Source organism: Triticum urartu, chromosome 1A (assembly GCF_056163025.1).
Source record: "Triticum urartu cultivar PI428250 chromosome 1A, HENAU_Tu73, whole genome shotgun sequence".
NCBI lineage: Eukaryota > Viridiplantae > Streptophyta > Magnoliopsida > Poales > Poaceae > Triticum > Triticum urartu.
In genome coordinates this window covers 64,851,677-66,005,109 of record NC_141873.1, presented here as the reverse complement: position 1 = coordinate 66,005,109, position 1,153,433 = coordinate 64,851,677, and the positions used below count along the sequence as shown (strand labels likewise).

Sequence of the window (1,153,433 nt, the reverse complement as noted above, 5' to 3'; positions counted from 1 at the left end):
GCCATGCTACATTGGCCACATTGGACAAGATCCAGAAACCTGGGTATCTAGCAGAGGTGACTAGGAAAGGAGAATACTTCAAGCAGCTGCTCAAAACTAAGCTGAGTGGACACCCTCACGTCAGAGAGATCCGGGGGGCTGGTCTCATTGTTGGCATCGAGCTTGATGTACCGGCTGCTCCTTTAGTCGATGCCTGCTTGGATGGGGTTGTCTTTGTGCCGACGACCAGGAAAGGCAATGTGGTGAGGCTTGTGCCTGCGCTCATCGTGGCGGAGAAGGAGCTGGAGCAAGCTGCAGAGGTGATAAGGGAATGTCTACCTGCTCTTGAAGCATCTACCTCTTAGTGTAAACAAGATCTCTTAAGATCTACATGATGAAATTTCTTTCGAAATTTGGAAGGGAATAAAATGTCATGTTGGACTATTGTGATGTTGAAGTTGTTTTCAAAGTTTGGAAGGAAACAATGCATGTATTGTTGTCGGTATAAGTCTTTTATTGGCTAAATGAAAGTTAAGGTGCCTTTGTGCATCAAAATTTTCATGTGGTTTGTGCATAAGTATGTCATTCTTACCAAGGATAACTTACTAAAGCGATGATGGTAGGTAGTTCACAGTGTTGCTTTTGTGTTCAGGATGAAACAATACAACATTTATTCATTTATTGCCCTCTCACAAATTTACTTTGGCGATCAATCCATATAGCTTTTAATATAACACCTCCATCTAGCATAGAAGCGTTGTTTGGGACGTGGCTACATGGAGTGTCATCGGACACTGCGTCAAATATTCGGATTGGAATATGCGCACTCCTATGGGCTATACGGAATTGCAGGAACGATATGATTTTAATAGAATATATATTCTAAACTTCTTGCAAGTTATCTTCATAGCTATGGCATGGATTCATACCTGGTTGCTACTCACTCCTACGGCTCCAAGGGGGCATTTGGCTACTGGGTGCAATCGATGAAAGATGATATGATAGCACGGGCTATTTTCAACCGATTTGAATGATGGTCGCATAATATGATAGGTCCTTGATGTCCACTGCATCTAGCCGGTTGTGGCTTTGTTTTTCCTTTATCTTTGTTTTTCTGTGCTCCTCATGTGAGTTATACTTCAGATACCAGACTTTGTGTTTGACGAACCATTTTTAATAATACGGCTGCATGCATCTTCCAGATGCATAGACCGAGGGCAATCCACCTTTTCCAAAAAAAAGTTATATCTGGCTAAATTACAAGGATGGCATTGACATTGCACATCTCTTGACGAAAACAGGAAGTCAGGAACATCAGTTATGGAGAAGCCTAGCAAGAACTCCGACTATGGGCGCGACAGTGTAGGTCGATGGCTCGCCTTGCTGGTAATTTCCCCGAGAATCGTCGTAATGGTCGTTGTTGTCAGGCCCTCCGACGATGGCGCCGTCAATCACATTCAAGTTGGGCGCAGACCTGTGGAAGTACTCGGCTCCCTTGCCGCAGGAGATCTTCCCCGGGTATTTCCTAATGGATGGCAGCGACGCGCCGCGGTGGTGCGGCTGCAACGGGTACCTCTTTCCAACCCCAACCATGTAGCTCATCTTCATTGGGTTCTTGCCAAGGATGTAGTCCACCTGTGACCGTGCGAACGAGACGAGCTGCGCCGGCGGCAGCCTCACGCCGCCGCACTGCAGGGAAGCGCTCGCTGCCGCCAGGTGGTCGGCGTGCGTGACGAGGACGAACATCGCCGTCGTGACGTCCTGCAGGTTAGACCAGGGCTGCAGGTAGAGCATGCCGCCTGGGGTGAGCCGCCCGCTGCGGCCGTCACCGTGCTGAAGGACGTTGCAGAGGAAGCTCTCCACGTTGCTCCTCATCTCGGCGTGGCGGCCGTTGTTGGGTAGCTTCCCTTGGAGGATGAGCTGCAGTATGGCCGGCATAATCATCAGTTACTGAAGGTAAACGTTGTTGTCACTTCACCAGACCTATTAGGATCATCTGGTACATTTACCTTGGCGACCAGTGCCTGGGCTCCGACGAACTTGTCGTCCCAGCCCAAGGACTGCCGCACCCCGCCGACGTTGTTGGCGCCGGCGATGTAGGCCTTGTACTCCTGGTGGCCGGTGGCGATGTAGAGCCAGACAGCTGCCCACAGCAGCTCGTCCTGTTCCATACAAGTCTCAGTATTTGCTTTACAATACTGCTATGTTTTTGTTCATTATTGTGACATCAATTAGTGATGTGCTACCTCGTCGCCGCTGCTTCTGTAGAAACTTCTAGCCGATGGAATGCTGTTCTGGTAGAGGCCACGATGGTTCTTGGCGAACTGAAACAACTGCAGAAGCAAGTGACTCAAGAAATTAGCTGATTAATTTGACATACATTTTACCAATGATTAATTTGACATACATTTTTAGCCACTATATGACCACGACTCTATGAAATGGTTTGCTAAATAAATTCCCGCACGTTATTTTCAAATTAATTGTAGCCACAAAAACCATCTAATTTGTGCTGTGCATGCATATAATTGCGCGATTAAAAGGCCAAATTAATATGTGCGGCTCTCTATTTTCTTATCTACACGTTTTTTGACAATCCATTGTGTAATCTGTATGCTGTGCATGCAATGGAATGTGCATACGTGTGCCAAAACTCAAGACATGCAGCAGTCTCTCTGAATGTAAGCACGTAAAAACGCGCACCTGTTTCGCGTGCTTCAGAAATGTCAACACGTATCGGGGGTCACCGTGCAGCCCCGTGAACGCGACGGAGGCCGCAGCCAGCGCCGCCACCGTCTCCGCGGCGACGTCAGAGCCTGGGTGGGTGGCGTTCACCATGTAGGACCTCCGGGGCGTCTCCATGTCCTCCGGCCGCTCCCAGCACGCGTGGTCGGAGTGGCCGTCGCCGACATTCACGTAGAGCACATCGGGGCGGGTGTGCGCCTTGGCCAGGTAGTCGGCATCCCACTGCACCGCCTGGAGCGCGTGGCCCAGCTCCCCCGCCGTGGCCAGCCGGCCCCGGTGCTCCACCACGCTCCACGACAGCATCGTCACCGTGAACGCCATGGGGAATCCGAACTTGACGTTGTCGCCGGAGTCGTAGTAGCCGCCGGTGAGATCCACCTGCACGTCGATCAATCAAGCATGTCAGCATCCTGCACGAACCAAACACGTACAACGTAGTAATATAGATGCATGCATCGCCGACGTGCTTACGCCTTGGTCGGCGCCGTCCTTGAGGGCCGAGTCGCCGCGCCATTGGACGCGCTGGGTTGTCGGCAGCCTGCCGGAGCGCTGCACCTCGAAGTAGAGCAGGGACTTGGTGAGCGCGGTGGTGTAGTCCCTTTGGGCAGCTTGGCACGCCGTGGTTGCCAAAAACCATACCACGGCGGCAATGAGCAGCACCCTAGCCCTTGCCACCATCTTCGTCGTCCCTCGGCGTTCACTAGCTAGTTTCTCTACAACAAAAACTACTGGCTAGTTTCTTGTTAGGTCCTATCGTTGTATTGTACCACTGCCTTATGTGTGCAGTAGAGTGATCAGCGAGTATGCTCCTCCCGTCGACAGGACGAGTGTATTTATAGGCGCAAATAAGGAGGTGGGGTGAGAGGAACAAGGTTTCAATCCACTATGAATTGGTGAAACAAATCCATCAGAAATGCACGCATTGATATCCTAGAATAATTACGCGCCATGCATGAACGAGTATTGATTTGTTTTGACAATCTGAGGAGATTTTGCGACCTTCAGAAACTGGGTGCCAAATGTAAACCTTATCCTCCTCGTATCTGAACTTATTTGGCGGAATTAACTTCATTGGAGAAGGTCGATATTTCCTACAGCCAGTTCATATATTTTTCAAACACGTTGCAGATCATGCATTTACGGTGTATATATGGATCTCATTTGCGAATAAAAGGACTGTATTGATTACTCTGAGATTTGAATACTATCTTTGGAGATCGAAGAGTTAACATACAAGATGGATAATGAAAAACGTCACACTGCGCTGTGCCTGCGTGAGTTGATCTTCTCGAGTGAGAGAAAGGATGGATATCTGGGAATGAATGACTGAGCTCTTTAGCACAATATGAGATGGGTTTTTACTACTCCAATAGCCAATAGATTTTTTTTTAACATAGTACAAACACAAGTGTTTATATAAAGGAAAAAGTCTAAAATGAACCTTAAACTTGTAGACGAAAGCTAAATCAAATCCTGAAGTTTAAATCCCTGAAATCAGCACACTAAACTATTTGATCCCGGTCTATTTTAAACCTTGAGCGTGTTATGAAGGGGATTGTTGACGTGGCAGACAAGGCTGTAGCGGGGACGCACTGGGCCGGCCCACCAGTCGCGAAGCGTGTTTTTCTTTATTGTAACAGGCAACTAAAAATGCCAAAAAATTGTAAGACTCACCATGATTCGAACTTGGTACCTGATGATTTTAATCAGGTGCAGCTAGCCAACTCAAATCGTTGTATGGTACCTGAATTTTTGTGAATAAAGATAAGCACAAACTATTTAACATATACCACAACGTCGAGATTTGAATTTTATTTTCGAATTTTTTGATACATTTTCCTGAAAATTGTTAACGATTTTTAAATACAAATATTCTTGAAAGAATAAAAAATCCAATCATTTTTGCAACAAGTGAATAATTGTTTTGAATTACAAACATTTTTTTTGAAAAACACAAACAAATTTTGAAAACATGAAACATTTTTTAAGCCCGGAAATTTTTTAAAGTGCGAACACATTTTGAAAAATGCAAACAAATGGTTGAATACACTAAAAAAATCGAAACCTGGACAAAATTTTAAAGTGCGAACATTTTCTAACTTTTCAAGAAATGAGAACATATTTTCAATATTCGTACGCACTTTAAAATTGTGTTCAGGTTTCAAAATTGTTTGTTTTATTCAAAAGTTTTTGCACTTAAAAATATATTTGGAGATTTATAAAATGGTTCACGTTTTTAGAAAAGGTTCTTAAATCCAAGATATCCACAAAATGTTCGGAGTTCAAAATTGTTGATAATTTTCAAGACTGTTTCAAAAAAAATCAGATTTTTTAAAATCTGGACGTTGCGCTATGTGTTAAATTAGTTTCTGCTTCTAGTTTACAATCAACTTGTGTCTGTTACAGTGGCCAGCAGGACTTGTTTAGTAGCGCTAGGTTGCAGGATTTTTTATCAAGTTGCTTTGTCTGGTGGGCCAGCCCAGTAGCATCCGGTGTTGTAACATCCAAATTTTCAATTTGGATGTTTATAGATAGATCATTCATTTGCATCCATGATTTATGCATTTTTGCCTCCATTTGTTTTATTTGAATTTTGATCCAAGGAACTTTGAGCAACTCAAGGACCAAAAGAAAAGAGAGGCTGCGCTAGGGTTAGGGTTGAGCTGGCGACCATGGGCGTTCTTGCCCCGCCGCCGGAGCACCCGCCCGTGAGTCGATCGGAGAGCGCCAAGGAGTCCGTCCCCGCTACGGTCCCGAAGTCAAGGCCGTCTACGAGTCTGGGTCGTCCGCCGCAGATCGCTAACCAAGGCTATCGCGGAGGCCGGGACCCTGGTAGTCAATCTATAAACATAGGAGAGATCGAAGCGCAAGGTCTGAGTCCTTCGCTGTGGCATCCCACCCAAAAACCCTAACCTACAACACAAGGCGCCGACGATGTAGCGCTCGCTAGCTGCCGCTGATGGTGGGGGTGATCATGGGGGAACCGTTGAGGTTCCTGCCCACCCAAAGCCGTCCGGCGGTGGTGCGCTTGTGGCTGCAAAGGAGGTGCCTGATAAGGGTAGGGCAGAAGAGGAAGAGAACTCAGCAGGGAACTGGGACGGACCAAGATCGGAGGGAGGCCCGCCGGAGATGGTGGACTCGCATCTGGAAGGGGAGGTGGACATGGATGACATAGCCTTTGTGTCAGTAGATTTTGGCGATGAGGAGGACAAGGAAGAGGAATCTGCGCCATCATGGAGGCTTATGGGATTGTATAGAGCGCAGAAAAGGCCATCAGCCAAAACCCTATCCGATCACTTCGAGAAGGTTTGGCACCTAAGGACAGGGGTAGAATTCAAGCCCCAGGGGAAGAACTACTTTGTGATCACCTTTGCCTCGGAAGGTGACTACATATTTGTCACCCGTGGAGGACCATGGATCTATAGCGGACACGCCTTGTTGGTGAAGCCGTTTGATGTGGAGGCAAGGCCGTCGGAGTATAAACTTGATATGGTTCCTGTGAGGGTTCGTGTCTTTGATGTTCCATACAAGAAACAAACTAGACTCTGTGGTCAAGCGCTGGGAAGCACTCTCGGAGAGGTCATTGATGTGGATGCGCCGACTGTTGGACACGGCCCCAGCGAGTTCCTAAGGATTCGAGTGGAGTTGCCATATAACAGACGCTTACAGAAGGAAGTGACGCTGGAGTATCCGGTAAAGGGAGTAATTAAAAGGGCTACTTTCAAGCTCAAATATGAACGCGTTCCCCACTTTTGCTTCCACTGTGGGTTTATGGGACATGACGAGGATGCTTGCGACAAGAAAATCAGGGGTTTTGCCTCAAAAGGTTATGCTACAACACTCCGATGGTCACCGTTCAAGAAATATGAATTTAGAGCCGCACACACCCCTTCTCCAGGACAACCTCGAGCCCGCTGAGACATGAACTTCAACCTGGGAGAGCCCGAGGGAGCGTCACCAGCGGCAAGAAGCTCGTCTAGCCATGCTAGCTAGCATCGGATGCACCAGCAGCAGCAACATGAGATTCCACCACGTGTGGACGCATTGGATGGCTTTGAGGAAGGGGAATCCAAGGGTGTGCAGGAGGAAGAAGCCGTTCTGGTGGCAGATATCCGGAACCTTGAACTGCGAAAGGGACATGAAGAACCGGAGTGCAGTAAGGTGAGGGAGATGACGGACAAGTTTGATGCTAAGGCACAAGGTCAGACCAAGCATACAGCTCAGAAACAGCAGAGGAAGAAGGGTCCAATTCCAACAAAGAAAATTCCTGCTAGCAGGAAGAATGGTTCGCTGACTAAAAACATAGAAGGCCTGGGGCCGAATGACATGATCCCAGTGTTGCATGACCTCTGAATCCATGGATATAAATGACTCAGTGCTAGGGAAAAGGCAGGGTGACAAGGTGTACGAGCAACCCCAGGTGGAAAATGCAGAGAAGGCCCTTGTGCCTTTTATGGACATACCTACGAGTGGTACCCCAAAGAGAGGGAAAGTGGACCATGATCTGGAGAGCTCTGCTACAGGAGCTTCAAAGGAGGGGACTGGCTGGGACAAGGAGCGTAAGGATGTTATGGAGGCAACCGGCCCAGGGGCCACCGGTAAACTGACGGGGTCGTCTGTGGTGCCCCGTCAGGAGCAATGAATTGCCGAAGTTGGAACTGCCGGGGGCGGGGAACCCCTGGACAGTTCGCGACCTTGTAGCACTTGTGGGTGCTCATTCCCTGAAGTTTGTGTTTTTATGTCAAACTAGACAACCAAAAAATAAAATATATCTTCTTCGTCCTCGGTTAGGCCTAGCTGGTTTTGAGGGGGTCAGTAGTGAAGGTCAAAGTGGAGGTCTTGCTTTATTTTGGCATGCGTCTGTAATAGTCGAAGTCAAGGAAGCTAATAAAAATTGGATTGATGTGTATGTCCGCTTGGGTCCAACAAAACCACCTTGGCATATCACTTTTGTGTATGGTGAACCAAGGGTGGAAAATAGAGGCTTGGTCTGGGATGCCTCCGCCGGCTGCATAGCATGAGTAATCTGCCGTGGATGCTGGTCGGTGACTTTAATGAAACGATGTGGGACTATGAGCATATGTCCGAGACGCCGTGCGCTCCAGGGCAAATGCTTATATTCAGAGATGCTTTGGAAACTTGTGGACTTATTGATCTGGGTTTTGTAGGCTACCCGTTCACATATGATAATAGAAGAGCTGGGCGAGCAAATGTCCAGGTGAGGCTGGATCGAGCAGTGGCAACAAACTCATGGCGTGATATGTTTGCGGACGCTTCGGTGAAGCACTTGGTGTCCCCGTGCTCGGACCACTGCCCGGTTTTGGTGTGCTGTATACCTGATACGGCGCCAAGGCCAGGGCGATGCCACCGCTACGAGCTCATGTGGGAACGCGAACCAGGTATGGATGAAGTGGTGGCTAGAGTCTGGAGAGAAGCAGGAAGCAAGAGGAATTTGCAGGATGTCCATTTAGCATTGGGTCAAGTAATGGGCAAGCTGCACTCATGGAACAATAAAAAGTTTGGAAAAGTCATTAGATAACTTGAAAAATCATGGACACGATTAGAAGAGCTCTTAAACATGAATGCAGACAGAGCGGAGATCCGGAAGGAAATGGATGCTATGAATGAGTTGCTGTACCAGGAAGAGATGCTATGGCTGCAACGTTCACGCATTGCATGGTTGAAAGAAGGAGACCGGAATACAAAGTTTTTTCATCGCAAAGCTGTGTGGCGAGCTAGGAAAAAGAAAATTAATGGTCTGAAAGGCTCCAATGGCGTATGGCAGCAGGATCAGAACACTATGTTGAAAATGGCACAAGAATACTTTGAAGGCATGTTTGCAGCCGACCCACACATTGATCCGAAGGAAGTTATCCAGCTTTTTGAGCCTAAGATTACTGGAGACATGAATACTAAATTGTGTGCCCCTTTCTCCGACAAGGAAATCAGTGATGCCCTCTTCCAAATAGGGCCCTTAAAAGCACCCGGACCCGATGGCTTCCCTGCTAGATTTTTCCAGCGGCACTGGGGCACTTTGAAGGAAGAGATCATCCCAGCTGTGTGACAGTTCTTTGAGTCGAGGATCATGTCTGATGGTATTAATGCCATGTCCATTGTCCTGATTCCCAAGGTTAATGACCCAACTAGTATCATAGAGTTCCGACCCATCAGTTTATGTAATGTAATTTACAAAGTAATCTCTAAGTGCCTTGTGAACCGGTTGCGACCACTCTTGGATGAGATCATTGCCCCAGAATGGAGTGCTTTTGTGCCAGACAGACTAATCACTGATAATGCTTTCATAGTTTTTGAGTGTATTCATGCCATCAAACAAGAGAAGGACCCGAACAGAAGCGCGTTTGCGTACAAGCTTGACCTCTCTAAGGCTTATGACAGAGTGGACTGGGATTTCCTACGGCGAATGATGCAAAGGCTAGGCTTTGATCACCGGTGGGTGCACTGGATCATGACGTGCGTGACCTCGGTGACATATAGCATCAGAGTTAATGGAGCTAGCTCAGATTCGTTTGCACCGTCCTGTGGGCTACGGCAAGGAGATCCCTTATCACCATTTCTCTTCCTGTTTTGTTGCAGATGGCTTGGGCGCTCTCTTGAGACAGAAGGTGCAGCAAGGCCTAATCAATCCGGTGCGAGTGTGCCCTAGGGTGCCTGGTATATCACACCTCCTGCTCGCGGACGACACGCTGCTGTTCTTTTGGGCAAATGTAGCGGAGGCCACGGAGATCAAGGATAAGTTGAGCAAGTATGCAAGGTGTACGGGGCAGGTGATCAATCCCTCAAAGTGTTCCATCTTGTTCGGTACCAAGTGCCGGTTGGACGACCAAACTACTGTCACCTTAGAGCTCCAAGTGCAGAACCTGCATTTCAAGGAGAGATACTTGGGACTGCCCACGCCAATGGGTCGCATGTCAAAAGGACGCTTCCAAAGTCTACAAGAGCAATTAACCAAGAGGATACTAGCATGGGGAGAAGATGCATCCCAAGGTGGAAAACAGATTCTGATCAAGGCTGTGGCCCAATCCCTACCAACGTACATCATGGGGGTCTTCCGGTTACCGCGAAGTGTTTGTGATGATCTCACACGCATGGTTAGAAACTTCTGGTGGGGAGCGAGGGAAGGGAAGAGGAAGACACATTGGCGCGCATGGGACACGTTGATAAAACCAAAGGAGATGGGGGGCTTTGGCTTCCGGGATTTTCGCCTTTTCAACCAAGCCCTGCTCGCCCGACAAGCGTGGAGACTTTTATCTAACCCTGATAGTCTATGCGCGCAGGTTCTAAAAGCTCGCTACTACCCCGACGGCCGCTTGGAGGACACGGTCTTTTGTGGAAATGCCTCGTCTACTTGGCATGCCATCGTCCATGGCCTCGAACTACTCAAGAAGGGCATAATTTGGCGCATTGGTGATGGAGCCTCGGTGCGCATATGGCGGGATCAGTGGATCCCCCACCCGCTAGCGAGAGGGCCTATCTCTCCCCAAGGTCGCTGCCGGCTATGACGTGTAAGCCAGCTCCTCGACGAGCATGGGAACTGGAAGGTGAACTTGCTACAGCAACATTTTCTTCCCGTGGATGTCATGGAGATTATGAAGATTAAAGCTTCATCTCGCTGCACGGACGACTTTGCTTGGGTGGCTGAGCACTTGGGAGTCTTTTCGGTGCGAAGTGCGTACCGTCTCGCTCTTGATGAGCGCATGCTGCCATCTTCAGTCGCTGCGAGCAGGGCACCGGACGGGCGACGTGCCGTCTGGGCACTTATATGGAGGTGCCCTGCTCCACTAAAGGTGCGCATATTTGCCTGGAAACTTGCTTCCAACTGTCTAGCCACTTGGGCAAACAAAAAAGCGAGAACCTTGGAGGTTACTGAACATGTCCGCTATGTCCTATGGAACGAGAGGATACGTTCCATGTTTTCTGTAGGTGCCCCCATGCCGTGGAACTGTGGCGAGCCATGGCAAAACATTGGAGCTTACCGGACATCAATTCTGTTAGGCCGACGGGCATTGAGTGGCTGTTCGACGTGCTGTACCCCCAGCAGGTTGATGACCGCATGAGGGCCTTTATGGTGCTGTGGCGCGCATGGCATGTTCAGAATGAAATCTTCCATGAGAAGAGGCCACCCCCAGCGGAGGCTTCATGCCGGTTCCTGCTCAGCTATGAAGCATCTTTGGCTGCTATCCAGCGAGACCCAGACGGTGATCACATGAAGGGCAAGATGGTGCTTGCGCCTGCAGCGAGGAGGGCGCCGGCAAGGCACCAAGAGAACGTGCATGCGCCGAATAGCAGGTGGCAGGCCCTAGCCCCTGGGCGTGTTAAAATGAACATCGACGGTTCGTACTGCCCCGCCTCTGGTGCTGCGGGTGCAGGCATGATCTTGAGGGACAGTAGTGTTGCGATTATTTTCTCGGCGTGCAGAAACCTTATCTTTTGTGCAGATCCTTTGCAAGCGGAGCTGGCGGCCTGTCTTGAAGGCCTAAATATTTCCATGCAATGGTCTCCTTTTCCTGTGGACGTGGAAATGGACAGCCCGATTGCTGTGCAGGCTATCCGATCAATGAAGGAAGATAAATCGCAACATGCGATGATTATTTCAAAAGCTAAGAGACTTTTTGGTGAAAGGGAAAGTTCAGTTGCTCATATTAGTAGGACACAAAACTGTGTTGGGCATAGACTAGCTGAGTTTGGCCGAGTAGAAGCTAGGACTCCCATATGGTTAAAATCTGGACCTGCTAATGTACCGGAACTATGTATGGAGGATCTCCCTCCAAGCCGAGCAATGAAATTCCCTTTAACCCCGCAAGAAAGGACCAAAAGAGAGAGTTGGAAGTTTCCCTAAAACCATTTTTGAGAATTTCAAAGTTGGGATATGAATCAAATTTGATTTCACCAAAAATTCATTTCCGTTATATCCAAAATAAAATAAAGAGAGTAGATAAAATGACTTCTTCAAAAACAGAAAAAAATATTGGAAATTGAATTTGGAATCAAAATATATCTGTTGGGTTTTATTTGCAATTTATTTTATTAGTTTAGCAAAAATGTTTATTTTTAAAACTTGCATTTTAGGGCAGATAAAAGTTCACAAGGTCATATATAAAACCATAATATTATGTGAATTTTTCTGGCATTTTTGGACTTATATTTATTTGTAGTTTCGGTGTCATAGTGTTTCTGTTATTAAAAAAACACTGAGCCACGGGCCAATTTTCTCACTAAGCCCATCTCCCTTTCATTTAGCGTAAGGCCCAGACGCTGGTCTTCTTCAACCTCTTTTCGTTCAGCCTTCAGGAACACGGAGGAACAAGCATGACACCTCTACCTCTTCCTCCCCTCCTCCCACTTAATTTCTTTGCCCGTTTCATTCTGGAGTCAACACGAAAATTGTGGAGGGATTTACCAAAAACCCATCCAGGGAATTAAAACCCAACATTATTGCCTTAAATCACCGAATTGATCCGGAAACGTTCTTGCACAAGCAGCCATTAATGGCCGCACTAAGGTCGTCGTGGATCTCTTCGTATGGACTCCCCACGCACCTATAAATACCATATCTGGATACACCCCACTCCCCTACATCATCACGCTCAAAATCCCTCTCGACTTCGATCTCTCCTATGAGAAATTGCTCGCCGGAGTTCGACAATAACATCAAAATCCGACGAGGATTCTGTCGCAACCGAGGTACCCCCAAGCCCCAACTCCTCCACCTTTCTCTTTCCCTTGTTGATGCGCATCTCTGTGAGCCCTTTTCTCTCTCAATTTCGCAGAAGGAGCATCAGAACCGCGAGGATCGAGGCTCACCGCCGCCGTGCAAAACTTCGGCCACTTCTGTCCAGTGAAGTAGAAAGCTCCTGAGATCCTTACGGACTCCATAGAATTCTCCTTCACCATATCTCCACCGTTCGCTACTCCATCGACTCCGGTTCATCGAATACGCTCCGCTCCGCCCAACTCCGGCGAACCCTCACTGTGAGCACCCAGCCATTCCTTCAAAACGTGTTCTTAGTTGAAGGGGTATACACCAATCACAACACGCCACGTGGCAGTTCATATCGAATTCCGTAATTGATTTCTAGAAAAATGCCCAATCTTCAGAAATTCATATCTTTTAATCTATAGATCCGTTTTAGTTGAATTTTTTTCTACGGTTTCATAGAAATATCCTCTATCCAGAGAACCAAACGAAAAATATTTTTGAAAATTTTAAAATTTGAATTCAAACAGATCTGACTTCAAACTTCGTTAGGCCGTATCTCGAGTTTCGTAACTCCATTTTAGGTGATTCTTTTTGCAAATCGAAGCTCGTAACGTGTACTTTATGTTAAAACCAAAACCATTTTTTGTTGTTGTAAAAATTACGTCATGTACAGAAACTTTATTTGGATGTTTTGGAGTTTACTGAAGTCTTTTATTTGTTTTCTTTTGGATCTTTGCTTGTATGCTTATGTATGTTATTGCTTGCTTACGCTAGATCATCCGGAGTGCGAAGCTTGCTACTATGAATCTTTACAGTTCAACGAATGTCAGCAAGGCAAGTTCACACTTTGATCATAATTTTCAATACCCAATTTTACTATGCATTAGTTTCACCCTCAAAGATTGCATGAGTAGGATTGGGAGCATGTGGTTATGCTATGTAGTTCATGTGGTAGGAACCTATGACCTTTGATCACCCCAGGAATATTCGTTATATCATATATTGCTTAGCCATGCTCATAGACGGGGATTGGTATGTGTGATCCATGCAAGTTGTGAGAGATAATAATTTTGGGACAACATAAGGTGGTAACTTCAATACACATCTGGGTGGATTGTTTTGGGCACCTGGAGTAACCAGTGCTTGCCCAAGGGGAATCCCAGAATATCCGTGTGATTACCCTAGGTCCGCCACCCAGGCTCAAAGGATCATAAGATATTTCATGCCTAGAAACTTTCGTGTGCAGCCACAAGCCATTATGGGCTTTGGCATAGTTGAGTAAGTTGTGTGACCTCTTTCCGTGGTAGACTAGCTGATGTAGGGGAAAGTAGGTGTACCGGTCTACCCAGGGTTTGGAGGAAATACTTCAGAAAGGCTATGTCTCGATCTTCCGATCATGGAGGTGGTCGAGTCTTGTGGGGAAAAGTGCGCAAACCTCTGCAGAGTGTACAAACTAATCATGATTAGCCGTGTCCCCGGTTATGGACAATTTGAGTATCTAGAAGTGAATTATTGGTTGATCTCATCACTCTTTTAATGGAATTATAGGGTTGAATTTTGGGATTGAGTTGGAGGAACCTTCTAAGTAATGACATTTTTAACTTAGTAGTAATAAAAAAATTATTCCTTTGTTGTAGGGTAAAATTAGCTTTATGCAAAATTAAACTAGAGCCTCCACCAGCTAAATTTGCATATAGAGATAGTCTTTTCATTTATTATTATTCTATGGCGTGAAATTGCCAGCATATTCCATGTGCTGACCTACACGGCTGCAACGTCTCATGTTGCAGACTTTTCCGACGAGGATTAAAGGTGCGATAGGTCGTTGTTCTGCACTCAGTTTGCCGTGGAGTTGGATTGATTCATTTACCTTTGAAGCTTCCGCAGTTATTTTTATTTAGATGGCCTTTGGCCATATTATTGTATCGCTATAGGTGCAGCCAACAATCCCGGGTTTGAGCTGCCAAGTGAACAATTCTTGTTTGAGAGCGCGTTTAAGGTTTAAAATAGATCGGGATCGAAGAATTTGGTGTGCTGATTTCAAGGATTCATAGTTTAGGGTTCGATTTAGCTTTGGTCTACAAGTTCAAGGTTTATTTTAGACTATTTCCTTAAATAAATGTGCATACACCCACCTCTATAAATGCACACACACCCTACTCTATGAGCACCTCCGAGAGACTGAGCCGGCATGCCATCTTGAGATTTTACGAAGTCACCGTAGACGCCTCGTAGTCGATGGGAACGTCTCCTCCCTCTGAACACGCATTGCTGGAAATCATGAAATAATTGCAGGATAAATACAAGCGGCAGGACTTGAACCCTGATGGGCTAGGCCACAGGTTGGTTCACCCAATAGCCAATAGTTTAGTAGTAGTTGTTGGGTCTCATAGAAGGGGTTTGCTACAATTGGCAACTTTTCTTTTAGTTTGAGAAAACAAGATATAAATCCATTAGATAACACCCTAAGCTTCCATCAAACAAGCACATTACAATACAATTAAAAAGGCTATTTTAGAACATGAGCAATGTGAGAGCCGTCTAAGAAGGACAAATATGTTACATTCTTACATTTTGTTTTTTGGTGTTGAGAATGACATTCTTGTCATTAGTTCGTGCTCACCCTACTCTTTTGCCCTTAGTTTTCATCCGTGCCCTTATGCTTTTTCTCTTTTGTCATGATTTCGTCCTATGAAAGTCGTTTGACTGTTAATGAGACGTTGGATTGACCGATTTGCCCCTACGAGCCCACTCACTTATGCATGGGATCTAGACCTAGCTTGATCGCATTGGCCACTGCCATGCGGGACCCAACACATCTATCCTTTTCAAATTGCATAGCAAAAAATTGAACACAACATGGTATTAAACAACAATTAAACAACTCATAGTTCAAATGACATACCACAAAATTTAACTCAACACTTAACTTAATTACAGTCCATAGTTAATATGAGTCAATTGATTTGAACCTTCAAATCCAAAATACACCCTAAATAGTTTGAAGTACACATAATTAAACTTCACTAATTAAACATCGCCAAAACAGGAGGGAGGTTGCCAAGCTACCTAGTCGTCATCCTGGGAGCCGGTTGAGGCTGCCGACCGCCCGATCCACCTTATAAATGGACATGACACCATCGCCCTCTCAACAATTGTCACCACCCAAAACTTTGGCCTCTGAGCATATAGATGTTTTTTTCTTATCAGTGCTAACAGTCTCGGCTTCGCTACTTGCACGTGGGGGCTCAAGGTAGTATAGGAATATTGATGATCCTGGTATTAAAGCATCTCCAACAGATGATGTACTAGGGCACCTGATTTGTTTTGCGTAGCAAATGTTTTGAAATAGGGTATCGGATATTTTCTGCCATAGCCGATGATGTAAAATAGGGCACATGGTCATTGCATATTACGACATTTCAAAATACCAAATGTTCAAATTTAAACATGAGGTCAAACTTGAACACAATAACACTACGAGAGTACTACGATAGACTCGGTACTACACCCAATTAATCGGTTGTTAGGTAGATTAGTTGTTGCCAGCCCATTAACTTCTGGGCAAACAAAGCCCAAAATGTTGGCCCATAACCCCTTCCATCCAACTCTCACTCCTCAATAGCCAGGGTTCGACCAAATAGTAGGATATTTTGGTATATTACATAGCTGAGAGCATGAGACTACGGTATAATACATAAAAACCAGATATATATTGGCAGGTTCCTATTTTATCTACAGATTCGTGTTCGGCCGATTAATCTAGTTAATAGGCCGATTCACCGATTAATCGCTACTCCCAAGCCGACCAAGCAGCTACCGGTTACCGATTTCCAGAAGAATCTACGTCCAGCCACCTTTCAAATGGACAGCGTGAGGGCTGGAAGGCGCTGTGTGTCGTGGTTCTAAGACTGACAGTAGAATAGGGGGGTAGGGATGTAGAGGCAAGATCCTAGCTATAGAGGAGTTGTACGCACTGGTTTTACGAGTTCAGGCCCTTCTCGGAGGAAGTAACAGCCCTACGTCTCGGAGCCCGGAGGCGGTCGACTAAATATATGCGTATGAATTACAGAAAGTGCAAACCCCTATCCCAGAGGAGGGGGGTGGCTTATATAGAGTGCGCCAGGACCCCAGCTCCCCTCCGTTACACAGGGTTCAATGCCCATAAAGGAGGAGCGTTACTGGTAACGTCTGAAGTAAAGTGTTGTAAATGCTCATATAGTTATGGATTAAACCCTGACCGTTGCAGAGTGGAAGGTTTCTCATCTTCTGCTAGTCGAGTGTCTTCAAGGTGGTCGAGTGAGCACATCTTCATGGTCGAGTGGATGATGGTTTCTCTTCGACTGCTTCTGATTCTTTGTAGAGATGTCCTTGGGGAGGGTATGTTGGACAGATCCATGACCCTACCCTAGGTACCTAGCTTCATCATTAGCCCCCGAATGGATCAGGGTTTGAGTGAGGAAGGAGTAGGGAACACTTCCGACCCATTCTTTGTGCTATGAGTATATTTTGTTCTGGAATAGTGAGTCGAGGGGACGACGTCGACTCCTTTCTCAGTCGCCTTGGTCCATTCTTGGTTTTTGTCGAGTGAGTTTTCTCGGTAGAATTCCGAATGATAATGTAGAGGATGTTTGTCTCCAGTCTGGCAAGTTGCTCTGCTCTCCGCGGATTTCGCGGGATTTGAATTTTGGGAAGCGCGCCAGACGGGCAGAACCGTGGTTATCGGGACGGATTAGGCAAGTCTCCTCGATCCCCGCGCCACCTTTTTCTCCACGTACTGCGCGCGCGACTGTTGCGGGATTTGTTTAGATTGGCTGGGTCCACCAGTTAGTCACTCGGGGGACGACCTTATAAAAGGCACCGGACTAGGCCTCTGCCCCGTGCACTCCCATTCTCTCTTCTTCTTCCCTCGATCTCTCCGCCACGCTCGCTTCCACTCATGTCGCTGGACCCTCGCTCGAACTCGACCCGTCGCCATGGGGAAAGAGAGGACGGTGGTGCTGGAACGCGCGAAGAAGGCGATCGCGAAGGTGAAGGGCAAGCGGACCAGCCGGGGCGGATCCTCGTCGAGATCCGGTATGCCGCCGGGCTGGATCCAGGGCGACTGGATCTGCTCGACCATCACCCAGGATGACCTCGACGACCTAGTGGAGGGGGGACTGATCCCCCACAAGTCGGCACGGCTCTCGGGCAACGAGACCGAGCCACAGCCAAGGGAGGGTGAGTGTGTTCTCCTCGCCACCCACGTAGATCACGGATTCTCACTGCCTCCCCATCCTTTCTTCTGGGGTTTTTTGAACTTCTTTGGGGCTCAGCTCCACCATTTCACTCCAAACACCATAGTCTATCTGGCTGCTTTCGTGTCGGTGTGTGAAAATTTCTTGGGCTGTCGACCGCACCGGGGTCTTTTCAAACACATCTTCACATGCCGCCCCCAGTCGATCAAAAAGGCCAATCTGAGTGACGAGAGGACACAAGTTATCCAGATGTGCGGGGGTCTGGGGATCCAGATGAGGAGCAAGAGTACCTTCCCAGCCATGATCCTTCCCGACTCGGTCCGGTGCTGGCAGTCGACTTGGTTCTACTGCAAGGATCAGCCTACCCTGGGTCAGTCGACCGGGCTTCCTACCTTTTCTTTGGCTCGAGTGGAGAAGCCTGCCCCGCTGAAGGTGGTTCCATAAGAGAAGGCGCAGGTCAAGGTACTGGTCGAGCGGGTCGTCCAACTCGTCCGCGACGGGGTAACCGGGATGGACCTGCTGGAAGTCTTTCTCGGTTGACGCATCCAACCGCTTCAGGCACGCGATCATCCGATGTGGATGTACTCTGGGCTCGAGGATTCCACTCAGATCCACCCGGAGGACGTCAGTGAGGACACCTTGGAGAAGTGGTTGATGGGGATCACCAGCAACAAAGACAACCCTCGGGGGTCTAGGAGGGTGATTCCATTCGACAACTCGCATCAGCCGGAGCAGGTGCGATTTTGTTTTATCAAGTATCTTTTTGATTCACTGTGTGACATCTTGTTTATGGTCGACTAAATTTCCTTTGATCGTTGTCTTTTCAGGCCCTCATTGACATGTACTCAATGCCCAACGGAGTGCAGGAGCTAGACGTCGAGGAAGAAGCAGGCGGAGGCGAGAGCGGCGAAGGGCACTCGGATGCCGAGGAGGACGAGGAGAGCGACGAGTCGACTGATGACGAAGAAGTCGACTCGCCCCCTCGAAGGGAGAGGAGATCCAAACATGCTCATGAGCCGGCGAGCATTCCAGACTGGTGGCCGCGCTGATTGGGCAGTCTTCGAAGCGTCTCAGGACGTCTTCCCCAACGCCGACTTAGAAAGCTCCAAAGCAGTCCAAAGTTGTGCCGCCTCCAGCGCCGAAAGCACCGAAAGCCACCTCCTCCAAACTGCCAAAGGCTTTTCCCAGAATCAAAGTGACCGTCCCTACTATCTCTGGGTAATCATTTGACTTGTCTTTTTTGTCGACTCGATTAACCGGACATAACCGACTGAATGCGGGTCTTTGCAGTGCTGCTACGTCAGGAACCTCTTCTCTCCAGTACCGGGACGAGGAGATGGAAGATGCGGTTACCTCCAACCCAGGTATAAACTCTTCTGATTTTGTTCTTGATTCCTTGGTCGATTGCGTTCTAGTGGTTCACTTGGAGTCGAATGATCTGCCTTGCAGCTCCACCCAACATCATCGATCTTCCAGATGACGATGAAGATGTGGCTCTTAAGCCCAGGAAGAGCAAGAAGGTAGCAGCTGGCTGGATCTCTCGGCAAGAACCAACTACAACACCTCCCATCTGTCAACCTGAAGACGCGGGCAGGGCCTCTGTGACCTTCGCTGCACCCTTGTCGAGTGAGTACCCCACACCATCGACTGCACCTGTGATTCCTTCAGCCGTCCAACTCCATGCCACGGAGCTCCAGGCCGCCGCACCTGGGTCGTCTGCTCACTTTTTCACCAGCTACCCCGTCCCGGACAACCAGTCGGAAGCGGCTGCGGAAGCCATCCGACAGGCTGACATGATGATGGAGCGGGTGAAGACGGTGCATGAGAACAGCCAGGCTGCCTACGACGCCAGCGCTGCTCTTCAGGCCAATGTCCAGGTGAGTAGACTTTCCGACTGCTTTTGCTCTATGAGGATAGGCTACCCGAAAATCTTCTTCTACACAATCTCCTGTTGTTTGCGTCGAATTAGAGCACCCACAGGGTGTTTTTTTGTTTTCGGTAGTTTCGTTCTTCCACTCTATCTGGGCGAGTGGGATCTGAACCGGTGGGGGCACGCTAAGTGTACCCACTGGGTGTAGTCCCCGAGACCGCGGTCGACTGCTGGCAGTCGACTAGGGTCTGAGTTCTACTTTCCTTTCTTTTTCTTTTCTTACACTCGACTCAGGCGGACCGGTCGAGTAGGATCCGAACCGGTGGGGGCATGCTAAGTGCACCCACTGGGTGTAGTCCCCAAGACCGCAGTCGACTGCTGGCAGTTGACTATGGTCTGAACAGTTTTTTTTGACTTGGTCCGGGCGGACCGGTCGAATTGGGTCTTAGTCAGCGGGGGCACGCCAAGTGCACCCGCTGGGTGTAGCCCCTGATAACGCAGTCGACTGTGTGCAGTTAGCTGGGGTCTAAGCAAACTTCTTTAGGTTTTATTCACTCGGAAGTAAACAACCTTTGATCTTATCGACTGATCTGTCTTTTGCCTTCTGCAGAAGTCTTGTACTCTTATTTCCAAGTTTGCTGAACTTGAGGAGAAGCAGAGGCAACTCAACCTCGACTTGGAATTGGCCCAGCAGAATCTGAAGAAAGCTCAAGGTGAAGCCGCTGGTATGGAAGGTAACTGCCTGTCGACTGACTTTCAATATATTTCTTTGATCTCTTCTTTAATTCAATTGCTTATTTTGTAGAGAAAATGAAGTTGGCTCTGGAGAAGAAGGACTCGGACCTCGCCGCTGCGAAAAAGCATCCCAAGACAAAACTGCTCTCGCAGACCAGAAGCTTGCTTCAATTGGAACGCTGGAAGGGGAGGTGAACAAACTGAAATCTTGTCTTAATGAAGCTAACCGCGAAGTGACCAGTCTGAAGAAGGAAAAGGTTTTCTTGAATGAAAAGTTGGAGTCTGCGATCCGCAAGAGGAATGACACGGAAGCTTATCTGAGGACTCTTGCCAAGAAGCTCTATCTCACGCTGGAAGGTATTTCTTTCAAACCGACTGTGTTGATGCTTGCGATCAGATCTTGCTCGGTCAATTCACTAATTTTTGGCTGCAGAATTCTGGCAGGACTTCGACGAAGAAACTGGAAGGGTCGAGACGGGTTTGGACCCTATTGCTTCTCCAGTCTGTGAAGAAACTGCAATGAACGTGCTTCGACTGGAGTCCCGCATCGCCAGCGCCACAAGCTACCTCGTGCGCCTGAAGGAGGTAGTCTCCCGAATCGACTCATCGCTTTGGCCGAGGGCGACGCTTCAAAGTGACCTGGAATCCCTGATGACTCGACTAAACGAGATCCCTGACCGAGTGCAAGAATGGAAGAAATCCTCCGCCCGGTGTGGTGCTGACGTGGCGCTGTCCTTGGTGCGAGTCCATTGCAAGGAGGCTTGTGAAGACAAGCTGGCTACGATCAAAGTCGCTAACACCAAAAAGCATGACTTCCAGTCCTTCATGGAGACTTTCATTGCTGCCGCCACTCAGATCGCTGATGGGATCGACCTGGACTCATTCGTGGAGCCTGCCAGCCCTCCTCCGGTCGAGTGAACAAACTTATGAAACTTGAATCCCTTTTAAATTTGCCTCGGAATGCCGATTGATTGCTGTAACCGTTGAACCCGTTCGGGCTTGATGCCTGAGTACTTTTGATTTGCTGCTTGGAACTTTTAGGATTTATCCGAATTTGTCTTATCTCCGAATGTGCTTGCGTTTGCCTTCGAATGGACTTTGCTCACTGCTCGGAATAGTCTTTGTGCTGGAGATGCAGCTCTGAAGTGGTGGCTCCAGTCGACCTGCGCTTCATCGTCCTTGCGGATAGGGATGGAGCGCATGTTGTACTTGTGCCGTAGCTCCGAAGGAAAAGGTTGCAGTGGACTTGCACCTCGTCATCCTTGCGTATAGTGATGGAGCGGACGTTGTACTTGTGCTGTAGCTCTGAAGGAGAAGGTTGCAGTCGACCTGCACCTCGTCGTCCCTGTGGATAGGGATGGAGCACACATTGTACTTGTGCCGTATCTCCGAAGGAGAAGGTTGCAGTCGACCTGCACCTCGTCGTCCTTGCGGATAGGGGTATGTTTCGGACTTAGGCGAGTACTGGACTGCAGCTAAACCCCCGAGTGGGAGGATTGCTCTCCACTCGGTAGGATTTTTTCAAACTTAGGCGAGTATTGGACTGCAGCTAAGCCTCCTAGTGAGAGAACTTAGGCGAGTACCGGACTGCAGCTAAGCCCCCGAGTGGGAGGATTGCTCTCCACTCGATAGGATTTTCTTCAAACTTAGGCGAGTACCAGACTGCAGCTAAGCCTCTTAGTGAGAGAACTTAGGTGAGTACTGGACTGCAGCTAAGCCCCCGAGTGGGAGGATTGCTCTCCACTCGGTAGGATTTTTTCAAACTTAGGCGACTACCGGACTGCAGCTAAGCCTCTTAGTTAGAGAACTTAGGCAAGTACTGGACTGCAGCTAAGCCCCCGAGTGGGAGGATTGCTCTCCACTCGGTAGGATTTTTTCGAACTTAGGCGAGTACTGGACTGCAGCTAAGCCTCCTAGTGAGAGAACTTAGGCGAGTACTGGACTGCAGCTAAGCCTCCTAGTGGGAGGATTTCTCTCCACTCGGTAGGATTTTTTCAAACTTAGGCGAGTACTGGACTGTAGCTAAGCCTCCTAGTGAGAGAACTTAGGCGAGTACCGGACTGCAGCTAAGCCCTCGAGTGGGAGGATTGCTCTCCACTCGGTAGGATTTTTTCAAACTTAGGCGGGTACTGGACTGCAGCTAAGCCTCCTAGTGAGAGAACTTAGGCGAGTACTGGACTGCAGCTAAGCCCCCGAGTGGGAGGATTGCTCTCCACTCGGTGGGATTTTCTTTCGAACTTAGGCGAAATGGATTCGCGACTAAGCCCACCCACTGGGGGATTTCAGAAGTAAATAAGAACACAACAACCGAATGATAGGACCATAAGCTCTTGTCTTTGATAAACAAAATACAAAGGTGTTTCTTATTACATTTTATTCGAATGAGTGCTCAAGTATAAAAGGGGCGGAGCAGCTCCGCGTTCCAAGCTCGTGGCTCGTCTTTCTGATGCTCAATATAGTAAAGATGGTATGCTCCATTGTGGAGAACTTTGGTGACGATGAACGGGCCTTCCCAAGTCGGGGCGAGCTTGTGTGGTTTCTGTTGATCTACTCGAAGAACCAGGTCTCCTTATTGAAAGGCTCGACCCTTCACATTTCTGGCGTGGAATCGACACAAGTCCTGCTGATAAATGGTCGACCGGATCAAGGCCATCTCTCTTTTCTCCTCTAAGAGATCGACTTTATCTTGCCGGGCCTGCTCTGCTTCCTCTTTGGAGAAGAGCTCGACTCGGGGTGCGTTGTGGAGCAGGTCAGTTGGCAGAACAACTTCGGCTCCATAAACTAAGAAGAAAGGAGTTCGTCCGGTCGAGCGATTAGGAGTTGTCCTTAAACCCCACAGAACTGATGGAAGTTCATCAACCCAAGCACCTGCTGCGTGTTTGAGATCACGCATCAGTCGGGGTTTCAGTCCTTTGAGAATTAGGCCATTGACTCTTTTTGCTTGTCCGTTCGACTGCAGGTGAGAGACCGAAGCATAGTCGACGCGAGTGCCTTGAGAAGTGCAGAAAGCTCTAAACTCATCGGAATCGAAGTTCGACCCGTTGTCCGTGATGATGCTGTGTGGGACTCCATATCTGAATGTCAATTCTCTGATAAAACTGACAGCGGTGCTAGCATCAAAGTTCTTGATAGGTTTAGCTTTGATCCATTTGGTAAACTTGTCGATTGCAACGAGCACATGAGTGAAGCCGCTCCTGTCTGTTCTCAGTGGTCCAACCATATCCAGTCCCCAAACAGCAAAGGGCCAGATGAGGGGGGTGGTCTTCAGGGCTGATGCTGGCTTGTGAGACATGTCGGAGTAAAACTAGCAACCTTCACATCTGTCGACTATATCTTTCGCCATTTCATTTGCTCGTGGCCAATAGAATCCAGCTCGTTATGCTTTAGCCACGACGGCTCGAGAGGACGCATGGTGACCACAGGTCCCCAAGTGGATGTCATTAAGGATCATTCGACCTTCTTCTGGTGTTATGCATTTCTGACCGACTCCAGTCACGTTTTCTCTGAACAGTTGTCCTCTTATCACAGTAAAGTCCTTGGATCGACGGACGATCTGTCGAGCCTCTTCCTCATCCTATGGGAGTTCTTTCCTGAGGATGTACGCAATGTAGGGTACCGTCCAGTCAGGAGTAACGGCCAGAACCTCCATGATCAGGTCGACCATGGCTGGGACCTCGACTTTAGTTGGATCTGTAGCGCTCTTAGGTTGCGGGGGCTCTTCGGTAAAAGGATCTTCCTGAACTGCCGGTGTGTGAATATGCTCCAAAAACACATTGCTGGGAATGGCTTCTCTCTTGGAACCTATCTTTGCCAAGTTATCGGCTGCTTGATGTTTTAGTCGGGGTATGTGGTGGAGCTCTAACCCCTCAAACTTCTTCTCAAGCTTCCTCACCGCGTTGCAGTAACTAGTCATGGATGGGCTTCTGACATACCACTCCTTCATCACTTGATTAACTACCAAATCTGAGTCGCCATAGACCATGAGGCGACGGACGCCGAGTGAGATGGCCATGCGCAACCCATACAGGAGTGCTTCGTATTCTGCTTCATTGTTGGAGGAATCAAAGTGAATCTGGAGGACATATCTGAGCTTGTCTCCTCAGGGGGATACCAGAAATACCCCAGCACCAGAACCATTCAGCATTTTGGATCTGTCAAAGAACATGGTCCAGTGCTCCAAGTGAACTTGAGTCAGCAGTTGCTGTTCGATCCACTCGGCGAGGAAATTTGCTATCGCTTGGGACTTGATAGCTTTCTTTTCCTCAAACTTGATATCCAAGGGAAGGAGTTCAATCGCCCATTTTGCCACTCGACCAGTTGCATCTCTGTTGTGCAGAATCTCTGACAATGGAGCGTCGCTGACGACTGTAATAGAGTGATCCGAGAAATAGTGTGCAACCTTCTTCGTGGTCATGTAAATCCCATAGACAAGCTTCTGATAGTGAGGATATCTCTGCTTTGACGGGGTCAGGACTTCAGAAATATAATAAACTGGGCGTTGAACTTTATAAGCTTTTCCTTCTTCTTCCCGCTCGACCATAAGTACTGTACTGATGACTTGTCCAGTGGCTGCTATATAAAGCAGTAGAGGCTCTTTGCTGATTGGAGCAGCAAGCACTGGCTGGGTGGAAAGCAGGGCTTTTAGCTCTACAAATGCTGCATCAGCTTCTGGGGTCCACTCGAACTTATCTGATTTCTTCATCAGTCAGTAAAGAGGCAGTGCCTTTTCACCGAGGCGAGAAATGAATCGACTTAGGGCGGCCAAGCAACCAGTAAGCTTCTGGACATCATGCACACGCACAAGGCATTTCATTCGGAGTATAGCGCCCACTTTCTCTGGTTTAGCATCGATTCCTCGTTCGGAAACAAGGAAACCGAGTAACTTTCTGCCCGGAACTCCAAACGTGCACTTTGATGAATTGAGCTTGATATCATACCTTCTGAGGTTGGCAAAAGTTTCAGGAAGGTCAGTCAGTAGGTCAGAACCTTTACGTGACTTGACCACAATGTCATCCATGTATGCTTCCACATTCCGACTGATCTGAGTGAGCAGGCACTTCTGAATCATCCGCATGAATGTGGCTCCGGCATTCTTCAAACCGAATGGCATTGTGACATAACAGAAGCACCCAAACGGGGTGATAAAAGCTATCTTTATCTCGTCGGGTCCGTACAGACGGATCTGGTGGTACCCAGAGTAGGCGTCCAAAAAGGACAAACGCTCGCACCCTGTAGTCGAGTCGACTATCTGGTCGATGCGAGGGAGAGGAAAGTGATCTTTCGGGCAGACCCTATTGATATGCTTGAAATCAATGCACATGCTAAGTGAGTTGTCCTTCTTTGGGACCATGACAACATTGGCTAACCACTCACAGTGGTAAATCTCTCGGATAAACTTAGCTGCCAAAAGGCAAGCCACCTCTTCACCGATTGCCTTTCTTTTCTGTACGGCGGACCGTCGAAGATGCTCTTTGACTGGTTTCACCTTTGGGTCGACTCGCAAACGATGCTCAGCCAGTCCCCTGGGAACACCCGGCATGTCAGAAGGCTTCCATGCAAAGATGTCCCAGTTCTCATGGAGGAACTGGATGAGCGCTTCTTCCTATTTGGAGTCGAGTGTGGTTGAAATGTCAGTCGGAGCAGCATTGGGATCTGTCGGGTGAATGTGAATCGACTTCGTTTCACCGGACGACTGGAATGCTGAATCTGTGGCTGGCTTCTTGGCTCGCAACAAGTTACTCGGATCTGCATTTTTCTGGTATTCTTGCAATTCTACCACGGCCATCTGAGCATCGGCGATCTTTGAGCCCTTTTGGAAGCACTCTTCTGCCTTCTTACGATTACCAGAGATAGTGATCACTCCTTTGGGACCAGGCATCTTCAGTTTGAGGTACACGTAACATGGTCGAGCCATAAGTCGTGCATAAGCTGGCCTGCCCGGAATTACATGATAAGCACTCTGGAAATCCACAACTTTAAATGTCAACTTTTCTTTGCAGTAATTTTTAGAATCACCGAAAACCACGTCGAGCACAATCTGACCGAGGGATGCAGCCTTCTTGCCCGGGATGACCCCATGGAAACTCATATTGTTTTCACCGAGTCTGGACATTGGAATGCCCATTCCCTTCAACGTCTCTGCATACAGTATGTTCAGGCCACTGCCACCGTCCATCAGGACCTTTGTCAGTCGAGTGCCTTCGACCACCGGGTCGACCACCAGTGCTTTCCTCCTAGGGGTGGCTATGTGCGCTAGATGGTCAGACTGGTCGAATGTAATAGCGGTCTGTGACCACTTCAAGTAACTGGGTGTCACCGGAGTGACCATGTTCACTTCTCCGTTGATGACTTTCAACCGACTTTTGCTCTCAACGTCAGCAAAAATCATCAGAGTAGAATTCACATGGGGATAACCATCATCATCTCCTTCCTCATCCTCAGCCTTGTCTGCTTCCTTCTCCTTCTCCTTGGGCTGTTTCTCTCAGAATTGCTGGATTAGGAGCCGACACTGCCGAGTGGTGTGTTTCGGGTAAATGAAATTACCCTCTTCATCTTTTTTGGTGTGGATGTGGCACGGCAAATCCAACACGTCATTTCCATCTTGATCTTTTACTTTCTTGGGGTTCCATGGCCCCTTGGGCTTCCCCTTGAACTTTCCTTGAACCACAGCCAAGGCTTCACCAGGATCAGCTGGCTCGGCCTTGCGCTTTTGTTTCTGACCGGAGTTTCCTCCTCCGGCTTCGTGGGCGACTGCTTTGTGCTTGCCACTCCAGAGTCGTTCCTCTTCTTCACCATTGGCATACTTGGTGGCAATTTCCATCATCCGAGCCAGAGTCATATTTCCTGTCCGGCCGAATTTCATATTCAACTCCCAATACCTAACACCTTCCTTAAAGGCACAAATTGCCTGATGATCGGACACATCTTCTACCGTGTGGTGTAGGGTGATCCATCTCTGGATATAATCCCTCAAAGTTTCATTCGGTTTCTGAACATAGCATTGTAATTCTGTCAAACCTACCGGCCATTTGCAAGTGCCCTCAAATGTTCTCACAAACACTGGGGCGAGATCTTCCCAAGTATAAATACTGCTAGGCGTCAACTGATTCAGCCATGCTCTAGCCGAGCCCTCCAACATCAGAGGAAGGTGTTTCATGGCCACTTCATCATTGCCGCCACCAATCTGGACATCCACTCGGTAGTCTTCAAGCCAACTGTCAGGCTTGGACTCACCAGTGAACTTACTAACTCCAGTCGCCAACCGGAAGTTGGGAGGAATAACTGTAGCTCTGATAGCTCTGCTGAAGCACTCTGGACCTGAGACATGCACTCTGGTGCTAGTTTGCGGACCCCTGTCATGGCCTTCTCGGTGAGCTCTATTTCTGTCGACCAAACCCTGAACGAGAATAGATCTCCCATCAAAGCCTGGCTCCCTGGGGTCGACTGGATTACCTCGCCCAACACTCTGAGGGCGCCTATCTTCATGTTGCCGAGGCACGTACGACCCAGTCCTTGGGGAAGGAGTGGGCACTCGACGACGATCATCACGATCGACTCGGTGATCATACTCCTCACGGTGCCTGTACTGATCTCGTCGATCTCCATGTCCCTCATGCCTTAGGGGCGATCTTGGGCTATGGGCCGACTGAACTATGTCCACAACCACGGACCTGCCATGGTTCCTATTCTGTGACTGGGATACAACTGTATTCTGTTCTCCCGCCGCCCGGAGCAAGGCTCGGATTTGCACCAGGCCTCGGCCAGCTTCCAACTGGGAAGGTTGAATTGACTCCGCTATCCTGGCAGCAGCTGCTAGATTCTGGATCGGGGTTCGGTATACCTGACTCGGAGGAGGAAAAAGTTGGCGTCGACTGGATTCGGGAGCACGCTGCCGAGCACGATCATCGAGTGCGCGCTGGAGGTTCTCCAGTTGAGTGCGCTCAGCCAGGTTGGCCAAGCGCGCCTGCTCCAAGGCCTGGGCCTCAGGGGTTTCTCTAACTATAGGTGTATGCAATGCATCCATGTTCCGGCGGCGAAGTTCCTCCCTCTGCTGCGAGGAGAGGGGTTCGGGGCGGTACTCCTCGTGAACGCACAACGGATCGCCGTTCCCGTCGCCTCTGTCTTCACGGTTGAAGCCAGGAGGGCTGCGTAGTCCATTGACCATCAGGACTTCCGCTGCCGAGTCACTGCTGTCGCACTCCGATGCGGTCTCTTCGGAGCCAGTCGACAGATCGAACAGGCCGTAGAGAGTTTCGTCGGGCTCAATTGCCGCGACTTGAGGGGTGGCCGACTGGCGGGCCACCGCATGCTTCACCCACCACTGAAGCCTCGACTGACCGGAGCGTTTGCTCCGACGGGCCGCAGGGAGGGGGAAAGCTGCTGGAGTCGACTGATACTGGGTCGACGGTTGCCGCAGGAGGACGCCGCCGATGCACGCGCGAAAGTGCGTCGCCCCGCGGGCGGGGAGCGCGTCGGCGTCGAGTGGAGCCTCCTGAAGACAAGTGGAGTCGTCGGCGACAAACACGAGCGCGCCGAGACGGATCTCGCGACCCTCAACCAAACCTCCACCTGGAACCATGATGAAGGGGATCGGAAAAATTGTAACTTCTGCAACAAGTCGCTAAGACACCTGCCCCAAGGTGGGCGCCTACTGTCGTGGTTCTAAGACTGACAGTAGAATAGGGAGGTAGGGATGTAGAGGCAAGATCCTAGCTATGGAGGAGTTGTACGCACTAGTTTTACGAGTTCAGGCCCTTCTCGGAGGAAGTAACAGCCCTACGTCTCGGAACCCGGAGCGATCGACTGAATATATGCGTGTGAATTACAGAAAGTGCGAACCCCTGTCCCAGAGGAGGGGGGTGGCTTTTATAGAGTGCGCCAGGACCCCAACTCCCCTCCGTTACACAGGGTTCAATGCCCATAAAGGAGGAGCGTTACTAGTAACGTCTGAAGTAAAGTGTTGTAAATGCTCATAAAGTTATGGATTAAACCCTGACCGTTGCAGAGTGGAAGGTTTCTCATCTTCTGGTAGTCCAGTGTCTTCAAGGTGGTTGAGTGAGCACATCTTCATGGTCGAGTGGATGACGGTTTCTCTTCGACTGCTTTTGATTCTTTGTAGAGATGTCCTTGGGGAGGGTATGTTGGACAGATCCATGACCCTACCCTAGGTACCTAGCTTCATCACTGTGGACTTGCCCGACACCCCCAAAGGTGTTGAGTTTTGCATGGCGCCTAGCAAACAACTCCCTTGTAACTTGGTGTAACAAAAAGAGACGGAGGCTGGAAGTCAATTCTCTTGTGCCCGATCTGTGGTTCCGATGATAAAGGCTCCTTCCATACGTTTTGTACGTGCACAAATGCAAGAACTTTATGGTGTGCCATGGTTGTTGTATAGATGCTACATGAAGCATTGAGTATCAAACCAACTGGGTCAAATTGGTTCATCCAATTTATCTAGGAAATTGATGAGGCTACACGGGTGCGACTATTGATGTTATTTTGGAGAATCTGGCACGTAAGTATCATTCACTTCAAACCCGCCCCTAGTGGATGTCTCAGTCAAGTTTTTGTCAAACTATCTATCATCTTTGCAATCCATCGAAATTCGTTCAGATGATGACCTTCTAAAATGAAGGGCTTCGGTTCAGTTTTGCTACCCCTTACATCACACACATGCAATATTGCCCCCATTGTTTTAGTCCCATGGACTTCCCCAACGATTGGACGTGTCAAACTCAATACGGATGGTTCCATTTTGGATGGTGTTGGCGGTATGATACATCTCCAATGTATCTATAATTTATGGAGTATTCATGCCATATTTACCTAAGTTCTACATGGTTTTGGTGCACTTTTATATGATTTCGGTAGAGTAACCTATTGACCTAGTGCCCAGTGCTAGTTCCAGTTTTTTGGCTTTTTTCACAAAAAATCCATACCAAACGAAGTCCAAATGCCACAGAAATTTACGATGATTTTATATGGAACATAAGAGACCCCCGAAGCTTCGAGCAAGGATCAGAATATCCCCGAGGGTGTCACGAGCTCACCCCATGTGCCCTGGGGTTAGGGCATGTCCTCTGAGCTCGTGGGTCCAACGTAACTTCGATTGGTGGGATACCAACGCTGGAAATTCTTATAAATTGGGAAACCCCCAGAAAGAATCCTAGAACTTCCATGCCACCGTCACAAGCCTTTGTTCCGAAGAGATCTCAAATGGAGGCCTTTTCCGACACCTTGCCAGAGAGGGAAATGATCACTAGAGGCCATCTTCCTCATCCCGACGGTCTCCATGATGAGGAGGGAGTAGTTCACCCTCGGGGCTAAGGGTATGTACCAGTAGCGATGTGTTTGATCTCTCTCTCTCTCTCTCTCTCTCTCTTGTCTTCTTGATCCGACACGATCTTGATGTACCATGGGCTTTCTTAATATAAATGAATCATATGGTGTTCTTCCCTCTCTGTCTTGTTGTGATGAATTGAGTCTTTCCCTTTGAGGTTTCATTATTATCTGACTGAATGTTTTGGATTTGAGAACACTTGATGTATGTCTTGCATGCGGATACCCGTGGTGACAAGGGGGTATTCTATTGAGTCTCTTAATATATGTTTTGGTAATCAGCCTGTGGATTCCGGTGGTGTCATTGGTAATCTAGGCACATAGGTTGATACACATTTTCATCCGGCTTTCTCCGATAGAAACTTTGGGGTACTCTTTGAAGTCCTTTGTGCTAGATTGAATATTATGAATCTGAATTTTTTTATGCATATCGAATAATTGACTCACGGACACTTGTGGTGACATTGGAGTATTTAGGTGACATTAGATCTGATTGATGCGTACCATATGGTGTTATTTTAGTACGAACTATAGGGTTGTTTGTATCACTTATATGGATGACTCAATAGATTGATCGGAAAGGATAATTTTGAGGTGGTTTACTACCTTCAACAATTTCATCATATGTTCTCCGCTATTGATTAGAACTTTGGAGTGATTCTTTGTCACACGTTTAGGGATTGTTATATCATTCAATTATGTTAGCAAAGTTGCGAGGTTGCACTAGTGAAAGTATGAATCATACGTCTCCAACGTATCTATAATTTTTGATTGTTCCATGCTATTATATTATCAATCTTGGATGTTTTATACGCATTTATATGCTATTTTATATGATTTTTGGGACTAACCTATTAACCTAGAGCCCAGTGCCAGTTTCCGTTTTTTCCTTGTTTTTGAGTTTTACAGAAAAGAAATATCAAACGGAGTCCAAATGACCTAAAAATTTACGGTGATTTTTTATGGACCGGCAGAAGCCCCCGAAGCAAAAGAGTTGGGCCTGAAGAGCCACGAGGCCTCCACAAGGGTGGAGGGCATCCCTCCGACCTTGTGGTTGACTCGCGGACCCCCTAACTTGTTCTTGACGCCACAAATTCCTATAAATATAGAAACCCCCAGAAATAAACCTAGATCGGGGGTTCCGCCGCCGCAAGCTTCTATTGCCACAAAAAACCAATCGGGATCCTGTTCCAGCACCCTGCCAGAGGGGAAAGCATCACCTATGGCCGTCTTCATCATCCCGGTGCTCTCCATGACGAGGAGGGAGTCGTTCACCCTCAAGGCTGCGGGTATGTACCAGTAGCTATGTGTTTGATCTCTCTCTCTCGTGTTCTTGATTTGGCACGATCTTGATGTACCGCGAGCTTTGCTATTATAGTTGGATCTTATGATGTTTCTCCCCCTCTATCTTCTTGTAATGGATTGAGTTTTCCCTTTGAAGTTATCTTATCGGATTGAGTCTTTAAGGATTTGAGAACACTTGATGCATGTCTTGCATGTGCTTATTTATGGTGACAATGGGATATTCACGCGATCTACTTGATGTATGTTTTGCTGATCAACTTGCGGTTTCTGTGACCTTATGAACTTATGCATAGGGGTTGGCACGCGTTTTTCTCTTGACTCTCCGGTAGAAACTTTGGGGCACTCTTTGAAGTTCTTTGTGTTGGTTTGAATAGATGAATCTGAGATTGTGTGATGCATATCATATAATGAAACCCGTGGATACTTGTGGTGACATTGGAGTATCTAGGTGACATTAGGGTTTTGGTTGATGTGTATCTAAGGTGTTATTTTACTACGAACTCTCGGGCTGTTTGTGACACTTATAGGAATAGCCCAATAAATCGATCAGAAAGAATAACTTTGAGGTGGTTTCGTACCCTACAATAATCTCTTCATTTGTTCTCCGCTATTAGTGACTCTGGAGTGACTCTTTATTGCACGTTGATGGATTGTTATATGATCTAATTATGTTATCATTGTTGAGATAACTTGCACTAGTGAAAATATGAACCCTAGGCCTTGTTTGGAAGCATTGCAATGCCGTTTTAGCTCACTTTTACCACTTGCTACCTTGCTGTTTTTATATTTTCAGATTACAAAAACTTATATATACCATCCATATTGCACTTGTATCACCATCTCTTCACTGAACTAGTCCACCTATACAATTTACCATTATATTGGGTGTGTTGGGGACATAAGAGACTCTTTGTTATTTGGTTGCAGGGTTATTTGAGAGAGACCATCTTCATCCTATGCCTCCCACGGATTGATAAACCTTAGGTCATGCACTTGAGGGAAATTTGCTACTGTCCTACAAACCTCCACACTTGGAGACTCAACAGCGTCTACAATAAGAAGGTTGTGTAGTAGACATCAATGAACCCTGGGCCTTGTTTCCGAGCGTTGCAATAACATTTGTGCTCACTTTTGCAACTTGCTACCTTGCTGTTTTTATTATTTCAGATTACAAAATCCTATATCTACTATCCATACTACACTTGGATCACCATCTCTTTGCCGAACTAGTGCACCTATACAATTTACCATTGTATTGGGTGTGTTGGGGACACAAGATATTCTTTGTATTTGATTGCAGGTTTGTTTGAGAGAGACCATCTTCATCCTACACCTCCCACAGATTGATAAACCTTAGGTCATAGACTTGAGGGAAATATGCTCATGACCTACAAAACTCTGCCCTTGGAGTCCCAACAGAGTCTACAAGAATAAAAGTTATGTACTCCCTCCATCTCAGTTTACTAGGCTTGCACGTGTATCTAGGTCATCAATTTAACTTATATAAAATAAATTGTTTAACATAAAAATTATATAATTAGAAAATAGAATATCTAAAGTTTTTAATGATATATTTTTTGTAGTGTATGCCTGCTATTAAGTTGGTCAAATTAATGACCTAGGTACACGTGCAAGAATTGTAAACTGAGATGGAGGGAGTAGTAGACATCAAGCTCATTTATGGTGCCATTGCCGGGGAGGTGAGTGGTTGAAGGTGTATCTTTAGATCTTGCAATTGAATCCTTTAGTTTCTTGTTGTTTGTCACTAATTCGGTTTATAAAAGAAAACTACAAAAAAATGGAATTGAAGTTGAATCAAGTTCTTTATCTTTATGATGTGTTTATTGAAAATGATGGACCGAAAAATTGTGCCAAAGTGTTAGAAGAAGAATTCAATAAATTTTTTGGCATAAAATCTTTGAATGATAAGCATGATTGCAATGTTGTTAGTATGCTTTCTATGAATATGCATGATACAAATAATATACAAAGCGATAAGCTTGGGGATGCTATACTTGATGAAGGTGATATTTTTAGTCCCCCTACTCTTGATGAGAAAATTTATTATGATGATATCATGCCTCCTATTTATGATGATTACAATGATGAAAGTGGGTTTGGAAGAGTGTCAACTCTAGGTAGTAATGATCCCACTATTTTGGAGGGTGCTGATCTTATTGGAATAATGACAAAAAACGGATTTGGAGAGGTCATCACTTTACTTAATGATGATTTCACTATTTTGGAAAAGGTTTTCAATTGATTATGACAACAAAGTTGCTATCTACGATGATTACGGTGATGACATATATTCTATAAAAAGTAATACTAACAATGAAACTTGTCATCATGATTCTATTGTTCAATTGGGTTATGTCAATCAAGTTTCATATGATAGTTATTTTGTTGAGTTTGCTCCCACTATTATGAATGAGAAGAAATTTGCTTATGTGGAGAGTAATAAAATTTCTATGCTTATGGATCATGAAAATAATGATTTCTGTGCTAGTTATATTGTTGAATTTGTTAATGATGCTACCGAAAATTATTATGAGGGAGGAACATATGCTTTTACATATCTTAGTAATATCAAGTTTCCTCTCTATGTGTTGAGTGTTTTGAAAAAAGTCATGCTTTGTTAACTTCCTATGCTAGTTGATTCTTGCTCCTATAATTTTCTTGCTCACAAAATCGCTATGCATAGGAAGTGGGTTAGGCTTAAATGTGCTTGTCACACTACTAGGGAAAACCCTAGTAGTAGCGCGGGACACCGCGCTACTAGTAAGGCGCTACAGCTATTCCTTAGCAGTAGCGCGTGCGACACGCGCTACTGCTAAGACATATAGCCGCAGCATTGGTTCACTCCTGCGCTACTACTAATATAGCTAGTAGTAGCGTGTTTACTCTCCGTTGCTACTAGTATTCTTTTTCTCATTTTTTTATTTTTAGTGTATTTATACACCGTTATACAAATTTTGGTACAATACCAATTATGAGGATGTTATATCAATATGTCTGTAACAGTGTGTCAGATGAAGGTGGATTAGGTTCAAGTGGAGGCAACATGTGGTGCATGTCAAAAGTATACTACTAATCCAAACTTGATCTAGTTTGGAATAGTAGTACTTTTGATGTGCACCACATGTTGCCTCCACTTGAATCTAATCCGCCAACACAAGCTATTTAATCATGATCATAGTAATTACCACCAGCAGTAGCCATTTAATCATCATAGTCATAGTGTAGCACACATCATCATCTTAAAACTCATTCTAGCTAGCTAATCACCACCAACACTAGCTGCGGTAGCTATCTAATCACCACCAACACTAGCTAATAATAATCATCATAGTCATTACCACCAACACTAGCTATTTAATCATCATAACTCATTTCTAGCTAGCTAATCACTCCTGCTGCTCTCTCTCAGGTAAAATAACATAAAACATGTATAGCACTCCTGCTTCATCAAGTTGGAGCACTAAAAAAAACACATTCGTGACATTTTGGGCTGAACGAAATTTTTTTGTGTCATACATATGACACTTCTATGACGATAATTGTGACAAAACCCGGTATCATCATAGATGTGGTGGGCTCCTACTTCTATGACAAAAAAATCATGACAGAAAATGGGCTTTTCGTCTTGGGCGGGCCGGAGACGTAGCTGCATGACATTCTTTGGGCCGTCCATGACAGAAAAAACCATGGTAGAAGCGAGGGGGAGGAAAATTTCGGGGAGTTCCCGGTTACGGTGGGAGGTCGGGGGCCGAGCGATGCACGTTTCTCTCGTACACGTACGCGCGTGTGTGCGAGGCGTTGGCTCTAACTGAACCCGAGTGAGGCGTTGGGCTCTAACTGAACCAGAGCGATTGCACTGCGGGCTATGCGTTACTGAACCCGATCGAGCGATTCCTTCTCTACTGCTGCTAACTGAAGCCGATCGATTGGATGAACAGTGAGCGTTGCGGGGGGGGGGGGGTTGGATGAACAGTGAGCGGTGGCGTTGCCTCTGGATGAACAGGACCCTGTGGTGTGGTGGAGGGCTGGATGAACAGTAGACGGTGGAGGGGTGCCCGTGGAGCGGTGGTTGAACAGGACCCCGTGGTGTGGTGGAGGGCTGGATGAACAGTAGACGGTGGAGGGTTGCCCGTGGAGGGGTAGTTGAACTGGACCCCGTGGTGTGGAGGGCTGGATGAACAGTATACGGTGGAGGGGTGGTTGAACAGTAGCTGGTGGAGTAGCACGCGGTGGAGGCTGGATGAAAAGGAGCCCGTGGAGGCTGGAGGAGGTCGACGGTAGCCCGTGGAGGCTGGAGGAGGTCGATGGTGGAGATGAACAGTATCTCGTGGAGTCCCGTTTTGCGGTATGCCACACCCCTCCCGATGAACAGGATCCCCGTTTCAACTGTAGGAGGTCCGTTTCGTCCGTTTTGCAGTATGCCACACCCCTCCCGATCAACAGGACCACCATTTCGACCGTAGGAGGTCCGTTTCCTTCGTTTTGCGGTACGCCACACCCCTCCCAATCAACAGGACCCCCGTTTCGACCATAGAAGGTCTGTTTCCTCCGTTCTGCGGTACGTCAGGCCTCGTTTCCATCGCATGTTCCGTCCAAGCCCTCCCGATGAACACGACCACGCATTCCGTTCCGACCCAGCCGGTTGGCTCCCACGCGTTCCGTTGCCTCCTGATGAACACGACGCATTCCGTTGCCTCCATATGAACATGACGCATTTCGTTGCCTCCCCATGAATACGACGCATTTCGTTGCCTCCCCATGAACACGACGACGATACTGTTTCTCCGTTCCGACCCAGCCATGTACACGAGCCCTGGCCGTACGTATGCGCGAGTAGGCGTTCGAGACCTCGCCCGTATGTACACATACGTGGCCGTATTTTCTTTCTTGCACCCTGGCTGCTGTACGTACGTGTACATGGTACGTGCGCGCCTCTACTACGACACGTGCACGCCTCTACTACAACACGTGCGCGCCTCTACATCGACCAGTATGTACATACACGTTCGCGACCAGAATGAAAACGCTACATATGCTTTAACCAGGTGGTCCCGACTGTCAGGCACTTCCTTGCGTGCGAAGATGTAGCTGGTGGGTCCCAACAGTCAGGGGGGGCGAATCGTTTTGTTTTTTTCCCGAACGCACTTCCTTGCGTGCGAAGATGTAGCTGGTGGGTCCCAGCAATCAGGGGGAAACATTTTTTCGCGAAATACGATGGCCCGTCCGGTGGGTCCCCGCTGTCAGGTGGAGGAATAATTATTTTGCACGTAATAAGGAGGCACTTCCTTGCTTCGGCCGTGGACCCAGCTGTCAGCCTCTCCACGTACAGTCCACGTCCGATGGAAGCCGTTCCTTGACCACATTGACCATGCCGCGCCGAGAGCACCAGGGCGGTGGACAATTGGGAGGCCTAGTAAGGGGACGACGCGAAGCTGGGGAAGACGCGACAGTGGATGCCCGCGCGTAGAGGAGTACGAGGGTTCACTGGTTCACTGCGGTGTGAGGCTGCCATCGCGGCAGAATAACAGGGGGGTGTGGGTGAGTAGAGGGATGGCCTGGCTAGAGGTGGGAGTAGTGGGGGGCGATGAGGCCTCTACCGCATCGCAGCCGGCCACGGGAGGCAGGAGCATGAGGCATGACCAGCGCTGGTTTGGGCGGCTGGAGCAAGAATACCAGAGGTTGAAGAAGCACTACAGCCATTGGATGGACATCGTACGTTCACTGGAGCTAGAATCGTGCATATTGACTAAGTTGACAAAGCCCTCTGTCCCTGTCAACTTAGTAGGCCCACAAGTCAGCCTGCCACTATACTGGGTCCCACCTAACAGGGGGGTATTCATTTTTTTGTGCGTAATAAGGAGGCACTTCCTTGCGTGCGAAGATATAGCTGGTGGGTCTGAGCTGTCAGCGGCGGTAACGTTTTTTTCGCAAAATATAGAGGCCCTTTCGGTGGGTCCCTGATGTCAGGTGGAGGAATCATTATTTTGCACGTAATAATGAGGCATTTCCTTGCGGCCATGGACCCAGCTGTCGGCCTCTCTACATACAGTCCACTTCAGATGCATGTTGGTCGTTGACCACGTTGACCAGGCCGCGCCGAGAGCACCAGGGTGGTGGACGACGACGAGGCCTAGGAAAGGAACGACACGGAGGCAGGGAAGACTTGGTAGTTGTTTCCCACGCGGAGGGGAGTACGACTGTACAAGGGTTTACTGGTTCGTCTGCTATCGCCGGAGGATAACAGCAGGTGTGGGTAAGTAGAGGGATGGCCAGGCCGGCGATGGGAGTACAGTGGGGCGGTGAGGCATGCGCGGCAGCACAGCCGGTCGCGGGGAGGAGGGAGCAGGCAGTCCCTCCGGCCCGCCGGCGCTTGTTTGAGCGGCTGGAGCAGGAAGAGCGGAGATTGAAGAAGCACGACGGCCGTTTGATGGACATCGTACGGTCACTGGAGCTAGAATCGTTCATATTTACTAAGTTGACAAAGCCCTCCGCCCCGTCAACTTAGTAGGCCCACAAGTCAGCTTCCCACCATGGTGGGTCCCAGCTAGCAGGGGGAGTATTCATTTTTCTGTGTGTAATAAGGAGGCGCTTCCGGTGGGTCCGAGCTGACAGCGGGGGGAACGTTTTTTTCGCGAAATATGGTGGTCCGTCCGGTTGGTCCCAGCAGTCAGGGGCAAACGTTTTTTTCGTGAAATACGGTGGCCCGTCCGGTGGGTCCCAGCAATCAGGGGGGAAACGTTATTTCCGCGAAATACTAGTGGCCTGTCTGGTGGGTCCCTGATGTCAGGTGGAGGAATAATTATTTTGTGCGTGATAAGGAGGCACTTCCTTGCGGCTGCCGTGGACCCAGCTGTCAGCCTCTCCACGTATAGTACTCTTCCGATGGAAGTCTGTCATTGACTACATTGACCACACCGCACCGAGAGCACCACGGTGGTGGACGACGGCGAGGCCTAGGAAGGGGACGACACTGAGCCGGGGAAGACGCGGCAGTGGATGCCCACACGGAGTGGAGTACGAGGGTTCACTGGTTCGGCTACGGTGTGAGGTTGCCGTCGCCGTAGAATAACAGGGTGAGTGGAGGGATGGCCTGGCCAGCATTGGGAGTAGTATGGGGACGGTGAGGCCTCCGCGGTAGCACAGCCGGCCATGGGAGGCAGGATCATGTGGCACGACCGGCGCTGCTTTGGGCGGCTGGGGCAAGAAGACCAGAGGTTGAAGAAGCACTACGACCATTGGATGGACATCGTTGACCATGCCGCGCCGAGAGCACCAGGGCGGTGGACGACGGCGAGGCCTACAAATGGAATGACACGGAGCCGGGGAAGACACGGAAGTGGCTGCCCACGCGGTGGAGAGTACGAGGGTTGACTGGTTCGGCTGCCGTCGCCGGAAAATGACAGGAGGTGTGGGTGAGTAGAGGGATAGACAGGCCAGGGATGCGAGTATGATGGGGCCGTGAGGCCTGCCCGATAGCACTGCCGGCCACGGGAGGCGGGAGCAGGTGGTTCCAACGGCGCTGGTCAAAGTTCTTGTTGGTGTGTAGCACCAGAACCTTTTTGCTGCCCGTCTGCCGGCCGTTGACCATCACCGGCAAGGTATTGTCGGTCTTGTGACACATCGCATGCATGCCGCATTCTGACTGTATCTTGCGATGCGTCCACGTGCCCCCTTTGTACGCCCTGGAATTGCGCTGGAAGAAATGCTTCCTTAGGCCACTCAGTGTGATACCTGCAGTATTGTGGAATACAGGTTTTAGTGTACCTAGTTGGCATTTTCATAACATCTTTGGCATGTTGCAGTCACTTGTTTCACTTTTTATTAACTGTCAAATTGTAATTGCTTCGCCAGGTCTGCGTCTAAAAAGAAAAATAGAGCTATAAACAAAGGAATATGTTTGTGCAAGTAGACGGCCAATCAGTGTCTTACCTGGAAGTTTCTCAGGTTGGGTGTAGCATATGTCATGCTCGCTGTTGATGGTTGGTATGAACAAATCGATGAGAGACTGAAATCTCACGCTGTTAGCACTCACTTTGGCCTCAAGGTGCTCGATCAGCTCCTGATCCGTGGGATCGAACTTGACACCAGCCGGCAACACCGGCCAATCCTTCTTCGACTTGCATCGGTAATTCCAATTATATGGTACTCAATGTATGATCAATCGACTGTTTTAAGTGAATGATGAAAGATTTCAACAGATAAGTGGTACTCCAAATCTGAAGTCCAGAATACTCGAACACGCCGTCGGGATTCTTGTTTCACCTCACGCGCAGCGTGTTGTCACGTCAATTTAATGTGTGGACATGATGAATAATTTGACCGACGTATACTAGTACTGCTACTGTACTGGAGTACTTACTAGTCGTATTTAGTGTCACAATTTATAAATAGTTTTAACTAACAAGTACACACTTGAAGCCTAACTGATATATATGGCTTCCCCGCCAGCCAGCAGCTTCTTCCCCGCCAGGCAGGCAGGGAGGTGACGCCGGCGTGCCCGAGCTCTCCATGCCGTCACCTGCTTGCCGCCCGCACCCTGGATGCCTGGACACCTCCACGTCGCACCCCGAAGCCCCTGGACACGCCATTCCCCCCTGTCTCTCTCCCTTCGCCGTTCCCCACCATGGCCGACGCCCCTGTCGCCACACCGTCGTCGTAGCCGTGCCCTCCGTCGTCCTCGCGCCGCGTCATCGTGTCCACGAGCTCTGCCGTCGTCGATTACATCGAGTGGGTCGAGCCCCGAGCGCTCGCTCGCCCCGGAGACGCTGCACCGAGCTCGCCCTCAACTCCGGCCACTGGAGATCCCTTTCGCCGCCCCCGCCCCATTAGCTCATCCCCGACCTCTCCGACTGCCTCGACGAGACCCCCGTGAGCTCAGCCACCTTCCCACCCTCTCTGTTCTCTCTCTCAAGCCCCGTAGCGACTGCATGTAGATCACTCGCACGCACCGCCACGGAGCTCGTCGCCGACGAGGCTCCGTCCACCCAATGGCCACGCCACCCTGTCCACTAGTCCTACCGCACCTCCAGGAGCTCAACGCACCAAACCTCGCACCTCCCCGTGCCCCCTAGCGACTAGTTCATCGTCACCCGAGCTCCGGCCGCTGCCAAACTCGTCGCCGGTGACGTTTCCGGCCACCCCAGCTCCACCCACTACCACCACTCGACGCGGCTTCCTCCCTGCACCACGTAGATAGTCTCCGCCGTCCTTTTGGTCGCCGGAGTGCAAATTCCGCGTTGCTCCGCCGTGTCTGGCCTCGCCGGCGGCTAGACGCCGGCGAGTTGACCCTGTTTGACCCCGTGTGGGCCCAGATTGACCCCCCTGAGTCTATGAAAGGTGGGGCCGGTCTGCTAATTAGCTTAGGATTAGTTTTAACTAATTTTAATTAGTTTAGTCACTGACATGTGGGCCCAGGCCCCACTGACAGCTAATTAGTGTTAATTTAATTATGTTAATTAGCTGAGTCACTAACAGACAGGGCCCACCAGTCAGGTTTGACCTGGCCGACCCAGTTGACCCGCTGACGTCACACCTATGTCATGCTGACGCGTTAATTCAATTACTGGATTTATTCTTTAATAGGAAATTCCAGAAAATAGCCAAAACTTCTAAAAATCATAGAAAATCAACCATAGCTCCAAATGCAAAGATTTATATATGAAAAATGATCAGAAAAATTCAATCTATCCATCTGTAATGGTTTCATGCATGACAAAACAAGATAACCTTGCTGTTTAAGCAATATAAGATGATGCACTAATAAGGCTAAGTTAAATGAGCTATCATTTGAATCTTTGATTCAAATGGGTTCATACCTTTCTGTTTTAGCTTGCATTAGGCCAAGACACATTTATTTTGCCATGTCATAGCATGCATCATATTGTTGCATATTGCCATGTGTTGATTATGTTCGGTGTGTCTTTCGTGGTAGGTTCTGCCTCCGAGGATAACCCCGAGTATCCGTATGAAGGGCAGTACCCTACTACCACTACAACAGGCAAGCAACCCATTGATCATTTCGATACAAACCCGTGTTCTCGCTTCTGCTCTTGTTTACTGCATTAAGACAACGCGATTCAAACTGCTGTGTGCTACGGTAGTTGAACCCTTATCCTCTGCATGACCTGTCATTGCCACAGTAACTAGATGAAACCCACTAGCATGTGTAGGAGTTGATTGAGCCATGTATGTGATTCCTACCTTGCTATGCTTGCTATGCTTAGAGTTGTGTCAGGTCTGGTTCATCTGGGTGATGGGCTAGAGTGAAAGGATTATGTCGGTAATGTGAGGGATGTGTTGAACATGACTTGGTAAAGGTACCGATGAGAGGCCATGTAGGAGTACATGGTGGGTTGTTTCATTGAGACTGTCCCTAAGAACTGAGATCTGTATGTGTGATTTTAAGAATCAGCTACTACCATGCATTGGGATCCTTAGTTGACCCTCTCGGCTTCTTAATCACCCTATTACTCCGTCTAGGAGTTGCAAATAGTTTCTGGTGCTTGTAGGTTATGTGTTGGCGGCCGTGCGTAGCGCTGACCCTAGGGGTGGGCTATGTTGCGGTAGATACACCGTGGCCGGGTATGCCGGGCGCCCGTTTGGCGTCTTGGGACCCTGTTCACATCGTTCGGGGCCGTATGTGGAAATCTCAGCCGGACTCCCTGCGGATGGAACCTGGATAGGCGATGAACCTGGACTAGAGACTTGAGTGTTTAGGTAGGCCGTGGCCGACACCCTCGTTGGGCTTCCGCTTGAAGGTTGCCGAGGACATGTCGTGTAAACGACGGTAAGTGGTGAAAGCGTGTATGAAGAAGTACACCCCTGCAGGGTATAAAACTATTCGAATAGCCGCGTCCGCGGTAAAGGACTACTTAGTTGCCTATACAGTTCATAGACAAGTTAATGGTTACTACTAAAAGACTCAAGATAAGTGTGAGTACCGAGGATGGCCCTCTCGTAGGATGACGAGGGAGGATCCCTGGTGGAGTATTGTGTTGGTGAGTAGTGGACTCGTGTGCGAAAACTATTTTACTAGTGGAGTTCCGTAGGATAGCCTAGCTAAGAGTCAAAGCTGGCTTGCTGCAATAACCCCGCCACCTTCTTGAGAATGAGCATGTATAGTAGGTTCTGTTGTAAGACTTGCTGAGTACATTTGTACTCATGATTTGCTTAATTACTGTTTTCAGACGACAACACCGCCCCCTCCAATGGGTTCTACGTAGACCTTGATGTCGACGAGTGACTAGCCACCCAGGTGGTGATCCTGGCAATGAAGGGCCCTATGTAGATAGACAGGCTTCGGAAGCCTTCTTGCTTTCTAGTGTCTGTACTCAGACTATTTACTTCCACTTGTGCTTGTATGCTTGTATGACTTGAGTGTCGGGTCATGTGACCCCTACCTGTATGAACTTGTTATGTATGGCTCTCTGGAGCCTTTAAATAAAGTACTTGAGTTGTAGAGTTTTGTTGTGATGCCATGTTGTATGTACTCATATCGGGCATATTGTGTGTATGATTGAAATGCTTGGTATGAGTGGGATCCGACAATCTAGTTGTTTATCCTTGGCAGCCTTTCTTATGGGGAAATGTAGTCTAGTGTTCCTCGAGCCATAATAGTCCGCTACAGCCCGGTTCACCGGAGTCCTGCTAGCCCAGCACTACTGCCCAGGACACTTGACTGGCCGGCATGTGTTTCACTTCGTTCCTATGTCTGTCCCTTCGGGGAAATGTCACACGGTGACATCCGGAGTCCTGCCTAGCCTGCTACAACCCGGGTTTCCCGGAGTCCTGTTAGCCCAGTGCTACAGCCCGGATTCACTCGCTGATGACCGACATGCTCGATGTGATTCATGTATGCCTATCTCCATAGGTCTGTGCTGCTTTGGGTTCACGACTAGCCATGTCGGCCCGGGTTCTCTGTCATATGGATGCTAGCGACACTATCATATACGTGAGCCAAAAGGCGCAAACAGTCCCGGGCCATGGTAAGGCGACACCCGTGGGATACCGTGCGTGAGGCCGCAATGTGATATGAGGTGTTACCGGCTAGATCGATGTGACTTGGAATCGGGGTCCTGATAGAGAGTAACATATAGCAATCATGATGTTATGCTCATAATATGTATTCTAACAATCGTTAGATGCCAATTGTTCTCATATCAACTCTAACAGTAACATGTGTGGTCATAAAAATCTAGGAAATGAGAGGAACATATAGCAATGATGTGGTTATAGACATGCTATGCATTATAAATTTGTAACAAATGAACAGACAGTCGTATTCATAAGGTAAAGATGAGATGAGGTAGAACAATTACATGACGACAGATTCCACTAGTATAGGTAGCCAATCTGTGCGGCGACTGCGTAAACGATGCCATCGTGCACTATAGCATCAGACATAAATGTTGCCTCAACAGGATTGATGATGAGCCATAACCATGTATGGCAACCGGATTCCAAATAGACTAATCCCATGTTGAACAAGGCAATGAGCTTGTAATCCATGTAGTCATCTGATGGTGTGGGCACTTCGCAGATTACAACTTTCTGCAAACACAGGTCGAGCCAAAAGCTTGACGCGTCTCGTGCGTAGTAGGCAGGAGTGTGCAGCGGGCCGTGAGGCTCGATGGCGGCGGTATCCAACGATGGAAGGGTGATCTCTCGCTGGGTGTAGATATCCACGAGACGCCATGGACTATCAGTGTGGTGGATGAGGACGATCCAGTTGGCCTTCATGCCCGCCCAGTAGTGGCCACACATGAAGGACAGGTGGACGGGTAGTGGTAGCATGTTGAGGGGCACCACGGCAACCTCCGTAGGATCGTCAAGTCGGTGTCTGGGCCACCTACGAGGATCGGGCATCAGCAAGCAGGGTGTCTTGAAAAGAGTCGCCGGTTGAAGATGAGTAGATGGTACAAAGACACCGAGCATGCGGCCAGACGGACGGTGCTGAGTAGGTCCATACGACTACAGATCTGCTCCAAGGGAACATCGGGGAGGGAATTCCAATCGCGTCTCTGCATGTCAGTCGGTTCTGCCATTGGGGTTTTCGGTGCCTGCGAACCAGCGGGGAAGTTGATTCGGGCGGGCGAGCGAAGATGCTTCTGCTCGTGTGGCCGAGCAGTGAGCGGGGGGATATGGTACACGCGAGCTACCAAGGAAGATGGCGCGGGCGGGCGAGCAGTGAGCAGGGGTAAATGGTGTGCGACCGACGATGGGGAAGAGAGGAGGAAGAAGAAGAGAGGAGGAAGAAGAAGATATGGCAGTACTGGGTAAGGCTGATTTAGTAACACCAACACGCTGGTTCAGCTTATTAATTACATGTCCCATCTGCTGCAGCGTGTATTGTCACTTCACTGCAAAGACTAGTTGAATAGTTCTCTCTGACCGAGATGGGGAATAATGGATCGCGAGGACTTCCTTTCTACAGTATCCCTATGCCTCTACGCTCACTTCACTCATATTGCTCCGTACCTAGTCACTTGTTGAAATCTGTAGAAAGACAAATACTCTGTATTTGGGAACAAAGGCAGGCTTTTACTCTGTACAATTTGGGAACAGAGGGAGTATCACCATATGGAGGGAACAGAGGAAGCTTGAAATATGAACATGTCAATGGGAGGGAGTAAGCCCCATGCATGCATGCATGCATGCAACATGCAACACTCACACATACACATGGACGCACGCAACACTCACGCACCCATGCGGCACATAGCACACGATGCAACACACACGCACACGCTCAAGTGCTCAACCTACTCCCTACGTCCGTGAAAGACTGTACATTTAGAGATTTACACATTGACCAGGGCATAATTAACGCCCAAAAGCAGCAGACTTATGTGTGCATGCGACCATTGAGATAAGAATATTAAATGAAGGCCGTTGCATGCTGTAATTAAGGATAGACATGTAGCCTATACCTACAGCACAAGTTGGTGCATTAGTCAATCAATATCGATTTAGATTAAATGCTAAATGCATTGGAAGTGTAGATGTACATCATGTACTACACTCTTTGTTTTATAGCCGATGTACACTCTTTGTAGGAAGACCGAGGGAGGACACGTGCATGCACTCACATACACAGCTAGGGCGGTTCGCGCGTAAGGGTTGGACTCGTGTCGCGCCTGCGTAATGTTTTGTTTAACTGATTTCTTTGCTCTGCCAACTGACAGGTGGGACCCAAAAACCAGGTCACAATTTAACCAGTCAACAAAGTGCCACATCGACTATGTGGCCGGTCAGTAGGGTGCAATTCGGTGCTCTACGATGAGCTAGTGATCGTATAATCGCCGCAAAACTATATAAAGTGACCGTAAAGAGCGTATTGTTACATACGTTGATCGCCAGTGTATTTTTCTCGTTTCAAATTAAGTCATATTAATCGGAAAGGACACAGTATGGACTACTACTACTAGTACTAGTACTGCTTTGATGTGTCCTGTCAACTCGAAGAACAAGGAGAAGCTTGCTTACTACGCCTCTCCCTCGCCCACGTGCGCGGTGGTTCGCAGGACGAGGAGAGGGTTTTGACTACAGCGCCCTGTCCCTGTCCCTTTCCCTCTCCCTCGCCCTCGCCCTCGCCCTCGCGGTGGACATGCAGCAGTTCAATCGTTGTCGGATTGCCAAAAGCATTTTGTACTGTAGTATCATCATTATTGGACCTTCCGAAGAGGCGAAGAGCCAACTGCAAGGTTCACACGAGTACGAACTGTTGAACCTACCAAAGAGGCAAAGAGCCAAGCGCAAGGTTTTATAGGAGTTGTCGTTCTAGTAGGAGCCGCCACGTCACGTATATCCAAAGCTGTGCCACCTTTTTTTCTCAAAGAGCGTGTTGGAGCCCGTGCAACAACTACACAAGTTGCACGTACACATAACACATTTAATAGTAATAAATTCTAAAGGACAAATGCCAGTATGCCACACAAGTTCATCTCCAATTCATGTGATAAATTTGTGCACGACTAGTCTACATATATTCACAGCGCTACCGTTCACAATTACCGTACTCCACTTACACGTTATAGATGGGCTACATGTCCTCCTCCAGGTTCCAGTCCCAGGTGTTCTTCATGGATGGCACGATCCATAGCGGTGGGCAACGGGAATCATTGTCGCAAATTTCTTGTCCGGTTCCACACGATGGAGACTCATCCAAGCTGAAGCGACATAAATCAGGGATAGCGTGTCCCAGCATGTCGTTCATCCGGCGATGCGCACTGAAGACACAACCATGCTTCATGAACGGCATGGAAGGTGGCATCCGCTTCACAATGGGGTAGCTGTCCCCGATGAAAAGCGAGTACTCTCCAAGAGTGTTCCTCGGTACCCATGTAGCATCACGGGGGTCGAACTCGGCGCCGTTCATCTGGTACACGCGGCATCCCAGATCTGGACACATGGTGACGTACATAGTCAAGGTCCATGCACAATAATGTTGTGCTCAAATATGGCAGTCAGTAATACTGTGCAGCAAATAGTACTACTCCGGTATAGAGGAAGTAAAATAACCGGCTTATTATATATAGCCACTCTTGGCTACATGGATGAGATAGTAAGACATGGAAAAACAAAAATGGTGGCATCTAGTGGGTTCAAGTTTAAGGGCCTAGCTAGCTATACGCGTCCTCCAAGGTAAAAAGTACTCCTAGTAGTACTACAAAGTATACTACTAGTACAACAATGAAAGAGAAGGCGAGAGGGTTAAAAAATGGAATACCTGGGTAGATGGTGACGGTCCGATCGTGGTAGATTGTGTGACCATGTTGCACATCGGTCGTACCATGGGTAACGACTGCTAAGATAGTTGATCCCAATATGCCAAAGTCAGCTACAAGGTTCCAGGTTAGACCGAATCGCGGATGCAAATGCACATCCAGGATCGGCGATCTTATTTTGATCGGGGGATGACTGGTCCCTGCAAAATAATGGAGTACCGTTAGGGCTGCAAATGATGGTTTGTGCATTCCGTTTGTAATCTCCCGTACCATAGGATGGCAACCAGATGAAACAAGTCCCTTGGCTTGTCACCACGAAGATGCGGCCTAGATGGCGCACGACGTCTTCGAACGTGTAGGGGTACAAACATGCCGCCGCCAACATGTGCCAGCCTCTGCCCTTACTGCCTCTTGCATTGATGGCAATCCTTATGTCGAACACCGCGATGAGATAGTAATCGTCGTAGCCGCATCGCTTTGTCGGCGGGTCCGCAATTGCTATCTTCTTCAATCTCATGTAGGCATCATCATACGTATTCAAGCCCAGCCAGTCCGGAAGGCCGATCCCAATGGTGGAGAAGGGGTCTACCGGAACGGCTGCACTGTTGTGGATGTTGTGCAAAATGATGGTGGTATCCGGCCAGAGGTATGCAAGCCAATCTTCGTTGGCACCGACCCAGACCTATATATAAGACGGTGAGCAGCGGAGAAATTACGGGATGGAAATGGAATAACTAAGTACTACATGATCAAACTCCATTACTGACCTGCTCATCAGACAAAATCCGACTACCTCTCAACGTCGGCAACTCTAGAGGAGTCAACGTGCAACCATGGCCAGGGAGCGGTGGACTGTTCGAAGGATTGTCCCATAGAAGAACCTTCTCCTCGAGGACGCATGGAAGACCAACAAGCATGGCTTGTTTAAGCAGTGTCTTGAAAAAGTTGGTGCGGGAAGCACCGAGTCTTGTGGCGGTGAGGACGTCGGAGCGGCGTGCGATTTCTCCCACAGGATCATCGTACAAGGTCTCCCAGCCCCGACGAGGAGGAGAACCGCCTGGCGAATCCATGGAAGCAGCGACAAACTGCCTTCTCTTCGGGGGGAGGGGAACTGGCGAGGAGGAGATAAGAGCGTAGTAAACGCAGGGCCTCGTCCCTTCCAACTGTAGATCGTTCCTCAGAGAAGGTGTGAGGCTATTATTTACTACTAGTACTCCCTCCGATTCTTTTTACTCTGTGCATAAGAGCAGATCCGGATACCAAGGCAGGGGCTCGCTGCATGCTTTCTGGACGGAAATACCCCTGGCGCATGGATGGGAGGAGCTAGCAGCTATAAATTCCCCATGCAGCCCATTGGCTGTTCGCCCGCGTTCTCCTCTCACTGCATGCTGCATGGATGTCTCCCTCTCTCTCACATGACTGCATGCGGTGGCGCTGGCCTATGAGAAGCTCACGTGGAGATAGCAATCTTCTCTCCAGAAGAGATTTTTTTGAAAGAAAGGGATTATGGAATGTTATGGGATTGCATTATACTGTAAATAATAGCACTAGTAAGAAATTTTTGGCACTAGGTAGTAGTTTTTGGCATGGATTAAGAAATTTTTGGTATGTTTTTGCCATTTTTGGTACACGCCAACTAGTGTCAAAAAACGTCTTACATTATGTGACGGAGGAGTACGTACTCGTACTGTAGCAGTACTAGTACTACTTTTCTCAACTAGTAGTGCGATGTACTGTTCTTCTAGTCTAGTCTAGTATAGTGCACTAGTTTTGAACTCTTGAATCTCAGGGCCAAGGAGCTACAGTTGGAAGTGGAGGGTACTATTTTTCTCTAGAACCATTGCTGTACTATCAATGCTGGTGAAGTACACCTACGTAGTGGCCTAGTGGGTACTCTCGGTGCTCTATTCAGCCGCTCCTCTCATGTAGCTGGCCTACTCAGCCGCTCCTCTCACGCACACACTAGCAGCCTGTTTATCAGCGACGGTTACTGCGGGGGCAGAACATGTACATGGGGCTTTGTGTTGTGTAACGTGGAGACACATATACATAATTAGAGAGTGAGTGTGTGAGATACACATGCGGACATGAGGAGAGATGAGGATCCAAATAAATGGGTGTTTGTGCGTGTCTGTGTGTGTCTCTGCACGCGTTTGTGTGTGAGAGGGAGAGAGCGTATGTGGAGTAGAGAGACCACTGATGATGTAAACCAAGTATAAGGGAAGGGGGAATGGTGTGACATGTGTAGTAGCGAGATAGCACGGGTGCGGGCGGGGGGAGCAGACTATTTGGAAGAGACATCGAGTGTGTGTGTGTGGGAGAGGGGTGTGAGAGCGAGAGAAAGAGAGAGCTAGCGATGGAGAGAGAGAGAGAGGAAGAGAGGGGGCGAGAGGGGTCGTTTCTGTCCATAAATGGTGTATAAATAGGGAGACAATGTTGATGTTGTCCGAAATTGGCCTATGAACGGAGACGCAAGGGAAGCGAGTCATCGTGTGTGTGTGATAGGGACTTCATGAGAGATCTAGAATAGATGGTGTAGAGAACAATGTGCAAAATCGAGAACGATTATACATTAGGGAGCTATGCAAAGAGTCACGACATATATGTATACAGGGAAGGAGGTGGGGCGGGTCCGCATGTGGGAGAGATAGAAAGAGGAGAGTGGTGCACAAGGAGACAAAGTGTGCTTGTTTGCAGTGGGGGTGGTGTGTCTGGTGAGAGCGCGAGAACCACATAACTACGGAGATAGACATTTTGGGGCGACATTTTGTGTGTATGGGAAATATACACTCTACATAGTGTGTGTGCTTGGGTAAGAGAGATAGCAGGAGACCTACAGAGTGAGGGAAGAGATGTGTGCATGCCCGAGGGACAAAGTGATAGAGACCTATGTTGGGGTCCGGACTTTACCAGAGAGAGGGGTGTTAATGTGCTCGTGTGTTGGTGTTTGGGGGAGAGAACGACTTCTCTATGTGTGTGTGTGTGGTGTGGGGGGGGGGGTTGACTTAAGATAAAGAGTGAGGTGTCTATATTTGAGGGACTTTAGCGTAATTGAGATATTGTGCACTCATGGCTGATCAATCTGTTTCATAGTTTGTACTATGAGATAAAGATACTTTTGAACATGCGTGATATACCTTGATGTACCAGAATTACAAACCTAAGACTAGAATTTTGGAATTCGACTCCATCATTCGCTTCTGTAATTCATTTAAACGTAGGTACATTTTTTAAGCCGGGATTTCGTAATTTCAAAATCATATATCAAACCTAGAGATGTACACATATGGGCATGTTCAAACTTTATAATCATCCACTTTATTCATACACATACACATTTTTGCTTTTCTCATCATATTTAGGATAAACACATTTGGAATTTCATTTGAATTGGACCGTATGATGGTATTTGCTTCTAGTAGCTCAATGATCCATATTTGAATTGAATGGGCAATCTAAGTTTCGAGTTGGAGACATTGATTTTCAAAACTTGCACATTTTTTTTGTGTGCAAAACTAACAAATTGCCGGTCATGATATCATAGTCAGTCGTATGAGAGCAGAATACTTATAATCTTAGGCGCCAAAAGCTTTCAAACTTCCCGCTCACATCAAAATATCACGCACCCGAAAGTTTAGCCCTGCGATATTCATGTTTTACCCCTGCCACATGAACGGAAAAGGGCTGCTTTGGTAACTCCATTGTTTTCCCCTCTTTGCCCCCAACATTCTTCCCCAGAGCCCCTCCCCTTCCCCTCCCCGACCCCCAAACCACGGCAAGCCGCCAAATCTAGTCCTCCGCCGCAGCGGTGGACCTCACACCCCGCCGAATCTACCTTCCGCACCTTGGAACCCCCAACTGCCAACTCACCACTTCACCGGAGCCGCTTCAGCGACTGGTTTGTCCACCGCTCCAGATCTCCTTGACCGCCATCATGGTCCACCGCACCGGATCTGCTTAACCGGCGCCCTTGTCCACCACAGCGTAGGCCCTTCACTGACTCCCTCGTCCGCCCCTTTGCTGGCCCTTCATACAAGCCCTCGTCCGCCGCAACAGATCCGCCTCACCAAAAGCGCTGTACAACGCGCCCACCGAAGCCTTCGTCCACTGCACCGGACCCGCTCCACGGACGCCATATTCAACTCCACCGGCCCTGCTTTACCGACGTCGCAGCCTCATCAGGTTATTTCGATTTGTACTCCTTCGGTTTCTCTCTTTATCGTGCAATTGTTCACTTACCATAGATGATCTTTCTTGTATGTCGACATGCGCCACAACCGTAGCACCGGAGCCGCTTCAGCGACGGTGACAGCAGGCCCAAACTCAACCACAACACGAGCACCATCAACGATCCTTAGCTATCAAGTATGACAATGATACCCATACGCCGCCGAGAATCAGGTACTATTATCCAACGGCCGGTGCCTACGTTCACTTTCCTAGCATAAGCACCACACCTTTGAATTTCTTCAGGGCATCATTCAGTTTTCATGAGACGCGTTATTTTGCTTGCACCTGTAGGGTCATACTTCTGGCAGTGAACATGTTAAATGTGCTAAATTACATACCAGTGCACATATAGTTAATATTCTTTAGTTTCGTTCTGATGCCACCTGTTGGTTCCATCAGACTGCTTAATGTTCTCTATGCTTAATTACACATCAGCAAACTAGCATGTGGTTCCACTGCTTTTTGTTCATTTTACCCTACATTTTCTGATGCTAGCTATTACATCACTGCTCCGAGCCTCTGTTCATTACTTGTTTGTGTGTTCTTGATCTTCCCAAGTTGCATGACTAATTTGATGCTTCTATTAATTATGGAGCTGCCAACCCCATCAAGCAAAATATTTGTTCTTTTGGGGCTGGCACCTCGAACAAGCATAAAAATAGAGGGGAGCAGATATATTGTCGTGTATGAACACACCCTTCTTTCATTAGTTCAGATGAACCATTGATGATCAATTCGGACCAGTGCATGTGATTAAAATTAATTTTACCTAAATAGATGGTGCAGAATAAACTACAACAACTAGATTTGCAACCACGGGATGCTGACAATATCTTCAAAGAACATTGCAACAGCAGCTAGGCTTCACAGCAACAGATGGTAAGGCAGTGTGTTTTAGTACATGTGAAATGTAATGCGAGTGGGATGCTTACTTGGCTTGTGCCCTCAACGTGTAATCCTACCGAATTACAAATAGTTCAGTTGTCTGCTTTTCTGTATTGCTTGATTTGAATGCTTATTTGTTGTTACGCTATACCTGAGTTGGCCAATATGTCAACAGTTCCTGCTGTACTATCGTAAAGAAATGCATGCCTATTTCATTTGAGTCCTTAACTTTTCCTCTCAACTTCATCACAAGACTGTCTTCGTAGTTTATATGAGGCCACACTGTTAAGTTCTTTCTCAGATTATTTCAACTGCTTAGATGCCTTGGCAACTTAAATATAGCGGTTGTACACTCCCTTTCAACTAGGGATGTCAACTGGGTCCTGTTTAATCCTGATTAAAGTCCACTAGTGGTATGATAGTTCAAAAGAGTTTTTGTTTTTTGAGGAAAATGAACTAGGGAGGTAGCAAAAACTAACTAGATGGGACTGGCGGATGTCGTTTATTTGCCACTTACATCCCTAGTTTCAACTTACCTTTTTAATTTCTTTTCGGCTGATGCTGCTTCGAACCATTTAAATATAGTTTGCCATGCTCGGCAATAATTCGTCCGTCGTTTACCATGTAAGCTTACTGCCTGGATCATACGATAACTATGTCTTACTGATGTCCAGCGGAAACCTTTCAGGATGCCGTTCACACTAGGACACAATGTACAACCCTAGAATCTATTTGTGGAAGCAGTGCGCCATCCATGTTACCAGATGGTAGCAGTTCAGAGGCAACACCACCGGAGAGCAGTCTGAGCAGAAATATTATAGTGCTTGAGGCTCTACTAGAAGCAGAAAGAGATGTTGTGGCTGCCATGAATGAGGTAATCTTTATCTTGAGGCTGGAAATTACGGAATTAGCGGCACGCATTATGCAAGCAACCCAAGAATTGGAGGAAGTAAGAATGTCGTTGCATTTGAAGACGGAGGAGGTCCTGCTGTTTCTGCTATCTGAAGCCCAAGGTAATCCCGGTTCTTCTTTAGATACTAGTTGAAATTGTCATTATATTATTGTACTTGCATGTTGTGTCATGTATCTGAATGGATTATGTTGCAAGACCCCCTATGTTGTCCATGTGTTGTAATGATCTGAATTTTTTAGGCGAGGTAATCCTCAGTACTTGTATGATTCACATAAGGTGAACTGTTTTTTGTGTGAGCATATTGTATTGGATGAAATAACTGTTTGACTAAGAGTGTATCCAACCTACTGAATTCGAAGATCACGGCATTTCTAAATCATAATCATATATAAAGGTGGAATAAATCTTTGTTGTGGTTTTGAAGAAATAAATAACAAAACGTATAATTATCCGTGGATATTCGTAATAGAATACAAATTGGATTTGAATTTAGTTTGCCAGGTCCCAGAGCAGACGTGAATGCTAATTCTCCCAAGTTTTGAACGAAGCGGCTAAACACCCACTATAATTTGTGGGGTTCCCGAAGCAAGTGTTTGCGAGATGGAAATTACTATCTACCCCTGACACTTGACATCCTTATCGACCGGATTTGCACTGCTGTTGATAGGGCTAGACTAGTAACTTCAATCAGACGTGACACGACGGCCTATGAGCCCATTCAGACACGGTGGGCGCCAAACATGGGCGGCAAAACATATTTGATTCAAGCTCGTCCGAAAGACATGTGTCTCTTCCTCCGTTTCCCCATTCATACACGGTGGGCGGCAAAACAAACTCTTCTAGTCCGAAATCAATGTAGGCTAATATTTTAAATAGGGGTAAATGTGTAACTTCCATCAGACGTGACACAACTACCCTACCTGTCTGCCCCGTTCATACACCGTGGGCGCCAGCCGTGTGTGGCAAAACACCCTCACCTCGCTCGAAATAGTTACCGGCAAATATTTTGGAGATGCGAGATTACCGTCCTATCCCTAACCGATGCGATGTCCGAAATTTTAAACGGGGGATAAGTTCGTAACTTTCCCCCATTTCAGAGAAGCGCGTCCCAAAGTTTGAGATCCCCTCCCCTCCATTTCCCGATTCATACACCGTCGGCGGCATGACAACCTCCACACTGCGGCCAGCCTCCTTTGTCCGCCACCCCATCCTCCACCTTGCCGGAGCCGCTACCCTACCCCGTCGTCCACTGCAAGAGATGGACGTCTCTCATCCACATCGCTGGACCAGGATCCTTTCATCGCCGCCTCTCGCTTCATCGGCGCCGTCGTCCACCTTGTCGTTGCCGCTCCTACGACTGCCTCATCCATGGCAACAGGATATATCCCTCGACACGGCCGTCTGCCATCTAAAGTCTTCTTCCCCGCCGCTGACAGCCATCGCACCCACAGCACCCTCAACGTATCAGCATAGGCCTATGCTACGTCTTGAGCTTGCGTTGGTTTTCCCCGAAGAGGAAGAGATGATGCAGCAGAGTAGCGTAAGTATTTCCCTCAGTTTTTGAGAACCAAGGTATCAATCCAGTAGGAGGCCACACTCAAGTCCCTCGCACCTGCACAAAACGATAGCTACTCGCAACCAAAGCGATTAGGGGTTGTCAATCCCTTCATGGTCACTTACGAGAGTGAGATCTGATAGATATAATATTTTTGGTATTTTTGGTATAAAGATGCAAAGTAAAAAGTAAAAGCAAAGTAAAAAAGCAAAGCAAGATTAAAGTGATGGAGATTGATATGATGAGAATAGACCCGGGGGCCATAGGTTTCACTAGTGGCTTCTCTCAAGAGCATAAGTATTCTATGGTGGGTGAACAAATTACTGTTGAGCAATTGACAGAATTGAGCATAGTTATGAGAATATCTAGGCATGATCATGTATATAGGCATCACGTCCGTGACAAGTAGACCAAAATGATTCTGCATCTACTACTATTACTCCACTCATCGACCGCTATCCAACATGCATCTAGAGTATTAAGTTAAAAACAGAGTAACGCCTTAAGCAAGATGACATGATGTAGAGAGATAAATTCATGCAATATGAAATAAACCCCATCTTGTTATCCTCGATGGCAACGATGCAATACGTGCCTTGCTGCCCCTTCTGTCACTGGGAAAGGACACCGCAAGATCGAACCCAAAGCTAAGCACTTCTCCCATGGCAAGAACTACCAATCTAGTTGGCCAAACCAAACGGATAATTCGGAGAGACTTGCAAAGATAACCAATCATACATAAAAGAATTTAGAGAAGATTCAAATATTATTCAGAGATAGACTTGATCATAAACCCACAATTCATCGGTCTCAACAAACACACCGCAAAAAGAAGATTACATCGAATAGATCTCCACAAGAGAGGGGGAGAACTTTGTATTAAGATCCAAAAAGAGAGAAGAAGCCATCTAGCTACTAACTATGGACCCGAAGGTCTGAGGTAAACTACTCACACTTCATCGGAGGGGCTAGGATGATGTAGAAGCCCTCCGTGATGATGGCCCTCTTCCGGCGGAGCTCCGGAACAGGCCCCAAGATGGGATCTCGTGGATACAGAAAATTGCGGCGGTGGAATTAGGTTTTTGGCTCTTGTTCTGATCGTTTGGGGGTACGTAGGTATATATAGGAGGAAGGAGTACGTCCGTGGAGCACCGAGGGGCCCACGAGGTAGGGGGGCGCGCCCTAGGGGGGGGGGAGGGGGCGCGCCCCCCACCCTCGTGACCTCCTCTTTAACTCCTTGGAGTAGGGTCCAAGTCTCCTGGATCACGTTCGGTGAGAAAATCACGTTCCCGAAGATTTTATTCCATTTGGACTCCGTTTGATATTCTGTTTCTCCGAAACACTGAAATAGGCAAAAACAGCAATTCTGGGCTGGGCCTCGGGTTAATAGGTTAGTCCCAAAATTAATATAAAAGTTGAAAATAAAGCCCAATATAGTCCAAAACAATAGATAATATAGCATGGAGCAATCAAAAATTATAGATACGTTGGAGACGTATCAGGCATCCCCAAGCATAATTCCTGCTCGTCCTCGAGTAGGTAGATGATAAAAAGAGAATTTTTGATGCGGAGTGCTACTTGGCATAATTTCAATGCAAATCTTCTTAATTGTGATATGAATATTCAGATTCGAAAGATTCAAGAAAAAAGTTTATATTGACATAAAAATAATAATACTTCAAGCATACTAACAAAGCAATTATGTCTTCTCAAAATAACATGGCCAAAGAAAGTTATCCCTACAAAATCATATAGTCTGGCTATGCTCCATCTTCACCACATAAAGTATTTAAATCATGCACAACCCCGATGACAAGCCAAGCAATAATTGTTTCATACTGTAACTTTTTCAAAACTTTTTCAATCTTCATGCAATACATGAGCGTGAGCCATGGCTATAGGTGGAATAGAATGGTGGTTGTGGGGAAGACAAAAAGGAGGGGAAGATAGTCTCACATCAACTAGGCGTATCAACTGGCTATGGAGATGCCCATCAATAGATATCAATGTGAGTGAGTAGGGATTGCCATGCAACGGATGCACTAGAGCTATAAATGTATGAAAGCTCAACAAAAGAAACTAGTGGGTGTGCATCCAACTTGCTTGCTCACGAAGACCTAGGGCACTTGAGGAGGCCCCTCATTGGAATATACAAGCCAAGTTCTATAATGTAAAATTCCCACTAGTATATGAAAGTGATAAAATGAGAGACTCTCTACTATGAAGATCATGGTGCTATTTTGAAGCACAAGTGTGGTAAAAGGATAGTAGCATTGCCCCTTTTTATTTATTTTCTCTTCTTTTTTTGGGCCTTTTTTTTCTTTGGCCTTTCTCTTTTTTTGGGGACAATGCTCTATTAAATGATGATCATCACACTTTTATTTATTTACAACTCAATGATTACAACTCGATTCTAAGACAAAGTATGACTCTATATGGATGCCTCCGGCGGTGTACCGGGATATGCAATGAATCAAGAGTGACAAGTATGAAGAAATTATGAATGGTGGCTTTGCCACAAATACTATGTCAACTACATGATCATGCTAAGCAATATGACAATGATGAATGTGTCATGATGAACTAGATGGTGGAAAGTTGCATGGCAACATATCTCGGAATGGCTGTGGAAATGCCATAATAGGTAGGTATGGTGGCTGTTTTGAGAAAGGTATATGGTAGGTGTATGATACCGACGAAAGGTGCGCGGTATTAGAGAGGCTAGCAAAGGTGGAAGGGTGAGAGTGCGTACGATCCATGGACTCAACATTAGTCATAAAGAACTCATATACTTATTGCAAAAATCTAGAAGTTATCAAAGCAAAGTATTACGCGCATGCTCCTAGGGGGATAGATTGGTAGGAAAAGATCATCGCTCATCCCTGACCGCCACTCATAAGGAAGACAATCAATAAATAAATCATGCTCCGACTTCATCACATAACGGTTCACCATACGTGCATGCTACGAGAATCACAAACTTTAACAAAAGTATTCTTTAAATTTAGAACTACTCAACTAGCATGACTTTAATATTATCACCTCCATATCTCAAAACAATTATCATGCTTCAATCTTTTCTTAGTATTCAACACACTTAAAAAAAGTTTCACAAATCTTGAATACTAAGCATATTATTATTAAGAAAATTACCATGCTATTAAGAGACTCTCAAAATAATTTAAGTGAAGCATGAGAGATCAATAGTTTCTTTAACACTACTAGGAAAAGGGCTATAGATGATATGGCCACTAATAATGCACCAGACATGTGGTGCGCCATTATTATATACTAATGACGCATCATGTGTAGGTGCGCCATTAGTGTACAAATACTAATGGCGCACCACATCCGCGGTGCGCCATTAGTAACAAAAAAAAATTTCATTTTTTTTCAAAACTAGTAATGGTGCACCAGTGGATAGTGCGCCATTACTAGTTAAACTAGTAATGGCGCACCACATCCACGGTGCGCCACTAGTAAATTTTTTTCAAAATTTTTTTTCAAAATTTTTTCAAAACTAGTAATGGCGCACCAGTGGACAGTGCACCATTACTAGTTAAAACTAGTAATGGCGCACTGTCAACTGGTGCGCCATTACTAAGTTTTTTTTCAAAAAAAATTCAGAATTTGTTTTTTTTTCAAAACTAGTAATGACGCACCGTGGGTGTGGTGCGCCATTACTAGTTTAACTAGTAACTAGCAGTGTAACCCGCGCATTTGCGCGGCTAGATTTTATACATATTTTAATATTTACTTCTATTTCTTCGAAAGATATTCTATGAACTATCTTAGAAATATTACCAAAATATATGTTTTCTGCAAACACAACCACAATCTGGTAAACGTGTATTTGTGCTAATTATTTTTTTTTTATAAGATTCTCAACAGAAGATCAATAATATTGGTGCTTTCGGCTCCCTGTAAACTATGGAGTTTGGAATAATATTGTATTTTTCCTGTTGCATGTTTTTCTTTTGTTAAAATAAAGTAAATAGAACAATGTTGCATAACGGGGAAAGCGCTGTAAAAACAATCTCAAATAGAAAAAATAGTGATGATCTTGAGATTAGTTGATGCCTTGATCCGGCCGCTTTGTCGCTAACTACATGTCAAACGATGCTTTTGCCAGATACATCCAAATAGTTCAAGCAAGTTCTTCTCACTCTAATTACTTTGACAAAATATGAATATTTTGTCTCCCTTCTGGGTTCCATCTTTTTGTGTCTCCATCCAATTTTCCCTACATGTGTCTAGTATTTTGAGTTAGCTTATTAAATATTTCTAGCTCAAATAGAATGTCGTCGCTACTTTAAAATGTAAATATTGATGATTTGTACTTGAATCTTGTTATGTGCTCCATCATCCACTTTGTCAACAACTACGTGTGGTAATATTTTCCATATGTTCAAATATTATGTTTTTCCAGTTCTCACCATAATTTATTATTTGTGATATTTTCCATGCTATTTTCCATTGTATATTTTTTAACCGTACTTAAAATATTTCTCCGTTTGTAACCTTTTTTACTTAACAATATCTATTGCATAAGGTATTATCTAAGCATTTATGCCCGCAAAAAAATTATCTAAGCATTTATGTCTCATACAATTCGTATGTAATCCTTGTGGCATCTTACATCACTTGATTGGTATAGTACTTTGTCTGTAGATGCTTGCACACATTCTCAACTTGTTCTGATCGTATGTGTCGATTTGTCGCTTGACCCCATATAGATATAATGTATGTATATATTCATGAAAATTGGCATTTCATCATATATTTTTCCTTTTATCATTTTGTGTACTCTGTTTATTTACCTTGTATTGTTTTACCAGATTCTACAATTCAGTATAAGGATTAGCTATTTATGAGAAGGCTGCTTTACCTATGTATACATTATTTTTGTGGCATATCTTTATTATTTTTGTGGCATATCTTGTGTGCGCCGTCCTTTTAAAGTTATGCATGTGAACAAACTTCCTATGCAGGCCGACATATACATGTATATCATGTGTGCATGTCTTCGGAGTATACAACCTTTTTTTTTAGTTCAAGGAGGAAACGTCCTAGGAGAACATAACAACTTTTTTTAAGAGTCCAAAGAGGACACGAATCTGTGTATCCGGGTTGGTACGTGACGGTTTTTTCTACATTAAAAAACCTACCATATATGACTTTCGATGGCAAGCTTCCTTAGCCATGTTTTATTCTGCGTACTTTGTTTTTTCTTAAGGCTTAGATGAGTTAAAAATACATATGCTCTACGCATCGTGACGTGTCAAACTGTGTCTATGTCATAATATTTTTATGTAACGCTACATCTTTAAATCCTAGCTGTTAATATTTACAATTTATGGTCGAGATAATTTACTCTATGTGGACGAACGTGATAGCTTGTTTGACTTCTGTTTTATGTATATAATAGATGGCGCATCACTCCCACCGTGCGCCATTACTAACTTGGCCCAAAACTTCAACCGAATGCACCCCCCACCCCGTGGACCATCTTTTCAGTTTAAAAAAATAAAAGAAATTGATGAAAATGTCAAAAAAATAAAAGAAAATAAGTTTCGATGTAATATGTGGTCTAGTTGTTGGGAAATTTACAAATATGAATTTCGACTTTATTTGCAAAATCTCTCTGGAATTTGTAAAATGGGCATAACTTTTGCATACGAACTCGGATTAAAAAGTTTTTTATGTGAAAAATCATCTACTCAAAAAGTTACATCCAAATTTAACAGGGGGAACTCTGTTAAACATTTTCAAAATCCCCAAAAACCTAACAGAAAAAAGTTACGGGGCTTTTAAGATCCGGAGGCAAAAAAATTCAAAAAATTTCAAACTTACTAATGGCGCACCGTATGCTAGGTGTGCCACTAGTAACAGAAAAAAATTGGTTTCGAAAAAAAAATTTGAATTATTTTTCAAAATATGATACGTAATATGACCGGGAAGTTTGAAATATTTTTTCAAAATTTCATCATACTCATGAACTAAGTCCTAGACATGAGCAAGGTTTAATAGGATTGATATGATAGATATATCAACAAGTGCCCGTGAAGTGAGGTGGTGCTGGGGTTGGATAGAACTACAAAGTTAAGCATGCTCGGTCCGGAATAGTGTGAGGATGGGTGACCTTTCGGGAAATTTGACCACAGAGTGTGATTTGACCTGAGATTAAGCCATAGTGACCCGAGATTAAGAAAAAATAAAACAAAATTAAAAAAAAAATTAATTTTTTTTGAAAAAAATTGCTACTAACAGGAGTGCGCCATTAGTATACTAATGGCGCACCAAGATATAAGTGAAGCACATAGAGCAAAACTACTTAGCTCAAAAGATATAAGTGAAGCACTTAGAGCAAAACTACTTAGCTCAAAAGATATAAGGGAAGCACGTAGAGTATTCTATCAAATTTTAATTCATGTATGTCTCTCTCAAAAGGTGTGTACAGTAAGGATGATTGTGGCATACTAAGACACAAAGACACAAATAATACAAGACGCTCCAAGCAAAACACATATCATGTTTGCACCAAGATAAAAGTGAAGCACATAGAGCAAAATTACTTAGCTCAAAACATATAAGTGAAGCAAATAGAGCAAAACTACTTAGCTCAAAAGATATAAGTGAAGCACTTAGAGCAAAACTACTTAGCTCAAAAGATATAAGTGAAGCACATAGAGTATTCTATCAAATTTTAATTCATGTATGGCTCTCTTAAAAGGTGTGTACAGCAAGGATGATTGTGGAATACTAATACACAAAGACACAAATAATACAAGACGCTTCAAGCAAAACATATATCATGTTGGTGAATAAAAATATAGCTCCAAGTAAATTACCGATGGAAGTGGACGAAAGAGGGGATGCCTTCCGGGGCATCCCCAAGCTTTGACTTTTTGGTGTTCTTGGATTATCTTGGGGGTGCAATGGGCATCCCCAAGCTTAGGCTCTTGCCACTCATTGTTCCATGATCCATCAAAAGAATTCACCCAAAACTTGAAAACTTCACAACACAAAACTTAAAATTGAAAACTCGTGAGCTCCGTTAGCGAAAGAAAACAAAAGACCACTTCAAGGTACTGTAATGAACTCATTCTTTATTTATATTGGTGTTAAACCTACTGTATTCCAACTTCCCTATGGATTATAAACTATTTTACTAGCCATAGATTCATCAAAATAAGCAAACAACACACGAAAACCAAATCTGTCAAAAACAGAACAGTCTGTAGTAATCAGTAGCTAGCGCAAGATCTGGAACCCCAAAAATTCTAAAATAAATTGTTGGACGAGAGGAATTTATCTATTAATCATCTGCAAAAAGAATTAACTAAATAGAACTCTTCAAATAAAAATGACAGCAGTTCTCGTGAGCGCTAAAGTTTCTGTTTTTTACAGCAAGTTCAACAAGACTTTCCCCAAGTCTTCCCAACGGTTCTACTTGGCACAAACACTAATTAAACAGAAAAAACACAACCAAAGTAGAGGCTAAATAATTTATTTATTACTAATCAGGAGCAAAAAGCAAGGAATAAAAATAAAATTGGGTTGCCTCCCAACAAGCGCTATCGTTTAACGCCCCTAGCTAGGCATAAAAGCGAGGATAGATCTAGGTATTGCCATCTTTGGTAGGCAATCCATAAGTGGCTCTCATGATAGTTTCATATGGTAATTTTATTTTCTTTCTTGGAAAGTATTCCATGCCCTTTTTTAATGGAAATTGAAATCTAATATTCCCTTCCTTCATATCAATAATCGCACCAACCGTTCTAAGGAAAGGTCTACCAAGAATAATAGGGCAAGAAGGATTGCAATCTATATCAAGAACCATGAAATCTACGGGCACATAATTCCTATTTGCAACAATAAGAACACCATTAATACTCCCATAGGTTTCTTAATAGTAGAATCCGTGAGATGCAAGTTTAGAGAGCAATCATCAAAATCTCGGAAATCTAGTAAATCACACAAAGTTTTGGGAATAGTGGAGACACTAGCACCCAAATCATACAAAGCATAAAACTCATGATCTTTAATTTTAATTTTAATAGTTGGTTCCCACTCATCATAGAGTTTTCTAGGGATAGGAACTTTCAACTCAAGTTTTTCTTCATAAGATTGCATCAAGGCATCAACAATATGTTCGGTGAAGGCTTTATTTTGACTATATGCATGTGGAGAATTTAGCACGGATTGCAACAAGGAAATGCAATCAATTAAAGAACAACTTTCATAATTAAATTCCTTGAAATCCAATATAGTGGGTTTAGCAACATCAAGATTTTTATTTCTTTCAATCCCACTTTCATAATTAAATTCCTTGAAATCCAATATACCGTACTTTCTTGTCCATACCAAATCTTAGTTGTTATTTCAAAGCAAACATCGGTTGCTAACTAACCTTTGTGCGGTTTGCAGCTTCAGATCTACCATCCCACTGCCACGGTCAACACTGTACTCATCATGCTTATGTTTTCCCCATTTTATGATGACCACAATCAGCCTACGTGGTTCATGTCGTAATAGCACTGCTGCACCCATCGAGCTAAACAAGCTTAGTTGTACAAACTCATATCTGATATTATTGCTGATATTAGTAAAACTGAGAGATGTTTAATTGGTTAGCTAAATGTTCCTACTTTAGTTTCGAAATGCATGTGAGCCACATATGGAGAGACCGGAAAGAATAGTATTTCTCTGTGCACTTTGGTTCATCATGGGTGGCCAACCGACATTGTATTGAAAGACTTGTAATATCTTCAATCTGCTTGCTCTTCTGCTCTTCTTTAAGATGATACTCTTCTCTTGCGGTCGACTGGTCAGGTTGAGTTGTTCTCCCTTAGTATATTTTGAATCTGTCAGGTCAGGTCGACTTGTTCTTCTTTACTATATGTTGAATCTATCATCTGCGAAGTGTCATCACTTATGGAGCTCTCATATTTTGAGTAGTAGGCCACATTATATTAATTCACACAACAAATTATAGCATGCATGGCATCTTTTAAAAGAATTGCAGAGATAGCACAAAGGGGTTTACAGGGAGGCAATATTGGATTAGAATCACTTCTGCATTACAAACAAAATCTCACTTGTTTTTATGTTTTCATGCATGTCAGATATTGAACATTATCAAAATGAATATGAGAATGGGCGCACGAGAGGAATATTGCGCAACGATCCACTGGCTAACAAACTTGGCATGGTGGACGGTGGCCTATCTTATTCACCCATCAAGGTGCTTGCTCTGACTTTGCAAAGTTGTATTGGTCGCACATATTTTGCATCTGATCTCTTGCATTACATCTACTTTGTTACACCATCTGCTTAGTTTAAGCATCATATATGATTAGATGCCATACCTATCCATTTTCTGTACCTATTCCCTATGTCATCACACCTGTTAAATCCGATAGATCAGCAGCCACAGAAAACACAGGCCCAACTGTACCACACTTTACCCCTACTCCAGTGGCCAAACCCCTATTAGAACTGCTGGGAGCCCAGCGTCAGGTACTGTCTATGATATCAACTCAAAATTTGAACTCCTAAATTTCTGCTTGTGCCTTACCTTCTCTCTTGTATGAAAACTAATTTCAGATGAATCTCCTGGCTCAAAGGATCATACGATCTCAAAACAATAATGGGCTCTGCATTGCTCTTGTCAGTACCTCTCTCCCTTTTGCCTTGTAACGCTGTACTTAATTAATTGCTATTTGATTATGTATCATGAGTCTGCACCTGAGCTTCATTATCCTCTGTTTCTTCCAATATTATTTGATCTATATTTACTCTTTGCAAAATGTAGAATAATGGCAACGCTTATAAAGAATTTTCTTTGGGGAATTTATTGAATTATCCTTCCATCAACATGGAGAAGGGCTTTGTCCAGCCCGTGTTAACATGTAATGTAAGTTCATCCTTCTCAAGCCTTCAAAATTTGTTCTAGTATAGATTTGGATAGGCATCATTTCCTCCACTGCTGTTTGCTTTGCTGTTTACACCTGATTGGATGTTTGCAACAACTACCAGTTTCAAATTGTAGTTTTAAAAACATGTTCCTTATGCAGAACAGATCCATTTATTTGCTTATATAATTGTGAAACCTGTTACGTGTCTCCTTGCTTCTCTTTCAGACTCGTATCTCTTACGCCAGGTAGAACTTTAGGGAAGATAGTGAGCCAAACCATCTTGAGGACAACGAGATGACCCCAAGGTCCTGCCTTGATGAAGACAGCGAGTTGAAGCTACTCGCCAGCAGGTGTGAGACAACCTCTGTGTAGTTGCTGCCTCAATCAGTTCGACTTCTTTAGTCTCAACTTAAAGAGAAAAGGCTTGCTTCAGCTCAGCTCCGACTTGAAGTCGAAGATGCAATGAAGATGTCAGAGGACTGCCGTGCGCACCATCATGCCCTAAATCTAGTGTTTATGCATCTATCGTTGACACAACTGAGGTCTACTCAGCTTCTTCAGCTGTTTGGGGGGGCGACCTGGCCAGGCCTAGTGCCTTCTGAAGTGCTCTCTGTTTTGTATATTCTTTTGTCGGTGCGTTTATTTGCACTGGTGGCGAACTTTTATGCCCAGTGGATGCAATGTGTGTGATAGCCGTGATAGCCTAGCGTAAGTTGCTTTCTTATTTATTTCCTTGTTGTCTTGTTTATTTGTTTGCTTGTAGTCATTGCAGTTCTTTTTCCGCGGTTTGCTAGTGGCTGCAATAACCTATTTTTTAAAACTAGGCCACAATAACCATGGGCTAATATTTACTATAGTGACACTGGGCCTCCTACGGGCCATAGAAACAGTGGGCCTTCTACAGGCCGTAGAAACAGTGGGCCTTCTACGGGCCGTAGAAACAATGGCCTTGTACGGGTCGTAGAAACAATGGGCCTTCTACGGGCCATATCATCAATGGGCCTTATACGGGCAGTATGATCGATTGGCCAAACATGGGCCAATAACAGGCCGCATTATGGTGTAAACAGGCTAGAGCTGGAATCGTCCGTTCATGGACCGACCATAATGGGCCATCGTTAATAGGCCGTATTTGATGATGCTATGAAAACGGCCCAACGTATTAACAGACCACAAACGGGCCGACTGTAACCATGGGCGGAATTTGGCCCACAAGCAGAAAATGACAGTAACGAGTTGTAAGTAAATGAATGCTGGAAATGAGCCCAAGAATAAATGGGCTCTGAGAAGGCCGAAAGATAACATGGGCTAGAAACGGCCCAACGGAATAACGGGTCGTTAATGGGTATAAAGTGATACACTGTTCATTACGGGCCAGTTTCACCACGGGCCGTTAATGGGTGTAAAGTGATACACTGTTCATTACGGGCAAATTTCACCACGTGCCGTTAATAGGCCAAGAGTTACATAGGGCCTCATATGGGCCGAAAGACGTCATGGGCCATACATGGGCCAGAAGTGAAAACGGACTGGAATCATATTGGGTGGCGCAGATGACGCTACTGGGCCTAATTCGGATAGGGCCTAACGGGCCTTGGGTTACAGGGCTGTAAATGGGCTATATGCGAACAGGCCGTTAACAGGCTTTACATGGGCCGGCCCGCCACCTTTTGACCAAGTCAAACGGGCCGGCCTTTTCACAGGAATGGGCCTCTGTTGGGCCGTGCCACGTGTCAACGTATCAGAGGCGCCTTCTGTCCAATGAGTGGATGACATCTGTCCCAACGATGAGCCGACACGTGTTTCCTCCAGCCAATGATGATTTTACACGTGGAAAATCCCCATTGGTCGGGGCTATTAACAGGTTATCGGATCCAAAACCCGACCCGATAGCTTAACGGTGTTTCGTTACGGTGGATGCCACGTGTCGGTCACCCTTGACGGAAGCACTTCTGTGACGCGGGATTTATCGTCATGGAAGTGGGCACTTCCATGATGATAATTTTGGTAATGTCATGGAACACTTCTATGACAGCACATGTAGGACTATCTTGATTCTATCATAAAATCGTCATGGATGTACATGCATGACAGAAAATGCGACCTACTGTGACAAACACGTATCATCACAGAAGTGTATTTTTTTGTAGTGGATAATGCAGATGAACCTGTCTCCTAATCGTGGGCTGTGCTTCTGATTGCTGCCCCCAGTACTTCTCTACGATCGTTCACAATTTTGCTCCAATCTTTCACTATTAAGCATTCCTCGCTTTTAGAAATCCTGAATGCACTAAAGTGCCTTTTAGGATGTCTTGGCCGTAAGCTAACCATTCTCATGCGACCTTTAGTCTCGATCCAATGAGGCACAACATTCATAGGGAGTCCTTGTTGAAGAACATCATATAGTAACATACTTAGCAATGATGTTTAGCTTAAAAAATAATGTATGCAAAAGATGCACTGAGGACAAATTGTAAAAATCTTACCATCTTTCCCAAATAGATGTGACCGTAGTTCAGTACGAACACTATTGGTCGCACATTTTGAGTACTAAGATTTTTAAGTCCAGAAAAATAATTTTTCTTGACAGTATGAAGATCCTCAAGCCATGAAACATAATGACTTATCTCCTCGTAGTTTAGTTCAGCCCCGGGACAGTAGTAGGTCCTGTCTATCAAGCGCTGGACATGTTTGCTTGAACGGAAATAAGCTGTCAATAGAAATTAGTTATCAACTATTTTTGAATAAACAATATCAAAGACATAAATATGGTTGAGAAACTCACATAATGGTATAACTGGAGGCGTCTGCACATCGACCCAGATGCCGATATTACCTTCAATATCATCTTTCAGACGAATATCAAAGGTGATAACCATATCAGGAAAAAATGCATAAGTCTTGCGTAGTGCTTAACAAGTTTTGCATTCAAAATAGGTGTAGGTGTATGCATTGTATAATTTTGTGTGGAAAGTATAACCATGCTCGGTCTTCAAGTAAACTCTCTTTACCTCCATAGTAGTTTTCATAGGACTGAAACCTATCTTGTCCAAGACAAAAACTCTTGCATGGCAGGGGATACGCTAGCAGAATAGTGAAAAATTTAAATTATAAGTTGAAGCAAATGAAGCAGATGTCATGCTTAATTACTAAAAAGACTTGTCGTTGTGACTTACTGTATCCACTTAAAAGTTCTCTTCGAGCATGATGCTGAAACACCTATCATCATCTTGGAAGATTCTGTTGCACAGGCCACGCTCGTCTTCGCAGTATTCGCAAATACTGAAATCCCTTTCGTCTTCAGACATTTCCTATGTTCATAGTTGGAACATTAATTGAAAATCGATCGAAGGAAACTACCAGGATACTCAACACACAAATCCGGGGCACTCAATATTTCCTACATATTCTGGCACAAGTCATGCCAAATTTCACAAAAAAATCCATCATGACCTTTGCTAAAGTAGGACATATTGAGCGCCTGAAATTTGCCAGAACGGAAATGAATCAACACTCCGGCAAAACATAGGCCACTCGGAGGTGTAACCTGCAAACATGACCCGCCACTTGGGCAAGCACATATCCTATTTGAGCAACACAAGATATACATTTCAAAATATCTTATAGGACTTATATTGACATGAGCATTCAATAAGCAAAACCAAATCGTAAAATAAATAAGTATTCAAATCAGCATGCATTCAATAAGCAAAAGTAAATCATCTCATGCGTCCGCACATCATCGAATATTATCACTAATACATCCTGTTGGGGATATGACTACCAGGTATGACCTACCTAGGATGGGCCGGGTCAATAAGCAATGGCGGGTTAACTAAAGGAAGCCCGAAGAGTATATAAGGTGACGGTTTATGATAAGGTTGTAGTAGGCCGAAGCCCAGAGGTGGCGTAAGGCCCATGAATATAAACCACCATGTATGATAAGACTTGTAAAGTAAGGCATGTAAAAGACGTCACCGAGCCGGACACATTGTATGAGCCGGCCGGGACTCTGTAGGCCGTAGGGCGTCAACCCGTGTATATAAGGGGACGACCCGGCGGCGGCTTAGGGAAAGTAACATCAAATCGAGGACCAGGCTTAGCGTATTTCACTCCCTGGTCATCGAAACCTAGCAATACCACATCAACTGGACTAGGCTTTACCTTCACCATAAGGGGCCGAACCAGTATAAACCTCTCGTGTCCTTTGTCTCGATTAACCCCTTTAAGCTTCCTAGTCGTGATGGCTCCACGACTAAGTCCTTTCACTAGGACATCTACCATGACAATTCCATGACACGTCTCGAATAGTATCATACATATAACATCACTAATACAACTTAAACCCTAGCGCACGACGGGTATCCGCGCGTGCGGTGGACACCCAAAGAGAAGGAACCATCACAGGATTATAGCTCCACTGTGATCCCTAGAGAACCTGCCAGGTATTGGAGAATCTGTGCTCTAACGCAAACAAGTAGTGACAGACGTGCGCGTCCTCCTCCCTGACACGGTGACGTACCACCTCCGCGGGGTCCTCGAGCCTTTGGACCGTCACTGGCCCATGCGACCGCCACCAAAGAAGGTTCGGGTCAATGACGGGTTGACTCCCCACCAAGCTCCGCCCCCTGGTAAGTAGCACCTCCTAGTACCAGCCCGGCGGAGCCCAGTCCCGGACATGGCCCACCTGGTCAAGCAGGTGTCCTCCGTCGAGTCGACGACGACGAGTATGCGGGATTGGATCGTCGATGTCGATGCGGGAATAATTGCTTTAACTAAAAAAATAACAACAAATGTGACATGTTCAACTAGTTCTATTAATTCAACTCGTTCTTACTAAAAATAAAGTTATTATAAATAGAAATAAACTAGTACCTAATTAGTACCTAGTTCTTACTAACTAATTAGTACCTAGGAACTACCGCCCTAATTACCATCTAATTTGATGAACCTACACTACAAAAAAAAGACACATCCGTGACATTTTGGGCCGAATGAAAAAAAATTATGTCATACATATGACACTTCTATGACGATAATTGTGACAAAACCCGGTATCATCATAGATGTGGTGGGCTCCTACTTCTATGACAAAAAATCATGAGTGAAAATGGGCTTTTCATCCTGGGTGGGCCGGAGACGCAGCTGCATGACATTCTTTGGGCCGTCCATGACGGAAAAACCGTGGTAGAAGCGAGGGGGGGGGGAATTTCAAGGAGTTCCCGGTTAAGGTGGGAGGTCAGGGGCCGAGCGATGTGTGTTTCTCTCGTACACGTACGCGCGTGTGTGCGAGGCGTTGGCTCTATCTGAACCCGAGCAAGGCGTTGGGCTCTAACTGAACCCGAGCGATTGCACTGCAGGCTATGCGTTACTGAACCCGCGCGATCGATCGATGGCTGTTAACTAAACCCGATCGAGTGATTCCTTCGCTACTGCTGCTAACTGAAGCCGATCGATGGGATGAACAGTGAGCGTTGCGGGGGGGGGGGGGGGGGGAGGGTTGGATGAACAGTGAGCGGTGGCGTTGCCTCTGGATGAACAGGACCCCGTGGTCTGGTGGAGGGCTGGATGAACAGTAGACGGTGGAGGGGTGCCCGTGGAGGGGTGGATGAACAGGATCCCGTGGTGTGGAGGGCTGGATGAACAGTAGACGATGGAGGGGTGGTTGAATAGGACCCCGTGGTGTGGAGGGCTGGATGAACAGTAGACGGTGGAGAGGTGCCCATGGAGGGGTGGTTGAATAGGACCCCGTGGTGTGGAGGGCTGGATGAATAGTAGACGGTGGAGGGGTGCTTGAACAGTTGCCGGTGGAGTAGCGCGCGGTGGAGGCTGGATGAACAGGAGCCCGTGGAAGAACAGTCGCAGGTGGAGGCTAGAGGAGGTCGACGATGGATGAACAGTAGCTCGTGGAGGCTGGAGGGGGTCGACGGTGGAGATGAACAGTATCCTGTGGAGTCCCGTTTTGCGGTACGCCACACCCCTCCCGATGAACAGGACCCCCATTTCGACCGTAGCGCTCCAACACAAGTCTGTTTCCTCCGTTTTGCGGTACGCCACACCCCTCTCGATCAACAGGACCCCCGTTTCGACCGTAGGAGGTCTGTTTCCTCCGTTTTGCGCTACGCTAGACCCCACCTGATGAACAGGATCCCGTTTCGAACGTGGCCGGTCGAACACAAGGCCGTTTCCTCCGTTCTGCGGTACGCCAGGCCTTGTTTCCATCGCGTGTTCCGTCCAAGCCCTCCCGATGAACATGACGCATTCCGTTGCCTCCCCATGAACACGACGCATTCCGTTGCCTCCCCATGAACATGACAACAACGCTGTTTCTCCGTTCCAACCCAGCCATATACACGAGCCCTCGCCGTACGTATGCGCGAGTAGGCGTTCGAGACCCCGCCCGTATGTACACATACGTGGCCGTATTTTCTTTCTTGCACCCTGGCCATTGTACGTACGTGTACATGCTACGTGCGCGCCTCTACTATGACACGTGCGCGCCTCTACATTGACCAGTATGTACGTACATGTTCGCGACCAGAATGACAACGCTACGTACGCTTCGACCAGGTGGGTCCCGACTGTCAGGCACTTCCTTGCCTGCGAAGATGTAGCTGGTCGGTCCCAGCAGTCAGGGGGCGAATTGTTTATTTTGCCCGGACGCACTTCCTTGCGTGCGAAGATGTAGCTGGCAGGTCCCAGCAGTCGGGGGCCTGGTGGGTCCCAGCAGTTAGGGGGTTGAATCATTTTTTTACGGACGCACTTCCTTGCGTGCGAAGATGTAGCTCGTGGGTCCCAGCAGTCAGGGGGCGAATCATTTTTTTCGTGAAATACGGTGGCCCGTCCGGTGGGTCCCTGCTGTCAGGTGGACCCACATGTCAGCCTCTCCAGGTACAGTACTCTTCCGATGGAAGTCGGTCGTTGACCACGCCGTGCCGAGAGCACCAGGGCGGTGGTCTGGACGACGGCGAGGCCTAGGAAGGGGGCGACGCGGAGACGGGGAAGAGGCATCAGTGGAAGCCCGTGCGGAGAGGAGTACGAGGGTTCACTGGTTTGGCTGCGGTGTGAGGTTGTCGTCGCCGCAGAATAACAGGGAGTGTGGGTGAGTAGAGGGATGACCTGAACAGCGGTGGGAGTAGTACGGGGCGGTGAGGCCTCCGCGGCATCATAGCCGTCCACGGGAGGCAGGAGCAGGCGACAAGACCGGCGCTGCTTTGGGCGGCTGGAGCAAGAAGACCAAAGGTTGAAAAAGCAAAACGGCCGTTGGATGGACATCGTACGATCACTGCATCTAGAATCGTTTATATTGACTAAGTTGACAAAGCCCTTGGTACGCGTTAACTTAGTAGGCCCACAGCTCGGATTTTGCAGAGAATATATAGCCCATTTGTGATTTGTAAGAATGTACAACCCATTTTTTAATTCTAATGGAATTTACTAAAGCCCATTTACAGTTTGTTAAAAGTACAACCCAACTTCTAGCTAGGACAACGATTAATAATTTCAAACAACCGCTCAAAACAGAATTCAATTTTTTTTCCACATTTTGATGGGATCCGAATATTTGTATCCGAAATTTCTAGTCAGGTTAAATATAATTTCAAAATAAAGTTGTATTACGTTAAAATCCAACGAAATATTGCGCGCGCAACAAGTAGTGAAATTAAAATTTTCAAATTCCCAAAATAATATATTTTTCAAACTAATTACGTGTTTGGTGTATAGTAACTGTCCAGTTATTATAATTACATCCCATTTATTATTTCTTAAAGTCCATTTTCTTATTAAGCCTAATGCATACCTGTTAGGAAAGTTTGCAGCCCAGCGGGGCGGAGAATAACAAGTTGACGCGGATATTGTGTACAACTGTCGGCCTAGTTGCATTGCTGATGTTGAAAAAAAAGCTATTTTTTATACACACATTAAAAAATTGTATAGATAAGGAACATTTTTTATACACACATTTAACAATTTTTAAATACATGATTAACACTTTTTAAAACATATTTTTTAGTTAACAGTGGGCCCACAGCGAGCGGAGGAGGTCACAATACACATATTTTTTAAATACATGATTAACACTTTTGCAAAAACAATTAGCCCACAGCGAGCCAGTTAGCTCCAGTCGGCCTGCAGCGGGCGGACGTTGTATTCTTTTTGAAAAAAATTACCCAGCGTAATATTTATGAAAATTAATAAAAAATGCATTATTTAAGAAAAAATAGCGAAAAAGGCCTGTGTAGTATAGTAGTACCTAACATGGTTACTCAGCCCACATTTAGCGATGCCGGAAAGGCCCAAACAAGGCTTCTGTACAACTTTTTGAAGTCACTGAGCTCAATTAATAACTTAAGAAAAAAGTTAGATTAGAGTGGAACCTAATTAAAAGCTGTCACGAGAAAATAAATAATTCAACGGGTCCGACTTGCGCGCGCGCGCATGTGTGTGTGAGAGAGAGAGAGAGAGATAGAGAGAGAGACCCATCGGCCGATGCTCGTAAATACATCTTTCAGCCATATGCATTGTTGATGCTCAGTAAAAATTTATATAGTTGACACAATCATATAGAACATCATAGCACACTGAACTTGCATACAAAAATTTCACGCAGGCGGCACAATCAGGATGGAAGCAGTGGATCGCTACAGGAAGGGCTATGTTGAAACCAACGAAGTCGTACATAACGGTTCATCGTCTTTATCAATGATGGGGAAATATCTTGAATGTTGTGCAAATAAAATAGACAGACAACACAATAAGTTCTCCTAGCACATTAATTTGATGTACAGCCCTTTCTAAAAAAAGTTCAGGTACAAAATTAGAACAGGTCACAATCGAATGTACTGGCATATCAGTGCTTCGCACCCATAGCTCAGATTTAACTAGTAACTGACAAGATTCAGATGTTAACTCAAATTAGTGCACATCCAGGCAGCCAGCCCTGCCTCTTCTCCCAAAGAAGCAGTGGCCTCCGCCACGCGATGGAGTAGGCCCTGTGCCATCCATCGTTCCGAGCAACACGGGAAAAGTCTGACGTTGACTCCTGTAATGGACGTCATCGACGGACCCTGTGGCACCAGCGGCGGCAGCAGGACTTCGATTGATGGATTGACCACTTCTTCGACATGCACGAACACTCGATACAGGTACATCCCTAACGTGATCCGCGGAGGCCTTGGTGGCGACAAATAGTACAACCCCGGTTCCTGCACCGGTATCTCAACACCAATCACCTTCGGTATGGTGGACGGCTTCTTCATCCATGCCATAACCGTCAGAGCCCAGCTGTCTGGAGGAACAAACATACTTACGAGCTCACCTCCAAGGTTGTTGATAAGCTCATTCATGGACTCGCTGTTCCAAGCACGTCGAGGCATGCCGTGGAAGGTAAGCTTTGTTAAAAACTCAAGCTCAGAGGGCACCGAGCCCCATCCTGGGTGCCACCGATCAAAGCTCACCAGCGCACCATCGCAGAACAAACGCCGGGAAGATTCGAACACACGACTGCAGTCGAAAGTTGTCTGGAACCTGACGAAAAAATCAGCCGGTGGCGGACAGACTTCAACGAGCAAGTCACTTATTTGGATGTCGTGCGGAATTCCAAGAGCTTTTACAAGGTCATCCGGCGAGACGGGAGGCCGGTCGCCGTTGATGGTTACCATCAGCACTTTGCCGGCGAACTGGTCGTCAAGCGCCGCCATGCCATTGTTGAGCGACAGCACGCAGCGACCGAAGGCAGGACGGACCTCAGGATCTCCGGCTCAGAGATCCGCGTTGACCGGCGACATGATAGTGCGCTTGTACAAGGAGTACAGGAGGGCGATTTGGGGGAACTGGAGTAGGAATCGAGATTCCAGAGGTGGGGGAGGGGCGGGAGACTGTGGATGAAAAGGTAGCATGAATTTCAAGCACGCGCCAATATGCTCTCCGCGCACAAGCGCACGAAAACACCGGTGGTGCCCACATGTCGGCCTAAGAGTCCTTATTCATTCTTTTTTGGAGAGCCTGGCCTTTTTTTCAGGATCTTTTGAGAGCCCGGCCTGATAGTCCTAATTGACATGTTTGGCATTGCGTTACTACTCGGCCCATATTCAACGACACCTCACTGGCCCAAACAAGTGTACCTCATCGAAAAGACACTGAGCTCAATTATATAACTTGAAAAAAGGAGATATACTCTGAACACTGGAGAATGGTGATGCCCTCATTTAGCCCACCAGTAGTTCGAGACAATAAACAGTTCAAAACAACGATATATACAACATTCAAACACTGACTAGTGACTACTACTGACATAAACATCAAGACATGATAGTTCATAAGAAGTCTTGCTACACCACCAAAACGCACCCATCTGCAGCGCTCAGACTCTCGTGATCCAGACTAGAATGACATTCTAAACAGAAGCAACTATTACATAGTAAGAGTTACATAGATGAGGATGACCAAATGACAAGGAATATGCATAACAAAATAAAGAACTACCCATCCAGAACCAGCAGCAAAGACAACAAAGTCATTCAAAGAGATGATCCAACACCATCATAATTTGCAGCCCCGCTTCAGCGACCAGTGATCCGGAGACACCAGTACTCAACCCTTTCGATGCAAGAGCCCAATTACCTATCAACCTGAAGGCTCGGACCACATCACTGCCTGTCATAATTGAGACATCCAAGGATGAAAGTTAATCCGGATGCCTTTGTCATTCTCACCCTCTTTTCGCTGCAGGCTGTATCGTTAACAATCAGGGGAGTTTGCTCCCGAACTCCTAGGGCTCGCCGTGTAGACACAATTTTCCATAGCAACAGAGCCTCTCTGCCAACGGTGATCCTGGTTAATCGGATAATTGAGTCCAAGAAACAGAGAGTGTGAACCAAGGCTGTTTACCCGCCTCCAACTAAAAAATCCTAAAGGCCCCAACAAGCTGGTATCCTGCTCATAGACGTAACAGCCACTGTCCGGATACTCACGTATTACACGGTGCTTGTATACAGTGGGTTTTTTGCAATATAACTTTTCCGGCTCATGTGTCGGAATGATCATCAGTCTTTTGTCGTCGTCTGATCGAGCGAGGAACCAGTTATGCTTCCCTGTTTTTGGCAAAGGTGGTGTGATTACAAAGGGCAGTAACTATAGGGACACTGCATCATATCACAAAGGATGGGCATTGTTAATGTAAGATCAGCATTATTCAGAGTATGAGTAGGATAATGCAAGAAACAACATTGATATGTCCCTGTTGGAACTGGGAGAAAAATACAGGGAAATGTATACTGGGTTTGAAAATATAGAAGTGCCATGCATGGTTATACTCATGTTATCTCGCAATCGATTCTTCACAGGAAACTACCATGTCATGCATGTTATGTCCTCACAAACAAATTCTTCAAGGTAATTAACAGACCATGCATTGTTATATACTCATGTTTTGTGGACAAAAATTTTGTGAGGATATTATTCTAGCCATTGATTGCTGAAGGGCGAATATAGGTATGTACACATGGTAAGCATTGCAGGATTTCACTACTTGCAAATATAGAGTTCTCCATATGCACATTTACTTCCCTAATCTATGGTTAGATGAAACCAACAGTGTGGTGCATGTTTCTACATCATGAAAATGAGGAAACTAACATGGCCATTGATACACACTCATATTTAGTAGTAGTATATAGATTACTGTAAAATAAGGATAATATCCATATATTCCTAACCGTTTGATTATTCAGGGTACAAATTGGCTGTAATAACATGGTCACGATCGCATGAATTAACTCATTCCAAATATAGCTGATTTACGGTGTCTCTAATACATTGCCATAGTTCTACTCAAATTCTGCTCAAACAGAGATATGCCAATCATCACAAAAAGTTCAAACAGTGTCATGGCGTCATCATTAACATGAGAGGAAACAACTTATACGCGTTGTCCCAGCAATACATGGTGCCATCTGCTTTGTCGTCGCATAGATGATACCATTGTGTTTAATAGCATCACAGAAGTGTGTATCAGCTTTGACAATGATCCACTGCGAGCCGAGTTGTCTCTAGCTAAAGAAGGCACCGGCGTAAAGATCGGCGAGTCCGCGGTCGAACAAGGCAATTAGCTTGAAGTCTGCGTAATTCGCATGTCGTGTGGGCACTTGGCAGATTACAATATTTTGCAAAACAAGGTCTGTCCAACTGACGTAGTAATCTAGATGACTTGGACCACGATGGTAATACTCTATATAATCCAACGGAGGAAGGATAATCTCATGGGAGGTCTGGAAGTTCACGAGCACCAACTTTTTACCGTCTTCTCTGAAGGCAGCCATCCAGTGGGAGTTCATGCCGACCCAGTACATACCTTCCAAGAAGTTTCAGGCGATGGTGATCGGATCGATGTCGAGGAAAATGATGTACGGCAACCCACTACATACCTGCAAAGAAGTTTCGGCTAATGGAGACTTGATTGAAGTCGAGGGGCATCATGCACGCCTCCGTATCATGGTGAGCCAATCTCGCAAGACCAGATAGCAGCAAGCAGGTTGTCTTGAAAAGCTTAGGCCTCGCTTCGACGATGGCCGTGTGCATGTCCCTTGATCATGCAGCCAGCCGCAGGGCGCTCAACATATCCATACACGAACAACAGAGGTCGAGGATGTCACTGGGGAGATTGCTCCAATCGCGGCTCATATGGATGCTGCGCGGTTCGCGTTCGGCCATGGTGGAGTTTGGAAGGGGGCTTGATTTACGGTGGAGAAGGATGTCGGTGCTGGAGCGGCTAGCAAGGGAATAGTGGTACTGGGGGAGGCGAGTGAGGCGACGGTAGACGGGGGCACAGTGAGATGTAGACGGAGAAGGAGATGGAGATGGAGATGGAGATGGAGTGGTGCTATGGGAGCGGAGAGGGAGACGAGGGGAGGCGCCAATGTGCTGTACAACGGCGGTGACGGACTGCACTGTGCACAGGGTGAGGCTGACTTTGGTAACCTGAACACGCCGCCTGGACTAGTGTCAGACGTAGGGTGTTGTCACTTCACTGTGAGGACCGGATGAATAGTATTTTGACCATCAAGTGTACCACAGTTGTACTACTACTACTACTACTACTACTACTACTACTACTACTACTACTACTACTACTACTACTACTACTACTACTACCACTACCAGTAGGTACATGAGTACTCCAGTATTGTATAACGTAAATAGGTCTCCCGTGCTAGCATGCCTGTTCACTTCATCATTCAGGTATCATCCATATTGTGAGCAGAACCAAATTCTCGTGCATGCCCAATCAATGCTCTGCCGCGGTGCATGTAGTGGTCGTTCTGGTGCATCAAGGACGGCATGCAGATCGTTCCACACTTGAGAAGAGGAAAGATGGAAAGGTAGAACGCGACAGCAGAGGAAGAGAACGCTGGCTAACGAGGCTGGGAGGGGATCGAGCAGGAAGTTAATGCTCCATGCCTAAAGGTTTTGGGAAAACCTGATTTTCATAAGGTGACTTATACTCACCTAAACGGAGGGAGTATTCCTTAACCAGAGAATGTTGTGTCTCCCACTCACGCGCTCAAAAAAAAACTACGACACATTTTTTATCTGTTTGCATAGGTCCCACCTATCAGGAAGGATGGGCACGTACACGAACAGGTACGACTCATCAGTCTACCCGCAGAGCCTTTTCGTTTAGTCTACCTAGCCGTCTAATCAACTGCATGCACGCCACTTCTCCCATTTACTTCTCCATCGGGAACCGATTCTCCTCGGCTTCTTCACATCCCCTTCGTCTTCATTTGCATCCAAACCCCACTGCATTCACATTGTTTTAACCTCTTTAAATAATCATCTACTACTTCAATTATACTAGCGATCTAATCCTAATTCTCCAAACCATAGCCCTCCGTTCCAGCGGTTCCAAATGGCGATAGAGATCGAGATGCAGGTTTTTAGCGTCCAACATGTCCTCGTCGAAGGCTCGATGCGCATAGTTGCCACCATCACCGTCCACCCAAGGGTTGTTCGGCAGTGAATCAAAAATGTATCCAACTCCCTCGAAAAGGTAGAGATGAGGGTCATCGGTCTCGATGCAAAGTACACGGAGCGTGCCCCTGGGAAGATCTAGCGCACCGCCGTCCTTCAGCTGTGCTTCGAAGATGATGTTTTGGTGTACCACATCATACACTCGCCCTCCATACCAGGTGAGCTTCATGATTTCTTGTCTCGGGAGGACGTATACTTCCGTGGGGCAGCCATCGAAGGGGACAAACAGAAGCTGGAGCCGTACAAGCTTGATTTGAATAGCATCACTGACCTACAAACTAGAATCAAAATTCCTGTAGAAGTTTGTGATAAACAGACACCATCCCTATTCGACGTAGCAAATTTTGTACTCGGTACAAATCTTCAAAAGGGTGACGAGACGGTGGCATTAAGGTCGTCTGGATGGGAGAATTATCCCTTAACGTACGAGCGGATAAAATATGCTGCCCTCGATGCCCGTGTGAGTTTCAAGATAGCTGCAAGGTCCAAAGAGCTTGTTGCGAAGCCGTCTCCCACAGATAATGAGAACAAGAAGAAGAAGAAGAAGAAGAAGAAGAAGAAAAGGCTGCACTAGCAGGAGGGCATTATGGATGGATGAACTATTTCCTCTCTTGTAAAAAAAATTATTCCCTCTCGGTGTATATTGATATAGATGGACTATTTCGATGGTGTGCATGTCTTTGGAATAGAGTAGTAGCGTGGACAAGTCACCTATCGGGTCCACATGTTATTGACTCAAAGGTAGGTGTAGTAAGGCGCCAAAGCTCAGTCCTGATGGCCCTGAGAGGGAAATGTAACTCCTGCGCCAGGGCTTGTGGTGCTCCCGCAGCACGAACTCGTGCCAAACTCGAGATTTGTTTCTTTACTATACATGCACGCAACGATTTAATGGACATTGTAATATCAACATGTGATGGGGAGCTCTAAATTTGAATTTAAAACTTATAAAAAGAAAAGATTCAAAACAAATAAACTTGGAGAGAGGGAGTATATCGTAGGATGTGTCCCATACAAAATAAGTCCCCTGGTTTGTCACCGCGCAGATGCGGTTAGAAAGGAGCACAGCGTCTTCCAACTCGTACGGCAACAAATCGGCTGCAGACAGCATGGTCCGCCTTTGACCGCCATGTGCAAGGTTCGTGCTATCTTATTCAATCTCACCGTGGTCCCATCGTACCGATTCATGCGGTGGCCCATTGCATGGGTGATCCCAATGTTGGACAAAGGTTCTACGAGAACGGTTTCACCATTGTAAATGTTGCGCAAATTGATGTTGATACCCTCCCGTACATATGCAAGCCAATCTCCAGTCGCACCGAGCCTAACCTGTGAAACAGTGGGCAGGGGGAGAATTAGGAAATGGACACGGAAGTAGTCTTTAGAATGCATTTACTATGTGATCAAACTCATCTTACCTACTCATCGGAGGAAATCCGAGTGCCCCTCAACGTCGACATCTCAAGGGGCGTCAACTTGCAACTACGGCCACGCCGCGCTGGAGAGACCCCCAAGGAAACATCCTCGTGCATTCCACGGAACATCAAGATGCATTTGTATGAGTAGTTTATCTTGTGAGAGAAATGGATGAACAAGGGAAGGCCTCTAGAGATAGAGATGGACACTACTACTACCAATGTGCTAGCCCGTGTGTTGCAATGGATCCAAAGTAGTAGAATAATACTTGTTCACGTGCTTGAAATATAAAAACTCTAGTTTTGATATACATGTGTCAGCAGACATGATAGCTTGTCCATGGAAGTTGAACCACGGCGACCATCACGTTTCTTGTTTCTACCACTAAGCCACTGAAGTTCGGTCCCGTGGGCCCCGAGAGGGAAATGTAACTCCTGCGGCAGGCCTTATGGTGCTCCCGCAGTACGAGCTTGTGCCAAAACTGGAATTTGTTTCTTCTTACTAATACCAACTAGTACTAGTAAGGTACACGTGCATTGCACGCATGAGATTCTGGTGGTTTGTGCATTATGCTTCTACATGTGGAGCTTTCTGGATTCTAACATGTGGCAAAATCTGGTGGAATGTAAGGTTAGGAAAGTTTGATTAACTTAGGTGAGTGTTTGATTCAAGCCACACCTTAGGCAAGCCACACTAAGGCCCCACATGACATACACACAAAAATGTGGCAAGATTCCCTTAGGCTTGCCAACTTGATTCTCTCGCTTTGAAGAACTAATAACTTTGCCTAAGCTTAGTTGTGGCAAAGTTAGGGTATGTTTGATTCAAAGGATTTTCATAGGATCTTTGAAGGATTAGAATCCTTAGGAATTTTTCCTACGTTGGTCGTTTGATTTGTAGGATTGAATCATGTAGAATATTTTCCTAAGGATTCATTTGTACTACGTTTCACAGGAATTCTAACATGCACTCCAACCTCTTGAAAGAAATCCTTTGTTTTTCATGTGACACAATCAAAAAACTCAAATCCTATAGGGATCCAATGAACATGCCATTCCAATCCTACTTTTTTCCTATTCCCGTGTTTCTGCAGTCCTATGAATCAAACAAGCCCTTAGTCATGAATTAAGTTCAACCATGGAGTCTTCTAGATTATACATGTGGCAGAATCTGGTGGATGATATCCAACGGCCAGTAGTGCTCGGATTTTCCATCTTTGTACCGTCGGATTTGCTTCATCCAATGACCAACTTTCAAAGTTTTTCCTACACTATATAGGGGGTATAGATATAGATGTGCCGGTCCGTTGCAATGGATCCAAAGTATATATATATATCTATTTCGTGGAGTGCACTCTAAACACATTATCTATTTATTTTTCTCTAACCTTCCGTAGCCATGTAACCAAGCCACATAAGCTTCATGGGTGCCCCCCACATCATATTAATCATACTATGTTGATTGAAAAATAGATAAATCACCCAAAACAAGATCTTCCCGTTTTTTGTTCCTATGATGTTGTGTCAAGTGAAAATGCTAGGCAAAACGCCATCCCTAAGCCATGTGTCGTGCCGGACGGGCCGTGTTGTACCCCCGATTCCCGGGCATGTGGGGGTGCGACGCGAACGCGGCAGGCCTTTTCCTTTTACCAGCAATGTGCTCGTGCGTTGCGACGGATCCAAAGTAGTAGAATATTAGTATTTGTTCACAAATTTGAAAGAAATCACTATTGTTTTGATATACTCCTAATATATTACTCCCTCCATACCTAAATATTTGTCTTTTTTGAGATTTCAAATGGACTATCACATACAGATTATATAGACATATTCTAGTGTTTCTAGCAAGATGCCCGCGCATTGCACGAAGTTGATGGAAAAGGTAAGCACAACTTATAAATTGACGAATGGAGTACTAGTTACAGTGATGCATATAATTAAGCAAAGGGATCGCACATGTCGGTATTGACTGGAATGAGAATGCAACAACACAGAATTAAGGCCACGATGATGCGTTCGCAGTGGTGGTTATAGAAGGCAATAAGAAAGATGGATCCACGAACGTACGACCTCCTCCTCCTCAACTTAGTGCGTCGGGCCACCGACCGGCGGCTAAGGAGCGGCGGCTTTTGTGGCGAGGTCGAGGTGCTTCTCAATAAAGGCATCCAAGGCTTCCAGCCGGTTGAGGAAGGCCAACGTCGTAGCATCCTTACTGGCCTTGTAGATACCTATGTACACGTTTTCCTCGTACATGTGGATGTGTAGGTCGACGAATTCTTGCAGGGCGAGGCACCTCGCGGCGAGCGTGACCTCCAGGCGGACATTCTTCATGGTGTCGGCGGGCAGTCGCAGGGCCACCAGTGCTTGAAAGAGGTTCCGGCCATGGAGGACGATTAGGGTGGCAGGCAATGAGGAGCCCGGGCGCGCGGGCTGGAGGAGTACGACGATGTCGTCCACGAGCTTCTTGAGGACGGTGAACTTGTTGCTGGTGGCAACAATCATCTGGTCCAACTGAGAGTCGTAGTTGGCGTCGAAGGTGGCCATCCACCAGCTGGTCTCCAACACCGTCTGGAGACGACCCTCGGCTCCATGCCGCAAGCTGGCATCGTGGACCATCTGGCGCAGCTGCTGGCCGCTCACGAGCATCGCCGCCATGGGTCTGGAGTGAGATCTTTTGCGCTTAGTGTAGGTGCTTAGGCAAATGCTTAGGTGCGTACGATGTGGTAGATGCATTGGAATGGAGGGGCGCCTTTATATGAGGGCAATGAGGGCAAACTGCGTTGCATTCACATCGTGCAGCCTCTTTTCCCGGACCTCCTCCCATTACTTCCCTCATGCATTAATTGAAGAAGGATCCATTGGCCGTTCAACATATCGGGAACCCCTACTCCCTCCCTCGTCTGCATTAAAGCCGTATCGGGAACTGCGCCGCCCGCTGTCAAATCAAATACTCCCTCCGTCTAGGTGAGTATTAAGTCATCTTACGAAAACCAAATAGTAAACACATAGGCATGGCGCATTAACTCTCACATTGTGTCCTATTTTTTGACATAAATAGAGCAATCAACCAAGAAGAGATGTGGGGCTTGTATGCTTTTAATGACTTGAGACTATCAAACATGACATGAAGTGGTCAGTTCGTTGCCCAAGAACAAATACAACCCACGTCAGCACACATGCATCTTATAGAGCATCACATCCAATGGCTATAAAAGATGAATGGGACCAAATTATATCTCATCTAGATGAGTTCTAGCAAAACTGTATTAATAATACTTAGTACTCCTGCGCCATGTATCATATATTAGTATCATGTAGTACTTTATTTATTTATGAGGTATCCAGATGGCACTGCTCCGCCAAGAAAAGAGGGTAATATCAAAATTATGGACTAATTTTTTGAGTATGTTAGTAAGGTTTGGTCATAGTCACTTGTTGAAATCTCTAAAAAGAAAAATACTCCCTCCATCTGGAAATACTTGTCATAAAAATGGATAAAAGGAAATGTATCTAGACGTATTTTAGTTTTAGATACATCTCTTTTTATCCATTTTGATGACAAGTATTTTCGAACGGAGGGAGTAGAAAACAGAGTTGGTGATGATGGTGTGCGTGCCATGCTGCAATATAGGCCGTCGGATTTATATCTAACGGATAGGAAAGAAACTATGGCAATTTTGAAAAAATATACCCACATGTCTCTCCACGTTCGCAAATAAGGCCTTCCCTCATTCAACCTTTTCTCTCACAAGATAAACTACTCATACAAATGCATCTTGATGTTCCGTGCAATGCACGGGCAGCTAGCTTATTTCTTTTAAAATAGTTGCTGCGATAATTGGGTTGAAGTGATATATTTTATGTCTACCCCGAATGATTTTAGATTCACTAGTAGTAACAAAGAAAAGGTTGCCTTGTTAATTAACAGAAAGCAGGGTGAAAACTATCACATGAGGCCGGTAAAAACAAGGCACACTGGGTTCAGCGTCATCGTCACTAGAACTGTGTGCGTGCGAGAAGTCTACATATCGAGGGGGCTACCGAGCGAGGCACCGAGACACAATGTTTGAGAGAGAAACCAATTGACAGATTATGATCAGATCGAGTTGTCACCCTTCTGCTGTCATTGTTGGGGGTGGGGGGAGGGAGAGAAAGACGTATCGAGAGTGTGCGCGGTAGGCACAGAGGCACAACTAGCGAGTGTGTGTGTGTGTGTGTGTGTTTGAAAGAGGAGTAGATAGATTATTATCAAGATCGATGTGCCACCCTACTAGCTCCTTCGGTGCCGGGTAGTGTGTGTGTGTGTGTGTGTGTTTGAGAGAGAAGCCAGTCGATAGATTAGTATCAAGATCGAGGTATCACCCTTCTCCTACATTGTTGGGAAGTGTGGGTGTGTGGGGAGGGGGCAGTGACACTCACATATCTCTACTCTTATAAAAAACAGAGTTGGTGATGATGGTGTTCCTGCCATCCTGCAATATAGGCCATCCAGTTTATATCCGACGGACAGGAAGGAAACTATGGCAATTTTGCAAAAAGATACCCACACCCCTCTCCGCATTTGCAAATAAGGCATTCCCTCGTTCATCCTTTTCTCCCACAAGATAAACTTCTCATACAAATGCATCTTGATGTTCCGTGCAACGCATGGGCATCTTGCTACTAGGGAGAAGAAGTTTGTGTGACACATATCTAACTATATTAAGGGATAGGTAGATAGCATATGTGTGAGAGACATTAGTGGCTGTGGGTGGGCGGAATTAAAGGGGTGGGCGTGTTAGACATAGAGAGCGTGTGAGTTTCTGTGTGAGAGACTTGTAGGACGGGGTAGAAAGACGAATTTAACCCTAACGGAGGGAGAGAAATACACGAAGTGCGCATGTGTGATTCCGATGCCCACAGGGAAATGAGATATGTATGCGTGTAAGAGAGATTGCACAATTCATTCACGTATCACTATCTAGCGATCGTGGACATGCATCGCTTGAACATAAGTCAATATCTACTTTGTATCGTGGCCAAAGGTACAATATCGATTCAACGCTATAAAGATTGGACACTCACATATCACAACATGCACCAGTGTTACTCTTGCATTCAAATTCATTAGTCTTGGATGATTTAAGTTTCTATTTTGAAGTAATATATGTAATATTCATATATGAATTTTCAACGGGTACGCAATTTATGAAATGGAGGCTATGTAATCATATGAGGTAACACTTTTAAGTAGCTGACTACAATATCCATTTCTTTTTGTGCGCCTCTACACTAACACGTCAATGCATTATGTTTAAAGTGAATAACCAATGGCACTAAATTATATATTTACACGAGAAATACATAGGCTGAGCATTTGATCCCTTTTTTTGTGAACGCGCCACTACACCCGTACGATTGGCCGCGCCCGTGTGAACGTCCAAGTTATCGGCGCATCATCCCGAGTTATTGTATTTTTTCCTGCGTGGACTTCACACTAGTTATTAACTGCTGACGCGTGCCCCGTGTACACAGTCTAGCATGACCTTCCCGCTAGCACGGTCCAAAATTAGTTGAAACTGGATACGAACGATCCCGCGGGCGGAAAAATCTCCCGCCTCCTTCTAAAATTTCCGCCACCTTAGTCTTTACCATGCGAAATCCCCCTTTTGTCCTTGGTGCATGGAGACCAACAGTTAAAATACCGCCCTCATCTACATAATAGGTCGGGGCTGCTTTGGTAACTTCCGGTTCCCCCACTACACAGCACCCCCATTTCCTCTCCCCCTCCCACAAAAACGACTAACTCCACAGCACCAGAGCATCTTACATCACGCCGTCCGTACTTCATCGCCCTTTCTCCCCTCCCCTCTCGAAACCCTAGACTGCTCATCCACCGGCGTACCATAGCCCATTCACTGCCAGCGGTGTCCACCTCGCTGGATCTGCTTCTGCGGCCGCATCTACCCCTCCCACCTCCCCTAGAGACAAGTAGACTGCTCATCCACCACTGTACCACAGCCCATTCAGTGCCGGCCTTGTCCACGGCGCCGGATCTGCTTCGCCGGTACTCTCGTCAACCGCCGCGCATCTGCAGCGGCTCATTCGTACTCCCCACCGGAGATGTTTCGTCCACACCCCCGGAGCCGCCCCACCGACGCCCCCGTCGATGGCCTCTGATCCTCTTCACCGACACCTTCCTCAATCCTACCGGAGCCGCTTCATCGACACCTTCCTCAACCCTACCGGAGTAGCTTCGCCTATATCATTCTCAACCCTACTAGGGCCGCTTTGCCAACTCACAAGTCCACGGCCTCAGATCCGCTTCCTTGCACCGTCATCCAACCTACCGGAGCAGCTTCTGACACCCCATCCACGGCCACAGATCCGCATCGTCGACACCGCCCTTAACCCAACCACTGGAGCAGCTTCTGACGCCCCATCCATGGCCGCAGATCCACATTATCGACACCATCCTTAACCCAACCACCGGAGCAGCTTCACCTACGCCCTCGTCCATGGCCATAGATCCGCTTCGCCCACACCGTAGTCCACCCTACCGGAGCCGCTCCACAAACACCCTACTCGACGGTTCTAGATCTCCTTACTGGACCCCGACAGCCAGCGCAGCATCATCACCCTCGACATTTCTAACCTGATTCCCACAGTCTGGAGAGATGCCAAGCACCCGCCACGGCCTAGGTACTTGTCACCTTTAAACCCGTCCAGCATCACCTGCCCAATGTACTTCAAATATACTAACCAGTCACTGTTACCTGTTATGCAGCTGGCAAAAACTATAAGGACGATGTTTCTTCTGGATCTAACAGCTTGGCCAACCAAGATCCTGGACTGACGCATTGCTATGATCTTGTAAGCGCGTCTCTCTCTCTTGTATTGTTATGTGCCTGCCAGTGTGCTTTGCTAGGATTTTCGACCAGTAATCCCTTTGTGCAGACAATGATTTCTACTACTGGCTGCTAAATTAGATATGTAGATGTCATACATGATACTACCTCGTACCTCCGTTCCTAAATATAAGTCTTTCTAGAGATTCCACTATAGGCTACATACAGAGCAAAATGAGTGAATCTACACTCGAAAATGCATCTATATACATCTGTATGTGGTCCATAGTGGAATTTCTACAAAGACATATATTTAGGAACAGGGGCAGTACATTACACAAAATCGTAGGTGGCATGTAGGAATTCCAGTGCACTACATTTGGCTCCCTTAGAGTGCCTGCTAGTCCAGTATACAGAGTCATGGCTAGTTTATGGTATGCACACAATCGTTAATTGGTGGTTTAAATATGCACAAGGGATATGCAATGTAGTATCATGTAGTATCATGCATATAGGGTTACACAATGAAAAAGTAGAAGATGTATGTGGCAATTTCATTGAACATCGCAAAAAAAGGAGAGGCAACGGTGAGCCTATACAGTGTGCCATGGTACGTCACTCCTCCATTGCAATCATCGTGACATTTTATTTGCATGCCAGTTCTATTAGCCAAGTTTCTTAGGGACATTTATTACGAGTTATCCTAAGAAAATAAGCACCTATGAATATAAGCTCCATGTAATAAGCCAACTAGTTATTTTCATTGCATTTTCGGCTTATCTTTGGTATGATCAATGGAAAGTCTAGATTGTGTTATGTTTTTTTCATTTTGCTGCCCATATGGAAATTAATTTGACTTCCAAACATCACAAATTGAACCCACTGCAGTAATTAATATGATAGGAAAACATACCATCACTATTTGCTCAAAATGCAAATACAAAGATACGATCTACTTGGCACAATCTACTCTGGTCAATGTTTTCCATAGAGATCCCATTGCCTAATTTAAACGAAGAACACATGACCCACATTTAAATGAAGAACACTTATTTATTGAAATTTGATGGTCCAAGTGGCTGGTTATTATCGTATAGCAGCACCACCTGAAAGCATCATATAGCAGCAGTAGCAGCAGCTCATAGCAACTCATCATACAGCAGCAGCAGTCTGCAATTCATCATATACCAGCAGCAGCTCATAGCAATTCATCATATAGCAGCAGGAGGAGCAGCTCATAGCAATTCATCATCCAGTAGCAGCAAGAGTAGCTCATAGCAATTCATCATATAGCAGCAGGAGGAGCAGCTTGTAGCAACTCATCATATAGCAGCAGTGGCAGCTCATAGAAATTCATCATATAGCAGCAGCAGCTCATAGCAACTCATCATACAGTAGCAGCAGCTCATAGCAATTCATCATATAGTAGCAGCAGGAGCAGCTCATAGCAATGCATCATATAGCAGAAGCAGAAGCAGCTCATAGCAATTCATCGTATAGTGGAAAGGGGAGAGGAGATACAAGCGGGCAGGGCAATGAATGCTTGCGTGTTTGTTTTTACTTGAGGGTCAGGTGTGACACGGGTGTCAGCAGTTGCATTTTGAGTGTAATATAGGCAGACAACAGAATCATTTCACTATTCCCCTTCCCTTTAATTTTTAGTGAGGTTCTACCCGAAACACCCCCCTCCAAAGCGACATTAGTTAAGCCCAAGCCCATAACTCAAAATGACTTCTTTACATCTTTTATGGCTTATTTTGACAATATGCCCTGAAAAGGCAGAATCGAACTGGCCCTTAACCTGCAATTCAATTGTGCGTGCAATGATGAATCACTCCTGCCTGCTATCTGTACATTTCGGCATCATCATTCATGGCATAACCTAATACATGTGCATTCCATTGTAGAATCTGGAATATGCAATGTTTATGTTAGTTCATACGTTGCACATGATTTTTAAATGCCCCTTAAATCTGGTCAGTCAAGTGATGGTCTTTAAGCCTCCTTCTTTGCTTGTTTTCTTGATATGTACGTAAGATTTGCTCACACATCTGTTCAATTACTTGTTGCATCAGCCAGCCATACTAGGACTGTTTGCTTTGATTACTTGCTGTTCTTGACATAACACTCTAACAGAGTTTGTCAACGATTTAAACACTAAGGGCTGCTGTAGTGGGCCTTGTCTAACTCATAGGTGACATAAAGGTTTGGTTGTACACTAAAGTAGGCTCTCCAAGAGTACCTGGAGATCCAGTTCGAAGGTATGCCTAGTTTTTACATAGTGCAGACATAGTAAATGCTCATTTCATTATGTGCAAGTGCAAGAGATGCGGCATGTTTCATTATGTGGTGTTGTTTTGTTATAATCTCATTCTTTTGTGTTCACAGACTAGAAAGTATGCATATTTATCTTCCAAGGAGACGAGTAAATAGTTGGTGTCACCTTGTAGAGGGGGTGCAATGAAGATAAGATTGAGGATTTCCATGTACAAGATGTTAGGAAGGAGCCTTGCAAGAGAAGTAGGAGCTGCGCTGAGCCTCTTCAACCTACTAAGGTAAGTCACTGTATGCAACTCAACAGTTCCATTCCTTGTTTGTTTCAGGCATAGTTAATTTTCTATTTTCAATTGCTTTATTTGTCCTCAGTTAATGAGATGCCCAAATAATCATGCCTGATGTTCGGTACTTGTATCACTATTAGTTGACATAATTAAAGGCCTTACCATTTAATTACTCTGCCGAAGTGTGCCTGAAGCTTTGAAGTCTATTAACCAACTATTATTGTATGAGGCTCACAATCTAGTTTATACTACACTAATGATTGCATAGTTTTGCCTGCTGTAGTATGTTTGTATGAAACCCTTTGCTGTTCATTATGCTCCCTAAGACTTTAATTGAGGCACAGAATGGCCAACTGCTTGCTTACTTATGCGCAACCTGCTGTCTAAATTTGTAACTTGTCTGTGTTTTCGATTGGGCCCCAACATCATGCTCCTCTGGTGAGCTAAGAGGGATTTCTGTATGCAAGTTGCACATACTATCTTTTTTATAATTTTTAAAATATCACCTGCTTATGCTTCATGACGTGTAACATTATTGTTAGTCCTGTTTTGCCATGTAGTACAAAATCGTGTCTTGTTCGCTTCACTGTTGTAACTATATTTTTGCCCTAGTCGTGTGTACTTACAGAAACATTTCAGGATGAAGTGACATCAACACAAAGATCTGCGAGCAGTGCGGCATGGCCGTTACCGAATGATTATGGATTGGAATTGGAATGTGCTGATGTTCTCGAGCATCAACTAGAGGTGGCAAGACAACGTGTACATGATTGTCAACGTATAATCAACAAGTTGAGACTGGACATGCAGGTATTAGATGCAGGAGTCAAAAAAATGAAACAAGATACCGAGGTAACAATGAAGGAATTGGAGATTTTGCAGACTGAAATTTGTGCTATCTAAATCCGGCCTATCCTATTTTCTGAAGAGATTATAGTTCAATTGGAGTTAAGTTGATGCGCGTCCATGATGTATGAGCTGTATTTGCCCAGTGTATGTAAGTTGCTGTTTGTGTATGCTTTATTATCACCTGTGCCGAACCATAATGCCCAGTGGGTATAATCGGCTGTAATTTCTTTATTGTATAGTGTAGGATTATTCTACCTTTCTATGCCTTGATCTCTTTGTTGTAATAGTGTAGGCTTTTTAAAGGTGATAGTATTGAGTAGGATAATTCTTTGAATATGCTATATCGTTCAAACGGGGGCCAATTCGCCCGACCATGGGCCGTCGGATCCATGGGCCTTCTACGTCTCGTAGGATCCATGGGCCTTGTACGTCTCGTAGGATCCATGGGCCGCTGGCTCATTTATGGGTCTTGTACGGGCCTTTAATGGGTCGTAGATGGGCCTTTAATGGAAATCATACGTTTTATGGGCTGACCATAACGGGTCGTTAATAGGCCATATTTGGTGATGCTATGAAAATGGCCCAACAGACTAACGGTCCGCAAACGGGCCGACTGTAACGATGGGCTGAATTTGGCCCACAAATAGAAAATGACAGTAATGAGCCGTAAGTAACCGAATGCTGCAAATGAGCCCAAGAATAAATGGCCCCTCAGAAGGCCGAAAGTTAACTTGGGCTGGAAACAGCCCAACGGAATAACGGGCCATTAATGGGTATAAAGTGATACACTGTTCATTACAGGCCAGTTTGACCACGGGCCGTTAATGGGTGTAAAGTAATACACTGTTCATTACGGGCCAGTTTCAGCACGGGCCGCTAATGGGCCAAGAGTTACAAAGGGCCTCATATGGGTCGAAAGACGTCATGGGCTATACATGGGCTAGAAGTGAAAACAACCTGGAATCATATTGGACGGCCCAGATGACGCTACTGGGCCTAATTCGGATAGGGCGTAACGGGCCTTGGATTAGCGGGTTGTAAATGGGCTATATGCGAACAGGCCGTTAACAGGCTTTCCATGGGCCGGCCCGCCAGCTTTTGACCAAGTCAAGTGGGCCGGCCTTTTCATAGGAATGGGCCACTGTTGGGTCGTGCCATGTGTCGACGTATCATAGGCGCCTCCTATCCAGTGAGTCGATGAGATCTGTCCCAACGATGAGCCAACACGTGTTTCCTCTAGCTAATGATGATTTTGCACGTGGAAAATCCCCATTGGTCGGGGCTGTTAACGGGTTATCGGATCCAAAACCCGACCCGATAGCTTAACAGCATTCCGTTACGGTGGATGCCATGTGTCGGTCACCTTTGATGAAAGCACTTCTATGACGCGCGCTTTATTTTCATGAAAGTGGACACTTCCATGATGATAATTTTGGTAATGTCATGGAACACTTCTACGACAGCACAGGTATGACTATCTTGATTCTGTCATAAATTTGTCATGGATGTACATGCATTACAAAAAAAGCGACCTACTATGACAAACATGTATCATCACGGAAGTGTATTTTTGTTGTAGTGCTAGGGGTGGAACGTGGTAGCGGATATTCCAATTATCCAACTTAAAATTGAAATATGTGGTCAAATTTTACTCATTTTATTATGAATTACAATAGTGTTTATTCATCATCTAAGAAAACATTTGAGCCGCATCTGTATCCGATAACATCCACATCCGATTCGTTTCCACCCATAGATGAACCCTAACTAATTTGATGCAACTAAAATTTGAAGAACCCTAGGCAGAGGTAGGGGAGGGGGAGGAGCAGGCGTGCTCACCTCGGGTGCTTGCGGCGAGGGCCGGAGGGGCAGGCGGCGTCGAGGTTGGGGTCGGGGCTCGGGCGCACGGCGGAGGGCGGCGTCGAGGTCGGGGTCGGGGGCGACATCAAGGTCGGGGCGGCGTCGAGGTCGGGGTCGGGGATGGCGTCGAATCCGGGGTCAGGGGCGGCGTCGAGGGTGTGCGGAGAGCGACGGGAGGGTGCGCGGCGGCCGACGGGCGACGGCGGCGGCGACAACGGAGGAGTTGGATTTGGGGGAAGTGTCTGTGGGCAAGAACGGACCGTGTGGTTAACTCACAAGTAGCAGTAGTGCGTTCCAGGAAGTGCGCTGCTGCTAAGCTAGCTACAGCGCGTTCCTTGATACGCGCTACTGCTATTCCTTTCTCTTTCTTCCTATTTTTCATTTATTTTTCTTTACATTTTATTTTTTCCTTTCACAATTTTCTATTTCTTTCATTTTCTTTTACTTTTATATTTGCTTTCCATTTAATTTTATTTCATTTAGCAGTAGAGTCTTTCAGCTTAAACGCGTTGTTACAAAGCAAGTAGCGGTAGCGCGGTTCTACCTAGATCGCTACTACTATGTGTAGCCTATCGGCTAAGCCGTGGAAATTTTAGTAGTAGCGCTTTTATGTTCAGGCGCGCTACTGCTACAACTGTATCTGTAGCGCCATTTACATCAGCACGCTACTGCTACTTAGCACCAGCGTACTTTTTAAGCACGCGCTACTGCTAAAGTTCTGTTATAAGGTTTTCCCTAGTAGTGTCATATGCTTCTTGATGCTCCCATTATGTTTCAGTTCTTTATTTTTACGAGAGGATCATTGAAATCATCATGCCTAGCTGAAAAGGCATTAAAGAAAAACGCTTGTTGGGAGACAACCCAATATTTCTACCTACTGTTTTTGTGTGTTCATGATGAACCATAAGTATAGGGGATAAATTGTAGATCTTTTCGCTAAGTAAGAGTGTCGAACCCAACGAGCAGTAGAAGAAATGAGAAGTGGTTTTCAGCAAGGTAATATCTGCAAGTGCTGAAACTGTAAGTAGCAGAGTAGTTTGATAGCAAGATAATTTGTAATGAGCAAGTAACGATAGTAGTACCAAAAGTGCAGAACGGTATCCCAATCCTTTTGAGGCAAAGGACAGGCCAAAATGGTCTCTTATAATAAGCAAAGCGTTCTTGAGGGTACATGAGAATTTCATCTAGTCACTTTCATCATGTTGGTTCGGTTTGTGTTTGCTACTTTGATAATCTGATATGTGGGTGGACCGGTGCTTAAGTGTTATCCTAACTTGAACAAAGCTCCTACTTATGATTAACCCTCCCGCAAGCATCCGCAACTATGAGAAAAGTATTAAGAATAAATTATAACCATAGCATTAAACTTTTGGATCCAATCGGTCCCTTACGGAATAGCGCATAAAATGGGGTTTAAGCTTCTGTCACTCTCGTAACCCATCATCTAATTGCTACTCCACAATGCATTCCCTTAGGCCCAAATATGGTGAAGTGTGATGTACTCGACGTTCACATGACACCACTAAGGGAATCACAACATAGATACTATCAAAATATCGAACACATATCAATTTCACATGATTACTTGCAACCTGATTTCTCCCGTCACCTCAAGAACAAAAGTAACTACTCACGAGTGATAAACATGCTCCAGATCAGAGGAGTATTAAATAGCATAATGGATCTGAACATATAATCTTCCACCAAATAAACCATATAGTAACTACAAGATGTAATCAACACTACTAGTCACCCACAAGCACCAATCTATAGTTCCGGTAACAAGATTGAACACAAGAGATGAACTAGGTTTTGAGATGAGATGGTGCTGCTGAAGATGTTGATGGAGATAGCCCTCCCCAAGATGGGAGAGTTGTTGGTGATGATGATGACACTGATTTACCCCTCTGGGAGGGAAGTTTCCCCAGCAGAATCGCTCCACCGGAGGGCAAAAGTGCTCCTTCCCTAGTTCCGCCTCGAGATGGCGGTGCTCCGTCCCGAAAGTCCTCTCCTTATTTTTTAGGTGAAATGACTTATATACCAGAAGATGGGCACCGGAGATGGGCCTGGGTGAGCATAACCCACCAGGGCGCGGCTGGGATCCCTAGCGCGCCCAGGTGGGTTGTGCCTACCTGGTTGGCCTCCTCTGGTATTTATTTGCTCCAATATTCATCATATATTCCATAAAAATTCTTCGTGGAGTTTCAGCTTGTTTGGAGTTATGCAAAATAGGTAGCCTGACGTAGATTTTCTAGGTCCAGATTTCCAGCTGCCGGAATTCTCCCTTTTGTGTGTACCTTGCAAATTATGAGAGAAAAGGCATTAGAATTACTCTAAAAAGCATTATTATGCATAAAAAATATCATAAATAACAGTAGGAAAACATGATGCAAAATGGACGTATCAACTCCCCCAAGCTTAGAGAGAGAGGTGTTGATAGAAACAAAATACGGACATAGAAGCATCATGTTGATTATTATAACATCAACAAACTTAAATTTAAGACTCTTATCATAGAACTTTTATCATAGACTTCTCATGAATAAGTGACAACTCATCACACAATCGAAGTATAAAGAAAAAACTCTATTAGAAACCAACAAACTATGTCCTAAGTCAACTTTGCAACTACAATTCGTCATCTTTTCTGGAAGGGTCACGTGTCGGCGCCTTTAGGCAAGTCCACATACTCAACCATCATGTAGTCTTCTCATACACATGAGCAAAATGTTTCAACCAGACACATAGAAAGATAGGGACTTATAGTTTTGCCTCCCAACGTATTCACCTCAAGGGTGATGTCAACAATAATAAATCATGCTACCCATATTCAACTGGACATATGTGCCTAGATCTTTCATCACCACATGATGTTTGCCAAAGGAGAAAATTAAAAAGGAATAGAGAGAAAACTATGACTCTTTGCATAAAAGTAAATACATAAAAGTAAAAGATAGGCCCTTCGTAGAGGGAAGCAGAGGTTCCCATGAGCTTATTTGTTTGTATGCTCAACCGCTTAGTGCAAAAGAACGTCACATTGTATTGGCCCTTGTGATGGCAACCTTTATTATGCAATCTGTTGCTTTTATTCTTCACCATCACAAGTTCGCACAACGCTTAATTTTCACTTACACTAAATGATCTCACATTTTTAGAAGCAATTTTTATTGCCTTATTGCACCGATGACAACTTACTTGAGGGATCTTGCTCAATCTCTAGGTAGGTATGGTGGAATCCTGAAAATAAGATTTGGGTTTAAGGGTTTTTGGATGCACAAGTAGTATCTCTACTTAGTGCGGAGTTTTTGGCTAGAAAAGATAGGGGGCAAGCACCAAATATTAAAGGATCTATGATAATATAACTTCTATGTGAATATGAACAAACATAAATCATTAAGTTGTCTTCCTTGTCCAACGTCAACAATTTTTGCATATAATATTTTGACGGGGGATCACAATCACAAAAGATTTTTAGGATAGTATACTTATATGTGAATATTCTCTTCCCTTATTAATTATTTCATGAGTTGCATCGTTGAATAATGCTATGTTTGTCAATTTCTAATAAAATTTTCTACTTATACTTTTCCTTATGTGGTGTCATCACCTACCATAAGATTAGCATATGATCTTCTTGATTTATTTCCTTTCTTTTTATTGCAACAAGAAAGTAAAGAAAGCAAAAACTCAAACTAAACTTAATTATATATCTCGCACATGATTACAAAGATAGATCACTAAGCAAACTCTTGAAAAGAAAGGATTAAACTAAACTTTTATTCATCTAAAGCAAAAGATCGAACTAATATAAGTAAAGGCAAAAGATAGTGGGGATGATACGATACCGGGGCACCTCCCCCAAGCTTGGCGGAAGCCACGGGGAGTGCCCTTACCCGATACTCAATTTTCTTATGGCGATGAAGAAGAAGGTGGTGATGATGAAGAAGAGGGCTTGTCCTTCTTCCTCAGCTTATGTTCGAGGATAGAATTTTTCCTCCTTCAATTCACCGATCTCCTATTCAAGCTCCAGTACTTTCTTGTATAAATCTTGCTTACTATCCTGCAAAAGGCGGAAAGGTATAAATTGAACCTTAGGCCTCTTTGGTTTCTTCGATAGGCTTGACTTCTTGAATTCCACATGCATGTCACCAGGTTGAGACAGCGGGGTTTCATCCTCATCCTAGCTCGTCTCATCCTTCTCCCTAGGATAATAGTCTTCCTCTTCCTTCGTGGTCCAGCCATAGTGCTCCACATCCCCATAGGACTTGGGGTTTGAGATGAAACCAGCAGCATAGCTCTCACCCTCAGAGTCTTGGGATGACATATTTTCAGATCTGACTAGAAAATAGCAAGAAAATAAAACAGAAGATTTCTCTGCGTTACGGTGGTCAATTGGTTCGGGGGGTATATAAACATTTTTTTATCTTGGGAAACAAGCAAACAGAAGAAAATATGAGTCCGGAAGACACCAGGGCGCGCCTGGCGCCCAAGTGGGTTGTGCCCACCAGGGTACGTTTCATGGAAGTTTCTTATTTTCCCAATTTTCTAAATATTTCAAAACTGACAAAAAATATTTTTGTGGATTTTTCGGAGTCCGTTTACTTACCATATCACGTACCTCCTTTTTTCACGATTCTGGAGTGTTCCGGAAGGACTCCTTTATGTGTTCTTTCGGTGTCAAAGTTTGGATAATATTACTTTCAAAATTAATGGGTGTACCTAAGATATAATGTTTTATTCGTTGCCCATTAACAACCTTCGGGTTAGTACCTTCGGCATTATTTATTTTGATAGCTCCAGACCGATAAACCTCCTCGATAACATAGGGTCCTTCCCAGAGAGGAGTTTCCCTGCAAATAACCTGAAATGAGAGTTCTACAAAAGAACATATTCTCCAACTTTAAACTCCGCTTTTGGATTCTTTTATCATGCCATCTTTTAACTTTTTGTTTAAACAAGGTGGAATTTTCATAAGCTTGGATTCTACATTCATCTAAGGAGCTAATATCAAATAGCCTCTTTTCACCAGCAAGTTTGAAATCATAGTTGAGTTCTTTAATTGCCCAATATGCTTTATGTTCTAATTCAAGAATTAAACCATTTTATAAGGAGACATACCCATAGGATTTTTATAAGCTGTTCTATAAGCCCAAAGTGCATCATCTAATTTCTTATACCAATTCTTCCGGAACCTATTGACTGTCTTTTGCAAAATTAAATTTATTTCTGTATTACTAAGTTCAACTTGACCACTAGACCGAGGATGATAAGGTGATGCAATTCTATGGTTAACATCATACTTGGCAAGCATTTTACGGAAAGCACCACGAATAAAGTGTGAACCACCATCAGTCATTAAACATCTAGGGACTCCAAACCTTGGGAAAATAAATTCCTTAAGCATTTTAATAGAGGTGTTGTGATCAGCACTACTGGTTGGAATAGCTTCTACCCATTTAGCAACATAATCAACAGCAACCAAAATACGTGTATACCCATTAGAGGAAGGAAAAGGTCCCATGTAATCAAATCCCCAAACTTCAAATGGTTCAACAACAAGTGAATAATTCATAGGCATTTCTTGACGCTTACCGATATTACGTATTATTTGGCATTCATCACAAAATAAGACGAACTTACGGGCATCCTTGAAGAGAGTGGGCCAATAAAACCCAGATTGCAATAGCTTGTGAGTAATTCTCTCTCCGGCATAATGCCCTCCATAAGCTTCAGAGTGACATTTCCGTAAGATTTGTCCTTGTTCATGCTCAGGTACACAATGTCTAATAATACCATCTACTCCTTTATAAATATGTGGGTCATCCCAAAAGTAGTGTCTTAAATCATAGAAGATTTTTTTTCTTTTGTTGGTATGTGCAACTAGGTGGTAAATATTTAGCAACAATGTAATTAGCATAGTCAGCATACCCAGGAGTATTACGAGCAACATTTATTGCAGCTAACTTCTCATCAGGAAAACTATCATCAATAGGTAGTGGGTCATCAAGAACATTTTCAAGCCTAGACAAGTTATTAGCTACGGGGTTCTCAGCTCCTTTCCTATCAGTAATATGTAAATCAAATCCTATATACTTAAGAAGTTCATCCCCACTATCTCAATTATCTTGACATGCAAGCTATCCACATCACTATATATGCCCCACCCATCCCACCCCTATTTATCTTCACATGGAGCTATCCATGTCACGGCATCCAGCCACATCACCAACTATCGCATGCATGCATTCCGTTACTGAATAGAAGCGGACCAACAGGTTGTTTGATTATTTATTTTTACAACACAAGCATCCCTTTGGTCGTTTCCTCTTCCGTATTCTGTAACGGACGAGGCAGCCTAAGCCCGTATGCATCCTCTTATTCTCCTCCCCACCGCACTTTCTCTCCAGCGAACAGAGCAACCTTTCACTACTAGGGAAAACCCTATACACAGAATCTTAGCAGCAGCGCGGCTAAAAAAGGAGCGCTGCTGCTAATTAGCAGTAGCGTGGGTGTAGAAAACCCGCTACTGACAAGTGCTTAGCAGTAGCGCGCTCGGCGTAAACCGCGCTGCTACAAATATCGACCGACAGTGCCCACCCAACTCCATTTAGCAGCAGCGCGGTGCCGCGAGCCGCGCTACTGCTATAGCAGCACGGTTTTTCTAAGATCGCTGCTGCTAATTTTCAAATCGGGCACACTTTTGGTCCCAGTTAGCAGTAGCGCTTGTACCGAAAGCGCGTTGCTGCTACTTTCTTAGCAGCAGTGCGTTTTACGTACCGCGCTACTGCTAATCCGCACCCACCACCTTTTCCCCACCCGTCCTCCCCCTCCCCTTCCTCTCCCTATCCCCTATGCGCGGAGGCCCAAATCCAAACCCACACTCTTTTGATTCCTCTTCTCCTCCCACTCGCCATTCCCTTCCTCGCCCAGCACCACTACCGGCCTCGCACCTCGGCGCCACTCACAAATACGGCGACCTCCTCTCGCAGACCCCTCCCCTCCCCCTCCATCCTCCTCCTTCTCCGCTGTTGGAAGGAGAGGGAAACCAGCAGAGCATCGTCCACATGGCGGCGGCCAGATCCATGCATGGACACAACCACTTGCACCTCCTCGCCGGGTCAAGGGTCCCACGACAAGCAGCAGCAGGTCCCCGAGTTCCATCTAGGGTTTCGGGCATCGGCCCCAACTCCGGCGGCCACCGGTGAGTTACTCCTCCTACTGCTCTCTATCTCTCTCTTCCCTTTCTAATAATTTTCTCTTCTTTGGTAGCAGCAGTAGACGAGAGCCGCGGGCACAAGTTGGGTGGGGAAGCACCATCACCATGAACAACTTCATCCCCTCTAGGACTAGTAGTAGCCATGAATGGAGAGGACGATGACGCCGAGCAGAAGCAGCCGCCATGGCTGCAATTAATTTTTTTAATTCTGAATTAGTTAGTAGTAGCGCGGGGCGCTGACCCGCGCTACAACTATGTAGTAGCAGCGCGGGTGGCAACAATGCTACTACTACTAGAAGTAGCAGTAGCGCGGGTACCACCCGCGCTACTGCTAAAAGTTAGCTGTAGCGCCCTAGAAGTAGCGCAGCCCCCCACGCTACTACTAGCAATTATCCCGCGCTACTACTAGGGTTTTCCCTGGTAGTGTTTAGAGCTCCACATCTCATCTTCCATGAGTTCTTTATATCTGCTGTTGTCAGAGTCAACCTCCCATACGCGTGACCTCATCACCACTCAAAGAGGGGGCTTAATACCTGCTACTACGCCGCTCCTAGATGGCGTTGCCGCATGCGAACAATGCCTCGATGGTGTCCCGGATCGAGCCCCGATAGGGGCGAGCTCTCCTCACTACTAACATGGGCCTTGGTGCCTGCTACCACGCCCCTCCTATACGGCGCCGCCGCACTCCCGTAGTACCTTGATGGTGCCGTGTGTCGGCTTTGCTCAGCCAGCTCCTCTGACCATCGACATCAGATTCGCCACCCACGGCTCCCCTCCATACCAATGCCCACGCTGCGCTGTCGCAGCACCACCAAGAAGCATGCTGCTACCCATCATGAACTCTGTAAGATCGACCTAGCTTTCGATGGGAGAAGACGAAGAGGGCCTTTTTGTAGTTGGGCTTTGCTTTCTGCACTAATATAATTAATTTAATTTCACATACATGAGTAATTCGAGCTTGCATATTGTAGGTATAAAATCTGCATGAGGGATTCATGGTTGGTGTCACTGCTCGCCATGGCCAGAACAGAAGTCCCAGAACTAGATGAAGATATCCTGTAAAAGGAGTAATAAATACCATGAATTTTCTGACCTTACCAAGATTAATTTTTCAACTAAGCAATGACTGATTTGGGATCCACCTCCATCGCCAATACCATGAATTTTCTCACCTTACCAAGATTAATTTTTCCTGCCTTTATTTTGATATTTCATACTCAACTAATTTTCCTTATATTTCCTTTTGCCGGTAGCTGGAATGTTTAAGATTTCTAGAGATAGTTTTTCTTCTGCAGATGAAATTCCAATCATTGTTTTGGAGGAGGAATCTGCTTCTTCAATTTATTTGCTATCTCGGCACCTTTAGGACTGCTGAATTGTAGGGAGACGCTTATCGAATGGCTCGACGGCAGCTTTGAAGCTCAGGATCGAAACAAGCTATGCGATTAATTTTTATATATTATATGCATCTGATACCTCAGGTGGTGCTATTTCTGGTGCACTGTTCAATTTTCGGTGGTGCCCTTTGTGATTGCCTTAATGCTATAAATATATGCCTAAAATCTTGACTACTCCCTCTGTATTTTTACCTCCCTTCTTTCCCTACTTAAGTCGCAGGTGACTGATATGTTGTCTCAACTACATAATTCTTTCTTGCAGGCATCTTCTTTTCTCAAGTTTCAACAACGATTTTCATTGTATCTCTAGATTGTGTTGTGCCATATTTTCTAACTATATTCTATAAGGCACAATTTTTTTATGCCCAATCTCAGTATGCCATCTATTTTAGTTTTATATAGTTTGCACATAAATAATTTTGCAAGATTGGGCATAAATAATTTCATAATATGTATCTCAAAGTGGAAATTTGTACATAACCTTTTAGGACTTCTCCATTTCAGATCCATGTTTTTGGAGTGTTTTATACATTAGTATTTGTGTAAAACATATGAGATTAGTATGCCACAACGCGATCGAAGAATTCACATTTTTCCATCTTTACAATCATACTTCCAGTAACATGTCGATTTTAGTCTTCAGATCATATATTGAGCAAACAAAATTCTTCACTTTATGTATTATCATATATTCATATGCGTAGGACTAAGAGTTCTCGCAGCAACGCGTGGGGCATCATCTAGTTCTTGTAGAAAGAGAACCCATCGAATAAGTCTAGGTTTAGCATCTTTCTTTTCCATAAGATATTTTATAGCAGCATGATCGGTGTGAACAATTACTTTTGAACCACCAATGTAAGATCTAAATTTATCACAAGCAAACGCCACTGCTAGAAATTATTTTTCAATAGTAACATAATTTTGTTGAGCATTGTCTAGAGTTTTACTAGCATAATGAATAACATTCTGTTTCTTATCAACTCTTTGTCCTAGAACAACACCAACAACATAATCACTAGCATCACACATAATTTCAGAAGGCAAGTTCCAATCAGGTGGTTGAACAAATAGGTGCAGAAATTAAGGCTTTCTTGAGTGTTTCGAAGGCTTATAAACGATCATCATCAAAAACAAAAGGGACATCCGTTTGCAAAAGGTTTGTAAGAGGCCTAGAAATTTTAGAAAAGTCTTTGATAAATCTCCTATAGAAACTAGCATGGCATAGGGAACTACAAATACCTTCTATATCATTGGGACATGGCATTTTCTCAATTGCATCAACCTTCGTTTTGTCCACTTGAATACCTCTTTCAGAAATTTTATGACCCAATACAATGCCTTCATTAACCATAAAGTTGCACTTCTCCCTATTCAAGACAAGATTTGTTTGTTCACATCTCTGCAAAACTCGATCAAGATTGATTAAACAATCATCAAAAGACTTCCCATAAACAGAGAAGTCATCCATGAAAACCTCAACAATCTTTTCACAAAAGTCAGAGAATATAGCAGTCATACATCTTTGAAAGGTAGCAGGTGCATTGCATAAACCAAAAGGCATGCGTCTATAAGCATAAGTTCTAAAGGGACAAGTGAACATGGTCTTTTCTTGATCAGGTTGAGAAACAGGTATTTGTGAAAAACCAGAATATCCATCAAGAAAGAAAAAAATGTGTGTGCTTAGATAATCTTTCTAGCATTTGATCAATAAAAGGCAGAGGGTAATGATCTTTTCTAGTTGCTTTATTTCATTTTTTGAAGCAATTACCATTCTATAGCCTGTAACAATTCTTTGTGGAATAAGGTCATTCTTATCATTAGGAACAACAGTAATACCTCCTTTCTTAGGGACACAATGAACAGGACTTACCCATTTACTATCAGCTATAGGATAGATCATACCTGCTTCCAGAAGTTTTAATATTTCTGTTCTTACAACTTCTTCCATCTTAGAATTTAACCGATGATGGTGATCAACAACGGGTTTAGCATCGATTTCCATATTAATCTTGTGCTGACATAGAGTGGGACTAATGGCCCTTTAAATCATCAAGAGTATATCTAATAGCAGCTCAGTGCTTCCTTAGAACTTTCAATAATCTTTCTTCTTCATGTTCTAAAAGGTTAGCACTAATAATAACAGGATATATCTTCTTTTCATCAAGATAAGCATATTTCAAAGTGTCTGGCAATTGTTTTAATTCAAACACATGATCACCTTTAGGTGGAGGTGGACCTCCTAGAGTTTCAATTGGCAAATTGTGTTTAAGCAGAGGACGTTCTTCAAAGAAAATCTTATCTATTTCATTTCTTTCATGCATATGCAGATCATTTTCATGGTCTAGCAAATATTGTTCTAGTGGATCAGTAGGAGGCACAACAATAGAATTAAGACCAATTATTTCATCCTTACTAGGCAATTATTTTTCATGATGCTTTCTACTAAACTTGGAAAAATTAAACTCATGTGACTCATCACCAAAACTAACACCTACAGTTTGTTTCTCACAATCTATATTAGCATTAACGGTGTTCAAGAAATATCTACCAAAGATAATGGGACAAAAGTCATCTTGTGGGAACCAAGAACAAGAAAATCAGTAGGGTATTTTATTTTCCCACACAAGACTTCAACATCTCTAACAATCCCAAGTGGTGTGATGGTGTCTCGGTTAGCAATTTTAATAGTGGCATCTATTTCTTCAATTTCAGCGGGTGCTATGTCATTCATAATTTCTTGATATAAAGTAAAGGGAATAGCACTCATGCTAGCACCTATGTCACACAAACCATGATAACAGTGATCTTCTATTTTAACTGAGACAATGGGCATGCCAACAACGGGTCTATGTTTTTCCTCTTTATTAGGTTTGGCAATTCTAGTAGCTTCATTACAGAAGTAAATAACATGCCCATCTATATTTTCTTCTAGGAGATCCTTAACCATAGCAACACTAGGTTCTACTTTGATTTGTTCATCAGGTTTAGGTGTTCTAATATAACTTTTGTTAACCATAGTTGAAACTTTAGCATGTTCCTTTATCCTAACAGGGAAAGGTAGTTTCTTAATATAAGAAGTAGGAACAATTGGATCAACATTATGAAGTATAGTTTCTTCTTTAGCTAGTACCGGTTCTTTAATTTCTTCATTAATAGGTGGGTGAAACTTAAACCACTTTTGTTTAGGGAGATCAACATGAGTACCAAATGATTCACAAAAGGAGGCTAATATCTCAGAGTCAAGTCCATATTTAGGGCTAAACTTTTGAAAATCATCGGTATTCATAAAAGATTTAACACAATCATACTTAAGCTTAATACCTGACTCTTTACCTTTTTACGAGTTCCCAATCTTCAGAGTTGTGTTTAATTCTTTCCAAAAAATTCCACCGAAATTCAATAGTCTTCTTCATAAAAGAACAAGCACAAGAAGTATCAAGCATGGATCGATCATTATGAGAAAGCCGAGCATAAAAATTATGGATATTAATTTCTCTTAAGAGCTCATGATTGGGGCATAAATATAACATTGACTTCAGCCTCCCCCAAGCTAGAGCGATACTTTCTCCTTAACGAGGCCAAAAATTATATATGTAATTCCGATCACGATGAACAAGATGCATAGGATAATTTTTCTGGTGGAACTCCAATTTCAATCGATTCCAACTCCAAGATCCAATATCATCTCATAGCCTATACCATGGCGATGCTTTTTTACTTCAAAGATAATGGGAAAATCTTCTTCTTAACATCATCTCGGGGTAAACCTGCAAGCTTAAAAAATCCACAAATTTGTTCCACATATATCAAGTGCATATTAGGATGTTCGGTTCCATCTCCTATATAAGGATTAGCTAGCAGTTGTTCTATCATACCAGAAGGAATTTCATATTCAATATTTTCATTAGGCAGTAGGTTGAGGGGTAGCTAATTTTGGTTCCGGTTGAGGTGAAGATACCCCGAACAAACCCCTCAAAGGACTATTTTCCATAGTAGCAAGTGACAATAAATTTCAGCACACTATATAAATGTTTCCTTCCCAAAGGCGCTTCATTCCCTGCAAACGGCACCAAAAAATAGCCTTGATGAAACAAAAGTATAGGGATCAATTGTAGCTCTTTTAGATAATTAAGAGTGTTGAACCCAAAAAGGAGCAGAAGGACATGACAAGTGGTTTTCAGCAAAGTAATGTCTACAAGTGTTGAAACTATAAGTAGCAGAGTAGTTTGATAGCAAGATAATTTGTAACGAGCAAGCAATGATAGTAGTAAAAAAAGTGCAGCAAGGTAGCCCAATCCTTTTGAGGCAACGGACATGCCAAAACGGTCTCTTATAATAAGCAAAGCGTTCTTGAGGGTACACGGAAATTTCATCTAGTCACTTACATAATGTTGGTTTGATTTGTGTTTGCTACTTTGATAATTTGATATGTGGGTGGACCGGTGCTTAGGTATTGTTCTTATGTGAACAAACCTCTTACTTATGATTAACCCTCCTGCAAGCATCTGCAACTACGAGAAAAGTATTAAGAATAAATCCTAACCATAGCATTAAACTTTTGGATCCAATCGGTCTCTTACGGAATAGCGCATAAACTAGGGTTTAAGCTTCTGTCACTCTCACAACCCATCATCTAATTGCTACTCCACAATGCATTCCCTTAGGCCCAAATATGGTGAAGTGTCATGTAGTCGACGTTCACATGAAATCACTAAGGGAATCACAACATACATACTATCAAAATATCAAACATATATCAATTTCACATGATTACTTGCAACATGATTTCTCTCGTGACCTCAATAACAAAAGTAATTAACTACTCACAAGTGATAAACATGCTCAAGATCATAGGGGTATTAAATAGCATAATGGATCTGAACATATAATCTTCCATCAAATAAACCATATAGTAATCAACTATAAGATGTAATCAGCACTACTAGTCACCCACAAGCACCAATCTATAGTTCCGGTAACAAGATTGAACACAAGAGATGAACTAGGGCGTGAGATGAGATGGTGTTTTTGAAGATGTTGATGGAGATAGCCCTCCCCAAGATGGGAGTGTTGTTGGTTATGATGATGATGATTTACCCCTCCGGGAGGGAAGTTCCCCTGACGAAATCGCTCCCCCGGAGGGCAAAAGTGCTGCTGCCCAAGTTCCTCCTTGAGATGGCGGCACTTCATCCCGAAAGTCCCCTCCTTATTTTTTCTAGGTCAAAATGACTTCTATAACAGAAGATGGGCACCGGAGGTGAGCTTTGGTGACCACAACCCACCAGGGCGCGCCTGGGCTCCCTGGCGCGCCCAGGTGGTTGTGCCCACCTGGTGGGCCTCCTCTGGTACTTATTTGCTCCAATAATCATCATATATTCCAAAAAAAAATCTCCGTGAAGTTTCAGCTTGTTTGGAGTTGTGTAGAATAGGTAGCCTAACGTAGCTTTTCCAGTTCCAGATTTCCAATTGCCGGAATTCTCCGTCTTTGTGTGTACCTTGCAAATTATGAGAGAAAAGGCATTAGAATTACTCTAAAAAGCATTATTATGCGTCAAAAACATCATAAATAACAGTAGGAAAACATAATGCAAAATGGACGTATCAGTTCACATGGTTAAGCTATTGTACTAATCATGTTTTATAGCTTTTATTTCAATAATGTGCCAAGTAAACTAGAAGATACTTTTGATCTAATTTTTTACACATGATTGTCATATAAATTGCCTAGGTTGTCCTAATTTTTCAGAATTTTTAGAGTTGCAGAAGTATGGTGTTTGTTCAGATCATTACAGACTGTTCTGTTTTTAATAAATTATGTCTTCAATGCATAGTTTGCTTGTTTTATAGTTTCTATGGCTTATATTGGCCAATATAAATTGTAGAAATTATAGAGTACAGTATGTATTATGTGGAAATAATTATGAATCTTGTCTTGACAGTACCAAATTGAATGATTTATCCATTATCATACTAACCCATCTCACAAAGTTCCATTGAGTTTTATGTGATTGAAGTTTTCCAGTTTTGGGTGAGATATCAATATGAGAGGAATTAAGGGGACACAAGAGCTCATGATTTGGAATGCCCAAGGCCTCCCAAGTTAATATTTCAAGAAGTATCAAGCATCAAAACTTGGGGATGCCCCGGTAGGCATCCCACCTTTCTTCATCAACAACTATCGGTTAGTCTCGGTTGAGCCTAAGTTTTTGTTTGTTCATATGATGTGTGCTATTCTTGAAGTGTCCTTTTATTTTCATTTTTTGTTGTTTGAATAAAATACTTGATTATGAAATCTTGATTTGGAGTCTTCACATAGCTACTTGTGAACTGTGTTGGGATTTTCCTCGAAGAGGAAGGGTGGAGCGGTACAATAGCGATAGGTATTTCCCTTGATGAGAAACAAGGTTTATCAAACCAATAGGAGAATCACAAAAAACCCCATGAACAAAACTGCACACACATAAGCAAATACATGCACCCAACGCAGGCAAGAGGGTTGTCAATCCCCTTGAACTCATTACTTGCAAGGATTAAATATTGTATAAGTAGATAGATAAATTGCGAAATAAAAGTAAATAAAATGCAGCGAGGTATTTTTAGTTTTAAAATATGATTAAAGTAGACCCGGGAGCCATAGTTTTCACTAGAGGCTTCTCTCTCGAACACACAACATACGATGGGTAAACAAATTACTGTTGGGCAAATGATAGAAAAGCGCATAGTTATGACATTATTCATGGCAATGATCATGTATATAGGCATCACGTCTATGACAAGTACACCAACTCCTTCATGCATCTACTACTATTACTCCACAAATCGACCACTATCCAGCATGCACCTATGGTATTAAGTTCATAACAAATAGTGTAACGCCTTAAGCAAGATGCCATGATGTAGACAAAGTAAACCCAATAAATATGAATAAAGACCATCATTTTACCCTTAATAGCAATAATACAATACATGCCTCGCTGCCCCTTCTGTAACTGGGTGAGGACACCGCAAGATTGAACCCATTAGAAAGCACCTCTCCCACTAAAGAGAAATCAGTCTAGTTGGCCAAACCAAATGGATCGATCGGAGAGAAATAAAAAGCTATAACAATCATGCATAATAAAGTTTAGAAAAGACTCAATTACTTTCAATGAATAATCTGATCATAAACCCACAGTTCATCGGATCCCAACAATCACACCGCAAATGAAGATTACATCGGATAGAACTCCAAAAAGATCGAGGAGAACATGGTATTGAAGATCAAAGAGAGAGAAGAAGCCATCTAGCTACTAGATATGGACATGTGGGTCTGTAGTGAACTACTCACACATCATCGAAAGGCAGCAAGGATGGTGTAGAAGCCCTCCATGATCGATTCCCGCTCCAGCAGAATACAGGAAAAGGCCTCCAAATGGGATCGCAGAAGAACATAAGCTTGCGGCAGCGGAAACGTGTTTCGAGTGGCTCTCTATTGGTTTGGGAATATTTGTGAATTTATAGAGGTGGAATTAGGTCAACCGGAGTTGCGTGGGGCCCATGAGCTCAAGGGTCACGCACTATGAGCTCGTGGCTCTCTCGTAGCTCTTCTGGCCTCCTCCCAAACCATCTAGGCTCCCTTCTGGTCTAGAAAAAATCACCGTAAAGTTTCATCGTGTTTGGGCTTCGTGTGGTATTGATTTTCTGAAAAAGTCAAAAACAAGTAAAAAAATAGGAACTGACACTGGGCACTGGATTAATAGGTTAGTCCCAAAGGATGATATAAAATACCATAAAAATGCATATAGAGCATCCAAGATTGATACTATAATAGCATGAAACAATCAAAAAATATAGATACGTTGGAGACGTATCAGCATCCCCAAGCTCAATTCCTACTCGTCCCCGAGTAGGTACTAGCAAAAGGGACCGTTCGTTGCAACAGTGATATTAATTCTAGTAGCACAATATTAATTATGTCAAATACAACGGTCGTTCTTCACTATGGAACAAATGCCAATTGCCGTTAATCAGGGTCGGTCGGATCAAGGAACTGGATCATGGGACAATTCAGTTTTGTTAAACCTTATGGCAATTAAAATAATAAATCATTGATAACTCGGTATGTTTGTACAACTTACCATATTTAATCAACATGACATATCATTACTCCAGACCAATCTCAAATAAGATTATTTTTACATCTAAAGCACACAATTGTTTGAGTTCTTCTAACTCAAAATACACTCCAAGAACAATAATAGACGCCATGAGCATTGAAAATCTCTCCTCCAAGAATTATTGGGATGAAGCAATCCAACTCAAGAAACATATATTCCAATTTTACAAAATAATGGAGTTCAATAAAGTATCTTGGATATATTTGTGGTGGTAGAATTTGGTACCTCGTTGATGGCTATGAAGTCGGGGTTGCTCTTGCAGTCGCCCAGCCCGACATCGGCCATGTCCCTCGTTCGTGGTCAGAGAGATCAGTAGCATTGCATAAATATGCCCATCCTATGTCTAATATAGTAGGGAAAGGTGAGAAGTTTGTGGCAGACACAGCAGGGACTTTTCTATTCTGATTTTCGCTCACCGAACTCTATTCCTCCTCCTGCGCCAAAGACAAGCGACGCGCTAGCCTGGATCTGCCCTTGCCGTGGAGAGCCTCCCCGGTGTACAATCTACACACCCCCATGGGTCATCGGGTCATGGTTGGTGGTACTTGACCTATATTTAGAAGGCCACTCTTCATGTCATGTCGGGCAATGCCATTCTTAATTGTGAGAAATCCATAAGAACCTCAGTTGTTTTCACACATGCCACATAAATCGGAGCTTCTGAATTGCAGTACCTCAGATATTTTCAAACCCAGTAGTCGGCATAGAGATCTTATAAAGAAAATACTATGGAAGGAGCTTTAACCACAGTCGTGACAATCAGACCACTAAGGTGATCACCTTCGAAAGTTTTTTTCACAACCAAAAGCACCAGAAATAGCACCATGTTCTTTCAAAAATTATGGGGAACAATGCATCACACACACTGGAACCGTTTCATCAAAATATATAACACTGATATTTAATAGCGTCGGAAGGAGATGAACCAACATCTGCAATTTTTTTGGCTATGTAAGATCAGAAACCACAACATTTTCTTATGAAAACTTAAACTCAAAGTTATGTTGTAGACAAACCTATCTTGTAAACAAAAATGTGTATCCGCACACATCCTTCATGCTACAGTTCTTCCGTCTACGCACATGCCAAGTTCGAAACATCTGTCAGTTTGAGCTAGCTCTCACGATTCTCTCTCCCTGATCACTCACTCTCAGCACCGCCAAGCCATCTGTAAAAAGTCCCGCGAGGTCAACCTCACCACCACCAAGCCATCCCTCGGCTCCGCATAATTGCTGCCACAGATCGGCCAACCACACATGCTCGATTCTACCCTCTCCCATCGATTGGCTCTTCCTCGACAGTAGCTCAACACCTTCTCACCACCAACCAAGCCGCCTTCGTTCATCTCTACTCCACTAATCCAAGGGATACAGAATAATAGTTGGCGGCGGCCGGATGGACCCAGCTCATGTCGCCCCAGCGTGAGCTCGGCGCCACGGTAGCCACAGATGTTTCTGTTACTGTCGTGCAACGCGGATCCTGCTCACGAGAGGATGGTTCCTCCAACCGCCGCCATTAGGTCCACGGATTTTAGGGTTCCTTTTTTTTTGAAGGAGATTTTAGGGTTCCTTGCCTCAGTGTCGACCCGGAAGACCAATCGGCTCACGAGCTCCAGTTTTATTGGCGAGTTGGAACTTGGAAGTCAGCACGGCTTGGTGGAGGCTTTCTGTCACGGTACACGGGTGACGTTCATGCAGAACCCCATGGGAAACCCCACATGGACAACGGTCCAAGAAACAACCCCAAGCTTGATGTTGGAACGTGTGAAAATATTTTTTTGAGCAATACTTGGAACGTGTGATGTCCGCTGGCTGGCTTTGATTCACTAGATAGACTTGGGTTAGACTTGTCGACATGCTAGGCTGGCCGGGCTACTTTGGGCTGGGTCTGATTGGTACTTTATAGATCGAATGCTTTGCCGTGTTAAAAAAAACCTATGATTGATCAATTGAAGGGCCAGGCGCATCGTGTGAGAGTTAGAAACGTGGTCAGATTTTTTCTTTCCTTTTGCAGAAATGGATTCATGGAGACGTGCGCCGGTGCTTGATGAATGATCGATCGTTTTTCCATCCAATATTTGCGCCTTTTGTGAGAACGAATCGATCGATTGACTGTGATTTTTTTTACCGAAACAGGTCCATCCATGCGTATGCCTTTTGCGGGAACGGAACGGGTCAATCGATTGAAATTTTGATTGATCGTTTTTATAGAAGGATCCTGCAAAATTTATGTAGATGTATTTTTAAATCCCAGCCATCAATCCTTATGGTTAACACAAAATTAACGAATATAAAGGGGGTGGCGTATGGAGAACTATGAAAGCTTTCGTCCTTTATTATTAGGTAAAGAAATGATACAAACAGATTTTTTTATGTTGAATACTACCTAACATGAGTATCATGTAATCTATTTACCATATAATCATTGAGAAACGATGAAGTAGCAATATCAACATAATAATATCCATGAATATAAGAAGCATAATCATTACTTTTTCAAAATATATGATCCTTAACGAATATTATCGCTACTCACTTTATTATGTTAGCATGGCATGACTCCACCTTCACCGCATAAATATAAATCATGAGCACCCCGGTGTTAAACCAGGCAATTGGATCATACTTCTAACGCGCTTCACCATTTTCAACTCCACTCAATACATGAGCGTGAGCCATGGACATAGCATTAGGTGGAATAGAATGCGGTGGTAGAGATGAATAAGGGAGTCAAAAAGGAAGAAAGTATGGCATCAACTCAGTGGATCAATGGGCTATGGAGATACCCATCAATCAATATCAATGCAAGGAGTAGGGATTTCTATGAAACGGATGCACTAAGAGCTATAAGTGTATGAAAGCTCAACGGAAACTAAGTTGGTGTGCATCCAACTTGCTTGATCATGAAGACCTCGGGCATTTGAGGAAGCCCATCATCAGAATATACAAGCCAAGTTTTATAACAAAAAATTCCACTAGTATTTGAAACTGTTAATTCAGGAGACTCTCTATATGAAGAACATGGTGGTACTCTAAAGCACAAGTGTGGTAAAAGGATAGTAACATTGCCCTTCACTCTTTCTCTTATTTTTTTGTTGGGCTCTTTTTGTCCACTCTCCTTTTCTCTTTTTAATTTTTCATCCAGAGTCTCATCCCTATTTGTGGGGGAATCATAGTCTCCATCATCATTTCCTCACTGGGATAATGCTCTAATAATGATGATTATCACACTTCTATTTACTTACAACGCGATAACTAGAACAATATCACTATATGAATGCCTCTTGCAGTGTACCATGATGTGCAATGATTTAGCGTAACATGTATAATAATGATGAACGGTGGCTTTGCCACAAATATCATGCCATCTCTATATGATCATGCAAAGCAATATAATGGTGAACACACAATTCATGTGACAGAATGGTGTGATACGTCTCCAACGTATCTATAATTTTTTATTGTTCCATGCTATTATATTATCTGTTTTGGATGTTTAATATGCATTAATATTCTATTTTATATTATTTTGGGGGCTAACCTATTAACATACAGCCCAGTGCTAGTTCCTTTTTTCCCTATTTTTGAGTTTCGCTGAAAAGGAATACCAAACGGAGTCCAAACAGAATAAAACCTTCGCAATGATTTTTCTTGGACCAGAAGACAACTAGGAGACTTGGAGATGAAGTCGGAGGAGCCACGAGGCGGCCACAAGGACAGAGGGCGCACCCCCACCCTTGTCAGCCCCTCGTGCACCTCCTGACCTAATTTTTTCACCTATATATTCCAATATATCCCCAAACCACCAGAGGCATCCATGAAAACACTTTTCCACCGCTGCAACCTTCTCTACCCGTGAGATCCCATCTAGGGACCTTTTCCGGCACCCTGCCGAAGGGGGATTCGATCATGGAGGGCTTCTACATCAACTCTATTGCCCTTCTGATGAAGTGCGGGTAGTTTACCACAGACATACAGGTCCATAACTAGTAGCTAGATGGCTTCTTCTCTCTCTTTGATTCTCAATACCATGTTCTCCCCCATGTTTTTGGAGATCTATTCGATGTAATACTTTTTTGCGGTGTGTTTGCCAAGATCCGATGAATTGTGGACTTATGATCAGCTTATTTATGAATATTATTTGAATCTTCTTTGAGTTCTTATATGCATGATTTGATATTTTTGTAATTCTCTTTGAACTATCGGTTTGGTTTGGCCAACTAGATTCGTTTTTCTTGAAATGGGAGAAGTGCTTAGATTTGGGTTCAATCTTGCGGTGTCCTTTCCTAGTGACAGTAGGGGCAGCAAGGCACGTATTGTATTGTTGCCATTGAGGATAAAAAGATGGGGGTTTTTGTTGGGGAACGTTGCAGAAAACAAAAATTTTCCTACGGTTTCACCAAGATCCATCTAGGAGTTCATCTAGCAACGATTGATCGGATTGCATCTACATTCCTTTGTAGATCACGCGCGGAAGCATTCAAAGAACGGGGATGAGGAAGGCGTACTCGACGTGATCCAAATCACCGGAGATCCTAGCGCCGAACGGACGGCACCTCCGCGTTCAACACACGTACGGTTAGCGTAACGTCTCCTCCTTCTTGATCCAGCAAGGGGGAAGGAGAGGTTGAGGAAGATGGCTCCAATAGCAGCATGACGGCGTGGTGGTGGTGGAGCTGCAGTACTCCGGCAGGGCTTCGCCAAGCTCTATGGAGGAGGAGGATGTGTTGGAGAGGGAGAGGGAGGCACCAAAGGCGTGGTGTAAGAGGCCCTCCTTCCCCCACTATATATAGGGAGCCTAGGGGGGGGGCGCCGGCCATAGGAGATGCAATCTCCTAGGGGGGCGCCGGCCAAGGGAGGAATCCCTCCTCCCCAAGGCACCTAGGAGGTGCCTTCCCCCTTTAGGACTCTTCCTTTCTTGATCTCCTGGCGCATGGGCCTCTTGGGGCTGGTGCCCTTGGCCCATATAGGCCAAGGCGCACACCCCTACAGCCCATGTGGCCCCCGGGGCAGGTGGCCCCACCCGGTGGACCCCCCGGGACCCTTCCGGTGGTCCCGGTACAATACCGGTGACCCTGAAACTTGTCCCGATAGCCGAAATAGCACTTCCTATATATAATTCCTTACCTCCGGACCATTCCGGAACTCCTCGTGATGTCCGGAATCTCATTCGAGACTCCGAACAACATTCGGGTTACTGCATATACATATCCCTACAACCCTAGCGTCACCGAACCTTAAGTGTGTAGACCCTACGGGTTCGGGAGACATGTAGACATGACCGAGACGACTCTCCGGCCAATAACCAACAGCGGGATCTGGATACCCATGTTGGCTCCCACATGCTCCTCGATGATCTCATCGGATGAACCACGATGTCGAGGATTCAAGCAACCCCGTATACAATTCCCTTCGTCAATCGGTATGTTACTTGCCCGAGATTCGATCATCGGTATCCCAATACCTCGTTCAATCTCGTTACCGGCAAGTCACTTTACTCGTACCGTAATGCATGATCCCGTGACCAGACACTTGGTCACTTTGAGCTCATTATGATGATGCATTACCGAGTGGGCCCAGTGATACCTCCCCGTCATACGGAGTGACAAATCCCAGTCTTGATCCATGTCAACCCAACAGATACTTTCGGAGATACCCGTAGTATACCTTTATAGTCACCCAGTTACGTTGTGACGTTTGGTACACCCAAAGCACTCCTACAGGATCCGGGAGTTACACGATCTCATGGTCTAAGGAAAAGATACTTGACATTGGAAAACACTAGCAAACGAACTATACGATCTTGTGCTATGTTTAGGATTGGGTCTTGTCCATCACATCATTCTCCTAATGATGTGATCTCGGTATCAATGACATCCAATGTCCATAGTCAGGAAACCATGACTATCTGTTGATCAACGAGCTAGTCAACTAGAGGCTTACTAGGGACATGTTGGTGTCTATTATTCACACATGTATTACGATTTCCGGATAACACAATTATAGCATGAATAAAGACAATTATCATGAACAAGGAAATATAATAATAATGCTTTTATTATTGCCTCTAGGGTATATTTCCAACAGTTTTCATCATATTGCTTGAGTTAATTCCTCTACATCATATCATCTTACTTAGTGCATTACTCCGTTCTTTATGAACTTAACACTCTAGATGCATGCTGGATAGCCGTCGATGTGTGGAGTAATAGTAGTAGATGTAGAATTATTTCGGTCTAATTGATTCGGACGTGATACCTATATTCATGATCATTGCCTTAGATATCGTCATAACTTTGCGCTTTTCTATCAATTGCTCGGCAGTAATTTGTTCACCCACCGTATTATTTGCTATCTTGAGAGAAGCCTCTAGTGAAACCTATGGCCCCCGAGTTTATTTTCCATCATATTAGTTTCTAATGTAATATTTTGCAATCTTTTAATTTCGGATCTATAAACCAAAAATACCAAAAATATTTACTTTATCACTTATCTATCTCTATCAGATCTCACTTTTGCAAGTAACCGTGAAGCGATTGACAACCCCTTTATCGCGTTGGGTGCAAGTGTTTGATTGTTTGTGTAGGTATTCAGTGATTTGTGCTTTGTCTCCTACTAGATTGATACCTTGGTTCCCAAATTGAGGGAAATACTTACCTCTACTTTGTTGCATGACCCTTTCCTCTTCAAGGGAAAAACCAACACAAGCTCAAGAAGTAGCAGTAAGAATTTCAGGCGCCATTGTCGGGGACATCTATGCCAAGTCTAGACATACCAAGTACCCATCATAAACTCTCATATCTTGCATTACATTATTCGACATTCGCCTCTCGTTTTCCTCTCCCCCACTTCTAAAACGATTTTTGAAAAGATTTTCCCTTTTCTTCGCCCTTCTTTCGTTCGTCTTTTCGTTTGCCCTTATGTCTTACTTGGTTTGGTTGCTCGTTTGCTTGGTATAATTGTGTGTTCATTGAAAACTAGAAGCAAAGATTTTATGGATCCTCATCCACTTGCTAATATTTTTAAAAGATCCAATTATGATGAACCAATTGAAAGTGAGTTGAGTGCACTAGATTATCTTTATGAGGTTTTGCTTCAAATTCGTGAATCTGAAGATTGTGATGAAGTGTTGAAAGAAAAATATTATAAGGTGATTCACGATAGCTCCTTGAATGAAAAGCATGATTGCAATGATGTTATTATAAATTATATTAGTGTCAATTGTGTTAATGATATTCAAATCCCTAAGCTTGGGGATGCTAGTTTTGCTATGTCCACTACTTGTTGCAATGATCATGATTGGGGTGATTCTTCTTATGATCTTGAAAATTTATTTAAACCCCATGATGAATATGATATTGATAATATTTTTTGCAATAATATTGAAAGTGGGTTTCGAAGAGTGTCAACTTTAGATCCCACATATTTGGATAACATTCAATCTTATGAAGTTTTTGATAAAAGTGCGTTCGGAGAGGTCATGACTTTATTTGATGATAATCTCACTATTTTGGAAGAGTGTCAACTTTGCATGCATGTGGATCATGTTGAGAATATTTTATTTGATAGTTATATTGTTGAATTTGAGTATGATCCCACATGTAATTACTATGAGAGAGGGAAATATGGTTGCACAAATTTTCATGTTACTAAATTACCTCTCGTTATGTTGAGATTGTCAATGTTTTATTCTTATTCCTTGCATATGCTAGTTTTTGCTTGTTTTGATAATTTTTTTGCTTATAAAATGCCTATGCATAGGAAGTATGTTATACTTAGATGTTTTTGTCATGTGTTTTATGATGCTCTCTTTGTGCTTCAATTCTTGTCTTCCATGTGAGCATCGTTGAAATCTCAAAGCCTAGCTTAAGGGTGTTAAACAATAGCGCTGGTTGGGAGGCAACCCAATTTTATTTTTGTTTTTGCATTTTTAGGTTTTGTTTTGCAATAAATAATTCATCCAGCCTCTGGTTAGATGTGGTTTTTGTGTTTTAATTAGTGTTGTGTGAAGTAAGACCTTTGGGATGGCTTACGGTGATAGTTGATTTGATCTTGCTGAAAAATAGAAACTTTTGCACTCAGGAAAACAATTCTCATTTTTAATAGAAGCATGATAAAATACTTGTTCTTTTTGCACAAGATTAATAAACAGATTTCTTAGGTTTTCCTATATTTTCAGAACTTTTGGAGTTACATAAGTATTCGAACTAGCCATATTGCTACAGATTGTTATGTTTTTGACAGATTCTGTTTTCTATGTGTTGTTTGCTTATTTTGATGATTCTATGGGTAGTATCGGGGGGTATGAACCATGGAAAGGTTGGAATACAGTAGATATTACACAAATATAAATAAAGAATGATTTCACAACATTACCAAAAGTGGTGATTTATTTTCTTATACTAATGGAGCTTATGCGATTTTCTATTGAGTTTTGTGTTGTGAAGGTTTCATGTTTTGGGTAAGGATTTGATGGACTATGCAATAAGGAGTGGAAAGAGCCTAATCTTGGGGATGCCCATGGCACCCCAAGGTAATATTCAAAGACAACCAAGAGCCTAAGCTTGGGGATGCCCCGGAAGGCATCCCCTCTTTCGTCTTCGTCTATCGGTAACTTTATTTGAGGCTATATTTTTATTCACCACATGATATGTGTTTTTCTTGGAGCGTCTTGTATGATTTGAGTCGTTGCTTTTTACTTTGCCACAATCATTCTTGCTGTACACACCTTTTGAGGGAGACACGCATCTGTTGTGATTTATTAGTGTAACATCCCAAATTTTCAATTTGGAATGTTATACATAGGTCATTCATGCATATCATTTTTATTGCTTTCGTTTTGTGATTCTTGAAATCCTAAGAAACTCAAGGACCCTCGGAGAGAGTTGGGGATTTTTCCTCGTTCTCAAATTTGAGTTTTATCAAATATTGGAACAAGGATCACTTTGGTTTTAATTATCAAATATAGTATGACTTCTCCAGAATAAATGAAATATTAGAGGAAAATATTAAAAATCAAATTAGTTATTTTATTTGGGGTTTATCGTTATTTTATTTGAATTAGGAATAAAATGCGTTTTTCAAAATTGCATTAGAGGCCCAAATAAATGTTCAGCCTGTCCGGAGTATTTTTAGAGGACGGGAAAAATTTATTTCAGGATTTTTGGAGTCCGTTTGGTTTTTATTATCTTTGTTTCTCCATGCGGAATTATTTGAAAAAAAGTTACCGCCTTACCGGGTCGTGTCCGCCTGGGACACCGACCCGGCCGGCCCTTTAAGAGGCAAGGCCTCGAGCCGTCGCCAACCCCAACCCGCCCGCGCGCCCCGCCAAACCCTAAGCCGCCGCCGCCACCCACCGCCGCCGTCGCTCCTCGCCGCCGCCGCCCGCCGTCGCCGATCTCCACCGAGCCGCCGCCGTTGACTTTAGTCCGGTCATTTTTTTTGAAACCCTAGACCGTTTTTTCTTATTAGATCGGTTTTCTTTCGTTTTTCGGTTCGGTTAAGTTGGGGACGTTCGTCCGTACGTTCGTTTTAACGAACGCCGTTCACCCGCTAGTCACAGACAGCGAACGTTCGTTCGTTAGTCTGTTCGTCAGTTTTTATTTTACCTGGGTTTTTCGTGATTATTTTCGATTGCGATTTCTGACTCGATTTTTGTTTTAGTTTATCTTTTCATTTCGTTTATCAGAATCAGGTGATTCAAACGCCTAGACCTTCGTCTCAAAGCTCTCTTTCTGTTTAATCAACTTGAACAAGATTTTGGTAGTGTAAAGTTTGACTTTAGTCTAGATTAGTAATCGGATCTTATTTCTTTCGCAGCTTGAGTTTCGTTGCTCCGTTTGATTTGATTCTTTTTGCTAACCGGAGTTCTTCAGTTGAACTTTCTGGTTAGATCTTCTTATTTGAGATTTATTCGTGCGTCTTTGCTTAATTGCTTATGTATGTTATTGTTTGTTTGCGATAGAACACCCGGAGTGTGAAGCGTGCTACTACGAGTCTCTACACTAGTAGAAAACAGGGCTTTGGTCACAGGGCAATATTCACATTAGTCCTGGTTCAGTCACAAACTGGGACTAATGTGAGCATTGGTCCCGGTTCGTGCGGCTAAGGCATTAGTCCCGGTTCACCTGAGCCCTTTAGTCCCGGTTTAAGGCACGAACCGAGACTAAAGGGTGCGATGCTCTTTAGTCCCGGTTTGTGTCTCAAACCGTGACCAAAGATTAGACCTTTAGTCCCGGTTTGAGACACGAACAGGGACTAAAGGGTGCGATGCCCTTTGGTCCCGGTTTGTGTTTCAAACCGGGACTAAAGGTCCCATTTTCAAACTCTACCCCCCATGTGGATCGCCTTTTTTGTTTTGAAAAAATCAAAAGAAAATGATAAAAACTTCAAAAATAAAATCCTTCAAGAGGTAGTTATATTACTACATCTACTAGTTAGGAAAATTTAAAAACTTAAATTTGGACATGTTTTGCAAAAAGTGCAGGGAAAACGTAAAACGGCTATAACTTTTGCATCCGATGTCGGAAAAAAACGTATAATATATCAAAATGTTCAGCACAAAAATTTCAGTTATGCTCAAATTCTAAAAGGAAATAAAGTTATGCTCAAATTTCAGTTTTTTTGTATTTTTGTTAAATCTGGTCAAACTATGGTCAAACTACTTATTCAAGAAGTATTAGTGTTACTAAATAATTATTCAAGAATATTAGTGTTACTAAATAATTATTTCAGTTTTTTTGAATTTTGGTGAAATCTGGTCAAACTGTGGTCAAACAATGGTCAAACTACTTATTGAAGAAATATTAGTGTTACTAAATAATTATTTTAGTTTTTTGAATTTGGTCAAATCTGGTCAAACGTTGGTCAAACGTTGGTCAAACTATGGTCAAATTATGGTCAAACAATGGTCAAACTACTTATTCAAGAAATATTAGTGTTACTAAATAATTATTGTTTTTAGAACAATAGTTTCAAACTCAAACAGTGGAATGTGTGACTTCATGCTCAAGCTAAATTCCTGAGGGTTAATAGGATTGACATCTTACTATTGTCAGGAAAACAACAAGTGCAGACTTGGAAACGAGGGAGAATAGAACCCAGAAGTTAAGTGTGCTCAGGCTGGAGTAGTGAGAGGATGGGTGACCGTCCGGGAAGTTAGATGATTTGGAATGATGAGGGGTGATTAGAGATTAGAGGTTAAATTGAGGAGTGATGAGGGGTGATTAGAGACTAGAGGCTAAAATATTTCAGAAATTTGAAAATAAAAAAAATCAAATTTTTTTTTTCAAAAAAAATCATAAAATTTCCTTTAGTACCGGTTGGTGTTACCAACCAGGACTAAAGGTGGACCTCCAGGCAGCGGCCACGTGGAGGGCCTTTAGTCCCGGTTCGTATAAGAACCAGAACTAAAGGGGGAGGCTTTAGTAACGACCCTTTAGTCCCGGTTCCAGAACCGGGACTAAAGGCCCTTATGAACCGGGACTAAAGGCCCTTTATCTACTAGTGCTAGGTTTTGCGGATCATCAGCATGGCAAGTAACACTTTGATCATACCCCTTTATCACCCAGTTTTTATGCATTAGTTCAACCTTCACATTTTGCATGAGTAGGATCTCTTAACATGCGGGTTTGGGAAGTAGATGATGAGGTAGAACCTATTACCTGTTTTATTATCAAACCCCTAGGAGTTACTTCTACGTTATGCTTATATTGCTATGCTCGTAGACATGGATTTTGGTTTTAATGTATCCATGATAGATGTGAGATTGTTAATTTAATGGTTTAACTTAAGGTGACAACTTTAACACACATCTGGGTGGATTACATGCTTTGGGCACCTGGGGATATACCAGTGTTGTCCTAGGAGATCCCGGGGATATACCGTGTGACCCTCCTACAGTCCGCCACCCAGGCTCAAAGGGATCATAAGATCTTTCATGCTAGAAACATCCGTGTGCAGCCACAAGCCATTATGGGCTCTGGCATAGTTGAGTATGTTGTGTGACCTCTTTCAGTGGTGGGCTAGCAGATGTAGAGGGAAAGTAGGTGTAACTGTCCACCCGGAGTAAAGAGTTAATGCTTCTGAAAGACTGTGTCTCGGTCATCCGTTTCTCAAACACCATGTAGTGCGAGAAATCCAACGGAGGAGATTGAGTCTTGTGGGGAAAAGTGCGCAAACCACTACAGAGTGTATAAACTAATCATGGTTAGCCGTGTCCCAGTTATGGACATCTTGAGTATCTGGTTTATGGATTATCATATGGATCTCATCACTCTAATTTAATTTGTTGGGTTGATAATTACTTTTAATTGAGATTGAGTTGGATGAACCTTCTCAATGTTGTTCAACTACCATGTTAGTTAAATAAAATATATTCCTTTGTTGTAGGGAAAAATTGGCTTTACGCAAAACATATTAACCATACAACCTCCACCAGCCATATATGCATGCAGTGACAGCATTTATTCTGTTCATTACTCGCCTGTGTGACATTGCTAGCATATTCCATGTGTTGACCTGTTTTCGGGCTGCAACGTATCATGTTGCAGACTTTTCAGACGAGGAGTAAGACGCGATAGGTTGTTTGTCATGCACTCAGTTATGCCGTTGGAGTTGATGGACTCACTTTATCTTCCAAGCCTTCCGCTGTTATCGTATTAGATGGCCTGAAGCCATATTTATTGTAATAAGTTCTCTCTTGAGACATTTGATGTATAATTGTGTGATTGCTACTCTTTTGTAAATCCTTCGAGTACTGTGTGTGTCAGCATTACCGATCCAGGGATGACACTTAAGCATAGAGACTTGACCGTTTGAGGTCGGGTCGCTACAAGATGGTATGAGAGCACACGCTGAATGTAGGACATGACCACTAAGAAAAGCCATAGAACACTCTCCTCTACTTATTTCTGACTCCTCTCAATTTTCTACTCTTTAGGATTGCGGACTCAAGGAACAAGTTTGCACAACTAGATGAAGACACACCTTTTGGACGACACTTGAAGGAAGTCACTAGGTACTTGAACATTGGAATACCATGCTTCACCGGGACCTACACCGCCACACTACCAGAAGAGGAACATTGGTTGATTCGAGTTCATGTTCCAGGAAGGACGTTCATGCCACTCACTAAACCCATAGAGTTTTCCTTTGATGCACCCACCTAGAGTCTAGGCAAGAGTATGGCAGCCCACATTGCTATAGGACGTATTGGAGAAGTCTACAAATAGGAGCTGAAGGACACTATCTACCAGATATGTGGACGCCGAGATGAGCAATGAGAGATGATCAGCACCAGGAAGGACCAGTCCATTGCAGCATTCATCCAGGAATTAAACCATCACATTCATTGCTAGGAGAACCAGATGTGCGCAAGCATGATAGATTTGAAGAAGGCGATGATCAGGATCACGGAGCTAGAAGAGGAGATTAAGTCTACCCGCGATGGATATGAGGAGGAAATGATGATACTTGCGGAGAGGAATGATGACATGACAAGGAAGCTAGGAGTTTTTATGAGAGACCCCGCGCCAGGAGGAGAAGACGACGAACCCCCAGGAGATTCATCCTGAAGACTACAGCATCATCGACGACACCGACTACGACCCGGGTAGTAGTGATGATGACTATGAAGACGAAGCTGGAGCGGATATCATGGAGTCTTCCACCGATCAAAATTTCTAGTAGACCACCAATACTATTAGTAGTACCCCCATGTAAATATTAGTAGTCTGAGCACTATAACAATAGTTAGACCGATTGTATGCCTTGCTTGATTGATTGAGTGATATGATATGATTGTGTTTGTCTCATGTGCATATGGGTAGTGCTTTCTCATTAGACCTCATTCTATTCTAAACTCTTCCCTCTAAAACCCATCAGATGCCTCCGAGACGTGACTCCGGATTTGCTTTCCCACCGGAGCTCACTCAGTTGATCCAGCAGCAGAATGCCTTGATGCAGTTGTTAGTTCAGAACCAAGGAAACAACAACAACAACCCACCTCCACCACCACCAATTGGCAATTTAGCCCATTTTCTGAGGCTCCAGCCGCCGGTGTTTTCTAGTAACACCGAGCCCATAGTTGCGGATGATTGGCTGCGCAGGATTGGAAGGGAGTTGACCACCACAAGTTGCACTGATGTTGAGAAGGTGCGTTTTGCCGCACACCAATTGGACGGACCAGCAGTCGCATGGTGGGAGAATTACACATCCAATTTTCCTATAGCCAATGTCACTTGGGAGCAGTTTCAGCAAGCATTCCGCACAACCCACGTATCCACTAGAGCTATGAGCATGAAGAAGCATGAGTTTCGCAACTTACGCCAACGGAACCGTACTGTAGGCTAGTACGTGGAGAAGTTTAGTAAGTTATCCCGCTATGCTCCTGATGATGTGGCCACATATGCTGCGAAGTAGGAGAAATTTATGGAAGGGCTAAATGATGAGATGAGCATCAGTTGTATGCCAAGTTCAGTAAGTGTGAGTTTTGGTTAAAGGAAGTTGGATTTCTTGGACATGTTATATCGGGAGAAGGTATAGCAGTAGACCCCACCAAAGTTCAATCGGTCACTGAATGGTTGGCACCCACCTCAGTTGGAGAGATCCGCAGTTTTCTTGGACTCGCGGGATACTATCGGAGATTCATTGAAAATTTCTCTACTATTGCGAAGCCAATGACGATCTTGTGGAAGAAGGACATCAAGTTCCATTGGACTAAGGAATGTGAAGCTAGTCTCCAGGAGTTGAAGAAATGTTTGACTATAGCCCAGTGCTGATTCTACCGGATATACGCAAGGATTTCCAAGTATATTGCAATGCCTCTCGCTTAGGACTTGGAGGAGTACTTATGCAAGACAGAAGAGTTGTTGCATATGCCTCACGACAGTTTCGACCGCACGAGTTGAATTATGCCACACACGATTTGGAGTTAGCAGCTGTGGTGCATGCACTCAAGACCTGGAGACATTTTCTTATTCGGAACCATTGTGATGTGTACATGGATCATAAGAGTTTGAAGTACATTTTTACACAGAAGGAGTTGAACCTCAGGCAAAGGAGATGGTTGGAGCTTATAAAGGATTATGATATGAAGTTGCACTATCATCCGGGAAAGGCCAATGTCATAGCAGATGCTTTGAGCCGAAAGAGTTATGCCAATACCTTAGTAACAGGAGGATTGCCAAAGGAGTTAGCAGAAGATTTCAGGGAGCTACGTTTAGAGATTGTTCCCAAAGGTTTTGTTATAACCATAGAAGTTCAGTAGACATTGTTGGGAAAGATTCGACAAGCCCAGAAGGATGACAAAGAAATTATCGAGATAAAGGAGAAGATGAGTGAAGGCAAAGCCAAAGGTTTTCATGAGGATGAGCACGACACCTTGTGGTTTGAGGACCGTATTTTTGTGCCCAATAATGTCGAGATCGGGATAAGCTTGGCATGAATTTTATCACCGGACTACCCAGGACCCGATCGGCGTACGATTCTATCTGGGTAGTAGTGGACCGCTTGACAAAAGTAGCTCACTTTATCCCAGTGAAAACCACATATACAAGTGCAAAGTTGGCCAAGATATATATGACCATGATCATATGTCTGCATGGAGTTCCGAGGACCATCGTATCAGACAAAGGAACACAGTTTACTTCAAAGTTTTGGCACCAACTGCACCAGAATTTGGGTACCAGGCTGGAGTTCAGTACAACTTTTCACCCGCAGACAGATGGACAGATTGAGAGAGTCAATCAGATTATGGAGGACATGCTGAGAGATTGTGCACTAGACTACGGGCCTAGTTGGGATGATAATTTACCCTACGCGGAGTTCTCGTACAATAACAGCTACCATGCCAGTTTGAAGATGGCACCGTTTGAAGACCTGTACGGAAGAAGATGCCGAACACCGTTGACGTGGGATGAAGTTGGGGACCGTCAGTTGTTTGGACCGGATATGATCAAAGTGTCTGAAGAGAAGGTTAAGTTGATTCGAGATAGAGTGAAAGTAGCTCAGTCCAGACAGAAGAGTTATGCAGACTCGAAACGCAAGGAGGTAGTCTATGAAATCGGAGATATAGCATATCTGCGAGTGTCACCTCTGCGAGGAGTTAAGCATTTTGGAGTTAAAGGAAAGTTAGCCCCGAGATTTGTAGGACCGAACCATGTTCTGGAGCGCATGGGAGAGGTTGCCTACAAGTTGGAGTTACCTGAAAGACCGTCAGGAGTTCATGATGTGTTTCACGTTTCCCAGTTGAAGAAGTGCCATGCTGAATAGCAGATATTCCTCTGAGAGATACAGTGCCCCTGGAAGCAATTCAGTTGGACAGTGATTTGACGTATGAGGAAAAGCCAGTCAAGATTCTCGAGTTTGCCAGTCGAGTTACCCGCAGCAAGGTTATCAAGTTTTGCAAAGTTCAGTGGAGCCACCATACCGAGGATGAAGCCACCTGGGAAAGATAGGATGATCTACGCAAAGACCACCCACACCTATTTTCTAGCCAACCCGAATCTCGAGGGCGAGATTCATCTTAAGGGTGGTAGGTTTGTAACATCCCAAATTTTCAATTTGGACTGTTATACATAGGTCGTTCATGCATATCATATTTTATTGCATTTCGATTTGTGATCCTCGAAATCCTAAGAAACTCAAGGACCCTTGGAAAGAGTTAGGGATTTTCCCTCGTTCTCAAATTTGAGTTATATCAAATAGTGGAACAAGGATCACTTTGGTTTTAATTATTTTTTCTCCAAAAGTATTTCATATCAAAATATATGAGAGGAGATAGTATGACTTCTCCAAAATAAATGAAATATTAGAGGAAAATATTAAAATAAAATAAGTTATTTTATTTGGGTTTTATCGCTATTTTATTTGAATTAGGAAAAATATGCATTTTTCAAAATTGCATTAGAGGCCCAAATAAATGTTCACCTTGTCTGGAGTATTTTTAGAGGATGGGGAAAATTTATTTCAGGATTTTTGGAGTCCGTTTAGTATTTCTTTTCTTCGTTTTTCTGCACGGAATTATTTAAAAAAAAGTTACCGCCTTATCGGGCCGTGTCCGCCTGGGACACCGACCCGTCCGGCCCTTTAAGAGGCGAGGCCTCGAGCCACCGCCAGTCCCAGCCCGCATGCGTGCCCTGCCAAACCCTAAGCCGCCACCGCCAGCCGCCGTCGCCGCCGCCGTGCCGCCGTCCCTCCGAGCCGCACCGCCGACCGTCGCTGCCGGAGCCGCCGCCCGCCATCGCCGACCTCCATCGAGCCACCGCCGTTGACTTTCGCCCGGTCGGTTTTTTTAGAAACCCTAGACCGTTTTTTCTTATTAGATCGATTTTTGTTTCGTTTTTTTCGTTTCGGTTAAGTTGCGGACGTTCGTCCGTACGTTCATTTTAATGAACGCCGTTCACCCGTTAGTCACAGACAGCGAACGTTCGTTCGTTAGTCTGTTCGTCAGTTTTTCTTTACCTGGATTTTTCGTGATTATTTTCGATCGCGATTTCTGAGCCGATTTTCGTTTTAGTTTATCTTTTCGCTCGGTTATCGGAATCAGGCGATTCAAACGCCTAGATCTTCTTCTCGAAGCCCTCTTTCATTTTAATCGACTTGAACAAGATTTTGGTCCTGTAAAATTTGACTTTTGTCCAGATTAATAATCAGATCTTGTTTCTTTCGCAGTTTGAGTTTCGTTGCTCCGTTTGATTTGATTCTTTTTGCTAACGGGACTTCTTCAGTTGAACTTTCTAGTTAGATCTTCTTATTTGAGATTTATCCGTGCATATTTGCTTGATTGCTTATGTATGTTATTGTTTGTTTGTGATAGAACACCCGTAGTGCGAAGCATGCTACTACAAGTCTCTAGGTTTTGCGGATCGTCCGCAAGGCAAGCAACACTTTGATCATAACCCATTATCACCCAGTTTTTATGCATTAGTTCAACCTTCAAACATTGCATGAGTAGGATCTCTTAACATGTGGGTTTGGGAAGTAGATGATGATGTAGATGTTGGGGAACGTAGTAATTTTCAAAATTTTCCTACGCACACACAGGATCATGGTGATGCATAGTAATGAGAGGGGAGAGTATTGTCTATGTACCCTCGTAGAACGAAAGAGGAAGCATTAGCACAATGCGGTTGATGTAGTCGTACGTCTTCACGATCCGACTGATCCAAGTACCAAACGTACGGCACCTCCGAGTTTAGCACACGTTCAGCTCAATGATGTCCCGCGAACTCCGATCCAACAGAGCTTCATGGGAGAGTTTTGTCAGCATGATGGCGTGATGATAGTGATGATGTTGCTACCGACGCAGGGCTTTGCCTAAGCACAGCTATGATATGATCGAGGTGGAATATGGTGGAGGGGGGCACCACACACGGCTAAGAGATCAAGAGATCAATTGTTGTGTCTAGAGGTGCCCCCCTACCCCCGTATATAAAGGACCGGGGGGGAGGAGTCGTCCAGACAAGGCAGGGTGTACCAGGGAGGAGTCCTACTCCCACCGGGAGTAGGACTCCCTCTTTTCCTAGTTGGAGTAGGAGGGGGAAAGGAAGGGAAGGAGAGAGAGGAAGGAAAGGGGGGCGCCACCCCCCTCCTTGTCCAATTTGGACTAGAGGGGAGGGGGCACGCAGCCTGCCCTAGCCGCTGCTCCTCTTCTCCACTAAGGCCCATCATGGCCCATTAAACTACCCGGGGGGTTCCGGTAACCCCCCCAGTACTCTGGTATATGTCTGAAACTCCCCGAAACCATTCCGGTGTCCAAACATAGTCGTCCAATATATATATCCATCTTCATCTCTCGACCATTTTGAGACTCCTCGTCATGACCGATTTACATCCGGGACTCCGAACTACCTTCGGTATATAAAAACACAAAAAACTCATAATACAATCATCAACGGAACTTTAAGCGTGCGGACCCTACGGGTTCAAGAACTATGTAGACATGACAGATACATGTCTCCGGTCAATAACCAATAGCGGAACCTGGATGCTCATATTGGCTCCTACATAATCTACGAAGATCTTTATCGGTCAAACCGCATAACAACATACGTTGTTCCCTTTGTCATCGGTATGTTACTTGCCCGAGATTCGATCGTCAGTATCTCAATACCTAGTTCAATCTCGTTACCGGTAGGACTCTTTACTCGTTCCATAATACATCATCCCGCAACTAACTCATTAGTTACAATGCTTGCAAGGCTTATAGTGATGTGCATTACCGAGTGGGCCCAGAGATACCTCTCCGACAATCGGAGTGACAAATCCTAATCTCAAAATACGCCAACCCAACAAGTACCTCTGGAGACACCTGTAGAGCACCTTTATAATCACCCAATTACATTGTGATGTTTGGTAGCACACAAAGTGTTCCTTCGGTAAACGGGAGTTGCATAATCTCATACTCATAGGAACATGTATAAGTCATGAAGAAAGCAATAGCAACATACTAAACGATCAAGTGCTAAGATAACGGAATGGGTCAAGTCAATCACATCATTCTCCTAATGATGTGATCTCGTTAATCAAATGACAACTCATGTCTATGGCTAGAAAATATAACCATCTTTGATCAACGAGCTAGTCAAGTAGAGGCATACTAGTGACACTTTGTTTGTCTATGTATTCACACATGTACTAAGTTTCCAGTTAATACAATTCTAGCATGAATAATAAACATGTATCATGATATAAGTAAATATAAATAACAACTTTATTATTGCCTCTAGGGCATATTTCCTTCAGTCTCCCACTTGCACTAGAGTCAATAATCTAGTTCACATCGTCATGTGATTTAACATCAATAGTTCACATCTTTATGTGATTAGTTCACATCTCCACGTGACTAACACCCAAAGGGTTCACTAGAGTCAATAATCTAGTTCACATCGCTATGTGATTTACACCCAAAGAGGGATCATGTTTTGCTTGTGAGAAATTTAGTCAACGGGTCTGCCACATTCAGAGCCGTATGTATTTTCAAATTTTTCTATGTCTACAATGCTTTGCACAGAGCTACTCTAGCTAATTTCTCCCACTTTCAATATGTATCTAGATCGAGACTTAGAGTCATCTAGATCGGTGTCAAAAGCTTGTATCGACGTAACTCTTTATGATGAACTCTTTTATCACCTCCATAACCGAGAAATATTTCCTTAGTCCTCTAAGGATAATTTTCACCGATGTCCAGTGATCTACTCCTAGATCACTATCGTACTCCTTTGCCAAACTCAGGGCAGGGTATACAATAGGTCTGGTACATAGAATGACATACTTTATCGAACCTATGACTAAGGCATAAGGAATGCCTTTTCATTCTCTTTCTTTTTCTGCTATGGTCGAGTTTTGAGTCTTTACTCAACTTTACTCCTTGCAACACATGCAAGAACTCCTTATTTGACTGTTCCATTTTGAACTACTTCAAAATCTTGTCAAGGTATGTACTTATTGAAAAAACTTATCAAGCGTCTTGATCTATCTCTATAGATCTTGATGCTCAATGTGTAAGCAGCTTCATCGAGGTCTTTCTTTGAAAAACCTTTTTCAAACACTCCTTTATGCTTTCCAGAAAATTATACATTATTTACGATCAACAATATGTCATTCACACATTCTTATCAGAAATGTTGTGTAGTGCTCCCACTCACTTTCTTGTAAATACAGGCTTGACCGCAAGTCTATATAAAATCATATGCTTTGATCACTTTATCAAAGGATTGACAAAACCTTCAGGTTGCATCATATACGACTCTTCTTCGAGAAATTCATTCAGGAATGCAGTCTTTACATCCATTTGCCAAATTTCATAATCATAAAATGCGGCAATTGCTAACATGATTCGGACGGACTTAAGCTTTGATACGAGTGAGAAAATCTCATCATAGTCAACACCTTGAACTTGTCGAAAACATTTTGTGACAATTCGAGCTTTGTAGATAGCAACACTACTATCAGTGTCCGACTTTCTCTTGAAGATCCATTTATTCTTAATGACTCACCAATCATTGGGAAAGACAATCAAAGTCCATACTTTATTCTCATACATGGATCTCATCTCAGATTTCATGGCCTCAAGCCATTTCGCGGAATCTGGGCTCATCATCGCTTCCTCATAGTTCGTAGGTTCGTCAAGGTCTAGTAACATGACTTCCAGAAAGGATTTCCATACCACTCTGGTGCGGACCATACTCTGGTTGTCCTACGAGGTTCAGTAGTAACTTGATCTGAAGTTTCATGATCATCATCATTAGCTTCCTCACTAATTGGTGTAGACATCACTAGAACTGATATCTTTGATGAACTACTTTCCAATTCGGGAGAAGGTACAATTACCTTATCAAGTTCTACATTCCTCCCACTCACTTATTTCGAGAGAAACTTCTTCTCAAGAAAGGATCCACTCTTTAGCAACAAAGATATTGCCTTTCGGATCGGTGATAGAAGGTGTACCCAACAGTTTCTTTTGGCTATCCTATGAAGACGCACTTTTCCGATTTAGGTTTGTGCTTATCAGGCTAAAACTTTTTCACGTAAGCATCACAACCCCAAACTTTAAGAAATGATAGCTTAGGTTTCTAGCCAAACCATAGTTCATACGGTGTCGTCTCAACGGATTAGACGGTGCCCTATATAACGGGAATGTAGCTGTCTCTAATGGATAACCCCAAAACAGTGACAAATCGGTAAGAGACATCATAGATTGCACTATATCCAATAAAGTACAGTTATGACGTCCGGACACACCATTATAATGTGGTGTTCCAGGTGGCATGAATTTATGAAACAATTCCACATTGTTTTAGTTGAAGACCAAACTCGTAACTCAAATATTTGTCTCCGCGATCAGATCGTAGAAACGTTTTTTCTTGTTATGATGTTTTTCCACTTCACTCTGAAATTCTTTGAACTTTACAAATGTTTCAGACTTATGTTTCATCAAGTTGATATACCCATATCTGCTCAAATCATCTGTGAAGGTGAGAAAATATTGATACCCACCGCGAGTCTCAACACTCATCGGACTGCATACATTATTATGTATTATTTCCAACAAGTTTGTTGCTCTCTCCATTGTTCCGGAGAACGGAGTCTTAGTCATCTTCCCCATGAGTCATGATTCACAAGCATCAACTCATTCATAATCAAGTGATTCCAAAAGCCCATCAGCATGTAGTTTCTTCATGCGCTTTACACCAATATGACTCAAACGGCAGTGCCACACATAAGTTGCACTATCATTATTAACTTTGCATCTTTTGGATTCAATATTATGAATATGTGTATCACTACGATCGAGATCCAACAAACCAATTTCATTGGGTGTATAACCATAGAAGGTTTTATTCATGTAAACAGAACAACAATTATTCTCTAACTTAAATGAATAATAGTATTGCAATAAACATGATGAAATCATATTCATGCTCAACACAAACACCAAATAACATTTATTTAGGTTGAACACTAATCCCGTAAGTATAGGGAGTTTGCGATGATGATCATATCATTCTTGGAACTACTTCCAACACACATCGTCACTTTAACTAGTTTCTGTTCATTATACAACTCCCATTTTGAGTTACAACTCTTAGCAACTGAACCAGTATCAAATACCGAGGGGTTTGCTATAAACACTAGTAAGGTACACATCAATAACATGTATATCAAATATACCTTTGTTCACTATGCCATCCTTCTTATCCGCTAAGTATCTAGGGCAGTTCCACTTCCAGTGACCATTTCCTTTGTAGTAGTAGCACTCAGTTGCAGACTTGGGTCTAGCTTTGGGCTTCTTCATGGGAGCAGAAACTTGCTTGCTATTCTTCTTTGAAGTTCCCTTTCTTTCCCTTTGCCATTTTCTTGAAACTAGTGGTCTTGTTAACCATCATCACTTGATGCTATTTCTTGATTTCTACCTTCGCCGATTTGAGCATCGCGAAGAGCTTGGGAATTAATTTTGTCATCCCTTGCATATTATAGTTCATCATGAAGTTCCAGTAACTTGGTGATAGTGACTAGAGAACTTTATCAATCACCTTTTTATCTGGAAGATTAATTCCCACTTGATTCAAGCGATTGTAGTACTCAGACAATCTGAGCACATGCTCACTGGTTGAGCTATTCTCCTCCATCTTGTAGGAAAAGTACTATCAGAGGTCTCATACCTCTCGACACGGGCATGAGTATGAAATACCAATTTCAACTCTTAGAACATCTTATATGTTCCATGGCATTCAAAACGTTTTTGAAGTCCCGGTTCTAAGCCGTAAAGCAGGGTGCACTAAACTTATTAAGTAGTCATCATACCGAGCTTTATCAAACGTTCGTAATGTTTGCATCTGCTCCTGTAATAGATCTGTCACCTAGCGGTGCATCAAGGACATAATTCTTCTGTACAACAATGAGGATAATCCTCAGATCACGGATCCAATCCGTATCATTGCTACTAAAATCTTTCAAGTTTATTTTCTCTAGGAAGATATCAAAAATAAACGGGAAGCTATATCGCAAGCTATTAATCTACAACATAGATATGCAAATACTATCAGGACTAAGTTCATGATAAATTAAGGTTCAGTTAATCAAATTATTTAAAGAACTCCCACTTAGATAGACATCCCTCTAATCCTCTAAGTGGTCACATGATCCATATCAACTAAACCATGTCCGATCATCACGTGAGATAGAGTAGTTTCAATGGTGAACATCACTATGTTGATCATATCTACTATATGATTCACGCTCGACCTTTCAGTCTCAGTGTTCCAAGGCCATATCTGCATTATGCTAGTCTCGTCAAGTTTAACCTGAGTATTCCGCGTGTGCAACTATTTTGCACTTGTTGTATTTGAACGTAGAGCTTATCACACCCGATCAACACGTGGTGTCTCAGCATGAAGAACTTTCGCAACGGTGCATACTCAGGGAGAACACTTATACCTTGAAATTTAGTGAGAGATCATCTTATAATGCTACAGTCGATCTAAGCAAAATAAGATGCATAAAAGATAAGTATCACATGCAATCAATATAAGTGATATGATATGGCCATCATCATCTTGTGCTTGTGATCTCCATCTCCGAAGCACCGTCATGATCACCATTGTCACCGGCGCGACACCTTGATCTCCATCGTAGCTTCGTTGTCGTCTTGCCAACTATTGCTTCTATGACTATCGCTACCGCTTAGTGATAAATTAAAGCAATTACAGGGCAATTGCATTGCATACAATAATGCAACAACCATATGGCTCTTGCCAGTTGTCGATAACTCGGTTACAAAACATGATCATCTCATACAAAAAAATTTAGCATCATGCCTTGACTATATCTCATCACAACATGCCCTGCAAAAACAAGTTTGACGTCTTGTACTTTGTTGTTGCAAGTTTTACGTGGCTGCTACGGGCTGGGAAAGAACCGTTCTTGCCTACGCATCAAAACCACAACGATAGTTTGTCAAGTTAGTGCTGTTTTGACCTTCTCAAGGACCGGGCATATCCACACTCGGTTCAACCAAAGTTGGAGAAACTGACACCAGCCAGCCACCTATGTGCAAAGCACGTCGTTAGAACCAGTCTCACGTAAGCGTACGTGTAATGTCGGTCCGGGGCACTTCATCCAACAATACCGCCGAACCAAAGTATGACATGCTGGTAAGCAGTATGACCTGTATCGCCCACAACTAACTTGTGTTCTACTCTTGCATATAACATCTACGCATAAAACCAGGCTCGGATGCCACTATTGGGGAACGTAGTAATTTCAAAAAACTTCCTGTGCACACACAGGATCATGTTGATGCATAGCAATGAGAGGGGAGAATATTGTCTACGTACCCTCGTAGACCAAAAGCGGAAGCGTTAGCACAACGCGGTTGATGTAGTCGTACGTCTTCACGATCTGACCGATCCAAGTACTGAACGTACTGCACCTCCGAGTTCAGCACACCTTCAGCTCGATGACGTCCCGCGAACTCTGATCCAGCAGAGCTTCACGGGAGAGTTCCGTCAGCACGACGTTGTGATGACGGTGATGATGTTGCTACCGACGCAGGGCTTCGCCTAAGCACCGCTACAATATGATCGAGGTGGAATATGGTGGAGGGTGCACCGCACACGGCTAAGAGATCAAGAGATTAATTGTTGTGTCTAGAGGTGCCCCCTGCCCCCATATATAAAGGACCAGGGGGGAGGAGGCGGCCAGACAAGGGAGGGCGCGCTAGGGAGGAGTCCTACTCCCATCGGGAGTAGGACTCCATCTTTTCCTAGTTGGAGTAGGAGGGGAAAAGGAAGGGAAGGAGAGAGAGGAAGGAAAGGGGGCGCCGGCCCCCTCCTTGTCCAATTCGGACTAGAGCGGGAGGGAGCGTGCGGCCTGCCCATGCCGCCCCTCTTCTTCTCCACTAAGGTCCATCTTGGCCCATTAAACTCCCCGGGGGTTCTGATAACCCCCTGGTACTCCGGTATATGTCCGAAACTCCCCAAAACCATTCCGGTGTCCGAACATAGTCATCCAATATATCAATCTTTATGTCTCGACCATTTCAAGACTCCTCGTCATGTCCGTGATCACATCCGGGACTCCAAACTACCTTCGATAGATCAAAACACAACAACTCATAATACAATCGTCACCGAAACATTAAGCGTGCGGACCCTACGGGTTCGAGAACTATGTGGACACGACTGAGACATGTCTCCGGTCAATAACAACTAGCGGAACCTGGATGCTCATATTGGCTCCTACATATTCTACGAAGATCTTTATCGGTCAAACCGCATAACAACATACGTTGTGCCCTTTGTCATCGGTATGTTACTTGCCCGAGATTCGATCGTCGGTATCTCAATACCTAGTTCAATATCGTTACCGGCAAGCTTCTTTACTCATTCCGTAATACATCGTCCCGCAACAAACTCATTAGTTACAATTCTTGCAAGGCTTATAGTGATGTGCATTACCGAGTGGGCCTAGAGATACCTCTCCGACAATCGGAGTGACAAATCCTAATCTCGAAATACGCCAACCCAACAAGTACCTTCGGAGACACCTGTAGAACACCTTTATAATCACCCAGTTACGTTGTGACGTTTGGTAGCACACAAAGTGTTCCTACGGTAAACGGGACTTGCATAATCTCATAGTCATAGGAACATGTATAAGTCATGAAGAAAGCAATAGCAACATACTAAACGATCAAGTGCTAAGCTAACAGAATGGGTCAAGTCAATCACATCATTCTCCTAATGATGTGATCCCGTTAATCAAACGACAACTCACATCTATGGCTAGGAAACATAACCATCTTTGATCAACGAGCTAGTCAAGTAGAGGCATACTAGTGACACTTTGTTTGTCTATGTATTCACACATGTACTATGTTTCCGCTTAATACAATTCTAGCATGAATAATAAACATTTATCATGATATAAGGAATTATAAATAACAACTAGGGCATATTTCCTTCAGTAGAACCTATTACCTGTTTTATTATCAAACCCCTGGGAGTTACTTCTACATTATGCTTATATTGCCATGCTATGCTCGTAGACGTGGATTTGGGTTTGAGTGTATCTATGACAGATGTGAGATTGTTAATTTAATGGTTTAACTTAAGGTGGCAGCTTTAACACACATCGGGGTGGATTGCTTGTTTTGGGCACCTGGGGATATACCAGTGTTGTCCTAGGAGATCCCGAGGATATACCGTGTGATCCTCCTACGGTCCGCCACCCAGTCTCAAAGGGATCATAAGATCTTTCTTGCTAGAAACTTCTGTGTGCAGCCACAAGTCATTATGGGCTCTGGCATAGTTGAGTATGTTGTGAGACCTCTTTTAGTGGTGGTCTAGCAGATGTAGAGGAAAAGTAGGTGTAACTGTCCACCCAGAGTAAAGAGTTAATGCTTCTGACATACTGTGTCTCGGTCATCCATTTCTTAAACACCGTGTAGTGCGAGAAATCCAACGGAGGAGATCGAGTCTTGTGGGGAAAAGTGCGCAAACCTCTGCAGAGTGTACAAACTAATCATGGTTAGCCGTGTCCCCGGTTATGGACATCTTGAGTATCTGGTTTGTGGATTATCATATGGATCTCATCACTCTAATTTAATTTGTTGGGTTGATAATTACTTTTTATTGGGATTGAGTTGGAGGAACCTTATCAATGTTGTTCAACTACCATGATAGTTAAATAAAATATATTCCTTTGTTGTAGGGAAAAATTGGCTTTACGCAAAACATATTAACCATACAGCCTCCACCAGCCATATATGCATGTATTGATAGCATTTATTCTGTTCATTACTCGCCTGTGTTACATTGCCACCATATTCCATGTGCTGACCCGTTTTTGGGCTGCAACGTATCATGTTGCAGACTTTTAAGACAAGGAGTAAGACGTGATAGGTTGTTTGTCATGCACTCAGTTATGTCGTTGGAGTTGATGGACTCACTTTATCTTCCAAGCCTTCCACTGTTATCATATTAGATGGCCTTAAGCCATATTTATTGTAATAAGTTCTCTCTTGAGACATCCCATGTAATAAGTGTGTGATTGCCACTCTATTATAAATCCTTCGAGTACTTTGTGTCAGCATTACCGATCCAGGGATGACACCGAAGCACAGAGACTTGACCATTTGAGGTCGGGTTGCTACAATTAGAATACTCTAGGTGCTTTAGTTATATCTTTTGAGCTAGGCAATTTTGCTCTAGTGCTTCACTTATATCTTTTTAGGGCACCGCGGTGGTTTTATTTTATAGAAATTGATGAACTCTCGTGCTTCACTTATATTATTTTGAGAGTATTTAAACACATGGTAATTTGCTTTGTTATAAATTTTAGTCCTAATATGATAGGCATCCAAGAGGGATATAATAAAAGCTTTCATATAAAGTGCATTGAATACTATGAGAAGTTTGATTCCTTATGATTGTTTTGAGATATGAAGATGGTGATATTAGAGTAATGCTAGTGAGTAGTTGTGAATTGGAGAAATACTTGTGTTAAATTTTTTGATTCCCGTAGCATGCACGTATGGTGAACCGTTATGTGATGAAGTTGGAGCATGATTTATTTATTGATTGTCTTCCTTATGAGTGGCGGTCGGGGATGAGCGATGGTCTTTTCCGACCAATCTATCCCCCTAGGAGCATGCGCGTAGTACTTTGTTTCAATAACTTGTAGATTTTTGCAATAAGTATGTGAGTTCATTATGACTAACGTTGAGTCCATGGATTATACGCACTCTCACCCTTCCACCATTGCTAGCCTCTCTAGTGTCGCGCAACTTTCACCGGTACGATACACCCACCATGTACCTTCCTCAAAATAGCCACCATACCTACCTATAATGGCATTTCCATAGCCATTCGAGATATATTGCCATGCAACTTTCCACTGTTCCGTTTATTATGACACATTACATCATTGTCATATTGCTTTGCATGACCATGTAGTTGACATCGTATTTGTGGCAAAGCCACCGTTCATAATTCTTTCATATAGGACACTCTTGATTCATTGCACATCCCGGTACACCGTAGGAGGCATTCATATAGAGTCATATTTTGTTCTAAGCATCGAATTGTAATTCTTGAGTGTAAGTAAATAAAAGTGTGATGATCTTCATTTTTAGAGCATTGTCCCATGTGAGGAAAGGATGATGGAGACTATGACTCCCCCACAAGTCGAGATGAGACTCTGGACGAAAAAAGAGGCCAAAAATGAGAGAAGGCCCAGATAAAAAAATGAGAGAAAAGAGAGAAGGGACAATGTTACTATCCTTTTACCACGATCTTCATGATAGAGAGTCTCCTATGTTGTCACTTCCATATACTAGTGGGAATTTTTCATTATAGAACTTGGCTTGTATATTCCAATGATGGGCTTCCTCAAATTGCCTTAGGTCTTCGTGAGCTAGCGAGTTGGATGCACACCCTCTTAGTTTTCTTTTAAGCTTTCATAAACTATAGCTCTAGTGCATGTGTTCCATAGCAATCCCTACTCACTCACATTGATATCTATTGATGGGTGTCGGTGTCAAATCCGGCATATCTCGTAGTAGGGGTGCTAAGCTAGCACTAGTAGAAAAAGGGTCAATCGTGAAGCACATTAGTGCCGGTTTGTATTTGAGCCAGCACTAAGGTATACATTAGTGCCGGTTCCAACGGCTAGCTGGGTCGCTTTCATTAGTACCGGTTCGTTGCGAACCTTTAGCACCGGTTCGTGCCACGAACCGGTACTAATGAGAGTGGTGGCAGGATGTTGTCAGACAGGCGCCCCTCCAGCCCCTTTAGTACCGGTTCTTGGCACGAACCGGTACTAAAGGTCGTCCTATATAAACCCTTCGTCCACCAGCACTCTGTTCTTCCCCCTTTCCCCTCTCCGGCCCTCTCCTCTGTTCTTCCCTTCTTCCTCTCGAGTTCATCACAAAATTTGCCCAAAATTTGTCAAGATTTGAAGGCCCTCATCCATTCAAATGATCACAAAGGTTAGCAACTTTGTCCTTTCATCTCTCATTGCTAGATTAGCTCTTGCATTGGTTTATATAGTGATTAATTTGTGAGTTTAGTAATTTGGGAGGATATATATATATATATATATATGTGCTAGTATTTGATTTATATACAATTTGAGGTCAAAAATAACACTTAGTTTGCATATGTAGGTGTGGTTTACTTAGTGCCTTTTAAATCTCCATCGTAGCCACCGTCGATCGCCCGCACCGTCCCGTCGCCGGCACCACCTTGTGGTGAGCCTCTTGTTCATGAAATTTTATATAAAAATTGATGTGTGTGATTTGGATATATAGTTACTCGTATAATTATCTTACCCGTACGTTGTTTGTTATACATATAGTGCCATGGTTTTGATATCCGTCCCCGTCGGCCCTTGTCCTTGTTATGATTCGGATGTGGTATGTATATTCTCTTTTAAAACTAGTTGCATTTCGTGTTTATGACAAATTATGCCCATCAAGTTGACATAGAAATTTTTCTAGGAGGTATCTGAACCTGAAATTCCAACCGACCCTATTGCCGAGAGGTTAAATTTAGTTGAAAGAGAAAACGAGTACTTGAAAGAAAAATTGAAAAGAATTTACGGGGAGAAGATGGAATTGGAGTTGCATGTTGCCGATGTCGTTGATGATCGCAAGATCAAGATGGAGAAAATGCGCTTGAAGATTAGAAAGATTAGAAAATATGCCATCGATAGTGAGGCTTGGTATCATTATGCTGTTGGATCCATTGTTACATTAATTGCGATCTTGATCGTATTTGTTGTTGCATTTAAATGCTTTAGCTAGAGAGTTATTTGTTTGTTGCATTTAAGTGTTGTATGAACTTTATGTGTGAACTTGTATTAATTTGGTCTATTCGGTGTTGTGTAATGAAGATGAGCCGGCAATGGATGTACGATGACCGATGCTCTCCCCAGTTCGTTGAGGGCGTGCGAACTTTTCTGCTTGCGGCTGAGGCAAACAAGCGGGCGGATGGTTTTATGCCTTGTCCATGTGCTCGCTGTAAGAATGGTCACAATTACTCTACATCAAGAACCATTCACGTCCACCTGTTTAAGACCGGTTTCATGCCCCATTATAATGTTTGGACCAAGCACGGAGAAAGAGGGGTTATGATGGAAGACAATGAAGAAGAAGAGGACGACGACAGCTATCCTGGCCATGGGTTCCCTGAATACGATGATACAACAATGGGGGAAGAAGCTGAGCCGGTAATGCAGGAAGAAGCTGAGCTGGCAATGCGGGAAGAAGCTGAAGAAGAGGCATCAGATGAGCCCATTGATGATCTAGGTCGGGCCATTGCCGATGCAAAGAGAAACTGCGCAAGTGATTTGGCGAATAAGAAGTTGTAGCGCATGTTAGAGGATCACAAAAAATTGTTGTACCCGAATTGCGTAGGTGACAAGAAAAAGCTGGGCACCACACTGGAATTACTGCAATGGAAGGCAGAGAATGGTGTATCTGACAAGGGATTTGGAAAGTTGCTGGTAATGATAAAGGATATGCTTCCAAAGGACAACGAATTGCCCGAGAGTACGTACGAAGGAAAGAAGGTTGTCTGCCCTCTAGGGTTAGAGGTGCAGAAGATACATGCATGCCCTAATGATTGCATCCTATGCCGCAGTGAGTACGAGGATTTGAACGCTTGCCCGGTATGTGGTGCATTGCGCTATAAGATCTGCCGCGATGACCCTGGTGATGTCGAGGGCCGGCGCCCCAGGAAGAAGATTCCTGCCAAGGTGATGTGGTATGCTCCTATAATACCATGGTTGAAACGTTTGTTTCAAAACAAAGAGCATGCCAAGGCGATGCGATGGCACAGAGAAGACCGTAAGAAAGATGGAAAGTTGAGAGTACCCGCTGACGGGTCGCAGTGGAGAAAAATCGAAAGAAAGTACGGGAAGGAGTTTGCAGATGACGCAAGGAGCGTATGGTTTGGTCTAAGCGCAGATGGCATTAATCCTTTTGGGGAGCAGAGCAGCAACCATAGCACCTGGCCTGTGACTCTATGTTTGTATAACCTTCCTCCTTGGTTGTGCATGAAGCGGAAGTTCATTATGATGCCAGTGCTCATCCAAGGCCCTAAGCAACCCGGCAACGACATTGATGTGTACCTAAGGCCATTAGTTGAAGAACTCTTACAACTGTGGAATGGAACAGGTGTACGTGCGTGGGATGAGCACATGGGGGAAGAATTTGACCTAAAGGCGTTGTTGTTCGTGACCATCAATGATTGGCCTGCTCTCAGTAACCTTTCAGGACAAAGAAACAAGGGATACCGTGCATGCATGCACTGTTTGGACGATACCGACAGTATATATTTGGCTAATTGTAATAAGAATGTGTACTTGGGACATCGTCGATTTCTTCCGAGCAGGCATCCCGTAAGAAAGAAAGGCAAGCATTTCAATGGTGAGGCAGATCACCGGACGAAGCCTCGCCACCATACTGGTGCTGATGTACATGATATGGTCAAGGATTTGAAGGTGGTCTTTGGAAAGGGTCCTGGTGGACAACCTGTTCCGAATGACGCTGACGGACGCGCACCCATGTGGAAGAAGAAATCTATATTTTGGGACCTGCCCTATTGGAAAGACCTCGAGGTCCGCTCCGCAATCGACGTGATGCACGTGACGAAGAATCTTTGTGTGACCCTGCTTGGCTTCTTGGGCGTGTATGGGAAGACAAAAGATACACCTGAGGCACGGGAGGACCAGCAACGTATGCACAGAAAAGACGGCATACATCAGGGTCATGCAAGCTACGCTCTTACCAAAGAAGAGAAGGAAATCTTCTTTGAATGCCTGCTCAGTATTAAGGTACCGTCTGGCTTCTCATCGAATATAAAGGGAATAATAAACATGGCAGAGAAAAAGTTCCAGAACCTAAAGTCTCATGACTGCCACGTGATTATGACGCAACTGCTTCCGGTTGCATTGAGAGGGCTTCTATCGAAAAACGTTCGATTAGCCATTGTGAAGCTATGTGCATTTCTCAATGCAATCTCTCAGAAGGTAATCGATCTAGAAATCATACCAAGGTTACAGAATGATTTGGTGCAATGTCTTGTCAGTTTCGAGTTGGTGTTCCCACCATCCTTCTTCAACATCATGACGCACGTCCTAGTTCACCTATGCGAAGAGATTAACGTTTTGGGTCCTGTATTTCTACACAATATGTTCCCCTTTGAGAGGTTCATGGGAGTCTTAAAGAAATATGTTCATAACCGTGCTAGGCCAGAAGGAAGCATCTCCATGGGCCGTCAAAATGAGGAGGTCATTGAGTTTTGTATTGACTTTATTCCTGACCTTAAGCCGATTGGTGTTCCTGAATCGCGGCATAAGGGCAGACTGGATGGAAAAGGCACGCTAGGAGGGGAACAAATAATATGTATGGACGGACATTCTCTCACTGAAGCACACTACACAGTTCTACAGAATTCCGCCTTGGTGGCTCCGTATATGGATGAACACAAGAATTTGCTACGCTCCAAACACCCGGAGCGGTCTGATGACTGGATTACACGTGAACAAACTAGGAGTTTCGCCAGCTGGTTGCAAGCACGTACCATGCCTGACACCTCTATTGAAGATGACCTGTACTTGCTATCCCAGTTACCATCTTCGAATATAATGACTTTCAAAGGGTACGAGATAAATGGTAATACATTTTACACGATCGCCCAAGATAAGAAGAGCACCAACCAAAACAGTGGTGTCCGCTTTGATGCAGAAACCAAGACGGGAAAGGAAACATATTATGGTTATATACAGGACATATGGGAACTTGACTATCGACGTGGTTTGAAGGTCCCTTTGTTTCGGTGCAAATGGGTCAATATGACACGAGGCGGGGTAACGGAAGACCCGCAGTACGGAATGACAACAGTGGATCTCAACAATCTTGCGTATGCAGATGAACCGTTCGTCCTAGCCAATGATGTGGCACAGGTTTTCTATGTGAAGGACATGTCTACCAAGCCAAGAAAAAGAAAAGATAAGGAAGCTAATGCGTCGTACGATGAGTCAAAGCGGCACATAGTTCTTTCTAGGAAGAGAAACATCGTGGGAGTGGATGACAACACAGACAAGTCAGAAGATTATGAAAAGTTTGATGAAATTGCTCCATTCACAGTGAATATTGCCCCGAGCATCCCGTTAAATGATGAAGATTTTCCATGCCTACGACGCAAAGGGACACACGCGAAGAAAAAGTTTCACACCCAAAGATCTGGGATGTGATCGGCTTAGCTATCATCACTTTCTTCTGTGTTTCACACCCAGGAGGGAATCTCTGTAATAGTTAGGGTAGCTAGTTATGTGTTTTGGCATTTGAAACGCAAAGAAATTTTATGTGCAAGCAAATTCTTTCATGCATTTATTGATTTTTTCAGCTAAATGACCCTGAAATTGAAAAGCATTTCAAATGAACTCAGAAAAGGATGAAAGTTGGCATGGTATCATAATTTCACCCACATAGCGTTTGCAAAAAAGTAGAGAGGGTTACCGCAAAAACTGGATGCACTTCGTGTACAAAATGGACAATCTGTTTCGAAGTATCAGGGTTTCGGACGAAAACTCATCCGTTACAAAGGCATTTCATTTTTAAATAACTTAAGCATTAAAAATTTTAATATAATGATAAAACACACTAATATTAAACATAAGAAAAAAGAATCACTGGAAAATGTATTTTTAAAGTTAAGTTATTCACAAACTAGTGATTCACACAAATTTCAAATAATTCAAAATTTAAACTATTCAAATTTAAAAACTACTGGCACTAACTGAAAGTTTCTAAAAACTATCAAAAATATTCACAAATAAACTCTAAATACAGCAAAAAACAACTAAAGATAAATAAAACAAAATAAATAAAGCAGAAAAGAAAAAACTAAATGAAAAAAGCCCACCTACCGGGCCACAGCGGCCTGCATACGACTAGAAACACAACTTGTTGTTGGGCCAGGATGCAGGCCCGCAAGCCCAATAGGCCCCACAGGGCAGAGTAGCAAAGGTAGGCCCAGAAGGCCTGCTTTAGAGAGGAGCTCGAGACAGCAGCGGCGGCGGGGCTTATAAGCAGGTGTGAGCGCCCTTCGGCTAAGGTGGGACTAAACTTGTGCGCCCCTCACCTGGCAGCGCACCCCCTTTAGTACCGGGTCGTGGCACCAACCGGTACTAAAGGGGGGGCCTTTAGTACCGGTTGGAGCCAGGAACCGGTACTAAAGGGGGGTGCTCCCCCCCGCTTGGCCTGGCCAAAACGGGCCTTTAGTAACGGTTAGTGGCTCCAACTGGTACTAAAGGTGTCCCCTATATAAGAAACACTTCGAAAATTTTCAGTTTCTCATCTCCCACTTCTCTCTGCCGCCGCCCCGTCCCACGCCGTCGCCGCCCCCGTCGCGCCGTCCCCGTCGACTCCGCGACGCCCCCGTCCTTGTCGCGTCGTCCCCGTCGACTCCGCGGCACCCCCGTCGCCGTCTCGGTCGCCGATCCCCTCGCTTCGCCGTCGCCGTCGCCTTTGGATCGACCTCGCCCTCGCCGTCGCCGTCGCCTCGACCTTGCCCGCGTGCGCTGTGAGCCCCTCCCCCGGCCCCTCTCCTCCCTCCAATCGATCGTAGCACACACTGGCGCCGGCGCCGACCGTAGCGCACACACACGCGCGCGCGCACACACACACACACTACATGCACACACACACACACACACTACACACACACTAGACGCGCACACACACACAATTTTTCTGTTTTTAGCTTTTAGTTTTTTCTGTTTTTCTGTTTTTCATACAAAGTTTTAGATGAATTAATTAATTAGATTATATTAATGTCAAATAGTATGTAGAAATGTTAGTTATAATATATATAATGTCAAATGTTATAGAAATGTTAGTTATATAGAAATGTTAGAAATTTTGGAAATATTAGTTTTAGCTAGCTAGATGAATTAGATTAATTTCAAATTGTTAGACGATGATCGATGTTTTTTTAGTTTCTTATATTTTTAGTTATAAAATTTAGAATTTGCATATATGAAATCATCACAATCCATCATTTAAAAAATGTTACTTTACTTTTGCGGCATATAGTATTTTGTTGTCGACGATGGCCGGCCCGCATCCTCGCCGTCGACACGTCCGCGACGACGTCCTGCTTCAGAGGACCCATGTCCGGGACTGGGCTCCGCCGGGCTGGCACTGGGAGGTGCTACCTTCAGGGGCGCGACGCTTGGTGAGGAACCCGGCCCCGGGTCCCGTCGTCGACCCTCATCTCCTTTGGTGGCATTCACGTGGGCCACTTTCGGTGCGGAGGGAGCCGGCCCCGCCGGAGGTGGTATGTCGCCGTGTCAGGGAGGAGGACGAGCACATCCATCGCTACATGGCTGCTATGGACGTCAGGTTCTCCAATACCTGGCCGGTTCTTTGGGGAGATCACCCGAGCTATGATCCAGTGATGGTTCCTTCTCTTTGGGTGTCCACCACCCGCACCTCAGGAACCGCGAGTGGCCTAGATTACTCTGTACTATTCGATCTTTATTAGCTTGCTAGCTAGCTAGCTAGTGATGTATTCAATATTATATCTATTATTCGAGATGATGTATTCGAGATTATATCTATTATTCGAGACGATGTATTCGAGATTATATCTATTATTCGAGATTATACTAAATTGTTTTATATTTCTTTTGGCATAGTTAAATAAAAGCTATGGCGGACAATACCGACAGAGAGAGAGAATAGACCATGCTCGATATCATATGCGGGCCAGATGATGATCAGAATGAAGAAGATTTTGACGGCTCCGAATTTCTAAACAACACCAGAGAGGGTGATATGATATTCGATCGCGACGACCGAGAAGATGAAGTCATGAACTACGACGAAGAACATGTTGATCCTGAAACAACAAACACCGGCGAGGTATATATATTTATATAAGCAGGAATCTGGTGATTCGCATGTTTTAAATGAGTTGAAGATATATTAACGAATCGATCTTTCTTCTTTCAGCCATCCGGATCGAGCAAATTTTCAGGCAAAAGGACAAAACGAGGCCCGAACAAAAAGTTGAAGGAGGGCGTAAAGTACAATATCGAGGCAATCAGACCTAATGGCGAACCATTAGCGCCTAAGAAGATTGCGGACAAGTTCGTTCGTCAGTGCGGAGTTCTTGTGAAGGACCAAATCCCAATCTCCCTTCAAGAATGGAGAAAGCCAGCAAATCCACGTCCAGATGTTACTTTTGTCGACGAGAATCAAAAAAATCTGCTTTGGGATACTCTCATGGAACATTTCACCCTACCAGATAATTTCACAGAAGTAGACGTGTGGAAAGTCAAGGACGCTGCTTTTAGGAAGATGGCGGTTGCATTCAAGAACCACAAGAGAATGACGTGGGAGAAGTACGTCAAGGGAGGAAGGAAGACTCCAGTATTCGAGGGGATACTAGAGAATCAAAGTGCTCATTGGGACGATTTCGTGAAATTCAAGGATTCAGAATTAGCTAAGGAACGGTCGAGAATAAACAAGAAGAATGCCGAAAAAAGGATAAGTTCCATAAGCTGGGGCCAGGTGGCTACGCGGTGGCAATGCCTAAGTGGGATAAGTCTAAGAAAGAGATGGAGGATGCAGGTGTCACTCCGGTTAGTAAGAGCTGCCCCCCCCAGGTGCAGGACTTGGTTCTATGCGCATGGGGGGGAGTTGGACCCGAAGACAGGCAATGTTTCGACGAAGGCATGTCTGAACGGAGCCGACGATGCGCTACTTGTTGCAATAGAAGAGGCTCGATCGGGGGTGTTCCAGCCCAATAGAGAGAACGACGAGCTTACGCGTGCCCTGGGAAATCCTGAACACCTGGGAAGAACACGAGGCAAGGGCGCTATTTTTTGGTATGAGGGGTTTTCGGACTGGAACGCCGACTACAGAACCCATGCGAGAAAGAAGATTGCGGAGGAGAAGAAGAGGAAGATGGAGGAGGAGCAAAGGAAGCTCGACTATGAACGCCTTCAAGGCCTAGAAGCAAGTCAAGCGGATTTGGCAGCTAAATTCCAGCGGCAGCAGGAGCAGATCGACTCACTTAGCCAGCAAAGGGGGTCTCAGCAGCTGCAGCAGCTACCGGATGATCCAGCATTGGATACCACCGCCCCATCCATGCCGAGAAGCAGGGTGGGTTCCGCCCCGGGCGACGCAGTAGTGCTGGATAGATACCCCATGGATGACATCACGGAGAACACTAACTGCGAGCTACACTTGAAAATGAAGAACATATCCATGAAGGTGGCGGACGCCGTTGCTTTTTCAAATTCCCCCGAGGCAACCTTCCATTGCAACCCGATTCCAGCGGGCTATGCTCGTGTCTTGGTTGATGAGGTGGTGGACCAATATTCGAGGCTAGAGCTTGACATTTCTGGAGGTGATGAGGAGCACACACTCGGAGATGCCAAACATCGTATCATCCTATGGAGAAAGGATTGCATCATTTTTCGAAGGCCACCGACACCACGTCACCCGACTCCTCATCGAAGTCCGCCACCGAGTCAGCAGACTCCCGCTCCTCCAAGTCCACCAATGCGTGAGGCCACTCCTCCTCCTCCAAGTCCGGCAAAGTGTCAAGCCACTCCTCCTCCAAGTCCGACACAGCGTCAGACGTCCACTCCTCCTCCAAGTCCGGCACAACCTCAGGACACTCCTCCTCCAAGTCCGGCACAGCTTCAGGCCACTCCTCCTCGTCCAACTCAGCCCCGTCAGCCGTCTCCACCGCCTCAGCAATCGCAGAAGAGACACCCCGCAGCTATGGTGCGTAGCGGTACCAGTCGAGGTCATAGTACAGGAAGTACAGGCGGAGGCAAGTGATATAAATATGGTCCAAACCTCACTACTCCTCTTCCTGTGAGGGCTTACGACAGGACCGAGGAGCAAACCAATGCCATAGTGCGGGCAGAAGTCGACGCCCATTTTGGACCGAAACCGCCACCGCCGCCAAGGGAGAAAGTGCCTGTGGAAGAAGTTGACCACTTCATTCGTATGGCTCAACCACCAGCTCCTAAGCCTGTTGACACAGACTATGAGCGCCACATCAGGAAGTTACATCGACAACGTCTACAGAAGGAGGCGAGCTCGAGCTCGAGCAAACAACAAGCAGCTGTCGAAAAATGCGGGAAAACCGTTGCCCAGCTGGGAGAACAGGCGGCGCAATCGACCCCCCCCCCCCCCCCGCTTGTTGTGCCGACAACACGTGACAGTACGCGCGCCCAATATTATTGTGGCCAAACAGTTTACGTTCCCGAGGTGGGCGATGTGGTAATAACCCAGGAGCATATAATGCAGGCTGAAGAACTCAAGATCACTGTTGGACAACTCCTCGAGATCGAGGACATGCCTGTGATTACAGAGGAGGAAGTAAAACGGAAATATGTCCGGGGCCAACCTTTGGTCAAGCCAGAAGATTTCAAGAAGCTCCCAACGAGAATGTATGAATTGCATCAATGGTACATGGACATTACCAAGAGATCCGACCGAGAGTCCCTCATGGTGTATGTCAAGAAGGATCATTACTACCATGAGAAAGCTGTGGCCGTTGAGTATTCTGAACTGTTTCAGTTATACAATCAAGACGCACTCGACAAATCTATCGTCAGTTGCTATTGTCTGTAAGTGATTTCTTTCTGTAATTTAAGTCTCAAGCTAGCTGTAGTGATCCTTTTGATCAATCATTACCTGTAATTATCCTCACTATATTCTTTTCTGTGGTATTATGCAGGATGAAGATGTATGAAATGAGAAAAGGTGGACGCTATAGCATTGGGTACATTGACCCAAACACCGTTAATCAATACACATGGAAAATGAGCAAGTATTATGAAAAGCAGGTAGAGGACAGCATGCTAGAGTTCTTGAAGCGCCTCAAATACAATGAAGATATACTACTTCCTTACAACTTCGAGTGAGTCACACTTTCTTGTACTACAAATTCTCTGTTTTTGCCTACTAGCTAGCTACATGTTTTTGCTTGCATATGCCCGCTTAATTAAGACATGCAAACGTGTGTGCATGAAGATTTCACTGGATCTTGTGTATCATTAAAGTTGACGCCGGAACAGTTGAAATACTGGACTCGCTACTCAAAGCAAATAGTGACTACAACATCTTGTATGGGATAGTCAACAGGTAATTTCAATCATTATTAACTATATATCTCGGCCTATTTAGTTCGTCATTTCATGATATGAACTATTTAATAACCCCTTTATTCATTTTCTTTGTCGGCGGGCAGGGCTTGGGCAAGGTTCATCAGCGTCATGGAAGGCGAATGGAAACCACAGCTGAAATGGTTTCGATCCAAGGTAAGTAATTAAGTAGTACTAGCTAGCTAGCTAGCTGCCATCTCTTTAATTATCATGCTTGATTAATTATTATCTGATCAAATTAAATTCCATTCTCGTAATAAAGGCCCTGAAGCAGGCGCAGGGGACTAATCTGTGTGCATACTGCGTTTGCGAGAACATTCGCATGATGGCGTCCGAAAGGAGCAGATCTCAAAGACAGGAATGGGTACGCTTGTTAGAACACTATTCACAATTTTTACACCATTATCGATATCTAGTCACACAACTAATACACATGCATATTGATCTCCTTCTTAACAGTTCAAAGAGGTGCGGGACAAGCTCCTAGAAACGGAGCACGTAGAAGCACTTCAAGAGGAAATAGCGGGAATTTTGCTCGACTAGGTCATAAATCCGAAGGGAGAATACTATTACCCGCTACCGCCCCCATCGAACATGTCATGAACCACTTCCAATTGTCATCGTGCTCCGAAGGCACCAATTAGGCTAATGCCACTGGCTCCGAAGGCAACATGCATATGTAGGAGAAATTGTATATAGCTATACATGTGTGTATGTGTAAATTAATATGGTGGTTTGTGAGACATTGATGATATATATATATGATTGGTTCTACTAGAAATTCTATTTATATATATATATGCATAACGTGTACAATGTGTAGTACCGTAAAATACCAGCAAACGAAAAAGAATTAAAATGGAAAACACAAAATTAAATGAAAAAGAAATCATAAAACCAAAAATCCGCCAAACATTTTAGTACCGTTGGTGTTACCAACCAGTACTAAAGGGCTCCCGGCCCCCGGAGCTGGCTCGTGCCACGTGGTTGCCCTTTAGCACCGGTTCGTGCTGAACCGGTACTAAAGGGGGGGGGGGCTTTAGTGCCGAAATGTTAGTGCCGGTTCCGAAACCGGCACTAAAGGGCCTTACAAACCGGTGCTATTGCCCTGTTCTGCACTAGTGTAGGCGTCTTGGAGCAATGGTAACACAGACACAAGATTTTACCCAGGTTCGGGCTCTCTCTAAGAGATAATACCCTACGTCCTGCTTTTGATTGTATTCATATGAGGGATAGTACAGAGTACATGCATCTACCATGAGATTTCTCTAATGAATATGAGATCATCTATTGAGTAGCCTGGCCTCGGTTATATAATGTACTGGAGGCCTAGGGTTTAGAGAAAGTCCTCTTCTTGGGCGCTAAGTCTTGTGGAATATCCCTTGTACGCGGCATGGGATGCCGGAACTGGCCCGTGAATGAACCGCCATGGGGGTCCTCGGCCCGATCCAGCCAGTCGAGAGACGACGTGGTGAATACCCCCTAGTCCAGGACATCATCAGTAGCCCCTTGAACCAGTCTTCAAGTTAGGGACGCTCCTCGATTCTTCCGAACTAGTCTTGATCTTCGGTCATCGGTCTTGAAAACTGGTGCAACAAATCTTCACATCTTCAATCTTGAGGATCGCCGAAGTAAATCCGAAAAGTTTACACATCGGGTATCCGAGGAGCCCCTTTTTGCAACCGAGCTCCAACGCCGGTATACATCCGAAGTGTTTTTTTGCAGCCGAGCTCCAATGCCGGACTATATCTGAGTCCCAACGCCGGACTGTATCCAAGCTCCAACGTCGGACTATATCCGAGGTGTCATAGATCACCTTGGTTCGAAAACGTTGAAGGAGTTCAGCCGAGCTTAATGTCGGAAATGCCCTCTATGGAGCCAGCCACTTGCATTCGAGCAATATGTCGGACTGCTTCTGAGGTAATGCACCTCCTCGGCCGTGGGCTGATTGTTTATGGATTTTATTTTTGATTGGTGTAATTTATTTGCTGATGAGATGTATAGCCAGTAGCCCTCAAGGTGTGTGTGTCGGTCTATAATCCGAGATGCACATTTAGAGGAGATAGTGATCGGTGGACGGACCCTTGAGAGAGGGCTTTGAGAAGTCGCCATAATATATTAGCTTGATGCCAGATAAGTCCCAGATGGTACCTATTGTAGTCCGAAGACGGATTTTCCCATAGCTCGGTCAAGCCGAAAACTGAGCACTTTGAATTTTCTGCATTGAATAGGCAATGCAGTAGCCCCCGAGCCACTGGTCGGGTGGCAACACAATCGGGGGATCGATGTGCCCCTTTAATATTTCCAAATGATAAGTGCAAAGCCCAGTAGCCCCCGAGCCTTAATGTGGGCATGAGTGGGCGAATTAAGAATTGATATATGGAGTAATATCACAAATTATGTGCAATGATTCTAGGTACTCTATATCATTAATGCTCAGATCCGCATTGTACAAAACTTTTTGATGACCGACCATCGGCTTCAACCTCCTCGGTCAATAGACAGGGAGTGTCTGTCCTACTTTATAAAGCCTTTATAAGGGCAAAGATTTATGGCAAATAAGGCAATCCGGCCATATGGTTTTATAAACAAAGGAACACGGAAAGATATGTTATAATACTTTTTAACGTAAGAAATATCTTCGAAAGAAAATAGTCCCGCTATTGGTTCCTTTCTTTGGGTTGTCATGCCAACCATGATTATGCAACCTCACCTCCAATCAATGTGGGAGAAAAATATTGAGAATCTAGTTTGGGGAAAGTTCCCGAACTATGTGCTCTGTAGCGAACCTAAATTGTCACTTCCGTCATTGCCAACAAATTATATCCTTTGAGATGGCTAGCTTTCAGCTTCACCCAGTCTGAGGTACTAACTTGGATAACCTGATTGTAACAATCACAGAGGTGCTCCCTTTATCGCCTAGCCGAACGATCGGGAATGTAGGGGTTAGCACAGGAGCCAGGCAACCCAGCTTGGCCAAAATCTTAAGTCAAATTGATGCATATTTACGGCTTTATAATGATAATTACAAAAGGCAATGCTTGTAGAATGAATACAAACGCTGATGGTATGTGTTTATTTTGACTTCATTGCGACTGTTTATCATTTGAAAGTGGCCCATCGTCGGCTTCTACCCCTTTGTAGATGCTACACAGGGTGTTTTCGCAGTAACAAGACAACCCTTAGCCGATGTGTCGGTGCCCGGAGGTGGTTGTGTTAGCAGAAACAAGGCAATCAGATATGCAGGTTTTATAACTTTCACTTAGTCATAGGAGCTTAAAGTTGGGAGGCCAGTTACTAGCCCTGTTAGTGTTCGGCATCAGCCGAGGTCAAGCCGTTAAGACTTCAGCCAATGTTATGAACGGCCCGTTGTTTAACACGAGGTGACCTCGACCGATCTTATAGTTTAACGAAGTCATCAGATCGCTGACCAGTTTACGCTTATTGTGACAGTCAGTTTTTGGCTTTCTCCACTAAGGCACTTGACTAGTTGAACCGGAAGCACAATCACAGTGGTTCTCCCTTTACCCTTAGCCGAACAATCAGAAACGTAAGGGTAAGCACGGGAGCCGGGCGACCCAACTATTGACCAAAGACGCAATTCGAAGTCGATGCATATAAAGCAATATCCGAGAACATTTTGCCAAGGACTCCTCGGAGTACCTTGGCTTTTGGTGGGTTCGGCTCTAGTTGCCGCCCCGCATTGATACTGCCGAAGCTTTAAAGGTGTCCGACGTTGTACTACAAGATTTATGTTGGAAACACACAAATAAGTTAAAAGTTCCATAGGCTTAAAAACCAAAAACTTCAGTAAAAACTGTACACTCGAACTAAATCAAGTTTTTTGTGCCAATCCGAATTTGGTCTTAAAAATTTGTGCTTCTGGCGTGCTTTAACATGACACATTCGATCTCAAGACTTTAAAAGGGACACCCTATGGCTTCAACCTCCTATCCCGAAGGCGGAGTAATTCTCGTTAGGCTAGTTTAGCTAAACTCAAGCAACTTCGAGAGAGAAACTAGGCTATCTAGCTATTGACCACACACTCGCGTCGAAAAAATGAGTGATAGAAAAAGACTTTGCAATGACTAAGAAGAAAACAATTATTATAGAACAACTCGTGTAAATTTAAGAGCCCCCAGTTAACTTGGGTAAGAGAAGTGTTTTTAACAAATAACATTTTTAACAAACTAAGTTTTTTGTTTAACCCAAATATAAAGTTTGGTGGAACCGAACAAGAATTAAAAAATAACTAGGCATGGAAGCGACTTAGCTGGTTAATGTGCTCGGTGTCGATGTGCATCCTGAGCTAACAGTGGGACAAGGTCCCCGCCCCAACTCCGGTCCAGAGGTGGCGCAGCGAAGAGCTCGGCATTCCGAAGTGGCGACATAGCACGGCGAATGTGGTGAGGTGAAACCCCCAGTCCGACCGAGGCGATGGAGTAGGCCGACAGTGTGATGCCGAAGTCCCTGACATGGGTTAATGAAGTGATGATGAAGCCCCCGGTCTAGCCGAGGTGACGCGGTAGGTCGGTAAGGTGACGACAGACCCCCCCCCCCACATCAACACACTCGTACGCTAAGGAAACAACACTGCCCGACCGGAATCATTTTCCTGTGCACAAAAAATAGTACCATCCAGAGATAATAATAATAACAAATGAAAAATTCGTTGCATAATTAATAATTTATACAAAGTGAATGATAAAAGAAATATGGCCCGTGGCCGAACACCCGACGAGGTAGAGCTCTCTTGGCGATGCCAAAGTCCCCAAGGCAACTAAACATGTTGGTATGGCAATTCAACCGACATGGTGATCACACGAGCCAAGTTATGTCAATTGGGACGACAGCGGCAGCTTGCCGAAGTGACTGCGTGACGCAGTCATAGTCGATTACCTAGACACGCAAAATAGTGCAGTCCAAAAAATAATAATATAAATATATAAAAAAATACTCGCATAATTAATTTACGCAAAATAATTTATTTAAAGAGATGTGGCCTGGTGCCGAAGTCAATGTCGATGAAGGGCATGACAAAGTCTGAATTCGCAGTGCGGTCCGAGTTCTAGATGCGGCATTCACCGAACTGCGGACGGGAAACTGATCGAACCATCTCTTGCCCGTCGTTAATGCGGCAACGATTTGACGAACCCGTGTATGGTGGATGGTGCAAGCCAGAGAAGTAATTCCTCGGGAAAAATAAACCCATGCTAATGAAAATTACTAGGATTGATAGCACCTGATTTTGTTGTTGTAGCAATCTCAAGAGACATATATGAGATTTTCATGCATTTGCATCTAGTAATAGCACCAGTACCAGCATGCTTTGTTCTCTCATGCATCCGTTGAAAACTGCCTAGCGAGAAACTATTCGGATCGGAACCGGCCGGACCATCACGTCGACGGACCGAACTCTAAACCAGTCGCTAAAGGACTGCACAGAAAAAATTATGCAAAGCAGAAAAACAATATTCTATGTGTATTTAATATATATAGTACATGTAACTAGGAAATTGGAACCTGACGTTTTTGCTTGGTGCAGCGTGCCCAGCGTACATGTTGCTTGTCCAATCCGATTAATTGCAACTTGCCTGCCACCGCCGCTCTATGCATGCGCGCCCATCTAATCTTCCCAACGACACGCTGATCAAGTAGAAGCTAGCTAGGCCTCCACGGGGTTGCAACAATGATTAGGGAAAGATTTCTTAATTAGTAATCTAGATAGATTAGAATATACAGGCAAACAAAAACAATGATATTCATCCAACAGATATCGATAAGTGTGCTATATTTAAGTTTCGCACGGTTATGACTTCCCTTGCTAGTATTCCATGGACACTTTTCTCCGTAGATGGATCGTCCCTGCTAAGTGTAAATGATCTGCGACAGACTTCAGCGGACGCGTACAGAATATTGCATGATTTTCCTGAAGCCTAATGTAACACCCATGATGCGGCTATATCTCCCACGTGTCGGAGCACGACTTAGAGGCATAACCGCATTGTAGGAAATGTCGCAAGAGGGGTAATCTTTACACATCCCATGTACTGAATAAGAAAAGAGGTACATAGTTGGCTTACAATCGCCATGTCACACAATAGCAAAAATATATCATTACAATCATCCAGATACAATCAAGGTCCGACTACGGAACCAAAATAAAGACAACCCCAAATGCATAATGTCCCCGATCGCCCCAACTGGGCTCCACTACTGATCGTCTGGAAAGGAAACGTAGTATCGTCCTGAGTCCTCATCGAACTCCCACTTGAGTTTAGTCGCATATCCTGTAATGGTATCATCGGTCCCTGCATCTGGTTTTAGAAGTAATCTGTGAGTCACGGGGACTCAGCAATCTCACACCCTCGCGATCAAGTCTATTTAAGCTTATAGGTAGGGTATAAAAGGTATGAGGTGGAGCTGCAGCAAGCACTAGCATATATGGTGGCTAACATACGCAAATGAGAGCGAGAAGAGAAGGCAAGACACGATTACAAGACATCTCGACAATGGTAAAACTAATCCAGCAAAGCCACCCGAATGTGTCGACAAATCCCGATAGGAGCTGCACATATCTCGTTCTCATGGCACACCGGATTGTCCAAACTTCCGGTAGGCCAGCCCAAAGTTGCCCCTGGTGGCCACCGGCGGCTGACAAGTTGGACCAACACCCAGAGGAGCACTGGCCCGGGGGTTTAAAATAAAGATGACCCTTGAGTCCACGGAACCCAAGGGAAAAGAGGCTAGGTGGAAAATGGTAAAACCAATATTGGGCCTTGCTGGAAGAGTTTTATTCAAGGCGAATTGTCAAGGGGTTCCCATTATAACCCAACCGTGTATGGACCGCAAAATCAAGGAACATAACACCGGTATGACGGAAACTAGGGGGGCAAGAGTGGAACAAAACACTAGGCATAAGGCCGAGCCTTCCACCCTTTACCAAGTATATAGGTGCATTAAAGTAAGTAAGATATAATAGTGATATCCCAACAATAAACATGTTCGAACAAGGAACAAACTCCAATCTTCATCTGCAACTAGCAATGCTATAAGAGGGGCTGAGCAAAGCGGTAACATAGCCAAACAACGGTTTGCTAGGACATGGTGGGTTGGAGGTTTGTCATGGCAATATGGGAGGCATGATAAAGCATGTGGTAGGTATCGTAGCATAGGCATAGCAATAGAGCAAGCATCTAGCAAGCAAAGATAGAAGTAATTTCAAGGGTATGGTCATCTTGCCTGCAAAGTTCTCCGAGTTGACGTAAGCTTGATCCTCATAAACGTTCTCAATGGGTTCCTCGATCACGTACTCGTCTCCCGGCTCTACCCATAGCAAGAACACAAGCAAAGGGAACCACGATCAACCACGGTGCAATGCGCAAGCAACATGATGCAAAACATGGCATGGTATGCGGGATGTGATATGCAATGCATATGCGTCCTTCGGAAAGGAAAGATTGAACCAAGACTCAACTTGGAAAACCAAGAGTGCTGCTGGAAATATGAGTTGATTTCGGTCGAAATCGATATAAAGATCACCGGAATCGGATGCACGGTTTGCAAATGTCAAGCAAAACAATAATGGCACAAAGTAGCGATTAACATCACGAGGCCATCTAAATGCATCAAGAAAAATAAGCTACTGCACTCTAACATAGCAAAAAAGCACATGGCAGTGATCCACTCAAGATACTTGACAAAAGATGAACACAGAGCTACGGCTAATTCACAAAATAGCAGGTTCAAACAAGCATGGCAAAAGTGCAAAAGATATCAGGTTCACAGACTTGGAGAAAATAACATGTCTGGAATTTAACATCAGGAAGCAATGTTTAAAGTAAGAGAACAACATGCTACATGAACATATCATGGTAAATCAAGGCATGGCATGGAACTACTCAAAGCATATAACAAAAGTCCCATAATGACCATAAGCCAAAAGGGATCAGAAAATACAATGGCAACCATGTGAACATAGCAAGTTTCGTTAACAGATTCAGACTTAGCAGAAAACTGGAACATGGTTAACAGATTTACGTAGGCATGTTTGTGAGCTCGAAGCACTCACCACAAGGCATTGCATGACAAGCTAAGCATGCACCCAACAAGTAGACATGATAAATAAGCTAACCATGGCAAGAACAACCTCATAGCATGCATGGATCAACTACAACAACCTCGACAAAATTAATTAACATGTAAACAATCTGCCAGGAACATTTTATAGCAAAAGTAGAGCAGGATTGAGTCATGCTAGGGCACTCCATAATTGCAAACAAAGATATGGATGGATAGAGCATAACAATATCTCAAAATCATCCTTACTGAACATGCTCAAAAGAGGCATGGATCACTCTGTAGCAACAAGAATACATGGCATAAAAATATTAACATGGAAAAGACTTGGAAGAATTCTAAGTCCCTGAAATCAGCAACATCACGAGAGCTACTTTGCATGCTTGTGCTAGTCACCACAATGATCACACAACTACATGGCATACACCCCTGTAAGATGGCATGGCATACAACAAAACACATGTAGGACTCAAAATCAGAGGAGGCACACATTAAACATGGCAAAAATGACAAATGTCCATAATATGTTAAAATCTGAAACTAACATTACGTTGCAGTCTTGTAACAGCATTTAGGGCATCAAGATGAGCTCAAATGAACATGGTGCAATTGAATGAAATGAAGTGCACATCCAGACGAACAATTTGATATGCTACATGCCCAAAACGAAGCCACAGATGCAAAGTTATGATGCGATGAAGTATGCTAAAAATAATGCAAACTTAGGTAGGAAACGGGGTCAACCCTATGGTTCCACTGTAGCACCGGATCCAGATCGAGCGCGTTGTATGAGGTTCGTCGCCGGAGCTCGCCGGGGAAGATGCCGGCGTCGAGGAGGAGGCCGGCCGGGGCTTGCCGGAGCGGGAAGACGACGGGCGCCGACGAGGAGGCACCAGATTTGGCCTCAGCGGCGCGGGGAGGCGGACGACGGCGAACAGTGTGACGGCGGGGCGGAGCCGGCGAAGGCGGCTAGGCAGCGCGTGGGTGAGCCAGGTGCGGGCGGCGGCAGGTGCGGTGCGGGCCACGGGGGCCCTGCACGGGCCGAGCAGGCCGGCGGCGGAGAGGACGGTGGCGGGGCACGTGGCGGCTTGCGTTCGTGGGAGGAGATTTGTCCGGCGCGGACCGGACGTGTCCGGCGCGCGGAGGGAGCGGGGCTAGGGTTAGGGTGGTGTTTGATCCGGGATTTGGAATGGGGAGGATATATTTATACATAGAAGGAGCTAGGAGGCTCCAAATTGAGCACGTTTTGCGGCCACGCGATCGTGGTCGAACGACCAAGAGGATGGAGGGGGTTTAGGTGGGCTTTGTGCCACTTTGGAGAGGTGTTGGGCTGCAACACACACGAGGCCTTTTCGGTTCCTCGGTTAACCGTTGGAGTATCAATCGAAGTACAAATGGCAGGAAACTTGACAGGCGGTCTACCGATATTAAACCAAGGCCGCTTGGCAAGTCTCAGTCCAATCCGAGAACGTTTAACACCCGCACACGAAAAGAGGCAAAAGGGGACACCGGAGGACATAGGAGCGCCGGAATGCAAAACGGACAACGGGGAAAATGCTGGGATGCATGAGACGAACACGTATGCAAACGCGATGCACATGATGACATGATATGAGATGCATGACAAAGACAAAATACAAAACAAAGACGAAACCCAACAACGAGGAATATAATAACTTAGTGCCGGAAATGGCAAGAGTGGGAATACAAATATGGCAAGTTACATATGGGGCGTTACAAAACTCCACCACTATGAAAGGATCTTGTCCCGAGATCTTGGACTGGAAAACTCCGGGTATTCAGAACGGAGGTGGTCCTCGCGTTCCGAGGTGGCTTCACTGTCGGAATGATGTGACCACTTCACTTTCAGGAATTTGATAGACTTGTTGCGAGTCTTGCGCTCAGTTTCTTCAAGAATAGCAATCGGGTGCTCATGCTAAGACAGATCTTCTTGGAGATCAATCTCTTCAAAGTTGATGGTGCGGTCAGGAGTCTTGAAACACTTGAGGAACTGAGACACGTGAAACACGTCGTGCACATTTGCAAAGTTGGATGGAAGCTCAAGTTGATAGGCGAGATCGCCTCTTTTGCCAATGATCTTGAAAGGACCCACGTATCTAGGGGCAAGCTTCCCTTTGATATCGAAGCGACGAGTACCTTTCTTGGAGAGACGCGGAGGTAGACATGGTCTCCGATCTCGAAAGCCAAGTCATGATGCTTGCTATCATAGTAACTCTTCTGGCGCGATTGCGCGGCTTTGAGATTTTTGCGAATGACTTTGCACATTTCTTCAGCCTCTGTGATCAAGTCATTGCCAAGAAGTTGGCATTCACCTGTCTCTGACCAGTTAAGAGGAGTACGTCACTTCCTGCCATAGAGAATCTCGAATGGGGCCTTGCCCGAACTCACTTGGAAGCTGTTGATGTAGGAGAACTCGGCATATGGAAGACAATCTTCCCACTTCATACCGAAAGAAATGACACATGCCCTGAGCATATCTTCAAGAATTTGATTGACTCGCTCGACTTGGCCACTAGTTTGAGGATGAAAAGCTGTGTTGAAGCAAATGTTGGTGCCCATGGCCTTTTGAAAAGAATCCCAAAACTTCGAGGTAAAGATGCTTCCACGATCTTAAGATATCAACCACGGAATGCCGTGTAGAGAGACAATCCTGGAGGTATATAGCTCTGCCAACTGAGCTGCTGTGATAGACTCTTTGATAGGAAGAAAAAGAGCCACTTTGGTGAGCTTGTCGATGACAACAAAGATAGCATCCTTGCCATGCTTGGACTTGGGAAATCCAGTCACGAAGTCCATCTCAATATGGTCAAACTTCCATTCTGGAATGGCAAGAGTTTGGAGGAGACCAGCTGGTCGTTGGTGTTCTGCTTTCACTCTTTTGCAGACATCACATTCATTCACAAACTGAGCAATCTCGCGCTTCATTCGAGTCCACCAATACGACTGCTTGAGATCATGTTACATCTTTGTACTTCCAGGGTGAATAGAGAGGAGTGAATTGTGAGCCTCGTTCATAATGACTTTACGAAGTTCACCCTTAGGAACAACAATGCGATCCTCAAAGAATAGGGTATCCTTGTCATCAAGGCGATAGCACTTGTATTTGGGTTGGCTCTTGGCAATCCCAATCTTCACCTTCTTCACCATAGCATCAAGAAGTTGAGCCTCACGAATCTGATCTTCCAAAGTAGGAGAGACTTGGAGGTTGGCAAGGAATCCTTGAGGAACAACTTGGAGATTAAGTTTGCGGAAAGCTTCACAAAGCTCTGGTTGGTAGGGCTTGAGACTCAAACTGTTGCAGTAAGCCTTCCTGCTCAAGGCGTCAGCAATGACATTGGCCTTTCCTGGAGTATATTCGATACTCGGATTATACTCTTGAATCATTTCAACCCAGCGAGTCTGTCTGAGGTTGAGGTTGGGCTGAGTGAAGACGTACTTGAGGCTCTTATGATCAGTGAAGATGTCCACTTTTTTCCAACAAGAGATGTCTCCATGTTAAAAGAGCATGGACAACTGCCGCCAACTCGAGGTCATGAGTGGGGTAGTTCTTTTCGTTGGGCTTCAACTGGTGAGAGGTATAGGCCACAACTTTCTTCTCTTGCATCAACACTGCACCGAGACCTTGAAGGGAAGCATCACAGAAAACCTGAAACAGTTTGAATTCATCAGGAGGAGTCAGAACTAGAGCTGTGACTAACTTCTCTTTGAGGGTGTTGAAAGCGATGTCACATTCAGGCGACCAGACATACTTCACATGCTTCTAGAGAAGGTTGGAAAGAGGCTTCGCGATCTTAGAGAAATTCTCAACGAACCTTCGACAATAGCTTGCGAGCCCAAGGAAGCTGCAGAGTTGCTTCACGTTCTGAGGTGGTTCCCAATTCACAATTGTAGACACCTTCTCAGGATTAATAGCTATACCCTTGGCGGAGATCATATGCCCAAGGTAGAGAACCTCATCGAGCCAAAACTCACACTTTGAAAACTTTGCATAGAACTGATGTTCTCTGAGTTTATCCAGCACCAATCTCAAGTGTTTGGCATGATCCTCTTTGTTCTTGGAAAAGACCAAAATGTCATCGAGATAGACCAAGATGAAGTCATTTGTGTAGGGGTTGAAGATGAAGTTCATCATGCGAGAGAATGTTGGAGGAGCATTGACAAGGCCGAAAGACATGACAGTGTATTCATATGAACCATAGCTTGTTCTGAATGCTGTCTTGGGGATATCTTCTTCACGAATGCGAATCTGATGATAGCCCATACGGAGGTCAAGCTTGGAGAATACCTGAGCACCTTTGAGTTGTTTGAAAAGCTCATTGATGTTGGGAAGTGGGTACTTGTTCTTTATGGTCTTCTTGTTCAATGGACGGTAGTCGACACAAAGTCGGTCCGTTCCATCCTTCTTCTTAACAAACAGAACACCGCAACCCCATGGAGAAGAACTTGGTCGCATGAGACCCATACACTCTTGAATATCGAGTTGTTTCTTCAGCTCCTTCAACTCTTCAGGTCCAAGCTTGTAAGGACGTTTGCAAACAGGTTCCGTGCCAGGTTCAAGATCGATGACAAATTCAACTGGCCGGTGAGGAGGCATTCCTGGAAGCTCTTCTGGAAAGACGTCTTGATATTCACGAACGACTGGAATCTGAGAGATGGCATCCAGCTCGCCCTTCTCATTGAGAGAAAACAGTCGAATGGTATCATCACAAGCGGCAAATACGATTACATCCTTAGACGAATGTGTTAATTGAATCTGCTTGGCAGCATAATCAAGCTGAGCCTTGTGCTTAGAAAGCCAGTCCATTCCGAGAATTAGATCAATATCCGAGTTACCAAGGACCATTGGAGAAGACAGAAACTTATAGTCGCCCAACATGATAGAAACATCTGGAACCACGTAGCTTGCGTGCAAGCATTTACCCGGTGAGAAAACTGCTAACGGACTATGCAAATCTTGGAAAGCCAACTCATGCTTAGATGCAAATGGTCTTGAGATGAAACAATGCGATGCACCAGTGTCCAAAAAGAACTTTTGCAGGAATATCGTTAATAGGAAGGTTACCCATGATTACTTCTGACGAGTCCTCTGCCTGAGCTGCGTTCATCATGTTGACCTTTGCGAACTTGGATTATGCTTGACCACTGAGGTGCTGGCAGATCTCACAGGAGGAGGAGGAAGACGCCTCTGATTGAAGAGTTTGTTTGCATAGTGACCCTTCTGCTGACACTTGTTGCACGTAACCTCCGACAGCGGATGGTGATACGGAGCACTTGATCTTGGAGCATGAGACGAAGTCTTGTTCTGAAAGCCTGGGTTGGCTGGGTGGGAAGATCCATTGCCACCTTTGCTCTTCTGCTGATAAGGCTGACGGAACGGAGGAGGAGGAGGCAACCAATACTTTTGCTGCTTAGTTGCCACTTGAGTTGAAGAAGAAGAAGGAGTTGCATCCCTGACTCGCTTCTTGGAAGCATCGCACTTGAGCTGAGCAGCCTCTTACTTTAGTGCCATATTGTAGAACTCATCGAACTTCTTCGGCTCAAAAAGCACAAGGGCTAGTTGCAGATCTTCTCTGAGGCCACCTCTGAACTGATAAATCATGCTCTTCTCGTCAGGGACGTCTTGCTTAGCGAAATGAGCGAGCTTCTGGAACATGATGTTGTATTGGTAAACAGACAAGCTGCCTTGCTTCAGATTGCGAAACTCCTCATGCTTGCTCTCAACAACACTCTGAGGAATGTGGTGAGCTTTGAAGTCTTGGCGGAAATCATCCCAGGTAATCACACGACCTCCTCTGGAATCTTTGTATTGTTGATACCACTCTGCAGCTTGGTCTTTGAGTTGGAACGAGGCAAACTTGACAAAGTCCTTAGGCCTGACGTTGCTGCACTCGAAATGCTTGCAGATATCCATGATCCAATCATGAGCGTCTGTGGCCTCGACACAGTTACTGAAGGTCTTTGGCTGGTTTGCGAGGAACTGGTTGAGTGTAGCAAACTGATTTTGGTTGTTGCCATTGCCATGATTTCCTTGGTTGCGCTCTTGCAAGAGTTGCATAATCAGCTGTGTGTTTTGCATTGGTAGCGGCCATCACAGCTTGCCATGCCTCCGGAGGTGGAGGTGGTGGTGATGGTTCCAGATTCTAACGCGTTGGAGGAGCCATCCTGAAGAGGGTGACATCCGTTAGCATCTTGACAGTCATATATTCAAGCTGAATCAAAAGGATCGAAAGTGCAACATATAGTCTTAACATCTGAACAAAATGAACGAATGGATTCCAATTTAAATGGTCACACTTCCATAAATTGAGAAGCCACTTAGATAGAGGTAGATGAATAAAACAACAAGGTACGGACATGAACAAATACTTGGTAAGGATTACCCAATCACAAACCAAATATCTGCAGAAGAAATACTAGAGCTACAAGAATTCCCACCTATGAAACTCCCGAAAATTTTCCGGTTATGCAATTAGTTGTTGGGGATACAGGGGAAGCATAACATCTCACCCAAAGCTACCAAATCCTACATCCAGATGTATCCATCCTTCAACACATAACCAAGAAACCTTTGGAAATCATTTACCTCAACCTTTGAAAAGAACCCGTTATACGAGTTATGGCAATACTCCCGAACTCCCGCCCCAGTACTGGGTGGCGTCGAGGTTATCTCACCAACAACTGCATAAAAGAGATTTTCGATGTCGGCGAAACTCAGGTATTGCAGAACTGCAACAATAAAATTGTGACGACAACACCTCGGAGCTCAACTCCCTGGGACACTGCCACAACCCATAAATGTCAGGAGGCACTAAGAACAATGTTTGCATCACAAAACCATCGAAACGATTCCAAGATACCCTCGTGATCCTAAATTATTTTTTTGTGAAATTTGAGAAGAGAAGAGTCAAAACTCTACGTCAGGATGCCTCACCAGAGCGACGAAGGGACTAAGGAGTAAAAAGAATCCTACTCTCCGATATATATAATCCTAAAAGACTCAAAACAATTTTCTAGACTCAACAACGCCAGCGATTCGATCAAGCAGGGGGCTCCTAAGTCGGGGAAGGCTCTGATTACCAACTTGTAAGACCCATGATGCGGCTATATCTCCCACCTGTAGGAGCACGACTTAGAGGCATAACCGCATTGTAGGCAATGTCGCAATAGGGGTAATCTTTACACATCCCATGTACTGAATAAGAAAAGAGGTACATAGTTGGCTTACAATCGCCACGTCACACAATAGCATAAATATATCATTACAATCATCCAGATACAATCAAGGTCCGACTACGGAACCAAAATAAAGACAACCCCAAATGCATAATGTCCCCGATCGCCCCAACTGGGCTACACTACTGATCATTTGGAAAGGAAACATAGTATCATCCTGAGTCCTCATCGAACTCCCACTTGATTTCAGTCGCATCTCTTGGAACGGTATCATCAGTCCCTACATCTGGTTTTGGAAGTAATCTGTGAGTCACGGGGACTCAGCAATCTCACAGCCTCGCAATCAAGTCTATTTAAGCTTATAGGTAGGGTAAAAGGTATGAGGTGGAGCTGCCGCAAGCACTAGCATATATGGTGGCTAACATACACAAATGAGAGCGAGAAGAGAAGGGAAGGCACGGTCGAGAAACTATGATCAAGAAGTGATCCTAGAACAACCTACGTTCAAGCATAACACGAGACCGTGTTCTCTTCCCGGACTCCGCCGAAAAGAGACCATCATGGCTACACACGCTGTTGATCCATTTTAATTAAGTTAAGCTTCAGGTTTTCTACAATTGGACATTAACAAATTCCCATCTGCCCATAACCGCGGGCACGGCTTTCGAAAGTTCAAATCCCTACAGGGGTGTCCCAACTTAGCCCATCACAAGCTCTCATGGTCAACGAAGGATATTTCTTCTCCCAGGACGGCCCGATCACACTCGGAATCCCGGTTACAAGACATCTCAACAATGGTAAAACTAACCCAGCAAAGCCACCCAAATGTGCCGACAAATCCCGATAGGAGCTGCACATATCTCGTTCTCAGGGCACATCGGATTGCCCAAACTTCCGGTAGGCCAGCCCAAAGTTTCCCCTGGTGGCCACTGACGGCTGACAAGTTGGACCAACACCCAGAGGAGCACTGGCCTAGGGGTTTAAAATAAAGATGACCCTTGAGTCCACGGAACCCAAGGGAAAAGAGGCTAGGTGGCAAATGGTAAAACCAATGTTGGGCCTTGCTGGAAGAGTTTTATTCAAGGCGAACTGTCAAGGGGTTCACATTATAACCCAACCGTGTAAGGAACACAAAATCAAGGAACATAACACCGGTATGACGGAAACTAGGAGGGCAAGAGTGGAACAAAACACCAGGCATAAGGCCGAGCCTTCCACCCTTTACCAAGTATATAGGTGCATTAAACTAAGCAAGATATAATAGTGATATCCCAACAATAAACATGTTCCAACAAGGAACAAACTCCAATCTTCACCTGCAACTAGCAACGCTATAAGAGGGGCTGAGCAAAGCGGTAACATAGCCAAACAACGGTTTGCTAGGACAAGGTGGGTTAGAGGTTTGTCATGGCAATATGGGAGGCATGCTAAAGCATGTGGTAGGTATCGTAGCATAGGCATAGCAATAGAGCGAGCATCTAGCAAGCAAAGATAGAAGTGATTTCGAGGGTATGGTCATCTTGCCTGCAAAGTTCTCCGAGTTGACGTAAGCTTGATCCTTGTAAACGTTCTCAACAGGTTCCTCAATCACGTACTCGTCTCCCGGCTCTACCCAAAGCAAGAACACAAGCAAAGGGAACCACGATCAACCACAGTGCAATGCACAAGCAACATGATGCAAAACATGGCATGGTAGGCGGGATGTGATATGCAATGCATATGCGTGCTTCGGAAAGGAAAGATTGAACCAGGCCTCAACTTGGAATACCAAGAGTGTCGCTGGAAATATGAGTTGATTTCGGTTAAAATCGATATAAAGATCACCGGAATCGGATGCACAGTTTGCAAATGGCAAGCAAAACAATAATGGCACCAAGCTGCAATTAACAGCACGAGGCCATCTAAATGTATCAAGAAAAAAAAGCTACTGCACTCTAACATAGCCACAAAGCACATGACAGTGATACACTCAAGATGCTTGACAAAAGATGAACACTGAGCTATGACTAATTCACAAAATAGCAGGTTCAAACAAGCATGGCAAAAGTGCAAAAGATATCAGGTTCACAGACATAGAGAAAATAACAACATGTCAGGAATTTAATATCAGAAAGCAATGTTTAAAGCAAGAGAACAACAATCTACGGGAACATATCATGGAAAATAAAGGAATGGCATGAAACTACTCAAAGCATATAACAAAAGTCCCTTACTGACCATAAGCCAAAAGGGATCATAAAATACAATGGCAACCATGTGAACATAGCAAGTTTCGTTAACAGATTCAGACTTAGCAGAAAACTAGAACATGGCAAAACAGATTTACGTAGACATGTTTGCGAGTTCGAAGCACTCACCACAAGGCATTTCATGACAAGCTAACCATGCACCCAGCAAGTAGACATGATAAATAAGCTAACCATGGCAAGAACAACCTCATAGCATGCATGGATCAACTAAAACAACATCGGCAAAATTTATTAACCTGTAAACAATCTGCCAAGAACATTTTATAGCAAAAGTAGAGGAAGATTGAGTCATGCTAGGGCACTCCATAATTGCAAAAAAAGACATGGATGGATAGAGCATAACAATATCTCAAAATCATCCTTACTGAACATGCTCAAAAGAGGCATGGATCACTCTGTAGCAACAAGAATACATGGCATAAAAATATTAACAGGGAAAAGACTTGGAAGAATTCCAAGTCCCTGAAATCAGCAACATCACGAGAGCTACTTTGCATGCTTGTGCTAGTCACCATAATGATCACAAAAATACATGGCATACACCCCTTTAAAGATGGCATGGCATACAACAAAACACATGTAGGGCTCAAGATCAGAGGAGGCACACATTAAACATGGCAAAAATGACAGATGTCCATAATCTGTTAAGAATCTGAAACTAACATTACATTGCACTCTTGCAACAGCATTTAGGGCATCAAGATGAGCTCAAATGAACATGGTGCAATGGAATGAAATGAAGTGCACATCTAGACGAACAATTTGATATGCTACACGCCCAAAATGGAGCCACAGATGCATAGTTATGATGCGATGAAGTATGCTAAAAATAATGCAAACTTAGGCAGGAAACGGGGTCAACCCTAGGGTTCGACTGTAGCACCGGATCCAGATCGAGCGCGTTGTACGAGGTTCATCGCCGGAGCTCGCTGGGGAAGATGCCAGCGTCGAGGAGGAGGCCGGCCGAGGCTTGCCTGAGCGGGAGGAGGATGGGCGCCGCCGAGGAGGTACCGGATCTAGCCTCGATGGCGCGGGGAGGCGGAGGAGGGCGCGGTGGCGGTGCAGGGCGTCGGTGGCGCGCCACAGATGCATAGTTATGATGCGATGAAGTATGCTAAAAATAATGCAAACTTAGGCAGGAAACGGGGTCAACCCTAGGGTTCCATTGTAGCACCGGATCCAGATCGAGCGCGTTGTACGAGGTTCGTCGCCGGAGCTCGCTGGGGAAGATGCCAGCGTCGAGGAGGAGGCCGGCCGAGGCTTGCCTGAGCGGGAGGAGGATGGGCGCCGCCGAGGAGGCACCGGATCTGGCCTCGACGGTGCGGGGAGGCGGAGGAGGGCGCGGTGGCGGTGCAGGGCGTCGGTGGCGCGCGGCGCCGGCGAGGCGGACGGACGCGAACAGTGCGGTGGCGGGGCGGAGCCGGCGAAGGCGGCTGGGCGGCGCGCGGGCGAGCTGGGTGCGGGCGGCGGCGGGCGCGGTGCGGGCCGCGGGGCCCCCGCATGGGCCAAGCGGCCCGGGGGCGGGGCACGTGGCGGCTTGCGGTTCGTCGGTGGCGATTTGTCCGGTGCGGACCGAACGTGTCCGGCGCGCGGAGGGAGCGGGGCTAGGGTTAGGGTGGTGTTTGATCCGGGATTTGGAATGGGGAGGATATATTTATACATAGAAGGAGCTAGGAGGCTCCAAATTGAGCACGGTTTGCGGCCACGCGATCGTGGTCGAACGACCGAGAGGATGAAGGGGGTTTAGGTTGGCTTTGGGCCACTTTGGAGAGGTGTTGGGCTGCAACACACACGAGGCCTTTTCGGTTCCTCGGTTAACCGTTGGAGTGTCAAACGAAGTCCAAATGGCACGAAACTTGACAGGCGGTCTACCGATATTAAACCAAGGCCGCTTGGCAAGTCTCTGTCCAATCCGAAAATGTTTAACACCCGCACACGAAAAGAGGAAAAAGGGGACACATGAGGACATAGAAGCGCCGGAATGCAAAACGGACAACGGGGAAAATGCTCGGATGCATGAGACGAACACGTATGCAAATGCGATGCACATGATAACATGCTATGAGATGCATGACAAAGACAAAATACAAAACGAAGACGAAACCCAACAACGAGGAATATCATAACTTAGTGCTGAAAATGGTAAAAGTTGGAATACAAATATGGCAAGTTACATATGGGACGTTACACTTGATTTGTAAAACAAAAGTTGGCCGATGAAACTTCGCTTGATGCGAAGCTAGCTTGCACTGTTCATCAATTAGACTTAAAAAGTCATGCTGCAAAAACTGGCACTTGATTGAGTTAGTCATGCGGCAAAGGAAAATACTGCCTCCCCATAGTACCCGTGCACGATAACGACATCTATGTGCTGAATTAAAAAGGAAAAAGCATAATGAAAAGGAAAGAAATCCCCTAATGGCCGCTGTCTGTGTGGGATTGTCCTTGGCTCGTGGGACTTGCGCGAGCAAAGCCAGCACTCAGCCGACCAGTATATTGCTGATAGTCGTACGCCATAGCCAGATAGTGCTCGGCCTTGTAGATTTTTAATGCTTAGCCGCCGGCAGCGCAAAAGAAATTACTGATCTGATTTGGGATCGAAATCAATCTCAAATGAGCTAGTTTAAATTGCCAACAATGTGGTCGCTGCAGTTAGAGCTTCACGCGACACTTGGTGTAGATCAATTAGCACTTAATAGAACTAGTACTAGGATTAAATTGATCTCAACTACATGTAAGAGAAGGTACTAGTACGGAGAACAATACCGAGTTGGATACTTGGGCAGCTTTTGCCGGCTAGCACGCCCTTGGAATCAGTGCAAACATGTGCTTCCTTGTGGTCTTGCTCGATGCTGCCCTGGTACTTATCTGAAAATATCAGCAGTTGCCGCGGCTCAGTTGATCACGTCAGTTCGGTAGTTATCCGCTGAAATTTCCGCAGACTACGAACTAACCTGTTGATAAAACAAAATAGGCGACAGTGAAAGTTCTTCACGCACAAACCAATTAACACATCACCTGATCATTGATGTTGATTCCCATCAAACCACGACGAACGCCTAGCAGGTTCTCAATAAAAGTACCAATGTCGGTGTCAAATCCAGCATATCTCGTAGTAGGAGTCCTAAGCTAGGCGTCTTGGAGCGATGGTAACATGGACACGGGATTTTATGCAGGTTCGGGCTCTCTCGAAGAGATAATACCCTACGTCCTACTTTTGATTGTATTCATATGAGGGATAGTACAAAGTACATGCATCTACCATGAGATTGTTCTAATGAATATGAGATCATCTATTGACTAGTCTGGCCTCGGTGTATATAATATACCGGAGGCCTAGGATTTAGAAGAGTCCTCGTCTTGAGCGCCAAGTCTTGTGGAATATCCCTTGTATGCGGCATGGGCTACCCGAAGTGGCCATGAGTGAACCTCCATGGGGGTCCTCGGCCCGAGCCAGCCGGTCGGAAGACAACATGGTGAGTACCCCCTAGTCCAGGACACTGTTAATGGGCATCACCATAGCCCGTTGATAGGCCTAGTCAATGTGAGACTATCTCTTTCTTTTTGTCTTCTCCACAACCACCTTCTATTCCACCTATAGTGCTATGTCCATGGCTCATGCTCATGTATTTGCATAAAAGTTAAAGAAGTTTGAGAACATCAAAAGTATTAAACAATTGCTTGGCTTGTCATCGGGGTTGTGCGTGATTTGAATATTTTATGTGATGAAGATGGAGCATAGCCAGACTATATGATTTTATAGGGATAAGCTTTCTTTGACCATGTTATTTTGAGAAGACATAATTGTCTTGTTAGTATGCTTGAAGTATTGTTGTTTTTATGTCAATATTAAACTTTTATTTTTAATCTTACGGATCTGAAAATTCATGCCACAATAAAGGAAATTGCATGGATAAATATGTTAGGTAGCATTCCACATCAAAAATTCTGTTTTTATCATTTACCTACTCGAGGACGAGTGGGAATTTAGCTTGGGGATGCTTGATACGTCTCCAATGTATTTATAATTTTTTTATTGTTCCATGCTATTATATTATCTGTTTTGGATGTTTTATCTGCATTAATATGCTATTTTATATTTTTTTGGGACTAACCTATTAACCTAGAGCCCAGTGCCAGTTCGTGTTTTTCCCTGTTTTTGAGTTTTGCAGAAAAGGAATACCAAACAGAGTCGAAATGGAATAGAACCTTCACTATGATTTTTATTGGACCAAAACACAACTAGGAGACTTGGAGAAGAAGCCAGAGGAGCCACGAGCCGGCCACAAGGATGGAGGGTGCGCACCCATCCTTGTGGGCCCCTCGTGCACCTCCTAACCTAATTCTTTCACCTATATATTCCCATATATCCTCAAACCACTAGGGGCATCCACAAAAACACTTCTCCACTGCCACAACCTTCTCTACCCGTGAGATCCCATCTAGGGACCTTTTCCGGCACCCTGCCGGAGGGGTATTCGATCACAGAGGGCTTCGACATCAACTCTATTACCCTTCCGATGAAGCGTGAGTAGTTTACCACAGATCTAAGGGTCCATAGCTAGTAGCTAGATGGCTTCTTCACTCTCTTTGATTCTCAATACCATGTTCTCCTCGATGTTCTTGGAGATCAAATCGATGTAATACATTTTGGCGGTGTGTTTGCCGAGATCCAATGAATTGTGGATTCATGATCAACTTATCTATGAATATTATTTTAATCTTCTCTAAATTATTATATGCATGATTTGATACCATTGTAATTCTCTTTGAACTATCGGTTTGGTTTGGCCAACTAGATTGGTTTTTCTTCTAATGGGAGAAGTGCTTAGCTTTGGGTTCAATCTTGAAGTGTCCTTTCCCAGTGACAGTAGGGGTAGCAAGGCACGTATTGTATTGTTGCCATCAAGGATAAAAAGATGGGGTTTTCATCATATTGCTTGAGTTAATTCCTCTACGTCATGTCATCTTACTTAATGCATTACTCCATTCTTTATGAACTTAATACTTTAGATGCATGCTGGATAGCGGTCGATGTGTGGAGTAATAGTAGTAGATGCAGAATCGTTTTGGTCTAATTGACATGGACGTTATGCCTATATTCATGATCATTCCCTTAGATATCATCGTAACTTTGCACTTTTCTATCAATTGCTTGGCAGTTATTTATTCACCCACCATATTATTTGCTATCTTGAGAGAAGCCTCTAGTGAAACCTATGGCCCCAAGTGATATATCCATTTTGCATCATGCTTTTATATCGATATTTATTGCATTATGGGCTGTTATTACACATTATGTCACAATACTTATGCCTATTCTCTCTTATTTTACAAGGTTTACATAAAAAGGGAGAATGCCGGCAGCTGGCATTCTGGGCTGGAAAAGTTGCAAATATTAGAGACCTATTCTGCACAGCTCCAAAAGTCCTGAAACTTCACGGAAGATGTTTTCAGAATATATAAAAAATACTGAGCGCCAGAAGTTCACCAGGGGGGCCACACCCTGCCCACGAGGGTGGGGGGCGCGCCCTACGCCCTTGGGCACCCCCCCTACCTCGTGGGCCCCCTGGTGGCCCTCCGATGGTCATCTTCTGCTATATGGAGTCTTTACATGAGGAAAAAATCATAAGCCATCTCCTCGGACGAAACTCCGCCGCCACGAGGCGGAACCTTGGCGGATCCAATCTAGGGCTCCGGCAAAGCTGTTCTGCCGGGGAAACTTCCCTCCGGGAGGGGGAAATCATCGCCATCGTCATCACCAACGCTCCTCTCATCGGGAGAGGGCAATCTCCATCAACATCTTCACCAGCACCATCTCCTCTCAAAACCCTAGTTCATCTCTTGTATCCAATTCTTGTCTCCAAATCCGGGATTGGTACTAGTAGGTTGCTAGTAGTGTTAATTACTCCTTGTAGTTGATGCTAGTTGGTTTATTTGGTGGAAGATCATATGTTCAGATCCTATATGCATATTAATACCCCTCTGATTATGAACATGATTATGCTTTGTGAGTAGTTACGTTTGTTCCTGAGGACATGGGAGAAGTCTTGCTATTAGTAGTCATGTGAATTTGGTATTCGTTCGATATTTTGATGAGATGTATGTTGTCTCTCCTCTGGTGGTGTTATGTGAACGTCGACTTGATAACACTTCACCATTATTTGGGCCTAGAGGAAGGCATTGGGAAGTAATAAGTAGATGATGGGTTGCTAGAGTGACAGAAGCTTAAACCCTAGTTTATGCGTTGCTTCGTAAGGGGCTGATTTGGATCCATATGTTTCATGCTGTGGTTAGGTTTACCTTAATACTTTTGTTGTAGTTGCGGATGCTTGCAATAGAGGTTAATCATAAGTGGGATGCTTGTCCAAGTAAGGACAGTACCCAAGCACCGGTCCACCCACATACCAAATTACCAATGTACCGAACACGAATCATATGAACGTGATGAAAACTAGCTTGACGATATTCCCATCTGTCCTCGGGAGCGCTTTTATCTATATAAGAGTTTGTCCAGGCTTGTCCTTTGCTACAAAAAGGATTGGACCACCTTGCTGCACTTTATTTACTTTTGTTACTTGTTGCTCATTACAAGTTATCCTATCACGAAGCTATCTGTTACCACTTATTTCAGTACTTGCAGAGAATACCTTGCTGGAAACCGCTTATTATTTCCTTCCGCTCCTCGTTGGGTTCGACACTCTTACTTATCGAAAGGACTACGATAGATCCCCTATACTTGTGGGTCATCAAGACTCTTTTCTGGCGCCGTTGCCGGGGAGTGAAGCGCCTTTGGTAGGTGGAATTTGGTAACGAAAATTTATATAGTGTGCTGAAATTTACTGTCACTTGTTACTCTGGAAAGTAATCCTCTGAGGGGCTTGTTCGGGGTATCTTCACCCCGACCAGTAGAGCAAAGAGTTGCTCCTCAACCTACTGAACCTACTGAAAATGAAAATGTCTGCTTTGAAATTCCTTCGGGTATGATAGAAAAACTGCTAGCTAATCCTTTTGCAGGAGACGGAACAACGCATCCTGATGAGCACCTAATATATGTGGATGAAGTTTGTGGATTATTTAAGCTTGCAGGTGTACCCGGAGATGTTATTAAGAAGAAGGTCTTCCCTTTATCTTTTATCTATGTGATGATACGGGGTCATGGAACTACAAATGATTGAAATTGGAATTTCATCAGAAGTTTTATCCTATGCATCTTGTTCATCGTGATCGCAATTATATATATAATTTTTGGCCTCACGAAGGATAAAGCATCGCTCAAGCTTGGGGGAGGCTTAAATCAATGATATATTCATGCCCCAATCATGAGCTCTCAAGTGAGATGATTACTCAAAATTTATGTGCTCGGCTTTCTGATAACAATCGCACCATGCTCGATACTTCTTGTGATGGCTCTTTTATGACGAAGACTATTGAATTCAAATGGGATTTATTGGAAAGAATTAAACGCAACTCTGAAGATCGAGACCTCGACGAAGGTAAGGAGTCAGGTATAACACCTAAGTTTGATTGTGTTAAATCTTTTATGGATACCGATGTTTTTCGTAAATTTAGCACTAAATATGAACTTGACTCTGAGATAGTAGCTTCTTTCTGTGAATCTTTTGCTACTTATGTTGATCTCCCCAAGGAGAAGTGGTTTAAATATCATCCGCCCATAGAAGTAAAAGTAGCTGCACCTATTAAAGTTGAAGAAAAGACTATCACTTATAATGATCCTATTGTTCCTACTTCTTATGTTGAGAAACCTCCTTTCCCTGTTAGGATAAAGGATCATGCTAAAGCTTCAACTGTGGTTCGTAAAAGCAATATTAAAACTTATACACCTCCTGAGCAAGTTAAAGTTGAACCTAATATTGATATTGTTAAAGATCTCTTGTCTGATAATATTGATGGGCATGTTATTAATTTCCTTGATGAGACTGCTAGAATTGCTAAACCTAGTGCTAAAGATAAAAACAGACTTGTGGTAGGCATGCATATTATTTCTGTTAAAATAGGAGATCATTGTTGTCATGGCTTATGTGACATGGGTGCTAGTACTAGTGCAATACCTTACGCCTTATACAAAGAAATTATGCATGATATTGCACCTGTTGAGATAGAAGATATTGAAGTCACAATTAAACTTGCCACCAGAGATACTATTTCACCAGAGATGTTGAAGTTTTGTGTGGGAAAACTAAATATCCTGCTGATTTTCTTGTTCTTGGTTCCCCACAAGATAGATTTTGTCCCATTTTATTTGGTAGACCCTTCTTAAACACTGTTAATGCTAAGATAGATTGCAAAAAGGATATTGTTACTATCCGTTTAGATGATATGTCTCATGAATTTAATTTCTCTAAATTTAGTAGAAAACACCGTGAAGAAGAATTACCTATTAAGGATGAAATTATTGGTCTTGCTTCTATTGTCGTACCTCCTAGTGATCCTTTAGAACAATATTTGCTAGACCATGAAAATGATATGTTTATGAATGAAACAAGGGAAATAGATGAAGTATTCTTTAAACAGGAACCTATTCTGAAACACAATTTGCATGTTGAAATCCTAGGGGATCCTCCTCCACCCAATGGTGATCCTGTGTTTGAGCTTAAACCATTGCCTGATACTCTTAAATATGCTTATCTTGATGAGCAAAAAAATATATCCTATATTATTAGTGCTAACCTTTCAGAGCATGAAGTAGAGAGATTATTGAAAACTCTGAAGAAGCACCGTGCTGCTATTGGGTATACTCTTGATGATCTTAAGGGCATTAGTCCTACTCTATGTCAACATAAAATAAATTTGGAAGAAGATGCTAAACCAGTTCATGATCATCAACGACGGCTGAATCCTAAAATGAAAGAAGTGGTGAGAAACGAAATACTAAAGCTCCTTGAGGCAGGTATAATCTATCTCGTTGCTGATAGTCAGTGGGTAAGTCCTGTCCACTGTGTCCCTAAGAAGGGAGGTATTACTGTCGTTCCTAATGATAAAGATGAATTGATTCCTCAAAGAATTATTACAGGTTATAGGATGGTAATCGATTTCCACAAATTAAATAAGGCCACTAAAAAGGATCATTACCCCTTACCTTTTATCGATCAAATGCTAGAAAGATTATCCAAACATACACATTTTTGCTTTCTAGATGGTTATTCTGGTTTCTCTCAAATACTTGTGTCAGCCAAGGATCAATCAAAGACTACTTTTACTTGCCCTTTTGGTACTTTTGCTTATAGACGTATGCCTTTTGGTTTATGTAATGCACCTGCTACCTTTCAAAGATGCATGATGGCTTATTCTCTAACTTTTGTGAAAAGATTTGTGAGGTTTCATGGATGATTTCTCCATCTATGGATCTTCTTTTGATGATTTCTTGAGCAACCTTGATCGATTTTTGCAGAGATGTGAAGAAACTAATCTTGTCTTGAATTGGGAAAAGTGCCACTTTATGGTTAATGAAGGTATTTTCTTGGGGCACAAAGTTTCTGAAAGAGGTATTGAAGTTGATAAACCCAAGGTTGATGCTATTGAAAAGATGCCATGCCCCAAGGACATCAAAGATATAAGAAGTTTCCTTGGTCACGCCAGATTTTATAGGAGGTTCATTAAGGACTTCTCAAAAATTTCTCGGCCTCTGACTAATTTGTTACAAAAAGATATACCATTTGTCTTTGATGATGATTGTGTAGATGCATTTGAAATACTTAAGAAAGCATTGATCTCTGCACCTATTGTTCAGCCACCTGATTGGAATTTACCCTTTGAAATTATGTGTGATGCTAGTGATTATGCTGTAGGTGTTGTTCTAGGGCAAAGAGTTGATAAGAAATTAAACGTTATTCAATATGCTAGTAAAACCCTAGACAATGCTCAAAGAAATTATGCTACCACTGAAAAAGAATTCTTAGCAGTTGAATTTTCTTGTGATAAGTTCAGACCTTATATTGTTGATTCTAAAGTAACTATTCACACTAATCATGCTGCTATTAAATATCTTATGGAAAAGAAAGATGCTAAACCTAGACTTATTAGATGGGTTGTCTTGCTACCAGAATTTGATTTACATATTGTTGATAGAAAGGGAGCTGAGAACCCCGTTGCAGACAACTTGTCTAGGTTAGAAAATGTGCTTGATGACCCACTACCTATTGATGATAGCTTTCCTAATGAGCAATTAAATGTCATAAATGCTTCTCATACTGCTCCATGGTATGCTGATTATGCTAATTACATTGTTGCCAAATTCATACCACCTAGTTTCACATACCAGCAAAAGAAAAAGTTCTTCTATGATTTGAGGCATTACTTTCGGGATGACCCACATCATTATAAAGAAGGAGAAGATGGTGTTATTAGACGTTGTGTACCTGAGCATGAACAGGAACAGGAACAGATCCTACGCAAGTTTCACTCCGAAGCTTATGGAGGACACCATGCTGGAGATAGACTGCACATAAGGTATTGCAATCTGGTTTTTATTGGCCTACTCTCTTCAAGGATGCCCGTAAGTTTGTCTTATCTTGTGATGAATGTCAAAGAATTGGTAATATTAGTAGACGTCAAGAAATGCCTATGAACTATTCACTCATTATTGAGCCATTTGATGTTTGGGGTTTTGACTATATGGGACCTTTTCCTGCCTCTAATGGTTATACACATATTTTAGTTGCTGTTGATTACGTTACTAAGTGGGTAGAAGCTATTCCAACTAGTAGCGCTGATCATAACACTTCTATTAAAATGCTTAAAGAAGTTATTTTTCCAAGATTTGGAGTCCCTAGATATTTAATGACTGATGGTGGTTCACATTTTATTCATGGTGCTTTCCGTAAAATGCTTGTTAAGTATGATGTTAATCATATAATTGCATCTCCTTATCACCCTCAGTCTAGTGGTCAAGTAGGATTGAGTAATAGAGAGCTCAAATTAATTTTGCAAAAGACTGTTAATATATCTAGAAAGAATTGGTCCAAGAAACTTGATGATGCATTATGGGCCTATAGAACTGCATATAAAAATCCTATGGGTATGTCTCCATATAAAATGGTTTTTGGAAAAGCATGTCACTTACCTCTCGAACTAGAACATAAGGCATATTGGGCCATTAAAGAGCTCAATTATGATTTTAAACTTGCCGGTGAGAAGAGGTTATTTGATATTGGCTCACTTGATGGATGGAGAACCCAAGCCTATGAAAATGCCAAATTATTTGAAGAAAAAGTTAAAAGATGGCATGACAAAAGGATACAAAAGCGTGAGTTTAATGTAGGTGACTATGTATTGCTATACAACTCTCGTTTAAGATTTTTTGCAGGAAAACTTCTCTCTAAATGGGAAGGTCCTTACGTTATCGAGGAGGTCTATCGTTCCGGTGCCATAAAAATCAACAACTTCGAAGGCACAAATCCAAAGGTGGTGAACGGTCAAAGAATTAAACATTATATCTCAAGCAATCCTATAAATGTTGAAACCAATGTTATTGAAACCGTAACCCTGGAGGAATACATAAGGGACACTTTCCGGAATATTTCAGACTCCGAGAAGGAATAGGTATGTGGTACGGTAAGTAAACCAACTCCAAAACAGTTCTAATGGCAATATCTCTCTGTTTTGGAATATTTATAAAAAATAGAAAAATAAGAAGCAGTCCAGGAAGGACATGAGGGTTCCACGAGGGTGGAGGGTGCGCCCCCCTACCTCGTGGGCATCTCGGGTGCTCTCCGGACTCCGTTTTCTTACACGACCCGTATTTTGGTCGGTGCAAATTCATTATATATTCTCCCGGAGGTTTTGACTCCCGTATCACGCAATTATCCTCTGTTTGTGTTTCGAGTTGTTGCTGCTGCAGATTAGAGCAAGATGTCTTCGCAAGAGTCAGTCGGGGAGAGCCGGGTGTCTCATCCGGCACTGAGATCAATGACAAACAACAATGTTGACCACTTTGGGCCAGCAACGGAGGAAGAGATGGAGGCTAATTTGAAGAGAATAGCTGCCATGGAAGAGGATCAAGAAGTCACTTCTCGCTTCCGAGCTGGATTCACCATGGGGGAATTGCAGAGCTCGACTATTCAAAACTCGGTTATCCCTTCCAATATTAGATTTCTTTCTTATGAGAATATGAAAAAGAGTGTCACTGGTTCTCCCGTAGCTATGCAACACCATTGGGTGCAGGGAGCTTTTGCTATTATAGGAAAACTTCAAAAGGAAATAATGGACCTCAAGCAACAAGTCAATAAGCTCGAGGAGGAGAATCGTATCCTGAGGGGCATCATCGCCAAGAATATCACATCACCATCCCCGAAAAAGGAAACATAATCACATGGGTATGGGCACTCCCCTTGGCAACTGCCAATCTTGGGGGAGTGCCCCGGTATCGTATCACTATCACTTTTATCTTTACCGCTTTTCTTAGTTCGATCCTTTTGATAATATCTTGATCTAGTAGAATAAAAGTTTTTAGTATGATCTAGTTTTGAGTTTTGCTTTATGATCCCTCTATGTAATCGAGTCCGTGAGCTATATATAATAAAGATTAGTGTTGAGTCAAGGGCTTGATTATTTTGCCATGATCATAAGTGAATAAAAGAAAAGAGAAATAAATAAAAAGGAAACAAAGAGATCATATGGATCATATGGAGAGTAATGAGCTCACATAGAAAAAGTATGATGAATAAAAGTTGTTGAGAGCTGACGAACATAGTTTTGGTCATTCTTGCAATTAATAGGAAGTAATAAAGAAAGAGAGGTCTTCATATATAAATATACTATCTTGGACATCTTTTATGATTGTGAGCACTTATTAAAATATGACATGCTAAAGAGTTGACGTTGGACAAGGAAGACAATGTAATGGGTTATCTTTTCTTACATCTGAGATAAATTATATTGTCATGGATCATCCAACATGGTTGAGCTTGCCTTTCCCCCTCATGCTAGCCAAATTCATCGCACCAAATAGAGATACTACTTGTGCTTCCAAATACCCTTAAACCAGTTTTGCCATGAGAGTCCACCATACCTACCTATGGATTGAGTAAGATCCTCCAAGTAAGTTATCATTGGTGCAAGCAATGAAAATTGCTCTCTAAATATGTATGACTTATTAGTGTGGGAGAAAATAAGCTTTATACGATTGTGTGATATGAAAGAAATAAAAGCGACAGACTCCATAATAAAGGTCCATATCAAAAGTGGCAATATAAAGTGACGTTCTTTCGCATTAAGATTTTGTGCATCCAACCATAAAAGCGCATGACAACCTCTGCTTCCCTCTGCGAAGGGCCTATATTTTACGTTTATCTCCTACCTTGCATAAGAGTCATGGTGATCTTCACCCTTCCTTTTTACATTTTACCCTTTGGCAAGCACAGTATGTTGGAAAGATCCTGATATATATGGCTAATTGGATGTGATTTTTCATGAACTATTATTGTTGACATTACCCTTGAGGTATTACGTTTATCTCCTAAAGTTTACGATTCATACTTTAAATTGTGATTGAATTATTACTCTTGCATAAGAAATCATATGACAAGAATTATGTAAGTTGTTGTTCTAAGAATGATCATCATGCCCTCATGTTCGTATTTTACTTTTATCGACACCTCAATCTCTAAACATGTGGACATATTTTTTGATTTCGGCTTTCGCTTGAGGACAAGCGAGGTCCAAGCTTGGGGGAGTTGATACGTCCATTTTGCATCATGCTTTACATATCGATATTTATTGCATTATGGGCTGTTATTACACATTATGTCACAATACTTATGCCTATTCTCTCTTATTCTACAAGGTTTACATAAAGAGGGAGAATGCCGACAGCTAGGATTCAGGGCTGGAAAAGAAGAGCGACCTATTCTGCACAGCTCCAAAAGTCCTGAAACTTCACGGAAGACGTTTTCAGAATATATAAAAATACTGAGCGCAAGAAGTTCACCAGGGGGGCCACACCCTGCCCACGAGGGTGGGGGCGCGCCCTACCCCCCTGGGCGCGCCCCCTACCTCGTGTGCCCCCTGGTGGCCCTCCGATGGCCATCTTCTGCTATATGGAGTCTTTCGATGAGGAAAAAATCATAAGCCATCTCCTCGGACGAAACTCCGCCGCCATGAGGCGGAACCTTGGCGGATCCAATCTAGGGCTCCGGTAGAGCTGTTCTGCCGGGGAAACTTCCCTCTGGGAGGGGGAAATCATTGCCATCGTGATCACCAACGCTCCTCTCATCGGGAGAGGGCAATCTCCATCAACATATTCACCAGCACCATCTCCTCTCAAAACCATAGTTCATCTCTTGTATCCAATTCTTGTCTCCAAGTCTGGGATTGGTACTAGTAGGTTGCTAGTTGTGTTAACTACTCCTTGTAGCTGATGCTAGTTGGTTTATTTGGTGGAAGATCATATGTTCAGATCCTATATGCATGTTAATACCCCTCTGATTATGAACATGATTATGATTTGAGAGTAGTTACGTATGTTCCTGAGTACATGGGAGAAGTCTTGCTATTAGTAGTCATGTGAATTTGGTATTCGTTCGATATTTTGATGAGATGTATGTTGTCTCTCCTCTAGTGGTGTTATGTGAACATCGACTACATAACACTTCACCATTATTTGGGCCTAGAGGAAGGCATTGGGAAGTAATAAGTAGATGATGGGTTGCTAGAATGACAGAAGCTTAAACCCTAGTTTATGCGTGGCTTCATAAGGGGCTGATTTGGATCCATATGTTTCATGTTGCGGTGAGGTTTACCTTAATACTTTTGTTGTAGTTGCGGATGCTTGCAATAGAGGTTAATCATAAGTGGGATGCTTGTCCAAGTAAGGACAGTACCCAAGCACCGGTCCACCCACATACCAAATTATCAAAGTGCCGAACGCGAATCATATGAACGTGATGAAAACTAGCTTGACGATATTCCCATGTGTCCTCGGGAGCGTTTTTCTCTATATAAGAGTTTGTCCGGGATTGTCCTTTGCTACAAAAAGGATTAGGCCACCTTGCTGCACTTTATTTACTTTTGTTACTTGTTGCTCGTTACAAATTATCCTATCACGAAACTATCTGTTACCACTTATTTCAGTACTTGCAGAGAATACCTTGCTGGAAACCGCTTATCATTTCCTTCTGCTCCTCATTGGGTTCGACACTCTTACTTATCAAAAGGACTACGATAGATCCCCTATACTTGTGGGTCATCACCCAGGATTATTTTCCATCATATTAGTTTCCGATCTATAAACCAAAAATACAAAAAGCATTTACTTTCTCGTTTATCTATCTCTATAAGACCTCACTTTTGCAAGTAACCGTGAAGGAATTGACAACCCCTTAATCATGTTGGGTGCAAGTGTTTGATTGTTTGTGCAGGTATTCGGTGATTTGTGCATTGTCTCCTACTAGATTGATACCTTGGTTTTCAAATTGAGGTAATACTTATCTCTACTTTGCTGCTTCACCCTTTCATCTTCAAGGGAAAAACCAACTCAAGCTCAAGAAGTAGCACGTTTTTGTTTTGAGAAAAGAAAGAAGTAGCACGTTGGAGGTTGCATGGCAATAATATCTCGGAATGGCTATGGAAATGCCATAATAGGTAGGTAGGGTGGTTGTTTTATGGAAGATGCAAGAAAGCTAGCAAATTGCGGAAAGATAGGAGTGTGTATAATCCATGGACTCACATTAGTCAAAAAGAACTCATATACTTATTTTGAAAGCCTATAAGCCCTCAAAGCAAAGCACTGCTCACATGCCCCTAGGGAGGAGGTTTGTAGGGGTTAACCATTGCGCACCCCCGATTGTAGCAGCACCCAAGGATTTCATTTCAGACATAAAAATGCCATGACCAACACTCAGATGAGAAGTTAATAACAAGCTTTAATACTGATATTTCTACTAACCAGTGATCATGAACCAATATCATTTTATATTACGACATCAATATTATTAAACCATAAGTTTCTAGATGAAAGTTTTATTATATCCCCGTTGAATACATATCCTTCTTGGCATAGCCTTATAACATGTGCAACTTGCCATTACTATTTATAGACTCTCAAAAAGATTTAAATGAAGCATGAGACTGTAATCATTTCAATAAAATATAACCACCTCCATGCTCTAAAAGATATAAGTGAAGCACTAGAGCAACTACCTAGCTCAAAAATATATGAGTGTAGCACAAAGAGTATTCTAACAAATCTCGATAAATGTGCGTCCCTCTCAAAAGGTGTGTCCAACAAAAAATTATTGTGGAAAACCAAAAAGCAAACAAAGAAAAAACTACTATGGCACAAGACGCTCCACGCAAAACTTATATCTTGTGATGAATAAAAGTATAGCTCCATTTGGGGCATCCCCAAGCTTAGACACTTGGGTCTTTCTTGAATATTACCTTGGGGTGTCTTGGGCATGCCCAAGCTTAGGGTCTTGCCGCTCCTTATTCCTTCGTCAATCGTTGTCTCACCAAATATGAAAATTTCAGCACACAAAACTCAATAGAAACCTCGTGAGATCTGTTAGTATAACAGACAAATCATAAATTTTAGGTATTGTTATAAACTCATTCATAATTTATTATTGGATAATACCTACTGTATTTCAACTTATCCATGAGTTATACCCCCGATATGAACCATAGCATCATTAAAACAAGCAAATTATGCAACAAAAACAGAATATGTATAAAATAGAACAGTCTGTAATGATTTAAATTACAACCATACTTCTAGAACTGTAACAATTCTGAAACTTAGTACAATGTGGGAAATTTGTATACCATATATGTGGAAAAAATTCAGCTCAAAATCAAGCTACAACGAATTTTAAAAATTCTTGGAGTGAGAGCAAAGTTTCTATTTTTTCACAGAATACAGTCAGCTATTATCAAAATAATCCCAAAGGCATTACTTGGCGCAAACACTAATTAATACATTAAAAACACAATCATAACAGTAGCAATAATTGTGTCAACACACCAAAATAGAAAGTACAAGCAAAAAATCAAGATAACAATTGGGTGGCCTCCTAACAAGCGATATTGTTTTACGCCCCTAGCTAGGCAGAATGCAATGTTTCAAGTATTGCCATCATTCCTATTAATTCCATAGGTGTCTCTCATAATAGATTCATATGGTGGTTTAATTCTCTTCCTAGGGAAGTTTTCCATCCCTTTCTTTAATGTAAATTGGAACCTTATATTTCCTTCTTTCATATCAATAATAGCACCTATGGTTCATAGGAAAGGCCTACCAAGTACTATAGGACAAGACAGATTGCATTCAATATCAAGCACAATAAAATTCATGGGCACATAATTCCTATTAGCAAGTACGAGAACATCATTTATTCTACCCAATGGTTTCTTTACAGTTTAATCCGCTAAATGCAAGTTGAGGGATCATTCATTTATATCGGTGAGACCTAGCATGTCACTTAAAGATTTTGGTATAGTAGAGATGCTAGCAGCAAGATCACACAAAGCAGTACATCCATCTATACCTATACTAATTACAAACTTCCTATATATATATACCTATACTAATTACAGACTTCCTAAAAATTCCCACGTTAATTAGAAAATTAGAGCCGTTAATCTCTGGTGGGACCAAAATTATTACGGTGTAGATTAATCCATCTAATTTTCCATGTCTAATGTATCTGTAAAAAAAGTTCTCACGTATCTCTCCCCTCATGAGTCAACCATCTCAATCTTTTCTTTTTTGACTCAAAAATTTCACGTATCTTTCTTCCAACCTCTCACGTATTTATTTGGAAAAATACTCTCACGTGTCCCTCTCCCACATATCTCTAAAATAAATACTATCTTCATGTATCCCTCTCAAACTCTCACGTCTCTAGAAAAAAAGGCCCAACTTCCCTAATCTCTCACGTATCTCCCGAGCTCCATCATATTATTAATTAGGCTAACCCTCTTTTAGTCAAAGAAAATTTAACCAATAGATCTTTTCAGTAAGTTACCGACGTATGCCATCAAAGATGTGTCCCTTCTTTATCCCTAACCTAATCTCTTTTACTTGCATGCCTGACTCGAAGGATATAGGCTCCCCGCCGCCGCCGGCGGCAAAAATATCACGCCAGCAATCGCCTTTGTTGCCGAGGAGGACACGAGCACTTGGAGGACGTGGTGTAGCGGGAGGCAAGCGTTCAAGTGCCCCAACGACAGCGAGGACCAGTGCCAAGCTGTGGTTGACCTCTCACGGCAGATCGGGAAGGCCATGCGGACATGGGACGATGCGGGGAGTGAGTTCGCGGCTGAAGCAGACAGTCGCTGAGTTCGAGGTAAAGCTTACATCGCCACCCTGCAGAACCTCACCCGTGCTCTCTCCCTGTAGCAAGCTGGTCCGAGACGTCCATGCATGGATAGGCAGACGTGCCCAAGCATCCAGCATTGCTGTGCTAATATGTGGTATGTTTGTTTGTTTCCATCCTTAATTGCTTCGAATCAGATAATCAATTAATTAGCAAAGTAGGCATAGTGAATTAGGGATAGGAGAGATATGTACAGAAGGCTTCAGATTTTCTCAGTGGAATAGAGACGAACCCTAGACGCTGCTATGTGTTTTGGCTAAAGCGCCAGGCAGGAGACCGCGCCCCCGCAGTCTGAGGTACTGCTGGTCATGGCTGCTATTCAGGTGGCGTCCATGTTCTGGATTATGATGATAGTAAGTATGCTCTGACGCTCCTCTGTATTTTCTCTTTTAAATTCTCTCCTCGGCTAGAAAACGCTTTAACTGAAGTCAGCAGACCAAGGTTTGCTGCATGTTGGACGTTGGAATGTAGCCGGCCACATCGTTGCGTACCCGATGGAATTCGAAGTGTCGAGCGGACTCACCGGAAGCCGAGATTAGGTACTGTCCGGATGATCCTCTGCACGCCAGGTTACATCCTTTGTATTTAGATGAACCCATATAACCTACATGTTCAGAATTTGAGAAGCAACCTGTAATTTGTCAAGTTGGTTCATTTTCATCTAAGGTTAGTTACAAGCTTAATAAGAAAAAATATTTCTTTTTGTTTGCAGCCTTTGCGTAATGCGAATTTCGTCATAAATCTATTGCTTTCTACAGGATAGATACGTGGCATGTTCATAAAAAAGAAGTTTCCTCTACTGGGTGCATGTATTCCTGTCACATCTTAGGCATATGCTGTACACAACTCCATGTATGTATAATGTTTTTTTGTTTATCCTTGCACATAGTTTTTCAGTGTAATCATCAGAAGATCTATTAAGATGTACATGAAGTCATGCACCAAACGAAAAACCACCCGAAATGTCAGATTGGACTATATATATAAAATGAGACCACTAGATCATGTATATGAAAGAGTGATGATGCGTATTAGTTCATTTTCTTGAAGTTAACCCAACACAACAATGATTACAAAGACGCCTAACTGGTGATTTATTGATGCCTGCCTCATGTCAAGTTGAACTGGCTAAAGGATATAATGAACTAGGAACATATGCATGAATGAATGACCCACGGTTGGTAGGATGACACTTCTGTAGGCATCTTGCCATTTAATAAAATTAAGAGTAAACCATAAATGCCAGGTATATATATCTACAGCGTACAAATTAGTTTCTTTTACCACTTATGTTAAAAGTATCTATCATAGCAGAAACAAATGTGAACCAATATTTCAGGGTAGGGAATCATGATTGCTCTCATAAGTTTGGTTAGAAATATTTCTCAGTGCAGGTGGTGGATCACGATTCCTCAGGTTTAGGTTAATATAGTTGCTGCCTAATATTAGTAAGAATGCCCCAATTCCATCAAATATTCAATATATTTTAAACCGAGCAAACATTCAATTTTTAGTCCATGATATATGAAGGAGTGGGAGTACGTACTCCCAGGAGTACACACACGCACACCTATATATATATATATATATATATATATATATATATATATATATATATATATATACTCTTTCATATACATAGGTCAAAGTCAAGCTTTACAAACTTTGACCAAGTTTATATACAAAAATATTAAGATATACAATAACAAATCAACAACATTAGATTTATTATTAAATGTACTTTCACATCGTATAGATTTATTATGATAAATGTCTATATTGTTTTCTATAAACTTGGTCAAACTTTACGAAGTTTGACTTCAGTTAACTCTAATATGCAGAGTAAATAAAAACGGAGGGAGTATATATATATATATATATATATATATATATATATATATATATAGCTTGTATTCTTTTTTCATATGTTTATGTGCTTATTTAACATGCGATGGACATGAAAAGTTCTATACTGCAAAAGCTACGATCAAGCGAGTTAATATATGAGATAACTGGTACTAAATATAATACGACAAATATAACAAACAAGTAATACAAAATAAAAAAATCACTTCTACTGTCCAAAACGTGAAGAAGAACCTGAGAAGACATATCCAAGATAAATTTGACAATATCCCATTAATTAGGCAGAAATTTATCCTGCACTAACCACATGTCCGATTTTATTATTAGTTACAAACTTAAGCTAAAGATACCCGATCTTACTGCAATGACGACTTCCATCATGTTTGAGGCAGAAGCAAAAATAACATGTAAGGAGCACGGTTGGTAGGCTTCATAGTTTTGTAGGCGTTGATGAAGCTATGTACCTAGGGTAGGGGCACGGACCTGTCCAAAAGAGCCCTACCCAAGGACATCCCTAGAAGAAGTCACCTTTCAATCGACTTGAAGGTATCCCACTCGACGGGTTCAAGACACTCGACCAAGAAGCTATCACTCGACCATGAAGCCAACCACTCGACTGCCAGGAGGCTTAAAGTCACTCTGCAGGCAAACGATCGGCTATTAAGTAGTCTTTATGGTCATTATGGCACTTTATCAGGGGCGTTACCAGTAACGCCCAACCTTAAATGTACCTTAAACCCTGCATTACTGAGGGCAGGAGGGGACCGGCGAACTCTATATAAGCCACCCCCTCCTCAGTATGAACGGTTCGCACCCCTGTTATTCATACACACATAATCCAATTGACCGCCTCCGGGCACCGAGACGTAGGGCTGTTACTTCCTCCGAGAAGGGCCTGAACTCGTAATCCTCGTGTGTTTACAACTTCCCAATAGCTGAGATCTAGCCTCTCCATACACACCCCCCTACATCATTGTTAGAGTTAGAACCACGACAGTTGGCGCCCACCGTGGGGCAGGAATCTTAGCGCCTGATTGGAGAAGTTGCGATTTTTCCGATCCCTTTGATCATGGTTTCGTGCGGAGATTTTGTGGAGGTCCGCGAGATCCGCCTCGGCGCGCTCACGTTCATCGCCGACGACTCCGCCTGGCTTCAGGAGGCACCACTCGACATCGACACGCTCCCTGTCCGTGGTGCGACGCACTTCCGCGCATGCGTTCGTGGCGTCCTCCTGCGGCAGCCGTCGACCCAGTATCAGTCGGCCCCCGTGTCGTCTCCCCGCTCTGTCTCCCACCGGCGCAAGCGCTCCGGTCGGTCGAGACTTCAGAGGTGGGTGAGGCATGCCGTGGCTCGCCAGTCGGCCGCCCCACACAAGTCGCGGCAATCGAGCCCGACGAATCCCTCTGCGGCCTGTTCGACCTATCGACTGGCTCCGCGGAGACAACATCCGAGTGCGACAGCAGCGACCCAGCGGCTGAGATTCTAGCGGTCGATGGAACGCACGTTCCTCCCGGTTTCCCTCGCGCTGATGGAGGCGCGGGTGGGGGCGACCCGTCGCATCCCCACGATGAGTATCTCCCTGAACCTCTCACGTCATTACAGCGAGAGGAGCTTCGCCGCCAGAACATGGACGCGCTCCACACTCCTATCGTCGGAGAGATCCCCGAGGCCCGGGCCTTGGAGGACGCGCGCTTGGCTAACTTGGCCGAGCGCACTCGACTGGAGAATCTCCAGCGAGCACTCGACGAGCTTGCGCGTCAGCGGGCTCCCGAGTCTAGTCGACGTCAGCTCTTCCCGCCGACGCAGGTATACCGAACCCCAGTTCAGAATTTGTCCGCCGCGGCCCGTATAGCAGAATCGATTCAGCCCTCCCAGTCGAAGGCTGGCAGGGGCTTGTTGCAGATCAGAGCTTTGCTCCGGGCGGCGGGAAACCAGAATTCCGCTGTTTCTCAGTCGCGGAATAGGATCCACATTCGATCCGTTGCAACAGATACAGTCCAGTCGGCTCATAGCCCGAGATCGCCCTCGAGGCGTGAGGGACGTGGTGACCGGCATGATCAGTACAGAAGGAATGAGCAGTATGATCACCGATCCGATCGTGATGATCGACGTCGAGTGCCAACCCCTCCCCGAGGAGTGGGTCATATGCGCCTCGACATCGAGATGACAGGCGCCCTCATAGTGTTGGGCAGAGGATTCCAGTCGACCCCAAGGACCCAGGCTTTGACGCGAGATCTATCCTCGTTCAAGGTTTGGTTGACAGGAACAGAGCTCATCGGGAAGGCCACAACAGAGATGCGCCTGCCAGCAGTAGAGTACATGTTTCGGGGCCAGAGTGTTTCAGTCATGCCATCAGAGCCGCAGTGATTCCTCCCAACTTCAGGTTGGCGACTGGAGTCAGCAAGTTCACCGGTGAGTCTAAGCCTGACACTTGGCTCGAAGATTACCAAGTGGCTGTACAGATTGGCGGTGGCAATGATGAGGTGGCCATGAAGCATTTGCCTCTCATGTTAGAGGGCTCAGCCAGAGCGTGGCTAAATCAGTTGGCACCCAACAGCATCTACACTTGGGAGGACCTCTCCCGAGTGTTTATCACAACCTTTGAGGGAACATGCAAGCGACCCGCAGGCCTTACAGAATTGCGTTCTTGCATACAGAAACCGAATGAAACTCTGAGGGATTACATCCAGAGGTGGATCACGTTGCATCACACAGTTGAGAATGTGCCTGACCATCAAGCAGTTTGTGCCTTTAAAGAAGGCGTTAAATACAGAGAATTGAATCTGAAGTTCAGTCGAACTGGAGAGATGTCTCTAAACCGGATGATGGAGATTGCCACCAAATACGCTAATGGTGAAGACGAAGATCGACTCCGGAGTGGCAAGCACAAGGCAGTCTCCCAAGAAACCGGAGGAAACTCCAGTCAGAAACAGAAGAGGAAGGCCGAGCCAGCCGCCCCTAGGGAGGCCCTGGCCGTAACCCAGGGAAATTTCAAGGGAAAACCCAAAGGCCCCTGGAAGCCCAAGAAAGTCAAGGATCAAGATGGAAATGATGTTTTGGATCTGCCATGTCACATCCACACCAAGAAAGATGAAGAGGGTAATTTTATTTACCCAAAGCATACCACTCGACAGTGTCGGCTCCTAATCCAGCAGTTTCAGGGCAAACAGTCCAAAGATAAGGAAAAAGAGTTGGACAGAGTTGAGGACAAGGAAGATAGTGACGATGGATACCCCCAAATCAATTCCACCCGGATGATTTTTGCTGATGTCGAAAGCAAAAGTCGACTGAAAGTCATTAACCGTGAGGTGAATATGGTTGCTCCGGCAACACCCAGTTATCTGAAGTGGTCTCAGACTACCATCACATTCGACCAGTCTGATCACCCTACACACATTTCCACCCCTGGGAGGCAAGCTTTGGTGGTCGACCTAGTTGTCGAAGGCACTCGACTGACCAAAGTCCTGATGGATGGTGGCAGTGGCCTGAACATATTGTATGCTGAAACATTGAAAGGAATGGGCATTCTGATGTCCAGGCTCAGTACTAGTAACATGAGCTTCCACGGAGTCATTCCTGGGAAGAAAGCCGAATCACTCGGCCAGATCGCTCTTGATGTGGTTTTCGGTGATTCAAAGAATTACCGCAAGGAAAAGTTGAGATTCGAGGTTGTGGACTTCCAAAGTGCTTATCATGCCATTTTGGGTAGGCCAGCTTACGCACGCTTCATGGCTCGACCATGTTATGTGTATCTCAAATTGAAGATGCCTGGTCCCAAAGGTGTGATCACTGTTACAGGCAATCGGAAGAAGGCAGATGAGTGTTTTTAGAAAGGCTCAAAGATTGCTGACACTCAGATGGCAGTTGTTGAGCTGCAAGAGTACCAGAAGACTGCTGATCCGAGTGAATTGCTACGAGCCAAGAAGCCTGCTTCAGAATCTGCTTTTCAGTCGTCCGGTGAAACAAAGCCAGCCCACATTCACCCGACCAACCCCAATGCTGCCCCGACTCACATCTCAACGACGCTCGACTCCAAATAGGAAGAAGCGCTCATCCAGTTCCTCCGTGAGAACTGGGACATCTTCGCATGGAAGCCTTCTGACATGCCTAGGGTTCCCAGGGGGCTGGCTGAGCACCGTCTACGAGTCGACCCGAAGTTCAAGCCTGTGAAAGAACATCTTCGACGGTCTGCCGTCCAGAAGAGGAAAGCTATTGGCGAGGAGGTGGCTCGGCTCTTAGCAGCGGAGTTCATCCGAGAGATTTACCACTCCGAGTGGCTCGCCAATGTTGTCATGGTCCCCAAGAAGGACAAGTCACTTCGCATGTGCATTGACTTTAAACATATCAATCGGGCCTGCCCGAAAGATCATTTCCCTCTCCCCCGCATCGACCAGGTAGTCGACTCGACCGCGGGGTGTGAGCGTTTGTCTTTTCTAGATGCTTATTCAGGGTACCATCAGATCCGTCTATATGGACCCGACGAGATCAAAACGGCTTTCATCACCCCATTCGGGTGCTTCTGTTACATCACCATGCCCTTCGGCCTCAAGAATGCTGGAGCCACGTTCATGAGGATGATTCAGAAGTGTTTTCTCACTCAGATCAGTCGGAACATAGAAGCATACATGGATGATATTGTGGTTAAGTCACGGAAAGGTTCCGACCTACTGACTGACCTTGCCGAAACCTTTGCTAACCTCAGGAGATATGATATCAAGCTCAATCCATCAGAGTGCACATTCGGAGTTCCTGGTGGAAAGTTACTCGGTTTCCTTGTTTCCGAACGAGGAATCGACGCCAATCCCGAGAAAGCTGGCACCATACTCCGGATGAAGTGCCCTGTGCGTGTACACGATGTCCAGAAGCTTACAGGTTGCTTGGCCGCTCTAAGTCGATTCATTTCTCGTCTCGGTGAAAAGGCGTTGCCTCTTTACCGACTGATGAAGAAGTCTGACAAGTTCGAGTGGACTCCAGAAGCTGATGCAGCGTTCGCAGAGCTCAAAGCTCTGCTCTCCACCCAGCCGGTGCTTGCTGCCCCAATCAGTAAAGAGCCTCTGCTGCTTTACATTGCGGCCATGGGACAAGTTGTTAGTACAGTACTTACGGTCGAGCGGGAAGAAGAAGGAAAGGCCTTCAGAGTTCAACGCCCAGTATATTACGTGTCTGAAGTTTTGACTCCTTCGAAGCAAAGATATCCCCATTACCAGAAGCTTGTATATGGGATTTACATGACCACGAAGAAGGTTGCACACTACTTCTCTGACCATTCCATTACAGTCGTCAGCGACGCTCCGCTGTCAGAGATTTTGCACAACAGAGATGCAACTGGTCGAGTGGCGAAGTGGGCGATTGAACTCCTTCCCCTAGATATCAAGTTTGAAGCAAAGAAGGCTATCAAGTCTCAAGCAATTGCAGATTTCGTCGCCGAGTGGATTGAACAGCAACTTCCGACTCAAGTTCACTTGGAGCACTGGACCATGTTCTTCGATGGATCTAAGATGATGAATGGTTCCGGTGCTGGGGTAGTATTGGTCTCCCCCCGAGGATATAAGCTCAGATACGTTCTCCAGATTCACTTCAATTCCTCCAATAATGAAGCAGAATATGAAGCACTCTTGTATGGGTTGCGCATGGCCATTTCACTCGGCGTCCGGCGCCTCATGGTCTATGGCGACTCAGATTTGGTGGTCAACCAGGTGATGAAGGAGTGGGACGTCACAAGCCCAGCTATGACTGGCTACTGCAACACAGTAAGAAAGTTAGAAAAGAAATTCGAGGGGTTAGAGCTTCATCACATCCCCCGACTGAAAAATCAAGTAGCTGATGATCTGGCAAAGATAGGCTCCAAGAGAGAAGCCATTCCAAACAATGTGTTTTTGGAGCACATCCGCTCGCCGTTGGTCTAGGAGGATCCTTTTACAGAAGAAGCCCCGCAACCGAAAAGTGCCACAGATCCGACTGAAGTCGAAATTCCTGCTGTGGTCGACCTAGTCATGGAGGTCTTGGCTATCACTCCCGACTGGACGATACCATACATCGCGTATATCTTGAGGAAAGAACTTCCAGAGGACGAAGAAGAGGCTCGATAGATCGTCCGTCGATCTAAAGCTTTCACAGTCATAAAAGGACAGTTGTATAGAGAAAGCGCAACTGGAATCGGTCAGAAGTGCATAACGCCAGAAGAAGGTCAGATGATCCTTGATGATATCCACTTGGGGACCTGTGGTCACCATGCGTCCTCTCGGACCATTGTGGCCAAAGCATACCGAGCAGGTTTTTTCTGGCCCAGGGCAAACGAAATGGCAAAGGAGATAGTCGACAAGTGTGAAGGCTGCCAGTTCTACTCCAACATGTCGCACAAGCCAGCATCAGCTCTAAGGACCATTCCACTCGTATGGCCCTTCGCTGTTTGGGGACTGGACATGGTTGGTCCATTGAGAACAGGCAGGAGCGGATTCACACATGTGCTTGTGGCAGTCGACAAGTTTACCAAATGGATTGAAGCCAAGCCTATCAAAAATCTTGATGCTAGCACTACTATTAGTTTCGTCAGAGAGTTGATATTCAGATACGAGGTCCCGCATAGCATCATCACTGACAATGGGTCAAACTTCGATTCAGACAAGTTCAGAGCTTTTTGCACCTCTCAAGGCACACGAGTCGACTACGCGTCGGTCGCGCATCCCCAGTCGAATGGACAAGCTGAAAGAGCAAATGGTCTAATTCTCAAAGGACTGAAGCCTCGACTGATGCGTGATCTCATGCACGCAGCAGGCGCTTGGGTCGACGAGCTTCCGTCAGTTTTGTGGGGACTGAGGACCACCCCGAACCGGTCGACTGGAAGTACGCCATTCTTTCTGGTTTACGGAGCCGAAGCCGTCCCGCCGAGCGATCTACTTCACAATGCCCCCAGAGTCGAGCTTTATAACAAAGACGAAGCAGAGCAAGCCCGACAAGACGCAGTCGACCTCCTAGAGGAGGAGAGGGAAATGGCTATGATCAGATCGACCATCTATCAGCAAGACTTGCGTCGATTCCATGCTAGAAATGTGAAGAGCCGAGCCTTCCAAGAAGGAGATTTGGTCCTCCGAGTGGATCAGCAGAAACCACACAAACTTGCTCCTACTTGGGAAGGCCCCTTCATCGTCACCAGAGTCCTCCACAATGGAGCATATCACCTCTACAATGTTGATCGCCAGTTCGACGAGCCACGAGCTTGGAATGCGAAACTGCTCCGCCCCTTTTACACTTGAGTTCTCCCTTGGACGAGATGTAATAAGAAAAAATTTCTGCAGTTTATTTCTACCAAAGACAAGAGTGTTCCAATAATTGCTGTCACTTTTGTTTGTATACGAAATCCCCTAGTGGGTGACTTAGCTGCGAATCCGTTCCGCCTAAGTTTGAAAAATCCTACCGAGTGGAGAGCCAGACTCCCACTCGGGGGCTTAGCTGCAGCCCAGTGCTTGCCTAAGTGTTCAAAAATCCTACCGAGTGGAGAGCCAGACTCCCACTCGGGGGCTTAGCTGCAGCCCAGTGCTCGCCTAAGTGTTTAAAAATCCTACCGAGTGGCGAGCAAACCTCCCACTCGGGGGCTTAGCTACAGCCCAGTGCTTGCCTAAGTGTTCAAAAATCCTACCGAGTGAGAGCAAACCTCCCACTCGGGGGCTTAGCTGCAGCCCAGCGCTCGCCTAAGTACAGGACACAACCCAATCCGCAAGGAGTTACGCCACAAATACAAAGTTATTCCGAGTGAAGATCGAGTTCCACTCGACGGATCAAACCATGAAGATATTCAACGAGAAATCAAGTTCAGATAAAGCCTAAAGGTCCCAGACCTTAGATCAAAGTACTCGAGCCCTCGGCTCGACAGAGTTTAACGGTTACAAATCCACACGGTATTCCGAGGCAAATTTAAAAAGTGAAGCATAAAAGTTTTTCATTCCTCAGGAGGAGGACTCGAAGGGCGACGAACTCGTCCAAGTCGATCCCGTCTGCAATACGAGTGGCAGCGGCGATGAAAGTCTCCATGAAGTGTTGAAAGTTGTGCTTCCTGGTATTGGCAACTTGGATGGCGGCCAGCTTTTCCTCTCGCGCCTCCTTGCAATGGATGCGGACCAAAGACAGAGCGACATCAGCACCACATCTAGCGGAACATTTCTTCCATTCCGCCACTCGACCCGGGACTTCATTCAGTCGAGCCATCAGAAACTCGAGGTCGTTCTGAAGCGTCGTCCCAGGCCAGAGCGATGTGTCAATCCGCGACATCGCAACTTTCAACCGAGCCAGATAGTCAACCACGCTGGCAATACGAGACTCCAGACGGAGCACGTTCACTGCAGCCTCGTCCTTCACAAGAGAGTTAACAGGGTCCAAGCCTGGCTCCACTCGACTGGTCTCCTCTTCAAAGTTCTGACAGAATTCTGCAAACACGATTCAAGAGTAAGACAGTGGCCCTACACAGGCTTGGTAACTGCAAGACAGTCAGGTCGGAGTAATTACCTTCAAGCATGACAAACAGCTTCTTGGCGAGTCCACGGAGATAAGCCTCCAGATCGTTCCTCTTCCCCACCAGCTCACTCGCCTTGTCGTGAAGAGCCACGTTGTCATTCTTCAGTCGGCTGACCTCTCGATTGGCTACCTCGAGAGCAGCTTTCAGCCCGGAGTTCTCCTGCTCAAGAGCTCTGACCGAAGCCAGTTTCTCTCAGCAAGCCTCGCTTTGTTCAAGACCTCCTTCTGTGCCTCTGCAAGATCTTGATCCTTCTTCTTCAGAGCTTCCTCCAGTTTATCTGTGGTGCGTCGAGTGAAATCAACATCAAGAATGGACAAGAAAGAAAAGCCACTCGTCAAGAATGGAGAACCTCACCAGCCATACCTTTTGCTTCTTCCCGCGCCTTCTTCAAATTCTCCTGAGCAAGCTTCAAGTTAAGGTTGAGCTGGATCTGCTGATTCTCCAGCTCAGTATAGCGAGCTACAAGTTCGCAAGATTTCTATAAAAAGAAAAATCAGTCGACAGACGTCCAAGACAAGTTGCTTCCGAGCAACTAAGAGACAATGATGACGTTTCTAAGACTACAGCCGAATCAAGAACATTCGATAGTAGTCTCGGGGACTACACCCAGTGGGTGCACTCAGCGTGCCCCCACTGTAAAAAAAAGTCGACTGCCCGTAGTCGACCGGATACAGTTCCATTCGACATGGCCTGACCAGACCGAGTGAAGAAATACAGCTACAGCAACACAATATAAAGACTACAGTCGACTGCCAGCAGTCCACCGTAGTCTCGGGGACTACACCCAGTGGGTGCACTCAGCGTGCCCCCACTGTAAAACACACCCAGTGGGTGTACAGATACAAAGATCTTCGGAAAAGAGGTTCTTCAAACAGCATATCGTGAACAGACCAAGTGTTGAGTCGACTGACCTAGACGTTACTCTGAAGAGCCGAACTTGCGTCATAAGCTGCTTGGCTGGCCTCCCGAGCCACCTTCACTTGCTCCATCATGATCCCCACCTGGCGTATAGCCTCTTTTGCAGCAGCCGCTTGGTCCTCAGGGACGGGGTATGCGGCAAAAAGCGAAGACGGATCCGCAGTCGACGTCGAGGGCCGCACACTCGTCAGAGGAATGGCGAAAGTCACAGAAGCCCGAGTGGTGTCGCCACCATCCCGAGCTACGGCCTCAGACGCCGGAGCGGATTGGGGGGTCTTGTCAGCTGATGCCCTCTTGTTCCTCCTCACTCTCAGCGGTTCGTTGTCATCGTCATCCGGGAGGTCGATAACATGATGAGGAGCTACAAGGAAAACGTTCAATCGACCAGAGTTGCAATAAATGTTCAGTCGAATCAAAGCGGAACGTCAGTAATCGTACCAGGGTTGGAGGTAACAGCATCCTCCATCTCTTGGTCGTCGTCCTTGGCGGAGATCTCAGAAGTAGCAGCGCTGCAAATCTCGAAAGTTAGTCAGTTGGCTCAATGAATCGACCAAGGGTCTGTCCACGGTCGACAAAGGAAAGCAAGTTTTGTTATTACCCGGAAATGGTAGGGACAGCCATCTTCATCTTGGGCAGAGCCTTGGGCGGCTTGGACGGCGTCGCGCGTGGGTGCTTGGGAGCCTTCCCAGTCGGCGTAGGAGAAGAGGCCCGAGGGCGTTTCGACGACTGCCCAACGGGAGCAGTCGCCTTGCCACATTCCCGCGCTGGATCGTGTGCGAGCTTGGATCGCCCCTCTGGGCTGGGGGGTTCAAACTCCTCCTCCTCTTCGCTGGAGTCGACGTTGTCGTCTCCCTCTCCTTCACCGTCGGACTCCCACTCGCCTTGGTCATCTCCACTCTCACCTCCGCTCGCCTCCCCTTCCTCAGTTGGCTCCTGTGCCCCGTTGGGCGTCGAGTACATCTCGGTAGTCGCCTGGAAAACAACAGACAAGACGAAGGTCAATCGACCTACTCAAAGAAGACCGATGAAGAAAACAAGATCTCAGTCGGGAGCATAAAGTCAGACCTGATCCACTTCATATGAGTTGTCGAATGGAACAACCCTCCTGGCTCCTCGAGGGTTGTCTTTGTTCCCCGTGATGCTCGACAACCACCCCTCCAGCATCTCGTCAGTGACCTCCTCCGGGTGGACCCGAGTGGTGTCGTCGAGACCCGAGTACAGCCACATCGGGTGGTCACGAGCCTGGAGCGGTTGGATGCGCCTCCGAAGGAAGACCTCCAGCAAGTCCATACCAGTCACGCCCTCACGGACAAGCTCAACCACTCGACCAGCCAGCACTTTGACTTGGGCCTTTTCCTCCGGCGTCACTTTCAGAGAAGCAGGTTTTTCAGCTCGGTCGAGAGAGAAAGGGGGAAGACCAGTCGACTGTCCTGGGGTCGCCTGGTCTTGACAGTAGAACCAGGTCGCCTGCCAATCGCTGACCGACTCCGGGAAAGTGATAGATGGAAAACAACTCTTTCCCCTCGTCTGGATCGCCAGGCCCCCGCACAGCTGGATCACCTGCGTCCTTTCATCACTCGACTTGGCCTTCTTGACCGATTGGGAACGGCAGGTAAAGATGTGCTTGAAGAGTCCCCAATGGGGGCGGCAACCCAAGAAACCCTCACACATCGAGATGAAAGCAGTGAGGTATACGATGGAGTTGGGAGTGAAGTGGTGGAGCTGCGCTCCGAAGAAGTTCAGGAAGCTCCGGAAAAAGGGTGGGGCGGCAGAGAAAACCCGCGGTCGACATGGGTGGCTAGGAGCACGCACTCACCGTCGCGGGGTTGAGGTTCGATCTCTCTCCCCGGGAGACGCGCAGCTTCATGGGGAATGACTCCCCCCTCGACCATGTCGTCGAGATCTTCTTGCCGGATCACCGACGGCATCCAATCGCCCTGGATCCAGCCTCAGGGCAAAGCAGACCTTGAGGAGGATCCGCCCCGAGCAGACCTCTTCCCCTTTCCCTGCGCCGCCGCCTTCTTCGCGCGCTCTAGAGCGGATGTCTTGTCCTTCGCCATCATCGCCGGCAAATCTTGCATGGGCCTGCGGCGCTAAGGTGAGAGCGGAGGTGGCGGAGGAACTTGCGAAGGGAGAGAGGAAGAAGGAAGCACACTGTTTGGAAACCCCGAGCCGGTGACTTATAAGAGGCCGCTCCCGAGTGGCTGACTGGTAGGGCCAGGCTATCCAGTCAAATCCCGCAGCAGACGCACGCGCAGTACGTGGCGAAAAGGTGGCGCGGGAATCAAGGAGCTTCCGCTTTATCGCTTCCGATTACTGCGGCCGCTCCCGTCCCGCGCGCTTCCCGAAATCCGAATCCCGCGACATCCGCGGGCTGCAGAACAACTTGTCAAAATAGAAGACCCCGCTCGCGCCGACACTCGGTATGTCACAAGTAAAGAAATTAACTCGACGAAAGGCCTGGAATGGATCAAGGCGACTGAAAGAGGTTGATGACATCATCCGTGATGATTGACCCAAAACAAGGCACTCATGTAGCCCGAAGAACCAGTCGGAAAGATACCCAACTCTTTCCCCACTCTAACCTCGATCCATTCGGGGGCTAATGATGAAGCTATGTACCTAGGGTAGGGGCACGGACCTGTCCAAAAGAGCCCTACCCAAGGACATCCCTAGAAGAAGTCACCTTTCAATCGACTTGAAGGTATCCCACTCGACGGGTTCAAGACACTCGACCAAGAAGCTATCACTCGACCATGAAGCCAACCACTCGACTGCCAGGAGGCTTAAAGTCACTCTGCAGGCAAACGATCGGCTATTAAGTAGTCTTTATGGTCATTATGGCACTTTATCAGGGGCGTTACCAGTAACGCCCAACCTTAAATGTACCTTAAACCCTGCATTACTGAGGGCAGGAGGGGACCGGCGAACTCTATATAAGCCACCCCCTCCTCAGTATGAACGGTTCGCACCCCTGTTATTCATACACACATAATCCAATCGACCGCCTCCGGGCACCGAGACGTAGGGCTGTTACTTCCTCCGAGAAGGGCCTGAACTCGTAATCCTCGTGTGTTTACAACTTCCCAATAGCTGAGATCTAGCCTCTCCATACACACCCCCCTACATCACTGTCAGAGTTAGAACCACGACAGGTGTCTTGCCATTTAATAAAATAAAGAATAAAACAAAAAGCCCAGGCATATATATCTACGGCATACAAAAAAGTTTCTTTTACCCATTATGTCAACAATATGTATTGTAGGAGGCACAAATGTCAAACAATATTTCATGGTAGTGAATCTTGATTGCTCTCATGAGTTTGGTTAGAAATATTTCTTAGTGTTAATCGACCAAGATTACTTTCATGGATTTAGTGGGTATAGTTTCTGTCTAATATTAGTAAGAATGTTCAACTTGCATTTAGTATCCAATATATTTTAAGTAAGAGCAAATACTTATTTTTTGTCCTTGATATATATTCTCCCGTATTCTTTTTTCATATGTTTAGGTGCTAATTTAACCTGCGATGGATATCACAACGATTAAGTGAATTGATATATGAGGTAAGTGGTACTACATATAATGCGGCAAATATAATAGAAAAACTATAGAAAAGAAGGGAATCACTTCTGCCGTCCAAAATGTGAAAAAGAACCTGAGAAGACATGTCCGAGGTAAATTTGCTAATATCTCATTGTTTAGGTAGAAAATTATGTTGCACTATAACCACATGTCCCATTTTATGGCTTAGGTGCAAACTCAAGCTAGAGATACGTGATCTTAGTGAAATGATGACTTGCACCATGTTTCAGGCAGAAACACACAAACAAAATGATTAATCAATCTGCATAATTCTCGATACATAGGGATGATTGTGATATACTTAACGAGTAAGTTGTGTGCACATAAACCACACATGAGGGTAACAAATTAACTAGGCGTTATACACAGAACAAGGCTGCACTTCTTGACGAGCATTAGCAAAGCCCGTTAGAAGAAAGACAATATTTGAGGGCATTTATTTGATTATCTACTTTATATTGTTATCAAATAATATATAGTATAATTTACCTCCTAGCTAACATAGAAGATGCAGATACTTATCTAATTGGCATCCCATGTTCTGCATATCAATCAGTTTTTTCAAATATATATGTCGTCAACTTTTCTAAACTACGTTTCCACAAACTCAAAGTAAGTCAATATATAACACATTACAATAACTACAACATTGTCCCTTTGAGTAGGAAAAGTGTGTTTGATAAAACAAGAAATAAACAACATCAGTTAACTAGCCCGTGCGAATGCACGGGTTGACGAATAGTAATCTTTAATTTTTTACTTTAATAATAGGTTCACATTCATCATGCAATTTTCTAGGTTTTGAAAATTCCAATTCAAGCTTTCCTTCATGAGCTTTTATCATAGCTTCTACAATATGTTTAGTAAAAGCCTTAGGTGTATTTATCATGCAATTTTGTTTGTAAGCATTAGGTTTATTTATCATGGATTGCAATGAGGAAATACATTCAATCAAAGAACAATTATCATAATTAATGTCCTTGTAATCCAAAGTAGTGGGCACATCACTATTTAAAGTTTTGACCTCTCCAAACCCACTTTTATCAAAAAAAATCATTAAGATCATCAACCTTCGAACAATGGGGACACATTCTAGCTAAAGTTGAATCATCTCCAGTCCCTTTTTCATCACGTTTTGTATTACTAAACAAAGATTCAATAGGTGAGGTACCAATCATTTTAATATCTTCATCACGATTACAATATAAACCAGCTGGAATAACTTTTTCTAGGAATTCTTGCTTAGCTCTCAACCTAGCGGTTCACTCTTTACTTTCATTAATGGAGACTTGGATAGATTTAATAGAATCATTAATATCATGCTTAGGTGGAATTTTTTAGTTTTAAGAGTTTCCACATCATTAGCAATTCTATCCATGTTTGTAGCCATATCATCAACTTTTTGTAGTTTTTCTTCTACCATAGCATCGAAAATCTTTTGAGAACTAACAAATTCTTTAATGGCGTTCTCAATATTAGTAGGTATCATGTTATTATTATTGTATGAATTTCCGTAGCAATTAACATAATTATTACAGGAATTTCCGGGATACGGTCTAGGATTAAAATTCTCTCCATAAGCATTGTTTTTGAAATTATTTCTAGCAACAAAATTCACATCAATGGCACCATTATTTTGCTCAACCAAAGTAGATATTGGCACATAATTAGAATCAATATGATCAGAGGCGGTATCATGTCGCGATTACGATACCAAATCAATTTGGATTCTAAGTCGTATTCTCCAAACAAGAAATAACTAACTTATCTTCCAAGACATCAAAAAATAAAATAAAATAAGGAAGTTGCACCCCTGCAAGGCATCATACTGGATTTTGGTGGTCCATTCCAGCACATGCCGCATGCGCACACCACCCCGGCCCGAGCCCGAACCTGGCCAGGCGAGGCGAGGCAAATGAGTGCGTGTGGTCTCCTATTTCTCTCCTCAACATATCAAAGTGACTGTGAGAACCTACTATATAAAGAGATACAACACTTTCTCAACTAGCGGTATATGACTAAACTTTAGCACCACCACTTGCCATTTTTTCTCATGGTTCATTTTAAGATTTCAAAAATTGTTAATGGACTATTCTCATTTAATTCCAACAAGTAAGATGGTGTACACCTGCATGTCGGCAGTGCTAAATTTGGTCTGCAAGGAACGTGACTTCATTTTTTTAGCATAAGGACCATGACTTCATAGTTAAGGAATAGAGTAAGTAATACTTCTATACCAACTAATAAAGTAAGGTGTGTTTCTCTGATTTTTTTCATCCGTTCACCGACGAAAATATTTTTTTTCTATTTCAGGTGAGACTAAATCCATCCACTAGAATAGGATGGTTTGTCCAGAATTTCATACTTGCGCCCCCCGCGCAAAGCCAACCCACTTGTTTTCCTATCCACCCAGCAAGAAGAACCCTATTTGTCGCGGCGGCCTAGGGTTTTTGCCCCGGTAGTGGGGACTTGGACGCCAGCCGGATTATTGAGGAGGTGCTGTTGTTGGAGGTGGCAGTGGCGGTGTTGACGCAGGCGGGCAAGGAGAAGCAGTGAAGACTTGAGGATGGGAGTCCTTCGTAGTTAGGGCACGATCGGCCCATTGGAGCATCGAGTGAACCTCGGCGAAGGAGGGACGCAGACGTATCATAGGGATGAAGGAGGCCTGCTTCTCGAACCAGTCGCTGAGGCCGACGAGGAGGATGTTGATGGGCTGGCAATCGTTGATCGGATCTCCAAGTTCACGGAGTTCATCTGCGATCGCCTTGAGGCGTTGGCAGTAGACGCCGACTGGTGAATCACCTTGCATCGTATTCCGAAGCTCGGTGTGGAGATTGTTGGCGCAAGCGTCAATGTTGTCCTGGAAGAGCCGACGAAGGACCGCCCATAGATCGGTGGCGGAGGCACCGTCACAGTGGACGAGATTGAAGATCTCTATGGAGACTCGCCTGTAGATCCATTGAATAATGGATCATCCTTGACCCATTGCAGACCATGAAGTTGAGGAAGAGAGTCGTCGGCAACGTGAGAGCGGAGATTTTCATCGCCCAAGGTGGACGTCGAAGAGGTGACGCCAACGGTAGTATTTGTGAGGAGCAAGGTCTAGGGTTATAGGGATGTAGGGGCTAATATCGAAGATGGCGTCGGTGAAGGAGATGGAAGGGGGTATTGGTGGAGGTAGAGCTAGAGTAGAGGTAGAGGCGGAGGAGGCCGTGGTCGCGGCGACCTTCACTACAATGGAGGCTACAATGAGCTACTGTTCATGGTCGACGGTTGATGAACAGTAGCTCATGGAGGCTGGAGGGGGTCGACGGTGGAGATGAACAGGATCCCATGGAGTCCCGTTTTGCGGTACGCCACACCCCTCTCGATGAACATGACCCCCGTTTCGACCGTAGGAGGTCCGTTTCGTCCGTTTTGCGGTACGCCACACCCCTCCCGATCAACATGACCCTCGTTTCGACCGTAGGAGGTCCGTTTCCTCCGTTTTCCGGTATGCCAGACCCCTCCCGATCAACAGGACCCCGTTCTGAACATAGGAGGTCCGTTTCCTCCATTGTGCGGTACGCCAGGCCTCGTTTCCATCGCCTGTTCCATCCAAGCCCTCGCGATGAACACGACCACGCATTCCGTTCCGACCCAGCCGGTTGGCTTCCATGCGTTCCGTTGCCTCCCCATGAACCAGACGCATTCCGTTGCCTCCCCATGAACACGAGATGATGCTGTTTCTCTGTTCCGACCCAGCCATGTCAACGAGCCCTCGCCGTACGTATGCCCGAGTAGGCGTTCGAGACCCTGCCCGTATGTACACATACGTGGCCATATTTTCTTTCTTGCACCCTGGCCGCCTTTACTACGACACGTGTGTGCCTCTACATCCACCAGTATATATGTACGTACACGTTTCGTGACCAGAATGACAACGCTATGTACGCTTCGACCAGGTGGCTCCCGACTGCTAGGCACTTCCTTGCGTGCGAAGATGTAGATGGTGGGTCCCAGCAGTCAGGGGGGCGAAATACGGTGGCCCGTCTGGTGGGTCCCCGCTGTCAGGTGGAGGAATAATTATTTTGCACGTAATAAGGAGGCACTTGCTGCGGCCGTGGACCCAGCTGTCAGCCTCTCCACGTACATTCTACGTCCGATGGAAACCGTTCCTTGACCATGTTGACCACGTCGCGCCGAGAGCACCAGGGCGGTCGACGACAGCGAGGCCTAGGAAGGGGACGACGCGGAGCCGGGGAAGACGCGGCAGTGGATGCCCACGCGTAGAGGAGTACGAGGGCACTGGTTCGCTGTGGTGTGAGACTGCTGTCGCCGCAGAGTAACAGGAGGGTGTGGGTGAGTAGAGGGATGGCCTGGCCAACGGTGGGAGTAGTAGGGGCGGTGAGGCCTCTGCCGCATCGCAGCCGGCCACGGGAGGCAGGAGCACGAGGCACGACCGGCGCTGGTTTGGGCGGCTGGAGCGAGAAGACCAGAGGTTGAAGAAGCCCCACGGCCGTTGGATGGATATCGTACGGTCACTGGAGCTAGAATCGTGCATATTGACTAAGTTGACAAAGCCCTCCATCCCCGTCAACTTAGTAGGCCCACAAGTCAGCCTGCCACTATACTGGGTCCCAGCTAACAGGGGGAGTATTCATTTCTTTGTGCGTAATAAGGAGGCACTTCCTTGCGTGCGAAGATATAGCTGGTGGGTCCAAGCTGTCAGCGGCGGTTTTTTTTCGCGAAATACAGAGGCCCTTTCGGTGGGTCCCTGATGTCAGGTGGAGTAATCATTATTTTGCACATAATAAGGAGGAATTTCCTTGCGTGCGGCCATGGACCCAGCTGTCGGCCTCTCCACGTACAGTCCACTTCAGATGCATGTCGGTCGTTGACCACGTTGACCAGGCCGCGCCGAGAGCACCAGGGCGGTGGACGACGGCGAGGCCTAGGATGGGAACGACACGGAGGTAGGGACGACTCAGCAGTTGTTTCCCACGCGGAGGGGAGTACGACTGTATGAGGGTTTACTGGTTCGTCTGCCGTCGCTGGAGAATAAAGCAGGTGTGGGTGAGTAGAGGGATGGCTAGGCCAGCGATGGGAGTACGGTGGGGCGGTGAGGCCTGCGTGGCAGCACAGCCGGCCGCAGGGAGGAGGGAGCAGGTAGTCCCGCTGGCGCTTGTTTGAGCGGCTGGAGCAGGAAGAGCAGAGATTGAAGAAGCACGACGGCCATTGGATGGACATCCAACCGTCACTGCTTGTGCGTCAACCTTTTTTTAGGAAAGCCTCAAATCTGTGGAAAACAGCGTACAGCCCATCTGCCATTATTTCTAATAATTTTCAGCCCATTTGCTAATTCTTAAGGTTTTTTTGGAGCCCATATTCTTTTTGTTAGCATTACAGCCCAAATTGTGGCCACGGTTAAAAATTATAGGAAATTTTGCATATTTCGGTGCGGTCCGAACTGTTTTTAATCCCGAAATTTCTACTCAGATTCAAACTGATTTTGAAAATAAATGTATATTAATATAAAATCCAACAAATTCTCCACGCATAAAAACTAATGTAATTTAAAATCTTGAAATGAAAAAAAAGATATTTGAAACTAATTGCCGGTTTGATGTGTTTTAAAAATGTACATCCCATTTCTCATTACTGATGGGCCATTTTCTCGGCCAGCTGAATGAAAGCTCTCCTCGTCTTGAAAGATTTGCAGCCCAACAGGCCTGACAAAGCGATTTACTTGGCAAATCACAAAAAAACTGGGCTGTGGCCGTGGACCCAGCTGTCAGCGTCGCCACGTATAGTACTCTTCCGATGGAAGTCGTTCCTTGACCACATTGACCACGCCGCGCGGAGAATACCACGGCGGTGGACGACGGCGAAGCCTAGGAAGGGGACGACGCGGAGCCGGGGAAGACGCGGCAGTGGAAGCCCGTGCGGAGAGGAGTACGAGGGTTCACTGGTTCAGCTGCGGTGTGAGGCTGCCGTCACCGCAAGGCCTGGCTGGCGGTGGGAATAGTAGGGGGCGGTGAGGCCTCCGCGGCAGCACAGCCGGCCATGGGAGGCAGGAGCATGCGGCATGACCGGCGCTGCTTTGGGCGGCTGGAGCAAGAAGACCAGATGTTGAAGAAGCACTACGGCCGTTGGATGGACATCATACGGTCACTGGAGCTAGAATCGTTCATATTGACTAAGTTGACAAAGCCATCCGCCCCTGTCAACTTTGTTGGCCCACAAGTCATCCTCCCAGTATGGTGGGTCCTAGCTAGCAGGGGTATTCTTTTTTTGTACGTAATAAGGAGGCACCTCCTTGCCTGCGAAGATATAGCTGGCAGGTCCGACATGTCAGCGGGGGAACGTTTTTTTCACGAAATATAGAGGCCCTTCCGGTGGGTCCTAGCTGTCAGGTGGAGGAATCATTATTTTGCGCATACAGTCGATGGCCGATGGATGTCGTTCGTTGACCAAGTTGACCAGGCCACGCCGAGAGCACCATGGCGGTGGACGACGGCGAGGCCTAGGAAGGGAACAACACAGAGCCGGGGAAGACTCGGCAATGGTTGCCCACGCAGTGGGGAGTACGAGGGTTTACTGGTCTGGCTGCCGTCGCCGGAAAATAACAGGAGGTGTGGGTGAGTAGAGGAATGGCCTGGCTAGCAATGAAGTAGGGTGGGGCGGTGCGGCATGTGCGGCAGCACAGCCGGCCACGGGAGGCGGGAGCAGGCAGTCCCACCGGAGCTGGTTTGGGCGGCTGGAGCAAGAAGATCAGATATTGAGGAAGCAGCACGGCCGTTGGATTAACATCCAACGGTCACTGCTGCTAGAATCGTTTGTGGACTAAGTTGACAAAGCCAAAGTACACGTCAACCTAGTAGACCCACAAGTCAGCCTCCAAATCTGTCCCAAGCAGCATACAACCCGAAATTTCTAGCCAGATTCAAATTAATTTTAAATCTAAATATACCTTAATTTAAATTCAATGAAATTTTACCCGCACAAAAACAATGAAATTTAAAATATCAAAATCCGAAAGAAAACAGTATTTTGGAACTAATTGTCTGTTTGCTGTATTTTTTCATTTTACAGCCCATTTATTATTACTTATAGCCCATTTCTTATTACTTATAGCCCATTTTCTGGGCAAAATGCATCCCTCCTCATCTTGAAAGATTTCCGGCCCAGCAGGGCGTAGAAAAGCAAGTAGGCCTATGTTGGTTATTTTGCAAAACACAAAATAGCTGACTAGCAATTTTCAGAAAGGAAAAAACAAACTGGGCTGGTCATGTGCTAAACATTTGAAATAAAAGCCTGGGCTAGACGGGCCACGGGTCCCGCACAACCCAGTTGATACCCTTCTCCGTCCCAAAAAAACAAAATTACTACGCGCACTGCTGGGTCCCTACTATCATCCTCACCATGTACAGTCATCTCCTTATTCCTCTCGGTTGTCGACCATGTTGACAACACCGGAGGGAGGCACCGCGGCGAGCGAACCAAGGCGGAGGATGATGGTGAGGCCTCGGATGGGAATAAACAGGAGCCGGGGCAAATCATAGCCAGCCGTGGGAGGCGACAGCAGGCGGTCCCGCCGGCGCTGGTTTGGCTTTGGCGGCTTGAGGAAGAAGAGACTGAAGAAACGCGATAGACGTTGAATGTCAATCCAACGGTCCAGGTTGGCACAATCGTTTGTTGACTAAGAGGACACCAAGTAGCATACTTTTTTATATATATGAAGAAAACTGCGAGGAAAATGCGTTCGTCTGCTGTCCTCCTCACAGGGAACGTTCGCCACATAAGTGACTAGCACCCTTGGTTTTCAACCGAGAGGTCTTGGGTTCGAGTCCCAGGAACTCTCAATTTTGTCCTCCTTCCTTCCTCGCAAAAAAAGGGAAAGAAAATCAAAGACTTGGGAAGGCGTACAGAACAAGCTAGTGTACCAGTAAAGAGACGTTGCCGAGTTTTAGAAAAAAGAAAGACGTGCTCCTGTAGCTGGTTTGAATCCAAACCTAGACTATGACTATATATGGTGCTATGCTACTCTACAAGTAATGAAACTGACATATCCAATGTTCGCTTCTCCTCTTCTCTACTTACTCTGCCTAGCTTCAGAAGCTCTGGCCGCAGCAACCATGTCTGCTGGCTGCTCATCCACCTGCTCTTCAGCAGGCAACAACCAGATATGCGCCAAGTCGCAACCCGTACCATCGCCTGTGGGTCTCATCACACCCTCGCTGGCATGCGCACCGCAGCCGATTGCTCATCGCAACCCGCTGCCGTTGGTGTGGTGCCATTGCTGCAAATCACGCAGAGCCATTCATCGCGTCTCAATCACAATCCGCAACCCTGGCCGAGTCTTCTACAAATGGCCGAATCATGGGGTAATAATATGTTTAAGTGTTGTTCTGCTGCTTTCAGTTGCTGATTTTTTTAATAGTTTGGTTGATGATCTACCAATTTGATTCATGCAGAAAAGGGAATATTTGTGTGATTTGTATTTCTGGGAAGTTGCTGATGTGGGGGAATGCAACTACGCAGATTATTTGGTTAGCCGAGGAATCCCAATACCAGTAGGTTGGGGTGTTGGACAAGTAACTAAAGGAACGACAGAAGAGGAAGATGCAGAGCAGAAGGTTAAAGATGAAATTCCTCTGATCATGGCCAAGCAACAGCTCCTGAACGGCCTTGACAGCAATGAGGAGATGAAAGAGCTTGTGCAGATAATGGGCAAAATCGATGTGCTCTGTAGGATGATTGTCCCTTTATTTGCAGTGTATGTAGCACTCGTGATGTATTCAGTGGCTACGACATGAGCACTTTGCTGAAATGAGTAATGAATGAAACCTGTGTAGCAGGCTGGGCGTAGTGTTGTGAACATCTAATGATTTCTATTAACGGAAATTAGGGGGTATCCCCTTTTGCTCATATAAATAAATAAATAGCAGAGGCCCTATCGGGTCAGCTTTGTTCTCATTCGAAGACGTCGAGCAAATTGCAGTCCAACAGCAAACTATGTCATCAAATTCAAGTTTCACAGCCAAATATCAGTACAACTAAACAACAATGTTATCATGTTTTAGTTGTCATACAATCACCAAACACAAATCAGCATACATAACAAGTGATGTTCTCACAGCAAAATACTAAACAACATGTTCATCAGGTTTTAGTTGTCACCGCAAACACAATTTCACATAGTAGATAAAAAATGTCTTCTGACACACAAATACGACAAAAGCAATGTAATCATCATCCGCAGTAGGAGCGTCAACATCTTCACCATGTGTATCAGTATGAATCGTAATTCCCCACTGTGTCATCTTCTTCTTTGTCCTCAACGTCCTCAAACGTTGGCTTCTTCTTGATCAACTCTTGTATGTCCACAGCACAACAGGCAATCTTTTCACCAGCGTCATTGACGTGATGGTTCTCAAAGATATTAGGAACATCTGTGTTATCTTGTACATCAGGAGCAGTGTAAGCATCATCTTGTTGTGCAACTTCATTAAACGAATTCCTCTGCTCAAACCTTTGCAATACTCTCCAGTCATCGGTACGTGCAAATGTGTTTTCCAAGAAAAATATCTGTGTTGCTTGATTTGCCAAAATAAAAGGCTCGTTGGTCTGGTACGCCGCCTTGACATTGATGGATTTGAAATAATCATCAGCTCTAGGTTTTGCAATCCTGGAAAACAGGTTATACCAACGACAACACAACAGAACCACACACCGATGATCGTCGAAACTGGAGATATACTGCAACTGAATAATGTCTATTATGTTAGCATACATTTCAGTTGTCTCTTTGTCAAACGTATCCGTGCTCATGATGGCACTATTTTGTGTCTTCCTGCCTTTGTCTCGTGCAAGGGTGTTGTAGCGCACATCTCCAACAATGCAAGATTCATAATGTCTTACCCGAGTATCATGACCCATTGCTAGTGAGTAAAGGGCATCATCAACTGCCGGCCCATCCTCCCGCATCTTCTTAACCCATGGTTATAAAATAGACAAACTGATCATCTTATGTACTCAATATATTAAAAAAACTAACAGTGCACTTCAAAAGCTTACATGGTTCTTGAACCATTTCGCAAATCCTGCCACAACCTGTTTGTCAATATTTCTTGGATTTTGCGGCAGTAACTCCTCTTTGTAGATGTTGCACAACATAGTGATCGCGTCAAACATCTAAATATATAAGAATGTGCTGCAAGTTTAGTAGATTACGATATATAAGCTGCAGTACTGCACTTACTTGATATAAGGTAGTATCTCAGGACAGTTATTCAACACATACCAAACCATTTTGTCCAAATCTTTAGGTTTGTCCTCTTGTCGACTCTTCCCTATAACTCGAACAGAATAATCGAAAACATTGAGCCCGGGATTGTCTTCACCCACCTCTTTGCTAAACTGATCAGTTGTTTCAATGTATTTTGAGCAGAATGTCAACGCTTCTGTAGCAATGTAGGCCTCTGCAATGGAACCCTCGGGTCTAGCTCTGTTCCTAACATAGCCCTTGAAAGTGCCTAGCCGCCTTTCAATAGGGTACAGCCAGCCATACTGTACTGGACCTCTAAGTAGTGCCTCATCAAGTAGATGAACAGCCAAATGCACCATAATATCAAAGAAGGCTGGAGGATATATCTTCTCATGGTCGCATAGGATAGTTGGTATCTTGTCTCTAAGACGCTCCAAAGCATCTATCCTGATATTCCTACTATAGAGTTCCCTCAAGAATTGTCCCAACTCTGCAACTGCTCTGTATAAGTCAGGGCGGCCCCATCATCTAAGGATAACATGTAAAACCCTTTGAAGTAGGACGTGGCAGTCATGAGTTTTCAACCCTTGTACCTTGTTTCCATCTGCACTGACTCTCCTTTCAGGGTTGGAAGCAAATCCATGTGGGAATCTCACACGTGACAGGACCTCGGTGAATTCTTTTCTTTTTACCTTGTCCAAGACGTACACAGCTGGTGCCATATCCCATGGTTTACCTTCATCTTGCACCTGCAAATCCTTTCTGATACCCAGGTGTGTAAAATCAATCCTAGATTTTAAGGTATCTTTCGTCTTGCCTTCAATATTAAGAAGTGTGCCGATAATGCTGTCACATATATTTTTCTCGATGTGCATCACATCAAGATTATGCCGCAGATCCAAATCTTTCCAACACTCCAAGTCCCACAAAGTGGACCTGTGGGTAAACAATAATCTCTCTTCTACCCTACCACGCTTCCTTTTCCCGCTACCATTACCAGGATGGTTTCCTGGTATAATATGCCTGACCTTCTCTAATTCCACTTGCAACTCATCGGCGGTGAGCCTCTTTGGCGCATCACGGTTTTCATGCTTTGCATTGAACACATGTCTTCGGTATTTTCTAGGATGCGGCTTGTCCTTGGAAAGGAAACGGCGGTGTCCAATGTAACAGATCTTGCTAAGTATTCCGTATGACAGTGGATTCCTGTCACAGCGAACACATGCATTGTAACCATGTGTCGTTTGCCCTGACATAGTGCCCAAAGCCAGATAATCATGGATGCACCAAATTATAACAACACGCAGAAAGAAATCAGCTGGTGGGCTGCTATATAGGTCTCGAGTGAGAACACCCTTCCATAGCTGTTGAAGTTCCTCCACAAGAGGCTCTATGAACAAATCAAAATCCTTTCTAGGACTTTTTGGACCTTGGATGAGCAAGGCCATCATGTAGTTTGATTCTTTGGCGCAGACATTTGGAGGCATGTTGTAAGGGATAACAAGCACTGGCCACATGCTATATGGCGCTCTGGTGGCCAAATGGGTTAAATCCATCTGAAGCTAAGCCAAGTCTAATGTTTCTCGGGTCAGCGGCAAACTCTTTGTGTTTATCATTGAAGCTTTCCCACTCACTACCATGAGATGGATGGCTCATTACATTCTGATCTCTGTACTCCTGGTTCCAAGAATGCCATAGTACATCCTCTCTTGTTTCAGCATCATGAAACAACCTCTGCAATCTTGGTGTGATTGGAAAATGTCTCAGAACATTATGAGGAATCCTCTTCACAGCATCGCCATCTTTCCATCTTGATGATTTGCATTTCGGGCATTCACTTAAGTTGGCATAATCCTTCCGGAACAGAACACAATTATTCTTACAAACATGGATCATATCATATCCAATTCCAACTACACGAAGGAAATTCTTCATTTTACTATAGGTGTGTGGCAGCTCAGACGCATCTAGGAAAGATTCGCGGAAAGCAGCCAACATTGCATCGAATGATTTGTTGGTCATCCCCTCAGATGTCTTCACCTGAAGAAAGGTGACTATAGCTGAGAATACTAACAACTTATTTCCTGGGGTGACAGCAACGTTGCATTGTTCCAACATGCGGGCCCACCGTTTTTCTTCTGCAGGTGAAAGTTCACGGAATGCACGAGCATTTCATAGCATTGTTTCAATGTTGGTCAAACTCACTGGCTCCGCCACCACCTCCTCCTCCTCCTCTTCCACCTGAGCATCAGGCAGATCAAGATGGTGATCTGCTGCTTCCGTGTAGCCAATAACATTGACGTTCACAGCTTCACCATGATGAACCCACCTAGTATATGTGACTGACATCCCATACAAGTGTAGATGATTTTGCACAGTTGAATGGGGTCCTGTAACTGAAATCATACAACTGCTACACGGGCAGAGCACATCTGATTTCGGACCACCATACTCAGCTCTGATAAAGTTCATGTAGTTTTCAACCCCCTCGACATATGCAGCGGAGAATCTTCGAGCAGAAGTTATCCAAGTCCTGTCCATCTGTTAAACATACAAATTAGTTCTTCTACTAGATATTACAGGAAAAACATATATGCTTTTCTATGAAGTCGAGAAAAAAAATACCTAGGTCGATGTCTAAAGCTATGGCAAGATATTTGGACGAGCAGATCTAAGTAACGAAATATATGTAAAGCTAATTCAGCAAACAGATTTGAGTGCCAAATTATGGCAGGCTATTTCAGCAGTCAATGAGGACGAGCACACAGCCATCAAACTATCGAAGGCCATCACAACAACAAAGATCGAGTATAAAACGGTGTAGAGCTATTTCAGCTAACAGGTTGGCTACTAGACCATGGCAATCTACGTCACAATAAATATATGGCAGCATATTTTAGCAACTAATCGGCCTTGGCATGCCATCTCAGCTAAGCAGATTGAGAGCAGAATAGGGCAAGGAAGCTTCTCAAGCAGAGCATATTGACAGTAAACTACTTCGGCAAACAGTGAGATTAATAGCGTCTATCAGCTAACATTCAGCGCTACTCCGACATGAACGGGACCTCAGTCTAGAATGCGCGTACCGTGGGAGAAGCTGACCGCCGTGCGTCTCCACACGAACGTCGCCAGCGGTGGCGGCGCTGACCGCCGTGTGCCTCCACAAGAACGTAGCCAGAGGTGGTGGCGCGGCTAGAGGACGACAGTCTACGAGAGCGTACTGTGGGAGCGAGAGGATCGCCGAACCGCGGCGCCGACGTATCGGCGCGTCGGGGAGGGCGGCTTTGGCGGAGTGAATGGAGTGGAGGGGGACAGGGGGGAGGGGGGTTTGGGGAATATTATTGGCTAGTTGGCCGAAGGGCGGTTGAATCAGATTTGGGGGAAATTTTTGGGTGTGGGGGCGGGAGGATTATCGCACAGTGGGCGGGGGGAGTTTGGCGCATGGTCGGTTTCTCCAAGTGCAGTCCCACGTGTCAGTGAAGAGGCAAGCCGAATTACGTTCCGTTTGCGTGAGCCGTGTGGAGGACTGAACGTGTGTGGGGTGCAATGCGACCACGACAGGAGTGCTGTGAGTGTACCGCATTTTTTCCTTTTAAACTAGGTGATTCGCCCCCTCAAAACAAATCTGTTGCTTCGCGCGATCCATCGGTACTACTACAAGTAATCTGGTAATCCCAACTAAAACGGCGTGGCTGGGTCTTTTCCCGCATGATATGCTGGGAGGTTGGCTTAGTTGGGTTTTTTAGGACGAGTAATGCTACACCTACGTAATCCTAGTTACATAATTAACGTAATGTGAAACGTGTGAGCTGTTGATTGTAGATTCGGGGGAGGGAGGCGTCCACCACCATGAAAATCAGGGGAGGAGAGAGAGAGGCAATTTACGTTAACCCTTTCGTAGGTTCCCGTAGCTGTAGAAAAATGTGTCCGGTCCTGCAATATAGGCCGTCCAATCTATATCTAATGGATAGGAAGGAAACTATGACAATTTACCCGCACTCCTCTCCACATTTGTAGATAAGGCTTTCCCTCGTTCATCCTTTTCTCCCACAAGATCTTGATCTTCCATGCAACGCACGGGCATCTTGCTAGTACTCCTACAATATGTATATTATTGTGAAAGTTCATATACACCGGCCGAGATTAATGCAAACACGGCAGATTTTGATTACATTTCGATCTTTTATAGCACAAAAAAATAAAAGAAACCTGACCCTAAACCTATTCTACGGCGGCGCCCGACGTCCTCCATCTGTGATCTCCATGTACGGGGGCGGGGTTCAAGACCCGTGAAGTGAAGGTGCGGTCTCCGACGAGGAAAAGTAGAACACGGGAGACAGACCGGCCAGTTGGCACACCATGCCCTGTCGCCTCCCATGCCCTACTCATCCTCGGAGGAGTCCCCGACCTCGGTGGTGCCGGACATTGGACGGTAGCAAGTAGGACGCATGGCTGACGGTGCTCCCGTCGTTGGCCGCAAGCGTGGCCACCGCTTGTGCGGCGACTTGAGCGAGGGCGGCGACCTCGAGCTCCATCCCCGAAGACAAGCTCTTCCACAGAGCGTTCACGCTTGCGGTCATGGAGGATGTGGTTCCAGGTAGGAGGACGATGCACTATGGTGTGGAGGTTAGCTGGGCGTTGCCGCTTTAAGTAGCGCATTCCGGTGAGGCCAAGTGTCCGGGTGCGTCATTAAGTCGCCGGAGTTGGTTCCGCGTGCACCGAGCCTCTTAATGACGACATACGAACGGACGGCATGAATGCGGGCAGCTGGCGCCGGCTGGGAACGCACCGCGCGATGGCACGAGGGACGAGGGTTTTGGTGTGCCAGGGTAGTCAGCTGCGGTCGTGGCAACGTTGGAGATGCTCTTTGCTCACATGCGATCCCCGCATGTCATTGGAAAAGCAAGACGACCCGGCATGGTCTTAGGTCCAGAGGATGCAGTTAGCCGCGCTACACCACTCCGCGGACGCGTCGCGGCGCCCCATGCATCCTCGATGAGCCGGGTGTTGGGGTGTGTTTGCATTGTGGCCAAAGTGCACATTGCCAAAATTTTGGTCATGACCAAAAGATTGGTCTTTGTTTGGATGGTTGCCATTTTTTTGGCATGCCAATGAACTCTATCCAACTCTAGTTAATTTTTCTTGCCAATGTCGGCCAAATCATGGGCAACCAATACCTCAACCAAAATTTTGGTCATGACCCAAAGATTGGTCTTTGTTTGGATGGTTGCCATTTCTTTGGCATGCCAATGAACTCTAGCCAACTCAAGTTCATTTTTCTTGCCAATGTCGGCCAAATCATGGGAAACCAATACCTCAACCAAAATTTTGGCTACCCAATTCTTTGATGGGGCAACCTCGGGCACAAACCAAACATACCGTTGGTCGTGCCACAGCACTAACGCCACCCTCGGCAAACTGAAACTTACCGTGTCTAGCAATGATATGAGCGTGTTGCTCACCGCGGTCGCCGTGTCCAGAGGCAGTGTTGGAGCTGCGCCCCATTGTTGGCCCCAACGACCCACATGAACGGTTGTCGGTGGCGAGGAGGTCATGGGCCAGCTCCTCCATTGGACTAGTATGCGCTACGTCGTCCCGACGGGTGTGCCCCACATGTCGGTTTCCCTGTTTTCCCAGCCATATTCGAGTGTCAGTGCTCCGCGTTGCGCATTAGGCCTTTCACTATGTAGGCCAAGCGAGACAACTTATTGTTTATTTGAGCCGTTCAAGTATAATCATGTGACGTTTGCTTATTTCTCATTCCTCTCCAACCCTCTTCTCCATCGATCATGTTGCCCTCCAGTCGAGTCCATCCTCCCGCATGCCTCATTTGAACATTCCGCCGAGTATCATTCGCATGTACCCACCCTAGTCCTCTTTCAATAGATCTCCGGACCCCAAGATGAAATCGAGACGGAACGAGTGGGGGCACGTGATACCTAAGGCGGATTCAAAATTTTGAACCGGTGATCACAGCATCTGCAAATCATATATAAAGGGTATTCAATGTTCATTTCATTTTTGAACGTACAATATACTCCCTCCTATCCTTTCTAGTTTACATATAAGTTTTATGTGTAGTCAAAGTATATCTACTTTGATCAAAAAGGTATCAACATTCAACAACGCCCAATCAATATTGTTAGAATCGTACATACTCCTAGATTTGTACTAGAGATGGTTTCCAAATTCACTATTGACAAGATTAATAGTACATGAGATGTATAATGTGAAAAATTATATCATTGGAAAGTCCTTTCACATACGAATTTGACTGTATGCTTTGTGTAAGTTGCATGTCATATATTATTACTCTAACATTTGGTCAAAGTTAGCATCGAAAAACGCATTAGACCCTGTATGCTTTGTGTAAGTTGCATGTCATATATTCTTACTCTAACATTTGTGTAAGTTGCATGTCATATATTATTACTCTAACATTTGGTCAAAGTAGTATAGTGGAAGTGGATCCTCTGACGTAGGTATCCCTGTCTTACCCTCCCTTTCGGTCACTTACTGGCGGACTCCATGCTTGCTAGGCCCCGCATGTCAGTTACTGAATGGGTTCGGCCACGTCAGGGGATCCTCATCCGTAGTATACTCCCTCTGTTTTTATTTACTCCGCATAAACCAGAGGGAGTGGTGGTATAATAAATGACGAGGGCGGGGAAGGGGGAGGGACGTCGGTTTGCTCTCAACTGCGGTCCCACAAGCGAGCGAAAACGCAAGACGAAGCGCGTTCCATTTGGTGAGCGACGTGGAGGGTCCAGCGTGCCGGGCTGCAACGTGAACGCGACAAGAGCGATGTACAGTCAAAACCGATTGACCGGTCATCACCGGAACCACTATTCACACCAAAACCTTCGCTGCTCGGCCTACGCCAGCCACTGCCTTAAAACCACACCAAATCTCCAGCCCATTCCCCCACCTTTCGATCCCCTAGCGCGCATCAAGCGTCCCCTAGTTCGCCGGAAAGCCATGGTGCGCCGCAAGATCACTCACTACAAGATGCTGACGACGGAGCGCCGCGCAGAAATCACGGTGGCGGTCGGCGCCACAGACCTCCGATCCCAAGCTCGCTTTGCGGTGGCCCAATCCCTGAGTTCTCTGGAGCCAAGCTACGAGGAGGAGGAAGCCGATCCAATGTTCATGGCGGAGGTCACGGCGTAGAATGCCCCCGATGGGTATGAGACGATGGACGTCGACTTCGTGCCGGCGTCCGAGTCCCCCATGGTGCAGGCGGACCAGCGGTTCAACATGGCGATACTAAAGGAGGACCGGGAGGCAGAGGCTCAACTCGACACGGAGCGCGCGCATGCCGCTGCCATCGAGGCTCTCCTGCAGGCGCAACCGGATGTCGTGGATGTGAACTCGGCGGCGGAGGCTCAACTTGAGGCGGAGCACGCGGATGCCGCTGCCATCGAGGCCCTCCTGCAAGCGGAACCGTATGTCCTGGACTTGAACCAGGCAGCAGAGGCTCGACTCGACGCAGAGCACGTGGATGCCGCTCTCATCGATGCCCTCCTGCAGGTGGAACCGAACGTCCTGGACTTGAACCGGGCGGTGGAGGCTCGACTCGACGCGGAGCGCGCGAATGCCGCTGCCATCGAGGCCCTCCTGCAGGCGGAACCGGACGTCCTCGACTTGAACCGGGCTGTGCTCTCGTCCGTGCAGAGCGCCCGCATGCTCCGCTTGAATGAGTAGCTAGAGGCTGAGGACAACCACGGTGCGGAGACACACGTCGGGAGCGACGGCTGGTTCGCACCGGCAGCCAAACACGACGAGGTCATCTCTTTCCGCGAGCAGTGATAGTTTTTCTTTAGGTTGTTGTTTTTATGGATCTTTTGCTGTGTAAAAACATATATTTGTTATGCAAGTCCCCTGACTTGGGTCAGTCTACCATTTCAGGCAGTTGGATGAATATCCTACGTCTCCTAACCCTTCTTTCCTTCTTCCTCACCTCTTCTTCCCCAACAGACCACCGCACGGGCCGTACGGATACTCCCCGACATGCGGTTGGATAAACATACTCTATGAAACGAAAATTATGTGTCAGCGATAGGATGGCTGAGTTTGGTGTGTTCACATGTGACAGCACGTGTCAGTGAGGGTGCGTTCCCTTGGTTGGGTTTGCGGCATGCAGGTGCGACTGTGTGAGGGTGTGGTGCGACCGCGGCGTGCAGGAGCGACCATGTGAGGGTGCGGTGCGACCGCGATAGCCGTGCGCAAGTGGACCTCCTTCTTATTTTTAAAACTTTAGGCAAGCTTCGCAAAAATGTGTGGCGAAGTTTGGCAATGCAAGGCCTAGACCCAAACAGGATAAGTACGTACGTACTAGGAGTACTAGTGTTAAAAAAGAAAGGCTGGGTTTTCCTTCGCGGGATTTAATCGATACAAATCCTCGTTTCACGTGTCAATTAATGCGTATCTTTTTCTCCAAAGACCAAAGAGCTAACCATCTCACTCCTCATCGCTTGATTAATGCAGCGCCATGCAAACCAACGTTCTCACTTCCGCATGCATGCAGGGGATATTAATGTCCTTGGTTGCTAACCCCATCAATTTTTCCTCGATTAGTGTTAGTGGCCCTTTGCAAATTGTAATTTGGATATACCGGCCTTGTGTACAAAAAAATGGACGTAGTAACTATATTTGAGTTCCTTCTCCATTGTGGTGACATCGACGATATTTTTTTTGGTGGTTTGGCGAAGTGCATTCGACGGAGAACAACATTGAGGGAGGCCACGGTAAGTCGTTCGCAAGTGCCGCCTGCAAGCCGAGACAACCGCCTTATTTGCATCCACGAAGTCCTTTACTAGTACTACTAGGAGTAACTAATGCGGTGAGATGGCTTCTCGAAGAAGACGATGGAGAAGCGGAGTCACGGAAGAGTGAAATGATGGTTGCTTCGTCCGTGCTTTTGTGATTTGACGCCTCACTGCTTTGTGATTTGTGATAGAAGGGACAGGGGAGTAGACTATGTGCTCTATACTATACTACATGCGTCCAAGCATGGGAGAAAGAGGAGAGACGTTGCATTTTTCTATTCCTTCAATCAATCAATCAGGGAGCTTCGGTTCCATCTTTTTGGCTTTGGCAACACCGTCCACAATGGTTCCCACGATGCCAAAAGCTATTTTCACATTTGGCTACACATTGTGGATACCCTTAACCGTACCACTTGGTTTTGCTCATGTGTGCTATCTATACAAATCTCAATTATATTGATCTAAAAAATTATAGAATCGAGATTAGTAAAAAGGAGGTGATTTTGCCACGCGAATGGCGGGGGAGGTTTCTAACTTGAGCAATGTTACATCCACGTAATGGTTTACGTAAAGTTACAAACTGATGTGATGTGGGGCTATTTGATTGGATTAAAGGAGAGTATTAGGCCCACCCCACCTGAAAATCAGGGGGGCATATATAGATAGATGGAAAGTATACGTAGCAGCTACGTAGCCCTTTGTAAGTCTAGGATTAGGCTTCTTATTTTCGGAGGACGTTGTCCTGGCGGTTTGCTAACATGCGGTCCCACGTGTCAGTGCTTTACCAAGCCGATCTGCGTCCCACATGAGGCAGAACAATGGCAGAAGCAACATGTGGTTAAGTTGAAGAAGATGAGGGAGAAGCGGATTCAGCAATGAGTGAAATGATGGTTGCTTCGTCCCTCCAACTTAACTGCGGGAAAGGTGCAGCTTTGTGATTTGACGTCTCATTGCTCATTACTACGCCGGCACCATGACTGGGGTGCTTCACCCCGGCTGCTTTGCACTGTATTCCGGCACGGCACGTGGACCCGGTAGCTTGATGTCCCACATGTCGGCGAAAGGGACTAGAAGATTTATGAAAGCGAGCGCTCCACTCTTACGACAGAGGAGTAGACGACACGACGGCCGAGTGAACTGTCACTTGTACTATATAGTACTATAGTTTTGCTATTTCGCACGATCCATCGATACAAAGCCGATTAAACAGGAAAGGGCGGGATTTTTCCTGTGTGGTAGATGATACTGTCCATACATTTCAAAGGCAATTTTAATGTATGCAACTGAATAATTATAAGTAACAATATGATATCCAGTAAAACTAAAAACACATATGATTTATTGTGTTAGATCGTAGTAGTAGTGGTGTATTGCATAGTTGTTAGATGTAACATGCGAGAACGTGTAGAGATGTAGTTTTGGAGGGCCTACAGAGAGAAAAGCATAATACGGTCACCGAACTTCAGAATAAGCTGATTACGGTCACTATATACGTTTTGCGGTGATTATACGGTCACTTGCTCACAGCTCAGCATCGGATTGCACTCTGTTGACCGGCCAAATAGTCTGCGTGGCGCCATGTTGATTAGTTAAATTGACCATGTTCATTGTGGGTCCCACCTGTCAGTTCACATAGGCAAAAGGTCAGATAAACACAAATTTACACAGGCGCGACAAGGCTCCTTCCCGTGCACGGGAATCACCTGGTTGTGTATGTGTCTGTCAGGGCCTGATGTGTGCGCATGCACATGTAGGTTGAGCACTTGAGCGTGAGAGTGTATGTTAGTCATGTGGTGTACTGGTGTGTGCATGCATGCGTGTGTGTGTGCGTGTGAGTGTTGCGTGCGTGCGTGTGAGTGTTGCGTGTGTGCGTGGCTGCGTGTGTACGTGTGAGTGTTGCGTGCGTGCGTGGGTGCATGTGTTTGTGTGAGTGTTGCGTGGATCCAGTTCGTGTGCATGCGTGCATCTGTGTATAATCACCACACCAGCTCCTGTGTATTAAAATAGACGGCTCAACATACCAATACGGGGCCACCTTGTCCGCGCACCCGCACCCGCACCGCAATCGCACGTCCCTTGCTCCACTGCCACATGCAGCCACTTCCTCGCATCCCCTATCGTCTGCCCGCATGCGACCAGCCTCATCGTGGCCAGGCCCCCTCCGTCGAGCGTTGTCGTGGCTCCAGCCACTTTACGTCCGTGACCTAGTGAAGGAAATATTCCCTATAGGCAATAATAAAGTTATTATTTATTTCCTTATATAATGATAAATGTTTATTATTCATGCTAGAATTGTGTTAACCAGAAACTTAGTACATGTGTGAATACATAGACAAACATAGTGTCACTAGTTTGCCTCTACTTGACTAGCTCGTTGAATCAATGATGGTTATGTTTCCTAACCATAGACATGAGTTGTCATTTGATTAATGGGACCACATCATTAGAGAATGATGTGATTGACTTGACCCATCCGTTAGCTTAGCACGTTGATCGTTTAGTTTATTGCTATTGCTTTCTCCATAACTATACATGTTCCTTTGACTATGAGATCATGCAACTCCCGAATACCGAAGGAAAACTTTGTGTGCTACCAAACATGACAACGTAACTGGGTGATTATAAAGGTGCTCAATAGGTGTCTCCAATGGTGTTTGTTGAGTTGGCGTGGATCAAGATTAGGATTTGTCACTCCAATTGTCGGAGAGGTATCTCTGGGCCCTCTCGGTAATGTACATCACTATAAGCCTTGCAAGCAATGTAGCTAATGAGTTAGTTATGGTATGTAGCATTATAGAACGAGATTGAACTAGGTATTGAGATACCGACGATCGATTCTCGGGCAAGTAACATACCGATGACAAAGGGAACAACGTATATCGTTATGCGGTTTGACCGATAAAGATCTTCCTAGTATATGTAGGAACCAATATGAGTATCCAGATTCCGCTATTGGTTATTGACCGAAGACATGTCTCGGTCATGTCTACATAGTTCTCGAACCCGTAGGTTTCGCACGCTTAACGTTCGGTGACGATCGATATTACGAGTTTATCTGTTTTGTTGTACCGAAGGTAGTTCGTGGTCCCGGATTTGGTCACGGACTTGACGACGAGTCTCGAAATGGTCGAGACGTAAAGATCGATATATTGGAATCCTATGTTTGGACATCGGAATGGTTCCGGGTGAAATCGGGAGTATAACGGAGCACCGGGAGGTTACCGGAACCCCCCGGGAGGTATATGGGCCTTATTGGGCCTTAGTGGAAGAGAGGGAAAAGAAGCAAAAGGTGGAGGCGTGCCCCCCAAGCCCAATTTGAATTGGGAGGGGGGCCAGCCCCCCTTTCCTTCTTTCTTCCTCCTCCTTCCTTCTCTCCTAGAACCAACAAAGGGAAGGGGGGAATCCTACTCCCGGTGGTAGTAGGACTCCCTTGGGGCGTGCCTAGAGAGGCCGGCACCCTCCCCCTCCTCCACTTCTTTATATACGGGGGAGGGGCGCATCCCATGGACACACAAGTTGATCATTGATCTTTAGCCGTGTGCGGTGCCCCCCTCCACTATAATCCACCCCGGTAATATCGTAGTGGTGCTTAGGCGAAGCCCTGTTCTGGTAGCAACATCATCACCGTCATCACGCCGTCGTGCTGACAAAGCTCTCCCTCGAAGCTCTACTGGATCGTGAGTTCGCGGGACGTCACCGAGCCGAACGTGTGCAGATCGCGGAGGTGCCATACCTTCGGTGCTAGATAGGTCGATCGTGAATACGTACGACTACATCAGCCGCGTTGTCATAACGCTTCCGCTTACGGTTTACGAGGGTACGTAGACGATACTCTCCCCTCTTGTTTCTATGCATCACCATGATCCTGCGTATGCGTAAGATTTTTCTGAAATTACCGCGTTCCCCAACAATGGCATCAGAGCCAGGTTTATGCGTAGATGTTATATGCACGAGTAGAACACCAAGGAGTTGTGGGCATGGGTATATACATATTGCTTTTCATCACTAGTTGATTCTTGATTCAGAGGCATTGTTGGATGAAGCATCCCAGACCGACATTACGCGTACGCTTACGCGAGACTGGTTCTACCAACGTGCTTCGCACACAAGTGGCCAGTGGGTGTCTGTTTCTCCAGCTTTAGTTGAATTAGATTCAATGAACATGGTTTTTTCTGAAGATCAAAAAGCAATCAATATACCGCGTTGTGGTTTTTGATGCGTAGGTAAGAACGGTTCTTGCTCAGCCCGTAGCAGCCACGTAAAACTTGCAACAACAAAGTAGAGGACGTCTAACTTCTTTTTGCAGTGCAGGTTGTGATATGGTCAAGACATGATGATAAATTTTATTGTATGAGATGATCATGTTTTGTAACACAGTTATCGGCAACTGGCAGGAGCCATATGGTTGTCGCTTTATTGTATGAAATGCAATCGCCATGTCATTGCTTTAATTTATCACTAAGCGGTAGCGGTAGTCGTAGAAGCAATAGTTGGTGAGACGACAACGATGCTTTGATGGAGATCAAGGTGTCAAGCCGGTGACGATGGTGATCATAACGGTGCTTTGGAGATGGATATCAAAGGCACAAGATGATGATGGCCATATCATATCGCTTATATTGATTGCATGTGATGATTATCCTTTATGCATCTTATTTTGCTTAGTTCGGCGGTAGCATTATAAGATGATCTCTCACTAAATTTCAAGGTATAAGTGTTCTCCCAGAGTATGCACTGTTGCTACACTTCGTCGTGCCGAGACACCACGTGGTGATCGGGTGTGATAAGCTCTACGTTCACATACAACGGGTGCAAGCCAGTTTTGCACACGCGGAATACTCGAGTTAAACGTGACGACCCTAGCATATGCAGATATGGCCTCGGAACACTGGAGACCGAAAGGTCGAGCGTGAATCATATAGTAGATATGATCAACATAGTGATGTTCACCATTGAAAACTACTCCATCTCATGTGATGATCGGACATGGTTTAGTTGATTTGGATCACGTGATCATTTATATGACTAGAGGGATGTCTATCTAAGTGGGAGTTCTTAAGTAATATGATTATTTGAACTTTAATTTATCATGAACTTAGTACCTGATAGTATTTTTCATATCTAAGTTGTTGTAGATAGATGGCTCGTGTTGTTGCTCCGTTGAATTTTAATGCGTTCCTAGAGAAAGCTAAGTTGAAAGATGATGGTAGCAACTACATGGACTAGGTCCGTAACTTGAGGATTATCCTCATTGCTGCACAGAAGAATTACGTCCTGGAAGCACCGCTAGGTGACAAACCCGCTGCAGGAGCAACGCCAGATGTTATGAACACCTGACAGAGCAAAGTTGATGACTGCTCGATAGTTCAGTGTGCCATGCTTTACGACTTAGAACCGGGACTTCAACGACATTTTGAACGTCATGGAGCATATGAGATGTTCCAGGAGTTGAAGTTAATATTTCAAGCAAATGCCTGGATTGAGAGATATGAAGTCTCCAATAAGTTCTACACCTGCAAGATGGAGGAGAATAGTTCTTTCAGTGAAAATATTCTCAGAATGTCTGGGTACCACAACCACTTGACTCAACTAGGAGTTAATTTTCCTGATGATAGTGTCATTGACAGAGTTCTTCAATCACTGCCACCAAGCTACATGAGCTTCGTGATGAACTATAATATGCAATGGATGGATAAGACGATTCCTGAGCTCTTCGCGATGCTAAAGGTTGCGGAGGTAGAAATCAAGAAAAGCATCAAGTGTTGATGGTTGACAAGACCACTAGTTTCAAGTAAAAGGGCAAGGGAAAGAAAGGGAACTTCAAGAAGAATGGCAAGTAAGTTGCCACTCCCATGAAGAAGGCCAAAGCTAGACCCAGACCGGAAACTGAGTGCTTCTACTGCAGAGGAAATGGTCACTAGAAGTGGAACTGCCCAAGATACTTGGCGGATAAGAAGGATGGCATACTGAACAAAGGTATATTGGATATACATGTTATTGATTTGTACTTTACTAGTGTTTATAGCGACCCCTTGGTATTTGATACTGGTTCAGTTGCTAAGAGTTGTAACTCGAAACGGGAGTTGAAAAATAAACAGAGACTAGTTAAGGGCGAGGTGATGATGTGTGTTGGAAGTGATTCCAAGGTTGACAAGATCACCATCGCACACTCCCTTTACCTTCGGGGTTAGTGTTGAACCTAAAATAAATATTATTTGGTGTTTGCGTTGAGCATGAATATGATTGGATCATGTTTATTGCAATACATTTATTCATTTAAGTCAAAGAATAATTGTTATTCTATTTACGCGGTTTATTGAATCTCGATCATAGTGATACACATATTCATAATATTGAAGCCAAAAGATGCAAAGTTAATAATGATAGTGCAACTTATTTGTGGCACTGCCATTTAGGTCATATTGGCGTAAAGCACATGAAGAAACTCCATGCTGATGGGCTTTTGGAATCACTTGATTATGAATCACTTGTTGCTTGCGAACCATGCCTCATGGGCAAGATGACTAAGACTCCATTCTCCGGAACAATGGAGCGAGCAACTGACTTATCAGAAATAATACATACCGATGTATGCGGTCCGATGAGTGTTGAGGCTCGCGGTGGGTATCATTATTTTATGACCTTCACAGATGATTTGAGCAGATATGGGTATATCTACTTGATGAAACATAAGTCTGAAACATTTGAAAAGTTCAAAGAATTTCAGAGTGAAGTGTAAAATCATCATAAACAGAAAATAAAGTTTCTACAATCTGATCGTGGAGACGAATATTTGATTTACGAGTTTGGTCTTCAACTAAAACAATGTGGAATAGTTTCACAAATTCATGCCACCTGGAAGACCACAACATAATGGTGTGTCCGAACTTCATAACCATACTTTATTGGATATATTGCAATCTATGATGGCTCTTACCGATTTACCACTATAGTTTGGGGTTATGCATTAGAGACAGCTACATTCACGTTAAATAGGGCAACGTCTAATCTGTTGACACTACACCGTATGAACTATGGTTTGGCTAGAAACCTAAGCTGTCGTTTCTTTAAGTTTGGGGTTGTGATGCTTATGTGAAAAAGTTTCAGCCTGATAAGCTTAAACCCAAATTGGAAAAGTGCGTCTTCATAGGATACACAAAAGAAACTGTTGGGTACACCTTCTATCAGAGATCCGAAAGGCAAGATCTTTGTTGCTAAGAGTGGATCCTTTCTAGAGAAGAAGTTTCTCTCGAAAGAAGTGAGTGGGAGGAATGTAGAACTTGATGAGGTAATTGTACCTTCTCCCAAATTGGAAAGTAGTTCATCACAGAAATCAGTTCTAGTGATTTCTACGCCAATTAGTGAGGAAGCTAATGATGATGATCATGAAACTTTAGATCAAGTTACTACTGAACCTCGTAGGACAACCAGAGTATGGTCCGCACCAATAGTACGGTAATCCTTTCTGGAAGTCATGTTACTAGACCATGACGAACCTGTGAACTATGAGGAAGCGATGATGAGCCCAGATTCGGCGAAATGACTTAAGGCCATGAAATCTGAGATAGGATCCATGTATAAAGAACAAAATATGGACTTTGATTAACTTGCCCAATGATTGGCGAGCCATTGAGAATAAATGGATGGATCATCAAGAGGAAGACGGACGCTGATAGTAGTGTTACTATCTACAAAGCTCAAATTGTCGCAAAAAAGTTTTCGACAAGTTCAAGGTGTTGACTACGATGAGATTTTCTCACTCGTAGCGATGCTTAAGTCTGTCCGAATCATGTTAGCAATTACCACATTTTATGAAATCTGGCAAACGGATGTCAAAACTGCATTCCTTAATGGATTTCTTAAAGAAGAGTTGTATATGATACAACAAGAAAGTTTTGTCAATCCTAAAGGTGCTAACAAAATGTGTAAGCTCTAGTGATCCATCTATGGACTGGTGCAAGCATCTTGGAGTTGGAATATACACTTTGATAAGTTAATCAAAGCATATATTTTATACATACTTTTGGAGAAGCCTATATTTACAAGAAAGTGAGTGGAGCTCTGATATTATATGTGGATGACATATTGTTGATCGGAAATTCTGGATAGCATAAAAGGATACTTGAATAAGAATTTTTTGAAAGAAAGACCTCGGTGAAGCTGCTTACACATTGAGCATCAAGATCTATAGAGATAGATCAAGACGTTTGATAAGATTTTTCAATGAGTACATACCTTGACAAGATTTTGAAGTAGTTCAAAATGGAACAGTCAAAGAAGGAGTTCTTGCCTGTGTTGCAAGGTGTGAAGTTGAGTAAAGACTCAAAACCCGACCACAACAAAAAATAGAAAGAGAATGAGAAGTCATTCCCTATGCCTCCGCCATCGGTTCTATAAAGTAGGCTATGCTGTGTACCAATCCTATTGTATACCTTAGGATGATTCTGGCAAGGGAGTACAATAGTGATCTAGGAGTAGATCACTGGACATCGGTCAAAATTATCCTTAGAGGACTAAGGAAATATTTCTCGGTTATGGAGGTGATAAAAGAGTTCATCGTAAAGAGTTACATCGATGCAAGCTTTATACATCGATCAAGATGACTCTATGTCTCGATCTAGATACATATTGAAAGTGGGAGCAATTAGCTAGAGTAGCTCACTAGTAGAAAAAGGGGCTTTGGTCCAGCCAGAAAAGAGCATTAATCCCAGTTGCATTACGAACTGGGACTAATGTGAGCATTAGTCCCGGTTCAAGCGGCGAGGGCACCATACAGGCATTACTCCTGGTTCAAATGGGACCTTTAGTCCCGGTTCGTGGCACGAACTGGTACTAAAGGGTGCGATGCCCATTAGTACCGGTTCGTGGCACGAACCGGTACTAAAGGTTAGACCTTTAGTACCGGTTTGTGCCACGAACCGGTACTAATGGGCATCGCACCCTTTAGTACGAGTCCGTGCCACGAACCGGTACTAATGGTGCAATTTTCAAATCCTACCCCCCCCCCCCCCCGGGTGCATCGCCTTTTCAGTTTTGTAAAAAGCAAAAGAAAATGATAGAAACTTCAAAATTTAAAATCCTTCGAGATGTAGTTATGTTACTACATCTACTAGTTAGTAAAATTTTAAAACTTAAATTTGGACATGTTTTGCAAAAAGTGTAGGGAAAATGTAAAACTGCTATAACTTTTGCATACGATGTCGGGAAAAAACGTATAATATATCAAAATGTCCGGAACGAAAATCCGCATCCGATGGAGACTGCCTACGGCCTATTTTCAAATCTTTAGAATCCTCAAATTCTAAAAGGAAAAAAGTTATGCTCAAATTTTAGTTTTTTTGAATTTTTGTTAAATCTGGTCAAACTATGGTCAAACTACTTATTCAAGAAGTATTAGTGTTACTAAATAATTATTTCAGTTTTTTTTGAATTTTGGTCAACTATGGTCAAACTTTGGTCAAACTACTTATTCAAGAAATATTAGTGTTACTAAATAATTGTTGATTTTTAGAACAATAGTTTCAAACTCAAACGGTGAAATGTGTGACTTCATGCTCAAGCTAAATTCCTGAGGGTTAATAGGATTGACATCTTACTATTGTCAGGAAAACAACAAGTGCAGACTTGGAAACGAGGGAGAATAGAACCCGGAAGTTAAGCGTGTTCAGGTTGGAGTAGTGAGAGGATGGGTGACCGTTCGAGAAGTTAGATGATTTGGAATGATGAGGGGTGATTAGAGATTAAAGGTTAAATTGAGGAGTGATGAGGGGTGATTAGAGATTAGAGGTTAAACTAATTCAGAAATTTGAAATTCAAAAAAAATTCAAAAAAAATATTTCAAAAAAAAATCATAAAATTTCCTTTAGTACCGGTTGGTGTTACCAATCGGGACTAAAGGTGGACCTCCAGGCAGCGGCCACGTGGAGGGCCTTTAGTCCCAGTTCCAGTTAGGACCGAGACTAAAGGTGGAGGCTTTAGTATCGACCCTTTAGTCCCGGTTCCAGAACCGGGACTAAAGGACGTTATGAACCGGGACTAAAGGCCCTTTTTCTACTAGTGGCTCCGTGCAGAGTATTTTAGACACAAAAATTTGCAAAATACATATGGATCTGAATGTTTCAGACCCATTGACTAAACTTCTCCCACAAGCAAAACATGATCACTCTTTGGGTGTTAATCACATAGCGATGTGAACTAGATTATTGACTCTAGTAAACCCTTTGGGTATTAGTCTCATGGAGATGTGAACTAATCACATAAAGATGTGAACTATTGGTGTTAAATCACATGACGATGTGAACTAGATTATTGACTCTAGTGCAAGTGGGAGACTGGAGGAAATATGCCCTTGATGCAATAATAAAGTTATTATTTATTTCCTTATCTCATAATAAATGTTTATTATTCATGCTAGAATAGTATTAACCGGAAACTTAGTACATGTGTGAATACATAGACAAACAGAGTGTCACTAGTTTGCCTCTACTTGACTATCTCGTTGAATCAATGATGGTTATGTTTCATAACCATAGACATGAGTTGTAATTTGATTAACGAGATCACATAATTAGAGAATGATGTGATTGACTTGACCCATCCGTTAGCTTAACACATTGATTGTTTAGTTTGTTGCTATTCCTTTCTCCATAACTATACATGTTCCTATGACTATGATATCATGCAACTCCCGAATACCGGAGGGACACTTTGTGTGCTACCAAACGTCACAACGTAACTGGGTGATTATAAAGGTGCTCTACAGGTGTCTCTGATGGTGTTTGTTGAGTTGTCATGGATAAAGTTTAGGATTTGTCACTTCGATTGTCGGAGAGGTATCTCTGGGCCCTCTCGGTAATGTACATCACTATAAGCCTTACAAGCAATGTAGCTAATGAGTTAGTTACAGGATGTAGCATTACAGAACGAGTAAAGAGACTTGTCGGTTGATACGTCTCCAACGTATCTATAATTTTTGATTGTTCCATGCTATTATATTATCTGTTTTGGATGTTAATGGGCTTTATTTTACACTTTCATATTATTTTTGGGACTAACCTATTAACTGGAGGCCCAGCCCAAATTGCTGTTTTTTTGCCTGTTTCAGTGTTTCATAGAAAAGGAATATCAAACGGAGTCCAAACGGAAGGAAACCTTCGAGAACATGATTTTTGGAACAAATGTGATCCATAGGACATGGAGTGGACGTCAAGAAATGAACGAGGCGGCCACGAGGCAGGGGGCGCGCCCTCCCCCCTCATGGGCCCCTCGTGGCTCCACCGACCTACTTCTTCCTCCTATATATGTTCACATACCCCAAAAACATCCAGGAGCACCACGAAACCCTATTTCCACCACCGCAACCTTCTGTACCCAAGAGATCCCATCTTGGGGCCTTTTCCGAAGCTCCACCGGAAGGGGCATTGATCACGGAGGGTCTCTACATCAACTCCATGGCCCCTTCGATGATGTGTGAGTAGTTTACTTCAGACCTTTGGGTCCATAGCTAGTAGCTAGATGGCTTCTTCTCTCTCTTTGGATCTCAATACAAAGTTCTCCTCGATTATCTTGGAGATATATTTCATGTAACCTTCTTTTGCGGTGTGTTTGTCGAGATTCGATGAATTGTGGGTTTATGATCAAGTCTATCTATGAACAATATTTGAATCCTCTCTGAATTCTTTTATGTATGATTGGTTTATCTTTGCAAGTCTCTTCGAATTATCAGTTTGGTTTGGCCTATTAGATTGATCTTTCTTGCAATGGGAGAAGTGCTTAGCTTTGGGTTCAATTTTGCGGTGCTCGATCCCAGTGATAGAACGGGAAACGACAAGTATTGTATTGTTGCCATCGAGGATAAAAAGATGGGGTTTATATCATATTGCAAGATTTTATCCCTCTAAATCATGTCATCTTGCTTAAGGCGTTACTCTGTTCTTATAATCTTAATACTCTAGATGCATGCTAGATAGCGGTCAATGTGTGGAGCAATAGTAGTAGATGCAGAATCGTTTCGGTCTACTTGTCACGAACGTGATGCTGATATACATGATCATACCTAGATATTCTCATAAATATTCGCTTTTCTATCAATTGCTCGACAGTAATTTGTTCACCCACCGTAATACTTATGTTATCTTGAGAGAAGCCACTAGTGAAACCTGTGGCCCCTGGGTCTATTTTCCATCATACAAGTTTCCCATCTATTTTATTTTGCAATCTTTACTTTCAATCTATATCATAAAAATACCAAAAATATTTATCTTATCATTATCATCTCTATCCGATCTCACTCTTGCAAGTGGCCATGAAAGGATTGACAACCCCTTTATCGCGTTGGTTGCAAGGTTCTTATTTGTTTGTGTAGGTACGAGGTGACTCGCGCGTGGTCTCCTACTGGATTGGTACCTTGGTTCTCAAAACCTGAGGGAAATACTTACGCTGCTTTACTGCATCACCCTTTCCTCTTCAAGGGAAAACCAACGCAGTGCTGAAGAGGTAGCACCGGTAACGAGATTGAACTAGGTATTGAGATACCGACGATCGAATCTCGGGCAAGTAACATACCGATGACAAAGGGAACAACGTATATCGTTATGTGGTTTGACCGATAAAGATCTTCGTAGAATATGTGGGAACTAATATGAGCATCCAGGTTCCGCTATTGGTTATTGACCGAAGACATGTCTCGGTCATGTCTACATAGTTCTCGAACCCGTTGGGTCCGCACGCTTAAAGTTCAGTGACGATTGGTATTACGAGTTTATGTGTTTTGATGTACCGAAGGTAGTTAGGAGTCCCGGATTTGATCACGGACATGACGAGGAGTCTCAAAATGGTCGAGATGTAAAGATCGATATATTGGAAGCCTATGTTTGGTCATCGGAATGGTTCCGGGTGAAATCGGGGGTATACCGGAGCACCGGGAGGTTACCGGAACCCCCCGAGAGGTATATGGGCCTTATTGGGCCTTAGTGGAAGAGAGGCAAAAGAACCAAAGGAGGGGGCACCCCCCAAGCCCAATCCGAATTGGGAGGGGGGCGCCCCCCTTTCCTTCTTTCTTCCTCCTCCTTCCTTCTCTCCTAGAACCAACAAAGGGAAGGTGGGGAATCCTATTCCCAGTGGCAGTAGGACTCCCTTGGAGAGTGCCTAGAGAGGCCGGCGCCCTCCCTCTCCTCCACTCCTTTATATACGGGGGAGGGGCACCCCATGGACACACAAGTTGATCATTGATCTTTAGCCGTGTGCGGAGCCCCCCCTCCACTATAAACCACCTCGGTATTATCGTAGTGGTGCTTAGGCGAAGCCCTGTTCCGATAGCAACATCATCACCATCATCATGCCATCGTGCTGGCAAAGCTCTCCCTCGAAGCTCTACTTGATTGTGAGTTCGTGGGACATCACCGAGCCGAACGTGTGCATATCGAGGAGGTGCCGTACCTTCGGTGCTAGATCGGTCGATCATGAAGACGTACGACTACATCAACCGCATTATCATAACGCTTCCGCTTACAGTCTACGAGGGTACGTAGACAATACTCTCCCCTCTCGATGCTATGCATCACCATGATCTTGTGTGTGCGTAGGATTTTTTTTGAAATTACTGCGTTCCCCAACACCTAGTGGCTTCATCGACGTGCCTGGGCAATGCAGGAGCTTTGGCCACTTCCTCCAGACCCCTCCGAGCCCGGGGCAAGCTACGCTGTAGGCCGGCGTAGGCCAGCTAGCCGTTAGCGCCAAGCGCGGCGGCGCCATGGCCCCTTCTCCCCTCTGGCCTATAAAAGGAGCCCCGCGGCCTCCATTTCTCCTCGCACGTCCCCCTCCAATCCTTTATTGGTCGACGCCCTTATGCTATCGCGCCCTTGTTTCTTCTCCACGGTGGAGCTCTGCCTCCGGGGAGCTGAGCTCGATTAGCTCCACCCACTTCTCCTAGAGCCCAACCACCACCACCATTCACCTCCCCTGGCTCCACTAACCATGCCCACCCCGAGAAAAAGCTCGATTAGTACATCCTCGCCGGAATCTGAGCTTACCTGAAGACAGCCACCGCCCACAAGGAAGGAAGTGACGCCGTCCGGTCATCTCCGGAGACATTGTGGCTACAAAATTGATCGTCGGAGAGACCTTGTTATGGTGAGCCCACTAACTTGAGCCCTAGGGCTCTGTACTCATTCGTGAGCCGTCACCGTAGCACCACCACACCTCCGCCGGGGTTTCAAAATAAAAACCTCACAGGGTGACCCCACCCGTCAGTGACCCCGGGCACTGCTGACATGGTACACAAGTGGAGGCGTATTTTTAAAATACGCCTTCGACGTGACCACTCGGTGGATTTTCTAATTTCACTTATTTTCTATTTTTATTTTATTATGTTGACTAAACTTTGACAAGGAATAACTCCTAAACCATTAGTCTGAACGAGTTGATTCATTTTGCATTATTTTTTATATTATTCTCCTTCTATGGGAATAATTTGAGATTTATTTGACTTGTCTAGATGCTGCTGTCATAATTTGACTTAGTTGCTTAACTTGAATTTGCTTTTGCAATTATTTCTAGAAGGAAATAATCCAGGAGGTGATGACTAGGAGTAGTTTGATATTCCACTTGAGCAAGGCAAGCCACCAACTCCATTAGCTTGGTGGCATTGCAAGGCAATGGGTTCAACTTGCTTTTCCTACATTTCTTTCGGTGTTGTTTTGCTTTACTTTGCTTGTGGTAGAATTGTTGTGATAATGTGGTTGATTTAGCTTAGCTAGCCACTAGAGAAACCCTATGGTTAAGTACTGTTGGAATAGATAGTTTAACGTGGCTCTTAACTGCTAGTTACTTTGACAACATTAACCATCAAGCATTATAAGTGGCAACATTCACGGAATATCTCGGGGAAAAAGACATTACCTAAGATGATGATCTCACGTAAATGTTTGCTCCTAGAAGGAAAGCTTGTTTAGAATTAAAGTAGTTATAGAAAGGTTACGGATAAATAGTTCTTGTTAAACCAAATCTAATAGCTGGTCAATCCAAGTGCCACGGAACCAAACCTCCTTGGTATAGCCACATTTGCCTAAGTGGGGCTGCCTTGTTTCTCTCGTCGTTATGTCTCTCCCGTGTGTCTCCAAATAGGGAAGCTGGAATGAGTAGACTTCCTTTGGCCGAGAAGTTGCCATTCAGGCAAGAGGGCCTGGGTCAGTGGATGAGCTCAAGAGTAAAGATTCTTGGGGGAATAAAGTAGTGTCACAGGGAGCAAGGACCCATATCCTCCCTCCTAGGGCTAGCCCGTGGGAGTTCGAAGACATGGTTAGAGGACCATGTTATGAATGGGATTCATTAGACTAAAAGTCTGTGGTGTCCGAGTGTGTGTGTTGGAACTATTCGGATAGCAGAGTCCCCGTTAATGGGACACCGTTTGCGTTAAGTCACACTATTTGGCCAAGCACCCTAATTCATTTACTTTAAATGATAATAGTTGTGATAGAGAGGCAATCTACTCTGAAAAGTAGGATGATCAAGGATCATGCCAGGAAGAGGTCCATCGGATGTTAAACGAGTAGATTAAATTTATGCAGTATTTATGATAGCAGTAGACTGGCAAGTTTTTATTTCGTTGCTATGCTTGTTTGCCTTGTTCTTGCTTGGTTGTTTGCTTGCTTTTGGTTTGTTTGGGAGCTTGCAAGTACATTCAAAGTACTCACCTGACTTATCATGTCATATTCCAAAGAGCCGATAGAAGAGTTTCCTGAAGAGTTTGAGTACCTGGTCTAGATGGTGTCCCAACAGTGTCCCTTTGGATTGGATCCCCGCCAGTGTCCTGCCTTCCGCCGTGTCATTATTATCACTTCCGCCATTAGCTACTTCGTCAAGTCAGTCATAGAATAAAGTCATCAAAATTCCGACACTTAGAAGTGTCACCTTACTTTCCATGAGTATTGTATCCCTAAGGCGTTGTACTGTTTAAGTACTTATTTATCATGGTCTATAGTCATGTTCAAGAAGACGTAGATCTCTAGGCTGGAACACGAGGGGCCTCTGGTTCTCTAGATTGAGGTGTCACACACATCCTTGTCCTCCCTTGGCCCACCCATCGGGGCAAAAACGTTCCCATTTCCCCCTTCTTTCCCAAAACCCTCCCGCCCTCCCCTGCACCTACCCGCTCCATGGACGGCGCCCTGCAGCAACCCCCCGTCGCCGCCCCGAAAGCCACCTTTGCCTATCCCACGACGACAAAGAAGAAGAAGGCGAGGGTAGAGCTCACGGCGGCAGATCTTGACCGGCTTGACCAAGAATCGGCCAAGAGGAGAGCCCGGAAGGCCATGCAGGCAGAGACGAAAGCTAAGGCCACCATCGAGCCACTGTCATGCAACACGAGGCCGCTGTTGAGGACAACTAGCCCATTGTCGCAAAGGCCACACAGGAAGCAACGAAGCACGCCTTCCTCATGTAAGGGTTGTGCCAATACACGACGGTCATTCTTTCCACCACCACCATTGCCGCTGTGAGCACATGCTTGTCAGTCGTTCAGCCTCCACAGGGCCAGTCACCGAGCTCTCAACAACACTATAAACGGGAAGCATTCATCCGGCGCACGAGCATGGTGCGACCCGCTTCTCCATGTCGTCGGGTGACAGCGTAATCACGGCGGCCACACCTGCCCCTTGGCCTTCATTGACCTGAACATCACGCCCGGGTCAGGTGGTGCCCACCACTCGGCCACCAGGATGCAAAGCAAGCCGCCACGGTCAATTCCTATGGCCAACCGCGTCCCGATGCCTACAACCTGTTCGACGGAATGCCTGAGGTCGGTGCAAGACGATCCCGACTTCAATGCTTTCATGGAAAACGTCATCTTTGAGGGTCGTCGCCAAGCGTTCCACCATGAGGGCCAAAGCCAAGGCCTCAATCCTAAAGTGACCCGAAGCCAGGACGGGCGCAACCATCATGAAGAGGATGACGACATTGGCCATGGTGGGCAAGATGAAGAGGAAGACGACCATGGCAACTCATGGCATGAAGACATCTATTACAAAGAGGAATAATATGGTGTAAACATTGAGGAGGAGTCATTGTTCATCGATGAGCTTACGCAAAGATCCCATGCATAAAAGAGGAGGCAAAGCATTCGCACCGGGTCATATACCAAAGATGAGGACACGTCGATTTGCGAGAGTTGGAAGGAGATAGGGCAAGATCCCAATACCGTCCCCAAGCAAAAAGGTGTCGTTTTTTGGGGGAGAGTTCATACGAACTTTCATGGACGGAGAAAGCTTCTGCCCTACAAGTTTGCGAGCACCCGTGAAGTCAACTCAATCCAAAAGAGGTGGTTGTTCATACAACAAGAATGCAACAAGTTTTGTGCCGCGCTTGAGAGTGTTAAAGCATGTCCCATGAGTGACTTAGGTGTGGGTGATTTGGTATGAACTTCTTTGCTTTGTTCCTATACCATGTTCATGTTTGTTACATCTTTTGGGTCCGTGGCTATTTTATTTGTGGCCTTGACTATGTTTGTGTAGGCCTTACCAGCTTTGGAAGCCTTCAAGGCCCGGCATAAGAACAAGTCATTCACCCTAACCCATTGTTGGACGCTCATCAAAGATTGCACCAAGTTCAAAGATCAATATGCGGCTCTAAAGAAGCATCTGGGGTCGGCGGCTATGGGTGCCAATGAAGATGGAGTGAAGAGGCTGAGGAGCAAGCTCAACTCGAAGGTGGACGAGAAGCATGATGCATCATCTTTTGTCTTGCAAGAAACTTTGCAAGGCATGATGACCCAAAAGGAAGTGAGGGACTAGAGGAAGTGCCAAGAAAAAGAGGAGCAAATGAAGGCCTACATGGATCTACAAACAAAGAAGCTCGTCATGGAGGAGGCCGTCAAGAAGAGGAAGCTAGAGATCGAGGAGGTCGTTCAAAAGAAGAAGCTAGAGATCGAGGCCACTGGTGCAAACACCAAAGCAAGAGAGGTAGTGCTAGGTTTCATGACCGTCGACTTGAGCAAGCTATCCCTGAAAAAAGGAATTTGGTTCAAGAAGAAGCAAAAGGAGATGCTCGATCAAGATGATTGAGCCACGGGCAAGAGATACGTCCTTTTGCATGCCGGGTGTGTACCGGCATCAACTAGGGGGCGTGAGACATGAACTATGGCCATTTTTTGTGCGCTGGGAAGTGTGTGGGCTGCTGGAATTGGTTTGTTGGCTTGAAAACTAGGGGGTGGTCATTTCTTGTAGGCTGGCATGGTGCCGGCTGCTAGCCACTTGATCTGGCCAGCATGAACTATGGCCGCTCGCACTCTAGCTGTGACGACTAAATTTTTGGTGCATCTTTCTATTGCATAAAATTCCAGGCGCCTGGATGAAATGCGTCCGCTCGTTAGGCGCACGGCTAGTGGAAACGTAGAAAGGGCCAGATGCTGCCCCTTTTGCCTGACCCAAATGGTCGAAATCTAGAAAAAATGGACATCTGTTTGGGGTTGCTTATTGGAGTTGGCCTAAGGGCGACTCGGGGTTGCTGCACAAGTCTGCGGGTGTGGCTGCACTGCCGCCGCCGGGAAGGGCCCTAGGGGGTCGAGGGCATCGGTGCACGCTCCCTACAAGGTCAGGGAGACCTTGGGTGGGCGGTTTTTTTCTCTCATTGTCTCCGTTGACATTCCTGAGGCCGAGAGGGACTCATATCTGGAGGGAGAGGAGGGCGCGGAGTAGGTTCCTTCTACGACGTCAGGTGTGCAGCTCAGTGTCTTCCTGCCAGGGGGGCGATAGTTGCCTCCAAGAAGGATCGCAGGGAAATGTTCTTGTCGGGGGCTAGGGGCGGTCGGTGAGGGGTTAACAGTCGTTCTTCTCTGCCGGCCTCAATGAGGTCTGCTCCAGTGCACTCTTCTCATCACGTGGCTAGAGCCTTCCTGCCGGTGTGGTGATATCCAAGGAAGGAATTGGTCGGCTTGGTCCTCGTGCCGGCGGCGCCTTAGTGAGACACGGCGGACATGATTGGGTTGTCCTACTTCTCGAGAGTGACCGCGGTGGTGCCAGGGGACCATGTGGGCGGTCCGTCGGGACCGAGCGACGGCCTAGGATTTTCAGATAGTTGGAGATTCCCAATTGGCCTAGTGGGAAAGGTAGGGTGGAGGGAGGCCCCGTCTTTAGTGATTTGGGCCTGTCGTCGACTCTATCTGGTGCGGTCACACATGTAGGTGGGCAGGTTGAGCCAAGTTTGGTTGTACTGGTTGGTGCATTACTAGGGAAAACCTTATACACAGAACTTTAGGAGTAGCGCTTGTTAAAAAAGCACGCTAGTGCTAACTAGCAGTAGCGTGTTGGCAAAAACCGTGCTACAGATACATATATAGCAGTAGCACGTTTAGCTATAAAAGCGCCACTACTAAAATTCCCGATGCTAAGCCGATAGGCTGCACATAGTAGTAGCGATCTTATAGAAATAGCCATACCGCTACTTATTTTGTAGCAGCGTGTTTACGAACAAAGGTGCTACGACTAATGAAAATAAAATTAAATGGAAAGCAAATAAAAAAGAGAAAGGAATAGCAGTTGCGCCTGTTCAGAAACGCGCTATAGCTAACGTAGCAGTAGCGCACTTCCTGGAACACGCTACTGCTACTTTTGACTTAACCGCGCGGTTCGCTCTTCCCCCACGACCACTTCCCCCAAATCCCAGCTCCTTTGCTGTCGCCGCCCTGCATCGCCCTCGGCCGCCGCATGCTCTCCCGTCGCTCTCCGCACACCCTCGATACCGCCCCGACACCGACCTCGACGCCGCCCCCGACCCCGACCTCAACACCGCCCCGACCCCGACCTCGACGCCGCCCTCCGCCGCGCGCCCGAGGCCCCGACCCTGACCTCAACGCCGCCTGCCCCGACCTCGACGCAGGCACCCAGGGTGAGCGCGCCTCCTCCTTCCCCTCCTCTACCTCTTCCTAGCTAAATTTTCTAGGGTTCTTCCAATTTTAGATTGCATCAAATTAGTTAGGGTTCATTAAATTAGATGGTAATTAGGGTAGTAGTTCCTGGGTACTAATTAGTTAGTAAGAACTAGGGATGTGGTGTTTAATAGAATTAGTAAGAAATTTAATAGAACTACTTGAACTAGTTTTTTTAGTAAGAACTAGTCGAATTAATAGAACAAGTGTATTTTATTAAGAAAATTAATATAACTAGGTGAACTAGTTTAGTTTTAGTAAGAACTAGTTTATTTTTATTTATAGTAAGTTCATTTTTAGTAAGAACTAGGTTAATTAATAGAACTAGTTGAACATGTCACATTTGTTGTTATTTTTTAGTTAAAGCAATTATTCCCGCATCAACGTCGACGATGCCTTTCCCGCATCCTCGTCGCCGACTCGGCGGAGGACACCTACTTGACGAGATGGGCCATGTCCGGGATTGGGCTCCGCCGGGTTGGTACTGGGAAGCGCTACCTACTGGGGGCGCAGCTTGGTGAGGAGCCAGCCCGTCATTGACCCGAACCTTCTTCGGTGGCAGTCGCATGGGCCAGTGATGGTACAGTGGCTTGAGGACCCCGCGGAGGTGGTATGTCACCGTGTCAGCGAGGAGGACGCGAACGTCCGTTTCTACTTTTTTGCGTTGGAGCACAGGTTCTCCAATACCCGGCAGGTTCTCCAGTGATCGCACTGGAGCTATGATCCTGTGACGGTTCCTTCTCTTTGGGTGTCCACCGCCCGTGCCGATACCCGTCGTGCGCTAGGGTTTTAGTTGTATTAGTGATGTTATATGTATGATACTATTCGAGATGTATTAGTGATAATATTCGACGATGTATGGACGCAAGACATGATTTACTTTTTCTTATTGAATGCATGCTAATTTGAATACTTATTTATTTTACGACTTTGTTTTGCTTATTGAATGCTCAAATTGGAGAAGTACTCCCATTTTGCATAGTCAAATTGGGCCCCACTATGCAAGGCGTATGCATTTGATTAGTTGATAGCTTATAGGGTTTTTGTTTTTGCAGAAATCTAGGAGCCCCTCCATCATCCCCACTGTCGTCCCCATCACCGACCCCCTCCGACCTCGAGGTGAGACCAGCCAAATCTCCATGTCAATATGAGTCCTATAAGATATTTAGAAATGTTTTTGCTCATATTTTCAACCATTGAAATGCAATGACCATCAAGTTTGAATGCTCATATGATGATGCAATGACCATCAATGGTCATGTTAGCAGGTTACACCTCCGAGTGGCCTATGTTTTGCCGGAGTGTTGATTAATTTCCGTTCCGGCAAATTTCGGATGCTCGATATATCCTTTTTTAGCAAAGGTCATGTCGTATTTTTTCGTGAATTTTGGCATGACTTAGTTTTTGTAGTACATATATTTAATTGTACAAGTTTAATGTTTGAATTATGAACATAGGAAATGTCGTACTCGGACGACAAAAATCTCTCGGGGGAGTGCGGCTGGTGCAACGACGACCGATGTCTGTGCGACAGGCCTCAGCTGGACGAAGATCGGCGCTTCAGCATTAAGCTCCAGGAGACCTTTGATGTTGAAATGGTATGCAACAGCAGCAAGTGTTTTTTCGTAATTAAGCACGACTTCAACTATTTCAACGTGTAATTTTCATCTTTTACTATTCGACTAGCTTATCCCATGCCATGCAAGACGCTATGTCTTGGAGAGGATGGGTTTTGAAGACCATGAAAATTTCGAAACAAAGAAAATACACCTAAGGACTCATCATGATGTGGATTTGAAGTAAATCTATACAATTCTTAGAGCGTAACCCATTTTGGTTGCCAAAATTGTGAAGCACTTTGCAAGATGTATGATTTTTATGAGGATATGATTGTCACCATGGATCTTGGTGATCCTGACATCAAGCAAAATAATATGGACATTTGGGTCCATGTCGATACGCTTCCGATTCTACTGATATGTGAGTTTCTCAAACATAGTTATTAACTGACTTATATTGTTTATTTCAAAATAGTTGACAGCTTATTTTCCTTCTTCAAACAATGCGCATAAGATGGTAGACAAAACTCACTACGCCGATGGCTCCGAATTAACTTATAAGGAGAAAAATCATCTGATCACATTTTGTACTGAACTTGAGAATTACAATGTCTATTATGGAACTCCTCCACATTATGGTCAATATGTGCCACTAGTGCACGTGTTGAACCACGGTAACATCCATGGAGATGCCATGGTAACATCTTTTACTATTAGAATGTCCGCCTTGATGTTTTGAGCAAACGGCCAGGTCATCCTACGAATCTCACATGTCCATATCAGATTTGTAAAACCAGTGAAGACATGAAAATCAAAGAATGCAAAAAATGTATGGACAGTCCTAAGGAGGTACTTGGAAGCAACATTGTGCGAAAGGCAAGAATTGGAGATAGGATAATCTTCATTCTCCATAATGGAGAGTCAGGGGCTATCTTGTTTTATGCTATTTTACCTAAGAGAATATAGTAGGTCTTAAGAGAATGTAGTAGGTCCTATGAGGTATAATGTTTATTATGCGGTACAGTGTGTTAGAGTTGATGATGAGGAGTAGTTGTGATTATGGCTAGTGACCAACTTGCTATCTGATGTCTCATATGAAAACGATGATCATGAGGAGGTGTTATATGACAATGATGTATTATGATGATAAGTTGTTAATGATATGATGATGATGATGATGATATTTATTATATCATTGGGTGAGAGAACCGCGGATTAGTTTCATGTGGATGTCCATCCACTTGAATCTAGTCTACAGTTCTTTCACCCCGTGATGTAATAACTCATTATGATGTAAAAAAATCTCTAAATTGCTGTTGTATGAAAACTTGTATAAAGGTGTATGAATACAACATGAAATAAAAAAGAAATAAAATACAGAATAATAGTAGTAGCGCGGGCTGGTAGAAGCTCTACTATTAATTACCAGTAGCGCTGCTTGGGGAAAGTGCTACTACTAAGTCGATATAGCAGTAGCGTGGGTTGACCCACGCTACTGCTAACCTTTAGCTATAGCACCATACCAGTAGCGCTCCCACCCGCGCTACTGATAGGCCTAAAACCCGCGCTGCTGCTAGGCTATTATCTAGTAGTGGTGGTGTGGCTGAGTTGAGTATGCATGCACTAGTAGGTGGGGTGGCTGGGTTGGGTGCGGTTGGTCTCAAGGTGGGTGCGGGCGGACGTAAATGGGCTTGGTTTGTTCGCTGGGTGGCTCTATCAGTGCGAAGTTGGCTGTGACCACACCAGCTCCCACTCCCTATCTCGGGGTGCCAAATCCCTCAAGTTAGGTTTTCCCACCTCACTCTCTGACGTGCAAAAGTCGTGCTTCCTTCCTAGATTTGTGTGTTGTGTTCCTCCCACTCACCCCACTCTCGCTTTCCGTCTCTCAAGTTGTGGCTATGGGTAGCCATGGTGATGAATGATCTGGCAAGCATCGGTATGCTAACCCTCGTCTCCGATGAGGACATGACAAAGGAGGCCGAGTTGTGAGAAAAGCTATGGTGTGATGTTATCAGATGACGTGATGGCTCACGAGAATCCAAGAGGGATGGGCGAAGTTCCGCCAGAAGCCATATCTGGTGTCGATCTCAGGGGAGGAGACTAGATCCAACCAAGTCATGGTGGGTATGGAAGTTCTAACCCTGTCGGTGGCAACAACTACCAAAGGAACTTCAAGCGCAACGATCTAGGCCAGAACTATGGTAGGGGCAACAACAACTAGGAAAAGAAGCAATACAATAGGTATGGGTCCTTGGGCTCGGGCAAAGCACTGACATCTGCGGGCACGACTGATACGTCTCCAACGTATCTATACTTTTTGATTGTTTCATGTTATCATATTATTACTTTTCTATGCTTTATATGTCATTTATATTATTTTATGGATTAACCTACTAACTTAGTGCCCAATGCCAGTTTATATTTTTTGCATTTTTGTTTCATAGAAAATCCATATCTAGGATAGTCCAAACACGATGAAAATTTATGATGCTTTTTTTATTGATTGAGAAGGACACTAGAAACTTCAGGAGACAGCCAGAAGAGGCCCGAGGGGCCCACAATCCCTTAGGGCGCATGCAGGGGGTAGGCGCACCCCTGGCTTGAGCACTCTTTTGACATGATTCCAACGCTGAAAAGTTCTATAAATATTAAAACAACCGAAAAGAAATCTAGAATTTTTGTTCCACCACCGCAAGCCTTTATTACGAAATGATCTCATCTAGAGGCCTTTTGCGGCACCCCCCTCGGAGGGGGGAAGCATCCATGGAGGCCTCTCCATCATCCTTGTTGCCTCCATGGTGATGTGTGAGTAGTTCATCCTCGGGGTTAAGGGTTTGTACCAGTAGCTATGTGTTCGATCTCTCTCTCTCTCTCACGTTCTCGATTTGGCATGATCTTGATGTATCATGAGCTTTGTTAATAAAGTTGGATCACATGATTTTCATCTCCCTCTCTTATTTGTGTGATGAATCGAGTCTTTGTCTTTGATGTTTCTTTATGTTGGATTGAATATTTTGGATTTGTCATCACTTGATGCATGTCTAACTCGTGAATACCCGTGATGACATTGGGGTAATCTAGGTGACATAAGAGTTGAACGATAGATATCATCTGGTGCTATTGTAGTGCGATTTCTAGGACTATTCGTGACCCATTGGGGACGGTTCAATAGATTGATTGGAAACACATCTTTGAGGTGGTTTTGCTACCTATGCGATTTCATCCTACTTTCTACAATATAAATATAAACTTTGGAGTGATTCTTTGTCGCACCTTGAGGGATTATCAGGTGATTTAATTATGTTATTAATGTTGAAAGATTGCACTAGTAGAGGTATGAACCCTAGGCCTTGTCTCTAAGCATTGTGACACCGTTTTCACACACTTTTGTTACTTGTTACCTTGATGTTTTCATTTTTACACATTATAAAAATCTATTTCTACCGTCCATATTACACGTCTATCATCATCATCTCTTCGCTTAACTAGTGCTATACAACTGACAATTGTATTGGGTGTCTTGGGGACACAAGATTTTGTTTGTATTTGATTGCAGGGTTGTTTGCGAGGGACCATCTTCATCCTACACCTTTCAAGGATTGATAAATCTTAGGTCATCAACTTGAGGGAAATTTGCTTGCGTCATACAAAACTTTGTGCTTGGGGGCCCAATAGAGTCTACACGAATAAAGTTGTGTAGTATACATCAAGCTATTTCTGGCGTCGTTGCCGGGGAGTTGAGTGCTTCAAGGTATCTTCTTTAGATCTTGCAACTGAATCTTTTTGTTTCTAGTTTATTCGCTAGTTTGGTGTATAAATGAAAATGAAATAAATGGAAGCATTGCATCAAATTCTTTATCTTTATGATGTTTTTCTTGAAAACTATGAATCTAAAAATTGTGCAAAAGTGTTAGAAGAAGAATTTAACAAAATGTTTAATATGAGTTCCTTGAATGATAAAAATGATTACAATGTTGTTCGTATGCTTTCAATGAATATCCATGAACCTAATGATGATTGCACTAGTCATGATAAAACTTCTCAAGGAAATGTTTCTTATAAGCATGTCAATTTTTGTGGAGAGCATAGACTTTGCGAAGAAATGCCAATTAGGGATGATAAATTTTGTAAGAAGTGTAATGCTGTTTTAAAATAGCAGATAATTATGCTAGAAAATTATGTTCTCTTCATCCCATTACCTGTGAACTTTGCAATAAAGTTGGTCACCTTAATTTTCAATGCATGCTTTTTCATGATCGAATCGTGGCCAAATATTATAATGATATGATCACCCTTGAACTTTAGAATGAATCTAGTTTATTTTTGGGATGTGAAGAAGTGACACATAAAAACTATTAGTTTAAAGTATTCATTCTGATGGAGATATTGAAATCAATCTAAGGGAATTTTATTTGTTTTGTGTTGTATATTGCAATGGTAATGCTTATATAACAAATTATATAAATACATGAACTCCAGTGAAATATAAAAGGAATGATGTTACTACTAATGAAAGGAAAAATATATCACAATTCCCTCTAAGTCTTTTCATGATGAATCAGGTAATGAGGAGGATCTTCCTTTTCAACAAATCTCTTCAGTGAGAAGCTTGAAAAATTAATTAAACCCATACTTAATGTGAAGAAGAATAAGAAAAGAAAAGGAGAAGTAAAGGTAAAACGTACCTCACTCAAATAAGGTTGCTCCTATGGTTGTGTCTTATGCAACTAAATCACGAATTATGGAAGATGCTACACTTTGATGAAAATATTAACTTTTATTATGAAACTATGTGTGTAGGCACTATGATGTTCCTATCTTTGGCAATGTCGGCTTTATTAATTGAGAAGGGGGCGCTCCTTGTGCCTGTTATCTAAAAAGAAATAAATTAAAAGGCCACATTAATATGTGGGATGCTCTATTTTTTTCTATCTATATACCTAATAATAAAGGGGCTATCTCGTGTGACGGTAGGGAAATTGCCTCCAAAGTTGCCAAATATTACCCACCAATGTCGTCTATAAGTGTTTTCTTTGAGGATAATGTCGTCTATAAGTGACAAAAAAGTTTCACACAGGGAATCCTCCGTCTGGGCTGGCCCATGCAGTAGGGCCTCCTATACTGCGCTCTGCACGCTGGGAGAAGACACAGCGCTCCCGTTTGGCCGGCCCATATCTAGGTGGCCTATTTTTTACTTATTCTTTTTCTATTTAGTTTTTGTTTTTGCTACTTTAAATAATTTGTGAATTCAAAATACGAAATAAAAATAATTATTTTGAAATAAAATGTTTAACAAATCATTAAATTTTTGTGGATTCAATTTTTTTTCGTGATTTTGTGAAATAAATATTTCCTTATTAAAACTTATTCGCAATTTTGAAAATGAATGTTCGGGTATTTAAAAAATGTTCCTGATGTTTTATAATTTCGTGTATTAAAAATGTTAATGAAATTGAACAAAATTTCACAAACTCAAATAATGTTCATGAATGAAAAAATATTCTAAAAATTCAAAAAACTGTTTGTGACATACAAAATAGTGTATTCATTCACAAAATGTTCGCTGATTCAGAAAATGATCATGCATTTCAAAAAAATTGTTAAATCAAAAAAATGTTCGTGGATTTAAAAATTGGTTCCACCAATTCCCTAAAAATGCTCGTCGATTCTAGAAATGTTTCCGTTTCAAGAAATTTGTTTAGAAAAATGTTCAAAACTTAATTTATTTTTTTTGCAAATATTATAGAATGTTCAAGAATTCAAGAATTGTTTTTGATTTTCGAAAATGTTCATGAATTTTTAAAAGTGTTCACGAATTTGAAAAATGTTCACGGTTTCAAATATGTGCACGAGCTTAAAACAATGTTCATGATTAAAAAATTATCCATGATTTCACGAAATTGAGAGTGATAGTGTGTCTTGGTGATGCACCAAAATGTAGTCATAATCATTGTAGATTATGAATTTTTTTTCTCTCATTGTAATGCACGGGCCCTTTTGCTAGTTACACCAATTGGTTTTTTTTGAACTTAACGAAAATTTTATTTAATCACCGCACCTGGGGATTTCTTCTGAAACTACATGCAGGATGAAGTATGGGGGCACATGACACCACACGTTACATAACTTATTTGTCATTGCTACTCTAGCTAATAAGTGAGCATTCCTATTAGCGTGGCGTCTAACCCACGACACCTTCCATCTCTCTCTCTCTCTATCTCTCTCGATGCCAGCATTTGCTTAACTTCCTCAACAACCGGTCCCAGTGGCGACAAAGCCTTCTCCTTGCTCTGGAACTTACAGACAATCTCACGGTAATCCATTTCAATGTGTATTCTGGGTATGTTTAGCCCTTCCGCCAGCAGGACTGCTCTTATGCAAGGTTGTAGCTCTACTCTCGCTGGATTGTTGCATAGTGGAAGAAATGGCATGCACGACCGAGGTATGCACCCTCGTGGTTTCTGAGTACCACTCCCACTCCCCCATTCTTGCCCACCTTCGACATCGCACCATCCACATTGGCCTTCACCCCCTCCTCTGGTGGTCTACACTTCTCCATCACCTCAGGTCTAACTTGCTTGCTCTTCCGCCCATTAATAGACTGCCATTCTCCTATTAGGTTGACGACCCTTCTCGTGATCGCTTCAATCCTCTGCCCATCACGTGCACTATTCCTTGCTAACCAGAGCGCATAAAAACCTTTTACAAGGAAAACTCATTCATCATCCAATGCATCCGCGAACCACGACAGTAGCCATCTGAATAAAGAACTCCGGGAGAAAATTGACTCTGGTGGGATCACCACCGGCACCCCCAACTCCGAATGCATTATCTTCCAAAACTTTAACGAATGGTAGCAGCCCCAAAATCCATGGGAATTCGTTTCCTCTTGACCACATGCAGTACAGAAGACACCTGCCTTGATTCTCCTCCTCAGCAGCTCCGAACCCACTGCTAGCCCGTTCCGGACCAGTCTCCACATATGCGTTTTCACCTTGCCCGGTGCTACCGTATCCCACAAGCTCAGCCATGACTTGTGGTTGACCACAGATGAAGAAGACTCCGGCCGACCTGAGCGCTGTCATTTCTGACTCATACGTAAGTGGTAGGCCGGCTGGACAGTGAATACCCCATTCTTGGTATAATTACATGCCTGGTAGTCCTCCATCTCCGGCCCACCAACCGGGATTTGAATGATCTCACGCGCCTCGTCCGGAGTGAACATGGCATGCACCTTGTTTACGTCCCATGAAGAACCGTTGGCCTCCAGCAGGTCACTGACTCATGCGATCCCATTGATGTAGCTGTGGCCCAGTGGCTTCAAGATACCCTTCCTAGGGATCCAGTTATCATGATGCACTTTGATTTTGAGACATCTCCGATCCTCCATATCAGGCCGTCTAGCAGCATGTCTTGCCCGTGTAGGATACCCCTGAACATGTAAGAGCCACCACTGGGACATGTTGCATTTAGAATAGATCCGTCAACATAATACCGGGCTTTCATGACCCTTTCACACAACAAAGGTGGCATCTAGAACAATCGCCACACTTTCTTGGCAAGCATAGCTTGATTAAAGGCCTCCAGGTCCCAAAAACCTAACCCTCCTTCTTGCTTTCTCGTGCACATCTTGTCCCAAGCGATCCAATGCACTTTATTTTTACCATCTGCTTCACCCCACCAGAATTTCAAAGAAATAGATGACAGATTCCCGCACATTTTCTTTGTGAGTTGAAAGCAGCTCATGGTAAAAGTTGGTGTTATTTGGAGACCAGACTTAACGAGCACCTCCCTCGCAGTCTTGGATAATCCTCGTCCTTTTCACCCAGACACCTTCCCTCTTGCACTCTCCTTGATATATTTGGAAGTCCCATCCTTCAATCCACCCACCACCATAGGGTGTCCCAAATATCTTTCGCTCAGAGCCTCTGCTGAGATATCTAGCAGTTGTTCGACCTATTCTTTGCTATAATCAAATGTTGCCTTCCCAAAGAATATTGCAGACTTCTTAAGATTAACTTTCTGCCCTGAGGCAGCCTCATACTCTTGCAAGATGGAGAGAGCATTAAAATTTTCACGTGAGCCCTCTACAAATACCACGCTGTCATCAGCAAAAAGTAGATGTGTCACTGTTGGTCGGCTCCTCCCAAAGTACACCCCTTTCATGTTCTTCTCCATTTGCGCACGCCTAAACAACGTCAAGAATCCATCCACGCAGAACAAAAAGAGATATGGGGAGAGAGGATCATCCTGTCTTAGTCCTCTGGTAGTGTCGGTGTCAAAACCGGCGGATCTCGGGTAGGGGGTCCCGAACTGTTCGTCTAAGGCGGATGGTAACAGGAGGCAGGGGACACTGTGTTTTACCCAGGTTCGGGCCCTCTTGATGGAGGTAAAACCCTACATCCTGCTTGATTAATATTGATGATATGGGTAGTACAAGAGTTGATCTACCACGAGATCAGAGAGGCTAAACCCTAGAAGCTAGCCTATGGTATGATTGTATGTATGATTTATCGACTAGCCTGGCCTCGGTTTATATAATGCACCCGAGGCCTAGGATAACAAGAGTCCTAGCCAAATACGCTGGTGGGGAGGAGTCCTTGTCTTGATCACCAAGTCTTGTGGAATCTTCCATGTATGCGACAGCTGTCCGAACTAGCCCATGAGTATACAGCCATGGGGGTCCTCGGCCCAATCTAACAGATCGGGAGATGACGTGGTGAGTACCCCCTAGTCCAGGACACCGTCAGTAGCCCCATGAACCAGTCTTCAACTTAGGCACGCTGCTTGATTCTTCCGAACTGTTCTTCATCTTCGGTCATCGGTCTTGAAAACTGGTTCAACAAATCTTCTCATCTTCAATCTCGAGGATCACCGAAGTGCATCCGAAGAGTTTACACGTCGGGTATCCGAGGAGCCCCTTTAAGTTTCCGGCCTTTATCAATGCCTTGTTATTCTTATGCCACACCTCGGGTTTTGAAGTTGTTCCCGGGAGGCAGTGTCCTCTTGCGTCCGAGCTTCAACGCCAAAATGTATCCGAGCTCCAACGCCGGACTGTGTCCAAGCTCCAACGCCGGACTATATCCAAGATGTCATAGATCATCTTGGTACAAAAAAGTTGAAGGAGTTTAGCCGAGCTTAATGCCGAAAATGCCCTCTATGGAGCCAGCCGCTAGCGCCCGTGCTTTATGCTGGACTGCTTTCGAGGTGGCGCACCACCCCGACTGTCGGCCGGTTTTTTGTAAATATTTTTTATTGGTGCAATTTATTCTATGCTGAGCTATATAGCCAGTAGCCCTCAAGGTGTGTATCGGATGAAAACCCGAGATGCACCTGAAGGATGACATAAGACCACTGATCCCAGTAGCCGCTGAGACTCAGGCTGATTTGCAAAATCGGCCTGAGGATCAAGTCCTAGCTCGGCAGAATACTTCGGGATACAAAAAGTGGAGTGCTCAGTCCTCGAGACTCAGGTTGGGTGCAACCGACCGACCTAAGGATCATAATCTCCTCGGAAATTGTATTGCACTTAAAATTTTCTGCATTGGATAGGCAATGCAGTAGCCCCCGAGACACTGGTCGGGTGGCAACACCAGATCAGGGGATCGATATGCCCCTTCAATATTTGTAAATAATAAGCCCGAAGCCCAGTAGTCCCCCGAGCCTTAATGCGGGCACGGGTGGCCGAATTAAGGATCGATATCCATAGTAAAATCACAAATGATGTGTAATGACTCTATGTATCCAAGTACTTTACGTCATTAATGCTCGGATCCTCATTGTACAAAACTTTGTTGACCGACCATCGGCTTCCACCTCCTCGGCCAGTAGCCAAGGAGTGTTTGTCCTACTTTATAAAGCCTTTATGAGGGCAAAGATTTACGACAAACAAGGCAATCTGGCCATACGGTTTTATAAACAAAGGTACGCAGAGATATATGTTATATTACGGTATAAGAAATGTCTTCCAAAGAAAATAGTCCCGCTATCGGTTCCTTTCTTTGGGTTGTCATGCTAAGCATGATCGTGAAACCTTAGCTCTAATGTAAGAGCAAAATATCGAGGATTTAGTTTGGGAGGCCAGTTAATAGCCCCCGGTAGTGTTCGGCGACAGCCGATGTCAAGCCGTAAACACTTCGGCCAATGTTATGAACGGCCCGTCATTTAACACAGTCATCGGATCGCTGATCAGTTTACGCTTATTGTGACAGTCAGTTTTCGGCTTTCTCCACTGAGGTGCTTAACCATGTGAGCTGGAAGCACAATCGCAGTGGTTCTCCCTTTGCACACCTAGCCGAACAAAGCGGAACATAGGAGGCAAGCGCAGGAGCCAGGCAACCCAACTATTGACCGAAGACACAATTCGAAACCGATGCATATATAGAAATATCCGAGAATTTTTTTGCCGAATCTCTAAAGGTGTCCGGTGTTGCACTGCGAGACTTGTGCTGAAAACACACAAATAGTTTAAAAGTGCCATAAGCTTGGAAAACCAAAAAAACGTCAGCACAAACTTGACGTCCGAACAAGATCAAGTGTTCGGTGCCAATCTGAAAATTGGACTTTGGAAAAAAAGTGCTTCTGTCGTGCTTTATCATGACACATCCTATCTCAAGACTTCAAGAGGGTCAGCCTACGGCTTCAACCTCCTATCCCGAAGGCGGAGTACTTCTCATTAGGCCAGTTTAGCAAACTAAACTCTAGCGGCTTTGAGAGAGAAATTAGGCTCCCCGGCTAGTGACCACACACTCGTGTCGAAAAAGGGAGTGGTAAATAAAGACTTTGCAACGACCAAGAAGAAAACACATTTACTATAAAATAGCACATATAAATTTAAGAGCCCCCAAGTGACTTGGGTAAAAGAATTTTATGTATAATGATTGTATGTACCGAAGTACTAATATCATATCTTTGTTCAACCGAACATTCAACGCGTCTTAACCGACCGTCGGCTTCTCCCTCTTCAGTCAAGGACCGGAAAGTGTTATGTACTCCACCTGTCGAGAATATCGACAGTGTTTTCGATAACCAGGCAACCGGGCCATAAGGCTATAACAGACTAAGCGCGCTCAGGGAACTTATGCTATATTACATACGAAGTGTAAGAAGCATCTTCGAAGAAAATAGTACCCCCACCGATACCTTTCTTCTGTGCTCATTATTACTATGAGACTTGTGCAATAGATTTTTTGTACTCATGAGTTCCATTGTGTGCCGACCATGATTGAAAACAATAAGAGCGCTAGCTTTCGGCTTCACCCAGTCTGAGGTCAGAGCTCAGAGGACCCGGTAGTGACAATCGCAGATGTGCTCCCTTTACTCCCTAGCCGAACAATCGGGAACATAGGGGTAAGCACAGGAGCCAGGCAACCCAGCTTGCAAATCGCTTTAGTCAGTATGGTGCATATTGTGGCGTAATACACGAACAATGAACGAAGCCGTACAAGTATAACCATATGCAAGAGGAAAAGCTTCATAAAGGAAGCCCCCAAATAAACGGGGTATTTTTATATGTGTGTCATAAACAAAGTTTGGACAAGGAAATTTTTTAGAAGCAACTTTTTTCCAAAAAAGTATAATGCTTGGTCGAACCGTACACAAGTTAAAAATTAAAACTGTGAGTATGAAAGCGACTTAGCTGGTTAATGTGTTCGGCATTGATGACGCGGTCCGAGCTTGATACGGGACAAGGTTCCATCCCCCAAGCCGGTCCCGAGGTGGCGGAGCGGAGAGCTCGACACGCAGAAGTGGTGACATAGCACGGTCAATGCAGACCGGCAGAGTGACGCCGAAGTCCCTGGATCAGTTTCCTGTGCACAAAAAATAGTGCAAACCGGAGATAATAGTAATGATAATAATTAAAAAAAATTGTTGCATAATAAATAATTTATGCAAAGTGAGTAATAAAAGAAATATGGCCTGGCGCCAAAGTCAATGTCGATGCAGTGCGTCGACGTGATGCGGTAAAGGCGTGGCAAAGCCTGAGTTCACAGGTCGGTTCGAGTTCCGGATGCGGCGTTCGCCGGACTATGTACGGAAACTGACCGAACCACCACGCGACCGTCGTTAATGCGGCCATCATTTGATAGACCTGTGTACATATGATGAACAAATCAGAGTAATAATTCCTTGGGAAAAATGAACCCACACAAGCAAAAAATACTAGGATTAATAGCACCTGGTTTATTTGTTGTAGCAATCCAAAGAAAGGTGATTCTGAAAATTGGGACTCGATCCGCACACCCATTGCCTGATGGGCGATAAAGCGGCGGTATGGCGATGCTGGCAAAGGTTGGCTCGCCGAGGAAAAGCCCGTGGTCCAGCTAATGTGATGAAGCTGGTCGGCTGGTGACGCCGAAGTCTCACAAGTAAGTTGATGAAGAGATGGTGAAACCCTCGGTCTAGCCGAGGAGACGGAGAGCTCCATGGATGATTCCTCCATGATCTTGATAGAGATCGGAGTTGATGTTGAAGAAGGGCCTCGTCCGAACATGACGATCGGAGATGGAGTACGGTCCTCGGTCGAGCCAAGGTGACCAGTCGAGCTGGTGACGAAGATGCCGGCAACGCAGTTCACCTGTAGACGAGCCATCGATCCTTTTGCCGATCACACAGCGGAAATCTCAACGAGAGCACCAATGTCGGTGTCAAAACCGGCGGATCTCGGGTAGGGGGTCCCGAACTGTGCGTCTAAGGAGGATGGTAACAGGAGGCAGGGCACACGGTGTTTTACCCAGGTTCGGGCCCTCTTGATGGAGGTAAAACACTACGTCCTGCTTGATTAATATTGATGATATGGGTAGTACAAGAGTTGATCTACCACGAGATCAGAGAGGCTAAACCCTAGAAGCTAGCCTATGGTATGATCGTATGTATGATTTATCGACTAGCCTGGCCTCGGTTTATATAATGCACCCGATGCCTAGGATAACAAGAGTCCTAGCCGAATACGCCGGTGGGGAGGAGTCCTTGTCTTGATCACCAAGTCTTGTGGAATCTTCCATGTATGCGGCAGCTATCCGAACTGGCCAATGAGTATACGGCCATGGGGGTCCTCGGCCCAATCTAACTGATCGGGAGATGACGTGGTGAGTACCCCCTAGTCCAGGACACCGTCAGGTAGGGTTAAAGCGATGAGACAGCCCACCATTCATCATTAGAGAGAACGTTGCTGATTTCACACACCTCATAACCATCTCTGTCTAGTGACTAGAGAAGCCAAATTTTAGCAACATTTTCTCAAGAATGTCCCACTCCACTCTATCATATGCCTTCATCATGTCCAGCTTTACCGCACACATAGGCTTCTTCCGTTTCCGCTTTCTAATCGCATGTACACACTCATACGCCACCAATACATTATTAGTTATTAGCCTACCTGGCACAAAAGCACTATGTTCCTCAAATATCATGAAAGGAAGCGCAACTTTAAGGCGGTTAGCTAGTGCCTTTGCTGCAATCTTATATAGAACATTACAAAGACTAATTTGGTGGAATTGTGAAAGTAACTCCGGTGAGTTTACTTTCAAAATCATCACAATGATCGTGTCATTAAAACCATTCAGAGGTTCCTTCCTTGCCAAGAACTCTCCTACCGCACCACATACGTCATTTTTTACCAATTGCGAGTGTTGTTGGTAGAACATGGTCGGTAAACCATCCGCCCCGAGAGCCTTTGTGGGCCCCATTTGGAAGAAGGTCGTCTCGATCTCTTCATCGGTGAATGGCCTTGCAAGTTTTACATTCATCTCATTGGTAACAACTCCCTCCATGTGTTGCAGTACCCTTTCACCTTCCCTTGATCGTTCATATGCGAACAGATGAGCATAAAACTGTGTTGCCATCATGCGCATACCATCATCATCTGTGCATTTGGTCCCATCCTCCCTCTTCAGAGCCTTGACCGTGTTCTTCCGTTTGTGATGCGAGGCTCGGTTTTGGCAGTACTGATCCAAGTGTTCTGATCTCCTTTGGTCAGCCTGTCAACCCTTGATCTCTGCTTGTAATACACCTCCTCTCTCTCATATAGCTGATGCAGTTGGTCCTCAATCTCCTTTACCTCATGTCTTTACCATGACCGTGAGCCTCGCTCCTTGGCATCGACAAGTTGCCGCTTCAGGTGAGCAATATGTTTCTTAATGGAGCCAAAAACCCTTCGACTCCACTCATGCACAGCCTTCGTCGTGGTCTTCAGCTGGCTGCATGCTGTCTCGAGCTCCCCGTCCTGCTGATTGGTTGCATTGGCCTCCTCCCACGCAGCGGCCACAATCGCCTCGTATCCCTCATGTCTTGCCCACACAACCTCATAGATAAAGGATCGCTGACCCCTTTTCCGTGCCTCAACCTGTGTCGTCAACACTTTGATGATTATCGCCTGATCGTCACACTCTTCTATCATAATGTGTTGAACTTCGACCGCTGGGAATAGATGCGTGAATTCCACGTTGCATGTCGCTCGGTCTAGCCACACTTGAATGTTTTCATCCGCATCGCGCTTGTTATCCCACGTAAATGGGTATTCCGAGAAGCCTAGGTCCACAAATCCGCAGTTAGACAGACAGTCCTCGAAAAGTGCCATTTGGTTCAAGCACCTCAGTTTGCTCCCTTGTTGTTCATTTTGTTGAAGGGCTTCATTACAGTCACCTGCATAGAGCCACAGGAGATTGTCTGGTGCACGGAGATAACGGAGAACGTCCCAAGTTTTTGTTCTCTTCTTGATACATGGTTCCCCATAGATTCCAGTGAATCTGAAGGAGACACCCTAATTTACAATCTTTGTGTCGATATAATATTGGCACCACGACCGCACCGTAACTGCAACATGGTCCCTCCACCAAAGTGCTAATCCTCCACTCTTACCCTTACAGTCCACCACAACACCTTGAGTGAAACCCAAGCTCCACTTGAGCCTCTCCATTGCTCCCGACCTCTTCTTTGTTTCTGATAAAAACACCACCACTGGGCTGTATGACCTAATCAGGTCCCGAAGTACGCCTACTGCCGAGTCCATCCCAACCCCTGGCAGTTCCAGGCTGATAGATCCATTTTGCATCATCTTTACCTATCGTTATTTATAATGTTTTTATGAATAATAATGATTTTTGGAGTAATTCTAATGTCTTTTCTCTTATAATATGCAAGGTTAACACAAAGAGGGAGAATTTCGGCTACTGGAATTTTGGGCCTGAAAAAGCTACGTCAGGCTACCAATTCTACACAACTCAAAATGAGCTGAAACTTCACGGAGAATTTTTATGGAATATATAAGAATTACTGCAGCAAATAAGTACCAGAGGGGGCCCACCAGGTGGGCACAACCCACCTTGGCGCGCCAGGGAGCCCATACGCGCCCTGGTGGGTTGTGCCCTCCTCGGCCCACCTCCGGTGCCCTTCTTCTGCTATATAAGTCTTTGACCTAGAAAAAATAAGGAGAGGACTTTTCGGACGACGCGCTGCCGTCTCGAGGAGGAACTTGGGCAGGAGCACTTTTGCCCTCCGGCAGAGCTATTCCGCCGGGGGAAGTTCCCTCCCAGAGAGGGAAATCACTGTCATCATCATCACCAACAACTCTCCCATCTTGGGAAAGGCAATCTCCATCAACATCTTCAACAACACCATCTCCTCTCAAACCCTAGTTCATCTCTTGTGTCCAATCTTTGTACCGGAAGTATAGATTGGTACTTGTGGGTGACTAGTAATGTTGATTACATCTTGTAGTCGATTACTATATGGTTTATTTGGTGGAAGATTATATGTTCAGATCCAATATGCTATTTAACACCCATTTGATCTTGAGCATGATTAGCATTTGTGAGTAGTTACTTTTGTTCTTGAGGTCATGGGAGAAATCTTGTTGCAAGTAATCATGTGAACTTGATATGTGTTCGATATTTTGAAGATATGTATGTTGTGATTTCCTTAGTGCTGTCATGTGAATGTCGACTACATGACACTTCACCATATTTGGGCCAAAGAGAATGCATTGTGGAGTAGTTATTAGATCATGGGTTGCCAGAGTGACATAAGCTTAAACCCTAGTTTATGCGCTATTCCATAAGGGACTGATTTGGATCCAAAAGTTTAATGCTATGGTTAGAATTTATTCTTAATACTTTTTCTTGTAGTTGCGGATGCTTGCGAGGGGATTAATCATAAGTAGGAGGTTTGTTCAAGTAAGAACATCATCTAAGCACCGGTCCACCCACATATGAAATTATCAAAGTAGCGAACAGAAATCAAACCAACATGATGAAAGTGACTAGATTAAATTCCCGTGTACCCTCTAGAACTATATGCTTATCATAAGAGACCATTTTGGCAGGTCTTTTGCCTCAAAAGGATTGGGCTACTACTATCGTTACTTGATCGTTACATCTTGCTATCAAACTCCTTGTTACTTATAATTTCAGTGCTTGCAGAGAATACCTTGCTGAAAACCACTTGTCATTTCCTTCTCCTCCTCGTTGGGTTTGACACTCTTACTTATCAAAAGGACTATGATTGAACCCCTATACTTTTGGGTCATCAAGGCTCTTTTCTGGCGCTGTTGCCGAGGAGTGAATCACTCTTGGTAAGTGGAAATTGGTAAGGAAAAATTATTACTACGTGCTAAAATTTACTGTCACTTATTACTATATAAAACAATCCTTTGAGGGGTTTGTTCGAGGTATCTTCACCTCGACCAGAACCACAATTAGTCACCCCTCAACCCGCTGCATGTACTGAAAATACTAAATATGAAATTCCTTCGGGTATGATAGAACAACTGCTAGCTAATCCTTATGCAGGAGATGGAACTGAAAATCATGATATGCACTTGATATATGTGGATGAAATTTGTGGATTGTTTAAGCTTGCAGGTTTACCTGGAGATGAAGCTAAGAAGAAGGTTTTCCCTTTATCTTTGAAGGGAAAAGCATTGGCATGGTATAGGCTATGCGATGATATTGGATCTTGGAATTGGAATCGATTGAAATTTGGAGGTTCATAAAAAAATTATCCTATGCATCTAGTTCATCATGATCAGAATTATATATACAATTTTTGGCCTCGTGAAGGAGAAAGTATCGCTCTAGCTTGGGGGAGGCTTAAGTCAATGTTATATTCATGCCCCAATAATGAGCTCTCAAGATAAATTATCATTCAGAATTTTTATGCTCGGCTTTCTCATGATGATCGATCCATGCTTGATACTTCTTGTACTGGTTCCTTTATGAAGAAGACTACTGATTTCTGGTGGCATCTTTTAGAAAGAATTAAATGCAACTCTGAAGATTGGGAACTCGGCGAAGGTAAAGAGTTAGGTATTAAGCTTAATTTTGACTATGTTAAATCTTTTATGAATACCGATGCTTTCCAAAAGTTTAGCACTAAATATGGACTTCACTTTGAGATAGTAGCCTCCTTTTGTGAATCTTTTGCTACTCATGTTGATCTCCCAAGAGAGAAGTTGTTTAAATATCACCCACCTATTAAAGAAGAAATTAAAGAACCAGTAGTTGCTAAAGAAGAAACTATCATATACAATGTTGATCCAGTTGTTCCTACTACTTATATTGAAAAACCACCTTTCCATGTTAGGACAAGGGAACATGCTAAAGTTTCAACTGTGGTCAATAAAAGTTATATTGGAACATCTAAACCAGCTGAACAAATCAAAGTAGAACCTAGTGTTTCTGTGGTTAAGGATCTCTTTGTTGAAAATTTAGATGGGCATGCTATTTACTTCTGTGATGAAGCTGCTAGAATTGCCAAAACCGATGAAAAAGATAAGCATAGACCCGTTGTTGGCATGCATGTTGTCTCAGTTAAGATAGGATATCACTATTATCATGGTTTATGTAACATAGGTGCTAGCGTGAGTGCTATTCCTTTTACCTTATATCAAGAAATTATGAATGACATAGCACTCTCTGAAATAGAAGACATAGATGTTACGATTAAACTTGCTAATAGAGACACTATCACACCACTTGGGATTGTTAGAGATGTTGAAGTCTTGTGTGGGAAAATAAAATACCTTACTAATTTTCTTGTTCTTGGTTCCTGCGGGATGAATTTGGTCCCATTATCTTTAGTAGACCTTTCTTGAACATCGTTAGTGCTAAAATAGATTGTGAGAAACAAACTGTCGGTGTTAGCTTTGGTAGTGAGTCTCACGAGTTCAATTTTTCCAAGCTTAGTAGAAAACCTCATAAAATGAATTTCCTACTAAGGATGAAATTATTGGTCTTGCTTCTATTTCTATACCTCCTACTAATCCTTTAGAACCATATCTGCTAGACCATGAAAATGATATGCATATGCATGAAAGAAATGAAATAGATAAGATTTTCTTTGAACAACGTCTTCTGCTTAAACACAATTTGCCTATTGAAACTCTAGGAGGTCCTCCTCCACCTAAAGGTGATCCTATGTTTGAATTAAAACAATTGCCATACACTTTGAAATATGCTTATATTGATGAGAAAAAGATATATCATGTTATTATTAGTGCTAACCTTTCAGAACATGAAGAAGAAAGATTATTGAAAGTTCTAAGGAAGCACCGAGCTACAATTGGATATACTCTTGATGATATTAAGGGCATCAGTCCCACTCTATGTCAGCACAAGATTAATATGGAACCTGATGCTAAACCCGTTGTTGATCACCAACGTCGGTTAAATCCGAAGATAAAAGAAGTAGTAAGAACAGAAATATTAAAACTTCTCGAAGCAGGTATAATCTATCCTATAGCTGATAGTAGATGGATAACTCGTATCCATTGTGTCCCTAAGAAGGAGGTATTACTGTTGTTCGTAATGATAATAATGAACTTATTCCACAAAGAATTGTTACATGCAATAGAATGGTAATTGATTTTAGAAAATAAACAAAGCAACTAGAAAAGATCATTGCTCTCTCCCTTTTATTGATCAAATGCTAGAAAAGATTATCTAAGCACACACATTTTTTCTTCCTTGATGGATATTCTGGCTTTTCACAAATACCTGTTTCTCAACCTGATCAACAAAAAGACCACTTTTACTTGTCCTTTTGGAACTTATGCCTATAGATGTATGCCTTTTGGTTTATGCAATGCACCTGCTACCTTTCAAAGAAGTATGACTGTTATATTCTCTCACTTTTGTGAAAAGATTGTTCAGGTTTTCATGGATGACTTTTCTATTTATGGGAAGTCTTTTGATGATTGTTTAAGCAATCTTGATCGAGTTTTGCAGAGACATGAGCAAACAAATCTTGTCTTAAATTGGGAGAAGTGACACTTTATGGTTAACGAAGGTATTGTTTTGGGATATAAAATTTCTGAAAGAGGTATTGAGGTGGACAAAGCTAAGGTTGATGCAATTGAGAAATGCCATGTCCTAAAGATATCAAAGGTATCCGTAGTTTCCTTGGTCATGCTGGTTTCTATAGGAGATTTATCAAAGACTTTTCTCAAATTTCTAGACCTGTTACAAATCTCTCAAAAGGATATTCCTTTTGTTTTTTGATGATGATTGTTTAGAAGACTTCGAAACACTCAAGAAAGCATTAATTTCTGCACCTATTGTTCAACCACCTGATTGGAACTCGCCTTTTGAAATTATGTGTGATCCTAGTGATTATGTTGTTGGTGTTGTTCTAGGACAAAGAGTTGATAAGAAACTGAATGTTATTCACTATGCAAGTAAAACTCTAGCTAGTTGTAACATCCCAATTTTCAATTTGGATGTTATACATAGATCATCAAATGCATATCATATTTTTATTTGCTTTTGGTTGTGATCCTAGAGATCTTAAGAAACTCAAGGACCCAAGGAGAGAGTCGGAGGTTTCACAAATTTTTCATATTTGAATTTATCTTCAAATTTGAAAAGAGGATCAATTTGATTTTAATATTTTCTCTTCAATAGGACTTCAACAATATGAGAGAAGATAATATGACTTCTTCAATAGATGAGTAATATTGGAGGAGAAATTTTAAAATCAATTTCTTATTTTATTTATGTTTTATTTGCTATTTTATTTGAATTAGAGAAAAACTTGCATTTTTGAAAATTGCATTTTAGTCCAGAAAAATGTTCATCTTGTCCTAAATATTAGGTTACGGTGAAAATTGTTTCTGGAATTTTAGAATTTTTTAATATTTTATTATGATTTTTCTTCTGTGGTGAAATTATTTAAAAAAAACTCCGGACCGAACTGAGCTGAAGCCCAGCCGGCCCAACCGAGCGCCGCAGTCTCTCCCTTCTGTGCGGACGCCAGACTCCGGCGGAGGAGTCCGGGTCGGCCTCCCGCCCCCTCGCGCAAGCCGAGCACCCCCGGAGCCCCACTTTATAAGCCGCCGCCGCCCCTCCCGCTCCCCTCATCGCGCCGCAGTCCCGCAGCCGCCTAGCGCTGCCGGTAGCTGCTGCCATCGCCCGTGCGTGCCGCTGCCTCCCGCACCACCACCCCGCCTCGTCGCCTCCACCAGCCACCACCGCCGCTGATGCACCTCTCGCCGGTGCCGCTGCCGCCCCTCGCCGGTTTTCGTCGGTTTTTAGGTAAAAACCTAGACCAGTTTTTTTAGGGTTTCGTCGGTTTAATTTTGGTTAGTTTCGGTTTTTCTGTTTTTATTCCGGTTCAATCAATTTATCGAACGTTCGTTCGTTTAGATCTGCTTACGTGCGGTTTCGTTCGTTAGTTCCCCGTAGCGGACGTTCGTCCGATAGTTTTTATTTTTAATTTTATTTTCAGCCAGGGACCTATCCGTGAATACTTTTTTAATAGATTAGTCTTTGAACTTCAAACCTCCGCTACTTTTTGCTCGCTTGTCCAAATCCAGTGAAACCAACGCCAAAATCTTCGTCTTCTTCCCCTCTTTCCAGATAATAAACTTGAACATGATTTTGAAAATTTAAAATTTGGTTTCAAGCAGATTTGATTTCGAACTTATTTTGATCGTAGTTTGAGTATCGTAGCTCCGATTCGATTGATTGTTTTTGCAAATCGAAGCTCTTCTCTTGTGCATTCAGTTGGGATCTTTCATTTGAGTTTTACCTTTGCATATTATGCTTGAGTGCTTATGTATACTATTGTTTGTTCATGGTAGGGTTTCTGGAGTGCGAGGCTTGCTACTACGAATCACTACGGTTTTCCGATCGTCAGCAAGGCAAGTAACACTTTGATCATATCCCTTTATTACCTAGTTTTTAAGCATTAGTTTCAACCTTCAAACATTGCATGAGTAGGATGGATAACATGTGGGTATTTTGGGAAGTAGTTGCTGAAGTAGGAACCTATTGCCCTTTTTATTTCAAACCATGGGAGTTACTACGTTATGCTTACACTGCTATGCTATGCTCGTAAACATGGTTTGGTTTTGAGAGTATTCATGAAAGTTGTGAGAGTTATTGTTAACTAAAGTCTAACTTAAGGTGGAAACTTTAATATACATCTGGGTGGATTGGTTTGTCGGCACCTGGGGAATCCAGTGTTGTCCTAGGAGATCACGGGGTACCCGTGTGATAATCCTATGGTTCGCCACCCAGGCTCAAAGGGATCGTAGTATTGTTCATGCTAGAAACTTCCGTGTGCAGCCACATGCCATTATGGGGTTTGACATAGTTGAGTAAGTTGTGGGAATCCTTTCCACGATTGGATAGCAGATGTAGGGGATTGTAGGTGTACCGACCTATCTATCGGTTAAGGGGACCTCTTTGGAAAGACTGTGTCTCAGTCATCCGTTTCTCAAACATCATGCAGTCCGAGAAATACAATGGAGGAGATCGAGTCTTGTGGGGAAAAGTGCGCAAACCTCTGCAGAGTGTACAAACTAATCATGATTAGCCATGTCCCCGGTTATGGACATCTTGAGTATCTGGTACTTGAATTATTATGTTGATCTCATCACTCTACTTAATTAATTTGATTGGGTTGTTAACTTTTAATTGGGATTGAGTTGGGGTTACCTTCTCAATGTTTTCAACAAACTTTGTAGTTAAATAAAATATATTCCTTTGTTGTATGGAAAAATTAGCTTTATGCAAATGATAACCATACAGCCTCCACCAGCCAAATATGAATGTAGTGATAGTTGTTACTTCTTTATTGCACTATAGTGTTATCTTGCCAGCATATTCCATGTGCTGAACCTACACATGCTGCAACATATTATGTTGAAGTGTTTTCAGATGAAGAGTAAGGTGCACTAGGTCGTTTTCATGCACTCAGTTTTGCCGTGGAGTTGGATGGACTCTTCTACCCTTCGGAGCTTCTGCTGTTATCGTATTTAGATGACCTTCAGCCATATTAGTGTAATAAGTTCTCTTTTGAGACATTCGATGTAATAAGTGTGTGATTGAACTCTGTTATAAATCCTCGAGTACTGTGTGTGTCAGTAATACCGATCCATGAATGACACTTAAGCACAGAGACTTGACCGTATGAGGTCGGGTCGCTACAAGATGGTACCAGAGCACACGCTAACTGTAGGACGTGACCACTAGGATAAGCCATAGGATACTCTTCCCTACTCATTTCTGACTTCTCTCCATTTTCTACTCTATAGATGGCGGACCCGAGGAACAAGTTCACTCAACCAGATGAAGACGCACCTTTTGGAAGACACTTGAAGGAAGTCACTCGGTACCTGAGCATCGGAATACCAAACTTCACCGGGACCTACACCGCCACTTTACCAGAAGAGGAGCGCTGGACAATTCGATTTCATGTTCCAGGAAGGACGTTCGCGCCAGTTACTGAGCCCATATAATTTTCCCTTGATGCACCAACCTGGAGTCTAGGAAAGAGCATGGCCGCCCACATCGCCATTGGACGCATAAGCGAGGTATACCACAAGGAGCTTAAGGACACCATCTACCAGATATCTGGACCCCGAGATTAGCAATGTGAGATCATTTGCACCAGGAAGGATAGAACCATTGCAGCCTACATCCAGGAGTTAAATCAGCACATTCATCATCAGGAGAACCAGATGTGCGCCAACATGATAGACACGAAGAAGACCAGGAACATGGAGCTACAAGAGGAACTCAAGTCTACACGCGGTGGATATGAAGAGGAAATTGCAGTACTGCTGGAGAAGAATGAAGACCTAAAGAAGAAGCTAGGAATATTCATGGGAGATCCCGAACCAGAGGAGGACAACCATCCTAAAGACTACATCATAATCGACAACACCGACTCTGACCCCAATAGTGATGATGATTATGAAGACGAAGCTGGAGCAGATATCATGGAGTCTTCCACCAATCAAAATTTCTAGTCGACCACCATATTATCAGTAGCATTTTGTAACAGTAGATTAGATCGATCGTATGATCTTGTTTGAATTGAGTGGTGTGAAATGAATGTGATTGTATCATGTGCATATGGGTAGTGAAATTCTCTTTAGACCTCACTCTATTTTGTTCTCACCCCTCTAAACCTATCAAATGCCTCCGAGACATGACCCTGGATTTGTCTTCCCACCGGAGCTCACTCAATTGATCCAACATCAGAATGCCTTGACGTAGTTGCTAGTCCAGAACCAAGGCAACAACAACAACAACCACCCACCGCCACCCACCGCCACCACCTCCAGTTCACAATTTGGCCCATTTCCTAAGGTTGAATCCGTCGGTGTTCTCTAGTAGCACCGAGCCGATTATTGCTAATGACTGGCTCCGTGGGATTGGAAGGGAGCTGACCAGCGCAGGTTGCACAGATGCTGAGAAGGTGGACTTTGCCGCACACCAACTGGATGGACCCGCAGCCTCATGGTGGGAGAACTACACTGCCACTTCCCCCGTGGCTAATGTCACTTGGGATCAATTTCAGCAGGCATTCCGCAATGCACATGTCTCAACTGGAGCTATGAGTATGAAGAAGCGGGAGTTTTGCAACTTACGCCAGGGAAATCGTACTATGGGGCAGTACGTGGATGAGTTTAGTAAGTTAGCTCGCTACGCCCCAGATGATGTGGCCACAGATGCCGCAAAGTAGGAGAAGTTCATGGAAGGGTTGAACGATGAGTTAAGTATGCAGTTAATGGTGGCGACATTCGCTAACTACCAGGAGTTGGTAGACCGGGATCTTATGATTGAAGGCAAGCAGCAGCAGATAGAGAGCCGCAAAAGGAAGTCTGGACAGGGGAAGTGCAATTCTGGAGCTTAGCAAAAGCCTTGTTTTACCCCAAACTCGGGACGACATACCCATCATAATCATGGAGGCCATACTCATAATGGAGGGAGTTCGCATAACCATAGTGGCCCTAAGAATGGTAGTGGGAATGAAGGAAGCAGCAGCCAGAACCGTTCCAACCCAGCAACTCCCGCTAAGGACCTCAGTCATGTCACCTGTTACAAATGCGGGAAGACTGGACACTACGCCAATGATTGTTCTGAGTTGAAGAATGGTAACGGGAATGGAAGCTCTGGGAAGGAGCCTGTCGGGGATATACCCCGCGGCGTAACCCGACCGGACTTGGCGATTCACCAGCGACCCGCACTGACCAGACGGTTTATAAGCAACCTGACTGGACATTATGATTCACTGGTAACCCGGCGGGCGGGACAGATGGATGACAAGGCCCAAGGCCCAGAAGGCCTACTCATGTTATGGTGGGCCGGTTTAAGAGGAAAGGCATGAGGATATTTGTCTTACAAGGAGTTAAGACCTGGACTTGTATCTGGTTTGTATTAGAAGGTAGACTACTCCTAATCCTAATAGGACTCCACATGTAATCCGCCCCTCTAACTTATATAAAGAGGGGCAGGGCTCCCCAAAGAGGGACAAGCAACAAGAAACAATCTCTAGGGCTAGACACAAAGGAGGAGCCGGCTTATGCGGCGACTCTCTCATGAGCATAATGAGATCTAGCCACAAACAGCATGTTGGGCTATTACCGAATGTTGTTTCCTGGGATCCGAAGCTGTCTAAAACCTTATATTGTGTTGCGTCTCTCAATTTCGCACAACCCCTTTCAAGCTACTACATAGATGCATTGGCCTCACGACTAAGTCCTTCACACTAGGACATCTGCCGTGACAATCCATGACAGTTGGCGCTCACCTTGAGGCCGGTGCACGGTGGTCTTGAGTTCTTGAAAGGATCAATCTTAGGGTACAAGAAGTTCGTAATTGTTCCGCTCATCCAGAGCCGGCATGGAAAATTTACATCAACTCTGAGTTCATCGGTCAAGATTGATGAAGTGTTCTGCAGCGGCAGGTACGAGACTGCCTCTACGCGATTGCTTGTCGTCGCTCCCAGCACTCGCGAGCGATCCCGATGCCGTTGCGGCCATGGCCTCGTCGCCAAGTTACCTCTGACATTATGGCCGAGCCGCCCGCTCCCGCGGTTAGGACCTGGCCTCCGCTGCTCGTCTCTGCCATCGCGGCCTTTAGTTTGTACGAATCCGCCGAGACCGAGTCACCTTGCTCCGCCTCCGGTTTGACTACAACGCACCTACAAACCGTTGTTATTCCTTAGTCCGACGACTGGAAGACTGCAAATCAATTAGCAAGTACTTCTGTATGAGCAAGCACGTATCAATCAAACGATTACTACTTGTCATATCAAGTAAAAAGATGAGGCTGGACGACTCTTCTCTCAATGGCCAGAGCCACGTTCGACCTGCTTGCAAGATCTAGATCGAAGAAAAGTCAGAGTTGAAAGCCACTATCGGAAGGGAGCACGGACGTGGATTCAACGAACTGACAAGGACTTAGAAGCAGAGATGGGCACGGGCTCTGCTGCTGTTGTGCTGCAGCCGCGCTTCGCGGGCACCTTCCCACTTCCGTCGACCGCCGCCGCGTCCGTCTAGAACGGCCACACCTCAACCTGCTATTGCGGCGTGAGCCGTCTCTGCCATCGTCCGCTCACCTGCAAAGCCGCCGACAACTCTGCCATGGGTGGCCTCTGCTCACTCCAACCCACCCCCGCGCTCGGCCTCCCGTGGCCTGAGCTTCCTTAAAGTTGCTACTAGACGATAAACCGCCCCTATTGCATCCACGGGGGCACACTGAGCCGGCCTGGTGATTCGCTCCTCCGCGACCGTCCGAGCTGCTGCAGCTAAGACCCGCCTTGGTTCATCAAGCAGCCCCGTCGCCGCAGATTCGCTCCGCCTCCTGCATCCCTCCGCCGATTCAAGCCGATGTGGTCTAGGCCATGACCCGCCCCTGCCTCTACTATAATCACTTGCCTGAGCCTATGAGCCTCCTCACGGATAACCGCCGTTGGAGAGCCGTCAGGTAAACCGCCGCCGCGCAACTCCACTCTAAATCACTGGCCTTGGTGTTAAATCGCCGTTCGTGGCCGTGCTGAGTCACCTCGTGGAGAACCGCTGTTGGAGAGCTGTCCGGTGAACCGTCGTCGCTAAAATTGTCATCCACACGGCCTTGTTCGGAACCACCCCGTCTCGTCTCTGTTGCTGTGGATACGGCCACCCGCCGAGCTGCCCGGTGCAAAAGTCCATGGGGCCCTCCGAGCCGTCCCCACTGCTGACCTACAACATGGCCACTTCAAGCCGTTGCACCGGGCCTACGTGTTAAGCCGTCCTCGCCGGAGCGGCCTTTGCCTCTACCGTGCGTGGCTACGGCTTTCGTGAGACGCTGGGTCGCCGTCCTCCGCGGTGCTCCTCTGTCAACCCGCTTCATCAAACCGGCCTTGCCTCCACTGAGTCGCCGTGCTATCGCCTCTGCCTCAACCTACGTTTGTCGTGCATCGTTGCCGCGCCGGGTCGGCGTTCGGGATGGAGGCCGAGCTACTGACATCTATACAGTGTTGCAAGTTGCCGAGGATTAGACATCTATGGAGTGGTTTGGTCATCTGGTACTGATTGAGCTAAGTAACTCCAGTTACAAAGTAGTACTCTTTGAGTACTGTTTACATAAAAAGCCAAATTGACAAGGACACCAAAGGTTCGATGCGCCATTCAAGGGGCAAAACCCATTTAAAAACTCAATGGATGAGTGGTTGTTTGTACGTGAAGGCCACTGCCTGGTCAAAATGCAGTACAGTCGCTTCATCCGAAAAGTATATCAGATGATATCTCTCTAAGTATATTTTATCAGCATGTATTATTTTAGTCAAAAAACAATTACTTTGATCTGTGTATTTATATATAAAGGACAATCATTCCGTACAAATATGATTTATACCATGGGTATGGAGCACGGGCTGACAATATTCCGCCCGGTGGTAGTCCGTAACACATTACCCGATGAATGGACATGCACAAGCCGTACGACCTGGTCTACATCAACTAGTCGGGACTGCGCCTGTAATTGACTCGCGCGTCCGCACCGACTTACAATGCCACAGATGTCTCGCCGGTTTGCTCTCGCGGCCGGTTCACGCGTTCGCGCCGGCTTATAGCTAGGAGGACAACTTGCTCGTCCGCACCGACTTATAGCTAGGAGGAAAACTTGGTCGTCCGCACCGGCTTACAACACCGTGACCAACTCATCTACTTGTGCTGCCTCTAAAGCCGCGGTCGTCTTTACCGTTCGTCTCTCGCAGCCCGGTCTACATCAACACACATGGCCACACCTGTCTGCATGAGCTGGTTATTGAGTATGAGCAAGTCACTACCTGGGTAGCCCGGTTTTCTTTTAAATTGGAGGCATAATATCATCAACCACCGTCTGCACGGGATGGCCCAATGGGCATGCATGCAAGTTGCCGCCACTACAGTTTGGTTAACTTCAAATAGCCAGTTGGAACAAACCATTGGCCGAGGTGCTGACACCGGCTCATACGGATCATTGATAACCCGCCGCAGTCACCTCAACCTTCTGTGGTTTCACATCGCGCTATCACCACCAATGATATACACCTTCTGCTATGGTCAAATACGGAGAGTCTCAAGCCAACTCCTCGATTCACCTTGAGACTCGAGGGCTACGATGACATGAGTCAGCAAATCTTGCCAGTTTCAGCAAATTTAAGAACTCCAGGATGATGGAGGGAAAGATTACCCGGTCCCGGAGGCTACTTTTATATTGATGAAAATTTAAAGGCCGTTAGAAAATTTCCGGCTTAGAAAGTATATGATAGTTACAAAATCCTGGCTCTATGAAGAAGTTCCGGGTCATCAGAAAGGATTCCGGTTTAAAATCCAGCTCAAGGGAAGTCAATCTCACTGAAGCTCTCAAATACTGTTTAAAAATTTCAGGTTAAAAAAAGAATTAATTTCTCACAAGTTCGAGTTTAAAGGCCGTCAGAAATTCTCCGGCTGAAAATAATGATTTCGGTTTAAAATCCTATTTAAGGGAAAGATGTCTTCCACAAATCTTTGAAGCTCTTAATATCCAGTTTAACATCCGGTTCAAGAAGAAATATCTCTCGCAAGTTCTAGTTCTCAGAAAAAAATTGTAGGGGCCAAAGAGAGTGTTGCAAAAGCACAACTCAAACATAGGCTCCCACTGAGCACAACTCAAAATATTGCTTGGGGGCTTCTGTTTATAAAGCGGAGTTCTGATTACATATTGATCTGGCTATCAAGCCAATATTGTCATAAGAGCACAGCTCTGGTTACTTCGGTAATTCGGCTATCAGGCCAATATTATCATAAGGGGCCAAAGAGAGTCTGTTGCACAGTACAACTCAAACATGGGTATCCCTTGAGCACAACTCATAATATCACTTGGGGGCTATGATCGAACGATAATCACACCTCTTGATCAGCGTAAGGCCACCAGGGAAATCATTTGGGGGCTTGGTCGTATTTGAACCATAGCTACACCTCTTGATCGGCGTAAGGCCACCAGTTAAGTTACTTGGGGGCTCTTTGCTTCACAACGAACTCAGAGTCTGCACCCTTGTAATAGGCTATCAAGCCAGGCTTGGAAGCTAGGTGTACACACCTAAAACCCCGGGTTATCCAGCCTTCTTTAAGTAAGTCACTCCGCCTAGGTAAACCTGGTACGACCTGCCGAACGTTTTACAAGTCAATCTCCTAGACCCTGAACTTGTCAAAGTTAAAACAACGATTGGTTAATGATTGAGGTCCATCTTAAAAGGCTTTGTGAAATGGTTTAACTCAGTGGCCTGGCAGCCCATGAAAAGCCTCGATTTTGGGCCTGGCAGCCCATGAAAAGCCTCACATGTTCTTTCTATGCTTTTATTTGCCAAGTTTTTTCTTCTTTAATGAGGTTTATAATATTTTATAATAGACCGGCGTTTATTGACCCATCTTGGCTTTCAACTACAAGTTGTCAATGCATGATCAATTATAATTCGGCTTTTATTAGCCCGATCTGGTTTCAACTATAAGTCACCTGTATTATATATGGATAATTCGGTGTTTATTACAACCCGGTACGGTTTTATGATAAACCGGCAAGACAGGGGAGGATTTATCAGTACTCAAGATTTGGGCTATCACCCTTACTACAAAAAGTTGGTAAACCAACGATGTGATTCAATGTCACAGAAACAGGTTGAATAAAGCATGATTATAAACCACCAGCGTTTATTAACACGGCCTGGATTTCGGCTATAAATCGCTAGTATGATGATAAATTATCCAGTGTTTATTAACCCGGACTGGCTTGGGACTATAAGTCGCCAGTATATATTTGGATTGCGCAATTGGAATCATGCGCTCATAAATCATTGGATTATATTATTTAAATCTTCAAATAGCCAACATGGCTGGATTTTATTATGGTTATTAGTAACCAATATTATGATTGAGGTTTCCAAAGTCGCTTTAGCACAATGGCTATTATTTTATCAATGGATATGATTTATTATACAATTGAAGGAATAGTCTTGACTCGTTGCAGGCTTACGACCCGCCACTTGGGGGCTACATTATTCAAGTTGAGATTACATCAAGTATGCAAGTCTCAGGTTGCTGCAAGCATGCACCATGACACTTGGGGGCTAATGCAAAGTCATTTTTTGGCCTTATTGAAGACCCGACTCATAACATCATAATGAGCCGTCCCTTAGGGGTTACCAATTGCTCCTATCAATGGTTCGAGGTACACATCTATTAATCCATTATATTGAAAGGTCCACTACTCAGTTGGTAAAGCACAAAGCTCTTAACCTTGTGGATGTCTGTTCAAAGCCCCATGGTGGAGTTACATCATATGATGTTATTTTCAATGAAGCATGATCATATTTATAAAGCCCCTGCTCATTTTTGCATAATGACCCGGCCCTTGGGGGCTACACCGGTTGAAGTTTTTTGAGCATCAGGCAATTACAAGTCCCAGGTTGCTGCAAGCATGACAACCCGACACTTGGGGGCTACATAATGTGGAGTATTCAATTTTTACTAAGTGACTAGGATGAACAACATGGATTTCTTCTTAAGTGGCAGTATTTATATTGAAGCAAGTCTTAAGGCATCACCTTGTTCTACTCAAGACTTGGGGGCTACAGGTAATATGGATATAAGGGAGAAAAATCTTCAAATTCTCAGTTTTGAATAAAGCAGATTGACCCGGTGTCATCAACAATCATGAACCGGCGTTGGCAACAATCATGACCCGGAATTATCGGTTTTTATAACCCTTCGATTTTGGAAATCATAGCTTGGCAAGTTCTACATTTTCAAGCCGGTTGAATATCAGTTGGATATTTGAAGACCAATATTTTTGTCAAGTCAGAGAATTGAAGGCCGACTCAAATGGATTCTTTATTTATAATATTTATTCTACAAGCAAATTGATTATGAAGCTGGTCTATTGACCCGGATTTTCTAGAAGGAGGAAATGACAAGGACTTAAGGATGATCAGGTGCCGGTTTACAAGAATTCTTAACCCGGAGCACAACCCGTCAAATTTGTTCTTGTGTTTATTTTGCAGCATAAGTTTACCATGGATAAATCCAAGCTAAACTTGGGGGCTAATATCGGGGATATACCCCGCGGCGTAACCCGGCCGGTAGTATAACCCGACCGGACTTCGCGATTCACCAGCGACCCGCACTGACCAGACGGTTTACAAGCAACCTGACTTGACATTATGATTCACTGGTAACCCAGCGGGCGGGATAGACGGATGACAAGGCCCAAGGCCCAGAAGGCCAGCTCATGTTATAGTGGGTCGGTTTAAGAGGAAAGGCGTGAGGAATATTTTTCTTACAAGGAGTTAAGACCTGGACTTGTATCTGGTTTGTATTAGAAGCTAGACTACTCCTAATCCTAATAGGACTCCACATGTAACTCGCCCCTCTAACTTATATAAGGAGGGGCAGGGCTCCCCAAAGAGGGACAAGCAACAAGAAACAATCTCTAGGGCTAGACACAAAGGAGGAGCTGGCTTATGCGGCGACTCTCTCATGAGCATAAGGAGATCTAGCCACAAACAGCATGTAGGGCTATTACCGGATGATGTTTCCTGGGTCCCGAAGCTGTATAAAACCTTGTCTTGTGTTGCATCTCTCGATTTCGCTCAACCCCTCTCAAGCTACTACAAAGATGCGTTGGCCTCACTACTAAGTCCTCACACTAGGACATCTGTCGTGACAATCCACGACAAAGCCCAACCCTTCACCAAAGGACAGGTGAACCACGTTATCATGGAGGAAGTTGAAGAGCAGCCGGACGCAGTGATTGGTAAGTTTTTGATTAAGTCATTTACTACTAGTGTTCTTTTTGACACTGGTGCATTGCATTCATACATATCAAGGGGATTTGTGGATAAGTTTAAGTTGCCCACCGTAGCCCTTAATACACCTATATTAGTAAGCTCACCTGGAGCGGAGTATATGGCAAGCAGATGATGTTTTCAGATGCCATTGACCATAGGTAGGCATGTTTTCCCCTCAGACCTAATCATTTTGGAGTCAAGGATTGGATGTAATACTGGGTATGGATTGGCTATCGATGTATGGTGGAAATATCGATTATGCTAGCAAGTCAATTCTCCTCACCACCGAGAGGGTAAAAGGATCAAGTATGTGTCTAGGCATGCGCCAAGGAGGAGCCAAGTAAATTCACTCTCGGGAGTTGTTCAGGAGGAAATGCCTGTTGGGAAGGATTATGCTGATGTATTTCCAGAGGAATTACCAGGCATGCCACTAGATCCAGACATCGAATTTTTGATAGAGCTGTTACCAGGCACCAGACCAATATCAAAGAGACCGTACCGGATGCCCGCGAATGATCTGGATAAAATTAAGAAGTAGATTGAGGAGTTATTGGAGAAAGGATATTCGACCAAGTTCATCACCATGGGGAGCCCCAATGCTCTTAGTTGAGAAGGATGGATCTTTGAGAATGGTTGTTGATTATCGTGCACTAAATGAGGTGACGATCAAGAACAAGTACTCACTGCCGATGGTCAATGATTTGTTCAACCAGTTGTAGGGAGCTAAAGTATTCTCCAAGATTGATCTTCGATCGGAATACCACCAGCTCAAGATCTGAGAACAGGATACATCGAAAACAACTTTTACCACAAGGTATGGGCTATATGAGTACACGGTTATGTCATTTGGATTGACTAACGCCCCTGCCTATTTTATGAGTATGATGAATAAGGTGTTCATGGAGTTCTTGGATAAGTTTGTTGTGGTGTTCATTGATGATATTTTGGTGTACTCGAAGAACGAAGAGGAACACAAGGAACATTTACAATTAGTTCTCGAGAAGCTCAGAGAACATCATCTATATGCCAAATTTAGCAAATCCAAATTTGGGTATAAGGAAGTTGGATTTCTTGGACATTTAATATTAGGAGAAGGTATAGTAGTGGACCCCACTAAGTTTCAGTTTTTCACTGATTGGTTGGCACCCACCTCAGGTGGAGAGATCCACAGTTTTCTTGGACTCGCAGGATACTATAGGAAGTGCATTGAGAATTTTTCCAAGATTGCGAAGCCCATGACGGAGTTGTTGAAGAAGGACACCAAGTTCAAATGGACCAAGGAATGTGAGGCCAACTTTCAGGAATTGATGAAACGTTTGGTTACAGTCCCAGTGCTAATTCTTCCGGATTTACGCAAGGATTTCCATGTTTATTGCGACGCTTCTCACCCGGGACTTGGATGTGTACTTATGCAGGACGGAAGAGTTGTTTCATATGCCTCACGTCAGCTTCGACCTCATGAGTTGAATTATGCCACTCATGATTTGGAGTAAGCAGCCATAGTGCATGCACTCAAGACCTGGAGACATTTTCTTATTGGAAATTGTTGTGATGTATACACAGATCATAAGAGTTTGAAGTATATCTTCACACAGAAGGAGTTGAATCTCAGGCAAAGGAGATGGTTGGAGCTTATAAAGGATTATGATATGAAGCTGCATTATCATCTGGTGAAGGCCAATGTTGTAGCAGACGCTTTGAGCTGCAAGAGTTATGTCAATACTCTCATAACTGGAGGATTACCCCAAGAGTTAGCCGATGTTCTCAAGGAACATTGTTTGGAGATAGTTCCAAGAGGTTTTGTTGTAGCAATGGAGGTTCAATCCACATTATTGGGAAAGATACGAGAAGCCCAGAAGACTGATAAGGAGATTGTAGAAACAAAGGAAAGGATGAGTAAAGGAAAAGCCAAGGGTTTTCGTGAGGACGAACATGAAACTTTATGGTTTGAGGATCGTATTTATGTGCCCAATAACCCAGAGATCAGGAAGTTAATATTACAGGAAGCTCACGACTCGCCATACTTGATTCACCTTGTAAACACTAAGATGTATTTGGATTCGAAGGAATGTTTCTAGTGGACAGGTATGAAGAGGGATATTGCCGAGTATGTAGCAGTATGTGATGTATGTCAGAGAGTTAAGGCACAACACGAGAAGCTAGCATGATTACTTCAGCCTATGTTGATACCCAAATGGAAGTGGGATAACCTTGGCATGGTTTTCATTACCGGACGACCGAGGACCCAATCAAGTTATGACTCCATCTGGATAGTAGTAGATCGCTTGACCAAACTGGCTCACTCTATCCCCGTGAAAACCACATATACGAGCGCGAAGTTGGCCAAGATATATATGACCAGGATCGTATGTCTACATGGAGTTCCCAGGACCATCATATCAGATAGAGGAACACAGTTTACCTCGAAGTTTTGGAATCAGTTGCACCAGAATTTGGGTACGTGGCTAGAGTTTAGTACAGCCTTTCATCCACAGATAGATGGACAGACCGAGAGAGTCAATCAGATTTTGGAGGACGCTTTGAGAGCTTGTGCGCTAGATTATGGATCTAGTTGGGACGATAATTTGCCTTACGCAGAGTTCTCATATAACAATAGTTACCAAGCTAGTTTCAAGATGACCCCTTTTGAAGCTTTGTATGGAAGAAGGTGTAGGACGTCATTGATGTGGGATGAAGTTGGAGACCATCAGTTTTTCGGACCAGACTTAATCAAGGAATCTGAAGAGAAGGTTAAGTTGATTCGTGATAGATTGAAGGTAGCTCAGTCCAGGCAGAAGAGTTATGCTGACACTAAACGCAAAGAGGTAGTCTATGAAATCGGAGATAGGGCATATCTTTGTGTGTCACCACTGCGAGGAGTCAAACGATTTGGAGTTAAAGGAAAGTTATCCCCAAGATTTGTACGACCATATCGAGTTTTGGAACGTATGGGAGAAGTGGCCTACAAGTTGGAATTACCCGAAAGTTTGTCAGGAGTTCATGATGTATTTCACGTTTCCCAGTTGAAGAAATGCCATGAAAAGATGGCTGATATTCCTTTGAGAGATACGGTGCCCCTGGAAGCAATTCAATTGGAGAGTCACCTAACCTACGAGAAGAAACCCGTCAAGACTCTCAAGTTTGCCAATCGAGTTACACGCAGCAAGGTTATCAAGTTTTGCAAAGTTCAGTGGAGCTGCCATACCGAGGAAGAAGCCACCTGGGAGCGAGAAGAAGACCTACGGAAAGACCACCCACACCTATTTTCTAGCAAACCCAAATCTCGAGGGTGAGATTCATCTTAAGGGGGGTAGGTTTGTGACATCCCAATTTTCAATTTGGATGTTATACATAGATCATCATATGCATATCATATTTTCATTTTCTTTTGGTTGTGATCCTAGAAACCTTAAGCAACTCAAGGATCCAAGGAGAGAGTTGGAGGTTTCATAGATTTTTCATATTTGAATTTATCTTCAAACTTGAAAAGAGGATCAATTTGATTTTAATATTTTCTCTCCAATTATTTCCAACAATAAAAATAAATGAGAGAAAATAATATGACTTCCTCAACAGATGAGTAATATTGGAGGAGAAATTTTAAATCAATTTCTTATTTTATTTGTATTTCATTTGCTATTTTATTTGAATTAGAGGAAAACTTGCATTTTTGAAAATTGCATTTTAGTCCAAAAAATGTTCATCTTGTCCTAAATATTAGGTTTGAACGGTGAAAATTGTTTCTAAAATTTTAGTAAAAAAATTAATATTTTATTAGGATTTTTCTTCTGCGTTGTTTTTTTTTCAAAAAAACTCCGGACCGAACTGGGCCGAAGCCCAGCTGGCCCAACCGAGCGCCGTCGCCTCTCCCATCAGTGCGGATTCCGGACTCCGGCGGAGGAGTCCGGGTCGGCCTCCCGCCCCCTCGCACAAGCCGAGGACACCCGGGGCCCCTCTTTAAAAGCCGCCGCCACCCCTCCAGCTCCCCTCATCGCACCGCACCGCCGTAGCCCCGCAGCCGCCTGTGCCGCCGCCTAGCGTCGCCGCTGCTGCCGCTAGCTGCTGGCGCCGCCTTCCCCACCACTGCCACGCCTCGCCGTCTCCACCAGCCGACGCCGCCTCTCTCCGGACTCGCCAGAGCCGCTGCCGCCCCTCGCCGGTTTTCGTCGGTTTTTAGGTAAAAACCTTGACCGGTTTTTGTAGGGTTTTGTCAGTTTAATTTTGATTTTTCTGTTTTTATTCCAGTTTGATCTATTTAGCAAACATTCATTCGTTTAGATTGCTTATGAAGGGTTTCGTTCGTAAGTTCCCCGTAGCAGACGTTCGTCCGATGGTTTTTCTTTTTAATTTTATTTTCGGCCAGGGACCTATCTGGGAATACTTTTCTTACAAATTAGTCTATGAACTTCAAACGTCCGCTACTTTTTGCTCGCTTGTCAAAATCTAGTGAAACCAATGCCAAAATCTTTGTTTTGTTCCCCTCTTTCCAGACAATCAAGTCGAACATGATTTTGAAATTTAAAAATTTGGTTTCAAGCAGATTTGATTTCAAATTTCTTTTGATCGTAGTTTGAGTTTCGTAGCTCCGATTCAATTGATTCTTTTTGCAAATTGAAGCTCTTCTCTTGTGCTTTCAGTTTGGATCTTTTCATTTGAGTTTTAACTTTGCATCTTATGCTTGAGTGCTTATGTATGCTATTTTTTGTTCATGATAGAGTTTCTGGAGTGTGAGGCTTTCTACTACGAATCACTAGGTTTTCCTATTGTCAGCAGGCAAGTAACACTTTGATCATGTCCCTTTATTACCCAGTTATTATGCATTAGTTTCAACCCTCAAACATTGCATCAGTAGGATGGATAATATGTGGATATTATGGGAAGTAGTCGATGAGGTAGGAACCTATTGCCCTTTTTATTTCAAACCATGGGAGTTACTATGTTATGCTTACACTGCTATTGAGGGAGTCCTGGATTAGGGGTTCTCCGGACAGCCGGACTATATCCTTTGGCCGGACTGTTGGACTATGAAGATACGAGATTGAAGACTTCGTCCCATGTTCGGATGGGACTCTACTTGGTGTGGAAGGCAAGCTAGGCAATACGGATATGTATATCTCCTCCTTTGTAATCGACCTTGTGTAACCCTAGCCCCCTCCGGTGTCTATATAAACCGGAGGGTTTAGTCCATAGGACAACATACAATCATACCATAGGCTAGCTTCTAGGGTTTAGCCTCTTTGATCTCGTGGTAGATCAACTCTTGTAATACTCATATCATCAAGAACAATCAAGTAGGACGTAGGGTATTACCTCCATCAAGAGGGCCCGAACCTGGGTAAACATCGTGCCCCCTGCCTCCTGTTACCATCCGCCTTAGACGCACAGTTCGGGACCCCCTACCCGAGATCCGCCGGTTTTGACACCGACATTGGTGCTTTCATTGACAGTTCCACTGTGTCGTCACCATAAGGCTTGATGGCTCCTTCGATCATCGCTAGCGATGCGGTCCAGGCTGAGGCTTTCCTCCCCGGACAGATCTTCGTATTCGGCGGCTTCGCACTGCGGGCCAATTCGCTTGGCCATCTGGAGCAGATCGAAAGCTACGCCCCTAGCCATCATGTCAGATTTGGAAACTTGAACTACACGGCCGATTTCCGCGGAGACTTGATCTTCGACGGATTCGAGCCCATGTCGGACGCGCCGCACAGTCGCGACGAGCATGACATAACTCTGTCGTCGGACAATGTTCGGGAGATCGCATCCGCAACTACTCCGTCCATCAATCCGGAGCAACTCGCGCCATCCGAGAGCGGAGGGATGGACCCCGCCATGGAGGCCGCACACTCAGTGGCGATAGAGCCGGATATTGACTTCACCCCATACGAGAGCCATGTCGCCGAACCACTGGATTCATCTCCGGCCATGGACTCCGAGCCGCTCACATCCGTGCCCGTCGAATCTGTATGGGCGCCGATCATGGAGTTCACCTTCGCGGATATCTTTCAGCACTCACCTTTCGGAGATGTGCTAAATTCATTAAGGTCTCTCTCCCTGTCAGGAGAACCTTGGCCGAACTATGTACAGCTAGAATGGGATGCGGACGACGAAGAAATTCGCTGCCCACCGACCACCCACTTAGTAGCCACTGTCGACGACTTAACCGACATGCTCGACTTCGACCCCGAAGACATCGACGGCATGGGCGATGATGCAGGAGACGAACAGGAACCACCGCCCATAGGGCGCTGGACCGCCACTTCGTCACATGACGTATACATGGTGGATACACCCAGAGAGGGCAATGGCAAAGAGACAGCGGAGGATGCCCCCTCCAAGCAACCCCGGTGCCGATGTCAGCGGAGACTCTCTAAGTCCCGCCATAGAAAAAGTAGCGATAACAGTGCAAGAGGAAATAATAGTCCAGTCGACTCTAGAAGAAACGACGACTGCACCACCTCGGTGGCAGAGCACGATCAAGATGCAAACTGCAAACATAGTATGAATCTGACGTCCGAACATGATGACGCCAAAGATAAGCCTCATCAATCCCCGTCTAGGGAAGAAAACAGTCTGGACAAAGATGCACGCATCATCTCGGAAACACACTTGGAGCAAGAGAACCTCTGCAGAAGGCTTATTGCCACAGCGAGGAGCCTAAAGAAACAGAAGCAAAGGCTCAAGGTCGCACAAGATACGCTCAACAGAAAGTGGAACAAAGTAACAAAGTATGGTGGAAGTTACCATAAAAATAACTATCCAAAGCGCAAGCTATTACCGGAATTCGACTACGAGGCCTTAGAGCCCAGGCAGCCAAAAAGTGATATGGCCAACCGGCCGGATCCACCACCCTTTGAACGCGATAGTGCGGCTAACAAAGTCAAGCATAAGTCAACACACGATCTACATGAGAACTTGCATCAAAAATCCGGCACGACTAGATCTATCTATGGATCTAGGAAGCGCGCTACGATACACAACCAACACCGAATACTACAACCGTCCGAACACCATGGTGCATCCCAATACAGGGGTGCTGCACAGCCCTTATGTTTCACTGATGAGGTGCTAGATCACGAATTGCCGGAGGGAATAAAACCGGTGAACATAGAGGCGTACGACGGAACCATAGACCCTAGAGTCTGGATAGAGGACTTCATCCTCCATATTCATATGGCTCGTGGAGATGATCTCCGTGCCATTAAATACTTGCCCCTCAAGCTTAAAGGGCTAGCTCGGCACTGGCTGAAAAGCCTCTCTGAAAACTCAATTGGAAGTTGGGAGGAGCTCGAGGAGGCTTTTCGGGCTAATTTTGAAGGGACTTATGTCCCACCTCTAGATGTAGACGATTTAAGTCATATAATCCAACAGTCCAGAGAGTCCGCCCGAAAGCTTTGGAAAAGGTTCCTCACCAAGAAGAACCAAATCGTCGACTGTCTGGACGTCGAAGCCTTAACAGCTTTTAAACACAGCGTCCGAGACGAATGGCTAGCCAGACACCTCGGTCAAGAAAAAACCGAGAACAATGGCAGCCCTAACAATGACCCACTTTTGCGCGGGCGAGGACAACTGGTTGGCCCATAGCAGCACCGGCGACCCAAGCACATCCGAAGTCAAGGATGGCAATGGTAAACCACGACGCAACAAAAACAAGCGTCGAAATAAAGAAGGTAGCCCAGATAACACGTCGGTAAACGCCGGATTCAGGGGCTCCCGACCAGGTCAGCGGAAAAAGCCTTTCAAAGGCAACAGAGAAGGACAATCTGGCCTAAACAAAATTCTTGACAAACTCTGTCAGATTCACGGCACCCCAGACAAACCTGCAAATCATACCCAGCGAGAATGCTGGGTCTTCAAGGAGGCCGGTAAGCTAAACGCCGAACACAAAGGGGAAGAGACACCAAGAGAAGACGAGGATGAACCTCACCAGCAAAATGCCGGAGGACAGAAAAAGTTCCCACCAGTGGTTAAAACATTAAACATGATCCATGTGACAAAGAGGAGAGGCAATCATGCACTCCGATGCACACGCGCCATAGAGCCCGTCACCCCTAGGTTCAACCGCTGGTTGGCCTGCCCGATCACTTTTGATCGTAGGGATCACGATACAAATATCCGGCGCGAAGGACTGACGGCCTTGGTGTTAGACCCAATAATAAATGGGTACCATTTCACAAGAGTCCTCATGGACGTCGGCAGTGATCTAAATCCGATATATCAGGACACAATCCGCAAAATGGGAATAGACCTGACACAAATAAGCCATAGTAATACTACCTTAAAGGGAGTAATATCAGGCCAAGAGGCCCGCTGTACGGGATCTCTACTACTAGAGGTTGTATTCGGTTATCCCGATAACTTCCGAAGCGAAACGTTAACTTTTCACATCGCTCCATTCCGAAGTGATTATCAAGCACTGCTCGGAAGGGCGGCTTTCGCTCGTTTGAATGCAATACCGCATTATGCTTTTCTCAAGCTCAAGATGCCCGGTCCACGTGGCATCATCACAGTTAGCGGAAATACCGAACATTTTTTTACGTATGGAAGAGGACGTGGCGGCTCTAACAGCCGCGAACTAGATGGCCTCACCAACCAGAAAAAATGGCAGGTCGTCAAGACCATAGACACGATTAGAAGAATCCGGCGTTCCATCATATATACATGAAATTGGTTTTCGAACCCTCATAAAATGATATGATGGGCTTCCCGCAAGTAATCAGGGCCAGCCCGGCTCAACTAGGCTTCTCTTGAATTTTGATAGTTCATTGACAATAACCAATTCTTCTTTTTGGCAAGACAACTTTCACCTAATTCCTTTCCTTTTGCAGATGACAAACGTGCTACACCCGTCCAGGACACGGCACAATGGAGACACAGGCGTAGACGTGCAGCAGGGACCCACCCAAAGGTTTATTTTTAGATTAAGACCCTGCGTAAACCTTTTTATAGTCTCTTGTTGCTCACATCCTCCGGATACTCCACACAACCGAGAAGGATGCTGGCGTTATTGGCATGTGGCCACGGCAGAATTTTGCACGTACCTGCACATATGGGGTTTCTTACTAAGGGCATTGTTTAGCTCGGTATATGTTATAAAGACCGAACACCTTAGGGAGTGTTCGGCGTCGCGAGTTTGGCCCTATATGCATCAGCTCCGAATCATGTCTTTGGTCAAATGTTGGGTTTTCCTGGCTCCCACGTTTTGGTACCTTACGTTTTGTTATATCGGCTAAGGTAGCACTGGGATAACTACTGCGATTGTGCCTTGGTTCATCCGGGTGAGCACCTCAGTAGAGAAAGCCGAAAACTGACTATCATGATATAGCGAGAGACTGGTCAACCACTCGATGACTCATCAGAATCTTCGGGATTCCTCCACATTAACGAAGGGCCGTTTCCTGGTCATGTACGTATGCGACCCGTATTCGGACGAGCGCAGAAGTACCAGGGGCTATATAGTAGCTCCACTGTCAAACTCATATGGCTAAGTGAAAGTGTTAAAGCAATATAGTCTGATTGCCTCGTTCGCTGCGCTATCACCTCCTTAACGGACCAAGATGTTGGATCAAGTGTGGATATGCATCTTTTGCGAACACCCCCGCATTATATGCGTGGGGGCGGAAGCCAACGACTGCAAACTTTCAGGTTATACACATGTATACATAAACGGCCGCACAGGAGGCATCATAGTACTTTCGGGCAAAAGTATAAATACAGCCTTGATAATTAAATAAAACATTGTTTTTACAATGGGAATACATGTCACTTGAACATAAAATTCTTTGAGCATTGAGCCTCTATCGAACGAGCGCCTTCAAGAACTTCTTCAAAGTAGTGCTCGGCAGCCACTCGGCCTACGGCCGAACCCTGTGTCGCAATAGTGGTGGCCTCCATCTCCGCCTAGTATGTCTTGACACTAGAAAAGGCCATCAACGCACCCTCTATGCATGCCGATCTCTTTACAGCATCGATATGTGGCACAACACCAAGGAATTGTTGCACTGAGCTAAAGCAGGTATTCGGCCTTGGCCCTCCCGGCCATAGGTGATCCACAACGGACCTCATGGCAAGTCCAGACAACCTATGGATCTCAGCCCACTCGGCCAATCGCTCATTCAACAACAGCGGACAGACTGGAGCGTGAAACTGTGACCAGAACAACTTTTCCAGTTTGGGACCTTTCTGATCCTTGAAGTACTCGACCACATCAGCAGCACTTGCAGCCAAACCCATGTACGCGTCCGCAGAACTCCATAGCCAGTCCAGAGGAGCATACTTCAGATCTCCGAACTTAGTCCGCAACAAGAAGGGCTTTCCAGACCCGATATCTGCAGCTTGATTCAGCTCCTCCTTCGTCGCTCTAATTTTGGAGCGGGCTTCCTTGGCAGCCACCCGGGCCTTCTCCAGGTCCGTCACCTTCGCCCGGTTTTCTTCTTCAAGAAGCTGGTAAGGGTCAGCGGCATCTTTTAACTCTATAGCCGTCTTGGCTATTTTTTCCTTGCTCTCGCAATGCGTGGCCTGTTCGGCCCTTAACTCTTCGGCCGCCTTTAAAGCGGCCGCATTTCTACTCCTTGCTTGCTCCTTGGCTCGGGCAAGCTCCGCCCAAAGGGTCTCTGTCGGTGTCAAAACTGGCGGATCTCGGGTAGGGGGTCCCGAACTATGCGTCTAGGCCGGATGGTAACAGGAGGCAGGGGACACATTGTTTTACCCAGGTTCGGGCCCTCTTGATGGAGGTAAAACCCTACGTCCTGCTTGATTAATATTGATGATATGGGTAGTACAAGAGTAGATCTACCACGAGATCAGAGAGGCTAAACCCTAGAAGCTAGCCTATGGTATGATTGTATGTTGTCCCACGGACTAAAACCCTCCGGTTTATATAGACAACGGAGAGGGTTAGGGTTAGACAAGGTCGGTTACAAAGGAGGAGATATCCATATCCGTATTGCCTAGCTTGCTTTCCACGCCAAGTAGAGTCCTATCCGGACATGAGACGAAGTGTTCAATCTTGTATCTTCATAGTCTAACAGTCTGGCCAAAGGATATAATCCGGCTGTCCGGAGACCCCCTAATCCAGGACTCCCTCAGTAGCCCCTGAACCAGGCTTCAATGATGATGAGTCCAGCGCGCAGTATTGTCTTCGGCATTGCAAGGCGGGTTCCTCCTCTGAATACATCACAGAAGAATTTGATTACGAGGATAGTGTCTGACCCTGCAACATAAGTTCCACATACTTCCGTAGAGAGAATAATATTTTCGCAAATCTAATTTGCTAACTTGTTTTGATAGTATGACGTTATGTCATGGCCCGGTGATTATTCAAACCGTTTCCTTTAACTAGCCCTGCACATAACGCGAGGCAATTTTTCGACACGTATTGTCAAAGCAGAGATCGTGTCCCCTTATTACGGGATTCTCATCAATATGGGCGTGGGTAACCCAACCGCGCCATCGATTACGGCGCTTGGGGGATAAGCGAGTTTTACCAGGCAAGTGGGGACGCTTAGTTTCGTCCGCCCATATAAAGGGATAAGGATTCACCTTTCTATCCACACCTTCTTCCTCCTTTGCTCATCCGTTTTTGCACACTCGAGCTCTAGCGCCCAAGTCCGCACTTCCCACCTCAACCTTCTCCAACCATGTCCGGAGCGAGAGGCAGGTGCACTAGTAGAAAAAGGGTCAAACGTGAAGCACATTAGTGCCGTTTTGAATTTGAGTCGGCACTAGTGTGTACATTAGTGCCGGTTCCAACGGCTAGCCGGGCCGCTCTCATTAGTACCGGTTCGTGGCGAACCTTTAGCACCGGTTCGTGCCACGAACCGGTACTAAAGTGAGTGGTGGAAGGATGTTGTCAGTCCGGGGCCCGTCTAGCACCTTTAGTACCGGGTCGTATCACGAACCGGTACTAAAGGTCGTCCTACATAGACCCTTCGTCCACCCGAGCTCGCTCTGTTCTTCCCCTTTCCCCTCTCCTCTCTGTTCTTTTCCCTCTTGCTCTCAAGCTCATCACACATTTTGCCCAAGATTTGAAGGCCCCCATCCATTCAAATGATCACAAAGGTTAGCAACTTTTTCCTTTCATCTCTCATTGCTAGATTAGCTCGTGCAATGCTTTATATAGTGATTGATTTTTGAGTTTAGTAATTTGGGAGGAATTATATATATGTGCTAGTATTTGATTTATATGCAATTTGAGGTCAAAAATAACACTTAGTTTGCATATGTAGGTGTGGTTTACTTAGTACCTTCTAAATCTCCGTCATAACCACCGTCGATCGCTCGCAACGTCGCGTCGCCGGCACCACCTTGTGGTGAGCCTCTTGTTCATGAAGTTTTATATAAAAAATTGATGTTTGTGTGATTTGGATATATAGTTACTCGTATAATTATCTTACCAATACGTTGTTTGTTATACATAGTGCCATGGTTTTGATATCCGTCCCCGTCGGCCCTCGTCCGGGTTATGATTTGGATGTGGTATATTCTCTTTTAAAACTATTCATTGCATTTCGTGTTTATGACAAATTATGCCCATCAAGTTGACATAGATATTTGTATGTAGGAGGTAGTTGAACCGGAAATTCCAACCGACCCTATTGTCGAGAGGTTAAATTTAGTTGAAAGAGAAAACGAGGATTTGAAGGAAAAATTGAAAAGAATTGAGGGGGAGAAGATGGAATTGGAGTTGCATGTTGTCGATGTCGTCGATGATCACAAGATTAAGATGGAGAAAATGCGCTTGAAGATTAGAAAGATTAGAAAATATGCCATTCATAGTGAGGCTTGGTATCATTATGCTGTTGGATCAATTTTTACCTTAGTTGCGATCTTGATCACATTTGTTGTTGCATTTAAATTCTTTAGCTAGAGAGTTATTTGTTTGTTGCATTGAAGTGTTGTACAATCTCTATGTATGAACTTTATGTATTGTATTAATTTGATGTTTTCGGTGCTGTGTATTGAAGATGAGCCGGCAATGGATGTACGATGACCGATGCTCTCCCGAGTTCATTAATGGCGTGCGTACTTTTCTGCTTGCGGCTGAGGCAAACAAGCGAGCGGATGGTTTTATGCATTGTCCATGTGCTAGCTATAAGAATGGTCACAATTACTCTACGTCTAGAACCATTCACGTCCACCTGTTTGAGTCCAGTTTCATGCCCCACTGTAATGTTTGGACCACGCATGGAGAAAGAGGGGTTATGATGGAAGACAATGAAGAAGAAGAGGACGACGACAGCTATCCTGGCCATGGGTTCCCTGAATACGATGATACAACAATGAGGGAGGAAGATGAGCCGTTAATGCGGGAAGAAGCTAAGCTGGCAATGCGGGAAGAAGCTGAAGAAGAGGCATCAGATGAACCCATTGATGATCTAGGTCGGGCCATTGCCGATGCAAAGAGAAACTGCGCAAGTGATTTGGAGAAGAAGAAGTTTCAACGCATGTTAGAGGATCACAAAAAATTGTTGTACCCGAATTGCTTAGGTGACAAGAAAAAGCTGGGCACCACACTAGAATTGCTACAATGGAAGGCAGAGAATGGTGTATCTGACAAGGGATTTGGAAAGTTGCTGGGAATGATAAAGGATATGCTTCCAAAGGACAAAGAATTGCCAGAGAGTACGTACGAAGCAAAGAAGGTTGTCTGCCCTCTAGGGTTAGAGGTGCAGAAGATACATGCATGCACTAATGATTGCATCCGCTACCGCGGTGAGTACGAGGATTTGAACGCTTGCCCGGTATGCGGTGCATTACGCTATAAGATCAGCCGTGATGACCCTGGTGATGTCGAGGGCGAGTGCCCCAGGAAGAAGATTCCTGCCAAGGTGATGTGGTATGCTCCTATAATACCACGGTTGAAACGTTTGTTCCAAAACAAAGAGCATGCCAAGGCGATGCGATGGCACAGAGAAGACCATAAGCAAGACGGAAAGTTGAGAGTACCCGCTGACGGGTCGCAGTGGAGAAAAATCGAAAGAAAGTACGGGAAGGAGTTTGCAGATGATGCAAGGAACGTATGGTTTGGTCTAAGCGCAGATGGCATTAATCCTTTTGGGGAGCATAGCAGCAACCATAGCACCTGGCCTGTGACTCTATGTTTGTATAACCTTCCTCCATGGTTGTGCATGGAGCGCAAGTTCATTATGATGCCAGTGCTCATCCAAGGCCCTAACCAACCCGGCAACGACATTGATGTGTACCTAAGGCCATTAGTTGAAGAACTCTTACAACTGTGGAACGGAACACGTGTACGTGCGTGGGATGAGCACATGGGGGAATAATTTGACCTAAAGGCGTTGCTGTTCGTGACCATCAATGATTGGCCTGCTCTCAGTAACCTTTCAGGACAGACAAACAAGGGATACCGCGCATGCATGTACTGTTTGGACGATACCGACAGTATATATTTGGCTAATTGTAAGAAGAATGTGTACCAGGGACATCGTCGATTTCTTCCGAGTAGGCATCTCGTAAGAAAGAAAGGCAAGCATTTCAAAGGTGAGGCGGATCACCGGACGAAGCCTCGCCACTGTACTGGTGCTGATGTACATGATATGGTCAAGGATTTGAAGGTGGTCTTTGGAAAGGGTCCTGGTGGACAACCTGTTCCGAATGATGCTGACGGACGCGCACCCATGTGGAAGAAGAAATCTATATTTTGGGACCTACCCTATTGGAAAGATCTAGAGGTCCGCTCCGCAATCGACGTGATGCACATGACGAAGAATCTTTGTGTGACCCTGCTTGGCTTCTTGGGCATGTCTGAGAAGACAAAAGATACACCTGAGGCACGGGAGGACCAGCAACATATGCACGGAAAAGACGGAAAACATCAGGGTCATGCAAGCTACGCTCTTACCAAAGAAGAGAAGGAAATCTTCTTTGAATGCCTGCTTAGTATTAAGGTACCGTCTGGCTTCTCGTCGAATATAAAGGGAATAATAAACATGGCAGAGAAAAAGTTCCAGAACCTAAAGTCTCATGACTGCCACGTGATTATGACGCAACTGCTTCCGGTTGCATTGAGGGGGCTTCTACCGGAAAACGTTCGATTAGCCATTGTGAAGCTATGTGCATTTCTCAATGCAATCTCTCAGAAGGTAATTGATCCAGAAATCATACCAAGGTTAGACAATGATTTGGTGCAATGTCTTGTGAGTTTCGAGTTGGTGTTCCCACCATCCTTCTTCAACATCATGACGCACGTCCTAGTTCACCTATGCGAAGAGATTAACGTTTTGGGTCCTGTATTTCTACACAATATGTTCCCCTTTGAGAGGTTCATGGGAGTCTTAAAGAAATATGTTCATAACCTTGCTAGGCCAGAAGGAAGCATCTCCAAGGGACATGAAAATGAGGAGGTCATTGAGTTTTGTATTGACTTTATTCCTGACCTTAAGCCGATTGGTGTTCCTGAATCGCGGCATAAGGGCAGACTGGATGGAAAAGGCACGCTAGGAGGGGAACAAATAATATGTAAGGACGGACATTCTCTCACTGAAGCACACTACACAGTTCTATAGAATTCCACCTTGGTGGCTCCGTATATGGATGAACACAAGAATTTGCTACGCTCCAAACACCCGGAGCGGTCTGATGACTCGATTACACGTGAACAAACCAGGAGTTTCGCCAGCTGGTTGCAGACACGTACCATGCATGACACCTCTATTGAAGATGACCTGTACTTGCTGTCCCAGTTACCATCTTTGAATATAATGACTTTCAAAAGGTATGAGATAAATGGTAATACATTTTACACGATCGCCCAAGATAAGAAGAGCACCAACCAAAACAGTGGTGTCCGCTTTGATGCAGAAACCAAGACGGGAAAGGAAACATATTATGGTTATATACAGGACATATGGGAACTTGACTATCGATGTGGTTTGAAGGTCCCTTTGTTGCGGTGTAAATGGGTCAATATGACACGAGGCGGGGTAACGGAAGACCCGTAGTACGGAATGACAATAGTGGATCTCAACAATCTTGCGTATGAAGACGAACCATTCGTCCTAGCCAATGATGTGGCACAGGTTTTCTATGTGAAGGACATGTCTACCAAGCCAAGAAAAAGAAAAGATAACGAAGCGAATGCATCGTACGATGAGCCAAAGCGGCACATAGTTCTTTCTGGGAGGAGGAACATCGTGGGAGTGGATGACAAGATAGACATGTCAGAAGATTATGAAAAGTTTGATGAAATTGCTCCATTCACAGTGAATATTGACCTGAGCATCCCGTTAAATGATCAAGATTTTCCATGGTTACGGCGCAAAGGGACACCTCGAAGAAAAAGTTTCACACCCAAAGATCTGGGATGTGATCGGCTTTACTATCATCACTTTCTTCTGTGTTTCACACCCAGGAGGGAATCTCTGTAATAGTTAGGGTAGTTATGTGTTTTGGCATTTGAAACGCGAAGAAATTTTATGTGCAAACAAATTCTTTCATGCCTTTACTGATTTTTAAAGTTAAGTTATTCAGAAACTAGTGATTCACACTAATTTCAAATAATTCAAAATTTAAACTATTCAAATTTGAAAACTACGGGCACTAACAGAAAGTTTGTAATTTTTTGTACCTAAAGCAAAAATATTCACAAAGAAACTCTAAATACACTGATTATTAAAGTTAAGTTATTCACACTAATTTCAAATAATTCAAAATTTAAACTATTCAAATTTGAAAACTACGGGCACTAACAGAAAGTTTGTAATTTTTTGTACCTAAAGCAAAAATATTCACAAAGAAACTCTAAATACACAAAAAAACAACTCAAAAATAAATAAAGCAAAAAAAATAAAAAAGCCCGCCTACTGGGCCAGAGCGGCCTGCATACGACTAGAAACCCAACCTGTTGTTGGGCTAGGATGCAGGCCCGCAAAGGCCCAGTAGGCCCACAGGGCAGAACAGAACATATAGGCCCAGTAGGCCTGCTTTGGAGAGGAGCTCGAGAGAGCTACCGCACGGGGGGTTATAAACCAGTGCGGACGCCCCTCGGCTAGCGAGGTGGGACTAAACTTGACGCACCGCACCTTGCCAGCGCACCCCCTTTAGTACCGGGTGGTGTCACCACCCCGTCGTCCCTGTCGTCACCGCCGCCCTGTCCCGGCCGGTCCCGTGTCGTCCCCGTCCCCGTCATCGCCGCCCTGTCCCCATCATCGCCGCCCCGGCCCGTACGTCCCCGTCCCCGTCGTTGCCGCCCCATCCCTGTCCCCGTCGTCGCCATCCCCTTCGTCGCCGCGCCCGTCGCCGCCCCCCGTCGCCTCTCGCCTCGCCGGTGTGCACACAGACACATACATTTTTTTAGTTTTTTAGTTATAGAATTAGTTATAAAAATGTTAGAAATTTTTCTTTTTTTAGTTATAGAAATAGTTAGTTATATAGCATTGTTAGAAATGTTATAGAAATGTTAGAATTGTTAGAAATTTTTCAATTTTTTAGTTATAGAAATAGTTATAAAAAGTTAGAATTGTTAGAAATTTTTCTGTTTTTTTGTTATAGAAATAGTTATAAAAAAGTTAGAAATTTTTCTTTTTTAGTTATAGAAATATTAGAAATGTTATACAACTGTTAGTTATATATATAGAAATGTTATAATTTTTTTTTCTGTTTTTTTAGTTATAGAAATATTAGAAATGTTAGTTATATAGCATAGTTAGAAATGTTATAGGAATGTTAGTTATATATAAATGTTAGAAATTTTAGTTATCAAAATCCAATCATTAAAAAAATGTTACTTTTGCAGGCATATAGCTAGTATTTGTTCTCGACGATGCCCGGCCCGCATCCTCGCTGTCGACCCGTCCGTGACGACGTCCGGCTGACCCATGTCCGGGACTGGGCTCCGCCGGGCTGGCACTGGGAGGTGCTGCCTGGAGGGGCACGCGGCTTGATGAGGAACTCGGCCCCGGGTCCCGTCGTTGACCCTGATCTCGTTTGGTGGTGTTCGCCGGACTATGTACGGAAACTGACCGAACCACCACGCGACCGTCGTTAATGCGGCCATCATTTGATAGACCTGTGTACATATGATGAACAAACCAGAGTAATAATTCCTTGGGAAAAATGAACCCACACAAGCAAAAAATATTAGGATTAATAGCACCTGGTTTATTTGTTGTAGCAATCCAAAGAAAGGTGATTCTGAAAATTGGGACTCGATCCGCACACCCATTGCCTGATGGGCGATAAAGCGGCGGTATGGCGATGCTGGCAAAGGTTGGCTCGCCGAGGAAAAGCCCGTGGTCCAGCTAATGTGATGAAGCTGGTCGGCTGGTGACGCCGAAGTCTCACAAGTAAGTTGATGAAGAGATGGTGAAACCCTCGGTCTAGCCGAGGAGACGGAGAGCTCCATGGATGATTCCTCCATGATCTTGATAGAGATCGGAGTTGATGTTGAAGAAGGGCCTCGTCCGAACATGACGATCGGAGATGGAGTACGGTCCTCGGTCGAGCCAAGGTGACCAGTCGAGCTAGCGACGAAGATGCCGGCAACGCAGTTCACCTGTAGACGAGCCATCGATCCTTTTGCCGATCACACAGCGGAACTCTCAACGAGAGCACCAATGTCGGTGTCAAAACCGGCGGATCTCGGGTAGGGGGTCCCGAACTGTGCGTCTAAGGAGGATGGTAACAGGAGGCAGGGCACACGGTGTTTTACCCAGGTTCGGGCCCTCTTGATGGAGGTAAAACACTATGTCCTGCTTGATTAATATTGATGATATGGGTAGTACAAGAGTTGATCTACCACGAGATCAGAGAGGCTAAACCCTAGAAGCTAGCCTATGGTATGATCGTATGTATGATTTATCGACTAGCCTGGCCTCGGTTTATATAATGCACCCGATGCCTAGGATAACAAGAGTCCTAGCCGAATACGCCGGTGGGGAGGAGTCCTTTTCTTGATCACCAAGTCTTGTGGAATCTTCCATGTATGCGGTAGCTATCCGAACTGGCCAATGAGTATACGGCCATGGGGGTCCTCGGCCCAATCTAACTGATCGGGAGATGACGTGGTGAGTACCCCCTAGTCCAGGACATCGTCAGGTAGGGTTAAAGCGATGAGACAGCCCACCATTCATCATTAGAGAGAACGTTGCTGATTTCACACACCTCATAACCATCTCTGTCTAGTGACTAGAGAAGCCAAATTTTAGCAACATTTGCTCAAGAATGTCCCACTCCACTCTATCATATGCCTTCATCATGTCCAGCTTTACCGCACACATAGGCTTCTTCCGTTTCCGCTTTCTAATCGCATGTACACACTCATACGCCACCAATACATTATTAGTTATTAGCCTACCTGGCACAAAAGCACTATGTTCCTCAAATATCATGAAAGGAAGCGCAACTTTAAGGCGGTTAGCTAGTGCCTTTGCTGCAATCTTATATAGAACATTACAAAGACTAATTTGGTGGAATTGTGAAAGTAACTCCGGTGAGTTTACTTTCAAAATCATCACAATGATCGTGTCATTAAAACCATTCAGAGGTTCCTTCCTTGCCAAGAACTCTCCTACCGCACCACATACGTCATTTTTTACCAATTGCGAGTGTTGTTGGTAGAACATGGTCGGTAAACCATCCGCCCCGAGAGCCTTTGTGGGCCCCATTTGGAAGAAGGTCGTCTCGATCTCCTCATCGGTGAATGGCCTTGCAAGTTTTACATTCATCTCATTGGTAACAACTCCCTCCATGTGTTGCAGTACCCTTTCACCTTCCCTTGATCGTTCATATGCGAACAGATGAGCATAAAACTGTGTTGCCATCATGCGCATACCATCATCATCTGTGCATTTGGTCCCATCCTCCCTCTTCAGAGCCTTGACCGTGTTCTTCCGTTTGTGATGCGAGGCTCGGTTTTGGCAGTACTGATCCGAGTGTTCTGATCTCCTTTGGTCAGCCTGTCAACCCTTGATCTCTGCTTGTAATACACCTCCTCTCTCTCATATAGCTGATGCAGTTGGTCCTCAATCTCCTTTACCTCATGTCTTTACCATGACCGTGAGCCTCGCTCCTTGGCATCGACAAGTTGCCGCTTCAGGTGAGCAATATGTTTCTTAATGGAGCCAAAAACCCTTCGACTCCACTCATGCACAGCCTTCGTCGTGGTCTTCAGCTGGCTGCATGCTGTCTCGAGCTCCCCGTCCTGCTGATTGGTTGCATTGGCCTCCTCCCACGCAGCGGCCACCATCGCCTCGTATCCCTCATGTCTTGCCCACACAACCTCATAGATAAAGGATCGCTGACCCCTTTTCCGTGCCTCAACCTGTGTCGTCAACACTTTGATGATTATCGCCTGATCGTCACACTCTTCTATCATAATGTGTTGAACTTCGACCGCTGGGAATAGATGCGTGAATTCCACGTTGCATGTCGCTCGGTCTAGCCACACTTGAATGTTTTCATCCGCATCGCGCTTGTTATCCCACGTAAATGGGTATTCCGAGAAGCCTAGGTCCACAAATCCGCAGTTAGACAGACAGTCCTCGAAAAGTGCCATTTGGTTCAAGCACCTCAGTTTGCTCCCTTGTTGTTCATTTTGTCGAAGGGCTTCATTACAGTCACCTGCATAGAGCCACAGGAGATTGTCTTGTGCACGGAGATAACGGAGAACATCCCAAGTTTTTGTTCTCTTCTTGATACATGGTTCCCCATAGATTCCAGTGAATCTGAAGGAGACACCCTAATTTACAATCTTTGTGTCGATATAATATTGGCACCACGACCGCACCGTAACTGCAACATGGTCCCTCCACCAAAGTGCTAATCCTCCACTCTTACCCTTACAGTCCACCGCAACACCTTGAGTGAAACCCAAGCTCCACTTGAGCCTCTCCATTGCTCCCGACCTCTTCTTTGTTTCTGATAAAAACACCACCACTGGGCTGTATGACCTAATCAGGTCCCGAAGTACGCCTACTGCCGAGTCCATCCCAACCCCTGGCAGTTCCAGGCTGATAGATCCATTTTGCATCATCTTTACCTATCGTTATTTATAATGTTTTTATGCATAATAATGATTTTTGGAGTAATTCTAATGTCTTTTCTCTTATAATATGCAAGGTTAACACAAAGAGGGAGAATTTCGGCTACTGGAATTTTGGGCCTGAAAAAGCTACGTCAGGCTACCAATTCTACACAACTCAAAATGAGCTGAAACTTCACGGAGAATTTTTATGGAATATATAAGAATTACTAGAGCAAATAAGTACCAGAGGGGGCCCACCAGGTGGGCACAACCCACGTTGGCGCGCCAGGGAGCCCATACGCGCCCTGGTGGGTTGTGCCCTCCTCGGCCCACCTCCGGTGCCCTTCTTCTGCTATATAAGTCTTTGACCTAGAAAAAATAAGGAGAGGACTTTTCGGACGACGCGCTGCCGTCTCGAGGAGGAACTTGGGAAGGAGCACTTTTGCCCTCCGGCAGAGCTATTCCGCCGGGGGAAGTTCCCTCCCAGAGAGGGAAATCACTGTTATCATCATCACCAACAACTCTCCCATCTTGGGGAAGGAAATCTCCATCAACATCTTCAACAACACCATCTCCTCTCAAACCCTAGTTCATCTCTTGTGTCCAATCTTTGTACCGGAAGTATAGATTGGTACTTGTGGGTGACTAGTAATGTTGATTACATCTTGTAGTCGATTACTATATGGTTTATTTGGTGGAAGATTATATGTTCAGATCCAATATGCTATTTAACACCCATTTGATCTTGAGCATGATTAGCATTTGTGAGTAGTTACTTTTGTTCTTGAGGTCATGGGAGAAATCTTGTTGCAAGTAATCATGTGAACTTGATATGTGTTCGATATTTTGAAGATATGTATGTTGTGATTTCCTTAGTGCTGTCATGTGAATGTCGACTACATGACACTTCACCATATTTGGGCCAAAGAGAATGCATTGTGGAGTAGTTATTAGATCATGGGTTGCCAGAGTGACATAAGCTTAAACCCTAGTTTATGCGCTATTCCATAAGGGACTGATTTGGATCCAAAAGTTTAATGCTATGGTTAGAATTTATTCTTAATACTTTTTCTTGTAGTTGCGGATGCTTGCGAGGGGATTAATCATAAGTAGGAGGTTTGTTCAAGTAAGAACATCATCTAAGCACCGGTCCACCCACATATCAAATTATCAAAGTAGCGAACAGAAATCAAACCAACATGATGAAAGTGACTAGATTAAATTCCCGTGTACCCTCAAGAACTATATGCTTATCATAAGAGACCATTTTGGCAGGTCTTTTGCCTCAAAAGGATTGGGCTACTACTATCGTTACTTGATCGTTACATCTTGCTATCAAACTCCTTGTTACTTATAATTTCAGTGCTTGCAGAGAATACCTTGCTGAAAACCACTTGTCATTTCCTTCTGCTCCTCGTTGGGTTTGACACTCTTACTTATCAAAAGGACTATGATTGAACCCCTATACTTTTGGGTCATCAAGGTTCTTTTCTGGCGCTGTTGCCGAGGAGTGAATCACTCTTGGTAAGTGGAAATTGGTAAGGAAAAATTATTACTACGTGCTAAAATTTACTGTCACTTATTACTATATAAAACAATCCTTTGAGGGGTTTGTTCGGGGTATCTTCACCTCGACCAGAACCACAATTAGTCACCCCTCAACCCGCTACATGTACTGAAAATACTAAATATGAAATTCCTTTGGGTATGATAGAACAACTGCTAGCTAATCCTTATGCAGGAGATGGAACTGAAAATCATGATATGCACTTGATATATGTGGATGAAATTTGTGGATTGTTTAAGCTTGCAGGTTTACCTGGAGATGAAGCTAAGAAGAAGGTTTTCCCTTTATCTTTGAAGGGAAAAGCATTGGCATGGTATAGGCTATGCGATGATATTGGATCTTGGAATTGGAATCGATTGAAATTTGGAGGTTCATAAAAAAAATTATCCTATGCATCTAGTTCATCATGATCAGAATTATATATACAATTTTTGGCCTCGTGAAGGAGAAAGTATCGCTCTAGCTTGGGGGAGGCTTAAGTCAATGTTATATTCATGCCCCAATAATGAGCTCTCAAGATAAATTATCATTCAGAATTTTTATGCTCGGCTTTCTCATGATGATCGATCCATGCTTGATACTTCTTGTACTGGTTCCTTTATGAAGAAGACTACTGATTTCTGGTGGCATCTTTTAGAAAGAATTAAATGCAACTCTGAAGATTGGGAACTCGGCGAAGGTAAAGAGTTAGGTATTAAGCTTAATTTTGACTGTGTTAAATCTTTTATGAATACCGATGCTTTCCAAAAGTTTAGCACTAAATATGGACTTCACTTTGAGATAGTAGCCTCCTTTTGTGAATCTTTTGCTACTCATGTTGATCTCCCAAGAGAGAAGTTGTTTAAATATCACCCACCTATTAAAGAAGAAATTAAAGAACCAGTAGTTGCTAAAGAAGAAACTATCATATACAATGTTGATCCAGTTGTTCCTACTACTTATATTGAAAAACCACCTTTCCATGTTAGGACAAAGGAACATGCTAAAGTTTCAACTGTGGTCAATAAAAGTTATATTGGAACATCTAAACCAGCTGAACAAATCAAAGTAGAACCTAGTGTTTCTGTGGTTAAGGATCTCTTTGTTGAAAATTTAGATGGGCATGCTATTTACTTCTGTGATGAAGCTGCTAGAATTGCCAAAACTGATGAAAAAGATAAGCATAGACCCGTTGTTGGCATGCATGTTGTCTCAGTTAAGATAGGATATCACTATTATCATGGTTTATGTAACATAGGTGCTAGCGTGAGTGCTATTCCTTTTACCTTATATCAAGAAATTATGAATGACATAGCACTCTCTGAAATAGAAGACATAGATGTTACGATTAAACTTGCTAATAGAGACACTATCACACCACTTGGGATTGTTAGAGATGTTGAAGTCTTGTGTGGGAAAATAAAATACCTTACTAATTTTCTTGTTCTTGGTTCCTGCGGGATGAATTTGGTCCCATTATCTTTAGTAGACCTTTCTTGAACATCGTTAGTGCTAAAATAGATTGTGAGAAACAAACTGTCGGTGTTAGCTTTGGTAGTGAGTCTCACGAGTTCAATTTTTCCAAGCTTAGTAGAAAACCTCATAAAATGAATTTCCTACTAAGGATGAAATTATTGGTCTTGCTTCTATTGCTATACCTCCTACTGATCCTTTAGAACCATATCTGCTAGACCATGAAAATGATATGCATATGCATGAATGAAATGAAATAGATAAGATTTTCTTTGAACAACGTCCTCTGCTTAAACACAATTTGCCTATTGAAACTCTAGGAGGTCCTCCTCCACCTAAAGGTGATCCTATGTTTGAATTAAAACAATTGCCATACACTTTGAAATATGCTTATATTGATGAGAAAAAGATATATCATGTTATTATTAGTGCTAACCTTTCAGAACATGAAGAAGAAAGATTATTGAAAGTTCTAAGGAAGCACCGAGCTACTATTGGATATACTCTTGATGATATTAAGGGCATCAGTCCCACTCTATGTCAGCACAAGATTAATATGGAACCTGATGCTAAACCCGTTGTTGATCACCAACGTCGGTTAAATCCGAAGATAAAAGAAGTAGTAAGAACAGAAATATTAAAACTTCTCGAAGCAGGTATAATCTATCCTATAGCTGATAGTAGATGGATAACTCGTATCCATTGTGTCCCTAAGAAGGAGGTATTACTGTTGTTCGTAATGATAATAATGAACTTATTCCACAAAGAATTGTTACATGCAATAGAATGGTAATTGATTTTAGAAAATAAACAAAGCAACTAGAAAAGATCATTGCTCTCTCCCTTTTATTGATCAAATGCTAGAAAAGATTATCTAAGCACACACATTTTTTCTTCCTTGATGGATATTCTGGCTTTTCACAAATACCTGTTTCTCAACCTGATCAACAAAAAGACCACTTTTACTTGTCCTTTTGGAACTTATGCCTATAGATGTATGCCTTTTGGTTTATGCAATGCACCTGCTACCTTTCAAAGAAGTATGACTGTTATATTCTCTCACTTTTGTGAAAAGATTGTTCAGGTTTTCATGGATGACTTTTCTATTTATGGGAAGTCTTTTGATGATTGTTTAAGCAATCTTGATCGAGTTTTGCAGAGACATGAGCAAACAAATCTTGTCTTAAATTGGGAGAAGTGACACTTTATGGTTAACAAAGGTATTGTTTTGGGATATAAAATTTCTGAAAGAGGTATTGAGGTGGACAAAGCTAAGGTTGATGCAATTGAGAAATGCCATGTCCTAAAGATATCAAAGGTATCCGTAGTTTCCTTGGTCATGCTGGTTTCTATAGGAGATTTATCACAGACTTTTCTCAAATTTCTAGACCTGTTACAAATCTCTCAAAAGGATATTCCTTTTGTTTTTTGATGATGATTGTTTAGAAGACTTCGAAACACTCAAGAAAGCATTAATTTCTGCACCTATTGTTCAACCACCTGATTGGAACTCGCCTTTTGAAATTATGTGTGATCCTAGTGATTATGTTGTTGGTGTTGTTCTAGGAAAAAGAGTTGATAAGAAACTGAATGTTATTCACTATGCAAGTAAAACTCTAGCTAGTTGTAACATCCCAATTTTCAATTTGGATGTTATACATAGATCATCATATGCATATCATATTTTTATTTGCTTTTGGTTGTGATCCTAGAGATCTTAAGAAACTCAAGGACCCAAGGAGAGAGTCGGAGGTTTCACAAATTTTTCATATTTGAATTTATCTTCAAATTTGAAAAGAGGATCAATTTGATTTTAATATTTTCTCTTCAATAGGACTTCAACAATATGAGAGAAGATAATATGACTTCTTCAATAGATGAGTAATATTGGAGGAGAAATTTTAAAATCAATTTCTTATTTTATTTATGTTTTATTTGCTATTTTATTTGAATTAGAGAAAAACTTGCATTTTTGAAAATTGCATTTTAGTCCAGAAAAATGTTCATCTTGTCCTAAATATTAGGTTACGGTGAAAATTGTTTCTGGAATTTTAGAATTTTTTAATATTTTATTATGATTTTTCTTCTGTGGTGAAATTATTTAAAAAAAACTCCGGACCGAACTGAGCTGAAGCCCAGCCGGCCCAACCGAGCGCCGCAGTCTCTCCCTTCTGTGCGGACGCCAGACTCCGGCGGAGGAGTCCGGGTCGGCCTCCCGCCCCCTCGCGCAAGCCGAGCACCCCCGGAGCCCCACTTTATAAGCCGCCGCCGCCCCTCCAGCTCCCCTCATCGCGCCGCAGTCCCGCAGCCGCCTAGCGCTGCCGGTAGCTGCTGCCATCGCCCGTGCGTGCCGCTGCCTCCCGCACCACCACCCCGCCTCGTCGCCTCCACCAGCCACCACCGCCGCTGATGCACCTCTCGCCGGTGCCGCTGCCGCCCCTCGCCGGTTTTCGTCGGTTTTTAGGTAAAAACCTAGACCAGTTTTTTTAGGGTTTCGTCGGTTTAATTTTGGTTAGTTTCGGTTTTTCTATTTTTATTCCGGTTCAATCAATTTATCGAACGTTCGTTCGTTTAGATCTGCTTACGAGCGGTTTCGTTCGTTAGTTCCCCGTAGCGGACGTTCGTCCGATAGTTTTTATTTTTAATTTTATTTTCAGCCAGGGACCTATCCGTGAATACTTTTCTAATAGATTAGTCTTTGAACTTCAAACCTCCGCTACTTTTTGCTCGCTTGTCCAAATCCAGTGAAACCAACGCCAAAATCTTCGTCTTCTTCCCCTCTTTCCAGATAATAAACTTGAACATGATTTTGAAAATTTAAAATTTGGTTTCAAGCAGATTTGATTTCGAACTTATTTTGATCGTAGTTTGAGTATCGTAGCTCCGATTCGATTGATTGTTTTTGCAAATCGAAGCTCTTCTCTTGTGCATTCAGTTGGGATCTTTCATTTGAGTTTTACCTTTGCGTATTATGCTTGAGTGCTTATGTATACTATTGTTTGTTCATGGTAGGGTTTCTGGAGTGCGAGGCTTGCTACTACGAATCACTACGGTTTTCCGATCGTCAGCAAGGCAAGTAACACTTTGATCATATCCCTTTATTACCTAGTTTTTAAGCATTAGTTTCAACCTTCAAACATTGCATGAGTAGGATGGATAACATGTGGGTATTTTGGGAAGTAGTTGCTGAAGTAGGAACCTATTGCCCTTTTTATTTCAAACCATGGGAGTTACTACGTTATGCTTACACTGCTATGCTATGCTCGTAAACATGGTTTGGTTTTGAGAGTATTCATGAAAGTTGTGAGAGTTATTGTTAACTAAAGTCTAACTTAAGGTGGAAACTTTAATATACATCTGGGTGGATTGGTTTGTCGGCACCTGGGGAATCCAGTGTTGTCCTAGGAGATCCCGGGGTACCCGTGTGATAATCCTATGGTTCGCCACCCAGGCTCAAAGGGATCGTAGTATTGTTCATTCTAGAAACTTCCGTGTGCAGCCACATGCCATTATGGGGTCTGACATAGTTGAGTAAGTTGTGGGAATCCTTTCCACGATTGGATAGCAGATGTAGGGGATTGTAGGTGTACCGACCTATCTATCGGTTAAGGGGACCTCTTTGGAAAGACTGTGTCTCAGTCATCCGTTTCTCAAACATCATGCAGTCCGAGAAATACAACGGAGGAGATCGAGTCTTGTGGGGAAAAGTGTGCAAACCTCTGCAGAGTGTACAAACTAATCATGATTAGCCATGTCCCCGGTGATGGACATCTTGAGTATCTAGTACTTGAATTATTATGTTGATCTCATCACTCTACTTAATTAATTTGATTGGGTTGTTAACTTTTAATTGGGATTGAGTTGGGGTTACCTTCTCAATGTTTTCAACAAACTTTGTAGTTAAATAAAATATATTCCTTTGCTGTATGGAAAAATTAGCTTTATGCAAATGATAACCATACAGCCTCCACCAGCCAAATATGAATGTAGTGATAGTTGTTACTTCTTTATTGCACTATAGTGTTATCTTGCCAGCATATTCCATGTGCTGAACCTACACATGCTGCAACATATTATGTTGAAGTGTTTTCAGGTGAAGAGTAAGGTGCACTAGGTCGTTTTCATGCACTCAGTTTTGCCGTGGAGTTGGATGGACTCTTCTACCCTTCGGAGCTTCTGCTGTTATCGTATTTAGATGACCTTCAGCCATATTAGTGTAATAAGTTCTCTTTTGAGACATTCGATGTAATAAGTGTGTGATTGAACTCTGTTATAAATCCTCGAGTACTGTGTGTGTCAGTAATACCGATCCATGAATGACACTTAAGCACAGAGACTTGACCGTATGAGGTCGGGTCGCTACAAGATGGTACCAGAGCACACGCTAACTGTAGGACGTGACCACTAGGATAAGCCATAGGATACTCTTCCCTACTCATTTCTGACTTCTCTCCATTTTCTACTCTATAGATGGCGGACCCGAGGAACAAGTTCACTCAACCGGATGAAGACGCACCTTTTGGAAGACACTTGAAGGAAGTCACTCGGTACCTGAGCATCGGAATACCAAACTTCACCGGGACCTACACCGCCACTTTACCAGAAGAGGAGCGCTGGACAATTCGAGTTCATGTTCCAGGAAGGACGTTCGAGCCAGTTACTGAGCCCATATAATTTTCCCTTGATGCACCAACCTGGAGTCTAGGAAAGAGCATGGCCGCCCACATCGCCATTGGACGCATAAGCGAGGTATACCACAAGGAGCTTAAGGACACCATCTACCAGATATCTGGACCCCGAGATTAGCAATGTGAGATCATTTGCACCAGGAAGGATAGAACCATTGCAGCCTACATCCAGGAGTTAAATCAGCACATTCATCATCAGGAGAACCAGATGTGCGCCAACATGATAGACACGAAGAAGACCAGGAACATGGAGCTACAAGAGGAACTCAAGTCTACACGCGGTGGATATGAAGAGGAAATTGCAGTACTGCTGGAGAAGAATGAAGACCTAAAGAAGAAGCTAGGAATATTCATGGGAGATCCCGAACCAGAGGAGGACAACCATCCTAAAGACTACATCATAATCGACAACACCGACTCTGACCCCAATAGTGATGATGATTATGAAGACGAAGCTGGAGCAGATATCATGGAGTCTTCCACCAATCAAAATTTCTAGTCGACCACCATATTATCAGTAGCATTTTGTAACAGTAGATTAGATCGATCGTATGATCTTGTTTGAATTGAGTGGTGTGAAATGAATGTGATTGTATCATGTGCATATGGGTAGTGAAATTCTCTTTAGACCTCACTCTATTTTGTTCTCACCCCTCTAAACCTATCAAATGCCTCCGAGACATGACCCTGGATTTGTCTTCCCACCGGAGCTCACTCAATTGATCCAACATCAGAATGCCTTGACGTAGTTGCTAGTCCAGAACCAAGGCAACAACAACAACAACCACCCACCGCCACCCACCGCCACCACCTCCAGTTCACAATTTGGCCCATTTCCTAAGGTTGAATCCGTCGGTGTTCTCTAGTAGCACCGAGCCGATTATTGCTGATGACTGGCTCCGTGGGATTGGAAGGGAGCTGACCAGCGCAGGTTGCACAGATGCTGAGAAGGTGGACTTTGCCGCACACCAACTGGATGGACCCGCAGCCTCATGGTGGGAGAACTACACTGCCACTTCCCCCGTGGCTAATGTCACTTGGGATCAATTTCAGCAGGCATTCCTCAATGCACATGTCTCAACTGGAGCTATGAGTATGAAGAAGCGGGAGTTTTGCAACTTACGCCAGGGAAATCGTACTATGGGGCAGTACGTGGATGAGTTTAGTAAGTTAGCTCGCTACGCCCCAGATGATGTGGCCACAGATGCCGCAAAGTAGGAGAAGTTCATGAAAGGGTTGAACGATGAGTTAAGTATGCAGTTAATGGTGGCGACATTTGCTAACTACCAGGAGTTGGTAGACCGGGATCTTATGATTGAAGGCAAGCAGCAGCAGATAGAGAGCCGCAAAAGGAAGTCTGGACAGGGGAAGTGCAATTCTGGAGCTTAGCAAAAGCCTTGTTTTACCCCATACTCGGGACGACATACCCATCATAATCATGGAGGCCATACTCATAATGGAGGGAGTTCGCATAACCATAGTGGCCCTAAGAATGGTAGTGGGAATGAAGGAAGCAGCAGCCAGAACCGTTCCAACCCAGCAACTCCCGCTAAGGACCTAAGTCATGTCACCTATTACAAATGCGGGAAGACTGGACACTACGCCAATGATTGTTCTGAGTTGAAGAATGGTAACGGGAATGGAAGCTCTGGGAAGGAGCCTGTCGGGGATATACCCCGCGGCGTAACCCGACCGGACTTGGCGATTCACCAGCGACCCGCACTGACCAGACGGTTTACAAGCAACCTGACTGGACATTATGATTCACTGGTAACCCGGCGGGCGGGACAGATGGATGACAAGGCCCAAGGCCCAGAAGGCCTACTCATGTTATGGTGGGCCGGTTTAAGAGGAAAGGCATGAGGATATTTGTCTTACAAGGAGTTAAGACCTGGACTTGTATCTGGTTTGTATTAGAAGGTAGACTACTCCTAATCCTAATAGGACTCCACATGTAATCCGCCCCTCTAACTTATATAAAGAGGGGCAGGGCTCCCCAAAGAGGGACAAGCAACAAGAAACAATCTCTAGGGCTAGACACAAAGGAGGAGCCGGCTTATGCGGCGACTCTCTCATGAGCATAATGAGATCTAGCCACAAACAGCATGTTGGGCTATTACCGAATGTTGTTTCCTGGGATCCGAAGCTGTCTAAAACCTTATATTGTGTTGCGTCTCTCAATTTCGCACAACCCCTTTCAAGCTACTACATAGATGCATTGGCCTCACGACTAAGTCCTTCACACTAGGACATCTGCCGTGACAATCCATGACAGTTGGCGCTCACCGTGAGGCCGGTGCACGGTGGTCTTGAGTTCTTGAAAGGATCAATCTTAGGGTACAAGAAGTTCGTAATTGTTCAGCTCATCCAGAGCCGGCATGGAAAATTTACATCAACTCTGAGTTCATCGGTCAAGATTGATGAAGTGTTCTGTGGCGGCAGGTACGAGACTGCCTCTACGCGATTGCTTGTCGTCGCTCCCAGCACTCGCGAGCGATCCCGATGCCGTTGCGGCCATGGCCTCGTCGCCAAGTTACCTCTGACATTATGGCCGAGCCGCCCGCTCCCGCGGTTAGGACCTGGCCTCCGCTGCTCGTCTCTGCTATCGCGACCTTTAGTTTGTACGAATCCGCCGAGACCGAGTCACCTTGCTCCGCATCCGGTTTGACTACAACGCACCTACAAACCGCTGTTATTCCTTAGTCCGACGACTGGAAGACTGCAAATCAATTAGCAAGTACTTCTGTATGAGCAAGCACGTATCAATCAAACGATTACTACTTGTCATATCAAGTAAAAAGATGAGGCTGGACGACTCTTCTCTCAATGGCCAGAGCCACGTTCGACCTGCTTGCAAGATCTAGATCGAAGAAAAGTCAGAGTTGAAAGCCACTATCGGAAGGGAGCACGGACGTGGATTCAACGAACTGACAAGGACTTAGAAGCAGAGATGGGCACGGGCTCTGCTGCTGTTGTGCTGCGGCCGCGCTTCGCGGGCACCTTCCCACTTCCGTTGACCGCCGCCGCGTCCGTCTGGAACGGCCACACCTCAACCTGCTATTGCGGCGTGAGCCGTCTCTGCCATCGTCCACTCACCTGCAAAGCCGCCGGCAACTCTGCCATGGGTGGCCTCTGCTCACTCCAACCCACCCCCGCGCTCGGCCTCCCGTGGCCTGAGCTTCCTTAAAGTTGCTACTAGACGATAAACCGCCCCTATTGCATCCACGGGGGCACACTGAGCCGGCCTGGTGATTCGCTCCTCCGCGACCGTCCGAGCTGCTGCAGCTAAGACCCGCCTTGGATTCGCTCCGCCTCCTGCATCCCTCCGCCGATTCAAGCCGATGTGGTCTAGGCCATGACCCGCCCCTGCCTCTACTGTAATCACTTGCCTGAGCCTATGAGCCTCCTCACGGATAACCGCCGTTGGAGAGCCGTCAGGTAAACCGCCGCCGCGCAACTCCACTCTAAATCACTGGCCTTGGTGTTAAATCGCCGTTCGTGGCCGTGCTGAGTCACCTCGTGGAGAACCGCTGTTGGAGAGCTGTCCGGTGAACCGTCGTCGCTAGAATTGTCATCCACACGGCCTTGTTCGGAACCACCCCGTCTCGTCTCTGTTGCTGTGGATACGGCCACCCGCCGAGCTGCCCGGTGCAAAAGTCCATGGGGCCCTCCGAGCCGTCCCCACTGCTGACCTACAACATGGCCACTTCAAGCCGTTGCACCGGGCCTACGTGTTAAGCCGTCCTCGCCGGAGCGGCCTTTGCCTCTACCGTGCGTGGCTGCGGCTTTCGTGAGCCGCTGGGTCGCCGTCCTCCGCGGTGCTCCTCTGTCAACCCGCTTCATCAAACCGGCCTTGCCTCCACTGAGTCGCCGTGCTGTCGCCTCTGCCTCAACCTACGTTTGTCGTGCATCGTTGCCGCGCCGGGTCGGTGTTCGGGATGGAGGCCGAGCTACTGACATCTATACAGTGTTGCAAGTTGCCGAGGATTAGACATCTATGGAGTGGTTTGGTCATCTGGTACTGATTGAGCTAAGTAACTCCAGTTACAAAGTAGTACTCTTTGAGTACTGTTTACATAAAAAGCCAAATTGACAAGGACACCAAAGGTTTGATGCGCCATTCAAGGGGCAAAACCCATTTAAAAACTCAATGGATGAGTGGTTGTTTGTACGTGAAGGCCACTGCCTGGTCAAAATGCAGTACAGTCGCTTCATCCGAAAAGTATATCAGATGATATCTCTCTAAGTATATTTTATCAGCATGTATTATTTTAGTCAAAAAACAATTACTTTGATCTGTGTATTTTTATATAAAGGACAATCATTCCGTACAAATATGATTTATACCATGGGTATGGAGCACGGGCTGACAATATTCCGCCCGGTGATAGTCCGTAACACATTACCCGATGAATGGACATGCACAAGCCGTACGACCTGGTCTACATCAACTAGTCGGGACTGCGCCTGTAATTGACTCGCGCGTCCGCACCGACTTACAATGCCACAGATGTCTCGCCGGTTTGCTCTCGCGGCCGGTTCACGCGTTCGCGCCGGCTTATAGCTAGGAGGACAACTTGCTCGTCCGCACCGACTTATAGCTAGGAGGAAAACTTGGTCGTCCGCACCGGCTTACAACACCGTGACCAACTCATCTACTTGTGCTGCCTCTAAAGCCGCGGTCGTCTTTACCGTTCGTCTCTCGCAGCCCGGTCTACATCAACACACATGGCCACACCTGTCTGCATGAGCTGGTTATTGAGTATGAGCAAGTCACTACCTGGGTAGCCCGGTTTTCTTTTAAATTGGAGGCATAATATCATCAACCACCGTCTGCACGGGATGGCCCAATGGGCATGCATGCAAGTTGCCGCCACTACAGTTTGGTTAACTTCAAATAGCCAGTTGGAACAAACCATTGGCCGGTAGTATAACCCGACCGGACTTGGTGATTCACCAGCAACCCGCACTGACCAGACGGTTTACAAGCAACCTGACTTGACATTATGATTCACTGGTAACCCAGCGGGCGGGATAGACGGATGACAAGGCCCAAGGCCCAGAAGGCCAGCTCATGTTATGGTGGGTCGGTTTAAGAGGAAAGGCGTGAGGAATATTTTTCTTACAAGGAGTTAAGACCTGGACTTGTATCTGGTTTGTATTAGAAGCTAGACTACTCCTAATCCTAATAGGACTCCACATGTAACTCGCCCCTCTAACTTATATAAGGAGGGGCAGGGCTCCCCAAAGAGGGACAAGCAACAAGAAACAATCTCTAGGGCTAGACACAAAGGAGGAGCTGGCTTATGCGGCGACTCTCTCATGAGCATAAGGAGATCTAGCCACAAACAGCATGTAGGGCTATTACCAGATGATGTTTCCTGGGTCCCGAAGCTGTATAAAACCTTGTCTTGTGTTGCATCTCTCGATTCCGCTCAACCCCTCTCAAGCTACTACAAAGATGCGTTGGCCTCACTACTAAGTCCTCACACTAGGACATCTGTCATGACAATCCACGACAAAGCCCAACCCTTCACCAAAGGACAGGTGAACCACGTTATCATGGAGGAAGTTGAAGAGCAGCCGGACGCAGTGATTGGTAAGTTTTTGATTAAGTCATTTACTACTAGTGTTCTTTTTGACACTGGTGCATCGCATTCATACATATCAAGGGGATTTGTGGATAAGTTTAAGTTGCCCACCGTAGCCCTTAATACACCTATATTAGTAAGCTCACCTGGAGCGGAGTATATGGCAAGCAGATGATGTTTTCAGATGCCATTGACCATAGGTAGGCATGTTTTCCCCTCAGACCTAATCATTTTGGAGTCAAGGATTGGATGTAATACTGGGTATGGATTGGCTATCGATGTATGGTGGAAATATCGATTATGCTAGCAAGTCAATTCTCCTCACCACCGAGAGGGTAAAAGGATCAAGTATGTGTCTAGGCATGCGCCAAGGAGGAGCCAAGTAAATTCACTCTCGGGAGTTGTTCAGGAGGAAATGCCTGTTGGGAAGGATTATGCTGATGTATTTCCAGAGGAATTACCAGGCATGCCACTAGATCCAGACATCGAATTTTTGATAGAGCTGTTACCAGGCACCAGACCAATATCAAAGAGACCGTACCGGATGCCCACGAATGATCTGGATAAAATTAAGAAGTAGATTGAGGAGTTATTGGAGAAAGGATATTCGACCAAGTTCATCACCATGGGGAGCCCCAATGCTCTTAGTTGAGAAGGATGGATCTTTGAGAATGGTTGTTGATTATCGTGCACTAAATGAGGTGACGATCGAGAACAAGTACTCACTGCCGATGGTCAATGATTTGTTCAACCAGTTGTAGGGAGCTAAAGTATTCTCCAAGATTGATCTTCGATCGGAATACCACCAGCTCAAGATCTGAGAACAGGATACATCGAAAACAACTTTTACCACAAGGTATGGGCTATATGAGTACACGGTTATGTCATTTGGATTGACTAACGCCCCTGCCTATTTTATGAGTATGATGAATAAGGTGTTCATGGAGTTCTTGGATAACTTTGTTGTGGTGTTCATTGATGATATTTTGGTGTACTCGAAGAACGAAGAGGAACACAAGGAACATTTACAATTAGTTCTCGAGAAGCTCAGAGAACATCATCTATATGCCAAATTTAGCAAATCCAAATTTGGGTATAAGGAAGTTGGATTTCTTGGACATTTAATATTAGGAGAAGGTATAGTAGTGGACCCCACTAAGTTTCAGTTTTTCACTGATTGGTTGGCACCCACCTCAGGTGGAGAGATCCACAGTTTTCTTGGACTCGCAGGATACTATAGGAAGTGCATTGAGAATTTTTCCAACATTGCGAAGCCCATGACGGAGTTGTTGAAGAAGGACACCAAGTTCAAATGGACCAAGGAATGTGAGGCCAACTTTCAGGAATTGATGAAACGTTTGGTTACAGTCCCAGTGCTAATTCTTCCGGATTTACGCAAGGATTTCCATGTTTATTGCGACGCTTCTCACCCGGGACTTGGATGTGTACTTATGCAGGACGGAAGAGTTGTTTCATATGCCTCATGCCAGCTTCGACCTCATGAGTTGAATTATGCCACTCATGATTTGGAGTAAGCAGCCATAGTGGATGCACTCAAGACCTGGAGACATTTTCTTATTGGAAACTGTTGTGATGTATACACAGATCATAAGAGTTTGAAGTATATCTTCACGCAGAAGGAGTTGAATCTCAGGCAAAGGAGATGGTTGGAGCTTATAAAGGATTATGATATGAAGCTGCATTATCATCTGGTGAAGGCCAATGTTGTAGCAGACGCTTTGAGCTGCAAGAGTTATGTCAATACTCTCATAACTGGAGGATTACCCCAAGAGTTAGCCGATGTTCTCAAGGAACATTGTTTGGAGATAGTTCCAAGAGGTTTTGTTGTAGCAATGGAGGTTCAATCCACATTATTGGGAAAGATACGAGAAGCCCAGAAGACTAATAAGGAGATTGTAGAAACAAAGGAAAGGATGAGTAAAGGAAAAGCCAAGGGTTTTCGTGAGGACGAACATGAAACTTTATGGTTTGAGGATCGTATTTATGTGCCCAATAACCCAAAGATCAGGAAGTTAATATTACAGGAAGCTCACGACTCGCCATACTTGATTCAGCTTGTAAACACTAAGATGTATTTGGATTCAAAGGAATGTTTCTAGTGGACAGGTATGAAGAGGGATATTGCCGAGTATGTAGCAGTATGTGATGTATGTCAGAGAGTTAAGGCACAACACGAGAAGCTAGCATGATTACTTCAGCCTATGTCGATACCCAAATGGAAGTAGGATAACCTTGGCATGGATTTCATTACCGGACTACCGAGGACCCAATCAAGTTATGACTCCATCTGGATAGTAGTAGATCGCTTGACCAAACTGGCTCACTCTATCCCCGTGAAAACCACATATACGAGCGCGAAGTTGGCCAAGATATATATGACCAGGATCGTATGTCTACATGGAGTTCCCAGGACCATCATATCAGATAGAGGAACACAGTTTACCTCGAAGTTTTGGAATCAGTTGCACCAGAATTTGGGTACGTGGCTAGAGTTTAGTACAGCCTTTCATCCACAGATAGATGGACAGACCGAGAGAGTCAATCAGATTTTGGAGGACGCGTTGAGAGCTTGTGCGCTAGATTATGGATCTAGTTGGGACGATAATTTGCCTTACGCAGAGTTCTCATATAACAATAGTTACCAAGCTAGTTTGAAGATGACCCCTTTTGAAGCTTCGTATGGAAGAAGGTGTAGGACGTCATTGATGTGGGATGAAGTTGGAGACCATCAGTTTTTCGGACCAGACTTAATCAAGGAATCTGAAGAGAAGGTTAAGTTGATTCGTGATAGATTGAAGGTAGCTCAGTCCAGGCAGAAGAGTTATGCTGACACTAAACGCAAAGAGGTAGTCTATGAAATCGAAGATAGGGCATATCTTTGTGTGTCACCACTGCGAGGAGTCAAACGATTTGGAGTTAAAGGAAAGTTATCCCCAAGATTTGTACGACCATATCGAGTTTTGGAACGTATGGGAGAAGTGGCCTACAAGTTGGAATTACCCGAAAGTTTGTTAGGAGTTCATGATGTATTTCACGTTTCCAGTTGAAGAAGTGCCATGCAAAGATGGCTGATATTCCTTTGAGAGATACGGTGCCCCTGGAAGCAATTCAATTGGAGAGTCACCTAACCTACGAGAAGAAACCCGTCAAGACTCTCAAGTTTGCCAATCGAGTTACACGCAGCAAGGTTATCAAGTTTTGCAAAGTTCAGTGGAGCTGCCATACCGAGGAAGAAGCCACCTGGGAGCGAGAAGAAGACCTACGGAAAGACCACCCACACCTATTTTCTAGCCAACCCAAATCTCGAGGGTGAGATTCATCTTAAGGGGGGTAGGTTTGTGACATCCCAATTTTCAATTTGGATGTTATACATAGATCATCATATGCATATCATATTTTCATTTTCTTTTGGTTGTGATCCTAGAAACCTTAAGCAACTCAAGGATCCAAGGAGAGAGTTGGAGGTTTCATAGATTTTTCATATTTGAATTTATCTTCAAACTTGAAAAGAGGATCAATTTGATTTTAATATTTTCTCTCCAATTATTTCCAACAATAAAAATAAATGAGAGAAAATAATATGACTTCCTCAACAGATAAGTAATATTGGAGGAGAAATTTTAAATCAATTTCTTATTTTATTTGTATTTCATTTGCTATTTTATTTGAATTAGAGGAAAACTTGCATTTTTGAAAATTGCATTTTAGTCCAAAAAATGTTCATCTTGTCCTAAATATTAGGTTTGAACGGTGAAAATTGTTTCTGAAATTTTAGTAAAAAAAATTAATATTTTATTAGGATTTTTCTTCTGCGTTGTTTTTTTTTCAAAAAAACTCCGGACCGAACTGGGCCGAAGCCCAGCTGGCCCAACCGAGCGTCGTCGCCTCTCCCATCAGTGCGGATTCCGGACTCCGGCGGAGGAGTCCGGGTCGGCCTCCCACCCCCTCGCACAAGCCGAGGACACCCGGGGCCCCTCTTTAAAAGCCGCCGCCACCCCTCCAGCTCCCCTCATCGCACCGCACCGCCGCAGCCCCGCAGCCGCCTGTGCCGCCGCCTAGCGTCGCCGCTGCTGCCGCTAGCTGCTGGCGCCGCCTTCCCCACCACTGCCACGCCTCGCCGTCTCCACCAGCCGACGCCGCCTCTCTCCGGACTCGCCAGAGCCGCTGCCGCCCCTCGCCGGTTTTCGTCGGTTTTTAGGTAAAAACCTTGACCGGTTTTTGTAGGGTTTTGTCAGTTTAATTTTGATTTTTCTGTTTTTATTCCAGTTTGATCTATTTAGCAAACATTCATTCGTTTAGATTGCTTATGAAGGGTTTCGTTCGTAAGTTCCCCGTAGCAGAAGTTCGTCCGATGGTTTTTCTTTTTAATTTTATTTTCGGCCAGGGACCTATCTGGGAATACTTTTCTTACAAATTAGTCTATGAACTTCAAACGTCCGCTACTTTTTGCTCGCTTGTCAAAATCTAGTGAAACCAATGCCAAAATCTTCGTTTTGTTCCCCTCTTTCCAGATAATCAAGTCGAACATGATTTTGAAATTTAAAAATTTGGTTTCAAGTAGATTTGATTTCAAACTTCTTTTGATCGTAGTTTGAGTTTCGTAGCTCCGATTCAATTGATTCTTTTTGCAAATTGAAGCTCTTCTCTTGTGCTTTCAGTTTGGATCTTTTCATTTGAGTTTTAACTTTGCATCTTATGCTTGAGTGCTTATGTATGCTATTTTTTGTTCATGATAGAGTTTCTGGAGTGTGAGGCTTTCTACTACGAATCACTAGGTTTTCCTATTGTCAGCAGGCAAGTAACACTTTGATCATGTCCCTTTATTACCCAGTTATTATGCATTAGTTTCAACCCTCAAACATTGCATCAGTAGGATGGATAATATGTGGATATTATGGGAAGTAGTCGATGAGGTAGGAACCTATTGCCCTTTTTATTTCAAACCATGGGAGTTACTATGTTATGCTTACACTGCTATTGAGGGAGTCCTGGATTAGGGGTTCTCCGGACAGCCGGACTATATCCTTTGGCCGGACTGTTGGACTATGAAGATACGAGATTGAAGACTTCGTCCCATGTTCGGATGGGACTCTACTTGGTGTGGAAGGCAAGCTAGGCAATACGGATATGTATATCTCCTCCTTTGTAATCGACCTTGTGTAACCCTAGCCCCCTCCGGTGTCTATATAAACCGGAGGGTTTAGTCCATAGGACAACATAGAATCATACCATAGGCTAGCTTCTAGGGTTTAGCCTCTTTGATCTCGTGGTAGATCAACTCTTGTAATACTCATATCATCAAGAACAATCAAGCAGGACGTAGGGTATTACCTCCATCAAGAGGGCCCGAACCTGGGTAAACATCGTGCCCCCTGCCTCCTGTTACCATCCGCCTTAGACGCACAGTTCGGGACCCCCTACCCGAGATCCGCCGGTTTTGACACCGACATTGGTGCTTTCATTGAGAGTTCCACTGTGTCGTCACCATAAGGCTTGATGGCTCCTTCGATCATCGCTAGCGATGCGGTCCAGGCTGAGGCTTTCCTCCCCGGACAGATCTTCGTATTCGGCGGCTTCGCACTGCGGGCCAGTTCGCTTGGCCATCTGGAGCAGATCGAAAGCTACGCCCCTAGCCATCATGTCAGATTTGGAAACTTGAACTACACGGCCGATATCCGCGGAGACTTGATCTTCGACGGATTCGAGCCCATGTCGGACGCGCCGCACAGTCGCGACGAGCATGACATAACTCTGTCGTCGGACAATGTTCGGGAGATCGCATCCGCAACTACTCCGTCCATCAATCCGGAGCAACTCGTGCCATCCGAGAGCGGAGGGATGGACCCCGCCATGGAGGCCGCACACTCAGTGGCGATAGAGCCGGATATTGACTTCACCCCATACGAGAGCCATGTCGCCGAACCACTGGATTCATCTCCGGCCATGGACTCCGAGCCGCTCACATCCGTGCCCGTCGAATCCGTATGGGCGCCGATCATGGAGTTCACCTTCGCGGATATCTTTCAGCACTCACCTTTCGGAGATGTGCTAAATTCATTAAGGTCTCTCTCCCTGTCAGGAGAACCTTGGCCGAACTATGTACAGCTAGAATGGGATGCGGACGACGAAGAAATTCGCTGCCCACCGACCACCCACTTAGTAGCCACTGTCGACGACTTAACCGACATGCTCGACTTCGACCCCGAAGACATCGACGGCATGGGCGATGATGCAGGAGACGAACAGGAACCACCGCCCATAGGGCGCTGGACCGCCACTTCGTCACATGACGTATACATGGTGGATACACCCAGAGAGGGCAATGGCAAAGAGACAGCGGAGGATGCCCCCTCCAAGCAACCCCGGTGCCGATGTCAGCGGAGACTCTCTAAGTCCCGCCATAGAAAAAGTAGCGATAATAGCGCAAGAGGAAATAATAGTCCAGTCGACTCTAGAAGAAACGACGACTGCACCACCTCGGTGGCAGAGCACGATCAAGATGCAAACTGCAAACATAGTATGAATCTGACGTCCGAACACGATGACGCCAAAGATAAGCCTCATCAATCCCCGTCTAGGGAAGAAAACAGTCCGGACAAAGATGCACGCATCATCTCGGAAACACACTTGGAGCAAGAGAACCTCTGCAGAAGGCTTATTGCCACAGCGAGGAGCCTAAAGAAACAGAAGCAAAGGCTCAAGGTCGCACAAGATACGCTCAACAGAAAATGGAACAAAGTAACAAAGTATGGTGGAAGTTACCATAAAAATAGCTATCCAAAGCGCAAGCTATTACCGGAATTCGACTACGAGGCCTTAGAGCCCATGCAGCCAAAAAGTGATATGGCCAACCGGCCGGATCCACCACCCTTTGAACGCGATAGTGCGGCTAACAAAGTCAAGCATAAGTCAACACACGATCTACATGAGAACTTGCATCAAAAATCCGGCGCGACTAGATCTATCTATGGATCTAGGAAGCGCGCTACGATACACAACCAACACCGAATACTACAACCGTCCGAACACCATGGTGCATCCCAATACAGGGGTGCTGCACAGCCCTTATGTTTCACTGATGAGGTGCTAGATCACGAATTGCCGGAGGGAATAAAACCGGTGAACATAGAGGCGTACGACGGAACCATAGACCCTAGAGTCTGGATAGAGGACTTCATCCTCCATATTCATATGGCTCGTGGAGATGATCTCCATGCCATTAAATACTTGCCCCTCAAGCTTAAAGGGCTAGCTCGGCACTGGCTGAAAAGCCTCTCTGAAAACTCAATTGGAAGTTGGGAGGAGCTCGAGGAGGCTTTTCGGGCTAATTTTGAAGGGACTTATGTCCCACCTCTAGATGTAGATGATTTAAGTCATATAATCCAACAGTCCAGAGAGTCCGCCCGAAAGCTTTGGAAAAGGTTCCTCACCAAGAAGAACCAAATCGTCGACTGTCTGGACGTCGAAGCCTTAACAGCTTTTAAACACAGCGTCCGAGACGAATGGCTAGCCAGACACCTCGGTCAAGAAAAAACCGAGAACAATGGCAGCCCTAACAATGACCCACTTTTGCGCGGGCGAGGACAACTGGTTGGCCCATAGCAGCACCGGCGACCCAAGCACATCCGAAGTCAGGGATGGCAATGGTAAACCACGACGCAACAAAAACAAGCGTCGAAATAAAGAAGGTAGCCCAGATAACACGTCGGTAAACGCCGGATTCAGGGGCTCCTGACCAGGTCAGCGGAAAAAGCCTTTCAAAGGCAACAGAGAAGGACAATCTGGCCTAAACAAAATTCTTGACAAACTCTGTCAGATTCACGGCACCCCAGACAAACCTGCAAATCATACCCGGCGAGAATGCTGGGTCTTCAAGGAGGCCGGTAAGCTAAACGCCGAACACAAAGGGGAAGAGACACCAAGCGAAGACGAGGATGAACCTCACCAGCAAAATGCCGGAGGACAGAAAAAGTTCCCACCAGTGGTTAAAACATTAAACATGATCCATGTGACAAAGAGGAGAGGCAATCATGCACTCCGATGCACACGCACCATAGAGCTCGTCACCCCTAGGTTCAACCACTGGTTGGCCTGCCCGATCACTTTTGATCGTAGGGATCACGATACAAATATCCGGCGCGAAGGACTGACGGCCTTGGTGTTAGACCCAATAATAAATGGGTACCATTTCACAAGAGTCCTCATGGACGTCGGCAGTGATCTAAATCCGATATATCAGGACACAATCCGCAAAATGGGAACAGACCTGACACAAATAAGCCATAGTAATACTACCTTAAAGGGAGTAATATTAGGCCAAGAGGCCCGCTGTACGGGATCTCTACTACTAGAGGTTGTATTCGGTTATCCCGATAACTTCCGAAGCGAAACGTTAACTTTTCACATCGCTCCATTCCGAAGTGATTATCAAGCACTGCTCGGAAGGGCGGCTTTCGCTCTTTTGAATGCAATACCGCATTATGCTTTTCTCAAGCTCAAGATGCCCGGTCCACGTGGCATCATCACAGTTAGCGGAAATACCGAACATTTTTTTACGTATGGAAGAGGACATGGCGGCTCTAACAGCCGCGAACTAGATGGCCTCACCAACCAGAAAAAATGGCAGGTCGTCAAGACCATAGACACGATTAGAAGAATCCGGCGTTCCATCATATATACATGAGATTGGTTTTCGAACCCTCATAAAATGATATGACGGGCTTCCCGCAAGTAATCAGGGCCAGCCCGGCTCAACTAGGCTTCTCTTGAATTTTGATAGTTCATTGACAATAACCAATTCTTCTTTTTGGCAAGACAACTTTCACCTAATTCCTTTCCTTTTGCAGATGACAAACGTGCTACACCCGTCCAGGACACGGCACAATGGAGACACAGGCGTAGACGTGCAGCAGGGACCCACCCAAAGGTTTATTTTTAGATTAAGACCCTGCGTAAACCTTTTTATAGTCTCTTGTTGCTCACATCCTCCGGATACTCCACACAACCGAGAAGGATGCTGGCGTTATTGGCATGTGGCCACGGCAGAATTTTGCACGTACCTGCACATATGGGGTTTCTTACTAAGGGCATTGTTTAGCCCGGTATATGTTATAAAGACCGAACACCTTAGGGAGTGTTCGGCGTCGCGAGTTTGGCCCTATATGCATCAGCTCCGAATCATGTCTTTGGTCAAATGTTGGGTTTTCCCGGCTCCCACGTTTTGGTACCTTACGTTTTGTTATATCGGCTAAGGTAGCACTGGGATAACTACTGCGATTGTGCCTTGGTTCATCCGGGTGAGCACCTCAGTAGAGAAAGCCGAAAACTGACTATCATGATATAGCGAGAGACTGGTCAACCACTCGATGACTCATCAGAATCTTCGGGATTCCTCCACATTAACGAAGGGCCGTTTCCTGGTCATGTACGTATGCGACCCGTATTCGGACGAGCGCAGAAGTACCAGGGGCTATATAGTAGCTCCACTGTCAAACTCATATGGCTAAGTGAAAGTGTTAAAGCAATATAGTCTGATTGCCTCGTTCGCTGCGCTATCACCTCCTTAACGGACCAAGATGTTGGATCAAGTGTGGATATGCATCTTTTGCGAACACCCCCGCATTATATGCGTGGGGGCGGAAGCCAACGACTGCAAACTTTCAGGTTATACACATGTATACATAAACGGCCGCACAGGAGGCATCATAGTACTTTCGGGCAAAAGTATAAATACAGCCTTGATAATTAAATAAAACATTGTTTTTACAATGGGAATACATGTCACTTGAACATAAAATTCTTTGAGCATTGAGCCTCTATCGAACGAGCGCCTTCAAGAACTTCTTCAAAGTAGTGCTCGGCAGCCACTCGGCCTACGGCCGAACCCTGTGTCGCAATAGTGGTGGCCTCCATCTCCGCCTAGTATGTCTTAACACTAGAAAAGGCCATCAACGCACCCTCTATGCATGCCGATCTCTTTACAGCATCGATATGTGGCACAACACCAAGGAATTGTTGCACTGAGCTAAAGCAGGTATTCGGCCTTGGCCCTCCCGGCCATAGGTGATCCACAACGGACCTCATGGCAAGTCCAGACAACCTATGGATCTCGGCCCACTCGGCCAATCGCTCATTCAACAACAGCGGACAGACTGGAGCGTGAAACTGTGACCAGAACAACTTTTCCAGTTTGGGACCTTTCTGATCCTTGAAGTACTCGACCACATCAGCAGCACTTGCAGCCAAACCCATGTACGCGTCCGCAGAACTCCATAGCCAGTCCAGAGGAGCATACTTCAGATCTCCGAACTTAGTCCGCAACAAGAAGGGCTTTCCAGACCCGATATCTGCAGCTTGATTTAGCTCCTCCTTCGTCGCTCTAATTTTGGAGCGGGCTTCCTTGGCAGCCACCCGGGCCTTCTCCAGGTCCGTCACCTTCGCCCGGTTTTCTTCTTCAAGAAGCTGGTAAGGGTCAGCGGCATCTTTTAACTCTATAGCCGTCTTGGCTATTTTTTCCTTGCTCTCGCAATGCGTGGCCTGTTCGGCCCTTAACTCTTCGGCCGCCTTTAAAGCGGCCGCATTTCTACTCCTTGCTTGCTCCTTGGCTCGGGCAAGCTCCGCCCAAAGGGTCTCTGTCGGTGTCAAAACTGGCGGATCTCGGGTAGGGGGTCCCGAACTATGCGTCTAGGCCGGATGGTAACAGGAGGCAGGGGACACATTGTTTTACCCAGGTTCGGGCCCTCTTGATGGAGGTAAAACCCTACGTCCTGCTTGATTAATATTGATGATATGGGTAGTACAAGAGTAGATCTACCACGAGATCAGAGAGGCTAAACCCTAGAAGCTAGCCTATGGTATGATTGTATGTTGTCCCACGGACTAAAACCCTCCGGTTTATATAGACAACGGAGAGGGTTAGGGTTAGACAAGGTCGGTTACAAAGGAGGAGATATCCATATCCGTATTGCCTAGCTTGCTTTCCACGCCAAGTAGAGTCCTATCCGGACATGAGACGAAGTGTTCAATCTTGTATCTTCATAGTCTAACAGTCTGGCCAAAGGATATAATCCGGCTGTCCGGAGACCCCCTAATCCAGGACTCCCTCAGTAGCCCCTGAACCAGGCTTCAATGATGATGAGTCCAGCGCGCAGTATTGTCTTCGGCATTGCAAGGCGGGTTCCTCCTCTGAATACATCACAGAAGAATTTGATTACGAGGATAGTGTCTGACCCTGCAACATAAGTTCCACATACTTCCGTAGAGAGAATAATATTTTCGCAAATCTAATTTGCTAACTTGTTTTGATAGTATGACGTTATGTCATGGCCCGGTGATTATTCAAACCGTTTCCTTTAACTAGCCCTGCACATAACGCGAGGCAGTTTTTCGACACGTATTGTCAAAGCAGAGATCGTGTCCCCTTATTACGGGATTCTCATCAATATGGGCGTGGGTAACCCAACCGCGCCATCGATTACGGCGCTTGGGGGATAAGCGAGTTTTACCAGGCAAGTGGGGACGCTTAGTTTCGTCCCCATATAAAGGGATAAGGATTCACCTTTCTATCCACACCTTCTTCCTCCTTTGCTCATCCGTTTTTGCACACTCGAGCTCTAGCGCCCAAGTCCGCACTTCCCACCTCAACCTTCTCCAACCATGTCCGGAGCGAGAGGCAGGTGCACTAGTAGAAAAAGGGTCAAACGTGAAGCACATTAGTGCCGTTTTGAATTTGAGTCGGCACTAATGTGTACATTAGTGCCGGTTCCAACGGCTAGCCGGGCCGCTCTCATTAGTACCGGTTCGTGGCGAACCTTTAGCACCGGTTCGTGCCACGAACCGGTACTAAAGTGAGTGGTGGAAGGATGTTGTCAGTCCGGGGCCCCTCTAGCACCTTTAGTACCGGGTCGTATCACAAACCGGTACTAAAGGTCGTCCTACATAGACCCTTCGTCCACCCGAGCTCGCTCTGTTCTTCCCCTTTCCCCTCTCCTCTCTGTTCTTTTCCCTCTTCCTCTCAAGCTCATCACACATTTTGCCCAAGATTTGAAGGCCCCCATCCATTCAAATGATCACAAAGGTTAGCAACTTTTTCCTTTCATCTCTCATTGCTAGATTAGCTCGTGCAATGCTTTATATAGTGATTGATTTTTGAGTTTAGTAATTTGGGAGGAATTATATATATGTGCTAGTATTTGATTTATATGCAATTTGAGGTCAAAAATAACACTTAGTTTGCATATGTAGGTGTGGTTTACTTAGTACCTTCTAAATCTCCGTCATAACCACCGTCGATCGCTCGCAACGTCGCGTCGCCGGCACCACCTTGTGGTGAGCCTCTTGTTCATGAAGTTTTATATAAAAAATTGATGTTTGTGTGATTTGGATATATAGTTACTCGTATAATTATCTTACCAATACGTTGTTTGTTATACATAGTGCCATGGTTTTGATATCCGTCCCCGTCGGCCCTCGTCCGGGTTATGATTCGGATGTGGTATATTCTCTTTTAAAACTATTCATTGCATTTCGTGTTTATGAAAAATTATGCCCATCAAGTTGACATAGATATTTGTATGTAGGAGGTAGTTGAACCGGAAATTCCAACCGACCCTATTGTCGAGAGGTTAAATTTAGTTGAAAGAGAAAACGAGGATTTGAAGGAAAAATTGAAAAGAATTGAGGGGGAGAAGATGGAATTGGAGTTGCATGTTGCCGATGTCGTCGATGATCACAAGATTAAGATGGAGAAAATGCACTTGAAGATTAGAAAGATTAGAAAATATGCCATTCATAGTGAGGCTTGGTATCATTATGCTGTTGGATCAATTTTTACCTTAGTTGCGATCTTGAGCACATTTGTTGTTGCATTTAAATTCTTTAGCTAGAGAGTTATTTGTTTGTTGCATTGAAGTGTTGTACAATCTCTATGTATGAACTTTATGTATTGTATTAATTTGATGTTTTCGGTGCTGTGTATTGAAGATGAGCCGGCAATGGATGTACGATGACCGATGCTCTCCCGAGTTCATTAATGGCGTGCGTACTTTTCTGCTTGCGGCTGAGGCAAACAAGCGAGCGGATGGTTTTATGCATTGTCCATGTGCTAGCTATAAGAATGGTCACAATTACTCTACGTCAAGAACCATTCACGTCCACCTGTTTGAGTCCGGTTTCATGCCCCACTGTAATGTTTGGACCAAGCATGGAGAAGGAGGGGTTATGATGGAAGACAATGAAGAAGAAGAGGACGACGACAGCTATCCTGGCCATGGGTTCCCTGAATACGATGATACAACAATGAGGGAGGAAGATGAGCCGTTAATGCGGGAAGAAGCTAAGCCGGCAATGCGGGAAGAAGCTGAAGAAGAGGCATCAGATGAACCCATTGATGATCTAGGTCGGGCCATTGCCGATGCAAAGAGAAACTGCGCAAGTGATTTGGAGAAGAAGAAGTTTCAACGCATGTTAGAGGATCACAAAAAATTGTTGTACCCGAATTGCGTAGGTGACAAGAAAAAGCTGGGCACCACACTAGAATTGCTACAATGGAAGGCAGAGAATGGTGTATCTGACAAGGGATTTGGAAAGTTGCTGGGAATGATAAAGGATATGCTTCCGAAGGACAAAGAATTGCCAGAGAGTACGTACGAAGCAAAGAAGGTTGTCTGCCCTCTAGGGTTAGAGGTGCAGAAGATACATGCATGCACTAATGATTGCATCCGCTACCGCGGTGAGTACGAGGATTTGAACGCTTGCCCGGTATGCGGTGCATTACGCTATAAGATCAGCCGTGATGACCCTGGTGATGTCGAGGGCGAGTGCCCCAGGAAGAAGATTCCTGCCAAGGTGATGTGGTATGCTCCTATAATACCACGGTTGAAACGTTTGTTCCAAAACAAAGAGCATGCTAAGGCGATGCGATGGCACAGAGAAGACCATAAGCAAGACGGAAAGTTGAGAGTACCCGCTGACGGGTCGCAGTGGAGAAAAATCGAAAGAAAGTACGGGAAGGAGTTTGCAGATGATGCAAGGAACGTATGGTTTGGTCTAAGCGCAGATGGCATTAATCCTTTTGGGGAGCATAGCAGCAACCATAGCACCTGGCCTGTGACTCTATGTTTGTATAACCTTCCTCCATGGTTGTGCATGAAGCGCAAGTTCATTATGATGCCAGTGCTCATCCAAGGCCCTAACCAACCCGGCAACGACATTGATGTGTACCTAAGGCCATTAGTTGAAGAACTCTTACAACTGTGGAACGGAACACGTGTACGTGCGTGGGATGAGCACATGGGGGAATAATTTGACCTAAAGGCGTTGCTGTTCGTGACCATCAATGATTGGCCTGCTCTCAGTAACCTTTCAGGACAGACAAACAAGGGATACCGCGCATGCATGCACTGTTTGGACGATACCGACAGTATATATGTGGCTAATTGTAAGAAGAATGTGTACCAGGGACATCGTCGATTTCTTCCGAGTAGGCATCCCGTAAGAAAGAAAGGCAAGCATTTCAAAGGTGAGGCGGATCACCGGACGAAGCCTCGCCACTGTACTGGTGCTGATGTACATGATATGGTCAAGGATTTGAAGGTGGTCTTTGGAAAGGGTCCTGGTGGACAACCTGTTCCGAATGATGCTGACGGACGCGCACCCATGTGGAAGAAGAAATCTATATTTTGGGACCTACCCTATTGGAAAGATCTAGAGGTCCGCTCCGCAATCGACGTGATGCACATGACGAAGAATCTTTGTGTGACCCTGCTTGGCTTCTTGGGCATGTCTGAGAAGACAAAAGATACACCTGAGGCACGGGAGGACCAGCAACGTATGCACGGAAAAGACGGAAAACATCAGGGTCATGCAAGCTACGCTCTTACCAAAGAAGAGAAGGAAATCTTCTTTGAATGCCTGCTTAGTATTAAGGTACCGTCTGGCTTCTCGTCGAATATAAAGGGAATAATAAACATGGCAGAGAAAAAGTTCCAGAACCTAAAGTCTCATGACTGCCACGTGATTATGACGCAACTGCTTCTGGTTGCATTGAGGGGGCTTCTACCGGAAAACGTTCGATTAGCCATTGTGAAGCTATGTGCATTTATCAATGCAATCTCTCAGAAGGTAATTGATCCAGAAATCATACCAAGGTTAGAGAATGATTTGGTGCAATGTCTTGTGAGTTTCGAGTTGGTGTTCCCACCATCCTTCTTCAACATCATGACGCACGTCCTAGTTCACCTATGCGAAGAGATTAACGTTTTGGGTCCTGTATTTCTACACAATATGTTCCCCTTTGAGAGGTTCGTGGGAGTCTTAAAGAAATATGTTCATAACCTTGCTAGGCCAGAAGGAAGCATCTCCAAGGGACATGAAAATGAGGAGGTCATTGAGTTTTGTATTGACTTTATTCCTGACCTTAAGCCGATTGGTGTTCCTGAATCGCGGCATAAGGGCAGACTGGATGGAAAAGGCACGCTAGGAGGGGAACAAATAATATGTAAGGACGGACATTCTCTCACTGAAGCACACTACACAGTTCTATAGAATTCCGCCTTGGTGGCTCCGTATATGGATGAACACAAGAATTTGCTACGCTCCAAACACCCGGAGCGGTCTGATGACTCGATTACACGTGAACAAACCAGGAGTTTCGCCAGCTGGTTGCAGACACGTACCATGCATGACACCTCTATTGAAGATGACCTGTACTTGCTGTCCCAGTTACCATCTTCGAATATAATGACTTTCAAAAGGTATGAGATAAATGGTAATACATTTTACACGATCGCCCAAGATAAGAAGAGCACCAACCAAAACAGTGGTGTCCGCTTTGATGCAGAAACCAAGACGGGAAAGGAAACATATTATGGTTATATACAGGACATATGGGAACTTGACTATCGATGTGATTTGAAGGTCCCTTTGTTTCGGTGTAAATGGGTCAATATGACACGAGGCGGGGTAACGGAAGACCCGTAGTACGGAATGACAATAGTGGATCTCAACAATCTTGCGTATGAAGACGAACCATTCGTCCTAGCCAATGATGTGGCACAGGTTTTCTATGTGAAGGACATGTCTACCAAGCCAAGAAAAAGAAAAGATAACGAAGCGAATGCATCGTACGATGAGCCAAAGCGGCACATAGTTCTTTCTGGGAAGAGAAACATCGTGGGAGTGGATGACAAGATAGACATGTCAGAAGATTATGAAAAGTTTGATGAAATTGCTCCATTCACAGTGAATATTGACCTGAGCATCCCGTTAAATGATCAAGATTTTCCATGGTTACGGCGCAAAGGGACACCTCAAAGAAAAAGTTTCACACCCAAAGATCTGGGATGTGATCGGCTTTACTATCATCACTTTCTTCTGTGTTTCACACCCAGGAGGGAATCTCTGTAATAGTTAGGGTAGTTATGTGTTTTGGCATTTGAAACGCGAAGAAATTTTATGTGCAAACAAATTCTTTCATGCCTTTACTGATTTTTAAAGTTAAGTTATTCAGAAACTAGTGATTCACACTAATTTCAAATAATTCAAAATTTAAACTATTCAAATTTGAAAACTACGGGCACTAACAGAAAGTTTGTAATTTTTTGTACCTAAAGCAAAAATATTCACAAAGAAACTCTAAATACACTGATTATTAAAGTTAAGTTATTCACACTAATTTCAAATAATTCAAAATTTAAACTATTCAAATTTGAAAACTACGGGCACTAACAGAAAGTTTGTAATTTTTTGTACCTAAAGCAAAAATATTCACAAAGAAACTCTAAATACACAAAAAAACAACTCAAAAATAAATAAAGCAAAAAAAATAAAAAAGCCCGCCTACTGGGCCAGAGCGGCCTGCATACGACTAGAAACCCAACCTGTTGTTGGGCTAGGATGCAGGCACGCAAAGGCCCAGTAGGCCCACAGGGCAGCACAGAACATATAGGCCCAGTAGGCCTGCTTTGGAGAGGAGCTCGAGAGAGCTACCGCACGGGGGGTTATAAACCAGTGCGGACGCCCCTCGGCTAGCGAGGTGGGACTAAACTTGACGCACCGCACCTTGCCAGCGCACCCCCTTTAGTACCGGGTGGTGGCACCAACCGGTACTAAAGCGGGGGCCTTTAGTACCGGTTGGAGCCACCACCCGGTACTAAAGAAGGTGCGCTTCCCGTCGCTTGGCCTGGCTAAAACAGGCCTTTAGTACCGGTTGGTGGTTCCAACCGGTACTAAAGGTCCATCCTATATAAATAAACACTTCAAAAAATTCAGTTTCTCATCTGCTTCTCCTCTGCCCCGTTGCCCGCCGCCCCCGTCTCCACATCCCTCGCCGCCGCCCCCGTCGACGCCCCGTCCCCGTCGTCACCACCCCGTCGTCCCTGTCGTCACCGCCGCCCTGTCCCGGCCGGTCCCGTGTCGTCCCCGTCCCCGTCATCGCCGCCCTGTCCCCATCGTCGCCGCCTCGGCCCGTACGTCCCCGTCCCCGTCGTTGCCGCCCCGTCCCTGTCCCCGTCGTCGCCATCCCCTTCGTCACCGCGCCCGTCGCCGCCCCTCGTCGCCTCTCGCCTCGCCGGTGTGCACACACACATACATTTTTTTAGTTTTTTAGTTATAGAATTAGTTATAAAAATGTTAGAAATTTTTCTTTTTTTAGTTATAGAAATAGTTAGTTATATAGCATTGTTAGAAATGTTATAGAAATGTTAGAATTGTTAGAAATTTTTCAATTTTTTAGTTATAGAAATAGTTATAAAAAGTTAGAATTGTTAGAAATTTTTCTGTTTTTTTGTTATAGAAATAGTTATAAAAAAGTTAGAAATTTTTCTTTTTTAGTTATAGAAATATTAGAAATGTTATACAAATGTTAGTTATATATATAGAAATGTTATAATTTTTTTTTCTGTTTTTTTAGTTATAGATATATTAGAAATGTTAGTTATATAGCATAGTTAGAAATGTTATAGGAATGTTAGTTATATATAAATGTTAGAAATTTTAGTTATCAAAATCCAATCATTAAAAAAATGTTACTTTTGCAGGCATATAGCTAGTATTTGTTCTTGACGATGCCCGGCCCGCATCCTCGCCGTCGACCCGTCCGTGACGACGTCCGGCTGACCCATGTCCGGGACTGGGCTCCGCCGGGCTGGCACTGGGAGGTGCTGCCTGGAGGGGCACGCGGCTTGATGAGGAACCCGGCCCCGGGTCCCGTCGTTGACCCTGATCTCGTTTGGTGGTGTTCGCATGGGCCAGTTTCGGTGCGGAGGGAGCCGGCCCCACCGGAGGTGGTACGTCGCCGTGTCAGGGAGGAGGACGAGCACGTCCATCGCTACATGGTTGCGTTAGAGGGCGGCAGGTTCTCCAATACCTGGAAGTTTCTTCAGGGAGCTCACTTCAGCTATGATCCTGTGAGGTTTCCTTCTCTTTGGGTGTCCACCGCCCGCGCCGCAGGAACCGCAAGTGACCTAGATTCTTCTGTAGTATTCGATCTTTATTAGCTACCTAGCCAGTGATGTATTCGATATATAATATTCTAGACAATGTATTCGAGATTATATATTATTCGAGACGATGTATTCGAGATTATATCTATTATTTGAGACGATGTATTCGAGATTATATCTATTATTCGAGACGATGTATTCGAGATTATATCTATTATTCGAGACGATGTATTCGAGATTATATCTATTATTCGAGACGAGGTATTCGAGATTATATCTATTATTCGAGACGACGTATTCGAGATAATATTCGATGATGCTTATTATGTACTATGATTGATTCAGTTTTTCCTTATTAATTGATTGCATCCATGCATTGTAATTTGAATATATTTCTTTTGGATTAGTTAAACAAAACCTATGGCGGACAATACCGGCAGAGAGGGAGAAGAGGCCCTGTTCAATATCATACGCAATCCTCGCGGGCCAGATGATGATCAGAATGAAGAAGATTATGACGGCTCCGAATATCTAAACAACACCGGGGAGGGTGATATGATATTCGATCGCGACGACCGAATTTATGAAGTCATGAACTATGAACATGAAGAAGAAAATGTTGATCTTGAAACAACAAAGACCGGCGAGGTATATATATTTATATAAGCAGGCATCTGGTGATCATCACATGTTTTAAATGACTTGAAGATATATTAACGAATCGATCTTTCTTCTTTCAGCCATCCGGATCAAGCAAATCTTCAGGCCACAGGACGAAACGAGGCCCGAACGAAAAGTTGAAGGAGGGCGTAAAGTACAATATCGAGGCAATCAGACCTAATGGCGAACCATTAGCGCCTAAGAAGATTGCGGACAAGTTCATTCGTCAGTGCGGAGTTCTTGTGAAGGACCAACTCCCGATCTCCCTTCAAGAATGGAGAGAGCCAGCAAAGCCACGTCCAGGAGTTACTTTTGTCGACGACAGACAAAAACATTTGCTTTGGGAAACGCTCATGGAACATTTCACCCTACCAGATCATTTTACAGATGCAGATGTGGAGAAAGTCAAGGACGCTACTCTCAGGAAGATGGCAGTTGCATTCAAGAACCACAAGATTCATGAATGGGCCAAGTACGTCAAGGGAGGAAGGAAGACTCCAGTATTCGAGGGAACACTAGAGAAGAAAAGTGCTCATTGGGACAATTTCGTGAAATTCAAGGATTCGGAATTATCTAAGGAACGGTCCAGAATAAACAAGGCCAATGCCGCAAAAAAGGATAAGTTCCATAAGCTGGGGCCAGGTGGCTATGCGGTGGGAATTCCTAAGTGGGATAAGTCTGAGAAAGAGATGCTGGATGCAGGTGTCACTCTAGAAACATTGAGCTGGCCCCCCAGGTGCAGGACTTGGTTCTATGCGCATGGGGGGGGAGTTGGACCCGAAGATAGGCAAAGTTTTGAAGAAGGCATGTCTGGACGGAGCCGAAGATAAGCTACTTGTTGCAATAGAAGAGGCTCGATCGGGGTTGTTCGAGCCCAACAGAGAGAACGACGAGCTTACGCGTGCCCTGGGAATTCCTGAACACCCGGGAAGAACACGAGGCATGGGCGCTATTCCGTGGTATGAGGGGTTTTCGGACTAGAACACCGACTACGGAACCCGTGCAAGAAAGAAGATTGCGGAGGAGAAGAAGAGGGAGATGGAGGAGGACTAGTGGAAGCTAGACTATGAACGTCTTCAAGGCCTAGAATCAGCGCACGCGGACTTGGCAGTCAAATTCCAGCGGCAGTAGGAGCAGATCGACTCACTTAGCCAGCAAAGGGGGTCTCAGTAGCTAGCGGATGATCCACCAATGGATAGCACCGTCCCATCCATGCCGAGTAGTAGCGTGGGTTCCGCCCCGGGCAACGCATTGCTGGATAGCTATCCAGTGGATGACATCATGGAGAACACTAACTGCGAGCTACACTTCAAAATGAAGAACATATCCATGAAGGTGGCGGACGCCCTTGCTTTTACAAATCCCCCCGAGGCAACCTTCCATTGCAACCCGATTCCAGCGGGCTATGCTCGTGTCTTGGTTGATGAGGTGGTGGACCAATATTCGGGGCTAGAGCTTGACATTCCTGGAGGTGACGATGAGCACACACTAGGAGAGGCCAACAATCGTATCATCCTATGGAGAAATGATTGCATCGTCTTTCCAAGGCCACCGACACCGCGTCATCCGACTCCTCGTCGCAGTCCACCACCGAGTCAGCAGACTCCCGCTCCTCCAAGTCCACCAACGCGTCAGGTCACTCCTCCTCCAAGTCCAGCACAGCTTCAGGCCACTCCTCCTCCTCCAAGTCCGGCAAAGCGTCAGGCCACTCCTCCTCCAAGTCCGGCATAGCTTCAGGCCACTCCTCCCCCTCCAACTCAGCCACATCAGCCGTCTTCGCCGCCTCAGCAAGCACGGAAGAGAACCGCCTCAGCTATGGTGCGTAGCGGTACAAGTTGAGGTAGTACTGGAGGTACATGCGGAGGCAAGCGATTTCAATATGGTCCAAGCCTCGCGCCTCTTCTGCAGAGGCCTTACGACAAGGCCGAGGAGGAAAATGTAGCCATATCGAAGGCCTAGGTGGAAGACCATTTTGCACCGAAACCGCCACCGCCGCCAAGGGAGAAAGTGCCTGTGGAAAAGATTGACCACTTCAATCGTATGGCTAGACCACCAGCTCCCAAGCCTGTTGACACAGACTATGAGCGCCACATCAAGAAGTTAAATCAAGCACGTCTACAGAAAGAGGCGAGCTCGAGCTCGAGCAAATCAGCTGGCAAAAGGAGTGGTAAAACCGTTCCCCAGCTGGGAGAACAGGCGGCGCGATCAATCCCTCCGCTTGTTGTGCCAACAACACATGAGAGTAGGCACGCCCGATATTATTGTGGGCAAACCGTTAACATTCCCGAGGTGGGCGATGTGGTAATAACCGAGGAGCATATTGCGCAGGCTGAATCGATCGAGATCACTGTTGGACAACTCCTCGATAGAGCCCATGTCTCCGACTAGAGAGGAGGAAATAAAACGGAAATATGCCCGGGGCCAACCTTTGGTCGAGCCAGAGGAGGTCAATAAGCTCCCTACGAGAATGTATGAATTGCATCAATGGTACATGGACATTACCAAGATTTCCAACCAAGAGTCCCACATGGTGAATGTCAACAAGGAGCATTACTACCAAAAGAAAGTTGTGACCGTTGAGTATTCAGAACTATTTCAGCTATACAATAAAGACGCACTCGACAAATCTATGGTCAGTTGCTATTGTCTATAAGTGATTTCTTTCTATAATTTAAGTGTCAAGCTAGCTGTAGTGATCATTTTGATCAATCATTACCTGTAATTATCCTCACTATATTCTTTTCTGTGGTATTATGCAGGATGAAGATTTATGAAATGAAAAAAGGTGGACGCTATGGCATTGGGTTCATTGACCCAAATACCATTAATGAATACACATGGAAAATAGATCCATATCATGAAAAATGTGTAGAGGAAAGCATGCTACAGTTCTTCAAGGAACTCAAATACAATGAAGATATACTACTTCCTTACAACTTCTAGTGAGTCACACTGTCTTGTACTACAAATTCTGTTTTTCCCTACTAGCTATAGCTACATGTTTTTGCTTACATATGCCCGCTTAATTAAGACATGCAAATGTATGTGCATGCAGATTTCACTGGATCTTGTTAATCATTAAAGTTGATGAAGGAACAGTTGAAGTACTAGACTCACTACTTAAGAAAGCAAGTGACTACACCATCGTGAAGGGGATAGTCAACAGGTAATTTCAGTCATTATTAACTATATCTCGGCCTATTTAATTAGTTCGTCATTTCCTGATAACAACTATTTAATAACCCATTTATTCATTTTCTTTGTCAGCGGGAAGGGCTTGGGCAAAGTTCATCAGGGCCACTCCAGGCCCATGGAAACAAAATCTGAAATGGTATCGACTCAAGGTAAGTAATTAAGTAGTACTAGCTAGCTGCCATCTCTTTAATTATCATGCTTGATTAATTATTATTTGATCAAATTCCATTCTCGTAAAGGCCCTGAAGCAGGCGCCGGGGAATGATCTATGTGCATAATACGTTTGCAAGAACATTCGTATGATGGCGTCCGAAAGGAGCAAATCTCAAAGACAGGAGTGGGTACGATATCGATTGTTAGAACACTATTCACAATTTTTACACCATTATCGATATCTAGTCACACAACTAATACACATGCATATTGATATCCTTCTTAACAGTTCAAAGAGGTGCGGGACAAGCTCCTAGCACAGGACCGCATAGAAGCAATTCAAGAGGAAATAGTGGGATTTTTGCTCGACTAGGTCATAGATCCCAAAGGAGAATACTATTACCTGCTACCTTCCCCATGAACCACTTCCAATTGTTATCGTGCTCTGAAGGCACCAATTAGCTAGGCTAATGCCACTGGCTCCGAAGGCACCAATTAGGAGAAATTGTATATATATACATGTGTGTATATATGTCTGAATTAATTAATGGTGGTTGTGTGAGACATTCGATGATATATATATATATATTATGATCGGTTCTACTAGAAATTCTATTTATACATATGAATAACGTGTACAATATGTAGTATCGTAAAATACCAGCAAACTAAAAATAATTAAATGGAAAACACAAAATTAAATGAAAAAGAAATCATAAACCCAACCCCCCCCCAACATTTTAATACCGGTTGGTGACACCAACCGGTACTAAAGGGCTCCCTGCCCCCGAAGCTGGCTCGTGCCACGTGGTTGCCCTTTAGAACCGGTTCGTGCTGAACCGGTACTAAAGGGGGTGGGCTTTAGTGCCTACATTTTAGCGCCGGTTACCAAACCGACACTAAAGGGCCTTACGAATCGGTGCTATTGCCCTGTTCTGCACTAGTGGTGGATGGTCTCCTCCATCATGGATGGAGACATCAAGAAGCTGAGGAGAGCCGGATACCTGCCCGACGACATCGCGCACCGGCTCCCAGATGAGGGGCAGCTCATCCCCACCCACAGGCCCCATGAGAGGCTAGTGTTCCTCAACCATTTCCTCCGCGGACTGGGATTCCCTCTCCACCCATTCGTCCGGGGGCTCATGTTCTATTACGGCCTGGATTTCCACGATCTGGCCCCGAACTTCATCCTCAACATCTCGACGTTTATCGTTGTGTGCGAGGCCTTCCTCCGCATCAAGCCCCACTTCGGCTTATGGTTGAAAACCTTTAATGTCAAGCCGAAGGTTGTGGGCGGCCGCCAGGCGGAGTGCGGAGGCGCCATGGTGGGCAAGATGCCCAACGTAACATGGCTCGAGGGCTCCTTTGTGGAAACCATAAAGGGGTGGCAATCGGGGTGGTTCTACATCACCGAGCCGCGCGAACCTACATGGGCAGCGGCCCCCGAGTTCCGGTCTGGCATCCCCACGCGGCTCACCTCCTGTAAAGAGAAGGGCCTGTCCTGGGGTAGTTCGGGAGAGCTGACCGGACTCCAAACATGTATTCAAAACATGGTGAACAAGAAGCTCAAACTCGTCAATGTGGTCTAGGTCATGCTCCACCACCGGATCCTCCCGTGCCAACAACGGGAGTTCAACTTGTGGGAGTTCGACCCGGCGCAGCACCGAACTCTGAACAGGCTCTTCGACATAACTCACGAAGATGCCTGGAGATTGCTGTTCAAAAGCGCCGAGGTCCCCCCTCCCATTACTGAGGATCGCGGATTCAGCGCGAAGAGCCAAGCCAGTGTGGTAAGCTGCTTTACCTTTCATAGGATACTTATTTTTTATAGATTGACTCCATGCGGGATCTAAACTACCATCCCTTTGACAGGACTGGCAGGAGATGGCCGGACAGATCGACTGTCCAGCTCCTTTGCCCGAAGGCCCAGCAGACGCTCTTCTGGTGAAGATGCTGACTCCGACTTGTTATACGGTGCCGGAGAAGACCAAGAAGGCCAAGGGAACCCGAAAGAGTTCCCGATGCCAGGCGTCGTCGGACTCACCGTCCGATGACTCTGCGGCGCACTCATCCCCCGAAGACGAGGAAGAAGAAGAAGATGCTCCCCCTCCGGCTGGGGGAGATAAGAAAAGGAATGCCGCCCCAACTGGGGGGCCCGAAGGGTCCAAGAAGGGAAGGACTCTCCTTCCGGACAGTTCCACCGCCGCCAACGAAGGCGAACACGAGTGGTTTCCCAGGGCCAAGCCCCTGGGGAGATCATAAGTATTCAGATACCAGAGTAACTCATAGCATTCCTTTGTCGCACTGCTTTCCCTAGCGCCGAACAAAATTATGCAGGCCGCCATGAGCCAGTATCGATGTATCATCGGACGGCTCCCTGGGCTCGTCGGACATGGATAGCGATCCAGTCCCGACCACCACCTCCCCTCATCCTGCCGACGACGCCGATGTGCTATCTCAAGAGGCACCAGATTGAGGGGAGACAGTCCCGGAGGCACCTCAAGGCGACCTTCCGGACTCCGGGAGCCGAGGGGACGGGGCCCCTGAGAGCTCTGAGTTCGTCCCTCAGCCGAACACTGCGCTAGAACCTCTAGTGGTTCTGGGCTTGGGCAGGCGGCCTCCTTCTAAGAGGGGCAAGACGCCTGTGCCGGTGACCTCTATCCATCCAGAGTCGCCGGACAATCTGCTGGAAGCGCTTCGCAATGCTTCCATCGACGAGGAGCACCATACTATTATGAGTGCGGTGGTCTAGAAGGTTTAGTCTGCCAAGAGCGGGTTTACTGAAGCCTGTGCCAGCCTTCTAACAGGCTTTGAGGTAAGAGTTTTGAAATGTAGTAGAAATATTACCGCATAGACAGTAGCCCCTGATGCTTTGTTCGGTGTTCACAAAGAAAAGCCGAACAAAGGATCAAATAATATCGCAGGAGTCTAATATAAGTATGTCAACATGCATATGCAGGCTTCGCTGTTGGCGTCCGCCACACTTACTGCGGAGGTCGTTGTACTGAAGTAGGACCTCAAGGGGTCCAGGAAAGAGCTCGGCCTTGTCAAGAGGCACCTTGAGGAGAACAAGGGTAAGTAATACCCTGTCTATATATATGTGTATATAAAAGAAGACGCGATTGCAAAATGACAGGATCATCATATATTTGCCAGGGGCCACGACCGAGGTGGTGACCCTGAAGCAAGCGCTAACCAAGGCCGAAGATAACGCGGCCAAGGAGCGCACCGAGCGAGAGAAGCACGAGGCTCGGGTGGGCGAGGTGCATCAAGAGCTCCAGGCTGTCGTGGCAAAGCACGAGGCGTTGGAGCTTGACTCAAAGACGCGGGAGTCTGAGCTTGCCGCAGCCCTCGAGAGCGCAAAAAGTGCCAAGGCCGAAGCCCAAAGGGCCCTCCAGGAGATCGATGCAATGAAGAAGATAGCGGCGGGTAAGGCTTTCTATATGCAAAGCAAGCATGTAAAGTAAATTACCGATTACTTACCCGAATCCGGAGCTCTCCAGGAGCATTCGTAGATTTGCTCCGCAGCGTGTCCGATGCCGCACAATTTTACCAGGCAGAGGATGGAAGCTCAACAGAGAAGCTGTTCTGGTCTCAGTATGCTGAGGCCGAACAGCCGGTGCCAATGAGCGACCAGCTGAAGCAGATGGTCGAGCTACATAAGGTGGCCGATCAGGCCATGAAGGGCTTTATAGTCCGACTGTGGCCTGGCGATGCCCTTCCGAACAGCTTCTTCGGCCTGGTGAGGCGGCTTGTGGAGGCCTACCCGCGGCTGGAGGTCGTCACGCGATCTGTCTGCATTTAGGGTGCACGTCGGGCTTTCGCCCGTGTGAAATTGCAGTGGGTCAAACTAGACGCCATGAAGCTGATCAAGGAGGGGCCGCCGGAGGGCAAGGAGCACCGCCACCCCGAGATGTACTATGAGGGTGTTCTGCCGGGTGCCCGTCTCATAGAGGACGAGTGTTCAAAAGATGTAATATTTGAGTGAGACTTGGTCATTTTATCCTGTATTTATGAAAACTTTTTCATATGCGCTATGCAATGCTTGTTTGAATTTAAAATATTACCTTCCGTTTGGCTGTTTATCCAATCTGAGAGATGGCTAGTCCTCGGCTTCTGCCCCCATGCCACGAGTGCTGGGGTGTTCGGGATAATCCTGAGCACTCTTGTTCCCATGTTTGGGTCCTTCGAGGTAGGTGCTCAACACAGCGAACAAGGCAACCGGACTAATAATGCTTTATCACTCTCACTTAGCCATAGCATTCTATAATTTTAAATTTCGGTGAAGCCCCTAGTATTCAGAAGGCCGAATTTGGGGCGTGATACACGCCTTTAAGCCGGACAGGGCCAGCCCCTCGCTCTAAGCGGCATAAGTCTTTAGGGACTCGAAAACCTCGCCGAACAGCGACCAGTCTCTCGCCTTATCATGACAGTCAGTTTTAGCTTTCTCTACTGAGGTGCTGAACCCAGCAGAACCGGGGCACGATCGCAGTAGTTATCCTAGGGCTACCTTAGCCGATAGAGCGGAACGTAAGGTACCAAAACATAGGAGCCGGGCAAACCCAACATTTGACCAAAGACATGATTCGGAGCTGATGCATATAATGCTATAAGTTTGGGGTGCTGCACTTGTGAAAGTGTTCGGACTTTTCACACCGTATTGTGGGGTACGTAAGCCCCTGGTGTATTGGCCGTACCAAAGTGTATAGTTGCAAGGCATCATTAATGAACACACACACACACATATATATATATATAGAATAAGAATGCAATAATAGTCGTAATGTCATGCATTGTTTATTCAAAAAATTGCATTAAAGCAGAGTGATACAGATAGTGTGATAAGCAAAGAGTAGGACTATGTCCCTTCCAAGGGCAAGCTGAGGAATGATATTAACTTGAATATTTCGCTCGTTACTGTAATCCACCTGGGAATTCTGTGGTATGACGTAGTTGTCTGCCTCCTTGGTTGCTGCATCATGTGTTCGGCAATAGTGCTGCCGGACAGTGTTTCCAGAGATTAAGGTCCTGAAAAAAAAAGAAAAATAACCAAACGGGAAGCCCCTAGTGCGGTTTAAGCCACGTCTTGGGGTGTGTCGCAGTTGTGCCCCCCTCCCCACCTGTGCCCATGGTATTTTTAATGCGTAATTATGTACATGTGGCACGAGTTTCGCCGTTGGGCTGGGATTGGGGTGGCCGCCGTATTGCTACGCGAGCTCAGATCACGCTAGGCGGTCTATTTGCCGATTGCTCCGAGCGCGCTTGAAGGTGTCCGAGCTTTGAAGTGCCGAACTGGTTGATTGCCTTGAGAGGCTGCTTTGTGCTTCTGCTGCGAGGGCCGCGGTGTGCTCCTCTGTTCGGAGAGAGCGCTCTGTGTTTCCATTGACTGTAATAACTCCGCGAGGTCCTGGCATCTTGAGCTTGAGGTATGCATAATGCGGTACCGCATTGAATCTAGCAAATGTGGTTCGCCCGACCAGCACGTGATAACCACTGCGGAACGGGACTATATCAAAGATTAACTCTTCGCTTCGGAAGTTATCCGGGGATCCGAAGACCACTTCCAGTGTAATTGAGCCTGTGGAATGGGCTCTACACCTGGAATGACGCCTTTAAAGGTCGTATTTGTGGGTTTGATCCTTGACGGGTCTATACCCATTTTGCGCACTGTGTCCTGATAAAGCAGGTTCAGGCTGATGCCGCCATCCATAAGGACTCGAGTGAGGTGAAATCCGTCAATGATTGGGTCTAGGACCAGTGCGGCGAATCCGCCATGACAGATACTATTGGGGTGGTCCCTGCGATCGAAGGTGATCGGACAGGAGGACCAAGGGTTGAAATTTGGGGCGACTGGCTCCAACGCATATACGTCCCTGAGCGCACGCTTCCGCTCCCTCTTGGGGATGCGGGTTGTGTATATCATGTTCACCGTCCGCACTTGCGGGGGAAACCTCTTCTGTCCTCCAGTGTGCGGCTGCTGGGGCTCCTCCTCGTCATTGCTATGTGGCCCCTTGTCCTTGTTTTCGGCAACTAACTTGTTGGCCTTCTTGAACACCCAACAATCCCTGTTGGTGTGATTGGCTGGCTTGTCTGGGGTGCCGTGTATTTGACATGAGCGATCGAGTATACGGTCCAAGCTGGACGGACCCGGTGTACTTTGTTTGAATGGCTTTTTCTGCTGTCCAGCTTTAGAGCCTTTGAATCCAGCATTGACTGTCGTATCCTCGGTATTTTCGCTGTTAATGCGGCGCTTATGTTTGTTGCGATGTGACCTGCTATTGACGTCCTTGGTATCGGAGGTACCATGGTTCTTTGATATGTTATTACTGCGAGCCAGCCAGCTGTCTTCTCCCGCACAAAAGCGGGTCATGAGCGTCGTGATAGCTTCCATAGATTTCGGCTTTTCCTGACCAAGGTGCCGGGCTAGCCACTCGTCTCGGATGTTGTGTTTGAAAGCCGCTAAGGCCTCTACATCTGGACAGTCAACGATTTGATTTTTCTTTGTAAGGAACCGAGTCCAGAATTGCCTGGCCGACTCTTTCGGCTGCTGAATTATGTGGCTCAAGTCATTGGCGTCTGGTGGTCGCACATAAGTTCCCTAAAAGTTGTCGAGGAATGCGGCTTCCAGATCTTCCCAACAGCTAATGGAGTCCGCTGGCAAGCTGTTAAGACAATGTCGTGCTGGTCCTTTGAGCTTTAGTCGGAGGTATTTGATGTCGTGTAAGTCATCACCGTGGGCCATGTGGATGTGGAGGAGGAAATCCTCGATCCATACTGCGGGATCTGTTGTGCCGTCGTATGATTCAATATTTACAGGTTTGAAACCTTCTGGGAATTGATGATCCATTACTTCGTCTGTGAAGCATAAGGGGTGTGCGGTGCCTCTGTATTGGGCTATATCGCGACGCAGCTCGAATGGGTCTTGCTCGCTGTGTTTGGCCCGGCCGGATTTGCTTTTACTGTATCTGGCGTGACGTTTATCGTCTCGCAGAGTTGTGCACCCTCGTGATCCATAGATCGATCTTGCATGCTTTGCATTGTCCTCCAATATGTCTCGTAGGTCTGGCGTATCTCCCCATGCCTTTTTATTTGAATGGCGTCGGGGTGGAGGCTGAATTTTTGGCTGGAATGCCTCTCTATCGTGGCCACGAGGTGGCCGATCAGCCGTATCATATGCTTCTTCCTCCAGTCGAGGTAGTAACCTGCACTTTGGGTAATTCTTGGAGGGGCGCTCGATTTTTTATTCCTCGGTCGCGAGGACTTCAGTCCATCTGTCAGCTAGTAGATCTTGATCAGCTTGAAGCTCCTGCTGCTTTTTCTTCAGGCTATTTGCCGTGGCCATAAGCCGGCGCTTGAAGCGCTCTTGTTCGACAGGATCCTATGGTACAGCAAATTCATCGTTGCCGAAGCTTGCCTCATCTTCGGAAGGGGGCATGTAATTGTCATCCTCCTCCTCTCTGTCTGCCGCTCTCTCAGGAGGGCTGGCTCCTCCATCCTCCTGCTCTAAATCTTGCTGGAGGGGATTGTTGTTCTCTTCGGCACTATCAGGAGTGTTATTATCTCCTGTGCCGGTATCACCACTTTAGCTTTGGCGGGACTTTGAGCGGCGCCGCTGACGTCGGCGCTTGGGTTGCTTCTTGGAGGGGTCATCCTCCGTTATCTCGTCGCCATTGCCTTCTTTGGGTGTATCCACCATGTATATGTCATATGACGAGGTGGCTTTCCAGTGCCCTATAGGCGCTGGTTCATGTTCGTCTCCTACATCGTCGTCCATACCGTCAATGTCTTCGGAGTCGAAGTCAAGCATGTCGGTTAAATCATCGACAGTGGCTACGAAGTGGGTGGTGGGTGGGCATCGAATTTCTTCGTCGTCCGCATCCCAATCCTTTTGGCCATAGTTCAGCTAGGGCTCTGCTGACAAAGAGAGAGACATTAGTGAATTCAGAATGCCGCTGAAGGGCGAGTGTTGAAAGATATCCGCGGCGGTGAATTCCATGATCGGCGCCCAATCGGATTCGATTGGCAGGGGCGTAGACGGTTCGGAGTCCGGAAAAGAGTCTGGCACCTTGGAGTCATGGGCTTCGCAGAGGATTAGGCTGGTGTTCGGCTCGATCGCCGTTGAGACTGCAACCCCTGAGGTGGTGTCTAGCCACCCGTCCTCGATTGGCGCAGTTGGCTCTGAGCTAAGGGTCGGAGCTGATGCGGGCGCGGCCTCTCGGTACTGTTCGGTGGCAGACCTAGGTCATACCCATCGTGACAGTGTAGCATGCCCGGCTGTGGCTCGAATCCGTCGAAGATCAAGTCTCCGCGGATGTCGGTCGTGTAGTTCAAACTTCCATATCTGACCTGATGGCCAGGGGCGTAGCTTTTAATCTGCTCTAGATGGCCAAGCGAATTAGCCTGCAGTGCAAAGCCGCCGAACATGCAGATCTGTCCGGGGAGAAAGGTCTCACCCTGGACCGCATCGTTGTTGATGATCGGAGGAGCCATCGGGCCTAAAGGTGACGACACAGAGGAACTCTCAATGAAAGCACCAATGTCGGTGTCAAAACCGGCGGATCTCGGGTAGGGGGTACCGAACTGTGCATCTAGGCCGGATGGTAACAGGAGGCAGGGGACACAATGTTTTACCTAGGTTCGGGCCCTCTTGATGGAGGTAAAACCCTACGTCCTGCTTGATTAATATTGATGATATGGGTAGTACAATAGTAGATCTACCACGAGATCAGAGAGGCTAAACCCTAGAAGCTAGCCTATGGTATGATTGTATGTTGTCCTATGGACTAAAACCCTCCGGTTGTCCGAAGGTTAGGGTTACACAATGTCGGTTACAAATGAGGAGATATCCATATCCGTATTGCCTAGCTTGCCTTCCACGCCAAGTAGAGTCCTATCCGGACACAAGACGAATTCTTCAATCTTGTATCTTCATAGTCTAACAGTTCGGCCAAAGGATATAATCCGGCTGTCCGAAGAACCCCTAATCTAGGACTCCCTCAGTCTCCATGGTGGCAGCTCCATCTGCAGTCACAACATATTAAAGATACTGGCATCATGCTACTATTATTATGTGACGATCACCAGAGAAATCACTCACCCTGTGCCTCGTCAAGACGCTTGTTCACAAGCACGATGTCGACATTTGCCGCATCAAGTTGCCGCTTTAGCTCGGCAAACCCATCATTCCGGCTACCAACCGGAGCTTCAGCCACTTGCACATAAAGGCGGTCTGGTTATTACTTGGGACTATGATCCTCTGTTTGCTGCCGATTTCGACGACAACTAGAGTCTCAGGGGCTACTATCTGCATAGGGCATACCTAACGTATGCGGTACTGTTAAAAACATACATTATTTCACGTACCTCGAAGCCTTTCAGCATACTCATAAAGGCTTCATGCAAACCGCTTTCAGCGGATGAAATCCTTTCAATTACCGTACCCATTAGCGTATGATGCGCTTCCGAGACGGCACCTTGCCCCGGAAGATCCTCTAGCGCGTCCAACTGCACACTGTACGGACCCTTGCTGTCGCTCTCCTTAGGAGCCGGATACTGGGGATTCCGGGCAGCCAAAGGGTTATCCTCTGGCCCTAGTGGATCCGAGGATACCCTTCGCGATGACACTTCAAGGTCGCCCGCTTCTTGAGCCAGGGTGTTCGGGGGAGGCATTTCGCTCTTCATCATCTCCGGAAGAAGATCCCCCGAAGATGAACTCTTTCGAGAAGGGCTACGATCCGGACTACAATTTATAATCATCGAATATTGTCTTCGGAAGTAAGGTCGGATATTTCCACTATTAAGGTACTTTTCGATTACTTACAGCTCGGTAGAGGGCTGATCTCCGCGCGGACACAGTGCAGCAAGAATACCCTCCGAGGCAGGACCCTTTGATGAAGATTTCTTCTCTCGTTTGGAAACCTTAGTTTCCGGATCTTCAAAGGTAGTCCTCTTCCTTCCCCGGGGAAAGAGAATGTCAGATTCTTCCTTTTGATTGTCCTCCCTCGCGGAGGAGCTCATTCCCCCGGCTGGAATAAGTAATGAGTGAGGCCCGCTTTCGCCCTCTTTATTCCCCCATCATCTTCCTTGAAGGACACTGGATAAGGCGCCGGCTCGAGCATCTTGTCCAGTACCGGATTGTCCAAGCCCTCAGGAAGGGGGGCCGAACACCTGATCATCATCGCCTTTGTTATCCAGTCCTGGTCAAAAGGCGGCTCTTTAGAATGATGCCCTGATAAATAAAAGGACAGCAGGTTCGGCATGGGATTACTTACTTGGGCAGCAGGGCGGTTGCAGCTCAGGCCCATGTCCTCGGTGGTGTCCGGACACTCTATATGGGGTCCGAAGAACGATTTGCACATATCTTCGTGAGTCATGCCAAGGAAATGCTGAATAGCACACGGTCCTTCCGTATTGAATTCCCACATGCGGAGGGGCCGGTGTTTGCAAGTTGGACTCAACGAACCAGCATAACTTGCGTTACCATAACCAGACTGAAATCTCCCTCGAAGAGATCTCGGATACGGCTCTACAGTATTGGCACATCCTTGGCTGGACCCCAGCTCACCCCCTGCTGATCCATGACATCAGTTGTGGTGGGGGGCCCGAGCAAAAGGTAGGGGCAGCTACCCACTTGGCACTTCGAGGAGTTGTGATGTAAAACCACTCCCGCTGCCACAATCCGGACACCTCTGGGAAGGAACCCTCTGGCCATGGAGCATCAGCGATTTTTCTTATTAAAGCACCTCCGCATGCTGCGTGCTGCCCCTCGATCATCTTCGGCTTCACATTGAAGGTCTTGAGCCACAGGCCGAAGTGAGGGGTAATGCAGAGGAAGGCCTCACATACGACAATAAATGACGAGATGTGAAGAAGGGAATCCGGGGCCAGATCGTGAAAATCCAGCCCGTAATAGAACATAAGACCCCTAACAAAGGGATCCAGAGCGGGGCCTAGTCTCGGAGGATGTGGGAGATGAACACAACGCTCTCGTTGGGTTCGGGAGTACGGATAACCTGCCCTCGGGCGGGCAGCCTATGCGAAATTTTGGCAGTCAGATATCTGGCCTCCCTCAACTTTTTGATGTCCTCCTCCGTAACGGAGGAAGGCATCCACCGACCTTGAAGGTTGGATCCGGACATGGTTGAAGGTCCGAAGCACCTGACCTGTGCTTTGGGTGTTAGAACTCGAGGCGGGGGAAGGATTTGATTGAGCGCGGGAGGGATAAAAGAAAAAGCCTTGTCCCCTTTATAAAGAGGGTGAATATCAGGCATCCTCCTCGTGGCCGTTTGAGACTTACCTAAGATCTAGGAGTCATACCAATAGGCACGGTTGGGTTACCCATGTTTGTATTGATGAGAATCCTATGATAAGGGGAACACGATCTCTGCTTTGACAAGACGTGTCAAGAAAACTGCCTCGCGTTATGTGCAAAGCTGGTTGCGGAAAACGGTTCGAATAATGACCGGGCCATGGCGTGATGTCATGCTATCAAAACGTGTTAGCAGATTAGATTTGTGGAAATATTATTCTCTCTAGAGTGGTATGAGGAACTTATTTTGCAGGGTCGGACACTGTCCTTGTATTCAAACTCTTCCATGGTGTATTCAAAGGAGGAACCCGCCTTCCAACACCGAAGACAACACTGCGTGCCGGAATCATAGTCATTGTAGCCTGGTTCAGGGGCTACTAAGGGAGTCCTGGATTAGGGGGTCTCCGGACAGCCGGACCATATCCTTTGGCCGGACTATTGGACTATGAAGATACAAGATTGAAGACTTCGTCCCGTGTCCGTATGGGACTCTACTTGGCGTGGAAGGCAAGCTAGGCAATACGAATATGTATATCTCCTCCTTTGTAATCGACCTTGTGTAACCCTAGCCCCCTTTGGTGTCTATATAAACCGGAGGGTTTAGTCCGTAGGACAACATACAATCATACCATAGGCTAGCTTCTAGGGTTTAGCCTCTTTGATCTCGTGGTAGATCAACTCTTGTAATACTCATATCATCAAGAACAATCAAGCAGGATGTAGGTTATTACCTCCATCAAGAGGGCCCGAACCTCGGTAAACATCGTGTCCCCTACCTCCTGTTACCATCCGCCTTAGACGCATAGTTCGGGACCCCCTACCCGAGATCCTCCGGTTTTTACACCGACAGCTATGCTATTCTCGTAGACGTGGTTTGGTTTTGAGAGTATTCATGAAAGTTGTGAGAGTTATTGTTAACTAAATTTTAACTTAAGGTGTCAACTTTAATATACATCTAGGTGGATTGGTTTGTGGGCTCCTGGGGAATCCAGTGTTGTCCTAGGAGATCCCGGGCTACCCGTGTGATCATCCTATGGTTCGCCACCCAGGCTCAAAGTTGAGTAAGTTGTGGGAATCCTTTCCATGATGGGCTACCAGATGTAGGGGATTGTTGGTGTACCGCCTATCTATCGGTTAAGGGGACCTCTTCGAAAAGACTGTGTCTCGGTCACCCGTTTCTCAAACATCATGCAGTGCGAGAAATACAACGGAGGAGATCGAGTCTTGTGTGGAAAAGTGTGCAAACCTCTGCAGAGTATACAAACTAACCATGATTAGTCATGTCCCTGGTTATGGACATCTTGAGTATCTAGTACTTGAATTATTATGTTGATCACATCACTCTACTTAATTAATTTGATTAGGTTGTCAACTTTTAATTGGGATTGATTTGGGGTTACCTTCTCAATGTTTTCAACAAACTTTGTAGTTAAATAAAATATATTCCTTTGTTGTATGGAAAAATTAGCTTTATGCAAATGATAACACTAGAGTCTCCACCAGCCAAATATGATTGTAGTGATAGCTGTTACTGGTTCATTCCTCTATAGTGTTGTCTTGCCAGCATATTCCATGTGCTGAACCTACACAGGCTGCAGCGTAATATGTTGCAGAGTTTTCAGACAAAGAGTAAGGTGCGCTAGGTCATTGTCATGCACTCAGTTTTGCTGTGGAGTTGGATGGACTCTTCTACCCTTTGAAGCTTCCACTGTTATCATATTTAGATGGCCTTCAGCCATATTATTGTAGTAGGTTCTCTTTTGAGACATTCGATGTAATAAGTGTGTGCTTGAACTTTGTTATAAATCCTCGAGTACTGTGTGTCTCAGCAATACCGATCCATGGATGACACTTAAGCACAGAGACTTTTTCGTATGAGGTCGGGTCGCTAAAACAGTGCACAAAGAAATTATGCTACTACTGAAAAAAATTCTAGTAGTGGTGTTTGCTTGTGTAAATTTAGATCCTATATTATAGATTCGAAAGTAATTGTTCACACTGATCATGCTGCAATAAAGTATCTTATTGAAAAGAAACATGCCAAACCTAGGCTTATTCGATGGGTTCTCTTGCTACTAGAATTTGATTTGCATATCACTGATAGAAAAGGAGTAGAGAACCCCGTAGCTGATAACCTTTCTAGGTTGGAGAATGTTCTTAAGGACCCACTACTTATTGATGATAGTTTTCCTGATGAGCAATTACCTGCCCTAAATGTTTCTAATAGCACACCTTGGTATGTTGACTATGCTAATTATATTGTTGCTAAATATGTACCTCTAGCTTTACTTAGCAACAAAAGAAAAAAATCTTCTATGCTTTAAGACATTACTTTTGGGATGACCCACATCTTTATAAAGGAGTAGATGGTATCATTAGACGTTGTGTACCTGAGCATGAACAGGAACAAATCCTACGGAAATGTCACTCCAAAGCTTATGGAGGACATCATGCAGGAGACAGAACTGCTCACAAGGTATTGCAATCTGGGTTTTATTGGCCTACTCTCTAGAATGATGCTTGTAAGTTTGTCTTATCTTGTGATGAATGTCAAAGAATACGTAATATCGGTAAGCGTCAAGAAATGCCTTTGAATTATTCACTTGCTGTTCAACCATTTGATGTTTGGGGATTTGATTACATGGCACTGATACGTCTCCAACGTAACTATAATTTTTGATTGTTCCATGCTGTTATATTATAAATCTTGGATGTTTTATAATCATTTTATAGTCATTTTATATCATTTTTTGTACTATCCTATTGACATAGTGCCAAGTGCCAGTTGCTGTTTTTTCGCATGTTTTTTACGTCACAGAAAATAAATACCAAACGGAGTCCAAATGACACAAAACTTCACGGATATTTTTTAAGGACCAGAGGACACCTAATGGGCCCTGGCAGCGCCTAGGGGGTGCTACGAGGAGAGCACAACCCACCAGTGTGCGCCAGGAGGCCTAGGAGCGCCCTCGTGGGTTGTACCCACCTCGGGTGCCCCCCGGACCGCCTCTTTGCTATATAAATACCCCAATATTCCGAAAACCATAGAAGGGTCGAAAAAATATTGATCCAGCCACCGCAGAGTCTAGAACCACCATATCCAATCTAAACACCATCTCGGATGGGGTTCACCACCACCATCGGTGCCTCTCCGATGATGCGTGAGTAGTTCTTTGTAGACCTTCGGGTCTATAGTTAGTAGCTAGATGGCTTCCTCTCTCTCGCTGAATTCTCAATACAATGGTCTCTTGGAGATCCATATGGTGTAACTCTTTTTGCGGTGTGTTTGTCGGGATCTGATGAACTTTGAGTTCATGATCAGATATATCTTTTTATATCCATGAAAGTGTTTGAGTTCATTTGATCTCTTTCATGCATGATCTCTTATAGCCTCGTATTTCTTCTCCGATATTTGGGTTTTGTTTGGCCAACTTGATCTATTTATCTTGCAATGGGAAGAGGTGCTTCGTAGTGGGTTCAATCTCACGGTGCTTGATCCCAGTGACAGAAGGGGAACCGACACCTATGTATCGTTGCTACTAAGGATAAAACGATGGGGTCTATCTCTACATAGAAAGATCTTGTCTACATCATGTCATCGTTCTTATTGCATTACTCCGTTTCACCATGAACTTAATACACTAGATGCATGCTGGATAGCGGTCGATGTGTGGAGTAATAGTAGTAGATGCGGGCAGGAGTCGGTCTACTAATCTTGTACGTGAAGTCTATATAATGATCATTTCCTGGATATCGACATGATTATTTGAAGTTCTATCAATTGCCCAACAGTAATTTGTTCACCCACCGTTTGCTATTTTTCTCGAGAGAAGCCATAAGTGAAACCTACGGCCCCCGGGTCTCTTTCTCATATATTGACGATCTACTTTTCCTTTGCATTTATTTTCAGATATATTAATCCAGAAATACAAAAATACCTTGCTGCGTTTTATTCTTATTTATTTTATTTGGCATTCGATCTATCAATCTACTAGAATTTTATCTCACGTCTGTTTGCCAATTTCTGACACCGTTACCCGAAAGGGATTGACAACCCCTTTAACACGTCAGGTTGCGAGTGGTTGTTATTTGTGTGCAGGGGCTGTTTATATTGTGTTGCTTGGTTCTCCTACTAGTTTGATAACCTGGGTTTCATCACTAAGGGAAATATCTACCGTCGCTGTGATGCATCATCCCTTCCTCTTTGGGGAAATACCGACGTAGTCCTAGCTGACATCAAAAAGAATTTCTGGCGCCGTTGCTGGGGAGGATCTTCAACATATACCAGGTTCCTAATCACAAATCTCATCTCCTCACAATTTACATTATTTGCCATTTGCCTCTCATTTTCCTCTCCCCCACTTCACAAAAAATTGTCGTTTTATTCGCCCTCTTTTACGTTCGCTATTTTTTGTTCTCTTAAACCCTCTTCTCTGTCGCCATGACCGACCGTAGAGAAGCTAAGGGTTTTGTCCCGAGTTTCAATGCTTTGGATAACCCCTCTGTCCTCTCTAAGCTCGTAGATAATGATGCTATGGAAAAACTTACCAGGGTCGCTAAGGAAAACTCTAATAATTTTGATGAAGATGATCCCGGAATTCTTTGTTATTTTCTTGATGAATCTTTGAAAGATTCTTGGGATAGGCTGTTGAGAATTTGAGCTAGCTATGTGCCCCAATATCATATGGAGATATACTTGAAAAGTTTTTATGTTGGTGTACCTTCTTCTTGGGCAAGTTTTGGATTCTATATTTGAAAACGGTTTTCTTGAAGGGGATGTCATTGATACTTATGAAAAGATGAAAGCCATATTTGGGCACCCCAAGGGAGAAAATGTTGAATCAACTACCCTTATCTATTTTTATCAAAATGAAACAATTAAAGAGATGAAGGCTAGTTTAGATACTAATTTTCGCAATGTGTTTAATCTTTCTTCTGCTATCAATGGCCTTGTGCTTTCACAAAATAGAAAATTAAATGCCATTGATAGGAAATTTTCCCTTTGCTTTCACAGGGACAAAGATGACAAAACTTAGATAATTGCTTTATGCCTAGCTAAGGGCGTAAAACTATAGCGCTTATTGGGAGGCAATCCAATGAATAAAATTTATTTTTGCTTTTTGTTTTATATCCTTGAGTGTTAGCAAAATTATGATACTTATATGATTGTGCTTTTTGTGTTTTAGTTAGTGTTTGTGCCAAGTAAAGCCTGTAGGATCTTCTTGGGTGATAGTTGTTTGATCTTGCTAAAAAAAAACTTTTGCGGTCACGAAAATAATTCTCAATTTTAATCAGAGCGTGATAAAATGCCAATTCCTTTTGCAGTAGATCAATATACAAATCGCTCAGGTCGTCCTAATTTTTCCAATTGTCTGGTGTTAGAGAAGTATTCGAAACACCCAGATTGCTACAGACTGTTCTGTTTTGACAGATTTTGTTTTGTTTGCGTTGTGTGCTTGTTTTGATGGCTCTATGGTTTTCTTTGATGAGTTTTTGCCATAGAAAAGTTGGAATACAGTAGATATAATGCAAAAACAAAATATGAATTACTTTGATACAGTACTTATAGTAGTGATTTATTTTCTTATACTAACGGATCTCACGAAGGTTTTATTGAGTTTTGTGTGATTGAAGTTTTTAAGTTTTGGGTTATCTTACGATGGATGAAGGAATAAGGAGTGAGAAGAGCCTAAGCATGGGATTCCCGGGCATCCCATGCTATTATCCGAAAGAGAGCAAGCAACTAAGTTTGGGGATGCCCCCGAGTGGCATCCCCTCTTTCTTCTAACGACCATCGGTATTTTACTCGAAGCTATACTTTTATTCGTCACATACTATGTGTTTTTCTTGGACCGTCTTGTATGATATGAGTCTTTGCTTGTTTTATTTTGAAGTCTTGATTCCTTGCTGGACACACCTATTTGAGAGAGCCAAAATTATTTCATGACTAGTTAGAATTTCTCTTTGATAACCCACAAGTATAGGGGATCGCAACAGCTTTCGAGGGTAGAGTATTCAACCCAAATTTATTGATTCGACACAAGGGGAGCCAAAGAATATTCTCAAGTATTAGCAGCTGAGTTGTCAATTCAACCACACCTGGAAACTTAGTATCTACAGCAAAGTGTTTAGTAGCAAAGTAATATGATAGTGATGGTAACGGTAACAAAAGAGTAACGAAAGCAAAGTAATGTTTTTGGTATTTTGTAGTGATTGTAACAATAGCAACGGGAAAGCAAATAAGCGTAAACCAGTATACGGAAAGCTCGTAGGCATCGGATCAATGATGGATAATTATGCCGGATGCGGTTCATCATGTAACAGTCATAACATAGGGTGACACAGAACTAGCTCCAATTCGTCAATGTAATGTAGGCATGTATTCCGAATATAGTCATACGTGCTTGGGGAAAAGAACTTGCATGACATCTTTTGTCCTACCCTCCCGTGGTAGCGGGGTCCTAATGGAAACTAAGAGATATTAAGGCCTCCTTTTAATAGAGAACCGGAACAAAGCATTAGCACATAGTGAATACATGAACTCCTCAAACTACGGTAATCACCGGTAAGTATCCCGATTATTGTCACTTCGGGGTTAACGGATCATAACACATAATAGGTGACTATAGACTTGCAAGATAGGATCAAGAACACTGATATATTGATGAAAAAACAATAGCTTCAGATCTGAAATCATGGCACTCGGGCCCTAGTGACCAGCATTAAGCATAGCAAAGTCATAGCAACATCAATCTCAGAACATAGTGGATACTAGGGATCAAACCCTAACAAAACTAACTCGATTACATGGTAAATCTCATCCAACCCATCACCCGCAAGCCTACGATGGAATTACTCACGCACGGCGGTGAGCATCATGAAATTGGTGATGGAGGATGGTTGATGATGACGACGGCGACGAATCCCCCTCTCCGGAGCCCCGAATGGACTCCAGATCAGCTCTCCCGAGAGGTTTTAGGGCTTGGCGGTGGCTCTGTATCGTAAAATGTGATGATTTCTTCTCTCCTATTTTTTTCTCCACCTACGCAGTTATATAGAGTTGGAGTTGGAGTCGGGAGGTCTCCAGGGGGCCCACAAGGTAGGGGGGCGCCCCCCACCCTCGTGGCAAGGGTGTGGCCCCCCTGGTCTTCATCTTTGGCGAGGATTTTTTATTATTTATTGTAAGATATTCCGCGGAGTTTCAGGTCATTCCGAGAACTTTTGTTTTCTGCACATAAAACAACATCATGGCAATTCTGCTGAAAACAGCGTCAGTCCGGGTTAGTTCCATTCAAATCATACAAGTTAGAGTCCAAAACAAGGGCAAAAGTGTTCGGAAAAGTAGATACGACGGAGACGTATCAACTCCCCCAAGCTTAAACCCTTGCTTGTCCTCAAGCAATTCAGTTGACAAACTGAAAGAAATAAAGAAAAACTTTTACAAACTCTGTTTGCTCTTGTTGTTATAAATATGTCAATCTAGCAGTCAAGTTTTCAGCAAAGATTATAACTAACCATATTTGCAATAATTCTCAGGTCTCATGATTACCCATATCAATAGCATAATCAACTAGCAAGCCATAATAGTAAATCTCGGATGACAACACTTTCTCAAGACAATCATAATATGATATAACAAGATGGTATCTCGCTAGCCCTTTCTGAGACCGCAAAACGTAAATGCAGAGCACCTTTAAAGATCAAGGACTGACTAGACATTGTAATTCATTGTAAAAGAGATCCAATCATAGTCACACCCAATATAAATTAACAGTGATGAATGCAAATGACAGCTGCGCTCGCCAGCCAGTGCTTTTAATAAGAGGGTGATGACTCAACATAAAAGGAAATAGATAAGCCCTTCGCAGAGGGAAGTAGGGATTTGTAGAGGTGCCAGAGCTCGGTTTTGAAATAGAGGTGAATAATAGTTTGAGCGGTATACTTTCATTGTCAACATAACAACCAAGAGATGGCGATATCTTCCATGCTACACACATTATAGGCGGTTCCCAAACAGAATGGTAAAGTTTATACTCCCCCTCCACCAACAAACATCAATCCATGTCTTGCTCGAAACAACGAGTGCCTCCAAGATACATCAGGTCCCAGGGGGAGTTTTGTTTTACAATTATTTTTGATTTAGTTTGCATAAAGCATGGGACTGGGCATCCTGGTGACCAGCCATTTTCTCGTGAGTGAGGAGCGGAGTCCACTCCTCTTGAGAATAACCCGCCTAACATGGAAGATACAGGCAGCCCTAGTTGATACATGAGCTATTCGAGCATACAAAACAGGATGATTATTTGAAGGTTTAGAGTTTGGCACATACAAATTTACTTGGAACGGAAGGTAGATACCCCATATAGGAAGGTATAGTGGACTCATCTAGAATAACTTTGGGGTTTAAGGGATTGGATGCACAAGCAGTATTCCTGCTTAGTACAGGTGAAGGCTAGCAAAACACTGGGAAGTGACCAACTAGAGAGCGACAACAGCCATGTACATGCATTAAAATTAATAAACATTGGATGCAAGCATAAGTAGGATATAATCCACCATGAACATAAATATCATGAAGACTATGTTTATTTGTATCAACTTCATGCGTGAACATGTGCCGAGTCAAGTCACTTAAATCATTCAGAGGAGGATACCACACTATCATACCACATCATAACCATTTTAATAGCATGTTGGCACGCAAGGTAAACCATTATAACTCATAGCTAATCAAGCATGGCACAGGCAACTATGATCTCTAATTGTCATTGCAAACATGTTTATTCATAACAAGCTGAATCAAGAACGATGAACTCATAATATTTACAAAAAAAGAGGTCGAGTTCATACCAGCTTTTCTCATCTCAGTCAGTCCATCATATATCATCATAATTGCCTTTCACTTGCACGATCGAACGATGTGAACAATAATAAGAGTGCACGTGCATTAGACTAAGCTGGAATCTGCGAGCATTCAATAAACAGGAGAATACAAAGCAATATGGGCTCTTGGTTAAATCAACAATAAAGCATATAAGAGCCACTTCAACAATTTAATCATGGTCTTCTCCTACTGACTCCCAAAGAAAAGAAAAGAAATAAGACTATTTACACGGGAAAGCTCCCAACAAGAAAAGGAAGAACAGGAAATATTTTTGGGTTTTCATTTTAATTATTACTGCAAGCATGGAAAGTAAATTAGTTAAAAGCTACAACTAATTTTTTTTGTTTTTTCTTAAGGTTTATTAAACACACAAGAATAAACCATAAAAGGAAATAAACTAGCATGGATGATACAATGAAAAAGTATGAGCACCGACATCTAGCAATGAGTGTGTGTGAACATAAATGTAATGTCGGTGAGAAATACGTACTCCCCTAAGCTTAGGCTTTTGGCCTAGGTTGGTTTATGGCCACGGCTGGCCTGGCTGATATCCATAATAATAGTTGGGGTCGTACTGCGATGAGGAAGAAGAAGGCTCCGATTGCCACTGGCTGGCAATCATCTCCGGATCCCACTGATAGTTAGACTGTCGTGAAGGATCAAATTGTGGTTCCGGTTCTGGCTCCTCGGCTGGTGCAGGGTTCCGGTAGGCATGGATAGCCATCAACGAAACAAGATACGTGCCTACAGTCAAATCAAACAAAGAAGGAGTAGGCAAGGTAATAGTCTCAGGATGATGTTTATTAAAGAACAATTGATATTTAAGCTCTCCTGCCCTATTCTTAACAATAAAATCATGTGCCACCATACTTTTATAATCTAAATAAACACGAGGCAACACTTTTTCTTCCTTCTTAGCATGCCTAATAGGTATGTTCAAATGTGCAGCTAGGCGTGTAGCATAGATGCCTCCAAAGATGGTACCCTTAGTACGGTTCATACTTAACCGTCTAGAAATAATGTCGCCCATACTAAAAGTGTTATCACTGTATAAACCTTGGAGAAAAATAATAATATCAGGAATACTAAGGTTTCAACAGTTTCCGCGACCAATTAAGCAACGACTAGAAAATAATGCAAAGTAACGTAAGACAGGATAATGTATGCTAGTGATTCGTGCATCGGAAACCTTCCTAGTTTCCCCTACAGTGATAGTATTAATAAATCCCTCCACATCATCACAATGCGGTTCTTCTGTCTTGCCCTCAAAAGGGACTAAACAAATCTGACAAAAATCATAAAGTGACATCTCCTTATGCTCATCATACAAATGAAACTCCACCGTAGGTGGTGAGTTCCTAGAATGAAAATGAAAGTTTTGCACAAAGGTATTTGTCAGTAAGAGATACTGATCGCATTGGTCGTGGAGGAAAGTGGTGAGGCCTGCATTATGAGCCAACTCATGAAAATCTTCATAAATCCCGGCTGCTCTTAAGAAATCCTCGGAAGGCCATTCACATGCCCGAACCTCCGCGGTGCACGGCAAATTATACTTAGGCTTTGGTGCCTTTTACTTCGATCTTTGGCTCGATGAGCCCCTCAATAATCTCCTCATCATTTTCTGAAAAATTCTGAATTTTTTAGTAACTTCAAAATAAAAGTAAACCAAACTCAATAATATTGATAACAACTACTCCTACAAGTGCCTACAGCCTATATCATGCATCAAAACTACTTTTGACCATATAAATTTGACATGCAAGCTCAAAAACAGGGTCACCTAAGCAGCAAAAAATTGGAATGAATAAAGCACTAGAACAAAAACTAATTGGACCAATGGAGGAGTCACATACCAAGGAACAATCTCCCCAATCAGTTTTGTGAGAGGTGCTTTGAGCAAGGAGATCGAAAATTACAGCAAGGAGGGCTGGAACTCGTGCTTGAGTTCATTTTTCGTGTTTGTGGGAGGAAGAAGAGGATGGGTGCGTGAATAAGTGGAGGAGGGCCACCGTGGGCCCATGAGGCAGGGGGCGCGCCCTCCACCCTCGTGGCAAGGTGGTTGGCCCCCTGGTGTGATCTTTGTTCCATAAATCCTCAAATATTCTAGAAAAAATAATATTTAATTTTCATGGCATTTGGAGAACTTTTATTTTTGAAGTATTTTTATATTGCATGGATAATCAGATAATGGACAAACAAATTATTTATTTTTATTTTATTTAAACTAAATAACAGAAAGTATAGAGAGGGCACAGAAGGTTGTGCTTCTAGTTTCATCCATCTCATGCTCGTCAAAAGGAATCCACTAACAAGGTTGATCAAGTCTTGTTAACAAACTCATTTTGATTAACATGAAACCGGAGAAATTTCGAATAACAGTAGGTTACCTCAACGGGGATATGCACATCCCCAATAATAACTATATCATATTTCTTCTTGACAGTAGGAAGAGGAAATTCAAAACCTCCAAATATAATCGATGGAATTTTTCCGATAGAATTGATACTATGAACTTGAGGCTGTTTCCTCGGAAAGTGTACCGTATGCTCATTACCATTAACATGAAAAGTGACATTGCCTTTGTTGCAATCAATAACAACCCCTGCAGTATTAAGAAAAGGTCTTCCAAGAATAATAGACATACTATCATCCTCGGGAATATCAAGAATAACAAAGTCCGTTAAAATAGTAATGTTTGCAACCACAACAGGCACATCCTCAGAAATACCGAGAGGTATAGTAGTTGATTTATCAGCCATTTGCAAAGATATTTCGGTAGGTGTCAAATTATTCAAGTCAAGTCTACGATATAAAGAGAGAGGCATAACACTAACACCGGCTCGAAGATCACATAAAGCAGTTTTAACATAGGTTCTTTTAATGGAGCATGGTATAGTAGGTTCTCCTGGATCTCCAAGTTTCTTTGGTATTCCACCCTTAAAAGTATAATTAGCAAGCATGGTGGAAATTTCAGCTTCAGGTATCTTTCTTTTATTTGTAACAATATCTTTCATGTACTTAGCATAAGGATTCATTTTGAGCATATCGGTTAATCGCATACGCAAAAAGACAGGTCTAATCATTTCAGCAAAGCGCTCAAAATCATCATCATCCTTTTTCTTGGATGGTTTGGGAGGAAAAGGCATGGGTTTCTGAACCCAGGGCTCTCTTTCTTTACCATGTTTCCTAGAAACAAAATATTTCTTATCATAACATTGATTCTTTGATTGTGGGTTATCAAGATCAACAGCAGGTTCAATTTCTACATCATTATCATTACTAGGTTGAGCATCATTATGAACATCATCATTAACATTTTCATTAGGTTCATGTTCATTGCCAGATTGTTTTTCAGCATCAGACATAGAGATATCATTTGGATTATCAGATGGTTCAGCAATAGGTTCACTAGAAGTTTGCACAGTTCTATCATTTTTCTTTTTCTTCTTTTTATAAGAACTAGGTGCATCAGTATTATTTCTCTCAGAATCTTGTTCAATTCTCTTAGGGTGGCCTTCAGGATAAAAAGGTTCCTGAGTCATTCTACCAGTTCTAGTAGCCATTTTAACAGCATAATCATTTTTCTTACTATTCATCTCATTGAGCAATTCTTTTTGAGCTTTAAGTACTTGTTCTACTTGAGTGGTAACCATAGAAGCATGTTTGCTAACAAGTTTAAGTTCACCTCTAATATTAGCCATATAGTCACCCAAGTATTTAATCGTATGAGCATCTTGTTTTAATTGTCTACCAAAATAAGCATTGAAGTCTTCTTGCTTAAACATAAAATTATTAAACTCATCCAAGCATTGACTAGCAATTTTAGCAGGAGGGATTTCAACTTTATCATATCTATAGAGAGAATTTAACTTTACTACCTGTGTCGGGTTATCGGGGTCTGGAGGTTCTTCAATAAATAAAGGATTAAGATCATATGTTTCTTCAATAGGCGGTAAATTAAGACCATGTATTTCTTCAATAGGAGGTAAATTCTAAACATCTTCAGCTTTAATACTTTTTCCTTTCATAGATTTCTTTGCCTCTTCCATATCTTCGGGACTGAGAAATAGAACACCTCTCTTCTTTGGAGTTGGTTTAGGAATAGGATCATTAATTGGAGCAGGAGCTGGCTCAGGAGGTGCCCAATTATTTTCATTTGTCAACATATTATTCAATAAGATTTCAGCTTCATCCGGTGTTCTTTCCCTGAAAAGAGAACCAGCACAACTATCCAGGTAATCTCTGGAAGCATCGGTTAGTCCATTATAAAAGATATCAAGTATTTCATTTTTCTTAAGAGGATGATCAGGCAAAGCATTAAGTAACTTGAGAAGCCTCCCCCAAGCTTGTGGGAGACTCTCTTCTTTAATTTGCACAAAGTTGTATATTTCCTTTAAAGCAGCTTGTTTCTTATGAGCAAGGAAATATTTAGCAGAGTAGTAAATAATATCCTGGGGACTACGCACACAACCAGGATCAAGAGAATTAAACCATATTTTAGCATCACCCTTTAATGAGAACGGAATGTTTTAAGGATATAAAAGTAGCGAGATCTCTCATCATTAGTGAACAGGGTGGCTATATCATTTAATTTAGTAAGATGTGCCACAACAGTTTCAGATTCATAGCCATGAAAAGGATCAGATTCAACTAAAGTAATTATATCAGGATCAACAGAGAATTCATAATCCTTATCAGTAACACAAATAGGTGAAGTAGCAAAAGCAGGGTCGGGTCTCATCCTAGCATTTAGAGATTGCTTATTCCATTTAGCTAATAACCTTTTGAGTTCATATCTATCTTTGTAAGCTGAAATAGCTAAAGAAGCTTCTTGATCAAATAAATAACCCTCAGGAATAACAAGTGATTCTTCATCATCACTTTCATCATCATAATCAGATTCAATATTTTCAATCTCTCTAGCCCTAGCAAGTCGTTCCTCGAGAAAATCACAAAGTGGCATAGTAGTATCAGGCATAGATGTAGTTTCGTCATAAGTATCATGTATAACAGAAGTAGCATCATCAATAACAGGCGGCATATCAGAACGAATAGCAGAAGCAGGTTTAGGTGTCGCAAGCTTACTCATAACAGAAGGTGAATCAAGTGCAGAGGTAGATGGCAGTTCCTTACCTCCCCTCGTAGTTGAGGGATAAATTATTGTCTTAGCGTCTTTCAAATTCTTCATAGTGTCCAGCAGATATAAATCCCATGTGACTCAAAGAATAGAGCTATGCTCCCCGGCAATGGCGCCAGAAATTCGTCTTGATAACCCACAAGTATAGGGGATCGCAACAGCTTTCGAGGGTAGAGTATTCAACCCAAATTTATTGATTCGACACAAGGGGAGCCAAAGAATATTCTCAAGCATTAGCAGCTGAGTTGTCAATTCAACCACACCTGGAAACTTAGTATCTGCAGCAAAGTGTTTAGTGGCAAAGTAATATGATAGTGATGGTAACGGTAACAAAAGAGTAACGAAAGCAAAGTAATGTTTTTGGTATTTTGTACTGATTGTAAGAATAGCAACGGGAAATCAAATAAGCGTAAACCAGTATATGGAAAGCTCGTAGGCACCGGATCAATGCTGGATAATTATGCCGGATGAGGTTCATCATGTAACAGTCATAACATAGGGTGACACAGAACTAGATCCAATTCGTCAATGTAATGTAGGCATGTATTCTGAATATAGTCATACGTGCTTATGAAAAAGAACTTGCATGACATCTTTTGTCCTACCCTCCCGTGGCAGCGGGGTCCTAATGGAAACTAAGGGATATTAAGGCCTCCTTTTAATAGAGAACCAGAACAAAGCATTAGCACATAGTGAATACATGAACTCCTCAAACTACGGTCATCACCGGTAAGTATCCCGATTATTTTCACTTCGGGGTTAACGGATCATAACACATAATAGGTGAACATAGACTTGCAAGATAGGATCAAGAACACTCATATATTGATGAAAACATAATAGGTTCAGATCTGAAATCATGGCACTCGGGCCCTAGTGACAAGCATTAAGCATAGCAAAGTCATAGCAACATCAATCTCAGAACATAGTGGATACTAGGGATCAAACCCTAACAAAACTAACTCGATTACATGGTAAATATCATCCAACCCATCACCGTCCAGCAAGCCTACGATGGAATTACTCACGCACGGCGGTGAGCATCATGAAATTGGTGATGGAGGATGGTTGATGATGACGACGACGACGAATCCCCCTCTCCGGAACCCCGAACGGACTCCAGACCAGCCCTCCGAGAGGTTTTAGGGCTTGGCGGCGGCTCCGTATCGTAAAACGCGATGATTTCTTCTCTCCTATTTTTTTCTTCCCGAAAGAAGTTATATAGAGTTGCAGTTGGAGTCGGGAGGTCTCCAGGGGGGCCCACGAGGTAGGGGGGGCGCCCTAGGGGGGGGCGGCCCCCACCCTCATGGCAAGGGTGTGGCCCCCCTGGTCTTCTTCTTTGGCGAGGATTTTTTATTATTTATTGTAAGATAGTCCGTGGAGTTTCAGGTCATTCCGAGAACTTTTGTTTTCTGCACATAAAACAACATCATGGCTATTCTGCTGAAAACAGCGTCAATCCGGGTTAGTTCCATTCAAATCATACAAGTTAGAGTCCAAAACAAGGGCGAAAGTGTTTGGAAAAGTAGATACGACGGAGACGTATCACTCTCTATGCTTCACTTAAATCTTTTATGAGCTATGGACTTGCTATAGTGCTTCACTTATATCTTTTTGAGCACGGTGTGCTTTAGTGTTTTTTAAGAAATTCTCTCTTGCTTCGCTTAGATTTATTTGAGAGTTAATAAAATTTTCAAGAAATTCTCTCTTGCTTCACTTAAATTAAATTGAGATAAAGAAATATTATGCTCTCGATCTTCACTTATATTTGTTGGAGCTTGTCAAAAGCAACATATGAAAATTAGTTCCAAAGTGATAGATTTCCAATAAGGATATAATAAAAACTTTCATGAAAATCATTGGAAAAAATAAACTTGATTTGTAGTAATAGTTTTGAGATAGGATGATGTGATATGTGAGTTATGTTGATGAGTAATTATGCTTTAGTAAGAATATTGGTGTTAAGGTTTGTGATTCCCTATGCAAGCATGAAAGTCAATAATTATGCAATGAAATTATATCCTACCTGTGGTGCATCATTTGGTGTTAATTATGCTTAATGCTCGCTTATGAGATTATTAGTTTCTTGGTTGGTCGCTTCTCAATCTTTTGCTAGCCTTCATTTTGCACTAAGTATGATCTCTACTTGTGCATCCAAAAACCTTCAAACCAGTTTTACCACATGACTCCACTATATCTACCTATATGCGGTATACTTTTCCGATTCTAAGCAAATTTGTATGTGACATCTCCAATTTTCAAAATAAACTTCTCTTTTGTGTGTTCGATTCACTCGCGGAACGGTGAGGGGTGGCTAATATTTTCCATGATAGATGTGTTATTCTCACGATGAATGTTTATTCACTTGTCATTGCACGAGAGTAAGGCAAAGGTATTAGGGATGCCCAGTCCCGAAATGAAAAATGAATTTACTGTATGTTGTCAAATAATAAATTCCTTGGTAAGTGTTCATATGGACGGCAACCGTGGATACGGCTAGCCATGGAAAGTGAAAGTATGGTTGAAAAAGGAGTAAGCTTTATTTTATGTTTGGGAACCACCTATGATATACCTAGCATGGAAAGTGTTGGGAACTCTAAGTCGTTTTCGTTGGTGGGAAGGATACACCTCCTAAAATGTTTTTATCTCTAAGTTTTTCGCTTTGAGCTCTGGCACCTCTACAAATCCCTACTTCCCTCTGCGAAGGGCCTTTCTTTTACTTTATGCAATTTTTATTTTTGAATTTGAGTCTCCATGTTCTCTTACAAAAGCACCAACTAGGAGGCACTATGATCGTACTTGAGCATTGAGTGTAGTTAATATGCCAGTGTGTTTGATGAATGGATCAATGATTGAGCATGATGGGCTAGGGATAGCTTATTTTAGCTTTGATATTTTGAAAGACATGTTTGCTTGTTGACATGCTTGAGTATTTTAGTTATCATGTCAAAAGTAGACTACTGCTTTGAAACAAATAAAAGTCCAAATGTCCATGCTATGAAGAAAACATTATGATATGACATGTTAGGTAGCATTCGACATCAAATTTTTTGTTTTTATCCCTTACCTACTCGAGGACGAGTAGGAGTTAAGCTTGGGGATGCTGATATGTCTCCAACATATCTATAATTTTTGATTGTTCCATGTTGTTATACTATAAATCTTGGATGTTTTATAATCATTTTATATCTTTTTGGTACTAACCTATTGACATAGTGCCCAGTGCCAGTTGTTGTTTTTTGCATGTTTTTTACATCGTAGAAAATCAATACCAAATTGATTCCAAATGCCACGAAACTTTACGGAGATTTTTTATGGACCAGAAGACACCTAATGGGCCATGGCTACGCCTGGGGGGTGCTCCGAGGACAACACAACCCACCAGGGCGCGCCAGGAGGCCCAGGCATGCCCTGGTGGGTTGTGCCCACCTCGGGTGCCCCCTGGACCGCCTTTTTGCTCTATTAATACCCCAATATTCCCAAAACCCTAGGGAAGTCGAAAAAAATATTAATCCATCCGCCGCAGAGTCTAGAACCACCAGATCCAATCTGGACACCATCTCGGATGGGGTTCACCACCTCCATTGGTGCCTCTCCGGTGATGCGTGAGTAGTTCTTTGTAGACCTTCGGGTCCGTAGTTAGTAGCTTGATGGCTTCCTCTCTCTTACTGAATTCTCAATACAATGGTCTCTTGGAGATCCATATGATGTAACTCTTTTTGCGATGTGTTTGTTGGGATCTGATGAACTTTGAGTTTATGATTAGTTTTATCTTTTTTATATCCATGAAAGTATTTGAGTTTCTTTGATCTCTTTTATGCATGATCTCTTATAGCCTCGTATTTCTTCTCCAATATTTGGGTTTTGTTTGGCCAACTTGATCTATTTATCTTGCAATAGGAAGAGGTGCTTTGTAGTTGGTTTGATCTTAAAGTGCTTGATCCCAGTGACAGAAGGGGAACCGACACCTATGTATCGTTGCTACTAAGGATAAAACGATGGGGTCTATCTCTACATAGATAGATCTTGTCTACATCATGTCATTGTTCCTATTGCATTACTGTGTTTCTCTATGATTTAATACACTAGATGCATGCTGGATAGCAGTCGATGTGTGGAGTAATAGTAGTAGATGCAGGCAGGAGTCGGTCTACTAATCATGGACGTGATGCCTATATAATGATCATTGCTTGGATATCGTCATGATTATTTGAAGTTCTATCAATTGCCCAACAGTAATTTGTTCGCCCACCGTTTGCTATTTTTCTCGAGAGAAGCCACTAGTGAAACCTACACCCCCAGGTCTCTTTCTCATATATTTGCCTTTGTGATCTACTTTTCCTTTGCATTTATTTTCAGATTATTAATACAAAAATACGAAAATACCTTGCTGCATTTTATTCTTATTTATTTTATTTGGCGTTCGATCTATCAATCTACTACAATTTTATCTCACGTCCGTTTGCCAATTTCTGGCGCCGTAACCCGGAAGGGATTGACAATCCCTTTAACACGTCAGGTTGCGAGTGGTTGTTATTTGTGTGCAGGCGCTATTTACGTTGTGTTGCTTGGTTCTCGTACTGGATCGATAACCTTGGTTTCATCACTGAGGGAAACATCTACCGTCGCTGTGCTGCATCATCCCTTCCTCTTTGGGGAAATACCGACGCAGTCCTAGCCGACATCAGGGACCTTTTCCTTCCTCTAATGGGTACATCACATTTTGGTTGATGTTGATTATGTTACTAAGTGGGTAGAAGCTATTCCAACTAGTAGTGCTGATCACAACACCTCTATTAGAATGCTTAAAGAAGTTATTTTCCTAAGGTTTGGAGTCCCTAGATATTTTATGACTGATGGTGGTTCAGACTTTATTCATGGTGCTTTCCGTAAAATGCTTGCCAAGTATGATGTTAAACATAGAATTGCATCACCCTATCATCCGCAGTGTAGTGGTCAAGTTGAACTTAGCAATAGAGAAATAAAATTAATTTTACAAAAGACTGTCAATAGGTCCTAAAAGAATTGGTCTAAGAAATTAGATGATGCACTTTGGGCTTATAGCACAACATATAAAAATCCTATGGGTATGTCTCCTTATAAAATGGTTTATGAAAAAGCTTGTCATTTGCCTCTCGAGTTAGAACATAAAGCTTATTGGGCAATTAAAGAACTCAAGTATGATTTCAAACATGCTGGTGAGAAGAGGTTATTTGATATTACCTCATTAGATGAATGGAGAACCCAAGCTTATGAAAATACCAAGTTATTTAAAGAAAAAGTTAAAAGATGGCATGATAAAAGAAACCAAAAGCATGAGTTCAAGGTTGGAGAATATGTTCTTTTGTACAACTCTCGTTTTAGATTCTTTGCAGGAAAACTCCTCTCTAAATGGGAAGGACCCTATGTTATCGAGGAGGTTTATCAATCTGGAGCTATCAAAAATAATAATGCCAAAGGTACTAACCCGAAGGTTGTTAATGGGCAACGAATAAAACATTATATCTCAGGTACGCCCATTAATGTTGAAAGCAATATTATCCACACTATGACACCAGAAGAACACATAAAAGAAACCTTACGAAACACTCCAGAATCATGAAAAAGAGGAGGTATGTGATACGGTAAGTAAACGGACTACAAAAAATCCACAATTTTTTTTGTCAATTATGGAATATTAAAAAAATTAGGAAAATAAGAAACTACCAGGGCGCGCCTGGCCCACCTCGGGTACCTTCCGGACTCCGTTTTTCTTCCGTTTGATTGTTTCCCAAGATAAAAAATCTTTATATACCCCCCGAACCTATTGACCACCGTATCACAGAGAAATCTCTCTGTTTTCTTTTCCTTGCTATTTTCTGACAGATCCCATCTACCATGGCCGCTTCAAGTTCCTCCAAGGACAAGTTCTTCAAGAACATCATCAACCCATATTTTGCGGGACGTGATGCAACACCCTCAGGATATTCGGATGCATGAGGGGGTGCTCCACATCAGCGATGTGCAAGGCCCCAAGGGGACTGGGTCCGTGAAGGCTAGGCTTGAAGCTATGGAGCAGGAGGTCTTCCAGTGCAAGGGGATGGAGGAACGTGGACTCAATGCCAATCACCTCATGATCGTGGACTACACCCGTGATCTCAAGGTGGATGGCAAGTCCATGAAGGACATCGTCTTTACGTTCAATGAGCAAATCAACTTCCTCCAGAGCTAGATCTACGATCTCCAAAACCAAGTCTTTGAATATGAGGCAAGGTTTAAAGGTATGAGTTTGGCTGCCAGTTGCAGGACCCATGAGACTCACTCCTCCTCTTATGATGGCGAGCCTCTGCCATGGAAACCCGAGGACAAGATCGTTACCACTTCATCACCACCACCTCCTTCTTCATCAACGAAAGAAAATTAGTATCGGGTATGGGCGCTCCCCTTGGCTTGCGCCAAGCTTGGGGGAGGTGCCCCGGTATCGTATCACCTCCACTATCTTTTGCCTTTATTTACCTTAGTTTGATCCATAGTTATCTTTTGCTTTAGATGAATAAAATTTTAGTTCGATCCTTTCTTTTTGAGAGTTTTCTTAGTGATCTATCTTTGTAAACGTGTGTGAAATATATAATAAAGTTTAGTTGGAGTTTTGTTTTCTTTACTTTCATGTTCAATAAAAAAGGAAAGGAAATAAATCAAAAAGATCATATGCTAATCTTATGGTAAGTAATGACACCACATAAGGAAAAGTATAAGTAGAAAATTTTATGGAGATGGACGAACATAGCATTGGTCAATGATGCAATTCATGAAAAATTAATAAGGGAACAGAATATTCACAAGCAAATACACTATCTTGGAAATATTTTGTGATTGAGAGACCCCATCAAAATATTATATGCCAAAATAGTTGACGTTGGACAAGGAAGACAATGTAATGATTTATGTTTGTTCATATTCACATAGAAGTTATATTGTCATAGATCCTTCAACATCTGGTGCTTGCCCCAATCTTTGATAGCAAAAATTACGCACTAAGTAGATATACTACTTGTGCATCCAAAAACCCTTAAACCCAAATCTTGTTTTAAGAGTCCACCATACCTACATATGGATTGAGTAAGATCCTTCAAGTAAGCTGTCATCGGTGCAACAAGGCAATAAAAATTGCTTCTGAAAGTGTTATATCATTTAGTGTAAGAGAAAAGTGAGCGCTGTACGAACTTGTGATGGCAAAGAATAAAAGCGACATACTGCATAATAAAGGTTGCTATCATGTGGCACCCGGCTCAGGGCGACCAGTTTACCCTGCATTGCCAGCCCAAAGACCATGTCTTCTGGCAACACACAACATCTTGGTACAGAAAGCAACCGCTTTATTGATGTTAGCGGATCACAGTTTATATTACAACAGGTGTCAAGGCCAAGCGGCACACATGATGTGCCTGCACAATATGTACATTATTTAGTGAACATCAAGGGGGCCTCGACCATAACAACTACACGACAGCAGAACAACGTCGTAGGGGAAACTCCATAGCACAGGGACACCGATGTGGACACGATCTAGACTCGAGTAGCACTCCTTTCCAACGAGACTTTACTAAAATCTGGCATGACATGCCAGGTCAGTACATTGAATGTACTTGCAAGCTCACAACAGGCATAATCATAATGACAAACAATATCATGAGAAATAACCAATTAATAATGCAATAATGCTTCAACATGCTGTGATCATGCTCTTATGATAAAAGTCCCTCGGGACCGGCTTACCAACCGTGATCGTTCTTGGATCACAAACGTACCACCATCGTGGTCTTGACTAGAAATATCTCGTGATCCTTACGGCGATCACAACCACGACCAATACTTGGTCTCGAAAATCTCGATGGCTTTCCACCATCATCAACAGTGCAAAGTTCATAACTTAGTGTGCAAAATTTGTTAAACATTGACCCATGGTGTGACCTACTATGAGCGTGTCTGCAACCGTGGACTCGGCTATCGATAGATTATTACACTCTGCAGAGGTAGCACACTGTACCCACACCACGGAACCAATGGCCTCGTACTCCCATTCGGGTGGACTAACGACATTCCAACGAAACCCTCCATTGCGATGACACTCTCCCGGCCACTTCGACACAATCCCCACTGGGCTAGTCCTGGGTGGCCCTGTGTCTACCAAAGACACAACGACCATCGTCGTGGCCAAAACGATCCCAAAAGAGGACCCAGTACCATAATTTCAACAACGGGCACACAAGGTTATATCTGCATACCGGGCCAGGGTAAGCATGCCCATAACCTTCCCTAGTTGGAAGCACCGACCAGAGGCATGACAACGGACCGAATCAAGGCTTCCCATAAGGCAAATATGGTTGCACTGGGAAAAACACAATTCAGTAGCACCATGACCCGGCCAACGATATATTCAAGTTGAGTTATATTCAGGTTCAACTTGAAGTAAAAATAACCGGTGTCATAGTATGCCATGAAATGCAACACTAACATATGCATCACATATTAACGGAAATGACTGAGTCAACTATATTCACACTAAGCATAAACATCAACAACTCACGCCAGTTTTCTGGTTAAGATAATCCTCACTTCAAATAGAATATTTTCTAGCAAATTTTTATTATTTTCTCATGCAAGAAGAAAACTTGTAGTAATTACTCATATGCATAACAATATTATTCTTTTATCATCACAAATGAATCCTAGTTTCTTTACCAACTAAGTTAGTTTCCAACATTCTGTAAATCAAGCATATTAATTAAAACAAGCACTTAACAGAATGTAAATAACATAATAGTTATTTAAATGCAAGGATTAAATCTTCCATTCAAGTAAGAAAATCATAAATATTGAAATGGCACCATGAAAAAGTTGTTGTGACTTGCCTTAGTGCAGATAGGGTTCACAAGCCTTCTGGTGATCCTCAAGACAAGCCTCGCCCTCTGAAAGTAATTTTAAGCACAAGAAGAAAATATCAAGAACCCTTATGAAAATCACCAGAAATTCTAGACAACTCAGAAAAATCTCATTTTTGGTGAGCTGTTAGATTTCTTTGCAAAGAACACAATGCAAAAAGAATCAATTCATTTGTACTTATGGTTGCAGAGTTATAGCTATTTGAAGCTCTCTGGAAATTAATTGAATTTGAATTTAAATAAAACAAACTAGGGGGTTGACGTCGAAGGCGTAAAGCCTCGGGGTGCCACCACTCGTACCGCTTCACGCGCATACTGAGTGGCTGACTAGCGGGCCCCGCTAGTCAGGTGAGGTGGAGGGGGATAAGGAAACAGAGGGGGTCGCGGCTTCGCCGGAGCTCACGCCGGCGATGAGGGTTCCTTGGCCAAAATGAGAGGGAGGGATCGAGAGAGGGGATGGAGGCGCACCCGCCCGTACCCGTAGCGTAGCTAGGGGTGGTCGGACGGCCTCGGATTCGACCTCGCAAGCAGAGGCAAAGAGCAGAGGTCGCCGGACACGAAGACAACGACGAACTACGGTGACTCTAGGGGCTCCAAGTGGATGGAACAGCTTCACCGAAGAGTGGCGGAGGCTCTCGAAGGGTCGCCCAGGCCAATGAGGGGCTGGAGCTACCGCAACGACCCAAGGGGATCGCCGGCGAGCTTGAGCTTAGGGACGGCGGCCCACGGCCTGCCCGGCTGGGCTACGGCTATCTACACGTTTGTGGAGTGTATGGGAGAGGAGGATGGTTCTCGAGGAGGCTGGGGGTGGCTCCATTTATAGGCGAGCGGCGCGGGGTGGATCGGGCTTCGCCGGCGACACCTGGACACTACGCCCGGCAACGAGCGGCGTCAGTGAGAGGGGGAGAAGGCGACACAGCTCATGCGGGTACTATGGGCGAATGGGGACGAGCACAGGATCGAGGAGAAGGCGACGAGCACAATGCGCACCGCATTGTTACATTGGCCGGACCGCGCCCGTGCTCGTTGCGGCAAGCACCGGCGTTGGCGAGTGCCAAGGGGACTTCAGGGAGTTGAGACGAAGATGGTGGCGCGGTTTGGCACGCTATGGCAGTCGGGGAAGTGAGCATGCACGAAACAGAGCGCTCGGCGGCACTCAGAGCGCGTCGACACACAGGCTGGCATCGTGGACACACGTGGTCACCGCGTGAACTCTGCCCTTAGGCCGGCCAACATCCAAAGATCATGTCTGGCTTGTTTTTCGTGGTAGTTTTGAAGATTACCACGCTTTGGTTTGGCTCCAGATGCAGTAGAAAAGATTTCACATGTTTGGTATGTTTCTGATCAGTAACTTTGAGAGGTTACTGAGGTTAAATGGATGGGAGTTGGAGGCTGTGCTGTGGAGGCTCGCAATCATCTACTAAGGTGATGATGCACAGGAAAAATCGGGCACAATGGAGCAAGTAAAATGGTAGTTGCTACAGAAACCACCATTTCTTTCCAGAACAGATAATATTTTCTATAGCAAAAATATTCCAAAAAGTGGTACAATATTTTTGCTCGGGAGGGTGCCCTAGGATTCAGAGAATATTTGTGAATTTTCCCAGATTTTTGTGTGCAATAAAAATTGGGGTTGCTTTGGAGCACATTGAACTGGCTAGGGTTTTGGAGGGAAAATGAATATTTTTCATTTAAGAAAATATTCCAAATATTATTTTGGGTAGAACCAAAGAGTGAATGATGATTAGAGAGGGAAATGAGGCACTTGGGTGAAAGCCAAGGGTACCCAAGTGTTTAAGTCCATATGAAAAGATTCCAACACTCCAAATTTCAAAATCAAACCAACTGAAAATTAGGCAAATAAAGAAGGGCAAAAACCAGGCTGTCACAAACCTCCCCCACTTAGAATGAATATCGTCGTCGAGATTTGGTTGCTTGGGAAAACCATTCTGGATAATGCACCCTTAGAAATTCTTCTCGTTCCCATGTTGATTCTGACTCCGTGTGATGCTCCCACTGAACTTTGTAAAACTTCCTTACTTTACGGTGAGTGACTCTTTCCATCTGATCCAAAATTCTAATTGGTCTCCCTTCATATGTTAAATCCCTTGCCAACTCTATCTCAGTCATGGCAGTTTTTTTCTCAGGCGGCGATATGCATCGCCGCAACTTGGAAACATGAAACACGTTGTGCACGTCTGACAATTTAGGGGGTAGTTCCAACTGATATGCAACAGTGCCCACTCGGGACATGACTGGAAATGGACCAATAAATCTAGGTGCCAACTTCCCACGAGTCTAAAATCTCTTGACTCCTTTCATACACTACAAAAAAAGACACATCTGTGACATTTTGGGCCGAACGAAATTTTTTTCTTTCATACATATGACACTTCTATGATGATAATTGTAACAAAACCCGGTATCATCATAGATGTGGTGGGCTCCTACTTCTATGACAAAAATTCATGACAGAAAATGGGATTTTCGTCCTGGGCAGGCCGGAGACGCAGCTGCATGACATTCTTTGGGCCGTCCATGACGGAAAAAACTGTGGTAGAAGCGAGGGGGAGGAAAATTTCGAGGAGTTCCCGGTTACGGTGGGAGGTCGGGGGACGAGCGATGCGTGTTTCTCTCGTACACATACGTGCGTGTGTGCGAGGCGTTGGCTCTAACTGAACCCGAGCGAGGCGTTGGGCTCTAACTGAACCCGAGCGATTGCACTGCAGGCTAAGCGTTACTGAACCCGAGCGATCGATCGATGGCTGTTAACTAAACCCGATCGAGCGATTCCTTCGCTACTGCTGCTAACTGAAGCCGATCGATTGGATGAACAGTGATCGTTGCGGGGGGGGGGGGGGGGTTGGATGAATAGTGAGCGGTGGTGTTGCCTCTGGATGAGCAGGACCCTGTGGTGTGGAGGGTTGGATGAACAGTAGACGCTGGAGGGGTGCCCGTGGAGGGGTGGTTGAACAGGACCCCGTGGTGTGGAGGGCTGGATGAACCATAGACGGTGGAGGGGTGGTTAAATAGTAGCCGGTGGACTAGCGCGCGGTGGAGGCTGGATGAACAGGAGCCCGTAGAGGCTAGAGGAGGTCGACGGTAGCCCGTGGAGGCTGGAGGAGGTCGACGGTAGCCTGTGGAGGCTGGAGGAGGTCGACGGTGGAGACGAATAGTATCCCGTGGAGTCCCATTTTGCGGTACGCCACACCCCTCCCGATGAACAAGACCCCCGTTTCGACCGTAGGAGGTCCCCCGTTTCAACCGTAGGAGGTCTGTTTCCTTCGTTCTGCGGTACGCCAGGCCTCGTTTCCATCGCCTGTTCCGTCCAAGCCCTCCCGATGAACACGACCACATATTCTGTTTCGACCCAGCCGGTTGGCTCCCATGCATTTCGTTGCCTCCCGATGAACACGACGCATTCCGTTGCCTCTCGATGAACACGACTCATTCCGTTGCCTCCCCATGAACACGACACATTCCGTTGCCTCCCAATGAACACGACAATGACGCTGTTTCTCCGTTCTGACCCAGCCATGTAAACGAGCCCTTGCCGTACGTATGCGCGAGTAGGCGTTCGAGACCCCGTCCGTATGTACACATACGTGGCCGTATTTTCTTTCTTGCACCCTGGCCGCTGTACATACGTGTACATGCTATGTGTGCACCTCTACTACGACACATGCGCGCCTCTACATCCACTAGTATATATGTACGTACACGTTCGCGGCCAGAAGGACAATGCTACATATGCTTCGATTAGGTGGGTCCCGACTGTCAGGCACTTCCTTGCGTGCGAAGATGTAGCTGGTGTGTCCCAGCAGTCAGGGGGGCGAATCGTTTCTTTTTTGCCCGGATGCACTTAATTGTGTGCGAAGATGTAGCTGGTGGGTCCCAGCAGTCAGGGGGAAACGTCTTTTTCACGAAATACAGTGGCCCGTCCGGTGGGTCCTAGCTGTCAGGTGGAGGAATCATTATTTTCCATGTAATAAGGAGGCACTTCCTTGCTGCACCCGTGGACCCAGCTGTCAGCCTCTCCACGTACAGTCCACGTCCGATGGAAGTGGTTCCTTGACCATGTTGTCCACGCCGCGCTGAGAGCACCAGGGCGGTGGACGACAGCGAGGCCTAGGAAGGGGACGACGCGGAGCCGGGGAAGACGCGGCAGTGGATGCCCACACTGAGAGGAGTACGAGGGTTCACTGGTTCGGCTGCGGTGTGAGGCTGCCTTCACCGCAGGGCCTGGCTAGCGGTGGGAATAGTAGGGGGCGGTGAGGCCTCCACAGCAGCACATCCAGCCATGGGAGGCAGGAGCATGCGGCACGACCGGCGCTGCTTTGGGTGGCTGGAGCAAGAAGGCCAGAGGTTGAAGAAGCACTACGGCCGTTGGATGGACATTGTACGGTCACTGGAGCTAGAATCGTTTATATTGACTAAGTTGACAAAGCCCTCCGCCCCCGTCAACTTAGTAGGCCCACAAGTCAGCCTCCCACCAAGGTGGGTCCCAGCTAGCAGGGGTATTCATTTTTTGTGCGTAATAAGGAGGCACTTCCGGTGGGCCCGAGCTGACAGCAGGGGGAACGTTTTTTTCATGAAATATGGTGGACCGTCGGGTGGGTCCCAGCAGTTAGAGGCAAACGTTTTTTCGTGAAATACTGGTGGGTGTCCGGTGGGTCCCTGCTGTCAGGTGGAGGAATAATTATTTTTCACGTAATATGGAGGCACTTCCTTGCGGCTGCCATGCACCCAGCTGTTATCCTCTCCATGTATAGTATTCTTCTGATGGAATTCGGTCGTTGACCACATTGACCACGCCGCGCCGAGAGCACCACGACGGTGGACAATGGTGAGGCCTAGGAAGGGACGACGCAGAGCTGGGGAAGACGCGACAGTGGATGCCCACGTGGAGAGGAGTACGAGGGTTCACTGGTTCGGCTGCTCTGCCATCGCCGCAGAATAACCGGGAGTGTGTGTGAGTGGAGTGGACGGATGGCCTGGCCAGTGGTGGGAGTAGTATGGGGGCGGTGAGGTCTCCGCGGTAGGAAAGCCGGCCACGGGAGGCAGGAGCAGGCGGCACGACCGGTGCTGCTTTGGGCGGCTGGACAAGAAGACCAGAGGTTGAAGAAGCACTATGGCCGTTGGTTGGACATCGTACGGTCAATCGAGCTAGAATCGTGCATATTGACTAAGTTGACAAAGCCCTTCGTCCCCGTCAACTTAGTAGGCCCACTATACTGGGTCACAGCTAGCAGGGGGAGTATTCATTTTTTTGTGCGTAATAAGGAGGCACTTCCTTGCGTGCGAAGATATAGCTGGTGGGTCCGAGCTGTCAGCGGCGGTAACATTTTTTTCGCGAAATACAGAGGCCCTTTCAGTGGGTCCCAGATGTCAGGTGTAGGAATCATTATTTTGCGCGTAATAAGGAGGCATTTCCTTGCGTGTGGCCATGGACCCTGCTGTCAGCCTCTCCACGTATAGTCCACTTCAGATGCATGTCGGTCGTTGACCATGTTGACCATGCCACGCCGAGAGCACCAGCGCGGTAGACGACGGCGAGGCCTAGGAAGGGAACGACACAGAGGCAGGGAAGACTCGGCAGTTGTTTTTGTTTCCCACGCGGAGGGGAGTACGACTGTACCAGGGTTTACTAGTTCGTCTGCCGTCGCCGGAGAATAACAGCAGGTGTGGGTGAGTAGAGGGATGGCTACGCCAGCAATGGGAATAAGTTGGGGCGGTGAGGCCTGTGCGGCAGCACAGCCGACCACGGGGAGGAGGGAGCAGGTAGTCCCGCCGGCGCTTGTTTGAGCGGCTGGAGCAGGAAGAGCAGAGATTGAAGAAGCACGACGGCCATTGGATGGACATCCAACAGTATACAGGCCATCTGTGGAAAGCCTCAAATCTGTGGAAAACAGTATACATCCCATCTGCCATTATTTCAAATAATTTACAGCCCGTTTGCTAAATCTTACGGGTTTTTTTGGAGCCCACATTCTTTTTGTTAGCATTATAGCCCATATTGTGGCCACGGTTAAAAAATTATACGAAAATTTTCCTATGTCGGTGCGGTCTGAACTGTTTTTAATCCCGAAATTTCGAGTCACATTCAGACTGATTTTAAAAATAAATGTATATCAATATAAAATCCAATAAATTGTCCACATATAAAAATCAATGCAATTTAAAATTTCGAAATGAAAAAAAAAAGATATTTGAAACTAATTGCCGGTTTGATGTGTTTTAAAAATGTACAGTCCATTTCTCATTACTGATAGGCCATTTTCTCAGCCAGCCGAATGAAGCTCTCCTCGTCTTGAAAGATTTGCAGCCCAACAGGCCTGATAAAGCGACTTACTTGACAAATCACAAAAAAACTGGGCTAGCCATTTTCAGAAAGAAAAAAAAAACTACTGGGCTGGTCTGTGGTAAACATAAAAAAGGCTGTCTAGATAGGCCAGAGTGTCTCGCACAGCCCTGTTGACACCCTGCTTCCGTCCCAAAAACAAATTAGATAAATGCCACTCCAAGTATGGCGATTCATAAAAATGCCACTACAATTTCCAAACTTTGAAAAATTCCACTGCAATTTTTGCAAACTTTGAAAAACACAACTGCAGTTTGCAAACTTTGAAAAACGCCACTCCAGACTTCGAAAAATGCCAATAGAAATGGCATGAAATGGCATTTCTCAAAGTTTGGAAATTGCAGTGGCATTTCTCGGATACACTAGATTTGGAGTGGCATTTATCAAATTAACCCAAAACAAAAATAACTGGGCGAGCTGCTGGGTCCGTGGTGTCAGCCGCTCGTTGTGCAATTCTCTCGTTTATTGACTACGCTTTTTTTGAAGGTTAAGACAGTAGGAAAGGCTCCTACTGCATGTATATATAAATGGTCAAACAATTACATGATGATATTTACAAGGGAGTGTGTGTGGGGGGGGAGGGGTTAGATCCAAAACACAACCCTAATTATTCTGAGGCAGACTTTGCAGGAAGGAAGAGACGACATGTCTCTTTTCACTAGGCAGTCTGTATCTTATATTGCCAAAGTCTTCCTTGAATCTACTGAACCGTGAGGAAATGGAGGGTGTCACATGCCTAAAATAATTATTATTGCGCTCCTTCCAAAGGCTCCAAGCAGCAGTGAGAAACACTTCCATGATCATCTTGCATGGGTGTTGTATCTTTAGGTTCTCCACCAACTGCAGCCTATCTCCTTGTGCATCCTAAGATATACGTAGCAAATTTCAACATTCCCTACTGAAGGTGCAAGGAAAGAAGAGATGCTCCACCGTTTCTTTGATATGATGCCCGCAAAGTAAACAGTCAAAATTGTTACCAATATTGTAGTGACGCCGCTTGAGCATATTCCTCGTGTTGAGCCAGTCCGAAAGCAAAAACCAACCAAAGACTTTGATTTTGGGTATGCATGTAGTCTTCCAGAGCCACTTGAAAGCCACGTGAGCAACCACGTCACGGAAAACAAACTGATAGTAGGCTGTGGTTTTGAACACAGTTGATCCCCAACAATAGGACCAAACATCATCATGATCTTCCAAAGTCACTGCAGCCATATCATTTTGGAGGAGCTTGAGTTCGTCAAGAGCTTGCAGCGAGAGTGGTAGATGAAATGTTTCATGAAGGGCGCGGGCAGTCAAAAACCCTTGCACAGACAAGTCCTCTATAAGCACATAAGAGAAAGCGCGTGGATATTGTTCTACCAAGATGGACTGGTTCCACTTGTCTTTCCAGAATAGGACAAACGTACCACGTTTAATTTGTACCTGAGAAATGCCACGATAGACTGGCATAAGATTTGCTAGGTCACGCCACCAAAAAGAGCCATAACTATCCGAAGCATGTGGGATGGAGTCAACATAGTAGGTGTCCCAGATGAGCCGAACCCAGGGGACATCCATTCGGTTGTAAAATTTATGCAAGAATTTGAGCAAAAGCGCGTCATTTTGAATTTTGAGATCAAGGACACTCAAGCCACCACTCTTTTTGGGTCGACACACCATGTCCCAAGCGGCCAACGAGTTATGTTTATCACCATCAGCCGTGCGTTTGTTCCAAAGGCAGTGTCTGCGAATTTTATCAAGTTGAGCAAGAATCTTTGGTGGCAATCTAAGAGTTCCCATGGGATAGATAGCCATCGAGGTGATGAGCGAGTTTACCAACGCTAGCTTGCCCGCGTATGACATCAAGGACATCGCAACAGTGATTTTCCTTTTAGCTTTGCAGACGAACGGCGTCAGATCGAGGACTGAGGGTCGGGTGGTGCCAAGGGGCAGACCAAGATAAGTAAAGGGCATGCTGGCCTGTGTGCATCCAAAAAGGTTGGCCAGGTCATTGCACTTATTCGACGGCGTATTAATTGACACAAGTGTGGATTTATGGAAGTTGATCTTTAAGCCAATAGAGGTGGCATAATCTTTGAGGATTGATTTCATTCTAGCTCCTTGGTCCATGCAGGCCGGAAGGACAATAATTGTGTCGTCAGCGTACTGGATTACCGGATATTTAGCATCACCAGTAGGAGGGATGGGATGTTTGATCAAGTCCTACTGGAGCGCAGCATTTATAGCACTTTGAAGTAGATCAGCGGCAAGGACGAATATTAGGGGAGACATCGGATCTCCTTGACGAACCCCACACTTACACAAAAACTGTCGACCTAGCACCCCATTCAGTAGCATAGAAGATTTGCCCGACGAAAAGATGCTCTCCATCCAAGCCAGCCATTTTGGCAGGAAACCCATGCTCTTCCAAATTTGTAGCATGGCAGAGTGCTCGACCATGTCAAACGCCTTCGCAAAGTCAAGTTTGAGAAGGACAATCTCTCGTTTGGAGGCCTGACACTGGTGAATATATTCAAAAGCCCAGGCAAGGTAGTCATGGATCGATCTGCCATGAAGGAAACCATATTGGTTTCAGTGCACAATTCGGAGGATGATTTTTTGGAGTCTATTCGCCAGAATTTTAGTGATCAACTTCAAACAGGTGTTAAGAAGCGTGATCGGCCAGAAGTCATTAACACATTCAGGCGAATAAACCTTGGGGATCAGAGTGATAAAACCTGCATTAATGCTTTCAAGATTAAGGCCGCCTTGATGAAACTCATCACAAAGAAGATAGAAATCATTTTTAATGATTGGCCAACATGCTTTTAAGAAAGCTCCATTAAAGCCATCAGGGCCAGGGGCCCGATCAGGTGGGATTGCAGACACCACATCATCAATTTCTTTGTGAGTGAATGGCATGGGACCCAGATGTCAGAAATCCACTAGGAGGAGCCATTTTTTTTATTGGCTTAAATAAGGAGGCACTTGCTTGCGTACTTCCATGACCTTGGCGGGTCCCTACTGTCATCCTCTCCATGTACAATCATCTCCTGATTGTGTACGTGTCAACTTGCTAGGCCCACAAGTCATCCTCTAAACCCGTGGAGGACAAATACAACCCATTAAAAAAATAATAGCCCATTCCATACATTCAAACGGAAAGTTCAACATTCAGAGCAAAGTAACATGTCTGATCCACATATAGAGTACTGAACTTCCACGTTGACAACCATCATAGCCAAGTTAACTATCTACTCCCACTAATACTCTAGTAGCGTACAAGTACTAACTTACTCTTAGCTAACTAGACGATGCCGGCCGCCATCTGTGGTACATGCTAAACGCCGCCACCGGTGTCGTGCACCTCGCCACGGACTTGCAAGAGGTCCGATAGGGTGTGTTGCTCGCGCGCGTTGGCCCTTTCCATGCCGGCGTGGTCCACCGAAGCTTCGGCTTCCAAGCGGGAAACCCACTTGACGAGCTGGTAGTAAAAATCAGCGTCGCAAACGCGTGCGTGCCCGACAGCCTCCAGGGCTATTTGCCGGGCGCTGGCCTCCATGTAGTCGGCCCAGTTGCGGGCGCTCTTCTCGCGACTCAAAGCGTCGGTGCACTGCTGCTCCATGTCCCGCTGGCGGCGCAAATCGGCGATACGTTGCTCCTCCACCAGGCGGTCGCGCTCCAACAACTCCTGCTCCTCCGCCATGCAGTCTCGCTCCAACAACTCCTCGATCTCCGCATTGCCATCTAAAGATAGATAGAATGCCTCCTCCCTCCATCTGCCTTTCGGTGAAAACCCGAACACTGGTTCCGGCAATGACCGCCTCTGGCGTCGCCTACCGCGGACGGGCGGGGGCATGGCGGACGTGGCGAGCGACATCGGGCCAGGGGGCGGGCTTATGAGGATATGGCGAGTTGGGTCACAGTGGCACCGGATAAGGCCGGGAAACTGTACTTATAGGTGGAAGGTAGCGCGACGGTCATCGGAATTCAATGCATAATGGCTTAGCGCGCCAGCTTGCCGTGGAAAACTAGAGAAACTGAAATTATGACTGTGCCGTCCCGTCCCGTCTAGGTCGCACGCCGGCATGGCGGTTAAACGAGTGCCCTCGAATCATCTCCCTCCTTGTCAATAATGATTCCACGAATTTAAAAAGCCCGCAACAATTAAAGCGTATCTTTTTCGCATTAGTTAGCTGCTTTAATTACGGCCGGCTGCATGCAGGCACTTAGAATCGCTCGCAGGCAGTACGCGAAGCAGCATGCAACGACTCGCAGCCGAGGGCACGCATGCAGCCACTTAAATCGCTGGAATTAATTAGGCTCAAACTTCTGCATGCCGTTAATTACTTCCATGCCTTGGTCTTGTTGCTTTGCTCACAAGACTAATAAACCCGAACGGAGGGAGTACCTTGGTTGGTGAGAGGTTTGAATTAAGCCCTGCAAACCGGAAAGGAGGTACTAGTACGTGCGTGATCTGCTATTTATTCATGTAGGATCGAGTAGGTCGTTTCTTGAATTGAGCCCTGCAAACCGGAAAGGAGGTAGTACGTGCGTGATCTGCTATTTATCCTTGTAGGATCGATAGTGTAGCTTGTCAGTTACTTCAGAGGTAGGAATTTTTATCCGTGTAGGATCGATAGTGTAGCTTGTCAGTTTCTTCAGAGGTAGGAATTTTTATCCGTGTAGGATCGATAGTGTAGCTTGTCAGTTTCTTCAGAGGTAGGCATTTTTATTTAAAAAACTGCCACTTCGCATCTTGCGTCGCAAATAAAACTGCCAGGAGCGCATTTGTAGGTGAGCTAGTGATCGATCAGTAACTTGTAAACACTGAGCGAATAGAAATAAGTAACTGTTAATGCATCTCAATGATTCATAGATCATATACAAATATGTAGCTCCAAAAGCAAAGATCAGCCACTTTGGATCTTGCGTCGCAACTAAAACTAACTAGTACGATTCCCATACATAAGATCAACATGTTAATGCATCTCAATGATTCACAGATCATATACAAATATATAGCTCCAAAAGCAAATATCTAGAAAAAACATCTGTTCTTCCTACTAACATGGATGCTTCTCTTGGCCAACATTCAGCACAGACTGAAAGACAAATTTGTTTGTAAAGTCTACAATTCCTCTTGCAAACATAAGTGGTTTCACCAACAGCTGGAACCATGAGAATGAACCACACATGATGGAGGAACATCCATTGCAATATGATTTGGTCTTCTCTCAATCACACCGCGAGACTATTTTCAGAATATAAACTTTAACTTAGGCAAAATGATGCTCATTGTATAATCAGACCAAAGCAATGAAGCACCTAGTGTTGGACAATAAATAGTACAGTACTACTTTTCTGCAGTCCATGAAGTGACTATCCAATCTTTCTGTGTCTATTTTCAAATGGCACTGCATGCAGTGACTATACTATTCTCTTGTGCAGTTCAACCAAAATTGCGGACACTTTGTTTGTTTGCCAAATAGCAACGGGTAGACATCTCTGTCTGCACAAATATCAAGAAGCTAGTAAACATATACCACATCTTGTATTTTCGATTTAAACATGTCTCTTCTGCTTAGCATCTGTCATGTTCTGCACTGGACAATCTGATACAATTATGTTTTGCCTTGGACAATTTCATACTGAATTGATTTGCTGGTTCAGAGTAGAGATATTGCGCCTATTCTTCATCAGACCAAGGATATGCATGTTCGCAGTGATGGAAGAGGTGAAATCAATACAACTGAAATTGAGCATCCAATCATTGAATCCTGTCCTGCACCTCCAATGTAGGTCCACCCTACCAATAAATTCACATGAAACCACTAGTATTACTATCTAATGACAGTACAAAAAGATTAGCAAGATAGTAGCAAACCATGTACCTTCGTAATGAATAGCTCATAGTGCCACCAAGATATAAAGGTTTGGAAAAAAACATGCTCCTAATGTTGAACCAGTTGGATTTTTTGTGCAGTTCCACTAAAATTGAGCATCCCTGTTTGCATAGATATTGAAAGTGTGATTACTCTAAAAGTGGCACTAGTTGAAGCATAGACTCACAAATATAAGCATTCCAATTTCTTAATGGGAAAAGGTAGCAAGACTGTTTCTAACCACCTGTTTGAGGGAATAAATAAAGCAACAACGGCTGATGTTAGGAAGGCATACATAGTTTTTTCTGAAAATCTGAGCCATTCCTAACCTTTCCTCTTCTTTTAAGCAAATTTTGTGCAGTTCTACTAAAATAAAATGCCATCACCGCCTTGACAATTTAGTGACACTGTACAAAAGGAAATGACTTAACATTACATCATGATGTCAGGTATGCAGTCGACATGCATTAGAGACAAACATACAGACCTCCTCTGATAACATAATGAACATTAATTTTAACAAAGGTGTGACTAGATTTACCGGGGATAATTTGAGTGAACTCTACACCCTTTGTTCCTTAATATAAGACGTTTTTGCGGTTCAATTTAAAGTACCCAAACGTCTAGTATTTAGAAAAACAGGTAGTAGTTTTCTTGAGCACATATCTAGGAAAGCTTGCCACACTTTATTTATGTCCATACGCTAATGCAACACCATTCGAATACTACAAATATACACTAATACAGTGGCAAGTGCAACAGTAGAGTAGTTAGTTTATTACAGGGTACAGTACAATGGTTTTACTAAACAGATTTCAATAAACTCTAGCACTGGAAGGTTTCTATAAGAATTAACAATACAAAATGTAAAGGTAACAAGTTTCAGCATTGGTATACTAGATATGCATGAGCATTAAACCAAATACAAAAGTCTAAAGGTAACTAGCATTATTAACTAATGACAGTATAAAAAAATTGCAAACCATGTACCTCTAAGGTAAATATCATTTCGAACTCGGGGGACCTTAAAAATTGCTATCCCAATCTTGATAATCGATCAAACATAAAAACTTGATCGAACGAATCAAGAGAACAGCCGGAGGAGGAGGTACCCACTCTTGACCTTTCCTCTTGTCTTCATAATTGTCTGTGCAGTTTAACCAAAATAAAATGACATCAGCGCCTTGGCATTTTGGTGACATTGTACAAAAAAATTAACTTATCTCATGAAAGTGAGGTATGTAATCTATAAGCATTAACAGTGCAAAAATCTGAAGGTAGTAACAAGTTTCACCGTTGGTATACTGGCTGTGCAACAGCATTAGAATACCTTAGCTGAAAAATCTTTAATACATCCACAATCAACAGCTAACCCTGAAATAATCCAGTGACATTAAATGGCATTGCTTAAATTTTTCGGTGGCATTAGACTGAGAGCGGCATTAGTTAAATGTGGCATCACTTTAGCAGCAACATTGCTTGACTTGACTGCTGGCTTTATACTAACAGCAAAAAAAGTGGCAATAAGAGCATGGGAGGCCCATTCGGATAGTGGGCGCACCAGTACGATGTACCTCCACAGACGCAGAGTGGTGAGGGAGGTATGGTTGCCCAGAGCAACAAATATCCAGGCAGCACATGTGGATTACGTCTCATTATTGTTCTCTTTAGCCACCTTTTTCCTATGTGAGGACAACAAACCGATCGACCTGGCCATTCTCTATTGCGTTGTCATGCCTTTCTACCCTTCTTCAACCAAGAGACATGATACTCGTTCCTTAGCTACTGATTTTTCGATTTTCAACCTAGATGTGGGTTCGATGCCTACTCTCTTGGACAGTACAGTCTTCCTTCCTTTCCTTATTCAACCCACACATGGATTAGTCTGCATGAAGTAGGGTTTCCTTTAATAGTGAAAATTATGGTTTTCGTCTGCGTGGCCAGCAGAGCAGAGGATAACAAGTTGGGAAGATGGTGGAGTGGAAAAAGATCCACATACAACGACGTGGCAGATGGGGCAATAGAACAAGGTTATGGTTCGAAAAGAGGTAGCATACTTAAGGGTCGGCAGGAAGTGGCTTCGCTCGTGGTCGTCGTCCTCCGCACACACTACGGCAGCGAGCTTGGGGATGGAGGCCATCCCGCCCAGGCGCTAGGTATGAGTGGACGGCCTTGTCGCTAGTGCGTGACCTCGCTCACCGATGACGAGTGCGTCAACGCTGCATGTCCTTTTCTTCCCCGGCGGATCTATGACCACCGGTGAGGAGGGAGAGAGGGGCCGTATTTTTAAGATCTGGAGAGAGGGTGGTAGTGTGAGAAGCAAGTGGGTAGCCCTTAGCAAGAAAACGCTCAAGCTCTAGCCTATATATCTTTTTTATACTACTAGTACTAGAGGTGGAGTAGTGGTAGAGTAGTTTATATTTTCTCTGCGTACAGTACCAGTTAGTCGTGCTTCAAAACTGATCGGCACGCCATTAAAAAAATAAAGGTCAATAACTAATGCGGTACCTCGGGCCAACGCGGCCAGATCGCATTTTGCACGAGAAATTACACACCATGTTTCATTGACATGTGGTCCCGTTCCAACATATCAGTGAGACGACGACGAGTAGTAGGAGTATTTCCGAACATATGTGTAGGCCAGGGCACCTCTTCGTGAACCGTGGCAAACTCGCAACCGTCCACCGACTCTTCGCCTTTCCCTCTCGATTTGGAACTGCTGTCGCACGCTCTTCCTCTCCCTCCTCCATTTTCCTTCAGCCCTTCACCCTTTCTTCTAACATTGTTCGATCGTCTTCTCCATGGAGGGAACAGACCGGAAACGACCCCGTTATTCTTGCCCCAATCTGAAAGATGACGTGGTGGAGGAACTCATTGATCGGTGCGACGTCATCACCTCGGCTAGCGTGGTAGGTTCGTTCAAGCCCATTCTCGACTCAACTAATAACATCATTACAATGAACCCAAGAGTCAAGGAGCGGTTTGATCTCCCCTATCTTCTTCGCCGTGACCCTGATGACTGGCGCCGGCACGACGGAGGCCTTGCCCTGTGCAAGCTGATGCCGCTTGATAATGATACGTATGATGTTAAGATGCCATCACTTGAGGGCAAGGCTTGGGCGGGCGCAAATGGAGATTGGGTTGTTTACATTGGGTCCAACTTCGAGTGGGAACTTGTGAATGTGTACACTCATGACCGGGTTCCACTTCCAAAAATCTCAGCAGACTGCCCAGAGGTTGAGCACACCGGTATTGTACGCATGTTCAAATACGATCATGGTGACTGTCTTCTACGGAAGATAGCAATTTGTCGAGTTCCCAACCGCTCTTGGAATTACAACAACTATCAAGTTGTTGCTATTCGACAAGCTTGTTGCCGTCCTTACTGGTTTGACTCAATGGATATTGCTCAAAAATCAGTTTCTGTACACGGATGAGTACTGTGATGCAATTCAATACGAGGGCCTTGTGTTTGCTGCCACCACTCGTGGCACTGTTTTTGCATGGGATCCTCGTAGTTTCGGTACGTTTGTCTTCCACCGTAATTACAATTATTTCATCCACATGCATGCGGGTCAGCAAGTTTCCCTTTACTAATTAACCTTCTTCTTGTGTTTCCAAGGTCCTGTGAACATCCCACCACCTATGCTTGAAAAATTTTATAACCAAGGGGAGATGACGATGGTGATGATCACGAGCATTAGGACGAGCAACGCCCATATACTTTGTGGCGCCTGGCAACTAATTCTGATGGATCACCTCTTCTTGTGTGTATACAGCCCACTGATGATGTTACTGCCAAGGAAGCAAGTGTAGTCTCCCATGGTCACACTGCTAGACCTATTCCAACACCCGTTGCATGGTATTCGGGATGGATACTAGTGTGCTAGCTCCAACTCCTTCTCCCTGGTACAGAATTGATAGTCTTGGAGAAAACTTGCTCTTCCTTGGACAAAACTATCCGATGATGGGGAAAAGCGATCCAACTGCTATTGACACAACGTTACTAGTACCATTTATGAAAAGCAATTGTGTCTATACCTCGGACATTTGGGTGGTTCCCTACCCTGGGACTGATATAGTAGGCCGCTTCAACCTAGATGATCAGTCCTGCGTTGGTCTCCAGATCGACAATAGATGGCCCGTCCCAGAGAATCACTTGTGGTTCAAAGCAACTGTTTCCAATGCTGAGGAATGGTTGAGTTGAAGTTCATTTCATTGCTTGTTATTTGTTGTGTGGTGAAAACTTTAGTATTTATAATGTATCCTCGTTGTCGATGTGTGTTGATAACCTGTTGTATGTAATAAAATGATATGCCTCTGATAAACATACTAAATTTATGAATGGCTTTCGAGTCGCTTCTCTGAGTGAGTGGTGCGATGAGGCAAAAAATAATTTTCTGAATACATAATTGTACGTGCATTGCAACAGGTTATCGGATGAGGCCAATCAACAATAGTAGTACACTATTTGTACTAGCTTCACATGCTTCGTGCGTCGGGCGGGTGTTTTTACTGTAGCCATATGTTAATGTGTTCGCTGTACATAACCAGCACCTCGAATCCTCAATACTAGTATTATATAGTAGGAGTAAGTAGTAGGAGTAGTAGGGTGGCATGGGCCAGAACAAGCATTCACGTCCAGGAGTACGGCACACGCCACCACCACGACAACCATCTCAGACCATATTATTTCTTGGAGTCCGTGCTAGAGCAATCTCTTCAACCTCGTCATTTCTCTAACTTCAGCCATCGCGCAGCGGGTGAGGTGGGGGTTTGCCAATAGTCGGTTTCCTTAACTGCGGTCCCACTTGTAAGGCCAACTCCAACGCATGAACCCAAACGGACCTCCGTTTTGCATGAACTCCAACGATAATTTTTACTAGAAAAGCAAGACCAAAGAAAACAAGAACCACAAGAATACATTTTACTACTCCTGTAAGTTGGATTAGTGCCTTCTCGATGCATTCATTGTTGATCTGCGGAGGCTCGATCTTGCGTGCTTCTTTCTTCTTTGAGTATAAAGAAGTAGACGTTGCTTCCTCGTATCTAGTCTCATGTCTAGCCTCTATTCTAGTAGGAGTATCAACAAGTGCACTAATCTCATCTCTAGCCTCTGTGCTAGCTAAAAGTGATAGAACATCTACTAAATTGTGATCTATCAATATATGGATGTACTCTTCTTCCCAGTACAAAAACTTGCATCCATCCTACTCCCTCCGTTGCACAATACATGCCTTCTATTTGTCAAAATATATATGTATCTAGACATGTTTTAGTATATAGGTACATCCATTTTTGGACAAATGGAAGTCAAGTATTTTGGAACGGAGGGAGTACACAATAAATTTTTTAAGTTAGCACAACTAGTCTAATCCGAGAGCACAACTGAAGATTTGGTCGGGTTCTTCCTCCTTTTGCCGACACGTGGGACATCCAGCATCCAGGTCGTGTCATGAAAGAAAATAGAGTGGTAGTTGAAGCCACGAGATGTGCATCTTGGGTTAAACTGTAAATAGAATCTTACTACTCTTGAGTAACTCCAAAAGCGGCCACCGAAGATCTTTACTGGATTTGTTTTTCATCACCAGCACGTCCAGGTGAAAGATGTGCAGGTTCAGTGGGTCCTCTTGTGTTTTCACTGACATGTGGGGCCGCATGTGAGCAAACGGACGATGGGCTCCGTGTGTCCACTGGTTGGCTGAGAAGAGAGATAGAGGAGGGCTGAGCACGGACTGCAGGAAATTTGTTCTACGTACCTCGATATAGGCTCGATATAGTGGGGTGGCATGGGCCATAACTAGAATTCACGTCTTGCAGTACGGCACACGCCACCCACACGAGTCCCATCCGACACCAATTTTCTTGGAGTCCATGCTACAGCCATCTCTTCTCCCTCCTGTTTTCTCAACCATCGCGCGGTGGGCAGGGTGGGGGTTTGCCGATAGTCAGTTTGCTCAACTGCGGTCCCACTTGTAAGTGAAAATGCAACACCGCACGCATTCCCGCTTGAGCGGCGTGCCGGACCAACCGTGTGGGGGTGCGACGTGAACACGGCAGGCTTTTCCTTTTGAACTCGTAACTTGTAAAATTTGGTTCTGCTCCATGGCGCGACCGATAGATAGAAAATAACGATTTTTCCTAGAGTAATGAGAAGTTTGGTTCTGGCACCGTTCATGCATGGAGTACGTACGAAAATTATGAAGTTGATGTGAAAGGTAAGATAATTACTGTATTATCATATACTACTACATGGATTTGACGGATAGATAAAAATACATACGGATCCATCAACGACATCCTCACGCCCTAGTGCGCCGGGTCACCAACCGACATGTGAGGAGCAGCGGCATTGGCGGCGAGATCAACTTGCTTCTGAGCAGTGCCGTCCAAGGTTGCCCTGCGGTCCAAGAAGGTCAACGTCCTATCGTCCTCCTCTTGCATGTAGTAGTCCTTGTGGACGATTTGTGCATAGACGTGGGTGATTATGTTGATGTTGTCTTTCTGCACCAGGCGTTGCGCGGCGAGCGCGACCTCGAGGTGGACATTCTCCGGCGCGACGACGGGCAGTCGCAGGGCCACCAGTGCGTCGAATAGGTTGTCACCATAGTGGCTGTTGAGGGTGGAGGGCATCACAGAGCCTGGGCACGTCGGCTGGATGCTTACGTCAAAGTCGCCCGCAAGCTTCTTGACGACGATAAACTTATCGAGGAAACCGACGAGGACCTCATCGAACAAGGAGACAAAGCTGTCGTCCAAGCGGCCCCTCGCCTTGGCGGCCTCAAGCAATACTACATGGAGACATTCCTCGGTGCCGGGCCGCAGGCCGGTGTCGTGGACCATCTGGCACAGCCGGCTGATGCACGCGCTCATCGCCTCCATGGGTCTAGCTTAGCTTCGAGTCAACTGATCTTGCGATTCGAGTGATCACTCTTGCCCTTGATTAGCGTGCATATGTGCGTAGGATTTCGTACTACTCCCCAACCCTCTACTGCACCTGCCTTTGGCTGTATGATAGGTGGGCCAGCCACCCCCTGGGCCCATGTGTCATTCACACAAAGGCAGTTGCCGTAAGTCAATGAAGCTGTGTCCCCCTCCGTGCCGGTGTAGTATAGTCATCTCACCGGACCTCTAGTTGGGGCCAAACGAGATAAGTTTGATGTTTACTAGTTTATTGGTCCCCTTTGCATTTTGCGCCAAGTTTTGACCTTTGATTTAACTTATAAAATGTTAATGCATGTAAACAAAAATGTTGTGTAAGTCACCTTACGAAAACCAAATAATCCCAAAATACTTAGGCACGGTGCATTAACTCCCTCCTTGTTTCTTATTTCGTGACATATCAACCAATGATAGATGTGGGTCGTGCATGCTTTCAATGACTTGAGACTACCAAACATTACATGAAGTGTTTAGTTCATTGCATGTAATCCTATTAGTACTCTAGTTAGCAAAAAACATTAAGTTCTCTCGCCAATAGGAATAAAACACCATGTATTTATTTACAGAGGGAGTAGCACATTTTTTGTGACATGCATTACTAGATATTGCTAGACGGTGGTGCTACTAAAATCCAGATGGATGTGGTAGTACTCCTAAATCCAGACAGGGGTGCTACTAGTACTACTAGTAGTAGTACTACCAATGTAGTAGTAGTAGTAGGAGTACTAGCACTGTACTACCCGTTGGTCAAATTATTATGTGCTGCTCCTCACAGTGAAGTGACAAGACCCTGTGCCGGAGATGACACCTGAGTATAGGCACCGTGTTCGGCATACCATAGTAAGCGTCACCGTCTGCAGTCACTATCATCATGGCTGTAGAGCTAGCCTGCTTACAACTAGCCCTGTTCGACATAATTTCCCGTGCGTAGATGCCCGTGCATTGCACGGAACACCAAGATTGGGGGTGGACCGCTCCGGCAGCGGCCATCGCGCCAGATTTTTCCACGTCCTTCTAGATGTGGTGGGGAGGAGATAAGGCTGATTGTGAGAGACAAGGAGTTGTTTGTAAATAGGGAACAAGTGCGGGCATGTTTTTGCAAAATTGGAGAAGCTTGGTTTGTATGCGTCAGATCTAGATCCGATGGCTATTGGTGAAAGATGGGAGGCACAACATCATCACCAACTCAGGAACTGTTTGATTCGCGGGATTTTGAAAACGCAGGAATAGGACACAACAATATTAGAAGTTTCAAACTAATATTACAAATGTTAGGAGTAATGCTGCACCTACGAAGAAGGGATTACTAGGAAGTTTACGTAAGAACTTTCGTTACTTTAGGTGGATGTAGCATTATCATACAAACTAAAATCCACCGCCCTGACAAGTCACTAATGGGAAAATAAGTTTTCAAGTCTCTGGCCACTTGATGTTTCAAAAACAAAATCAGCTTCTGCGGAGACTTTGTCATTTAGGCTTAGACGCTTGCGGTGATCAGCACGCCATTCATTGTTGCACCAGAGAATGCTAAACCTCATTACCTTGAGTACACTTGCCTCCAGAACAAAGAACTTGACCAATTTAATCTCAGATGTGCTGCCTCAGTAGTCAATCAAATCAATTGCTGTAAGATGGAGATCAAGGCATTCGATGAGATTGTTATAGTGCAGCACATTTTTCACTTTCTGGTCTTTTTTATCTGCAAAAGAAGAGAACATATTAGAGCAGCTGGCTTCCTAAGATTGCCGTGTCATCAAGAGGTACCAATATCATTCGCTCATACGATAGGGTTGGCTGGCTAGTGATATTTTTCTCTCTCTCTCTCTCTCTCTCTTTCTGTTTCCTCTCATTTAGCTAGGAGCACGTGAAGAACTTGGGCATTTATTGCCTTCCACTATGTGGCTGATGATATATTTCGCAAAATTATGCCACATAATACGCATTGATGTCAAATCAAAAGATTTTGGCACCACTCTCGTGATGTGAGAGAGTTGGCACCGCTGTGCACACAGACCCACATGTATAAACAAATCAATCAAACCAACTACACCAGCCTCTCACTCTCCCAAACAAGTGTTTTTATTGCCTCAGTCCTCTCTCTCTCTCTCCCACGCAGTGTTTTTTCATTGCGTGAGTTAGTTTGGCACTGGAGGAAAGTAGGTGATCCAAATTGGGGCACCAGGTGAGAAATGGAGGGACATCGATGCCAAATGCATCACAAGTGAATTTGTCACATGTTTTGGCCTACATAGCCCACTTTTGTACTCCCTCCGTCCCAAAATTCTTGTCTTAAATTTGTCTAAATACGGATGTATCTAGTTACATTTTATGTTAGATACATCCGTATCTAAACAAATGTAAGACAAGAATTTTGGGACGGAGGGAATACTACATCATATTTAGTATAAAATTTTGACCATAGATTTACCTAAGAAAATGCCAATGCATGTCACTAAAAATTACACCATTTGAAATTATGTTCAAATACGAATCCAATGATATAGTCTTAGTGACATGCATTAACCTTTTGTTAGTTAAATATATGGTCAAATTTTGATACTACAAAATTGGAAGAGTAAACCAGGACTGAGGTAGTACTTGCTCTTAGGGTAACCATAGAGTTACTCGAGTAGTCTAAGTTACTTTCCACTATGACTAGCCTAGGCTACTATAGTAGTACAACATAAAAACGATGCAGGTGATCACGTGAGAAAAAAATACTAAAAACATTTCTTTCAGTGTAGTGCGTAGATGCAGGTTTGAACACTACACTTGTCATCGTAATTTGGGAAAATTACAAAAAAATTGAGCTACGTTGTGATTACCATTTACTTATAGGAAAGAAGTTTCACCTCGATGAGTAGCTTCTCTGTGCACGGAAAGCATGTAAGGAATCCAACAACTTGATCCAAATTGGGGCCGATAGATTTTAGTGCTAAGATCTTCACTGTGCGCATGGACTGGGTCAAGCTTGTGGGAATCATTTTCTGGAAGACGGTCGTAAATACATCAAGAAGAAATTTTAAAATGTGAATTTCAAGAAGACGGAGAAGAAGATGAGTGTTGTACCTGAACGATTATGGATCCAATAAAGAGTTCGGAGAATTTGGCAGATGAGTACACAAAAGCTGTCAATTTCGGCGCGTCAATGGCCCTGAGTTTTGTTGGACCTTCTAGATCCGATACAAGCAATCTCTCAAGGAAAGGCACATTCTCAATGACCATAACGTGGAACAGCTGGAGTGATCTCTTCCCAATTGATGTCTTGTTGCGGGGCCAGCAAGACACATAAATCCATCAGAGATTCATCGAGGCGATGTGGAGGCTAATGAACCTGTGGATCTGCTCAAGACGAAGGTTGTCGAGCGCAGTACGGCTCTGAAGCAGGTGCTCCATAGCCTTCTTTGAGATGACAACGTCGAAGAGGTCGAGCTGCTTGAGTTGAGGGAGAAGAAGGGCGGGCACGGCATTAATCTGGGGAACAGAGCAAGAGCTGAAGCTGGCGCAGCGCAGCGTTGGCGTGAGGCGGAGCACGGACGGCGGCAGAGAACGACATCGTCCAGCTTCAAAGCTGAGCTCCTCGAGCTGATCTGGGGCGGGGGATAAGAACCACTCGTCGAACTTGGGTTGGACCTTGCAGTTGGTACTGAACATGCAGATGTCAAGGCGTCTGGCTGGCCCAGGGTGCGATGAAAGGATCTTGGAGACTGCGGCCATGCGTTTGCAATCCCCGTCGCAGAGGCAGCTGTCGACGGTGAGGTTGAGGGGGACGCAGCGCCAGAGGGGACTCCACCGTCGGGAGAGCAGGGCGGTCCGCACAGCAGATTTGGTGGGGAGGAGGCTGATGATGACGAGCAGCATGTCGTCGGGGAGGCTGCTGATGAAGTCCAGGCTCGCCGGATGCGGTTTTGGCTCGACCCGCCTCCGCTTGTTGGCTGCCTCGCTGTCCATCTCAACCGACGGCGATGCCGGTGTACATGTGTGCTAGTGTGTGTTCTGTGTTGGGTGTGCGCGAGTGCGTCCTTCTGTGCATGCCGCCGCGCAGTGGTGAATTGTGCGCGAGTGCGTCCTTCGCGCGCAAGAAGTTTGTCCTCAATGCGCCCTCAATTTACTAGCATGTGGGCTGCTACCCCGAGTGGTTTCAACTTTGTTTACTTCACCGCATGTCAGATGGGCCTCTAGTTTACTTATTTTCACCCACTGCCACATGGGCCAGCACACGAAGATACAGAACACGAGCTGACAAGGCAGCATGTGGATTGGTTGACTGGTCAACTAAACAATATACAGAGCTATACGTTGACACAGTGAGCGTATAATCCGTCGGTATAGAGAGTTCGAGTGAGAGGGGAGGCCCGTGAGAGATAGCAGAGAGAGAGAGAGAAAGAGCTACTCCCTCCGTTTGATAATCTAGTTCCAACATTTTTTAAGTCAAACTTTTGAAACTTTGACCAAGTTTATAAAGAAATTACTTATATCTACAATACCAAAGATAAATGATAGTATGAAGTAAGTACATGTTGTGATGAATCTAATGATTGTTCCACATGTAAATGTTTTTCTCCACATATACCTGGTCAAACTTTTCTGAGATTTGACTTTTCAAAACATCCATATTCTTATGGACGTGACAGAGTCCCTAACTAGAGAGAGAGAGAGAGAGAGTGAGTGAGTGAAAAAAGTGTGCGTGCATGTGTGAAAGAGACATGGACAACACACGATAAAAGTAGAGAAAAAGTGTGCGTGTCTTATGCAAACATATCACATATGCATCTTCGACAACTGAGGCAAGGTGAGGAGATAGTGTGTGGTTGTTTGGAACCGAGAGAGCAAGACCCCTAGCACGTGGCCAAGAGGGGTCTGACAAACAAGGGAGAGAGGTCGAGAGAGACGTACGGAGAAAATGCAAACATGGGGAGGAGAGAGTGTATGTTTGTCATAGAGAGATCCCCTGGAGTTCGTGATGGGACTACATGGGTGGGAGATTGAGTGACAAGGTGTGTGCGCGATAGAAGATGCCCCGAGAGATATCGAGATAGACGTATGGATGGAAGGAGACAATACATGTGTTCCTGATGGCTAGTAAGAGATAATCATACTTAGGGGGGGTGCTTGTGCCTATGGTGGAGTGAGGGATTATGGTACTTAGGGGGGTGCGTGTCACATGGAGAGAGAATGAGGGCGGAGAGTGTTGGATGGGTCTATATGTATAGAGCGAGCAAGCCATGTGTATGTGTGAACCTGGGAGATATAAGGCCAGTTTGGCTTGCGTCCTGAGCATCTTTTGCCTGGCTTGGGGTTGTGGCTGGATTTCATGCACGCTTGTTTGGTTTCTACCCTGTGAAAAAGAAAGCCTGCCTGGCCTGGGTTCCCTTGAACTTTAATTAGCCTGGCTGACCTCCAGACACTGCAAGTAGCCTGGCCAGGCGACCGATTTGGAACGCCTGGCCGTGCCTGGTTGTGTGGCCACGAGGCTAACAACAACATGGATGGATATTAGCATTAAATAATTGATGCATGGATTGATTGATGGGACGTTGATTCTTTGCCTGGCCCAGGCATGAACCAAATGCTTCAGCACCACACAAGCCTGGCCAGGCAGAAATATTTTACATCTCACGTCCACACCAGGCAGTACCGGCCATCAAGGCATGAGGGTCAGGTCACGAACCAAACTGACCAATAAAGTTTGATAGAGATTGAGGAGCCTTGATAAGGCTGAGTGGTGCGTCAGATAGCTGAGAGGGGGAAAGAGATATTCCATCCGCTCGATAATGCAGTGCATGTAAATTTTTTAGAAGTCAAACTTTGGAAACTTTGGTCAGGTTTACGCAAATGTTATTTATATCTACAATACCAAAGACACATCATACAAAACTACATCTCATGGTGAATCTAATGGTATATGTTTTCCGTACTAGATGTAATTCTTTTTCTCCACGTACATGGTCAAACTTTGTGATGTTTGACTTTTCAATAAATCTATATGCTATGGACCGAGGAGAGTGCCTCAGTCGAGACAGATCAAGTGCGTGTGAAGGAGAATGAGCAAGTGTGCAAAAAGAGTATGTGTGTGAAAGAGAAAGTGACAACAAACGATAAATTAGAGAGAGAGAGAGTGTGTGTTTTTTCGTTTCTTATGCGAACATATCACGCATGCATCTCCGAGATGGAAAGGCGAGGCGAGGAGATACACGAAGATAGCTAGTGTGTGATTGTTTGCAACGGAGAGAGACACCCCTGTAGCACATGTCCAATAGAGGTCTGGCCAACAAGGAACAAAGGTTGAGAGGGACACATGGATGGCATGGATGCATGGGGAGGGAGAGAGGGTGTGTTTGTGATAGAGAGATCCTGTCGAGATCGTGAGGGGACTATATGGTGGGAGATCGAGGGAGTGCGTGCGTGATAGAAAGATGTCGCGAGAGAAATTGAGATAGACCATGACATGTTTGTGATGGAGACTAAGATTAGCTAGTCATATACATGTAGGGGGAATGCGTGTGCCTACAATTGAGTGAGAGACCATCATACTTGGGTAGCTAGGCATGAGATCGTGTGTGTGCGCGTGTGAGATGGAGAGAGAACGAGGGGGAGAGATAGAGTTTTAGATGGGCCTATCGAGTGCGAGTGAGATATGAATGTGTATGTGTGACCCAGGTGGATGGAGAGTTTGAGAGAGGGTGGAAGAGCTCCGAGACGACATAGTGGTGCGTGAGAGAGTTACGGGCAAAGAGCCAAGGAATTTGTGTGCGTACAATGAGTGCACCCAAGATATCTAGCTTGGACTAGCGAGAGTATCATACATAGTGTGCGAGAGAGACCTATAGATGGTGTATATATGCATGCGAACTAGAAAGACGCCCCCCACACACACAAAGAGAGAGAGAGAGAGAGAGAGAGAGAGAGAGATGGAGAGAAAGGGAGAGGGACCAACAAGGTTTTTGTGTCGGATGCGTGCGACAGAATTGAAGATTGTCGGCGAGAGTGAGAGAGAGAGAACAGGAGTCTGGGAGAGGGGTAGGTCGCGTTTTATGCATCAAAGACTGATATAAACCATGTTTCAATATAAACTTGCATTCAAATATTTAAATTGGAGAACATGTTGTCTGCAATCCACACATGAAAGGATGTATGCGTATATCAAACAAGTTCATTAATTTGATTTTCAACATGTTCATGGAGTACTATAATACTGTACAACATGCTACTCGATTGAGGTGTTCAATTTTGGATTTAGTTCAGTATTTTAACCTACTGAATGAGCTATTTCATTGAATCGAGATATTTCATTTTGGGTTTGATTCGCGTTTTTGAGTGGTTCAACTATTTGTCATATAGTAAATCACTAGCAACGAGCATGTAAAACACATTACTCCCGAGCATCATCTCTCCATCTAAAAAAGAAGTGGCAAGCTAATATTTCAAAATTTGATCCGAATCGACTTGGTAAGGTAGACGTGGATGCTCGTTCTCCCAAAATTTGAACGAACCGTTAAACATCCTCTCTACTCAGTGGAATTCGCCCGAACAAATAAATGGGAGACGCGAAATTACCGTCCTATGTGGGACACGCATCAATTGGCCCATTGTACATCGAGGGTAGGTTCATAACTTCATCCAAGCACGCCTTCTACTCGGCCGAAATGACATGTGCTGAATAATTCATAAACCATGGTCGGCAAAACATGCTCTCCTCGCCCGAAATAGCTCGCCCCCACTATTTCAAAACACGCTCTCCTCGCCAGAAATCGCTCGCGCCCACTATAGTTCAAAACACGCCCTCCTCGCCCAAAATCGCTCTCGCCCACTACTTGGGGAGAAGCAAAGTTACTCTACTATCCCTGACACTCAAGACATAGACCCAAGCCGAGAAGCCTATAGGCAAGGGTAGAACTGTAACTCCCCCTCACATTTCAGACAAACGCGTCCGTAAGACATGGTTCCACTCCCCTCCCAATCCCCCCCCCGGCCGCCCCCATTCATACCTCGTGGGTGCCAAATCACCTTCTCCCCAGGAAGCTCCCTTCTCCCGAGCCGCAAAACCTCAGCCCCACCTCCATGGCGCCCCCACCGCACCAATTTCACAGCCGCCCTCCTCCCTAATGCTGGAGACGCTCTCCATTTGCCGTCGTGCACTGGGTCGTGTGCCTCTTACTCCATGCTGTTGGTGCTGCCTCGACGACGGCCGCGTGAACCGTACCGGAGCCGATTCACCCCCGCTGTCGTTCACGGCGCCGGAGCGGCTCCAACTTCGGATCCATCTAGAGTCCTGGCGCTGCTTCCGCGTAGCCGTCGACTGTCACGACATCGCTCTTTCCCTGTCGTTGGTCGCCACTGCAACCGCGTCGGCCTCACCGACTCGGCAGCTGGACCTGCCTACTTCGCCAGATATGTCGCACCCTCATCTCAAATCACTTTATTTTGGCGTCAGTTGTCTGAATTTTTATTTTGGGCCAATCGATTCCCAATGGGAAGCAGCACCCCTCGAGGCAGCGGAACTCCTAGGCTGCCGGTTGGCTGGTGTCTAACGTAAGTATGCGGTGCCGCAAGTTCGCTGCGGAAGCAGCGCTTAGATGGCTATCTTTTAGAGTTGCGTGGGTTGAAGGTACTGCCACCGCCGGATCTGGATGACGGGGAGTCTTTGTGGATTGGCCCGGGGGCGGCACAACCACGGTAGTGCGGTGGGGCGGGGACCGGGGTTTTGACCGGGGCCACGGACGGCGGAAGCAGGCTGCTCTGCCGTTGGTCGCTGGCTCTTCGGGGAAGATTCTGAACAGTGTCAGCCGGGAGGCACAAGACGGCCAGCCATCCGGCGTAGATCGGACAATACCAAAATAAAATAAAATCATGTGACCCCAAGTTAGTCTTCAGTCAACAGACATGTGACCACTCTCGTACCTTGTTGTTGATCTCTTAGTGTATTTCTTCAGATCAAAGAGATATGTCGTTCTTAACATTATGCATTATCTGCATCTTCAGACACACTGTCTTCCGACTGACCACAGCTGCTCCAACAAGGGAAGCATACACCAGAAGGGAGCTATAGTCCCCACTCATCAGTTCCCCGCATCGAATGCGCGTGCCCGACATGGACAGCCACAACAAATGCAGGGCCATCGACAAGTCAGCACATGATAACATTCCTATGGATGGCAGCCAGATAGGTTGTACCCTCATCTTACTTGTGTGCAACATTTATGGGTTTGTTATTCATCTAAGCATGAAAAATAGATCATCACATTTCACTGTATATTCCTGCTGATCTCTTACGGGTCTTGTTCAGGAGTTAACGATGTTCCATGGTTCAGCTAAGATACTTGTTCTTTAGGTAACGTTGTTCCGTAGTTATCATCCATCAGCCAATGCTATCCCACAGGCTGGTGATTATAGTATTATACCACTTCTAGTATTACATATGTTGTTCTTTAATACTTTTGTGTGCCATCTAGTTAATCTCGAGTACAAACGATACATATTCTATAGCTTTCATCTATGTTCTCCCTTTAGTTTATCAGACCTGTTGCTGATAGTTAACCCCAGTCCTACTATTTATGTCGTCTCCTACAGGCACTCATTACATAAATCTAACTACTAGTTGTCTTCCATGCATGTCAGATATAATTGCACACACTGATATATCCACAAGAACCTCACGGAGCAATGTAAAGGCCAATAAACTTGATGTCAATGATACCCAATATGATGGAACATGTAAAGGCAGTTCTTCAGAAGACATGTAGAAAGATGATGAATCCTCTTCACCCGACAAGGTCCTTGCTCTAACTTGGCCTGTGATATGGGCACAACATGCATATAATGTCCTGGAGTGTATCTACTCTGTTGCAATGCCATGTGCTTAGCATGTTGATCATGCATGTAAATATGTCATGCCTTCCTGTTTTTCAGTACCTATTCCATTCATGATAACATGTTTTCAAATTCAAGTACTGTCATTCTACTCTATCGCAATGCCATCTGCTTAATTTGGACATCATGCTTCTGAATATCTTATGCATTGTTATTCATCAGTATGTACTTCATCTGTCTACCATACCATGTTTTTTTACATTGAAGTGACGTTCTAGTGCTCTGTTGCAATGCCATCGTATTTTCCCAATCATACACGTGTATGTTTCCTTAGTTATTTCTGTACATATTCCGCTAGCATACAGTTTTACATTCAACTAGTGTTTTTTTGCTGTGTTGTCCTGTCGTATCCCTAGCTCTTACACCATACTCCCTCCGTCCGGATTACATGTTGCCGAAATGGATATAAAAGGATGTATCTAGAACTGAAATATGCCTAGACCCATCCATTTTTTCCGGATGGAGGGAATACATGTCAATATGTCATGCCTTTCTATTCTTTAGTACCTATTCCATCTCTCTCCTGCCGCATGTTTTATAATTAAAGCACCATTCTTCTATACAAGGAATGCAAGGGGTAGACGACTATGTTAGAATCTGAAGGGTTACAAACAAGGCCTTTGCAAAAGATCCAAACGCCAGGAGATAATAACCCAACTCCAGTTTTTATAAATACTGCTCCAGCATAGAGAAACCCAACTCGTACTGATAATAAGAAGATTCCAGTGGCCAAAGAACTAGTCCGCTCCAGTGCAGCGAAAATATGTCAACTCAATTCTAAGAAGTGTGTGCGCATCCTTGCATCATGAAATTTTATAGCTTGCTGATCATATTTTCTACATGTTTCTTACCATCTCTCTGTTAGAAAATAATATTAACAGATAGAAGAATTTCTACAATGGTATCGTTTATGAGGAAAGATTATTGCAGGAATTCTCTGTGCTCCATTGTAGATGTAAGTACCTATTGTATATCACTATATTTTTACATCAGCATGTATTTTGTTAATCGGCGTGAATCTAACCTTTATCTGATCTAAAATTAGTTGTAGCAAAATGTTAAAGGCGCCAATGTTGATTTTTGTAAGGAAAACAGCCTGGTAGTTTTGCATACTTAGCTGCATGAATGTACTACCTCATATCACGCACATTACTGAATTGTAGTGCTTCTCTGGTTGCCCATTCATTCATTGTGTCAATGTTGCTTTCGTATTACCATACCTGGCTGATGATAGCTGTGCCATATTGTGTTAATTTGGTGTAGGCTAGTTGCCCAAACGTTCATTGTGTCAATGTTGCTTTCCTATTATCTGACTTGGCCAATGATAGCAATGCCAGTGTGTTAATTTTGTGCCGGCTGCTGAAGATAAGAAGACAAACTCTGTAAACAGCAAGGCAACCCCATTGTTTCTTTCCAGTAAATCTAGGCCAGGTAATATGGCAATAACTCATGATTAATCTGTTTGGTTCCCATCCTAATTTATGTTATGATGCAGTGGTCGAGACATTCTCCACTATCAATAATACAAGCCTGCCAAAATCACCATCTGAATCTGTTCAGTATCCTCTGTCTCGAATGCAACAGAATAAATGTATGTTTCTGAACCAATTAATGGCTGAAGCAATGATGGAAATGGTGGATGAATCAGAGGTGCAGAGTCATGTGACACAACAACTGATCAATGTTTTCAGAGATAGTGTAGCAAAACAACAAGAACTTGCCCACATGCTTATGGGCGTCATCTGTGCTGAGGTTGCAGATACTGACGTTGTAGATGGTTAGGTTCTGCTCAATTATTTGCACTGGCATCAATCTTTGATTGCCCAGTGGATGTAATTTCCTGTAATATATGCTGGATGTGCAATGTTATTCTCTGTATGCCGTACCTTTGCTTGATCGGTTTTGGTCATGTGCATAATTGCTCGTCGTAATGGGCTAAAATTATCTAATTTGGCCGAAAGACATGAATGAATTTTTGTAACATCCCAAATTTTCAATTTGGAATGTTATACAATAGACCGTCATTGCATATCATATTTTATTGCATTTTGGTTGATCCTAGAAATTTCACGCAACTCAAGGACCCTCGGAGAGAGTTGGGGATTTCGTTATTTTCATATTTGAGTTTTCTCAAATTATGAAAATGGATCATTTGATTTTATTTATTTTATCTTCAATTATTTCTATTATCAAAAAATGAGAAAGGGAATAAAATGACTTTCCCAAAATAAAGAAATATTGAGGATTTAATAAAAAAAATCAAATAAGATTTTATTTGGTTTTATTTGCTATTTTATTTGAATTTAGGAAAAATGCGCGTTTTTCAAAATTGCATTTAGGCCCCAAATAAATATTTATCCTGTGCGGCTTGATTTTAGAAGCCAGGGAAAATTTATTTTGGGATTTTTGGAGTCCGTTGGTATTTCTTTTGTTTTTTTCTGAGCGTAATTATTTAAAAGAAATGCCGAACCGACTTAGCCGAACCCGGCCCGGACTCCTACCGGCCGGACTTTAAATAGCGCCGCCCCGAGGCTCGAGCAGCCCAGCCGTGCCGCCCCACAAACCCTAACCCTAGCCGCGCCCAGCCCGCGCCGCCGCCGCTGCGCCGCCGCGCCGCCGCCGCCGGAGTTCGCCGCCGACGATGTTGACCGCTGCCGCCGTTTTTTTTAGAAAAACCGTTCGGTTTTTCCGTGTGTTTTTTAGATCCGTTTTTTCCTTTAGATCGGTTTTTTTCCGGTTTAGTTAATTAGCGACCGTTCACTCGCTCGTTCGTTTTAACGAATGCGTTCATCATTTAGATCCAGATAACGAACTTTTGTTCGTTAATCTGTTCGTCGTTTTTCTTTTTCTCGGATTAAATCCGCAATTTTTCTAATCGCGATTCTGATCCGATTTTCATTCTAGTATAACTTTTAGCTCGTTTATCGGAATCAGGCGATTCAAGCGCCTGGAGTTTCGTCTCGAAACCCTCTTTCTGTTTCACTAACTCAAACAAGTTTTTGCCTCTGTAAAATTTGACCTAGATCCAGAATAGTAAACGAAGCCTGTTTCGTTTGTCGTTTGTCTTTCGTTGCTTCGTTCGATTTGATTCTTTTGCCAACCGGAGTTCTTAAGTTGAACTTTCTGGTTAGATCTCTTATTTGAGTTTCCCTGTGCATTAGTTGAGTACTTATTGTATGCTTGTTTGTTTGCGATAGAGTACTCGGAGTGCGCCGCTTGCTACTTTGAATCGCTAGTTTTCACGGATCATCAGCAAGGCAAGTAACACTTTGATCATACCTCCTACTACCCAGTATTTATTGCATTAGATCAACCCTCACACATTGCATGATTAGGATCAAATTAAATTGTGGGTTTGTGAAGTAGTTGAGGTAGTACCTATTACCGGTTTATTTTCAAACCTTTGGGAGTTACTTATACGTTTGCTTATTATGCCATGCTATGCTAGTAGACGTTGATTGGGTGAGTGTATCCATGAAAGATGTGAGATTGATAATTTAATGGTTTATCTAAGGTGGCAACTTAAACACACATCTGGGTTGATTGAGCCACCTCGGTATTCCAGCAATTGCCTATTTTTCTTTTGGACCGCCACCCAGGCTCAAAGGGACCATGAGATTATTTCATACTAGAAACTTCCGTGTGCAGCCACAAGCTACTATGGGCTCTAGCATAGTTGACTAAGTTGTGCGAACTATTACAATGGTAGGCTAGCAGATGTAGGGGAAAGTAGGTGTAACGGTCTACCCGTTCGTAAGGTGTTAGCGCTTCTGAAAGACTATGTCTCGGTAATCCGTTTCTCAAACACCCTATAGTGCGAGAATCCCAACGGAGGAGATCGAGTCTTGTGGGGAAAAGTGTGCAAACCTCTGCAGAGTGTATAAACTGATCATGGTTAGCCGTGTCCCCAGTTATGGACATCTTGAGTATCTAGTACTTTGATTATCATGTGAATCTCATCATGTTACTCTAATTAATTTGTTGGGTTTTAATGTTGATGTTTAATTGGGATTGAGACGGTGTCTACACTCTCAATGTTTAACAACCACCATGATAGATAAATGAAATTTATTCCTTTGCGGTAGGGAAAAATTGGCTTTACGCAAAATTGTAACCATAGAGCTTTCCACCAGACAAATATGCATATAGAATAGCCTTATTATTTCATTGTTCTCTATGTGTTACATTGCCAGCATATTCCATGTGCTGACCCGTTTCAGGCTGCAACGTTCATGTTGCAGACTTTTCAGACAACGAGTAAGGTGTTTTTAGGTCGTGGTTCTATACTCAGTGATGCCGTTGGAGATGATGGACTCACTTATCTTCCAAGCCTTCCGCTGTTATCGTTATTAGATGGCCTTAAGCCATACTTATTGTAATAAGTTCTCTTTTGAGACACTCGGTGTAATAAGTGTGTGATTGCTACTCTGTTATAAATCCTTCAAGTACTGTGTGGTGTCAGCATTACTGATCCAGGGATGACACCGGAGCACAGAGATTGGACCGTTTGATGTCTGGTCGCTACAAGTTTAGTGGGCCCATTAAGTTAATGGGCCGTTACTAGGCCGAAAGTTAATGGTCGGCCCTCTTACCTTCGGGTCGTTAACAGGGCTACATCGAAGCGGGCAACAGGTGGCCCCAATTTATTTCACGGGCCGTTAATAGGTCGTTACTAAGTTTGGGCTACATATGGCCCAACTATACTTTGGCCTTTAGCATGTCGAAAGAGACAGCGGGCTTGTACTAGACCATGAAGAGAACGGGCCGCTAAGAGGCCGAAAGTCATGTCGTATTGTAAACGGCCCAACTGTGTTGTGGGCCTTTAGCAGGCCGAAAGAGAAACCGGGCTGGTATTGGACCATGAAGGGCATGGGCCATTAAACGGCCAAAACTAAGGTCCGACTACAAATGGCCCAACTCATTTATGGTCCATTAACAGGCCGAAAGGCACACAGGGCCGGGAATTGGCCCAACACTTAAATGGGTCGCTAAAAGGCCAAAACTCAGGTCCGACTACAAATGGCCCAAATGATTTATGGGCCGTCAACAGGCTGAAAGTGACACCGGGCCAGAAATTGGCCCAACACTTAAATGGGCCACTAAAAGGCTGAAACTCAGGTCCGATCTACAAATGGCCCATCAGATTTATGGGCCGTCAACAGGCTAAAAGACACACCCGGCCGGAAATTAGCCCAACATTTAAATGGGTCGCTAAAAGGCCAAAAGAGGTACATCTTGAAAATTGGCCCATCCATTAAATGGGCCCTTAACAGGCCGAAATCTCATCGGGCCGATATTGAGCCCAAATATATAGCGGGCTGTTAACGGGCTTGAACTGACTATGGGCTGCAATGGTGTCAAATCTTTAACGGGCCATTGACGGGCCGAATTGGCACATCTCGTATGGGTCGTGGGCTTAAATGGACCTAACACAAGTAGGCCTTATATGGGCCGGCCTGCTAATTTTTACTGGGCCGGCCTTTTTCACCGGAATGGGCCACTGTTGGGCCGTGCCATGTGTCGACCTATCATAGGTGCCTCGTGTCCAATGAGTGGATGATATCTGTCCCAACGGTGAGGCAACACGTGTTTCCTGCGGCCAATGTTGATTTTACACGTGGAAAATCCCCATTGGTCCGGGCTGTTAACGGGTTATCGGATCCAAAACCGGAACCGATAGCTTAACGGTGTTCCGTTACGGTGGATGCCACGTGTCGGTCACCCTTGACGAAAGCACTTCTATGACGCGCGATTTATTGTCATGGAAGTGGACACTTCCGTGATGATAATTTTGGTAATGTTATGGAACACTTCTACGACAACACATGTATGGCTATCTTGATTCTGTCATAAAATCGTCATGGATGTACATGCATGACAAAAAACGCGACGTACTGTGACAACCACGTATCATCATGGAAGTGTATTTTTTTGTAGTGATAGGAGTGACTCGGAGGTATACATGTTCTCCGGGTTCAAAACTGATTTGTCGGTGCTTTGCATCATAATAACTCTTCTGTCGAGATTTGGCCAATTGCAATCTGTCTCTGATCTCCTTAACTTGTTTCTCAGCCTCCATCATGAGATATGTTCCGAAGATACGACTATCTCCAGTTTGAGACCAATTTAAAGGAGTGTGGCACTTACGGCCATACAAAGCTTCATACTGTGATATATTTAGACTGGTCTGGAAACTGTTGTTATAAGAAAACATGGCATACGACAAGCATTCTTCCCATTTAGGCCCTTGGGCCAAAACACAATCTCGCAACATATCTTCGAGTATTTGGTTTATCTGCTCTGTCTGTGCATCAGTCTGAGGATGATAAGCGGTATTGTATTTCAGTGCTGTCCCCAAGACTTGATGGAGACGTGACCAAAAAGCGGAGGTAAAAAGTGAACCTCGGTCAGAAGTGATGGTTCGGGGTACTCCATGCAGGCTGACTATCCTGGATACATACAGCTGTGCGAGTTGGTCTGCTTGATATGTGGTTCTCATCAGGACAAAGTGAGCAACCTTGGTTAAGGTTTCCACTATGACCCATATTGCATCATTTCCTTGCTAAGTCTTAGGTAGTCCTGTTATGAAATCCATGCAGACATCATCCCATTTCCATTGTGAGACTGGCGGTGGTTGGAGAAGTCCGGTTGGCTTCTGATGCTCTGCCTTTACCTTGTTGCATATGTCGGAACATGCCACAAAATAGGCAATATGTTTCTTCATACCATCCCACCAAAATATTTGTCGGAGGTCTTCATACATTTTTGTACCTCTAGGGAGAATAGAATATGAGGATTCGTGTGCTTCCAACATGATTTTCTTCTTTAAGTCCAACTGATTGGGTATACAAATCCCTCCACGGAAACGGAGAGTACCGAATTTACCCTTCGAGAAGTGTGGAGTCTATCCTGCCATCGTACTCTTGACACGTTTATATAGATCGATGTCAGCTGGCTGGGCCTTGTGGATTTCTTCCTCAAGTGTGGGGGAAACTTCCAAAATATTAGCGAGACCAGCATCAACTATGACCAGGTTGAGCTGAGCGATCTCCTCATGAAGTTAGGGAGGCAAGGATTCCAATATGACATTTAGGCTGACATGCTTTCGACTGAGCGCATCGGCGACCACGTTGGCCGTACCCGGGTGGTAGTTTATTCCAAGATCATAATCCTTGACCAACTCAAGCCACCTCGTTGACGGAGATTTAAATCTGGCTGAGTAAATATATACTTGAGGCTTTTGCGATCGGTAAAAATTTGGCACCTCTTCCCGATGAGATAGTGTCTCCAAATTTTTAGAGCATGAACCACCGCGGCCAATTCCAAATCATGAGTAGGATAACTTCCTTCGTGGGGTCGTAGCTATCGCGATGCATATGCTACTACCTTGCCGTCTTGCATAAGTACGCATCCAAGTCCTTGTCTGGAGGCGTCACAATACACATCAAATCTGCGGTAGATATCTGGAAGAGTTAACACAGGTGCAGTCGTCAGTCGTATCTTTAGCTCATTAAAACTTTTCTCACAGTCCTTGGTGCATTCAAACTTATTATCCTTTTTGAGCGGCTCCGTCATGGGCTTAGCAATCTTGGAAAACCCTTCAATGAAACGACGATAATATCCGGCTAATCCAAGAAAACTCCGGATCTGTGATACGGTTGTGGGTGGCAACCAATCGAGCACATCCTTTACTTTGCTTGGGTCCACGGCTATACCTTCGTCAGATAGAACGTGTCCAAGAAATCCAACTTGCTTGAGGCAAAACTCACACTTACTGAATTTGGCATATAGCTGATGGTCGCGGAGTCGTTGTAGCACTTCTCAAAGGTGATCCTTGTGATCTTCTTCACTCTTGGAGTAAATGAGTCTGTCATCGATGAAGACTACCACGAATTTATCGAGGAAGTCCATGAATACTTTGTTCATCATATGCATGAAGAAGGCAGGGGCATTGGTGAGACCAAAGGACATAACTGTATATTCATAAAGACCATACCGAGTAGTGAATGCGGTCTTAGGAATATCTTCCTTTTTAATCTTGAGTTGATGATACCCTGTCCTTAGATCAATCTTGGAGAATACTTTGGCCCCACTGAGCTGATCGAATAGATCATCAATCCTTGGCAGTGGATATTTATATTTGATGGTGACATCATTCAGCTGACGGTAATCCACACACATGCAGAGGCTGCCATCCTTTTTGTCCACGAAAATAGTAGGTGATCCCCATGGTGAAGAGCTGGGACAGATATATCCTTTCTGGAGCATTTCATCAAGCTGTTTCTTTAGCTCCACTAATTCTGATGAGGGCATCCGGTAATACTTCTTGTATAACGGTGCAGTTCCGGGCACAAGATCTATTGCAAACTCAAGCTCGCGGTCGGGTGGCATGCCTGGCGATTCTTCGGGAAATACATCAGGAAACTCACTGACCACAGGAATAAATTCCAATTCAGCCATAGCGGTGAAAGCCATTTCTTTCTTGGATATGTGCTACGTCTTGAGCTTGCGTTGGTTTTCCCTGAAGAGGAAGGGATGATGCAGCAGCGTAGCGTAAGTATTTCCCTCAGTTTTTGAGAACCAAGGTATCAATCCAGTAGGAGGCCACGCTCAAGTCCCTTGTACCTGCACAAAGCGATAGCTACTCGCAACCAACGTGATTAGGGGTTGTCAATCACTTCACGGTCACTTACGAGAGTGAGATCTGATAGATATAATATTTTTGGTATTTTTGGTATGAAGATGCAAAGTAAAAAGTAAAAGCAAATTAAAAAAGCAAGCAAGATTATAGTGATAGAGATTGATATGATGAGAATAGACCCGGGGGCCATAGGTTTCACTAGTGGCTTCTCTCAAGAGTATAAGTATTCTACGGTGGGTGAACAAATTACTGTTGAGCAATTGACAGAATTGAGCATAGTTATGAGAATATCTAGGCATGATCATGTATATAGGCATCACGTCCGTGACAAGTAGATCGAAACGATTCTGCATCTACTACTATTACTCCACTCATCGACCGCTATCCAGCATGCATCTAGAGTATTAAGTTAAAAACAGAGTGACACCTTAAGAAAGATGACATGATGTAGAGAGATAAATTCATCCAATATGAAATAAACCCCATCTTGTTATCCTCGATGGCAATGATACAATATGTGCTTTGCTGCCCCTTCTGTCACTAGGTAAGGACACCACAAGATCGAACCCAAAGCTAAGCTCATCTCCCATGGCAAGAACTACCAATCTAGTTGGCCAAACCAAACAGATAATTCAAAGAGACTTGCAAAGATAACCAATCATACATAAAAGAATTCAGAGAAAATTCAAATATTATTCATAGATAGACTTGATCATAAACCCACATTTCATCGGTCTCAACAAACACACCGCAAAAAGAAGATTACCTCGAATAGATCTCCACAAGAGAGGGGGAGAACTTTGTATTGAGAATCAAAGAGGGAGAAGAAGCCATCTAGCTACTAACTATGTACCCGAAGGTCTGAGGTAAATTACTCACACTTCATCGGAGGGGCTGGGATGATGTAGAAGCCCTCCGTGATGACGACCCTCTTCCGGCGGATCTCCGGAACAGGCCCCAATATGGGATCTCGTGGATACAGAAAGTTGCGGCGGTGGAATTAGGTTTTTTGGCTCCTGTTCTGATCGTTTGTGTGTATATATAGGAGGAAGAAGTACACCGGAGGAGCAACAAGGGACCCATGAGGCAGGGGGCGCGCTCTAGGGGGGGCGCCCACCACCCTCGTGACCACCTCTTTTGTTCCTTGGAGCAGGGTCCAAGTCTCCTGGATCACGTTCGGTGAGAAAATCACGTTTCCGAAGATTTTATTCCGTTTGGACTGTGTTTGATATTCCGTTTCTTCGAAAAACTAAAATAGGCAAAAAACAGCAATTCTGGGCTGGGCCTCCGGTTAATAGGTTAGTCCCAAAAATAATATAAAAGTGGAAAATAATGCCCAAATATAGTCCAAAACAGTAGATAATATAGCATGGAGCAATCAAAAATTATAGATACGTTGGAGACGTATCAGTATGCTTCTGCGAGCATAGAATTTTGTAGTCTGCCCATTCTGACTGGTCAAAGTGACTTCGCGGGTCGCGCAGTTTATGCAGACTTGATATTGGGTCAACCAATTCATACCCAATATAACATCCAACTTATCAGACTCAATGATTATCAAAGAAGTTGGAAAACAGACTCCGTTGATATCGATTTCCAGATTTCGGCAGACCAGATTGCTCCTGATTAATGATCCCAGGGTTTGTACCAGCATATTCTTGCCCAAAAGCGAACAAGGAAACTTTTTTTGGGCAATAAAACTCCGAGAAATAAAAGAGTGGGAAGCCTAGAGTCAAATAAAATTACTACAGGTATGTTATTAACAGAAAACATACCAGTGACGACTTCGGGGTTCTCTTGGGCTTCATCGGCGGAGAGGTGATGAATGTACCCAGTGAGGTTTTGCGGGGTCGGACATGCTCCATATAATTGACTTGTGACCTGAATAGTGCATTCGCCTTGCTGCTCTTGGGGCACTGTCTGGCATAATGTCCGTTTTTCCCACAACTGAAGCAAGAATTGTTGCACTAACGCTCCTCGTGCACTGGGTTGGTCACGACATTCTTGACTTGAGTGGTGGTCTTGTTAACATTCTGTTGCCAATTGGGCTTGTATTCCACCTGAGTTTGCTGCCTGGTACGAGCCTTTTGCACTGGTTGTCCATCCTTCTTTGGCTAAAACTTGCACTTGTGGTCGTTGTTAGCAGGCTTATTATCTAATACAAGCTTGTGCTCCCTTTCAACAATCAAATCCTTGTTCACCAGAGTTTGGAAATCTAGAAAATCAAACATACTGAGAGTACACCAGAGTTGCGGATTTAATCCACCAAGAAATCTGTCAATCTTTCTTTCTTCAGTGGCCACATCATAAAGGGAGTAACGGGCCAGGTGATTGAATTTTTGGAAATATTCAGCCACAGACTAATTTCCTTGGATGAGTGCAAGAAATTCTCGCTGCTTAGTCTTCATAATTCCAGTAGGGATATGATATTTCTGGAACTGCTCCTTGAATTTTGACCAGGTGATTTCTTCATCAGCAGGCCACATGGATTTTGCATTTTCCCACCATATGGCAGCAGCGCCTTCAAGATAATGAGTTGCAAATGGAACTTTATCATTTTCTTTAGTACGAGCAATATCAAGCTTTTTCTCAATGGTACGCAACCAATCGTCTGCATCCGAGGGATCAACAACCTGACTGAAACTGGGAGGTTTGGTCCTCTGAAAATCTGACAGCTTGGAGTGGTGACCATATTGATTTCCATTCTGACCAACCATAGCTTGCACACTTCTTAATATTTCAATCAGATCATTATTCCATCTTTCCTCAAACATTCGCAGAATTTGCTCAATGGAGGGCGGATTTGGCGGTGGCGGAACGTACGGCTCGGGAGAGTGTCCTGCCCGTCGTGCGGAACGAGGAACAGGGGTTCCCTCACAAACGTTGCTACTGCTGCCTCCCCGCGTCATCCTATTATGATTTTTCCCAATACATCGCAACCAAGATGAGAAACATTCAAAATAAATTGGGGAAAAGCCAGCAACAAAAGCCCGTGAAAAACTGAAATGACGAACAAAACACGACGAATAAAATAGAGTTCCAACATAATTATACATAGACTCATACATGAAAGATAACAAACATGCCAGGTTCAACTACTCTCATACATACAACGAAACATCATGGCTCATACTACTACATCCAGACACCATCCCAACAACTGCGGATACTCAGACGCTCGACTGCTCTGCTGGTGCTACGGTGCCCTCTCCTGAAGCGGACTCGGATCCTGAACTGACAAGGTTAACGGAAACCTCCGGGTTAAAGGTAACACGATGATGCTGCCTAGAGGGCTCTCCCTTTGGGGCAGATGGAGGATGAATCATCGGGGCTATAGGATTAGTGAGAAGTGTAACCCACTCAGCACGGGCACTGAGAGAGTTCACCGTCGAGGCGCCCGAGCTACTCGGGGGAGTAACCGGTGAAACAGGGGAACTAGAACTGGCTAGAATATAAGGAGTAAATCCTAGAGAGGAGGGAGTAGTGGCAGACCTAGTAGTGACTAAAGCAGCGGCTAAAGCAGTACGAGCACGAGTCAGCTCTCGGGCCAGCTCGTGGATCATAAGATAGCTAGAAGTGATATAACGAGCAAGATGGCTAGCAACACTATCAGACTCCGGATCAATGGTAGGGAAACGGACGCGATCATTGTCGTACATAGAAGGATAGTAGTATAAACCTGGGTGGTTCTGCATCCGGACCTCGTTGTAACGAATGTGACAACCTGATTTTTGGCCCTTTCTTTTTCTTTTGTTTTTCTGAGGTTTTTGCCTGAGTTTTCTTTTTCCGTGGCTTTGTGGTCTGGAAATTGAAGAAGATGCCCTCTTCTTTGCTTTCAGAGTGGCTTGTCATACCCAACTCCTTCCCTAGACCCTGTCATTTTCATCCTAGCCCAAATCCCAATATTCTTTTTTTATTGGGAATATTCCTTTTTTATTAATGGAATAACCCAATTTTCCCTAGGTTGTGAAGCAACCTTTATTTCCATCACTCCTAAAATTCCCAAGTAATTCTCATAAATTTTTTGGGTCCCATCTTTCTCAAATATGGCAAAATATTTCATTTGCCATGTTCCCCATCATGCTGAAATAATTCATTTCCTATTCTACCCAAAATGGCAGAATGTGAAGCAAGTGCCATTTATCTTTTCCCAATTGACCTCAAACTCATTGGACACCTTTTCCTGTCCATATCATTGCCACATGCCAAAGTGCAACCTCATTTGCCTAGTAATTATTTAATTATGATTTTCCAAAGTTCATGTCTGAGGGAACTGGTTGTGAAGGAAGTACAAGCTAGGCATATCCAAATGAGCTTCCATTTTGCATGATCCCTCATATCATCAAATAATCACTATCCACCAAAGTAGAGCTCATGTCATGCCTCCATGTGAGCTTAGCATCAATTCTTTGATTCTGTCCAAAATTTCAGTTTGTGAAGCAAGTATATTGTAACTTGCTCCATTATGGCTTCCATTTTTTCTAGGCCTTCTATTATCCATATAACCTACCGACACCCATTTTGGGCATGTTTCATCAAGCCATTTGTCCTATAGAATTTTTGCAAGTTTCTGGTCAGTGAAAATGGTTGTGAAGGAAGTACCATTTTGGTTTATCCAATTGGTATGAAACCTTTTGAGCATCTTCATAGGACCAAATAAGCCTGCCTTGCCAAAGTTCAGCTCAAGTGGCTTCTCCATTTGAGAGCATCATCATGATCTTGACTCTAGACGATCTTTGGGAGTTGCAAAGCAACTCTATTAAATCTTGATCCAAATCCTCTCCAAGTTACCAGGGTGAAAGTCCTTCTTACCCTGAACTTACGAGGCAACTCCAGTTGACCCAATCACCTCCCTAATGAGCATCAGTACACGATCAAGTTTACTGCAGTGAACTTCATAGCTTGATTACCTTTTAACCATGTCACTTTTAACAGAACTACCACCAAAGTTGCAACCTGCCCTGGATGAACTATCAGCTAGACAACAAGTTCCAGCCCCTCTCCCCCACTATATGCCAGTGCACACGGTGATCATGACAATGGGGTGCTTGTGCATGCGCTCTGTGTGTGTGCACGTGACCAGTGGTTGTTTGTGTTGGACCCCCTCACTACTGGAATCAGCTAATTTGCCATCTGCCAGCTCTTTGCCGTCTCCTAGCTGACGGCAAAGAAGCTCTTTGCCATCAGTTACGAAAAAGCAGACGGCAAAGATCAGGCTGACGGCAAAGAAGCTCTTTGCCGTCCGCCAGATCTTTGCCGTCCGCCAGCAGACGGCAAAGAATCTTTACCGTCAGCTGGCAGACGGCAAAGAGAGAGGTGGCCCCCACCCCCCGCCCGTTTGGGAAAAACTTAACGGCACACCTCTTTGCCGTCTGCCAGCAGACGGCAAAGAGGCAAAAGGGCGGACGGCAAAGAGGGCAGTATCTAACGGCCCGTACCCCCCCGCCCCTCTTTGTTCTCTCCTCGCCCCGCCACCACTTCCCACCCCACCGCCGCCGCCGCCCGCCGCGCGCCGCCGCCTCTCGCCCCCGCCGCCCCGGCCCCCCGCCGCCCCGTCGCACCCCCCGCCCCGGCCCCACGCCACCCCGGCCCCCGGCCGCCCCGGCGCCCCGCCGCCCCGCGCCCCACCGCCCCGGGCCCGGCCCGCCGCCGCCCCAGGCCGCCCCGGCGCCCCGGCCAGCTCCTCCACCGCCCCGCCCCCCTCCTCCATCGGCCCTGCCCCAGGTGAGCCCCCCTCCTTTTTTCTGTTTTTTTTTCTGTTTTTTTCTTTTTTAGTTTTAGTTTAGATTTAGTTTTAGTTTTAGGTTTAGGTTTAGTTTAGTTTTAGGTTTAGATTTAGTTTTTTCCTTTTTTTTCTGTTTTATTAGTTTTAGGTTTATGTTTAGTTTAGATTTAGTTTTAGTTTTAGTTTTAGGTTTAGTTTAGTTTGAGGAAAGAAGAAGAAGAAGAGAAAAAGAGGAGAGGAGGAGAAGAAGAAGAGGAAAAAGGAAAGGAAGAAGAAGAAGAGGAGGAGGAGAAGGTAAAAGAAGAAGAGGAAGAAGAAGAAGAAGAAGAAGAAAGAGGAGAGGAGGAGAAGAAGAAGAGGAAAAAGGAAAGAAGAAGAAGAAGAAGAAGAAGAAGAAGAAGGAAGAAAAGGAAGAAAAGGAAAAAAGAGGAAAAAACCCCGACCCGACACGGCACCCCGAACCGACACGGCAACCCGACCCCGACCCCGACCCGGCACCCCGACACGACACCCCGACCCCTAGACCCCGACCCCGACACCCCGACCCCGACCCCGACACCCCGACCCCGAGCCTGACCCGACACCCCGACCCCGACACCGACACGGCACCCCGACCCTGACCCGGCACCCCGACCTGACACCCCGACCCGATACCCCGACCCCGACACCGACACGACACCCCGACACGGCACGCCGACCCCGACCCGGCACCCCGACCTGACACCCCGACCCCGACACCGACACGACACCCCGACACCGACACCCTGACAGCACACTCACCCCTACCCCGACATCGACACCGACACGGCACCCCGACCCCGACCCGGCACCCTGACCAGACACCCCGACCCTGAGACCCCGACCCCGAGCCTGACCCCACACCCCGACCCCGAGACCCCGACCCCGACCCGGCACCCAACCCGACACCCCGACCCCGAGACCCCGACCCCGGGCCTGACCCGACACCCCGACCCCGACACTAACACGGCACCCCGACCCCAAGACCCCGACCCCGACCCCGACACCCCGACCCCGAGCCGGACCCGACACCCCGACCCCGACACCGACACGGCACCCCGACCCCGACCCGGCACCCCGACCCGACACCCCGACCCCGAGACCCCGACACGGCACCCCGACACCGACAGGACACCCCGACCACCGACACCTCCCGAAAAGGTGTTCTTTGGCCTTCCAGAGGCCGACGGGGTCATATATTTGTGAATTATTAGTTAGGTCATATATTTTTCGATTTTGTTATGAAAAACATCATATATAATTGTGTTGATCGTGTAGTTTTAAATGTGCAGTTGTTTCATCGCTGCGAGGTTTGGTGTTCGACGACCTCGCCGTGCGTTTGACGAGCTCTGCCCCTGAGATAAGGCCTCGTGAACGGCCAGTGCAACTCGCCATCAAGGTTAGTGATACGTACTCAGTTATCTTTCTCCATTACATTGTGTGCGCTTCCATCAATGATTACAAATGGTCATGTGAGTGGTGTTGCAGGCTGCTATACAGAGTGAGAGAGATAGAACAGAGAAACTTCTGGCGGAGGCGGCGGAGAGGCAGCAGGAGTTGGAGGAGAGGACGACAAAGATGATGGAGGAGGAGAGGGCACGGAATGACATGCAGGCAAGGGCCATGTACGAGCTCCTTGTGGTAAGTTTCTTCTGTAGATTAGCCAAAACATTCATGTAGTGTTTGTCTCATTACTAACTAGTATGTCTGAGTCGTCAAAACCAAATGTGCAGTCTGTGTGCGAGAAGACAGGTCAGACCGCTCCGCCGATGCCAGTGATTGCTCCTGGGACCACGGTGAGTTTTATTTGAATGGACATTACTTGCTAGTCTTAACATTTGAGTGTCATCATGCTAACAAGACATTGGAAATGATCTTTGGTGCAGCGTAACTCCAGACAAGCATCGCACGATCCTTCTCCAGCTACTGACACGAGCCACCCCGCTCCTACACCTCCTACATCTTGGTAAGTTTATCTAGTGTTTTGCTTAACACATGCATAAAGACCTAGACTTAGCTTTATTTCCTCCAATGCTTACCATAATGACCTAGACTTAGCTTCTTCACCTCCAAAATGACTTAATAAGCTTACTGACCTCCAAAACCATCCATTTTACCTAAGTTAGCTCTAAAACGATCTGTACTTAGCTTACTTATGTCAAAAATTGCATAATTAGCTTAGTTAGCTTATAGACGATCCATTTTACCTAAGTTAGCTCTAAAATGACCCATTTTACCTAGGTTAGCTTATAAATGATCCAGTTCATCCAAGTTAGCTCAAAAATGACCCATTTTACCTAGATTAGCTCCTAAATGATCCATTTTACCTACGTTAGCTTTAAAATGACCCATTTCACCTAGGTTAACTCCAAAATGTCCAATCTTACCTAGGTTATCTCATAAACGATCCATTTCAACTAATTTAGCTCATAAACGATCCATTTCACCTAGGTTACCTAAAAAACGATCCATTTCACCTAAATTAGCTCTCAAATGATCCATTTCACCTAAGTTAGCTCAAAAAGATCCATTTCAACTAAATTAGCTCATAAATGATCCATTTCACCTAAGTTAGCTCAAAAACGATCCATTTCAACTAAGTTAGCTCATAAATGATCCATTTCATCTAAGTTAGCTAAAAAAGATCCATTTCACCTTAGTTACCTGAAAAACGATCCATTTGACCTTAGTTAGCTCATAAACGACCCATTTCAACTAAGTTAGCTCATAAATGATCCATTTCACCTCAGCTAGCTCATAAACGACCCATTTCAACTTAGTTAGCTCATATATGATCCATTTCACGTAAGTTAGCTCATAAATGACATACTCTTCTTGTTCTAGTCTTCTTCTTGTTCTACTCTTCTTGTTCTAGTCTTCTTCTTGTTCTACTCTTCTTCTTGTTCTACTCTTCTTGTTCTAACTTTCTTATTTTTCATTTTGCAGAGTTCATTCACTTGACGAAAGCTTGCATAGATGGAGTGCTCCTTATCCCTTTCTCTGTTTCTTTTGTATCGTTGAACTATGCATGTATAGTTGGATGAAACTATTGTAATATATATGGTTGGATGCCTCTATGTTGAACTTGTTATGTATGATGGAACTATGCATGTAATATATATGGTTGGATGATGAAGTTATGTGTTGGATATCTTATATGTTTGCTCTGTAATGGCCTTTTGAAATATATCTATATATGTCATCTATATTTGTGATGAAAATTGTTGGATTTAATAAAAAACAGATAAAAGAGCCAATATGCAGCTAGATCATTTCTCACAGCTGGATAAAAGGCCTCCTCCTCTCGTCGCCTTCGCGCGCGTGATCATTTCTCACAGCTGGCCTGCGTCATCGCCGTCCTCCTGGAGCCCTCTCCCCCTCCGTCAGCGCTCGTCGCCGCGTGCCCACGGGCAAGCTGTAGCCGACCGAGGCTTTAATGGCGTTCGTCTCCTTCTCCTCTTGTCCTCGAGCTCGCCCTCGTCTCTGTGATCCCTGCATCAATAGCTCATCACCTTCCCCGAGCCCATGCGTGAGCACACGCATCTGCGGCACCGGCCGCGTGTCCACGGCGACACCAGCTCAGCCTCTTCGCCCCGCGGCTACTTAAGCCCCTCCCCGAGCACTCCGAGCTCACCAGCTTCCTCACCTCACTCCCAGAAACCTCCCCGACCCATCCGTTCGACTCCAGCGCTCCTCTTCGCCTCTGTTGGCCGCCATGGTCGTCGCTCCCATCCGGCTAAATTGGCTCGAGCCGAAGCTCCTCTTCCCCTCCCACCACCACAATTGGCTTCCCTGTGCTCCTTCGAGCCGGCCCAATCGCTTGCCCCTCACCGGAGTTGGCCGTAGCCCCGAGCATCACCACCGCCCACCTCTCTGTCCTCCTCCAGCCTCCTCCCGTCACTGCTTCCCCTGTCCTCCCCGGCGTGCCCCTTCCCTCTGGATGGATGCGGCCGGCCGAGCCGCTCCCGCCAGTGGCCTCCCCCTGTCCTGAGACGGCCGGAGCTGGCCAGGCCCCCGCCGGCGCCGCGCCCTCCCCTGGTTTCCTCTGTTCCCGATCGGGAGCAGGGAGGAGGAAGAAGACGAAGGCCAGGCGGGCCCCGCTCCCTTTCCCCGACCCCACTTGGCAGCACTCAGGCGTTGACCCGCCCAGTCCACCTGGATAAGTGACGGGCCCCACAGCCCGTGGGACCCGCACGTCAGCGACCCACGCCCGGCCCCACCACTGTCCACGTGGTTAAGTGGAAACGTATTTCCCAGAGTATGTTTCCTTCTGTCTGAAAGCGCATTCAATTTCTACTTCGGCCTGAAGTACGTTTTCTAAGTCAGGAAACGTATTTTCTCAAATCTGTTTCTGTTTTATCCACTCAGGGACCCGTTGGTGATGAAATTTTCATAGTTTGGTCTCTGGAGTTCAAACTATCATATCTTTTTAACAACAACTCCAAATGAGGTGATTCCAAAGCCCACTTCTTCGTTTCGTCGAGCCTGTTCTGTTGGTTTCATTTTCACTATGGTTTGACACTGTGAAAATGACCTTTTTGCCCTTGCACATAAACAGCCCCTCAGAGAGAGAACTATTTCCGGCAAATCTTTTCGTGGCTTCACCGCACTTCTTACCGGTGCCTTCTTCACCCCCAGGCAAGCCACAATACCCACTTGCATGATAGTCATGCAGTAGCCATGGTTTTCAACTTGAATATTTATTAAATGATTGCTTGTTTAAAATATGGTTATCGTTGTTTTGGAAATGCTCCTCGGATTGTGCTTACTTGTTTGCTATGTTGTTATGCACCTGGTTATCATGCCCTGCTAGTTGCTAGTATTACTTTCATATTGCCATGCTTGATAGTAGTACATGTTTGGTTGGTCATGCTCTTCGGTGCATGACTAACGTCGGTTAACGATTATTGTTAATAGGCATTGTTCCATTGCTGTTAGTTGGTTAAGTGTTACTCGGTGATGTTATTGATAAGTTCTTGCATGTTATTTATGGTTGATGCTAGTGGTCATGTTATTTTATACTATGAGTAGTGTTTTACTTGTAATATTTATGCTCGTCATTATGCCATGTTCGGTTGGAGATTATTTCATAGTTGATTTGATGGACAATTATGTTGCATCCCGTGCTTATGTTGATATTATGCTCATGCATTGTCATTGCATCATATTATTTTATCATGGCTCAGCATATTGCATTCAAGTTTAACCGGATTTAATTGAACTTGAACAACTGTTGGCTGAGTCATGGTGCAGCCAGATCGAAACTGACCAGTGCAACCACACTTACCATATGGGTAAGGTCCTAACTGGGTCTATTGTCGTGCATCTCGCCGGTGCCTCCCACGAGGGAAGGTTATGGGCGTGCTTACCCTGATCAGGTAGGCGGACATAACCTTGTGTGCCCGTTGTTTTTATTTTTATGGATCCAGTCCCCGAGTGGGAGTGTTTTGACCACGCCGGTGGTCGGGGTGTCTTTGGTAGACACGGGGCCACCTAGGACCAGCCCGTTGGGGATGTGGGTCGGAGTGGCCGGGAGAGTGTCACTTCAGTAGATCGGTTTTGTCGGAACGCCGTTGGTGTTGGAGAACGTTGCAGAAAACAAAAATTTTCCTACTCGTTTCACCAAGATCTATCTAGGAGTTCATCTAGCAACGAGTCATTGGATGCATCTACATACCTTTGTAGATGGCGCACGGAAGCGTTCAAAAGAACGGTGATGATGTAGTCGAACACGACGTGATCCAAATCACCGATGACCAAGCGCCGAACGGACGGCACCTCCGCGTTCAACACATGTACGGGACGGGAGACGTCTCCTCCTTCTTGATCCAGCAAGGGAGAAGGAGAGGTTGATAAAGATCCAGCAGCACGACGGCGTGGTGGTGGATGCAGGGCGTCACAGTAGCAGGGCTTCGCCTATACTACGCGAGAGAGACGTAACGGGGAGAGAGGGAGGCGCCAGGGGCTGTGTATGAAATCCCTCCTCTCCCCCACTATATATAGGAGGGCCAAGGGGGGGTGGTGCGCAGCCTAGGAGATCTGATCTCCCAGGTGCGGCGGCCAGGGGGAGGATTCCCTCCCCCCCAAGGCACCCAGAGGTGCCTTCCACCACTTGGACTCCTCCCCCTTGGAAACCCTAGGCGCATGGGCCTAGTGGGGCTGGTGCCCTTGGCCCATGAAGGCCAAGTCACACCCCCTACAGCCCATGTGCCCCCCCGGGACAGGTGGCCCCACCCGGTGGGCCCCCGGGACCCCTCCGGTGGTCCCGGTACAATACCGATAACCCCGAAACTTGTCCCGATGGCCGAAACAGCACTTCCTATATATAATTCTTTACCTACGGACCATTCCGGAACTCCTCGTGATGTCCGGGATCTCATCCGGGACTCCGAACAATATTCGGGTTTCTGCATATACATATCTTCACAACCCTAGCGTCACCGAACCTTAAGTGTGTAGACCCTACGGGTTCGGGAGACAAGCAGACATGACCGAGACGACTCTCCGGTCAATAACCATCAGCGGGATCTGGATACCCATGTTGGTTCCCACATGCTCCACGATGATCTCATCGGATGAACCACGATGTCAAGGATTCAATCAACCCCGTATGCAATTCCCTTTGTCAATCGATATGTTACTTGCCCGAGATTCGATCGTCGGTATCCCAATACCTCGTTCAATCTCGTTACTGGCAAGTCACTTTACTCGTACCGTAATGCATGATCCCGTGACCAGACACTTGGTCACTTTGAGCTCATTATGATGATGCATTACCGAGTGGGCCCAGTGATACCTCTCCGTCATACGGAGTGACAAATCCCAGTCTTGATCCATGCCAACCCAACAGACACTTTCGGAGATACCCGTAGTATACCTTTATGGTCACCCAGTTACGTTGTGACGTTGGGTATACCCAAAGCACTCCTACGGTATCCGGGAGTTACACGATCTCATGGTCTAAGGAAAAGATACTTTGACATTGGAAAACTCTAGCAAACGAACTATACGATCTTGTGCTATGTTTAGGATTGGGTCTAGTCCATCACATCATTCTCCTAATGATGTGATCTCGTTATCAATGACATCCAATGTCCATAGTCAGGAAACCATGACTATCTGTTGATCAACGAGCTAGTCAACTAGAGGCTTACTAGGGACATGTTGGTGTCTGTTATTCACACATGTATTACGATTTCCGGATAATACAATTATAGCATGAATAAAGACAATTATCATGAACAAGGAAATATAATAATAATGCTTTTATTATTGCCTCTAGGGCATATTTCCAATAGTCTCCCACTTGCACTAGAGTCAATAATCTAGTTACATTGTGATGAATCGAACTCCCATGGAATTCTGGTGTTGATCATGTTTTGCTCTAGGGAGAGGTTTAGTCAACGGATCTGCTACATTCAGGTCCGTATGTACTTTACAAATCTCTATGTCTCCATTTTGAACATTTTCACGAATGGAGTTGAAGCGACGCTTGATGTGCCTTGTCTTCTTTTGAAACCTGGGCTCCTTGGCAAGTGCAATAGCTCCAGTGTTGTCACAAAAGAGTTTGATTGGCCCCGACGCATTGGGTATGACTCCTAGGTCGGTGATGAACTCCTTCACCCATATTGCTTCATGTGCTGCCTCCGAGGCTGCCATGTACTCCGCTTCACATGTAGATCCCGCCACGACGCTCTGCTTGCAACTGCACCAGCTTACTGCCCCACCATTCAAAATATACACGTATCCGGTTTGTGACTTAGAGTCATCCAGATCTGTGTCGAAGCTAGCGTCGACGTAACCCTTTACGACGAGCTCTTCGTCACCTTCATAAACGAGAAACATTTCCTTAGTCCTTTTCAGGTACTTCAGGATATTCTTGACCGCTGTCCAGTGTTCCTTGCCGGGATTACTTTGGTATCTGCCTACCATACTTACGGCAAGGTTTACATCAGGTCTGGTACACAGCATGGCATACATAATAGAACCTATGGCTGAGGCACAGGGGATGACACTCATATATTCTATTTCTTCTGCCGTGGTCGGACATTGAGCTGTGCTCAATTTCACACCTGTAACACAGGTAAGAACCCCTTCTTAGAATGATCCATATTGAACTTCTTCAATATCCTATCAAGGTATGTGCTTTGTGAAAGACCTATGAGGCGTCTCGATCTATCTCTATAGATTTTGATGCCTAATATATAAGCAGCTTCTCCAAGGTCCTTCATTGAAAAACTCTTATTCAAGTAGGCCTTGATGCTGTCCAAGAGTTCTATATCATTTCCCATCAATAGTATGTCATCTACATATAATATGAGAAATGCTACAGAGCTCCCACTCAATTTCTTGTAAACGCAGGCTTCTCCATAAGTCTGTGTAAACCCAAACGCTTTGATCATCTCATCAAAGCGAATGTTCCAACTCCGAGATGCTTGCACCAGCCCATAAATCGAGCGTTGGAGCTTGCACACCTTGTCAGCATTCTTAGGATCGACAAAACCTTCCGGCTGCATCATATACAATTCTTCCTTAAGGAAACCATTAAGGAATGCCGTTTTGACGTCCATTTGCCATATCTCATAATCGTAGAATGCGGTAATTGCTAACATGATTTGGACGGACTTTAGCTTCGCTACCGGTGAGAAAGTCTCATCGTAGTCAACCCCTTGAACTTGTCGATAACCCTTAGCGACAAGCCGAGCTTTATAGATGGTCACATTACCATCCGCGTCTGTCTTCTTCTTAAAGATCCATTTATTCTCTATGGCTCGCCGTTCAACGGGCAAGTCAGTCAAAGTCCATACTTCGTTTTCATACATGGATCCTATCTCGGATTTCATGGCTTCTAGCCATTTGTCGGAATCCGGGCCCGCCATCGCTTCTTCATAGTTCAAAGGTTCACCGTTGTCTAACAGCATGATTTCCAAGACAGGGTTGCCGTACCACTCTGGTGCGGAACGTGTCCTTGTGGACCTTCGAATCTCAGTAGGAGCTTGATCAAAAGTATCTTGATCATTATCATTAACTTCCTCTCCAGTCGGTGCAGGCACCTTAGGAACATTTTCTTGAGTTGCGCCATTTGCCGGTTCAAGAGGTAATACTTCATCAAGCTCTACTTTCCTCCCACTTACTTCTTTCGAGAGAAACTCTTTCTCTAGAAAGGACCCATTCTTCGCAACAAAGATCTTGCCTTCGGATCTGAGGTAGAAGGTGTACCCAATAGTTTCTTTTGGGTATCCTATGAAGACGCATTTTTCCGACTTGGGTTCGAGCTTCTCAGGTTGAAGTTTCTTCACATAAGCATCGCATCCCCAAACTTTTAGAAATGACAGCTTAGGTTTCTTCCCAAACCATAATTCATACGGTGTCGTCTCAACAGATTTCGACGGAGCCCTATTTAAAGTAAATGCGGCAGTCTCTAAAGCATAGCCCCAAAAAGATAGCGGTAAATCAGTAAGAGACATCATAGACCGCACCATATCCAATAGAGTGCGATTACGACGTTCGGACACACCGTTACGTTGAGGCGTTCCAGGCGGCGTGAGTTGTGAAACTATTCCACATTTTCTTAAGTGTGTACCAAATTCGTGACTCAAGTATTCTCCTCCATGATCTGATCGTAGAAACTTGATTTTCCTGTCACGTTGTTTCTCAACCTCACTCTGAAATTCCTTGAACTTTTCAAAGGTTTCAGACTTGTGTTTCATTAAGTAGACATACCCATATCTACTTAAGTCATCAGTGAGGGTGAGAACATAACGATAGCCACTGCGAGCCTCAACACTCATTGGACCGCACACATCAGTATGTATGATTTCCAATAAGTCAGTTGCTCACTCCATTGTTCCTGAGAACGGAGTCTTGGTCATTTTACCCATAAGGCATGGTTCGCACGTGTCAAATGATTCATAATCAAGAGACTCTAAAAGTACATCTGCATGGAGCTTCTTCATGCGTTTGACACCTATGTGACCAAGGCGGCAGTGCCACAAGTATGTGGAACTATCATTATCAACCTTACATCTTTTGGTACTCACATTATGAACATGTGTAGCATTACGTTCGAGACTCATTAAGAATAAACCATTCACCATAGGAGCATGACCATAAAACATATCTCTCATATAAATGGAACAACCATTATTCTCAGATTTAAATGAGTAGCCATCTCGAATTAAACGAGATCCTGATACAATGTTCATGCTCAAAGCTGGCACTAAATAACAATTATTGAGGTTTGAAACTAATCCCGTAGGTAAATGTAGAGGCAGCATGCCGACGGCGATCACATCGACCTTGGAACCATTCCCGACGCGCATCGTCACCTCGTCCTTCGCCAGTCTCCGTTTATTCCGCAGCTCCTGCTGTGTGTTACAAATATGAGCAACGGCACCGGTATCAAATACCCAGGAGTCACTACGAGTACTGGTAAGGTACACATCAATTACATGTATATCAAATATACGTTTGGTATTGCCGGCCTTCTTGTCCGCTTAGTATTTGGGGCAGTTCCGTTTCCAGTGACCCTTCCCTTTGCAATAAAAGCACTCCGTCTCAGGCTTGGGTCCATTCTTTGGCTTCTTCCCGGCAGCTTGCTTGCCGGGCGCGGCAACCTCCTTGCCGTCCTCCTTGAAGTTCTTTTTACCCTTGCCTTTCTTGAACTTAGTGGTTTTATTGACCATCAACACTTGATGTTCTTTCTTGACTTCTACCTCCGCTGATTTCAGCATTGAGAACAACTCAGGAATGGTCTTTTGCATCCCCTGCATGTTGAAGTTCATCACAAAGCTCTTGTAGCTTGGTGGAAGCGACTGGAGGATTCTGTCAATGACCGCATCATCCGGGAGATTAACTCCCAGCTGAGACAAGCGGTTATGTAACCCAGACATAGTGAGTATGTGCTCACTGACAGAACTATTTTCCTCCATCTTACAGCTGAAGAACTTATCGGAGACTTCATATCTCTCGATCCGGGCATGAGCTTGAAAAACCATTTTCAGCTCTTCGAACATCTCATATGCTCCATGTCTCTCAAAACGCTTTTGGAGCCCCGGCTCTAAGCTATAAAGCATGCCGCACTGAACGAGGGAGTAGTCGTCAACACGTGTCTGCCAAGCGTTCATAACGTCTTGGTTCTGTGGGACGGGTGGATCACCTAGCGGTGCTTGTAGGACATAATCTTTCTTGGCAGCTATGAGGATGATCCTCAGGTTCCAGACCCAGTCCGTATAGTTGCTGCCATCGTCTTTCAGCTTGGTTTTCTCTAGGAATGCGTTGAAGTTGAGGACTACGTGGGCCATTTGATCTACAAGACATAGTGTAAAATATTTTAGACTAAGTTCATGATAATTAAGTTCATCTAATCAAATCATTAATGAACTCCCACTTAGATTAGACATCCCTCTGGTCATCTAAGTATTACATGATCCGAGTTAACTAGACCGTGTCCGATCATCACGTGAGACGGACTAGTCAACGTCGGTGAACATCTTCATGTTGATCATATCTTCTATACGACTCATGCTCGACCTTTCGGTCTTCTGTGTTCCGAGGCCATGTCTGTACATGCTAGGCTCGTCAAGTTAACCCGAAGTGTTTTGCATGTGTTCCGAGGCCATGTCTGTACATGCTAGGCTCGTCAACACCCGTTGTATGTGAACGTAAGGATCCATCACACCCGATCATCACGGCGTGCTTAGAAACGACGAACTTTAGTAACGGTGCACAGTTTGGGGAGAACACCTCTTGAAATTGTTATGAGGGATCATCTTATTTACTACCGTCGTTCTAAGTAAACAAGATGCAAAAACATGATAAACATCACATTCAATCAAATAATAAACGTGACATGATATGGCCAATATCACATAGCTCCTTTGATCTCCATCTTGGGGCTCCATGATCATCCTGTCACCGGCTTGACACCATGATCTCCATCATCATGATCTCCATCATCGTGTCTCCATGAAGTTGCTCGCCAACCATTACTTCTACTACTATGGCTAACGCGTTTAGCAATAAAGTAAAGTAATTTACATGGCGTTTCTCGATGACACGCAGGTCATATAAAAGAATAAAGACAACTCCTATGGCTCCTGCCGGTTGTCATACTCGTCGACATGCAAGTCGTGATTCCTATTACAATAGCATGAACATCTCATACATCACATATAGATCATTCATCATTCATCACAACTTTGGCCATATCATATCACAAACCACTTGCTGCAAAAACAAGTTAGACGTCCTCTAATTGTTGTTGCAAGTTTTACGTGGCTGATTTAGGGTTCTAGCAAGAACGTCTTCTTACCTACGTTAAAGCCACAACGTGATTTGTCAACTTCTATTTACCCTTCATAAGGACCCTGTTCATCGAATCCGCTCCAACTAAAGTGGGAGAGACAGACACCCGCCAACCACCTTATGCAACTAGTGCATGTTAGTCGGTGGAACCGGTCTCACGTAAGCGTACGTGTAAGGTTGGTCCGGGCCGCTTCATCCCACAATACCGCTGAAGCAAGAAAAGACTAGTAACGGCAAGAAAGTTGACAAATCCACGCCCACAACTCATTGTGTTCTACTCGCGCAAGAAGAACTACGCATAGACCTAGCTCATGATGCCACTGTTGGGGAACGTTGCAGAAAACAAAAATTTTCCTACTCGTTTCACCAAGATCTATCTAGGAGTTCATCTAGCAACGAGTCATTGGATGCATCTACATACCTTTGTAGATGGCGCACGGAAGCGTTCAAAAGAACGGTGATGATGTAGTCGAACACGACGTGATCCAAATCACCGATGACCAAGCGCCGAACGGACGGCACCTCCGCGTTCAACACACGTACGGGACAGGAGACGTCTCCTCCTTCTTGATCCAGCAACGGAGAAGGAGAGGTTGATAAAGATCCAGCAGCACGACGGCGTGGTGGTGGATGCAGGGCGTCACAGTAGCAGGGCTTCGCCTATACTACGCGAGAGAGACGTAACGGGGAGAGAGGGAGGCGCCAGGGGCTGTGTATGAAATCCCTCCTCTCCCCCACTATATATAGGAGGGCCAAGGGGGGGTGGTGCGCAGCCTAGGAGATCTGATCTCCCAGGTGCGGCGGCCAGGGGGAGGATTCCCTCCCCCCCAAGGCACCCAGAGGTGCCTTCCACCACTTGGACTCCTCCCCCTTGGAAACCCTAGGCGCATGGGCCCAGTGGGGCTGGTGCCCTTGGCCCATGAAGGCCAAGTCACACCCCCTACAGCCCATGTGCCCCCCCGGGACAGGTGGCCCCACCCGGTGGGCCCCCGGGACCCCTCCGGTGGTCCCGGTACAATACCGATAACCCCGAAACTTGTCCCGATGGCCGAAACACCACTTCCCATATATAATTCTTTACCTCCGGACCATTTTGGAACTCCTCGTGACGTCCGGGATCTCATCCGGGACTCCGAACAATATTCGGGTTTCTGCATATACATATCTTCACAACCCTAGCGTCACCGAACCTTAAGTGTGTAGACCCTACGGGTTCGGGAGACAAGAAGACATGACCGAGACGACTCTCCGGTCAATAACCAACAGCGGGATCTGGATACCCATGTTGGTTCCCACATGCTCCACGATGATCTCATCGGATGAACCACGATGTCGAGGATTCAATCAACCCCGTATGCAATTCCCTTTGTCAATCGATATGTTACTTGCCCGAGATTCGATCGTCGGTATCCCAATACCTCGTTCAATCTCGTTACTGGCAAGTCACTTTACTCTTACCGTAATGCATGATCCCGTGACCAGACACTTGGTCACTTTGAGCTCATTATGATGATGCATTACCGAGTGGGCCCAGTGATACCTCTCCGTCATACGGAGTGACAAATCCCAGTCTTGATCCATGTCAACCCAACAGACACTTTCGGAGATACCCATAGTACACCTTTATGGTCACCCAGTTACGTTGTGACGTTGGGTATACCCAAAGCACTCCTACGGTATCCGGGAGTTACACGATCTCATGGTCTAAGGAAAAGATACTTTGACATTGGAAAACTCTAGCAAACGAACTATACGATCTTGTGCTATGTTTAGGATTGGGTCTAGTCCATCACATCATTCTCCTAATGATGTGATCTCGTTATCAATGACATCCAATGTCCATAGTCAGGAAACCATGACTATCTGTTGATCAACGAGCTAGTCAACTAGAGGCTTACTAGGGACATGTTGGTGTCTGTTATTCACACATGTATTACGATTTCCGGATAATACAATTATAGCATGAATAAAGACAATTATCATGAACAAGGAAATATAATAATAATGCTTTTATTATTGCCTCTAGGGCATATTTCCAACAGTCTCCCACTTGCACTAGAGTCAATAATCTAGTTACATTGTGATGAATCGAACACCCATGGAATTCTGGTGTTGATCATGTTTTGCTCTAGGGAGAGGTTTAGTCAACGGATCTGCTACATTCAGGTCCGTATGTACTTTACAAATCTCTATGTCTCCATTTCGAACATTTTCACGAATGGAGTTGAAGCGACGCTTGATGTGCCTTGTCTTCTTTTGAAACCTGGGCTCCTTGGCAAGTGCAATAGCTCCAGTGTTGTCACAAAAGAGTTTGATTGGCCCCGACGCATTGGGTATGACTCCTAGGTCGGTGATGAACTCCTTCACCCATATTGCTTCATGTGCTGCCTCCGAGGCTGCCATGTACTCCGCTTCACATGTAGATCCCGCCACGACGCTCTGCTTGCAACTGCACCAGCTTACTGCCCCACCATTCAAAATATACACGTATCCGGTTTGTGACTTAGAGTCATCCAGATCTGTGTCGAAGCTAGCGTCGACGTAACCCTTTACGACGAGCTCTTCGTCACCTTCATAAACGAGAAACATTTCCTTAGTCCTTTTCAGGTACTTCAGGATATTCTTGACCGCTGTCCAGTGTTCCTTGCCGGGATTACTTTGGTATCTGCCTACCAAACTTACAGCAAGGTTTACATCAGGTCTGGTACACAGCATGGCATACATAATAGAACCTATGGCTGAGGCATAGGGGATGACACTCATCTCTTCTATTTCTTCTGCCGTGGTCGGACATTGAGCTGAGCTCAATTTCACACCTTGTAACACAGGTAAGAACCCCTTCTTAGAATGATCCATATTGAACTTCTTCAATATCCTATCAAGGTATGTGCTTTGTGAAAGACCTATGAGGCGTCTCGATCTATCTCTATAGATTTTGATGCCTAATATATAAGCAGCTTCTCCAAGGTCCTTCATTGAAAAACTCTTATTCAAGTAGGCCTTGATGCTGTCCAAGAGTTCTATATCATTTCCCATCAATAGTATGTCATCTACATATAATATGAGAAATGCTACAGAGCTCCCACTCAATTTCTTGTAAACGCAGGCTTCTCCATAAGTCTGTGTAAACCCAAACGCTTTGATCATCTCATCAAAGCGAATGTTCCAACTCCGAGATGCTTGCACCAGCCCATAAATCGAGCGTTGGAGCTTGCACACCTTGTCAGCATTCTTAGGATCGACAAAACCTTCCGGCTGCATCATATACAATTCTTCCTTAAGGAAACCATTAAGGAATGCCGTTTTGACGTCCATTTGCCATATCTCATAATCGTAGAATGCGGTAATTGCTAACATGATTCGGACGGACTTTAGCTTCGCTACCGGTGAGAAAGTCTCATCGTAGTCAACCTCTTGAACTTGTCGATAACCCTTAGCGACAAGCCGAGCTTTATAGATGGTCACATTACCATCCGCGTCTGTCTTCTTCTTAAAGATCCATTTATTCTCTATGGCTCGCCGTTCAATGGGCAAGTCAGTCAAAGTCCATACTTCGTTTTCATACATGGATCCTATCTCGGATTTCATGGCTTCTAGCCATTTGTCGGAATCCGGGCCCGCCATCGCTTCTTCATAGTTCGAAGGTTCACCGTTGTCTAACAACATGATTTCCAAGACAGGGTTGCCGTACCACTCTGGTGCGGAACGTGTCCTTGTGGACCTTCGAATCTCAGTAGGAGCTTGATCAGAAGTATCTTGATCATTATCATTAACTTCCTCTCCAGTCGGTGCAGGCACCTCAGGAACATTTTCTTGAGTTGCGCCATTTGCCGGTTCAAGAGGTAATACTTCATCAAGCTCTACTTTCCTCCCACTTACTTCTTTCGAGAGAAACTCTTTCTCTAGAAAGGACCCATTCTTGGCAACAAAGATCTTGCCTTCGGATCTGAGGTAGAAGGTGTACCCAATAGTTTCTTTTGGGTATCCTATGAAGACGCATTTTTCCGACTTGGGTTCGAGCTTCTCAGGTTGAAGTTTCTTCACATAAGCATCGCATCCCCAAACTTTGAGAAACGACAGCTTAGGTTTCTTCCCAAATCATAATTCATACGGTGTCGTCTCAACAGATTTCGACGGAGCCCTATTTAAAGTGAATGCGGCAGTCTCTAAAGCATAGCCCCAAAAAGATAGCGGTAAATCAGTAAGAGACATCATAGACCGCACCATATCCAATAGAGTGCGATTACGACGTTCGGACACACCGTTACGTTGAGGTGTTCCAGGCGGCGTGAGTTGTGAAACTATTCCACATTTTCTTAAGTGTGTACCAAATTCGTGACTCAAGTATTCTCCTCCACGATCTGATCGTAGAAACTTGATTTTCCTGTCACGTTGTTTCTCAACCTCACTCTGAAATTCCTTGAACTTTTCAAAGGTTTCAGACTTGTGTTTCATTAAGTAGACATACCCATATCTACTTAAGTCATCAGTGAGGGTGAGAACATAACGATAGCCACTGCGAGCCTCAACACTCATTGGACCGCACACATCAGTATGTATGATTTCCAATAAGTCGGTTGCTCGCTCCATTGTTCCTGAGAACGGAGTCTTGGTCATTTTACCCATAAGGCATGGTTCGCACGTGTCAAATGATTCATAATCAAGAGACTCTAAAAGTCCATCTGCATGGAGCTTCTTCATGCGTTTGACACCTATGTGACCAAGGCGGCAGTGCCACAAGTATGTGGAACTATCATTATCAACCTTACATCTTTTGGTACTCACATTATGAACATGTGTAGCATTACGTTCGAGACTCATTAAGAATAAACCATTCACCATAGGAGCATGACCATAAAACATATCTATCATATAAATGGAACAACATTATTCTCAGATTTAAATGAGTAGCCATCTCGAATTAAACGAGATCCCGATACAATTTTCATGCTCAAAGCTGGCACTAAATAACAATTATTGAGGTTTAAAACTAATCCCGTAGGTAAATGTAGAGGTAGCGTGCCGATGGCGATCATATCGACCTTGGAACCATTCCCGACGCGCATCGTCACCTCGTCCTTCGCCAGTCTCCGTTTATTCCGCAGCTCCTATTTTGTGTTACAAATATGAGCAACGACACCGGTATCAAATACCCAGGAGTCACTACGAGTACTGGTAAGGTACACATCAATTACATGTATATCAAATATACCTTTGGTATTGCCGGCCTTCTTGTCCGCTTAGTATTTGGGGCAGTTCCGTTTCCAGTGACCCTTCCCTTTGCAATAAAAGCACTCCGTCTCAGGCTTGGGTCCATTCTTTGGCTTCTTCCCGGCAGCTTGCTTGCCGGGCGCGGCAACCTCCTTGCCGTCCTTCTTGAAGTTCTTTTTACCCTTGCCTTTCTTGAACTTAGTGGTTTTATTGACCATCAACACTTGATGTTCTTTCTTGACTTCTACCTCCGCTGATTTCAGCATTGAGAACAACTCAGGAATGGTCTTTTGCATCCCCTGCATGTTGAAGTTCATCACAAAGCTCTTGTAGCTTGGTGGAAGCGACTGGAGGATTCTGTCAATGACCGCATCATCCGAGAGATTAATTCCCAGCTGAGACAAGCGGTTATGTAACCCAGACATAGTGAGTATGTGCTCGCTGACAGAACTATTTTCCTCCATCTTACAGCTGAAGAACTTATCGGAGACTTCATATCTCTCGATCCGGGCATGAGCTTGAAAAACCATTTTCAGCTCTTCGAACATCTCATATGCTCCATGTCTCTCAAAACGCTTTTGGAGCCCCGGCTCTAAGCTGTAAAGCATGCCGCACTGAACGAGGGAGTAGTCGTCAACACGTGTCTGCCAAGCGTTCATAACGTCTTGGTTCTGTGGGACGGGTGGATCACCTAGCGGTGCTTGTAGGACATAATCTTTCTTGGCAGCTATGAGGATGATCCTCAGGTTCCGGACCCAGTCCGTATAGTTGCTGCCATTGTCTTTCAGCTTGGTTTTCTCTAGGAACGCGTTGAAGTTGAGGACTACGTGGGCCATTTGATCTACAAGACATAGTGTAAAATATTTTAGACTAAGTTCATGATAATTAAGTTCATCTAATCAAATCATTAATGAAGTCCCACTTAGATTAGACATCCCTCTGGTCATCTAAGTATTACATGATCCGAGTTAACTAGACCGTGTCCGATCATCACGTGAGACGGACTAGTCAACGTCGGTGAACATCTTCATGTTGATCATATCTTCTATACGACTCATGCTCGACCTTTCGGTCTTCTGTGTTCCGAGGCCATGTCTGTACATGCTAGGCTCATCAAGTTAACCCCAAGTGTTTTGCATGTGTTCCGAGGCCATGTCTGTACATGCTAGGCTCGTCAACACCCGTTGTATGTGAATGTAAGGATCCATCACACCCGATCATCACGGCGTGCTTAGAAACGACGAACTTTAGCAACGGTGCACAGTTAGGGGAGAACACCTCTTGAAATTGTTATGAGGGATCATCTTATTTACTACCGTCATTCTAAGTAAACAAGACGCAAAAACATGATAAACATCACATTCAATAAAATAATAAACGTGACATGATATGGGCAATATCACATAGCTCCTTTGATCTCCATCTTGGGGCTCCATGATCATCCTGTCACCGGCTTGACACCATGATCTCCATCATCATGATCTCCATCATCGTGTCTCCATGAAGTTGCTCGCCGACCATTACTTCTACTACTATGGCTAACGCGTTTAGCAATAAAGTAAAGTAATTTACATGGCGTTTCTCGATGACACGCAGGTCATATAAAAGAATAAAGACAACTCCTATGGCTCCTGCCGGTTGTCATACTCATCGACATGCAAGTCGTGATTCCTATTACAATAGCATGAACATCTCATACATCACATATAGCTCATTCATCATTCATCACAACTTTGGCCATATCATATCACAAACCACTTGCTGCAAAAACAAGTTAGACGTCCTCTAATTGTTGTTGCAAGTTTTACGTGGCTGATTTAGGGTTCTAGCAAGAACGTCTTCTTACCTACGTTAAAGCCACAACATGATTTGTCAACTTCTATTTACCCTTCATAAGGACCCTGTTCATCGAATCCGCTCCAACTAAAGTGGGAGAGACAGACACCCGCCAGCCACCTTATGCAACTAGTGCATGTTAGTCGGTGGAACCGGTCTCACGTAAGCGTACGTGTAAGGTTGGTCCGGGCCGCTTCATCCCACAATACCGCTGAAGCAAGAAAATACTAGTAACGGCAAGAAAGTTGACAAATCTACGCCCACAACTCATTGTGTTCTACTCGCGCAAGAAGAACTACGCATAGACCTAGCTCATGATGCCACTGTTGGGGAACGTTGCAGAAAACAAAAAATTTCCTACTCGTTTCACCAAGATCTATCTAGGAGTTCATCTAGCAACGAGTCATTGGATGCATCTACATACCTTTGTAGATGGCGCATGGAAGCGTTCAAAAGAACGGTGATGATGTAGTCGAACACGACGTGATCCAAATCACCGATGACCAAGCGCCGAACGGACGGCACCTCCGCGTTCAACACACGTACGGGACGGGAGACGTCTCCTCCTTCTTGATCCAGCAAGGGAGAAGGAGAGGTTGATAAAGATCCATCAGCACGACGGCGTGGTGGTGGATGCCGGGCGTCACAGTAGCAGGGCTTCGCCTATACTACGCGAGAGAGACGTAACGGGGAGAGAGGGAGGCGCCAGGGGCTGTGTATGAAATCCCTCCTCTCCCCCACTATATATAGGAGGGCCAAGGGGGGGTGGTGCGCAGCCTAGGAGATCTGATCTCCCAGGTGCGGCGGCCAGGGGGAGGATTCCCTCCCCCCCAAGGCACCCAGAGGTGCCTTCCACCACTTGGACTCCTCCCCCTTGGAAACCCTAGGCGCATGGGCCTAGTGGGGCTGGTGCCCTTGGCCCATGAAGGCCAAGGCGCACCCCCTACAGCCCATGTGGCCCCCCCGGGACAGGTGGCCCCACCCGGTGGGCCCCCGGGACCCCTCCGGTGGTCCCGGTACAATACCGATAACCCCAAAACTTGTCCCGATGGCCGAAACAGCACTTCCTATATATAATTCTTTACCTCCGGACCATTCCGGAACTCCTCGTGACGTCCGGGATCTCATCCGGGAATCCGAACAACATTCGGGTTTCTGCATATACATATCTTCACAACCCTAGCGTCACCGAACCTTAAGTGTGTAGACCCTGCGGGTTCGGGAGACAAGCAGACATGACCGAGACGACTCTCCGGTCAATAACCAACAGCGGGATCTGGATACCCATGTTGGTTCCCACATGCTCCACGATGATCTCATCGGATGAACCACGATGTCGAGGATTCAATCAACCCCGTATGCAATTCCCTTTGTCAATCGATATGTTACTTTCCCGAGATTCGATCGTCGGTATCCCAATACCTCATTCAATCTCGTTACTGGCAAGTCACTTTACTCGTACCGTAATGCATGATCCCGTGACCAGACACTTGGTCACTTTGAGCTCATTATGATGATGCATTACCGAGTGGGCCAAGTGATACCTCTCCGTCATACGGATTGACAAATCCCAGTCTTGATCCATGTCAACCCAACAGACACTTTCGGAGATACCCGTAATATACCTTTATGGTCACCCAGTTACGTTGTGACGTTTGGTATACCCAAAGCACTCCTACGGTATCCGGGAGTTACACGATCTCATGGTCTAAGGAAAAGATACTTTGACATTGGAAAACTCTAGCAAACGAACTATACGATCTTGTGCTATGTTTAGGATTGGGTCTAGTCCATCACATCATTCTCCTAATGATGTGATCTCGTTATCAATGACATCCAATGTCCATAGTCAGGAAACCATGACTATCTGTTGATCAACGAGCTAGTCATCTAGAGGCTTACTAGGGACATGTTGGTGTCTGTTATTCACACATGTGTTACGATTTCCGGATAATACAATTATAGCATGAATAAAGACAATTATCATGAACAAGGAAATATAATAATAATGCTTTTATTATTGCCTCTAGGGCATATTTCCAACAGTTGGTCCACCCAAATGGGAGTGCGAGGCCATGGGTTCCGTGGTGTGGGTACAATGTGCTACCTCTGCAGAGTGTATATTAAATCTATCGAGAGCCGCGCCCACGGATAAGGGCCCAGTTCATGTCGGTCCCACCGTGAGTCAACAGTATTAATAATAACTTTATTAATGACAACCCCAGTTTGGTGATGAAATAAGTTGGTGGTCATCGTCGTAAGGATCACGAGTTACTTTGGTGGTGATCGCCGTAAGGATGATGAGTTACTTTGGTGATGATCGCCGTAAGGATCATAAGTTACCTTGCTTGTGATTGCCGTAATGATCACCGTGGTATCGAGGATACCGAGTTGTTGGATATTCGTGATGTTGTGCAAGAATCATGGGTAAAGATCAAGCTCCTTGTGGTCATTTAATGATTACTACGATATTGTTTAAACCAAGTTTGATTTGATGCTGAGATGATCGTGTGATGTCCGAGGATGGTAAGTGCTACGTGTGATGGTTGCAAGATAACCCGAGTAGAATAATTGGTGCATATAGTTTCATCATGTTGCATGCTAGTATCATCAGATTTATATGTTCATGCCATGCTCATATTGTTCTAGCTGTATCAGGTTCATATTGCCTTTGGATTCTTAGTGGCTACTATGATTATTTTCATGATGGTATCTGGTATTAATTTGGAGTATTACTTTGGATATCATGTGCTCATGTCATGTTGTTATAAGGATCTCATATTAATTCCTGCTTAACCTGAATTTGCCATGCTGTTGTTTGTCTTGAATGCTTCTGGTTTATTGTGAGCTTGCAAGTACATTCAATGTACTGACCTGGCGTGTCATGCCAGCTTGTAGGTCGTGCCTGGATTGCTTGCCTGTTTGGTGTTGTTCCTGTGTTCGCGAGCTAGGATAAGCATTCCAGCCAGAGTCCCTGCGGATTGGAGTCCATTCACCAACGTCGTCATTGTTCTGCTGCCAATAGTTTTTGCTAGAGTTATTCCGCTGCTTCGAGGTGTTCTGCTGCTTGCATAGAGCAACTGTGGATGGCGTAGTGTTGCCATGCCGATGTTATTCATTGTAATATCGGAGACCTTGTAATCATATTTGTGTAATAATAGAAAGCTGGTTTGGTCTATGCTAAGCAGTGCCGTATTCCAGAAGACTTCTCCTCGATCTCTGGGCTGGAATACGGGGCGTTCCGATTTTCTCTGAGCCGGAGTGCCACAACGAAGCTCGACAAGGACCTCGAATGCAGCAAACTGGACAACCTGAGAAGCGGTAGAAGCGTAACCGCTCCGAGAGGTACGAGTGTAAGTGCTGGAATCGGAACTGGTGCGCAGAGTAACCACTGCGTGATACTCATACACTGAGTCAGGTAGACGCTCCCGGTTCACACGATAAACTGGGTCGTCACCGAGGGGGTACAGCCGACGCCACACATTACGAAGAAGATGCGGCGACGTGTACGGCATCAACTGCAACTCGCACGGATACAGCACCTGAGCCATCTACACTCACAACCATTAGCAGGTTAGCATAAAAATACAAGTGCATGCAATGCAACAACCAACTACAAATGCTACCGGCACTCAACTTAGACTCGTATCTACCATCGAGTCAACACGTCGTAGTCTAGTGTGGCCTACAGTCGGCGTGGCTCTGATACCAAGCGTTGTGGCACCCCGGCTCAGAGCGATCGGTTTACCCTGCATTGCCAGCCCAGAGACCATGTCTTCTAGCAACACACAACATCTTGGTACAGAAAGCAACTGCTTTATTGATGTTAGCGGATCATAGTTTATATTACAACAGGTCTTGAGGTCAAGCGGCACACATGGTGCGGCTGCACAATATGTACATTATTTAGTGAACATCAAGGGGGCCTCGATCATAACAACTACGCGGCAGCGGAACAACATTGTAGCGGAAACTCCATAGCACAGGGACACCGATGTCTACACGATCTAGACTCGAGCATCACTCCTTTCCAATGAGACTTCCCTGAAATCTGGCATGACACGCCAGGTCAGTACATTGAATGTACTCGCAAGCTCACAACAGGCATAATCATAATGACAAACAATATCATGAGAATTAACCAATTAATAATGCAATAATGCTTCAACATGTTGTGATCATGCTGTTGTGATAAAAGTCCCTCGGGACTAGCTTACCAACCGTGATCATTCTTGGATCACAAATGTACCACCATCGTGGTCTTGACTAGAAATATCTCGTGATCCTTACGGCGATCACAACCACGACCAATACTTGGTCTCGAACATCTCGATGGCTTTCCACCATCATCAATAGTGCAAAGTTCATAACTTAGTGTGCAAAATTTATTAAACATTGACCCATGGTGTGACCTACTACGAGCGTGTCCATAACCGTGGACTCGGCTATCGATAGATTATTACACTCTGTAGAGGTAGCACATTGTACCAACACCACAGAACCCATGGCATCGTACTCCCATTCGGGTGGACCAACGACATTCCGATGAAACCCCTCCATTGCCATGACACTCTCCCGGCCACTCCGACACAATCCTCACTGGGCTAGTCCTGGGTGGCCCCGCGTCTACCAAAGACAGAATGATCACCGTCGTGGCTAAAATGATCCCACAAGAGGACCCGGTACCATAATTCCAACAACAGGCACACAAGGTTATGTCTGCTTACCAGGCCAGGGTAAGCATGCCCATAACCTTCCCTAGTTGGAGGCACCGACTAGAGCCATGACAACAGACCGAATCAAGGTCTCCCATAAGGCAAATGTGGTTGCACTGGGAAAAACTCGATTCAGTGGCACCATGACCCGACCAACGATATATTCAAGTTGAGTTATATTCAGGTTCAACTTAAAGTAAAAATAACCAATGTCATAGTATGCCATGAAATGCAACACTAACATATGCATCACATATTAACGGAAATGACTGAGTCAAATATTCACACTAAGCATAAACATCAACAACTAATGCCACTTTTCTGGTTAAGATAATCCTCACTTTAAAGAGAATATTTTCTAGCAAATTTTTATTATTTTTCTCATGCAAGAAAAATAACTTGAAGTAATTACTCATATGCATAACAATATTATTCTTTTAGCATCACAAATGATTCCTAGTTTCTTTACCAACTAAGTTAGTTTCCAACATTCTATAAATCAAGCATATTAACTAAAACAAGCACTTAACAGAATATAAATAACATAATAGTTATTTAAATGCATGGATTAAATCTTTCATTCAAGTAAGAAAATCACAAATATTGATATGGCACCATGAAAATGTTGTTGTGGCTTGCCTTAGTGCAGATGAGGTTCACAAGCCTTCTGGTGATCATCAAGACAAGCCTCACCCTCTGAAAATAATTTTAAGCTCAAGAAGAAAATATCAAGAACCATTCTGAAAATCACCAGAAATTCTAGACAGCTCGGAAAAATCTCATTTTTGGTGAGTTGTTAGATTTCTTTGCAAAGAACACAGTGCAAAAAGAATCAATTCGTTTGGACTTATGGTTGCAGAGTTATAGTTGTTTGAAGCTCTCCGAAAATTAGTTGAATTTGAATTGAAATAAAACAAACTAGGGGGTGACGTCGAAGGCATAAAGCCTCGGGGCGCCACCACTCGTACCGCTTCGCGCGTGTACTGAGTGGCTGACTAGCGGGCCCTGCTAGTCAGGTGAGGTGGAGGGGGAGAAGGAAACAAAGGGGGTCGCGGCTTCACCGGAGCTCACACCGACGACGAGGGCTCCTTGGCCAAAACGAGAGGGAGGGATCGAGAGAGGGGATGGACGCGCAGCTGCCTGTACCCGTAGCATAGCTAGGGGTGGTCGGACGGTGTCCGATTCGACCTCGCAAGCGGAGGCAGAGAGTGGAGGTCGCCGGAGACAAAGACGACGACAAACTGCGGCGACTCCAGGGGCTCCAAGTGGACGAAACGGCTTCACCGAAGAGCGGCGGAGGTTCTGGAAGGGTCGCCCAGGCCAGGGAGGGGCTGGAGCTACCGCGACGACCCGAGGGTATCGCCGGCGAGCTCGAGCTTAGGGACGGCGTCCCACGGCCTGCCTGGCCGGGCTACGGCTATCTACACGTTTGTGGAGTGTGTGGGAGTGGAGGATGGTGCTCGAGGAGGCTGGGCGTGGCTCCATTTATAGGCGAGCGGCGAGGGGTGGATCGTGAAGGAAATATGCCCTAGAGGCAATAATAAAGTTGTTATTTATTTCCTTATATCATGATAAATGTTTATTATTCATGCTAGAATTGTATTAACCAGAAACATAATACATGTGTGAATACATAGACAAACTTAGTGTCACTAGTATGCCTCTACTTGACTAGCTCGTTAATCAAAGATGGTTATGTTTCCTAACCATGAACAAAGTGTTGTTATTTGATTAACGAGGTCACATCATTAGTTGAATGATCTGATTGACATGACCCATTCCATTAGCTTAGCACCCGATCGTTTAGTATGTTGCTATTGCTTTCTTCATGACTTATACATGTTCCTATGACTATGAGATTATGCAACTCCCATTTGCCGGAGGAACACTTTGTGTGCTACCAAACGTCACAACGTAACTGGGTGATTATAAAGGAGCTCTACAGGTGTCTCCAATGGTAGATGTTGGGTTGGCGTATTTCGAGAATAGGATTTGTCACTCCGATTATCGGAGAGGTATCTCTGGGCCCACTCGGTAATGCACATCATCACATAAGCCTTGCAAGCATTGCAACTAATGAGTTAGTTGCGGGATGATGTATTACGGAACGAGTAAAGAGACTTTCCAGTAACGAGATTGAACTAGGTATTGGATACCGACGATCGAATCTCGGGCAAGTAACATACCGATGACAAAGGGAACAACGTATGTTGTTATGCGGTCTGACCGATAAAGATCTTCGTAGAATATGTAGGAGCCAATATGGGCATCCAGGTCCCGCTATTGGTTATTGACCGGAGACGTGTCTCGGTCATGTCTACGTTGTTCTCGAACTGTAGGGTCCGCACGCTTAACGTTACGATGACAGTTATTATGAGTTTATGCATTTTGATGTACCGAAGATTGTTCGGAGTCCCGGATGTGATCATGGACATGACAAGGAGTCTCGAAATGGTCGAGACATAAATATTGATATATTGGAAGCCTATGTTTGGGTATCGGAACTGTTCTGGGTGAAATCGAGATTTTACCGGAGTACCAGGAGGTTACCAGAACCCCCCGGGAGCTATATGGGCCTTAGTGGGCTTTAGTGGAAAGGATAAAGGGGCAGCCCAAGGTGGGCCGCGCGCCTCCCCCTCCCCTAGTCCTATTAGGACAAGGCGAGGTGGCCGGCCCCCCTCTCTCTCTTTCCCCCCTCAAGGAATCCTATTCCAACTAGGATTGGGGGGGGGGGAATCCTACTCCCAGAGGGAGTAGGACTCCCTTGGCGCACCCTCCTTGGCCGGCCGCCCCCTCCCCCTTGGCTCCTTTATATATGGAGGCAGGGGGGCACCCTAGGACACACAAGTTGATCCTTGAGATCGTTCCTTAGCCGTGTGCGGTGCCCCCTGCCACCATATTCCACCTCGATCATATTATAGCGGTGCTTAGGCGAAGCCCTGCGACAGTAGAACATCAAGATCGTCACCACGCCGTCGTGCTGACGGAACTCCTCCCCGATGCTTTGCTGGATCGGAGCCCGGGGATCGTCATCGAGATGTATGTGTGTTAAGAACTCGGAGGTGCCGGAGTAACGGTGCTTGGATCGGTCGGATCGGGAAGACGTATGACTACTTCCTCTACGTTGCATCAACGCTTCCGCAGTCGGTCTGCGTGGGTACGTAGACAACACTCTCCCCTCTCGTTGCTATGCATCACCATGATCTTGCATGTGCGTAGGAATTTTTTTGAAATTACTACGTTCCCCAACAGTGGCATCCGATCCTAGGTTTTATATGTTGATGTTATATGCACGAGTAGAACACAAGTGAGTTGTGGGCGATATAAGTCATACTGCCTACCAGTATGTCATACTTTGGTTCAGCGGTATTGTTGGATGAGACGACTCGGACCAACATTACGCGTACGCTTACGCGAGACCGGTTCCCCCGACGTGCTTTGCACATAGGTGGCTTGCGGGCGACTGTCTCTCCAACTTTAGTTGAACCGAGTATGGCTACGCCCGGTCCTTGTGAAGGTTAAAACGGAGTCAAATTGACAAACTATCGTTGTGGTTTTAATGCGTAGGTGAGATTGGTTCTTGCTTAAGCCCGTAGCAGCCACGTAAAACTTGCAACAACAAAGTAGAGGATGTCTAACTTGTTTTTGCAGGGCATGTTGTGATGTGATATGGTCAAGGCATGATGATGAATTTTATTGTATGAGATGATCATGTTTTGTAACCGAGTTATCGGCAACTGGCAGGAGCCATATGGTTGTCGCTTTATTGTATGCAATGCAATCACGATGTAATGCTTTACTTTATCACTAAGCGGTAGCGATAGTCGTGGAAGCATAAGATTGGCGAGACGACAACGATGCTACGATGGAGATCAAGGTGTCGCGCCGATGACGATGGTGATCATGACGGTGCTTCGGAGATGGAGATCACAGGCACAAGATGATGATGGCCATATCATATCACTTATATTGATTGCATGTGATGTTTATCTTTTATGCATCTTATCTTGCTTTGATTGACGGTAGCATTATAAGATGATCTCTCACTAAATTATCAAGAAGTGTTCTCCCTGAGTATGCACCATTTCCAAAGTTCGTCGTGCCCAGACACCACGTGATGATCGGGTGTGATAAGCTCTACGTCCATCTACAACGGGTGCAAGCCAGTTTTTGCACACGCAAAATACTCAGGTTAAACTTGACGAGCCTAGCATATGCAGATATGGCCTCGGAACACGGGGACCGAAAGGTCGAGCGTGAATCATATAGTTGATATGATCAACATAACGATGTTCACCATTGAAAACTACTCCATCTCACGTGATGATCGGTTATGGTTTAGTTGATTTGGATCACGTGATCACTTAGAGGATTAGAGGGATGTCTATCTAAGTGGGAGTTCTTGAGTAATTTGATTAATTGAACTTAAACTTATCATGAACTTAGTACCTGATAGTTTCTTGCTTGTTTATGTTGATTGTAGATAGATGGCTCGTGCTATTGTTCCGTTGAATTTTAATGCGTTCCTTGAGAAAGCAAAGTTGAAAGATGATGGTAGCAATTACACAGACTGGGTCCGTAACTTGAGGATTATCCTCATTGCTGCTCAGAAGAATTACGTCCTGGAAGCACCGCTAGGTGCCAGGCCTGCTGCTGGAGCAACACCAGATGTAATGAACGTCTGGCAGAGCAAAGCTGATGACTACTCGATAGTTCAATGTGCCATGCTTTACGGCTTAGAATCGGGACTTCAACGACGTTTTGAACGTCATGGAGCATATGAGATGTTCCAGGAGTTGAAGTTAATATTTCAAGAAAATGCCCGGATTGAGAGATATGAAGTCTCCAATAAGTTCTATAGCTGCAAGATGGAGGAGAACAGTTCTGTCAGTGAGCATATACTCAAAATGTCTGGGTATAATAATCACTTGATTCAGATGGGAGTTAATCTTCCAGATGATTGCGTCATTGACAGAATTCTCCAATCACTGCCACCAAGCTACAAGAGCTTCGTGATGAACTATAATATGCAAGGGATGAATAAGACTATTCCCGAGCTCTTCACAATGCTGAAAGCTGCGGAGGTAGAAATCAAGAAGGAGCATCAAGTGTTGATGCTTAACAAGACCACTAGTTTCAAGAAAAAGGGCAAAGGGAAGAAGAAGGGGAACTTCAAGAAGAACGGCAAGCAAGTTGTTGCTCAGGAGAAGAAACCCAAGTCTGGACCTAAGCCTGAAACTGAGTGCTTCTACTGCAAGCAGACTGGTCACTGGAACTGGAACTGCCCCAAGTATTTGGCGGATAAGAAGGATGGCAAGGTGAACAAAGGTATATGTGATATACATGTTATTGATGTGTACCTTACTAGAGCTGGTAGTAGCACTTGGGTATTTGATACTGGTTCAGTTGCTAATATTTGCAACTCGAAACAGGTACTACGGATTAAGCGAACACTGGCGAAGGACGAGGTGACGATGCGCGTGGGAAATGGTTCCAAAGTCGATGTGATCGCGGTCGGCACGCTACCTCTACATCTACCTTCGGGATTAGTATTAGACCTAAATAATTGTTATTTGGTGCCTACGTTGAGCATGAACATTATATCTGGATCTTGTTTGATGCGAGACGGTTATTCATTTAAATCAGAGAATAATGGTTGTTCTATTTATATGAGTAATATCTTTTATGGTCATGCACCTTTGAAGAGTGGTCTATTTTTGATGAATCTCGATAGTAGTGATACACATATTCATAATGTTGAAGCCAAAAGATGCAGAGTTGATAATGATAGTGCAACTTATTTGTGGCACTGCCGTTTAGGTCATATTGGTGTAAAATGCATGAAGAAACTCCATACTGATGGGCTTTTGTAACCACTTGATTATGAATCACTTGGTACTTGCGAACCGTGCCTCATGGGCAAGATGACTAAAACACCGTTCTCCGGTGCTATGGAGAGAGCAACAGATTTGTTGGAAATCATACATACAGATGTATGTGGTCCGATGAATATTGAGGCTCGTGGCGGATATCGTTATTTTCTCACCTTCACAGATGATTTAAGCAGATATGGGTATATCTACTTAATGAAACATAAGTCTGAAACATTTGAAAAGTTCAAAGAATTTCAGAGCGAAGTGGAAAATCATCGTAACAAGAAAATAAAGTTTCTACGATCTGATCGTGGAGGAGAATATTTGAGTTACGAGTTTGGTGTACATTTGAAACAATGCGGAATAGTTTCGCAGCTCACGCCACCCGGAACACCACAGCGTAATGGTGTGTCCGAACGTCGTAATCGTACTTTACTAGATATGGTGTGATCTATGATGTCTCTTACTGATTTACCGCTATCGTTTTGGGGATACGCTCTAGAGACGGCCGCATTCACGTTAAATAGGGCACCATCAAAATCCGTTGAGATGATGCCTTATGAACTGTGGTTTGGCAAGAAACCAAAGTTGTCGTTTCTTAAAGTTTGGGGCTGCGATGCTTATGTGAAAAAGCTTCAACCTGATAAGCTCGAACCCAAATCGGAGAAATGTGTCTTCATAGGATACCCAAAGGAGACTGTTGGGTACACCTTCTATCACAGATCCGAAGGCAAGACATTCGTTGCTAAGAATGGATCCTTTCTAGAAAAGGAGTTTCTCTCGAAAGAAGTGAGTGGGAGGAAAGTAGAACTTGACGAGGTAACTGTAACTGCTCCCTTATTGGAAAGTAGTACTTCACAGAAAACTGTTTCAGTGACGCCTACACCAGTTAGTGAGGAAGCTAATGATGATGATCATGAAACTTTAGATCAAGATACTACTGAACCTCGTAGATCAACCAGAGTGAGATCCGCACCAGAGTAGTACGGTAATCCTGTTCTGGAAGTCATGCTACTATATCATGATGAACCTACGAACTATGAAGAAGCGATGGTGAGCCCAGATTCCGCAAAATGGCTTGAAGCCATCAAATCTGAGATGGGATCCATGTATGAGAACAAAGTATGGACTTTGGTTGACTTGCCCGATGATCGGCAAGCAATTGAGAATAAATGGATCTTCAAGAAGAAGACTGATGCTGACGGTAATATTACTGTCTATAAAGCTCGACTTGTCGCAAAAGGTTTTTGACAAGTTCAAGGGATTGACTACGATGTGACCTTCTCACCCGTAGCGATGCTTAAGTCTGTCCGAATCATGTTAGCAATTGCCGCATTTTATGATTATGAAATTTGGCAGATGGATGTCAAAACTGCATTCCTGAATGGATTTCTGGAAGAAGAGTTGTATATGATGCAACTAGAAGGTTTTGTCGATCCAAAGGGAGCTAACAAAGTATGCAAGCTCCAGCGATCCATTTATGGACTGGTGCAAGCCTCTCGGAGTTGGAATAAACATTTTGATAGTGTGATCAAAGCATTTGGTTTTTTACAGACTTTTGGAGAAGCCTGTATTTACAAGAAAGTGAGTGGGAGCTCTGTAGCATTTCTGATATTATATGTAGATGACATATTACTGATTGGAAATGATATAGAATTTCTGGATAGCATAAAGGGATACTTGAATAAGAGTTTTTCAATGAAAGACCTCGGTGAAGCTGCTTATATATTAGGCATTAAGATCTATAGAGATAGATCAAGACGCTTAACTGGACTTTCACAAAGCACATACCTTGACAAGATTTTGAAGAAGTTCAAAATGGATCAAGCAAAGAAAGGTTTCTTGCCTGTGTTACAAGGTGTGAAGTTGAGTCAGACTCAATGCCCGACCACTGCAGAAGATAGAGAGAAAATGAAAGATGTTCCCTATGCTTCAGCCATAGGCTCTATCATGTATGCAATGCTATGTACCAGACCTGATGTGTGCCTTGCTATAAGTTTAGCAGGGAGGTACCAAAGTAATCCAGGAGTGGATCACTGGACATCGGTCAAGAACATCCTGAAATACCTGAAAAGGACTAAGGATATGTTTCTCGTATATGGAGGTGACAAAGAGCTCACCGTAAAAGGTTACGTTGATGCAAGCTTTGACACTGATCCGGACGATTCTAAATCGCAAACCGGATACGTGTTTACATTAAACGGTGGAGCTGTCAGTTGGTGCAGTTCTAAACAAGGCGTCGTAGCGGGATCTACATGTGAAGCGGAGTACATAGCTGCTTCGGAAGCAGCGAACGAAGGAGTCTGGATGAAGGAGTTCATATCCGATCTAGGTGCCATACCTAGTGCATCGGGTCCAATGAAAATCTTTTGTGACAATACTAGTGCAATTTCCTTGGCAAAGGAATCCAGATTTCACAAGAGGACCAAGCACATCAAAAGATGCTTCAATTCCATCCGGGATCTAGTCCAGGTGGGAGACATAGAGATTTGCAAGATACATACGGATCTGAATGTTGCAGACCCGTTGACTAAGCCTCTTCCACGAGCAAAACATGATCAGCACCAAGGCTCCATGGGTGTTAGAATCATTAATGTTTAATCTAGATTATTGACTCTAGTGCAAGTGGGAGACTGAAGGAAATATGCCCTAGAGGCAATAATAAAGTTATTATTTATTTCCTTATATCATGATAAATGTTTATTATTCACGCTAGAATTGTATTAACCGGAAACATAATACATGTGTGAATACATAGACAAACTTAGTGTCACTAGTATGCCTCTACTTGACTAGCTCGTTAATCAAAGATGGTTATGTTTCCTAACCATGAACAAAGTGTTGTTATTTGATTAACGAGGTCACATCATTAGTTGAATGATCTGATTGACATGACCCATTCCATTAGCTTAGCACCCGATCGTTTAGTATGTTGCTATTGCTTTCTTCATGACTTATACATGTTCCTATGACTATGAGATTATGCAACTCCCATTTGCCGGAGGAACACTTTTTGTGCTACCAAATGTCACAACGTAACTGGGTGATTATAATGGAGCACTACAAGTGTCTCCAATGGTAGATGTTGGGTTGGCGTATTTCGAGAATAGGATTTGTCACTCCGATTGTCGGAGAGGTATCTCTGGGCCCACTCGGTAATGCACATCACATAAGCCTTGCAAGCATTGCAACTAATGAGTTAGTTGCGGGATGATGTATTACGGAACGATTAAAGAGACTTGCCAGTAACGAGATTGAACTAGGTATTGGATACCGACGATCGAATCTCGGGCAAGTAACATACCGATGACAAAGGGAACAACGTATGTTGTTATGCGGTCTGACCGATAAAGATCTTCGTAGAATATGTAGGAGCCAATATGGGCATCCAGGTCCCGCTATTGGTTATTGACCGGAGACGTGTCTCGGTCATGTCTACATTGTTCTCGAACCGTAGGGTCCGCACGCTTAACGTTACGATGACAGTTATTATGAGTTTATGCATTTTGATGTACCGAAGATTGTTCGGAGTCCCGGATGTGATCATGGACATGACAAGGAGTCTCGAAATGGTCGAGACATAAAGATTGATATATTGGAAGCCTATGTTTGGGTATCGGAACTGTTCTGGGTGAAATCGAGATTTTACCGGAGTACCAGGAGGTTACCGGAACCCCCCAGGAGCTATATGGGCCCTAGTGGGCTTTAGTGGAAAGGATAAAGGGGCAGCCCAAGGTGGGCCGCGCGCCTCCCCCTCCCCTAGTCCTATTAGGACAAGGCGAGGTGGCCGGCCCCCCTCTCTCTCTTTCCCCCCTCAAGGAATCCTATTCCAACTAGGATTGGGGGGGGGGAATCCTACTCCCAGAGGGAGTAGGACTCCCTTGGCGCACCCTCCTTGGCCGGCCGCCCCCTCCCCCTTGGCTCCTTTATATATGGAGGCAGGGGGCACCCTAGGACACACAAGTTGATCCTTGAGATCGTTCCTTAGCCGTGTGCGGTGCCCCCTGCCACCATATTCCACCTCGATCATATTGTAGCGGTGCTTAGGCGAAGCCCTGCGACAGTAGAACATCAAGATCGTCACCACGCCGTTGTGCTGACGGAACTCCTCCCCGATGCTTTGCTGGATCGGAGCCCGGGGATCGTCATCGATCTGTACGTGTGTTAAGAACTCGGAGGTGCCGGAGTAACGGTGCTTGGATCGGTCGGATCGGGAAGACGTACGACTACTTCCTCTACGTTGCATCAACGCTTCCGCAGTCGGTCTGCGTGGGTACGTAGACAACACTCTCCCCTCTCGTTGCTATGCATCACCATGATCTTGCATGTGTGTAGGAAATTTTTTGAAATTACTACGTTCCCCAACAGATCGAGCTCCGCCGGCGACACCTGGACACTGCGCCCGGCGACGAGCTGCGTTAGTGAGAGGGGGAGAAGGCGACGCAGCTCACGTGCGGACTGTGGGCGAATGGAGACGAGCACATGATCGAGGAGAAGGCGAGGAGCACAGTGCGCACCGCACTGTTACGTTGGCCAGACCGCGCCCGTGCTCGCTGCCACGTCGGCGAGTTCCAGGGGGGAGTTAAGGGAGTTGAGACGAAGATGGTGGCGCGGTTTGGCACGCTATGGCAGTCGGGGAAGCGAGCACGCGCGAAACAGAGCGCTCGGCGGCACTCAGAGGGCGTCGACACGTAGGCTGGCATCATGGACACGCGTGGTCACCGCGTGAACTCTGCCCTCAGGCCGACCAACCTCCAAAGATCATGTTTGGCTTGTTGTTCGTGGTAGTTTTGAAGATTACCACGCTTTGGTTTGGCTCCAGAGGAAGGAGAAAAGATTCCACATATTTGGTAAGTTTCTGATCAGTAACTTTGAGAGGTTACTGAGGTTAAATGGGTGGGAGTTGGAGGCTGTGCTGTGGAGGCTAGCAATCATCTACTAAGGTGATGATGCACAAGAAAAACCAGGCACAATGGAGCAAGTAAAATGGTAGTTGCTGTAGAAACCACCATTTCTGTCCAGAACAGAAAATATTTTCTGTAGCAAAAATATTCCAAAAAGTGGTACAATATTTTTCCTTACGAAGGTGCCCTAGGGTTCAGAGAATATTTGTGAATTTTCTCAGATTTTTGTGGGCAAGAAAAAATAGGGTTGCTTTGGAGCACATTGAACTGGCTACGGTTTTGGAGGGAAAAATGAATATTTTTCATTTAAGAAAAATATTCCTAATATTATTTTGGGTAGAATCAGAGAGTGAATGATTATTAGAGAGGGAAATGAGGCACTTGGTTGAAAGCGAAGGGTTCCCAAGTGTTTAAGTCCATATGAAAAGATTCAAAAACTCCAAATTTCAAAATCAAACCAAATGAAAATCAGGCAAATAAAGGAGGGCAAAAACCAGGCTGTCACATATCATAAGAGGCAATACAACGTGACATTCTTTTGCACTAAGGGTTGAGCATACAAAAAAAAGCACATGACAACCTCTGCTTCCCTCTGCGAAGGGCCTACCTTTTACTTTTATGTATTTACTTTCATACAAGAGTCAAAATTTTTCTCTCTATTCTTTTTATTTTTTCAATTTTGGCAAGCATCATGTGGTGAGGAAAAATCTAGGCACATATATCTAGTTGGATATGAGTAGCATGAGTTATTATTGTTGACATCACCCTTGAGGTGAATACGTTGGGAGGCAAAATTATGAGACCCTACCTTTCTATGTGTCCGGTTGAAACGTGTTGCTCATGTGTTTGCGGTGAGTGTTAGCAATCATAGAAAACTATATGATGGTTGAGTATGTGGACTTGCCTAAATGCTCCGATACGTGACCCTCCTGAAAAGATGATGAATTGTAGTTGCATAGTTGACTAAGAACATAGTTTGTTGGTTTCCAATAGAGTTTTCTTTATACTTCGATGTTGTGATGAATTGTTACTTACTCGTGAGAAGTCTATGATAAAGGTTCTATGATAAAAGTTTTATGTTAAAGTTTGTTGTTTTTATAATAATTTACATGATGCTTCTATGTCCGTATTTTTTGTTTTTATCGACACCTCTCTCTCTAAGCATGTGGACATGTTTTTCGATTTCGGTTTTCGCTTGAGGACAAGCGAGGCCTAAGCTTGGGGGAGTTGATACGTCCATTTTGCATCATGTTTACCAACTATTATTTATAATGTTTATATGCATAATAATGCTTTTTGGAGTAATTCTAATGCATTTTCTCTCATAATATGCAAGGTTCTCACAAAGAGGGAGAATTCCGGCAGCTAGAAATCTGAGCCTGAAAAAGCTACATCAGGCTACCTATTCTACAAAACTCCAAATGAGCTGAAACTTCATGGAGAATTTTTATGGAATATATAAGAATTATTGGAGCAAATAAGTACTAGAGGGGGCCCACCATGTGGGCACAACTCACCTAGGTGCGCCAGGGGGCCCAGGCGCGCCCTCCTCGGCCGACCTCCGGTGCCCCTCTTCTGGTATATAAGTCATTTTGACCTAGAAAAAAATAAGGAGAGGACTTTCGGGATGAAGCGCCGCTGTCTCGAGGCAGAACTTGGTCAGGAGCACTTTTAGCCTCCGGTGGAGTGATTCCGCCGGAGGAACTTCCCTCCCGGAGGAGGAAATCATCGTCATCATCATCACCTACAACTCTCCCATCTCGGGGAGGGTAATCTCCATCAACATCTTCAACATCACCATCTCCTCTCAAACCCTAGTTCATCTCTTGTGTTCAATCTTTGTACCGGAACTATATTGGTACGTGTGGGTGGCTAGTAGTGTTGATTACATCTTGTAGTTGATTCCTATATGCTTTATTTGGTGGAAAATTATATGTTCAGATCCAATATGCTATATAATACCCCTCTGAACTTGAGCATGATTATCATTTGTGAGTAGTTACTTTTGTTCTTGAGGTCATGGGAGAAATCTTGTTGCAAGTAATCATGTGAATTTGATATGTGTTCGATATTTTGATGATATGTATGTTGTGATTCCCTTAGTGGTGTCATCTGAACGTTGACTACATGACACTTCACCGTATTTGGGCATAAGGGAATCCATTGTGGAGTAGTTATTAGATGATGGGTTGCGAGAGTGACAGAATCTTAAACCTTAGTTTATGTGATATTTCGTAAGGGGCTGATTTGGATCCAAAAGTTCAATGCTATGGTTAGAATTTATTCTTAATACTTTTCTCGTAGTTGCGGATGCTTGCGAGGGGGTTAATCATAAGTATGATTTTTGTTCAAGTAAGAACAACACCTAAGCACTGGTCCACCCACATATCAAATTATCAAAATAACATAAACAAATCAAACCAACATGATAAAAGTGACTAGATGAAATTCCCATGTACCCTCAAGAACGCTTTGCTTATCATAAGAGACCATTTTGGCCTGTCCTTTGTCTCAAAAAGATTGGACTACCTTGCTGCACTTTTGTTACTGCTATCGTTACTTGCTCGTTACATCTTCCTATCAAACTACTTGTTACTTATAATTTAACTGCTTGCAGAAAATACCTTGCTGAAAACCACTTGTCATTACCTTCCGCTCCTCATTGGGTTCGACACTCTTACTCATCGAAAGGACTACGATTGATCCCCTATATTTGTAGGTCATCACAGACTAAAATGATCATTGCTCTCGGCGGCAGTGCGTCCTGGCAGGGTCCGCCGTTAGACCATCAACTTCTGAAATGCGATCAAATTAAGAGCATGTCTTCTTTCTAGTATCACGGATAAAAGCGTCCTGCCCCTCTTGTTTGTCTCCACCCTCTTTAGCTAACCACACTTTCCTCGACTGCCTCTATCTCATGTTTGGGTGTCTTGGGAGCTGTCTCCCCTCCCCCTATTTTCCTCATGGTCCTGTTGCGACTTCCTAACATAGTATCGTCTTCTTCTCTTCATGGGGTAGTGGGGTTTATATCCATACTTCCCCTCCCTTTCCTCATACAGCGCACGCTCATACTCTCTTTGCCTCTATTGTGCTTTGAGTTGCTCCCTCGGGTCCCTCTCCTTCTTTCTCTCGATCTCATGTCTGTGTGCTGTGCATGCAATGCAACATGCATACATGCATCAAGAAATGTACTAGCAGTATCTCTGCATGTAAGAAATTATTGTGCACCTGTTTTGCATGCTTCAGAAGCGTCTGACACGTATCGGGGGTTGGCGCCCAGCCCCGTGAACACGAAGGAGGCCGCGGCCAATGCCACCGCTGCGGCGAAGTCGGAGCCCGGGTTGGTAGCATTAATCATGTAGGCCCTCTGGGGCGTGTCCATGTCCTTCGGCTGCTCCCAGTATGCGTGGTCAGAGTCTTCATCACCGACATTGTCGTAGAGCACATCGGGGCGGGCGTGCCCCTTGTCTAGGTAGTCGGCGCCCCAGCACACATCCTTGAGCGCATGGCCCAGCTCCCCCGCTGCAGCCAGCCGGCCCCCATGCTCCACGACAGCATTGTAACCATGAACGCCATCAGGAACCCGAACTTGACGTTGTCGCCAGAGTCGTAGTGGCAGCCCATGAGATCCACCTGCACCACGATCGATCAAACATGTCAGCATCATGCATGAACCAAACACGTACTGTACAACCTATAGTTAAAATGCATACATCGCCGACGGGCTTACCCCATGGTCGACGCCGTCTCTGAGGGCCGAGTGGCCGCGCCACTGGACACGCTGGGTCAGCGGCAGCCTGCCGGAGTACTGCGCCTTGAAGTAGAGCAGCGACTTGGTGAGCGCAGCGGCGTAGGCCCGCTTTGCGGCTTCACACACCGTGGTTGCTAATAACCCTACCATGACAGCAACGAGCAGCAACCTAGCCCCAGCTACCATCTTCATTATGAAGTAGGGTCTAGTATATTGTCCTTGTACACGTATTTGTATACGTATGTAATTGTAATTATGATCATCTATATATTGAGACGTGAGGCTGGATGTCAACCACCCTACGCAAAACCCTAAACCTATGTTTTAACTTGGTATCAGAGCCACTTATCCCTCTCATGTCTGCAAACTTTAGCGGTCTATTTATGGTCTCAAGCAGTCGCCCCGTGCCTGGTATGCTTGTTTGAGTCAGCGCCTTTCGAGCAAGGTTTTGTTGCCTCCAGATCAGATGCATCTCTGTTCATCTTCTCCCAGGGTACTATACAGATATACATGCTGGTGTATGTTGATGATATTGTGATTGCTGGCTCTACCCCCGCCATGGTGGATCATCTTGTGCAGTTGTTGTCTGCTAGCTTTCCCATTAAAGATTTGGGTCACCTCGAGTACTTTCTTGGTTTGGAAGCATCCTTTCATTCACGGGGCATGACCTTGATGCAGAAATACTATGCTTTGGATCTTCTTCATCGCGCCAACATGGAGAACTACAAGGCCACTTCCACTCCGCTAGCTACATCCGAGAGTCTCTCACGTCATAGTGGTGGACTAATGGGTAGAGATGACTCCTTTCGGTATCGCAGTGTGGTTGGAGCACTTCAGTATTTGACCCTCACTCGTCCTGATATCTCCTTCGTAGTGAACAAAGTGTGTCAGTTCCTGTCTCAGCCAACGGAGGATCATTGGGAAGCAGTCAGGCGTATTCTGAGATATGTCAAAGGTACGCTAGACATGGGACTACGGATTCGTAAGTCCAGATTTACTGGAGTGAGTATATTCACCGATGCAGACTGGGCAGGCTGTGTTGATGATAGGCGCTCCACTGGTGGTTTTGCTATATTTGTTGGACCTAACCTTGTATCTTGGAGCTCGAAGAAGCAAACCACAGTCTCGAGATCAAGCACCGAGGCAGAGTATAAGGCATTGGCCAATGGTGCAGCGGAAGCCATTTGGATAGACTCAGTTCTCACAGAACTTGGAGTCCCACGGCAGCGCACTCCTATATTTTGGTGTGATAACTTAGGGGCAACTTACCTGACGGCGAATCCAGTGTTTCATGCTCGGACTAAAGACATTGAGATTGATTTCCACTTTGTGAGAGAACGAGTAGCTGCTTGTGAAATGGAAGTCAGGTATATTTCTATAGATGATCAGTTAGCGGATGTATTTACTAAACCCTCTACTAGACATATGCTAGACCATTTTAGAACCAATCTGAATCTTGTATGTAGTTCAGATTGAGGGGGCATGTAAAGAAGGGTCTAGTATATTGTCCTTGTACACGTATTTGTATACGTATGTAATTGTAATTATGACCATCTATATATTGAGACGTGAGGCTGAATGTCAACAACCCCACGCAAAACCCTAAACCTGTGTTTTAACTTTCATCGTCCTCGGCCTAAACCCTCTCTAATCTCTTGGGGTTAAATAGTTAGTTGCCCCAATTAGGTCATACACTTGTATTGCACCATACCACGTTATCTGTGCAGTGGAGTGATCAGCAAGTGTTATAGGTGCAAGTAAGGAAATGAGGTGAGGAACAAGGTTTCAATTTCAATCCATCAGAAATGCACGCATTGATGTCCTGAATAATTACGCCGTCAACTAGTATTGATTTGTTTTGATAATGTGCAGAGATTATGCGACCTTTGAAAAGCGGGTGCCAAATGTAAATGTATCCTCCTCATATCTGAATTTATTTGAGCAGAGAGGTGTTTTTCCTTATCAATCCTAAGAGTCTCGGGTAAGCCAGTTGCACATGGGGGCTTAAGGTAGTATGGGAAGAATGAAAGATTAATGACCCCAATAGGACTGATAGGGAAGTGTTTCCAAGAGGTAGTCCGATGTCAAATTCCAAACTAGTCCCTAAGGGGCCTTGGCCACATTTTAGGACTGATAGGGAAGAGGCTCCGGCAGGATAGTCGGATGACAAATTCCTAACTAGTCCCTAACAGGGTTTGGCCTCGTTTCAAGAGTACTGAGGGGGTAGGGCGGACTTTTTGGTGACTAAGGGTATCCACCAAGAGAAGGAGGCCTTACGACAAACCTGGACCATATCATCGTCCCGAGTGTCTAGGGGCTCCTGTTTCCTTTACCCGCTGCGCCCAAGTAGGCACTCATAAGGGATAAGGACTTGAGCGTTATTTTTCAGGGGTCCCATGGTTACAATAGATACTTCCCCCGTAATTGTGGAGTCACTTGAGGGTATTGTATCCCTCAAAGATAGCTACCAAGCTACCAACCATCGTCTATATTTATAAGGGCGGAGGGAGCCCGCTAGATGGATAAGGTCATTCGAGAGCACACAAGTAACCTAGCTCAGTAGATAGGAAAATATCATTGTAATTATCTCATTGATTAATAAAAGATAGGTAGGCAAGATGTGGGGCTATTACCCATCTGGGGCTGAACCATGATAAAACCACCATGGCAGGATCATCATCCACGAGATTCCTTCAGCCAATACCCCTCTCTTTACAATCTTCCATGACTACTTCTAGATCATAAGCTCGACTAAGCATTATTCTTCAATAGGAAGCATTTTATTTTCAACATATATCTAGGCATCTGTGCTCTGTGCTCCATAAGGATCCCAACATACATCGTCTTAGAAAGCATCTGTGCTCCATATAGACCGCACGGTGGCAGCTCTGAGGTGTCATTCCCTCCTTGGAGGCTACATCTCGTGAGCAAGGTCCAATCTTTCTAGACATCAGGGTGGGTTTTGTGCGGGACAACTTCTTTTCTTCTCCATGTTTTGAGGATGGTGCTCTCTAGAGGAGTTAGGTTCGGCATGGTGGTTGTGGACGAAGAGCTCCCTTTTGGATCATGCCATCAATTTGCATCTGTGTTCTATGGGGCTGAGCATTCCTTCATTTGGTGGTGCGGCACCCTTCGAGCCAACCGGGGGGGGGTGTAAGTGGCTCCTTTCGGAGCAGGAACTGGATGGCACTGTTGTGCCTGATCACATGCGATGGTGGTGGCTAGCCTCCTTTGACGACTAATATCCTTCTCGATTTGGCCCCCTGTGCAGTGTTGGTTCTCCGCTCATGTATGAGGGCTCCAGTGTGTCGATGTCAATGTGTTTTGGGCTTTGTTGCTGCTCCAGGGACCCTGTGTCGGTGGAAACGACACCTATGGGATCATGTGGATCCCTTCTATGGTTTGGCAGGGAAAGAAGTGTGCACAAAGAGTAGATCTAACAATCAACACGAGGGATTTTTACCTAGGTTCGGGCCGCTGATAAGCGTAAAACCCTAGTCCTACTTTAGTGTATTGAGAGTTCTTGAGCTCTGACTAGCTGCTACGCATGCAAACTGGGCTAGAAATCCAAAAGTCCCTCTCTGTATCGCCTTGGGCCTCCTGTTTTACCCAGGGGCTACCACAGTAGCGTACAATGCATACAAGAGGTGTAAAGTGCTACAGTGCACATACTTATCCCTGTCGTCTTAGTTCAAGCACATTTAATGCACTGTTTACGTGTCCCTAACTTTATCGGGGACGAAAACAGAGCCCGTCCCGTCCATCGTCGCCTCACCCCATCTCGACACACAACCAGGATGACGAGGCTCGCGGGGAAAGGCTGGCTAGCTAGTCGTTGTGGTGGAGCGGTGGTAGGGTGGTGGGATCTTCACCGGGCGTGAGTCTTGTCGTGGCCTTGCAGACGTCCCCGGCAAGAATGCTGCCAGGGCCTCGCAAACGTTCCCGGCAAGAGCCTTGCTGGAAACTTCTCCTTTTAGTTTTCGCAAAGATCTGCATGGCACCATGCAGACGCCCCTGGATCTTGGTCTTGACATGGTCAATGGTGTCAGAGCTCTCAAACTCAAGGGTGGTGGCCTCGCCGGGGCTTCGCAAACCATCCCGACAAGGATCTTGCCGGGGGGCTTGGCCGGGGCTTCGCAAACCATCCCGGCAAGAGTCTTGTCGGGGGCTCAGCTTGTCTTCTGTTCTCTGATTACTGGCTCGGATGCCATCTTGGTCGCCTTGTATTTGCTTCCAGTTGTCCCTGTCAGGCCTCACCGCGGGCATGGCTTCAACTGCCATGCACAAGTAAGGGGTACTAGAGGGCCCAAATTTAGTACACCGACAGGAGCCCCCGGGCCTGGGCCACACACGGGTGCGAGGCCTTGTTGGGATAGGCCCAAACAGTGCACGGGCATGCATGGCAGGGATTAAACGCTGTAATTATATTGTCTGTTGTGATTCCCCATGATCCGCATTGAGTGCATGACATGGGATACATGCGCGGAATGGCTGCAGCAACAGCACGCCTGTGAAAATGCTTTCACATCGAACAGTAAAGAGGCAGCCTCGCGCCTTCCCCATAAAAAGAGGAATCCGCAGAGGCGCTGCTCATTTACCTCTCGCCCATTCCAATCTAGAAAACCACAGTCCTCTTCTTCCTCAAGCCTGAAACAGAGCCTCCTCATCTGTCCGCCGCCTCCACGTTCTCGCCGCCCTCGGCCTCCTGCCCTCCCCCGGCTGCTATGGCGCCCAAAGCGAGCAAGGGTCAAGAAGTGCCCAAGGCGAGAAAGGGCAAAGATGTACCGGAGAGCGAGTTGGTGAAGATGCGGAAGAGAAATGTCGTCTTTGCCCCGATGCTTGGCGTGCACGCTCTGAAGGAGCGGTACCTGTGCATGTGGGGAAGATCGACAAAGGAGCATCCTGCTACCCACATAATCCCAGCTTCCTACGCCAAGCCTGCTCCAGATAAATTCCCCTTCTTTATTGATTACTTCTACTATGGGCTCTGCCCCCATTTTCTAATTTCTTTGTCGACATCATGTCCACATTCATCTTCCACCTTTTGGATTTTACGCCGAATGTTGTGGCATGTATGTCCATCTTCGCCCACCTCTGCGAGAATTTCGCCGGAGTGGTCCCCAACACAACCTCTTCCGTCAGTTCTACATCCCCTACATCCAGCTAGGAGAGGCCCTTTGTAGCTGCGTCTCCTGGAATCCAAGGGCATGGAGCAAGAAGACATACCCAGATGGGGTCTACTGTGAGAAGTGGCATGAGTGGCGGGGCAGGTGGTGCTGGTTTACGGAGGAAGATCCGCAGCCATTCTGTATGCCCAGGAAAACAAGACTGACACGCGGCAATGGTTGGAGAGCCCTCGACCCTCAAGACAGGGAGCTCACAATCGCAATCGACAGGATCAAGCGCCTCAAAGCTGCCGGGCTCACAATCGAGATGATCGGCGCTGACTTCCTCCGCCGCTGCATCGCCCCTCTACAAAACAAGGGGAGACCAGCCTGGGATTATCAGAACGCAGCGGATATCATGATGCTGCACCCCGGTTGAACAATAATTTGACAGTCATGCAGCATGCCGCTCTCTGCCACAGGATGTTCAAGACCATCACGTCGCTCGGGTTGCCGGCAGGCATAATCCCACTGTGCAACAACACTGCCCTGAACTCGATCATCGCCATGATGCCGGTGTTCAATGCCCATGGACTTGACCAGACCTGGACTGAACCATTCGCAGATCAGGCAAAGGATTTCTTTGACAACTTGTCGGAGAGGGCCATCCGGGAAGAGACGAACTTCATCCGCCCCACCACTGATGAAGAAGTGGCATATATTGCCAGCAGGGTGGAAGAGGTGGCCCTTGCCGCGGAGGCCGTCAGCGTTGGCTTCATGGAAGACGAAGCCAGTGAAGAAGTAAACCTTGCCGAGAAGGGGTAGATTGTCGGGGAGCACAGTGGCGCAGTTGCCGGGGGTCCTTCTGTTGAAGATACAACTGAGGAGCAGCCGAGTGAGGAGCCCCCAGCTCCAGAGAAGAAACAACGGGTCCTTCGGCAAGCCATCTCGAGTGAGGTAGTCCAGCGAGCTTCCTCGCCCGAAGAGGTCCCCGGCAAGGGGGCGGCCGACAAGGCTATGGAGCGGCAAATAGCTCAATAGGAACCCGTGCGCCAGACGAGGCACGCGACCGCGGCAGCAAAGAAAGCAGTGGGGGCGACTCATGTGACGTCGCCGACAACTGAAGCTGGCTCACATCAGCCTGCCGCTCCGACCACAACCAGGCAGCCCAGGTCCTGTTCTCCATCCCCTCGTACGGACACCATAGCGGAGGTCGACTTTGACCTCTCCACTTTTAACCCAGGGAGAGAAGAGAGCCCGGAAGAAGAAGAGTAAGTGTCTTACCGCTTCAATTATCCCCTGAGTTTCTGATTTGTCTTATCTTATTTGTTCTTGCTTTGGCCCGTCCCCACAGAGATATGGAAACATTGGCACAGAGGATGGCGAAGAAGGCCAAGACCTCAACGGGTGACGAACCCCCGGCAATCACCGCAGGTGCGCCGGAGACTGTCACAATCACCCCGGAGTCCAGTCCACGACGCAGCCCCCAACTCAGCCCCCAAGCGTGAGTCCATTACTCATTTCCCCCTGGCAGGCATTGGGATGTGTATCTTTGCTACTAACATTGCCAGGTTTGTAGGGGAAGAACGGCAACAAGGATGGCCACTTGGGGCCGCCCCTAACGCGTCGGCTCCGTCAACCATAGCACTCAAAGATGGGTCTCCGGCAAGGGCTCCCACCGAGGAGCCCACTCGCATGGAGAGAGAGCCAGCAAGCACAGGTGTCAGCAGCCCCATACCTACAACGAATGTTGCCTGGGAAGGAGCCACCACCCAGGCGCTTGTCACAAGTATGCCGCTTGCTTTCGGGCACTTGTCATTCTCCCTGCATGATCTTTCTCCCTTTTCTTTCCGATTTGAACTTCAACCTTGGTTTCATCTTGTTTATCCTCCTTGGCTTTCAGATCTCCCCTTGATGGATTAGATGAATATCAACGTCATCATCGAGGAGACCGCCAAGGATCCTGTGGCCGAGGCTGCCAAAGTTGTTGCCGATGAGGCCGCCAAGGACGTGCATGAAGAAGCCACCAAGAGGTCTGCTGGGGGGGTCGGCAAGGAGACCGGCGACCACACCAATGGCATTCCTGCCTCAGGAGCGCCCGGCGCTGCACCGGTCCCAGAGCCCCCAGCAGACCGGCGACCACACTAATGGCATTCCTGCCTCAGGAGCACCCGGCGCTGCACCGGTCCCAGAGCCCTCAGTTGCCGGTGAGGCAGTTGTCGAGGATCAACCGTCGACATCCGAGGTCCCCCCTCAAGAAGATACCTGAAGATGGGGGACAACTTGTTCTTCAACATCCCGGGGATGGCAAGCACTGGAGTGCCAACCGAGGGAGAAACTTTTGACGAAGAAGTCATTGCTCCTGCCAGGCTCAAGATTGTTGACGATCCGCACGCAGCAATAGTGGATCCAAAGAAGATCAGCTCCTCCAGGCCATGAGCAATAACTTCCAGAAGCTCCAAGCGCTTCACCGCACCCGCAAGGAGAAGTTGGATTCCAGGATAGGAATTGTCGACGCGGCATAGGCAGACCTCGAGAAGCGTGTTGAGAAAATGGAATTCTGGTTCACCGAGGTTTGGCAGGAGCTAAAGATGGGCCGGGAGCAGCTGAGCCGAAGTTGGGAAGAGCTCCTCTTGAAGCAGTCTGACGTTGAGAAGGCACATGACGAGGCCACTCAACAGGCTGCCATAGAAGATGCTCGGCTAAGGGAACTCCGTGTTGGGCTTGATGCCCATGATGAGGACATCACCACTCGCGAGGAGGCGCTTGCCACCAAGCTCCATGGCAAGGATGAAGAAATCGAGGCGCTTGATGCGCGACGGACCCAAGAGCTGAAGCAGGAACACAAGAAAACACTTGATTCTCTCATCTTGAACCACACCGGCAAGCTGAAGGAAGCCATCGATGCCGCCGAAGCTGCAGAGGTTGCCAAGATTGAGTTGGCGACAAGGTGAAGAAGTTGGAGGTGGATCTGGCAAAGCACAGTAAGGAGATTTTGACGTTAAAAAGCGATAGAGAGAAAACTCTATAACTTGGCGGATGTGGAAACTACCATATCCAAAAAGACCCAGGAATCTCCTCCGCCACTGAATCCATCGCCGACCTGGAGTTGAAGCTGACCACGCTGAAGGAGTCCCTTGAGAGTGGCATGATTCGCGAGAAAATGATGACCCACAAGTGTAGGGGATCTATCGTAGCCTTTTCGATAAGTAAGAGTGTCGAACCCAACGAGGAGCAGAAGGAAATGATAAGCGGTTTTCAGCAAGGTATTCTCTGCAAGCACTGAAATTATCGGCAACAGATAGTTTTGTGATAAGATAAATTGTAATGAGCAACAAGTAATAACAGTAAATAAGGTGCAACAAGATGGCCCAATCCTTTTTGTAGCAAAGGACAAGCCTGGACAAACTCTTATATGAAGGAAAGCACTCCTGAGGACACATGAGAATTATGGTCAAGATAGTTTTCATCACGTTCATACGATTCGCGTTCGGTACTTTGATAATTTGATTTGTGGGTGGACCGGTGCTTGGTTGCTGTCCTTAATTAGACAAGCATCCCACCTATGATTAACCCCTATTGCAGGCATCCGCAACTACAAAAGAAGTATTAAGGTAAACCTAACCATAGCATGAAACATATGGATCCAAATCAGCCCCTTATGAAGCAACTTATAATCTAGGGTTTAAGCTTCTGTCACTCTAGCAACCCATCATCTACTTATTACTTCCCATTGCCTTCCTCTAGGCCCAAACAATGGTGAAGTGTCATGTAGTCGACGTTCACATAACACCACTAGAGGAAAGACAACATGCATCTCATCAAAATATCGAACGAATACCAAATTCACATTAGTACTTATAGCAGGACTTCTCCCATGTCCTGAGGAACAAATGTAACTACTCACAAAGCATATTCATGTTCATAATCAGAGGGGTATTAATATGCATAATGGATCTGAACATATGATCTTCCACCAAGTAAACCAACTAGTATCAACTACAAGGAGTAATCAACACTACTAGCAACCCATAGGTACCAATCCAAGGTTTGGATACAAAGATTGGATAAAGAGATGAACTAGAGTTTGAGATGAGATGGTGCTGGTGAAGATGTTGATGGAGATTGACCCCCTCCCGACGAGAGGATCGTTGGTGATGACGATGGTGATGATTTCCCCCTCCCATAGGGAAGTTTCCCCGGCAGAACAGCTCCGCCGGAGCCCTAGATTGGTTCCGCCAAGGTTCTACCTCGTGGCGACGGAGTTTCTTCCTGAAAGCTTTCTTATGATTTTTTCCTTGACGAAAGACTCCATATAGCCAAAGATGGGCATCAGAGGGCCACCAGGGGGCCCACGAGGCAGGGGGCACGCCCCCACCCTCGTGGATGGTGGGTGGCCCCCTCTGGTACTTTCTTCGCTCAATATTTTTTATATATTCTGAAAATAATTCCTGTGGAGTTTCAGGATTTTGGGAGATGTGCATAATAGGTCTCTAATATCTACTCCTTTTCCAGCACAGAATTCCAGCTGTCGGCATCCCCCCTCTTCATGTAAACCTTGTAAAATAAGAGAGAATAGGCATAAGTATTGTGACATAATGTGTAATAACAGCCCATAATGCAATAAATATCGATATAAAAACATGATGCAAAATGGACGTATCAACTCCCCCAGCTTAGACCTTGCTTGTCCTCAAGCGAAAGCCGAAATCAAAAAATATGTCCACATGTTTGGAGATAGAGGTGTCGATGAAAATAAAATACGGACATGAGGGCATCATGATCATTCTTAGAACAGCAACATATATATATATATTGTCGTATGATCTATTATGCTAAAGTAACAATTCAATCACAATTTCAAGTATGAATCATAAACTTCATTGAGAACCAACAAACTCTAATCTCAGTCATTGAGGCAATTGCAATTTATCATAACATAGGAAAGAGTCAATATAAGAGCTTTTCAGAAAATCCACATACTCAACCATCCTTTAGTCTTTCATTATTGCTAACACCGATGCAATATTTATGGTTATGAATTTTAATCGGACATAGAGAAAGATAGGGGCTTATAGTTTTGCCTCCCAACTTTTTACCTCAAGGGTAATGTCAACCATAATAGTTCATGAAAACTCACATCCAATTAGCTATATATATCAGGATCTTTCCAACACATTGTGCTTGCCAAAGGATAAAATGTAAAAAGGAAAGGTGAATATCACCATGACTCTTTGCATGAAGTATGAGACAATAATAAAAGATAGGCCCTTTGCAGGGGGAAGCAGAGGTTGTCATGTGCTTTTATGGTTGGATGCACGAAATCTTAATGCAAAAGAACGTCACTTTATATTGCCACTTGTGATAAGGACCTTTATTATGCAGTTCGTCGCTTTTATTTCTTCCACACCACAAGATCATATAAAGCTTATTTTCTCCACATTAATAGATCATACATATTTAGAGAGCAATTTTTATTGCATGCACCGATGACAACTTACTTGAAGGATCTTACTCAATCCATAGGTAGGTATGGTGGACTCCCATGACTAAACTGGGTTTAGGGATATTTGGAAGCACAACTAGTATCTCTACTTGGTGCAAAGAATTTGGCTAGCAAGAGACGGAAAGGCAAGCTCAACATGTTAGATGATCCATGTCAATACAATTTATCTTAGATGTAAGAAAACATAACCCATTATGTTGTCTTCCTTGTCCAACGTCAACTCTTTAGCATATCATACTTTAATGAGTGCTCACAATCATAAAATATGTCCAAGATAGTATATTTATATGTGAAAACCTCTCTTTCTTTATTACTTCCTATTAATTGCAGCGATGACCAAAACTATGTTTGTCAACTCTCAACAACTTTTATTCATCATACTCTTTATATGTGAGCTCATTACTCTCCATAAGATCCATATGGACTCTTTATTTCTAATTCTTTCTTCTCTTTTATTTCATTCCCTCGAGATCATAGCAAAATAATCAAGCCCTTGACTCAACACTAATCTTCATTATATATAGCTCACAGACTCGATTACATAGGAAGATTATAAAGCAAAACTCACAACTAGATCATACTAAAAATTTATTATACTAGATCAAGATATTATCAAAAGGATCGAACTAAGAAAAATGGTAAAGATAAAAGTGATGGTGATACGATACCGGTGCACTCCTCCAAGCTTGGAAGTTGCCAAGGGGAGTGCCTATACCCATGTGTTTATGTCTCCTTCTTTGGGGGTGGTGATGTGATATTCTTGGCGATGAGGCCCCTCAAGATACGATTCTCTTCTTCGAGCTTATTGACTTGCTTTTTGAGGTCCATTATTTCCTTACAGAGCTTTCCCGTGACGGCTAACGCTCCCTTCACCCAAGGATGTTGCACAGCTACGGGAGAACAAGTAACACTCTTTTTCATATTTTCATAAGAAAGAAATCTAACATTGGAAGGGATGACCGAGTTTGGAATAGACAAGCTCTGTAGTTCGCCCATAGTGAATCCTGCTTGGAAACGGGAAGTAACTTCTTCATCCTCCTCCATGCATCTATCCTTTTCAAATCGGCCTCCATCTCTTCCTTAGTTGGTGGCCCAAAGTGGTCAGCATTGATGTTTGCTCTTGGCCCCGGTGTCGGATGAGACATCCGACTTTCCCGGATTGACTCTTGAGAAGACATCTTGCTCTAAGTCTGCAGCAGAAACAACTCGAAACCAAAACAGAGGATATTTGTGTGATACGGTGGTCAAAACCTTCGGGAGATTATATAATGAATTTTTACCGACCAAAAGAAGTATCGTGCAAGAAAACGGAGTCCGGAGAGCACACAAGGTGCCCACGAGGCAGGGGCGCGCCCAGGGGGGTAGGGCGCGCCCTCCACCCTCGTGGAAGCCCCGTGTCCTTTCCCATCTGATTCTTATTTTCCTATTTTCTTAAATATTCCAAAACGGAGAAAAATTGCCATTAGAACTGTTTTGGAGTCGGTTTACTTACCGTACCACGTACCTATTCCTTTTCGGAGTCTGAAACGTTCTGGAAAGTGTCTCTTATGTATTCCTCTGGGGTTACGGTTTCAATAATATTGGTTTCAACATTTATAGGATTACCTGAGATATAATGTTTGATTCTTTGACCGTTCACCACCTTGGGATTTGTGCCTTCGAAGTTGTTGATTTTTATGGCACCGGAATAATAGACCACCTCGATAACGTAAGGACCTTCCCATTTGGAGAGAAGTTTGCCTACCAAAAATCTTAAATGAGAGTTTTATAACAATACATAATCCCCTACATTGAACTCACGTTTTTGTATCCTTTTATCATGCCATCTTTTAACTTTTTATTTAAACAGCTTGGCATTTTCATAAGCCTGGGTTCTCCATTCATCAAGTGAGCTAATGTTAAAAGGCCTCTTTTCACCGGCAAGTTTGAAATCATAGTTGAACTCTTTGATAGCCCGATATGCCTTATGTTCTAGTTCGAGAGGTAAGTGACATGCTTTACCAGAAACCATTTTATATGGAGTCATACCCATAGGATTTTATATGCAGTTCTATAAGCCCATAATGCATCATCAAGTTTCTTGGACCAATTCTCTCTAGATCTATTAACAGTGTTTTGCAAAATTAATTTGAGCTCTCTGTTACTCAATTCTACTTGACCACTAGACTGCGGGTGATATGTAGATGCAATTCTATGATTAACATCATACTTAGCAAGCATTTTACAAAAGGCACCATCAATCATTAAATATCTAGGGACTCCAAACCTTAGAAAAATAACTTCTTTAAGAATCTTAATAGAGGTGTAATGATCAGCACTACTAGTTGGAATAGCTTCTACCCACTTAGTATCGTAATCAACAACAACTAAAATATGTGTATATCCATTAGAGGAAGGAAACGATCCCATATAATCAAAGCCCCAAACATCAAATGGTTCTATAACGCATGAATAATTCATAGGCATTTCTTGACGTCTACTAATATTACCAATTCTTTGACATTCATCACAAGATAAGACAAACTTACGGGCATCCTTGAAGAGAGTAGGCCAATAAAAACAGTATTGCCATACCTTATGTGCAGTTCTATCTCCAGCATGGTGTCCTCCATAAGCTTCGGAGTGAAACTTGCATAGGATCTGTTCCTATTCATGCTCAGGTATACACCGTCTGATAACGCCATCTACTCCTTTATAAAGGTGTGGGTCATCCCAGAAGTAATGTCTTAAATCATAGAAAAACTTTTTCTTTTGTTGGTATGTGAAACTAGGTGGTATCAAATTAGCAACAATGTAATTAGCATAATCAGCATACCATGGAGCAGTGCGAGAAGCATTTATGACAGCTAATTGTTCATCAGGAAAGCTATCATCAATAGGTAGTGGGTCATCAAGAACATTCTCTAACCTAGACAAGTTGTCTGCAACAGGGTTCTCAGCTCCCTTTCTATCAATAATACGCAAATCAAATTCTTGTAGCAAGAGAACCCATCTAATAAGTCTAGGTTTAGCATCTTTCTTTTCCATAAGGTATTTAATAGCAGCATGATCCGTGTGAATAGTTACTTTAGACTCAACAATATAAGGTCTGAACTTATCACAAGCAAAAACAACCGCTAAAATTTCTTTTTCAGTAGTAGCATAATTTCTCTATGCACTATCTAGAGTTTTACTAGCATATTGGATAACATTCAGCTTCTTATCAACTCGTTGTCCTAGAACAGCACCTACAGCATAATCGCTAGCATCACACATAATTTCAAAGGGTAAATTCCAATCAGGTGGCTGAACAATAGGTGCAGAAATCAAAGCTTTCTTAAGTATTTCAAATGCTTCTACACAATCATCATCAAAGACAAAAGGAATATCTTTTTGTAATATGTTAGTGAGAGGCCGAGAAATTTTTGAGAAGTCCTTAATGAACCTCCTATAAAAACCGGCATGACCAAGGAAACTTCTTATACCTTTGATTTCCTAGGGACACGGCATCTTTTCAATAGCATCAACTTTAGCTTTGTCAACTTCAATACCTCTTTCAGAAATTTTATGCCCCAAGACAATACCTTCATTAACCATAAAGTGGCACTTCTCCCAGTTCAAGACAATATTAGTTTCTTCACATATCTGTAAAACTCGATCAAGGTTTCTCAAGCAATCATCAAAAGAGAATCCATAAACGGATAAATCGTCGATGCAAACCTCACAAATGTTTTCACAAAAGTCAGAGAATATAGCCATCATGCATCTTGAAAGGTAGCAGGTGCGTTACATAAACCCAAAGGCATACGTCTATAAGCAAAAGAATTGAAAGGGCAAGTAAAAGTGGTATTTGGTTGATCATCAGCTGGCATAGGTATTTGAGAGAAGCCAGAGTAACCATCTAGAAAGCAAAAATGTGTATGTTTGGATAATCTTTCTAGCATTTTATCAATGAAAGGCAAAGGGTAATGATCTTTTTTATTAGTTTTATTTAATTTGCAAAAATCAATTACCATCCTATAACCTGTAACAATTCTTTGTGGAATCAATTCATCTTTATCATTAGGAACAACAGTAATACCTCCCTTCTTAGGGACACAATGGACATGACTTACCCACTGACTATCAGCAATAGGATAAATTATACCTGCCTCTAGGAGCTTTAAAATTTCCTTTCTTACCACTTCTTACATCTTAGGATTCAGCCATCGTTGGTGATCAATAACTGGTTTGGCGTCTTTCTCCAAATTTATTTTGTGTTGACATAGAGTGGGACTAATGCCTTTAAGATCATCAAGAGTATATCCAATAGCACTGCGGTTCTTCTTCAGAGTTTCCAATAATTTCTCTTCTTCATTCTTTGAAAGTTTAGCACTAATAATAACAGGATATATCTTCTTTTCATCAAGATAAGCATATTTAAGAGTATCAGGCAATGGTTTAAGCTCAAACACGGGATCACCCTTGGGTGGAGGAGGATCCCCTAGGATTTCAACATGCAAGTTGTGTTTCAGAATAGGTCCCTGTTTAAAGAATACTTCATCTATTTCCCTTCTTTCATTCATGAACATGTCATTTTCATGGTCTAGCAAATATTGTTCTAAAGGGTCAGTAGGAGGCACGACAATAGAAGCAAGACCAATAATTTCATCTTTACTAAGAAATTATTTATCATGGGGTTGTCTATGAAATTTAACAAAATTAAACTCATGAGACATATCCCCTAAACCAATAGGAACAATATCCTCATTGCAGTCTATCTTAGCATTAACAGTATTCAAGAAGGGTCTACCAAATATAATGGGACAAAAGTCATCTTGTGGGGAACTGAGAACAAGAAAATTAGCAGGGTACTCAACTTTCCCACACAAGACTTCAACATCTCTAACAATCCCAACTGGTGAAATAGTATCTCTATTGGCAAGCTTAATTGTAACATCCATCTCTTCTATCTCAGCGGGTGCAAAATGTCATGCATAACTTCTTGGTATAAGGAATGAGGTATTGCACTTGCACTAGCACCCATATCACATAAGCCATGATAACAATGATCTCCTATTTTAACAGAAATAACATGCATGCCTACAACAGGTCTATGTTTATTTTTAGCATCAGTTCTAGCAATTCTAGTAGCTTCATTGCACAAGTAAATAACATGCCCATCAATATTATCGGCCAAGAGAACTTTAATCATAGCAACACTAGGTTCAACTTTAATTTTCTTAGGGGGTTTAGGTGTCTTAATATTACTTTTGTTAACCACAGTTGAAGCTTTAGCATGATCCTTTATTCTAACAGGGAAAGGTGGTTTCTCAATATAAGCAGTAGGAACAACAGGATCATTATAAGTAATAGTCTTTTCTTCAACTTTAATAGGTGCAACTAGTTTTACTTCAATGGGAGGATTATATGTAAACCACTTATCCTTTGGGAGATCAACATGAGTAGCAAAGGATTCACAGAAAGAAGCTACTATCTCAGAGTCAAGTCCATATTTAGTGCTAAATTCACGAAAACATCGGTATCCATAAAAGATTTAACACAATCAAACTTAGGTGTTATACCTGACTACTTACCTTCGTCGAGGTCCCAATCTTCAGAGTTGCGTTTAATTATTTCCAATAAATCCCATTTGAATTCAATATTCTTCATCATAAAAGATCCATTACAAGAAGTATTAAGCATGGAGCGATTACTGAGAGAAAGCTGACCATAAATTTTTTGAATAATCATTTCTTTTGAGAGAGCATGATTGGGGCATGAATATAACATTGACTTAAGCCTCCCCCAAGCTTGAGCGATGCTTTCTCCTTTGCAAGGCCAAAAATTATATATATAATTACGATCACGATGAACAAGATGCATATGATAAAACTTCTGGTGAAATTCCAATTTCAATCGCTTATAGTCCCATGATCCCATATCATCACATAGCCTATACCATTTCAATGCATCTCCCTTCAAAGATAAAGGGAAAACCTTCTTCTTGATAACATCCTCGGGCATACCTGCAAGCTTAAACAATCCACAAACTTCGTCCACATAGATTAAGTGTAAATCGGGATGCAATGTTCCATCTCCTGCAAAGGGATTAGCTAGCAGTTTCTCTATCATACCTGAAGGAATTTCATAGTAAACATTTTCAGTAGGTTCAGTTGGTTGAGGGGTAGCAAATTGTGGTTCCGGACGAGGTGAAGATACCCCAAACAAACCCCTCAAAGGATTATGTTCCATAGTAACAAGTGACAGTAAATTTCAGCACACTATATAAACTTTTTCCTTACCAAATTCCACCTACCAAAGGCGATTCACTCCCCGGCAATGGCGCCAGAAAAGAGTCTTGATGACCCACAAGTGTAGGGGATCTATCATAGCCTTTTCGACAAGTAAGTGTGTCGAACCCAACGAGGAGCAGAAGGAAAGGATAAGTGGTTTTCAACAATGTATTCTCTGCAAGCACTGAAATTATCGGTAAGAGATAGTTTTCTGATAAGATAAATTGTAACGAGCAACAAGTAATAAAAGTAAATAAGGTGCAGCAAGATGGCCCAATCATTTTTGTAGCAGAGGAAAAGCCTGGACAAACTATTAAATGAAGGAAAGCGCTCCCGAGGACACATGGGAGTTATGGTGAAGATAGTTTTCATCATGTTCATATGATTCGCGTTCGGTACTTTGATAATTTGATATGTGGGTGGACCGGTGCTTGGTTGCTGTCCTTACTTGGACAAAGCATCCCACTTATGATTAACCCCTTTTGAAAGAATTCGCAACTACAAAAGAAGTATTAAGGTAAACCTAACCATAGCATGAAACATATGGATCCAAATCAACCCCTTACGAAGCAACATATAAACTAGGGTTTAAGCTTCTGTCACTCTAGCAACCCATCATCTACTTATTACTTCCCAGTGCCTTCCTCTAGGCCCAAACAATGGTGAAGTGTCATGTAGTCGACGTTCACATAACACCACTAGAGGAAAGACAACATACATCTCATCAAAATATCGAACGAATACCAAATTCACATGACTACTTATAGCAAGACTTCTCCCATGTCCTCAGGAACAAATGTAACTACTCACAAAGCATATTCATGTTCATAATCAGAGGGGTATTAGTATGCATAATGGATCTGAACATATGATCTTCCACCAAGTAAACCAACTAGCATCGACTACAAGGAGTAATCAACACTACTAGCAACCCATAGGTACCAATCTGAGGTTTGGATACAAAGCATGGATACAAGAGATGAACTAGGGTTTGAGATGAGATGGTGCTGGTGAAGATGTTGATGGAGATTGAACTCCTCCAAATGAGAGGATCGTTGGTGATGACGATGGTGATGATTTCCCCCTCCCGGAGGGAAGTTTCACCGGCAGAACAGCTCCGCCGAAGCCCTAGATTGGTTCCACGAAGGTTCCACCTCGTGGCGGCTGAGTTTCTTCCCGAATGCTTGCTTATGATTTTTTTTCCTCGATGAAAGACTCCATATAGCCATAGATGGGCATCAGAGGGCCACCATGGGGCCCACGAGGCAGGGGGCGCGCCCTGGGGGTAAGGCTCGCCCCCCACCCTTGTGGATGGTTGGTGGCCCCCCTCTGGTACTTTCTTTGCTCAATATTTTTTATATATTCTAAAAATAATTCCTATGGAGTTTCAGGACTTTTGGAGATATGCAGAATAGGTCTCTAATATTTGTTCCTTTTGCAGCCCAAAATTCCAGCTGCCGGCATTCCCCCTCTTCATGTAAACCTTGTAAAAAATAAGAGAGAATAGGCATAAGTATTGTGGCATAATGTGTAATAACAGCCCATAATGCAATAAAGATCGATATAAAAGCATGATGAAAAATGGACGTATCGGAAAACTCTGACCAAAGCCCTCCAGGATGAGAAAAGAGCTTCTTAAGAGCGCCGCCGCCACCTACAATGACTATTAGAAGGGCGTGAAACTCTGGACTGAGCGCCTCATCGACGTCGCGGAGAGGCTCACAACACAACTTCCCACCATGGTCCTGTCGAATTTCAGGTATCGAGGAGAGGGTGTCTCCGAGCGCCACGCTGACCATGTTCTTCGAGGCCCTCCTCAACGCCCTGAAGCCGCTCCACTCCAGTCGAGCAACCCAACTGGCCAGCGAATCCCGTAAACTTTGCCGGGCCATCCTTCTCAAGGTGGTCATCAAAGTGGCGCACAGGAACCCTGGCATCGACCTCACCAACATGCTCGACAACTTGTCGAAGGTTGCAGACCGCAAGGCACTCGAAGAGCTTGTCGCGCCCATTCTCGACAAGGTGGACCAAGTCAAGAGGATCGAAGGCCAGGGCAGGGACTAGCCGCTTCATTTATTCTTGATGCCATGAATCCATGCCAACGACAATTTATCTTAATTTAGAATTGTGCCGAATATCAATGTAATATAACTTGCTGTGTTTTGGATGAATGCTTGCTATCTTTTTTGTCTGATTTCTCTCTGTAACGCACACACCGTACGCTTGTTGGAAAACACTTGCCGGTGCGCGCACCCTTGCCGCGAGTGCTTTGAGGAACGAATCCTTAGCAGCCTGCTAGGGGTGTTGCTGCCGGCAACATACCTTGCTGTTATCAGCGCAGCCAATTAAACTATTGAGCGGACTCAAAACAGAGTAAGGGCACAACCGATCATGACAAAGTTTCTTCACATATAGATTTTTGCTACCTCTTGAGCATGCGTTGGTTTTCCCTTGAAGAGGAAAGGGTGATGCAGCAAAGTAGCGTAAGTATTTCCCTTAGTTTTTGAGAACCAAGGTATCAATCCAGTAGGAGACTACATGCAAATCCCCTTGTACCTGCACAAACAAACAAGAACCTCGCAACCCACGCGATAAAGGTTTGTCAATCCCTTCACAGTAACTTACGAGAGTGAGATCTGATAGAGATAATAAGATAAATATTTTTTGGTATTTTTGTGATATAGATTGGAAAATAAAGATTGCAAAATAAATAGTAAACTAGAACTGTAGATCGGAAACTTATATGATGTAAAGTAGACCCGGGGGCCATAGGTTTCACTAGTGGCTTCTCTCAAGATAGCATGTATTACGGTGGGTGAACAAATTACTGCCGAGCAATTGATAGAAAAGCGCATAGTTATGATGATATTTAAGGCAATGATCATGAATATAGATATCACGTCCATGACAAGTAGACCGAAACGATTCTGCATCTTCTACTATTACTCCACACATCGACTGCTATCCAGCATGCATCTAGAGTATTAAGTTCATAAGAACAGAGTAACACTTTAGGCAAGATGACATGATGTAGAGGGATAAACTCAAACAATATGATATAAACCTCATCTTTTTATCCTCGATGGCAACACACTACTAGGAAAAGGCCTGCTAGTGGCGCACCTGTTCTGCCTACTAATGGCGCACTACAGGTGCGCCACTAGCATCACGCCATTAGAATTTTTTACTAATGGCGCACCACGCAGTGCGCCATTAGTATATCCCACGGTGCGCCATTAGTATGCCTCCCAGGGGCCATATTTACCGATGTGCTCTGGCTTACTAATGGCGCACTAGTTGATGATGCGCCACTGGTGTGCTCTGGCTTACTAATGGCGCACTGGTTGGTGGTGCACCACTAGTATGAATATTAGGGATTTTTTTCTTTTCTGATATTTGCACAGGTTACAAAATATATTACTGGACATAATATAGACAGCACCACACAACAACAGCAGATTCATCGAATAAAATAGAATATTAGTCTCCGAATACAATTCATCATATTAGTCTCCGAATTCAAAAGACCGAACAAAGATAGAACATTACAAGTCTTGAGACCGTGAGTAGCGAGTTTTTCTTCACATTACAAGTCGATATCGATCATCTAAACTACCATCACATAGAAGAGAGATGCGGTCATCACGATGAGCATCGTCGCGATGAAACTGGTCTTCATCTGGTTCCTCCTCCGCTCCCTCCTCTCCCCCGCTAGCTAGCGCGCGCATCTAGATACCGCCTCCGCCCTCACTACAAAACAAGACACATCCGTGACATTTTGGGCCGAACGAAATTTTTTTATGTCATACATATGACACTTCTATGACGATAATTGTGACAAAACCCGATATCATCATAGATGTGGTGGGCTCCTACTTCTATGACAAAAAACCATGACAGAAAATGGGCTTTTCATCCTGGGTGGGCCGGAGACACTGCTGGATGACATTCTTTGGGACGTCCATGACGGAAAAAACCATGGTAGAAGCGAGGACGGGGAAAATTTCGGGGAGTTCCCGGTTACGGTGGGAGGTCGGGGGCCGAGCGATGCGCGTTTCTCTCGTACACATACGCGCATGTGTGCGAGGCATTGGCTCTAACTGAACCCGAGCGAGGCGTTGGGCTCTAACTGAACCCGAGCGATTGCATTGCAGGCTACGCGTTACTGAACTCGAGCGATCGATCGATGGTTGTTAACTGAACCCGATCGAGTGATTCCTTCGCTACTGCTGCTAACTGAAGCCGATTGATGCTGCCTCTGGGATGAATAGTGAGCGTTGCGGGGGGGGGGGGGGGGGGTTGGATGAACAGTGAGCAGTGGCGTTGCCTCTGGATGAATATGACCCCGTGGTGTGGAGGGCTGGATGAACAGTAGACGGTGGAGGGGTGCCCGTGGAGGGGTGATTAAACAGGACCCCATGGTGTGGAGGGCTGGATAAACAGTAGACGGTGGAGGGGTGCCCGTACAGTAGCCGGTGGAGTAGCGCGCGGTGGAGGCTGGAGGAGGTCGACGGTAGCCCGTGGAGGCTGGAGGAGGTCAACGGTAGCCCGTGGAGGCTGGAGGTGGTCGACGGTGGAGATGAATAGTATCTCGTGGAGTCCAGTTTTGCGGTACGCCACACCCCTCCTGATGAACAAGACCCCCGTTTCGACCGTAGGAGTTCCGTTTCCTTCGTTCTGTGGTACGCCAGGCCTCATTTCCATCGCCTGTTTCGTCCAAGCCCTCCCGATGAACACGACCACGCATTCTGTTCTGACCCAGCCGGTTGGCTCCCACGCGTTCCGTTGCCTCCCGATGAACACGACGCATTCCGTTGCCTCCGCATGAACACGACGCATTCCATTGCCTCCCCATGAACACGATGCATTCCGTTGCCTCCCCATGAAGACGACGACGATGTTGTTTCTCTGTTCCGACCCAGCCATGTACAAGAGCCCTGGCCGCATGTATGCGCGAGTAGGCGTTCGAGACCCCTCCCGTATGTACACATACGTGGACGTATTTTCTTTCTTGCACCATGGTTGTTGTACGTACATGTACATGCTACGTGCGCGCCTCTACTACGACACGTGCGCTCCTCTACATCGACCAGTATGTACGTACACGTTCGCGACCAGAATGAAAACGCTACGTACGCTTCGACCAGGTGGGTCCCGACTGTCAGACACTTCCTTGCGTTCGAAGATGTAGCTGGTGGGTCCCAGCAGTCAGGGGGGCGAATCATTTTGTTTTTTTGCCCGCATGCACTTCCTTGCGTGTAAAGGTGTAGTTGGTGGGTCCCAGCAGTCAGGGGGGCGAATCATTTTGTTTTTTTGCCCGCATGCACTTCCTTGCGTGTAAAGGTTTAGTTGGTGGGTCCCAGCAGTCAGGGGGAAACTTTTTTTCGTGAAATACGGTGGCCCGTCCAGTGGGTCCCTGCTATCAGGTGGAGGAATAATTAGTTTGCACGTAATAAGTAGGCACTTCCTTGCTGCGGCCGTGGACCCAGCTGTCAGCCTGTCCACGTATAGTCCTTGTCCGATGGAAGCCGTTCGTTGACCACGTTGACCACGCCGCACCGAGAGCACCAGGGCGGTGGACGACGGCAAGGCCTAGGAAGGGACGACGCGGAGCTGGGGAAGATGCGGCAGTGGATGCCCACGCGTAGAGGAGTACGAGGGTTCACTGGTTCGCTGCGGTGTGAGGCTGCCGTCACCGCAGAATAACAGGGGGTGTGGGTGAGTAGAGGGATGGCCTGGCCAGCGATGGGAGTAGTAGGGGGAGGTCAGGCCTCCGCCGCATCGCAGCCGGCCACGGGAGGCAGGAGCACGAGGCACGATAGGCGCTGGTTTGGGCGGCTGGAGCAAGAAGACCAGAGGTTGACAAAGCACTACGGCCGTTGGTATGACATCGTACGGTCACTGGAGCTAGAATCGTGCATATTGACTAATTTGACAAAGCCCTCCGTCCCCGTCAACTTAGTAGGCCCACAAGTCAGCCTACCACTATACTAGGTCCCAGCTAACAGGGGGAGTATTCATTTTTTGTGTGCATAATAAGGAGGCACTTCCTTGCATGCGAAGATATAGCTGGTGGGTCTAAGCTGTCAGCGGCGGTAACATTTTTTTAACGAAATACAGAGGCCCTTTCGATGGGTCCCTGATGTCAGGTAGAGGAATCATTATTTTGCGCGTAATAAGGAGGCATTTCCTTGCATGCGGCCGTGGACCCAGCTGTCGGCCTCTCCACGTACAGTCCACTTCAGATGCATGTCGGTCATTGACCATGTAGACCAGGCCGCGCCAAGAGCACCAGGGTGGCGGACGACGGCGAGGCCTAGGAAGGGAACGACACGGAGGCAGGGAAGACTCGGCGGTTGTTTCCCACGCGGAGGGGAGTACGACTGTACGAGGGTTTACTGGTTCGTGTGCCATCGCCGGAGAATAACAGCAGGTGTGGGTGAGCAGAGGGATGGCTAGGCCAGCGATGGGAGTAAGGTGGGGCGGTAAGGCCTGCTCGGCAGCAGAGCCGGCAGCGGGGAGGAGGGAGCAGGCAGTCCCGCCGGTGCTTGTTTGAGCGGCTGGAGCAGGAAGAGCAGAGATTAAAGAAGCATGACGGCCGTTGGATGGCCATTGTACGGTCATTGGAGCGAAAATCGTTCATATTGACTAAGTTTACAAAGCCCTCCGTCCCCGTCAACTTAGTAGGCCCACAAGTCAGCCTCCCACCATGGTGGGTCCCAGCTAGCAGGGGAGTATTCATTTTTCTGTGCGTAATAAAGAGGAACTTCCGGTGGGTCCAAGCTGATAGCGGGGGGAACGTTTTTTTCGCGAAATACGGTGGTCCATCCGGTGGGTCCCAACAGTAAGGGGCAAACATTTTTTTCATGAAATACGGTGGCCCCTCCGGTGGGTCCCAGTAGTCAGGGGGGAAATGTTTTTTCCACGAAATATAGGTGGCCCGTCCGGTGGGTCCTTGCTGTTAGGTGGAGGAATAATTATTTTGCGTGTAACAAGGAGGCACTTCCTTGCGGCTGCCGTGGACCCAGCTGTCAGCCTCTCCACGTACAGTACTCTTCCGATGGAAGTTGGTCGTTGACCACATTGACCACGACACGCCGAGAGCACCACGACGGTGGATGACGGCGAGGCCTAGGAAGGGGACAACGCAGAGCCGGGGAAGACGCGGCAGTGGATGCCCACGCGGAGAGGAGTACGAGGGTTCACTGGTTCAGCTGCGGTGTGAGGCTGCCGTCACCACAGAATAACAGGGGGAGTGGGTGAGTGGAGGGATGGCCTGGCCAGCGGCGCGAGTAGTATGGGGACGGTGAGGCCTCCGCGGCAGCACAGCCGGCCACGGGAGGCAGGAGCATGCGGCACGACCGGTGCTGCTTTGGGTGGCTGGGGCAAGAAGTCCAGAGATTGAAGAAGCACTACGGCCATTGGATGGACATCGTTGACCATGCCGCGCTGGAAAATTACAGGAGGTGTGGGTGAGTAGAGCGCCAGGGCGGTGGACGATGGCGAGGCCTACGAAGGGAACGACACGGAGCCGGGGAAGACACGGCAGTGGCTGCCCACGCGGTGGAGAGTATGAGAGTTGACTGTTCGGCTGCCGTCGCCAGAAAATAATAGGAGGTGTGGGTGAGTAGAGGGATAGACAGGCCATGGATGCGAGTATGATGGGGCCGTGAGGCCTGCCCAGTAGCATTGCCGGCCACGGGAGGCGGGAGCAGGCGGTTTCGACGGCGCTGGTTTGGGTGGCTGGGGCTGGAAGATCAGAGACTGAAGAAGCATGATTGCCGTTAGATTGACATCTAACGGTCTGATGCTGGTAGAGTCGATTGTTGACTAAGTTTGTTTTTTGAGAAACCTTGTGTACGCATGAACTTAGTAGGCCCACAAGTCAGCCTCCAAATCTGTGGCAGACAACATAAAGCCCATTTGCTATTTTTTATAATTTGCAGCCCATTTGCTAATTCTTAAGTAATTTATTACACCCATTTTCTGCCCAGGACCACGTTCAAACAGTTCAACCTTATTTTGCATATTTCGGTGGAGTCCAAACTGTTGTAATCACGAAATAATAAAAAAATTTAAGAACTTATTGATTTGCCAAAAAAAACGTTTTGTTTTTGTAAGCAAATAAGACGTGGGAAAATTGAGTTGGTTTAAGGGAAAGCCAGTGGTAAAAAAATCAGTGTTGGGTGGGAAAAACAACAAAAATAAGGATGTAAATATGAAAAGGGAATTTTATGTGTTTTCAATATAATGATACGTGTATATGAACTAGTAAAACTATAGGTAGAGATTAGAAAACGGATGTAGGACATGCATTTCAAGAGGAAAATAGAACTGGGCTGTGTGTTTGATTCAGTAAAAAAACTGCCTGCGGATGTCGTAAGACAAAATATAACTAACGCTGGCGGGCCAGAGGCCTATAGATACCTGCTGGATCTTTGTGCCCCATTGTCGTCATGGGTTGGGTCTGTTAGAAAAAAAACCAACCCTGGGCAGTCTATAGCCCAGTTGAAACTTGCTCGACCTGAAAAAACAATATACGTGCTCAATAAACAAGAGAATTCTGCAAGTACAGACTAATAACTGGGATGTAGCACAAATATTGTTTTTCTATCGTGATAATAAGTGCATGCACTTGCTCAAAAAAAATTGGAGAACTGGGAATTCAAACGGCGAGTGCTTATGCTACCCATCAAATAAAAATCAGGTGCCTGAAAATTTGTTTCGAAACAAATGATTCAGCTTTATATCCACATCGACCCTCGGCATGATGGTTGGAAGCAAATGCAAGTTCATACCAAAAGATCGTTCACAACAATACTAACTTGCGGACGACAAGGTAGTACAACTACCAATACCAAACTAACTTATAATCTTTTTACTCCTGGCCTAGTGTTCGTCTGGTAGAAAATCTTGCAGAGGACCAACTCCCGCTCCTCTTGCTCCAGGTCCCCGAGGTGGTACAGGTGCATCACCCAGCTGGTCCTCTGTTGGTCAAAGTTCTTGTTGGTGTGCAGCACCAGAACCTTTTTTGTTGCCCGTCTATCGGCCGTTGGCCATCACTGGCAAGGTATTGCCGGCCTTGTGCCACATCGCGTGCATCCCGCATTCCGACTGTATCTTGCGACGCGTCCATGTGCCCCTTTTGAACGGCCTGGAATTGCGCTGGAAGAAATGCTTCCTTAGGCCACTCAGTGTGATACCCGCAGTATTGTGGAATACGGGTTTTAGTGTACCTAGTTGGCATTTTCATAACATCTTTGGCATGTTGCAGTCACTTGTTTCACTTTTTATTAACTGTCAAATTGTAATTGCTTCACCAGGTCTGCGTCTAAAAAGAAAAATAGAGCTATAAACAAAGGAATATGTTTGTGCAAGTAGACAGCCGATCGGTGTCTTACCTGGAAGTTTCTCAGGTTGGGTGTAGCATATGCCGTGCTCGCTGTCGATGGTTGGTATGAAAAAATCAACGAGAGACTGAAATCTCGCGCTGCCAGCACTCACATTGGCCTCAAGGTGCTGGATCAGCTCCTGATCCATGGGATCGAACTTGACGCCAGCCGGCAGCACCGACCAATCCTTCTTCGACTTGCATCGGTAATTCCAGTTATATGGTACTCAATGTATGATCAATCGACTGTTTGAAGTGAATGATGAAAGATTTCGACAGATAAGTGGTACTCCAAATCTAAAGTCCAGAATACCAGAACACGCCGCCGGGATTATTGTGTCACCTCACATGCAGCGTGTTGTCACGTCAATTCAATGTGTGGACATGATGAATAATTTGACCGACGTATACTAGTACTGCTACTGTACTACTTACTAGTAGTATTTAGTGTCACAATTTATACATAGGTTTAACTAACAAGTACGCACTTGAAGCCTATATATACATATACATATATATATATATATGGCTTCTGCACAGCATCTCCATCATCATTATCAGTACATCCTACGTAGGTGAGTTAGGATGCACTTGATCCCAGGAAGGTATCTATCCTTCAAACCAGAGGAGTGCTTCAAACTAACAACAGTACATAATATCCAACAAAAGAGGGTCGTGCTACAGCAGCAGAATACATGGCTTAATCTAGATATCAGCACGAATCAAGTTGTGCATATTTGCTGTTGGCATGAACCACATCGCCGCATGTCGGGTTTGCAAAAGCCATCCATCGCATGGAAGCTTGATGCCTTTCACACACTGAAGATTATCTGGCAACAAGTTGTGTCGATGAATCTCTAGATATGGTGATTCATGAAACCCATGGTATGATGTGTAAACGCAGCCCCCCTCGTGAATGGAAGTTGCATAGCACAGTAATCATCGCTGGTGATATGATCGATGATTGGTTGGATGATCGGATAATGGAGCCCGAGGAACAAGGAGTGGTTGCTGAGGATGTAAACCCGCCTCCAGTTGAATACGCCTGGCCCAACGGAGCTGGGGTCTTTCTCAAACACGAAGCAGCCATAGCCATCAATGTCACGAACGCCCCACGCATTGTACTGCATGTGGTTTGATGTAATGGTTTGGTTAATTTGGTACGTGCGAATGAGCATCAAATGACTGCCGTCAGCTGAACAAGCGATAAACCACCACCCATCGGCTGGTATGATTCTAGGTCCTGGAATCATGAAGGCCAGCGCATTTGCGTCTGCTGCAACAATTCAAATTGGAGACCAAAAGGACAAAAATAAACAATCATGTTCAGAGTATGTGTGGAATTAAGATTATTATAACAGTGACACATATCATAGACAGAGAATTGCAATGCCGTGGTCATAATCATACCCCAAGTTAAAAAATAAGCCAATGGCTTTCATATTCTAGCAAGATGTCATGGTTCAAACATCATGTAACAATGAGAGGAAAATAGCTATGACAGCGCCTACTCATATTCTACCATAGCACTTACTACTACTCTTCTCATATCAACTCTAAGCAATAACATGCGTTGTTATAAAAATCTTGTAAACGGGAGTAACATATAGCAATCATGATGTTATGCTCATAATATGTATTCTAACAATCATTAGATGCCAATTGTTCTCATATCAACTCTAACAATAACATGTGTGGTCATAAAAATCTAGGAAATGAGAGGAACATATAGCAATGATGTGGTTATAGACATGCTATGCATTCTAAATTTGTAACAAATGAACAGGCAGTCATATTCATAAGGTAAAGATGAGATGAGATAGAACAATTACACGACGATAGATTCCACCAGTATAGGCAGCCAATCTGTGCGTCAACCGCGTAAACGATGCCATCGTGCACTATAGCATCAGACAGAAATGTTGCCTCAATAGGATTGATGATGAGCCATAACCATGTATGGCGACTGGATTACAGATAGACTAATCCCATGTTGAACAAGGCAATGAGCTTGTAATCCATGTAGTCTTCTGATGGTGTGGGCACTTCGCAGATTACAACTTTCTGCAAACAGAGGTCGAGCCAAAAGCTTGACGCGGCTCGTGCATAGTAGGCGGGAGTGTACAGCGGGCCGCGAGGCTCGATGGCGGCGGTATCCAACGGTGGAAGGGTGATCTCTCGCTGGGTGTAGATATCCACGAGACGCCACGGACTACCGGTGTGGTGGATGAGGATGATCCAGGTGGCCTTCATGCCTGCCCAGTAGTGGTCGTCCATGAAGGACAGGTGGACGGGTAGTGGTAGCATGTCGAGGGGCACCATGGCAACCTCCGTAGGATCGTCAAGTCAGTGTCTGGGCCACCTACGAGGATCGGGCATCAGCAAGCAGGGTGTCTTAAAAAGAGCCGGCCGGTTGCAGATGAGTAGACAGTACAAAGATACCGAGCATGCGGCCAGACGGACGGTGCTGAGTAGGTCCATACGACTATAGATCTGCTCCAAGAGAACATCGGGGAGGGAATTCCAATCGCGGCTCTGCGTGTCAGTCGGTTCTGCCATTGCGGTTTTCGGTGCCTACGAGCCAGCGCAGAAGTGGATTCGGGCGGGTGAGGGAAGAAGCTTCTCCTCGTGTGGCCGAGCAGTGAGCGGGGGGATATGGTACGCGCGAGCTACCAAGGAAGATGGCGCGGGCGAGCGAGCAGTGAGCGGGGGTAAATGGTCTGCGGCCGACGATGGGGAAGAGAGGAGGAAGAATAAGAGAGGAGGAAGAAGAGTGGAAGACGGGGAAGAAAGTGCATTCAATCTCAATTCTACTAGTACTACTACCAGGATATACCGTCCTTCGGGGTGTAAATAGTTACACCGATAACATGTGGGTCTACCACAACAGGGCCCATGTGTCAGTTAATGGAGGACAGAGGTGCGTAGGCGTATTTGAGGAAGCGTGCTCTACTGGAAAACATGATGGCATTACTGGGTAAGACTGATTTAGTAACAGCAACACACTGGTTCAGCTTATTAATTACGTGTCCCATCTGTTGCAGCGTGTATTGTTACTTCACTGCGAAGACTAGTTGAATAGTTCTCTCTGACCGAGATGGGGAATAATGGATCGCGAGGACTTCCTTACTACAGTATCCCTATGCCTCCACGCTAACTTCACTCATTTTGCTCCGTACCTAGTCACTTGTTGAAATCTGTAGAAAGACAAATATCTGTATTTGGGAACAGAGGGAGGCTTTTACTCTGTACTATTTGGGAACAGAGGGAGTATCACCATATGGAGGGAATAGAGGAAGCTTGAAATATGAACATGTCAATGGGAGGGAGTAAGCCCCATGCATGCATGCAACATGCAACACTCACACGTACACATGGACGCACGCAACACTCACGCACCCATGCGGCACACAGCACACGACGCAACACACACGCTCACGCTCAAGTGCTCAACCTACTCCCTACGTCCGTGAAAGACTGGACATTTAGAGATTTACACATTGACCAGGTCATAATTAATGCCAAAAAGTAGGAGACTTATGTGTGCATGCGACCATTGTGATAAGAAGATTAAATGAAGGCCGTTGCATGGTGTAATTAAGGATAGACATGTAGCCTATACCTACGGTACAAGTTGGTGCATTAGTCAATCAATATCGATTTAGATTAAAGGCTAAACGCATTGGAATGTAGATGTACATCATGTACTACACTCTTTGTTTTATAGCCGATGTACACTCTTTGTTGGAAGACCGAGGGAGGACACGTGCATGCACTCACATACACAGCCAGGGCGATTCGCGCGCAAGGGTTGTACTCATGTCGTGCCTGCGTAAAGTTTTGTTTAACTGATTTCTTTGCTCTGCCAACTAACAGGTGGGACCCAAAAACTAGGTGACAATTTAACCAGTCAACAAACTGCCACGTCGACTATGTGGCCGGTCAGTAGGGTACAAGACGGTGCTCTATGATGAGCTAGTGATCGTATAATCGCCGCAAAACTATATATAGTGACCGTAAAGAGCGTATTGTTACATACGTTGACAGCCAGTGTATTTTTCTCATTTCAAATTAAGCCATATTAATCGGAAAGGATGCAGTATGGACTACTACTACTAGTACTAGTACTGCTTTGATGTGTCCCGTCAACTCGCCGAACGAGGAGAAGCTTTCTTACTACGCCTCTCCCTCGCCCATGCGCGCGGTGGTTCGCAGGACGAGGAGAGGGTTTTGACTACAGCGCCCTCTCCTTCTAACTCTCCCTCTCCATTTCCCTGGCCCTCGCCCTCACCTTCGCGGTGAACGTGCAGCAGTTCAATCGGTGTCAGATTGCCAGAAGCATATCGTACTGTACTATCATCATTGTTGGACCTTCCGAAGAGGCGAAGAGCCAAGTGCAAGGTTCACACGAGTATGAACTGTTGAACCTCGCAAAGAGGCAAAGAGCCAAGCGCAAGGTTTTATAGGAGTTGTTGTCCTAGTAGGAGTGTACTACAACTATAGAGAATGATGCTACTGTATGATGCCGCCACGTCACGTATATCCAAAGCTGTGCCACCTTTTTTCTCAAAGAGCGTGTTGGAGCCCGTGCAACAACCACACAAGTTGCACGTACACATAACACATTTACTAGTAATAAATTCTAAAGGACAAATACTAGTATGCCACACAAGTTCATATCCAATTCATGTGATAAATTTCTGCACGACTAGTCAACATATATTCACAACACTACCGTTCACAATTACCGTACTTCACTTACATGTTATAGATGGGCTACATGTCCTCCTCCAGGTTACAGTCCCAGGTGTTCTTCATGGATGGCACGATACATAGCAGCGGGCAACGGGAATCATTGTCGCAGCTTCTAGTCTGGTTCCCCACGATGGATACTCATCCAAGCTGAAGTGGCCTAAATCAGGGATAGCGTGTCCCAGCATGTCATTCATCCGGTGGTGCGCACTGAAGACACAACCATGCTTCATGAACGGCAGGCCTTCCGTGTCGTGCACGGAAGGTGGCATCCGCTTCACAATGGGTTAGCTGTCCCCGATGAAAAGCGAGTATTCTCCAACAGTGTTCCTCGACACCCACGTAGCATCACAGGGGTCGAACTCGGCGCTGTTCATCTGGTACACGCGGCATCCCAGATCTGGACACATGGCGACATACATAGTCAAGGTCCGTGCATAATAATGTTGTGCACTAATAATGTAAGAAACCACTAAAATGCCAAGAAACTACTACCACTTGCATATGTGGCAGACTTAAGATAAGACTACCTTATCAACCATTGTACATGCTCTTACCAACAAAAATCCTTGAGTGACCTCCTACCTCCAGCCCGTCCACCTAGTCATCCTCGGCCATGGGACGCAGCTACCGCCGCCGGCAGAAGGCAAGGTCAAAACCGCCGGCGGTGCGGAGCCCATGTTGCGGCAGCCCGGATGCCAGCTCCGTCCGGCGCTCGCGGCCGCTAGCTAGCCAAGATAGCTCCGTCCAGCTGCTTGTCTGCAAGGTTTGCTAGCTAGATTGGCACGACAGCACGGCGGCTTGCTCGCGCGCGCCGCGCTAAGGCCAGCCATCTGGCTCGAGTGAAGGCCAGCACGGCGGCTTGCTCGCTCGTGAGTCACGCTCGAGCCATCCTGCCAACCCGTGCGGAGGCCAGCGCGGCGTCCTGCACGTCCGGCGAAGCGGCGGCGAACTCGCTCATCACCGGCTCCACCGACGAACACGCATCAGCACTGTTTGAAGTAATGTTCAGGAAAAACAGTGATTTGAGGGGGAATAACAGGATAGAAGGTCAGATGTGGGTCCCTCGTGTCAACGGTCAAACAAAATGTGTTGGTTTAAGCTGCCTCATCAACACGGACGTGTGGGCCAACCTTGTCATAAATGGGTTTAAACGAACCTAATCGGTAGGAGTACTAGGTAGTTTTTGGCATGGATTAAGAAACTTTGGGTATGTTTTTGCTATTTTTTGTACAATAGATTCTTCCTAGGGCTGATTGGAAGTGGTATTTTTTTGTTAAATACTCTACATATTGTAAGTAGGAGTGAAAGTTAAGCTTTGGAAACCAATAAGCAAGGCTAGTTACATAGTGCATATGTGTACATGATTGAAAGTAAATATCAACCATGAGTGACTAATATCTTGATGGAAAACTCGAAACTATGGAATACTAAGAAAAAATGCATGGTTGGAAATACTAGCAATGTTCATGTCTGTTGCAATGAATCATAATTAGAATAATACTTATACACAAACTTGGTACAAAACACTCTAATTTTGATATACATATGTCACTAGAGATATATTATGTTTTAATTAGAATATATTCCTTGGGCTGTTTTGGTGAGGTCAGGGAGGGATGTGGTTGGTTTTAAGATACTAATTATGGGTTTTTCTGCAAATTGGTAGACAAGTGGGATGTTGCTGAGAAAAGACAACAACTAATACGTCTCCAACGTATCTATAATTTTTGATTGTTCCGTGCTATTATATTATCAACCTTGGATGTTTTATATGCATTTATATGCTATTTTATATGATTTTTGGGACTAACCTATTAACCTAGAGCCCAGTGCCAGTTCCTGTTTTTTTTCCTTTTTTAGAATATCGCAGAAAAGGAAAATCAAACGGAGTCCAATTGACCTGGAACTTCACAGAACTTATTTTTGGATCAGAAGAAGCCCAGAAGACTTGGAGTGCATGTCAGGGGATCAACGAGGAACCCACGAGGTAGGGGGCGCGCCCACCCCCTGGGCGCGCCCTCCACCCTCGTGGGCCCCTCGTGCCCCCCCTGACGCACTTCTTCCTCCTATATATCTCCATATACCCTAAAACGATCGGGAAACACAATAGATCGGGAGTTCCGCCGCCAGAAGTCTCCGTAGCCACCGAAAGCCAATCTAGACCCGTTCCGGCACCCTGTCGGAGGGGGCACTATCTCTCCAGTGGCCATCTTCATCATCCGATTGCTCTCCATGACAAGGAGGGAGTAGTTCTCCCTCGGGGCTGAGGGTATGTACCAGTAGCTAGGTGTTTGATCTCTATCTCTCTCTCGTGTTCTTGAGGTGATACGATCTTGATGTATCATGAGCTTTGCTATTATATTTGGAAACTACGATGTTTTCTTCCCCTCTACTCTCTTGTAATGGACTGAGTTTCCCCTTTGAAGTTATCTTATCGGATTGAGTCTTTAAAGATTTGAGAACACTTGATGTATGTCTTGTCGTGCGTATCTGTGGTGACAATGGGATATCACGTGATTCACTAGATGTATGTTTTGGTGATCAACTTGCGGGTTCCGCCCATGAAACTATGCATAGGGGTTGGCACACATTTTCGTCGTGATTCTCAGGTAGGAACTTTGGGCACTCTTTGAGGTTGTATGTGTTGGTTGAATAGATGAATCTGAGATTGTGTGATGCATATCGTATAATCATACCCACGGATACTTGAGGTGACATTGGAGTATCTAGGTGACATTAGGGTTTTGGTTTATTTGTGTCTTAAGGTGTTATTCTAGTACGAACTCTAGGGCTGTTTGTGACACTTATAGGAATAGCCCAACGGATTGATTGGAAAGAATAACTCTGAGGTGGTTTCATACCCTACCATAATCTCTTCGTTTGTTCTCCGCTATTAGTGACTTTGGAGTGACTCTTTGTTGCATGTTGAGGGATAGTTATGTGATCCAATTATGTTATTATTGTTGAGAGAACTTGCACTAGTGAACCCTGGGCCTTGTTTCCTAGCATTGCAATACCGTTTACGCTCACTTTTATCATTAGTTACGTTGCTGTTTTTATATTTTCAGATTACAAAAACCTATAACTACTATCCATATACCACTTGTATCACCATCTCTTCGCCGAACTAGTGCACCTATACAATTTACCATTGTATTGGGTGTGTTGGGGACACAAGAGACTCTTTGTTATTTGGTTGCAGGGTTGCTTGACAGAGACCATCTTCATCATATGCCTCCTACGGATTGATAAACCTTAGGTCATCCACTTGAGGGAAATTTGCTACCATCCTACAAACCTCTGCACTTGGAGGCCCAACAACGTCTACAAGAAGAAGGTTGTGTAGTAGACATCAAGCTCTTTTCTGGCGCCGTTGCCGGGGAGGTGAGTGCTTGAAGGTATATCTTTAGATCTTGCAATCGAATCTTTTTGTTTCTTGTTTTATCACTAGTTTACATTATAAAAGAAAATTACAAAAAATGGAATTAAGGGTACCGCATATGCTTCATCTTTTTAATATCTATCATGAAAATAAGGATTCCGATAATTGTGCTCAAGTGCTAGAAGAAGAAATCTATAAAATGTTTGGCACTAAATCTTTGAATGATGAGCATGATTGCAATGTTGTGAGTATGAATTCCTTGAATATCCATGATGCTAATGATATGCAAAGCCACAAGCTTGGGGAAGCTATGTTTGATGAAGATGATATTTTCTATCCCCCAAGTTTTGATGAGCAAATTTATTATGATGAAGGCATGCCTCCTCTTTATGATGATTATATTGATGAAAGTGGAGTTGGAGAGGTCATGACTTTATTTTGTGATGAATCCACTATTTCAGAAGAGGTTCCAATTGATTATGAGAACAAAGTTGCTATCTATGATGATTATTGTGATGACTTGTATGCTATAAAGAATAATGATATCCATGAAACTTGTCATCATGATTTTAGTTTTCAATTGGAATGTAGACCATGAAAAGAGTGCTTTAGGTGCTGGTTATATTGTTGAATTCATTCATGATGCTACTGAAAATTATTATGAGGGAGGAATATACGCTTGTAGGAATTGCAATAATATCAAGCTTCCTCTCTATGTGCTTAAAGTTTCAAAGTTATGATTGTTCTGCCTACCTATGCAAGTTGATTATTGTTTCCTTAAGTTGTTCGCTCACAAAATGCCTATGCATAGGAAGTGGGTTAGACTTAAATGTGTTAGTCATATTCTTCATGATCCTCTAATTATCTTACAATTCTTATCTTTTATGTGAGCATCATTGAAATCATCATGCCTAGCTAGGGGCGTTAAACGATAGCGCTTGTTGGGAGGCAACCCAACTTTTTTTTGTTCCTTACTTTTTGCTCCTGTTTAGTAATAAATAATTCATCTAGCCTCTGTTTAGATGTGGTTTTATGCTTTTAATTAGTGTTTGTGCCAAGTAGAACCGTTGGGAAGACTTGGGGAAAGTCTTGGTGATCTTGCTGAAAAAAATAGAAACTTTAGCGCTCACGAGAATTGCTACCATTTTTATTTGGACAGTGCTTGTAACATCCCAAAATTTCAATTTGGAATGTTATACATAGATCATTCTTGCATATCATATTTTATTGCATTTCGTCTCGCGATCCTCAAAATCCTAAGCAACTCAAGGACCCTCAGAGAGAGTTGGTGATTTCCCCAGTTTTCTAATTTGATTTTATCAAATTTCGAAACGAGGATTTTGGTTTTAACTATTTTTCTCTTCAAAAATATTTCATATTAATATATGAGAGGAGATAATATGACTTCTCCAAATTAAATGAAATATTGGAGTTAAAATATTAAAATCAATTTTTGCTTTTATTTGGATTTTATTTGCAATTTTGGTAGCATTAGAAAAATTGCACATTTTCAAAATTTGCATTTTAGGGCCAATAAAATGTTCATCTCGTTCTGAATATTTTATTTAGATGGAGAAAATTTGTTTTGGCATTTTTAGATTTTTATTTTATTTTCTAGGATTTTGTTTAGTTTTAGCGGAATTATTTAAAAAAAACGTGCCAAGGCCTAGCTGGGCCGAAGCCCAGCGCTGGCCCACCTCGCCCCGTGCCGCCATCTCCTACCGGGAGACCGCCGCCTCCGCCGAACCGGAGTTCGGCTCGGACTCTCTTTCCCCGCGCCGTGCCCCCTCCCCCAAGGCAACGCCCCCTCCTTAAAAGTCGCGCCCTGCCGCCCTGGAAGCCACCCCACCCAGCCACGAGACGCCGACCCCGCCGCCGCAAGCCGCTGCGCTGCACGTCGCCGCTGCCGCGCTGCCTCGCCGCCCCTTGCCCACAGCCGCGACGCCCCTCGCCGCGAGCCACCGCCGCGAGCCGCCGCCGCCGCCCGTTTCCCGTGCCGCCGCCGCCCCGCGTTGCGCCGCCCCTCGCCGGAGCCGCCGCCATGCCGGACCTCGCCGGAGGTTAGCGCCGTTCGGTTTTTTAGAAAACCGGTTCGGTTTTTGGTTAGAAAACCCTAGTCGTTTTTTTCGGTTCGCTGATTTTTCCCGGTTTTTCTTTTTAGCGGACGTTCGTTTTAACGATTTTTTTCGCTTGTTAGTTACAGATAACGAACGCTCGTTGGTTAGCCTGTTCGTCAGTTTTCTTTTATCGGATTAATCCGCGATTATTCCACATCGCGATTTCTGATAGGATTTTCGTTCTGGATTATCTTTTCGCTCATTAGTTGGAATCAGGCGATTCAAGCGCCTAGATCTTCGTCTCGAGACCCTCTTTTCGTTTAACCAACTTGCACAAGTTTTTGCTACTGTAAATTTGATCTAGGTCCAAATTGGTAAACGGATCTTGTTTCTTTTGCCGTTTGAGTTTCGTTGCTTCGTTCGATTTGATTCTTTTTGCAAACCGGAGTTCTTAAGTTGAACTTTCTTGTTAGATCTTCTTATTTGAGATTTACCCGTGTTTCTTTGCTCACTTGCTTATGTGTGCTATTGTTTGTTTGCGATAGAATTCCCGGAGTGTGAAGCATGTTATTTGGAGTCTCTAGGTTACGCGGATCGTCAGCAAGGCAAGTAACACTTTGATCATACCCCTTTATCACCCAGTTTTTATGCATTAGTTCCAATCCTCAAACATTGCATGGTTAGGATGTCATTAACATGTGGGTTGGGAAATAGTTGATGAGGTAGAACCTATTACCCTGTTACATTCAAACCCTTGGGATTTACTTCTACGCGTTGCTTATATTGCTATGCTATGCTCGTAGATGTGGTTTGGGTGAGTGAAATCCATGAGAGATGTGAGATTGATAATTAATGGTTTAACTTCAGGTCACAACTTAAATACACATCTGGGTGGATTGAGGCACCTGGAGTACCAAGTGTTGCGTGTATTTTTGTAAATCCCGGAGTACCCATGTGATCTTCCTATGGACCGCCACCCAGGCTCAAAGGGAGCTAAGATTATTCATGCTGGAAACTTCCGTGTGCAGCCACAAGCTATGATGGGGTCTAGCATAGTTGAGTAAGTTACGTGAAGCTCTTGAAGAGGTGGATCAGCAGGTAGTGGGATTGTAGGTTTGGTATGGTTTGCCCGGAGTAGAGAGTTAATGTTTCTGAAAGACTGTGTCTTTGTCATCCGTTTCTCAAACACCATGCAGTGCGAGAAATTCAACGGAGGAGATCAAGTCTTGTGGGGAAAAGTGCGCAAACCTCTGCAGAGTGTATAAACTAATCATGGTTAGCCATGTCCCCGGTTATGGACTATCTTGAGTATCTAGTACATGGAGTATCTTAAGTATCTCATCACTCTAAATTAATATTGTTGGGTTGATAATTACTTTAATTGGGATTGAGTTGGAGGAACCTTCTCAATAATGTTTCAACTACCATGATAGTTAAATTAAAATCTATTCCTTTGTTGTATGGAAAAATTGGCTTTTCGCAAAACTATAATCATAGAGCTTTCCACCAGCCAAATATGCATGTCGTGATATTATTATTCTGTTCTTGCTCTACTGTGTTATTTTGCCAGCATATTCCATGTGCTGACCCGTTTTCGGGCTGCAATGTATTATGTTGCAGACTTTTCAGACGAGGAGTAAGGTTTGTTAGGTCATTGTCGTGCAGCTCGGCTATGCCGTTGGAGTTGATGGACTCACTTTATCTTCCAAGCCTTCCGTTGTTATCGTATTAGATGGCCTTAAGCCATATTTATTGTAATAAGTTCTCTTTGGAGACTTTCGATGTAATAAGTGTGTGATTGCTACTCTGTTATAAATCCTCCAGTACTGTGTATGCCAGCATTACCGATCCAGGGATGACACTGAAGCACAGAGACTTGACCGTTTGAGGTCGGGTCGCTACAAGATGGTATGAGAGCACATGCTGAGTGTAGGACACGACCACTAAGCTAAAGCCATAGATCACTATTCTCTTCTCATTTCTGACTCCTCTTCATTTTCTACTCTTTAGGATGGCAGATGCAAGGAACAAGTTTGCACAAAAAGACGAAGAAGCACCTTTTGGACAACACCTGAAGGAAGTCACTAGGTACCTGAACATAGGAATACCAAGCTTCATCGGGACCTACAACGCCACTTTACTAGAAGAGGAGCGATGGATGATTCAAGTTCAAGTTCCAGGAAGGACCTTCATGCCAGTCACTAAACCCATAGAGTTTTCCTTCGATGCACCAACCTAGAGTTTAGGAAAGAGTATGGCAGCTCACATAACCATGGGACGCATTGGAGAAGTTTATCAAAAAGGAGCTTAAAGACACTATCTACCAGATTTGTGGGCGCCGAGATGACCAATGGGAGATGATCAGCACCAGAACGGATAGATCAATTGCAGCTTTCATCCAAGAACTAAACCAACACATTCGACACCAGGAGAATCAGATGTGCGCAGGCATGATAGATCTGAAGAAGGTAATGACTCGGATTGCAAAACTAGAGGAAGAACTCAAGGCTACGCGTGAAGATTATGAGGAGGAAATCATCGTACTAGAGGAGAAGAATGATGACCTGATTAAGAAATCGGAATATTCATGGGAGAACCCACACCAGTAGAAGAAGACGAAGAACTCAAGGAGATTCGCCCGGAAGACTACATCATCATCGACGACACCGACTCTGACCTGAGCGATGATGACTTTGAAGACGAAGCTGGAACAGATATCATGGAGTCTGCAACCGAGGAATATTTTTAGTAGACCACCATATCAGTATTAGTATTCCACCATGTAAATAGAGTGGTCCGAGCACTTTTGCGATAGTTAAACCAATTATATGACTGGATTGATTGATTGAGTGAAATGTTTGTGTTTGTCTCATGTGCATATGGGTAGTGCTTTCTCATTAGACCTCATTCTATTCTAATCTCTCCCCTCTAAACCCATCAGATGCCTCCAAGACGTGATCCCGGATTTGCACTCCCACCGGAGTTCACTCAGTTAATTTAGCAGCAGAATACCCTAATGTAGTTGTTAGTTCAGAATCAAGGGAACGCCAACAACAATAACAATCTGCCACCACCACCACCACCAGTTGACAACTTAGCCCGATTTCTGAGGTTGCAGCCGCCGGTGTTTTCCAGTAGCACCGAGCCTATAGTAGCAGATGATTGGCTCCGCAGGATTGGAAGGGAGTTAACCACTGCAGGATGTACTAATGCTGAGAAGGTGCGTCTTGCCGCACATCAGTTGGATGGACCAGCAGCATCATGGTGGGAGAATTACATTGTCACCTACCCTATAGCCACGGTGACATGGGATCAATTTCAGCAAGCCTTCCATACAACCCATGTCTCAACTGGAGCCACGAATTTGAAGAAGCGTGAGTTTCGCAACTTACGCCAGGGGAACCGTATTGTGGCTCAGTATGTGGATGAGTTTAGCAAGTTATCTCACTATGCCCCTGATGATGTGGCCACAGATGCCGCAAAGCAGGAGAAGTTTATGGAAGGGCTGAATGATGAGATGAGTATGCAGTTGATGGTGGCAACATTCACCAACTACCAAGAGTTGGTAGATAAGGCTCTTATGATTGAAGGGAAGCAACAACAGATTGAGAGCCGTAAGAGGAAGTATGGACAAGGGAGCTATAACTCAGGAGCTCAGCAGAAGCCTCGCCTAACCCCGAACTCGGGAGGACTTGTTCATAACCATGGAGGCCACACCCATAATCGAGGGAGTAACCATAATCATACTGGCACAAGTAATGGGAATGGGAATGGAGCAAGCAACAATCAGAACCGCCCAAATCCAGCCACACCCACCAAGAGGGACCTAAGCCACGTTACTTGTTTCAGGTGCGGGAAGACTGGACACTTTGCCACAGAGTGCCCTGAAGGGAAGAATGGAAACGGAAACAGGAGCGCCGGGAAGAAGCCCAATCCATTTAACAAAGGAAAAGTGAACCACGTTAACGTGGAGGAGGTTGAAGAGCAGCCAGATGCGGTTATAGGTAAGTTTTTGGTTAAGTCATTTACCGCTCTTGTTCTTTTTTATATTGGTGCATCACATTCATACATATCAAGGGAATTCATGGACAAATTTAAACTACCGACCCAAACCCTTAGGACCCCTCTGTTAGTAAGTTCACCCGGAGCAGAGTATATGGCTAGTCGATGGTGCGACCAGATACCCTTAACCATTGGTAGCCATGTTTTTCCGTCCGACCTAATTATCTTGGAGTCACAACGATTGGATGTGATATTAGGAATGGACTGGATGTCAATGTTCGGAGGAAGCATTGACTGTGTTAGTAAGTCAATTTGTCTCACCACCCCGGAGGGAAAAAGGATCAAGTATATATCTAGGCATGCGCCAAGAAGTAGCCAAGTAAATACCGTCACGGGAGTTGTTCAGGAGGAAGTGCCTGTAGTAAAGGATTACCCGGATGTTTTACCAGAAGAGTTACCTGGCATGCCACCAGATCAAGATATTGAGTTTTTGATAGAACTATTGCCAGGCACAGGGCCAATATCCAAGAGACCCTATAGGATGCCCGCGAATGATCTGGAAGAGATTAAGAAACAGACCAAGGAGTTATTGGAGAAAGGATACATTCGACGGAGTTCATCACCATGGGATGCTCCAGTGCTCTTGGTTGAGAAGAAGGATAAATCCCTAAGAACGGTTGTCAATTATCGGGAATTGAATGAAGTGATGATTAAGAACAAGTACCCATTGCCGATGATCAATGATCTGTTTGACCAGCTGCAAGGAGCTAAGGTGTTTTCGAAGATCGATCTGCGATCAGGATATCATCAGTTGAAGATACGAGAGAAGGATATACCAAAGACAGCCTTCACCACACGGTACGGGCTATACGAATATACAGTCTTGTCATTTGGACTGACTAACGCCCCTGCCTATTTCATGAGCATGATGAACAAGGTGTTCATGGAATATTTGGATAAGTTTTTTGTGGTGTGCATTGATGATATAATGGTATATTTGAAGAATGAAGAGGAACACAAGGAGCATTTGCGATTGTTGTGGTGTGCATTGATGATATAATGGTATATGGGTAGTAGTTGACCGTTTGACCACAGTGGCACACTTTATCCCAGTGAAAACAACCTATACTAGTGCAAAGTTGGCCAAGATATATATGACCAGGATCGTATGTCTGCATGGAGTTCCGAGGACCATCGTATAAGATAGAGGGCCATAGTTTACCTCAAAGTTTTGGCATCAGCTGCACCAGAATTTGGGAGCAAGATTGGAGTTCAGTACAACATTTCACCCGCAAACGGATGGACAGACCAAGAGAGTCAATCAGATTCTGGAGGACATGTTGAGAGCCTATGCGCTAGATTATGGATCTAGTTGGGATGACAATCTGCCTTACACAGAGTTCTCATACAACAATAGTTACTAAGCCAGTTTGAAAATGGCACCGTTCGAAGCCCTATATGGACGAAGGTGCAGAACACTGTTGATGTGGGATGAAGTCAGAGACCGACAGTTGTTTGGACTAGACTTGATTAAAGAGTCTGAGGAGAAGGTTAAACTGATCTGGGATAGATTGAAGATAGCTCAGTCCAGACAGAAGAGTTATGCAGATTCAAAACGCAAGGAGGTAACCTATGAAATTGGATACCCAGCATATCTGCGAGTATCGCCTTTGCGAGGAGTGAAACGTTTTGGAGTTAAGGGAAAGTTAGCCCCGAGATTTGTAGGACCATATCGTGTTTTGGAACGGATGGGAGAAGTTGCCTACAAGTTGGAGTTACCTGAAGGACTGTCAGGAGTTCACGATGTGTTTCACGTTTCCTAGTTGAAGAAGTGTCATGCTGAGATGGCTGATATACCGCTAAGAGAAACCATACCCTTGGAGGCGATTCAGCTGAACAATGACTAGACTTATGAGGACAAGCCAGTCAAGATTTTGGAGTTTGCTAGTCGAGTCACCCGCAGCAAGGTCATCAAGTTTGGCAAAGTTCAATGGAGCCACCATACCGAGGACGAAGCCTCATGGGAACAAGAGGATGATCTCTGCAAGGACCACCCACACCTATTTTCTAGCCAACCCGAATCTCGAGGGCGAGATTCATCTTAAGGGGGGTAGGTTTGTAACATCCCAAAATTTCAATTTGGAATGTTATACATAGATCATTCTTGCATATCATATTTTATTGCATTTCGTCTCGCGATCCTCGAAATCCTAAGCAACTCAAGGACCCTCGGAGAGAGTTGGAGATTTCCCCAGTTTTCAAATTTGATTTTATCAAATTTCAAAATGAGGATTTTGGTTTTAACTATTTTTCTCTCTGAAAATATTTCATATTAATATATGAGAGGAGATAATATGACTTCTACAAAATAAATGAAATATTGGAGGAAAAATATTAAAATCAATGTTTTCTTTTATTTGGATTTTATTTGCAATTTTGGTTGCATTAGAAAAATTGCACATTTTCAAAATTTGCATTTTAGGGCCAAGAAAATGTTCATCTCGTTCTAAATATTTTATTTAGACAGAGAAAATTTGTTTTGGCATTTTTAGATTTTTATTTTATTTTCTAGGATTTTTTTCAATTTCGACGGAATTATTTTAAAAAAACGCGCCAAGGCCTAGCTGGGCGGAAGCCCAGCGTCGGCCCACCTCGCCCCGCGCCGACATGTCCTAGCAGGAGACCGCCGCCGCCGCCGGCGAACCGGAGTCCGTCTCGGACTCCGTTTCCCCGCGTCGTGCCCCCTCTCCCAAGGCACTGCCCCCCTCCTGAAAAGCCGCGCATCGCCACCCTGGAAGCCGCCCCACCCCGCCGCGAGCCGCCGACCCCGCCGCCGCAAGCCGCCGCGCCGCCCGTCGCCGCCGCCGCGCTGCCTCGCCGCCCTTTGCCCGCAGCCGTGTCGCCCCTCACCGCGAGCCGCCGCCGCCGCCTGTTGCCCGCGCCACCGCTGCCCCGCATTGGGCCGCACCTCGTCGGAGCCACTGCCATGCCGGAACTCGCTCATTAGTTGGAATCAGGCGATTCAAGCACCTAGATCTTCGTCTCGAGACCCTCTTTTCGTTTAACCAACTTGCACAAGTTTTTGCTACTGTAAAATTTGACCTAGGTTCATATTAGTAAACAGATCTTGTTTCTTTCGCCGTTTGAGTTTCGTTGCTGTGTTCGATTTGATTCTTTTTGCAAGCCGGAGTTCTCAAGTTGAACTTTCTGGTTAGATCTTCTTATTTGAGATTTACCCATGTTTCTTTGCTCACTTGCTTATGTGTGCTATTGTTTGTTTGTGATAGAATTCTTGGAGTGTGAAGCATGTTATTTGGAGTCTCTAGGTTACGCGGATCGTCAGCAAGGCAAGTAACACTTTGATCATACCCCTTTATCACCCAGTTTTTATGCATTAGTTCCAATCCTCAAACATTGCATGGTTAGGATGTCATTAACATGTGGGTTGGGAAATAGTTGATGAGGTAGAACCTATTACCCTGTTACATTCAAACCCTTGGGAGTTACTTCTACGCGTTGCTTATATTGCTATGCTATGCTCGTAGACGTGGTTTGGGTGAGTGAAATCCATGAGAGATGTGAGATTGATAATTAATGGTTCAACTTAAGGTCGCAAGTTAAATACACATCTGGGTGGATTGAGGCACCTGGAGTACCCAGTGTTGCGTGTATTTTTGGAAATCCCGGAGTACCCGTGTGATCTTCCTATGGACCGCCACCCAGGCTCAAAGGGAACTGAGATTATTCATGCTGGAAACTTCCGTGTGCAGCCACAAGCTATGATGGGCTCCAGCATAGTCGAGTAAGTTACGTGAAGCTCTTGAAGAGGTGGATCAGCAGGTAGTGGGATTGTAGGTTTGGTATGGTCTGCCTGGAGTAAAGAGTTGATGTTTCTGAAAGACTGTGCCTTGGTCATCCGTTTCTCAAACACCATGCAGTGCGAGAAATTCAACGGAGGAGATCAAGTCTTGTGGGGAAAAGTGTGCAAACCTCTGCAGAGTGTATAAACTAATCATGGTTAGCCGTGTCCCTAGTTATGGACAATCTTGAATATTTAGTACTGGGAGTATCTTAAGTATCTCATCACTCTAAATTAATATTGTTGGGTTCATAATTACTTTAATTGGGATTGAGTTGGAGGAACCTTCTCAATGATGTTTCAATGACCATGATAGTTAAATTAAAATCTATTCCTTTTTTGTAGGGAAAAATTGGCTTTTCGCAAAACTATAACCATAGAGCTTTCCACCAGCCAAATATGCATGTAGTGATAGCATTATTCTGTTCTTGCTCTACTATGTTATTTTGCCAGCATATTCCATGTGCTGACCCATTTTCGGGCTGCAACATATTTTGTTCCAGACTTTTCAGACGAGGAGTAAGGTTCGTTAGGTCGTTGTCGTGCAGCTCAGCTATGCCGTTGGAGTTGATGGACTCACTTTATCTTCCAAGCCTTCCGTTGTTATCGTATTAGATGGCCTTAAGCCATATTTATTGTAATAAGTTCTCTTTGGAGTCTTCCAATGTAATAAGTGTGTGATTGCTACTCTGTTATAAATCCTCGAGTACTGTGTGTGTCAGCATTACCGATCCAGGGATGACACTGAAGCATAGATACTTGACCGTTTGATGTCGGGTCTCTACAGTTCTATTTAGTTAATTCTTTTTGAACATAATTAATAGATAAATTCCTCAGGTCCAGCAATTTATTTGAGAATTTTATGAGTTCTAGAAGTTTGCGTTAGTTACAAATTACTACAGACTGTTCTGTTTTTGACAGATTCTGTTTTTCGTGTGTTGTTTACTTATTTTGATGAATCTATGGCTAGTAAAAGAGTTTATAAACCATAGAGAAGTTGTAATACAGTAGGTTTAACACCAATATAACTAAAGAATGAGTTAATTACAGTAACTTGATGTCGTGTTTTATTTTCTTTCGCTAACAGAGCTTACGGGTTTTCTGTTAAGTTTTGCGTTGTGAAGTTTTCATGTTTTGGGTAAAGATTCAATGGATATGGAATAAGGAGTGGAAAGACCCTAAGCTTGGGGATGCCCAAGGCACCCCAAGGTAATATTCAAGGACAACCAAGAGCCTAAGCTTGGGGATGCCCTGGAAGGCATCCCCTCTTTCGTCTTCGTTCATCAGTAACTTTACTTGGAGCTATATTTTTATTCGCCACATGATATGTGTTTTTCTTGGAGCGTCATTTTATTTTCTTATATTTTGCTTGCTGCTTGAATAAAATACCAAGATATGAAATTATTAAATGTTAGAGAGTCTTCACATAGTTGCATAATTATCCGACTACTCATTGATCTTCACTTATGTCTTTAGGAGTAGTTTGTTGTTGCTCTAGTACTTCACTTATATCTTTTAGAGCACGGTGGTGGATTTGTTTTATAGAAATTAATGAACTCTCATGATTCACTTATATCATTTTGAGAGTATTTAGAACAGCATGGTAGTTTGCTTTGGTTATGAAACTAGTCCTAATATGATGGGCATCCAAGAGGGATATAATAAAAACTTTCATATAGAGTGCATTGAATACTATGAGAAGTTTGATACTTGATGATTGTTTTGTGATATGGAGATGGTGATATTAGAGTCATGCTAGTTAAGTATTTGTGAATTTTAGAAATACTTGTGTTGAAGTTTGTGATTCCCGTAGCATGCACGTATGGTGAACCGTTATGTGATGAAGTCGGAGCATGATTTATTTATTGATTGTCTTCCTTATGAGTGGCAGTCGGGGACGAGCGATGGTCTTTTCCTACCAATCTATCCCCCTAGGAGCATGCGTGTAATACTTTATTTCGATAACTAATAGATTTTTGCAATAAGTATGTGAGTTCTTTATGACTAATGTTGAGTCCATGGATTATACGCACTCTCACCCTTCCACCATTGCTAGCCTCTCCAATACCGCGCACCTTTCGCCGGTATCATACACCCACCATTTACCTTCCTCAAAACAGCCACCATACCTACCTATTATGGCATTTCCATAGCCATTCCGAGATATATTGCCATGCAACTTACCACCGTTCCGTTTATTATGACACGCTTCATCATTGTCATATTGCTATGCATGATCATGTAGTTGACATCGTATTTGTGGCAAAGCCACCGTTCATAAGTCTTTCATACATGTCACTCATGAGTCATTGCACATCCCGGTACACCGCCGGAGGCATTTATATAGAGTCATATCTTGTTCTAAGTATCGAGTTGTAATTCTTGAGTTGTAAGTAAATAAAAGTGTGATGATCATCATTATTAGAGCATTGTCCCAGTGAGGAAAGGATGATGGAGACTATGACTCCCCCACAAGTCGGGATGAGACTCCGGACGAAAATAAATAAATAAAAGAGGCCAAAGAAGCCCAAATAAAAAAGGGGGGAGACAAAAGAGGCCATAAAAAAAGAGAAGGCCCGAATAAGAAAATAAAAAATGGGAGAAAAAGAGAGAAGGGGCAATGCTACTATCCTTTTACCACACTTGTTCTTGAAAGTAGCACCGTGATCTTAATGATAGAGAGTCTCCTATGTTGTCACTTTCATATACTAGTGGGAATCTTTCATTATAGAACTTGGCTTGTATATTCCAATGATGGGCTTCCTCAAAATGCCCTAGGTCTTCGTGAGCAAGCAAGTTGGATGCACACACACTTAGTTTCTTTTGTTGAGCTTTCATACATTTATAGCTCTAGTGCATCCGTTGCATGGCAATCCCTACTCACTCACATTGATATCTATTGATGGGCATCACCATAGCCCGTTGATACGCCTAGTTGATGTGAGACTATCTTCTCCCTTTTTGTATTCTCCACAACAACCATTCTATTCCACCTATAGTGCTATGTCCATGGCTCACGCTCATGTATTGCGTGAAGATTGAAAAAGTTTGAGAACATCAAAGGTATGAAACAATTGCTTGGCTTGTCATCGGGGTTGTGCATGATTTAAATATGTTGTGTGGTGAAGAGGGAGCATAGCCAGACTATATGATTTTGTAGGGATAGCTTTCTTTGGCCATGTTATTTTGAGAAGACATGATTACTTGGTTAGTATGCTTCAAGTATTATTATCTTTATGTCAACATTAAACTTTTGTCTAGAATCTTATGGATCTGAATATTCTTGCCACAATAAGGAGAACTACATGGATAAATATGTTAGGTAGCATTCCACATCAAAAATTCTATTTTTAGCATTTACCTACTCGAGGACGAGCAGGAATTAAGCTTGGGGATGCTGATACATCTCCAACGTAACTATAATTTTTGATTGTTCCATGCTATTATATTATCAACCTTGGATGTTTTATATGCATTTATATGCTATTTTAAATGATTTTCAGGACTAACCTATTAACCTAGAGCCCAGTGCCAGTTTCTGTTTTTTCCTTGTTTTAGAATATCACAGAAAAGGAAAATCAAACGGAGTCCAATTGACCTGAAACTTCACGGAACTTATTTTTGGATCAAAAGAAGTCCAGAAGACTTGGAGTGCACGTCAGGGGATCAACGAGGAAGCCATGAGGTAGGGGGGCGCGCCCACCCCCCCTAGGCGCACCATCCACCCTCATGGCCCCTCTGATGCATTTCTTCCTCCTATATATCTCCATATACCCTAAAACGATCGGGAAACACAATAGATTGGGAGTTCGCCGCCAGAAGACTCCGTAGCCACCGAAAGCCAATCTAGACCCGTCCCGGCACCCTACCGGAGGGGGCAATCCCTCTCCGGTGGCCATCTTCATCATCCCGGTGCTCTCCATGACGAGGAGGGAGTATTTCTCCCTCGGGGCTAAGGGTATTACCATTAGCTATGTGTTTGATCTCTCTCTCTCTCTCGTGTTCTTGAGGTGATACGATCTTGATGTATCGCGAGCTTTGCTATTATATTTGGATCCTATGATGTTTTCTTCCCCCTCTACTCTCGTGTAATGGACCGAGTTTCCCCTTTGAAGTTATCTTATCGGATTAAGTCTTTAAATATTTGAGAACACTTGATGTATGTCTTACCGTGCGTATCTGTGGTGACAATGGGATATCACGTGATTCACCTGATGTATGTTTTGGTGATCAACTTGCGGGTTCCGCCCATGAACCTATGCATATGGGTTGGCACACATTTTCGTCGTGATTCTCCGGTAGGAACTTTGGGGAACTCTTTAAGGTTCTATGTGTTGGTTGACTAGATGAATCTGAGATTGTGTGATGCATATTGTATAATCATATCCACGGATACTTGAGGTGACATTGGAGTATCAAGGTGACATTAGGGTTTTGGTTGATTTGTGTCTTAAGGTGTTATTCTAGTACGGACTCTAGGGCTGTTTGTGACACTTATAGGAATAGCCCAACAGATTGATTGGAAAGAATAACTTGGAGGTGGTTTTGTACCCTACCATAATCTCTTAGTTTGTTCCCCGCTATTAGTGACTTTGGAGTGACTCTTTGTTGCATGTTGAGGGATAGTTATGTGATCCAATTATGTTATTATTGTTGAGAGAACTTGCACTAGTGAAAGTATGAACCCTGGGCCTTGTTTCCTAGCATTGCAATACCGTTTACGCTCACTTTTATCATTAGTTACCTTGCTGTTTTTCTATTTTCAGATTACAAACACCTATATCTACTATCCATATACCACTTGTATCACCATCTCTTCGCCGAACTAGTGCACCTATACAATTTACCATTGTATTGGGTGTGTTGGGGACACAAGAGACTCTTTGTTATTTGGTTGCAGGGTTGCTTGAGAGAGACCATCTTCATCCTACGCCTCCTACGGATTGATAAACCTTAGGTCATCCACTTGAGGGAAATTTGCTACTGTCCTACAAACCACTGCACTTGGAGGCCCAATAACGTCTACAAAAATAAGGTTGTGTAGTAGACATCAACAACTTACGTCACAATCGTTAGATGTAGATCTAATGGTCAGAAACAACGGATGTCAGACACACCAGCATCACGAACTTAGTCTTGTGTAGGAGTACTAGCAAGATCCGTGCATTGCACGGAACATCAAAATGCATTTTTTTATAAAACACTTGATGTGATTGACCCTTGCGGGAGTAATCCCATGTGTAAAAACTAATGATATCTTGAGAAATATGAGATAAGGTGAAGAGGAGTGGGGTGTGGTGGTGGTTGGTGGTCGGAATGAGAGGAGGCATGGGGATTGACGACGCCGGAACACTACAAAAATAAGACACATCCGTGACATTTTGGGCCGAACGAATTTTTATCTGTCATACATATGACACTTCTATGACGATAATTGTGACAAAACCCGGTATCATCATAGATGTGGTGGGCTCCTACTTCTATGACAAAAAATCATGACAGAAAATGGGCTTTTCGTCCTGGGCGGGCCGGAGACGCAGCTGCATGACATTCTTTGGGCCGTCCATGACGGAAAAAACCATGGTAGAAGCGAGGGCGAGGAAAATTTTGGGGAGTTCCCGGTTACGGTGGGAGGTCAGGGGCCGAGCGATGCGCGCTTCTCTCGTACATGTACGCGCGTGTGTGTGAGGCGTTGGCTCTAACTGAACCCGAGCGAGGCGTTGGGCTCTAACTGAACCCGAGCGATTGCACTGCAGGCTACGCGTTACTGAACCCGAGCGATTCCTTCGCTACTGCAGCTAACTGAAGCCGATCGATGCTGCCTCTAGATGAGCAGTGAGCGTTGCGGGGGGGGGGGGATGAACAGTTCCCGGTGGGGGTGGATGAACATGACCCCGTGGTGTTGCCTCTGGATGAACAGGACCGCGATCGATCGAGCCGGTTGGGGCTGGATGAACAGGACCCTGTGGAGGGCTGGATGAACACTATACCGTGGAGGGCAGGATGAACAGTAGCCCGTGGAGGGGTGGTTGAACAGGAGCCCGTGGAGAGGGCTGGTTGAACAATAGCCGGTGGAGTAGCGCGCGGTGGAGGCTCGATGAACAGGAGCCCATGGATGAACAGTCGCAGGTGGAGGCTAGAGGAGGTCGACGGTGGATGAACAGTAGCTCGTGGAGGCTGGAGGGGGTCAACGGTGGAGATGAACAGTATCCCGTGGAGTCCCGTTTTGCGGTACGCCACACCCCTCCCGATGAATAGAACCCCCGTTTCGACCGTAGGAGGTCCGTTTCCTCTGTTTTGCGGTACGCCAGATCCCTCTCGATCAACAGGACCCCGTTCCGAACGTAGGAGGTCCGTTTCCCCCGTTGTGTGGTACGCCAGGCCTCATCTCCATCGCATGTTCCGTCCAAACCCTCCCGATGAGCACGACCACGCATTCCGTTCCGACCCAGCCGGTTGGCTCCCACGCGTTCCGTTGCCTCCCGATGAACACGACGCATTCCGTTGCCTCCCCATGAACATGAGGCATTCCGTTGCCTCCCCATGAACACGATGCATTCCGTTGCCTCCTCATGAACACGACGCATTCCGTTGCCTCCCCATGAGCATGACGACGACGCAGTTTCTCTGTTCCGACCCAGCCATGTACACGAGCACTGGCCGTACGTATGCGCGAGTAGGTGTTCGAGACCCCGCCCATATGTACGCATACGTGGCCATATTTTCTTTCTTGCACCTTGGCCGCTGTAGGTACGTGTACATGCTACGTGCGCGCCTCTACTACGACACGTGCGCGCCTCTACATTGACCAATATGTACGTACACATTCACGACCAGAATGACAACGCTACGTACGCTTCGACTAGGTGGATCACGACTGTCAGGTACTACCTTGCCTGCGAAGATGTAGCTGGTGGGTCCTAGCAGTCAGGGGGCGAATCGTTTTTTTTTTGCCCGGACGCACTTCCTTGCGTGCAAAGATGTAGCTGCTGGGTCCCACCAGTCAGGGGAAACGTTTTTTTTCACGAAATACAGCGGCCCGTCTGGTGGGTCCCAGCTGTGAGGTGGAGAAATCATTATTTTCCACGTAATAAGGAGGCACTTCCTTGTTGCGGCCATGGACCCAGTTGTCAGCCTCTCCACGTAGAGTCCATGTCCGATGGAAGTCGTTCCTTGACCATGTTGACCACGCCGCGCCGAGAGCACCAGGGCGGTGGACGATGGCGAGGCCTAGGAAGGGGATGACACGGAGGCAGGGAAGACTCGGCAGTTGCTTCCCATGCGGAGGGGAGTACGACTGTACGAGGGTTTACTGGTTCGTATGCCGTCGCTGGAGAATAACAGCAGGTGTGGCTGAGTAGAGGGATGGCTGGGCCAGCGATGGGAGTACGGTCGGGCGGTGAGGCCTGCGCAGCAGTACAGCCGGCCGTGAGGAGGAGGGAGCAGGCAGTCCTGCCGGCGCTTGTTTGAGCGGCTGGAGCAGGAAGAGTAGAGATTGAAGAAGCACGACGGCTGTTGGATGGACATCCAACAGTCAGTGCTTTTGCGTCAACCTTTTTTTAGGAAAGCCTCAAATCTGTGGAAAACAGCATACAGCCCATATGCCATTATTTCTAATAATTTATAGCCCATTTGCTAATTCTTAAGGTTTTTTTGGAGCCCATATTCTTTTTGTTAGCATTACAGCCCATATTGTGGCAACGGTTAAAAAATTATATGAAATTTTGCATATTTCGGTGCGGTCCGAACTGTTTTTAATCCCGAAATTTCGACTCACATCCAAACTGATTTTAAAAATAAATGTATATCAATATAAAATCCAACAAATTCTCCACGCATCAAAATTAATGTAATTTAAAATCTTGAAATGAAAAAAAAGATATGAAACTAATTGCCGGTTTGATGTGTTTTAAAAATGTACAAACCATTTCTCATTACTGATGGGCCATTTTATCGGCCAGCCGAATGAAAGCTCTCCTTGTCTTGAAAGATTTGCAGCCCAACAGGCGTGACAAAGCGACATACTTGGCAAGTCACAATAAAACTGGGCTGTGGCCGTGGACCCAGCTGTCAGCCTCTCCATGCATAGTACTCTTCCGATGGAAGTCGTTCCTTGACCACGTTGACCACGCCGCGCAGAGAGCACCACGGCGGTGGACGACGGCGAGGCCTAGGAAGGCGACGACGCGGTAGTGGAAGCCCGCACAGAGAGGACTACGAGGGTTCACTGGTTTGGCTGCGGTGTGAGGCTGCCGTCGCCGCAGGGCCTGGCCAGCGGTGGGAATAGTAGGGGGCGGTGAGGCCTCTGCGGCAGCACAGCCGACCACGGGAGGCAGGAGCATGCGGCACGACCGACACTGCTTTGGGCGGCTAGAGCAAGAAGACTAGAGGATGAAGAAGCACTACGGCCGTTGGATGGACATCGTACGGTCACTGGAGCAAGAATCGTTCATATTGACTAAGTTGACAAAGCCCTTCGTCCCCGTCAACTTAGTAGGCCCACAAGTCAGCCTCCCAGCATGGTGGCTCCCAGCTAGCCGGGGGAGTATTCATTTTTTTGTGCATAATAAGGAGGCACTTCCGGTGGGTCCGAGCTGACAGCGGGGGGGGGGGGGCGTTTTTTTCTCGAAATACGGTGGCCCGTCCAGTGGGTCCCAGTAGTCAAGGGGAAACATTTTTTTCGCAAAATACTGGTGGCCCGTCCGGTGGGTCCCCACTGTCAGGTGGAGGAATAATTATTTTGCACGTAATAAGGAGACACTTCCTTACTGCGGCGGTGGACCCAACTGTAAGACTCTCCATGTACAGTCCACGTCCGATGGAAGCCGTTCCTTGACCATGTTGACCACGCCGCGCCGAGAGCACCAGGGCGGTGGACGACGGCGAGGCCTAGGAAGGGGACGACGCGGATCCGGGGAAGACGTGGCAGTGGATGCCCACGCGTAGAGGAGTACGAGAGTTCACTGGTTCGTTGCGGTGTGAGGCTGCCGTCGCCACAGAATAACAGGGGGTGTGGGTGAGTAGAGGGATGGCTTGGCCAGCGGTGGGAGTAGTAGGGGGCGGTGAGGCCTCCGCCACATCGCAGCCAGCCATGGGAGGCAGGAGCACGGGGCATCACCGGCGCTGGTTTGGGCGGCTAGAGCAAGAAGACTAGAGGTTGAAGAAGAACTATGGCCGTTGGATGGACATCGTACGGTCACTGGAGCTAGAATCGTGCATATTGACTAAGTTGACAAAGCCCTCCGTCCCCGTCAACTTAGTAGGCCCACAAGTCAGCCTGCCACTAAGGTGGGTCCCAGCTAGCAGGGGGTATTCATTTTTTTGTGCGTAATAAGGAGGCACTTCCGGTGGGTCCGAGCTGACAGCAGGGGGAACATTTTTTTCATGAAATACGGTGGCCCATCGGGTGGGTCCCAGTAGTCAGGGGCAAACGTTTATTTTGCGTTATACTGGTGGGCGTCCGGTGGGTCCCTGCTGTGAGGTGGAGGAATAATTATTTTCCGTGTAATAAGGAGGCACTTCCTTGCGGCTGCCGTGGACCCAGCTGTCAGCCTCTCCACGTACAGTACTCTTCCGATGGAATTCGGTCGTTGACCACATTGACCACGCCGCGCCAACCGCACCACAACGGTGGACGACGGCGAGGCCTAGGAAGGGGACGACACGGAGCCGGGGAAGATGCGGCAGTGGATGCCCACGCGGAGAGGAGTACGAGAGTTCACTGGTTCGGCTGCGCTGCCGTCACCGCAGAATAACAGGGGGTGTGGGTGAGTGGAGTGGAGGGATGGCCTGGCTAGCGGTGGGAGTAGTATGGGGGCGGTGAGGCCTCCGCGGCAGCACAGCCAGCCACGGGAGGCAGGAGCAGGCGGCATGACCGGCGCTGCTTTGGGCGGCTGGAGCAAGAAGACCACAGGTTGAAGAAGCACTACGGCCGTTGGATGGACATCGTACGGTCAGTGAGCTAGAATCGTGCATATTGACTAAGTTGACAAAGCCCTTCTTCCCCGTCAACTTAGTAGGCCCACTATACTAGGTCCCAGCTAGCAGGGGGAGTATTCATTTTTTTGTGCGTAATAAGGAGGCACTTCCTTGCGTGCGAAGATATAGCTGGTGGGTCCGAGCTGTCAGCGGCGGTAACATTTTTTTCGCGAAATACAGATGCATGTCAGTCGTTGACCACGCTGACCACGCCATGCCGAGAGCACCAGGGCGGTGGACGACGGCAAGGCCTAGGAAGTGAACGACACGGAGGCAGGGAAGACTCGGCCGTTTATTTTGTTTCCCACGCGGAGGGGAGTACGACTGTACGAGGGTTTACTGGTTCGTCTGCCATCGCCGGAGAATAACAGCATGTGTGGGTGAGTAGAGGGATCGCTAGGCCAACAATGGTAGTACGGTGGGGCGGTGAGGCCTGCGCGGCAGCACAGCCGGCCGCGGGGAGGAGGGAGCAGGCAGTCCCGCCGACGCTTGTTTGAGCGGTTGGAGCAGGAAGGGCAGAGATTGAAGAAGCACGACAGCCGTTGGATGGACATCCAACAGTATACAGGCCATCTGTGGAAAGCCTCAAATCTGTGGAAAACAACATACAACCCATCTGCCATTATTTCAAATAATTTACAGCCCATTTGCTAATTCTTACGGGTTTTTTTGGAGCCCATATTCTTTATGTTAGCATTACAGCCCATATTGTGGCCATGGTTAAAAAATTATACGAAATTTTGCATATGTCAATGCGGTCTGAACTGTTTTTAATCCCGAAATTTCGAGTCACATTCAGACTGATTTTAGAAATGAATGTATATCAATATAAAATCCAACAAATTGTCCACGAATAAAAATTAATGAAATTTAAAATCTCGAAATAAAAAAAGATATTTGAAAATAATTGCCGGTTTGATTTGTTTTAAAAATGTACAGTCCATTTCTCATTACTGATAGGCCATTTTCTCGGCCAGTCGAATGAAGCTCTCCTCGTCTTGAAAGATTTGCAGCCCAGCAGGCCTGATAAAGCGACTTACTTGACAAAACACAAAAGAACTGGGCTAGCCATTTTCAGAAAGAAAAAAAACTACTGGTCTGGTCTGTGGTAAACATAAAAGAAAAGGTTGTCTAGACATGCCAGAGTGTCCCGCACAGCCCAGTTGACACCCTGCTTCCATCTCAAAAACAAATTAGATAAATGCCGCTCCAATTATGGTGATTCATAAAAATGCCACTGCAATTTACAAACTTTGAAAAATGCCACTGCAATTTTTGCAAACTTTGAAAAACGCCAATGCAGTTTGCAAACTTTGAAAAACGCCACTCCAGACTTCGAAAAATGCCACTAGAAATGGCATTTTTCGAAGTTTGGAAATTGCAGTGGCATTTCTCGGATACACTAGATTTGGAGTGGCATTTATCAAATTAACACAAAACAAAAATAATTGGGTGAGCTGCTGGGTCCCTGGTGCCAGCCGCCCGTTGTGCAATTCTCTCGTTTATTGACTACGTTGACAATGGCATGGGACCCAGATGTCAGAAATCCACTAGGAGGAGCCATTTTTTTATTGACTTGAAATAAGGAGGCACTTGCTTGCGTACTGCCATGACCTTGGCGGGTCCCTGCTGTCATCCTCTCCACGTACAGTACCAGTTAGTCGTGCTTCAAAACTGATCGGCATGCCATTCAAAAAACAAAGGTCGATAACTAATGCGGCACCTCGGGCCAACGCGGCCAGATCGCATTTTGCACGAGAAATTACACACCATGTTCCGTTTACATGTGGTCCCATTCCAACATATCAGTGAGACGACGGCGAGTAGTAGGAGTATTTCCGAACGGACGTGTAGGCCGGGGCGTGATACGTCTCCAACGTATCTATAATTTTTGATTGCTCCATGCTATATTATCTACTGTTTTAGGCAATATTGGGCTTTATGTTCCACTTTTATATTATTTTTGGGACTAACCTATTAACCGGAGGCCCAGCCCAGATTTGCTGTTTTATGCCTATTTCAGTGTTTCGAAGAAAAGGAATATCAAACGGAGTCGAAACGGAACGAACTCAACTAGAGAAGTTATTTTTGGAACGAAAGCCACCAGATAGACTTGGACTCCACGTCAGGAGATACGGGAGGTGCTCACGAGGGTGCCCCCCCCCTAGAGCGTGCCCCCTGCCTCGTGGGGCCCCCGTAGCTCCTCCGACGTACCTCCTGCACCCATATATATCTACGTAACCTAAAACTTCCAGAACAGACAATAGATCGGGAGTTCCGCCAGAAGCCTCCGTAGCCACCGAAAACCAATCTAGACCCATTCCAGCACCCTGCCGGAGGGGGCAATCCCTCTCCGATGGCCATCTTCATCATCCCGGTGCTCTCCATGACGAGGAGGGAGTAGTTCTCCCTCAGGGATGAGGGTATGTACCAGTAGCTATGTGTTTGATCTCTCTCTCTCTCTCTCGTGTTCTTGATTTGGCACGATCTTGATGTATCGCGAGCTTTGCTATTATAGTTGGATCTTATGTTTATCCTCCCCCTCTTCTCTCTTGTGATGAATCGAGTATCCCCTTTGAAGTAATCTTATCGGATTGAGTCTTTAAAGATTTGAGAACACTTGATGTATGTCTTGCCGTGGATATCTGTGGTGACAATGGGATATCACGTGATTCACTTGATGTATGTTTTGGTGATCAACTTGCGGGTTCCACCATGAGCCTATGCATAGGGGTTGGCACACGTTTTCGTCGTGATTCTCCGGTAGAACTTTGGGGCACTGTTTGAGATCCTTTGTGTTGGTTGAATAGATGAATCTGAGATTTTGTGACGCATATCGTATAATCATACCCACGGATACTTGAGGTGACATTGGAGTATCTAGGTGACATTAGGGTTTTGGTTGATTTGTATCTTAAGGTGTTATTCTAGTACAAACTCTAGGGCCGTTTGTGACACTTATAGGAATAGCCCACCGGATTGATTGGAAAGAATAACTTTCAGGTGGTTTCGTACCCTACCATAATCTCTTCATTCGTTCTCCCCTATTAGTGACTTTGGAGTGACTCTTTGTTGCATGCTGAGGGATACTTTTATGATCCAATTATGTTAGTATTGTTGAGAGGACTTACACTAGTGAAAGTATAAACCCTAGGCCTTGTTTCAACACATTGCAATACCGTTTACACTCACTTTTATCACTGGCTACATTTCTGTTTTTATTGTTTCAGATTACAAATACCTTTATCTACTATCCATATACCACTTGTTTCACCATCTCTTCGCCGAACTAGTGCACCTATACAATTTACCATTGTATTGGATGTGTTGGGGACACAAGAGACTCTTTGTTATTTGGTTGCAGGGTTGCTTGAGAGAGACCATCTTCATCCTATGCCTCCTACGGATTGATAAACCTTAGGTCATCCACTTGAGGGAGATTTGCTACTATCCTACAAACCTCTGCACTTGGAGGCCCAACAACGTCTACAAGAAGAAGGTTGTGTAGTAGACATCAGGACGCCTCTTCGTGAACCGTGGCAAACTCGCAACCCTCCACCGACTCTTCTCCTTTCCCTCTCGATTAGGAACTACTATCGCACGCTCTTCCTCTCCCTCCTCCATTTTCCTTCAGCCCTTCACCCTTTCTTCTGCCATTGTTCGATCGTCTTCTTCATGGAGGGAACAGGTCGGAAACGACCCCGTTATTCTTGCCCCGATCTGAAAGATGACGTGGTGGAGGAACTCATTGATCGGTGCAACGTCATCACCTCGGCTAGCATGGCTGGTTTGTTCAAGCCCATTCTCTACTCAACTAGTAGATCATTACAAAGAACCCAAGAGTCAAGGAGCGGTTTGATCTCCCCTATATTCTTCGCCGTGACCCTGATGACTGGCGCCGGCATGACGGAGGCCTCGCCCTGTGCCAGTTCATGCCGCTTGATAATGATACGTATGATGTTAAGATGCCATCGCTTGAGGGCAAGGCTTGCGCGGGCGCAAATGGAGATTGGGTTGTTTACATTGGGTCCAACTGCGAGTCGGAACTTGTGAATGTGTACACTCGTCACTGGGTTCAACTTCCAAAATCTCGGCACACTGCCCAGAGGTTGAGCACACCGGTAATGTACGCACTTTCAAATACGATCATGGTGACTGTCTTCTACGGAAGATAGCAATTTGTCGAGTTCCCAACCGCTCTTGGAAGTACAACAACTATCAAGTTGTTGCTATCTTCGACAAGCTTGTTGGCGTCCTTCGTGGTTCGACTCAATGGATATTGCTCAAAAATCAATTTATGTACACAGATGAGTACTGTGATGCAATTCAATACGAGGGCCTTGTGTTTGCTGCCACCACTCGTGGCGCTGTTTTTGCATGGCATCCTAGTAGTTTCGGTACGTTTGTCTTCCACCGTAATTATAATTGTTTCATCCACATGCATGCAGGTTAGCAAGTTTCCCTTTACTAATTAACCTTCTTCTTGTGTTTCCAAGGTCCTGTGAACATCCCACCACCTATACTTGAAAAATTTTATAACCAAGGGGGAGATGCCGATGGTGATGATCACGAGCATGAGGACGAGCAGCGCCCATATACTCTGTGGCGCCTGGCAACTAATTCCGATGGATCACCTCTTCTTGTGTGTATACAGCCCACTGATGATGTTACTGCTAAGGAAGCAGGTGTCTCCCATGGTCGCACTCTCCAGACCTATTCCAACACCCGTTGCATGGTATTCGGGATGGATACTATTGTGCTAGCGCCAACTCCTTCTCCCTGGCACATAATTGATAGTCTTGGAGAAAACTCGCTCTTCCTTGGACAAAACTATCCGATGATGGTGAAAGGCGATCCAACTGCTGTTGACACATTTATGAGAAGCAACTATGTCTATACCTCGGACATTTGGGTGGTTCCCTACCCTGGTACTGATATAGTAGGCCGCTTCAGCCTGGATGATCGGTCCTGCGTTGGTCTCCAGATTGACAACAGATGGCCTGTCCCAGAGAATCACTTGTGGTTCAAAGCAAGCGTTTCCAATGACGCAGAATGGTTGAGTTGAAGTTCATTTCATGGCTTGTTATTTGTTGTGTGGTGAAAACTTTAGAATTTATAATGTATCCTCGTTGTCGATGTGGGTTGATGACCTGTTGTATGTAATAAAATGATATGCCTGTGATAAACTTACTAAATTTATGAATGGCTTTCGAGTTGCTTCTCTAAATTTGTACTAGCTTCACATGCTTCGCGCGTTGGGCAGGTGTTTTTACTGTAGCCATATGTTAATGTGTTTGTTGTACGTAACCAGCACCTCGAATCCTCGATACTAGTATACTATATAATAGTACTATATAGTAGGAATAAGTAGTAGGAGTAGTAGGGTGGCATGGGCCAGAACAAGCATTCATGACTAGGAGTACGGCACACGCCACCACCACGACATCCATCTGACACCATATTAGGTCTTGGAGTCCGTGCTAGAGCAATCTCTTCAACCTCGTCGTTTCTCTAACTTCAGCCATCACGCGGCGGGCGAGGTGGGGGTTTGCCGATAGTCGGTTTCCTTAACTGCGGTCCCACTTGTAAGGCCAACTCCAACGCACGACCCCAAACGCACCTCCGTTTTGCATGAACTCCAACGATAATTTTGACTAGAAAAGCAAGAACAAAGAAAACAAGAACCACAAGAATACATTTTACTACTCCTGTAAGTTGGATGAGTTCCTACTCAATGCATTCATTGTTGATCTGCGGAGGCTCGATCTTGCATCCTTCTTTCTTCGTCGAGTGTAAAGAAGTAGACGTTGCTTCCTCGCATCTAGTCTCATGTCTAGCCTCTATTATAGTAGGAGTATCAAAAAGTAGACTAATCTCATCTCTAGCCTCTGTGCTAGCTAAAAGTGATAGAACATCTACTAAATTGCGCTCTATCAATATATGGATGTACTCTTTTTCCCAATACAAAAACTTGCATCCATTCTACTCCCTCCGTTGCACAATACATGCCTTCTATTTGTCAAAATATATATGTATCTAGACATGTCTTAGTATATAGGTACATCCATTTTTGGACAAATGGAAGTCAAGTATTTTGGAACAGAGGGAGTACACAATAAAATTTTTAAGTTAGCACAACTAGTCTCATCCGAGAGCAGAACCGAAGATTTGGTCGGGTTCTTCCTCCTTTTGCCGACACGTGGGACATCCAGCATCCAGGTCGTGTCATGAAAGAAAATAGAGTGGTAGTTGAAGCCACGAGATGTGCATCTTGGGTTAAAATATAAATAGAATCTTACTACTCTTGAGTAACTCCAAAAGCGGTCACCGAAGATCTTTATTGGATTTGTTTTTCATCACCAGCACGTCGAGGTGAAAGATGCACAGGTTCAGTGGGTCTTCTTGCGTTTTTGCTGACATGTGGGGCCGCATGTGAGAAAACAGACGATGGGCTCCGCGCGTCCGCTGGCTGGCTGAGAAGAGAGATAGAGGAGGGCTGAGCAGGGACTGCAGGAAATTTGTTCTACGTACCTCGATATAGGCTCGATATAGTGGGGTGGCATGGGCCATAACTAGCATTCACGTCTAGCAGTGCGGCACACGCCACCCACACGAGTCCCATCCGACACCAATTTTCTTGGAGTCCATGCTACATCCATCTCTTCTCCCTCCTGTTTTCTCAGCCATCGCACAGTGGGCGGGGTGGGGGTTTGCCGATAGTCGGTTTGCTCAACTGCGGTCCCACTTGTAAGTGAAAATGTAGCACCGCACGCATTCCCGCTTGAGCATCGTGCCGGACCAACCATGTGGGGGTGCGACGCGAACACGGCAGGCTTTTCCTTTTGAACTCGTAACTTGTAAAATTTGGTTCAGCTCCATGGCGCGACTGATAGATAGAAAATAACGATTTTTCCTAGAGTAATGAGAAGTTTGGTTCTGGCGCCGTTCATGCATGGAGTACGTACGAAAATTATGAAGTTGATGCGAAAGGTAAGATAATTACTGTAGTATCATATACTACTACATGGATTTGACGGAAAGATAAAAATACATATGGATCCATCAACGTTCAACGACATCCTCACGCCCTAGTGAGCCGGGTCACCAACCGACGTGTGAGGAGCAGCGGCGTTGGTGGCGAGCTCAACGTGCTTCTGAACAGTGTCGTCCAAGGTTGCCCTGCGCTCCAAGAAGGCCAGCATCCTATCGTCCTCCTCTTGCATGTAGTAGTCCTTGTGGACGATTTGTGCGTATACGTGGGTGATTATGTCGATGGTGTCTTGTTGCGCCAGGCGCTGCGCGGCGAGCGCGACCTCGAGGTGGACATTCTCTGGCGCGACGAAGGGCAGTCGCAGGGCAACCAGTGCGTCGAAGAGGTTGTTACCACAGTGGCTGTTGAGGGTGGCGGGCATCGCAGATCCTGGGTGCGTCGGCTGGAGGCTTACGTCAAAGTCGTCCGCAAGCTTCTTGGCGACGGTGAACTTGTCGAGGAAACCGATGAGGACCTCATCGAACAAGGAGACGAAGCTGTCGTCCAAGCGGCCCCTCACCCTGGCAGCCTCAAGCAATACTACCTAGAGACGTTCCTCGGTGCTGGGCCGCAGGCCGGTGTCGTGGACCATCTGGCACAGCCGGCTAATGCTCGCGCTCATTGCCTCCCACTTCTAGCAAAAACCCTATACACAAAATCTTAGCAGTAGCGCGGCTCAAAAAGGAGCGTTGCTCCTAATTAGCAGTAGCGCGGGTGTAGAAAACCCGCTACTGACAAGTGCTTAGCAGTAGCGCGCTCGGCGTAACCCGGGCTGCTACAAATATCGACCGATAGTCCACCCAACTCCATTTAGCAGCAGCGCGGTGCCGCGAGCCGCACTACTGCTATAGCTGTAGTAGTAGCGCGGTTTTTCTGAGGTCGTTGCTGCTAATTTTCAAATTGGGCACACTTTTGGTCCTAGTTAGCAGTAGCGCTTGTACCGAAAGCGCGCTGCTGCTACTTTCTTAGCAGCAACGCGTTTTACGTAGCGCACTACTGCTAATCCGCACCCACCACCTTTTCCCCACCCGTCCTCCCCCTCCTCTCCCTTTCCCCTACGCGCGGAGGCCCAAATCCAAACCCACACTCTTCTGATTCCCCTTCTCCTCCCACTCGCCATTCCCTTCCTCGCCCAGCACCACTGCCGGCCTCGCACCTCGGCGCCACTCACAAATCCGGTGACCTCCTCTCGCAGACCCCTCCCTCCCCCTCCATCCTCCTCCTTCTCCGCTGTTGGAAGGAGAGTTAAACCAGCATAGCGTCGTCCACATGGCGGCGGCCAGATCCATGCATGGACACAACCACTTGCACCTCCTCGCCGGGTCAAGGGTCCCACGACAAGCAGCAGCAGGTCCCCGAGCTCCATCTAGGGTTTCCGGCATCGGCACCAACTCCGGCGGCCACCGGTGAGTTACTCCTCCTACTGCTCTCTATCTCTCTCTTCCCTTTCTAATAATTTTCTCTTCTTTTGTAGCAGTAGTAGACGAGAGCTGCGGGCACAAGTTGGGTGGAAAAGCACCATCACCACGAACAACTTCATCCCCTCCAGGACTAGTAGTAGCCATGAATGGAGAGGACGATGACGTCGAGCAGAAGCAGCCGCCATGGCTGCAATTAATTTTTTTAATTCTGAATTAGTTAGTAGTAGCGCGGGGCGCTGACCCGCGCTACAACTAAGTAGTAGCAGCGCGGGTGGCAACTACGCTACTACTACTAGAAGTAGCAGTAGCGCGGGTACCACCCGCGCTACTGCTAAAAATTAGCTGTAGCGCCCTAGCAGTAGCGCAGCCCCCCACGCTACTACTAGCAATTATCCCGCGCTACTACTAGGGTTTTCCCTAGTAGTGTCCATGGGTCTAGCGTAGCTTCTAGTCAACTGATCTTGCGATTCGAGTGATCATTCAGCCCTAGGTTAGCGTGCATAGGTGCGTAGGATTTTGTACTACTCCTCGGCCCTCTACTGCACCTGCCTTTGGCTGTATGATAGGTGGGCCAGCCACCCCCTAGGGCCACGTGTCATTCACCCAAAGGAAGTTCCTCACAGTGAATATCCGTTGGTCAAATTATTACGTGCTGCTCCTCATAGTGAAGTGACAAGACCCTGCGCCGGAGATGACACCTGAGTATAGGCGCCGTGTTCGCCATACCATAGTCAGCCTCACCGTCTGCAGTCTCTATCATCATGGCTGTAGAGCTAGCCTGCTTACAACTAGCCTTGTTTGACATAATTTCCCGTGCGTTGAAGCCCATGCATTGCACGGAACACCAAGATTGGGGGTGGACGGTTCCGGCAGCAGCCATCGCGCCAGATTTTTCCACGGCCTTCTACTCCTAGATGTGGTGCGGAAGAGATGAGGCTGATTGTGAGAGATAAGGAGTTGTTTGTAAATAGGGAACAAGTGCGGGCATCTTTTTGCAAAAATGGAGAAGATTGGTTTGTATGCGTCAGATCTAGATCCGACGACTATTGGTGAAAGATGGGAGGCACAACATCATCACCAACCCAGGACCTGTTTGATTCGCAGGATTTTGAAAACGCAGGAATAGGACACGGCAATATTACAAGTTTCAAACTGATATTACAAATGTTAGGAGTAATGTTGCACCTACGAAGAGGGAATTATTAGGAAGTTTACGTAAGAACTTTCGTTACTTTAGGTGGATGCAGCATTATCATACAAACTAAAATCCACCGCCCTGACAAGTCACTAATGGGCAAATAAGTTTTCGAGTCTCTGGCCACTTGATGTTTCAAAAACAGATTCAGCTTCTGTGGAGAAATGAGCTCCACCGTGTACCCGCGCGGGTGTGGCTGGGGACGAAGCGTGAGTACGTGCACGGTGCACCTATTCTCTTCTTGTATACGTACACCACCTACGTGGGGTTGTGTGAGAGAGATACAAACCTATAGAGATATAGTGTGTGGGTTCTTGAGAGTTTTTTTTTGTGTGTGTGGGGGGGGGGGGGTTTATCAAAATATTTAACATATGCAATGTGTGTGAAATAGAGTCCTGGATATAACATATATATAGAGGGGGCGATCCACGAGAAGAGAGTGGAGGTATCATCGGCTTGAGGTGTCTATAGAATCGAAGAGATGGATGATATGTGTGTGTGTGTGCGCGCGCGCTCGATCGATAAAGAGTGCCATCGAATTTGTGTATAAAGTGATACACTGTTCATTACGGGCCAGTTTCACCACGGGCCGTTAATAGGCCAAGAATTACATAGGGCCTCATATGGGTCGAAAGACATCATGGACCATACATGGGCCAGAAGTGAAAACGGGCTGGAATCATATTGGATGGCCCAGATGACGCTACTGGGCCTAATTTGGATAGGGCGTAACGGGCCTTGGGTTAGCGGGCTGTAAATGGGCTATATGCGAACAGGCCGTTAACACGCTTACCATGGGCCTTCCCGCCACCTTTTGACCAAGTCAAACGGGCCGGCCTTTTCATAGGAATGGGCCTCTGTTGGGCCGTGCCACATGTCGACGTATCATAGGTGCGTATCTGACCCACTGACGAGTTGACACGTGTTTCGTCCGGCCAATAAGAATTTTACACGTGGAAATTTCCCATTGGTCGGGGCTGTTAATGGGTTATCGGATCCAAAACCCGACCCGATAGCTTAACGACGTTCCGCTATGGTGGATGCCACGTGTCGGTCACCCTTGAAAAAAGCACTTCTGTGACGCGCGATTTATCATCATGGAAGTTGACACTTCCATGATGATAATTTTGGTAATGTCATGGAACACTTCTATGACAGCACAGGTATGACTATCTTGATTCTGTCATAAATTTGTCATGGATGTACTTGCATGACAAAAAAGCGACCTACTGTGACAAACACGTATCATCACGGAAGTGTATTTTTTTTTTAGTGGAAGTGGCCACCAGGCCAGTTTGTTCTAGAGGCTTCCTTTCTTAATTGCTCAACAATGAGGTTTGCTGGAGATAAGGATGAACGAGGGAAGGCCTTGTCTGCAAATGTGGAGAGGGGTGCGGGTATCTTTCAGTTTAATTTCCATCCGTCAGATATAGATCGGACGGTCTATATTGCAAGATGGCACACGTACCATCGTCACCAACTCGGTTTTTTATAAGAGAAGAAATGTAAGTATGGAGATACAAACGTATTATTGATACTTGCTTCTGTAAACTAGCATCTACATTCTATTCAACGCCTCGGCATGTGGGGCCTTAGCACAATGACTTCTCGACTTTGTGAAACAAAGATTTTCCCGTCGCCGACAAGGAGGGGGTGACGGCGGTGTCCTTTTGGCTTGCTCTAGTCCTAGTAGTCATAATAGGTGGTCTAAGCACATGTAGATTTATTCGTTTTCACGTCTCATGTTCACCGTACTGCCATGACTGTTGATGAGCGTGTTTGCGAGAGAGAGAGAGACCCTTGTTGAGCATGTTTGCGAGAGAGAGAGAGACAATGTGCGTGTGTGATGTGTTAGAGACTGAGGCAATGATAACAGATTCTTTGTGTCTATGTGTGTGGAGGATAGAGAGAGACATGTACATGCGGCTTTGTGTTGTGTAACATGGAGACACATATGCATAATTAGAGAGTGAGTGTGTGAGATACACATGCGGACATGAGGAGAGATGAGGATCCAGATAAATGGGTGTTTGTGCATGTCTGTGTTTGTTTGTGCACGCGTTTGTGTGTGAGAGGGAGAGAGTGTATGTGGAGTAGAGAGACCACTGATGATTTAAACCTAGTATAAGGGAAGGGGGAATTGTGTGACATGTGTAGTAGCGAGATACCACGGGTGCGGGCGGGGGGAGCAGACTATTGGAAAGAGACATCGAGTGTGTGTGTGGGAGAGGGGTGTGAGAGCGAGAGAAAGAGAGAGCTAGCTAGCGACGGAGAGAGAGAGAGATAGAGAGATAGAGAGAGAGAGAGGAAGAGAGGGGGCGAGAGGGATCGTTTGTGTCCATAAATGGTGTATAGATAGGGAGACAATGTTGATGTTGTCAAAAATTGGCCTATGAATGGAGACGCAAGGGAAGCAAGTCATCGTGTGTGTGATAGGGACTTCATGAGAGATCTAGAATAGATGGTGTAGAGAACAATGTGAGAAATCGAGAACGATTATACATTAGGGAGCTATGCAAAGAGTCACGACATATATGTATACAGGGAACGAGCTGGGGCGGGTCCGCATGTGGGAGAGATAGAAAGAGGAGAGTGGTGCACAAGGAGACAAAGTGTGCTTGTTTGCAGTGGGGGTGGTGTGTGAGGTGAGTGCGCGAGAACCACATAACTAGGGAGATAGACGTTTCGGGGTGACATTTTGTGTGTATGGGAAATATACACTCTAGATAGTGTGTGTGCTTGGGTAAGAGAGATAGCGGGAGACCTAGATAGTGAGGGAAGAGATGTGTGCATGCCCGAGAGACAAAGTGATAGAGACCTATGTTGGGGTCCGGACTTTACAAGAGAGAGGGGTGTTAATGTGCTCATGTGTTGGTGTTTGGGGGATTGACTTCAGATAAAGAGTGAGGTGTCTATATTTCAGGGACTTTAGCATAATTGGGATATTGTGCACTCATGGTTCATCAATTTGTTTCACAGTTTGTACTATGAGATAACGATACTTTTGAACATGCGTGATATACCTTGATGTACCAGAATTACAAACCTAAGATTGGAATTTTGGAATTCGACTCCATCATGAGCTTTTGTAATTCATTTAAACGGAGGTACATTTTTAAGCCGGGATTTCCTGATTTCCAATTCATATATCAAACCTAGAGATATACACATACGGGCATGTTCAAACTTTATAATCATCCACTTTATTCATACACATACACATTTTTTCTTTTGTCATCATATTTAGGATAAACACATTTGGAATTTCATTTGAATTGGACCGTATGATGGTATTTTCTTGTAGTAGCTCAATGATCCATATTTGAATTGAATGGACAATATAAGTTTCGAGTTGGAGACATTGATTTTCAAAACTTGCACATTTTTTTGTGCAAAACAAACAAATTGTCGGCCATGATATCATAGTCGGCCATACGAGAGCAGAATACTTATAATTTTAGGCGCCAAAAGCTTTCAAACTACCCGCTCACATCGAAATATCACGCGCCCGATAGTTTAGCCCTACGATATTCCTGTTTTACCCCTGCCACATGAATGGAGAAGGGCTGCTTCGGTAACTCCATTGTTTTCCCATCTTTGCCACCAACATTCTTCCCCAGAGCCCCTCCCCTTCCCCTCCCCGACCCCCAACCACGGCAAGCAGCCAAATCTATTCCTGTGCCGCAGCGGTGAACCTCACACCCCACCGGATCTACCTTCCGCACCTTGGAACCCCCAACTGCCAACTCACCACTTCACCGGAGCCGCTTCAGCGACTGGCTTGTCCACCGCTCCAGGTCTCCTTAGCCTCCATCATGGTCCACCACACCGGATCTGCTTAACCAATGCCCTCGTCCACCACAGCATAGGCCCTTCACCGACTCCCTCGTCCGCCCCTTCGCTGGCCCTTCATACAAGCCCTCGTTCGCCGCAACAGATCCGCCTCACCTAAAGCACTGTACAACGCACCCGCCGAAGCCTTCGTGCACTACACCGGACCCACTCCACGGACGCCATATTCAACTCCACCGGCCCTGCTTTATCGACGCCGCAGCCTCATTAGGTTATTTCAATTTGTACTCCTTCGGTTTTTCTCTTTATCGTGCAACTGTTCACTTACCACGGATGAGCTTTCTTGTATGTCGACAAGCGCCGCAACCGTAGCACCGGAGCCGCTTCAGCGACGGCGATAGCCGGCCCAAACTCAACCGCAACACGAGCACCATCGACGATCCTTAGTTATCAAGTATGACAACGATACCCATACACCGCCGAGAATCAGGTACTATTATCCAATGGCCGGTGCCTACGTTCACTTTCCTAGCATAAGCACCGCACCTTTGAATTTCTTCAGGGCATCATTCAGTTTATCATGAGAGGCGTTATTCTGCTTGCACCTGTAGGGCCATACTTCTGGCAGTGAACATGTTACATGTGCTAAATTACATACCAGTGCACATATAGTTAATATGCTTTAGTTTTGTTCTGATGCCACCTGTTGGTTCCATCAGACTGCTTAATGTTCTCTATGCTTAATTACACATCAGCAAACTAGCATGTGGTTCCGCATGCTAGCTATTACATCACTGCTCCGAGCCTCTATTCATTACTTGTTTGTGTGTTCTTGATCTTCCCAAGTTGCATGACTAATTTGATGCTTCCATTAATTATGGAGCTGCCAACCCCATCAAGCAAAATATTTGTTCTTTTGTGGCTGGCACCTCGAACAAGCATAAAAATAGAGGGAAGCAGATATATTGTCGTGTATGCACACACCCTTCTTTCATTAGTTTAGATGAACCATTGATGATCAATTCGGACCTGTGCATGCGATTAAAATTAATTTTACCTAAATAGATGGTGCAGAATAAACTACAACAACTAGATTTGCAACCACGGGATGCTGACGATATCTTCAAAGAACATTGCAACAGCAGCTAGGCTTCACAGCAACATATGGTAAGCCAGTGTGTTTTAGTACATGTGAAATGTAATGCGAGTGGGCTGCTTTCTTGGCGTGTGCCCTTAACGTGTAATCCTACCAAACTACAAATAGTTCAGTTGTCTGCTTTGCTGTATTGCTTAATTCGAATGCTTATTTGTTGTTACGCTATACCTGAGCTGGCCAATATGTCAGCAGAGCCTGCTGTACTATCGTAAAGAAATGCATGCCTATTTCATTTGAGTCCTTAACTTCTCCTCTAAACTTCATCACCAGACTGTCTTCGTAGTTTATATGAGGCCACACTGTTAAGTGCTTTCATAGATTATTTCAACTACTTAGATGCCTTGGCAACTTAAATATAGCGGTTGTACACTCCCTTTCAACTAGGGATGTCAACTGGGACCCATTTAATCCCGATTAAAGTCCACTAGTGGTATGATAGTTCAAAAGAGTTTTTGTTTTTTGAGGAAAATGAACTAGGGAGGTAGCAAAAACTAACTAGATGGGACTGGCGAATGTTGTTTATTTGCCACTTACATCCCTAGTTTCATCTTACCATTTTAATTTCTTTTCGGCTGATGCTGCTTCGAACCATTAAAATATAGTTTGCCATGCTCGGAAATAATTCGTCCGTCGTTTACCATGTAAGCTTACTGCCTGGATCATATGATAACCATCTCTTACTGATGTCCAGCGGAAACCTTTCAGGATGCTGTTCACACTAGGACACAATGTACAACCCCAGAATCTATTTGTGGAAGCAGTGCGCCATCCATGTTACCAGATGGTAGCAGTTCAGAGGAAACACCGCCGGAGAGCAGTCTGAGCATAGATATTATAGTGCTTGAGGCTCTACTAGAGGCAGAAAGAGATGGTGTGGCTGCCATGAATGATGTAATCTTTATCTTGAGGCTGGAAATTACAGAATTAGCGGCACACATTATGCAAGCAACCCAAGAATTGGAGGAAGTAAGAATGTTGCATTTGAAGACGGAGGAGGTCCTGCTGTTTCTGCTATCTGAAGCCCAAGGTAATCCCGGTTCTTCTTTAGATACCAGTTGAAACTGTCATTAGATTATTGTACTTGCATGTTGTGTCATGTCTCTGAATGGATTATGTTGCAAGACCCCCTATGTTGTCCATGTGATATAATGAGCCGAATTTTTTAGGCGAGGTAATCCTCAATACTTGTATGATTGACATAAGGTGAACTGTTTTCCGTGTGAGCATATTCTATTGGATGAAATAACTGTTTGACTCAAAGTGTATCCAACCTACTGAATTCGAAGATCACGACATTTCTAAATCATAATCATATATAAAGGTGGAATAAATCTTTGTTGTGGGTTTGAAGAAATAAATAACAAAACGTATAACTATATGTTGATATTCGTAATCGAATACAAATTGGATTTGAATTTAGTTTGCTAGGTCCCAGGGCAAACGTGAATTCTAATTCTCCCAAGTTTTGAACGAAGCGGCTAAACACCCACCAAATTTGCGGGCTGGCCGAAGCAAGTGTTTGCGAGATGGAAATTACTGTCTACCCCTGACACTTGACATCCTTATCGACCGGATTTACACTACTGTCGATAGGGGTAGACTAGTAACTTCAATCAGACATGACACGGCGGCCTCTGAGCCCATTCAGACACGATGGGCGCCAAACGTGGGCGGCAAAACACATTTGATTCAAGCTTATCCAAAAGACATGTGTCTCTTCCTCCATTTCCCCATTCATACACGGTGGGCGGCCAAACAAACTCTCCTCGTCCAAAATCGATGTAGGCTAATATTTTAAATAGGGGCAGATGTGTAACTTCCATCAGACGTGACACAACCGCCCTACCTGTCAGCCTGGTTCATACACCGTGGGCGCCAACTGTGGGCGGCAAAACACCCTCTCCTCGCCCGAAATAGTTACCGGCAAATATTTGGGAGATACGATATTACCGTCCTATCCCCAACCGACGCGATGTCTGAAATTTTAAACGGGGGATAAGTTCGTAACTTTCCCCCATTTTAGAGAAGCGCGTCCCAAAGTTTGAGATCCCCCCTCCCCTCCATTTCCCCATCCATACACCGTCGGCGGCACAACAACCTCCACACTACGGCCAGCCTCCTCCGTCCGCCACCCCATCCTCCACCTTGCCGGAGCCGCTACCCATACCCCGTCATCCACTGCAAGAGATGGACGTCTCTCATCCATGGCGCTGGACCAGGATCCTTTCACCGCCTCCACTCGCTTCATCGGCACAGTCATCCACCTTGCCGTTGCCGCTCCTACGACCGCCTCGTCCACGGCAACAGGATATATCCCCCGACCCAGCCGTCTGCCGTCTAAAGTCTTCTTCCCCGCCGCCGACAGCCATCGCACCCGCAGCACCCTCAATGTATCAGCATAGGCCTACACGGCGTCGCAAGAGAGGTGGTACTCTTCCATATGTGCTTAAGTTATTGATACCACCCGGAAAATAGATCATAATTTGTTTACTGTACTTTTCTTGTCCGTACCAAATCATAGCGGCTAGTTGAAACCAAACATTGGTTGCGAAGTAGCTTTGTCCTGTTTGCACCTTCAGATCCGCCATGGCACAGGCACTATACTCGTAAAGCTTATGGTTTCCCCCCTTTATATTCACTACCATCATCGTAGGTGCTTCGTGTCGTGCTAGCACTGCTCCTCAAGACCGCAATCCAAAGCTTACGTGTTGAAATACGAATCTGATATGATGCTCATATCACTAAAACAGAGAACGTTTAATTGGTCACCTAATGTTCCTATATTCATTTCGAAAAGCATGTGCGCCACCCACTGGTCCATCTAGTTCGACTTTCCTGATTTTTCTCTTGATGCTTAGGGTTTTCTCCTTTTATCTACTCTACTATGATCTGCGTAGGTGCTTTCTGTCGTACTAGCATTACTCCACCTTTCAAGCTAAACAACACAACACTCAGAATTCGAAAGCTTAGTTGTTCAAATATGATTGTGATATGATACTAATATTAGTTAAACGACACATTTAATTGGTTAGCTAAAGGTCCCACTTGAGTTTCCATGTGCATGTCGGGCGACATATAGAGAGACAACATAATTGCATTTCTTTGTCACTTGTTGACCGTACTTTCTTGTCCATACCAAATCTTAGTTGTTATTTCGAAGTAAACATCAGTTGCTAACTACGCTTTGCGCGGTTTGCAGCTTCCGATCTGCCATCCCACTGCCACGGTCAACAATGTACTCATCATGCTTATGTTTTCCCCATTTTATGATGACCACAATCAGCCTACAAGGTTCGTGTTGTAATAGCACTGCTCCACCCATCGAGCTAAACAAGCTTAGTTGTACAAATTCATATCTGATATTATTGCTGATATTGCTAAAACTGAGAGATGTTTATTTGGTTAGCTAAATGTTCCTACTTTAGTTTCGAAATGCATGTGAGCCACATATGGAGAGACTGGAAAGAATAGTGTTTCTCTGTGCGCTCTGGTTCATCATGGGTGGCCAACCGACATTGTATTGAAAGACTTGTAATATCTTCAATGTGCTTGCTCTTCTGCTCTTCTTTAAGATGACACTCTTCTCTTGCGGTCGACTGGTCAGGTCGAGTTGTTCTCCCTTAGTATATTTTGAATCTGTCAGGTCAGGTCGACTTGTTCTTCTTTACTATATGTTGAAGCTATCATCTGCGAAGTGTCATCACTTCTAGAGCTCTCGTATTTTGAGTAGTAGGCCACATTATATTAATGCACACAACAAATTACAACATGCATGGCACCTTTTAAAAGAATTGCAGAGATAGCACAAAGGGGTTTACAGGGAGGCAGTATTGTATTATAATCACTTCTGCATTACAAAGAAAATCTCACTTGTTTTCATGTTTTCATGCATTTCAGATATTGAACATTATCAAAATGAATATGAGAATGGGCGCACGAGAGGAATATTGCGGAACGATCCACTGGCTAACAAACTTGGCATGGTGGAGGATGGCCTATCTTATTCACCCATCAAGGTGCTTGCTCTAACTTTGCAAAGTTGTATTGGTCGCACATATTTTGCATATGACCTCTTGCATTACTTCTACTTTGTTACACCATCTGCGTAGTTTAAGCATCATATATGAGTATATGCCATACCTATCCATTTTCTGTACCTATTCCATGTGTCGTCACACTATGTTTTTCCAGTCTAATGTTGTTCTTTCGTAATAGATGTCCAAAAGGAAGAAGGTGAGTGCAGATCCTCAAGGAGTAAAAACTAGGTATTTTGAAAAGGTAGTGATACCTGTTAAATCAGATAGATCAGCAGCCACAGAAAACACAGGCCCAACTGTACCACACTTTACCCCTACTCCAGTGGCCAAACCCCTATTAGAACTGCTGGGAGCCCAGTGTCAGGTACTGTCTATGATATCAATTCAAAATTTGAACTCCTAAATTTCTGCTTGTGCCTTACCTTCTCTCTTGTATGAAAACTAATTTCAGATGAATCTCCTTGCTCAAAGGATCATACGATCTCAAAACAATACTGGGCTCTGCATTGCTCTTGTCAGTACCTCTGTCCCTTTTGCCTTGTAATGTTGTACTTAATTAATTGCTATTTGATTATGTATCATCAGTCTGCACCTGAGCTTCATTATCCTCTGTTTCTTCTAATATTATTTGATCTATATGTACTCTTTGCAAATGTAGAATAATGGCAACGCTTATAAAGAATTTTCTTTGGGGAATTTATTGAATTATCCTTCCATCAACATGGAGAAGGGCTTTGTCCAGCCCGTGTTGACATGTAATGTAAGTTCATCCTTCTCAAGCCTTCAAACTTTGTTCTAGTATAGATTTGGATAGGCATCATTTCCTCCACTGCTGTTTCCATTGCTGTTTACATCTGAATGGATGTTTGCAGCAACTACCAGTTTCCAATTGTAGTTGTAAAAACATGTTCCTTATGCAGAACAGATCCATTTATTTGCTTATATAATTGTGAAACCTGTTACGTGTCTCCTTGTTTCTCTTTCAGACTCGTATCTCTTACGCCTGGTAGAACTTTAGGGAAGATAGTGAGCCAAACCATCTAGAGGACAGAGAGATGACCCCAAGGACCTGTCTTGATGAAGACAGTGAGTTGAAGCTACTCACCAGCAGGTGTGAGACAACCTCTGTGCAGTCGCTGCCTCATTCAGTTCGACTTCTTCAGTCTCAACTTAAAGCGGAAAGGCTTGCTTCAGCTCAGCTCCGACTTGAAGTCAAAGATGCAATGAAGATGTCAGAGGACTACCGTGCGCACCATCATGCCTTAAATCTAGTGTTGATGCATCTATCGTTGACACAACTGAGGTCTACTCAGCTTCTTCAGCTGTTTGGGGGGCCCGACCTAGCCAGGCCTAGTGCCTTCTGAAGTGCTCTCAGTTTTGTATATTCTTTTGTCGGCACATTTATTTGCACTGGTGGCGAACTTTGTTGCCCAGTGGATGTAATATGTGTGATAGCCGTGATAGCCTAGCGTAAGTTGCTTGCATATTTATTTCATTGTTGTCTTGTTTATTTGTTTGCTTGTAGTCATTGTAGTTCTTTTTCCACGGTTTGCTAGTGGCTGCAATAACCTATTTTTTAAAACTAGGCCACAATAAGCATGGGCTAATATTTACTATAGTGACACTGGGCCTCCTACGGGACGTAGAAACAGTGGGCCTTCTACGGGCCGTAGAAACAGTGGGCCTTCTACGGGCCGTAGAAACAATGGGCCTTCTACGGGCAGTAGAAACAATGGGCCTTCTACGGGCCGTATCATCAATGGGCCTTATACGGGCAGTATGATCGATTGGCCAAACATGGGCCAATAACAGGACGCATTATGGCCGTAAACGGGCTAGAGTTGGAATCATCCGTTCATGGGCCGACCATAACGGGCCATCGTTAATAGGCTGTATTTGATGACGCTATGAAAACGGCCCAATGTATTAACGGACCACAAACGGGCCGACTGTAACCACGGGCTGAATTTGGCCCACAAGCAGAAAATGACAGTAACGGGCCGTAAGTAAACGAATGCTAGAAATGAGCCCAAGAATAAATGGGCTCTGAGAAGGGCGAAAGATAACATGGGCTGGAACTGGCCCAACGGAATAACAGGCCGTTAATGGGTATAAAGTGATACACTTTTTATTAGGGGCCAGTTTCACCATGGGCCGTTAATGGGTGTAAAGTGATACACTATTCATTACAGGCCAGTTTCACCACGGGTCGTTGATAGGCTAAGAGTTACATAGGGCCCCATATGGGTCGAAAGATGTCATGGGCCATACATGGGCCAGAAGTGAAAATGGGCTGGAATCATAATGGGTGGCCCAGATGACGCTACTGGGCCTAATTTGGATAGGGCGTAACGGGCCTTGGGTTAGCGGGCTGTGAATGGGCTATATGCGAACAGGCCATTAACAGGCTTTACAAGGGCCGGCCCGCCACCTTTTGACCAAGTCAAACGGGCCGGCCTTTTCACAGGAATGGGCCTCTGTTGGGCCGTGCCACGTGTCGACGTATCATAGGCGCCTTCTGTCCAATCAGTGGATGACATCTGTCCCAACGATGAGTCGACACGTGTTTCCTCCAGCCAATGATGATTTTACACGTGGAAAATCCCATTGGTCGGGGCTGATAACGGGTTATCGGATCAAAAACCCGACCTGATAGCTTAACGGCATTCTGTTACGGTGGATGCCACGTGTCGGTCACCCTTGACGAAAGCACTTCTGTGACTGGGGATTTATCATCATGGAAGTGGACACTTCCATGATGATAATTTTGGTAATGTCATGGAACACTTCTACGACAACACAGGTATGACTATCTTGATTCTGTCATAAAATCGTCATGGATGTACATGCATGACAGAAAATGCGACCTACTGTGACAAACACGTATCATCACGGAAGTGTATTTTTTTGTAGTGCCTAGTGGTGTACCCTTTGTAACTGTTACCGCTGAAACGGTGAACCTGTCTCTGACACTCCTCCCAGTCGTCGTAGACTCCAGGAACCTTACCCTTGTACACGACATACGACGACATATCTATGCACTAACCAAACGAAACGTTAGTAGCAATTCATAGACAATACATAAGAAATATATAAGTATGCAACAAAAGGATCGGAAGAGAAAAACAAGACATTAATAGCACGATTCATGGTCCTACTAATAAATAGCATCGATTACATCTAAGTTGAACGACTGTACAAACCAAAGAGACATACAAGTTCATTAATGTTTAATTACAACACGAGCTAATCGATATTTCAGAACTACACATAGCATCACTACTTTCGACTCGACTCAGGGACCGGAGCGTGGATGAAGCCGCCGTCTCTCGTGATGGTCATGAAATCGCGGGCGTTGTCAGCCTGCATTTGTAGCGTTGTGTCTATCTCACTATTGGACGGTTGATATCTGAGGTAGAACTGCCCCGAGGTATGAAGGACATCTTCATGGATGATTTCCACAAACTCCGACTGGATGCGAAAGAATTCTTGTCTAATGTCCGTGTCCTGGATTGCCGACAAGATTGCCGCCCAACCTTTGAGATTATTTGGTAGCAAAAGGTGATTATGGTCCCGTACGATCGCCCACATGTGATGGAGGTCATAGTAGGCATCCTTATGACCGCCAGGCGGCTGCTTGATGCAGGGGAACGTCGTATTGTGGGTGAACACGTGCTTGCCGTACCTACGAACTGGCTTGGTGAAGGTGCCTCAAGATCTGGCGTAGCCGGGGAGAACATCATCAAGAACTTTCTTGATATTTGTGTAGTCTTTCTTCGACTGACGGTCTGAGTCGAAGTACGTGGCCATGGAATATTTTGGGCTTAAGAGGATGAGTGTGCAATGTGTGTCACTGCACAAAACACGGAATGTTAGAAAAAAAGAACGATCGAAATCTAAGATATCATATGTTACGGGGCGGTGAGGGGATGACTTACTCGGGAAAGTAAGGCACGAGGAAGTTATCCTTATCTGGGTTTGACAGAATGATGCCTTCGAGGTAAGAACTCGCGACTTGTCGGTCCCCAGCACTGCCCAAGATCTAGGCACGCATGTAGAAGGGGTCAACTATCACAATGTCCGGGGTCTTGTCTCTAATGATCCGCATCTCCATACTCAGCAAAAATAGCCGAACGAAGGTGTAGTGCAGCAGATGAAGGTTAAACATAGCGAAGATGTCATCAAACCGCAGGACGATCATACCCCCGATGGCGTTATCCACAAAGCCCTTGCCCTCTGGCACCTTGTCCACGAAAACCGGGTATGCCACATCATTCTCGAAGAGACGCCGCTTCTCCAAAGAACGAACACTGTCATGCAGAGTCCGCATAGCACCGGTTGCAGCATTGAGCAGATTAGTCGGTACCATCAGCCTACCCTCCACATGCACCCTCCTCGAGATATCCTTAGGTGAAGGTGGACCGTCCTGAGCACGGATCATACTCGGTGTCGGCTGGCTGGCACCCTTGTTACTCTTTCTTTTCCGTCCCTTCTTCTTCTGCTGTAATGGGATCGAGTTCTGCTCACAGACTGCCTTCTTGAGTGTGTTGGGGCTGATAATATTTGGCACCTCGGCTATCTGAGGCTCGGTGAAGGCGGCAGCTGGAGGCGTCTCCTGAGAACTGAACGCCAGACAACGCCTGTTGCAATTTGGTTTCTCTGGGGTACCTGCATGATCGCGGTCGTCTTTTTCAGGGTTGGGTTCTTGAGAAGGAGGCCCGAAGAATTCGTCACCATACCCATGTTTGGCAAAGTACTTATCGACGTTGGTAAATGTACCGTCGTCGTTGTCGTCGTCGTCCGGATCATGTGCCATATGCATGTTCGGATCCTGTGCCATAGGGATGTCCGGCATGCCCGGTAGCGTTGCGGCGGTCTGGCCATGGCTTGGCGCCGGCACGACTGGCGGTGTTGTCTGTGGGGTGGTGTCCCCCGCCCCCAAACAAATTTGGCTCTTCGGCCAAAGCAGGGGTCAGCTTACGCAGGCGCTGAGGGTCATCACATCATCTTCGTCGGCCCCAGCGGGTCGAATCGGAGGTAACAACTCGTCGCAGCCTGGCAGCACCCGAACTAGTTCAACCCTATACACGGTGGGTGGCATCGGATTACCGTGGAACACGGGGTTGCCCGGTTGAACGATTCTACCCTTGGCGACATCGATCAACTCGCCGCCCACGAAGTGCAGGAGAGTGGATGGAACGTTGGCGGTGCCCTGCGAAAACATTTAGGGTGTCAGGGATGCCCAGTCAAAGGCAAGGAGATGAAGTCATCGGCCGAGAGGCTTAGTTACCATGATGGCGTCGAGCTCGGCTAATGTCGAGGCACCGCCAACGGGGGGCGTGAAACTGACGGAGGGGCCCCTTGATGCCGAGGTGCCGGTGGGCATACACCCGGGTGCATTAAGATCCAATGCCCGTGCCGGCGTTGGAGACACCAATACCGCCTCCGCCGGAGACGCCAATGGCGCCGCCTACGTGTTGTGCGAGTTGCTAGCCGTGAAGCTGGGAACCGAGGGCGGACCCTGTTGGCCGCCCACAATCCACGCCTGCAGCCCCTCAATCAAGGTAGACACAATGGCGGTGAGTGTCGTTCCTAGTTGTTGTTGCACTTGCTCATGGACAATCTCGAGAATCCACGCCACTTGTGCCTTGAGTTCTTGAACCTCACGCGACTGGCTTTCCAAGCTGGTCTTTCTCTCCTTTCGCCCACCAGCATTATAGTATGACGACCATTTTGTGGACAAGCCTTTGCCAGCCACACGACCAGCTGACGACGTCTTACTGAGCTTATCCTTGTTTTTCGTTACGTTCAACGCCCTATTTAGAGTGTTGTCCCAAGGGGAGCTCTGAGATGACCCCGCGCTACTGCTTTCAGTCTCCTACGGAAGGAATGTGAACCATTTAGAAATTTGGCTTCATTAATTAGAATGCAACCATATGGAGCTAATTACATGGGGGTGTACTCCTTACCAGAACACGCTCAAGCGCCCTGGTCTTCGGATCCGTGGTAAGCTCCTTTGTTACTAGGTCCTCCTTGTACCGAGCCCTGACATAGTTCCTCGTGTACTTGTCACAGTATTTCTCGAAGCGGGGCGGTAGGCCTTGCTCGGCACGCTCCGTGTCCTCCTTGTCCCATATAGGCTCCGCCACTCTGTAACCCCCGGGACCGAGTTTGTGTTCCCCTAAGTTCAACTCCCGCATTTCTTTCCCCCACTGACTTGATTCGGAGGTTGCGCTGCTCTTGCACTTGATCTTGAACTCCTTGTAGTCATCTTCGTTGATCGAAGGATTTTTCGCCTTGATCTTCTCATAACTATCACCTTTGTCAATCATTCTCTTCACCGCGCTTCTCCAAGTAGATAGGGCCGTGCTCATACTCGTGAGGGCGGCACTGTTCACTTTATTCACTGAGAGGCGTGTGTTTGCAAAGTCAGCGAGGAACATGTATCGTTCGTGCAGCTTTGTGAAGAGGAGGTTGCGCAAATTCCCTCGGTCCTTATGCCTTAGGTTCTTGGTGTTGATCGAGATGGTGCTCTCGAGAATGCACCCGAGCTGAACCGAGTACCCCTTCACTAATTCTTTGGGCGCTGTTGGATGCCCGTCGGAGTTCATTTCAGTAAATTCCTCCTTGACGGTGCAGAGCACGTTCAGGCGCCGGTCCTTCCGATGCCTCTTCGGTTGGCTGCCATTTGTGCGTGCGCTGCCATCATCAGTGGTGGCATCCTCAGTGGCACCATCATTGGTGTCATCCCCTACGCCACTAGGGGTTGTGTAGTCAGGATCGGTGTCTTCCACGGCGTCCTCATAGCGGTGAGGTTCTTCCTCCATCTCCTGGGATAGCTCCCAGAATTGCTTGCCCAAACCGCCGGCCTCATCGTTGTGGGCCATGTTTTGCTCTAAATAGGAAAAAGGTTTGTTCAAAAGTTTGGCTATTGTCAAGGAACAAGATCATGGTCTCATCATTTAGGGTTTGTCGACACCGAGGCATCCTAAAAGCTAAGTTTTATCATTTAGGGTTTGTCGATGCCGAGGCACCCTAAAAGCCTAAGATTTCATCATTTAGGTTTTTATCGACATCGAGGCACCCTAAAGGCGCAGTTGATCCTACTTAATTAAGTACTAAGATACCCCGGCCCATGCATTAGTCGCAAGTACCCCATTTGTCCTATTTTTAGCAAAGTCATGGTAAAATTCACGGAAAATTTCAGCATGACCTTTGCTGAAAATAGGACATATGGAGTGCCCGAATTTGCCAGAACGGAAGTTAATCGACATTCCGGCAAACTCAAGGGTCTCTCGGGGTACCTGCAAAATCATTACCCCACCCCCGCCTAGCTGCAACCCCACATCACCCCGCAATATCATCACGACACGATGGTCGGAGACAAAACTCCCCAATATCATCAAAATACTCCAGTTATGAAGTAAAATTCCTGAAGTATTCCAGGAGTAGAACCCCACAATATTACAGTAGAATCATTTGAAACCTGATCACTCGGACCACACCACTTGCCACAGCATACATAGTACATAGAGTTGACATCTTAGCATCAACCACACCACATGCCACAACATACATAGTACATAGATGATCCAACAAACTACATAGCAGGACAGTTTAAGCATGAACCGCATCATACAAAATAGAAGTACTTCACTACACAACTGAAACTCAATTAAGCTAGTTAAATGGAGTTCATCTACTCACTAGCAGTACTACTAACTGGCAGTACTTAAACAAGTTAAGCTACTCACTACAGTACTGGCAACTAGCAGCAAGGAGTATAATGGCAATCATGTAGCAATCATGTCCTTCCCTTCATATATTCATGATATAAATGGATTGTTCTACCTAGTAGGTTGTTGGAAATTCAGTTGCTTTTTCATTAGGACTGGCAACAAGACATGGTCAAATTTCAATTAAGATTATCTGTTGGTTCAAGACTGGCAACAAGACTTGTTCTACAAAATCAATTATCAGTTGGTTCAATGGTTGTTTTTCTTTCCCTTTTTATAATTTCAACAAGAGAGTTCTAGTCAGAAACTATCAATGCTCAAGTGATGCATCCATGCATCCAGTGGCAGCATCTTGCATACATGATCTGGAGTACATCAAAATCTATTGAGTAGTTATTGTGATCATCTAGTAGCAACATCTTTCATACATGATCAGTAGTCATGTACCAATTTTTATTTAAATTGAATTTGCAAATCACCAAGAGCTCTACTAGTTTCAGACTAGATTTATAGTAAATACACTAGAGTATTGGACCAGTAGTCATGTGGACTCTTTGAATTTGTAAACACTTCCAGACTTGAGCATTGAGAGTTCATAATTGCAAAAAATGTCCCTTGTTCCTGAACTTGTATTGTACTCCATTCATTCAAGCAGAAAGAAACAAACAAGGTCTGAAGAAGAATGAATCCATGATACTTCCAAACTTGAGCATTGAGAGTTTCAGACTAGAACTCACCTCGATGGACGCGGTCGCAGAAGAGGTCGTAGATGGTGGTGGAGCAGAGATGAGGTTGCAGACACGGTCGTGGTGCTCCGGTTGACGCGGCTACATCAATCACTTGAATTGACATTCAATCAAACACCTCACAGGGAAGAACAGAAGGTGGAGACAGAGAAGAGAGCGGATCGAGCAGAGAGGGAGAGAGCAAGGAGGGAGGAGCAGAGAGGGAGAGGTGGTAAATGGAGGCGGGGGTGAGTTGGATGGGGTACCTGCGGGCGTAGAAGACGGGGCCGTCATCGGGGACGAAGACGTCGACGCTGTGGATGTTGCCGCCGCGGGAGGTGATGCAGTCGGATATCCGGGATGGTGAACTGCGCGCGGAGGCCAGGGGTTTCGAGTCAGTCAGGGGGAGGGGGCTTACGGGCGGAGGAGGACGGGCGGAGGAGGAGGGGGGCTTACGGGCGGAGGAGGACGGGTGGCGGCGCAGTGGGTCGGGCAGTGGGTCGGAGATATGTGAGATTGGGAGAGAGAAGGACGAACGCGAGATGGACAACACACACAAGAGGGAAGGATTGTAATGGCGCACCATCCAGGGGTGTGCCATAAAAATACTAATAGCAATGGCGCACCACCCACTGGTGCGCCATTAGTAAGTTTTTTCTGATAGCAATGGCGCACCCTCCTCTAGTGCGCCATTAGTAAGTTTTTTACATTATTTTTTGTTGCATCTAATAATTTGTTTTTTTATCAAATTTATTATTTTCATGAGGACTAGAACATAAGATATCATCAAATTTGTTTTTTTGAAAATATCATCAAATTTGTTTTTTATTTTTAATTGAAGATATCATCAAATTTGTTATTTGAAAATATCATCAAATTTGTTATTTAAAAATATCATCAATATTTTTTTGGATTTTTAGTTGCATTCATTTGTGAATTGGTAAAACATTTATGAATATGAAAAAATATCATCAAAATTTGAAAAAATATTCATGAATTCAAAAAGTTCCCATGAAATTTGAAAATATTCATGAGTCCAAAAGTATTAACAAATTCAGACTACGATTACAATCGAGAAATGAAGGCTACAATTTAAATACAATCGATCTTAACTAGCTATCTGTTCACAATCTTCTTGCCCTTCTTTTTCGCAAATGGAGTTCTTCTGTGGAACGGGCGTCCTTTAGGTAGGGTGGTCCTGTTTCTTCTTGTGGTGTATGGCACTTCATCGTCGTTGTCATGTTCCATCTTCGGGTCGCCGTACTTGTCGAAGTCTTGCTCATTGGCGACTCCATCCATTCCGATGATCTTTCTTTTGCCTCTCCTCATGACAACATGACTGGGCTTTGACGGGTTGGTAATGAAGAAGCATTTGTCCACTCGGGAATCCAGTACCCATGGCTCATTTCTCGCGGTGACGTTTGCGCCCGCGGTCTTGGATTTGGCTTCGGGTATAACCATGGTGGTGAAATACCGGTCTTCTTTTATGACGCTCTTGGCCCATTTGACACGGAACATCGGGACCTTCTCTCCAGCGTACCTCAGCTCCCAGATCTCCTTGATCCTTCCGTAGTATCTATCCTTGTCGTTACCAGTGTAGGATTCCATCGTTACCCCAGAGTTCTGATAACCATCGCTCTTCATGTCCTTGTCCTCGGTGTAGAATGTGTAGCCGTTGATATCGTACGCCCCATAGGTCAACAGGTTGTGCCCGGCGCCCTGTGACAAGGCGAATATGAGTTGTTCTTCCGCGGAAGAATCCTCATGTAAACGGTGCGATAGAAGCTTCTGCTTGAACCAACGCGTGAAACATGAGTTGTGCTCTTTGATTATATCTCCGTCCGTCCTCTGTTGGCCTCGGTCATTGTACGTCTTCTCAATAAAGGTTTTGTGCTCTACCACCCAAGGATCAACCACGTCTATGTGTTGTAGCATGACTAGGTTTGCTCTTTCAAAGTCGGCGAGTCGACCCTCGAAGTCGGCATGCATTTCGCGACGACCCTTGCAGTGACCCCATCCAGCGAGCCTGCCGAGGTGCCTGTTGACAGGCAGACCAACGGGGTTCTCGATGCCTAGATAATTCGTGCAATAGGAGATGCACTCTTCAGTTAGAAAGCCCCTGGCTATGCTTCCCTCTGGACGTGACATGTTGCAAACATATCCTTTGATGACACCATTCATCCTTTCGAACAACATCATGCTGTGCAGGAACGTCGGCCTGAGTTAGATGATATCCTCCACGATATGGACCAGCAGATGAACCATAACGTCGAAGAATGTGGGCGGGAAGTACATCTCAAGCTTGCATAGTATCACCACGATCTCTTCCTGTAGCCTTCTGAGTTGCCTCACGCCAACCGACTTCCGAGAGATGACGTCGAAAAAGTTGCATAGGCTAAATAGCATTTCACGGACGTGCGCGTCCATGATCCCACGGATTGCAACTGGAAGTATCTGTGTCATCAGCACGTGACAGTCGTGAGACTTCATCCTGCTCAACTTCTGCTTCGCTGGGTCTAGGTATCTTCTTATCTTCCCCGGATAACTGTAAGGAAGTTTTACTCCTACGAGGCAGATGGAAAACTGCTCAATCTCCTCCTGAGTTAGAGTGAAGCACGCGGGAGGGTAGTCATATCCGGTTTCCTTGGCCTTTTTGCCTTTGCACAACTTTCCGTGTCCTGCTTCGCCTCATCATCATCATCATCATCATCATCATCATTGTCGTCATTAGCGTGAAGCTCCTCCCTGATGCCCATTGATTTCAAGTCTGCCCTTGTTTTCGGCCCATCTTTGTTCCACTCTGGCATGTTGAGCAAGGTACCAAGCAGACTCTCACACACGTTCTTCGTGATATGCATGACATCAAGGCTGTGAGGCACACGGTGGATCTTCCAGTACGACAAGTCCCAGAAAATAGACCTCGTTTTCCATACCTTCAGCAGCGGCTCTGGCGCCTTTTGCTTCTTTCCCGACTCTGGCGCCTTTTGCTTCTTTCCCGGCAGTGGGCAATGCTTCCAATTTTTTAACAGCTCGTCTATTTCCTCGCCGCTCCTCGTACGCGGGCGTCTTCGGGGTTCGATTTCACCATCAAACAGATCATTGCGTTTTCTCCATGGGTCATCGTCGCAAAGCCACCTTCGATGTCCCATGAACACGGTTTTCGAAGACCTGGGATCTCTATCTAGCTGGCAATACGTTGTGTCATCCATGCACCTGACGCAACCAGAAAATCCGTGGACCACCTGCCCCGCGAGATATCCGTAACCGAGATAGTCGTGCAGCGTCATGAGCAATGCTACTCTCATAGGGAATATATTCTTTCTCTGTGGCATCCCACGTATTGGCTGGCGTTTTCCACAGCGTGTCTAGCTCCTCTTTCAGCAGCCCCAGATACAGATTGATGTCATTCCCTGGTTGTTTCGGCCCTTCAATTAGCATACTCATGAGAATGTACTTCCTCTTCATGCACAACCAGGGGGAAGGTTGTACATCCACACAAACACATGCCAGGTGCTATGTGTGCTTCTCTGGCTGCCAAACGGATTGACTCCATCGGTTCTCGTGCCCAGCACGATGTTCCTTGGATCGTCCCCAAATTCTGGGTGTTCAAAGTTCAATGCTTTCCACAGGCTCGCATCCTTAAGGTGACTCAGCATCTTTTCTTTTTTATTTATCTACGGATCATTTCAGTCATATGTCGCTTCTTCTCCTCCCTATCCGCGTGCCAATGCAGGAGCTTTTCTAGCTTAGGGTCCGCAAAATACCGTTGCAGACAAGGAGTGATCGGAAAGTACCACAACACTTTTCGAGGAGCTTTCTTCCTCTTCTTGTATTGAGTGATGCCACACACCGGACATATGGTAGACTCCGCATGCTCGTCCCGATAAATGATGCAATTGTTCATGAATACATGGTATTTCACGTGCGGTAAATCCAGAGGACACACGATTTTCTTTGCCTCCTCGAAATTGGTCGGGCACTTGTTCCCCTTGGGAAGACGTTCGTGCCAGAATGACATGTTCTCGTCGAAGCATGCGTCGGTCATTTTGTGTTTTACCTTCATCTCTAGAGCCATGAGCTTACTTTCATGCGGGTATCCTCGGGCCTGCATCCTTCATACAATGGAGTAACCGCGTCTATCTCCAGTTGATCCAGCTTGGCTTTCTCTCGGGCGGCAGCTCTTGCGTTATACGTCTGCTTGAGAAGCAGCTCTTGAATATGAGGGTCCTGCACCCAGCCCATCGATGGTCCATCATCGTCTGCTCCGGCATCTTCATCTTCCTCATCATCATGTCCGGCATCTTCTACATGATGACTGCGTACAACATCACCGTCGTGATCATGTCCTGAAGATTCTTCGTCTTCTTGCCCGCACTCGCCGCAGTGGTTTTCTTGCCGCCCTTCCTCATTTCTTGCACGGCCCCCATGGACGACTTCACAGTCATCTTCATCACCTTGCCACCGATAGCCATCCATGAAACCACGCAAGAGCAGGTGGTCCCGCACCTCCCCGGAATCTGGGTCCGCAATAAGGCTCTTCAGCTTGCATCTTCAACACGGACATCTTATCTCCGTCTTGTTCTATCAAAGCATCTCGGCCTTCGCGGAGCTCAAAAACCTATTCACGATGCCTTCGGTCATCATGCGGACCATGGTCGCCTGCGGGGTAGAGCAAAACGATATTTTAGAACCAAGAAAAAATTTGGCATGACTTTCCCTCAAAATAGGACCAAAAAGAATGCTTAGTGCCAAAATTCTTGCCGAAGCGGAAATGAATCAACATTCTGGCAAAATATTGGCAACTATCGCATTTCAAATACCTGTACCTGCAAACACAAACATATATGTAACACCACAAACATATGCAACACCACAAACATACATAGATCTAGCTAGGCCATAAAAAGTGCATGTGCACGTTGTTGGAGGGAGAAAAAAGTAAATCTACAACATAAAGAAAGCTTTCCCCTTACTTACCTATCAAAAAAAGGTAATTTAACCACTTAATTTGGATGAATCCATGGTGCGAATGAGGTGAGGAGGAGGAGGCAGCCGAGACAATCTTGGAGGAGGAGGTGGAGAGAATGAAGTAGGGAAAGTGACTGTGTAGGTGGCTGTCCAAAATATCTAGCCGGTCCCAAGTTACTAATGGCGCACCACCTACAAATGCGCCATTAGTAACCTTGGTTACTAATGGTGCACCAGCTGGTGGTGCACCATTAGTAGTTTTGCAAAAAAAATGATAGTAGTGGCGCACATGGTGAGTGGTGCGCCATTACTAGTTAAACTAGTAATGGCACACTGTTCCCTGGTGCGCCATTAGTATTTTTGGAAAAACAAAAAAATGTTAGTAGTGGCGCACCATGGGTGTGGTGCGCCATTAGTGTCTATCGCACTAATGGCGCACCGACACATGGTGCGCCATTAGTGTCCATATCATCTATAGCCCTTTTCCTAGTGTGACAATACAATACATGTCGTTTCCCTTTCTATCACTGGGATCGAGCATCGCAAGACTGAACCCAAAGCTAAGCACTTCTCCCATTACAAGAAAGATCAATCTAGTAGGCCAAACCAAACTGATAATTCAAAGAGACTTGCAAAGATATCAAATCATGCCTATAAGAATTCAGAGAAGAATCAAATAATATTCATAGATAATCAAGTTCATAAACCCACAATTCATCAGATCTCGGCAAACACACCGCAAAAGGAGTTACATCGAATAGGTATCCAAGAAGATCGAGGAGAACTTTGTATTGAGATCCAAAGAGAGAGAAGAAGCCATGTAGCTAATAACTATGGACCTGAAGGTCTGTGCTAAACTACTCACACATCATCGGAGAGGCTATGTTGTTGATGTAGAAGCCCTCCGTGATTGAATCCCCCTCCGGCAGATCGCCAGAAAAGGCCCCAAGATGGGATCTCATGGGTACATAAGGTTGCGACGGTGGAAAATGTGTTTAGTTGCTCTCTCCGAAGGTTTCAGGGTATAAGAGTATATATAGGCGAAACAAGTAGGTCGGTGGAGCTGCGAGGGGCCCACGAGGGTGGGGGGCGTGCCTGGCCCCCCTGGGCGCGCCCTCCTACCTTGTGGCCGCTTCGCTGCTTCCTTGATGTCCACTCCAAGTCTCCTGGATCACATTTGTTCCATAAAAGATCCTCGCGAAGGTTTCATTCTGTTTGGATTCCGTTTGATATTCCTTTTCTACGAAACACTGAAATGGGCAAAAAAACAGCAATTTGCACTGGGCTTTCGGTTAATAGGTTAGTCCCAAAAATAATATAAAAAGGTATATTAAAGCCTATTAAACATCCAAAAAAGATAATATAATAGCATGGAACAATCAAAAATATAGATACGTTGGAGATGTATCAAGCATCCCCAAGCTTAATTCATGCTCGTCCCCGAGTAGGTAAATGATAAAATCAGAACTTTTGATGTGGAATGCTGCCTAACATAATTTTCAATGTAATTCTCTTTATTGTGGCATGAATGTTCAGATCCAAAAGATCCAAGATAAAAGTTTAATATTGACATAAAAATAGTATTATCAAAATAACATACTTCAAGCATACTAACCAAGCAATTATGTCTTACGAAAATAACATAGCCAAAGAAAGCTTATCCCTACAAAATCATATAGTTTGGCCATGCTTCGTTTTCGTCATACAAAATGCTCCCCTCATGCATAACCCCGATGACAAGCTGAGAAATTGGTTCATACTTTTTAACGCGCTTCAGCCTTTTCAACCCTTACGCAATACATGAGCACAAGCCATGGATATAGCACTATAGGTGGAATAGTATATGATGATGGGGGTAATGTGGGAAGACAAAAAAAAGAACATCTCACATTGCCACGGCTAATCAACGGGCTATGGAGATACCCATCAATTGATGTCAATACGAGGAGTAGGGATTGCCATGCAACAGATGCACTAGAGCTATAAGTTTATGAAAGCTCATCTAAAGAAACTAAGTGGGTGTGCATCCAACTTGCTTGCTCACGAAGACCTAGGGCATTTTGAGGAAGCCCATCATTGGAATATACAAGCCATGTTCTATAATGAAAAATTCCCACTAGTATATGAAAGTGACAAAATAAGAAACTCTCTATCATGAAGACCATGGTGCTATTTTGAAGCACAAGTGTGGAAAAAGGATAGTAACATTGTCCCTTCTCTCTTTTTCTCTCATTTTTTATTTGGCCTTCTTTGGCCTCTTTTTTTATTTGGGCTTCTTTGGCCTCTCTTTTTTCTTTCCTCACATGGGACAATGCTATAATAATGATGATCATCACACTTTTATTTACTCATAACTCAATGTTACAAATCGATACTAGAACAAAAATATGACTCTATGTGGATGCCTTTGGCGGTGTACCGGGTTATGCGATGAATCAGGAGAGACATGTATGAAAGAAATATGAAAGTGGCTTTGCCACAAATAGGATGTCAACTACATGTTCTTGCAAAGCAATATGGCAATGATGGTGTGTGTCATAATAAACAGAACGGTGGAAAGTTGCATGGCAATATATCTCATAATGGCTATGGAAATGCCATAATAGGTAGGTATGGTGGCTATTTGGAGGAAGATATAAGGAGGCTTATGTGTGATAGAGCCTAGTGTATCACGGGGTTTGGATGCACTGGCGAAGTTTGCACCAACCATCAAGGTGAGAAAGGGCAATGCACGGTACCGAAGAGGCTAGCAAATTGCGGAAAGGTAAGAGTGCGTATGATCCAAGGACTCACATTAGTCATAAAGAACTCATATACTTATTGCAAAAGTTTATTAGCCCTCGAAGCAAAGTACTACTATGCATACCCCTAGAGGGATAAATTGGTAGGAAAAGATCATAGCTCGTCCCCGGCCGCCACTCATAAGGAAAGCACTCAAAGAACACCCCATGCTTCAAATTTGTCACACAACCTTTACCATACGTGCATTCTACAGGACTTGCCAAGTTTAACACAAGTATTTCTCAATTTCACAATTACCCAACTAGCATGACTCTAACATTACCGACTTTATATCTCAAAACATCTATCAAGAATCATAGTATTCAATGCACTATGTATGAAGGTTTTTATCATATCCATCTTGAATGCCTATCATATTAGGACTAGTTTTATAGCCAAAGCAAATTACCATGCTGTTCTAAAAGACTCTCAAAATAATATAGGTGAATCATGAGAGATCAATAATGTCTACAAAATAAATCCACCACTGTGCTCTAAAAAAATATAAGTGAAGTACTAGAGCAAAATTATCTATCTCAAAAGATATAAGTGAAGCACCTAGAGTATTCTAATAAATTCCCATTCATGTGTGTCTCTCCCAAAAGGTGTTTACAGCAAGGATGATTGTGGTAAACTAAAAAGAAAAGACTCAAATCATAGAAGATGCTCCAAGCAAAACACAAATCATGTGTCAATAAAAATATAGCCTCAAGTAAAGTTACCGATAGACGAAGACGAAAGAGGGGATGCCTTCCGGGGCATCCCCAAGCTTAGGCTTTTGGTTGTGAGTCCTTGACCCCTTTACTTGTGCACGGGCAGTCAGAGCCACGCGCGTGCGGCCACACTTAGCAGGGCAGAGGAGGGAATCCGGAGAGAAGCCGAAGCATAAGACAACCAAGGCGACGACAAAACCAGAAGCGCAGGAGGGCAAGAGGGCGAGGTGGACTCCCTCGGCAAGTTCCTTGCCGAGGCGGTCCCCCGCAGCCCCGCCAAGAGCCTTGCCGGGGCATCTAGCCCAACACCAGCGGAGCGAGCCACGCTTGAGCCCACAGGCCCGACCCAATCAACTACATTGGGACCAGGGATCGGGAGGCACCTCTGTGGTGGCATGCAGATCTTTGTCAAGATCATAAACACACAGGAACAAATGAGGATTAGAAGACAACAACCCTCGGCGGGATCCTTGCCAAGGAATCCACAAGACCCTCAGCAAGCGTCTTGCCGGGGACGACTGCGACACCATGGCAAGACCCTTGCCAGGCCCACGGCAAGGCCCTTGCCGAGGGCATCAGCAGGGACACTGCCAGGCCTGCGCCAGCCAAGACTCCGCCTCCTTTCGCATGCAGCTGCCAGCCCAACCAGCTGGACAGGCACCTGCGTGGCAACATGCAGCTTCTAGGCCAAATCAGCAAGCACCCGCATGGCAGCATGCATATCTTCATGAAGGCCCTACCACCGCACCACCTCAGCTGCCTACCTGCCTACATGGAGGTGCATGCATCGCTGGTCTGGGCGCGTGTCGAAGCAAGGCAAAGCGGCCACGGATGGGACTTTCCTCGTTCCCGTCCCCGATAAAGCTAATGGACGCCTGAGTAGCGCATTTAATGCACTTTGTCCCGTAATGCCGTGTGATAAGCTCGCGCACTGTAGGCCTTTCCACCTCCTGTGTGCCACTATGGCAACACCTTCTTCCTATAAAAGGAGGCCTGAGGTGACTAGGAGAGGGATTCGGCCTTTTGGAATGGCACGTCCACCGTAGCTAGTTCAAAAAGCTCAAGAACACTCAATATATCCACCAAAGCAGCATTAGGGTTTTACGCATCCTCGCAGCCCGAACCTGGGTAATGATCCATGTGCGAGCTCCTAAACCTGCTCTCCTCACGACCCCGCGCCCGCTGACCGTAGAAGGGATCCCAGTGATCCCATAGGTGTCATTCCCACAGACATCTTTGGCACGCCAGGTAGGGGCGCGCAGTTGTGAGAATCTGGTCTAGCAGTTAGCCTAGCAGTACCGATGCGGGCGAGCAGTGGCCCGGTTGCGGACAGAACCCGAGGTGCGACCCACGAGCACCAACATCACTCTGGTAGTCAGAGCCTGGCGAGCGGTGTCGTTCGTGCGCAAGGCGACGGGCCACCCATGCCAGCAGAAGCCTTGGCGCACGCGCAGCTGCTCCTCGACTTCCCTCCCGCCACGGAGAAGCTCGACGAGTGGAGAGCCACTATCCGGAGCCTCGTCAGCGTCGCCAACAAAGACGAGCCACGGCCGGCGGGGCCCTCAGGCCGGCGCTCCATCGAGCCACTGCATGCCGGTGGTGGACGGGTCGGAGGCGCCGCGACCACGATGCACTCTCCTCCTCCACGCTAGCCACCACGGATGTCGGTCTGTCGTGATGATGCTTGTGATGACATTTCCATAGCGTCGTCTGACCCACGGACCCACCATGACCAACGCTAGGTTCTTCGGGAGTGAGCCCATGAAGATGCTCGAACCACCATCGAGCACCGGCACAATACACGCCACCAGTCAGACAGGCGGGCGGGACCCGCTATGGACCGCCCAGCGCCGGGAGGCTACGGCGGCCTACCTTACGAGCTGGGTTGCCCAGCCTTTAACCATGGGCTGCGACAGTTCCAGTGGCCGTCCCACCGCACGTTCAAGCCCGACGTCGGCGAGAAGTATAACGGCAAGACCCACCCGTCAGAGTTCCTCATCATCTACACCATCGCAATGCAAGAAGCTAGAACTCATGAGGACAAGGTGCTTGCCAATTACTTCTCATTGGCCCTGAAACCCATTGTCATGTCTTGGTTGATGCACTTGCCGACAGATTCCATTTCTTCTTGCTCAGATCTGTGCCACGAGTTCGTTGATGCCTTCACCGGAGGCCACCAAGCTCATGGCCAGGCGAGTGATTTCCATATCATTCCCCAGAAGGAAGGTGAAAACCTACGCAAGTACATACAGAGGTTCAGCCAAATGCAATACAACATCCCAGATGTTCATCCTGCAGCCGTGATCAGCGCATTCCATCAGAATGTGCGTAACCGCAAGATGTGTGAAGAGCTGGCAATGAACAAGGTCAAGGACGTAGCCGAACTTTACATTCTGGCCGATAGATGCGCCCGGGCTGAAGAAGGAAGGAAGTACCCCGACGAAGACGCCGGTGCGGAAACCGACTCTACCGACAAAGACACCGCCGCCCCGACGAAGAAGGGCCGGCGTCACACAGGAAACGGAAGGAAAAGACTGTGCTTGCCATCGAGGGATCCGGCGATACCAGCGCCGCGAAGAAGGCCAAGGTAGACGACTCCAGCAAGGAGATTGCTAGGTGCGCCGCCTGCCGGGCCTTGCCAGCTGCCGACAAACCAGGAGGCTCTGACAAGCAATATTGCAAGATCCACCGCACCAAGGGGCATGACCTCCAGAACTGTCGACAGGTCGAGTTGCTTGCTGAAAAGAAAAAGGCCGAGTATGAGAGGCGGGACAAGGAGAAGGGTCAGGATGGTGCCGAAGGATCTTGGAAGAAGCGTGGCGGGCAAGGAGGCCGCCGTGGCAAGGATAACCAGCGAGAGTGGCCCGCTCGGGGCCGCGACTGTCGGCATTCTGGGAACGGGGGTCCCCAGACTTGCCTGCCTGTGGCCCGCGGCGTGGAAGAGCCAGCAAGCCGTACGGCCCATCTTCATCAACAAAGCATCCAAGACCCTCGCGAGGGGCCAAGCCTCGTGAGGCGGATGACGCAAGACCTCCTCAGGAGTGGCCTGGTCAGGCAGGCTCGCGAGGAGCGGAGATATCAAGGCGGGGCGAACCTCACGAGACTCTCGTGACGTGAGCCATGACGATCAACACCAGGCGAGCGCCAGACGGGTGCCAGCGCACGCAGCATCCTTGTTTCCTCTTTGGTGCAAGGGAGGCAAGCGCAGCCGCGGAGTACCGAGGCCTTAGGCAAAGGTTGCCATTTCGGTGGAACAAGACCAAGACCATGGACTGCAAGACGGAGGTCACTGTTGAGCCCAAGACGGCGTCACCACTAGAGCTTTGTGCAGGAGAAGACTACCTTTTGTCAGGATAGCTTGTACTAGCTGCCCCCCCTTCAAATTAGCTCGCCATTGTTGGCTCCCTTCCCTCTCAATATTTGGGAAGAGGACCAGGGCCCCTATAAATAGGAGTAGCCACCACAGTAGAAAGGACAAGACCGAGAGGGACGAACACATCGAATCATGTCACACACAAGTCCATACGCACAAGAACACCTCAACCTCAGGAGACATTTCTTCCCTTGTACTATTCATCATCAGCCCAAGAGGCAATCCACCACCACCACACTGGAGTAGGCTATTACACCACAACGGTGGCCCGAACCAGTATAAATCATGTGTCTTTCTGTGTTGCGAGTTCGTCGAGTTCGTTCGCAAGATCTTAGCGAGCTAGAGCATAGATTGGTAGAAGGGAAAGACTTCGCGCGCACCCCAGTGTTCGGACCTTAAGGGTAGCCAGATCCCCACATCCGACATTTGGCGCGCCAGGTAGGGGTGCGCCGTAGCTTCCTTTCTGTCAGTCCGTCGCTCCGTCGTCTCCATGTCGGACGCTCGCTGTGCTTGAGCTGAGCGTCGGGCCGCCCTCGCCGCTCGCGTCGCTCAGATGGCTCCCATCGGCGGGCCACCTCGTCGTTCTCCATCCCCCGCCGCCAACGCTGCCACCGGCCCAGTGGAGAACGAGTAGCAGGCGTCCTCGCTGCATCCTTTAGTGCGGCAGGACGGCCGCACCGCTACTCCATCACTCACCCCTGTTGGTTCTTCGCCTCACACGCACTGTGCTCCCATGGAAGCACGGACCGCGCTCATCACGGCGAACGAGCTCCTGCGTTACCGCCCTGTCGACGACCTCTATGAGGAGTGGCTCGACCGCGTTTCCGAGCTCGTCCGTGCCATAGGGGGCTCTCCGATGCCGTCCCACTCTCTACCTCCCCCTCAACCAGCCGCGGGCGACGGGACGCATGGCATGCCTCCACCGCCTCGACCCCAAGACGGCGCCTTGGCCCCAAGGCGCGCTCTTCCACGGCGTGATCCACCGCGCCCGGCGCTCGCGCGTGAAGAAAGGAGCTGCCAAGAATTCCCGCGGCCGTGAGAAGCTTCACCGGTGCTCCCCGTGCCACCTCGTCAAGACCGCGTGCCGCCTGCAGTGGCGCAGCGCGGACCTCGCCAATACCAAGCTCTGCCTTAGAAGCAGGCCCCGGCGACCATGGCTGGCTACCGTGCCTTCACCCCGGAACTGTGTAGCATCGCCTGGCCAGACAAGTTCAAGCCAGCTCTACCTCCTCGATACAACGACATCGCCGACCCCGCAGAGTTCCTACAGCTCTATGAGCTGAGCATCGAAGCTACTAACGGTGATGAAAAAGTCATGGCGAACTGGTTTCCCATGGCTCTCAAGGACGGGGCCCGCTCCTGGCTCCCGAACTTGCAGCACGGCTTGATCTCCTCCTGGGAAGAGATGCGCGACCGCTTCGTCACCAACTTCCAGGGCACTCGCGATCGCCCACCGGCCGCGGGCGATCTACGCCGCATCAAGCAATAGCCAGGAGAGACCCTCCAGAAGTACTTCCAGCGCGTCAACAACACACGCCTCAAGATCCCTAAGGTCACGGACAAAGCCATCATCTCCACGTTTTCCGACGGCATCTGCGACATCGAGATGAAGGAAGAGCTGGCTATCCATGAGGAGCTTTGCACATCCCAGGAGATGTTCAACCTGGCGACAAAGTGCGCAAGTGCTGAGGAGGGGCGCCTCTCTCTCCTTGAGCTGCCAGCTGCACGAGTGGAGGAGAAGAAGGCCAAGGCCAAGGATGTGAAGCGCAAAGAGGCAGTAGTACTCGCAGCGGAGCCTGACACCAAGCGAGGTAGAGATCAGCCCGAGTCATCCAAGAACGGCCGCCCGTTCTGTGCCTTCCACAACCTGAACACCCACAATACCAGCGACTACCAAGAGCTCAGAGCCATACTGGAAGGATGCTTCGGTTGACGCCTCGAGCGCAACGACCGGGGCTACGACCGCGGAGGAGGATGCGGAGGCGGACGCTGGGACGACCGTGGCCCATGCCAGGAGTGGCATGACCGGCCTCGTGAGGACGGTTGGCAGGACCAACCTCGTGAGGGCGCCTGGAGGGACCCGCCTCATGAGGATCGCCCCTAGGGCAATACCGTTCTTCCCCTGTTGCCGCCTCCAAGAAGGAATGATGACCACCACCAGGACGAGGGGGCTGGGGGCTTCCAGGAGCCGCGTGCGATCGCTTGCATCTTGGGCGGAGCTCAGGCCCCAGCCTCTCAGCACATCTTCAAACAGTTCGCTCATGAGGTGAACGCGACGCTCCCCAAGCTCAAGGCCACGCGCCCGCTCAGGTGGTCCCAATGCGCCATCACCTTCAGCTCGGCAGACCAGCTCAAGTGCGCAGCCACCACTGGCACCCTGCATATGCTATGCTCCCCAGTCATCAGCAATGTGCAAGTCACCAAGACTCTCATCGACGGCGGTGCAGGGCTCAACGTCCTGTCCGTCGACACGTTCGACAACGTCCAAGTTCCCTATGAGCAGCTCCAGCCAACCAAGCCTTTCTCAAGAGTGACTGACGGTTCCACCACACCGATAGGGCAGCTCCGCCTGCCTGTCACCTTCGGGGAGCGCAAGAACTACCGCACCGAGCTCATCGACTTCGACGTCGCGCACATCCGCCTGCTGTACAATGCCATCCTCGGGTATCCAGCCCTGGCCAAGTTCATGGCAGTCACTCACCATGGCTACAACATCCTCAAGATGCCACTAAGTGGGGGAATCATCATGGTCTCATGTGAAGAAAGGGATGCGGTGTGCACCCTTGAGCATGCCTTCCAAGCCACAAAAATCGACAACCCTGATAGCAGAAGTGAAGGCCCTCCGGAGACCATCCCCAAGAAGAAGCTGCCACGCGACGCAGGACCTCAAGATGATGGCGTCGCGTCAGGAGCCTCGTCAGGATCAGCGCCCGCTCTAAGGAAGCCTCCCACCACCGCATAGGAAAGCGCGCCCGGCGCCCTCCTCCGGTGGGGCTCGGGGGCTCTCTTTTGGAGAGCCTCAGACCTTGCCAACCTCACGAGGGAGGCGTTTGGGCACCAGTTGGAAGCGTGCGTCATGGCACACCTTCCTCGGGAGAGCACAGGGGAAGGACACTAGTAGAAATAGGGCCTATTATCCCAGTTCGTAAGGGCCTTTTGTCCCGGTTCCTGAACCGGGACTAAAGGGTCGGTACTAATGCCTTGTTCCTTTAGTCCCGGTTCAATCCAGAACCAGGACAGATGGGCCTCCACGTGGCCTGTGCGCGGAGCCCAGGCAGGAGGGCCTTTGGTCCCGGTTGGTGGCACCAACAGGGACCAATAGGCATCCACGCGTCAGCATTTTTGTGGCTGGGGTTTTTGTTTTTTTTTTGAAAGGGGGGGGTGGGGGTTTTGGGGGATTAATTTAGGTGTGTCATATATTGTGTTAGCTCGCTATAATTAATAGAGAGAAGTGTCCTCTCTTATGTCCGTTCTTGGTCGACGCTACGTACTATACATACGTATAGAGAGGAATAGACACGCTAGCTAGCTAATAAGCAAACAAAGGAAACAGAAGATCGTCATGAACATATATGCATACAGAGAGAAGTGATATCGATCACCTCTCCTTCTCCGAGAGATTGGTCGAACAACAAGTTCTCGTATATCTATCCGACACTACCGGCTACATATATACAATAATTATCTCTTACAAATATAATCTCCTAACGTACGGACTCATGGTCCACATAGTATTCTCTGTCTTCAGCGATCACATGGTCAAGAAAGAATGCCACAAATTCCTCTTGAATTGCTCGCATGAGAGCTGGTGCTAGGAGTTCATCCCGCTTCCGAAACATCTAATTTGAATAAGGGGGTCAATACATATATATATGAATGAATGAAACTCAACACAAATTATGGTAATAAAATAAAATTGTGAATGTTGTTATTTACGCACTTCATATTGTTCGTTAGAGTAGCCTCGCTCACATGTCGTGTGGCGGATGGACTCACAAATGTAGTATCCACAGAAATCATTCCCTTGTTCCTGCCACAACCACTTTACAAGAAATAGAAGTCAATCAAACTGATAAGCAAGAATGATAAATGGTACTGATGAAACTAGCGCTTGAATCACTAGGAGATGCACGGAACATGCTACTATAGTACTTACTTTCGGGTGTCTAAATTGCAGCTTCTTCGGGAGTCCCGGAGCTTTTTTGGTGAATTTTCTCCAAACCCTGCCAGACAAAGAAAACAATTACTTGATATATCAGGAAATGAACAAAGTTGCTGATATGGTGGATAATGATCGATTTAACTTACTTCTCGAGCATTTGAGTCATGTCCGCATAGTCCTGGGGATCTTTTCGTCTTGAGTCTAAGACAGTTACTATTCCCTGCTCAAGCTTAATCTCTAGGAGAATATAGTGGAAACTGCACACGCATGCATAACTCATCAATTACATTACTATAACCTTGACTATATATAAGGGAAACCGAATATGCACAAGACAGTAACACTCACTTGAAGTTGTAAGGAATGAGTATTATATCTTTGTTTTCATTTATTACCAACGATCGTAGCAAGTTGGCCTCGGTATCTGCGGCATGAAATTGAACTTGAGTTGCATCTATGAGATTTGTCTTAATGAACCCAATATCACCAATTTGTCTTTTCTTCAATTCGACGATCTTCAATCGGCATAATATAGTGAGGATAATTATAAATACATGCAATAAAAGAGCTGAGCTATATAGTGAGACTTAATGACAGAAGTAGTACTAGTTACAGACAGTAGCAGGTGACCGTTGCTTTATCGAGGGCCAATTGATTGAAAAACTGAAAGAACACCTCAAATGGAACAGGCAACAGTTCAATTCCAATGAGGTCAAGCTCCTTTTTAACTCTCACATACATAGTACTCCTCCCCCCAGACTCTCTGCAGATTTTCAAGTACCCATCATGCAATCTTCACATCATCGTTGATAGAGACCTTTCATCTTTGACGAGAGGCTCCCCGTACTCGTATCTTTGTATCTCCACCTCCATGAAATCATAATGTACATCGACGGGCAGGTAATCTCCAAGATTGCTATAACCGGGCAACATCCTCGGATCATTAGCGTCGATGTCGCTAGGCACCTTGAGCGGGGGGCGCGATTGCGTCGCTTGTTCGCCGAGCTGGGCAATTTGTTTCCCAGCTCGTCGTTCTTTCAGCCTTTGATCACAGACAGTACTTCCCAACCGCTCCGCTTCGACAAATTCCTTTCCAATAATGCGCTCATAGTTGCCTTTCAGCAGAGTCTTGGGTGGTTTTGTCAGGGCAGCCAGAGTGCGCTTCGCTTTCACCGGATCTACCTTCTCCTCCGGAGGTGGATGTTTCTTTGCTTTCACCCCTTCAAAGAAGTTCCTCACTTCTTCTCGCGCGATCTCGGCGTTCTCCTCCGGGGTCCTCTCGTATGGTAACTTCTCTGGAGTCTTCAGAGAAGGGCCGAATCTGTATGTCCTCCCGCCTCTGGCTGTACTGCTAGACGCCGAAAGAGCAGACGGAGCGGTTGTCTTGTTTACTTTCTTACGAGGTGGAGGAGAAGGACTACGACGCGCTGGAGCAGCCGGAGCGGCGGCAGGTCTCTTTCGCCCTTGCTGACGAGGCGGAGAAGGAGGAGGCTGGCTGCTCGGGCGGGCCGGCGCAGGCGGAGAAGGAGGCGAATGCCGCCACGCGCCAGAGAAGGAGCCGGCCGGGTGCCCTGATCGTCACTCGCCGGAGGAGGAGGCGGTGGAGGAGGCAGAGTGCCCTAACTCGCCGGAGGAGGAGGAGGTGTCCGGTTCGGAAGGTTGATGAGCTCCTTCCTCTATAGGCATGGAGTCTTCAGAGAAGAACCCAGCCGAGTCTCCCCTTCACCGGTAGGGTGGTCAAGCTGAAGGTCCTCAAATCCTTTGTTATTTCATCCACCATCACCCTAGCATATCCTTCTAGAATCGGCCAGCAGTGAAAAGTTGCGCCGGGTTCAGTAGGAAAAACAGAGCCAATAGCCGCCTTGACCTTCATATTAATCCATTGCGTCATAAGGTGGCAATTTTGAGACTCTGTGATAGCATCCATGGGATAGCTGGCAGGAGCCGTCAAGACATGCTCCGGCTGAAGCAGCTCGGTGGAAGCCACGCTGCTTCTCCGCTGAGATGGCGGGGTAGCTTCGGGGGAAGCTTCGGCAGTTCGTTTGCTGCGATTTGCTTCTCGTTCCTCTATCCCTTGTACCCTAGCGTGCAGCGCCTGCAGTTGGGTTTGCTCCACTTTCTTCCTCCTCTTGTGGCATTTGTAACCGCCTGCGTCCAGAAACCCAACCTTCCACGGAATGGAGCCTAGCGTGCCTCGTATCTGTCCAGGGTGCTCAGGATTCCGGAGGGCCATTGTGAGCTCGTCGTTCTCTCTATCTGGAACGAACGTCCCTTGCTGCGCTGCTTCGATATACTGCTGAAGCTTCCTGATTGGTATGTCCATTTGATCATTCGTCCAAATGCACTTCCCTGATACAGGGTCCAAGGTTCCGCCAGCCCCGAAGAACCAAGTCTGGCAACGGTCTGGCCAGTTAATTGTCTATGGTTTGATCCCTTTATCAACCAGATCATTCTCAGTCTTGGCCCACTTAGGCCGGGCCACGATGTAGCCACCTTATCCCGTGCGATGGTGATGCTTCTTCTTCGCAACATTTTTCTTGTTTGTTGCCGACATCTTCTTACTCTTTTCTGATGTCTTGTGGGCCACAAATGCGGACCTGTGATCTCTGATCTTCTCATATCTGCCCTTGAATTCTGGTGTCTCTTTATTTTTGACATACTTATTCAGCTCTTTCTTCCACCTCCTGAATAGTTCGGCCATCCTCTTAAGAGCAAAAGACTTGATTAATTGCTCTTTAACTGTCTTCTCCGGATCGTCCTCTGGCGGTAGGGTGAAATTTGACTTCAGCTCAGTCCAAAGATCATTTTTCTACATATCATTAACATAAGATACCTTAGGGTCTTCTGTAGCCGGCTTTAACCATTGCTGGATGCTGATCGGGATCTTGTCCCTAACCAGAAACCGTCACTGAACAACAAATGCGCTCTTTGTCCGGAGGGGTTCAATTGGTTGGCCGTCGGGCGCGATTGCTATGATCTCAAACTTTTCATCCAAGCTCAAATTTTTCTTCGGGCCTCGTCTCTTTACCGAAGTTGTGCTCGATCCGGAGGGCTAGAAAAAAGAACAAAGACTTAATTAATATGTGTACATACCAAAACAATGAATGCATCAATTAGCTAGTCAGCACAAGCTTAACTAATATATATACCTGGCCGGACTCGGTTCGGTCACCGGATACGTCATCACGGTCTCCTTCTTGCACCGGCATTGGGTCACCAGAGCCGTCCTCACGGTCTCCTTCTTGCACCGGTATTAGGTCACCAGAGCCATCATAATCATAGCCAGCTACTTCCAAACCATCGGTGTCATTGAGAAACAACGAGCAGACGGCATCACTTCCTCGTGCGATTATGTCCCCCAACAACTCTTCTTCTACTTTGTCTCGGGCGGTGTCCAAAGTTTCTACAAATATTTACAACATGACAATTATTATTCAAACATGACAGATGGATATATTAGTGGCAAACGTAGAACTAATATTAATTACTGGCCTCGATGATGCTTCTCTAGGGTTTGGGGTGGCCTCGACGCTGCTTCTCTAGGGTTTGGGGTGTCCTCGACAATGCTTCAAGGATAAAAAAAGAAGAGGAGGAAGAAAAAAGAAAGGAGAAGAAAGAATAGAGGAGTAAGAACTCCTCTATTCTTTCTTGTCCTCTTTTTTATCTTCTTCCTCTTTTTTTTATCGGGAACGAGGGTCGTTGAGGGTCGCCGAGCGATAGAGGAAACCCTAAATAGCAAGTATCGTGGGTGTGAGATACATGTGGCCGTCGGTGTCAGACACTACATCCATGTCCCACAAGTGACGCGGGTCGACCCTGGACGACCCTCATTCCCGATAAAAAAAGAGGAAGAAGAAGAAAAAAAGAGGAGAAGAAAGAATAGACCCTGGATGACCCTCATTCCCGATAAAAAAAGTGGAAGAAGAAGAAAAAAAAGAGGAGAAGAAAGAATAGAGGAGAAGAACTCCTCTATTCTTTCTTCTCCTCTTTTTTTTCTTCTTCCTCTTCTTTTTTATCCTCTTCTTCCTCTCATGTTCGAGGACCCTCGACCCCTCGGCGACCCTAGACCCCCTCTCGACCCTCGACACCTCGGCAACCGTCGACCCCCTCTCGACCCTCGACCCCTCGGCGACCCTAGACCCCCTCTCGACCCTCGTTCCCGATAAAAAAAAGAGGAAGAAGAAGAAAAAAAAGAGGATAAGAAAGAATAGAGGAGAAGAACTCCTCTATTCTTTCTTCTCCTCTTTTTTTTTCTTCTTCCACTTCTTTTTTTATCCTCTTCTTCCTCTCATGTTCGACGACCCTCGACCCCTCGGCGACCCTAGACCCCCTCTCGACCCTCGTTCCCGATAAAAAAAGAGGAAGAAGAAGAAAAAAAGAGAGGAGAAGAAAGAATAGAGGAGAAGAACTCCTCTATTCTTTCTTCTCCTCTTTTTTTCTTCTTCCTCTTCTTTTTTTATCCTCTACTTCCTCTCATGTTCGACGACCCTCGACCCCTCGGCGACCCTAGATCCCATCTCGACCCTCGACACTTCGGCGACTGTTGACCCCCTCTCAACCCTCGACCCCTCGGCGACCCTAGACCCCCTCTCGGCCCTCGTTCCCGATAAAAAAAGAGGAAGAAGAAGAAAGAAAAAGACGAGAATAAAGAATAGAGGAGAAAAACTCCTCTATTCTTTCTTCTCCTCTTTTTTTTTCTTCTTCCTCTTCTTCTTTTATCCTCTTCTTCCTCTCATGTTCGACGACCCTCGACCCCTCGGCGACCCTAGACCCCCTCTCGACCCTCGACACCTCGGCAACCGTCGACCCCCTCTCGACCCTCGACCCCTTGGCGACCCTAGACCCCCTCTCGACCCTCGACCCCTCGGCGACCGTCGACCCCCTCGAATGAACAAAAATTAAACTAATAAAAATAAAAACATATAGCAACATATGAACAAAAACATATATCCACATACATACACATATACATTATATATATATGAAAAAAATTAAACTAATAAAAAAACAGAGCCGGGCGGCGGCTCACAGCGCGGGGGCAGGCGAGGGCGCTGGCGCGCGGGGGCAGGGCGGCGACGACGACGAGGAGCGGGCGGCGACGGCGATGGCGACGAGGCAGGGGCTCGGGGCGCCGGGGCGGCGCGCTCGAGCAGGGTAGCTCGAGGTGACGGCGGGGGCGGCGAGGGCGCCGGCGCGCGGGGGCGGGACGGGGCAGGGGCAGGGCGATGGCGACGAGGAGCGGGCGGCGATGGCGAGCAAGAGGCAGGGGCGCGGGGCAACGGCGACGGCGAGCACGGGTAGCCTGGCGGCGTCGAGGAGGTCGGCGTCATCGGGGGCAACTGCCGAGGGAAATCTGAAAATGTCCTAAGTGTTGCTTATATATTAAAGGCTTTGGTCCCGGTTCGTGGCACCAACCGGGACCAATGCCCCCCTTTAGTCTCGGTTGGTGCCACCAACCGGGACCAAGGCCTCTTTTGAGCAGGCCAAAGGGCGGGAAGCGCCGGCCTTTGGTCCCGGTTGGTGGCACTAACCGGGACTAAATGGGGGCATTGGTCCTGGTTGGTGCCACGAACCGTGACCAATGCATCCCTTTAGTCCTGGTTGGTGGCACCAACCGGGACCAAAGGTTGTGTGCTAGAACTGGCGCAGTGCGGTGGGATGTTTAGTCCCACCTCGCTAGCCGAGAGGGGCTTGGAGTGGTTTATAAGCTCTGCCGAGCCGACCACTTCGAGCTGCTCTCTACTGCAGTCTTACAGGCCTAAATCCACTGTCTGTGTCTGTGGGCCTACTGGGTCTCCTGTGGGCCTGAATCCCGGCCCATGGTAGGAGGCACTTTTTTTTTGTTTTCTTTACTTATTGTTGCTATTTTTAAATTTTTTTTCCATTTTTTTTGTTTTGTTTTCTGTATTATTTATTTTCTTTTGTTTTTTCTTTATTTTTTAATTCTTTTTGCTTTTAGTTTTAGAAAAATTATAAACTTTCTGTTAGTGCCATTAGTTTTCAAATTTGAAAACACTTTTTTTCTTTTTTTGTTTTCTTTACTTATTGTTGATATTTTTAATTTTTTTCCAGTTTTTTGTTTTGTTTTCTGCATTATTTATTTTCTTTTGTTTTTTGCTTTATTTTTTAATTCTTTTTGCTTTTAGTTTTAGAAAAATTATAAACTTACTATCAGTGCCATTAGTTTTCAAATTTGAAAACACTTTTTTAGTTTTTTTTGCTTTTAGTGCCTATTTTTTTCCATTTTTTTTGTTTTCTGCATTATTTATTTTCTTTTGTTTTTTGCTTTATTTTTAAATTCTTTTTGCTTTAGTTTTAGAAAAATTATAAACTTTCTGTTAGTGCCATTAGTTTTCAAATTTGAAAACACTTTTTTAGTTTTTTTGTTTTCTTTGTTGCTTTATTTATTTTATTTTGTTTCTACTTACAACAAAATACTTATTGTTGCTATTTTTATTTTTTTTGTTTTGTTTTCTATATTATTTATTTTCTTTTGTTTTTTTCTTTATTTTTTAATTCTTTTTGCTTTTAGGTCAGCAAAATTATAAACTTTCTATTAGTGCCATTAGTTTTAGAAAAATTATAAACTTTCTATTAGTGCCATAAGTTTTCAAATTTGAATAGTTAATATTTGAATTCTTTGAAATTTGTGTGAATCACAAGTTTGTGATTAACTTGACTAAAAAAATTCAACCTAAATTCATAGTTTTCAAATGAACTCTGAAAAAGTTGGCATAGCATACTCGTGTGTTACAAAGTTGGCATGGTATCATCATAATAGTTGCAGGCGAAAGTCTTCACATTTTCTTCGCTTGTGTCATTTGCTTATTGCGCCGTAACCATGGATAATCTTCATCGTTTATCAGGATGCTTGGGTCAGCCTTGACATTGAAGGGAGGAATTTCATGAAACTTTTCATAATCTTCAGACATGTCTGTCTTGCCCTCCACTCCCAGGACATCCCTTTTTCCTGAAAGAACTATGTGGCGCTTTGGCTCATTGTATGATGTATTCGCTTCCTTATCTTCTCTTTTTTTGGTTTGGTAGACATGTCCTTCACATAGATAACCTGTGCCACATCATTGGCTAGGACGAACGGTTCGTCAGTGTACCCAAGATTTTTCAGATCCACTGTTGTCATTCCGTACTGTGGGTCTACCTGTACACCGCCTCCTGACATATTGACCCATTTGCACTTAAACAAAGGGACCTTAAAATCATGTCCGTAGTCAAGTTCCCATATGTCCACTATGTAACCATAATATGTGTCATTTCCGCTCTCAGTTGCTGCATCAAAGCGGACACCGCTGTTTTGGTTGGTGCTCTTTTGATCTTGGGCGATCATGTAAAATGTATTCCCATTTATCTCGTATCCTTTGTAAGTCAATACAGTCAAAGATGGTCCCCTGGACAACAAGTACAGCTCATCACAAACAGTGTTGTCACCTCTGAGACGTGTTTCCAACCAACTGCTGAAAGTCCTAATGTGTTCACATGTAATCCAGTCGTCGCACTGCTCCGGGTGTTTGGAGCGCAGACTGTTCTTGTGTTCATCGACATATGGGGTCACCAAGGTAGAGTTCTGTAGAACTATGTAGTGTGCTTGAGACCAAGAATGTCCGTCCCTGCATGTTATTGAGTCACTTCCAAGAGTGCCTTTTCCAGTCAGTCTCCCCTCATACCGCGATTTAGGGAGACCTATCTTCTTAAGGCCAGGAATGAAGTCAACACAAACCCGATAACATCCTCTGTTTGATGGCCCATGGAGATGCTTCCTTCTGTCCTAGCGCGGTTACGGACATATTTCTTTCGGACTCCCGTGAACCTCTCAAAGGGGAACATATTGTGTAGAAATACGGGCCCCAGGATGACAATCTCGTCGAGTAGATGAACTAGGACGTGCGTCATGATATTGAAGAAGGATGGTGGGAACACCAGCTCGAAACTGACAAGACATTGCGCCGCATCACTCCTTAGCCTTTGTAAGATTTCTGGATCGATCACCTTCTGAGAGATTGCATTGAGGAATGCACATAGCTTCACAATGGCAAATCGGACGTTTTCTGGTAGAAGCCCCCTCAATGCAACTGGAAGAAGTTGCGTCATAATCACGTGGCAGTCATGAGACTTTAGGTTCTAAAACTTTTTCTCTGGCATATTTATTATTCCCTTTATATTCAACGAGAAGCCAGTCGTGACCTTCATACTGAGCAGGCATTCAAAGAAGATTTCTTTCTCTTCATTCGTAAGAGCGTAGCTGGCAGGACCTTTATACTGCTTCGGAGGCATGCCGTCTTTTTCATGCAAATGTTGCAGGTCCTCCCGTGCCTCAAGTGTATCTTTTGTCTTCCCATACACGCCCAAGAAGCCTAGCAGGTTCACGCAAAGGTTCTTCATCACGTGCATCACGTCGATTGAAGAGCGGACCTCTAGGTCTTTCCAGTAGGGTAGGTCCCAAAATATAGATTTCTTCTTCCACATGGGTGCGTGTCCCTCAGCGTCATTCGGGGCAGCTAGTCCACCGGGACCCTTTCCAAAGATTACGTGTAAATCATTGACCATAGCAAGTACGTATCACCGGTACGCATGGCGGGCTTCTTCCGGTGATCTGCCTCGCCTTTGAAATGCTTTCCTTTCTTTCGACATGGATGGTTGGTCGGAAGAAATCGACGATGGCCCAGTTACACATTATTCCTGCATTTGTCCAGGTATATACTTTTAGTGTCATCTAAACAGTGCGTGCATGCGTGGTATCCTTTGTTTGTCTGTCCTGAAAGCTTACTGAGATCGGGCCAATCGTTGATGGTCACGAACAGCAACGCCTTTAGGTTAAATTCCTCCTGTCTGTGCTCATCCCACGTACGTACACCATTTCATTCCACAACTGTAAAAGTTCTTCAACTAATGGCCTTAGGTACACATCAATGTCATTGCCAGGTTGCTTAGGGCCTTGGATGAGAACTGGCATCATAATGAACTTCCGCTTCATGCACATCCAAGGAGGAAGGTTATACATACATAGAGTCACGGGCCAGGTGCTGTGATTGCTGCTCTGCTCCCCGAAAGGATTAATGCCATCCACGCTTAAAGCAAACCATACATTCCTTGGGTCCTTTGCAAACTCATCCCAGTACTTTCTCTTGATTTTTCTCCACTGCGACCCATCAGCGGGTCCTCTCAACTTCCCGTCTTCCTTCCGGTCCTCACTGTGCCATCGCATCAACTTGGCATGCTCTTCATTTCTAAAGAGACGTTTCAACCGTGGTATTATAGGAGCATACCACATCACCTTTGCAGGAACCCTCTTCCTGGGGGGCTCGCCGTCAACATCACCATGGTCATCTCGTCTGATCTTATACCGCAATGCACCGCATACCGGGCATGCGTTCAGATCCTTGTATGCACCGCGGTAGAGGATGCAGTCATTAGGGCATGCATGTCTCTTCTCCACCTCCAATCCTAGAGGGCATACGACCTTCTTTGCTGCATATGTAGTGTCGGGCAATTCGTTTTCCTTTGGAAGCTTCTTCTTCAATATTTTCAGTAGCTTCTCAAATACTTTGTCAGCCACAGCATTCTCTGCCTTCCACTGCAGCAATTCCAGTACAGTACCGAGCTTTGTGTTGCCATATTCGCAATTGGGGTACAACCCTTTTTTTTATCCTCTAACATGCGATCGAACTTCAGCTTCTCCTTTTGACTTTCGCATTGCGTCCTTGCATCGACAATGACCCGGCGGAGATCATCATCATCGGGCACATCGTCTGGTTCCTCTTGATCTTCAGCAGCTTCACCCATTGCAGCATCATTGGGCACATCGTCTGGTTCCTCTTGATCTTCACTAGCTCCCCCCGTTGCAGCATCACCGTATTCAGGGCGCACATAGTTGTCATCGTACTCTTCTTCTTCGCCGTCTTCCATCATAACCCCTATTTCTCCGTGCCTCATCCAAACATTGTAGTGTGGCATGAAACCCTTGTAAAGCAGGTGGGAGTGAAGGATTTTTCCGGTTAGAGTAAGACCTTGTATTCCCACATTCAGTGCATGGACAACACATAAAACCATTCTGCTTGTTTGCCTCAGCCGCATCGAGAAACTCATGCACGCCCTTAATGTACTCGGAGGTGTGTCTGTCACCGTACATCCATTGCCGGTTCATCTGCGTGCGTTATATATAATTAAGTGTCCAAATTAATAGCAGTTCATCATCACATTAAAACCAAAGTACATACATAGTTCTCATATAACAACATATAGCTCTCCAGACCATCTAATTAATTAAACCATACATTGAAACTACGTAAAACATTTCAATGCGAAAACAAATGTGATCATAATCGCAACCAAGGTAACAATTGATCCAACGGCATAATGATACCAAGCATCGATATGAATGGCATATTTTCTAATCTTTCTAATCTTCAAGCGCATTGCATCCATCTTGATCTTGTGATGATCGACGACATCCGCAACATGCAACTCCAATATCATCTTCTCCTCCTCAATTTTTTTTATTTTTTCCTTCAACAAATAGTTTTCTTCTTCAACTAAATTTAACCTCTCGACAATAGGGTCGGTTGGAATTTCCAATTCACATACATCCTACATAAATAAAATCTATGTCACGTTGGTCGGCATAATTTTCATAAACAATAAATGAACCAATAGTTATAAAGATAATATATATACCACATCCGAATCATAGACAGGACGAGGGCCGACGGGGGCGGATACCAAAACCATCGCACTATATAAGATGCAATAATAAAAGTAAGAAAATAATACAAGTATCTATGTAAACATACAAGTAAGAATATTTTTTCCTTTCAAAAAGAAGATAAGAACAAGAGGCTCACCACGGTGGTGTCGGCGATGAGCTCGGCGCGGGTGATCGACGGTGGTGAAGACGGGGACGGGGCGTGACGGACCGCTAAACCTAGACAAATATTGAGGAAAATGGAGCTTGAAGGTCGAGCTTGGAGAGGAGAAAGCTTAAGTAGTGTGGCTCGGGCATTCCACCGAACACCTTGTGTGCATAGGAGGTGAGCTAGAGCACCACCAAGCCCTCTCCCCCTCGGCCATAAAAAAACAAAGCAGTGTGCTCTGCTCTTACACGAGGGGGTATATATAGGCACCTCATTGGTCCCAGTTGGTGGCATGAACCGGGACTAAGGGGATCCTTTGGACCCGGTTCATGCCACCAACTGGGACCAATGGTGGTGGGCCAGGAGCGAGGCCATTGGTCCCGGTTCATCCCACCAACCGGGACCAAAAAGGTCCAGATGAACTGGGACCAATGGCCCACGTGGCCCGGCTGGCGCCCTAGGCTCACGAACCGGGTCCAATGCCCCCATGGGTCCCCGTTCTAGACTGAACCGGGACTAATGGGCTGACCCGGCCTGGACCGTTTCCCCCTTTTCTACTAGTGGGAGTTCACACCGCCCAGGAGTTCATCACCAAGACCACCCAAGAGGTACAAGACACGAGAGCCATTCGCGGCGACAGCCGCTCACCGAGCACGGCTCACCATCCAGGCGAGGGTGTTGAGCTACGCGTCTGCATCGACATCCCAGGGCTCAACAGGGCCGCAGCTCAGGAGCGCTTCTGGCCATCGCGTGCGGGCCGCTGTGAGGGTCCACCACACAGCTACGTTCGCATGCCCTTCGGCTTGCCGAGCGTGGCGTCGGCCTATCAGCGCGACGCGCGGCAAGTCCTGGCGGCTCAGGAGGCCAGGTTCCATGCCGTTCAGGAGGAGATTGAAGACGGTCTCCAGGAACCCTCCCGAGCCCCCAGAGCTTCCCGAGGCTCAGGGTCCCAGTGGCTCGTGACGAGCCATTCCTTCAACGTGTGGCTTCAGCTGCACCAACTCTACTTCGTCTACAGAACCAGGTGACATCTTCCAAGTCCATTTAAGCTGGGAGAGCCCCTCGGGCTGCATTATTCCCAGGCCACACGGGTCCGTCCTTGTGCCATGTATCCCTTTTGCTATGTTTTTGGCTTACCTTGTTGGGGGCGCCCCTCGGGCTGCATCAACCCCACGTCGCTCGGGCCAGGCCATGTGGCATGTATCTTCCTGCATTTATCCAAGTCGATCTGCTCTCCATGCATAACCTGCCAACTGCTATCACCTGCTCGATCATCGCCTCCCTCGAGGCCTCTACACAGGCATGGCACTGGTGCATGGGTCCGTCCCTGCCATGACCGACAAATCTGAGTGGCCGAGCTCTGGCTCGCGGCACACGCCGTGCACGTCACCTCATCAGGCCCTCAGTGCCTTCACTTCATCCGGACCAACCAGCGGTAGGCAGGCGGCAGTAACGGCAAACCGTGTTTCTTCTTGTGCTTGTCCACAGGGACCCCACGGGAAGGATAGCAGGCGGCACCGCAAGTCTCCTTTTCTCTCATGTGATTCGCTTGCGTGTTAGAAGGGGGGCTCCTGAGCATCGCGACTCAGGAGCTCTTACTGGCTCTCCAGCCCTCACCCCCTGGCCTTGACCACGGCATCGCGACCTGGCATACCAGCGGCGGCTGAGCTCCCTTGAGGGCCTGGACCTAAGGATGTAGAGCACTAAGAAGAGATCGGGAGAAGGAAAACTCGTATGGACCGACCTAGCTATGTCGCGTAAGTTGGCGCGCAGCCCTAGCGCAAGATCGGGAATCACCTTGAAGTCAGCAAGATAAGTTTCGCCATCGGAACGGCTAAATAATTGGGCCTAGTATTCGCTCTCACCATGCCGCAACCCCGTTGCAGCCAAGTCATCTTCCTTTCTTTCCTTACCATGGCCGCTTGGGAGCTTAGGGGGACCTCCTGAGCATCGTGCCTCAGGGGCTCTTACTGGACCTCGGGTCGCGCACCTCCTGGCCTTGACCACGGCATCGCGACCTGGCATACCAGCGACGGCTGTAGCCGCCTTGGGACCGGGACCCGTCAGCGTAGAGCAACAAGCTATCGCGAGGAAAGAAAGGGGGGGACCGAGCCTTAACGGGACACGCGTTCCTCAAATCTTCATAACAAGGAAAATAAGTACAAAGGCATTGCAGATCCTTACATGCCCCCACAGGGTGATTCATGATTCTTCGCAGGAAACAAAAGCTGATGCTAAGGGGATCTTATCTATATCCTTTAGTGGAAGACGCCATCATCAACAGTGCGCCACGGGAGGCCGGCGCCAACCCTATCCAGATCAGCAGCGGCGGCGGCCGGACGCCGCAGCCCTGCTCCGAGCGCGTCGAGAGCTCGGGGGCACGTAGCTATCGTCGCTCGTCTCCATAGTCTCGTAGAGCTCAGGAGAGCTGCTGAACTCCCAAGGGCTGCTGCTGCTGGAGTGGTCGTGAGCGGAGCGCGCCTCAGCCTCGCGCTCCTCTCCGGAGCAGCACTCCAGGCGGCGGCCCTCGGCGTCGAAGACCTTGAAAAAAAAGCATGGAGGCATTGTCGTACTCGAAGTGGATCACGAGGGCGCCCCTCGCACGACAGACCCGTGCGACCTCGCCCCAGCCGCGATTCATGAATATCTTGCCAGTGGACCGCTTCGATCTTCGCTCCGATCGCTGGAGCGCTGCAATCGGCATGCTGCAGCCAGAGCTCAAGAGGACCCCTCGGCGGCATCACGTCGGAGAAGAACCGCGGGAAGCGGATCCAGGAACTCAGAGGCGTCGGTGCCCACAGCACCAACTCACGCGAGGAGTCCGCGGCATGGACGACACGCGTCGTCGTGGCGCGGCGACCCCGGATGCAGCGTGGGCGGCGCTGCTGGTCGCTTCGTCCTCCCGAGCCCTCGGCTCGGGCGTACAGGGGTAGCGGGTACCCCGGTGGAGGCCGCTCGCACAAAGGCCTCGCCACCACCTACATCGCCGTTTCGTCACGGCGATGGATCGACCTCTTCTTCGGCGGGAGTGGCTCCGGGACATCCCGGGGGGCTTTCCCCTTCTCTTCGGCGGAGAACCTTCGGATGGGTGCCATTGGAGCAAGTAGTTGAGCAAGGAGGAAGAAGCAAGCAAGCAAGTAGGAGATGGGCGACGGGGGCTCTGCCCCCTCCCCATTTATAGCCAGAGAAGGCCAACCGGCGTCTCCCACGATCGCAGGTAATAATGGTTTCCCTTGCATGTCGCAGGGACTTGTCAAGTCGTGCAGTTGCCAAGGCAGCATGGGGACGCCCACGACCAATCAACTTCCACGGGTCAACCGAGGCCTCGGGCTTTAGGGGCTACTATCGGCATTCTGGGAACGGGGGTCCCCAGACATGCCTGCCTGCGGCCCGCGGCGTGGCAGAGCCAGCAGGCCATACAACCCATCTTCATCAACAAAGCATCCAAGACCCTCGCGAGGAGGATGACGCAAGACCTCCTCAGGAGTGGCCTGGTCAAGCAAGTTCGTGAGGAGGGGAGATATCAAGGTGGGGCGAACCTCACGAGACTCTCGTGACGTGAGCCATGACGATCGACACCAGGCGAGCGCCTGGCAGGCGCCAGTGCGCGTAGCATCCTTGATTCCTCTTTGGTGCAAGGGAGGCAAGCGCAGCCACGGAGTACCGAGGCCTTAGGTAAAGGTTGCCATTTCAGTGCAACAAGACCAAGACCATGGACTGCAAGACGGAGGTCACCGTGGAGCCTAAGATGGCGTCACCACCAGAGCTTTGTGCAGGCGAAGACTACCTTTTGTCAGGATAGCTTGTACTAGCTGTCCCCCTTCAAATTAGCCCGCCATTGTTGGCTCCCTTCCCGCTCAATATTTGGGAAGAGGACCTGGTGTCGTGGTTCTAACTCTGACAGTGAGGTAGGGGGGTATGTATGGAGAGGCTAGATCTCAGCTATGGAGAAGTTGTAAATACACCAGGATGTACGAGTTCAGGCCCTTCGTGGAGGAAGTAACAGCCCTACGTCTCGGTGCCCGGAGGCGTCGACTGGATTATGTGTGTATGAATTACAGGGGTGCCAACCCCTGCTACTAAGGAGGGGGGTGGCTTATATAGAGTTCGCCAGACCCCTCCGGTCCTCAGTAATGCAGGGTTAAAATACATTAAGACTGGGCATTACTGGTAACGTCCCTATTAAAGTGCTACGGTGACCATAAAGACTACTTAATGGCCGACCGTTTGCTTGCGGAGTGACTTTAGATCTCCTGTCAGTCGAGTGGTTGGCTTCATAGTCGAGTGGTAGCTTCCAGGTCGAGTGTCTTGAATCCGTCGAGTGGGATACCTTCAAGTCGATTGAAAGGTGACTTCTTCCAGGGATGTCCTTGGGTAGGGCTCTTAGGACAGGTCCATGCCCCTACCCTAGGTACATAGCTTCATCATTAGCCCCCGAATGGATCGAGGTTCGAGTGGGGAAGGAGTTGGGGGTCCTTCCGACTGGTTCTTAGCGTTATACGAATGTCTTGTACTGGATGAATCGTCACGGATGACGTTGTCAACTTCTTTCGGTCACCTTGATCCATTCTTGGTCTCTCGTCGAGTGAATTTCCTTACTTGTGGAATACCGAGTGCCGGCACGAGCGGGCTCTTCAGTTTGATGAGTTGTTCTGCAGCCCGCGGATTTTGCGGGATTCGAATTTCGGGAAGCGAGCGGGACGGGGGCGGCCGAAGTAATCGGATGGGATAGGATGGAAGCTCCTCGATCTCCGCGCCACCTTTTTCGCCACGTACCGCGCGCACGCCTGTTGCGGGATTTGACGGGATCGCCTGGGGCTACCGGTCAGCCACTCGGAAGCGGCTCCTTATAAGTTGCCGGCTCGGGGCTCCCCAATAGTGTGCTCTCGCCTTTCCTTCTCCCCCCGTGAGGTCCTCCGCCACCTCCGCTCTCACCCTAGCACCGTAGGTCCGTTCGAGCCTCGCCGGCGACGATGGTGAAGGACAAGAAGTCGGCTTTGGAGCGCGCGAAGAAGGCGGCGGTGCAGGGGAAGGGGAAGAAGTCTGCTCGGGGCGGATCTTCCTCGAGGACTGCTCTGCCCAGGGATTGGATCCAGGGCGATTGGATGCCCTCGGTGATTCGGCAGGAAGATCTTGATGACATGGTCGAGGGGGGAGTCATTCCCCACGAAGCTGCGCGTCTCCCGGGGGGAGAAGTCGAACCCCAACCTCTTGACGGTGAGTGCGTCCTCCTCGCCACCCATATAGATCGCAGATTTTCTCTACCTCCTCATCCTTTTTTCCGGAGCTTTTTGAACTTCTTCGGAGCGCAGCTCCACCATTTTACTCCCAATTCCATTGTGTATCTTGCGGCTTTCGTTTCCTTGTGCGAAAGTTTCTTGGGTTGCCGCCCTCATTGGGGACTCTTTAAACACATCTTCACTTGTCGTTCCCAATCGGTAAAGAAAGCCAAGTCGAGTGACGAACGGACGCAAGTGATCCAGCTATGCGGGGGCCTGGCAATCCAGATGAGGGGTAAAAGTTCTTTTCCATCTATCACTTTTCCCAAGTCGGTCCGTGGTTGGCAGTCGACCTGGTTTTATTGCCAAGACCAGGTGACCCCAGGGCAGTCGACTGGTCTTCCCCCTTTCTCTCTGGACCGAGCTCAAAAGCCTGCCTCTCTGAAAGTGCTGCCGGAGGAAAAGGCGCAAGTCAAGGTGCTGGTTGGTCGAGTGGTTCAGCTTGTCCGAGACGGCGTGACCGGCATGGACTTGCTGGAGGTCTTCCTTCGGAGGCGCATCCAACCGCTTTAGGCTCGTGACCACCCTATGTGGCTGTACTCGGGTCTCGATGACACCACTCGGGTTCACCCAGAGGAGGTCACCGACGAGATGCTGGAAGGGTGGCTGTCGAGCATCACAGTGAACAAAGACAACCCCCGAGGAGCCAGGAGGGTTGTCCCGCTTGACAGTACATACGAGGTGGACCAGGTCTGACCTTGTGTTCCCGACTGAGATCTTGCTTTCTTCATTTGCTCTCTTTGAATTGGTCGACTGACTTTCGACTTGTCTGCTATTCTCCAGGCAACTACAGAGATGTACTCGACACCCAACGGAGCACTGGGGCAGGCCGAGGAAGGGGAGGCGAGCGGAGGCGAAAGCGGAGACGAACAGGGGGAGTGGGAGTCTGACGGCGAAGGGGAGGGAGACGACGGCATTGACTCCATCGAAGAGGAGGAGGAAGAGGAAGCTGGACCTCCTTGCTCGGAAAGGCGATCCAAGCTTACACACGACCCTGCGCGGGAACGTGGTAAGGCGACTGCTACCGTTGGGCAGTCGTCGAAGCGCCCTCGGACCTCTTCTCCAGCGCCGACTGAAAAAGCTCCCAAGCACCCCCGCGCGGCGCCGTCCAAGCCACCCAAGGCTCTGCCCAAGATGAGGATGACTGTCCCCACCATTTCTGGGTAATGATAGAACTTGTTCTCCTTTGTCGACCGTGGACGGATCCTTGGTCGATCCACTGAGCCGAGTGACGGTCTTTGAAAACTTGCAGTGCTGCTACTTCTGAGATCTCCGCCAAGGACGATGATCAAGAGATGGAAGATGCTGTTACTTCCAATCCTAGTATGATTACTGATGTTCTGCTTTGAATCGACTGACGATTTCTTATAACTCTGGTCGATTGAATTTTTCTCGTAGCTCCTCCTCATGTTATTAGCCTTCCTGACGACGAGGACGAAGCGCCGCTGAGAGTGAGGCGGAACAGGAAAGCGTCGGCTGGCGAGACTCCACAATCTACTCCGGCACCTGAGGCCGTAGCTCGAGACGGTGGCGATACCACCCGGGCTTCTGTGACTTTCGCCAATCCTCTAGCGAGTATGCGGCCCTCGACGTTGACCGTAAATCCGCCTTCGCTCTTCGCCACACACCACGTCCCTGAGGACCAAGTGGGTGCAGCTAAGGAAGCTATACGCCAGGCAGGCATCATGATGGAGCAGGTCAAGGTGGTTCGAGACGCCAGCCAAGCGGCTTATGACGCAAGTTCAGCTCTTCAGAGTAACGTCGAGGTCGGTCGATTCACTGCTTGTTCTGTTAGGGAATGCTGTCTGAAGAATCTCTTTTCCGAAGATCTTTTAAATCTGTACACCCACTGGGTGTTTCTGTTAAGTTTTTTGGTCGAGTGGGGGCACGCTGAGTGCACCCACTGGGTGTAGTCCCCGAGACTACGGTGGACTGCTGGCAGTCGACTATAGTCTTTATATTGCGTTACTATAGTTTTACTCCTTCGCTCGGTCTGGCCAGGCCATGTCGAATGAAACTGTATCCGGTCGACTGCGGGCAGTCGATTTTTTTTTCAAAACAAGTGGGGGCACGCTGAGTGCACCCACTGGGTGTAGTCCCCGAGACTACTATTGAATGTTTTTGATTCAGCTGTAGTCTTAGAAACATCATCATTGTCTCTTGGTTACTCGGAAGCAACTTATCTTGGACCTCTGCCGACTAACTTTTGCAGAAATCATGTGAACTTGTGGCTCTCTACACTGAGTTGGAGAACAAACAGATCCAACTCGATCTTGACTTGAAGCTCGCTCAACAGAAACTGTAGAAGGCGCGAGACGAAGCAAAAGGTATGGCTGGCGAGGTTTCTCATTCTTGACGAGTGACTTCCCTTTCTTGCCCATTCTTGATGTTGAGTTCACTCGACGTTCTGTAGATGAACTGGAGGAAGCTCTGAAGAAGAAGGATCAAGATCTTGCCAAAGCACAAAACGAGGCCTCGAGCAAAACGAAGCTTGCAGAAGAGAAACTGGCTTCAGTCGGAACTCTTGAACAAGAGAACTCCAGACTGAAAACTGCTCTCGAAACAGCTAATCGAGAGGTCAGTCAACTGAAGAAAGAAAAGATGGTTCTGCACGATAAGGCGGGTGAGCTGGCGGGGAAGGTAAACGATCTGGAGGCTTATCTCAGTGGACTCGCCAAGAAGCTATTCGTCATGCTCGAAGGTAATTATTCCGACCCGGTTGTCTTGCAGTTACCAAGCCCGCGTAAGGTCACTGTCTTATTCTTGAATCGTGTTTGCAGAATTCTGCCAGAGCTTCGAAGAGGAAACCAGTCGAGTGGAGCCAGGCTTAGATCCCGCCAATTCTCTCGTGAAGGACGAGGCTACTATGAACGTGCTCCGACTGGAGTCTTGTGTTACCAGCGTTGTTGACTATCTTGCTCGGCTGAAGGTTGCAATGTCGCAGATCAACACATCACTCTGGCCTGGAACGATGCTTCGGAATGACCTCGAGTCCCTGATGGTTCGACTGGATGAAGTCCCGGGTCGAGTGGCGGAATGGAAGAAATCTTCTGCCAGATGTGGTGCTGATGTCGCTCTGTCTCTAGTCCGCGTCCATTGCAAGGAGGCGCGAGAAGAAAAGCTGGCTGCCATCCAAGTTGCCAATAACAGGAAGCACAGCTTTCAAGACTTCATGAAGACTTTCATTGATGCTGCTACTCGAATTGCAGACGGGATCGACTTGGACGAGTTCGTCGCCCCTTCCAGTCCTCCGCTTGAGGAATGAAAAACTTTTATGCTTCACTTTAAATTTGCCTCGGCATCCCGAGTGGATTCTGTAACCATTAAACTATGTCGAGCCGAGGGCTCGAGTACCTTGATCTGAGGTCTTGGACCTTTGGGTTTTATCCGAACTTGATTTATCGTTGAATATCTTCGGGAATTTTTATATACTTAGGCGAGTACTTGGACTGCAGCTAAGCCCCCGAGTGGGAGGTTTGCTCTCCACTCGGTAGGATTTTCAAACACTTAGGCGAGCACTGGGCTGCAGCTATGCCTCCGAGTGGGAGGTTTGCTCTCCACTCGGTAGGATTTTTATATACTTAGGCGAGCACTGGGACTGCAGCTAAGCCTCCGAGTGGGGGTCTGGCTCACCACTCGGTAGGATTTTCAAACACTTAGGCGAGCACTGGGCTGCAGCTAAGCCTCCGAGTGGGAGGTTTGCTCTCCACTCGGTAGGATTTTCAAACACTTAGGCGAGCACTCGGCTGTAGCTAAGCCTCCGAGTGGGAGTCTGGCTCGCTACTCGGTAGAATTTTCAAACACTTAGGCAAGCACTGGCTGCAGCTAAGCCCCCGAGTGGGAGGTTTGCTCTCCACTCGGTAGGATTTTCAAACACTTAGGCGAGCACTGGGCTGCAGCTAAGCCCCCGAGTGGGAGGTTTGCTCTCCACTCGATAGGATTTTCAAACACTTAGGCGAGCACTGGGCTGCAGCTAAGCCCCCGAGTGGGAGGTTTGTTCTCCACTCGGTAGGATTTTCAAACACTTAGGCGAGCACCGGGCTGCAGCTAAGCCTCCGAGTGGGAGGTTTGCTCTCCACTCGGTAGGAATTTTATATACTTAGACGAGCACTGGGCTGCAGCTAAGCCCCCGAGTGGGAGTCTGGCTCGCCACTTGGTAGGATTTTTTGCAAACTTAGGCGAAACGGATTCGCAGCTAAGCTACCCACTGGGGGATTTCATACGCAAACAAAAGTGGCAGCAATTACAAGAAGAACTGGGACAGTCTTGTCTTTGATAAAAATAAACTACATAAGTTTTTCTTATTACACCTCATCCGAGTGAGAATTCAGGTGTAAAATGGGTGGAGTAGTTCCACATTCATTGTAGAGATGATATGCTCGTCGATCCAGCAACCAACGTTGTAGAGATGATATGCTCCATTGTGGAGGACTTTGGTGACGATGAAGGGGCCTTCCCAAGTAGGAGCAAGTTTGTGTGGTTTCTGCTGATCCACTCGGAGGACCAAATCTCCTTCTTGGAAGGCTCGGCTCTTCACATTTCTGGCATGGAATCGACGTAAGTCTTGCTGATAGATGGTCGATCTGATCATAGCCATTTCCCTATCCTCCTCTAGGAGGTCGACTGTGTCTTGCTGGGCTTGCTCTGCTTCGTCTTCGTTACAAAGCTCGACTCTGGGGGTGTTGTGAAGTAGATCACTCAGCAGGATGGCTTCGGCTCCGTAAACCAGAAAGAATGGCGTTCTTGAAGTCGATCGGTTCGGGGTGGTCCTCAGTGCCCACAAAACTGACGGAAGCTCGTCGACCCAAGCGCCTGCTGCGTTCTTGAGATCACGCATCAGTCGAGGCTTCAGTCCTTTGAGAATTAGACCATTTGCTCTTTCAGCTTGTCCATTCGACTGGGGATGGGCGACCGACGCGTAGTCGACTCGTGTGCCTTGAGAGGCGCAAAAAGCTCTGAACTTGTCTGAATCGAAGTTTGACCCATTGTCAGTGATGATGCTATGCGGGACCCCGTATCTGAATATCAACTCTCTGACGAAACTGATAGCAGTGCTAGCATCAAGATTTTTGATAGGCTTGGCTTCAATCCATTTGGTAAACTTGTCGACTGCCACAAGCACATGTGTGAATCCGCTCCTGCCTGTTCTCAGTGGACCAACCATGTCCAGTCCCCAAACAGCGAAGGGCCAGACGAGTGGAATGGTCCTCAGAGCTGATGCTGGCTTGTGCGACATGTTGGAGTAGAACTGGCAGCCTTCACACTTGTCGACTATCTCTTTCGCCATTTCGTTTGCCCTGGGCTAGTAAAAACCCGCTCGGTATGCTTTGGCCGCGATGGTCCGAGAGGACGCATGGTGACCACAGGTCCCTGTGTGGATATCATCAAGGATTATCTGACCTTCTTCTGGCGTTATGCACTTCTGACCAATTCCAGTTGCGCTTTCTCTATACAATTGTCCTTTAATGACTGTGAAAGCTTTAGATCGACTTCGTCCTCTGGAAGTTCTTTCCTCAAGATATACGCGATGTATGGTATCGTCCAGTCGGGAGTGATTGCCAAGACCTCCATGACTAGGTCGACCACAGCAGGAATTTCGACTTCAGTCGGATCTGTGGCACTTTTTGGTTGCGGGGCTTCTTCTGTAAAAGGATCCTCCTGGACTGACGGCGAGCGGATGTGCTCCAAAAACACGTTGCTGGGAATGGCTTCTCTCTTGGAGCCTATCTTTGCCAGATCATCAGCTGCTTGATTTTTCAGTTGGGGGATGTGATGAAGCTCTAACCCCTCGAATTTCTTTTCTAGCTTTCTTACTGCGTTGCAGTAGCCAGTCATAGATGGGCTTCTGAAGTCCCACTCCTTCATCACCTGATTAACCACCAAATCTGAGTCGCCATAGACCATGAGGCGCCGGACGCCGAGTGAAATGGCCATGCGCTACCCATACAAGAGTGCTTCATATTCTGCTTCATTATTGGAGGAATCGAAGTGAATCTGGAGAACATATCTGAGCTTATCTCCTCGGGGGAGACCAATACTACCCCAGCACCGGAACCATTCAGCATCTTAGATCCATCTAAGAACATGGTCCAGTGCTCCGAGTGAACTTGAGTCGGAAGCTGCTGTTCAATCCACTCGGCGACGAAATCTGCAATTGCTTGGGACTTGATAGCCTTCTTTGCTTCAAACTTGATATCTAGGGGAAGGAGTTCAATCGCCCACTTCGCCACTCGACCAGTTGCATCTCTGTTGTGCAAAATCTCTAACAGTGGAGCGTCGCTGACAACTGTAATGGAATGGTCAGAGAAGTAGTGTGCAACCTTCTTCGTGGTCATGTAAATACCATATACAAGCTTCTGGTAATGGGGATATCTTTGCTTCCAAGGAGTCAAAACTTCGGACACATAATATACTGGGCGTTGAACTCTGAAGGCCTTTCCTTCTTCTTCCCGCTCGACCGTAAGTACTGTGCTGACAACTTGTCCCGTGGCCGCAATGTAAAGCAACAGAGGCTCTTTACTGATTGGGGCAGCAAGCACCGGCTGGGTGGAGAGCAGAGCTTTGAGCTCTGCAAACGCTGCATCAGCTTCTAGAGTCCACTCGAACTTGTCAGACTTCTTCATCAGTCGGTAAAGAGGCAACGCCTTTTCACCGAGACAAGAAATGAATCGACTCAGAGCGGCCAAGCAACCTGTAAGCTTCTGGACATCGTGTACACGCACAGGGTGCTTCATCCGGAATATGGCGCCAACTTTCTCAGGATTGGCGTCGATTCCTTGTTCGGAAACAAGAAAACCGAGTAACTTTCCACCTGGAACTCCGAATGTGCACTTTGATGGATTGAGCTTGATATCATATCCCCTGAGGTTAGCAAAGGTTTCGCCAAGGTCAGTCAGTAGGTCGGAACCTTTCCATGACTTAACCACAATATCATCCATGTATGCTTCTACGTTCCGACTGATCTGAGTGAGCAAACACTTCTGAATCATCCTCATGAACGTGGCTCCAGCATTCTTGAGGCCGAAGGGCATGGTGACATAACAGAAGCAAAGTTTGCGTACGAAATCCCCCAGTGGGTAGCTTAGATGCGAATCGGTTTCGCCTAAGTTTGCAAAAAATCCTACCGAGTGGCGAGCCAGACTCCCACTCGGGGGCTTAGCTGCAGCAAAGTGCTCACCTAAGTATATAAAAATCCTACCGAGTGGAGAGCAAACCTCCCACTCGGAGGCTTAGCTGCAGCCTGGTGCTCGCCTAAGTGTTTGAAAATCCTACCGAGTGGAGAACAAACCTCCCACTCAGGGGCTTAGCTGCAGCCCAGTGCTCGCCTAAGTGTTTGAAAATCCTATCGAGTGGAGAGCAAACCTCCCACTCGGGGGCTTAGCTGCAGCCCAGTGCTCGCCTAAGTGTTTGAAAATCCTACCGAGTGGAGAGCAAACCTCCCACTCGGGGGCTTAGCTGCAGCCCAGTGCTCGCCTAAGTGTTTGAAAATCCTACCGAGTGGCGAGCCAGACTCCCACTCGGAGGCTTAGCTACAGCCCAGTGCTTGCCTAAGTGTTTAAAAATCCTACCGAGTGGAGAGCAAACCTCCCACTCAGAGGCTTAGCTGCAGCCCAGTGCTCTCCTAAGTGTTTGAAAATCCTACCGAGTGGAGAGCAAACCTCCCACTCGGGGGCTTAGCTGCAGCCCAGTGCTCGCCTAAGTGTTTGAAAATCCTACCGAGTGGAGAGCAAATCTCCCACTCGGGGGCTTAGCTGCAGCCCAGTGCTCGCCTAAGTGTTTGAAAATCCTACTGAGTCGAGAGCAAACCTCCCACTCGGGGGCTTAGCTGCAGCCCAGTGCTCGCCTAAGTGTTTGAAAATCCTACCGAGTGGAGAGCAAACCTCCCACTCGGGGCTTAGCTGCAGCCCAGTGCTTGCCTAAGTGTTTGAAAATCCTACCGAGTGGAGTGCAAACCTCCCACTCGGGGGCTTAGCTGCAGTCCGAAGTACTCGCCTAAGTATTTGAAAATCCTACAGAGTGGTGAGCCAGACTCCCACTCAGAGGCTTAGCTGCAGCCCAGTGCTCGCCTAAGTGTTTGAAAATCCTACCGAGTGGAGAGCCAGACTCCCACTCGGAGGCTTAGCTGCAGACCAGTGCTCGCCTAAGTGTTTGAAAATCCTACCGAGTGGTGAGCCAGACTCCCGCCCGGAGGCTTAGCTGCAGCCCAGTGCTCGCCTAAGTATACAAAAATCCTACCGAGTGGAGAGCAAACCTCCCACTCGGAGGCTTAGCTGCAGCCCAGTGCTCGCCTAAGTGTTTGAAAATCCTACCGAGTGTTGAGCCAGACCCCCACTCGGAGGCTTAGCTACAGTCCCAGTGCTCGCCTAAGTATATAAAAATCCTATCGAGTGGAGAGCAAACCTCCCACTCGGAGGCTTAGCTGCAGCCCAGTGCTCGCCTAAGTGTTTGAAAATCCTACCGAGTGGAGTGCAAACCTCCCACTCGGGGGCTTAGCTACAGTCCAAGTACTCGCCTAAGTATATAAAAGTTCCCGAAGATATTCAACTATAAATCAAGTTCGGATAAAACCCAAAGGACCAAGACCTCAGATCAAAGTACTCGAGCCCTCGGCTCGACATAGTTTAACGGTTATAGAATCCACTCGGCATGCCGAGGCAAATTTAAAGTGAAGCATAAAAGTTTTTGATTCCTCAAGCAGAGGACTGGAAGGGGCGACGAACTCGTCCAAGTCGATCCCGTCTACAATACGAGTAGCAGCTGCAATGAAAGTCTCCATGAAGTCTTGAAAGCTGTGCTTCCTGGTATTGGCAACTTGGATGGCGGCCAGCTTTTCTTCTTGCGCCTCCTTGCAATGGACGCGGACCAGAGACAGAGCGACATCAGCACCACATCTGGTAGAAGATTTCTTCCATTCCGCCACTCGACCCGGGACTTCATCCAGTCGAACCATCAGGGACTCGAGGTCATTCCGAAGCGTCGTTCTAGGCCAGAGTGATGTGTCGATCCGCGACATCGCAACCTTCAGCCGAGCAAGATAGTCAACAACACTGGTAACACGAGACTCCGGTCGGAGCACGTTCATAGCAGCCTCGTCCTTCACGAGAGAATTGGCGGGATCCAAGCCTGGCTCCACTCGACTGATTTCCTCTTCGAAGCTCTGGCAGAATTCTGCAAACACGATTCAAGAATAAGACAGTGACCTTACGTGGGCTTGGTAACTGCAAGACAGCCGGGTCGAAATAATTACCTTCGAGCATGATGAACAGCTTCTTGGCGAGTCCACCGAGATAAGCCTCCAGATCATTTACCTTCCCCGCCAGCTCACCCGCCTTGTCGTGCAGAACCATCTTTTCTTTCTTCAGTCGACTGACCTCTCGATTAGCTATTTCAAGAGCAGTTTTCAGTCTTGAGTTCTCCTGTTCAAGAGTTCCGACCGAAGCCAGTTTCTCTTCTGCAAGCTTCGTTTTGCTCGAGGCCTCCTTTTGTGCTTCGGCAAGATCTTGATCCTTCTTCTTCAGAGCTTCCTCCAGTTCATCTACAGAACGTCGAGTGAACTCAACATCAAGAATGGGCAAGAAAGGGAAGTCACTCGTCAAGAATGAGAAACCTCGCCAGCCATACCTTTTGCTTCGTCTCGCGCCTTCTGCAGGTTCTGTTGAGCGAGCTTCAAGTCAAGATCGAGCTGGATCTGTTTGTTCTCCAACTCAGTGTAGAGAGCCACAAGTTCACATGATTTCTACAAAAGTCAGTCGACAGAGGTCGAAGATAAGTTGCTTCTGAGTAACCAAGAGACAATGATGACGTTTCTAAGACTACAGCTGAATCAAAAACATTCAATAGTAGTCTCGGGGACTACACCCAGTGGGTGCACTCAGCGTGCCCCCACTGGTTTTGAAAAAAAAATTGACTGCCCGCAGTCGATCGAATACAGTTTCATTCGACATGGCCTGGCCAGACCGAGTGATGGAGTAAAACTACAGCAATGCAATATAAAGACTACAGTCGACTGCCAGCAGTCCACCGTAGTCTCTGGGACTACACCCAGTGGGCTTCAGTCCTTTGAGAATTAGACCATTTGCTCTTTCAGCTTGTCCATTCGACTGGGGATGGGCGACCGACGCGTAGTCGACTCGTGTGCCTTGAGAGGCGCAAAAAGCTCTGAACTTGTCTGAATCGAAGTTTGACCCATTGTCAGTGATGATGCTATGCGGGACCCCGTATCTGAATATCAACTCTCTGACGAAACTGATAGCAGTGCTAGCATCAAGATTTTTGATAGGCTTGGCTTCAATCCATTTGGTAAACTTGTCGACTGCCACAAGCACATGTGTGAATCCGCTCCTGCCTGTTCTCAGTGGACCAACCATGTCCAGTCCCCAAACAGCGAAGGGCCAGACGAGTGGAATGGTCCTCAGAGCTGATGCTGGCTTGTGCGACATGTTGGAGTAGAACTGGCAGCCTTCACACTTGTCGACTATCTCTTTCGCCATTTCGTTTGCCCTGGGCTAGTAAAAACCCGCTCGGTATGCTTTGGCCGCGATGGTCCGAGAGGACGCATGGTGACCACAGGTCCCTGTGTGGATATCATCAAGGATTATCTGACCTTCTTCTGGCGTTATGCACTTCTGACCAATTCCAGTTGCGCTTTCTCTATACAATTGTCCTTTAATGACTGTGAAAGCTTTAGATCGACTTCGTCCTCTGGAAGTTCTTTCCTCAAGATATACGCGATGTATGGTATCGTCCAGTCGGGAGTGATTGCCAAGACCTCCATGACTAGGTCGACCACAGCAGGAATTTCGACTTCAGTCGGATCTGTGGCACTTTTTGGTTGCGGGGCTTCTTCTGTAAAAGGATCCTCCTGGACTGACGGCGAGCGGATGTGCTCCAAAAACACGTTGCTGGGAATGGCTTCTCTCTTGGAGCCTATCTTTGCCAGATCATCAGCTGCTTGATTTTTCAGTTGGGGGATGTGATGAAGCTCTAACCCCTCGAATTTCTTTTCTAGCTTTCTTACTGCGTTGCAGTAGCCAGTCATAGATGGGCTTCTGAAGTCCCACTCCTTCATCACCTGATTAACCACCAAATCTGAGTCGCCATAGACCATGAGGCGCCGGACGCCGAGTGAAATGGCCATGCGCTACCCATACAAGAGTGCTTCATATTCTGCTTCATTATTGGAGGAATCGAAGTGAATCTGGAGAACATATCTGAGCTTATCTCCTCGGGGGAGACCAATACTACCCCAGCACCGGAACCATTCAGCATCTTAGATCCATCTAAGAACATGGTCCAGTGCTCCGAGTGAACTTGAGTCGGAAGCTGCTGTTCAATCCACTCGGCGACGAAATCTGCAATTGCTTGGGACTTGATAGCCTTCTTTGCTTCAAACTTGATATCTAGGGGAAGGAGTTCAATCGCCCACTTCGCCACTCGACCAGTTGCATCTCTGTTGTGCAAAATCTCTAACAGTGGAGCGTCGCTGACAACTGTAATGGAATGGTCAGAGAAGTAGTGTGCAACCTTCTTCGTGGTCATGTAAATACCATATACAAGCTTCTGGTAATGGGGATATCTTTGCTTCCAAGGAGTCAAAACTTCGGACACATAATATACTGGGCGTTGAACTCTGAAGGCCTTTCCTTCTTCTTCCCGCTCGACCGTAAGTACTGTGCTGACAACTTGTCCCGTGGCCGCAATGTAAAGCAACAGAGGCTCTTTACTGATTGGGGCAGCAAGCACCGGCTGGGTGGAGAGCAGAGCTTTGAGCTCTGCAAACGCTGCATCAGCTTCTAGAGTCCACTCGAACTTGTCAGACTTCTTCATCAGTCGGTAAAGAGGCAACGCCTTTTCACCGAGACAAGAAATGAATCGACTCAGAGCGGCCAAGCAACCTGTAAGCTTCTGGACATCGTGTACACGCACAGGGTGCTTCATCCGGAATATGGCGCCAACTTTCTCAGGATTGGCGTCGATTCCTTGTTCGGAAACAAGAAAACCGAGTAACTTTCCACCTGGAACTCCGAATGTGCACTTTGATGGATTGAGCTTGATATCATATCCCCTGAGGTTAGCAAAGGTTTCGCCAAGGTCAGTCAGTAGGTCGGAACCTTTCCATGACTTAACCACAATATCATCCATGTATGCTTCTACGTTCCGACTGATCTGAGTGAGCAAACACTTCTGAATCATCCTCATGAACGTGGCTCCAGCATTCTTGAGGCCGAAGGGCATGGTGACATAACAGAAGCAAAGTTTGCGTACGAAATCCCCCAGTGGGTAGCTTAGATGCGAATCGGTTTCGCCTAAGTTTGCAAAAAATCCTACCGAGTGGCGAGCCAGACTCCCACTCGGGGGCTTAGCTGCAGCAAAGTGCTCACCTAAGTATATAAAAATCCTACCGAGTGGAGAGCAAACCTCCCACTCGGAGGCTTAGCTGCAGCCTGGTGCTCGCCTAAGTGTTTGAAAATCCTACCGAGTGGAGAACAAACCTCCCACTCAGGGGCTTAGCTGCAGCCCAGTGCTCGCCTAAGTGTTTGAAAATCCTATCGAGTGGAGAGCAAACCTCCCACTCGGGGGCTTAGCTGCAGCCCAGTGCTCGCCTAAGTGTTTGAAAATCCTACCGAGTGGAGAGCAAACCTCCCACTCGGGGGCTTAGCTGCAGCCCAGTGCTCGCCTAAGTGTTTGAAAATCCTACCGAGTGGCGAGCCAGACTCCCACTCGGAGGCTTAGCTACAGCCCAGTGCTTGCCTAAGTGTTTAAAAATCCTACCGAGTGGAGAGCAAACCTCCCACTCAGAGGCTTAGCTGCAGCCCAGTGCTCTCCTAAGTGTTTGAAAATCCTACCGAGTGGAGAGCAAACCTCCCACTCGGGGGCTTAGCTGCAGCCCAGTGCTCGCCTAAGTGTTTGAAAATCCTACCGAGTGGAGAGCAAATCTCCCACTCGGGGGCTTAGCTGCAGCCCAGTGCTCGCCTAAGTGTTTGAAAATCCTACTGAGTCGAGAGCAAACCTCCCACTCGGGGGCTTAGCTGCAGCCCAGTGCTCGCCTAAGTGTTTGAAAATCCTACCGAGTGGAGAGCAAACCTCCCACTCGGGGCTTAGCTGCAGCCCAGTGCTTGCCTAAGTGTTTGAAAATCCTACCGAGTGGAGTGCAAACCTCCCACTCGGGGGCTTAGCTGCAGTCCGAAGTACTCGCCTAAGTATTTGAAAATCCTACAGAGTGGTGAGCCAGACTCCCACTCAGAGGCTTAGCTGCAGCCCAGTGCTCGCCTAAGTGTTTGAAAATCCTACCGAGTGGAGAGCCAGACTCCCACTCGGAGGCTTAGCTGCAGACCAGTGCTCGCCTAAGTGTTTGAAAATCCTACCGAGTGGTGAGCCAGACTCCCGCCCGGAGGCTTAGCTGCAGCCCAGTGCTCGCCTAAGTATACAAAAATCCTACCGAGTGGAGAGCAAACCTCCCACTCGGAGGCTTAGCTGCAGCCCAGTGCTCGCCTAAGTGTTTGAAAATCCTACCGAGTGTTGAGCCAGACCCCCACTCGGAGGCTTAGCTACAGTCCCAGTGCTCGCCTAAGTATATAAAAATCCTATCGAGTGGAGAGCAAACCTCCCACTCGGAGGCTTAGCTGCAGCCCAGTGCTCGCCTAAGTGTTTGAAAATCCTACCGAGTGGAGTGCAAACCTCCCACTCGGGGGCTTAGCTACAGTCCAAGTACTCGCCTAAGTATATAAAAGTTCCCGAAGATATTCAACTATAAATCAAGTTCGGATAAAACCCAAAGGACCAAGACCTCAGATCAAAGTACTCGAGCCCTCGGCTCGACATAGTTTAACGGTTATAGAATCCACTCGGCATGCCGAGGCAAATTTAAAGTGAAGCATAAAAGTTTTTGATTCCTCAAGCAGAGGACTGGAAGGGGCGACGAACTCGTCCAAGTCGATCCCGTCTACAATACGAGTAGCAGCTGCAATGAAAGTCTCCATGAAGTCTTGAAAGCTGTGCTTCCTGGTATTGGCAACTTGGATGGCGGCCAGCTTTTCTTCTTGCGCCTCCTTGCAATGGACGCGGACCAGAGACAGAGCGACATCAGCACCACATCTGGTAGAAGATTTCTTCCATTCCGCCACTCGACCCGGGACTTCATCCAGTCGAACCATCAGGGACTCGAGGTCATTCCGAAGCGTCGTTCTAGGCCAGAGTGATGTGTCGATCCGCGACATCGCAACCTTCAGCCGAGCAAGATAGTCAACAACACTGGTAACACGAGACTCCGGTCGGAGCACGTTCATAGCAGCCTCGTCCTTCACGAGAGAATTGGCGGGATCCAAGCCTGGCTCCACTCGACTGATTTCCTCTTCGAAGCTCTGGCAGAATTCTGCAAACACGATTCAAGAATAAGACAGTGACCTTACGTGGGCTTGGTAACTGCAAGACAGCCGGGTCGAAATAATTACCTTCGAGCATGATGAACAGCTTCTTGGCGAGTCCACCGAGATAAGCCTCCAGATCATTTACCTTCCCCGCCAGCTCACCCGCCTTGTCGTGCAGAACCATCTTTTCTTTCTTCAGTCGACTGACCTCTCGATTAGCTATTTCAAGAGCAGTTTTCAGTCTTGAGTTCTCCTGTTCAAGAGTTCCGACCGAAGCCAGTTTCTCTTCTGCAAGCTTCGTTTTGCTCGAGGCCTCCTTTTGTGCTTCGGCAAGATCTTGATCCTTCTTCTTCAGAGCTTCCTCCAGTTCATCTACAGAACGTCGAGTGAACTCAACATCAAGAATGGGCAAGAAAGGGAAGTCACTCGTCAAGAATGAGAAACCTCGCCAGCCATACCTTTTGCTTCGTCTCGCGCCTTCTGCAGGTTCTGTTGAGCGAGCTTCAAGTCAAGATCGAGCTGGATCTGTTTGTTCTCCAACTCAGTGTAGAGAGCCACAAGTTCACATGATTTCTACAAAAGTCAGTCGACAGAGGTCGAAGATAAGTTGCTTCTGAGTAACCAAGAGACAATGATGACGTTTCTAAGACTATAGCTGAATCAAAAACATTCAATAGTAGTCTCGGGGACTACACCCAGTGGGTGCACTCAGCGTGCCCCCACTGGTTTTGAAAAAAAAATTGACTGCCCGCAGTCGATCGAATACAGTTTCATTCGACATGGCCTGGCCAGACCGAGTGATGGAGTAAAACTACAGCAATGCAATATAAAGACTACAGTCGACTGCCAGCAGTCCACCGTAGTCTCTGGGACTACACCCAGTGGGTGCACTCAGCGTGCCCCCACTCGACCAAAAAACTTAACAGAAACACCCAGTGGGTGTACAGATTTAAAAGATCTTCGGAAAAGAGATTCTTCAGACAGCATTCCCTAACAGAACAAGCAGTGAATCGACCGACCTGGACGTTACTCTGAAGAGCTGAACTCGCGTCATAAGCCGCTTGGCTGGCGTCTCGAACCACCTTGACCTGCTCCATCATGATGCCTGCCTGGCGTATAGCTTCCTTAGCTGCACCCACTTGGTCCTCAGGGACGTGGTGTGTGGCGAAGAGCGAAGGCGGATTTACGGTCGATGTCGAGGGCCGCGCACTCGCCAGAGGATTGGCGAAAGTCACAGAAGCCCGGGTGGTATCGCCACCGTCTCGGGCTACGGCCTCAGGCGCCGGAGTAGATTGTGGAGTCTCGCCAGCCGACGCTTTCCTGTTCTGCCTCACTCTCAGCGGCGCTTCGTCCTTGTCGTCAGGAAGGCTAATAACATGAGGAGGAGCTACGAGAAAAATTCAATCGACCAGAGTTATAAGAAATCGTCAGTCGATTCAAAGCAGAACATCAGTAATCATACCAGGATTGGAAGTAACAGCATCTTCCATCTCTTGATCATCGTCCTTGGCAGAGATCTCAGAAGTAGCAGCACTGCAAGTTTTGAAAGACCGTCAGTCGGCTCAGTGGATCGACCAAGGATCCGTCCACTATCGACAAAGGAGAACAAGTTCTATCATTACCCAGAAATGGTGGGGACAGTCATCCTCGTCTTGGGCAGAGCCTTGGGTGGCTTGGACGGCGCCGCGCGGGGGTGCTTGGGAGCTTTTTCAGTCGGCGCTGGAGAAGAGGTCCGAGGGCGCTTCGACGACTGCCCAACAGGAGCAGTCACCTTACCACGTTCCCGTGCAGGGTTGTGTGTAAGCTTGGATCGCCTTTCCGAGCGAGGAGGTCCAGCTTCCTCCTCCTCCTCTTCGCTGGAGTCAACACCGTCGTCTCCCTCCCCTGCGCCGTCAGACTCCCACTCCCCCTATTCGTCTCTACTTTCGCCTCCGCTCGCCTCCCCTTCCTCGGCCTCCCCCTGTGCTCCGTTGGGTGTCGAGTACATCTCTGTAGTTGCCTGGAGTATAGCAGACAAGTCAAAAGTCAGTCAACCGATTCAAAGAGAGCAAATGAAGAAAGCAAGATCTCAGTCGGGAACACAAGGTCAGACCTGGTCCACCTCGTATGTACTGTCAAGCGGGACAACCCTCCTGGCTCCTTGGGGGTTGTCTTTGTTCCCTATGATGCTCGACAGCCACCCTTCCAGCATCTCGTCGGTGACCTCCTCTGAGTGAACCCGAGTGGTGTCATCGAGACCCGAGTACAGCCACATAGGGTGGTCACGAGCCTGAAGCGGTTGGATGCGCCTCCGAAGGAAGACCTCCAGCAAGTCCATGCCGGTCACGCCGTCTCGGACAAGCTGAACCACTCGACCAACCAACACCTTGACTTGCGCCTTTTCCTCCGGCAGCACTTTCAGAGAGGCAGGCTTTTGAGCTCGGTCCAGAGAGAAAGGGAGAAGACCAGTGTACTGCCCTGGGGTCACCTGGTCTTGGCAATAAACCAGGTCGACTGCCAACCATGGACCGACTTGGGAAAAGTGATAGATGGAAAAGAACTTTTACCCCTCATCTGGATCGCCAGGCCCCCGCATAGCTGGATCACTTGCGTCCGTTCGTCACTCGACTTGGCTTTCTTTACCGATTGGGAACGGCAAGTGAAGATGTGTTTAAAGAGTCCCCAATGAGGGCGGCAACCCAAGAAACTTTCGCACAAGGAAATGAAAGCCGCAAGATACACGATGGAATTGGGAGTGAAATGGTGGAGCTGCGCTCCGAAGAAGTTCAAAAAGCTCCAGAAAAAAGGATGAGGAGGTAGAGAAAATCCGCGATCGATATGGGTGGCGAGGAGGACGCACTCACCGTCACGAGGTTGGGGTTCGACTTCTCCCCCCGGGAGACGCGCAGCTTCGTGGGGAATGACTCCCCCCTCGACCTTGTCATCAAGATCTTCCTGCCGAATCACCGAGGGCATCCAGTCGCCCTGGATCCAATCCCTGGGCAGAGCAGTCCTCGAGGAAGATCTGCCCCGAGCGGACTTCTTCCCCTTCCCCTGCACCGCCGCCTTCTTCGCGCGCTCCCAAGCTGACATCTTGTCCTTCACCATCGTCGCCGGCGAGGCTCGAATGGACCTACAGCGCTAGGGTGAGAGCGGAGGTGGCGGAGGACCTCGCGGGGGGAGAAGGAAAGGCAAGAGCACACTATTGCGGAGCCCCGAGCCGGCAACTTATACGGAGCCGCTTCCGAGTGGCTGACCGGTAGGCCCAGGCGATCCCGTCAAATCCCGCAACAGGCGCGCACGCGGTACGTGGCGAAAAAGGTGGCGCGGAGATCGAGGAGCTTCCATCCTATCCCTTCTAATTACTTCGGCCGCCCCCGTCCCGCTCGCTTCCTGAAATTCGAATCCCGCAAAATCCACGGGCTGCAGAACAACTCATCAAACTAAAGAGCCCGCTCGTGCCAGCACTCGGTATTCCACAAGTAAGGAAATTCACTCGACGAGAGACCAAGAATGGATCAAGGTGACCGAAAGAAGTTGACAACGTCACCCGTGACGATTGATCTAGTACAAGACATTCGTATAACGCTAAGAACCAGTCGGAAGGACCCCCAAGTCCTTCCCCACTCGAACCTCGATCCATTCGGGGGCTAATGATGAAGCTATGTACCTAGGGTTGGGGCATGGACCTGTCCTAAGAGCCCTACCCAAGGACATCCCTGGAAGAAGTCACCTTTCAATCGACTTGAAGGTATCCCACTCGACGGATTCAAGACACTCGACCTGGAAGCTACCACTCGACTACGAAGCCAACCACTCGACTAACAGGAGATCTAAAGTCACTCCGCAAGCAAACGGTCGGCCATTAAGTAGTCTTTATGGTCATCATAGCACTTTAATAGGGACGTTACCAGTAACGCCCAGTCTTAATGTATTTTAACCCTGCATTACTGACGACCGGAGGGGTCTGGCGAACTCTATATAAGCCACCCCCCTCCTCAGTAGCAGGGGTTGGCACCCCTGTAATTCATACACACATAATCCAGTCGACCGCCTCCGGGCATCGAGACGTAGGGCTGTTACTTCCTCCGCGAAGGGCCTGAACTCGTAGATCCTGGTGTATTTACAACTTCTCCATAGCTGAGGTCTAGCCTCTCCATACATACCCCCCTACCTCACTGTCAGAGTTAGAACCACGACACCCGGGCCCCTATAAATAGGACTAGCCACCACAATAGAAAGGACAAGACCGAGAGGGACGAACACATCGAATCCTCTCACACACAAGTCCATACACACAAGAACAACTCAACCTCGGGAGGCAGTTCTTCCCTTGTACTGTTCATCATCAGCCCAAGAGGCAATCCACCACCACCACACTGGAGTAGGGTATTATTTCACAGTGGTGGCCCGAACCAGTATAAATCCTATGTCTTTCTGTGTTGCGAGTTTGTCAAGTTCGTCCGCAAGATCTTAGCAAGCTAGAGCGTAGATTTGTAGAAGCTAAAGACATCACGCGCACCCAAGTGTTCAAACCTTAAGGGTAGCCGGAACCCCACATCCGACAGCGACAAGAAGCAGGAAGACGATGATCATGACGAGGACGACGAGTCCGACGAGCAAGACTTTCAGAAGGCTACGGCGGCCATGTGCATCGATGGTGGCGCCTCGCTGCACACTTCTCACCGCCAGCTCAAGCAGTGGGCGCGTGAGATTACAGCGGCAGAGCCATCGTTCGACGCTCAGAAGCCACTGAAGTGGTCCAACACACCCCTCATCTTTGACGCCTAGGACCACCCTGACCGGACAACTGCTGTCGGGTGTTTGCCGTTGTTGGTCTCGCCAATGATACGCAACCTCAAGGTTAACAAGATGCTGGTTGAACTTGGTCTTGCCCTCGTGAAAAAAGGCTGCAAATTCCTGATGGAGACCTCGAGGAAACGAGTACATTTCAAGGGGTCAATCTGGGAAGGAGCCAGCCGAAGGGGAAGGTCACATTTCTCGTGACGTTTGGAGGTGAGTTGAACTACAGGACGGAAAGGATCGTCTTCGAAGTGGCCGAGATCCCCTTGCCCTACAACGGGATCCTCGGCTGCCCGGCACTAGCCAAGTTCATGGCGGCGTCGCACTACGCCTACAACATGCTGAAGATGCCTGGGCCGATGACTATCATCACCGTCCCCTCCGACAAGAAGGACGCGCTGATCTGCGCTAACCAACTCTATCGAGAAGCAGTTGCAGCAGCTGCCGCCAAGGCACTTGCTCTTCCTGTTGAAGCCCCGGGAGGGAAGAAGAAGACCGGCAAGACCTCTCACACCCACTCCGGCAAGCGTACCTCTTCGGAGTGCTGTGCTACTGTCGAGGACGTGCCCGAGAGATCTACCGGCAAGAGCAAGAAATCCAGAGCTGCACCACCAGAGACCAAGAGGGTGTCCGTCAAGGAGTATGGAACGGGAGGGGCTTTCACCATAAGATCAACCCTCGACAGCAAATAGGAAAGCGTGCTCGTCACTTTCCTGTGGCGGAATGTCGATGTGTTTCCGTCGCAAGCATCCAACATCCCCGGCGTTCCCAGGGAAGTGATTGAGCACCACCTTGTTGTCTGTCCCCATGCGCGACCCGTCAAGCAGAAGGTCAGGAAGCAAGCTTTGGAATGACAGGAGTTCATCACGGAGGAGATCAGGAAATTGGAAGCGGCAGGTTTGGTGAGAGGAGTGCTCCATCCGACGTGGTTGGCCAATCCTGTGGTGGTGCGCAAGGCAAATGGGAAGTGGAGGCTGTGTATTGACTACACAGATGTCAATAAGGCTTGTCCTAAGGACCCCTTCCTGTTGCCGCGCATCGACCAGATTGTTGACTCCATGGCCGGGTGTGATCTGTTGTCATTCCTCGACGCCTACTCGGGCTAGCACCAGATTTTCATGACTAGAGAAGATGAAGAGAAGACAGCATTTATCACCCCATGTGGTATGTATTGCTTTTTACGAATGCCTTTCGGGTTGAAGAGTGCTGACTCGACATTCGCAAGGGCGGTCCGGATTGGTTTTGAGCCCTAGCTACATAGAAATATGGAAGCTTATATTGATGACATAGTGGTCAAAACCAAGGATAAGGCGACCCTTGTACAAGACTTAGAAGAGACATTTGAAAACCTACACAAGATCAACCTCAAGCTGAACCCTTAGAAGTGTGTATTTGGTGTCCCGTCAGGAAAATTTCTCGGGTTCTTTGTGTCGCAGCATGGGATCGAGGCAAACCCAGACAAGATCAAGGCTATTGAGAAGATTGAGGCACCCAAGCAGATCAAGGATGTGCGCTGGCTCACTGGCTGCGTTGCCGCCATGAGCAAATTCATCTCCACGTCCGTTGAGCGTGCCCTTCCCTTTTTCAAAATCTTGAAGAACGCAAGGACAATGGAGTGGACCCCAGAGGCCGAGACGGCGTTGCAGGATCTTAATAAATACCTTTCCTCTATGCCAATACTGGTTGCGCCTAAACCACAAGAGCCGTTGCTGCTGTATCTGGCGGCAACAAATCAAGTGGTCAGCGCCGCACTAGTGGCACAGAGGTAGGTCGACGTAGAGGCAGTGGAAATGGCAGGACCGGCGGATGGCATGTCAGAGATTCCCCCGGCAGGGCCTGGTGCCGGCAAGGCGAGGCCCATCGCAGAGTCTGACGCCATCGGGACAGGGCCCGCGCAGCCAAGTGAAGTGGTGCAGAAGAAGAAGATGATGCAACACCCGGTTTACTTTGTCAGCTCCCCCTTATAGGGAGCCAGGTCAAGGTACTCCGGTGTCCAGAAATTGCTCTTCGGCCTCCTTATGGCTTCGAGGACGCCGCGTCATTAGTTCCAAGCCCGCAAGATCACTGTCGTCACCCACCTCCCGTTGCAACGGATACTGCGGAACCCAGATACAACCGGAAGGACTGTGGAGTGGGCCTTGGAGTTGTCAAGCTTTGGGTTGAAGTTTGAAAGTACTTAGACAATCCAGAGCAGAGTCTTGGCGGAGTTCAATGGGAATGGACCTCAACACCCGACGAAGAAATTTAGGAGACCACTCTCCCCGGCAAGGAAGCAAGTCGCGATTGGATCATGTACTTTGATGGGGATTTCTCGCAGCAAGGCACCGGTGTCGGTGTGCTGCTTGTCACACCCACCGGAGAGCACCTCAAGTATGTGATCTAGATGCACTTTCCCAGGGAGATCTCCACAAATAACACTGCTGAGTATGAGGGGCTGCTTGCCAGTCTCAGGATCGCGACAGACCGCGGGGTCAAGGAGCTCATCGTCAGGGGTGATTCACAACTTGTCGTCAGACAAGTCAACAAAGATTATTAGAGTCCATTGATTGAGGCCTACGTAGATTTGGTGAGGAAGATGGAGGAGCGCTTCGATGGTATACAAGCGGAGCAAGTTCCCCGAGCGGAGAACGACGTCGCTGACTACTTGTCAAAGCGCGTTGCATTCAAGCTATCTGTGGAACCAGGTACCTTTTTGCTTCGGTTAACTCAACCATCCGTCGAACCAGCAATGGAGCAGAACAAGCGGAGGAAATCGGGCCCCGGCAAGTACTTCCCCGTCGAGCCCCCAAGGGCCGTCGCCAAGGGTGTTGCCATGGATTCCGAGCCTGCCAAGGGGCAGCTGGCTCCGGCAGGGTGCCAAGCCCTGGCCTTAGAGACGGCTGCCCCCGTGGCGGAAGAGATGCCTTTGGTCCTTGCCGTCAAGCCCCAGGCTCCGGCATGGGCACAACATACCATCCATTTCCTCTAGACAGGGGGACTTCCTGAGGAGCAGGAAGAAGCGGAAAAAGTAGCCTGTCTGTCTGCCTTGTACCAGTTCGTTGATGACGTCTTGTGCAGAAATAGACCAAACGGTGTGAAATTGAAGTGCATCCCCCGGGATGAAGGACTGGAGCTGTTGGCAGGTATACATGGAGGCATATGTGGCTCCCACATAGGGTCAAGGGCCCTTGCCGGCAAGGCATTCTGGCAAGGCTTCTTCTCGCCCACCGCCCTCAAGGATGTGACGACACTAGTAACCAGGTGTGAAGCGTGCCAGTTGCATTCGAAGAAGCTTCATCAACCAGCTCAAGCCCTTCAAACAATCCCTCTCTCCTGGCCGTTTTCGGTCTAGGGGCTCGACATACTGGGCCCTTTCCCTCGCGCTGTCGGGGGATTTGAGTACTTGTACGTTGCAATCGACAAGTTCACAAAGTGGCCGGAGGTGGAAGGAGTGAGGAAGGAGTGCGAGGCCCAAGAACAAAGACTTTTGACAAGCTGCACAAAAGCGGAAGGCGCTGGATTGATGAGTTGTCGGCGGTTCTTTGGTCGATCAGGACGACTCCAAATCGAGCCACCGGCCAGACACCCTTTGCCCTGGTATATGGGGACGAAGCAGTTCTCCCCACAGAACTCATATACGGGTCACCTCGAGTGCTCGCTTAGGACGAGGTTGAGCAGGAGCGATTGTGGCAAGATGACACAACGCTCCTTGAGGAAGATCATCTTCGGGCGGCTGTGAGAGTAGCACGCTACCAGCAACCCTTGCGCCCCTACCATAGCAGCAAGGTACATGCACGAAGCTTTGAGAAAGGCGACCTTGTTCTTCGGCGCATTCAGTCGGCCAAGAATTCCAACAAGTTGACGCCAAAATGGGAAGGCCCTTATCGGGTAATACGAGTCACCAGGCCCGGTGCAGTCCGCCTAGAGACCGAAGATGTTGTCCCGGTAAGCAATTCCTGGAACATCGAACATCTTTGCAAGTTTTACCCATAAGGCGTGGTTGCTGGACCTCCCGGCAAACCACCTTTTATACAAGCCTTGCCGGCAAGGCATGTAACCCTCTATAAAAAGTCAGACGTAGACCCTGAGCATAAATAAACAAAGCGCTGGCGCCCTAAGTTATAGCATGCATGCTAGGTTAAGTCTCTCCCTCGGTTAGGGTTGATAGTGCTTAGCAGCGACTAACCCCTAGCCTAGAGGTCGAGTGGGCGTCTTTCTGTTCTCTTTGGTTCGCAGGGAACGCAGACACTTCTTCTGAGCCGCTTGGGAAAAAGAGGACGAACCGGCGCTCCGGCCCCGGCAGGCCAAGACTGCCGGGGGCTAAAGATACAAGGATCCAACCACGGCAAGCCAAGGTTGCCGGGAGCTACGGATTCAGATAAGTCTTTCATCACCCATGCATTTCCGTATAGAACTGGGACATGTGAAACCTTGTTTATGTTCTTAAAACCACCATGCTCCCCCTTTCTTGTACCCAAGAGCTACCTCCTGGGTCGTAATTTGGTAGTAGTCGTGGTGGTGAGGAGATGAACGAGGGGCCTAACTCTACTTTACCCTGCCTCCGCCAAGAGCACGAGAATGGTCGACTTAAGTGGGGAGATGGCAAGGCCTGTTGTCGGGCGACAATGTTTATCTTAAAAATAACAAGGATTCATCCTTGGCATGGGCCTCGCTCACACACAAAGAACCCGGCAAGAACCCTTTTTCATTAAAAACATCCCATACAAGTACAGTTCATACGGAATTAAAAACATGAGCAAGGGGATAACAAGTCTTAAAATTAACAAGTGCTTAAAAACTAAAAAAAGATAAGATGCCCGTAATCCATTTATTGTCCCTCTCCTCAGAAGATGGAACAAGAGGGCAGGAGGGTGAAAAGAGCGCCTAGGCGAGCTGTGAGTAGCAGAAGGCGCCAAGAGAACGTCCCGGTGCTGGGAGGGGAGCTGGAAGATGAGGCAGGGGGCCGGCAATACGCGACGAAGGCGTCGGTGCCCGCGTACTCTGACTTGATGGACGCAACCCGCCTTATTCGCCTTCTCCGACCCTCCTACGCCAGCCGCCCAAGGAGACGACGGGGCGCACCCCGATGGAGAGTTTGGCGAGGATGGCCCTCGGCAAGGCGCGTGGCCGAGGGAGGGGCGGCGCTGTCAGTCGAAGTCAGAGTCGGTATCCTGCTGCTCGACTCCCTCACCGTTGTTGTCGCTGTCCTCCTCGTCACTCCTGCTTGAGGAGGAATCTTCATCGTCGGAGGGTCTCTCCACGCAGCACTTCAAGCGAGTTCCGAGATCTCCAAAGACCTTGATGGAAAGCATGTTACCCTCCGTTAACTTGAAGAAGAGGAAAGCCCCGCCGTCAAGTTGTGGTTGTGTGTGAACGTCTTCCATCCGCGGCGGAGGTACATGACGTGAGTTGTAGGGAAGTCGACGTCGACCCGCGTGCTGCCGTTCCCGCAGCCCCTCATGTGCAACCAGAGGGTCTGGGGTGGACCGAGCTCCATCTCCCGAGCAAATGCAGTAGGGAGACGGAGGCGGCGACGTGGTGGCCGGCGCAGCCGGATGAAGAACTCACGGGGCTGGTCCCTGACATGGCGCTCTGTCGGGGGAGGCGTCGCTGGCGGAGGCGAGGCCAATGCGCCGCCCAGTCCTCCTCTCCCCCAAGCGCCACGACGACCTCGGCCTCGCCCCCTCCCCCTTCCTCTCGCGGCCGGTTCTGCCACCACAAGCTCTTGGGGAGGAGGAACGCGCTGACGAGCAGCAACCCTCGCCGCAACCGTCGAAGGGCCAGTGCTTCCTCTGGCGGATGGAAGAAAGAAGCAGAGGTGGAAGGAGACAGATGATGGAAGAATGTGGAATGCCGCCCCCTCCCCTTCTTATAAAGGGGCGGAGTCAGGGCTCGGCCGCCCAACTCGACCAATTCGGTCATCGGGGGCGCAGGGAATCAGGCGACGGCCCGGTTTCCTGCCTCCACCTCCTGCCACCTACATGAGGGACACATGGCGAGCAAGCAGCATTAAAGGGACGGGCGAAGCAGCCGCTCCCCACCCCGTGATCGTGGGGCGTGGGCGCCCTGAAGACCACAACCCGAGTCCACCCAAGTAAATGGGCCGTGCCTCTACGCCTCCCTCCTTTTATGGGGATGGCGCGAGCCTCCTCTTTACCATGATGTGATGCATGCATGCGGGAACCGCCCCACGCATGACCCCCACATCACGCACGACCCTCCACTTTGTGCGTTCGACACGGGTCGTGGGGAAGCGCAGGCGACGAGAAGTTACTACTGTAAAATCCTCCCCACCTGCCCGTGCGCCATTCTGGGCCGAGCCCAACAACGCGCCGTGCTTATGTGTGGCCCAGGCCCGGGGGCTCCTGTCGGTGTACAAAAGTAGGGGCTCTCCTTTTGACCCCTTTACTAGTCCACGGGCAGTCAGAGCCACGTGTCGCGGCCACACTTAGCAGGGTAGAGGAGGTAAGCCGAAGAGAAGCCGAAGCATAAGACAACCAAGGCGACGCCAAGACCAGAAGCGCAGGAGGGCAAGAGGGCGAGGTGGACTCCCTCGGCAAGATCCTTGCCAAGGCGGCCCCCCGCAGCCCCGACAAGAGCCTTGTCGGGGAAACTTGCCCAACACCAGCAGAGCGAGCCACCCTTGAGCCCATAGGCTCCGACCCAATCAACTACATTGGGACCAGGGCTCGGGAGGCACCTCCGTGGTGGCATGCAGATCTTTGTCAAGTTCATAAACACACAGGATCAAATGAGGATTAGAAGACGACGACCCTCGGCGGGATCCTCGCCAGGGAATCCACAAGACCCCCGGCAAGCATCTTGCCGGGGACGACTGCGACACCACGACAAGACCCTTGCCGGGCCCCTGGCAAGGCCCTTACCGAGGGCATCAGCAGGGCCACTGCCAGGCCTGCACCAGCCAAGACTCCGCCGCCTTTCGCATGCAGCTGCCCGCCCAAACAGCTGGGGAGGCACCTACGTGGCAACATGCAGCTTCCAGGCCATATCAGCAAGCACCTGCATGGCGGCATGCAGATCTTCATGAAGGCCCTACCACTGCGCCACCTCAGCTGCCTGCCTGCCTACATGGCGTTGCATGCATCGCTGGTCTGGGCACGTGTCGAAGCGAGGCAAGGCAGCGACAAATGAGACGAGCCTCGTTCCCATCTCCGATAAAGCTAATGGACACCTAAGTAGCGCATTTAATGCACTTTGTCCCATAATGTTGTGCAATAAGCTTGCGCACTATAGGCCTTTCCACCTCCTGTGTGCCACTGTGGCAACCCCTTTTTCTTACAAAAGGAGGCCCGACGCGACCAGGAGAGGGATTCGGCCTTTTGGAACAGCTCGTCCATCGTAGCTAGTTCAAAAATCTCAAGAACACTCAATACATCCACCAAAGCAGGACTAGGGTTTTACGCATCCTCGCAACCCGAACCTGGGTAAACGATCTTTGTGCTAGCTCCTAAACCTGCTCTCCTCACGACCCCGCGCCCGTCGACCGTAGAAGGGATCCCAGTGATCCCATAGGTGTCGTTCCCACCGGCACTTGTATTTTACCTTGGGGTGCCTTGGGCATTCCAAAGCTTAGGCTCCTGCCACTCCTTGTTCCAAAATCCATCAAATCTTTACCCAAAAACATGAAAATTTCACGACACAAAACTTAACAGAAAATCTCATGAGCTCTGTTAGTATAAGAAAACAAATCACCACTTAAGGTACTATAATGAACTCATTCTTTATTTATATTGGTGTTGAACCTACTGTATTCCAACTTCTCTATGGTTTATACCCCCCGATACTAGCCATAGATTCATCAAAATAAGCAAACAACACACCAAAAACAGAATCTGTCAAAAACAGAACAGTCTGTAGTAATCTGTAGTTTCTGAATACTTATGTAACTCCAAAATTCTACCAAATTAGGAAGACCTGAATAATTTTTATATTGATCAACTGTAGTTGGAATCAGTATTTTATCGCTCTTCGGTTAAAAATGAAAATTATTCTCGTGAGCGCATACTTTCTTTTTTTTCAGCAAGATCAAATAACAATCATCCAAGAAGATCCTAAAGGATTTACTTGGCAAAAACACTAATTAAAACATAAAAAACACAATCATAAAAGAGGATAGATGATTTATTTATTACTAAATAGGAACAAAAAGCCAGGAACAAAAATAAAATTGGGTTGCCTCCCAACAAGCGCTATCGTTTAACGCCCCTAGCTAGGCATAAAAACAAGAATAGATCTAGGTATTGTCATCTTCGGTATGCAATTCTACAATTGAACACCTATAACTCTTAGTAATTTCCTTCTTTTTATTAATGATCAAACTCCTAGGCAAGAAATCAAGAAATTCATTTGTAGCAAAAGGTTCCTTAATCATAGTGAAAAAGTTGGGGTGAACACTTATTGATTTGTAGCAAAAGGTTCCTTAATCATAGTGAAAAGGTTCCTTTTTCCTTACTAGAGGATTCACCCTTATTTTTAGGAACATACATATATTTGGCAACTTTGGTAGTAGGAAGATTTGAAGTGTTTCTTACGGCAGAGAAGGCAGACCATAAATTGGTAATAATATCCTCAAGTTTATCAATTCTAGTGGAATCTTGATCTATCTTTTCATTAACTATGGGTTCTTTTTCTCGAAAAAATTTCAGAGTAACTCCTAACCTAGATCCATATTGGGTAATTTGGTTGTGGATCTATTTATCCAAATTCTCAATCAACTCTACAGTGGCAACTTTATTTTCGATATTTTCAAGCATTTGCATCACATGCTCCAAAGTTAAAATAGTTCCATTGACCAAAAGAGGTGGTGGGCCAAACGAATCTAACATAGCATTATAAGAATCAAAAGTGTGGCTACCCAAGAAATTTCCTCCAGTAATGGTATCAAGAATAAATCTGTTCCAAGGAGTGATGCCTACATAAAAATTGCGAAGGAGAACGGAAGTAGATTGCTTCATAGTGGATCTATTCTGAGCACTGCAAATTCAATAGCGAACATCTTTTAGATTTTCTCCCTCCCTTTGTTTAAAATTAAGAACTTCATGATCGGGAGTACTAACAATGATAGAAGGACTAGCCATAACAGCAAAACAAGCGATCTAACACAAGGACACACGATAAGCAAGCGAAAAGAGATGAACGGAAAAAGGGCGAACGAAAAAGAGGCGAATAAAACGGCAAGGGTACTTGCTATGTCTTCCGATCGGGAGAGGAAAACGAGAGGCAAATGGCAAATAATGTAATGCAAGGGATAAGAGTTTGTGATGGGTACTTGGTATGTCTTGACCTGGCGTAGATCTCCCCGGCAACGGCGATAGAAATCCTTCTTGCTACCTCTTGAGCATGCGTTGGTTTTCCATTCAAGAGGAAAGGGTGATGCAGCAAAGTAGCGTCAGTATTTCCCTCGGTTTTTGAGAACCAAGGTATCAATCCAGTAGGAGACTACACACAAATCCCCTAGTACCTGCACAAACAAACAAGAACGTCGCAACCAACACGATAAAGGGGTTGTCAATCCCTTCACGGTCACTTACGAGAGTGAGATCTGATAGAGATAATAAGATAAACATTTTGGTATTTTTTTTGATATAGATTGGATAATAAAGATTGCAAAATAAATAATAAACTAGAATCGTAGATCGGAAACTTATATGATGTAAATTAGACCCGTGGGCCATAGGTTTCACAAGTGGCTTCTCTCAAGATAGCATGTATTATGGTGGGTGTACAAATTACCGCCGAGCAATTGATAGAAAAGCGCATAGTTATGATTATATCTAAGGCAATGATCACGAATATAGGCATCACGTCCGTGACAAGTTGACTGAAACGATTCTGCATCTACTACTATTACTCCACACATCGACCGCTATCCAGCATGCATCTAGAGTACTAAGTTCATTAGAATGGAGTAATGCTTTAGGCAAGATGACATGATGTAGAGGGATAAACTCAAGCAATATGACATAAAACCCATCTTTTTATCCTCGATGGCAACAATACAATACGTGTCGTTTCCCTTTCTGTCACTGGGATCGAGCACTGCAAGATTGAACCCAAAGCTAAGCAAGTCTCCCATTGCAAGAAAGATCAATCTAGTAGGCCAAACAAAACTGACAATTCGAAGAGACTGCCAAATATATCAAATCATGCATATAAGAATTCAGAGAAGAATCAAAAAATATTCATAGATAATCAAGTTCATAAACCCACAATTCATCGGATCTCGGCAAACACATCGCAAAAAGAGTTACATCGAATAGATCTCCAAGAAGATCGAGGAGAACTTTGTATTGAGATCCAAAGAGATAGAAGAAGCCATCTAGCTAATAACTACATACCTGAAGGTCTATGGTAAACTACTCACACATCATCAGAGAGGCTATGGTGTTGATGTAGAAGCCCTCCATTATCGAATCCCCCTCCGGCAGATCGCCGAAAAAGGCCCCAAGATGGGATCTCACGGGTACAGAAAGTTGAGTCGGTGGAAAAGGTGTTTCGTTGCTCTCCCTGAAGGTTTCAGTGTATAAGAGTATATATAGGCGAAAGAAGTAGGTCGGTGGAGCTGCGAGGGGCCCACGAGGGTGGGGGGCGCACCCTCCTTCCTCGTGTCTGCCTCGCTGCTTCCTTGACGTCCACTCCAAGTCTCCTATTTCAAGTTTGTTCCAAAAAAGATCCGCATGAAGGTTTCATTCCGTTTGTATTCCGTTTGATATTCCTTTTCTGCGAAACACTAAAATAGGCAAAAAAATCAGCAATTTGCACTGGGCTTTCGGTTAATAGGTTAGTCCCAAAAATAATATAAAAAGGTATATTAAGCCATTAAACATCCAAACAGATAATATAATAGCATGGAACAATAAAAAATTATAGATACATTGGAGACGTATTAGTTTTCCATAAAAGAACCGAAATCGTCCAAGGAGAATAACCATACATTTAAAAGAAATTTACTCAGGGTTTCGCAACTTAGCTTTTCGTTGCCGCACATTTCGCACAAGATGCCACTTCGAACGTCGCCTGGTGGTGTCCATATACTCCACACCATCACCCTCCCCCCCCCCCCCCGCGGCAAACTTGCATGCAAGGGAACCTTCTATCCTTTTAGAAAAAGGAAGAAGAGAAAACAGGAACATGGAACCTTGGCGGTTCATCAGTACTTGCCGGAAACAAGCGTAGTACAATATCCTGGACAGGCATGCATATAGATAAATAGGAAATCGACAAGAACTGTAAAATACTTAAACTTATTGAACTACGCACAGGGTCTGTGCCTGGCTTTGTACATAGGGTTATATTCCTTGCCGGCAAGGCTAGTGCAAAAGGGGGTTGCCGGGAGACCCGATAACCGCGCCTTATGGATAAAACTTGCGAAGATGTTCAACATTCCACGAGTTGCTCACTGGAATGCCATCTTCGGTCTCCAAGCGGATTGCACGAGGCCTGGTGAATCATATTACCTGATAAGGGCCTTCCCACTTTGGCGTCAACTTGTTAGAATTCTTGGGCGACTGAACATGCCGAAGAACAAGGTCACCTTCCTCAAGGCTTTGGGCATGAACCTTGTAGCTATGGTAGAGATGCAAGGCTTGCTGGTAGCACGCAGCTAGCACAACAGCCTGAAGATGATCTTCCTCAAGGAATGTAGCATCATCTTGGTGCAACTGCTCTTGCTCAAACTCATCATAAGCGAGAACTTGAGGTGACCCGTGTATGAGTTCGGTGGGGAGAACTGCTTCTGCCCCGTACACCAAGGAGAAGGGTGTCTGGCCGGTGGCCCAATTTCGTGTCGTCCTGATTGACCAAAGAACTACCAGCAACTCATCAATCCAACATCTTCCGCACTTGTGCAGCCTGTCGAAGTTCCTTGTCTTGAGACCCCGTAGCACTTCAGCATTTGCCCTTTCTGCCTGGTCATTGCTTCTTGGATGAGCAACATAAGCAAAACAGATTTTGTTGCCAAGGTCTTGGATATATTGCATGAAGGCGTGACTCGTGAACTATGTGCATTGTCGGTGATGACTCTGTTTGGCACACCAAAACGGCAAACTAATCCTTTGAAGAACTTGGCGGCTGACTGTGCTATCACCTTTCTCACTGCTTCCACTTCCAGCCACTTTGTGAACTTATCGATTGCGACGTACAAGTACTCAAAGCCCCCCACGGCACGGGGAAAAGGGCCCAATATGTCGAGCCCCCAGACCAAAAATGGCCAGCAAAGAGGGATTTTCTGAAGAGCTTGGGTTGGCTGATGCAATCTCTTCGAATGGAACTGACACACTTCACACTTGGTTACTAGTGCAATTGCATCCTGGAGGGCAGTGGTCCAAAAGAAACCTTGCCGAAATGCCTTACCAGCAAGATCCCTTGATCCTATGTGAGAGCCACATATGCCTCCATGTATCTCTGCCAATAGCTCCAGTCTGTGCTCCCAAGGAATGAACTTCAATTTCACGCTGTTCGGTCTTTTTCTCTACAGGACATCATCCACAAACTGGGACATATTAGATAGACGGGCTACTTTCTCTGCTTCTTCCTATTCCTCAAGTAGTTCCCCTAATTGGAGGAACTAGACGATGTGATGTGCCCATGCTGGAGCCTGAGGCTCGACAGCAAGGACTAATGGCATATCTTCTGCCGCTGGAATAGTTGTCTCGACGCTAAGGGCTCAAGGCCCTACTGGATCTTGTCACCCTGGCAAGCTTGGCATTGTCCCCGACAACCTCCTCGCCGGTGGCCCCTGGGAGCTCGGTGGGAAAGTACTTGTTGGACCCCAACTTGCTTCACTTATCTTGCCTTGCTGATGGTTCAACGGATGGCTGAGTCAGTTGGAGCACGAAAGTCACTGGTTCCACAGGTAACTTGAGGGCAACACCTTTTGAAAGGTCGTCGGCAATGGTGTTATCTGCACGAGGAACATGCTCTGCATGCAGACCGTCAAATTGCTCCTCCAACTTCCTCACTTCATCTACGTAGGCTTCCATCAAAGGGCTCTAATAATCTTTGTTAACTTGCTTGACGACAAGCTGTGAATCACCTCTAACGATGAGCTTCTTAATTCCAAGGTCTGTCGCGATCCTGAGACCGGCAAGCAGTCCCTCATATTCTGTAGTGTTTTTTGTTGATCTCTCCTGGGGAAAGTGCATCTAGACTACGTATTTGAGGTGTTGTCCGGTGGGCGTGACAAGCAGCACACCAGCACCGGCGCCTTGTAGCGATAAAGCCCAATCAGAATACATAACCCACTCTCGGCTCGTTTCCTTGCCGGGGAGAGTGGTCTCTTGAATCTCCTCGTCAGGCGTTGAGGTCCACTCCGCAATGAACTCCGCCAAGGCTCTGCTCTGGATTGTTGAAGTGCTTTCAAACTTGAGACCAAATCTCGATAGTTCCAATGCCCAATCCACAATCCTTCCAGTCGCACCTGGGTTGTGTAAGATCCGTTGCAACGGGAAGCGAGTAATGACGGTGATCTCATGTGCTTGGAAATAGTGGTGTAGCTTCCTCGAGGCCATAAGGAGGCCAAAGAGCAGTTTCTGCACATTAGAGTACCTCGACCTAGCCCCCTGCAAAAGGGATTTGACAAAATAAATTGGGTGCTACAACATCTTCTTCTTCTGCACCGTTTCATTTGCTTGCGCAGATCTCGCCTTTCCGGCAACAGACTCTGTCGTTGAGGGTCCCGCCTTGCCGGCACCAGACTCTGCCGGGGAGGATCCCTGCTCGTCATTTGACGGCCTCGCCATTGGTGCTGCTTCTTCATCAACCTCTCTCTGCACCACTAGCGCAGCACTAACCACTTGATTCATTGCCACTAGATATAGAAGCAATGGCTCTTGTGGCTTAGGCGTGACTACTGTTGGCATAGAGGAGAGGTACCTCTTCAAATCTTGTAGTGCTACCTCCGCTTCCGGAGTCCATTTCATTGGACCTTCCTTTTTCAAGATCTTAAAAGGGGCAGGGCGCGCTTAGGAGATTTGGAGATGAACCTGCTCAAGGCAGCAACACAGCCAACAAGTCGACGCAGATCTTTGACTCGTCTTAGTGCTTCAATCTGCTCAATCGCCTTGATCTTGTCAGGGTTTTCTTTGATCCCACAGTGAGACACAAAGATTCCGAGAAGCTTGCCGGATGGGACGCCAAACACACACTTCTCAGGGATGAGCTTGAGATAGATTTTGCACAAATTTGCAAATGTTTCTTCTAAATCTTGTATGAGCGTTGCTTTGTCTTTGGTTTTGACCACTATGTCATCCATATAAGCTTCGATATTTCTATGTAGCTGGGGCTCAAAACCGATCTGGACGACTCTTGCAAACATTGAACCAACGCCTTTCACCCCGAAAGGCACTCATATAAAACAATACGTACCACACGGTGTGATAAACGCGGTCTTCTCTTCATCTTCCTTTGTCATGAAAATCTGATGGTACCCTGAGTAAGCATCAAGAAACGCCAGAAAGTCGCATCCGGTAGTGGAGTCTACAATCTGGTCGATGCGCGGCAAGGGGAAAGGATCCTTTGGGCAGGCTTTATTGATATCTGTATAATCAATACACAGCCTCCATTTTCCATTCGCCTTGCGCACTACCACCGGATTTGCCAACCATGTTGGATGGAGTACCCCTCTGACCAAACCTGCCACTTCCAACTTCCTGATCCCTTTAGTGATAAACTCTTGCCACTCCAAAGCTTGCTTTCTGACCTTCTGCTTGACGGGCCACGCATGAGGACACATGGAAAGATGGTGCTCAATCACCTCCCTAGGAACGTCGGGGATGTCAGATGCTTGCCATGCAAACACATCCATTCACCTGCAGGAAGGCAATGAGTGTGCTTTCCTATTTGCTATCGAGGGAGGAACTTACAGTGAAAGTTCTACCCGTGCTGTCCTCCTTGACAGGCACCTTTTTAGTTTCTGGTGGAGCTGCCTTGGACTTGTTGCTCTTATCGGTGGAGCTCCTCGGCACTTTGTCGACGGGAACGCAACACTCCGAGGAGGTGCGCTTGCCGGAGTGGGCACAAGGTGTCTTGCCACTCTTCTTCCCCCGGGGGGCTCCAGTGGCAGGAGCAAGCGCCTTGGCGGCAGGTGCTACAACTGCCTCCCAATAGAGTTGCTAGGCACAGATAAGTGCATCCTTCTTGTCAGAGTTGACAGTGATGATGCTCATCTGGTCGGGGATCTTCAACGTATTGTAAGCGTAATGTGATGCTGCCATAAACTTGGCCAGCGCTGTGCGGCCAAGGATCCCGTTATATGGAGACGACATCCTGGCAACATCAAAAACGATCTTCTTCGTCCTGTAGTTCAGCTCTCAACCAAATGTAACTGGTAGCGTGATCTTACCCTTCGACTGGCTTCTTCCCGGATTAATCCCTTGAGACATGCCCATCTCTTAGAGATCTCCATCAGGAATCTGTAAGCTCTTGATCACATTGGTTGAGATCAAGTTCAAACTGGCCCCACCATCCACTAGCGTTTTTATCACCTTGAGGTTGCGAATCATTGGCGAAACCAACAATGGCAAACACCCCGACCACTGTGGTGCGACCAGGGTGATCCTCGGCGTAAAATATAATAGGCGTTTTGGACCATCTCAACGGCTTCCGGGCATCGACTGATGGCTCTATCACATTTATCTCGCTCACCCATTGTTTAAGTTGGTGGTGAGAGGAATGCAATGAGGCACCACCATCAATGCACATGGCTTCCGAGGCTTTTTGAAACTCATGCTCGCTAGACTCGTCGTACTCTTCATGGTCATGATCCCGCTCTTTCTTGTCGCGGCCTCGATCGGGCCTCTCCTGTTGCTTGTCTTTGCCGCGGCGACCTCCTCAGCCACCATGTTTCTTGCCGGACCCCTCAGCACCAACATGGCCCTTCTACTTGTCTCCCTTTCATATTCAGCTTTCTGCCTCTCGACAAGCTGCTCAACTTGCCGCTAGTTCTGGAGACCATGGCCCTTGGTGCGATGGATCTTGCAGTACTGCTTGTCGGAGCCCTCCGGTTTGTCGGCAGCCGCCAAGGCCTGGCAGGCCACACACCCGGCAACCTCCTTGCTGGGGTCGTCCACCTTGGCCTTCTTGGTGGTGCCGGGGTTGCCGGATTCCTTGACGGCAAGCACGGTCTTGCCCTTGCGCTTCCTGTTACACCGTCGACCCTTCTTTACTAGGGCGGCGGCATCTTCGTCTCCGGAGTCAGTTCCCATGGTGGCATCTTCGCCGGCGTATCTCCTTCCTTCTTCAGCCCGAGCACATGTATCAGCTAAAACATAAAGCTCAGCAACATCCCTAACCTTGTTCATCACCAGCTCTTTGCGCATCTTGCGATTGCGCACATTCTGATGGAACACGCTGATAGCATCAGCAGGATGACCGTCTGGGATGTTGTACTGCACATGGCTAAATCTCTGTATATACTTGTCCAAGGTTTCACCTTCTTTCTAGGGGATGAGATGTAGATCACTTGCCTGGCTAGGAGCTTGATAGCCTCCGGTAAAGGCTCCAACAAACTTGTAACAAAGATTTGACCAACAAGAGATCAAATTTTCTGGCAAGTGCATCAACCATGACCCGACGTTGGGCTTGAGCACCAACGAGAAGTAGTTAGCGAGCACCTTGTCATCTTGAGCTCCGGCAGCCTGCACCGCAATGGTGTAGATGCTCAGGAACTCCGACGGGTGAGTCTTACCGTGGTATTTCTTCAAGACATCTAGTTTGAACATGCGGGAAGTGGGCCACTAGACTCGCCGCAGCTCACGGGTAAAAGCTAGACAACCCACCTCATAAGGCAAGTCACCAGAATCCCCTAGGGCAGGCTTGTCTACAGCGGTTCCTGCACGCCTGTTAGATTGATGGCGCGCTTCCCGCCGCCGCTCGATGGTGGTTCGAGCATCTTCTTTGACTCGTTCCTAAAGAACTTGACATTGATCGCGACGAGTTTGTGGATCGGATGACACCGTGGAACCGTCATCGCGAGCATCGACCCGTCGAACTGGCGATCGCTGTAGATGTGATGGAGGAGAGTGCACTGTGGTCGCACCACCTCCGTCCTTTCCTCCATCAGCACGCACCGGCTCGGTGGATCGATGCCACGAAGGCCCTGCCTGCTGCTGCCCATCTTTTTTGGCGAAACCGATAAGGCTTTGAATAGCAGCTCTCCATTCTTCGAGCTTCTCCATAGCGGGAGGGAAATCCAGGAGTAGCTGCGCTCGCGCCAGTGCTTATTCCAGCATAGGTGGCAGTGATAGGTGCGAAGAACGTGAGGTGTTTGACTGCTAAACGTGTTAGAAGGATCTCCATCACGGTTCTGCGGTCGTGCGCCGTTTCCACTGGCATCATCGTGTGCAAGCTAGCCCCACGCATCTCTGCAATGATGCTGAGGGCTCTTTCCATGGGGACACTTGGGGTCACCAACGAAACGGGGCTGCTCATCGCGCATGACCCGGGAAGACCGTGGTGCATGCGCCGGCGAGAGTTTCTTGGAAGTTGCCTTTCCACCCTTGCAGGTCAGTGCGCCGCTAGTGGGCAGCACAGCTCCGTCCTTGGATCCAGCGGCACGCGGGTCGTCGTCGTGGCCGCGGACGATACCGCTCGCCTGGGTCCGGTCGCCAAAACGTCGTGGAAGCTCACGTTCTCCACATCCACCTCCACAAACGTCCACCCCATCACCAGTCCGTGTTGGCGCGGGAAGATTGGCCACAGATGAACCAATCTCCATGATACCCTTCCTCTTGGGAGACATGATGATGAAGATGTTGAAGAAACTGATGCACTAACTGCTAGATCGGGTTTGTGGAACCCCCTCCACCTACCTGGCGCGCCAAAGATGTCGGTGGAAACGACACCTATGGGATCACGTGGATCCCTTCTATGGTTTGGCAGGGAAAGAAGTGTGCACAAAGAGTATATCTAACGATCAACACGAGGGATTTTTACCCAGGTTCAGGACGCTGATAAGCGTAAAACCCTAGTCCCGCTTTAGTGTATTGAGAGTTCTGGAGCTCTAGCTAGCTGCTACACATGCAAACTAGGCCAGAAAGTCCAAAAGTCCCTCTTTGTATCACCTTGGGCCTCCTTTTATACCTAGGGGCTACCACAGTGGCATACAGTCATACAGGAGGTGTAAAGTGCTACAGTGCACATACTTATCCCTATCGTCTAAGGACAAGCGCATTTAATGCGCCATTTAGATGTCTCTAACTTTATCGGGGACGGAAATAGAGCCCATCCCGTCCATCGCTGCCTCACCCCATCTCGACACACAAGTAGGATGATGAGGCTCGCGGGGCCATGCTGGCAGGCTAGTCACTGTGCTGGTGTGGTGGTAATCTTTTCCGGGCGCGAGTCTTGTCGTGGCCTCGCTGACATCCTCGGCAAGAATCCTGTCGGGGCCTCGCAAATTCCCGGCAAGAACCTAGCTGGGAACTTTGCTTTTATTCTTCACAAAGATCTGCATGCCACCATACAGATGCCCCTAGATCTTGTCCTTGACATTGTCGATGGTGTCAGAGCTCTAAACCGGGTGGTGGTCTCACCTGGGCTTCGCAAACCATCTTGCCGGGTGGGGCTCGGCTGGGGCTTCGCAAACCATCCCGGTAAGAGTCTGGCTGGGGGCTCATCTTGTCTTCTATTCTCTGATTACTGGCTCAGATGCCATCTTGGTCGCCTTGTATTTGCTTCCAGTTGTCCCCGTCAAGCGTCGCCGCGGGCTCGGCTTCAACTGCCCGTCCACAAGTAAGGGGTACTAAAGGGCCCAAACTTTAGTACACCAACACCTTGTATCATGCCAAAGTTTTTCTTTTGCCTTTTCCTCTTTATTTGTAGTGTTGTATCGATGGTTGTAAGGGCATCTTCAAAGCGGACCCTCAAACCGCCCACAGCCATCTGGAATGCGTGGTCCGAACATGTTTAGTCATCCAACGCGGGACTGTATCGGTCCGCTGAGTGGTCCGGACGTGCTTTTTCCGAATACACGAGACAAACTGGGGGGCTTTGCAGTAGTCTAAATAGCAGCCACATAGGACTTCGACACCCCCGGCCCACCCAAAACTCCACCAAAAAACCCTTCCAGACCCCTAGCCTTCATCCTCCCATATTCCCTCTTCTCCTGCCTTCGCTGCCGCTCCACCACCTCGGCCAGCATGACACACCCCTGCTGGAACTCGATGATTTCGTCACCTCCAATGGTACACTTGGGCTCCATGCCGCTTCTCCTCCGCCACCATTCCACAACTCTCCTCTGACCGTCGCACAGGTGACATTCTCTCTTACGATGCTCACCATCCCAGCAACTATTCCGTGAATTGCCCGAAATAATTTTTTGGTCAGTTCTTCTTTGTAGCAGTTATTCGGATATGGAGTACATATACGAGCATTATGTTGAGTCATATCTGACGGTTCATCCGGCGTGGAGGACTACACGGATGAGACGGTGATGATGCAGGCGCTCCTCACGGGCATGGGGCGTACGGAGGAGCATGCTCTCAATTTCAAGGGATCGATCAAGGGCCATCAAGTGCAAAACCGCAACCGGGCACGTGGCCATTTGAATCTGATGGGTGGCTACTTTGCCGCGGATACCCTCTTTGTAGGGAAATGTAGCATGTAATTTCAAAAAAAAATCCTACGCTTATCTAGGAGATGCATAGCAATGAGAGGGGGCGAGTGTGTCCACGTACCCTCGTACACCGAAGGCGGAAGCGTTTGACAACACGGTTGAAGTAGTCGAACTTCTATCTCTGACCGATGAAGCTCCGAACGTACGACACCTTCGACTTCTGCACACGTTCAGCGCGATGACATCCCACGCCTTCATGATCTAGCAAGGTGTCAAGGAAGTATATGAGTTCCATCAACACGACGGCGTGGTGACGGTGATGGTGAAGTGATCCGCGCAGGGCTTTGCCTAAGCAATACGAAGATATGACCGTGGGAATAAACGGTGGAGGGGGCGCCACACACGGCTAGGCAATTGTCTGATGTGTGCTAGCCCCCCCCCCCCCCACACACATATATATATAGGTGGGGGGAAGGGGGGAGGACAAGGAGGCACCCAAGTAGGCCAAATCCTACTTGGGGCCTTCCTATGGCCAGCGCCCCCTTTCCTTATCTGCCGAAGGGGGAAGGAAAGAGAGGGGGAGAGGGAAGGAAGGGGGAATCCTATTCCCTCTTTTTCCTTTCCCTTTCCCTCTTTCCACTAGTGCAGAACCGGGCAATAGCACCGGTTCGTAAGGCCCTTTAGTGCCGGTTCGGTAACCGGCACTAAAGTGTGGGCACTAAAGGTCCCCCCCTTTAGTACCGGTTCAGCACGAACCAGTACTAAAGGGCAACCACGTGGCACGAGCCAGCTCCGGGGGTAGGGAGCCCTTTAGTACCGGTTGGTGACACCGGTATTAAAAGGTTGGGGGGTTTTGGGTTTATGATTTCTTTTTCATTTAATTTTGTGTTTTCCATTTAATTCTTTTTCGTTTGCTGGTATTTTACGATACTACATAATGTACACGTTATGTATATATATAAATAGAATTTCTAGTAGAACCGATCATATATATATATATATATCATCAAATGTCTCACAACCACCATTAATTAATTCACACATATATACACACATGTATATATATATATATACAATTAGCTAGCTATATACAATTTCTCCTAATTGGTGCCTTCGGAGCCAGTGGCATTAGCCTAATTGGTGCCTTCGGAGCACGATAACAATTGGAAGTGGTTCATGGGGGCGGTAGCGGGTAATAGTATTCTCCTTTGGGATCTATGACCTGGTCGAGCAAAAATCCCGCTATTTCCTCTTGAATTGCTTGTATTCGCTCCGTTGGTAGGAGCTGCTCCCGCACCTCTTTGAACTGTTAAGAAGGAGATCAATATGCATGTGTATTAGTTGTGTCACTAGATATCGATAATGGTGTAAAAATTGTGAATAGTGTTCTGACAAACGTACCCACTCCTGTCTTTGAGATCTGCTCCTTCCGGACGCCATCATGCGAATGTTCTCGCAAACGTTGTATGCACACAGATTATTCCCCGGCGCCTGCTTCAGGGCCTTTACAAGAATGGAATTTGATCAAATAATAATTAATCAAGCATGATAATTAAAGAGATGGCAGCTAGCTTGCTAGTACTACTTAATTACTTACCTGGGGTCGATACCATTTCAGATTTCGTTTCCATTGGCCTGGAGTGACGCTGATGAACTTTGCCCAAGTCCTGCCCGCCGACAAAGAAAATGAATAAATGGGTCATTAAATAGTTGTTATCAGGAAATGACGAACTAATTAAATAGGCCAAGATATAGTTAATAATGATTGAAATTACCTGTTGACTATCGACTTCATGATGGTGTAGTCACTTGCTTTCTTGAGTAGTGAGTCTAGTACTTCAACTGTTCCTTCATCAACTTTAATGATTAACAAGATCCAGTGAAATTTGCATGCACACACGTTCGCATGTCTTAATTAAGTGGGCATATGTAAGCAAAAACATGTAGCTCGCTAGTAAGCAAAAACAGAATTTGTAGTACAAGACAATGTGACTCACTCAAAGTTGTAAGGAAGTAGTATATCTTCATTTTATTTGAGGCGCTTGAAGAACTCTAGCATGCTTTCCTCTACACTTTTTTTTGTAATATGGATCTAATTTCCATGTGTATTCATTAATGGTATTTGGGTCAACGAACCCAATGCCATAGCGTCCACATTTTTTCATTTCATAAATTTTCATCCTGCGTAATACCATAGAAAAAAGAATATAGTGAGGACAATTATAGGTAATGACTAATCAAAATGATCACTACAGCTAGCTTGAGACTTAAATTACAGAAAGAAATCACTTACAGACAATAGCAACTGACGATAGATTTATCGAGTACGTCTTGATTGTATAACTGAAATAGTTCTGAATACTCAACGGACACAGCTTTCTCATGGTAGTAATGATCCTTCTTGACATTCACCATGAGGCACTCTCGATTGGAAATCTTGGTAATGTCCATGTACCATTGATGCAATTCATACATTCTCGTTGGGAGCTTCTTGACCTCGTCTGGCTCGACCAAAGGTTGGCCCCGGACATATTTCTGTTTTATTTCCTCCTCTGCAATCAGAGGCATGGGCTCGATATCGAGGAGTTGTCCAACAATGATCTTGAGCATTTCAGCCTGCTCAATATGCTCCTCGGTTATTAGCACATCGCCCAGCTCGGGAACATAAATGGTTTGCCCACAATAATATTGAGCGTGCATACTCTCATGTGTTGTTGGCACAACAAGCGGGGGGATTGATTGCACCGCCTGTTCTCCCAGCTGGGGAATGGTTTTACCGCATGTATTACCAGTTGATTTGCTCGAGCTCGAGCTCGCCTCTTTCTGTAGACGTGCTCGATTTAACTTCCTGAGGTGGCATTCATAGTCTGTGTCAACAAGCTTGGGAGCTGGTGGTCTAGCCATACGAATGAAGTGGTCAATCTTTTCCTCAGGCACTTTCTCCCTTGGCGGCGGTGGCGGTTTCGGTGCAAAATGGGCTTCCACCTTGGCCTTCGATATGGCTGCGTTATCCTCCTCAGACTTGTCGTAAGGCCTCTGCAGAAGAGACACGAGGCTGCTTGGACCATATTGAAATCGCTTTCCTCCTCATGTACCTCCAATACTACCTCAACTTGTACCTCTACGCACCATAGCTGAGGCGGCTCTCTTCCGTGATTGCTGAGGCGACGAAGACGGCTGACGTGGCTGAGTTGGAGGAGGAGGAGTGGCCTGAAGCTGTGCCGGACTTGGAGGAGGAGTGGCCTGACGCTTTGCCGGACTTGGAGGAGGAGGAGTGGCCTAAAGCTGTGCCGGACTTGGAGGAAGAGTGGCCTGACGCGTTGGTGGATTTGGAGGAGCGGGAGTCTGCTGACTCGGTGGCGGACTTCGACGAGGAGTCGGATGACGCGGTATCGGTGGCCTTCGAAAGATGATGCAATCCTTTCTCCATAGGATGATATGATGGTTGGCCTCTCCCAGTGTCTGCTCCTCGTCACCTCCAGGAATGTCAAGCTCTAGCCCCGAATATTGGTCCACCACCTCATCGACCAAGACACGAGCATAGCCCGCTGGAATCGGGTTGCAATGGAAGGTTGCCTCGGGGGGATTTGTGAAAGCAAGGGCGTCCCCCACCTTCATGGATATGTTCTTCATTTTTAAGTGTAGCTCACAGTTAGTGTTCTCCATGATGTCATCCACTGGGTAGTTATCCAGCAATGCGCCGACCGGGGCGGAACCCATGCTGCTTCTTGGCATGGATGGGACGGTGCTATCCAATGCTGTATCATCCGCTAGCTGCTGCAGCTGCTGAGACCCCCATTGCTGGCTAAGTGAGTCGATCTGCTCCTGCTGCCGCTGGAATTTGACTGCCAAGTCCACGTGCGCTGATTCTAGGCCTTGAAGGCGTTCATAGTCCATCTTCCTCTACTCCTCCTCCATCTTCCTCTTCTTCTCCTCCGCAATCTTCTTTCTCGCACGGGTTCTGTAGTCGGCGTTCCAGTTCGAAAACCCCTCATACCACGGAATAGCACCCTTACCTTGTGTTCTTCCCGGGTGTTCAGGATTTCCCAGGGCACGCGTAAGATCGTCATTCTCACTGTTGGGCTCGAACACCCCCGATCGAGCCTCTTCTATTGCAACAAGTAGCTTATCTTCGGCTCCGTCCAGACATGCCTTCTTCGAAACTTTGCCTGTATTCGGGTCCAACTCCCCCCCATGCGCATAGAACCAACCCCTGCACCTGGGGGGCCAGCTCAATGTTTCTGGAGTGACACCTTCATCCTCCATCTCTTTCTCAGACTTATCCCACTTAGGCATTCCCACTGCATAGCCACCTGGCCCCAGCTTATGGAACTTATCCTTTTTTGCGACATTGGCCTTGTTTATTCTCGACCGTTCCTTAGAATTCTGAATCCTTGAATTTCACGAAATCGTCCCAATGAGCACTTTGCTTCTCTAGTGTTCCCTCGAATACTGGAGTCTTCCTTCCTCCCTTGACGTACTTGTCCCATACACGATTCTTGTGGTTGTTGAATGCAACCGCCATCTTCCTAAGATCAGCGTCCTTGACTTTCTCCACATCTGCATCTGTGAAATGATCTGGTAAGGTGAAATGTTCCAATAGCGTTTTCCAAAGCAGAAGTTTTTGTCTGTCGTCGACAAAAGTAACTCCTGGACGTGGCTTTGCTGGATCTCTCCATTCTTGAAGGGAGATCGGGAGTTGGTCCTTCACAAGAACTCCGCACTGATGAATGAACTTGTCCGCAATCTTCTTAGGTGCTAATGGTTCGCCATTAGGTTTGATGGCCTCGATATTGTACATTACGCCCTCCTTCAACTTTTTGTTCGGGCCTCGTTTCCTGTTGCCTGAAGATTTGCTCGATCCGGATGGCTGAAAGAAGAAGGATCGATTCGTTAATATATCTTCAAGTCATTTAAAACATGTGATGATCACCAGATGCCTGCTTATATAAATATATATACATCGCCGGTCTTTGTTGTTTCAAGATCAACATTTTCTTCGTCATGTTCATAGTTCATGACTTCATCAATTCGGTCATCGTGATCGAATATCATATCACCCTCCCTTGTGTTGTTTAGATATTCGGAGCCGTCATAATCTTCTTCATTCTGATCATCATCTGGCCCGCCAGGATTGCGTATGATATTAAACAGGGCCTCTTCTCCCTCTCTGCCGGTATTGTCCGCCATAGGTTTTATTTAGCTAATCCAAAAGAAATATATTCAAATTACAATGCATGGATGCAATCAATTAATAAGGAAAAACTGAATCAATCATTGTAGATAATAAGCATCATCAAATATAATCTCGAATACGTCGTCTCGAATAATAGATATAATCTCGAATACATCGTCTCGAATAATAGATATAATCTCGAATACATCGTCTTGAATATTATATATCGAATACATCACTAGCTAGCTATCTAATAAAGATCGAATACTGGAGAGTAATCTAGGCGGTGGACAACCAAAGTGAAGGAACCATCACTGGATCATAGCTCGGGTGATCTCCCCAAAGAACCTGCCAGGTATTGGAGAACCTGACGTCCATAGCAGCCATGTAGCGATGGACGTGCTCGTCCTCCTCCCTGACACGGTGACGTACCACCTCCGGCGGGGCCGGCTCCCTCCGCACCGAAAGTGGCCCACGCGAACGCCACCAAAGGAGATCATGGTCGACGACGGGACCCGTGGCCGGGTTCCTCACCAAGCATCGTGCCCCTGAAGGTAGCACCTCCCAGTGCCAGCCCGGCGGAGCCCAGTCCCGGACATGGGTCCTCTGAAGCAGGACGTCGTGGCGAACGGGTCGACGGCGAGGATGCGGGCCGGGCATCGTCAACAACAAATACTATATGCCGCAAAAATAAAGTAACATTTTTTAAATGATGGATTGTGATTTCATATATGCAAATTCTAAATTTTATAACTAAAACTAACATTTATAATATTTCTATAACTAAAAAACATTTCTATATCACTAACATTTATATATAACTAACATTTCTAATATAACTAACATTTCTAATATTTCTATATAACTAACATTTCTATATAACTAACATTTATAATATATCTATAACTAAAAAACATTTCTATATAACTAACATTTCTCATGTTTCTATAACATAGTGTGTGTGTGTGTGTGCGGCCGGGGCAGGAGCTCACCGGCGAGGCACGACGACGAGGGCCGGCGACGTGGACGGAGACGGGCGGCGACGACGGGGATGGGGACGGGGCGGCGACGACAAGGACATGGATGGGCCGGGCGGGGACAGCGGGAGGACGGGGCGGGGTGCGACGACGGTGCGCGGCGCGGTGACGGGGACAACGGGGACGGGGACGGCGACGAGGGGAAGGGAAGGAGGCGCCCCATCTACGGGCGCAGGTCCTGAGGTGGTGCTGCTGGAGACGCCGCCCTTCTGAGGTCCTTAGCGGAGTAGCTTCTTCTTCTTCTTGGGGTTGGCCTCAGGAGGGTGCGGGGTGCCTTCGTTGTCGGGGTCTTCGGCCGCTGCAGCCTGGTAAGCGCGCTCGAGGAAGCACACCGCATCCCTTTCCTCACAGGTGACCGAGATGATGCCACCACTCCCTGGCATCTTGAGGACGTTGTGTCCGTGGTGGGTCACTGCCATAAACTTGGCCAAGGCTGGATACCCAAGGATGGCGTTGTACAGCAGGCGGATGTGGGCGACATCGAAGTCGATGAGCTCGGTGCGGTAGTTGTCATGCTGGCCGAAGGTGACAGGGAGGCAGACCTGCCCTAACGGGGTGGTGGAGCCGTCGGTCACTCCTGAGAAAGTCTTGGTAGGATGTAGCTGATCGTATGGCACTTGAAGATTGCCGAATGTCTCGACGGACAGGACATTGAGCCCTGCGCCACTGTCAATGAGGGTCTTGGTGACTTGAACGTTGCTGATGACAGGTGAGCAGAGCATCGGGAGGTCACCGACAGTCGTCGCGTACTTGAGCTGGTCCCCGAGCTAAAGGTGATGGCGCATTTGTACCACCTGAGTGGGTGCGTGGCCTCGAGCCTAGGAAGGGGCGCGTTCACCTTGCGAGCAAACTTCTTGAAGACACTTAGAGAGGCTAGGGCTTGAGCACCACCCAAAATACAGGCGATGGCGCCGGGCTCCTGGAAGCCCCTAGCCCGCTCATCCTGATGGTGGCTGTCATTTCTCCTTGATGGTGGCGGCAGCAGAGGGAGGCCAGCGTTGCCCTGAGGATGGTCCTCACAAGGTTGCTCCCTCCAGGGGCCCTCGCGAGGCTGGTCCTGCCAGTGGTCCTCGTGAGGCCAGTCACGCCACTCTTGGCGGGGGCCCCGGCCATCCCAGCGTCCTCCACTTCGTCCCCCTCCTCGGTCGTAGCCTCGGTCATTATGCTCGGGGCGTTGACCAAAGTGCCCATCTTGGATGGCCCTGAGCTCCTGACAGTCGTTGGTGTTGTGGCTGTGAACATTGTGAAAGGCGCAGAATGGGCGGTTGGCCTTGGATGATTCGGGGTGATCGCGGCCGCGCTTCATCTCTGGCTCCGCCGCGAGCACGGCAGCCCCCTTGCACTTCACGTCCTTGATCTTTGCCTTCTTGTCCTCCTGGTCATCAGTTGGGAGCTTCAGGAGGGAAAGGCGCCCTTCCTCAGCCCTTGCGCACATGGTTGCCATGTTGAACATCTCCAGGGCCGAGCATAGCTCCTCGTGGATGGCGAGCTCCTCCTTCATCCTGACATCGCAGACGCCATCGGAGAACGCGGAGATGATGGCCTCATCCGTCACCTTGTGGATCTTGAGGTGGACATTGTTGAAGCGCTGGATGAGCAGGGTTTCCCCTGGTTTCTACTTGATGCGCCGCAGGTCGCCTGCGGCTGGCAGGCGGTCGCGAGTGCCCTGGAAGTTGGCGATGAAATGCTCGCGCATCTCGCCCCATGAGGAGATTGATCCCGCGGGCAGGTTCAGGAGCCATGAGCGCGCGCCATCCCTGAGGGTCATGGGAAACCAGTTCGCCATGACATTCTTGTCCCCGTTGGCTGCCTAGATGCTCGGCTCGTAGAGCTACAAGAACTCTGCGGGGTCGGGGATGCCGTCGTGGCGCGGAGGCAAGTTTGGCTTGAACTTTCCTGGCCAGACGACGCGGCGCAGCTCAGCAGTAAAGGCACGACAGCCTGCTGTGGTCACCGGAGCCTGTTGTGGTGGCGGAGCCGAATCCTGATATCCACGCACCGCTGCCGCAGTCGCCGTGCAGTCTTGACGCAATGGTGCTGGGAGCGTAGGGGCGTTTTCTTGCAGCCTCAGGACTTCTTGGCAGCTTCCTTCTTTGTGCGCGGGCGCCTGACGTGGCGGGTCATGCCACGGGACCGCGCGTCGTGGGGCGAGGGCACCGTCTTGACGCCGAGGTGGCGGAGGCGCTCTATGAGCCCCGTGTCTTGGTGCAAGGGTGCCCTCTTGATGCGGAGGTGGCGGAGGCACTCCGTGAGTTACGTCGCCCGTAGCTGGAGGTGGGTGGGGCAGCGAGAGGGAAGGTGCAGGAGAGCCCCCAGCGGTGCTGACGATCTCGGCAATATGGTCCAGCCAGTCGTGTTGAGGTCGTCGACCAGGCAGTAACGCAGGAGGTCACGTGCCATGACCAGCGCGGCCTGAGCATCCGTGGGCGCGCGACGAGCGTGGGACGACGAGCCAGCCGGAGTCAGCGATGGGGTGGCAGTATGTCTGTCCCGCCGCACGGAGGGATGCAGCGATGAAGCTTGCTACTCATTTGCTGCCGGGCCGGTGGTGGCGTTGGTAGCGGGTGATGGAGAATGGTGCGGAGGTCCGCCAACGGGCGCCGTCTTAGCGATGCGGGCGGTGACGGCGGCCTGGTGCTCAGCACGAGCTCGACGAGCGTCAGCCATGGATGTGGTGGAGCAGTGGGGCGTGGATCAACGGAAGAAAGGCTTCAGCACGCCCCTACCTCGCGCGCCAAATGTCAGATTCTGGGTTCCGGCAAACCCTTGAGGTTCAAACTCTAGGGTGCGCACGAAGATCTCTCTGTCCCTAGCTCGCACTCGCAACGATCTCAAGGCCTAGCTCGCCGAACCCAAGGAACAAGTGACACGAGAGATCATATTGGTTCGGGCCACCGTTGTGGTGTAATACCCTACTCCAGTGTGGTGTGGTGGATTGCCTCGTGGGCTGAGGATGAACTAGTACAATGGATGAACAGCCTCCTCAGGAGAGGAGTTCTTGAGCTCTATGAGCTGGTGTGTCAGAGAATGGTATGAATGATCCATCCCTCGATGAGCCGATCCTTGACTACGTTGGTGGCTAGCCGTATTTATAGAGGCGCGGGTCCTCTCCCCAAAAGTTTAGGCAGAAAGATCCCACAATGCCCAATTTTGAAGGGAGGCAACTAGTACAAGTTATCCTAACAAAAGGTGGTCTTCGCCTGCCAAAGGCTCTAGTGGTGACGCCGCCGCGGGCTCCACGGTGACCTCCATCCTACCGTCCTGTTATAACCCACAAGTATAGGGGATCGCAACAGTTTCCTAGGGTAGAGTATTCAACCCAAATTTATTGATTCGACACAAGGGGAGCCAAAGAATATTCTCATGTATTAACAGTTGAGTTGTCAATTCAGCCGCACCTGAAAGACTTAATATATGCAGCAAAGTATTTAGTAGCAAATAATATGGAAATAACGGTAACGGTGGCAAAAGTAACAATATTGGTTTTGTAGTGATTGTAACAGAGGCAACGGAAAAGTTACTAAGCAAAGATCAATATGTGAAAAGCTCGTAGGCAATGGATCAGTGATGGATAATTATGTCGTATGTGATTCCTCATGCAACGGTTTCAACACAGGGTAACACAGAACTAGCTCCAGTTCATCAATGTAATGTAGGCATGTATTCCGAATATAGTCATGTGTGCTTATGGAAAAAAACTTGCATGACATCTTTTGTCCTACCCTCCCGTCGCAGCGGGTTCCTATCAGAAACTAAGGGATATTAAGGCCTCCTTTTAATAGAGTACCAGAACAAAGCATTAACACTCAGTGAATACATGAACTCCTCAAAGTATAGTTGTCGGTGTCAAAACCGGCGGATCTCGGGTAGGGGGTCCCGAACTGTGCGTCTAGGCCGGATGGTAACAGGAGGCAGGGAACACGATGTTCTACCCAGGTTCGGGCCCTCTTGATGGAGGTAAAACCCTACACCCTGCTTGATTAATATTGATGATATGGGTAGTACAAGAGTAGATCTACCACTAGATCAAGGAGGCTAAACCCTAGAAGCTAGCCTACGGTATGATTGTTGTATATGGAGTTGATTGCCTACGGACTACAACCCTCCGGTTTATATAGACGCCGGATAGGGTTAGGGTTACATAGAGTCGGTTACAATGATCGGAGATCTTGAATATCCGCATCGCCAAGCTTGCCTTCCACGCCAAGGAAAGTCCCATCCGGACATGGGACGAAGCTATAGTCCGGCTGAAGCTATAGTCCGGCTACCCTAACACCCCCTAATCCAGGACTCCCTCAGTAGACCCTGAACCAGGCTTCAATGACGACGAGTCCGGTGCGCAAATTGTCTTCGGCATTGCAAGGCGGGTTCCTCCTCCAAGTTCTTCATAGAAGATTGTAAACACCAAGAGTAGTGTCCGGCTCTGCAAAATAAGCTTCCACATACTGCCATAGAGAGAATAATACTAACACAAATCAAATCTGCTGACGTATTCCGCAGTGCGTCATCACACTATAGCCAAGTCCTTCACTCGAATCGTTTTCACTTTTCCACCTCAGCGTGTTTTGCGAGGCGGTTTCCTTGGCACGTCTTGTCAAAGCAGAGATCGCGTGCCCCGCTTTTACGGGATTCTCATCAATACGAACGTGGGTAACCCAATCATGCCCGTTAGCATGTTTTCTCGATTAAAGGCGAGTCCCAAACGGTTACGGGGAGGGCTCCTGGTATTCAACCTCTCATAAAGAGACCAAGGCCTTACTCCTTTTCTCCAATCCCAAAACTAGTTCGCCCATCGCCTCGAGGTCCAACACCCTAGGCTCCAGATTCCGGGCACCTCGGACCTTCGACAATGTCCGGTTCCGACCTTCAAGGCCGATGGATGCCCTCCTCCGTCACGGAGGAGGACGTGCTAAAGTTGAGAGAGGCTAAGTTCTTGACCGCCGAAATTTCGCACAGGTTGCCTGCTCAAAGGCAGGCTATCCCCAGTCCCCAGCCCGGTGAGAGCGTAGTGTTCGTGTCTCACTTCCTTCGGTGGTTAGGCTTCCCAATGGACCCCTTTGTGAGGGGACTGCTGTTCTATTACGGGCTGGAATCCCATGACTTAGCTCTGGAGTCCATCCTCCATATCTCCTTGTTTATCGTTGTATGCGAAGCGTTCCTCCGTGTTACCCCTCACTTCGGATTATGGCTCAAGACTTTAAAAGTGGAGCCGAAGATGATCAATGGATGGCACGCAGAGTGCGGAGGCGCTGTTATAAGCAAAAATGCCGATGCTCCATGGCCCGAGGGCTCTTTTCAAGAGGAGCTAGGCTTGTGGCAAGGACAGTGGTTTTATATCACCGCTTCCCGGAGCATGAAGTGGGTGGCGCTTCCTGCCTTTCGCTCGGGTCCCCCACCACGGCTAGCGTCATGGGTTAACAGAGGGTTAGATTGGGGTTTTCCCAAAGACGTGCCCCTATTACAGGGCCAAATTAAGGATCTCTTGGAAGGAGGCCTCAGCTTGGTCAAGGTGATGCAGGTCATGCTGATTCGCCGAATATTGCCCGGCAAACGTCGCCCCCTTCGCCTATGGGAGTTTAATCCAGAGGGACCGCGAGCTCTCCAGAACTTTATGGGCGCAAACCCCGCGGAGATGTACAGACTGTTCTTCGGATCACAAGAGATGTGTCCGGATTTAACCGAGGACGCAGGCCTAAGCTGCAATCGCCCGAATACTCAAGTAAGCAACCTTGTGCCCGGACCTTCTATCCGTATAATTTTCATAAACTTGCCCCTAAAAGAGCCGTCCTTTTAAACAGGAGTGGATAGCGAAGGCGAAGCTGATCAGGTGTCTGGCTCCCCTTCCTGAAACCAGGCCGGATCCCGTGCTGGTCAGGACAAGGAAGCTATGGCCTCCTTGAAGGGGGCTTCTCCGAAGGGAGGAACCGACAATTCCTCTCCTAAGGGGAAGAAGAGAGCCACCTCTGACGACCCGGAAACCATGGCCTCGAAACGGGGGAGAAAATCCTCGTCAGAGGGTCCGACGCCGGGGAGTTCCTCGGCCGGACTACGCCCTCAAGGGGATCAGCCCTCCAGCGAGCCGTAAGTGGAGAAAAGATTTTCCTTTTGAGGGATGAGGGAATTCCTTGATTTATATATGAGAAGATTAACCAAACCTTTATCTTGTAGCTCGGAGGTTCTCCGCGTCCGGCCTTCGAAAGAGGTCATGGGACGAGCCCGGCACCGTCTGGTGCTTAGTCGGAGGAGCTAAAGATTCTGCTGGGGCGAGCTTCTATCTCAGAGGAGCACCGCGCATTGATGGCCACGGTGATTGAAAGGATTTCATCCGTAGAGAGCGGATTGTATGAGGCCGTCAAAAGTTTACTGACGGGTTTCGAGGTACATTAGATAATGTATAATTTTGTCAGTTGCACATGAATAAGATGCGCCCTGTGTAGATAGTAGCCCCTGAGACTCTGCGCGTCGTCAAGAAATGACGGCACGCGGAGGATCATAATCCCAGGTCTAAGATGTCGCCTTTGAATGTAGGTGGCAGGGTGTCCGGAATCGAGCCGAACTGACGATTTTGCCGAACTAAAGCGGGAACTGGAAGTGGCAGATGCCGACATCACGCTTGTCGATAAGCGGCTTGATGAGGCTCAAGGTATGTAATTCCTCGGGCGGCATCAAGTAAGAACAGTTTTATGCCTGTGTCTTACGATGTGTGTGCTTGACGCAGATGGTGCGGCCGCCGTGGAGAGTCTTAGGGCAGAACTTGCCCGAGCTAAAGAACAAGCCAGCGAAAGTGATGCGGCCACCAGGAAAGCCCTTGAAGAGCTAAGAGCCGAACAGGCTGCTCATTGCCGAAGCAAAGAAGAGATGGCCGAGATGGCCGAAAAGTTAAAAAGCACTACAGACCGTTGCAGACTTCTTGAAAAAGAAGACCAGGCGAAACAGACGGACTTAGAGAAGGCCGTTGCCAATGCCAAGGACGCGCGCTCTGCGATGAGAGCTGTGAAGGAGGAGCTGCGTCAGGCCGAATAGATTGCGGCTGGAAAGCCCTTTATGCTGCGAAGGAAATTTTGTGATCCGAAGTTTGCTCCGTTGGACCGGTTGTGGAGTGTGGAGGATACCTATCTGGACTTGGCAGCGAGTGCTGCTGATGCGACCGAACACTTTCGAGATCACAAAGATCGTGAAGTGGAGAAGCTTTTCTTGTCGCAGTTTCACAATCTAGAGCGTCCACTGGCAGTGGATGATCGTTTGGCTCAATGGGCCGAACTGAATAGGTTATCTGGACTCGCCATGAAGTACGTCATGGGTCACCTGTGGCCGGGGAGATCGGAGCCGAAGAGTTATTTCAGCTTGGTCCAGCAATTCCTTGACGCGGTGCCGCGTATAAATGCAATGAAGAGGTCAACATGTATAGAGGGTGCTAGGATGGCTCTTGCCCATGTTAAGACATACTGGGCAGAGATGGAGACCACCGTTGTTGCGTCCCGAGATTCGGACAAATGCCGAGTACCCTCCGAGCACTATTTTCAGGAAGTTCTTGAAGGCGCTCGTGTAATAGAGACGCAGTGCCCGAAAGATGCTATGTTATGATAGCATATGTAATTATAAAGTAATATTTTGATAAACTGTAGTGGCCTTTTTTATACTTGTGCCTCCAAGTATTGGGAACACCTCCTGTGCGGCCGTTTTAAGATATATATATATATATATATATATATATATATATATATATATATACAGAATCTGAAAGATGGCAGTCGTTGGCTTCAGCCCCCACGCACATAGTGCAGGGGTGCTCGTAGAAGACACATTTTCACACTCAACCCAACGTCTTGGTCCTACAAAGGAGGTGATAGCACAGCGGGCCAGGCAACCGGACTATAATGCTTTAACACCTTCACTTAACCATAGGAGTTTGACAGTGAGACTATTTAGGTAGCCCCTTGGTGGCAACTGCGCTCGTCCGAGTTCAGGGCGCATATGTGCCTGACCGGGAAGCGGCCCTTCATTAAAGCGGAGGAATTCGATAGATTCTGATAGGTCATCGAGTGGCTGACCTGTCTCACGCTACATCATGACTGTCAGTTTTCGGCTTTCTCTACAGAGGTGCTCGCCCGGCCGAACCGAGGCACAATCGCAGTACTTCTCCTGGTGCTACCTTAGCCGATAGAGCGGAATGTAAGGTAGCCGAACTCAGGAGCCGGGCAACCCAACATTTGACCAAAGACATGATTCAGAGCTGATGCATATAATGCCAAAACTCACGACACCGAACACTCCCTAAGGTGTTCGGTCTTTATGAGTGCGGGCGAAACAACACTCTTTATTAAAAAAGCCCCTAGTGTCCAGGTATGTGCAAAAATTCTGACGTGGCCACATGCCAAGACGCCAGTCTCCTCCTTGGTTATATCAGAAAGAAAAAACCAGGGGATTTGTAGCAACAAGAGACAGTAAAAAAGGTTTACGCAGGGTCTTAATCTGAAAAGAATCCTTTAGGACGGGTCCCTACTACACGTCTGCGCCTATGTCTCCGTTGTGCTGTATCCTGGACGGGCGCCGCACGACGTTCATCTGTAAAAGAGAGGAACTGAGTTGAAAACGGGTCGTGCCGAAAAAGTTTAAAATAAGCAAAGTATAAAGTAAGATATATAAGATTGAGTTTTATTGTCTCTTATTGTATATGCGTGGAGCCCCTAGTGCGGGGGTATATGGCTTCTAGGCCTGCATCAATGATGATTTTGCACCGAACTCGTCTATCTGCGTTCGTGGTCTTGAATGACCTATTTCGAAGTTTTTTTTGGCCGGTGAGGCCATTTTACTGTGGGGCTGTCAAAGCGGCCGCACAATCCTCCGCTTGGGGAGGTGCACTTTAGTGCTTCCCCTTCAAAGAGATGATGCCTCGTGGACCGGGCATCTTAAGCGTAAGAGATGCATAATGCGGTATTGCGTTAAAGCGAGCGAAAGCTTCGCGTCTCGGTAGTGCTTGATAGCGACTTGAGAACGGGATGATATGGAAGGTCAGCTTTTCGCGGCGGAGGTTATCGGCAGAGCCGAATATGACTTCGAGCCGGAGAAAACCCATACAATGGGTGTCCGGACCAGGTATTACCCCTTGAAAGGAGGTTTTGCTGCGGCGGATTCCTGCTGGGTTTATCCCCATGTGCTGGATTGTATCCTGATATATCAAGTTTAGTCCACTGCCGCCGTCCATAAGGACATTTGAAAACTGGAGTCCGCCAATTATTGGATCGAGTATCAAGGCAGTCCAGCCTACATTCTTAATATTCCTAGAATAATCTAGCTGATCGAAGATGATCGGTTTTGACAACCAGTGGCAGGACCCTTTGGGGATGGGCCGTGTGGTGCGTACCTTTACAGGCGCCGCACGTTTTGTTATGTGAAGTGAGTTCACTGTTTTTACTTCTTGTGGGAAGTTCTATTGTTTCCTGGTGCTCTACTTTTGGGGTTCGTCCTCGTCTTCGCTTGGTGTGTCGAGCCCCTTGTGTTTGGCATTGAGTCTGCCGGATTGTTTGAAAACCCAACAGTCTCTGTGGGTATGGTTAGCAGGCTTCCCGGGAGTACTGTGTATCTGACATATCCTGTCCAGGACTTTATTTAGGTTGGATGGATCGTCCCTGTTATCCTGGGGGGGTGATTTTTCTTGATTTTGTCGTGAGCCTTTCAATCCGGCATTGACTGCCGTGCTCTTCGGACTTTTGTCCTTAATCCAGCGACGGTCCTTGTTGCATCGCGGTTTTCCGTTTCCATCCCTAGTTTCGGATGTACTTGGGTTGCTGGGGCTGCACCTTGCCAACCAGCTGTCCTCCCCTGCACAAAAGCGGGTCATGATGCTTGTTAGTGCGGCCATTGTTATTGGCTTTTCTTGGCCGAGGTGTCTGGCGAGCCATTCGTCTCGGACGTTATGCCTGAAAGCTGCTAAGGCTTCGGCGTCCGGACAGTCGACTATCTGATTCTTTTTAGTGAGGAATCTATTCCAGAACTGCCGAGCTGATTCTCCGGGTTGTTGAGTTATGTGACTAAGATCGTCTGCATCCGGAGGGAGGACATAGGTCCCTTGAAAGTTTGCTCGGAAAGCATCCTCGAGCTCTTCCCAGCTTCCAATTGTGTTTTCGGGAAGGCTTTTAAGCCAATGCCGGGCTGGCCCTTTAAGCTTAAGGGGTAGATATTTTATGGCATGGAGATCATCTCCTCTAGCCATGTGTATGTGGAGGATATAATCCTCGATCCAAACTCTAGGGTCTGTTGTTCCATCATATGCCTCTATGTTTACGGGTTTGAATCCCTCTAGGAATTCATAGTCCAGGACCTCATCAGTGAAACATACGGGGTGTGCGGCGCCCCTGTATTTGGGTGTGCCGGATTCTGATGATGGCTTCATAGCGGTGCTTACGAGAGCTTGCTTTCTTGGCCCATAAATGGACCTGACTGGGCCATGATGCGAGTCCTTAAGTGGGTCACATGCCGATTTAGGTGCGGCGCTGCTTGCCGCTTTATGGGGTCGTCTATCCGACTGTGTGGCTTTTTCATTTTTTGAATGCGAGGGCTCTAGGGCCTCTTCGTCGAATTCAGGCGGTAGCTTTCTTTTCGGATAGCTTTTAGTGCGGCGACTGTCGCCGTACTTATCTGTGGTATTGATTACTTTGCTCCATCTAATCCAGAGTGCATCTTCCGCTGTTTTTAGTTTCCGCTTCTGCTTTTTTTAGGCTGCGTGAAGTTGCAACGAGCCTCTCGTGGAGATTCTTCTGCTCCATAGGTTTATTCGGCGTGAGGTCGTCTGGAATGCTGTTTTCGCCGGAGGAGGGAGGTTCGGTTTCTCTATCCGTGTTGCCGTGTTTGGATGGTTGCTCTAAGGCCTGCTCATCGTCTACCGGCTCGTCCTGCTCTATGGCTGGGTTTTTGTCGAGGCGGGGCTTGGGTCGGCGTTTACGCTGACGCTTTGATTGCTTTTCGGGGGGTCGATCTCCCGTCCCATCCCCTTTTTCCTCGTTGTCGCTTCCTTTAGGGGTATCCACCATGTACACATCGTGAGATGAGGTGGCTGTCCAATGCCCTATGGGCGTTGGTTCGTCGGTATCTCCTGCATCGTCATCCATGCTGTCGATGTCTCCGGAGTCGAAGTTGAGCATGTCATTTAAATTGTCGACAATGGCTACCAAGTGGGTGGTGGGTGGGCTTTGAATTTCTTCATCGTCCGTATCCCATCCTCGCTGACCGTAGTTCGGCCAGGGCTCTCCTGATAAGGAGAGAGAGTTCAGGATATCGCCACAAGGCGAGTGCTGAAAGATGTCTGCGGTGGTGAACTCTATTATCGGCGCCCAATCAGATTCGATCGGCAGGGGAGCGGGGGGTTCGGAGTTCAGAAAGGAGTCCGGATCCTCAGAGTCACGGATCAAGCGGAGTGCGGGGCTAGCGTTCGGCTCGGTCACCTTTGAGATAAAAGCCCCCGAGGTGACGTCCAACCACTCATCCTCGATTGGCGCAATAGGCTCTGAGTTAGGGGTCGGAACTGATGCGTGTGCGGCCTCCAGGACACTGTCCGGAGGCAGAGCTAGGTCATGCCCCTCGAGATAGTGCGGCGCGCTTGGCCATGGCTCGAACCCGTCGAAGATCAAGTCTCCGCGGATGTCAGCCATGTAGTTTAAGCTTCCAAACCTGACTTGATGGCCAGGGGCGTAGCTTTCGATCTACTCCAGGTGGCCGAGCGAATTGGCCCGCAGAGCGAAGCCGCCGAAGACGAAGATCTTTCCGGGGAGAAAAGTCTCACCCTAGACCGTATCGTTGTTGATGATCAAAGGAGCCATCGGGCCTAAAGGCGATGACATAGAGGAACTCTCAATGAAAGCACGAATGTCCGTGTCAAAACCGGCGGATCTCGGGTAGGGATCCCGAACTGTGCGTCTAGGCCGGATGGTAACAGGAGGCAGGGAACACGATGTTCTACCCAGGTTCGGGCCCTCTTGATGGAGGTAAAACCCTACGTCCTGCTTGATTAATATTGATGATATGGGTAGTACAAGAGTAGATCTACCACGAGATCAAGGAGGCTAAACCCTAGAAGCTAGCCTACGGTATGATTGTTGTATATGGAGTTGATTGCCTACGGACTACGACCCTCCGGTTTATATAGACACCGGATAGGGTTAGGGTTACATAGAGTCGGTTACAATGATAGGAGATCTTGAATATCCGCATCGCCAAGCTTGCCTTCCACGCCAAGGAAAGTCCCATCCGGACACGGGACGAAGTCTTCAATCTTGTATCTTCATAGTCCTGGAGACCGGCTGAAGGTATAGTCCGGCTACCCGAACACCCCCTAATCCAGGACTGCCTCAATAGTCATCACCGTTAATTGTCCCAATTATTGTCACTTCGGGGTTAATGGATGATAACACATAGTAGGTGACTATTGACTTGCAAAATAGGATCAAGAACTCACATATATTCATGGAAATATAATAGGTTCAGATCTGAAATCATGGCACTCGGGCCCTAGTGACAAACATTAAGCATAGCGAAGTCATAGCAACATCAATCTCAGAACATAATGGATACTTGGGATCAAACCCTAACAAAACTAACTCGATTACATGATAAATATCATCCAGCCCATCACTGTCCAGTAAGCCTACGATGGAATTACAAACGCACGGCAGTGAGCATCATGAAATTGGTGATGGAGGAAGGTTGATGATGACGATGGCGACGGATTCCCCTCTACGGAGCCCCGAACGGACTCCAGACCAGTCCTCTCGATGAAGATTAGGGCTTGGCGGCAGCTCCGTATCGTAAAACGTGATGAATCCTTCCCTCTGATTTTGCTCCCCGAACGTGAATATATAGAGTTGGAGTTGAGGTCGGTGGAGCCTCAAGGGGCCCACGAGATAGGGGGCGCGCCCCAGGGGGTGGCTGTGCCCCCCCACCCTCGTGGACAGGGTGTGGGCCCCCTGGTGTTGATTCTTTCGCCAGTATTTTTTATAAATTCCAAAAACATTTTCCGTGAAGTTTTAGGTCATTCCGAGAACTTTTATTTCTACACAATAATAACACCATGGCAATTCTGCTGAAACACAGCGTCAGTCCGGGTTAGTTCCATTCTTATCATGCAAGTTAGAGTCCAAAACAAGGTCAAAAGTGTTTGGAAAAGTAGATACGACGGAGACGTATCAACTCCCCCAAGCTTAAACCTTTGCTTATCCTCAAGCAATTTAGTTGACAAACTGAAAGTGATAAAGAAAAACTTTTACAAACTCAGTTTGATCTTGTTGATGTAAATATGTAAAGCCAGCATTCAAGTTTTCAGCAAAGATTATGAACTAACCATTTTCACAATAAAATTTAGGTCTCATATTTACTCATATCAATGACATAATCAACTAGTGAGAAATAATAGTAAATCTCGGATGACAACACTTTCACAAAACAATCATAATATGATATAACAAGATGGTATCTTGCTAGCCCTTTCTAAGACCGAAAAACATAAATGCAGAGCACCTATGAAGCTCAAGGACTGACTAAATATTGTAATTCATGGTAAAAGAGATCCAGTCATAGTCATACTCAATGTAAACTAATAGTAATGCATGCACATGACAGCAGTGCTCTCCAACTGGTGCTTTTGAATAAGAGGGTGATGAGTCAATATAAAAGTAAATAGATAGGCCCTTTGCAGAGGGAAGTAGGGATTTGTAGACGTGCCAGAGCTCGATTTTGGGAACAGAGATAAATAATATTTTGAGTGGTATACTTTCATTGTCAACATAACAACCAAGAGGTCTCGATATCTTCCATGCTACACACATTATAGGCGGTTCCCCAACAGAATGGTAAAGTTTATATTCCCCCTACCACCAACAAACATCAATCCATGGCTTGTCCGAAACAACGGCTGCCTCCAACTAACAACAATCCTGGGGGAGTTTTGTTTGCAATTATTTTAATTTAAGCATGGGACTGGGCATCCCGATTACCAGCCATTTTCTCGTGAATGAGGAGCGGAGTCCACTCCTCTTGAGAATAACCCACCTAGAATGGAATATATAGACAACCCTAGTTGATACGTGAGCTATTCGAGCATACAAAACAGAATTTCATTTGAAGGTTTAGAGTTTGGCACATACAAATTTACTTGGAATGGCAGGTAGATACCGCATAAAGGAAGGTATGGTGGACTGATATGGAATAACTTTTGGGGTTTATCGAGGTGGATGCACAAGCAGTATTCCCGCTTAGTACAAGTGAAGGCTAGAAAGAGACTGGGAAGCGACCAACTAGAGAGCGACAACATTCATGAACATGCATTAAAATTAATCAACACTGAGTGCAAGCATGAGTAGGATATAATTCACCATGAACATAAATATCGTGGAGGCTATGTTGATTTTGTTTCAACTACATGCGTGAACATGTGCCAAGTCAAGCCACTCGAATCGTTCAAAGGAGGATACCACCCTATCATACCACATCACAACCATTTTAATAGCATGTTGGCATGCAAGGTAAACCATTATAAACTCCTAGCTAATTAAGAGTGGCATGAGCAACTATAGTCTCTAATTGTCATTGCAAACATGTTTCATTCATAATAGGCTGAATCAGGAATGATGAACTAATCATATTTAAAAAAACAAGATAGGTCGAGTTCATACCAACTTCTCTCATCTCAATCAATCCATCATATATCATCATTATTGCCTTTCACTTGCATAACCGAACGGTGTGGATAATAATAATAGTGCACGTGCATTCGACTAAGCTAGAATCTGCAAGCATTTAATACACAGGAGAAGACAAGGTAATATGGGCTCTTGGTTAGATCAACAATAATGCATATGAGAGCCACTCAACATTTTCATCATGGTCTTCTCCTCTCGGCCCCCAAAGAAAAGAAAAGAAACAAAACTATTTACACAGGAATGCTCCCAACAAGCAAAAGAAGAACTAGAAATCTTTTTGGGTTTTCTTTTAGTTACTACTACTACAGGCATAGAAAGTAAACTAGCTAAAAGCTACAACTAATTTTTTTGGTTTTTCTTAAGGTTTTTCAAACACACAAGAAGAATGCTGGAAAAGAAAATAAACTAGCATGGATATTACAATGAAAAAGTATGAGCACCGACAACTGGCATGAGTGTGTGAACATGAATGTAATATCGGTGAGAGATATGTACTCCCCCAAGCTTAGGCTCTTGGCCTAAGTTGGTCTATGGCCATGGCTGGCCTGGTGGATATCCAAAGTTGTAGCGGGGGTCGTACAGAGATGCAGCAGCTACTGCTTGACGAGCTACAGCTTGGAGGCGAGCTTCCTCCGTCCTCCTCTCATACTCGTTCGCCTCCTCCCTGGTTATAACATATCTCCTTTTTGCTTGAAAGTCAAAGAAAGTAGGAGCAGGGAGAACAACATGGACGGTGCGTCATCTGTCAAAGATTCATCGGTACTGGAGGAACCGATCCTTCCTCTCAACAAACTGGTGGCGAACCATAGCATCATAATCTAGATAAGCAGGAGGCAACTCAATATCATTTCCACATATTGGTATATCAGGATAGTTAGCTACACGAGTTGCATAAATTCCATCAAACAAATCTCCACTTATACTGTTGTGATGCAACCTACGTGCAACAATAGCCCCCAAGGTATATTGTTTATCACCTAATACCGCACTCTTGAGGACACTAAGATCTGGAACACACATGTGACAAGCCTCAACTTTACCATTAATGCATCTACCAATGAAGAGAGCAAAATATTGTATGGAAGGGAAATGAATGCTTCCTATGGTAGCTTGTGTCATTTCCCTAGATTCCCCACAGTGATACTAAAAAGAAAGTCTTTATATTCAGATTTGCGAGGTTCACTAACATTGCCCCACTGCAGGAGTTTACAAGCAGTATTAAAATCTTCTAGGTCCATGGTATATGATTTATCATAAAGATCAAATAAAACAGTGTGAGAATTGCGCGAGGATGTAAATTTAAACCTTCTCACAAAGGAATCAGTTAGATAGTGGTATTGCCGGAACTTATCTGACATGAAGCCCTCAAGATCAGAGTTACGCACATATGCGTCAAATTCATCCTTGATGCCTGCCTGGACCATGAACTCCTCTAACGGCCATTCACAAGGCCGCACTTGAGCTTCCCTTGGTAGTTCATTGTCCGGCTCACATATCGCAAGCCTTGGGCCTTGCTTCCTTGATGAACCACCTTGGTGCATTTTCCTAAACATATTTCTTCCTCTGAAAAATTTCTGAAATTTTTAGTGACTCAAAATAAAAGTGAACCAAACTTAACAAGATTGATAGCAACTACTCCCTCAAGTGCCTAGAGACTATATCATGCATCAAAACTACTTTTGACCACATAAATTTGACATGCAAGCTCAAGAACAGGGTCCCCTAAGAAGCAAGAATTTGCAATAAATAAAGCACTAGAACCAAAACTAATTGGACCATTGGAGGAGTCACATACCGAAGAACAATTCCCCAAAGCAGTTTTTTGTGAATGGAGCTTTGAGCTAGGAGATAGAAAATGGCAGCAAGATGAGCTAGAACTCGGGTTTGAGCTAGTGGAGGATTTTTTTCTGGAGGAAGAAGAAGTTTGTGGGTGCAAGAATAAGTGGAGGGGGCCCACGTGGGGTCCACGAGGCAGGGGGCGCGCCCTGGACCCTCGTGGCCAGGTGGTGGGTCCCCCTGGTGTGTTCTCAGTGCCAAATATTCTTAAATATTCTATAAAAGATCATCTAAAATTTTCAGGGCATTTGGAGAACTTTTATTTTCAGGGTATTTTTTATTGCAAGGATAATTCAGAAAACAGACAGAAAATACTATTTTTTCCTTATTTAATCTGAATAACAGAAAGTAAAAGGAGGGTACAGAGAGTTGTGCTTTCTAACTGCATCCATCTCATGTCATCAAAAGGAATCCACTAACAAGGTTGATCAAGTCTTCTTAACAAACTCTTTCCGAGTAACATGAAACCAGAGAATTTTCGAATAACACTAAGTTACCTCAACGGGGATATGCATGTCCCCAACAATAAGAATATCATATCTTTTCTTAACAGTAGGAAGAGGAAATTCGAAACCTCCAATAATAATCGTTGGAATTTTTCCAATAGAATTGATACTATGGACTTGAGGTTTTTTCCTCGGAAAGTGTACTGTATGCTCATTACCATTAACATGAAAAGTGACATTGCCTTTGTTGCAATCAATAACAGCCCCTGCAGTATTCAAAAAGGGTCTACCAAGAATAATAGACATACTATCGTCAATAATAACAAAGTCTATTAAAATAGTAACGTTTGCAACCACAATCGGTACATCCTCACAAATATCGACTGGTATAGCAGTGGATTTATCAGGCATTTGCAAAGATATTTCAGTAGGTGTCAACTTATTCAAATCAAGTCTACGATATAAAGAGAGAGAGGCATAACATTAAAACCGGCTCCAAGATCACATAAAGCAGTTTTAACATGGTTTCTCTTAATGGAGCATGGTATAGTTGGTACTCCTGGATCTCCTAGTTTATTTGTTATTCCACCCTTAAAAGTATAATTAGCAAGCATGGTGGAAATTTCAGCTTCCGATATCTTTTCTTTTATTTGTGACAATATCTTTCATATACTTAGCATAAGGATTCATTTTAAGCATACCAGTCAAACGCATATGCAAAAAGATAGGTCTAATCATTTCAGCAAAGCGCTCAAAATCCTCATCATCCTTTTTCTTGGATGGTTTAGGAGGAAAAGGCATGGGTTTCTGAACCCATGGTTCTCTTTCTTTACCATTCTTCCTAGCAACGAGGTCCCTCTTATCATAATGTTGATTCTTTGATTGTGGGTTATCAAGATCAAAAGTAGGTTGAATCTCTACATCATTGTTATCGCTAGGTTGAGCATCAACATGAACATCCTCATTAACATTATCACTAGGTTCATGTTCATTACCAGATTGTGTTTCAGCATCAGAAATAGAAATATCATTGGGATTTTTAGGTGTGTCAACAATAGGTTCACTAGAAGCATGCAAAGTCCTATCATTTTTCTTTTTCTTCTTCTTAGAAGAACTAGGTGCATCAACATTAGTTCTCTGAGAATCTTGCTCAATTCTCTTAGGGTGTCCCTCAGGATACAAAGGTTCCTGAGTCATTTTACCCCCTCTAGTCACAACTCTAATAACATTATCATTTTTCTTATTATTTAATTCATTAAGCAAATCATTTTGAGCTTTAAGCACTTGTTCTACTTGAGTGGTAACCATAGAAGCATGTTTACTAATAAGTTGAAGCCCGCCCTTAACTCTAGACATATAATCACTTAAGTGTTCAATCATATAAGCGTTACTTTTCAATTGTCTACCAACATAAGCATTGAAGTTTTCTTGTTTAACAATAAAATTATCAAACTCACCAAGCATTGGCTAGTAGACTTATTACGAGGAATATCACCTTCATCAAATCTGTAGAGAGAATTTACCTTTACTACCTGTGTAGGGTTATCAAGACCATGTATCTCTTCAATAGGTGGTAAATTCTTAACATCTTCAACTTTAATAACCTTTTCTTTCATAGATTTCTTTGCCTCTTGCATATCTTCAGGACTGAGAAATAGAATACACCTTTTCTTCAGAGTTGAATTAGGAGTTGGTTCAGGAAGTGTCCAATCATTATCATTACTCAACATATTATACAATAGCAATTCAGCTTGTTTAACAGTTCTATCCCTGAAAACACAACCAGCACAACTATCCGGGTGGTCTCTGGAAGCATCGATTAGTCCATTATAAAAGATATCAAGTATTTCATTTTTCTTGAGAGGATGATCAGGCAAAGAATTAAGTAATCGGAGAAGCCTCCCCCAAGCTTTTGGGAGACTCTCTTCTTCTGTTTGCACAAAATTATATATTTCCCTTAAGGCAGCTTGTTTCTTATGAGCGGGGAAATATTTAGCAGAGAAATAATAAATCATACCCTGGGGACTACGCACACAACCAGGATCAAGAGAATTAAACCATGTTTTAGCATCACCCTTTAATGAGAACAGAAATAACTTAAGGATATCGTAGTAACGAATTTTCTCCCCATTAGTGAACATGATGGCTATATCATTCAATTTAGTAAGATGTGCCACAACAGTTTCAGATTCACAACCATAAAAAGGATTAGATTCAACCAAAGTAATTAACTCAGGATCGACAGAGATATCATAATCCTTATCGGAAATACAGATATGTGAAGTAGCAAAAGCAGGGTCATGTTTCATTCTAGCATTCAAAGACCTTTTTGTTTCACCTTAGCTAACAGTTTCTTAAGATCATATCTATCATTGCAAGGTAAAAAGTCTCTAGTAGTTTATTCATCCATAACATAACCCTCAAGCACAACAGGCAATTCATATCTAGGGGAGAATCTTCATCATCACTTTCATCAATATTATTAGTTTCACTAATTTCATTCTCTCTAACCCTAGCAAGTTGTTCATCAAGAAATTCACCTAGTGGCACAGTATTATCAAGCATAGAAGTAGTTTCATCATAAGTATCATGCAAAGCAGAAGTGGCATCATCAATAACATGTGACATATTACAATAAATAGCAGGAGTGGGTGTCGCAAGTTTACTCAAAACAAAAGGTGAATCAAGTGCAGAGCTAGATGGCAGTTCCTTACCTCCCCTCGTAGTTGAGGGAAAAATCATGGTTCTTTCATATTTCAAGTTCTTCACAATGATCAGATATAAATCCCAAGTGACTCAAAGAATAGAGCTATGCTCCCCGGCAACGGCGCCAGAAAATAGTCTTGATAACCCACAAGTGTAGGGGATCGCAAAAGTTTTCGAGGGTAGAGTATTCAACCCAAATTTATTGATTCAACACAAGGGGAGCCAAAGAATATTCTCAAGTATTAATAGTTAAGTTGTCATTCAACCGCACCTGAAATACTTAATATCTGCAGCAAAGTATTTAGTAGCAAAGTTATATGGAAGTAACGGCAATGGTGGCAAAAGTAACAGTATTGGTTTTGTAGTGATTGTAACAGTGGCAACGGAAAAGTAACTAAGCAAAGATCAATATGTGAAAAGCTCGTAGGCAATGGATCAGTGATGGATAATTATGTCAGATTCAATTCCTCATGCAACAGTTATAACACAGGGTGACACAGACCTAGCTCCAGTTCATCAATGTAATGTAGGCATGTATTCCGAATATAGTCATACGTGCTTATGGAAAATAACTTGCATGACATCTTCTGTCCTAACCTCCCATGGCAGCGGGGTCCTATCGGAAACTAAGGGATATTAAGGCCTCCTTTTAATAGAGTACCGGAACAAAGGATTAACACTTAGTGAATACATGAACTCCTCAAACTATAGTCATCACCGATAATTGTCCCGATTATTGTCACTTCGGGGTTAAGAGATCATAACACATAGTAGGTGACTATTGACTTGCAAAATAGGATCAAGAACTCACGTATATTCATGGAAACATAATAGGTTCAGATCTGAAATCATGGCACTCGGGCCCTAGTGACAAGGATTAAGCATAGCAAAGTCATAGCAACATCAATCTCAGAACATAATGGATACTAGGGATCAAACCCTAACAAAACTAACTTCATTACATGATAAATCACATCCAACCCATCACTGTCCAGCAAGCCTACGATGGAATTACAAATGCATGGTGGTGAGCATCATGAAATTGGTGATGGAGGAAGGTCGATGATGACAATGGCGATGGATTCCCCTCTCCGGAGCCCCGAACGGACTCCAGATCAGCCCTCCCAATGAAGATTAGGGCTTGGCAGTGGCTCCGTATCATAAAACGTGATGAATGCTTCCCTATGATTTTTTTTCTCCCTGAACGTGAAAATATAGAGTTGGAGTCGAGGTCGGTGCAACCTCAGGGAGCCCACGAGACTGGGGGCGCGCCTCAGGGGGGTGGGCGCGCCCCCACCCTCGTGGACAGGGTGTGGGCCCCCTGGTGTTGATCCTTTCGCCAGTATTTTTTATAAATTCCAAAAATATTCTTCGTTAAGTTTTAGGTCATTCCGAGAACTTTCATTTCTGCACAAAAATAACACCATGGCAATTCTGCTGAAAACAACGTCAATCCGGGTTAGTTCCATTCAAATCATTCAAGTTAGAGTCCAAAACAAGGTCAAAAGTGTTTGGAAAAGTAGATACGATGGAGATGTATCATCCTGCTGGTCTTGGTCTTGTTGCACCGATATGGCAACCATTTCCTAATGCCTCGGGACTCCTCGCCTGCGCCTGCCCCTTTAGCACCAAAGAGGAAACTGGCACCCTGCGCCCGCTAGTGCCCGCCTGGCCTTGGTCATCGTGGCTCACGTCACGCAGACCTCGCGAGGTGCCCCTTGCATAGATATCTCCGCTCCTCGGGAGGCAGCATAGCGAGGCTGCCTCAGAGGAGGTCCTGGTGTGGTCCGCCTCGCGAGGCTTGTCCCCTCCCGAGGTTCTTGAGTGGTCATTCCAAGGACACCGACACTCTCCACATAAGCAAATTTATTCTCACGAATAGTAGTGGGAGCAAACTCAACAAAATAACTATCATGGGATTGAAAATTCAAATCATGATGACAAGTTTCCTGGTTATCATTATTCAATATAGCATACTTGTCATCACCATAATCATCATATATAGGAACTTTGTTGTCATAATCAATTACAACCTCTTCCAAAATAGTGGATTCATCATCAAATAAAGTCATGACATCTCCGAATCCACTTTCATCAACATAACCATCATAAATAGGAGGTGTGCAATCATCGTAATAAATTTCTCTTCAAAACTTGGGGGACTAAAAATATCATCTTCATCAAATATAGCATGCCCAAGTTTATGGCTTTGCATATCATTAGCAACATGGATATTCAAAGAATTCATAATAGCAATATTGCAATCGTGCTCATCATTTATACCAAGCATTTTATAGAACTATTCTTCTATCAATTGAGCACAATTTTTTTAACCATCATTTTCAAGAAAGATATTATACAGATGATCAATAATATGATGCAACCTCAATTCCATTTTTATGTAGTTTTCTTTTATAATCCAAACTAGTGATAAAACAAGAAACAAAAAGATTCAATTGCAAGATCTAAAGATATACCTTCACGCACTCACCTCCCCGGCAATGGTGCTAGAAACAAAAAGATTCAATTGCTTGATGTCTACTATGCAACTTTATTCTTGTAGACACGTGTTGGGCCTCCAAGCGCAGATTTTTGTAGGACAGTAGCAATTTTCCTTCAAGTGGTTGACCTAAGGTTTATCAATCCGTGAGAGGTGTAGGATGAAGATGGTCTCTCTCAAACGACCCTGCAACCAAATACAAGAAATCTCTTGTGTCCCCCAACACACCCAATACAATGGCAAATTGTATAGGTGCACTAGTTCGGCGAAGAGATGGTGATAAAAATGTAATACGGATGGTAGAAATGTATTTTTATAATCTGAATAAATAAAAATAGCAAGGTAGCAAATAGTAACGGGCAAAAAAACGGTATTGCAATGCTTAAAAACAAGTCCTAGGGAACGTACTTTAACTAGTGCAATCTCTCAACAATGCTAACATAATTGGATCATATAACCGTCCCTCAACGTGCAACGAAGAATCACTCCAAAGTTCCTATCTAGTGGAGAACATAAGATGGAATTGTTTGTAGGGTACGAAACCACTTCAAAGCTATTCTTTCTGATCAATCTATCCTACAGTTCAGTCTTAAATAACACAAAGCTATTCTTTCCGATCGATCTAACCAAGAGTTCGTACTAAAATAACACTAAAGCAAATTCAGATTCATAATATTCAATCCAACACAAAGAACTTCAAATAGTGCCCCAAGCTTTCTACCAAAGAAACAAAGACAAGAATGTGCATCTACCCCTATGCAGAGATTACCCCAATGTCACCTCGGGAATTCGCAAGTTGAGTGCCAAAACATATATCAAGTGAATCAATATGATACCCCATTGTCACCACGAGTATTCAATTGGAAGACATATATCAAGTGTCCTCAAATCCATAAAAGTATTCAATCTGATAGCAATGAAATCTCAAAGGGAAAAACTCAATTCATCACAACAAGATAGAGAGGGGAAAACACCATATGATCCGACTATATTAACAAAGCCCACGATACATCAAGACCGTGACATCTGAAGAACACGAGAGAGAGAGAGAGAGATTAAACACATAGCTACTGGTACAAACCCTCATCCCTGAGGGTGGACTACTCCCTTCTCATCGTGGTGGTCGCCGGGATGACGAAGATGGCCACCGAAGATAATTCCCCCTCTGGCAGGGTGCCGGAAAGGGTCTAGATTGGTTTTCGGTTACTATAGAGCCTTGCGGCGGTGGAACTTCTGATCTAGGTTAACCCCAAAGGGTTTTGGATTATTTGTGAATTTATAGGGTAAAGAGGGGGTGCGGGAGGACACCGAGGTGGGCACAACCCACCTAGGCGCGCCTGGGCCCCCAAGCGTTCCTTGGTGGGTTGTGCCCCCCTTAGGGCACCCCCCAGGTGCTGCTCTGGCCCATCCTGGGTGTTCTGGTCCATAAAAATTCTCCAAAAAATTCGTGGTGTTTGGACTCCATTTGATATTGATTTTAGGCAATGTTAAAACAAGCAAAAAAATAGCAACTGGCACTAGGCACTGGGTCGATAGGTTAGTATCAGGACCCCGATTCCAAGTCACATCGATCTAGCTGGTAACACCTCATATCACATTGCGGCCTCACGCACGGTATCCCCACGGGTGTCACCTTACCATGGACCGGGACCATTTGTGCCTTTTGGCTCACGTATATGATAGTGTCGCTAGCATCCATATGGCAGAGAACCCGAGCCGACATGGCTAGTCGTGAACCCAAGCGGCACAGACCTATGGAGACAGGCATACATGAATCACATCGAGCATGTCGGTCATCAGCGAGTGAATCCGGGCTGTAGCACTGGGCTAACAGGACTCCGAGGAACCCAGGCTGTAGCAGGCTAGGCAGGACTCCGGAAGTCACCGTGTGACATTTCCCCGAGGGGACAGACATAGGAACGAAGTGAAACACATGCCGGCCAGTCAAGTGTCCTAAGTAGTAGTGCTAGGCTAGCAGGACTCCGGTGAACCGGGCTGTAGCGTACTACTATGGCTCAAGGGGCACTAGACTACATTTCCCCATAAGAGAGGCTGCCAAGGATAAACAACTAGATTGTCGGATCCCACACATACCAAGCATTTCAATCATACACACAATATGCTCGATATGTGCAAATACAACATGGCATCACAACAAAACTCTACAACTCAAGTACTTTATTTAAAAGCTCCAGAGAGCCAAGGTATTACAAACATGGGTCTCATGACCCAACAATCATAGCATACAAATCAAAGCACATGCGGAAGCTTAGAATGTCTGAGTACAGACATCTACAAATGAAAAAGGCTGAGAAGCCTGACTATCTACCAGCTCCTGCCGAGGGCACAAGATCGCAACTGAGGTATCAAGCTAAACGTCGAAGTCCACGCGAAACTACTAGCGAGACTTGAGTCTCTCTACAAAACATAAATTAAGCAAACGTGAGTACAAAAGTACTCAGCAAGACTTACATCAGAACTAGCTACATATGCATCGGTTTCAACAGGGGGTGGTGGAGTTTAACTGCAGCAAGCCAGCTTTGACTCGGTGGCTATCTTAAACTACGACTGCAAGTAACTCTTTTGAGGTGGCGCACACGAGTCCACATATTCACCATATCAATACACCACTATGGATCCGCTCCCGTCTCCCTACGAGAACGCCATCCATAGCACTCACCTTATCTTGCGCATTTTAGAGTATCCACTTTCACTTATCTATGAACTTTTGTAGGCAACCCAGAAGTCCTTTACCGCAGACACGGCTATTCGAATAGATCATTTATAACCCTGCAGGGGTGTACTTCGTCACACATGTTTCCACCACTTAGCGTCTGCACACGACATGTGCTCGGCAGACTTCAAGCGAAAGCCGACGTGGGTGTAGACCACGACCTGACTAACCGCACCAGTCTCTAGTCCAGGTTTATCGCCTATTCGGGTTCCATCCGCAAGGAAATCCGGCCGAGGTGTCCTCAACGGCCCCAAACGATGTGTACAGGGTCCCGAGACACCAAACGGGCGCCGGGCACACCCGGCCACAGTGTATCTACCGCATCATAGCCCACCCCTAGGGTCAGCGCTATGCACGGCCGCCAACACATAACCTACAAACACCAGAAACTAGTTGCAACTCCTGGATAGAGGACGAGAGGGGTCAATAAGTCGAGCGGGGTCATATTTCAGGGCCCAATGTGTGGTAGTAGATGTTTCATGGATCACAAACACAGAACTCAGTTCCTGAGGACGGTTTCAGTGAGACAACCCAACATGTACTCCTACATGGCCTCTCACTGCTACCTTTACCAAATCGTGTTCACACACTTAGCTCACATAGTAGGACATGTTCACACACCTCCGATTCATCCCCGATGAACCAGACCTGACACGACTCTATGCAATAGCAGGTAAGCATGAATGAGTAGGCACATCAGGGCTCAAACAACTCCTACTCATGCTAGTGGGTTTCATCTATTTACTGTGGCAATGACAGGTTATGCAGAGGATAAGGGGTTCAACTACCGCAACAAATAACAGATGAATCGTTGTTGTCCTAGTGTAGTAAAAGAGAGCAGGGGCGAGAGAGTGGGATTGTATCGGAATGAGCAAGGGGGTTTTGCTTGCCTGGCACTTCCGAAGATAATATAGCTCTTCATCAGTGTCATTGATCAACTCATCGATAACAACGTCTACTCCCGGGGGGAACAGGTACCGGCAACAGAGAGAAAGCACAATCAAGGCAATGCACAATATGATGCATGATCATGACGTGGCAAGATGTTGTGATTTGAGCTAATGCAACTAAAACCAGATTAAATGAAGTTGGTATGAACCAAAGATTAAATTCAACTCCATATGTGATTATTTAAATGCCACTTGTTTGATTTGACCTGATCAACAGGCATAAGTTGTTTAAACTTGCATGATAATGCCATAATCAGATTATTTGGATTTTTCTGATCATTTTTCATATATAACTTATTTCCATTGGAGTTATAGATTATTTTCTATGATTTTTCAAAGTTTTGGATATTTTCTAAAATAAATAAATCATTTAAGATTTATTTAAATTCCAGAAAAGGATTACTGCGTCAACCTAACATCACCGTGATGTCAGCGGGTCAACATGGCTAGTCCAGGTCAAATCTGACCAGTAGGGCCCACTGGTCAGTGACATAGAGCAACCAACAGAGGCTGACACGTGGGACCGGGTCAATGCTGACGTGGCCAGGTCAAACTGACCTGTGGGGCCACGGCCATTAGCTTAAACTAAGCAGGGAGATAAACCTATGACTAATTAAGGGCGTGGGGTCCATCTGTCAGTGGCCCATGTGGTTAGTTAGTGGGGTGATTAGCCCCTAATCGTGGTTGTCACCGGCGGTTAATCGCTGGCGAGTACACAGACGCGGAGGAGTCGCCCTTCCGGCCAACTCCGGCGATGGATCGATGCGTGGCTGGGCTCTACGAGAAGCTGGCATCACGACGCGTCCGAAGGTGGCCTCAGGGAGGCCTGAGGTGGACGGTAGCATCAACGGTGACATCAGCAGCGGCGCCGGAGCTCGGGCGATTGTGGGGTTGGTGTTGTGGCATGCAAAAGGCCAGTCCAAAGCGCGTGAGTTGCTCTACAGCGTGCGGCCAACACATCAGACGCACGCCCGGGACCAAAAGGTCATCGGAGCCACGCCGACATTAAGCTCAGGCGGCGGCGCATTTCGGTCTCGACGAACGCGACGGCTAGAGGACGAGAAAGATGCGGGAAGGAGAGGGGAAATGCGGCAGAGCTCACTGGGAGGTCGTTGAGCAGCTCAGTGGCCTTGAGGAGAGGGCGGAGACGGTGATTCGGGTGGCGGCATCCGGCGGCCGTGGACGGGGAAGAAAGGTCGCTGCGTCGTCTTGGGGTCCTCCGGCCTTGCGTGGGTCGGCGGAGAGGTGCGCGGCAGCGAGGCGGAGCTTGTGGGCTAGCGGGATGGGCGCGGGGTTGCTGGTGGCCGCGGTGGTGTTCGTCGGCGCACTCTGGCTCATTCGGGCGGCCGCGAAGGAGAGAGCAGAGGAGAGGGAAGAGGCACGGAAGAGTGGGAGAGTAATGGGGAGAGTAACGAAGAGGTAAGCTCAGGTACTGGTCTCTCTTTTTTATTTTTGTTTTCTATTTTCTGCTGTTTGTTTTGATTTGGTCTAAATACCAAATCAACTTTGAAACATCATGAAATAATTGTGTGAGCTAAATGGTCTCATCGAAAGCCACACAACAAATTTCAGAATTATTGAACATATATCTGAGCTCCTAAGAATATTTATCCAATTCAAATAGTTATTGAATTAATTTCAAATGACCAAAATAAATGTTTCTGAGCTCCTAAGAATATTGGTTTGAATTTTACCTCTTGCCAATATTTTTATAGAATACCAGGGACATTTTCTTGGACTTATTTGAGAAGATTTTAAAATTGGTTATTTTTGAACTGATTTCTGAGGGTTTCAACAAACCTCAATTCAACTTTCAGAAATTTTAGACATGATGCATGAGTGGAGATGCAACTATTTCACTCAGGTATTCTAGGGCTGTGATAGTTAGTCCCAAAAAATGATATAAAGTTTCTATAAAATGATTGTAGAACATCCAAGAATGATAATAAAACAGTATGAATACTTCATAAATTATAGATACGTTGGAGACGTATCAAGTACTAAGGTGTGATCATGTTTTGCTTGTGAGAGAGGTTTAGTCAACGGGTCGACCACATTCAGATCTGTATGTATTTTGCAAATTTCTATGTCTACAAAACTCTGCATGGAGCTACTCTAGCTAATTGCTCCCACTTTCAATATGTATCCAGATTGAGACTCAGAGTCATCCAGATCAGTGTCAAAGCTTGCATCGACGTAACCCTTTACGACAAACTCTTTGTCACCTCCATAACTGAGAAACATTTCCTTAATCCTTTTCAGGTACTTCAGGATGTTCTTGACCGCTGTCCAGCAATCCACTCCTAGATTACTCTGGTACCTCCCTGCTAAACTTATAGCAAGGCACACATCAGGTCTGGTACATAACATAGCATACATGATAGAACCTATGGTTGAGGCATAGGAATGACTTTCATTTTCCCTCTATCTTCTGTCGTGGTCGGGTTTTGAGTCCAACTCAACTTCACACCTTGTAATACAGGCAAGAACCCTTTCTTTGACTGATCCATTTTGAACTTCTTCAAAACATTATCAAGGTATATGCTTTGTGAAAGTCCTATTAAGCGTCTTGATCTATCTCTATAGTTCTTGATGCCCAATATATAAGCAGCTTCACCGAGGTCTTTCATTAAAAAACTTTTATTCAAGTATCCTTTTATGCTATCCATAAATTCCATATCATTTCCAATCAACAATATGGCATCCACATATAATATTAGAAATGCTACAGATCTCCCACTCACTTTCTTGTAAATACAGGCTTCTCTGAAAGTCTGTATAAAACCATATGCTTTGATCACCTCATCAAAGCGTATATTCCAACTCCGAGATGCTTGCACCAGTCCATAGATGGATCGTTGGAGCTTGCACACTTTGTTAGCACCTTTAGGATCGACAAAACCTTTTGGTTGCATCATATACAACTCTTCTTTAAGAAATCCATTAAGGAATGCAGTTTTGATATCCATCTGCTAGATTTCATAATCATAAAATGTGGCCATTGCTAACACGATTTGGACAAACTTAAGCATCTCTACGGGTAAGAAAGTCTCATCATAGTCAACTCCTTGAACTTGTCAAAAACCATTTGCGACAAGTCGAGCTTTGTAGACAGTAACATTACCATCAGCATCAATCTTCTTCTTGAAGATCCATTTTTTCTCTATGGCTCGCCGATCATCGGGCAATTCCACCAAAGTCCACAATTTGTTCGCATACATGGATCCTATCTCAGATTTCATGGCCTCAAGCCATCTGTCAGAATCTGGGCTCATCATAGCTTGTTCACAGTTCGTAGGTTCGTCATGGTCTAGTAACATGACCTCCAGGACAGGATTACCGTACCACTCTGGTGCGGAATGTGCTCTGTTCGACCTACGAGGTCCAGTATTAACTTGATTTGAAGTTTCATGATCATCCTCATTAGCTTCCTCACTAGTTGGTGTAGGCATCAAAGGAACAGATTTCACTGATGTGCTACTTTCCAATTTGAGATAAGGTACAATTACCTCATCAATTTCTATGTTCCTCCCACTCACTTCTTTCGAGAGAAACTCCTTCTCTAGAAAGGATCCATTCTTAGCAACAAAGATATTGCCTTTCGGATCTGTGGTAGAAGGTGTACCCAATTGTTTCCTTAGGGTATCCTATGAAGATGCACTTCTCCTATTTCGGTTTGAGCTTATCAGGCTGAAGCCTTTTGACACAAGTGTCGCAGCCCCAAACTTTAAGAAATGACAGCTTAGGTTTCTTTCCAAACCACAATTCATATGGTGTCATCTCAATGGATTTAGATGGTGCCCTATTTAACGTGAATGCAGCTGTCTCTAATGCATAACCCCAAAGCGATAGTGGTAAATCGGTAAGAGACATCATAGATCACACCATATCTAATAAAGTACAATTACGATGTTCGAACACACCATTACGCTGTGGTGTTCCAGGTGGCGTGAGTTGTGAAACTATTCAACATTGTTTTAAATGAAGGCCAAACTCGTAACTCAAATATTCGCCTCCGCGATCAGATCGTAGAAACTTTATTTTCTTGTTATGATGATTCTCCACTTCACTCTGAAATTCTTTGAACTTTTCAAATGTTTCAGACTTGTGTTTCATTAAGTAGATATACCCATATCTGCTCAAATCATCTGTGAAGGTCAGAAAATAATGATACCCATCGCGTGCCTCAACACTCATCGGACCGCATACATCGGTATGTATTATTTCTAGTAAGTCATTGGTTCACTCCATTGTTCCGAAGAACGGAGTTCTATTCATCTTGCCCATGAGGCATGGTTCGCGAGTATGAAATGATTCATAATCAAGTGACTCCAAAAGTCCATCTGCATGGAGTTTCTTCATGCGCTTTACGCCAATATGACCGAAATGGCAGTGCCACAAGTATGTTGCACTATCATTATCAACTTTGCATCTTTTGGCATCAATATTATGAATATGTGTATTACTACATGTCACAGCCCTAGAATTTGATTGCAATTAGTATCATAAGCATCCATGCATCATGTCTATATTTGTTTGAAATTTGAAATGGGGATGACAAGCCCTAGCACTAAATGAAATGCAATTAGGATCAAAATAAAAATATTTTCAATGAACCCAGAATGCCCTTTAGAAAAGTTCATCATTTTTGATAAAGGTGAAAACCTCTGCCAAAAATGATGCGCATATTTTTAGGCCATTCTGGATTTTTGAATAACCCATATTGTATTTGAATTGGGGCATTTAAATACTATTAATATTTTTAAAATGCTCCAATAATTCTGAAAATAGTTCAGGGCCTCTGTAATAATTCATTTAATGCCCACAATTATTTTTAGGAATTATTAAAATGATTTGGGTTATAAACTAAATCAAAACAAAATAACATAAATAGAAAACAGAAACAGAATTAGAAAGAGAGAGAGAAGCCCACCTGGACCTTACCTAGCGGCCCAAGTGGCCGGCCCAGCCCACCTGGCCCCCTCCCCTGTCGTCTTCCTCCTTCGCCAGGAGGATGGGCGTGTGGCCGCCGTGCGCGCACACGCGCCCCGGGCACCTCCTGCTTGCCGCTTCCCCGACCCCCCTAGAGATGCCACATCCACTTCTCCCTCCGACCCTATCCTCCTCTGCTCTCTCTCCCTATCGCGGCCGAACACCACCATCGCCGCCGCTCGCTGCCAACGCGCCCACCGAGCTCGCCTGACCTCCCCACCGAGCTCGCCTGGCCTCCCCACCGTATCCCTAGGCTCCGCCGCGGCTCTGCATGTCGACGAGAAGAACAAAACAAGCCCCGGGAGCCCCTCAGCCTCGCCATCGCTGTCGTCCTCATCCTCGGGAGCCGACCACCGCCGTCGTCGATTCGCCGGCCACAGGACATCCCCGAGCAAGCCGAACCCATCATCATGATCACTGTGAGCTGCACCGTCGTTTCCCCCTAACCCCGCGGCCTAGAGCTCGCTGCAGCACCGTTCATATGCCCGTTGGCTTTATGAGAGCCTGTAGAACGCGTAGGTGCTACCCGTTGATCCTCCCGTGCACGGTGTCGTAATTTTCATCGGCGCCTGAACTCCGGCGGCCGCAACCGAGCTCGCCGCCGTCGACTCTGGCCACCCCAGGCCCGGAGACCACCACCATCGGACGCGCCATCGCGCCAGCTCTCCGTAGGGCCAAAGGGCGCACCGAACGGCGCACGATAGGCGAAACCCGAGCCACCCCGGTGCGTCTCCACCGCCCTTTAAGTCGTCGCCGGTGAAACTCCGGCGAGCCAACGTGGCACACTTAGTTAACACTAATGATGCCATTAGCAGATCACCGTGCCAGTGACGGATGGGCCCCACGTGCTAATTAACCCCGGATTTTATTCCCTGTTTAACTTAGAGTAACCCACCGGGCCCACATGTCAGGTTGACTTTGCTGACGAGGCAGTTGACTGGGCCCACACGTCAGCGACCCTAACCAGCACTGGTTCACTGACTAGTGGACCCCACTGGTCAGGTTTGACCCGGGGCAGCCCTGTTGACCTGCTGAGGTCAGCATGACGTAATGCTGATGCAATAATGTAATTTCTGGATTTATTTCTATTCAGGAAATTCCAGAAAATTGCCTAAACTTCTAAAAATCATAGAAAATCAACCGTAACTCCAAATGAAATAAATTATATATGAAAAATTATCAGAAAAATTCAAGGAATCCATCTGTACCATTTTCATGCATTTTGAACAATGTTTGTCCTCTGTTTTGGACAAAACAAATAAAGGGCATTTAAGTAATCATATATGGAGTTGGAATTTGAATCTTGTATTCAAACCAACTTCATTTAAATCATAACTAGTCGCATTAGCTCAATCAACAGCATATTGCCATGTTATGATCATGCATCATATTGTTGCATCACATTGATTGTGTTCTTCCTTGTTTGCCGGTAATTGTCCCCTCTCGGTAGACGCTGCTCCGACGCTGTGATCGTTGACACTGATGAAGACTCAATGTTATCTTCAGAAGTGCCAGGCAAGCAAAACCCCCTTGTTCATTCCGATACAATCCCACTCTCTCGCTCCGGCTCTCTTTTACTGCATTAGGACAACAACGATTCATCTGTTACTTGCTGCAGTAGTTGAACCCCTTATCCTCTCCATGACCTATCATTGCCACAGTAAATAGATGAAACCCACTAGCATGAGTAGGAGTTGTTTGAGCCCTGATGTGCCTACTCATTCATGCTTGTTTGTCATGCCTGCTATTGAATAGAGTTGTGTCGGGTTTGATTCATCGGGGATGAATCGGAGGTGTGTGAACATGTCCTACTGTGTGGGAGCTAAGTGTGTGAACACGATTTGGTAAAGGTAGCGGTGAGAGGCCATGTAGGAGTACATGGTGGGTTGTCTCATTGCAGCCATCCTCAGGAACTGAGTTCTGTGTCTGTGATCCATGAATAGCTACTACCACTCATTGGGATCCTTAATTGACCCTCTCGGCTTCTTAATCACCCTAGTACTATGTCTAGGAGTTGCAACTAGTTTCTGGTGTTTGTAGGTTATGTGTTGGCAGCCTGCGTAGCGCTAACCCTAGGGGTGGGCTATGTTACGGTAGATACACCGTGGCACGGTGTACCGGGCGCCCGTTTGGTGTCTCGGGAACCCTGTTCACATCGTTCGGGGCCGTATGTGGAAACCTCGGCCGGACTCCCTGCGGATGGAACCTGGATAGGCGATAAACCTGGACTAGGGACTTAGGTGTTTATGTAGGCCGTGGCCGACACCCTCGTAGGGCTTCCGCTTGAAGGTTGCCGAGTACATATCGCGTAAACGACGGTAAGTGGTGGGAGCGTATGTGAAGAAGTACACCCCTGCAGGGTTATCATTATCTATTCGAATAGCCGGATTCCTCGGATATGGAAACTTGGACCCCTTGCATAGTTCATAGACAATTGAAAGTGGATACTCTAAAACTCGCAAGATAAGCGTGAGTGCCATGGATGGCCTTCTCGTAGGGAGACGGGAGCGGATCCATAGTGGTGTATTGGATGGTGAATATGTGGACTCGTGTGCGCCACCTCAAAAGAGTTGCTTGTAGTCGTAGTTCAGGTTAGTCACTGAGTCAAAGCTGGCTTGCTGCAGTTAAACTCCACCACCCCCTTATTGATACCGATGCATATGTAGATAGTTCTGATGTAAGTCTTGCTGGGTACATTTGTACTCACGTTTGCCTATTTTATGTTTTGCAGAGAGACGTCAGTCTCGCTAGTAGTTCTGTGTGGACTTCGATGTTTAGCTTGATACCTCAGCTGCGATCTTCTGCCCTCGGCAGGATCTGGTAGATAGTCAGGCTTCTCAGCCTTTTTCATTTGTAGATGTCTGTACACAGACATGTTAAGCTTCCGCATGTGTTTTGGTTTGTATGCTCTGAATGTTGGGTCATGAGACCCATGTTTGTATTTCTGGCTCCTCGGAGCCTAATGAATAAGTACTTGAGTCGTAGAGTTATGTTGTGATGCCATGTTGTATGTACTCATATCGGGCATATTGTGTGTATGATTGAAATGCTTGGTATGAGTGGGATCCGACAATCTAGTTGTTTATCCTTGACAGCCTTTCTTATGGGGAAATGTAGTCTAGTGTTCCTCGAGCCATAGTAGTCCACTACAGCCCGGTTCATCGGAGTCCTGCTAGCCCAGCACTACTACTCAGGACACTTGACTGGCCGGCATGTGTTTCACTTCGTTCCTGTGTCTGTCCCTTCGGGAAAATGTCACACGGTGACATCTGGAGTCCTGCCTAGCCTGCTACAGCCCGGGTTCCCCGGAGTCCTGTTAGCCCAGTGCTACAGCCCGGATTCACTCGTTGATGACCGACATGCTCGATGTGATTCATGTATGCCTGTCTCCATCGGTCTGTGCCGCTTTGGGTTCACGACTAGCCATGTCGGCCCAGGTTCTCTGTCATATGGATGCTAGCGACACTATCATATACGTGAGCCAAAAGGCGCAAATGGTTCCCGGCCATGGTAAGGCGACACCTGTGGGATACCGTGCGTGGGGCCGCAATGTGATATGAGGTGTTACCGGCTAGATGGAGGTGACTTGGAATCGGGGTCCTGACACTACGATCGATATTCAATAAACCATTTACATTGGGTGTATGACCATAGAAGGTTTTGCTCATGTAAACAGAACAACAATTATTCTCTGACTTAAATGAATAATTGTATCGCAATAAACATGATCCAATCATATTCATGCTCAACGCAAACACCAAATAACATTTATTTAGGTTCAACGCAAATCCCGAAGGTAGAGGGAGTATGCGATGTTGATTTTATCAACCTTGGAATCACTTCCAGCACACATCGTCACCTCGCTCTCAACTTGTCTCTTTTCATTTTGTAACTCCTGTTTCGAGTTACCTATCTTAGCAAATGAACCAGTATCAAATACCCAGGGGCTACTATGAACACTTGCAAAGTACACATCAATAACATGTATATCAAATATACCTTTATTCACTTTTCCATCCTTCTTATCCGCCAAGTATTTGGGGCAGTTCCGCTTCCAGTGACCATTTCCTTTGCAGTAGAAGCACTCAGTTTCAGGCTTGGGTCTAGCTTTGGGCTTCTTCACGGAAGCGGCAACTTGTTTGTTGTTCTTCTTGAAGTTCCCTTTTGGTCCCTTGCCCTTTTTCTTGAAACTAGTGGTTTTGTTAACCATCAACACTTGATGTTCTTTCTTGATTTCTACCTTTGCCGATTTCAACATCATGAAGAGCTTGGGAATCGTTTTCCTCATCCCTTGCATATTATAGTTCATCATGAAGTTCTAGTAGCTTGGTGTTAGTGACTAGAGAACTCTGTCAATAACTATCTTATCTGGAAGATTAACTCCCACTTGATTCAAGTGATTGTAGTGCCCAGACATTCCGAGCACATGCTCACTAGTTCACCTATTCTCCTCTGCCCTGTAGGCAAAGTACTTGTTAGAGGTCCCATACCTCTCAACACGGGCATAAGTCTGAAATACCAATTTCAGCTCTTCGAACATCTCATATGCTCCATGACGTTCAAAACGTCTTTCAAGTGCCGGTTCTAAGCCATAAAGAATGGCGCACTAAACTATCAAGTAGTCATCATATCAAGCTTGCAAATGTTCATAATGTCTACATCTGCTCCTACAATAGGTCTGTCACTTAGCGGTGCATCAAGGACATAATTCTTCTATCTAGCAATGAGGATAATCCTTGGATCACGGACCTAGTCCTCATCATTGCTACTACCATATTTCAACTTAGTTTTCTCTATGAACATATCAAAAATAAGGGAGCTATATCGCGAGCTATTGATCTACAACATAGATTTGCAAATACTGTCAGGACTAAGTTCATGATAAATTAAGTTCAATTAATCAAATTACTTATGAACTCCCACTTAGATAGACATCCCTCAAGTCATCTAAATGATACGTGATCCAAATCAACTAAACCATGTCCGATCATCACGTGAGATGGAGTAGTCATCAATGGTGAACATCTCTATGTTGATCATATCTACTATATGATTCACGTTCGACCTTTCGGTCTCCAGCGTTCCGAGGCCATGTCTGTACATGCCAGGCTCGTCAAGTTGAACCCGAGTATTCCGCATGTGCAAAACTGTCTTACACCTGTTGTATATGAACGTAGAATCTATCACATCCGATCATCACATGGTGTCTCAACATGATGAACTGTCGCAACGGTGCATACTCAGGGAGAACACTTATACCTTGAAAGTTTAGTAAGGGATCATCTTATAATGCTAACGTCGTACTAAGCAAAATAAGATGCATAAAAGATAAACAGCACATGAAATCAAAATATGTGACATGATATGGCCATCATCATCTTGTGCTTTTGATCTCCATCTCCAAAGCATTGTCATGATATCCATCATCACTGGCTCAACACCTTGATCTCCATCATTGCATCGTGGTCGTCTCGCCAACTATTCCTTCTACAACTGTTGCTAACGCATAGTGATAAAGTAAAGCAATTACCTGACGTTTGCATTCATACAATAAAGAGACAACCATAAGGCTCCTGCCAGTAACTTTTGCAAAGCACGATCATCTCATACAATAATGTATATCAGATCATGTCTTGACCATATCACATCACAACATGCCTTGCAAAAACAAGTTAGACGTCCTCTACTTTGTTGTTGCAAGTTTTACGTGGCTGCTACGAGCTTCTAGCAAGAACCGTTCTTACCTACGCATCAAAACCACAATGGTGATTTATCAAGTTTGTTGTTTTAACCTTCAACAAGGACCGGCCATGTTCAAATTCGATTCAAAAAAAGTAGGAGAAACAGACATTGTTTTAACCGTTAGCCAGCTTTATGCAAAACTAGTTGCATGCCTATCGATGGAACCAGTGTCATGAACGTGTTCATGTAAGGTTGGTCTAGGCCACTTCCCCTAACAGTACCATCGAATCAAAATGAGATAATGGTGGTAAGCAATATGACGATCACCACCCATAACTTCTTGTATTCTACTCATGCATATCATCTACGCATAGACCTGGCTCGGATGCCACTGTAGGGAAACGTAGCATGCAATTTCAAAAAAATTACTACGCTCACGCAAGATCTATATAGGAGATTGATACATCTGCAATGTATCTATAATTTTTTATTGTTCCATGCTATATTATATACTATTTTAGACATTATTGGGCTTTATTATACACTTTTATATTATTTTTGGGACTAACCTATTAACCGGAGGCCCAGCCCAGAATTGATGTTTTTTGCCTATTTCAGAGTTTCGCAGAAAAAGAATATCAAATGGAGTCCAAATGGAATGAAACCTTCGGGAACGTGATTTTCGGAACGAACGTGATCTAGAGGACTTGGACCCTATGTCAAGATATCAACCAGGAAGGCACGAGGTAGGGGGCGCGCCTACCCCCCCCCCCCCAGGCGCGCCCTCCACCTTCATGGGGCCCATGTTGCTCCACCAACGTACTTCTTCCTCCTATATATACCTACGTACCCCCAAACTACCAGATACGGATCCAAAACCCTAATTCCACCGCCATAACTTTCCGTATCCGCGAGATCCCATCTTGGGGCCTTTTCCGGAGCTCCACCGGAGGGGGCATCGATCACGAAGGGCTTCTACATCAACACCATAGCCTCTCCGATGAAGTGTGAGTAGTTTACCTCAGACCTTCGGGTCCATAGTTATTAGCTAGATGGCTTCTTCTCTCTTTTTGGATCTCAATACAAAGTTCTCCCACTCTCTTGTGGAGATCTATTCGATGTAATCTTCTTTAGCGGTGTGTTTGTTGAGACCGATGAATTGTGGGTTTATGATCAAGTTTATCTATGAACAATATTTGAATCTTCTCTGAATTGTTTTATGTATGATTGGTTATCTTTGCAAGTCTCTTCGAATTATCAGTTTGGTTTGGCCTACTAGATTGATCTTTCTTGCAATGGGAGAAGTGCTTAGCTTTGCATTCAATCTTGCGGTGTCCTTTCCCAGTGACAGTAGGGGCAGTAAGGCATGTATTGTATTGTTTCCATCAAGGATAACAAGATGGGGTTTATTTCATATTGCATGAGTTTATCCCTCTACATCATGTCATCTTGCTTAAAGCGTTACCCTGTTCTCTTGAACTTAATACTCTAGATGCACGCTGGATACCGGTCGATGTGTAGAGTAAAAGTAGTAGATGCAGGCAGGAGTCGGTCTACTTGTCTCGGACGTGATACCTATATACATGATCATACCTAGATATTCTCATAACTATGCTCAATTCCGTCAATTGCTCAACAGTAATTTGTTTACCCATCGTAATACTTATGCTCTCGAGAGAAGCGACTAGTGAAACCTATGGCCCCCGGGTCTATTTTCCATCATATTAATCTTCCATTAACAAGCTATTTCCTTTTTTGTTTATTTTGCTTTCTTTACTTTGCATCTTTATCATAAAAATACCAAAAATATTATCTAATCATATCTATCAGATCTCACTTTCGTAAGTGATCGTGAAGGGATTGACAACCCCTTTATTGCGTTGGTTGCGAGGATTTTATTTGTTTGTGTAGGTGCGAGGGACTTGTGCGTGTCCTCCTACTGGATTGATACCTTGGTTCTCAAAAACTGAGGGAAATACTTATGCTACTTTGCTGCATCACCCTTTCCTCTTCAAGGGGAAACCAACGTAGTGCTCAAGAGGTAGCAAGAAGGATTTCTCACGCCGTTGCTGGGGAGGTTCGTGCCAAGTCAAGTCAAGATTCGGCTCCCGACAACGAGCCATTTCCGGCGCCGTTGCCGGGGAGTCTACGCAAAAGTCAACATACCAAGTACCATCACAAACCCTTATCTCCCGCATTACATTATTTGACATTTGCCTCTCGTTTTCCTCTCCCCCACTTCACCCTTTCCATTTTATTCACCTTCTCTTTTCCGCTCACCTTTCTTTCGCCATGTCGGAATCAAAAAGGTTTGGTGGTTCTGTTGGGGATATTACTACTGGAGGTAAACCGGCCTTATGTAGCCGGGTTGACTCTTTGAAGATTAGAAGCTCATGAAGATATAAAGATGATGGTGCTTTATGGAGGGCCCAAAGGCGGGTTAAAGTCCGTAAATGTAAACCAGCCTAGTCATGTAACTCGTATAGTAAGATAGAAAGAGAGAGGCCGAACCGGATACGTTTATAATCCGGCTTTGGGACTCTATAGCCCGGCGGGCGTCAACCTATGTATATAAAAGGACGACCCGGTCGCGGTTTAGGGACAACAACAACTCGAGAGCCAGACAAAGCGGATTCGCTCCCTGGCCTTCAAAACCTTAGCAATACCAATCACAACTAGACGTAGGCTTTTACCTTCATCGAAGGGGACGAACTAGTATAAACTCTCGTGTCCCCTTGTCTGGTTTAGCCCCTTTAAGCTAACCCGTAGCGATGGCTCCACGACTAAGTCCTTTCACGAGGATATCTGCCGTGACAAACCCACGACAGTTGGCGCCCACTGTGGGGCTATCGCACGATGGTTTTGAGTTCTTGAAGGGCAGCTTCGATGGACTCAAGGGATACGCTGTGGGCCGGATGACGAAGAGTCGCTGCGGCAAGCTCTACATCGACAACGCAGGATGGGGTCCCGAGGCCGATTCAATCGAATATGGGTACCGGGTCCCCTTTGGTGGGATTCACGTCTTCATCGGCAAGATCGGCGAACCGGCCCCCGAGCCGGACATCTGCACCGACATCATCAAAATGGCTCGGCGTGCAAGTTCTTCGCCGGTTCAGCCCGAGGCAAGGCATGTTTTCATAGGTGTCGTCCATGGATCGGGGTACGAGGACGGACCGGTGTCCGATGGAGAAACTGTAGTCTGCTCTGATGACGAGTCTTCTGGAGAACCCGAATCGCTTTACCAGTTGCAGGACGGCCGGATTGAGGGAGGATCCGAGGGCAACAGTATTCCGGATTCCCCCGGTCTGCCAAACCGGGCCGCCATCTTCATGGTCGGCACACAGTCGGTGCCTCATTCATCTACCGCCGCATCAATGCTCTCTGGTTCAACGACGGCCACATCAGCAGGGGCAGGAAGCTCGGCGCCACCTCCGGCCCAAGTCTTGTCTGATTTATTCGATGCTTTGGCAACATTGATGTCTACGGAGGTAGACGCAGGAGCCAGGGATCAGCATGATGTGGAGATTGTAAAAGTGAAAGATCAGATAGCCCAGGCTAAAGCGGACCTGGCAGTAGAGAACGCCAGGATGGCTACGGAGCGGGCCGAGTTGGAAGCACAGACTTACCGGATTAGAGTGGATCAGAATGCTTCAGAGGAAGTCATGAGAAGAAGGTACCGATCACGTCTCCCGTCGGTTTATGAGCCGTAGAATCTTTTCAACACGCCAGGTGCAGGAGCTGGTAACCAACCCACGCTAAACCGGGTGGGGGCACCGGGAGCAGGAGCGCCGGTTCAGCCGCGCACGATGGACCTGCCTCGCCAGAACAACGTTGTACCATCAACACCACCCGGGCATTATTCCAACCCGTTGGACAACATTGTGGCTGCCGCTTCACGCCTGGCGGCCTTCCCAACTGACAGCGAGTCACCAGTTGCAGTGGAAGCGCGTCGGGCTAGGGATCTCCTTCAGACAGCACTAAATCAACAGCAAGCATATTCACACAGCCGTGAGAGGATTCATTCCACTCCCCGTCCAAGCCGGAGTTATAGCAGACACGTGGAGGACGAACCGGCCGTGTCCAGTAGTGCACGTCGCCGAAATTCGCCATGAGGGAACAACCCGGCTAGGGAAGGTGCTAATGCGCAAGATGTTGTGGACCATGGCCGCGCAGATCGAGAGGCCGAGTTGACAGCTCAACACGGAGCACGACAACATACTCCGGTTCACCCCCACCACCTCCGTGGAGCCAGGGGCGATGTTCAGTTCCTTAGGGGTACCGTGTTTAACTCCCGCTTTGCGTAATGTGCGACTACCCAAGGATTTCAAGGGACCTCATAAGGTACCAGATTACACCGCCGATTTGCAGCCACAGGCGTGGGTGGAGAGCTATGAGATGGCAATGGAGATGTTAGATGTGGATGAGGCGATGTGTGCTAAATATTTCACCATGATGTTGGAAGGAACAGCTCGCACTTGGTTGAAGAGCTTGTCGACCAACTCTATTGGATCATGGGTCGAACTGAAGCACCGGTTTATCCAGAACTTCAAGGATACGTGTAAGCAGCCAATGTCAATTGTAGATCTGGCCGCTTGTGTCCAACAGGCAGGGGAGTCCATGACCCATTCGGTCAAACGGGTCTCGGCGATTTTGCATTCATCAGATCGTATCAATGCAGACACCGCAGTGTTAACGTTAGAGGGCAATTGCCGTTTCAAACCGTTCAGAAGCTAGGAAGGCTCAAACGTCACTGCAACGACATGTCAACACTCATGGCCGCTTTGGTTAAATATGCCGATTCAGATAATACCAAGGATCCGGATTCAGAGGAGGACAAACCGGAGAAGGGTAAGAAGAGTGGCAATGCCAAAGGCCAACAACATAATCCGGCAAGCCATGGAAACGCTGGTAAGCGCAAGGCCGACAGTGGTTTGGACTTTGTCGCAAATACCAGCGCGTAGGAGAATGACCAGCGCCATAAAGGCAAGCAGCCCCAGAGGGGTGGAGGTCCAAGCAACAATTTGGAGCGTTTGTTAAATCAGCCCTGTCCAAAGCATGGATCGAAGGAGAAACCGGCATCACATCTCTGGAAAGATTGTTATATCATGTGGGATTTCAAGAATTCCAATATGTTCCAATATGATAGCGGCCCGCCCGGCGGTTCAGGAGGAGGTTTCCACGGGCCGGGTTATGGAGGTGGTGGTTCCGGTTGAGGGTTTCTAGGCAATCAAACCGGACACATCAATCAAGGACACCAAGGCAACCAGGGAGGTTACAACCATCAGGGGAGTCAGCAGCAGCAGCAGCAGTCGGGTTATCAGAGCAATCCCATATAGCTGAACAGCGGGTAATATCATGTCTTCACTACTAGTTTGTGCAAACGTCATCAGAAGCTTCACAAAAGGGCAGTCAACTCTGTTGAGCCGGTAGTACCTCAGTATTTACGCTGGTTGGAGCAACCTATTTTGTGGAGTAGAGAGGATCACCCGCCCCAGGTTGATAATCCAGGTCACTTGGCCTTGGTAGTAGCCCCTCAAGTTGGGGGATACAAGTTCACGAAAGTGCTCATGGATGGGGGAAGTAGTATCAATATTTTGTATTATGATACATTCCGCCATATGGGGTTGACAGATAAGGATCTTAAACCGTCGAATACGTGCATATCCTGTTGGTAAGATAGCTTTGGAGGTAGCTTTTGGAGATGACTACGATTCAAGGTTAGAAACATTGACATTTGAGGTGGTGAAGATCAAAATTCCATACCACGCCTTGTTTGGGCGGCCAGTTTATGCTAAGTTTATGGCAAGGCCATGTTATGTTTACCTACAGCTTAAAATGCCAGCTCATAAGGGGACTATCACAGTACATGGAAGTAGAAAGATTGCTTTGGAGTATGAAGAAGGCGATGCGGCTTATGCTGAGTCGGTTTGTGCCACGGAGGAGTTAAAATTCTATAAGGAGCAAGTTGATCCGGCAGACATGACCTCCTCAAAAAATCCAACTACGGAACAGGATCCAGCATTGAAGTTCAAATCCGCTATAGACACTAAGATGGTTGACTTTGTCCCTGGCGATTCATCCAAACAGTTCAGCATCAGCGCTAACCTGGATCCCAAATAGGAAAGCGCGCTCATTGAGTTCATCCATGAGAATCGGGACATCTTTGCATGGAAACCTTCTGACATGCCAGGTGTACCGAGAGAACTCGCTGAGCACACACTCAACATTGATCCTAAATTCAAACCGGTCCGACAGTTGCTCCGCCGTTTCAACGAGGAAAGACGCAAGGCTATAGGTGAAGAGGTAGCCCATTTGTTGGCTGCTGGGTTTATTGTTGAAGTTTTTCATCCAGAGTGGTTAGCCAATCCGGTGCAGGTTCTTAAGAAAACGGTACTTGGCGCATGTGTGTGGACTACATAGATTTAAACAAGGCTTGCCCTGCAGACCCCTTCGCTCTCCCTTGCATTGATCAGATAATTGATGCTACGGCGGGTTGTGACTGTTTGTGTTTTTTGGATGCTTACTCTGGTTATCATCAGATCCAAATGGCAGTTAAGGACCAGGAGAAAACAACATTTATAACTCCCTTTGGAGCCTTCTGCTATGTTTCCATGCCCTTTGGACTCAAGAGTTCCCAGGCAACTTACGAGCGATGTGTTCAGAATTATCTTCATAAGCAAATTGGGCGCAATGTTCATGCGTATGTGGATGATATTGTGGTCAAATCCAGAAAGGAGGGGACATTGATAGATGATCTACGGGAAACCTTTGACAATCTCCGGGTTTACAGGATGATGCTCAATCCGGAGAAGTGTGTTTTCAGTGTCCCAGCAGGCAAGCTCTTATGCTTTCTGGTTTCAAACAGAGGCATTGTGGCTAATCTGGAAAAGATTGCAGCAATTACGTCCTTGGCTAAACCGGCGTGTATTAACGATGTGCAACGTCTGACCGTTCGGATTACAGCCTTGAGCCGGTTTATCAGCCGCCTTGGAGAGAAGGCCATACCCTTATATCAGATGCTCAAGACAACAGATAACTGTGTCTGGAGTGAGGCAGCTGATAAGGCGTTTGAAGATCTGAAGAAGCAGCTAGTGGAACCGCCCGTGTTGGCAGCACCGATCGATAAAGAGCCATTATTATTATATGTGGCTGCTAATGCCCGGGCTGTCAGCGTAGCCATTGTGGTAGAGTGCAAGGAGCCTGGCAAAGAGTATCCGGTTCAACGGCCGGTTTATTATATCTGTGAGGTGCTCATTGAGTCAAAGCAGAGGTACCCACATTGGCAAAAACTGGTGTATGGGGTGTTTATGGCAAGCCGGAAGCTCAAACACTATTTTCAGGGCCATCCTATCACAGTGGTCAGTTCAGCTCCTCTGGGCGACATCATTCAAAACAGAGAGGCAACTGGCCGGATTGCCAAGTGGGCCATTGAGCTTGGACCTCACGGGCTCAAATATATACCCTGCACGGCGATCAAGTCCCAGGGACTCGTAGATTTCATCAATGATTGGATGGAATTACAGGCACCTGACGAGAAACCAGATAGTACATATTGGACTATTCATTTTGATGGGTCCAGACAGTTAGAGGGTTCGGGGGCTGGAGTCGTATTAACTTCCCCACGAGGTGACAAGTTTTGTTATGTCCTTCGTTTAATGTTCCCTTGTACTAACAATGCAGCTGAATATGAGGCTTTACTCCACGGTCTTCGGATGACTAAAGAGATGAATTTGAGCCGGTTTAAGTGCTTCGGCGATTCAGATCTAGTGGCTCAGCAAGTGTCTGGCACTTGGGTTTCTAAGGACCCACTCATGGCTGCATATCGGCGAGAGGTGGACGCAGTGGCTGGTCACTTTAAAGGTTATCAGGTGGACCATATAGACCGGCGGAAGAATGAAGCGACGGACGCTTTAAGTCATCTTGGTTCCCAATGTAAACCAGTTCCGCCCAATGTCTTTCTTGATGTATTGCACAATTCGTCAGTCAAAATACCAACCGAAGAAGATTTGGCTATTCCTGATCCGGAGGCTCAGTTGGTGGCAGCTCTGCATGCCATACCGGATTGGATGATCCCATATCTAGATTACATGAAACGGGGCGAATTACCAGCTGAGGAAACGTTGGCTCGACAGATAATCCGGCGGTCCAAGTCCATGACCATACTCAACGGGGAGTTACATCGTTACAATGTGTCAGGAGCAATTCAGCGATGCGTTTCTCCTCAAGAAGGTTGTGAGATTTTGCGAGAAATTCATGAAGGGGATTGCGGTCACCATGCCGGTTCAAAGTCGTTGGTTGCCAAAGCTTTTCGCCATGGTTTTTACTGGTTGATGGCGCATGCTGATGCTGAGGATTTAGTCAAAAGATGTGATGGATGTCAAAAGTTTGCCGCCGTGCGCACGTTCCGGCTCAAGAGTTGCGGATGATTCCAATTACGTGGTCGTTTGCAACTTGGGGGCTGGATATGGTTGGACCCTTCAAGCGCTCCAAGGACAAGAAGACCCATCTGTTAGTAGCAGTTGATAAATTCACTAAATGGGTAGAGGCAGAGCCAGTCAGCAAGTGTGATGCAGCCATGGCAGTTCAATTCATTAAAAAGGTGATATTCCGGTTTGGCCTTCCACATAGCATTATAACAGATAACGGTACTAACTTATCAAAAGGAGATGGAAGAATTCTGTCAACGTGAGCACATCCGGCTTGATCTAGCATCAGTGGCTCACCCCCAATCTAATGGTCAAGCGGAAAGGGCAAATCAAGAAATTCTACGGGGTATCAAACCAAGGCTTATGGTTCCCTTAAAGCGGACACCGAGTTGTTGGGTCGAGGAGCTACCTTCTGTGTTATGGAGCATCAACACCACACCCATTAGGTCTACGGGTTACACACCTTTCTTCATGGTTTATGGAGCGGAGGCGGTTCTTCCTAGTGACATCCGTCACGATTCGCCCCGTGTGGCAGCTTATGTGAAGCTGATGATGAGAAGGCACGTCAGGATTCTCTGGACCTGTTGGATGAAGAGCGGGATCTTGCAGCAACACGTTCGGCGATTTATCAACAAGATCTTCGACGTTATCATACCCGCCGGGTTAAAACTAGAACCTTTCAAGAAGGTGATTTGGTGCTCTGGCTCATCCAGGATCAGACTGATATGCACAAGTTATCCCCCCTTGGGAAGGACCTTTTGTGGTCAGCAAAAATCTGCACAACGGATCCTACTACCTCATTGATGTTCGAGAGCATGAAGACTCACGTCAATCGGAGGAGGAGACAAAGCGGCCATGGAACATAGCTCTCCTTCGGCCTTACTATACTTGAAGCCATAGGCTCTTCACCTGTACATATTTATGACAGTGTATATACCATATAATAAACTGGAGCCTCCGTTATAAGCGGGGTATCTGTTCTTTCTTATATCATATGTGTGCTTTTACAAGTTAACGGTCAAAGCGGAGTCTTTGTTAAACCGGCTTTAGCAGCTGCATGAAGATAAAGAAAATCACTATGGGGCTTGGTCATGTTTGAACCACAGCAACACATCTTGATAGGCATTTCAGCCACACACGAAAAAATTGGTGGAGCCAAAGAGAGTATTGTACACAGTACAAACTCAAACATAGGCACACGTTGAGCATCGCTCACAAAGTTACTTGGGGGCTCTTTTTTGCAAAGCAACAAAGAGTTTGAAAGGACCCTCGTAATTGGCTATCAAGCCACGACTTGGAAGCCTGGTGTATTCACCTAAAACCCTGGGTTAACCTGCCTTCATCAAGTAAGCCACTCCTATCCAGGTAATCCTGGCATGACCCATCGAACGTTTGACAAGTCAATCTTTTACAGACCCTGAACTTGTCACAGTTAAAATGATGATTGGTTAATTGGAGGCCCATCTTAAAAGGCTTTGTTAAATGGTTTAACTCAGAGGCCTGGCAGCCCATGAAAAGCCTCGATTTGGAGCCTGGCACCTCGTAAAAAGCCTCGCATATTTTCCTATTTGAATTTTGTTTGTTAACAATCATAAGTATTTTTTGATAAACCGGCGTCCTTGACCCGGCTTGCTTTCCAACCACCAGTTGTTGGCACATGATCAATCATAAACCGGTGGTCATTGACCCGGTCTGGTTTGACTAAATCACCAGTGTTATAAAGAAAATCCTGTAGTTATACCGGTCCGGTTTAATAGATAGACCAGCATTATGAAGATGAAATTATCAAACGTATCGGGTTGGTGTTAAACACCTTTGCTGTATACACGTTTGTTCAATCAATGAGGTATGTTCTGTACATTTTTTTTGTACAAACACTTGATTATTCAGCTAAAGTATTATGTACTTCTTGGATATTATGACATGTTTAGCGGTAAACTGCTAGACACTTTTAAGTTTTTTGGACCCAGGAAGGCAAGTAATCATAGGCTATGCATACAATATATCCTGAAGGGTGGCACAGATTGTCACAAAGCATTATGAAACATGCTCGATGGCATGGCAGATAAACAAAGTTTCAGCTATCCTATTACATGAAGCTTCAAAGCGGTTCAAACAGTGCCATTGTTTTCTACAGTAGCCATATAAACCGGTGACCGGATCAGGACTCTTCATCACAACGGCTTGATGGTTGCGGGTCAGTTGGTGTCGGCACTTCTTCATCCCTCCCCAGTCGCTGGAAATCAGCCGTTGACCAATCAATTCTGGTTAAAGCTTGGAACACTGCTTCCTCATGGATAAGATCAGAAGGGTTAATATCAGGGGCATAAGTGTGCTTACGAATCAGAGGCACAAGTTCTTCGACCTCATGGATATCGGCCGGCTGTCTTTTCCCTTCTGCATCATAAAACGGTTGAAAATGGGACAAATCGGTGTCCTCAGCCAATTTGCTGGCCGCTGGCCGCATCTGTTTGGTCAGCCGCCGAAGATCATCATTGTCAAAGTTTGAACCGTCTTCTTTAACGCCTGGATATCCTTTAATAATATCCTCCGCTTCAAGGTCTGGAATCCAGGCCTTGCCTCGAATAAAGGCGGTTAATGCTCCTGCTCTCGCAGCGGCTCTTTTCAACTCGCCAATATGTGCCGGTAACATGCCCAGCTTCTCAAGGGTCTCCTTAATCAACGTTGGCGCCGGTTTGTTATAAGCCGCTGTACTGATGGCTCGCTGAGATCCAGAGTATAGCTGCTCAACCAATGTATATGCCGCTTTGAGCTTCATCCGCATATCTGCACCAAGATGAGTGATCCGAGTTCCTGCCAAAGATTTTATCAACATTTTGGTCAGTTTTAAGATTCATTGACTGGTGCAACATACATAAGCAGACACTTACCAAAGATAGCAGAGGTCATAGCGTTGATTTGGCGCTTCAAACCAGCTAGTTGTTCAACCACCGGTTTCAGGGCTTCTCCTTGGCATCTACATCTCTTTTGGTCAAACCGGCTTTTTCGGTTTCCCATTCAGCACGATCTTGGTTGAAGGATTCTTTCAATTTTTCCATTCCGGCCAGGGCCTGCCTCAGCTCCTCTTTGGCTTTTGCAGCTTCGGCTTGTTGAGACTTCACATTTTCTTGCAAGTCAGAGTTTTGGGCATCTTTGCTTCTCAGTTCAGCCTGCAACATTGAAGGTATATAAAACAAAACAACATATTTATGCACTAAGTATAAAGCATATAACAAGTTATCCACTTCATACTTGGGGGCTAATGCCTATTTGCTCTCAAATACTACCCTCTATACAAGTCTCCAGAACAATGCAAGCATTATCCTTGACACTTGGGGGCTAATGTACGTTTGTTCTAAACTAGCGGTGTGGATTAAAAACCGGATTAACTTGACAAGTTAAACCGGCCTTTGGGGGCTATGCTGCAGAACGTTATCTAATTTTTTCAAACATGAGTCTTATCTATGATTGAGGACACGCCTTTGCAAGCATCAATGATGGGATGCTTGAAGTGTTACAAAGACCCGGTTTATGATTAACAATCATAAAACGATTCTTGGGAGGCTACTTGGAATAGTATTTCAGCAATAAATCAGTGTACAAGGGAGAAGCATTTACTTCATATCGTTCTTTCATCAAATTGACCAAACCGGCTTCATAATCCCTGTTTGAGTGCAGACGGTTCAAGAAGCCGGAATGAAGCTCATCAGCGTTAAGATGATCATAGTTTGATAAGTCGCTGCTCCATTTACCTTTATCCCTGGCAATTTGCTCTTCTTTGGCACTATGCTGAGCCAAAATGACGGGATGACCAGGAGAGCTGTGGCCTGTTCCAGTAATAATAACGTCATCACCTTGGCCTTCAGGATTTTTGGTGGATGATGATGGAATTTCAGTGTCTTTCATTGGATTAGCCCGGTTTGGTTCTACCGGTTCAGTACCAGGGGCGGCAGGCTCAGCATCTGCTGGTTCGTCAGTATGTTGGCCGTCAAGGGGCGGATCATCAAAAGTTTTTTCAGGATGGAGGCCTTCCGGTTCACCAGTCTGCTCCAGTTCACCTCTTGGTTCTTCTTCTTTGGCAACAGGGTCTTCTGGCAGATTGGTAACCCGAGCTTTCTTGCTGGGTCTGGCTTTGGCCCTGCAAACAAAATAAAAAAGGTTTAACATCCTGTTCAAAAGATGTAGGGCGCATTGAAAGGAAAGGTTTTTCATAACTCACCCGGCCACAGTTTTCAAAGGGGGGAGTTGAGTTGTTGTCGATTCACCAGAAGAGGAAGGAGGTGTCACCTGATAATTTGAATCGGACGGATTAAGAGGCTGTCTCAAATAACCTGCCTTGGGGTAAGAATGGTCAGAAGTAGGAGAGACGTCAGACCGGCGCTTCCGAACCGGAGTATCACAGTACTAGAAAAAGGGCTATAGATGGGATTGACACTAATGGCGCACCAGACAAGCGGTGCGCCATTAGTATATACTAATGGGGCACCACCTTCTGATACGCCATTAGAGTTGAAACTACTAATGGCGCACCAGGCCCAGGGTGCGCCATTAGTATCAAAAAAAATTGAACTAGTGCGCCTGTCCAAACATACTAATGGCGCATCCAGACACAGTGCGCCATTACTAGTTGTAACTAGTAATGGCGCACCTATCGGAAAGTGCGCCACTAATGTTGTTTTTTTTATTATATTTTTTATTCCTTTTTTTGCAAAACTACTAATGGCGCATTGTCCCACCGTGCGCCATTACTAGTTTAAACTAGTAATGGCGCACTATGGGACAGTGCGCCATTAGTATGTTTTTTTTGCAAAACTACTAATGGCGCACCACCAGAAGGTGCGCCATTAGTAACCTGGATTACTAATGGCGCATTTAGAGTTGGTGCGCCATTAGTAAGTGGGCAGCAACAAGATATTTTGGACAGCCTCTCCTACCCACACTCACTTTCTCCCCACTTCATTCTCTCCACCTCCTCCTTGTCTCGGGTGCCTCCTCTTTTTCACCTCATTTCCACCATAGATTCATTCAATTTAAGTGGTTAAATTACCTTGTTTTGATAGGTAAGTAAGGGGGGAAGCTATATTTATGTTGTTCTCCCTACAACAATGTGCACATGCACTTTTTATGGCCTAGCTAGATCTATGTATGTTCGTGGTGTTGCATATGTTTGTGGTGTTGCATATGTGTTTGTGTTTGGAGGTGTACCGGTATTTGAAATGCGATAGTAGCCAATATTTTGCCGGAATGTTGATTCATTTCCGCTTTGGCGAGAATTTTGGCATTAAGCATTCTTTTTGGTCCTATTTTTAGGGAAAGTCATGCCAAATTTTTTCTTGGTTCTAAAATATCGTTTTGCTCTACCCCGCAGGCGACCATGGTCCGCACGATGACCGAAGGCATCGTGAATAGGTTTTTGAGGTCCGCGAAGGCCGAGATGCTTCAAAAGAACGAGATGGAGATAAGATGTCCGTGTCGAAGATGCAAGCTGAAGAGCCTTATTGTGGACCCGAAATCCGGGCAGGTGCGGGACCACCTGCTCTTGCGTGGTTTCATGGATGGCTATCGGTGGCAAGGTGATGAAGATGACTACGAAGTCGTCCATGGGGGCCGGGCAAGAAATGAGGAAGGGCAGCAAGACAACCACCGCGGCTCGGGCAGGCGAGAAGACGAAGAATCCCCAGGAGATGATCACGACGGTGATGCTGTACACAGTCATCATGTAGAAGATGCAGGGCATGATGATGAGGAAGATGCCGGAGCAGACGACGGGCATGATCATGAAGATGATGATGCTGGCGGAGCAGACGACGCTAGACCATCGATGGGCTGGGTGCAGGACCCTCATATTCAAGAGCTGCTTCTCAAGCAGACGGATAACGCAAGAGCTGCCGCCCGAGAGAAAGCCAAGATGGATCAACTTGAGTTAGACGCGGTTACTCCATTGTATGAAGGATGCAGGCCCGAGGATACCTGCCTGAAAGTAACGCTCATGGCTCTGGAGATGAAGGTAAAACACAAAATGACCGACGCATGCTTCGACGAGAACATGTCATTCTGGCACGAACGTCTTCCCAAGGGGAACAAGTGCCCGACCAGTTTGGAGGAGGCGAAGAAAATCTTGTGTCCTCTGGATTTACCGCACGTGAAATACCATGTGTGCATGAACAATTGCATCATTTATCGGGACGAGCACGCGGAGTCTACCATATGTCCGGTGTGCGGCGTCACTCGATACAAGAAGAGGTAGAAAGCTCCTCGAAAAGTGGTGTGGTACTTTCCGATCACTCCTCGTCTGCAGCGGTATTTCGCGGACCCTAAGGTAGCAAAGCTCCTGCGTTGGCACGCAGATAGGGAGGAGAAGAAGCGAGAAGATGACGCAAATGATCCGGAGATAGATAAAAAAGACAAGATGCTGAGTCACCCTAAGGATGCGAGCCAGTGGCAAGCGTTGAACTTCGAAGACCTAGAATTTGGGAACGATCCAAGGAACATCGTGCTGGGTGCGAGCACCGATGGAGTCAATCCGTTTGGCAGCCAGAGAAGCACACATAGCACCTGGCCTGTGTTTGTGTGGATGTACAACCTTCCCCCCTGGTTGTTCATGAAGAGGAAGTACATTCACATGAGTATGCTAATTGAAGGACCGAAACAACCAGGGAACGACATCAATCTGTATCTGGGGCTGCTGAAAGAGGAGCTTGACACGCTGTGGAAAACGCCAGCCAATACGTGGGACGCCGCAGAGAAAGAATATTTCCCTATGAGAGTCGCGCTGCTCACGACGGTGCACGACTATCTCGGTTACGGATATGTCGCGGGGCAGGTGGTCCACGGATTTTCTAGATGCGTCAAGTGAATGGATGACACAACGTATCGCCAGCTAGATAGAGATCCCGGGTCTTCGAAAACCGTGTTCATGGGATATCGAAGGTGGCTTCGCGACGATGACCTGTGGAGAAAACGCAAGGATCTGTTCGATGGTGAAACCGAACCCCGAGGACGCCCGCGTACGAGGAGCGGCGAGGAAATAGACGAGCTGTTGAAAAATTGGAAAGATTGCCCACTGCCGGGAAAGAAGCAAAAGGCGCCAGAGCCGGGAAAGAAGCGAAAGGCGCCAGAGCCGCTGCTGAAGGTATGGAAAACGAGGTCTGTTTTCTGGGACTTGCCGTACTGGAAGATCCACCGTGTGCCTCACAGCCTTGATGTCATGCATATCACGAAGAACGTGTGCGAGAGTCTGCTTGGTACCCTGCTCAACATGCCAGAGAGGACCAAAGATGGGCCGAAAGCAAGGGCAGACTTGAAATCAATGGGCATCAGGCAGGAGCTTCACGCTATATATGATGATGATGATGAGGCGAAGGAGGACACGGAAAGTCGTCGCAAAGGCAAAAAGGCCAAGAAGACCAGAAATGACTACCCTCCCGCGTGCTTTACTCTAAGTCAGGAGGACCCTGCTCAACATGCCAGAGAGGACCAAAGATGGGCCGAAAGCAAGGGCAGACTTGAAATCAATGGGCATCAGGCAGGAGCTTCACGCTATATATATATATATATATATATATATGATGATGATGATGAGGCGAAGGAGGACACGGAAAGTCGTCGCAAAGGCAAAAAGGCCAAGAAGACCGGAAATGACTACCCTCCCGCGTGCTTCACTCTAAGTCAGGAGGAGATCGAGCAGTTTTTCACCTGCCTCCTAGGAGTAAAACTTCCTTACTATCTCGATCGCCCTCCATCTCGATCGCTATCCACCTCGCCAGATCCGGTCCCCCTCGCCGCCGAGCACCCCCCGGTCCACCGGCCGCCGCCGCCGACCCCCCGCACCCTCGATTCCCCTACTCAACCGCCGCCGCCGAACCCCCGCACCCCTCCCCTACTCTACCGCTGCCGCCGACCCCCCGCACCCCGCGCACCATCCCCCGCTCCACCGGCATTACTGTTTGATGATATTTTTTAAAAAATTATTACTGTCTTATAAAAAAAATATTACTGTTATGATTTAAACAAGTTTGAACATATTTAAACACAAATAAGTATCAACCAGCATTTTAAATGCATAAAAAAATTGTGGAGCCTGGGAATCGAACCCAGGACCTCCTGGTGTGAGAACTGGCTGCTGACCAGTCGAGCTAGTAGAGGGAACTTGGTGTGGATCAGGTCAGGTGGAAGATAACCTGTTGGCTCGAGCAGAAATAAAAAAAAATACTTATGGCACACCGAGGGGTGGTGCGCCATTAGTATTGTGCCGCCCCATCCATATTTCCTCCCCGGCCCAAACCTATCCCCTCTCTCTCCCTCGCCCTCGCCCTCGATCCCCTTCCCCTCTCCTCTCCCGACGCCGCTGCCCCGCCGCCACGACGCCGCCCCGACGCCGCGACGCCGCCCCGTCGTCCTCGTTGGACGCCATCGCCCCGCCTTGTTGGACGCCATCGCCCCGCCTCGTTGGACGCCATCGCCCCGCCTCGTTGGACGCCATCGCCCTGAGGCCCCGACGTCGGCGCCGCTCTCCCCGTGGCCCCACCTCGTTGGACGCCATCGCCCTGCCGCCCTCGTCGCCGGTGGCCCGGATGCCGCCCCGTCCACACCACCGTCGCCGGAGCACCACCACCACCCGGACCTCGTCGCCTCCCGGACCTCGTCGCACCACCACCACCCGGACCTCGTCGCCCCACCTCGTCGCCCCGTCCACACCACCGCCCCCGTGAGCTCCCCCTCCTCCTCTCCCCCTCTCCCCCTCGCAAGCTGGATCTTCCTGCCGGTAGGAGGATTTCAATGGAGAGTGGAAGTAGATAGATCTAATCCCTGCAGTGCACATTCTGATTCAGTCATGTACTAAGATTTCAACGGAGAGTGGCAGTAGATAGATCTAATCCCTACTGTCACATGTGCACTTGGCAGGTAACACTAGCTAAACCTAGCATGCAAAAAGGATCACATGTTTTAGAGCAGTATCTTCTACTACAACCTGAGGGTTTTCTTAGCTAAATTAGGCTATGTTCGTTTTGTGTCAGCTACTTGCTGTCCATGTTAACTTCTTTTCATGGTACCCATAGATTTGACTTTCAGTGTTGGTGATTCTGCAGTTGCTGTAGACTACTATAGTGATGAGTGTCTAGCTTTTGTAATCTACACTTCTTGCATAAGGATGTGCATGTGCCTTTGTACCATGAGTAATTTGGGACTTGGGAATTGGTTCTTTCTTACTACAGTCTTGCTACTATAGTATGGCTCTGTTCTTGGTGGAGGTTTCATTACTTGTTTTGTGTGGCTTAGGTTATATTTTAGTGGAATTTGTGTGATATGTTTGGCTGGACTCTGCTCTTTTCACAGTTATAGTGTTGTCACTTTACAGCTTGCATGCTTGCCATACCAGACCATCAGTGTTCCGCTGTTATGATAAACTGTTCAATTCTTTTTCCGCTGTTATGATAAATGTTGAATGATACTGCTTGGAGATGCATATATTGTTTCACCTCTTCACATGCCAATGTATTTTCCATGTTGTGATGGAGGCCTTTTTTGCCTTGTCCACCCGAGAGGCCCTTGAGTTTGCTGGAATGTCGATTAACTTCCGTTCCGGCAAATTCGGGTAATCCATATGTCCTATTTTCAGCAAAGGTCATGCTGAAATTTTCCGTGAATTTTAGCATGACTTTGCTAAAAAAAGGACATATGGGGTACTTGTGACTAATGCATGGGTGTTGACAAACCATTAATTATACAACCTTGGCTTTTAGGGTGCCTCGGTGTCGATAAAAACCGAAATGATGAAAGCTTAGGCTTTTAGGGTGCCTCGGTGTCGAAAAACCCTCAATGATAAAAGCTTAGCTTTTAGGATGCCTCGGTGTCGACAAACCCTAAATGATGAGACCATGATCTTGTTCCTTGACAATAACCAACTTTTTGACCAAACTTTGTTCCTATTTAGAGAGAAACATGGCCAACAACGATGAGGCCGGGGGTTCGGGCGGCAAGGCATTCTGGGAGCTGTCCCAGGTGATGGAGGAACAACCTCACTTGTATGAGGACGCCGCCTTCCCCACCGATCCTGAGACCACTGATGGTGCCGCCGAGGATGACCCCACTGATGCCACCACTGATGGTGCCACCGAGGATGCCACCACTGATGATGGCGGCGCACGCACAGATGGCAGCCAACCGAAGAGGCAACGTAAGGACCGGCGCCCGACCCTGCTCTGCACCCTCAAGGAGGAAGTTACTGAAGTGGACTCTAACGGGAATCCAACGGCGCCCGAACGAATAGTCAAGGGGTACTCGCTTCAGCTCGGGTGCATTCTCCGGAGCACTGTCTCGATCAACACCGAGAACCTGAGGCATCCTGACCGTGGGAATTTGCGCAACCTCCTCTTCACGAAGCTGCACGAATGATACAAGTTCCCCGCTGAATTTGAAAACACAAGCCTCAAAGGGAATAAAGTGAACAATGCTGCCCTCACGAAGATGAGCAAGGCCCTGTCTACTTGGAAAAGCAATGTGAAGAGAATGATCGAGAAAGGTGAGAGTTATGAGAAGATCAAGGAGAAAAATCCTTCGATCACCGAAGATGACTACAACGACTTCAAGATCAATTGCTCGAGCACCGCAAACTCCGAATCAAGTCAGCGGGGGAAAGAAATGCGGGAGCTGAACTTAGGGGAACACACACTCGGTCCTGGCGGTTAAAGTGTGGCGGAGCCTATATGGGACAAGGAGGAGGCGGACCGTGCTGAGCAAGGCCTACCGCCCCTCTTCGATAAATACGGTGACAAGCAGACCAAGAACTTTGTCAGGGCCCGGTACAAGAAGGACCCGAAAACAAAGGAGCTTACCACGGATCCGAAGACCAGGGCGCTTGAGCTTGTTCTGGTAAGGAATACACCCCCGCGTAATTAGCTCCATATGGTTGCATTCTAATTAATGAAGCCAAATTTCTAAATGGTTCACATTCCTTCCGCAGGCGACTGAAAGCAGTAGCGCGGGGTCGACTAAGAGCAACCCTTGGGACACCACTCTAAATAGGGCGTTGAATGTAATGAAGAACAAGGATAAGCTCAGTAAGCCAACGTCAGCTGGTCGTGTGGCCGGCAAAGGCTTGTCGACAAAATGGTCGTCATACTATAACACTGGTGGGCGAAAGGAGAAAAAGACCAGCTCGGAAAGCCAGGCGCGCGAGGTTCAAGAACTCAAGGCACAGGTGGCGCGGATTCCAGAGATTGTCCAAGAGCAAGTGCAACAACAACTCGGAGCAACGATCACCGCCATTGTGCCTACCTTGATCAAGGGGTTGAGTGCGTGGATTGCGGGCGGCCAACAGGGGCCGCCCCCGATTCCTAGCTTCACGGCCAGCAACTCGCAGAACGCGATGGCGGGGCCATTGGTGTCTCCGGCGAAGGCGGCATTGGTGTCTCCGACGCCGGCACGGGAGCTTAATGCACCCGGGTGTACGCCGGCCGCCACCTCTGCAGAAAGCGGCCCCTCCGTCAACTGCACGCCCGCCGTTGGCGGTGCCTCGACATTAGCCTAGCTCGACGCCATCATCACAGTAACTAATTAAGCCTCTCTCGGCCGAGGACTTCATCTCCTTTCCTTTGACTGGGCATCCCTGACGCCCTACATGTTTTCGCAGGGCGCCGCCGACGTTCCGTGCACTCTCCTGCACTTCGTGAACAACGAGTTGGTCGATGTCGCCAAGGGCAAAATCGTTCAACCAGGCAACCCCTTGTTCCACGGTACCCAGATGCCACCCAACTTGTTTAGGGTTCAACTGGTTCGGGTGCTGCCAGGCTACGACGAGTTGTTACCTCCAATTCGACCCGTCGGGGCCGACGATGATGACGTGATGACCCTCAGCGCCTGCCTGAGCTGGCCCCTGCTTTGGCTGAAGAGCCAGATTCGTTTGGGGGCGGGGGACACCACCCCAAAGACAACACCGCCAGTCATGCCGGCGCCAAGTCGGCCCCATGGCAAGACCGCCGCAACGGTGCCGGACATCCCTATGCCACTGGATCCAAACATGCATATGGCACAGGATCAGAACGACGACGACGATACATTTGGCAACGTCGATCAGTACTTTGCCGATCATGGGTATGGTGGCGACTTCATGGGGCCTCCTTCTCAAGAACCTAACCCAACAAAAGACGTGCGTGATCTAGCTGGTACCGCGGAGAAGCCAAGTTGCAACAGGCGTCATCTGCAGTTCAGCTCTCAGGAGACGCCTCCAGCTGCCGACTTCACCGAGCCTCAGATAGGCGAGGTGCGAAATATTATCAGCCCCAACACACTCAATAAGGCAGTCTGTGAGCAGAACTCGGTCCCATTACAGGAGAAGAAGAAGGCACGCAAAAGAAACACTAACAAGGGTGCGGGCTAGCCGGCACCGAGTACGATCCGTGCTCAGGACGGGCCACCTTCACCTGAGGATTTAATGAGGAGGCTGCATGTGGCGGGTAGGCCGATGCTACCGAGAAATATGCTCGATGCTGCAACCGGTGCTATGCGGAGTCTGCATGACAGTGTTCTTTCTTTGGAGAAGCGGCGTCTCAGAGAGAAGGATGTGGCATACCCGGTTTTTGCGGCCAAGGTGCCAGAGGGCAAGGGCTTTGTGGATAACTCCATCGGGCGTACGATCGTCCTGCGGTTTGATGACATCCACGCTATGTTGAACCTTCATCCGCTGCACTACACCTTCGTTCGGCTATTTTCGCTAAGTATGGAGATGCGGATCATTCGCGACAAGACCCCGGACATCGTGATAGTCGACCCCTTCTACATGCATGCCAAGATCTTGGGCAGCGCTGGAGACCGGCAAGTCGCGAGTTCTTACCTCGAAGGCGTCATTCTGGCAAACCAAGATAAGGATAACTTCCTCGTGCCTTACTTTCCTGAGTAAGTCCTCCCCTCAACCGCCCCGTAACATATGAATTCTTAGATTTCGATCGTTTTTCTTTTAACATTCCGTGTTTTCTGCAGTGACACAAATTGCACGCTCATCCTCCTAAGCCCCAAATATTGCATGGCCACGTATTTCGACCCGAACCTTCATTCGAACATAGACTACACAAATGTCAAGAAGGTTCTTGATGATGTTCTCCCCGGCTACGCCAAATCTGGAGGCACCTTCACCAGGCCTATTCGTAAGTACGGCAAGCACGTGTTCTCCCACAATACGACGTTCTACTGCGTCAAGCAGCCGCCTGGCGGTCAGAAGGGTGCCTACTACGCCATCCATCACATGCGGGCGATCGTACGGGACCAGCATCAACTTCTGCTACCGAGTAAACTCAAAGATTGGGCCGCGAGCGTGTTGGCAATCCAGGACGCGGACATCAGACAAGAATTCTTTCGCATCTAGTCGGAGTTTGCAGAAATCATCCATCAAGATGTCCTTCGTACCTCGGGGCAGTTCTACCTCAGAAATCAACCGTCCAACAGTGACATCGACACAATGCTAGAAATGCAGGCTGACAATGACCGTTATTTCATGACTCCCATGATAGACGGCGCTTCATCCACGCTCCGGTCCCTTGAGTCGAGTCGAAAGCAGTGATGCTATGTCTAGTTCTGAAACATCGATTGGCTCATGTTGTAATTAAACTTTAATGAACTTGTAGTATGTCTCTTTGGTTTCGAGAGTCGTTCAACTTAGATGTAATCGATGCTATTAATGTCTTGATTTTCTCTTGCGATCGTTCTATTGCATACTTATATATTGCTTATGTATTGTCTGTGAATTGGTACTAACGTTTCGTTCGGCTAGTGCATAGCGATGCCGTCGTATGTCGTGTACAAGGGTAAGGTTCCCGGAGTCTATGACCACTGGGAGGAGTGTCGGAGACAGGTACACCGATTCAGCGGTAACAGTTACAAAGGGTACACCACTAGGGCCGAGGCCGAATCTAGATACGCCCGGTATCTAGCGGGAGAGGGGAGGGAGCATTGGAGGAACCGTATGAAGACGAGTTTCATCGTGATGATGCTCATCGTGATGACCGCGGCTCTCTTCTATGTGATGGTAGTTTAGATGATCGATATCGACTTGTAATGTGAAGACAAACTCGCTACTCGCGGTCTCGAGACTTGTAATATAATGTTCTATCTTTGTTCGGTCTTTTCAATTCGGAGACTAATATGATGAATTGTATTCGGAGACTAATATGATGAATTGTATTCAGAGACTAATCTTCTATTGTATTTGATGAATCTGTTGTTGATGTGTGCTGTCTATATTTAGTCCAATTTTACATTTTGTAACCTGTGCAAAAAACAGAAAATAAAAAAAATAAAAAAAGCTAATATTCATACTAATGGTGCATCACATCACAGTGCGCCATTAGTATGCCAAAGGATACTAATGGCACATCATTAAAGAGTGCGCCATTAGTATGCCGAAGTTACTAATGGCGCATCTTGTTGTTGTGCGCCATTAGTATGCCAAAGCACCTGGGTATACATGGCCCCCTTGGAGGCATACTAATGGCGCATCACATCACAGTGCGCCATTAGTATGCCAAAGGATACTAATGGCGCATCATTAAACAGTGTGCCATTAGTATGCCGAAGTTACTAATGGCGCATCTTGTTGTTGTGCGCCATTAGTATGCCAAAGCACCTGGGTATGCATGGCCCCCTGGGAGGCATACTAATGGCGCACTGTTGTATATACTAATGGCGCATCTGAGGTGCGCCATTAGTATACCAGATACTAATGGCATGGCACTAATGGCGCACCTCTAATGCGCCATTAATGGCCAAATTAGGTGCGCCATTAGTAGGCCTTTTCCTAGTAGTGGCAGGTAAACGGGTAGAGGTGACCTGTCACTGTGCCGGGTTGTCCGACGAGCTTCATGCTGTTGAGTCTTCAAAATAAATGTTGGATCCTAGTGAGCAAGAGGATGAGAAAAGCTTACTTTCCGGATTGCTTGGTGAGTTTTTTGTGCTGGCATAGAGTCTGAACCGGAGGAAAGTGTAATTATCTCTACGTCATCAGCCTGACTAGCTTCTGCCTCCTCCTAAGGAAGATCATTGTTAACAAGATTCATAAAAAGAGAGCCAAGTGAGTGAAGTTCTACCTCAACTTCTGGGTCATCAGTATCATCATCAAGTTCCATATTAATCCGGTCAGCCATTTTCCGCTTTGACGTCCGTTTTACGGCTTTGGTCTTCGGGCGGGTTGGTTTGACCACTTTGTCTCCATTTGGCTTTGTCGTTTTCTCTATGGATTTCTGTTTCCAGAAAGGGTCATCACCCTATATATATAAAGAAGAAAGGCTACAGCTTGTATAATTTAAAGGTATTAGAGATGAAGAGGAAGTGTAATGCTTACAGCAGGCGGTTTGTTCTTGGTATAGAAGGGACTCAGACCGGTTTGACTACAGACCAGTTCCGATTCATTTAGAATTTTCTTTACACATTCAATAACTTCTTCCTCGGAAAATTGGATGTTGCAGTGGCGTTGAGGATCGTCAACTTCACCGGTATATTCGCACATTAAACCGGGATGCCGGCTTAGCGGTAAGATACTCCAGGATATCCAACAGCGCACCAAATCTACACCTGTTAAACTGTTTGCCATAAAGGCCCGGAGCTTGGCGATTTGAGGAGCGTATTTTGCCTTTCTGAAGAGCTCAGGCGTTGTGGCATTGGGTGAGTATTGGATAATCTATGATCACGGAAGCCGGGGAGGGGATTTTCATCCTCAGAAGTGTCTCTGTAATAGAACCATGTTTGGTTCTATTCCTTTGGGTGGCTATGGAGTTTGGCATGAGGAAATTCCACTTCTTTCCGCTTTTGAATCGAGACACCACCAAGCTCTGTGTTCGGGCCATTCACAAACTCTGTGTGCCGGTTTAAGTGAAAGAAATCCCGGAACAATTCTGCAGTTGGTTCTTCTTGTAAATAGACTTCACAGAAGACTTGGAAATTGCATAAGTTGGAGACTGAGTTGGGACCAATATCTTGTGGATGCAGTTGGAAGCTGGCAAGCACATCTCGATAAAATTTTGAACCTGGTGGTTTGAAACCACGGCCTATATGGTCAACAAAGATTATCACCTCGCCTTGTCTTGGGGTTGGAGGATTCTCTGTTCCTGGAACTCGCCATTTGATTTCAGTTTTCTTAGGCAGAGAGCCGATGCTAACCAGCTCATTCAATTGATCCTCGGTAACCCGGGAACGAGCCCAGTTGCAGGCAGTGAATTGTTTGGCCATTGCCAAGCGAATAAACTGAAAATGAAAGGCCGGTTTCTGAATTACGCATGATTATACACAAGAGGCAAGGGAGTAAGAAACATGATGATATGATAAATGGTACAACCCGGAGACTAGTATAATGAGAGAGAAAGGTAATGCTAGCACAGGGTTGGTTAGACACTGTTAAACAGGGGCATAATTATGAAGGTAACATGCTCTTCCGGTTTATCAGAGGGCTAACGGCATAGACTATTTATACAATGTTAAACCGCTTATATTGGTGTGAGGAGAAACGGATCTCACAGTGATGTATAAAACTTTCGGATCTAAAGATAAGACAAAAAAGCAAAAATAATTGGATTTTGAAGGGGTGCAGAACTGAAGCAATTTTTGACAGACTAGATTAGTTCTTTGCGCATAAGGATTTGTGATGACCATGGTAGGTAAGCTACGGCAAGAGATGCATCAAGCATGAAGTGTCCATCTATTAAAGGAAGAACAGGGAAGAATAGCACTGATGAACTTCGAAAGAACTGCGAAGAATGTCGAAACCCTAGAACAGATCTATGGTGGAAAAAGCAGAGAACTTACCGGAGTTGGTGAGCAAGCGGAAGGGCGCCACAGTATTCTGGTGCGTTCAGGCCAAGGTCGGAGCAGAGGCGACGGTCGACGGTGGCGGCGGAGCTCCAGAGGCTGAGCGGCGCGAGGAAGACGACGCGAAGAGGCACGGGGGGGAAACGGTGAAAATGACCCCTCGGTCCTATTTATAAGGCGAAGTGATAAAATGGTAAGTACGGGAATCGAGGATCCCAAAAAATGGGTAAGTTAATAAAGGTGTCGCCCTGATGACTGGATATATATTAAATGAAGGAAATTTCCGACATCAACGGATGGATGACATCAGGGCGGTTTATCGTAATTTTGAAGTATGACATCACGACGGTTTACAAGATCAAAAATGAAGATAAGAGGGAAGATTTTTTCGAAAGTGTGGAAGATTGACATGAAGAAGTTCAAACCAATATGGGGCCTAATGTTGGGGATATTACTACTGGAGGTAAATCGGCCTTATGTAGCCGGGTTGACTCTTTGAAGATTAGAAGCTCATGAAGATGTAAAGATGATGGTGCTTTACGGAGGGCCCAAAGGCGGGTTACAGTCTGTAAATGTAAACCGGCCTAGTCATGTAACTTGTATAGTAAGATAGAAAGAGAGAGGCCGAACCGGATACGTTTATAATCCGGCTTCGGGACTCTGTAGCTCGGCGGGCGTCAACCTATGTATATAAAGGGACGACCCGACCGCGGTTTAGGGACAACAACAACTCGAGAGCCAGACAAAGAGGATTCGCTCCCTGGCCTTCGAAACCTTAGAAATACCAATCACAACCAGACGTAGGCTTTTACCTTCATCGAAGGGGCCAAACTAGTATAAACTCCCGTGTCCCCTTGTCCAGTTTAACCCCTTTAAGCTAACCCGTTGCGATGGCTCCACGACTAAGTCCTTTCACGAGGACATCTGTCGTGACAAACCCACGACAGGTTCTCTCCCGAATTTTAGTACTTTGGACAATCCTTCTATTCTAGCTAAACTCATTAATAAAGATGCTATGGAAAGATCTACCAGAGTTATCGATGAGAATCTTAATAATTTTGATGAATCAGAATTTTTCGTTATTTACTTGATGAATCTTTGAAAGATGCTTGGGATAGACTATTAAGGATCAGGGCCAGCTATGTGCCCCAATACCAAATTGAAATTTACTTAAAGAGCTTTTATGTTGCCCTACCTTCTTCTTTCAGGCATGTATTAGATTCTATATTTGAAGATGGTTTTCTTGAAGGGGATGTCGTAGATACTTATGAAAAGATGAAAACCATATTTGGGCACCCCATGAATGAGAAGGTTGAATCTACATCTCTTTTGCTCTCTTACCAAAACGAATCTATCCAGGAGATGAAGGCTAGCTTAGATACAAATTTCCGTAACATGATTAATATTTCTTCTACCATTAATAGCCATGTGCTTTATCAAAATAGAAAGATTAATTCCATAGATAGCAAGTTTGCTCTTTTCTTCCCTAAAACCAAAGATGGCAATACCTAGATCTATCCTTGCGTTTATGCCTAGCTAGGGGCGTTAAACGATAGCGCTTGTTGGGAGGCAACCCAATTTTATTTTTATTCCTTACTTTTTGCTCCTGTTTAGTAATAAATAATTTATCTATACTATGTTTTGGTTGTGTTTTTTTGTTTAATTAGTGTTTGTGCCAAGTAGAACCGTTGGGAAGACTTGGGGAAAGTCTTTTTAATCTTGCTGTAAAAAACAGAAACTTTAGCGCTCACGAGAACTACTTCCATTTTTATTTGAAAAGTGCTATTTAGTTAATTATTTTTTCATATGATTAATAGATAAATTCCTCACTTCCAGAAATTTATTTTATAATTTTTTGGGTTCCAGAACTTGCGTTAGCTACAGATTACTACAGACCGTTCTGTTTTTGACAGATTCTGTTTTTCGTGTGTTGTTTACTTATTTTGATGAATCTATGGCTAGTAAAATAGTTTATAAACCATAGAAAAGTTGCAATAAAGTACGTTTAACACCAATATAAATAAATAATGAGTTCATTACAGTCCCTTGAAGTGGTGTTTTGTTTTCTTTCGCTAACGGAGCTCACGAGATTTTCTACTTTAAGTTTTGTGTTTTGGGTAAAAGATTTGATGGATTATGGAACAAGGAGTGGAAGGAGCCTAAGCTTGGGGATGCCCATGGCACCCCAAGATAATCTAAGGACACCTAAAATCCCAAGCTTGGGGATGCCTCGGAAGGCATCCCCTCTTTCGTCTACTTCCATTGGTAACTTTACTTGGAGCTATATTTTTATTTACCACATGATATGTGTTTTGCTTGGAGCGTCTTGTATTATTTGAGTCTTTATTTGTTAGTTTTACACAATCATCCTTGTTGTACACACCTTTTGAGAGATACACACATGATTCGGAAATTATTAGAATACTCTATGTGCTTCACTTATATCTTTTGAGTTATATAGTTTTTGCTCTAGTACTTCACCTATATCTTTTAGAGCATGGTGGTGGATTTGTTTTATAGAAAATATTGTTCTCTCATGATTCACTTAGATTACTTTGAGAGTCCTACAAAACAGCATGGTACTTTGCTTTAATTATGTTAGGCATTCAAGATTAATAAAAAGGTTTTCTTATGAGTGTGTTGAATACTATGAGAAGTTTGATACTTGGTAATTGTTCTGAGATATGGAGATGGTAATATTAGAGTTGTGCTAGTTCAGTAGTTGTGAATTTAAGAAATACTTGTGTTGAAGTTTGTGATTCCTGTAGCATGCACGTATGGTGAACCGTTATGTGATGAAGTCGGAGCATGATTTATTTATTGATTGTCTTCCTTATGAGTGGCGGTCGGGGACGAGCGATGGTCTTTTCCTACCAATCTATCCCCCTAGGACTAGGAGCATGCGCGTAATACTTTGCTTCGATAACTAATAGATTTTTGCAATAAGTATGTGAGTTCTTTATGACTAATGTTGAGTCCATGGATTATACGCACTCTCACCCTTCCACCATTGCTAGCCTCTCTAATACCGCGCACCTTTCGCCGGTATCATACACCCACCATACACCTTCCTCAAAACAGCCACCATACCTAACTATCATGGCATTTCCATAGCCATTCCGAGATATATTGCCATGCAACTTACCACCGTTCCGTTTATTATGACACGCTCCATCATTGTCATATTGCTTTGCATGATCATGTAGTTGACATTGTATTTGTGGCAAAGCCACCGTTCATAAATTCTTTCATACATGTCACTCTTGATTCATTGCATATCCCGGTACACCACCGGAGGCATTCACACAGAGTCATATTTTGTTCTAAGTATTGAGTTGTAATTGTTGAGTTGTAAGTAAATATAAATGTGTGATGATCATCATTTTTAGAGCATTGTCCCAAGTGAGGAAAGGATGATGGAGACTATGATTCCCCCACAAGTCGGGATGAGACTCCGGACTAAAAAAAGAGGCCATAAAAAAAAGATAAAAGGCCCAAATAAAAAAATGAGAGAAGAAGAGAGAAGGGACAATGCTACTATCCTTTTACCACACTTGTGCTTCAAAGTAGCACCATGATCTTCATGATAGAGAGTCTCCTATGTTATCACTTTCATATACTAGTGGGATTTTTTCATTATAGAACTTGGCTTGTATATTCCAATGATGGGCTTCCTCAAAATGCCCTAGGTCTTCGTGAGAAAGCGAGTTGGATGCACACCCACTTAGTTTCTTTTGTTGAGCTTTCATATACTTATAGCTCTAGTGCATCTATTGCATGGCAATCCCTACTCACTCACATTGATATCTATTAATGGGCATCTCCATAGCCTGTTGATACGCCTAGTTGATGTAAGACTATCTTCACCCTTTTTGTCTTCTCCACAACCACCATTCTATTCCACATATAGTGCTATGTCCATGGCTCACGCTCATGTATTGCGTGAAGATTGAATAAGTTTGAGAACACCAAAAGTATGAAACAATTTCTTGGCTTGTCTTTGGGGTTGTGCATGATTTAAATACTTTATGTGGTGAAGATAGAGCACAGCCAGACTATATGATTTTGTAGGGATAACTTTCTTTGGCCATGTTATTTTGAAGATACATAATTGCTTAGTTAGTATGCTTGAAGTATTATTATTTCTATGTCAATATTGAACTTTTGTCTTGAATCTTTCGGATCTGAATATTCATACCACAATTAAGAGAATTACAATGAAATTATGCCAAGTAGCATTCCACATAAAAAATTCTGTTTTTATCATTTACCTACTCGAGGACGAGCATGAACTAAGCTTGGGGATGCTTGATACATCTCCAACGTATCTATAATTTTTGATTGTTCCATGCTATATTATATCATGTTTTGGACATTATTGGGCTTTATTATACACTTTTATATTATTTTTGGGACTAACCTATTAACCGGAGGCCCAACCCAGAATTGCTATTTTTTTCCTATTTCAGAGTTTCGCAGAAAAAGAATATCAAATGGAGTCCAAACAGAATGAAACCTTCAGGAACGTGATTTTCGGAACGAACATTATCTAGAGGACTTGGACCCTACGTCAAGACATCAACCAGGAAGGCACGAGGTATGGGGCGCACCTACCCCCCAAGCGCGCCCTCCACCCTCGTGGGGCCCATGTTGCTCCACCGACGTACTACTTCCTCCTATATATACCTGCGTACCCCCAAACTACCAGATACGGAGCGAAATCCCTAATTTCACCGCCGTAACTTTCTGTATCCTCGAGATCCCATCTTGGGGCCTTTTCCGGAGCTGCGCCGGAGGGGGCATCGATCACGGAGGACTTCCACATCAACACCATAGCCTCTCCGATGAAGTGTGAGTAGTTTACCTCAGACCTTCGGTTCCATAGTTATTAGCTAGATGGCTTCTTCTTTCTTTTTGGATCTCAATACAAAGTTCTCCCCCTCTCTTGTGGAGATCTATTCGATGTAATCTTCTTTTGCGGTGTGTTTGTTGAGACCGATGAATTGTGGGTTTATGATCAAGTTTATCTATGAACAATATTTGAATCTTCTCTGAATTCTTTTATGTATGATTGGTTATCTTTGCAAGTCTCTTCGAATTATCAGTTTGGTTTGTCCTACTAGATTGATCTTTCTTGCAATGGGAGAAGTGCTTAGCTTTGGGTTCAATCTTGCGTGTCCTTCCGCAGTGACAGTAGGGGCAGCAAGGCACGTATTGTATTGTTGCCATCGAGGATAACAAGATGGGGTTTATTTCATATTGCATGAGTTTATCCCTCTATATCATGTCATCTTGCTTAAAGCGTTACTCTGTTCTCTTGAACTTAATACTCTAGATACATGCTGGATCGCGGTCGATGTGTGGAGTAATAGTAGTAGATGCAGGCAGGAGTCAGTCTACTTGTCTCGGACGTGATGCCTATATACATGATCATACCTAGATATTCTCATAACTATGCTCACTTCTGTCAATTGCTCAACGGTAATTTGTCTACCCACCGTGATACTTATGCTCTCGAGAGAAGCTACTAGTGAAACCAATTGCCCCCGTGTCTATTTTCCATCATATTGATCTTCCATTAACAAGCTATTTCCTTTTCCGTTTATTTTGCTTTCTTTACTTTGCATCTTTATCATAAAAATACCAAAAATATTATCTCATCATATCTATCAGATCTCACTTTCGTAAGTGACCGTGAAGGGATTGACAACCCCTTTATTGCGTTGGTTGCGAGGATTTTATTTGTTTGTGTAGGTGCGAGGGACTTGTGCGTGTCCTCCTACTGGATTGATACCCTGGTTCTCAAAAACTGAGGGAAATACTTACGCTACTTAGCTGCATCACGCTTTCCTCTTCAAGGGAAAACCAACGCAGTGCTCAAGAGGTAGCAGAGATGCATAGCAACGAGAGGGGGAGAGTGTGTCCACGTACCCTCGTAGACCGAAAGCGGAAGCGTTTGACAACACCGATCAAGCACCGAACGTGCGACACCTCCGAGTTCTGCACACGTTCAGCGCGATGACGTCCCTTGCCTTATTGATCCATCAAGGTTTCTAGGAAGTAGATGAGTTCGGTCAACACGTCGGCGTGGTGACGGTGATGGTGAAGTGTTCCGTGCAGGGCTTCACCTAAGCACTACGAAGACATGATCGTGGGAGTAAACGGTGGAGGGGGCGCCTCACACATCTAGGCAATTGTCTGGTGTGTGCTACCCCCCCCCCAAATATATATAGGTGGGGGACAGGGGAGGCAGCCAAGGAGGCGCCCAAGTAGGCCGAATCCTACTTGGTTGCCCCCCCCTTTCCTTATCTGTCGGAGGGGGAGGAAAGAGAGGGGGAGAGGGAGGGAATGGGGAATCCTATTCCCTCTTTTTCCTTTCCCTTCTCCTATTTCCTTCTCCTTCTTGTCCGAACCATATGGGGGGCGCACCAGCCCCTTGTGGCTGGTGTGTTTCCCCTCTTGGCCCATAAGGCCCATATCTTTTCCCAGGGGTGTCCGGAACCCCTTCCGGTGACCCGATATGTACCTGGTACTCTCCGGAACACTTCTAGTGTCCGAATACCATCGTCCTATATATCGATCTTTACCTCTTAGCCATTCCGAGACTCCTTGTCATGTTTGTGATCTCATCCTGGACTCCGAACAACATTCGGTCATCAAATCACATAACTCATATAATACAATATCGTCATCGAACATTAAGCGTGCGGACCCTACATGTTCGAGAACTATGTAGAGATGACCAATACACCACTCTGGTCAATAACCAATAGCGGAATCTGGATACTGATATTGGCTCCTACATATTTTACGAACATCTTTATCGATCGAACAGTTATGATAATATACGTAATTCCCTTTGTCAATCGGTATGTTACTTACCCGAGATTCGATCGTCGGTATCTACATACCTAGTTGGATCTTGTTACCGGCAAGTCTTTTTACTCGTTCCATAATGAATCATTTTGTAACAAACTCATTATTCACTTTGCTTGCAAGGCTTCTTATGATGTGCATTACCTAGAGGGCCCAGAGATACCTCTCCGTTACTCGGAGTGACAAATCCTAATCTCGATCTATGCCAACCCAACAGACACCTTTCGAGATACCAGTAGAGCATCTTTATAATCACCCAGTTACGTTGTGACGTTTGATAGCACACAAGGCATTCCTCCGATATCCGGGAGTTGCATATTCTCATAGTCGAAGGAATATATATTTGACATGAAGAAAGCAATAGTAATAAAATCAAACGATCATTATGCTAAGCTAACATATGGGTCTTGTCCATCACATCGTTCTCCTAATGATGTGATCCCATTATCAAATGACAACTCATGTCCATGGTTAGGAAACCTTAATCATCTTTGATCAACGAGCTAGTCAAGTAGATGCTCACTAGGGACATAGTGCTTGTCTATGTACTCACATATGTATTAAGGTTTTCGATTAATACAATTCTAGGATGAATAATAAACATTTAACATGAATAAGGAAATATAAAATAAAAACTTTATTATTGCCCCTAGGGCATATTTCCTTCACTCTTCGCTGACAATTTTCACCATCACTTTCGGATGCGAAAAAATTTGTTCGATCATCTCTACCATGGTGTCTTGTCCTTTGATGACTACTTCATCTTGAAGAAAGATGCCATGGGGAGGAATTGTTTCTCTGGTTACTAGAAGTGCATGGCCACGCTGTGGATGCTTGCATATGGCACGTCTGCTGATTCGTGGGACGAATACATATGTATGTTGGAGAGCACATGTGGAGATGCCATTATCAGGTTTGCATTTGCTGTGGTTGAGGTGTTTGGACCTCAGTAACTGAGAGAATAAAGTGTGGTAGACACCGAGAGGCTCTTGGCAATATCTAAAGCAAGAGGGTGGCCAAATTTGCTTGGATCTCTTGAGTTCATGCATTGGAAATGGAAGAATTGCCCGAAGGCTTTACAAGGGCAATATCAGGGTCATGTTAAGAAACCCACCATCATTCTTAAAGCAGCTGCATCACATGATCTTTGGATTTAGCACGCTTTCTTTGGCATGCCCGGGTCTCACAATGACATCAATGTGCTGTAGTGATTGAGGGAGTCCTAGATTAGGGGGTCCCCGGGCGTCCGGGCTATGTGACATGGGTCAGGCTGATGGGTCGTGAAGATACAAGATAGAAGGCTTTCCCCATGTCCGGTTGGGACTCTCCTTTGCGTGGATGGCAAGCTTGGCGTTCGGATATGAAGATTCCTTTCTCTGTAAACCGACTCTGTGCAACCCTAGGCCCCTCCGGTGTCTATATAAACCAGAGGATTTAGTCCGTAGAGGCAATCATAATCATATAGGCTAGACATCTAGGGTTTAGCCATTACGATCTCGAGGTAGATCAACTCTTGTAACCCCTATACTCATCAAAGTAAATCAAGCAGGAAATAGGGTATTACCTCCATTAAGAGGGCCTGAACCTGGGTAAACATCGCGTCCCTTGTCTCTTGTTAGCTTTGATCCTCAGACGCACAGTTCGGGAGCCCCTACCCGAGGTCGGCCGGTTTTGACACTGACATTGGCGCTTTCATTGAGTGTTCCACTGTGCCGTCAAAAAAAGGCTCGATGGCTCGTTCGATCATCTACAACGATGCCGTCTCTGGGGAAGCTTAATTCCCCGGCTAGATTTTTGTATTCGGTGGCTTCGTTCTGCGTGCCAAATCGACTGGCCACCTCGAACAGATCGACAGCTACGCCCCTGGTCATCAGATCAGTTTCGCGAACCTAAACTATGCGGTGTGAAAACCGGCAGATCTCGGGTAGGGGGTCCCGAACTGTGCGTCTAAGGTCGATGGTAACATGAGACAGGGGAAACAATGTTTACCCAGGTTCGGGCCCTCTCTATGGAGGTAATACCCTACTTCCTGCTTGATTGCTCTTGATGAATATGAGTATTACAAGAGTTGATCTATCACGAGATCATAATGGCTAAACCCTAGAAGTCTAGCCGGTATGACTACAATTATGATTGTCTCTCTAAAAACCTAGCCCTCCGGTTTATATAGGCACTGGAGGGATCTAGTGCTACATGAAGTCAGTTACAGAGAATGGAAATCTTCATATTTGATCATCAAGCTTGCCTTCCACGCCAAGGAGATCCCCATCCGGACACGGGTAGAGTCTTCGGTCTTCGTATCTTCATAGCCCAACAGTCCGGCCCATGGCTAACAGTCCGGACACCCGAGGACCCCTTAGTCTAGGACTCCCTTAGTCTACGAGCATAGCATAACAATATAAGCAACGCATAGAAGTAACTCCCAAGGGTTTGAATGTAACATGGCAATAGGTTCTACCTCATCGACTACTTCCCAACCCACAAGTTAATAACATCCTAACCATGCAATGTTTGAGGAGTGGAACTAATGCATAAAAACTAGGTGATAAAGGGGTATGATCAAAGTGTTACTTGCCTTGCTGACGATCCGCGAAACCTAGGGACTCCAAATAACACGCTTCGCACTCCGGGAATTCTATCGCAAACAAACAATAGCATGCATAAGCAATCAAGCAAAGAAGCACGGGTAAATCTCAAATAAGAAGATCTAACCAGAAAGTTCAACTTAAGAACTCTGGTTTGCAAAAAGAATCAAATCAAACGGAGCAACCGAACTCAAACGACGAAAGAAACAAGATCCGTTTACTAATCTGGACCTAGGTCAAATTTTACAGTAGCAAAAGCTTGTTCAAGTTGGTTAAACGGAAAGAGGGTCTCGAGACGATGATCTAGGCGCTTGAATCACCTGATTCCGATAAACGAGCGAAAAGATAAACTAGAACGAAAATCGGATCAGAAATCGCGATCAGAAATAATCACGGAAAAATTCGATAAAAGAAAACTGACGAACGGGCTAACGAACGAACGTTCGTTGTCAGTAACTAACGAGCGAAAACCGTTCTTTAGAATGAACGTACGGACGAACGTCCGCTAAAAAGAAAAACCGGGAGAAACCGGCGAACCGATCTAAAAAACGAACTAGGGTTTTCTTAAAAAAATCGGATTGGTTTTCTTTTAAAAAACCGGCGGCTACCTCGTTGGTCCGGCGAGGCGCGGCAGCGGCGAGGCGCGCGGCAGCGGGCGGCGAGGCGCGCGGCGCGGCAGAGGCGAGGCGGCGCGGCAGCGGGCGGCGAGGTGCGCGGCAGCGGGCGACGGCGGCTGCGGCTAAGGGCGAGGCGGCGGTGGTGGGTGGTGGTGACGGCGGGGGTGTATATAAATGGGAGGGGGTGCCTTGGGGAGGGGGCAAGGGGCAGGAGGGAGGAGTCCTGGCCGGACTCCCGGTCTGAGTTGGGGCGGCGTCGACGCGGCTGGTCTGCTGGAGGAGACGTCGCGCGGGAGAGGCGGGCCGGCGGCTGGGCTTCGGCCCAGTTAGCCCCTGCGCAACTTTTTTTTAAATAATTCCGTCGAAACTAAAAAAATCCTAGAAAATAAAATAAAATTCTAAAAATGGCAAAACAAATTTTCACCCTCTAACTAAAATATTTAGAACGAGATGAACATTTTCTTCGCCCTAAAATGCAATTATGAAAACGTGCAATTTTTCTAATGCAAACAAAATTGCAATAAAATCCAAATAAAACAAATATTTGATTTTAATATTTTTCCTCCAATATTTCAATTATCTTGGAGAAGTCATATTATCTCCTCTCATATATTTTAATATGAAATATTTTCGGAGAGAAAAATAATTAAAAGCAAAAATCCTTGTTCCAAAATTTGATAAAATCAAATTTGAAAACCGGGGAAATCTCCAACTCTCTCCGAGGGTCCCTTGAGTTGCTTAGGATTTCGAGAATCGCGAGACGAAATGCAATAAAAATATGATATGCAAGAATGATCTATGTATAACATTCCAAACTGAAAATTTGGGATGTTACACGAGCGATCGATCGATGGTTGTTAACTGAACCTCATCGAGCGATTCCTTCGCTACTGCTGCTAACTGAAGCCGATTGATGCTGCCTCTGGATGAAGAGTGAGCGTTGCTGGGGGTGGATGAACAGTTCCCGGTGGGGATGGATGAACAGGACCCCGTGGTGTTGCCTCTGTATGACCAGGACTCCGATCAATCGAGTCGGTTGGGGCTGGATGAATAGGACGCCGTGGAGGGCAGGATGAACAGGACCACCCCGTGGAGGGCTAGATGAACAGTAGACGATGGAGGGCTGGATGAACAGTAGCCCGTGGAGGGGTGGTTGAACAGGAGCCCGTGGAGAGGGCTGGTTGAACAGTAGTCGATGGAGTAGCGCGCGGTGGAGGCTGGATGAACAGGAGCCCGTGGATGAACAGTCACAGGTGGAGGCTGGAGGAGGTCGAAGGTGGATGAACAGTAGCCCGTGGAGGCTGGAGAGGGTCAATGGTGGAGATGAACAGTATCCCGTGGAGTCCTGTTTTGCGGTACACTACATCCCTCCCGATGAACAGGACCCCCGTTTCGACCGTAGCGCTCCAACACAAGTCTGTTTCCTCCGTTTTGCGGTACGCCACACCCCTCGTTATCAACATGACCCCCGTTTCGACCGTAGGAGGTCTGTATCCTTCATTTTGTGGTACAGCAAACCCCTCTCGATGAACAGGATCCCGTTTCGACCATGGCCAGTCGAACACAAGGGCGTTTCCTCCGTTCTGCAGTACGTCAGGCCTCGTTTCCATTAGCTGTTCTGTCCAAGCCCTCCCGATGAACACGACGACGCATTCCGTTCCGACCCAGCCGGTTGGCTCCCCATGAACACGACGACAAGGAAGTTTCTCCGTTCCAACCCAGCCATGTACACGAGCCCTGGCCGTACGTATGCGCGAGTAAGCGTTCGAGACCCTGCCCGTATGTACGTACTTGGCTGTACTTTCTTTCTTTGCACACTGGTCGCTGTGCATACGTGTACATGCTACATGTGCACCTCAACTACAACAAGTGCGTGCTCTATATCGACCAGTATGTACGTACAGGTTTGCGACCAGAATGACAACGCTACGTACGCTTCGACCAGGTGGGTCCTGACTGTCAGGCACTTCCTTGCGTGCGAAGATATAGCCAGTGGGTCCCAGCAGTCAGGGGGGTGAATCTTTTTTTTCCCGGACGCACTTCCTTCCGTGCGAAGATGTAGCTGGTGGGTCCCAGTAGTCAGGGGGGAACATTTTTTTCGTGAAATACGGTGGTCCGTCTGATGGGTCCCCGCTGTCAGGTACAGGAAAAATTATTTTGCGCGTAATAAGGAGGCACTTCCTTGCGGCTGCCGTAGACCCAGCTGTCAGCCTCTCCACGTACAGTACTCTTCCGATGGAAGTTGGTCGTTGACCACATTGACCACGCCCTGCCGAGAGCACCAAGACGATGGACGATGGCGAGGCCTAGGAAGGGGACGATGCGGAGCCAGGGAAGACGCGGTAGTGGATGCTCACGCGTAGAGGAGTATGACGGTTCACTGGTTCGCTGCGGTGTGAGGCTGCCGTCGCCGCAGAATAATAAGGGGTGTGGGTGAGTAGAGGGATGGCCTGGCCAGTGGTGGGAGTAGTAGGGGGCGGTGAGGCCTCCGCCGCATCACAGCCGGCCACGAGAGGCAGGAGCACGAGGCAAGAACGGCGCTGGTTTGGGCGGCTGGAGCAAGAAGACCAGAGGTTGAAGAAGCACTACCGCCGTTGGACGGACATCGTACGGTCACTGGAGCTAGAATCGTGCATATTGACTAAGTTGACAAAGCCCTCCGTCCCCGTCAACTTAGTAGGCCCACAAGTCAGCCTGCCACTATACTGGGTCCCAGCTAGCAGGGGGGAGTATTCATTTTTTGTGCATAATAAGGAGGCACTTCCTTACATGCGAAGATATAGGTGGTGGGTCCGAGCTGTCAGCGGCGGTAACGTTTTTTCGCGAAATACAGAGGCCCTTCCAGTGGGTCCCAGATGTCAGATGGAGGAATCATTATTTTGCGCGTAATAAGGAGGCATTTCCTTGCGTGCGGCCTTGGACCCAGCTGTCAGCCTCTCCACATACAGTCCACTTCAGATGCATGTCGGTCGTTGACCACGTTGACCAGGCCGCGCCGAGAGCACCAGGGCGGTGGACGACGGCGAGGCCTAGGAAGGGAATGACACAGAGGCAGGGAAGACTCGGCAGTTGTTTCCCACGCGGGGGGGGGGGGAGTACGACTGTACGAGGGTTTACTGGTTCGTCTGCCGTCGCCGGAGAATGACAGCAGGTGTGGGTGAATAGAGGGATGGCTAGGCCAGCGACGGGAGTACGGTGGGGCGATGAAGCCTGCGTGGCAGCACAGCCAGCCACGGGGAGGAGGGAGCAGGCAGTCCCGTCGGTGCTTGTTTGAGCGGCTGGAGCAGGAAGAGCAGAGATTGAAAAAGCGCGACGGTCGTTGGATGGAAATCCAACAGTCACTGCTTGTGGGTTAATCTTTTTTTAGGAAAGCATCAAATCTATGAAAAACAGCATACCGCCCATCTGTCATTATTTCTAATAACTAGCAAAGTGGCCCGTTCGATATGCGGGCTAGAATTTTAGACAGTTCAATAATGGCACATACTATTAGATTTGTGTAAAGAGAAATTAGCATCATCCTTATTGGTTTCTTTTTTTCATATAAAATTGTAATGCCATGTCATCATCATGCCATTAGTGCTTGATCCAAACTAAGGTTAATTAATTCAGCCAAGCTTAGTCCATGCTTTCTGGATTAGTTTTTCCATCTTAAGATGAAGTTATGAAAATGCTTGTTCACATGCCAAGAACTATTATCTCGGTTGCGACCAAGAAAAACCTAATGCTTAGACGGTGTGAGCACACGTATTCAATTCATATTGTACTCAACTCCCAACAACAAAGTACTGAGTCATATGATTTTTTTTAGAATATATACTATTTTCTACATCGGAAGCTACCTAACTTTAGAGATTTCAGGCCAGGTACAAAGTTGACTCTAGGTGGCATAAAACTGATTAGTAGCATGCATGCACAAACTACGCTTTCCTTGTAATTAGTATATCTATGAGTGTGTCTCATGCTCATGCTAATAATTGAATCACACAAACGAATTCTTTAAACCAAGCACTATAGAAAAGATAGCAGTTAACTAAATATGTACCTTATATCTTGCATGCCATGGGGATGCAATGCATATTCTATGGCCCCTAAATAGTTGTGCCATCCATTCCATCTATCAGATTATATAATGGAGTGTAAATGTAAGAAAGTAAACCAAAGGATGGAAATTGTGTAGGCTCATCAAAACATTAGACATATACTAAATAATTAATAGATAATTGAAATATCGCTACTGCAACTGCATCTGAATTTTTACGTAGATTTGCACTCTTGGGAATACCACAACCCAATCTGGTGAAGAGGCGAGAAGAAAACCAAATCATACACATTAGAGTATCTAAATAAAGGAAGCAAGTTCTGTTACAGGAAGAAAATATCGATCTTAGAGTGGATGGATTTTTGACATGACGGCCGTTGGATGGACCTCGATCCATGTTCTCGATTCAGAAATCAGTGATGGGCCCCTTGATGTAGAAGTGAATGGCAGGAGCTGGTTGTCGCGATGTATGGAACAACGTTGGAACCGGAGAGCACCGAGCTTGTAGCAGAAACTTCACGATGAAAGACGGAATAATTGCACACCTATGTTTTGCTAGGAGGTAGTTTGGCCTGCGCTGAGGCAGGGAAGTTGAGGCAATATTTGGCTGCCCTGTCGCCGGCGACAGCCCTACCTCTCCTACTGTCCTTTGGTGCCTACTCTGCGGCCCGTTCACCTCCACACTGGTGGAAGAGGTGGTTGAATTCTCCTTATCAGAATTGGACCCGAGGATCCAGAGGCATGTTAATGCATGCTTGCTCGCATACATGCATGCATTCATTTTCTGTACGTGTGTGTGGGACATGATTATTGTAGTTCTCTGTACTTGCACACTTAGCAAGCTGAGTTGCTGAAACAGACTAAAAAAATGACATGAAGCTTGCCGATCTCACCTAGCAAAGTTTTTCGCCGGAGTCCTGTCCGACTGTGCAACCCGGCGCCCTCTTCAGGTGGCTATACTAATTAATCCATCCTCTTCTCAGTCACTAATTGTTGTTCTTGCGCCAATTGCTCCATCCTCTTCTCTTTGTGCTTTGCTGTAGTAATTACTTATCAGGTCCTCCGTCATATCTCAAGTTACATGGCTTTTTGGCATGGGAGCTGTAGATCACATGTTCGCGTCAGAATTGATCTCCTGATGGCAGCATCAACAACTATAGCAGCCACCACGTCGCCCACATGAACGCCAGTGTTCAGCTCCGTCCGGCCAGGTGCAACCAACAGCCGCCATGTTAGCCACTGGACCGCCAAATTATACCAAGCAAAGGCTTTAATAACATGGATTAAATAAAGAAAGTCAAAGTTCCTTTGGTAGTTCCCTGCTTTACATGTCGCATGAGGTTTCCCATGCATGGCCGTTTGCCTGGTTTTTTCTGGCTCAAGCATCGTCCGCCAAAGCTAGATTGGAAGGAGAAGAAACAGCTGATGACACGAAAGAGAACATATACATTACAATTTATAGAAAGAAAGCGAAACGTGCACAAACATGTTGGAAGTCCTCCTTTGAACCTCCACCGGACCATGAACACTGAAAGCTAGAGCAAGAAACTTAATAATCATTTGAATATACAAATGGTTTCTTTTGCTAATTAAATGCAGCCTACGCATTTGGTAGTTAGTACTGTCCAGAAAATAATCTATACACACATATCACTTGGTGAATTTGTTTTCAAACCCATAGTTCAAACTTAATGGCATATACTTGGGAGTAATCTCAAACCTGGTGGCACTTTGTTTGGCTACCTTTTTGGATGGACCCAGAGATGCCTGCATGGAGTTATATGATGGAAGTTGTACCTTTGAGGAAGGTGCTGTTGGAAATATGCCCTAGAGGCAATAATAAAAGGATTATTATTATATTTCCTTGTTCATGATAATTGTCTTTTATTCATGCTATAACTGTGTTATCCGGAAATCGTAATACATGTGTGAATACTTAGACACCAACATGTCCCTAGTAAGCCTTTAGTTGACTAGCTCGTTGATCAACAGATAGTCATGGTTTCCTGACTATGGACATTGGATGTCATTGATAACGAGATCACATCATTAGGAGAATGATGTGATGGACAAGACCCAATCCTAAACATAGCACAAGATCGTATAGTTCGTTTGCTAGAGTTTTCCAATGTCAAGTATCTTTTCCTTAGACCATGAGATCGTGTAACTCCCGGATACCGTAGGAGTGCTTTGGGTGTACCAAACGTCACAACGTAACTGGGTGACTATAAAGGTATACTACGGGTATCTCCGAAAGTGTCTGTTGGGTTGACACAGATCAAGACTGGGATTTGTCACTCCCTATGACGGAGAGGTATCACTGGGCCCACTCGGTAATGCATCATCATAATGAGCTCAAAGTGACCAAGTGTCTGGTCACGGGATCATGCATTACGGTATGAGTAAAGTGACTTGCCGGTAACGAGATTGAACGAGGTATTGGGATACCGACGATCAAATCTCGGGCAAGTAACATACCGATTGACAAAGGGAATTGTATACGGGGTTGCTTGAATCCTCGACATCGTGGATCATCCGATGAGATCATCGAGGAGCATGTGGGAGCCAACATGGGTATCCAGATCCCGCTGTTGGTTATTGACCGGAGAGCGATCTCGGTCATGTCTACATGTCTCCCGAACCCGTAGGGTCTACACACTTAAGGTTCGGTGACGCTAGGGTTGTAGGGATATGTATATGCAGTAACCCGAATGTTGTTCGGAGTCCCGGATGAGATCTCGGACGTCACGAGGAGTTCCGGAATGGTCCGGAGGTAAAGAATTATATATAGGAAGTGCTATTTCGACCATCGGGACAAGTTTCGGGGTCACCGGTATTGTACCGGGACCACCGGAAGGGTCCCGGGGGTCCACCGGGTGGGGCCACCTATCCCGGAGGGCCCCATGGGCTGAAGTGGGAAGGGATCCAGCCCAAAATGTGCTGGGGCGCCACTTCCCCTAGGGCCCATGCGCCTAGGGTGGGGAAACCCTAAAAGGGGGGCGCCCCCTTGCTTGGGGGCAAGCCCCCCACCCCTTGGCCGCCAACCCCCTAGGAGATTGCATCTCCTAGGGCCGCCGCCCACCCTAGGCCCCCCTATATATAGTGGGGGGGATGGAGGACCTCTTACCTTTTGCCTTTGGTGCCTCCCTCTCCCTCTCCAACACATCCTCCTCCTCCATAGAGCTTGGCGAAGCCCTGCCGGAGTACTGCAGCTCCATCACCACAACGCCGTCGTGCTGCTGCTGGAGCCATCTTCCTCAACCTCTCCTTGCCCTTACTGGATCAAGAAGAAGGAGACGTCACGCTGACCGTACGTGTGTTGAATGCGGAGGTGCCGTCCGTTCGGCGCTAGGATCTCCGGTGATTTGGATCACGTCGAGTACGACTCCCTCATCCCCGTTCTTTGAATGCTTCCGCTCGCGATCTACAAAGGTATGTAGATGCATCCGATCACTCGTTGCTAGATGAACTCATAGATGGATCTTGGTGAAACCGTAGGAAATTTTTTGTTTTCTGCAACGTTCCCCAACAGTGGCATCATGAGCTAGGTCTATGCATAGTTCCTTGTGCACGAGTAGAACACAATTTGTTGTGGGCGTAGATGTTGTCATCTTTCTTGCCGCTACTAGTCTTATTTTGCTTCAACGGTATTGTGGGATGAAGCGGCCCGGACCAACCTTACACGTACGCTTACGTGAGACCGGTTCCACCGACTGACATGCACTAGTTGCATAAGGTGGTTGGCGGGTGTCTGTCTCTCCCACTTTAGTTGGAGCGGATTTGATGAAAAGGGTCCTTATGAAGGGTAAATAGAAGTTGACAAATCACGTTGTGGCTTTCACGTAGGTAAGAAAAAGTTCTTGCTAGAACCCTATTTCAGCCACGTAAAACTTGCAACAACAATTAGAGGACGTCTAACTTGTTTTTGCAGCAAGTGCTTTGTGATATGATATGGCCAAAGTTGTGATGAATGATGAATGATATATATGTGATGTATGAGATGTTCATGCTATTATAATAGGAATCACGACTTGCATGTCGATGAGTTTGACAACCGGCAGGAGCCATAGGAGTTGTCTTTATTTTTTGTATGACCTGCGTGTCATTGAGAAATGCCATGTAAATTACTTTACTTTATTGCTAAACGTGTTAGCCATAGTAGTAGAAGTAATAGTTGGCGAGCAACTTTATGGAGACACGATGATGGAGATCATGGTGTCATGCTGGTGACAAGATGATCATGGAGCCCCAAGATGGAGATCAAAGGAGCTGTGTGATATTGGCCATATCATGTCACTTTTATTATTTGATTGCATGCGATGTTTATCATGTTTCTGCAACTTGTTTACTTAGAACGACGGTAGTAAATAAGATGATCCCTCATAATAATTTCAAGAAAGTGTTCCCCCTAACTGTGCACCGTTGCGACAGTTCGTTGTTTCGAAGCACCACGTGATGATCGGGTGTTAGATTCCAACGTTCACATACAACGGGTGTAAGACAGATTTACACATGCAAACACTTAGGTTGACTTGACGAGCCTAGCATGTACAGACATGGCCTCGGAACACAGAAGACCGAAGGTCGAGCATGAGTCGTATAGAAGATATGATCAACATGAAGATGTTCACCGATGTTGACTAGTCTGTCTCACGTGATGATCGGACACGGCCTAGTTAACTCGGATCATGTTATACTTAGATTACTGGAGGGATGTCTATCTAAGTGGGAGTTCATTGAATAATTTGATTAGATGAACTTAATTATCATGAACTTAGTCTAAATTTTTTACAATATGTCTTGTAGATCAAATGGCCAACGTAGTCCTCAACTTCAATGCGTTCCTAGAGAAAACCAAGCTGAAAGACGATGGCAGCAACTACACGGACTGGGTCCGGAACCTGAGGATCATCCTCATAGCTTCCAAGAAAGATTATGTCCTACAAGCACCGCTAGGTGACGCACCTGTTCTCCCTGCAGAACAAGACGTTATGAATGCTTGGCAGGCACGTACCGATGACTACTCCCTCGTTCAGTGCGGCATGCTTTACAGCTTAGAGCCGGGGCTCCAAAAGCGTTTTGAGAGACACGGAGCATATGAGATGTTCGAAGAGCTGAAAATGGTTTTCCAAGCTCATGCCCGGGTCGAGAGATATCAAGTCTCCGACAAGTTCTTCAGCTGTAAGATGGAGGAAAACAGTTCTGTCGGTGAGCACATACTCACTATGTCTGGGTTGCATAACCGCTTGACTCAGCTGGGAGTTAATCTCCCGGATGACGCGGTCATTGACAGAATCCTTCAGTCGCTTCCACCGAGCTACAAGAGCTTTGTGATGAACTTCAATATGCAGGGGATGGAAAAGACCATTCCTGAAGTATTTGCAATGCTGAAATCAGCAGAGGTAGAAGTCAAAAAGGAACATCAAGTGTTGATGGTGAATAAAACCACTAAGTTCAAGAAGGGCAAGGGTAAGAAAGCCTTCAAGAAGGACGGCAAGGGAGTTGCCGCGCCCGGCAAGCAAGCTGCCGGGAAGAAGCCAAAGAATGGACCCAAGCCCGAGACTGAGTGCTTTTATTGCAAGGGAAGTGGTCACTAGAAGCGGAACTGCCCCAAATACTTAGCGGACAAGAAGGCCGGCATCACGAAAGGTATATGTGATATACATGTAATTGATGTGTACCTTAGCAGTACTCGTAGTAGCTCCTGGGTATTTCATACCGGTGCGGTTGCTCACATTTGTAACTCAAAACAGGAGCTGCGGAATAAGCGGAGACTGGCGAAGGACGAGGTGACGATGCGCGTCGGGAATGGTTCCAAGGTCAATGTGATCGCCGTCAGCACGCTACCTCTACATTTACCTCTGGATTAGTTTTAAACCTTAATAATTGTTATTTAGTGCCAGCTTTGAGCATGAACATTGTATCAAGATCTCGTTTAATTCGAGATGGCTACTCATTTAAATCCGAGAATAATGGTTGTTCTATTTATATGAGAGATATGTTTTATGGTCATGCTCCGATGGTGAATGGTTTATTCTTAATGAATCTCGAGCGTAATGCTACACATGTTCATAGTGTGAGTACCAAAAGATGTAAGATTGATAATGATAGTCCCACATACTTGTGGCACTGCCGCCTTGGTCACATAGGTGTCAAACGCATGAAGAAGCTCCATGCTGATGGACTTTTAGAGTCTCTTGATTACGAATCATTTGACACGTGCGAACCATGCCTCATGGGTAAAATGACCAAGACTCCGTTCTCAGGAACAATGGAGTGAGCAACCAACTTATTGGAAATCACACATACTGATGTGTGCGGTCCAATGAGTGTTGAGGCTCACGGTGGCTATCGTTATGTTCTCACCCTCACTGATGACTTGAGTAGATATGGGTATGTCTACTTAATGAAACACAAGTCTGAGAATCAACGTGACAGGAAAATCAAGTTCCTGCGATCAGATCATGGAGGAGAATACTTGAGTCACGAGTTTGGCACACACTTAAGAAAATGTGGAATAGTTTCACAACTCACGCCGCCTAGAACACCTCAGCGTAATGGTGTGTCCGAACGTCGTAATCGCACTCTATTAGATATGGTGCGATCTATGATGTATCTTACCAATTTACCGCTATCTTTTTGGGGCTATGCTTTCGAGACTGCCGCATTCACTTTAAATAGGGCTCCGTCGAAATCCGTTGAGACGACACCGTATGAATTATGGTTTGGGAAGAAACCTAAGCTGTCGTTTCTAAAAGTTTGGGGATGCGATGCTTATGTCAAGAAACTTCAACCTGAAATGCTCGAACCCAAGTTGGAAAAATGCGTTTTCATAGGATACCCTAAAGAAACTATTGGGTATACCTTCTACCTCAGATCCGAAGGCAAGATCTTTGTTGCCAAGAATGGATCCTTTCTAGAGAAGGTGTTTCTCTCGAAAGAAGTAAGTGGGAGGAAAGTAGAACTTGATGAAGTATTCCCTCTTGAACCGGAAAATGGCGCAACTCAAGAAAATGTTCCTGAGGTGCCTGCACCGACTAGAGAGGAAGTTAATGATGATGATCATGAAACTTCAGATCAAGTTGCTGCTGAACTTCATAGGTCCACAAGGACACGTTCCGCACCAGAGTGGTACGGCAACCCTGTCTTGGAAATCATGTTGTTAGACAATGGTGAACCTTCGAACTATGAAGAAGCGATGGCGGGCCCGGATTCCGACAAATGGCTAGAAGCCATGAAATTCGAGATAGGATCCATGTATGAAAACGAAGTATGGACTTTGACTGACTTGCCTGTTGAGCGGCGAGCCATAGAAAATAAATGGATCTTTAAGAAGAAGACAGACGCGGATGGTAATGTGACCACCTATAAAGCTCGGGTTGTCGCTAAGGGTTATCGACAAGTTCAAGGGGTTGACTACGATGAGACTTTCTCACCGGTAGCGAAGCTAAAGTCCGTCCGAATCATGTTAGCAATTGCCGCATTCTATGATTATGAAATATGGCAAATGGATGTCAAAACGGCATTCCTTAATGGTTTCCTGAAGGAAGAATTGTATATGATGCAGCCGGAAGGTTTTGTCGATCCTAAGAGTGCTGACAAGGTGTGCAAGCTCCAACGCTCGATTTATGGGCTAGTGCAAGCATCTCGGAGTTGGAACATTCGCTTTGATGAGATGATCAAAGCGTTTGGGTTTACGCAGACTTATGGAGAAGCCTGTGTTTACAAGAAAGTGAGTGGGAGCTCTGTAGCATTTCTCATATTATATGTAGATGACATACTTTTGATGGGAAATGATATAGAACTCTTGGACAGCATTAAGGCCTACTTGAATAAGAGTTTTTCAATGAAGGACCTTGGAGAAGCTACATATATATTAGGCATCAAGATCTATAGAGATAGATCAAGACGCCTCATAGGTCTTTCACAAAGCACATACCTTGATAAGATATTGAAGAAATTCAATATGGATTAGTCTAAGAAGGGGTTCTTGCCTGTGTTACAAGGTGTGAAATTAAGCTCAGCTCAATGTCCGACCACGGCAGAAGATATAGAAGGGATGAGTGTCATCCCCTATGCCTCAGCCATAGGTTCTATTATGTATGCCATGCTGTGTACCAGACCTGATGTAAACCTTGCCGTAAGTTTGGTAGGAAGGTACCAAAGTAATCCCGGCAAGGAACACTAGACAGCGGTCAAGAATATCCTAAAGTACCTGAAAAGGACTAAGGATATGTTTCTCGTTTATGGAGGTGACGAAGAGCTCGTCGTAAAGGGTTACGTCGACGCTAGCTTCGACACAGATCTGGATGACTCTAAGTCACAAACCGGATACGTGTATATTTTGAATGGTGGGGCAGTAAGCTGGTGCAGTTGCAAGCAGAGCGTCGTGACGGGATCTACATGTGAAGCGGAGTACATGGCAGCCTCGGAGGCAGCGCATGAAGCAATTTGGGTGAAGGAGTTCAACACCGACCTAGGAGTCATACCCAATGCGTCGGGGCCGATCAAGCTCTTCTGTGACAACACTGGAGCTATTGCTCTTGCCAAGGAGCCCAGGTTTCACAAGAAGACAAGGCACATCAAGCGTCGCTTCAACTCCATTCGTGAAAATGTTCAAGATGGAGAATAGATATTTGTAAAGTACATACGGACCTGAATGTAGCAGATCCGTTGACTAAACCTCTCCCTAGAGCAAAACATGGTCAACACCAAAATTCCATGGGTGTTCGATTCATCACAATGTAACTAGATTATTGACTCTAGTGCAAGTGGGAGACTGTTGGAAATATGCCCTAGAGGCAATAATAAAAGGATTATTATTCTATTTCCTTGTTCATGATAATTGTCTTTTATTCATGCTATAATTGTGTTATCCGGAAATCATAATACATGTGTGAATACTTAGACACCAACATGTCCCTAGTAAGCCTCTAGTTGACTAGCTCGTTGATCAACAGATAGTCATGGTTTCCTGACTATGGACATTGGATGTCATTGATAATGAGATCACATCATTAGGAGAATGATGTGATGGACAAGACCCAATCCTAAACATAGCACAAGATCGTATAGTTCGTTTGCTAGAGTTTTCCAATGTCAAGTATCTTTTCCTTAGACCATGAGATCGTGTAACTCCCGGATACCGTAGGAGTGCTTTGGGTGTACCAAACGTCACAACGTAAGTGGGTGACTATAAAGGTATACTACGGGTATCTCCGAAAGTGTCTGTTGGGTTGACACGGATCAAGACTGGGATTTGTCACTCCGTATGACGGAGAGGTATCACTGGGCCCACTCGGTAACGCATCATCATAATGAGCTCAAAGTGACCAAGTGTTTGGTCACGGGATCATGCATTATGGTACGAGTAAAGTGACTTGCCGGTAACGAGATTGAACGAGGTATTGGGATACCGACGATCGAATCTCGGGCAAGTAACATACCGATTGACAAAGGGAATTGTATATCGGGTTGCTTGAATCCTCGACATCGTGGTTCATCCGATGAAATCATCGAGGAGCATGTGGGAGCCAACATGGGTATCCAGATCCCGCTGTTGGTTATTGACCGGAGAGCGATCTCGGTCATGTCTAGATGTCTCCCGAACCTGTAGGGTCTACACACTTAAGGTTCGGTGACGCTAGGGTTGTAGGGATATGTATATGCAGTAACCCGAATGTTGTTTGAATGATGAACATTTTTTTGAATCGGTGAATTTTTATTTTAAAATCTCATGAACATTTTATGAATTCACGATTTTTTAAAAGACAACTATATGTCCAGATAATAGAGGATGAATCCCCATAATACAAGATAGCGTGGACCTCGCCTGGTGGTTGCCTTGCCCAGCGCTGGTGCCGATCTTGCCGGGTTTGAACCCCCACGGTTTTCTCTTCTATTTGTATTTCTCAGCGTGTTTTTTCTTTTTATTGCCCCAAAGACAAATGGGCCCTGCGTGCTTTTCCTTTTTATTTCTCGGCCCATAGACAAATGGGCCCGTCAGCTATGGAAATACGAGATACGTATGCAACGTGTACAGCCAGAACCGCTGTTTCAACCTCAGGGACCATATAGAGTACGTATTTTTTTGTATCGGGACTATATTGAGGCAATACGCAAGTTCCGAGACTAAATTGAACGTCGCCAGCGACTACAAGAACTATAGATGCAATTATCTCATGGAATCATCAATCGTCTGTGCCACGATGAGGCTGGCTGTTGCTGATGCTGCCTAGGTTGCTGGGCGAGCAACCTAGAAGTGGCTTGTGGGAATCGATCAAACACCTGCCCCATGGAGAGGCGGATTGCTGCTGACGCGGTGAGCAATCTGGGAGGGGCTGTCGGTGCCATGGATAGCATGGGTTAGGGTCTCTGTGCATGATTTTTTTACAACAATAATATTCTCTCCTGTACGCCCATATCTGGATACGGGAGGAGAGCAGGGGACGTGTAAATTGTGATAGACCCGTACAAACCCTAACTTAATACTGTCCCGTATAAAACTTGTTAAGGGTATTGGTGGGTAATTTTATTGAACTTTAATGTTATTGGCTATTTTAAATATCCGTCGGCTGTGATTGACAACTTAACTTAATTGATGGTCAGATGCTTCTAATTTTTGTGGTAATTTCTAGATTGATTCTTTATTTTTGGTTAACCCGTCAAGTATTTTTTTATATAAATAGATTTACAGCTCATTTGCTAATTCTTAAGGGGTTTTTTGGAGCCCATATTCTTTTTGTTAGCATTACAACCCATATTGTGGCCACGGTTAAAAAATATATGAAATTTTGCATATTTCGGTGCGGTCCGAACTATTTTTAATCCCGAAATTTCGAGTCACATTTAAATTGATTTTAAAAATAAATGTATATTAATATAAAATCCAACAAATTGTCCACGCATAAAAACCAATGCAATTTAAAATCTCGAAATGAAAAAAAGAAATTTGAAACTAATTGTCGATTTGATGTGTTTGAAAAATGTACAACCCATTTTTCATTACTGATAGGCCATTTTCTCGGCCAGCCGAATGAAGATCTCCTCGTCTTGAAAGATTTGCAGCCCAACAGGCCTGAAAAAGCGACTTACTTGGCAAATCACAAAAAACTGGGTTGTGGCCGTGGACCCAGCTATCAGCCTCTCCACGTATAGTACTCTTCCGATGGAAGTCGGTCGTTGACCACATTGACCACGCCACACCGAGAGCACCAAGGCGGTGGACGACGGCGAGGCCTAGGAAGGGGGCAACGCGGAGCCAGGGAAGATGCGGCAGTGGATGCCCACTTGGAGAGGAGTACGAGGGTTCACTGGTTCGGCAGTGGTGTGAGGCTGCCGTCGCCACAGAATAACAGGGGGTGTGGGTGAGTGGAGGGATGGCCTGGACAGCGGTGGGAGTGTTATGGGGGCGGTGAGGCCTCCGCGGCAGCACAGCCGGCCACGGGAAGCAGGAGCAGGCGGCACGACCGGCGCTGCTTTGGGCGGTTGGAGCAAGAAGACCAGAGGTTGAAGAAGCACTAAGGCCATTGGATGGACATCGTACGGTCACTGGAGTTAGAATCGTTCATATTGACTAAGTTAACAAAGCCATGCCTCCCCGTCAACTTAGTAGGCCCACAAGTCAGCCTCCCACTATGGTGGGTCCTAGTTGGCAGGGGGTTTTTATTTTTTTTATGGGCAATAAGGAGGCACTTCCTTGCGTGCGAAGATATAGTTGGTGGGTCCGACCTGTCAGCGGAGGGAACGTTTTTTTCGCGAAATATAGAGGCCCTTCCGGCGGGTCCCAGATGTCAGGTGGAGGAATCATTATTTTGCGCGTAATAAGGAGGCATTTCCTTGTGTGTGGCCGTGGACTCAGCTGTCAGCCTCTCCACGTATTGTCCACTCTCGATGGATGTCGTCCGTTGACCACGCCGCGCCGAGAGCACCAGGGCGGTGCACGACGGCGAGGCCTACGAAGGGAACGACACGGAGCCGGGGAAGACACGGCAGTGGATGCCCACGCGGTGGAGAGTACGAGGGTTGACTGGTTTGGCTGACGTCGCTGGAAAATAACATGAGGTGTGGATGAGTAGAGGGATAGATAGGCCAGGGATGCGAGTATGTGATGGGAGTACGGTGGGGTAGTGAGGCCTGCGTGGCAGCATAGCCAGCCGCGGGAGGAGGGAGCAGGCAGTCCCGCCGGCGCTTGTTTGAGTGGTTGGAGCAGGAAAAGCAGAGATTGAAGAAGCACGGCAGCCATTGGATGGACATCCAACAGTCACCGCTCTCGTGTGCATAATTTCTAATAATGTACAACCCATTTTCTAATTCTTAAGGATGTTTTTGGAGTCCATCTTCTTTTTGTTAGCATTACACCACATATTGTGGCCACGGTTAAAAAGTATACGACTTTTTGCATATTTCGGTATGGTCAACTGTTTTTAATCCTAAAATATCGATTCAAATTCAAACTATTTTGAAAAATAATTCATATAAATATAAAATCCAAATAATTGTCCACGCATAAAAATCAATGGAATTTAAGATCTTGTAATGAAAAAAATTGAAACTAATTCCTGGTTTGATGTGTTTTAAAAATGTACAGCCCATTACTGGGCAAACCGAATGAAACTCTCCTCGTCTTGAAAGATTTGCAGCCCAGTAGGGCTGATAAAGCAAGTAGGCCTCATTTGGGTATTTCTTTAATAAAAATAGAATTGGGCTAGGCATTTTCAGTAAGAAAAAAACACAACTGGGCTCATGATGTGGTAAACATAAATAAAACCCTGGCTAGACGGGCCACGTCCCCCGCACAGCCCCGTTGTTACCCCAATCCAGCGCTAAAACTAGTATAAATAACAACTGCTTGTTCCTAAAAAAAACTGCGCGACCTGCTGGGTCCCTGGTGTCAGCCGCTCGTAGTGTAACTCTCTCGTTTATTGACTACGTTGACAATGGCGTGAGCCCCAGATGTCCAACCATTAGGAGGAACCATATTTTTGGGCTTGTAATATAGAGGCACTTGCTTGCGTACTGCCATGACGCTGGTGGTTCCCTATTGTCATCCTCTCCACGCACATGCATCTCCTTGTTCCTCTCGGTTGTTGACGATGTTGACAACGCAAGAGGGCGGCGCACCACGCACGGCGAGCGAACCAAGGCCACAAGGCGGAGGACGACGGCGAGGCCTCGGATAGAACGAACAGGAGCCGTGGAAGATGCGCCGGTCCAATCGCAGGTTCGGGTGCGGGTGCGTGCTGGGGATGACGTCGTCGGAGAATAACAGGACGTGTGGGGGAATAGAGGGAGGGACTGGCCAACGTTGAAGGGTACGTACGGTAGGGCGGCGGAGGCGCAGCCAGCCATGGGAGGCGGCAGCAGGCGGAGCCGACGGGGTGGTTTGGTTTGGGTGGCTGGAAGAAGAAGAAGACAAGAGATAGAAGATACACGACAGATGTTGGATGTCAATCCAACGGCTGGTAGGCAGAATCGTTTGTTGACTAGCTAGTAAGTCGACTCCACCTTGGATAGGCTATTTCCTCGTGGGTCCCAAATGTCAGAATCCAAATCTGTCATGGTCATGCAGCCTTTCCTATGAAAATTTACAGCCCATTTGATGTGCTAGTTCGAAATAAGTTTGTGGGTGCTGGTGGGGGCTAATCATTTGGTTTCTGTAATGCACAGTGAGCTCAAGCAGCCGGCAAGAGTGATGTTATTTCCCTTGGTTGGGATTTGTTAGTTGTTACAATATTTCACTCTAAATTAAATGACTGGCAAGCCATTTGCCTTGCTTCAAAAAAAATATGACAGTCATAGATGAGTTGGAAAGGGCAAGAACATCTAACTCCAGCTTACAAACTGTACAAAAGTACGAGGGTTAATTGTTCATCAGGATTACAAAAAAAACCCAGGTTGAAAAGGGCAACAACATCTATCTCCAACACTGTTTTCGGCAGTCACGGTCAAATGGATCGGTCAGGTCCATAGAATGAACATCCTGAGTCGTAAAATTTACTGGATTATGACCACAATATGTTGTAAATAGAAGCCCGACACGTTCAGAAGCTCTTTTGCCCACCTGAAACTCCTTTTTTGCTCTTCCACATACCCATCTGTCAAAACCATGCTGCTGATAAACTTAAGCCTAATGGACAATAGTAACCTTGCATTCAGCAGGAAGAATGTGAAAAATCTAGTGTTTGCACGGTTGGCTACATATCGTTCTAGCATTATTGTCTTCAATCGAATCTCATGAGAAGTGAGAAAATCCCGATGCTTACGAATCCACCGATTGGTTATAACTTTCTTACCCTGTCCTGTTGCCTAAATAGACATGAAGATTGAAAACAGTTAAGGTCTAAAACAACAGTGTCGAAAGAGCAACAGCTGAACGGTTATTCTAGTATACTATATGCGGGCTTCCAATGTGCGTGAAATTATCACCTTTATATACAACTTCTCCAGACATGGAAAGCATTGCAGCAAGCCAATAATATTGTTCAGATCAAAACTATTTATTTAGATATATAAGATCTTGACAGAATCCAGCACCGTTGATAGGCCATCCATGGAGAAACTCTTCATTGAGCAAAGAACATAATATTAGTACAAAATGTGTATTCCAAGATGACATATAACTTATGCGTAGAAATCTAAAATGCAGCTTATGGTTACAAGTGTAGATGCGAATGTAAATTACCTGAAGAACTGTGGAGCCAAACACCATATTGAAATGAGCACAGAGACCATGTATTACACCCAAGGTCTCCAGTTTAGGGGCAGAGAGGATGGTTATTTGCAACGGTGAATAACTAGAATCAAGGATCAACCTTTGAAGTGAAGGGGCATCTTGGATGATGAGCTGCCTTCCGTCAAAACAAATTTCAATTCTCACAAGGTTAGGCGACTTTATTTGGAGACAACCGATTCTAACTATGAAAACAAGCGCCAAGCACTCTAGGGCAAGGCAACTGGAGTGGATGATGTTGTGCAATGAGGTCTCCGATATACGAAGCCGCATAAGTGAAAGTTTCTTGAGAAATGGGAGTCGAAGGTTTAGTACCAGATTGTCTGGTAGGTCGCACAGCCAAAGGTGGCAGTGTGGAGAGAGGAGGAAAACCGCGAGATGGACATTGGTGCTAAGGGCACAGGTAGATGGCGTTCGGTATCTGGTAGGTGATTTCCAGGGAAATAGTAGAACTCAAGTAGCTATAGTTCTATGAATTCAGGGGATTTCAGCCAGGCGTCCACCGTGCAGGGCATGGTATGCTTGCCCAGGTAGCATGACGGGATGCAGAGGCTTTGAACGGAGCCCTGGTGGGAGGAGATGACGGCTCTGGGATTTCAAAATCATTGAAGAGAGATAGCTGACGACAGTCGAGATTAAGGGGCACGGTGCGCCATAGAGGGCGCCACCGAATTGAGAGGACTTGGGTGCGGCAGCAATCCTTGGTGGGGAGAAGCGAGATGATCTACCCAAGGACGGCATCCGGGAGATCGCTGATGCGGTCCACCCGAGATTCTATGGGTTTCTGGGATCCGGTGGGGGCAGGGTCGCCGCTTCTCCCCGTGCTGCCGGGTGCGAGATCTACAACAGGCGTCGCCGCTGGCGGGAGCCTCATCTTCTTGGCGCTGGGGTCAACCGACTCCATTTTCCTCGAGGGCGTCGCGTCGCGCTCATAGATTTGAGTAGAGTAACAAATGACGAGCCTAGTTGTAGTGTGAGTGAAGAAGAAGGGGAGCTGGGGTTTTTCTGTAGTAGTGAGGAAGAAGGGGAGCTGCGGTTTTCTATAGGAGTGAGGTGAGGAATTCCGACGTACGAGTGGAGCAAGCTGACGTGACGTGGGTGGGAGTGAGGAGGAAGAAGAACACCCAGCTTTTTTGGGGGGCAGTGTGCTGGGTGTGGGTAGCGCCTCTCATTCAGTAAATATATGGACTTCTGAAATGATTTTACTATTTACTAGCGTGGATGTGCTGGTTTGTCTTGGGCCCAGAGAAACAATTACTACTAGTACAGTGGAGACACTCTACAGCTACCCAGAAAAACAATTACTACTAGTACAGTGGATACAATACCGCTTCTGGCTCCTCCTAGGTCATTGAAACGTCTCCCTCTACTGTATGTCGTTATACTTTTGTTCACCGACATGCGGGCCATGCAGTGCACGGGCCCAAATGCCATCCACCAAATTAAAATGAACTATGCAGGTGGGGAGTCACCCCGGTCGTAGCGCGGCAATAACGAGCCGTCGTATCACAAAACCCCACCTCCCCATGGTCTAAGTTGGACGGATGAAGCAACATCATTTCGCCCTTCGCTGAATCCCATTCTCCCTCACCGTCTTCAAGAAAGGCAACACTCGCATCTGCCACTGTTCTTCTCTCCCAACGAAGGGAAGGTAAGCGGATCCGTGATGTTGGTATATTTTCGTTCATAGAAAAAAGACTTTTACAAAGAAGTAACCGATCCTCACTCTCTTTTTTTCATTGTCATTGCGATTGTGTTTTCCTTTCAGCGGTCTCCTAGTATCTGTCAGTTTCATGATGGACCAAGGAGAACCAGGCAAAGATCTTGGAGCAGACACGGGAGGCTGATCCCCACGAGAAAGAGAGCTCGGAGAAGATGGAGGCAGCCACCGAGCCGACCCCAGATACGCTCACGGCCACTAATGAGATGGTCAACGCCCCGTTTGAGGTTACAGCCCCCCATGGCACTGCAGGAGCAGTTTTCCTCCTTCGAGGATGTGTCCCCCCCCCTCCCCGCTGAGCTTCCCAAGGTGATTTTCTTCTTTGCCGATCTCGATTGTGGTTTTTCACCTAAGTATGTGGTGATGAATAATGCAAAATTTTATTAGCTTCGATGCCATGCTATACATAGTGGTTTAAATAACTTGTGTTTCTTATACTGGAAAGTAATTCAGAATTTGTTTCTTTTTCAATTAGAGCCCTGATGTAGACAAGGATTGTGTGGTTGTACATGTCACTCGCTATGAGGCGGATGACCTGAATATACGCACTGGGAAAATAGAGTTTTTAGGCTGTTGGATCCTGGAAGCCATTTGCGCTTATACCAATGAAGAGTTGTATTCCAGCCTCACTATTGTCAGGCGTGTTGTCCAGGGTGCACTGAAGCACAAAAAGTTCAAAGCTACTCCTTCGTTTGTGAGGCATACTATTCTTGTCAAGCTTACACAGGAAGATGACGTGGCAGGCCTCCACAAACAAGTTTATGAGTGGCAAGGCCACAAGGTTGTCTTCATGAAGGTTCACAGGATTGAGCTGCTGCCGGACGTCCTCGATGATGTTCATGGCAAGGTCCGTCTTGTGTCCAGCCCAAATTAGATGAAGGCATGAAATACTTGCCCCAGCTAGTGTTTAATAGTAGTTTGGATTCTGTCTAATTATCCGAACCTTGTCTGTTATCGAGCCCTCTGGGGCTAGTACTCTGTTTGAATCCGTCTATGGGAACTGTTGCTATTTTTGTGTGCCCGTGAATCATCGTAATTGTTGCCGAAATAGATGCGTCCTCACTAGTTTTATCATACAAGCAGTGTGTGTTTTGATGAAATAGAGTACTCGTTTGAGAACTGTGCGCCGACGTATACATAAGTACTTGTAAACATTGTTGGTGCTACCCCACTTGTAAGCAGTTGTGCAAAACACAGCACATTGGCTCAGCTCGCTTCAACACTAGACTATCGACCAGCTAACAAATAACAATCTGTTGTCTGACATATAAGCAACTATGTATCTTGTTACAGTGGTTCATGTAGTTAACTGAGGCCATAATGTAAATTCCAAACGTTCACACGCTAGTCCAACGTTCATGTGGAACACTCACATTAAACTCGGCTTCATAAAAAACTTGAAAAGCATAAGTTATGCAATTTTATACATCTCAATGATTCATAGAACATAACAAACATATACTAGTTCACAGCAAAAGACAAAGTTGTGAGAAGGTTTACAAATTAGGAAAAAATAAGCAAGGCTTATTTGAGCAAAGGGCCTCTCGGCAGGCTTAAATTTCCTGGAGTTCACTCTGGTTTTTTCTTGTTTCCACCATCCAGGGTAAGGTTCTCTCATTCCAGAATAACCAATTATAATTGTGTTCTCAGCTGGAATGCTGAACTGAACCATGTAGTGTACTGACCAGCTGAAATTCTTATGCATTCCACTAAATTTAAGCTCCGCTATTTACAGAAATAAGCAGACCACAATGCCTCTTGTCCGCGCACCTGTCCAAAAACCATCGTGCATCCATGCCAGCTAGTCCTCTATCCATGGATGAACTGGTAGAAAGTGCATTCCGGACAAGGATGCAGTTGTTTTCGCTCGTCCATACACTGCAATCAGGAAGTAAAACGTATGAATCAACTTCTTTTATATTAAGTTGGTCATTCTACCTAGTAACTACCAATGTAGGAATACCTGGAAGACGGGTGGTTAGATGACGACAACGAGGGATAGCCATCTCATTTTGTGTAGTTGTATTAAAACTGAGGTGTGTGCTTTTGATTGCACGGATAGAAACGATACGGAGACAGACATCCCGAAACGATATGGAGACAGACATCCCTATTTGCGCAAATACGAAATACGGTTATTTAAACAGTGACAGATATTTGCAGTGGCGTATGATTAACAGCAACATCTATTGTGTTATAATTGGCACTAGGTTGACAGTATGAAAGTGTCCTTAAGTAAGTAGCATCACATCACATGAACACTGCCACTAGATTAACATGCAGAACAATATCATTAGTATTACTGTAATGAGAGTAGCACATGGTCAGTAAATGTGCAATCAAATTTGTGCAGTTCCATTGGGATGAAGCAATGTTAGCGATGTGAGATTTAAGTGTAACTGCAAAAAACAATTCATGGGAAATAAAGCAAGACGGAAGCACTTCCTAAAATGGTGGTGGCATTGCTTCAATTTATCGACGACACTAGACCATTACTTATTACTGACATTAGGTGTCATTGCTTAATGCTTCATGTGATTTTACATTAACGGTACCGATATGGGCGTAGGGACAGCAGGGGCATAAAGTGGTGAGGCAGAAGTGGTTGCCGAGAGCGGCAAACACTCGGGCAGGATTTCTTCATTTGTCCCATTTTTTATCTCCTCGGTGACATTTTCCTATGTGAGCACATGAAATCTAGACCTGCTCATTCCCGTTTGCGTTGTCCCCCAACACCCTTCACTTTATTTCCTTTTTCAACCAAGAGATAGGTCCACTTCCCCCCACCCTTCGCCATCCACCATGCTTTCTTCGTCTTTTCAACCAAGAGACCGGTTGGGTAGCCAGTATCTACTACTTTCCCCTGTTTCCTCTTAGAACCAAGTCCTAGATTCATGACACAGCTTTCCCAATTTCTTCCCTATTTGAACCAACTCTTAGAGTCGACTGTATGAACTAGCTTTACCTCTAATAATAGTAAAAGTCTAGGTGGCTTTGGAACAGCGGACGGAAGTAGAAAAAGATCCACACGAAGCCAAGAGGGGAGCTGGGGCAGTAGAGCAAGGCAGGTTTCGAAGGAATATATACCTGAGGGTCGTCGGCATGTGGAAAATACTGCATCGGGAGCCGCATCTTGGCCACAATACCGTAGGGAGGAAGAAGGGGTTAGAGGCCCTCCAGAGCCGGCGCTCTCTCAGAGAGAACGGCATGGCCGCCGATCGGGACGTGCGGGCAGCCATTGGTCTCCTCCCTCGCCGCCGACGACAGCGTGAGCGATGCACCTACACCCCTGCCCGGTCGAGGTTGTCCGGCCGGATTTGTGACCAGCCATGAGCTGAGAGAGAGTGTGGCCACCTATGTCTTGCTTAGATCTGGAGAGCATGAGAGAGTGAACGAGAGGAACCCTAGTAAAGCAAGCGCTAAGGCTCCTTCTTATATATATAGTGGAGTGATTTTGTTGTACCAGCTTCAAAAAAATGCACTCCTATGTGTACCCGCAAGTGGGTGTGAGAGAACTAGTGTGTGCGTGCACCGCTTCTCTTTGTGAGAGTACAATATACTATGCCCAAAGAACATTCGCCACAAGAGTAATAGTATAAGTGTGTGACGTGTGAGCTAAAATAAAATGTGCGCGACGTCTTTTGTTTTTTAGAAGTTCCGAGGGTTGGGTGGGAACAACACATATGTGTGTGACGTCTACCTGCAGATAGATGGTGGGTGCGAGATGACTCGGGAGGGTGCGTGTGCATGAGAGAGAGGGGGGCACGTATCAATGCAATGCATGTGTCCGTAAATCATTATCCGACAAACGTTCACCACCAGCCTTTTCCTGACGAACGCCGTAAGAACCGTTAGATCGGCATCCGACAGTGTCAGTTTTGCCATGTAATTTAACAGTACAGCCACTCCTCCTATACAGAAATATTCCACGTGACTGTTAGCAACTGCCATATGCTCCCTCCGTTCCAAAATGCAGTGCATATATCTTTATTGAAAATTTGAACCTCGCAAACTTTTACCGAGTTTTCGTGTACCAAATTGCACATGTAGAATACCCTGTATATATCATTTCATTCATCTTCGAGAGGTAAACCATCCTTTGGTGTGGAGGAATATCATAAGAACTCTATATGATATGATTTTTATAGGATTTTTTCCTTTAGAGCCAATTGGTTCATAGGAATAGATTCATATACTTCACATTTCAAAGGAAATAAACATGATATCATTTCTATAGCTTTAGAGCCACTTTGTTCATATGAATGGATTCCTATACTCCCATAATTTCAAATGAAAATAAACATTAGCGTATATTCAATAGAAAAGTTCCTATGATATGAACCAAATTGCATCTCTTTTCTAATCCCTCCTCATAGGAATTGAGATACATGGCATCTCTAGATTCAATAGAAAAGTTCCTATGATGTCAACCAAATGACATCTCTTTTCTAATCCCTACTCATAGGAATTGATATACTACATGTCATCTATTTCCCTACAACTTCCATGTATACATCTTATATTCCTAAATAGCTAGCACAACCCACTACTAGCTTTTTTCCAAGACATGCAACTATGGCACAAGAACTATACAGTGTGCGAATAACTTGAAAGATGGTCGCTGGATGAAGCTAATCCGACAGTGCAGAGATGGCAAATCCGAGCACTACTGGCCGTTGGATATCATCAACATTCGACCAGATCTACCACATGTACAATTTAGAAGACTCCATGGTTGAACTTAAGCATAATACACAAACCTCAAAACACAAGCACTTCTCCTTTGTTCTAGAATCTCCCGTATCATAATTGAATTTTTTTTCTAAATGAATTGCCATTATTTGTTTTTTACTTTATGCTTTACAATGCACAACCCCATGAATCTTAACATTTTTATAAAACTAATTGATTTTGAATGAGATGAACTATAAGAACTAAACGAACATCTACATCATGCATGTATGACTCAAAGCTTTACATGCTATAGTGTGTATTTATTCATAATTTGGTTTCGAAATATCATGCGTTTAATGCATGTGTACCTTACTAGTTTTCGGTAGAGTAGCAAATTTCACGCGGCCCCGGGTATATCAAAATGTAGGGCCCATGCATCATTGCCTTTCGGTCGAACCTACATCCATAATTTTTGTACGTACTATATACCCACTGGTCCCCGAACCCAAAATGCTTCCTCGTTCCCCTAAAACCAAGAGGCCCACACATATTTAAGGCATCGACTCGAACTCAATCCCTCTCCTGTTTACTACGACGTGGCCCTGCACGCCCTAGTAGTACTCCTACAAACACTACCACCGCACGCATCATCGGTTTTCTTCAAGAGGACGAGGGAGAAGCCGATTTGTAGTGGATGCCCTTTCAAAAAAAAGATCTGTAGTGGAGACCCCTACCCTAGGGTGCCCTAGGTAACTACCGCATGCATCATTGGTTTTCTCTTTGCTTTATGCTCTTGCACTGTGCAATGATGGTTGCTTCGTCCGTCCATCTTAATGCGGGAAAGGTGGGGCTTTGTGATTTGACCCCCCATTGCTCATTTTCTACTACTACGGTGCTATGACCGGGGTGCCTCCAATTCCAACCGCTGCTCCGAACTGTAATTTGGTGCATCACATGTGGAACAAGACGGTGGATGAGCCACATGTTGGCCAAAGGGGTCATGTTAAGTGTGTCGCCATCTCATGTGCGGACTGACCCTGCTTGAGTCGCTACGCCAACATGACAGGTGCAGCCTACCACTTGGTTTTGCTCCTTGGTGAATCCCGACTATATTGAACTAAAAAGATACGTATTGAACTACCCTCTCCGTCTCGTTTTTTTAGACGTCTTGGTTTATAGGGCATGCACGTAGTTATAGGTCATCCATTTGACTAACTAAACCTGAGTTACTATGTCACAAAAAGTATATCATTGGATTATTAAGCGCATGTAGTTTCTAAACATATACTTCTCATCACATATATAGCCTGTTAAATTCTCAACCTAGAACGATGTGCATGCCATGTATAAACCGATACGGAGGAAGTATAGTAGTGCGTGTCAGCGGTCCTGTCATGCGGTCCCACGTGTCATGATGTACCAAGGCGCAGTGTGTGTCCCTATTGAGGCAGAAGCAATACTACATGGTTTGAGATGATGGCGAACCCAAGTGTGAAATAATGGTTGCTTCGTCCGTCTGGGAAGGTGCGGCATTGTCATTTGACGTCTCATTTCTCATTACTTCTACTACTGGGGCGGTACAACTGGGGTGCATCCCCCTGCTGTTCTGCACTGTTATTTGGTGCTTGACACGTCGACCTTGTTGCTATATGTCCTACATGTCGGTGACAGGAAGTACAGAATTCATGAAAGCGAGTGTCGACGGAGGAGTACAAGACACGACTTGGGTTTTTGCTGCTTCGCACGATCCATCGATACAAACCCGGACTTAAAAAAAGCGAGGGCGGGTCTTTTCCCGCGCGGCGGGCAGGGGAGTTTGGCATAGTCTGTTCGAGGCAAGGAGGCAGGAAGGGAAACAAGCAAATAAAGGTTGAGCGACTTAGTTTTGGAAAAATCTGATTTTACGGAGTACGTACCCACTAGGGTTTATAGGGCTCATCTAAAAAACATTTGTTTTTCCGTTTTATAAGTCTCAATTCTATTACTAGTAGTAGTACCATCACATGTTGGATTTCGAGGTGCGTTAGATCACCCGATGCAAGCAGTCTCAAGAGAAAACTCGGCAATGCATGTGGAAGTTCATGGAAATTTAGTGGTCACTCATTCATTCGTTCTAATTAATGCCTCTGTAAACATAACTTATTGAGAAAAACGAGCGTACTAATTACTTGTGCAAACTAGGAGTACGAAATTAATTCGACCAAACTATCTTGGTTGGAGAGATTTTGAAATTGAGCCATAAACTAGAAAGGAGGGAGTAGTAACTTTTGTCTTGATTACTATTTGTGGCCTTGTATAGACGCAAAATGTATTTTTTTATAGTGGCCATGTATAAGTAAATGGAAGGAGTACTAAAGAACATATATATTCCAAACAATATGATAATCTCTCTAACCAAGGTAGTAGGGACGAGGAGTAAACGGAGGGAATAGTAAAATTTTCTCCTCGTCCTGCGAGCCACCACGCGCGTGGGCGATGGAGCGGGCGTAAACCATACAGTACTACTCCCTCCTTTCCGGTTTATAGGGCTCAATTCAAAAATCTCACCAATCAAGGTAGATGATGAGTGGTGGAATACTTTTTGTAATTTTTTAAAAGCACCCAATTAATGCTCTAGTTTTCCTCAAAAAATTAGGTCTACCAATGTATTAATTACTATGCATGCATGCATAAAGTACATGCATTGGTCAATTTTCTCTTAATACTTGCATGCCATGATTTAATGCACCTTGAAATCTGAACTTGTGATGGGGAATAATCAAATTGAGCCTTATAAAATGGAAAATCTAAGATTTGGAGATAAGCCCTATAAACGGGAAAGGAGGGAGTACTACTAGTAAGCATGCTTCACATCATCTTACGAGTGATACGTCTCCTACGTATCAATAATTTTTTATTGTTCCATGCTATTATATTATCTATTTTGGATGTTAATGGCTTATTTTTACACTTTTATATTATTTTTGGGACTAACCTATTAACCGGAGGCCGAGCCCAAATTGTTGTTTTTTGCCTAGTTTAGAGTTTCGGCAAAGAGGAATATCAAACGGAGTCCAAACGGAATGAAACCTTTGGGAGCGTTATTTTTGGAACAAACGTGATCCAGGAGACTTGGAGTGGACGTCAAGAATCAATCGAGGAGGCCATGAGGCAGGGGGCGCCCACCCCCTGGGCGCGCCCTCCACCCTCGTGGGCCCCTCCTTGCTCCACCGACCTATTTCTTCCTCCTATATATATCCATATACCCCGCAAACATCCAGGGCCCCTTCTGTATCCAAGAGATCCCATCTTGGGGCCTTTTTCGGAGCTCCGCCGGAGGGGGCATTGATCACGGAGGGCCTCTACATCAACTCCATGGCCTCTTCGATGATGTGTGAGTAGTTTACTTCAGACCTTCGGGTCCATAGCTAGTAGCTAGATGGCTTCTTCTCTCTCTTTGGATCTCAATACAAAGTTCTCCTTGATTCTCTTGGAGATCTATTCGATGTAACTCTTCTTCTTGCGGTGTGTTTGTCGAGATCCGATGAATTGTGGGTTTATGGTCAAGTTTATCTATGAACAATATTTGAATCTTCTCTGAATTCTTTTATCTATGATTGGTTTATCTTTGCAAGTCTCTTCGAATTATCAGTTTGGTTTGGCCTACTAGATTGATCTTTCTTGCAATGGGAGAAGTGCTTAGCTTTGGGTTCAATCTTGCGGTGCCCGATCCCAGTGACAGAAAGGGAAACGACATGTATTGTATTGTTGCCATCGAGGATAAAAAGAAGGTGTTTACATCATATTGCATGAGTTTATCCCTCTACATCATGTCATCTTGCTTAAGGCGTTACTCTGTTCTTATGAACTTAATACTCTAGATGCATGCTGGATAGCGGTTGATGTGTGGAGTAATAGTAGTAGATGCAGAATTGTTTCGGTCTACTTGTCTCGGACGTGATGCCTATATACATGATCATGCCTAGATATTCTCATAATTATTCGCTTTTCTATCAATTGCTCGACAGTAATTTGTTCACCCACCGTAATACTTATGCTATCTTGAGAGAAGCCACTAGTGAAACCTATGGCCCCCGGGTCTATTTTCCATCATACAAGTTTCCAATCTACTTTATTTTGCTATCTTTTACTTTCAATATATATCATAAAAATACCAAAAATATTTATCTTATTATTATCATCTCTATCAGATCTCACTCTTGCAAGTGGCCGTGATGGGATTGAAAACCCCTTTATCATGTTGGTTGCGAGGTTCTTATTTGTTTGTGTAGGTACGAGGTGACTCGCGCATGTTCTGCTACTGGATTGATACCTTGGTTCTCAAAAACTGAGGGAAATACTTACGCTGCTTTACTGCACCACCATTTCCTCTTCAAGGGAAAACCAACACAGTACTCAAGAGGTAGCAAGAAGGATTTCTAGCGCCGTTGCCGAGGAGGCTCACACCAAGTCAAGTCAAGATTTGATCTCCCACCAACATGCGATTTCTGGCGCCGTTGCCGGGGAGATCTATGCCAAGTCAAGACATACCAAGTACCCATCACAACTCTTATCCTTCGTATTACATTATCTGCGATTTGCCTCTCGTTTTCCTCTCCCCCACTTCACCCTTGCCGTTTTATTCGCCCTCTCTTTCCGTTCGCCTCTTTTTCGCTTGCCTCTTGTTGCTTGTTGCCCTTATGGCTTTACCAAAAGGTGTTGATCCTCACCTTAGAAGGTTGGAAGAAATCGTAAACAATGTCAGAAGTTTTATGTCCTTGCAGTTTGAGCATAATAATTTCTTTAGAAACGAATTTAAAGAACAAAAAGGTTTTATCGGTTTCATGAATAAAGAGCTCGATGATATGTCTAAGGAATTTTATTGTTTGAAATCTCAATTTGCTCATCTTGAAAAATTAATTGCCCAAATTTCTGATAAGCAGGCCACTTTAGTTAATAAGATGGCCACTAAACCAGAAGAGTATGATAATAAAGATGAAGATCTAAAAGTTATTGATGTGTCCCCTATTAAATATTTTTTTGCAATATGAATCTTGATAATGATGGGACTGGATATGAGTCAACTTTAGTTAGAAGGCGTCCCAAAAATTCAGAGTTTTTAGATCTTGATGCAAAAAATATTAAAAGTGGGATTGAAGAGGTCAAAACTTTAAATAGCAATGAACCCACTATCTTGGATTTCAAGGAATTTAATTATGATAATTGCTCTTTGCTAGATTGTATTTCCTTGTTGCAATCCGTGCTAAATTCTCCTCATGCTTAAAGTCAAAATAAAGCTTTTACTAAACATATCGTTGATGCTTTTATGCAATCTTATGAAGAAAAACTTGACTTGGAAGTTTCTATCCCTAGAAAACTTTATTATGACTGGAAACATACAATTAAAATTAAAATTAAAGATCATGAATGCTATGCTTTGTGTGATTTGGGTGCTAGTGTTTCCACGACTCCAAAAACTTTGTGTGATTTGCTAGGTTTCCGTGAATTTGATGATTGTTCTCTAAACTTGCACCTTGCGGATTCCACTATTAAGAAACCTATGGGAAATATTAATGTTGTTCTTGTTGTTGCAAATAGGAATTATGTTCATGTAAATTTCATTGTTCTTGATATAGGTTTCAATCCTTCGTGTCCTATTATTCTTGGTAGACCTTTCCTTAGAATGATTGGTGCAATTATTGATATGAAGGAAGGGAATATTACATTCCAATTTCCATTAAGGAAAGGCATGGAACACTTCCCGAGAAAGAAAGTTAAATTACCATATGAATCTATTATGAGAGCCATTTATGGATTGCCAACCAAAGATGGCAACACCTAGATCTATCTTCGCTTTTATGCCTAGCTAGGGGCATTAAACGATAGCGCTTGTTGGGAGGCAACCCAATTTTATTTTTATTTCTTGCTTTTTTCTCCTGTTTAGTAATTAAAATTTACCTATCATTATTTTTGGTTGTGTTTCTTGTGTTTAATTAGTGTTTGTGCCAAGTAGAACCGTTGGGAAGACTTGGGGAAAGTCTTTTTGATATTGCTGTAAAAAACAGAAACTTTAGCGCTCACGAGAATTGCTGCCATTCTTCTTGGAGAGTGATATTTAGTTAATTATTTTTTCAGATGATTAATAGATAAATTCCTCACGTCCAGAAATTTATTTTAGAATTTTTGGGGTTACAGAAGTTTGCGTTAGTTACAGATTACTACAGACTGTTCTGTTTTTTACAGATTCTGTTTTTCGTGTGTTGTTTGCTTATTTTGATGAATCTATGGCTAGTAAAAGAGTTTATAAACCATAGAGGAGTTGGAATACAGTAGGTTCAACACCAATATAAATAAATAATGAGTTCATTATAGTACCTTGAAGTGGTGTTTTGTTTTCTTTCGCTAAGGGAGCTCACAAGATTCTCTTGTTAAGTTTTGTGTTTTGAAGTTTTCAAGTTTTGGGTAAAGATTTGATGGATTATGGAACAAGGAGTGGAAAGAGCCTAAGATTGGGGATGCCCATGGCACCCCAAGGTAAAATACAAGGACACAAAAAAATCCTAAGCTTGGGGATGCCCCGTAAGGCATCCCCTCTTTTTTCTTTGTTCATCGGTAACTTTACTTGGAGCTATATTTTTATTCGCCACATGATATGTGTTTTGCTTGGAGTGTCTTGTATGATTTTAGTCTTTGATTTTTAGTTTACCACAATAATCCTTGCTGTACACAACTTTTGAGAGAGACACACATGAATTAGAATTTATTAGATTACTCTATGTGCTTCACTTATATCTTTTGAGCTATATAGTTTTTGCTCTAGTGCTTCACTTATATCTTTTAGAGCACGGTGGTGGTTCTATTTTATAAAAATAATTGATCTCTCATGCTTCACTTATATTATTTTGATGGTCCTTTAGAACAACATGGCAATTTGCTTTTAGGCATTATAAAACTTTCATATAAGTGCATTGAATACTAAAAGAAGTTTGATACTTGATGATTGTTTGGAGATAGGGAGATGGTGATATTAGAGTCATGCTAGTTGAGTAGTTGTGAATTTGAGAAATACTTGTGTTGAATTTTGTGATTCCCGTAGCATGCACGTATGGTGAACCGTTATGTGATGAAGTCAGAGCATGATTTACTTATTGATTGCCTTCCTTATGAGTGGCAGTCGGGGTCGAGCGATGGTCTTTTCCTACCAATCTATCCCCCTAGGAGCATGCACGTAGTACTTTGTTTCGATAACTAATAGATTTTTGCAATAGGTATGTGAGTTCTTTATGACTAATGTTGAGTCCATGGATTATACGCACCCTCACCCTTCCACCATTGCTAGCCTCTCTAGTACCGCGCAACTTTCACCGGTATCATAAACCCACCATATACTTTCCTCAAAACAGCCACCATACCTACCTATTATGGCATTTCCATAGACATTCCGAGATATATTGCCATGCAACTTTCCACCGTTCCATTTGCTATGACACGCTTCATCATTGTCATATTGCTTTGCATGATCATGTAGTTGACATTGTATTTGTGGCAAAGTCACCGTTCATAATTTTTTCATACATGTCATATTTTGTTCTAAGTATTGAGTTGTAATTCTTGAGTTGTAAGTAAAAAGAAGTGTGATGATCATCATTATTAGAGCATTGTCCCAGTGAGGAAAGGATGATGGAGACTATGATTCCCCCACAAGTCAGGATGAGACTCCAGACGAAAAAAGGCCAAAAAAAGAGAGAAGGCCCAAATTAAAAAAATAAAAAATGAGAGAAAAAGAGAGAAGGGACAATGTTACTATCCTTTTTCCACACTTGCGCTTCAAAGTAGCACCATGATCTTCATGGTAGAGAGTCTTGTCGGTGTCAAAACTGGCGGATCTCGGGTAGGGGGTCCCGAACTGTGCGACTAAGGTGGATGGTAACAGGAGGCAGGGGACACAATGTTTTACCCAGGTTCGGGCCCTCTTGATGGAGGTAGAACCCTACGTCCTGCTTGATTAATATTGATAATATGGGTAGTACAAGAGTAGATCTACCACGATATTGGAGAGGCTAAACCCTAGAAGCTAGCCTATGGTATGATTGTATGTTGTCCTATGGACTAAAACCCTCCGGTTTATATACACACCGGAGAGGTTAGGGTTACACAAGGTCGGTTACAAAGGAGGAGATACACATATCCGTATTGCCTAGCTTGCCTCCCACGCCAAGTAGAGTCCCATCTGGACACGAGACGAAGTCTTCAATCCTGTATCTTCATAGTCTAACAGTCCGGCCAATGGATATAGTCCGGCTGTCCGGAGACCCCCTTATCCAGGACTCCCACAGTAGCCCCTGAACCAGGATTTCAATGACGATGAGTCCGGCGCGCAATAGTTTCTTCGACATTGCAAGGCGGGTTCCTCCTCCGAATACACCACGGAAGAATTTGAATACAAGGATAGTGTCCGACCCTACAAAATAAGTTCCACATACCACCATAGAGAGAATAATATTTCCACAAATCCAATTTGCTGACTTGTTTTGGCAACACGACATTATGTCACAGCCCGGTGATTATTCGAACCGTTTCTTTTAACTAGCCCCGCACATAATGCAAGGCAGTTTTTCGACACGTCTCGTCAAAGCAAAGATCGTGTCCCCTTATCACGGGATTCTCATCAATACGGGCGTGGGTAACCCAACCGCGTCTAGGACTCCTAGATTATAGGCGAGCCCCAAACGGCCATAGAGAGGATGCTTGGTATTCACCCTCTTTATAAAGGGCCAAGTCTTTCACTTTTTTCCCTCCCGTGCTCAATCGAATCCTTCCCCCGCCTCGAGTTCTAACACCCAAAGCCCAGGTCAGGTGCTCCGGATCTTCAACCATGTCCGGATCCAGCCTTCAACGCCGATGGATGCCCTCCTCCATTACGGAAGAAGATATCAAGAAATTGAGGGAGGCCAGATATCTGACCGCCGATGTTTCGCATCGGCTGCCAGCCCGAGGGTAGGTCGTCCCTACTCCCGAACCCAACGAAGACGTCGTGTTGATCTCTCACTTCCTCCGAGGTCTAGGCCTCGCTCTAGATCCCTTAGTAAGGGGTTTGATGTTTTACTACGGGCTAGACTTCCACGATCTAGCCCTGGACTCCTTTCTTCACATCTCGGCATTTATTGTCGTGTGTGAGGCCTTCCTCCGCGTTACCCCTCACTTCGGCCCGTGGCTCAAGACTTTTGATGTGAAGCCGAAGACAATCGAGGGACAACACACAACATGCGGAGGAGCATTAATAAGCAAGATTGTGGGAGCTCCGTGGCCAAAATGTTCCTTTCCAGAGGTGTCCGGATTATGGCAATGGGAGTGGTTTTACATCACCGCTCCCAGAAGTGCCAAGTGGGTAGCTCCCCCCGCTTTCCGCTCGGGCCCCCCACCACAACTGATGTCATGGATTAGTAGAGGGCTGAGCTGGGGTCCAGCCAAGGACATGCCTATACTGCAACGCCGCATTCAAGATCTCTTAAAGGGAGATTTTAATTTGGTCATGGTAATGCAAGTCATGCTGGTTCGTCGAGTCTAGCCTTGCAAACGCCGGCCCCTTCGCTTGTGGGAGTTCAACCCAGAAGGACCGCACGCTATTCAAAGATTCCTCAGCCTGACGCACGAGGAGATGTACAAGTCATTCTTCGTACCGCAAACAGAGTGTCCGGATACTACCAAGAACGTGGGCCTGACTAGCAACCGCGTTGCCGAACAAGTAGGTAATCCTCTAGCCGGACACACCGTCTTTTATTTACCATGACGTCATTCCTGAGAAATCGCCCTTTAGCCAAGACTGGCTAACAAAGGCGAAGATGATTCGGTGTTCGGCCCCCCTCCCTAAGGGTTTGGAAAACCCGGTACTGGAAAATATGCTCGAGCTCGCACCCTGCCCAAAGCCCTCGAAGGAAGATACGGGGGGAATAATATGGGCGAAAGCGAGCCCCCATCGCTGCCAGTTCCAACCGAGGGAATGAGCACCTCCATAAGGGAGGATAACCAGGGAGAAGATTCTGACCTTCTCTCGCTACGGGGGAGGAAGAGGACTGCCTCTGAGGATCCGAAAACCAAGGCCTCCAAACGGGAGAAGAAGTCTCCAATAGAGGGTCCTGCCTCGGGGGGTGCTTTTGCCACACAAAGTCCGCGCGGGGATCGGCCCTCCAACGAGTCATAAGTGATCAAAAAATACTTTAATAGTGAAGGTATACTACCTTTCCTCTGAGGAAAATAACCGAAGCATATATCTTGCAGTTCGGACCTGAGCCCTTCTCAATTGAGCTCGTCTTCGAGGGATCTTCTTCCGGAGATGATGGAGAGCGAAACGCCTCCCCCGGACTACCCGCTCAAGAAGTGGGCGACCTCGAAGTGTCGTCACGGAGGGCCTCTCCGGATCTGGTGAGGCCAGAAGATAATCCCATAGTCACCCGAAGTCCCCAGCGTCCGGCTCTCGAAGAGAACAAACAAAAGAGTCCGACACCATCTGGTATGCGGTCGGACATTCTGAGGGAGCTGTTGGAGCGAGCGGCCATCTCAGAAGAACACCGTATGTTGATGGGTACGGTGATGGAAAGAATTTCGTCCACCGAAAGCGGATTACATGAAACCTTTATGAGTCTACTGACGGGCTTTGAGGTACGTGAAATGATATACTTTTTGATAGTACCGCACATGTTAGGTGTGCCCTGTGTAGATAGTAGCCCCTGAGACTCTGGTTGTCGTCGAGAACGGCGGCGAACAGAGGATCATAGTCCCAGGTAATAACCAGTACTTCCTTTATGTGCAGGTGGTGGAACCTCCGGTGGCTAGCCGGACTAATGAGTTTCCCGAACTAAAGCGGCAACTGGATGCGGCAAAGGCCGACATCAAGCTTGTTAACAAACGGCTTGACGAATCACAGGGTAAGTAATGTTTTCTGGTGAATGTCACATAATAAGAGCAGCATGATGCCAGTATCTTTAATATGTTGTGACTGCAGACGGACCTGCCACCGTGGAGACCCTTCGGGCGGAACTTGCCCGAGCCAAGGAACAAGCAAGAGTTAGTAATGCGGCTGCTTCGAAGGCGCCTGAAGAGTTAAGAGTCGAGAAGGCCGCGCATTGCGAAAGCAAAGAGAAGATGGCCATGATGGCCGTAGAATTAAAAGACACTGCCGACCGTTGCCAGTTCCTTGAAGAAGAGAACTGAGTGAAGGCAGTGGACCTTGAAAAGGCCACGATGGAGACCAAAGACACTCGCTCTGCTATGAGGGCGAAGAAGGAGGAGCTGCGCGAAGCCGGGGATATTGCGGCCGGGAAGCCCTTTCTGCTGCAGAGGAAGTTCGGAGATCCGCGGTATGCCCCTCTGGATCGGCTATGGAGTTCGGCAGACGCATATATGGACTTGGCGACAAGCGATGTTGATGCGGTCGAATACTTCCGAGATCAGACAGATCGTGAAGTGGACAAGCTGTTTTGGTCGCAGTTTAATGTTCCAGAGCGTCCGCTTCCCTTGACTGATCAGCTAGCCGAATGGGCCGAACTTAATAGGTTGTCCGGACTTGCCATGAGGTCCGTCGTAGGTCATTTGTGGCCGGAGAAGCCGAAGCCGAACAACTATTTCAGCTTAGTGCAGCAGTTCCTTGGTGCGGTGCCGCGCATCAATGCGATGAAGAGGTCGGTGTGCATAGAAGGCTCGCAGATGTCCTTTGCCCGTGTCAAGGCATACTGGGCGGAGATGGATGCTTCCACTGTTGCGGCGCATGGTTCGGCTATAGGCCGAGTAGCTGCCGAGCACTATTTTGAAGAGGTTCTTGAGGGTGCTCGTTTGATAGAGGCCCAGTGCTCAAAGAATATTATGTTTGAGTGACATGTATCCCCATTGTAAACACAATGTTTTTATGAAATGTGGTAAGGTTGTATGTATACTTTTGCCGGAAAGTAATATGGTGCCTCCTGTGCGGCCGTTTATGTATATATGTATATAACCTGAAAGATTGCAGTCGTCGGCTTCAACCCCCACGCATATAATGCGGAGGTGCTCGCAGAAAACGCATGTTCACACTTAAACTAACGTCTTGGTCCTATTAAGGAGGTGATAGCGCAGCGAACGAGGCAACCGGACTATGATGCTTCAACACTTTCACTTAGCCATAGGAGTTTGATGGTGGGGTTACTATATAGCCCCTGGTGGCTCCGCACTCTCTGGAACTCGGGGTGCGTATATGCCTGGCCGGGAAACGGCCCTTCATTAAAGCGGAGGAATTCTAACATTCCGATAGGTCATCGAGTGGTTGACCAGTCTCGCGCTATATCATGACAGTCAGTTTTCGGCTTTCTCTACTGAGGTGCTCGTCCGGACGAACCAGGGCACAATCGCAGTAGTTCTCCTGGTGCTGCCTTAGCCGATAGAACGGAACGTAAGGCACCAAAACACAGGAGCCGGGCAAACCCAACATTTGACCAAAGACATGATTCGGAGCTGATGCATATAAGGCCAAACTCGCAACGCCGAACACTCCCTAAGGTATTCAGTCTTTATGGTATAAACCGGGCCTAAATAGTGCCCTTTGTAAGAAGCCCCTTGTGTCGGTACGTGTGTTATTCTGATGTGGCCACATGCCAAGACGTCAGCATCCTTCTCAAATTGTACTGAGAATCCGAGGGATGTATATCAACAAGAGACAGTAAAAAAGGTTTACGCAGGGTCTTAATCTAAAAAGAATCCTTGGAGCGGGTCCCTGCTGCACGTCTGCGCCTGTGTCTCCGTTGTGCCGTATCCTGGACGGGTGTAGCAAGATGGTCATCTGTAAAAGAGAGGAACTTAGGTGAAAAGTTGTCGTGCAAAAAGGTAGTTTTTAAAGAAACCATGTATAATTAAAGATAAGTAAAAATTGCCACCTGTCTGCGCGCGTTGAGCCCCTTGTATTTGTAATAGGGGTGTGGCCATCAATCCAGTATGAATTACATATAGCTGCGCCGAACTCGTCTAACCGTGTCCGTGATCTTGACGACCTATCAAATGCTTTAGTTGGTGAGGCCGTTTTTAGTGTGCGGCTGCCAAGGTAGTCGCACTCTCTTTGGCGCGCAAATATCGCTCAATATTTCCATGCACTGTAATGATGCCACGTGGACCAGGCATCTTGAGCGTGAGGGAAGCGTAATGTGGTATTGCATTAAAGCGAGCGAAAGCTTCGTGTCCAAGTAGTGCTTGATAGCCACTTTGGAACGGAGCAATGTGGAAGATTAAATGTTCGATACGGAAGTTATCGGGGAAGCCGAATATAACCTCTAGTAGCAGGGAGCCCGTGCAGTGAGCCCCTGGGCCTGGAGTTACTCCTTTAAAGGTAGTGTTGCTATGGCAAATTTTCGTTGGATCTATCCCCATTTCGCGGATTGTATATTGGTATATCAGGTTTAAACTGCTGCCGCCGTCCATCGGGACTGATGTAAAGTGGTATCCGTCAATTATTGGGTCTAATACCAGGGCAACCCATCCTGCACGCCGGATACTTGCTGAGTAATCACGATGGTCGAAAGTGATCAGTTGAGACGACCAGTGGCAGGACTCCGGGGTGATAGGCCCTTGGGCATATTTTTCTGGGAGTGCCGCTTTGTTTCTCCCCTTGATCACGTGTAACACATTGACTGTTTTGACATCTGGTGGAAACTTCTTTTGTTCCCCAGTGTCTTGCTTGGGAGGCTCATCCTCGTCTTCGCTTGGTGTATCCTCCCCCTTGTGTACGGGGTTGAGCTTGCCGGACTGCTTGAAGACCCAACATTCTCTATGGGTATGATTAGCAGGTTTACCGGGGGTGCTATGGATCTGACATACTTGGTCCAGAATATTTTTTAGGCTGGACAGTTTGTCTCTGGCGCCTTTAGAGGGCTGCTTTCGCTGACTTTGCCGAGAGCTTCTAAATCCGGCGTTTACTGCCGTGCTCTTCGTGTTGTCTTCTTTATTCCGGCGTTTGTTATTGTTGTTGCGCCGTGATTTCCCGTTTCCATCTCTAACTTCGGATGTACTTGGGTCCCTGAGGCTGCGTCTGGCTAGCCAGCTATCCTCACCCGCGCAAAAGTGGATCATGAGGCTTGTTAATGCTGCCATTGTTCTCGACTTTTCTTGGCCGAGGTGTCTGGCAAGCCATTCGTCACGGACGCTATGCTTAAAAGCTACCAAGGCTTTGGCATCCGGACATTCGACTATTTGGTTCTTTTTAGTAAGTAACCTCTTCCAAAGTTTTCGGGCTGACTCTCCGGGCTGTTGAGTTTTATGACTCAAATCGTCCGCGTCCGGAGGTCGGACGTAAGTCCCCTGAAAATTTGCCTGAAAAGCATCGTCGAGCACTTCCCAGCTTCCAATGGAACTTTCGGGGAGGCTCTTAAGCTAGTGCCGAGCTGGCCCTTTGAGTTTGAGTGGTAAATACTTAATGGCGTGGAGGTCATCTCATCGAGCCATATGGATATGGAGGATATAATCCTCAATCCAGACACCAGGGTCTGTTGTTCCGTCGTATGCCTCCATATTTACGGGTTTGAATCCCTCTGGAAATTCATGATCCAGCACCTCATCGGTGAAACATAGGGGGTGTGCGGCACCCCTGTATCCGGGTGTACCGTGTTCTTCGGATGTTTGTTGTGTTGCGTTGTATGCTGGAGCGCGCTTACGTGGTTCATAGATAGATCTGGTTGTGCCGTCCTTTTGATGCGAGTCCTCACGTGGATCGCGTGTTGGCTTATGTGCGGCGTTGTTTGCCGCTCTATGTTGGCCGTGAGATCGCCTATCCGGCCAGATGGCTGTTTTGATTTTTGGTTGTGGGGGATCTAAGGCCTCCTCATTGAATTCAGGTAGCAACTTCCGCTTCGGGTAGCTCTTGGTGGGGCGATTGCCACTGTACTTTGCTACTGTGTTGAGTACTTTGCTCCATCTGATTTGGAGTGTGTCTTGCGCAGGCTTGAGCCTTTACTTCTGCTTTTTTAGACTCCTCACGGTGGCAATGAGCCTTTGATGGGCATTCTGTTGCTCCGGGTGTCTGTCCGGTGTGACGTCATCTGGACTATGATCTTTGATAGATTCGGGTTGTTCGGCTTGATTCTCCATGTTGCCATGGTCCGGCAATGGTTCCCCCTGCTCTAACGCTGGGTCTGTATGATCGTTGTTTCTGCCGAGGCGGGATTTGGGGCGGCACTTACGCCGCCGTTTTGCTGCGTCCTTCCATTCCTCGTCGTCGTTTTCCTTTTGTGTGTCCACCATGTATACGTCATGTGGTGAAGTGGGCGTCCAGTGCCCTGGGGGCAGTGGTTCCTGTTCGTCTCCTGCATTGTCGTCCATACCGTCGATGTATTCGGAGTCGGAGTCGAGCATGTCGGTTAAGTCATCGATAGTGGCTATTAAGTGGGTGGTGGGTGGGCGGCGAATTTCTTCGTCATCCGCATCCCAATCCTGCCGGGCATAGTTCAGCCAGCATTCTCCTGAAAAGGAGAGAGACTTTAATGACTTCACTATATCACCGAAGGGCGAGTGTTGAAAGACATCCGCGGAGGTAAACTCCATGATTGGCGCCCAACCGGATTCGATCGGAACGGGCGCAGGCGGTTCGGAGTCCGTGGACGGAGAAGTATCCGGCAGTTCAACAACACGGCTCTCGTGCAAGGTAAAGTCGATGTTCAGCTCGATCGCCGCTGAGGGTAAGGCCTCCGTGGCAGGGTCCATCCACCCGTCCGCGGAAGGCGCAACTGGCTCCGAATTGAGGGTCAGAGCGGCCGCCGGTGCGATCTCCTTAACACTATCCGATGGTAGAGCTAAGTCATACTCATCGTGACCGCGTGACGCACAAGGCAGAGGCTCGAATCCGTCGAGGATCAAGTCTCCACAGATATCGGTCGCGTAGTTTGAGCTTCCAAACCAGACCTGGTGGCCAGGGGCGTAACTTTCAATCTGCTCCAGATGGCCAAGTGAATTGGCCCGCAGTGCAAAGCCGCCGAACACGAAGATCTGTCCGGCGGGAAAAGTCTCACCCTAGACTGCATCGCTATCGATGATAGTAGGAGCCATCAAGCCTAACGGCGACGACACAGAGGAACTCTCAATGAAAGCACCAATGTTGGTGTCAAAACCGGCGGATCTCGGGTAGGGGGTCCCGAACTGTGCGTCTAAGGCGGATGGTAACAGGAGGCAGGGGACACAATGTTTTACCCAGGTTCGGGCCCTCTTGATGAATGTAAAACCCTACGTCCTGCTTGATTAATATTGATGATATGGGTAGTACAAGAGTAGATCTACCATGAGATCGGAGAGGCTAAACCCTAGAAGCTAGCCTATGGTATGATTGTATGCTGTCCTATGGACTAAAACCCTCCGGTTTATATAGACACCAGAGAGGTTAGGGTTACACAAGGTCGGTTACAAAGGAGGAGATCCACATATCCGTATTTCCTAGCTTTCCTCCCATGCCAAGTAGAGTCCCATCCGGACACGAGACGAAGTCTTCAATCCTGTATCTTCATAGTCAAACAGTCAAGCTGTCCGGAGACCCCCTTATCCAGGACTCCCACAAGTCTCCTATGTTGTCACTTTCATAAACTAGTGGGAATTTTACATTATAGAACTTGGCTTGTATATTCCAATGATGGGCTTCCTCAAATTACCCTAGGTCTTCGTGAAAAAGCAAGTTGGATGCACACCCACTTAGTTTCTTTTGCTGAGCAGTTTCTTTTGCTGAGCTTTCATACACTTATAGCTCTAGTGCATCCGTTGCATGGCAATCCCTACTCACTCACATTGATATCTATCAATGGGCATCTCCATAGCCCGTTGATACGCCTAGTTGATGTGAGACTATCTTCTCCTTCTTTTTGTCTTCTCCACAACCACCATTCTTTTCCACCATAGTGCTATATCCATGGCTCACGCTCATATATTGCGTGAAGATTGAAAAGGTTTGAGAAAATCAAAAGTATGAAACAATTGCTTGGCTTATCATCGGGGTTGTGCATGATTTAATATTTTGTGTGATGGGGATAGAGCATAGCTAGACTATATGATTTTGTAGGGATAACTTTCTTTGGCCATGTTATTTTGAGAAGACATGATTTCTTAGTTAGTATACTTGAAGTATTATTATTTCTATGTCAATATTAATCTTTTATCTTGAATCTTCCGGATCAGAACATTCATGCCACAATAGAGAAAAAATACATTGAGAAATATGTTAGGAAGCATTCCACATCAAAAATTCTGTATTTATCATTTACCTACTCGAGGACGAGCAGGAATTAAGCTTGGGGATGCTTGATACGTCTCGAACGTATCTATATTTTTTGATTGTTCCATGCTATTATATTATCTATTTTGGATGTTAATGGGCTTATTTTTACACTTTTATATTATTTTTGGGGCTAACCTATTAACCGGAGGCCCAACCCAAATTGTTGTTTTTTGCCTATTTTAGAGTTTCGCTGAAAAGGAATATCAAACGCAGTCCAAACGGAATGAAACCTTTGGGAGCGTTATTTTTGGAACAAACGTAATCCAGGAGACTTGGAGTGGACCTCAAGAATCAATCAAGGAGGTCACGAGGCAGGGGGGCGCGCCCACCCCCCTAGGTGCGCCCTCCAGCCTCGTGGGCCCCTCGTTGCTCCACCGACCTACTTCTTCCTCCTATTTATATCCATATACCCCGCAAACATCCAGGAGCACCACGAAAACGAAATTCCACTGCCGCAACCTTCTGTAACCAAGAGATCCCATCTTGGGGCCTTTTCCGGAGCTCTGCCGGACGGGGCATTGATCACGGAGGGCCTCTACATCAACTCCATGGCCTCTCCGATGATGTGTGAGTAGTTTACTTCAGACCTTCAGGTCCATATCTAGTAGCTAGATGGCTTCTTCTCTCTCTTTGGATCTCAATACAAAGTTCTCCTCGATTCTCTTGGGGATCTATTCGATGTAACTCTTCTTTTTGTGGTGTGTTTGTCGAGATCCGATGAATTGTGGGTTTATGGTCAAGTTTATCTATGAACAATATTTGAATCTTCTCTGAATTCTTTTATCTATGATTGGTTTATCTTTGCAAGTCTCTTCGAATTATCAGTATGGTTTGGCCTACTAGATTGATCTTTCTTGCAATGGGAGAAGTCCTTCGCTTTGGGTTCAATCTTGCGGTGACCGATCCCAGTGATAGAAAGGGAAACAACATGTATTGTATTGTTGCCGTCGAGGATAAAAAGATGGTGATTACATCATATTGCATGAGTTTATCCCTCTACATCATGTCATCTTGCTTAAGGCGTTACTCTGTTCTTATGAATTTAATACTCTAGATGCATGCTGGATAGTGGTCGATGTGTGGAGTAATAGTAGTGGATGCAAAATCGTTTCGGTCTACTTGTCTCAGACGTGATGCCTATATACATGATCATGCCTAGATATTCTCATAATTATTCGCTTTTCTATCAACTGCTCGATAGTAATTTGTTCACCCACCATAATACTTATGCTATCTTGAGAGAAGCCACTAGTGAAACCTATGGCCCCCGGGTCTATTTTCCATCATACAAGTTTCCAATCTACTTTATTTTTCTATCTTCTACTTTCAATCTATATCATAAAAATACCAAACATATTTATCTTATTATTATCATCTCTATCAGATCTCACTCTTGCAAGTGGCCGTGAAGGGATTGACAACCCCTTTATCGCGTTGGTTGTGAGGTTCTTATTTGTTTGTGTAGGTACGAGGTGACTCGTGCGTGGTCTCCTACTGGATTGATACCTTGGTTCCCAAAAACTGAGGGAAATACTTACGCTGCTTTACTGCACCACCCTTTCCTCTTCAAGGGAAAACCAACGCAGTGCTCAGGAGGTAGCAGCGAGCCACCGCGCCCGTGGGGGGGGGGAGACGGCGTACTAAGAAAGCTTATCCTCGTTCTACGAGTTGATGGGACACATCAAAAGTACTCCAGAGTATAGAGCCTTGCCTCTAAGGTGGGCCCCACATGGTTTGCCTCTTTTTTAACATAACGCGTCAGGTCACAATTTTTTTGTTCACCCATGGTAGACGATCCTCCCTCCACCAAGTGGCAACCAATACATGTGTCAAATTACCACGTGGGCTGCCTTTTCATAGAGAAATGAGCTCCACCATGTAACCGTGCGGGTGTGGTTGGGAAAGAGACGGGAGTACGTGCGCCGTGCCTGCACCTCATCTCTTCGTGCACGTCCCCCGCCTACGTGGGTGTGTGTAAGAGATACAAACCTAGACAAATGGCTTGTGCGGAATAACTAATCTTCGTAAGGCATTGTAAGAGTGGACAAAATGGTGAAGCAGGAGATAGGGGAGCGGCGGAGGTGTGTGATTCTTGGCTGGCATTTGACCTCATTTAAATAGGAGATTAAATAGACGGCGGATGGGAGGATCTCGGCCGGCGTTGCGTTTAATGCCGGCCCGGTCATGAATGGACGTGTGTCTAGAGTTGGTTTATCGGCTTCAACACGGGCGGGTTTCATGGAGGCGTGTTCAGTCGGGCGTGCAGCGAGTGGCGCCCTCGACTCTGACGTAGGACACCGCGCTGTTCTTCGAGTGACGTGTGGGCTATTTGGGTACATGGCCTGCATGTCAGTGACCCAACGCAAACAGCACACAACAGAGGAACCTTTGGTGGGCCAGGGCGGTCAGAAGCGGGCATTTCATAATCCGATGATTGTTCATTGAGTGTGACGTCATCCTTTTCATGTAGATAAGCCTACTATGTTGATAGCCCATTCGATACGTTGTGATTCATAAAGACCGCTGCAAACATCAATATTCTGCTTATCACAGATAAGATTGATTAATACCCGTAACAATCCATGTCCTTAACAAAGGGTGCATGCACGTATAGGTTGAGCGTGTGTCTTGCATCATGTGCTATGTGGAAGCAGGCATGCGAGTGTTGCGTGCGTGCAAGGGTACATTTCAGTGTTGCATGCATGTGTGTGTACGTGTGTGTGTTCGTGAGTGCATATGTACGTGTCGGTGTTGCACGCCTGCATGCGTGCGTGTGTTCATTATGTGTACGTGTCAGTGTTGCACGCCTGCATGCGTGCGTGTCTTGTGTGCGTTCATGTGTACGTGCGGGGTGAGGCTACATGTCAGTCGGCTGACTTTTTCATCTCTGGTCATTAGATTTTCCAGTCGTTGGATACGAAATCAAGGGCCTGTAGTTTATCATCAAACACCACCCCTTAAGCCGCCAGCCATCACCGGCCAAAACCCCGGCCATCGCCGCCCGCGGCCTGCCCGCGCCGCGACATCGTCCCGCCCGCCCCGAAACCACTCCCCACTGCCGGTTCGCCGCCGCACTGGCCATCCCTCTAGGCCCCCCCACGCCGAGCTTTTTCTACGGCAATCCCCACGCCACCGCCCAATCAACGCCCCCTACCTCCGGCGACTGCCAACCAGAGGTCTCACAACTTCGAGTACCCACTGATGACTAATTTATTACCATTTCTGTCCTTCATATACGCACTGAGGGTGGGCCCTATGGTAATGTGCGTTGATGAAGGTGGACCATTTGACTGGTCAATTGATCGTGTCATCAACAAATTACGGAGCTATATGGTGAGCCACTGACCGTATGATCACCCTAAAATGTATTTTATTAACATGGTACAGACTCAAACTACCATTTCTTTCTTTCATATACAGGCTGACAGGTGGGCCCCACGGTTACGTGCCCCGATGGTGCAACACTAGTTGCGCCACGTGGAACGTTTGACTGGTCAATTGATTGTGTCATCAACAAAATACGGAGTTGTACGGGTGAGCTAGTGACCGTATAATCATGACATGTATTTTTTTAACACGGTATAGACGCAAGGGCTCATATATACGCGCAAGCACTCACCGCTATAAGCGCACACACTCACACCCTACTCCTATGAGCACCTTCGAGAGAGTGAGCCAGCATATGATCTTGATATTTTACGAAGTCACCATAGGTGCCTCATAGTCGAGTGGGACGTCTCCTCCCACTGAACGCTCATCGCCGGAAAATACTGAAATTAATGCAGGATAAATGCGAGCACCGAGACTTTAACCCTGGTGGGCTCGAGAAACCACAGTCCTCCTAACCATCCAAACACATGTTGGTTAGCATGACATAATGTATGTGGTGACCGTGATGAGCATATTCTGAAGTCCAGTGACCATATCATGCTTTCGCTTCAAATACAATGACCGTAAGTGTCATCAACAAAATATGGAGTATGCATCAAATGCAAAGTCTGTCAGTGTCATCAAGAAAATACGAAGACGTATCGTGAGCTAGATACCGTATGATCACCGCGAGAATGTATACGATGACCGTAATGAGCATATTCTGAACTCCAGTGACCGTATAATGCTTTAGCTTGAAATACAGTGACCATCATGCGTCAATGTGTCATGGGCATGCATACTTTTAAAGGGCCGAGAGATAGTTTCTATGCATACGTGAAAGTGGTGTAGAAAGAGGGGATGTCCGGTGGAGACAAGGAGAGATATGCCCTTCATTTCTCTTTCCCGTGAATAATATTTTAGGAGAATATATAAACATTCACAATGCAGAACAAATATTTTTGGATGCACCATGCAATTAACTTTCATGTATAACATTGTACTATTGTATATGCTTATTTTCTTAGTGGCCGATTGCGTGTGTGGTGTGGTGGGCACATCATTTCTAGTTGTGGTGGGTCAACATAAGGACTCATGGGTCGGTTCCATCCTACGCCACATAGGCTGGATCGACACGCGTTATACGAAGACCCATGTGGAGGACTCGGCGTACAACATGAAGCTAGCTACCAGAGTCGCGAAGGACTCTATCCCCACTGGTAATAAGCCTACTATATATGATTTGTAACCCTAGGCCCCCAGTATGTTATAGAAGCTTGGGGGCTAGTTCGTCGATAGTATACACACGCACAATGCCTGGTACTCACGTGTACTTTGTACACACCCCTATCACTAATATACAGTACCAGGAGTAGGCTTTTTCCTCAACTGCAAGGGTCCAAACTAGGGTAAAACTTTGCGTCATATTACCATCCAGCCTAACAGTCAGGGATATCCTGCCGAATGATATGATGGAATCACATCTGCCAACTACTAAGAGAGAGGTGTGTCTGGGGGAGAGTGGCCTAAAGATAATGTGCGTGCGGGAGACACGTAGGCACACACACCCACACACACACACACACACACACATATATATATGTGCGTATAGAGGGCTAGTAGAGACCGTGCGTGTGTATATATGCATGTGAGAGAAATAGTGTTTTCCAACTGAGATTAGTGAAAAGAGTGGTACATAGTAGTCAGAAAGAGAGTGAGAGAGAGATACAGAGAGAGCATGTGCCTGAGACTCCCCGACACCCCGAGAGAGATTGTGAGCGTGTGTGAAAGAGAAATGTCAATGCATATAAAGTGTGTGCACTTATGCGGTAGATAGAGAGATATATAGCACGTTTGTGAGAATGGGCCGAGGCATAATGCATCTACGTGTAAAATGCGTTTCTATGCATTAAATTAAAATATAAATGGCATTATTATTTTTGGATGAGATCATTAATTTTTCAAATTGCGTATGGATGAAAATCGGTCTATCAGACACCCATAATCTATTAAATTCTAGCATGTGCATGTGTTTATTTCATATTATCGATCCATAGAGTGAGAGCGGTTTGAAATACAGACAATGGATGCTTTTGCAATTCATATATAAACATTAATGAGTGCACTCCATGTTGTTAGTGTGAAGCACTTTATACATTTGTCACTTGCATGGATACATTCCAAATTGCTAGCTACGAAATAGAATACATGTCGAATTCAACATAAAGAGGGTTTCGAAGATTCGAATTCATAGGAAGTGCATTCATCTATTTGAACCCGAGATAATGGCATTTGTAAATCAGATGTAAAAGGGGGCATCAATCTTTGTTGTGCGTTTGAACATGCTATATATATTCATACACATGTCTAATTTTTTTTGCAACCAAGGAGATTATATCTGGAACCATGCATGAACTGAGGTAAGTTGCATATTTTTTAATATATACTCGTGTACAATGTATATTCAAATGTACCACCTCCATTCCAAAATAATCGTAGCTTTAGGATTTTCAAGAATAAAGATTTGTGAAGTTTGACAAATCCTGAATGTTCAATTCAAGAGAACCGAAAACTTTAATGCATCTGCACCCAAATATTGAACGAAGCGCCAAATAGGCCTCTGGTCACCCGAAACCGCGCGAGACTAATGTTTGGTGGTAGGAAATTACTGTCCTAACTCTAGCCCGTGTAGCCTATCGGCCCGATGTCCAAAGGTCTAAACCGGGGTAGGTTTGTAACTTCACCAAGACGCCAGTCTCAACCACCTCCGAGAGGCATTCATACACCGTGGGCGCCTAAACACCCATGCGCTCGGCCGAAATCTAGCCCGCCCACATTTGGGACACCTAAGATTACTGTCCTACCCCCAACCCGCAATATGTCCAAAATTTTAGATGGGGGCAAAGTTTGTAACTTTCCCCAAATTTCAAACAAGCACGTCCCAAACTGAAACTTTGTTCCCCCTTAAGTTCCCCGCCTCCCTCTGTGTAACAGCCTGGATTTTGGCCCTTTTCTTTTTCTTTTGATTTATTGGTTTTTGCTCTGTTTTTCTTTTTGGAGTGGTTCTGTGGCCTTGTCACCTGGGAAATCATCATCATTTCCTCTCCCAAGTGGCTCATCATTCTCAAAACCTTGCCAAAATCATGTCATTCCACTGCTTGACCAAACCCTAAATTCTTTTTCAAGGGAATATTCCTTTTCCTATTAAAGGAATAACTCTATCTGTCCTAGGTTGTGAAGCAACCTATATTTTTGCCCATCCAAAAATCCTCAAATATTTTAAGTCATATATTCCTCAAATATGGCAAAATATTTCAAAGGCCATATTTCTCATCATGCTCAATAAATTCATTTCGTATTCTGTCCTAAATGGCACATTGTGAAGAAAGTGCTATTTATCTTTGCCCATTTGCCACCAAACTTTTTGGGCATGATATCTCATCCAAATTATTGACCTGTGCCAAAATTCAACTTTATTTTCCTAGCAAAACTTCCTCAGTGATTTTTCAAAGTTCCTGTATGAGGGAAGCCTTTGTGAAGGAAGTGCTAGCTAGGTTTATCCAAATGAGTTGAAATTTTGCATGCCTCTTCTTGTGCTCATATTATCTCACCCCTCCAAATGTCAACTCCAACCCTTGATCTGTGTGAGCACAGGACCAAATCTTTGCTTCTGGTAAAATCTTCAGGTTGTGAAGCAAGTGCATTTTATGTTGCTTCAAAAATCCTAATAAATTACCAGATGGTTCTCCTACCAAAATAACTTCTCTCCACCAAATATTGCACCATTTCACCTAGCCAGTATTTCTCCAAAATTCTTGCAAGATTCTGGACAAAGGGAATTGCTGTGAAGGAAGTACCATTTTGGTAAAACCAATTGGTATGAAATTTTTACAGCACCTTTTTCTAGCTAAATCACCAAGCCCTGCAAAATTTCATCTCAAGTGGTTACTCTATGTGAGTGAACCATCATGATCTTGATTCTGGACCATTTATGTGAGTTACAAAGCAACTATATTAGTTTGTGCTCCATTATGCCCCAAAACCTCCAGGATCATAGTCCTTTCTTGGTTAATCACCCCAGACAAACTCTTTGGCACCAGTAAAGTTCCTGATGTTCACCAGTGCACGGTCAAATTTATTGCAGTAAACATCAGACGACGATTACCATTTAACCAGACCTCTTTTCATTGATCTACCACCGTAGTTGAGACCTACCCTGGATGAACTACCCACTAGACAACATGTTCAAGCCCCTCTCCCCACTACATGCTAGTGCACGTGGTGACCACGTTAATGACAATCCTGTGCGCACGCTCTGCTACCGTTGGCCGCGCCCAGGATGGATTCTTGCTCGGGCCCCTCCTCCTCTTGTCGCCTCCGCGCGTGTAACCATGTCCAACATATTTCTATCGTCGTCCCCGTTCCCCTGGACTCCTCTCCCCCTCCATCTACTTCCTCACCGATGCAAGCTGCCGCGCGCCCATGGACGAACAGTGGCGGCTTTGGCTGGAGCTCACCGTCTTCTTCCTTCCCGCGCTCCCTTGGCTGCCTCTGCCCCGTGAGAGCCTCCACTGTGCCTCCCTCGTCGCCTGCCTCCGAGCTCATGCGCGTGGGCACGCGTCCGCGGTGCTGGCCACGCATCCACGGCGACGCCAGCTTGGCCTCCTCGCCCCGCGGCTATATAAGACCACTCCGCGGCCTCCCGAGCACTCCAACGCCTCCCCCTCACTCCCAGAATCCTTCTCGACCTCTCCATTTGCCTCTAGAGCCCTTCCTCGCCTCGGTTCGCCTCCATGGCCGTCGCGTAGCTCGTCTTAAATCCGAGCCATCCGGTCACCTCCTCCACCCTCTGACCTCACCAGAATCGTCCCCGTGTTCCGGCGAACCTCTCCATCACCCCACCCTCTCGCCAGAGTGCCCCTGGCCGCAACCCCAGCACTCGGCCGCCACCGCAAGCTCTCTGGCTTCGCGTGGCGCCACCACCCCGTCCCTCCCCGGCGTGCTTGGGCCTTTGAACGGGCTCGGTACGTCCTCCCACTCCCGCCGATGGTCGCCGTTCGGTCGGAGCTGGTTGGAGCTGGCCGGCCCCCTTGCCTGAGCCGCCTCTACCTCGCCTTGCTTCCTGTTGTGGTCGGGGTCACGCGACGAAGAAGACGGCAGGCGCGGGAGGGAGAGGAGAAGGAAGTCAACGCGGGGCCTGCGTGTAAGTGAGCAACGGCCAGGCCCCGGTACGCTGACGTGGATAAGTGGAGGCGTAATCCCGTGATTACGTCTTCGCTTTCCGGAAACGTAGCTTCGTCCTTCTTTAGACCAAAAAGCGCTTTCACTGATCTAAAAGCGTATTTTCTTTCTGTTTTAGCACGGAATATGTTTTCCTGAGCAGAAGGTGTATTTTTGCAAAGTGCACGTTCTGTTTTTCCGGCTGAGGGCCTGATTGTGATGATTTTATCACAAATAGGTCCCTAGTAGAAAAACAACTATAACTTTGTGCTCACAACTCCAAATCAGGTGAATCTAAAGCCCACTTCTTCGTTTCGTCGAGCCGTTTCGATGGAATCATTTTCACCATGTTTTGACAATCTAAAAATGACCATTTTACTCCTGCCCTTATTCAGCCCCCTCCGAGAGAGTATGTTTTCCGGCGATTTTTTCCGCGAGCTTCTCGCACTTTTTCCCGGTGATTTCTTCCACCCCCAGGCAAGCCACAACCTCCATTTGCATGATTGCAATGCAGTGACATGGTTTATTCATTTGAAGTTGTTTAAAATATTGCATTATCGATGTATGATTTGTTCATGGTATTTCTCGGAGTATGGTTTTGATCGTGATATTGCCATGATATTGCCTGGAGTTCTAGGACTTATATTTTGATGATTATGTTGATGACATGTGCCTTTGGATTCTTAGTGTCTATTATGATTATTTTCATGATGGTATCTGGTATTATTTTGGAGTATTACTTTGGATATCATGTTGCCTTTGGATTATTAGTGGCTCGTGTTATTTTCATCATGATGCTAGATGATATTAGGTTTTGTAGTATGATGTTGGAGATTATGCTTGCTGTGGATCATAGTTTGATAGTTAGTTCTTGATATGTGAGTAGTAGTCTTATCATTCTTGGATTCATCATGATAGTAGTGTTATGCTGTCCTCGGAGTATTTTGGAAATACAACATTAAGCTTTGGATTATTTGTTGGATAGTGCTATGACTTGGATTATAGGTAGATAGATGATATCGGAGTATCAGTCATTACTATTGTATTTTTTGGGATAAATTCTGTCATTAAGTTGATCAGGTGCCACCGAACCGGGCTTTCTCCAGTGCAACCACATTTTCCTTTATGGGAAGTCCCTAATGCGGTCTATTGTCGTGCCTCTCGCTAGTGCCTCCAACTAGGGAAGGTTATGGGTGTGCGGTACCCGGGCCCGGTAAGCAGAAATAACCTTGTGTGCCCGTTGTTGTTGTTATGTGCATGTGTCCCCGTTTGGGACGGTTTATTGTTTTGTCCACGATGGTGGTCATGTGTCTTTGGTAAACACGGGGCCACCCAGGTCTAGCCCAGTGGGGAGTGAGTCGGAGTGGCCGGGAGAGTGTCATGGCAGTAGATCGGTTTTGTCTGAACGCCGTTGGTCCACCCGAATGGGAGTGCGAGGCCATGGGTTCCGTGGTGTGGGTAAAGTGTGCTACCTCTGCAGAGTGTGTATTTAAACTATTGATAGCCGCGTCCTCGGTCATGGGCATGGGTTCGTACTAGGTCACACCGTTCGATCAACACTCACATGATGGAATGACTTATAGGTGATTTATATGTTGATGTGTTGAGCAGTACAGATTGGCAGGATGTTGATGATGTTGGAGACCAAGTGTTGGTCATGGCAGTGATCGCCGGAAAGATCACCGTTTGAGACCAAGTGTTGGTCGTGGTAGTGATCGCTAGAAAGATCACCGTTTGAGACCAAGTGTTGGTGATGGTAGTGATCACCGGAAAGATCACCGTTTGGTTTTGATCAAGAGGTGATCGAGATGGTATATTGCTTCGCCGGTTAGCCGAGAGAGATATGGTTGTGGAGATATGAGATGGTGATTTATCAGTATTGTATCAGTTTCGTTCCATGCTTAGTAGTTGTTTCATCATAATAGTTGTTAATTTAATTAACCTGTTAAATGCTATGTTATTGTCTTGCCTGGATGTTTATGGTTGTTGTGAGCTTGCAAATACATTCAATGTACTGACCTGGCGTGTCATGCCAGGTTGCAGGTGATGCCATGATTGCTTGATTGCTTGTCGATGGTTTCCGTGCGTGCGAGCTAGATCGTGTCCCAGCCAGAGTCCCTGTGGAGTGGAGTTCACCACCTTCGTTGTTGTTCCGCTGCTAGAAGTATTCTGCTGCTACGAGTTGTTTCGCTGCTAGCATAGAGCAAGTGTATTATCACAGGTGTAGTGTCGTCGTGTTGATGTGCTTCTTTGTAACATCAGACCCTTGTATTATTATTCTTGTAATAAGAGCTGATTTGTTCTATGTCAAGCAGTGCCGTATTCCAGAGACTTCTCCTCGATCTCTAGGCTGGAATACAGGGTGTTCCGGTTTCTGTGAGCCGGGGTGCCACACAACGTTTCCCCATTCATACTCCGTGGGCGACAATATGCCCTCTCCACAAGCCGCGAAACCCCAGCCTCCTCCCTCCTCCACCCCATAGCGCCCAATCCACCACCGCCCTCCTCCATCACGCCAGAGCCGGTACCCCGACGTCATCGTCCAACGCAACTGGAACCGCAACCGCAACGCCCTTAAGGACTTAGCAGCTGAAGTCGAGGTAGATATGCCTCCACGACGCCGATGCCGACATGCGCCGTACCAGAACTACTCCGACCACGCCGTCCTATGCCTCACTTCTGCCGCTCCACTGTTGCAATCGTCCACCGCACCGGAGCTGTTCCCGCTACGCCATCGTTCGCCGCCTCGGATCTGCTTCCCCGCCGCCGACAGATGGCCACCGCACCACACTCAACAACTTGTCCATGGGTTTGTCCAAGGCTGCACCATCCTCCACAACTTCTCGTTTCAAGCGAACCACAAGAAGATCGTTGCAAAAACAGAAGGAGGACATAGCACTGCCAGCAGAAAGAGGTACTCCTCTTCCCTTATTCATGCAAACCTTACGTCTCTGCTCACACCGTATTCATCCCACGAAAGAAACTAGTTGAGCGCTTCTTGCTGCATCTTCTTCGTGATACTAAATGCACAAGGTTTCCTCCCTTTACTATTTCACCTTTGCTAGAGGTTAGTAGCCCGCCTGGATTTCAATTCAGGGCCAGTCAAACTGCAATTAAAAGAAGCAGCACCTGCTTAGGCGCGTGTAGCAACTAGTCCGTCTGTTCGCCGGGGAAGTGGCGCATCGGTGTCTATCATAGGGGTGTGGGGGCGCAGGAGCTGCTTGCGCCCGATCTGGAGGTCGGCGGGGCTTGAATGGATGGCCGGGGGGCGGTGCCAACCACGACGGTGCGATGAGGTCGAGGGGAGGGCGCAGGCAGGGGACTGGGCCGGTGCTCGCTGCCGTTTCGAGGAAGATCGTCAACACTGACTGGCTGGAGGTAGATAAAGGCGATCTGCCCATTCTTTGTACATGGGATGGTGCAGAAAAAATGGACTGACCTATTTGTTTTCGGTTGAATGTTATTTTCGTAGAATCATGTAGTAATTTAGTGTGCCATGCATGTTGTAGAGCTATCATATGTCTCCCGTCATTTATTTCTCACCGACCTGCTATCTGCTACCTTTACACTATACTAATTGTGCACACACTTCACCCATACTCACACTATTCTTTTTTATGCATGGGTATTTCAGACTCTGACGCAGTGTTGATGAATGCTGAAAAGAAAAGATAGAAGTCGCTCCAGTGTAATTCGAAGATTAGCACTAAGCTTTTCCATGCTCTAAAGGATGTAATGTCAGCAGTTGGAGACAGTAAACGTAGCTCTGCAGTTGATGATCTCAATTTCCACACGCAACCATCCCAGGTTCTTTCTTTAACTTCGCGCTGTCAAATGTGGTTGCATGTTCCATATGGTGTCTAGCTTGTATTGCTTATAATTTGGGTTAAATTGCATCTGCTTACTTTACACATTATACCTTTGATAATGACATGTCTTCCTGTTTTTGATACATACTACATATGTCTATTAACCATGTTTGTACATCAAACTAATGCTCTTTTGTATCCCTCGTCAATCACTTATGATGAGACAGTCACCCGAGTGGGTTATTGTGAGACGCCATACTCGTTTAAAGAGTGCAGTGTCATCCTCCCCACATGATTCTCAAGAAACAACCATCACAGGCTAAATGAAGATAGTCAACGTAGCTCTCTAGTTGATGACCGCAATTCCCCCACACCACCGTCACACGTGCTTGCTCTATCTTCGTAGTGTGATATGTGGTTGCATGCTGCATACAGTGTCTAGCTTGTAATGCTTCTAATTAGGGTAAATTGCATCTTCTTAGTTTACACATTATACCTGTGAATTTGACATGCCTTCCTATTTTTGGTACACACTACATCTATGTGTTAACCATGTTCTTACATGAAACTACCTCTCTTCTGTATCCTGCATCAATCACTTACAATGAGTCACCTTTATTCGTTGCATATTGCATATTATTTCTATCATGTTTCCATGTATTGCTTCTAATTTGGTCGAATACATTTGCTAGGGCACCCTTTTAATTTGGCAGAGTGATATTGGTTTCTAGCTTGCATTGATTCTAACAAGTTCAAGCACCTTGTGCTTAGTTTACACTTTATACATCATACTTGTCAATATGTCACGCCGTCTTGTTTTTCATACATATTCCATCCTCCTATCATGCGGCTGCCTTACATGAAAGTAGTGTTCGTCAGTATCATGCATCAATGAGTTCTGAAGAGAAAATTTTATTCCTTTTTCTTGTGGGTTTGATTGACAAGGAAAAATCAAGAAAGAGGAAGGAAAAGAGTAAGGAAGGCGATGATGGTGGTCCTCTGCAGCAACATAAATGGAGCATCTGTACCAATTCTCCTTGTACTGATAGTGCATTACAAGGTCCAAGTATCCCCTCTCCTACTACACCATCCAAGGTGCTTGCTCTAACTTGGCAGTGTGATATCTAGTTGCATGTTGCATATGGTGTCTAGCTTGTATTGCTCCTAATTAGTGTAAACTGCATCTTCTTAGCTTACACATGATACGTGTGAATATGACACGCTTTCCTGTTTTTGGTACATACTATATCTGTCTATCACACCATGTTCTTACATGAAACTACTTTTCTTGTGTATCCTGCATCAGTCACTTATGATGGAACACCTTTAAGTTGGCAGTGTGATATTGGTTTGCGTCTTGAATATGATTTCTAGCATGTATTGCTTCTAGTTTGATGAACGCCACCTATGACGAGGCAATTTTAACTTGGCAGAGTGATATTGATTGCACCTTTCATATGGTGTCTGATACGTCTCCAACGTATCTATAATTTTTTATTGCTCCATGCTATATTATCTACTGTTTTGGACATTATTGGGCTTTATTATCCACTTCTATATTATTTTTGGGACTAACCTATTAACCGGAGGCCCATCCTAGAATTGTTGTTTTCTGCCTGTTTTAGGGTTTCGAAGAAAAGGAATATCAAACGGAGTCCAAACGGAATGAAACCTTCGGGAACGTGATTTTCTCAATGAACAATACCCAAGAGACATGGACCCTACGTCAAGACACAAAAGAGGAGGCCACGAGGTAGGGGGGCTCGCCTACCCCCCGCCCCCCCAGGCGCGCCCTCCACCCTCGTGGGCCCCCTGTTGCTCCACCGACGTACTCCTTCCTCCTATATATACCTACGTACCCCCAAACGATCAGATACGGAGGCAAAACCCTAATTCCACCGCCACAACTTTCTGTATCCACGAGATCCCATCTTGGGGCATGTTTCGGAGCTCCGTCGGAGGGGGCATCGATCACGGAGGGCTTCTACATCAACACCATAGCCCCTCCGATGAAGTGTGAGTAGTTCACCTCAGACCTACGGGTCCATACTTAGTAGCTAGATGGCTTCTTCTCTATTTTTGGATGTCAATACAATGTTCTCCCCCTCTCTTGTGGAGAACTATTCGATGTAATCTTATTTTTGCGGTGTGTTTGTTGAGACCGATGAATTGTGGGTTTATGATCAAGTCTATCTATGAACAATATTTGAATCTTCTCTGGATTCTTTTATGTATGATTGGTTATCTTTGCAAGTCTCTTTGAATTATCAGTTTGGTTTGGCCTACTAGATTGATCTTTCTTGCAATGGGAGAAGTGCTTAGCTTTGGGTTCAATCTTGCGGTGTCCTTTCCCAGTGACAGTAGGGGCAGCAAGGCACGTATTGTATTGTTGCCATCGAGGATAACAAGATGGGTTTTTCATCATATTGCATGAGTTTATCCCTCTACATCATGTCATCTTGCTTAAGGCGTTACTCTGTTTTTAACTTAATACTCTAGATGCATGCTGGATAGCAGTCGATGAGTGGAATAATAGTAGTAGATGCAGGCAGGAGTCGGTCTACTTGTCTTGGACGTCATGCCTATATACATGATCATGCCTAGATACATGATCATGCCTAGATATTCTCATAATTATGCTCAATTCTGTCAATTGCTCAATAGTAATTTGTTCACCCACCGTAGAATACTTATGCTCTCGAGAGAAGCGACAAGTGAAACCTATGGCCCCCAGGTCTATCTTCATCATATTAATCTCCTACTACTTAGTTATTTCCTTTGCTTTTTTACTTTTCTTTTACTTTACTTTGCATCTTTATCACAAAAATACCAAAAATATTATCTTATCATATCTATCAGATCTCACTCTCGTAAGTGGTCGTGTAGGGATTGACAACCCCTTATCGCGTTGGTTGCGAGGATTTATTTGTTTTGTGCAGGTTCGAGGGACTGGCGCGTAGCCTCCTACTGGATTGATACCTTGGTCCTCAAAAATTGAGGGAAATACTTACGCTACTTTGCTGCATCATCCCTTCCTCTTTGGGGAAAACCAACGCAGTGCTCAATAGGTAGCAAGAAGGATTTCTGCCGCCGTTGCCGGGGAGGTCTACGCAAAAGTCAATATACCAAGTACCCATCACAAACCCTTATCTCGCGCATTACATTATTTTCCATTTGCCTCTCGTTTTCCTCTCCCCCACTTCACCCTTGCCGTTTTATTCACCCTCTCTCTCTCTCTCTATCCTCCCTCTCTTTCTCTATTTTCCTTCTTCCCGTATGTATCCTTGTTTGTGTTTCCATGTGCCTTCTATTTGCTTGCATCTTTGCTTGCTAAAAATCTATTGATATGGATCCACTTAAAGTGTTCTACTTGGATCATCTTCGATCCTTATGCGCTCGTGCTGAAACCCCAACTAGCCTAGTTGATGGGAGACCTTTAGATGAGCATGCTCATTTTGTGCGTCACTGTTTGTCTGAAAAAGGGAGACTCTTATGGAATCAAATAAACAGATTGCTGTGTTATGCTTGGAATCTTTGTGAAATTTGTGATTTTACTTGTTGCTCTAAGAACCCTAAAAAACACCTCCCCTACCTATGTGAGTTTAATGATATTGAAATCTTATCTTCTTATGCAAAAGGTGTTTATAGTTACTATGATATCGAACGAATTGAAGAATTTGTTGCTTATAAGGGTGCTTATGAAGTTGCTTCTCTGATTGAAAAATATGATATTACTCTCTACGAATCTGAAAATTTTGACATACTTAAATATTGCTATGAAAACTATGCTCACAATGTCTATGTCAAAGAATTTATTGAAAGAATGACCATTGCTTCGGAAGAAAATAATGATATGCATGAATCTATAGATAATTATGATTCCGATGATTTGATTGAAATATCCCTTGATGAACATGATGCTTGCTATTCTTGTGGCCACGATGCCAATATTTATGAAGATGAATCTGCCATAGTTCCTTGTGTTAAACATGAGATCGTTGCTATTGCACCCATACTTAATAGTTCCTTCGATGAAAAGCATGATTGCAATGATGTTATTATAAATTCCTTTAATGTCAATTGTGTTAATGATATGCAAAACCCTAAGCTTGGGGATGCTTGTTTTGCTAGGACTACTATTTGTTGCAATGATCATGATTGGGGTGATTCTTCTTTTCTTGAAAATTTATTTAAGCCCCATGATGAATAAGACATTGATAATAGTGTTTGCAATATTATTGAAAGTGGTTTTGTAAGAGTCTCAACTTTAGATCCCACATATTTGGAGAATGTTCAATCTTATGAAGTTTTTGATAAAAGTGGGTTTGGAGAGGTCATGACTTTAGTTAATGTTAATCCCACTATTTTGGAAGAGTGTCAACTTTGCATGCATGTGGATCATGTTGAAAATATTTTATGTGATAGCTATTTTGTTGAATTTGCTTATGATCCTACATGTAATTACTATGAGAGAGGAAAATATGGCTGTAGAAATTTTCATGTTACTAAATTACCTCTCGTTATGTTGAGATTGCTATTGTTTCTTTCCGTTTCCTTGCATATGCTAGTTTTTGCTTTCCTTGATAATTTGTTTGCCTATAAGATGCCTATGCATAGGAAGTATGTTAGACTTAGATGTGTTTGTCATGTGTTTTATGATGCTCTCTTTGTGCTTCAATTCTTGTCTTTCATGTGAGCATCATTAAAACTATCAATGCCTAGCTATAAGGCTTTAAAGAAAAGCTCTTGTTGGGAGTCAAACCAATATTTATCCTTGCTTTTATTCAATAAATAATTTATCTAGCCTCTGTTTTGGTTGTGTTTTTTGTGTTTAATTAGTGTTTGTGCCAAGCAGAACCGTTGGGAAGACTTGGGGAAAGTCTTGTTACACTTGCTGTAAAAAACAGAAACTTTAGCGCTCACGAGAACTTCTGCCATTTTTATTTGGAAAGTTTTATTTAGTTAATTATTTTTGAAGATGATTAATAGATAAATTCCTCACGTCCAGAAATTTATTTTCGAATTTTTGGGGTTCCAGATCTTGCGCTAGCTACAGATTACTACAGACTGTTCTGTTTTTGACAGATTCTGTTTTTTGTGTGTTGTTTGCTTATTTTGATGAATCTATGGCTAGTAAAATAGTTTATAAACTATAGAGAAGTTGTAATACAGTAGGTTTAACACCAATATAAATAAAGAATGAGTTCATTACAGTACCTTGAAGTGGTCTTTTGTTTTCTTTCGCTAACGGAGCTCACGAGATTTTCTCCTTTGAGTTTTGTGTTGTGAAGTTTTCAAGTTTTGGGTAAAGATTTGATGGATTATGGAACAAGGAGTGGCAAGATCCTAAACTTGGGGATGCCCATGGCACCCCCAAGATAATCTAAGGACACCTAAAAGCCAAAGCTTGGCGATGCCCCGGAAGGCATCCCCTCTTTTGTCTACTTCTATCGGTAACTTTACTTGGAGCTATATTTTTATTCGCCACATGATATATGTTTTGCTTGGAGCGTCTTTTATGATTTGATTCTTTATTTTTTAGTTTACCACAATCATCCTTGCTGTACACACCTTTTGAGAGAGCCATACATTATTTGGAATTTGCTAGAATACTCTATGTGCTTCGCTTATATCTTTTGAGTTATATAGTTTTTCTCTAGTACTTCACTTATATATTTTAGAGCACGGTGGTGGATTTGTTTTATAGAAACTATTGATCTCTCATGCTTCACTTACATTATTTTGAGAGTCTTAAATATCATGGTAATTTGCTTCAAATCCTAATATGCTAGGTATTCAAGATTAGTAAAATTTTCTTATGAGTGTTTTGAATACTAAGAGAAGTTTGATGCTTGATGATTCTTTTGAGATATGGAGGTAATAATATCAAAGTCGTGCTAGTCCCGTAGCATGCACGTATGGTAAACGTCATGTAACAAATTTGAAACATGAGGTGTTATTTGATTGTCCTCCTTATGAGTGGCGATCGGGGACGAGCGATGGTGTTTTCCTACCAATCTACCCCCCTAGGAGCATGCACGTAGTGCTGAGGTTTTTGATGACATGTAGATTTTTGCAATAAGTATGTGAGTTCTTTATGACTAATGTTGAGTCCATGGATTATACACACTCTCACCCTTCCATCCTTGCTAGCCTCTTCGGTACCGTGCATTGCCCTTTCTCACATTGAGAGTTGGCGCAAACTTCGCCGGTGCATCCAAACCCCGTGATATGATACGCTCTTTCACACATAAACCTCCTTATATCTTCCTCAAAACAGCCACCATACCTACCTATTATGGCATTTCCATAGCCATTCCGAGATATATTGCCATGCAACTTTCCACCATTCTATTTATCATGACACATTCATCATTGTCATATTGCTTAGCATGATCATGTAGTTGACATAGTATTTGTGGCAAAGCCACCGTTCATAATTATTTCATACATGTCACTCTTGGTCCATTGCATATCCCGGTACACCGCCGGAGGCATTCATATAGAGTCATACTTTGTTCTAGTATCGAGTTGTAATCATTTAGTTGTAAATAAATAGAAGTGTGATGATCATCATTTTCTAGAGCATTGTCCCAAGTGAGGAATAATAATAAAAAAAGAGAGAAAGGCCATATTAAAAAAAGAGGAAGTCCAAATAAAAAAATGAGAGAAAAAGAGAGACGGGACAATGTTACTATCCTTTGCCACACTTGTGCTTCAAAGTAGCACCGTAATCTTCATGATAGAGAGTCTCTTGTTTCGTCACTTTCATATACTAGTGGGAATATTTTTCATTATAGAACTTGGCTTGTATATTCCAACAATGGGCCTCCTCAAATGCCCTAGGTCTTCGTGAGCAAGCAAGTTGGATGCACACCCACTTAGTTTCTTTTGTTGAGCTTTCATACATTTATAGCTCTAGTGCATCCGTTGCATGGCAATCCCTACTCCTCGCATTAACATCAATCGGTGGGCATCTCCATAGCCCATTGATTAGCCTCGTTGATGTGAGACTTTCTCCTTTTTGTCTTCTCCACATAACCCCCCTCATTATATTCTATTCCACCCATAGTGCTATGTCCATGGCTCGCACTCATATATTGCGTGAAAGTTTATAGGTTTGAGATTACTAAAGTATGAAACAATTGGTTGGCTTGTCATCGGGGTTGTGCATGATGAGAGCATTCTTATGTGACAAAAATGGAGCATGACTAAACTATATGATTTTGTAGGGATGAACTTTATTTGGCCATGTTATTTTGAGAAGACATAATTGCTTTCTTAGTATGCTTGAAGTATTATTATTTTTATGTCAATATGAACTTTTGTCTTGAATCTTTCGGATCTGAATATTCATACCACAATTAAGAAGAATTACATTAAAATTATACCAAGTAGCACTCCGCATCAAAAATTCTGTTTTTATCATTTACCTACTCGAGGATGAGCAGGAATTAAGCTTGGGGATGCTTGATACGTCTCCAACGTATCTATAATTTTTGATTGCTCCATGCTATATTATCTACTGTTTTCGACATTATTGGGCTTTATTATCCACTTTTATATTATTTTTGGGACTAACCTATTAACCGGAGGCCCAGCCTAGAATTGTTGTTTTTTTCCTGTTTTAGGGTTTCGAAGAAAAGGAATATCAAACGGAGTCCAAACGGAATGAAACCTTCGGGAACATGATTTTCTCAATGAACGAGACCCAGGAGACTTGGACCCTACGTCAAGATACAAAAGAGGAGGCCATGAGGTAGGGAGGCGTGCCTACCCCCCCAGGCGTGCACTCCACCCTCGTGGGCCCCCTGTTGCTCCACCGACGTACTCCTTCCTCCTATATATACCTACGTAGCCCCAAACGATCAGATATGGAGCCAAAACCCTAATTCCACCGCCGCAACTTTCTGTATCCACGAGATCCCATCTTGGGGCATGTTCCGAAGCTCTGCCGGAGGGGGTATCGATCATGGAGGGCTTCTACATCAACACCATAGCCCTCCGATGAAGTGTGAGTAGTTCACCTCAGACCTACGGGTCCATAGTTATTAGCTAGATGGCTTCTTCTCTCTTTTTGGATCTCAATACAATGTTCTCCCCCTCTCTTGTGGAGAACTATTTGATGTAATCTTGTTTTTGCGGTGTGTTTGTTGAGACCGATGAATTGTGGGTTTATGATCAAGTCTATCTATGAACAATATTTGAATCTTCTCTGAATTCTGTTATGTATGATTGGTTATCTTTGCAAGTCTCTTCGTATTATCAGTTTGGTTTGGCCTACTAGATTGATCTTTCTTACAATGGGAGAAGTGCTTAGCTTTGGGTTTAATCTTGCTCAGTGCTCGAAGAATATTATGTTCTAGTGACATGTATTCCCATTGTAAAAAAAATTATTGGATTATGAAGGTTGTGTTTATACTTTTGCCTGAAAGTATTATGATGCCTCCTGTGCGGCCGTTTATGTATATATGTATATAACCTGAAAGTTTGGAGTCGTCGGCTTCAGCCCCCACGCATATAATGCGGGGGTGTTCGCAAAAAACGCGTACTCACACTTGATCCAATGTCTTGGTCCATTAAGGAGGTGGTGGCGCAGTGAACTAGGCAATCGGACTATATTGCTTTAACACTTTCACTTAGCCATAGGAGTTTGATGGTGGGGCTACGATATAGCCCCTGGTACCTCCGCGCTCGTCCGAATACGGTGCGCGTATGTACATGACCGGGAAACGGCCATTCGTTAATTTGGAAGAATCCCGAAGATACCGCTAAGTCATCGAGTGGTTGACCAGTCTCGTGCTTTATCATGACAGTCAGTTTTCCACTTTCTCTATTGGGGTGCTCATCCGGATGAACCAGGGCACAATCGCAGTAGTTCTCCCGGTGCCTCCTTAGCCGATAGAGCGGAACGTAAGGTAGCAAAACACGGGAGCCGGGCAAACCCAACATTTGACCAAAGACATGATTCGGAGCTGATGCATATAAGGCCAAACTCGCGATGCCGAACACTCCCTAAGGTATTCGGTCTTTAGAACATATTCTGGGCTGAACAATGCCCTTAAAAATAAACCCCGAGTGTCTAGGTATGTGCAATATTCTGACGTGGTGAAATGCCAATAACGTCAGCCTCCTTCTCGGTTGTAGTAAGTATCTGGAGGATGTGAACAACAAGAGACAGTAAAAAAGGTTTCCACAGGGTCTTAATCTGAAAAGAAACCTTTGGGCGGGTCCCTGCTGCACGTCTGCGCCTGTGTCTCCGTTGTGCCGTGTCATGGACGGGTGCAGCACGATTGTCATCTGTAAAAGAGAAGAACTTAGGTGAAAGTGGTCATGCCAAAAAAAATTTGGTTATTCTCGATAAACCATTAAAATTCAAGATAAGTCAAGTTGAGCCGAATTAGCCCTGATTACACGCGGGAAGCCCCTGGTACCGTCTATGAGGGTTTAACCATCAAACCAATCTCAGGTATATCTAGTGATGCGCCGGACTCGTCTAACCGTGTCCAGGGTCTTGACGACCTGTCATTTATTCTAGTTGGTGAGGCCGTCTAGTGCTCGGCTGTTAAATCCACCGCACGTTCTTCCGCGCGTAGAGAACGCTAAATATTTCCACTAGCTGTGATGGTGCCACATGGACCGGGCATCTGGGCCTGGTATTACTCCCTTGAAGCGTAATGCGGTACTGCATTAAAACGAGCGAAAGCCGCTCTTCTAAGTAGTTCTTGATAGCTGCTTCGGAATGGAGCGATCTCGAAGGTTAACTGTTCGCTTCGGAAGTTGTCGGGAGAACCGAATACAACCTCTAGTAATAGAGAGCCCGTGGAGCGGGCCTCTGGGCCTGGTATTACTCCCTTGAAGGTAGTATTACTGTGGCTGATTATGTTGGATCTATGCCCATTGCAGACTGTGTCCGGATATATCAGATTTAGACCACTGCCACCGTCCGTAAGGACTCGTGTGAGATGGTATCCGTTTATTATTGGGTCCAACACCAAGGCAGCCAATCCTTCATGTCGGATGCTTGTCGGGTGATCCCTGCGATCAAAAGTGATCGGGCAGGCCAACCAGGGGTTGAACTTAGGGGTGACGGGCTTCGTCACGTGGATCATGTTTACTGTTTTAACCTCTGGTGGGAATTTTTTTCTGTCCTTCAGTGCTTTGCTGGCGAGGTTCATCCTCGTCTTCGCTTGGAGTCTCCCTCCCCTTGTGTTCGGCGTTTTGCTTACCGACCTACTTGAAGACCCAACATTCTCTATGGGTATGATTTACAGGTTTATCGGGGGTGCCATGAATCTGACATAGTTTGTCTAGAATCTTGTTTAGGCTGGACGGTCCATCTCTGCTGCCTTTGAAAGGCTTTTTCCGCTGACCTAGTAGAGAGCCCCTGAATCCGGCGTTTACCAACGTATTATCTGGGCTGTCTTCTTTATTTTGACGCTTGTTTTTACTACGTCGTGGTTTTCCATTGCCATCCCTAGCTTCGGATGAGCTTGGGTCACTGGTGCTACTGCGAGCTAACCAGCTATCTTCGCCCGTGCAAAAGCGGGTCATGAGGCTTGTCAGGGCTGCCATTGTTCTCGGTTTTTCTTGGCCGAGGTGTCTGGCGAGCCATTCATCTCGGACGCTATGCTTGAAAGCTGCTACGGCTTCGGTGTCCGGGCAGTCAACGATTTGGTTCTTCTTAGTGAGAAACCTGTTCCAAAGCTTTCGGGCTAACTCTCCGGGCTGTTGAATGATATGACTTAAATCGTCTCCATCCGGAGGTCAGACATAGGTCCCTTGAAAATTAGCCCAAAAAGCATCCTCTAGTTCCTCCCAACTTCCAATTGAGTTCTCGGGGAGGCTTTTCAGCCAGTGCCGAGCTGGTCCTTTAAGCTTGAGGGGCATGTACTTGATGGCGTGGAGATCGTCTCCGCGAGCCATGTGGATACGGAGGATGAAGTCCTCAATCCAGACCCCAGGGTCTGTTGTCCCGTGGTACGCTTCTATTTTCACTGGTTTGAATCCTTCTAGAAATTCGTGGTCCAGCACCTCATCGGTGAAACATAGGGGGTGTGCGGCACCCCTGTATTTGGAGGTATCATGGCGTTCGGACGGTTGTAGTGTTCGGTTTTGTGCCGGAGCACGCTTCCTAGATCCATAGATGGATCTGGTCATATTGGATTTTTGGCGCAAGTCGTCACGTAGATCGTGTGTTGACTTATGTGCAGCCTTGTTAGCCGCTCTATCGCGGCCACAAGGTGGTTGATCTGGCCGATTGGCCATTTTAATTTTTGGCTGTGTGGGCTCTACGGCCTCATCGTCGAATTCAGGTAATAGCTTGTGCTTTGGATAGCTCTTTGTGTGGTAAATTCTACCATATATTTCATTGTCGAGCACTTTGTTCCACCTGCTATTGAGCATATCTTGTGTGTCATTAAGCCTTTGCTCCTGCTTCTTCAGACCCCTAGCTGTGGCAATAAGCCTTTTGTGGATGTTCTCTTGTACCAAGTGCGTTTCCGGGATGATGTGTGCATCTTCGTCTGGACTGCTTTCCTCCCTAGAGGGGGGTTGATGAGGTTTATCCTCGTCGTCGCCGTGTTCGAACATCGGATCCGTACTACGTTCGCCGTTAGCAGTTTCATCGTGCTCTACCACCGGGTCAATGTGGTCGTCGTTTCTTCTGGAGTCGACTGGAGTGTTATTTTTTCTTGCGCTGTTATCGCTGTTTTTGCTACGGCGGGACTTGGAGCGGCGCCGCTGACGTTGGCGCTTGGTTTGCTTCTTGGAGGGGTCATCCTCCGATGTCTTGTCTCCATTGCCTCCTTTGGGTGTATCCGCCATGTATATGTCATGTGATGAAGTGGCTGTCCAGCGCCCTGTGGGCACTTGTTCCTGTTCGTCTCCTGCATCGTCGTCCATACCGTCGATGTCTTCGGAGTTGCAGTCTAGCATGTCGGTTAAATCGTCGATAGTGGCAACTAAGTGGGTGGTGGGTGGGGAGAAAATTTCTTCGTCGTCCGCATCCCGTTCTAGCCGGACATAGTTCAGCCAAGGTTCTCCTGACAAAGAGAGGGACCTTAATGAATTTAGCACATCGCCGAAAGGTGAGTGCTGAAAGATATCCGCGAAGGTAAACTCCATGATTAGTGCCCAATCGGATTCGATGGGCACGGATGCAGGCGGCTCGAAGTCCGTGGTCGGGGACGAGTCCGATGGTCCGGTAACACGGCTCTCGTAAGGGGTAAAGTCAGTATCCGGTTCTATCGCCAGTGAGAGTGCCGCCTCCATGGCGGGGTCTATCCCCCCGTCCATGGATGGCGCAATTTGCTCCAGATTAGGGGCCGGAGTAGTGGCACATGCGATCGCCCGAACACTGTCCGATGACAGAGTTATGTGATGCTCATCGTGATTTTGCGGCGCACCTGACACGGGCTCGAATCCGTCGAAGATCAACTCTCCGCGGATGTCGGCAGTGTAGTTTAAGTTTCCCAACCTGACCTGACGGCTAGGGGCGTAGCTCTCGATCTGCTTCAGATGGCCAAGCGAGTTGGCCCGCAGTGCGAAGCCGCCGAATACGAAGATCTGCCCGGGGAGGAAAACCTCACCCTGGACCGCATTGTTACCGATGATCGAAGGAGCCATCAAGCCTTACGGTGACGACACAGTGGAACTCTCAATGAAAGCACCAATGTCGGTGTCAAAACCGGCGGATCTCAGGTAGGGGGTCCCGAACTGTGCGTCTAAGGCGGATGGTAACAGGAGGCAGGGGACACAATGTTTACCCAGGTTCGGGCCCTCTCGATGGAGGTAATACCCTATGTCCTGCTTGATTGATCTTGATGATATGAGTATTACAAGAGTCGATCTACCACGAGATCGTAGAGGCTAAACCCTAGAAGCTAGCCTATGGTATGATTATTGTTGTCCTACGGACTAAACCCTCTGGTTTATATAGACACTGGAGGGGGCTAGGGTTACATAGAGTCGGTTACAAGGGAGGAGATCTACATATCCATATTGCCGTCCGGCGCGGCACTGTTGCCACGTTGACCCTGATGTAATCCATCACGGGCTGCCAGTGCGGCCCACGGGCGGTGGGCCCCTTCAGGCAGAGAGACACCTGAAGGCGGCTAGGCCTCCCCCACTCGGCCCAAGACAGAGCCGGCTCCCCACAGCCGGCTTGCCACCTCCCTCGAAGGAGACGCCCCATTAAGGAGACAAGACGCGGTAAGGCTACAGCGATCACCCGCCGGACGGCGGCACTGTAGCCACGCCCACCTCGGCGAAGTCCTCATCACCAGGATTGAGTAACAGTAACCAGCCGCCGACAAGGCCCATGACAGTGGGGCCTGCCTGTCGACCAAGGAGCCGGCAGCCGGCGGGACCCACCAGCCGGCGGGCCCCAGCAGCCGACGCAGAAGCCGGCGAGTGTAAACACAGACGGTTGGGCCCCACGCCCATCCGGATTACCATTGTACCCCCGGGGGGTAGGCCTATATAAACCCCCTGGGACACCCATGCAAAGGGTTGATCCAAGCTAGTTCTAGACACCACATAGAGAGGGGAGGAGGGCTAGCCGTGCTCTACTTCTTCTCCTCACAAAACAGCTCAAGGAGCATCGTGTAGCTACTTGTTCATCTAGCGATCATGCGGAGACCCCGCAGAGCAACAGTAGGGGTGTTATCTCCACGGAGAGCCCCCAAGCTGGGTAAGATTCACCGGCGTGCATGTCTTCGCCTCATCCCGCTCCCAGGCACCGGTGACGTCTTACTAGATCCCACAATGATAAGCCACCCGTTGGCATATGTCGCACCTACCACCCGACATTTGGCGCCCACCATAGGGCCAGGTGCACCATCGTCCGGAGACATGTTCTGGACGGGAACCCTCTTCCTCCCCAGCGAGGGTAGCCAGCCCTGCACGCCCGATGGCGCTTGCCACGACGCACTGCAAGGCGTCACCAACGTCTGCGCAGCGAGCGGCCTCGCCGATCTCCTCGACAAGACCCTCATCTCCGACGAGCTTGCCTCCGACGCAGGCACCGACCACCTCATCAACCTCGGCCAGCTCCACGTCTCCGGCGAGCATGCTGTGGACTTGGAGTCGGTCGGCTCCACCAATCCGATGCCTTTCGACTCCGACACGACCTCACTCGACACTTTCCCCACCGACGTGATGATCTACAACGACCCGCTTCCCCGGGCCGATGGCTGCGACGCTGTCACCACCGAGGTGATGGTCATCGGCCACGGCGACGCTTCCGACGAGAGTGCCCACGATGCCCCGTATGCGGCGGTCCACGACTTGACCATCCCCCTCCCGGCCGATGCCGATGCCGAAGCACTGGAGGCTCGCTGCCTCGCCCTCCTCGCGGAGGGCCGGAAGCTGGCTTCCATGAGACGCCTCACTGAGGCCCACCAGCGCGAAGCCGACCGCGCCTCCTTTGGCACGCCGCCCCCAGGCGGGCCCAGCCGGGCCGGCGTTGTCAGGCAGCGCGGTGCTGCCATCGCCGACATGCTAGGAGTCGACCGCCCAGTCTACGCCACTCCACTCGAGAACCTGCGTGCCGCCCAGGCGGCCGTAGACGAGCTAGACGGATTGGGGGCCGAAGAACTCCCCCACATGACCAGACGCATCCAGCAGCTAATCAATGCGGCCGCACAGCGGCACGAAGCCGACGCCCGTGCGGAAAGCCCTCCCCCGCGCCGAGATCACGGCGCGACGTCCCGGACGCCGACTGCGGGTAAAATCTGCGCGCGGCGCGAAAAAGAGCCGGTTGCCAGCCGAAGCCAAACCCGAATCTCCATCGAGCGAGACGCAGAAGGCCACCCCCGGGCCGTGGAGTGTCGGGGCAACCCGCCTCCCCCTTGGCCCCGTGGGGAGAGATATCCCACCCCACCGCCTGTTGCGCATCCGACTCTCAGCGGCCGACTAGGTCGCCGCGAAGGAGTCGGTGAGAACGACGCCCGCCATCGGATCGACCGCCTAGCGCATCCTTGGCGCTGGAAGAAGAAGATGATGTCGGCTCGCCTTGCTTCGGCCCCCGCATCTGCGACGAGCCTTTCCCCAAAGGGTTCTCGCTCCCAAGAGACACGCCCAAGTACAACGGCTCCGTGAAGCCGGAAGATTGGTTGATCGACTACTCCACGGCGGTTAGCATAGCAAATGGCAATAGGCGCGTTGCCGTGAAGTACGTGCCCCTCAGGCTGCAAGGCACAGCGCGGACCTGGCTCAACAGCCTCAAGCCGTACAGCATCAACAGTTGGCTAGACTTCACAGAAGCCTTCGTCCGCAACTTCACCAGCACCTACAAGCGAGCTCTCAAGCCCAGACAGCTCTCCTTGTGTGTACAAGGCTCCGCCGAGTCCACTCGCGACTACCTCACGCGTTGGGCCGAGCTCCGCAACTCTTGCGAAGGGGTGCACGAGGTGCAAGCCATAGAATACTTCACAGCCGGGTGCCGAGAAGGCACCCTCCTCAAGCACAAGCTTCTCTGCGACGAGCCACTACCCTCGACGAGCTTCTGGAAATAGCGGACAAGTACGCCACCACCGACTCCTCAATGAAGACCGAGCTCCGGGTAGACGCGTCCAGGAAAGTACTCAACCCGGCGCCCAAGACGCCGACTGGGGATTCCGGCCGACGCCCACACCAGAACGACCACAAGCGCAAGGGCCCCGTGCCACCCTCCACCAGTCGGCAGGTGGCCACAGTCGAAGACGAGCAGCCCGAAGGGCGGCCCGCACCCAAGAAGCAGAGGGGCGGCAAGCCGGCTTGGCAGCCGGCCTTCTCCTACGAGAAAACTCTCGACGCCCCATGCAAGTTCCACAGCGGCGCGAAGCCGTCCAACCACACAACCCGGAAGTGCCATTGGCTCACCCGAATCTCCAAAGGAGAAGGGCTCGCGCCGCCGCCGCCTGCCGGTCCGCCGCCTCCGGCTCCGCAGCCGCCGACCGCTCGGCCTGCAGTCGGAGCCGTGCACGATGAGTTCCCCGAAGAGCATGCCGCCTATGTCGTCTTTACAAGCCAGCCCGAAGACCGGCGCGGCAGACGGCGAGAGCACCAGGAGGTCAGCAAGGTCGCTGCCAACCCTGCCGAGCACATGCACTGGTCAGAAAAACATATCAACTGGAGCCGGGCCGACCACCCAGAGGTGATGCCATCTCCCGGCTCTTATGCGTTGGTTCTGGATGCCACCCTTGCAACAGACAGACGCGCCGCCTGTTTGTCCCGCGTGCTGATAGACGGCGGGAGCAGCATCAACATCCTGTACCGTGACACCCTGGAGAAGCTGAACGTCAAGACAAAGCAACTCATGCCTACTCGGACTATGTTCCATGGCATCGTACCCGGCCTGTCCTGCGCCCCCATTGGCAAGATCAAGATTGATGTACTCTTCGGGGACAAGGAGCATTTCCGCCGGGAGGCGATTTGGTTTGAAGTGGTGGACCTGGAGAGCCCCTACCATACATTGCTTGGCCGACCCGCCTTGGCCAGGTTCATGGCTGTTCCCCACTATGCTTACCTCAAGATGAAGATGCCGAGCACCAAAGGCATCATCACCATAGCCGGCAATTACAAGAAATCTTACGAGTGTGCAGCAGCCAGCAGCCGGCTGGCCGAGTCACTTGTGATAGCCGAAGAAAAGAAGATGTTGGACCGAGTCGTGGCCATTGCCGGCAAACAGTCGGCCTTGTCCCCCGATCCCAAGGAGTATGATGCCCAAGGATCTTTCTAGCCGGCCAAGGAGAAGAAGAGGATACCTCTTGACCCCGAGCACCCAGAGAGGTTTGCCGTCATCGGGGCAAACCTAAACAGCAAATAGGAAAGCGAGCTCGCCGATTTCCTCCGTGAGAATCGGGACATCTTTGCATGGTCCCCCAAGGACATGCCGGGTGTTCTACATGAATTCGCTGAGCACAAGCTACACGTCCGAGAAGACACAAAACTAGTCAAACAAGCCCTCCGCCGACTGTCGGAGGAGAAAAGGAGGATTGTAGGAGAAGAGATAGCCCGGCTTCTGGCAGCCGGCTTCATTATGGAAGTTTTCTTTCCAGAATGGCTCGCCAACCCGGTCCTCGTGCTAAAGAAAAACAACAAGTGGCGCATGTGCATAGACTACACGAGCCTCAAAAAGGCCTGCCCCAAAGATCCCTTTGCCCTGCCAAGGATTGATCAAGTGATAGACTCCACGGCCGGATGCGAGCTGTTGAGTTTCTTGGATGCGTACTCAGGATACCACCAGATAAAGTTAGATCCAGCAGACCGCCTGAAGACCGCCTTCATCACGCCATTCGGAGCCTTCTGCTACCTGACTATGACATTCGGCTTGAGAAATGCCGGTGCCACTGTTAACTCGAAGTCTGCATCCACATAACGGCGATGTGACGGGGCGTGGCCACAGTAAAGCCTGCCACCCCCGAATCCCGGAGCACGCCTAGCACAGTGTGCCGTACGGGTGACCATGACCCGTCCGGCGCGGCACTGTTGCCATGTTGACCCTGATGTCATCCATGACGGGCTGCCCGTGTGGCCCACGGGCGGTGGGCCCCTTCAGGTAGAGAGACACCCGAAGGCGGCTAGGCCTCCCCCAGTCGGCCCAAGACAGAGCCGGCTCCCCACAGCTAACTTGCCACCTTCCTTGAAGGAGACGCCCCATTAAGGAGACAAGACGCGGTAAGGCTACATCGATCACCCGCCGGACGGCGGCACTGTAGCCACGCCCACCTCGGCGAAGCCCTCATCACCAGGATTGAGTAACAGTAACCAGCTGCCGACAAGGCCCATGACAGTGGGGCCTGCCTGTCGACCAAGGAGCCGGCAGCCGGCGGGACCCACCAGCCGGCGGGCCCCAGCAGCCGGCGCAGAAGCCTACGAGTGTAGACACAGACGGTTGGGCCCCACGCCCAGCCGGATTACCATTGTACCCCCAGGGGGTAGGCCTACATAAACCCCCTGGGACACCCATGCAAAGGGTTGATCCAAGCTAGTTCTAGACACCACATAGAGAGGGGAGGAGGGCTAGCCGTGCTCTACTTCTTCTCCTCACAAAACAGCTCAAGGAGCATCGTGTAGCTACTTGTTCATCTAGCGATCATGCGGAGACCCCGAAGAGCAGCAGTAGGGGTGTTATCTCCACGGAGAGCCCCAAAGCTGGGTAAGATTCACCGGCGTGCATGTCTTCGCCTCATCCTGCTTCCAGGCACCGGCGACGTCTTACTGGCTCCCACAATCATAAGCCACCCGTTGGCATATGTCGCACCTACCACCCGACAATTCTGTCATAAATTTGTCATGGATGTACATGCATGACAGAAAACATGACCTACTGTGACAAACACGTATCATCACGGAAGTGTATTTTTTTGTAGTGTACACATCTGGATGACCTGGCAGTAACAATCGCAGAGGTGCTCCCTTTATGCCCTAGCCGAATTAACAGGAACGTAGGGCATAAGAACAGGAGTCAGGCAACCCAGCTTGGCCAAAACTTAAGTCATATCGATGCATATAATGGCGAAGGTACATATGGGAAAAGACGCATATGTGATGAGCTTAATGCTCGGAAAATAATAATAGCAAGCTTCTGTCCAAGAGGCCCCCCAGGTATAATGGACGTACATATTTGAAGATGTATGCGTGAGGGGTGCATGGTCTAGCCGCGCGAAAGCTTTTTAAAGCTAAAGAGAAAAAACGAAAAGAGAGAGTAAGAATGATGGAAACAACAGGAGGAAGGAGACGAACACAGAGTTCGGCGCTAGGCATAGAATCGTGGGGGTCTGGCCGCGTTCTAGGGGTTCGGCTCTAAGCGATTGTGTGACGCATCCCGCAGGCGGTACGCCCCTCCGGTGAGAACATCGTCAATGATGAAGGGACCCTCCCACTTGGGCTTGATTTTGTCCTTATTCTTCTCCGGCAGGCGTAGAACGAGTTCGCCAACATTGTAAGTCTTGGCCCGCACTTCTCTGCTTTGATACCTGCGAGCCTACTATTGATAAAACACGGAACGGGCTTTTGCGATGTCGCGCTCCTCCTGGAGGGCATCTAAGCTGTCCTGCCGATCAAGCTCGGCTTCTCTTTCTTCGTACGTGCGCACTTGAGGTGAGTCATGAATAATGTTGCAGGGTAACACTGCCTCTGCGTCGTACACCATGAATAAAGGTGTATATCCGGTAGTACGATTGGGCATGGTCTGCAGCCCCCAGAGTACGGAGTCGAGCTCCTAAACCCAATGCTTGTCTCATTCTTTTAAAGACCGCACTAGTCTAGGCGTGATGCCGCTCATAATAAGACCATTGGCTCATTCGACTTGGTCGTTTATTTGTGGATGATAGATAGAGGCGTAATCGAGTTTGATGCCCAGATTAGCACACGAATTTTTCACCTCATCGGCTATGAAATTGGAGTCGCTATCGGTGACGATGCTATGTGGAACACCATAACGGTGTACAACACCAGATATGAATTCTATCACCGGCCCGGACTCAACCGTTTTAACTAGTTTGGCCTCTATCCACTTGGTAATTTATCCACCATGACTAGCAGATACTTTTTCTTATGGCTTCCCCCTTTAAGGGGTCCGACCATATCAAGCCCCCAGACCGCGAAAGGCCAAGTGATGGGGATTGTTTGTAAGGAGGTGGGCGGCATATGGCTTTGGTTGGCGAAGAGTTGGCATCCAACGCAACGTTGGACAAGGTCCTATGCATCTGCTCAGGCCGTCGGCCAATAAAAACATGTACGGAAGGCCTTGCTAACAAGGGCCCGAGTTGCAGCGTGGTGCCCGCCGAGACCGGCATGAATTTCAGCCAGGAGCTGCCGCCCCTCTTCCTCGGTGATACATCTTTGAAGGACTCCGGTAACGCTTTTCTTGTAGAGCTCTGCGTCATGAACCTTGTAGGCCTTCGCACGCCGGACAATGCGGCATGCCTCATTCTGATCCTCAGGGAGTTCCTTCCTATTGTGGTAGGCGAAGAAAGGTTCGGTGCATGGGGCAATGACTGCCATAATGAGATGGGCCGACGGTGTTATTTCGGTGGCTGAGCCCCCGATGATATCGGCGTATTCGGAATTTGGGGTTGTGTTCGGGTCCAGACTGGTATTGCCGCTCTCCCCTTGCCACACCACGGATGGCTTAAAAAGCTTTTCCAGAAAAATGTTAGGTGGGACGGGGTCGCGTTTGGCACCGATGCGAGAAAGGACGTCCGCTGCTTGATTACTTTCTCGGGCCACGTGATGAAACTCGAGCCCCTCGAACCGGGCCGACATTTTTAGGGCGGCATTATGATACACCGCCATATTTGGATCTTTGGCATCAAAGTCTCCATTTATTTGTGATATTGCGAGGTTTGAGTCCCCGCGCACTTCGAGGTGTTGTATGCCCATGGAGACGGCCATCTGAAGACCATGCAATAAGGCCTCATATTCGGTTGCGTTGTTGGAGTCTGTGTATAATATTTGGAGTACTATTGGACGACGTCTCCAGTGGGGGACGTTAAAACGACGCCCGCTCCTAGCCCTGCCAACATTTTGGAACCATCAAAATACATAACCCAATTGGAATATGTCCCGTACTCTTTAGGGAGTTCGGCCTCTGTCCATTCGGCGACGAAGTCAGCCAGTACTTGGGATTTAATGGCTCAACGCGGTTTGTATGTTATGCCAATGGAAGGAGCTCAATGGCCCATCTGGCAATCCGGCCCGTGGCATCGCGGTTGTTTATTATGTCATTGAGTGGTACTTCAGAGGCCACCATGATCGAACACTCTTGGAAGCAGTGTCATAGCTTTCGGGATGCCATGAAGACCGTGTATGCTATCTTTTGATAATGAGGGTACCGGAACTTGCATGGTGTCAGGACAGTGGATACGTAATATACCGGCTTCTGAAGCGTAAATTTGTGTCCATCTTGCTCTCGCTCAACGACGAGCATGGTGCTCACCACCTGGTGTGCTGTTGATATGTATAATAACATGGGTTCGCCGACATTGGGCGCGACCAGGATTGGGTTGCTTGCTAGAAGGGTTTTTATTTCTTCCAGTCCGGCCGTTGCCGCATCCGTCTATCCAATGTGATCGGTGCGCCGTAGAAGGCGATAGAGTGGCAATGCCTTTTCTCCCTATCTGGAGATAGAGCGGCTTAAAGCTGCCACGCAACCGGCGAGTTTTTGGACCTTTGTAAGGTCCATTGGCGTAGCCAATTGAGACAAAGCTCGGATTTTGGCTAGATTTGCTTCAATTCCTCTATTGGAAGCGATGAAGCCCAGTAGGTTTCCCGCGGGGATGCCGAAAACGCACTTTTCCGGATTGAGCTTGATGTCATATGCACGGAGGTTGTCGAATGTGAGACGTAAATCATCTATGAGTGTTTCAACGTGCCAGCTTTTGATGACGATGTCGTCCACATATGCTTCAACTGTCTTGCCGATCTGTTTCTCCAGGCATGTTTGAATCGTGCGTTGGTAGGTGGCACCGGCGTTTTTGAGCCTGAAGGGCATGGTGTTGAAGCGGAATGGCCCATATGGGGTACTGAATGGTGTTGCGGCTTGATCGAACTCCTTCATTTTAATTTGATGGTATCTGGAATATGCATCGAGGAAGCACAGTGAGTCGTGTCCTGCGGTAGCATCAATGATCTGGTCGATGCGGGGGAGGGGGAAGGGATCCTTGGGGCAAGCCTTATTGAGGTCTTTCAAATTGATGCACAGGCGCCAAGATTTATCTTGCTTTGGTACCATCACCAGGTTTGCGAGCCAGTCCGGGTGTTTTATTTCTCTAATGAATTCGGCCTCGATTAGTTTGGCTAGCTCCTCCCCCATAGCTTGACATTTGGGTTCAGAAAAGCGCCGCGGTGTTTGCTTGGCCGGTTTATATTCCTTCAATATATTGAGGCTGTGTTCAGCCAACTTGCGTGGGATTCATGGCATATCGAAAGGGAGCCAGGCGAATATATCCCAATTCTTGCGCAGGAACTCCCATAGCGCGGCGTCAACCGTTGGGTCTAATTGTGCTCCAATGGATGCTGTCTTCTTGGGGTCCGTTGGATGGATTTAAAATTTCACTATTTATTCTGCCAGTTTGAAGGAGGTGGATTTGGGCCGTTTGTCTAGGACCACATCGTCCCTGTCCACCGTGGAGTGTAGTGCGATTAATTCTTCGTCCGCGATGGATTCAGATAATGCCTTGAGGGCCAGAGATGCGGTTTTATTTTCGGCGCGGAGTGCTATGTCCGGATCACTCGCGATAGTGATTATGCCATTGGGCCCAGGCATCTTAAGATTCATGTATCGGTAATGAGGTACAGCTTGGAAGTGTGTAAATGCGTCTCGCCCCAAGAGAGCGTGATATCCGCTGTTGAAAGGTGCCACTTGGAAGGTTATCTCTTCGGACCGATAATTCTCCCTCGTGCCGAATACCATGTCAAGTGTGATTTTTCCCGCACATCGTGCCTCTTGACTGGGAATGATTCCTCGGAAGGTCGTGTTGCTTTGCTCGATGCAGCTTCTGTCTATTTCCATTTTGTGGAGTGTATCCTCATAGATGAGGTTTAGTCCGCTGCTGCCGTCCATAAGAACCTTGGTGAGCCTAAAGCCGTCCACGATTGGGCTGAGGAACAAGGCGGCTGGTGCTCGGATTGTCCTGTATTTTGGCTCATCGCTGGAATTGAAATTTATAGCCGTGTCGTTCCAAGGGTTTATTGCTGCGATCTGGCAGACTTCGGTGAGTTCGCCGAATTCCCTTTTGCGCCTATTGTTTGAAGTGAATGTCTCGAAGACCGTCAATACCTTGGGGTCATCGTCTTCTTGGGGTGTTGTTATGGGGTATTCCTGGTGAGGATATCCTCACCGCTCTTGGCCACTTGCCGGAGTATCCAACATGCTCTAAGGCTGTGGGTTGGTATGTTATCCGGTGTTGTGTGTATTTTGCATCGCCCATCGAGCCATCATTCCAGAATGGTTTCACGCCCCGTAACAGGCTTATATTTCTTTACTATTGGTCTAGGCGTGCCGTGAGGGTGCGCCCTTTTCGTCTAAACGAGCGGTTGATTCAGGACCGATGGTTCCCAACAGGCTGCCTGAGTTTTCCAGGCGCTTTCCATTGCACTGTACTTCTGTACGTTAGTTGCCAAGTCAGCGAATTGTAATATGTGACGGCGGTTGATGGCGTTGAGGATTCCCTCGTCCATGTAATTGTTGTGAAACGCTTAGATCGCGCCTCCGTCGCGGCAATCTTTAATCTTGTTTTTTGACAAGGAGAAATCTGGCCCAGAAGTGGTGGACCGTTTCCTGAGACTGTTGTTGTATGCTCAAGAGACCGCGTATGTCTGGGTGGGTGGTGAAGGAAATATTCCCTAGAGGCAATAATAAAGTTAGTATTTATTTCCTTATATTATTCATGCTAGAATTGTATTAACCGGAAACATAATACATGTGTGAATACATAGACAAACAGTATGTCACTAGTATGCCTCTAATTGACTAGCTCGCTGAATCAAAGATGGTTAAGTTTCCTAGCCATAGACATGAGTTGTCATTTGATTAACGGGATCACATCATTAGGAGAATGATGTGATTGACTTGACCCATTCCGTTAGCTTAGCACTTGATCGTTTAGTTTGTTGCTATTGCTTTCTTCATGACTTATACATGTTCCTATGACTATGAGATTATGCAACTTCCATTTACCGGAGGAACACTTTGTGTGCTGCCAAACGTCACAACGTAACTGGGTGATTATAAAGGTGCTCTACAGGTGTCTCCGAAGGTACTTGTTGGGTTGATGTATTTCGAGATTAGGAATTGTCACTCGATTGTCGGAGAGGTATCTCTGGGCCCTCTCGGTAATGCACATCACCTAAGCCTTGCAAGCATTGCAAGTAATGAGTTAGTTGCGAGATGATGTATTACAGAACGAGTAAAGAGACTTGCCGGTAACGAGATTGAACTAGGTATTGAGATACCGATGATCCAATCTCGGGCAAGTAACATACCGATGACAAAGGGAACAACGTATGTTGTTATGCGGTCTAACCGATAAAGATCTTCGTAGAATATGTAGGAGCCAATACGAGCATCCAGGTTCGCTATTGGTTATTGACCGGAGACGTGTCTCGGTCATGTCTACATAGTTCTCGAACCCGTAGGGTCCGCACGCTTAACGCTACGATGACAGTTATATTATGAGTTTATATGTTTTGATGTACCGAAGGAGTTTGGAGTCCCGAATGAGATCGGGGACATGCCGAGCAGTCTCGAAATGGTCGAGACGTAAAGATCGATATATTGGACGACTATATTCGGACATCGGAAAGGTTCCAGGTGATTCGGATATTTTTCGGAGTACCGGAGAGTTACGGGAATTCGCCGGGGAGTATATGGGCCTTATTGGACTTTAGGGGAAACAGAGAGGAGAGGTTGGGCGCCCCCCAAGGCCTAGTCCGAATTGGACTAGGGGGAGGGGCTGCGCCCCCTCCTTCCTTCTCTTCTCCCTTCCCTTGCCTTGACTCCTACTCCTACTACTTGTAAGGGGGGAATCCTACTCCCAGTGGGAGTAGGACTCCTCCAGGGCGCGCCACAGGGGCCGGCCCTCTCCCCCCCTCCTCCACTCCTTTATATACGTGGCCAGGGGGCACCCCATAGACACAACAATTGATCTCTTGATCTCTTAGCCGTGTGCGGTACCCCCCCTCCACCATAATCCACCTCGATCATATCGTAGCGGTGCTTAGGTGAAGCCCTGCGTCGGTAGAACATCATCATCGTCACCACGCCGTCGTGCTGACGAAACTCGCCCTCAACACTCGGCTGGATCGGAGTTTGAGGGACATTATCAAGTTGAACGTGTACTGAACTCGGAGGTGGCGTGCGTTTGGTACTTGATCGGTCGGATCGTGAAGACGTACGACTACATCAACCACGTTGTGCTAACGCTTCCGCTTATGGTCTACGAGGGTACGTGGACAATACTCTCCCCTCTCGTTGCTATGCATCACCATGATCTTGCATGTGCGTAGGAAATTTTTGAAATTACTGCATTCCCCAACAGGTGGGTGGATTTAAATCCGAACCCTAACCCAATTTTCGATCCGGAGTCTGAAGATCTCCAGGACTTAGCAGTTCGGGCTCCGGGATATCAACTGATTTTTTGAGCTTATCGTCCAATTCTATGTTCGGAGAATAAGGCGTGTCTTTCTGCCGGTAGGTATCCAAACATAGTTCGTCCTAAATATAGAGGAAGAGTTGTCTTGCTCCTCGACTACCTCGATCTGGTGGGTGATCGGCGAAGTTTTAATTTCTCTCTGGTCAGGTTTAAGCCCAATCCGATCATAGTCCGTAGCGGCCCCCAAGGGGCAATGCGATCTAGGAGTTCGTTAAAGACGATAACTCCGTCGGATCCATCCGTTTGGCGTATTCGGATTCAACGCGGAGATGATTTTCGATGAGTTGAGAGGTCAACGTCGGCTTAAGGGCCGAACCGGTAGTCATGACGAAGCCGCCTAGCCGAAGGGTTTGGCCTGAGGCTAGGGCTCCTCCGGAGGTGATATTTTCCTTGACGACAAGGCGAGCCATGACCGTTTTGACGACGGCACAGTGGAACTCTCAATGAAAGCACCAATGTCGGTGTCAAAACCGACGGATCTCGGGTAGGGGGTCCTGAACTGTGCGTCTAAGGTTGATGGTAACAGGAGACATGGGGCACAATGTTTACCCAGGTTTGGGCCCTCTCTGTGGAGGTAATACTCTACTTCCTTCTTGATTGATCTTGATGAATATGAGTATTACAAGAGTTGATCTACCACGAGATCGTAATGGCTAAACCCTAGAAGTCTAGCCGGTATGACTACCATTATGATTGTCTCTCTACGGACCTAGCCCTCCGGTTTATATAGGCATCGGAAGGATCTAGGGTTACACAAAGTCGGTTATAGAGAAAGGAAATCTTCATATTTGATCATCAAGCTTGCCTTCCACTCCAAGGAGAGCCCCATCCGGGCATGGGTAGAGTCTTCGGTCTTTGTATCTTCACAGCCCAAAAGTCCGTCCCATGGCAAACAGGCGGGACACCCGAGGACCCCTTAGTCCAGGAATCCTCAGCCGATATCCGAGGAGACTTGATATTTGAAGGGTTCGCGGCCCCAGCCATCGCTCTAGCCTTAGATCTGGAGCAAACCATCAAGTCCAAAGATGGGAGTGTGAAGCCCACCGGACTCTGCGTTGCCAACCGCATTATCGAGGATCCGGAGGCGATCGTGTCCACGACGAACTCGGAATCAGTCCGGGTTCCCCCTATCGTTGAAAGCCCGGACTTGCCCCCGGACCCCAGATCCGAACTCTCGAAGTCCACGCCAAGTAGGCAGGGCCAGGAGGCTTTCACCCCGGCTAGCCCCGCGGACTCTCACTTCCATGTCCAAACCTCGCTCTTAAACGAGGCCCTGGACTTAATGCGATCCCTTGCTATTACAGAGGAATCACTTCCGAACTACGCCAGCCCAGACTAGGGGCTGAGAGCGGGGAATTTTACGTCCCACCCACCACCCACTTCATAGCCACTATCGAAGACTTAATCGACATGCTTGATTACGCCTCCGAAGACATCGATGGCATGGACGACGATGCCAGAGACGAACAAGGCCAAGACCCGCCGATTACCGGATGTTGGACGACCACTTCCACATATGACATATACATGGTGGAAACGCCCAAATAGGATGACGATGCAAACAGGAAAGATCCGGTAGAGGACAAACCTGATGAGGTACCACCGAAACATCGAAGCCAGCGACGCCGCTCAAAACCGTGTCATGGCAAAGACAGTAATACCGGCACCGGAGACGATAACACTCCAGAGGGTGCCGAATAGCCTGAAGCCCCCGTCGAGCCCACATCCAATCAAGACAATGTGGGAGAGTTGGCAAGTCAACCCCGACGACCCGGTCGGGAACGGGGACTCGGAAGATAGTAATTATCTACCGCTCTCCGAAGGTGATGTGAGCCTCAGCGATGAAGACTTCATCGTGCCAGAGGAACCACTCGAGCAGGAGCGCTTTAAACGCCAGCTAATCGCCACTGCGAGAATTCTAAAAAAGCAGCAGCGGCGGCTCCGAGCCTAGCAGGATACACTCAACGACAGATGGACTCAAGTCCTGGCTGCCGAAGAGTACGGCTTTCAATGCCCAACTAAGAGTTATTCGAAGCGTCGGTACCTTCCACAATTCGACGATGAGGCCATCGAGCCCATACAGTCAAGACACGACAGTGCTGATGAACCAGACCGGCCACCATGCGGGCGAGATAAAGCAGCAACCTACACCGAACACCAACCCACACCACCTCGCCGTAAAGGCAAAGAGACAGCGGCTGCAAGATACACCTACGACCTACGGCAGGACCTGGACAATAGAGCAGGCCAAACCAGATCGATCTATGGATCGAGGGGGAGAGCTTCAGCGTGCGAAGACGGCCATCAGGCCTGGCATGGCAGGCACAACCTCAATCAGGCCGAAAACCGCAAACGGACTTCATCCGAACTGCATCGTGACGTCGGCTGATACAAAGGCACCGCACACCCCCTATGCTTCACCGACGAGGTAATGGAGCACCAATTCCCACAGTATGGATCCTATGATGGAACGACAGATCCCGCAGTATGGATCGAAGATTTTCTTCTCCATATCCACATGGCTCGCGGTGATGATCTCCACGCCATCAAGTACCTCCCGCTAAAATTAAAGGGACCAGCTCGGCACTGGTTAAACAGCCTCCCAGAAAACTCTATTGGTAGCTGGGAAGACTTGGAAGATGCCTTTAGAGATAACTTCCAAGGTACCTATGTTCGACATCCAGACGCCGATGACCTCAGTCACATAGTCCAGCAACCTGGACAATCAGCCCAGAAGCTATGGACCAGGTTCATAATTAAAAAGAACCAAATTGTGGACTGCCCGGACGCCGAAGCCCTCGTGGCCTTTAAACACAGTGCTCGGGATGAGTGGCTCGCCCGGTCATCTCGGCCAAGAAAAACTTAAGTCCATGGCAGCCCTTACCGCACTCATGACCCGCTTTTGCATGGGAGAAGATAGTCGGCTCACTCGTAGAAGCAACAACACCAGCAACCCTGGCACCTCTGAAGCCAGAGATGGAAACGGCAAGCCACTACGAATCCAACACAAACGTCGAAGCAACAACGAAGATACGACGGTCAATGCCGGATTCAGGGCACTAAACCCAGTCAGCGGAAGCAGCTATTCAAAGGAAACAAAGATGGTCCATCCAGTTTGGACAGAATATTCGATAGGCTTTGCCAGATTCATGGTACTCCTGACAAGCCTGCCAATCATACCAACATAAATTGTTGGGTCTTTAAATAGGCTGGTAGCTAAATACCGGGCATAAGGGGTGTCGGTGTCAAAACCGGCGGATCTCAGGTAGGGGTTCCCGAACTGTGCGTCTAAGGCGGATGGTAACAGGAGGCAGGGGACATGATGTTTACCCAGGTTCGGGCCCTCTGGATGGAGGTAATACCCTACGTCCTGCTTGATTGTTCTTGATGATATGAGTATTACAAGAGTTGATCTACCACGAGATCAGAGAGGCTAAACCCTAGAAGCTAGCCTATGGTATGATTGTATGTTGTCCTACGGACTAAAACCCTCCGGTTTATATAGACACCGGAGGGGGCTAGGGTTACACAAGGTCGGTTACAAGGGAGGAGATATACATATCCGCATTTCTTCGCTTGCCTTCCACGCCAAGTAGAGTCCCATCCGGACACAGGACGAAGTCTTCAATCTTGTATCTTCATAGTCCAACAGTCCGGCCAAAGGATATAGTCCGTCTGTACGGAGACCCCCTAATCCAGGACTCCCTCAGTAGCCCCTGAACCAAGCTTCAATGACGATGAGTCCGGCGCGCAGTATTGTCTTCGACATTGCAAGGTGGGTTCCTGCTCCAAATACTCCATGGAAAATAAGTTCCACATACCACTGTAGAGAGAATAATATTTCCAGAAATCTAATCTGCTGACACGTTTTGCCAGCATGACATCACGCCACGGCCCGGTCATTATTCAAACCGTTTTTCTCAACCAGCACCGCACATATCGCGAGGCGGTTTTCTTGACACGTCTTGTCAAAGCAGATATCGTGTTCCCCTTATCACAGGATTCTCATCAATATAGACGTGGGTAACCCAACTGTGCCTGTTGGTATGACTCCCAGATCTTTAGGCAAGTCCCAAACGGCCGCGGGGAGGACGCTTGATATTCACCCCCTTTATAACGAGGACAAGGCCTTTTCTTTCTCCCTCCCGCGCTCAATCGAATACTTCCCCCGGCCTCGAGTTCTAACACCCAAAGCTCAAGTCAGGCACTTCGGACCTTCAGCTATGTCCGGTTCCAACCTTCAAGGTCGGTGGATGCCCTCCTCTGTAACAGAGGAGGACATCAAGAAGCTGAGAGAGGCCAGATATCTAACCGCCGAAGTTTCACATAGACTGCCTGCCCGAGGGCAGGTCGTCCCTACTCCCGAACCCACCGAGAGTGTCGTGTTCATCTCCCACTTCTCCGAGGACTAGGCCTCGCTCTGGATCCCTCTGTCAGGGGTCTTATGTTCTATTATGGGCTGGATTTCCATGATCTAGCCTCGGACTCCCTTCTTCACATCTCTTTATTTATTGTCGTATGTGAGGCCTTCCTCCGCATTACCCCTCACTTCGGTCTGTGGCTCAAGACCTTCGATGTGAAGCCGAAGATGATCGAGGGGCGGCACGCAGAGTGCGGAGGTGCTTTAATAAGAAAAATCGCTGATGCTCCATGGCCATAGGGATCCTTCCCAGAGGAGTCCGGATTGTGGTAGCGGGAGTGGTTTTACATCACACCTCCCCGAAGTGCCAAGTGGGTAGCCGTCCCCACCTTTCGCTCGGGCCCCCCACCGCAACTAATGTCATGGATCAGCAGGGGGCTGAGCTGGGGTCCAGCAAAGGACGTGCCAATATTGCAGAGCCGTATTCGAGATCTCTTTGAGAGAGATTTCAGTCTGGTTAAGGTAACGCAAGTTATGCTAGTTCGTCGAGTCCAGCCTTGCAAACACCGGCCCCTCCGTATGTGGGAATTCAACCCGGATGGACCATGAGCTATTCAACATTTCCTCGGCATGACGCTCGAAGAAATGTACAAATCGTTCTCCGGACCCCAAATAAAGTGTCCGGACACCTCTGAGGGTTTGAGCTGCAACCGCCCTGCTTCCCAAGTAAGTAATCCCATGGCCGAACCCGCCGTCCTTTTATTTATCATGACATCATTCTGAAGAGTCGCTCTTTGACCAGGACTAGATAACAAAGGCAAAGATGATCAGGTGTTCGGCCCCCCTTCCTAAGGGCTTGGACAATCTGGTGCTAGAAAAGATGCTCGAGCCGGCACCTTATCTAGTGCCCTCAAAGTAAGATGAAGGGGGGAATAAAGAGGGCGAAAGCGGGCCTCACTCGCTACTTATTCCAACCGAGGGACTGAGCGCCTCTACGAGGGAGGATAACCAAGGGGAAGAATCTGACATTCTCTCTCCCCGGGGTAGGAAGAGGACTACCTCTAAAGATCCGAAAACTAAGGTTTCCAAACGGGAGAAGAAATCTTCGTCAGAGGGTCCTGCCTCAGAGGGTATTCTTGCCGCACAATGTCGGCGCGGGGGTCAGCCCTCTACCGAGCTATAAGTAATCGAAAAGTACGTAATAGTGAAAATATCCTACCTTACTTCCGAAGACAATAACCGATGCCTATAAATTGTAGCCCGGATCGTAGCCCTTCTTGATAGAGCTCGTCTTGGGGGGTCTCCATCCGGAGATGATGGAGAGCGAAACGCCTCCCCCTGACACCCCGCCTCCAGAGGCGGGCGTCCCTGAAGTGTCGTCGAGGAGGATATATAAGGATGCACCAAGGCCAGAGGATAACCCTTTAGTTACCCGAAATCCCCAGTATCCGGCTTCTAAGGAGAGCGGCAGAAAGGGTCCGGAACTGTACAGCGTACGGTCGGACGTGCTGAAGGATCTTCTAGGGCAAGAGGCCGTCTCAGAAGCGCATCGTACGCTAATGGGCACGGTAATTGAAAGGATTTCATCCGCTGAAAGTGGTTTGCACGAAGCCTTTATGAGTCTGCTGAAGGGCTTTGAGGTACGTGAAATAGTGTATGATTTTGATAGTACCGCACACATTAGGTGTGCCCTATGCAGATAGTAGCCCCTGAGACTCTAGTTGTCGTCGAGAGAGGCGGCAACCCGAGGATCATATTCCCAGGTAATAACCCTACTGCCTTTATGTGTAGGTGGCTGAGGCTACGGTGGCTAGCCGAAATGATGGGTTTACCGAGCTAAAGCGGCAACTTGATGCGGCCGATGCCGATATCGTACTTGTCAACCAGCGGCTTGACGAGGCACATGGTGAGTGATTTCTCTGGTTATCGTCACATAATAAGAGGAGCATGATGATAGTATATTTAATATGTTGTGACTTCAGACGGAGCTGCCACCGTGGAGACCCTTCGGGCGGAGGTGGCCCGAGCAAAGGAGCAAGCAAGGAGTAGCAATGCAGCCGCTCTAAAGGCGGCCGGAGAGTTAAGGGCCGAATAGTCCGCACATTGCGAGAGCAAGTAAAGAATAGCCAAAATGGTTGTTTAATTAAAATATGCCGCTGACTGTTACCAGCTTCTTGAAGAAGAAAGCCGAGCGAGGGCGACGGACCTGGAGAAGGCCCTAGAAGCTGCCAAGGAAGCCCGGTCCAAAATTAGAGCCACAAAGGAGGAGCTGCATCAAGCTGCAGATATCGTGTCTGGGAAGCCCTTCTTGTTGCGGACTAAATTCGGAGATCCGAAGTATGCTCCTCTGGACCGACTGTGGAGTTCTGCGGATGCCTACGTGGATTTGGGTGCAAGTGTTGCTGATGCGGCCGAGTACTTCAAGGATCAGAAAGATCGCGAAGTGGAGAAGCTGTTCTGGTCACAGTTTCATGCTCCAATCTGTCCGCTACTGTTGAATGAGCGAATGGCCGAGTGGGCCGAGCTCCATAGGTTGTCCGGACTTGCCATGAGGTCCGTTGTAGATCATCTGTGGCCGGGAGGGCCAAGGCCGAATAGCTACTTTAGTTTAGTGCAACAATTCCTTGGTGTTGTGCCACGCATCGATGCTGTAAAGAGATCGGCGTGCATAGAGGGTGAGTGGATGGCCTTTGCCCATGTTAAGACATACTGGGCGGAGATGGTGGCCACCATTGTTGCGACACAGGGTTCGGCCGTAGGCCGAGTGGCTGCCGAGCATTACTTTGAAGAAGTTCTTGAAGGCGCTCGTTTGATAGAGGTGCAGTGCTCGAAGAATATTATGTTCTAGTAAGATGTACTCCCGTAGTAGAAACAATGTTTATTGAATTATCAAGGTTGTATTTATACTTTTGCCCGAATGTACTATGATGCCTCCTGTGCGGACGTTTATGTATATATGTATATAACCTGAAAGTTCGTAGTCGTCGGCTTCCGCCCTCACGCATATAATGCGGGGGTGTTCGCAGAAAGGCATATTCACACTTAATCCAACGTCTTGGTCCGTTAAGGAGGTGATAGCGCAGTGAACGACGCAATCAGACTATATTGCTTTAACACTTTCACTTAGCCATAGGAGTTTGACGGTGGGGCTACTATATAGCCCCTGGTACTTCTGCACTCGTCCGTATATGGGCGCGTGCGTACTTGACCAGGAAACGTCCCTTTGTTAATGTGGAGGAATCCCGAAGATTCCGCTAAGTCATCGAGTGGCTGACCTGTCTCTCGCTATATCATGACAGTCAGTTTTCGGCTTTCTCTACTTAGGTGCTCATCCGGATGAACCAGGGCACAATCGCAGTAGTTCTCCCAGTGCTACCTTAGCTGATATAACGGAACGTAAGGTACCAAAACGTGGGAGCCGGGCAAACCCAACATTTGACCAAAGACATGATTCGGAGCTGATGCATTTAGGGCCAAACTCGCGATGCCGAACACTCCCTAAGGTGTTTGGTCTTTATAATATATACTGGGCTAAACAATGCCTCAATAATAAACCCCATTTGTCCAGGTACGTGCAATATCCTAACGTGGTGACATGCCAATAACACCGGCATCCTTCTCGGTTGTGTGGAGTATCCGGAGGATGAGAGCAATAAGAGACAGTAAAAATAGTTTACGTAGGGTCTTAATCTAATAAGAAACCTTCGGGCGGGTCCCTGCTGCACGTCTGCATCTGTGTCTCCGTTGTGCCGTGTCCTAGACGGGTGTAGCACGATTGTCATCTGTAAAAGGAAAGAACTTTGGTGAAAGTTGTCGTGCCAAAAAAAGAAGAATTTGTTACTATCAATGAACTATCAAAATTCAAGAGAGGTCAAGTTGAGCCGGGCTAGCCCTGATTACATGCGGGAAGCCCCTGGTATCTTCTTTGAGGGTTTGATCATCAAACCAATCTCATGTATGTGTGGTGGAATGCCAGACTCGTCTAACCGTGTCCGTGGTCTTGAGAAACATTCGGTATTAGAGCTGCCGCATCCTCTTCCGGACGTAAGAAACATTCGGTATTTCCGCTAACTGTGATGATGCCATGTGGACCGGGCATTTTTAGCTTGAGAAAAGCATAATGCGGTATTGCGTTAAAACGAGCGAAAGCCGTTCTTCCGAGTAGTGCTTGATAATCACTTTGGAATGGAGCGACGTGGAAAGTTAACCTTTCGCTTCGGAAGTTATCGGGAGAACCGAATACCACCTCTAGCAGTAGAGAGACCGTACAGCGGGCCTCTTGGCCTGGTATTACTCCCTTGAAGGTAGTATTACTGTGGCTTATTTGTGTCGGGTCTATCCCCATTTTGCGGACCGTGTCCTGATATATCAGATTTAGATCACTTCCGTCGTCCATGAGGACTCGTGTAGGATGGTACCCGTTTATTATTGGGTCTAACACCAAGGCCGCCAGTCCTTCGTGTCGGATATTTGTCGCATGATCCCTACGATCAAAAGTGATCGGGCAGGCCAACCAGGGGTTGATCCTAGGAGTGACGGGCTCTATGGCGTGTGTGTCTCGGAGTGCATGCTTGCTTCTCCTCTTCGTCACATGGACCATGTTTACCGTTTTAACCTCTGGTGGGAACTTTTTCTTTCCTCCGGTGCTTTGCTGGCGAGGTTCATCCTCGTCTTCACTTGGTGTCTCCTCCCCGTTGTGTTCGGCGTTTAGCTTACCAGCTTGCTTGAAGACCCAACATTCTCTATGGGTGTGATTTGCAGGTTTGTCGGGGGTGTCGTGAATCTAACAGAGCTTGTCAAGGATTTTGTTTAGGCCTAATTTTCCTTCTCTGCTGCCTTTGAAAGGCTTTTTCTGCTGACATGGTCGAGAGCCCCTGAATCCGGCGTTTACTGTCATGTAATCTGGGCTACCTTCTTTATTTCGACGCTTTTTTTTGTTGTGTCGTGGTTTACCATTGCCATCCCTGACTTCGGATGTGCTTGGGTCGCTGGTGCTGCTATGAGCCAACCAGCTATCTTCGCCCGCACAAAAGCGGGTCATGAGGCTTATTAGGGCTGCCATTGTCCTAGGTTTTTCTTGGCCGGGGTGTCTGGCGAGCCATTCATCTCGGACGTTGTGTTTAAAGGATGCTAAGGCTTCGGCGTCCGGACAGTCGACGATTTGGTTCTTCTTAGTGAGGAACCTGTTCCAAAGCTTTCGGGCGGACTCTCCGGACTGTTGGATTATATGACTTAAATCGTCTGCATCCGGAGGTCGGACATAAGTCCCTTGAAAATTAGCCCGGAAAGCATCCTCGAGCTCCTCCCAACTTCCAATTGAGTTTTTGGGGAGGCTTTTTAGCCAGTGCCGAGTTGGCCCCTTAAGCTTGAGGGGCAAGTATTTAATGGCATGAATATCATCTCCGCGAGCCATACGAATATGGAGGATGAAGTCCTCGATCCATACTCCAGGGTCTGTGGTCCCGTCGTATGCCTCTATGTTCACTGGTTTGAATCCTTTTGGGAATTCGTGATCCAGCACCTCATCAGTGAAACATAAGGGGTGTGCAGCACCCCTGTATTGGGATGTGCCATGGTGTTCGAACGGTTGTATTATTCGGTTTTGGTTTTGTACCGTAGCGCGTTTCCTAGATCCATAGATGGATCTAGTCGCACCAGATTTTTGGCGCAAGTTCTCGCGTAAATCGAGTGTTGACTTATGCGCGACTTTGTTAGCCACTCTATCGCGTTCACAATGTGGTGGACCCGGCCGGTTGGCCATGTCATTCTTCGGCTGTGTGGGCTCTAAGGCCTCATCGTCGAATTCTAGTAATAGCTTGCACTTTGGATAGCTATTTGTGTGGTAACTTCTGCCATATTTTGTTTCCTTGTCGAGCACTTTGTTCCACCTACTGTTGAGAGTATCTTGTGCGGCCTTAAGCCTTTGCTTCTGTTTCTTCAGGCCCCTTGCTGTGGCAATAAGCCTTCTGCGGAGGTTTTCTTGTTCCAAGTGCATTTCCGGGATGATGTGTGAATCTTCGTCCGGACTGTTTTCCTCCCCCGACAGGGTTTGATGAGGTTTATCCTTGGCATTGCTGTGTTTGGATGCCGGATCCGTACTATGTTCGCCGTTTGCATCTTGATCGTGCTCTGCCACCGGGGTGGTGCAGTCGTCCTTTCTTCTAGAGTCGACTGGACTGTTATTTCCTCTTGCGTTGTTATCGCTGTTTTTGCTATGGCGGGACTTGGAGTGGCGCCGCTGACGTCGGCGCTTGGGTTGCTTGGAGGGGGCATCCTCTGCTGTCTCCTCGCCATTGCCCTTTGTGGGGGTGTCCACCATGTATATATCATACGCGGAGGTGGCGGTCCCGCGCCCTGTGGGCGGTGGTTCTTGTTCGTCTCCGGCGTCGTCGTCCATATCGTCGAAGTCCTCGGAGTCGAAGTCGAGCATGTCGGTTAAGTCGTCGACAGTGGCTACTAAGTGGGTGGTGGGTAGGCAGTGAATTTCTTCGTTGTCCGCATCCCATTCCAGTAGGACATAGTTCGGCCAAGGTTCTCCTCATAGGGAGAGAGACCTTAATGAATTTAGCACATCGCCGAAGGGCGAGTTCTGAAAGATATCGGCGGAGGTGAACTCCATGATCGGCACCCAATCGGATTCGACGGGTACGGATGTAAGCGGCTCGGAGTCCGTGGCCGGAGATGAATCCAGCGGTTCGGCGACATGACTCTCGTAAGTGGTGAAGTCAGTATCCGGCTCTATCGCCACTGAGAGTGTGGCCTCCATGACGAGGTACATCCCTCCGCCCTCGGATGGCGCGACTTGCTCCAGATTAATGGCCGGAGTAGATGCAGATGCGATCTCCCGAACATTGTCCGACGGCAGAGTTACGTCATGCTCGTCGCGACTGTGCGACGCGTCCAACTTGGGCTCGAATCCGTCGAAGATCAAGTCTCCACGGATGTCGGCCGTGTAATTCAAGTTTCCAAATATGACCTGATGGCCAGGGGTGTAGCTCTCGATCTGCTCCAGATGGCCAAGCGAATTGGCCCGCAGTGCGGAGCCGCTGAATACGAAGATCTGTCCGGGGAGGAAAACCTCACCCTGGACCGCATCGTTACCGATGATCAAAGGAGCCATCGAGCCTTATGAAGACGGCACAGTGGAACTGTCAATGAAAGCACCAATGTCGGTGTCAAAACCAGTGGATCTCGGGTAGGGGGTCCCGAACTGTGCATCTAAGGCGGATGGTAACAGGAGGCAGGGGACACGATGTTTACCCAGGTATGGGCCCTCTTGATGGAGGTAATACCCTACGTCCTGCTTGATTGTTTTTGATGATATGAGTATTACAAGAGTTGATCTACCACGAGATCAGAGAGGCTAAACCCTAGAAGCTAGCCTTTTGTATGATTGTATGTTGTCCTACGGACTAAAACCCTCTTGTTTATATAAACACCGGAGGGGGCTAGGGTTACACAAGGTCGGTTATAAGGGAGGAGATATACATATCCGCATTGCCTAGCTTGCCTTCCACGCCAAGTAGAGTCCCATCCGGACGGGGGACGAAGTCTTCAATCTTGTGTCTTCATAGTCTAATAGTCCGGCCAAAGGATATAGTCCGGCTGTCCGGAGACCCCCTAATCCAGGACTCCCTCAAGGGGAAAGGGCTGCCTAGCGAGGACGACGATGAAGAGCCTCGCCCACCGAACACAGGGGGACAGAAGACATTTCCCCCTGAAGTCAAAACGGTGAATATGATATACGTCACTCACATCCCCAAGCACTAGCGCAAGCACGCATTAAGGGGTGTCTATACCATAGAGCCAATTGTTCCAAAATTCAACCCCTGGTCAGCCTGTCCGATCACTTTTGATCGCAGAGATCATCCGACGAATTTCCATCATGGAGGTTTGGCAGCATTGGTCCTCGATCCAATTATTGATGGATTCCATCTCACCCGAGTCCTTATGGACGGCGGTAGCAGCCTTAACCTACTTAATCAGGACACTGTTCACAAAATGGGCATTGATCCATCAAGAATTAAGCCCACCAAAACCACCTTCAAAGGAATGATACCTGGCGTAGAGGCCTATTGCATAGGGTCCACAACGCTGTAGGTAGTCTTCGGCTTACCGGATAATTTCCAAAGCGAAGACTTGATCTTTGCCATCGTCCCCTTCCGCAGCGGCTATCATGCACTGCTCGGACAAACCGCTTTCGCCTGTTTCAATGCAGTCCCGCACTACGCTTATCTAAAGCTCAAAATGCATGGACCATCAGGCGTTATAATAGCCAATGGAAACATGGAGCGCTCCCTCCGTACGGAGGAGCATACCGCGGCCCTTGCAGCCGAAGTACAGGGTGGCCTCATTAAGCCAAATACTACATCGGCAGTCAAGCCCCCGGACACTATCAAACGAGTCCGGTCTACCCTGCAGAATGGAAGTCTAGCTGTTCAGAGCTAGACTAGCAATTCAGCCTCCGTCAAAACCCCAACCGGATAGTGCCATATGTACCATGCATACACAGCTACAGACTAAAGATACCATGGGCTAGGATGAAGGCCTACTAAAAATAAGGTCCACAATACGGTTCGACCCTATCCGGACCCTCATATTCTTCCTTTCCTTCTTCTTATTTTTATTTTTCAGGTTCTTTACAACCCACATCACTTTTCGATGGTACAAAGGGCCCTTCTTCCAAGCCCCTACTCAATCGTTTATCCTCTGAAAGGATCACACAACAAGGCGACAAGCAGTGCAGATGTGCGGCAGAGTATCCAAAGGATCATCAAGATCATCTTTCCCTTTTCAGGACCTATTTACTACTTTCCCGGTAAAAATACGTTTTGACATATCAATCACACTATAATGGAAGCAGTTTCGCCCAAATCTGTTAGGTATTGGCTTACTTCCTAATATGTATCCCCTCTTTACGTCAGAATGTTGTATATACCTCGGCACGATTCAAATCGCCAGGGGCTTTGATACGTCTCGAACGTATCTACTTTTTCTCACACTTTTCCTTTTGTTTTGGACTCTAATTTGCATGATTTGAATGAAACTAACCCCGGACTGACGCTGTTTTTAGCAGAACTACCATGGTGTTGGTTTTGTGCAGAAATAAAAGTTCTCTGAATGGAACGAAACTTTTTGAGGATTTTTTATACCAATAATAAGAATTTCTGGAGCCAAGACCCACCGGAGAGGGGCCCTTGGGTTGGCACAACCCACCAGGGCGCGCCCCCCTCTCCTGGCGCGCCCATGTGGGTTGTACCCACCCGATGGCCCCGCTGATGACCCCCCTGATACTATAAATTCATATTGTTCCAGAAAAAAAAGGAAGAAAGAATTATCATGATCCACGAGACTGGGCCTCCACGAAGCCCTGTTCTTCCTCGGGAGGGAAGATCTAGAGTCCGTTTGGGGCTCCGAAGAGGGGGGTCTTCGTTCTTCGTCATCACCAACCCTTCTCCATCGCCAATTCCATGATGCTCCCCACCGAGAATAGGTAATTCGTTCGTAGGCTCGCTGGTCGATGAGGAGTTGGATGAGATTCATTATGTAACACTAGTAGAAAAATGGTCAAACGTGAAGCACATTAGTGCCGGTTTGAATTTGAGCCGGCACTAATGGTACCATTAGTGCCGGTTCGAACGGCTATGCATTAATGCCGGTTCGTGTTGAACCTTTTGTACCGGTTCGTGCCACGAACCGGTACTAAAGGGGTGATGGCAGGCTGGCGTCACGCCGGGGCCCCACGATCACCTTTAGTACCGGTTCGTGTAACAAACCGGTACTAAAGGGCTAACCTTTAGTACCGGTTTGTGCCACGAACCGGTACTAAAGGGGTCTGATCTATAGTACCGGTTTGTGACACAAACCGGCACTATACGGCAATTTTCAAACTCTACCCCCCCTCCCCCCGTGTGTCACCATTTCAGTTCTGAAAAAATCAAAAGAAAATGATAAAAACTTCAAAAAATAAAATCCTTCGAGAGGTAGTTATATTACTACATCTACTAGTTAGGAAAATTTGAAAACTTAAATTTGGACATGTTTTGCAAAAAGTGTAGGGAAAATGTGAAACGGCTATAACTTTTGCATACGATGTCGGAAAAACGTATAATATATCAAAAAATTCAGCACGAAAATCCGCATCCGATGGAGACCGCCTACGGCCTGTTTGCAATTTTTTAGAATCCTCAAATTCCAAAAGGAAAAAAAGATATGGTCAAATTAAAGTTTATTTAAATTTTTTTGTTAAATCTGTTCAAACTACTTATTAAAGAAGTATTAATGTTATTACATAATTATTCAAGAATATTAGTGTTACTAAATAATTATTTCAATTTTTTGAATTTTGGTCAAATCTGGTCAAACTATGGTCAAACTGTGGTCAAACTATGGTCAAACTATGGTCAAACTATGGTCAAACTTATTCAAGAAATATTAGTGTTACTAAATAATTACTGTTTTTTAGAATAATAGTTTCAAACTCAAACAGTGAAATGTGTGACTTCATGCTCAAGCTAAACTGCTGAGGGTTAATAGGATTGGCATCGTACTATTGTGAGGAAAACAACAAGTGCAGACTTGGAAACGAAGGAGAATAGAACCCGAAAGTTAAGCGTGCTTGGGCTGGAGTAGTGAGAGGGATGGGTGACCGGTCGGGAAGTTAGATGATTTCGAATGAGTGATCCACACTTGAGCAGTTAAGAGAGGTGATTAGAGACTAAATCACCAAATAATTCAAAAAAAATAAAAATCGAAAAAATAAAAATAAAAAAAATTTCCAAAATTTTCAAAAAAAAAACCATTAGTACCGGTTGGTAACACCAACCGGTACTAAAGGTCCCCCATACCAGGGCGCGAACTCACACCACGTGGTGGTACTTTAGCGCCGGTTCATGCCGAACCGGTACTAAAGGGGGGGCCTTTAGTGCCCACCAATTAGTGCCGGTTATGGAACCAGCACTAAAGGCCCTTACAAACCGGTTTTAAAGCTCCGTTTTCTACTAGTGTAATCAAGTTAGTTTTGTTAGGGCCTGATCCCTCCTATCCACTATGTTCTTAGATTGATGTTGCTATGACTTTGCCATGCTTAATGTTTGTCACTTTGGGCCCGGGTGCCATGATTTCAGATCTAAACCATTTATGAATTCATCATTATATCCATGTTTAGATCAGATCTTGCAAGTTATACTCACCGACTACGGTTATGATCCGACAACCCCGGAGTGACAACAACCGGGCCCACTCCTGGTGATGACCGTAGTTTGAGGAGTTCATGTATTCACTATGTGTTAATGCTTTGTTCAAGTTCTCTATTAAAAGAAGGCCTTAATATCCCTTAGTTTCCAATATGGACCCCGCTGCCACGGGAGGGTAGGACAAAAGATGCCATGCAAGTTCTTTTAATAAAGCATGTATGACTATTTACGGAATACATGCCTACATTATATCGATGAACTGGAGCTAGTGCCATATCGCCCTAGGTTATAACTGTCTCATGATGAATAGCATCCAACAAGTCACCGATCCAATGCCTACGAATTTATCCTTATTGTTTCTGCTAAGTTACTACTGCTATCATCAGTGTTACACTTGCTACAAATTACTGCTATCACTGTTACTGTTACCGTTACTGCTGTCACTACTATCAAAACTATCAAACTATTTTGCTACTGATCATATTGCTGCAGATAATTAATCTCCAGCTCTGGTTGAATTGACAAATCAGCTGCTAATACCTTCAAATATTCTTTGGATCCCCTTGTGCCGAATCTATAAATTTGGGTTGAATACTCTACCCTCGAAAACTGTTGCGATCCCCTATACTTGTGGGTTATCAAGACCTTTTTCTGGCGCCATTGCCGGGGAGGATAGCTATATTTGTTGAGTCACTTGGGATTATTATCATATTATCACATTGAAGAATCTAAAGGATCCAAAGACTAAGATTTATCCCTCTAAGACGAGGGGAGGTAAGGAACTACCATCCAGTTCTGCTTTAGATTCACCTTCTGTTATGAGTAAACTTGCAACACCACCACATGCTATCAATTCTGATATGTCGCAAGTTATTGATGATGCTACTTCTACTATGAATGATGCTTATGATGATGCTAGTACCTTCCTTGATAATGATGATGTGCCACTTGGTGAATTTATTGTTAAAAAAATTGCTAGATTTATACAACATGATGTTGTTGAATCTGATGATGAGCTTGAAACTAAAATTCCGGAAACACCTGGTAGAAGTAGCCTTCCTAGATAAGAATTTCCTAAGATAGCAGAAGGTTATGTTATGAGTGAAAAAGAAACTAGAGATATTCTTGCTTGCAATGATAGAGATGATCTAGAGAAATTACTACACAAGTATAAAGAAAAATCTCTAAAGAAATGTTATCCTAAGTTTGCTACTTCACCTATCTGTATTGATGATAAGGATTATGAATTCTCTGTCGACCCAGAGTTAATTACTCTGGTTGAATCTGATCCTTTACATGGTTATGAAACTGTTGTGGCACATCTTACTAAGTTGAATGATATAGCCACCCTTTTTACTCATGATTAGAAAACACATTATTACTTTATTCTCAAATTATTTACATTCTCATTAAAGAATGATGCTAAAGCTTGGTATAGTACTCTTGCTCCTGGTTGTGGGTGTCGTCCCCAGGATATGGTTTATTACTTCTCTGAAAAATATTTCCCTACTCATATGAAACAAGCTGCCTTACAGGAAATATTTAAGTTTGTGAAACTAAAGAAGAGAGTATCCCACAAGCTTGAGGGGAGGCTTTGCCAGTTGCTCAATGCTTTGCCAGATCATCCTCTTAAGAAAAATGAAATACCTGATGTCTTCTATAATGGACTAACCAATGCTTTTAGGGACTTCCTAGATAGTTGTGTTGGTTGTGTTTTCAGGGAACGAACTGTTGCTCAACCTGAAGAATTATTGAATAACATATTGAAAAATTATGATATGTGGACTATTTGTGAACCACTGTCTAAACCCACTCCGAAGAAGAACGGTATATTATATCTCAGTCCCGAAGATATGCAAGAGGCAAAGAAATCTATGAAGGAAAATGGTATTAAAGCTGAGGATGTTAAAAATTTACCTCCTATTGAAGAAAACATGGGCTTAATACACCACCAATGCCTAAGGTGGTAGAGGTAAATTCCCTTATGAAGTTTAATCAAAATGATAATCGTCACAATATGCATCCTAGTCAATGCCTTTATGAGTTTGAAAACTACATTAGAAAACAAGATCACTTCAATGCAAATGTTATGGAACAATTGAAATATAATTCTGATATGATTGCCTGCTTGAGTGACTTGTTATTTAGAATATCAAATGATGTTAGAGGTGTTGGAAAGCATGCTTCTATGGTTCAAACTCAACAAGAACATGTTGCTAAGTCTCAAAGATGATTACTTGATGAAATGAATCATAATATACATGACTTTTCTATTAGAGTTGCAACTAGAGGAGGTAAAATGATTCAGGAACCACTTTATCCTGAGGGAGACCCTAAAAGAATTGAACAAGATTCACAAAGAACTAATACTAGTGCACCTAGTCCTTCTAGGAAGAAAAATAAAAATGATAGGACCGTGCACACTTCTAGTGAACCTGAAATAGAAAAACCTCCTGATAATGAAAATGAAATTTCTATCTCTGATGTTGAAACTCAATCTGGTCATGAACACTCACCTAATGATAATGAAAAATATAATGATGAGGTTCATGAAGACTCTCAACCAACCAATGAAAAAGAACTAAATAATAATGATGTTGGGATAGAACCACCTGTTGATCTTGATAACCCACAACCGAAGAATAAAAGATATGACAGAAGAGACATTGTGGCTAGAAAACATGGTAAATAAAGAGAACCATGGGTTCAAAAACCTATGCCTTTTCCACCCAAGTCAACTAAAAAGAATGATGATGAAGAATTTGAGCGCTTTCCTGAAATGCTGAGGCTAGTCTTTTTGCGTACTCGCTTGACTGATATCCTTAAAATGCCTCCTTATGCAAAGTATATGAAAGACATCTATAAGAGAAAAATACCGGAAGATGAAATCTCCACTATGCTTGCTAATTATACTTTCAAAGATGGAGTACCTAAAAAACTAGGAGATCCGGCAATACCAACTATACCTTGCTCGATCAAAAAGAATTATGTGAAAACTGCTTTGTGGATTTAGGAGCTGGTGTTAGTGTTATACCTTTCTATTTATGTAAAAGACTTGATTTGAATAAACTCACACCTACTGAAATATCTCCGCAAATAGCTGACAAATCAACTGCCATACCTATTGCTATCTGGGAGGATGTGCCCCTTGTTGTTGCCAATGTTACTATTTTGACTGACTTTGTTATACTTGAGATGCCCGAGGACGACAACATGTCGATTATCCTTGGTAGACCCTTCTTGAATACTGCAGGGGCTGTTATTGATTGCAATAAAAGCAAGGTCACCTTTCATATCAAAGATAATGAGCATACGGTGCATTTTCTGAAGAAACAATTCCAAGTGAATGGTATTAATGTTATTGAAAAATCTCCGACAATCACTATTGGAAGTTTTCAAATACCTCTACCTACTGTCAAAAAGAAATATGAAATGCTTATTCTTGGAGAAATGCATATCCCCATTGAGGTAACTTAGTGATTTACGAAAGTTCTACGGTTTCATACTAATCGAAAGTGGTTGTCAATAAGACTTGATCAACCTTATTAATGGATCATTTTTGAACGGTATGAAGTTGATGAATTTAGTAAGCACTACTTTTTGTCCCTACTTTTTATTCTCTTTTTTATTAGCTAAATAAAATAAAATGCCATGTTTTGTCTATTTTCTGAATTTCCCATGCAATAAAAAGTGACCCAAAAATGAAAGTTCTCAGAATGCCTTGAAAATTTTATACGATTTTTTACTGAATATTTAAGAATCTTTGGTGCAAAAATAACCAGAGGGGGGGTGCACCAGGTGGGCCCAACCCACCTGGGCGTGCTAGCACCCCCTATTGCACCCTGGGGGTTTATGGTCCCCACGTGGGCCCCATCACTTATCTCTTTAGCCCGCATTGTCACCTACCTCCAGAAAAAATCACTCTTGCTCTCTCTCTCTCTCGTGTTCTTGCTCATTTGTCTGCCAATTTTGATCTCTTTGCTCGAAGCTCCATTTTCGAAACTGTTTCGGGAGATTGTTGCTTGGTATGTGACTCCACCATTTGTCCAATTAGTTTTTGTTTTAGTGGTTTATACTTTGAATAATTAGCTACTCTTGGTGCTATTGTAGATGTGCTTGCATGTTGAATGCTTAGTGTTCTAAGTAGTTTTAATGCTTGCTATGGCCTCTATGTATCCCTATGAGTAGTTGCTATTAGTTTTGTAAAGCTTTGTTGGAAAAAAATTGTGAACTAAAAATTCAGATTTTTGTTCATAGGAAAAATTGTACGCGGACATGAATATCTTTAGGAAATATGGCTCAAGGAAGTACTCCAAGGGTGTTATTGGGGAGTGTTCTGACAATGATCTCCACCCTCGGAGGTTGGCAAAGGTACGGTCGTGCGAATGGCCGCACATCCCATTCCTGCAAGAAGTTGGAATTCATGAGGAGTTCATGCAATTGATTGCCAATGCCGGTCTCACCGACTTCATCACTGATGAGTGTGACCAGCACCAAATCCTCACAAATATGTTTGTTCAAAGCTTTACTTTCTTGCCTAGAAATAATCCTCCTGAAGTAGGCTTTGATTTATATGTTGAAAATCATCAGATACCACTTACTGAGTTTTGTGACATATGCTTGATCCCTTCTGACGGGAGATTGGCGAGCCTAGGCCGCCTGAGTTTGAGGATTTTTGTCGCACTTTGACAGTAGGTGATGAGTGATACATCTCCATCATATCTATAATTTTTGATTGTTCCATGCCAATATTCTACAACTTTCATATACTTTTGGCAACTTAATATACTATTTTTGGGACTAACATATTGATCCAGTGCCCAGTGCCAGTTCCTGTTTGTTGCATGTTTTTTGTTTCGCAGTAAATCCATATCAAGCAGAGTCCAAACGGGATAAAAACTGACGGAGATTTTTTTGTAATATATGTGATTTTTGGGAAGAAAAATAAACGCGAGACAATGCCCGAGGGGGGCATGAGGCAGGGGGCGTGCCCCAGGGGGTCAGGCGCGCCCTGGGCCCTCGTGGCCACCCCGTAAGGTGGTTGGTGCCCTTCTTTCGCCGCAAGAAAGATAATATCTAGATAAAAATCGTGTCCAAAACTCATCCCAATCAGAGTTACGGATCTCCGGGACACTACAAGAAATATATCAACTTGTGACCTTGACTATTGGTCACTGAAAGGTCATTGTTTTTCATTTACGACCTTTTTGTGACCAAAAACAGAAGGTCAAAAGCTGGCGGTCGTAAACTGAAATTAACGACCTTCTTTGTGAGAATGTCGTAGACGTTTACGACCAAAACAGAAGGTCGTTGAACCTATGACCTTTTGTTTTGGTCACTGGCTGTCTGCCCAGGCCACGTCGGATCCGACGTGGCGATCTGACGTGGCAAAATTACGACCAATTCAAAAGGTCACTAACAAGATTCAGCCCGGTCCGATTCAGTGTTTATATGGGCCAAGCCCATTAAATCAGCCCATTTATTGTATTTTTTCTATGCTCTGATTAGCTAAATGGGCCTACCCCACAATTCTGCCTTTTATTTTCCAGGATATAGCCTTTAAAAGTCGTGTGTTTTTTTTGCAATCCATTTGCGGCCTCAACCTTTTACTGTCCAATTCTAGCCCAATTCACCCAATTCTTATATGGGCCTCGGCCATTTTATAGTCCATTTACTTTTGGGGACTTCGCCTTTTTCATTAAGTTGGTCCAACTTGCCAACTTTCTATTTCTCACGTTTTCACAGTACAACGACAAAAATTTCAAATGGAACAGAACTAAATTCTTGAAATGATATGCAAAATCAGCCTATTACAGTCTTTACATGGTATTTATAGAAATAGATGTGCTGACTACTACCGATTACAATATAACTAGCTACAGAGTACAACCAGAACAAGAGGCAGATTGATAAAAAAAACATCATGCTTCATCATCTTCCTCTTCCAACTTCTAAAAATCAAATCACCTAGCATTGAAAGAATCATGCATTAGAAGCATATAGAACATCAAACTAATAAATGAATGACATTTAGTATGAAAATCACGATATCACTAGTATACTTGAACTCATCTTACAACCATCAGTATAGTTTACTTATAAGAAAACATACGGCCTGATACTTATGCGTGCCTAGATTACTAGACAAATTGCACACTATGCACTCATTTGACACTTGCTATAGTTTCAATGTAAACCAATAGTTAAACCTGAGAAGATGTGAAGCTGAAACCTAACCCATGACTGTAGCAAGGGTGCTCCCAGCACAACATCACAATTCCGCGCCGTGCACCCATGTGTGGGAATTGTTTTAGCTCGGTGGGGCCTGACACGGTCCTCGCCTCCCGAGGCCGTGGCCTCGCCGTGCGCTTCGTGCCCTGCAAGGATTAGTAGGAGGGGTAACTTTCGGTCTTGGTCGTGGGGGTGATCGGCCTAGGTCCTGCACTCATGTCGCGATCCCCATGGGGCACGGACTGGGAGGGGTGCTCCCGCAGAGGACTCGGATAAGAAAGCTCCAAACGATCGGGGCAGAAAACACTCGCTAGGGCGCCCGCGAACCTCCCTCGTGACTTGTGCGAGAGAAAACGAGGCAAGCGAGTGAAAAAAGATAAAGAGCCACAAGCCAGGAACGTCAACAACTCCAATAAAACTTCAAACAGGAATAAACAAGCCAACTGCAGAAAGCAAATGGGAAAGCCGCGTCCGGCACCTATTCTAGTCTTCGACATCTTCTCACAAGCGCGAAGCTAGGTGCTGCAACTGGGCGTGGGCGGGAGCCCCCGAGGCCCGAGGGCGGCACTCCAGAGACTCCGTCGCGTGTACAGCCCCACTCATTATTAAGTGAGAGTGTGACGGGCGGCGAGCTTCACAGGCATTGGCCTTCTTCACAGGCACCGGGCCTTTCCCGAAACGCGGCAGCTTCACAGGCATTTGCCTTCTTCACAGGCACCGGGCCTTTCCCAAAATGCGGCAGCTTCACAGGCATTTGCCTTCTTCACAGGCACGGGGCCTTTCCCAAAACGCGGCAGCTTCACAGGCATTTGCCTTCTTCACAGGCACCGGGCCTTTCCCAAAACGCGGCAGCTTCACAGGCATTTGCCCTCTTCACAGGCACCGGGCCTTTCCCAAAACGCGGCAGCTTCACAGGCATTTGCCTTCTTCACAGGCACCGGGCCTTTCCCAAAACGCGGCAGCTTCACAGGCATTTGCCGTCTTCACAGGCACCGGGCCTTTCCCAAAACGCGGCAGCTTCATAGGCATTTGCCTTCTTCATAGGCACCGGGCCTTTCCTAGGCGCTAGGCCTTGCTTAGGGATAGAACCTCCGGAGATGTTGAATGTTCCACGTATTCTGGATGGGTACCGCCTCCGTGGTCTCCAAGCGCGCGGAGCCAGGCCTAGAAACATTAACAACCTTGAACAGGCCCTCCCACATGGGAGAGAGCTTGTGCAACCCCTCCCTGGAGAGAACCCGTCTGAGCACGAGATCCCCTACCTCAAGAGTTTTGGGACGGATGTTGCGGCAGTGGTATAATCGCAGCGCCTGTTGATACCTTGCCGCTCGCAGCGCGGCTTCTCAACGGTGTTTCTCCACCAGCACGAGATCCGTCCCCCGCATGGCGTCCTGCTGCGTCTCGTCGAACGCCAGGACCCGTGCGGAGCGACGCCTGACCTCGTGAGGGAGAACAGCCTCTGCTCTGTAGACAAGAAAGAACGGGGTCTCGCCAGTCGGCTTGGTCGCAGTTGTGCGGATTGACCAGAGCACGGACTGGAGCTCATCGTACCAGCCCCTGCCACAGGCCTCCAGCTTCTTCTTGAAGGTCCTGGCTTTGAGGCCCCTCAGGGCCTCCGCGTTGGCTCGCTCGGCCTGGCCGTTGCTCCGGGGGTGTGCTACCGAAGCGTAGCATATCTGCGTTCCAAGGTTAGCACAGTACGTTTTGAAGATATTACTGGTGAACTGCGAACCGTTGTCGGTGATGATGCGGTTGGGCACCCTAAATCGGCTCACGAGGCTCATGATGAATTTGACCGCAGAGCCTGCCGGGATTGTGCGGAAGGCTTCCACCTCGGCCCACTTGGTGAACTTGTCCACATCGATGTAGAGGTAGCGATAGCCCCCTGGCGCCCGAGGAAACGGGCCCAGAATGTCTAGCCCCCAAACTGCGAACGACCATGAGAGGGGTATAGTTTGTAGACCCCCCAGGCTGATGGATCTGCTTAGCGTGAAACTGGCAGGCCTCACAAGCCTTCACCATCTCAACGGCGCCGTTGAGCGCTGTCGGCCAGTAGAATCCACTACGGAACGCCTTGCCGACGAGGGTTCGTGATGACGAGTGGTGCCCTCAGTCTCCGCCGTGTATGTCCGCCAGTAGCTCCTTCCCTTGCTCTCGGGAGATGCAATGTAGGGACAGGTCATTTGGTCGCTTCTTGTAGAGCTCTCCATCCTTGATGCAATAAGCCGTGGCCTGCCGCGCCACACGCTCCGCTTCCACCTCATTCTCTGGCAGAGTCCCTTGCATCAGGCAGTTCTTGAGCTCCGGGATCCAACACCCTTCCTGAGGCTCTAACGCCAGGAGCAGGCGTGCCCTTGAGGTCGGGACGCAGACTGGGGCTCCTGAGGCAGGTGGCTGAGGGAGCTCCTCCCTTGGTTGTGCCATGCTCGATAGTGACGGCACCGCCGAGGGTTTGAAGTGCCGCTCCTCGAAGACGCTAGTCTCCTGAGGCAGCCGCCTAGATGCCCTCTTGGCAATGTCATCATCCTCCTGATTGGTGCCGCGAGGCACATGCTGCAACTCCAGCCCCAGAACTGTTTCTCCATCTTGCGAACGTCAGCGAGGTAGGCTTCCATGTGCTCGTCCTTTGGCTCATATATCTTGTTGGAGAAGTTGACGAGGAGCTATGAATCACCCTTGATGACGAGGCGCTTCACCCCTAAGGAAATTGTGGCCTTCAAGCCTGCTATTGGGCCTTCGTACTCCGCTATGTTGTTGGAGACCTTTTCTCCGTGCTGGAAGCAGAGTTGTACGGCGTAGTAGAGTTTTTCTTGAGTAGGGGATATGAGCACTGCACCAGCTCCCGCACCGTGTCGGGAGAATGCCCCATCGATGTACATGACCTAGCCGTCCGGTGCTTCACTTCTCGGGGAAATTGATCGGTCTTCGCCTGCCTCGAGACCTGGTGCTTCTGCCCATTCTGCCATGAAATCCACAAGTGCGGCTCCCTTGATGACTCTGGTCGTACTGAATTCCAGCTGAAATGCCTGTAGTTCAATGTTCCATTCAGAAACCCTCCCAGCTGAGTTGGGGCTCCTGAGTACTCTTTCTAAGGGGTATGCTGAGACGACTTTGATGGGATGGCCTTGGAAGTAGTGGCGCAGCTTGAGTGAGGCCACTAGTAGCGCGAGGAGGAGTTTTTGAGGCATGGGATACCGTGCCCTTGCGTCCCGTAGCACCGTGCTGACGAAGTACATGGGGTGCTCGACGAGGTTGAGGGTGCCGGCGTAGCTTGTGTCCTCCAGAGGCCGAGGCGTCTCTTGATACAATGGAGCTCCCAGTGCTTGGTCGCCTGAAGAGGCCTCTCCTGCTCCGGGTGCGTTCTCCTGCTGCGGTTGTTCCTTTCCGGCTGCGCTTGCGGCCTTCGCGAGGCCCTCCTGGCTCTGCTTTGCTTCGGTTTGGACGGTCGATGCAGCCTTGGCACAGCGCTCCTCCCTGACCACCACCAGGGCTGCGCTAGCGAAGTAGGCGGTGGCCGCAAGGTAGAGCACCAGGGGCTCCCGAGGACGCGGAGCTACCATCACTAGTGGACTGGTAAGGTACCTCTTGAGGTCTTGGAATGCCTTGTCGGCCTCTTCAGTCCATTCGAAGGGGCCCTTTTTCTTCATCAGCTTGAAGAAGGGCAGCGCTCGTTCCCCCAGCTTGGAGATGAAGCGCCCCAATGCAGTTACACGCCCGGTGAGCTTCTGCATTTCTCTGAGGGTCCTCCGCGGGCTCATATCTTCGACTGCCTTGACCTTCTCTGGGTTGGCCTCGATGCCCCTGTGGGACACGAGGAAACCCAGGAGCTTGCCTGAGGGGACTCCAAACACGCACTTCTCCGGGTTGAGCCGTAGGTCCACTTCGTTGAGGCTCGCAAAGGTTTCCTCCAGGTCCAGTATCATGGTTCCTGCCTCACGAGACTTCACCATAATGTCATCGACATAAGCTTCAGCGTTCCTCCCGAGCTGCCGGCCCAAGGCGATGTGCATCAGCCGCTGAAAGGTCGCGCCTGCGTTGCGCAACACAAATGGCATGCACGTACAGCATTACACTCCACACGGGGTCAGGAAAGCCGTCTTTTCCATGTTTTCTACCGCCATCTTGATCTGGTGATAGCCCGAGAAGGCATCTAGGAAGCACAATAGGTCACACTCTGCGGTGGAGTCGACTATCTGGTCAATGCGGGGAGCGGAAATGGATCCTGCGGGCAGGCCTTGTTGAGGTTGGTGAAGTCGACGCACATGCGCTACTTTCCTCCCTTTTTTGGCACAACGACCGGATTGGCCAGCCAATCAGGGTAGCGGACCTCGCGGATAACTCCTGCCGCCTCTAGCTTCCGGGTTTCTTGAACGATGAAAGCATGTTTCTCAGTGGACTGCCGCCTCGCCTTCTGCTTCACGGGGCGCACATTGGGGCACATGTTGAGGTGATGCTCGATCACTTCCCTTGGGACCCCTGCTAACTGATCAGGTTCCCATGCGAACACCTTCTTGTTCGCACGCAGGAACCTCACCAGGGCCTTCTCCTGCTCGGGCTCGAGGTTGGCTCCTATGGTGAAGGTGGCGCAAGTGGACCCATCCTCGTCGATTGGTACCTGCTTGGTTTCTGCCTTGTCTTGGGTGAATAGCTGCTTCTTTTTAGCCGGCGCAGCCCCCTTGTGCTCAAGGGCGTCGGTGCGAGTTGGCTGTGCCACCGCGGCTGCCCTGAAAACAAGCTGGAGCACCTGCAGTGCATCCCTTGTGTCTCTTGACATGGTGAGGACGCCGCTGCTCCCAGGCATCTTCATGAGGTTGTACGCCGAGTGAGTTGCTGCCATGAACCGAGCCAAGGCCGGGTAGCCGAGGATGGCATTGTAGGGGAGGCCAATGGGGGCGATGTCGAAGTCGATCAGCTCCATGCGGAAGTTTTCGCAGGTGCCGAAGGTCACCGGGAGGCGGATCTGTCCCAAGGAGGCATTGGAACTGGCTCCGACGCCCGAGAAAGGCCTGCTGGGTTGGAGCCGCTCCAGCGGCACGTGGAGGAGGCTGAAGGCCTCCACCAAGAGCACGTTGAGGCCGGCACCACCGTCGATGAGGTTCCTGGTGACGGCCACTTGGCAGATGGTGGGGGTGCACAGCATCGGGAGCGCACCCGAACCGATGGGGTTGAAGGGGTGGTCCTCCGAGTCGAAGGTTAGATCGGCCTCGGGCGCCACCCAGCCCGGGGGGCTTCTCGGCGCTTGGAGGCGGTGCTGATCCGGTGGGTGAACGGCTTGACGTGATGGCTCGAGGGCGGTGCCTGGGAGCCACCCTGGAGAGCTGCGACGACGGGCGGCGCTGGTGCATCAAAACATGCGAGGAAGAGGTCGCGCAGCTCATCCCAGGAGGTGACAGAAGCCGTCAGCAGGTGGAGGAGACACACGCGCGGGACGCCGGTGAGGGCCATGGGTAACCAGTAGGACATCAGCCGGTCGTCGCCCCCGGCCTTGAGGATGGCCTCCTCGTACGCCAGCAGGAAAATCATCGGGTCTGTCGCGCCGTTGTAGCGCAGCGGCATCTTGGGCTTGAACTTGCGCAGCCATTGCACCTATCACAAGGCGGGGGCCAAGGCCCGGAGCCCGCTGGCCCCAGTGTCGGCATCCGTTGCTGGAGCGGGCGGCGCGTTTTCCGCCATGAGGGTGGGATGCGATGTCGGGGGAGAGCGGGTCGTCAGGAGGGAGAACTCCGGTGCACCCCTACCTGGCGCGCCAAATGTCGGATTTCAGGTTCTAGCAGACACTTAAGGTTCGAACACTGGGGTGCACGCGGAGATCTTTCCCCTACCGATCTACGTCCAATCTCCTTGCGTGATCTAGCTGGAAACCACAAACAACCCAAGGGACATGAGGTTTATACTGGTTCGGGCCACCGTTGTGGTGTAATACCCTACTCCACTTTGTGGTGTGGTGGATTGCCTCAGGGGCTGATTATGAATAGTACATGGGAAGAACAGCCTCGGGAGAGTTGTTCTTGAGCTGGTGCGATGAACTGCTTGGGTGAGTTCAGTCGCCTCTCTCTCCCTCTCTGCTAGGGTTCTATCAGATCTCTAGCCGTCTCTCTTCCCTCCCCCCCCCCCGCTACTCTGTGGTGGCTAGCTCTATTTATAGAGGCCCTGGGCCTCTCCCCAAATAATGAGCGGGAAGGGCGCCAACAATTGGCCATTTTGAAGGGGAACATCTAGTACAAGTTATCCTGACCAAAGGTGTTCTTCGGCTGCCAAAAGCTCTGGTGATGACGCCGTCTTGGGCTCCACGGTGACCTCCGTCCTGCCGCTCTGTTGGTCTTGGTCTTGTTGCACCGGAATGGTAACCTTTGCCTGATGCCTTGGCCTGTGCTTGCCCCCTTTGCAACAAAGGGGAAACAAGGACACTGCACAGGACGTCGCCCGCCTGGTGTCGATCGTCATGGCTTGCGTCACGGGCTCCTCGCGAGGTATCCCTGCCTTGATCTCTCCGCCTCCTCGCGCGCCTGCCTGATGAGGCTGCCCCAGAGGATGCTTTCTGTCGTCCGCCCCACGAGGCTTGGCCCCTCGTGAGGGTCTTGAGCTTGAGCTGATGAATATGGGCCGCACTGGGCCCCCACTTGAGCCACGTCGCAGGCCGCAGGCAGGCAAGTCTGGGTACCCCCGTTCCCAGAACACCGACAGAGAGTTGGTCAGCAATTCGGCGACCTACTAAATCTCTAGTGATTTCTTCCATATTATACAAAGGCCTGGCTCTTTCAAGTCACGTGCTTAAGGCATCCAAAGTTCGGATAGCCGCACACGCACCCTGGGCTATCTCACAGTCCCACTATCAAACTCCTATGGCTAAGTGAGAGTAATAAAGCTACATAGTCCGATTGCCTGGTTTGCCGCACTAACACCTCCTTCACGGACCAAGACGTCGGGTCAAGTGTGGTTATGTGCTACCCGGAACACCCCCGTAATATCTACGTGGGGGCTGAAGCCTTCGACTGGCAAACTCTAAGGGATAAAAACGGCTGCATAGGAGGAAAACACTTTAAAATAAAACAACATAAATATATTACAAAGCTTTGGCTCATACAACGCCTGGGCAGTCCAGATACATTCACTCGAATATGATGTCTTTCGAGCACTGGCCCTCTATCAAGCGGGCACCATCGAGGACATCTTCAAAATAGAGCCCTGGCGTGCGATGATCCTTGTCTCCGGGTGGACCCTCAACCACCACGATGACAGCCTACATTTTCGCCCAATGCATCTTGGCACAGGCAAAGGCCAGCCGCGCACCTTCTATACACGACGACCGCTTGACTGCATCAATACGGGGCATCGCATCAACAAGTCGCTACACTAGGCCAAAATAGTTGTTGGGGATGGGTTCGGCTGACCACAGCCGGACTATGACTTCCCTCATGCCAATCCGGACATCCTATGCAGCTCGGACCATTGCGTCATCTGGTCATTCAATAGCGTTGGGAGCTCCTGCGCCGCGAACTGTGACCAGAATATCTTCTCCGTTGTATGCCCCTCCTGGGCCCGGAAGAACTGCGTAGCGTCGGCGGCACTCTTTGGAAGATCTGCAAAGGCATCTGGAGCAATCCACAGTCGAGTGAGCAGGACATACTTTTGATTGCCGAATTTACTCTGTAAAAGAAAAGGATTACCAGCCGCTATTTGTCTGGCCTGCTTGATCTCTTTGCGCGCCTCTCGTGATTCAGCCCGTGCTTCCTTGGCCTCCTTATGTGCCTTGGCAAGGTCGGTCGCTCGGGCTTTATTCTTCTCCTCTAGGGACTCACACTTGTTGGTGGCATCCTTGAGCGCCTGCTCCACTTCGGGCACCCGCTCCTCGTATTGGCAGCGGACGACCTGCTCGGACTTCAGGTCCTCGGCCGCTTTATCAGGGGTCGCTTTGTTTATCCACGCCTGCTCCTTGGCATGGGCAAGCTCACCCCTAAGGGCCTCGATCGCAGCAGCACTGCCTGCAAACATACACATAGCAGCGCATGAGTTTTGACTCAAGATCTTGTTGGGGAACGTAGTATTTCAAAATTTTCCTAGGATCACGCAAGACCTATCGAGCAGAAGCATAGAAACGAGCGGGGAGTGTGTGTCTACGTACCCTCGTAGACCGAAAGTGGAAGCGTTAAATAATGCGGTTGATGTAGTCGAACGTCTTCGCAATCCAACCGATCAAGTACCGAACGCACGGCACCTCCGTGATCTGCACACATTCAGCTTGGTGACGTCCCTCGAACTCTAGATCCAGCTGAGGATGAGGGAGAGTTTCGTCAGCACGACGGCATGTCGACGGTGATGATGAAGTTACTGATGCAGGGCTTCGTCTAAGCACTACGACAATATGACCGAGGTGGAAATCTGTGGAGGGGGGCACCGCAGATGGCTAAGAAATCAAATTGTCTGTCTATGGGGTGCCCCCCTCCCACATATGTAAAAGTGTGGAGGAGGGGGCCGGCTCGCCTCGTAGGGCGCGCCCCAAGGGGAGAATCCTACTCCAACTAGGAGTAGGTTCCCCCATTTCCTAGTCCAACTAGGAAGGGGGAGGAAGGGAAGAGGGAGAGAAAGGAAAGGTGGGGGCGTCCCCCCTCCCCAATTCGGATTGGGCTTGGGGGAGCGCGCCCCTCCTCTTGGTCGCCTCCTCCTCTCTTCCACTAAAGCCCATGTAGGCCCATTAAACCCCCGGGATGTTCCGGTAACCCCCGGTACTCTGAAAAATGCCCGAACCTATCCGAACCATTCCAGTGTCCAAACATAACCTTCCAATATATCAATCTTCATGTCTCAACCATTTCGAGACTCGTCGTCATGTTCGTGATCACATTTGAGACTCCGAACAACCTTCGGTACATCAAATCACATAAACTCATAATACCAATCGTCATCCAACGTTAAGCGTGCGGACTCTCCGGTCAATAACCAATAGCGGAACCTAGATGCTCATATTGATTCCTACATATTCTATGAAGATTGTCGGTGTCAAAACCGGCAGATCTCAGGTAGGGGGTCCCGAACTGTGCGTCTAGGCCGGATGGTAACAGGAGGCAAGGGACACGAAGTTTTACCCAGGTTCGGGCCCTCTCAATGGAGGTAAAACACTGCGTCCTGCTTGATTAATATTGATGATATGGGTAGTACAAGAGTAGATCTACCACGATATCGAAGAGGCTAAACCCTAGAAGCTAGCCTATGGTATGATTGTTGATGTGTACGTCGTCCTACGGACTAAAACCGTCCGGTTTATATAGGCACCGGATAGGGTTAGGGTTACATAGAGTCGGTTACAATGGTAGGAGAGCTACATATCCGTATCGCCAAGCTTGCCTTCCACGCCAAGGAATGTCCCTTCCGGACATGGGACGGAGTCTTCAATCTTGTATATTCACAGTCCAACAGTCCGGCCAAAGGATATAGTACGGCTGTCCGGACACCCCCTAATCCTGGACTCCCTCAGTAGCCCCCGAACCAGGCTTCAGTGACGATGAGTCCGGTGCGCATATTGTCTTCGGCATTGCAAGGCGGGTTCTCCTCCAAATTCCGTGTACCTGTTTGAATAAAGTCCGGTTTCTTGTAGATGTTGCGCTCCTTGGCTTCTACGCCCAATAATGGCCGCTTCCCATGTGTGAAACGAATATGAAAAGTCTGAGTGTTTTTACATTCACACCCCTAGCCGCGTAAATGAGCTGCCCTATTTAAGGGGACGAGGATTTGGATCCAATCCACACCTTCTCCCCTCCGCGAGTGTTCATCAGAGCACATCCGACAAAGGTCCATTCCACCATGGCCAGCCGTCGCAACTCCTCCCCTCACCCTTCTAGCCCTAAGCCTGGATATTGGGAGAGATGTTCCATCCTGCATAGTGAGCTAGTGACACTCTAGACCAAGGGATTTCTCCCCCCGGCCTATATGGTCCCGATTCGAGCCGGTCTTGCCGTCTACAACGGCGGAGAGCAAGCAGAGAATGCCCCTAATCCCTCCAAAGGAGAGCGGGTGTGCCTTGTCCCTTACTTAATAAGGGGGCTCGGATTTCCAATCCATCCATTTTTCCGGGGGTTGCTGGAGTTCTACGGCCTCCAGCTACATAATATCACGCTTGCCTTAGTACTGCATATCGCGGGCTTTGTAGCCCTCTGCGAGCTGTTCTTGGGTGTCGAAGCTCATTTCGGACCGTGGAAGGAGCTATTTTGCCTCATGCCCCGTTCCAAGAAGGGGTCAATGTATCAAGTGGGGAGAGCCTAAGTGTGGCGCATCACCGGGACCAGATATCTGTCCGGAACCCCAAAGAAGGCGTCCGAAGACTGGCCCTTGGAGTGGTTTTATATATAAGACGTCCCGCTGCCGGATCCTGTCCGGATTGGCCTCCCTGAATTCAACAGTGCTCCCTTAAAGAAGCGCCTAAGCTGGCGCCCACGGAGCCCTTAGAGGGGAGGTGACAGGGACATCATTTACCTGATGGGCCGAATAAGATTGTTAGCCCATTCCGGACTAACCATGATCGGGGTTATGGCCGAATGCATTATGCGGGGGTGCAGCCGCTTCAGTATAGAAGCCACCCCATGTGGGACTTCAATGGGGAGGACGACGCCACCCGCTATGGCCGTAAGGGGCCAGATTCAGCTACCGCTCTACTAAAGATCTTGTCCACTTTGTATAAGGGAGAGGAGGAGGAATTTCTCCGCGTCAACCCTCTGGGTGGATTCTCCATGCACAATCCCACAAGCTGGGTAAGCGGCCGTATTTACTTGTCCATCCTTCCCATTGTTAAATATTTAGTCTGAGGACTTCAACGCAGGAACTGCGCCGGGCTGTTAAGGAAATAAGAAGCCCTCCTCCACAACCCAAGGACCCAGGACGGTCCCTCGACCCGGGCTCCCAAGAGGATCCGGACATATCTGTGGACCTGATTGATGGAGTGTTCCATCAATTGAGCAAGGACAACGCCTTGGTGGCCATTATGGCCGATTACCCAGGGCTAATCCTGACCCCCAGGTACCTGAGATCAAAGTCCCAGTACCCCGAATAGGTGTCTGCCCACTTGTGTTCAGTTTCCTGATTGCAACCGAACTTTGCAGGGGAGGTATTTAAGGCGGAAGGCCGAACCTGCGGCGACAAGCCAACGAGGGGCCATAGGGCCTCGCGGGCAGGAAAAGAAGGGTAGTCCGGACCGAGGCGTCAGCGCAAAGGTATGGCGCGCCCCCTTATCCCAGGTGGTATACCTTCGAGGCATATTGACACTCGCGCTCTTTTCAGGACAAAGAGACCTCGCCGGACTACATCCGGAGAGGCTGTCAATCGCGCCTCCACTAGCCAGGCTCCAAAGTCTGGTCAGGAGGCGGAGGCGAACGCAAGGCGCGTGCCAGACGCTCCTCCGACGGAGGATGTGGACGCGTTGTCTGCCACCAACTCTGAGGTGGAGAGTGCCATGAACCACAGGCGTCAACGGACAATTCTTCGCGACGCTTGTTTCTCCCAAGGGGAGTGAGATGCCTTCAACTCGGGAGATGCGTGTCTCCGTGCCGCTCAAAATGGTCTAGCCAGAGCCACGGAGCAGTATGTAAAAGACATACGGGTAAGAAAATTCTGGTAATTATATGTATATACCAGTAGCCCCCGAGACTGGAAACAGTTAGAATAACTGATTTAAGGATCATTTGTGATGTAGGTTCTTACGGAAAAGAATTCCCTACTGTCCAAGGAGCTGGTAGAGTGCAAAGCCCAACTTGAGGCCGCACTAGCCGCGGCAGGGCAGCCCATGGAGACCCCCTCTGGTAATATACACTTCGAAAGATAAGTATTTTGCGAAGCACGGCTTTGGTGCAAATCTGTCAAATGAAATTGCAGATGGCGCCGGATTGAATCCGGAAAGGCAACACCTCCTACGCCAGCTAAAGGCTGGTGAGAAGGTGCTGACAAAGGTGAGGCAGGAGAAGCACGATCTCCAAGATGCCAACACCAATCTGGGCGTCGAGCTGAAAGATGTTTGTGCCCAGCTGCCAGACTCCGTGAAGGAGAATCAGCGGCTTCAGCGTGGCATATTTAGTAAGTGCTTGAACAAACCTTTGAAAAAAGTTCGGCGGGGTAGTCAACTAACAGAGCAATGTCTGTATGTGTGCTAACAGGTCGTCCTGCAGAGGAGATGCCCGGTTCTACGGGTGACCTTCTTCCCGAGCTCTCGCAACTACTCGATCAAGTTCGGCAGGTGATGCAAGGCGTCGCCCAGGCCCTGCGGCCATCCGTCTCCATGCCGGAAGGTCTTGGAGAGCTTGCGGAGAAGCTAAAGGGAGCACGGCGACGCTTCCAATTGTGGAAGATATCAGCCTACCGTCAAGGCGCTAGGGAGGCCTCGGCCTTGGTGAAGACGCGGTACGCAAAGGCTGACCCCAACCACATGGCCGAGGTCGGTCCTGTAGGGCCCGATGGGAAGGAGATCCCCGTAAGCTTAATATACGGCCAAGTAGAGTTGGCCGCAAAGTATTCCCAGTAGGACTGTAAATTAGACAGCCTGTTAGATGGTATTGAAGAGGAATACAACCAGTCAAAATGATTATGTAATTTAATTGACATTTACAATGCCTTCTAGCCGGATTGTAGATCATTTGTCATGGCCGACCTTTTCGCTTCAGCCTCGGGACCTGACGGTCCGGAGTGTGTCCGAATTCCCATATGGTTATATAGGAACTGGGGAATGCATGGAGACCAGGCGTAGGGGTCATTAGGGCTTGACTAGACAAGTGCCCGACTAGTTATGTTATATTACATGGTTAGTAAGAAACATCTTCCAGGGAGAATAGTTCCGTTAGGGGTTCCTTTCCCTGGGAGGCATGCCTTAAGGTGCATGTCCATGCTGCGAAAAGAAACGCAGGAAAAACATCTGGGGGCGTATAGATAAAAATTAAAAAAGATCATCTTTAGTTCACCGACCGAATATTCCCTTAAGAACGATAGCTTTCGGCTTCACCCAGTCTGAGGTACACGTCCGGCTGACCCGGCAGTAACAATCGCAGAGGTGCTCCCTTTACCACCTAGACAAACAATCGGGAACGTAGGGGTAAGCACAGGAGCCAGGCAACCTATCTTGGCCAAAACTTAGGTCATATCGACGCATATAATGGTGAATAAAAGGTACATGTGGAAGTGTGACACATGTGTTGGCCATGAAGCCCGTATGAATAAGCTTCTGTTTAAAGAAGCCCCAGGCTTAATGAGCGCGGATAATGCGTCACTTTATGACCTTTTAGAGGCTATAAAAGAGAGAGAGAGAGGAAGAGAAATGTAAGACAGAAAATATATAAAAAATGGACAGAGGAAGGAGACGAACACAGAGTCTGGTGCTAGGCATAGAATCTTCGGAGACGTGCTGCGTTCCATGGGTTTGCCTCGAGTCAGTTATCCGATGCATCCCACAGGCGGTACGCTCCACCAGTCAGGACTTGGTCAATTATGAAGGGACCCTCCCACTTGGGCTTGAGTTTGTCCTTTTTCTTGTCCGGTAGTCGTAGAACTAATTCGCCAACGTTGTAATTTTTGGCCCGTACTTCTCTGCTTTGGTATATTCGAGCCTGCTGTTGATAGAATGCGGAACGGGCTTTTGCCACGTCACGCTCCTCCTCCAATGCGTCCAAGCTGTCCTGCCAATCGAGTTCGGCTTCTCTTTCTTCGTACATGCGCACTCGAGGTGAGTCATGAATTATGTCGCAAGGCAAAACTGCCTCTGCACCGTACACCATAAAGAATGGTGTGTATCCGGTGGTGCGATTCGGCATGGTCCGCAACCCCCTGAGTACGGAGTCGAGCTCCTCTACCCAGTGTGTGTTAGATTCCTTGAGGGACCGCACTAATCTGGGTTTGATGCCGCTCATGATAAGATCATTTGCACGTTCAACCTGGCCGTTAGTTTGTGGGTGATAGACGGAAGCATAATCGAGCTTGATGCCGATGTTTTTACACCAGAGTTTTACCTCGTCGGCCGTGAAGTTCGTGCCGTTATCAGTGATGATGCTATGGGGGACGCCGTAACGGTGTACAACCCCGGATATAAAGTCTATCACTGGTCCGGATTCGGCCGTCTTAACAGGCTTGGCTTCTATCCATTTGGTGAACTTATCCACCATGACCAGTAAGTATTTTTGTTTGTGGGTTCCGCATTTAAGGGGTCCAACCATGTCAAGCCCCCAGACCGTGAAGGGCCAAGTAATGGGGATAGTTTGGAGGGCGGTGGGTGGCATATGGCTTTGGTTTCCAAAGACCTGGCATCCGGTGCATCATTGGACTAAGTCCTGAGCGTCTGCCCGGGCCGTCGGCCAATAAAAGCCTGTACGGAAGGCCTTGGTTACAAGGGACCGGGCTGCAGCGTGATGACCGCCGAGTCCGGCATGAATTTAAGCCAGGAGGTTCCGCCCCTCCTCTTCGGAGATGCACCTTTGAAGGAGTCCGGTAGTGCTTTTCTTATAAAGCTCTCCCTCATGGACTCTGTAGGCTTTATATCGCCGCACTATGCAGCGTGCCTCATTTTGGTCCTCGGGGAGTTCCTGCCTAGTAAGGTAGGCGAGGAATGGTTCTATCCACGGGGCGATGACGGCCATTATTACGTGGGCTGAAGGTGTTTTTTCATTGGCAGAGCCTCTGATTGTGTCAAAATGTTCGGTGTCGGGCAGTGCGGTTGGGTCCGGGCTGTTATTCTTCGGCTCCCCTTCCCATACTACGGATGGCTTGAACAGCCTTTCCAAGGAGATGTTGGGGGGACTACATCGCGCTTTGCGCCGATGCGTGCCAGCACATCTGCCGCCTGATTATTTTCCCGGGCTATATGGTGAAATTCGAGCCCCTCGAACCGAGCTGACATTTTTAGGACGGCGTTGCGGTAAGCTGCCATTTTTGGATCCTTGGCATCGAAGTCTCCATTTATTTGGGATATTGCGAGGTTCGAGTCCTCGCGCACCTCTAGGCGTTGGATGCCCATGGATACTGCCATCCGGAGACCATGTAAAAGGGCCTCATATTCGGCTGCATTGTTGGAGTCCGTGTACATAATCTGTAGTACGTATTGAACTGTGTCTCCTGTGGGGGACGTCAAAATGACGCCAGCCCCCAGTCCGGCCAACATCTTGGAGCCGTCGAAATGCATGATCCAATTTGAATATGTGCCATATTCTTTAGGGAGTTCGGCCTCCGTCCATTCTGCAACGAAGTCGGCGAAGACTTGCAATTTGATGGCTCGTCGAGGCTTATAAGTTATGTCGAACGGGAGGAGCTCAATGGCCCATTTTGCAATCCGGCCCATTGCGTCACGGTTGTTTACAATATCGTTAAGTGGTACTTCCGAGGCTACTGTTATTGAACACTCTTGAAAGTAGTGTCGTAGCTTCCGGGATGCCATGAATACCGCGTACGCAATCTTTTGATAATGCGGGTACCGTGATTTGCAGGGAGTGAGGATAGTGGACACGTAGTAGACTGGCTTTTGAAGGGGGAATTTGTGTCCGTCCGCTTCTCGTTCAACGACGAGTACTGCGCTTACAACCTGATGTGTTGCTGCAATGTATAATAGCATTGGTTCGCCAATGTTTGGCGCAGCCAGGACTGGGTTTGTTGGCAGTATGGCTTTTATTTCGTTGAGTCCGACCGTGGCTGCAACCATCCATTTGAAGTGTTCGGTGCGCTGAAGGAGGCGGTAAAGGGGTAGGGCCTTTTCTCCCATGCGGGAGATAAAGCGGCTTAGAGCCGCCACGCATCCGGTTAACTTTTGTATTTGTTTGAGGTCCTTTGGGATATCCAGTTGCGACAGAGCTCGGATCTTGGCTGGATTTGCTTCAATTCCTCTACCGGATACTATGAAGCCTAAGAGCTTTCCGGTTGGAACGCCGAAAACGCATTTTTCCGGTTGAGCTTGATGTCGTATGTTCGGAGGTTATCAAATGTGAGCCTCAAGTCTTCTACTAGAGATTCAACATGTCTTGTTTTGACGACCACATCATCTACATATGCCTCCACTGTTTTGCCGATCTGGCTTGCCAGAAATGTCTGAATCATGCGCTGATATGTTGCGCCGGCGTTTTTGAGCCCGAAGGGCATTGTGTTGAAGCAGAATGGCCCATATGGTGTGATAAATGCCGTTGCGGCTTGGTCTGGTTCTGCCATCTTAATTTGATGGTAGCCAGAATATGCGTCAAGGAAACACAACGAATCGTGTCCTGCGGTAGCATTGATAATTTGATCGATGCGGGGGAGGGGGAAGGGATCCTTTGGACAAGCCTTGTTAAGGTCTTTAAAATCAACACACAGACACCAAGATTTGTCCTTCTTCGGTACCATCACCAGGTTGGCTAGCCAGTCTAGATGTTTTATATCTCTGATGAATCCGGCCTCCAATAGCTTTGCTAGCTCCTCTCCCATGGCCTGTCTCTTAGGTCCGGAAAAACGCCGAAGAGCCTGTTTGACAGGTTTGAATCCTGCGTGGATATTTAAGCTGTGCTCGGCCAGCCTGCATGGGATTCCTGGCATGTCTGAAGGGTGCCAGGCGAAAATGTCCCTGTTCTCTCGTAGGAACTCCCGCAATGCGGCGTCGACATCAGGGTTTAACTGTGCCCCGATGGAGGCTGTTTTATTGGGGTCCGTTGGATGGACTTGGAATTTGACTATTTCCTCCACCGGTTTAAAGGAGATGGACTTGGATCTTTTGTCAAGTACCACATCGTCCCTATTCACCGTAGAGCGCAGCACAGTTAGCTCCTCAGCTGCTAGGGCTTCGGATACTGCCTCGAGGGCCAGTGCGGCTGTCTTATTTTCGGCGCGGAGTGCTACGTCCGGATCACTAGCGAGAGTGATGATCCCATTAGGCCCGGGCATCTTGAGCTTCATGTACTCGTAATGGGGTATTGCTTGGAAGACTGTAAACGCTTCCCTCCCTAGCAGAGCGTGATAACCGCTGCTGAACGGAGCCACCTGGAATGTGACCTCTTCGGACCTGTAATTATCCGGCGTGCCGAACACCACATCTAGTGTGATTTTTCCTGTATAGCGTGCTTCCTGACTAGGGATTATTCCTCTAAAGGTTGTGCTGCTTCGCTCAATGCGGTTCCAGTCTATTTCCATTTTTTGAAGGGTCTCCTCATAAATGAGGTTCAATCCGCTGCCACCGTCCATGAGTACCTTGGTAAGACGAAAGCCATCCACTATTAGACTGAGGACCAATGCGGCTGGTGCTCGGGCTGTTCGGGATTTAGGTTCATCACTGGCGTTAAAGGTAATAGCCGTGTCACTCCATGGGTTTGTTGTTGCTACTTGGTAGGCTTCAGCAAGGCTGCGGAGTGTCCTTTTTGCATATTATTTGATGCGAAAGTCTCGAAGACTGTTAATACCGTATTGGTGTCTCTGGGGTGACTTTCTGTGGCCTCCGGAACTAGCAGATTTTCGCCAATTTTGGCCACTTGCCGGAGTATCCAACATGCTCTAAGGTTGTGAGTTGATGTGGCGTCCTGTGTACTGTGAATTTTACAGGGTCCATTAAGCCATCCTTCCAGTACGGTTCCATGCCCTGTAGAGGGTTTTTGCTTTTTAGTGCTTGATCCGGGTGACTGGTGATGATGCACCCTTTTATTTCGGACTCGGTTTGTATTCAGGGCCGGATTGTCCCAAAAATTTATTCCGGTTTTCCAGGCGCTTTCCATCGCATAGTATTTTCGTACAATGAACGCCAAGTCAGCGAAGCGTGTAATATCACGGCGACTTATGGCGTTGAGTATTCCCTTGTCCGTGCAATTATTGCAGAAGGTTGAGATTGTGTCTTCCTCGTGGAAGTCCCTTAGCCTATTCTTAACCAGGAGGAATCTTGCCCAGTAATGATGTATTGTTTCATCGGGTTCTTGCCTGATTTTGGATAGATCGCTTATGTTGGGGTGGGTGGGTGGAATTAAATCCGGAGGCTCACCCCATCTAAGGCTCAGAGGCCGAGGAATTTCTGAACTCGAAAATTTGGATTCCTGGATGTTGTCCAATGAATCCAGCCCGTCGACTGACTCTAAATTCAGGTCTTGAGTGATATCCTCCCCTCCGCGGGTATCCGGCTTGGAGGGATCGGGAATCCGGACGTAGCGAGTTTTTAAGATAGATGAAGGGTCACCGCACTGTCCCTCTACCACGGCAACGTGATGGGTGACTTGGGGAGAGTTAATCTCTCTCAGATCGGGTTTAGACCCAATCTGGTCGTAATCCGTGGCGACTCCCAGGGTGACAAAGCGATCCAAGAGCTTGTTTATGGAGGAGAGCTCCATTGGATCTAACTGCTCGGCGAGTTCCGAGCTGACATGAAGATTGTTTTCGATGGCTCGAGAGGTCATCGTCGGCGCAGAAGCCGAACAGGCGGTCATAAGAAAACCACCTAGCCGGAGGGTTTGGCCGACAGCCAAAGCACCCTTAGCAACGGTGCCGTCTTTAAAGACGGGGCGAGGCATCCTTCCTGATGGCGACGACACAGAGGAACTCTCAATGATAGCACCAATGGTGGTGTCAAAACCGGTGGATCTCGGGTAGGGGGTCCCGAACTGTGCGTCTAGGCCGGATGGTAACAGGAGGCAAGGGACACGAAGTTTTACCCAGGTTCGGGCCCTCCCGATGGAGGTAAAACCCTACGTCCTGCTTGATTAATATTGATGATATGGGTAGTACAAGAGTAGATCTACCACAAGATCGATGAGGCTAAACCCTAGAACCTAGCCTATGGTATGATTGTTGATGTGTACGTCGTCCTACGGACTAAAACCCTCCGTTTTATATAGACACCGGATATGGTTAGGGTTACATAGAGTCAGTTACAATGGTAGGAGATCTACATATCCGTATCACCAAGCTTGCCTTCCACGCCAAGGAAAGTCCCTTCCGGACACGGGATGAAGTCTTCAATCTTGTATCTTCATAGTCCAACAGTCCGGCCAAAGGATATAGTCCGGCTGTCCGGACACCCCCTAATCCAGGACTCCCTCAAAGATCTTTATCGTTCCAACCGCACAACAACATATGTTGTTCCCTTTGTCATCGGTATGTTACATGCCCGAGATTCGATCATCGGTATCATCATACCTAGTTTAATCTCGTTGCCGGCAAGTCTCTTTACTCGTTCTGTGATGCAACATCCCATAACTAACTAATTAGTCACATTGCTTGCAAGGCTTATAGTGATGTGCATTACCGAGAGGTCCCAGAGATACCTCTCCGACAATCGGAGTGACAAATCCTAATCTTGATCTATGCCAACTCAACAAACACCATTGGAGCTTGAGACACCTGTAGAGCATCTTTATAATCACCCAGTTACATTGTGACATTTGATAGAACACTAAGTGTTCCTCCGGTATTCGGGAGTTGCATAATCTCATAGTCATAGGAATATATATAAGTCATGAAGAAAGATATAGCAATAAACTAAACGATCAAAGTGCTAAGCTAACAGATGGGTCATGTCAATCACATCATTCTCTAATGATGTGATCCCGTTCATCAAATGACAACTCATGTCCATGGCTAGGAAACTTAACCATCTTTGATTAACGAGCTAGTCAAGTAGATGCATACTAGTGACACTCTGTTTGTCTATGTATTCACACATGTACTAATTTTCTTGTTAATACAATTATAGCATGAATAATAAACATTTAACATGAGATAAGGAAATGTAAATAACAACTTTATTATTGCCTCTAGGGTATATTTCCTTCAGATCTGCATATCAATACAGGCATGAACGAAATATTCTGAAGCGTACCTTAGGCTTCATCAAATTTCTTATTGATACAGACGAGATCCTCATCGGCCAGCCCCAGCTTATGCTTGAGCTCGGATACTTTGGCGGCCTGGGCGGTTGCCGCTAACAGTGAAGCCTACGTCTCAACATACAAAAGTACATTATCTCCTGCGAATATTATCGATCCTCTGTTCGCCCTTTTCCAAAAGACGACCAGAGTCTCAGGGGCTATTGTCTACACATAGGCATCTTTTTCATATGAAAAGCGGTCAGGAATATTACATCGCATACCTCGAAGCCTATTAGCAGGCTAGTGATGCCCTCGTTCGGCCTGCTCTTGGCGGACTAAACCTTTTCAATCAACACATCCATCAGGGTGCGGTGCTCCTCCACAACGGAAGCACATTGCAGTGCCTCTATCAGGGTTCTTGGCTCCTCTGGATTAGTGGAGGTTGCGGTGGAAGTTGGCACTCCCCCCTCCCTTGTGGGGGGTCGCCTACTCGTTTCTGGAGCCACTTGGGTTTCCAGAATAGTGTTCGGCTGGGGGCCGGACTGGTCAAGGCCCCCGCCATCAGTCTCCATGGGGATTTCTCCCCCCTGTGTTTTTGGCGGCCAAGGCATTACCCTCTAGTGTCACTTCAGCGGCCACCCGTACCACCCCGTGGCCCGAAGAGGCCCTTCGGGGCAACACTTCGGTGTCGTCTGTGGCGATAGGTGGGGAGGCTCGCGAGGGTGACACACTCTGCATCATCTTCGGGTCCAAAGAATTCCCCTCTAAAGATTGTTGGGGGAGATCGCAGGCCGAACTACACCATATAACGTGTTAAATTACAATCATAAAGATTGGGCATATGAAAGGCACCCTCGTATACTTACGACGCGCCAAGGGGATTCGGCCTCGGGAGCCACTCGGGGATGGCATTAGCATCTGAATCCAAGCCATCCGGGAGGGATATCTTCTCCCACTTGGGCGCCTCCGCTTATGGATCTACAGAGGCCACCCTTTTCTTCCTTCTTCCCTTAGGGGGAAAATTGTTCTCTACCTCCTCCTCCTCTTCATCTTCATCTTCCTCATGGGAGGAGTGAGTTTCATCTCTCTAGACACTACGTATGAAGTAAGGTGGCCTCCTTGCTCTTTTTCTTGGCCTTTTTCTCCGGTGCCCGATAGGGCTCCAGAACCAGCATCTTCATTAACAGAGGATCAGCCGGGTTTTCAGGGAGTGGAGCCGGACACTTGATCTGCCCCGCCTTCTTTGTCCAGCTTTGTTATAAGACGAAGGTCTCAGTACACCCCTTTTTTGATTAAGGAACTGAGTTGTGTTCGAACATATGGCACTTACCGGGGAAGCCGGATGATTGCAGTCAAGGCCGATGTCTTTGGACATCTGTGGCCACGACTTTTGAGTCTTCAAGAGCAGCTTCCAGATTGCTTCGTGTGTCATGCCAAAGAACCGCTACAGGGTCCGCGGCCCTTCCAGATTGAACTCCCACATGCAGAGAGATCGGCGTTGGCAGGGAAGGGTTCGGCCGATGAGCATCACCTGGACCACATCAGTGAGGCTGGTGCCCTTCTCAATGATGCTTTTGATGCGCTTTTTCAGCCTCAACACCTCGTTGGATGATCCCCAGTCTAGACCCTTGTTGGTCCACGACGCGAGCCGCAGCGGGGGTCCGGATCTGTAAGCATGAGCGGCCGCCCACTTGGTGCCGCGAGGTTCGGTGATGTAGAACCACTCCTGCTGCCACATCATGATGGTCTCCACAAAAGCCCCTCTGGGCCAGGTAACGTTGGGGAGTTTTCTCACCATGGCGTCGCCGCAATCCGCGTGCTCTCCTTCGACACCCTTCGGCTTCACGTTGAAAGCATTGAGCCACAGGCCGAAGTGTGGGGTGATGCGGAGGAATGCTTCACACGCGACGATGAATGCCGAGAAGGGGAGAATGGAGTTTGGGGCTATATCGTGGAAATCTAACCCGTAATAGAACATGAGACCTCGAACAAAGGGGTGGAGGGTTAACCCTAGCCCATGGAGAAAATGAGGGAGGAACACAACCCTCTCACCGGGCTCCGGAGTGGGGATAACTTGCTCTTTGGTAGGGAGCCTGTGTCTAATTTCCGCTGTCAAGTACCTCGCCTCCTAGAGCTCCTTGATGTCCTTCTCCATTACGGAGGAGGCCACCCACTTGCCTTGAGAGCCGGATCCGGACATGGCTGGAGTGTTTAGTGGGAATAGAACAGATTGAATCTTGGGCGCTGGAGCTCGAGGGCGGATGGGCTGAGGAAGAAGAAGGTGTGGGGTAGGAAGATGGATCCTTACCCTCTTATAAAAGTAGTGAATATCAAGCCCCCCCACGGGCCTTAAAGCCCGCCTATTCCCAAGGGGTCGTGCAAACGGCACAGTTGGATTACCCAAACCCGTATTGATGAGAATCCCGCAATAAGAGGACACGATCTCTATTTTGACATGACGTGTCAATAGAGGCGACGCCTTGAGGCATGGAGCGGGAGGCCACAAAATGGTTCGAAACAATGATAAGGCCACAACATAACGTCTCACCAAAAAAGCTGTCAGTGGGCATGACTTGTTTTGTTTAAGTATTTTGCCCTTGTGGTTTAGGGTTGTAACTGATTATACAGAGCCAGATATAGTTCTTTTGTTCAGCTGCTTTGGAGTATTGAGAGGAGGGAACCGCCTTGCAATGCCGAAGACAATCTGCATGCCGGACACATCGTCATTGAAGCCTGGTGTCGGTGCCAAAAACGGCGGATCTCGGGTACGGGGTCCCGAACTATGCGTCTAAGGCGGATGGTAACAGGAGGCAGGGGACACGATGTTTTACCCAGGTTTGGGCCCTCTTGATGGAGGTAAAACCCTACGTCCTTCTTGATTATTCTTGATAATATGAGTAGTACAAGAGTTGATCTACCACGAGATCGGAGAGGCTAAACCCTAGAAGCTAGCCTATGGTATGATTGTATGTTGTCCTACGGACTAAAACCCTCCGGTTTATATAGACACCGCAGGGGGCTAGGGTTACACAAGGTCGATTACAAAGGAGGAGATATACATATCCGTATTCCCTAGCTTGCCTTCCACGCCAAGTAGAGTCCCATCCGGACAAGGGGCGAAGTCTTCAATCTCGTATCTTCATAGTCCAACAGTCCGGCCAAAGGATATAGTCTGGCTGTCCAGAGACCCCCTAATCTAGGACTCCCTCAGTAGCCCCTGAACCAGGCTTCAATGATGAAGATTCCGGCATGTAGTGTTGTCTTCGGCATTGCAAGGCGGGTTCCTCCCTCGAATACACCACAGAAGAGTTTGAATACAAGGATAGTGTCCGACCCTGCAAAATAAGTTCCACATACCACCGTAGAGAGAATAATATTTCCACAAATCTAATCTGCTCACACGTTTTTCTTTAACCAGCACCGCACATAACGCGAGGCGTTTTCTTGACAATCTTGTCAAAGCAGAGATCGTGCTCCCTTATCAAGGGATTCTCATCAATACGGACATGGGTAACCCAACCGCGCCACCAATTATGGCGCTTGGGGGATAAGCGAGTTTTACCAGGCTAGTGGGGGCGCATAGTTTCGTCCGCCCTTATAAAGGGATAAGATCTCACCTTTTTCTACCCATGCCTTCTTCCTCCTTGCTCATCCATTCTTGCGCACTAGAGCTCCAACGTCCAAGTCCACATCCTTCTCCGCAACTCTCTCCAAACATATTCGGAGCGGGAGGCAAGTTGATGACCTCCTCCGTCACGGAGGGACACATCAAAAATCTAAGTGGAGCTGGATACTTGGCCGCGGATATCGCGCACCGGCTGCCAGCCGCGGGGCAGGTCATCCCTACCCCGGAACCTCACAAAAGGGTGGTTTTCCTCCCCCACTTCGTCCGCAGACTTCGGTTTCCCCTCCATCCATTCGTCTGCGGCCTCATGTTCTATTATGGGCTTGACTTTCATGATCTGGCTCCGAATTTCTTCCTCAACATCTCGGCGTTCATCGTCGTGTTCGTGGCTTTCCTCCGCATCCGACCCCACTTCGGCCCGTGGCGGAAGACCTTCAATATCAAGCCGAAGGTGGTGGGCGGCCAACAAGCAGAATGCGGCGGAGCCATGGTGGGAAAAATGGCCAACGTTATATGGCTCGAGGGCTCCTTTGTGGAGACCATAAAGGGGTGGCAATCAGGGTGGTTCTACATCACCGAGCCCCGCGACACCAACTGGGCGATCCGGAATCCCCACACGGCTCACTTCCTGGAAGGAGAAGGGCCTGTCCTGGGGTTCATCAGTGGAGCTGGACGGACTCCAGAAGTGTATCCGGAACATAACAAGCAAGAAACTTAGGCTTGTCAACATAGTCAAGGGCATGCTCTTCCACCGGATCCTCCCGTGTCAACAACGGGATTTCAACTTATGGGAGTTCGACCCGGCCCAGCACCAGACTCTCAGCGAGCTCTTTGACACGACGCATAAAGACGTCTAGAGGGTGCTGTTCAAGGGCGCCGAGGTCCCTCCTTCTCTCACCGAGGACCACGGGCTAAGCGCGAAGCACCCTGCGAATTCGGTAAGTCCTGTAGATCTGGTAGGATATTTGTTTCCCGTAGCATAACCATGTGCGGGGTCTGAGCTCCCATGCCTTTGACAGGACTGGGTGGAGACATCGGAATAGATTAACTGTCCGGCCCCTCTGCCCGAAGACACTGTGGACGCCCTCCTGACGAAGATGCGGACTCCGGCTCCTTATGAGGTGCCGGAGAAGACCAAGAAGAAGGCCAAGGGAACCCGAAAGAGTTCCCGGCGCCAGGTGGTATCAGACTCATCGTCCGATAACACCGAGACGCACTCCTCCCGTGAAAACGAGGAGAAGGAAGATGAAGATTCTCCCCCTCCAGCCCAGGGAGATAAGAAAAGGAAGGCCGCCCCAACCGGGGAGGCCGAAGGGGCCAAGAAGGGAAGGACTCTCCTTCCGGACTACTCCACCACCACCGCCGACAGCGAAGACGAGTGGCTACTCAGGGCCAAGCCGCTGGCGAAGTCGTAAGTATTCGGATACCAGAGTAACTCATAGCATACCTTTCTCGCACTACTTCTCCTAACGTCAAATATGATTATGCAGTCCGTCCCAAGCCCGTATCGATGCATCATCGTTGGACGGTTCCTTGGACACATCGGTCATGAATAGTGATACACTTCCAACCGCCTCCTCTCCTTGCCCTACGGACAACAATGCCGAGGTATTGTCTCAAGGGGCACCGAGCCGGGGGGAGACAGTCCCGGAGGTGCCTCAAGGCGACCTTCCGGACTCCAGGAGCAAAGGGAGCAAGGCTCCCAGGGGCTCCAAGTTCGGCCCTCAGCTGAACACCGCGTCGGAACCTCCAGTGGTTCCGGACTCAGGCAGGCGGCCCCCTTCCAAAAGGGGCAAGCCATCCGTGCCGGTGACTTCTATCCATCCAGAGGCATCGGACGACCTGCTGGGAGCGCTTCATGGTGCTTCCATCGATGAAGAGCACCGCACTATTATGAGTGCGGTGATCAAGAAGGTTTAGTCCGCCAAGAGCGGACTGACTGAAGCCTGTGCCAGCCTTCTAACAGGCTTTGAGGTAAGTATTTAAAATATAGGAAGATATTACCGCATAGACAGTAGCCCCTGATTCTCTGTTTGGTGTTCCAAAGAAAAGCCAGATAGAGGATCAAATAATATCTGCAGGAGTCTAATATAAGTATGTCTATATGCGTATGCAGGCTTCGCTGCTGACCTCTGCCACACTGACTGTGGAGGTCGCCGCACTGAAGCAGGACCTCGAGGGGTCCGAGAAAGAGCTCGTTCTTGCCAAGAGGCAGCTCGAGGAGAACAAAGGTAAGTAATACCTTGTCTATATATAAAAAAGAAAATGTGGTTGCGAAATGACAGGATCATCATGAATATGTCAGGGGCCACGACCGAAGTGGCGACCCTGAAGCAAGCGCTGTCCGAGGCCGAGAACAAAGCGGCCAAGCAGCGCACCGAGCGGGAAAAACAAGAGGCACAGGTGGGCGAGGTGCAGCAAGAGCTCCAGGCTCTCGTGAAGAAGCACGAGGCTTTCGAGCTTGACTCGAAGACGCGAGAGTCCGATCTTGCCACGGCCCTCGAGAGCACAAAGCATGCCAAGGCCGAAGCCCAAAAGGCCCTCCAGGAGATTGAGGCGATGAGGAAGATAGCGGTGGGTAAGGCATTCAATATGCAAAGCAAGCATGTGAAAGTAAATTACTTGTTACTTACCCGAGTCCGGAGCTCTCCAGGAGCACTCTTAGATCTGCCCCGCAGCGTGTTGGATGCCGCGGAATTTTACCAGTCCAAGGAGGGAAGCTCGATGGAGAAGTTGTTCTGGTCTCAGTATACTGGGACCGAACACCCGATGCCTATGAGCGACCAGCTGAAGCAACTGGTCGAGCTGCACAAGGCGGCCGAACAGGCCATGAGGGGCCTTATAGTCCGGCTGTGGCCTGGCGACTCCCTTCCCAACAGCTACTTCTGCCTAGTGAGGTGGCTTGTGGATGCCTGTCCACGGCTGGAAGTCGTCAAGCGGTACGTCTGTATCGAAGGTGCCCACCGGGCTTTTGCCCATGCAAAGGTGCACTAGGCCAAGATGGATGCCGAGAAGCTGGTGAAGGAGGGGCCGCCGCAGGGCAAGGAGCATCGCCACCCCGAGATGTATTATGAGGGTGTCCTGAAGGGTGCTCGTCTTGTGGTGGACGAGTGTGCGAAGAATGTAATTTTTGAATGAACTTGCTCGTGTGATCCTGTATTATGAAAACTTGTTCATGTGTGCTATGTAACGCTTGTTTGAATTTAAAATATTAACTTATGTGGGGCTGTTTATCAAATCTGAGAGATGGCCAGTCGCCGGCTTCTGCCCCCATGCCACGAGTGCTGGGGTGTTCGGGATAAATCTCAGCACTCTTTTTCCCATTATTGGTTCCTTCGAGGGAGGTTTTCAGCACAACGAACAAGGCAATCAGACTATAATGCCTTATCACTCTCAGTTAGCCATAGAATTCTACAATTTTAAATTTTTGCGAAGCCCCTAGTATTCGGAAGGCCGAATTCGGGGCGCTATACACGCCTTAAGCCGAACAAAGCCGACTGCTCGCTCTAAGCCGCATAAGTCTTTAGGGACTCGAGACCTCTCGAACAGCGACCAACTCTCGCCTTATCATGACAGTCAGTTTTAGCTTTCTCTACTGAGGTGCTTAGCCCAGCTGAACCGGGGCACAATCGCAGTAGTTCTCCCAAGACATGGGAGCTGGGCAAACCCAACTATTGACCCAAGACATGATTCGGAGCTGATGCATATAATGCTATAAGTTCGGGGTGCCGCACAGTTGAAAGTGTTCGGACTTCTCACGCCGTATTATGGGGTATGCTTAAGCCCCTGGCATATTGGCCGTACCAGAGTGTACGGGTGCTGGATGTCATGAATAAATCATATATATATATATATATATATAAAGAAGAATAGAGAATGGGATAATAGTCTAGTGCTATGCATTGTTTATTCAAAAAGGTGTGTCGAAGCAGAATGATACAAGTAGTGCGATAAGAAAAAAGTAGGACTATTTGACATGTCCCCTCCAAGGGCAAGCTGAGGAATGGTATTTAAAGCATGTATTTCACTCATTATCGGAATCCACCTGGGAGTTCTGTGGTGCGACGTAGCTTTCTGCCTCCTTGGTTGTTGTATCGTGTGTCCGGCAATCGTACTGCCAGACGGGGCTTCTAGAAAGTAAAGTCCTGAAAGAAAGAAAAATAACAAAGCGGGAAGCCCCTAGTGAGGTTGAGCCACGTCTTGCGGCGTGCCATAGTCGTGCCCCCCTCCCCACCTGTGCTCATGGTATTTTCAATGCGTAATTATGTACACATGGCACAGATTTTGCCGTTTGGCTGGCACTAGGGTGGGGGCCGCATTGCTATGCGAGCTCGGAACATGCCAGGCGGTCTTGTTGCCGATTACTCTAGGCACGCTTGAAGGTGTCCGGGTCCTTAATCGCCGAACTGGTGGATTGTCTTAAGAGGCTGCTTTTGCGCTTCTGCTGCGAGGGACGCAGTGTGCTCCTCCATGCAGAGAGAGCGCTCTGTGTTTCCATTGACTGTGATGACCCCCCGAGGTCCTGGCATCTTGAGCTTGAGGTATGCATAATGCGGTACTGCATTGAATCTTGCAAATGCGGTTCGCCCGAGCAGTGCATGATAGCCACTGCGGAATGACACTATATCGAAGATTAACTCCTCGCTTCGGAAGTTATCCGGAGATCCGAAGACCACTTCCAGTGTGACTGAGCCTGTGCAATGGGCCTCTACACCTGGTATGACGCCTTTGAAGGTTGTTTTTGTGGTTTGATCCTTGAGGCGTCTATACCCATTTTGTGCACTATGTCCTGATAAAGCAGGTTCAGGCTGCTGACGCTGTCCATAAGGACTCGAGTGAGGTGACATTCGTCGATGATTGGGTCTAGGACTAGTGCGGCGAATCCGCCATGACGGATACTAGTGGGGTGGTCCCTGCGATCGAATGTGATCGGACAGGAGGACCATGGGTTGAACTTTGGGGCGACTGGCTCCAACGCATATACGTCCCTTAGCGCACGCTTCCACTCCCTCTTGGGGATGTGGGTTGCGTATATCATGTTCACCGTCTGCACTTGTGGGGGGAACCTCTTCTGTCCTCCGGTGTTCAGCTGCCGGGGCTCCTCCTCGTCATTGCTATGTGACCCCTTATCTTTGTTTTCGTCATTTAACTTGCCGGCCTGCTTGAACACCCAACAATCCCTGTTGGTGTGGTTGGCTGGCTTGTCGGGGGTGCCGTGTATTTGGGACGAGCGATCGAGTATACGGTTCAAACTAGACAGGCCCGGAGTGCTTCTTTTGAATGGCTTTTTCGCTGACCGGGTTTAGAGCCTTTGAATCCGGCATTAACTACCGTATCCTCGGTATTGTCACTGTTGATGTGGCGCTTCTGTTTGTTGCGATGTGACCTGCCATTGCCATCCTTGGTATCCGAAGTACCATGGTTCTTTGATATGTTATTGCTGCGAGCCAGCCAGCTGTCTTCTCCCGCTCAAAAGCAGGTCATTAGTGTCGTGAGGGCTGCCATAGATTTCGGCTTTTCCTGGCTGAGGGAGTCCTGGATTAGGGGGTCTCCGGACAGCCGGACTACATCCATTGGCCGGACTCTTAGACTATGAAGATACAAGATTGAAGACTTCGTCTCGTGTCCGGATGGGACTCTACTTGGCGTGGAAGGCAAGCTAGGCAGCACGGATATGGATATCTCCTCCTTTGTAACCGACCTTGTGTAATCCTAACCCTCTCCACTGTCTATATAAACCGAAGGGTCTTAGTCCGTAGGACAACAACCATAACATACAATCATTCCATAGGCTAGCTTCTAGGGTTTAGCCTCTCTGATCTCGTGGTAGATCTACTCTTGTACTACCCATATCATCAATATTAATCAAGCAAGACGTAGGGTTTTACCTCCATCGAGAGGGCCCGAACCTGGGTAAAACATCGTGTCCCCTGCCTCCTGTTACCATCCGTCCTAGACGCACAGTTCGGGACACCCTACCCGAGATCCGCCGGTTTTGACACCGACATTGGTGCTTTCATTGAGAGTTCCTCTATGTCGTCGCCGTTAGGCTTGATGGCTCCTACTATCATCGACAGCGATGCGGTCCAGGGTGAGACTTTTCTCCTCGGATAGATCTTCGTATTCGGCGACTTGGCACTGCGGGCTAATTCTCTTGGCCATCTGGAGCAGATTGAAAGCTACGCCCCTGGCCACTAGGTCAGATTTGGAAGTTTAAACTACACGGCCAACATCCGCGGAGACTTGATCTTCGACGGATTCGAGCCATAGCCGGGCGCGTCGCACTGTTGCGACGGGTATGACCTAGCTCTGCCGCCGAACAGTACCCCAGAGGCCGCGCCCGCATCAGCTCCGACCCTTAGCTCGGAGCCAACTGCGCCAATCGAGGACGGGTGGCTAGACAACGCCTTAGGGGCTGCAGTCTCGACGGTGATCGAGCCAAACACCAGCATAATCCTCTGCGCAGCCCGTGAGTCCAAGGTGCCAGACTCTTTTCTGGACTCCGAACCATTTGCGCCCCTGCCAATCGAATCCGATTGGGCGCCGATCATGGAATTCACTGCCGCGGATATCTTTCAATAGTCGCCCTTCGGCGACATTCTGAATTCACTAAGGTCTCTCTCTTTTTCAGGAGAGCCCTGGCCGGATTATGGCCAACAGGATTGGGATGCGGATGACGAAGAAATTCGACGCCCACCCACCACCCACTTAATAGCCACTGTCGATGACTCAACCGACATGCTCGACTTCGACTCCGAAGACATCGACGGTATGGACGACGATGCGGGAGGCGAAGAGGAACCACTGCCCACAGGGCGCTGGACGTCCACTTCATCATATGACATATACATGGTGGACACACCAAAAGAAGACGACAATGAGGAACGGAAGGACGCACCGAAGGCTTGCCCCCTCGAGAATCAGTCAAAGCGGCGGCGCAAGCGCCGCCCCAAATCCCGCCTCGGCAGAAATAACGATCATACAGACCCAGCGCTGGAGCAGGGCGAACCACTGCCGGACCACGGCAATACGGAGAATCAAACCGAACAAACCAATTCTGTCAAAGATAATAGTCCGGACGACATAACGTCGGACAGGCACCCGGAGCAGCAGAATGCCTGTCAAAGGCTTGTTGCCACCCCGAGGAGTCTGAAAAAGCAGAAGCAAAGGCTCAAGGCTGCACAGGACACACTCCAAATCAAATGGAGTAAAGTACTCAACACAGCAGTGAAGTACGGCGACAATCGCCCCACCAAGAGCTACCCAAACCGGAAATTGCTACCTGAATTCGATGAGGAGGCCTCAGACCCCCCACAACCAAAAATCAAAACAGCCACCTGGCCGAATAGACGACCTCACAGGCAACATAGAGCGGCAAACAATGCCACTCACAAGACAATACGCGATCCATGCGAGGGCTCGCACCAAAAGGACGGCGCAACCAGATCCATCTATGGACCACGCAAGCACGCCCCAGCATACAATGCAACACAACAAACATCTGAACAACGCGGTACACCCAGATACAGTGGTGCCGCACCCCCCCTATGTTTCACCGATGAGGTGCTGGACCATGAATTTCCAGAGGGATTCAAACCCGTAAACATAGAGGCATACGACGGAAAAACAGGCCCTGTGGTCTGGATTGAGGACTATATCCTCCATATCCATATGGCTCGAGGAAATGATCTCCATGCCATCAAGTACATACCCCTCAATCTCAAAGGGCCAGCTCGTCACTGGCTTAAAACCCTCCCTGAAAACTCCATTGGAAGCTGGGAAGAGCTCGAAGACGCTTTTTGGGCAAATTTTCAAGGGACTTATGTGAGACCACCGGACGCGGATGATTTGAGTCATATAACTCAACAGCCTGGAGAGTCAGCCCGAAAACTTTGGAACATGTTTCTTACTAAAAAGAACCAAATTGTCGACTATCCGGACGCCGAAGCCTTGGCAGCTTTTAAGCATAGCGTCCGTGACGAATGGCTCGCCAGACACCTCGGCCAAGAAAAGCCGAGAACAATGGCAGCATTAACAAGCCTCATGACCCGCTTTTGTGCGGGTGAGGACAACTGGCTAGCCAGATGCAGCACGAGCGACTATAGTACATCTGAAGTTAGAGATGGAAATAGGAAATCACGGCGCAACGGCAATAATAAACGCCGGAATAAAGAAGACAGCACGAAGAGCACGGCAGTAAACGCCGGATTCAAAAGCTCTCTGCCAGGTCACCAAAAGCCGCCCTCTAAAGGCGCCAAAGACGAATTGTCCAGCCTAAACAAAATTCTAGACCAAATATGTCAGATCCATAGCACCCCTAGTAAACCTGCTAATCATACCCATAGAGAATATTGGGTCTTCAAGCAGTCCGGCAAGCTCAACGCCATACACAAGGGGGAGGATACACCAAGCGAAGACGAGGATGAGCCTCTCAAGCAAGACACTGGGGAACAAAAGAAATTTCCACCAGAAGTCAAAACAGTAAACATGTTACACGTGATAAAGGGAAGAAACAAAGCGGCACTCTCAGAAAAATATGCCCAAGGGCCTATCACCACGGAGTCCTGCCACTGGTCGTCTCAACCGATCACTTTCGACCATCGTGATTACTCGGCAAGTATCCGGCGTGCAGGATGGGCTCCCCTGGTATTAGACCCTATAATTGACGGATACCACTTCACACAAGTCCTGATGGACGGTGGTAGCAGTCTAAACCTGATATATCAGGATACAATCAGCGAAATGGGGATAGACCCAACAAAAATTTGCCATAGCAATACTACCTTTAAAGGAGTAACGCCAGGCCCAGGGGCTCATTGCACGGGCTCCCTGCTACTAAAGGTTATATTCGGCTTCCCCGATAACTTCTGTAGCGAACATTTAACCTTCAACATCGCTCCGTTCCAAAGTGGCTATCAAGCACTACTCAAACGCGAAGCTTTCGCTCGCTTTAATGCAATACCGCACTACGCTTCCCTCACACTCAAGTAAACGGAAGTATTAAGCGATCGTTGCACGCCGAAGAGAGTGCGGCTGCCTTGGCAGCCGCACACTAAAAATGGCCTCACCACCTAAAGCATTTAACAGGTCGTCAAGACCTCGGACATGGTTAGTCGAGTCCAGCACAGCTATATGTAATTTATACCGGATCAATGGTCACACCCCTATTACAAATACAAGGGGCTCAACGCACGTAGACAAGTGGCAATTTTTACTCATCTTGAATTATATATGGTTTCTTTAAAAACTATCTTTTCGCACGACAACTTTTTCACCTAAGTTCCTCTCTTTTACAGATGATCATCGTGCTACACCCGTCCAGGATACGGCACAATGGAGACACAGGCACAGACGTGCAACAGGGACCCGCTCCAAGGATTCTTTTTAGATTAAGACCCTGCGTAAACCTTTTTTTACTGTCTCTTGTTGATACATATCCACCGAATTCTTAGCACAGTTGAGAAGGATGCTGACATATTGGCATGTGGCCACATCAGAATAATGCACGTACCTGGACACAAGGGGCTTCTTACGAAGGGCACTATTTAGGCCCGGTTTATACCATAAAGACTGAATACCTTAGGGAGTGTTCGGCGTCACGTGTTTGGCCTTATATGCATCAGCTCCGAATCATTGTCTTTGGTCAAATGTTGGGTTTGCCCAGCTCCTCTGTTTTGGTGCCTTACGTTCCGCTTTACCGGCTAAGGTAGCACCAGGAGAACTACTGCGATTGTGCCCTGGTTCATCCGGACGAGCACCTCAGTAGAGAAAGCAGAAAACTGACTGTCATGATATAGTGTGAGACTGGTCAACCACTCGATGACCTATCGGAATGTTAGAATTCCTCCGCCTTAACGAAGGGTCGTTTTCCGACCAGGCATGTACGCACCCCACGATCGAGAGAGTGCGGAGCCACCAGGGGCTATCTAGTAGCCCCACTGTCAAACTCCTATGGCTGAGTGAAAGTGTTAAAGCATTATAGTCCGGTTGCCTCGCTCGCTACGCTATCACCTACTTAATAGAACCAAGACGTTGGATTAAGTGTGAACACACGTTTTTTGCGAGCACCTCCACATTATATGCGTGGGAGTTGAAGCTGACGGCTGCAATCTTTCAGGTTATACACATGTATACATAAACGGCCGCACAGGAGGCATCATACTACTTTCAGGCAAAAGTATAAACATAGCCTTATAAAAACTTCATAAAAGCATTGTGTTTACAATGAGAATACATATCACTCAAACATAATATTCTTCGAGCACTGGGCCTCTATCAAACGAGCACCCTCGAGAACCTCCTCGAAATAATGCTCGGTAGCCACTCGGCCTATGGCCGAACCCTGCGCCGCAACAGTGGTAGCGTCCATCTCCGCCCAGTATGCTTTAACACGGGCAAGGGCCATCCACGAGCCTTCTATGCACGCCGACCTCTTCATCGCATTAATGCGCGCCACCGCACTAAGGAATTGCTGCACTAAGCTGGAATAGCTGTTCGGCTTTGGCTTTTCCGGCCATAACTGATCCACAACAGACCTCATGGCGAGTCCGGACAACCTATTCAGTTCGGCCCATTCGGCTAGCTGGTCAGTCAATGAAAGCGGATGCTCTGGAACGTGGAATTGTGACCAAAACAGCTTGTCCACTTCACGATATGTCTGACCTTGGAAGTACTTGGCCGCATCGGCGGCGCTCGCCGCCAAATCCATATACGCATCTGCCGAACTCCACAGCCGATCTAGAGGGGCATATCGTGGATCTCCGAACTTCCTCCGTAACATGAAGGGTTTCCCAGCCGCAATATCCCCGGCTTCCCGCAGCTCCTTCTTCGCTCTCATAGCAGAACGGGTGTCTTTGTCCGCCACCGTGGCCTTCTCAAGGTCCGTTGCCTTCGCCCGGTTTTCTTTTTCAAGGACCCGGCAACGGTCGGTAGTGTCTTTTAATTCTATGTCCATCTTGGCCATCTTCTCTTGGCTCTCGCAATGTGCGGCCTTCTCGGCTTTCAACTCTTCGGCCGCCTTCAAAGCAGCGGCATTACTAATCCTCGCTTGTTCCTTGGCTCGGGCAAGTTCTGCCCGCAAGGTTTCCACGGTGGCAGCTCCATCAACAGTCACAACATATTAAAGATACTGGCATCATGCTGCTCTTACTATGTGGCGTTCACCAGATAATAACACTTACCCTGTGCCTCGTGAAGCCTCTTGTTGACAAGCTCGATGTCGACGTCTGCCGCATCCAGTTGCCGTTTTAATTTGGCAAACTCACTAGTCCGGCTAGCCACCAGAGCTTCCACCGCCTGCACATAGGGGCAGTCTTTTTATTGCCTAGGAATATGATCCTCTGTACACCCCGTTCTCGACGACAACCAGAGTCTTAGGGGCTACTATCTACACAGGGCACACCTAACATGTGCAGTACTATCACATATTATCTCACGTACCTCAAATCCTGTCAGTAGACTCATAAAGGCTTCATGTAATCCGCTTTCGGCGGACGAGATTCTCACCATTACCGTACCCATTAGCATACGGTGTTCTTCTGAGATGGCCGCTCACCCCACCAACTCCCTCAGAACGTCCGACCTCACACCAGACGGTGCCGGACTCTTTTGTCTGCTCTCTTCAGGAGCCCGGCACTGGGGACTTCGGGGGTCTATGGGATTATCTTCTGGCCTCACCGGATCCGGAGAGGCCCTCCGTGACGACACTTCGGGGTCACACACTTCTTGAGCGGAGGATTCCGGGGGAGGCGTTTCGCTCTCCATCATCTCTGGAAGAAGATCCCCCGAAGACGAGCTCATCTGAGAGGCGCTAAGGCCCGAACTGCAAGATATATGCGGTGGTTATTTTCTCAGAAAAAAGATAGCATACCTTTACTATTAAAGTATTTTGGATCACGTATGACTCGTTGGAGGGCTGATCCCCCCGCGGACTTTGTGCGGCAAAAGCACCCCCCGAGGCAGGGCCCTCTGTGGGAGACTTCTTCTCCCGTTTGGAGGCTTCGGCTTCCGGATCCTCGGAAGCAGTCCTTTTGCTCCCCCGGTTGTCCTACTTCTTGGAGACGCTCATTCCCTCGGTTGGAACGAGCGGAGATGGGGGCCCGCGTTCGCCCGTATTATCCCCCCGGTATCTTCCTTCGAGGGCTCCGGGCAAGGTGCGACCTCGAGCATCTTTTCCAATACCGGATTTTCCAAACCCTCAGGGAGGGGGGCCAAACACCGAATCATCTTCGCCTTTGTTAGCCAGTCCTGGTCAAAAAGTGAATTCTCAGAAATAACTTCATGACGAATAAAAGACAGTGTGTTCGGCCAGAGGATTTCTTACTTGTTCGGCGGCACGGTTATTGCTCAGGCCCATGTCCTTGGTAATATCCGGACACTCTACTTGAGGTCTGAAGAATGACTTGTACATCTCCTCATGCGTTAAGTCGAGGAAACTTTGAATGGCACGCAGTCCCTCTGGGTTGAACTCCCACAAGCGAAGGGGCCGGCGTCTGCAAGGCTGGACTTGACGAACCAGCATAACTTTTATTACCACAGCTAAGTTAAAATCTCCCTCGAAGAGATCTCGGATGCGGCTTTGCAGTATAGGCACGTCCTTGGCTGGACCCCAGCTCAGACCTCTGCTAATCCATGACGTCAGTTGTGGCCGGAGGCCCGAGCGGAAAGCGGGGGCAGCCGCCCACTTGGCACTTCTGGGAGCCGTGATGTAAAACCACTCCCGTTGCCATAATTCGGACACCTCTGGAAAGGAACCTTTCGGCCATGAAGCTCCTGCCATCTTGCCTATTGATGCACATTCGCACGCTGCATGTTTCCCCTCGATCATCTTCGGCTTTACTTCAAAGGTCTTGAGCCACAGGCCGAAGTGAGGGGTAACGCGGAGGAAGGCCTCACACACGACAATAAATGTCGAGATGTGGAGAAAGGAGTCCGGAGCTAGATTGTGGAAATCTAGCCCGTAAAAGAACATCAAACCCCTGACGAAAGGATCCAGAGTGAGGCCTAGACCTCGGAGGAAGTGGGAGACGAACACAATGTTCTCGTTGGGTTCGGGAGTAGGGACGATCTGCCCTCGAGCAGGCAGCCGGTGCGAAACCTCGGTGGTCAGGTATCTGGCCTCCCTGAACTTCTTAATGTCCTCTTCCGTAACAGAGGAGGGCATCCATCAGCCTTGAAGGCTGGATCTGGACATGATTGAAGATCCGGAGCACCTAACCTGGGCTTTGGGTGTTAGAACTCGAGGCAGGGGATGGGTTCGATTGAGCACGAGAGGGAAAAAGCGAAAACCTTGTCCCTTTATAAAGAAGGTGAATATCAAGCGTCCTCTCCGTAGAAGTTTAGGACTTGTCTATAATCTAGGAATCCTAGACACGGTTGGGTTACCCACGACCACATTAATGAGAATCCCGTAATTGGGGGGAACATGATCTCCCGTTCGGCAAGACGTGTCAAGAAACCGCCTCGCATTATGTGTGGAGCTGGTTAAAAGAAACAGTTTGAATAATCACCGGGCCATGACATAACGTCGTGCTGCCAAAACAAGCCAGCAAATTAGATCTGCGAAAATATTATTCTCTCTGCGGTGGAATGTGGAACTTATTTTGCAGGGTCAGACACTATCCTCGTATTCAAATTCTTTTGTGATGTATTCGGAGAAGGAACCCGCCTTGCAATGTCGAAGAAATACTGCGCGCTGGACTCATCGTCATTAAAGCCTGGTTCAGGGGCTACTGAGGGAGTCCTGGATTAGGGGGTCTCCGGACAGCCGGACTACATCCATTGGCCGGACTGTTAGACTATGAAGATACAAGATTGAAGACTTTGTCTCGTGTCCGGATGGGACTCTACTTGGCGTGGAAGGCAAGCTAGGCAGCACGGATATGGATATCTCCTCCTTTGTAACCGACCTTGTGTAACCCTAACCCTCTCCGGTGTCTATATAAACCGAAGGGTCTTAGTCCGTACGACAACAACCATAACATACAGTCATACCACAGGCTAGCTTCTAGGGTTTAGCCTCTCTGATCTCGTGGTAGATCTACTCTTGTACTACTCATATCATCAATATTGATCAAGTAGGACATAGGGTTTTACCTCCATCAAGGGGGCCCAAATCTGGGTAAAACATCATGTCCCCTGCCTCATGTTACCATCCGGCCTAGACGCACAGTTCGGGACCCCCTACCCGAGATCCGCCGGTTTTGACACCGACACTGGCCAAGGTGCCGGGCGAGCCACTCGTCGCGGATGTTGTGCTTAAAAGCTGCTAGGGCCTCTGCATCCGAACAGTCGACGATTTGATTTTCCTTTGTCAGGAACCGTGTCCAGAATTGCCTGGCCGATTCCTCTGGCTGCTGAATTATGTGGCTCAAGTCATCGGCATCTGGTGGTCGCACATAAGTGCCCTGGAAGTTGTCGAGGAAAGCGGCTTCCAGATCTTCCCAACAGCCAATGGATTCTGCTGGCAGGCTGTTGAGCCAATGCCGAGCTGGTCCTTTGAGTTTGAGTGGGAGGTATTTGATGGTATGTAGATCGTCACCGTGGGCCATGTGGCTGTGCAGGAGGAAGTCCTCGATCCATACCGCAGGATCTGTTGTGCCGTCGTATGATTCGATATTTACGGGTTTGAAACCCTCTAGGATTTGGTGATCCATTACTTCGTTTGTGAAGCATAGGGGGTGCGCGGCGCCTCTGTACTTGGCTATGTCACGACGCAGCTCAAATGAGTCTTGTCCGCTGTGTTCGGCCCGGCCGGATTTACTTTTACTGTATCCGGCGTGACGGTTATCGTCTCGCATAGTGGCGCGCCCTCATGATCCATAGATCAATCTTGCGTGTTTTGCTTTGCCCTGCAATACGTCTCGCAAGTCTAGCGTGTTTCCCCATGCCTTGACATGTTTATTTGAGTGGCGTTGGGGTGCGAGCTGAGCTTTTGGCTGAAATGCCTCTCTGCCGCGGCCACGAGGTGGCCGATCAGCCACGTCGTATGCTGGAGATGTAGGTTTTGGTGCTTTCTCCTCCAGTCAGGGTAGCAACCTGCGCTTTGGGTAACACTTGGAGGGGCGTTCGAGTTTATGTTCCTCAGCCGCAAGGACTTCAGTCCATCTATCTGCTAGCAAATGTTGATCAGCTTGAAGCTGTTGTTGCTTATTCTTAAGGCTATTTGCCGTGTCTATAAGCCGGCGCTTGAATCGCTCTTGTTCGACGGGATCCTCAGGCACGACGAATTCATCATCGTCGAGGCTTGCCTCATCTTCAGAGGGAGGCATGTAATTATCATCCTCCGCCTCTCCATCTGCTGCTCTCTCGAGAGGGCTGGCTTCTCCATCCTCCTGCCCTAAATCTTGCTGGACGGGATTGTTTTCGTCTTCGGCACTGTCCGGAGTGCTATTATCTCATGTGCTGGTGTCACCGCTTTTGGTTTGGCGAGACTTAGAGTGGCGTCGCTGATGTCGGCGTTTGGGTTGCTTCTTGGAGGGGTCATCCTCCGCTGTCCCGTCGTCATTGCCTTCTTTGGGTGTATACACCATATATATGTCATATGACGAGGTGGCTATCTAGTGCCCTGTGGGCAGTGGTTCTTGTTCGCCTCCTGCATCGTCGTCCATGCCGTCGATGTCTTCGGAGTCGAAGTCGAGCATGTCGGTCAAATCGTCGATAGTGGCTACTAAGTGGGTGGCGGGTGGACGGCGGATTTCTTTGTCATCGGCATCCCAATCCTGCCGAACATAGTTCGGCCAGGAATGTCGTGACAAGGAGAGAGACCTTAGTGAGTTCAGTATGTTGCCGAAAGGCGAGTGCTGAAAGATATCCGCGGAGGTGAACTCCATGATCGGCGCCCTGTCAGATTCGACAGGCACGGGCGCCGGCGGTTCGGAGTCCGTGGCCGGGGAAGAATCCGGTAGTTCGGCGTCACGGCTCCCATGAAGGGTAAGGTCGATCCTCGGCTCGATCTCCGCTAAGAATACATCCTCCGTGGCGGGGTCTATCCACCCGTCCATGGATGGTGCAATTGGCTCCGAATTGAGGGTCGGAGCGGTTGTCGGTGCGGTCTCCTGAACACTATCCGATGGTAGAGCTAAATCACGCTCATCGTGACCGTGCGGCGCAGTTGGTAGGGGATCGAATCCGTCAAAGATCAAGTCTCCACGGATGTCGTCCGTGTAGTTTCAGCTTCCAAACCTGACCTGGTGGCCAGGGGCGTAACTCTTGATCTGCTCCAGATTGCCAAGCGAGTTGGCCCGCAGTGCGAAGCCGTCGAATACGAAGATCTGTCCGGGGAGAAAAGTCTCACCCTGGACTGCATCGCTATTGATGATCGAAGGAGCAATCAAGCCAACTCTTGAAATAGAGGAACTCTCAATGAAACCACCAATATCGGTGTCAAAACCGGCAGATCTCGGGTAGGGGGTCCCGAACTATGCGTATAAGGCGGATGGTAACAGGAGGCAGGGGACACGATGTTTTACCCAGGTTCGGGCCCTCTTGATGGAGGTAAAACCCTACGTCCTGCTTGATTATTCTTGATAATATGAGTAGTACAAGATTTGATCTACCATGAGATCGGAGAGGCTAAACCCTAGAAGCTAGCCTATGGTATGATTGTATGTTGTTCTACGGACTAAAACCCTCTGGTTTATATAGACACCGGAGGGGGATAGGGTTACACAAGGTCGGTTACAAAGGAGGAGATATACATATACGTATTTCCTAGCTTGCCTTCCACGCCAAGTGGAGTCCCATCCGGACATAGGGCGAAGTCTTCAATCTCGTATTTTCATAGTCCAACAGTCCGGCCAAAGGATATAGTCCGGCTGTCCGGAGACCCCCCTAATCCAGGACTCCCTCACCTGGCTCAGGGGCTACTGAGGGAGTCCTGGATTAGGGGGTCCTCGGGCGTCCGGGCTATGTGACATGGGAGGGGCTGATGGGCCATGAAGAAACAAGATAGAAGGCTTTCCCCCATGTCCGGTTGGGACTCTCCTTTGCGTGGATGGAAAGCTTGGCGTTCGGATATGAAGATCCAGTTCTCTGTAAACCAACTCTGTACAACCATAGGCCCCTCCGGTGTCTATATAAACTAGAGGGTTTAGTCCGTAGAGGCAATCATAATCATATAGAATAGACATCTAGGGTTTAGCCATTACGATCTCGAGGTTGATCAACTCTTGTAACCCCTATACTCATCAAAGTCAATCAAGCAGGAAGTAGGATATTACCTCCATTAAGAGGGCCCAAACCTGGGTAAATATCGTGTCCGTTGTCTCCTGTTACCTTCGATCCTCAAACGCACAGTTCCCTACCCCCTACCTAAGATCGGTCAGTTTTGACACCGACAGCGATCATCATTGTTTGCGAGGTTGACTGGAGGAAAATCTCCTCCTTGCCACTATATTGTCAACGGCATGAGTACAACATGGACTACTATGTACTTGACGGTATCTATCCTCTGTGGGCTACCTTTGTAGTCAACACCATCTCTATCCTCCGGGGGCTACTATCTAGTTGACGCTGGCTCCTCATTCAAGTGTACCGGCGACATTGGCGCCAGACCCAGCTGACGGAGCGAGCGCTCCATCATGATCGAAGGAAATATGCCCTAGAGGCAATAATAAAGTTGTTATTTCATATTTCCTTATATCATGATAAATGTTTATTATTCATGCTAGAACTGTATTAATGAGAAAGTTGATACATATGTGGATACATAGACAAAACACCGTGTCCCTAGTAAGCATCTAGTAGACTAGCTCGTTGATCAAAGATAGTTAAGTTTCCTAACCATAGACATGTGTTGTCATTTGATGAACGTGATCACATCATTAGAAGAATGATGTGATGGACAAGACCCATCCCTTAGCATAGCATATTGATCGTACATTTTTATTGTTATTGCTTTCTACATGTCAAATACATATTCCTTCGACTATGAGATTATGAAACTCCCGGATACCGGAGGAATACCTTGTGTGCTATCAAATGTCACAATGTAACTCGGTGGTTATAAAGATGCTCTACAGGTATCTCCAAAGGTGTTTCTTGGGTTGGCATAGATCGAGATTAGGATTTATCACTCCGGGTATCGGAGAGGTATCTCTGGGCCCTCTCGGTAATGCACATCATAAGAAGCCTTGCAAGCAAAGTGACTAATGAGTTAGTTACAAGATGATGTATTATGGAACGAGTAAAGAGACTTGCCGGTAACGAGATTGAACTAGGTATGTGGATACCGACGATCGAATCTCGCGCAAGTAACATACCGATGGACAAAGGGAATGTAGCGACCCGACCTCAAACGGTCAAGCCTCTGTGTATCCGTGCCATCCTGGATCGGTATGCTGGCACACACAGTACATCAATATATATATATATCAAAGTGTAATCACATGTATAAATAACGTAAAACTGATATATACCTAATAAATCTCGGCAGAAACAAACATAAGGGTGTGGAGTCCCATCAACGCCAACGGCAAGTTGAGTGTAGACTGTAACCCTAGAACATAACTCTTACTCGTCGTAGAAATTCCTGCAACATAAGATGTTGCAGCCCTATAGGTCAGTACATTGAATGTACTGGCAAGTCACATCATAAGAATAATGAACCTATTTGTACATGCAATTTGGCTGGTGGAAAGCTCTAAGTTAATTTTTGCATAAAGCTAGTTTTTCCTAGAATAAAAGATATTATTCTACCACTACTTTACAACATAGGATGAGTTGGTAAACCCAACTCAATCCATTCCCAAATTTTCATTTAAGACTCAATTGTTTAATTAAGAGCGATGAGATCTCCCAGCATTTCCACTACTAGATGCTCAAGTTGTCCGTAACCGGGGACACGGCTAATCGATTAGGTTTTAACACTCTGCAGAGGTTTGCGCACTTTTCCCCACAAGACTTGAGCGCCTCCCTTGATGTTCTCGCACTGCCTGGCGTTTGAGAACAGGATGACCGAGACATAGTCTTTCGAAAATGTTCCCCCTTAACACATGGATAGGCCGGTACACCTACATCATTCTACATCTGCTAGCCCATCCCGGAAGGGGTCACACTAACTACTCAACTAAGCCAGAGCCCATATTGGCTTGTGGCTGCACACGTAAGCTTCTATACATGAGAATACGATTGATCTCTTTGAGCCTGGGCTGCCGACCACTAGTGGTGCACCACCATGCATTAACCATGCATGCTCCCACTGTACTTCGCCACCATTCAAACCAAATACCGCCCAGGTAGTTTATTTACAAGTCTTGGTCCTGATTACTACTTTGTCACTCATGTCTCTGCATGTTTGCTTCCCAAACCACTTCTACATTTAGCGAGGCAAAAATAAACTTACACGGTGGTGACAAGGATGTAAAGATCAGACCTACCTCAAATGAACTACTAGGTAACGACATAGCCATCTGTCAACAATAAATCCTACCATGCAATCCTACCACAAAAGGACTAAGTGCATAACATAAACATAGGTAATTGGAAGAATGGTCAAATGTGAACTTGCCTGGTATTAGTTGACGAAGATTATATCGCTCTTAGAAATTTACTTAATAGAACTATTCGTCACTCTACGATGAAAATCTATAAAGTCAAACATTGCACTCACATAAGCAATCATTTCATAGAACCAAGAAGAACATGCGAAGCAAAAAGTATTGGAAAAACCAAATCAACATTCAACACACTTAACTAGCAAGGAAATATCCTAAGTGCAAAACAACATGTGACATCAGGTTCGTGAACTATGGTGCATACAAGGCATATAAGTGAAACTATCATGGATAGATCCTAATTGGGTGAAAATTATTGTGACAATGGTGCAATTGATAGGGTTTGGCTATAGTGACACGGTGCAAAAAGACTCACACCAATCGGAGCTACGGTTTAGGAGATATGGCCATTTAAAGTTTGAATTCAAATCTGAATAATTTCAAATTTGAATCTGAGAAAACTTTACAAAGATGACACTACTGGATAGATCTAATCAATACGAAGAAATTGCCACTGGTTTCATCGAGTTTGGATCTACGGTTAAAAAGTTGTGGCTAATCTAAGTTTAGGGGCTAAACTGAAATTTATAGGGACCTAACAGTGAAGAAAAATATAGTGATCAAGTCCCTGGCCACGTGGCGCACTGTGAGAGGCCAGAGAGTGTTCACTGCGGCAGCTATACAGTGAATGGCCACTAAATAATAAAAACAACTACCGCGGCTAAATAAAAAGAAAACCGGAGACCGGTTTTTCAATAAAACGGCACGGTTCAATAAAACCTTGGTTAACCATTTTACACAAAAAAACAAACAGAACAGGGGGCCAGCTCACAGCGAGCGGCAGCGTCGGCGTCGGTGACGTGCAGGGGATGGCGGCGCCTCCGGTGGGTTTCGGCGGCGGCGAAGTGGACGGAGGGGTGCGGTGTGGTGCAGGCGGCCGGATAGTTGGGTCGGAGGGCGGTGGGGTGGCCGGCGTCGATCGGAGGGAGGCGGCGGCGTTCGGTGCTCCGGTGAGGGCGCGGTTTGTCGGGGCGGCGTCTCCGGGAGACCAAGGTGACAAAGAAAATGTCAAACGGGTGCGGGACGGCAAGGGAACAAATTTTCGACAAAGACGAGAGGGCTTGGGGTTCCACCGACGACGGAAACAACGGCGGAGAGCTTCAGCTCCGGGGAGATCAAAATGGACGGGGCGGCGTCTGTGAGGGGCGTGGTGACGAACGGATTGGCTGAACGGAGAGAGAGGGTCGAGGGCTTCTTATAGGCGCGGAGAGAGGGCTCGGGAGTGAGGGATAAGCTCTATCCCTAGAGCTTCGGCCAGCGGGTTCGGGCGTGCGCGTGTGCGTGCTCAACCACCGGGAGGAGCGGGAGGTTGGGGGTGACCTGGGGAGCGGGCCCCATCTAGCAGCGATGGTGGGAGAGAGCGAGCGAGGGAAGATGGGCGCGGGCGAGTGATGCGAGTAGCGCTCGGGCGCTGGGCTAGCCTGGCCAAAACTAGTCATGGCCGGTTGGGTGCGCTCCTGGGCCGAAGGCCATGGGCTGACTGGCGGGTGTGTGTGCATTCTTTTTTTGTTTTAAAGTTAAATAAACAAATGCAAGAAAAAAATACTTTACATAGGCATAGTATATATCAAAATGCTCGGAAAAATACCAAGAATAAGATGAACTATTTTTCAAGTTCAACTAAATTCCATAAAAATTCATAAAAGTCAAACAGTGCTACTGTTGCATTTAAAATCAATAAAAATCATTTTTAAAATAGCAAAATGATTTCAAATATATTTTCTCCTAATTTTCCATTGAAGGGAATCATTTTACCTTATTTCCATTTATTTATTTTTAGGAGGAAAATAATTTGAGTTAAAACTAAATAACTTCCAAGAGGATTTTGAATTTGAAATTTCAAACAACTTCAAATGGAAAATGAGTTCCAAATAACTTCAACGTGACTTCCAAATTATTTATTTGAAATTCCCAACTCTCTTTCTACAATTTTGAAGAAGTCATTTTATCTTCCCTCATGAGCACATTGAGTTGCTTAAAGTTTCTAAGTTTGAAATATTTCAAAATGGAATTCACATCATTTGCAAACCCCTTTTCATTTCTTTAAATGGAAGAAGTCATATTATCTTCACTCTAGGGTTTTGTGATGAAATGAATTTGAATTAGTGGTGATCAAAATGCAAGATGAAAGTTTCGGGAAAGTACTTTTATTCCCTCTCAGTCAACTTTCAAAAAGTTTCAATTTCCACTCAATTTCACACAATCAATCACACAACAATCAAACAAATAGTCATAATAATTTATTTAGTATAACATTCCAAAATTTAGAATTTTGGGATGTTACAGGGAATAACGTATGTTGTCATAATGTTCCACCGATAAAGATCTTCATAGAATATGTAGGAGCCAATATGAGCATCCAGGTTCCACAGTAGGTTATTGACTGAAGAGGTGTCTCGGTCATGTCTACAAAGTTCTTGAACCCGTAGCGTCGTGGTTTTGTCACGGCAGATGTCCTAGAGAAAGGACTTAGTCATGGAGCCATCGCGACAGGTTAGCTTGAAGGGGTTAAAGCGGACACAGGGACGCAAGAGAGTTTATACTAGTTCGGCCCCTTCGATGAAGGTAAAAGCCTACGTCTAGTTGTGATGGAATTGATAGGGTTTCGATGACTAGGGAGCAAACAAGCTTCGCCTATGTCTCGAGTTGTTGTCTGTCCCTGAACCGCTGCCGGGTCGTCCCCTTACATACACGGGTGACACCCGTCGGTTCACAAAGTCCCAACACCGGTCGATATTCGTATCCGGGTTGGTCTCTCCTTATTCCTAAGTTACAATACAAGTTTATATACAAATCCCGGATTACAGCTACAAGTCTTGAACCGGCTACGGGCCTTAGGCCCTCATCTGCCTTCTTGGGCTTTAGCACTCTTGAACTACTGATGAAGTTGACCTGGCCCAGATAGGCCGGTTTACGCCCAGCAGTAATATCCCCAACATTAGGCCCTAGATTGATTTGAATGGGTTCATGTCAATCCTTTAACAAAAGCTTCATTTTCAACATCTTCTCATAAATTGGTAAACCGCCATGATGTCATCTTCTCTGATTGCTGTAAACCAGAGTGACGTCACCCGTCATAACGAAGCTATCCATTATGCTTCTTTGTTTAATAGATCTGCAGAAATCGAGGCGACAGCTCCGTTTCGTGGCCCCTTGGTTGTCGCGCCTGACACATGTCCTTTTGCCTAATAAATAGGACTGAAGGGTCATTTATTTTCTCCCCTTCGTGCCTTTCGTCTTCGTCTTCCTCGCGTCGCCAGCCTTGGAGCTCCGCCACCGCCGTCGACCTCTGCCTCAACCTTGGCCGCTGCATCAACCTGGCGCACCAGAGCATCGCGGCAACCTTCCGCGTCTTCCTTAGCTCCGGTAAATCTTCTATCCTTTCCCCCGCAGATCTGACCTAGGGTTTCACAGTTCTTCAGTGTTCATCGTTTGCCTCTTGCTCATACGATAGATCTTTAGATGAATCCGCAAATCTTTATTCTGTGCAATGGTAGTTGTTTACCCTTCGCCTTCACTTACACATCTCAAAACCATAGATCTGTATGTACGTCTTGCTCATTGATTCGGTACTGCTCCTTTTGGACCTCTAAATATTTATCTCTTTTCTGAACTTGCTTCAGATCCATCGCTATAGAGAAATCTTATGAAATCTGTTTCTATAAACTTACTCACCTGCTTCAATGTTTAAACCAGGCGGTTTATCCTTGTACAAAAAAATTGCCAAACCGGTATATACCATTAGTCCCCTTGTTGAACCGCCAGATGTTGTTGCTTCATAAAACTCCGGTTCAGATAGATCTGTCTCCGGTTTAACATTGCACATACCAATGTACCTTGATCAATGCATTTTTGAACCGGGATCTTCTGCCTTGTAGATTTCATCATGGCCAAGCAAGTATATGAGTGCAATTGGGTTCCTTCTCGCCTCACAGAGGCTCAGCTGGACGATTTAGTCCTGATCGGCGCTTTAGGCAGCAAAGGTACCATCCATTGGAGGGCTCCCGGCAAAGAATGCCCTCCCACTCCTCAAGAAGGAGAGGTTGTTGTTTTCGTAGATCACTTAGCCCGGGGCTTTAAGCCGCTCAGTTCTAAATTTTACCGGGATGTTTTAGCCGATTTCCAACTCCTTCCACAAGACACTGGCCCCAATTCTGTTACAAATATGTCTCACTTCCAAGTGCTCTGTGAGGCATTCTTTCAAGAGGAGCCCACAGTGGAATTGTTCAGAGACCTTTTCCATCTAAACCGCCGTACTGAGTTTACTGACGGCTCCAATACGGAGTTGGGTGGCGTGGCGATCCAAAAAAGGAAAGAGGTCACATACCCTCACGCTAAACTGCACAGCCACCCCGAAGAGTGGAACTAGACATGGTTCTATTGCAAAGACACCTCCCCTGCTGGTGAGAATCCCTTGCCTGGCTTTCGTCCGGAGCGGCTCAGCAATACACACCCTTTTCCGCAAAGATTGACTGCCCAGGAGAGAAGCAAATATGCTCCTCAACTGTCGAAGCTCAAAGCCTTTATGGCCAACGGTTTAACAGGGGTTGATCTCGCTCGCTGTTGGATATCATGGAGCATACTGCCCCTTAGTCAGCGCTCCAGTTTGATGTGCGAGTATACCGGCAGTGTTGATGACCCACTACGACATTCCAAAATCCAGCTCACTGATGAAGAAATCACAGATGCTGTGAATAAGATGCTGAATGAACCGGAACATATCTGTGGTAAAAACAGCCTGCTTCCCTTCTGTGCCACCAACAAACCACCAGCTGTAAGACTTTGATTTTTCCTTTTGCTGAATCTATTATTGATATATCTGGTCATTGTTTAATATCAGTGTCGGTGTAATTAGGGCAATGATCCATTTTGGAGCAAGAAATTGCCGCATGAGAAACCAGAAGAACCAGACAAACCAGAAAGAGCAACCCGGCAAAAGACTAAAGCTGTAAAGAAGACTGCCCACAGGAAAAGAACTACTGCCTCCTCTAATCCGGCCCCTGATGATGATGTGGATAATCCGGACCTTGAGGTAGAGCTTGACTCACTTGGCTTATTTTTCATGCGTCTTATTGATGATGATATTTGTCAGGATGATGCCGAAGCCAGCCACGCTGATGCTGCAGAGGTAATTATTCTCTCTTCCGATTCAGAACCTTTGCCTTCACTAAAAATCCGTCAGGCAAACCGGAAAGTTAAATTTTCTCATCCTCTTGCTTATTTGGATCCCAAATTTCTTATGAAGACCCAATAGCACGAAGCTCATCGCACAACCCGGCACAGCGGCCAGGTAGTTACCTCCGCCGGTTTACCGAATAGTCCGGTTCGGAAACGCCGTTCAGAGGTCTCTAATTTGCTTGTCAGTGCTTGTCCTAAAGCGGACTGCTTTCGTCAACCTCTTAAACCATCTGACTCCAATTACCAGGTTACTTCCCACTCATCTTTTGGCGAGTCATCGGCTACTCAGCTGCCTCCGCTCAAAACGGTGCTTGGGTAAGCTATAATTATTATAATATTTGCAACACATCGCCTTAGAACATATGCTGTATTTGATTTTGTTATTCTTTTCAGGGCCAAACCTAGGCCAAGCAAGAAGGCTTGCCTGGACAAAGCGGCCAAAGAAGATGTCGTCCTTGAGCCGGGCAAGACACCAGATCTTGAAGCGGCTATTCCTGAGGATATACCCAATGATCCACCGCAGCAAGACGACAATCTTATTGCTGAAGAGAGACCTACTGATGCCTCAGGTCCTGTCAATCAGCCCACAAGCTCCATCCGGATTGAGAGATCCACCGGCCCAGCAAAGCCTACTGATAAGCCAACAGCCCCAGTGCAAACCGGCGATACCCAGGAGGATGAGGTTGTCATTACTGGCACTGGCCATAGCGAGCCAAGCAATCATGTTGCTTTGTCCAAACATTCTGCCAAGGAAGAATTTGCTGCCTTTGGTAAAGGCAAGTGGAATGCTGATCTGGTGACTTACGCTGCTCTGAACACCCAAGATATCCATTCCGGCTACCTGAACCGGCTGTATACTAATCATGAAGGATAAATACGAGGTAACTTCCATATGCTCTGTCCTGCTTGTATGCTTCAATACTTGCTGACTCTCCTAGCCCCCAAGAGCTGGTTTGTAATCTTCTTTCAAACCGGGACTTACTAATATAAATCTTAATGCTTTGAAATTCGCCGATTTAGCCCCCAAGGGCCGGTTCAACTTAGCGTAGTTAAACTGGTACTTTAAGTAATTGAGATTGCCGCATCAGAATATATATGAGAAAATAGCCATTAGCCCCCAAGTGCCAAGTTGAATACTTGTATTGATCTTGGGACTTTGTAAGAAATTGAAAGATGAAGATCGAATATGCATTAGCCCCCAAGTGCTAAGTGCATAACTTGTTATGTGGTTGGTACTTCAATCCTTGTACCGTTTTGTTGAAGCATATAACTGTCTGCATGCAGGTGGAGCTGAAGAAGAAAGAAAGCCAAGTCACTGGTCTCCAAGAAAACCTGAAAACCCAACAAGCTGAAACCTCCAAAGCAAAAGAGGAATTAGCCAACGCTTTAAGCGCCATGGAGCATCTTAAGGAGAGCTTCAAGAAGAAGCGGGCAGATTGGGCCACTGAAAAGTCCGCTTTAATCAAACGAGCAGAGGATGCCGAGGCTGCACTAAAACCAGTGGCGGATGAACTGACCAGCATAAAGCGGCACATGCATGCCATGACTACTGCTATCTTTGGTAAGCCAGTTTGACTTCTGAATTGATTCTGCCTTCTTACAGAGCTGCCGGTTTATTAACCCTTTATGATATTTCAGGGACACGCATTGGTCACTTGGGGTCAGATGTGCGGAAGAAACTGAAAGCCGCCTATACATTGGTTGAACAACTGTATACTGGTGCCCAGCGGATCATCTGTACCACATCCCATAACAAACCGACGCCCACTTTGATTCATGACACTCTGATGAAACTGTTGGTGCTTCTTGCCCGGGTTGAAGAGCTGAAGAAATCTGCTGCTCGAACCGGTGCGATCAATGCCTTAATCCGGGCAAAAGCCTGGGTGCCGGATTTTGATCCTATTGAAGTGGCTCAGGGCTATCCCAGCTTGAAGGAAGACGGGTCAGAGTTTGGTGAAGCGATCTTCAAGCAATAAACCGGGAGGTGCGTCCGCTAGCTTGTCAATTGGCTGAAGAAGCAGACTTGTCTCATTATCAAGCCCAATATGACAATCAGAACAAGCGAATAGCTGCACCAATCCATGAATCGGAAAATCTGATCCCTCCAATCCGTAAGCATACTTACGCTCCCGATATTGACCCGTCATTGCTCATCAATGATGAAGCTGTTTTTCAAGCATTAATGGGAATCGACTGGACAACTGTTGATTTCCAGCCACTGGGTAGAGAAACGGAAGCTGAAGCGGCACAGGATTACCCACAACCATCAGGCCAGGCTGGTGACCAAGCTTGAACCGGAAGCCGGTTTAAAAATGCTTCTCCTTTGCAAAAAACAATGATATTATTATGGGCACCGTGTTGCCTTGTAATAGGCTAGCTGATACTTTTGATGTGGATATGCCTTCGTGCATAATTTGTTCTTCCTTTGGTGATGAACTTTCCAAAGTACTTTCTACAATAAAAAACTCTTCAAGTGCCACCGCGGTTGTACCGTCAGGCGGAATATGATGTCTGCATATATGAAATCGAAACATCCGATTTTTTTAAGTATATGACCAAATTTTTGAGATACATAATACCTGCCATCGTTGAGCGTGAAGTTGGCTTGGACAATCTTGAAGCGGAGTTTTGCAAACCCACACTGTTGGACGAGATAACAGCTCCCGTATATATATGACGCCGGTTTACCATGTAAACCGTACCGGGTTATAATAAACACCGTGTTACTCCATAAGAGGATGTTAACAAAAAAGATCAAACCGGGAAAATAGTCTCCGGATTGACGTGAACCGTGTTCCGTCAATTGACAGTATGAACCGGTTGAAAACTTTGTCGGTTTAAAAAATGCAATAAAAAGAAAAAAGTATCTTGCAAAGAAAAGTGTGAAGTAAAAGCAATGACAAAACCGTTTGCAAAAAAGATTTATTTGAGCTGATCAGATGGCGTTAGCATGGCCGAACACGACCAAGCTCCCGTTAGGTGTAACTATGGTTCTAGTCAGCCAGGTCCCCAAATGAAACCGTGGCATTTATGCCGACCAAGTGGCATGGCAATGGTTTGGGTTCAACCAAGCCCCTAAGTGATTCTGTGGCCTTAGGCCGATCAAGAGGCATGACTGGTTCAGACATGACCAAGTTCCCAAGTGATCTGGTGGCTCTCGCCTATCAAGAGGTATGGTATTGGTTCGGACACGACGAAACCTCCAAGTGACATAACATGATGCTTTTAAAAAGCGAACTCAAGGGGTAAACCGGAGGCTGCTTTAGAACAACTCTATGTAACCACACATGATGTAAAAGAATAGATACCTCGCTTTAGCTGAGGTTCCGGTTTATTATATTTAATCATAATATATACATCGTCGTAATATGTACATAAGTAGAGCCAATGGCTCAGGTATAGTAAGGCCGAAGATGAGCTATGTTCCACGGCCTGTTGGTCTCCTCCTCTTATGTACGTGAGTCCTTATGCTCTCGAATATCGATCAGATAGTATGACCCGTTGTGCATATTCTTGCTGACCACGAAAGGCCCCTCCCAAGGTGGGGATAGCTTATGCATATCAGTCTGATCTTGGATGAGCTGAAGCACCAAATCTCCTTCCTGAAAGGTTCTGGTTCTGACTCGGCGACTGTGATAACGACGAAGATCCTGTTGGTAAATCACCAATCGGGCGGCTGCTATGTCATGCTCTTCATCCAACCGGTCCAAAGCATCTTGCCGTGCTGTCTCGTTGTCCGCTTCAATATAAGCCGTCACACGAGGTGAATCATGACGGATATCACCGGGGAGAACCACCTCCGCTCCATAAACCATGAAGAACGGTGTGTATCCTGTTGACCTGTTGGGTGTTGTATTGATGCTCCATAACACAGATGGTAATTCTTCTACCCAACAACCCGGCGTTCTCTGCAAAGGAACCATGAGCCGAGGCATGATGCCTCTCAAGAGCTCTTGGTTAGCTCTTTCTGCTTGACCATTGGACTATGGGTGTGCCACTGATGAAACGTCGAGCCGGATGTGCTTCCATTCGTAGAACTCCTTCATGGCACCTTTGGACAAAGTACCATTATCTGTGATGATACTGTGTGGAAAGCCAAACCGGAAAATCACTTTTTTAATGAACTGAACCGTCGTGGCCGCATCACACTTGCTAACAGGTTCTGCCTCCACCCACTTTGTAAACTTGTCAACCACCACGAGGAGGTGGGTCTTCTTATCTTTGGACCTTTTGAAAGGCCCAACCATATCCAGCCCCCAAGTCGCAAACGGCCAAGTAATTGGAATCATTCTTAATTCTTGAGCCGGTACACGAGCACGTCTTGAGAACTTTTGGCAACCATCACATCGTCTGACCAGATCCTCCGCATCAGCATGAGCAGTTAACCAATAGAAGCCATGGCGAAACGCTTTAGCCACCAGAGATTTTGAACCGGCGTGGTGACCACAATCTCCTTCGTGGATCTCACGCAAAATTTCACGGCCTTCTTCAGGAGACACACATCGTTGAAATGCTCCTGACACACTGCAATTATGCAACTCGCCGTTGATAATAGTCATGGACTTGGATCGCCGGGTTATTTGTCGGGCCAGAGTCTCATCCTCTGGTAACTCGCCCCGGTTCTTGTACGCCAGGTAAGGAAGCGTCCAATCCAGAATAACATGAAGAGCTGCCACCTATTGAGCCTCCGGATCAGGAATAGCCAAATCCGCTTCACTAGGGATCTTGACCGACGGTTTGTGCAGCACATCCAGAAAAACATTGGGCGGAACCGGTTTGCGCTGAGAGCCTAGCCAGCTTAAGGCGTCCGCCGCTTCATTTTTCCGCCGGTCCACGTGGTCCACCTAATAGCCTTTGAAATGAGCTGCAACAATATCCACCTCACGACGATATGCTGCCATGAGTGGGTCCTTGGATTCCCAAGTACCAGACACTTGCTGAGCCACGAGGTCCGAGTCACCGAAGCACTAAACTCGACTTAGATTCATCTCCTTAGCCATCCGGAGACCATGGAGCAAGGCTTCATACTCAGCTGCATTGTTAGTACAAGGGAACATTAAGCGGAGAACAAAACAAAACTTATCACCTCGTGGGGAAGTTAATATGACTCCAGCCCCCGAGCCTTCCAATTGCCTGGATCCGTCAAAATGGATGGTCCAATATGTGTGATCCGGCTTTTCTTCAGGTGCTTGCATTTCCGTACAATCATTGATAAAATCAACCAGTGCTTGAGACTTAATCGCCGTCCGAGGCACATACTTCAAATCGTGTGGCCCAAGCTCTATAGCCCACTTGGCAATCTGGCTAGTTGCTTCCCGGTTCTAGAGGATATCCCCCAAAGGAGCAGAACTGACCACTGTAATTGGATGCCCTTGAAAGTATTGTTTAAGCTTCCGGCTTGCCATAAAAACTCCATACACCAGCTTCTGCCAATGCGGATACCTTTGCTTGGACTCAATGAGTACCTCGCTGATATAATAGACCGGACGTTGAACCGGATGCTCCTTACCTGCCTCCTTTCGCTCCACCACAATAGCCACGCTGACCGCCCGAGCATTAGCAGCAACATATAGCAGTAACGGCTCCTTGTCAATGGGAGCGGCGAGCACAGGCGGATTGGCCAATTGCCGCTTTAAGTCCTCAAATGCTTCATCAGCAGCAGAACTCCAGACAAACTCATCCGTCTTCTTCAACATCTGATACAAAGGGATTGCCTTCTCACCAAGACGACTGATAAACCGGCTTAACGCGGCAATCCGGCCTGCCAGGCGTTGAACATCATTAATACACTTCGGTTTAGCCAGGGAGGTGATGGTTGTGATCTTCTCCGGATTAGCCTCAATTCCCCTATTAGACACCAGGAAGCCTAATAACTTGCCCGCCGGTACACCAAAGACGCATTTGTCCGGATTAAGCATCATCTTGTATGTCCTCAGGTTATCAAAGGTTTCCTTTAAATCACTAATCAGAGTCTCCTTCTCCCTGGATTTAATCACGATATCATCCATGTAAGCATGTACATTATGGCCAATCTGTTTGTGTTGACAATTTTGCACACAACGTTGATAAGTTGCCTCGGCACTCTTGAGCCCAAAGGGCATAGACACATAGCAGAAGGCTCCAAAGGGATTTATGAATGCCGTCTTCTCCTGGTCCTTAACTGCCATTTTGATCTGATGATAGCCACAATATGCATCCAAAAACTTAAATGCTCACAACCCGCCATAGCATCAATAATTTGATCAATACAGGGGAGGGAAAAAGGATTTGCTGGACAAGCTTTATTAAGATCTGTGTAATCCACACACATGCGCCAGGTGCTGTTTTTCTTAAGGACCAGCACCGGATTGACAAGCCACTCAGGGTGAAAAACTTCAACAATAAAACCAGCTGCTAAGAGCCTGGCTATCTCTTCTCCAATTGCCTTCCGTCTTTCTTCGTTAAACCAACGGAGGAACTGTTTCACCAGTTTGTATTTAGGATCCACATTAAGGGTGTGCTCAGCGAGTTGCCTCGGTACACCTGGCATGTCAGAGGGCTTCCATGCAAAAATGTCTCGATTCTCACGGATGAACTCGATGAGCGCGCTTTCCTATTTCGGATCCAAATTAGCACTGATGCTGAACTGCTTGGACGAATCGCCAGGTACAAAGTCAACAACCTTAGTTTCTGCTGCCGATTTGAACTTTAGGGCTGGATCATGCTCCGTAGTTGGCTTCTTTAATGCAGTCATGTCCACCGGATCAACATTGTCCTTATAATACTTCAGCACCTTGGTGGCACAAACCGACTCTGCATAGGCCGCATCTCCTTCCTCGCACTCCAAAGCGATTTTGCGGCTTCCGTGAACCGTTATTGTCCCCTTGTTACCCGGCATCTTGAGCTGCAAATACACATAACAGGGCCGTGCCATAAACCTGGTGTAGGCCGATCGCCCAAACAGGGCGTGATATGGACTTTGGATTTTCACCACTTCAAACGTCAATGTCTCCGACCTGGAATCATGATCATCCCCAAAGGCCACTTCCAAAGCTATCTTACCAACAGGATATGCTGATCTGCTAGGTACTACACCGTGGAACACCTTATTAGACGGTTTAAGATATTTATCTGTTAGTCCCATACGACGGAAGGTCTCATAGTACAAGATATTAATGCTGCTCCCTCCATCCATGAGCACCTTGGTGACCTTGTAACCTCCCACCTGAGGCGCCACCACCAAAGCCAACTGACCCGGATTATCAACCTGGGGAGGGTGATCCTCTCTGCTCCATATGATTGGCTGTTCAGACCAACGTAGATAACGGGGTATGGCCGGTTCAACAGAGTTGACCGCCCGCCTCTGAACCTTCCGGTCTCGCTTGTCCAAGCTGGTGGTGAAGACATGGTACTGCCTACTACTCAACTGCTTTGGGTTGCTCTGGTAACCTGACTATTGCTGCTGTTGGTTGTAACCACCCTGGTTGTTTTGACTATTTTGACCATTATGTCCGCCCGGATTACCATTAAATCCTGAACCAGAATTTCCTCCACCGTAACCCGGCCCGGATCCTGAGCCACCGCCAGATCCGTGATCATACCGAAAAGCATTAGAATTCTTGAACTCCTGCATAATAAAGCAATCCTTCCAAAGGTGGTTTGCTGGCGCCTCCTTCGTCCCATGTCTTGGACAGGGCTGGCTTAGCAGATAGTTTAGGCGGTCCGGGTTAGGGTTGGGCGCCCCATTGCGATTTTTCGAATTACCCTTGCGTCGCTGGCCATTGTCCTGTGCGTTGGTATTAGCCACAAAGTCCATGTTACCATTCGCTTTACGCTTGCCTCCACCACCATTGCCTGTCCAGTGATGCTGCTGACCTTTGGAGTTATTGTTCCTCTTTCCCTTCCCTGTCTTGTCATCATCAGATTCGGGATCCTTGGTACTATCAAAATCAGCATATTTCACCAAAGCGGCCATGAGGGTCCCCATGTCAGTGCAATGACGCTTCACCCGTCCCAACTTCAGCTTTAGGGGCCCAAACCGACAGTTGCCTTCTAGTGTTAATACTGCGGTGTCAGCGTTGATGCGGTCTAAAGAGTGCAACACTTGTGAAACCCGGCGCACCCAATGAGTCGTTGACTCTCCTTCCACCTGGATGCATGCAGCTAAGTCCACTATCGACATAGGCTGTTTACATGTATCCTTGAAATTGCTGATAAACCGGGCTCGTAATTGGGCCCATGAACTCATAGAATTAGCCGGCAAGCTTTTTAACCAAGTACGGGCCGTTCCTTCAAGCATGATTGTTAAGTATTTCGCACACGCCGCGTCATCCACATCAAGCATCTCCATGGCCATCTCATAGCTCTCCACCCATGTCTCTGGAGGTTGATCCGCCGTGTAATTTGGTACCTTGCGCGGGCCCTTGAAATCCTTGGGCAGGCGCACATTGCGTAAAGCGGGGATAAGGCAAGGCACCCCCAAAGAACTAGAAGTAACACCAGGTTCGATCGAGATAGTTGGACGAACCGGCGTGAGCTGCCAGGCCCGGTTCACCACTTCCTGAGCGTTATCAGCACCGCCCGCGGGGTTGTTCCCACGGGGTGCTCCACGTCGTTCGTTACTCGACACTGCCGGTTCATCCATATGTCCGGCTTGGACGGGGGGTCAAGAGGATCCGGTCGCGGCTGTACGAGTATGCTTCCTGTTGGACCAAAGCTGTCCTCAGAAGCTCCTTGACCCGTCGCGTCTCTACTACCTGCGGCGAATCACCTTCAATTGGAATGGCCTCCAGCCGTGTAGCAACGGCAACGAGATTGTCCATCGGGTTGGAGTAGTGACCCGGAGGTGTTAAAACAGCCTGAGGTATAACGGTTTTTTGACGAGGCGGGTCCATCTGACGAGGCTGAACCGGTGCACCGGTCCCAGGAGCTTCCGCCCGGTTTCCCTCCAGCGGATTGCCGGTTCCTACTCCTGGAGTGTTGAAAAGGTCTCTTGCCTCAAAAACCGGAGGCAAACGGGATCGGTACTTCCTCCTCATGACTTCCTGCGACGCACTGTGGTCCAACATGAGCCTATAGGCTTGTGCGTCTAAAGCGGCCCGCTCTGTGGCCATCCTGGTGTCCTCAGCTCCCAGATCTGCCTTGGCCTGGGTGATCTGTTCCTTTACCTTTGCAATCTCTGCGTTGTGAACGCCCTGATCCGCCGGATCCGCCATAAGCACAGCCAATGCATCAAATAGCTCTAATAGAACTTGAGCCGGCAGGCGCACAGGGCCTCCTGCCCCGGCAGCCGTCGCCGCTGCTGAACCGGAGGTTGTTGCCGCAGCGGTCGAAGAATGAAGTGCTGCTTGTGTGCCAGTCATGAATATGCCAACCTAGTTGGGCAGATCAGAGGGGTCCGGAATACTGTCGCCATTGGAACAGCCCCCAATCCGGCCGTCTTGTAGCTGATAAAGAGATTCGGTTTCTCTGGTCGATGACTCATCATCGGAACAAACGACTGTATCGCCGCGAGATTCCGATCCATCCTCATAACCTCCTCAATGGATGACTCCCACGAAGGCACGCTTCATGGCCGGTTTAACCCGGGCGGATCGCGCACGCTGAGCCGTCTCGACGAGGTCGGTGCAGATGTCTGGCTCAGGGCCCGGTTCACCGATCTTGCCAATGAAAACGTGAATGCCACCAAAGGGGACCAGGTACCCGTACTCAATTCCGGCCTCGGGGCCCCAACCTGCGTCGTCGATGTAGAGCTTGCCGCGACTACTCTTAGTCATCCGGCCTATAGCGTAGCCCTCAAGTCCTTCAAAGCGGCCCTCCAAGAACCTGAAACCATCATGCGATAGCCCCACAGTGGGCGCTAACTGTCATGGTTTTGTCACGGCAGATGTCCTAGAAAAAGGACTTAGTCATGGAGCCATCGCGACGGGTTAGCTTGAAGGGGTTAAAGCGGACACAGGGACGCAAGAGAGTTTATACTAGTTCGGCCCCTTCGATGAAGGTAAAAGCCTATGTCCAGTTGTGATGGAATTGATGGGGTTTCGATGACTAGGGAGCAAACAAGCTTCACCTATGTCTCGAGTTGTTGTCTGTCCCTGAACCGCCGCCGGGTCGTCCCCTTATATACACGGGTGACACCCGTCGGTTCACAGAGTCCCAACACCGGTCGATATTCGTATCCGGGTTGGTCTCTCCTTATTCCTAACTTACAATACAAGTTTATATACAAATCCCGGTTTACAGCTACAAGTCTTGAACCGGCTATGGGCCTTAGGCCCTCATCTGCCTTCTTGGGCTTTAGCACTCTTGAACTACTGATGAAGTTGACCCGGCCCAGATAGGCCGGTTTACGCCCAGCAGTAATATCCCCAACACGTAGGGTCTGCACACTTAACGTTCGTTGACGATATAATATTGTATGAGTTATGTGATTTGGAATGTTGTTAGGAGTCCCAAATGAGATCACGGACATGACGAGGAGTCTCACAATGGTCCGGAGGTAAAGATTGATATATAGGACGATGGTATCCGGACACCAGAAGTGTTCCGGAGGGTACCAGGTACTTATTGGGTCACCGGAAAGGAGTTTCGGGCACCTCGACAAAGATATGGGCCTTATGGGCCAAGTGAGGGAACACACCAGCCCTGGTGTGCACCTATGGAGGACAGCCCTATGAGGATGAGAAGGAAAGAGGGGGGTCAAGTAAAGTTTGGATTAGGATTCCTACTTCCTCCCCCCCTTTCCTTCCCCCTCGGTTATATATGGCAGGGGGGCGCGCGGCTTGGGAGGGACTCCAAGTAGGATTCCTACTACTTGGGCGCCTCCTATGGCTGCTCCTCCCTCCTTCCCACCTATAGATATGATATATATGAGGAGGGAGCGCCTAGAACACACCAGACAATTGCCTAGCCGTGTGCGGAGCCCCCCTCCACAGTTTACACCCTCAGTTATATATTCGTGGTGCTTAGGCGGAGCCCTGCGAGAATCACTTCACCATCACTGTGGCCACACCGTCGTGCTGACGGAACTCGTCTACTACCTCGACGTCTTGCTGGATCAAGAAGGCGAGGGACGTCACCGAGCTGAACGTGTGCAGAACTCGGAGGTGCCATGTGTTCGGTACTTGATCGGTCGGAGCTAGAAGAAGTTCGACTACATCAACCGCGTTGTCAAACACTTCCACTTACGGTCTACGAGGGTATGTAGACACACTCTCCCCCTTGTTGTTATGCATCTCCTAGATAGATCTTGTGTGAGCGTAGGAATTTTTTTGAAATTGCATGCTACATTTCCCAATAGTGGTATTAGAGCCAGGTCTATGCGTAGATGATATGCACTGGTACAACACAAAGGGTTGTGGGCGGTGATCATCATACTGCTTACCACCAATGTCTTATTTTGATTCGGCGATATTGTTGGATGAAGCGGCCCGGACCAACCTTGCATGACCACGTTGATGAGACCGGTTCCACTGACAGACATGCAACTAGTTTTGCATAATGGTGGCTGGCGGGTGTCTATTTCTCCTACTTTAGTTTAATCGAATTTGACTGCGGCTGGTCCTTGTTGAAGGTTAAAACATCAAACTTGATCAATCACCGTTGTTGGTTTTGATGCATAGGTAAGAACGGTTCTTGCTAGAAGCCCGTAGCAGCCACGTAAAACTTGCAACAACAAAGTAGAGGACGTCTAACTTGTTTTTGCAGGGTATGTTGTGTTGTGATATGGTCAAGACATGATGTGATATACGTTATTGTATGAGATGATCATGTTTTGTAGAAGTTACTGGAAACCGGCAGGAGCCTTATGGTTGTCTCTTTATTGTATGAAATGCAACCGCCATGTAATTGCTTTACTTTATCACTATGAGTTAGCGATAGTTGTAGAAGCAATAGTTGGCGAGACAACCACGATGTTATGATGGAGATCAAGGTGTTGAGCCGCTGACGATGGAGATCATGACGATGCTTTGGAGATGGAGATCAAAAGCACAAGATGATGATGGCCATATCATGTCACATATTATGATTCTATGTGATGTTTATCTTTTATGCATCTTATTTTCCTTAGTACGGAGGTAGCATTATAAGATGATCCCTTAACTAAATTTGAAGGTATAAGTGTTGTCCCTGAGTATGCACCGTTGTGACAGTTCGTCGTGTTGAGACACCACGTGATGATCGGGCATGATAGACTTTACGTTCACATACAACGGGTGTAAGACAGATTTGCACATGTGGAATACTTCGGTTAAACTTGATGAGCCTGGCATGTACAGCCATGGCCTCGGAACACTGGAGACCAAAAGGTCGAACGTGAATCATATAGTAGATATGATCAACCTAGAGATGTTCACCATTGATGACTACTCCATCTCACGTGATGATCGGACATGGTTTAGTTGATTTGGATCACGTATCATTTAGATGACTTGAGGGATGTCTATCTAAGTGGGAGTTCTTAAGTAATTTGATTAATTGAACTTAATTTATCATGAACTTAGTCCTGATAGTATTTGCATATCTATGGTGTAGATCAATAGCTCACGATATAGCTCCTTTATATTTTTTATATGTTCCTAGACAAAAGTTGAAAGATGATAGTAGAAATGATGCAGACTGGGTCCGTGATCTAAGGATTATCCTCGTTGCTGCATAGAAGAATTATGTCCTTGATGCACCGCTAGGTGACAAACCTGTTGCAGGAGAAGATACACACATTATGAATGTTTTGCAATCTCGATATGATGACTACTTGATAGTTTAGTGCACCATGCTTTACGGCTTAGAACCCGGACTTCAAAAACATTTGAACGCCATGGAGCATATGAGATGTTCCAAGAGCTGAAATTGGTATTTCAGACTCATGCCCGTGTCGAGAGGTATGAGACCTTTGACAAGTACTTTGCCTACAAGATGGAGGAGAATAGCTCAACCAGTCAGCATGTGCTCAGAATGTCTGGGTACTACAATCACTTGAATCAAGTGGGAGTTAATCTTCTAGATAATATAGTGATTGACAGAGTTCTCTAGTCACTATCACAAAGCTAATAGAACTTCGTGATGAACTATAGATGGTAACAGGAGGTAGGGGACACGATGTTTACCCAGGTTCGGGCCCTCTCGATGGAGGTAATACCCTACGTCCTACTTGATTGATCTTGATGATATGAGTATTACAAGAGTTGATCTACCACGAGATCGTAGAGGCTAAACCCTAGAAGCTAGCCTATGGTATGATTGTTGTTGTCCTACGGACTAAACCCTCCGGTTTATATAGACACCGGAGGGGGCTAGGGTTACACAGAGTCGGTTACAAGGGAGGAGATCTACATATCCATATTGCCAAGCTTGCCTTCCACGCCAAGGAGAGTCCCATGCGGACACGGGACGAAGTCTTCAATCTTGTATCTTCATACTCCAACTATCCGGCCAAAGGATATAGGCCGGCTATCTAGAGACCCCCTAATCCAGGACTCCCTCAGTAGCCCCTGAACTAGCCTTCAATGACGATGAGTCCGGCGCACAGATTTGTCTTCGGCATTGCAAGGCGGGTTCTTCCACCGAACACTCCATAGAAGATATTGAACACAAGGATAGTGTCCGGCTCTACAAAACAAGTTCTACATACCACCGTAGGGAGAATAATATTTCCACAAATATAACCTACTGACACGTTTAGCAACATGACATCATGCCATGGCCCGGTCATTATTCGAACCATTTTTCTCAACCAGCACTGCAGATATCGTGAGGCGGTTTTCTTGACATGTCTTGTCGAAGCAGAGATCGTACCCAACCGCGCCACCAATTACGGCGTTCGGGGAATAAGCAATTTTAACAGGTAAGTGGGGAGGCGCATCGCCTCCTCCGCCCTTATAAACGGACAAAGATTCACCCTTTCTACCCACGCCTTCTTCCTCCTTTCTCATTCATTCTCGCACACTCAAGCTCCAGCGCCCAACTTTGCGTCTTTCTCCTCAAACCACTCCAGGCATGTCCGGAGCGGGAGGCAAGTGGATGGTCTCCTCCGTCACGGAGGAGAACATCACAAACCTGCGGGAAGCCGAATATCTGGCCGTGGATATCGCGCACCGGCTGCCAGATGCAGGGCATATCATCCCTACGCCCGAACCCCATGAGAGGGTAGTTTTCCTTACCCACTTTGTCCGCGGACTAGGATTTCCCCTTCACCCGTTTGTCCGCGGGCTCATGTTCTACTACGGGCTAGATTTTCATGATCTGGCCCCCAATTTCATCCTCAACATCTCGGCGTTCATCGTCGTGTGCGAGGCCTTCCTCCGCATCAGGCCCCACTTCGGTCTGTGGCTGAAGACCTTCAATGTCAAACCGAAGGTGGTGGTCAGCCAGCAAGCAGAGTGCGGAGGCGCCATGATGGGCAAAATGCCTAACGTCACCTGGATCGAAGGCTCCTATGTGGAGACCATAAAGGGGTGGCAATCGGGGTGGTTCTACATCACCGACCCGCGCGACACCAACTGGGCGGCGTCCCCCAAATTTCGATCCGGAATCCCCACGTGGCTCACTTCCTGGAAAGAGAAGGGCCTGTCCTGGGGTTCCCCGGTAGAGCTGATCGGACTCCAGACCTGCATCAGGAACATGACGAGCAAGAAAATCAAGCTCGTCAACGTGGTCCAGGTCATGCTCTTCCGCAGGATCCTCCCGTGTCAACGACGGGCATTCAATTTGTGGGAGTTCGACCCGGCCAAGCACCAGACACTGTGAGAGTTGTTCGACACGATGGACAAGGACGTCTGGAAGGTGCTGTTCAAGGGCGCCGAGGTACCTCCTCCCCATACCGAGGACCGCGGACTCAGCGCAATGTGCGATGCCAATCCGGTAAGTTTTTATATTTCACAGGGTACTTATTTGCCCTAGTTTAATGATGTGCGGAATCTAAGCTTCCATGCCATTAACAGGACTGAGTAGAGACAGTGGAGCAGCTCGATTGCCCAGCCCCCCTGCATGAAGATCCTGTAGATGCTCTCCTAACAGTGATGCTGCCTCCGGTGCCTTACGAGGTGCCGGCGAAGAAGGCCCAGAAGAAGGCCACGGGGACCCGAAAGGGTCTCTGGCACAAGGTTATGTCGGACTCATCGTCTAATAACTCCCAAGCGCACTCCTCCCACGAAAACGAGGAGTGCTACCTCTTGTGCACTGCGTTGGTTTTCCCCGAAGAGGAAGGGATGATGCATCAAAGTAGCGTAAGTATTTCCCTCAGTTTTTGAGAACCAAGGTATCAATCCAGTAGGAGGCTATGCGCAAGTCCCTTGTACCTGCACAAAACAAATAAATCCTCGCAACCAACGCAAATAGGGGTTGTCAATCCCTATAGGCCACTTACGAGAGTGAGATCTAATAGATATGATAAAGATAATATTTTTGGTATTTTTGTGATAAAGATGCAAAGTAAAATAAAGGCAAATGGAATAGCAAAGGAAATAACTAAGTAATAGGAGAACAATATAATAAAGATAGACCCGGGGGCCATAGGTTTCACTAGTGGCTTCTCTCGAGAGCATAAGTATTCTACGATGGGTGAACAAATTACTGTTGAGCAATTGACAGAATTGAGCATAGTTATGAGAATATCTAGGCATGATCATGTATATAGGCATCACGTCCGAGACAAGTAGACCGACTCCTGCCTGCATCTACTACTAATACTCCACTCATCGACTGCTATCCAGCATGCATCTAGAGTATTAAGTTAAAAACAGAGTAACACCTTAAGCAAGATGACATGATGTAGAGGGATAAACTCATGCAATATGAAGAAAACCCCATCTTATTATCCTCGATGGCAACAATACAATACGTGCCTTGCTGCCCTTACTGTCACCGGGAAAGGACACTGCAAGATTGAACCCAAAGCTAAGCACTTCTCCCATTGCAAGAAAGATCAATCTAGCAAGCCAAACCAAACTGATAATCCGAAGAGACTTGCGAAGATAACCAATTATACATAAAATAATTCAGAGAAGATTCAAATATTATTCATAGATAGACTTGATCATAAACCCACAATTCAATGGTCTCAACAAACACACCGCGAAAAGAAGATTACATTGAATAGTTCTCCACAAGAGAGGGGGCGAACATTGTATTGAGATCCAAAAAGAGAGAAGATGCCATCCAGCTACTAACTATGGACCCGTAGGTCTGAGGTAAACTACTCACACTTCATCGGACGGGCTATGGTGTTGATGTAGAAGCCCTCCGTGATCGATGCCCCCTCCGGCGGAGCTCCGGAATAGGCCCCAAGATGGGATCTCATGGATACAGAAAGTTACGGCGGAGGAATTAGGGTTTTGGCTCCGTTTATGATCGTTTGGGGGTACGTGGATATATATAGGAGGAAGGAGTACGTCGGTGGAGCAACTGGGGGCCCACGAGGGTGGAGGGCGCGCCTGGGGTAGGCAGGCGTGCCCCCTAACTCGTGGCCTCCTGTTTCGTGCCTTGACGTAGGGTCGAAGTCTCCTCGGTATTATTTGTTGAGAAAATCATGTTCCCGAAGGTTTCATTCCGTTTGGACTCCGTCTGATATTCCTTTTCTTCGAAACCCTAAAACTGGCAAAAACAGCAATTCTGGGTTGGGCCTCCGGTTAATAGGTTAGTCCCAAAAATAATATAAAAGTGGATAATAAAGCCCAATAATGTCTAAAACAGTAGATAATATAGCATGGAGCAATAAAAAATTATAGATACGTTGGAGATGTATCAAGCATCCCCAAGCTTAATTCCTGCTCGTCCTCGAGTAGGTAAATGATAAAAACAGAATTTTTGATGCGGAGTGCTACTTGGCATAATTTTAATGTAATTCTTCTTAATTGTGGTATGAATATTCAGATCCGAAAGATTCAAGACAAAAGTTCATATTGACATGAAAATAATAATACTTCAAGCATACTAACTAAGCAATTATGTCTTCTCAAAATAACATGGCTAAAGAAAGTCATCCCTACAAAATCATATAGTCTGGCTATGCTCCATCTTCACCACACAAAATATTTAAATCATGCACAACCCCGATGAAAAGCCAAGAAATTGTTCCATACTTTTGACATTCTCAAAACGTTTTCAATTTTCACGCAATACATGAGCATGAGCCATTGACATAGCACTATAGGTGGAATAGAGTGGTGGTTGTGGAGAAGACAAAAAAGGGAGAAGATAGTCTCACATCAACTAGGCGTATCAACGGGCTATGGAGATGCCCATCAATAGATATCTATGTGAGTGAGTAGGGATTGCAATGCAACGGATGCACTAGAGCTATAAGTATATGAAAGCTCAAAAAGAAACTAAGTGGGTGTGCATCCAACTTGCTTGCTCATGAAGGACTAGGGCATTTTGAGGAAGCCCATCATTGGAATATACAAGCCAAGTTCTATAATGAAAAATTCCCACTAGTATATGAAAGTGATAACATGAGAGACTCTCTACTATGAAGATCATTGTTCTACTTTGAAGCACACGTGTGGTAAAAGGATAGTAGCATTGTCCCTTCTCTCATTTTTCTCTCATTTTTTTATTTGGGCCTTTTCTCTTTTTTTATGGCCTCTTTTCTCTTTTTTTTCTTTTTTTTTTATTTTTCGTCGGGAGTCTCATCCCGACTTGTGGGGGAATCATAGTCTCCATCATCCTTTCCTCACTGGGACAATGCTCTAATAATGATGATCATCACACTTTTATTTTTCTTACAACTCAACAATTACAACTCGATACTTAGAACAAAATATGACTCTATATGAATGCCTCCGGCGGTGTACCGGGATATGCAATGATTCATGAGTGACATGTATGAAAGAATTATGAACGGTGGCTTTGCCACAAATACGATGTCAAATACATGATCGTGCTAAGCAATATGACAATGATGGAGTGTGTCATAATAAACGGAACGGTGGAAAGTTGCATGAAAATATATCTCGGAATGGCTATAGAAATGCCATAATAGGTAGGTATGGTGGCTGTTTTGAGGAATGTATATGGTGGGTGTATGATACCGGCGAAAGGTGCACAATATTAGAGAGGCTAGCAAAAGTGGAAGGGTGAGAGTGCGTATAATCCATGGACTCAACATTAGTCATAAAGAACTCATATACTTATTGCAAAATCTACAAGTTATCAAAGCAAAGTATTATGCGCATGCTCCTAGGGGGATATATTGGTAGGAAAAGACCATCACTCATCCCCAGCCGCCACTCATAAGGAAGACAATCAAAAAATAAATCATGCTCCGACTTCATCACATAATGGTTCACCATACGTGCATGCGACGGGAATCACAAACTTCAACACGAGTATTTCTGAAATTCACAACTACTCAACTAGCACAACTTTAATATCACCATCTTCATATCTCAAAACAATCATCAAGCGTCAAACTTATCATAGTATTCAACACACTCATAAGAAAGTTTTATTATTAATCTTGTATACCAAGCATATTCGGATTTTAAGAAAATTAAAATGCTATTAAGAATCTCAAAATAATCTAAGTGAAGAATGAGAGATCAATAGTTCCAATAAAACAAATCCACCACCATGATCTAAAAAATATAAGTGAAGTACTAGAGCAAAACTACATAACTCAAAAGATATAAGCGAAGCACATAGAGTATTCTAACAAATTCCAAATCATGTATGGCTCTATCAAAAGGTGTGTACAGCAAGGATGATTGTGGTAAACTAACAAGCAAAGACTCAAATAATACGAGACGCTCCAAGAAAAACACATATCATGTGGCGAATAAAAATATAGCTCCAAGTAAAGTTACCGATAGAAGTAGACGAACGAGGGGATGCCGTCCGGGGCATCCCCAAGCTTTGGCTTTTAGGTGTCCTTAGATTATCTTGGGGGTGCCATGGGAATCCCCAACCTTAGGCTCTTGCCACTCCTTGTTCCATAATCCATCAAATCTTTACCCAAAACTTGAAAACTTCACAACACAAAACTTAAAGTAGAAAATCTCGTGAGTTCCGTTAGCGAAAGAAAACAAAGGACCACTTAAAGGTACTGTAATGATCTCATTATTTATTTATATTGGTGTTATACCTACTGTATTCCAACTTCTCTATGGTTTATAAACTATTTTACTAGCCATAGATTCATCAAAATAAGCAAAAAACACACGAAAAACAGAATCTGTCAAAAACAGAACAGTCTGTAGTAATCTGTAACTAGCGCAAGATCTGGAACCCCAAATATTATAAAATAAATTGCTGGACGTGAGTAATTTATCTATTAATCATATGCAAAAAGAATTAACTAAATATCACTTTCCAAATAAAAATTTCAGTAGTTCTCGTGAGCGCTAAAGTTTCTATTTTTTACAGCAAGTTCAACAAGACTTTCCCACGTCTTCCCAATGGGTCTACTTGGCACAAACACTAATTAAACACAAAAAACATAACCAAAACAGAGGCTAGATAAATTATTTATTACTAAACAGGAGCAAAAAGAAAGAAATAAAAATAAAATTGGGTTGCCTCCCAACAAGCACTATCGTTTAACGCCCCTAGCTAGGCATAACAAGCAAGAATAGATCAAGTTATTGCCATAATAGTAAGATAGATTATTAAAACTCATCTCATATTCTATACGTTTGGCGGCAAGTTTTCTTTGAGGAAATCAAAAGTAATCAAAAAGGCTAAATTTAATGGGACAAAAGTCCCCAAGATCAACCTTGGGAGGTATAGGTTCCTCCTTTGGTCCTTCATATTGCACAACCAATTCATCATTATAAGGATTCTTTTGACAGAACTTTGTGAGCCTATATTCAAGAGAATATCCTAGTTCATTATTTCTAATAGCCAAATCATCATTAAGTTCAGAGATTTTGTCAACTAAAACATTGGTAGGAACCCTTTTTCTAAGATTTTCATTGAAAGCAACATAGTCTACAGATTGAAAACGCATTATTTCTTCTTGATCAAAGAGGATAGCCTCTATGGGAGGACGGCAAGCGTCCACCCTATAATGTGCAAAGATTTCTTTGGCCTCTTTTATTATGAATCTAAACTCATGAGCCAAAACGATAGTAGTGGTACACTTAACAGAAGAATGCTTAATATTAGAAAATTCCAGAAAAATCCTTTGTATGGAAGGATGCATATGCATGAATTGTCTTTCAAGTTCAACTACAAGCATGGCAATAGCGTCTGCAAGACTGCTAGTTCTCTGAAGGATAGAACTACCCATAGAAGGTAAAGCACCGGCACAAGTAAAGAAATCTTGAATAACTCATTTTCCAATAATATTAGCATTACCAACACAGAATCTTTTTGTATGTGAGATAGTGGATTCTTTAGTAGGAGTATCAGAATTATTATCGATGATAGTTTCCCGAATTTAAGACATAGAGGCAGAAGGTAAAGGACTAACCATAACGACAAGCAAACAAACTAAGACACAAGCAAACAAAAAGCAAGCGGGCAAAAAGAGGCAAATAGAGAAAGAGAGGGAGGATAGAGAGATAGAGGACGAATAAAACGGCATGGCTGAAGTGGGGGAGAGGAAAACGAGAGGCAAATGGCAAATAATGTAATGCGGGAGATAAGTGTATGTGATGGGTACTTGGTATGTTGACTTTTGCGAAGACCTCCCCGGCAACGGCGCCAGAAATGGCTCGTTGTCGGGAGTTAAATCTTGACTTGCGCGAACCTCCCCGGCAACTGCGCCAGAAATCCTTCTTGCTACCTCTTGAGCACTGTGTTGGTTTTCCCCGAAGAGGAAGGGATGATGCAGCAAAGTAGCGTAAGTATTTCCCTCAATTTTTGAGAACCAAGGTATCAATCTAGTAGGAGGCTACGCGTGAGTTCCTCGTACCTTCACAAAACAAATAAATCCTCGCAACCCACGCAAATAGGGGTTGTCAATCCCTATAGGGCCACTTACAAGAGTGAGATCTGATAGATATGATAAAGATAATATTTTTGGTATTTTTGTGATAAAGGTGCAAAGTAAAATAAAGGAAAAGTAAATAGCAAAGGAAATAACTAAGTAATAGGAGAACAATATGATAAAGATAGACCCGGGGGCCATAGGTTTCACTAGTGGCTTCTCTCGAGAGCATAAGTATTCTACGATGGGTGAACAAATTACTGTTGAGCAATTGACAGAATTGAGCATATTTATGAGAATATCTAGGCATGATCATGTATATAGGCATCACGTCCGAGACAAGTAGACCGACTCCTGCCTGCATCTACTACTATTACTCCACTAATTGACCACTATCCAGCATGCATCTAGAGTATTAAGTTAAAAATAGAGTAACGCCTTAAGCAATATGACATGATGTAGAGGGATATACTCATGCAATATGGAGAAAACCCCATCTTGTTATCCTCGATGGCAACAATACAATACGTGCCTTGCTGCCCTTACTGTCACCGGGAAAGGACACCGCAAGATTGAACCCAAAGCTAAGCACTTCTCCCATTGCTTGAAAGATCAATCTAGTAGGCCAAACCAAAATGATAATTCAAAGGGACTTGCAAAGATAACCAATCATACATAAAACAATTCAGAGAAGATTCAAATATTATTCATAGATAGACTTGATCATAAACCCACAATTCATCGATCTCAACAAACACACCGCAAAAAGAAGATTACATCGAATAGTTCTCCACAAGAGAGGGGGAGAACATTGTATTGAGATCCAAAAAGAGAGAAGAAGCCATCTAGCTACTAACTATGGACTAGTAGGTCTGAGGTAAACTACTCACACTTCATCGCAGGGGCATTGGTGTTGATGTAGAAGCCCTCCGTGATCGATGCCCCCTCCGGCGGAGCTCTGGAACAGGCCCCAAGATGGGATCTCGTGGATACAGAAAGTTATGGCGGTGGAATTAGGGTTTTGGCTCGGTTTCTGGTTGTTTGGGAGTACGTGGATATATATAGGAGGACGGAGTACGTCGGTGGAGCAACAGGGGGCCCACGAGGGTGGAGGGCGCGCCTGGGGTAGGCAGGCGCGCCCCGCAACCTCGTGGCCTCCTGTTTCGTGCCTTGACGTAGGGTCCAATTCTCCTGGGTCTTATTTGTTGAGAAAATCACGTTCCCGAAGGTTTCATTCCGTTTGGACTCCGTTTGATATTCCTTTTCTTCGAAACCCTAAAACAGGCAAAAAACAGCAATTCTGGGCTGGGCCTCCGGTTAATAGATTAGTCCCAAAAATAATATACAAGTGGATAATAAAGCCCAATAATGTCTAAAACAGTAGATAATATAGCATGGAGCAATCAAAAATTATAGATGCGTTGGAGACGTATCAAGGAGGAGGAAGAGAAAAGGTCTCCCTACCCCCCCCCCAGCCGGGGGAGATAAGAAAAGGAAAGCCGCCCCAACCGGGGAGGCCGAAGCGTCCAAGAAGGGAAGGACCCTCCATCCGGACTGCTCCACGACAGCCGCCCCCAGCGACGTCGAGTGGTTACCCAGGGACAAGCCGCTGGCGAAGTCGTAAGTATCCGGATACCATAGTAATTTGATACGTCTCCAATGTATCTATAATTTTTGATTGCTCCATGCTATATTATCTACTATTTTGGACTATATTGGGCTTTATTTTCCACTTTTATATTATTTTTGGGACTAACCTATTAACCGGAGGCCCAGCCCAGAATTGTTGTTTTTTCCTATTTCAGTGTTTCAGAGAAACATAATATCAAACGGAGTCCAAATGGAATGAATCCTTCAGAAACGTGAGTTTCTCATCAGATAAGATCCAGGAGACTTGGACCCTCCGTCAAGAAAGCCACGAGGCGGCCACGAGGGTGGAGGGCGTGCCCCCCTAGGGCGCGCCCCCTGCCTCGGGGGCCCCTCGAAGCTCCATCGACGTACTTCTTCCTCCTATATATACCTACGTACCCCCAAACGATCGGGGACAGAGCCAAAAACCTAATTCCACCGCCGCAACTTTCTGTATCCACGAGATCCCATCTTGGGGCCTATTCCGGAGCTCCGCCGGAGGGGGCATCGATCACGGAGGGCTTCTTCATCATCATCCAAGCCCCTCCGATGAAGTGTGAGTAGTTTACTTCAGACCTATGGGTCCATAGTTAGTAGCTAGATGGCTTCTTCTCTCTTTTTGGATCTCAATACAATGTTCTCCCCCTCTCCTGTGGAGATCTATTCGATGTAATCTTCTTTTTGCGGTGTGTTTGTTGAGACTAATGAATTGTGGGTTTATGATCAAGTCTATCTATGAATAATATTTGAATCTTCTCTGAATTCTTTTATGTATGATTGGTTATCTTTGCAAGTCTCTTTGAATTATCAGTTTGGCTTGGCCTACTAGATTGGTTTTTCTTGCAATGGGAGAAGTGCTTAGCTTTGGGTTCGATCTTGCGGTGTCCTTTCCCAGTGACAGAAGGGGCAGCAAGGCACGTATTGTATTGTTGCCATCGAGGATAACAAGATGGGGTTTTTATCATATTGCATGAAACTATCCCTCTACATCATGTCATCTTTCTTAAGGCGTTACTCTGTTTTTAACTTAATACTCTAGATGCATGCTGGGTATATAGCGGTCGATGAATGGAGTAATAGTAGTAGATGCAGGCAGGAGTCGGTCTACTTGTCTCGGACGTGATGCCTATATACATGATCATACCTAGATATTCTCATAACTATGCTCAATTCTGTCAATTGCGCAAAAATAATTTGTTCACCCACCGTAGAATATCTTTCTCATCATATCAATCTCCATGACTTTATGATTGCTTTGCTTTTACTTTTTTACTTTGCATCTCTATATGAAAAATACCAAAAATATTATTTATCATCTCTATCAGATCTCACTTTCGTAAGTGACCGTGAAGGGATTGACAACCCCTAAGCACGTTGGTTACGTTGAGCTATTGTTTTTGTGTAGGTACGAGGGACTCGCGTGTAGCCTCCTACTGGATTGATACCTTGGTTCTCAAAAACTGAGGGAAATACTTACACTACTTTGCTGCATCATCCTCTCCTCTTCGGGGAAATCCAACGCAGTGCTCAAGAGGTAGCAAGAAGAATTTCTGGCGCCGTTGCTGGGGAGTCTGCGCAAAAGTCAACATACCAAGTACCCATCAGAATCTCTATCTCGCGCATTACATTATTTGCCGTTTGCCTCTCGTTTGCCTCTCCCCTAATTCACCCTTGCCGTTTTATTTGCCCTCTCTCTCTATCGTCCCTCTCTTTCTCTATTTGCCTCTTTTTGCCCGTTTCTTGTTTGCTCGTATGGTTGGAATAGTTGTTTATTTATTACTAAACGGAGAACCTAAGATCTATGGATCCTCATCTGCTTGCTAATCTTTTTAAGAGATCCAATTATGATGAACCAATTGCTAATGAGTTTTGTGCACTATATTATCTTTATGAAGTTTTGCTTGAAATTCGTGAATCTGAAAATTGTGATGAAGTACTTTATGGAGTGATTCACGATAGATCTTTGAATAAAAAGCATGATTGCAATGATTTTACTATAAATTCTCTTGATGTCAATTGTGCTAATAATATGCAAAACCCTAAGCTTGGGGATGCTAGTTTTGCTATGACTACTATTTGTTTCAATGATCATGATTGGGTGATTCTTCTTATGATCTTGAAATTTATTTAAGCCCCATGATGAATATGAGATTGATAAAAGTATTTGCAATATTATTGAAAGTGGGTTTTGAAGAGTGTCAACTTTAGATCCCACATATTTGGAGAATGTTCAATCTTATGAAATTTTTGATAAAAGTGGGTTTGGAAAGGTCATGACTTTAGTTAATATTAATCCCACTATTTTGGAAGAATGTCAACTTTGCATGCATGTGGATCGTGTTGAAAATATTTTATGTGATAGCTATTTTGTTGAATTTTCTTATGATCCCACATTTAATTATTATGAGAGAGGAAAATATGGTTGTAGAAATTTTCATGTTACTAAATTACCTCTCGTTATGTTGAGATTGCTATTGTTTCTTTCCTCTTCCTTGCATATGCTAGTTTTTGCTTGCCTTGATAAATTTTTTTCCTATAAGATGCCTATGCATAGGAAGTATGTTAGACTTAGATGTGTTTGTCACGTGTTTTATGATGCCCTCTTTGTGCTTCAATTCTTGTCTTTCATGTGAGCATCATTAAAATTATCAATGCCTGGCTATAAGGCTTTAAAGAAAAGCGCTTGTTGGGAGACAACCCAATATTTTTCCTAGCTGCTATTTAATAAATAAATTATCTAGACTCTGTTTTGGTTCTGTTTTTTATGTTTAATTAGTGTTTGTGCCATGTAGAACCGTTGGGAAGACTTGGGGAAAGTCTTGTTGAACTTGCTGTAAAAAACAGAAACTTTAGCGCTCACGAGAACTGCTGTCGTTTTTATTTGGAAAGTGCTATTTAGTTAATTCTTTTTTCATATGATTAATAGATAAATTCCTCACGTCCAGCAAATTATTTTAGAATTTTTGGGTTTCCAGATCTTGCGCTAGATACAGATTACTACAGGCTGTTCTGTTTTTGACACATTCTGTTTTTCGTGTGTTGATTGCTTATTTTGATGAATCTATGGATAGTAAAATAGTTGATAATCCATAGAGAAGTGGGAATACAGTAGGTTTAACACCAATATAAATAAACAATGAGTTCATTACAGTACCTTGAAGTGGTATTTTGTTTTCTTTCGCTAACGGAGCTCACGAGATTTTCTACTTTAAGTTGTGTGTTGTGATGTTTTCATGTTTTGGGTAAAGATTTGATGGATTATGGAACAATGAGAGGCAAGAGCCTAAGCTTGGGGATTCCCATGGCACCCCCAAGATAATCTAAGGACACCTAAAAACCAAAGCTTGGGGATGCCCCGGAAGGCATCCCCTCTATAGTCTACTTCTATCGGTAACTTTATTTGGAGCTATATTTTTATTCACCACATGATATGTGTTTTGCTTGGAGCGTCTTTTATGATTTGAGTCTTTGCTTGTTATTCTACCACAATCATCATTGATGTACACACATTTTGAGAGAGCCATACATGATTTGGAATTTGATAGAATACACTATGTGCTTCACTTATATCTTTTGAGCTTTATAGTTTTGCTCTAGTGCTTCACTTATATCTTTTAGAGCACAGTGGTGGATTTGTTTTATAGAAACTATTGATCTCTCATGCTTCACTTAGATTATTTTGAGAGTCTTAATATCATGGTAATTTGCTTAAAATCCTAATATGCTTGGTATGCAAGATTAATAATAAAACTTTCGTATGAGTGTGTTGAATACTAAGAAAAGTTTGATGCTTGATGATTGTTTTGAGATATGGAGGTAATTATATCAAAGTCATGCTAGTTGAGTAGTTGTGAAATTGAGAAATACTTGTGTTTAAGTTTGCAAGTCCCGTAGCATGCACGTATGGTAAACGTTATGCAACAAATTTGAAACATGAGGTGTTATTTGATTGTCTTCCTTATGAGTGGCAGTCGGGGATGAGCGATGGTCTTTTCCTACCAATCTATCCCCCTAGGAGCATGCGCGTAGTGCCGAGGTTTTTGATTACTTGTAGATTTTTTCAATAAGTATGTGAGTTCTTTATGACTAATGTTGAGTCCATGGATTATACGCACTCTCACCCTTCCATCCTTGCTAGCCTCTTTAGTACCGTCAATTGCCCTTTCTCACATTGAGAGTTGGCGCAAACTTCGCCGGTGCATCCAAACCCCGTGATATGATACTCTCTTTCACACATAAACCTCCTTAAATCTTCCTCAAAACAGCCACCATACCTACCTATTATGGCATTTCCATAGCCATTCCGAGATATATTGCCATGCAACTTCCCATCATTCCGTTCATCATGACACATTCACCATTGTCATATTGCTTAGCATGATCATGTAGTTGACATAGAATTTGTGGCAAAGCCAACGTTCATAATTCTTTCATACATGTCACTCTTGGTTCATTGCATATCCCGGTACACCGCCGGAGGCATTCATATAGAGTCATCTTTGTTCTAGTATCGAGTTGTAATCATTGAGTTGTAAAAAAATAGAAGTGTTATGATCATCATTAGAGCATTGTCCCAAGTGAGGAATAAAAAAAAGAGAAAGGCCATAAAAAAGAGAAGGCCCAAAAAAATAGAAAGGCCATAAAAAAAGAAAAGGCCCAAAAAAATGAGAGAAAAAAGAGAGAAGGGACAATGTTACTATCCTTTTACCACACTTGTGCTTCAAAGTAACACCATGATCTTCATAGTAGAGAGTCTCTCATGTTATCATTTCATATACTAGTGGTAATTTTTCATTATAGAACTTGGCTTGTATATTCCAACAATGGGCCTCCTCAAGTGCCCTAGGTCTTCATGAGCAAGCAAGTTGGATGCACACCCACTAGTTTCTTTTGTTGAGCTTCCATACATTTATAGCTCTAGTGCATCTGTTGCATGGCAATCCCTACTCTTTGCATTAACATCAATCGGTGGGCATCTCCATAGCCCATTGATTAGCCTCGTTGATGTGAGACTTTCTCCTTTTTTGTCTTCTCCACATAACCCCCTCATTATATTCTATTCCACCCATAGTGCTATGTCCATGGCTCGCGCTCATATATTGCGTGAAAGTTTATAGGTTTGAGATTACTAAAGTATGAAAAAATTGCTTGGATTTTCATCGGGGTTGTGCATGATGAGAGCATTCTTGTGCGACGAAAATGAAACATGACTAAACTATATGATTTTGTAGGGATGAACTTTCTTTCGCCATGTTATTTTGAGAAGACATAAGTGCTTAGTTAGTATGCTTGAAGTATTATCATTTTTATGTCAATATGAACTTTTGTCTTGAATCTTTCAGATCTGAATATTCATACCACAATTAAGAATAATTACATTAAAATTATGCCAAGTAGCACTCTGCATCAAAAATTCTGTTTTTATCATTTACCTACTCGAGGACGAGCAGGAATTATGCTTGGGGATGCTTGATACGTCTCCAACGTATCTATAATTTTTGATTGCTCCATGCTATATTATCTACTGATTTGGACTATATTGGGCTTTATTTTCCACTTTTATATTATTTTTGGGACTAACCTATTAACCGGAGGCCCAGCCCAGAATTGCAGTTTTTTGCCTATTTCAGTGTTTCAGAGAAACAGAATATCAAACGGAGTCCAAACGGAATGAAACCTTCGGAAATGTGGTTTTCTCATCAGATAAGATCCAGGAGACTTGGACCCTCCGTCAAGAAAGCCACGAGGGTGGAGGGTGACGAAGCTATGTACCTAGGGTAGGGTCATGGATCTGTTCAAGATACCCTCCCCAAGGACATCTCTAAAAGCACCCGAAGCAGTCAAAGAAGAGGTCATCATCAACTCGACCATAAAGCCATGTTCCACTCGACATTCTTGAGGACACTCGACCATGCGAACAACCACTCGACTACCAGAAGATGGAGAACCTCTCACTCTGCAATGGTCGGGATTAAGTCATAGCTTTAATAGTCATTTATAGCACTTTACTTCGGACGTTACCAGTAACGCTCCTTCTTTATGAACATTGAACCCTGTGCAACGGAGGGGAGCTGGGGTCCTGGTGCACTCTATATAAGCCACCCCCCTCCTCCGGGACAAGGGTTCGCACGCCCTGTAACTCACACGCATATATCCAGTCGACCGCCTCCGGGCTCCGAGACGTAGGCTGTTACTTCCTCCGAGAAGGGCCTGAACTCGTAAAACTCGCGTGTAAAACTCCTCCATAGCTAGGATCTTGCCTCTACATTCCTACCCCCCATTCTACTGTCGGACTTAGAACCATGACAAAGGGCGCCCACCTTGGGGCAGGTGTCTTAGCGACTTTTTGGAGAAGTTGCAATTTTTCCGATACCCTTCATCATGGTTTCAGGCGGAGGTTTGGCTGAGGGCCGTGAGATCCGGCTCGACGCGCTCGTGTTTGTCGCCGACGACTCCTCTTGGCTTCAGGAGGCTCCACTCGACGTCGACGCACTCCTCATTCGCGGGGTGACGCACTTTCACGTGTGCGTCCGCGGCGTCCTCCTACGGCAGCCGTCGACCCAATCTCGATCGGCTCCTATGGCTCCCCCCTCCCTGCGGCCCGTCGAAGCAAACGTTCTGGTCGGTCGAGGCTTCAGCGGTGGGTGAAGCATGCGATGGCTCGTCAGTCGGCCACCCCTCAAGTCGCGGCAATCGAGCCCGACGAAACCCTCTTCGGCTTGTTCGATCTGTCGACTGCTCCGTAGAGACTGCATCCGAGTGCGATAGCAGCGACCCCGCGGCAGAAGTTTTGATGGTCAATGGACCACGCAGTCCTCCTGGCTTCACCCGTGAAGACGGAGACAATGGGAAATGCGATCCGTCGCGCGTTCATGAAGAGTACCGCCCCGAACCCCTCTCCTCGCAGCGGAGAGAAGAACTCATGGATGCACTTCACACTCCTATAGTTGGAGAAACCCCTGAGGCCCAGGCCTTGGAGGAGGCGTGCTTGGCCAACTTGGCTGAGCGCACTCGACTGGAGAATCTCCAGCACGCACTCAACGAGCGCGCTCGACAGCGTGCTCCTGAATCCAGTCGACATCATCTCTTTCCGCCTCCGACTCAGGTATACCGAACTCCGATCCAGAATCTCGCAGCAGCAGCCCAGATAGCGGAGTCGATCCAACCTTCCCAATCAGAAGCTGGTCGAGGCCTGGTGCAGATCCGATCTTTGCTCCGTGCAACAGGAGAGCAGAATACATCAGTATCTCAGTCGCGGAATAGGATCCATAGTAGGTCCGTGGTTGTAGACACAGTTCAGTCGACTCATAGCCCAAGATCACCCCCGAGGCGTGAGGGACGTGGAGACCGACGAGACCAGTATAGAAACCGTGAGCAGTATGATCACCAAGTCGATCGCGATGATCGTCGTCGAGTGCCCACACCTCCCCCAAGGAGTGGGTCATACGTGCCCCGGCAACATGATGATAGACGCCCTCACAGTATGGGGCGAGGGGTTCCATTCGACCCCAGAGAGCTGGGCTTTGATGCGAGATCTATTCTCGTTTAGGGCTTGGTCGACAGAAATAGAGCTCACCGAGAGGGTCGTGACAGAGATGTACCAACCAGCAGTAGGGTGCATGTCTCAGGTCCGGAGTGCTTCAACAGGGCCATCAGGGCTGCAGTGATTCCTCCCAACTTCAGGTTGGCGACTGGAGTCAGTAAGTTCACTGGTGAGTCCAAGCCTGATACTTGGCTTGAAGACTACCAAGTGGTTATCTAGATTGGTGGCGGCAATGATGAAGTGGCCATGAAAGACCTTCCTCTGATGCTGGAGGGCTCGGCTAGAGCATGGCTGAATCAGTTAGCACCAAGCAGTATTTATACTTGGGAAGATCTTGCCCGAGTATTTGTCAGAACGTTCGAAGGGACTTGCAAAAGGACGGCAGGGCTGACCGAATTACAGTGTTGCATGCAGAAACCGAATGAGTCTTTGAGGGATTATATCCAGAGATGGATCACATTGCATCACACGGTGGAGAATGTGTCTGATCACCAGGCAATTTGTGTCTTTAAAGAAGGTGTCAAGTATCGGGAATTGAATATGAAGTTCGGTCGGACATGAGATATGACTCTGACTCGGATGATGGAAATTGCCACGAAGTATGCCAACGGTGAAGAAGAAGACCGGCTCCGGAGTGGAAAGCACAAAACAGTCGCCCATGAAACCGGAGGAGGCAACTCCAGTTGGAAACAGAAGCGCAAGGCCGAGCCAGCCGCCCCTGGTGAAGCCTTGGCTGTTACTCAAGGAAAGTTCAAAGGGAAGCCCAAGGGGCCGTGGAACCCCAAGAAAGTAAAAGATCAAGATGGAAACGATGTGCTGGATTTGCCATGCCACATCCACACCAAAAAAGATGAAGAGGGTAATTTCATTTACCCGAAGCATACCACTCGACAGTGTCGACTCCTAATCCAACAGTTCCGAGAGAAACAACCCAAGGAAAAGGAGAAGGAAGAAGACAAGGTTGAGGATGAGGAAGAGGATGATGATGGTTATCCCCACGTGAATTCCACCTTGATGATTTTTGCTGACATTGAGAGTAAAAGTTGATTAAAAGTCATCAACAGAGAAGTGAACATGGTCGCTCCGGTGACACCCAGTTATTTGAAGTGGTCCCTGACCGCCATTACATTTGACTAGTCCGATCACCCAGCGCACATAGCCACCCCTGGGAAGCAAGCGTTGGTGGTCCACCCAGTAGTCGAAGGCACCCAACTAACAAAGGTTCTGATGGATGGTGGCAGTGGCCTGAATATACTGTATGCAGAGACGTTGAAAGGAATGGGCATTCTGATGTCCAGACTCAGTGAGAGTAATATGAGTTTCCATGGGGTCATTCCAGGCAAGAAGGCTGCATCACTCGGCCAGATCGCTCTCGACGTGGTTTTCGGTGATTCCAAGAATTACCGCAAAGAAAAGTTGACATTTGAAGTTGTGGATTTCCAGAGTGCATATCATGCTATTCTGTGCAGGCCAGCTTATGCAAGTTTTATGGCTCGACCATGTTACGTGTACCTCAAATTGAAGATGCCTAGTCCCAAAGGGGTGATCACTATCACTGGTAATCGGAAGAAGGCGGACGAGTGCTTCCAGAAGGGTTCAAAGATCGCCGATGCACAGATGGCCGTAGTAGAATTGCAAGAATATCAGAAAAATGTAGATCCGAGTGATTTGTTGCGAGCCAAGAAACCCGCCACCGATTTAGCATTCCAGTCGTCTAGCGAGACAATGTAGATTCACATTCACCCGACAGACCCCAATGCTGCTCCGACTCACATTTCAACCACACTCGACTCCAAATAGGAAGAAGCGCTCATCCAGTTCCTCCGTGAGAACTGGGACATCTTTGTATGGAAACCTTCTGACATGCCAGGTGTTCCCAGGGGACTGGCTGAGCACCATTTGTGGGTTGACTCAAAGGTGAAACCAGTCAAAGAGCATCTTCGATGGTCCGCCGTATAGAAGAGGAAGGCAATCAGTGAAGAGGTGGCTCGGCTTTTGGCAGCTGAGTTTATCCATGAGATTTACCACTTCGAGTGGTTAGCCAATGTTGTCATGGTCCCAAAGAAGGAAGACTCACTTCTCATGTGCATCGAATTCAAACATATCAATTGGGCCTCCCTGAAAGATCACTTTCCTCTCCCTCGCATCGACCAGATAGTCGACTCGACCGCGGGGTGCGAGCGTTTGTCCTTTTTGGCCGCCTACTCTGGGTACCACCAGATCCGTCTGTACGGACCCGACGAGATAAAAACAACTTTCATCACCCCATTTGGGTGCTTCTGTTTGTCACTATGCCATTCGGTTTGAAGAACGCTGGAGCCACATTCATGCGGATGATTCAGAAGTGCCTGCTCACTCAGATCAGTCGGAATGTGGAAGCATATATGGATGACATTGTGGTCAAGTCACATAAAGGTCCCAACCTACTGACTGACCTTGCTAAAACCTTTGCCAACCTCAGAAGGTATGATATCAAGCTTAATCCATCAAAGTGCACGTTTGGAGTTCTAGGCGGAAAATTACTCGGTTTTCTCGTTTCCGAACGAGGGATCGATGCTAAACCAGAGAAAGTGGGTGCCGTACTCCGGATGAAACGCCCTGTGCGTGTGCACGATGTCCAGAAGCTTACTAGTTGTTTGGCCACCCTAAGTCGATTCATTTCTCGCCGCGGTGAAAAGGCACTGCCTCTTTACCGACTGATGAAGAAATCAGATAAGTTCGAGTGGACTCCTAAAGCTGATGCAACATTTGCAGAGCTAAAAGCCCTGCTTTCCACCCAGCCAGTGCTTGCTGCCCCAATCAGCAAAGAGCCTTTACTGCTTTATATAGAAGCCACTGGACAAGTCGTCAGTACAGTACTTATGGTCGAGCGGGAAGAAGAGGGAAAAGCCTATAAAGTTCAGTGCCCAGTTTATTATATTTCTGAAGTTCTGACTCCATCAAAGCAGAGATATCCGCACTATCAGAAGCTCATTTATGGGATTTACATGACCACGAAGAAGGTTGAACACTATTTCTCTGATCACTCTGTTATAGTCGTCAGCGACGCTCCATTGTTAGAGATTCTGCACAACAGAGATGCAACTGGTCGAGTGGTAAAATGGGCAATTGAACTCCTTCCTTTAGATATCAAGTTCGAGGCAAAGAAAGCTATTAAGTCCCAAGCAATAGCAGATTTCCTCGCCGAGTGGATTGAACAACAACTGCCGACTCAAGTTCACTCGGAGCACTGGACCATGTTCTTTGATGGATCCAAAATGCTGAATGGTTCCGGTGATGGGGTGGTTCTGGTATCCCCCCGAGGAGACAAGCTCAGATATGTCCTCCAGATTCACTTTGATTCCTCCAATAATGAAGCTGAATATGAAGCACTCCTGTATGGGTTGCGTATGGCCATCTCACTCGGCGTCCGTGGCCTCATGGTCTACGGCGACTCAGATTTTGTAGTCAATCAAGTGATGAAGGAGTGGGACGTCAGAAGCCCAGCCATGACTGGTTACTGCAACATGGTGAGGAAGTTGGAAAAGAAGTTTGAGGGGTTAGAGCTCCATCACATACCCCGACTGAAAAATCAAGCAGCCGATGACTTCGCAAAGATAGGTTCCAAGAGAGAAGCCATTCCCAGCAATGTGTTTTTGGAGCATATTCACACACCACCCGTTCAAGAAGATCCTTTTATTGAAGAGTCCTCGTAGCCTAAGAGCACCACAAATCTGACTGAAGTCGAGGTCCCAGCAGTGGTTGACCTAATCATGGAGGTTCTGGTCATCACACCCGATTGGATAGTGCCGTACATTGCGTACATCCTCAGAAAAGAACTCCCGGAAGACGAAGAAGAGGCTCGGCAGATCGTCCGTCGATCCAAGGCCTTTACTGTAATAAGAGGACAATTGTTCAGGGAAAGCGTGACTGGAGTCGGTCAGAGATGCATAACGCCAGAAGAAGGTCGAATGATCCTCAACGACATCCACTCGGGGACCTGTGGCGACCGTGCGTCCTCTCGGGCCATCGTGGCTAAAGCATACCGAGCCGGATTCTATTGGCCACGAGCAAATGAAATGGCGAAAGATATAGTCGACAGATGTGAAGGCTACCAGTTTTACTCGGACATGTCTCACAAGCCAGCGTTAGCCCTGAAGACCATTCCTCTCGTCTGGCCCTTTGTTGTTTGGGGTTTGGATATGGTTGGACCACCGAGAAGTGGTAGGAGCGGCATCACTCATGTGCTCATGGCAGTTGACAAGTTTACCAAATGGATCGAAGCTAAACCTATCAAGAGTCTTGAAGCCAGCACCGCTGTCAGTTTTTTCAGAGAATTGACATTCAGATATGGTGTCCCACACAGCATCATCACAGACAACGGGTCGAACTTCGATTCTGACGAGTTTAGAGCTTTCTGCGCTTCTCAAGGCACCCGAGTCAACTATGCTTCAGTCACTCACCCGCAATCGAACAGACAAGCAGAAAGAGCTAATGGCCTGATTCTCAAAGGATTAAAACCCCGACTGATGCGTGACCTCAAACATGCAGCAGGCGCTTGGGTCGATGAACTTCCATTAGTTTTGTGGGGTTTAACTCCCAATCGCTCGACTGGACGAACCCCTTTATTCTTGGTCTATGGAGCCGAAGCTGTTCTTCCGAGTGACCTGCTCCACAATGCGCCCCGAGTCGAGCTCTTCTCCGAAGAAGAAGCAGAGCAGGCCCGGCAGGATTCAGTCGATCTCTTAGAGGAGGAAAGAGAGTTGGCCTTGATCCGGTCGACCATTTATCAGCAAGACTTGCGTCGATTCCACGCCAGGAACATGAGGGGCCGAACCTTTCAAGAGGGGGACCTGGTTCTTCGAGTGGATCAACAGAAACCACACAAGCTCGCCCCGGCTTGGGAAGGCCCCTTCATCATCACCAAAGTTCTCCACAATGGAGCATACCATCTTTACAGTGTTGAGCATAAGAAAGACGAGCCACGGGCTTGGAACGCGGAGCTGCTCCGCCCTTTTTATACTTAAGCACTCATTCGAATAAAATGTAATAAGAAGTACCTTTGTAATTTGTTCGTCAAAGAAAAGAGCTTTTCAGTCTTCTTGCGTGATTGTTGTTGCTTTTATTTACCTCTGAAATCCCCCACGGGGTGGTCTTAGCCGCGAATCCGTTTCGCCTAAGTTCGAAAGAAAATCCTACCGATTGATGGGTAAGCCTCTCACTCGGGAGGCTTAGCCGCGAATCCGTTTCGCCTAAGTTTGCAAAATCTTACCAAGTGGAGAGCAATCCTCCCACTCGGGGGCTTAGCTGCAGTCTACTACTCGCCTAAGTTCTCCCACTCGGAGGCTTAGCTGCTGTCCAGTACTCGCCTAAGTTTGTAAAATCCTACCGAGTGCAGAGCAATCCTCCCACTCGGGGGCTTAGCTGCAGTCTAGTACATGCCTAAGTTCTCCCACTCGGAGGCTTAGCTGCAGTCCAGTACTCGCCTAAGTTTGTACAATCCTACCGAGTGAAGAGCAATCCTCCCACTCGGGGGCTTAGCTGCAGTCTAGTACTCGCCTAAGTTCTCCCACTCGGAGGCTTAGTTGCAGTCTAGTATTCACCTAAGTTTGTAAAATCCTAACGAGTGGAGAGCAATCCTCCCACTCGGGGGCTTAGCTGCAGTCTAGTACTCGCCTAAGTTCTCCCACTCGGAGGCTTAGCTGCTGTCCAGTACTCGCCTAAGTTTGTAAAATCCTACCGAGCGGAGAGCAATCGTCCCACTCGGAGGCTTAGCTGCAGTCCAGCACTCGCCTAAGTGTGTAAAATCCTACCGAGTGGAGAGCAATCCTCCCACTCGGGGGCTTAGCTGCAGTCTAGTACTCGCCTAAGTTCTCCCACTCGGAGGCTTAGCTGCAGTCCAGTACTCGCCTAAGTTTGTAAAATCCTACCAAGTGGAGAGCAATCCTCCCACTCGGGGACTTAGCTGCAGTCTAGTACTCGCCTAAGTTCTCCCACTCGAAGGCTTACCTACAGTCCAGTACTCGCCTAAGTTTGTAAAATCCTACCAAGCGGAGAGCAATCCTCCCACTCGGGGGCTTAGCTGCAGTCTAGTACTCGCCTAAGTTCTCCCATTCGGAGACATAGCTGTAGTCCAGTACTCGCCTAAGTTCGTAAAATCCTACCAAGTGGAGAGCAACCCTCCCACTCGGGTGCTTAGCTGCAGTCCAGTACTCGCCTATGTTTAAAAAATCCTACCGAGCGGAGAGCAATCCTCCCACTCGGGGGCTTAGCTATAGTCTAGTACTCGCCTAAGTTCTCCCACTCGGAGACTTAGGTGCAGTTCAGTACTTGCCTAAGTTCGTAAAATCCTACCGAGTGGAGAGCAACCCTCCCACTCGGGGGCTTAGCTGCAGTCCAGTACTCTCCTCAGTTTAAAAAATCCTACTGAGTGGAGAGCAACCCTCCCACTCGGAGGCTTAGCTGTAGTCTATTACTCGCCTAAGTTCAGAGCTACGCCACAAGTACAACGTGCGCTCCATCCCTATCCACAAGGACGACGAGGTGCAGGTGGACTGCAACCTTCCCCTTCGGAGCTACGCCACAAGTACAATGTGCGCTCCATCCCTATCCGCAAGGACAACGAGGTGCAGGTCGACTGCAACCTTCCCCTTCGGAGGTACGCCACAAGTACAACGTGCGCTCCATCCCTATCCGCAAGGACGACGAGGTGCAGGTCGACTGCAACCTTCTCCTTCGGAGCTACGCCACAAGTACAACGTGCGCTCCACCCCTATCTGCAAGGACGACGAGGTGCAGGTCGACTGCAACCTTCTCCTTCGGAACTATGCCACAAGTACAACGTGCGCTCCATCCCTATCCGCAAGGACGACGAGGTGCAAGTCAATTGCAAGCTTCTCCTTCGGGACTACGCCACAAGTACAATGTGCGCTCCATGCCTATCCGCAAGGACGATGAAGCGCAGGTTGACTGGAGTCGCCACCTCAGAGCTGCATCTCCAGCGCAAAGACTATTCCGAGCAGAGAACAAAGTCCATTGAAGGCAAAACGCAAGCATATTCAGAAATAAACCAAATTCGGATAAACCCTAAAGTTCCAAGCAGCAAACCAAAAGTATTCGAGCATCAAGCCCGAAGGAGTTTAACGGTTACAACAACCACTCGGCATTCTGAGGCAAATTTGAAGCAGATTCAAGTCTCATAAGTTTGTTCACTCGGCAGGAGGAGGGCTGGCAGGCTCGACGAATTCGTCCAGGTCGATCCCATCCGCGATCCGAGTGGTAGCAGCGATGAAAGTCTCCATGAAGGACTGGAAGTCATGCCTGTTGGAGTTAGCGACCTTGATCACTACCAGCTGTCTTCACGAGCTTCCTTGCAGTGGACTCGCACCAAGGACAGCGCCATGTTAGCACCACGCCGGACGGAGGACTTCTTCCATTCTTGCACTCGGTCAGGCATCTCGTTGAGGCGAGCCATCAAGGATTCCAGGTCATTTAGAAGCCTCGCCCTTGGCCAGAGCAATGAGTTGACTCATGAGACTGCCTCCTTCAGGCGCGTGAGGTAGCTTGTGACGCTGGCGACATGAGACTCCAGTCGGAGCACGTTCATTGCAGTTTCGTCACAAACTATAGAAGCGATAGGGTCCAGACCCGTCTCGACCTTTCCAGTTTTCTCGTCAAAGTCTTGACAGAATTCTGCAGCCAAAAATTAGTGAGTCGACCGGACAGGATCCGTTCACAAGCATCAACACAGTTGGTTTAAAAGAAATACCTTCCAGCATAAGATAAAGCTTCTTGGCAAGAGTTCTCAGATAAGCCTCCGTGTCATTCCTCTTGTGGACCGCAGACTCCAGCTTTTCATTCAGGGTAATTTTGTCCTTCTTTAGACGACTCACCTCTTGGTTAGACTCATCGAGACAGGACTTCAGCTTGGTCACCTCCCCTTCCAGTGCTTCGACTGAAGCCAGCTTCTGGTCTGCAATGGCAGTTTTGTCTTGGGCTTCCTTCTGTGCAGCGGCGAGGTCCGAGTCCTTCTTCTCTAGAGCCAACTTCATTTTCTCTGCAAAAGAAGCAATCGGATCAGACAAGAGCTCGAAGAAATGTTTTAAAAAGACAGTCGACAGGCAGTAACCTTCCATACCAGCAGCTTCGTCTTGAGCTTTCTTCAGATTCTGCTGGGCCAACTCCAAGTCAAGGTTGAGTTGCCTCTGCTTCTCCTCAAGTTCATCCAACTTGGAAATGAGAGCAAAAGACTTCTGCAGAAGGCAAAAGACGTGTCAATCGACAAGATCAAAGGTTGTTCACTTCCGAGTGGATAAAACTTAAAGAAGTTCGCTTAGACCCCAGCCGACTGCACACAGTCGACTGCGGTCTCGTGGGCTACACCCAGCGGGTGCACTTGGCATGCCTCCGCTGATTAAGGCCCAACTCGACCGGTCCGCCCGGGTCAAGTAAAAGAAAACTGTTTAGACCATAGTCGACTGCCAGCAGTCGACTGTGGTCTCGGGGACTACACCCAGTGGGTGCACTTAGCGTGCCCCCACTGGTTCAGATCTCATTCGACCGGTCCGCCCGGGTCGAGTGGAAGAAAAGAAAGGAAGGAAGAACTCAGACCCCAGTCGACTGCGGTCTTTGGGACTACACCCAGTGGGTGCACTTAGCATGCCCCCACCGGTTCAGATCCTACTCGCCCAGACCGAGTGGAAGAACGCAACTACCAAAGACAACAAAACACCCCGTGGGTGCACTGATTCGACGCAAACAACAAGAGATTGTATAGAAGAAAAATTTTCGGGTAGCATATCCCGAGAGAACAAGGTCAATTGAAAGTTTACTTACCTGGACATTGGCTCGGAGAGTAGCGCTGGTGTCGTAAGCGGCCTGGCTATTCTCGTGCACCGTCTTCATCTGCTCCATCATCACGTTAGCCTGACGGATGGCTTCCGCAGCCGCTTCCGACTGGTTTTCCAGGACAGGGTAGCTGGTGAAGAAGAGGGCAGACGACCCAGGTGCAGCAGCTTGGACCTCCGAGGCATGAGATGGGACGACTGAAGGAATCACCGGTACAGTCGACGGTGCGGGGCGCTGACTCGACAAGGGTACATCGAAGGTTACAGAGGCCCCGCCCGCGTCTTCAGATTGATGGACAATTGGTGTTGTCGTTGGTCCCTGCTGAGACGCCTTACCAGCCGCCGCCTTTTTATTCTTACTGGGCCTAGGAGCCACATCTTCATCGTCATCTAGGAGATCGATGACGTTGGGCGGAGCTGCAGAGAAGATCAGTCGACCCCAAAGTGAACCGCTAGAATTCAATCGACCAAGTAGTCAAGAGCAAGATCATAAGAGTTTTTTCCTGGGTTGGAGGTAACCGCATCTTCCATCTCCTCGTCTCGGTACTGGTAAGAAGAGGTTCCTGATGTAGCAGCATTGCAAAGGCCCGCACTCAGTCGATTATGTTCTGTTGCTCGAGTCAACGAAAAGAACAAGTCAGATGATTACCCGGAGATGGTAGGGATGGTCACTTTGATCATGGGAAAAGCTTTTGGCAGTTTGGAGGAGGTGGCTTTTGGTGCTTTTGGTTCTGGAGGCGGCACAACCTTGGACTGCTTCGGAGCCTTCTCACTCGGCGATGGGGAAGACGTCCGGGGGCGCTTTGAAGACTGCCCAGTCGGCGCGGTCGCCAGGTCCGGGGTGCTCGCCGGGTCATGAGCGTGCTTGGACCTTATCTCTCTGCGAGGAGGCGAGTCGACCTCTTCCTCATCAGTCGAGTCGTCGCTCTCCTCGTCCTCCTCGGCATCCGACTGCCACTCGCCGCTCTCGCCTCCGCTCGCCCCTTCCTCGACATCTTTCCACTGCACTCCATTGGGCATTGAGTACATGTCAATGAGGGCCTAAAAGGACAACGATCAAAAGAAATTCAGTCGACCATCAACAAGGTGTCGCACAAAGAATCAAGAAGATACTCGACAAAGCAGAGTCATACCTGTTCCGGCTGGCGCGAGTGCTCGAATGGAATCACCCTCCTAGACCCCCGGGGATTGTCTTTGTTGCTAGTGATTCCCTTCAGCCACTTGTCCAAGGTGTCTTTGCTGACGTCCTCTGGGTGGATCTGAGTGGAGTCCTCAAGCCCCGAGTACATCCACATCGGATGGTCACGGGACTGAAGCGGTTGGATGCGTCGACTAAGAAAGACCTCCAGCAGGTCCATCCCAGTCACCCCGTCGCGGACAAGTTGGACGACCCACTCGACCAACACCTTGACCTACGCCTTCTCTTCTGGGACTACCCTCAAGGAGGAGGGCTTCTCCACTCGAGCTAGGGAAAAGGGAGGAAGTCCAGTCGACTGGCCCAGAGTCGGCTGGTCCTTACAATAAAACCAAGTCAACTGCCAGCCCTGGACCGAGTCGGGAAGGATCATCGCTGGGAAGGTGCTCTTGTTCCTCATCTGGATCCCCATACCCCCGCACATCTGGATCACGTGCGTCCTCTCATCACTCGGATTGGCCTTTTTGATCGACTAGGAGCGGCAGGTGAAGATGTGTTTGAAGAGACCCAGTGCGGTCGACAGCCCAAGAAACTTTCACACATCGACACAAAGGCAGCCAGATAAACTATGGTGTTTGGAGTGAAGTGGTGAAGTTGAGCCCCGAAGAAGTTCAGAAAGCCATGAAAGAAAGGATGGGGAGGCAGAGAAAACCCGGGATCGACGTTGGTGGCGAGGAGAACACACTCACCCTCCCGTGGCTTCCCCACTCCACCAGGAGCCCCGGGAGCCATGCCGATTTGTGGGGGATCAGTCCCTCCTCCACCAGGTCGTCGAGGTTGTCCTGGCTAATAGTCGAGCGGATCCAATCGCCCTGGATCCAGCCCGGCAGCAGGCCGGATCTTGACAAGGATCCGCCCCGACTGGTCCTCTTGCCCTTCACCTTCGCGGTTGCCTTCCTCGCGTTCTCCAGCACCACTGACTTCTCTTTTCCCATGGCGGCGGATTGAATTCGAGCGAGGTTTCGACGCAGAGAGCGGAAGCGTGCGCGGCGGAGAGGTCTGAGGATGAAGAAAGAGAATGGGAGTGCGCGGGGCAAAGACCCGGTCCGGTACCTTTTATAAGGTCATTCCCCGAGTGACTGACTAGTAGGCCCAGACGATCTAAACAAATCCCGCAACAGTCGTGTGTGCAATACGTGGCGAAAAAGGTGGCGCGGAGATCGAGGCGACCTGCCTAATCCATCCCGATTACCACGGCCTCACCCATCTGGCGCGCTTCCCAAAATTTGAATCCCGCGAAATCCGCGAAGAGCAGAGCAACTTGTCAGACTGAAAACGTCCTCCACATTATCATTCGTAATTCCACTGTGAAAATTCACTCGAAAACCAAGAATGGACCAGGGTGACTGAAAAAGAAGTTGACATTGTCTCCTCAGGTCATGCACTACTAGGAAAAGGCCTACTAATGGCGCACCAGTTTTTCCTACTAATGGCGCATCACTGGTGCGCCATTAGTGTCACGCCACTAGTATTTATTACTAATGGCGCACCACTAGTGCGCCATTAGTATCTGGTATACTAATGGCGCACCACCTAGTGCGCCATTAGTATATAAACACCATGCGCCATTAGTATGCCTCCCAGGGCCATATTTAACCATGTGATTTGTCACACTAACGGCGCACTGCGGATGGATGCATCATTTGTATACTTGGTATACTAATGGCGCACTCTGTAGTGATGCGCCATTAGTATGAATATTAGGTTTTTTTTACTTTTCTGATTTTTGCACAGGTTACAAAATATATTATTTGACAGAATATAGACAGTAGCACACAACAACAGCAGATTCATCGAATACAATAGAAGATTAGTCTCCGAATACAATTCATCATATTAGTCTCCGAATTCAAAAGACCGAACAAAGATAAAACATTACAAGTCTCGAGACCGTGAGTATCGAGTTTGTCGGAAGTAATACTAATCCTCACAAGTCCTACTAATCATCATCATACAATTTCTACTCGTTATTCATAACAAGTCATACGATCATCATCTTGATAGTCATCGAACCAACCCTACTTAATTGTTCTTAGCACATGATAATCAGTATTGGGCAGGACCTAAATACCCTACTTAAGCTAAAATAGCATAAAACAATATAGACCCTGGCTCTCCATTATGGAGAATGGAGAACATCCTGTCTCCAATTCTTGCGCTTCGCTTCCTTTTGCTTCCAAGAAGCTCCTTACGACTGTCCATACATTTTTTCCATCCTTTGATTTTCATGTCTCCACTTCTTTTAGAAATCTCGTATGGACAGTTGAGATTCGTAGGATGACCTGGCTGTATGTTCAAACATTAAGACTACCTTTCTGATACATCATATGAGGCACACAATTCTCTGGGATTATCTGTTGAAAAACATAGTAATAACTTCATAGTTAGCAATGATGTACTAGTTTTAGAAGTATGCAAAATATGCACGGATGTCGTAATAGTAAAAATCTTACCAGGGTATCTCCATAGTAGTTACCGTAGTTGAACTCATGCACTAGTGGCACGTATTTACCATAATGTTGAGGAGTTTGATTGTGGATATTGTAATTCTCAATGTCAGTACAAAATCCGACCAGATGATTTTTCTCCTTGTAAGTTGTTAATTCGGAGCCATCGGTGTAGTGGGTTTTGTCTACCATCTCCCGCACATTCTTTGAACAATAAAAATAAGCTGTCAATTGAAATAAGCTGTCAACTATTTTGAAATAAACAATATAAATTAGCTAATAACTATGTTTGAGAAACTCACATAGCGGTAGAACTGGAGGCGTATCAACAAGGACCCAAATGTCCATATTGTCTTGGTTGATGTCAGGATTACCAAGATCCATGGCGATAAGCATACCCTCATCAAAACCATACATCTTGCAAAATGCTTCCCAATTTTTGCAACCAAAATGGGTTACGCTCTCAGAATTATATAGATTTACTTCAAAGTCCACATCGTGATGAGTCCTTAGGTGAATTTTCTTTGTTTCAGAAATTTCATGGTCTTCAAAATCCATCCTCTCCAAGACATAGTGTCTTGCATGGCATGGGATAAGCTATACTTGAATTGTAAAAGATGAAAATTACACGTTGAAATAGTTGAAGTCATGCTTTATTATGAAAATAACACTTGTCCTCGTTGTGTACCATTTCAACTTCGAAGGTCTCCTCGAGCTTAATGCTGAAGCACCGATCATCGTCCAGGTGAGGCATGTCGCACAGACCTCGATCGTCGTGGCACCAGTCGCACTCCCCCGGGAGACTTTCGTCGTCCGATGATGATGATGACATGTCCTACATTCATAATTCAAAACTACATCATTTAGGGTTTGTCGACACCGAGGCATCCTAAAAGCTAAGCTTTTATCATTTACGGTTTGTCGACGCTGAGGCACCCTAAAAGCCTAAGCTTTCATCATTTAGGTTCTTATCGACACCGAGGCACCCTAAAAGCCAAGGTTTTTATCATTTAGGGTTTGTCGACGTCGAGGCATCCTAAAAGCTAAGCTTTTATCATTTAGGGTTTGTCGACGCCGAGGCACCCTAAAAGCCTAAGCGTACAGCATTTAGGTTCTCATCGACACCGAGGAACCCTATAGAAGCCAAGTTAATTTTACATCATTTAGGGTTTATCGATGCCAAGGCACCCTAGGTTGGGCCTAATCACTTGGCACTAATCACTTGGCTCTATTGCCACCTATGTTGGGTTTATCATCTAGGGTTTATCGATGCTAAGGAGAATTCTAAGTTGGGCCTAATCACTTGGCTCTATTGCCACCTATGGTTTAATGCAGCAAGAATGGCGGGGCAGTTGATCCTACTTAACTAAGTACTATGATACACCGGCCCATGCATTAGTCGCAAGTACCCCATATGTCCTATTTTTAGCAAAGTCATGCTAAAATTCACGGAAAATTTCAGCATGACCTTTGCTGAAAATAGGACATATGGAGTACCCGAATTTGCCGGAACGGAAGTTAAGCGACATTCCGGCAAACTCAAGGGCCTCTCAGGGTACCTGCAAATTCATCACGACACAATGGTCGGAGACAAAACCCAGCCACAGACCATATGGTCCTCTGCTTTCATATGGAAAAAAATCAGCTCAACTTATGTGAGCTTCCATTCCAGATATAATAGGTCACCAAACAAAAAATCATCCAGATATAATGGTACAGCAAAGAAACAGCTTAATCCATGCCTCAGCTTATGAACAGTCATTAATTCAAATACAGAAGAAGGAACAATTTATTTGTGACATAGTTACAAATGATGACAGAATAAAGCAACACCCTCCACTAGCCTAAAAACAAGTGAAGTTTCACCCATATAAGAACAACTTTATAAAATCAGAGAAGTTGCTAAATTTTTTGTATCCTTTATATACACTGGAGTACAATGCTTTATAATGTTCCATCATCATTATAGAAAATTGACAATTGTCCATAACAGTTAACTGAAATTTTTGCCTCATAGCTTGGGTGGGTTAAGTACTAGGAGACTTTGTAACGTGCAGTACAGGTGCAGTAACAGGCTTCTGAGTTAAGAAAACATTTCTGTTTGATTTTCAAACCACACACTTACTTTCAACTATAAACAAAACTAACTTGTTGTTAATGAAACTCATGGTGGAAGTAACTACTAGCAGCATGTCATTATCATGGTAGTCCACTATATATTTTTATGACAAAATACATCATTATCAAGGCACATTATGGCCATTTTCTTACATGATGCTAACTATACCTAACTGATTTTTTTGACAGTAGCTCAAGTTTTTGACAGTAGCTCCTAATTGTACCTAACTGAATTTTTTGACAGTAGCTCCTAACAGTAGCTCCCAACTGAATTTTCTGCTTAAAGGGAAGGCTGACTTAAGTGGCAAGATGATACAATTTTTGTAACATAACAATATATGCATCTTACTATAACACCATCTCCTAACAGAAATAGTGTCCAGATCTACTAGGGGGCAAAGTAGAACTGATATTCTTTTGCTCACCTCTAGTACAAGGTATAGAAGAGGAGGTAAGTGAAGAAATAGTGACATTTCTCTTAGCAGGAGACTTTTTCTTTCTTCTAGAAACTACAGTAAATTTCTCCTCCTCTTCCACTACAGTGTCATGCCAACTTAGACATAGGGAGGCGACATTTCCATTCGAGTCATGAATATCTAAACAGTGTTCAGTTTTCTTATTAATTTGTTCCCTGGATAATTCCAATTCCTTGAGAACATGAATAAAATCAAAATTATCCAGAGGTATATCAACACCCATCATTGATGCTCTAAACATAATCTCCTTAGCTACTTAATTCCCCAACCCTAGCTACTTAATTCTCCAACCCCTTTTCTTGTCCAAAATTCTCCAACCCCTAACCCTAGAACACATCAGAAGGAAATCAAGAGGGGGAAGAGGGGGAAGCGGCTCGGGTGCTCATTGGGGAGGTCGAGGGCGACTCGGGGTAGCCGGAGCTAGTCGAGGCGGCGCGAATTCGGCGTCGAGCGGTGGCGATGGTGGCCGAGGCGGAGGAAATCGGCGGGCGTCCGAGGGCGTCCGAGCTCGTCCGGGTCCTCGTAGTCGAAGAGCAAGACAACGGCGGTCCTCCTGGGCAGGCCGCGCGGTGTTGGACGGCGACCACGAGGTTGACACAGGCGGGGCCGCGTGGGGAGGGGGCGCTTGGGCGGGAGGACGTCGAGGGCGCGGGCGCGGGCAGAGGGGGGATGTGACACCCCAAAAATTTGGCCTTGTTTTAATGCATCAAAAATTTTGCCAGGAATTAAAACTTTGAATTTCTGAGCTCCATTTTGATTTTTAAAATCATTTCCTTCCCTGTTTATGATGAGTTTTTCCCAAAGAGAAAACTTTTCAAATATTTCATTGGACATATTTAATCTCTCAAGAGAAACTTTCCCTTATTTAATATAACTAATTAAATAATTAAGTTGCTTGATCTTTACTTTCTTGAAAATGGTTTTTCAAGGTTATATGGCCATAATTGAACTACAACCATTTGATAAATTCACCTAAAATTCTAACCAAAATTTGGAGATGTCATGTGATGTTTTCAAATCATTTTTATACAAAAATATCTTTTATTTATGTAATATTTTGAGCTCTGCAACAATTTTTCCTTCTCTGGTCCAGAGTGCTATTTGCACTACAACCCTTTTAAATAATTCTTTCTAGCCTCCACCAAAATTATGGGATATTGGTAGTAACACATGATTCAACTTTATGCAAAAACCCAGTGATGTTATTTGAAAAATTTGAGTGAATCAACCTCATCTTCATTCTGGTCCAACCTTGTGATTTCTACTGCAACCCTATTAAATTTTGCTCCAATGACCTTGTGCTTTCTCCTACTTGTAGACAGCCCTACCAAACCCCTAAGTCCAGGAGCATGCCCCCATTGGCATATTTTTGGTTCATGAAATAATGTCATTTATTTCCTGTCCAGAATTGAAGTTTTGTAAAACTTGCACTAACAAGTTGCTGCATTTGACCAACTAACCCCACCACCCTCTTGTACATCTCAAGAGACCCCAATCTGGAAGTTTTGGCCACCCCAAGAGTTGCCTAGGTGCATGTGGCATTCTATCGAGCACCCTGTAGGCATGACCAGTTTTGACATGAGTTTTGGCATTTCACTGGGAACCTGATCCCCTGACCAAACCAGCATGTCCACTAGACTCCCTGTTACTCCTAACCTAGTCCTGTTCCTTCCCAGCCTCAACCTCGACCTCTAGCACGCTCTGGCATTGCGTCGAGCACGTCCCGCGCACACCCGGAGCGCAAGCAGAGCGCGCGTATTGCACGACCCACGCCCGAGCCGACACGCTGGCCCCACGGCTTTGGCTCGCTCCACGGCATCACGCCACGTGCTCCCCTTCTCACAGCTACGCGCCAAGCCGCCCCTCGCCGCGCCCGGCAGGCCAAGCGCTAGCCGCCACCGCCGCCCGACAGCCTCTACCCATGTCAGCGCCGCCGAACCTTCCTCCGCTCGCCACTTGGCCCCTGGAACAGCGCGAGCTCATCCGCAGCCATGTCCTCTAGTGCTCGTCACCGCCACGATGCCCTGCTGCTACAGAACGTCGGTTCGCCGGAAGCTTATCCACGGCCGCCGCGGAACCGCCTTGCCTCGCTTATAAATGGACGCCCCGGGCCGTTCCCGCACACTGGCAACCTCAGGCCACCCCAATGACGCTTCCCCAGCTCGCCAATCGACCCAGGAGAGCTTTCTTCCCCATCTCCGGTAACTCCTGCCGCCGCCACTGCCCCAGCCATTCCGGCACCACCAGGGCCTCCCCCTCTCCATTCTCTTCGCCAGAAACTTCCTCATCCTCCCGTGAACCCATCCCCCTACTCAATTTTGATCGGGAACCACCGTAGCCCCAAATCCATCTTGCTCCCGAAGCTTCCCTCCGCCGTGGAGCTCGCCGCCGGCGATATCCTCCACCTCCGACGACCGTACGACTACCGGAGTAACCACCTCGGCCCCCTGAATCCACTGGTGGCCTCAGCTTTCCGAACGGAGCCACCGTTCGCCGGCGATGATCGCCGGAGCCCCGCTCCACTCGGGCAGAGGAGGGAGACGACGCGGGCGACTAGTCAAACCTGACCAGTGGGCCAGGCGGGCCCACCGTCAGAGACCCAGCGCCGGTCCACGTGGTTAAGTGGAGGCATAAAGCCTCAAGTACGCCTCCTCTGCACCGAAAGCGTAATCTCGTTTGAAACGTTTTCTTTTTTCCATTTTTTTTAAAAACAGATTTGACCAAATCTTTGACTGGCTATAACTTTTTAAATATAACTCCAAATGAGTTGATTCTTTTTCCTACCTTCCTCAAATTTGGTCTAGTTTATTTTAAGATTTATTTGAAAAATTTTAAAACAACTTTTTTGTACTGTTTTTGAAATGTCTGTTAATTCAAATATATTTTTAAATAGGATTTTGGGGAGAGAGAAGAAACTTTCAAAAGTTTTGGAGAGCACCTCACCCCTCCACAACTTAAAGGCAAGCATTCTGAACCCTGGCATAATGTTTTTGGTGTGTTATTTGACACGTTTATAACACCACCTTATTTCAGAGGTCTTGTTATTTCATGTGACATGATCATTTGCATGGAAGCATATTAGTGATTTCCTTGCTGTTGGAAATGAATATAATTGTGATGGTAATCATCCTCATGTGCCTTGCATGCATGCCGGAAAGGAATCCGGGAAAGCCTCGGCCTTGGGTAGGCGTGAGCTTGTCGCCGGTCCCCGTCGGGACGGTTATGTCCGGTATGGCATGGTAAGGTATATTGAGTGGTGATTTTGTTGATTGAAATATATTTGTTTACATGTCATGCAGGGAACTTATAAACCTCCTGAGTCGACCGTAGACTGAGTCTTGTTTCCAGTAACCCCCATACTTGCTATGTACTACCACTTGTCCCTGCCGCAGGTAAGGTATGGTTTAGTAAGTCGTCAACCCCTTTCAAGCACACACCATACAGAGAGGCCATGGTGGAAGATATCGGTTGTAGCTGGTAGGCATGCCACCTGGTCCGGGGGCATGGGTGTTTCCGGTAGGGACCGAGAGGGGAGGCCACCCCTTAGAGTGCGCGATATAAATTTGATCCCATGCTACGCGAGGTTGTAGCCTCCCCACTTAGAGTTTTGCTTAACAAGTGTCGTGGGTGATCCCAGACACCGATGAGTTAAGCTGGTGTGTGCAAGTTAGGCGTGTTTTCAACTAAAAGGCCGTAGACTAAAGGAATCCGTTACTCGTGGGTAAAGAGTACACCCTCTGCAGAGAATAAAACCTATTCGAATAGCCGTGTCCATGGTTATGGATTACAGTCTGGGATGGGTCAAGTGTTGGTCTTAGTGTCGGTCTTCGGAGGAGAGATTGTTAAACTAGAACATGGACCGTGACTTGTGACTTGTGAAGATTATGATTATTATCTTGTGATGGACTAACCCGTTGCATTATTTATATTATCGAGTATCCCTGGACGGTTCTACCTCCTGGATATTCATTGTGATTATTTCTTTTAAAGCCCTTTATGTGGTGTCGCTTAGACGCCCGACTGTGGCATTTCTTTTAAAGCCCTTTATGTGGTGTCGCTCAGACGCCCGACTGTGGCATTTCTTTTAAAGCCCTTTATGTGGTGTCGCTCAGACGCCCGACTATGGCATTTCTTTTAAAGCCCTTTATAAGGTGTCGCTCAGACGCCCGACTGTGGCATTTCTTTTAAAGCCCTTTATGTGGTGTCGCTCAGACGCCCGACTGTGGCATTTCTTTTAAAGCCCTTTATGTGGTGTCGCTCAGACCCCCGACTGTGGCATTTTTATTCCCACTCTATTACCGCTTATTCACGTTGCATGATAATAACCTGCTTGCATGCATAAAAGATATTTTTATTTATGACTGACGATGTGATCATAGAATATTTCAGTGCATGATTGTCAATTATATTATACCTGTGTTCCTAATGTTTGCGAGTACATTCAAAGTACTCACTAGCTTGTCCCTGGCTATTGTCTTGGCCAGATTGCTTGCTTGGAGAGGAGCGTGGCGATGACAGCCCCGGAAACTAAGCAACGGTGATAGCAGCCTCGCGAAGATAGGAGTTAACCTGGTCAGCAGTTCCCGTGGGAAATGGAGTCCCATAGACACAGATGTCTCACAAACCGCTTCCGCCATCGACCACTACAAAACCATTTGATGTACTCATAGGCCACAATGGTCTTGTACTGCACATTTTGTACTTTTGCTTGGAATTTCTGTAACAAGTTGGTGCCTCATCAGCTAACAGTAATCCTGGGGCTGGTGAGCACAACGGCCATTTTTTGGAAATTTATGTCCGGAAAACCCGGCCGTGACAGGGGACGGCGAGGGAGGCGGCGCTCGGCTCGACGAGGCGCGGGGGCGGCGACGGAGACGGAGGCGCGGGGGCGGCGGCGTGGGTCGGGGCAGCGGGGGGAATTAGCTAGGGGGGCGAGGGAGAGGGACGAAGGGGATCTGGCGAGAGGGAGGGAATTAGCTAGGGGGGAATCTTACTAATGGCGCACCCGCGGTCGGTGAGCCATTAGTAATCTTTTTTCCATAGCAATGGCGCACCAGGCAGAGGTGCGCCATTAGTAATATTTTTTTACATAGCAATGGAGCACCAGGCAGAGGTGCGCCATTAGTAATCTTTTTTATATATATAGCAATGGCGCACCAGCCAGAAGTGCGCCATAAGTAATTTTTTTGTTGCATGTAATATTTTTTTAGAAAATGAATATGAATATGAAACAGTAATATTTTTTATAAAAACAGTAATAATTGTTGTTTAACAACAATTGTAGTCTACACTTTTTTATTATTATTTTTTTAAAATGAAGAGGGGAGAGGAGGCGGAGCTCACCGGGGAGCGGGGGAGGGTGCGAGTAGGGGAGGGTGCGGGGGGTGCTCGTCGGCGGTTGTGGAGCGGGGGAGGCTGCGGGGGGTCGGCGGCGGCGGTGGTGGAGCAGGGGAGGGTGCGGTGGGTCATTGGCGGCGGTGGAGCTAGCGGGGGAGGGTGCGGGTGGGATCGAGATCGAGATGGAGGGGGAATCGACATCGAGATGGAGGGGGATCGAGATCGAGTGTCCTCATGAATATTCAATATTTTATCATATTGAATATGAAAAAATATCATCAAATTTGAAAAAATATTCATGAATTCAAAAAGTGCCCATGAAATTTAAAAATATTCATGATATCAAAAAGTGCCCATGAAATACAACTGAGAAATGAAGAGTACGATTTAAATACAGTCGATTTTAGCTAGCTATCTGTTCATAATCTTCTTGCCCTTCTTTTTCGCAAATGGAGTTCTTCTGTGGAATGGACGTCCTTTAGGTAGGGTGGTCCTCCTTCATCTTGTGGTGTATGCTGCTACTTCATCGTTGTCGTCATGTTCGATCTTCGGGTCGCCGTACTTGTCGAAGTCTTGCTCATTGGCTACTCCATCCATTCCGATGATCTTCCTTTTGCCTCTCCTCACGACAACATGACTGGGCTTTGACGGGTCGGTAATGAAGAAGCATTGGTCCACTTGGGAAGCCAGTACCCATGGCTCATTTTTCACGGTGACGTTTGCGCCCGCAGTCTTGGATTTGGCTTCGGGTATAACCATGGTGGTGAAATACCGGTCTTCTTTTAGGACGCTCTTGGCCCATCTGACACGGAACATCGGGACCTTCTATCCAGCGTAGCTCAGCTCCCAGATCTCCTCGATCCTTCCGTAGTATCTGTCCTTGTTGTTACCGGTGTAGGATTCAATCGTTACCCCAGAGTTCTGATAACCATCACTCTTCATGTCCTTGTCCTCGGTGTAGAATGTGTAGCCGTTGATATCGTACGCCTCATAGGTCATCAGGTTGTGCTCGGCGCCCTGTGACAAGGCGAATATGAGTTGTTCTTCCGCAGAGGAATCCTCATGTAAATGGTACAACAGAAGCTTCTGCTTGAACCAACGTGTGAAACATGAGTTGTGCTCTTTGATTATATCTCTGTCCGTCCTCTGTTGGCCTCGGTCATTGTATGTCTTCTCAATAAAGGATTTGTGCTCTACCACCCAAGGATTGACCACGTCTATGTGTTGTAGCGCAACTAGGTTTGCTCTTTCAAATTCGGCGAGTCGACCCTCGAAGTCGACATGCATTTCACGGCGACCCTCACGGTGACCCCATCCAGTGAGCCTGCTGAGGTGCCTGTTGACGGGCAGACCAACGGGGTTCTCGATGCCTAGATAATTCGTGCAGTAGGAGATGCACTCTTCCGTCAGAAAGCCCCTGGCTATACTTCCCTCTGGACGTGACATGTTGCGAATGTATCCTTTGATGACACCATTCATCCTTTCGAACGGCATCATGCTGTGCAGGAACATCGGCCCGAGTTGGATGATATCCTCCACGATATGGACCAGCAAATGCACCATAACGTCGAAGAATGCGGGCGGCAAGTACATCTCAAGCTCACATAGTATCACCACGATCTCTTCCTGTAGCCTTCTGAGTTGCCTCACGGCAACCGACTTCCGAGAGATGACGTCGAAAAAGTTGCATAGGCCAAATAGCGTTTCACGGACGTGCGCGTCCATGATCCCACGGATTGCAACTAGAAGTATCTGTGTCATCAGCACGTGATAGTCGTGAGACTTCATCCCGCTGAACTTCTTCTTCGCTGGTTCTAGGTATCTGCTTATCTTCCCCGCGTAACCATAAGGAAGTTTTACTCCTACGAGGTAGCTGAAAAACTGCTCGATCTCCTCCTGACTTAGAGTGAAGCACGCGGGAGGGTAGTCATTTCCGGTCTTCTTGGCCTTTTTGCCTTTGCGACGACTTTCTGTGTCCTGCTTCGCCTCATCATCATCATAATCATCATCATCATCATTAGCGTGAAGCTCCTGCCTGATGCCCATTGATTTCAAGTCTGCCCTTGCTTTCGGCCCATCTTTGGTCCGCTCTGGCATGTTGAGCAGGGTACCAAGCAGACTCTCGCACACGTTCTTCGTGATATGCATGGCATCAAGGCTGTGAGGCACATGACGGATCTTCCGGTATGGCAAGTCCCAGAAAACAGACCTCGTTTTCCATACCTTCAGCAGCGGCTCTGGCGCCTTCGCTTCTTTCCCGGCTCTGGCGCCTTTTGCTTCTTTCCCGACAGTGGGCAATATTTCCAATTTTTCAACAGCCCGTCTATTTCCTCACCGCTCCTCGTACGCGGGCGTCTTCGGAGTTCAGTTTCACCATCGAACATATCGTTGTGTTTCCTCCACGGGTCATCGTCGCGAAGCCACCTTCAATGTCCCATGAACACGGTTTTTGAAGACCCAGGATCTCTATCTAGCTGGCGATACGTTGTGTCATCCATGCACCTGACGCATCTAGAAAATCTGTGGACCACCTGCCCCGCGAGATATCCGTAACCGAGATAGTCGTGCACCGTCGTGAGCAGTGCGGCTCTCATAGGGAAATATTCTTTCTCTGCGGCGTCCCACGTATTGGCTAGCGTTTTCCACAGCGTGTCTAGCTCCTCTTTCAGCAGCCCCAGATACAGATTGATGTCGTTCCCTGGTTGTTTCGGCCCTTCAATTAGCATACTGATGTGAATGTACTTCCTCTTCATGCACAACCAGGGGGGAAGGTTGGACATCCACACAAACACAGGCCAGGTGCTATGTGTGCTTCTCTGGCTGCCAAACGGATTGACTCCATCGGTGCTCGCACCCAGCACGATGTTCCTTGGATCCTTCCCAAATTCTAGGTGTTCGAAGTTCAACGCTTGCCACTGGCTCCCATCCTTAGGGTGACTCAGCATCTTGTCTTTTTTATTTATCTCCGGATCATTTGCGTTATCTTCTCGCTTCTTCTCCTCCCTATCCGCGTGCCAACGCAGGAGCTTTGCTACCTTAGGGTCCACGAAATACCGCTGCAGACGAGGAGTGATTAGAAAGTACCATACCACTTTTTGAGGAGCTTTCTTCCTCTTCTTGTATCGATTGACGCCGCACACTGGACATATGGTAGACTCCGCATGCTCGCCCCGATAAATGATGCAATTGTTCATGCACACATGGTATTTCACGTGCGGTAAATCCAGAGGACACACGACTTTCTTCGCCTCCTCGAAACTGGTCGGGCACTTGTTCCCCTTGGGAAGACGTTTGTGCTAGAATGACATGTTCTCGTCGAAGCATGCGTCGGTCATTTTGTGTTTTACCTTCATCTCCAAAGCCATGAGCGTTACTTTTAGGCGGGTATCCTCGGGTCTGCATCCTTCATACAATGGAGTAACCGCGTCTATCTCCAGTTGATCCAGCTTGGCTTTCTCTCGGGCGGCAGCTCTTGCGTTATCCGTCTGCTTGAGAAGCAGCTCTTGAATATGAGGGTCCTGCACCCAGCCCATCGATGGTCCATCGTCGTCTGCTCCTCCGGCATCTAGATCTTCGTGATCATGCCCTTCGTCTGCTCCGGCATCTTCCTCATCGTCATGTCCGGCATCTTCTACATGATGACTGTGTACAGCATCACTGTCGTGATCATGTCCTGGAGATTCTTCGTCTTCTCGCCCGCCCAAGCCGCGGTGGTTGTCTTGCCGCACTTCCTCATTTCTTGCCCGGCCCCCATGGACGACTTCATAGTAATCTTCATCACCTTGCCACCGATAGCCATCCATGAAACCACGCAAGAGCAGGTGGTCCCGCACCTGCCCAGAATCCGGGTCCGCAATAAGGCTCTTCAGCTTGCATCTTCGACATGGACATCTTATCTCCGTCTCATTCTTTTGAAGAATCTCGGCCTTCGCAGAGCTCAAAAACCTATTCACGATGCCTTCGGTCATCGTGCGGACCATGGTCGCCTGTGGGGTTGAGCAAAACAATATTTTAGAACCAAGAAAAAAATTGGGCATGACTTTCCCTAAAAATAGGACCAAAAAGAATGCATAGTGCCAAAATTCTCGCCGAAACGGAAATGAATCAACATTCCGGCAAAATATTGGCAACTATCGCATTTCAAATACCGGTACCTACAAACACAAACATATATGCAACACCACAAACATACATAGATCTAGCTAGGCCACAAAAAGTGCATGTGCACGTTGTTGGAGCGAGCTAGGGAGAAAAAAAGTAGATCTACAACATGAAGATAGCTTTCCCCTTACTTACCTATCAAAAAAAGGTAATTTCAACACTTAATTTTGATGACTCTATGGTGCAAATGAGGTGAGGAGGAGGAGGCAGCCGACAAGCTTAGAGAAGGAGGTGGGGGGAATGAAGTGGGGAAAGTGAGTGTGTAGGTGTGGCTGTCCAAAAATATCTAGCTGGTCCCAGGTTACTAATGGCGCACCACAGAGACATGCGCCATTAGTAACCGAACATACTAATGGCGCACCACACAGACATGCACTATTAGTAGATTTGCAAAAAAGTAAAAAATAATTTTTATACTAATGGCGCACCATGGCACAGTGCGCCATTACTAGTTTAAACTAGTAATGGCGCACTATGCAACGGTGCGCCATTAGTAGTTTTGCAAAAAAGTAAAAAAAAATACAGTAGTGGCGCACTCTATGGCTGGTGCGCCATTTGTAGTTCTAACTACTAATGGCACACTCTGCCCGGATACGCCATTAGTATGTTTGAAAAAATGAAAAAAAACATTTTGTTACTAGTGGCGCACCGTGTGCCTGGTGCGCCATTATATTAGTGTCTTCCACACTAATGGCGCACCAACAGATGGTGCGCCATTAGTATATAGTAATGGCGCACCACATGTCTGGTGCGCCATTAGTGTCAATTCCATCTATAGCCCTTTTCCTAGTAGTGATGGATCCAGAACAAGTTATACTCACAACGCGAAGAATGAGTCGGAAGTGTTCCCAACTCCTTCCCCACTCAAACCCTGATCCATTCGGGGGCTAATGACAAAGCTATGTACCTATGGTAGGGTCATGGATCTGTTCAAGACACCCTCCCCAAGGACATCTCTAAAAGCACCTGAAGCAGTCGAAGAAGAGTTCATCATCCACTCGACCATAAAGCCATGTTCCACTCGACATTCTTGAGGACACTCGACCATGCGAACAACCACTCGACTACCAGAAGATGGAGAACCTCTCACTCTGCAACGGTCGGGATTAAGTCATAGCTATAATAGTCATTTATAGCACTTTACTTCGGACGTTACTAGTAACGCTCCTTCTTTATGAACATTGAACCCTGTGTAACGGAGGGGAGCTGGGGTCCTGGCGCACTCTATATAAGCCACCCCCTCCTCCGGGACAAGGGTTCGCACCCCCTGTAACTCACACGCATATATCCAGTCAACCGCCATCGGGCTCCGAGACGTAGGGCTGTTACTTCCTCCGAGAAGGGCCTGAACTCGTAAAACTCGCGTGTACAACTCCTCCATAGCTAGGATCTTGCCTCTACATTCCTACCCCCATTCTACTGTCAGACTTAGAACCACGACAGAGGGTGCCCCCCCAGGGCACGCCCCCTGCCTCGTGGGCCCCTCGAAGCTCCACCGACGTACTTCTTCCTCCTATATATACATACGTACCCCCAAACGATCGATGACAGACCCAAAAACCTAATTCCACTGCCGCAACTTTCTGTATCCACGAGATCCCATCTTGGGGCCTGTTCCGGAGCTCCGCCGGAGGGGGCATCGATCACGGAGGGCTTCTACATCATCATCCAAGCCCCTCCGATGAAGTGTGAGTAGTTTACTTCAGACCTACGGGTCCATAGTTAGTAGCTAGATGGCTTCTTCTCTCTTTTTGGATCCCAATACAATGTTCTCCCCCTCTCTTTTGGAGATCTATTCAATGTAATCTTCTTTTTGCAGTGTGTTTTTTGAGATCGATGAATTGTGGGTTTATGATCAAGTCTATCTATGAATAATATTTGAATCTTCTCTGAATTCTTTTATGTATGATTGGTTATCTTTGCAAGTCTCTTCGAATTATCAGTTTGGTTTGGCCTACTAGATTGGTTTTTCTTGCCATGGGAGAAGTGCTTAGCTTTGGGTTCGATCTTGCGGTGTCCTTTCCCTGTGACAGAAGGGGCAGCAAGGCACGTATTGTATTGTTTCCATCGAGGATAACAAGATGGGGTTTTTAATCATATTGCATGAAACTATCCCTCTACATCATGTCATCTTGCTTAAGGCGTTACTCTGTTATTAACTTAATACTCTAGATGCATGCTAGATAGCGATCGATGAGTGGAGTAATAGTACTAGATGCAGGCAGGAGTCGGTCTACTTGTCTCAGACGTGATGCCTATATACATGATCATACCTAGATATTCTCATAACTATGCTCAATTCTGTCAATTGCTCAACAATAATTTGTTCACCCACCGTAGAATACTTATGCTCTTGACGGAAGCCACTAGTGAAACCTATGGCCCTCGGGTCTCTTTCTCATCATATCAATCTCCATCATTTTATTATTGCTTTGCTTTTACTTTTTACTTTGCATCTCTATACCAAAAATATTATTTATCATCTCTATCAGATCTCACCTTCGTAAGTGAGCATGAATGGATTGACAACCCCTAAGCGCATTGGTTGCATTGAGGTATTGTTTTTGTGTAGGTATGAGGGACTCGCGCATAGCCTCCTACTGGATTGATACCTTGGTTCTCAAAAACTGAGGGAAATACTTACGCTACTTTGCTGCATCATCCTATCCTCTTCAGGGAAATCCAACGCAGTGCTCAAGAGGTAGCATAATTCACAGTATGTTTTATTGCACTGCTTCTGCTTATGCCGAATATGATTATGCAGTCCGTCCCGAGCCCATCTCGACGTATCTTCGTCGGACGGTTCTTTGGACTCGTCGGATCTGAATAGCAATTCACTTCTGACCGCCTCCACCCCTCACCCTACAGACAACGTCGAGGTGTTGTCTCAAAAGGCACCGAGCCGAGGGGAGGTAGTCCTGGGGCGCCTCGAGGCGACCTAACGGACCCTGGGTGCAAAGGTAGCAAGACTCCCACGGGCTCCAAGTTTGGCCACCAGCCGAACACTGCGCCGAAACCTTCGATGGTGCCGGACTCCGGCAGGCGATCCCCCGTTAAGGGGGGGGGGCAAGCCACCCGTGCCGATGGCCTCTGTCCATCCAGAGGCACCGGACAACTTGCTGGAAGTGCTCCACGGCGCTTCCATGATGAAGAGCACCGCACTATCATGAGTGCGGTGACCGAGAAGGTTCAGTCCACCAAAAACGGACTAACCAAAGCTTGTGCCAGCCTCCTAACAGGCTTTGAGGTAAGCAATCAAAATATAGGAAAATATTACAGCATAGACAGTAGCCCCTGATGCTCTGTTTGGCGTTCGCGAAGAAAGGCCGAATAGAGGATCAAATAATGACTTAGGAGTCTAATCAGAATATGTCTATGTGCATATGCAGGCTTCACTGCTGGCCGTTGCCGCACGTACTGCGGAGGTCGCTGCACTGAAGCAGGACCTTGAGCGGTCCGAGGACGAGCTCGGCCTGACCAAGAGGCAGCTCGAGGAGAGCAAACGTAAGCAATACCTTGTCTAGATATTAAAAAGAAATTCGGTTGTAAAGTGATAGGATCAACATGAATTGGCCAGGGGCCACGACCGAGGTGGCAACCCTGAAGAAGGCGCTGTCCGAGGCCAAAGATAAAGCGGCCAAGGAGCGCATTGAGAAGGAAAAGCAAGAAGCCCGGGTAGGCGAGGTGGAACAAGAGCTCGAGGCTCTCGCCAAAAAACACGAGTCCTTGGAGCTTGATTCTAAGACGCGAGAGTCCGAGCTTGCGAAGGCGCTCGAAAGCACCCAGAGCGCCAAGGCTGAAGCCCACAAGGCCCTCCAGGAGATTGATGCAGTGAAGAAGATAGCAGCAGGTAAGGCATTCATTATGCAAAGCAAGCATGTGAAGGAAACTTTCCTTTTACTTACCCGAGTTCGCAGCTCTCTAGGAGCGTTCGCAGATCTTCCCCGCAGTGTACTGGATGCCGAAGAGTTTTGCTGAGCTGAGGAGGGGAGCTCGACGGAAAAGTTGTTCTGGTCTCAATATATTGGGACCGAACACCCAATGCCCTGAGCGACCAGCTGAAGCAACTGGTCGAGCTTCACAAGGTGGCCGAACAGGCCATGAAGGGTCTTTTAGTCCGGATGTGGCCTGGCGATCCCCTGCCTGGCAGCTACTTCGGTCTGGTGAGGCGGCTTGTGGGTGCCTGCCTGCGGCTTGAAGTCATAAAGCGGTCCATCTACATCGAGGGTGCGTGTAGGGCTTTTGCCCAGATGAAGGTGCACTGGGCGAAGCTGGACGCCGTGAAGCTAGTGAAGGAGGGGCCGCTAGAGGGCAAGGAGCATCGCTGCCCCGAAATGTATTATGACAGTGTCCTGAAGGGTTCCCGCCTTGTGGCGGAGGAATGTGCCAGAGATGTAATTTTTGAATAAACATGCTAATGTGATCCTGTAATGTGAAACAAGTTTATTTGCGCTATGCAATGCTTTTTGAATTTAAAATATTACCTTCTGTGCGTCCGTTTATAAAATCTGAGAGTTGGCCAGTCGTCGGCTTCTGCCCCCATGTAATTAGTACTGGGGTGTTCGGGATAAACCTGAACACTCTTTATCCCAATTTTGGGTCTTTTGAGGGAGGTGGTCAGCACAATGAACCAGGCAATCGGACTATAGGGCTTTATCACTCTCACTTAGCCATAGAAGTCAATTTTAAATTTTGGTGGAGCCCCTAGTATTCGGAAGGCCGAATTTGGGGCGCTATATACGCCTAAGTCGGGCAAGGACGACTCCTCGCCTGAAGCGGGAAAAGTCTTTAAGGACTTGAGACCTCTCGAACAGCGACCAGCTCTCACCTTATCATGACAGTCAGTTTTTGGCTTTCTCTACTGAGGTGCTCGTTCAGAAGAACCGGGACACAATCGCAGTAGTTCTCCTAGTTCTACCTTAGCCGATATAGCGGAACATAAGGTACCAAAACATGAGAGCCAGGCAAATCCAACTATTGACCGAAGACATGATTCGGAGCTCATGCATATAATGCTATAGGTACGGGGTGCCGCACTGTCGAAAGTGTTCGGACTTCTCACGCCGTATTATGGGGTAAACAAAAAGACCCTGGCGTACTGACCGTACCAGAATGTACAAGTGCAAGTTGTCGAAATGAACATATAAAAGAAAGAAAAAGATGGATAATGCAATAATAGACTAATGCTATGCATTGTTATTTAAATAATACGTCGAAGCGTACTGATACAAGTAGTGCAATAAGCAAAAAATAGGACTATTTGACATGTCCTATCCAAGGGCAAGCTGCGTATGGGTAGTTAAAAGCATGTATATCGATTGTTATTAGAGACCACCTGGGGGTTCCCTTGTACGTCTTAGATTCTTGCCTCCTTGGTTGTTCCTTCCCGTATTGTGTCTGGCAATCGTACTGCCGGAAAGGGCTTGCAGAGAGTAAGGTCCTGAAAGAGAAAAAAATTATAAAGGTATGCAGCCTCTAGTGCGGTTAAGTCGCATTGCGGGACGTGCCCTGATCGTGCCCCCACCTATGCCCGTGGTATTTTCAGTGCGTAATTATGTACGCGCGGCACAGATTTCGTTGCTTGACTAGGAATGGGACGGGGGCCGGGTTGCTAGAAGAGCTCTGAACGTGCCAGGCGATCCTGTTGCAGGTTACTCCGGACTTGCTTGATGGTGTCCGGGGGCTGTATCGCCGAATTGGTGGTTTTCCTACAAAGGCTGCTTTGTGATTCAGCTGCGAGGGCCGCATATGCTCTTCCGTGCAGAGCGAGGGTTCTGTGTTTCCGTTGACTGTTATGATCCCCCTAGGTCCTGTCATCTTGAGCTCGAGGTATGCGTAATGCGGTACCGCATTAAATTTTGCAAATGCGGTTCGCCCGAGCAGTGCGTGATAGCCACTACGGAATGGGACGATATCGAAGATGAACTCCTTGCTTCGGAAGTTGTCCGGAGCTCCGAAGACCACTTCCAATGTAATTGAGCCTGTGTAATGGGCCTCTACACCTGGGATGACGCCCTTAAAGGTGGTTTTGGTGGGTTTGATCCTCGAGGGGTCTATACCCATTTTGCGCACTGTATCCTGATAGAGCGGGTTCAGGCTGCTGCCGCCGTCCATACGGACTTGAGTGAGGAGAAATCCGTCGATCATGGGGTCTAGGACCAATGCGGCGGATCCGCCATGACAGATACTAGTGCGGTGGTCCTTGCGATCGAAAGTGATCGGACAAGAGGACCATGGGTTGAACTTTGGGGCGACGGGCTCCATCGCATAGACGTCCCTTAGTGCGCGCTTCCGTTCCCTCTTGGGAATGTGGGTTGCGTATATCATGTTCACCGTCTTCACTTGTGGGGGGAACCTCTTATGTCCTCCCGTGTTCGGCGGCCGGGGCTCCTCCTCAACATCACTATGCATCCCCTTGTCCTTGTTTTCGGCATTCAACTTGCCGACCTGCTTGAACACCCAGCATTCTCTATTGGTGTGATTGGCTGGCTTATCGGGGGTGCCGTGGATTGACACGAGCGATCGAGTACGTAGTCCAACTGGACGGGCCCGGAGTACTTCTTTTGAATGGCTTTTTCCGCTGACCGGATCTACAGCCTCTGAATCCGGCATTGACTGTCATATCATCAGCGTTATCGCCATTGTTGCAGCGCTTTTCTCTGTTACGGCGTGGTCTGCCGTTGGCATCTTTGGTATCCGAAGTGCCCGGATTCCTTGATGTGTTGTTGCTGCAAGCCAGCCAGCTATCCTCGCCCGCACAAAAGCGGGTCATGAGTGTCGTGAGGGCTGCCATAGACTTCGGCTTCTCCTGGCCGAGGTGCCGGGCGAGCCACTCGTCACGGATGTTATGCTTGAATGCCCCTAAGGCCTTTGCATCCAGACAGTCGACAATTTGGTTTTTCTTAGTTAGGAACCCTGTCCAGAATTGCCTGGCCGATTCCCCGGGCTGCTGAGTTATATGGCTCAGGTCATCAGCATCCGGTGGTTGCACATAAGTGCCCTGGAAGTTGTCAAGGAATGCGTCTTCCAAATCCTCCCAACTGCCGATTGAGTCTGCTGTCAAGCTATTCAGCCAATGCCGAGCTGGTCCTTTGAGTTTTAGTGGGAGGTACTTGATGGCATGCAGATCATCACTGCGAGCCATGTGGATATGGAGGAGGAAATCCTCAATCCATACAGCAGGATCTGTTGTACCATCATATGATTCGATATTTACGGGTTTAAAACCCTCCGGGAATTCGTGATCCATAACTTCATCAGTGAAGCATAGGGGGTTTGCGGCGCCTCTGCGCCGGGCTATATTACGACGCAATTCAAATGTATATATCATATGATGAGGTGGCGGTCCAGCGCCCTGTGGGCGGTGGTTCCTGTTCGTCTCCTGCATCGTCGTCCATACTGTTGATGTCTTCGGAGTCGAAGTCGAGCATGTCGGTTAAATCGTCGACAATGGCTACTAAGTGGGTGGTGGGTGGGGAGCGAATTTCTTCGTCGTCCGCATCCCGTCCTAGCAAGACATAGTTCGGCCAAGGTTCTCCTGACAAAGAGAGGGATCTTAATAAATTTAGCACGACGCCGGAAGGCGACTGCTGAAAGATATCCACGGAGGTAAACTCCATGATTGGTGCCCAACGGGATTCGATAGGCACGGACGCAGGCGGCTCGGAGTCCGTGGCCGGATATGAATCTAGTGGTTCGGCAACACGGCTCTCGTAAGGGGTGAAGTCAGTATCCGCCTCTATCACCACTAGGAGTGTGGCCTCCATGGCGGGGTCTATCCACCCATCCTTGGATGGCGCAATTTGCTCTAGATTGAGGGCCGGAGTAGTTGTAGGTGTGATCTCCCGAACACCGTCCGACGGCAGAGCTAAATCATGCTCATTGTGATCGTGCGGCGCACCTGACATGGCTTCGAATCCGTCAAAGATCAAGTCTCCGCGGATGTCGGTAGTGTAGTTTAAGTTTCCGAACCTGACCTGACGGCTAGGGGCGTAGCTCTCGATCTGCTCCAGATGGCCAAGCGAGTTGGCCCGCAGTGCGAAGCCGCCGAATACAAAGATCTATTCGGGGAGGAAAACCTCACCCTAGACCGCATCTTACCGATGATCGAAGGAGCCATCAAGCCTTACGGTGAATGCACATAGGAACTCTCAATGAAAGCACCAATGTCGGTGTCAAAACCGGCGGATCTCGGGTAGGGGGTCCTGAACTATGCGTCTAAGGCGGATGGTAACAGGAGGCAGGGGACACAATGTTTACCCAGGTTCGGGCCCTCTCGATGGAGGTAATACCCTACATCTTGCTTGATTGATCTTGATGATATGAGTATTACAAGAGTTGATCTACCACGAGATCGTAGAGGCTAAACCCTAGAAGCTAGCCTATGGTATGATCGTTGTTGTCCTACGGACTAAACCCTCCGGTTTATATAGACACCGGAGGGGGCTAGGGTTACATAGAGTCGGTTACAAGGGAGGAGATCTACATATCCGTATTGCTAGGCTTGCCTTCCGCTCCAAGGAGAGTCCCATCCGGACTCCTTCAATCTTTTATCTTCATAGTCCAACAGTCCGGCCAAAGGATATAGTCTGGCTGTCCGGAGACCCCCTAATCCAGGACTCCCTCAAGACCTTTGACAAGTACATTGCCTACAAGATGGAGGAGAATAGCGCAACCAGTGAGCATGTGCTCAAAATGTCTGGGTACTACAATCACTTGAATCAAGTGGGAGTTAATCTTCTAGATAATATAGTGATTGATAGAGTGCTCTAGTCACTATCACCAATCTACTAGAACTTTGTGGTGAACTATAATGTGCAGGGGATAACGAGAAAGATTCTCGAGCTCTTCACGATGCAGAAATCGGCGTAGGTAGAAATCAAGAAAGAGCATCAAGTGTGATGGTTAACAAGACCACTAGCATCAGGTAAAAGGGAAAAGGAAAATAAAGGGAACTTCAAGAAGAATGACAAGCAAGTTGCCACTCCCGTGAAGAAGCCCAAAGCTAGACCTAAGCCTGAAAGTAAGTGCTTCTAATGCAAAGGTAATGATCACTGGAAGCGGAACTTCCCCAAATACTTGGCGGATAAGAAGGATGACATAGTGAACAAAGGTATATTTGATATATTTTTTCGAAAAGGTGGGCTCCCCGGCCTCTTCATCAGAACAATGCATACGACCAACTTTACAAATAAGCAAATAGGTTCAACAAGGTCTTAAAGTCTCAAACGAAAGTAAAGGAAAGCTTCGAAAGAGCCAAAGGCCTAATAACAAAACTAGCCAAAAAAAGCCACAACTGGCTGGCATAAGAAAGATAGGTAAACTAATTGCCTATCCTATTACATGACCGCCAACCAAACCGGTTGAAGATATCCCGTGCTACCATCTCCCATCGGATAGATCCAGTAACCAAACGCTCCCTGGCCTTCGTCGGAGTGAGTAGCGACCACATACTGATCAACGTAGTGGCTCGGAAGATAACCTGCAAAAAATGAATATTTGTTATTCTGTTAAAAACAAAATCATTTTTGCTGTTCCAGACTGCCCATAATAAAGCACATACTCCTACGCAAATGTGTCTTGCTGTTTCAGACTCTATCTCGTTAAGCCACGTTCCAAATAACATGCTGACAGAACTCGGAGGAGTAATATTAATGGTAATGTGGACTATCCGCCATAGAACTTTGGCCAACGGGCAATCAAGAAAAAGGTGTTTGATGGTTTCATCCCGATCACAGAAACTACACCTAGTAGGTCATGTCCAGTTACGCTTGGCCATATTGTCCTTGGTTAAGATGACTTGTTTATGTACAAACCACATAAACAGTTTAATTTTCAAAGGAACTTTGATTGCCCAAACATATTTGGAACTAGGAATAGAGAGTGAATTGATAATATCAAGATACATTGATTTAACTGTAAACTCTTCAGACCTAGTAAGCTTCCAGCGTAATTTATCGGGTTGTTGAGACAGCTGAACCTCCATCAGTCTACTCACTAGATGGAGCCACTCTTCCCAATGATTACCGGCTAGCGTCCTCCTGAACTTAATATTAAGGTGAATGGATTGAAGTACCGTTGCAATGGAAGCATCACGTCATTGAACAATACGATACAGAGATGGGTATTGAAGTGCAAGTGGGGTCTCTCTGAGCCAAGTATCCTCCCAGAATCGTGTGGTAGCACCATGCCGATAATAAACGTTGTCCTATTAAAAAAGACTACTTTGAATCTCATAAGCCCTTTCCAAAAAGGTGAGTCGGTCGACCTCTCTATCACCTGGGACAAAGTTTTGGAGTGAAGATACTTGCTACGAAGGATCTGCGCCCAAGTGGCATCAGTCCCGACAGATAACTTCGACAGCCACTTGCTGAAAAGACATTTGTTCTTGACCTCAAGATTATCAATGCCAAGACTCCCTTGGTCTTTTGGTCGACAGATAATATCCCACTTGGCCAGTCTGTACTTTCTTTTTAGTTCATTGCTCTACCAGAAGAATCGGGATCGATAAAAGTCCAGTCTTTTCCTAACTCCAACTGGGACTTCGAAGAAAGGCAAGATAAACATAGGCATAGTCGTGAGAACCAAATTTATCAGAATTAATAGGCCTCCGTATGACATTAGCTTGCCCTTCCAGCAACTCAGTTTCTTTTCAAAGCAATCCTCAATACACTTCCATTCTCTGTTTGTTAGCTTGCGATGGTGAATTGGTATACCTAAATACGTAAAAGGTAAAGTCCCCAATTCGCATCCAAACAATTGTCGATTGCTACCTCTCGAGCACTGCGTTGGTTTTCCCTTGAAGAGGAAATGGTGATGCAGTAAAGTAGCATAAGTATTTCCCTCATTTTTTGAGAACCAAGGTATCAATCCAGTAGGAGATCACGCTCAAGTCCCACGCACCTACACAAACAAATCAGAACCTCGCAACCAATGCGATAAAGGGGTTGTCAATCCCTTCACGGTCACTTACGAGAGTGAGATATGTTAAGATAACATTTTTGGTATTTTTATGCTAAAGAGAAATAAAGATGCAAAGTAAAATAAACGGCAATAGAAATAACTAAGTGTTGGAAGATTAATATGATGGAAGATAAACCCGGGGGGCATAGGTTTCACTAGTGGCTTCTCTCAGGAGCATAAGTATTACGGTGGGTAAACGAATTACTGTCGAGCAATTGATAGAATTCAGCATAGTTATGAGAATATCTAGGTATGATCATGTATATAGGCATCACGTCCGTGACAAGTAGACCGAAACAATTCTCAATCTACTACTATTACTCCACACATCGACCCTATCCAGCATGCATCTAGAGTATTAAGTTCATAAGAACAGAGTAATGCTTTAAGTAAGATGACATGATGTAGAGGGATAAACTCATGCAATATGATATAAACCCCATCTTTTTATCCTCGGTGGATGATACGTCTCCAACGTATCTATAATTTTTGAGCTCCATGCTATATTATCTACTGTTTTGAACATTATTTGGGCTTTATTATCCACTTTTATATTATTTTTGGGACTAACCTATTAACCGGAGGCCCAGCCCAGAATTGCTGTTTTTTGCCTGTTTTAGGGTTTCGAAGAAAAGGAATATCAAACGGACTCCAAACGGAATGAAACCTTCGGGAACGTGATTTTCTCAATGAACAAGACCCGGGAGACTTGGACCCTACGTCAAGAAACAAGAGAGGAGGCCACAAGGTAGGGGGCATGCTGTAACGCCCTCGATGCGGCTATATCTCCCACGTGTCGAAGCACGACTTAGAGGCATAACCGCATTGAAAGCAATGTCGCAAGTGAGGTAATCTTCACACAACCCATGTAATACATAAGGGAAAGAGATACATAGTTCGCTTACAATCGCCACTTCACTGAATTACATGAATAAAGCATTACATCATCCAGAGACAATCCAGGTCCGACTACGGAACCAAAATAAAAGAAGACTACCCCAAATGCTACACAGATCCCCGATCGTCCCAACTGGGGTCCACTACTGATCAACAGGAAACGGAAACAACATAACGAAAACGATCTTCATCGAGCTCCTCCTTGAGCTCGGTTGTGTCACCTGCACGGTATCATCGGCACCTTCAAGCTGGTTTTGGAAGTATCTGTGAGTCACGGGGACTCAGCAATCTCACACCCTCGCGATCAAGACTATTTAAGCTTATGGGTAGGTAAAAGGTATGAGGTGGAGCTGTAGCAAGCGTCTAGCATATATGGTGGCTAACATATGCAAATGAGAGCGAGAATAGAAGGCATTGCACATTCGAGAAATCTATGATCAAGAAGTGATCCTAGAACAACCTACGTCAAACATAACTCCAACACCGTGTTCACTTCCCGGACCCCGCCGAGAACAGACCATCATGGTAACACACACGGTTGATGCATTTTAATTACGTTAAGCTTCAGGTTTTCTACAACTGGACATTAACAAATTCACATCTGCCCATAACCGCGGGCACGGCTTTCAAAAGTTCAAATCCCTGCAGGGGTGTCCCAACTTAGCCCATCACAAGCTCTCACGGTCAACGAAGGATATTCCTTCTCCCAAGACAATCCGATCAGACTCGGCATCTCGATTACAAGACATCCTCGACAATGGTAAAACAAGTCCAGCAAGACCACCCACTGTGCCGACAAATCCCGATAGGAGCTGCACATATCTCGTTCTCAGGGCACACCGGATAAGCTAAGCGTACAGGAGCCAACATAACCCAAGTTGCCAAGGGACGGCCCCGCACGGTGCTCTGGGTTGGACCAACACTTAGACAAGCACTGGCCCGGGGGTTTAAAATAAAGATGACCTTTGGCTGGCCTAACCCAAGAGAAAAAGAGGCTAGGTGGCGAATGGTAAAACCAATGTTGGGCCTTGCTGGAGGAGTTTTAAGCAAGGCGAACTGTCAAGGGGTTCCCATTATAACCTAACCGTGTAAGGAACGCAAAATCCAGGAACATAACACCGATATGACGGAAACTAGGGCGGCAAGAGTGGAACAAAACACCAGGCATAAGGCCGAGCCTTCCACCCTTTACCAAGTATATAGATGCATTAATTAAATAAGAGATATTGTGATATCCCAACAAAATAACCATGTTCCAACATGGAACCAACTCCAATCTTCACCTGCAACTAACAACGCTATAAGAGGGGCCGAGCAAAGCGGTAACATAGCCAAACAACGGTTTGCTAGGACAAGGTGGGTTAGAGGCTTGGCTTAACAATATGGGAGGCAAGATAAGAAAGTGGTAGGTATCGCAGCACAGGCATAGCAAAAGAGCGAGCAACTAGCAAGCAAAGATAGAAGTGATTTCGAGGGTATGGTCATCTTGCCTGAAATCCCACAAGGAAGAAGAACGAGTCCATGAAGAAGACAAACGGACGTAGCCAACGTATCCTCACAAACGCAACGTTACCAGATTACCGAGAAGAAGCATACCGGAAAGAAGCAAAAAACATAGTAAACAGCAACGACATAAGCATGGCATGATGCACAACCAAGTATAATGCATGTCCGGTTTAATGAAGCATGGCATGGCAAAGTGCACAAGCAATCCTACAAATTAAGTGGAGCTCAATATGCAACGAGTTGCATATTGACGGAACACCACATGACTTATTTAGTTCTCTCTTGTTTATGTACCCAACAATATTAAATGTTGTTAAACATGGAAAGAGGGTGAAGCAAGGTAAAACTACCTATATAGTCAAGTTTAAATGAGGCCGGAAACAATGAACAACAATTCCGGAAAATCCTCATATGCATAAGGAATTAAAATGCCAACAACAATTTAAACATTTTAAATGTTGTTATCATGATGCGGATGACATGTGCAAGTTTATGCAATTTTTATTAAAAGTTGATAAGAGCATTATGAAGCATTTTTCACCATGGTGGAAGGAAAAGGGGTGCCACGACAACGATAAAGAAAACGGTGCTACGACAGCGTTCCGGTTCCGATAACTCGATTGAGATACCGATGGAAAGGAGAAGTGTGCGGATGCGTGCAACAGATGGTGGGGTGATCCCGGTTACCGGGTTCCCATGGGTCGACGATGGTGACAAGGCAAAAGAGGGGCAACGTGCCCCGACAATTCGAGCATGGAGCAAGCTCGAGCATCTCATACATCACACATGCATTCGTTCACGGGGGGTCGTCTCGGGGTTATACATTCGTTCAAGGGGTTCGAGTTCGATGCGATGTAGGGAAGTAGACGTTCTCCGGACGTTCATAGTGGAAGTAGTAGTTCTCACATGCTCTAAGGTCGACGGTAGAGGTTCTCGCGATCTCGACGATGGTAGTGGTACATGTTTATCGTATGTCAGTGGGAACGGCACGTATGGGATCACAACAATCCCTACTATGGTTGATGGGCGTGGGGTCGTGAGAAGAGCGGATCAAACAGATAGCACACAGTTCGTTTATCCAGGTTCGGGCCACGAGGATGTGTAAAACCCTACTCCTGCTTTGGTGGATTGTATATCTATGTTCTTGAGCTAGCTATGGGGCGTGAGAAGCTCCAAAAAGCCGAATCCTCCTCCTAGTCGCCTCGGGCCTCCTTTTATAGGAAAGGGGTTGCCATAGTGGCACACAGGAGGTGGAAAGGGTACAGTGATGCGAGGTTATCCCTCGCATTACATGACAAGGCGCATTTAATGCGTCTTGCCCAGGTGTCCTTGCTTTATCGGGGACGGGGGAGAGCCCTGTCTCGTCCGTCGTTGCTCCCTCTCATGTCGACACGCGCCCTGGCTAGCGGCGCCTGTGATGCCATGTAGGCAGGTAGGCAGCTGAGGTGGCGCAGTGGTGGGTCTCCATGAAGATCCGCATGCCGCCACGCAGGTGCCTGCCCAGCTGGTTGGGTCGGCAGCTGCATGCGAACGGTGGTGGAGGTTTGACTGGCGTGGGCCTGATGGTGTCCCTACAGGTGTTCTTGGCAAGGGTCTTGCCAGGGCCTCGGCAAGGGTCTTGCCATGGCACCTGCTGTCATCCCCGGCAAGGCTCTTGCTGGGGGCCTTGTGGTCCTCCTTGGCTGGGATCCTGCCAAGGATCATCATCTTCTAAAGGGTGTATCTGATCTTGAATTTCTTCACAAAGATCTGCATGCCACCACGGGCATGTCTCCCGAATCCTTGCCCCATGGGGGTAGTGGACTCAAGGGTGACTTACTCCGTAGGTGTGGGGCGAGCTGCCACGGCAAGGGTCTTGCCGGGTTTGATAAAACCGCCTCCCGGCAAGGATCTTGCCGGGGGGTCCGCTTCATCCCCTTTGCTCTTTGTGGTCTTGGTCTTGGCGTCGTTCTGCTTCTCCTGAGCTTCGGCCTTACCTTGTCTCACCTCCCTTGCCTTGCTCAGTCTGGTGGTGCCCGTGGCTCTGACTGCCCGTGCACAGTTATAGGGGTACAAAAAGTGTACCCCTCTTTTTGTACACCGACGGGAGCCCCCAGGCCTGGGCCACACGTAAGCGCAATTGCGTCGTTGGGCTAGGCCCAAAAACGGTGCGCGGGCAGGCGAGGCGGTTTTTACCGCGGTAAGTCTCTTCGCGCGCTGCGCTTCCCATGCTTCCCGCGCGTGGCGCAGCGTGGCGAGGCCTGTGTGACGTGGGCGGCATGCGTGGGGTTGCTTCCCGTGGGCATGCGTCACATCACAGTTAATGTGAAAGGAGGCGGCCCGTTGTTTTCCCCCATAAGAAAGGAATAACCGCGGGCGCGCTGCTCACTTTCTCCTCTTTCCTCGTGCCTTTTCCAATCTCAGAGCCGCCCTTCCTCTCTTCCTTCCTTCCTAAGCTTTCACCGTCGCCCGCCGTCGTTGCTTCTCCATCCCCTTTCCTCAGCCCTCTGAACTTCTTGGTCGCCATGGCTCCCAAATTCGCCAAGGGCAAGGGGATGGCTAAGGGCGCCGGGACAGTGGAGCCGCCGGAGAGCGCACTGTCGGGGGACCGGACGAAGTCCGCCTTCTTCTTCCCCTCGACGGTTGATGTTCAAGAGCTCCAGGCCTCCTTCAAGCCCCTATGGGGAGTGAAGATGGGGGGAGAGGATTCGGGACACCCGGCGACGCGCATCATTCCTGCCGCTTGTGCTGATCCTGCCCCAAATCGGTACCCCTTCTTCGTTGATTACTTTTCTTGCGGGTTATGCCCCCCTTTCTCCGATTTCTTCTGCGATGTTATGCGCACCTTCGGCTTTCGCCTCTTGGATTTTACTCCGAATGCGGTGGCGTGCATGGCTTTCTTCGCGCATCTTTGCGAAGGCTTTACCGGGGTGCAGCCCAACACGGTGCTCTTCCGCCATTACTTCTTCCCTCGAATCCAGCCGGAGGAGCCGTCTCCGGTTGCGTCACCTGGATCCCAAGATCGAAGGGGGCGTACCCGGACGGTGCCATGAAGGAGAGGTGGGAGGAATGGCGTGGCCGGTGGTGCTGGATTGAAGATGAAAACCTGTCGGAATTCTGCAAAGTCCGCCGAGTGCCGCCGGTCCGTGGCAGCGATTGGAGCGATGTCGACGCCGCCGATGGGAGGCTCACCGTCGCCACCACCAGGATTCTCCGGCTCACCCAGGCCGGACTCACCCTTGAGATGATCGGGGCGGACTTCATTCGCCACCGGATCGCCCCGTTGCACAGGAAGGGGAGGCCAGCTTGGCTCTTTATGAACCCGGCTGACATTATGCGACTCCGCCCCGGCCTCGATCACAACTTCACAGTGCTGGCGCATGCCCACTTCTGCCAGCGGCTTTTCCAGCTTGATGTGGGTCGCGATGGCGAGGTCGAGCGGACCAGCAAGGCCGCGAGGGCTGCCGCAAAGGTTGGCAAGGCCCTCAAGGGGCCATTTTTCAAGCTGCCAGCGGGGGTGGTCCCGTTGTGCAACCATTCGCGTCGGTCCGAGATCATCTCCATGATGCTGGACTGTAATGCGCACGGCCCTGTCCCGACCTGGGAGGAGCAGAAGGACGAGGATGTGCAGCAATTCTTCGACACCCTGATCGAGGTGTACGTCAATGCCGACGCCGAGCGGTGGCTTATCATGGACACCACCCAGGCAGAGCTGGACTACATCGCCACTAGGGCGAGGGAGGCACAGCTTGCCATGGAGGCCGGTAGTGCCGGGGGCGTGGAGGACAAGGCCGCAATGGTGGCGGAGGAACAGGACCTCACCCGGTGGGCGGCGGCCTCTGGGGAGGTCAGCAGCGCCGACACTGGATCTCCGCTCGTCGAAGACGCAGCTGACAAGTCGTCGTCGTCGGAGGAGGATGTGGTGGCGGGCTCGACGCCAACCAGGGGAAGAGGGTGAGTCCCGCGGCGGGCTGGCTCCGGTGAGCCGGTCCGGCCCGGCAGGGCTGCGCGGCCTCAATTGACCCTGGAGGGGTCTGGGCGCCACACGAGGGCCACGGCAGCCAAGAGGCTGACGAAGGCCGATGAGAAGAAGAAGACAACATCCCCTTCCTCATCTGGGCGCGCACAAGCCCCGCCGTCTTCGCCTCCTTCGGCAGATGTCGACTCGGATGTTGACGCGGGGGTCACTTTTGATCTCGGGCCTCTCATCCCGAAGAGGAAGAGGAAAGTGGTGGAAGAGGAGGGGGTGGATGACGAGTAAGTACTCCATTCCTTACTGTCATTTCCATTCCTCTGAATTAAGCCACCCATCTTGATCCGTTTTTGCTTTTGCAGGGATGCAGAGACGTTGGCCTAGAGGGTGAAGAGGGCGAAGGCCTCGGCGAGCAGTCAGCCCCCAGCTGGGGCTTCAAGGACACCACTGGTGGTGTTGAGCAGCCCGGACAGCAGCCCCCGGCACAACCCCCAGCGTAAGTTCGTCACCCTCTTCTTACTCGACATGTGGTAGGCGTCCGATGCTATGTTGTTGACCTTGCCGGGTTTGCAGGAGGGGAGCAGCAGCAGGAGGAGCCGCAGAGGGCTACCCCCAACACACTACCCCCATCGACTACGCTGCCGCGAGGGGCGTCCCCGGTAAGGGCATCAAGCACGGAGCCCACACCCATGGAGGAAGAGGGGAACTTTGGCGCTGGTGACTCTGCCACGGCGCCGGATGCTTCGGGGAGGGGACTTCTGCTTCACAGCCTGGCACTGGTGAGTCGCCTGTCCTCCGTCTCTGTTTTTCCCTTATCCTTTTCTTGGCTTCCATGCTCCCATTACTACCCAGACCCTCCTCCAACAAGTATGGAGGACGTGGATACCGTTGCTGGGAACATTGCTGAGGAGGCTGCCAAGGACGCTGCCGAGGTTGCCGCTGATGAGGCCGCCAAGGATGCTCCCGAGGACACTGCGGTGGGGGCCTCCAAGGCGACCGGGGAGGCTTCTGCCGAGGGCGCCAACTGTGGGCCTGCTGGGGAAGCTGGCAAGGCCACTGCCAAAGAAGAGGCGGTTGATGATCAGCCTCCCTCCTCCTCAACCTCGGGCCCCGGCAGGTATCTGAAGGTGGCGCGACGATCTTTTCGTCCACCTCCCAGGGGCGTCAAGTTCTCGGGCGCCCGCTGAAGGGGAAGTCTTTGACGGCGAGGTGCTTGCCGCCACCGGTCTTGAGGTTGTCGGTGAGCCGGGCGTTGGCAGTGACGGTTTTCCGAAAGAGCAGCTTTTCCGCGCTATGGGGGCCAACTTCCAAAAACTCCAGGCACTCTACTGTATCCGTCTGGACAAGGTTAAGTCCAGGATGGCAACGGTTGACCAGGCGAAGGTGGATTTCAAGGCGCGCGTTGCTGAGACGCAAACCTGGTTCCACCAGACTCGCGAGGAGCAGAGGGCCCTTCAAGAGGAATTGGCCAAGCGCAACGTCGAGCTCACCATGAAGATGGCTGACATCGTGAAGGCCCAGGAAAAGGCGTGAACTTGGCTACCGCGGCCGAGGCCGTCCGGAACCAGCATCAAGTGGCACTGGATTCCCAGGAAGAGGACCTCACCGCGTGTGAGGCAAAGCTTGCCGCAGCGCTCCGTGGCAAGGATGAGGAGCTCGAGGCCCTTGTCGCATGACAGACTCGCGAGCTGGAACAGAGGCACAAGGAGGCACTCGATGCCCAGGCTCTGGCCCATGCCGGCAAGGTAAGGGAGTTGGAGGTGGCGCAGGACGAGCTGAAGGAGCAAGCCCTCAAGCTGTCCAACGAGAAGAGCACGCTCAACAGCACCTTGGTGGAGGCGCAAGGAGCGGTCATCAGCAGGGCTGGGGAGCTCTCCGAAGCGCAAAACTCCTTCAGAGAAGCTGAAGGATCTCGAGAAGATGTTGTCGGAGAGCAGGGCTCGGGAGGAGACCTTCACCAGGAGCCTGGTGGAGGAGAAGCAGCTGCGGCGAACAAGGCCGCCTCCCACCAGGATTATGTGGCGGGCGAGAACAGATGGATCAGCCGTCTAGAGGAGGTCGCCGGCAGGGTCACCTCGCAGTTGGCCACCATGGGGATGCCAAACGTGAGGTACGCCCCTGAGCGCAGCGGGACCGTCAACACCAAGTTAACCCTGTTCTTCGAGGGAGTCCTCGGAGCCTTGGCTTATCTTCACTCCAACCGAGCGGCCACGTTGGCCGGGGAAGCTCGGCGACTTTGCCGGGGGGTCATGACCAAGGTCCTCACCAAGATGGCATACAGGAATCCCGACCTTGACTTCGGTGCCGCGATGGATAGCTTGCCAGAGGGTGTTGACCTCACGGTGCTCAAGGAGCGCATCAAGCCCGTCATCAGCAGCATCGACGAAATCAAGAGGGTGGAAGGCCAGCGCCGGGATTAGGCATTCCGTTCTTCACCGCCGCTGTACGTTCACGACCAAGACAAATTTCATCTTTAGTTAGAACCGTAGCAATGATGTGATGTAATATAACTTTGCAGTACTTTTAATTTCATGCATGTTATTTCCCCGTTCAATTCCTCTTTGTATGCACGCCCTATGCCGATTGGGTAGGCTCGCCGGTGCGGAAGCCCCGAGCAACGTTTTGGGGACGGATCCCCAAGGGCCTACTGGGTACGCGTGCTGCCGGACAAGCCACCTTTTCGTTCCGAACGCGGCCACCCGAACTGTCGAGCTTGACTCGAGTTAGAATCGAGAGCATTGTTGGTCGCGGAAGGTTACTCTGCCATTCTCGACGCAGCCGCTTGAGCTGTTGAGCGGACTCGAAAAAGGGCAAGGGCGTTGCCGATCGTGGGAGAGCCCCCTGGCGTGCAGGTTTCTCATACAAAGGCGTGACATCTCCGGGGGGGAATAACCTCATATAAAAAGGATAGAACAAATAAGGCTTCAGCGCAACTTAGCTTCTGTTTGTAGTCAATCGAGTGCTGATCTTCCGGCCTCCATCCTTCTCCAAGAGCCACGAAGACGAAGGAGTGCTGAGCTGATTGCTAGAGCCGATTCTCACAACTGTGCCCCCTACCTTACGCGCCAAAGATGTCAGTGGGAACGACACCTATGGGATCACAAGAATCCCTACTATGGTTGCGGGGCGCGGGGTCGTGAGAAGAGCATATCAAACAGATAGCACACGGTTCATTTATCCAGGTTCGGGCCGCGAGGATGCGTAAAACCCTACTCCTGCTTTGGTGGATTGTATATCTGTGTTCTTGAGCTAGCTATGGAGCGTGAGAAGCTCCAAAAAGCCGAATCCTCCTCCTGGTCGCCTCGGGCCTCCTTTTATAGGAAAGGGGTTGCCACAGTGGCACACAGGAGGTGGAAAGGGTACAGTGATGCGAGGCTATCCCTCGCATTACATGACAAGGTGCATTTAATGCGTCTTGCCCAGGTGTCCTTGCTTTATCGGGGACGGGGGAGAGCCCTGTCTCGTTCGTCGCCGCTCCCTCTCGTGTAGACACGCGCCCTGGCCAGCGGTGCCTGCGGTGCCATGTAGGCAGGCAGGCAGCTGAGGTGGCGTAGTGGTGGGTCTCCACGAAGATCACCAAGCCGCCACGCAGGTGCCTGCCCAGCTGGTTGGGTCGGTAGCTACATGCGAACGGCGTTGGAGGTTTGACTGGCGTGGGCCTGATGGTGGCCCTACGGGTGTTCTTGGCAAGGGCCTTGCCGGGGCCCCGGCAAGGGTCTTGCCGTGGCGCCTGCTGTCATCCTCGGCAAGGCCCTTGCCGGGGGCCTTGTGGTCCTCCTTGGCTGGGATCCTGCCAAGGATCATCATCTTCTAAAGGGTGTATCTGATCTTGAATGTCTTCACAAAGATCTGCATGCCACCACGGGGATGTCTCCCGAATCCTTGGCCCATGGGGGCAGTGGACTCAAGGGTGACTTACTCCATAGGTGTGGGGCGAGCTGCCATGGCAAGGGTTTTGCCGGGTTTGCTAAAACCGCCTCCCGGCAAGGATTTTGCCGGGGGGGGGGGGTCCGCTTCGTCCCCTATGCTCTTTGTGGTCTTGGTCTTGGCGTCGTTCTGCTTCTCCTGAACTTCGGCCTTGCAGGGATTTGAACTTTCGAAAGCCGTGCCCGCGGTTATGGGAAGATGGGAATTTGTTAATGTCCGGTTGTAGAAAACCTGAAGCTTAACTCAATTAAAATGCATCAACCGCGTGTGTTACCGTGATGGTCTCTTCTCGGCGGGGTCCGGGTAGTGAACACGGTGTTGGAGTTATGTTTGACGTAGGTTGTTCTAGGATCACTTCTTGATGATAGATTTCTCGAACGTGCTACGCCTTCTCTTCTCGCTCTCATTTGCGTATGTTAGCCACCATATATGCTAGACGCTTGCTGCAGCTCCACCTCATACCTTTTACCTACCCATAAGCTTAAATAGTCTTGATCGCGGGGGTGTGAGATTGCTGAGTCCCCGGGACTCACAGATACTTCCAAAACCAGCTTGGAGGTGCCGATGATATCGTGCAGGTGACACAACCGAGCTCAAGGAGGAGCTCGATGAAGATCGTGTTTGTTATGTTGTTTCCGTTTCCTGTTGATCCATAGTGGATCCCAGTTGGGATGATCGGGGATTTGTGTAGCATTTGGGGTAGTCTTCTTTTATTTTGATTCCATAGTCGGACCTTGATTGTGTCTGGATGATGTAATGCTTTATTCATGTAATTGAGTGAAGTGGCGATTGTAAGCCAACTATGTATCTCTTTCCCTTATGTTTTACATGGGTTGTGTGAAGATTACCTCACTTGCGACATTTCTTTCAATGCGGTTATGCCTCTAAGTCGTGCTTCGACACGTGGGAGATATAGCCGCATCGAGGGCGTAACAAGTTGGTATCAGAGCGTTCCCCGACCTTAGGAGCCCCCTGCTTGATCGAATCGTTGGCGTTGTTGAGTCTAGAAAAATGTTTTGAGTCATTTAGGAATTATATATATCGGAGAGTTAGGAATTCTTTTTACTCCTCAGTCCCTTCGTCGCTCTTGTGAGGCATCCTGACATAGAGTTTTGACTCTTCTGTTCTCAAGGGTCGAGCAGAGCAGCAAGGGAACGAGAGGGAGATGGGGATGAGCGGGATCGAGGGGAAAACGGGGACGAGCCGATGCTCTCTGACGGCGGAGGGAGAGGGGTCTCGGGCGCCTAGGGTTAGCTGGAGGTGGGCTGGCGCGGGAGGCCTTGGCCAAATGGGCCGTAGGAGGCCCATGTGGCAAGGCTGGGCTCTCTCTCCCTCCCTCTAATTTACTTCTTTATTTCCTCATTTAACAAATAAATCGAGAAACAAGAAATGTAGAGAGAGATAGGAGAAGAATTGGAGCAGGGCGCCAAGTTTCTTAGACTCATAAAAAGGAGGTTGATCCAAGAAAAATACATTTGGCACCGTTTGGAAGGATTACATTCGAACACATTCGAATGTGAATCAAATAAGTTTGAATTAGGAAAACATTTTTGGAGAGTCCAAAAATGTTCAGAATTTTGTGGAGAACGGGAAAGCGATGAAAGAAAAAAATATAGCAAGGTTTGAGGAGCAACTCGAAGTAGAAAAGACTTGAGAGTTACATTGCAAGTGTGTCACGGTAATTCCACATTAAAGGAAATATTTATAATAGCTCCCTACTATCGGGAGGATATGTTATAAAGAGAAGTCACCCTTCCCTCAGTTTAAATGGACCGAAGATCCACGCAATTTATTTAGTTGAGATGCAAAAGACTTATGACATGATGACATGATGCAATGCACATGATGCAACGAACCAAAACGAATCACACAACAAAACCCGGAAATCATGGAAGGCACCTGAAGCTCTGGTCTTGGGGCGTTACACGCGCCCACCTACCCCAGGTGCGCCCTGCACCCTCGTGGGCCCCCTGTTGCTCCATCAACGTACTCCTTCCTCCTATATATATCCACATACACCCAAGCGATCAAATACGGAGCCAAAACCCTAATTCCACCGCCGTACGTTTCTGTATCCATGAGATCCCATCTTGGGGCCTGTTCCGGAGCTCCGCCAGAGGGGGCATCGATCACGGAGGGCTTCTACATCAACACCATAGCCCCTCCAATGAAGTGTGAGTAGTTTACCTTAGACCCACAGGTCCATAGTTATTAGCTAGATGGTTTCTTCTCTCTTTTTGGATCTCAATACAATGTTCTCCCCCTCTCTTGTGGAGAACTATTCGATGTAATATTCTTTTTGCGGTGTGTTTGTTGAGATCGATGAATTGTGGGTTTATGATCAAGTCTATCTATGAACAATATTTGAATCTTCTCTGAATTCTTTTATGTATGATTGGTTATCTTTGCAAGTCTCTTCGAATTATTAGTTTGGTTTGGCCTACTAGATTGATCTTTCTTGCAATGGGAGAAGTGCTTGGCTTTGGGTTAAATCTTACTCTAGATGCATGCTGGATAGTGGTCGATGAGTGGAGTAATAGTAGTAGATGCAGGCAGGAGTCGGTCTACTTGTTTCAGACGTGATGCCTATATACATGATCATGCCTAGATATTCTCATAATTATGCCCAATTCTGTCAATTGCTCAACAGTAATTTGTTCACCCACCGTAGAATGCTTATGCTCTCGAGAGAAGCCACTAGTGAAACCTATGGCCCCCGGGTCTATCTTTATCATATTGTTCTCCTACTACCTTGCTATTTACTTTGCCTTTATTTTACTTTGCATCTTTATCACAAAAATACCAAAAATATTATCTTTATCATATCTATCAGATCTCACTCTCGTAAGTGGCCCTATAGGGATTGGCAACCCCTATTTGCGTTGGTTGCGAGGATTTATTTGTTTTGTGCAGGTACGAGGGACTCGCGCGTAGCCTCCTACTGGATTAATACCATGGTTCTCAAAAACTAAGGGAAATACTTACGCTACTTTGCTGCCTCATCCCTTCCTCTTCGGGGAAAACCAACACAGTGCTCAAGAGGTAGCAAGAAGGATTTCTGGCGCTGTTGCCGGGGTGGTCTTCGCAAAAGTCAACGTACCAAGTACCCATCACATACCCTTATCTCCCGCATTACATTATTTGCCATCTGCCTCTCGTTTTCCTGTCCCCCACTTCACCCTTGCCATTTTATTCGCCCTCTCTCTCTATCCTCCCTCTCTTTCTCTATTTGCCTATTTTTGCCCGCTTGCTTTTTGTTTGCTTGTGTGTTAGTTTGCTTGTCGTTATGGCTAGTCCCTTATCTTCTTCATTGACCCCTAAGTTCGAGATCTTTCACTTTGAACAAAGACTAGGAGAAAACTTAAAAGATGCTTGGTTGAGAATAATGGAGTCTTATCGTAATTGTACCTCTGAAATAAAAGTGAGAATTTTGCTTTGCAATTTTTATGTTGGATTGAATAAGTCTCATAGACAACTCTTGGATTGCGTTGCCAAAGGTAATTTTATTGAAATCGATCTCCATATCGCGCTTGAAATTATAGAATGTATAGTGGGAACACTACGATCTTGAAGAAATTTGTGGAGTTACTAAAATCTTGCAGAAATCTCTTGAACCTCTTAAGAACATTAGTGGAAATATTCACCGCATGAATATGTTGATTACCCTTTGCAATAAGCGGTTGGATTCGTTAGATCTCAAAATTTCAGAATATGAAGGGAAATGTAAAGTACCTCCCGGATTCGAGCTTGATTCCGCTAAAAAGTTGAAAACTAAAGATGGCAATACCTAGATCTATTCTTGCTTGTTTTGCCTAGCTAGGGGCGTTAAACGATAGCGCTTGTTGGGAGGCAACCCAATTTTATTTTTATTCCTTGCTTTTTGCTCCTGTTTAGAAATAAATAATTTATCTAGCTACTGTTTTGGTTGTGTTTTTTTGTGTTTAATTAGTGTTTCTGCCAAGTAGAACGTTGGGAAGACATAGGGAAAGTCTTGTTGAACTTGCTGTAAAAAAACAGATACTTTAGTGCTCACGAGAATTGCTTCCATTTTTATTTGGAAAGTTCTATTTAGTTAATTCTTTTGGAAGATGATTAATAGATAAATTACTCACGTCCAGCACTTTATTTTAGAATTTTTGGGGTTCGAGATCTTGCACTAGCTACAAATTACTACAGACTGTTCTGTTTTTGACAGCTTCTGTTTTTCGTGTGTTGTTTGCTTATTTTGATGAATCTATGGCTAGTGAAATAGTTTATAAACCATAGAGAAGTTGGAATATAGTAGGTATAACACAAATATAAATAAATAATTAGTTCATTACAGTACCTTGAAGTGGTCTTTTATTTTCTTTCGCTAACGGAGCTCATGAGATTTTCTACTTTAAGTTTTGTGTTGTGAAGTTTTCAAGTTTTGGGTAAAGATTTGATGGATTATGGAACAAGGAGTGGCAGGAGCCTAAGCTTGGGGATGCCAATGACACCCCCAACATAATCAAAGGACACCTAAAAGCCAAAGCTTGGGGATGCCCCGGAAGGCATACCCTCTTTCGTCTACTTCTATCGGTAACTTTACTTGGAGCTATATTTTTATTTGCCACATGATATGTGTTTTGCTTGGAGCGTCTTGTATGATTTGAGTCTTCGCTTGTTAGTTTACCACAATCATCCTTGCTGTACACACCTTTTGAGAGAGCCATACATGATTTGGAATTTTTTAGAATACTCTATGTGCTTCGCTTATATCTTTTGAGTTATATAATTTTGCTCTAGAACTTCACTTATATCTTTTAGAGCACGGTGATGGATTTTTCTTATAGAAACTATTGATCTCTCATGCTTCACTTAAATTATTTTGAGAGTCTTAATATCATGGTAATTTGCTTAAAATCATAATATGCTAGGTATTCAAAGTTAGTAAATTTTTCTTAAGAGTGTTATGAATACTAAGAGAAGTTTGATGCTTGATGATTGTTTTGAGATATGGAGGTAATAATATCAAAGTCATGCTAGTTGAGTAGTTGTGAAATTGAGAAATCCTTGTGTTGAAGTTTGCAAGTCCCGTAGCATGCACGTATGGTAAATGTTCTGCAAAAAGTTGAAACATGAGGTGTTATTTGATTGTCTTCCTTATGAGTGGCGGTTGGGGACGAGCGATGGTCTTTTCCTACCAATCTATCCCCCTAGGAGCATGCGCGTAGTACCGAGGTTTTTGATGCCTTGTAGATTTTTGCAATAAGTATGTGAGTTCCTTATGACTAATGTTGAGTCCATGGATTGTACGCACTCTCACCCTTCCATCCTTGCTAGCCTCTTCGGTACCGTGCATTGCCCTTTCTCACATTGAGAGTTGGCGCAAACTTCGCCGGTGCATCCAAACCCCGTGATATGATACGCTCTTTCACACATAAACCTCCTTATATCTTCCTCAAAACAGCCACCATACCTACCTATTATGGCATTTCCATAGCCATTCCGAGATATATTGCCATGCAACTTTCCATCATTCCGTTCATCATGACACATTCATTATTGTCATATTGCTTAACATGATCATGTAGTTGACATAGTATTTTTGGCAAAGCCACCGTTCATAATTCTTTCATACATGTCACTCTTGATTCATTGCATATCCCGGTACACCGCCGGAGGCATTCATATAGAGTCATCTTTTGTTCTAGTATCGAGTTGTAATCATTGAGTTGTAAATAAATAGAAGTGTGATGATCATCATTTTCTGGAGCATTGTCCCAAGTGAGGAAAAATAAATAATAAAAAGGAGAAAAGGCCATAAAAAAGGCCCAAAAAAGATGAGAGAAAAGAGAGAAGGGACAATGTTTCTATCCTTTTCCACACTTGTGCTTCAAAGTAGCACCATAATCTTCATGATAGAGTCTCTCGTTTTGTCACTTTCATATACTAGTGGGAATTTTTCATTATAGAACTTGGCTTGTATATTCCAACAATGGGCCTCCTCAAGTGCCCTAGGTCTTCGTGAGCAAGAAAGTTGGATGCACACCCACTAGTTTGTTTTGTTGAGCTTTCATACATTTATAGCTCTAGTGCATCCGTTGCATGGCAATCCCTACTCCTTGCATTAACATCAATCGGTGGGCATCTCCATAGCCCATTGATTAGCCTCGTTGATGTGAGACTTTCTCCTTTTTTGTCTTCTCCACATAACCCCCTCATTATATTCTATTCCACCCATAGTGCTATGTCCATGGCTCGCGCTCATATATTGCGTGAAAGTTTATAGGTTTGAGATTACCAAAGTATGAAACAATTGCTTGGCTTGTCATCGGGGTTGTGCATGATGAGAGCATTCTTGTGTGACAAAAATGATACATGACTAAACCATATGATTTTGTAGGGATAAACTTTCTTTGGCCATGTTATTTTGAGAAGACATAATTGCTTAGTTAGTATGCTTGAAGTATTATTATTTTTATGTCAATATGAACTTTTGTCTTGAATCTTTCGGATCTGAATATTCATACCACAATTAAGAAGAATTACATTAAAATTTTGCCAAGTAGCACCCCGCATCAAAAATTCTGTTTTTATCATTTACCTACTCGAGGACGAGCAGGAACTAAGCTTGGGGATGCTTGATACGTCTCCAACGTATATATAATTTTTGATTGCTCCATGCTATATTATCTACTATTTTGCACATTATTTGGGATTTATTATCCACTTTTATATTATTTTTGGGACTAACCTATTAACCGGAGGCCCAGCCCAGAATTGCTGTTTTTTGCCTGTTTTAGGGTTTTGAAGAAAAGGAGTATCAAACGGACTCCAAACGGAATGAAACCTTCGGGAACGTGATTTTCTGAACGAACAAGACCTGGGAGACTTGGACCCTATGTCAAGAAACAAGAGAGGAGGCCATGAGGTAGGGGGCGCGCCCACCTACCCTAGGCGTGCCCTCCACCCTCGTGGGCACCCTGGTGCTCCACCGACGTACTCCTTCCTCGTATATATATCCACGTACCCCCAAACAATCAAATACGGAGCCAAAACCCTAATTCCACAGCCGTAACTTTCTGTATCCACGAGATCCCAGAGCTTCTACATCAACACCGCTGGAGGGGGCATCGATCACGGAGGGCTTCTACATCAACACCATAGCCCCTCCGATGAAGTGTGAGTAGTTTACCTCAGACCTACGGGTCCATCATTATTAGATAGATGGCTTCTTGTTTGTTTTTGGATCTCAATACAATGTTCCCCCCCTCTCTTGTGGAGAACTATTCGACGTAATCTTCTTTTTGCGGTGTGTTTGTTGAGACCGATGAATTGTGGGTTTATGATCAAGTCTATCTATGAATAATATTTGAATCTTCTCTGAATTATTTTATGTATGATTGGTTATCTTTGCAAGCCTCTTCGAATTATCAGTTTGGTTTGGCCTACTAGATTGATCTTTCTTGCAATGGGAGAAGTGCTTAGCTTTGGGTTCAATCTTGCGGTGTCCTTTCTCGGTGACAGTAAGGGCAGCAAGGCACATATTGTATTGTTGCCATCAAGGATAACAAGATGGGGTTTTCTTCATATTGCATGAGTCTATCCCTCTACATCATGCCATCTTGCTTAAGGCGTTACTCTATTTTTAACTTAATACTCTAGATGCATGCTGGATAGCGGTCGATGAGTGGAGTAATAGTAGTAGATGCAGGCAGGAGTCGGTCTACTTGTCTCGGACGTGATGCCTATATACATGATCATGCCTAGATATTCTCATAATTATGCTCAATTCTGTCAATTGCTCAACAGTAATTTGTTCACCCACCATAGAATACTTATGCTCTCGAGAGAAGCCACTAGTGAAACCTATGGCCCCTGGGTCTATCTTTATCATATTGTTCTCCTACTACCTTGCTATTTACTTTGCCTTTATTTTACTTTGCATCTTTATCACAAAAATACCAAAAATATTAGCTTTATCATATCTATCAGATCTCATTCTCGTAAGTGGCCCTATAGGGATTGACAACCCCTATTTGCGTTGGTTGCCAGGATTAATTTGTTTTGTGCAGGTACGAGGGACTCGCGCATAGCCTCCTACTGGATTGATACCTTGGTTCTAAAAAACTGAGGGAAATACTTATGCTACTTTGCTGCATCATCCCTTCCTCTTCGGGGAAAACCAACGCAGTGCTCAAGAGGTAGCAATGGCAACAATACAATACGTGTCGTTTCCCTTTTTGTCACTGGGATCGAGTACCGCAAGATTGAACCCAAAGCTAAGCACTTCTCCCATTGCAAGAAAGATCAATCTAGTAGGCCAAACCAAATTGATAATTCAAAGAGACTTGCAAAGATAAACCAATCATACATAAAAGAATTCAGAGAAGAATCAAATATTGTTCATAGATAATCTGGATCATAAACCCACAATTCATCGGATCTCGACAAACACACCGCAAGAGAAGATTACATCGAATAGATCTCTAAGAAGATCGAGGAGAACTTTGTATTGAGATCCAAAGAGAGAGAAGAAGCTATCTATCTAATAACTATGGACCCGAAGGTCTGAGGTAAACTACTCACACATCACCGGAGAGGCCATGGATTTGATGTAGAGGGCCTCCGTGATCAATGCCCCGTCCGGCGGAGCTCCGGAAAAGGCCCCAAGATGGGATCTCTCGGGTACAGAAGGTTGCGGTGGTGGAATTAGGTTTTCGTGGTGCCCCTAGATGTTTGGGGGGGTACATGGATATATATAGGAGGAAGAAGTACGTAGGTGGAGAACGAGGGGCCCACGAGGGTGGAGGGCGCGCCCAGGGGGGTAGGCGCGCCCTGTGCCTCGTGGCCTCCTCGGTTGTTTCTTGACGCCCACTCCAAGTCTCCTGGATCACGTTTGTTGAGAAAATCACGTTCCCGAAGGTTTCATTCTGTTTGGACTCCATTTGATATTCCTTTTCGGCGAAACTCTAAAATAGGCAAAAAAACAGCAGTTTGGGCTGGGCCTCCGGTTAGTATGTTAGTCCCAAAAATGATATAAAAGTGTAAAATAAAGCCCATTAACATCCAAAATAGATAATATAATAGCATGGAGCAATAAAAAATTATAGATACGTTGGAGACGTATCATCGATAATCTATTGTTCCTCATTGGCTCTTCCAAAACACAACCGTTCGCTTTTGTGAAAATTAATCTTTAACCCGGTCAATTGTTCAAATAAGCATAACACCAGCTTCATATTTCTCGCTTTTGCCAAGTCATGATCCATAAAGATGATCGTATCATCAGCGTACTACAGAATAGACACACCTCCATCAACTAGATGAGGCACCAAGCCACCCACCTGACCAGCCTCCTTAGCACTTCCTATCAGGATTGCCAACATATCAACTGCAATGTTGAACAAAATAGGAGACATTGGATCCCCTTGTCTCAGGCCCTTATGTGTCTGGAAATAATGACCTATGTCGTCATTCACTTTAATTCCAACACTCCCTTTTTGCGTGAACAATTCGACCTGGTGTCGCCAAGCTTCATCAAAATCTTTCATATGCAAGGCCTGTTGAAGGAAAGGGCATTTGACTTTATCATATGCTTTCTCGAAATCCACCTTAAAAACAACTCCATATAGTTTTTTCGTGTGAATTTCATGGAGCGTTTCATGGAGGACCACAAGCCCTTTTAGGATGTTTATGTTTGGCATGAAAGCAGTTTGGGAATGCTGCACCACAAAATGCGCAATCTGTGTGAGCCTATTAGTCCCAGCCTTGGTGAAAATTTTGAAACTAACATTGAGAAGACACATCGGCCTGAACTGCTCAATTCTCACAGCCTCTGTTTTCTTAGGAAGCAATGTTATTGTTCCAAAATTCAAGTGAAATAACTGAAGCTATCCAGAGAATAAATCATGGAACATTGGTAGCAAATCCCCCTTAATAACATGCCAACGCTTTTTATAGAATTCTGCCGAAAAACCATCCGGCCCTGGAGCCTTATTGTTTTTCATCTGCTTAATGGCTTCAAACACCTCTTTCTCAGAAAACGGGGCAATCAAAATATCATTCTCATCAGCAGTAAGTTGAGGCACATCCTCAATCCTGGACTCATCCAGGGACACACAATTATCCTCCGGAGGCCCAAACAACTGCTTGTAGTATTCGGTTATGTATAATTTTAGGTTATCCTTTCCTAAAATCGTTCCTTCATCTTGTTCAAGCTGAAAGATTCTCTTCTTTCTGTGCTTGCCATTAGCGATCAAGTGAAAGAATTGAGTGTCCGCGTCCCCCTGGACAACTTTGCGAACCTTAGCCCGCAGCGCCCACTTTAATTCCTCTTCACGGAGAAGCTCTTTCAACCTCATCTCCGCCTCCAGTTTAGCATGATGCTACATGGCTTGCAGAATTATGGACTTGGCTTTCAAATCTAGGGACTGAATAAGTGTAAGGAGCCTTTCCTTTTCGACCTTATAAATCCCACTAAGATCTTAGCCCACCCACGCAAAAAACTTCTCAAATGCCTTATCATATTCCGCCAGCGCTCAATGAAGTCCTACCTCCTGCATCCTTAGCCCATTCCCTAGCTACCAGATCCAAGAAGCCTTCATGTTCAAACCATGCCAGCTCAAATGAAAAGGAGTTTTTGTTCCCCGTGTGGGTTGGTTCGCCCGAGTCCACAAATAAAGGCATGTGATCAGAAATGCCACGCGAAAGTGCCTGGACCGTTATGAAAGGGAATTTCTGTTCCCACTTGTCGCTTGCTAGGACTCGATCCAGCTTCTCAAACGTCGGATTTGGCAAAGCATTAGCCCAAGTAAACTTTCTACCCAAAAGCTCTATCTCTCTCAGATCCAAGCTTTCGATAATGGTATTAAACATAAACGACAACCTGCCGTCAAAATTATCATTGTTCTTTTCCTCTCTTCTCCTAATGATATTGAAATCAACCCCAACCAGAATTGGGAGTTTCTCAGAGCCGCAGATCCTGACAAGATCCGCCAAGAACTCTGGTTTGAGCTCAGGCTGCGCGGCACCATAAACCGCCACCAGAGCCCAATTAAACCCATCAGCTTTCGACCTAACCCGAAATTTAACAGTGAAATCTCCCATCACTACACTTCGGACTTCCAGCGAATCGCATCTCACTCCAAGTAAGATCCCACCCGATCTTCCTCTCGGAGGCAGGCAGTGCCAATCAAAATCGACACCTCCCGATAAAGTATTGAGAAACTGGGGCGCAAAAGTATCTCTACCAGTTTCCGAGAGAGCAATAAAATCCGATCTATGCTCGATAGACGCATCTACAAGAAACCTTCTTTTAGCCAAGTCTTTCAGACCTTTGCTATTCCAAAAGATTCATTTCATATTTCATCATGAATTTTTTTAGTGGTACGGATCCTAGCACTCTTACACACCGCTGAAGCAGGGTAGATCTTCCGCTTCCATTTGCGTTTAGCTTTGTTTTGATCCTCCACCCGATCCTCACAACCGGGCTTAGTGGATCGAACTACTGCAGCCTCAAAAGTGTCATCCACTTCCTCTGACTCAGGAATGGATGGTGCAAGATCCGCACAAAAATTATCGAGTACCCTGACACCCAACGCATCGATATCTGCATCATTCATGGGTTTTACTGCTGCTAAGTTTTGAATCGTTTCTAAAGCGCGTTCCGCTTCCAAATCTAGGAGATCATTAACAGAGTTGGAAATTTCACTATCATTACTACCTAGTGAAACTCCTAATTGATATGCATTATTAAAAATATCATTATTAGAAAAATGCAGAATAGAATTAGAAGTGTTGATCAACATACCAGTAGTGACCTCGATGTCACGAAGCTTGGCCGCCCTCATAGCGCACCGCTGCTGCATGTCATCAACCTCCGGATGATCCTAGAGACGGCAGCTCATCCATCGCCCCGCACAGACCGGATTCGGAATCCCTCCAAAGGCGATGACCTCCTCCCGAGTCAGCACATCCCCATCACACCGCGAAGCTGCACCCCTCGAAGAGTCGTTAGGAGCGGCCGGGGGAAGCGGCGGGGATCTCCCTGGCTCCACTGACGTCTGCCTCGGTACGCCGGGAGAGGGATATTTGATATACATGTTATTGACGTGTATTTTACTAGTGTTCATAGTAACCATAGGGTATTTGATATTGGTTCAGTTGCTAAGATTAGTAACTCAAAACAGGAGTTGCAAAATGAACAAAGACTAGTTAAGGGCGAGGTGACGATGTGTATTGGAAGTGATTCCAAGGTTGATAAGATCACCATCGCACACTCCCTTTACCTTCGGGATTAGTGTTGGACCTAAATAAATGTTATTTGGTGTTTTCCTTGAGCATGAATATGATTGGATCATGTTTATTGCAATATGGTTATTCATTTAAGTCAGAGAATAATTGTTGTTCTGTTTACATGAATAAAACCTTCTATGGTCATACACACAATGTAAATGGTTTATTGAATCCTGATCGTAGTGATACACATATTCATAATATTGATGCCAAAAGATGCAAAGTTGATAATGATAGTGCAACATATTTGTGGCACTGCCGTGTAGGTCATATTGGTGTAAAGCGCATGAAGAAACTCCATACGGATGGATTTTTGGAATCACTTGATTATGAATCATTTGATATTTGCGAACCATGCCTCATTGGCAAGATGACTAAAACTCTGTTCTCCAGAACAATGGAGCGAGCCAATGACTTATTGGAAATAATACATACCGATGTATGCGGTCCGATGAGTGTTGAGGCACGCGGCGGGTATCGTTATTTTCTGACCTTCATAGATGATTTTAGTAGATATGGGTATATCTACTTAATGAAACACAAGTCTAAAACATTTGAAAAGTTCAAGGAATTTCAGAGTGAAGTGGAGAATCATCGTACCAAGAAAATAAAGTTTCTACGGTCTGATCGCGGAGGTGAATATTTAAGCTACGAGTTTGGCCTTCATTTAAAACAATGTGGAATTGTTTCACAACTCACGCCACTTGGAACACCACAACGTAATGGTGTGTCTGAACGTCGTAACCGTACATTATTAGATATGGTCTGGTCTATGATGTCTCTTACCGATCTACCACTATCGTTTTGGGGTTATGCATTAGAGACAACCGCATTCACGTTAAATAGGGCACTATCTAAATCCGTTGAGATGACACCGTATGAACTATGGTTTAGAAAGAAACCTAAGCTGTCGTTTCTTAAAGTTTGGGGTCATGACACTTATGTCAAAAGGCTTTAGCCTAATAAGCTCGAACCCAAATCAGAGAAGTGCGTCTTTGTAGGATACACTAAAGAAACAATTGGGTATACCTTCTACCACAGATCCGAAGGCAAGATCTTTGTTGCTAAGAATGGATCCTTTCTAGATAAGGAGTTTCTCTCGAAAGAAGTGATTGGGAGGAAAGTAGAACTTGATGAGGTAACTATACCTTCTCTCAAATTGGAAAGTAGTACTTTAGAGAAATCCATTCCCGTGATGCCTACACCAACTAGAGAGGAAGCTAATGATGATGATGGAACTTCAGATCAAGTTACTACTGGACCTCGTAGGTCGAACAGAGCATGTTCCGCACCAGAGTGGTACGGTAATCCTGTCCTGGAAGTCATGTTACTAGACCATGACGAACCTACGAACTATGAAGAAGCTATGATGAGCCCATATTTAGATAAATGGCTTGAGGCCATGAAATCTGAGATAGGATACATGTATGAGAACAAAGTGTGGACTCTCGTGGACTTGCCCAATGATCGGCAAGCCATTGAGAACAAATGGATCTTCAAGAAGAAGACGGGCACTGATGGTAGTGTTACTATCTACAAATCTCGACTTGTCGCAAAAGGTTTTTTGACAAGTTCAAGGTGTTGACTACAATGAGATTTTCTCACTCATGGTGATGCTTAAGTCTGTCTGAATCATGTTAGAAATTGCCGCATTTTATGAAATCTGGCAAATGGATGTTAAAACTGCATTCCTTAATGGATTTCTTAAAGAAGAGTTGTATATGATGCAACCAAAAAGGTTTTGCCGATCCTAAAGGTGCTAACAAAGTGTGCAAACTCCAGTGATCCATCTATGTACTGGTGCAAGCATCTCGGAGTTGGAATATACGCTTTGACAAGGTGATCAAAGAATATGGTTTTATACAGACTTATGGTGAAGCCTGTATTTACAAGAAAGTGAGTTGGAGATCTATAGCATTTCTGATATTATATGTGGATGACATATTGTTGATTGGAAATGATGTAGAATTTCTGAATAGCATAAAAGGATATATGAATAAGAATTTTTCAATGAAATACCTCGATGAAGTTGCTTACATATTGGGCATGAAGATCTATAGAGATAGATCAAGACGCTTGATAAGACTTTCAATGAGTACATACCTTGACAAGATTTTGAAGGAGTTCAAAATGGATCAGTCAAAGAAGGAGTTCTTGCCTGTATTGTAAGGTGGGAAGTTGAGTAAAGACTCAAAACCCGACCATGGTAGAAGATAAAGAGAGAATGAAAGTCATCCCCTATGCATCATCCATAGGTTCTATAAAGTATGCTATCATGTGTACCAAACCTGTTGTGTACCTTGCCATGAGTTTGGCAAGGGGGTACAATAGATCACTAGACCGCGGTCAAAATTATCCTTAGTTTGCTTAAAGAGGACTAAGGAAATGTTTCTCGATTATGGAGGTGATAAAGAGTTCGTCGTAAAGAGTTACATCAATGCATGCTTTGAAACTGATCTAGATGAATCTAAGTCGCAATCTAGATACGTATTGAACGTGGGAGCAATTAGGTAGAGTAGCTCCATGCAGAGCATTGTAGAAATAGAAATTTGCAAAATACATACAGATCTGAATGTGGCAGACCCGTTGACTAAACTTCTCTCACAAGCAAAACATGATCACACCTTAGTACTCTTTGGGTGTTAATCACATAGCGATGTGAACTAGATTATTGACTCTAGTAAACCCTTTGGGTGTTGGTCACATGGCAATGTGAACCATGGGTGTTAATCACATAAAGATGTGAACTATTGATGTTAAATCACATGGCTATGTGAACTAGATTATTGACTCTAGTGCAAGTGCAAAGACTGAAGGAAATATGCCCTAGAGGCAAAAATAAAGTTGTTATTTTATATTTCCTTATATCATGATAAATGTTTTTTATTCATGCTAGAATTGTATTAACCGGAAACTTGATACATCTATGGATACATAGACAAAACACCGTGTCCCTAGTAAGTCTCTAATAGACTAGCCCGTTGATCAAAGATGGTTAAGTTTCCTAACCATGGACATGTGTTGCCATTTGATGAACAAGATCACATCATTTGGAGAATGATGCGATGGACAAGACCCATCCGTTAGCATAGCATATTGATCATTCAGTTTTATTGCTATTACTTTCTTTATGTCAAATACATATTCCTTCGACTATGAGATTATGAAACTCCTGAATACCGAAGGAATACCTTGTGTGCTATCAAAAGTCACAACGTAACTGGGTGATTATAAAGATGCTCTACAGGTATCTCCGAAAGTGTTTGTTGGGTTGTCATAGATCGAGATTAGGATTTGTCACTCTGAGTATCGGAGAGGTATCTCTGGGCCCTCTCAGTAATGCACACCATAAGAAGCCTTGCAAGCAAAGTGACTAATGAGTTAGTTACAAGATGATGTCTTATGGAACAAGTAAAGAGACTTGCCGGTAATGAGATTGAACTAGGTATGTGGATACCGATGATCGAATCTTGGGCAAGTAACATACCGATGGACGAATGGAATAACGTATGTTGCCATAACAGTTTGACCGATAAAGATCTTCATAGAATATGTAGGAGCCAATATGAGCATCCAGGTTCCGCTATTGGTTATTGACCGGAGAGGTGTCTCAGTCATGTCTACGCACTCTCACCCTTCCATCCTTGCTAGCCTCTTCGGTACCATGCATTGCCCTTTCTCACATTGAGAGTTGGTGCACACTTTGCCGGTGCATCCAAACCGCGTGATATGATACGCTCTTTCACACATAAACCTCCTTATATCTTCCTCAAAACAGCCACCATACCTACCTATTATGGCATTTCCATAGCCATTCCGAGATATGTTGCCATGCAACTTTCCATCATTCCATTCATCATGACACATTCATTATTGTCATATTGCTTAGCATGATCATGTAGTTGACATTGTGAAGGAGGAGATGGGGGAGCGGCGGAGGGGTGCGATTCTTGCCCACTATCTGTCTGGCCTCGTGTAAATAGAGGGTGGATGGTAGGAGCTTGGCCGGCGTCTGGCCTCGTTTAAACTGAGGGCGGACGGGAGGAGCTCGGCCGGTGTTGCGTTTAATTCCGGCCCCCGCTCATGAACGGACGTGTGGCCGGAGTAGGTTTCTTGGTTTGCATGCTGGTTTAATGGAGGCGAGGAGGCGTGTTTAGCTAGGTGTGCAGTGGGTGGCGCAGTACTATTTGATTTGACAGCGGGTGGCGCAGTTCCCGATACGGCTTTAATACAGACGAGGATGGGAGTAGCGGTTCTCGAAATGTTGAACGGCCAATGCGTCCTCCTTCAATTAATGCATGAGGGAAGTAATGGGAGGAGGACCTGGAAAAGAGGCTGCACGGTGTGAATGCAACGCAGTTTGCCCTCATATAAAGGCACCCCTCCATTCCAATGCATCTACCACATTGTACGCACCTAAGCATTTTCCTAAGCACCTAGACTACGCGCAAAAGTCCTCGCTCCAGACCCATGGCAGCGATGCGCGCGAGTGGCCAACGGCTGTGCCAGATGGTCCACGACGCTGGCTTGCGGCATGGCGCCGAGGATCGTCTCCAGACGGTGTTGGCGACCGGCTGGTGGATGGCCACCGTCGACGCCAACTACGACTCTCATTTGGACCAGATGATCGTTGCCACCACCAACAAGTTCACCGTCCTCAAGAAACTAGCGGATGACATCGCCGTACTCCTCTAGCCTGCACGCCCGGGCTCCTCATTGCCTACCACCCTAATCGGCCTGCATGGCCGGAACCTCTTTCAAGCACTGGTGGCCTTGCGACTGCCCACCGACGCCATGAAGAATGTCCACCTGGAGGTCGCGCTCGCCGCGAGGCGCCTCGCCCTGCAAGAATTCGTCGACCTAGACGTCCACATGTACGAGCAAATCGTGTACATAGGTATCTACAAGACAAGTGAGGATCCTACAACATTGACCTTCCTCAACCGGCTGGAAGCCTTGGATGCCTTTGCTGAGAAGCACCTCGACCTTGCCACAAAAGCCGCCGCTCCTTAGCCGTTGGTCGGTGGCCCGGCACACTAAGTTGAGGAGGAGGAGGTCATACGTTGATGGATGCATCTTTCTTCTTGCCTTCTGTAACCACCACTACGATCGCATCATCATCGTGGCCTTAATTCTTATTGTGTTGTTGCATTCTCATTCCAGTCAATACCGACATGTGTGATCCCTTTGCTTAATTATATGCATCACTGTAACTAGTACTCCATACATCAATTTATAAGTTGTGCTTACCTATTCCATGAACTTCGTGCAACGCGCGGGCATCTTGCTAGAAACACTAGAACATGTCGGACCGCGTGTGACCAAACCGATGATGCGCCAACCTAGCTACTACGTACCCTGCTTATCTCGTGGAAATAGCCCCGCCCTAGCGTTTCCAATTGTTATTTCTATCTATCGATCGTGCCAAGGAGCAGAACCAAAATGTTACAATTTATACATGTTTCACTACTCCTACTCCTATAAAAGACTCAGTTGGTGATGGTGGTGCGTCTGCCATCCGTCGTTTCTGACCATTAGATCTGCATCTAAAGGTTGTGAGGTAAGTTGTGGCATTTTTGCAACAATAGCCCACTTCTCTGCTCGAATTTGCAGAAAACCCCTTATTATCTTGAAAGCAACCACATCCCTCACTCACCTCATCAAAACAGCCTAAGAAATATATTTTGAGTGAAAAGTACTCCCTCCGTTCCTAAATATTTGTCTTTCTAGAGATTTCAATAAGTGACTACATACGGAGCAAAATGAATGAATCTACACTTCAAAATATGTCTATATAATCTGTATGTGATAGTCCATTCGAAATCTCTAAAAAGACAAATATTTAGGAACGGGGGGAGTAATATATTAGGAGTATATCAAATCAAGAGTTATTTCTTTCAAGTTTGTGAACAAGTACTACTATTCTACTACTTTGGATCCGTCGTAATGCATAGGCACATTGGTACTAAAAGGAAAAGGCCTGCCGCGTTCGCGTTGCACTCCCCCCCACACACGCCCGGGAATCGGGAGTACTCCACGGCCCGTCCGGCACGACACATAGCTTAGGGAAGGCGTGTTGCCTAGCATTTTCACTTTCATGTTGGACCGCCGTTGAGCAAACCGACTATTGGCAAACCGCACCCCGCCCGCCGACGGGTTGGAAAACAGAAACGTGGGGAAGATCTACCTGTAGCACAGAAGCCAAGACATTTTGTGTCAGATGGGGCTCATTGATAGAGTAGGAGAATTCTGTACTACTCTACTCCTACCAGTACCAAGTTTGTACTATACAACTAGTACTACCACTATACAAGTAGTAGGTACGTGCACGGCACAACATCGTAGGAAAAAACCAGGAAGATCTTGTTTTGGGTGATTTATCTTTTTTTCAGTCAACGTAGTATGAATAATATGATGTGGGGGGCACCCATGAAGCTTATGTGTCTTGGTTGCGTGGCTACGAAAGGTTAGAGAAAAACAATTAGATAATGTGTTTAGAGTGCATTCCACTAAATAGATATACTTTGGATCCATTGCAACGGGCCGACACATCTATATCTATACCCCCTATATAGTGTGTGAATAACTTTGAAAGTTGGTCGTTGGATGAACCCAATACGATGGTACAAAGATGGCAAATCCGAGCACTACTGGCTGTTGGATATCATCTACATTCCACCAGATTCTGCCAAATGTAGAATCTACAAGACTACATGGTTGAACTTCATTCATGACTAACTTTGCCCCAACTAAGCTTAGGCAAAGTGTGTCTGCCAGAAAAATGTGGCTACAAAATGGCCACCACAAGTGTGGCAAGATTTGGCGAGAAGTTGAGTCTATGACATGTGGACCATGTAGCTAGAAAAGTGTGGCAATCCACAAGTGTAGCAATGAACCAAACACATGCTTGGTGTGTTTGGTAGGGTGTATGATCCCAGGACTTCCCTTCTTGACCCACTTTTGGTTGTTTGGTAGAGTGTATGGAGGGTGCATGAGTCCACACTAGCTTAGCACAAATACACTAGAAGCATGCATGAAGAGAGCATACATGAAGAGGGGTATTGAGTTGAGCGTGCATGAAGAGGGAACAACTATGCTAAGACGAGAACGCAACCAATTACACTTGTGGCATGACTAAGCTTAGGCGTGGCAACCTTAGGGTGCAAACCAAACATCTATACCCCCATATAGTGTGTGAATAACTTTGAAAGTTGGTCGTTGGATGAAGCCAATCCGACGGTACAAAGATGGCAAATCCGAGCACTACTGGCCGTTGGATATCATCTACATTCCACCAGATTTTGCCACATGTAGAATCTAGAAGACTCCACATGTAGAAGCATAATGCAGAAACCACCAGAATATCATGCGTGCAATGCACGTGTACCTTACTAGTAGTTGGGAATAGTAGTAAGAAACAAATTCCGGGCTTGGCACAAGCTCGTATTGCGGGAGCACCACAAGGCCTGCCATAGGAGTTACATTTCCCTCTCGGGGCCCACGGGACCGAACTTCAGTGGCTTAGTGCCCGGCCTATGAGTCAATGACATGCGGACCTTAAATGCGGCTGTCCGACAGGTCATTCTCATGGTGGTGGTGTGGTTCGCGACTCACTTGCTTGAGATGAACCGGCCGGTGGTTGTGTGCCCGTGGCGAGGGTGCCACAGCTGGGCGTCGGGGCGTTATGAGGCATAGATGGCCACACCGGCGGGTACTACCTGTAGTAAAGAAGTACTCCAGCTGAGGGTTGATGCCCAGGACGAAATGTGTCACAGCCGCTGGATGAAAATTCAATGGTGCGGGAGTACAGATCGGAGCACAGCAGCGGAGCAGGCAAACCACGTCCAATCGGGTATGGCTGTGGTAGAAAGTTGATGGTCGCCGTAGTTTAGCTGGCCCGCATGTCATGCACACAAAGGAAGAGGAGCGGTGGGGCCGAGAGGGATGAGGCGCACGTCAGGGGGATGAGGATCCCCTGACGTGAACAATCCTACCATTCTTTCAGTGACATGTGGGACCCCCAAGTGTGGGTCCCACCTGTCAGCGAAGGAAAGGCAGGGTAAGGCAGTGATAGCCACGTCAGAGGATCCATGTCCACGTCGGGGGATGTCGTGCTTATAGGTAGGGCTGGAGCAGCGTCGTGGGAATTGCGTGTGGGTGTGGTAGTGGTAGAAGCAAGAAACGTGATGGTCGCCGTGGTTCAACTTCCATGGACAAGCTGTCATGCCTGCTGACACATGTATATCAAAACTAGAGTGTTTATATTTCAAGCACATGAACAAGTATTGTTCTACTACTTTTTTTGACTATGTACTGCAAGGCAACAGCCTCACGGTGTTTTATTAAACCACAGAACCAAAGAAATACAAAGTTAAGAGAGAGGAGGGGAGAGTAATACTTACAAAAGAAAGGATTAAGGTAGGGTAGCTATCCAAGAGATTAATCTATTCATATATTTGCATTTGATTCTATGAGCTAAAAGAGAAATGTCATGCAAAACATTTCTCCTCCATGCCCTGAAAGAAGGTGATTCATTCCTGAAGATCTTCCCATTTCTTTGTGTCCAAATATTCCAAGTGGCAGTGAATACTATCTCAGAGAAAAAAGGATGAACAAAATCCCTCCTAGCATCAGAAGCCATGTCATAAGTGGTCTGGTTGGGTTGATGACTCCATGAAATACCCAGGTAATTCCAGATATGCTGGCTAAAATTACAAGCAAAGAAGAGATGTGCTCTGTCCTCATGTGATGCCAAGTTACATAGAACACATGTGTCATCCTGGATAATCCAATGCCGCCGCTGCATCATGTCTCTAGTGTTGAGGCGATCCATCAAAAGGAGCCACCCAAAAACCTTAAACTTCAGAGTACAAGAACATTTCCAGATGCACGTGAATATGGGATCAACCACTGTGTCCGAAAAGCATGACAAGTAATAAATCCTGGACATGTAATCACCAGACTTGGAAGGCCATTTCCAGACATCATTTTCCCCATCTTGAAGATTAACCAAAGGAAGCAACGCATGTAGTTGATTAAACTCCTCAAAGGCCTTAGTAGATAGTGGCAGATGGAGATTGTCAGTTAGGTCTGATAGCTCCATAATATCCTTGACTGTGAGAGTGTCATCGATCACAAAGGAGTAGAGCCTCGGGAACTGATATTGCAAGCTAACCGTATTGTTGCCAAGTTGCCAACGGTCAAGCCAGAAGATCACAGTATCCCCCGTTCCAACTAGTGGAACTGCCAACTTGCAAAACTTATCATATAACTTGAATACGTCTCTCCACCAGAAAGAACCGCAGCTTTGAGTGACTTGAGGGGGCGCAGACGCGTAATAAGTGTCCCAAATAAGAGATACCCATGGTACGTCCCTCTTATTGAAGAACTTAAAAAGATGCTTGATGAGAAATACATCATTTTGAATGCTCAAGTCCATGACTCCCAGACCACCAAATGATTTAGGACGACATACCAAGTCCAAGCCGCCAATGATTGCCGGGGCGTATCCGTGTTCCCTCTCCACAAGCATTGCCGCATAATCCGCTCAATATGCTTCAACATACCCTCTGGTAGCGAAAGGGTTCACAAGAAATATATTGACATAGAACTAAGGACGGATTGCAAAAGTTGGAGTCGGATTCCTTGATTCAAAAGGCAAGAGGACACAGATAATCGTCTCTCAATACGATCCACCAAAGGCAACAGATCATAAATTGTTGGCCTGGAAGTACCCATGGGCAGGCCGAGGTAAGTGAATGGCATGGAACCAACATCACAACCAAGCAAGGAAGCAACACGCCTGCCCTTGTCATCACTCAAATTGATGGGTATCAAAGAGTACTTACTGAAATTCACCCTTAATCCGGTTGATTTGGCAAAGACTTCAAGAATTTCTTTGAAAGCAATGAGCTGACTGTCAATAGCTGGAAGAACGATGAGAGTATTGTCAGCATACTGTACGATCGGATAGTCCATCGAGGTGGTTGGGATTGGCAAGGTGAGAATATTCCTTGAGCACATCTCATTTACAATCGATTGGAGTAAGTCCACCGCGATCACAAAGAGTAAGGGAGAAAGCGGATCTCCTTGGCGTACACCTGAACGACAGACAAAATGATTACCAGGCACTCCATTCAAAAGAACCGAAGAGGAGCCCGTGGACAGAAAGCTGTCAGTCCAACTTGTCCAACGATCATCAAATCCCTTACATTTCACAATCCTAAGAATCAGTTCATGTTCAATGGTGTCAAATGCCTTTGTGAAATCAAGTTTAAGAAGAATGATAGGCCTCTTGGAAGCTTAGCATTGGTGGATGTACTCGAAACACCACGCCAGACAGTCTTGTATGGATCGACACCGTAGAAAACCATATTGGTTGCGGTGGATACATTTCAAGATCACACCCCTGAAGACGATTTGCCAAGAGCTTGGTTAAGAACTTTAAGCAAGTATTAGTCAAAGATATGGGCCTGAAATCACCGACATATTCAAGGCTTAGCTTCTTCGGAATGAGGGTGATAAGAGATGTGTTGAGACACTCCAAATTGCATTTTCCCTCATAGAATTCTTGCACAAGTTTCATAAAGTCCTCCTTTAAAACAGACCAACATTTCTTTAAAAAAGCCCAGTAAACCCGTCTGGCCCCGGAGCGCGATCAGTAGGCATATTCTTAATTACCGCATCCACATCAAAATCAGTGAACGGTAAACACAACTCCTCTAGACCATCAATTTGGGTAATTAATGTGTCTAGATCAAAACCCATCTGAATGCCTTTTGATTGGCCCATTCGCTGATTAAAATCATCCCAGAACATTCCAGCCAACTGTTGATGATCCATTACCACATCACCCTCCACAGACATGATCAAGGAGATAGCATTCCTACGGAATCTTTCCGTAGCCATGGCATGAAATTTTTTTGAATTCTCTTCACCAACTTTGATGTTTCTGATCATGCAACGCTGCTTCCAATAGATAAATTGCCAGTGTAAGATGTCCTCAAGATGCAATTTAACAATTCTATGAAAGTTGAACTCCGGCCAACTCAAAGGCCTGATTTCCTCTAGATTATCCAGAAAAATAATCACTTTAGTACAATCAGCAATTAAAGCTTTGACTGTGGACAGGTTTAAATGCCATTTCTTGAGAGCATATCGGAGGGACTTAAACTTAGCCGAAATTGTTAATGCAATCGATGTTTTAACCACTGGCCTATTCCAAACCTCAGCAACACAGTCAGCAAACCCGGGCAAATCAACCCAATAATTCTCAAAGCGGAAAACCTTAGCCTTGGGGATAGAAGTGGCAATCGATACCACACACGGAACTTGCTCGGAGGCAGTGCGTGCAAGTGGAAAAACCATCGTGTTGGGGTGATCCAATGTCCAAGCAACCGACGTAAAAAACCAATCAATCTGCTCTAGAAGAAGTGAAGTTTGCATATTCGACAAAGTATATTGGCGCCCCTTGATTGGCAGCTCAACCAGACCCAAATGACCAATTATCTCATTAAACAAGAAGATATCGTTGACAGCACCTCCCGAAAGATTTCGGTTCTCAAGCGATCGCATGAAGTTGAAATCACCCAAAAGCAGCCAATTCTCACCAAACTGAATATTAAGAATATATAACCACTGAACAAATTCATCACGGGCTGGGCCTTGACACGGGCCATAAACAGAGACTAGAGACCATGTTTCTGAGGTATGTTTGGATTTAAACTCCACAATTATCCCATAGGATATGGACTCAATTAAAGAACCTATAAAAAAGATGAATTCCAGACAACCACCATCCCAGCAAACGCACCAGCCGAAGGTACGTAAACAAAATTATAAAAATGCCGTGGGTAGAACTTCCTAATGAAACGCTGATCCATTTCCATGCATTTAGTTTCCTGAAGGCAGACAACAGAACAACCACTTTCATCGATCTTCTGCCTAACTGCAAGCTGACGCGCTTCAGAATTGAGGCCACGCACATTCCAACATAGCATTTTCCACTCCTTAAATCTTGTCTGATTCATTACAAACCAAAAGTGAAAGCATAGTAAATAGGCCATGCAATACACCGACCCACAAAGCAAATAAGCATCACATAGTTCTCAACAAAGAAAGAAAGATAAATGGCGATTACGGTATGCCATAAACCAGAACCCTGCAGGAAGTAACTAATCATCAGAACCCCTGCTGCTGCTAGACTTGGCAGGATCAGCCACAAGCTTATCCGTAGAGATCTTCTCAGGTGCAATGCGAAGACAGGCGCCAATACATTGAAGATCTGCAATAGCAGTTGGTGGTGGCACAGTAGGATTATTCTCAGACTTGGAGCTGCTGGTCTTGCGCTTCTTCAAAGTGTGAGAATTCTTTGTAGAAATTCCACTAGTTACTTTGCGGTAGCCATCACGGATAGCGCTCAGTCGTGCACCGCGCCGAACCTCAGTATCAACAATAATTCTTGAAGCTTGAGGCTTCCTTGCTCGCTTCAGAGATACCTCAGGCACAATAGAGAATTCAAAGGTTTCAGAAACTGGGTTATCCAGATCGTCAAAGCAGAGAGCTCGAGCAACCGGCCTTTTAACAGAAGAAGTTGGCACATCCAGAGCAGAGCTGATCGAGGAGTCAAGTGCAGGCAGAAGCTTAAGAGTAGAGGCTGGGCCACTGTAGAAGGCTTCACAGGACTGCTTGTTGAGCATAGTACCTATGCCAGACTTGATGACAAACTGAGGAATGTTTGAAGACCAAATAAACGGCCACATCTTCTCAAATGAGCGCTGCCACTTCATCACAGGTGGCAAAACTGGTCCATAGAAAGTGAGAGCTTGCCCAATCATAAGAGGAGGTTGCTGTGGTCCCATTGGGGGCTGGAAGATAGCCACCTCAGCCGCATTGTCAACATTGTTAACTGAATCATCTGAAGGTTGCAGAACAATGGACTCATGGGACTGAATTTCCTGAATTTCCTCATGTTGCACAGCTTCATGAACCGGGTGCACATCATTGATTTGCTGCTCATCGGCAGGGTGTGGCACATCGTTCCAACCCATCTCTGGAAATTCTGGCATAACCCAATTGTGGTTGTCAAACTGTAAATTGCCAGGGAGGGCGTGCGGATTGCCATTGAAGGGCATGGGGTCTTCATCTGCTGGTAAGATGTCTGCAAAATCTGCTGACAGGATATAGACAAGTGCAGACCAAGAGATCCTAGCACCACCAAAGTCTGCATATTCCTTGTAAGTCACAGAGCGAGGAACCAAAGTCGGCGCAGGAAAAGACACATAAGCCAACGATCGGACAAGCACGGGATCATCTTGATGCCAATGATGAAATCGACCAAACATGCTAATTACATCCGCAAGGTACTGTGTGCGCCTATAATCCAGAGGAACACCTAGCAACATAACCCATCCACGGCGAAAACCCTGCGTTGCTTTGTAATTTATGCCCTCATCATGCGGGATAAACCGAACAAATCTATCATTGTCCAGGTTGAAAGGTGGATGATCCACAAGAGGTTGATGAGCCAGAGCACTACGAAAACGAAAAAGCCAAACTCCTTGTATCCAAGGTTGGGCATCCAGAACAGCTCTTCCCAGATTATTGACAACAAAGTTACTGACCATGTTTTCAAAGATGGCGACTTCTTCAGGCAGAGGAGCTGGCTCAACGATGGCGATGGCATAATCCTCATGCTGTCGATCTGGAGCCACCGCAGGCGCAAAGAAGGTACGGGGTAGGCGCAGCTCACCGCCGTCGATGATGTCGAAGCCTTGCGGGACAAACTCCATGGGGTCCAAAGCAAAGTTCACCATTGCCGGTGCCGAAGAAGTGGCGCAGAAGGTTGGCGATGCAGCCGGCGATGGGGGAGGCGGGGGAGGCGATGCAGACGGCGAGGAGGGAGGTTGTGGCATTATGGGCGGTGGCTCTGCGGGCAGAGGTGGAATAGTTGGGGTGGCAGGCTCGACGGGACTGGGTAGAGACCCAACAGGACTAGCTATGGGGGGAATCGAGGCGTCCACCATAGAAAAACCCGCTGACCGGCTGGAATCGCCAGATTTGATCCGTGGGACCCACTTGTAAGCTGGAGAAGGAGTAGAATCCGAACAGCCCTTTGCCCGGTGCCCCAACCGAAAGCATCTACGGCAACGAACCCTGCTGGTGCATGCTTTGGTTAGATGAACCATGGATAAGCAATTCTGACATTTCCGCACATTAAAAACTATGTCATCAATAAATTCATTTAAATCAGCAGAATCTCCAGATAAGTCTTGTTGGTTGCAAATCAATATTCGCCTCGTTGCCAAAACCAGATGGAGATATATCAGAAAAATTTAGGTTTGATACCTCCGGGGAAACAACCTGGGCCATGGGAATCACTGGGTCTGTTGAAACGGCTTGGGCCGGGGAAGCATCTTGGGCCGAAAACGGAGCTGGTCCAGCCAGCTCATCTCCATGCACATGCAGATCGACGTCGAGAGTGGTTTGTATTGCCACAGAAAACCCTGCCGAAGAAATCTCTCGGACGTTAACTATTCCGAAAGTGATGGATGGCTCGGCCACCGTCCTTCGGAGTTCAGTCGCCGGCGGCGGAGGCAAAATTACTCGTTCACGAGGAAGAACAGAATATCCAGCATGAACGACATCATCAACCATACCAGGCGAGGCGGGATAACTATACCCCTTGCAAACATTGTATTGTTGAAACGTTGCAAACGAAATTTTCTTTGAAGATCCAGAACCCGAACGCAAAGCAGACTTAGAAGTTGCTTTGTGCATCATGATCAAACCGAGAGAAGCACGCCTCTTAGACGGACTGATTAGGATCCACTCAGCATCACATTCTTTCTTCCAAATAAGAAACTAACGTTTCCAATTAGGGCCACCATTGCCCCAAAGATGGAAGAAACATTTGAATTGCGGGCACGCAAACGATCTCAATTGAAGAATAAGTAGGCCAACATGTTTGCAAGAGACAATAAATGAGAATACCTTGTCTTTAATGAGCTGAACCGACAAATCAATTGCGGATCCTCCAATTACAGATTCCAAAGTCACCGCCACTGAATCATCATTAAGACGAAAATTATGCCTGCTAAAAGACATGACCATAATAAAATGGCCCCTGTCCTCCACGGGATGAATGCACTTCCCACAAGATCTAAATACTTCCTCCGCAAAAGCCATTCCTTTAGAAAAATCCAGATCCAGAGTTGATCCCCCATGATGACCCATGGAAGATGGGTATAGGGAGAGAGATCAGAGGACGCCGGAGATGATGCGTGGAGAAGGACAAAGATTTACTGGCTGGAGAGGGAGATCGCCGGAGAACCTAGGGTGCCGGTGGGAGGAGAGGTGGGACTCTCATTTTAGATTCGGCACTATTGTTCTACTACTTTGGATCAATTGCAACGCACGAGCCAGCACATTGGTAGTAGTAGTGTCTATCTCTATCTCTAGAGGCCTTCCCTCGCTCATCCATTTCTCTCACAAGATAAACTACTCATGCAAATGCATCTTGATGTTCCGTGGAATGCACGAGGATGTTTCCTTGGGGGTCTCTCCAGTGCGGCGTGGCCGTAGTTGCAAGTTGACGCCCCTTGAGATGACGATGTTGAGGAGCACTCGGATTTCCTCCGATGAGCAGGTAAGATGAGTTTGATCACGTAGTAAATGCATTCTAAAGACTACTTTCGTGTCCATTTCCTAATTCTCCCCCAGCCCACTGTTTCACAGGTTAGGCTCGGTGCGAGTTGAGATCGGCTTGCATATGTACGGGAGGGTACCAACATGAATTTGCACAACATTTACAATGGTTACACCGTTCACATAGAACCTTTGTCCAACATTGGGATCAGCCATGCAACGGGCCACCCCATGAATTGGTACGATGGAACCACGGTGAGATTGAATAAGATAGCACAAACCTTGCACATGGCGGTCAAAGGTGGACCATGCTGTCTGCAGCCGACTTGTTGCAATACGAATACGAAGACGCTGTGCTCCTTTCTAACCGCATCTTCACGGTGAAAAACCAAGGGACTTGTTTCATATGGGACACATCCTACGATATACTCCCTCTCTCCCAGTTTATTTGTTTTGAATCCTTTTGTTTTATAAGTTTCTAAATCAATTTTAGAGCTCCCCATCACATGTTGAGATTACATAGTCCATTAAATCATTGTGTGCATGTATAGTAAAGAAACAAATCTTGAGTTTGGCATGAGTTCGTGCAGCGGTAGCACCAGCCTGACATAGGAGTTACATTTCCCTCTCAAGGCCCTCAGGACTGAGCTTCAGCGGCTTACTACACCTGTCTTTGAGTCAATAACATGTGGACCCAATAGGTGGCTGGTCCACGTGTAATGCTCTCAAAGGAAGACGGGCAGTGGGGCCGAGAGGGGTGAGCCACAGGTCAGGGGACGTGTGGTGTCATGGGTTCATGCGGCGTCGTGGGAATCGCGTGTGGCTGTTGTAGAAACTTGATTCTCGCAAGATGGCCCACATGTCATGCACACAAAGGTAGAGGGGCGGTGCGGCCGAGAGGGGTGAGGCGCACGTTGGGGGACGTGGTGCCATGGGTTGGAGCGGCGTCGTGGGAATCGCGAGTGGCAGTGGATGAAACGTGATGGTCGCCATAGTTGAACTTCCATGGACAAGTTGTCATGTCTACGGACACATGCATTGCATACCGATCACTGGAAGGAGTAGTAGAGAAAGCTAGGCGGATAAATAGTTCCTTATAGTCAAGCGGACCCACGCTACTACTTGTTCCAAAGACATGCACACCATTGAAATAGTCCATCTATATCAATATACACCGAGAGCAAATAATTTTTTCGTACAAGAGAGGAAATAGTTCATCCATCCATAATGCCCTGCTGCTGGTGCAACCTTATCTTCTTCTTCTTCTTCTTCTTCTTCTTCTTCTTCTTGTTCTCATTTTATGTGGGAGATGGCTTCGCAGGAAGCTCTTTGGACCTTGCAGCTATCTCAAAACTGACACGGGCATTGAGGGCAGCATATTTTATCTACTCGTACATCAAGGGATAATTCTCCCATCCAGATGACCTTAATGCCACCGTCTCATCACCCTGCTGAAGATTTGTACCGAGCACAAAATTTGCTACGTCGAATATGGATGGTGTCTGTTTATCACAATCTTCTCTAGGAATTTTGATTCTGGTTTGTAGGTCAGCAATTCTTTTCAAATCAAGGTTGTACGGCTCCAACTTCTTTTTGTCCCCTTCGATGGCTGCCCCACAGAAGTATATGTCCTCCCGAGACAAGAAATCGTGAAGCTCACCTGGTATGGAGGGCGCGTGTATGATGTGGTACACCAAGACATCACCTTCGAGGCACAGCTGAAGGATGACGACACGTTGGATCTTCCAAGTGGCACGCTCCATGTACTCTGCGTCAAGACTGATGACCCTCGTCTCTACCTTTTCGAGGGAGTTGGATACATTGTTGATCCACTTCTGAAAAACCCTTGGGTGGACGGTGACGGCGGCAACTATGCTCAATGATCCTTCGACAAGGACATGTTGGACGCTAAAAACCCGCATCTCGATCTATTTCGCCATTTGGAACCGCTGGAATGGAGGTCTATGTTTTGGAGAATTAGGATTAGATGGCTAGTCTAACTGAAGTAGTACATGATTATTTAAAGAGGTTAAAACAATGTGAACGCAGTGGGGTTTGGATGCAAATGAAGACGAAGGGAGGTGAAGAAGCCGAGGAAAATTGGTTCTCGATGGAGAAGTAAATGGGTGAAGTGGCATGCAGGCAGTTGATTAGATGGCTAGGTAGACTAAACGAAAAGGCTATGCGGGTAGACTGAGGAGTCGTACCTGTTCGTGTATGTGCCCATCCTGCCTGATAGGTGGGACCTATGAAAACAGATTAAAAAATGTGTCGTAGCTGGTTCAGATGGATATTGGCGCGTGCGTGGGAGACACACCATTCTCTGGTTAAGGAATACACGGTTATCCTCATCAAAAAAGAAAAGGCCCATCTTCGTGCTTCCGCATGCACGAGAATTTGGTTCTGCTCACAATATGGATGATACCTGGAGGATGAAGTGAACAGGCATGCTAGCATGGGAGACCTATTTCCACTTTACAGTGTTGGAGTACTCATGTTCCTACTAGTAGTAGTACAACTGTGGTAAACTTGATGGTCAAAAATACTATTCATCCGGTCCTCACAGTGAAGTGACAACACCCTGCGCCTGACACTAGTCCAGGAGGCATGTTCGGATTACCAAAGTCAGCCTCATCCTGTGCACTATGCAGTCTGTCACCGCCGCTATACAGCACATTAGCATGCCTCGCCTCATCTCCCTAACCCCTCCCATAGCACCACTCCATCTCCATCTCACTGTGCCCCCGTGTACCGTCGCCTCGCTCGCACCGACAGCCTTCTCCCGTGTAAATCAAGCCCCCAAAAACCCCCACCTTCCAAACTCCACCATGGTCGAACGCGAACCACACAACATCCATATGAGCCGCGATTGGAGTAGTCTCCCCAGTGACATCCTCGACCTCTATTGTTTGTGTATGGATATGTTGAGCGCCCTGTGGCTGGCTGCATGCTCGAGGGACATGCACACGGCCATCGTCGAAGCGAGGCCTAATCTTTTCAAGATACACTGCTTGCTGCTATCTGGTCTTGCGAGATTGGCTCACCATGATACGGAGGCATACATGATGCCCCTCGACTTCATTCTGATCTCCATTAGCCGAAACTTCTTTGCAGGTATGTAGTGGGTCGTTGTACATCATTTCCCTCGACTTCGATCCTATCACCACCGCCCAAAACTTCTTGGCAGGTATGTACTGGGTCAGCATGAACTCCCACTGGATGGCTGCCTTCAGAGAAGGGTAAGACGGTAAAAAGTTGGTGCTCGTGAACTTCCAGACCTCACATGAGATTATCCTTCCTCCGTTCGATTATATAGAGTTTTACCATCGCGGTCCAAGTCATCTAGATTACCACGTCAGTTGGATGGACCTTGTTTTCCAGAAGATTGTAATCTGCCAAGTGCCCACATGACATGCGAATTACGCAGACTTCAAGCTAATTGCCTTGTTCGACCGCAGACTCGCCTATCTTTACGCTGGTGCCTTCTTTAGCTGGAGACAACTCAGCTTGTAGTGGATCATCGTCAAAGCTGATACACACTTCTGTGATGATATTGAACACAATGGCATCATCTACACGATCGACAAAGCAGATGGCACCACGTATTGCTGGGACGACGCGTGTAAGTTGTTTCCTTCTCATGTTAATGATGACACCATGAAACTGTTTGAACTTTTTGTGATGATTTTCATATCCCTGTTTGAGTAGAATTTGAGTAGAACTATTGCAATGTATTACAGACGTCATAAATCAGCTATATTTGGAATGAGTTAATTCATGTGATTGTGACCATGTCATTACAGCCAATTTGTACCCTTGAATAATCAAATGGTTAGGAATATGTGGATATTCTCCATATTTTACAAAAATCTATATACTACTGCTAAATATGAGTGTGTATCAACGGCCATGTTAGTTTTCTCATTTTCATGACGTAGAAACATGCACCACACTGTTGGTTTCATCTAACGATACATTAGGGAAGTAAATGTGCATATGGAGAACTATATATTTGGAAGTAGTGGATTCCTGTAATGCTTACCATGTGTACATACCTATATTCAACCTTCAGCAATCAATGGCTAGAATAATATCCTCACAAAAAAATTTCCCACAGAACACGAGTACATAACAATGCATGGTCAGTTAGTTACCTTGAAGAATTTGTTTGTGACGACAGAACATGATTACATAACATGCATGACATGGTAGTTTCCTATGAAGAATCGATTGTGAGATAACATGAGTATAACCATGCATGGCACTTCTATATTTTCGAACCTAGTATACATTTCCCTGTATTTTCCTCCCAGTTCCAATAGGGACATATCAATGTTGTTTCTTGCATTATCCTACTCATACTCTAAACAATGCTGATCTTACACTAACAATGCCTGTCCTTTTTGATATGATGCAGTGTCCCTATAGTTACTGCCCTTTGTAATCACACCACCTTTGCCAAAAACAGGAAAGCACAACTGGTTCCTCGCTCGATCATACGACAGAAAAAGACTGATGATCATTCAGACACATGAGCCGGAAAAGTTATATTGCAAAAAGCCCACTGTATACAAGCACCATGAAATACGTGACTATCCGGACAGTGGCTGTTACGTCTATGAGCAGGTTACCAGCTTGTTGGGGCCTTCAGGATTTTTTAATTGGAGGCGGGTAAACAGCCTTGGTTCACACTCTTTGTTTCTCGGACTCAATTATCCGATTAACCAGGAGATCACCATTGGCAAGGACCTTGATGGTAGAGAGGCTCTGTTTGTTATGGAAAAAGGTGTCTATACGACGAGCCCTAGGAGTTCGGGAGGAAACTCCCCTGATTGTCAACGATATAGCCTGTAACCAAAAGAAGGTGAGAATGACAAAGGCATTCGGATTAACTTTGATCCTTGGATGTCTCAATTACGACAGGCGGTGATGTGGTTCAAGCCTTCAGGTTGATAGGTAATTGGGCTGTTGCGTCAAAAGGGTGGAGTACTGGTGTCTCCGGATCATTGGTTGCTGAAGCGGGGCTGCAAATTATGATGGTGTTTGATCATCTCTTCGAATGACTTTGTTTTCTTTGCTGCTTGTTGTGGATGGGTAGTTCTTTCTTTTGTTATGCATATTCCTTGTCATTTGGTCATCCTCATCTATGTCACTCTTACTATGTAATAGTTGCCTCTGTTTAGAATGTCATTCTCATCTGGATCACAAGAGTCTGAGCGCTGCAGATGGGTGCGTTTTGGTGGTGTAGCAAGACTTCTTATGAACTATCATGTCTTGTTGTTTATGTTAGTAGTAGTCACTAGTTAGTGTTTGAATGTTGTATATATCGTTGTTTTGAAGTGTTTATTGTCTCGAACTACTGGTGGGCTAAATGAGGGCATCACCATTCTCCGGTGTTCAGAGTGTATCTCCTTATTTCAGGTTATATAGTTTGACCTTAGTGTCTTTTCGATGATGGACACTTGTTTGGGCCAGTGAGGTGTCGTTGAATATGGGCCGAGTAGTAACACAATGCCAAACAGGTCAATTATGACTCTCAGGCCGAGCTCTCAAAAGATCCTCAAAAAAAGGCTGGGCTCTCCAAAAAAGAAAGAATAAGGACTCTTAGGCCGACATGTGCTTGCGCGCCGAGAGCATATTGGCGCGTGTTCGAAATTCATGCTACCTTTTCATCCCCAATCTCCCGCCCCTCCCCCACCTCTGGAATCTCGATTCCTACTCCAGTTCCCCCAAATCCCCCTCCTGTACTCCCTATACTTAAGCGCACTATCATGTCGCCACTCAACGTGGATCTCCGAGCCAGAGATCCTGAGGTATGTCTTGCCTTCGGTCGCTGTGTGTTGTCGCTCAACAGTGGCATGGCGGCGCTTGACGACCAGTTTGCCGGCAAAGTGCTGATGGTAACCATGCGGCGACCGGCCTCCCGTCTAGCCGGACGAACTTGTCAAAGCTCTTGGCATTGTGCACGGCATCCAAATAAGTGACTTGCTCATCGAAGTCTGTCCGCCACCGTCTGATTTCTTCGTCAGGTTCTGGACAACTTTCGACTACAGTCGTGTGTTCGAATCTTCTCGGTGTTTGTTCTGTGATGGCGCACTGGTGAGATTTGATCAGTGGCACCCAGGATGGGGCTCGGTGCCCTCTGAGCTTGAGTTTTTAACAAAGCTTACCTTCCACGGCATGCCTCGATGTGGTTGGAACAGCGAGTCCATGAATGAGCTTATCAACGACCTTGGAGGTGAGCTCGTAAGTATGTTTGTTCCTCCAGATAGCTTGGCTCTGACGGTTATGGCATGGATGAAGAAACCGCCCACCATACCGAACGTAATTGGTGTTGAGATACTGGTGCAGGAACTGGGGTTGTACTATTCGTTGCCACCAAGGCCGCCGTGGAGCACGTTAGGGATGTACCTGTATCGAGTGTTCGTGCATGTCAAAGAAGTGGTCAATCCATCATTCGAACTCCTGCCGCCGCCGCTAGTGCCAGGGTCCATCGACGATGTCCATTACAAGAGTCAACATCAGACTTTCCCCGTGTTCCTCGGAACGATGGATGGTAGAGCGCCTACTGCAACGCGCGGCGGAGGCCACTGCTTCTTTGCGACAAGAGGCAGGGCTGGCTGCCTGGATGTGCTCTAATTTGAGGTAACAACTGAATCTTGTCAGATACTAGTTAAATCCGAGCTATGGGTGTGAAGAACTAATGTGCCAGTACATTTTGTTGTGACCTGTTCTAATTTTGTACCTGAACTTTTTTTAGAAAGGGTTGTACGTCAACTTAATGTGCTAGCAGAACTTATTGTGTTGTCTATCTGTTTTCTTTGCACATCATTCAAGATATTTCCCCATCATTGATAAAGACGATGAACCATTATGTACGAATTCGTTGGTTTCAACATAGCCCTACCCGTAGCGATGCACTGCTTCCATCCTGATTGTGCCGCCTGCGTGAAATTTTTGTATGCAAGTTCAGTGTGCTATGATGTTCTATATGATTGTGTCAACTATATAAGTTTTTACTGAGCATCAGCAATGCATATGGTTGAAAGATGTATTTATGAGCATTGACCGATGGGTCTCTCTGTCTCTCTCACACACACGCGCGCACACACGCACAAGTGGGACCCGTTGAATTATTTGTTTGCTCGTGACAACTTTTAATTAGGTTCCACTGTAATCTAACTTTTTTCTTAAGTTATTAACTGAGCTCAATGACTTCAAAAGGTTGTACAAAAGCCTTGTTTGGTCCTTTTCGGCATCGCTGAATGTGAGGTGAGTAGCGATGTTAGGTTGTACTGTACTACACAGGCCTTTTTTTAACATCAGCAATGCAACTAGGCCGACAGTTGTACACAATATCCGGGTCAACTTGTTATTCTCCGCCCACTAGGCTGCAAACTTTCCTAGGAGGTATGCATTAGGCTTAACAAGAAAACGAACTTTAAGAAATAATAAATGGGATGTAATTATAATAACTGGGCAGTAACTATAAAAAATGCACCAAATGCGTAATTAGTTTAAAAATATATTATTATTGGAATTTGAAAATTTTAATTTCATTACTTGATGTGCGCGCAATATTTCGTTGGATTTTAACGTAATACAACTTTATTTTGAAATTATATTTAATCCGACTAGAAATTTTGGATAAAAATATTTCGTATCCCATAAAAATGTGGGAAATTTTTTTGAATTCTGTTTTGAGTGGTTGGTTGAAATTATTAATCTTTTTTTGACGAATGGTTGAAATTATTAGTTGTTGTCCTAGCTAGAAAATGGGCTGTACTTTTAACGAACTCTAAATGGGTTGTAGTAAATTCCATTAGAATTAAAAAATGGGTTATACATTCTTACAAATCGCAAATGGGCTATAAGTTCTCTGCCACACACTTGTGGGCCTTCTAAGTTGACGCGTCCCCTAAAAAAACTAAGTTGACGTGTATGCAAGGCTTTGTCAACAACACACGGTTCTGGTAGCTGTGGCTGTTGGATGTCCATCCAACGGATGTCGTGCTACTTCTTCAATCTCGGATATTCTTGCTTTAGCCGCCCAAAAAATGATTCCTCCCCCTGACATCTGGGGCACACCGTTTCGGAGGCTGACCTGTGGGCCTACTAAGTTGACGCGTACCATGGGCATTGTCAACTTAGGCAATATAAACAATTCTAGCTGTAGTGACCGGACGATGTCCATCCAACGGCCGTAGTGCTTCTTCAACCTCTGGTCTTCTTGCTCCAGCCGCCCAAAGCAGCGCCGGTCGTGCCGCGTGCTCCTGCCTCCCATGGCCAACTGTGATGCGCGGAGGCCTCACCGCCCCCTACTACTCCCACCGCTGGCCAGGCCATCCCTCTACTTACCCACACCCCCTGTTATTCTATGGGATGGCAGCCTCACACTGCAGCGAACGAGTGAACCCTCATACTCCTCTATGCGTGGGCATCCACTGCCGCATCTTCCCCGGCTCCACATCATCCCCTTCCTAGGCCTCGCCGTCATCCGCCGTCCTGGTGCTCTCGGCACGGCATGGTCAACGTGGTCAAGGAACGACTTCCATCGGACGTGGACTATACGTGGAGAGGCTGACAGCTGGGTCCATGGCGGCAGCAAGGAAGAGCCTCCTAATTATGTGGAAAATAATGATTCCTCCACCTGACAGCAGGGACCCACCAGACGAGCAACAGTATTTCAAGAAAAAAATGTTTCCCCCTTACTGTTGGGACCTACCAGCTACATCTTCGCATGCAGGGAAGTGCGTCCAGGCAAAAAAAAACAGATTCGCCCCCCTGACTGCTGGGACCCACCAGCTACATCTTCGCACGCAAGTGCCTGACAGTCAGGACCCACCTGGTCGAACCATACTCAGCGTTGTCATTCTGGTCGCGAACATGTACATACATACTGGTCGATGTAGAGGCGCGCTGATAACCCACAAGTATAGGGGATCAATTGTAGCCTCTTTCGATAAGTAAGAGTGTTGAACCCAACTAGGAGCTAAAGGTAGAAGAAATATTCCCTCAAGTTCTATCGACCACCGATACAATTCTACGCATGCTTAACGTTCGCTTTACCTAGAACAAGTATGAAACTAGAAGTACTTTGTAGGTGTTTTTGGATAGGTTTGCAAGATGATAAAGAGCGTGTAAATAAAAAGTAGGGGCTGTTTAGATAAAGAAACAATAAAATTAGTGTACTGAGTGTGGAAAAGTGTTGGTAGGAGTTGCGAAATTGTCCCTAAGCAATTGACTACGTTACAAGACCGATAGCAAGTTTTACGTGGGAGAGGCCACTGCTAGCATGTCATCTGTGGCTTGAAATTCTATGGACTTATGATTGGAACTATTAGCAAGCATCCGCAACTACTAATGCTCATTAAGGTGAAACCCAACCATAGCATTAAGATATATTGGTCCCCCTTCAATCCCGTATGCATCAATTTCTATGCTAGGTCAAAGCTTCTGTCACTCCTGCCCTCCAATACATAGTCCTATCAACATACAACTAACCCTATGGTGTGATCCACGTGCGCGCTCATATGATGGTCACCAAAGGACAGCAACATAACCACAAGCAAATTAAACCAATCATCGCAATTCACCAATTACCGATAGGACAACGAAAATCTACTCAGACATCATATGATGGCAACACATCATTGGAAAATCTACTCAGCATAAAGCACCATTTTCAAGTAGAGGGTCCAGAGGGTTGCGGGAGAGTGGACCGCTTTAGATAGATGGGGGAAGGTGATGAAGATGTTGGTGAAGATGACAGAGGTGTTGGTGTAGATTGCCGTCACACGATAATGGCCCCGACGACGTTCCGGCACCACCGAGAGAGCCCCCCTTCTTCTTCTTCTTCTTCCTTGACCTTCTCCCTAGATGGGAGAAGGATTTCCCCTCTGGTCCATGGCCTCCATGGCGGCAGAGGAGCGAAAGCCCCTCCGAGATTGGATCTGTCTCTTTTGTCTCTCTCTATTTCTGCTTTTTTTGATTCTGCCCTTTCACTGTTTCTTAAATTCCCGGATATCCGTAACTGCGATTGGGCTGAATTTTGGACATGATATTTATCCGGATATTAGCTTTCTTGCAGCGAAAGAAGGCACCAACCGCCTTACAGGGTGGCCACGAGTGCTCAGGGCGCGCCTGACCCCCTGGGGCGCGCCCCCTGCCTCGTAGCCCCCTCGGGCATCGTCTCGCGTTGATTCTTCTTCCCAAAAATCACATATATTCCAAGAAAAATCTCCATTATTTTTTATCCCATTTGTACTCCGTTTGATATCGATTTTCTGCGAAACAAAAAACATGCAACAAACAGGAACTGGCACTGGGCACTGGATCAATATGTTAGTCCCAAAAATAGTATAAAAAGTTGCCAAAAAATATATGAAAGTTGTATAATATTGGCATGGAACAATCAAAAATTAAAGATATGATGGAGACGTATCAGCATCCCCAAGCTTGATGTGGAATGCTACCTAGCATAATCTTGATCATGTAATCTAATCATGGCAAGAATATTAAGACATGAGTGATTCAAAGCAATAGTCTATCATTTGACATTAAGACAATAATACTGCAAGCATACTAATAAAGCAATCATGTCTTTTCAAAATAACATGGCCAAAGAAAGTTATCCCTACAAAATCATATGGTCTGGCTATGCTCCATCTTCACCACACAAAGCATTCAAATCATGCACAACCCCGATGACAAGCCAAGAAATTGTTTCATACTTTTGATGTTCTCAAACCTTTTCAACTTTCACGCAATACATGAGCGTGAGCCATGGATATAGCACTATAGGTGGAATAGAATATGATGGTGGAGGTTGTGTGTAGAAGACAAAAAGGGAGAAAGTCTCATATCAACGCGGCTAATCAACGGGCTATGGAGAAGCCCATCAATTGATGTCAATGCGAGTAGGGATTGCCATGCAATGGATGCACTAGAGCTATGAGTGTATGAAAGCTCAAACTGAAACTAAGTGGGTGTGCATACAACTTGCTTGCTCATGCAGACCTAGGGCATTTGAGGAAGCCCATCGTTGGAACATATAAGCCAAGTTCTATAATGAAAATTCCCACTAGTATATGAAAGTGATAACTCAAGAGACTCTCTCTATATGAAGAACATGGTGCTACTCTGAAGCACAAGTGTGGTAAAAGGATAGTAAGATTGTACCTTCTCTCTTTTCACTCATTTTTTTGTAGGCTTCTTTGGCCACTCTCTCTTTTTTTGGGGCTTCTTTGGCCACTTTTATTTTGATAACCTCACATGGGACAATGTTCTAATAATGATGATCATCACACTTTTATTTACTTACAACTCAATATTACAACTCGATACTAGAACAAAATATGACTATATATGAATGCCTCCGGTAGTGTACCGGGATGTGGAATGATCTTGCGTAGCAATGCCATCAAAAAATGGACAAGCCATGAAAACATCATGCTAGCTATCTTACGATCATGCAATGCAATATGAAAATGATGCTCAAGTCATGTATATGAAGATGATGGAAGTTGCATGGCAATATATGTTGGAATGGCTATGGAAATGCCATGATAGGTAGGTATGGTGGCTGTTTTGAGGAAGATATAAGGAGGCTTATGCGTGATAGAGTGTATCATATCATGGGGTTTGGATGCACCGGCGAAGTTTGCACTGACTCTCAAGGTGAGAAAGGGCAATGCACGGTACCGAAGAGGCTAGCAATGATGGAAGGGTGAGAGTGCGTATAATCCACGGACTCAACATTAGTCATAAAGAACTGACATACTTATTGCAAAAATCTATTAGTCATCAAAACAAATTACTACGTGCAGGATCCTAGGGGGATAGATTGGTAGTAAAATAACATCGCTCTCCCCGACCGCCACTCATAAGGAAGACAATCAATAAATACCTCATGCTCCAACTTCGTTACATAACAGTTCACCATACGTGCATGCTACGGGAATCACAAACTTCAACACAATTATTTCTACAATCCACAATTACTCACTAGCATGACTCTAATATCACCATCTTTATATCGCAAAACTATTGCAAGGAATCAAACATATCATATTCAGTGATCTACAAGTTTTATGTAGGATTTTATGACTAACCATGTGAATGACCAATTCTTGTCATCTATCTAAATAGATATAAGTGTAGCAAGAGAGTTTAATTGTTTCTACAAAATATATGCCCACGCTCTAACAAATATAAGTGAAGAAAAAGAGCATTCTACAAATGGCGGTTTTCTATGTGAAGAGAAACATGCAATCCAAACTTCAAATGATACAAGTGAAGCACATGAAGCATTCTATAAAGCCATACTCAAAAGATATAAGTGAAATGCAATGAGCATTCTATAAATAAACCATGGAATATCTCATACCAGCATGGTGCACATAAGAAAAATGAAAACTAAATGCAAAAGACGCTCCAAGATTTACGCATATCATGTGACGAATAAAAATATAGCTCCAATTAAAATTACCGATGATTGTTAGAAGAAAGAGGGGATGCCTTCCGAGGCATCCCCAAGCTTGGTTGCTTGGGAGTCCTTGAATATTTCCTTGGGGTGCCTCGGGCATCACCAATCTTAGGCTCGTTCCACTCCTTATTCCTTCATCCATCGTGATCTCTCCTAAAACTTGAAAACTTCAATCACACAAAACTCAACAGAAAACTCTATAAGATCCGTTAGTATAATAAAGCAAATCACTACTCTAAGTATTGTTGCAAACCAATTCATATTTTGTTTTTGGATTGTAGCTACTGTAATATAACTTTTCCATGGCTTAATCCACTGATAGAAATTGATAGTTTCATCAAAACAAGCAAACTATGCATCAAAAACACAATCTGTCTTAAACAGGACAGTCTGTAGTAATCTGAACATTCACCATACTTCTGTTACTCCAAAAATTCCGAAAAAATTAGAAACAATAAAAAACATTATATAAAGATAGTGCAAAAAGTTTCAGACCCGTTTGACATTCCAGTAAAAAACGTAAAATCGCGCACTACAGCCAAAGTTTCTATCTTGCACCGCACAAACCAACAAGTAAAGTAAACATCCTAAAGGCAAACCTTGGCACATTATTTTTATTTTTACCATATATAAAAGCACACAACAGAAATAAATGACTCTCTAAAACTTCCGGGTTGGCTCCGTGGTAGCGTTTTCTTTAAAGCCATTAAGCTAGGCATATGGTGCTCAAGTAATGTATCCACCCGGATCCCAAGGTATATCAAAGCCAATTTTAATTAACAATGATTTGTGATTTAGTAGTGAGCACAAAGTAACATATATCATGCAACAACGAAGTCTAACTCTCTTCCTATGCATCGACATGTCATAAAAGAAAAATTCGTGCACACACAGTAAAGGCTAATGCATAGTATAAACAGTTTCTAGCAATTTTATCATATTGGAAACATGAAGAGGTGGAGATGTAGTTCCTCTCTCATAATAATTGCAAGTAGGAGAAGAAAGCACATGCATATTATATCTATCAAAATCATCATGTGTGGTAGTAAAATGCAACCCATCAATATAATCCTTAATAAAGGCAAACTTCTCCGATATAGTGTAGTCGGAGAATTAAAAAAGATAATAGGACTATCATGCGTGGGTGCAATAGCAACAATTTCATGTTTAACATAAGGAACTATAGCAAGTTCATCACCATAAGCATAATTCATATTGGCATCTTGGCCACAAGCATAGTAAGCATCATCAAAAAGGGATATTTCAAAAGGATCAACGGGATCATAACAATCATCATAGCAATCATCCTTCGGTAAGCACGAAGGGAAATTAAACAATATACGAGTTGAAGAGTTACTCTCATTAGAAGGTGGGCACGGGTAGCTAATCCGCTCTTCCTCCTTTTTTTCTTCGCTCTCATCATCATCTTTTTCATCCAATGAGCCCACAATTTCATCAATTCCTTCTTCCATAGTGTCCTGCAAAATATTACTCTCCTCTTGGACAGCAGAGGAGTCCTCAATATATGGTTTAACATAGGCATTAGAAGCATAATTATCCTAACAATATTTAAGTATGGCAAAATTTCCAGATTTATAAAGAGTAGCATCATACTTTCCAATCAAAGAAGCAATTTCATAAGTACCCTGAAAAGCAACAAATTCTTAAATTTGTTGAACATCATAATAATTATAAACACCCTTAGCATATGAAGATACGATTCCATTATCACTAAACTCACATTGGTAGGGAAGGTGTTTCTTAGGGTCTTCGGAAAAACAAGTAAAATCATGTATTTCACATAAATTCCAAGCATATCATTGCAAACGATGAATTTGATCCAGTAAAAGTTTCCCTTTTTCAGATACGCGGTGTCGCACTAACAAGCATGCTCATCTAAAGATTTGCCCTCCACTAAGCTAGTTGGGGTTTCAGCACGAGCACATAGGGATCGAAGATGATCCAAGTAAAAAGCTTCAGGAGTGTGATAGATTTTGAGTGGTTCTTCAACCATTGGTTCAGTAGGTACCACTATTTTTTTTGGTATTTTGCATTTCCTACCCATAACTAAATATAGAAAACAAGAGCACAAAATAAAAACTACTTAGTGATAAAGCAAACAAGCACACACGAGAATATTCACCCTACGCTATAACTCCCCGGCAACGGCGCCAGAAAAAGGTCTTGATAACCCACAAGTATAGGGGATCAATTGTAGCCTCTTTTGATAAGTAAGAGTGTCGAACCCAACGAGGAGCTAAAGATGGAACAAATATTCCCTCAAGTTCTATCAACCACCGATACAATTCTACGCACGCTTAACGCCCGCTTTACCAAGAACAAGTATGAAACTAGAGGTACTTTGTAGGTGTTTTTGGATAGGTTTGCAAGATAATAAAGAGCGTGTAAATAAAAAGTAGGGGCTGTTTAGATAAAGAAGCAATAAAGTTAGTATAGGGAGTGTGGAAAAGTGGTGGTAGGAGTTGTGAAATTGTCCCTAAGCAATTGACTATGTTACTAGACCGATAGCAAGTTTTATGTGGGAGAGCCACTGCTAGCACGTCGTCCCTGACTTGGAATTCTATGCACTTATGATTGGAACTATTGGCAAGCATCTGCAACTACTAACGTTCATTAAGGTAAAACCCAACCATAGCATTAAGATATATTGGTCCCCCTTCAATCCCGTATGCATCAATTTCATTGCTAGGTTGAAGCTTCTGTCGCTCTTACCCTCCAATACATAGTCCTATCAACATACAACTAACCATATGGTGTGATCCACGCGCACGCTCATATGATGGGCACCAAAGGACAGCAACATAACCACAAGCAAATTAAACCAATCATAGCAATTCACCAATTACCGATAGGACAATGAAAATCTACTCAGACATCATATGATGGCAACACATCATTGGATAATAATATGAAGCATAAAGAACCATGTTCAAGTAGAGGGTTGCGGGAGAGTGGACCGCTGTAGATATATGGGGGAAGGTGCTGAAGATGTTGGTGAAGATGACAGAGGTGTTGGTGTAGATCGCCGTCACACGATGATGGCCCCGGCGGCATTCCGGCACCACCGGGAGAGAGGGGGAGAGAGCCCCCCTTCTTCTTCCTCTTCCTTGACCTTCTCCCTAGATGGGAGAAGGGTTTCCCCTCTAGTCCATGGCCTCCATGGTGGCAGAAGGGCGAGAGCCCGTCCGAGATTGGATATGTCTCTCTGTCTCTCTCTGTTTCTGCGTTTCTGATTCTCCCTTTCACCATTTCTTAAATTCCCGGAGATCCGTAACTCCGATTGGGCTGAATTTTGGACACGATTTTTATCCAGACATTAGCTTTCTTGCTGCGAAAGAACGGCACCAACCGCCTTACAGGGTGGCCAGGAGGGCCCAGGGAGCGCCTGACCCCCTGGGCGCTCACCCCTGCCTCGTGGCCCCCTCGGACATCATCTCGCGTTGATTCTTCTTCCCAAAAACCACATATATTCCAAAAAAAGCTCCATCAGTTTTTATCCCATTTGGACTCCATTTGATATGAATTTTCTGTGAAACAAAAAACATGCAACAAATAGGACCTTGCACTGGGCACTGGATCAATATGTTAGTCCCAAAAATAGTATAAAAAGTTGCCAAAAGTATATGAAAGTTGTATAATATTGGCATGGAACAATCTAAAATTATAGATACGATGGAGACATATCACGTGCACGTGTCGTAGTAGAGGCGCGCACGTAGCATGTACACGTACGTACAACGGCCAATGTGGAAGAAAGAAAATACGGCCATGTACGTACATATGGGCCGGGTCTCGAACGCCTACTCGCGCATACGTACGGTTAGGGCTCGTGCACATGGCTGGGTCAGAATGGAGAAACAGCGTCGTGTCGCCCGCAAGAAAAACACCGTTGTTGTCGTGTTCATGGGGAGGCAACGGAATGCGGCATGTTCATCGAGAGGAAACAGAACGTGTGGGAGCCACCGGCTTGGACGGAACAGCCGATGGAAACGAGGCCTGGCGTACCGCAGAACGGAGGAAACGGCCTTGTGTTCGACCGGCCACGTTCAAAACGGGATCTTGTTCATCGGGAGGGGTCTGGCGTACCACAAAACGGAGGAAGCGGACCTACTACGGTAGAAACGGGGTCCTGTTGATCGGGAGGGGAGTGGCATACCGGAAAACGGAGGAAACGGACTTGTGTTGGAGCGCTCACTACAAAAAAAGACATATCCATGACATTTTGGGCCGAACGAATTTTTTTCTGTCATACTTATGACACTTCTATGACGATAATTGTGACAAAACCCGGTATCATCATAGATGTGGTGGGCTCCTACTTCTATGACAAAAAATGGGCTTTTCGTCCTGGGCGGGCCGGAGATGCAGCTGCATGACATTATTTGGGCCGTCCATGATGGAAAAAACCGTGGTAGATGCAAGGGAGAGGAAAATATCGGGGTGTTCCCGGTTACAGTGGGTGGTCGGGGCCGAGCGATGCACGGAGGTTTGCACATTTATCTCATACACGCATGTGCGTGGGTGTGAGGCGTTGGGCTCTAACTGAACCCGAGCGATTGCACTGCAGGCTACGCGTTACTGAACCTAAGCGGTCGATCGATGGCTGTTAACTAAACCCGATCGAGCGATTCCTTCCCTACTGCGGCTAACTGAAGCCAATCGATGCTGCCTCTGGATGAACAGTGAGCGTTGCTGGGGGGGTTCGTATGAACAGTTCTCGGTGGAGGTGGATGAACAGGACCCTGTGGTGTTGCCTCTGGATGAACAGGACCCCGATTGATAGAGCTGGTTGGGGCTGGATGAACAGGACCCCGTGGAGGGATGGATGAACAGGACCACCCCGTGGAGGGCTGGATGAATAGTAGACGGTGGAGGGCTGGATGAAGAGTGGCCCGTGGAGGGGTGGTTGAACAAGAGCCCATGGAGAGGGTTGGTTGAACAGTAGCCGGTGGAGTAGCGCGCGGTGGAGGCTGGATGAATGCTACCTCTTGAGCTTGCGTTGAATTTCCCCGAAGAGGAAGGGATGATGCAGCAGAGTAGCGTAAGTATTTCCCTCAGTTTTTGATAACCAAGGTATCAATCCAGTAGTAGGCCACGCTCAAGTCCCTCGTACCTGCACAAAACGATAACTACTCGCACCCAACGTGATTAGGGGTTGTCAATCCCTTCACGGTCACTTACTGGAGTGAGATATGATCGCTATAATATTTTGGTATTTTTGGTATAGAGATGCAAAGTGAAAAGTAAAGGCAAAGTAAAAAGCAAAGCAAGATTAAAGTGATGGAGATTGATATGATGAGAATAGACCCGGGGGCCATAGGTTTCACTAGTGGCTTCTCTCAAGAGCATAAGTATTCTACGATGGGTGAACAAATTACTGTTGAGCAATTCACAGAATTGAGCATAGTTATGAGAATATCTAGGCATGATCATGTATATAGGAATCACGTCTGTGATGAGTAGACCGAAACGATTCTGCAACTACTACTATTACTCCACTCATCAACCGCTATCCAGCATGCATCTAGAGTATTAAGTTAAAAATAGAGTAACACTTTAAGCAAGATGACATGATGTGTAGAGATAAATTCATGCAATATGAAATAAACCCCATCTTGTTATCCTCAATGGCAACGATGCAATACGTGCCTTGCTGCCCCTTCTGTCGCTGGGAAATGACATCGCAAGATCGAACCCAAAGCTAAGCACTTCTCCCATGGCAAGAACTACCAATCTAGTTGGCCGAACCAAACGGATAATTCGAGGGGACTTGCAAAGATAACCAATCATACATAAAATAATTCATAGAAGATTCAAATATTATTCATAGATAGACTTTATCATAAACCCACAATTCATCGATCTCAACAAACACACCGCAAAAAGAAGATTACATCGAATACATTTCCACGAGAGAGGGGGGGTACTTTGTATTGAGATCCGAAAAGAGAGAAGAAGCCATTTAGCTGCTAACTATGGACCCGAAGGTCTGAGGTAAACTACTCACACTTCATCGGAGAGGCTATGGTGATGTAGAAGCCCTCCATGATGACGGCCCTCTCCGGCGGAGCTCTGGAATAGGCCCCAAGATGGGATCTCGTGGATACAGAAAGTTGCGATGGTGGAATTAGGTTTTTGGCTCCTGTTCTGATCGTTTGGGGGTACGTATGAATATATAGGATGAAGAATTACGTTGGTGGAGCTCCGAGGGGCCCACGAGGCAGGGGGCGTGCCCTAGGGGTGGGTGCCCCCACCCTCGTGACCACCTCTCTGATGCCTTGGCGTAGGGTCCAAGTCTCCTGGATCACGTTCGTGAGAATATCACGTTCCCAAAAGTTTTATTCCGTTTGGACTCCGTTTGATATTCCGTTTCTTCGAAACACTGAAATAGGCAAAAACAGTAATTCTGGGATGGGGCTCCGGTTAATAGGTTAGTCCCAAAAATAATATAAAAGTGGAAAATAAAGCCCAATATAGTCCAAAACAGTAGATAATATAGCATGGAGCAATCAAAAATTATAGATACGTTGGAGATGTATCAGGCATCCCCAAGCTTAATTCCTGCTCGTCCTCGAGTAGGTAAATGATAAAAAGAGAATTTTGGATGCGGAGTGCTACTTGGCATAATTTCAATGTAAATCTTCTTAATTGTGATATGAATATTCAAATTCGAAAGATTCAACACAAAAGTTTATATTGACATAAAAATAATAATACTTCAAGCATACTAACAAAGCAATTATGTCTTCTCAAAATAACATGGCCAAAGAAAGTTATCCCTACAAAATCATATAGTCTGGCTATGCCTTATCTTCACCACAGAAAGTATTTAAATCATGCACAACCCCGATGACAAGCCAAGCAATTCTTTCATACTCTAACTTTTCCAAAACTTTTTCAATCTTCACGCAAGACATGAGCATGAGCCATGGATATAGCACTATAGGTGGAATAGAATGGTGGTTGTGGAGAAGACAAAAAGGAGAAGATAGTCTCACATCAACTAGGCGTATCAACGGGCTATGGAGATGCCCATCAATAGATATCAATGTGAGTGAGTAGGGATTGCCATGCAACGGATGCACTAGAGCTATAAGTATATGAAAGCTCAAAGAAAAAGAAACTAAGTGGGTGCGCATCCAACTTGCTTGCTCATGAAGACCTAGGCCAATTGAAGGAAGCCCATCATTGGAATATACAAGCCAAGTTCTATAATGTAAAATTCCCACTAGTATATGAAAGTGATAACATGAGAGACTCTCTACTATGAAGATCATGGTGCTACTTTGAAGCACAAGTGTGGTAAAGGATAGTAACATTGTCCCTTCTCTCTTTTTCTCTCATTTTTTGTGGCCTCTTTTTATTTGGGCTTCTTTGGCCTCTTTTATTTATTTTTCATCCGGAGTCTCATCGCGACTTGTGGGGGAATCATAGTCTCCATCATTCTTGGGACAATGCTCTAATAATGATGATCATCACACTTTTATTTTTCTTACAACTCAACAATTACAACTCGATACTTAAAACAAAATATGACTCTACACTACAGGAATCAGCTACTTTGCCGTCTGCCACGGCGGACGGCAAAGGCATGAACGGCGGACGGCAAAGGCCTTTGCCGTCAGCCGCGGACGGCAAAAGGCTTCAGCAAAGTAGGCTTCGGTAAACAGCTACTTTGCCGTCTGCTACTGATGGCAAAGTCTTTGCCGTCCGCCGCAGACGGCAAAGAGAGCGCGGCAGACGGCAAAGAGAGCGGACGGCAATAATTGCGCTGTCAGTCCGTTAAGTGGCTAACGACAGGCCTTTGCCGTCCGCCGCTGACAGCAAACTTTCTAGTGTCTTTGTCGTCCGCCGTATGATGTCATCTACACGTCACTACATGGCAGGTTCTTTGCCGTCTGCCACTGATGGCAAAGTCTTTGCCGTCTGCCACTGTAGGCAAACTAACCAAATGGGTCAGCTCCCAGGAAGCACAGCTGGATGCCACGTGTCTTCTTTGCCGTCCGCGGCAGACGGCAAAGAGCCCGTTGCCGTCGGTGGCAGACGGCAAAGAGCCTGCATATTGGCTCTTTTATCTGTTTTTTATTAAATCCAACAATTTTCATCACAAATATAGATGACATATATAGATATATTTCAAAAGGCCATTACAGAGCAAACATATAAGATATCCAACACATAACTTCATCATCCAACCATATATATTACATGCATAGTTCCATCATACATAACAAGTTCAACATAGAGGCATCCAACCATATATATTACAATAGTTTCATCCAACGATACATGCATAGTTCAACGATACAAAAGAAACAGAGAAAGGGATAAGGAGCACTCCATCTATGCAAGCTTTCGTCAAGTGAATGAACTCTGCAAAATGAAAAATAAGAAAGTTAGAACAAGAAGAGTAGAACAAGAAGAAGAGTAGAACAAGAAGAAGACTAGAACAAGAAGAGTAGAACAAGAAGAAGACTAGAACAAGAAGAGTATGTCATTTATGAGCTAACTTACGTGAAATCGATCATATCTGAGCTAACTAAGTTGAAATGGGTCGTTTATGAGCTAGCTAAGGTGAAAGGGATCGTTTATGAGCTAACTTAGTTGAAATGGGTCGTCTATGAGCTAACTAAGGTCAAATGGATCGTTTTTCAGGTAACTAAGGTGAAATGGATCTTTTTTAGCTAACTTAGATGAAATGGATCATTTATGAGCTAACTTAGTTGAAATGGGTCGTTTATGAGCTAACTAAGGTCAAATGGATCGTTTTTCAGGTAACTAAGGTGAAATGGATCTTTTTTAGCTAACTTAGATGAAATGGATCATTTATGAGCTAACTTAGTTGAAATGGATCGTTTTTGAGCTAACTTAGGTGAAATGGATCATTTATGAGCTAATTTAGTTGAAATGGATCTTTTTGAGCTAACTTAGGTGAAATGGATCATTTAAGAGCTAATTTAGGTGAAATGGATCATTTTTTAGGTAACCTAGGTGAAATGGATCGTTTATGAGCTAAATTAGTTGAAATGGATCGTTTATGAGATAACCTAGGTAAGATTGGTCATTTTGGAGTTAACCTAGGTGAAATGGGTCATTTTAAAGCTAACGTAGGTAAAATGGATCATTTAGGAGCTAATCTAGGTAAAATGGGTCATTTTTGAGCTAACTTGGATGAACTGGATCATTTATAAGCTAACCTAGCTAAAATGGGTCATTTTAGAGCTAACTTAGGTAAAATGGATCGTCTATAAGCTAACTAAGCTAATTATGCAATTTTTGACATAAGTAAGCTAAGTACAGATCGTTTTAGAGCTAACTTAGGTAAAATGGATGGTTTTGGAGGTCAGTAAGCTTATTAAGTCATTTTGGAGGTGAAGAAGCTAAGTCTAGGTCATTATGGTAAGCATTGGAGGAAATAAAGCTAAGTCTAGGTCTTTATGCATGTGTTAAGCAAAACACTAGATAAACTTACCAAGATGTAGGAGGTGTAGGAGCGGGGTGGCTCGTGTTAGTAGCTGGAGAAGGATCGTGTGATGCTTGTCTGGAGTTACGCTGCACCAAAGATCATTTCCAATGTCTTGTTAGCATGATGACACTCAAATGTTAAGACTAGCAAGTAATGTCCATTCAAATAAAAATCACCGTGGTCCCAGGAGCAATCATTGGCATCGGCGGAGCGGTCTGACCTGTCTTCTCGCACACAGACTGCACATTTGGTTTTGACGACTCAGTCATACTAGTTAGTAATGAGACAAACACTACATGAATGTTTTGGCTAATCTGCAGAAGAAACTTACCACAAGGAGCTCATACATGGCCCTTGCCTGCATGTCATTCCGTGCCCTCTCCTCCTCCATCATCTTTGTCGTCGTCTCCTCCAACTCCCGCTGCCTCTCCGCCGCCTCCGCCAGAAGTTTCTCTGTTCTATCTCTCTCACTTTGTATAGCAGCCTGCAACACCACTCACATGACCATTTGTAATCATTGATGGAAGCGCACACAATGTAATGGAGAAAGATAACTGAGTACGTATCACTAACCTTGATGGCGAGTTGCATTGGCCGTTCACGAGGCCTTATCTCAGGAGCGGAGCTCGACTGGCGCGCCTTGATCTCCGGGAGAGTGCTAGGACAACGGATAAGTCCATCTCCAATGGCTATGGAGCCATGGGACCTCCCGCCACCAGATATCATCAACAACTCTGGATCAATGGGACCCTGGCTCGGGTTAAAGTCCTCCCCTTTCCTCACCTTCCCCTCATCTCTATATCTCACGAGCTTGTTGTGGGAGGAGATGTTGGTGAAGTTGTTTGCATCATCGAGGTCAGACTGACAGAAAGCCTTGACTTTCTTGAAAGAGGCAGTGTGGGCCATGGCATATAGGTCGTACACCTCTGGCACCTTATCCGCCTTATTGTAGCGTGCCTGAAAGAGAGAAACAATGAAAATTAGTAATTAAAGGGCTCAAGCTAGCATGATGAATGAATTGCATGAATCATGAAGCAAACCACATACCCAGTTGCGCCCGAACTGATATAAGTTGGAGCTGCCTTGATGGTGTGGCACACCTTCCATTTGGGCACGTTTTTCCTTGGCCTCGTCGTGGAGGGCTAGCCATCGTTGTGAGCACCACTCATCGACCAACACCTCCCAACAATCCATCCGATCCGCACACCATCTCGGAGGCTCCTAAGTTAGCAAATAGAAACTTGAGCGCTACGGCTAAGAATTACTAAATGAAGGAACTTAAGTAGAGAAGGCCTTAAGAATTACCTTCATGTACTGCTCCTTACTCAGGAACTTATCGCGGCACGCCGGCTTGGTCTTCTTGATACCACGTAAGGCGTAGTAGTCTCGAACAGCCTGCACCCGAGCCTCGTGCCGTAAGTTCTGGAGTAGGCACTTGCAGACGTTCTCGATAACATGTGCCGCGTCCTCCTCGTATCCCTCCTCACACCTGTAGAATGTCTGCAATCAAATGAGACAATATTGATTAGTACAATTAATAACTAGCTAGTTGAATATTTTTAAATGTGTAAAGGAGAAATTACGCAGAACTTTCTGATCACCATGTCTGCCCTCGTGTTGCACACGACACCGTCGATAATCTCATCCGGCGGGGCCGGGGCAGCCACGTAGTGCTCCCAGCTCAATCCAAGCTCTCGAAGCCGACCCTCACCAGGCAACGTGACAAACCCCGGGAAGTTTTGTCGGCAAAGAACTCCAAGGATGGAGTTGGGCCGGCGGACACTATGATGGTGGTCCCAACCCCTGCAGCATGACAAGGCCAACGCATTAGTTATTTGAAAAAACGTGAATGCACAAGGTACAAAAATATTAAATGCACTTACGTACCTCTCCCCATCAGGGAAAATCAACCACCTCTGCTCGCGGGTCACCGGCACGGACGGGAGCCGTGTAGCACCACGCTGGTAGACGGTGCCCCCCTCCTCCTCAAGATCAGTCGGCTCCCCGCCATCATCAGCATGGCCACTCAGCTCCCCGGGCTGATCCGGCCAGGTACCCCATCCGGACGTGTGCTCCTCTGGGGTCACGTGGGCCGAACTCTCGTGGGCCGAAGGCCAGTCGACCCGAGGCTCATGGGCCCAAGACCCGTGGATCGGAGGCTCATGGACCGGAGTCCGTGTAGCCTCCTCCTCGGACGAGTCCACCCTAGCAGTCACGTGCTCGGGTGAAACGGCTGGGGGTGGCGGCGAGGAAGGCGCCGTAGCAGTCACCCTACCTCCTCTCCCACGACCACGTGCCCCACCTCCTCTCTTCCTACCTCGTCCCATGCTGGGCACCGCGGTCGACGAAGAAGGGCCCGGCGGTGTGGCCATACTATCCAGCAACGCTCGGCGGAGAGGTGCGTCTGGAATGGAAGACCTCAGACCACGCTCCCGACCAGCGCCCACCATCTTTCAACACCTGCCATGACAAACAGTAAACGAAATAAGTACAACATAAAAAAAGACCGACATGAATAATAATATGTGTATCACTTAAGTGTATCATCATCAAGTACAACATAAAAAAATGTAATACCTGACACTACTAATAATCTCGATCAGTATCATCAATAAATGCATAATCATCATCATCACTATAATCAATGACGGGCTCATAGGGTTCATTGGCATCAACATGTGCAAGGCCACCTTGACGTAATCGGTCAAGCATTGACAGGTCATCCGCAGTAGTAACCTCTTCTTGTTCCGGCTCTTCTTGTTCCTCCTCTGGGGTGATGTCGGATTCATTGTCGTTGTCTACTTCAATGTTTTGGGGTGAAGTATAGCGGTTCTTGAAACGCTTTTTGGAAAGCCGTGTCTCTTGGAAGAATTCTCCTTCATATGTGTCTGGGTTAATGTGAGGTTCATAATCCTCTTCCTTTTGGGGAGAAAGTCTAGCACGTGGCGGCACTTCATAAACGACATCCCAACCTTTCAGATTTGGATTAGTTTAGCAGGCCCACGGTAGATAGAATACTTGGGTCGCCTGTTGAGCCATAATATAGACATCAGGAACATCTAAATGAGTGCTTTGGTTGATTTCAACTAGCCCTGCATGTTCATGAGTCCTTCTAGTCTCCTTCGGCTGAAACCAATAACATTTGAAGACTACGACATTCGGTGGATTTTCACCATAGAACAGAAGTTCATAAATTGCTTCAACTCTCCCATAATACTCGGTACCTCCTTCGCCGATAGCAGATACACAACAATTTGTTGACTTTCGGTCGGCCATAGATAGCTCTTTGCCATAGGTATGAAAGCGATACCCGTTGATGTCGTACTTGTCAAATGAACGGACCTTATAGTCAAAACCATTAGCGACTTGTCTCAATTCGGCGTCCATAGACTCTGAATTAGCCTACAAGTTTAATATGAAAGGATTGTTGCATTATGCACAAATTAGCGAATGATATGAAATTGTCTAATAGAAATTACCGTTCGTTTGAACCAAGAGATGAAACCGGGATAGCCACCTCCTTGCTTTGCGAGAAGCTCATACTCTTCGACGGAATCCTTTTGGATCTCCGCTCCATACGAGAATATGGTGACGTATCGACTGTATGACATATCCAGGAATAAGAGTAGTTCAAAGGAAATAGAAGTTGCGAAACAATGTACCGAGAACTTACTCGATGTACGGCCGCACTTCTATCAGGTTGTTGAAGATATACAACGAAATGGTCCGCCATTCTTCGTTATCCAAAGATACTGGATGTGAAACACTAGCTGGTGCGAGATTCCCTTTGAATAGGCTGAGGTTGGATCCACCCTTTTTAGGCTCGTCAGCATTGTACCGAGGCTTCGGATTATGCAAATGATGATTTTTGGCTTCGTAGTGCGCTATTACGAAGTTTGCCGCCTCCTCTGTGATGAATGCCTCAGCCATCGATGCTTCAATTCTACGTTTATTTTTACATTTTTCTCGAAGCGTCTTCTGCATCCTCTCAGTTGGGTAGCACCAACGATTTTGCACGGGCCCCCCCAATCTTGCCTCGGTCGGGAGATGCAAAATCAAATGCTGCATTGGATTAAAGAAGCCCGGTGGAAAGAGCTTCTCTAACTTGCAGATCAACTCCAGCGCCAACTCTTCCATTTCTTCTAGCACGCCAGGCGATAGTTCTTTCGCACAAAGAACACGGAAGAAATAGCTGAGTTCTGCCAGTACTAGCCATTCATCCTCAGGGATGAAGCCACGCAACATCACCAGCATTACCCGCTCAATCCATATGTGCCAATCATGACTCTTGAGACCAAATATCTTTAGTTTATCAAGATTCGCTCCCCTCTTTAGATTCGCTGCATACCCATCGGGGAACATCAACTGCTGTTGCACCCACAAGAGAATTTCCCTCATAGCTGGCCTTCCAAGATTGAACCATGCCTTTGGCTTCGTTCAGTTCTGCTTTCCTTTCGGTTCTTTCATGTTTTGTAACGGCCTATCACATAGCGCCTCCAGATCGACTCTAGCCTTAGTATTATCCTTTGACTTCCCATCTATGCCGAACAATGTACCAAAAAGTGCCTCGGCGATATTCTTCTCAGTGTGCATCACATCGATGTTGTGTGGGCAAAGGAGGTCTTTGAAGTAAGGCAGATCCCATAAGCATGTTTTGTGAGTCCACGCGTGCTTAGTATTATACCCCTTGAAGTACCCTGGACGTTGTGGATCTGGCTCGAGAGCGTTTAACTGATCCAGGGTCTGTTGGCCTGTCAATGCAGGTGGTGCAGAGTTTTTGACAACTCTACCCCTGATGAAGTTCTTCTTGTCTTTCATGAACTTATGGCGAGGATCCAGGAACTGTCTATGCATGTCGAAGCAAGAAAACTTGCGACCGGCCTGAAGCCAACGAAACTCAAGAGCTCCCTTGCATGTGGGGCACGGGAACCTTCCATGCACACACCAGCCAACGAATAGCGCATACGCCGGCAAGTCATGCGTCGAGTACATGTACCAGACACGCATTATGAAGTTCCGTTTGCTAAAGGCGTCGTATGTCTTGAACCCATTATCCCAGGCTTCTTGCAATTCGTCCTTAAGCGTCTGCATGTACACATTCATATTTTTGCCCGGATAGTTGGGTCCTGAAATTATCAACGTCAGGAAAATGTTCTTTCTTTGCATAATCTGTCCGGGGGGGAGATTGAGTGGAAAGACAAATACGGGCCAACAACTGTATTGGGCTGCCGTCATACCAAACACACTGAACCCATCCGTGCTGATGCCGACTCGAGGATGCCTCGGATTTGCCGCTTTGTCAGCATGTAATTCATCAAACTTTTTCCACGCAACACCATCCGATGTGTGTAGCATCATCAGATTCCCATCTGCATCTAGTTCGGTTCTTTTGCCTGTTTTGTGCCATGTCATATGTCTGGCCGTCTCTTCGACCATGAAAATACGTTGAAGTCTTGGTACGATTGGCATATACCGAAGAACACTAACGGGGATTTTGGTCTGTGTCTGCTCACCCATACCGTTGTCTACCACAATATAGCTGGAACACTTGCAAATGGGACAATAGTTCAAGTCCGCATAGTCAAGCCTAAATAAGGCACATCCTTTCTCACAGGCATGTATCTTCTCATAGGGCATCTTCAGTGCACGGAGGATTTTGTCCAACTGGTACAGGTTTGCAGGCATTACATGGCCTTTGGGTAGAAAGCGTCCAAATACTGTCATAATTGCGTCATAACATTCTCTACCCAAGTTGAACTGAGCCTTCAGAGCCATTACTTGCGAGATGGCATCCAACTGACAAAGCTCAGTGTGCTCGTGGAGCGGACGTTTCGAAGACTCCAACATTTCATTGAAGGCCTTTGCAGATTCCTCCATCTCCTCGTCCGAATCCCGAGCATCATCATAGCCTTGCACCATGTTTTCCATCCCGGTACCATGCTCGTCGGTGCGACGACGATCCACCTCAGCTCGGTCACGTTGGGCAGACTCACCATGAAATGTCCACACCGTATAATCGGGCGTAAAACCACTCTTCTGCAGGTGTTTGCCCATTTCAGCCTCTGTCTTCTTTTCCCAATTGCCGCACCGGAAACAGGGGCACCAGGTTTTCTTTTGGCCATTTGCAAATGCGGCTTGCACAAACCCCTTAGTTTTTGTGAACCATTCAGCGCTCCATTTGTTCTGACCAGTGTGACCGGTATACATCCAAGCACGGTCACTCATCTTGACTTTCAGAGCTAATGGACACACAACAATTATATATGTAATTCACCATGTATATATTCATCAGTTGATCTAATTTGTCAATTTTATTACGTCCATGCAACCTACACTCTAATAGGTAATGATAGGTCCTAATCCCACCCGTGTATGTGTAGATTGGGTTTATTTTCCCATGCTATGCTCCGGATCCGACGTAAAATTTCGGCAGCACCTCCCCGCTGTTCTCCTGATACACGTCTCTGCAATAAACAGAGAGGATGTGTACCCGGGAACAACAGGGGAGGCACTGACGAAATATATGCGTCGGATCTGGAGCAAAGCATATGGGAAAACGAACCCAATCTACACATACTCGGGCTGTCCATGGATAGCGTTGGACAATTCGAAAGAATCAAGGTTATAAATATGCAAATGCACGCATATTTATAACTATGACGCTTTCGAACGGGAGACACATATTGGTTACGCATACTGATGATTCAAGACACATATATAGCTAGCTATCAAGTTTCATCGGGATAGATCAAATAATTAATGGGGGAGGAGGACTTGTCATTTGTGCTCACCCACGAACGAAGGGGCAGAGCTCGTCAAACGCACGGCGAGGTCGTCGAACACCAAACCTCGCAGCGATGAAACAACTGCACGTTTAAAACTACACGATCAACACAAATATATATGATGTTTTTCATAACAAAATCGAAAAATATATGACCTAACTAATAATTCACAAATATATGACCCCGTCGGCCTCTGGAAGGCCAAAGAACACCTTTTCGGGAGGTGTCGGTGGTCGGGGTGTCCTGTCGGTGTCGGGGTGCCGTGTCGGGGTCTCGGGGTCGGGGTGTCGGGTCGGGGTCGGGGTGCGGTGTCGGTGTCGGGGTCGGGGTGTCGGGTCCGGCTCGGGGTCGGGGTGTCGGGGTCGGGGTCGGGGTCTCGGGGTCGGGGTGCCGTGTCAGTGTCGGGGTCGGGGTGTCGGGTCAGGCCCGGGGTCGGGGTCTCGGGGTCGGGGTGTCGGGTTGGGTGCCGGGTCGGGGTCGGGGTCTCGGGGTCGGGGTGTCGGGTCAGGCTCGGGGTCGGGGTCTCAGGGTCGGGGTGTCTGGTCGGGGTGCCGGGTCGGGGTCGGGGTGCCGTGTCGGTGTCGGTGTCTGGGTAAGGGTGGGTGTGGTGTCAGGGTGTCGGTGTCGGGGTGTCGTGTCGGTGTCGGGGTCGGGGTCTCGGGGTCGGGGTGTCAGGTCGGGGTGCCGGGTTGGGGTCGGGGTGCCATGTCGGTGTCGGGGTCGGGGTGTCGGGTCAGGCTCGGGGTCGGGGTGTCGGGGTCGGGGTCGGGGTGTCGGGGTCGGGGTGTCGTGCCGGTGTGCCGGGTCGGGGTCGGGGTGCCGTGTCGGGTCGGGGTGCCGTGTCGGTTCGGGGTTTTTTCCTCTTTTTTCCTTTTCTTCTTCTTCCTATTCTTCCTTCTTCTTCTTCTTCTTCTTCTTCTTCTTCTTTCCTTTTTCCTCTTCTTCTTCTTCTCCTCTCCTCTTTTTTCTTCTTCTTCTTCCTCTTCTTCTTTTTTCTTCTCCTCCTCCTCTTCTTCTTCTTCCTTTCCTTTTTCCTCTTCTTCTTCTCCTCCTCCTCTTTTTCTCTTCTTCTTCTTTCCTCAAACTAAACTAAACCTAAAACTAAAACTAAAACTAAATCTAAACTAAACATAAACCTAAAACTAATAAAACAGAAAAAAAGGAAAAAACTAAATCTAAACCTAAAACTAAACTAAAACTAAACCTAAAACTAAAACTAAATCTAAACTAAAACTAAAAAAGAAAAAAACAGAAAAAAAACAGAAAAAAGGAGGGGGGGCTCACCTGGCGCAGGGCCGATGGAGGAGGGGGGCGGGGCGGTGGAGGAGCTGGCCGGGGCGCCGGGGCGGCCTGGGGCGGCGGGGGACCAGGCCCAGGGCGGTGGGGCGCGGGGCGCCGGGGCACCGGGGCGGCGTGGGGCCGGGGCGGGGGGGGGCGACGGGGCGGCGGCGGCGGGGGCGAGAGGCGGCGGCGCGCGGTGGGCGGCGGCGGTGGCGGTGGGGTGGGAAGTGGTGGCGGGGCGAGGAGAGAACAGAGAGGGGCGGGGTGGTACGGGCCGTTAGATACTGCCTTCTTTGCCGTCCGCCCCTCTTTGCCGTCCGCCCTTTTGCCTCGTTGTCGTCTGCTGGCAGACGGCAAAGAGGTGGGCTGTTAAGTTTTTCCCAAACGGGCGGGGGGTGGGGGCCACCTCTCTCTTTGCCGTCTGCCAGCTGACGGTAAAGATTCTTTGCCGTCTGCTGGCGGACGACAAAAGATCTGGCGGACGGCAAAGAGCTTCTTTGCCGTCAGCCTGATCTTTGCCGTCTGCTTTTTGGTAGCTGATGGCAAAGAGCTTCTTTGCCGTCAGCTAGAAGACGGCAAAGAGCTGGCAGATGGTCTCGAACGCCTACTCGCGCATACGTACGGTCAGGGCTCGTGCACATGGCTGGGTCAGAATGCAGAAACAGCGTCGTCGTCGCCCGCAAAAAAAACACCGTTGTTGTCGTGGTCATGGGGAGGCAATGGAATGCGTCGTGCTCATTGAGAGGAAACGGAACGTGTGGGAGCCACCGGCTTGGACGGAACAGCCGATGGAAACGAGGCCTGGCGTACCCCAAAACGGAGGAAACGGCCTTGTGTTCGACCGGCCATGTTCAAAACGGGATCCTGTTCATCGGGAGGGGTCTGGCGTACCACAAAACGGAGGAAGCGGACCTACTACGGTAGAAACGGGGTCCTGTTGATCGGGAGGGGAGTGGAATACCGGAAAACGGAGGAAACGGACTTGTGTTGGAGCGCTCAATACAAAAAAAAGACACATCCATGACATTTTGGGCCGAACGAATTTTTTTCTGTCATACTTATGACACTTCTATGACGATAATTGTGACAAAACCCGGTATCATCATAGATGTGGTGGGCTCCTACTTCTATGACAAAAAATGGGCTTTTCGTCCTGGGCGGGCCGGAGATGCAGCTGCATGACATTATTTGGGCCGTCCATGACGGAAAAAACCATGGTAGATGCAAGGGAGAGGAAAATATCGGGGTGTTCCCGGTTACGGTGGGTGGTGGGGGCCGAGCGATGCACGGAGGTTTGCACGTTTCTCTCATACACGCATGTGCGTGGGTGTGAGGCGTTGGGCTCTAACTGAACCCGAGCGATTGCACTGCAGGCTACGTGTTACTGAACCTAAGCGGTCGATCGATGGCTGTTAACTGAACCCGATCGAGCGATTCCTTCCCTACTGCGGCTAACTGAAGCCAATCGATGCTGCCTCTGGATGAACAGTGAGCGTTGCTGGGGGGGTTCGGATGAACAGTTCCCGGTGGAGGTGGATGAACAGGACCCTGTGGTGTTGCCTCTGGATGAACAGGACCCCGATTGATAGAGCTGGTTGGGGCTGGATGAACAGGACTCCGTGGAGGTATGGATGAACAGGACCACCCCGTGGAGGGCTGGTGAATAGTAGACGGTGGAGGGCTGGATGAAGAGTGGCCCGTGGAGGGGTGGTTGAACAGGAGCCCATGGAGAGGGTTGGTTGAACAGTAGCCGGTGGAGTAGCGCGCGGTGGAGGCTGGATGAATGCTACCTCTTTAGCTTGCGTTGAATTTCCCCGAAGAGAAAGGGATGATGCAGCAGAGTAGCGTATGTATTTCCCTCAGTTTTTGAGAACCAAGGTATCAATCCAGTAGGAGGCCACGCTCAAGTACCTCGTACCTGCACAAAACGATAGCTACTCGCACCCAACGTGATTAGGGGTTGTCAATCCCTTCACGGTCACTTACTAGAGTGAGATCTGATAGCTATAATATTTTGGTATTTTTGGTATAGAGATGCAAAGTGGAAAGTAAAGGCAAAGTAAAAAGCAAAGAAAGATTAAAGTGATGGAGATTGATATGATGAGAATAGACCCGGGGCCATAGGTTTCACTAGTGGCTTCTCTCAAGAGCATAAGTATTCTACGATGGGTGAACAAATTACTGTTGAGCAATTCACAGAATTGAGCATAGTTATGAGAATATCTAGGCATGATCATGTATATAGGCATCACGTCCGTGACAAGTAGACCGAAACGATTCTGCATCTACTACTATTACTCCACTCATCGACCGCTATCCAGCATGCATCTAGAGTATTAAGTTAAAAACAGAGTAACGCTTTAAGCAATATGACATGATGTAGATAGGTAAATTCGTGCAATATGAAATAAACCCCATCTTGTTATCCTCGATGGCAACGATACAATACGTGCCTTGCTACCCCTTCTGTCACTGGGAAAGGTCACCGCAAGATCGAACCCAAAGCTAAGCACTTCTCCCATGGCAAGAACTACCAATCTAGTTGGCCAAACCAAACAGATAATTTGAAGAGACTTGCAAAGATAACCAATCATACATAAAAGAATTCAGAGAAGATTCAAATATTATTCATAGATAGACTTGATCATAAAGCCACAATTCATCGGTCTCAACAAACACATCGCAAAAAGAAGATTACATCGAATAAATCTCCATGAGAGAGGGGGAGAACTTTGTATTGAGATCCAAAAAGAGAGTAGAAGCCATCTAGCTACTAACTATGGACCCGAAGGTCTGAGGTAAACTATTCACACTTCATCGGAGAGGCTATGATGATGTATATATAGGAGGAAGAAGTACGTCGGTGGACCTCCGAGGGGCTCACGAGGCAGGGGGCGCGCCCTAGGGGGGCGGCGCCCCCACCCTCGTGACCGCCTCTCTGATGCCTTGGCGTAGGGTCCAAGTCTCCTAGATCACGTTCGGTGAGAAAATCACGTTCCCGAAGGTTTTATTCCGTTTGGACTCCGTTTGATATTCCGTTTCTTCGAAACATTGAAATAGGCAAAAAACAGCAATTCTGGGCTGGGCCTCTGGTTAATAGGTTAGTCCCAAAAATAATATAAAAGTATAAAATAAAGCCCAATATAGTCCAAAACAGTAGATAATATAGCATGGAGAAATCAGAAATTATAGATACGTTGGAGACGTATCAATGAACAGGAGCCCTTGGGTGAACAGTCACAGGTGGAGGCTGGAGGAGGTTGTTGACACACGAACACCTCACGTGTACCCTCGACGCCGGGGGTGATGCACCGCAGCTCTCATCGAAGGAGACCCGACCGACAGCGCGATACGAAGACAGTCGACGGGCGCTTTTGCAGACCCGAAAACTCCACACCCCCGGGAGGGACCCCGTCAGGGAGTGCGGCGGCTATGGGCTGCCCTAGGTCGATTCGCTCGCCCCTATAGCCTTGGAATTCACAGCTCTCAAACATGAAGAACAGCGAAGAACGGGAGAGAAAAACGGTGGAGAGATAAAACGTAGATGAAAAAGTAGTATATTGATTTGTTTGATTGTGTGTTGTTTCAATCGGCCGTCACCCCCAACATATATAAGAGGCGACTAGACTTCCCGTACAAGCAAAGGATTTATCTAGGCTTTCCTTACAAGAAAATTACATCAATTCACGTTCGAAACCCTAGTCAAATTCGGACTGATTTTATCCGAACTTTCCAAAACTGCTCGGTTTAAACTGGCTGCATCTTGCGGGTCTTTTGTGTGGTGGTAAACCATCTCGGATGAAAACAAACCCAAAAGCAATCTTGACCGTTTCGACGAGACGAACAACTCTCACGTTGAAGGTTTTTTGATCAGAGGTCGTCTTGAGGGTTAAATCGGTCGCGCAAAACAGGCTATTCTCTCGCGCTACCCATCAGACATGTGTCTGGTGCAGCGCGCCACATCTCACCTCGTGACAGGGCTGCATTCCGATTGCTCTAACTTCTGCATACGAACTCGGATTTGGACAATCTTTATATCAAAATCGATCGTTTCGACGAGACGCACAACTTCCGTGTAGGATATTTCTCCATCCAAGATCATTTAAATTAGCTTCTGAGCCCATCTTCAAATTCTCGTCGGCTTGACTATCACAACCTCCACCCCGGCAGGCCTTCCACCTGGGTAAGCTTTCCGCACCGACAAGGTTTCACCCCGGCAAGGTTTTTACACCGGCAAGGGTTCCTCCCTAGCTCAGCAAGGTTTCTCCCTTGGCAAGATTTCACACCGGGAAGCTTCTCCGCCGGCAAGCTTTCTACGCCGGCAAGCCCTCACATCGGCAAGGTTTTACCCCAGCAAGGTTTCATTCAGCCGGCAAAGGCCGAATACTTTCTCACTCAGCGCCGGCCCGCGAATTGTTGCCTCTAACTTGTGCATACGAACCCGGATTTGTGACCATGCCAAAATCTGGTGTCAACACATGCCCCCCTGTTTTTCGGCGAAGCTTGTGTGCCGAAAAATAACTTGTATTGTGTTTGTTCTAAGGACGATGTCAACACTCCATCGGCCATTTATTTTCCTCAGGACGATAATCAGGTATCGACCATGTTTGTGCTAAGGGCAATAATCATATATCGGCCACTGCCCACTCAGGCTTCTTGCCACATACTTGGGTGGTATTTCTTCAAGTACTTGCCATTGAGAGCTCGAGGTAACAGTGCCCCTTGTATGGATTCCACCAAATACGAGTTTCCGGGAACTATTCTTACAATTCTAAAAGGACCTTCCCAACTTGGAGACCACTTCCCGAATTTTCTGTCTCTTGAACCAATCGGGATAATTACCTTCTAGACGAGATCGCCAACTTGAAAATTCTTCAACTTAACTTTCTTATTGTAAGACCTTGCTACCCTCAACTTGTCCTTCTCTATGGCCTTCAAAGCAGCCAAACGTTTATCGGCAACCTCATCAATATTGTCCATCATCAAGTTATAAAAGTCTACTTCTATTAAATCATTTTGTTTGGCTATTCTCAAAGCATTCAAATTCACTTCCACCGGTAAAACAGCCTCTTGACCGTATACTATCTCATATGGAGTCACCTTCGTAGCACCATGTCTTGAGATCCTATGTGCCCACAAAGCTTCAGACAACAACTCATGCCATCTCCTTGGATTATCCTCAATCTTCTTCTTGATGAGCTTGATTAAAATTTTATTGCTAGACTCAGCTTGTCCATTGGCTTGGGCATAATATGGAGAGGAATTGAGCAATTTTATGTTATAAGATTCGGCAAATTCTCTAACTTGGTGTGACATGAAAGAGGAGCCTTGATATGTAGTCAATGTTGGAGGAATGCCGAATCTATGAATAATGTGCTCGGTTATGAATTTAATCACCTCCGTATGTGTCATGTTCTTGAGAGGTACTGCTTCAGACCATTTAGTGAAATAATCGGTTGCCACCAATACGAACCGATGCCCCTTTGAGGAAGACGGATGAATTTTTCCAATAAATTCTAAACCCCATCCTCTGAAATGGGCCACGGCTTGATAATGGGATGTAACATAGCAGCAGGAGCCAACTGAATATCACCAAATTTTTGACAAGCTTCACACCCTTCGTAATATCTGCAGCAATCATTAATCATAGTCGGCCAATAAAATCCAGCACGTCGTAGCAACCATTTCATCTTGGGAGCCGATTGATGAGTGCCACAAATACCTTCATGGAACTCCCCCATAGCAACTCTCGCTTGGTCCTCGTCCAAGCACTTTAGAAGAACATCATCAACCGTTCGGCGATAGAGATCATCATCTCTCATTGTATACTTGAAAGCCATTCGCCGAACAGCCCTGTCCACCCTTCTACTAGGATCACACAAATAATCAACAATGGGTTTCCTCCAGTCTTGACTTTCTCCTGCATTGAATATTTCATTAGTGGCCGAAACGGTGGGCTCCGGTTCGGCCTCCCCTACGTTGGCAAGACTAGACATCGGTTTTTCAGAAATATGAAACACGCCATGATCAACATGGTAGCCGGATGCCTATTGTGCCAACTCATTTGCTTTCCAATTGTCGTGTCTAGATATATGAGCAATGCTAAAACAATCCAAAGTAGAAATTATATCTAGACATTTATTAAGATAAACACTAAGTGATTCGTCCAAACACTGAAAGACTTTGGATATTTGCTGCACCACTAGTAACGAATCACCATAAGCCTCAATATGTGTAACACCTATAGCAAGCAACATCTCTAAACCGAATAACAATGCTTCATATTCGGCTTGATTATTTGTGCAAAAATATTCTAAGCGGCATGAGGCTTCAAAAACAGCACCATGAGGAGATATGTAAACAATACCAACACCTTGGCCATTGCTACAAACTGAACCATCAAAATATAATCTCCACGGTACTAATGAGACAAGGTTTATATCAATGTCATACTTCTCATCAATCCGATGTTCAACACTAAATTTAGCAACGATTTGGCCTTTCATGGATTTTAGAGATTCATAAGCCAAATCATATTCAATCAAAGCATAAGCCCACTTGCCAATTCTACCACTAAGAATTGGCCTATGAAACATGTATTTAATGACATCGGTTTGACAGGCTACTATACAAGCACTCGACACTAAATAATGTCTCAATTTTGTGCAAGCATAATATAAGCATAGACATAGTTTCTCAATAAATGTATACCTTGTCTCGGCGTCCAATAAGCGCCTGCTCAAATATGTAATAGCATGCTCTTTTCTTTTGGTTTCTTGAGTCAAAACAGCACCAATAACTCCTTCCTCTGCTGCAATGTAAAGCCTGAAGGGTTCCCTATGCTTCGGTGCTTTCATCACCGGAGGAGTGCACAAATAATTCTTGATCATATCAAATGCTTCTTGCTATTTTGCCCCCCAAGTGAAATCAACATCATTCTTTAACCGAAGGATAGGAGTAAACGCATCAACCTTCCCTGACAGATTAGCTATGAACCTCCTCAAGTAATTGACCTTGCCAAGGAACTTTTGCACATATCTCTTGCATGTTGGAGCTTCCACTTTCTGTATGGCCTCTATCTTTTTGGGATCAATCTCTATGCCATCTTCATGAATAATGAAGCCCAAAAACTTACCAGCCGACACACCGAATTCACATTTCAAAGGATTCATCTTTAGTCCATAGTTTTTCATTCTTTCAAAAGCTAAACACAAATCGGCCAAGTGAGATTCAAAAGCGTCTGATTTGACAACAATATCATCAATATAGACTTCAAGTATGACACCGAGTAAATCATGAAAAATCAAATTCATAGCCCTTTGATATGTGGCGCCAGGATTTGAATCCGAATGTCATCATTGTCCACTCGAATAAACCAAGAAAACCAGGGCAACGAAAAGCTGTTTTGGACATGTCCTCTTCGGCCATAAAAATTTGATTGTATCCGGCATTACCATCTAGAAAGCTAATAACTTTATGTCCAGAAGCATCATTAGTAAGCATATCGGCTATTGGCATGGGATACTCATCTTCGGGTGTAGCCATATTCAGATCTCTGAAGTCAATGCACACCCTCAACTTGCCGGATCCTTTCTTTTCTACTGGGACAATGTTAGAAATCCACTCGGCATACCTACAAGGTCTAATAAAATTAGCTTTAAGCAAATGACCGATCTCTTCCTTGATCCGTTCATATGTTTTTGGATTAAAATTTCTGTCCGATTGTTTATATGGTCTAAAACCAGCCTTTATAGGTAACCGATGCTCCACTAGCTCTCAGCTTAAACCTGGCATCTCATGATATTCCCACGCAAAGCAACAGACATATTCTTTCAACAGCTCGATCAACTTAGCTTTATGATTGGCTCTTAAATTTGCATTTACAAATGTCGGCCTAGGAGTTGAACCATCTCCTATATCTATCTCTTCTAATGGATCGGCCAATGTAAAACCTTGTCCTAATTTATCCATATCATCTAACTCTTCTATGGACTCATACATATTGTTCTCATTGGACCGATATTCTACAAGTCGCTTTTGTAACCACACTGAGTTAGGATCCATTTAAACATATCATACCTTGGAGCCGATTGCATTCAGTCGGCTTTAAAGAGACGGGCATGAAACCATTCTTGGCTGAGCTGAGAAAATTGAATTCCGACAAGTCATGTCCCGTCAAGAAAGTAGCATTTGGGTGTTGCCAATCCACCGATGCCTCGGCCAAAGCAACAGAGGCCGAGTTATCCGCATGAATGACTTCCACTTCATCATCAACCCACTGGATCAAAACTGGTGCATAGTGGATGGCACGCACTGGTTTGCATGAACCCAATCACGACCTAGTATGACATTGTAGTTACCTTGCACCTAAGTGACAAAGAATGCTGTAGCCAAAGTTTTACTTCCCACCGTGAGCTCCACATACATCACACCTTTGGCTTCAGTTTTCTCTTTTCCTTCAAATCCATTGAGCACCATGTTGGTCTTTATCAACTCTTCATCATGCAGCCCCAATTTTTTGAAGACCGAATACGGCATAAGATTCACCACAGCACCACCATCAAGAAGCATCCGAGTGAGCGGTGATCCATTGATATGACCTCTGAGATACAACGGATTCAGATGCGTTACTGGGCCTTTTGGCTTCTTGAATATTGCATTTTTAGGGCCAAAATCCAGCTAGGCAACCTCCCCTTCCTCATCTACAGCTCGAAACTCAGCAGGTAAGTAATACACCATATTGATATACATACCTTCATGAACCGGCGTAGACTCATAGTCCAACATATCATCCTCTTCTTCAAGTGCATCCACCGATTCTGAAATTTGTCCAAGTGAAGGAGAAGTAAGAAGTGTCGCAGACGATGTAATAGTTGTCGCATCGTCCTCCTTTGGTGGCGCAGGTGCTGCTGTGATAGGTGTAGAAGCGACTGCATCTTGTATTTGTTTAGGCCTCCACACTTGTTTTGTAGGCACCATGGGCCGAGTGTCATTGAACAACTTATCCCTTTGCTTCTCGGCTTCTTGTTCTGCCATCTCTTGACTCCTTAACCTCTATAGTTTCCTATTTTGTGTCTTTGTTAGCCCTGGAGGACACCACTTTGGCTGAGTGTATTTAGCATCTCTTGTTTTTACCTGGCTGGTGCTTGCCTCATGGTCATTAGCCGAGTGCTTTGGCGCGATAGCAAGTATCGGCTCAGTCGGATTGCTATGAACAATCGGCTGCTGTACGGCGAATGTTTCGGTGCCCAAGATAAGTGAGTCGGCATCGGTTTTTTTCTAGCCTTTGCTTGACTCGACCGTTACAGCACTTGGCGACTTAACACGCCATTCTTGCTTGCCAACCCTTTTTTGATTATCTTGCACTGGCCGATTGACACTATTTTTCAAACGGCCTCGTGTGGGATAAGAAAGTCTCTCACAAACGGGCCTCCTTTGTTCTGCCCAACCCGGATGAAAAGCATAAGGGGCCATTGGGGGCTGCCACCATCCTCCATTGAAGTCTCCCATGTAATAAGGTACATAGGGGAGAGACGGTACCCATGGTCCCGGCGCCCACGACCCATATGGCCTTGCATGATGCTGAAATTCTTCCAGAGGAGGTGACCTTGAGCGCTTCAAATTTGGTGACCGGTTAGAGCTAGAACCGGCTGCGTGATTGGCATACTTGGACAGCAACATATCAAAAGTTGGCTTGATTTTCTTGCGCTGCACTTTAGCTTCATTCGTCTTCCACTTGCCAACTTCTGGACTTTTGGGCTTGACAAATTTAACACGAGTATTTTCTTGCGCTTGCGGTTGTCCCCCAAGTGTAGGATTCTTGATGGTGATTTTGATTGTCTCCTTGCCACAGGGTTGCTTGTCAAGCACAACCTCTCTCCCCAAGACCTTGTCGCCCTCCTTGTCTTTCCTGGGCTCACCAACAATGACATTAGCTTTATTAGCAGATTCGGCAACCTCCGGCCGAATGATTAGCTTCTTTCCCTCCAAATCCATGGTATTCATTGGAAAAGGCTGTTTATCAACTTGCATCTCAGAAAAGTTCAATCGTCCGTCATTAATGGCCGATTGTATCTGCCGTCGAAAAACATTGCAATTGTTAGTAGCATGAGAAAAAGAATTATGATATTTTCAATAAGCGCGCCGTTTCAGCTCTTCAAACGGTGGTAAAGTATGAGATATTCTAATAATCTTAGCCTGTGGCAAAGCATCAAATATTTTATCACACTTAGCAATGTTAAAAGTAAACTTCATCTCTTCATCATGATTCTTATGAATCGGTTTCAGATCATTGCAAGTAAAGGGTTTGGCCTTAGATGGCCAAACAAATTCAGTAGAAAAAACATCACCCTCATCGTCCGAGTGATCACTATCATATTCCACCATATTCATCTTTGGACGATCGGCTTTGTATCTATGCACTTGTTTGAAGTCTTTGCTTCGGCTTTCCTGAGCCAAAGCCCTTTGTAAGACTTGGTTGATATTTAAGAACTCATAGCCTTCTAGCTTTTCTCTAATGGGAGTTCTAAAACCACTCAGCACTAGGTCTGCCAAGTCCCTCTCGGTTATCACCAAACAAAAACACCGGTTTTTTGTTTCTCTGAATCTCTTGACGTAATTGGAGAACCATTCATCATGCTTCTGTTTAACCGATGTTAAATGTGACAACCTGAGTTCATTGTCGCCGCTATAAAAGTGATCATGAAACTTCTGCTCTAGCTGCGACCAAACCCGAATGGAACCATGGGGTATAGAAGAAAACCAGGAAAATGCGGTACCAGTTAATGATAAAGGAAATAAACGCACTTTCAATTCATTCAATGAGCCTGCCTCACCCAATTCTGCTAAATACTGACTAACATGCTCCCATGTGGTTTTTGTGCCCTCTCCATTGAACTTAACAAAATCTGGAATCTTATATCCCAGAGGGCACTGGCTGGCATCAAAGTACTCGGGGTACGACTTTTGGTAAATCCGATTCCGAGGTAACTCAACTCCAAAATTCTCTCGAAGCATCTTAGCCATCTCCTCTCTAAGATTAGCTAGACCATCATCGATAGTGGACGATGAAGCTTGTGGCAGTGGCATAGGAGGAGTAGGGTTACTAGCTGTAGGTAAGAATTGTGGCATGTATGTCCACCCATAATTTGGTAGTGGTCGAGTGGTTGCAGCTGTAGGTAGGGTTTGGTTGGGCGTTGCCACCGAACCTGGCATGCTCATGATAGGACTAATGGGTGCGGCCACAATCTTATTTGTTTGGGTAGGATAATAAGCCATCGGCACGGGAGGCGCCGATGCAATAGGTAAAGCCAGATTAGGGTTTTGCACACTAGCAGCTACACCATCATTACCACTAGACGATTGAGATGTATTCTTCTGAGCATTAGTATTTTCTATGAAAGTTTGGTAGACTAGATTGTTACCATCAGCAATATGACTTTCAATCTCAGCCCACTGCTTAGGAGAAAAGGCAGTACTTATAGAGGGTTTAACCTGCTCGGCTTAAAGAGGAGGGAACTTGATTTCTTCAATCGGAGTGATGTTGCCTTGGCGATCCTTCTTGAACTTTGCAAGGAACTCCTGCAAGTCCTTCTCCTCATGCGCCTTCTTGTACTCCTCATAAACTTGGCGATGATCGGTCGATATCTCATCAAGACTGGGCTTAATGATGTTATCAGCGTCTACCTCAGATGGCTTGGGAATATCAGACATGGTGGATGATGACGATTGATCTTCGTTACCCAGCGGAGTCGCCAAAAAGTGTGTTGACACACGAACACGTCACGTGTACCCTCGACGCCGGGGGTGATGCACCGCAGCTCACGTCGAAGGAGACCCGACCGACAGCGCGATACGCAAGACAGTCGACGGGCGCTTTTGCAGACCCGAAAACCCCATACCCCCTGGAGGGACCCCGTCAGGGAGTGCGGTGGCTATGGGCTTCCCTAGGTCGATTCGCTCGCCCCTAGAGCCTCGGAATTCGCAGCTCTCAAACACGAAGAACAGCGAAGAACGAGAGAGAAAAACGGTGGTGAGATAAAACGTAGATGAAAAAGTAGTATATTGATATGTTCGATTGTGTGTTGTTTCAATCGGCCGTCACCCCGAACATATATATAAGGCAGCTGGACTTCCCGTACAAGCAAAGGATTTATCTAGGCTTTCCTTACAAGAAAATTACATCAATTGACGTTCAAAACCCTAGTCAAATTCGGACTGATTTTATCCGAACTTTGTAAAACTGCTCGGTTTAAACTGGCTGCATCTTGCAGGTCTTTTTTGTGGTGGTAAACCATCTCGGATGAAAACAAACCCAAAAGCAATATTGACCGTTTCGACGAGACGAACAACTCTCACGTTGAAGGTTTTTTGCTCAGAGGTCATCTTGAGGGTTAAATCGGTCGCGCAAAACAGGCTATTCTCTCGCGCTACCTATCAGACATGTGTCTGGTGGAGCGCGCCACATCTCACCTCGTGACAGGGCTGCATTCCGATTGCTCTAACTTTTGCATACGAAGTCGGATTTGGACGATCTTTATATCAAAATCGATCGTTTCGACGAGACGCACAACTTCCGTGTAGGATATTTCTCCATCCAAGATCATTTGAATTAGCCTCTGAGCCCATCTTCAACTTCTCCTCGGCTTGACTATCACAACCTCCACCCCGGCAGGCCTTCCACCCGGGTAAGCTTTCCGCACCGACAAGGTTTCACCCCGGCAAGGTTTTTACACCGGCAAGGGTTCCTCCCTAGCTCGGCAAGGTTTCTCCCTCGGCAAGATTTCACACCGGGAAGCTTCTCCGCCGGCAAGCTTTCCACGCCATCAAGCTTTCTACGCCGGCAAGCCCTCACATCGGCAAGGTTTTACCCTGGCAAGGTTTCATTCAGCCGGCAAAGGCCGAATACTTTCTCACTCAGGGCCGGCCCGCGAAGTGTTGCCTCTAACTTTTGCGTACGAACCCGGATTCGTGACCATGCCAAAATCTGGTGTCAACAGAGGTCGACGGTGGATGAACAGTAGCCCGTGGAGGCTGGAGGGGGTCATCGATGGAGATGAACGGTATCCCGTGGAGTCCCATTTTGCGGTACGCCACACCCCTCCCAATGAACAGGACCCGCGTTTCGACCGTTGTGCTCCAACACAAGTCCGTTTCCTTCGTTTTGTGGTACGCCACACCCCTCCCGATGAACAGGACCCCGTTTCGACCGTAGGAGGTCCATTTCCTCTATTTTGCGGTACGCCAGACCCCTCCCGGTGAACAGGATCCCTTTTCGACCGTGGCCAGTGGAACACAAGGCCGTTTCCTCCGTTCTGCGGTACGCCAGGCCTCGTTTCCATTGGCTGTTCCGTCCAAGCCCTTCCGATGAACACGATGACGCATTCCGTTCTGACATAGCCGGTTGGCTCCCCATGAACACGATGACGACGCAGTTTCTTTGTCCCGACCCAGCCATGTACATGAGCCCTAGCCATACATATGCGCGAGTAGGTGTTCGAGACCCCGCCCGTATGTATGTACGTGGTCGTATTTTCTTTCTTGCACACTGGCCGATGTACGTATGTGTACATGATACATGCGTGCCTCTACTACGACACATGCGCACTCTACATCGACCAGTATGTACATACACGTTCACGACGAGAATGACAACGCTACGTACGCTTCGACCAGGTGGGTCCCGACTGTCAAGCACTTCCTCGCGTGCGAAGATATAGCTGGTGGGTCCCAACAGTCAGGGGGCGAATCTTTTTTTCCAGACGCACTTCCTTGCATGCGAAGATGTAGCTGGTGGGTCCTAGCAGTCAGGGGGAAACATTTTTTCACGAAATATGGTGGCCCATCCGGTGTGTCCCCGCTGTCAGGTGCAGGAATAATTATTTTCCGTGTAAGAAGGAGGCACTTCCTTGCTGCCACCGTGGACCCAGCTTTTAGCCTCTCCACGTACAGTCCACATCCGATGGAAGCCGTTCCTTGACCATGTTGACCACACCGGGCCAAGAGCACCAGGGAGGTGGACGACGGCGAGGCCTATGAAAGGGACAACATGGAGCCGGGGAAGACGCGGCAGTGGATGCCCACGCATAGAGGAGTATGAGGGTTCACTGGTTCGCTGCGGTGTGAGGCTGCCATCGCCGCAGGATAACAGGGGGTGTGGGTGAGTAGAGGGATGGCCTGGCCAGCGGTGAGGCCTCCGCCGCATCACAGCCGGCCACGGGAGGCAGGAGCACGAGGCACAACTAGTGCTGGTTTGGGCGGCTGGAGCAAGAAGACCAGAGGTTGAAGAAACACTACGGCCGTTGGATGGACATTGTACGGTCAATTGAGCTAGAATCGTGCATATTGAATAAGTTGACAAAGCCCTCTGTCCCCGTCAACTTTGTAGGCCCACAAGTCAGGCTCCCATTATACTGGGTCCCAGCTAGTAGGGGGAGTATTCATTTTTGTGTGCGTAATAAGGAGGCACTTCCTTGTGTGTGAAGATATAGCTGGTGGATCCGAGCTGTCAGCGGAGGTAACATTTTTTTCCCGAAATACAAAGGCCCTTTTGGTGGGTCCCAGATGTCAGGTGGAGGAATCATTATTTTGCGCGTAATAAGGAGGCATTTCCTTGCGTGTGTCATGGACCCAGCTGTCAGCCTCTCCACATACAGTCCACTTCAGATGCATGTCGGTCATTGACCATATTGACCAGGCCGCGCCGAGAGCACCAGGTCAGCCTCTCCACGTACAATCCACTTCAGATGTGTTTTAAAAATGTACAACCCATTTCTCATTACTTATAGGCCATTTTCTCGGCCAGCCGAATGAAGCTCTCCTCGTCTTGAAAGATTTGCAGCCCAACAGGCCTGACAAAGCGACTTACTTGGCAAATCACAAAAAAACTGGGCTGTGGCCGTGGACCCAGCTGCGGCCGTCGACCTAGTTGTCAGCCTCTCCACGTACAGTACTCTTCCGATGGAAGTCGGTCGTTGACCACATTGACCACGCCGTGCCGAGAGCACCAAGGCGGTGGACGACGGCGAGGCCTGGGAACGGGAAGACGCAGAGCCAGGGAAGACGCGGAAGTGGATGCCCACGCGAAGAGGAGTACAAGGGTTCATTGGTTCGGCTGCGGTGTGAGGTTGCTATCGCCGCAGAATAATAGGGGTGTGGGTGAGTGGAGGGATCCCCTGGCTAGTGGTGGGAGTAGTATGGGGGCAGTGAGGCCTCCGCGGCAGGACAACCAGTCATAGGAGGCAGGAGCAGGCGGCACGACCGGCGCTGCTTTGGGTGGCTGGAGCAAGAAGACCAGAGGTTGAAGAAGCACTATGGCCGTTGGATGGACATCGTACGGTCACTGGAGCTAGAATCGTTCATATTTACTAAGTTCACAAAGCCCTCCGTCCGCGTCAACTTAGTAGGCCCACAAGTCAGCCACCCACTATGGTGGGTCCCAGCTAGCAGGGGGTATTCATTCTTGTGTGCGTAATAAGTAGGCACTTCCTTGCGTGCGAAGATATAGCTGGTGGGTCCGACCTGTCAGCGGGGGGAACGTTTTTTTTACGAAATACAGAAGCCCTTCTCGTGGGTCCTAGCTGTCAGGTGGGGGAATCATTATTTTGTGCGTAATAAGGAGGCATTTCCTTGCGTTTGGCTATGGACCGAGCTGTCAGCCTCTCCACGTACAGTCCACTTCCGCTGGATGTCGTTCATTGACCACGTTGACCAGGCCGCACCGAGAGCACCAGGACGGTGGACGACGGCGAGGCCTAGGAATGGAACGACATGGAGCCAGGGAAGACTTGGCAGTTGTTTCCCACGCGGAGGAGTACGAGGTTTTACTAGTTCGTCAGCTGTTCGGGAGAATAACGAAAGGTGTGGGTGAGTAGAGGGATGGCTAGGCCCGCGATGGGAGTGCGGTGGGGCGGCAAGGCCTGCCCGGCAGCATAGCCGGCCGCGGGAGGAGGGAGCAGGCAGTCCCGCCGGTGCTTGTTTGAGCGGCTGGAGCAGGAAGAGCAGAGATTGAAGAAGCCCGACAGTCGTTGGATGGACATCCAACAGACACTGCTCTTGTGTGGATTATTTCTAATAATGTACAACCCATTTTCTAATTCTTAAGAATTTTTTGGAGCCCATCTTCTTTTTGTTAGCATTACACCCCATATTATGGCCATGGTTAAAAAGTATACGAAATTTTCCATATTTCGGTGAGGTCAACTATTTTTCATCCCAAAATATTGATTCACATTCAAACTATTTTGAAAAATAATTTATATAAATATAAAATCCAAATAATTGTCCACGCATACAAATCAATGGAATTTAAAATCTTGTAATGAAAAAATATTGAAACTAATTCTCGGTTTGATGTGTTTTAAAAATGTACAGCCCATTTCTGGGCAAACCGAATGAAACACTCCTCGCCTTGAAAGATTTGCAGCCCAGCAGGGCTGATAAAGCAAGTAGGCCTCGTTTGGGTATTTCTTTAAAACAATAGAACTAGGCTAGCCATTTTCAGCAAGAAAAAAACACAACTAGGCTCATGATGTGGTACACATAAATAAAACCCTGGCTAGACGGGCCATAGCCCCCGCACAGCCCTGTTGTCACCCTGATCCGTCGCTAAAACTAGTATAAATAACAACTGCTTTTTCCTCAAAAAAAACTGCGTGACCTGCTGGGTCCCTGGTGTCAGCTGCTCGTAGTGTAATTCTCTCGTTTATTGACTACGTTGACAATGGCGTGAGCCCTAGATGTACAACCATTAGGAGGAATCATATTTTTGGGCTTGTAATATAGAGGCACTTGCTTGCGTACTGCCATGAATTTGGTGGGTCCCTACTGTCATCCTCTCCACGTACAGTCATCTCCTTGTTCCTCTCGGTTGTTGACGACGTTGACAATGCAGGAGGGCAGCGTACCGCGCACGGTGAGCGAACCAAGTCCGCAAGGCGGAGGACGACGGTGAGGCCTCGGACGAAACGAACAGGAGTTGTGGAAGATGCGTCGGTCCAGTCACAGGCGGAGGGGAGTATGAGGGTTGACTAGTTCGGGTGCGGGTGCGTGTTGGGGCTGACGTCGCCGGAGAATAACAAGACGTGTGGGGGAATAGAGGGAGGGACTAGCGAACGTTGGACGGTATGTATGGTAGGGTGGCAGAGGCGCAACCAGCCATGGGAGGCAGGAGCAAGCAGAGTTGACGGGGTGGTTTGGTTTGGATGGCTGGAGGAAGAAGAAGAAAAGAGATAGAAGATACAGATAGAAGTTGGATGTCAATCCAATGGCTGGTAGGCAGAATCGTTTGTTGACTGGCTAGTAAGTCGACACCACCTTGGATAGGCTATTTCCTCACGGGTCCCAAATGTCAGAATCCAAATCTGTCATGGTCATGCAACATTTCCTATGAAAATTTACAGCCCATTTGATGTGCTAGTTCAAAATAAGTTTGTGGGTGCTGGTGGGGGCTAATCACTTGGCTTCTGTAATGCACAATGAGCTCAAGCAGCCAGCGAGAGTGATGTTATTTCCCATGGTTGGGATTGTTAGTTGTTACAATATTTCACTCTAAATTAAACGACTGGCAAGCCATTTGCCTTACTTCAAAGAAAATATGACAGTCACAGCCGAGTTGAAAAGGGTAAGAACATCTAACTCCAGCTTACAAACTATACAAAAGCACGAGGGTTAATTGTTCATCAGGTTTACAAAAAAACCCAGGCTGAAAAGGGCAACAACATCTAACTCCAGCATTGTTTTCGGCCGTCACAGTCAAATGGATCGGTCAGGTCCATAGAATGAACATCCTGGGTCATAAAATTTACTAGATTATGACCACAATATGTTGTAAATAGAAGTCCGACACGTTCAGAAGCTCTTTTGCCCACCTGAAACTCCTTTTTTTGCTCTTCCACATACCCATCCGTCAAAACCATGCTGCTGATAAACTTAAGCCTGATGGACAATAGTAACCTCGCATTCAGCAGGATGAATGTGACAAATCTAGTGTTTGCACTGTTGGCTACATATCGTTCCAACGTTATTGTCTTCAATCGAATCTCATGAGAAGTGAGAAAATCCCGATGCTTACGAATCCACCAATTGGTTATAAATTTCTTACCCCGTCGTGTTGCCTAAATAGACACGAAGATTGAAAATAGTTAAGGTCTAAAAAAAGAGTGTCGAAAGAGCAACAACTGAACGGTTAATTCTTGTACACTATATGCGGGCTTCGAATGTGCGTGAAATTATCACCTTTATATACAACTGTTGGAAATATGCCCTAGAGGCAATAATAAAATGGTTATTATTATATTTCCTTGTTCATGATAATTGTCTATTGTTCATGCTATAATTGTGTTATCCAGAAATCATAATACATGTGTGAATACATAGACCACAACATGTCCCTGGTGAGCCTCTAGTTGACTAGCTCGTTGATCAATAGATGGTTAAGGTTTCCTGACCATGGACATTGGATGTCGTTGATAACGGGATCACATCATTAGGAGAATGATGTGATGGACAAGACCCAATCCTAAGCCTAGCACAAGATCGTGTAGTTCGTATGCTAAAGCTTTTCTAGTGTCAAGTATCTTTTCCTTAGACCATGAGATTGTGCAACTCCCGGATAAAGTAGGAATTTTTTGGGTGTGCCAAACGTCACAACGTAACTGGGTGGCTATAAAGGTGCACTACGGGTATCTCCGAAAGTATCTGTTGGGTTGGCACGAATCGAGACCGGGATTTGTCACTCCGTATGACGGAGAGGTATCTTTGGGCCCACTCGGTAAGACATCATCGTAATGAGCTCAATGTGACTAAGGGGTTGGTCACGGGATGATGTGTTATGAAACGAGTAAAGAGACTTGCCGTAACAAGATTGAACAAGGTATCGTTATACCTACGATCGAATCTCGGGCAAGTACTATACCGGTAGACAAAGGGAATTGTATACATGATTGATTGAATCCTTGACATCCTGGTTCATCCGATGAGATCATCGTGGAACATGTGGGAGCCAACATGCGTATCCAGATCCCGCTGTTGGCTATTGGCCGGAGAGATGTCTCAGTCATGTCTGCATGCCTCCCGAACCCGTAGGGTCTGCACATTAAGGTTCGATGACGCTAGGGTTATAGGGAATAGATGTACGTGGTTACCGAATGTTGTTCGGAGTCCCGGATGAGATCCCGGATGCCACGAGGAGCTCTAGAATGGTCTGGAGGTAAATATTAATATATGGGAAGTACGGTTTCAGACACTGGACAGGTTTCGGGGTTTATCGGTATTGTACCGGGACCACCGGAGGGGTTCCGGGGGTCAGCTGGGAGGGTCCACCTGCCCCGAAGGACCTAATGGGTTGTAGTTGGGTGGGAACCAGCCCTTAGTGGGCTAGTGCGCCCCCCAAGGGCCCAAGGCGCCTAGGGGTGGAAACCCTAAGGCCCCCCCCCGGGGGCGGGCGCCCCCCTAGTTGGAAACCCTAAGGGGGCCGCTGCCTCCCCCCCCCCGAGGGGCCACGGCCCTATGGGCCGCCGCATCCCCTCTAGATGGATCTAGGGGTTCGGCCCCCTCTCCCCTTCCCCCTATAAACTGTGGGGGGAAGGGCAATCGCACCCCTTCTCCTGGCGCAGCCCTACCCCTCTCCATCCTCGTCTCTCCAAGTGCTTGGCGAAGCCCTGCTGGAGTGCCACGCTCCTCCACCACCATCACCACGCCATCGTGCTACTGCTGGACACAGTCTTCCCCAACCTCTCCCTCTCTCCTTGCTGGATCAAGGCGCGGGAGACGTCACCAGGCTGCACGTGTGTTGAACGCGGAGGCACCGTTGTTCGGTTATTGGATCGGAATCAACCGCGATCTGAATCGCTACGAGTATGACTCCCTCATCCGTGTTCTTGTAACGCTTCCGTGTCACGATCTTCAAGGGTATGAAGATGCACTCCCCTCTCTCTCGTTGCTAGTCTCTCCATAGATTGATCTTGGTGATGCGTAGAATTTTTTTTAATTTCTGCAACGATCCCTAGCAGTGGCGTTGATTTTGTCAATTTACTTCCGTTACTAGTCTTATATTGATTCGGCGGCATCATGGGATGAAGCGGCCCAGACCGACCTTACACGTACGATTACGTGAGACTGGTTCCACTAACTAACATGCACTAGTTGCATAAGGTGGCTAGCGGGTGTCTGTCTCTCCGACTTTAGTCGGATCGGATTTGATGAAAAGGGTCCTTATGAAGGGCAAATAGAAATTGGCATATCACATTGTGGTTTTGGCGTAGGTAAGAAACATTCTTGCTAGAAACCTATATCAGCCACGTAAAAACTTGCAACAACAATTAGAGGACGTCTAACTTGTTCTTGCAGCATATAAGGTGTGATGTGATATGGCCAAAAGGATGTGATGAATGATATATGTGATGTATGAGATTGATCATGTTCTTGTAATAGGAATCACGACTTGCATGTTGATGAGTATGACAACCAGCAGGAGCCATATGAGTTGTCTTAATTTATTTATGACCTGCGTGTCAATGAAAACGCCATGTAATTACTTTACTTTATTGCTAACCATTAGCCACAGTAGTAGAAGTAATAGTTGGCGAGACAACTTCATGAAGACACGATGATGGAGATCATGGTGTCATGCCGGTGACGATGATGATCATGGCGCCCCGAAGATGGAGATCAAAAGGAGCAAAATGATATTGGCCATATCATGTAACTATTTGATTACATGTGATGTTTATCATGTTTTTACATCTTATTTGCTTAGAACGACGGTAGCATAAATAAGATGATTCCTCATTAAAATTTCAAGAATTGTGTTCCCCTAACTGTCCACCGTTGCTAAGGTCCGTTGTTCCGAAGCACCACATGATGATCGGGTGTGATAGGTTCTAACGTTCACATACAATGGGTGTAAGCCAGATTTACACATGCAATATACTTAGGTTGACTTGACGAGCCTAGCATGTACAGACATGGCCTCGGAACACGGAAGACCGAAAGGTCGAACATGAGTCGTATAGAAGATACGATCAACATGAAGATGTTCACCTGTGGCACCCCGGCTCAGAGCGTCCGGTTTACCCTGCATTGCCAGCCCAGAGACCATGTCTTCTGGCAACACACAACATCTTGGTACAGAAAGACAACCACTTTATTGATGCTAGCGGCTCAGAGTTTATATTACAACAGATGTCGAGGCCGAGCAGCACGCATGGTGCGGCGGAACAATATGTACATTATTTAGTGAACATAAAGGGCCTCGATCATAACAACTACGCGGCAGCGGAACAACGTCGTAGCAGAAACTCCATATCACAGGGACACCGATGTGGATACGATCAAGACTCGAGCAGCGCTCCTTTCCAACGCGACTTTCCTGAAATCTGGCATGACACGCCAGATCAGTACATTGAATGTACTTGCAAGCTCACAACATGCATAATCATAATGACAAGCAATATCATGATATTTAACCAATTAATAATGCAATAATGTTCCAACATGCTGTGCTCATGCTCCTGGGATAAACATCCCTCGGTACCGCCTTACCAATCGTGGTCGTTCTCAGATAACCACCAAACCACCATCGTGGTTTTAACCAGAGTAACTTGTGATCCTGATGGAGATCACCACCAAAGTAATTCGTGATCCTTATGGCGATCACCACCAAAGTAACTCGTGATCCTTACGGTGATCCCCACCAAACCACCATCGTGGTCTTGAACATATTGATGGCCTTTCAGCCATCATCTTCAGTGCAATGCTCATAACTTAGTGTGCATGTTTATTAAACATTGACTCATGGTGGGACCTACTACAAGTTGTCTATAATTGTGGACTCGGCTATCGATAAATTATACACTCTGCAAAGGTAGCACACTGTACCCCCACACCTCGGAACCCATGGCCTCGCACTCCCATTCGGCTGGACCAACGGCATTCCGATGAAACCCGTCCATTGCCATGACACTCTCCCGGCCACTCCGACCCAATCCCCAAACGGGCTAGTCCTGGGTGGCCCGGTGTCTACCAAAGACACACCGACCACCATCGTGGCCAAAACTTCCCTCACGGGGACCGGTACCAAAAATCTCAAACAGGGGCACACAAGGTTATGCCGGCTTACCGGGCCAGGGTAAGTACGCCCATAACCTTCCCTGGTTGGAAGCACCGACCAGAGGCATGTCAATGGACCAAATCAAGGCCTTCCCACAAAGGCAAATGTGGTTGCATTGGGAAAATCTCGATTCAGCGGCACCATGACCCAGTCAACGATATATTTAGGTTGAGTTATATTCAGGTTCAACTTAAAAGGAGAATGACCGGTGTCATAGCATGCCATGAAATGCAATAATACACATGCATCACATGATACAAAAATGACTGATGTCAACCATATTCACACTAAACACAAGCATCACCAACTTATATTACTTTCCTGGTCTTACTTTAACCATATATTTTGCAGCAAGCAATATTATTTTCTCATGTAAGAAAATAACTCTGATTAATGCCTCACATGCATAACAAAGTTTCTACTATCATTATCGCAAGCAAATCCTAATTTCTTTACCAATCAAGTTAGGTTCAAACATTCTATAAATTAGGTAAATTGGCTAAACAAGCACTTAACAGGATATTTTCTAGAAAATTTAACCATTTTTATTCATGTAAGAAAATAACTTTAGTACATTATCCACATGCATAACAAATCATTTTATCATTACCACAATTATACCTTAGCTTCTTTACTAACTAAGCTAGTTTCAAGGTTCTATAAATCAAGCATAATACCAACACACACATAATTGAATATAAATAACATAATAGTTATTTAAAGGCATGGATTAATCCTATCATTCAAGTAAGAAAACCATCAATATTGAAATAGGCACCATGAAAATGTTGCTGTGGCTTGCCTTAGTGCAGATGAGGTTCACAAGCCTTCCAGTGATCCTCAAGACAAGCCTCACCCTCTGAAAATAATTTTAAACACAAGAAGAAAATATCAAGAACTCTTCTGAAAATCACCAGAAAAATTTAAACAGCCTAGAAAAATCCCATTTTTGGCGAGCTGTTAGATTTCTTTGCAAAGAACAATATGCCAAAAGAATCAATTCATTTGGACTTATGGTTGAAAAGTTATGGCTGTTTGAAGCTCTCTAGAATTGAATTAAGTTGAATTTAAATAAACAGACTAGGGGGGTGACGTCGAAGACGTAAAGCCTCAGGGCGCCAGCACTCGTACCGCTTCGCGCGCGTATAGAGTGGCTGACTAGCGGGCCCCGCTAGTCAGGTGAGAAGGAGGGGAAGAAGGAAACAAAGGGAGTCGCAGCTCCGCCGGAGCTCTCACCGGCGACAAGGACTCCTTGGCCAAAACGAGAGGGAGGGATGGAGAGAGGGGACGGTGGCGCACCTGCCCGTACCCGTAGCATGGCTAGGGGTGGTCGGACGGCGTCGGAATCAACCTCGCAAGCGGAGGCAGAACGCGGTGGTCACCGGAGATGAAGAAGACGGCGAGTAGAGGTAACTCCAGGGGCTCTAGGTGGACGGGATGGCTTCACCGGAGAGAGGCGGAGGCCCTGGAAGTGTTGCCCTGGCCTGGGATGGGCTGGAGCTACCACGGGACCAGAGGTGATCACCAGCGAGCTCGAGCTCGAGGACGCCGGCCCGCGGCCTGCCCGGCCGGGCTACGGCTTCCTACTCGCTTGTATGTTGTGTGGGAGGGGTGGATGGTGCTCGAGTATGTTGGGGGCGGCTCCATTTATAGGAGAGCCGAGAGGGGGGGTGCCCTGTGAACGGTGCCCGGCGACGAGCGGCGTCAGTGAGAGGGAGAAAAGGCGACGCAGCTCACGCGGGAACTGTGGGTGAGCGGGGACGAGCAGAGGAGCGAGGGGAAGGCGACGAGCACAGTGCGCCCCACACTGTTGGGTTGGACGGACCGTGCCCGTGCTCGCTGCGGCGAGCTCCGGCGTCGGCGAGCGCCAGGGAGGAGTTAAGGATGTTGAGACAAAGATGGTGGCAAAGTTTGGCATGCTACGGCAGGCGGGGGAAGCGAGCACGCGCGAACAGAGCGTTCGTCGGCACTCAAAGCGCGTCGACACGCATGCCAGCACCCCTGGACGAACGCGGTCACCACGTGGACTATGACATCAGGCCGAGCTAAGCCTAAACTTCATGTCTGGCGTGTTGTTTGTGGTGGATTGATAGGTTACCACACTTTGTTTGGATCCAGGTGCAGTATAGAAGTTTTTACATGCCAGGAAAGTTTCTGGTCAATAACTTTGAGAGGTTACTGAGATCAAATGGCTGGGAGTTGGAGGTTGTGCTTTGGAGGTTAGCCATGAGTTACTAAGGTGAAGATGCACAAGAAAAACCAGGCACAATGCATCAAGTAAAATGGTAGTTGCTGTAGAAACCACCATTTCTGTCCAGAACAGAAAATATTTTCTGTAGCAAAAATATTCAAAAAAGTGATGAAATATTTTTGCTCGGGAAGGTGCACTAGGGTTCAAAGAATATTTGTGAATTATCTCAGATTTTTCTAAGCCATAAAAATTAGGGTTGCTTTGGAGCATAGTGATCTAACTAGGGTTTTTGAGAGAGAAATTAATATTTTTCATTTAAGAAAAATATTCCAAAGATTATTTTGGGGTGGATCAGAAGGGGAATGATTATAAGGGAGGGAAATGAAGCAGTTGGGTGAAAGCCAAGGGTACCCAAGTGTTTAAGTCCATATGAAAAGATTCAAAAACTCCAAGTTTCAAATTGAACCCAAAAGAAAATCAAGCAAATGAGAGAGGGCAAAAACCAGGCTGTCACAAACCTCCCCCACTTAGAATGAATCTCATCCTCGAGATTCGGTTGCTTGGGAAAACTACTCTGGATAATGAGTCCTTAGGAATTCTTCCCACTCCCAAGTTGATTCTGACTCTGTGTGATGCTCCCACTGAACTTTATAAATTTTTCTTACTTTACTGTGAGTGACCCTTTCCATCTGATCCAAATTTCTAAACGGTCTCTCTTCATAAGTTAAATCATTTGCCAGCTCTACCTCAGCCATAGCGGTCCTTTTCTCAGCCGAGGATATGCATCGTATCAATTGTGAAACATGAAACACGTTGTGCACGTCTACCAATTCAGCGGGTAGTTCCAATTGATATGCAACAGTACCCACTCGAGACATAACTGGGAATGGACCAATAAATCTGGGTGCCAACTTTCCACGGGTCTGAAATCTCCTGACTCCTTTCATAGGAGTGACTCAGAGGTATACATGCTGTCCGGGTTCAAAACTGACGTGCCAGTGCTTTGCATCATAATAACTTTTCTGTCGAGATTTGGCCAATTGCAATTTGTCTCTGATTTCCTTAACTTGTTTTTCAGCTTTCATCATGAGGTACATTCCGAAGATACGGCTATCTCCAGTTTGAGACTAATTTAAAGGAGTGCGGCAGTTACGGCCATACAGAGCTTCATACAGTGACATCTTTAGACTGGTCTGGAAGCTGTTGTTATAGGAAAACTCAGTATATGGCAAGCAGTCTTCCCATTTAGGCCCTTGAGCTAAAGCACAGGCTCGCAACATATCTTCGAGTATTTGATTTACCCGCTCTGTCTGTCCATCAGTCTGAGGATGATAAGTAGTACTATATTTCAGCGTTGTCCCCAAGGCTTGATGGAGACGGGACCAAAAATGCGGAGGTGAACAGGGAACCTCGGTCGGAAGTGATAGTTCGGGGTACTCCATGCAGACTGACGATTCTGGATACATACAGCTGTGCAAGATGATTTGCTCGATATCTTGTGCTGATTGGAATGAAGTGAGCAACCTTGGTTAAGGTGTCCACTATGACCCAGATTGCATCATTTCCTCACTGAGTCTCAGGCAATCCCGTAATAAAATCCATACAAACATCATCCCATTTCCATTGCAAAACCGGCGGCGGTTGGAGGAGTTCGGCTGGCTTCTGATGCTCTGCCTTCACCTTGTTGCATATGTTGCAACAGGCCCCAAAATAGGCAATATCTTTCTTCATTCCCTCCCACCAGAATATTTGTCTAAGGTCCTCATACATTTTTGTACGTCCCGGGTGAATGGAATATGAGGATTCATGTGCTTTCGATAGGATTTTCTTCTTTAAGTCCGACTGGATGGGTACACAAATCCGTCCACGGAATTGGAGGGTACCGAATTTGTCCATGGAGAAATTTGGGGTCTGCCCTGCCATCGGGCTCTTGGCACACTTCTGTAGTTTGATGTCAGTTGTCTGGGCCTTGCGGATCTCTTCCTCAAGTGTGGGGGTAACTTCCAAAGTATTAGCGAGGCCAGCATCCACTATGACCAGGTTGAGCTGAGCGATCTCCTCTTGGAGTTTGAGAGGCAAGGATTTCAATATGGCATTTAAGCTGACAGTCTTTCGACTGAGGGCATCGGCAACCATGTTGGCCTTACCCGGGTGATAATTTATTCCAGGATCATAATCCTTGACCAACTCTAGCCATCTTCGTTGACGGAGATTTAAATCCGGCTGAGTAAATATGTATTTAATGCTCTTGTGATTGGTAAAAACTTGACACCTTTTTCCAATGAGGTAGTGTCTCCAAATTTTTAGTGCATGAACCACCGCAGCCAATTCCAAATCATGAGTAGGATAATTTCCCTTGTGAGGGCGTAGCTGTCGTGATGCATATGCTACTACCTTGTTGTCTTGCATAAGTACGCAACCAAGGCCTTTCCTGGAGGCGTCACAATACACATCAAAGCTGCGATAAATGTCTGGGAGAGTCAACACAGGTGCGGTTGTCAACTGTATCTTTAGCTCATTGAAACTTTTCTCACAGTCCTCCGTCCATTCAAACTTCTTATCCCTTTTGAGCAGCTCCATCATGGGTTTAGCAATCTTGGAAAACCCTTCGATGAAACGACAGTAATATCCAGCTAATCCAAGAAAACTACGGATATGTGTCATTGTCGTGGGCGGCAGCCACTCGAGAACATCCTTTCACTACAAAAAAAGTCAGATCCATGACATTTTGGGCCGAACGAAATTTTTTTCTGTCATATATATGACACTTCTATGACTATAATTGTGACAAAACCCGGTATCATCATAGATGTGGTGGGCTCCTACTTATATGACAAAAAATCATGACAGAAAATGGGCTTTTCGTCCTGGGCGGGACGGAGACGCAGCTGCATGACATTCTTTGGGCCGTCTCTGACGGAAAAAACGGTGGTAGAAGCGAGGGCGAGGAAAATTTCGGTGAGTTCCCGGTTACGGTGGGAGGTCGGCGGCCGAGCGATGCGCGCTTCTCTCGTACACGTACGCGCGTGTGTGCGAGGCGTTGGCTCTAACTGAATCCGAGGGAGGCGTTGGGCTCTAACTGAACCTGAGCAATTGTACTACAGGCTACGCATTACTTAACCCGAGCGATTGATCGATGGCTGTTAACTGAACCCGATCGAGTGATTCCTTCGCTACTGCTGCTAACTGAAGCCGATCGATGCTGCCTTTGGATGAACAGTGAGCGTTGCGAGGGGGGAGTTTGGATGAACAGTTCCCGGTGGGGGTGGATGAACAGGACCCCATGGTGTTGCCTCTGGATGAACAGGACCCCGATCGATCGAGCCGGTTGGGGCTGGATGAACAGGACCCCGTGGAGGGCTGGATGAACAGGACCACTCCATGGAGCGCAGGATGAACAGTAGACAGTGGAGGGCAGGATGAACAGTAGCCCGTGGAGGGGTGGTTGAACAGGAGCCCGTGGAGAGGGCTGGTTGAACAGTAGCCGGTGGAGTAGCGCGCGGTGGAGGCTGGATGAATAGGAACCCGTGGATGAACAGTCGTAGGTGGAGGCTGGAGGAGGTCGACGGTGGATGAACAGTAGCTCGTGGAGGCCGGAGGGGGTCGACGGTGGAGATGAACAGTATCCCATGGAGTCCCGTTTTGCGGTACGCCACACCCCTCCCGATGAACAGGACCCCCGTTTCGACCGTAGCGCTCCAACACAAGTCCGTTTCCACCGTTTTGCGGTACGCCACACCCCTCCTGATGAACAGGACCCCCGTTTCGACCATAGGAGGTCCGTTTCCTCCATTTTGCGATACGGCAGACCCCTCCCGATCAACAGGACCCCGTTCCGAACATAGGAGGTCCGTTTCCTCCATTGTGAGGTACGCCAGGCCTCGTTTCCATCGCATGTTCCGTCCAAGCCCTCCCGATGAACACGACCACGCATTCCGTTCCGACCCAGCCGGTTGGCTCCCACGCGTTCCGTTTTCTCCCATGAAGACGACACATTCTGTTGCCTCCCCATGAACACGACACATTCCGTTGCCTCCCCATGAACACAACGCATTCCATTGCCTCCCCATGAACACGATGACGACACTGTTTCTTCGTTCCGACCCAGCCATGTACATGAGCCCTAGCCGTATGTATGCGCAAGTAGGCATTCGAGACCCTGCCCGTATGTACACATACGTGGCCGTATTTTCTTTCTTGCACCCTGGCCGCTGTACATACGTGTACATGCTACGTGCGCACCTCTACTACGACACTTGCGCGCCTCTACATCAACCAGTATGTACGTACACGTTCGCGACCAGAATGACAACGCTACGTACGCTTCGACCAGGTGGGTCTCGACTGTCAGGCACTTCCTTGCGTGCGAAGATGTAGCTGGTGGGTCCCAGCAGTCAGGGGGACCACATTTTGTTCGCGAAATACAGTGGCCCGTCCGGTGGGTCCCAGCTGTCAGGTGGAGGAATCATTATTTTCCGCGTAATAAGGAAGCACTTCCTTGCTGCAGCCGTGGACCCAGCTGTTCGCCTCTCCACGTACAGTCCACGTCCGATGGAAGTTGTTCCTTGACGACATTGACCACGCCGCGCCGAGAGCACCAGGGCGATGGACGACGGCGAGGCCTAGGAAGGGGACGACACGGAGGCAGCGAAGACTCAGCAGTTGTTTCCCACGCGGAGGGGAGTACGACTGTACGTGGGTTTACTGGTTCGTCTGCCATCGCCGGAGAATAACAGCAGGTGTGGGTGAGTAGAGGGATGGCAAGGGCAACGATGGGAGTACGGTCGGGCGGTGAGGCCTGCGCGGCAGCACAGCCGGCCGCGAGGAGGAGGGAGCAGGCAGTCCCGCCGACGCTTGTTTGAGCGGCTGGACCAGGAAGAGCAGAGATTGAAGAAGCATGACGGTTGTTGGATGGTCATCCAACAGTCAGTGCTTGTGCCTCAACCTTTTCTTTTAGGAAAGCCTCAAATCTATGGAAAACAGCATACAGCCCATCTGCCATTATTTCTAATAATTTACAGCCCATTTGCTAATTGTTAAGGTTTTTTTGGACCCATATTCTTTTTGTTAGCATTACAGCCCATATTGTGGCAACGGTTAAAAAATTATTCGAAATTTTGCGTATTTCGGTGCGGTCCGAACTATTTTTATTCCCGGAATTTCGACTCACATTCAAACTGATTTTAAAAATAAATGTATATCAATATAAAATCAAACAAATTCTCCATGCATAAAAAATCATGTAATTTAAAATCTTGAAATGAAAAAAAATATTTGAAACTAATTGCCGGTTTGATGTGTTTTAAAAATGTACAACCCATTTCCCATTACTGATAGGCCATTTTCTCGGCCAGCCGAATGAAAGCTCTCCTCGTCTTGAAAGATTTGCAGCCCAACAGGCCTGACAAAGCGACTTACTTGGCAAATCACAAAAAAACAGGGTTGTGGCCGTGGACCCAGCTGTCAGACTCTCCACGTATAGTACTCTTCCGATGGAAGTCGTTCCTTGACCACGTTGACCACGCCGTGCGGAGAGCACCACAGCGGTGGACGACGGCGAGGCCTAGGAAGGGGACGACACGGAAGTGGAAGCCTGCACGGAAAGGACTACGAGGGTTCACTGGTTCGGCTGCGGTGTGAGTCTGCTGTCTCCACAAGGCCTGGCCAACGGTGGCAATAGTAGAGGGCGGTGAGGCCTCTGCGGCAGCACATCCGGCCACGGGAGGCAGGAGCATGCGGGACGACCAGCGCTGCTTCGGGCGGCTGGAGCAAGAAGACCAGAGGTTGAAGAAGCACTACGGCCGTTGGATGGAAATCGTACGGTCACTAGAGCTAGAATCGTTCATATTGACTAAGTTGACAAAGCCCTTCGTCCCCGTCAACTTAGTAGGCCCACAAGTCAGCCTCCCAGCAAGGTGGGTCCCAGCTAGCTGGGGGAGTATTCATTTTTTTGTGTGTAATAAGGAGGCACTTCCGGTGGGTCCAAGCTGACAGCGCGGGGGGGGGGGGGGGGGGGTTTCGCGAAATACGGTGGCCCGTCCGGTGGGTCCCCACAGTCAGGTGGAGGAATAATTATTTCACACGTAATAAGGAGGCACTTCCTTGCTGCGGCCGTGGACCCAGCTATCAGCCTCTCCACGTACAGTCCACGTCTGATGGAAGCCGTTCCTTGACCACGTTGACCACGACGCGCCGAGAGCCCCAGGGCGGTGGACGACAGCGAGGCCTAGGAAGGAGACAACGTAGAGCCGGGGAAGAGGCGGCGATGGATGCCCACGCGTAGAGGAGTACGAGGGTTCACTGGTTCGCTGCGGTGTGAGGCTGTCATCGCCGCAGAATAACAGGGTGTGTGGGTGAGTAGAGGGATGGCCTGGCCAGCGGTGTGGGTAGTAGGGGGCGGTGAGGCCTCCGCCGCATCGCAGCCGGCCACGGGAAGGAGGAGCACGAGGCACGACCGGCGCTGGTTTGGGCGGCTGGAGCAAGAAGACCAGAGGTTGAAGAAGCACTACGGCCGTTGGATGGACATCGTACGGTCACTGGAGCTAGAATCATGCATATTGACTAAGTTGACAAAGCCCTCCATCCCCGTCAACTTAGTAGGCCCACAAGTCAGCCTGCCACTAAGGTGGGTCACAACTAGCAGGGGGGTATTCATTTTTTTGTGCGTAATAAGGAGGCACTTCCGGTGGGTCCGAGCTGACAGTAGGGGGAACATTTTTTTCACGAAATACGGTGGCCCGTCGGCTGGGTCCCAGCAGTCAGGGGCAAACGTTTTTTTGCGATATACTGGTGGGCGTCTGGTGGGTCCCTGCTATGAGGTGGAGGAATAATTATTTTCCGCGTAATAAGGAGGCACTTCCTTGCGGCTGTCGTGGACCCAGCTGTCAGCCTCTCCACATACATTATTCTTCCGATGGAATTCGATCGTTGGCCACATTGACCATGCCGCGCAGACAGCACCATGACGATGGACGACAGCGAGGCCTAGGAAGGGGACAACACAGAGCCGAGGAAGACACGGCAGTGGGTTCCCACGCAGAGAGGAGTACGAGGGTTCACTGGTTCGGTTGTGCTGCCGTCGCCGCAGAATAACAGGGGGTTTGGGTGAGTGGAGTGGAGGGATGGCCTGTTCAGCGGTGGGAGTAGTATGGGGGCGGTGAGGCCTTCGCGGCAGCACAACCGGCCACGGGAGGCAGGAGCAGGTGGCATGACCGGTGCTGCTTTGGGCGGCTGGAGCAAGAAGACCAGAGGTTAAAGAAGCACTACGGCCGTTTGATGGACATCGTACGGTCAGTCAAGCTAGAATCGTGCATATTGACAAAGTTGACAAAGCCCTTCGTCCCCGTCAACTTAGTAGGCCCGCTATACTGGGTCCCAGGTAGCAGGGGGAGTATTCATTTTTTGTGCGTAATAAGGAGGCACTTCCTTGCGAGCGAAGATATAGCCGGTGGGTCCGAGCTGTCAGCGGCGGTAAGATTTTTTTCGCAAAATACAGAGGCCGTTTCGGTGGGTCCCAGATGTCAGGTGCAGGAAATAATTATTTTGCGCCTAATAAGGAGGCATTTCCTTGCGTGCGGCCGTGGACCCAGCTGTCAGCCTCTCCACGTACAGTCCACTTCAGATGCATGTCGGTCGTTAACCATGCAGACCACGCCACGCCGAGAGCACCAGGGCGGTGGACGATGGTGAGGCCTAGGAAGGGAACGACATGGAGGCAGGGAAGACTCGGCCGTTGTTTTTGTTTCCCACGCAGAGGGGGGTACGACTGCACGAGGGTTTACTGGTTCGTCTGCCGTCGCCGGAGAATAACAGCAGGTGTGGGTGAGTAGAGGGATGGCTAGGCCAGCGATGAGAGTACGGTGGGGCGGTGAGGCCTGCACAGCAGCACAGCTAGCCGCGGGGAGGAGGGAGCAGGCAATCTCGCCGGCGCTTGTTTGAGCGGCTGGAGCAGGAAGAGAAGAGATTGAAGAAGCACGACGGCCGTTGGATGGACATCCAACAGTATACAGGCCATCTGTGGAAAGCCTCAAATCTGTGGAAAACAGCATACAGCCCATTTGCCATTATTTCAAAGAATTTACAGCCCATTTGCTAATTCTTACGGGTTTTTTTGGAGCCCATATTCTTTATGTTAGCATTACAGCCCATATTGTGGCCACGGTTAAAAAATTTTACGAAATTTTGCATATGTCGGTGCGGTCTGAACTGTTTTTAATCCTGAAATTTCGAGTCACATTTAGACTGATTTTAAAAATAAATGTATATCAATATAAAATCCAATAAATTATCCACGCAAAATCAATGCAATTTAAAATCTCGAAATGAAAAAAAAGATATTTGAAAATAATTGCCGGTTTGATGTGTTTTAAAAATGTACAAACCATTTCTCATTACTGATAGGCCATTTTCTCGGCCAGCCGAATGAAGCTCTCCTTGTCTTGAAAGATTTGCAGCCCTGCAGGGCTGATAAAGCGACTTACTTGAGAAATCACAAAAGAACTGGGCTAGCCATTTTCATCAAGAAAAAAAACTACTGGGCTGGTCTGTGGTAAACATAAAAAAAAAGGCTGTCTAGACAGGCCAGAGTGTCCCGCACAGCCCAATTGACACCCTGCTTCTGTCTCAAAAACAAATTCGATAAATGGCACTCCAATTATGGAGATTCAGAAAAATGCCACTACAATTTCCAAACTTTGAAAAATTCCACTGTAATTTTTGCAAACTTTGAAAAGCGCCACTGCAGTTTGCAAACTTTGAAAAACGCCACTCCAGACTTCGAAAAATGCCACTAGAAAAGTTTGGAAATTGCAGTGGCATGTTAAGATGCCATCGCTTGAGGGCAAGGCTTCGGCGTGCGCAAATGGAGATTGGGTTGTTTACATTGGGTCCAACTGCAAGTGGGGACTTGTGAATGTGTACACTCGTCACTGGGTTCCACTTCCAAAAATCTCAGTACACTACCCAGGGGTTGAGCACACCGGTAATGTACGCGCGTTCAAATACGATCATGGTGACTGTCTTCTACGGAAGATAGCAATTTGTCGAGTTCCCAACCGCTCTTGGAATTACAACAACTATGAAGTTGTTGCTATCTTCGACAAGCTTGTTGCCATCCTTAGTGGTTTGACTCGATGGACATTGCTCAAAAATCATTTTCTGTGCATGAATGAGTACTGTGATGAAATTCAATACGAGGGCCTTGTGTTTGCTGCCACCACTCGTGGCACTCTTTTTGCATGGTATCCTCGTAGTTTCGGTACGTTTGTCTTCCACCGTAATTATAATTGTTTCATCCACATGCATGCGGGTTAGCAAGTTTCCCTTTACTAATTAACCTTCTTCTTGTGTTTCCATGGTCATGTGAACATCCCACCACCTATACTTGAAAATTTTTATAACCAAGGGGGAGATGCCGATGGTGATGATCATGAGTAGCGCCCATATACTTTGTGGCGCCTGGCAACTAATTCCAATGGATCACCTCTTCTTGTGTGTATACAGCCCACTGATGATGTTACTGCTAAGGAAGCAGGTGTCTCCCATGGTCGCACTCTCCGGACCTATTCCAACACCCGTTGCATGGTATTCGGGATGGATACTAGTGTGTTAGTGCCAACTCCTTCTCCCTGGCACAGAATTGATAGTCTTGGAGAAAACTCGCTCTTCCTTGGACAAAACTATTCGATGATGGTGAAAGGCGATCCAACTGCTGTTGATACATTTATGAGAAGCAACTGTGTCTATACCTCGGACATTTGGGTGGTTCCTGACCCTGGTACTGATATAGTAGGCCGCTTCAGCCTGGATGATCAGTCCTGCGTTGGTCTCCAGATCGACAATGGATGGACAGTCCTAGAGAATCACTTGTGGTTCAAAGCAAGCGTTTCCAACGCCGCGGAATGGTTGAGTTGAAGTTCATTTCATGGCTTGTTATTTGTTGTGCGGTGAAAACTTTAGTATTTATAATGTATCCTCGTTGTCGATGTGGGTTGATGACCTGTTGAATGTAATAAAATGATATGCATGTGATAAACTTACTAAATTTATGAATGGCTTTCGAGTCGCTTCTCTGAGTGAGTGGTGCGACGAGGCAAAAAATTACTTTCCGAATACATAATTGTACGTGCATTGCAACAGGTTATCGGATGAGGCCAATCAACAATAGTAGTACACTATTTGTACTAGCTTCACATGCTTCGGGCGTCGGGCGGGGGTTTTTACTGTAGCCGTATGTTAATGTGTTCGTTGTACATAACCAGCACCTCGAATCCTCGATACTAGTACTATATAGTAGGAGTAAGTAGTAGGAGTAGTAGGGTGGCATGGGCCAGAACAAGCATTCGCGTCCAGGAGTACAGCACATGCCACCACCACGACATCCATCTGACACCATATTATTTCTTGGAGTGCGTGCTAGAGCAATCTCTTCAACCTCGTCGTTTCTCTAACTTCAGCCATCGCGTGGCGGGCGAGGTGGGGGTTTGCCGATAGTCGGTTTCCTAAACTACGGTCCCACTTGTAAGGCCAACTCCAACGCACGACCCCAAATGGACCTCCATTTTTCACGAACTCCAACGATAATTTTGACTAGAAAAGCAAGACCAAAGAAAACAAGAACCACAAGAATAAATTTTACTACTCCTGTAAGTTGGATTAGTGGCTTCTCGATGCATTCATTGTTGATCTACAGAGGCTCGATCTTGCGTGCTTCTTTCTTCTTCGAGTGTAAAGAAGTAGACGTTGCTTCCTCGCATCTAGTCTCATGTCTAGCCTCTATTCTAGTAGGAGTATCAACAAGTGCACTAATCTCATCCAAGAGCAGAACCGAAGATTTGGTCGGTTTCTTCCTCCTTTTGCCGACACGTGGGACATCCAGCATCCAGGTCGTGTCATGAAACAAAATAGAGTGGTACTTGAAGCCACGAGATGTGCATCTTGGTTAAACTGTAAACAGAATCTTACTAGTCTTGAGTAACTCCAAAAGCGGCCACCGAAGATCTTTATTGGATTTGTTTTTCATCACCAGCACGTCGAGGTGAAAGATGGGCAGGTTCTTGCATTTTCACTGGCATGTGGGGCCGCATGTGAGCAAACAGACGATGGGCTCCGCGTGTCCGCTGGCTGGCTGAGAAAAGAGAGAGAGGAGGGCTGAGCACGGACTGCAGGAAATTTGTTCTACGTACCACAATATAGGCTCGATATAGTGGGGTGGCATGGGCCATAACTAGTATTCACGTCTAGCAGTACAACACACGCCACCCACACGAGTCCCATCCGACACCAATTTTCTTGGAGTCCGTTCTACAACCATCTCTTCTCCCTCCAGTTTTCTCAGCCATCGCGCGGTGGGCGGGGTGGGGGTTTGCCGATAGTCGGTTTGCTCAACTGCGGTCCCACTTGTAAGTGAATATGCAACACCGCACGCATTCCCGCTTGAGCGGCGTGCCGGACCAACCGTGTGGGGGTGCGACGTGAACACGACAGGCTTTTCCTTTTGAACTTGTAACTTGTAAAATTTGGTTCTGCTCCATGGCGCTACCGATAGATAGAAAATAACGATTTTGCCTAGAGTAATGATTTTTCATATGTCGCCTTGCGGTGCCTACTTTTGACATCATATATGTCATCTGCTTAGTTTAGACATGTTCTGTAATGCCACCTGTTTAGTTTCTATATCATATATGGGAATTATGCAGTCTGATGTCTTTTAGCCAGCCATAATATATGTGAAATGTGCAATGCCATCCTGTTTAACCAGGCTTCATATATTTGAATGATATCTTGCCCATCCTTTTCTTCATTACATTTCCATTTGTCGACAATGTTTGTACATTAAACTACTCTTCATGTGAATCAGTCATTTGGGTGGGAGATGGAAAAATCTGGAGTGAAAACAAGGCTTCAGAGCAGACAGTGCTACCTGTCAAAGCAGATCTCTTGTTGGGTCCCGATAGCTCCTCAGAGATGGATTCAGAGACAGATGACCAGTCCTATTCCCCCACTGAGGTGTATGCTCTAACTTGGCACGGTTATACTGCTCATATCATGCATACGGTGTCTTGCATTGCATAGTTTAGACATCATATACACAATATTCAACACCATGTTCTTAGTTCAGACATCATATCAAATGCCCTCTGTTTAGCATATAAATCACATATGTGAATTAAATGATGCGATCCTGATTACTTAGATAACATGTAGGTGAATTATGTCATGCGATCCTATTTAATTATTCATCATATCTTTGAATTATGTTATGCTATGCTATCCAGTTTAGATAGACATCATATATGTGAAATTATGTCATGCTATCCATTTTAGTTAAACAATATACATGTCAACTATTGCATGCCCTCTTTTTTCCACACTATCTATTGCATCTGTCTCTCATACAATGTATGTACATTGAACTATGTTTCCTGTTTATCAGCCATTTGAATTGGAGCGGGTGATGCCAGTATCTAGCGGACTAAAAACACGGTCTTCAAATAAAACAGTGCTACCTCTTGGTGGAGATAGCACCCCAGTTGTACATGCACAAGAACCAGCACTACCACACATAACCCAAACTCTCACAGATTGTACCCCTACTACGATGGACAGAGAACCAGCTTCACCCAATCTAACCCTAACCCCAGCCGATAGTAACCCAGTTCCTATTGACACAGCACCATCTCCACCACAGAACTCCCAAACAAGAGCAGTTAGTAAGGCAGCTCCAGTGCCCAAAGGGCCAGTACTATCACGGTGAACCCCAACTCCATTAGTTAGTACGCCTATTCGTGTGGAGGAAGCACAACCAGCTAGTCGTAGTTTAGCATCTATCGCATTTGATGTTGTTAAATAGTATGTCCGTATCTTTCCATCTTGGAAATATTATACTGAAGATGAAGGAAAATGCCAGTTGCAGGTGTTTGTCCAGGAGTTATGTGTAAGTAATGTTATTCATGGCAATTACTTTGCTTCGTCCCATACATCCTACCTCCATGATGGTTATAATATAGCAAATTTTCCCATTTTTCTCTATACAGAAGGACCGATTTGGAAATTCAAGATGAGGTAACCTGTGCTAATACCTCTACTATCTTCAAGAATGCTTGGTGGAAGTATTGGAATTACCTGAAGAAAACGTACTTCACCGGCAAAGAAACTCATCAAATTCCCTTATGTTCTCCTGAGACACATTTACTGGACGATGACTGGATACGCCTTGTTTTGTACTGGTCCCGAACCAAGAATGTGGTAAGGTCTATAAGCTCATTTTCTATTTTTAAGTATTATATTCTTGCGTCTTACTATACTCTGTTTATGTAGAACAAGTGCCTAAACCTGAAGAACAACTGTTCTAATTTAAAATTCCATTGCTACCATAGGACATAGATATATGTTTGTTTGGTGCTTTTATTATGTACTAGTACTTGGCAACAGAAGACTTGGTAGTTTAATCCTGTCCACCTTACTAATGAACTGGATCACCGAAATGAGTTTCATATACTAGTATGTGTCTACTTGTTTCTTCTTTTAGAATGCTGACAGAATATTGGGGAATAGTGCCTTATTAAGCAACGGTAAAGGAAGTAATGCAAATAAGGTTCAGGATAGTGACACATCCTGTCTTGGTTTAGTGTTGGAGTTACTGGCCACTACCGCTTGCACAAGCTATTCAAACTCAATGTCTGAATCAGTTCGGTTTCTTGAGTCTCAACTATAAGGTGAAAGACATCGATCAGTTGTGCTGCGACAAGAAGCGGAAGGACTGCGGAAGACCCTGGAGCATTCAGATGCATACTTTCTGGAGCAATAGCCACTAGTAGAAAAAGGGTCAATCGTGAAGCACATTAGTGCCGGTTTGTATTTGAGCCGGCACTAAAGTATACATTAGTGCCGGTTCCAACGGCTAGCCGGGCCGCTTTCATTAGTACCGGTTCGTGGCGAACCTTTAGCACCTGTTCGTGCCACGAACCGGTACTAATGAGAGTGGTGGCAGGATGTTGTCAGACAGGCGCCCCTCCAGCCCCTTTAGTACCGGTTCTTGGCACGAACCGGTACTAAAGGTCGTCCTATATAAACCATTCGTCCACCAACACTTTGTTCTTCCCCCTTTCCCCTCTCCGGCCCTCTCCTCTGTTCTTCCCTTCTTCCTCTCGAGTTCATCACAAAATTTGCCCAAAATTTGTCAAGATTTGAAGGCCCTCATCCATTCAAATGATCACAAAGGTTAGCAACTTTGTCCTTTCATCTCTCATTGCTAGATTAGCTCTTGCATTGGTTTATATAGTGATTAATTTGTGAGTTTAGTAATTTGGGAGGATATATATATATGTGCTAGTATTTGATTTATATGCAATTTGAGGTCAAAAATAACACTTAGTTTGCATATGTAGGTGTGTTTACTTAGTGCCTTCTAAATCTCCATCGGAGCCACCGTCGATCGCCCGCACCGTCCCGTCGCCGGCACCACCTTGTGGTGAGCCTCTTGTTCATGAAATTTTATATAAAAATTGATGTGTGTGATTTGGATATATAGTTACTCGTATAATTATCTTACCCGTACGTTGTTTGTTATACATATAGTGCCATGGTTTCGATATCCGTCCCCGTCGGCCCTAGTCCTTGTTATGATTCGGATGTGGTATGTATATTCTCTTTTAAAACTAGTTGCATTTCGTGTTTATGACAAATTATGCCCATCAAGTTGACATAGAAATTTTTTCTAGGAGGTATCTGAACCTGAAATTCCAACCGACCCTATTGCCGAGAAGTTAAATTTAGTTGAAAGAGAAAACGAGTACTTGAATTGAGGGGGAGAAGATGGAATTGGAGTTGCATGTTGCTGATGTCGTCGATGATCACAAGATCAAGATGGAGAAAATGCGCTTGAAGATTAGAAAGATTAGAAAATATGCCATCGATAGTGAGGCTTGGTATCATTATGCTGTTGGATCCATTGTTACCTTAGTTGCGATCTTGATCGTATTTGTTGTTGCATTTAAATGCTTTAGCTAGAGAGTTATTTGTTTGTTGCATTTAAGTGTTGTATGAACTTTATGTATGAACTTGTATTAATTTGGTCTATTCGGTGTTGTGTAATGAAGATGAGCCGGCAATGGATGTACGATGACCGATGCTCTCCCCAGTTTGTTGAGGGCGTGCGTACTTTTCTACTTGCGGCTGAGGCAAACAAGCGGGCGGATGGTTTTATGCCTTGTCCATGTGCTCGCTGTAAGAATGGTCACAATTACTCTATGTCAAGAACCATTCACGTCCACCTGTTTAAGACCGGTTTCATGCCCCATTATAATGTTTGGACCAAGCACGAAGAAAGAGGGGTTATGATGGAAGACAATGAAGAAGAAGAGGATGACGACAGCTATCCTGGCCATGGGTTCCCTGAATACGATGATACAACAATGGGGGAAGAAGCTGAGCCGGTAATGCGGGAAGAAGCTGAGCCGGCAATGCAGGAAGAAGCTGAAGAAGAGGCATCAGATGAGCCCGTTGATGATCTAGGTCGGGCCATTGCCGATGCAAAGAGAAACTGCGCAAATGATTTGGAGAAGAAGAAGTTGCAGCGCATGTTAGAGGATCACAAAAAATTGTAGTACCCGAATTGTGTAGGTGACAAGAAAAAGCTGGGCACCACACTGGAATTGCTGCAATGGAAGGCAGAGAATGGTGTATCTGACAAGGGATTTGGAAAGTTGCTGGTAATGATAAAGGATATGCTTCCAAAGGACAACGAATTGCCCGAGAGTACGTACGAAGGAAAGAAGGTTGTCTGCCCTCTAGGGTTAGAGGTGCAGAAGATACATGCATGCCCTAATGATTGCATCCTCTACCGTGGTGAGTACGAGGATTTGAACGCTTGCCCGGTATGTGGTGCATTGCGCTATTAGATCTGCCGCGATGACCCTGGTGATGTCGAGGGCCGGCGCCCCAGGAAGAAGATTCCTGCCAAGGTGATGTGGTATGCTCCTATAATACCACGGTTGAAACGTTTGTTCCAAAACAAAGAGCATGCCAAGGCGATGCGATGGCACAGAGAAGACCGTAAGAAAGACGGAAAGTTGAGAGTACCCGCTGACGGGTCGCAGTGGAGAAAAATCGAAAGAAAGTATGGGAAGGAGTTTGCAGATGATGCAAGGAGCGTATGGTTTGGTCTAAGCGCAGATGGCATTAATCCTTTTGGGGAGCAGAGCAGCAACCATAGCACCTGGCCTGTGACTCTCTGTTTGTATAACCTTCCTCCTTGGTTGTGCATGAAGCGGAAGTTCATTATGATGCCAGTGATCATCCAAGGCCCTAAGCAACCCGGCAATGACATTGATGTGTACCTAAGGCCATTAGTTGAAGAACTCTTACAACTGTGGAATGGAACAGGTGTACGTGCGGGGATGAGCACATGGGGGAAGAATTTGACCTAAAGGCGTTGTTGTTCGTGACCATCAATGATTGGCCTGCTCTCAGTAATCTTTCAGGACAGACAAACAAGGGATACCGCGCATGCACACACTGTTTGGATGATACCGACAGTATATATTTGGCTAATTGTAAGAAGAATGTGTACCTGGGACATCGTCGATTTCTTCCGAGCAGGCATCCCATAAGAAAGAAAGGCAAGCATTTCAAAGGTGAGGCAGATCACCGGACGAAGCCTCGCCACCATACTGGTGCTGATGTACATGATATGGTCAAGGATTTGAAGGTGGTCTTTGGAAAGGGTCCTGGTGGACAACCTGTTCCGAATGACGCTGACGGACGCGCACGCATGTGGAAGAAGAAATCTATATTTTGGGACCTGCCCTATTAGAAAGACCTCGAGGTCCGCTCCACAGTCGATGTGATGCACGTGACGAAGAATCTTTGTGTGACCCTGCTTGGCTTCTTGGGCGTGTATGGGAAAACAAAAGATACACCTGAGGCACGGGAGGACGAGCAACGTATGCACGGGAAAGACGGCATACATCAGGGTCATGCAAGCTACACTCTTACCAAAGAAGAGAAGGAAATCTTCTTTGAATGCCTGCTCAGTATTAAGGTACCGTCTGGCTTCTCGTCGAATATAAAGGGAATAATAAACATGGCAGAGAAAAAGTTCTAGAACCTAAAGTCTCATGACTGCCACGTGATTATGACGCAACTACTTCTGGTTGCATTGAGGGGGCTTCTACCGAAAAACGTTCGATTAGCCATTGTGAAGCTATGTGCATTTCTCAATGCAATCTCTCAGAAGGTAATCGATCCAGAAATCATACCAAGGTTACAGAATGATTTGGTGCAATGTCTTGTCAATTTCGAGTTGGTGTTCCCACCATCCTTCTTCAACATCATGACGCACGTCCTAGTTCACCTATGCAAAGAGATTAACATTTTGGGTCCTGTATTTCTACACAATATGTTCCCCTTTGAGAGGTTCATGGGAGTCTTAAAGAAATATGTTCATAACCGTGCTAGGCCAGAAGGAAGCATCTCCAAGGGCCGTCAAAATGAGGAGGTCATTGAGTTTTGTATTGACTTTATTCCTGACCTTAAGCCGATTGGTGTTCCTGAATCGCGGCATAAGGACTGGATGGAAAAGGCACGCTAGGAGGGGAACAAATAATATGTATGGACGGACATTCTCTCACTGAAGCACACTACACAGTTCTACAGAATTCCGCCTTGGTGGCTCCGTATATGGATGAACACAAGAATTTGCTACGCTCCAAACACCCGGAGCGGTCTGATGACTGGATTACACGTGAACAAACCAGGAGTTTCGCCAGCTGGTTGCAAGCACGTACCATGCATGACACCTCTATTGAAGATGACCTGTACTTGCTGCCCAGTTACCATCTTCGAATATAATGACTTTCAAAGGGTACGAGATAAATGGTAATACATTTTACACGATCGCCCAAGATAAGAAGAGCACCAACCAAAACAGTGGTGTCCGCTTTGATGCAGAAACCAAGACGGGAAAGGAAACATATTATGGTTATATACAGGACATATGGGAACTTGACTATCGATGTGGTTTGAAGGTCCCTTTGTTTCGGTGCAAATGGGTCAATATGACACGAGGCGGGGTAACAGAAGACCCGCAGTACGGAATGACAACAGTGGATCTCAACAATCTTGCGTATGCAGACGAACCATTCGTCCTAGCCAATGATGTGGCACAGGTTTTCTATGTGAAGGACATGTCTACCAAGCCAAGAAAAAGAAAAGATAAGGAAGCGAATGCATCGTACGATGAGTCAAAGCGGCACATAGTTCTTTTTGGGAAGAGAAACATCGTGGGAGTGGATGACAAGACAGACAAGTCAGAAGATTATGAAAAGTTTGATGAAATTGCTCCATTCACAGTGAATATTGACCCGAGCATCCCGTTAAATGATGAAGAGTTTCCATGGCTACGACGCAAAGGGACACACGCGAAGAAAAGGTTTCACACCCAAAGATCTGGGATGTGATCGGCTTAGCTATCATCACTTTCTTCTGTGTTTCACACCCAGGAGGGAATCTCTGTAATAGTTAGGGTAGCTAGTTATGTGTTTTGGCATTTGAAACGCGAAGAAATTTTATGTGCAAGCAAATTCTTTCATGCATTTATTGATTTTTTTTCAGCTAAATGACCCTGAAATTGAAAAGCATTTCAAATGAACTCAGAAAAGGATGAAAGTTGGCATGGTATCATAATTTCACCCACATAGCATGTGGAAAAAAGTAGATAGGGTTACTGCGAAAACTGGATGCACTTCGTGTACAAAATGGACAATCTGTTTCGAAGTATCAGGGTTTCGGACGAAAACTCATCCGTTACAAAGGCATTTCATTTTTAAATAACTTAAGCATTACCAAATTGAATATAATGATAAAACACACTAATATTAAACATAAGAAAAAAGAATCACTGGAAAATGTATTTTTAAAGTTAAGTTATTCACAAACTAGTGATTCACACAAATTTCAAATAATTCAAAATTTAAACTATTCAAATTTAAAAACTACCGGCACTAACTGAAAGTTTCTAAAAACTATCAAAAATATTCACAAAGAAACTCTAAATACAGCAAAAAACAACTAAAAATAAATAAAACAAAATAAATAAAGCAGAAAAGAAAAAACTAAATGAAAAAAGCCCACCTACCGGGCCACAGCGGCCTGCATACGACTAGAAACCCAACCTGTTGTTGGGCCAGGATGCAGGCCCGCAAGCCCAATAGGACCCACAGGGCAGAGTAGCAGAAGTAGGCCCAGAAGGCCTGCTTTAAAGAGGAGCTCGAGATAGCAGCGGCGGCGGGGCTTATAAGCAGGTGTGAGCGCCCTTCGGCTAGCGAGGTAGGACTAAACTTCTGCGCCCCTCGCCTGGCAGCGCACCCCCTTTAGTACCGAGTCGTGGCACCAACCGGTACTAAAGGGGGGGCCTTTAGTACCGGTTGGAGCCAGGAACCAGTACTAAAGGGGGGTGCTCCCCCCCGCTTGGCCTGGCCAAAATAGGCCTTTAGTACCGGCTAGTGGCTCCAACCAGTACTGAAGGTGTCCCCTATATAAGAAACACTTCGAAAATTTTCAGTTTCTTATCTCCCACTTCTCTCTGCCGCCGCCCCGTCCCGTGCCGTCGCCGCCCCCGTCGCGCCGTCCCCGTCGACTCCGCGACGCCCCCGTCCTCGTCGCGTCGTCCCCGTCGACTCCGCGGCACCCCCGTCGCCGTGCCGGTCGCCGATCCCCTCGCTTCGCCGTCGCCGTCGCCTTTGGATCGACCTCGCCCTCGCCCTCACCGTCGCCTCAACCTTGCCCGCTCGCGCTGTGAGCCCCTCCCCCGGCCCCTCTCCTCCCTCCAATCGATCGTAGCGCACACCGGCGCTGGCGCCGACCGTAGCGCACACACACGCGCGCGCACACACACACACTACATGCACACACACACACACACACACACTACACACACACTAGACGCACACAAACACACAATTTTTCTGTTTTTAGCTTTTAGTTTTTTCTGTTTTTCTGTTTTTCATACAAAGTTTTAGATGAAATAATTAATTAGATTAGATTAATGTCAAATAGTATGTAGAAATATTAGTTATAATATATATAATGTCAAATGTTATAGAAATGTTAGTTATATAGAAATGTTAGAAATTTTGGAAATGTTAGTTTTAGCTAGTTAGATGAATTAGATTAATTTCAAATTGTTAGACGATGATCGATGTTTTTTTAGTTTCTTATATTTTTAGTTATAAAATTTAGAATTTGCATATATGAAATCATCACAATCCATCATTTAAAAATGTTACTTTACTTTTGCGGCATATAGTATTTTGTTGTCGACGATGGCCGGCCCGCATCCTCGCCGTCGACACGTCCGCGACGACGTCCTGCTTCAGAGGACCCATGTCCGGGACTGGGCTCCGCCGGGCTGGCACTGGGAGGTGCTACCTTCAGGGGCGCGACGCTTGGTGAGGAACCCGGCCCCGGGTCCCATCGTCGACCCTCATCTCCTTTGGTGGCATTCACGTGGGCCACTTTCGGTGCGGAGGGAGCCGGCCCCGCTGGAGGTGGTACGTCGCCGTGTTAGGGAGGAGGACGAGCACGTCCATCGCTACATGGCTGCTATGGACGTTAGGTTCTCCAATACCTGGCAGGTTCTTTGGGGAGATCACCCGAGCTATGATCCAGTGTTGGTTCCTTCTCTTTGGGTGTCCACCACCCGCACCTCAGGAACCGCGAGTGGCCTAGATTACTCTGTACTATTCGATCTTTATTAGCTTGCTAGCTAGCTAGCTAGTGATGTATTCAATATTATATCTATTATTCGAGATGATGTATTCGAGATTATATCTATTATTCGAGACGATGTATTCGAGATTATATCTATTATTCGAGATTATACTAAATTGTTTTATATTTCTTTTGGCATAGTTAAATAAAAGCTATGGCGGACAATACCGACAGAGAGAGAGAACAGACCATGCTCGATATCATACGCGGGCCAGATGATGATCAGAATGAAGAAGATTTTGACGGCACCGAATTTCTAAACAACATCGGAGAGGGTGATATGATATTCGATCTCAACGACCGAGAAGATGAAGTCATGAACTACGACGAAAACATGTTGATCCTGAAACAACAAACACCGGCGAGGTATATATATTTATATAAGCAGGAATCTGGTGATCATCGCATGTTTTAAATGAGTTGAAGATATATTAACGAATCGATCTTTCTTCTTTCAGCCATCCGGATCGAGCAAATCTTCAGGAAAAAGGACGAAACGAGGCCCGAACAAAAAGTTGAAGGAGGGCGTAAAGTACAATATCGAGGCAATCAGACCTAATGGCGAACCATTAGCGCCTAAGAAGATTGCGGACAAGTTCGTTCGTCAGTGCGGAGTTCTTGTGAAGGACCAACTCCCGACCTCCCTTCAAGAATGGAGAAAGCCAGCAAATCCACGTCCAGATGTTACTTTTGTCGACGAGAATCAAAAAATCTGCTTTGGGATACTCTCATGGAACATTTCACCCTACCAGATAATTTCACAGAAGCATACGTGCGGAAAGTCAAGGACGCTGCTTTTAGGAAGATGGCGGTTGCATTGAAGAACCACAAGAGAATGACGTGGGAGAAGTACGTCAAGGGAGGAAGGAAGACTCCAATATTCGAGGGGATACTAGAGAATCAAAGTGCTCATTGTCACGATTTCGTGAAATTCAAGGATTCAGAATTAGCTAAGGAACGGTCGAGAATAAACAAGAAGAATGCCGAAAAAAAGGATAAGTTCCATAAGGTGGGGCCAGGTGGCTACGCGATGGCAATGCCTAAGTGGGGTAAGTCTGAGAAAGAGATGGAGGATGCAGGTGTCACTCCGGTTAGTAAGAGCTGGCCCCCCAGGTGCAGGACTTGGTTCTATGCGCATGGGGGGGAGTTGGACCCAAAGACAGGCAATGTTTCAACGAAGGCATGTCTGAACGGAGCCGACGATGCGCTACTTGTTGCAATAGAAGAGGCTCGATTGGGGGTGTTCCAGCCCAACAGAGAGAACGACGAGCTTATGCGTGCCCTGGGAAATCCGGAACACCCAGGAAGAACACGAGGCAAGGGCGCTATTCCGTGGTACGAGGGGTTTTCGGACTGGAACGCCGACTACAGAACCCGTGCGAGAAAGAAGATTGCGGAGGAGAAGAAGAGGAAGATGGAGGAGGAGCAAAGGAAGCTCGACTATGAACGCCTTCAAGGCCTAGAAGCAAGTCAAGCGGATTTGGCAGCTAAATTCCAGCAAAGGGGGTCTCAGCAGCTGCAGCAGCTAGCGGATGATCCAGCATTGGATACCACCGCCCCATCCATGCCGAGAAGCAGCGTGGGTTCTGCCCCGGGCGACGCAGTAGTGCTGGATAGATACCCCGTGGATGACATCACGGAGAACACTAACTGCGAGCTACACTTCAAAATGAAGAACATATCCATGAAGGTGGCGGACGCCGTTGCTTTTTCAAATTCCCCCGAGGCAACCTTCCATTGCAACCCGATTCCAGCGGGCTATGCTCGTGTCTTGGTTGATGAGGTGGTGGACCAATATTCGGGGCTAGAGCTTGACATTCCTGGAGGTGATGAGGAGCACACACTCGGAGATGCCAAACATCGTATCATCCTATGGAGAAAGGATTGCATCATTTTTCGAAGGCCACCGACACCGCGTCACCCGACTCCTCGTCGAAGTCCGCCACCGAGTCAGCAGACTCCCGCTCCTCCAAGTCCACCAAATGCGTGAGGCCACTCCTCCTCCTCCAAGTCCGGCAAAGTGTCAAGCCACTCCTCCTCCAAGTCCGACACAGCGTCAGACGTCCACTCCTCCTCCAAGTCTGGCACAACATCAGGCCACTCCTCCTCCAAGTCCGGCACAGCTTCAGGCCACTCCTCCTCGTCCAACTCAGCCCCGTCAGCCGTCTCCGCCGCCTCAGCAATCGCAGAAGAGACACCCCGCAGCTATGGTGCGTAGCGGTACCAGTCGAGGTCATAGTACAGGAAGTACAGGCGGAGGCAAGCGATATAAATATGGTCCAAACCTCACTACTCCTCTTCCTGTGAGGGCTTACGACAGGACCGAGGAGCAAACCAATGCCATAGTGTGGGCAGAAGTCGACGCCACTTTTGGACCGAAACCGCCACCGCCGCCAAGGGAGAAAGTGCCTGTGGAAGTAGTTGACCACTTCATGCGTATGGCTCAACCACCAGCTCCTAAGCCCGTTGACACAGACTATGAGCACCACATCAGGAAGTTACATCGACAACGTCTACAGAAGGAGGCGAGCTCGAGCTTGAGCAAACAACAAGTAGCTATCAAAAAATGCGGGAAAACCGTTGCCCAGCTGGGAGAACAGGCGGCGCAATCGACACCGCCGCTTGTTGTGCCGACAACACGTGACAGTACGCGCGCCCAATATTATTGTGGCCAAACAGTTTACGTTCCCGAGGTGGGCGATGTGGTAATAACCCAGGAGCATATAATGCAGGCTGAAGAACGCAAGATCACTGTTGGACAACTCCTCGAGATCGAGGACATGCCTGTGATTACAGAGGAGGAAATAAAACAGAAATATGTCCGGGGCCAACCTTTGGTCAAGCCAGAAGATGTCAAGAAGCTCCCAACGAGAATGTATGAATTGCATCAATGGTACATGGACATTACCAAGAGATCCGATCGAGAGTCCCTCATGGTGTATGTCAAGAAGGATCATTACTACCATGAGAAAGTTGTGGCCGTTGAGTATTCTGAACTGTTTCAGTTATACAATCAAGACGCACTCGACAAATCTATCGTCAGTTGCTATTGTATGTAAGTGATTTCTTTCTGTAATTTAAGTCTCAAGCTAGCTGTAGTGATCCTTTGGATCAATCATTACCTGTAATTATCCTCACTATATTCTTTTCTGTGGTATTATGCAGGATGAAGATGTATGAAATGAGAAAAGGTGGACGCTATGGCATTGGGTTCATTGACCCAAACACCGTTAATCAATACACATGGAAAATGAGAAAGTATTATGAAAAGCAGGTAGAGGACAGCATGCTAGAGTTCTTGAAGCGCCTCAAATACAATGAAGATATACTACTTCCTTACAACTTCGAGTGAGTCACACTTTCTTGTACTACAAATTCTCTGTTTTTGCCTACTAGCTAGCTACATGTTTTTGCTTACATATGCCCGCTTAATTAAGAAATGCAAACGTGTGTGCATGCAGATTTCACTGGATCTTGTGTATCATTAAAGTTGATGCCGGAACAGTTGAAATACTGGACTCGCTACTCAAAGCAAATAGTGACTACAACATCTTGTATGGGATAGTCAACAGGTAATTTCAATCATTATTAACTATATATCTCGGCCTATTTAGTTCGTCATTTCATGATATGAACTATTTAATAACCCCTTTATTCATTTTCTTTGTCGGCGGGCAGGGCTTGGGCAAGGTTCATCAGCATCACGGAAGGCGAATGGAAACCACAGCTGAAATGGTTTCGATCCAAGGTAAGTAATTAAGTAGTACTAGCTAGCTAGCTAGCTGCCATCTCTTTAGTTATCATGCTTGATTAATTATTATCTGATCAAATTAAATTCCATTCTCGTAATAAAGGCCCTGAAGCAGGCGCAGGGGACTAATCTGTGTGCATACTGCGTTTGCGAGAACATTCGCATGATGGCGTCCGAAAGGAGCAGATCTCAAAGACAGGAATGGGTACGCTTGTTAGAACACTATTCACAATTTGTACACCATTATCGATATCTAGTCACACAACTAATACACATGCATATTGATCTCCTTCTTAACAGTTCAAAGAGGTGCGGGACAAGCTCCTAGAAATGGAGCGCGTAGAAGCACTTCAAGAGGAAATAGCGGGATTTTTTCTCGACCAGGTCATAAATTCGAAGGGAGAATACTATTACCCGCTACCGCCCCCATCGAACATGTCATGAACAACTTCCAATTGTCATCGTGCTCCGAAGGCACCAATTAGGCTAATGCCACTGGCTCCGAAGGCAACATGCATATGTAGGAGAAATTATATATAGCTATACATGTGTGTATGTGTAAATTAATATGGTGGTTTGTGAGACATTGATGATATATATATATATGTATGATTGGTTCTACTAGAAATTCTATTTATATATATATATGCATAACGTGTACAATGTGTAGTACCATAAAATACCAGCAAACGAAAAAGAATTAAAATGGAAAACACAAAATTAAATGAAAAAGAAATCATAAAACCAAAAATCCCCCAAACATTTTAGTACCGGTTGGTGTTACCAACCGGTACTAAAGGGCTCCCGGCCCCCGGAGCTGGCTCGTGCCACGTGGCTGCCCTTTAGCACCGGTTCGTGCTGAACCGGTACTAAAGGGGGGGGGGCCTTTAGTGCCGAAATGTTAGTGCCGGTTCCGAAACCGGCACTAAAGGGCCTTACGAACCGGTGCTATTGCCCTGTTCTGCACTAGTGAGCAAGCGTTGGAGGATTTTAGCGCCAAACAGGACAAAGCTAATCAGCTTTCTAAGCTTGTTGCCAGCATGGTGGATACCCAGGTTAACATTTCTTGAGCTCTTCTGAAGTTGTTTCAGTTATGCTCTTGTTTTGCTGCCGTGTTTATTTGCACTGGTGGCCATTTTTGACGGCCAGTGTATATGATATGCTGCTTTGTTCCCTATATTTGCACTGGTGGCGAACTTTGAAGCCCAGTAGATGTAATATGTGTAATAGTCGTGATAGCCTAGCGTTAGTTGCTTGCTTATTTATTTCCTTGTTGTCTTGTTTATTTGTTTGCTTGTAGTCATTGCAGTTCTTTTTCCGCGGTTAACTAGTGGCTGCAATAACCTATTTTTTAAACTAGGCCACAATAACCATGGGCTAATATTTACTGTAGTGACACTGGGTCTCCTACGGGCCGTAGAAACACTGGGCCTTCTACGGGCCGTTGAAATAGTAGGCCTTCTACGGGCCATAGAAACAATGGGCCTTCTACGGGCCGTATCATCAATGGGCCTTATACGGGCCGTATGATCGATTGGCCAAACATGGGCCAATAACAGGCCGCATTATGGCCGTAAAGGGCTAGAGTTGGAATTGTCCGTTCATTGGCCGACCGTAACGGGCCATCGTTAATAGGCCGTATTTGATGACACTATGAAAACGGCCCAACGTATTAACAGACCACAAACGGGCCGACTGTAACCACAGACTGAATTTGGCCCACAAGCGGAAAATGATAGTAACGGGCCATAAGTAAACGAATGCTAGAAATGAGCCCAAGAATAAATGGGCTCTGAGAAGGCCGAAAGATAACATGGGCTGGAAATGGCCCAACGGAATAACGGGCCGTTAATGGGTATAAAGTGATACACTGTTCATTACGGGCCAGTTTCACCACGGGCCGTTAATGGGTGTAAAGTGATACACTATTCATTATGAGCCAGTTTCACCGCGGGCCGTTAATAGGCCAAGAGTTACATAGGGCCTCATATGGGCCGAAAGACGTCATGGGCCATACATGGGCCAGAAGTGAAAATGGGTTGGAATCATATTGGATGGCCCAGATGATGCTACTAGGCCTAATTCGGATAGGGCGTAACGGGCCTTGGGTTAGCGGGCTGTAAATGGGCTATATGCGAACAGGCCATTAACTGGCTTTACATGGGCCGGCCCGCCACCTTTTGACCAAGTCAAACGGGCCGGCCTTTTCACAGGAATGGGCCTCTGTTGGGCCGTGCCATGTGTCGACGTATCATAGGCGCCTATCTGACCCACTGACGAGCTGACACGTGTTTTGTCCGGCCAATAAGAATTTTACACGTGGAAATTTCCCATTGGTCGGGGCTGTTAACGGGTTATCGGATCCAAAACCCAACCTGATAGCTTAACGACGTTCCGTTACGGTGGGTGCCACATGTCAGTCACCCTTGACGAAAGAACTTCTGTGACGCGCGATTTATCGTCATGGAAGTGGACACTTCCGTGATGATAATTTTGGTAATGTCATGGAACACTTCAACGACAGCATAGGTATGACTATCTTGATTTTGTCATATATTTGTCATGGATGTACATGCATGACAAAAAACACGACCTACTGTGACAAACACGTATCATCACAGAAGTGTATTTTTTTGTAGTGTTTACTTTGCTCTGGTCGACGGCTATACCTTCGGCGGATAGTACATGTCCGAGAAACCCAACTTGCTTGAGCCAAAATTAACATTTACTGAATTTGGCATAAAGCTAATGGTCGTGGAGTCGTTGTAGCACTGCTCGAAGGTGATCCTTGTGCTCGTCTTCACCCTTGGAGTAAATGAGGATGTCATTAAAGAAGACTACCAGGAATTTGTTGAGGAAATCCATGAATACTTTGTTCATCATATGCATGAAGAAAGCAGGGGCATTGGTGAGACCAAAGGACATCACGGCATATTCATAAAGACCGTACCGAGTAGTGAATGCGGTCTTAGGAATATCTTCCTTTTTAATCTCGAGCTGATGATATCCGGTCCATAAATCGATCTTAGAGAATACTTTAGCCCCACTGAGCTGATCAAACAAATCATCAATCCTTGGCAACGGGTATTTATTTTTGATGGTGACCTCATTCAGCTAGCGGTAATCTACGCACATGTGGAGACTGTCATCCTTTTATTCCACAAAAATAGCGGGTGATCCCCATGGTGAAGAGCTGGGACGAATATATCCTTTCTGGAGTAGTTCATCAAGCTGTTTCTTAAGCTCCACTAATTCTGATGAGGGTATTCGGCAATACTTCTTGTATAACGGTGCAGTTCCAGGCACAAGATCTATTGCAAGTTCCAGTTCTCGGTCTAGTGGCATACCTGGCAGTTCTTCTGGAAATACATCAGGGTACTCGCTGACCACAGGAATTAGTTCCAACTCAGCCACAGCGGTGAAAACCAATTCTTGCATGGGTATTTTCTTGCGAGCATAGAATTTGGTAGTCTGCACATTCAGACTGGTCAAAGTGACTTCTCGTGTTGTGCAGTTTATACAAACTTGATATTGGGTCAACCAATTCATACCCAATATAATATCCAACTTTTCAGACTCAATAAGTATCAGAGAGGTTGGAAAGTAGACTCCGTTGATATTGATTTCTAGATCGCGACAGACCATGTTGCTCTTGATTAGAGATCCCGGGGTTTGTACCAGCATATTTTTGCCTAAAAGTGTACAAGGAAATTTGTTTTGGGCAGCAAAACTCCGAGAAATAAAAGAATGGGAAGCCCAGAGTCAAATAAAATTATGGCAGGTATGCCATTAACAGAAAACATACCAATGACGACTTTGGGATTCTCTTGTGCTTCGTCGGCTGAGATATGATGCACGTACCCAGTAATTTTTTGCTGGGTCGGGCATGACTCTATAAAGTTGACTTGTGGCCTGAATGGGGCATTCGCCTTGTCGTTCTTGGGGGACGGTTTGGCATAATGCCCGTTCTACCCACAATTGAAGCATGAATTATTGCGCTGACCCTCCTTACGTATTGGGTTGGTCACGACATTCTTGACTTGAGTGGGGGTCTTGTTAACATTCTGTTGCCAATTGGGCTTGTATTCCACCTGAGTCTGTTGCCCGGTTCGAGCCTTTTGCACTGGTTTCCCATCCTTCTTTGGCACAAACTTACGCTTGTTGTTGTTGTTGGCAGGCCTATTATCTGATACAAGCATGTGCTCCGGTTCAGCAATGAGAGCCTTGTGCACCAGAGTTTGGAAATCCGGGAAATCAAACATACTGAGAGTACAACGGAGTTGCGGATTTAAGCCTCCAAGAAATATGTCAATCTTCTTTTCCTCGGTGGCCACGTCATAAAGGGAGTAATGGTCCAGATGATTAAATTTTTGCAAATATTCCCCCAGAGACTAATTTCCTTGGACGAGTGCGAGAAATTCATGCTGCTTAACCTTCATAACTCTAGTAGGGATATGATATTTCCGGAACTAATCCTTAAATTTTTCCCAGGTGATTTCTTCATCAGCAGGCCACATGGCCTTTGCATTTTCCCACCATATGGCAGAAGTGCCTTCAAGGTAATGATTTGCAAATGGAACTATATCATTTTCTTCAGTACGAGAAATCTCAAGCTTTTTATCAATGGTATGCAACAAATCGTCTACATCCAATGGGTCAACAATCATCTGAATGGAACTGGGTGGCTTGGTCCTTTGAAAATCTGACAGCTTTTAGTAATGACCATTCTGATTTCCATTCTGTCCAACCATAGCTTGCACACTTCTTAATATTTCGAACAGATCATTGTTCTTTCTTTCCTCAAACATACGCAGAATTTGCTTGGTGGAGGGTGGATTTGGCGGTGGAGGCGGTGGCGGAACGTACGGCTCGGGAGAATGTCCTGCCTGTCGTGCGGAATGACGAACAGGAGTTCCCTCACGGACGTTGCTACTGCTGCATCCCCGCGTCATCCTATTGTGGATTTTTCGCAAGACAACGCAATCGAGATGAGAAACATCCAAAAATAAATTTGGGGAAAAGCCAGCGACAAATCCCAGAAGAAAACAAAAGAGCGAAGAAAATACGGCGAATAAAGTCCCAACATAATTATACATAGACTCATACATGAAAGATAAATGATGTCTACTACACAACCTTCTTCTTGTAGACGTTGTTGGGCCTCCAAGTGCAGAGGTTTGTACGACCGTAGCAAATTTCCCTCAAGTGGATGACCTAAGGTTTATCAATCCGTAGGAGGCGTAGGATGAAGATGGTCTCTCTTAAGCAACCCTGGAACCAAATAACAAAGAGTCTCTTGTGTCCCCAACACACCCAATACAATGGAAAATTGTATAGGTGCACTAGTTCGGCGAAGAGATGGTGATACAAGTGCAATATGGATGATAGATAAAGGTTTTTGTAATCTGAAAATATAAAATAGCAAGGTAGCTAATGATCAAAGTGAGCACAAACGGTATTGCAATGCTAGGAAACAAGGCCTATGGTTCATACTTTCACTAGTGTAAGTCCTCTCAACAATAATAACATAATTGGATCATATAACTATCACTCAACTTGCAACAAAGAGTCACTCCAAAGTCACTAATAGCGGAGAACAAATGAAGAGATTATGGTAGGGTACGAAACCACCTCAAAGTTATTCTTTCCAATCAATCTGTTGGGCTATTCCTATAAGTGTAACAAACAGCCCTAGAGTACGTACTGGAATAACACCTTAAGACCCAAATCAACCAAAACCCTAATGTCACCTAGATACTCCAATGTCACCTCAAGTATCGGTGGGTATGATTATACGATATGCATCACACAATCTCAGATTCATCTATTCAACCAACACATAGAATCTCAAAGAGTGCCCCAAAGTTTCTATCGGAGAATTACAACGAGAATGTGTGCCAACCCCTATGCATAGGTTCATGGGCGGAACCCGCAAGTTGATCACCAAAACATACATCAAGTGAATCACGTGATATCCCATTGTCACCACAGATACGCACGACAAGACATACATCAAGTGTTCTCAAATCTTTAAAGACTCAGTCCGATAAGATAACTTCAAAGGGAAAACTCAATCCATTACAAGAGAGTAGAGGGGGAAGAAAACATCGTAGGATCCAAATATAATAGAAAAGCTCGTGATACATTAAGATCGTATCACCTCAAGAACATGAGATAGAGAGAGAGAGATCAAACACATAGCTACTAGTACATACCCTCAGCCTCGAGGGAGAACTACTCCCTCCTCGTCATGGAGAGCACCGGGATGATGAAGATGGCCACCGGAGAGGGATTCCCCCTCCGGCAGGGTGCCAGAATGGGTCTAGATTGGTTTTCGGTGACTACAAAGGCTTCTGGCGGTGGAACTCCCGATCTATTGTGCTCCCCGATCGTTTTAGGGTATATGGATATATATAGGCAGAAGAGGTACCTCAGGGGAACCACGAGGGGCCCACGAGGGTGGAGGGCGCGCTCCCTGCCTCGTGGCTTCCTCGTCACTTCCCTTACGTGGACTCCAAGTCTCCCGGGTTCCTTTCCTTCCAAAAATAAGTTCCGTGAAGTTTCAGGTCAATTGGACTCCGTTTGATTTTTCTTTTCTGTGATACTCTAAAACAAGGAAAAAACAGAAACTGGCACTGGGCTCTGGGTTAATAAGTTAGTCCAAAAAATAATATAAAAGTGTATAATGAAGCCCAAAAACATCCAAAACAGAAGATAATATAGCATGGAGCAATCAAAAATTATAGATACGTTGGAGACGTATCAGCATCCCCAAGCTTAATTCCTGCTCGTCCTCGAGTAGGTAAATGATAAAAAAAATGTTGATGTGGAATGCTACTTGGCATAATTTAAATGTAATTCTTCTTAATTGTGGTATGAATATTCAGATCCGAAGAATTCAAGATCAAAGTTCATATTGACATAAAAATAATAATACTTCAAGCATACTAACTAAGCAATTATGTCCTCTCAAAATAACATGGCCAAAGAAAGTTCATCCCTACAAAATCATATAGTTTAGTGATGCTCCATTTTCGTCACACAAGAATGCTCTCACCATGAACAACCCCGATGACAAGCCAAGCAATTGTTTCATACTTTAGTAATCTCAAACTCTATAAATCTTCACGCAATACATGAGCGCGAGCCATGGATATAGCACTATGGGTGGAATAGAATATGATGATGGGGGTTATGTGGAGAAGACAAAAAGGAGAAAGTCTCACATAAAAGAGGCTAATCAATGGGCTATGGATATACCCATCAATTGATGTTAATGCAAGGAGTAGGGATTATCATGCAACGGATGCACTAGAGCTATAGATGTATGAAAGCTCAACAAAGGAAACTAAGTGGGTGTGCATCCAACTTGCTTGATCACGAAGACCTAGGGCACTTGAGGAGGTCCATTGTTGAAATATAAAATCCAAGTTCTATAATGAAAAATTCCCACTAGTATATGAAAGTGACAAAACAAGACACTCTCTATCATAAAGATCATGGTGCTACTTTGAAGCACAAGTGTGGAAAAAGGATAGTAGCATTGTCCCTTTTATTTATTTTTTATTTTTTTTATTTGTCCTTCCCCTTTTTATTTGGCCTTTCTTTTTCATTTGGACCCCTTTTTTTGGCCTTGCCTTTTTTTGGGACAATGCTCTATGAATGATGATCATCACACTTCTATTTACTTACAACTCAAGAATTACAACTCGATACTTAGAACAAGATATGACTCTATATGAATGCCTCCGGTGGTGTACCGGGATTGCGATGAATCAAGAGTGACATGTATGGAAAATTACGCATGGTGGCTTTGCCAAAAATATGATGTCAACTACATGATCATGCAAAGCAATATGACAATGATGATGCGTGTCATAATAAATGGAACGGTGGAAAGTTGCATGGCAACATATCTCGGAATGGCTATGGAAATGCCATAATAGGTAGGTATGGTGGCTGTCTTGAGGAAGATATAAGGAGGTTCATGTGTGAAAGAGCGTATCATATCACGGGGTTTGGATGCACCGGCGAAGTTTGCACCAACTCTCAATGTGAGAAAGGGCAATGCACGGTACCTAAGAGGCTAGCAATGATGGAAGGGTGAGACTGCGTATAATCCATGGACTCAACATTAGTCATAAAGAACTCACATACTTATTGCAAAAATCTACAAGTCATCAAAAACCAAGAACTACACTCATGCTCCTAGGGGGATAGATTGATAGGAAAAGACCATCGCTCGTCCCCATCCGCCACTCATAAGGAAGACAATCAAAGAACACCTCATGTTTCAAATTTGTTACATAACGTTTACCATACGTGCATGCTACGGGACTTGCAAACTTCAACACAAGCATTTCTCAAATTCACAACTACCCAACTAGCACAACTTTGATATTATTACCTCCATATCTCAAAACAATCATCAAGCATCAAACTTCTCATAGTATTCAATGCACTTTATATGAAAGTTTTTACTATTCTTGGATGCCTAGCATATTAGGATTATTTAAGCAAATTACCATGCTATTTAAGTATCTCAAAATAATGTAAGTGAAGCATGAGAGTTCATCTATTTCTTCAAAATAAAACCACCATTGTGCTCTAAAAGATATAAGTGAAGCACTAGAGCAAACGACAAACTACTCCGAAAGATATAAGTGAAGATCAATGAGTAGTCGTATAATTATGCAACTATGTGAAGACTCTCTAACATTTAATAGTTTCAGATCTTGGTATTTTATTCAAACAGCAAGCAAAACTAAAGTAAATAAAATGACGCTCCAAGCAAAACACATATCATGTGGCGAATAAAAATATAGCTCCAAGTAAAGTTACCGATGAACGAAGACGAAAGAGGGGATGCCATCCGGGGCATCCCCAAGCTTAGGCTTTTTGGTGTCCTTGGATAGTAACTTGGGGTGCCTTGGGCATACCCAAGCTTAGGCTCTTTCCACTCCTTATTCCATAGTCCATTGAATCTTTACCCAAAACTTGAAAACTTCACAACACAAAACTTAACCGAAAACTCGTAAGCTCCGTTAGTATAAGAAAATAAATCACCACTTAGGTGCTGTTGTGAACTCATTCTAAAGTCATATTGGTATAATATCTACTGTATTCCAACTTCTATATGGTTCATACCCTCCGACACTACTCATAGATTCATCAAAATAAGCAAACAACACATAGAAAACAGAATCTGTCAAAAACAGAACAGTCTGTGGTAATCTGTAGCTAAAGCAAACTTCTGGAACTCATAAAATTATCAAATAAATTGGTGAACCTGAGTAATTTTTGTATTAATCATCTGCAAAAATAATTAACTAAATATCGCTCTCCAATAAAAAATGGCAGCAATTCTCGTGAGCGCTAAAGTTTCTGTTTTTTATAGCAAGATCAACAAGACTTTCCCCAAGTCTTCCCAAAGGTTCTACTTGGCAAAAACAATAATTAAAAGCATAAAACCACATCTAAACAGAGGCTAGAAGAATTATTTATTACTAAGCAGGAGCAAAAAGTAAATAACAAGAATAAAGTTGGGTTGCCTCCCAACAAGCGCTATCGTTTAACGCCCCTAGCTAGGCGTGATGATTTCAATGATGCTCACATAAAAGATAAGAATTGTAACATAAAGAGAGCATCATGAAGAATATAAATAGCAAATTTAAGTCTAACCCACTTCCTATGCATAGGGATTTTGTGAGCAAACAACTTGTGGGAACAAGAATCAACTTGCATAGGAAGGTAAAACAAGCATAACTTCAAAACTTTAAGCACATAGAGAGAAAACTTGATATTATTGGAATTCCTAGAAGAATATATTCCTCCCTCATAATAATTTTCAGTAGCATCATGAATGAATTCAACAATATAACTATCACATAAAGCATTCCTTTCATGAGCCACAAGCATATAATTTTTATTACTCTCCACATAAGCAAATTTCTTCTCATGAATAGTAGTGGGAGCAAACTCAACAAAATAACTATCATGTGAGGCATAATCCAATTGAAAACTAAAATCATGATGACAAGTTTCATGACATTATTATTCTTTATAGCATACAATTCATCACAATAATCATCATAGATATCAACTTTGTTCTCATAATCAATTGGAACCTCTTCCGGAATAGTGGATTCATCACAAAATAAAGTCAGGACCTCTCCAAATCCACTTTCATCAATATAATCATCATAAATAGGAGGCATGCTTTCATCATAATAAATTTGCTCATCAAAACTTGGGGGACAAAAAAATATCATCTTCATCAAACATAGCTTCCCCAAGCATATCATCTTCAAGGAATTCATACTAACAACATTGCAATAATGCTCATCATTCAAGTATTTACTGCCAAACATTCTAATGCATTCTTCTTCTGACACTTTGGCACAACTTTCCTTCCCATCATACCCATGAAAGATATTAAAAATATGAAGCGTATGAGGTAAATTTAACTCCATTTTTTAGTTTCTTTTATGGACTAAACTAGTGATAAAACAAGAAACTAAAAGATTCAATTGCAAGATCTAAAGATATACCTTCAAGAGCTAACCTCCCCGGCAACGGCGCCAGAAAAGAGCTTGATGTCTACTACACAACCTTCTTTTTGTAGACGTTGTTGGGCCTCCAAGTGCAGAGGTTTGTAGGATAGTAGCAAATTTCCCTCAAGTGGATGACCAAAGGTTTATCAATCCGTAGGAGGCGTAGGATGAACATGGTCTCTCTCAAGCAACCCTGCAACCAAATAACACAGACTCTCTTGTGTCCCCAACACACCCAATACAATGGCAAATTGTATAGGTGCACTAGTTCGGCGAAGAGATGGTGATATAAGTGCAATATGGATGATAGATAAAGGTTTTTGTAATCTGAAAATATAAAAACAGCAAGGTAACTAATGATAAAAGTGAGCACAAACGGTATTTTAATGCTAGGAAACAAGGCCTAGGGTCCATACATTCACTAGTGTAAGTCCTCTCAACAATAATAACATAGTTGGATCATATAACTATCCCTCAACATGCATCAAAGAGTCACTCCAAAGTCACTAATAGCGGAGAACAAACGAAGAGATTATGGTAGGGTACGAAACCACCTCAAAGTTATTCTTTCCAATCAATCCGTTGGGCTATTCCTATAAGTGTCACAAACAACCCTAGAGTTCGTACTAGAATAACACCTTAAGACACAAATAAACCAAAACCCTAATGTCACCTAGATACTCCAATGTCACCTCAAGTGTCTGTGGGTATGATTATACGATATGCATCACACAATCTCAGATTCATCTATTCAACCAACACATAGAACCTCAAAGAGTGCCCCAAAGTTTCTACCGAAGAATTACGACGAAAACGTGTGCCAACCCCTATGCATAGGTTCATGGGCGGAACCCGGAAGTTGATCACTAAAACATACATCAAGTCAATCACGTGATATCCCATTGCCACCACAGATACGCACGGCAAGACATACATCAAGTGTTCTCAAATCTTTAAAGACTCAATCTCATAAGATAACTTCAAAGGGAAAACTCAATCCATTACAAGAGAGTAGAGGGGGAAGAAAACATCATAGGATCCAAATATAATAGCAAAGATCGCGATACATCAAGATCATATCACCTCAAGAACACGAGAGAGAGAGAGAGAGATCAAACACATAGCTACTGGTACATACCCTCAGCCCCGAGGGAGAACTACTCCCTCCTCGTCATGGAGAGCACTGGGATGATGAAGATGGCCACCGAAGAAGGATTCCCCCTCCGGCAGGGTGCTGGATCGGGTCTAGACTTGTTTTCGGTGGCTACGGAGGCTTCTGGCGGCGGAACTCCCGATCTATTGTGCTCCCTGATCGTTTTAGGGTATATGGATATATATAGGCGGAAGAGGTACGTCAGGGGAGCCAGGAGGGGTCCACGAGGGTGGAGGGCGCGCCCAGGGGGGTGGGCGCGCCCCCTACCACGTGGCTTCCTCGTTGCTTCCCTTACATGCACACCAAGTCTCCCGGGTTGCTTTCCTTCCAAAGTAAGTTCCGTGAAGTTTCAGGTCAATTGGACTCCGTTTGATTTTCCTTTTTGCGATACTCTAAAACAAGGGAAAAACAGAAACTGCCACTGGGCTCTGGGTTAATAAGTTAGTCCCAAAAATAATATAAAAGTGTATAATGAAACCCATAAACATCCAAAACAGAAGATAATATAGCATGGAGCAATCAAAAATTATAGATACGTTGGAGACGTATCAATAAACAACATGACAGGTTCAACTACTCTCATACATGCAACGAAACATCATGACTCGTACAGCTACATCCGTACATTATCCTGACGACTTCAAATACTCCGAGGTACTACTGCTCTGCTGGCGTTGCGGTGTCCTCCCCTGAAGCGGACTCGGATCCTGAACTAACGTGGTTAACGATAACCTTCGGGTTATAGGTAACACGATGACGCTGCCTCGAGGGCTCTCCCTCCGGGGCAGGGGCAGGATGAAGCATCGGGGCTACCAGAGTAGAGAGAAGTGAAACCCACTCAGTAGGAGTACGGAGAGGGTTCACCGTCGAAGTGCCTGAGCTACTCGGGGGAGTAACCGGTGAAAGAGGGGAACTAGAACTGGCTGGAATATAGGGAGTAAATCCCAGAGAATATGGAGTAGTGGTAGATCTAGTAGTGACCAAAGCAGCGGCTAAAGCAGTACGGGCACGAGTCAGCTCTCGAGCTAGCTCGTGGATCATAAGATAGCTAGCAGTGACATAACGAGCAAGGTGGCTAGCAATGCTATCAGACTCCGGATCAATGATCTGGAAACGGACACTACCATTATCGTGAAGAGAAGGGTATTAAAGGAAACCTGGATGGTTTTGCATTCGGATCTCGTTGTAGCGAAGCTCAACAATAACCTCGAATGCAGCAAACTGGACAGCATGAGTAGCGATAGAGGCGTAACCGCTCCAAGAGGTACGGGTGTAAGAGGCGGAATCGGAACTAGTGCGAAGAGTAACCACTGCGTGATACTCATACACTGAATCAGCTAGATGCTCCCGATACACACGATAGACTGGATCGTCTCCGAGGGGGTACAACCGACGCCACATGTTGCGAAGAAGGTGCGGTGACATCTACGGCATCAGCTGCAGCTGGCACGAATACGGCACCGGAGCCATCTACACTCACAACCATTAGCAGGTTAGCATAAAAATACAAATCAAGTGCATGCAATGCAGCAACCAGCTATAATTGCTACCGACACTCAACTTAAGCTCGTATATAATGTCCAGTTAACACGTCATAGTCTAGCGTGGCCTACAGTCAGCGCGGCTCTGATACCAAGCGTTGTGGCACCCCGGCTTAGAGCGACCGGTTTACCCTGCATTGCCAGCCCAGAGACCATGTCTTCTGGCAACACACAACATCTTGGTATAGAAAGACAACCGCTTTATTGATGCTAGTGGCTCAGAGTTTATATTACATTAGATGTCGAGGCCGAGCAGCACGCACGGTGCGGCGGAACAATATGTACATTATTTAGTGAACATAAAGGGGCCTCGATCATAACAACTACGCGGCAGCGGAACAACGTCGTAGCGGAAACTCCATATCATAGGGACACCGATGTGGACACGATCTAGACTCGAGCAACGCTCCTTTCCAACGCGACTTTCCTGAAATCTGGCATGACACGCCAGGTCAGTACATTGAATGTACTTGCAAGCTCACAACAGGCATAATCATAATGACAAACAATATCATGATACTTAACCAATTAATAATGCAATAATGTTCCACCATGTTGTGCTCATGCTCCTGGGATAAACATCCCTCGGTACCGCCATACCAATCGTGATCGTTCTCGGATCACCACCAAACCACCATCGTGGTTTTAACCACAGTAACTTGTGATCCTTACGGCGATCACCACCAAAGTAATTCGTGATCGTTATGGTGATCACCACCAAAGTAACTCGTGATCCTTACGGCGATCACCACCAAACCACCATCGTGGTCTTGAACATCTTGATGGCCTTTCAGCCATCATCTTGAGTGCAATGATCATAACTTAGTGTGCATGTTTGTTAAACGTTGACTCATGGTGGGACCTACTACGAGTTGTCCATAATCGTGGACTCGGCTATCAATAGATTATACACTCTACAGAGGTAGCACACTGTACCCACACCACGGAACCCATGGCCTCGCACTCCCATTCGGGTGGACCAACGGCATTCCGACGAACCCCTTCCATTGCCATGACACTCTCCCGGCCACTCCGACCCATTCCCCAACGGGCTAGTCCTGGGTGGCCCCGTGTCTACCAAAGACACACCGACCACCGTCGTGGCCAAAGCATCCCTCATGGGGACCGGTACTAAAAATCTCAACCAGGGGCACACAAGGTTATGCCGGCTTACCGGGCCAGGGTAAGCACGCCCATAACCTTCCCTAGATGGAGGCACCGACCAGAGGCATGTCAATGGAGCAAATCAAGGCCTTCCCACAAAGGCAAATGTGGTTGCACTAGGAAAATCTTGATTCAGCGGCACCATGACCCAGTCAATGATATATTTAGGTTGAGTTATATTCAGGTTCAACTTAAAAGGAGAATGATCGGTGTCATAGCATGTTATGAAATGCAATACTACACATGCATCACATAGTACAAAAATGACTGATGTCAACCATATTCACACTAAACACAAGCATCAACAACTTATATTACTTTCCTGGTCTTACTTTAACCATATATTTTGCAGCAAGCAATATTATTTTCTCCTATAATAAATAACTCCGATTAATGCCTCACATGCATAACAAAGTTTCTACTATCATTATGGCAAGAAAATCCTAATTTCTTTAAACATTCTGTAATTAGGTAAATTGGCTAAACAAGCACTTAACAGTATATTTTCTAGCAAATTTAACCATTTTTATTTATGTAAGGAAATAACTTTAATCCATTATCCACATGCATAACAAATCATTTTATCATTACCACAATTATATCTTAGCTTCTTTAGTAACTAAGCTAGTTTCAAGGTTCTATAAATCAAGCATAAGACCAACACACACTTAACAGAATATAAATAACATAATAGTTATTTAAAGGCATGGATTAATCCTATCATTCAAGTAAGAAAATCATCAATATTAAAAATGGCACCATGAAAATGTTGTTGTGGCTTGCCTTAGTGTAGATGAGGTTCACAAGCCTTCTGGTGATCCTCAATACAAGCCTCACCCTCTGAAAATAATTTTAAACACAAGAAGAAAATATAAAGAACTCTTCTGAAAATCACCAGAAATTCTAAACAGCTTAGAAAAATCTCATTTTTGGTGAGCTGTTAAATTTCTTTGCAAAGAACAATATCCAAAAAGAATCAATTCATTTGGACTTATGGTTGAAAAGTTATGGCTGTTTGAAGCTCTCTGGAATTGAATTAAGTTTGAATTTAAATAAACAGACTAGGGGGTGACGTCGAAGGCGTAAAGCCTCAGGGCGCCACCACTTGTACCGCTTCACGCGCGTACAGAGTGGCTGAGAAGAGGGCCCCGCTAGTCATGTGAGAAGGAGGGGAAGAAGGAAACAGAGGGAGTCGCTGCTCCACCGGAGCTCTTGCTGGCGACGAGGACTCCTTGGCCAAAACGAGAAGGGGGGATGGAGAGAGGGGACGGTGGTGCACCTTCCCGTACCCGGTGCATGGCTAGGGGTGGTCGGACGGCATCGGAATCAACCTCGCAAGCAAAGGAAACTCCAGGGGCTCTAGGTTGACGGGATGGCTTCACCGGAGAGAGGTGGTGGCCCTGGAAGTGTTGCCCTAGCCAGGGATGGGCTGGAGCTACCGTGGCGACTAGAGGGGATCGCCGGCGAGCTCGAGCTCGAGGGCGGCGGCCCGCGGCCTTCCCGGCCGGTCTACGGCTTCCTACTCGCTTGTGGGTTGTGTGGGAGTGGTGGATGGTGCTCGAGTAGGCTGGGGGCGGCTCCATTTATAGGTGAGCAGAGAGGGGGGGGGGTTCGGGCTCTGCCGGTGGACACCTGTCCATGGCGCCCGGCGACGAGCGGCATCAGTGAAAGGGAGAGAAGGCGACGCAACTCACCCGGGAACTGTGGGCGAGCGGGGATGAGCACAGGAGCGAGGGGAAGGCGACGGGCACAGTGCGCCTCGCACTGTTGGGTTGGCCGGACCGTGCCCATGCTTGCTGAGGCGAGCTCCAGGGAGGAGTTAAGGATGCTGAGACAAAGATGGTGGCAAAGTTTTGCGCGCTACGGCAGGTGGGGGAAGCGAGCACGCGCGAACAGAGCGTTCGGCGGCACTCAGAGCGCGTCAACACGCATGCCAGCACCCCTGGATGAACGCGGTCACCGCATGGACTATGTCATCAGGCCGAGCTAAGCCTAAACTTCATGTCTGTCATGTTGTTTGTGGTAGATTGAGAGGTAACCACGCTTTGGTTTGGATCCAGGTGCAGTATAGAAGTTTTTACATGCCAGGTAAGTTTCTGGTCAGTAACTTTGAGAGGTTACTGAGGTCAAATGGCTGGGAGTTGGAGGCTGTGCTTTGGAGGTTAGCCATGAGTTACTAAGGTGAAGATGCACAAGAAAAACCAGGCACAATGGAGAAAGTGAAATGGTAGTTGCTGTAGAAACCACAATTTCTATCCAGAACAAAAAATATTTCCTGTAGCAAAAATATTCCAAAGAGTGATGAAATATTTTTGCTGAGGAAGGTGCTCTAGGGTTCAAAGGATATTTGTGAATTATCTCAGATTTTTCTGAGCCATAAAAATTAGGGTTGCTTTGGAGCATAATGATCTAGCTAGGGTTTTTGAGAGAGAAATGAATATTTTTCATTTAAGAAAAATATTCCAAAGATTATTTTGGGGTGGCTCAGAAGGGGAATGATGATAAGGGAGGGAAATGAAGAAGTTGGGTGAAAGCCAAGGGTACCCAAGTGTTTAAGGCCATATGAAAAGATTAAAAAACTCCAAGTTTCAAATTGAACCCAAAAGAAAATCAAGCAAATGAGAGAGGGCAAAAACCAGGATGTCACATCACCGATGATGACTAGTCCATCTCACGTGATGATAGGACACGGCCTAGTTGACTCGGATCATGTATCACTTAGATGATTAGAGGGATGTCTATCTGAGTGGGAGTTCATTAAATAATTTGATTAGATGAACTTAATTATCATGAACATAGTCTAAAACTTTGCAATATGTCTTGTAGAACAAATGGCCTATGCTTGTGTTGCCCTCAACCTCAACGCGTTCCTAGAGGAAACCAAGCTGAAAGACGATGGTAGAAACTACACGGACTCGGTCCGTAACCAGAGGATTATCATCATAGCTGCTAAGAAAGCATGTGTCCTTGAAGCACCGCTAGGTGATGCACCTGTTTTCCTAGCAACTCAAGACGTTATGAACGCCTGGCAGTCGCGTAGTGATGGTTACTCCCTGGTTTAGTGCGGCATGCTTTATAGCTTAGAACCGAGGCTCCGAAAGCGTTTTGAGCAGCACGGAGCATATGAGATGTTCCAAGAGCTGAAAATGGTTTTCCAAGCTCATGCCCGGGTCGAGAGATATTAAGTCTCCGACAAGTTCTACAGTTGTAAGATGGAGGAGAATAGTTCTGCAGCGAACACATACTCAAAATGTCTGTGTTGCACAACCGTTTGTCTCAGCTCGGAGTTAATCTCCCGAATGACGCGGTCATTTACAGAATCCTTCAGTCGCTCCCACCTAGCTACAAGAGCTTACTGATGAATTTCAATATGCAGGGGATCGAAAAGACCATTCCTGAGGTATATTCAATGCTGAAATCAGCGGAGGTGCAGATCAAAAAGGAACATCAAGTGTTGATGGTGAATAAAACCACTAAATTCAAGAAAGGCAAGGGTAAGAAGAACTTCAAGAAGGATGGCAAGGGAGTTGCCGCGCCCGGTAAGCCAGTTGCCAGGAAGAAGCCAAAGCATGGACCCAAGCCTGAGACTGAGTGCTTTTATTGCAAGGGAAACGGTTACTGGAAGCCGAACTGCCCCAAGTACTTAATGGATAAGAAGGCCGGCAATACCAAAGGTATATGTGATATACATGTTATTGATGTGTACCTAACCAACGCTCGTAGTAGCTCCTGGTTATTTGAATCCGGTGCAGTTGCTCATATTTGTAAATCAAAAGAGGAGCTGTGGAATAAGCGGAGACTGGCGAAGGACGAGGTGACGATGCGCGTCGGGAATGGTTCAAGGTCGATGTGATCGCCGTCGGCATGCTACCTCTACATTTACCTACGGGATTAGTTTTAAACCTCAATAATTGTTATTTAGTACCAGCTTTAAGCATGAACATTGTATCTGGATCTTGTTTAATGCGAGATGGCTACTCATTTAAAATCTGAGAATAATGGTTGTTCTATTTATATGAGAGATATGTTTTATGGTCATGCCCCGCTGGTCAATGGTTTATTCTTATTGAATCTCGAACTGATGTTACACATATTCATAGTGTGAATGCCAAAAGATGTAAGGTTGATCATGATAGTGCCACATACTTGTGGCACTGCCACCTTGGTCACATTGGTGTCAAACGCATGAAGAAACTCCATGCAGATGGACTTTTGGAGTCTCTTGATTATGAATCATTTGACATGTGTGAACCATGCCAAATGGGCAAAATGACCAAGACTCCGTTCTCCGGAACAATGGAGCGAGCATCCTGTTGGGGAACGTTGCAGAAAACAAAACTTTTCCTACTCGTTTCACCAAGATCATCTAGGAGTTCATCTAGCAACGAGTCATTGGATGCATCTACATACCTTTGTAGATGGCGCACGGAAGCGTTCGAAAGAACGGTGATGATGTAGTCGTACACGACGTGATCCAAATCACCGATGACCAAGCGCCGAACGGACGGCACCTCCGCGTTCAACACATGTACGGGACGGGAGACGTCTCCTCCTTATTGATCCAGCAAGGGGGAAGGAGAGGTTGATGAAGATCCAGCAGCACGACGGCATGGTGGTGGATGCAGGGCGTCACAGTAGCAGGGCTTCGCCTATACTACGAAGGAGAGACGTAACGGGGAGAGAGGGAGGCGCCAGGGGCTCGTGTATGAAATCCCTCCTCTCCCCCACTATATATAGGAGGGCCAAGGGGGGGTGGTGCGCAGCCTAGGAGATCTGATCTGCTAGGTGCGGCGGCCAGGGGGAGGATTCCCTCCCCCCCAAGGCACCTTAGAGGTGCCTTCCACCACTTGGATTCCAACCCCATGGAAACCCTAGGCACATGGGCCTAGTGGGGCTGGTGCCCTTGGCCCATGCAGGCCAAGGCGCACCCCCTACAGCCCATGTGCACCCCTGGGACAGGTGGCCCTACCCGGTGGGCCCCCGGGACCCCTCCGGTGGTCCCGGTACAATACCGATAACCCCGAAACTTGTCCCGATGGCCGAAACAGCACTTCCTATATATAATTCTTTACCTCTGGACCATTCCGGAACTCCTCGTGACGTCCGGGATCTCATCCGGGACTCCGAACAACATTCGGGTTACTGCATATACATATCTTCACAACCCTAGCGTCACCGAACCTTAAGTGTGTAGACCCTACGGGTTCGGGAGACAAGCAGACATGACCGAGACGACTCTCCGGTCAATAACCAACAGCGGGATCTGGATACCCATGTTGGCTCCCACATGCTCCACGATGATCTCATCGGATGAACCACGATGTCGAGGATTCAATCAACCCCGTATGCAATTCCCTTTGTCAATCGATATGTTACTTGCCCGAGATTCGATCATCGGTATCCCAATACCTCGTTCAATCTCGTTACCGGCAAGTCACTTTACTCGTACCGTAATGCATGATCTCGTGGCCAGACACTTGGTCACTTTGAGCTCATTATGATGATGCATTACCGAGTGGGCCCAGTGATACCTCTCCGTCATACGGAGTGACAAATCCCAGTCTTGATCCATGTCAACCCAACAGACACTTTCGGGGATACCCGTAGTCTACCTTTATAGTCACCCAGTTACGTTGTGACGTTTGGCATACCCAAAGCACTCCTACGGTATCCGGGAGTTACACGATCTCATGGTCTAAGGAAAAGATACCTTGACATTGGAAAACTCTAGCAAACGAACTATACGATCTTGTGCTATGTTTAGGATTGGGTCTTGTCCATCACATCATTCTCCTAATGATGTGATCTCGTTATCAATGACATCCCATGTCCATAGTCAGGAAACCATGACTATCTGTTGATCAACGAGCTAGTCAACTAGAGGCTTACTAGGGACATGTTGGTGTCTGTTATTCACACATGTATTACGATTTCCGGATAATACAATTATAGCATGAATAAAGACAATTATCATGAACAAGGAAATATAATAATAATGCTTTTATTATTGCCTCTAGGGCATATTTCCAACAGTCTCCCACTTGCACTAGAGTCAATAATCTAGTTACATTGTGATGAATTGAACACCCATGGAATTCTGGTGTTGATCATGTTTTGCTCTAGGGAGAGGTTTAGTCAACGGATCTGCTACATTCAGGTCCGTATGTACTTTACAAATCTCTATGTCTCCATTTTGAACATTTTCACGAATGGAGTTGAAGCGACGCTTGATGTGCCTTGTCTTCTTGTGAAACCTGGGCTCCTTGGCAAGTGCAATAGCTCCAGTGTTGTCACAAAAGAGTTTGATTGGCCCCGATGCATTGGGTATGACTCCTAGGTCGGTGATGAACTTCTTCACCCATATTGCTTCATGTGCTGCCTCCGAGGCTGCCATGTACTCCGCTTCACATGTAGATCCCGCCACGACGCTCTGCTTGCAGCTGCACCAGCTTACTGCTCCACCATTCAACATATACACGTATCCGGTTTGTGACTTAGAGTCATCCAGATATGTGTCGAAGCTAGCGTCGACGTAACCCTTTACGACGAGCTCTTCGTCACCTCCATAAACAAGAAACATTTCTTTAGTCCTTTTCAGGTACTTCAGGATATTCCTGACCGCTGTCCAGTGTTCCTTGCCGGGATTACTTTGGTACCTTCCTACCAAACTTACGGCAAGGTTTACATCAGGTCTGGTACACAGCATGGCATACATAATAGAACCTATGGCTGATGCATAGGGGATGACGCTCATATCTTCTATATCTTCTGCCGTGGTCGGACATTGAGATGAGCTCAATTTCACACCTTGTAACACAGGTAAGAACCCCTTCTTAGAATGATCCATATTGAACTTCTTCAATATCTTATCAAGGTATGTGCTTTGTGAAAGACCTATGAGGCGTTTTGATCTATCTCTATAGATTTTGATGCCTAATATATAAGCAGCTTCTCCAAAGTCCTTCATTGAAAGTAGGCCTTGATGCTGTCCAAGAGTTCTATATCATTTCCCATCAACAGTATGTCATCTACATATAGTATGAGAAATGCTACAGAGCTCCCACTCACTTTCTTCTAAACACAGGCTTCTCCATAAGTCTGTGTAAACCCAAACGCTTTGATCATTTCATCAAAGCGAATGTTCCAACTCCGAGATGCTTGCACCAGCCCATAAATCGAGCGTTGGAGCTTGCACACTTTGTCAGCATTCTTAGGATCGACAAAACCTTCCGGCTGCATCATATACAATTCTTCCTTAAGGAAACCACTAAGGAATGCCGTTTTGACGTCCATTTGCCATATTTCATAATCATAGAATGCGGCAATCGCTAACATGATTCGAACGGACTTTAGCTTCGCTACCGGTGAGAAAGTCTCATCGTAGTCAACCCCTTGAACTTGTCGATAACCCTTAGCGACAAGCCGAGCTTTATAGATGGTCACATTACCATCCGCGTCTGTCTTCTTCTTAAAGATCCATTTATTTTCTATGGCTCGCCGTTCAACAGGCAAGTCAGTCAAAGTCCATACTTCGTTTTCATACATGGATCCTATCTCGGATTTCATGGCTTCTAACCATTTGTCGGAATCCGGGCCCGCCATTGCTTCTTCATAGTTCGAAGGTTCACCGTTGTCTAACAACATGATTTCGAAGACAGGGTTGCCGTACCACTCTGGTGCGGAACGTGTCCTTGTGGACCTTCGAATCTCAGTAGGAGCTTGATCAGAAGTATCTTGATCATTATCATTAACTTCCTCTCTAGTCAGTGCAGGCACCTCAGGAACATTTTCTTGAGTCGCGCCATTTGCCGGTTCAAGAGGTAATACTTCATCAAGCTCTACTTTCCTCCCACTTACTTCTTTCGAGAGAAACTCTTTCTCTAAAAAGGACCCATTCTTGGCAACAAAGATCTTGCCTTCGGATCTGAGGTAGAAGGTGTACCCAATAGTTTCTTTTGGGTATCCTATGAAGACGCATTTTTCCGACTTGGGTTCGAGCTTTTCAGGTTGAAGTTTCTTGACATAAGCATCGCATCCCCAAACTTTTAGAAACGACAGCTTAGGTTTCTTCCCAAACCATAATTCATACGGTGTCGTCTCAACGGATTTCGACGGAGCCCTATTTAAAGTGAATGCGGCAGTCTCTAAAGCATAGCCCCAAAAAGATAGCGGTAAATCAGTAAGAGACATCATAGACCGCACCATATCCAATAGAGTGCGATTACGACGTTTGGACACACCGTTACGCTGAGGTGTTCCAGGCGGCGTGAGTTGTGAAACTATTCCACATTTTCTTAAGTGTGTGCCAAACTCGTGACTCAAGTATTCTCCTCCACGATCTGATCATAGAAACTTGATTTTCCTGTCACGTTGATTCTCAACCTCACTCTGAAATTCCTTGAACTTTTCAAAGGTTTCAGACTTGTGTTTCATTAATAGACATACCCATATCTACTCAAGTCATCAGTGAGGGTGAGAACATAACGATAGCCACCGCGAGCCTCAACACTCATTGGACCGCACACATCAGTATGTATGATTTCCAATAAGTTGGTTGCTCGCTCCATTGTTCCTGAGAACGGAGTCTTGGTCATTTTACCCATAAGGCATGGTTCGCACGTGTCAAATGATTCGTAATCAAGAGACTCTAAAAGTCCATCTGCATGGAGCTTCTTCATGCGTTTGACACCTATGTGACCAAGGCGGCAGTGCCACAAATATGTGGTACTATCATTATCAACTTTACATCTTTTGGTACTCACATTATGAACATGTGTAGTAATACGCCCGAGATTCATTAAGAATAAACCATTCACCATAGGAGCATGACCATAAAACATATCTCTCATATAAATGGAACAACCATTATTCTCAGATTTAAATGAGTAGCCATCTCGAATTAAACGAGATCCCGATACAATGTTCATGCTCAAAGCTGGCACTAAATAACAGTTATTGAGGTTTAAAACTAATCCCGTAGGTAAATGTAGAGGCAGCGTGCCGATGGCGATCACATCGACCTTGGAACCATTCCCGACGCGCATCGTCACCTCGTCCTTCGCCAGTCTCCGTTTATTCCGCAGCTCCTGCTGTGAGTTACAAATATGAGCAACGGCACTGGTATCAAATACCCAGGAGTCACTACGAGTACTGGTAAGGTACACATCAATTACATGTATATCAAATATACCTTTGGCGTTGCCGGCCTTCTTGTCCGCTAAGTATTTGGGGCAGTTCCGTTTCCAGTGACCCTTCCCTTTGCAATAAAAGCACTCCGTCTCAGGCTTGGGTCCATTCTTTGGCTTCTTCCCGGCAGCTTGCTTGCCGGGCGCGGCAACCTCCTTGTCGTCCTTCTTGAAGTTCTTTTTACCCTTGCCTTTCTTGAACTTAGTGGTTTTATTGACCATCAACACTTGATGTTCCTTCTTGACTTCTACCTCCGCTGATTTCAGCATTGAGAACAACTTAGGAATGGTCTTTTGCATCCCCTGCATGTTGAAGTTCATCACAAAGCTCTTGTAGCTTGGTGGAAGCGACTGGAGGATTCTGTCAATGACCGCATCATCCGGGAGATTAACTCCCAGCTGAGACAAGCGGTTATGTAACCCAGACATAGTGAGTATGTGCTCACTGACAGAACTATTTTCCTCCATCTTACAGCTGAAGAACTTATCGGAGACTTCATATCTCTCGATCCGGGCATGAGCTTGAAAAACCATTTTCAGCTCTTCGAACATCTCATATGCTCCATGTCTCTCAAAACGCTTTTGGAGCCCCGGCTCTAAGCTGTAAAGCATGCCGCACTGAACGAGGGAGTAGTCGTCAACACGTGTCTGCCAAGAGTTCATAACGTCTTGGTTCTGTGGGACGGGTGGATCACCTAGCGGTGCTTGTAGGACATAATCTTTCTTGGCAGCTATGAGGATGATCCTCAGGTTCCGGACCCGGTCCGTATAGTTGCTGCCATCGTCTTTCAGCTTGGTTTTCTCTAGGAACGCATTGAAGTTGAGGACTACGTTGGCCATTTGATCTACAAGACATATTGTAAAGATTTTAGACTAAGTTCATGATAATTAAGTTCATCTAATCAAATTATCAATGAACTCCCACTTAGATTAGACATCCCTCTAGTCATCTAAGTATTACATGATCCGAGTTGACTAGACCGTGTCCGATCATCACGTGAGATGGACTAGTCAACGTCGGTGAACATCTTCATGTTGATCGTATCTTCTATACGACTCATGCTCGACCTTTCGGTCTTCTGTGTTCCGAGGCCATGTCTGTACATGCTAGGCTCGTCAAGTTAACCCTAAGTGTTTTGCATGTGTTCCGAGGCCATGTCTGTACATGCTAGGCTCGTCAACACCCGTTGTATGTGAACGTAAGGATCCATCACACCCGATCATCACGGCGTGCTTAGAAACGACGAAATTTAGGAACGGTGCACAGTTAGGGGAGAACACTTCTTGAAATTGTTATGAGGGATCATCTTATTTACTACCGTCGTTCTAAGTAAACAAGATGCAAAACATGATAAACATCACATGTAATCAAATAATTAACGTGACATGATATGGCCAATATCACATAGCTCCTTTGATCTCCATCTTGGGGCTCCATGATCATCTTGTCACCGGCTTGACACCATGATCTCCATCATCATGATCTCCATCATCGTGTCTCCATGAAGTTGTTCGCCAACTATTACTTCTACTACTATGGCTAACGCGTTTAGCAATAAAGTAAAGTAATTTACATGGCGTTTCTTAATGACACGCAGGTCATATAAAAGAATAAAGACAACTCCTATGGCTCCTGCCGGTTGTCATACTCATCGACATGCAAGTCGTGATTCCTATTACAATAGCATGAACATCTCATACATCACATATAGATCATTCATCATTCATCACAACTTTGGCCATATCATATCACAAACCACTTGCTGCAAAAACAAGTTAGACGTCCTCTAATTGTTGTTGCAAGTTTTACGTGGCTGAATTAGGGTTCTAGCAAGAACGTCTTCTTACCTACGTTAAAGCCACAACGTGATTTGTCAACTTCTATTTACCCTTCATAAGGACCCTGTTCATCGAATCCGCTCCAACTAAAGTGGGAGAGACAGACACCCGCCAGCCACCTTATGCAACTAGTGCATGTTAGTCGGTGGAACCGGTCTCACGTAAGCGTACGTGTAAGGTTGGTCCGGGCCGCTTCATCCCACAATACCGCTGAAGCAAGATAAGACTAGTGGCGGCAAGAAAGTTGACAAATCTACGCCCACAACTAATTGTGTTCTACTCGCGCAAGAAGAACTACGCATAAACCTAGCTCTGATACCACTGTTGGGGAACGTTGGAGAAAACAAAAATTTTCCTACTCGTTTCACCAAGATCATCTAGGAGTTCATCTAGCAACGAGTCATTGGATGCATCTACATACCTTTGTAGATGGCGCACGGAAGCGTTCGAAAGAACGGTGATGATGTAGTCGTACACGACGTGATCCAAATCACCGATGACCAAGCGCCGAACGGACGGCACCTCCGCGTTCAACACACGTACGGGACGGGAGACGTCTCCTCCTTCTTGATCCAGCAAGGGGGAAGGAGAGGTTGATGAAGATCCAGCAGCACAACGGCGTGGTGGTGGATGCAGGGCGTCACAGTAGCAGGGCTTCGCCTATACTACGAGGGAGAGACGTAACGGGGAGAGAGGGAGGCGCCAGGGGCTCGTGTATGAAATCCCTCCTCTCCCCCACTATATATAGGAGGACCAAGGGGGGGTGGTGCGCAGCCTAGGAGATCTGATCTCCTAGGTGCGGCGGCCAGGGGGAGGATTCCCTTCCCCCCCAAGGCACCTTAGAGGTGCCTTCCACCACTTGGACTCCTCCCCCATGGAAACCCTAGGCACATGGGCCTAGTGGGGCTGGTGCCCTTGGCCCATGCAGGCCAAGGCACACCCCCTACAGCCCATGTGCCCCCCCGGGACAGGTGGCCCTACCCGGTGGGCCCCCGGGACCCCTCCGGTGGTCCCGGTACAATACCGATAACTCCGAAACTAGTCCCGATGGCCGAAACAGCACTTCCTATATATAATTCTTTACCTCCGGACCATTCCGGAACTCCTCGTGACGTCCGGGATCTCATCCAGGACTCCGAACAACATTCGGGTTACTACATATACATATCTTCACAACCCTAGCGTCACCGAACCTTAAGTGTGTAGACCCTACGGGTTCGGGAGACAAGCAGACATGACCGAGACGACTCTCCGGTCAATAACCAACAGCGGGATCTGGATACCCATGTTGGCTCCCACATGCTCCACGATGATCTCATCGGATGAACCACGATGTCGAGGATTCAATCAACCCGGTATGCAATTCCCTTTGTCAATCGATATGTTACTTGCCCGAGATTCGATCATCGGTATCCCAATACCTCGTTCAATCTCGTTACCGGCAAGTCACTTTACTTGTACCGTAATGCATGATCCCGTGACCAGACACTTGGTCACTTTGAGCTCATTATGATGATGCATTACCGAGTGGGCCCAGTGATACCTCTCCGTCATACGGAGTGACAAATCCCAGTCTTGATCCATGTCAACCCAACAGACACTTTCGGAGATACCCGTAGTCTACCTTTATAGTCACCTAGTTACGTTGTGACGTTTGGCATACCCAAAGCACTCCTACGGTATCCGGGAGTTACACGATCTCATGGTCTAAGGAAAAGATACTTTGACATTGGAAAACTCTAGCAAACAAACTATACGATCTTGTGCTATGTTTAGGATTGGGTCTTGTCCATCACATCATTTTCCTAATGATGTGATCTCGTTATCAATGACATCCAATGTCCATAGTTAGGAAACCATGACTATCTGTTGATCAACGAGCTAGTCAACTAGACGCTTACTAGGGACATGTTGGTGTCTGTTATTCACACATGTATTATGATTTCCGGATAATACAATTATAGCATGAATAAAGACAATTATCATGAACAAGGAAATATAATAATAATGCTTTTATTATTGCCTCTAGGGCATATTTCCAACACAACCAACTTATTGTAAATCATACATACTGATGTGTGCGGTCCAATAAGCGTTGAGGCTCGCAGTGGTTATCGTTATGTTCTCACTCTCACTGATGACTTAAGTAGATATGGGTATATCTACTTAATTAAACACAAGTCTGAGACCTTTGAAAAGTTCAAGGAATTTCAGAGTGAGGTTGAGATTCAACATGACAGGAAAATCATGTTCTTACGATCAGATCGTGGGGGAGAATATTTGAGTCATGAATTAGGCATGCACTTAAAAAAATGTGGAATTGTTTCACAACTCACACCGCCTAGAACACCTCAGCGTAATGGTGTGTGAGGGAGTCCTGGATTAGGGGGTGTTCGGATGGCCGAACTATACCTTCAGCCGGACTCCTGGACTATGAAGATACAAGATTGAAGACTCCGTCCCGTGTCCGGAAGGGACTTTCCTTGGCATGGAAGGCAAGCTTGGCGATACGGATGTTCAGATCTCCTACCATTGTAACCGACTCTATGTAACCCTAACCCTCTCCGGTGTCTATATAAACCGGAGGGTTTTAGTCCGTAGGACAACATACACATCAACAATCATACCATAGGCTAGCTTCTAGGGTTTAGCCTCTCTGATCTCGTGGTAGATCTACTCTTGTACTACCCATATCATCAATATTAATCAAGCAGGACATAGGGTTTTACCTCCATCGAGAGGGCCCGAACCTGGGTAAAACGTTGTGTCCCTTGCCTCCTGTTACCATCCGGCCTAGACGCACAGTTTGGGACCCCCTACCCGAGATCCGCCGGTTTTGACACCGACATTGGTGCTTTCATTGAGAGTTCCTCTGTGCCGTCACCGTCAGGCCCGATGGCTCCTACGATCATCAATGGCGATGCAGTCCAGGGTGAGACCTTCCTCCCCGGACAGATCTTCGTCTTTGGCGGCTTCGCACTGCGGGCCAATTCACTTGGCCATCTTGAGCAGATCGAAAGCTACGCCCCTGTCCGTCAGGTCAGATTCGGAAATTGAAACTACACGGCTGACATCCGCGAGGACTTGATCTTTGATGGACTCGAACCACCGCCGAGCGCGCCGCACTGTCACGACGAGCATGATTTAGCTATGCCGCCGAACAGTGCCCTGGAGGCCACACCTGCATCGGCTCCGACCCTTAGTTCGGAACCAACCGCGCCGATCGAGGATCGGCGGTTGGACGCCACCTCGGGGGCTCTGATCCCAACGGCGGTTGAGCCAAACACCAGCGTCGTACTCTGCGAGACTCGTGACTCCATGAAGCCAGATTCTTCTCTGAACTCCGAACCCTCCATGCCCCTGCCAATCGAATCCGATTGGGCGCCGATCATGGAGTTCACGGCCGCGGACGTCTTTCAGCACTCGCCTTTCGGCGATATCCTGATGTCACTGAGGTCTCTCTCTTTATCAGGAGAGCCCTGGCCGGACTAGGTCAGCAAGGTTGGGGTACGGACGATGAAGAAATTCAAAACCCACCCACCACCCACTTTGTAGCCACTGTCGACGACTTAACCGACATGCTCGACTTTGACTCCGAAGACATCGATGGTTTGGACGCCGATGAAGGAGATGATGACGAACCAGCGCCTACTAGGCCCTGGAAAGCCACCTCGTCATATGACATATACATGGTGGACACCCCCAAAGAGGGAGAGGGCGACGGAATAGCGGAGGATGACCCCTCCAAGAAGCAGCCCAAGCACCGGCGTCAGCGGCGCCGCTCAAACTCCCGCCAACACAAAAACGGCGATTCCAGCACGGGAGATAATAATACTCCGGAGAGTGCCGAAGAAAACCCCGTCTAGCAAGGTTTAGCACACGAGGATGGAGAAACCATCCCTCATGAGAGAGCGGCAGACAGAGAGGTCGAGGACGATAATTATATGCCTCCCTCAGAAGACGAGGCAAGCCTCGACGACGACGAATTCGTCATGCCAGAGGATCCTGTCGAGCAAAAGCGTTTCCAACACAGGCTTATGGCCACGGCAAGAAGCCTCAAGAAAAAACAGCAACAGCTGCGAGCTGATCAAGATTTGCTGGTTGACAGATGGACCGAAGTCCTTGCGGCCGAAGAGCATGAACTCGAACGCCCCTCCAAGAGTTACCCAAAGCGCAGGTTGCTACCCCAATTAGAGGAGGAAGAACTTGATGCGGCCGAACGGCCACCTCGTGGCCGCGACAGAGAGGCCTCCCAGCCCTCCACTCAAGCCGCACCCCGTACCAAGGCACAGGAATATGCGCCGGACTTACGAGACATGCTGGAGGACAAGGCAAGGCAAACACGGTCGATCTACGGATCGCGTGGGCACCCCACGGCTCGAGATGGTAACGGTCACGCCGGCCACAAACTCGGCAGGGCCGAACACAGTAGACAAAAATCATTGGAGCTACGTCATGATATCGCCCAGTATAGATGCGCCGCACACCCACTGTGCTTTACAGATGAAATAATGGATCATCAAATCCCCGAGGGTTTCAAACCCGTAAACATCGAATCATATGATGGCACAACAGACCCTGCGGTATGGATCGAGGATTATCTCCTTCATATCCACATGGCCCACGGCGACGATTTTCACGCCATCAAATACCTCCCACTCAAGCTTAAAGGACCAGCTCGGCATTGGCTCAACAGCTTGCCAACTGGATCAATCAGTTGTTGGGAGGACCTGGAAGCCGCATTCCTCAACAATTTCCAGGGCACTTATGTGTGACCCCTAGATGCCGATGACCTAAGTCACGTAATTCAGCAGCCAGAGGAATCGGCCAGGCAATTCTGGACACGGTTCCTAACAAAGAAAAATGAAATAGTCGACTGTCCGGACGCTGAGGCCCTAGCAGCCTTCAAGCACAATATCCGTGACGAGTGGCTGGCCCGGCACCTTGGATAGGAAAAGCCGAAATCCATGGTAGCACTCACGACACTCATGACCTGCTTTTGCGCGGGAGAAGACAGCTGGCTTACTCACAGCAACAATATGACCAAGAACCCTGGTAGTTCGGACACCAGGGACATTAGTGGCAGGTCGCGTCGCAGCAAGCACAAGCGTCGCATTAACAGCGAAAATGCTGAGGATACGGCAGTTAATGCCGGATTCAGAGGCTCTAAATCCGGTCAGCGGAAAAAGCCATTCAAAAGGAATCCTAGGTGCCCGTCCAGCTTGGACCGAATACTCGACCGCTTGTGCCAAATACATGGCACCCCCGAAAAGCCGGCCAATCACACCAACAGGGATTGTTGGGTGTTCAAGCAGGCAGGCAAGTTAAGCGCCGACAATGAAGACAAGGGGCTGCATCGCGATGACGACGAGGACCCCCGGCCGCCGAACAACAATGGACAGAAGGGTTTTCCCCCACAAGTGCGGACGGTGAATATGATATACGCCACCCATGTCCCAAAAAGGGAGCGGAAGCGCGCGTTAAGGGACATATACGCGGTAGAGCCAGTCGCCCCAAAGATCAACCCATGGTCCTCCTGCCGGATCACCTTTGATCGAAGAGACCATCCCACTAGCATCCATCATGGCGGATTTGCCGCATTGGTTCTAGACCCAATTATTGACGGATTTCATCTTACTAGAGTCCTCATGGACGGCGGCAGCAGCCTGAACCTGCTTTACCAAGATACAGTGCGAAAAATGGCATCGATCCCTCAAGGATTAAGCCCACCAAAACGACCTGTAACACTACAAGAAATATGTCAACTTGAGAACACCACTATTTGTCACTGAATGGTCACAAATTTCTATTTGTGACCTTTTTGTGACCAAAAACATAAGGTCAAAAGCTGGCCGTCATAAACTGACTATAGCGACCTTTCTTCTGGAATGGTCGAAGACGTTTATGACCAAAATACGTCTACTGTGGCGTTTTGGTCACTAGCAACCTCCCCAGGCCACGTAGGCATCCAACGTGGCAATCTGACATGGCACAAGATTCAGCCCGGTCCAATTCGATTTTCTACATGGGCCTAGCCCAACAATTCAGCCTATTTGTGTTTTTTCGCTACTAATTTTGGTGAACTACACGGGCCAAGCCCTACAATTTGGCCTTTTTATTGTCTGGGCCATGGCCTTTTTGCACCAACAGTTTTAGTTTTCTTTTTTTAATGGGTCCATTAGTCAAACAGGTCCCACTTGTCAGGTTTTGATAAGTGGGTCCCAGCTATTAGGCTCAGATTCTTCATATTTCAATTTGACATCATATTTGAATTTCATAGTAAGAAAATAACCAGTATTTAAATAGGCAAGCAGAAAACACACATAATAATTCAAATAACAATAGCCAAATTCGCTACAAGCTCTACAAATGACACGTAATACAAGCTCTAATATATACAATGCTTTACAAGCTCTACAAATGCAAAGCTCTACAGTACTTTACAAGCTCTCCAAGTAATGTTACAAGCTCTACAAGTGTATTCTTCTTCAGCATGGAGCTCCTTCGATGGAGATCAAATGCCACAGTCATGACTAGGCTAACAGAACGACTGCTTGCCTTCCATGATCGCCCTGTTACATGAATCATCTTAGAAGAATTAGAAAAACTGGAGCAAATATATTATGAACATTCCATTCAAAAAAAGGAGTGAAGGAGTAAAGGACAATTCTTTATAGAATGATAAACATATTTCAGCTAGTACCAAGCTTTTTTAGCTGAGCTAGTTAAAATGAGAAATTCATACAAGACAATAGAGACAATATGAATATGCATGGCACAAGTGCAGGTCCTGGTTACTGGCAACACATGTAACACCAATTAAATGGATAGAACAATAACAGGAACAACTCCAGACTACACACAAAGCTCTATCCATAGTGCCAGCAATTGATAAAATCATGCACCTAGTATAATTCTTACTGTAATATAACCAGAGAACTAAAGATTCTGCATACTTAGAACTCCACTAATAAGTCAGAATGATCTGATTGTATGCAAACAATCTTTTTTTATTTGTTTATATTACTAAAACAGACATCTTCCTTTATGTGAAGAAGTCCACTTCCTTCTTTAGTTAGTAGTAATCGTTCCATGCAAATCAACTGTGTTTATATGCTTGATCATGGTCTGGAGATTACATGCATAGAGGAACAGAATCCTAAACAAAATAGCATCAAATAGCGGTGGGTGCTCAACCTATTTACCATACACAAGCAACACTTAAACCATAGCATGTGCATATACTTGTGTCATATTAGGGGGTTCAGAATGTACACAGTATATTCTAATAAAAAGGATTGGGAACAGAGGGAGAGGGAGGCAGATATGGACGTGCTACCTGCTGCTGCGGTGTTGCCTCTTGGTGGTCGTGCTTGAGCTCCTCCTGATGCTGCTCACTAACCTGCAGGACAAACAAGACCATGGGTGAGCTGGAGCACATGCACATACAAGAAGTGAAGGTTAGGAGAAGAACCTTCAGGATAAACTGAAGAAGTGAGGTCTGAAAGATTCAGAGTTAACAATCAACTCTGATTCAAATTCAGAATTCAGATTAGAAATTTTACATCATGATTTCTGTTTACATTGACATTTACAATCAACGTATCCCACAATTTCCTCGGTGCCTACAGTACCACTATGATTCATTGACATTGCCAGGGGCAAGGGAAGCACCCAGCGAGTTTTTCTAATGCAGGTTATTCTTCTAGTTCTCTAGTGTGTCAGCTACAATATTGAGCATTTGAAAAGTGATATACTGTATGTCTTTTGCTTCTAGTTCTTTGGTCAGTTACAGTATGGGTATTTCAAAAGTATTGTATGTCTAATAACTTCACGGAAACATGATTGTCACGCAGTGAACAGGACTGATCCTCATGCATGTGCCACATTTTTTTGAAAGAGAATTCGCTACGTAGTTGGAACCAAGGAAAATATGCATATTGCCATACGAAGAGGATAACTATCCTGCAGCAGCAGCATCTGATCTTATCCTATGCACATGGTAGCAACTAGCAACTAATCTTCTGCAGCCTCAAAAGACATTGTCCTAAGTCTTATCCGACTCAGGTGTATATTATGCCAAATTGCCAATACTATATTCTCATTTCTACTGGTTGCAGTTGCACCAGTTGGTGACATTGTGGCAGTACACTCGTACTGCCAAAACCCACACCGATGTGATGGAGTAGAAAATTAATAGTCCAGCTACAACTACATAAGACCTATGGTTATCTAAAGTAGCTAAAGGGAACTACAGAAGAACTGTGATGAAGTCCTACTAATTGTTATTAACCTAATAAGTTGTAGTTATCTAAAGCAGCTAACTATGGTTCATACAACTTGCTACCAGATCCACAAACAATTGCAGAATCGCTTACAGTAGTTAACTAGTTCAATTTTCATTAACCTAACCACCGCAACGCGAGCACAAAAGGCAAGAGGCAACACGCAAACCAGTTCGTCCATAGCCGCAAAGGGAGGGGGGTTCTCACCGCCGGTGACGCTGCCGAGCCATCCAGATCAACCTCGCCGGAGCTCAGGCTGCTGCAAGGAGAGCACACAACCAACCTTATTAACTTAGGAGTCATGATGGTCGAGATTGACCCATGTAAATAATATAAGATCGTTTTTCTAGCAAATATAGTTTGAAAAACATTCTGGAACTGGGATTCTACATCGCCTGATTGAACAGTGAAGTAGAGAAGTACAATTTCATCAGATATATCAGGATTAAAACAAGTCCTTCACCATTTCATGGGCAATGTTGCGTTTCCTCAAGCTCCTTCACCTGGAAGCATGTATCCACCTGTAAGTTCAGCTGTTGCACCCCCAGTCAAATACTCAGCCACAACATACAAACCTGGTGCCACTGTCTAGTACAACTCGAGGAGAGGGGACAGAGGGAGCGTACAATGCGAGCGGTCGAGCAGGGGATCGAGCCGGGAGGCGCTGGCGATCTGCCCAGGCAGGGGCGCTGTCAATGCCCTTGACCCCACGCGCGTGAGTGCGCTGGGTGTCAACCACCCGATGAGGCAGAAGAGCACCAACGCTCGATGCGTCTGGGCGAGGGCGGCGCTTGATGCAGGGGGACTTGGTGCGTTCGAGAAGCGACTAGATGCAGTGGAGGAAGACAGCCAGGGAGGTCCGGCGGGCGGCGGGACGGCGGACTTGGGCGGTAGAGCTCGACATGGCGATGGAGGAACAAGGGCCGATGGAGGTTGAAGACGGTTTCGAGTGGCGCGGACTTGGAACTCCGGCGACGGCTCAACGAGGAAGTCCATGGCGGCCTCCTTGCAAAGAGAAGTACAGAGGGGGGTTGAGACTTGAGAGAAAAAAGGAAGAGATAAACAGATGGAGGAACAAGAGTGGGGGAACACGGTGACCTGCGCAACTTCGGCCGACGGCAGAGCTGCTCCGGCGAGGCGCAAGGCCGAGGCAATGGAGGTTGAGGCTAGATCGCGTTGGACCTCCCTCCCTCAGGTTCTTCTCTCCCTCCTGGTGAGGGAAGGGTAGGGGTGAGAAAAGGAGGGCGTGGAGGAGGCCATGGACGGCGGCGAGCTCCGCCGGAGGGAGGTGGCGGCAGCGATCTGTAAGGGAGGATGCGAGATCTCGCTCTGTCTCGATCTGGAAGGGGGAGGAGGTGGCGGCGGCGAGGAGCCGAGGGAGGAGGAGTGCGGGTGTGGGTTAGGGTTTGGGTAGTGGGCTGCGGTTGGCTGAGGGGGTGAGGGCTGCCGTTGGATCCGGAAGCATCCTACGGCGTTGATGCATGATCCGCGTGATATGCTCATGGACCAATCAGAACATAGCAAACCATTTGATGACCTTATGACCATATAAATTGGTCGTGATCGATTCAAGATAAAAATTTCATTCCATTTTTCAATGCTCAAAATGAGGTTTTTTATGAAAGTCCTATCAAATATTTGTTCAAATGATATCATATTGTGCACAAGTTTACATCTTGGATTTGCAAACAATATTGACACAGGGAGTTTTTATTTCCTTTGCACGAAAAATCAATTTTCCATTTTTCGAGTGCCCGAAATGAGTTCTTTTGTGAAGGACCTACCATATATTTGTTGCAAAATTAGACAAAATCAATTTTCTAAAATACTAGGACAAATTTAATGCACGGTTGACCAAATGGTTGTGTGTCAAAAGTTTCGATCCACCTCCCGTGAAAAAGACAAATTCCTGCCGATTCAGCAAGGAGCGGGTCAAATTTGAACTACAACTGTCTCATAGTTTGCTCATTAGTTTTTCCAAAAATCATTTCTAGGTACATAAGTATCTATTTAATCAAAGAAATACCAAAAGTTTTCCAAGATTCAACCACTAGCTGGGAAAGGTCAAGCCCGCCGTTTTGACCGCATTTTGAAACGGGCATAAAAAATTCAAAAAAAAATCAAAAAATTGGGAAACCTTCGCATTGTGTCATTATATGTGGCCAAGTTTCTAGGAAAAATAATAAAATTGTAATACGACAATTATCTTTAAAAAGTGTTCTCAGAAACGAGCTAATACGTGTGGAGATTAATGGCTTTCAAGCCAAATGATCAATCTTATGGCCACATTCATGGCATAGTTTGTTCAAATGATCTCACATTGTGCACAAGGGTGCATATTGGAATGGCAAACAATGTTGCCTAAGGAAGTTTTCATTTTCGTTGGACGAAAAAAACAATTTCCATTTTTCGAGTGCCCAAAAGGAGGTTTTTTGTGTGAAGGAACTACCAAATAATTATTGCAAAATTGGACCAAATCATTTTTATAAAATACTAGGCCATGTTTCATGCACAATTGACAAAATGGTTGGGTGTAAAAAATTTTGATCCACCTCTCGTGAAAAAGACAAATTTCCACCGATTCAGATGGAAGCGAGTCAAATTTGAACTGCAGCTGCCTCATAGTTTGCTATTTATTTTTTCCAAAAATCATTTCTAGTTACATAAGGACCTATTTAATCATAAATACATGGTTTGGTGGCGATACGTCGAGGTTTGGGCGGTGGCCGAGGGCCCCAACTCTAGAGCGCGTAAACTCGCATGCCTGTCGCGTGGTCACCGCATGACCGTAATGTTGCCATGTGTTCTGGGCGGCCTAGGAATGTCTAGTGGGTTGGGCACTCCCCAGGTTGCTGCTAGGAAGAAAATTACAACATAAGATTCTCACGAGGAGACCGATCGATGCTCAAATATGAATTAGCAGCCAAGTGTTTGATTAGCGGTACGGGAAATGCACATGGCCAATGGGCGTGAGTTCTGGCTGAGGATGATCATCTACTAAGGAGAATTTCTTCACAAATTTTTAGCTCAAAAGGAGGATCCTAGGTAGTACTTGCTTTGCAAAGTACCACGCTGGACAAAAATATGAATGTTGAAGCTGGGCTGAAAATAATGAATGGAGTGAGCTGAAATTTTGTGGAGGATGGTTATTTGGGCATAGGAAAGCATTGTAGAAAATTTATACCATTTGGGCATGCCAAAGTAGTACTTCCTTCACAATGCTCTTCTATGGACAGAAACTTGGGTAAACTAGTGAGAGAGATTGGATGAATGAAATGAGATCAAAATTGGTGTAGGTAAGTTACTTAGGTATGGTCATGCGCTGGTAAATTTTCAGATCAGTTGGGTAAGCCTAGCTAGTACTTACTTCACAAAGCTTCTCTCGAGGTAGAAACTTTGGAAATTTCCCGAGAAAGATTTACTAGGAAAATTGAGCTGAATATTATCATGTGGCAATTATTTGGGTATGGAAGAGTGCCCGAAAAGTTTGAGGGTAATAGGAGGGGTCTATATAACACTTGCTTTGCAACGTGCCAATTTGGCCATAAAATATAAATTGAACCTAGGCTCACATAGATGATTTGACTGAGTTGCAATTTGGAGGAGGGTGATAATTTGGGCATATGAACGAACTGTATAAATTTCATGTCATTTAGATATATAAAAAAGGTACTTCCTTCATAATGCTTCTAGGTGGACAAAAACTTTGCAAATTTCCCGAGGAAGATTTGCTAGGCAAATGGAGCTGAATTTTGTCATGCGGTAATGATTTGGATAGGAAAGAGTGCCCAAAAAATCCGAGGGCAATAAAGAATATATAAATAGCACTTCCTTCATAAAGTGTTATTGTGAACAGAATAGGAAAATGAATATTGTTGAATTAGTTTTGAACTAGGCAAGGAAGGATTTTTACATATTTTATGAAGATATGCCCCAAAGAATTTATGAGATTTTTTTGGGAATTTTGGGAATGATAGAAATATAGGTTGCTTCACAACCTAGGGCAAAAACTGCCACATGGACATGACACATAGGCAAAACTGATGAGATGGCGCCTAGTCATCACAACCCACCACAATCTACAAGGCTATGACCATCTATATTGGTCATTAACAACTAGAAATAAGGCAGCGGACTAGCACTGTTTGCTTTGTGACCATTTGGTGGAAAGAAATTACGACATTTCTGACCAAAATGGTCGCAATGGTTTAGGGTTTGGAGCCCCCTGAACAGCTTTTGACCAATTGGTCTAAAATGGTCATAAATTTATGACCAATTCTTCGAGGGTCACTGACAGAAGGTCATAAGTTGACATATTTCTTGTAGTGTAAAGGTGTAATACCAGGTGTAGAGGCCAACTGTACAGGCTCAGTCACACTTGAAGTGGTCTTCGGATCCCTGGATAATTTCCGAAGCGAGGAATTGGTCTTTGACATAGTCCCATTCCGCAGTGGCTATCATGCAGTGCTCGGACGAACCGCATTCGCCAAATTCAATGCGGTACCACACTACGCATACCTCAAGCTCAAGATGCCAGGCCCTCGTGGAGTAATTACGGTCAATGGAAACACCGAACGCTCCCTCCGAACGGAGGAGCACACGGCGGCCCTTGCAGCGGAAGTACAAAGTAGCCTCTCCAGGTAGTTCTACAGTCCGGCCATTAAACGCCTGAACACCGTCAAGCGCGCGCGGAGTAACCTACAACAAGACCGCCTGGCACGTTCTGAGCAGGCGTAGCAATGCGGCCCCAACCCCAACCCTAGCAAAAAGGCGACGGTAGTACTTCGTGTACATAATTACGCTCTAGAAATACCATGGGCATAGGTGGAGGGGCACCATCACGGCACACCCAAAACACGGCTTAAACCACACCAGGGGCTGCCGATTTTTTACTTTTCTCTTACTTCCAGGACTCTACTTTTCGGAAGGCCTGTTCGGAAGTTCAATTGCCGCACAATCGATGCAAGAACCAGGGAAGCAGACAAGCCATGCCGCATTACGGAAATCCCAGGTGGTCTCTATCACGAGAAGTATACCTGTTTCGCATACTATTCCGCAGCTTGCCCCTGGAGCAGACATGTTAAATAGTCCAACTTTTCGTTTATCGCATTACTTGTATCGTTATACTTTGATCGCAGCTTTTTTTTCATAAACAATGCATAGTTTTTGTCTATTTTTACACTATCTTTTTATAAATAAATGTTCCATAATGACATGTTGCACCCGTACAACTTGGTACGACCAAAATACGCTAGGGGCTTTTAGCACCCCTCAATATGGTGTGAGAAGTCCGGACACTTTCACAAGTGTGGTGCCCCGAACTTATAGCATTATATGCATCGGCTCCGAATCATGTCTTGGGTCAATAGTTGGGTTTGCCTGGCTCCTATGTTTTGGTGCCTTACGCTCCGCTATATCGGCTAAGGTAGCACTAGGAGAACCACTGCGATTGTGCCCCAGTTGAGCTGGGACGAGCACCTCAGTGGAGAAAGCTAAAACTGACTGTCATGATGAAGCGAGAGCTGGTCACTGTTCGAGAGGTTTTTTCGAGTCCCTAAAGACTTATGCCGCTTAGGGCGACGAGTCGGCTCTGTCCGGCCAAGGCGTGGATAGCGCCCCGAACTCGGTCTTCCGAATACTAGGGGCTTCACCGAAATTTAAAATTATAGAATTCTATGGCTAAGTGAGAGTGTTCACGCATTATAGTCCGATTGCCTCGTTCGTCAGGCTGAGCGCCTCCCTCGACAGACCCAAACATGGGAAAAAGAGCGCCCAGATTTATCCCCGAACGCCCCAGCAGTAGTGGCAAGGGGGCAGAAGCTGACGAATCGCCATCTCTCAGTATTGATAAACAACCGCATAGAAGGTAATATTTTAAACTCAAGCAGCATTGCTCAGCGCATATGAACAAGTTTTCAGCGCACAAGACACAAACGAGTGAGTTTTAATCAAAAATTACATCCCTAGTACATTCATCCGCCACAAGGCGGGCACCCTTCAGAACATCCTTATAGTAATTTTCGGGTTTGCGATGTTCCTTCCCCACTGGCGGCCTGTCCTTCACAAGCTTCTCCGCATCCAGCCTGCCCCAGTGCACCTTAGCACGGGAAAAGGCCCTACGGGCACCTTCAATACAGACGGAGCGCTTGATGACTTCGAGCCTTGGACAGCCCTCCACCAGCCGTCGCACCAGCCCGAAATAGCTCCCAGGAAGAGCCTCTCCAAGCCACAGCCGAACTAGGAGGCCCTTCATGGCCTGTTCGGCCGCCTTGTGGAGCTCGACCAGCTGCTTCAGCTGGTCGCTCAGGGGCACGGGGTGTCCGGCCTCAGCATACTGAGACCAGAAAACCTTCTCCGTCGAGCTGCCCTCCTCGCATTGATAGAATGCGGCGGCATCGGATACACTCCGGGGAAGATCTTTAAATGCCCCTGGAGAGCTCCGGATTCGGGTAAGTATCAAGTAACTCACGTTTATGTGTTTACTTTGCATAAAGAATGCCTTACCCGCCGCTATTTTCTTCACCTCATCCAACTCCTGGAGGGTCTTCTGGGATTCGGCCTTGGCAAACTTGGCATTTTCAATGGCCGCCGCGAGCTCGGACGCTCGCGTCTTCGAGTCAAGCTCCAAACTCTCATGTTTCTTCATGAGAACCTAGAGCTCTTGCCGCACCTTGCCAACCTCGGCCTCATACCTCTCCCGCTCGGTGCGCTCCACGGCCGCACTCTTCTCGGCCTCGAGCAACGCTTGCTTAAGGGTCGCCACCTCATTTCTTGCAATTGCACCTTTTTTATATACATATTCAACCAAGGTATTTCTTACCTTCCTTCTCCTCGAGCTGCTTCTTGGCACGCCCGAGCTCTTGCTTGGACTTCTCGAGGCTCTGCTTCAGCGTGTCCACTTCCGCAGTGAGTACGGCGGACGCCAACAGAGAAGCCCGCACACGCATATTGACTCCTTTTGTTAGACTCCTACAAATTTTTTGATCCTCTATTCGGCTTTTCTTCCCGAATGCCCAACAGAGCATCAGGGGCTACTGTCTATGCGGTAATATTATTTACACATTATTTACTTACCTCAAAGCCTGTCAAAAGGCTAGTACAAGCTTTAGTCAGTCCGCTCTTGGCGGACTGAACCTTCTAGACCACCGCACTCATAATAGCGCGGTGCTCCTCGTCGATGGAAGTGCCTTGGAGCACCTCCAACATATTGTCCGGCGCCTCCGGATGGACGGCGGTCACCGGCACAGTGGACTTGCTCCTCTTGGAAGGAGGTCCCTCGCCGGACTCCGGAACCCTTGAAGGTCCCCTTTACTCCTGGAGTCCGGGAGGTCGCCTTGCGGTGCCTCCGGGACCACCTCCTCCCTGCTTGGAACCTGTTGGGACAACACCTCGGTGTCGTCCATAGGGTGGGGGGAGGAAGCCGTCGGAAGAGAGTTCACCTCCGACAAGTCCAGTGAGCCGCTCGACGACGCGTCGAGCCGGTCTTTGGGTGGGCTGCATAAGCATATTCGCCATAAGGGAAAGCTGTCCAATAAACGAATACAATGAATTACTCCGGTATCCGGATACTTACTATTTTGCCAGGAGCTTGGCCCTAGGCTGCCACTCCTCTTCGCCGTCGTCGGCGTCGTCGGAGTAGTCCGGAGGAAGGGTTTTCCCCTTCTTGAACCGTCCGGCCTCCTCAGAGAGGGCAGCCTTCCTTTTCTTCTCTCCTCCCGCTGGAGGGGGAGAGGTCTCTTCTTCGTCCTCCGCGTCTTCACGAGAGGAAGGTGCTCCGGGACGATCGGACGACGAATCCGACACCTCCTGGCGCCGGACACTCTTTCGAGTCCCCGTGGCCCTTTTCATGGCCTTCTTCTCCGGCACCACATACGGTGCTGGAACTAGCAGCTTCGCCAAGCGAGCGTCCGCTGGGCCTTCGGGGAAAGGAGCCGGACAGTTGATCTGTCCGGACGTCACCTCCCAATCCTATCAAAGATAAGGGGACTCAGATCCCTCATAGAGTCAAACTATGAAAAACTGATACCCTGTGAAAGGACAAAGAAAGCTTACCGCATGAGCATGATGCTGAGTACTGAATCCGCAATCCTCAGCAGCGGATGCGGGAGCCTCGGCGCCCTTGAAAAGCATCCTCCAGGCATCTTCGTACGTCGTGTCGAAGAGCATGTTTAGAGTTCGATGCTGCGCCGGGTCGAACTCCCATAGGTTGAAGGCCCGTCGTTGACACGGGAGGATCAGGCGGATGAGCATAACCTGGACTACGTTGACAAGCTTGAGCTTCTTGTCCACCAGGGTTTGGATGCATGTTTGGAGTCCGGTCAGCTCTCCTTTTTTACCCCAAGACAGGCCTGTCTCCTTCCAGGAGGTGAGCCGCGTAGGGGGGCCGGATCAAAACTCACGGGGTGCGATCCATTCGGCGTCGCGCGGCTCGGTGACGTAAAACCACCCTGATTCCCACCCCTTCAGGGTCTCCACAAAGGAGCCCTCGAGCCACAGGACGTTGGCCATCTTCCCAACCATGGCATCGCCGCACTCCGCCTGGCTGTCGCGCACCACCTTTGGCTTGACGTTGAAAGTCTTAAGCCATAGGCCGAAACGGGGGAGGATGCGGAGGAACGCCTCGCACATGACAATAAGCACCGAGATGTTGAGGACGAAGTTCGGTGCCGGATCGTGGAAATCCAGGCCGTAGTAGAACATGAGCCCCCAAACAAATGGATGCAGAGGGAAGCCCAGTCCGCGGAGTAAATGGGGGAGGAATACCACCCCCTCATGGGGCCTAGGAGTGGGGATGAGCTGCCCCTTTTCGGGAAGCCGGTGCGCGATGTCGCTAGCCAGATATCCGTCCTTCCTCAGCTTTTTGATGTGTCCCTCAGTGACGGAGGAGACCATCCACTTGCCTCCCGCTCCGGACATGACTGGAGAAGGTTGAGGTGGTAGTGCGGACTTGGGCGCTGGAGCTCGAGTGCGCAAGAATGGATAGGCGAAGGAGGAAGAAGGCGTGGGTAAAAAGGTGGATCCTTATCCCCTTATATGGGTGGACACAACTACATGTCCCCACCAGCCTGGTGAAACTCCCTTATCTCCAAGCGCCGTAATCAAAGGCGTGGTTGGGTTACCCACGCCTGTATTGATGAGAATCCCAGAATAAGGGGACACGATCTCTGCTTTGACAAGACGTTCCAAGGAAACTGCCTCGCATAACACGCTGAGGTGGGATAATGAAATGACTCGGATAAAGGCTTGGCCGTGGTGTGTCACGCTACGGAATACGTCAGCAGATTAGATTTAGGTAAATATTATTCTCTCTATGGCAATATGTGGAAAACTGATTTTGCAGAGGCGGACACTATCTTTGTGTTTAAAATCTTCTATAAAGTACTTGGAGGAGGAACCCGCCTTGCAGTGCCGAAGACAATCTGCGCGCCGGACTTGTCGTCATTGAAGCCTGGTTCAGGGGCTACTGAGGGAGTCCTGGATTAGGGGGTTTCGGATGGCTGAACTATACCTTCAGCCGGACTCCTAGACTATGAAGCTACAAGATTGAAGACTCCGTCCCGTGTCCGGAAGGGACTTTCCTTGGCGTGGAAGCCAAGCTTGGCGATACGGATGTTCAGATCTCCTACCATTGTAACCGACTCTATGTAACCCTAACCCTCTCCGGTGTCTATATAAACCGGGGGGTTTTAGTCCGTAGGACAACATACACATCAACAATCATACCATAGGCTAGCTTCTAGGGTTTAGCCTCTCTGATCTCGTGGTAGATGTACTCTTGTACTACCCGTATCATCAATATTAATCAAGCAGGACATAGGGTTTTACCTCCATCGAGAGGGCCCAAACCTGGGTAAAACTTCGTGTCCCTTGCCTCTTGTTACCATCCAGCCTAGACGCACAGTTCGGGACCCCCTACCCGAGATCCGCCGGTTTTGACACCGACAGTGTGTCCGAACATCGTAATCGCACTCTGTTAGACATGGTGCGATCTATGATGTCTCTTACCGACCTACCGCTATCATTTTGGGGATGTGCTTTAGAGACTGCCGCATTCACTTTAAATAGGGCTCCGTCGAAATCCGTTGAGACGACACCGTATGAATTATGGTTTGGGAAGAAACCTAAGCTGTCGTTTCTAAAAGTTTGGGGATGCAATGCTTATGTCAAGAAACTTCAACCTGAAAAGCTCGAACCCATATCGAAAAAATGCGTCTTCATAGGATACCCTAAGGAAACTATTGGGTATACCTTCTACCTCAGATTCGTAGGCAAGATCTTTGTTGCCAAGAATGGATCCTTTCTAGAGAAAGAATTTCTCTCGAAAGAAGTAAGTGGGAGGAAAGTAGAACTTGATGAAGTACTGCCTCTTGAACTGGAAAGTAGCGCAGGTCAAGAAAATGTTTCTGTGGTGCCTGCACCGACTAGAGAGGGAGTTAATGATGATGATCAAGGGACTTCGGATCAAGTTGCTACTGAACTTCGTAGGTCCACAAGGACACGTTCCACACCAGAGTGGTACGGCAACCCTATCCTAGAAATCGTGTTGTTAGACAACGGTGAACCTTCAAACTATGAAGAAGCGATGGCGGGCCTAGATTCTGACAAATGGCTGGAAGCCATGAAATCCGAGATAGGATCCATGTATGAAAACGAAGTATGGACTTTGGCTGACTTGCCCGATGATCGGTGAGCGATAGAAAATAAATGGATCTTTAATAAGAAGACAGACGCGGATGGTAATGTGACCATCTATAAGGCTCGGCTTGTCGCTAAGAGTTATCGACTAGTTGAAGGGGTTGACTACGATGAGACTTCCTCACCCGTAGCGAAGCTGAAGTCCGTCCGAATCATGTTAGCAATTGCCGCATTCTATGATTATGAGATATGGCAAATAGACGTCAAAACAGCATTCCTTAATGGTTTCCTTAAGGAAGAACTGTATATGATGCAGGCAGAAGGTTTTGTCGATCCTAAGAATGCTGACAAGGTGTGCAAGCTCCAACCCTCAATCTATGGGCTGGTGCAATCATATCGGAGTTGGAACATTCGATTTGATGAGATGATCAAAGCGTTTGGGTTTACACAGACTTATGGAGAAGCCTGTGTTTACAAGAAAGTTAGTGGGAGCTCTGTAGCATTTCTCATATTATATGTGGATGACATACTATTGATGGGAAATGATATAGAATTCTTGGAAAGCATAAAGGCCTACTTGACTAAGTGTTTTTCAATGAAGGACCTTGGAGAAGCTGCTTATATATTAGGCATCAAGATCTATAGAGATAGATCAATACGCCTCATTGGTCTTTCACAAAGCATGTACCTTCACAAGATATTGAAGAAGTTCAATATGGATCAGTCCAAGAAGGGGTTCTTGCCTATATTGCAAGGTGTGAGATTGAGCATGGCTCAATGCCCGACCACGGCAGAAGATAGAGAAAAGATGAGTGTCATCCCCTATGCCTCAGCTATAGGGTCTATTATGTATGCCATGCTGTGTACCAGACCTGATGTAAACCTTGCCGTAAGTTTGGTAGGAAGGTACCAAAGTAATCCCGGCATGGAACACTAGACAGCCATCAAGAATATCCTGAAGTACCTGAAAAGGACTAAGGATAAGTTTCTCGTTTATGGAGGTGATGAAGAGCTCATCGTAAAGGGTTACATCGATGCTAGCGTCGATACAGATCTGGATGACTCCAAGTCACAAAGCAAATACGTGTATATTTTGAATGGTGGGGCAGTCAGCTGGTGTAGTTGCAAGCAAAGCGTCGTGGCGGGTTCTAAATGTGAAGCGGAGTACATGGCAGCCTTGGAGGCAGAACATGAAGCAATCTAGATGAAGGAGTTCATTACCGACCTAGGAGTTATTCCCAATGCGTCGGGCCCGATGACTCTTTTCTGTGACAACACTAGAGCCATTGCCCTTGCCAAGGAGCCCAGGTTTCACAAGAAGACTAGGCATATCAAGCGTCACTTCAACTCCATTCGTGAAAATGTTCAAGATGGAGACATAGAGATTTGTAAAGTGCATACGGACTTGAATGTCGCAGATCCGTTGACTAAACCTCTTCCACGAGCAAAACATGATCAACACCAGAACTCTATGGGTGTTCGATTCATCACAATGTAATTAGAATATTGACTCTAGTGCAAGTGGGAGACTGTTGGAAATATGCCCTAGAGGCAATAATAAAATGGTTATTATTATATTTCCTTGTTCATGATAATTGTCTATTGTTCATGTTGTAATTGTGTTATCCGGAAATCGTAATACATGTGTGAATACATAGACCACGACATGTCCCTAGTGAGCCTCTAGTTAACTAGCTCGTTGATCAATAGATGTTTATGGTTTCCTGACCATGCACATTGGATGTTCTTGATAATGGGATCACATCATTAGGAGAATGATGTGATGGACAAGACCCAATCCTAAGCCTAGCACAAGATCGTGTAGTTCGTATGCTAAAGCTTTTCTAATGTCAAGTATCTTTTCCTTAGACCATGAGATTGTGCAACTCCCGGATACCGTAGGAATGCTTTGGGTGTGCCAAACGTCACAACGTAACCGGGTAGCTATAAAGGTGCACTACGGGTATCTCCGAAAGTATCTGTTGGGTTGGCACGAATCGAGACTGGGATTTGTCACTCCATATGACGAAGAGGTATCTGTGGGCCCACTTGCTAAGACATCATCATAATGAGCTCAATGTGACTGAGGGGTTGTTCATGGGATGATGTGTTACGGAATGAGTAAAGAGAGTTGCCGTAACGAGATTGAACAAGGTATCGGTATACCGATGATCGAATCTCGGGCAAGTACTATACCGGTAGACAAAGGGAATCATATACGGGATTGATTGAATCCTTGACATCGTGGTTCATCCGATGATATCATCGTGGGACATGTGGGAGCCAACATGGGTATCCAGATCCCGCTGTTGACTATTGGCTGGAGAGACGTCTCAGTCATGTCTGCATGCCTCCCGAACCCGTAGGTTCTGCACACTTAATGTTCGATGACGCTAGGGTTATAGGGAATAGATGTACGTGGATACCGAATGTTCTTCGGAGTCCCGGATGAGATCTCGGACATCACGAGGAGTTCCGGAATGGTCCGGAGGTAAAGATTTATATATGGGAAGTCCAGTTTTAGACACCGGAAAGGTTTTGCGGTTTATCGGTATTGTACCTGCACCACCGAAGGGGTTCCGGGGGTCCACCTGCCTCGAAGGACCTAATGGGCTGCAGTTGGGTGGAACCAGCCCTTAGTGGGCTGGTGCGCCCCCCAAGGGCCCAAGGCGCCTAGGGTTGGAAACCCTAGGGGGCCGCCCCCCTGGGAGCCGGCACCCCCCTAGTTGGAAACCCTAAGGGGGGCGCTGCCCCCCTGAGGGGCCGCCGCCCCCCTCTAGATGGATCTAGGGGACCTGCCCCCTCTCCCCTTCCCCCAATAAATAGTGGGGGTGGGAGGCAACCGCACCCCTTCTCCTGGCGCAGCCCTACCCCTCTCCCTCCTCGTCTCTCGAAGTGCTTGGCGAAGCCCTGCTGGAGTGCCACGCTCCTCCACCACCACCACGCCGTCGTGCTGCTGCTAGATGGAGTCTTCCCGAACCTCTCCCTCTCTCCTTGCTGGATCAAGGCGCGGGAGACGTCACCGGGCTGCACGTGTGTTGAACGTGGAGGCACCGTTGTTCGGTGCTTGGATCGGAATCAACCACGATCTGAATCGCTACGAGTACGACTCCCTCATCCGCGCTCTTGTAACGCTTCCGTGTGGCGATCTTCAAGGGTATGAAGATGCACTCCCCTCTCTCTCGTTGCTAGTCTCTCCATAGATTGATCTTGGTGATGCGTAGAATTTAATTTCTGCAACAATCCCCAACAACAACTTCTCCAGACATGGAAACATTGCAGCAAGCTAATAATGTTATTTAGATCAAAACTATTCATTTGGATATATAAGATCTTGATAGAATCCGGCACCATTGATAGGCCATCCGTGGAGAAACTCTTCATTGAGCATAGAATAAAATATTAGTACAAAATGTGTACTCCAAGATGACATATAACTTATGCGCAAGAATTTAAAATGCATCTTATGGTTACAAGTGTAGATGATAATATAAAGTACCTGAAGAACTGTGGAGCCAAACACCATATTGAAATGAGCACAGAGATCATGTATTACACCCAAGGTCTCCAGTTTAGGCGCAGAGAGGACGGTTATATGCAACGGTGAATAACTAGAATCAAGGATCAACCTTTGAAGTGAAGGGGCATCTTGGATGATGAGATGCCTTCCGTCAAAATAAATTCCAAATCTTACAAGGTTAGGAGACTTTATTTGGAGACAACCGAGTCTAACTGTGAAAACAAGCACCAAGCACTCTAGGGCAGGGCAACTGGAGTGGATGCTGCTGTGCAATGAGGCCCCCGATATACGAACCCGCACAAGTGAAAGTTTCTTCAGAAATGGGAGTCGAAGGTTTAGTACCAGATTGTCTGGTAGGTCACACAGCGCAAAGGTGGCGGTGTTGAGAGCGGAGGAAAACCGCGAGATGGACATCGCTGCTGAGGGCACATGTAGATGGCGTTCGGTATCTGTTAGGTGATTTCTAGGGGAATAGTAGAACTCAAGCAGCTGTAGTTTTGTGAATTCAGAGGATTTCAGCCAGGCGTACATCGTGCAGGGCATGGTATGCTTGCTCAGGTAGCAGGACGGGATGCAGAGGCTTTGAACGGAGCCCTGGTGGGAGGAGATGATGGCTCTGGGGATTTCAAAATCATTGAAAAGAGATAGCTGACAGCAGTAGAGATTATAGGGCATGGCGCGCCATAGAGGGCGCCACCGAATTGAGAGGACTTGGGTGCGGCAGCAATCCTTGGTGGGGAGAAGCGAGATGATCTCCCCAAGGACGGCGTCTGGGAGATCGCTGATGTGGTACACCAGAGATTCTACGGGTTCCTGGGATCCGGTGGGGGCAGGGTCATCGCTTCTCCCCGCGCTGCCGGGTCCAGGATCTACAAGAGGCGTTTCCGCTGGCGGGAGCCTCATCTTCTTGGCGCTGGGGTCAGCCGACTCCATTTTCCTCAAGGGCGTCGCGTCGCGCTCACGGATTTGAGCAGAGTAACGAATGACGAGCCTAGTTGTAGTGTGAGTGAAGAAGAAGGGGAGCTGGGGTTTTTCTGTAGTAGTGAGGAAGAAGGGGAGCTGGGGTTTTCTATAGGAGTGATGTGAGGAATTTGGGGGTACAAGTGGAGCGAGCTGACGTGAGGTGGCTGGGAGTGAGGAGGAAGAAGAACACCCAGGTTTTTTTGGGGGGTGGTGTGCTGGGTGTAGGTAGCGCCTCTCGTTTAGTAAATATATGCACTTTTGAATTGATTTTACTATTTAGTAGCATGGATGGGCTGTTTTGTCTTGGGCCCAGAGAAACAATTACTACTAGTATAGTGGAGACACTCTACAGCTACCCAGAAAAACAATTACTACTAGTACAATGGATACAATACCACTTCTGGCTCCTCCTAGGTCATCGAGACATCTCCCTCTACTTAATGCCATTATACTTTTATTCACCGACATGAGGGCCATGCAGCGTGCGGTCCCAAATGCCATCCACCAAATTAGAAGGCAGTATGCAGGCGGAGAGTCACCCCGGTCGTAGTGCTACATCTCCATCGTATCTACTTTTCCACACACTTTTGCCCTTGTTTTGGACTCTAACTTGTATAATTTGCATGGAACTAACCCGGACTGACGCTGTTTTCAGCAAAATTGCTATGGTGTTATTTATGTGCAGAAACAAAAGTTCTCGGAATGACCTGAAACTTCACGGAACATCTATTCGGAAAAAATAAAAAATCCTTGCAAAAGATGAAGACCAGTGGGCCCCCTGGAGCTCCTCCGACCTCAACTCCATCTCTATATATTTGCTTTCGGGGAGAAAAAATCAGAGAGATGGATTCATCGCGTTTTACGATACGGAGCCACTGCCAAGCCCTAAAACCTCTCGGGAGGGCTGATTTGGAGTCCATTCGCGGCTCCGGAGTGGGGAATTCGTCGCCATCGTCATCATCAACCATCCTCCATAACCAATTTCATGATGCTCACCGCTGTGCGTATGTAATGCCATTGTAGGCTTGCTGGACGGTGATGGGTTGGATGAGATCTATCATGTAATCGAGTTAGTTTTGTTAGGTTTGATCCCTAGTATCCACTATGTTCTGAGATTGATGTTGCTATGCTTAATGCTTGTCACTAGGGCCCGGGTGCCATGATTTCAGATCTAAACCTATTATGTCTTCATCAATATATCAGAGTTCTTGATCCTATCTTGCAAGTCTATAGTCACCTATTATGTGTTATGATCCGTTAACCCCGAAGTGACAATAATCGGGATACGTACCGGTGATGACCATAGTTTGAGGAGTTCATGTATTCACTATGCGCTATGCTTTATTCCGGTACTCTATTAAAAGGAGGCCTTAATATCCCTTAGTTTCCATTAGGACACCGCTGCCACGAGAGGGTAGGACAAAAGATGTCATGCAAGTTCTTTTCCATAAGAACGTATGACTATATTCGGAATACATGCCTATATTACATTGATGAACTGGAGCTAGTTCTGTGTCACCCTATGTTATGATTGTTACATGATGAACCGCATCCGGCATAATTCTCCATCACCGATCCATGGCCTACGAGCTTTCCATATATTGTTCTTCGCTTATTTACTTTTCCATTGCTATTGCTATCATCACTACAAAATACCAAAAACATTACTTTTCCTATCATTACCTTTTGCTACCGCTACCACTACTATCATATTACTTTGCTACTATACACTCTGCTGCAGATATTAAGTTTCCAGGTGTGGTTGAATTAACAACTCAGCTACTAATACTTGAGAATATTCTTTGGCTCCCCTTGTGTCGAATCAATAAATTTGGGTTGAATACTCTACCCTCGAAAACTGTTGCGATCCCCTATACTTGTGGGTTATCAAGACTATTTTCTGGCACCGTTTCCGGGGAGCATAGCTCTATTATTTGAGTCACTTGGGATTTATATCTGCTTATCATTATGAAGAACTTGAGAGATCCAAAAACCAAGATTTATCCCTCAACTACGAGGGGAGGTAAGGAACTACCATCTAGCTCTACACTTGATTCACCTTCTGTTTTGAGTAAGCTTGCGACACCTGAACCTGCTTCTGCTATTCGTTCTGATATGTCACATGTTATTGATGATGCCACTTCTGCTATGCATGATACTTATGATGAATCTACTTCTATGCTTGATACTACTGTTCCACTTGGTTAATTTCTTGATGAACAACTTGCTAGGGTTAGAGAGAATGAAAATATTGAATATGATAATATTGATGGAAGTAATGATGAAGACTTTCCCGTTATTCCTAAGGGTTATGTTTTTGATAAAGAAGCTTCTTTAGCTATTTTAGCTTGCAAAAATAGTTATGAACTTAACAGATTATTAGCTAAATGGAATAAGCAATCTGAAAATGCTAGGATGAAACCTGACCCTTCTTTTTCTACTTCACCTGTCTTTCTTAGTGATAAGGACTATGAATTCTCTGTTGATCCTGATATAATTACTTTGGTTGAATCTGATCCTTTTCATGGATATGAATCTGAAACTGTTGTGGCACATCTTACTAAATTAAATGATATATCCACCCTGCTCACTAATGATGAGAGAACTCGCTACTTTTATATCCTTAAAATATTTCCGTTCTCATTAAAGGGTTATGCTAAGATATGGTTTAATTCTGTTGATCCTGGTTGTGTGCGTAGTCCCCGGGATATGATTTATTACTTCTCTACTAAATATTTCCTTGCTCATAAGAAACAAGCTGCTTTAAGGGATATATATATAATTTTGTGCAAATTGAAGAAGAGAGTCTCCCACAAGCTTGGGGGAGGCTTCTCCAATTACTTAATGCTTTGCCTGATCATCGTCTTAACAAAAACGAAATACTTGATATCTTTTATAATGGACTAACCGATGCTTCCAGAGATTACCTGGATAGTTGTGCTGGTTCTGTTTTCAGGGAAAGAACACCAGATGAAGCTGAAATTCTATTGAATAATATGTTGACAAATGAAAATAATTGGACACTTCCTGAGCCAATCCCTGAGCCTATTCCTAATCCAACGCCGAAGAAAAGGGGTGTTCTATTTCTCAGTCCTGAAGATATGCAAGAGGCAAAGAAATCCATGAAAGAAAAAGGTATTAAAGCTGAAGATGTTAAGAATTTACCTCCTATTGAAGAAATACACTGTCTTAATTTACCGCCTGTTGAAGAAACATATGATCTTAATCCATTACATATTCAAGATATTCATGGTCTTGATAACCCGACATAGGTAGTAAAGGTAAATTCTCTCTATAGATATGATAAAGCTGAAATTCCATTTACTAAGTTTGCTACCCATGCTTAGATGAGTTTGATAAATTTATAGTTAAGCAAGAAGATTTTAATGCTTATATTGGTAGACAATTGAAATACAATTCAAATATGCTTGAACACTTGGGCGATTATATGGCTAATGTCAAAGGTGAACTCAAACTTATTAGCAAACATGCTTCTATGGTTACCACTCAAGTAGAACAAGTACTTAAAGCTCAAAATGATTTGCTCAATGAATTGAATAGTAAGAATAATGATTATGCTGTTAGAGTGGCTACTAGAACTGGTAGAATGACTCAGGAACCTTTGTATCCTGAAGGCCACCCTAAGAGAAATGAGCAATATTCTCAGAGAAATAATATATATACACCTAGTCCTTCTAAAAAGAATAAAAATGATAGGACTTTGCAGGCTTCTAGTGAACCTATATATTGCTCAACCGCCTAAGAATCCAAATGATATTTCTATTTCTGATGCTGAAACACAATCTGGCAATGAACCTGAAACTAGTGATAATGTTAATGATAATGTTCAGGATGATGCTCAACCTAGCAATGATAATGATATAGAAATTGAACCTGGTGTTGATCTTGATAACCCACAATCAAAGAATCAACGTTATGATAAGAAAGACTTTGTTGCTAGGAAAAATGGTAAAGAAAGGGAACCATGGGTTCAGAAACCCATGCCTTTTCCTCCCAAACCATCCAAGAAAAAGGATGATGAGGATTTTGAGCGTTTTGCTGAAATTATTAGACCTATCTTTTTGCGTATGCGGTTAACTGATATGCTCAAAATGAATCCTTATGCTAAGTACATGAAAGAAATTGTTACTAATAAAAGAAAGATACCAGAAGCTGAAATTTCCACCATGCTTGCTAATTATACTTTTAAGGGTGGAATACTAAACAAACTTGGAGATCCAGGAGTACCCACTATACCATGCTCCATTAAAAGAAACTATGTGAAAACTGCTTTATGTGATCTTGGAGCCGGTGTTAGTGTTATGCCTCTCTCTTTATATCGTAGACTTGATTTGAATAAGTTGACACCTACTGAAATATCTTTGCAAATGGCTGATAAATCAACTGCTATACCTGTCGGTATTTGTGAGGATGTGCTTGTGGTGGTTGCAAATGTTACTATTTTAACAGAGTTTGTTATTCTTGATATCCCTGAGGACGATAGTATGTCTATTATTCTTGGAAGACCTTTTTTGAACACTGCAGGGGCTGTTATTGATTGCACTAAAGGCAATGTCACTTCTCATGTTAATGGTAATGAGCATACGATACACTTTCCGAGGAAACAACCTCAAGCTCATAGTATCAACTCTATTGGAAAAATTCCATCGATTATATTTGGAGGTTTTGAATTTCCTCTTCCTACCGTCAACAAGAAATATGATATTCTTATTATTGGGGATGTGCATATCCCCGTTGAGGTAACATAGTGTTATTCGAAATTTCTTCGGTTCCATGTTATTCGGAATGAGTTCGTTAACAAGACCTGATCAACCTTGTTAGTGGATTCCTTTTGATGAGCATGAGATGGATGAAACTAGAAGGCACAACCTTCTGTACCCTACTTTTACTTTTTGTTATTTATATTAAATAAAATAAAAATAAGTAGTTTCCGTCTGTTACCTGAATTATCCGTGCAATATAAAAATATCCCGAAAATAAAAGTTCTCCAAATGCCCTGAAATTTAAATATGATTTTTTCTGGAATATTTGAGAATATTTGGCACCGAGAACACAATAGGGGGGCATCCACCTGGCCATGAAGGTGGAGGGCGCGCCCTACCCCCCTGGGCGTGCCCCCTGCCTCGTGGGCCCACGGTGGCCCTCCTCCACTTATTCATGCACCCACACACACTCCTTCTTCCTCCCACAAACATGAATATCCAGCTCAAACCCGAGTCCAAGCTCATTTTGCTACCATTTTCGATCTCCTTGCTCAAAGCACCTATCACAAAACTGCTTGGGGAGATTGTTCCTTGGTATGTGACTCCTCCATTGGTCCAATTAGTTTTTGTTCTAGCGCTTTATTCATTGCAAATTTGTGCTGCCTAGGTGACCATGTTCTTGAGCTTGCATGTCAAATTTATATGGTTCCAAGTAGTTTTGATGCATGATATAGGCTCTAGGCACTTGTAGGAGTAGTTGCTATCATTATTATTGAGTTTGGCTTACTTTTATTTTGAAGATACTAAAAAAATTCAGAATTTTTCAGAGAATAATTAAGAGATTTTTGAGGGGATCATCGAGCCGTATCTGGAAGGAAAAGAAAAATGAAGAAGCAATGAAGCCCAAATATAATTTGCCTCGTGCCGCGGAGGTTAGGCCGTGTGAATGGCCCTCCGAAGAATTCTTGAGAGCAACCGGGATTTATGAGGATTTTTATGAATTGGCTAAGAATGCAGGCCTCACCGACTTCCTCCACGACCAATGCGAACAGTATCTTTTACTAACCAATACTTTTGTGCAAAACTTCTACTATTATCCTAGGGAATCACCTCCTTCAGTAGAGTTTCATTTATATGATGTGGTTAAGAAGGTGTCACTTTATGATTTTTGTCGGGTTTTTTTGATGCCTTTCGAGGGCAAAATAGAGGAACCATATCGTGACGATGTGGATGGGTTTATTGATACTATCACTGTAGGGGAAACGAGGAAGGTTTCTGATGCATGAATCACTAGCATACATTTTCCTGTTTTACGCTACTTTGCAATATTTTCTAGTCGTTGCTTAATTGGTCACGGAAACTGTGGAAACCTTATTGTTCTTGATATTATCATTTTGTTCCACGGTTTATTCTGTGATAACTCTGTGAGTATGGGCAGTATTATTGCTAAATGGTTAAGTCTGAACCGTACAAAGGGTCCCATTTTTGGTGGTATCTATGCTTCACGCCTGGCTGCATATTATAACATACCTATTAGGCACTATGAAAAAGAAGAAAAATTCATGCCTTCTATTTATATAGATTATAAGAGTATGGTAGCACATGATTTCATTATAAAGAATAGGGAAGGGGAGCTTAAATACAAATTGTTCTTTGATAAACGTCATCCAGAGACTATTACACTACCTGCTCCTTCCTTGTTTGATTTATCTGCAAGCTAGTACCTTGTCTCGCCGGAGGATATTTACGCCTACCGGAACCCTGCATCAGCCACAGACCCAGAGTGGGAACCACCAGTTGATCCTCCACGATAGTCTAATTACCAGTGGGATCCGGAGATGATTGCCAACCAGTGGCAATCGGAGTCTTCTTCATTGCAGTATGACTCCAACTATTATTATGGATATGCGCCAGGCTAGCCATGGCCATAGACCAACTTAGGCCAAAAGCCTAAGCTTAGGGGAGTACGCATTTCCCACCGACATTACATTTATGTTCACACACTCGTTGCTAGATGTCGGTGCTCATACTTTTTCATTGTATCATCCATGCTAGTTTATTTTCCTTTATATGCTTTCTTCTTGTGTGTTTAATAAACTTTAATAAAAAACAAAAGAATTAGTTGTAGCTTTTAGCCAGCTTTAATTTCCATGCTTGTAGTAGTAATTAAAAAGAAAACCCAAAAATATTTCCTGTTCTTCTTTCCCTTGTTGGGAGCTTTCCCGTGTAAATAGTTTTATTCCTTTTCTTTTCTTTGGGGGTCGATAGAAGAAGACCATGATTAAATTATTGAAGTGGCTCTCATATGCATTGTTGTTGATTTGACAAAAGAGCCCATATTGCCTTGTCTTCTCCTATTTATTGAATGCTTGCAGATTCCAGCTTAGTCAAATGCACGTGCACTATTATAGTTATTATTATTATCCACATCGTTCGGTCGTACAAGTGAAAGGCAATTATGACGATATATGATGGACTAACTGAGATGAGAAAAGCTGGTATGAACTCGACCTCTTTTGTTTTTGTAAATATCATTAGTTCATCGTTCCTGATTCAGCCTATTATGAATAAACATGTTTTCAATGACAACTAGAGATCATAGTTTCTTGTGCCATGCTTGATTAGCTAGGAGCTTATAATGGTTTACCTTGCGTGCCAACATACAATTAAAATGGTTGTGATGTGGTATGATAGGGTGGTATCCTCCTCTGAATGATTTAAGTGACTTGACTTGGCGCATGTTCATGCATGTAGTTGAAACAAAATCAACATAGCCTTCACGATATTTATGTTCATGGTGGATTATATCCTACCCATGCTTGCATTCGGTGTTGATTAATTTTAATGCATGTTCATGACTGTTGTCGCTCTCTAGCTGGTCGCTTCCCAGTCTTTTGCTAGCCTTCACCTGTACTAAGCGGGAATACTGCTTGTGCATCCAATCCCATAAACCCCAAAGTTATTCCATATGAGTCCACCATACCTACCTATATATGGTATCTACCTGCCGTTCCAAGTAAATTTGTATGTGCCAAACTGTAAACCTTGAAATAAATATATTGTTTTGTATGCTCCAATAGCTCATGTATCAACTAGGGCTGTCCGTATCTTCCATGTTAGGCGGGTTATTCTCAAGAGGAGTGGACTCCGCTCCTCACTCACGAGAAAGTGGCTGGTCACCGGGATGCCCAGTCCCATACTTTATGCAAATCAAATCAAAATAATTGCAAACAAAACTCCCCCTGGGACTCTTGTTAGTTGGAGGCACTCGTTGTTTTGAGCAAGCCATGGATTGATGCTTGTTGGTGGAGGGGGAGTATAAACTATACCATTCTGTTTGGGAACTGCCTATAATGTGTGTAGCATGGAAGATATTGCCATCTCTTGGTTGTTATGTTGACAATGAAAGTATACCGCTCAAAATATTATTCATCTCTATTTCAAAACCGATCTCTGGCACCTCTACAAATCCCTGCTTCCCTCTGCGAATGGCCTATCTATTTACTTTCATGTTGAGTCATCATCCTCTTATTAAAAAGCACCAGTTGGAGAGCACCACTATCATTTGCATTCATTACTATTAGTTTACATTGAGTATGACTTGATTGGATCTCTTTTACCATGAATTAGAATGTGTAGTCAGTCCTTGATCTTTAAAGGTGCTCTGCATTTATGTTTTGCGGTCTCAGAAAGGGCTAGCGAGATACCATCTTGTTATATCATATTATGATTGTTTTGAGAAAGTGTTGTCATCCGAGATTTATTATTATTGCTCGCTAGTTGATTATGCCATTGATATGAGTAAACTTGAGACCTAAGCATTATTGTGAATGTGGTTAGTCATAATCTTTGTTGAAAACTTGAATGCTGGCTTTACATATTTACAATAACAAGAGCAAACAGAGTTTGTAAAAGTTATTCTTTATCACTTTCAGTTTATCAACTGAATTCCTTGAGGACAAGCAAAGGTTTAAGCTTGGGGGAGTTGATACGTCTCCATCGTATCTACATTTCCAAACACTTTTACCCTTGTTTTGGACTCTAACTTGCATGATTTGAATGGAACCAACCCGGACTAGCGTTGTTTTCAGCAGAATTTCTATGGTGTTATTTATGTGCAAAAACAAAAGTTCTCAGAATGACCTGAAACTTCACGGAACATCTATTCTGAAATAAAAAAAATCCTTGCAAAAGATGAAGACCAGTGGGCCCCCTCGAGCTCCTCCGACCTCAACTCCAACTCTATATATTTGCTTTCGGAGAGAAAAAACAAAGAGAAGGATTCATCGCGTTTTACGATACTGAGCCGCCGCCAAGCCCTAAAATCTCTCGGGAGGGCTGATCTTGAGTCTGTTCGGGGCTCCGGAGAGGGGAATCAGTTGCCATTGTCATCATCAACCATCCTCCATCACCAATTTCATGATGCTCACCGCCGTGCGTGAGTAATTCAATCGTAAGCTTGCTGGACAGTGATGGGTTGGATGATATCTATCATATAATCAAGTTTGTTTTGTTTGGGTTTGATCCCTAGTATCCACTATGTTCTAAGATTGATGTTGCTATGACTTTGCTATGCTTAATGCTTGTCACTAGGGCCCGAGTGCCATGATTTCAGATCTGAACCTATTATGTCTTCATCAATATATGAGAGTTCTTGATCCTATCTTGCAAGTCTATAGTCACCTATTATGTGTTATGATCCGTTAACCCCGAAGTGATAATAATCGGGATACTTACTGGTGGTAACCATAGTTTGAGGAGTTCATGTATTCACTATGTGATAATGCTTTGTTCCGGTACTCTATTAAAAGGAGGCCTTAATATCCCTTAGTTTCCATTAGGACCCCGCTGCCACAGGAGGGTAGGACAAAAGATGTCATCCAAGTTCTTCTCCATAAGCACGTATGACTATATTCGGAATACATGCCTACATTACATTGATGAATTGGAGCTAGTTCTGTGTCACCCTATGTTATGATTGTTACATGATGAACCGCAACCGGCATAATTCTCCATCACCGATCCATTGCATATTAGCTTTCCATATTGTTCTTCACTTATTTACTTTTCTGTTGCTATTGCTATCATCACTACAAAATACCAAAAACATTACTTTTTCTATCATTACCTTTTGCTACCGTTACCACTACTATAATATTACTTGTCTACTAAACACTCTGCTGCAGATATTAAGTTTCTAGGTGTGGTTGAATTGACAACTCAGCTGCTAATACTTGAGAATATTCTTTGGCTCCCCTTGTGTCGATACGATAAATTTGGGTTGAATACTCTACCCTTGAAAACTATTGCAATCCCCTATACTTGTGGGTTATCATCGTAGCACGGTAGTAACGAGCCGTCGTATCACAAAACCCCACCTCCCTGCAGTCTAAGTTTGACAGACGAAGCAACCATCATTTCACTCTTCGCTGAATCGCCTTCTCACTCACCGTCTTCAAGAAAGGCAACACTCGCATCTGCCACTATTCTTCTATCCCAAAGAAGGGAAGGTAAGCGGATCCGTGATGTTGGTATATTTCCGTTCAGAGAAAAAAAGAACTTTTGCAAAGCAGTAACCGATCCTCACTGTCTTTTTTGTTTCATTGTCATTGCGATTGTGTTTTCCTTTTAGTGGTCTCCTAGTATTCGTCAGTTTCATGATGGACCAAGGAGAACCATGCAAAGATCTGCCAATATTGGAGCAGACAAGGGAGGCTGATCCCCACGAGACAGAGAGCTCCAAGAAGATGGAGGCAGCCACCGATCCGACCCAAGATACGCTCACGGCCACTACTGAGATGGTCAACGCCACGTTTGAGGTTACAGCCCCCGTGGCACTGCAGGAGCAGTTTTCCCCCTTCGAGGATGTGTCCCCCCCCCCCCCCCCGCTAAGCTGCCCAAGGTGATTTTCTTCTTTGTTGATCTTGATTGTGGTTTTTCATCTAAGTATGTGGTGATCAATAATGCAAAATTTTATGAGCTTCGATGCCATGCTATACATAGTGGTTTAAATAACTTGTGTTTCTTATACTGGAAAGTAATTCAGAATTTGTTTCTGTTTCAATTAGAGCCCTGATGCAGACAAGGATTGTGTGGTTGTACATGTCACTCTCTATGAGGCGGATGACCTGAATATACACACTGGGAAAACAGAGTTTTTAGGCCGTTGGATCGTGGAAGCAATTTGCGCTTATACCAATGAAGAGTTGTATTCTAGCCTCACTGTTGTTAGGCGTGTTGTCCAGGGTGTACTGAAGCACAAGATGTTCAAAGCTACTGCTTCGTTTGTGAGGCATACTATTCTTGTCAAGATTACGCAGTAAGATGACGTGGCATGCCTCCACAAACAAGTTTATGAGTGGAAAGGCCACAAGGTTGTCTTCATGAAGGTTCACAGGATTGAGCTGCTGCCGGACGTATGATGTTCATGGCAAGGTCCATCTTGTGTCCAGCCCAAATTAGATCGAGGCATGAAATAGTTGCCCAAGCTAGTGTTTAATAGTAGTTTGGATTGTGTCTAATTATCCGAACCTTGACTGTTATCGAGCCCTCTAGGGCTAGTACTCTGTTTGAATCCGTCTATGGGAACTACTGCTACTTTTGTGTGCCCGTGAATCATGTCAGAACCATCGTAATTGTTGCCGAAACAGATGCATTCTCACTAGTTTTTTCATGAATATGGCATGGTAAGACATAAGTTGTCACGGTTTATCATACAAGCAGTGTGTGTTTTGATGAAATAGAGTACTCGTTTGAGAACTATGCACCGACGTATATACATAAGTACTTGTAAACATTGTTGGTGCTACCCCACTTGTAAGCAGTTATGCAAAACACGGCACATTGGCTCAGCTCGCTTCAACACTAGGATATCGACCAGCTAACAATCAACAATCTGCCGTATGACATATAAGTAACTATGTATCTTGTTACAATGGTTCATGCAGTTAACTGAGGCCACAATGTAAATTCCAAACGTTCACACGCTAGTCCAGCATTCATGTGGAACACTGACATTAAACTCGGCTTCATAAAACACTTGAAAAGCATAAGTTAAGCAATTTTATACATCTTAATGATTCATAGAACATAACAAACATATATTAGTTCACAGCAAAAGACAAAGTTTTGAGAAGGTTTACAAATCAGGAAAAACAAGCAAGGCTTCTCTGAGCAAAGGGCCTCCCGGCAGGCTTAAATTTCCTGGAGTTCACTCTGGTTTTTTCTTGTTGCCACCATCCAGGATTAGGTTCCCTCATTCCAGAATAACCAATTATAATTATGTTCTCAGATGGAATGCTGAAAGTCTTGTGCATTCCACTAAATTTAAGCACCGTATTTGCAGAAATAAGTAGACCACAATGTCTCTTGTCCGCGCACCTGTCCAAAAAACCACCGTGCAGCCGTGCTAGCTAGTTCTCGGTCCATGGATGAACAGGTAGAAAGTGCATTCCGGACTAGGATGCAGTTGTTTTCTCTCGTCCCTACACTGCAATCAAGAAGTAAAACGTATGAATCAACTTCTTTTATATCGCGTTGGTCATTCTACCTAGTAACTACCAATGTAGGAATACATGGAAGACGGGTGGTTAGACGATGCCAATGAGGGATAGCCATCTCATTTTGCACGTTATACTAAAAGTGAGGTGTGTGCTTTTGATTGCGCGGATAGAAACGATACGGAGACAGACATCCCGAAACGATATGGAGACAGACATCCCTGTTTGCGCAAATACGAAATACGGTTATTTAAATAGTGATAGATATTTTGCAGTGGCGTATGATTAACAGCAGCATCTGTTGTGTTATAATTGGCACTAGATTGACAGTATGAAAGTATCGTTAAGTAAGTAGCATCACATCACATCAACACTGCCACTAGATTAACATGCACAACAATAGCATTAGTATTACTGTCATGAGAGTAGCACATGGTCAGTAAATGTGCAATCAAATTTGTGCAGTTCCACTGGGATGAAGAAATGTTAGCAGTGTGATATTTAAGTATAACTACTAAAACACAATTCATGGGAAATAAAGCAAGATGGAAGCACTTCATAAAATGGTGGTGGCATTGCTTCAATTTATCAACGGCACTAGACCATTACTTATAGTGACATTAGGTGGCATTGCTTTATGCTTGTTGTGATTTTACATTAATGGTAGCGATATGGGCGTATGGACAGGAGGGTCATAAAGTGGTGAGGAAGATGTGGTTGCCGAGAGCGGCAAACACTCAGGCAGCATGTCTGCATTTGTCCCATTTTTTATCTCCTCGGCGACATTTTCCTTTTTCAACCAAGAGATAGGTCCACTTCCTCCCACCCTTCGCCATCCACCATGCTTTCTCCATCTTATCAACCAAGAGACCAGTTGGGTAGCCAGTATCCACTACTTTCCCCTGTTTCCTCTTAGAACCAAGTCCTAGATTCATGCTACAACTTTCCCACTTTCTTCCCTGTTTGAACCAACTCTTAGAGTCGACTATATGAACTAGCTTTACATCTAATAATAGTAAAAGTCTAGGTTGCTTTGGAACAGCGGACGGAAGTAGAAAAATATCCACACGAAGCCAAGTGGGGAGATGGGGCAGTAGAGCAAGGCAGGTTTCGAAGGAATATATACCTGAGGGTCGTCGGCATGTGGCAAAGAAGGCGTCGGGAGGCCGCATCTTCACCATAATACCACAAGGAGGAAGAAAGGATCTAAGGGCCTCCCGAGCCGGTGCTCTCTCGGAGAGAACGGCACGGCCGCCGATCGGGACACGTGGGCAGCCGTTGGTCTCCTCCCTTGCCGCCGCCAACAGCGTGAACGATGCACCTACACCCCTGCTCCGGTCGAGGTTGTCCGACCGGATTTGTGACCAGCCTTGGGCTAAGAGAGAGTGTGGCCACCTATGTCTTGCTTAGATCTGGAGAGCATGAGAGTGAACGAGAGGAACCCTAGTAAAGCAAGCGCTAAGGCTCCTACTTATATATATAGTGGAGTGATTTTGTTGTACCATCTTCAAAAAAATGCGCTCCTATGTGTACCCGCGAGTGGGTGTGAGAGAACTAGTGCGTGCGTGCACCGCTTCTCTTCGTGAGAGTACAATATACTATGCCCAAAGAACGTTTGCCACAAGAGTAATAGTATAAGTGTGTGACGTGTGAGCTAAAATAAAATGTGTGCGACGTCTTTTATTTTTTAAAAGTTTTGAGGGTAGGGTGTGAAGAGCACATATCCGTGTGACGTGTACCTGACGGTGGGTGCGAGAGGACTCGGGAGAGTCGGGACTCGTCAGGGTGCGTGTGCGTGAGAGAGGGGGGGCATGTATCAATGCAATTCATGTGTCCGTAAATCACTATCCGACAAACGTTCACCACAAGCCTTTTTCCTGACGAACGCCGTAAGAACCGTTAGATCGGCATCCGACAGTGTTAGTTTTGCCATATCATTTAACAGAACAGCCACTCCTCCTACACACAAATCTTCCACGTGAGTGTTAGCAACTGTTGTATGCTCCCTCCGTTCCAAAATGCAGTGCATATAGGTTTATTGAAAATTCGAACCTCGCAAAATTTTACCAAGTTGTCATGTACCAAATTGCACATGTAGAATACCCTGTATATATCATTTCATTCATCTTCGAGAGGTAACTATAAAGATGGGGGAGGAGTCTACAAAGAAAGACCATCGTATCACCTACAGCAATTTCAACCATCCTTTGGTGTGGAGGAATATCATAGGAACTCTATATGATATGATTTTTATATGATTTTTTCCTTTAGAGCCAATTGGTTCATAGGAATAGATTCATATACTCCATATTTCAAAGGAAATAAACATGATATCATTTCTATAGATTTAGAGCCACTTGGTTCATATGAATGGATTCCTACACTCCCATAATTTCAAAGGAAAATAAACATTAGTGTATATTCAATAGAAAAGTTCCTACGATATGAACCAAATTACATCTCTTTTCTAATCGCTCCTCATAGGAATTGAGATACATGTCATCTCTAGATTCAATAGAAAAGTTCCTATGATGTGAACCAAATGACATCTCTTTTCCAATCCCTACTCATAGGAATTGAGATACTCCATGTCATATCTTTCCCTACAACTTCCATGTATACATCTTCTATTCATAAATAGGTAGTACAACCCACTAGTAGCTTTTTTCCAAGACATGCAACTATGGCACAAGAACTATATAATGTGCGAATAACTTTGAAAGATGGCCGCTGGATGAAGCTAATCCGGCAGTGCAAAGATGGCAAATCCGAGCACTACTGGCCATTGGATATCATGAACATTCCACCAAATCTGCCACATGTACTATTTAGAAGACTCCATGGTTGAACTTAAGCATAATGCACAAACCTCAAAACACAAGCACTTCTCCTTTGTTCTAGAATCTTCCGTATGATAATTGATTTTTTTTCTAAATGAATTGCCATTATTTGTTTTTTACTTTATGCTTTACAATGCACAACCCCATGAATCTTAACAATTTTATAAAACTAATTGATTTTGAATGAGATGAACTATAAGAACTAAACGAACATCTACGTCATGCATATATGACTCAAAGCTTTACATGCTATAGTGTGTATTTATTCATAATTTGGATTCAAAATCTCATGCTTTCAATGCATGTGTACCTTACTAGTTTTGAGTAGAGTAGCAAATTTCACGCGGCCCCGGGTATATCAAAATGCAGGGCCCATGCATCATTGCCTTTCGGTCGAATCTACGTCCACTGTTTGTACGTACTATATCTCCACTGGTCCGCGAACCAAAAATGTAGCCCCATTCCCCTAAAACCAAGCGGCCCACACATATTTAAGGCATCGACTCGAACTCAATCCCTCTCCCGTTTACTACGACGTGGCCCCGCGAGCCGTAGTAGTACTCCTACAAACCCTACCACCGCACGCATCATCGGTTTTCTTTAAGAGGACGAGGGAGAAGCCGATTTGTAGTGGAGAAGCTTTCAAAAAAATGATCTGTAGTGGAGACCCCTTCCCTAGGGTGCCCTAGGTAGCTGCCGCACGCATCACTGGTTTTCTCTTTTCTTTATGCTCTTGCGCCCTAGAGTGAAATGATGGTTGGTTCGTCCGTCCAGCTTAATGCGGGAAAGGTGGGGCTTTGTGATTTGACACCTCATCACTCATTTTCTACTACTATGGCGCTACGACCAGGGTGGCTCGAATTCCAACCGCTGCTCTGAACTGTAATTTGGTGCATCGCACGTGGAACAAGATGGTGGATGAGCCACATGTCGGCCAAAGGGGTCCTGTTAAGTGTGTCGCCATTTCGTGTGTGGACTGACCCTGCTTGAGTTGCTATGCCAACACGACAGGTGCAGCCTACCACTTGGTTTTTCTCCTTGGAGAATCCCGACTATATTGATCTAAAAAGATACGTACTGAACTACCCTCTCCATCTCGTTTTTTAGGCGTCTTGGTTTATAGGACGTGCACGTAGTTCTAGGTCATCCATTTCACTAACTAAATATGAGTTACAATGTCACAAAAAGTATATCATTCGATTATTAAGCGGATGTAGTTTCTAAACATATACTGTTCATCACATATATAGCCAGTTAAATTCTCAACCTATAACGACGTGCATGCCATGTAAACCGATACGGAGGAAGTATAGTAGTAAAAATGAGGTGATTTTACCGAGTGATTGGCGGGGGAGCATGGCCTGCCATGCGGTCCCACGTGTCATGATGTACCAAGGGGATGCGTGTGTCCCTCTTGAGGCAGAAGCAATACTACGTGGTTTGAGATGATGGAGAACCGAAGTGTGAAATAATGGTTGCTTCGTCTGTTTGGGAAGGTGCGGCATTATGATTTGACGTCTCATTGCTCATTACTACTACTACTTGGGCGGTACGACTGGGGTGCGTCCCCCCTGCTGTTCTCCACTTTTATTTGGTGCTTGACACGTCGACCCGGTTGCTATATGTCCCACATGTCGGCGACAGGAAGTACAGAATTCATGAAAGCGAGCATCGACGGAGGAGTACAAGACACGGCTTGGGTTTTTGCAGCTTCGCGCGATCGATCGATACAAACCCGGACTAAGAAAGGCGAGGGCGGGTCTTTTCCCGCGCGGTGGGTAGGGGAGTTTGGCATAGTCTGTTCGAGGCAAGTTGGTAGGAAGGGATACAAGCAAATAAAGATAGAGCGACTTAGTTTTGGGAAAATCTGATTTTATGGAGTACGTACCCACTAGGGTTTATAGGGCTTATCTAAAAACATTTGTTTTTCCGTTTTATAGGTCTCAATTCTACTACTAGTAGTAGTACCATCACATGTTGGATTTTGAGGTACGTTAGATCACCCGATGCAAGCAGTGTCAAGAGAAAACTTACCAATGCATGTAGAAGTTCATGGAAATTTAGTGGCCATTCATGCATTCGTTCTAATTAATGCCTCGGTAAACATAACTTCTTGAGAAAAACGAGCATACTAATTACTCGTGCAAACTCGGAGTATGAAATTAATTCAACCACTCACCGACTACCTTGGTTGGAGAGATTTTGAAATTGAGCCATAAACTTGAAAGGAGGGAGTAGTAACTTTTGTCTCGATTACTATTTGTGGCCTTGTGTAGATGCAAAATGTATTTTTTATAGTGGCCTTGTATAAGTAAATGGAGGGAGTACTAAAGGACATATATATTCCAAACAATATGATAATCTCTCAAACCAAGGTAAACGGAGGGAGTAGTAAAATTTTCTCCTCGTCCTGCGACCGACCGCGCACGTGGGCGAGGGAGCAGGCGGAAGGCATACAGTACAGTACTACTACTAGTAAGCAAGCTTCACCTCATCCTACGAGCCACCGCACCCGTGAGCGGGGGAGACGGCGTACTAAGCAAGCTTCTCCTTGTTTTGCGAGTTGACGGGACACATCAAAAGTACTCCAGTGTATAGAGCCTTGCCTCTAAGGTAGGCCCACATGGTTTGCCTCTTTTTTAACATAACACGTCAAGTCGCAATTTGTTTGTTCGCCCGTGGTAGACGATCCTCCCTCCACCAAGTGGACAACTAGTACACATGTCAAATTACCATGTGGGCTGCCTTTTCGTACAGAAATGAGCTCCACCGTGTACCCGCGTGGGTGTGGTTGGGAAAGAGACGGGAGTACGTGCGCTGTGCGTGCACCTCTTCTCTTCATGCACGTCCCCCACCTACGTGGGTGTGTGTGAGAGATACAAACCTAGACAAATGTCTTGTGTGGAATAACTACTCTTCGTAAGCTATTGTAAGAGTTGACAAAATGGTGAAGGAGGAGATAGGGGAGTGGTAGAGGTGTGCGATTCTAGGCCAGTGTTTGGCCTCGTTTAAATAGGAGAATAAGTAGACGGCGGATGGGAGGAGCTCGGCCGGCGTTGCGTTTAATGCCGGACGTGTGTCCAGAGTGGGTTTCTCGGCTTCCACACAAGCAGGATTCATGGAGGCGTTTGAAGGCGGCAAGGAGAGGTGTTCAGCCGGGCGTGCAGCGAGTGGCGCCCTCGACTCTGACGTAGGACACCGCGCCGTTCTTCCACTGATGTGTGGGCTCTTTGGGTACATGGCCTGCATGTCAGTGAACCAACGCAGGAAGCGCACAACAGAGGAACCTTTGGTGGGCTAGGGCGGTCAGGAGCGGGCATTTCATAAACTAATGATTGTTCATTGAGTGTGATGTCATCCTTTTCATGTAGATAAGCCTACTATGTTGATAGCTCGTTCGATACGTTGTGATTCATAAAGACCGCTGCAAACATCAATGTTCTTCTTATCACAGATAAGATTGATTAATACCCGTAACAATCCATGTCCTTAACAAAGGGTGCATGCATGTATAGGTTAGTGTGTGTCTTGCGTCGTGTGCTGTGTGCATGCAGGCGTGCGAGTGTTGCGTGCGTGCAAGGGTACATTTCAGTGTTGCATGCATGTGTGCGTTTGTGCGTGTGTTTGTGAGTGCATGTGTACGTGTCAGTGTTGCACGCCTGCGTGCGTGTGTTCATTATGTGTACGTGTCAGTGTTGCACGCCTGCATGCATGCGTGCATGTATACGTGCAGGGTGAGGCTACACATCAGTCGACTGACTTTTTCATCTCTGGTCATTAGATTTTCCAGCCGTTGGATACAAAATCAAGGGCCTGCAGTTTATCATCAAACTCCACCCCCCTGAGCCACCAGCCACGACCGGCCGAACCACCGTCGCGCGCCGCCCGTGGCCGGCCCGCGCCGCCACGCCACCCCGACCGCCCAAAAACCACTCCCCACCACCGGTGCGCCGCCGCACCGGCCATCCCTCTAGGCCACCCCGCGCCAAGCTTTTTCTCCGGCGATCCCCACCCCACCGCCCAATCAACGCGCCCCCACCACCGATGACTGACAACCAGAGGTCTCACGACTTTGAGTACCCACTGACCACTAATTTATTACCATTTATGTCCTTCATATACATGCTGACGGGTGGGCCCTATGGTAAGGTGCGCTGCTGAATGTGGACCATTTGACTGGTCAATTGATCGTGTCATCAACAAATTACGGAGCTGTATGGTGAGCCAGTGACCGTATGATCACCCTAAAATGTATTTTATTAACACAGTACAGACTCAAACTACCATTTCTTTCTTTCATCTACGAGCTGACAGGTGGGCCCCACGGTTACGCGCCCCGATGGTGCAACACTAGTTGCGCCACGTGGAACGTTTGACTCGTCAATTGATTGTGTCATCAAAAAAATACGGAGTTGTACGGGTGAGCCAGTGACCGTATAATCATGACATGTATTTTTTTAACACGGTACAGACATAAGGGTTCATATATACGTGCAAGCACTCACCGCTATAAGCGCACACACACAGACCCTACCCCTATGAGCACCTTCGAGAGATTGAGCTAGCATATGATCTTGAGATTTTATGAAGTCACCATAGGTGCCTCGTAGTCGAGTGGAACGCCTCCTCCCACTGAACGCACATCACTGGAAAATACTGAAATTAACCCAGGATAAATGCGAGCACTGGGACTTTAACCCGGGTGGGCTCGAGAAACCACTGTCCTCCTAACCATCCAACCACATGTTGGTTAGCACGACAAAATGTATGTGGTGACCGTGATGAGCTTATTCTGAAGTCCAGTGACCATATCGTGCTTTCGCTTCAAATACAATGACCGTAAGTGTCGTCAACAAAATATGGAGCACGCATTAAATGCAAAGTCCGTCAGTGTCAACAAGAAAATACAGAGATGTATCGTGAGCTAGACACCGTATGATCGCCACGAGAATATATACGGTGACCGTAGTGAGCATATTCTGAAGTCCAGTGACCGCATAGTGCTTTAACTTGAAATACAGTGACCGTCACGCGTGAATGTGTGCGTACGTGAAAGTGGTGTTAAAAGAGGGGGTGTCCGGTGGAGACAAGGAGAGATATGCCCTTTGTTTCTCTTTCCCGTGACTAATATTTTAGGAGAATATATAAACATTCATAATGCAGAACAAATATTTTTGGATGCACCATGCAAATAACTTTCATGTATAACATTGTACTATTGTATATGCTTATTTTCTTAGTGGACGATTGCGTGTGTGGTGTGGCGGGCACATCATTTATAGTTATGGTCGGTCAACATGAGGACTCATGGGTCGGTTCCATCATGCGCCACATAGGTTGGACCGAGACGCGTTATACGAAGACCCATGTGGAGGACTCGGTGTACAACACGAAGCTAGATACCAGAGTCGCGGAGGACTCTATCCCCACTAGTGATAAGCCGACTATATATTATTTATAACCCTAGGCCCCCAGTATGTTATAGAAGCTTGGGGGCTAGTTCGTCGATAGTATACACACACGCACAATGCATGGTATTCACATTTAATTTGTACACACCCCTATCACTAATATACAGTACCACGAGTAGGCTTTTTCCTCAACTGCAAGGGTCCGAACTAGGGTAAAACTTTGCCTCGTATTACCATCCAGCCTAATAGTCAGGGATATCCTACCGAATGATATGATGGAATCATATCTGCCAAGTACTATGACTAGCCACAATGGGTAGTAATATAGACTAGTAACATGCCCATGTTACTAGTCTATGTTACTACCTCTATAGTGCGAAGTAACATATGTGTGGTAACATAGAACACTTCATTTATTAGGTTATAGACACATCTTGCCTTAATATGTGTGATGTTACTAGGTATGTTACCACTTTCATCTCTTTCTTCATTTATTACATGCCACATCATCTATTTAACCTAGAAATGTGTGAAGTTACTACCAATGTTACTCTCACTGTGGGTAGTCTAAGAGAGAGGTGTGTCTGGGGGGGGCAATGTGTGCGAGAGAGGCCTAAAGATAATGTGCATGGGGGAGACACGTAGGCACATATATGTGTGTATAGAGGGCTAGTAGAGACCGTGCGTGTGTATATATGCATGTGAGAGAAATAGTGTTTTCCAACTGAGATTAGTGAAAAGAGTGGTACATAGTAGTTAGAAAGAGAGAGAGAGAGAGAGAGAGATACAAAGAGAGCATGTGCGTGAGACTCCTCGACACCCCGAGAGAAATTGTGAGCATGTGTGAAAGAGAAATGCCGATGCATATAAAGTGTGTGCACTTATGGGGTAGATAGAGAGATATATAGCGCGTTTGTGAGAACGGGCTGAGGCATAATGCATCAACGTGTAAAAGGCGGTTCTACGCATTAAATTAAAATATAAATGGCATTATTATTTTTGAATGAGATCATGAATTTTGCAAATTGTGTATGGACGAAAATCGGTCTATCAGACACCCATACTCTATTGAATTCTAGCATGTGCATGTGTTTACTTCATCTTATCGATCCATAGAGTGAGAGCGGTTTGAAATACAGGCAATGGATGCTTTTGCAATTCATATATAAACATTAATTAGTTCACTCCATGTTGTTAGTGTGAAGCACTTTATACATTTGTCACTTGCATGGATACATTCCAAATTGCTAGCTACGAAATAGAATACATGTCGAATTCAACATAAAGGGGGTTTTGAAGATTCGAATTCATAGGAAGTGCATTCATCTATTTGAAACCGAGATAATGGCTTTTGTAAATCAGATGTAAAAGGGCACATCAATCTTTGTTGTGCGTTTGAAGATGCTATATATATTCATACGCATGTCTAACTTTTTTTTGTAACCAAGGAGATTAAATCTGGAACCATGCATGAACTGAGGTAAGTTGCATATTTTTTTAATATATACTCGTGTACAATGTATATTCAAATGTACCCCCTCCATTCCAAAATAATTGTAGCTTTAGGATTTTCAAGAGTACAGATTTGTGAAGTTTGAGAAATCTTGAAAGTTCAATTCAAGAGAACCGAAAACGTTAATGCTTCTGCTCCCAAATATTGAACGAAGCGCCAAATAGGCCTCTGGTCACCCGAAACCGCGCGAGACTAATGTTTGGTGGTAGGAAATTACTGTCCTAACTCTGGCCCGTGTAGCCTATCGGCCTGATGTCCAAAGGTCTAAACCGGGGTAGGTTTGTAACTTCACCAAGACGCTAGTCTCAACCACCTCCGAGAAGCATTCATACGCCATGGGCGCCTAAACACCCATGCACTCGGCCGAAATCTATCCCGCCCACATTTGGGACACCTGAGATTACTATCCTACCCCCAACCCGCAATATGTCCGAAATTTTAGATGGGGGCAAAGTTTGTAACTTTCCCCAAATTTCAAACAAGCGCATCGCAAACTGCACATTGTTCCCCCTTAGTTCCCCGCCTCCCTCCATTTCCCCATTCATACTCCATGGGCGCCAAAACGCCATCTCCACCGGCCGCGAAACCCTAGCTCCTTTGTCCTCCAGCACATAGCGCCCAATCCACCGCCGCCCTCCTCCATCACGCCGGAGCCGGGACCCTGACGTTGTCTTCCAACACAACCGCTACCGCAACGCCCTCAAGGACTTAGCAGCTGAAGCCGAGGTAGAGCTGCCTCCAAGACACCGACGCCGACGTGCGCCGTACCAGAACCACTCTGACCACGTCGTCCTGCGCCTCACTACTGCCGCTCCACTGTCGGAACCGTCCACCGCATCAGAGCTCTTCCCGATATGCCATCGTTCACCACCTTGGATCTGGTTCCCCTTCGCTGAAAGACGGCCACCGCACCACACTCAACAACTTGGTCATGGGTTCGTCCAAGGCTCCATCATCCTCCACAACTTCTCGTTTCCAGCGAACCACAAGAATATCGTTCGAAAAACAGAAGGAGGACACAACACAGCCAGCAGAAAGAGGTACTCCTCTTCCCTTATTCGTGCAAACATTACGTCTCTGCTCACACCGTATTCATCCCATGAAAGAAACTAGTTGAGCGCTTCTTACTGCATCTTCTTCATGATACTAAATGCACAAGGTTTCCTCCCTTTACTATTTCACCTTTGCTAGAGGTCAGTAGCCCGCCTGGATTTCAATTCAGGGTCAGTAGAACTGCAATTAAAAGAAGCATCACCCGCTTACGCGCAGGGAACACCTAGTCCGCCTGTTCGCCGGGGAAGCGGCGCATCGGTGTCTATCATAGGGGTGTGGGGCACAAGAGCTGCTTGTGCCTGATCTGGAGGTCGGCGGGGCTTGAATGGATGGCCGGGGGCGGTGCCAAGCACGGCGGTGTGGTGAGGTCGAGGGGAGGGCGTAGGCAGGGGACTGGGCCGGTGGTCGCTGGCGTTTCGAGGAAGGTCGTCAACACTGACTGGCTGGAGGTAGGTGAAGTCGATCTGCCCATTCTTTGTACATCGGACGGAGCAGAAAAATGGAATAACCTATTTGTTTTCAGTCGACTGTTATTTTCATAGAATCTTGTAGTAATTTAGTGTGACATGCATGTTGTAGAGCTATCATATGTCTCCCGTCATTTATTTCTCACTGACCTGCTATCTGCTACCTTTACACTGTACTAATTGTGCACACACTTCACCCATACTCACACTATTGTTTATTTATGCATGGGTATTTCAGACTCTGATGTAGTGTTGATGAATGCAGAAAAGAAAAGACAAAAGTCACTCCAGTGTAATTCGAAGATAAGCACTAAGCATTTGAGCGCTCTAAAGGGTGCAGTGTCAGCAGTTGGAGACAGTAAAGGTAGCTCTACAGCTGATGATCTCAATTTCCACACACAATCATCCCAGGTGCTTGCTTTAACTTCGCGCTGTCAAATGTGGTTGCATGTTGCATATGGTGTCTAGCTTGTATTGCTTCCAATTTGGTTTAATTGAATTTGCTTACTTTACACATTTTACCTTTGATAATGACATGCCTTCCTATTTTTGATACATACTACATATGTCTATTAACCATGTTCGTATATCAAACTAATGCTCTTTTGTATCCATCCTCAATCACTTATGATGGGACAGTCACCCAGTGGGTTACTGTGAGATGCCATACTTGTTTAAAGAGTGCAGTGTCATCCTACCCACATGATTCTGAAGAAACAGCAAGGCTAAATGCAGATAGTCAACGTAGCTCTCTAGTTGATGACTGCAATTCCCCCACACCACCATCACAGGTGCTTGCTCTAACTTCGCAGTGTTATATGTGGTTGCATGTTGCATACGCTGTCTAGCATGTAATGCTTCTAATTAGGGTAAATTGCATCTTCTTAGTTTACACATCATACATGTGAATATGACATGCCTTCCTATTTTTGGTACACACTACATCTATGTGTTAACCTTGTTCTTACATGAAACTACCTCTCTTCTGTATCCTACATCAATCACTTACTATGGGTCACCTTTATTCGTTGCATATTGCATATTATTTCTAGCATATTGCCATGTATTTCTTCTAATTTGGTCAAATACATTTGTTAGGGCACCCTTTTATTTTGGTAGAGTGATATTGGTTTCATCTTTCATATGGTTTCTAGCTTGCATTGATTCTAACAAGTTCAAGCACCTTGTGCTTAGTTTACACTTTATACATCATACATGTCAATATGTCACGCCGTCATGTTTTTCATGCATATTACATCCTCCTATCATGCGGCTGCCTTACATGAAAGTAGTGTTCGCCAGTATCATGCATCAATGTGTTCTGAAGAGCAAATTTTATTCCTTTTTCTTGTGGGTTTGACTTGAGAAGGCAAAATCAAGAAAGAGGAAGGAAAAGAGTAAGGAAGGCGATGATGGTGGTCCTCTGTAGCAACGTAAACGAAGCATCTGTACCGATTCTCCTTGTACTGATAGTGCATTACAAGGTCCAAGTCTTCACTCTCCTACTCCACCATCCAAGGTGCTTGCTCTAACTTGGCAGTGTGATATCTGGGTGCATGTTGCATATGGTGTCTAGCTTGTATTGCTCCTAATTAGTGTAAACTGCATCAGCTTAGCTTTACGTGTAAATATGACATGCTTTCCTATTTTTGGTACATAGTATATCTGTCTATCACACCATGTTCTTACATGAAACTACTCTTCTTGTGTTTCCTGCATTAGTCACTTATGATGGGATACCTTTAAGTTGGCAGTGTGATATTTGTTTGCGTCTTGAATATGTTTTGTAGCATGTATTGCTTCTAGTTTGATGAACGCCACCTATGACAAGACAATTTTAACTTGGCAGAGTGATATTGATTGCACCTTTCATATGGTGTCTAGTTTGCAGTGCTTCTAATTTGTCGAAGTGCCTTATGCTTAGTTACCACATCATAGGTGTGAATATGTCAAGCCGTCCATTTTTCGTACGTATTCCATCCTCGTATCATGAATTTGCCTTTCATTAGAGTAGTGTTTGTCAGTATCATGCATGAATGAGTTCTGTGAATTATATTCCTTTTTCTTGTCGTTTGACCTCACAATGCAAAATCAATAAAGCTGAAGGAAATTGGCAACACAATGGATGATGGTGGTCCTTCGAGCAACTGAAACGGAGGTTCTCTACATATTCTACTCCACTATCCTCCCAACAAGATATGCAAGACAATGCAAGGCTAGACAGTCAACGTAGTTGTGTAGATGATGAGCACATCTCCCCTACTCCATCATCACAGGTGCTTGCTCTAATTGGCACTATTATATGTGGTTGCATGTTGCGTATGATGTCTAGCTTTCATTGCTTCTAACTTTGTTGAATTGCATCTGCTGACTTTACACATAATGCCTATGAATATGACATATGTTCCTGTTTCTAGAACATACTATATCTGATCACACGATGTTCTTACATCAGACTACTGTTGTTGCATATCCCGCATCAGTCACTTATGATAAGGCACCTTTATGTCACCACTGTGATATCGGTTCTGTCTTGCATATGATTTCTAGCATGTACTGCTTCTAATTTGTTGAAACGCCATACAGTTTGAACTTGGCAGAGTGATATTGGTTGCATCTTTCATATGGTATCTAGCTTCTAGTGCTTCTAATTTTATTCCTTTTTCTTATCGGTTTGACTTCACAATGCAAAATCATTATAGCTGAAGGAAATTAGTCCGGCAGTGGATGATGGTGGTCCTTCAGAGAAACTCAAACAGGGGGTCTCTACGGATTCTACTCCGCCATCCTCCCAACAAGATTCGCAAGACAACACAAGGCTGGACAATCAATATAGATGTGTAGATGATGAGCACATGTCCCTTACTCCACCATCACAGGTGCTTGCTCCAACTTGGCACTATTATATGTGGTTGCATGTTGGGTATGATGTCTAGCTTGTATTGCTTCTGACTTTGTTGAATTGCATCTGCTTACTTTACACATAATGCACGTGAATATGACACATGTTCCTGTTTCTAGAACATACGTGTACACGATGAGCACATCTCCCCTACTCCACCATCACAAGTGCTTGCTCTAACTTGGAACTGTTATATGTGGTTGCGTTTTCCGTATGATGTCTAGTTTGTATTCCTTCTAATTATGTTAAATTGCATCTGCGTAGCTTACAACTTATACCTACAATGATCACTTACCCATAAGACACATTTAACTTGGGACTGTGTTGTAGGTTGCATCTTGCATTGTCTTCTAGCTTGTACTGCTTCTAATTTCTTGAAATGGCACTTACGATGAGACACTTTTTACGTGATAGAGTGGTATTGGTTGCATGTTCATATGGTGCCTAGCTTTCATTTCTTCTAATTTTGTTGAAATGCCTTCCGTTTACTGTTTTTTCATAAATATTCCATCCTCCTATCGTTCGTGTGAATATGAAACGATGTCTTTTTTTGTATATATTCCATCCTCCTATCCTGCGCTTGCCTTACATCAAAGTAGTGTTCGTCTGTATCATGCATCAACCAGTTGCAGAGCTAATTTTATTCATCTTCTTGTGGTTTTGACTTCATAAGGCAATATCAAAAAATAGGAAGGAAAAGAGTAAGTTAGGGGATGTTGGTGGTCCTCCGCACAGACGCAAACAGAGACTCTCTAGATTTGCCCCTGCTACTGCTAATGAAGTTGAAGTCCCAAGTCTACATGATGAGTTCATCTCCCGTACTCCACCATCGCAGGTGCTTGCTGATGACACACAAGTATAGGGGATCTATCGTAGTCCTTTCGATAAGTAAGATTGTCGAACACAACGAGGAGCAGAAGGAAATGATAAGCAGTTTTCAGCAAGATATTCTCTGCAAGTACTGAAATAAGTGGTAACAGATAGTTTTGTGATAAGATAATTTGTAACGAGCAACAAGTAACAAAAGTAAATAAAGTGCAGCAAGGTGACCCAATTCTTTTTGTAGCAAAGGACAAGCCTGGACAAACTCTTATATAAGGAAAAGAGCTCCCAAGGACACATGGGAATATCGTCAAGCTAGTTTTCATCACGTTCATATGATTCGCGTTCGGTACTTTGATAATTTGATATGTGGGTGGACCGGTGCTTGGGTGCTATTCTTACTTGAACAAACATCCCACTTATGATTAACCTCTATTGCAAGCATCCGCAACTGTAACAAAAGTATTAAGGTAAACCTAACCATAGCATGAAACATATGGATCCAAATCAGCCCCTAACGAAGCAATGCATAACCAAGGGTTTAAGCTTCTGTCACTCTAGCAACCCATCATCTACGTATTACTTCCCAATGCCTTCCTCTAGGCCCAAATAATGGTGAACTGTAATGTAGTCAACGTTCAAATAACACCACTAGAGGCTAGACAACATACATCTCATCAAAATATCGAACGAATACCAAATTCACATGACTACTAATAGCAAGACTTCTCCCTTGTCCTCAGGAACAAACATTACTACTCACAAAGCATAAACATGTTCATAATCAGAGGGGTATTAATATGTATATAGGATCTGAACATATGATCTTCCACCAATTAAACCAACTAGCATCAACTACAAGGAGTAATTAACACTACTAGCAACATTCTAGCACCAATCCCGGACTAGGAGACAAGAATTGGATACAAGAGATGAACTAGGGTTTTGAGATGAGATGGTGTTGATGAAGTTGTTGATGGAGATGCCCTCTCCCGATGAGAGGAGCATTGGTGATGACGATGGCGATGATTTCCCCCTCCGGGAGGGAAGTTTCCCCGACAGAACAGCTCTTCCGGAGCCCTAGATTGGTTCCACCAAGGTTCTGCCTCGTGGCGGTGGAGTTTTTTCCCGAAAGGTTGCTTCTTATTTTTTTATCGACGAAAGACTTCTTATAGCAGAAGATGGTCATCGAGAGCCACCAAGGGGCCCACGAGGTAGGGGGGGCGTGCCCTAGGGGCGGGCGCCCCCACCCTCGTGGACAGGGTGCGGGCCCCCTGGTCTTCATCTTTGGCGAGGATTTTTCATTATTTATTATAAGGTATTCCGAGGAGTTTCAGGACTTTTGGAGTTGTGCAGAATAGGTCTCTAATATTTGCTCCTTTTCCAGCCTAGAATTCCAGCTGTCGGCATTCTCCCTCCTTATGTAAACCTTATAAAATAAGAGAGAATAGCCATAGGTATTGTGACATAATGTGAAATAATAGCCCATAATGCAATAAATATCGATAAAAAAGCATGATGCAAAATGGACGTATCAACTCCCCCAAGCTTAGACCTTGCTTGTCCTCAAGCGAAAGCCGATAACAATAAATATGTCCCCATGTTTAGAGGTAGAGGCGTCGATAAAAATAAAATACGGACATGAAGGCATCATGATTATTCTCATAACAGCAACATATATAGATATTGTCATATGATTACTTATGTTCAAGTGATGATCTATTCACAATGCAAAAGTATGAATCAGAAACCTTATTGAGAACCAGCAAACTATAACCTCAGTCATTAAAGCAATTGCAATTTATCATAACACTAGAAAGAGTCTATGTCAGAGCTAAAAAGCAAGTCCACATACTCAACTATCATCTAGTCCTTCATAATTGCTAACACTCACGAAATACTTGTGGTTACGGAGTTTTAATCGGACACAGAGAAAGATAGAGACTTATAGTTTTGCCCCACAACCTTTTACCTCAAGGGTAATGTCAACAATAGTAACTCATGCCCCCCTACATCCAATTAGATATATCTATCAGGATCTTTCCAACACACTGTGCTTGCCAAAGGATAAAATGTCAAAATGAAAGGTGAATATCACCATGACTCTTGCATAAGGTAGAAGATAATAACAAAAGATAGGCCCTTCGCAGAGGGAAGCAGAGGTTGCCATGCGCTTTTATGGTTGGATGCACAAAATCTTAATGCGAAAGAGCATCACTTTATATTGCCCCTTGTGATATGAACCTTTATTATGCAGTCCATCACTTTTATTACTTCCACATCACAAGATCGTATCAAGCTTATTTCTCCCACACTAATCATACATATTTAGAGCAATTTTTATTGCTTTGCACCAATGACAACTTACTTGAAGGATCTTATTCAATCCATAGGTAGATATGGTGGACTCTCATGGCAAAACTGGTTTAAGGGTATTTCGAAGCACAAGTAGTATCTCTACTTGGTGCTGAGAATTTGGCTAGCAAGAGGGGGAAAGGCAAGCTCAACATGTTGGATGATCCATGACAACATACTTTATCTGAAATATAAGAAAACATAACCCATTACGTTGTCTTCCTTGTCCAACATCGACTCTTTAGCATGTCATATTTTGATGAGTGCTCCCAATCATAAAAGATGTCAATATTAGTATATTTATATATGAAACCTCTCTTTCCTTATTACTTCTTATTAATTGCAATGATGACCAAAGCTATGTCTGCCAACTCCCAACAAATTTTAATCGTCACACTCTTTCTCTGTGAAGTCATTACTATCAATAAGATCAATATGAACTTTTGTTTCTGCTTATTATTTTTCTCTATTCTTTTATTCACCCAAGATCATAGCAAGAAAATCAAGCCCTTGACTAAACACTAATCTTTATTATATAGCTCACGGACTCGATTACATAGAGAGATCATAAGGAAAAAATCAAAACTAGATCATGCCATAAACTTTATTCTACTAGATCAAAATACTACTAATAGGATCGAAGAAAGGAAAACGGTAAAGATAAGAGTTGTGATTGTGATACAATACCAGGGCACCTCCCCCAAGCTTGGCGGTTGCCAAGGGGAGTGCCCATACCCATGTGATTATATCTCCTTGGTTGGTGAAGAAGGTGGAGGTGTTGTTGATGATGCGGGCTTGTCATCCATCTTCCAAGGCATAGGTTCACCATCATAGAAGGATGATCAAGTCTCCGGAATCCTCGAATCTGTAGCCAAACTCATTCTTTTGAATCTATATTCATACTCACAGTTTTGGTTTTACAGGTCATAGATTTGGGCTTGGAGGTGCTCGATCTTCTCATGTAGCTTGAAGATGGCCTCCTCGGTGTTCTTGGCATCCAGCTTGTAGTTGCTAGTGAACTCCGCGAGCATCGTGTGGCTAGCGTTGATTCCACGCTCCACCATCCCCTGGCACTTGAAAATTTGTTGCTCCATTGCTTCAAGCCTCGTCTCCACGCTTCCGGTTCCCTTTGGTCCCTCAGCATCGCGGATGTGCAGCAACCCATCACGCATCTCGATGGTTGGAGGGTGTCGCAGCACCTCCGCGAGGTAAGGGTTGATGACCTTCTTGAAGAACTTCTCCTTGGAAGCACTTGGGGACGTCATGATAATCTAGATCTACCAGAAAAACAGCTCGAAACAAGAACAAAGAATATTTGCGTGATACGGGAGTCCAAACCTTCGGGAGAATATATAGTGAATTTTTACCGACCAAAATACGTATCATGCAAGAAAACGGAGTTCAGAAGGCACACAAGGTGCTCACGAGGTAGTGGGGCGCACCCAGGGGGGTAGGGTGCGCCCTCCACACTCATGGGGTCCTCGTGTCCTTCCCGGACCGCTACTTAATTTTCTATTTTTCTAAATATTCCAAAAAGGAGAAATATTGCCTTAAAAACTGTTTTGGAATCGGTTTACTTACCGTACCACATACCTATTCCTTTTCGGAGTCTGAAATTTTCTGGAAAGTTTCCCTTATGTATTCCTCCGGGGTTACGGTTTCAATAATATTGGTTTCTACATTTATGGGATTACCTGAGATATAATGTTTAATTCTCTGACCGTTTACCACCTTCAGATTTGTGCCTTCGAAGTTGTTGATTTTTATGGCACCGGAACGATAGACCTCCTCGATAACATAGGGGCGTTCCCATTTAGAGAGAAGTTTCCCTGCAAAAAATGTTAAACGAGAGTTGTATAGCAATACATAATCACCTACATTAAACTCATGCTTTTGTATCCTTTTGTCATGCCATCTTTCAACCTTTTCTTTAAACAACTTGGCATTTTCATAAGCTTGGGTTCTCCATTCATGAAGTGAGCAAAAATCAAATAACCTCTTTTCACCGGCAAGTTTGAAATCATAATGGAGCTCTTTAATAGCCCAATATGCCTTATGTTCTAGTTCGAGAGGTAAGTGACATGCTTTTCCATATACCATTTTATACGGAGACATACCCATAGGATTTTTATATACAGTTCTATAGGCCTATAATGCATCATCAAGTTTCTTGGACCAATTCTTTCTAGACCTAGTGACAGTCTTTTGCAAAATTAATTTGAGTTCTCTATTATTCAATTCTACTTGACCACTAGACTATCGGTGATACGGAGATGCAATTCCATGATTGACGTCATATTTAGCAAGCATTTTACGGAAAGCACCATGAATAAAATGTGAACCACCATCAGTCATTAAATATGTAGGGACTCCAAACCTCGGAAAAATAACTTCTTTAAGCATTTTAATATAAGTGTTATGATCAGCACTACTAGTTGGAATAGCTTCTACCCACTTAGTAACGTAATCAACTGCAACTAAAATATGTGTATATCCATTAGAGGCAGGAAAAGGTCCCATATAATCAAAGCCCCAAACATCAAATGGTTCAATAACAAGTGAATAATTCATAGTAATTTCTTGACGTCTACTAATATTACCAATTCTTTGACATTCATCACAAGATAGGACAAACTTACGGGCATCCTTGAAGAGAGTAGGCCAATAAAAACCGGATTGCAATACCTTATGTGCAGTTCTATCTCCCGCGTGGTGTCCTCCATAAGTTTCGGAGTGGCACTTGCGTAGGATCTATTCCTGTTCGTGCTCAGGTATACAACGTCTAATAACACCATCTACTCCTTCTTTATAAAGATGTGGGTCATCCCAAAAGTAATGTCTCAAATCATAGAAGAACTTTTTCTTTTGTTGGTATGTGAAGCTAGGTGGTATGAATTTAGCAACAATGTAATTAGCATAATCAGCATACCAAGGAGTACTACGAGAAGTACTGATGACATTTAATTGTTCATCAGGAAAGCTATCATAAATAGGTAGTGGGTCATCAAGAACATTCTCTAACCTAGATAAGTTGTCTGCAACGGGGTTCTTAGCTCCTCTTCTATCAACAATATGCAAATCAAATTCTTGTAGCAAGAGAACCCATCTAATAAGTCTAGGTTTAGCATCTTTCTTCTCCATAAGATATTTAATAGCAGCATGATTAGTGTGGATAGTTACTTTAGAATCAACAATATCAGGTCTGAACTTATCACAAGCAAATACAACTACTAAAAGTTCTTTTTCAGTAGTAGCATAATTTCTTTGAGCATTGTCTAGAGTCTTACTAGAATAATGGATAACATTTAATTTCTTATCAACTCTTTGCCCTAGAACAACACCTGCAGCATGATCGCAAGCATCACACATAATTTCAAAGGGTAAATTCCAATCAGGTGGCTGAACAATAGGTGCAGAGACTAATGCTTTCTTAAGTATTTCAAATTCTTCTACACAATCATCATCAAAGACAAATGGTATATCTTTTTGTAATAAATTAGTCAGAGGCCGAGAAATTTTTGAGAAGTCCTTAATGAACGTCCTATAAAATCCGGCGTGACCAAGGAAACTTCTTATACCTTTGATGTCCTTGGGACATGGCATCTTTTCAATAGCATCAACCTTGGCTTTATCAACTTCAATACCTCTTTCAGAAACTTTATGCCCCAAGAAAATACCTTCATTAACCATAAAGTGGCACTTTTCCCAATTCAAGACAAGATTAGTTTCTTCACATCTCTGCAAAACTCGATAAAGATTGCTCAAGAAATCATGAAAAGAAGATCCATAGACGGAAAAGTCATCCATGAAAACCTCACAAATCTTTTCACAGAAGTCAAAGAATATAGCCATCATGCATCTTTGAAAGGTAGCAGGTGCATTACATAAACCAAAAGGCATACGTCGATAAGCTAAAGTACCAAAAGGGCATGTAAAAGTAGTCTTTGATTGATCTTTAGCCGACACAGGTATTTGAGAGAAACCATAATAACCATCTAGAAAGCAGTAATGTGTATGCTTGCATAATCTTTCTAGCATTTGATCGATAAAAGGTAAGGGGTAATTATCTTTATTAGTAGCCTTATTTAATTTGCGGAAATCAATTACCATCCTATAACCTGTAATAATTCTTTGTGGAATCAATTCATCTTTATCATTAGGAACAACAGTAATACCTCCCTTCTTAGGGACACAATGAACATGACTTACCCACTGACTATCAACAACAGGATAAATTATACCTGCCTCCATAAGGTTTAGTATTTCTTTTCTTACCACCTCTTTCATTTTAGGATTCAGACGTCGTTGAGGATCACGAACTGGTTTGGCATCTGCTTCCAAATTTATTTTATGTTGACATAGAGTGGGACTAATGCCCTTAAGATCATCAAGAGTATATCCAATAGCAGCACGGTGCTTCTTCAGAGTTTTCAATAATCTTTCTTCTTCATGCTCTGAAAGGTTAGCACTAATAATAACAGGATATATCTTATTTTCATCAAGATAAGCATATTTAAGATTATCAGGCAACGCTTTAAGTTCAAACACGGGATCACCCTTAGGTGGAGGGGGATCCCCTAGGATTTTAACATGCAAATTGTGTTTCAGAATAGGTTCCTATTTAAAGAATACTTCATCTATTTCCCTTCTTTCATTCATAAACATATCATTCTCATGTTCTAGCAAATATTGTTCTAAAGGATCACTAGGAGGTATGGTAATAGAAGCAAGACCAATAATTTCATCCTTACTAGGCAATTCTTCTTAACGGTGTTGTTTACTAAATTTAGAGAAATTAAATTCATGAGTCATATCATCCAAGCCGACAGTAACAACATCCCTTGTGCAATCTATGGTAGCATTAACAATATTCAAGAAGCGTCTACCAAATATAATGGGACAAAAACTATCTTGTGGGGAACCAAGAACAAGAAAATCAGCAGGATATTTAGTTTTCCCACACAAGACTTCAATATCTCTAACAATTCCCATTGGTGAAATAGTATCTCTATTAGCCAGTTTAATAGTAACATCAATTTCTTCTAACTCAATAGGTGCAATGTCATGCATAATTTCTCTGTATAAGTCAATAGGTATTGCACTAGCACTAGCACCCATATAACATAAGCCATGATAACAATGATCTCCTATTTTAACTAAAATAACAGGCATGCCTACCGCAGGTCTATTTTTATATTTAGCACAAGGTTTAGCAATTCTAGCAGTTTCACCGCAGAACTGAATAACATGCCCATCAATATTATCAGACAAGAGATCTTTAACAATAGCGATATTAGGTTCAACTTTAACTTGCTCAGGAGGTGTATATGTTTTAATATTGCTTTTACGAACCACAGTTGAAGCTTTAACATGATCCTTTATCCTAACAGGGAAAGGTGGTTTCTCAACATAAGAAGTGGGAACAATAGGATCATTATAAGTGACAGTCTTTTCTTCAACTCAAATAGGTGCAACTACTTTTACTTCTATGGGAGGATGATATTTAAACCACTTCTCCTTAGGGAGATCAACATAAGTACCAAAAGATTCACAGAAAGAAGCTACTATCTCAGAATCAAGTCCATATTTAGTGCTAAACTTACGGAAAGTATCGGTATCCATAAAAGATTTAACACAATCAAACTTACGTGTCATACCTGACTCCTTACCTTTGTCGAGATCCCAATCTTCAGAGTTGTGTTTAATTCTATCCAATAAATCCCATCTAAATCTAATAGTATTCATCATAAAAGAGCCAGCACAAAAAGTATCAAGCATGGTGCGATTATTTGCAGAAAGCCGAGCATAAATTTTTTGAAGAATTGTTTCTCTTCGGAGCTCATGATTGGGGCATGAATATAACATTGATTTAAGCCTCCCCCAAGCTTGAGCGATGCTTTATCCTTCGCGAGGCCAAAAATTATATATATAATTGTGGTCATGATGAACAAGATGCATAGGGTAATACTTTTGATGAAATTCCAATTTCAATCTTGTATAGTTCCATGATCTCGTATCATCACATAGGCTATACCATGTCAATGCATCTCCCTTCAAAGATAAAGGGAAGACCTTCTTCTTAGAGACATCATCGGGTATACCTGCAAGCTTAATTGATCCACAAACTTCATCCACATATATTAGGTGTTCATCAGGATGCTTTTGTTCCATCTCCTGTAAAAGGATTAGCTAGGAGTTTTTCTATCATACCCGAAGGATACTCATAAGGAATTTCATTTTCAATAGGTTCAGTAGGTTGAGGAGCAACTCTTTGCTCTACTGGTCGGGGTGCAGATAGCCTTTAAAAGCCCCTCGGAGGATAACTTTCCATAGTAACAAGTGACAGTAAATTTCAGCACACTATATAAATTTTTCCTTACCAAATTCCACCTACCAAAGGCGCTTCACTCCCCGGCAACGGCGCCAGAAAATAGTCTTGATGACCCACAAGTATAGGGGATCTATCGTAGTCCTTTCGATAAGTAAGAGTCTCGAACCCAACAAGGAGCAGAAGGAAATGATAAGCGGTTTTCAGCAAGGCATTCTCTGCAAGTACTGAAATAAGTGGTAGCAGGTAGTTTTGTGATAAGATAATTTGTAACGAGCAGCAAGTAACAAAAGTAAATAAAGTGCAGCAAGGTGGTCCAATCCTTTTTGTAGCAAAGGACAAGCCTGGACTAACTCTTGTATAAGGAAAAGCGCTCCCAAGGACACATGGGAATATCGTCAAGCTAGTTTTCATCACGTTCATATGATTCGCGTTCGGTACTTTGATAATTTGATATGTGGGTGGACCGGTGCTTTGGTGCTGTTCTTACTTGAACAAACATCCCACTTATGATTAACCTCTATTGCAAGCATCCGCAACTGCAACAAAAGTATTAAGGTAAACCTAACCATAGCATGAAACATATGGATCCAAATCAGCCCCTTACGAAGCAACGCATAAACTAGGGTTTAAGCTTCTGTTACTCTAGCAACCCATCATCTACTTATTACTTCCAAATGACTTCCTCTAGGCCCAAATAATGGTGAAGTGTTATGTAGTCGACGTTGAAATAACACCACTAGAGGCTAGACAACATACATCTCATCAAAATATCGAACGAATACCAAATTCACATGACTACTAATAGCAAGACTTCTCCCTTGTCCTCAGGAACAAACGTAGCTACTCACAAAGCATAAACATGTTCATAATCAGAGGGGTATTAATATGTATATAGGATCTGAACATATGATCTTCCACCAATTAAACCAACTAGCATCAACTACAAGGAGTAATTAACACTACTAGCAACCTACTAGCACCAATCCCGGACTTGGAGACAAGAATTGGATACAAGAGATGAACTAGGGTTTTGAGAGGAGATGGTGTTGATGAAGATGTTGATGGAGATTGCCCTCTCCCGATGAGAGGAGCGTTGGTGATGACGATGGCGATGATTTCCCCCTCCGGGAGGGAAGTTTCCTCGGCAGAACACCTCTGGCGGAGCCCTAGATTGGTTCCGCCAAGGTTCCGCCTCGTGGCGGCAGAGTTTCGTCCTGAAAGGTTGCTTCTGATTTTTTTCTCGACGAAAGACTTCATATAGCAGAAGATGGTCATCGGAGAGCCACCAAGGGGCCCGCGAGGTAGGGGGCGGGCCCTCGGGGGGGGGGGCACCCTCGTGGACAGGGTGTGGGCCCCCTGGTCTTCATCTTTGGCGAGGATTTTTCATTATTTATTATAAGGTATTTCGTGGAGTTTCAGGACTTTTGGAGTTGTGCGGAATAGGTCTCTAATATTTGCTGCTTTTCTAGCCCAGAATTCCAGCTGCCGGCATTCTCCCTCCTTATGTAAACCTTATAAAATAAGAGAGAATAGCCATAAGTATTGTGACATAATGTGAAATAACAGCCCATAATGCAATAAATATCGATATAAAAGCATAATGCAAAATCGAGGTATCACTTGCTCTAAGTTGACACTGTGATAATTGGTTTCATGTTGCATATGTTGTCTAGCCTGTATTTCTTCTATTTTGATTAAATTGCACCCGTTGAGTTTATACGTTATACATGTGCATATGACATGGCGTTCTTTGTCTAGAATACACTGCATCTATCTATCATACCATGTTCTTACATCAAAGTACTGCTGTTGTGTATCCCGCATCAGTCACTCATGATTGGACACTTTTAACAGGGCAGTTTGATAGTGGTTGCATATTGCATTGATTTCTATGTTGTACTACTTCTAATTTTTCGAATTGCCACTTATGACATGACACTTTTAACTTGGCATAGTAATATTGGTTGCATCTTTCATATGGTGTCTAGCTTGCATTACTTCTATTTTCTTGAAAATCCGTCTGCTTAGTTTACACATCGTAGCTGTGAATATGTCACGCCGTCCTGTTTTTCTTACATATTCCATCCTCATACGGTTGTCTTACATCAAAGTATTGCTTGTCTGTATCATGCATCAATGAGTTCTGAAGAGCAATTTTATTCTTTTGAGTTGTGGGTATGGCTTGACATGGCAAAGTCAAAAAGGGCAAGGAAAATAATATAGTAGGGAGTGGTGTTACTCGTCGTGAGAAGCGGAAAAGGATCTGCCGTCCAGATTCTGCTGGTACTTATAGTGCAGTAGAAGGTCCAAGTCCACCGACCAAATCTACAAACACAGTATCACCTACTCCACCAGCTGCAGCATCCGCTTCAACTGTGCCAGCATCTCAATGAGTTACTCGTTCGTTTGCTCTGGAACTGGCCAGTTCCCAAGCTGCCTTCACACCTAACAATACTTCCGAAGCACTGCTAACACAACAGGACTTGGCTATATCAGATGAACCTCGTGAGCATCAACACCAAGACGGTACGTGACAGAGTCAAGTTGCAGTTGGATGCTCCTTTATATGTACTCTCATAGTTTGATGTACACTAACACTTTCCATATTCGTTGTTGAACTAGCACCACGGCGCAAACAGAAATAGACATCAGGGATAATGCTTGACAGATTAACAAAACCTAAAGGAGGAAGAATGGAGATCCATTTTGAGGCAGGTTTAAAAAGGCCACGTGATTCTATAGAGTCAGCCAAGTTAGTATCAGAGGCAGCCGTTGCCGTTAGGTTTCATGCACGTATCCTCCCAAAGTGGATCCAGTACAGGAATGAGAAAGACAATACATAGTTTAACACCTTCCTTGACCATTTATCCGTAAGAAATGTTATTCATCGCAATTAGTAATATTGTCTTGCTCTGTCCCATACTTTCTAGCTTCCTCCTAATAAGATTCACATTGTTTTTTCAACAGATGAGGTTCAAGTTGGATCCGAAAGATGATGCAACTAAACAAGCATGCACTCATGTTTTTCAGTCTGCTCTGCGACAGTATCGGTACCACCTTAGAAAATCTCACTTTGAAGGCAATGCTAGCAATGAAATCGCCCAAACATCTCGAGTGGAATATATTACAGATGAAGACTAGACAGCCCTCGTTAAACACTGGTTTGATCCAAAGTATCAGGTAGGCTATATGTATTTGATCAGACCACATATTGAACTTGTATTTATCTATGTGTCTTACAAGTGTATCTTCTTCTAGGCTAACTGTTTGAAGAACAAGACCAACCATTCTTAAGTGAAATTCCAATAGACAACAGGATCTCGTAGCTATATTGCACACTGCAAGGCTCTTGTAAATAGCTGTTACTTCTTTTTTCTGTGCCATATTATCGTATCTATATTGACTTGTTCCAAATACAGAGGAAATCCTGTGCGGACCAAAAAGAACCTGAACCGAATGCTGTGCAAATCTTCAAGGATTGCCACACCAGCAAGATGAAGGGCATGCGCACACCAGTTCAAGCCGCTGTTGTAAGTCCTTACTCCTCCTGCCTTTGAACTGATTGGTACCGTGGTGTGTTCATTTAACTACTTGGTTTGCAGCCAATGTCAGTTACTCTGTTCACTTTTATACACATTTGTCTTAACGTATCATTTCATCTTACATGGTTTAAAAGAGATGAAGTATATTGTTTTGGTCTTGATCTATAATCTAGTTGTTATGTTCACGTGCGCACACAATGATAAAATAACCTGTTTGTTTTATATCTGTTTTTCCATGATATGAATGATGTCATACTATGTTCATCCTACTTTAAACCATGTCTCTTTATCCTTAGATGTCAACGAATGTGAGGAAATAGACAATACAGTAGGCATTCTACATGGACATATGTTTCGAAAGTGATTTTATTATGTAGTTGGCACTACAATACATGCTAATGTATTACAGTAGTTCACCAAAATAAGTTATGTATAAAAGTGTAACCTACTTTGTTTGTTTTTGTCTCATTAGTAACTTATCTGGTACACTAATCTACAAGTTCAAACCTTCAGGAAGCTATGGAACAAATGATTGAACAACCACAACCACCTGAAGGTGAGGAGGCTACCACAGGCACAATGTCACCTCTTGCTGCAGTGCGTCAGTATCTCTCTACTAACAGTGCAAAAAGCACCTTCCTGCGTAACTCTGGCTTGGTTGTCAAGGTAACCTCGTCCAAATCGCCTACTGAACAAAATCTTCCTACTAGACAGAGTGATATGTCTGTGCTCCAGACACAAGTCCAATCACTAATGGACGTCATTTTGGAAACAAGAATAGTGGTTGACAAATGTCGTCAAGATATGAATGGTTTTGAAACCAGACTATCAGACATTCGCTTCATTGTTCAAGAGCAATGGCGGAAAAAGCTGAAGATCATGCTGCTCCATCAGATTCTACAGCCTGAAACATTAGCACTCAGGTTAAATGATCTGTGCTTCTATACATCTGATGGTGCTTTTCTCTTCAAGGACTGTAAACTTTATGCCAACATGCCTTTTGTTCTATGGTTGGAATTTTTGTTGTTGTGATACAATATTTATGATGCTGCCAAATGCTGCAGTAATTACGACGCTATTTTTGTATAGTGTAGGTTTATCTTAGTAATGTATTCGGCCGAAAGCTTGGTAGGAGTCTAACATGCCAACATTCGTCGGGCCCATTCCAATTGGGCTAAAAACGATTACGGGCCGAAATTTGCATGTAGCCCACTAAAAAATATCTGGGCCTAAATCAGCATAAGCTTTAATATTTTTCTGGTAGGCCTCTACCCATAGTGGGCCCTGAGTAACAATAGGCCGTTTACAGGTGTAAATATCTTGAGCCCATAAAAAACATGGGCCTTTAGAGCATCTCCAGCCGTTGGCCCCCCAGGGGCGCCTAAAATCGCCGCTTGGGGGAGAGGCGGCGCAAAAATTGGGCCTGGTGGCGAGTTGGTCCCCAGCCGCCGGCCCCAGGGCCGCCCCCAGGCGCGTTTTAAAATAAAAGAAGTATAGCACAGTTCAGTGAAGTTCTTCTATAAACACGATAAATTTCGGCCAAACACGATAAATTTCGGCACAGTTCGGCGAAGTTTGCGGATTTTCATTACATAGAAAATATATAAACTAATGTGGAAAAAACTGGCTGAAGTCGCTGCCGTCGCCGCATCGTCGTCGTCGGCCTTCTCCTCCTTGACACGGGCGCACCTGCTGGACACCTCCCCGGCGTCGCCTTGGCGGACTGGTGGCGGCGCGTCATCGTCGTCCCTGTCATAGATGACGACGACTCCGCCTTCATCACGGCCGCATCGGCGCTCCACGAAGCGGCGCAGGGCGGTGCACTGGCGCTCCTTCGCCTTCTCCAGGCGCTCCTTCTCCATTTCCTATGGAGTCCCTGGGCGCCCATTCCAGGGCTGCGTCCTCGTCGTCGAGCTCCGTCGTTGGCACGGCCAGCTCCTTCTTCACCGGCGCGAGCCCCGGCTCCATCTTTGGCTTGACGAAGCGCGGAGGAGGAGCCGACGAGGAGGCGCACCGGCCGCCCTCGTTGATGACGATGCGGGCGCTGCGAGTGCACCGGCCGAGCGGCATCTCCGCCGCGGGCTCGGCCTTGACGCCGAGCAGGGCCGGAGTACCGGAGGAGTGCGATGAAGATCGCGAGGAGGAAGAAGAGGAGGAGGACCCGAACCTCCTAGGCGCCCATGGCCCGGCGCGTCGGTGCTGCGCCGGGGTGGCCATCCTCGCCGGGTACGCCAACGGCGGGTCATTGCCGCACTCGAGGTACGTCAACACGCCCTCGAGTGTGCGGCCGGGGACGCCCCACCACAGGTGGAGCCCCTCGCTGTTCTTCAGACGCCGACCACCGGCGCGCCGTTGATGGACGCCAAGCGCTGCTACTGGCGGTGCCCGAAGTACACCGCCAAAGCCGCGTGGTTGTCGGCGGCGTAGTGGGGGAGGGAGAGCTGGGCGTCGGTGAGGGAGGAGCGCACGACCTCGACCTCCTCGGCGAAGGATTTGGGCTTCGCCACGGCGTTGGGAAACGGGGGAATGGGCACTCCCCCGTCACTGAGTCTCCACCCCGTTGTCCCGGCGCGCATGTCCTGCGGCGTTGAGATGTTTGCCTAGAACAGGAGCCAGGACTCCTGTTCGCGGAGCGAACAGCGGCTGAGGTCGTTGGCCGCCGCCTTGTCTCCGGGGAAACGCTCTGCCATGGCGACGGGCTTCAGAGAGGTAGAGAGGGAGAGGGAGGGGCTGGGCGGCGGTGCTCGGGAGAGGTAGAGGGAGGGGTTGGGCGGCGGCGAGGGGCGAGGCTGGTGTGGGCACAGGCGAGTGAGGCCACCGGCTATATAGCCGCGCCAGGCCGCGCCCGTGTGTATGCGTGCGAGGGAGGGAGGTGTCAGCGCGCCGTCCCGTGACGCGCCGCCCGTGAGGAATCAATGGCAAGGCTGACCAGCGGCAGCCTTGCCATTGACTCCCCACGGGAACCGAGGCCTTTGGGGGGAGACGAGGCACCGTGTCGCTAACGCGGCTGGCCTGCGGATTTTTCGCGCCAAAACAGCTTGCCCTGGCGCCCCCGGGTGCTCCCCAGCACGCCTGGTTCGGCCTGGGTCCGCCAGCGCTGTTTTCGGCCCAGGCCGGCGAAAATCGGGCTCCTAGGGGCGCGACTGGGCCGTTTTTTCGGCGCCGGCACGAAAAAATCGCCTAGGGAGGCCTTCCTGGGAGGCGCGGCTGGAGATGCTCTTAATAGACCGAAAGTGAGATTGGGCCCTGATTGTGCCAAATAACCCACTAGTCTTAGCAGACCAAAATGGTGACCGAAATTCGGATGGGCCGTAAATGCGCCGACCTAATACACGGGCCTTTAATAGGCCGGAAGTTTGGTCGGCCTAGATTATCGTCATTTTTATATGGGCCATCAATGGACCTGATGTGACATTCGGCCACATATGGCCCATGGAATTTGTCCGACGTTAACAGGCCAAAAATCACAACAGGCCGAAAGTGGCCCAAATCTATAGTGGGTCTCTAACAGGCCGAATGTCAGACATGGCCGAATATGACACAAATCCTTCACGGTCGTTTATGGGCCGAAAGTTTCAATGGCCTGTAAATGGGCCCAAAGGAAGTAGGACCGTTAATAGGCCGGAAATACACCGGGCCGTAATTCGGCCCATATACTTAGCGGACTGTTAACGGGCCAGAAGTGACCATGGGCCGCAATGATGACAAGTTTAGGACAGGCCATTGATGGGCCGATTTGACACTAGCCGTATGGGCCTTAACTAAGAATGTTGGGCCTTTAGCTAGGCCGGCCCATTATGGTCTGCAAAATCTTGCAGGCCTTTAGCTGGGCCGGCCCATTATGATCCGCTAAATCTTGTGGGCCTTTAGTTGGGCCGGCCCTTTTTTATGTGCCACTTTTGGGCCCGTCCACGTGTCAACATATCATAGGCCCATCTCGATCGTTGGATGAGTGACACTGTGCCAACGCAGAGCTGACGCGTGGTTCCGTCGGCCAATGAGAATTTTACACGTGGAAAATCGGCATTGGTCGTGGCTGTTAGTGGGTTATCGGATCCAAAACCGGACCCGATAGCTTAACGGCGTCCCGTTACGGTGGATGCCACGTTTCGGTCACCCTTGACGAAAGCACTTCTATGACGCGTAATTTATCGTCATGGAAGTGGATACTTCCGTGATGATAATTTTGGGAATGTCATGGAACACTTCTACGACAGCACATGTATGACTATATTCATTCTGTCATAAATTTTTCATGGATGTACATGCATGACAGAAAACGTGACCTACTATGACAAACACTTATCATCACGAAAGTGTATTTTTTTGTAGTGGCTATGGTCGAAACGGGGGTCCTGTTCATCGGGAGGGGTGTAGCATACCGCAAAACGGGACTCCACGGGATACTGTTCATCTCCACCGTCGACCCCTCCAGCCTCCACGGGCTACTGTTCATCCTCCGTCGACCTCCTCCAGCCTCCACATGCGACTGTTCATCCACGGGCTCCTGTTCATCCAGCCTCCACCGCGTGCTACTCCACCGGCTCCTGTTCAACCAGCCCTCTCCGCGGGCTCCTATTCAACGACCCCTCCACGGGCTACTATTCATCCAGCCCTCTACCGTCTACTGTTCATCCAGCCCTCCACGGGGTGGTACTGTTAATCCAGCCCTCCACGGGGTCCTGTTCATCCAGCCCCAACCGGCTCGATCGATCGGGGTCCTGTTCATCCAGAAGCAACACCATGGGGGACTGTTCATCCACCCCCACCGGGAACTGTTCATCCAACCCCCACTAGCAACATGCACTGTTCATCGAGAGGCAGCATCGATCGTCTTCAGTTAGCAGCAGTAGCGAAGGAATCGCTCGATCGGGTTCAGTTAACAGCCATCGATTGATCGCTCGGGTTCAGTAACGCGTAGCCTGCAGTGCAATCGCTCGGGTTCAGTAGGCGAACGCCTCACTCGGGTTCAGTTAGAGCCCAACGCTTCGCACCCACGTGTGTGCGTGTATGAGGGAAACGCGCAAACCTCCGTGCATCGCTCGGCCCCGACCACCAACCGTAAACAGGAACACCCCGATATTTTCCTCGCCCTCGCTTCTACCATGGTTTTTCCGTCATGGACGGCCCAAAGAATGTCCTGCAACTGCAGCTCCGGCCCGCCCTAGTCACTATTATCATCATAGAAGTATCATAAGTATGACAGAAAAAAATTCGTTCGGCCCAAAATGTCATGGATGTGTCTTTTTTTTGTACTGACGACAACAACAACAACCCACCGCCACCACCCCCAGTTGACAATTTAGCCCACTTTCTAAGGTTGAACCCACTGGTGTTCTCCAGTAGCACGGAGCCGATTGTTGCTGATGACTGGCTCTACAAGGTTGGAAGGGAGCCGATTGTTGCATAGATGCTGAGAAGGTGTGCTTTGCCGCGCGCCAACTGGATGGACCCGCAGCCTCATGGTGGGAGAACTACACTGTCACTTTCCCCATGGCCAATATGACTTGGGATCAGTTTCAGCAAGTATTCCACACTGCACATGTCTCAGCTGGAGCTATGAGTATGAAGAAGCGTGATTTCTGCAACTTACACCAGGGAAATCGTACTGTGGCACAGAACATGGATGGGTTCAACAAGTTGGCTCGCTATGCCCTGGATGATGTGGCTGCAGATGCCGCGAAGTAGGACAAGTTTCTGGAGGGGCTGAATGATGAGCTGAGTATGCAGTTGATGGTGGCAACATTCACCAACTATCAGGAGCTGGTAGACAGGGCCGTCATGATTGAAGGCAAGCAGCAGCAGATAGAGAGTCGCAAACAGAAGTATGGATAGGGGAAGTACAACTCTAGAGCTCAGCAGAAGCCTCGTTTTACCTTGAACACGGGAGGACACACCCATCATAACCATGGAGGCCATTACCACAATGGAGGAACTTCGCATGACCACAATGGCCCTAAGAATGGAAATGGGAATGGAGAAACATCAGTAAGAGCCATTCCAACCCAGCAACCCCTGCCAAGAAGGATCTGAGTCATGTTACCTGTTTCAAGTGCGGGAAGAGTGGACACTACGCCAATGATTGTTCTGAGGTAAAGAATGGTAATGGCAATGGAAGATCTGGAAAGAAACCAAATCCCTTCACTAGAGGTCAGGTGAATCACATCAACATGGAGGAAGTTGAAGAGCAGTCTGACGCAGTAATTAGTAAGTTTTTTATTAAGTCTGTCGGTGTACAAAAGTAGGGGTCCTTTTTGTACCCCTTTACTTTTGCGCGGGTAGTCGCAGCCAAATGCCTGCGGCCGCACTTGGTGGGACAGAAGACAAAGGGACTGCAAGGCCTAGATAGGAACCAAGAAACAAGACAACAACAAGTCTGTGGGAGTCCTGGAATAGGGGGTCTCCGGACAGCCGGACTATATCCTTTGGCCGGACTGTTAGACTATGAAGATACAAGATTGAAGATTTCATCTCGTGTCCAGATGGGACTCTACTTGGCGTGGAAGGCAAGCTAGGCAATACAGATATGTATATCTCCTCCTTTGTAACCGACCTTGTGTAACCCTAGCCCTTTCCGGTGTCTATATAAACCGGAGGGTTTTAGTCTGTAGGACAACATACAATCATACCATAGGCTAGCTTCTAGGGTTTAGCCTCTCCGATCTCGTGGTAGATCATCTCTTGTAATACTCATATCATCAAGAATAAATCAAGCAGGACGTAGAGTTTTACCTCCATCAAGAGGGCCCGAACCTCGGTAAAACATCGTGTTCCCTGCCTCCTGTTACCATCCGCTTTAGACGCACAGTTCGGGACCCCCTACCCGAGATCCGCCGGTTTTCACACCGACAAAGTCCCCTTGCCAAGGATGCACACGAGGCCCCAGCAAGGCTCCTGCCAAATATACCCATGAGGCCCGGGCAAGACTCTTGCCGAGGGCGCCCACAAGGCCCCGGCAAGACCCTTGCCGGGATGATCAGCAAGACGGCGGCAAGGCCTTGCCGCCCCGTCGCCACCCCAGCTCAGCGGCCGACCCACCAACTAAGCAGGTACCCACGTGGAAGTACGTGGCTCCTAAGCCAACTACTCAAGAACCTATGTGGTGGCATGCAGATCTTTGTGAAGACCCTGCCACCACACTAGCTCAGCAGCATGCCAGTCTACATGGTGATGAATGCCTCGTTGCCTTGGACGTGTGTCGGAGCAAGGTGTAGCGGCGATGGACGTGTGTCCAAGAACATCAGATAAACACAAACCAGTAGGAGTAGGGTATTATGCACGATTTGCGGCCGAACCTGGATAAACTCCCCCCCCCCTGTGTATTGATCTTCTAAACCCGCTCTTTTTACAGCCCCGCACCACAGCAACCGTAGTAGGGATTGCCTGTGATCCCATAGGTGTTGTTCCTGAGCCCGACATCTTTTGGCGCGCCAGGTAGGGGCGCAAGCTATGAAAATCTGGTTTTGAAGTCAACTTATAAACTCCATCATCGTGATGGCCCTGAAGAAGACAATCACGGCGATCGGTTCGTTTGGAGCCGGACCACCCGCGCCAGCATGGGCTAGGGATGGGACAGTCGCAGATGGCGGCGGAGGAGTGGCCCATGAGCATCCACAACACTCTGGCGATCGGAGCTAGGTGAGCGGCGTCGTTTGCGTTCGCAATGATGAGCCGTGCGTGGCCGGGTCGAGGAGCGGGACCGTGCTGCCCAAGGGCGGCGCGGTGACCACCAGGACGCCCGAGCCGGCGCCCGGGCTGCGACCTTCCCAGGTCGCATGCGATGAGTAACACCGCGACGTCAGCGCCCCCGGGCGCAGCCGCGGGAAGATCCCCATGCGTCACTCCCAGGATGCATCGGCCAGCATGCGCATCCAGGCGCTGGTGGGAATGGCACGGAACCGCCAAACCGTGATAGAGCTCCCTCTAATGTGGTTAGAGGTCGCAGTGCGTCACGGTCGGTGCAGCTTTCGCCACCGCCCGCGGCATCGGAGGCACTAGCGCGTACAATTGCTCCTCAACTTTCCTCCTGCCGTGGAGAAGCTCGACGAGTGGAGAGCCACCATTCGAAGCCTCATTAACATCGCCAACAAAGACGACCTGTGACCAATAGGGCCCTAGTATGGGTGCTTAGTTGAGCCGGCGCGTGCCAGTGGTGGGAAGACTGGAGGTGCTGCAACCAGGGTGCACTCCCCTCCTCCACTGCCGCGGCCGCGGTCACCGGCTCGTTGGGTCGACGCATGTGATAACATTTCCATAGCGTCATCTGACCCACGAACCCACCGTGACTAGCGTGAAGTTCTTTGAGAACGAGCACATGAAGATGCTCGAACCACCATCGAGCGGCAGCGCGAAGCGCGTTACCAGTCAGTTAAGCGGGCTAGGCCCACTGTGGACCACCCTGCCGGGAGGCTTTGGTGGCCTAACTTACAAGGTGGGTTGTCCGGCCTTTACCCGCGAGCTGCAGCAGTTCTAGTGGCCCACTCACCGCACGATCAAGCCTGATGTCGCCGAGAAGTACAACGGTAAAACTCACCCGTCGGAGTTCCTCAGCATCTACACCATCGTGATGCAAGCTGATGGAGCTTGTGATAACATGGTGCTTGCCAATTACTTCCCGTTGGCGCTTAAACCCAACATCATGTCATTGTCGATGCACTTCCCGATGGATTCCATTTCTTGGTCGGATTTGTGCCATGAGTTTGTTGGCGCCTTTAATGTAGGCCACCAAGCTCGTGGCCAGGCAAGCTATCTGCATGTCATCCCCCAAAAAGAAGGCGAAAACCTACGCAAGCACATACAAAGGTTCAACCAGGTGTAGTACAACATCCCAGATGTTCATCCCGCCACTGTCATTAGCGCATTCCATTAGAATGTGCGCAATCGCAAGATGCGCGAAGAGCTGGAGATGAACATGGTCAAGGATGTGGCCGAACTATATGTTTTGGCCAACAAATACGCTTGAGCTGATGAAGGAATAAAGTACCCCGGTGAAGATGTTGACGCGGTAACCGATTCCGTAGATGAAGACGCCGTCGCCCCAACAAAGAAGAGCCGGCGCCACAACAGAAAGCGTAATGTCAAGACTGTACTTACCGTCGAGGGATCCAATGACCTCGGCGCCACCAAGAAGGCCAAGGCTGGAAACCTCGGCAAGGAAGTTGCCGGGTGCGCCGCCTGCCAGGCCTGGGCGGCTGCCGACAAGCCGGGAGGCTTCGACAATTAGTACTGCAAGATCCATCGCACCAAGGGTCACGACCTCCAGAACTGCCGGCAGGTTGAGCTGCTCGCAGAAAAGCAGAAGGCTGAGTACGAGAGGCGGGACAAGGAGAAGGGTCAAGATGGTGCTGAGGGGTCCAGCACGAAGCGTGGCGGCCAAGGAGGTCGCTGCGGCAAGGAAAATCAACAAGAGAGGCCCGCTCGGGGCCGAGATAAGAAGGAGGGAGATGGTGATCATGATGAAGACGACGAGTCCGGCGAGCACGAGTTCCAGAAAGCTATGGAGGCCATGTGCATCAATGGTGGGGCCTCGTTGCATACCTCTCACCACCAACTAAAGCAGTGGGCGCGAAGTCACTACGGCAGAGCCATTGTTTGACGCCCAGAAGCCACTGAAGTGGTCCCGCATGCCTATCATTTTTGACATTGAGGACCACCCTGATCGCACAATGCGGTCGGGTGTTTGCCGTTGTTGGGTTTACCAACAATACGCAACCTCAAGGTGACAAAGGTGCTAGTTGACGGTGGGGCCAGTCTGAACCTGATCTCGCCTGCTGTGATCAACAGGCTGCAGATTCCTGAAGGGGTCAGCCCGGGAAGGAATCAGCCAAAAGGTAAAATTACGCTGTCTGTCACATTTAGGGGTGAACTGAACTATAGGACGGAAAGGATCATTTTTTATGTTGCCCAGATCCCCTTGCCCTATAATGGGATCCTTGGCCGCCCAGCGCTGGACAAGTTCATGGCAGCATCACATTACGCTTACAACACGTTGAAGATGCCCGGGCCAGTGAGCATCATAACCGTCCCCTCCGACAAGAAGGACGCACTCATCTGCGCCGACCAACTCTACCGAGAGGCAGCTGCAGCGGATGCCACCAAGGCACTTGCTCCTGCCACTGGAGCCCCTAGAGGGAAGAAAACCGGCAAGACCACCTCCTGCACCCACTCCGGCAAGCGCACCTCCTCGGAGTGTTGCGCTCCCGTCGAGGACGTGCCACAGACCTCCACCGGCAAGAGCAAGAAATCCAGAGCTACACCACTAGGTACCAAGAAGGTGCCCGTCAAGTTGGACCGCATGGGTGGAGCTTTCACTATAAGCTCCACCCTTGACAGCAAATAGGAAAGTGTGACAGCCTGGTTTTTGCGCTCTTTCATTTGCCTGATTTTCATTTGAAATGATTTTGGAAGTTGGAGTTTTTGAATCTTTTCGTGGGGACTTAAACACTTGGGTACCCTTGGCTTTCATCCAAGTGCCTCATCTCCCTCTCTAAGCATCATTTCCTCTGTAGTTCACCTCATAATAATATTTGAAATATTTTTCTTTAATGAAAAATATTCATTTCCTTCCCTTAAACCCTAGCTAGATCAATGTCCTCCAAAGCAACCCCAATTTTTTTGCCCACAAAAATCTGAGAAAATTCACAAATATTCTTTGAACCCTAGGGCACCTTCCTGAGAAAAAATATTGCACCACTTTTTGGAATATTATTGCCACAGAAAATATTTTCTGTTCTGGGCAGCAATGGTGGTTTCTACAGCAACTATCATTTTACTTGCTCCAATGAGGCTGATTTTTCTTGTGTATCATAACCTTAGTAGATGATTGCTAGCCTCCAAAACCAAGCTCCAAACTCACAGCCGTTAGAACTCGGTAAACTCTTAAAGTTACTGATCAAAAACTTACTTGGCTTGTAAAATCTTTTCTATTGCGTCTGGATCCAAACCAAAGTGTCGTAAACTTCAAAACTGCCACGAACAACAAGCCAGACATGAACTTTGGACGTAGGCCGGCCTGAGGGCAAAGTTCACATGGTGACCACGCGTGTACACAATGCCAGCCTGCGTGTCGACGCGCTCTGGGTGCCACCTAGCACTCTGTTTCGCGCATGCTCGCTTCCACGACTGCCAAAGCGTCCCAAACCTTGCCACCATCTTTGTCCAAACCGCCTTAACTCTCCCCTGGCACTCGCCGACCCCAGAGCTCACTGCAGCAAGCACATGCACGGTCCGGCCAACGTAACAGTGAGGTGTGCACTGTGCTCGTCGCCTTCTCTTCGATCATGTGCTCGTCCCCGTTAACCCACAGTTCCCGCTTGAGCTGCATCGCCTTCTCCCCCTCTCACTGACGCCGCTCGTTGCCGGGCGCCATGTCCAGGTGTCGACGGTGGAGCCCAATCCCCCCTCGCTGCTCGCCTATAAATGGAGCCACCCCCAGCCTCCTCGAGCACCATCCTCCACTCCCACACACCCCACAACACCGTAGGAAACCGTAGCCCGGCCGGGCCGGCCGCAGGCCGCCGTCCCCGAGCTCGAGCTCGCCGGCGATCCTCTCGGGTGGCCACGGTAGCTCCAGCCCCTCCCAGGCCTGGGCAATCCTTCCAGGTCCTGGTTGAAGCCCCAGGTGTCGCCGCTGTTCGCCGTCGTCTTCGTCTCCGGCGACCTCCGCTCTCTGACTCCGCTTGCGAGGTCGATTCCGACGCAGTCCGACCACCCCTAGCTATGATACGGGTATGGGCAGGTGCGCCTCCATCCCCTGTCTCGATCCCTCCCTCTCGTTTTGGCCGAGGAGCCTTCATCGCCGGCGTGAGCTCCAGTGAAGCCGCGACGTCCTCTGTTTCCTTCTCCCTCTTCCCCCACCTGACTAGTGAGGCTCGCTAGTCAGCCACTCAGTACGCGCGCAAAGCGGTATGAGTGGTGGCGCCCCGAGGCTTTACGCCTTCGACGTCACCCCCTGTCTATTTTATTAATATTCAAATTTCATTTATATCCAGAGAGATTCAAACAGCTATAACTCTTCAACCATAAGTCCAAATGAATTGATTCTTTTTGCATTGTGTTCTTTGCAAAGAAATCTAAAAGCTCACCAAAAATGGGATTTTTCCCTACTGTCTAGGTTTTATGGTGATTTTCAGTAGGGTTCTTGATATGTTCTTTTTGTGTTTAAATTTATTTTTAGAGAGTGAAGCTTGTCTTGAGGAACACCAGAGGGCTTGTGAGCCTCATCTGCACTAAGGCAAGTCACATCAACATTTTCATGATACCACAACAATATTTGTGATATTTTTTATCTACTTGAACGAATGATTTAATCCATGCATTTAATTCATTATCATTAGGTTATTTATATTTTGTTAGTGTTTTCTTGAGTTTACATGCTTATGTTATCAGAAAGTATGTAGCTACTAAGTGGTTATAGAAACTAGAATTAATCTTTGCTATGATAGAAATAATATGGTTATGGATATAAGTAATTTATTAGAACTATTTTCTTGCATGAGAAAAATGGTAAAATTTGTTAGAAAAGATTCTGTTTAATGTGAGTTTAATCCCAACCAGAGAAGTACGAGGTGTTGTTGATGTTTATGCTTAGTGTGGATTTAGTTGACTCGGTCATTTCCGTTAATATGTGGTGCCTATGTTAGTGCTTGCATTTCATGGCATACTATGACATCGGTTATTTTCAATTTAAGTTGAACCTGATAATAATACAACTTGAATTTATCATTGACCGAGTCATGGTTCCACTGAATCGAGTTTTTCCCAGTGCAACCATATTTGCCTGTATGGGAAGGCCTTTATTCAGTCTGTTGTCATGCCTTTGGTCGGTACCTCCAACTAGGGAAAGTTATGGGCGTGCGGTACCGGTGAGGGACGGTCCCCGTGAGGGACGTTGGCCACGACGGTGGTCGTGGTGTCTTTGGTATACACGGGGCCACCCAGGACTAGCCCAGTTGGGGAGTAGGTCGGAGTGGCCGAGAGAGTGTCATGGCAATGGAGGGGTTTCGCCGGAATGCCGTTGGTCCACCCGAATGGGAGTACGAGGCCATGGGTTCCGCGGTGTGGGTACAGTGAGCAACCTCTGCAGAGTGTATTAATCTATCAATAGTCGAGTCCATGGTTACGGACACCTTGAAAGTAGGTCACACCATGGGTCAACATTTAATTAATCTTGCACACTAAGTCATGAACTATGCACTGTTGAGGATGGCGGGAAAGTCATCCTGTCAATTGAGACCAAGTGTTGGTCGTGGTTGTGATCGCCAGAAGGATCACTATTTGAGACCAAATATTGGTCGTGGCTATGGTCACCGGAATGATCACGAAGTATGCCTAGTGAAGATCATGTGGTTGGCACATTTTTGATCCAGAAGCGATCACCATGGTAAGCTAATCCGAGGGACTGTGCTCATAAGAGGGCGATCACAGCATGTTGGTTACATTGTTGCATTACTAATAATTGGTTAATTATCTGTTTGTCCTCATGTTTATGCTTGTTGTGAGCTTGCAAGTACATTCAATGTAATGGCCTGGCATGTCATGCCAGATTTCAGGAAAGTCCCGTGGAAAGGAGTGCTGCTCGAGTCTAGATCGTGTCCAGATCGGTGTCCTTGTGCTATGGAGTTCCGCTACGACGTTGTTCCGCTGCCGTGTAGTTGTTATGATCGAGGCCCTTTTATGTTCACTAAATAATGTACATATTGTTCAGCCGCACCGGGTGTGCAACTTGGCCTCGCTACCTGTTGTAATGTAAACTATGAGCCGCTAGTATCAATAAAGTGGTTCTTTTCTATACCAAGAAGTTGTGTGTTGCCAGAAGACATGGTCTCTAGGACGGCAATGCAAGGGAAACCAGTCGCTCTGAGCTAGGGTGCCACAACGCTTGGTATCAGAGCTGCACTGACTGTAGGCCACACTAGACTACGACGTGTTGACTGGATGGTAGATACGAGTTTTCGTTGAGTGCCAGTAGCATTGGTAGCTATTTGTTGCATTGTATATACTTATCTTATTTTTATGCTAACCTATAGTTGTGAGTGTAGATGGCTCTGGTGCCATATCCGTGCCAGTTTCAGCTGATGCCATACACGTCGCCGCATCTTCTTCGTAACGTGTGGCATCGGCTGTACCCCCTCGGTGACGACCCAGTTTATCGTGTGTACAGGGAGCGTCTAGCCGACTCAGTGTATGATTATCACACAATGGTTACTCTACGCACTAGTTCCGATTCCAGCACTTACACTTGTACCTCTCGGAGCGGTTACGCTTCTACCGCTTCTCAGGCTGTCTAGTTTACTGCATTTGATGTCTAGTTTGCTTCTCAGGCTGTACCGCTTCTCAGTGTTGAGCTTCGTTACAACAAGGTCCATATGCAGAACCACCCAGGTTTCTACTATTATTCTTTTCTGCACGACAACGGTCGTGTCCATTTCTCTACCATTGATCCGGAGTCTGATAGTGTTGCTAGTCATCTTGCTCGTTACATCACTCCTAGCAATCTTATGATCCACGAGCTGGCTCGAGAGCTGACTTATGCTCATACTACTTTAGCCCCTGCTTTAGTCACTACTAGATCTGCCACTACTTCATCCTCTCTGGGATTTACTCCGTATATTGAAGCCAGTTCTAGTTCCCCTATTTCACCAGTCACTCCCCCGAGTAGCTCGGGCGCCTTGACGGTGAACCCTCTCAGTGCCCCTGCTGAGTGGGCTACACTTCTCACTACCCGTGTAGCCCCGATGATTCACCCTGCACCTGCCCCGGAGGGAGAGCCCTCTAGGCAGCGTCGTCGTGTTACCTTTAACCCAGAGGTCTCAGTTAACCTCGTTAGTTCCGGATCTGAGTCCGCTTCAAGAGAGGACCCTGCAGCACCAGCACAGTAGTAGAGCCCTTGAGTATCTGCAGTCGTCAGGATGATGTCCGGATTTAGTAGTACAAGTCATGATGTTTCACTTTATGTATGAGAGTAGTTGAACCTGTCATGATGGCTATTTTTATGTATGAGTCTATGTATAATCATGTTGGAACTCTATTGTATTCGCCGTGTTTTCTTCATCATTTTAGTTTTTCTTGAGCTTTCTTGCTGGCTTTTCCCCAATTTATTTCGAATGTTTCTCATGTCGGTTTCGTTGCCTTGGGAAAATCATAATAGGATGCCGCGGGGAGGCAGCAGTAGCAACGTTCGAGAGGGTACCCCTATTCGTCGTTTCGCACGACAGGTAGGACACTCCCCTGAGCCGTACGTTCCACCACCGCCTCCACCACCAAATCCACCCTCCACCGATCAAATTATGCGAATGTTTGAGGAAAGACAGAATAATGATCTGATTGAAATATTAAGAAGTTTGCAAGCTATGGTTGGTCAGAATGGAACTCAAAATGGTCACCACTCAAACTGTCTGATTTTCAGAGGTACAAGCCTCACAGTTTCAGGCAGGTCCATGATCCCTTGGATGCAGACAATTGGTTATGAACCATTTACAGCAAGCTTGAGATTGCTCATACGGAAGAAGATGATAAAGTTCCGTTCGCAGCTCATTATCTTGAAGGCACTGCTGCCATATGGTGGGAAAATACAAAAGTCATGTGGTCCGCTGATGAAGAAATTACCTGGACAAAATTCAAAGATCAGTTCCGGAAATATCATATCCCTACTGGAATTATGAAGACTAAGCAGCGCGAATTTCTCTCGCTCCTCCAAGAAAATCAGTCTGTGGGTGAATATCTGCAAAAAATCAATCACCTGGCCCGTTACTCCCTTCATGACATGGCCACTGAAGAAAGAAAGATTGACAGATTTCTTGGTGGATTAAACCCGCAACTCTGGTGTACTCTCAGCATGTTTGATTTCCCAGATTTCCAAACCTTGGTGAACAAAACTTTCATTGCTAAGAGGAAGCACAAGCTCGTATCAGACAACAGGCCTGTCAATAACGATCACAAGCGCAAGTTCGAGCCAAAGAAGGATGGGCAACCCTGTTGGGGAACGTAGCAGAATTTTAAAATTTTCAACGCATCACCAAGATCAATCTATGGAGTCATCGAGCAACGAGGGAAAGGGGATTGCATATATAGACCCTTGTAGAACGCGAGCGGAAGCGTTCAAGAGAACGGGGTTGATGGAGTCGTACTCATCGTGATCCAAATCACCGATGACCACGTGCCTAACGGACGGCACCTCCGCGTTCAACACATGTACGGTTGGGAAGCCGTGTCCTCCTTCTTGATCCAGCAAGGGGAAGGAGAGGTTGATGGAGATCCAGCATCACGACGACGTGGTGGTGGAAGCAGCGGTGATCTCGGTAGGGCTTCGCCAAGCTCCAACGAGAGAGAGAGAGAGAGAGAGAGAGAGAGGTGTTACGAGGGGAGAGGGAGGCGCCAAGGCTTGGGTGGGGCTGCCCTCCCTCCCCCCACTATATATAGGACCCCTAGGGGGGCGCCGGCCCTAGGAGATCCAATCTCCAAGGGGGGCAGCGGCCAAGGGGGGGGGGACTTGCCCCCCAAGTCAGGTGGGGCGCCCCCCACCCCTAGGGTTTCCAACCCTAGGCGTAGGGGGAGGCCCATGGGGGGCGCACCAGCCCACTAGGCGCTGGTTCCCCTCCCACTTCAGCCCATGGGGCCCTCCGGGATAGGTGGCCCCACCCGGTGGACCCCCGGGTCCCTTCCAGTGGTCCCAGTACAATACCGATTACCCCTGAAACTTTCCCGATGGCCGAAACTGGACTTCCTATATATAAATCTTCACCTCCGGACCATTCCGGAACTCCTCGTGACATCCAGGATCTCATCCGGGACTCCGAACAACTTTCGGGTTACCGCATACTAATATCTCTACAACCCTAGCGTCACCGAACCTTAAGTGTGTAGACCCTACGGGTTCGGGAGACATGCAGACATGACCGAGACGACTCTCCGGTCAATAACCAACAGCGGGATCTGGATACCCATGTTGGCTCCCACATGTTCCACAATGATCTCATCGGATGAACCAAGATGTCAAGGATTCAATCAATTCCGTATTCAATTCCCTTTGTCAATCGGTACGTTACTTGCCCGAGATTCGATCGTCGGTATCCCAATACCTCGTTCAATCTCATTACCGGAAAGTCACTTTACTCGTACCGTAATGCATGATCCCGTGACCAAACACTTGGTCACATAGAGCTCATTGTGATGATGCATTATCGAGTGGGCCCAGAGATACCTCTCTGTCATACGGAGTGACAAATCCCAGTCTCGATCCGTGTCAATCCAACAGATACTTTCGGGGATACCTGTAGTATACCTATATAGTCACCCAGTTATGTTGTGATGTTTGGTACACCCAAAGCACTCCTACGGCATCCGGGAGTTACATGATCTCATGGTCTAAGGAAATGATACTTGACATTGGAAAAGCTCTAGCAAACGAACTAGACGATCTTGTGCTATGCTTAGGATTGGGTCTTGTCCATCACATCATTCTCCTAATGATGTGATCCCGTTATCAATGACATCCAATGTCCATAGTCAGGAAACCATGACTATCTATTGATCAATGAGCTAGTTAACTAGAGGCTCACTAGGGACATGTTATGGTCTATGTATTCACGCATGTATTATGATTTCCGGATAGCCAACTCGAGCGTTTTACCCTCGTGTCACTAGCGCAACACGAGCCATTCAAAAAAAAGTCTTGGAACTGAAGAGAAATCCATCTGTATAAAAACTCTTTATGTTCTTGATATTGATTGAGTTATGAGAATGAAGAAGCGTAGCACACCTTTTCTCTCAATTCAAGTTTCCATTCAATAAGTGCATAGCATGAATAATAGACAATTATCATGAACAAGGAAATATAATAATAATCATTTTATTATTGCCTCTAGGGCATATTTCCAACAAACCTTGCAAAAGGCCTGTACTTGGCAGCAGACTAAGGTGGAATACAAGCCCAATTGGCAGCAGAATGTTAACAAGACCACCACCCAAGTCAAGAATGTTGTGTCCAACCCAGTGCACGAAGAGCGCCAGTGCATCAATGCTTGCTTCAGTTGTGGGCAAATTGGACATTATGTCAGAAAGTGTCGCAAGAACAGCAAGTCAGATGCTCTATACCGGCCACAAGTCAACTATATGGAGTCATGCCCGAACCAGCGAAACATCATTGGGCACGTTCATCACCTCTCTGCTGATGAAGCCCAAGAGAACCCCGAAGTCGTCATTGGTATGTTCTCTGTTAACAACATACCTGCCGTAATTTTATTTGACTCCGGGCTTCCCACTCTTTTATTTCTTGGAGTTTTGTTGCCCAAAACAAATTTCCTTGTTCGCTTTTGGGTAAGAATATGCTGGTACAAACCCCCGGATCATTAATCCGGAGCAATCTGGTCTGCCGTAATCTGGAAATCAATATCAACGGAGTCTATTTTCCAACTTCCTTGATAATCATTGAGTCGGATAAGTTGGATGTTATCTTGGGTATAAATTGGCTGACTCAATATCAAGTATGCATAATGCGCGACCCAAGAAGTTACTTTGACCAGTCTGAAGGGGCAGACTACCAAATTCTATGCTCGTAGAAGCATACCCAAGAAAGAAAATGGCCTTCACCGCTGTGGCTGAATTGGAATTAATTCTAGTGGTCAGCGATTTCCCAGATGTATTTCCCGAAGAGTTGACAAGCATGCCACCAGATCGAGAGCTTGAGTTTGCAATAGATCTTGTGCCCGGAACCGCACCGTTATACAAGAAGTATTACCGGATGCCCTCATCAGAATTAGTGGAGCTAAAGAAATAGCTTGATGAAATGCTCCAGAAAGGATATATCCGTCCCAGCTCATCACCATGGGGATCACCTGCTATCTTCGTGGACAAAAAGGATGGCAACCTCCACATGTGTGTGGATTACCGTCAGCTGAACGATGTCACCATCAAAAATAAATATCCACTGCCAAGGATTGATGATCTTTTTGATCAGCTCAGTGGGGCCAAAGTATTCCCCAAGATTGATCTAAGGACAGGATATCATCAACTCAAGATTAAAAAGGAAGATATTCCCAAGACCGCATTCACTACTCGGTACGGTCTTTACGAATAAATAGTTATGTCCTTTGGTCTCACCAATGCCCCAGCTTTCTTCATGCATATGATGAACAAAGTATTCATGGACTTCCTCTATAAGTTCGTGGTAGTATTCATCGATGACATACTTATGTAGTCAAGCAGTGAAGAAGATCACAAAGAACACCTCCGAGCAGTACTACAATGACTCCGTGACCATCAGCTATACGCCAAATTCAGTAAGTGTGAGTTTTGGCTCAAGCAAGTTTGGTTTCTTGGACACGTTCTATCTGCCAAAGGTATAGCCATGGACCCGAGCAAACTAAAGGATGTGCTCGAATGGTTGCCACCCACAACCGCATCACAGATCCGGAGTTTTCTTGGATTAGCCGGGTATTACCGTCATTTCAATGAAGGGTTTTCCAAGATTGCTAAGCCCATGAAGGAGCTGCTCAAACAGGATAAGAAGTTTGAATGGACCAAGGACTGTGAGAAAAGTTTTAATGACCTAAAGATACAGCTGACGACCGCACCCGTGTTAACTCTTTCAAATATCTACCGCGGTTTTGATGTGTATTATGACGCCTCCAGACAAGGACTGGGATGCATACTAGTGCAAGACGGCAAGGTAGTAGCTTATGCATCACGACATCTATGACCCCACGAGGGAGATTATCCCACTCATGATCTGCAATTGGCCGCGGTGGTTCATGCTCTAAAAATATGGAGGCACTATCTCATCGGGAAGAGGTGCCAAATTTTTACCAATCACAAAAGCCTCAAGTATATATTTACTCAGGCAGGTTTAAATCTGTCGTGGTATTCTCACGGGGGGCTTGCGAGTCGACAGATGCCACAAGGGCTTAGTGTGAGGGTAAGACTGCTGCTGATAGGACCGGGAGCGAGTATGCGAGTAGCACGCGCTAGTTTAAATAGGTTCGGGGCTCTCCGGAGAGATAACACCCCTACTCCTGCATGTCTGAGTGTATCTGATATATCTAGTACAGAGTGCTCCTGGAGCTGTATCTAAGCTCAGTGCCATAGGAATCTGGCTTTGTATATGCCTATATGAGGCATGCTAGTGGCCGGCCATGCTCATGGCCGTGAGCATGTGTGCTCATGTGGATGGATGGATGGATAGCTAGCTAGCTTGCTAGCTAGTTGCTTGTGTGTGTGCGCGTGAGAATCCGTGTGTGTATGAATGGATGGATGGATGGATGGATGGATGTGGGCGTGAGCTAGCTAGCCATCTTGCTAGCTAGCATGCATGCGTGGGAGTGAATGGCCAAGAGGCCATAGTGGTGCCCCTGGCCGTGAGCCTCCTCTGGTTCTCCTTATAAAGGGGAGCCCAGGGGACAAGGGATGGCCCATGTGACCAACTTCACTATTTGCGAGACAACGATGTGACATCTCACACCTGCTACAGTGTATCACCATTGCTCAGCAGTGTCCGAGTACAGCCGTCTTGTCCGCGGTATGGCCATCGTGTCAGGGTCTTGTCGGTGTCGGGTCGGGCTGCAGTCGGCTGGTCGGCGCAGTCGGCAGCCGGCTGGTTGGCACAGTCGGCAGCCGGCAGTCGTCCGGGCAGAGCAGTCGGACGGGAAGCCGGCAGGAGCGGCCGGATAGTCAGACTGAGGGGCTTTGCTAGCCCCGATGTCTTGAAATATCGTCTTGCCATCCTCAGGGTACCCGTGGTCGATTACTCCGGGCAACTTGGCAAAGTTGGGCGGAGGTTTTTTGGCGAGTGTTCATGGAAATGATCATGAAAAAAGACAAAGTTAGTCCATGCGGATATATCAAATGTTTGCTTTTAGCATTGCAAGTTTTATGCGGGGGGTGCCGACTCGGTTTTGTCCGAGCCCCCTTAATCTTTTTCGTGTTCCCTCCGCTTTTTGGCTTGTGCTCTTGCTTGCCGGACAGCCGCTCTGCGGTCTGTGGCTAAGAGTGGGCCGCGAAGTGGAGTGTACAGTACTCAGAGTCTAGGAGCAGATTCAACCGAGTAGATACATGTAAAGGAAAACGGCTAGGTTGCCCGAACCGTTTTTCTTCCCGGACGTTTTTCGCGTGGGTGGCCTCCGGCATTCACCCTTGCTAGCCGGACAGCCGCTCTGCGGCCTGTGACTAAGAGTGAGCCTTTGGTACTGCGCACGCTACTAAGCCGTCTGCAGGAACTAACGTCTCAGGCCAAGTGGCCAGCCCAAGGCCAACTATGGCTGGCGCCGGGGCGAACAGTGATGCAACTGTAATAAAAAATGCGGAGATAGCACCCGAGCATCGCTCGGGGTTATCCGTGCTTGCGTGATGCAAAAATATGCGGGCGAGGAGCTCACATTGATTTTTGTGTAGTCGCGGTCGTCGAAAACAGCCAGCGCGACTCGGCACTCGCGGAGCGCGTCGGCGCACCCGTTGGGTGCAGCCCCCGGGTGCTCGAAGGGGGGGTCCCGGCCGATTAGGCTCGACTGGCCAGGCGGCAAGGCGTTTGCAACGCCTTTTTTCTTCTGTTCTGCCGGCTGGGGGAGCCGGACAGAACTCTTCTCTTGTCTGCAATCTTCGCGGGCGCGCCCTCTGGGTGTAGCCCCTGAGATTCGGGCCGACTGCTGAGCAGTCAGCCCGGATCTCCCTGCAACTACTTTGTATTCTTCTCACGGGGGCGCGTTAGCGCACCCGCTGGGTGTAGCCCCCGAGATTCGGGCCGACTGCTGAGCAGTCGGGCCGGATCTCCCGACGACTACTTTGTCTTCTTCCTCGCGGCGGCGCGTCAGTGCACCCGCTGGATGTATCGCCCGAGATTCGGGCGCTCGAGGAGGTCCTGGCCGGTCGGGCTTGACCGGCAGGGGGCGAGCGGGACGCGGCCGAGCCGGCGCTCATGCCGGCCAGACGTTGAAGCTGGTAGGCAGGCCGGGTCGCTTCTAGCCGTCCGAGTGGCGAAGCAGGAGGGCGGATAGACCAACGTTTTTCCTTCGGATACACTTTTTTCCTAAGTCGACTTGAGCAGTCGCCACATTTCTTTTTCTCTCGATGGGTTGGGCAGTCGACCCTTCTTTTGCACGAGCAGCCGGCTGCATGCCTCTTTATCTTCTTCTCTCTCTTTTTTTTAAATCCGCCTGCTAGGCACCTGGCGTGACTTTTCTCTCTTCAGCCGGCTAGAGGCTTTGACTTTTCTTTTATCTTCTTCACATTGGCTCAGCAGTCGGCAGGAGCGGGCAGGGAGCCGGCAGTCGGCCAGGCCGGCCGGGTGGTCGGTGAAGGCGGGTGGTGGGCGGAGTCGGCCGTCAGGGTGGCGGGAGCCGGCCGTGCAGGCACGGACGGGGAGTCGGTAGCCGGGTGGCGGGACCTGGGCGTCCCGGCGCGCGGAGGGGCGGAGGCGAGGCGTCGGCGACCCGGCGGCCGGGTGCCGGCGAAGCCGGCCAGGGGGTCGAGTAGAGAACCAACACGGGCGGCACTGGGCGAGGCGAGCCCGAGCAGCCGGCTAGCGGGCGCGCGGCGACCCGGGAGCCAGGCGCGGCTGGGCGGAAGGGCCACGCGAGCCGGAGCGACGCATGGGCAGACGCCGGTGACTCGACGTCCGGGTGCTGCGGGAGTCGGCGAGGCGGAGTCGACGGCGCACGCGGAGGCCGGCTGGCGGGGCGAAGCCGGCGCTGGGTGACCCGGCGGCGTGGTTGGGTGCCGGAGGCTCAGTCGGAGCAGGAGCCCGTCGGGGCGGAAGGAGGTCGGGAAGTGCATGGACGCGGATGGAGCCGGGGCCAGCTAGTGGCGCGCACGACGGGAGCCAGACGGACGGGCGCGTATCGTCCAGGGCGGAGGTGACCTGGTAGGGGCGGACCCGGCAGACGAAGCATGAAGCCGGCGCGGGCGTAGCCGGCCGGACGGGCATGGTGACCCGGCAGTCAGGCGTGGGCGAAGCGGGCGGAGCCTGTGACCGAGTCGGCGCGGACGCTGGAGGCTCGCGGCGGGTCGGGGCGCATGCTGATGCGGCGAGTCGGACGCAGGAGCCGCCGAGTGGGGCGAGGTGGAGACGCTTTGGCCAGGCGGAGGAGAGGAGTCGGCCCGATGCGGGATGTAGGCGGAGTCGGCCGCAGGGCAGGCCTGGCAATGCGCTGAGCCGGCCTGAGCTGTGAGAGCCGGGCCGAGACGGGACCACAACTGGGGCAGGCAGAGGAGCACGCAGGGGCGCAGCGGCCGGGCGCGAAGATGGCGGCAATGACGCGAACGCAAGCCAGCGGGCGGGCAGGCGAAGTAGGCGGACGGGCACGGAGGCAGAGCATGCGCTCGGGAGGCCGAGAGCAGTCGGCCACATGCGGGGATGGACCCGGCGGCCGGGAGGCCGACAAGCAGCAAGGAGCGCAGCGGGCGTGACGGGCACCCGGCCACGGGCGGAGAAGGCCGCGTGGAGGCCGGCACAAGGCGGCGTGAACGCGATGCGGTTGCGGAGGGGCTGGCCGGAGTGTGGGGCGCTGTGGAAGAGCCCGGACGGGAACGCAGCAATCCGCAGCGGCGCGGGCGCGGCCGTGCAGGATCTTGACTGGGAGGCAGCAAGCTGCAGCAGCACTGGCGTGGCCGGAGATGCATGAGGCAACACGCAGTGCAGGTGCTAACAACAGGTCATGCCGTTGCTTGCGTAGTGTATGGATGGTTTGACCATTGACTTCCGTCTAGCTAGCAAGCATAGATGATATATGGAGGAGTGAGCGTGTGTTTTGGCTGGAGCAAGCCGCAACGCGGAGGGAAGCAAACGCGAGCAGTGCGTGGATGGCCACGGCCGAACGAAACGAGGCTCCGCGCGCGGCTGGCACGCGGACTGACGGCCAACGTTTGCGGTGGTGATGACGAAGGCGCGGCCGACGGCGAGGACGCGTCGCTCCTCACGGCCATTTCGAGGGCGTGTCGATGTCGAGCCCCAGACCACTATCGGAGAGACGGCGCGACGCCGCGGTGGTGAAGGCGAAGAGGCCGACGGCGAGGATGCGCCACCCCTCGCGGCCGCTCCGGGGGCGGGTCGATGTCGAGCCCCTGAGCGCTACCGGAGAGATGGCGCGACGCCGCGGTGAAGGCGATGAAGAAAAAAGGGTCCCGCCCGGACTGCGAAACCAGCAGCAGTGCGGTAGCATAGTACCGCTCCACGGTGGGTGCCAACTGTCGTGGTATTCTCACGGGGGGCTTGCGAGTCGACAGATGCCACAAGGGCTTAGTGTGAGGGTAAGACTGCTGCTAATAGGACCGGGAGCGGGTATGCGAGTAGCATGCACTAGTTTACCCAGGTTCGGGGCTCTCCGGAGAGATAACACCCCTACTCCTGCATGTCTGAGTGTATCTGATATATCTAGTACAGAGTGCTCCTGGAGCCATATCTAAGCTCAGTGCCGGCCATGCTCATGGCCATGAGCATGTGTGCTCATGTGGATGGATGGAGGATAGCTAGCTAGCTTGCTAGCTAGTTGCTTGTGTGTGTGTGCGTGAGAATCCATGTGTGTATGAATGGATGGATGGATGGATGTGGGCGTGAGCTAGCTAGCCATCTTGCTAGGATGGCCCATGTGACCAACTTCACTATTTGGGAGACAATGATGTGACATCTCACACCTACTGCAGTGTATCACTATTGCTCAGCAGTGTCCGGGTACAGCCGTCTTGTCCGCGGTATGGCCATCGTGTCAGGGTCTTGTCGGTGTCGGTTCGGGCTGCAGTCGGCAGCCGGCTAGTTGGTGCAGTCGGCAGCCGGCAGTAGGCCGGGCAGAGCAGTCGGACGGGAAGCCGGCAGGAGCGGCCGGATAGTCGGACTGAGGGGCTTTGCTAGCCCCGATGTCTTGAAATATCGTCTTGCCGTCCTCGGGGTACCCATGGTCGATTACTCTGACAAAATCTCTGTCAACGAAGGTGGCTTGAGTTAGTCAAGGGTTACGATCTTGAAATAAGTTACCACCCGGGTAAGGCCAACGTGGTCGCCGATGCGCTCAGTTGAAAGCCTGTCAGCCTGAATATCATATTGGGATCCTTGCCTCCTGAACTTCAAGAGGAGACTGCTCAGCTCAACCTGGTCATAGTTCACACTGGCCTTGCTAATATTTTGCAAGTTTCCCCCACACTTGAGGAAGAGATCCGCAAGGGCAAGCCAACTGACACCGTTCTGCAAAAACGTGCCAAGATTATGATAGCATGACAGACTTTAGACTTCTCGAATGATCAATTGGGTACCCTCCATTTTCGGGGAAGGATTTGTGTACCCAATCAAGCAGATCTTAAGCAGAAAATCCTGTCCGAAGCACACGAATCTTCGTATTCCATTCACCTAGGAGGTACAAAAATGTATGAAGACCTCCGACAATTATTTTGGTGGGATGGAATGAAGAAGGACATTGCCTATTTTGTGGAATGTTGCAGCATATGCAATAAGGTAAAGGCGGAGCATCAGAAGCCAGCCGGACATCTCCAACCTCTGCCAGTCTCACAATGGACATGGGATGATGTCTGCATGGATTTCATAACAGGACTGCCCAAGACTCAGTGAGGCAATGATGCAATCTGGGTCATAGTGGACACCTTAACCAAGGTTGCTCACTTTATCCCGATCAGAACCACATATCGGGCAGACCAACTCGCACAGCTATATGTATCCAGGATAGTCAGTCTGCATGGAGTACCTCAAACCAGCACTTCTGACCAAGGTTCACTTTTTACATCCGCTTTTTGGTCATGTCTACATCAAGCCTTGGGAACAATGCTGAAATACAGTACCGCTTATCATCCTTAGACTGATGGACAGACAGAGCGTGTAAACCAAATACTCGAAGATATGCTGCGAGCCTGTGCTTTGGCTCAAGGACCTAAATGGGAAGACTGTCTGCCGTATGCTGAGTTCTCTTATAACAACAGCTTACAGACCAGTCTAAAGATGTCACCATATGAGGCGTTGTATGGCTGTAAGTGCCGCACTCCTTTAAATTGGTCTCAAACTGGTGATAGCCGCATTTTTGGAACAAATCTCATGACGGAAGCTGAGAAACAAGTTAGGGAAATTAGAGATAGATTGCAATTGGCCAAATCTCAATAGAAGAGTTATTATGATGCAAAGCACCGACAGATCAGTTTTGAACCCGGAGAACATGTATACCTCCGCGTCACTCCTATGAAAGGAGTCAAGAGATTTCAGACTCGTGGAAAGTTAGCACCTAGGTTTATTGGTCCATTTCTAGTCCTGTCCCGAGTGGGTACTGTTGCTTATCAGCTAGAACTACCCCCAGAATTGTCAGACGTGCACAATGTGTTTCATGTCTCGCAGTTGAGGCGATGCATATCGCCGCCTGGGAAAAGGGCTTCTATGAGCGAAATAGAGATGGCAAAGGATTTAACATACGAAGAGAGGACAGTCAAAATTTTGGATCAGATGGAAAGGGTCACTCGCAGTAAAGTGAGGAAGTTCTACAAAGTCCAGTGGGAGCATCACACCGAGTCAGAATCAACATGGGAACGCGATGAATTTCTAAGGGCACATTATCCCGAATGGTTTTCCCAAGCAACCGAATCTCGAGGACGAGATTCATTCTAAGTGGGGGAGGTTTGTGACAGCCTGGTTTTTGCGCTCTTTCATTTGCCTGATTTTCATCTAAGTGGGGGTGAATCTCGAGAACGCGAAGAATTTCTAAGTCGACGCGCTCTGGGTGCCGCCGAACACTCTGTTTCGCGCGTGCTCGCTTCCCCGACTGCCACAGCGTGCCAAACCTCGCCACCATCTTCGTCCAAACCCCCTTAACTCTCCCCTGACACTCGCTGATGCCGGAGCTCGCCACGGCAAGCACGGGAACGATCCGGCCAACGTACCAGTGCGGTGTGCACTATGCTAGTCGCCTTCTCTTCGATCCTGTAGTCGTCCCCGTTCACCCACAGTTCCTGCGTGAGCTGCGTCACTTTCTCCCCCTCTCACTGATGCCGCTCGTCGCCACGCGCCGTGTCCAAGTGTCGACGGCGGAGCCCGATCCCCCCCTCGCCACTTGCCTATAAATGGAGCCACCCCCAGCCTCCTCGAGCACCATCCTCCACCCCCACACACCCCACAAAACCGTAGGAAACCGTAGCTCGGCCGGGTAGGCCGCGGGCCACCGTCCCCGAGCTGAAGCTTGCCGGCGATCCTCCCGGGTCGCCAAGGTAGCTCCAGCCCCTCCCAGGCCTGGGCAATCCTTCCAGGGCCTCCGCCACTCTCTGGTGGTGCTATTCCACCTGGTTGAAGCCCCTGGAGTCGCTCTTGTTCGCCGTCGTCTTCGTCTCCGGTGACCTCTGCTCTCTGCCTCCGGTTGCGAGGTCGATTCTGACGCCATCCGACCACCCCTAGCTACACTACGGGTACGTGCAGGTGCGCCTCCATCGCCTCTTTGTGATCCCTCCCTTTCATTTTGGCCGAGGAGCCCTCATCACCGGCTTGAGCTCCGACGAAGCCGCGACCTCCTATGTTTCCTTCTCCCTCGTCCCTCACCTGACTACCGGGGCCCGCTAGTCAGCCATCAGTACGCACGTGAAGCAGTACGAGTGGTGGTGTCCCGAGGGTTTACGCCTTCGACGTTACCCCCCTGTCTGTTTTATTTAAATTCAAATTTCATTTATATCCAGAGAGATTCAAACAACTATAACTCTTCAACCATAAGTCCAAATGAATTGATTCTTTTTGCATTGTGTTCTTTGCAAAGAAATCTAGCAGCTCACCAAAAATGGGATTTTTCCCTGCTGTCTAGATTTTCTGGTGATTTTTAGAAGGGTTCTTGATATTTTCTTTTTGTGTTTAAATTTATTTTCAGAGAGTGAAGCTTGTCTTGAGGAACGCCAGAGGGCTTGTGAGCCTCATATGCACTAAGGCAAGCCATAGCAACATTTTCATGATGCCACTTCAATATTTGTGATATTTTTTTCTACTTGAATGAATGATTTAATCCATGCATTTAAATCATTATCATTAGGTTATTTATATTCTGATAGTGTTTGCTTAAGTTTACATGCTTATGTTATCAGAAAGTTTGTAGCTACTAAGTGGTTATAGAAACTCGATTTAATCTTTGCTATGATAGAAATAATATGTTTATGGATATAAGTAATTTTTTAGAACTATTTTCTTGCATGAGAAAAATGGTAAAATTTGTTAGAAAATATTCTATTTAATGTGAGTTTAATGCCAACCAGAGAAGTATGAGGTGTTGTTGATGTTTATTCTTAGTGTGGATTTAGTTGGCTCGGTCATTTCCGTTAATATGTGGTGCCTATGTTAGTGCTTGCATTTCATGGCATACTATGACACCCGTTATTTTCAATTTAAGTTGAACCTGATAATAATACAACTTGAATTTATCGTTGACTGAGTCATGGTGCCACTGAATCGAGTTTTTCCTAGTGCAACCACATTTGCCTATATGGGAAGGCCTTTATTCGGTCCATTGTCATGCCTCTGGTCGGTGCCTCCAACTAGGGAAGGTTTTGGGCGTGTGGTACGCTGGCTCGGTAAGCAGACATAACCTTGTGAGCCTGTTGTTGAGATTTTTGGTACCGGTCCCCATGAGGGACGTCGGCCAGGATGGTGGTCCTTGTGTCTTTGGTAGACATGGGGCCACCCAGGACTAGCCCAATTGGGGAGTGGGTCAGAGTGGCCGAGAGAGTGTCATGGCAATGGAGGGGTTTCGTCGGAATGCCGTTGGTCCACCTGAATGGGAGTACGGGGCGATGGGTTCCGTGGTGTGGGTACAGTGCGCTACCTCTGCAGAATGTATTAATCTATCAATAGTCGACTCCACGGTTATGGACACCTTGAAAGTAGGTCACACAATGGGTCAACATTGAATTAATCTTGCACACTAAGTCATGAACTTTGCACCGTTGAGGTTGGCGCAAAGTCATCCTGTTGAATGAGACCAAGTGTTTGTCGTGGTTGTGATCGTTGGAAGGATCACTGTTTGAGACCAAATATTGGTCGTGGCTGTGGTCGCTGGAACGATCACGAAGTATCCATAGTGAAGATCATGTGGTTGGTACATTTGTGATCTAGACGCGATCACCGTGGTAAGCTAATCCGAGGAACTGTGCTCATAAGAGCGCGATCACAACATGTTGGTTACATTGTTGATTACTAATAATTGGTTAATTATCATGATATTGTTTGTCATTATGTTTATGCTTGTTGTGAGCTTGCAAGTACATTCAATGTACTAACTTGGCGTTTCATGCCAAATTTTAGGAAAGACCCGTGGAAAGGAGTGCTGCTCGAGTCTAGATCGTGTCTACATCGGTGTCCTTGTGCTATGGAGTTCCGCTACGACGTTGTTCCGCTGCCGCGTAGTTGTTATGATCGAGGCCCTTTTATGTTCACTAAATAATGTACATATTGTTCAGCCACACCGGGTGTGCCGCTTGGCCTCGCTACCTGTTGTACTGTAAACTATGAGCCGCTAGTATCAATAAAGCGGTTGTTTTATGTACCAAGAAGTTGTGTGTTACCAGAAGACATGGTCTCTAGGCTGGCAATGCAAGGTAAACCGGTCGCTCTGAGCCAGGGTGCCACAGAAAGCGTGTTCATCGCCTTCCTATGGGCAAATGTCGATGTGTTTGCATGGCAAGCATCTGACATCCTCGGCGTTCCCAGGGAGGTGATTGAGCACCATCTTGCTGTCTGTCCTCATGCGCGGCCCGTCAAGCAGAAGGTCAGAATGGAAGCTTTGGAGAGGCAAGAGTTCATCATCAAAGAGATCAGGAAGTTGGAGGCGGCGGGCTTGGTCAGAGGAGTACTCCACCCCACGTGGTTGGCCAATCCAGTGGTAGTGCGTAAGGAAAATGGGAAATGGTGAGGCTGTGTATTGACTACACAGATATCGATCAATAAAGCCTGTCCAAAGGATCCTTTCCCCTTACGACGAATCGACCAGATAGTGGACCCCACTACTGGCTATGATCTGCTGTCATTCCTCGACTCCTACTCAGGATACCACCAGATCTTCGTGATGAAGGAAGACGAAGAAAAGACCGTGTTATCACCCCATGTGGTCCGTAATGTTTTGTACGGATTCTTTTCAGATAGTAAAGCGCTGGTTTGACATTTGCTCGAGCAATCCAAGTTGGTTTCGAGCCATAGCTGCATAGAAATATGGAAGCTTACATGGACGATATAGTGGTAAAACCAAGGATAGGGCGACACTCATACATGACTTAGAAGAAACATTTGCGAATTTGCGCAAGATCAACCTCAAGCTGAACCCTGAGAAGTGTGTCTTCACTGTTCCATCCGGCGAGCTTCTGGGGTTCTTCATGTCACAGCATGGGGTCGAAGCAAATCCTGAAAAAATCAAGGCGATCGAGTAGAATGAAGCGCCAAGACAGGTCAAGGACGTCCGAAGGCTCACCGGTTGCCTTGATGCCCTAAGTAGGTTCATCTCCAAATCTGTTGAGCATGCCCTCCCCTTTTTCAAGGTTTTGAAAAAGGCAGATCCAATGAAATGGACTCTGGAGGCAGAGGCAGCGCTGCAACATCTGAAGAGGTACCTCTCTTCCACGCCGATACTCGTTGCACCTAAGCCACAAGAGCCGTTGCTGCTGTATCTAGCGGCAATGAACCAAGTGGTTAGTGTCGCGCTTGTGGCACAGAGGGAACTTGAGGAAGGAACATCGGCGACTGAGGGAGTCCTGGATTAGGGGGTCCTCGGACAGCCGGACTATATACTTTGGCCGGACTGTTGGACTATGAAGATACAAGATTGAAGATTTCGTCTCATGTCCGGATGGGACACTCCTTTGCGTGGAAGGCAAGCTTGGCGATTCGGGTATGTAGATCTCCTCCCTTGAGACCGACTCTGTGTAACCCTATCTCCCTCCGATGTCTATATAAACCGGAGGGTTTAGTCCATAGGACAACAACAATCATACCATAGGCTAGCTTCTAGGGTTTAGCCTCTCCGATCACGTGGTAGATCAACTCTTGTAATACTCATATCATCAAGATCAATCAACCAGGAAGTAGGGTATTACCTCCATCGAGAGGGCCCGAACCTGGGTAAACATTGTGTCCCCCGCCTCCTGTTACCATCCGCCTTAGACGCACAGTTCGGGACCCCCTACCCGAGATCCGTCGGTTTTGACACCGACATTGGTGCTTTCATTAAGAGGTCCACTGTGTCGTCATCATAAGGCTTGATGGCTCCTTCGATCATCGGCAACGAGGTGATCCAGGGTGAGGTTTTCCTCCGCGGACAGATCTTCGTATTCGGCGGCTTTGTACTGTGGGCCAACTCGCTCGGCCATCTGGAGCAGATCGAGAGCTACGCCCTTGGCCATTAGGTCAGGTTTGGAAGCTTGAACTATACTGCCGACATCCGCGGAGACTTGATCTTCGACGGATTTGAACCCATGTCAGGTACGCCGCATAGTCACGATGAGCATGATGTAGCTCTGCCATTGGACAGTGTTCGGGAGCTCACACCTATAACTACTCCGGCCCTCAATCCGTAATAGATCGTGCCATATGAGGACAGGTGGATGGACCCCGCCACGGAGGCCGCACACTCAGCGGCGATAGAACAGAATACCGACTTCACCTCATAGGAGACCTGTGTTGCCGGACACTCGGATTCGTCCCTGGCCACAGACTTCGAACCGGTCACGTCTGTGCCCATCCAATCTGATTGGGCACCGATCATGGAGTTCACCTCCGTGGATATCTTTCAACACTCGCCCCTAGGGTCTCTCTCCTTGTCAGGAGGCCTTTGGCCAAACTGTGTTCGGCTCGAGTCGGAAGCGGACGATGAAGAAATTCGTTTCCCACCACCACCCACTTAATAGCCACTGTCGACGACTTAACCGACATGCTTGATTTCGGCTCCGAAGACATCAACGGTATGGACGACGATGCGGGAAATGAACAGGAACCACCGCCCACAGGGCGCTGGACTGCCACTTCATCACATGATATATACATGGTGGATACACCCCAAGAAAATGATGACCAGGAACGGGAGAAAGCAGCGAAGGACAATTCCCTCGAGAAACAACCAAAGAGACGGCGTAAGCACCGCTCCAAATCCCGGCCCGGCAGAAACAGCAATAACAGTGCAAGAAAGAGTAACACCCCGGTCGACCCCAAAGGAGGCAACGACCACATGAACCCAGCGGTGGAGCAGGGTGAACCAGCGGACCACGAACATAGTACGGAGCCGCTGTCAGGTCATGATGACCACGAGGGTAAAACTAATCAACCTGTCTCCGGAGACATGTATAGTCCGGACGACGTTGCACACATCATCCATGAAAGACACTTGGAATAAGAGAACCTTCATAAAAGGCTCATTGAAACCGTGCGGAGCCTAAAGAAGCAGAAGCAAAGGCTTAAGACCGCGCAGAATATGCTCAATAGCAGATGGAATAAAGTGCTTGACACGGAAGAAAAGTACGGCGGTAATCGCCACACAAAAAGCTATCCGAAGCGCAAGCTGTTGCATGAATTCGACGATGAGGCCTTAGAGCCCACTCAGCCAGAAAATAAAACGGCTGATCAACCAGACTGGCCACGCCATGGTCGCGACAGGGCGGCTAGCGATGACGTACACAAGTCAGCACATGACCTACGTGAGGACCTACACAAAAAAGCCGGTTTGACCAAGTCCATTTATGGACCTAGGAAGTGTGTTCCGGCATAGAATCATCGCCGCCCAAGTGACCACACTAACAGAATAATGGTTCGGAATCAAAACCGAACACTACAACCGTCAGACACACCCAAATACAGGGGTGCCGCGCACCCCCTATGCTTCACCAATGAGGTACTGGATCATGAATTCCCAGAAGGATTCAAACCCGTGAACATAGAGTCATACGATGGAACAACAGACCCTGCGGTTTGGATTGAGGATTTTACCCTTCACATCCACATGGCTCGTGGAGATGATCTCCATGCCATCAAATACTTGCCCTTAAAGTTGAAAGGACCAGCTAGGCACTGGTTGAAAAGCCTCCCCAAAAACTCAATTGGAAGTTGGGAAGAGCTCGAGGATGCTTTCAGGGCTAATTTCCAAGGGACCTATGTCCGACCTCCGGATGCAGACGATTGTTCAACAACCCGGAGAATCACATAATTCAACAACCCGGAGAGTCAGGCGGAAATCTTTGGAACATATTCCTAACTAAGAAGAATCAAATTGTCGATTGCCCGGACGCCGAAGCCTTAGCAACTTTCAAACATAGTGTCCAGGACGAATGGCGTGCCAGACACCTCGGCCAGGAAAAACCAAGGACAGTGGCAGCCGTAACTTGCCTTATGACCCGCTATTGCGCGGGCGAGGATAGTTGGCTGGCCCGTAGTGGCAGCAGCGACCCAAGCACATCCGAAGTCAGGGATGGCAATGGAAAACCACGACGCAATAAAAGCAAGCGTCGAAGCAACAAAGACAGCCCACACAACACGGCGGTGAACGTCGGATTCAGGGGCTCTTGACCCGGTCAACGGAAAATGCCATTCAAAGGCAGCAGAGATGGACCGTCCAAGCTATACAAGATTCTGGACAGATTATGTCAGATTCACGGCACCTCCGATAAACCCGCAAATCACACCAACAGAGAATCCTGGGTCTTTAAGCAGGCCGGCAAGCTAAACGCCGAACACAAGGGGAGGGAGACACCAAGTGAAGACGAGGATGAGCCTCACCAACAAAATACTGGGGGACAGAAAAAATTCTCACCAGAAGTCAAAACAGCGAACATGATTCACGTAACGAAGAGGAGGAGCACACGCGCGGTCCGAGACGTATGCACCGTAGAGCCCGATACCCCCAAGTTCATACCTTGGTCAGCCTGCCAATCTTTTATGATCGTAGGGATCACCCGGCTAATATCTGGCATGGAGGATCGGCTGCCTTGGTACTAGACTCAATAATTGACGGATACCATCTCACCCGAGTCCTTATGGACAGCGGCAGTAGTCTTAATCAGATATATCAAGACACAGTCCGCAAAATGGGGATAGACCCAACAAGAATCAGCCAAAGCAATACTACCTTTAAAGGAGTAGTACCAGGCCCAGAGGCCCGTTGCACGGGCTCTATAGTACTAGAGGTTGTATTCGGTTCTCCCGACAACTTCCGAAGCGAAGAATTAACCTTCAACATCACTCCATTCCGAAGCTGCTATCAAGCACTACTCGGAAGAACAATCTTCGCTCGTTTTAACGCAATACCGCATTATGCTTTTCTTAAGCTCCAGATGCCCATTCCACGTGGCATCATCATAGTTAGCAAAAACTCGGGGCGTTCCTTACATGCGGAGGAATGTACGGTGGCTTTCGCAGCCGAACACTGAACGACACCTCCAATGAGAATAAATGATCAGTCGTCAAGACCGCGCACATGGCTAGACGAGTCCGGCAGCCCCCTCGCTGTAAAAGTTCAGATAAACCCGAGATTGGGTCGATGGATATATCCCCATAGGTGGCGCTAGGGGCTTCCCGCATGTAAAAATGACTATAGTTCGGTTTGACCATACTTAGATTGAATTTCAGTGGTCTATTAATAATAACCAAATTTCCGCACGTAAGCTTTCACCTGGGTTTTTTCTCTCTTGCAGATGACAATCGTGCGACACCCTTCCAGGATAAGGCACAACGGAGACACAGGTGCAGACGTGCAGCAGGGCCCCGCTCAAAGGTTTCTTTTTAGATTAAGACCCTGTGTAAACCTTTCTCACTGTCTCTTGTTGCTTTACGCCCTCCGGATACTTAACACAACCGAGAGGGATGCTGACGTTATTGGCATTTTCACCACGTCCGACTAATGCACGTACCTAGAAATTCAGGGTTCATTATCATGGGCTTTGCTCAACCTGCTATATGTTGTAAAGTCTGAATACCTTAGGGAGTGTTCGGCGTCGTGAGTTTGGCCTTATATGCATCAGCTCCGAATCATGTCTTTGGTCAAATGTTGTGTTTGCCCGACTCCCGTGTTTTTCTACCTTACGTTCCGCTCTAGCGGCTAAGGTGGCACCGGGAGAACTACTGTGATTGTGCCCTGGTTCATCTGGGTGAGCACCTCAGTAGAGAAAGCCGAAAACTGACTGTCATGATAAAGCACGAGACTGGTCAACCACTCAATGACTCAGTGGAATCTTCACAATTCCTCTGCATTAACGAAGGACTGGTTTCCCGGTCATGTATGTACGTGCACCATATTTGGATAAGCGCGGAGGTACCAGGGGCTATATAGTAGCCCCACTGTCAAACTCCTATGGCTAAGTGAAAGTGTTAAAGCAATATAGTCCGATTGCCTTGTTCGCCGCGCTATCACCTCCTTCATGGACCAAGACATTGGATCAAGTGTGAATACGTGCTTTTCTGAACACCCCCGCATTATGTGCGTGGGGGCTGAAGCCGACGACTGCAAACTTTCAGGTTATATACATACATAAAACGGCCGCACAAGAGGCATCATAATACTTTCAGGCCAAAGTATAAACATAGCCTTTATAATTCAATGAATATTGTTTTTACAATTGGGACACATGTCACTCGAACATGATACTCTTCGAGCAATGCGCCTCTATTAACCGAGCGCCTTCTAGGACTTCTCCTAAATAGTGCTCGGTCGAGACCTGGCCTACGACCAGACCCGGGGTTGCAATAGCGGTAGCATCCATCTCTGGCCAGTATGTATTAACATGGGCAAGGGCCATCCGTGCACCCTCTATGCACGCCGACCTCTTTACGGCATCGATACGCTGCACAACACCAATGAATTGTTGCACTAAACCAAAATAACTATTCTGCTTTGGCCCTTCCAGCCAAAGATGATCCACGACAGACCTCATAGCAAGCCGGGACAACCTATGGAGCTCCGCCTACTCGGCCATTTGCTCATTTAAGAGTAGTGGACGCGTCGGAGCACTAAACTGCGACCAGAACAACTTCCCTACTTCGTGATCTTCTTGATCTTTGAAAAATGCAGTCGCATCAGTAGCACTCATTGCCAAGTCCGCATACGCGTCTGCAGCACTCCATAATCGATCCAGAGGGGCATACTTCGGATCTCCGAACTTTGTCCGCAACAAAAAGGGATTCCCAGCTGTGATATCTCCGGCTTGACGGAGCTCCTCCTCTGATGCTCTGACTTTAGAACGGGTTTCCGTGGCTGCCTCCACGGCTCTCTTCAGGTCGGCCGCTCTCACTCGGCTTTCCTTTTCAAGAAGCTCATATCGGCCGGCGGCATCTTTCTGCTCAACAGCCATCTTGGCTATTTTATCTTTGCACTTGCGATGAGCAGCCTGTTCGGCTCTTAAGTCTTTGGCCTCCATTAGGGCGGCCACATCACTTCTCCTGGCTTGTTCCTTGGCTCGAGCAAGTTCCACCCGAAGGGTCTCCATGGCGGCAGCTCCATCTGCAGTCACAACATACATTAGATACTAGCGTCATGCTCCACTTAATATCTGTTGACCACCCAAAAAATACATACCCTGTGCCTCGTCAAGCCGCTTGTTCACAAGCGCAATGTCAGCACCTGCCACGTCTACTTGTCTTCTTAGTCCGGCCAGCCACCGGACCGTCAGCCGCCTGCATAGGATAGAAATGTGATCATTACCTGGGATTATGATTCTCTGTTTGCCGCCTCTCGACAGCAACCAGAGTCTCAGGAGCTACTATCGATATAGAGCACACCTAGCGAGTGCGGTACTGTGAAAAATTTATATATTACTTTGCGTACCTCAAAGTCTCTTAGCAGGCTCGCAAAAGCTTCATGCAACCCACTTTTGGCTGATGAGATCCTCTCGATTACTGTACCCATTAAGGTACGATGCTCCTTTGAGATTGCCGCTTGCTCCAAAAGATTCATTAGTGCGTCCGGTTGGGCACCGGACAATCCCAGACTCTTTCTGTCGCTCCTCTTAGGAGCCAAATACTCTGGACTTCGGGTAGCCGAAGGGATACCTTCTGGCCTTGGCGGATCAGGAGAAATCCTCCGTGATGACACCTCAGGGTCATCCGCCCCAGGAGGCGGGGAGACAAGGGGAGGCGTTTCGCTCTCCATCATCTCCAGAAGAAGATCCCCTGAAGACGAACTCTGTCGGGAAGAGCTACGATCCGGACTGCAAGACATACATCTCGGTTATTGTCCGCGGAGATAAGGCAAAATATATTTACCAAAAGTACTTTTGTTCACCTATAGCTCGGTGGAGGGCTGACCCGCTTACGGGCACTGGGCGGCAAGGACGCCCTCTGAGGCAGGGCCTCCTGGCGAGGGTTTCTTCTCTCAGTTGGAAACCTTGGTTTCCAAGTATTCAGGAGCGGTCCTTTTCCTTCCTTGGGAAGAGGGAATTTTGGATTCTTCTCCCCGATTACCCTCCTTCGTGGAGGTACTAATTCCCCCTATTTGGATGAGTAGTATGTGAGGCTCGCTTTCAGCTTCTTCGTCTCTCCTTTTATCTTCCCTCGAGGGCACTTGATAAGGTGCGTACTCCAGCATCCTGCCTAGTACAGGATCCGGCGAGCCCTAGGGAAGGGGGGACGAACACCTGATCATCTTTGCCTTTCCTACCCAGTCTTGGCCAAGAGAAATTCTTTCAGAATTATCTTATGGCAAATGAAAAGACAGTGTGTTCAGTCATGGAAATACTTACCGGGGTATCTGGACGATTATAGTTGAGACCCGCATCCTTGGTGGTGTCCGGACACTTTATTCGTGATCCGAAGAACAATTTATACATCTCTTCGAGCGTCCCACCGAAGAACTGCTGAATAGTTCGCGGTCCTTCCGGTTTGAACTCCCACATACAGAGAGATCGACGTTGGCATGGCAGGACCCGACGAACTAGCATAACTTGCATTACATTGATGAGACCCGACGTCCCTCTTGAGGAGATCTTAGATGCGACTTTGCAATGTTGGCACGTCATTAACCAGCCCCCAGTCTAGCCCCTTGTTGACCCATGACGCCAGTTGTGGTGGGGGGCGAATGGAAGGCGGGGGCAGCCACCCACTTAGTACTTCGGGGAGATGTGATGTAAAACCACTCCCGCTGCCATAAGTTGGATATCCCCGGGAAGGACCCCTTTCACCATGGGGCATCGACGCCTTTGCTTATTGTGGCACCTTTGCATTCTGCGTGTCACCCATCGATCATCTTTGACTTCACATTGGAGGTCTTGAGCCGTAAGCCGAAGTGTGGGGTGATTCGGAGCAAGGCCTCACATACGACGATAAATGACGAGATGTGAAGGATGGAATCCGGAGCTAAATCATGGAAGTCGAGCCCATAATAGAACATGAGCTCTCTGACGATGGGATCAAGACTAAAGCCTAGCCCTCAGAGGAAGTGGGAAACAAATACGACACTCTCGTTGGGTTCGGGAGTGGGAATAACCTGTCCTCGGGCGGGTAGCTTGTGTGAGATTTCGGCGGTCAGATACCTGGCCTCCCTTAGCTTCTTGATGTCCTCGTCTATGACAGAGGGAGCCATCCACCGGCCCTGAAGGTTGGATCCGGACATGATTGAAGGTCCGAAGCGCTTTTGCTTGAGCCTTGGGTGTTGGAACTCGGGGTCGGGGAAGGGAGGGATTGAGCGCGATAAGAAACGGACAGGCTTTGGCCCCATTATAAAGAAGGCGAAATCAAGCGTCCTCCGCGTGTCCGTTTGGAACTTGCCTAAAATCGAGGAGTCGTACTAATGAGCACGATTGGGTTACCCACACCCGTATTGATGAGAAGCCCGTGATAAGGGGACACGATCTCTGCTTCGACAAGACGTGCAAATAAAACCGCCTCGCAACACGTGCAGTGGCTGGTTGGGAAAAACGGTTCGAATAATGACCGAGGCCAGGGCGTGATGTCACGTTATGAAAAGTTGTCAGCAGATTAGATTTGTGGAAATATTATACTCTCTACGGTGGTATGTGGAATTTTTTTTGCAGAGCCGGACACTATCCTTGTGTTCAAAATCTTCTATGGAGTATTCGGAGGAGGAACCCGCCTTACAATGCCGAAGACAATCTGCATGCCGGGCTCATCGTCATTGAAGCTTGGTTCAGGGGTTACTGAGGGATTCCTGGATTAGGGGGTCCTCGGACAGCCAGAGTATGTACTTTGGCCGGACTGTTGGACTATGAAGATACAAGATTGAAGACTTCGTCCCATGTCCGGATGGGACTCTCCACTACAAACAAAAGACACATCCGTGGCATTTTGTGCCGAACGAATTTTTTTCTGTCAAACATATGACACTTCTATGACGATAATTGTGACAAAACCCGGTATCATCATACATGTGGTGGGCTCCTACTTCTGTGACAAAAAATCATGACAGAAAATGGGCTTTTTGTCCTGGGCGGGCCGGAGACGCAGCTGCATGACATTCTTTGGGCCGTCCATGATGGAAAAAACCATGGTAGAAGTGAGGGGGAGGAAAATTTCGGGGAGTTCCTGGTTACGGTGGGAGGTCGGGGGCCGAGCGATGCACGTTTCTCTCGTACACGTACGCGTGTGTGTGCGAGGCATTGGCTCTAACTGAACCCGAGCGAGGCGTTGGGCTCTAACTGAATCGGAGCGATTGCACTACAGGCTACGCGTTACTGAACCCAAGCGATCGATCGATGGCTGTTAACTGAACCCGATCGAGCGATTCCTTCGCTACTGCTGCTAACTGGAGCCGATCGATGCTACCTCTGGATGAATAGTGAGCGTTGCGGGGGGGGGGGGGGGGGGGTTGGATGAACAATTCCCGATGGGGGTGGATGAACAGGACCCCGTGGTGTTGCCTCTGGATGAACAGGACCCCGATCGATCGAGCCGGTTGGGGCTGGATGAACAGGACCCCGTGGAGGGCTGGATGAATAGGAGCACCCCGTGGAGGGTAGGATGAACAGTAGACGGTGGAGGGCATGATGAACAGTAGCCCGTGGAGGGGTGGTTGAACAGGAGCTCGTGGAGAGGGCTGGTTGAACAGTAGCCGGTGGAGTAGCACGCAATGGAGGCTGGATGAACAGGAGCCCGTGGATGAACAGTCGCAGGTGGAGGCTGGAGGAGGTCGATGGTGGATGAACAGTAGCTCGTGGAGGCTGGAGGGGGTCGACGGTGGAGATGAACAGTATCCCGTGGAGTCCCGTTTTGCGGTAGGCCACACCCCTCCCGATGAACAGGACCCCCATTTCGACCATAGCGCTCGAACACAAGTCCGTTTCGTCCGTTTTGCGGTACGCCACACCCCTCCCGATCAACAGGACCCCTGTTTCGACCGTAGGAGGTCCGTTTCCTCTGTTTTGTGGTACGCCAGACCCCTCCCGATCAACAGGAACCCGTTGCGAACGTAGGAGGTCTGTTTCCTCCGTTGTGCGGTACGCCAGGCTTCGTTTCCATCGCCTGTTCCGTCCAAGCCCTCCCAATGAACACGACCACGCATTCCGTTCCGACCCAGCTGGTTGGCTCCCACGCGTTCCGTTGCCTCCCGATGAACACGACGCATTCCTTTACATCCCCATGAACATGACGCATTCCGTTGCCTCCCCAGGAACACGACGCATTCCGTTGCCTCCCCATGAACACGACGACGACGTTGTTTCTCCGTTCTGACCCAGCGATGTACACGAGCCCTCGCCGTACGTATGCGCGAGTAGGCGTTCGAGACCCCGCCCGTATGTACACATACGTGGCCGTATTTTCTTTCTTGCACCATGGCCGCTATACGTACGTGTACATGCTACGTGTGTGCCTCTACTACGACACGTGCGCGCCTCTACTATGACATGTGCGCGCCTCTACATCGACCAGTATGTACGTCCACATTCGCGACCAGAATGACAACGCTACGTACGCTTCGACCAGGTGGGTCCCGACTGTCAGGCACTTCCTTGCCTGCGAAGATGTAGCTGGTGGGTCCCAGCAGTCAGGGGGCGAATCATTTATTTTTGCCCGAACGCACTTCCTTGCGTGCGAAGATGTAGCTGGTGGGTCCCAGCAGTGAGGGGGAAATGTTTTTTTTGCCAAATAGAGTGGCCCGTCCGGTGGGTCCCAGCTATCAGGTGGAGGAATCATTATTTTCCGCGTAATAAGGAGGCACTTCCTTGCTGCGACCGTGGACCCAGCTAGCAGCCTCTCCACGTACAGTCCACGTCCAATGGAAGTCGTTCCTTGACCGCGTTGACCACATCGCGCCGAGAGCACCAGGGCGGTGGACAATGGCGAGGCCTAGGAAAGGGACGACACAGAGGCAGGGAAGACTCGATAGTTGTTTCCCATGTGGAGGGGAGTACGATTGTACGAGGGTTTACTGGTTCGTCTGCCATCGCCAGAGAATAATAGCAGGTGTGGGTGAGTAGAGGGATGGCTAGGCCAGCGATGGGAGTACGGTCGGGCGGTGAGCCATGCGCGGCAGCACAGCCGGCTGCGAGCAGGGAGCAGGCCGTCCCGCCGACCCTTGTTTGAGCGGCTGGAGCAGGAAGAGCAGAGATTGAAGAAGCACGCCGGCCGTTGGATGGACATCCAACAGTCAGTGCTTGTGCATCAACCTTTTTTTAGGAAAGCCTCAAATCTATGGAAAACAGCATACAACCCATCTGCCATTATTTCTAATAATTTACAGCCCATTTGCTAATTCTTAAGGTTTTTTTGGAGCCCATATCCTTTTTGTTAGCATTACAGCCCATATTGTGGCAACGGTTAAAAAATTATACCAAATTTTGCATATTTTGGTGCGGTCCGAACTGTTTTTAATCCCGAAATTTCGACTCACATTCAAACTGATTTTAAAAATAAATGTATATCAATATAAAATCCAACAAATTCTGCACGCATAAAAATTAATGTAATTTAAAATCTTGAAATGAAAAAAAAGATATTTGAAACTAATTGCCGGTTTGATGTGTTTTAAAAATGTACAGCCATTTCTCATTATTGATGGGCCATTTTCTCGGCCAGCCAAATGAAAGCTCTCCTCATCTTGAAAGATTTGCATCCCAACAGGCCTGACAAAGCGACTTACTTGGCAAATCACAAAAAAAACTGTGCTGTGGCCGTGGACCCAGCTATCAGCCTCTCCACGTACTGTACTCTTCCGATGGAAGTTGTTCCTTGACCACATTGACCACGTCGCGCGGAGAGCACCACGGCGGTGGACGACGGCGAGGCCTAGGAAGGGGACGATGCGGAAGTGGAAGCCCGCACGGAGAGGACTACGAGGGTTCACTGGTTCAGCTGCGGTGTGAGACTACCGTCGCCGCGGGGCCTGGCCAGCGGTGGGAATAGTAGGGGCGGTGAGGCCTCTGTGGCAGCACAGCTGGCCACGGGAGGCAGGAGCATGCGGCACGACCGGCGCTGCTTTGGGCGGCTGGAGCAAGAAGACCAGAGGTTGAAGAAGCAGTACGGCCATTGGATGGACATCGTATGGTCACTGGAGCTAGAATCGTTCATATTGACTAAGTTGACAAAGCCCATCGTCCCTGTCAACTTAGTAGGCCCACAAGTGAGCCTCCCAGCAAGGTGGGTCCCAGCTAGCCGGGGGAGTATTCATTTTTTTGTGCGTAATAAGGAGGCACTTCCCGTGGTTCCGAGCTGACAGCGGGGGGAACGCTTTTCTTTGCGAAATACGGTGGCCCGTCCGGTGGGTCCCAACAGTCAGGGGGAAACGATTTTTTTCGCAAAATACTAGTGGCCCGTCCGGTGGGTCCCTGCTGTCAGGTGGAGGAATCATTATTTTCCACGTAATAAGGAGGCACTTCCTTGCTGCCGCCGTGGACCCAGCTGTCAGCCTCTCCACGTACAGTCCATTTCCGGTGGAAGTCGTTCCTTCCACTTGACCACGCCGCGCCGAGAGCACCAGGGCTGTGGACGACGACGAGGCCTCGGAAGGGGACGACGTGGAGCCGGTGAAGACGCGGAAGTGGATGCCCATGAGGAGAGGAGTATGAGGGTTCACTCGTTCGGCTGTGGTGTGAGGCTACCGTCACCGCAGGGCCTGGCCAGCGGTGGGAATAGTAGGGGCGGTGAGGCCTCCACGGCAGCACAGCCGGCCACGGGAGGCAGGAGCAGGCGGCACGACCGGCGCTGCTTTGGGCGGCTAGAGCAAGAAGACAAGAGGTTGAAGAAGCACTACGGCCATTGGATGGACATCGTACAGTCACTGCAGCTAGAATCGTTTATATTGACTAAGTTGACAAAGCCCTTGGTATGTCAACTTAGTAGGCCCACAAGTCATCTTCCCAAACGGCGCGCCCCAGATGTCAGGGGGACGAATCATTTTTTGGGCAGGTGAAGCTAGAATATCCGAGATTGAAGAAGAAGCACGGCATCCATTGGATGGACATCCAACGGCCACTGCTGCTAGAACCATGTGTTGACTATAAGTTGACAAAGCCTTGCATACGCGTGAACTCTGTTTTTTAGGGGACGCGTCAACTTAGTAAGGCCAGAAGTGTGTGGCGGAGAACTTATAGCCGATTTGAGATTTGTAAGAATCTGTAGCCTATTTTCGAATTCTAATGGAATTTACTACAGCCCATTTACAGTTTGTTAAAAGTACAGCCCATTTCAACCAACCGTTCAAAAAAGAATTCAATAAAATTTCCCACATTTTGATGGGATCCGGAATATTTTTATCCCGAAATTTCTAGTCAGAATAAATACAATTTAAATATAAATTTATATTACGTAAAAATCCAACGAAACATTGCGCTTGCAACAATTAATGAAATTAAAATTTTCAATATCCAAAAATAATATTTTATAAAGTAATCACGTGTTTGGTGCATTTTTTTATAGTTACTGCCCAGTTTTTATAATTACATCCCATTTATTATTTCTTAAAGCCCATTTTCTTTTTAAGCCTAATGCATCCCTCCTAGGAAAGATTTGCAGCCCAGCGGGGCAGAGAATAACAACTTGACCTTTCATGGGTATTCCTAAAGAAAGTATAGCTGGGCTAGCCATTTTCAGCTTGAAAAAAATTAATATCTGGGCTGAATATCTGGCCTGGGCTAGACGGGCCACAGCCCGCCCAATTAATACCTGCAGTGATGTTTTCATTGTTGTTCAGAGGAGAAAAATTAATATCTGGGCTAAACATCGAAAAACTATGCAGTGCTCAAACTTCAAAAACACAAATACTGCTCGAGCTGCTTGGTCCCAGCTGTCGGCCGCTTCTTGTGCATTTCTCTCGTTTATTGACTAGTACTCCCACTGGTCCTTTTTACTCCGCATATTAGATTTTTATCAAGTCAAACTTTGCAAACTTTGACCAACTATATATTAAAAAATATCCACATCTACAATACCAAAATATATCTCATGAAACTACATTTCATAATGAATCTAAAAATATTGATTTGGCATTGTGAATGTCGATACTTTTTTCTATAAGATTGGTCAAAGTAGAGATACTTTGACTTCGAGCAAAACTTATATGTAGACTAAAAAGGACTGGAGGGAGTACTACATAGGTTGACAATGGTGTGGGACAGTGATGTCAGGAAACCAGTGGGAAGCAAAATAAATAACTCCAGCGAGCGCTTCCACCTCTGCCTCGTTGTCTCCCGTGGAAACCCCTTTCCTCCCTTTTTTGCTCGGGCAAGGCCAATGCATGCAGCACGTCCATGCGGTTATTAGGCAAGAAATAAAAGCGCTTTGCATGCTATGAATTACGATGGCCTGCATGGGTAGCTAATAAGGCATCCTCTTAACTGCTGTGAATGTTGTGTTTAGAAGAGAGAAATATTCTTCTTTTCCACCAATCTTCTTGCACCTAGGTCGTGATGCACCTTCTAGACCGAGGGAGTATTGTTTTATACATATATATATATATATATAATAAGGAGGCACTTGCGTACGTAGGCTATGGACCTGGTGGGTCCCCATTGTCATCCTCTCCAAGTAAAGTCATCTCCTCGCCCGCGCGTGCTTTCCGCCCGAAACAGTCAGCGCCGCCCGCCCCGCTTCCCGGTTCAGGTGATTGCTCCGCCTTCAAACGACACAAGTGCCATCCGTCCGTCCATCTGCGGCCCACATTAATGATACGCGGTTGCCAAGGCGGCTACTCCGGCGCCACATGTCCGTCCCTCCGCCCGCCCACCATTGCTACATAAACTGCTGCGCCGGCCATAGCCGCAGTCATCCACATTCGTTCCCTTTCTCCTGTCCACACCACTACTGCCCACCATGGCTTCCTCGCGCTCTAGCGCTCTTCGGGACGGGCGGACGACGGACCACAAGGAGATGGCAGCCATTGCTGCCGACCAGCTGGCCGGCAGGCAGCCGGAGGACGGCGATGTCCCAATGCAGAACATGGTAGTCGACGATCCGGCGCCAACCCCCTCCTCCGCGCCATCCTCGCCGGTGCATTGGACCATGACCATCGGCATGGCCCGTGCCCAATATATGGACAGTGTGAGGCAGATGCGTCAGGAGCAGTTCCGGGAGGCGCAGGCCGACGCCGCCTACAACCACCATCTCCTCCAGGATCATCTGCAGGCGGAGCAGCAGATCACCGCGGAGTGGGTGGAGCAGGAGTCGCTGCTCCACTCGTACCGCTCCGCCCGCAAGGCCGCCTCGAGCGCTGGCGTGAGTGCATGCGGGTGGCGGAGGTTGCGGCCTCCTACAAAGAGGCTAGCAAAGAGGGCGATGAAGCGGGCGAGGCGCTGTTTGGCGAGACCGAGGACGAGGCAGAGGACAATGCCGGCTCCGACGAGTCCCCGCTCTGCTGGCGCCGACGAGGCCCTGCTCCGACGAGGCCCCGTGGCGCCAACAACGAGGCAGAGGACACTGCCGGCTCCGCCGAGGTCCCGCCCTGCTAACAACGAGGCAGAGGACACCGCCGGCTCCGCCGAGGCCCCACCCTGCCGGCAACGCGGGGGAGGATTTCCACCGCTCCGCTGAGGCACCGCCCGTCGGCAACGAGACAGAGGACATCGCCGGCTCCGCCGAGGCCCCGCCCCGCTGCCAACGAGGCCGCGCCACACAGAAAACAAGGAAGAGTAGAACACGGTAGGTCGCTGACGCTCGGGTGCAAATAAGGCCACCGCTGCGACCCTCCTGTTAAAGCCAAGCTAGGCGGGTTGACCATTGACGCCCGGTTAGCTTCATGGCGGCGACGTGGAGTCGGGGAATTCTGCTGGAGAATAACGCTACTTCTGCTTAACTGCTGGTGTAGTTGGCTGACTGACACGTGGGCCCATAGGCCACATGTCAGTTACATAACTGCACCTGCAGTTAAGTCACTGAAGCTTCTGTTCGGCTCAGCGGAACACAGGTGGGTAGCTTCGGTTAATTAATTATACCTCCAGCGCACCCCTTTTTAGTTGAAGAATGTATGAAATGTAATGAAATCTGGCATGTTTATATGAAATACGACCGTGTATGAATGAATTTATTTTGATTAGTCCAAATTCCTGTATCACTGGCATTGGATGAACATGCAAAACAATATGTACTAGCATTATTCCCAGGGTGATCACCTCGTTTGCAGTAGTTTCACATGTACTCCCTCCGGTCCTTTCTAGTCTGCATACAAGTTTTGTCTGCAGTCAAAGTATCTCTACTTTGACCAATCTTATACAAAAGACTATGCACTTTCACAATGTGCGAAGTAAAAAGGAACAGAAGGAGTACAAAGAGTTTGAGCAGGTTTTTAGCGTTTCTGTACATTGCAATCAAACACACAGGCCTGGCAATTCATAGAGAACATTCAAAACAATCGATGATTATGCATCTCAGCGACTCACATGTCGGAGGCAATATTTACTTCACAACTAAAGAATAAAGAAAAAATTGATCAACGCTGCTGACAGCAAGGGCATCCCATTCAAAAATATCAAACGCATGTCTTGCTAAAATCAATGAGCAAAATTTGACAAGGTTGTCCCATTCCAAAATATCAAATGCCTATGATTGTGGAATGGGAAGGGTTTGCCATCAGTTCAGACATTGACATGGCACCTCATGGTAAATAAACCAGCTGTTCTTTTTGTGCAGTTCCACCAAAATCAACCAAATTCGCATGTAGCTTGTATGATTTCGCCCTTATATGTTGCAACGCCTTGAACTTATCGGCACCTCGTATTCATGAACATTTTGTGCAGTTCCAATTGAGATCAATCTGAGCACCCCTGTTTGCACAAATATAGAAAAGTGATTAGTATAGAGCAAACTATACTATGAATTTCAACAGGCACATACATGGTCCATGTAGAGCACACTTTTAAAAAAATGGAACTCACAAGTAGCGATAATTACATATTACATATTACGCAAAAGAAGGCTAGTACTGACCTCTCATGATGCGGAATTCAAACAACTCACAAGAAGAAGATCTGAACCGAATTCGCCTTAAGGGATAGGAAGTAAGATCTCCTTTGTGCAGTTCCACTAAGATCAAGCAATCAAGCAACATTGTCGGTATGACATTTTGGTTGAACTGCACAAAACACTCTTAAAACAAAAGTGTTTTGTGAAGTGCAACAAAAGGTCACAATGGCAAGGAGGTGAAGCAGATAACCCTCTTTACATAGAGGTGCAAAGGAAACAATTAGTGGTCAATAACGGTGGATGACACAGAAGCCAACAAAAAGAAGCATCTACCTTATCTAAATGGGAAAGAAAGCAAGACAGTAGTATTTCTCAAACGGTGGCATTGATTAATATTAACATAGAGATTATATTAACAATAAAATTCGTTAAACATGTAATTTGCTTTTAACTGTGGCATTGCATCAATTTTCTAGTGGCATTATTAGAGGGTGTTTGTTTACAGGGACATTTTGGTGTAGGGACTAAAAAAACTCCGTGTCAGTCCCATCTAAACCAAAGAGGAGGGACTTTTAGGGACTAAAAGTGGGCATTTGGGACTAAAGAAAGAAGACCCCGAGGGAGTCTTTTTTGGACTTTTTCCAACAGTTGCCCCAACCACGCATCGCACCTTGTCTCTATTAGTTCATTTCTAGGGGTAACATGGTCTTTTATCATGTCATTTTGTAACCTCTAGTCCATGTTTAGTACCTGGAACCCAGCAGGTAGGGACTAGGGAGTTTTTAACCAAACAGGGCCTTAGATTAACAACAGCTAATGAGTTGCACGGGACAGTGGACGCACCAGCACCATGTGCATCTACCGATGTACTGTGGTCATGCACAGTCTGTTGCAACAAAGAACAAGCAACCAAGGAGCATATTTGTGTTGGTCCCAGTTTTGTTATCTTTAGACGCCTTTCCCTATGTGAGCGCAGCAATTCTAGTCCTGTTCAAGCTCTACAGCCTTGTCCCTTCCTTTCCTTTTTGAACTAGTACTTTCTCCCTTCCTTTCCTCTTTGAACCACGTCCTAGATTTATGTGATACAACTTTCCCCACAACTTTCCCCCATTCCTTTCCTCTTTGAACCACGTCCTAGATTAATGCTATACAACTTTCCCCCTTCATTTCCTCTTTGAACCACGTCCTAGATTCATGCCATATACAACTTTTCCCACTACTTTCCCCCACTCCTTTCCTCTTTGAACCACGTCCAAGATTCATGGTATACATGCAGCTAGAGCATTGCATGTGGAGTAAGTAAATTATACCTTAAGGTTCTTGGGGCGTGGTTCGGTGGGCGACGGGATGGCGGCGAAGAAGGGGTCGGAGGCCCTCCCGCACCACCGCTGGGTGGAAAGTGAACAGCTGCGCCGGTAGTCCCTCGCCGACGTCGACAACGTTAAGCCTCCTTCCCTTCCCAGCGGACGGATCCTGCCGGCTCTGTGAGGATCAGTGAGGGGAGATAGAGGCCAACGATTTATTGTTTAGATCTGGAGAGGGCGAGAGAGTGTGAAGAGAGCAACTACAAGCGCTGAGGCTCCAGTGGGAGAGGGCGAGAGAGTGAGCGAATAGGCTAACCAGCTACACAACCCTCCCATTATGTTCAACGAGAGGGAAATAACCTTTTATACATTCCTGCATTCGTGTGACAAGCATGCCGTGTTTTTTTTGTGTGTGTGGGAGTCATTGGGATTTCAATCATAATCGTGTCATGTGGCTTTGGTGGTAAGACTATCCACAGTGGTGCAGAAATAATGCAGTCTTAGTCACCTTACCTCTCTCCACGTAGTATGTTGGGTCCCACCAGTAAGAAGGTGAAACAAACAAATTAATAAGAAAAATTAAAAGCGCCGGCGGTGTATCTTACCTGACACATCTCGCTATTGCTCGGGAACACTATCCAATTGATCCCTCTGTTCGATCACGTACTATTTTAAGTGAATCCTTATTATAACATGCACACAAATTTTGGTCACTTGTGTTTGACTTAAGTCAGTGTGCCACCGTATCTCGTATACTTACTACTCCCTCCGTCTAGGTGTAATAAGTCACGTTAGAAGGTGCAACGAGACCAAGGTGCGTGCGTGTGCGTGTGTGTGTGTGTGTGTGTGTTTAACACCATGTGTGTGTTGGAGAGAGCGACAGATTGACCTACTCCTACAGAGAGATGTTGTGTAGTGTATGATTTTAGCCACGAGAGTCGGTGCATCCTCTTGTTTCCGGGCGTGTCCAGTAGGGACATGCGGACAGCTGCCACGCCCGCTCCTGACTAGCCTGGCCCACCCAAAACCCCTCCATTTCCCGCGCGCTCTTCCCGCCCGAAACGGTTAGCGCCGCTCTAAAGAATCGGTGCCGCATTCATGCCCGGGCAGAGCGGACGCGACCTCTCACTGGCGCAAGAGTGATGGTTGCTTCGTCCGTCCAACTTACCGCTGGGTCTATGTGATTTGACGGCTCATTGGTCTTTATTACTGAGGTGGTAGGACTGCTGGATGTCCCACGCTTTCGGCGAAAGGAGGTATGCTACTACTACCAGATTACAATTTTATCCATTCTTACAGCGGAGGCATGCAAGAGCAGTGAAAACACGCAGGTTCAGTGATTACATGGCCCACCTCACACTACTATCAGCGTGCGACACCTAACTCTTTACATAGTACTCCCTCCATTCCTAAATATTACTAGATGAGTCCCCGCGTGTTGGCGCGGTACAACGGTATATCTCTCTGTGCAAAATTATCGATTTCATAGAACAAAAAAACTCTATAACTGCATGACAAATGTGGTAGCCAAACTAAATAAACTCCCATCATCATTTAGATCATCCCACGTAAGGAAAAAGGATCAGCCAACTCCTGAACTCCTACTGCATAATGGGATTATATTTTTCTTTTTGACATGTTAATGGGACTTAAAAGCTCAATTACATGCATGCTACCGGTGCATGCTTGCATGCAGACATGTTGATGTGATTTAAAACCCACTCACATGCATGTGGCACGGTATTTCTGCATGCTTGCATGTGGCTTAGTGCGGAGCCTCTCAACGTCAAGATCAGACGGCTATTATGGACTGATTTACTTCATCTAACGGCTATATCAATTTTGATGACATGGCTCAAGGAGAGGATAGAGAATTCCTAGTAGTGGGGGCTAGCTATTACTAGTAGATATAAGTCTTTGTAGAGATTCCACTACATACGGAACAAAATGAATGAATCTACACTTAAAATGCATCTATACACATCCGCATGTGGTTCATGGTGAAATCTCTACAAAGACTTATATTTAGGAACGGAGGAAGTACTAGTATAGTACGTACTGTAATTTATCAGCGAGATAAATTTGTGCAATGCTATGAAGCTTCCAGCTTCTGTTACATGTATCTTGCATCCAAGGTTGCCCGTTGCAACGTTTCATCAAATACAAAGGAGACTAACATGCATGCTATTGTATCTCAATGATTGACAGATCATAGCAAATATGTACTCCCCCCATTCCAAAATAAGTTTCTCAACTTTGTGCAAACTTTAGTACAAAGTTGTACTACTACTAAAGTTGACACTTATTTTTGAACAGAGGCAGGTAAAGAAAAAAACGATCCATGCAGTCCCTAGCCCTTGAACCATGAACCCTGACCAGGCTTCAATTTGCTGGCAACGTTCGAGCTTCCTAATAAATGAAGTTTGCAACCTTTTTGACCATTGGATCATTTTGTGCAGTTTCACCAAAATCGAGATGAGCATCCCTGTGGCAAAGAAATTGAACAAGTGTGATTAGAATAAGATTACTGGGACTAGTTGATGAGACATAAACTCATCACAAATACAGTACGTAGAAGCCAGTAGAGGTATGTGCGGGGCAAAGAAGTAGAGAAATATCCACAGGGAGTGATGTGGGCAGCTGGAGCAGTGGTGCAAGCCGGCTGTAAAGGGAGTTGTACCTGAGGGGCATAGCTCAACCTTGAGGAGGGCGGCGGGAGGCGGCAACTGCCCATGTCGCGGCAGTGAGCAAGGGCCGAAGGCAACCTCACCGGCTTTGTGAGAGAGAACGGCGGGGACCCCTGATCGGGATGTGCCGACAGTGGGTTTTCGCCGTCGGTGATGGCCACCGCATCTACACTAAGCATCCACCCCTTCCCCAAGCGGACGTGATCCGCCGGGATGTTAGATATGTGGCCACAGTCATTTTGTGCGAGAGAGTGTGAAGAGAGCAACCCCAGCAAGCAACCGTGTAGGCTGGCCCGTCCTGACTATGTACTCCTTTTCTCTCCATATGAACCTATCATATTGCATACGTGCCACTGAAGAAAAAAAACTTTGTTTATAAATGACGCGGCACCTACTACTCGTTCTCCTATAACCTTGCGCTTGGCATCTCCAAAATATTGACCTTGCGATTGGCTCTTCGCCTCTTCGGGAAGTTGAGCAATAATGGTAGTGCAGTATATATCGTTCTGGCTATATGAGACCGAATGAATTGCTGCACTTCCACCACGTGGGCAAGGGTCGAGGGGCGAGGGAGAGTGCTACATACGGAGCAAAATGAGTGAATCTACACTCTAAAATACGTCTATATACATCAGTGTTTGGAGTATGTACTAGTAGTTCATATTGAAATCTACTAAAGGACATATATATTCAAAACAATATGATATAATCCCTATAACCAAGGTAGTTGGGACAAGGAGTAAATGGAGGGAGTAGTAAATTTTTCTCCTCGTCCTGCGAGCCACGGCGCGCATGGGCGAGGCAGCGGGCGTAAGGCGTAGTTAGCAAGCTTCACCTCATCCTGCGAGCCACCGCGCCCGTGGGCGGGGGAGACAGCGTAGTAAGCAAGCTTCTCCTTGTCCTGCGAGTTGACGGGACACATCAAAAGAACTCCAGTGTATAGAGCCTTGCCTCTAAGGTAGGCCCCACATGGTTTGCCTCTTTTTTTAACAAAAAACGTCAAGTCGCAATTTGTTTGTTCACCCGTGGTAGACGATCCTCCCTCCACCAAGTGGACAACCAGTACATGTGCCAAATTACCACGTGGGCTGCCTTTTTCGTACAGAAATGAGCTGCACCATGTACCCGTGCGGGTGTGGTTGGGAAAGAGACAGGAGTACATGCGCCGTGCATGCACCTCTTCTCTACGTGGGTGTGTGTGAGAGATACAAACCGCGTTCGAGAGTGTTTTTTGTTTTGGGGTGGGGGTGGGGTGGGGGGTTGATTTCGTGAATTATTTGTGGGAATATGTGTCGATGACATCTCAAACAAAATTTTGCATGCAATGTGTGTGAAATGGAGGCCTATCCATATCATACATAGAGGGTCGGGCAATCCACGAGAAGAGAGGGAGGGGTCATAGTTATCGATATAGTCGAAGAGAGGATCAAGTGGGTGGGTGCGAGATTGATGAAGAGAGCCATCGAAATTGTGTGTGTGTGTAAAAGTCAAAGATATAGGGCGACTGGCCTACCGGAACGTTAGAGGGCACACGTTAAGTTTGTGTGTGGCAGGGAGACATGACTAGAGCGCTCGATGTATCGGTGTGTGTGGGGGGGGAGGGGGTGGTGGGAGGGGTAGGCAGAGGCCTAACTATAGAGGTAGAACGACTCGTATATGTCTTGAGAAGGAGAGACCTAGATATGTCTTGAGGGAGATCGGTCGACATCCATACATAACTGAACGACGGGAAATATGATGGGAGAGATATAGAGGAGAGAGAGGGAGGGAGAGGGAGGGAGAGGGGTAGAGTGCTGGATGGGTGATGGAGTTGCTTCTCGAAGATGGTGGGAGAGGCCTACTAGACTAACTGAGGGTGGAACTGCAATGTTGTCAATAAGATCGGGGATGTGTTTCTGTGTGTGCCTGTGCGTGATAGATCTGCCGGGGCGCATCCATGGATGATGAAGGGGAACCATGTGTTTGGTAAGCAAACCTAACTAGATCGGTAGATCAATTGTTGTTTGCCGGAGGAAGGGAGAGACACAACTAATGAGGTAGATCAATTGACATGTGGGTAAACACGAGTTATAAGGACCTAGCTAGCTATATGTATAGCGAGAGATCGGTCGGTGTACGTCCATTTGTTAGAGGCTAATAAGGCCCAACGAGACGGATAGACAGAGAGAATGGAGCTAGGAGGTGGTGCGAGAGGCCCAACTACTAGCTAGATAGGGGGAGGAGTGTGCGGTTGTGAGAGAGCGATGAAAAGAGGGACGAGAGTTTACACGCGTGTCTGACCGTATGAGAGACACGAGGCAAGGACACATAAAGGAGGAGATTGAAGGTGTGTTTGTATGTTGTAGGCAGGCATCACTGGAGAGGTTTATCGATCGGTGTGTGTCGGAAAGGAGTTGTCGAGCCTCTGGGAGAACGACCTAATGAAAAAAATGAATGTGCCCGGTGGATAGAATGCCGATGGAGGAGGAGGGCGAGGAGGGCGTGTGCATGCACGAGAGAAAGTTAGTGGTAGCTACAAAGGTTATAGGATTGTGTGGGTGTAAGAGACAAACAAAGATCATAATTTTATATGAAAGTGGATTCATATATTTGAATAGGAGATCATAGCGTTTTAAACATTGCATGCATGAATATAGCGGTGATACACGTGTTGTGCACATGTTATACCATGATGCGATAATGCATGGTGTTTGCAACTCACAGCTAGATGCCGAACAATCTAAACCATAGTATACATCGAATAATCTCACATTTTATTTGACTTTGTGATTATGTGTGGCGTTTGCAGCTTACAACTAAATATCGAACAATCTAAACAATAATATATATCGAACATTCTCATATTTTATTTGACTTTATGGTAATGTGTGGTGTTTGCAACTCACATCTAAATACTTGTAGGCGTATGGGGCGGGGCACCATACATAATGTGATAAACACATTATACATATGAGACATGGTTTAGATTATGAAGATCTAGCTAGAGCTAGAAATGTAATGTGATTTGAAATCAAAATAAAGTGGATCCAAAAAATCTAGTTCGAGTTCATATAGTACACATAGTTCATATGTAACTCGAGACAAATGATGTGGTGTGTTGTGAAGATAATACACAAACGATGGTTTAACTTGACAATAATGAAGATTGTAGATCTTATTAAAACAGAGAAACGAATTCATATGTTTTGACATCACAACAATCATTACTGTAGATCTTATTCAAATAGAGAAACAAATTCAAATTTAGTTCATATTCAAGCGGTAGTATATATGTTTGGAATGCACTAAAACGTTCATTTGAGTAGTAGGTTGCATGCATTATACACATAGCGAAATATTTTAATTGAATATAACATGAATTCAAAGTTTTGAATGACATTTGTAGGGCGCATTGATTTGGTATAGTACAAGTTAGGCTTGTCCGAAAATTTCAACCCGCGCCATGTTAGCCCGAAATATTTAAGATATATCTTTTTCTCGTTGTGCTCCGACAACTCCCTCCATCTCAACCCGCGCCTTGCTATTCCAAAATTACAACGCGCGCAAAAAATCCCACCTCCTGTGAAATCCTGACACGCGAAATGCCTGTGGTACCCCTGAACCGAAAGAACCGCCTCAAATCGGTGGGGGTACTTTCGTAACTTACCCCACATTTCGTACAAGCGCGTCTCTAAGCCATGGTTCCCCACTGCCATCCCATCCGCCCACCCATTCGTACACCGAGGCTGGGAAAACCCGCGACGAATCCCCACACCCTGCTCCGTCCACCACCCAGCCGGAGCCTCTTCCCCCACAACGTCGTCCACAGCAACACCTCGACGTCCCTCATCCACCGTACCGGATGAGGATCCGTCGTCGATCTCATCGTCCCGCTGGATCAGCCCCACCGTCCTCCACCTCCAAGGAGCTGCCCCGACGTTCCCCTCGTCTTTCGCGCCTCCTCCATTCCCACACCGCCGTCTTCACCTGCACCACCGGAAGAGCATCATCATCACCGTTTCCTCGGATGAAGCTGCGGCCTAATCGGCACCACCAAAGAGGTTGTACACTAATCGCTGCATTTTCTTATTGATTTGATCTCATGGTGCTGCCGGCACTTTGTCCCGAGCCGACACGGCGCGGCTCCATCCACGGCGGCGTCCCCGGCCACTTCCTCCACGGCGTCGCTCCCTCGGCGGCGACGTCCACATCCGTAGGACCTGCTGCTGCTTTAGCTCTCGCTCGCGCTGCTGCTCTGCTCTTGCTCTCGGTCCCCTGCCTAGTCTGCTCTTGCTATTGCTGTTTCTCGTGCTACTGCTCTCGCTCTTGCTCTTTCTTGCGATGCTGCTCCGATTTAGCTACACTTCACTCCGATGCTGCCGGGGTGAAGGAAGAACCAGCCGCAGCGGGGAGTGGGGCTCGCCGGAGAGGTACCCCACTATCTATCATAGGGTTCAGGATGGGGGCGGTGGTCGCCGGTGGTGGCAGGGCGTTGGCGGGGCGGTGGCATGGGGATCGCCGGAGAAAAATCTTGGCACGGGGGGGGGGGGGGGGGCTAGAGGGATGGCCGGGGCGGCGGCGGACCGGTGGTGGGGAGTGTTTTCGGGGCGGGCGGGGCGGCGCACCACGGGCGGTAGGGGGATGCTGTTTGGCCGGCTCAGGGGGGTGGAGGTTGAAGATGAACCGCAGGCCCGTGATTTCGTATCCAACGGCTGCAAAATCGACTGACCAGTGCGTCCAGTTTCGACAGCAAAATTCAGTTTCGATAGTTATGTTCAGTTTCGACAGTTAAGTTCAGTTTCGACAGTTAAATTCAGTTTTGACAGTTAAGTTCAGAGATGAGCGGCTGATGTATTTTACATCTACCACTTTGTGGTTATGTATTTTACGTCATGTATTGGAGATGCTATTAGAATTCCACTCAGGTTAACCTTGTTCGTTGTCTCTCTTGTCCTATTTTAGCCTTGGCGTCGTACAACTCACCGGAGCTTCTCCAGCGACAAAACCCTCCATCATAGCGGAGCAGTACCTCGGGCTCCATCTCCAGATGCCTAAGATCTTCTTCCCCTCCTCTGACAACCAAGTCAGTCGGAGGATCCTCACCGGCCAACCCAATCACGCTGAGATCGACATGGCTTCGCCAAAGAGGTTGTACACTTCTTGCATCTCTTTTTTACTCTACATGTTATATATATTCTCCACTGAGCACACGGACTTGTTCCTTTAGTGTCTCCTTAAAAGAAAAAATGTAGGAATTTTAATTTTCACTTATCCTCCTTTTCAAATTCCTATTCATGAAGCACAAGACTAAGAGATAGTAGCATAATAGCATTATAACCGTACATTTTCTTGTGGTTTGACTTAATCTCACCATGCTTCTCTACATCCTGTGATGTTCCAATTGTTGTGAACCAAACACCCAGATTGGCAGAGATCCTGTGTTTTTTAATTCTCTGTTTTGCAAACGTATTCCTATCCTATTCCTGTCTATTTCCTATCCCTGCATTGTTGTAATCCTCCAATTCAAACGAGCCCTTACATAATTACTTCTCTTACAGATAGTTGTCAAAGAAAACCTTGCGTGGTTTGTCCCGCTCCTGCTGGGCCATCGTCCAGCCTAGCTCAGCTGCTCCAATGACAGAAGGGTCTAGCATAGCAGGGATCCAGCCTCCAAACTATCTTTCACCGCCTCAGATCTTCTTCCCCGCCGCTGGCAGCCATGAAAACTTCACTACCATCATCAACCAAGCAGATGACCTTGAGGACTACACGGGTCCGCAAGAGAGGTCGCACTCTTTCGTGTATGCTTACGTTATGCATCGCTTAATATTACATGCTACTTTATCGTCCTGTTCACCGATTAGACTCTGAGTCAGCTCCAAACTAATGGTCAAACTTGAGGTTTTAAATGGTTGTGAGGTACATATCGGGGCCGGTATCAATAGTATCTATCTACTATCTGGTTAATCTCCGGTGTCTACTATGACTTTCATGTTGGGTGGGAAACAAACATTAAAGAAGCCATTATCTGTATTTTTAACTGAAGCCATTATCTGCATGCTATTATTGGTTTTGGGTCTATCCACAGGTTGCTACCATCACTCTGGATTTCTACATGCACTCCTTTCATAATCTCACTATGCTTTATTCCTATGCATGATAGTTATTGTAAACAATGGAACTCAACATTT

The 1,153,433-nt window shown here is 46.4% G+C and overlaps 3 protein-coding genes, 1 long non-coding RNA gene and 1 pseudogene across 4 annotated transcripts; 3 read left to right on the top strand and 2 right to left on the bottom strand.

Moving 5' to 3' along the window:
• LOC147990047 (acetylornithine aminotransferase, mitochondrial pseudogene) overlaps positions 1-344 on the top strand; it is an 814-nt pseudogene extending 470 nt beyond the window's left edge.
• Positions 345-1,146: 802 nt separating this feature from the next.
• Positions 1,147-3,514, bottom strand: LOC125555681 (endoglucanase 14-like). The gene is made up of 5 exons (XM_048718575.2): positions 3,196-3,514; positions 2,683-3,102; positions 2,226-2,312; positions 1,989-2,141; positions 1,147-1,899 (listed from the first exon to the last, which is right to left on the bottom strand). The coding sequence occupies exons 1-5, from the start codon at positions 3,400-3,402 to the stop codon at positions 1,294-1,296; spliced, it is 1,473 nt and encodes a 490-aa protein (XP_048574532.2). The 5' UTR covers positions 3,403-3,514; the 3' UTR covers positions 1,147-1,293.
• A 4,272-nt stretch (positions 3,515-7,786) lies between these two features.
• LOC147990046 (uncharacterized) lies at positions 7,787-8,788 on the top strand. Its single transcript, XM_087536945.1, has 2 exons — positions 7,787-8,123; positions 8,313-8,788. The coding sequence occupies exons 1-2, from the start codon at positions 7,787-7,789 to the stop codon at positions 8,786-8,788; spliced, it is 813 nt and encodes a 270-aa protein (XP_087393071.1).
• A 399,190-nt stretch (positions 8,789-407,978) lies between these two features.
• Positions 407,979-409,581, top strand: LOC147990045 (uncharacterized). Its single transcript, XR_015602672.1, has 4 exons — positions 407,979-408,052; positions 408,145-408,207; positions 408,298-408,377; positions 409,358-409,581. It is a non-coding gene; the product is annotated as an uncharacterized LOC147990045 (long non-coding RNA).
• A 34,892-nt stretch (positions 409,582-444,473) lies between these two features.
• LOC147990044 (endoglucanase 5-like) lies at positions 444,474-445,193 on the bottom strand. Its single transcript, XM_087536942.1, has 2 exons — positions 444,987-445,193; positions 444,474-444,800 (listed from the first exon to the last, which is right to left on the bottom strand). Exons 1-2 carry the CDS (start codon positions 445,191-445,193, stop codon positions 444,474-444,476), a joined length of 534 nt encoding a protein of 177 aa, XP_087393068.1.
• Positions 445,194-1,153,433: the final 708,240 nt, after the last annotated feature.

Bases quoted from the DNA above. Each gene is read 5' to 3' on its own strand.
- LOC125555681 (XM_048718575.2), bottom strand. From the start codon at position 3,402: ATGGTGGCAAGGGCTAGGGTGCTGCTCATTGCCGCCGTGGTATGGTTT. The intron at 2,142-2,225 runs GTAGCACATCAC...TGTATGGAACAG, and splicing joins ACAGAAGCAGCGGCGACGAG to GACGAGCTGCTGTGGGCAGC. The intron at 1,900-1,988 runs GTAAATGTACCA...GCCATACTGCAG, and splicing joins CCCAGGCACTGGTCGCCAAG to CTCATCCTCCAAGGGAAGCT.
- LOC147990044 (XM_087536942.1), bottom strand. From the start codon at position 445,193: ATGGTAGCTGGGGCTAGGTTGCTGCTCGTTGCTGTCATGGTAGGGTTA. The intron at 444,801-444,986 runs GTAAGCCCGTCG...GCTGTCGTGGAG, and splicing joins GAGACGGCGTCGACCATGGG to CATGGGGGCCGGCTGGCTGC.
- LOC147990046 (XM_087536945.1), top strand. From the start codon at position 7,787: ATGTGGGACTATGAGCATATGTCCGAGACGCCGTGCGCTCCAGGGCAA. The intron at 8,124-8,312 runs GTATGGATGAAG...ACATGAATGCAG, and splicing joins CATGTGGGAACGCGAACCAG to ACAGAGCGGAGATCCGGAAG.